This window comes from Dermacentor andersoni, chromosome 1 (assembly GCF_023375885.2).
Source record: "Dermacentor andersoni chromosome 1, qqDerAnde1_hic_scaffold, whole genome shotgun sequence".
Classification (NCBI taxonomy): domain Eukaryota; kingdom Metazoa; phylum Arthropoda; class Arachnida; order Ixodida; family Ixodidae; genus Dermacentor; species Dermacentor andersoni.
The window spans coordinates 33,097,073-34,250,505 of record NC_092814.1 but is presented as its reverse complement, the minus strand read 5'-3'; the positions used below and the strand labels follow the sequence as shown (position 1 = coordinate 34,250,505).

Sequence of the window (1,153,433 nt, the reverse complement as noted above, 5' to 3'; positions counted from 1 at the left end):
GAGAGCCTGACTAGGCTCGTTCAATCCTTCGCAGTTAGCCACATAACGTACGTGGCCGCTTTCCACAACTGGAGGCCTAGCGAACGTAACAAGATAGACGCCACCATACGCAAGGCGTATAAGGCGGCCCTCGGCCTCCTCGGGAGCACGAGCACCGAAAAATTCATGGCGCTGGGAGTCCACAACACGCTGGACGAAATAGCCGAAGCACAGAGAACGGCGCAACTCGAGCGTCTCTCTGAAACGAGAACCGGAAGAAAGATACTGCGGGACCTTGGCCTCGAGCCGAAGGAAGGCGAGTAGCAGAAAGACGTACCTATACCGGATAGCATCAACAGGAAGCTCAGGATCTGCCCGATCCCGAGGAACGTGAACCCCGAGCACAACAAGGAGCGGAGGTTGGCGAGGGCCAGGGCTCTCGTGGACCTCCACGCCAGAGAAGAAGGCGCCATCTACGTGGACGCGGCGGTGTACCGAGGGAGCAGCGACGCATACGTGGTGGTGGCTGTCGGGGCATCAACGGGTGCAACGAAGACCGCGGCGAGCGTCCGGACTCGAGAGGCGCACCGGGCGGAGGAGGTGGCCATCGCCTTGGCCGTCTCCGACCCCGGATGCACTACAGTGTTGTGTGACTCTAGAACGGCAGTGAAGAACTACGCCAAGGGTAGGGTATGTAGTGAGGCTGCGCGCATACTGCGCAAGGCCGAAGACATCGGACGCACAAGCGCTGTGGTGATCAAGTGGTTTCCGGCCCACATGGGCAGTGACGTGTCGGAACGCGGGAACGTGAACCACAACGAGACGGCCAACTCGGCCGCGCGAGGACTAACCAACCGCGCAGCTGCAAGCACGGCCGACTCGGAGTGTTGGTCGCGGTGCAGTGCCAAGGACAAGATGACCACCTTCAACGAAATAGTGAAGTGGTACAGACTTAACAGACAGACTATGCCGCCACCTCACCCGGGGCTTACCCGGAAGGAGGCAGTGTTATACAGGCAATTACAGACGGGGTCCCTGCTCACCCCGGTGCTAGCTAAACACGTGTGTCCGAGCGTGTACGCGAGTGACGTGTGTAGACTGTGCGCTAAGGAGAGAGCCACCGCGGCTCACATCCTTTGGGACTGTAGTATAAATCCACGAGAAGCCAGCGAGAAAACGACGATCCCGCCGCAGCTAGAGGCTGCAACGAGGAGATATGACCAAGATACACAACTCAAGGCCGTCCAGCAGGTCTCGGCAGCTCTAGAGAGGCAGCGACCTCGCGAAACCGAGGAGAAGGGGGGCAGCACCCCGAGGAAGGGGGCGGCGGCCCTCTCGGATCCGCGGAAGTAGCGAGGAACCAAGACCTCGAGGAGCACAATGCACGAGATTGACGTAGTGGCCGCGTCGCGGTAAAAGCTTGTCCTCCCTGCGTGGAGGGAGCCTCACCGACTCTGCAGGCATTTTCTCTAAAGTTGTTCTCTCTCTCTCTCTCACGCTTTCTTTGCGTCTTTTTTGGACTTTTGCGCTACTACTGTTGTTGTCTTGCACGCCGCGTCGCGGGTGGTTCAGAGCGTGTATATGCATGGCAGGAGCATGGCAGAGACGAAGGTCGACGCGAGAAACTCGTTTGTATCTTTCCATCGCGTGGCATGGGCACAATGCCCTCTGGAGCTCCATGGGTGTCGCCACATTAGCCTATTGACAGCTGTAACCCGTGATCCCCCTCAAAAGCGTTGCAGAAACTGCAGCACTTACCGTCCTAACGTGCAAGTCCACAGGAGACGTAGATAGAACTGCAGGAAAAAGGGGGGGGGGGGGGGGGGAGAAGGCAGAGAATGGGTAAAAGCGACGCATTCGCGAACCGAGCTAATAACAGCCTTGCCGCTCTCGCAGTTCCCATAGAGCGGGTGAGGTGGGAGAGGGAAAAGATGACGTGAGAAGGCAAGGAAACAGCGGTTGCGGGCAAACTGAAGGTACGGTATGATACGCTACTATTTCTGTAGAACAAACACCATGCAGGTTTGTCAAGCGAGCAACTGACGCAGGGCGTGCAGACGCAAAGCCGCATAAAAACAACGTAGGGTCTATACGGAGGGTCTGTAGACCCTACAGGGGTTTTAATGCGGCTTTGCGTCACTACGGAAGCGGTCGCACGTAAAATCAACACTTCTGTGCCCGCCGCGATAGCTTGATGGGTATGGCATTGTTTGAGGTCACGGGTTGTTCCATCCCGACCGTGGCAGCCAAATTTCGACGGGAGTGAAATACAAAAATGCTAGCGCTCTTAGATTTCGGTGCACGTTAAAGAACACTATAACAGGGTGTCAAAATTAATGCGGAGTCCGCCGCTGTTGCGTGCCTCATCATCTGATCTTAGCTTTAGCACGCAGAGCCCAATAATTCCCCCCGCCCCCAATTAAAGCTTAACACTTCTCACACCATAAGATGTGCCATGTGAGGCAATGATATATAATGCTCAACCCACTCAGAGATTATGAACAACGGTGCACAACAACGCCTCAAGCAAACACGTCTCTCGGTGTATTCTGTGTGCTACGCAGACAAACAGCAGTGGTACACGCTAGGTAATGTTTAACATCAACGCACCACTCTCGTATTGGACTAAACGATTTAGAAATTACGCATTCGCCGTCAACATCACCGCTAATTATTGCAAATCAAAAGAAACAGCGGGGAAAGCTTCGGTTGCATTGATTTCCACCCTGCGTGGGATCCGCATATTTTTTTTCTTCCCCTCTTCACCTACGTCACTTCATGATGCGAGAACATTGCATCCAAAATAAACAAAAAATACGAACTGCAAACTCATGATTCTGAGTTCTCGCATATTGTGTAAACATTAGGGTTACAGCTCCGTACAGGCCAAATTCTTATGTTGCTGACATATATGCGCGCATTCGTCGTTTTGTTAGAGCGTTATAATACATTGCTCCCTCTAGGCTTGTCCCCAGGTTCAAACTCACACGATGTATACGAAATTTAATAAAGGTGAAATTCGTGCCCGGTGTTATGGGGACGAGATTTTGTGATCTTCAACAGCATCTGCTTGGAGCTCGAACCAGGTTAACCATTGGAGAGGGCACGGCAGGGAAGAGGAGGTGATGTAAAAACAAATAACAGAGGTTTAATACATTGCGACGGGTGAGCGGTGCGCTCCAAGACAAAAAGCACAAAAACGTTCAGCTTGCGCGCCACTGCGGCAGAAAGGATGTTCCACATCGGCCGCCAAGGTATGTGAGTGGTGGCGCTGGCTAACACTCCCAGGGTTAGTTCTAGTAGTAAAGCGTAAATACCCATGAAAATGGATTGGAAAACGCGCCGCGGTAGCTCAATTCGTAGAGCATCACACACGTAATGCGAAGACGTGGGATGGTTCCCCACCTGCGAGAAGTTTTTTCATCCACTTTCATTTTCATTTATTTATCATTTCTCTAATTCAATGATTAAGCACAAGTAATTTCCCCTATGTTGTCCTTGGTTGTTGGCTTCTTAGTATATATATATATATATACATATATATATATATACATATATATATATATATATATATATATATATATATATATATATATATATATATATATACATATATATATATATATATATATATATATATATATATATATACAGGGTGGCCCAGCTAACTTGGACCAGGATTTTAAATATACCCAAGAGCTCTAGAGAAATCGTACCGACTGCGTAGTAGCCGTAGTCGAATGTACTTACGGACAGTATTTTAGTCATCACGAAGTATTACTTAATTAATTACTTTTAATTAATGAAGTTTTTAATTATTGCTTGAATCACAAACATATCAATTACAAAGTTGTAGGGCACCTCAAATAACCTCCGAATCAAGCATTTGTTTAGTGCTCAGCTTTGACTCGTTGGTTCTTCCGAGCAAAAACAAAAGCGGGCGAAACATCCAAAATAGATACGCGCTCGGGCGCCGCTACTCAAGCGCTCCCAAGCGAATAGCCACGGATACACGACACTACCAGCGGCGGCAGCTCGATACAGGGCTTCACGCTATGTGATGGTCGCGGCATCAAGAGAACACGCCTCTGGCGCATTGATAAGCGTAGCGGAGCCTTGTACGATGCGGCGATAAGAGAATGCAGCCGTATATCTTTCAATGGTTGCTCGTAGGCGCTTGAGTAGCGGCGGGCGAGTGCGCATCTATTTCGTATTTCGCGTATTTCGCGGAGGAGGAGGAAATAACTTTATTGAGTCCCGAGGAACCCCTCCCCACCCACTCTTGGTTTAGTGGTCGGCAGGGGTCGCGGGCCGCGCGCACCCACGTTGGGACGGGAAGCCCGTGAGCCTCCGCCCTTTCGTGAGCCCTCTGGACGGCCCGGAGCTGGGTCTGGTGGTCGTCGCTTCGCAGGGCGCCCACCCAGTCTTCTTCTTTACTGAACACGGTGCCGCTTAACGCGGAGCATTGCCAGAGCATGTGCGCTAGCGAGCCGTATATTGCGGGCTTTTGTTTTTTCTTGGAAAAAACAATCAGGACCACTTCAGCACGAAATAAATGCTTGATTCGGAGGTTATTTAAGCTACCTTGCAAGTTTGTAATTGATATTGACACGTGTACTTATCTTTATCGGGCGACCACGTTTCAAACAATAATTAAGAAGTGCACTAATTAAAAGTAATTAGGTACGTAATACTTCGTGATGAAAAAATACTGGCCCTAATTACATACGACTACGGCTACTACGCAGTCGGTACGATTTCTCTAGAGCTCTTGGGTATTTTTAAAATCTTGGTCCAATTTAGCTGAGACACCCTGTGTGTGTGTGTGTGCATATATATATATATATATATATATATATATATATATATATATATATGTGTGTGTGTGTGTGTGTGTCAAGTGTCTAGAGCGGCTAGTCGCGCGGCAATTTTGCGTGCCTTCTTTCACGCTCGGAAAAACACTTTTATCTAGCACGTACTGAGCAACAGAAAGCTCTATCGGGAGTTTTTCATGCTGCTCTAGCATTTAATCATTGACACTTTTCATCCAATTATAATATTCGAGAAGTTGCTTTATTAATTAAGACAAATTGTGCAATTAGGCTAAGTGAAAAAAATAATCTGAGTATCTCCAAGCGGCGGCGAACAGCATTACCTTGGTTCTGTCTAGCTACGTGCATTTGCATATTTTAAAATCTTGGTGCATGATAGCTGGGACACCCTGTATAATCGCTTGCAAACATACTAATGCGCCATAGAACATTGGTTACAAAATATTCGCCTGTCCCTTAACGTCAAAAAAGTGCTCAATTGTAGTTTTTTCTTTCAAGTGATCCAATAAATACAAAGCTCAACTACCTCCTGCAGAATATACCTCAGTTAGACTTGGTAAAATATCTGGGCTTGATATATGATAACCAGCTCAGTTGGCGCACGCACATGGAATATACATATAAATAAATAAAGAGGTCGCAGTTTCGCCCGAAAGGCGAAGCACCGATTGCGAAAGCAAATTAGTAGATAGCTATACGAAGTAAGGATAGTAGTTATATCGGCTGCACAAACGCGTAAACATTCGCTTACTAACTAAATTAACAAGCACGGTGTCACGCGCGCACAGTTAAACATGAACATATCTCGCTCAATGACCGCGGAACCTCGGTGTCAAAACGCAGGAGTGAAGAATCGTGGCAGCAGCAGCGAGCGAATTGACCTTCGTGCATATCTGGCCTTAACGCGAACTAAACCTCGAAAGCACAGCGCATGCGTAGCTACTGGCATTACGCACATTCTGCCAACATAGCAGATCGCTTTGAAGATGAGGCCCGCGCGGGCGCGCACTTTGGCCACGTCGCAGATCGCTTTCAAGATGCGGCGACCGCACGGCCGCGCCGTAAGCAGTACCCGCCGGAGATGCATCTGTCTTACAGTATATCAAATTGTATGTTACAAAATAATTTAATGGAGCAAAATATAAACGTCATGATAGCGACAGATGCATCACAAACGGAAGAAAAATTTGAAATTGGCATTTGCTCTTCCGCTTTTGTCTGGTCCTTCTCCTTAAGACTTCTTGACTACATGTCGGTGTCTATCATTGACAAATTAAACTGGTTACCGACAACTCCTATTTCCTTGGAGTAGAAACTTCTGCAGTACCAGAAATGTTGAAGTCCTATTTAGCAAATTCCGATTTCGAATAGCTACAAAAACTATATTCTGCAGCGATCTGGTCTGGCGCCCTCCTCCTTGTGCTCGTATTGTGGTGAAGTAGAGACAACGTAACTCTTATTCTTGTTTACTCCCATTTCTCATCATAAAGAAGCATGTTTTAGAAAACACTATTGGATTAAATCTTGTCATTCCCAATATTCTTTTTTCGGAAGCCTCCTAAGAAATTATCATAGGGATGTTGGTGTACAGTTGTGAGGTTTATAATTCATTTAGGGCGATTTCCTTGGCAAATTCTTAAATGTTTATCTTATTTCATTTTTTTATCCATATAAAATTTATAATTTTTTTATATTCCTAACTCACCTGATTCTTGGCCGATACCCCGTAGCGAGTATGAGCCATTCGTATGAGAAAATCAGCCAACCAACCAACTTTAAGTATTATTGTTATTTTATGCTCTTTTTCTATCTGTTTATTTAAGACTGACTGCCTTTGTCGGGAACCCAGGGGTCGCAGCAGAGATCCAGGACAAGAGGACCAGTGTAGCAGGCTTCTAGAACCGGACAGGGCGCGCCATGCTCGTGCATCGAGCACGCGCAGCCTATCTTTATTTTCCTCGTCTTTCGCGGCCGCAGGCGCCGGCTGAGAGCGCCGACCTTAGCACCCCCGCATTGCGGCGCCGGTGGGCACTACACGTTATTACACACTATTTTAGTTTGTTTTTTGTCGTTATCGGTTGTTTTCGTAGCTTTGTTTTATATTTGTTTACTAGTTTATTATATTGTATCCCAGATCACGACACATCGCCTGTGGTGGGTTTGAAACATTCTCATTGTCATCTCATTGTCATCATCAAGAACGCCTAGAGGTAGATAGAATAAACTTTATTGTCCAACGGATAAGGTGATCTACCCACCCCCCCGACACGCAGATCAGGGGGCGAGTGCCGCCGCCTCAGATGCAGGCTGGGAGGTCTTGGGTCCCAGCAGCCTCTTCAGCCGGAGCCGGAGCTCGAGCCGGAGCTGGAGCTCAGAGTCCGAGCTGCGCAGCAGGGTCTCCCAGGTGTCTCTACTACCTATTTTGTGCATTCCCCCGGGAGAGTACGGACATTCCCATATTATGTGGTCGAGGGTCCCTCTCGCCCCACAAAGATTACATCTATCGCTCCTGGCCTCGGGGAACATGTGGTTCGCCATAACCGGGTGCGGATACGTATAAGTTTGTAGTCGTCTCCAAGCGACTGCTTGTCTGTTGTTTAATTTTGGAACATAGCAAAGACAGGAGGCATAAACGAGCCCAAGCATTAAAAATTAGATTCGGTGAAATTTCGGAACATTAGGTGGCCTATGTAGACGCGGCGGGAGGTAGCGGCAGTTTTACGGTGGCAACGGCCGTCAGCGGCCGTTGCCACCGTACCGCTGTCACTCTGTTCCCGTGACCGCTGTCACTCTGCGCGGGCGCAATATAGAAGTTGCCGAGGAAATTGCGATCGCATTAGCTTGGGCTGGAACGGACGCGAAATTTGTGATCAGTGACAGCAAAACTGCCATACAAAATTTTAGCAAGGGAAGGATCTCGACCTTAGCGGCCAGAATCCTAGGCCAGAGAAAGTTAGATAGAAAAATTCAAATAATTTGGACTCCGGCGCACGAAGCCGTCCCCGGGAACGAGGTGGCCCACGAGCTGGCTTGAGATATCTACCGCCGAGCCGCTACGGGGCCCCTCGATGACCGAGGTAGCGGAGAGCGCATGCTAAAATATGGGGAGATCACGCAGCATTATAGATTGGCTCGTAGACTGGTATCCCCGCCAGACCTAAAATTAAAAGAACGCCTAACCAGCGCAGCCACAATGAGGTTCGACGACATTCGTGTGGAGCTGACCTTGAACGTGTTCAGCTATCTTCCAAAACGCTGTCCTGAGACAATAGCCAACGTTCTCCAGAAGGTGTGCGCCAGCTACACTATGCTTGAACCTCTCGACTTCAACTCGGAATTCATTCGTCATATAAGCTCATGAGAGTGTCTCAAATCGCTGAAGCATCTCGCATGCCTCTTGATAGCGCGGATCTCCACGAGCGAATTGCTGCACGTGTCTAAGGCCTGTCCGACACTACAGTCACTCAAGCTCAGCAGCGTTCAGAACGACAACAATGTGACAGTGGCTCAGGCTCCCGAGGCTTTCCACAAACTCCGGATCCTCTCAATGGACGGCGACTGCGGCACCCGATGGTTAGACTCCACGTTCAGGATGACCCGAGAGCTGGAACACTTCGACGTACAACAGCTCCAGATGGAAGAGCAGCAGGTCGACCACCTTGTACAGAGATGCGGACACGTCACCATCAGTGCCAGAACGCTCACCCAGAATGCTCTAAACATGCTGCACGACTGCCGGAAACTGGAAAGTATCGCAGTTTACGGTGTCGACAGCGACGACATGCTGCTCAAGATGCTCTAGACGCTCCCGAAGTGTGTACCGGGTCGAATTTAATTCTCCCAGAGAGGCAACGGATGTTGAGAGCCAGTTGACCACGTTAGCAGATATTCGGGACAAGTCTGGCAGAGGCTTCACGCATTTCACATCTCAGTACGCATTTCACATCCCGCGCGGCAAACGAAGATATACGTGCTGTGAGGAATCTTAAGGAGTTCTTAGGTCTAAACACGTGTTTCTCTGAGAATCATTGCAAGTCCAAGATTTAGCGAGTCAATGTTGGTGGGCGGACGGAGGGAAAAGTTTCTGAGTGACCCGGGGATTGAGAAGGCTGCGCACAGTCCAAACTTCGCTTCCCGTCATAAGCAGGACGTTGAAGTACCCTGCAGTGAACGTGTACGAAAAATGAAAACTCCTGGACATCCAAAAGAAGACTATGTACATTAGTGACTGAGCAATAAATAAATGTAAAATCATTTGCTCTTGAAGCGGCTGTACATTCTTAAAGCAAGTGACGTGACCTCACGGTTTCTGGAAAATGTTCTTTTGGTGTATGGTAACACTAAAACAACTAAGTATTTGCAAATCTTGGCTGCAATATCAAATGCGATATTTACTCTGGCAGGTTATTACAAATTTCCAGAAGTGAAACTTCAAAATTTGTTGCTATAGTCGACTTACTTCATTAATGCAATTTGCCATATTGCTGCACACACTCAATAAACCTCAGGCCTTGTACCTATAATCCACGATTCGCGCGTAATGCCAGCTGCCTTGCGGCTGCTTCAGCTTCGTACAAGTGCGTAAGTGCTGCCGACGCCAGCCTCTTGGACTGTCATGAAAATGAGACGACACTGGGCAGGAACAGACACACTCCCGTTTTGCGTGATACTCGAACTTGATAAGCAAAGCCTTGCACAATCCACAGTAGTGTTAGAACGCGTATTTCATAGGCCTTCGTCACTAGGTACTTTGAACGTGCACAGCATGCGTGGTTGTGCTGCCTTCGCAAGAATGTGGAAACTATTGCCTCGGAATAGACAATGACAACGACAAGAAGAAGAAGTATTTTAATGATTGGAAAATGTAGAGAGGTCGGCCGGATAATGGAGCATCTGGCCTGCTACTCTACGTAAGGGAAGGTGAAGAGGGGAAGAAAAAGGGTCACAATGGGGGATGATAATGGGAGGAACGAGGTGAAGGACACACTACACAACTGGTATCACAGGCGTGAGTCCAAGCCCGTGTCACCTAGGAAACGTGAAAGAGCACGCATTGTCTCTGTCGTCTGCCAACTCTGTGGCCATGCGCCTAGCAAGAGGTCCTCCGACAGTGGTCCATTGTGTAAATGTCTCAATGTATCTGCCATTGTCAGTCTTTCGCGCGCATACTCAGGGCACACCACGAGCACATGTTCTATAGTCACTACAGCGCCACACACTGAACAGTCCGGGGAGTCTGTCCGTCCAATAATGTGCAAATATTTGCGCGTGAAGGCGACGCCTAATCGCAGTCTGTGTATCAGGCATGTATGAGGGCGTGGAATTCCACGCAGAATAGGAAATTTCATATCGGGATCTAGCCTTTTAAGGCGGACGTGACTAGCGTCTGGCTGGGCCCAGTATCTTCTCGTCGCACTCCTCATTAATTCTGACAGGAGGCATGTGATGTCCGGTCTGGAGAATGGCACTACAGTTCGCAGGTCATTGCTGAGGGCGCGCCTTGCTGCAGCATCGGCCATCTCATTACCGTTGAGCCCACAGTGTCCCGGGATCCATTGGAACACTAGGCGGTGGTGTTTTTCTTGAGCGCATGAAAGTAGCTCGGTGATCTGCAGTGCCAGAACCTGATATGCGGTGTGGCGCAGGAAGCATCCCAAAATTTGCAGCGCGGGTTTTGAGTCCGTGAAAATGCACCACTCTTGAGGTCTTTCCCCGCAGATGTGGCGAATCGCTTCCCGAATAGCCACAAGCTCTGCAGCTGTTGATGTTGAATTATGGTCTAGTATGAAACCTCGAGTCATCTGTTGGGCTGGTATCACCACAGCTGCTGTCGATGCCTTTGGTGACGCGAAGCCGTCTGTGTAAACATGAACATATGTCTGGTATTCGGACCAGATGTACGCGAGAGCAAGTTGTTGTAGTCCACTGACGGGAACCAATGATTTCTTTAGTATGCCGGGGACATGTACGCATACGGAAGGTTGAACCATCACCCATAGTGGTTTGACGGGGTGATATGGAAGAGCATAGCCTGATGTTATGTGGGGTAGATGGCAGCGGAGTGCACTTGTGAAACTGCTGTCCGGTCGCTCATGTAGAACCGACATCAATGGATGGCAATGGTGTCATGTCAGTAAGCGTAAATACACACGAAGTGGTTCGTGGGACAGGTATATCGATAATGGGCATACGTGGGCTTCCTCAATTGTGCCTTTGTTGGAGGTACGCCGTGGCAACCCGAGGCATATTTTGAGTGCCTACGCTTGGACGCTCTCTAATGTCAGTAAGCAGGAAATGCTCAAGTTTGAGAGTATCGGAAGGCTGTATCGAATGTAGCGTACGAAAAGAGACTGATAAAGTCTTAGTAATGAGCCTTCCGTGGGGCCCCATTTGATGCCTGTTGCGAAGCGAAGAACATGGCAAAACAGATTAAGTTTTTGCTTCAACATATATTAACATGCCTCGTCCATGACAAACCGCGGTCGATGATAATGCCCAAGAATCTGTGGTGGGAGACATAAGGTATTATGACACCGTTAATGGAGATCGGGTAGCGGCAGACGGATTTGCGCGTGAATGCAACCACAGCACATTTTTCGGCAGCTAAGCGCAAACACTGACGCCGTATGTATCGTGAAGTAGATGACACAGCCCGTTGTAATTTCGCACGTAGTTGTGGGCGTGTTGTACCAGAAGCCCAGATGCAGATGTCATCTGCATATGCACTGATGTGGATGTGAGGTGGAAGTTCGCTCACCAGGCCAATCAGTGCCACATTAAATAATGTTGGGCTGAGAACTCCTCCCTGAGGAACTCCACGGCATACCTGATGACGCTTAGTCTCTCCGTCAGGCGTGGACATGTAAACGAAACGGCCGCTGAGGTAGCTCACAATCCACAGGTAGAGCCGGCCGCCAATACCCAAGTCATCTAGGGCATCGAGAATGGCTTCATGAAGGATGTTGTCGTAGGCCCCTTTGATATCTAAGAAAACAGCGGCGACGAGTCGGCGTTGACGTTTTTCATGTTCCACTGTCGTAACGAGGTCAATGGCGCTGTCAATTGAAGAACGACCCCGCCGAAAACCGGTCATCATGTTCGGATAAAGATCATTTCTCTCCAGAAACCATTCGAGCCTCGCTAGGACCATTCGTTCCATAACTTTTCCAACACAGCTGGCTAATGCAACTGGGCGGTATGAGGTAAGCTCATAAGGAGTCTTTCCAGGCTTCAAGAGAGCAACCAGGCGGCTGATCTTCCACTGCTGCGGAACAATACCGGAGACCCATGTGTCGTTGTAATAATTGAGCAGCGCAGTGCGACCAGCCCTGCCAAGGTGAGAGAGAGACGAGTACGAGATCCCGTCAGGGCCAGGAGCAGATGAATGCCGACACGACGCAAGAGCAGCCTCTAATTCGGGCATCGTAAAGAGCAAGTCGTAGTGCTCACTTGAGGAAGGTGGCGCAACGACAACGACAACGACAAGGTGAACACGTAAATTTCCTACAAGTAAAGCAATGAACGGGGCTAGTTGGTGGAGATTCATGATTGTGTTGCGCTTAGTACTGTACTGACGCAAGAACTTAAAAGAACAAGAAATAAACATACTTGCGCTATGTACGTCCATTTCTTGTTCGTTTATGTTCGTTCTTCAAGTTCTTCCGTAAGTACAATACTAAGCGCAACACAATCATGAATTTCCTACAAGGTGTGCCTTCTCCTGTCGCACTGTTGACAGCATGGAAAGCTTGAGCGTGCGGTTCCTGTAGCCAGCCTGTATTGGCAAAGTCGCGCTGCGACTCTCATTTATTACGCCAGTGTTCCAACCACCAGCCGCTGGGGCCGCGATGAAAATTAAGCATTTCAAAAGCAGAGAGACGCGCCCATGCTTCACTCGTCTGACTGCTTGATGACATGCCTTCGTCACCAGGTACTTTGAACATGCACAGCATGCGTGGTGCATGCTGTGCATGTGCAATAATTACTAGAGGGAAGTCTGGCGCTCCGATCGTTCAGCCACCCCGGGAATGATGGGGAATACGTGGATTTATCTTACCTTCGTGCTTGTGGCTTCGCTTATTACGCTTTATCTGGGCCTATATTGGACTAAATTTCAAAGCAATTTATACTTTTTAATTCAGAAGGCAATAAAGCTCTGCAAGCACACATATGCGCTGCTAATTGCAGTGGTTCCGCTTGTCCATGGCGTAATAGTTTCAAAAAACGAGTAACAGCGCAAAAAACGAGACGTGTAGACTGAGACAGACGAAGCTTTGACTATCAACCAATATTTTATTGCGCACACAGCAATATATGCAGGAGCTCGAATAGGCAGGAGGGAGAGGATAACATAGCAAAGTAGGAATACATCGTCAGGAAGATAGCCACGATGATGAATATAAAAAAGACAACGCAGCTAAATGGTTGCCATCATCTACGTGCAAGATGCGCGAGTTCCTTGGCGAGGAGCGATATCGAAGGCACACTCACGCACATACCACCTTTTTTTGTCGATGCAAAATGTCTCGTATACCTCACGTGCATGCTTGTCACCAGAATATCTTAGTATTTTGCATTGATTAAATAACTCACTACAAACACAACGGGAACTATGCGCAGCTAGCTGGCTGCCAACACCTATCTTCATTAAATTCTAATGTTCTCTGGGGCGGTCGTTTACACAACGGCCAGTTTGGCCAATGTAGCATCGACCGCACGAGAGAGCGGGGATCTCGCACTACATTGTGGCAGCAATCAACAAAGTATATTGCGCGTTTCTTATCACACGTGTCAGGCCCCATGTCTGCCCTATTTCCTTTCTAGCACATACCGGAGAACTTATTTCTCGCTGGAAAAACAACTTTGATGCCTGCTTTTTTGTGCTACCTTTTTTATATAATGAGACACTCGGCGCAAATGGGGAATGATCACGGTTCCTGAAGGCGAACTCTTCCGTCTTCCAAGTAACTCCGTCACTTGGAAGGCGGAACAAGGTAAATATACCTGGTAGCGAAGCTTCCATAGAAGCTCACACGTTTAAAACATTGCGGTTCATCACTGGTTCATGGGGCTTAGCGCCACCTGTGTGAGGAGGGAACACTTTCGGCGTAGGAATAAATAAAGTGACTCCATATTCGTTAAAAACAGAAGTGACGTCACTTTGTTGTCAAAGGCGCGAAATTTGTTTTCGTAGCCTGCCATTACAGCTGTATATTCAAATTCCGCGTCATTGAACTTGATGGGCGCCCCGAACTTTCAGCGAGGAAAGCGATGCAGTCAAAGGTCAGCCGTGCCGGTGTCAAAATCGTACCGCTGCACAGAAAGTACTTTTTTTGGAGGCCTACGAAAGCTTTGGGAGTAGAGCGCTGGTCCCATCGATGGACGGCTAGCCCGTCGGTCAGCACAGTCACACGAAAACCGCTAAGGTAAACAATTATCTGGGGGTCGTAACTCACTACATTTGACTGAACAGGATAAAGAACGAAACTACCCGCGCCATCAAATTCAGACAAACCACGACAAGCAAAAAAACACGTGTAAGGTGAGCGTATTGTAACAGGTGAACTACACGAGCTCGCTTCTCTGCACACTCAAGAAATGCATTGCATTGTAAGTGATAGTGGCGTCGATGCACCACCTTATGGTGGGCACTGAAAAAAGGTATTTATTGATAATGATAAAGTAAAGGAGAGCTGTCTTCTCTCGTCACAAGCATTTAAAATTGAATAGGAATTTTATTTTCTTTGGATCAATTCAACTGCGCCTAGTTTTCATTAAAAACGCCTTATCCGTTCCAACCGTTTGTTCCCTCCTAAGATAGTCGTGTTTCAATTGCTGCTCCCATAACCACGCTTGCTGATGTCGGTAACAATTTGTCCTGAACCGATTTTCGCCCGAAGCTTTGCGACCTATTTGGATCGACCTTGGACGGAATTCGACCGAATGTTTTCAAGCGAAGCTTGTATTGGCTCACAGGTGGCGTTATCGTGGTCACACAAAAACCTAGTTGCTCCCAGAGCAAAGCAGCCGCGTGAAAATGGAGGTTTCATTACTTGAAAGCTGCACCGGCGTCGGGCGTGAGTCATCAGCAAGGATTTCAGCTGCATAGGCGCGCGCTCTAAAGCCTCTTAGCGCGCTCACGCCACGCGCGTCGCCAATCAGAGCCATTTCGCTTCAGCTGGAGAGGTAAAGGGCAGGAAAGGATCTCGCGCGCGCGGCGCCGGCTTTGTTTCTGTTCAGTTCAGTCTCGGAAAACAGATGGGATGGCCACGCATTGTGGGTTCCCTAGAGGAACGGGCAAGGTACGACGAGTGGCGGCGAGAACTCGCCCGTGAAAGGGCTCACTATCGGCTCGCCGATCTAGCCATTAGAGCCACCCGAGCCCAGGCAATCTGACAGCAAATAGAAGAAGATCCCGACCTGATGGAGCGAGAGGCCGAAGCAATCCGGCACCTTTACCTCTGGGTTACTTAAGCGTGCCGAAGGTCAGGTGCACGCAGCACAAGCTTCGCTTATCCCAGTTTTCTGAAAAGCTAGAACATACACAATAATATGAAGAAATAGACGGACTGCCCGTAAAGTGCGTGCGTGCGTGAGTGCGTGTGCGCACACAGACAAACACACAAGAGAAAACAAGCAAAATAATATAAAGAAATAGATGGACTGCCCGTAAAGTGCGTGCGTGCGTGAGTGCGTGTGCGCACACAGACAGACACACAAGACAGAACACGCACAATAATATAAAGAAATAGACGCACTGCCCATAAAGTGCGTGCGTGCGTGAGTGCGTGTGCGCACACAGACAAACACACAAGACAAAACAAGCACAATAATATAAAGAAATAGACGGACTGCCCGTAAAGTGCGTGCGTGCGTGAGTGTGTGTGCGCACACAGACAAACACAAAAGACAAAACAAGCACAATAATATAAAGAAATAGACGGACTGCCCGCAAAGTGCGTGCGTGCATGAGTGTGTGTGCGCACACAGACAAACACAAAAGACAAAACAAGCACAATAATATAAAGAAATAGACGGACTGCCCGTAAAGTGCGTGCGTGCGTGAGTGTGTGTGCACACAGAGAAACACACAAGACAGAACACGCACAATAAGATAAAGAAATAGACGGACTGCCCGTAAAGTGCGTGAGTGCGTGTGCGCACACAGACAAACACACAAGACAGAACATGCACAATAATATAAAGAAATAGACGGACTGCCCGTAAAGTGCGCGCGTGCGTGAGTGCGTGTGCGCACACAGACAAACACACAAGACAGAACACGCACAATAATATAAAGAAATAGACGGACTGCCCGTAAAGTGCGTGAGTGCGTGTGCGCACACAGACAAACACACAAGACAGAACACGCACAATAATATAAAGAAATAGACGGACTGCCCGTAAAGTGCGTGAGTGCGTGTGCGCACACAGACAAACACACAAGACAGAACACGCACAATAATATAAAGAAATAGACGGACTGCCCGTAAAGTGCGTGAGTGCGTGTGCGCACACAGACAAACACACAAGACAGAACATGCACAATAATATAAAGAAATAGACGGACTGCCCGTAAAGTGCGTGCGTGCGTGAGTGCGTGTGCGCACACAGACATACACACAAGACAGAACACGCACAATAATATAAAGAAATAGACGGACTGCCCGTAAAGTGCGTGCGTACGTGAGTGCGTGTGCGCACACAGACAAACACACAAGACAGAACACGCACAATAATATAAAGAAATAGACGGACTGCCCGTAAAGTGCGTGCGTACGTGAGTGCGTGTGCGCACACAGACAAACACACAAGACAGAACAAGCACAATAATATAAAGAAATAGACGGACTGCCCGTAAAGTGCGCGCGTGCGTGAGTGCGTGTGCGCACACAGACAAACACACAAGACAGAACACGCACAATAATATAAAGAAATAGACGGACTGCCCGTAAAGTGCGTGCGTACGTGAGTGCGTGTGCGCACACAGACAAACACACAAGACAGAACAAGCACAATAATATAAAGAAATAGACGGACTGCCCGTAAAGTGCGCGCGTGCGTGAGTGCGTGTGCGCACACAGACAAACACACAAGACAGAACACGCACAATAATATAAAGAAATAGACGGACTGCCCGTAAAGTGCGTGCGTACGTGAGTGCGTGTGCGCACACAGACAAACACACAAGACAGAACACGCACAATAATATAAAGAAATAGACGGACTGCCCGTAAAGTGCGCGCATGCGTGAGTACGTGTGCGCACACAGACAAACACACAAGACAGAACACGCACAATAATATAAAGAAATAGACGGACTGCCCGTAAAGTGCGTGCGTGCGTGAGTGCGTGTGCGCACACAGACAGACACACAAGACAGAACACGCACAATAATATAAAGAAATAGACGGACTGCCCGTAAAGTGCGTGCGTGCGTGAGTGCGTGTGCGCACACAGACAAACACACAAGACAGAACACGCACAATAATATAAAGAAATAGACGGACTGCCCGTAAAGTGCGTGCGTGCGTGAGTGCGTGTGCGCACACAGACAGACACACAAGACAGAACACGCACAATAATATAAAGAAATAGACGGACTGCCCGTAAAGTGCGCGCATGCGTGAGTACGTGTGCGCACACAGACAAACACACAAGACAGAACACGCACAATAATATAAAGAAATAGACGGACTGCCCGTAAAGTGCGTGCGTGCGTGAGTGCGTGTGCGCACACAGACAGACACACAAGACAGAACACGCACAATAATATAAAGAAATAGACGGACTGCCCGTAAAGTGCGTGCGTGCGTGAGTGCGTGTGCGCACACAGACAAACACACAAGACAGAACACGCACAATAATATAAAGAAATAGACGGACTGCCCGTAAAGTGCGTGCGTGCGTGAGTGCGTGTGCGCACACAGACATACACACAAGACAGAACACGCACAATAATATAAAGAAATAGACGGACTGCCCGTAAAGAGCGTGCGTGCGTGAGTGCGTGTGCGCACACAGACATACACACAAGACAGAACACGCACAATAATATAAAGAAATAGACGGACTGCCCGTAAAGTGCGTGCGTGCGTGAGTGCGTGTGCGCACACAGACATACACACAAGACAGAACACGCACAATAATATAAAGAAATAGACGGACTGCCCGTAAAGTGCGTGCGTGCGTGAGTGCGTGTGCGCACACAGACATACACACAAGACAGAACACGCACAATAATATAAAGAAATAGACGGACTGCCCGTAAAGTGCGTGCACGCGTGCGTGAGTGCGTGTGCGCACACAGACATACACACAAGACAGAACACGCACAATAATATAAAGAAATAGACGGACAGCCCGTAAAGTGCGTGCGTGCGTGAGTGCGTGTGCGCACACAGACATACACACAAGACAGAACACGCACAATAATATAAAGAAATAGACGGACTGCCCGTAAAGTGCGTGCGTGCGTGAGTGCGTGTGCGCACACAGACATACACACAAGACAGAACACGCACAATAATATAAAGAAATAGACGGACTGCCCGTAAAGTGCGTGCGTGCGTGAGTGCGTGTGCGCACACAGACATACACACAAGACAGAACACGCACAATAATATAAAGAAATAGACGGACTGCCCGTAAAGTGCGTGCGTGCTTGAGTGCGTGTGCGCACACAGACATACACACAAGACAGAACACGCACAATAATATAAAGAAATAGACGGACTGCCCGTAAAGTGCGTGCGTACGTGAGTGTGTGTGCGCACACAGACAAAAACACAAGACAGAACACGCACAATAATATAAAGAAATAGACGGACTGCCCGTAAAGTGCGTGCGTGCGTGAGTGCGTGTGCGCACACAGACATACACACAAGATAGAACACGCACAATAATATAAAGAAATAGACGGACTGCCCGTAAAGTGCGCGCATGCGTGAGTACGTGTGCGCACACAGACAAACACACAAGACAGAACACGCACAATAATATAAAGAAATAGACGGACTGCCCGTAAAGTGCGTGCCGGCGTGAGTGCGTGTGCGCACACAGACAAACACACAAGACAGAACACGCACAATAATATAAAGAAATAGACGGACTGCCCGTAAAGTGCGTGAGTGCGTGTGCGCACACAGACAAACACACAAGACAGAACACGCACAATAATATAAAGAAATAGACGGACTGCCCGTAAAGTGCGTGAGTGCGTGTGCGCACACAGACAAACACACAAGACAGAACACGCACAATAATATAAAGAAATAGACGGACTGCCCGTAAAGTGCGTGCGTACGTGAGTGCGTGTGCGCACACAGACAAACACACAAGACAGAACACGCACAATAATATAAAGAAATAGACGGACTGCCCGTAAAGTGCGTGCGTACGTGAGTGCGTGTGCGCACACAGACAAACACACAAGACAGAACACGCACAATAATATAAAGAAATAGACGGACTGCCCGTAAAGTGCGTGCGTGCGTGAGTGCGTGTGCGCACACAGACATACACACAAGACAGAACACGCACAATAATATAAAGAAATAGACGGACTGCCCGTAAAGTGCGTGCGTGCGTGAGTGCGTGTGCGCACACAGACATACACACAAGACAGAACACGCACAATAATATAAAGAAATAGACGGACTGCCCGTAAAGTGCGTGCGTGCGTGAGTGCGTGTGCGCACACAGACATACACACAAGACAGAACACGCACAATAATATAAAGAAATAGACGGACTGCCCGTAAAGTGCGTGCGTACGTGAGTGCGTGTGCGCACACAGACAAACACACAAGACAGAACACGCACAATAATATAAAGAAATAGACGGACTGCCCGTAAAGTGCGTGCGTGCGTGAGTGCGTGTGCGCACACAGACATACACACAAGACAGAACACGCACAATAATATAAAGAAATAGACGGACTGCCCGTAAAGTGCGTGCGTGCGTGAGTGCGTGTGCGCACACAGACATACACACAAGACAGAACACGCACAATAATATAAAGAAATAGACGGACTGCCCGTAAAGTGCGTGCGTGCGTGAGTGCGTGTGCGCACACAGACATACACACAAGACAGAACACGCACAATAATATAAAGAAATAGACGGACTGCCCGTAAAGTGCGTGCGTGCGTGAGTGCGTGTGCGCACACAGACATACACACAAGACAGAACACGCACAATAATATAAAGAAATAGACGGACTGCCCGTAAAGTGCGTGCGTGCGTGAGTGCGTGTGCGCACACAGACATACACACAAGACAGAACACGCACAATAATATAAAGAAATAGACGGACTGCCCGTAAAGTGCGTGCGTGCGTGAGTGCGTGTGCGCACACAGACATACACACAAGACAGAACACGCACAATAATATAAAGAAATAGACGGACTGCCCGTAAAGTGCGTGCGTGCGTGAGTGCGTGTGCGCACACAGACATACACACAAGACAGAACACGCACAATAATATAAAGAAATAGACGGACTGCCCGTAAAGTGCGTGCGTGCGTGAGTGCGTGTGCGCACACAGACATACACACAAGACAGAACACGCACAATAATATAAAGAAATAGACGGACTGCCCGTAAAGTGCGTGCGTGCGTGAGTGCGTGTGCGCACACAGACAAACACACAAGACAGAACACGCACAATAATATAAAGAAATAGACGGACTGCCCGTAAAGTGCGTGCGTACGTGAGTGCGTGTGCGCACACAGACAAACACACAAGACAGAACACGCACAATAATATAAAGAAATAGACGGACTGCCCGTAAAGTGCGTGCGTGCGTGAGTGCGTGTGCGCACACAGACATACACACAAGACAGAACACGCACAATAATATAAAGAAATAGACGGACTGCCCGTAAAGTGCGTGCGTGCGTGAGTGCGTGTGCGCACACAGACATACACACAAGACAGAACACGCACAATAATATAAAGAAATAGACGGACTGCCCGTAAAGTGCGTGCGTGAGTGCGTGTGCGCACACAGACATACACACAAGACAGAACACGCACAATAATATAAAGAAATAGACGGACTGCCCGTAAAGTGCGTGCGTGCGTGAGTGCGTGTGCGCACACAGACATACACACAAGACAGAACACGCACAATAATATAAAGAAATAGACGGACTGCCCGTAAAGTGCGTGCGTGCGTGAGTGCGTGTGCGCACACAGACATACACACAAGACAGAACACGCACAATAATATAAAGAAATAGACGGACTGCCCGTAAAGTGCGTGCGTGCGTGAGTGCGTGTGCGCACACAGACATACACACAAGACAGAACACGCACAATAATATAAAGAAATAGACGGACTGCCCGTAAAGTGCGTGCGTGCGTGAGTGCGTGTGCGCACACAGACATACACACAAGACAGAACACGCACAATAATATAAAGAAATAGACGGACTGCCCGTAAAGTGCGTGCGTGCGTGAGTGCGTGTGCGCACACAGACATACACACAAGACAGAACACGCACAATAATATAAAGAAATAGACGGACTGCCCGTAAAGAGCGTGCGTGCGTGAGTGCGTGTGCGCACACAGACATACACACAAGACAGAACACGCACAATAATATAAAGAAATAGACGGACTGCCCGTAAAGTGCGTGCGTGCGTGAGTGCGTGTGCGCACACAGACATACACACAAGACAGAACACGCACAATAATATAAAGAAATAGACGGACTGCCCGTAAAGTGCGTGCGTGCGTGAGTGCGTGTGCGCACACAGACATACACACAAGACAGAACACGCACAATAATATAAAGAAATAGACGGACTGCCCGTAAAGTGCGTGCACGCGTGCGTGAGTGCGTGTGCGCACACAGACATACACACAAGACAGAACACGCACAATAATATAAAGAAATAGACGGACAGCCCGTAAAGTGCGTGCGTGCGTGAGTGCGTGTGCGCACACAGACATACACACAAGACAGAACACGCACAATAATATAAAGAAATAGACGGACTGCCCGTAAAGTGCGTGCGTGCGTGAGTGCGTGTGCGCACACAGACATACACACAAGACAGAACACGCACAATAATATAAAGAAATAGACGGACTGCCCGTAAAGTGCGTGCGTGCGTGAGTGCGTGTGCGCACACAGACATACACACAAGACAGAACACGCACAATAATATAAAGAAATAGACGGACTGCCCGTAAAGTGCGTGCGTGCGTGAGTGCGTGTGCGCACACAGACATACACACAAGACAGAACACGCACAATAATATAAAGAAATAGACGGACTGCCCGTAAAGTGCGTGCGTGCGTGAGTGCGTGTGCGCACACAGACATACACACAAGATAGAACACGCACAATAATATAAAGAAATAGACGGACTGCCCGTAAAGTGCGTGCGTGCGTGAGTGCGTGTGCGCACACAGACATACACACAAGACAGAACACGCACAATAATATAAAGAAATAGACGGACTGCCCGTAAAGTGCGTGCGTGCGTGAGTGCGTGTGCGCACACAGACATACACACAAGACAGAACACGCACAATAATATAAAGAAATAGACGGACTGCCCGTAAAGTGCGTGCGTGCGTGAGTGCGTGTGCGCACACAGACATACACACAAGACAGAACACGCACAATAATATAAAGAAATAGACGGACTGCCCGTAAAGTGCGTGCGTGCGTGAGTGCGTGTGCGCAAACAGACATACACACAAGACAGAACACGCACAATAATATGAAGAAATAGACGGACTGCCCGTAAAGAGCGTGCGTGCGTGAGTGCGTGTGCGCACACAGACATACACACAAGACAGAACACGCACAATAATATAAAGAAATAGACGGACTGCCCGTAAAGTGCGTGCGTGCGTGAGTGCGTGTGCGCACACAGACATACACACAAGATAGAACACGCACAATAATATAAAGAAATAGACGGACTGCCCGTAAAGTGCGTGCGTGCGTGAGTGCGTGTGCGCACACAGACATACACACAAGACAGAACACGCACAATAATATAAAGAAATAGACGGACTGCCCGTAAAGTGCGTGCGTGCGTGAGTGCGTGTGCGCACACAGACATACACACAAGACAGAACACGCACAATAATATAAAGAAATAGACGGACTGCCCGTAAAGTGCGTGCGTGCGTGAGTGCGTGTGCGCACACAGACATACACACAAGACAGAACACGCACAATAATATAAAGAAATAGACGGACTGCCCGTAAAGAGCGTGCGTGCGTGAGTGCGTGTGCGCACACAGACATACACACAAGACAGAACACGCACAATAATATAAAGAAATAGACGGACTGCCCGTAAAGTGCGTGCGTGCGTGAGTGCGTGTGCGCACACAGACATACACACAAGACAGAACACGCACAATAATATAAAGAAATAGACGGACTGCCCGTAAAGAGCGTGCGTGCGTGAGTGCGTGTGCGCACACAGACATACACACAAGACAGAACACGCACAATAATATAAAGAAATAGACGGACTGCCCGTAAAGTGCGTGCGTGCGTGAGTGCGTGTGCGCACACAGACATACACACAAGACAGAACACGCACAATAATATGAAGAAATAGACGGACTGCCCGTAAAGTGCGTGCGTGCGTGAGTGCGTGTGCGCACACAGACATACACACAAGATAGAACACGCACAATAATATAAAGAAATAGACGGACTGCCCGTAAAGAGCGTGCGTGCGTGAGTGCGTGTGCGCACACAGACATACACACAAGACAGAACACGCACAATAATATAAAGAAATAGACGGACTGCCCGTAAAGTGCGTGCGTGCGTGAGTGCGTGTGCGCACACAGACATACACACAAGACAGAACACGCACAATAATATAAAGAAATAGACGGACTGCCCGTAAAGTGCGTGCGTGCGTGAGTGCGTGTGCGCACACAGACATACACACAAGACAGAACACGCACAATAATATAAAGAAATAGACGGACTGCCCGTAAAGAGCGTGCGTGCGTGAGTGCGTGTGCGCACACAGACATACACACAAGACAGAACACGCACAATAATATAAAGAAATAGACGGACTGCCCGTAAAGTGCGTGCGTGCGTGAGTGCGTGTGCGCACACAAACAGACACACAAGACAGAACACGCACAATAATATAAAGAAATAGACGGACTGCCCGTAAAGAGCGTGCGTGCGTGAGTGCGTGTGCGCACACAGACATACACACAAGACAGAACACGCACAATAATATAAAGAAATAGACGGACTGCCCGTAAAGAGCGTGCGTGCGTGAGTGCGTGTGCGCACACAGACATACACACAAGACAGAACACGCACAATAATATAAAGAAATAGACGGACTGCCCGTAAAGTGCGTGCGTGCGTGAGTGCGTGTGCGCACACAGACATACACACAAGATAGAACACGCACAATAATATAAAGAAATAGACGGACTGCCCGTAAAGTGCGTGCGTGCGTGAGTGCGTGTGCGCACACAAACAGACACACAAGACAGAACACGCACAATAATATAAAGAAATAGACGGACTGCCCGTAAAGAGCAGCGGCACTGTGGACGACGCAGGCATCCGAGCAGGCCCTTTTCGATTTGCCAAGAAACATAAAGTTTAAAATCACGGATTCAATATAAATTTTTCTCAATTGAGTTACACTTCAATCACAAATTAATGTTGCAGAAAGTGGCCGGGCTAAGCTTCGTGTCGGTTCTGCAGCACTTTACATGCGCCATTTCCCAGTCAACTCGATGAGTGATACTGAAGGCTCCGATTTCTGAGCTGATATTTAATTGCCTCAAATACTCAGGTACCCCGGAATTGTAAGGCACTAGAATAATTGGTACCGCGTACCGTTGCTATTGTTTCAATACTGGATTCTTTTCTCTCTCGATCTCGTCTCACTATTCGAGTCGATTTACTGCTGAATTTAGGTGATAGAGTTACTCGAAAAAGAGACGCTCTTTTTTTGAGGACGTTAGAACAAGGAAATCGTAAAGATACATTTTTTTAGAAGAGTTGGCTGAATGCGCGAATAGGTTTTTTTTTTTTTTGTCATCTTTTTTAAGCTTACCACGTTGCTGCTACATCATGATAAAAGAGCCGAAGTCCCTTAACATGAATCATACCCATCACTATCTGTGGTATAAATGTTATAAATAGGGATAAAATGCCTCAGAAAGGCTGGTCTTTCCTTTCTGAGGCACTTTATCACTGTTTATAACCTTTATACCACAGTGTGCTATTCCATCTGTCAGCCCCTTTCTTGATTTCGGATATCCATCACTATCTGTATTTTAATCATTGTAATTCATTGTACTATTTCTCCAAGTAGATCTCGAAGCGAGAAGAAAGTCGTTAAGCAACGCAAACGACGGTATTCTTAAGAAAGAGGGTCGCCTAAAGCACCGTCTGCATCGCGTTCAAGATGTGCAACACGTCTATTATTTGTATTTCAGCTGTTTATCGCGAATTCGAAGCGCTATGCCAAAAATCCACCATCACAAATAATTCTGTATTTCCTTTTTTTACAGGTGAATGTGAATGCTCAGAGCAAAAATAATTATTTAACGCTCCGACTCGACTATATTTCCTACTTGTGCTTCTTTTCGAAGATTACTTCGCCGCATATGTATGTTTTACACGGTGAAGCCCATTTCACGAAGCGCGCCAATTGCGGCATGAGAGTCACCGCGGGGCCCATCGTCCTTGCCTTCCCTCGACGCTTGTTCAGCATGAATTATGAGCGAGAAGGAGGGAGATTAAACCGAGACGCGCTTTTCTTTCAACCGGCACAATGACTGCAATGGCCGTGTGCTCCCGTTTCCTGTACTCTTCAAGAAACCTGAGCTATACAAAATGTCTTGCCGCGCTACACAGTGCGCGTTGCCTTGTTTCGCTTAGTTACGCTGCGAAACTGTCCTCGCGGGCGAGATCGCAGAGCACGCAATTTGCGTTCATTAAGTGGAGAGGAAACGCGGCGTTCGGTGCAGCGAATATTTGAGCCGGGCGACCATTCTTTCTCCGCCGCTGTTTCTGTAATCAGGATCGACGCCGATTATTCCACGCACGGACACACATCTGCAAAGGCATCAGTTGTTAAGTGTCCAGCATTTTACTTATTGTGTAGGCGCTCACATTCAAGGTCGTCGAAAATTCGAAAGCACTGAAACGAAGGTCTAAGGAGGATTCCACGGCTGTAAAAATTTGCGCATCGCTGAGAGAGAGAGAGAGAGAGAGTTGCACGTTCTACCTGCCCGTGGCATAAATGTATAGGGTTCTTCGTTTTTGAGTCAAAACTTATGACGGTCTATTGTTGCACCCCGAACAAGATTTATGAAAATTGGTTTAAATCCGATTTCTTCCCGAAGCTTGCGCTTTCGTAAATGACAATAATGAATGCAGGAGTTACAAAACTAACGAACGCTGCCCCCCTTTTGTAAGAAAGTGATCAAGATATGGTAGTATTTTTATTATTCATATATTAATACGGTTTATTCCTGGTTTCGCTTAATACTCGAGCAAAAACTGGCATATAATAACAAAATTAATATATTCAGCACCTAGCTGCCGGGCTTGAATGAACAAAAGCTTGTTCCTTCTTTCTTTTCTTCTTTTGCAGCCACTTTTACATGAATTTAATAATGGAACATTGAATCGCATTTGCCGCAGGTCGCATACATGCAGTAAGCGGTAACGCGCTAGGAAGTGAACGCTGAGCAGGCGTTGCTGTGTATTGCAAGCGGTGGCTGTGTCGTTGAGAGGACGTTTAACCAACTGTGCTGCGTTCAAAAAAGGGTAGTTGACTTGTCTAGTTGTTATTATATTAATTACGCTGCGAGAGCACCCGCCGTGGTTGCTCAGTGGCTATGGTGTTGGGCTGCTGAGCACGAGGTCGCGGGGTCGAATCCCGGCCACGGTGGCCGCATTTCGATGGGGGCGAAATGCGAAAACACCCGTGTACTTAGATTTAGGTGCACGTTAAAGAACCCCAGGTGGTCGAAATTTCCGGAGTCCTCCACTACGGCGCGCCTCATAATCAGAAAGTGGTTTTGGCACGTAAAACCCCATAATATAATTTAATTTTTAACGTTGCGAGAGCGTATACTGCGAGCCACTAAAACAAAGCGACAACAGCGAAGGTTTACACACTCGACATGCCCCTCCCCTCCCTTCTCCCCGTCTTATGGTTGACACAGAAATGCTCCCAATGTGTATGACAACGTATGTCAACAAGGGTCTGTAAGATAAGGAAAAGCCTCGACACATCCTGCGAATCCTGCCCGCGTGCACTACTCTCCGTATTTTTTCTTTCGGTTAAAAGAAAGGGAGGTGGGAGGGGCAGAGAACAAAGAAGGAATCGCAAAAACCCTCTCAATTTGTTGCTTTTTTCTTAATGTGCTTTGGTTTAAATGTATTAATAATGTCTGACAACGAGGATTTGTAGAGATTAGCTCGTCACATGATTTGCGAGCAACTCTCCTTGCCTATACACATTCCTGTGAGTGATATCGCTAGTTTAAATAGATGGCATGTGTCCAAAAGTAAACCATTCCTTGTGATAATCGTTTGTAAATGTTGCCAGAAAAATCCTCAAATTTGGGCTGTCTCACAGCAAGACCTCCAATTTCTACACGGTTTTCCTCTTTGAAAATAACACTCGTTGTTTAACCCCCCTCCACCTTCTTTTTTTCTTTTTTGACTTTCTTTCAACACAAATCTTATGTAAATGCCGCATTCTGATTTATACCCCAATTTCAAAAATACGAAGTTGGTAACTCAGAAATTTGCTGTTTTTTCTTTACAGGTTTTCCAGCTTGTCGGCTGAATTTCATAGGAGAAAACAAGACAGAATGGTTGTAGCTAGACATGAAAGCCCCCCCCCCCCCCCCCCCCCCGCCCCCAAGGTTCTCTCTCCCTCAATCACTCAACAGGAGCAAATGTATAACGGAACCAAAATACGAAAGCTTAGTTATTTCGAAATTAATATTTGTCTGGCGATATACTTGCCATTTAGTATACCTGAAAGCCGAGTATTTTGAGTAACAATAACTTACCCTAATAGGAGTGATAAATCTGACAAAAAATGGGAACGAGAAAGGCAGATGAATATGGTGAATCCTTAGGACTCGTATTCCATGTAGGTAATAACAGCTATAAATTTATAACTAAACTATTCACTAAAACAACCTGAACCTGTCGGCCAAAGCCAATACTTTGTTCTGCTTTCTTTTTTAGCGCCATCTCGAGCTTGGTGTTTTTCACGTTCACTTGTTGCGCGCTGATATATACATGTGGCGGAGCGCTTTTCTGATTTCGGCCGACGGTGTATGCCGATAGCAGGGAGGATGATGCTGGACAAGTAAATTACCTAAATATAAGCAAAGCTTACAGCGCACTTATAAAAACGCACCATTACGCACCACTATAGTACGAAAAATTCAAGCACGACTTCCGGTTGATTATGAGCTGATCGGACACTTGGAAATGGTTTGAAAGGATAGGATAGGAATAAACTTTATTCGTCCAACGGCTATTGCTGTTGGTGCCCGGGGCTAGGCTGCCAGGGGTCCATCGCCCGAGGAACATCTTCTCAGATCCTCGGCAACGGCCCTGGCCCGCTGGACAGCCCACTGCTGGTCTTCGGGCGGCCGGCTTCAGAGGGTCCGGCTGTTGTCTTCCCCCTTCCTCCTGGTCCTTCTTCTGAGCGTGGGGTCGTAGGTTTGAAAAACATCGCGAATTGTGTTTGTGTATGTCGTCGAATTGAACCGCCACCTCGAACGATCACCTCGAAACTAAAGTTCACTTTCTTGTTCTTTGTTTTTACTAGCTCAACGCACGTTGGTTTTTTTTTTTTTTTTGGTTCCAGACATCGACAGCCACGAAGCTGCATCGCCATGACTACACGGTCGTAACTTGTTTGCGGCAGAATAGACGGCTCTAATGCAGACATGAAGGGCGCTCCCAACTGTCCATTGTGTGCCTTGTGAGGCCGCGCCCAGTATTTTATTCTATATCGGTTATGTCAGTCACGCATATCATTCCCAATTATAAGTGAGCAGCGTTGGAAAAATTCGAAGGCTCCGCAGGTGAAAAAAAAATAAAAGAAAGGATAAATACAGAGCCATACCCGCCTCCACCCGTATACAGAGAAATGAGAGTAATATTTGGCGTTGAGAACACTCCCTCGTCGAAGCCATATTGAAGCAGACACGTTAAACGCTAGAAGAAAGAGAGCGCTACCAGCGCGCATCCTGGTGCAGCAAACTGAGACTTCCTCCGGTGTCGCGTGTCACATTGCCACTCGCAGGGTTTTTTAATCCAAGTCGATGGCTCATTAGGAAATGAAGAGCAGCTGCATGCCACGTGATGCGCCTTGCACGCATAGCCCACTCAGTTGTGTTGCATGAAACGGGAGCCCGTAGCCCGTAACGGAAACGGCGTTTTGATGCTACCTCGATATGCCACATTTGTTCATTTAGAATAATCAGAATGCAATCTTTATATATATATATATATATATATATATATATATATATATATATATATATCGGTGCTATACCACTGCGTTCTGTAGTACGTCTGCATGGACCTGGAAACTATACGAAATAAATAAATAAATATGCGGCTTAAAACATTTGCAATGCCTGTTCGCTTTTATATTTTAGATTCCATTCCTATAGTGCAGAAGGTGTACTTTGTGATCGCCAGACACCTCAGCACATCGGAGCGAATAGTTTGTACAATGTCGATTTGTGACATGCTGCATCTTCGACAAAAAATTATGCAACGCATCTTTGATGATAGTGAGCAGACCAATAGAAGAGCAAGGCAGAGTATTTAAAAATAGACTAGCTTTGCTTTGCGAAAACTTTTCAACTTTATTTTTGCACGCTTGAGGGTGACGTGTCAAAACGCTCATGTACCGCGCTTTTGGTGCACGTCGTGTGGTGAACCTTAATCCAGAACAATCCAGTACGGCGTCGCTCGAGATCCATATGTTGTTTTGGAACACAAAACGTAACATTATCAATCAACATTTCATTATTGTGCAAGTTTCGCTTCGATGCCTAAACTCCGTTGCCCATTGGATTCTTTGTAAGCACGCTTAACGAGCACACCCTCCAGTGACGCCCGGAGTGGGACGTCACAGAAGGTTGTCTTCAGCCGAGCGCGCCCATCAGCGATCAGCGTTGAAGGTTCTTGCAACTTTGTTCCCGTTACGCGGGATTCCGAATGTTCCCAGACATACTCGAAGGAATTCATGCTCTGCTCGCTATCTGCAAAGTTTCAAGCGGCGAAATTTGCTGGGAGTTACGCTCAAAGGACGAAGACAGTCACATGATGCAGCAACACACGGTCCTAACTTCAACTATTTATTTCAACCACACATTTTTATACAAGGATATACGGCACATAGCAAAAAGTATGCAGAAACTCCTCTGGAGTTGTCTTAGTTTGCGTAAATATACCTGAAATTTCAGTTGGCCCACCCCCAAATTTCAAACTGGCCCACCCCCAAATTTCAAGTTGGCCCACCCCCAAATTTCAAGTTGGCCCGCCTCCAAATTTCAGTTGGCCCAGCCCTACTATAAGCTTCCTTATGCGTTTTTTAAGCAGCCCTATGTATCTTTATACGTATTCCCTTTCAATCTTAATTTTTGGTTCACATTGTTCCTTATTGCTGATAAAGCTACCACTAATCCACATTTACATTATTATAACGATTAAATGTCTTAACTTTGCAAACTACGCATTTTCGTGCATATATATATATATATATTACACAAAATATATAGACAGAAAATTCAACATTTATTCGAAGTTTTGCTTATGTGAAGGAAAACTTCTTTCCAAGCTCTTCGATATATATGCGCTTCCGTTTCGAAACTATTCAACGTGCTTCCAACCACATATGCGCGACAAGCAAGAGAGCTTGAAGACGGTGGTGTGAGTGCGCTTTGGCTTATCTACGGCCTTGTTAGCCAACGCATGAGAAGTCCATTGTAGGTGGATCGCGAAAACGTTGGAGCCGTATGTGGGCGTACGTTCTAGAACGGGTGCGATCTCAAAATGGTTTGGAAAGCGAACGCGAAGAGTTCACTAACCCTCGCGTGATTGATCAGAAACGTCTCTTTGCCAGTAGAAAAGCACTATTCTAATCAATCACGTGACGGCAAGCGAATGGTCCGAATCCTCACAAAGTCGCAGGTGCTGCTGATCACTTGCGGCAATGCTTAGCTTGGCCGCCTCTGGTCCTTTTTTAATGTGGCGCCACCGAAAGCAAGAAAGCGAACAGCTTATTCGAAACCACTAGGCCAAGCATTTAGGAACAACTCGGGATCCGAAGAGGCCAAAGTGGGACAAAAGACTGACCCACAGGTAAACCGTGAGACAGCAGAACCGTGGCAGTAAAATCTGGGCGTGCTCCCCAGCAGCCTTGAAGGGACTGACAACCGATGTTTAAGGACCTAGTTTCTTATGGCGCAACGCAAAGCTCACCCTCGGTAGTGTTTGCATCTGCATCGTTTACTTCCAAAAGCGCGTGGATATTTAATCAGCAAAATGTTTCGATCTGAGCAGCTTCTAAAAAGTAAGAGTCTCCAGCAATGCTGAGAACTGAGAGCGATGTCGATAGCCTGCCTTGCAAATTGTGAAAGCCGCCCGTCGTTCTGCCTTCACAGGAGTGAGTGTAGCTGTGGTTAACCACCTACATTTTGACCTTTTCAACCATTTTGAAAATAAAAACCTCGTGCAATAAGTTCGCGTTGTTATACAGCCATCTCTTGTATTTAATCGTACCGCATTTTCCCCATGGCTGGCCTGCCCCCGTCGTCGTTGTTCTGTCCACAGACGAGCCAAGCCAACTCATCGAAAACGAAGGCAGCGCCACTTCGCACTACAGGCTTGTCTTCACATTGTAAGTAAGGAAAAACTTACGATAATAAAAAGTATACAGCATTTCAATACTAATAGAAAGACCAGGAACCGCGTACGCTAGTAGAAGGTCACGTGATTGTACCTCTTATGCAGCTTCATGTTTTTGCTGCATGGGGCGCCAAAGGTCATTTTTCGTGACCTTTTAGTGATGAACTAAATATAAATCCACGTTTAGTAAGAAAAACATGGCTTGTTTTAGCTACTACGATAGGGAATCATTCCATCAGCGGGGTTAATGTTCTGAGCGGTTGTATGTCCCTTTAAGCTCGCCATGTGCATTCGCAAAGAAGTCTCTGTGGGTGAAGACAGACGCTGGTTCCAAGTGCGCACAAATTATATTTTCCGCCGAGCCGGCTCAATCAGGAGGAAGCCTGATCCTGCCGATTCCGCTGCTCGTCAGCGTGCTGGTCGTGTTGTCGTCGTCTTTTGTGACCGGACCACTGTGGCACGCAGTAGCGCGCTACATCACAAATGACCAGGGTCGAAAAGCCTTTTGTGCTCTTCGTCATTGGCCAGCAGTCTTTGTTAACAATTATGTCCATCGTCAGAATTGGCTGGCAGCTGCTTTTACGAAGAGTTTTGGCGTAAGAACTTTTTCGTCAATACGGCCCGTGTAAGCAGGGTGTCCCAGCTTTCATACATGGCGTTCTTGAAAAAGACGGGCCATTCTACACGACGATGACCAAGTACATCTTGTTCACAGTCGAGTAGAGTAGCCGTAAGCAATTCTTGTGTTGATGCCATTCAACTTAATAATTAATCGCAATTGTCATTTTTTAATCACTGCTCTGAATGCCGTGCTGCCAATGAATAATTTGTAGAAAATTGCAAGAAACTAAAAGCTGGGATGTTTTCAGCCAGGTACTTCCTGCCAGTTTATTTTTTCCGGCTGATAAAGAAAGCCCACGAAAAATAAAGAATATCACGTGACTAACCATCCACCCGAATCAAAGAGCAGCGTCCTGAAACAAGCTCCACAGCAGAGGTGCCTGCGGTCGTGCCGTATACCAACTCCGGGGTGCGACAGATCGTCCATTCATTTCGGGGGCCAGAAGCATCGCTAAAGAAGTCAAAGCACTGCCAAAGTGTTTGTAAAACCGCTAATGGTGCACAGGAATCCGCAAAGCGGAAACTTTCTCTGATAATGTACCTGCACCATGTATCGCATCGATTAATACAGGCCAGAAGGCGGGTGTTAATGTACTCTGTCCCGCTCCGAATAAGTTATCCGAGGCTGACTTGTCCAAAAAAAAAGGGAGGGGGGGGAACGAGTTTGCAGCGTCGAACAAAGGAACCTGTTAGTCGACTGCTGTAAGAATGTAGTTCATGACGTCCCTCTATCATGCAGTCAAAAGTGGGGGAAACTGGTCGTTATGTTAATCTGCGCCTTCAAGAGCGCCATCAAAATGTTCAGGAGGGTAGGGATGGTTTTTTGGCACTACATTCATTCATTCATTCATTCATTCATTCATTCATTCATTCATTCATTCATTCATTATTTATTTATTTATTTATTTATTTATTTATTTATTTATTTATTTATTTATTTACGACATATTTTACAAAATACAAAAGCATTACTAGACCCATAGCCATTGGCTAGTCCCGGGCCCACAGTCAACCTGCGGTACAAAAAACGAAGCATACGAGCAAACAAAACAACAGACGTAATACATAGTAATAAAATTAACATACATAACTTAAGCAAGAAGTTAGATATAATCTCAGTGTACTTTTATCCAACACGCACGCGAGCAAACAAAACAGACATAATACATAACAATGAAATTGACATGCATAACTTAGGCATGCAGGATGTAAATATAAAGCAAGTGTTCTTTTATCCACAGTATTTTTCAAAAAAGTATTTTCTTACAGCAGACCTAAAGTTACGGGCTTCTTTTATATGTATTGGCAGAGAATTCCAAACAAGTGCGCCGAATGCGGTTTCACCCTCCCCTTGAATGACACCACTGTAATCGCAAGACACGCAAGTGAACAGATGAGATTGATTATAGAAGCTGCGGCGATAGAATATGAAAAAGCTGTAAGCCTTCCATAGCGTTGTCATATGACCAGCTTTCTTGCTGGCAACGTTTTGTATTCTTGTGATTGTGATGCATCATTAGAACATGTAGGGGTCATTAAATTACACATGTTCTCTCTCTCTCTCTCTCTCTCTCTATATATATATATATATATATATATATATATATATATATATATATATATATATATGCCTGAACTAGTTAGAAGTTAGCGCATGTCTTCTTCCCACCTTCCTTGTCCACCTTTGTCTCGTTTTGCGCTGTTTAACAAGAAGGGTGTAAACAACCAATAGGTAGAACTATGAAGGTACGAAAATTTGCTTCTATATTGTATGCGCTGTTCTGACACTGCGCTATTTGAAATCCTGATTGCGATATAAGATTCAAATTAGCGTGAGAATGCTAGGCTAATCGAAGCCGTGGGAAGTGGTGTTTGCCTGCCGTGTCTTTTAGAAGAATGTGACTGATTGCGAGGCAGAAGACAGCCGCATGGGTCTCAGTCCTTTTATTCTCGTCTTTTAGTAATAGCATTATTACTTTATTCTAAAGCAAACGCAGGGCGTCTGCGCTCTTTACTTACGCTCAATTCTTTTAAGGCACGACCAAACTACATTTTGCCATATTTGTAAAGCACTGCGTGCGCTGACACGGAACAATTTATGCCGAGTGGAGCCGAAGAAGTCTTTGCATTTAAAAAGAAAAAGGCGCATTGATGTGTACTGTTAGCTTCAGGCCGGTTCACTTGAGGGACTAAACCAGTTAGGTATTGAACTGTGTTTTTGCTTGGTGTAGCGGCTGTCTACGAGTATAGTGTCGCGGTTGGGCGTCTGCACTGTTATCACAAAGATCTGCCAAGTCCGAAATCTCAATTAGTGAGCAATTCTTTTTAGAAATATGGTGATTCGGGCAAGTTGGAAGCTTTCTTTACTGTTTTTCGTCCGTTTGCGCGCTCCTTACAATGTTTCCTGTTTAATTGCTGTTATTGGAAACAAAGAATGGATCGTTCCAATGCTCGCCGAGCTCTTACTCCGTGAAATTGCCCTCGGTCATCCGGACTTCTGCCTCTCCATTCGGTGCACCTCGGTATTCTCGCAGTGTTGGAGATTCCCCAAGCACGTTGCCATTCACATCAAAAGCACCGCGGTGCCTGCCCGCGACGAGACATCGGGACAAAGCTTCACTGAAATGCAGAAAGCTTTGTCGACGTTTTTTTGCCTACTTGCTATTCTCTATGAGGAGAGGGAGATAATTATCCTATAAGAAGGGGGGAGAGAAAAGAAAATAGCAAACAGATGTTGTCACCTTAATTTTGCTGCAGCAGTTTTATATTACGAAAACATTTCGAATATAGAATAGTAAGATAGAGTTTTGAAGAAGAAAAAAAAGAAAGCACCAGTGCAGCCAAGGGAAGCAAACAAGGAATTGAAGGTTTGACGCTGGTTTGAGCGGTATAATGTCAGGTGCTAAAACCCCATTCATGTTCTAGTCAAATTACCTGTATGGGACACCTAGTTTTGTTCCTTTTTTTTTCTCGTGTCCGGTTCCCCCTTTTCGTTATACGCTCTGCATGAAATGAGCGGGCTCAACTGTTTACATAGCGCCGCCGTTGTCGCGACAAATCTATGAGGCGATCAAGAGGAGAATAAAGGGAAAGGCGGGGAGTTTAACCATGCAGATAGGCATATCCGGCTAGCACGAAGGTTGAGTGCATACTCGCTGGCACTCACGTCCCCCATTTACCATCTGGCAGTGAAAATGTAATGAGCTGAAGTGAAAACACCTCCTTCAACATACGAGAAGGGGAACCGAGGGGCCCGGTTTTTGTCAGTCACAACAAGCATATGAAGCTAACCGATAATGAAACCAAGGAAAGCATGGGAGAAAGCAATTGTTGTTTTGATTGAAGTGTAGAAATCATAAATTATTAATAAATTAAAGTGAACGAAAAAACATTTCCGCCGGTTGGAGCCGAACCCACAACCGCCGCACTAGACGTGCGTTGCATTGCCAATTGTGCTACGGCGGCGGCTGTTCCTACATCCAAGATGTGTACAAGGCCTAACCCCGAGGGTGTTAGCCAGCGCCCCTCATGGTCATGGCGGTGGATGTGGAACATCTTTTCTTGACCGATGGCGTCAAGTAGCACGGGAAACATTAGGAGCAGGAGGGAGCTGATAAACAAACTCCTGTATGCTACCTGAAGGCATCAAACTTGCCAGAGTCGAGCACCCTCGCTATCCAATGAACGAGAAGGAGAACCATTTCCTTCAACATACGCTTTTTACAGGGACCAAGCCAAACACTTCACCGCTGCAAAAAACCCGCAGCAGTTGCCTCATCTCCGACGCTTCTTAGTAGTGTTTAGCATACAATACCCGCAGAGGGGCACAAAGGCTCCTGCATTCCAGTTATGTTGGAGACTAAAACCCCATTCCCTCCGTGAATAACTTCGAACCATCGAAGTCGATCGCAAAAACACGACCGAGCATGTCACCAATACCAACGCGGGAGATCATAAGCTGACCATCGTGATGCGGCTCGAGGTGGCGTTTGGGCGATGAATCCACCAAGTCCATCGACGAGTACATCCGGTAGTAGGAATGAAGAAGGATTGATTTTGTATTATTTGCATTGGCTCCAGATACGGAACCGCACTCCATGTAGGAGCATATTAAACGCCTGAGTTCACATCAGGACACGTCAGCACCCCTTCTCTAGCTGCACCAAAGGCCTCGGCTTTTAACACTGTCTTCCCTAGGTGACTAGACTAGGGAATCTGATGGCTGCATCGCGGCCAATCACAGCCGTCGAATCGGTCGCAATATCCCGCCCATGATATCGCACCGTTCCGCCGAACTCCGCCTCCTATATTGCACCTTCGCCCCCGCATATTTAGCAACCTGGGAATCCGAGGTCGAAGCCGTTCCCAATCTAGCATTCGACGTTGGCCCTTTTCATGTTTAGTTCGGGTTGTCAGGTTCCGGTAGAGGGGCCTTTTGTTGACCCGTCAACAGTCGGCGTCAAAGCTGCGTTGAATTTTGGATAGGCGTTGATGAATGGGGGTGCCTCGCGGTAAATATCTAAGTAATACCCTTGGCCGTGTTGAGACGTAACAATCGTGTAACAGCCACCTGACCCTGTCACAGACGTCTCGGGCCATCCTACAGCTCGCCTTCTGAGTCACGATGAAGATCAAGACCAGAACTCCCTGAAACACTTTTCGAACATGGTAAGAAAACGTTGCCGATCTGTTAACGAGCTTTCTGTGAACATGTGAGCCAAATATTATTGCATTACATGCACGAATATCGTGTCAAAAGCAGTGAAAAATCACTTGCTCTCTGCTTCGCTATGTCGTCATGCAACGTCATCGAAAGCAGCGGAGCCTGCAACAGCTATTAGCTGATCCTCATTAATACAATTATTGCTCATATATCCAGCTTTTCTGTATACGTACCAATCGCCCCAAGCGGCCCCGGCACGGAGCTAGCGCGTTTTCTATGGAACGAGTGGGTTTTTCACGAATAACTAAAGCTGCGGGTCGATTATTGAAAAACACAGGGGAGAGACGTGTTCTGGAAAACAATCCAAACGAGCCAAATGCAGTGATCATGCTGTGGCAAGCAAGAATTTTGTTCCCAGAGCAGTTAAAGATTCAGCAATGGAAGCTTATGGAAACGACGAAAATTTGTACTCGATTTACGAGACAAAAACGGTAGCTGTAATAAAGCTACGGCTGCTATCGTTATAGCCGCTAAAGTGCATGTAGTCCTGAGACTCAGCTTTCGATTAATGCTTATCTCGACTCTCTACACATGGCGTAACAGTGCACCCAAAAGCAATTTTTGAAGCACAGTCGTGCAAGTTAACGTGGTATCTATAAAAACCCGTGCGTATCACTTGCGAACGCGTTGGAAGCTGTGGTCGCGTCGTTTAATCGCTCGTACCTATCGTTTCACGTCGTGCTGGCAGCGGTTCATTACCATGCTTCGTGATACTTACTTTCTTAACGCTACGTAGAACTGAGTTCGACAGCCTCCCACCAGATGGCCGAAACACAAAACTCAAGGTTTGGTTTCAGTTTTAGTTTTTCCGGAGTGCTCTTCAAATATTATATTTTCTATTTTTACTTCCTAAAACGTAGCAATCGGTCGCTTTGTTAAGTCATCGCTCTTATTATGAAATTTTTGCAAAGGGGAGTGCAGAAGCGTTGCGTAAAAAGGAGACGTGGACAGGAAAGACGCTCACTTGCAACTAAGTATATTTTTACACAAACCACCAGGAACGTTATTGTGCATGCGCTGCCATCGAGAATTGTGACAAAAGTTGACAATTTTTATATATATATATATATATAAAATCGCCTAACAACGGCGCATGCATCACTACATCAATAATGACAGCTAGTGTAGGTGATAGCAACAACGGCATGTGCAAGTGGCCTGACAAAAATCATTCCAAAAAAACCTTCTGGGGAAGAGGGACAGAGGAGGGGGCGTAGAAACTTCAGTCAAGGGCGAGGAACGTAAATTCATTATCCATCAGATGCACTGACGGGGCACTAATACAAAGGTCAGCTTGAGCGTGAATCTGACCAGCCTCGACGATTTCCCTTTCGAGTCTGCCTTTAGATCTGCTTGTAATCTCGGTTTTATCGAAAAGAGGTTTACAGCCACAATCCTTGCAGTGCGCAGGCAGGTATACCTGATGTGAAGTGCTGTGCCACACGTGTCAAACATGATTCGTTCTTTTTTTGTTACGTCATAGGCAAGCAGCCTATATATATAGTTCGCTGTCACTGAAAACAGTGCGGTACGTGCTCTTGGATCGTCTCCGTCACTCTGCCACCCGCTACAACAGTGGCGACGAGGGTGACCACCCCGCGGAACCCCCGCCACGAACAGTGGCGTCTCGGAAACGCTGCGAGTCCTGCTGGATACTGAAAGCAATCGAGTCTACGGAGCATCGGCGGTCATGGCCCTGGCTACGAACCTCGGTACCCTAAGTTTCGACGAAAATCAAGAAAAGTGGGATATTTACTTGACTCGACTGGAGGCATTGTTTCAAGCAAATGATATTAAGACAGATAAGAAAAGGGCGCTCTTGGTTTCGACACTGTCAACGAAGACGGTAGGCGTTCTTGCTGGACACTGCGCCCCCCAGAAAGTAAATGGCTTGAGTTACAAGGACGCTCTTACCATCCTAAATAACCACTATGCGCCGAAGACTAATGAGGTTGCCGCAAGTTACAAGTTCTTTACAAGGGATCAGGCTGCAAGCGAATCTGTCCGGGACTATGTTGTTGAGCTACGCAAGCTTGCGGATAATTGTCACTTCGGCACCAGTTTAGACCGTATGTTACGGGACCGCATTGTTCGCGGCATCCGAAATCGGGCGGTGCAGCAGACGCTGCTTGAAAAAACTGAGCTCGCACTTTCCCGAGCTGAAACGATTGCCATAGCGGCAGAGACAGCCGCACTCGAAGTAAGCGCCATGACTAGACCTGATAATGAGGCAGCGGTGTGCACTGTAGCGAGTAAATCGCGCCGATATCAGACCTTCACCAAAGATAAGCAAAGCCATACTGAGTGCGCACGCTCCGGAAACTACGATCACGAAGCAAGCGACTGTCCGCACAAAAAGGAGCAGTGTTTTCGCTGTCGGAAGACTGGTCATTTCTCAAGAAAATGCCGATCCCAGTCGGGGCTCCGAGCTGGTCGTAGGCGCGACGGCATCGCTAACGCAGTTCATTATGAGAGCGCTGTATCCGAAACGGAGGAAGGCGATATTTCATCAGTCTTCACATTGCAGGAATCACGGGAAAAGAAATCTTTGCTCCAGGCGTTCCGCAGAGTTATCCGCTGGGGTGGCGTGCCTTTGATCATGATTATTGACACAGGATCACCGTTTTCTATCATTCCGCAGGAGGTGTATCTAAAGCACCGTTAGAGTTGGCCACGCTTATCGAAATGCAAACAGACGCTCAGCTGTTACTTGGGCAAGCTACCCATTGTCGGTGAACTGCACCTTGAAGCCCATTTTGCGGGGAAGACTGTACCTGCCACATTGATAGTTACAGGCTGCTCGGGTCCCAGCCTTTGCGGAAGGGACTTAATCCAAGCGTTCTCGCTTTTGCCGTCCGGGTTTCTCGCTACGGTTCAATCGACGTCAGTAGATCTCGACAGCCTCAGGACAGTTTCCTGCCCTTTTTGAGCCAGGACTGGGAAACATTCAGGGGCCACCTGTGAAATTCCACATTCGAGAAGGCGCCCAGCCGAAGTTCCACAAGGTGCGGTCAATTCCTTATGCTCTTCGTGAAAAAGTGGAAACTGAGCTGGAATGTTTAGTAGAGCAAGGCATATTATCGCCCATAGCACATTCTGAGTGGGCGGCGCCAATCGTACCAGTACTGAAGAAAGACGGTTCCCTTCGCATTTGCGGCGATTTCAAAACCACAATCAATGCTGCGTGCATAACTGAGCAGTACCCTTTACCAAACATTGAAGACATTTTCGCGTCGCTACGTGGGGTATCATTTTTCACAACACTGGACCTTAAGGATGCATATAACCAACTTCCATTGGATGAGGAGGCGAGGAAGTTGGCCGTGATAAACTCACAAGGGGTTGTTCTGCTATAATCGTCTTCCGTTTGGAGTTGCCTCGGCTCCCGCGATTTTTCAGCGGCGCATGGAAACGGTCCTGGCCGGTCTTCCAGCCGTGCAGGTGTATTTGGACGATGTATTGATAGCGGAACGTCAAGACGATAATGGCTCAGTACTTCGGGACGTTTTGCGCAGGCTTCAAGAAAATGGCATCAAGCTGAAGGCTGAAAAATGCCATTTTCGCAAAGACTCAATCGTCTACCTGGGCCGTCGCATTCACAAAGACGGCTTGCATCCGCTTGAGAAGAACCTAGCAGCAATACGCGACTCGCCACGGCCTACGAATGTGAGCGAACTGCGCTCGTTTTTGGGTCTGTTGACTTATCACCGGTTCTTGCCACACATATCAACGATGCTCGCCCCGTTGTATCTTCTGCTTGAAAAAGAGCGTAAATGCCACTGGGGAACGGCGCAGGAAAATTCGTATCTCACGGCTAAACAAACACTTCTGAGTTCGCCTGTTCTGACGTATTTCGATCCCAACCAACCAGTGCGCTTGGAATGCGATGCGTCACCGATGCGGTTTAGGTGCCATAATCTCGCACCGAATTGGACAAGTGGATAAGCCCATTGCCTTCCGTTCACGCACGTTAACACACGCCGAAAAGAATTATTCTCAGCTCGAGAAGGAAGCGCTCGCACTGGTATTCGGAGTAACAAAGTTTCAAGACTACCTGCTGGGCCGCGAGTTTGTATTGGTCACGGACCACCAACCACTGGTGGGACTTCTACGAGAAGATCGACCTGTGCCCCCAATGGCGTCGGCATGTATTCAGAGATGGGCTCTGTTTCTAAGCCAATATAGCTACCGCATAGAGTACAAGGCCGGCAAGGAAAACGCAACGCGGACGCACTCAACCGCTTGCCCGTGCCGATATCAGACGCTTGTCGATCGGGCACCTTACCAGAATACGTGTTGTCTTCAGAGGCCCTTGACAGCTCGTTCGTGCCAGCGGATGCCATACGGGCGCTGACGAACGGAGATGAAAACCTTAGCGTTGTGCAGCACATTGTACTGAATGGATGGCCTAAACGCTTGTCACCGTGTCACAATCACCTTCAACCTTATTTTTGCAGAAGACTGGAGCTGTCAAGCGTAGAAGGCCTGCTCTACTGGGGTCATCGCATCGTCGTACCCCGCAAAGCGCGAGTCTCCATGCTCGCTCAGCTACATCGGTCACACCAGGGTGCATCTGCGATGAAAAGACTGGCTCGGACGCAGTTCTGGTGGCCTGGGTTGGATGGTGAGATCGGCACGTTCGTGCATCTCCTGTGTACAAGCTCAGCCAATGCCCCATCCACAGGTTCCTATCTGTTGGCCAGAAACGGGCACCAAATGGTCAAGGCTTCACATTGATTACGCCGGACCGATAGAGGGACGCATGCTGTTGATAGTCGTCGACTCGCATACTAAATGGATTGAGGCACTTCCCGTCAAGTCGGCAACCACAGAAGTCACAATCGCGCGGCTTCGAGAATTGTTTGCGCGTTTTGGCTTGCCGCAAACAGTTGTATCAGATAACGGGCCTCAGTTTTCAAGTCAGCAGTTTTCCCAATTCATGACTGTCACCAACATAACTCATCTACGTAGTGCGCCGTACCACCCACAACCTAATGGTCTGGCAGAGCGTGCGGTCCGCACAATAAAGGATGGCCTTCTTAAGCACTCGATGGTGAACGATCTCGAAACAAAACTAGCGCGAGTGCTCCTAGGCTATCGACGTACCCCACTACCGTGCGGCAAGTCTCCTTCAGAGATGCTGCTGAACTACCAAATTCGTTATCGCTTGGATACTTGCGTCCCGCCTCTACCTCGAAGTTACTCGCAGCCTCCCAGATTCCAGTCCGGCGACCAGGTGTGGGTGCGCAACTTTGGCCAAGGGAAGCGTTGGCGTCCAGGCATCGTCGAGGGCACAGAGGGTTCACGCCTTGTAACGGTCGACACTCCAGATGGCCTAGCCAGACGTCACTTCGACCAAATTTTCCGTCGCGTGCCTGTGTCACCCGTGACCCCAAAAGCGGAGGCTCCCGACTCTCTTCAACCCAGCCCGGACAACAAGAATCGGCCCACGTCCACGCCAGAAGGCCGGTGCAGCCTGGCCACTCCAGAAGCAACTGGCGCTGCGCCTGTTCCTTCGACAACACCTCCAACGTCCCTCCCAGCCGAGCAGGCTCTGTCCGCCAAGTCCGCCGGTCTTACGGAGGTCTACCCGACAACGAAGACCCGTGCAAAGACTGCAGTTTTAAAAGAAAGGGAGAAGTGATATGAAGTGCTGTGCCACACGTGTCAAACATGATTCGTTCTTTTTTTGTTACGTCATAGGCAAGCAGCCTATATATATATATATATATATATATATATATAGTTCGCTGTCATTGAAATAAAACAGTGCGGTACGTGCTCTTGGATCGTCTCCGTCACTCTGCCACCCGCTACAACAATACCTGTCATTTATACAGCGCCCCGTCTGCCCAATGTAAACTTTCCCATAGTCGAGTGGTATCTTATTTACCACTTTGGCGGCACACGAGGCGAGGGGTTTCGTGTGTTTCTTTTAACAGATCTTGTTCTTCTTATGGCCGTTCGCAAGGGTGCACAGTCGAGAAAGCGTGAGGTGAGCTGTGAAGACGAGGTCAACGCCGTGTTTTTGCCCGATCATTTTTAGGTTGTGTGAAATCGTGTGGACATATGGCATCACGACAAACTCGTTTGGCCTCTGGCGTGGCATAGCATTGGGTGGAGCCTGGAGCTTCTTTAGAAGAGTTGAACCCACTGCGACTAGCACACTCGAATGGAAGGAATCCCGAGGCTTTCAGACGACACACTAGTAGGTAAAGACTATGACCGACCCTGTGTGCACACAACTTGGTCAGGCATGACTTGAGGCACGACGAAGCTATACCCCGTTTTACCAGTTTGGTGTTAGAGGAGTCGGAAGGTAGAATGGCCTTCTTAGAACGCCGCAAATATTCCCAACAAAGGTGTTTGTCCCAGTTAAACTAAAGCGCTAAATCTAAAAACCGGAGTGGGTCATTGTCAGGAAGTTCCATTGTGAAAGATAACGAGCGAGCATTGTTTGAAACAAAGCAACACTCTCTCAGCTACTGCAGTGCTAATGTCATTATGTGGAACAGACAAAAGACAAAACAATCGTCCACATGTCTATGAACTTTAAGAACGATGCCCTGGTTCAATTCTTGCTGAAACAAACTGTCAAATTTGGCTTAGAGAATTTCACACAACATGGGTGCCACACACGATCCAATACATATACCCTATTTCTGTATGTGAATCTTGCTGTCAAAGTTAACAATGGTAGAGGTGAAGTGGTAGTCCAAAAGCTCAAGAAAACCCTCTGCCGTCATAAGGTAGTGGGTTTTCAGATTATCAGATTTTATTGCTTGGACAACATAACTACGAGTATGCGCATGCCTTTGTGCTACACTCTGAAAAAAAAAGTTTACACCCTTTGGGTTGTGTTTTGTCCCCAAACGATAATCGCCATCTGTCTTGCCCGCATTTCCTTCCTTTAACGCTGCGAGCCCGGTGCTTCCTAGTCACGATCGGCTTGCGCGTTATCAGCTTGACACAGCATTCTCGACAGGAAAGTAGCGAGCGCCGAGTTTTCAAGAGAGGAAACGCAAGAAAGGCAGATGACGATTATTGTTTGGGGACAAAATAAGCCGCCCCAAAGGATATAAACATTTTTTGACCAGTGTACGTTAAAAGAAACTGTCGTTCCTTGTAGCATGGAAATACTCAGGAATTCTGAACATTGCACCTTCACCATTCTGTGGAACTTCACGGCAATGCACATGCGTAACTGAATGGGCAAAATTTTAAACAATCTTATTTCTATATAATAGCCGAGTATCAAGTTTCAAATGTCTACGCCAAGAGGGTAGTCCCTCTTGGCGTAGACAACATATGCATTTATGGCACTTAGTCGGGACATTGGTGGTGCGTTAAAGCAGTGTTTTGGTCGGGGATGCGCGGTTACTCTAAGAAACGTTTAAACCCTTTGAGTTGTATCTTGCCACACAACGATAAACGTCACCTATCTTGTCCGCATTTCCTTTCTTTAACGCCGCGAGCCCGGTACTTCCCAGTAACGAACGGCATGCGCGTTATCAGCATGACATAGAATTGCCGACAGGAAAGTAGAGGGGCCCGGCGTTTTCAAGAAAGGAAACGCAAGCAAGGCAGATGACGATTATCGTTGTGTGGCAGATATACCCCCAAAGGGTGCAAACTTTTTTTCATAGAGTTTCTAAATAAATACCCATATGAAACTCTATGCTTTTTTTAGAGTACACACAGGAGCAAATGGTTTTGCAGTTTGCACCCTCTCAGCAGAGGGCACATTGACTTGAAGAAGCGCCAAATTTAAACCGTAAAGCCATTTATTACAGCTGGATTTTGAACGGTAATTGCAGAGCGAGTGTCATTCAGTCTCTTTGCGCGCGCTTGTTACTGCGAGGCAGCAGGCAAGGAGAGGGAATGTAATACGGGTGTGCATGCTGTTGTGACGGAGACGTCTCAACGCTGCCGCCACTGTTGCGAAGGAGGATCCAAGGCGACGGTGATTAAACGAAACATTTATATGCAGTATGTACAAGGGCGTTACATGAACGGTCCAGAGGCCGGGGCATAATGGACTCGCACTAAAGCGTGCGGTGAGAAACGGGAGCACGCCTCTGCTTGCTGTCTTTTTCGTCGTCCCGTGGTTCGGGCTTTTATAACCACAGGAGTCGATGCAGTTGCCATCGGCTCGAACCTCCAATCAGGACCCACCACGGGTTGCTGTGCGAATTTCGACGAATGGACGAGAGGCACCTGCATCAGGCGATCCCGGTGAAGTGGTTCAACGGCGCCGCTCCGGCGGCGCCACCGGATGTAAACCGAACACGACCCGCCGTCGGGCCGGGCGAATTCGTTCGGCGCCCGGCTTCAGCCGCATGCCGGCAAAGCGAACCTTTGTTGGAAGCTCTAGCACAACAATGCCTAGAGCGTGCGTCCGTGTGCAATTGCATTTGAGTGTGCGCGCGTGTTTGTATCTCCGTATTTGAATATGCGTGCGCACGAGTGCGTGCATGCGTGTGCGAGCATAGGCTTGCTTGTGTGTGCGTGCAGTGGCGCGTGCGTAAATTTTGTACGTGTGTGCATGCGTGGGCGCGCGTAAATGTGAATGTGCGTGTGTGCGTGTGTGCGTGTGCGCGTGCGTGTGTGCGCGTGTGTGCGCGTGTGTGCGTGTGTGCGTGCGTGCATGTGTGTGTGTGTGTGCGCGCGTGCGTGTGTGTGTGTGTGTGTGTGTGTGTGTGTGTGTGCGTGCGTGTTTTCCCGCTTACGCCTCACCTACTCTTGGGGATGAATGGGATATAGAATTTATTTAAACCCATATTTAAATCTACGAGACCAGAACGAATGACACTGCATTTATAGCACTCTCCCTTTCTGAAAGCGAAATCAACGCAAAAAAAGTCAATTCTCTTCCACTCTGTGAAGAAGTATGACCAGCGAAGCTGTTTATGTGGGCACCTCCGCCGCGGGTCGGCCCGGCATTGCACTGTCTTCGGGGTATTGTTGTACACGCGGACACCATAGTGGGGAAAGTAGCCTTTAACAGCTTCGATGTAAAAAAAAAGAAAGGAAAAAACGCCTCAGCCCTTAAGAGGAAGCTCCTATAGAGAGAAGTGGTTCTTGTGGGGAAGGAGAAAAGGCTAGCGCTATTTTCTGCAACCCATGCGGGAGCACTGCTCAGCGTCAGTAGGGTAGGGTGGAGGGGATGGGGTTAAAAGAGAGAGAGGGTAGGAGGGAGAAAGGTAGAGGGTCGTAGAGATGGAAGCGAAGTAGTGGGCGATCAGGAAGCCCTAAGTGGTGGGATGGCCGTTTGGCCATCCGTCTTTGTAGAAATGTCCTATAGTCTCGCCGAGAGCCCCGACGAGTCGAGGTACTCGACGACACTTAGGAAGGCTGGTAGCTGATTATGACAGGGGAAGAGGATATCTTCCTGTCGTGAACATGGGAGCCCCAGGCGGTTGAACTCTTGCAGAAGTCGACCGCGATGCTGCAGGTGAGCAGGGCAGGCCAGCAGGAGGTGCTCGAGAATTTCTGGTTCACCGCAGGAGGCACAGGCTGGCGAGGTGGCTTTCCCAAGGCGGTGCCGGCGGGCTGCCGTCCAGTAGCAGCCAACTCGCAGTCGGAGCAGCAACGAGGCATCCCTTCGTAGGAGGCCGTGCTGTGGAAGAGGCCGTGGAGGCCGGCCCAGGGATACCCGTTTGTCCGGGTGGCAGGCGATGATGTGCCGGCGCAGCCTGTGCCTCGAGAAGTCTGCGGCCGTTACAGCAGGGCTGAGGGGGACGCTTGAGTGGTGGGCACTTTTTGCCAGAGTGCCCGCCTCTTCATTGCTCGGGATCCCCACGTGTGCCGGTAGCCAATGCAGAGATACTGAGCATCCTGCGTCCTGAAGGGCCGTCAGTCTTGAAGAGAGTAGCGCTACCCCAAGGCTAGACCTGTCAGGGTTCTGCAAGCAGAACACCGCCGCCTTGGAGTCGCAGAAGATGGCTGCCGGGGTCGCTGGTAGCTGCTCTGCAAGTAGGTCCACAGCAAGGTGGAGTCCTGCTAACTCTGCTGCGGTAGAACTTGCGTGCCCCGGGAGACGGCACAGCTTGCTCTTTCGTAGGGCCGGTGCAACGCAGGCTGCTGTGGATGAGCCAGTCTCCGGTATCACGGATCCGTCGACGAAGATGTGAAGGTGGTCCCCAAGTCTCTCTTGGAGGAGAGAGGCTGCCGTCTGCTGTAGGGCACATGTTGGGGAACGGTTCTTCGAGACACCTGACAGCTCCGTCGAAATAGGGATTGGTGGTCGATGTGGTGGGCGAGGCTGTACAGCGTTTGCAGGCGTGTCCCCTATGACCTCCTTATAGAGGCCACACAGCCGTCCCATGTGTGATGCTGGCCGGGAGCTTAGGCGGGTCAGGAGTGCTTGACCATCTGCGGCATGGTGTAGGCGATCAATGTGTCGTAGCCCCTGTTGTAGGAAGAGTAATGACAGGGGCAAGGCACCTGCCTCAGCCAAAGTGGCGGCCACTTGTGAGGTTCGGGGAACGCCAAGACAGAGCCGTATTGCTGACCGATGCTGCAGCTCCAGTTTCCGCAGACGGGGTGGGGGCAGCGCCACAAGAGGGAGGGCATACAGTAGCCGTGAGGTGACTGCAGATTCAAATAGCTGCAGGGCCCATCTGGTGGCACAGCCCTGTCCACGGGCAAGGAGCTGTGAGATAGCCTTGCGGACCCGAAGCGCATGGGCGCACAGGGCCTTGGTAGCTGGCAGCCAGTTCAGCCGATGGTCAATGCGCAGCCCCAGGTCAACCTGGCCATGGCACGGTTGCCTGCTGCCCTGCCAATCGACCATCACTTCCCCTTGCAGTCCTCAATATACGCGGACGACATCGCCCTATGGGTGCGGGGACCACCGCAACACATCCGCAAGGCATGTGCGGCCCTACAGAGAGCCCTGGACACTGCGGCTGCCTACTTGTGCAGCATCGGCCTTACCATCTCGGCCAGGAAGACCGAGGCCTTGCTACTGCACCCCAGAGCATCAGCCCACCGCTCAGCTGGCCGGCTGCGGTTGGAGGGCGTCCAGATCCCATGGAACAAGGCAGGAAGCTCCTATATAAATACATGTAAAAGCAGAATTCGTTTTTCGCGGCAACCACTGCACCAAATTTGACAAGGTTTGTTGCATTTAAAAGAAAACTTAACATCTAGTGACTGTTGGTTTCAAATTTTTGAGTTGGGTCGTCAATTTTTTTACTAAAAATTGGCAAAAACCGAAAATTTTCGGAAAACGAAACTATCAAGTTTACAACTCTGTAACTCAGCAATCAAAAACGATATCACAATTCTGTGAATCGCATCTAATAGTACATCTAAAGCGGACAAAATTGATATTTACACATGAATACCGAAAAATTTACTGATGTGTAATAACAGCTTTTGCAGAACCCGTGTACACAAGGCAACAAATTCACGTAATATATAAATTGACATATCGAATTTGTCCGCTTTGAATGATCTCATGGATGCCGTTCACAGAACCGCGATATCTGTTCTTGATGCAGAGCTATGAATTTGTAAACTTCGAGCTTCTATTTATTTTTTCAAACTGCCAAATATTTGAAAACCTTTTTAACAAAATTCATGCCCTAAATTGAAATTACGCCTCCAACAGTCACGAATTTAACTTTCTCTCTTTCAAATGCAACGAATTTCATTAAAATCAGTCCAGGGGTTATCTCATAAAAACGTTTTCGCGTTTTACATGTATTTTAATAGGCCGCGTCGGAGTTGGGCCCGAGCTAAAGCTTCCTCTTAAAAGGAAGCTTTAGCTAGGGCCCAAGCAACTATTTCTTTTCTTTTGGCGGTGAGCTGTCTTTAGCGTCTAGCCACTGCTACAAGGTTATCGTTTGGCTCAAGACACGCCTGCATGTATTCAAGATATCAATAATGTTGTCACGGATTCAATAGCGAAAGAACGTTATCTAATCAGATTGCGCGCTGAAGAGAATGCTGTCGTACATACTCGATCGCATTTGAGCGCCCCAGTTTGCGCTGCAATCTACGAGCATTCCTATCTGATGAACTGATGCGTTGATCCGTAGATCAGATTCAGAAGAAGCACTACTTTTCGCGTAGCCATCGTTGTGCTTTGAGTGTTGTTTTTTTCCAACGCAAGCTCGCCTTATAATGAGTTAGATTCGTGACTCACTCTTTTGGAACTGCCTTGGCCTTTATATCACTACAATGTGACAGTCTAGACGTGTTAAATTTTCCCTGAGTGAATACTGGGAAATGGACTAGAACTTTTGTTGGGCATGTGCGTTTACACATTTGACGCAATAATTTATTATTCATAACTTACTTCTTAATTTATGAGGTTGTAAAAGACAGCAACATTATATTAACAGGAGGTCTTAAGAATAAAGAAAATCTAAATGCTTATTAGTCAGCTTTCACCTCATGGTAAGGAAGTAAATTTCAATAAAGATATCCTTATGATAATTGAAAGTACATTGGCTTGACAACGTTCCATCTGAGTTCGCCCTTTTTATAAGCTAATGCCGACTTGAAGGTGGTTTGTATCGTGGGCCCTTGACATATGTCCAACCGTCGAACAAATGGTTATTCCGAATGTTTCATTTCGGGAAGGCGTGTTACCCTCTGCCTTTCACTCCGGTTTGCAAACACGCATAAGATGAAGGTGCTGCGTCAAGAGCGGCGTTAGACCAAACCCACGAGCTACCGTAACTGACCTAGCCTATAACGCTGTCATTTAGGCTTAGCTAAGAAATGTATATTTTAAATCGACGCATCACGAATCCGAAAAGAACTGCCCGCGACCAGCCCATCTAGGTTTCTTTCATTTCGTACTACGTCATAGGCCACCGGCGAAGGAATCAAGCAGTCCGCCGACAAAGGAAAGCGCGAGATCATAGAGAAAAGGACAGAGAATGGAAGAAAGAAAGGCAAGGAGGTTAACCACGGACTTGCCCATTTGGCTGCCCTACACATGGGGTGGGAAAAGGAAAAGAAAAGGGTAAGGAAAAGAAAAAAATTGGATGAATGTCAATACCAATGCCATTGCTTCTTGCCTCTACCTGCATGCGCCTCCATGGGGTCTTGGCTTGCGGAGTCTGCATAAGGGAGCTGCTGTGGCTAGGCGTAGGCATTGTCTAAGCAAAAAAAAAGGCCATTCAAATGGGGAATTATGGAAATAAATGCAGTTCTTATGTCTGCTTCTTGAACTGTTCTTGCCTAAAAGTTTTCAAAGATAGGGTCCAGAATACACGAGCACTTTGACTGCTCTTGCTTTTTACCTGCAGGTGTTGCAGTGAGATCCTTAGTATGGCGTACATCATTGTAACACTTGGTGGAGGCATTTGAAGTGGTAACCAAAAATATAAAGAATCGTCCTTGTCTGCATGAATGCTTTCAATTTCTAAATGCAGAGGTAACTATCACTGTTGGTGCAAGGCCCCCCACATCTATGCGGCAAGTGCCATAGCTCGAAACTGAATTTTTCCTTTAGTGTTTCACAAGGTGTCTGATATGTCCATATTAGATGTGATCCGTTTCATTTTATTAATCCTAGTGTGGAGAGAGCATCATTAAATTGTTTTTCATTTGTGCGTGGCTTGTTTTTTGGTTTGTTTCTGAATTTATCAAGCAGCATTCTCATGATTCTAAAGTGATTCATGTAATGACAATCATCAGCTTTTGTTTTGCACAAAAAGAACGCATTCCTTGACCCATTGCTTGCTATACCATTACTCGCATAATTTTGCAGAGTATTCGACTTATATTGACTCGCTTGACCTCCACTAAAGAGTTTTGCATTTTCAGATACCATTCTTCCATCAAAATCATTTGACACTTCTTATAATTTCTGTACCTTGGGCTTCTGAAACTATGCTTTCATCATTTTTGTTCATTGTTTCTGACTAGAAATGTCTTCTTTAACTTAGAGCTTAACTTTTACCTTTGGAACACACGGAAGGGCTTGCCATTGCATATCTGCATAACAGGGAAACATGTTTCATTGAACATTTGCAAAATCCAACAGAAGATTGATGACTACAGCTTGCAGTGCGATTTAACTGACTGAGCCACAAAAATAACTCATCTCACTTGGTAAATTAAAGCACATATTGTGTGATGTACAACATATATGTTGCTCTAATGTGGTGCGTTCTCTTGCTTATACAGGAAAACAATCGGTACGCGAGAAAAAAATATTTTTGCATACCCCTTGTGGACGCTGATTTAAGGAACAGGAGCTGGAGCTGTCCACATGATCTACTTATTTTACCTGAGAGTATACTCAACAAAAATGTGTGTCACAGCTGCTTAGTGGTATTTGAGATTATGTCAATATTGCATATGTGCGTGTTGTCTAAATGAATTTTGAAAATCCTCGTAGGGGTCTGATGTGCATATTATGCAGTTTATGGATACATGTAAAAGACTCAGCATCAAGTGCAAGTGAACGGTCCCACAGGCCAAAGAGTTGATCAAGCTAATAGATTCGCTGCACACATTTGTGACCAGAAAAGATATGTCACATGAAATGACGTGCAAGGAAGTGTTAAAAATATTGCACAGTTAATAAAACGGCAACGTTATTAATGTGTAGGTTCATGCACTCGATTTCGTCCGTATTGGGCACTCGCCTCTTGATTGCTTTCTGGTAGAGAAATACTCGGCACACCATTAGGCTGTTTTTCTGCTTTGGCCTTTGTAGAAGCATGATTGTTCAAAGTGCAACAATTAAACAGATTCAATAACTTGCTTGTCGATTCGCCAGTACAATTCCCGTTGCGCTGATTCACCTGTCCAGCAATTCCCTATTACTGAAGGGAAACCTGCAAATAAAAACACCACTCAGCATGTAAAAAAATGCTCTACTGTGACGCTTCTCAAACGATTGTGATGCATTACGAGAGCTGTCTACTCGCGTGATGTTGTCAACGAGAAGATACATTCGTTTACTTACATGTGAAGGCAGATGCCAGAGCCCTTCGGGGCTTGGGTGTGGCACAAAAGGCACGAAGGTGCCAAAGCGTCCGATGTCGTCGCGCGATCACATGTCAAACCTAAACTGTACGCGTCCAAAGATACAGAGATTCCAAAGATATATATATATATATATATATATATATATATATATATATATATATATATATGTATATATATATCTTTGGAAAGCTGGTCGGTCCCCAGTCCCCCCCCCGCCGAAAAGTGAAAGTTTTCCGCCTGAGTGGTAGCCTACCGTTGGGCGTATTTGGTAACCACAGCGATGGACACACACTTTACGTAAATAAACAGAGGCAAAGGGCCGAGTGAGTTGACAAATAACGACAGCACTTGGTCATCAACATTGGTTTTGTCTGTGACTAGTGACTAATCGGTGGTGGAGAAGAAATCACATGAGCCAATATCACCAATTATCATCACGCTTGAAATCAAAGTGAGAGGATTCATTTATGCCACTGGAGGAGCTCTCCTCAGGGCTGACACAGAGGCAGTTATCTTGAGCGACAGCTGAAACTTATTGGGACGCACAAGTTAGAACGAGTCAGAACAAGTCAGAATGAGAGACATCTTGAGCATTCTAGAGGCAAAGTTCAACCATCTTTCTTTAAGAAAGGCGGGGTTGATTTTTTTTCTTTTTTTGATGTTTGAATATATGTTTGTGTAAGGTGACTGATGCCGTTTGTTCCAAGCTGCCCTCGGAAGCGTCTCTGACTCACAGAATTATACCTGCTCTCCGAACCACATCTTAACAATGGCGTCCGCGACGGAGACTCTCTCTCTCTGATTTATTAAGGAGGTCTGAGCAGCGCAGTCAGGGATCGTAGCTGAGGGCTGCACGGGAAATGGATATGGATAAATTAACTGCAGCGGTTGCAACGCTCGGCATGATAGGCGCGGAGCTTACGGTATGGGCCGAGGAGGAAGCAAACAAAGCACGTGACGAGAGAGCGCATACACGTGAAGGCGATAGCCGTAGGCTCGAGTTAGAGCGCAAGGTTTTGAACAAAACGTTGCGCCTTGAAGAGCTTCGCGCTCAACGACCTTTGTCTAATGCAGGTGCCATGGCAGCGCAGCCCAAAAAGCTAATCAGCCCCCACAAGCTTATCCCACTCTTTAACGAAAAAATGGGACGACTTAGACGCCTCCATTCAAAGATTCGAGCGCGTCGCTACCGCTGAAGCGTGGCCTAAAGAAAACTGGGCTTCCGCTTTTAGTCTTTGCCTTTCGCGGAACCCTTTAACTGTTATAGGCAGAATGACCCCAGAGGAGTCCTTAGATAACGAAAAGCTGAAATTGAGCTTTCTACAAGAGTATCGTTCACTAGTGAAGGCTACCGTGAGAGATTCAGAGGAGTTATGCCTGAAGATAGAGAAAGAGGCCGCCAGTTTGCAGCAAAGCTGTCAGGATACTTCGACAGATGTATTGAAAGATCCAGAATGGCGAGGACATTCGATGCTTTGAGAAAAAATATTATAATAGAAGAGTACACGAACCGCTGTCACAAGGGTCTGGTCGTTTTCGTCAAGGAAATGTTCTTCACTTAAAGAAGTAGTAACTACAACAGATAATTATCTAGACGCACACAGACAAAGAACCCTAGGTCCTAGGCAAACTTCTGGCACGGGCTTCTAGCAGCAGAGAAGGCAAACTTCCCGGAAGGAAGTCTGAATTTCGCTGTACGAAGAAATAAAAAACAAACTGCGACAAACTAGGACATAGTGCGGCTGATTGTCGTCGATATACCAAACCTAATACTTCAGTGGCCTGTGGAAAGTGCGGACGATTTGTCCACCGCGCTGACAACTGTCCGCCGAGCAGGAACGGGGCCGCTCAAGCCCCCCGTATGAAAAACCCTCAAGATGGAGAGGAAGCATTTGTCATGCCGGGAACGGGAGAAAAAATTCCGGTCGTGAATGCAGCGCTCGAAAATTTTACTGGTAAGAGCAGTCCTGTGTTCTTGCTGGACAGAACCGTGCAATACCTTCCAGAGGCTGAAATTAAAGTTGAGACACTGTTCTAGGGAAGGCACCTTCTTCAACGGCTAGGGTACCCGCTGACACCCCAGTACTGCAAAGAAGAAACACAACTCCTGCCTAACCGCATTAGAGTGAACATTGTAGTAGACCCTGTCCCCAAGAACATGCACCCCACCCACAATCAAGAGAGGAGAGCAGCACGTGCCCGCATGTTGCACAAACGCTGTTTCAGAGACCCACATACATACTACACGGACGCTAGCCCGTGTCCCTCGTCGCTACGTCGTGGTCCCAAATACGCAAGCGCCGTCGTCAATCAGGGGAACCTGGTAGCCTCTGCCTCCATCCGCGCCACATGCAGCGCAGCAGCAGAATCAGCAGCGATCGCTCTCGCACTTCGCAACGCCGAGAGCAAGCGAAGGTCCACCCGCGTCCTTACGGACTCGCAAGCGGCGTGTCACTTATACATGAATGGAACACTCCCTATACAAGCCATTCGAATCCTGGGCCGCTCACTAGAATGGACCCACGGTATCGTCTGGTGCCCCGGGCACGAAGGCCTGCGGGGCAACAAAGAGGCGGACTGCGCCGCTCGAGGTCTCACTAGCCGAGCGGCAGACCACACCGTTCTTCAGCCCCCGACAGACCGACGAACGACCCACGAGTTAACCACAAGTCAACAAATACTACAGGGCCAACGTCTCGAAAGAAGATAATACACTCCTCCGCACAAAGCTTTCAATAAACTCCAGGCAAGGGACTAGCGCCGCCTGCAAACGAACACATACTCACACTTGTCTCGTCTACACGCAATCTCCCCAGACAGATATACGTCCCGGACATGTCCCTGGTTTAGCAACCACACAGCGACACTCGCGCACATTACACACGAATGCACCGACCGTCCGGGCAACGCAATTTCGCCACGAGTCAAAGCACACACCCTCACTACGTGGTCTTGGGACGCGAGACTCTCCGAACTGGACCTGGGAAGCCAACTGGCGACCCTCGACCAGGCCCGGCGAGCCGCGATCGCCAGTGAAGCCCTGTCAGAGAGAACCACCCAGGAATAACCCGCGCAACGGTTTCTGCAATAATAAAGTTCCTCCTCCTCCTCCTCCTCCTCATCTCAGAAAAGTTAGCCAAATGTATGAATGACCCCTTGTACGATCTCGTCCTTGCAAACGTCGAAGTGGTATCTCCGATAGACAACTGGATTGGCATACACCCGTTCTTTGAGGGAAGTCGTAAGTGTCGACATGAAGAACTGTCTGTCAGGAAAAAGGAGGAGGTACAAGAAACTATCCAGTCTGAAGATGAAGCCCGCGAGTCAAAAGAAACGTACAGCCTAAGCCCGGGAAGCAATGAGCTAAAAGAGTGCCGCAATATATGAAAAGATAGAAAATGGGCGGCTCAGGCTTAATAATGAAACGACTGTGAGTGCGCATGCGTTTCGAATCCAATCAAATGCGGCTGGGATGCGTGAATTTCACTTTAAACAGAACAGTACGAAGAAGTGGGAGCGCGCGAACGAGGCGTGCATCGAATAATTTACACCCACGTCCCGAGGCATTCTCCGCGCTTCTGGGCGCAGTGCAGGCAGGCACGCGTGCGCCGTTTGCCGCAGAACGCGTGCTTTGGCGCATTGCGAAAACGGCTTGCCTCCCATGCTGGACGGGAGTCCGAATTTATAGTTGAAAAAGATATGCTTTACAGAAAACACAAATTTCCATCAGGAAAAGAAGTGAAACAGCTTGTAGTACCGAGACCCTCTATATTGACAGTGCTCAAGCTAAGACATCAAGGTCTCCTTGTGGGTCACCATGGAATTAAGAGGACTACAGAAAAAGGGACTGCCGAGTTCTACTGGCCAAGCAGCAGTGAAGACATAAAGACATCTGTCACGTTGTGCGACATATGCCACAGAGCCATTTTAAAATAACTTGTTTCACGGGCACCTCTTGCCAGCATGCCTATTATTGAGACCCCATTTCAGAGTGTTGGAATCGATATTATGGGAACAAATGTATTCTCACGATGGTAAATTTTGCTACACAGTATGCTGAGGCTGTGGCTTGCCAACAATACAAATCAAATCGGTAACTGAAGCGCTGCTACAAATGTTTCCTAGGGTTGGCTTACCTCGTGAGATATTGAGTTACCGCGGCCGGACATTTACTTCAGAAATAATGGTAGAGATCAGCCGACTACTCTCCATCCGTCAGATTACTACAATCCCATATCACCTTATGAGCAATGGCCTCGTTGAGAGATTCAATGGGACGCTGAAACGAATGCTCTGTCAGATGTGTCAAGAGCAGCCAAAGCACTTGGACAGATATCCGATTCCTCTACCTTTCACATATCGGGAAGCTCCACAAAAGAACTTAATTCTCTCCCTTCGAGTTGTTATATGGCAGCCATATCCGAGGTCCTATGACACTGTTGAAAGAACTCTGCACAAAAGACACGCTTTACATGGAAACAAGAACTACTTACGAGTATGTTGTGGACTTGCGAAATCGCCTTGAGGAGACCTGCAGAACAGCACATGAAGATTTCAGGCACGCAAAACAGTCAGAAGGTCTGCTACGATACAAAGAGCCGTGCTAGAGAGCTGAACGCCGGCAACAAAGTTCTCATCCTGTTGCCTACTCAGAAATCCAAGCTCTTACTTCAGTGGAAAGGATGAACTCGGTAATTAAGCCATCGATTAGAGAACATACAATGCCAGACTTTAAAATTTTAGGAATATCTGTGGAATCCTTACTATCGTCGTTTAACTCGTACTTCTGTATGATTGGTCAAGCAATATCTAATAATGTACCTCTTCTTTCGTCTATTACTTACCCGGAAAGGACGACAAACCCATTTGGTTTTGCGGAGGAGATAGTGGAGGAGATAGTGTCCGTAGTTAACGGCATGCCATTCAAACATCCTACTGGTCACGATGGAATATCCGCAGTGGTCTTAAAGCATTGTATTGATATACTGTGCAAGCCATTAGAAAAATTATTTAATCTCTCTTTCTATACTGCTACCTATCCAGACTTATTAAAGATCGCTAAGGTTATTCCAATTTACATAAATGGGGACCATAATTTGTTAGAAAACTACCGTCCTATATCTGTCTTAAGTTACTTAAACACCGTCTTTGAAAAACTTACCGCCCAACGAATCACTTCATTTCTTGAACGTGAATCCATTTTGTCTTATTGCCAGCATAGTTTTCGAGCTAAAAGATCGACAAACACAGCAGTATCAGCTTTGTCTGACTGTATAAATTTTCACTTGAACAACAACAAAAGTGTCCTAGGCATATTTCTAGATGTGCGAAAAGCGTTTGACACTGTAGATCATGACATACTGCTAAATAAGTTAGAATGCTATGGTTTTCGAGGTGTAACTCTTCCATTTTTTTGCAGCTATCTAGATAACAGAAAACAACTAGTTGCAATTGCAGATACCAAATCCGACTTTTCTGACATTGTTACAGGTGTCCTACAAACCTCAGTACTAGGGCCAATATTTTTTTCTTTATTTGTACACGATCTTCCTGATGCCTTAGAAAACTTCTCTGCTGTGATCTATGCAGATGACACTATTTTACTTTGTGCGCTAGACTCCTTGGACAAAACATTTCAAGTGGCTAATAAGGAACTTCGAAATGTTAACCAGTCGTTCGCGTCAAATAAGCTAACTCGGAATACCAAGAAAACTAAATGTATTTATTCTCTTTGCTTCTTTGTGGAAAGCACCTCTAAGAGATTGTCATTCGCTTTCTCTAAACCATAATATACTTGAGCGGCTAAGTTCAATTCAATACTTGGGTGTCACACTAGATGAGCATCTTCATTGGAAGTCTCACATTGCATTGCTGTGTAAAAAGTTGAGCAAGGCTTGTTTTATGCTGTACGAATGCCGTTATTACTTCGACAATGCCACTCTGAAAGCAATTTACTTTAGCATATTCCATAGCCATCCATTCTACTGAATTGCATCTTGGGGTAACACGTACGTTTCATATGTAGAACCTATTGTACTTCTTCAGAAAAGGGCCTTGCGATTTACGACTTTTTCGGATTACAATGCTAAATCAATGCCGCTGTTTCAAAGGTTAAGTATACTGTGTTTTATTTATTACTGAATTTTAAAGCTATATCACATACTCATAATAACAGAACCACTAACTGCCCTTTGAGTTTATCAATTTTTTTACATTCCAGAAGCAATACACGCCGCGCACTTAAGGGAAATTTTCTTTTGCCAAAAATGCATAATATATATGGAAGGCGAAGGTTGGAGCACTCCCATGGAACAGCTTATCATCGGAAGTAAAACAAGCAAAATGTTTTTCAATATCATTGAAATCCCATTATCACTCACTACTATTATCTGCATAGGGTTTTCATCTCGCTGGTGTACATATCTGTTTTTCTTTTTCGCTTGTAATGCATAATATACTACATGCAAATTCCTTTCTGTAGGTTTCTCCTAGCTATTACACGTACCCTGCCTTGTGTTTAAAAATGAATATTTCTGTATACATGATTTATTTATACTTTGTCGTATTGCCGTTATGATTGTGAATTATAACTAGCATGGATCCCAACTAGCCTTGAGCTAGGGATTCAGATGTCCTGTACAATATTTCCGGTGTACTTTTCCTGTTACGAATAAACTTCAACTTCACAATCAAGGAACGGAAAAATGAAGTGGATTACTAAGTTGACCAACGTACGAAAAAACGCTTGTTTTATATAAACCTGTTAAAACGTTACGAAGATCGAGACGGCATCCTTCAGGGGAGAATTTCGAGAGGCTGTTCAGCAAAGGCAGCTGAAGGGAATGAATCGGAAAGCGAGGATATTCCATTTGTGCCTTTAGCTAAGACACAAAACTACACTGATGCACAAGTCTGCCAGGAAATGCCACTTGGGCAAGCGGAAGCGCTGAGGTGAATCGTCTCATCTTTTGTAGACATGTATTTTCCGATCAGCCAGGCCGAACTAAACTTGAAGAATGCCATCTACAACTGAAGACTGAAGCACCTGTTCATGTGAAACAATACCCTATACTCTCTGCAGTTTAGAAGCCTGTGAATAAAGAGATACATGCAATGCTTCAGCAAGGAATTATCGAAAAGCCCATGACACAATATGCGCCACCAATCGTTGTGATTAAAAAGTCAAACAACACAATCCGACTTTGTGTCGATTTTCGTCAAGTGAACAAAATCCTACAAGACGACTGTGAACCAATACCCTGAATAGACACCATGTTTGGGAATGCGTTCCAAAAACATACTTTTCAAAAATAGATTTTGCCAAAGGGTATTGGCAAATTCCCATGTCGGAAGAGTAAGCCCATCACGGCATTCTCCACACTATGAGGTCTATACCAATTTAGGGACATGCCGTTCGGGCCGAAAACAGCACCAGCAATCTTCACGAGACTCATTAGGAAGGTAGTAGATGGTTTACCGTACCTATTTTATTACTTTTATGATATATTAATGGCGACCGATTCGTGGGAGGAGCACCTCAACACAGTTCACATGATGTTTTCCCGAGTTAAAGACGCCAGCCTGACAATCAAGCCTTCGGAGACACAGTTCAGATATAGTTCAATTTCTCGGTCACGAAATAGGCAAAGGTACCATTAGGCCTGTGAGCCATACTGTAGAAAAAAATCAAGAATACTAGGCTACCGCAGAAAAAGAAACACGTGCAGTCATTCCTATGCCTTGCAGGGTATTACCGAGAAATCATACCAGATTGCACCCAGCTAACCTAACCTTTAATGGAACTACTAAAGAAACGCGCACCAAATCAAGTCGTTTGAACAAGTGAGCACCAAACCGCTTTTGAGTAAATAAAAGTGGCTATTTCCAAAGAACCGGTGCTCAGGGCTTCCGATTTTACACGCGAATTCGCTCTCCGAACGGACGCATCGGAGCAATATTTAGGTGCTGTGCTTCTCCAAAAACATGACTCAATATTACATCCAGTAACATACGCCAGTCGAAAACTGTTGCCAAGGGAAGTAGCCATAGAGCGGGAATGCTTAGCAGTGGTGTGGGCAATCAATAAATTCCATGTTCTTTTTTTTTTTTTTTTTGTACGGTCGACTTTTTATGTTAGGAACAGACAACCAGCCCCTACAATCTGAGCTCTTGGGTGCGATAAACATTTAGGAATAAGGATCACATTTCTCTTTATGTGGCCTTCCGTAAACGAGGTGTTATTGTTCAAGCACATTTTTTTCATTGCTTATATTGTATATTCAACTGTACGTGCATCAGTGTTCAAAAAAATAATAATTCGTACTTTTCACATATGTGTGTAACGTCCGATGCAAGCATCAGTGCATTAACGTGAAGTATTTTCCATAAAACCTTTCTTGTGATGGGGGCAAGTGTGATGAAACAACCAGCCCGCCTGCCGAGTCGGCGCCATAAACTGGACCGAGTGTCACGCCGCACCCACGGGAGCGAACCTTGCGCGTGGCTCGAGCGTGGAAGCGCGAGATGGCCGGTGTCGCACGTGCAGTGCAGAAAAGTAAAGAAGAAAAACGGCGACGAATAAGCAAGTGCAACAGCAGAGCGTTCAGCGAATCGGCAAGAAACGCGTGGCTGAGGCAGCCGAGAGAAAGCGAGAGACCCCGTCGGCAGGCAGACGGAGCTGAGAAGAGGAGCAAGGAAGTTACCTTGGCTTGGGTCGAACGTCAACGTTCGGGAGGCCAACCGCTGTCGGAAGGACCCGGTCGAGCGCAAAAGCATGAGGGGACCTCTGATCGACACGTCTTCCGCTCCCACCAACCAGCCGACCAACATGAGTCTTCGAGAGCCCGTCGAGCAACGCAACACTAGCCAAACTGTGAGTGCACGGAGGTAGTCGCTCTGAACGCTATGTACGGACGCATGATCTCGCTTGCCTCCGTGCCCTGTGCCCGTGTACTTATATTTTGGATGTTTGAATAAACAGGGTATTTCAGCGAACACTTTCAAAATTTTTAAGGGTTGCCTGTGAAGCGGCGGACACTACCTGCAAAAGAAATTGAAATGCAAAATTGTCTAATCAAAAGAATTCACTCATTAACTTTTTAGCTAAATATCTTATGACCCATATTGAAATTTACAAATTCTAGCAATGGACTTCGCCCCGCGGATCCACTTGGAACGAATTCTCATGACAACACTAGATTCGATATATAAATTCTCGAACTTTGAGGAGAAATGCATTGGCATTCCAGTTACTTGTGTGCTTCAGTGCTTGAAACTACGTTTTCTTAACAAATTAACTAAAACGCCAATGCATTTCTCCGCAAAGTTCAGGAATTTATATCTCGAAGCTGGTTTCATCTTGAAAATTCGTTCCAAGTGGATCCGTCTTGCAAACTCCACGGCTATAATTTGTAAATTGCAATAGGGGCCATAATGTAATTAGTTAAAAACTTAATTAGTGAATTTTTATTAATTATTCGATTTTGCATCTCAATTTTTGTGCAAGTATTGTCCGCCGCTTCGAGTAGACCAGCTCATGAACTAGAATTGTGATATCTGCCACATACCTCTTTTAAAACTTTTTGAATGAATGTTTGATGTTTAATGGCGCCAGGGCCAGGTATTGCCAAAGAGCGCCATGCTAGTGTAAAGATTTTTGAAAGTGTTCGCTGAAACACCCTGTATGTTTGTGCGCGGTGATTGTTGCCGCTCGTTCCTAGCTGCCCTCGGAGGCGTCTCTGACTCGTAGAATTGAATCTGCTCCCCGACAGCGGTCAATTCTCTGCGAGTGTGTCCACTCTCGCTACTTCTTCGTTATTTTTCTGATATTACTTTTCCTTATCTATCATTTCATCGCCCCACCTAGTCTTCTGCCATCCTCGACTGCGCTTTCCTTCTCTTGCCACCCATTCTGTAACCTAAGCATCGCATGACCTGCCCAGCTCCATTTCTTTTTTCTTAATGTCAATTAGAATATCGGCTATACCCGTTTGGGCTCTGATCCAAACCGCTCTCTTTCTGTCCTTAACGTGATGCCTAGCATTCTTGGTTCCATCGCTCTTTACGCGGTCCTTAACTTGTTCTCAAGCTTCTTTGTCAGTCTCCAAGTTTCTGCCCCATATGTCATCACCGGTGAAAGGCCCTGATTGTACACCTTCCTTTTCAATGATAGCGGTAAGCTTCCAATCAGGGTCTGACAGTGTCTGCCCTAGTACTGGGACTCACTTTTATTCTTCCGTGAATTTCCTTCTCACGATCAATGTTCTCTGTGAGTAATTGACCTAGGTAAACGTATTTCTTCACAGACTCTAGAGGCTGACTGGTGATCCTGAACTCTTAATTGTCCTTAGTCAGGCTATTGATCATCATCTTTGTCGTCTGCATATTAATCTTCAACCCCATTCTTAAACTCTCTCTGTTAAGGTCCTCAATTATTTGTTGTAACTCGTCCCCGGTGTTGCTGAACAGGACAATGTCATCTGCAAACCGAAGGTTGCCGAGATATTCGCCATTGATCCTTACTCCTAAGCCTTTGCAGTTAATAGCTTGAATACTTCAAGCACGCAGTGAATAGCATTGGAGAGATTGTGTCCCCTTGTCTGACCCCTTTTTTTATAGGTATCTTCCTACTTTTCTTGTGTAGAATTAAGGTAGCTGTGAAATCTCTGTAGATATTTTCCAAGATATTTACGTAAGCTGCCTGTACTCCTTGATTACATAATGTCTCTATGACTGCTGGTATCTCTACTGAATCAAATGTCTTTTCGTAATTTATGAAAGCCATGTAGAGAGATTGATTGCACTCTCCAGATTTCTCGATTACCTGATTAATTACCATGGATGGGATCCATTGTACAATATCCTTTCCTAAAGCCAGCCTGTTCCTTTGGTTGACTGAAGTGAAGTGTTGCCCTAATTCTATTGGGAGATTATTTTGGTAAATATTTTATATTGTTACGCGAACGGGAAGGATTAACAACTGGAGACTATTTACAAAGTATATTTACAAAGGATAATGCAGCGCTGGCCAGTTCAGCTGACAGCTCGAGAGCCAGGGAGCGTTCGTCGTCTTCGGGGCGCCCGCGTGCATCGGCCACAAGAAACACGCAATATCCATGTATCATTACCCCCGGCGGCAGAAGCATCGTCCCGGTGCGTCTAAATATCGGTGATAACAGGACAGTAATATGGTTTAAGGCGTGCGACATGCACAACGTCAGTGGAATTCGGGACAGATGAGGCACTGGTACTGACTGGGGCGATCTCGTATAGGTAACTGGAGTCAGGGCACGCAGCACTCGATATGGGCATGTGTACCGAAACAGGAGTTTTCTGACAGACCAACGTGACGAGTAGGGGACCACAGGAGTACCAGAGATCCAGGCGAAAGTGGACATCTCTGTGTTGGCAATCGTACAAACGCCGTTGCTTCTCTTGCGAGGTCAAGAAGCGAACGCGGGCAATTTCGCGTGCTTGGGCTGCCCTGGAGATGGCGTCAAGTGCATACTCGCTGGTCTCTGCTGCGGCGAATGGAAGGGATGCGTGCAGAGGCAATGTGGGTTCTCCGCCGAACAACAGAAAGAACGGGGAATAACCGGCAGTGTCGTGAGGCGAAGAATTATAGGCAAAAGTGACATAGGGTAGGGCAAGGTCCCAATCAGTATGGTCAGACGAGACATACTTTGCAAGCATGTCTGTTAGGGTGCGATTCAGACGCTCCGTGAGACCATTAGTCTGTGGATGGTAAGAGGCAGTCAGCTTGTGCTTGGTTGAGCAGGTCTGCAGGATCTCGGCGATGACTTTAGAAAGAAATGTCCGACCGCGTTCAGTGAGTAGTTGGTGTGGAGCGCCATGCTGCAGAATCACGTCGCGTAAAAGAAAATCGGCGACACCTGGGGCGCAGTTCGTTGGAAGGGCTCTGGTGATGGCGTAGCGTGTGGCGTAATCTGTCGCCACAGCGACCCACTTGTTGCCAGACGTGGACAGAGGGAAAGGGCCAAGTAAGTCCAGGCCAACGCGAAAGAACGGCTCCGAAGAAATGTCGAGCGGTTGAAGGCACCCGGCAGGCAGCATCGATGGTGTTTTTCGGCGCTGGCATTTCTCACACGCCGCAACGTATTTCCGGATGGAGCGGGCAAGGCCTGGCCAAAAGAAGCGTCGGCGAATCCAATCGTAGGTGCGGGAGACGCCAAGGTGACCTGCCGTTGGTAAATCGTGAAGTTCTTGGAGAACAGCTGACCGGAGGTGCTTAGGAATGACGAGGAGTAGGGCAGGACCGTCGGGGCGTACATTGTGCCGGTATAATACACCATCCCTGAGAACAAACAGGTGAAGGAACGAATCAGATGACGAAGATTCCAAGCCATCAATGATGGCGCGCAAGGTGGCATCATGGCGTTGCTCGTCGGCAACGTGTAGCAGCTGAAAAACGGAAAAAACGCAAGCGTCGACATCGGGGTCAGGGTCGGCTGGTGGTTCGTCCACTGGATAGCGTCATAAATAGGCTGCATCTTGATGGAATCGGCCCGACTTGTACACGACTGCATAGGAATATTCTTGCAGCCGAAGAGCCCAGCGACCAAGCCGGCCGGTAGCTTCCTTCAGTGAGGCAAGCCAGCAGAGCGCGTGGTGGTCCGTGATGACAGATAAGTGCGTGCCATACAAGTACGGGCGGAATTTGGAAACCGCCCAGACGAGAGCCAGGCATTCAGGATCTGTAATCGGATAGTTGCGCTCCGCTGCTGTGAGGAGGCAGCTAGCGTAGGCGATAACACGATCTTGACCCTGTTGGCGCTGGGCTAAGACGACTCCGATACCGTGACCACTGGCATCGGTACGGACTTCTGTAGGAGAGGATGGGTCAAAGTGGGCCAGTATAGGTGGCGTGGTGAGAATGCTGGTGAGCTGGGCAAACGTGGCAGTTTCAGTGGGGCCCCACGTAAACGGCACGTCCTTCTTCAGAAGATCAGTAAGCTGTCGGGCAATTGCTGCGAAGTCATTAACGAGCGTCGGAAGTAGGAGCAGAGTCCTACAAAACTTCGGACGTCTTTGACAGACATAGATACAGGAAAAGACGTGACAGCACGAATTTTCTCTGGGTCTGGTTGAATACCGGAAGCGTTGAAGAGGTGGCCCAGCACTGTAATCTGCCGACGACCGAAGTGACACTTCGATAAATTTAGTTGCAGCCCATCCTCACGGAAGACTCGAAGAACAGCTGATAAGCGCTCAAGGTGTGTCTCAAATGTAGATGAAAATACGAGAACGTCGTCTAGGTAGCAGAGGCATGTTGACCATTTGAACCCTTGAAGCAAAGAGTCCATAATACGTTCGAACGCTGCTGGGGCGTTGCATACACCGAATGGCATAACTTTGAATTTATATAGGCCATCAGGGTTGACGAATGCGGTCTTCTCTTGATCCTTTTCATCCACAGAAATTTTCCAATAACCCGACCGAAGGCCTATTGATGAAATCTATTTGGCACCGTGGAGACAGTCGAGGGCGTCGTTAAGAGAGCAACGTAGGCAGCATGGTTCACGCTTGGCCCGTTTGCGCTTCGCAGGTTTTCCTGTCATCCGTCCTTATGCTGTGCCTGCCTCCTGCTCAAACGGCAATCACCGTTTCTACAACTCTGGAACGCCTGGATTACATCGTAGAATGCCACGCTTTTCCGGGTGTTATCTCGGATGTTTGCCCAGCACCGCAGCTCGCTGTCTGCAGGGAATACTCATCGACACTGCCCAATGGGCATGTGAACTCCTCTGGACATCCACTGGACTACCGATTCTGGATATCTAGGTCATCCATAGGACGTCCGCAGATCGCCTAAGGGCGTACGGCGGACATCCACAGGACTACCAGGCGCATACTAATTGGCAGTCCGAGGGGTGTCCCGCGGATGTCTAGAACGGATATACGGATGTTCCACGGACGCAAGAATTTATGTTTTCATTGCTAAACAGACATCCGTACGACGAACCGTGGACCATTAAGGGATGTCTGCAGGATGTTCATTTTTATTTAAATGGGCTAAATAGCACAGTTAGCGTAAACATTGGCCTTCTGTAGAATCTGTGCTGCAAAGATGCAGTACTGACATGTACTAATGAAAATACAACTTGCACCCATGGAACGCAGATTCCAAAGCAAGCTAAGTTTACATAAAATGGAGATACAATCACTTTCACAGATATTTTTATTCATTTCTATTACAAAAGCTCGATTTAATACAGAGAGTCGCTAGTAATGCAAGTGTTACAAGTATTCAAACACAGAACTGGTCACGAGACAAGATACTGCAAACCTATAAGATTCAGAGACAGAATGCATGTGACAGTCCTGCATTGTAATAAATGTCAACAACTTATTACCACAAACTAAGACAAAGACTGCAGGTGACAGCTTTTACAGCAGTACATTAAAATTTCCAGCCCCCAAGTGCTACAAGAGTGAAATGAGATCACATAATATAAGAACGTCTACTAAGCACCACTATCGGTAATACATATTTAGAAACATCAAGGTAGGCAGGACCAGGCGTAGCCCTCAGTGTACTTCAAAAGCATGGTACACATCTTTCACTGCAATACACTTATTCTTCACCTTAACATCAGGGAACATGAAAAAAAAAGCACAGAATGCCACATGGAATACGAGACATGAAGAGAGCACAGGCATTGACTGTTTCATTAGCATGAATGAATCGTGAGGTGAGGCTCGTCGATCCCCGAAAAAAAGTTGGCAAGCAGTACGCTATCACATTTCACTACATTCAGTAATGACTAAGGAACATAAAGGTACTGGCAATCCTCACACCTAAAATATCACACAGCTGAGACCTAAATTATTTGGACCGTGCCTTTTTCCAAATTCTAGCAATACCTTGGAAACAGCAAATGAACTCAGGCTCATAGAACCTGAATGGCACTGTTGTCCCCACAGAGCTCTCTTGCACAGATGGACAAAACATGGGACACATTCACAGATGTTAGACAGAGCAAGCAATCATAAACTACGAGAAAGCTTTAAAGGGGCACCATCGTACGAATAAAGTAATCATTATATTTTATTTACAGCAGCTATATTTTTTGCGTTACAAAGCTGTAGTGACCACATTTACCTCACTCTGCGGAAAATCTTCGGGAACCTCTGGGATTCGCAGCTGCTTCACAGAGCTTGAAGAAGGTTGCGAGTCACTTTAATCCGAGTCTGTGTATACAAATGGTGCTCGGCAGCGTCATTTTTTAACCATGTCAGGGTCACTGCTCAGGTCCGATGTGAACTGAACTTTATTCAGCTTTTTACGTGCATGATCGTATGGGGCTGAACAAGAAATGACAATGCAATGGTCAAGTTTTGACTCTCATTTTGTTCTAAAAAATCACCATACCAAAACATGGCTCCCACCAATAACCCTTTTACGGAAATGTCAAACTGTTTCCACGTTGATTCCACCGGATGTGATTTTTTTCACCATTGACGTAAGCTTTTCGGGCTTTGCGTGAGCTGGCCACCAGCACTTGTCGCAGATCCAACTTGTAGGAACAACTTCCACTTCTTCAGCTTTGGTGAATTCAACAGTGGCATAACGCATCTGAAGAAAGAACGCATGCTTGAACAAGTTCGAAAACTGTGACTAGTAATAAAATCTCAATGTTGTTACCACCATAATATGGCAAAACACCTCCTATTTTGTACTAGGAAAGATACATAATAAATTAACAAACCTGACTGTGAGCTCAAAAATTACCTGCCTGCAACAGCCACGTCAAAACAAAAATAAAATTATTTCTTCCATGGAACGAGTTACCAATTTACGAAGCAAAAGACTGCAAACACTATTCTATGAGAATAGTAGTGTAATGTCAATAGTGACACGTGTACTTATCTTTATTGGGCAACCACGTTTCGCCGCCTAACAAATGTAATCGCACAGCGTGGGACGCGCCTGCATGTATGCGAAGTTTCTGGAAAGTTATCGATGCTTCTATCCGCTGTCTGTTGTCGCCGAACCTTATGTTATCTGATTTCATCACCTGACGCGACTGGTGTAGAACTTTGTGGAAGGCACGCGGGTCCGAACGATTAGTCTGGAACATTCGACGACTGTTCTTTAAAAGCCGACGCGCTTGACCCACTGATCAGATTTCCGACGATCGCCGACTGTGTTCGCCGCTTTCGTTGTGCTATAAGTGTAGCCTGTTTTGTGGGCACAGGTTCGCCCAATAAAATCTAGTTTTGCCTTTCACAGTATTGCTACTGTGTTCTTAACGTAACCACCACGTGACAATAGTGTAAACTTACAATCACCTGACATTGCAATACAGTGCGCATATGTTAAAATTTTGCTTCAAATCAGCCTAGGTCTCACAGCTGCTAATTTTAGGATTTCTTTAGTAATTAGATACCTTGACGGTGGGGTAAAGGCTCAATTATACAGCTGTGCTGTATGTTTACGCATTTACAAGCCAGTAGTCATGTTTAGGAGATCCCAAAGTATTACTTGTATTAAATGCCACATTTACAATCTCACCAGCTAATATAAAAAATTTCAGTTTTATCATGTGTTACTATAGAAATTAAATATGCATACATTGCTGCCTGACTCACGAAGTGGAAAGCGATCCGCACCGAATCTCAATCGCCCGGAGTAGTCGCGGTCACAGAATGTGGAGTCTTCTGAAAGTGTGTCATATTCTGACGACTCGGGTTTCTGAACGATTTTGTTCACGTTAACACAAGTTTGCACAAGGACTGCGAAACAACAGATGGACTGGTCGGAGAACACTCCTGCCCGGTGCACGGAGAATGGAGAAGTTGAAATGATTTCTTCGTCTCCCGTGCCGCTGTCTCTTCATCAAATCTCTTGCGAGCTCTCTGCATACTTTGCGTGCGCTACAGAGTATTAATAGTGAGTAGCAGCTCCCAGCGACGTATGCGACCGCAAGCAATCGCGTACAGCAGCACCTCCTTGCATATATGCGACTAAAAGAAAGCCGCTCACGCGAACTACTGCGCATATGCGGCCTGTAGAACATACCGACAACACATAGTATAGTATAAAGTCCAGGCACGCTTCAGCTTACCTTTTCTGTGGGGCCAACCCGGCCAGGAGCCCAGGAGAAAGAAACAACAGCCTTGAGCACCTTGCGCAGCCGTAGTGACAACTGGAAATGGCGCCTATGCACTCACAATAAACGCGCGAAATGCTCGCCTTCGTGCCTTTTTCGCACGCCAAGTTTCATCCTAGACGCCAGTGCTCGCATGGCGCTCGTTTCTCTCCTGGCGGAACGATTGCACCTCCCACAGGTGTACGTTTTCGCCGCTTCCATTCAAGGTCGCGCCCGCGCTTAGGTCGCGCTGCGCGCGAAACGTCTCTTGTTTCCGACGGCGCCTCCTCGGATGACTGGAAATTATTATTGTGTTATTAACTGTCACAACAGCAGTGTATACAAAAACAGGGTTAATGCCACCAGTGAAATCCACACTTTCAAAAATACTGCCAGAAGGATGCCTCAAACGATAAATAGAAATAGTCTCCCGCGAAAAGAAATGCAGGGTATGCTAAGCTTCAGAAAAGATTGCGCTGGTAGCATAATGGGTATGCTTGCGACACGTTTTCTGCGTTTTTAGGGATGATAGAAATATTTCTGAAGTTTCCAAATGAGAGGCTGCTGTTAATTATTATTTAAAAAGCGCCGTAAATGGACGTCAACTATACAATGGGACAGTCGGTCTCTGGTCACATCGATATCTGGCGAGCGTGATGGTGCAAAAAGGATATGTTTGATAACGCGTAAGCACTCTAAGCGCAGAAATGTTTCTGTGGCTCTGCAAGTAATAATAATGAGACGGTCACGCAAGCTTGGTAGCTTTTACGATCACGCTGTGCTTTAGAACCAGTCCACTAACCTGCCTCCGTGGTTGCCTGTATGCTCTCCACCGGAAGAAAAAAATCCCATGGGCCGGTAGAATTCGATCGAATTTGGTTTATTTTATGCTGCATGTTTGAGGACTCATTGATATTTCGCCGACAAACGTTGATGCCTCTACTGAACAAAGTTAGCTGTAGTTAGCTTGAATGAACTCAAGGCCGGTTCTACGTTGATATTTGCAAGTGCAGAAATGCTCAGCAACAGAGCAGTTCGTCACTCAAGTCCGAACGAAGTCCTGCTCGGGACATTGGCGAAATGTCCAGCACGAATGACCTAAGGATGTCCGCAGGAGGATAATAACTGGATGTTGAAATTAGTCCAATAATGATATCCACTGGATGTCCCCAGGACGACTGCTCTAGGACTTGTACGTCAGGATCTTCTCCGAACGTCCGAGGGAGTTTCAATGCCCATTGGGTGGCATCAGTTCCTGAGACTGCCTATATCTACTGGCGGCAAGTTCGTCACTTCAGTGGGCAAGAGAGCAACGTAGGCAGCATGGTTCACGCTTGGCCCGTTTGCGCTTCGCAGGTTTTCCTGTCATCCGTCCTTATGCCGTGCCTGCCTCCTGCTCAGACGGCAATCACCGTTTCTACAACTCTGGAACGCCTGGATTACATCGTAGAATGCCACGCTTTTCCGGGTGTTATCTCGGATGTTTGCCCAGCACCGCAGCTCGCTGTCTGCAGGGAACACTCATCGACACTGGCATCAGTTCCTGAGACTGCCTATATCTACTGGCGGCAAGTTCGTCACTTCAGAGGGCAAGAGAGCAACGTAGGCAGCATGGTTCACGCTTGGCCCGTTTGCGCTTCGCAGGTGTGTAAACGATATTCTTTATATGTTAAAAAAAAGCGACAACCCGTACTTGCTGCTGCTCCCTTGCCCGCAAGTGTTTTATGAAATTGCCTGTGACTGTTTTTCGTTAGTGGTTCTACTACTACGCTCCGGTGATGTGGAGACAAATCCCGGGCCTGACACTCGGTCGGCATCATTGCTTTCCTTGGAAGACTTGCCCGACGATCCCGCAGAACAAATGCGGGTTCTTTTTCATTTACTGAAAGATCTGCATACTCGTTCTGTGCAATCAGCATAAAGTCAGGCCGAACTGTCCGCTGACATAAAAGCCATAAAAACAGTCAAAAAAGTATCGAAACGAAGATTGGCAACATTCACGATAGATTGGATAAACTCGAAGAAAAAAATAAATCGTTCGACAATATGTCGGAAGAACTTAACGGATTACGCCAGACAGTGGAAGGCGCTACCGCCAGGCATGAAGCTCGTGTAGACGATTTAGAAGATAGGTCGCGTCGCGACAACTTAATTTTTCGAGGTATACCTGACTCTCCTGAATCGTGGGACCAATCTGAAGCATGTGTCAAATCTGCCCTTCTTTGTGTTGCGGATAATTGGCCCGATAATGCTATCGTTCGTGCGCATCGTATCGGACCTTTCGTCGCCAATAAGTGCCGCCCCATTATTGTGAAGTTTTCAAACTATAAAGTTAAACAAAAAGCTCTAAGTGCACGTAAAAAGCTAAAAGAAAATAACATCACTATGAGCGAAGATTTTTCACCCGCAACGCGTCGTATACGCTCGAAACTTGCTGATTTTGCCAAAATTCAATCGGAAACGGAGCCCTATCAGCTTAGGTACAAAACCCTTGTCATGAATAAAAAGCATTACGTGTACACTGCAGAAAGAGACAGCGTCGCTGAACGTAAGCAATATGCTTCATCTGATAACCGCTGTACAAATGCCAACGCAACTAAAGGTGCACCAAGCTAGAGGTGCGCGAGGGGCTGTGGGCAAGATGAGTTACACACATCTGTACTCTTTACTAATATTCCAAGTCTGTCTAATAAGCGTGACCGTTTAAACTATGCTATTGATACTTGCAATGCACGCATTCTCGTATTAACAGAAACCTGGCTTCGGCCAGAGGTAATGGATCATGAACTTTTTTTCATCAGTTAATGAATTTTCTGTATATCGCTGTGATCGAGGGTCGCGGACAGGCGGTGGTGTACTGCTCGCCATCTCAAACGAACTCCCATCGTACCGCATCCACATTCCAAGTGAGTTGGAAACCGTTTGGGTTGTCGCTGAATTTCCCAAGCAAAAAATAATGATTGGTGTCTGTTACCGCCCCCCTTCTCACAATTCCATTTTCGTTAACGAACTACACGATGTGATTAATTCTGTGGTGTGCCAATTCCCGAGGTTACCGCTTTTCTTAATGGGGGATTTTAACATCCCTAATGTATCGTGGGACTGTGAGCCACCTGCGCTAAATCCGCCTTCTTCACTCGCAAGAGATTTTTTAGATATGTGCGCTGTATTTTCTTTAACACAATTAATAACGAAACCAACTAGAATAGCTGAATCAACAGCAAACATTCTTGATCTCGTACTAGCAACACACCCTGAATACATTTCTAACGTCACTCACCTGCCCGGTATAAGTGACCACTCTATTCTATCATTTCGCAATAACCTTTCACGTCCAAAATTCAAAAACAGAAAGAAAGTTATAAAAGATTATAAAAATGCGAATTTCGAACTAATCAACCGGGAACTTTGCACTTTTCTTGACGGTTTTCTCGATGGTTTTGAAGAGCGAACGGTACAATCAAACTGGGATTTATTTTTATATAAGGTTCAAGAATTAACAAATAAATACATACCTACTCATACAATAATTGTAAACGCTGATGCACCATGGTACAACCGCCATATAAAACGTTTGTCGAATAAGAAAAAACGCACATACCACTCAGCAATACGGTCCCCAGATGACGACCGCTGGGCAGCCTACGAACAAGCTTCCGCCGTGTACATAGCAGCCATAAAGAATGCTAAAGATACTTTTCTGAATGACACGTTACCGTCAATGCTCACATCCGATCCCAAAAAGTCCTGGCGCGTGTTTCATCCTAAAAGTGACAGCGCAATCAGTCTTGTTGATTCTGCAGGGAATGCTATACCTGATGCGCAATGTGCCCGTGTTTTAAATGAAGTCTTTGTCAGCAACTTCTCTACAACAACACAAACAATGCTTCCTCATGTTAAGCCTTTAGGATTTATAGCAATGTCTCCCATTATAATTGACTACAATGGCGTGGTCAAAGCTATAAAAAATTTAAAAGCATCCTCCTCACCTGGGTACGATTCTATTTATCCTAGGTTTCTTATAAATACAGTCTGTTACTCATCAATTATATTAACAAAAATTTTTCAACAGTCTCTAGAGAACAGTTCCCTCCCCACTGACTGGAAGATAGGGAGGGTGGTTCCGCCTCACAAGTCTGGCAATAAACGCTCGCCTCTAAATTATCGCCCCATTTCGCTAACTAGCATTCCGTGTAAAATTTTCGAGCATATTCTATTTTCAAATCTTGTTTCTTTTCTTGAATCGACCCCGCAGGGGCGTCTGCGTCAGCAGGCGTTTGGTGTGTTGCGACACCACGTACCCGAGCACACGAGGGTTGGACCCTCCCGCGTGTAGCCGTGCGCGGCTTAGCCGTGTCTGGGAAAAAGGGGATCCTGGGGGTTGAGCCGAAGCTGGGTGTTTGGACCTTTAAGGCCCCCCGGCGGAGGCAACACACCTCTTCGGCCTCAGCTTCACATAGACGGCACCTCCAGACTGACCCACCTGGAGGAAATCGGCAGTCGCCTTTTCCTGTCTCCCTCTCTTCTCAAACCTTCGTCTTTATCTCTCACTTTACATCTTTCCTGTCTTCTTCTCTCTTCCATTTACTTCCTTCCTCCACGGCGGCAAGGGTTAACCTTGTGTGGATATCCTACCTTGGGTACACCATATTGGGTTATAGTGATGGCGTACGGCTGGCGTCGTGCAGGCTTGTACACAAGCTGTGCCGCGTCCCCTCGTTGGGCTCCGTGGTGGGCGGTCGGCGCTGTTGCCGAACATACACATTTTCCTATGGCAGCGCAAGCCTCTGTTGTTTATGATCGGCGTCTGAAGAGATGCCGCACCGAAGTACCATTTCAATTTTCCTTTCAAAGCAACGCCCCAACATTTCCAAAGTACTATGTAGTGCATAGTGAAAGCAACACTCCGGTAAGGAAACTCTCTCCTTTCCTGGTAGCGAAGTGTCTGAAAGACAAAATCGGACCAACATACAAAGCATCCAAAATGTCTAGCGGGGACCTCCTCCTAGAACTGAATAACAAAGATCAAGCAGATAAGCTCTCTGAACTTACCAGTATTGGCGAAGCGACAGTGACTGTTTCAGCCCACAGAACACTTAATACAAGCAGGGGAGTAATATCTGAAGAAGACTTCATTGGTTTAAGCGACGAGGAACTCCTGGAAGGTTTTCAGGAGCAAAATGTCACCAAAGTACAAAGAATAGTAATCCGAAGAAACGATCAAGAAATCCCCACCAAACATGTTATACTCACCTTCGGAACAAGCGTAATGCCTACTTCACTCGATGCAGGTTATGTCAAAGTCAATGTGAGACCGTATATCCCGAATCCCAGACGGTGTTTTAAGTGCCAAAGATTTGGACATGCTTCACATGCATGCCGAGGACAAACAACTTGTGCTAAATGCAGCTCCAACGACCACCAATCAGAGAATTGCACTTCTTCGCCACATTGTGTTAACTGCAAGGGAGATCACCCAGCTTATTCGCGGTCCTGCCCTTGCTGGAAAAAAGAAAAAGAAGTCATTGCACTTACTGTTAAAGAAAAAATCTCGTTCTTCGAAGCCAGAAAAAGACTGTCGTACCTTCCCCGAAGAAGTTATGCCGAAGTGACGCAGGCGGGGGCAGCGTCACAGAGGCCTCCGGAGTCCTCCGAGCCCACGCGCAGTGGTGCCGCAGTGACTCCTCCCGCCCCCGTGGTGGAAGCAGTCAGTACTGCTCCACCCTCTTCGACGGCCCTGCAGACACCAGCCCCGCAGGGCCCTAAAATCAAACGAACCCCAAGGCCCGCGGCACGTGTCTCGGCGCCTAACTCTCGGTCCTCCAGCGCCTCAGAGAGAGCGATGGAGGTCGACACAAAAACTCCGGTGTCATTGACACCGAAGGATAAGCGCTCTCTCGAGCGCGGCAAGAGGGATAAAATCCCAATAACAACTCAAAATAAGAAAGCGTTAACCTAAAGGTTATCGCTCATTTGTACTAGCCTTTTTAAATCCATGTCACCTATACCACACCTCTTAATTTTTCCGTAATGCCATTTCTTATCTTTCCATTTTAAAATGGCTTTTATTATCCACTGGAATTGTAGAGGGCTTTTACACAACTTAGGTGACATTAAAGACATATTAATAAACTTCTCTCCTGTAGCCCTGTGTTTACAGGAAACAAACCTAGGCGAAAAACACAAAAACATTTTGAAAGGTCTCACTGTTGTACGGCGCGACCGTACTCAGGCGAACCGGCTGTCAGGTGGTGTAGCCATTGTCCTGCCAGGTGGTATAGCAGCCAGAGAAGTTCCCATTAACACTCACATAGAAGCCGTTGCTGTCACCGTTTTAGCTCACAAAACTATCACCATTTGTGCAGTATACATTCCGCCGCATTTACATTTTACCGTAAGAGACCTTGAGTTAATTTTAAACCAGCTACCCGAACCATTTTTATTAGCCGGTGATTTTAATTCACATAACACGTTGTGGGGTAGTCAAACAACTGACACCAGGGGTCAAACGCTTGAAGATTTTATCCTAACAAATAACATATGCCTTTTAAACACCGGTGCGTCAACTTACTACTCCCCAAGCACAGGCGCTATGAGTTGCTTAGATCTGGCACTATGCTCTCCATCTCTCTTTGACGATTTTCAATGGAGTGTTATTGACAACCCCTATGGTAGTGACCATATGCCTGCTATTATTAAAAGAAAATCTCCTTCACCTACCATACCATTAAGACCACCCCGTTGGAAACTCCACCTAGCAGACTGGCCTCTCTTTACTGAAAAGGCCAGTCTGGATAACATATCAGATGAGCTTACCATAGATGAAATGAATGATGAGATCACCGCCTGTATACTTGCTGCAGCAGCAGAAACAATACCACAATCCTCTGGCTTATTAAGAAAAAACCTGAAACCCTGGTGGACGAAGGAATGTACACAAACAAAAAAACTACAAAACAAAGCGTGGGGTATCTTTCGGCGATACCCAACACAAGACAATCTACTCTCCTTCAAAAAAGCCAAAGCGAAAGCCAGGTACACACGCAGACAAGCCGAAAGACAGTCCTGGAAAAATTATGTCTCGTCTATAAATAGTTCAATAACATCCAAACGAATGTGGGATCAGCTTTGCAAGTTTAGAGGCGATTACGCTTCTTACACTATCCCCATACTGTCACCTCCAGTCACACAAACAAATATAAAAGAACAAGCAGACATATTAGGGCAACATTTTCATGATATATCAAGCTCGAAAAACTACTCTGCTGCATTCCTGAAACATAAGCAATTAGCAGAAAAACTAAAGCTTCCGACCACAGGAAGTTCAGAAAGACTGTATAACGGCCCTCTAACACTTCCAGAAATCAACAGAGTCCTTACTAGTGGCAAAAAAACAGCACCCGGTCCGGACAGGGTACACTATACAATGCTAGCCCACCTATCCCCTAAAGCAGTTGAGACCTTGCTTCATTTTTTCAACATAATCTGGGAAACGGGGAAAATGCCCAAAGAGTGGAAGAAAGCTATCATAATCCCGTTCTTGAAAGCTGGAAAGTCTCCCACAACAGCAACCAGTTATAGACCCATAGCACTCACAAGTTGTCTTGCAAAGTCCTATGAGGCCATCATCAACATAAGATTGACATACGTCCTTGACACAGAAAACATGCTAGATAACCATCAGTGTGGATACAAGAGAGGTTCCTCCACAACAGATCACCTAGTCCGGCTAGAAGACGAGATACGTGCGGCCTTCCTACACAAACAATATTGTCTCACTGTTTTCTTTGACTTAGAAAGGGCGTACGACACAACATGGAGGTTTGGTATATTAAGGGACTTAGCAGATTTAGGAATCCGAGGTAGAATGCTGAAATGTCTAGCCGATTTCATGTCGGACCGAACATTCCAGGTGCGTTTAGGAACGGCATTGTCACGTGTATTTAATCAGGAAAATGGTGTGCCACAAGGATGCGTACTAAGCACAACACTCTTTATAGTAAAAATGAACTCCGTTAACAAAGTCATTCCCCCCTCTGTTATGCACTCCATATACGTCGATGATCTGCAAATAGCGTGCCGCGCCTCAAACTTACAAACATGTGAAAGGCAGCTCCAGATAACAATTAATAAACTAACCGAATGGGCTGAGAAAAATGGCTTCCGCTTCTCTACCCAAAAAACCGTTACAGTGCTATTCTCGCAAAAACGACGGTTGTATTTAGACCCAGATTTAAAAATGAATAATGTCGCGCTGCCGGTGAAACAAGAATATAAATTCTTGGGAGTAACCTTTGACAAAAAACTAAACTTCCTATCCCACATTAAAGCACTAAAGATTAAGGCAAATAAAGCATTGAATATCCTCAAAGTTTTATCTCATAAGCACTGGGGTTCCGACCGAACCTGTCTTTTACGTATTTACCGGTCTCTTGTGCGTAGCCTTTTAGACTACGGCTCCGTGGTTTACGGTTCAGCCAGAATATCCTACATCCAACGACTTGATCCGGTGCATAACCTTGGACTGCGACTGGCAAGTGGTGCCTACCGAACTTCACCTATTCCAAGTTTATACGTCGAGTGTAATGAACCCTCCTTACAGCAGCGCAGAGCATTCCTCACATTTTCCTACGTACTCAAAATTCAGTCATCACCCCAACACATATGCTACAACATCCTCACACAATGCAACACACGCTTACACTACACAAATAAACCGAACATGATTAGGCCACTTGTCCTGCGGTATGAGCAATACTGTCGGGATTATGACATTCCCCACGAAGTCCTCCAGGTTGCCAAGAAACCACAACGGTTGGCCCCGTGGTACGATTTCACACAGTTGTGCGACTGGACAATGACACATTTAAAGAAGAAAGACACCCCACACGAACACATTATACAAGAATTCCGTGCACTTCAGGACAAATATCAAAATAACATGCAATATTACACTGATGGCTCTAAAACAAAAAATCACGTGGGTGTGGGGGCCGTAACAGAAAGTTGGGAAACAAGTATCCGATTGCCACAACACGCCTCTGTGTTCACGGCCGAAGTTTACGCTATATGGGTTGTTGTAAAAAAGATAATCACTGACAAACACAAACATGCACTCATATACACTGACTCTTTAAGCACACTGAAGGCCCTACAGCTGAAATCTGAGTGTGAACCCCTGATAGGAGACATTTTAAATATGTTGGCGCTTAACGAATACGGGAGGTCAATTCGTTTCTGTTGGGTCCCAAGCCATGTTGGGATACCAGGTAACGAAGCAGCTGATAGATGTGCATTGATGGCAGCACACAAAGATATCACAAACACGAAACTCCCATATAATGATAGCATCCGTGCAATTAGAAAAGCCTTCACGGTAAAATGGCAACGCGAATGGGACCGTTGTGCCGACAACAAGCTACATCTCACGAAACCCATAGTTGGCGAGTGGAAGTCATGCTGTCATCAGGAGCGGTTCATCGAAGTAGTTTTATGCCGACTGCGCATTGGGCACACACACCTCACGCACAATTACTTACTCACCAAAGAAGACACACCAACATGCGAGAAATGTGAACAGCCACTAACAGTTATGCACATATTACTCACATGTACGCAGACTGAAACACACAGACGAACACTTTTGCACAAATTATATCAACTACACATACCTTTACACCCTGCTCTAATTTCAGGTGATGATCCGCTAGTCCCATTAAGTGACGTCCGTAAATTTCTACACGACACTGGATTTCTACATAAAATATAGATTAACAAAGCCTTTTGCTTCATAAACTTGATTTTAAAACACCTCGTGTTTGGCGCAGCATAGCCTCAGCCGCTTTTGCGCCATTAAACCCCATTCAACTAACTAACTAACTTTTCTTGAATCGAATTCATTTTTTTCGCCTTCACAACATGGTTTCCGCAAGACATTCTCGTGTGATACTCAACTCGTATGTTTCACTCACCGTCTTCATGCCATCCTCGATCGTTCTTCTTTAGCTGACTGTATATTTTTAGATTTTTCGAAAGCCTTCGATAAAGTATGCCATAATCTCCTTTTGTATAAGTTGCAGTTACTAAATTTGGATTCCAAACTGCTTGCATGGCTCGAATGTTTTTTACTAAATCGTTCCCAGTTTGCCTCTGTTAATAACACTGACTCTCCTCCGAGTCTTGTTTCCTCAGGAGTACCACAAGGATCGGTGCTTGGCCCTCTCCTCTTTCTAATCTACATTAACGACTTACCTTCTTGCGTCTCTTCCAATATCAACTTGTTTGCAGATGACTGTGTAATATTTCGAGAAATAACTAGTCCTAACGATACTACTATTCTACAGTCTGATCTTGATTCTGTGTCCGCTTGGTGTAAGACTTGGTGCATGGAATTAAACATTAAAAAATGCAAAGTCATGCGTGTAACTAGATCTACTAATGCAAATGTTTCATATCATCTTGATAACTTTCCTTTAGAAGTAGTATCGTCATATAGATATCTTGGCGTCACTATATCCTCAAAACTAACCTGGAATGATCACATTGAATCCATAATCGCCAGCGCCAACAAAACACTTGCATATCTTCGCCGGAATTTCTCACGCGCTCCTCAGGCTCTTAAACTTTTACTTTATAAAACACTGATTCGTTCGAAGGTGGAATACGCCGCCTCTGTTTGGGACCCTTCCCATGACAATCTAATCTACTCGCTCGAAATGGTTCAAAATATCTCTGCACGTTTTATTATGTCTAATTATGCTCGAACCGCAAGTGTGACTAATAAGAAATCGAGCCTTCAACTACCATCACTAGCATCTCGCCGTAAGTTTTATCGCTTGTGTCTTTTTCACCGCATATTTCACCATCATTCACTTCACGATGATTTCATCTTTCCTCCCCAGTACGTATCATCACGCATTGACCACCGACATAAAGTAGCCGTTCCCTTTTGCAGGACTTCTACTTTTCAGTATTCATTTTTTCCCAGGACTTGTGAAGAGTGGAACCATCTACCTACCACTACTGCAGCAATTACAGACCATCAACATTTCAAAAATGCTTTAACAGTAACTAATTAGTTCTTTACCTCATGTTATTTCTCGTTTTTTCCTCTTGTTTGCTTGTGCTTACCTGTATCATCTACTAATTTTACATTGGTTTGTAGTTTGGTGATTTGTATTGATTTGAAAATGTTTGTTAATTAGAGTATATGTATTTGTATTGGTACATTATATAACTCCATGTATAAGTGTATCTTTTCACAGAAATGTTTTTTTTTGCCACTCCCCTCTGTAATGCTTCGGCCCTGAGGGTACAATAAATGAAATGAAATGCGAGGCAAGGGGTAGACGTCTTTCTTGGTAATGCGTATTAGATGACGATAATCTACGCAGAAACGCCATGTGCCATCTTTCTTTTTAACAAGTACTACGGGCGACGCCCAAGGGCTCGACGAAGGTTCAACAATACCTTTGGCAAGCAACTTGTTCACTTCATCTTGAATAACCTTGCGCTCTGAAGCAGAAACTCGATATGGCAGGCGATGAATAGGACTGGCATCACCAGTATTTATGTAATGCTTAACAATTGAAGTCTGTCCAATTGGCGATTGTTGAGGTCGAATATATCGTGGTAGGAAACCAAAAGGCGACACAGAGCTGCTGCTTGTTCAGGCAAGAGGTCCGCAGCAATCATGGGACAAAATGTTGCTTCAGGGCAAATAGCATCCCGTGGACATGGTGAAGAATCTGAGCAGACGTCTACTGAAAACGTCATGACGTAGTCATCTCCTATAGCACGCAGCGTTGCAACCGATATGCCTTGGGGTAGAACTTCCTTTGTCAGGCCAAAATTGATGACGGGGAGGCATGTCCGGTTATCGGCGACGGTGACGACGGAGTGGGGCACAGTGATATTGCGCATCAAAAGGACACCAGGAACAGGTGTGGCGAGGTAATCGCCATCGGGTACAGGAAAAGATGATAGCAAATCGACGAAAGGTCAAGGCTTTAGGCGGCAGGCGGATGAAGGCAGTCGTACTAAAGTTATTCGGCAGTTCGGCACGAATATGCGCAAGTAGAGGAAGTTCGAGGCAAAGGGTACCGGTAGAACAGTCGATCAAAGCTGAACGCACCGTAAGAAGGTCGAGTCCGAGGATTACGTCATGGGGACAATTGGTCAGCACTGTAAAAAGAACAGGAACGTGACGGTCGGCGATACTTATACGCGAAGTACACATTCCAGTGACTTCAACAGTGCTACCATGGCTTAATTGTTTCCCCCAAGGCAAAAAGAACAAAAAAGAAAGGGGGGGAGACCCGCACCACCATTAGGTATAACGGGCTTAACGCCAATCAAAATATAAAAAATGAGGGATCATCTCGAGAGATAATCCATAATAAATTTGGATATAAAAGCCAATAATTGAAAAAAAAAATTGATCGGAGCTGAAGCCAGTACTATAATTGAGGAGGTATTGGAGGAGGGAGTGAGTCATCAAGTGTAGCAGCACAAGTCTACCAGGGATCATGCTCCTTTAGGGTACAATGAGCCTATGGCTCCGGCAGTGATGCGCTGTGATTTCGATTCTGCATCTTTATTGCATATCGTTTCCAAAATAGGCCAGTCATCTCCGGTGGTTGTGTGTCTTCCGGCGGTGGTGCCAGGGGACAGAATGTGCATCCGTCCGGCTGCAGGGCTCCCGGTACATCACAGCTCGGCCAAACAGAAGGCTGGGCCCGGAGTAGGCCGAGAGCAGCATGTCTTTATGATGACCTGGAAAAGCTACATCAGACATGCCCGGGAAGGACAAGGAGCAAGCAAAGATACATGAGGCGCGCTAGGATTAGTCAAAAGATAGGACATTACTCGGCAGCAGAAGGAAGGACAGAAATGTGGAGAAGGAGATACAAAGGGAGGTAAGTAATGGAGATGAAGCATGCACTTAGTACCATAGGCAACGGGGTAATGACCCCACCACGGTAGGCATGTACAGTGCTAATGGCACGAACAGACATGCGAAAGTAACATGAAGGCGTGACAGAGCAAATAGAGAGACAGAAGCCAAAAAGGAAGTCAGGAGGCATCGGGAAAAGGAATAGTAGCGGGATGTGCCGGCACAGAGCGCACAATGGCAAGAGTAAACTGTAGTAACAAAGCGCGATGTCGTTTAGTATGTAATAACGCAGAGTAGACTGCTGGCGTCACCTGGTCGAACCCCGAGTGAGCGCGCATTTGTGCTACTATCGGCGCAGTATGCGGGCACTCGGTGAAATAGTGGTCCACTCCCGCGCACTCCGCTCCACAAGCACACAGATTAGTGGCACTTAGGTGAAAGCGATGCAAGTAATAGGGAAAGTGCCCATGTCCCGTGAAAAGGTGAACCAGGAGGCGGTTGGGAGGGAACCACGTAGGAATGGAGTGGACACTGGGCACCCAATCATAGAGGCTGGTGCCTCGTCCCTCCCGTTGCCAGTAGTCGTGCCACTGGTTCGCCGCGATCCCAAAGAAGCGCTTTCTAATCGAGCGTATGGAGACGGCACTCGTACGCACTGCACCAGTAGCGCACGCAGATGAAGCGGCGGTGTCAGCAAGTTCGTTCCCCAATACGCCCCGGTGTCCTGGTACGTGAAATAACAGGACACCATGTCCGTTGTGTGCCAGGAGACGCAGCACAGTTCTAACTCGTCTTAACTGTTCCCCCTCACAGCGCAATCGTGACAGGGCCACTAAAAGTGAGAGACAGTCAGTGTACAAGTACACTGTGTGGTGCAGGGTTGCTACATAGGTCAGCGCCTCTTCAAACGCACAGAGCTCCGTGCCGAATGCACTAGAAGCGCCAACTACCCGGTACTTGCCTACACGGACGATATGACCACTCCGATCGAAGGCCACAAACGCAGCGCCTGCAGCAGTAGTGGTGAAGGCACCGTCCGTGTAAACATGGTAAACCGGAGCCTGGGAAAGCTGATTCGCCTGTGCGGGGGTGAGGCGCGTGAAGGGGAACCGAACGCGCTCACTAGGGTGTTCCTTCCACGGGTCGCAGGGGAAGTCAAGTAAGCGTGGATGGAAGGATTCAACCCCATAATAAGTCACCTGTCGGAGTGTAAACAGGGAAAACTCTGCCGCCAATCGATCGAGCTCCACAGTAAGAGGGGGACAGTTAGCGAGGACATGAAGTGCCGACGTGCGCGTCGTATGGTACGCGCCCGTCATGGCTACGAGAAGGGACCGCTGGACAGACAGCACCCGCGTGGTAAGGTGGGTGGAGAGAAAGGGAGGCCACCAAACTGGGGACGCGTATGCAACGGCAGGCAGCAGGACCTGTCGGTAGAGGCGACGAATAAGTGCCGGAGGAAGCGCGCGATGTAAACGGATAAAATTTAGTAATCGAAAAGCCAATACCTCTGATTTAGATTTAATATAGTCAACGTGGGCAAAGAAATTAAGTTTGTCGTCAAAGACCACACCAAGGAGCTTGATGCGATCTTTGCACTGCAGAAAAGCGCCATCCAAGCGGATAGACGGCCGGCGCTTTGACGTGCCAATGTGGCCGTTGTTAAAAAATACAAAGAATGATTTTGAATGACTAATTTGGACCTTGTTCTGTCGAGACCAATTACAGACCAAGGTAAGGACAGACTCCGCCAAGGCCTGCAGTTGCAATCGCGACGTCCCAGTAATGAGAATAACGGTGTCGTCCGCATAAGCCTGTATATGTACTCCGGCGGGAAGGTCAAGGTCTAAAAGCGAATAGATAATTATGTTCCATAAGAGAGGGCTGACCGGTGATCCCTGAGGGGTGCCAATCGACGAGCGTGCTTTCACCTCACCCGCGTTCGAACGAAAGACAACCGTTCGCCCCGTCAAAAAAGACTGGAGCAGGTTGTAGAGGTTGATCGGGCAGCGGTGCTTGCGGAAAAAGAAAAGAACCGCGTCGTGCCACACGCTGTCAAAGGCCCCAGTAAAGTCCAATGAAATCAGGACGGCAGGAGTTTTGGTTGATTTCAGAGCGCACAGCCTCTGACGCAATGCGTAGAGCGCCTGAATAGCACCTCGAGCATGTGTAAAACCGAACTGACGGGGGTGAAGGAGATTGTTGGAGTGCAAGAAATGGTAGAGGCGGGAATTTAGTAGGCGTTCAAGGATCTTACCGAATAGCGAATTCATAACAAGGGGCCTGTATGCGGATGGAAGGTGCGGGGGACGACCAGGCTTCAATGTGAAAATGATTCTGCCGACCTTCCAACAAGAGGGGAAGTGGCCCAGTTTAAGTGCACTGTTAAAGACAACCAGAAAGAAGTGGGGATGCTGCTGAAATAGTTGCTGGACAAACATGCCTGTGAGGCCGTCGGGCCCCGGCGCTGCACGAGGATTTCCTATTGATATGGCATGTTCAACCTCTGCCATGCTGAACGGGCGGTCCTTGCTGTGCCATGGATAGGGGGAAGTGGTGAGCCGCCGAATGCGTTGGTGGAACTCGCTGTCAGAGGTTGGATCGTCGGTCGTCACATGCTCACGCAAGAGCAACGCGGCGGAATCGAGAATGGAGACCGTAGATCGTTCCGGAGAGATAGCGAGCGGGGGAAGGGGCATCGGTGCGACGTGTTTACCAAAAGCCAGTTTAAATGGTTTGCCAAATAAATTTTTTGCCGTGAGATCGCGACAGACTGTTTTTTCAAAGCTGTCCTTTGCGATCCGGATGTGGTGTTTGTATACCGCAAAAGCGTTGGCATATTGCAGCCGGAAAACCGTACGGAGCGCAGGGTCCCTCGTCCGCTGCGCCCGGCGTCGCATCGCGCGCACTTTTGCCCGTTCCTCACCTAATTGCGGGGTCCACCATGCATTGGCCCGCTCACCCCTTTGTCGAATTACTCGCATGTGCATGCGAGAAAGCGCATCGTACATACAATAGAATTGCGCTAACACCATGTCTAAAGAGAGGGTTGTGGAAAAGGCACAGCGAATCACGCGTGCGAACCAGGCGGAGCACTGCAAGGCGCGTAGCATCTCACATTGCGCATATGTAGTGAGACGCTTTACTTTGATACCGGAAGTCGCGCAAAGGGAAAATTCTATATATCTGTGGCCCGAAAGCGTGTCCGCGTCCGATACTGTCCAGATGTACCCCTTGCTGGCTAAAGGCATGGACAGCATCGTAACGTCGATCCACGAACTGGCATATGGGGTGTCGAAGGTAGGGCCAGAAGCAGGGTCATTCAAGACGTGAAGACCATTGCCGCTAGCAAAACTAGCCAGCTGGACGCCCCGTATATCACCACCTAATGGCCCCAGAGTTCGTGCTTGGCATTAAAATCGCCGGCCAAGACAAAGTTCTGAGAAGGATGCTGTGAAAAACATTGCCATAACTCATCGAGGATGGGGTCTATAGGACGGTGCGGTGGGGCGTACGTCGCTACGATGATAAAATCCAGCCCCGGGCAAGCACAGCTGACCGCAACTACATACTGCGAGATATACGTCGGGAATAAGTCAAATCCGGGAGCTCGTGCCAGCAGCATTACACGCGGGTTCTCCAGTGCATGGAAAGCTGTTAAGGAAGGTGGTACACTGGCAATTTTGCCATCGCGGATGTACGGCTCCGAGACGATGGCAAATGTGAACCCGCCCCGATCCATGTGGTCAACCAACACCATCATCGCGTCCCTGGTGTGATCGATGTTAGCTTGCAAGAACTTAAGGGTATGCATCCTGGCCAGAAGCAACGAAAAGCCACTGATGCCGGGGCGGAGAGTGTGGCCAACAGAACACCGGTCGGAAATACTTGTCCGAGAGCCATCGGGTCACGTTAAACAACCATGCGCACGCGTCCGCGCTCGTACGCACCCCATGGAGGAGGTCGCACAATTGCTGATATATTGCCAAGGAGAGAAGATCGGACAGGAGGCGCGGAGGGGTGCCGAGCATGGTGAGAGGCAGGGGGTAGGAAGGAATCAGAATAGAGCAAAAGCTAGTGGGGATACAACGAGCAACGCACGAGACCGTAAATAAAGATTCGTAGATAAAGAACAAATGAACTCGCAGAATAGAGAAGACGCCGCGCGGCAGCCCCAGTCTCACATGCGAGCACAGTGGACACGTCCACCACTGCATGCAAGCGCGGGACCTGCCATCCGCTGCACTGATGCCGCCACGCGGCAACCCAGGAGCATTGTGAGGGGCGTCAGCCATAATCGGTTCTAGCCCTCAAGCGGGCCACCCGGCTGGCCAGAAGAGGGCAGAGGCGGTCCCCAGTGGAGTGCGTGCTTGCTAAACCGGCCTTGCGGCACTCATTACAACACACCGCCCCGTCTCCCAAACGAACAGAGCACTGTGTGCAAAGATGTGGGCCCGCACAGCGCGTGCATACAGCCATAGCCTCCTGCTGTCGCACAGTGCAGGCGCGGCGAGGGTGGCCATACGTCGCACAAAACGTACAGGTGGGGACATGGAGGTCCTCTACCACCGTCGCCGAGGTCCAGCCCACCATAACCCGCCCACGGCTCAGGAGGGAGCGGAACGCCGAAGGGTTAACTTCTAACACATGGGAAAAGTTGCCCGAGCGTTCCTTAATGGATACACGTACCGAGCATAACGAGATATCTAAGTCCAAACCAGGACTGCGGGCGTTCAGTTGCGCCACTAAATTAGTAGCAGGGATGTCAGGATCAACCCCCGTTAACTTAATGTGAGGCTTACGTTTTTGCGGTAAATGAATTGACATGGTGGTGTTCGTCACATGATTTTTTTCGAGGGCAGCCTTAAGTCGGTCCATTGAAGTTTTCTCATTTGAAAGGATTGTCAGTCCGCGTGAAGTCTTTCGAACAGTAATGGCCCCGATTTGTTCTTTGACTGGGTCAATGTTTGCTTTGAGTACAGAATGAAGGTCCTGAGCGGCAGAGGAAGTGGGAACTAGTGGGGTTAAGAACATAATGTGTGCATGCTCTCGCCTGAAGTTGGTGTCGGTGGCTCCCTCGGTCAGAGTGGACGCCAAGGTCGGCGCAGCAGCAGCGGGTCCAACAGGCGCCCGAAGGACTGTGGGCGCACCCTCTCGAACCACGGTGGCATAGGATGGTATAGCCCCAGCCCGGACGTCTGCCCCGGGACACACCGCGGCACCCAACCGTGTCTGGGCCAACTGCTCACGTAGTTCATCTGCCCGCCCGCACTGCCGTGCCGCCACCGCTCTCATATCCGCGCACTCCTGGAGGATTTGCCGCAGATGCCCAAGGATTTGTGAGCGATGGGCGTTTGTCACTTTACGTTGGGAATCAAATAGGATGTCCATAATTTCCTTCTGCAGCGAGACGGCACGATGAAATGACGCCGTCAGCGCGTCATTCACTCGGCTTTGGACAGTAGATGCCGGGTCGGCCTCGCCTGGTAGTACACCACGACCAGCGTTGGCAGCAGGGGGGCCTCCTTCGGACTCGAGGTTGACCTCACGAAGCGCGCCATCCCCGTCCGCCGAGAAGACAGAGCCGCCCGATCGCGGAGAGGAACCGGCTGAAGTGGGGTTGCCCCCGGTGGAAGGGCCAGCGGCGGTAGGCTGAACAGCAGCCATATCCCACAAGTGGGTATGAGCCATCAGCCCGGCCGCCGTCCGATAACACACCAGCACACGCCGATCCAGTCAAAAATAGGTCCTCGCAGCACAACAAACGACCTCGGTCGGGTGCACGAGACACTTATGAAGGTCCACCAACAGCAGCGCGTGCGGCGAAGGAGGGGAAGACCGATCTTTTGCCGAAACTGTGCCGAACGAAGCGAACAGCAACCAGGCTGCGGCCACGCGCACGGCTCGAGTAGTAGGAGGCGTGAGAACCTTCTTCAGTCGACAACGGAGGTTAAAACTGGTCTCCAGTATCTATTAACGCCGTCAAAGGGGCACCATCGACTTGAAGACCATGTAAGTTGTGGTTCGTTGGGAGCGTCAGTGGAGGATTTCGACACGACGAAGATTATACAGCACTACCCCCAGGAGCTGCATGGTATAGTTTTCCGTCCGGGAGGGTCCATAATTGGGCGGTGACGAATAGCGGCGTGGCTGGGGCGACGGGGACCGACGGCGCTAAGGTGACGGCGAGCGAGCAGGAAGACTGTCATCAACGGATACGCCTGAGGTAGGAGGCATACGGCGAGGCGAGTAACGGCGCGGGTCGGCATATGGCCGAGGAGACGTGGAAAAGGAGCTCGAATACGGCGACATCCAGGAGGCGCGGCAGTGGCGAGCGACGTGGCCAATGCAGAGGCAACGGAAGCAAATGGGCTTGTCGTCCGGAGTTCTCCACTCGGTAGGGTTGCGGTATCTGGGAGGGGAATACAGATCCCTGTGAGGCGGAGCTGTCAGCACCGGTCGGGCGTCAGGTCGGGGGATGGAGCAGGCAAGCAGGAAAACTGAGGTTGGCAAATTCTCGCCGCACCACTACCTGAATGAGAGAGATCGCTGGGGCCGGTTGGTTAAAGGTGGGGTCAAGTGGGCGTGGATGGAGCGGCGCAGGACTTGTAGCCTCAAGCTCGCGGCGAACAATACGTGTGACGTGCTCATTTAGGGGTGGTGAAGCGGTCAGGTCGACGCAAGACGACGTCGCAGCCGTGTTAGGAAGCCGGGAGAGGTGTGGAATGACGCGGCGGCTTTTGGCGAGCTCAAAGCGGCGGCATTCCTTGACAATGACGTCGATGGTGGACACATTGTTGAATACCAACAACTTGAACGTGTCGTCCGCGATCCATTTGAGTACGTGGCCGACTTTGTCAACCTGAACCATTTGGTCGTCGACTTTCGGGGAAAGAGCGAGCACGTCTTGTATGTACCAGACATACGATTTAGTAGAAGACTGAACTCGGGTAGCAAACCCTTCTTTAGCAGCCAGCTGCCGACCGGTGTGATTGCCAAGGAGGTCGCTGAGCTTCTTCTTGAAAGCATCCCAGCTAGAGATGTCGTCATCGTGAGTCCGGAACCAGACACGAGGAGTTCCGCCCAAGTAGAATAGGACATTCGCTAGCATAATGGTAGGGTCCCAGCGGTTGTTTTGGCTAACACGCTCATACAGGTTGAGCCAGTCCTCAACGTCGACATTATCTTGGCCGGAGAATATGCCAGGATCGCGGGGGTTGGTAACAGTAACGTACGTTGTTGGCGGGGTTGCAGGAGTAGAAGCAGACGAGGTGTCACCGGGAGCCATGGCGGAAAGCAGGACGGTGCGGCCGCTGCGAAGCTCCGTCGCGAGGACGGGGAACGGCACCCTCTACCAAAATGTTACTCGAACGAAGATTTAACAACTGGAGACTATTTACAAATGATATTTACAAAGGATAATGCAACGCTCGCCAGTTCAGTTGACAGCTCGAGAGCCGATGATGATGATGATGATGGCCTCATGTTATGGCTCATACCCACGCTGGTGGATTGGCCAAGAATTGCGTGCTGAAACGTTCACCTAATCTTTTGAAGTGCTACTTATTCGATGAGAAAAAATATAACGAAAGAGAGATAAAAAAAAAAAACGTACAAGAACAAACAAAATACAAGACAAAAGTTAAAAAGTTATTCGTTTTGTTGACTGAATGTAACTGCAAACGGCATCAAATACATCCCTGTGGCTGACCCCTATAACTGACGCACCGAAAGATAGTATGATTTCTGGTGATAATATTAACCCTAATTTTGCGAACGGAAGTTCTAGGTGTCTTTTTCTTAACAATTTGTATCGTCGACATACCAAAAAATAATGATCTAGTGATTCTGTTTCTTGGCAGTATGGGCACAGAGGCGATAGCGTCAGACCAGTCCTGTGTAAATATAGGTTTAATGGAGGGACACGGCAGCGTAATCTCGTGATCGCTACTTCTGATTGTCTTGATGGACACCACTGGATCTTCCACGGAAATCTGAGGTGCTGATATTCTGTCCATGTCGTTATTGATTCACTGACATCTCTATGAATTGAATATTTTCTATATCTGATTGCTGTTATGTGAGCCACCAAAGGAAGAACAGGCATTATAGGTCCACTCAGGGATGCTCGCGCTAATGCGTCTGCCATTTCATTTGAATGTAAGCCACAATGTCCAGGTACCCATAATAGTTTTAGAGAATTTAACTGTGGAGGAACTAATGTTAGAAACGTCTTTAGTGGTGGCGAATTGGGTGAAGCCGTAAGCGAAGTACAGACCGAAAGGGAATCTGTTATAATAACTGCACTTATTGAGTTCGACGGGAGTTTCCGAAGCGCTAAAGGAATTGCTAAAAGCTCGGCTTCAAAAACAGGTGTGAAGTCTGGCAGCCTCAAGGAGAATGACCAGCCAAGCGGAAGCGAGAAGATGCCTACGCCCGCCTTTTCGTTGCTCACTGAAGCGTCTGTAGCTATTATGTTATTTGTTTGCACGTGCGCTAGGTAATCTTGCGCCCAGGGAGCGTTCGTCGTCTTCGTCGGGGCGCCCGCGTGCATCGTCCACAAGAAACACGCAATATGCATGTATCAACATAACACTGGGCGTAAGCTAATAGCTAGACCTATAATTTTTCAATTCTTCAACGTCTCTCTTTTTGTGGATTAGTATAATGTTCGCATTCATCCACTTTTCTGGGACCCTTGAAGTCGGTAGACACTTCGTATAGAGAGCCGCCAGCTTTCCAAGCATTATGTCTCTTCCATCTTTGATTAAATCGACTGTTATGCCATCTTATCCTGCCGCTTTACCCCATTTCATGTCTTGAAAGGCCCTTCTAACCTCATCGCTAGTTATAGAAGTCTCTGCAATCTGTTCATTACTGCTTCGAATGGAGGTATCGTGGCTCCTCAGGGTACTATACAGGTCAGTATTGTGGGCTTCTCCTCCCGTGCTCTTGGGACAAAGGAACGACAACACAGTAGAGCAAACAATCACAAGGGCACTTATTGCACCTTTCATAGATCAATGCCTGCTAGCCGAGTTGCTATCCACAAAACATGCCGATGGGCGCGCAACAAATCTAGAAGTCCGACTCACCGCGACCGGATAGCGAGCGAATATGTTCGCCCCATGCTGGATCCCAACGCCTAGTCGTTCGCGTGTACGGTCACGCGAACGGTGGCGTGTTCGAAGGCGGCCACGCGAGACGGTCTCGCAGAAGCATGGATCGGCGCACGCGCGGCACGGCACGTCCGCACTGCTTGCTGTCCCGAACCAAAGAGGAAGCGCCTTGTCTTTCGACGCCCAAGTAACCCCGCCTGTCGGCGGCGTTAGCAGCGCAACACTCGCGCCATCTCTCGTACTGCGCCTCAACCACTCCGACCGCCGCGGGCGCCAGGCCACGCGAGCCGTGCGGGAAAACAACATATCACGGGACGCGTGAGAGTCGCGCATCCCCACAGTATAGAATTCTTCCGCTGCTCTTACTACACATTCGAGATTACTGATGATACTACCCTGCTTATCTTTAAGTGAATACATCTTGGTTTTTGTCTTGGCAAGTTTCCTTGTCACTGATTTCATGCTGCGTCCATTTCTTACGGCTGCCGCAGTCTCTCTCACGTTATAATTTTGATTATCCCTTATTTTCTCCTTGTTGATCAGTTTTGACAGTTCCACGAATTCTATCTTATCTCTTGAGTTGGACACTTTCATTCCTTGTCGTTTCTTTATTAGGTCCTTTTTTACTTGTGAGAGCTTGCCTACTGGTTGCCTTGATCCCTTACCTCCAACTTCAGTTGCTGCCTCTGAAGCCAGCCTAGTTACGGTTTCATTCATTACCTGTATGTCATCTTTATCTCACTGTTCTAAGGCTGCGTATTTGTTTGCAAGTAGCAGTCTGAATTGGTCTGCTTTTGGCCCTTACTGCGTCTGGGTTGGCCTGTTTCTTCCTAATTTTACTCTTTCTCTCTTCAAATTGAAGTGAATCCTAGACCTCACCAACCTATGATCACTGCACTTTACCTAACACTTCAACATCCTTCACCATGCTGGGATCGGCAGAAAGTATGAACATCTTGAAGGAGCAGCACAATAAGACGAAAACAGAAGGCAGGAACACACAGGACAACGCTGTTCCTGCCTTCTGTTTTCGTCTTATTGCGCTGCCCCTTCAAGATGCTCAACCAGTACCAACTCGCCCAAATGTCGATCCTTCTACAGAAAGTATGAAATTTATTTCATTTCTTGTTTCACCATTAGGGCTTTTCCAGGTCCATTTTCTGTTGCTACGCTTCCTGAAGAAGTTGTTCATTATTCGCAGCTTATTCCTTTTCGCGAATTCTACCAGCCTCTAGCGTTCCTAGAATCGATGCCGTAGTTGCCAATTGCTCCGTTCACTAGTCTGCTTTTCCCCCACTTTTGTATTGAAGTCGCCCATTACTACAGTTTGAACTTTTCTCTTCGCTCATTCAACATCTTCATAAAACTGATCTACTTCATCATCATCATGACTAGATGTTGGAGCGTAGGCTTGTACTACCTTTAATCTATACCTCTTATTAAGTTTGCTTACGACTGCTGCTACCCTTTCATTAATGCTGTATAATTCGTCAATGTTGCCCGCTATGTGCTTATGGATAAGGATTCCTACCCCGTATTGCTCCTTATCTGGGAGACCTCTATAGCAGAGGACATGGCCGTTGGTCAGCACTGTACAAGCCTCACCAGTTCTAATCTCACTAAGACCAATGATATCCTAAACAATGCCTGATAGTTCCTCAAAGAGTCCTACTAAGCTAGCCTCACTCGACAGAGTTCGGGTGTTAAAGGTTGCAAGGGTCAGTTTCCATTGGCGGCCTGTCCGGGTCAAGAGATCCTTACCACCCTCTGCTGCGTTACAGGTCTGACCGCCACATTGGTCAGGTGCTCCGCAGTTGCTGGGGACTGAGAGCCATTGGTTGATCGAATGAGTGATATATATATGAACGAGAAGCAAGGGGGTTAACCGAGGGGCCCGATTTTTAGTAATCATATCATAACAAGCCAATAAACAGTGACACCAAGGAGAACACAGGAGGAAATTACTTGTACTTACTAACTGAATTAAAGAAATGATAATACAATGTAAATGAAAGTGGATGAAAAAAACATCTTACCGCAGGTGGGGAACGACCCCACGTCTTCGCATTACGCGTGTGACGCTCTACCAATTGAGCTACCGCGGCGCCGTTTTCTCATCCACTTTCTTGGGTGTTTATGTTTTACTACAAGAACTAACCTTCGGAGTGTTAGGCTGATGATGATGATCCCTTTTAGCGCCCTTTCCATTCTTACCATTGCATCATAAACAGCGCGGATAAAGGGTGCCTTTGTCTTAGTCCTTCGGAGATATCAACTTTCTCCTCGCTCCTCAGCCATTCTCATTCAACGCAAACGGCACTTTCTAGGTAACTCTCCCTCAAAAGCTAAATACAGTCGTTGCCTATATGCCTTCTCATTCCAGAATATCCCACAAAATGTTGAAGTTAACGCTAACGGGCAGCTGTAGCACAGTCTCGTGGTTTGTAGGTTTAGCTGAGGCACTCCCTAGTTGCGCTCCCGCGCCGTCTGCTACCGCCACCACCGCATGGAATCTGGAAATGATGGTGCATACAGGAAGCTTTAGCTCGGGTGCTCCTATCTAAATACATGTAAAAGCAGAATTCGTTTTTCTCGGCAACCACTGCACCAAATTTGACGAGGTTTGTTGCATTTAAAAGACAAACTTAAAATCTAGTGACTGTTCGTTTCGAATTTTTAAGTTAGGTCGTCAATTTTTTATTAAAAATTGGCAAAAATCGAAAATTTTCAAAAAACGAAACTATCAAGTTTACAACTCCGTAACTCAACCACTAAACATGATAATACAATTCTGTGAATTGCATCTAGTAGTACATCTAAAGCGGACAAAATTGATATGTTACATATGAATATAAAAAAATTTAATCACAGGGAAATACAACTTTTGCAAAACCGTTGTAACCAACGTAACAAATTCACGTAAGATGTAAAATGACATATTGAATTTGTCCGCTTTGAATGATCTAATGGATGCCGTTTACAGAACCGCGATATCAGTTCTTGATGCAGAGCTATGAATTTGTAAACTTCGTGCTTCTATTTTTTTCAAACGGTGAAATATTTGAAGATCGTTTTAAGAAAATTCAAGCCCTAAATCGAAATTCCGCTTCCAACTGTCACTAGAATTTAACTTTCTCTTTCAAATGCCACAAATTTCATCAAAATCGGTCCAGGGGTTATCTCATAAAAACGTTTTTGCGTTTTACATGTATTTGAATAGGCCGCGTCGGAGTTGGGCCCGAGCTAAAGCTTCCTCTTAAGGTCTGGCTGTAGACTTTGGCAGACAATGCGCGAGCGCGATCAGAGAGTGCACCCGCTAAACCTGCAAACTACGAGTAAGTAAAAACTTTATTGAAAATAATTGAAGTAAGGCACGATGGTTGGGGACCTTGTTCCAGGGCCCCACTGGCACGAGCGGCTCGCTGGGCATGGTCCAGAAGAGCTAATTGACTCCCCCGACCCTCGTCCGCAAGCCATGCCTCCCACTGCCTATTCCTCATTAGTGGGTGTTGGTGTATTATGGGGCTGTCTATGTGCGGAGGCCTCTTAGGGCAATCCCATGTGACGTGCTTTAGTGTAGGTGTGTTTGTGCACCACGGGCACTCGTCGAGAGTGCGCTAGCTGCTCGCCAGTGTGCTGTGCATTTACCATGGGATACGTGCTCCCCTGTTCACTATAAAGTTTGTGACTGCCTATACGGGTTGATAATTTTTGTTTTCCTGAATTTTTAAACAGCGCAATTTTTGTCCTTGAGCTGGATTATTCGAAGAGGCACACGTTACTAGCGCGAGAAATCGAAACACATATCCAACTAATTAACAAAGCTCACAAATCAATTTGATGAATTACAGATTACAGCAGATATTGCGATTTGCGAATTGTAGCCGGTGAGCTTACGAGATCCATACGCTTGAAATGAATCTCCAAGATGACACCAGTTTCGAGATTTCATTTCCCTAAGTGTAGGACGAAATACATGGGTGTTCCAGAAACTGTATGCTTTAATGCATAAAAGAGCGTTTTGTTGAAAAAGCAAGTGGAACGGTGCACTTTTACGGCAAGCTCGATGGCGCATATCTACAAACTCGCGTCACTCTGAAAATTCATTCCAAGTGGATACGCCTTGCAAGTTCACCGGCTAATAATTCGTAAATTGCAAGATATTGACACGTGTACTTATCTTTATCGGGCGACCACGTTTCGCCGCCTAACAAATGTTATCGCACAGCGCGGGACGCGCCTGCATGTATCCGAAGTTTCTGGAAAGTTATCGATGCTTCTATCCGCTGTCTGTTGTCGCCGAACCTTGTGTTATCTGATTTCATCGCCTGACGCGAATGGTGTAGAACTTTGTGGAAGGCACGCGGGTCCCAACGATTAGTCTGGAACGTTCGACGACTGCTGTATAAAAGCCGACGCGCTTGACCCGCTGACCAGATTTTCGACGATCGCCGACCATGTTCGCCGCTATCGTTGTGCCATAAGTGTCGCCTGTTTTTGTGGGCACAGGTTCGCCCAATAAAAGTTCGTTTTGTCTTTCACAGTATTGCTACTGTGTTCTTCAACGTCACCACCACGTGACAATATGTTGTAAAGTAATTAAGAACTAGTGATTTTTTTAATTATTGAATATGTGTTTCGATTTCCCGTGAAAGTAATGTCCCCTCTCTCAACAATCCAGTTCAGGGACTATAATTGTTATCTGCAACAGGTGATTTCTAAAATAAACTTTCTAAACTTTCTAAAACTATAAACTTTATAAAATAAACTTTAAAATAATCGCTCCGTATGTCAAGTACCTAATGGTGGAGTTTTAGTTTTTGCGTACGCAAAGCGCCACACCCGGCTTGCGTTCTTTTGTGCACCTTTGTGGTTCATTTCTGAATCTTTCCGCGTTTCTTTTTTTTTTTTTTTGTAAGCCTAGCGATTTGCGGCCCTTAGCTTTGCGTACCCAAAATCTAAAATTCATCTTCCTGTTCGTACACTTTCGAGTGCAAAACACTGTTCCCCACTACCCTCATATAGTACCCAATATTCGCCTGGCTTTGTCTCCCAGTTTTAGCTTTGCGTCTCAGTTTTTTTTACGACTCGTAAATTCTGCATCTGACCGAAACATTGACTGTGGCTCATTACAGCCACACACACGTGACACAACCACTCGATGCCGCCCTCTGCGGGAATGCAATGTTGCGCATGCGCACGCCTCGTAGTCCGCAATGGTCCGCATGCGGAGGGCGAAACCAGCACTCGTGGAACAGTGTCCCCACACCTACTCGCCACCCAAGCTCACAGTGACCGAGCAACTGTGACACGGTAAGGTAAACGTGTGGCCTTCGCCGAGTTCGCCTTGCACACTTTCTTGCACATTTGCTTCACGAACTCGCGAAGCACGTGCAGTGCGAACGTGTGCGTGTATCGCATGTTGCAAGGCAACGGCACAACGATGATGGCTTGGCAAGATAGTATGACGGCGATGAACAACTGATTTATTGTGCTCCGGCGAAGAAACGGCGCACTCTCGAAGCACTTGTCATGTCTCAATGCATCGCCCATATATATATATATATATATATATATATATATATATATATATATATGCGTAGTTCGAGTATCGAGTAATTGTCTGGGATAATAGGTAAATTGTTTTTAAAAAAATATGGTCGACGAGCGACTGAACAATGAAGTGCATCGTTACAAAAAGACATTTTTGGTTGCGCCAACTGAACAATGAAGTGGATCGTTACAAAATATCCTTTCGGTCGCACCAATTGTATGTGGAGCCGTATTTTGTAAAGATTTTCATTCTCGGTTATGTTGCCCTTCATGATTGGCTCGCACGAAGTACGCAGTTGCTGCCGAAAGAGAACGCCGCCCCCCTCCCTCCTGCGCTGCCACCCCGCTGTCCTCGCCTGCGCACGCGAGATTGAACCGCGATCGTCGCAGACGCCGAGTGTGCGTCAACCAGTAGAATGCTATAAAATGCGAAGTTTCTCAAGAGGACAGTGAACAATACTGAGCTGGTCGCATTCGTGTAGCATATCGTGGGCGAGGAGTTACGGAGTCGCCATCTGTCGGAAGCGCCTCCCTTGCGCAGTGCGAGGGATCACGCGGCGCGCTCCTCATAGGTTTCGCTTACGGCGCTCAATAAAAACACCACGCGGCAGCCTTCCTGGACATTTATGTAAGTACTCTCAAAACGAGGGAAGTTTTTGACTGTCTATATAAGAATCTTGGGCAAACTGAAAGCACCGAATCGTTTAGAGACAAACTGTTCTTTACCGAATACGTACAGTGAACGCCACTGCACGCGGTCGCCACGATGGAGTCTCCCGAACCGGCTTCTTGCGTGAAAGGTAGGCAAACGCTGAAAGTAAACAATGTGAAATATGCTCTTATAGTGGGCTGTCTGTATAACCAAATGGGGCATAAGAGAATGAAGCCTCAATGCAACGATCGCACGGGTTCGCATCGACCGACTGCGCGTCTACATGCATGTCCGCGCACAATGTTTAACTTTCGCTGTGGGCGCGTTTTCGCACCGTGCCGTGAGCTTTAGGCCGCAGCATATGAGCATTTGACGCCACACTATCAACCATTGTTAAGTGGACGCTATCAGAACTGTTCAAAAATAATTTCGTTATTGACACTTCGACGCCTACGGCGACTGTGATGTGCCGTCGGGACGATTCAATCTTTTGTTCTCTAAATTCTTCGACATTTCAATATTATTTCTCAAGTTGCGTCGCACTGTGTGTTTATCGGTCTTCTCAGCGTGCGATTTCTCTCTGCTTCTTTTTCGTAATCCAGTGCATTAATTCATAACACAAACATGACCATATCTCATGCCTTTTTTTAATGTTCGTCTTACTGCTCCCGTTGCGTTCCAGTTAACTTGCCAGTATCTAGCATCAACGATTTCATAGACCAAACCGTCATGACGTTAGCCGGGCAGCGGGCGCGGGCGAGCGTCTCAGTGCGCGTTTTCTGCTACTCACCGAACATCGCGCAGTCCCTGCGCCGTAGCAGAAATCTTCCTCGCGTCTGTGCTTGCCGCATACCCGAGTTGTAGCCGATGGCTGTCTGCCGGTTCTAAGTTTCGCAAGCCAAGCTTCACGCAGCTCCTTGCCCTGCGGCTACGTGTGAATAAGGCTGACACCGGGCTCTGTTGTGTACGTCCGGCACTGCGGCACCGAGCAGTAGCCTACCATACTGCACGCCTCTAAAGGTAGCCACTACGTATTAGAGTACTTTTAAATGCTGTCAAGCAGACACCTAAGGCGGTAAAGCCTCACCACTTGATCAGAACCGCGGCGCAGGTGGGACTTTAAACTTGCGTTTTCAGCTCGCTTCGGTGGTTCCGAAGCAGCCGACGCGGCCGCTGTGTCCACGTGATCCCTCATCCCACGTCACGCCAACAGTGGCACCAGCTTTTCCAGTGGTGGAGCTCGCCCCCAATAGCTTTCTATTTTTTTTACGTTTGACATAAGTTAGCTGAACGACCTTTCAGAACCTATAACATTACAGTATGCCTAACTTTGAGCGAAAACGTAATGCGTGCTATGCACCTTCTACATTCAAGACGCTGGAAGTGACGGTCACCGATGACACGACTTTGATGACAAGTGGAGGATTACAAAATAGATACACACACACACACAACAATTACGAGAAATGATCATTTTTATTACAGTAAAACAATGACATCACTGTGCGGTCTTAATGTACAATGAAAAGCATAACGCTTCACAAAACCTGCATTCAAGGAACACGATAATTAACATCTGGCAGGAAAAGAAAGGAAAACTTGCAAGATGAACAGTAACATTGAATTCTGTCTTCCTAAAAAAAGTACTGTATAAAATATCTCGCGATCAGGTGGAACACGTGTGCTGATGGGCTTTCTGGAAAGCAAAGGCAGTTGCACCTGGCATGCAAAACGGGCAGCTGCCGTCTGCTACGCAGCTGTCGAGTGTGGTCGACGACATTACATGCGACACTCAACGATAAGAGTTTCCTACAAAAATTATCAGAGGGAACTTTGGCGCTGCGATTACTCACCTACCACGGGAATGATGGGTTAGATTAGGTTAGGACATCAGCCTAATCGTGTTTGTGGCTTCAGACGTTCTTGTAGCGTGAATATGCTATTTCTGAAGTTCCAATAGTTGAGAATTGCTGCCTTTACAGGGAAATAGTTGGTTGAAAATCACTGATTTGATTTATTTGCAAAAGTTACAACGTCGCTAAAAGCCAGAAGGACAAAGGCAAATCTGTGTACTACTCTGTCATTCCCAAGCTAGCTGATCCGCCCTGCTTGCAGCTCCCGTAGACACCAGCGCCAGAGTTTCCTTTAGTAATTGGTGCAAGAAACTCCATGCACTGAATCGACCCTGTTTCCACAGGCATCTGTGTCAATGTTGTTCCACATTCCATTGAAAGTGTTTTACATGCGCGCATTCGGACACACACCGGAAAATGTATCAAAAGGCGTTCTTGGTGCAATGAGGTGCACGAAACTACGAATAGGAACAGCTCCGGGGTAACTTTAATGTGACAGCGGGGGCACACAGTCAAAAGCCACACAACACAGGGACGTATGCACACGATTAGAAGAGCCTGACTGCACATGTAGTACCTCAAAACGGGAACGACAGCCAGAGGGGACAAAAACAGGCTACAAAGAGGTTGAAAATAACGTATATGCATGCAGTGCACAAAGCAGTGAGCAGAGTCTCTCTGGTAACATGCGGCAGTGCGTGAGCATCCCAAGGAAAGCGGCCAGAGAGGCGGAGAAAGTCGCGCCCTTCAGCAGCCAGGGGAGACTTGGGCAAAGCAGAGTCGGCTGGACTCCCGCTGGGCTGCCCCGAAGTCGGCGACGCTGGCACAGTACTCAATCTTCCATGGAAGAAAGCACATTTTCAAGATGTTCTTAGTACAAACGCATTTGGTGAACGAGACAAAGAAACAAGGCTCACTGGGTTGGGCGTTCTGCTGCTGAGCACGACATCGCGACGACATCCGCCGAGAATGAAGAGGGCGTCGGACTCGCTCCTTGCAAACTCATAGGTACCCCAGTCATGGGAACAACCGAAGATGGAGATTAATCCACAGACCTCGAACAGCTGAGCACCGTACGTCGATATTAACTTACACGGCAACGACCCTGTTTTACCCTGCATACACTAATCATAGACCATGTGGTAGAACAATTCCCCTCGTCTACTGAGAGCTCAGGCCAACGACCAGAACGTGTTTGACATCATCTGCGAACGCCTTAGAAAAAGATGTACTGTCGCGTTCAATATGAACTGCAACGACGCTCGCGAGAAAAAATTCACCGACGATTACGATACTCCCTAATGTGAAATTTAAACGCAGCTGTACAAGTGTTTTGAAAAATTGAATTCTGGGGCTTTACGTGCCGAAACTGCAATTTGATTATGAGGCACACCGTAGTGGGGGGGGGGGGGGGGGGGGGAGGGTCGGAATAATTTTGACCACCTACATACTCCCTGACCACCGCATACTCCAGTGTTTTCCATTGTCCGCTTCGCGGAACAATATACGCGCCCACCGAGCAGCGCGGACGTCCTTTGCGCAACATGCTTCTTGATGGCTCACCACTACCCTAGCTAGCTTCGTAACTATTCTCGTCGGCTCCGAGTCAAATCAATCTCGGCGTTTTGGTGGGCCGATTCCAAAGATTGTGCGGTCTAGATCAAACAAGAAACCACAGTCTGTATAATAATCAGCCCGAATCAAATTAAGTTTTGTCCGTCCAAGAAAGCCTACTAACCGCATAACTAGCCATGACATCACTGCGCCTCTTGAGAAATTACATTGCATGAAAAGCCGAACACTTTTTGCTAGAGAGAGAGAGAGAGAGAGAGAGAGTGAGTGAGTGAGTGAGTGAGTGAGTGAGTGTGTGTGTGTGTGTGTGTGTGTGTGTGTGTGTGTGCGTGTGCGTGTGTGTGTGTGTGTGTGTGTGTGTGTGTGTGTACACATTTATTGAAATGAGGTCCGGAGGCTCGACTTTTTAAGCCAAAGCGGGCCTCTCCCACGTTGTCACCGTCAGGCCAAGCCCTTCAGCGAGATCATGGGCCCTCTGGAGGACCCTTAGTTAGTCTTGAAACAATGGGCTTTGAATCTTTTTTTTTTCCCACTGTGTCCATTCTTCAACGAGGTTGAAATGAGGTCCGGAGGCTCGACTTTTTAAGCCAAAGCGGGCCTCTCCCACGTTGTCACTGTCAGGCCAAGCCCTTCAGCGACATCATGGGCCCTCTGGACGACCCTTAATCTGGAAACAATGGGCTTTAAATCTTTTTTCCCACTGTGTCCATTCTTCAACGAGGTTGAAATGAGGTCCGCAGGCTCGACTTTTTAAGCCAAAGCGGGCCTCTCCCACGTTGTCACTGTCAGGCCAAGCCCTTCAGCGACATCATGGGCCCTCTGGACGAGCCTTAGTTAGTCTTGAAACAATGGGCTTTGAATCTTTTTTTTTCCCACTGTGTCCATTCTTCAACGAGGTTGAAATGAGGTCCGGAGGCTCGACTTTTTAAGCCAAAGCGGGCCTCTCCCACGTTGTCACTGTCAGGCCAAGCCCTTCAGCGACATCATGGGCCCTCTGGACGACCCTTAATCTTGAAACAATGGGCTTCAAATCTTTTTTCCCACTGTGTCCATTCTTCAACGAGGTTGAAATGAGGTCCGGAGGCTCGACTTTTTAAGCCAAAGCGGGCCTCTCCCACGTTGTCACTGTCAGGCCAAGCCCTTCAGTGACATCATGGGCCCTCTGGACGACCCTTAATCTTGAAACATTGGGCTTTGAATCTTTTTTCCCACTGTGTCCATTCTTCAACGAGGTTGAAATGAGGTCCGGAGGCTCGACGTTTTAAGCCAAAGCGGGCCTCTCCCACGTTGTCACTGTCAGGTCAAGCCCTTCAGCGACATCATGGGCCTTCTGGACGACCCTTAGTTAGTCTTGAAACAATCGGCTTTGAATCTTTTTTTTTTCCGACTGTGTCCATTCTTAAACGAGGTTGAAATGAGGTTTGGAGGCTAGACTTTTTAAGCCAAAGCGGGCCTCTCCCACGTTGTCACTGTCAGGCCAAGCCCTTCAGCGACATCATGGGCCCTCTGGACGAGCCTTAGTTAGTCTTGAAACAATGGGCTTTGAATCTTTTTTCCCACTGTGTCCATTCTTCAACGAGGTTGAAATGAGGTCCGGAGGCTCGACTTTTTAAGCCAAAGCGGGCCTCTCCCACGTTGTCACTGTCAGGTCAAGCCCTTCAGCGACATCATGGGCCCTCCGGAGGACCTTTAGTTAGTCTTGAAACAATGGGCTTTGAATCTTTTTTTTTTTCGACTGTGTCCATTCTCCAACGAGGTTGAAATGAGGTCCGGAGGCTCGACTTTTTAAGCCAAAGCGGGCCTCTCCCACGTTGTCACTGTCAGGCCAAGCCCTTCAGCGACATCATGGGCCCTCTGGACGAGCCTTAGTTAGTCTTGAAACAATGGGCTTTCAATCTTTTTTCCCACTGTGTCCATTCTTCAACGAGGTTGAAATGAGGTCCGGAGGCTCGACTTTTTAAGCCAAAGCGGGCCTCTCCCACGTTGTCACTGTCAGGCCAAGCCCTTCAGCGACATCATGGACCCTCTGGACGAGCCTTAGTTAGTCTTGAAACAATGGGCTTTGAATCTTTTTTCCCACTGTGTCCATTCTTCAACGAGGTTGAAATGAGGTCCGGAGGCTCGACTTTTTAAGCCAAAGCGGGCCTCTCCCACGTTGTCACTGTCAGGCCAAGCCCTTCAGCGACATCATGGGCCCTCTGGACGAGCCTTAGTTAGTCTTGAAACAATGGGCTTTGAATCTTTTTTCCCACTGTGTCCATTCTTCAACGAGGTTGAAATGAGGTCCGGAGGCTCGACTTTTTAAGCCAAAGCGGGCCTCTCCCACGTTGTCACTGTCAGGCCAAGCCCTTCAGCGACATCATGGACCCTCTGGACGAGCCTTAGTTAGTCTTGAAACAATGGGCTTTGAATCTTTTTTCCCACTGTGTCCATTCTTCAACGAGGTTGAAATGAGGTCCGGAATCTCGACTTTCTAAGCCAAGGCGGGCCGCTCCCACGATGGCACTGTCAGGCCAAGCCATTCAGCGACATTATGGGCCCTCTGGACCGCCCTTAGTTAGTCTTGAAACAATGGGCTTTGAATCTTTTTTTTTTCCACTGTGTCCATTCTTCGAGGTAGGGGAGAGTCGCGGGACACCCCGCCAGCATATGTCCGATTCCAATGACACCATTACAATCGTTGCAGTCAATCTTAATATCCCTCTCTGGATATAATTTATTAATGTGGTACGGCGTAGGATATGTACCTGTTTGCAATAAGCGCAGTGACTGCCTGAGCCCTGTTCAGTTCTGAATGTGGCAATGGGAATTGCCGGCGTCCTAGATAGTAATGGTTGGTAATGTCATTAAGTTATTAAACGATCTCTATATTCCCTGGTTTGATGGTGAATGGCTCGGTTGCGACTGTCACGGTTAGCAGGTCCTCGTGCCAATTCATGAGCAACCTCACTAATGGTTTACCAGAGTCTCGTTCACTTTCCCCATATGCGCAAGAAACCACCGGATTTCTGTTCTCATAATCTTAATGTTTTCAAAAAGTTTAGCTGCAACTCCAGCTACGTAGCCTTTATAAAGGCTATTTAAAGCGGCTTCTGAATCACTGCAAATTTGCCTGGGTGCCTGCGGATTTCTAGAAATGCACAAGCCACATTGTGAGCACAGCTTCCGTGTGGGAACCGAAACGTGTATTAATTTATCACTTTATAGATAACATGCCTCTTCCCAACTAGGCGGGATTCCGCCATACCCTCGATTCCACCGCGTGCCAATGAGTACGTGCGGCGGAAGAGCACTAACCGTTCGCTACAGAACACGTGATCCATAACCACCATTCTCTAGGCACCCCGCAAAAAACAGAACAAAGGTTGCCTTTATTTAAGGTCCGTTCGATTGGAACAGAGGGCGCAGCAAAAGCGTCAACCAGCCCTGCACCTTTCCTGCGCCTTCTGAAACGAACGGCGTGGTTCAGAGGGTGCCATTGCTGCACCGCTGAAACGAATGGCAGGGTGCAGCACCTCGTGAACTGGTTCAAGCGATGCAAGCGAGTCAAACGTACCTAAATTATTGCGATAGCAATTATACGCACACGCCAAGCGAATTTTCGCCGTCGCCGTGAGATTCCATATAAAGTCCAAGGGTGATAAAATTGTCACCGCGCGCCGTATGCTGTATGTGTGGAGTGAAAGCTTGCAAGGGTGAGCCGGCGATCGCGGCTCAATCTAGCGGGCGCGAAGGAAGCGGAGACCAAACGCGCAGTGATCCGCCGCGCGAAAGGCCGTGAATGGATGGGAAGGAGCAAGGGGTGGGTCGGCGCTGTGCTCCGGTAGCACCTGCGTATTTCGCGACCGGGCGCAACGGGAACTGGCGATCGCGGATATCGCGGCTCAATCTAGCGCGCCATATCTAGAGGAAACCGGGGAAACAGACCGGAAGGGAGGTGGGGGCAGCTTCGACTAAGCCAACAAAAGCGTACTTAGCACGTAAGCGCGCGGTCGCGCGTGCCTTATCTTGAAGGGGATCTGCAGACGGCTCATACCTTCGTGCGCGCTTTCTCGCCGTTCTTGCGTACAAGCTACAGACCGCACGGTCACTTCGCTAGCTGCTGCTGCGGCGCTTGCACACACCAGCGTTTTGACAGCGAGCGTCCGCGCTCGTCGAGTGTGACGTGTTCATGTTTGCTTGTGCGCGCTGACACCATCTTTATTCATTCAGTTAGTAAGCGAATGTTTCCAAGCTTATACAGCCTATAATACTATCCTTACTTCGTATAGCTGTCTACTAATTTGCTATCGCAATCGATGCTTTGCTTTCAAGCGAAACTGCGATTTTTTTTTACTAATAGAAGTTTCTCTTCGCTCTTTCTATGAAGCGCTATTCGCGTTACGATGTCAGCTTTTTTTTTCTTTTTTCGTGATGGAGCGATAGCTTCTCGGCGGGCTAGTCTATTCTAGTACTATCGCCCCGCAAAGGAAGCAGACGACGTAAAGCAAAGGGTATGAGCATTGCTAGAATGGCGAAACCCTCTCCACTTTCTTTTCCTGCCACGGCTGGCGCGTTGCAGCTCTGTAGACTTCGCAGCACGCGGATCACCGCATGTCAAGTGTTCAAGAGGAATCGTCTACCAACTCACGTTATTCTTAAAACCCTTGCATTTAAGACAACAGTAATGGCGACTAGTGGGAATATCTTTGCTGTCAAAACTTTTCATGAAGCGAAGGCCTTTCCAACTGTAGATTTAATCGAAATTAGTGTCATATAGATAAAACATTACACGGCGATTCAATCCAGTGCCCTCTGGCTTAGTAGCGCAACGCCATGGCGTCGGGCGATAAAACATTTCGTAGTTTCAGTCGAAGGACGAATCAATGACAGCGATGGCAAGATTTAGCGTTGCACTTGAACTCCTCGGACGGCGCTTTAACTATACGCAGATGCAACATGCTGGCGCGATGTATAGCACGCGAGGCAATTACTGATGGGCACAAGGAACAGCGCACCGTCAGCTACCAGGCTTAATGAGCCTCGCCGGTGGCGTTGGAGGCGTTACAACTGGATAGTGCACAAGATGAGACCGATGACATTGGTCAGAACCCAGCGAAATATTGCATAACGTCGGCGTGACGTTTAGTCCGTTTCGCTCAGACTAGCACATACGCAACGAAGCTGAGCAGGAACGCTAGTGTACTTGAGTAAAACTATTACAAAGCACGGCTCTCTGGTGCGCGCGTGTGTGTGCGTGGGGGGGGGGGGGGGGGGGGTACCTTCTGAGAGCAGCGGAAGGCAGAACGCTGGCTAGGGCCGCGGTTTTGTAGCGATGCCCTTTCCGATGTCATTCCTTTTCGCGCTTTGTCAGAGCAACTTTCCACCTGCGTTATCAATGGGACCAGTCGAACGTGAACGGCGGGTAAATGTGGCAAAGAATCGAGCGGAAGGCACGGAGAGTTGAAGGCGCGTCCGGTTGCTTCGTCGTTTTTGCAGACAAACGCATGTAATTTCTGAAGGCTCTATAAACATCCGCGCATGCGCCGCCGATAACGGCACAGCCCAACGGCGGAGGTGCCGACGGCGGGAATGCGCCTGGAACGTCCGTATAATTGCTATGCAATAAAACATTGCAACTTTTCAACTTTCATAAGGACAAACCTTGCATGCCCACGAAGAACATCATGGGGACATGCTGCGTACATTTTACGGACATATGCCAGGGCCTTTTGCCGTGTTGGCCATGATGTCTTACGTTCGCAGCACACGTTGCGACAGATGCAACGGGCAGAGCGCCCACGCATTAAGAACAAGTACAGCCTCCAGCATTTTTAACTATATCACGCGAGAGTCGACCGCACGCAGCATCAGCGCCTTACAACAGCGATAATCTGCCAGGCGCAGGCGCACAAAGCAGCGCTAGCGCAAACGTCGTCTGCCACGCTGTTTCTTGCAGGACGATGCATGCCCTATCATAATGCCAGTATTAGCCTCCTTAAACAAAAAAAAAAAACAAGAAGGAAAACAAAAGCGGTGAGAACAAAACCATGCGCACGACTTCAAACCGCGATCTACCGACGCCCGTTCTCTTTATCTTCCCTGTTACTGCAGCAAAAGAAACTGCGCAGAGTTGATGCGCAAGCAAACTGGAATAAAACAAAAATAATACACAAGAACGATGAGTTGTTAGGAATGTGAACCGTTGTATGTGCCTGTTTTGTGGGACTGGGAACAAAAGTTATGCGAGCGTTATCATCAATCTTGAAAAAAAAATAGACACTTTGAAGCGCTACAAGCAGATCTCAGCTGGCGCCGTATTTTTCCGATTTGATTATGCCTCCTCGGGTGCCGACGGAAAAAAAGAGCGCGTCATAGCAATGTCGCGGTGTGGTCATTCTCAATGAGAAGTAGTTATGAGCCTTGGAATAACTCAAGTGACCGTCGCCAAAATAGTTCAGGCTTTTCGTGAGGAACGTCGTATTGGCGACGCCCCTGGGAATTTGAATCGCAAAACAAGCGAAGACGAGGACCAAGTCCTTGTTACTGCAGCCTGCCACGTGCCCTTTATTATTGCAGGCAAACTGAGAAAGGCTGTACACTCTTAAGCAAAATTAACGCCCTTTTGCCACACAATAATAATCGTCATCTGTCTTGTCCGCATTTCCTTTCTTTAGCGCGGTGAGCCCGGTACTTCCAAGTCACAAACGGCATGCCCGTTATCAGCATGACAGAGCATTCTCTACAGGAAAGTAGCTAGCGCAGCGTTTTCAAAGAAGGAAAGCAAGCACACTCAAACAAAATTACGCCCTTTGGGTAGTATTTTGCCACACAACAAACGTCATCTGCCTTGTCCGCATTTCCTTTCTTTAACGCTGAGAGCCCGGTACTTCGACTTACACACCTCAAAGGGTGTACCTTTGTCTAAGAGTGCAAGAGATGACGTTTATTGTTGTGTGGCAAATATACACCCCAAAGGGTGTACATTTGCTTAAGAGTGTACACTCTAAAAATGTTTACACGCTTTGGAGTGTATATTTGCCACACAACAATAATCGTTATCTGTCTTGCCTGCATTTCCTTTCTTGAAAACGCTGCGCTCGTTACTTTCCTGTCGAGAATGCTCTGTCATGCTGATAACGCGCATTCCGTTCGTGACTTGGAAGCACCGGGCCCGCAGCGTTAAAGAAAGGAAATGCGGGCAAGACAGATGACAATTATTGTCGTGTGGCAAATATACACCCCAAGGGGTGCACCTGTTTTTAGAGTGTAGGTGTAGACGTGAGCAATGACACGGTGCGCAGACGACTAAGCTGGTTTGAAAAATCGAGCTGATGCCCAGAAGTCGAAACTTTCAGCGGCTTCTATTGTGAAAATGCTGCAGTTTACCCGCGATCATCTACAATGGACGATGGACGATTGGCAAGATGTTTCGACAGACGTGTCAACGATTTGCACAGAATGGGGCCAGAATCTTAGAATGTACTGGCCAGCCCTTACAAGGTATTAAGTGAGAAATTTTTATTCTTAGCTTGACAGCACTCTGATGTTTAAAAAAAGAATATTAACGACAAGTGCAGTGTCACAATATGATTGTTGGTCACATACATAAATGTTTGATGTGTAAACGACATCATGCAATTTTAGCTACAAGTGGATGTCTCTGTACTTACAAGGCGCAATTATTACTTCTGGCAGTGTTCCACATGTTAGAAATCTAATACTGGTGTTCGAAAACGAGAGGGATGTAGATGCTTAGGAGTTTTGAGCAAACTACTCAAAACAATCACATTCCAGCGCATGTAAAGTCGTTAAAGGCACACCGGCGAGACGTCACTCCTTAAGCTATCCCAGCCAAGCCCCTTTAATTCCTCTTTCCACTATCGTTGACAATTGCCTGTCTTTTCTCTTGCTCCCACTACTTTGTTCACAGGTTTTTATCACGGTAGTAGAATTATACGATATGATGGCGCAATAAGGTAATATGATATGATTCTGGGAGCGTGTCGCTGTGTGGAGACACGCGGAGTTCAGCGAAGCTTAGAATGCACGTTGATGAATCGAAGAAATAAAGCAAAGCTATTGCATTTTCATTTAATTTCACAATTACACTTTGTTCCGTAACAAAAAAAGCAAGTATTTTTGTTGAACTGATACTACCATGAAAAATGCATTCTGCTTTTATAGGTACGCTCCGCAGTACACTCACGAGGTCATATGGCTGAAAGAGTATCAACACCTGGGATGTAGTAACTAAAGACGGCCTCGGCCCGCTCTCTCGGATAAAGGGCCGCTTCTGTGCTGAGGCCTACATCAGAATCATTGATAACGAACTTCCTCACCTCCTGGACGGGCCCTTTAGGGATGGATACATCTACAACACGACCTATCGCCAGTGCATACAGCACACGCTGTGAAAGAACACCTGCAAGAACTTTGTATTATGACGCTGTCCTGGCCACACCAGGGAGCAGATCTGAACAAGATTGAAAACGTTTGCGGAATCCTAAAATGTAATTTTTCAAAGATGAGCCTCGAAAGTGCACCACCCGACAAATTATGGGAAGTAGTGGAAAACGAATGGGAAATTCTCAGGGATGATGTGGACTTGGTATCCCCACTGTATGCATCCTTGCCGAGGCACATCGCAGGCATTGAACAATCGGGAGGGGCATTTCAGCCTTATTGATGTCGCATTTGCCTTTCGTGAAACTTTTCTTTCTTGCCTTGATAAACACAAAATGTACCAGGAAAACTTAAACTCGTGAATAAAACAAGTCACAGCTTCACATTCTAAGGCTATACACGGGAGTTTCCTACTGAACAAAATGTTCGTGACGTTTCTATCTGCGATTGTGCGCGTTGCAGGCACCTTTAGAGTGTTGCGTCCTGAAAGGAACAGCGCGGCAGACGACGCTAGCGCTGCTTTGTGCAGCTGCGCATACTACTGCCGGTCTCGCAGATTATCGCCATTGTGAGGTGCTGATACTGCGTGCGGCAACGCTTGCGTAAAATGCTGGAGGCTGCACAACATGTGCGCACGTTACTCACGCATGCACAGGAGCAGAAGTGCAGTATGCTCCTCATTCTTCTAGGCCTTCCACCCCACGCAAGTGACTAATTGAACTAAACTTTTCTAATTGCCTACGTACCAATTGCCAAGTACTAGGTACACATGAGCTGCATACATGATAGCTTCAAATTGCAATTCGAACATGAGAAAACATAATTCTGTTATGAAGCAACTCAAAGATAACGCCTCTTGGAGGACAACTAAATATTCATGTGCATGCCAAAAAAAGTCCATCTGCGATATCCTTGGGTCATACTTGGTAGGATATCCAAAACATGACCATGTCCGATACAATGAGACGTCCGCGGCAGGATATCCAAATCTGGACGTCCTGTGAATGTACCATTTGTATCTGAAACGGTGGATGGTCACTCAGACATGTTTCGAATGTCCTACGAACGAAGTGCTTTAATTGGGAAATTAAGAACTGCACAAAAAGCAATGGAACAAAAAATGTTAGGCATAACGTTTGGAGACGGCAAGAGAGCGGTGTGGATCTGAGAATAAACTGCTGCAGCTGATATTCTAGTTGACACTGACATTAAAGGGGCCCTGAACCACTTTTTATCGAAGCAGAGAAATGCATTGCAAGTTAAAATAGACGATTTAAAAAATATTTCGCCACAAAATTTACTTCAATGCATTCAGCAGGAGCAGCATTATGGCAATCAAAGGTCACGTACCATCTCATTGGCGGTGCTCCCGCTCCTTCTATGCTCCTTCACTGCGAAGGCTACGGCGAAGCAGGGTATGCCCAAACGCTCCACCTACTAACGTCACCGTGGCGCGCGATTCCCAATTGCCTCCGCCAGCGGACTCGTCGCGGCACCCCACAGCGGCTGCGGTATCTATACGCTCCATAGCAGACCGCAGCTACATGCAACTGCAGTGCGTATGCACAGCGTTGGTTTTGTGCACTACAGGGATTGATTGCGCGCTCGCACTCATATGCTCCAGTCTGGCCATGCTACGTGGCGCGGACCTGCTTTGTCCTGCACCAGCTTGACTGACGGATAGCAGCCACATACAACTTGGGCATCTTGAAGTGCTAGCAATAACTCAATACGAAGCGAAGTCTTCCAAGGCATCTAACCAGGAGCGGCCAGGAGTGAGCGTGCGCTGTAAAGCGTGCATGTGGTCTGACCTCAAATTTCGCTGGGTTCGAGGTTGAGTGCTCAAAACTAGTCGAAATTAGCGAGACCCGATGGCCACAACACTGATAAGCAGGGTGGCCAAAGTTGCTACGCGGGTGGCCGCACACGGAGCGTGAGCAGATGATAGTTCGCTTCCTCCGGAAGGACGTAACTATTATCGAGATTCGAAAGCAGATTTTCACTTATTTTGACCTGCACCAATATATACTCAGTAACAGTAGGAAGAAACGCACTCATCAAAGCACCCTTCTTCACTGATGTCAGCTACTGGCCAATAGCAGCCGTGTAGGGGAATCTGCTATGTTATGAAATAAAGCGTCCAGAAAAGAGTGAGGAACAGGCTTCTGTTGAAAAGAGAGCGACTGAGAAAAAGGCGACTTCACACTCAACTTGTGAGCTCCACGCGCCACGCACGAGTGCAAAATTTGGCTAAGATGTTCACATCAGCATATGCTATCCGCAGACTGTGTTTTTTCATTAAGCCCGAGGGATGGTTCAGGACCCTTTTAAGAGAAAAAAAGAAATGAAGCTGGGCAGGCCATGTGATGTGTAGGGCAGAGAACCGGTGGACCCTCCGAGTTACAGAATGGGTGGCAAAGGAAAGAAGCACCGTCAAGGATCGCAGAAAATTAGGAAAGTTGCAGGCGCAAGTTGGAATCGGCTAGTGCAAGACAGGGGTAATTGGAGATCACTAGGAGAGGCCTTCGTCCTACAGTGGACATCAGAAAAGGCTAATAATGATGTTGAAAGAAATTTAGACCTGTAATGCTCAAGCACTGCTACCCTAGAGTCACCAGCAACTCTGATAAAAGAAATCCATCAGCCACCCAGGAAATCCGGTCCCTCATCCATTGGCTGCCTTCAGGGGCCACAGAAGAAGCAGATGCCACACTCAGACAGGCTCACTGGTGCCCTACACTGATGTGAGCTACACAGACAAACAAGTGGTTACGCCCACCGCTGGGCCTGGGCACCCAGTCATAAGTATGTGTATCATCTGACAACTCCGATCCCACTGATCGGTGCTGAAACTATGGCCCTACAAGACGCACAACATGGCGACAACTGCTTCTGTGTCACTGACTATGGTTATAATATGCAGGGACACCACCTCAGCCATAAAACAGATTCGAAAAGTACACAATGCTTACCCTTTGGCAGATGAAATATACCACATGGCTGCACAAGCACCCTGTCAGCTTCAGATACAGTGGACTCCACGAAACCCCGTTTTCGCTCACATACAAACTGACACCACTACCCACAGTGGGCTACCACCTACATTGGACGAACCTTTCTCAAATGCCCCAAGGGTGATTTCCTCCACCGCAAGAAAATTCTCCATCGCACCACGCGAGATTTAATTCCGTGTCGTTCAAACCTCCCAGGCAACCTTACCCAACAGGAGGTGGTGGTGTTGCGGAGAATCCATCTGGGGGCGGCACTTACCCCAATGGTCACCTATGCCTGGCCATATTTCTGTGGACCATTTAGGGATACCTGCCCATATTGCTATGCTCCAGCGTCTGCGGCTACAATCAAACACCTATTGCAAACATACCCTGGCCTGAATCTGTGGCTACAATCAAACACCTATTGTGGACATGCCCTGGCCTGAACCATATCCGACGGTGCTACCTGCAAACAGTGGGCCCTCATCCCACAAGACCATCGGACTAGGATTCTTAGACCAACCACCGAGCACTGCTGATGTGCACACTGAAATCGTCCTACACCATATGCAGTGACATGAAAGTATGAGACAATATTACATCGAATTATATGCCACATACCACTATTTTTTATAATTTGATGAACTACATTTAGCTGCAAATACAAGCCTGGGAAAAGTATCTTCGTAGCGTTGCCTACTACGTACGAAACAGCATTCAAATGAAGCACTTATTAAGCCAGCTGGTGTCCCATTAACAAATCGCACAAGGTGCGCCAGGTGACAAGCGATTGATGATGGTCGGTATAAGCAAATATCCGACCACTTCTAGAAAGCTATTTGCTTCAACAGACACTTTTGGAATAGCATTTGTCACCTTACGTACGTTAAATGCAAGTACCTTTGCGGGACGTTACAGTGCGTATCCCTTCAAGATGTTTAGTTTAATGTACAGGAATACAAATGTAAGGAAGACGGAAGACAGGGCGCCGTCTGGTGCCTCGTTCCAAATCTATCCATGTCAAGGCAATCCATTAGCAACGATCCTGTTGTTGCTACGTAGACGCATCTCGTTAGGCCTACAGGCACCAGAATCGCCGAATGATCTCAGAAATTGAACGTGCTACACGCACGTCTAATTCAAGTAAGTTTAGAGGAAGCAAAAGCTCACTTCAATAGTTTATGGCAATTAATGAGAGTGATAACATAGCCACCACGAGAATTCATGCTGAAGCGAGAGCCACGAGCCCCGCCATGTTCCACAATGCTATTTCTTAGCGTGCGTGAACATTACAAATGTTATGGACGGTTTCCCTCGCACGATAACAGCAGCGAGAGAGCGGCCCCAAGAAACTTCCGGTCATGGGCCTCATCAGTCTGCTACGCCGGAACACAAAGCGTGTTTTGAAGTTCTTCCACTGAGCGGAAAGTCTACTTTTAAGTTTTGAGATAAAAGACATGCACATTACACCTTAATATTAATACATAAATATTTCTCGTATAACTTGCGGGAATGCTGACTTGTAAAATTGTCGTTATGTACAGAGGAAAAGTGCTGAAAAGCTGCGGGCTCAGATTTTAACGCACTGCTCCTACTCAATATAGCGGCCAATGCTTTTCTTGCTCACTAGATTTAGCGGGCTACGTGAGTGAGCAAAACCGGAAGTCGTCCAGGCCCTATGTTTGTAAACAGTGAAAGCGTCTATATTTGCCAAATAATGTCTTATCATAGCGCATGTAAACTGCAGAAACCCAATAACGTTCGGAGCATGCACAGTGAGGACAACACTATTTTTGTTTGCACGTAATGTGTTTACATTTGGTTGCAAACACTATTCTAAACCTGTCTATTAAAAGAATTATGCATTTGATGGCGTACGTTTGTTGCAGTGAGGATACTTAGGTTGCACTTGTTACATTGCGTATTTCCGTAAAGAACAGAGTCGCTAAAGAGCACACCTGTAGAGGCAGCATAGATGGCTTTTTATATAAGCTGATTCAACATGTTTGTCGTCTCTAATGGTGCGAGCGCCGCTGTAGGAAGTTACCACCATCCTCTTATTCCAAAGCCACCACAGAGAGAACGGCAGCAGGAGAAGCCTGTCCTTCCCGAGCAAAGTGCTGCAGCGTGTAAACCTACACACCCCACAAAGCCCACACATGACAGCACATGCGTCTCAAAGAGCTAGTTGGTGTTCAACGACAATCACGCAGTTCAACTTGGTTGCCTTTATATCGCCGGTGAAAGTCCGATGATCAAGCTCAGACCGCCAACCACGGAAACAAGTGAAAGAGGAAAAGAAAGCTATTTGCTTTAACCACAGGATCGAGTGTCAAGAATGAGCAATCTGGGATGCTATTATGAACACGGCCATATTAGCGTTTTCAGTCACTCAAAGGGGATGAGATGGCGGGATTCGAAAGTGTCCTGAATAGCACCTCTGATCACACAACAGCCCATCTCGTCACCAATGCATACACTACAACAGACACACCCTTTTAGCTTATCTTGTCCCCAAACAACAATTGTCAGCTACCACTACTTTCCAGTGAAGAACACGTGCCATGTGCAGCAATATTTTCGTCTCATTTGCTGTTTTCCTTCCTACCTACAATAAATGAACTTGCTACTACTACTACTACTACTACTACTAAAAAGTCGGCTTAGCTGGAATTTGGGTTGCAACTCTGCAAGGTCACAAAAGCCCGTCTATGTTTTACTTTGTGCCTTGTCTGCACAGCAGCACTCGCATTTATCACTTAAGATAATGAGCTTGGTGGCAGCCACCACCAGTTCATTTTAAAGGGCCCTCATCAGGTTCTGGCGTTGCAAACAAACAAGCACGACTCACAGATCACATGGTTGCAATCACCTCTGCAAAGTATGTATGAGGCTGTGTGGCGTGAAAAAAGGCTGACATTTCAAAGAGAAGGCCGCACCCCCTTCCACTTGAAAGCGAAGGTCACATGCACAAGTACCTCTTCGCAAAACACACTGCCTGCAACATCACCGACCATGGCACATGACTTCAGTTAATCATCCAATGTGGAATACCGCCAATGAAAACATGTTTCGCAGTAAAATACAAGAGAAAAGAAACAAAAGGAGGCGGGGATCGTCTCGCGACCATGACTCGGTCCTTTGGCTTCGTTATGTCGAGGAAAAGGAGGACAGTGTCTCTGTTGGCCGTTGCGCTCACCTTCTGGCATTATGGCAACAGGACAATTCAATTTCTTTTATCTCTTCCAACCAGTAACCACTTCGAAAAATTTTCTCGGTAAAACACACCCTAAACAGTGTTTTATAACTTCCAGTATATAACCGAAATTGTATAACATAATATCCATCTGTTCACATAACCACTCTTAAATAAATGGGAGAGAGCGTTCTATACAGAGTCAGGAAGAAGACAGAAGGCAAGCGGAGGAAAGCCTTGTGAAAAGCTAGGCACCACAAGTAGCCGAAATGTTGGTTGGACGCACCCAACACATTGCAAGATAGTCGAGCCACTGCTCCTATCTTCCTCAATGGTCTAGACCACGACACTAGCCTCGCCCCTAGCTACAGCACTGGCTTGCCACTTCAAGCAATGCATAAAATCTTCAGTGCACTCACGATACAATCGTGATGACTCAATGCATAAATGGTAGCTAGGAAATCGCAATATGACGCACTTATCCGGAACTAAATCTCTTCACGAGTGATTCAAACAGCAGCAGAAATGGTCTACTCTGGGTAGCACTCATGCTGCTCCACCAGCAACAAGAGAAACGACGTACTCAGCAGCAGATTCCCAAAACTATCTAAATGAAAGATAGCAGTGGGAGAGAGACATTTTTCAAAAATACCAGTGCTGAAGATCAGGGCCTTTGAAATCACTGGCACGCCACTTTGCTCCATTGAGTTCACATTCCATCAATTTTCAGGCAGATCAGAACTTAAATGCTGGTCAAAAAGATTGTGAGAATTGCTGGAAACATTTGAAATGCTGCCAGTACTGTCAGAACTAAAGTCAACAATATTGTCAAGACTTCTTTCACTTTACAAGGCAAAAATAATAATGAAGCCTGCAAAATGTTTTTCATGCATTTGCACAGGTGGCAGCACAGGAGCTGGAGTTTCCAAATATACAGAATAATTTTTCATGTGTATTTACGCTTGTACGCTAAACTTCGAATTCTATGCCTGGTTGACATGCATGATCAAGACATTGACTTGATGTTTGACAAAGAAAATAAAGGACGCAGCAAGCAGAAGTAGAGTCTGCCCAGGTGCTGCCTTTGCTTTTGCACATTGTACACTTCTATTGCCGAGTGAATTGCAGTGAAGCAAGTTGCAAGGAGCTGAAGTTGATGTCCAGCACATCCTTTTAGTAGCCTTAGTACTCTCCGCACTAAATCTGCAACAAACCAATCCTCAAATGACTAAGGCAGGAATGAAAACTCAAATTAAGCTTCACAACAAGTGGTGAATGCTTTTCACATTTCTCTGTCCAAAGGTTTCCGTTCGCCAAGTGAATAATCTCATCCTTACCCAGGAACCATTTAGGGATATAAAACCTTTGTTGCAAAGCTTTTCCTGTTCATTCATGGGAAAGCTGAGGCACTCTGCGGCTGCATTTGAAGATAGAGCTGTCATGTCATGTCTAAAGTGGCTCATTTGCTGCCCACTGCTTGTTAGGCACTTTCCTCAGTGGACCTTAAAACACAGCCTTTTTCTCAGTAGCATTTCTTTTTAGAGAGGGCATGCTGCTAACATTGAACATGTTTACACTTCACCTACAAGCTTTCATTTTGATCTTGCAACCACCTCTCAGAAAGATTGCTGCACCAGCATCAATAATCTTGCACCTTGAATGCAAGCTGCACTGAACTTATTCATTATATTTAACCCCCCATGCATGATGCAAGACCCCCATGGTGTACATGGAATGCTGATCAGACTCCTAGCTGCTAGACAGTGGTATCCTGGTGCTTCTATTTATCTGCACCATGTGATACATTATTCAGCCTTCAGCATGGCACCACCAAGCTGTAAAGAACAATTCTGGCATGTTGCAGTGGAGTTCACTATCAATTAAGAACTGTTTTACGAATGTAAATGTCAATTCGTATTCACAAGAGTCTAGCAGAAGGCTTGTGCTATGTAATAAAATGTAGACATCATTGTCAGTATGGTTTACATAGTCCTGTTATCAACATGCAATGCTCCCAGCCCAATGAATGCATGAATGCTTACACAATCAATGCTCCAGGAATTCTGTATAGCTAGCAGAGCGAAGGGAAACCACTGGACAGCAAGCAATTGGTTATCACAGATTTTTGTGATAACCAATGTTTTCTCTAATGCGCTACCCACCACACTTAGTTCTTGCAACTGCCACATATCAATAAATCAATAGCAATAAAAGCAAGAAAAAAAACATAAAAATGAAGAACCTGTCATTGTTCCTCTCCTACCAAAAATTTTTTCAGCATATCAAGCAGATTGTGTGATCTAAGCTCCTTCAAGCTGAAATGCAACATTTGTATATCATATGTTCCATGCATGAAAACCTGTTTTTAGTTTGATGATAACAGGAAGCCGCTACATAAACAAAGACAGTGCCCTTTGATAATAGGTGATTTAAGATTGTGCAGTTAAAGTAAGCAGTCCACTACCAGTGCAAAGAGCGCCACAGTGAGGTGGCTGATAAGCATTTTTGGTAATAAGCCTGACTGTAACCAATATGGAAATTTCAGAAAAAGAGCAGAGGCATACGCAATTCAGAACATAAAGAAGGGGGGAGGGGGAACAGGCCTGCAGTACAGACACCTGGCAGATTGCCTCTGCAGCAATCTTGATACACTGAAGTTTCGAGAGACGTTTCCCCAAAGCTCATCTACAAAAACAGAAAACGAACACCACGAACATACACAAATAAGCATCACAGTTCTGCATTGCTAGCCACAACCTGTGAACAAGAAGGCCAGCAATTCACAAAGGAGCTCCAATATACTTTCACATTTCTCATAAAATTGACTCCCATGATTCCATTCACAGCATACTTGTCAAATAACAGAAGCACACACAAAAAAAATTATTAACAGAAGCACACACACACAAAAATTTCTGAAATCCTTCCACACTGTCCATATCACACCTGCATCAAATTACACTGTAACAATTATAGGCCTACATTTCATCATGCAAACATTGCAGAGAAAAAATTAAGGTTTCAGAATATTCTGCAGCCAAATGGAGATGCTACATCATGAAGCACATGCTTTCATTTTTTTTATCGCTGCAAAAGCAGAAATGCCAACATTAAATGCACTTTTTACCATTGTTCCTGAAACCAATTTTTTAAGCTGTTAAGTACAACTGCTTGGGAACAGCAAGTTTTATTTTCTAATTTTAGTTGCATTTTGGACTTTCCATACAGTTTTATCATTGGCACTGCTGAGCTACTGGACAGAAGTTTAGGCCATATCCCTGCCTTATGGCACCAAGGCCAAGTGCCAAGCTGTTGAGCACTGGTAGCACTATCTGCCTTTCAAAGATAAGGCAATCACTCTTGATAAATAGTGCTGTTTGCCTTGGCTACTTCATGTGCAGAAGGTGAAACTTTGCTCGCGCCCAGCACGGCAATAAAAATTATGACTCACACTGGGTGGAGCTAAGTGTACCTATACTGTGCACCACAGACTACTTAAATATCAGATGGCTGCTGCTTCTCATCATCAAGTGCGAACTTCTCTGAACCTGAAATTTAGATACCAGCCACAATAAGAGTGCACAAAACCGAACCAGGTGCACACAGTATAGCTAAAGCAAACAGCCCTGATGTTTGCCTGGAGGCCAGTGCTGACAACAGCATGATGGCGCTCCATGGCTGACCAGTGTTGTTTAAAGAGAGGAGGAGGGTTGGGGGGGGTCGGTGCAGTGGCTACCTCCGGTTGGGCCTCGGAGCCTTGGCACTGGGCACTCCTGCATTGATGCCAAACCCATTGTTGTGGCTGGGCAGAGGCATACGCATGGAACTGTAAGGCATCCCTTGACGTCCTCCTCCTCCTCGTGGGGCAAAGCCCAGCCCACCAGGGTGGCCATTGCCTGTTGCAAGAAGAAAAAGAAAAGAGTTCACAAGACTGAGAAGCATGCACAGTTAAACTGATTTGTTGGACAGTAATCATGAATACAGATAAAGAGTGAATCTGTTTGGCAACAGCCATTAATCTTACAATATCTGAAGGTGGAGAAATGAGGATGACAAGCTTCCTAAATGAATAACTACAGTACATAGAAACAGGATGTAACTGGCATTTTGTTTACAGTGTTGTGTATCCTTTAGCATATTGGTCTAACTTCAAGTGAAACAAGCCTGTGTGTTTGCCAAGATTACACACACCACCAGTGCATGCCTCCTCTGCCAAATGGAACTGTGCAATGATGGGGGCCCAGCTTCAAAAAACTTCTCTTACACGAGTGTGCTTTGAAATCTTATGCAAGTGTGTTTTACAATTAGCTGGTGCTCACATGCCAGTAAATATGACAGCAAGAACGACGGTACTGACTACACTATAGGAAGCACGCCAGCTAATCATAACCCATGCTTGCATAAGAGGATTTTTGCGAATCTGGGCCCAGGTTCATTATCTAACAAGTCCTGACTTAAACAGCTCCAGTCAAACCCACTTATAGCAATAATGAAAGACCAATGAAATGCCATTAACAACCAGTAACAGTAGTAACCAAGCTATTCTACAAAAATGGCTACTTCAAGATATTTAATGTCATAATACACAGTTACAATAATCAGTGCCTTTAGATGAGGTAACTTGTGCCATTTGGAAGGAAATGAAGGTACTAAACATTGTTTGATAAACTATGTGTATCGGCTAGTCATTTGCAGATGAAAAGAGCCGCGACAGTTGTATTGCTGTGCCGTGTGCTTGCCGTATTGTCAGCATTGTGAACAGGCACAGGGGCCATACAGCACAGTTGTTACTAAAGGTAGCAGCAAGTTCTAATGCTATTAACGCTATGTGTTGCTCCCCAAAAGCTTGAATCTGCAGAACATAAGTTTGACTGCATCATCAGCTAAGTTGGCACTCCTGTCTATCTTACTCTGCACTCTTTAAGCACCATAATAGACTTGATTGATAAGGGAAACGAAGCTAAATGCTTTCTTACATTAAATGATAGGCTGCATAACTGCTATTTCCTGTGTCACACGTGAGGTGTGCTTTAAACACAATTTCACTTTTACAGAAAAAGAGTTGGAAGCAGGAAGAACTATAGTGCCAAGCTAAGTTCAGCAAAGGGTCATGCTACCAGAGGTGAATATTGATGCAAATTGGTATCTGTGCTCCATGCATAATGGAATGATTATACAAGCTCTCTAACTGCATGTGACATGCTTTTACTGATCAATCCATATGTATTGCTTGTAAGGTCTAGAAAAGTCATTGGGTACACTTATAGCACTTGAGGTGACCATGACAGAGCAAAGCAGCAGGGATACAGTCCTTGCTTGCACAATTTGGCTGGCCATAAAAAGCACAGTAAGTGCTAAAACCTTTTAGACATAGCAGTGCAGTAGCCAAAACAAAAAGTAGACTTTTAAAAATAGGTGGATTTGTTCCCTAATCAATTCCTGTCTCCTATTAAGAAGTGTAAAGGCTTACTGCCTTAAGAAAAATCTCAAGAACTGAAGGTTGTGATGTCTCAAAAATAGTCTTTTGTTGATCAAAATCTACATATTGTGTCAAGCTTTGCACAGCTAAACTTCATACTGACATATGCGGAAAAGGCAGGACCAAAGGGGTAGCAAAAGTAATCCTTCTGCAACATTCTTTTACTTCAACCATGTTTATATAGCCTACACAATACAGAGGTGCCAATCACTTATGTATGCTACAAACATGCCCTAAAAAATAACCATACATTAAAGGGACACCAAACAAATTCTAAGACAGCTAAAACTGATAGTTTCTTTTAAAACTCTAATTTCATAAATGCCAGGGTAACAGGCAAATTATTAGAAAAGAAAATGAAGGCCAAAGTTTCATTTTTCTTAGTTTCACACCAAAACACCAGCACTGGCACATCAGTGCGATGTCAGAGATTGCAAATATTTTTGTGTACTTGGGCTGTTGTAAATTAGTGATGTTTCTTGATACTTACCAAGTTCAGTCTTACTCTTTCAGAATAAAATGTAGTCGATTTTTACCAATAAAATATTAAGTGGGCTCGAGGAAATGCTGAGTTCGTGAAGGAATTTCGAAGCAGCGGTGCTACCCATCTTTTGTTTTTGAGTCTATTTCTGGTTTACCAGAAATATCTTCTCACGCTAAGAGTGGCTGTTTTGGCATTGTGGAAGGTTAATTTAATAATGCAGTTGAAATTGTTTTTCTCTTTAGTGTCTCTTAAAATAGCTCATCGCTTTTCTGCATGGATTTGAATGGTGGCCTACTAGCAACTATTTTATTAACAGCCACTGCATGAAATAGTTCTCCAAGCCAAATGTCTTGGAGCCCGTTCATTTAAATCAAGTTACTGATTTGACTAATTTTCTTGTTGGCAAGTGTCTAATGTTCTAATTTAAATAGGATAGCACTGGGGCCTCTTGGTTCTGACAAATAGTCAAATTAAGGTTAATCAATATTGACTATAATAAGCAGTTTATTTTACCATAGAACATGACAGACACAACAGTCCCTCCCTTATTTATTGCTTTATCTAAAGTATTTATACAACGCTGCACACAATTTTACATGACAGAAAGACTGAGCTCATTATCCTAAAGAAGAAAAATACTCAGTGGCAGAATAGTACAGTACTGGACACGAAAAGTCCCAAAGTCATAACACATCTAATAAGGAAAAGAAAATGTGTGTAACTAAACCCTTGGAAATGAAAGGGGAAAGCACTGGTATTTTGCACGAGTAAAGATTAGGGGTGTGCGAATACCGTATATACTCGTATAAGGGCCGCACTTGTTTTCTAGGATCTTGGATGGGTGCGGCCCTTACACGAATCAGGCCGATGACGGCCCGCTAATGGTTCGTCCTGTTTCCACAACTGTAGCAGAGGGTAAGAGAGGCGCAAATGACATAACGCTGCAGTAAACGACCTCAGATGCCGGCCCATCGTCCCTGACCAGCGCTGACCCAAACAGGGCTCCCTTGTCTAGACGCGAAATGCCACTGATCGGACTGCCAGCACAGCCAAGACGACGCGCCACACAAAGAAATAATGTCACGGCAGCGCCAGCCTGAGCGGCATCGATCTAAAAGCAGCAGCTAGAGTCATCTAGCAACAACGGAACTAACTTCACTTTTCGGCGCGACATTTTTAATTTCTTTCCAAAATTTTGCCCTCCAAAGTGGCGGTGCAGCCCTTACATGAGAGCGGCCCTTACACAAGTATATACGGTATTCGAAACTTTCACATAATGAATTAAACAGTGTAATGTATGATTCAATTTTCAACTCGAATAGTCACTATTCATAAATGCAGGTCCTTTTCAAATGCTCTAAAAGTATTTGAAAACGTCAACTGCACCCAAATAAACATAAAATTGGATCAAAAGTACAGTAAATTTTCCCCCTCACAAGCATAGTATAGACATAAAACATGACAACTTGCATAATGGAGCAGGCTATATCACTTAGGCAGCCATACGTTACAGGCTGTACAGCGATCATTTGCACTCTCTGAAAAGCCTTCTGCATGTGAAGAAACTAATTCTAATGCTTCATTTGTGCTTTTAATAAACAACACTTCACACCATACTATGCAATGACAGAAACTTGCTAGCTTTAATAATACTGGGATGTGAACAATGTTTTATATTAATTGTGATAACATTTATTCATTATTAGAAAAAGTCTATATTTGATTTGGTCTCAACAATCACTATTCACACAACCCTAGTAAAATTTCATGGCCTAGAAAGCATATAAAACAAATCTTCCTTGTAAATGCATTACTGTGCACGTTCACTCCGGGTAACAAGTGACATGCAGTCAGATGCAACTAAAAGAACAATGCGAATGTAACAGCACAGACATACATCACATGCAGTCATTTATCTGCTAAGCAGCTTTGCAGGTTTTTTTCCTCCTCTTTTTGAACACAAGTAAGCTAGTTTCTATAGCCAGAAGTAAGAAAATGCCACAGACAAACTTGGTGCAGCAAATCAGAACAATGCCAGCAAAATGTGACTAGCCGCTGTGCAATTTTCAGCACTACCTGCACCACAGCACCACAAGATGTGTACAGGGACGTCTTGACCCTACCAATCAAAATTCATATTCATTTATAAAATCAATATTAGGCTGGGCGCAAATGTGTCTACAGTGATTCATGGGGACGTGGGATATTTAATGTGGCAACAGTTCTGCATACGTAAAAGATTGACCGCACTCCTCCTAGTGACCAATGTGCAAAAAGATAAATGAATAAAAAACTTGTAATTCAATGCTGTTAAAGACATATGAAAGAGAAACTCTAAATCAGTTTAGATTGATCAAATATTCTTTGAAAACTATTTTTGTTCATTTTGCAGTAAGAGCTTGATTACTACAAAAGAAGACCAAACATCTTGCTCTTGAATCTAGCACTGAAACCCAAGTGCGAGTGTGGCATCATGGATTTTAATGTATCTTCTCACATTTGACCCATTGTGGAGCAGTGAATGTTCTTAAAACTTGTCAAGTTCAACCTTTGGCTTCTCTAGAATACAATGCTAGTCCCCATCGTTACAAATAAACAATTAACTAGGCCCAAGCAGATGTAATCAAAATCCATGACATCGCGCCAAGCTGTAATGGGAACTTCACTATGCCACCACGAGTCTTTCATGAGTTCATCTCTTACTGGCTTATCAAGCCTCTTATCATGGTAAGAGTGGCTTCTTTTGTATTGCAGAAGGTTAACCTGCCAATGCAGCTCAAATTATCTAACTCTTTAGTGTCCCTTTAATATCCTTGTCCAACCCACAATATGGTCAGTGCTGAAAAATATGTGTACAAAATGCACACAGCGCCAGACACCAGCAATGGTATGATAGTGCTGTACCCCTGGGAGCCCAATGTGTCAGAGCTCATTTGCTATTCCTTTCATTGCATTAAAATCTAAAAATAGGCAATGGGCACTTATTCAAGCATGACTGCTTGCTCGGTACATTACACAGCAGTACATACATAACAGTGCACTTTTACTCTCAAAAGTTAAGGTGGGGTGATACTTTGCTTCTGTTGGATATCGCACCGCTGGCACCAGCTGTTGGGGTCTCGGTGCTGGCACGAGTTGTTGCAAACTCAGCGCTGACGCCCGTTGTTGCAAATGGGTCGCAAGCCCCAAGGGTAGCGTTGGCCTGGCGGCCTGGGGCACTGGAAGCATCCGAAGGTCTCGGCAAAGCATGAGTCGACTGGTAACAGAACAACTGGTTTATTCTAACATCGCAAAAGAGCGGGCGGTCAGGTCGACCGAAGTGAGAGACGGGAGAGCACGTAACTCGACAGAAGAAATCGGAGCCTCCCTCTTGGCGTCCGGGGGCAGCTGCTCTTATACTTTCGCAGTTGAGGGCAAGAAGGAAGGTCACGGGATGTGACCACGTGACGGCGGGGGACGGACGAGCTGAGATGCATGTTGAGACGAGTGTAGTGACTCAACCGCCGGCCGGGCGCCGGACAGACCTCCTCGCTTCACACTTGGGGAGCTCCTCTCCCCGGCTGCTGCGCTTTGACAAGCGTGGCACACACACACACACACACACACGAAGACACGTGGCACTGAAACACGCCTGGACGCGCTTGGCGGGGAGGTGTATCTGCGGCGCTGAACGGGCCAAAATGTCCGCTGCTTGGAACGAAGCCCCGGCGTCCGTTGCATCCGCGCCGGCTATACCCGCGCGTCGTAGGCGAAACGTAACAGACCGCCCCGCCGGGGGAAGGAGATCCCGATGGTCAGGGGACTGCATCCGCTGTCCGGAGGGATGTCGCTCGATGATGCTCATAACCGAAGTCGGGCGTCCTTCGGCGTTTCTTGAGCGCAGCGCACAGAGAAGGCCTCGTTCTCTCGTTCAGGTTCACACAGGACACTGCAAAGTGACTTCGGGAGAGTTGACATTTTTGTTCTCGTTCCCGGCAAGCGTTAGAACGACGCCGAAACTCAACCGCTCAGTCAGCAAGCACGGCACAACCCTCACTAAGCCCTGCCAGGCTCTTTCCCCTATTATACTACTGCCTAGTTCCTTACAGTAGTTTAGCAGCACTCAGAACGCGTCCACAAATCGGAAAATTGCACTAGAAAGCACATCATCACTTTGAAACACTACACAAAAGCAATATGTTAAAAATCCTGCCTCAGGAAGAAAAACATCAGTAACAAACAATTTTGAGGCTGATTCCCACGTTAGGGGCTTCGACTTAAGCCATCGGCGTTACCGTTGAGACTCCCCTTTTTGTAACGCACCTCAAAGGAATGTTGTTGCAAAGCGAGGCTCCAGCGCAGGAGGCGGCCATTTGTGGAAGAGATAGTCTGCAGCCATTGGAGAGGGCAGTGATCCGTCTCAATGATAAACCTCGAGCCGGCTAGGTAGCATGACAATTTCTAAACGGCCCACACGATACACGCACACTCTTTCTCGGTGGCGCTGTACGCCTGCTCACGACTGGTCAGCTTACGACTAGCATACAGGACGGGGTGTTCTACTTCTCCATTTTCCCGTTGGCACAGTACAACGCCCATGCCTCGCTCACTAGCATCGCACTGAACAACGAACCCTTTGGTGTAGTCGGGCGATCGTAGCACAGGCTGGCTTGTTAGGGCGCTCTTTAGGACGCTAAAAGCTCTTTCCTTTGTCTCGTCCCAGACGACTGTTTGCGGCTCTGTCTTTCTTAGAGCATCCGTCAGGGGAGCCGCGATATCAGAGTACCTGGGGATGTACCTCTGATAGTAGCCGGCGACACCTAAGAACGACCGAATATCGGTCTTCGTGCGCGGTTGCGGGAAGTCTCGCACAGCGGCCACCTTTATTTCAGAGGGGCGGCGACGACCCCGTCCAATCACGTGACCGAGGTAGACAACCTCGGCCTGTGCTAACTGGCACTTGGGAGCCTTGACTGTCAAGCCCGCATCGCGCAGGCGGGTTAGCACTGCCCGCAAGTGGGCCATATGCTCAGGCCAGGATGCGGAGAATATCGCTACGTCGTCTAGATACGGTAAAGCGAATTCTTGCTGTCCCCGCAACACTTTATCCATGAGGCTTGAAAAGCAGTATGGCGCGTTCTTCAAACCAAAGCTCAACACTTTAGGACGGAATGTTCCCATTGGTGAAATGAACGCCGCATACCTACTAGCCTCTTCTGTAAGTGGAACCTGCCAATAACCCCTGACAAGATCTAGGGTGGAAATAAACTGCGCGCTACTCACTCTCTCAAGGCGCTCCTCGATGTTAGGGATCGGATAAATTTGATCCTTAGTGATGGAATTAAGCCTGCGGTAGTCGACGCAAGGACGAGGTTCCTTGCCCGGTACCTCAACTAAAATCAAAGGGGAGGTATAATCACTCTCACCCGCCTCAATAACACCGAGCTGTAGCATTTTCTTTACCTCAGCCTCCATAATATCGCTCTGGCGGGGTGACACCCGGTACGCCTTGGATCGTACTGGCTCTGGGGAGGTAAGTTCTATGTCATGAGTAAGGACAGAAGTCCTACCAGGCCTCTCAGAGAACAGACCTTGAAACTCTTGTAAGAGCTGGTGTAGTTCGGTTTTCTGCTCAGGCGACAGCGATGCTTTACTTATTAAGTCACTAATGACTTGATCGGTGTCTTTCCTGTTCGTCACTGAGCCTAGTCCCGGAAGCTCGACCGGAAGCTCTTCGGGAACGTTTACCATCATGCACACCACTGCTTCCCGTTGCTTATAGGGTTTGAGCAGATTACAGTGGTAAACTTGCTGTGCTTTCCGCTTTCCTGGCAGACTCACCACGTAGTTAACGTCCGACAGTTTGTGAACAATCCGTGCTGGGCCCTCCCACTGCACGTCGAGTTTGTTCTTTAGCGATGTGCGCAATATCATGACCTCATCGCCCACCTCAAAACGACGGGCCCTGGCTGTCCGATCATAATAAACCTTGGCTCTCTGCTGGGCCTTTGCCATTGCTTCACCTGACAACTCCTGTGCCCTTCTTAAGCGTTCGAGGAGCTTAAGCACGTACTCCACCACGACTGGGTCGTCGCCCCTGCCTTCCCACGATTCTCGAAGCATGCGAAGCGGAGATCGCAGCGAGCGACCGTACACCAGCTCAGCTGGCGAAAACCCCGTAGCCGCATGCGGCGCGGTCCGTAATGCAAACATCACCCCAGGCAGACACAGCTCCCAGTCAGTTTGATGTTCAAAACACAATGCTCTCAACACGCGCTTCATGACGGAGTGGAGCTTCTCAACGGAATTCGACTGGGGGTGGTGCACTGAGCTGTGTAACAGCTTTACCCCGCACCTTTCAAGAAAGGCTGTCGTCAAAGCGCTAGTAAACACTGTGCCCTGATCTGATTGGATTTCCGCAGGAAAACCAACTCGCGCAAATATGGACAGTAGTGCATTGACTATCTCAACTGAGCTTAGTTCTTTAAGCGGCACTGCTTCAGGGAACTTTGTCGCTGGGCAGATCACAGTCAAAATGTGTCTGTACCCCGTGGCTGTTACCGGCAGAGGTCCCACTGTATCAATAACGAGCCGTCTGAAAGGCTCCGTAATGATAGGTACCAACTTCAACGGCGCCCTCGATTTGTCCCCTGGTTTGCCCACCCGCTGACAGGTGTCGCATGTCTTCACAAAGTGGTCTGCGTCCCGAAAACACCCTGGCCAATAGTACTCCTGCAAGAGACGGTCCTTAGTTTTCTTAACTCCTAGGTGTCCGGACCACGAACCCCCATGCGACAAGCGCAACAGATCCTGACGGTAGCACTGAGGCACGATCAGCTGATCGAACTCCACTCCTCTGCGGTCTAGATACTTCCGGTACAGGACCCCACCTCTTTCCACAAAGCGAGCATTTTTCTTGGCGATACCTTCCTTGACAATGCAGCGTATGTTTTCTAGGCTGCCATCCTTCTTTTGCTCGGCTATCAAAGCCGACCGGCTGACTTTTAGCAACCTGTTAAGTCCATCTGACGTAGGCGCGATGAGCAAATCTGCAGATAGCTCTTCTAACTTTCCCGTGTCGGGAATTTCCTCTCCAGTATCTGCTGCCTTTAACGCTACAGGCGCAATTTTATTCAGTTCGGGCGTGCTCTGAATATCAGCTTGCTGCACCTCTGACCCTTTCTCATTGTTTGACAACGTCGGTCCTGCAACTACCGCCTTTGCAGCGAGCTCCCGAACCTTCGATCTGGTTAAGGCCTGAACGCTAGCCTCACCAAACAAAAGCCCCTTCTCGCGCAGGAGGTGATCGGACCTGTTCGAAAATAGGTACGGGTAGTGGGGGGGCAGCATAGATGACACTGCGGCCTCCGTCTCAAGCGCTCCGAAAGGTCCTTCAATAAGCACTTTTGCTACGGGCAGACACACGCTATGAGCTTCCACGGCTTGCTTGATCCATGCACACTCGCCCGTGAACATATCGGGTTTTACGTAAGAGGGGTGAACTACATCCATTGTAGCTGCGGAATCGCGAAGCACTCGGCACTCTTTCCCGTTCACGAGGAGGTCTCGCATGTAAGGCTCGAGAAGCTTCATGTTCTCGTCTGTGCTGCATAAAGACAAAAACACGACTTTTGTTTTTGTTTCTGGACACTGCGCCGAAAAGTGACCCGGCTTCTGGCACGTATAACAAACGCGCGCTTGCCTCGTCTCGAACCGTTTTCTGCGTTCGGCTTCGGCTGCCGCCGTCTCCTTACGTTCGGTCGGACTGCTTTCACTCGCATCCGAACTACGTGTGTCCCCCTTTGCTCTCATGGGTGTGAACTTCGGCCTCTCAAACTTGGAGCCAAATTCACCCTTTTGACCGTCCTTAGCTCCGCGAGCCCGACGCGTCACAAACTCCTCGGCTAGCTCGGCGGCTCTAGCCACCGTACTAACGTCTGGCCTATCCAAGACCCAGTACCGCACGTTCTCAGGTAACCGACTATAAAACTGTTCTAGCCCGAAACACTGCAGAACTTTCTCGTGGTCACCAAACGCTTTCTCTTCTTTGAGCCACTCCTGCATGTTTGACATAAGCCTGTACGCAAACTCTGTATATGACTCACTTCTGCCTTTCTCATTTTCCCGGAACTTCCGACGGAACGCCTCTGCTGACAGCCTGTACTTTTTTAGCAGACTCGATTTCACTTTCTCGAAATCCTCTGCCTCCTCTCTCTCCAAGCGAGCGACTACGTCGGCCGCCTCGCCGGGTAACAAAGTGAGCAAGCGCTGTGGCCACGTTTCCCGAGAGAACCCCTGCTTCTCGCACGTTCGCTCAAAGTTAACCAGGAACAAACCAATGTCCTCTCCAAGCTTAAACGGCCGCATCAGGTCAGTCATTTTGAACAATACTCGTTCTCCTGCACCGTGTGCCTGACTTCCATTACGAGCGCGTTCCATCTCTAACTCGAGACGCTTCATTTCCAAAGCGTGTTGACGGTCGCGCTCTCTTTCTTTCTCTTGTTGCTCTCGTTCTATCTGTTCTTTACGTTCACGCTCTTCTTTTTCTTTCTGTTCTTTTCGTTCACGCTCATCTTTCTCTTTCTGTTCTTTAAGTTCACGCTCCTGTCTCTCTTTCTGTTCTTTAAGTTCGCGCTCCTGTCTTTTTGCCCGCTCCTCAATGGTCTCAAGGCATTCCGACAGCTCGTCATCCTCAGCTTCTAACTCAAGAATAGCCCTCAGCAGTTCTGGTTTTCTGAGTTTGTCTGAGACATCCAGACCCAACTCTTGCAAGCTCCAGCAATTTCGGTTTGCGCAACGACTTCAAATCCATGGCTGCTCTGAACGCTGCTTTCTCTACTGCCTACTATTGTCTTGCCGCAAACTAACCCGGCAGCAACGACAACCACAATTACCAGCTCTGTTTCTGACACTAACAAAAGCCTGGCAAAACTCAGAAGAAGAAAGTCCCGCACTCACCAAACCTCGCAGCCAAGAATTCAGCGCAGTCGTTCCGCTGCAGGCAACCAGTCATCACACAGGGCTCGTTGCACTGCTCCCGGATGGTCGTTGTGCTGCTCAGCATACAGTCAACCGCATCTCTTCGCTGCTGGCCTCCGTTGTCGCGATCTCACCGCTGGCAACCAGCTGTTGGATATCGCACCGCTGGCACCAGCTGTTGGGGTCTCGGTGCTGGCACGAGTTGTTGCAAACTCAGCGCTGACGCCCGTTGTTGCAAATGGGTCGCAAGCCCCAAGGGTAGCGTTGGCCTGGCGGCCTGGGGCACTGGAAGCATCCGAAGGTCTCGGCAAAGCATGAGTCGACTGGTAACAGAACAACTGGTTTATTCTAACATCGCAAAAGAGCGGGCGGTCAGGTCGACCGAAGTGAGAGACGGGAGAGCACGTAACTCGACAGAAGAAATCGGAGCCTCCCTCTTGGCGTCCGGGGGCAGCTGCTCTTATACTTTCGCAGTTGAGGGCAAGAAGGAAGGTCACGGGATGTGACCACGTGACGGCGGGGGACGGACGAGCTGAGATGCATGTTGAGACGAGTGTAGTGACTCAACCGCCGGCCGGGCGCCGGACAGACCTCCTCGCTTCACACTTGGGGAGCTCCTCTCCCCGGCTGCTGCGCTTTGACAAGCGTGGCACACACACACACACACACACACGAAGACACGTGGCACTGAAACACGCCTGGACGCGCTTGGCGGGGAGGTGTATCTGCGGCGCTGAACGGGCCAAAATGTCCGCTGCTTGGAACGAAGCCCCGGCGTCCGTTGCATCCGCGCCGGCTATACCCGCGCGTCGTAGGCGAAACGTAACACTTCAAAGTAGATTTTAGAGCGAAAGCTCTATTCCTCTAAGTACAACTCCCAAGGTCAATCTCAGCACACGTTTGACCTTCAGCCGCCACCAGCACACATGCGTGAAGTTATGATGCCACGTCCCATAATCCGCTGTGGAGAGGCGTCGCAGCTGCGCTCGCTCTAGCCTCGCTGCTGCGTACCACGTGACTGGGTGAGGGTATAAAGGGCTAAATATAGTCAGACGTGGCGCGAGAACACGCACACATTACATCATGTTGGCAAGAACAATAGTTCGACCGATGGTTTGACGCACTGGCGCAGCGAACATAACCAGACGCTGCAAACATGCTCCGACATGCCTGGTATCGAGCACCGCTCGCTCGCACACTGATAACATCGGACTAACATGCTTTAACAGTTGTTTTGGGGGCGCTAGGTTGCTCAGTCTCGCCATGGATGAAGCATGCGCCAGTGCGAGTGCGTCAAAACGTTGCTGCAGCCGCCAGGCTGAGTCTGAGCAGCCTGTCGATATAGCAAGCGGGGAAGAAGCACTGAAAAACCGTGTCCAACCATGCTTAACAGAGCTTTCACTCGTATAACTAGGTTCAAGCCACATTGAACCCCAGTCACTTTTTTTTCTTATTTTGCACTTGTTAGACAACCATTAAAAGTTATACGGCCAAACCTTGTTATAACGCAACGAGTTATAATGAATTAACTGTAATTCCTTCGAATTTCCAAAGAAACTCGAGCATTTAAAATTGTGTTACAATGAAGTGAAAATTTCCTTTAAATGGATATAAACCTTTTCTAGTTCATAACGAAGATCTACTAATCATTTTACACTGATCGGCCTGCAACACTGCTTGTACATAGAAACTCATCTGATTCAGCAGTTAAAAACTCCTGTGATCTGCCAGTTATATGGTAATGCGCCACCCTGGATTCTTTCCCAAATTGGTGTTTGCACATGCATATTACCACTGTTGCCTTGCACCACACTCTACCATTCTACCAATGCCGCATTCTCTTGTGCTTTTAAGTGGAGAGATGCAAGTGGAGAGAAAATGCATTTGAGTACTTTTTGTTATACTCTGTTAGTGTTACATGTGTTTCGGCATATTTCATTGATGCAGGATTGCAGTTTAGTGAAGTTTCTTTATCGACAGATACGAAATGCACTGAATCCTATGGGTGTTCACCAGGGATACAAAAATATTTCGCTGTGACAAGAACTTCATTGTTTCAGAAATTCATTATTGCAGGGTTCAACTGTATAGGTCTAGTTCAACTGTGTAACATACTACTGTCTTTGTGCGAAGTTTTAAAGCTCTGCAACTGGCTTTATGAAAAAAAAAGTACATTAAAAAAATTTTTTAGACTTTGGTCTTTAGAGCTAGATGAATATCACTGATATTATATGTAGTATTTCAAAATCCAATCCATGTTCATAACTCCTCTGACTGCAATTTTTCCATACTACATTTCATTGCACCTGCCCAGTGCCTCTTTTACTATGGTGCTCAGTTGCTGAGCACAAGGCTGCAGGTTTGATATCTGACTATGGTGACCACATATTGATGGAGGCACAACACTAAATTTTATATTTAGTTTGAACATCAGGTGTTCAAATTTATTCTGGAGCCCTACACCAAGGTGTCCCTCTTAGCCCAGAGTACAGTATTGGGATTTAAACCTGCGAATTATTATGCACTATTACACCACTGTGCTGCACACAAGTGCTATAATTCATGGTGCAATTGATGCTTCTTAAATATCAGTTCATCTTGAACCGCTCTAACAAAAAAGCACACTACAAATGTCCCTGCAGACTTAGTCCAAGGCACATACCTTCCTCAGACCCATGAGCGAGGTGACACAATTACCAATTTGTCATTCACAATTTGTTCTTATTGCTAAACAATGTCTCACAAACATGAAAAATACATTGCTTGATCAAATGCAAGGGAGCTTCCACACAGCACGTCTGTGTACATAGACCAAGTGACCATATCTCCTAAGTTTGCACAGGTAAAAACCTCTCATTTTCCCAAATATACCAGGTGTTCTTTCTAGCTATATACAGAGTTTTCATAAATTGTCTGTGGCAAATTGTTTGATTGGGTGGATATTACTTGCACAATATTATTAAAATTAATTTTCCTGTAGTGAAGAGGAATGCTCAGCGCTGCAGCCATATCACCAGTTCTCCGGAGAGGCGCGAACTCGAGATTGCCTGGGATGCTCTGGTTGAAATGCTGCCAACGCTGCCTGCTGCTCTTGTGTCCTGGGCTTTGCTCGCTTTAGATTTTGGTGGAGGTTGCTGAGTTTTGCCCCACCATGGAAATACGCAGCCGCACTCTGTCGTCTGTCATGCTTGATGACACCAGCCAGATATCCCCACTGGTTTCACTAGCCATCGTATGTGCCGGTGCCCAATGTCAGCAAGATCCTGACATCTTCAGCAACCCCGATGAGAAAGAGGTTGAAGATTGGCTGGAATCATACGAAAAAGCAAGCACCACCAACAAATGGGGCAATCCCCTGAAGCTCAACAAGGCGATCTTTTATTTAATGTGTGTCGCGAAGCTGTGGTTTAAAAACCCCGAAGCCGATCTCCTCACGTGGGCCAGCTTCAAAACCAGCATTACAGAAGTTCTGGGCCGCCCTGGCGTGCACAAGCTTCATGTTGGACAACACCTACGAAGCCAATCCCAGCAAAGTGGTGAAAGGTTCACTAGCTACATAGAGGATGTCGTCGACCTCTGCTGGCGTGTCAATCCGACAATGGTGGAGGCGAACAAGGTTCGTCACATCATGGAGGGCATTTCTAACGAAGCCTTTCATTAGCTGCTCTACAGAAACCTCGCACTGTTTCTAAGGTCACTGAGCTTTGCCAGAGTTTTGATGAGCTGCGCAGACAGCGTCTTCTCAAGTGGCGCCCACCTGTCCCCGACAAAACCTTCTCGAGCAAGGCCACCGCTCCTGACATTGACTCACTGTTTTACCAGGTAAAGCAGTTCATCTGCGCTAAGGTCCCTCATCAGCTTTCACTGCTGTCCACTGCCAAGCAACCACCCTCGCCTTTGCCTGCCAACCTTCGGCAGGTCATACAGGAGCAAGATTGTACAGCTCTACCTTCTGCCCGCAAGACTCCACCGGTGCCGACTCGCATTACCCATACCAAGGTGAATACACCACTCAGCTATGCCGCAGCTGTCACATGGCCACCATCTCAGACCGTTGCGCCATTCCCATTAGCCATGCCACCGCACCCACCTCCTCACTTCTTTCAGCCTAAGTACCCACAGAGCAGCGGACAATGGCGCACACCCGACAACAACAACAAAAAAAAAAAATTTAATTATGGGGTTTTACATGCCAAAACCACTTTCTGATTATGAGGCATGCCGTAGTGGAGGACTCCGGGAATTTCGACCACCTGGGGTTCTTTAATGTGCACCTAAATCTAAGTACACGGGTGTTTTCGCATTTCGCCCCCATCGAAATGCGGCCGCCATGGCCAGGATTCCTCGTGCTCAGCAGACCTCGTGCTCAGCAGCCCCACACCACAGCCACTGAGCAACCACAGCGGATGCACCCGACAACAGGCTAATATGTTTTGCATGTGTTCTACCTGGCCACATCGCGCAATTTTGCCTTCACCGTGCAACATCCTACCGCCGTAGCTTCGATCCTGATCCATATGTTTCACTATGCCGGTCATCCTCTGCATCTTGGAACCCCGGCCAGATGTCTTTATACTCGGACCACTGCCCTCTTGTTGACCGCCATCCGCCATCGTCTCGACGCCGCTCACTTTTGCCAGTGCATCGTCGGCCCTCTACACTGGAACAGGAAAACGAATTGGCGCAGTTCCAGAGGCAGGAACTGCATCACCCATGAAAATACCAAGGCCTCTCCCTTCTCTGACTAATGTTATTGACGCCTATGTGGACGACATAGCTGCACTCACCCTCGTCGACAGTGGTGCTGCAGTTTCAGTTATTAGTGCCAAACTTTGCCGTTTGCTCAGAAAAGTTACAACGCCACTTTTAAACGTATCATTTCTAACTGCCGGCGCAGACCGCATCACGCCTGCGGCTGCGTGTATTGCTTGCTTTGTGATTAAGGGCCTCCTCTACATCGTCGAATTTTTGGTGCTGGATTCTTGTTCCCACGATCTTATTTTTGGCTGTTCTCGGGCTGAAGTGGAATTTCAAACGCTCTACGACGCCCCACTTCTTGACGCTCGTGAAGCTGAAGATAAAGTATTTGTTGCCAAAGGCGTTGCAATTCCACCGCACACCTCTGCTCTTGCTACGGTGTCATGCAAAGTTGTTGCTGATGCAAGTGTACTGTTTACATCATCTGCCATTTTCATTTGTTGCAAATGTTCCCCGCTGCCTTTCACTCTTCTACAAGTTCATGCCGGTGTTGGCAGACTGCTCATCTCCAACCAATTGTCATGTCCCCTTACTTTGCTTCGTGGGAACTGTGTTGGCCACGTCCAATGTGTTGACCCTGCTGCCATCATTGACATGCCAACTCATTCCATCACCACTCACGAGGCTTCTGAAGTGACCTATAACCTCGCGCAAGAGCCAACTTCACCTGATGTTCTTAATAGCTCCATCACCGACATGTTGACTGTTTCCCAACGCGTCCAGCTTCTATGCCTTCTCAACAAGTTCCGTTATTTTTTCGACTACCAGTATGTTTCCTTCGGTCACACGTCAACTGCCTGTTACTGCCTCGACATGGGTACCAGTGTGCCACTGCGACAAAGACTATATATTGTGTGTCCACGACAGAGAGCCGTGTTATTGATGACCAGTAGCTGATATGCTCAAGCATGGCATCATCCAGCATTCAGATAGCCCCTGGGCATCCCCAGTTCTTGTTTTAAAAGGGATGGATCTATTTGGTCCTATGCCAATTACGATAGTCTTAAAAAAACAACTTGTAAAGATGTTTATCCTCTACCGAGAATTGACAATGCCCTTGACTGCCTCCAAGGCACAGAGTTCTTCTCTTATATCGACTTAAGCAGTGGCTACTGGCAAGTCCCCATGGCACCATATGATTAACCTAAAATGGCCTTTGAACGGCCTATATGAATTTTGTGTCATGCCTTTCAGACTTTGCAATGCCCCCACAACATTTGAGCGCATGATGGACAACCTTTTGCATGGCCTCAAGTGGAAAACGTGCATCTGCTACTTAGACGATGTGGTTACCTTTTTGCCCAATTTTTCCCATCGATCTCTGCAGGCTAGAAGTGTTACAGTGCCTCACTGACACCGGCCTTCAGCTCAACCTGAATAAAGGCTGCTTTGGTGCACGTCAGCTCACCATCCTTGGCCATGCGGTATCTAAAGACGGTATCCTTCCCGACGACGCCGAGCTCCGTTCAGTCGCTGATTTTTCCTAAACTTCCTCCATAAAAGAACTTCGTGGCTAACTTGGCCTCTGTTCGTCCTTTGCCACTCCATTCGGAATTTTGCGTCCATCACTGCTCCCTTGAATCAGCGTTTACAGAGTGACCAAAACAATTACACCCGGTCACCCGCTTGTGACGATGCCTTCCAAGAGTTGCATCATCTACTAACCTAGACGTCAATACTGTGTACAACCGATGCCAGCGGTGTTGGACTCAGCACTGTGCTCGTGCAGCGCAAATCAGGATTCGACAAGTATGTCGTTGCATATACAAGCTGCACCCTCACCAAATAATTATTCAGTTACGGATAAGGAACGTTTGGCCATAGTGTGGGCACTTGGTTAAGTTAGACCGTACCTCTATGGTCATCCCTTTGACGTAATTACAGACCACCTTGCACTTTGTCGGCTGTCCATGTTGAAGGATCCTTCAGGCCAATTAGCTTGCTGGGCTTTGTGGTTGGTTGCAAGGTTTCGACATGCGCGTTGTCTACAGGTCTGGCCACAGCCACACGAATGCCGAAGTGCTTTCTTGTTTGCCCATGTCAACCAAAAGCGCTGCTTTCCTGTCTGCCATAGACAAAGCACTTTCATTCCCAGCAGGCTGCTACATGACTTTGGAGTGTTAGATATGGGGCTGTTTCCTGAGCCTACTTCGAGTTCCCCAGACCACATCGAATCGCACCACTGCTAAGTAAGGAATGCAGAAGCAGATGCCACATTCCTGAGGCATGGCTCGTGCAAACAAGTTGGCGAACCCCACTTCGTACGCCGCCGGTGGAGCTATTCAATGCTTGACTCTTCCAGAAAGCGAGGGGATAGCCCGGCACTGTTGCAAGTAAAGTGGTTCCAGAAGCAAGAAGGCTGTAATGCGCCGTGACAACCTGACGGCTGTAATGCGCCGTGACAACCTAGCAGCGTCGCCCCCGTCCGCCTTTGAAGAGGGCAGTTGCAAGCCAGCGAGGCAAGACCGCAGGGAGAAGTAAGACACCGTGAAATTCTGCCCACCTTAGTTCGCCGTCGCCCCCACCTGGCTATTGTGACGGCGAGTTGTGAGTCAGCAAGGCAAGACCGCAGGGGGACCAAGCGGCGACTCTCTTCACCGGGTGTGACTCCATTGCATGGGCGCCTACCATTGGCCGAGGGTGACGACACCCGGGCGGGCTCGCCGATTGGCCGAGAATGGCGTCACCTGAGCGGGCTCTCCCATTGGCCGAACGTGACGTGTCTGATCGACACCGAAGGGCTTAAAAGACGCAGACCGGGAGCAGCAGAAGAGCATTCCTAGAGGATTCCCAGAGCATCCCTTGATTCATCTCTCTCGAACTTCTTGCGACGGGCCGCAGCGTCCGAGTTGCTGCCGGCCCGTAATGACTCTACGACTGTTAGCTGACGCTCACTGTAAATAATGTAAATAAACCTCCCAAGTTTTTCATCCCGAAGTCCTCCTCAACTCCTACAACAGGCACCAGCGGTGGGATTTCCTCCAACTCCTACAACTGGCGCCAGCGGTGGGATCGCCTCCAAATGCATCAACTGGTGGCAGCGCTACGGATCAACCTTCTTCGAGAGAAATCCTGAGGAACCCGGAACAGCGAAAAAGAGCCTTCGTCCAAAGGAGTCGCGAGGAACCGGGAAGAGCGAAGAAGAGAGAGCCTTCGTCGAAATAGGTCCGAAGAAACTGGGAGTAGCGAAGAAGAGCGAGCCTTCGACCCAGCTAGTCCTGAGGATCCGGGAACAGCGGACCAATGAACCAGATGGCAGGGTGCTGCAACCGTAAGTGAGCGCGTGGTTTTTTTCCTTTTGATTCACCATACTCAAATGTTGTGTGTTCATTCTGATAGTTCTGGGAATCGGGAATTTGTTGCATTGTGTGTTTGCACAAATTAATTAAGGAAAACAGTTCTAACCACCAGTCGGGGCAGCTGCCATGGATCTTCGAAGGTTGACGAGGTTAGACTTGTTGTTGGTGTGCGACGACTTGGGAGTTGAGGCGGACGAACAGATGAAAACGCCAGCTATCATAAAGGCGATTGAAGATAGTGGCAATGATGATAAAAGCATTGAGCTTGCTTGGGAGGTGATACAAGAACCACGGGAGCGTGAGCGTCGTGAACGTGTGCGTGAGCGTCGTGAACGTAAGAGTGAGCGTAAGCGTCAAGAACGCGAGAATGAACGGAAGCGTGAGCTTCAAGAACTTACTCTTAGGTGTGAGCGTCACGAACGTCAGAATGAACGCGAACGTGAGTATCAGGGACGTAAGCGTGAGCGTGAGCAAAAGTATGAGAGAGCGAAGGCAGCATTGTTAAAAGAGATACAGTATTGTGATCAGTTAATGGCACAGAGACAATGGCTGTCTGAAAATTCTGTAGGCAGTACAGAGCACAAGAATGATGAAGTGTCTAGCGGATTTTCGCCAAAAGCCGACGAGAAGAGCAGTGCCTGTGAGATTGGCTGCACATTCATAAATGAAGGGAAAAGGCTAGCTGCTAACGATGCCTTAGTGGCAACAGAGGCCGTTAAAGGCCGCAGGGAGAGCGACGAGGTGCTGTGCCAACAGATGACTGTAGAGACAGCTAGGCCAGCTGCGAACAAATTGGCACAGTTACCACGCGTGTGCGTCGCTTGTAATGTTAGCGAGGTTGCTGGCGAAGAAAAGGGTACTTTTGACCCGATAGACACGAGCACCCATGACAGGTCAGATCTGCATGCTGAAGTGAAGTGCCAGCTGGACGATGCAGTTGAGGGTAACTCTCAGGATTGCGAGCTCCGTAGCTCAAGGGAATACAACTGCATTGTTCAGGGATCGGTGCAGCTCTCCGCCAGTCTAGCTAGCCTAGATAGGGATGATTCAGTTGTTAATCATTCGGACTGTGGGCGTGAGACAGCGATCGATACCAACGGGCTGTGTGTTGATGCTCAGCGTGAGCTGGGCAATGCAGCAGAGGGCAGTTCGCAAGAGTGCGAGTTGCATAACTCGAGTAAAGCCTGCTGCATTGTTCAAGAGTCGGTTGAGCTGTCCGCCAGTCGAGGCAAAGATAGAGTCGATTTAAATGATAATCACTCGGACTGTGCGGGTAAGAGACCGATCCGGGCCGATGAGATGTGTAACGGCCAGCACGAGGCGCCAGAAGGCGACATGAAAGGGAATGCCAAGAGAAAGTGCCGCAGAAAGAAGCGCCCTAAAGATAGGAATGCGGTGACTAATGTAGCGCCGCCCAAGACGGCGAGAGACCCAAAAGGGCAGGGCGCGAGGAGAAGAAAGGTGCGGTCGTCACTGACGATGTTGACGCATCCTAAACGTTCGAGCCACCGGTCAAAGGGGGACCGCGAAGCATGTTCTGCACGGACGCGGACAAAGGGCACGGGGCAGTTAAATTCCTCGTCATTCCGTCGTTCTCTTCGAAGCTCAGCGTGCAGTACGAAGAAGCGCAAGGTGGCAAGACGAGACCAGGTGGGGAGTAGCGACGCGGTCAATCGAGTTCGTGTTGAAAGCGGGGCGCCAGGACGCAAACTGACAGGGGACTTTAACGTCTTGGGGGAGCTGATAGTGAGTCAGCCCTTTTGTTGTTCCTCGGCAGCCAGAATAGCTTTCAAACCGCGACCACCTCGGGTACGGCTCAAAGTACGAGTCAGAGGTAAACGTTTGAAAAGAGAGGCCATGAGAGCTTCCGTAGAAGGAAAACGTGTTGTTTTGTTTTATTTTTGAACATTTGCAAATTTTTGCGATTTGAGACTAAGAATTTCTTTCAATATGTAAAAGTATGAGCTTTGTTTGTGTTTTGTTAGAGAAGCTCGAGATTTGAAAGACGCGTTTTTTTGTAAACATGTAGTATCGCGAGGTGTTCATTAATAAGTAGATAGGCTTTCTTTTTTTTGTGTGTGAGTAACCTGAGTGTCAAGGTTATCGGTGAGAGGCCTATCCTAACGCGCATGTGTTTTAGTTAACCTCCTTTTTTTTTTATAAGCGTTTTTTTATTTTCTAAGGTTAACTGCGTAGTTTTCAGTGAGTGCATGATTTGCACTGAGAAGCGTTCTTAGTTCCTTTAGCGCGTGTCCTGTGTGGACGGAAGGAAGCAGATTTATGACTGGGTTGCTCGTGTGTGTTGAGGGCAGCCGTGTTCTGACTTCTTTAGTGAGCGTGTAGAACTAGTAAATAGAAGACGCATTTTTTAAAGGGTTATGCGGAGTGAGTAAGTTACGCAAATTAAGTTCTCGTTTAAGGTACGTGTCCTGTATGGACTAGAGAAAGAAACGTGAGTAAGCGTAATAAAAGGTTTGCCTACGACGCAAGTACGCGTTCTGATTAGTGACCACAAGGCTAGCGCGCTTGTGATTACGTACTTGTGAAGTTGACCAGACTGTTCAGTGGCACCAATACGTGCGATAAGTACGCCACTGCGATAGGTTGAAAACATGCTGTTCGTGTAGTTAGGCCACTTAAGTTATGTTCGGCTGTTTTCACTGTTTGTTTGCAACGGCAACGACCCATTGTTTTGCTACAACAATGACACTCTGGTCCTGTCGGCATTCGGAGAGAAATGGATAGCGGTTTGGAAAGGTGGTTGGAACTGCTTTGTCAAAATTGGGGAAATATAAGATCAGGGTTCATTTTGACTCAGTAATAGCCTGGCGAGTCAGGGGTGAAGAGCCTGCGCTTACACGTGGTGCAGCGCTGTGTTGTTTTGTTTGTTTGACGTATGTTCTCCAGGGCCCAGGATCCCGAAGGTTGTCAAACGAGGCTCGACACCAGTACCCTGCAGGTTCTTTCAGCGTTCCTCATGGCCAGCGAATCGAGTTCACCGGCCATTCCGAACTTCCGGGGCGAGGACGAGCTGTTAGATATGGGGCCGTTTCCTGAGCCTACTTTGAGTTCCCCAGACCACATCGAATCACACCACTGCTAAGTAAGGAATGCAGAAGCAGATGCCACATTCCTGAGGCATGGCACGTGCAAACAAGTTGGCGGACCCCACTTCGTACGCCGCCGGTGGAGCTATTCAATACTTGACTCTTCCAGAAAGCGAGGGGATAGCCCGGCACTGTTGCAAGTAAAGTGGGTCCAGAAGCAAGACGGCTGTAATGCGCCGTGACAACCTAGCAGCGTCGCCCCCGTCCGCCTTTGAAGAGGGCAGTTACAAGCCAGCGAGGTAAGACCGCAGGGAGAAGTAAGACACCGTGAAATTCTGCCCGCCTTAGTTCGCCGTCGCCCCCACCTGGCTATTGTGACGGCGAGTTGTGAGTCAGCAAGGCAAGACTGCAGGGGGACCAAGCGGCGACTCTCTTCACCGGGTGTGACTCCATCGCACGGGCGCCTACCATTGGCCGAGGGTGACGACACCCGGGCAGGCTCGCCGATTGGCCGAGAATGGCGTCACCTGAGCAGGCTCTCCCATTGGCCGAACGTGACGTGTCTGATCGACACCGAAGGGCTTAAAAGACGCAGACCAGGAGCAGCAGAAGAGCATTCCTAGAGGATTCCCAGAGCATCCCTTGATTCATCTCTCTCGAACTTCTTGCGACGGGCCGCAGCGTCCGAGTTGATGCCGGCCCGTAATGACTCTACGACTGTTAGTCGACGCTCACTGTAAATAATGTAAATAAACCTCCCAAGTGTTCCATCCCGAAGTCCTCCTCAACTCCTACAGGAGCAACACAAGGATGCCTGGATTTGCGCACTTATCTGCTTCCTTTGAAACCCGTCGACTCTTCTTCCTCTGTCTCGAACTTTGTGCCGTCAAGCTTCTCAATTTGAAATGTGGGACGGCCTTCTCTATCACCGGAACTACCTCTCTTACGGCAACAAGTGGTTGCTGGTCGTACCTTGACATCTCCGTGGTGCAATATGTTCTGTATGCCATGCTGACCCACAGTGTGTACACGTGGGTGTTTTCAAAACGTACACCCGGCTTCACTCCAGATTTTATTGGTGTAGCATGTACACCTTTGTGTGCAAGTACATTCAATCGCACCTTCAGTGTCAACACCGTAAGGTTCCTGCTCAGCATGTCTCTGGTCCACTCCAGCCAATCCCAGTCCCTGCCAGGCCTTTTGATCGCAATGGCATTGACCTGTATGGACCCCTTCTGAGCACGGCTTCCAGAAACCACTGGACAGCCGTCGCCATTGACCACTTGATGCGATACGTGGAAACAGGCACTCTGCCTGCAGCCACAGCTCGTGATATAGTGTCCTTCCTCCTGAAAAGCTTTATTCTCCGTCACGGTGTACCTCGCGAACTTCTGAGCAATAGAGGGCGTGTGTTCCTCTCCAAAGTTGTAAATGCGCTCCTTGCTGAATGTCGCATCGTTCATCACGTCAAACCAACTAATGGTTTGACCAAAAGGTTTAACCGCACCCTTGGCGACGTCCCCTCTGATCACACTGATTGGGAGCTTACTTTGCCGTTCATGACATATGCCTACAACACTGCACCACACTAGCTTTTCTCCATTCTTCCTCTTGTATTGCCGCTAACCTTCGACTACACTCGACACCATTCTTCTGTACTGACACAACTCATCCGAATGTACGCCCATCTCTGAAGCTGCCCGCTATGCCGAAGAATGCCGTCAGCTAACCCGTTTCTTTACAGTTGTCAACCAATGGCAACAAAAATCTCGACGTGATGGCCACCCACATTGTCGTTTTCTCCCAGCCTCAGTTATGCAGCTTTGGGTTCCAGCTGTTCCTGCTGGCCTCTCATCCAAGCTTGTCTCCAAATATCAAGGATCCTACCGTGCTGTAGCCCAGACATCGCCTGTGAACTATATCATCGAGCCAGTCATGCCACCTACGAGCCAACGCTGTCGTGATCATGAAACCTTCCACGTACAGTGCCTAATGCCATATTGCGACCCACGATACTATATTCACCATGAGTCATGAGGATGGCTCATGGTGGGGGGCAACTGCAGTGAAGAAGAATGCTCTGCGCTGCAGCCACATCACCAGTTCTCCAGAGAGGCACGAGCTCAAGATTGCCTGAGCTCCTCTGGTTGAAACACTGCCAACGCTGCCTGTTGCTCTTGTGTCCTGTCCTTTGCTTGCTTTAGATTACAATCAATTGGAATGCCAATGTCATTCATCACACACTTTGGGAATGAATATCTCGAAAGTGGTGTCATGCTAAGAGTTCATTCCATGCAGATATGCCCCGAGAACTCACTGGCTACAATTCATCAATTGAAATACCCGCCATAATGTAACTAGTGAAAAACTTAATTAGTGAAATGTTGTTAGTTGATTATGCATTTAGACTTTTCGTGCAACTAACTGCCTCTTTGAGTAAATACAGCTGAAGGACTAGAATTGTACCATCTGCCACAAGCAATTTTTAAAAGTTCTACATAGTCTAAAAAAAAGGGGGGGAGGATAAAAAACAAGGAAGCAACTTGTTTGTCTTTATTTTTGATCCAGGATCACAGCCCTATCCTCTGGCATTTGAATGTATTTTGCGAGCAATTTTTGTCATCAGTGATGATACAGACAAAAGCCTCACACAAAGTATTAGAACAAATTTTTCTTAAATGAGTGGCAATAACATGCTTAAACAATTAATATATGCTGCTGCAAGCATCTGGCTTTTGTTACAGCAGGATTTTTTTACTAATCGCTTCTGGTTTAATTTGAAAAACAATAATAGCCAACCTTCTTAGCCATTTAACCCCAAATCCTGAGCTTTACTCGTCATTGGAGGTTGTACCAATATCGCCAATGACGAGTCGCACTCGTTCAACCTGATGTTGTGCTGCTTCCGCTGCCAAACACGAGTTACGGTCGGCATTGAGGGAAAGCTGCCCTCAAAGCAGCTTTCCCTCATAACCAGAATTAAAACCAGAAACCAATCAAGTAATATATTTTCAGAGTCAGAATGACACAGAAGATATTATGAACACATAATGAATTTGGTAAATTTAGTATATTCTGGAATTATTTCGCAATTAAAGGGTTAAGGACAGACACTGGGTGTGAGGAGGGTATGAGGTCCCTTTCAAAGGTGTTTTCTTCCACTATTAGGGTGCTTATAACATCTAACAGTACTGTAGTGCATTGATGTCACTGTGACTAGATCTTTAACAATTCTCTATGACAACTTTCATGCCACAATGCAGTATCTCGAGATGAAGGGCGTACACCTCATGAGAGCCCAGCGGAGAAAAGCGGAAAAAAGAATAAGAAGCCACAAGACTGCAAGCAGACCAAGAAAAGAGCATGGCCCCATGCATGCCTGAAGCCAGTCATATAAAGACACAAAAGATGCACCAAGCAAGATGCACAAGAGAGAAGACATCTGCCCAAGAGGCTCACAGAGCAGCAGCCTTTTGGTCTGCAGGAGGCATACATTGTCAAATGAGAAAATGTGAACTGTCCATTTAACTGTCAATACTACAAGCCGTGTAGGTGTGAAATCAATTTTCCAATACGTTTTACAATGCTTCTAAAAACAGTCAAATAGCACAGTCACCTGCTCAAATTCATAAAGGGGAGCAGCCAAAGTTACATCTGCTTGTACATTCTTATGTGGTTAACAAAAAAGTCACCTACGAGACTACACATTCAAGTCAGCATATCTATGGTAATGTCTGAATTTGCTTCAATCTGCACCTTTATTATCAACAGTTTATTCCGCAGTACATTCAATACCTTTAGTGAAAAAGCCTGCTAGTTCTATCAAAGAAGAAATGAGAGTTCATGATACTGCATTAAATCAAGAAGGCTTAGTTTTGTATGTCAAGTAGGCCCTCTCTAACCAAGAACTTAAGAACAAAGTCAAGAACTTAAGTGTATTGAACTTCAGTGTTCAATAGAGAGAACTCCACAGATTTTTGTCGAGCTCAAAAATCTGATGCCCCAGCATTTGTGACATCACTGTCACCCATACCAGTTTAGTATAGTTGAAGTGTCTAATGCTTAACATAAATGTGTACGAAAAAAAACTGTTTATAGATAAAAATTACTTATCTGATGATATATAGTCAGAAGCATTCAACAAAACCGCTTTTCTCCATAGACTACAATACGATTTTTCTAGGTCAATTTCAATGTTGAAATTACAGGCTGTACTGTTTTCTCACAGTAATGTAACAGCATTACTTTTTCTATGTACATAAACGCTAAGTTGTTTCTTAGCTTCTCAACATGATATTGTAATAGACCTTACTTATGCTGGCAGTACACTTCAGACTGCATGTTTCCATCATCTTAAGGCCTAGAAGGCTTGAAAATGGCTTTGCACTCTGTTCCATAGACACAACTGACTTGAACTGTCTTGATGGCCACTGGTGCCATCAACAGCGGTAGTTCCATCAACAGTGGTAGGTACAGATGACAGGCATTAACATGCGCAGGGTTTTTTTTTTTTCCTTCCAAATGACATGGATGGTAACAATAAAGCTAATGTCCCCACCACAGTGCTGTAATGCTGAATTCAAACAGGACAATGAATTGGAATTCCATTAACAGATCTGCCATCACATGATAGCTGGGTCACCACAGTGCACGTCCTGCACCTTGTCAGTTCTATGTTTCACAATCTGACACGGATCGATAAGCTGCGTGGCATTTCAGCTCAGGCCTTTACCAGGCAACTTGTGTTAGCTTAGTGTGATATGCAGGGTGTCTACTAAGCTGACATTTCCAAATTCCCTGAGTTTTCCGGGTTTTCCCTGAATGCCTTTGCAAAATTCGCTGAGTGACACAGAACTCTGTTTTGTGTCAAAACAGGCTGACACCATGTCGCCCGATGCTGTCACTCTCTAGTAAGCATATTAAAGAATAAAAAAAAAACTTAATTCAGTTTCAATAGTGAAGAGTAGTGTTTATTTTATTAAAAAAGAAAACAGAAGGGAGGCATTAGTAAAATGCAGAGCGAATAAAATATATTTGAAAAAGTGGCAAAGCCCATTGCAAATACGAAAAAGATGGTAAAGCCCATTGCAAATCGAGTTGAACATATTCAGATACAAATAAAAGAAGATGCATACAGAAGCAAATATTTTTAAATATCAGCCATTTCTATCAACCGACAGCAAGCTCATTGGTATGGGGACAGAACTTTGTCACAAGTACAATTCTCTCTCTGCAGCTGGAAAGTCAACCTCAACTGTCCTGACATACTCTCAGCCCGTGCACAATGCCTCAGTGTTGCATTTCACTGCTTTAAAGAGTTTATTTTGGTTTGGATGAGGGACACCTGCATCTTGGCATCAGCCAACACTTTGTTTTTTGAGCTTAAGCTCCTTTAAAGAAGCAGCGGTACACTTTCTTTCCCATTCATTCCTCAATGCGTCGGTTCTTTCTGTTCTCGTCCTCCTTCCACCATGCGTTCACCCCATGGAGCATTTGAAGCATCCTTTTGCTCAGTTGCACAGTCAATGCCCGAAAAAAAATGAAGCATGTTTTTCACTGCCCTTAAGGGCTCAAATCGCCACAGGCACGTCCGACAAAGCTCTAAAAGTGACAGGAGATGGCAGGTGCACGTGTGTATAATTAAGGAATACGTACTGTGTTCCGTGCCAATTGGCCCTTCCCACGCTTGTTAAGCTTCACGGCAATACTTCGCGTATGCTTCACCGCTTAACATTGCTGTGTTGAGGCGGAGCTGACTTTCGGGAACCGGCATTATGCAATGCGCCGGAGTCGGTGCCATTACTGACAGTGGCTAATTCTTTCAATGAAAAACACGGCACCGAATGGCAAAAAGCTTAATAGCGAACGTCGAAGCAGCTCGGCCTAGCGTTGCCGCGGTGGTGGCTACGGGTGCCAGTGAATATGCGCGCGAGAGCGCCGGTTCGAGGCGGCGAGATAATCAAACTGGCAGCGGTGGTGGTTTTGATTAATGCCATTTCCAACCTGCAGTCACGGCAAAAAGTCCAGAAAATTGTATGGCAAAGGGTTCTTGCGTTCGAAATTTCAGACGTTCTTATACGTTGACTCTATGGAGTACGTGGTGGTGCCGTGAAGCCGTCCTAATTATCGGACATGTCCCAAAAGTTGGGTGTCTGGAAAATCGGTTGTTGACTGTCCACTGGCAACTCCTCCAGCCGACGGCGCGGCGTCAAAGACGATTCGTTACGATTCATCTCTGTTACTCGAGCCAGTATTCGCGCAACTTTCATTTCCTTTCAACAAAATTACCGCTAATTTTCCCAGATATAAGCACAAATTACCTGAGTTTTCCCTGAGTATTTCCAGACTATGCAAAATCCCTGAGAAATCCTGGTTTTCCCGGTTGGTAGACACCCTGGATATGTGCTTATTTTATCAACAAGAACAAATTCCTTAGTGCTCAAATACTTGTCAAGTAGATGTCACTACAGGAGCTTGTTCTCAAGTTCCTCTTGCAGCACTGTGTGCTTTCCCATGAGAGACAAAAAATTCGCATATAATTGCATTTTGCCAATAAACAAGACATAGAGATTCCACAGCAATGTTCCCACAATGTGAATTGGATGTCTCTAAAGGGATACAGAGGCAAATTATCACGTGACAGCTCACTCTCTAACCAAGTTGAGATTTTGTCCCCCTGTGTGAATCCAGGTTTGCAAAAAGAAAATAAACAAGTGCATTAAGAATAAACTGAACTAGACCAAATTAAGGCAATCATACATCAACTTTAAAGTATGTTTCAGCATTACAAGGTGTACACGTGGCCAATCAATGTAAGATGTTTGGAACTTCCAATACACTATTGCATAAATCAAGCAAAAATATTTACTTGCTCTGAGAAAAGCAATGAGCCTAACATAGGCATTTTATCTAATCATCCATTAGAACATCCCAGCTTCAATGTTTCAGTGGAAACTGCCAAGGTTATGAAGGATGATGTAGCAAATCAATCCAAACAGATCACAGCTTAAAACACTGTGAGGCATTCTCCACATGTGGTTCCCATTCACTCTGCTCTGGGATCAAGCAAATTACAAGTGGCCAAGATTATGAACCACAGGTGCCACTATTGTCTTTCCTTTCAACAACACAGCTGCCAGAGAGTGACACAAGCTGCTGCTTGGTGTACCCTTGCAGATTACAAGTGCAGGGACTTGAGGCAAGGTACGATAGCAAGGAGGGAGAGGTGTGGCTGTGGAGTAGAAGCCACAAGAAGTGTACAGACTATACAAGGCGCCGAGAGGTCCTCCCCGTGCCCGAGTGTCAGAGCTGAGCCAGTGACACACGCGCCGGCACCGGACTGCACCCTGAAGCGAGCCAGCTGTGAGCTGCCATGTCATGGAACTAGACACTGCACAACACTCACCTGGAGCTGGTGTGGGCAGGGCTGCAGTACCTAAGGAGTCGCCACTGGCCCCGCCCACCTGCGAAGTCGGTGACCGCCGCTGGTCCACATTGGCATTCTGCAAACACGCAAAGACAGTAGTCAATAAACATGGGCTATAACTACTGCTTAAAAGGTGCATTACCCTTCACTAACTGGTTGTAACGATTTCATGACATGAAAGTTCAGAACTCCTGAATTCAAATGCAATTTTTAACCAAGAGAAAAAGTAGGATTCTGGCCTCATGCTTAGTTATCCAAGAAAAAGATGTCCACGCATCACCATCTCTGACTTAAAGAAAAATGCTGTGCCCACAGAGCTTCCAACGAGGTTCAGAAAGCTGCAAACATTCAGATGCACAAACTGCAGTCGTCCCCTCTGTAATAGCTGTTCTATAGGCTGCTTCAATGTATGTCCAGTGAGAAAACATGTGGACATAAGCTCATTCTTTTGCACCAGACAGTGAATTTTTTTTTTTTGTGTGTGTGTGACAGGCCCACAAATATCACCTCAAGGTATGAAATGGAGTGAAACCAATTATAGAACCCCCCCCCCCCCCCCCTCCCTATTCTAATTTTACATAAAAACCCTTTCAAGAACAATACAAAAGTCTTTCAAGACATCAAGGGTCTTCTTAAATATTGTTTAATGGACATATGGAACTGTTGAAGAAACGTTCCCCCTGCAGTAATTTTGCAAGAGCTGCAGCAGTCGTCAAGTAAAAAGTGCTTGAAGCAATAAAGGTGCCCTGTGCTCACAATCGTCTTACTAATTGCTTATCATCACACAATGTACCTCATAGCTACATGCTTTCAAAAGACAACTCAGTCGACAGCACTCCAGCGTTCTCATATTCAAAGGTTTTACATATTCTGCCTGTGCCAATATTGCTGCCTCCAGTGGGGCTTCTCAAGACCTAAAGTTTTTCATTTCATTTCATTTATTTTTCCCTTAAAGGCCCGAAGGCATTACATAAGGGGGGAGCAAAATCAAGGTCAATTTTTAGAACAATAACAAAAAAAGAGTATGTAACAGTTAAATGTTCTTGTCACGCGTATACAATGCAAAGTAAAATTCACGGGATTGAAACACGAGAAAAAACGAAAAATATAGATATATATATGAAACACTCAATTAATACACGAGAAAAATACAGTGAAAAAGGCATCACACGGGAAACAAGTAAAAATAAAAAGTAATCAGCTGTTCAGAGTGCCGAATTGAAGAACCTTTTGCCCTCATGAAAAATGGTCATTTAGTTTATCCCGGAATGATTTGCGGTTAGTGCATGATGCGATGGTATTTGGCAGGCCATTCCATAGTGCTATCGGGTCCGGAAAAAATGATGACTTTAAAGCTAAGGTGCGACAGTTGATGCGTGCGATGCTATGGTCATGGCTTAGGCGGCTAGACGTCCTGTGCGGGGGTTGCAGCTTTTCGTGTCTCGTGTGTGGGTGATGGTAGAAATGATGAAGAAGAGACAGACCCTTGATTCACAATACTAATGCTAACATCACCGAGTGCAACCAGAGGCCAGCACCATCATCAAAGTGTTGCGGCTTGAGATGGTGTTCGGGCCAAGAATCCACCAAGCCCATCGACGAGTGCGTCCAGTAGTAGGAATGAAGGAAAAAGGGTTTATTTTACATTATTTACAATGGCTCCAGAAACGGAAGCCCACTCCATGCGTGAGTATCATCAGCCTCTCGCTCTCTGCTCGAAAGGACTCTGCTTTTAATGCCGTCATCTTCCCTAGGCACCTAGACTAGGGAATCTTATGACTATAGCCCGGCCAATCGCAATCGCATTGTTCCGATGCACTGCACCTTTGATGGTGCCAAATATGCCTCGCATATTTAGCAAATTTAGCACATTTAGCATGTTTAGCAAATTTAGCAAGCACGGCACAATCTGGGAATCCGAGGTCAGCACCATTCTCCGGTAGCCGTCGACTTGGGCCCCTTTCAACCATTAGTTCAGCTTGTCAGGTACAGGTAGAGGGGCCTTTTGTGGACCCGTCAGCAATCGGTGTCAACGCTGCATTGACTTCTGGATAGGCACTAAGGGATGGGTGGAGTTGTCTCGTGGCAAACATCTAATTAATGCTCTTGGCCGTGTTGAGACGAAACAAAAGTAAGAGCATTGACACACATGTTTTTATTACATGTGAAACAAAAAAGTGCTCACTAAGCCTTTTTCTGAATAAACCATCACCAGCCACCACAAACATGATAGCTCAATATTAAAAAGATGCTGATTAGGACTGACTTGACTTGAATTGCATAAACCTCATAGTCACATACACAAATAAAATCCAGAAGTTTAGCAATGAAGGCTAAATTCAAGGATTTGTAAGCACTTCGTTAAGTTTAAGGGCTCTCAAGGCTTTCAAAATGCCTGTTTTCAAATTCAAGGATATTCAAGGACCACTGACACTGCAGAAACAGTAAGAAGCAAGGGCAGCATGATATCAGTAGGCTTATACAAATTGTGCGCACTGATCAATGGGGTTTTACGTCCCAAGGCAGCACAAGGAAGAGCTGTGTAGGCATTTGTCTTACTGGGCAGCAGTGATATAGTTAAGTAGATTCGTACAGCCAGCTTTAGTAACAAATCCTGGCAAAAAATGTTTCGCACAATGCTTCTTGCTGGACACAACTATTTTGCTTGACCCACTACAACCTTTTTTGCTCAATAGGCATGCTGTTCACTCCTTATGCTGGTAGTGTCTGACTACTTTTTTTAAACATGATTCACAATTTTTGTTACAAGACAAACAAAATTTCTTGATATGGTGCATGCACATTGTGCCCATTCACTGACCGCAGGAACTAATGCAGTCTAACACAATTTTCAAGCACTGAATAAACCTCACAGTTTGCCATCTTGCCTCCTTTCCTTCTTCCTTCTCCCCCCCACCCTCCAAAAAGAAAAAAAAAATGAAGTTCACAACAAAGAAAATAAAAGGGGCGACACTTTCTTCTTTCTTTTATCTGCACTGTCTTGTAACAGAGCACCGGCTGTTAAAAATTCTTACAAACAGGGTGTGTCACGTAACTTGAACCAAGGATTTAAAAAAAGTGGTTAACCGCAATTGAATGAAACCAACGACACATGGTTTGCTGCCATGTGGTGCTCCTTAAGATATGTTTTATATTGGGCTTAATTAATTAATTAACTAAGATCAATTATGCAACATTTTTATTATTTCCTTTAGGGCCAAGTGCGTTTCGTTACGTTGTGGAGGGTATTTCAAAGTGACCGATCTAATTTTTTGTGGCAATGTACATGTTGCGTAGCGATTTTTTCCGGCGTTTAAAGAAAGCCTGCAAAATGTAAAATAAAACTACATGACTGCGCTCGTGAGCTATCATAATGCAATGCGCTTAACCATGCGTCGAGCCTATCGCTTATCACGGGGACCGGGAAAGGAAAGGAAGGAAAGCAAGTTATCAGGGAAAGGAAGCACCGTGCTTCCTTTCCGTGCGCCACCGTCAAAGATGCTGACGCAGTGCAAAGCCCATGCCTAGAGCAGTGGGCGCTCGCTTCGCCATGGTCTGCACACACAGTTCTTTCGCACGAGGCACGGTTGAGAGCACTGCAATACCTTAGCGCATGAGTGCAGTCATGTGGTTTTATTTCATATTTCACGGGCTTTCTTTAAACACCAAGAAATATTACCACGCAGCATGTGCGCTGCCAAAAAAATTGCATTGGTCGTTTTCGAATGCCCTCTACGACGTAACGAAAAGCACTTGGCCCTAAAGTAAATATTAAGACATTTGCATAATTTATCTTAGTTAATTAACTGATTAAGTGCAATATAAAAAATACCCTAAGCAGCGCCACATGACAGCAAACCATATGTCATTGGTTTCATTCAGTTGCAGTTAACCACTTTTTTAAAATCCTTGGTTCAAGTTATGTGCCCTGTATATGCCACACCCTGTATATGCCACTGCTGCACACAGCAGTATTGTGTTGTGTGCATTAGTAATGTGCTTCTGAGAGCAAAAAATTGCATGCTGGAACCCACTACAGCTAATCACAGCAGTTTAGTGTCTTGCAACATGTGAATATAGTCACAGTGAACAGCTGTAAGCACAGAGATAAATCCTGTTAGTGTCATGTTACCAATATTTAGAACCACTAGTAGAGAACACAGTTGTTCAACACAAGCACATCTAGGGGGAAATTCTGCTTGTACCAGTCTGACAATCACATAATGTACTTTAATAAACCTGCAGCACAAAGGAAAGCTTCAAGGAATCTTTTACACACCTAGGTGGAATTTTCTTTAGGGCAGACAATTATACCATCAGTAATGAGTACACTACTAGTATTTGCAAGCAGTTACAAAAGCAGTATAAAAAGTACACCAGCATCCACTTATATCATACCCTCTCCCCATACAAGCAACACGAGGCTGAACAGGTTCCTCTCGACATTTTCTTTTTATTTATTTATTTATTTTTGCAATGGCTATAGTAAACTAGTTGCTGAAGAAATGTCACAGCAACAGATGCCAGACCACAAGCATAGTCAACGTAATGTCAGAGGAAGGCTCACCGTGTCAATACCGGGTGCTTTCTTTTTTAGCTGCACCAACTTTTCTTATAGATTGACTATGGCAGATAGCACAATTCTAACCCTTGATCTAAACTACTCGATGAGGCAGCAATTACTTCTACGAGAAATAAAAATGCTGAATTGAATAATTAACATAAGTATGCTAATTAACTTCTTCAATTAATAAATTTATGCCACATATTTCTATCTACGAATTACAGCCACTGAGTTGGCATGGCATATCGACTTGGAATGAATTTTCTGTACAGCACCAGTTCAGGGAGATTAATTTTCAAAGTGTCCGACAAAATGCATTGGCATTCCAGTTACTTTTTCAAGAAACTGCTGTTTTATGCATTGAAGCACAAAGTATATGCATTGAAGCACAAAGTAGCTGGAACACCAATGCATTTCTACGACAACCCTCATTCTTCAACAATTCATCGATCATCAATGACTATAAACAATCAACATTTCTGACATTTCTATGAAAGAACATGCTGAAATCTTTGAAAAACTAATAACCATCAAGATACACCTACCAATTTATTTTTCAAAAAGCAAGCACCCCAATGTAAGGAGCCCATCAATTGCACAAACCTTTTCACACCTAAAAGCTATTAGCATGCAGAGACATTTGTAGTAACTTGCTGAAGGGGACACCACTGAAAAACATCAACCTGAGCTAGAGCTAAGGAATTAAGTTTTGGCTTACCAAAAAGGCCATTCTTACCATAAGCAGAAGCCTGGCCAGCCAGAAAAAAGTCTTAAAAATGAATGATTGGTGAATGAACCAACTTGAATTTCCCACACTATCATTTATTTATTTATTTACCCTCAGAGACATATGGCCCATGATATCATGAACTTTGGCAGTAACTGCTCAGGTCTAGACAACGATGGCTTATCAATGCAAACAGAAAACGGTGAATGTTAAAGAAAACACTGACTCAACCTGGCTTTGCCCTTTAATGAAAAAAAGCAAGTGTGAAGTCAGATCCATGACATCCCAGTAACATCATGGGTACAGTAGTTTTGGCACTAAGTAAGAAATATTCACAAAAAAAGCTTTAATTTTTTAAAGAATACCCTACCAGCAAAAACTGCTTTGTTTCATTTTAGTATCTCTTTAAAACTATGTGTTAAAGCAATTCTGCCAGCCTGTTTCTGGCCTCTGCAATGCTTGTCAAGTTCGAAATATGGATGAAAATTACTAACCAATTTGGCCTGCAACTGCTGCATGAATTCCGGGTTAGGTTCACTCATAAATGGTGTTTCACTGAAGGGCAAGCAAAACCTGGAAAAAAGAAAAGGCACTGAGAATGGCTGCAACAGCAACAACTATCACAATATATATTGAGACAAAGGTACACTTACTCTCCTATCTTCTGAATGTCACCACCTTTTCCGGTATACAAAGTAAGGCAGCCTTTCCAAAGTGAAGCATATCTGGAGAAAACAAACATTTTCACATTCACTGAACTGATATAAAGCTCTAGAGTGAAATGCACCAGCACAAACAACTTTTTAAGCACAAAACCATACGTAACATGTGGTCCCACTTCAAGAGAGAACTTGCGTTAACTTAATTCTGGCCAACTTCACTTTGTAATCTTACAGATGAGTGCACGAAGAGCATGTGTGATTAAAGAACCAGCAGCTAGAACACCGTACTGAAACCGCTTGTATATGAAACTAGATGTTGCCTTCAATCGTTTTCGAAATGAACTAGGTAGTGACTACATAACATTCCGCTTGAATAGGATGTCAGATGCATTCAGCACCGTATAAAAGTGGTTTAACCATACACTTGCCACCTGTTTCAAGAATATTGACACTAATTTGACATAGGTCACTGTGTTGTAACAGAGTATTAAAAGCAACCACAATCTGATTATTAGGCACACCGTAGTGGGGGGGGGCTCCAGATTAACTTTGAGCAGCCTGGATTCTTTAACGTGCACTGAAAGCATGATACATGAGCATTCTTGTGTTCTGCTATCAAAATGTGGCCACCACAGCCGGGATCAAACCTGTGACTTCGCACTCAGTAGCGCAACGCCATAGACACTGCGCTACCGTGGTGGGTGAAGTGTGTTTAAAATACCATTAAATTAGAAAAACCAGGATGAAGCGTGAACATGGCAATTCACCACACAAAGTTGCATTTTCATTTCTCTGTTTATGCAAGCAAAAGCAGTTTTTAGCATATTCAACAAGAGGAGATGGCTATTTCATCCAAATACAATGAGGTGGTCCTTCTGGCATTTAACAGAAATGTTTAAGCAAAAAAAAAAATTTTTTTTTCACTTTTGTAAAATAAGTCAGTAGTAATAAGAAATGACTTGTAATAAGCAATAATAAGTAAGTAATAAGAAATAAATTTTGCCCCTCAGCTGCCTCCAGGTCTCAGGATAGAGAAGGCATAAAGTAACGAAATTTCAAAATAAGTACTGAAAAAGGAACGGCCATGCACAAAACAAATCAGATCCCTCTTCTTTCAGTAACTTCCTGCAGTCAGAAATGGCTATAGAGAATTTGGGCACAGGTAAACACAGTCGCAAACCACATGAAAAAAGCTAAAAATCCAATTAAGTAAGAAAGAAACAAACTACATGGGAATCTCATTATTTTGAACCCGCTTAATTCAAACTGCTGTTTTATTCAAACTGAGACTGTGGTTCTGTCAAAATTATGTGTATTTCAATGCACAAAAACAATGGTTGGGCGAACATTCTATATTTTCTCATATTCAATCGAATGCCATGCTATTCGGCATTTGCTTCGCTTTCAGTATTCAGAATATTCTAATTATTCAGAATAAATGATGAATGATATCAATTTAATAATGCACAAAACAATTTCAGTTTCGGTGAGCAAGGCACACTGCCCCTGATACTGCTCATAGTTGAGACAAGCCAATAACGAAGCCAGCCCTCGACCACCATTACAGTGGCTAGAAGGGGAGGTGGGAGCAACGGCAGCTCCAGAGTAAAGCAAGCAACAATGACACAGCAGCGGCACTGTCATAGCGAGCAAGATCACTCATCGGCATTCCCGGCACAAGAGCAGCGGTGCCGGTAGGTGATTCAGTTCATGTGTAGTGGTCTTGCATTTAGCACAGCTTGCGATAGGTTGAGATATGTCGTGTTTTGTAAGGAGTGACAAAAAAAACGGCTTTAGTGGCCATCTTTTCGCGAATCGCTCACTGGCTGAAAATACTGTGACATAGGAAATGCCACCATCAGTACACTTTCCCAAGGTTGCCAGAATTGTCTGCATGGGAAAACAGCAATGCAAGGAATCGTGATGTGCTGATGCAAAAATTTTTCTAGACATGCCATTAAGAATTATTTGGCATGTCTGCCAGATCGGAACACTATGACAGAAATGCAGCAACAAAAATCACAATGGGCGTGGGGCGATCACCTGATCATGTTCGGAAATCTCACCCAACGCTACAGACTCGAAAGACGCACATTCGCGCCACTGCACGATAAATTAAACAGGAACGAGGCTGTAACCTTACTTACTCCAAACACACACCTACCCTAGCCCAGCCATCTTACACCCTTGCTACCCAGGATTATACCCAACCACAACCAAAACTGCCGGACCATTCTTTCTAATAAAGGTTATTTTCTTCTTCTTTCATGTTTGACTAGTATTTTAAAAAAAATGTAAGGTCATGTCACTGGGATATACTCCCTACTCCTTATCCAATTATGCTCCTGAAAAACACAAATGAATGGGGATTAAAACATTATTCAGCAAAGCGAATAAATTTATTTGCTGTTTCCCATGCTTCAATGTAGTGCCGGTAGCAATCAAAAACGCTAACAGAATAAACAAAACACTCTAACAGAATTCGTAAAGAAAAGTTGGAAAAATACTGATCGCACAAGAACACGATCGCAGTACTAGCCCCACAATCGTGGCAGCAGTTTACGCACACATGCTACTATTCACTTTACAAAAAAGCATGAATGTTCAATAACACGAACATCATGTACTGCATGTTCATGCAAAATGATTAGGCATGTATGTGACAAGAACAAGAACGGAAGACTCAAGATTTATGTAAGATGTCGCAGGTTCAAGTACTGCATTCTGTTTTTCTTTCTTTGTCTTGCCTTGTTTTCGACTTAGACAAGGAAATTAAACTGTACTGTAAAACCCATTCTTTGTGACCCTCTCGTGTTCATTACAGCTGACCTTGTTCAGCAAATTGTGTGGCAATTATAATGTCAAGTCAGCAATGCTGCCTACTTCCAGCTTTTAAGAGCTAAAGAATGTGTCCATCTTGTCAATGTTGAGTATACATGGATGATTTTTCTGTGTTTGTCACTTTTAGTTCAATTATTTTAACTTTCGTGACCCACTCTTATTAACTACTTTTTTATTGTTGTTCTCTTCCTAAGTGTGAATGAACTGTTACCAATCTCAGTTTTGTCATACATATTGTTATGAGCCAACTATCCTGCGGCATCTCCCTGTAAGAATGTGCATTCTCTGTATTTTGAACGCTTTCATTTCCCTCCACACTGAGGCCCCTGTGGGCGCTGTAGGTACTGTAAATAAGTAAATAATTTAGTATTACAATCTGGTAAATGAATTGTTCAACGCCGCAAGACAGATAGAGGAGTCCACTGTCCTAGAAGTTTCACTAGACACACTTCATGGGAATGTCGTCTGTGGCATCTGGAAGCAATGTTTTGTACACCTTTCGTACTTGCTCCGTTTTAGCATATTGGGGAAAACATAGCCAGTTACATAATTAAGTAACATGCAAGTTGCTTCTTATCAACAGTGTATAGAGCTGTGGGCTGGCAATACATCAGAAGATGACAGCACTTTGCTGACTACATTCAAGCAACCAACATAATATATATGTCACTAAGGGTCCTACATTCCACATCCTTCGGCTTGCAGTTCAGGTTTGTTAGTGACACACTATTATACTATTAGACACACTATAAGACACACTGCCATGCCACTGTCCAATTTTTCAATTATTGAAGTTTCAGATACCGTACGGCACCTCACTCAACGTTTCTGATATTTACAAGCAGATTGCTGGAAAATCTCAAAAATGGCACCATTCAGGTTGTCCCCCATATCCTCGTTTTCCTTGGTGATATCGTTTCTAGGTGACCAAACTGAAACTTCAGTCACCAACAGCTGGCGAAGCAGCACTGATAAGGCGTAACAGCCAATGCAGTGCTGCCATAAGAAAGATTTGCTGAAACCATTGGGAGAAGTTTGCCACTCATGGAGAGAGAGAGAGAGAACTTTATTCGAAGTCCTTGCTGGGGTCAAGAGAAGCAGGGGTCGAGGAGACTAGCCCCACCGGAGCCTCCCTTCCTCAAGCGGTGGCCACTCATGGAGTGCCTCAATGGTGACCACGCCTGAAATTACATGCACGGGATAGACCGAGGACTGTAGAAGCGGCGTGTGGACGTAATGGGCAACACTCGCATGAATGGGCAACGCTCACAGAAAGCAGCCCCATAGCAAATTTTGGTTATACGCTGGAAGTTGTTACGTGTCCTCTAGAGGGTGTTCTGCCGTAAAAATTTTTTGAATTGGGTCATTAATAGCCGAGATAGGAAATATTTCAGTGCCGCGAACGCATGATTTCAGGAGGGGAGCTTCACCGCAAACATAGACGCTCTCTCCACTTGCCCCATTTAGCCTCCGCAAGCGAAATTCCATCCCTGCGTTCTCCCATACCGCACTTCAAGGATCGCGTGACGCATACGTTACAGGCCCCGCCTTCCTTTTCTTTTTTTTCTCTCCCCACTTTTTTGTGGCGCACTTCCGCTGACGGCATCGCATGCAAGCTGTTGCAATTGTCTCATTTCGCGCAGCACACGATCTTGCGCGCTGTGCAGGAGGACACCTGACTAGTGGTATAAGTCTGTGCTACATGAATACTGAGGCAGACACAAGCAGATCACAGAGCATGATCTTGCACTGGAACACAGTAGAAAATGACATTGTTTCGGTGTCTGCGCGCGCGACTACACGACGTGGGAACAAGCAGACGAAATCGAAGTACATCTCTCTTGCTGCAGTGCGAAGTAAAACAAAAACATGCAGATATTTGGTATGTGTTTTATTATTTTTCTAAGCTTTAATTCGTCTATTCTAGCAACATATTACACAAATAACAGATGTTGGCTTGAATAATTCGAGAAGCCACGTGTCACCACGAGCGACGTCACAGCGTGAACATGTGTACGTAGGTGCACTAGCACGTGTACGTCATTATCACGCCTATTCAAATTGATCACCGGTGAACGATGCTTTACATTGCCAATTTCAAATTACTGGAGCCGTGTCTTATCCATGCAAGGCCATCCAGTAGTTAGTACAGGCATTGCACTTTCAGAATGAGTTGAAATTTTTGCACTCTGGCGATGTCGTGATTTTTGATGGACCTTCTTGTGAACCAATGTGCGTATGTTGTAGCGAAAAGAGGCACGGCTGTCACATTCTGTTGTGCTCAAGAAGAAAGCATGCCGCTCACGATTACGCCGCACTAGCATCAAAATTTTGTAATCAAATGAGTCCCTGCACATCACGAATTAAATTATACCGCCGACTTTACTGTCCAACAGTGCTGAGCAGTGATAATTAACCAAAAATGACGCCATCTGTTCACCAGTGAGCTTTGGTTTGGAGTCCGAGTCGTTTTATTCCACTAAAGTGTCTGAAGGTCCGCCGCGTGTCCAACATGTGGACCCGGTTTTTTCAACCAGTTTCCAAGAGATTCGGTAACGCTTCTTTCGTAAAATCCCGGCAAGGGGTGCTGCCAGTGTCACTGCGCAGTTATCGAAAGTCACTCCCATGGCGTCGTCCCACGCGGCTGCATCGCAAGAAAAGCGTCCTGCTCGAGACTGTGTTGCACCCACACTTGAATTTAGTGATTAGGACTCGAGTTATGATTCCAAGATGACAGTAAAGCAGATTCAAGCTGTGATGACGACGATGTTTTAAGCCAGCATGGGACATCCGCAGCTGTTCACCGGCGAGTTTCCTTTACGGCCTTGAGCGGTCTCCTTCCTTGTGCGCACTTATCTGCCTATCTTTTTTCACGACCTGAGAGCTCTACTGATTATCTTCAGGGTGCAAACTTCACTTGGTTATAATGTGCTGCCATCGGCAGCAAAGAAACTTCCGTTCACACCAAGAAGGCCGCCCAAAACACATCTCAGCCCAGCACTACGGATCAGCGCAAGACAGTTTACAACGGCATGCGATTTCTTTATACTGTTGTTCTCTGCAGAGGTGATAAAGACAATGTGCAAAAATGCAAACAGATATGCTTGGTCGCATAATTTTGCAGTTGCCCAGCTACGCTGAAAGCGATCGGTCCTGGAAGACGTGCACGACTCTAGACGAATTGGTGAAGTACGGTCCTTGGACTTCTCATTGGACCATCCTTTGAGGATTCCGAAAATGCAGAACTGCAAAATGTGTTATGAGGACCACAAAATTGAACAAAAACCATGCATTTTGTGGGAAAATTGTGGAGTGCACCTATGCTTCACAAAATCCAGGAACTGCTTCACCGCATGGCATGAGCGATGCACTGGTCTTAGTTTCTTTTTTGTATCAGAAGAACAACGGCGTACTGATCATTTATTTTTTCAGACACTATTCCTGGGTTATTTATCTTTGAAATGTATATCCTGAATTTTCTTTGATATTAATATCTTTGTAGATATGTTTTTTATTGTTGCTTTTATCAACTGGCTGCAAAAATGGTGCTTTCTAGAATTTTTGTTTTACCTAATAATCTTCTTTTTGCAACATACGTTTTTGGAAAGAGCATTTCATTATACATAATATGCTATGCTGCAATGTGTGCTGGAATATTATTTCTAGTGGTAAATAATTTTTTCCGAGTCCTATAAAAGCACGACCATTTTCTCGCGGTAACAAAAAGGTTAAGCTGCCAGCGGCGCGCAGTTGGTGCAGTTAAGGTCACATGCACCATCTGCACTTTGCAGAACAGTAGCCCACCCGCATACGCCACCATCACGAAATTCAAGTACTATATTGAGCAACACGGAGCAAAAGTCTCTAAATAAATTTAACGCGTGATGGGTGACGGGCAAACACAAAACGACACCATAGATTTGACCATCACAAAATTTAAATATACAGAAACAACAATGAGCAAAAATCTGTAAATATTATCACGTTGTAATGACAGTCAAAAACACAGTAGAAAGACTAATGACGAAACTAACTTTTATTAGACGAACTTGAGCCCCTAAAGACCAGTGACATTCAAAGCACAAAGATAGTGGCAAACAGAGTTAGCAATTGTCAAAAATGTGATCAGTGGGTCAAGCGCGTCGGCTTTTATAGATGAGTCGTCGAAGGTTCCAGGATAATCGCTGGTGCCCGTGCGTGTCTTCCAGAAAGTAATACATAATTCACGTTGCGCATACGATCAGATCACACAAGCTTCGGTGACAACAAACGGATAGAACCATTGATAACATTAGAAATACTTCCGATACATGCAAGCGCGTTTTGAGCTGAGTGATAACGCTTAAAATTTCGGTAACCCAAGACAGATAAACAAGTACACGTGTCAATACTGCTGGCATTGTAAAGAAATGACGTTGACCTTGCGTTCTTCCATGAAGATATCTGCATAACAGCACTGAAAGTAAACGTGCCATAGAAGACAGTAAGCCCCTCTTCCCCCCCACCCCTTTTTAATTTTTAAACTTCTGGCTCTTGTGCCAAGGTTTTATACAAAGACTAAAACCACTCACTTCAAGCCCCCAAAATTCATATTTCGATTAGCCTGAATATAGAAAATGCGGCCGAATTTTTCTGCCCAAATTATGTGGTATACATAATACTACTATTCTAACTATTTGATTCGAAATTATGCGACCAAATTACTATTCACATCAAATTAGATTTGAACCTACAATTTACTAGTCGCCCATCTCCAGCGAAAACACTCGATAATTCTAATGCAGAAGTTTTGCGATGGTTAATTCGAACACATCGTGCTTCTAACAGTGCTCTCGGCTGCGCACCAACTCACGGGGCGACAACTCCCGATCCGGCAGTGCGGCCGCACACTGTCTGGTGCACTCAATGCAAGTACTGTATTTTGGCACATATATCTAACACCAAAATTTTAAAATAGAACAGAAGTCAGGGTGCGAGCTATTTGTGAATTTTGCCTTGAGGTGCGGCTTCATGGCAGCACACGTCGCGCTGCCGTGAAGCCACCCTTCCGGAACTCGTCACTCGTGCACATGCGCCGCGCGTAAAGGTGCGAATGGATGGATGGATGAATAAGGCTGAACCCTTTAAATCAGGTGGCAGCACACGCCACCTAGCTCTGACTAGTAATATATTTTGGACTTGGTGTAGGGTGAAATTTCACTCTTGCCTTGATTTCAGCCACCAATCAGATTGTCTCCATTTGGTCATTTCTACCCACTTACAGTCTGTGTTGCCTCCACCGTCCCTAAACTTCCTCAATTTGTCGGGTTGCTATTTCCAGTTGCTTTTCTGAGTAAAAAATCCCATCTGATTGTTCATCTTGCCTCCTTCCTACTTTCATTTCTCTTCTAAAACTCAGCTTGATTCGTTTTTTTTTTTTTATCACTACCTAGACTTCTTGAGCCATATTCATCTATGCTCATTACCCCTAGCCTATCATACCTCCTATGTGACATTACTACATAATCTATCGTCGACCGCAGGCTCCCTACCTCCTGTGCGGTTAGGGTGGTGTTCAGGGCATGGAATCCACCAAGCCCACGGACTACTACGTCATGTTGTAGAAAATGAAGGAAGAAGGGTTTATTTAGCTTAGTTACACGGCTCCAGTTACGGAAACCCACTCCATGCAGGAGCAAGTTAAATGTCTCAGTTAACATCAGCACCCTCTGTCCTCACTCTCGAAAAGTCTCCGCCTTTAATGCCACCTTCCCTAGATGAGTCAACTAGGGAATCTCAAGACTGTCCAGCAGCAAATCATAATCATTCACTCCATTGCGATACCACACCCATGCTCGCAACAACCCGCAGTAACTCCGCCACCAAAGAGACTGGTTTGGAATCTGTGGCAAAAATGCAACCAGCGACACCCAGTTCTTCGTCGTTGTCCCCCTCCTCTTCATCCTTTGTTCAGGCTTCCGGGTAATGGTGGGGTGAGTGCCTTTCGTGGAACCCTTCAACAGTCTGTGTTCACGCTGCGTTGACATCTGGATAGCAGAGGTGGTGGTTTGACACGTGGCAAACATCCAATTAACACCTTTTTGGTGTTGAGACGTAACGCTCCTATGTTATGTGCCTTTCACACTTCACAGTACTGTTACATACAACTAAGTCATGCTTTTCACACATATCCAGCAGCATGTTGCCCGTTGAGTCTGTGTACCCGTCCATATCTTCTATGTGCGCAGTCATGTCCCTTAGTATAATTATCTCGCACCCTCCTCCTCCTCCTAGCTCATTAATGACACTTGCTATGCATTCTACCATTTTCTTTTTTTCCTCTTTGGCATGTGCTCCTGTCCACAGGTATACAAAGCTAAAGAGTGTCTGCTTCCCTGCCACTTTCCCTTTTAGACACAAATCTTCCATGCATTCCTGCTTGACCCTTTGCCGATTCATACTTTTATGAATGAAAGCCCCAATTCCACTACCCCCCTTTCTGCTGCCCTCTGTTCTATTGCAATATTCCCATGCATAGCCAGGATTACAGTGTGGTTGCTCCATGTCCCTTAGATGTGTCTCCACAAACCTATATACCATAAGCTCCTCCTGCCTTACCTTCTTTTCTATTTCCTCCCACTTGAGCCTATTCCTGCCACCTTGCATATTAATATACCCTACGTCTGAATTAACTTGGCACAGGTGCTTACGTCTATGTCTTCTCCTACAAGCTCTGCGTTTTTTTTAATCTTAGTGCCTCTCGGGGTCTGTCTTTGTCTACACTGGTGGCCTCAGGGCTCTGGGTCCCCCAAAAAAAGCCATTGCTTGACTGCCCATCCTATTACCTACCCTCCTCCTCATGGCACCACTGTAGTGAATGTCATCCTGTGCAAAAGGGTGGAAGCCGGACTCGTACACGCGTCAGTTTACCTATTTTATAGTCCGGCATTCCCAGCGTGCCAGACGACAGCCGAAGTTGGATGCGTTACATAAGTGACACCAGGATCACCAAAAACTTGCATCCTGTACAGTTTGGTGTACTGAACATGGCCCGCAGCAGCGTGGCAACCAGCTGCTGCTGCAGCTCAAGTGCATCACGAGCGAGCACTTTTTCATTTGGCAAAGGCACAAACTTAGCTCTTCAGAGCACATGAAATGTACGCCAGCACGCTGCCGGCCAGTCATGTGAGCGTGTCATGCGCTTTGGTCTAGCCATCCCAGTGTGAGATAAGAGGTTCTATTCCCATGCTGGACACGCCAGAGCCATACCAGAGCATACCAAACACTGTCAGGCACGCTGGCTGCGCTGTCACCCTACCACTCTGCAGCGGACATGACGCGCACCCTCGCTACGCCAGATATATCCACGCCTTTACGCGGCACTGCATACAAGTCTTTCATTTTTTGCACTTCCTTTATTTGAAACAAATTTGTTGACCCCTTTTAGTTTGAATAATCAAGATTTGACGAATACATTTCAGCTCTCGCACCAGAGCACTGGCAGCTGAAACATTTTTGGTAATTCACATTTAATTGTGAATGCTGCAAACAAGGTTTTCATGTTTCTGCCAGAACATTAACATTTTCTTTTTAGTTCCTTTTTTTTCATTCTTAAAAAACACTTTTTGAACATTTCAACATAGCAAGAAAGCGTTGCCGATCTGTTAACGAGGCTCCCATGAGTATGAGAAGCAAATATTATTGCACTGCATGCAGCAGAGAATTTACTGTCTCGTGCCAAAAGCGGTGAAAATCACTTGCTCTCCTTCACAATATCATCATGCAGTCTCATTGCAAGCAGCTGGGCCAATCAACAGCTATTGGCTGATTTCGTTACTGCGAGAACCTTCTCCGTAATAAATTTATTGCTTATTTGATTTAAATAAATGAGAAATATATATACTTGCAATCTCAAAACAATAGAAACATTTCATCTTTACAATCCCAGTGTACACATGACGGTTGCGCGTTGCTGCGTCTGCTGTGCATGGCCTCAGAGATGAAGAGCGTAGCGTAGCTCATACCACCCCAAGCCGTGTCACCACCGAGATGTTCAACCTTTGGACGGGGCCAGCAAGGCATTGTTCCCTTGCCCTCCCTCGTAGTCTCACCTGTGAAGCTTCCAGCGCGCTAGTGCAAATAAAAGAAGAAAGCCGCCTCATCGGTCCGATAACTACATCTAACTTCGCTTGTGCTTGAAAGATTTGAAAAACTTTTGCAGCAGGAGATTTGTGAGGTGACGTAATTCAATAGTGATGTCATTCTATAATTAGTCAGAAAAGTGTTTCAGGGCCCCTTTAAATAATTAGTTTTCTAATGCGGCCAGTGACCATTTTTTGTCAGCACGTTTGTCGTTCTTTTCCTGCTCATATTTAACCGTCATGGTGAGTATTACTTCCTTGATGAGCATTTTTTTTACTAGTGCCATAAAGACTCCCAGCCAGACAAAGGTTTTGTCAAATTCTTGAATTCTAAAGAATTTCCACAAAAGACGCACTACTGACCCCTTGGTAAGCTTGCAAATGTCACCCTGCTGGATACATGTGCCCGGTTCATCCCAAACAGAGACATTAATCGATCCTGATCGGTCAGCCACCTTGCATGTCCGAACTTCATGGCCTTCTTTGGTCATGTTTGGTCGCCCTAGAAAAATGGAGAATTATAAGAATTCAGTACATTCACTCAATTTATTTGTTCAACAGTTACATAGTGTGAAAGGGGCCACACAGAAAAGTTGTTACTTGACTGCTTGAGAGAACCTTTGGTCCCGTTTTTGGCACTCGCAGTAAGAAAGCAACAATGTGGTGAACAAATGCAGGAAACAGAACAGGTAAACATTTCAAAGTGTGAACGTGCAAGACCAATGCAGTTCAAAACTTTCAGAACTGCCTATGACATAAGGTAGAAGCTTCAAACTACAACTGCTGCTCTGAGCAATGATTGATGCCATTTGAACTGCAGTTGCAGCTATAATGTGAACATCTTGCTGTGTAGTGTGCTGGTTTCTAGCATGCAGAAACAATATCTTAATAAGTACAAATTGTCTCACGATGCATATTTGCACACTACTTAGGTGACCAGACCCAGCCAGTGAAAACCACCTTCCCTACTGCAAACAGCCAACATATCCCAAGTGGATTCCTACCATAATCTAAGTGTTCTCATTAGTAGTAAATTGCCCTGGTCCAACTAAATTCTGTAGCAGATGCCTCAAGGTCACTTGATTACCTAAAGAGAACACTATTCCTTTCCCCTCCTGCAATTAGAAAACTAGCATATGAAACATTTGTTTGGAGCAAACTTCAATTTGCCTCCCCCATTTGGAGTCCTTACCAGGATTACCTTATTAGCTCTCCTGGGTCAGTTTAAAATTGTGCTGCCCGGATTATATCATCAAAATATGATTAATATATCAGCATTACTCATTAAATAATTTCTTGAATTAACCCCTTTAGAAGTTAGCTCAACTCGCACGACTCAGTCTGTTCCACAAGTTATATTTCAACTTTTCTCATCTGCATGGCACGCTGCTATTTCCGCCTTCTCGAAATTCTCGTCGCCTATTTAATTCGAAAAGCATTTGACGCCTTTATGGTGCAACACTGCATTCAATAAATGATTCCTTCCTACAGCCATCGAAGAATGGAACAGTGTTCCCGAAGCTGCTGTTCTTGAGTGTGATCCAGCTAAATTTAGAGTCTTTAACAGCACTTCTTTGTTTTATCCTTTATATAAAGCACTGTTTTATTAATGTCTTGTACATTTTCTATTTTATTTTTGCTACTGCTGTTAAAGATGTGTACACTGTTGGCTAAATATAATGACCAATTTTGTTCTTTACTGTGCACACTTTGTATTTCGTTGTCTCGTTGACTGTCAACATGTTAATTACTGTAAATCATTCTTTTTGTTTTACAAAATTTTTGTTTTTCTTCTTTTGCTCCTCCTCCTTCATGCATTAGCAGTTCCTGTTTGCTCTAATTTCCCAATACTGCTATTACAATACCCAAACTTAACAATAGAAATTTTCTTTTGTTGTACTCGCTTCATACTTATCTGTTTGGAAAATGGCTGCTGTTCTGGTAATTATTGCATTCGTTGCATGAATAGTAAAGTATATCATGTCAGTACTCCTTTAATGAGACACTATTTACTCATATAATTAATGTATTTATTTCTTTTGAAAAACCGAAGAAAAGGTGGGGGTGTGTCTAATAAGTAGGGTAAATTTCATAGAACCTTTTCTGAAACAGCCAAAACTGGGAAGAAAGAAGATAATGACCAAAGATATGCATTAGATAGCTTGCATTACATAGCATCATAATCAGCCTATTTTTATGTCCACTGCAGGACGAAGGCCTCTCCCTGCAATCTCCAAATACCCCAATCTTGTGCTACCTGATTCCAACTTAAACCTGCAAATTTACTAATTTCATCATGCCAGCTAGTTTTCTGCCACCTTTGACCGTGCTTCCCTTCCTTTGGCACCCATTCTGTAACTCTGATGGTTCACCGGTTACCCGGTGGACCATCCGATCCGGTTGACCAGTCCACCAGCTTTGCAGTAAACATGCACATCCACAATATGTAAACAGTGACAGCTCTGCAGCCTTCAGCTCCTTTAGGAAGGCGCAACACCTCCAGATTCATAGCGAGCAGCTTCTACATGGCGAGACATGCCTACGACGAGACGCTAATTCATGCAGAAGTAGGCAAAGAAAGCTTCACTTAGATGTTCCCTCTTTTCTAGCCATGGAGACAAAATTCCTTCCTCTATGCTTCTAGCTGCACAACTGTCTATGAGTCACACTGTATCACTTGCAAAATATTTCACACTGTAACACTTGCAGTAAGAATTTACACTAGAGTGAATAATATTTGTACTGTCATGAATAATCAAACCTGCCGCATAGTGCGATGTTAATGCACAGTCTCTCATGCCCCCACCACGGTGGGTTAGCAGCTATGGTGGTGCATTGCTAAGCACAAGGTCGCGGATGGGGGTGAACTACAAAAGCGCCCGTGCCCCATGCATTCGGGGCATGTTAAAGATCCCCTGGTGGTCAAAATTAATCCAGAGTCCCCCACTAATGCATGCCTCATACTCCTATCATGGTTGTGGCATGTATAACCCCAGAATTCAATTCAATAGTCTCTCATGCACTGTCACATAACACACATATGGCTCAGTGTATGCAAGGCTCATGCCAATTGACCTGCCGTGGTCGTTCAGTGGCTATGGTGTTAGGCTGCTGAGCACGAGGTCGTGGGATCAAATCCTGGCCACGGCGGCCGCATTTCGATGGGGGCAAAATGCGAGAGCACTCGTGTACTTAGATTTAGGTGCACATTAAAGAACCTCAGGTAGTCAAAATTTCCGGAGTCCTCCACTACGGCATGCCTCATAATCAGAAAGTGGTTTTGGCACGTAAAACCCCGTAATATTTTTTCATGCCAACTAAGTATGCATGTAGACCACGCAGCAATTGATGCATGCTTGTGTTTGGTATCTTTTGCCTGAAGTACCTTGCTCACTGTGATTAGGGTACTTCAATTTCATGTAGAATCTGATAATTGCCAATTTTTGTACCTCAAATAAATGTTATGAAAATCACATCGAACACAATTTTTTCCCAAACTGTCACCCTTTCGTAATTGGCAAGAATAAATGCAGGTGTTATGAAACCAGTGAACACTGCCCAACTTGTATGTGTAAGTGGCCAACGTATTTCATATTAATATTATTAATGAATAAATATAAGCTTCCTGTTCACGCTCAACACTCGAGCAAAAGCTAGTATATAATATAGTCAGTGCCCGCTGGCCCAGGGTGATCAAAAGTTTGTAGCTCTTTTAGTAGCCGCATTTAGTGCGTGACACACGCTGTGCACATATTAACGGGGGTAAGGCGCTAGGTGGCGAATGCAGCACTGACATTATACTGCATTGCAAACGGTAGCTGAGATGCTGAATGTTTCCTTAATTAACTAAGGTACATTCAATGAAGGCTGGCAGACTCGACTAGTTGGTGTTCCATTAATTTTATTGCAAGGGCTTAGAGTGAAGCAGTAAAACGGGACGACAAGGACAAGAGGCCGAACAGGTCTAGGATGGACAGAGGAAAGCTTGAAATGCGCATAGAATGTACGTCAACAAGGGCTTTTAAGATAAAGAAATGCATCACACCTCTGAAACGGACATTGAAGAGAAAAATGATTTTAGTGGCATTAGTAAATTACCCTTCTACAGTGCTAAGAAAGCCACTTTCATCATGAGAAGATGCTTGGTATGCTAGAAAAGAAACAAAAACAAATGGGTGGCGACGCTGCAACTGAAATTCTTGTAGCAGCTCGCCACGACATTATGAATTTTGATGCTGTCTGCGCTGATCTAGTTAAATTTCTAGTGGTGGGAATAGAATACATTGTATTCTAAAAGAGCAAAAGACTGAGCTTGCAAAGTTTCAAAAACTTTTGCTGAAAGCCAATGGCTGTAATGCGAAAAAATGCTTTGCAGTCCATAACATCACACTGATGCACCAGCCGTGGTGTTTCTTTCTTTATTACACACACATACATTTCATTATACAAGATATGCAGCGGCAAATTCAGGCAATTTCAGCAGCAAATTCAAAAATTAAACTTTGACAGTCATTTTCTCTTCAAATAATTAACCTATTACCATGAAATCAGTGAAAGTAGAGTTCTTCAACAGCACTTTATCAATCTAAACTGAACCAGTTTCTCTTTAGTGTCCCTTTAAGAAGCATTCATTCATTCCATTTTATTTTCCTTCGTCAAAAAGGAGGGGACGAGACTAAAATTCGCAATAGTGACTTTACAGAAGTCCAGACTCCCTATTACATGGCAGCACAGCTGTTGCAAAGAATGAACATCGTTCATACATAACAAATACTTTGAACACTGATCACAGTCAATATACATACAAGAACACGGTTTTACATTGCATAGAAAAATCGAAAACAAAAAAACACATTCATGCAAATAATACAGTAAGAACAATTTTATTCTAGGACAGTTTGTCCTGACAGACACTTAATGGCTTTTGTAGAAGTGCATAGAGGATCAAAATCCTCCTTGAATAGTTTATTTATTAGTACAGGCATGGTGTGACGTAGTGTTTGTTTATGACCGTATACTCTGGGGGTGAGCACAGCCAGCCCATGGTTCTTTGAACCTTGTATTCTTAATACACTAATTTTCTTTAAAGTTTGCTAACGAGAGAGAGAATAATTTTCATTATAATGGAGGAAGCATTTGAACCTCATCGTTAATCTGTAGTCAAACAAACAAAACACTGCTAAAATATATTTAAAAAAAGTTCAAATGCAAGGTAGACGTAAGGGACATTTGCTATACACCGGACAGCTCTCTTCTGAGGCATATGCAGCTTTTTTTAGATTTGGTATGCCAGTTGTGCACCACACAATACTACAATACGCTAGAAGAGAGGAGACAAGTGGAGTATGCCTGTGTGCACACTATTTGTGTTTTTTTTTCTTTCCTCTGAGGAAAAAAAAAGTACAGAAAACCAAGTAAACGAGGGATCACCAGAAATGTCTTTTATTGTTGTTTTTGTTCGTGTAGCTTTTTTTGAAAGTGTAAATAATGCCCGATAGTGAGGATTTGCATAGATAAGTTCCATCACATGATTTCCAACTCTTTGTCATTGTCATTATACGTTCCTATCAGTAATTTCGCTTCTTTAAATGAAATGTGTGTCCAAGCAGAGATCATTGCCTGTGTTGATTGTTTGTGAAAGTTACCAGAAAGATCCCAAACTTCGGGCTCCCAGAAAACAAAAAAAAAACATTTCTCCCCAGTTTTCCTCAAGAGAGAACAAAAAGCCTAATCTCTCCCCAGCTTTCCAGTTTAAAGATGCGTCCACACTTAACCCCTCCAAACTTTTAAAAAAACATAAAACCCAAAAAATGAAGGACCCTATGTGTAATGCACAATGATGTCTACTTGAAGGGTAGATACTCCATTTTTGTAACACAAGTCTGCGTGCTACAGGTGCACAATGAAGCACAGGAATTTCAAACTACTTTCATAAGGATGTTCAATCACGATATAAAAGCAAGAGCCCTTGATCTGCAGAACAAATACCTAGATTTAGCATAGCACTATATGACATCCACCTGCTTCTAGCGTGCTGTTTTCACGGAAATTGAAGTGAAATTTTTCATTAATATTTCTTCAACTTTGAGAGACATATATTTTCAGTGTAAAGCATTTGCCTTTCATGTAGTAAGGCTTTTAGCAAACTTATGTCCATGTGGAGAAACAAAAGATATACGGCAGATCAGACAAGCAAACTGTAGAATCAGAATTGAGAAGAACTGGCTCCAAGATACTTTTTTTAAAAGTACAAGGGTGTGATTCTTATCAGTTCACAAGAGCCACAAACATGAAAAGAACATGAAAGAAACAAGAAATTCCATGTTCCCAATGGTTAAAACCAAAGTACTGAAAAATGTGCTCGCCTTGCAAGCACATCCAGAAAGCACTCCACCACAATATATAAGCACGTAGGCAGCATCTCTCCACGCAATACAAAATTTCAATGCCACCATGTACACAATAATCTGTTAGAACAGATTATTGCGCTCAAAAAAGAGTTGAAGGATAAAATAAGAGAGTCCAAACAGAAGTATTTTAATGTTACAATGCCAAAGTTCCTTAAAGACTCACCCCAGAAGTTCTGGAGGCACTTTTCAAAAGATAAAAAGGCAATCTCTGAGTTGTGTCCGACTCAAGGCTTTATTACTAATGAAGAAGATATTGCAAAGGAGCTTAACAGCTCCTTCTCCAGTGTCTTTACTACAGACAATGGCGAAGTAGACGACTTTCGCATTTCTTCTTGCTTCCTTCCTCTAGGCGAACTCCAGCTTTCCAAGTGAGGTATATTTAAACTATTGCTCAATCTAAAACAATGTAAATCATCTGGACCTGACGAAATTCCTAACACATTTTTAAAGAGGTATGAGGAGTGGATGGCCAAATACCTCTTAGTTATCTTTCAAAAATCACTGTCGTCGGGGGCCCTACCTGACGATTGGAAATTAAGTAAAATAATCCCAATACCAAAAGGCGGAGATCTTAAATGTGTTTCCAACTACAGACCTATTGCACTAACGTCAACACCATGTAAGATTCTTGAAGAAGTTGTCTCCAAACACATCAGAGAATTTCTGACGAGCAAAAATTTCTTCAGTGAGTCTCAGCATGGTTTTCGTAGCGGCCTCTCGACAGTGACCCAACTTGTGGAAACAGTGCATTCCATCTGTGAAGTGCTAGATCGAAGAGGCCAAGTAGATATCATTTATCTAGACTTTAGAAAGGCATTCGATACGGTTAGCCACACGAAATTATTATTGAAGTTAAGAGTCGTGTTAGGTAACTGCAAAGTCGTCCAATGGATCGAAGCTTTTCTAATGAATCGGCGACAGTTCGTTAGTGTTAAAGAAAGCCAGTCTACAATATGTGAGGTCGTCTCCGGAGTGCCGCAGGGCTCTGTGCTGGGACCCCTGCTATTCCTAATATATATCAATGACCTGATAGCAGACCCATCGATTCAAGTCAAATTATTTGCAGATGATTGCGTTATTTTTACTGAAGGAACCTCCGCAGCTGACCAATTTAAACTTAATTCTTACTTAGATCAAATACATGAATGGTGTACAAAATGGCAAATGTCACTGAACTTGGATAAAACTGTATGCATGACAATATCACACAAACACGCCCCTTTACAGTTCAACTACTCCCTATCGGGTACCCCACTAACTCGAGTGACCGAATACAAGTACTTGGGCGTAACTTTGACTGCAAATATGAGTTGGACTACCCACATTGACAATATAGTAGGCAAGGCAAATCAAAGATTAGGATTTATTCGACGGACTTTCAAACAAGCATCCGCAGAATCCAAGCTTATTGTATACAAAATGCTAGTTCGTCCTATAATGGAATATGCGTGCGAAGTCTGGGATCCTTACGACCAAAAGAACGCACTAAAATTAGAAGGTGTGCAACGGCGTGCCTTGCGCTTCATTTTTTCCAAATATCGAAGACAAGACTCGGTGTCACCGCTTTATGAAAAGGCAAACCTTCCTTTGCTTAAAATGCGAAGGAAACAGAAAAGGCTGAGCCTTTTTTACAGCATTATGAATCATATGGTGCTGGTAAACAAGGAACGCTACATAACAGAGACAACGTCGCGGGTAGTAAGGAATAAACATTCAAAGTACGTGAAAGAAGGTTGATTTTCTAAGGATTGTTTTAAATATTCTTTCTTTTTGCAAACTGCAAGAGAATGGAATAAACTGCCGGAGAAAGTGGTAAGCGCGAGAGACTGCGAGCAGTTTCGGGCCCAACTTCAACAATACTCTTAGTTGCGGGTGATTTCAGTTTTTGTTACCCTATAGTGCTGTACTAAGTACCACAAGCTGATGCACTAAGTGTTACGAATTGTTCTTAATATTGTTTGTGTATACCTGATCATACGCACTGCTGTGTGTTTAGTGTTTGTTGTTGTACAGTATGTAATACGTTATTGTACTCATTCCTATCTTGGCCCTGTAAAGGGCTGATAGTATGTTCAAATAAATAAATAAATAAACAAAAAGTAACCATGCCCATCTCTTGTGGAGTGACTGATTGCATGCATGATACACCTTTGTCTTTGTGTACCCGATGTGCAAGGTATGACACAAAACAGAAAAACATTTTATCTCAATCTTTATACCAGAAATAAACCGCAGCACAGCCATGCTTTCAGCTGCTCGTGATTGCTCTCCAACCATATGATTACGATAATACTTTTCCACCTTCTTTAATATGTGTCTTGTCCTACTAACTCCCGCGATCAACACCCAATGACCTAGCTCACACCAAAGCACTTAGCAAATGTCTTCACTATTTCCTTTCAAGAAAATCTCGCACCTACGGGACAAACAAGCCTGTCTGAACAATGGCTGCCTGCCGAGAATGCCGTTCTCTCTTGGCCATAGTAAAGCAACCCTGTTTAATAGAACCCTTCTCAAATATCAGCAGCAAAGGACCTGGCAACATGAAGTAAAATGACCACATGTACATCGCTGTAGTGAGCAGCTAACATGGCAAGACAGCACACTTCTAATTTCGTCTCAGATTGGAAGCTTTCCTCTAGTATGCAAGGCACTAAAGATGTGACACAGTAAACGAAGTTGACTTCAAGCTTTCAACACTTGCATTAATAGTACAAGGGTTCACATTGCAACGTTGCTTTGTGTGAAAATGGCTCACAAATTCAGCAGATAAAAATAGATCCTCACGGAAATTACTTTATCCCAATGCTCCTACTATAAGTTACATGCAATGCAAATTTATGAGGGAGCGGGGATGTTTTCTTAGCCAAATATTAAATCTCATGAAAGTTGTATCGTTATACGACTTGACACTTCTAATGCACTAGCGGTCGCTGCCCCTGCAAAGATCCTCAACCCTATGCATAAACATGCCGCCACCCCTTCTAATAATTAAATTATGGGATTTTAAGTCCACAAACTGCACAGTGGAACCCCGTATTCGAAGGCTCCGTATTAATTTAGAGACCTGTTTTTTTCTTCTTCTTTTAAACGTGCACGAGCAACGTGCAAATGTAAGTACACGAGCGTTTCCTATGCATTTTGTCCCAGTCGAGATAGGGCCGCCGCGGTGGGGAATCGAACCCGCTAGCTCGTGGTCAGCAGCGGAAAATTTACCGCCAAGAAAATGTTAACAGGAGTCGGGCAATCCTGTGCTGCTGTAATACACGCTCGCATATTTGGTTCGTACGTCTCAGCCGCGACTTACGTAGGAACCACACTGAAGGCAAACACTGAACAAAATCAATGCGCGGACATTAGCGGAAACAAACGTCAACAAAACGATCGGTGGAACAAGCTGCCTGTACCTGCTGAAGCAGCAATTGGAACCGATCCACGGAGATCGCATTTGTATCGCTAGTGCTAACGGAATGTACCGTTCTTAAAACGCACAGAATCGAACGTTTCTCACCTATTTCCAAGACGATGAATATAATACTGAGGTTTTTCATCCCTGGCTTCAAATCTCGTATTGTTGTCGGCTCCATTACTTCCGGTGCTTCCTGATGCCTGTACGAAATTGAGTGACCGAGAACCATGTTGACCAGACGCAGAGTTCCAGCAAAATGGAGCACGCACGTGAGCCGAACCAAGTCTCGTGCGCCAAGCATGTGAAGCCAACTCGCTTACCTGTTTAAGAATATTGTCACGAGGATCACGACAGTTGCGCTAACGGCGTACGCCTATCGTGTATGGCCACATGGCTACAAGCGCATAGGCTTTATTTATTTCGCCAGAATTGCGAAAGTTATGGTCATACGTCGAATTATTGAGTGTTCAACGGAAAGAAAAAGAACTAGTCGCAAATTACATAACGGCCTACCGCGTAATAGCATCAGCTTCCACCATGCACAACGCCCGCCATAACGAAACGCCGCAACCGCCGCAACTGCAACTCTGCGTATGCGGGCGGTAGTACACATACAAATAGTATGTGTACGGAGCGGAGCGCACCGAGCGCATGCGGCCGATGCGGCTTGCAAGCCACCGGCGCGGAGCGGCGCATGCATGGTCATGGCGCTACAAGCGAAGTCACGTACCTCCAGTCGAAGAGAACCGCTTGTTTTCCTGCTCAGTTGCGCTACTGTTCAGGTGGTATTCGCAATTAAACTCTGCTCTGGATACTGTCATTTTGGTGAGAGAAATAAATCTTTGTTTTGCCAAGTAATGGTTGAATTATGCAAGAAAAGGTGAGGCGTGCAGACAGGACACAAGAGAAGAGAAGTGTACAGCACAAATGCCGTGTTGTCCATTGGTTGAAGTCCTCTGAGGAAGGAGCCATTAGTCCAGGGCCCCTGCGACCCGCGCGATGTCCTTGGCCTGGGTCCCCTGGTCCGACTGAGTTGGACAGTGCAGCTTCTCAGTATTGGTGAACATGTATACCGGGTGTGTGTGTGTTTTCATTGGCGTCACTAAGGTTAGTGGCACGCGGGGTGGCGGCCCGCCGCTTTCGATAATTACTGAATTACTGAAATTCAGTAATTAGTTTTACGAATTGTAGCCGAGGAGCTCGCAAGACGATATTGTAGCGATGCCTTCCACTCGATTCTATGCCACCGTTCACGGAGCGTTAAAGCGCGAAAGGGAATAGCAGCGGTAAAGGCATCGCTACAAAATCGCGACTGTGAATTGCAATGATGTAATTTGGAATAAATTTCTTGCAGGTCATTTGTCGCAGCAGGTAGTATATGACAATTATGTCATCCGTTGTGGCCATTTGTGCAAGTGCATAAATGTATGTGCAAGCTGTGTGTGAGTGCATAAAGAGTCAAAAGGCTATAGTTTGTGACGTAATAGTTCTGCGGGAACCCACAGAACTATTATCTGGGTGGATGTTTCATTTTCCGTTTATTAATTGCTTCTCACAACGTTGCGGGTTTCCGCCGGGTTGATGAATTCGACTTCGCCCTGCCATCTGCTAGCCGCCTGGTTAGCTCAGATTGTAGAGCGGCTGCACCGGAAATGCGGTGGTCCTGGTTTCGACTCCCGGACCAGGACAAATTTTAAGAAAACTGCGAGGCTTTTCTTTCGAGGAAACCGTATGGATTTCCTTTGTAGCAATTCGCTACATCTGGGTGGATGTCTCATTTTCCCTTCATTAACTATAGTTTGTGTTTATTGAAGGTCACAAAGTGACACTGAAGGCTTTATTTAGGCACTGTAGAGAGGCTAAGGCAATACCGCCGTGGATGCGTGAAAGCAATCTTTCTGGGGCGGAATATTATAGCGGTTCGGAAAGCGAACGGTTCACTTGGCCTTATGTGATTGCTCAGAATTGTGTTTGCGTCGCCGGCTGTCAGAGACCATGGGGCTGCACTGCAAAATTATGAACACGTCACGGATCTCTCAATCGTTTTCAGAGTGAACGCGTGGTCGGCTAAGAGCGGAACCGGCGAATAGGTAGTCTTATGTGTTCGCTTTGGGCTCGGTTGCTGTGGCTTGGCTGCGACACTGGCCGCACTACCTTGGAGACACGCGAGCCATGCGGATGTCGCGCGCGCGTGCGTTGGTTGCTTCGGAGGCCTGCTTGGCGTTTCTCCTTCGGTGTCGACCACGGCTGGCAGTGCGATACGCGTTCGGAGGGATGACGGAAAATTATTTGCGCCTCTCCTGTCTGTCGGTTTCCTAAGCAGACCTTTTGAAGGCTATGATACGAACTGGAGGAGACTCGGCTGCAAACGTACCAGTGGTCATTACACGCAGAGTAAAGAGTTGCGCGCTGCGGTTCATCGCCACCGGCCTGCAGGTCTGTCGAAAGCCAAGTATTAATCGGAATGGTCTAGATCTCTCTTGCCGACACTGTCCACGAAGTTGTTCTCACAATTACTGTGCCGGCCGGTTGAAGGGTTGGGTGAGCTTTTCCCGTGACCTCCGCTTCAAAGCCAATGCCAAGGAGAATATTTGCATGGCGAGATCGAATTCCCAGTGCTCTCGCCAGCGTGAATTGCCATTCAGCGACCTATGCTGCTCCAGCGCTTCCTTCGTTCAGCTGATAAAACTGCAGACTCAGGACGGGAAGATATCGTGGAGACCACTTATTTGGCTGCCCTTTTTGTTCTAGTTCGGGAGTGCTGCACTTTCTTCCTCAATTTTACGGCACAGCGTGCACCGTCAGCACCACGCTCTTCGATTTTACTTCGCGTAAGCAATGCAGGGTAATGTTCGATTTCATGTTCGATTTTAATATCGTAATGTTCGATTTCATGTTTCATCGCTTCTATCACGCTACAAGCCGTGAGGCAGATCGCAGCGATAGCGGCAGCGCGGTGGTGAGCGAATCATGTCCGCGCCGATGACGAAGGGCGCAAAAAGAAGTAAAATTGCTATAGTCCGCTAGTAAAAACGGTCCTAAGAACCAGTTCACGGTTTCGTTGCGCTCACTACTTAGGAAGTGCTGGCAGTGCATTCGTGGTGCGTGCATCGTGCAAGCTCCTAGTAGTAGACGGCATAGCACTGCGCTCTGCTAACTCATTTACGCTTGCGATACTACCTGTCGGCTGAGAATGAAAAAGAATGACATCAGTTAATTACTTCAAGCATTGCGTAAACGCCCGGCACCGCACGTTTATACTTTAGAATTTACCAGATAATATTTAATTTATATTTTATATTTAATTATCAAGCAGAAACATTCTGCAGTTCCTCGATTAGGAAGGAAGGAAATCAACTTTATTCAAGGTCCTGCAGGCCACGAGAGCTTTGGGCTCTCATGGAGTGGGCGTTTCCCACGACGGAACCGGGAGGTCAAGTTTCCTGGCGGCGTCGTGGACCTGCTGGACGGCCCAGAGTTGGGGAGCGAGTTCTTCGCTCCGGATTTCTTCTTCAAACTTTCACTTGTCCTGTTCGTAGTTTATGTGAGCTTGAGAGCACGGCCAGAATAAATGATAGACGTTAAGGGATGTATTTCAATTGGTGCAATAAGACTTGTCGTAGAGCTCAGGCATTTAGTGGTGTAGTCTGTTTTGCGTGCAGTATGTGTCTGTAGCATTCCGAGTGTAACCGCTTGAGCTCGAGTGAGTGTGCGGTGTGGCGTGCTGTACTCTCTACGTTGTAGGTAGTAGTGCCTAGTGATTTCATTGTATGTAGTGTGGGCGTCCTTGTTCTCCGAGTGGTCGGGTGAAGCCGCGCGGTCTGTAAGCGCGCGCGCAGCCGATCTTTGGTCCTAAGTGTGCCGGGAACCAGTATATGACGTGGTTCTTAATCTCTTTCTTTGTGACGATTCTGAGAGCCTGTGCGCAGACCTGGCCCTTTTGGAAAGCTCTGATAGCGGCTATGGAGTCGCTGTAGATGTGAGAAAGATTGTTGTCGGTGAGCGCAACAGCCATCGCAACCTGTTCGGCCTGTTCAGGCTTCCTTGCAATTACCGTGGCTGTATGTTTTGTGGATCCGTGGCCGTCCACAACCACCACTATTATTAGCTCGTCATATGATGACGTACATTTCAGAGGCAGCACCCTCTCGTCTATTGGTCGCGTCCTCCCCTTCTTCTACCCCCGGCTTGAGAGTGGCCCATTTAGTGACGTAAGCAGCGAAGTGCACTGTTCGCTTTCCGAACCTTTTATAAGATTCCGCCCCCGATTCTTATTTTTTCCCCTCACACGGCTGGCGCAGCCGTTGCCGCGGATGGATGGATGGGCGCTGTGGGCGTCCCCTTTGAAGCGGGGCGGTAGGTTGCGCCAAACACTTATTATTTTACCTAATGTTCTACCTACCTTTAAAACACACACACAGATAGAGAGAATTCCCAGCATCGAATTTTCTGAACCATTATTGGGAACTTTGTTTTTGTACACCTCGATCCATTGTTCGTGATCTCCCTGCTTTTCTGACACCAAACTTCCAATCGCCTCTTACTAATCTCCATTGCGGACATGATTACTTTTCCCCTGCTATCGCTGAACCCAAGGGCTTCAAGGAGACCAGAGGCTCGAGCATGAACCGACCGCTGAGCAGATATCTTCACACTCTTATAAAACATCTTCCATCGTTTTCCTAACAGCAAGCATATGCCTATTCTTCCTTGTTGTACCTTACTATATAAGTATGCGTTAGTCACATCCTGGCTTCCGACAGCAAGGAGCTTCCCTTTGAATTATCATAAGTTATTTCTTTCCTTTTCTCGCTTTTCTCTTCGCGGTAAGGGAGTCATTTTTGTTATTGTAGAAGGATAATTTACTATGCAGAAGAAATCATGTTTTCTTTTAGTTTGTTCCCTCAGGGGTTGCAGAATTAGGCGTCATTTCCTTCGAAGGAATACCATACTCATTTCAGTGTACCTTTAAGGTCGTCCGGTATATCAGTCCCGGACGAGCTTAAATCAGTTATCACAACCTTAAATCAGTTATCAGTTTGATAACTGGAATGTCAAGGTATTTCGAAGCACATTTCAAGGACGAATTTCTCGAAAGTGGTACTAGTCAATGAGGATTTCTGCTAAGTAGTTTTACTAACACAGGCTGCGTGAGTCAAACTACTATTACGCTTTATGATTCGGAATTGAGACGGCTAAGCATTTGAAAGTGAGGACACTGTTTTCGGCTGACTGGCGCCCGTTGTGTGTTTTATTGCGATAGCAATTATATAGACACTCCAGGCGCATTTCTGCCGTCGCCGTGATGTTCCCTAAAAAGTCAAAGGGCGATAACACCATCGCCGCGCGCCCTACGCTGTATGTGCCAGTGAAAGCGTGCCAGGGGAGCCGACGATCGCGGCTCAATCTCGCCCGCGCGAAAAGGAGGATAGCGGGAAGGAAACGCACCGTCTTCCGTCTCGCGCGAGGCACCCAACGTTGCGAGGCACCAGACTAAACTTCAATTCGTCAATTCAAGCAACATATCACACAAATAATAGATGTTGCCTTGAATAATTCTCGAAGTCACGGGTTACCCCGAGCGACGTCACACTGCGGACACAAGTACGTAGGCGCAGGGACACGAGTACGTCACCGTCCGGCTAGGAGTGCGGTCGTCGCGAGGGAAAGGGAAACCGCGTTCGAATTGAAATTTCAGAACTTTCCGTGGTGCGTAGCAATGTAATTCTTTGGAAACACAATCGTTAGCGCGCATTGTATGTTCTTCGCTTGCCAGCTCAAGATGGCCAGACTTGGTGAGGGGCCCTTTAACTTTCTTAAGAGGAAGCTTTAGCTCGGGCCCAACTCCGACGCGGCCTATTCAAATACATGTAAAACGTAAAAGCGTGTTTGTGAGATAACCCCTGGACCGATTTCAATGAAATTTGTTGCATTTGAAAGAGAAAGTTAAATTCTAGTGGCTGTTGGAAGCGGAATTTCGATTTAGGGCTTGAATTTTCTTAAAACAATGTTCAAATATTTGACCGTTTGAAAAAAATAGAAGAACGAAGTTTATAAATTCATACCTCTGCGTCAAGAACTGATATCGCGGTTCTGTAAACGGCATCCATAAGATCATTCAAAGCGGACAAATTCAATATGTCATTTTACATCTTACGTGAATTTGTTACGTTGGTTACAAGGGTTTTGCAAAAGTTGCATTTGCCTATTATTATATTTTTTATATTCATGTGTAACATATCAATTTTGTCCGCTTTAGATGTACTATTAGATACAAGTCACCGAGTTGTATTATCATTTTAGGTTGTTGAGTTACAGAGTTGTAAACTTCATAGTTTCGTTTTTGAAAATTTTAGATTTTTGCCAATTTTTAATAAAAGATTGACGACCTAACTTAAAAATTCGAAACCAACAGTCACTAGGTTTTAAGTTTTTATTTTAAATGTAACAAACCTCGTCAAATTTGATGCAGTAGTTGCCGAGAAAGACGAATTCTCCTTTGACATGTATTTAGATAGAACTCGAGCTAAAGCTTCCTCCTAATGATAACTTTTGGCTCCCGCAACTATTTTGCTTGTTGTTGGCATATAATGTGATAAACTTTCAAAGCTCGACTGACTTCCTATTCATCGGCACAGGAGTTTGAGGTGGCTATAAATAAACGGAGGCACGGCAGAAGCACTTCTGCAACGCACCCCGAAAAAAAGTGCGGTCAGCATATATTAATTGTTCCTTTCACGCCAAGGTGTATATTGCAGTAAATATGCACTGCTAGTCAGCGGCACCATGTAGAAGTTTATAGAACAAAACTAAAAAAAGTTGCATAAAATAAAAGTTATTCCCATTAAACTTCCTGAAACAAACTGTTAGGCTTCGTTCTATAAAATACAAAGTCTTTCATAATTTCAGCTGTGACCTTCTCAATGCGGAATTTAGCTGAAAACGTGATAAAAATGCAATTTTTGTAAATTCGACATCACTTTTCTACGACACTTCGCGGTTGTTATCGCATGCCGAAATATTTTAGCCAGTTATAGTTGGACACAAGATTGCCAAGAATAGTTAACAAAGCAACTCTGAATAAGTGTAAAGTTACTTTATAAAAGATTGCAAGAATGCCCGAAATGGGCCCTTCGGCCCGCATTTTAAGTACATAAAGAATAAATTTAGGACCTGCAAGGAAAAGTGCATAGTGAATCACAATCTGTTTAAGTTAATAAGACGAAATTTCCGAAATGCCTACATTTTTTAAAAGAAATCTATAAGGTTCGAGTTTCCGTCTGGTGCGTTTAATGTGCACGTGGTTACTGCGATTTGTCGTGCAAGCGATGGCCCCGTCTTCCTGTATTCTACCTGAACAGGCCGGATTGTGCAATATGCGATTTTAGATATTTATTCTATCGAAAAATCGCTATCGCAAAAAAGGAAAAGCGCACCCTGTAGATCTTGTGTAAGAAGTGGCAGAGTCCACGGGCAACAAACCTCGCATTGATTCGACGGGCGCGAGCTCGCTAGCAGACGACGCTAGCGAAGATGCCAAAGCGATAGGAATGTATCATGATACCACAGGACCTTGAATGGCCTGCACAGGGCAGCACAAACTCTTAGGTTTAATATAGAACCTCGCGTAAAAGCGTATGGGCTTGAGCACTACATCTCACTACGCAGGAAAAAGTGCGCTGAACGCGCCACTGTCAAGAACCCACAAATAGCCATTTCGCTCGCAGCGCCCTCAACACGCTTTCTACAACCACTGTCTCAGAGTGCAAATGTAGTGAGAGCACAGCACCGTTCGCAAACCCAGTTTCAATGTTTCCGACATGCACACTAAACTAGCGTCAAATTGGCTTCGTCCCATACAACGAGGCTTTTTTTCTGAGTAATATGAAATGAGCATTAACTACTTTTGAAAAATTGTGACATGAAATCATGATATGTTCTTGTAGAAATTTTGTTCTGCTAATTTATGTACTTTCTCCAAGAACCGCTCGGTGGCGAGCACCAGTTGTGGCAGTCACGTGATATACGGGACCAATCGCATAACGTCATGTGCTTTTGTTGTCTTGCCCTCGCAGAGCACTCGTCTAATGAATGTAACAATGTGCCTTGAGTCTGGTATAGGATAACTTGTCATTCAGAGTCGCCGCTAGCCAGTGTGTCATTCCGGTGAGTATTCTAGGGTTCGTTCTTGGGAGCTCCTGTTGCTTGTACGCTTCCGAATTGATCAGCCGGTATTTGGAGAAAGGGATCGGGGCGCTCGAGGAAATGTGAACAGTTTCCCGGTGTCTTGAAAGTAGAAGAAAAATGTAAAAAAATTACACTGCGTGATGTTGTGACGGCTTTCTCTGGTTGGCGCGCAGGATCAATTTGAAACTAATATGAAGAAGTATTGTGAAGCGTTCTTGTGCAGCATCTTAAACGTAGTTAAATTCCGCGCGCTTAGATTTTACTTTTCCTTGTTTGTTTAGTACATTACTGGCCATTGTTGCTTTCAGTTGTCAAGAGAAAGCAAAGCTGCCACGCGGCATTTTGATTCGCGCAAGCAGTATAAAACATGCTGTTGCAGCTTTCCTCCGCAACTTCAGTATGTCGACTGTCATACTTATTTTCATGTGCATTTTTTTCAACTTTCACTTTTTGCCTCAACGTGGTGCACGTATTTCACGTACACGGGATACATTAGCTGCGGTTCGCGTATGATTGCGTTTCTTCGGCGTCTCTTCAGTATTTCTCTTTTTCTTTCTTTTCTTCTCCTATTCTTTCCTGTGTATCCTTTCGAAACTTGCCGACAGCTAGCGTCGGCGCCGTTGGGAACCTAGCGGCAGGACGCCCTCCACTGGCCGCTCTCACCCGCGGAGAAGCGACCCGCTCGGTTTTGAGATTCAGCGACGCTTGTACGACAGACGCGCCACATGTTCTCTCCTGCACGCACGCCTCATTTGCGTATTGCGTCTCGTTCATGCGCCGTCTGAGGTTCGCGCATGGCACCAGTCTCCAACCGGTTTTTGGAAGCGCTTGCAAATAAACGTCTCGCGTTAAGTAAGCGCACCATCGAGCCGACAGAGCCTACTGAGAGGTGACGCCAGTAGAACCGTGTGTTTTCAGGGGTAAGAGCTGCAAGAGTGCTTTCTTGTCATCGGCCGTTGCTAGTACAGCCCAATGCTTATGCGCTGTGTGTTGCATCTAATCTTGAATGATCTTGAATCGCCTATCTGTTGTCTGCTATAGCGGTATTGAAATGTCATTTGGTGTTTCCCGCTCTGTGCGTAGTGCCGGATTCGGCCAAACATCTCGAAAAGTTCAGCACGAGCACACACGTATTTCTTTCAGCTGTCTTCTGCTTTATTTTTATGCGACCGTGCAGCGCAGACCTAAACATCCGTGTCCTTTGCAGTCGTCGCGTAATCTAATTATAGTAAACCTTGGCGTTGCGAAACTTTGCGATAGCCGTAAAGCGCTGCTCGCGCGCTTCTAGCGTTTAACGAAAGGATCAGTAAACGAGCAACTGAGATGGGGCGATGGGGAACGGCTAGCGGAGTGTGCGGTTCATGCGCGCTGTGACCGCATCTGTGATTGGAGTACGATGTGCTTCTGGCTGCACTGCGGTTCAACGCATTGGCCTTGGTCACTGCTGCTTCTTGTAAATGAATCAGCCAAGCATCGTGCCCCGTTTTCGATGAAAGTAATCCTTCTAAACCTGTCGAGTTCACCAGGAGTTCATAGCTTAAAAATGTTACCGTCTCCACAGCTTAAGAAGCTACAGTTGCTGTGTTTGAAGTAACCAGCTCACAGGCCGCCAGAAAAGAAATAGAGAAAAAAACGAGGGGGAGAGAGATGTAGGGAGTAATGTTCTTTTTTTATCGTGAACAGAAATGTTAAACCCCACCGATGGTATGTAGTACAATTCTACTTGTAAAGCTAGATTACTCAGAGGCGGACATTGTTTGCACGAAAAATTAGCATGGATATTGACTAATAACCAAGTTCGCTAATTTTAAAACCACTTCAGGGCACATATGACAATTTACGAATTGTAGCCGGTGACTTATAAAGTCATATCCTCTTGGAACCAAGTGTGAGGATGATTCCGGTTTCGAGATATGCGTTCCCAAAGTTTATGACGAAGTACATTGGTGTACCAATAATTTTTGAACTTCAATGCGTAAAAAGGCGTTTTGTTGAAAACGTTTGTGGAACAACAGTGCATATTTAGCGCAAGTTAAACAGCGCTTATCTTAAAACTGGTGCTAGTTTCAAAATTCGTTGTAAGTTAATGTGCCTTGCAGTGGCGTAGCTAGATCGTCTGGCACCCCCCGGGTGTAGTCGAGGAAGGCGAGGATATCGACAATGTCCGGGTGTCTTCAGACGTATATGACCCCCCTTCAGACGTATATGACTGATAAAAACATTTTTTTTTTAATACAACGGCACAAGACAGCAAAAAGAAATGGCAGGCGACCCTCATCTTTGACTTAGGTGTCTCTTAGTGGCACTCGCACCTCGGCGTTCCTTAGTTTAAGCGAGCGAACATCTTCACCCTGGCCCCCCTAGCGAGCGGCGCACGAAGCGCACGTTACGCACCTTCTCCGATGCTGACGTCAGAACACGTAACGAGCGCGCGCGCGCAGCTGTTGCGAGCAAGCGAGCGAGCGAACAGGTAAGCGCCGGGAGAGAAGCGATAGAGGAGGGAGTAACGTCACATCCGCTCTGCTCGGCAGATGTTGAAATTATGCCAGGCAACTGTTTCCTTTAATTAGCCGATTAAATATCGTCCCGCCTTGTGTTGGACATCATTAGTGACGCCACTACTTCCGCTTTATACTTCCGGGTTTCCAAGAATTTCGCCGAAGTCGTGCTCACCTGACGGATCTCTAAGGTCTACGATTCGGTGCTTTGGGGTGCTGTAATCAGTGATTTCTAATTAATTCTAATTGTTCCAGACACTTCAGTAGCTCAGCTTGTAACTAAACGTACGCTCTGATATATCTACAGGGTGTCCCAGCTAACTTCAGCCAGAGTTTTAAAATATGCGAATGCTACGTAGCTGGACAGAACAAAAGTAATGTTGTTTGCGGCCGCTTGGACATACTCAAACTATGCTTTTTCATTCCGCCTATTTAGATCATTAGTCTTAATTAATCAACTTCTCAGATATTATAATTAGGTGAAAAGTGTCGATGAGAAAATTGTAGAACGACATGAAAAACTCCCGATACAGCTTTCTGTTGCTGAATGCGTGCTACACCAAAGTGTTTTTCCGGGCGTGAAAGAAGCCTGTGTATGCACGCGAAATTGCCGCGCGACTGGCCGCTCTAGCCACTTCGCGTGTATTCGATGGCTTCTTTTAATGCTCGGAAAAACAATTTTATGTAGCATGTATTGAGCAACAGAAAGCTGTATCGGGAGTTTTTCATGTAGCTCTACAATTCTCTCATCGACACTTTCCGTATAATTTGAGAAATTAATACTCATTATCTAATTAAGCGGAATGAAAAAGAAATAATTTGAGTATCTCCAAGCGACGGCAAACAACATTGCCTTTGCTCTGTCCAGTTACGTGGCATTCGCACATTTTTTAACTCTGGCTAAAGTTAGCTGAAATATCCTGTATAATGAAACCTATGAATGTTGTACTGTGCTATGTTTTTTTTTTTCTGATTTATTTTGACTTTCGTTCCCGGTCGTCTCAGGAGGTGGAACGGAAGTACTGCGCAAGAAGCAAGAGTGTCACTGGATGCTCGTGCCACTAACAAACGCGCCTTTAGCCGTAAAAGAAAGAGAAAATTGACCGGGCTGATATTTCTGTCAAATCATATAGGCCCGTATTCAGAGTTTCTCCTACGTTAGCGCCGTCTGCCATCGCTGTGGCGGTTTTTCTTTTTGCGAGTATGGGCGGGAATTGTGAAATGGTTTAATTTGCGCGTGAATGTTTTTGTGTGCGTAATGCTGCCTTTTCGAGAGTTCCAGGGCACTTTTCTTTTTCCTTTTATGTCATTTTATTATTATTTTTGCGTGGGCAATTTTCCAGCGGCTGTTTATCTTTAGTAACTTGTCTTTTTTTTCAGTTCATTATCGACCAAGGGTTGAACATCATTGTCGTCCCCTCTTCTCGGTGAGTGAATTCTGCTCTGAATATTTGTGAAGTCTCAAATTGGGCCAGTAATCTTGAAAGCCTGGAGAATTTTTTATTTTGACCATCAATTTTTAAAATGATAATCGCCAAAAATCGAAAGATTACGAAAAACAACAAAAAACAATGTACACAACTTCGTATCTCAGTAGTAGTAGTAGTAGTAGTAGTAGTAGTAGTAGTAGTAGTAATAATAATAAATAGGGATCTGTGAATAGAAAATTTGAGGTCGAATCAGATACAAGTGGAATTGTGCCAGAAACGAATTGAGTCGAAAATTTGTCGAATAGTTTGCGAATAATCTACAGCCTTTGTATTATTAATATCAAACAATTTTCACATCCTGGTAATCACAAAAAGAGAACATTTCTGTGATTACACTGCACATTATACAACATATATTTATCAAAAAGTACAAAGCTAGAGTTAGAAAGAACTAAACAAATTGTTCGCAAACTCGGGCTCTTCGGAGCATACGCGGTCATGCATTATCATATAAAGTTTGCAACGGTAATCATGAGGGCCATATAATATCGGTGTATGCCTTCGCGGCCAAGCATCGTCTGCGGCGATAGAAGAGATAGAGAGATAGAGAAAGAGAAAGAAATAATTTCTCCAGTTGGAATGGTCGCGTCAGATGATTTAATCCGATGAGAGGACGAAGGGTGCTGAATGTGTAATTATACGAAGCTATACTTACTGCTGAATGCCGTGTCTAAGCAACATTTTATTGCGAGTGATCATGTTTAGCCGGAAAAGTCTGGCTGTGTGAACGACGAATAACGAATCGAATAGGACAATGTTTGATTCGTTGTTGGATAGTTTCGCACATTAGTGAATAAAAATTAAGAATGCCACCATTATGTTTACTGGCACAGGTCTATTGAGACAACTATAACAGAGAGCATTGATGTGTTTATGCGTCGTGGTATGCGAAATTACACTCGCCTTGGTGTGGCTGTGGCGCTCCGCTGCAGAGCGCGAGGTCACGGGTTCGACTCCCCGCCGCGTTCCTGCCGTCTCCTTCTGCAGTCTTTTGACGAGTACAAGGACACTTACGCTTGCACGCAACGGACAGGTAGAAGAAACCAAGATGTCACCGGAGCCCATCTCACAGCGGAAAATATTCGAAGAGAGAGAGAGATCTTCACAAGAAGGGGATAAAGTTAGAACTGCACCCCCGCTTTCACATTATAAATGTTGGCAACTGTGGCTGCGCAGCTATTCTTTTCTCTGAAGATGCAGCCGCACACTTGGTAATTTCTTCTGACTGTCGTTTGTGAAAAACGTAAAAGCTTAAAACAAATTTTCTTGTATACTTTATAATACACGATACTTAAGGGCAACTCCAGCGATTTCTCTATGTCTGCTGACCTTGATAAAATTTTCAATATGCGTTCTTTTTTGCACTGTGATTATTTGTGCCAAACGATATGTCTGCAAGTAATTCAGTTTTCCTGAAAGTGAATTTTAAGGATTATTTGCGTGTTACCGACTCATGCCCACAAATGTATGGCGTTTTAATGGCCACCCTGTGTTTGTGACGTCAGAGACTGCACCGCCACTTTGCCCAGAAACGACGAAGCTGGCTTCTGTTTCTACGAGACAATGGACGACAATCATCGTTTTGACAGATGTGATAACCGGTGCTTCTCTTCGTCTTGCCGCAGCACAATGCGTTGAACTTGGGCACGTCAACTGCCTCGTGCGGTGGCGGCGGGTCAAAAACAAACGCGCTGAAACTTCAGCGCTGAAATCGTCACCTAAATCTCACCTGTCTAGTTCGAAAGAGCTGGAAAGAGCTCCTCGGGCCACCAGAAGACATCGTCAACTTCGCTTTCTTCTTTCCTTCTTTTTTTTTTTTTTTTTGGCGTTAGCACCACGTGTGCTGCGTATTTACAGTAGTGTAGGGTCTGACTTCATCGACTCATCGTGACGTCACAGGAAGCATTTCAGTAGAATTTTGAGGTGTTACGTGCCAAAATCACAATCTGATTATGAGGCACGCCGTAATGCGGGACTCCGGACTGATTTTTACCTCCAGGGGATCTCTAACGTGCCCCCAATGCACGGGACACAGGCGTTTTCCCTTCCCCCCCCATTGAGTCACACGAAGCAGCTACCCGCTTCGGTTTCGGTACCTCGTTTATCGCTTATTTTAGATTATTGATGTGTTTTTAAGCAACTTGAACCACCTTACTGGTTACAGAACTGTCAGTACCATTTGAAAAAGACAATATCCTAATAGAGCTAAAAAAAGAAAAAAAAAAGGAACGCCGTAGTTGCCCTTTAATCCCATTTTCAATTCGTAAAATGCTTGACCGTGCTCTTGTCTAGTTTTTTAGATACGGTATCACTTTTTATCAATGTTCATTTACCTAGAAACCGATAGTAAACGTGATCTTGACGCAAATGCGTAAGAATGTCGGTTATTATATCAGCATGTCTGCAAGACAAAATATATTTCGTCTACTTCAATTGCCTCTTTTTTTTTCTTTTTGTATCGGAATGAAAATTAGAGATGTAGTCACCCTTTAATGGGGACGGCTACTCCTGTTCACTTAACAGCAAAATAATAAAAACATTGTAAGATAAGAAGAAACGACGTCGTAAAGGCTAGAAAACTCTAGAGCAGCGTTTGCTAGAGTGAATGAAGTTCGCATATACTCCTAGATACACTTTCTTGGTGATTTATTCTTTCAAATTCTTATGCCCAGACACTCTTATCTTTTTTTTAACGCTAACTATACTCTACAATGGATACTCTACAATGGATCACATCCATGTCATTAATCAGGTTATTGAGAAATCCGCAGAGTACAATAAGCCTCTCTATATGGCTTTGATTCAGTCGAAACCTCAGCAGTCATGGAGGCATTGCGGAATCAGGGTGTAGACGAGCCGTATGTAAAAATACTGAAAGATATCTATAGCGGCTCCACAGCCACTGTACTCCTCCATAAAGAAAGCAACAAAATCCCAATAAAGAAAGGCGTCAGGCAGGGAGATACGATCTCTCCAATGCTATTCACAGCGTGTTTACAGGAGGTATTCAGAGACCTGGATTGGGAAGAATTGGGGATAAGAGTAAATGGAGAATACCTTAGTAACTTGCGCTTCGCTGATGATATTGCCTTGCTTAGTAACTCAGGGGACCAACTGCAATGCATGCTCACTGATCTGGAGAGGCAGAGCAGAAGGGTGGGACTAAAAATGAATCTGCAGAAAACTAAAGTAATGTTTAACAGTCTCGGAAGGGAACAGCAGTTTACGATAGGTAGCGAGGCACTGGAAGTGGTAAGAGAATACATCTACTTAGGACAGGTAGTGACTGCTGATCCAGATCATGAGAGTGAAATAATCAGAAGAATAAGAATGGGCTGGGGTGCGTTTGGCAGGCATTCGCAGATCATGAACAGCAGGTTGCCATTATCCCTCAAGAGAAAAGTGTATAACAGCTGTGTCTTACCAGTACTCACGTACGGGGCAGAAACCTGGAGGCTTACGAAAAGGGTTCTACTTAAATTGAGGACGACGCAACGAGCTATGGAAAGAAAAATGATAGGTGTAACGTTAAGGGATAAGAAAAGAGCAGATTGGGTGAGGGAACAAACGCGCGTTAATGACATCTTAGTTGAAATCAAGAAAAAGAAATGGGCATGGGCAGGACATGTAATGAGGAGGGAAGATAACCGATGGTCATTAAGGGTTACGGACTGGATTCCGAGGGAAGGGAAGCGTAGCAGGGGGCGACAGAAAGTTAGGTGGGCAGATGAGATTAGGAAGTTTGGAGGGTCAACATGGCCACAATTAGTACATGACCGGGGTAGTTGGAGAAGTATGGGAGAGGCCTTTGCCCTGCAGTGGGCGTAATCAGGCTGATGATGATGATGATGATGATATGGCTTTCATAGATTACGAAAAGGCATTTGATTCAGTAGAGATACCAGCATTCATAGAGGCATTACGTAATCAAGGAGTGCAGAACGCTTACGTAAATACCTTGGAAAATGTCTACAGAGATTCCACAGCTACCTTAATTCTACACAAGAAAAGCAGGGAGATCCCTATAAAGAAAGGTGTCAGACAGGGAGACACAATATCTCCAATGCTATTCACTGCTTGCTTGGCAGAAATATTCAAGCTGTTAAACTGGGAAGGCTCAGGAGTAAGGATCGACGGCGAATATCTCGGCAACCTTCGGTTTGCCGATGACATTGTTCTATTCAGCAACAATGCAGACGAGTTACAACAACTGATTGAGGACCTTAACAGAGAGAGTGCAAGAGTGGGATTGAAGATTAATATGCAGAAGAAACAGATAATGATAAATAGCCGGACAAAGGAACAAGAGTTTAGGATCACCAGTCGGCCTCTAGAGTCTGTGAAGGAGTACGTTTACCTAGGTCAATTAATCACAGGGAACCCTGATCATGAGAAGGAAATTCACAGAAGAATAAAAATGTGTTGGATCGCATACGGCAGACATTGCCAGTTCCTGACTGGAAGCTTACCATTATCATTGAAAAGGAAGGTGTACAATCAGTGCATTTTACCAGTGCTGACATATGGGGCAGAGACTTGGAGAATGACAAAAAAAGCTTGAGAAAAAGTTAAGGACCGCGCAAAGAGCGATGGAACGAAGATTGCTAGGCGTAACGTTAAGAGACAGAAAAAGAGCGGTTTGCATCAGAGACCAAACGGGTATAGACGATATTCCAATTGACATCAAAAGAAAAAAAAATGGAGCTGGACAGGTCCACGTACGTAATGCGCCTGTTAGATAACCGTTGGACCCTTAGGGTTACAGAATGGGTACCATGAGAAGGGAAACGCGGTCGAGGACGGCAGAAGACTAGGTGGAGTGATGAAATTAGGAAATTCGCGGGCGCTAGTTGGCTTCGGTTGGCGCAGGACAGGGGTAATTGGAGATCGCAGGGAGGGCCCTTCGTCCTGCAGTGGACAAAGAACAGGATGATGAAGATGATGATACTTTCTACACTCTGTCTGCGAAGCATCATTTCATCAGTTCTAAACGCCCACTAAGATATTATCAACAAGGGGATCTGTTAATGTTTGCGGTGATATTTGGCTGCTTTGCTTTGTTAGTTTTCCTATTCATGTTCACGTGTTTCTTGAAATATTATTGGGACTCACCATTCTCATGTCGTGTCTCATGTCGTGTAGTATTGTTTTGTTAACGTGCTTCTGCTATCTTCTGCGGGGCACAGTCCGACAAGTCACTGGCTGTGTTCCAATACTCGCCGTAGACGGCAAAGTAGACGGCTAAGCGGTCAGCGGCCATCTTAAGTCTCTTTCCAATTCCACGAAGGCGTCAAAGTAGACAGCTTCGCGAAGACAGCATCGAAGTCAAAAACGATGCAGGCGATTTTCCTGTCCAAACAAGATCGCGGCTAAGCAGTGCCTTTGGAAACTCGACGGAAAGGTCGTCTGCGCACAAGAAAATGTAGACACGCTTTCCTATGGCCTTAATGTAAGTCGCATGGTGTTTTGCATGGGTTCGCAGGCGCAAATATTTAAAATGCAGAAATAATGTGTGCTTTTCTAAACTTTTTTTTTTGTCGCTGCGAGATGGCGCCATGTCGGAGAAGCGTCTTCCGTACGTCTTCCAGACGGCTATAAACGCGTTCCGTTGCTTGGCCTGGAAGCTGTCTCGACAGTCTCCTTAGCTGTCTCTGGGAGGAGCAGACGACGCCGGCGAACACACGGCATGAAGACAGTGGTCTTTTCTAAAGAGACATATCCCGGCTCATTTGCTCGAAGGAAAACGAATGCGGGTGCGTCTTTGGCTCTCCGCGTTCACTGTAATGTCGTGATTTATGCGCGGACATATTGAGTTCTTTGGCGACAGGACGTTCATGTGTGTGTCTAGCTATATCGAAGTTAGGCGCACACCTAAAGTCTCTGGTGTCCTTTCTTTCTGTCGTCTAAGCTGCGCTTTCTTTCCCTTTGGCACAGCGTTGCACGACTTTTGCGAGGCGTCCGTGCGAACAGTAGTCTTTATTCTAGCCCGCACATATGTGGATTGTTGTGGGGGCGGGGGGGGGGGGGCTCGCTCCCTGCGAATCGCCGCCGCCGAGTCGGGCGGCAGAGCCTTTGTCTCGTGCGCAGCTGGCCCAACTCTGCCGTAGTTCCGAGGGCTCGCGATTCTTCCTGCGCTTGCGACGAACGCTGGAATGACTGCGCATCTGGACGGTGTCCGTGTAGTTCACGGGGAGTGACGTTGTTGGCGAGTGCTGACGATGAATGGCACGCATCGTAGAACTGCGAGGCATGTGCGAGAAGCAAGGCCGTGCACTCGGCGTACTCACCTTTTCCTTCGCGTTTCAACCTTCATCATCGCCATCAACAACAGTAAGATTAAGTTCGCACTGTAAAAAGAGAACCATCACCTTTGGTCCGAGGGCAAGCTTGCAGCCTTTAAAGCGTCCTTACATCCACATATTTGAGAGATAGAACCAAGAGCGTGCCCTTTACGCGCCTTTAAGAAGTTATAATGTTCGCTGAACGTGCAAACAAGGTCAAACTCTCTATTTGTATGTCCCTTCTGCCTATAGCTTTCCGCTGACACATACAGCCAACCAGCGCAAGTGTGATTTCGTGTGCGCATTCTGCTTTGGAGAAACGTGTATGCCATAACGGCGCGAAAGTAACTCCTACGAGCTTGCCTTTAAGAGTGTGTGTGGTGTCGTTTGCAGAGCTGTCCTTTATTTTGTCTGAAAGGCGCATATTTCAGCCTAGGAGCGATATGTACGGCGCTACGATCTATTTTACCAGCGAGCCATGAGAGATCCATACCGGCCACCCTTGGAGCCACTTAGCCTGCGCTCTCGTATGCGATTAAGAAATGTGTTTTGGGATTCTGGATACATAGGAAAGCCTGGTACGTGTCGAAACGTTGTCTTGCTTCTAGCAACACCATTACAAACTGTGTCAGCATTAAAGACGTTATTTTCCATTACACTTCGTAAGGGTTTAAACAGTACATATAACACCACCTTTCCTGTTCAGAAAAGCAAGAATGTCCCCTTTTGTTAGATTCGAAGGTCTTTATTATAGACACCCCAAAGCTGCATTTAAAGAAATCATACGCGCTGTGGGAATAGAAGTTATGCGAAGCATTCTGCAGTTTGTTGGCCATGGCGTCGACCCTGCGGTGGCGCGCCTCGACCGGGTTCTTGAGCTCCTCGATCGGTTCGAGCAGGCGCTCATTGGTGGAGCTCGGACATGCGCTCTTTCTGACCCTAGCTGCTCGATTAATGCGAGCACGTTTCTCTTCCTCTGCGCCCACTTGCACACGAGTACTGCGCCATTCTCGAGCTGTTCAAGTAAACCAATGAGAAACGCAAAGTCCAAGTTGACGCACTTCTCGACGTGGGCTTCTTTCTTTGCAAGCGTCATGAGCCGGTTGGCGCGCACGGGGTCGCCGATCCGAGTCACTCTGTTGACGTTGCCATGGTGGAGTTGCGCGCAGAGTTGGCGTACGCAGACTCCACGTGTGACAGGAAGGAGCAGGCCTCGATCTCGATGCCTGCTTCAGCGGCCTGGTATAAAGACGAGGAGGGCCTTGAGAAATTCCTGTGCGAGCGTCGGGAGGAACGAGGAGGCAGCACGTTGCTGTCAGGCGTTCGGAAATCAACGCTTGTGGGAAACTGGTTAAAAATTGAATCGCTCTTCGAACGGAGGCAACCACCACCCGTTGTTTCGCTGCCGAGACGCGCGGATCTTCTTACGCTTGCCACCTCGATCGAACGCACGTATAGTGCGCGAGAATCAGAGGCGAGATTCTAGATCGACGAAGCTCGAATGACGGCGATAGGCCGACCACGACGGCATCGCGAACATGATGATATGTATATCCAGCGGCTCAAGTTTGTATGCGTATAGGAGGCTAGACAGGCCAAAGAGACAGGCTAAAAGTGCCTGAACTTGGCATAGAATGCTTCTCATTAAAACGTTCAAGGCGTTGCTTCGCGTGGCCTTCAAAATATACGCTAGTCTAACAAAGGCCACTGCAGTTCACGTTTCCTCCCCGAATCCTGCATAACGCGTCCGTCACTTCGCTTGCACTCTTTCCTCCGGACGCTGGCAGCAGCGTGAGAGCAACTTCGAGCATGCGACTTATGTTCGCCTCAGGTATACCTGGTGGCTTGACAGCGGCAGTCAAGCTCTAGCATGTCATTGGAACGTCTCGTGCAGTTCAGTGTCCACGAAACTCTCACTCTCCATGGCAGCTCCCTTATAAATGTTGCACTGAACGCGGCGAAACTTGTGCCTCAGGACTCTTTTGCTTCTAATGTTCGCATCGTGCAGTAAATAAAACATTGTCAGGCGCACGCTAGTGAAACTCAGGTGGTCAGAATTAACCTGGGCCGGTATTTTGTAGCGATGCCTTTTCCGATTCCATGCTTTTTCAGGCTCTTCGCGCTTGGCCAGTGGTCAGAGCGACCACTATAGCGACCACCACTGATAAGAATAGCATAGAATAAGGTATAAGGCATCGCTACAAAATAGCGGCTCTTGAGTCCACCACTACGGCGTGCCTTATGATCATTTCCCGGTTTCTGAATGTAAACCCCGAAAATTTAATTAATGCCATTTTAATTGCCGTGTACTTGTATATGCTGTTGTCAATCGATCATGAATCACCAACTCGGCCGACCTGCTATTGGTGCAGGCCCAAGTTCCGTTCGTACGCGAGCCTCGCGCTAGAAGCTAGACCTTGGCAACCCTCGAGCCACGTATTAACAACGCATACTTTACAGCGTTTACTGCAGCACAACAAAGTATCGCCCCGCGCTTTGCAATAACTAGTGTCTTTTAGCAGCAGGGCCAATGCATCTTTTTAAAGTGAAGCTTTTTTTGCCTCTTCCTTCGGCTTTCCCACTGCTGCTGCTGCTGCTGCTGTCAGGCACACCGCCTCGGTGGTTGGTTCAGAGCATGTGTATACATGACAGGAGCGCAGAAGAGAGGAAAGACGACGTGAAGAACTCGTTTGGACCCCGCCGCGTCGAATGTGCAGAATGCCATTTGGAGCTCCCTGGGCGTTGCCACATTAGCCTTTTGGCGTGGCCACCTTCAAAAGCATTGCAGAACATGCAGCCCTTTCCTTTCTACTAACGTGCGAGTCCAGAGGGGACGCAGATAGAACTGTAGAGAGGAGGGAGGGGAAGAGGCAGTTCCCATACAAGTGTAAGGGGGGGGGGGGGACGTGACGTGAAAAGGCAAGGAAACCCTACTACTATACGACAGCGGTTGCGGGGAAACTGGATAAGCTTAAGTTCAAGGTACGGTACAGTACGTTCCTGCTATTTCTGAAACGTAAACACCATGCAAATATGTAAAGCGGACAAATTACGCAGGGCTGCAGAAGCAGATCCGGATTGCTTAAAGCGCACCGCAGGGTCCAGGCGACACTACGGAAGCGGTCGACCGTCAAATCAACACTTTTGTGCCCGCCGCGGTAGCTTTGCGGCTATGGCATTGCTAGAGGCCGTGGATTTGATCCCGACCGCGGCAGCGCCCTTTCGACGGAGTCGAAATAGAAAACGCACGTGCAGTTAGATTTTGGGAAACGTTAAAGAACATCACGGTGTCAAAATTAATCCGGAGTCCGCCACTACGGCGTGCCTCATAATCCTATAGTGATTTTGGCGCGTACAGCCCCATAATCCAATTCAAGTTTAATACTTCTGCACATTGCGATGTGTCATATGAGGCAATGACAATGCTCAACCCTCTCGGAGGTTATGAAATTTGACTCACAACAACGCCTCAAGCAAATGCAACTTCCTGTGTGTTCTGTGTACTACGCAGACAAACAGCAGTGGTACGCGCAAGGTAATGTTTAACATCAACTCACGACTCTCGTGTTAGACTAAACGTTGAAGAAATTAAGCTTTCGCCGTTAATATCACCGCTAATTATGGTCGATCAAAGCAACCTGCACACAAACCTTCGCTTACACGGATTCCCGCAGTACATGGGATCTGCATAATTTTATTATGCCGTGTTTGTTCCTTGAAATAATCGGTATATATAGTTGCCTATTTATTGATTTGCTCATTTTGAACCGAAATGCGTCAGCGGGATGTTCAGTTAAAGCTTAAAGAGGTGGCTGTTGTCCGCCTAATCGGAGAAGCCGTACTTTGCATCCGCTTTTCATCAGGAGTGCCTAGCCTCCTCGGCGTGCTTCTCTTAACAGAGTTACTCGAGAGGTGCGCGTCCCGCGCTTGAGGCGCTAGGTTCCCAGCAAAACCCAAGAAGAGTGGGTTGTTGGGTAAGCAAGCTCCTTGCGCCTCTTCATCTTTCTGTTGCAGTATTTTGAAGGTGTGTTTATTCCGCGCACGAGCGGCGCACCGCGAGAGCTGACCCGCCGATAAGATGTAACTCATGCCTTACCTTCATTCCGTGCTTCTCTGTTCGGCATCCTTTAAGGGACTGATACCTTCAATTTTTAAAGGGTCCCTTACCATGGGTCACAAAGCAAATTTTGGTTATACGCTGGAAGTTGTTACATGCCCTCTAAGGAGTGTTCTACCGCAAGAATTTTGCAAAGTACTTCATTAGTAGCAGAGGTAGAAATATTTGAAGTGCCACGAACCCATGATTACAGAAGGCGAGCGTCACCGCGAACATGGACACCCTCCACTTGCCCTATCTAGCCTCCGCTAGCGAAATTAATTCCCTGCGTTCTCCCATACCGGAGCCGGAGGATCTCGAGATGAATGCGTCACGGGCCCCGCCTCCTTTCTTGTTCTTTTTATTGGGATAGCAAATATATGGACACTCTAGGCGCATTTTTGCCGTCGCCGTGATGTTCCGTATAAAGTCCAAGGGCGATAACGCCGTTCCTGCTCGCCGTATGCTGTATGTGTACGGGTGAAAGCACGTGAGGGGCGCCGAGGATCGCGGCTCAATCTGGCGCGCGCGAGGGAGGAAGGCGGAGGGCAAACGCGTCGTCTTCCGCCGCGCGAAAGGCCTTGGGGAGGTGGGGGGCGGCGGCGGCCGCCTTGGGCGCCGGCAGAAACTGCGTATTTCCCGATTGGGCACAAGGGGAACTGACCATCGAGGCTCGATCTCGCGGGCGAAACGGAGGAAAGTGGGGAGGCAGCGTGGGAGGGAAGGTGGGGAGCGGCTTCTACTCCGCCAGCAACTGCGTACTTTGCGCGGCGGAGCGCGGTTGCGCGCGCCGTTTCTTAAAAGCAATCTGCAGGTGGCTCATACCTTTGTGCGTGCTGTTTTCTCGCCGCTGTTGGCGTTCAAGTGATAGACAGCACGAAAGTCACTTCGCTCGCTGCTGCTGCCGAGCTTGCCCATGACAGCGTTTTGACAGCTGTCCGCGGTCATCGAGTGTGGTATGTTCATGTTTGCCTGTGCACGCTGAAACCATGCTTGTTAATTCAGTTAGTAAGCGAATGTTTCCAAGTTTACACGGCTGATAAAACTGCCATCCTTACTTCGCATAACTGTCTACTAATTTGCTATCGCAATCGATGCTTCGCCTTTCTGGCAAAACCACGTCTTTTTTTCTCTCGCATTTTTGCTGAGTGGCGCACTTCCGGTGACGGTTTCGCGCACGAGCTGTTGCTTTTGTCTCGTTTCGCGCCGCGGACGATTTTGGCGCGCTCTGCACACGAGAACGCCTGATTAGCGTTAGAAATCAGTGCCACAATCACAAGCACTGAAGTAGGCGCGAGAGGACGAAAGAGCATGATCGGGGCGCTGGAACACGGTAGAAAATGACATAGTTTCGTTCTCTGTGCGTGCGGCTGCACAACGTGGGAACAAACAGACGAAACGGAAGTGCATATCTCTTGCTGCGGTATGAAGTAAAACAAGAACTCGCAGACATTCGGTTTGTATATGTTCTATTATTTCTCTAAACTTTAGTTCGTCTATAGAACCAACAGATTGAAATAACAAGTGATGTTCCATTGAATAATTCTCCAAGTCACGTGTCACTATGAATGACGTCGCAGCACTGCAATGTACAGTCGTGAGCAAAGGTTTGGAGACCACGGCATCAGCAAGAAATTAGAATATCTTCTAGAGCAGCTCCGTGGTCTGGAATTGGTTTAATACGCTGTATAATAAAACACGCGCACGCATGCGTGCGCTCTTCATTTTAGCCGGAATGCTCAGGCTGTGAAAAAAAATCGCGGCACCTTTGGTCCCCGAACTTTTGCTCGTGACTGTACGTATAGGCGCACTTGCGCCATTGACGTCGACTCTCCGGCTTTGGAGCGCTGCGCCCGCGAGAACGGCACGGTTTGAAGTTTAAGCTCTTTCGCGGCGCGTAGGGACGTCATAGTTAGCAGACGCGATCGTTAGCGCACATTGCACTGCACTTGTCAGCTCAAATGGCCAGACCTGGGGAGGGGCCTTTTAAAATAGTCTTAGCTCCCTTCAGGCGTTTTCCTGGTTGACCGCTGGTCGGACTCGGCAAGGAAGACCGTTCGTTCGGGCTATTCGCTTACATTGACATCGTCGATGGTTTCTACAGTCTTTTTTTTTTTTCCTGATCGGCCGCGATATCTCATTGGCAGCCCACACAGTTTCGCTCCGCAGTCAGGGTAGCAGGATGTTTTGGGAAACGTTAATTAAAACGCCAGTATATTATACGGTCCGGGTTCAGCTCCACAATGGGAGCCTCAAAATATTACGGAACACGAAATCTGAGAAAAACGCAGCCAGGTATTCTCATTTACAGCCTGTACTAATATATGCGAACAACATTGTGATGTTCGGTTTTATTGACTGCTGTTACAGGCGCTGCTCGGAAATCGAACGTTTTTTGAGATCCCGTGGTCCGTAAACTTTTGTAGCCGGGTTTGCCTTAAAATAATTGTAATGATTTTTCTTGGAATATTGTTATTAGCTAGACAACAGAACATTACAATTTGGCGTGAAGGTAATGTCCTCTTCACGTAATACAGTTGGTGATGCTGCGGAATCGTGCTATCTACCACAAAAGTTTTCTTTTGGAGTGTAGCTCTTTGGCGCCCGTTCCTGCATTTCGCGTCGGCGTCGAGCCTCGCCCTTGTGCCTCTCCGTAACCAGCTCCGTAGCCGGGGCCAGCGCGCTGCTCTAGCTGCGCGCCCTCCTTGCGCAATCTCTCGCGTACGGCGCGAGCCTTGCTCTCTTCGCTCCTTCTCCAATGCCACCCCTGTGCGGCGGCAATCAGGGGCCGAATTTTATAACGGTTCGGAAGGGGAACGGTTCACTTGGCCTCATCTGAGTGGTCAAAATTTGGTTGCGTCAGAGGCCGTCAGATACAGCGGGGTGGCACCGCAAATTATGATTACGTCACGCATCTGTCAATCATTTCCAAAGCGAACCCGTCTTAAGAGCGGAACTGGCGAAGGGGTAGTCCGGTTCCGTTGCTGTGGCTTGGCTGTTGGCTTGCGACCCTGGCCGCGCGCGCCGGTTGCGTGACCTCGGAGACGTGCGGGCATCGCGCGCGCGTGCGTTGGTTGCTTCGGAGGCTATTACTTGTCTTTGTCGTCTGCTTCGCGTTGCTCTTTCGGTGTCGACCACGGCTGGAAATGCGGTGCGCGTTCGAAGAAATGACGGATAATGGTTTGCAGCGCACCTGCTGGCTTTCTAAGTAGACCTTTTGTAGGCTACGCTATCAATTGGAGGAGGCTCAGGGGCAAGCGTACCAGTGGTCATTCCACGCAGAGGAAGGAATTACACGCTGCGGTTCATCGCCACAGGCCTGCAGCTCCCAGAGGTGGATCGGAAGCGAAGCATTCATCGGAATGGCCTAGATCTTTGCTGCCGACACTGTCCACGAAGTTGCTCTAGCAATTACTGTGTCGGCCGGTAGAAGGGCTGGGTCCGCTTTCCCGTGACCTCCGCTTCAAAGCCAATGCCAAGGATATATTTGCATGGTGAGATCGAATTCCCAGTGCTCTCGCCAGCGTGAATAGCTCGCAGATCGCCGTTCAGCAATCAGAAGGGTTCAACCTAGGCTGGTCCAGCTAGGTTGCTAGCTAGGTAGCTGGTCCAGCTAGGTTCGTTCGGCTGATAAAACTGTACAGTCAGAACGGGAAGGTATTGGGGAGGTCTCTTATTTGGCTGCCCTTATTTTTTTTTTCTAGTTCGGGAGTGCCGCACTTCGTTCCTCAATTTCACGGCACAGCGTGCACCGTCAGCACCACGCTCTCCGATTTTACAAGCTTCGCGCACGGCCTTGCTCTCTTCGCTCCTCCTTGCCACCCCTGTGCGGCGGCAATCAGAGCGCCGGCTCGGTGGCGGCTGATCTCGATGATGTGCTGCTGCCCAAGCCGAAACGCATAGCCGCCGCCGTTCGCCACTGCGCGTACCCCCCCCCCCCCCCCCCGCTCTTCCTCTGTGGCGGTGACCGCGCGAGAGCGCGCGGTGTTCGGTTGCCAAAACGCCGGTTCGGTATCAGTGTATCACGGTGCGCGCTTCCCAAGCCGAAACGCAGAGTCACCTTCAGTTGACTCGCTGGCAGTGTCAGTGGCGTCAGGGCATCAGTCAGTCGCTGCCATCTCTTCGCCGCGCAACGTTGCTATGCGCCTACGCGCTGCCTCCCGCGACCTCCCGATAAGCGAGGCAGTTGCGCCAAGCTACGCTCTGTTTGCGACGGCTGGTGCGATATGTTCCGCACGAGACGGATTGTCCGAGGCTCACAGACGGTTTGGCCGAAACAGCTGGAGAGCGGCGCAGGAATTAACGTAATTGTCGGCAATCTTTTTTAAGAGTTCGGAACAAGTATTTTGGATTTATTTTCCTTGTATTACTTTAACAAACCGCTGATTGATATTGATAATTATGTGCGACCTTCGTCCCGAAGTCTCTTTAGTTTCTGTATGGCTTTTACTTTCATCAGGTGTTCTTGCGCTTTTTATTGCGATAGCAACTATATGGACACTCCAGGCGCCTTTCTACTGTCGGCGTCGCTGTAATGTTCCCTGTAAAGTTTAAGCATAGAGAAAGACATTCAACAAGAGCGGACACTCACATAGAGTCCAGCGGCCGAATTGACTGTGGCGCACCAAGCGGATTGGATTAACTTCCGGTTTCGGTTTTGGGCGCGCGCGTTTTGAACGCTAGCTGGTACGCACGCTACGCCGGCTGCACTACACGGCGCCTTCCTTTTTTTTCAGTCTTGCTTCCGCTACTCAATCGCGCGCGGTCTTAGTGCAGAATCGTTTAATTAAAATGATTGCAAACGGTCTTTACAAGCCTCTATCGAATCTGTGCCACGTGCAATTTCATAAAGTAGACGCAAAACGCCTTGTACATGAGGAAATGTTTATTTCGCTCCATATAAATCCTCGTTGCGGCCTTTTTGTGCGTTCATACAACGTTAATTGTGGCACCAGGTAAGCAGCAGTAGTTCCCGTACGAAGCTCCACCGGACGGTATCAGCTGAAAAAAGTAAATTACAAGCATGTGTCATTTTGCTATTTAGATATTATAGGAATACTGCGCGTAGTGTAAGGTTTTGGAGGTCGTTCCCACCGCTGTCAACCAGATGTAAGATTTTGAGTCGGGCTTGCAGGACGATCGGAGGAACCTGGGCCGACAGCACTAGGCGAGCAGGATTTATTTACATTATTTACAGTTTAAACAAGACATACATCGACAGTCTAGCGTGGCTCCCAAATGGAGCCCGCAAGACGAAGCACACAGCAAACGAGCACACAGCTCACGAGTACATTTCGAGCACGACAACGAGCACACTCTAGCAGCCGACAATCGCTGCTTATAAGCACTCTGTTCGCCGTCATCGTTCGACGTCATCGTAGAAAGTCCTCGTGGTCGCATTTGTGAGGAGGGGGTAGGGGTTTTACACACACACATGCCGCACAGGTTTCAGTGCTCTCTCCGAGGGCCGACGACCTTTGCAGCGCAGTCGTCGTGGTATCCATTGTCTTGCGTCCGCGTAGTCAGATGGTCACGCCCGACCCCAGCCAGCGCCTCTAAATTTCAGAGCTGCCTTTTTCCTGTAGTCGCCACGTGTGTCGGCAGACTGTGACGAATCCTGGGGCCCCCGTACCGCAAAGCACCCTTTTGCCAGGGCGGCTCCCCCTGCCGCAGAGAGACCATGACGACCCGGCAAATTAACCAACAATGCACGGGGCGCAAAAGGTGGCCAGCCCTGCTGTAGTCACCGATCGTCCAAACGCGGCGCATGGTCGGTTAGCGTTGTCGTCCTCGCTCGTTCTCTGAAGGGCGCCGCCACCGCGGGTCGGTCGAAGCACGTGCAGCCGGCTGAAATAGCTGGCACGTTGCCACCCCAGCCGGCCATTCCTAACAGCAGAGAGGAAACGTGCGAAAGTCGTCAGTTGGCGACATTACAAACAAAAACAATTCGCTTTTACATACATGGCGTCGAAAATACCCAACTCATTCCAAACCGTACTATAAATTATGAAGAAAACGGCGGATTTCCAAGCATTCCCCGATTCCCGGGCAATATTTCCTGCACTTCAAGAGCACAAATGCGCTGGCGACTGCGCGTTTCCAAAACAACTTGGCCTCAGCCGACACGAGAGTACGCTACATACACAGAGGCGGTCGCAACACAGGCTCTCAGCCAGACCATGCTAGACGCTCGCAGAATGCCTTCTACTCGCACTCAAGAGAAATGCGTGGGTGCAAAGCTTATTTTCAGTCGTTCAGAAGACATAATTTTCGAGTTCTTGGTTTTTGAGCTCCTCGGCAGTATCTCTTGCGCGTTGTGCCGGCAGAAGCAACACACTCCAGTGTTATCACTCTTGGCAATCGCTCGTCGCGTCTTCGACAAGCGTGAGTACCGAAAGAAGGTGTATGTTGCGGGGCCATAGAAAGCGTCACAAACTTGTCTCACTAAGATTCAGTACACTCTAAACTCATCACGGCTGGCTTGCTTTTTTCCTAACTGTGTCACAACCGCAGGTTGCGGCGAGCGTGCCCCTAACATATCCGAAAAAGTAACGATAATTTTTGGGGTCAGAGAATGCGCCATGAACTTGTCCCAGTAAGATTCACAACTCGCGAAACTGCGGCACAACGCCGGGCGTGGCCACTAGTAAGACCGTAGGAACCCTAATAGAACCCTGGGAGTGTTAGCTAGCGTTATCACTCACAAACCTTGGCGGCGGATGTGGAACATCCTTTCTGCCGCAGGCTCCATGAGAACGTAGTCTTTTTGGGTGAAGGCAACCGGTCAATATACCCGCACAAGCTACCTGAAGGCATCAATGTTGCCGGATCCGAGACCCTCGTTACGTAATAAACGAGAAGAAAGGGGGTTAACCGAGGGGCCCGATATTTATTAGTCATATCATAAGAAGCCAACAAACACTGACACCAAGGACAACATAGGGGAAATTTGTGCCTAATAAATGAGATAAAGAAACGATAAACTAACGGAAATGAAAGTGGATGAAGAACAACTTGCCGCAGGTGGGGAATCATCCCGCAACCTTCGCATTACGCGTGCGAAGCTCTACCAATTGAGCTACCGCGGCGCCGTTTCTCCATCCACTTTCTTGGGTATTTGCTTCCTAGTAGAACCCTGGGAGTGTTTGCCAGCGCCACCACTCACAAACCTTGGCGGCGGATGTGGAACATCCTTTCTGCCGCAGGCGCCACGAGGACGTGACCGTTTTGGGTGAAGACAACCGGCCAATAAACCCACATATTGTTTCTTTTATGTCATTTATTGGGCACAAGTAATTTCCCCTATGTTGTCCTTGGTGTTAGTGCTTGTTGGCTTCTTATGATAAATCAACCGGTTGACACACGTTGCTTTTTGATAATCAACCGGCTGACAATCAACCGGCTGACACACGTTCCTCCACCGACGTTGAATAGCACAGCTTTCTTTTCAATTCTACTCCCTCGCCGCTGCAGTGGACCAGCTGCAGTGGAGCCGTATACGGTATTACGACAGTTGCTTTTTGGGTTCCCGGCCGGGTTCTGAGTGGGCGGATGTGTCGATGCTTGAGCGCTCGTTAATGAATCCCCTCAGAGTTAACGTAATGGAGCCTGCTACTGCGGCTTCTCTTGCAGCTTGAGTACGTAAAAAAAAGAACGTTGTCAGTTCGTCGCTAAAGCCGCTCGGCCGAGCACGCGAATCGGATTTCACTTAACCACTGTGTGGGCGTGTTGCGGTTTTTAGTGTCCCCATCATCGCTGCTTTATTTATTTATTTATTTATTTATTTATTTATTAGTATTACCCTCAGGGCCAGATGCATTACAGAGGGGAGTGGAACATACGGGAAGGAAGACACGATACAGGCTTTGTTCTGTTAATTCAATGTTAGCTGAAAAGATTAGGTAAAAGCGGGAAACAACAAAAATGCAAGCAGTTGACCGGTAACAAATATAATGACATACTTGGTGAGTTACATTGCAATACACTTGTGTTTAAAACATGAAACTAGGAATAGTGAGCAGTGGACGTGACTGATCCCGGAAGGTGGTTCCACTCCTGTGAGGTGCGGGGTACAAATGATTGATAACATGTTTGCTTTAAGCGCGACATTATTCCCACCTTTTGTGCATGATCGAAACGAGGGGAAATGTATGATGGAGGAAGAATAAGGTCATTTTGCAGGGTGGGACTGTACTATATCTTGTGGAAGAGACATAGGCGAGAAAACTTGCGGCGACAGGCGCGTGACGCAAGCTGTAGATATTCTTTCATTAAAGTAATACTGGCAGTACGACTGTATAGTTACTTAGAATAAAACGGACAGAGTTATTTTGGACAAGCTCGAGGGCAGAGGTTAATATAGCAGTGCTGGGGTCCCAGATGGAAGAAGCATATTCGAGTTTACTTCGGATTAAAGATTTGTAAAAGAGGAGTTAAAAAAAAAAACAGGAATAAATGAAAAATTGCGCCGGAGGTAACCTAACGAGCGGTTTGCATTGCTAATTATTTTGCTAATATGAAGAAACCAAGTAAGAGAGGAAGTTATGTGGACACCTAGGTAGCAATATCATGTTACGGATTCGATAGTGGAATTCTCGAGCAAGTAGGAAGAGGGGCAAGAAGTTGTACGGGAGACACGTAATACTTTACATTTCGTTGTGTTGAGTTCCATCAGCCAGACTTTGCACCAGTTAGATATACAGTTGATATCGTTTTGAAGGATTGTAACATCATTTCGGTCAATAATTTCTCCGAAGACTACGAAATCATCGGCGAATCAGTGAATGTTAGAGGTCACGCATTGCGGCAAGTCATTAATATAAATGAGAAACAGGAGGTTCCCTTCCTCCCTTCTTTTTCTTAATATTTGCCGGGCACTTGACGTCACTGTGAAGAGAAGCATCTCCTTCCCGGTGCAAGAACGGGGAGGGGTGGCTTCCAACTTCTTGCACCGGTCCGCGAGGTCGGGGTCGTCGCGCAAACGAGGCTGTTGCAGATAATAGCCATTCCTTATTGCAATCACCTGGCGATTAGATTGCAGGCGACCGCCGCCCTCTCTGTGCGAGTGCGCACCGTGCGTTCGCTCCTCGGGAGGAGAGCTAAAACGGGGCGGCCAATCTGCCTGCACAGTCGAGATTGCGCAAGCGCCGCACGTCCGCGTTGCCATGCCTCTCCCGCTTTATGAAAGGAAAAAGATGACACCCAACCGCATGTAGCAATAAGCTAGAAAGAAAACCCGCACAGGTTTCTCAGGAACAAAGCCTCGTAGTTGAAGAAAGTTCGTCCTGGTTCGGGATTCAACTACGAGGCTTTAATTCTGAGAAACCCTCATGGGTTGCCTTTGTAGCTTCGCGCTGCGTACGGGTGGATGTCAATCTTTCCTTTCATGAACGTTGCTCCATCTTGCGGAATTCCGCGGAACTAGTCTGCCATACTCTCCCGCTCTTCACGCTCACGTATGCGGCACACTCTAGACACGCTATCTCTACGGGGCTAGGCGGGCACGAGAGGAGACTGAACCTCGCTGCATCTCCAAATGGACCTGCCAGTTTGAAAACGCATTTCAAAGCGCAGCTCGTAGGCGCCCGTTCCTGCGGCGGGCGTCGGCGTTCCCGGCGTGACCGAGCGAACGAGCACTGCGGAAGATGAGAGCGAACGCGGCGCGCAGCGGGAGATGAAAAGAGTGGCGAGGCGCGAGGAGGAAAGTGGAGGAGTGTATGGCGAAAGCGCGAGAAGAGAAACGTAGTACGGCGACGGTGGCTCCGAGGTGGCGCCAGAGTAGCGTGCGTCGTCTGGGAAGTTTGTCTGCGGCGGCTTCTCTGAATCGCACCCACGCGTCAACCACGTGCTGTCCCCACGCGCTACATGGGTCTCGCGATCTCCAGATTAGCGAGACAGTGGCGCCACACTTTGCTCCGTTTGCAACATGCCTCACGAGACCGATTGTCCACGCCAGCCAATATTTCGCGAAATGAAAACACGCATACAGCTGCGCTCAAATTTCGTATTAGGGAGTTGTGCCTTGTCCTGTCTGTGTTCCTTCATGTGTGCCGTCACTATTTGCGCTTCATCTATTGAAAGGGAGTGTCGTAATCGTCGGTAATTTTTTTCTGTCTGTTATTCGACCTGGATTCAGTTTCTATTTCTTTTTTTTTCTTTGCCATACTTGATAATATTGTCGCGAACCGAGTGGTCGCAGCGGAGCGCCAGAACCAGAGGACCAGCGTAGCAAGAACGGACTAGCGCGTGCCGTGCTTGCGCCGCGAGCACGCGCCGCCCAATTTTCCTCGTCTTCTTGCATTGCCGACCGAGAGCGCCGACCTTTAGCGTCCGCCCGTAGCGGCGTCCGTGGGCGCTACAATATGTTGCATGACATAGAATGGTGGTACACTTACTGTGCTGATTTACAGAGTGCGTTAAGAAAAATTATCACAAGTCGCATTGAAGCAGTAATCGACTGCCGCACGCGTAATGCCCATGCGAGGCCAGAGGTTTGATTCCTGGCCGATCAGTCGGTAAATAAATAAATAACTCAAACGTAATGTATTTATTATTAGTATGTTTACATGTGACGATATCAGTTTTCTTTATTTTCCATGTGTCAGGACCTATGACACTGATAACTGCTAAAAACTACTGCCAGATTTATCGTTATTTTCAACACGCGGGTTTTTGGATATATGCATATCTCGCTAATGTCACGTTTTGGTAACCGCGACTGCTGAATTTGTTGGACCATCGCACAGGAAAGCGAGTCGTGCCCGTTTTGCCTTCGCAAGTAAGAAATGTCTATCCCTCTAAACGCAGTAAAAATGACCTATAACGACCGCATTATAGGAAGTTCTGTCGGATACAGAATTGTGTAATTTTGTGTCTGCACACTTCCTTTTCATGACGCCATTGCTCGAGAGTTCGTGCCAACCTTGACTCGGTTGCGAAAATTTTCACGAGTTCTGTCGTGCGACCAGTTATGTGGCCGTAGGGGGCACTTATATTCGGCTTGGTGAGTACGCTCTAAAAGTTCGTTTCGCGCAAGTGGGGTGTGCCCACTTTCTGCGCGGCACATTTGTAAACCTCTTCCTATTGCGTAAGTACCAGTTTTCCTGTTGTCTCTCGTTGCTGAGTGTGCCGTTACGTTCCTAGCCGTAGGAGAAATAGAGAGAGAGGAATAAAAGGCGGAGAAATTCCTCCAGACCACAGCCACTGTAAAACATTGTGTTTGTGCGACGAGACACACAATGTTTGTGCATTTGTTTGTGCGATTCGAGACAAAACGATAATTTCTGCCGACCAAGCTTCATATATGCGTGTATCAGCTGCGATCGTCAGAATTTGTGCGATAATCGACATTACGATTATTGATGACAACTATTTAATATTGTCGTTAACCGGACGTGTAAGTTGCAAAATTTAATTATAACGGTGCTCAAAGTGTCACCTTCTGCTGGAAACTTGGAGCGTAGCATTTGCCCCTCTTTCTATATTTACCCCAATTTCCCAATGTCGAGTAGCAGGTCAGAACTTTCAGTTCGGGCCGACGTATCAGCTTTTTTTATGTCATAAAAAACTCGGTGCCCTTCCACTCTGTGAAGGATGAAGGGTAGTAATAGAAGGATAATAAGTGTTTCTCTCTCTCGCGCGCGTGTACATCAGCTGCGAGAAGAAATTCCGCCTCCATTCCACCTCGCGAAAGTGGACGAAGCTGTTGAACTTGCCGACGTACGCCACGTGTGCGGAAGTGCAGCGTGCATCCTGATTGTTCTAGGCCCTCAGTCAAGCGCAAGTGCATTATAGTGGACTAAATAAACGTTTAAAAGTAAATTGTGTCAGAAAAAGGCGTAATGGGCGATTTAAACACAAGCTGCAGACATGATAGCATCGGGTTGTAATTCTAATATACGAGAAAATAATTATGTTACGCGGAAACTCAAGCACAAAGCCTTCCAGCTGCCATTTGTTTTTTTATGTAAGCATCGTGCACGCGAACACGAGAAATTCCGACCAACTAGAGGCTACCAGCTTCGCAATAAACGGACTTAAAATGTGCTCCAATTGGGGTTTCTTGCGCTGTTCCAGTTTATAGTTCTCCATACTTCTTTATTACACTGCGTGGTAATAGCGCAGTTGTATTTCGCTGCTGATTTTGAGTACTAATTCTTTAAAACAGCCGCAACGTCGTTTCTCGCAAAATGTTAGGTTTTGAATACTGACCGACTTGAATTCAGATATTACAACGTATACCCTAAAGTCATCAATTAACGTGATAATGCCTCGTGATAACGTGATGATGCCTTAGTAATGACGTGATCGACGCACTACGGCTCACGCTACTATGGCGCCATCTCGTAGTGTCGTGCGGCACTCTGCTTTCCTCGTCACCCCTTCGCCATACTCTCCGCCTCATGCTTACTCTCCTCGTCCTCCTCGCGCTCTCTTCGCTATTGCCGTCTTTCGTCCCCCGCTTCGCTCTTTCATCCTTCGGTGGGCTCGTTCGCTCGGTTACGCCGATGCTCAACGCAGGAACGGGCGCCTCAGAGCTGCACTTTAAAATTTGGCTGGTTTGACGCGTTGTGTGCTCTCGCCTGACTTGGTCGGGCATTCGTTGTCAATGGCCCCGCCCGCGAGCAAAAGAAAAGGCGCTCCACGCGAAGCTTCGCGGACTGGCGCTTGACGGCACGCTTGACGGAGACACACGCAAAGCAACGACGAGGAAGAGTGAACTCTTGTCCCGCTAAATTCGCGCAGCGTCGTGGCCTCCAGCCGAGGCAAGTCGAACGCAAAAGCGTCGGCGTCCTGTGCTCTGCTGTCGATATCAGCGATGTGCCGCGTGAGGTTTGTTTGTCTTCGAACATGGAAAGGTAATTACTTGGCTGGTGCGCGGTTGAGCAGCGCCGGCTTTGTCCTAATAGTTTTTCGTACCATGTAGCAAGCGCCTCGTAGTTTTCGCAACACTGCGCGCTTGCACAGAATAGTTTCGGCGTCGGGGAGAGGATGTTCCCGCGCGGCGTCTGGCGCTCGCCTGCCTCGTCGTCGTCGCTGCCAAACAGGCAGCTGCAAAACGGTGTTTTTGACATTGTTCATGAATTCCGCGTGCCGGCGCTCTGCCGGGATCTATATGGCGCGCGCGCTCGACTGGGGCCGTCGCGCATGCGAATCAGGCGCCGATGGAATCCCGGGCTGTGCCTCGCCGGCTCTGGCGACCGGTTTGCACAGGCGTCGCCAGTCTTCTCGTTTCCTGTTTTGCATGTGTCTGCGTTTACCGAACTGCAGCAGCCTTCCCCGCGGGTGGGCTCTTTTTCTTTAGCTACCCTTCTACTGCACGTTTCATAAACCGGGATAGTTTTAGGATGCTCCTTTCGGTCTGTTCAAAAGCAGACACTATGCGATTTGCACAGAAAAGAAACCTGCTGAGTTCAGAGCTCTAGAGAGCCGTAATATTGCTCTATTTAATCTACTGCCCGCAGACGTGCATTTGGGGCGACTCTTCTTTTTTTTTTTTTTTTGTGTGTGTGTGTGTGTGTGTACAATTGCAGAGGTGTTATATGTGTTTTATGTCGTCTCATTTCAAGTGTGCCTGGGTGCTTCTTTTTGTAGGTTTCTTATTCAATGAATGTTTTTGTGAACGACATAAGTACCCACCCCTACCTTGGCCGCTAATGGGCTGCCGGCAGTATTTGATAAACACATAAATAAAAGTGAATGTGTTTCAATAGTCGTTTTATATGATAAATCATGTTCAGTATCTTTCACACCACATAGGGTGTTTAGCAACGGCCCTGTAATTCATATCGGTGCATGAGAGGTAATCTTTTCTTGGTAACACGGATTACTCGCGCCGACCGACGTGACATTGTTATCATAACAAATGACATAATGTTTACTTATTGCATGCTGAATTAATTAACGGTAGACGTTGCAATTGCCGCATTGAAACCGCTTTGTGCTTCGGGCTCCTCCACGTAGTAGGAATATTGAGACGGTAGCACCATTTCGGAGGTATCTATCCCAAAATGGTGCTTCGATATACGAGGTGTCCCACGTAACTTTAGCCAGAGTTTAAGAATATGCTAATGCTACGTACCTGGACGGAACCAAAGTAATGTCGTTTGCAATCGCTTGGGATACTCAGATTATTTGTTGCATTCCGCCTAATTGCATAATTAGTCTTAATTATTAAACGAACTTCTCCAATATTATGATTCGATGAAAAGTGTCAATGAGAAAATTGTAGAGCAACATGAAAAACTCGCGGTACAGCTTTTTGTTGCTCGATACGTGCAAAATGAAATTGTATTCCGAGCGTGAAAGAAGCTCGCATATGCACGCAAAATTGCCGCGTGACTGGCCGCTCCAAGCACTTTGCGTGTACTCGAGGGCTTCTTTCACGCTCGGAAAAACGCTTGTATGTAGCACGTATTATATATATATATATATAAATTCGGCAACATTGATGCCTTCAGCTAGCATGTGGAGGTTTACTGACCAGTCGCCTTCACCCAGAAAGCTCACGTAATCGTGACGTCTGCGGTAGAAAGAATGTTCCACATCCGCCGCCAAGGTTTGTGAGTGGTGGAGCTGGCTAACTTTCCCAAGGTTAGTTCTATAATAGTAAAAGATAAATACCCAAGAAATGGATGGGAAACGGCGCCGCGGTAGCTCAATTGGTTAGAGCATCGCACTCGTAATGCGAAGACGTGGCATCGTTCCCCTCCTGCGGCAAGTTGTTTTTTCATCTACTTTCATTGCCATTAATTTACCATTTCATTAATTCAATTATTAAGTGCTAGTAATTCCCCCTATGTTGTCCTTGGTGTCTTTGTTTTCCGTTAGTTGGCTTCTTATGATATGATTACTATATATATATATCTCACGCAACCAGGATGTTTTTTCGGGGGGGGGGGGGGGGCAACCGAAGGTAACTTTTCTGTGAAAATGAGGGGGGGGGGGTACCTTTACAAGTGTAAATGTGAATAATGCCCACCGTTCACCATAAAAACGCGTAAACCCGCAAAAGAGAAATAAAGTAAGGTGTATCTCACAGGTATACGCCTGTGAGGTAGACCTCTCCTTTGCTTGACAAACAAGGAACCACATGAAATGGACTCCCGCAGCAAAGAAGCGCAGAAAGAACGCTGCCAAAAACAAGTAAACAAGCGAAAGTGTGAAATAACGATTTCTAGTGGGCTTTTTTGAATTAGCTCTGGAAGAAATACAGAGATATATATTTGCGGAACAGTCACAGTTCTTTTGGATCCCTCGTTTATTGCTCTACCAAGTGCCAAAACCGACTCGTATTGTTAGTTGTGAAGTTGCGTAACGATACATGGCGGCCCTTCCCGTACAACCGCGTAGAGCGCAGGACGCTGCGGTTCTATACGTACTGCGCCCACCGCGGAAGGTTAGAAAAAGATCCACATAACCATAGCAGAGAAGTGGCTAAGTCAGGCGGTTAGACTGATAACGGTAGAAGCGTCATTCAAAACACACGGAATCATTCTCCACTTCCGGCGGCGTTTTCTCTGCTTCCTTTTTAAGTAAAAAGGTGTTGATCCATAAATAGTTTCACAAGCAACGGTTAAATTTGTTAATTTGCGCATTTCCTTCCTGTCTGGCTATTGCCTCGGCTAGAGTAGATCGCTTAATTTCTCAGCTCCTTGCGACTCTTTCTTCCAGTTGCCAATTTTGCATGAAAAGGGCTGTAAAATTAGGGAAAAGCCAGACGAGGTAACGGGTGACATTCATATTGCTTATGGGTTTAACTGCTATTGCAGGGTTTGATCATGGACGCTGTTTCGCGTGATGTTATTTTCCACCTTATCTAACCCATATCACGGGTTCCGATGATCTGGTTCCGATGATTTCCTCGCGAGCCGTCACGCAAGGAAATAATGAAGCAACAGGAAAAGTTAAACATAACTGGTGTTGTCTCCGGCCGCAACTCGTTCCACAAGCATACGGACCAGCTGACTACGAACTGAATCTCTTTCCTAGTCCCTGGATCAGTCTAAACAAAGAAGGTGGAACTAACGAAGCAACAGCGATGCGCGTGACCGTTGCAATAGATGCTGACAACTGAACGCATGTCGAGTTAATCACGCGGGCACCGAATCGATGAAAAAAACTGGCCTTCACACCCCAGGAGATGCCGATAACTACCGCCATCCAAAAGGAGTGAAAAAGGCAGCAAAATGTTGACCGCCGAATAGCTGTCAAGTCTCGAGATTGATATGGCGGCTTTAGGAATGTGTGTGAGGAGTGGTGGCGCGGGTAGGGGGGTGGGGGTTATGCCGCTTAGTTTGTACGTGATTAGTAGGCTTGGTACGTACTTAGCAGGCACATACCTGTCGTAACTGTCGTTGCGCCTCCTGGCCTGCGCCGGTTTCCCATACCTACCCATCGTAAGGTGTCTCATCATCATAATCATCATCAGCCTGGTTACGCCCACTGCAGGGCAAAGGCCTCTCCCATACTTCTCCAACTACCCCGGTCATGTACTAATTGTGGCCATGTCGTCCCTGCGAACTTCTTAATCTCATCCGCCCACCTAACTTTCTGCCGCCCCCTGCTACGCTTCCCTTTCCTTGGAATCCAGTCCGTAACCCTTAATGACCATCGGCTATCTTCCCTCCTCATTACATGTCCTGCCCATGCCAATTTCTTTTTCTTGATTTCAACTAAGATGTCATTAACTCGCGTTTGTTGCCTCACCCAATCTGCTCTTTTCTTATCCCTTAACGTTACACCCAGCATTCTTCTTTCCATAGTTCGTTGCGTCGTCCTCAATTTAAGTAGAACCCTTTTCGTAAGCCTCCAGGTTTCTGCCCCGTAGGTGAGTACTGGTAAGACACAGCTGTTATAAACTTTTCTCTGAAGGGTTAATGGCAACCTGCTGTTCATGATGTGAGAATGCTTGCCAAACGCACCCCAGCCCATTCTTATTCTTCTGATTATTTCCGTCTCATGATCCGGATCCGCCGTCACTACCTGCCCTAAGTATATGTGTTCCCTTACCACTTCCAGTGCCTCGCTACCTATTGTTAATTGCTGTTCTCTTCCGAGACTGTTGAACATTACTTTAGTTTTCTGCAGATTAATATTTAGACCCACTCTCCTGCTTTGCGTGTCCAGGTCAGTGAGCATGCATTGCAATTGGTCCCCTGAGTTACTAAGTAAGGCAATATCATCAGCGAATCGCAAGTTACTAAGGTATTCTCCAATAACTCTTATCCCCAATTCTTCCCAATTCAGGTCTCTGAATACCTCCTGTAAACACGCTGTGAATAGCATTGGAGAGATCGTATCTCCCTACCTGACGCCTTTCTTTATTGGGATTTTGTTGCTTTCTTTATGGAGGACTATACGGTGGCTGTGGAGCCGCTATAAATATATTTCAGTATTTTTACATACGGCTCGTCTACGCCCTGATTCCGTAATGCCTCCATGACTGCTGAGGTTTCGTCAGAATCAAACGCTTTCTCGTAATCAATGAAATCTATATATAAGGGTTGGTTATATTCCGCACATTTCTCTATCACCAAGGTGTCTGGAAGGAGGCAAAGAATGCTTCGCATTGGAAGACATTGTAGCGTATGCGGTATACCGCAAATTAATCGCTGCGGCGAATCCTATATAGCGAGCAAAAGAAAAACTCGCAACCCTCTCGGACGAGGGGAAAACCGTTCGAGATCATACTTGCGTTGTTTCACGCGGGTATTGCTCTTTTTTCCCCATGCGACACAGTAGTTTATTCACGTAGAGGCGCAAGCAGTTCGTCCTCAAGGCTGTCTTCGGCCATTGACCGGCGTTCGTGAGCGTGCACCGCTGCCAGCTGCGGATCGGGACGTCCTGCCGCGCGTATACACCGCGTCACAGCTGCGTGGCTCCTCGTCTGCCGGACGATACTGCGGACCGCGCTCTGCGTTCCCCCGATACACGCGGCCCCCGGTCGAGTGCTTCTCGTCGATATGTTTCGCGCTGTGCTTTGCGCGTTCCGCGGCGGATCCGCACGTCGAGCGGCTCCGCGCTGACTCGACGCACGTGTGGTCCGGCCGCGACCGATTAAAGAGCGCGCGTGCTGATTTCATTTTTGCGCAGACGTAGCTGGGCTACCGATTATCGCGCGTGCGCAACATATGGTTCTGTTGCGTAAGCGGTTTTTCTTTAGGTTTGTAATCTCTTACTTCCTTCTTTAAACGTAGTATTCGCAGTGCAGTTTACGGGAGCGGTAAAGAGGTCACACCTGGGTGGTGTCTCGCTATCCGAATAGGTGGCGTCGTGCGTCCACCAACCAGTCCTCCGCAGGCTCATTGCCGAAGAGGCCGGCCTTCCGTATGTTGGTCACTGAAGTTCGCGACAGCGTTGAGCAGAGAATCGGCTGTTCTTGCAGCTAGGCTTAGTGGCATTCCTGTATGGCAGTGCCGTAATTCCATATGTACACGACATTCGAAATTTGTTGAAAACTCAGTTCCTCTTCCGTAGCCTCGTTCTTTATTATCAAACCTTTACATACTCTCTGCAGTGCCCTCTTTGCTACTCAAAATGATTTTCCAGAGTCACAGAAAACGTGTTCTGTTAGCCGCGCGCACAATAATATATATATATATATATATATATATATATATATATATATATATATATATTGTAAGCTGCACTTGGGCATTCAGGCACTGCCTCGTGCACTTCTGTTTGTTTAGTTTACGTTTTTCTCCGTTGCTGCCGCACAGCTCTGCGTAAGAATGCTTTCGACATGGTGGGAATGAGGCGTTGCGCCTACTGGCTGCACTTGTGCCTTAAAACATTCGATATGTGAAACGTGGAGGCATTTATGCGCAGTGGTCGAGGTCAGCAGTAGCGTGCGGACGCGGCTCAGAGCGCAGATTCACGAAAGCTTTCTCGCACAAGCACAGCCTGTGACTCACGGCTGCTGCGATTGTCTCGCTCTTACGTCATCGCTGTTGCCACGAGTGGTGGAAACCCAAGAGTACAATCTATATAGGTTTAGGAGTGTCGCACTTTTCAAAGCCCCAGTTGACGATGGCTTCATAGTCTACTATGATTCAGCGTTTTCGGTTCTTTATTTTTTTCGAAAAGTCAGTGCAGTGTTATGGGTATTTATTCGCAATATAGATTTTAGTATTTTTTTCCCCTGCCGCTAAATGTCTTATAAATAAGCTTGTTCTTTCCATTGTATTCAAGTGACATTTTAGTTTACCCGTGTCGTTCGATGACAGTAACCATAGTAATTTGCCTCTTTTGCCGTTGATATATGCGGGACACAACTCTTTGATAATTAATTGTTTCTTCTTAGCAGTATATACACTGTGCGACATTTTCAAGGCACCACCTGATGATCTCCTCACTTCATCTATGCGTGAAATGCTAAAAAAGAAATGCGGTTTAGGTGGCGCTGTATTCACTTATTGAAGTCATGGCGTGTGTAGCGATCACAAAAATTAAGCTCATGTGGCGACGAGCATTGCCCCCAGTACAGACCTCCGGGGCCCACGTCCTCCTGAATCCGCGAGTGGACATCAACTAATCGCGTGTTTGCTTTTGACTCGTGGTTCGCAGCAGTTCGCGCCGCCAGCGCCAGTGGATTCACCATCCGCCTCCTGTCTTTCTGCGTTTTATAAATAAATGTGAGAACTGGGCTGGATTCGTGAACTTAAACGACGTGCGGACTATACAGCATACATGATATATGCCTAAAATTGAAACTGGGTGTATTTTCTCTTCTTAAGCGTGGCTTGTCTCTTTATAAATTCAACGTCCATGGAAGAAATTGGTTCCAGCCTGACTTTACTTACTTTGCTGTTTCCCCGACACATGCGGCTCTCTCCAAAGAAAGCGTGGGAAAAATTGCAACCAAGATGGAGAACAGGCATCAAGGTATTCTACCGAGCGTTTTTTTCGGAGGTGCGTCCTTGTATTAGCAGAAAAAGAATTTCGGGAACATTATATACTTCTACCTGTGCGTGTCTTCATCTTCGCATCTTTCCGTCCTTGATATTGAAATTATGGTCAAAGGTGGAACTGTCTGCTAATAGCACTGATTTTATTACTAATTTTTATTCTCGGTAAAAGCGAATCCAACTCTGACCGCTTCCGAGGATCTGAAAAAGCTTGTTTGCAGAAACATTTAGAGTGGGTCAGTGATAGGGAAACGCTGGGAAAAAGACGGAAAACGAGAGAACTCGCCAGAAAGCGGCGGCCACGTGTGAGGGAGCATGGGACGCAGACTCGCAGAACGTGCATGGCGTGCCTCACCTTTGGTCGCTGTCGTGTGTTGCGAGCAGATAGTGAGGAATAGCAGCGTAGGCTCGGCGAGGAAATTTTCATTTCCTGCAGAGTCCTGTGCAGCGTAAACAAGTTTATCGCTCCTGTATTGTAAGAGAAAGAAATCGCTGCAGCTTCAACGAGTACGCGCCTCGAGCGACCGGCACGCGCCTCGATTGCTGCGCGCACGGCGAGCTCGGTATGCGCTGCAACGCGGGTCGCGCGGGCGAGCCCCGGGCTACCAGGAGCGCACGTTGCGGCCTCGGTCACGTCGCCGCGAGTGCGACGACCTGTCACGCTAGGCTGCGCAGTTCCCGCGTGCGGCTTCGCCGCAGAGGGCCACCGAGGGAATCGCAACAACGTTTGTTTTGGGATAGGCCATCGGTTCACCGCGGGCAAGTGACGCGCTCCACTTTTGTCACAGCTGCACCTCCGCGAAGTGGACTGGCTAAAAGGCGGTCTGAGGTTGCGGGTTCGGTTCCTGGCCATGCATTGCGACGGGGGCGGAATGGAAAAAAATTCTCATTTTAAGACGTCTGACCCTGTCCGACCGTTAGTTAATTACCTTGTGGAGCATAAACTTAGACCAGTAATATCTGACAAGGAAGGTTATTTCGTAATTATGCCAGATGACAAGTTTTCAGAAAAAAGCGATTTCAGCCATAGAAAAGAACTTACAGCCAGTAAAACTCAAGCCCTCGGCAGTTAAGCAACGTGCGGTTGACCTCCTGTCAAGACATAATCTTCATAGGGTTGTCTCTAATGTGAAGAAAGCAAAATCCCTCACCTTAGAACTGTTTTGCTAGGCGAAGACCCATAAGCAAGAAATTCCTTTTCGTACTATAGTGTCAGAGAAAGGGACGTAGCATGTCTGTGTCGCTAGTTACGTACAGAACTGCTTAGCTTCACTAGTGTTTTCAGACCCCTTTTGCATGCGTAATTCTCAGGCACTAGTTCAGTATTTGAGAGAGGAAAATCCTGGTGATTGTACAGCTTTTAGTATGGATATCGAATACCTGTATTACTCCTTGCCGCATGATGAGTTGCTGAATTCCGTAAATGAGTGCATTAAAGAACAATTACAAGAGTCGGCTTTTATTGACAGATGCGGTGTTTCCACGGGAGCTTTTCCAGAAATTCTTTCAATGTACTTAAAGTCGACGCTGATTGGGTGGAGAGATAACGTGTTTCTGCAGAAATCAGGCATTTGTATTGGCTCAAAAGTTGTCCCTATTCTTAGCGATATTTACCTGAGGAAGGTTGACAGCTGCTTAGAGAAAGCCTTAGGTGATTGCGTTATCAAGATATTTCGTTATGTTGATGATTACCTGATTTTCTGCGATAGGGAAGAATTCGATTCCGCTGCTACCTTAGTAAATGAGCAATTTAAACTTTATGGAGGAGGATTAAAGTTTGCCAGGGAATTTCCCCAGCGACGCGTAATTCAGTTTCTAGACATTTCCTTGGTCTTCGAACAAAATCACGTTTATTGGCAGTACTCCCCACGATATTAGAAGCCTTGTTAAACTTTCAATCCAAGCATTCCAAAGTAGTCAAAAATGAATTGTCATGTCGTGCCTTAAGTCTTCTCTCACCAGATCCTGCATGCACAAAATGAGGGCCAGTTTTAATGTACAGGTCCGGCACCTATTAGAAGAAGGTTATCCTAGCGTAACAGTGGCCACTGTGGCTGAACGCCTAAAGAAATCTGTTTCTAGGGGGACGGTCTGACGTAATTACAGAAAGCAGTAATAGCAAAAAAATAAAGAGTAGTGGCTATTCCGTACATTCATTCAGTATCGCACAGGCTTTAAGAAGTTGCGAGTAGATATGATCTTAATGTTGCTTTCACTGCTCCGAATAAGCTGGGTAAGATATGCGCTGCCGTGCAGAGGAAAAAGGAGCAGGTAAAAGGCAGAAAAAGAACAGGTATTTGTCCAGTGAAGCACAATAAGAACAACAGTTTTACTGGCGGTCGTATGGGTGTGGCTTATAAAGTTCCCTTTAGCTGTGGCCAGTTCTACGTAGGCCAAACGGGGCGGTGTATCAATCAAAGGCTAATGGAATATAAAAGGTCGTCAACCGTTGGATCGCCTTCTAATCTTTCCCTACATTGCCAAGATTGTAACTGCACGCTAGAGTTAGATGAATGCGCGATATTGTACAGGCACAAGAATGAGGATACGCGTCTTATGGTAGATGCATAGCATATCTATAATGGTGGAAGTGCGTGCGTGAGTCAACCTTCGATTACTTTACATGAGGAAGAGATTAACTGCTTTAACAGTTATCTCTCACGTAGACCGGCACATGCATGTGCCCGACTGACACGTGATGATGCCACTCCGGAGCTTGCGCAGATGAGTTTTGTGTCTTCTTTCTTTTTTTCGCCTCAGTGCTCCCTTCAGTTGATAGTCGGCGTTCGTGTTGTCCACTTCTCTTCTCTTGTGTCCTGTCTGCACGCCTCACTTTTTTTTGCATAATGAATCCTTACCAACTAGCTCAGCTTTCTGTCGTTCTGATAGAGAGAGAGAGAGAGAACAACTTTAGTGAAAATGCCTGCAGAGTCGGTTAGGCTCCCTCCACGCAGGGAGGACAAGCTTTTACCGCGACGCGGCCACTACGTCAGTCTCGTGCGTTGTGCTCCTCGAGATCTTGGTTCCTCGCTACTTCCGCGGGTCCGAGAGGGCCGCCGCCCCCTTCCTGGGGGTGCTGCCGCCCTTCTCCTCGGTTTCGCGCGGTCGCTGCCTCTCTAGAGCTGCCGAGACCTGTTGGACGGCCTTGAGTTGTGTCTCTTTGTCATAGCTCCTCGTTGCAGCCTCTAGCTGCGGCGGGATCGTTGTCTTCTCGCGGATTTATGCTACAGTCCCAAAGGATGTGAGCCGCGGTGGCTCTCCTTCGCGCACAGTCTACACACGTCACTCGCGTACACGCTCGGACACACGTGCTTAGCTATCACCGGGGTGAGCAGGGACCCCGTCTGTAACTGTCTCTATAACACTGCCTCCTTCCGGGTAAGCCCCGGGTGAGGTGGCGGCATAGTCTGTCTGTTCGGTCTGTACCACTTCACTATTTCGTTGAAGGTGGTCATCTTGTCCTTGGCACTGCACCGCGACCAACACTCCGAGTCGGCCGTGCTTGCAGCTGCACGGTTGGTTAGACCTCGCGCGGCCGAGTTGGCCGTCTCGTTGTGGTTCACATTCCCGCGTTTTGACACGTCACTGCCCATGTGGGCCGGAAACCGCTTGATCACCACAGCACTTTTGCGTCCGATGTCTTCGGCCTTGCGCAGTATGCGCGCGGCCTCACTACATACCCTACTCTTGGCGTAGTTCTTCACTGCCGTTCTAAAGTCACACAACACTGTAGTGGATCCGGGGTCGGAGACTGCCAAGGCGATGGCCACCTCTTCCGCCCGGTGCGCTTCTTGAGTCCGGACGCTCGCCGCGGTCTTCGTTGCACCCGTCGATGCCCCGACAGCCACCGCCGCGTATGCGTCGCTGCTCCCTCGATACTCCGCCGCGTCCACGTAGATGGTGCCGAGTTCTACGAAATTCGTGTGATGTCGGTTTCGGACCATGAACCTGTGTTAGCCACCCTACCTGTGTGTGTGTGTGTGTGTGTGTAAGCCGTCCCGGGGGGAGGCGGCGTGTTTGCAATGACTGGACGAACGTTTCCGTCCCCTTGGAATCAAGGGGAGGACCGAGTGTTTATAAACCGCTGTTGTGCGGCTGCTCAGCACACTCTCTCAAGCAGTCATGTTAGACTGGCACTCTCTCAAGCAGTCATGTTAGGCTGATGTACTTTTCTAAGCAGTCATACTAGACTGATGTAGATACTGTAAATAAACCCATATTCCTCGTTCTCGATGAGAAGCAGTCCTTTCCTTCATCAACGTCCTCAGCGAGTTGGACGACGGCATGAGCCAGCTACCTTCTAATTCATGCCAGACTCCAATCTTGACATCGGATCACGAGCGATGGGATTGAGCCCCCAATCATAACACCGTGTACTTTCAGCACCACATTTTTTTCATTCATTTGGCGGGAAAAAAAGGTTCATTATTACTGGAGCAATTAAACTAAAAAAATATTTTATATCTCAGTGATTTACTAATTTCGCATTATTTACCCCGGCCCGTTATGTGCAATAAAAATTTCTCGAGACTTTATAGGTTTGGTCTCATGGAAGAGCGATATTGTAATCTTCCTTTATACAGATAAACAGTTGACCATAAGCGAGCACACTTTCAGAAAAGCGCGATTCCATGGCGATTTATGCGTGAACTTCGGGGCGTCGTCGCCTGGCGTCTTTCGTTTTTGCACCTTTTCTGGCTTCATGAAGTGTTCGACTCCTTTGGTATTAGATAAGCGTAGTTTACTGATACAACATGACGTAATAATATTCATCTTTAGTTTTACGGAGCCCTCCACCGTGTAGCAAAAGAAATTAAAGAAGGGGGAAACATCGCACCACCGATGTATCGCAGGCATACAGCCACTTAAGAAGTACCATAATAAGAGGTTTAATTACCCAAAGTTTTTTTAGAAATAAAAGCCAATCATAAGGGGAAGAAATGTCAGGAAAGGTTCCATGCAGATCAACATCGAATGCCGGCGTTAGTAAGAATTTTGCCATAATAGTATATGGTGATCATGAGGGGCCGCGGTTTGCCTGACATTTCCGTCTGTTCCTATGATTTATTTACATATCAAGTCCGCTGCGGTATCTCTCATTGTAGCCAGTATGTTTCTTTATGCCGTTAATATCAATCAATCAGTAAAGTACATTCCAGCGACACAACAGTTGGTGTTTCAGTGTCGCAAAATCTCTGGACGCAACTGTACAGTCAACACAGGCATCATTCTCCATGGAGCGGTTATTTTTGATTAGGTTCGATTGGGGTACAAATGATTCGCACTGACGCCATCTCGGTAGTCATGTTGGGAGGCCGCCATTGTAGAAGAAACAAAAACGAAAAACTACGCCTTGATAATTTGTTTATCTCCGGCAGCGGGGTGGAAGCCGTGGGTGCTGTTCTATCACACGGCGTGACGTGCAAGTCTGTGTTTATGTTACGTTTGTTACCTTCTTCAGTTCAGTGCAGGCGTTTGTTTTGTGTTCTCGAAGACTGATTGTTTACCGCATTAGGCAGCGGAGACATGGAAGTAGAGTACGCAGCTCGAAACTATTAACATGCCGATTACGCTCCGAGCCCTGTGTACAGGGTTATAGCCATATGTTTTGTGCTGGGTATAGTTGGTATTGTACCAGCGCGATGCTTTGTAATGGAAAATGCACAGCGCTTCCGTGGACGCACTCAGCAGTTTATCTTTCTCAAATTAATATTTGGACGGATAACCGTCTCGTCGGTTGGAGGCATTGTAAGTAGCTGAAAGACCATAATGAAATTTAAAACTCAGCGCCCTACTACTCTGTGAAGAGGGATAACCAGCGAAGATATGTATGTGGGCCCCTTAATGGCGAATTGCACCTCCGCCGCGGGTCTGCCCGGTATTGCAGTATCTTCGGGATCGGTACACATATGGGGAATGCTTAACTGCTGCTTCACCTCCGCCGCGGGTCTGCCCGGCATTGCACTATCTTCGGGATCGGTCCACATATGGGGAGTGCTTAACTGCTGCTTCACCTCCGCCGCGGGTCTGCCCGGCATTGCACTATCTTCGGGATCGGTCCACATATGGGGAGTGCTTAACTACTGCTTCACCTCCGCCGCGGGTCTGCCCGGCATTGCACTATCTTCGGGATCGGTCCACATATGGGGAGTGCTTAACTGCTGCTTCACCTCCGCCGCGGGTCTGCCCGGCATTGCACTATCTTCGGGATCGGTCCACATATGGGGAGTGCTTAACGGCTGCTTCACCTCCGCCGCGGGTCTGCCCGGCATTGTACTATCTTCGGGATCGGTCCACATATGGGGAGTGCTTAACTGCTGCTTCACCTCCGCCGCGGGTCTGCCCGGCATTGCACTATCTTCGGGATCGGTCCACATATGGGGAGTGCTTAACTGCTGCTTCACCTCCGCCGCAGGTCTGCCCGGCATTGCACTATCTTCGGGATCGGTCCACATATGGGGAGTGCTTAACTGCTGCTTCACCTCCGCCGCGGGTCTGCCCGGCATTGCACTATCTTCGGGATCGGTCCACATATGGGGAGTGCTTAACTGCTGCTTCACCTCCGCCGCAGGTCTGCCCGGCATTGCACTATCTTCGGGATCGGTCCACATATGGGGAGTGCTTAACTGCTGCTTCACCTCCGCCGCGGGTCTGCCCGGCATTGCACTATCTTCGGGATCGGTCCACATATGGGGAGTGCTTAACGGCTGCTTCACCTCCGTCGCGGAAGCGTTGCTTCTGTGTCTTCTATTTCCACCACTTCTCAGTGCTCATTGTCACTGTGATAAATACAGCACGTACAGCATAAAAGGCGACCTTATTTTATTACATAAACTCGTAACGCAGAAGCTAAAGCGTGCATTGCGCATTTTCAGATCGCCCAAAGGTCATCTATACTCGCGGACAGCTTTCTGTGGCAATGAAGGGAAAGCTGCGGGCGCGTGCCGGCTGCACGTGTGTTACCGCGCTAAGTGGTCTGGCAGTGTTTGACAGTGCTTTTGGTTGCTCGGAACGGACGCTAATCGACACAGCTTTCACGTGCGACGGTTTCGCGTTTCCCTGGACGTTGTAGGGATAAGCCCCAAAATAAGTAAACCTTTACACTCAGTGGTGTGTTCTATCTTAACTGTTGCTAGTAAGGTGTTTGTTTTGTCTTCCCCAGCCTAAACGAACGTGGATTAAAACGCGGGACCCTTTTCATAAGCGCTCTCACTTGTGCGCGCTTTGCCTCCGTAGCTTTCAAACTGGATAAAATAGCATGACAAACTGGATAAATTTATCCGCCTTTAGCGACCTTATCATAAACGCTCGTGCACTTTTTGAGAAACTCGTATTTTTTTCTTTGTAGCTTCGTGCTACATTCGGGTGAATGACAATTTTTCCCTTTCATGGATAAATTTAAGTTGAAGGTACGGTACGGTGCGTTTCTGGTATTTCTGAGAAATAAACACCATGCATATTTGTCAAGCAGACAACTGACGCAGGGCGTGCAGACGCAAAGCTGCATTAAATCACCGTTGGGTCAGGCGACACTACGGAAGCGGTCGCACGTCAGTTCAACACTTCTGTGCTCGCCGCGGTAGCGTTGCAGCTATGGCATTGCTCGAGATCGCGGGTTCGATACCGACCGCGGCAGCCGCATTTCAAAATTGGCAAAATACAAGAACGCTTGTGCGCTTAAATTTAGGTGCACGTTAACGAACACCAGAATGTCAGAATTAGTCCGAGGTCCGCCACTACGGCGCGCCTCGTAACCTTAGTGGGGTTTTGGAACGTACAGCCCCATAATTTCATTAAAGTTTAACACTTCAGCTATGATGCGATGTGCCATGTGAAACAGTGACCACACTCAACCCCCTCAGAGGTTATGAACAATGGCGCACAACAACGCCTCAAGCAAACACGTCTCCCTGTGCGTCCTGTGTGCTACGCAGACAAACAGCAGTGGTGCACGGATGATAACGGTTAACATCAACTCACCACTGTCGTATTGGACTAAACGTTGAAGAAATGAAACACGTCAACATCACCGCTAATCATCGTCGATCAAAGCAAACAGCACAAAAAGCTTCGCTTACATCGATTCCCACAGTGCGTGGGATCCGCATAATCAATTTAGTAACGAAGAAGCTAAAGCGCCCGGTGCGCATTTTCAAATCACCTAGAGGTACTCGAGTGTACAAAGTTAAAGAAACTCGATGATTCGGATGCTCGCCAACGTTGACGTTCATTTACAGATGTTTGACATGGAGCTGACGATGGGGAATAAGGTTCTATATAAAGGACGTTGGTGGGCATCGTAGAACGTTTTTTTCTCCCAAAATGCGTCTCAGTACGAGACAGGACGCCAGAAAGAGCGAAGACGCGCATACGAATAATCGCGGAAAGCATGAAGTGAAAGAAAGCTATATCATTACCTGTCTGCAAAGCTGAAAAGAAACGGGAGTGCCTAAGAGGCTTTTTGGCGATACCTTACTTCGTGACAATATAGCTATTAGAAATTGCGCGACGAACGTGCCTATAAATATAATATGAATTGATGCTGTGAAATAAATTTGAATCACTTTGTCACATGAAGCCATTTCGGAATAAAACCAGTCGGTACTACAGCTCACCAGAAACAGTGAAATGCCAGTTTCGACATATCCGTCACTAAAATGTGCGGCGAAATACTTTTCCGCGTTACGTTTATTGCGAGGCAAAACTATGTTGAACGCCTGTGTATCTGGTAGCGTATTTTGAAGACGCATATCTGGAATCTGCCGCCTGTCCACTAAGTGGCTACTAAATGTGCGTCCAACGTCGCGCTTAATTCGTGGAGCCTTACTTGGCTGAAGAGAACGGTGCAAGAGAAACGATAGTTCTTGTAAATAAGATGCAGAGCTTCGGAAAGCAGTCGGCTTCCTATCTTCTGCAACATATTTTTAGAGCGCAGCTCTTTGGCGCCCGTTCCTCCGTTTCGCGGCGCCGTCGTCCCTCGCCGTAACCAACTCCGTAGCCGAGGCCAGCGCGCTGCTGTAGCTGCGCGCGCTCCTGGCGCCATCTCTCGCGCACGGCGCGAGCCTTGCTCTCTTCGCTCCTCCAATGCCACCACTGTGCGGCGGCAATCAGAGCGCCGGCTCGGTGGCGGCTGATCTCGATGATGTGCTGCTGCCCAAGCAGAAACGCATAGCCGCCGTCGTTCGCCACTGCGCGTGCCCCCCCTCCTTCTCCGTGGCGGCGACCGAGCGAGAGCGCGCGGTGTTCGGTTGCCGAAGCGCCGGTTCGGTATCAGCGTATCACTGTGCGCGCTACCCAAGCCGAAACGCAGAGCCACCTTCAGTTGACTCGCTAGCAGCGTCAACGGCGTCAGTCAGTCACTGCCATCTCTTCGCCGCGCAACGTTCCTATGCGCCTACACGCTGCCTCCCGCGACCTCCCGATATAAACGAGGCAGTTGCGCCAAGCTACGCTCCGTTTGCGGCGGCTGGTGCGATATGTTCCGCACGAGACGGATTGTCCGAGGCTCAAAGACGGTTTATATTATAATATAATCCGTCTGCCTATATAAATAGTTTATTCTCAGCCAGTTCTTTCTGAGCCACGAGCGAGGCAACCGGCGGAAGTGCTTCGTCTGCCGCTGCTGCTAAACGAGCTGCCCGAGCAGAGGCCTAGCGCCGTCGCCGCCAGAATCCAAAGGTGCGCTGCGCCGAACCAGGCATTGGTGCAGCCAAGTCGAGCATATATCCATCTACTTCTCCGACCACAAAGCTTCCTTCATGACAATCAAGAAGGGGGAGTGGAGTGTTTCTTGAAGAAGGAATATGTGTGAAGAATCAAACGTTGTCTGTAACTGTACATACATGTCTTGCTCGAATTATTTGCCTCAATATGTCGAGAAGCCGAAACAGCTGAAGAGCTGTGCTCTAATTTCGCATTAGGAAGTAACGTAATCGTCGGTAGAGTGTATAAGCGCGACTGAACGAGGACGTAGCAAGAAACATACACAGAGACAGCGCTCTGTGTATCTGTTTCTTTCTACGTCGCTCTGTGTATCTGTTTCTTTCTACGTCCTCGTTCAGTCGCGCTTATACACTCTATCATGGATTCTAACCAACTAGCCCGCCAACGGGTTTTAACCAAGTAATCGTCGTAAATATTTTTTCCCCATCTCAGCTGAAACAAGTGTCAGAGGCGAACTCAGCAAAATTTTGCTCAGCTGCATCGCGGAAACTGCAGAGAAGATGACCCCCAGCCGAAAAATAACCCCTGTTCTTGATTTCTTCCTCATTGCATAATTCAATTCTTGTCCCAGCGGTGAATTGATTTCGGTTGCTTATTTTGACTGGAAGTTGGTGGGAAACGTGAAACGCTTCTGCTGTAAAACATGGGAAGGGCGGTTTATTTCATGGGCCGAACTCACAAAGGCTTTCATTTGTGAGAGCTGTTTGTCATTGGCCGATCGCCAATACGTTCGTTATCACAAGCGGCCGGTGCCTCTGTTCACGTACCGCCCTAACTTGAAGAACTGCTTTATGAATATGGTCCCCGAGGCTCAACTGCAGGTAGCTACATCGTAACTGTCCTAGTCTTTGTTGTTGAGAAATGCGGCTCTCACGTCGCGAGTGCCCCTTGTCTCGTCAGTGTGCGCGTGAGGCGTGGCGCTTGCATTGCTTTACCGCAACGTGAAGATATCTGCCGAGCGGTCGATTAAGGCACCACTGGCCTCCTTGAAGCCTTTGGGTTCAGCGGGAGCAGGGGTAAAGTAAACATTTCCGCAGTAGAGATTAGTAAGAGACGATCGGAAGATTTGTGGAAGAAAATTAGGGAAACGACAAAAGACGGAGACGCACAAAAACAGTTCACAATAGAGGGTCAGAAAATTTGGGTATGGGAATTCATAGTGAGGCTTTTTTTTTTTTCTTTTTCTTTCCTTTTTTTTCTTTTTCTTTATTCTAGGTAGGACATTAGGCAGTATAGGAGCTTGGTGGCGCAACCCACTGCCCCGTTCCAAAAGGGACGCTCATAACATTCATTCATTCATTCATTCATTCATTCATTCATTCATTCATTCATTCATTCATTCCATCCATTCATTCCATCCATTCATTCCATCCATTCATTCCATCCATTCCTTTCCATCCATTCATTCCATCCATCCATTCATCGGCATTGGCACGGCGTTCCGGCGTTCGGCCGGCGGCGTCACACGTGCAGGGCGATCCTGCCGGCGTCACGGACAATTGTAATGCACAGCGGAGCTTCTCCATACGACTCCATGCCTTCAGAACATGGCGGTTATATATTTTTATGACGGGGGGGGGGGGGGCGCACTTCCGATGGAACAATACCTAGTGTGACGTCACATCTGGGAAAAAAGAGACCATGCTCTCGTGCTTTTATGCACTAGTAATACAATCATATAAAATACGCTTGCATTCGAACGCACGCGCCCGAACATAAACACAGCCACACGCAATTCACGCTCGGATACATGTACGCGCACACATACACGATCTGACTTTTCAAGAAACGAATATGTAGTAAATTGGATCGACCCACGTACCTTTCGTCGAGATGAACAGTAATTTAACTAAGCGCCATGGTATTGTTCACTTCTCCGTAGCGCAGACAACGCTGGTCAGATGCAACAACGTCCGGGAGCGCAAAAACAGTCGTTGTTGGCTCAGTGCGTATCTGGGTCCTCTTCGACTGGAATAAGTTCTCGAAAGGTACGCGATAAACTTGTGTGCAAGTGCACCTGGAAGCTTATTTAAACAACGGCGACTTAAATTACGAGTGCGCGCTTTGTTGCAAATGCCATAAGGACTGTGCAAAATGTTAGGCGCGTCACCAACTAAAGCGAGTATCACCAACGAAATCAACTGCAATTGGGATTGGTCGAAGCCTTAGTTACATTATTGTTGGGAATAAGTCTGTTCTGGGATAGAACGCACTGTAATTTACAGTATAAAATGTTATTCCTTAATATTTTGGTGTGGACCAGTTGGTTCAGCTTCGAATGGTTGAAATAAAGCAGCGCGAAAAGTCTATATACTTGCAGAAACGTAGCACTTGTAGAAACCAGCATGTTGAATTGTTTGAAGTAAAGCAGCGTGAAAAATTGTAGAAGAAAACAAGACTGGCAGAGCACTAACTGTACTAGCCGAATATATATATATATATATATATATATATATATATATATATATATATATATATCCGAGTCGCGCTTCAGTCTTTTCGCCCCCAAGTGTTGCGGCTCACGTCAGTGGACTTCGTTGCGGACGCGAGTCCGGAGAGCATCCGCCACGTGCGTTCGGCTCCGCGTCCGAAGCAGCGCTCGCACGCCGAGTGTTTGTTTCCTTTTTTCTTTTTTTTTTGGGGGGGGGGGGGGGGGGGCGACGCGCAGTCGATGCGGGGCGTCGGATTGATGGCGGCGAGGGTGGGCACCGCCGTGGCGACGAGTATTTCTGCGCGACTCTTTACGCGCGCGTTTGTGTGCGTGTGTGCACGCAATGCACAACGGGACGAGTTCTCGCACGTTTTGTGAAACGCCAATACCTCTGCTGTTAACGTTGTAAGAAAAAATGCGTGACACCCGACCATTAAATGACAGGAAAGTGCACTTATCGCGCTATAACACCGAAGAGAAATCTATTATTTTTTTTTTATGGAAGTAAAGAAAACATTGCAATTGGTCAACATTTCCAACATTTCATTTCGCTTAAAGAAGGGGAAAAAAAAAAAAAGAACACTGTAGTGTTTATCTTGTACCACAACGACCGGTCTGCTGCGCTGAGCATAATTTTACGGATTGGATTACCAGCCACCTTCCGAGGACGCGAAAGCTCTTGTGCACTTAGGTTTAGGTGCACGTTAAGGAAGCCTCAGTTGGTAGAAAAAATAATCTGGAGACCCCGCCCACTGCGCCGTCCGTTATAGCCGACGTGTTGCCTACTGGTTCATTAAACCCCATGATTTGATTTTCGTAATGGGCAATAATTTTTCGTGTATTTACATTTTTTAACGCTACGCGTCCGGTGCGTTCCGGTTAAGAACGGCATGCGCCTCTAAGCGTAACGAAGCGTTCCTGACAGGAAAGCAGCGAGTGTAGCGCGTTAAGTGAAGGATGTGCACGCAGAGTTGGTGCCTATAGAATTGTTTTATGACAGCAGAAACCCTGAAAGGTGCAAAAAAAACTTTGGGTGCGCCATCCAACGAAAAACACACATACATCTGATTCAGCGACCGTGATTTAGTTTTCTCCTTAAGTCTTATTTATTTTTTATTTATAAAGCTCTGATGTGCGTATAAACTCGGGAGCATTTTCACATTGCCATCATTTGAGCAAAGCTCTTAGCAGAGTCAGGGCACGAGGTCTAGCGAGTACATGCGGCCCATCAATGAAAATTTTACGCGCATTGAAGCAAGGACGAAAGGTTGCAGCTGTCTCGTTGAAGCTCGAAGTGGCAGTGCAGCCCCGCCTGGGCTCGGCGCTCTTTTATGTTTAACGCGCTGATGGATGTACTTTTGTGTTTAGAGCGGTGATTGATGGTGCGCGAGAAACGCTGTCTTGTTCGCGTGTCTTTGCCCGTGTGTTTCGACCTGGGAAAGCATTACGTGCGCCGGAAGCGACGTGAAACTTTGTGTACTTTGTAACCGCCAAATGGGCCAACAGTCAGAAAACCTATGCAAGGCAGTTTTGTTTCGTTTCCAATGTAAACAAGAGCACTCTCTCCCAACTTGAGCGAATGCACGCACACGCACGCACGGCCGAAAAGAAGATAGAGAATGCTCCACAGACTCTTTCGACCTTTCCAGATAATGAGCTATGATATCAAATCTGCAGTCGATGTTATCGCTTCATCGTTCAAAACGAATCCTGTGTCTCTTCGAGTCGTGTCAGCCAGGCGCTCGTTCGTGCAGCCCAGTGGCCTGACCTATAATCCTCGCCTCGTTCCGAGGAGCAGGGCCGATATCTCGTGCGGAATGCCCGAGACGCATGGTGACCCAATGCCGTAAAAGATAGAGCGGTTGGGCTGCTGCCCTTTATGGGGATCCCGGAATTTACTTCATAACGGGCTGGGACGCACACACTCGCTTTTATGTTGTTTTTTCTCTTTTCATCTTTTTGTTCAATGTTCTTTTCAGCACTGAAAGCGCCAACTCGTAAAGGACGATGAATATCGTGCTTTGTCCGTCCTGCTGCTGATGTTTTATTAGTGCTGTTGTTCGTTCTGACTTATCTACTTTCTTTTGCTTTAACTTCTTATTTTATTTGCAAGAAAGCGATAAACACGACTAAGCCATTTTTTCTGTTTAGTCGGGTACTAACTTTTGGTCATCTAATCATGTCCACAGGAAGCAGTCAGCGAATGGATTCTCGTCTACCCTTCTTCTTTGTTAAACCATTTCTTTTCGTGAAGGCGGTGGGTGCAATTTATGATGACCTGTACCTTCCTATATCTGCTGATCAGTAGTAATTTCGAAGATGCACTTCATAACCGGGGCGTACGCAGAATCGTTCCCACTCTACCTAGCGATATAGACGGTCACAGAAAGGCCTCCTTGCTCCGAATAATGGGATGGCGTCATAGTTTCCAGGCTATTCTCCGGCTACGACCGCATGCACGCATCCCGACCTTTGACAGATTAAGCTGTTTTGGCGACCACGTCGCTATGATACACCATGATTGCGTTCAGTTTAACTTTAACTGTCGTCGAATCTGAAATCGACTTCATATAATTATGTTATGGCATCAGGAATCGTAATCGGTACCTGACCCTATCATTTCCCTGAGATTGTATTCAGTGTCGTGTTTTTCACGTTCACCTGTGAAATAGACCTCGTCAGCGTATACTAGCACCACGAAATGTGATTTGTTTATTCTGCATTTGCCCGCAACCGCAAATCTAACCTGCTTGTCGAGAAGCGTATTAAAGAGTAAGGGCGCTTCTCCCCTTAATGGGGCATTAAACGGCGGTGTGGGAGGAGCCACGTCGCAAACTCTGCGCAAACAACGTACTTCTGGGACCGTTAATACTGTCCATCTTTTACGACAGTTCTTCTAACAACGCTTTAGGTTATCTCTCGAAGAACCTGGCAGCGACAAATTGCCAGAAGGCGAGCGGTGCCTGTCGTAACCATACACGACGGCGCCCACTCCGTCGTTTCAGCGAGCACGTTCTTCCCCTCGCCGGGGGCGCTCTTCGAAACGTGACGAGCGGAGCAGTTTAGGCAAAGTGGGTAGCACGCTGGAGCGCGACGCAATTCGGGTAGACCGTCTCGGGCTTGTGTACATAGGCACCAGCCTCCGCCAACTGCTAGCGCAGTCACGCGCGCCGGTTACGCTTTCTACGCAATCCCCCCCATTCGTTCGTTCTTTCTTGCTTTCTTTTGGGGGTTTTTGCGCCTATGTACGCATTCGGTTAAGACTCAGTCACTCGTTTGACTACGTGCTCATGGCAACATGTTGTTACGCTCGGCGGATGTTCCGCTGTTTTGTATGAAACATGCCTAAAAAAATACCGCTACAGAAATGGAAAGAAAAACACATTGGGTCTGGCGGCTTATGAAACACGAACCACATCCTTGTGTAACAACTCCTTTCGTTTTCCATTAATTTCTCCCTTCGTCATTGGCTCGCAAGAAGATCCATCCACGCTATCGCCGGGATCGGCCGCTCGGCGTGACAGCTAGAACATATGGTATCGCAAGGAATTGAATAGAGTTTTAAATGAAAAGAAAGTTCACCAACGATTACGATACTCCTTAAGAGGAAGCTTTAGCTCGGGCCCAACTCCGACGCGGCCTATTCAAATACATGTAAAACGCAAAAACGTTTTTATGAGATAACCCCTGGACCGATTTTGATGAAATTTGTTGAATTTGAAAGAGAAAGTTAAATTCTAGTGACTGTTGGAAGCAGAATCTCGATTTAGGACTTGCATTTTATTAAAACGATTTTCAAATATTTGACCGTATGAAAAAAATAGAAGCACGAAGCTTACAAATTCATAGCTCTGCATCAAGAACTGATATCGCGGTTCTGTAAACGGCATCCATTAGATCATTCAAAGCGGACAAATTCAATATGTTATTTTACATCGTACGTGAATTTGTTACGTTGGTTACAACGGTTTTGCAAAAGTTGTATTTCCCTATGATTAATTTTTTTTATATTCATGTGTAACATATCAATTTTGTCCGCTTTAGATATACTATTAGATGCAATTCACAGAATTGTATTATCATTTTTAGGGGTTGAGTTACAGAGTTGTAAACTTGATAGTTCCGTTTTTTGAAAATTTTCGATTTTTGCCAATTTTTAATAAAAAATTGACGACCTAACTCAAAAATTCGAAACCAACAGTCACTAGATTTTAAGTTTGACTTTTAAATACAACAAACCTCGTCAAATTTGGTGCAGTGGTTGCCGAGAAAAACGAATTCTCCTTTTACATGTATTTAGATAGGAGCACTCGAGCTAAAGCTTCCTCTTAGTGCGAAATTTAAGCGCAGCTCTATATGTGTTTTCTTGATATATTGACTGGCGAAGACGATCTGTCTCGTGCGGCACGTTGCAAACGGAGCGAAGTGTGGGGCGACTGCCTCGCTAATCGGACGATCGCGAGAGGCAGCGCGTGGGCGCGATAGCAGCTGCCGCCGACAGACATCCGCTCATGCAGCGCTTTGTTTCCATGTCTTATGGATGGAAGGATGGATGGAAGGTAGGAGCGTCCCCTTTGAAACGGGGTGATGGCAGTTGCCACCATGCTCAGCTTTTTATTTTTGTTTAACTGTGTGGTAAGTCATTAAAATTCGCCATTTTCTTTATATACGTCTTCCTACACATTTAACCTTGATGTCACCTCTCTGATTTTGAGCCACCAAACCTCCAATCGCTTTTTTTCTAATTTCCACCGCATATTTATTTATATGATTATTGTTATCTCTGAACCCTAGGGCCTCAGGAAGCGTGACTGTGCCCGGATCGACATCGGGATGGATACCATCACATTTTAGTATGAGGTGTTCTATTGTTTCTACAGATTTACCACACACAGTACATGTTTCTTCTTCTTCGTTAAATTTCTTTTTATAGCTCTGCGTTCTAAGACATCCTGACCTAGGTTCAAAGAGTAGGGCACTGCCTCTTGTGTTATCATAACGCGCTTCCTTCCTGATCTGCTGTTTCCAGTCTCGAAATAGTTCAACACTATGCTTCTTTTCAATTGAATTTATCCAATTTTGACCTTCCGCGTTTTTAACCTGTCGTTTAATGTCCTGTCTTTCTCCGTCCTCGCGTCTGGCACACTTGCTGGTTAGCTTCCTAGTTCTTTTCCGCCATTGTGAGTCAACGCTCTTTCTGTATTGGTGTTTAAATACCTTAGCTGCCCACCTGTTATCGTCCAATTTCCTCAGGCGTTTCTCGTATAGGATTTTACTCTGAGCTTCCCGTGCTTCGAATGATGCCCAGCCCACGATTGAAAACATGCGCTGCGCCATTTCAAGGACGCGTGAACAGTTGTGAGCAAACACCACCTTATGCATTATATTACTTACGTAACCTACGTCGTGGCGAAGAACACGTACAATACCTCCGCCTACAACGCCTGTCAAGTAAAGGTGCATGTGCGATGTCATGACGCTGCCCAAAAGGGCGAACACGGCGACGCTCCTGCACAGCGCCAGTTCGCAAATTGCATTGCCGAGGCGCCATGCCACTTGAATATTTTGATCGTCAGCACCACTGAATTCTTTAGAAATACGGGTCTCTTACGCGCGCTGCTCTAGCGCCATCTCGTAGCCATCGTCGCCGCAGAGTTTCTTACGGCACCACGAGTTTCTTACGCTTTCGGTTCCACCAACGACGAGAGCGACCCTTCATCACGGGGAAGTTGTGTCACCAAGTGTCAGCGGCGACAGCACTCAAGGAAACGTCACATCAAGTCTGACTCGTAGCCGCTCGCCATCGCCCCTTGCAGGAGCAGTGATTCCCGTCACACACGCTGGTACTGCCGACTGGCCTCAGCTGCTGACACCGCGGATGGGCGTAGCCCTCCCCACTTCAAGGCACACTGGCCCCTCGTAGGAAGCGCAGATGAGATCGCCATGCGACTGCAGATGCCTAGGCCGTCGGCAACTCAGCGCATGCGCAGGCCGTCTCTCCTCCTCTCCTCCGCCTTCCGCCTCATGGTTCTGCTGCACCCTCCTCCTGCGCTATCGCCTTTCATCTCCCGCTGCGCTCCGCGTTCACTTGCATGTTCGCGGCGCTCAGTTACGCCGCGCTCGTCGTAGGAACGGGCGCCTAAGGGCATGCCGCTCTTTTGATTGGCCATCTTGGCCATGCGCAAGTGATGTCCAGCGAAGATGCTGAAAACCACCACTACGACTGCTGAGGGGGGTATGCAGTGCCTTATTGCTTTGAGTAATGGTAGTAATTGTAATTTAGAGTAATGGTAGTAAAGGGAATAATGGTAATTTTGGTCGCACGCCGCCGGTCATATTGCCGTTTCTTTTTCCTTTGCCACTCCTCGTATTCACGCTGCTTCACGGGAGTCCCAACCACGGTGAAAGAACAGATAAGGTGTCTGAACGTTGCCGTACTGTCCGCCGAGCGAGCTTACAACTCTGTCCTCGCTTCACCCCTTTGCTGGCAGGAGCGCTGCAGTGTTGGTAGGGTGGGGGGGGGGGGGGGGAGAGGGGCTGAGGATCGGTCATCATTTCCTGTCGTCTGCTACACCAACCCGTCACGCGAAAAGTGTAATTTGCGACGTTAAGGCATTTAATGGTTATAACAGAGTAAATGTAGATGATTGGTAGCTTTATAGCGATAAGAAACAATTGAAACCAAAAAGAAATTATCAGAGATAATTGTACCCATAGGGATATTATACTCCGTTCCATACATAGCAGTCAGCGCTGTGGAAGCTACGCAAGAAGCTCGGCCAAGCAAAGGTATAACTCCGCGCGCTCCGTCCATGCTTCGCTGTGCGCCAACAGCGTTCGCTCGCGCGAGCATGCACGTGAGGCTCCTCGCGACTGGTTGCAAATAAAAAGAACCCGAAATGAACAACAAAAATAGAAATGCTCTAAAACAACACATTAGAAGCCGTATGCCACAATGTGTTTGGTACTAAGGATTGAAACTTGTTTCATTCAGTACTGAGCCTATACAAAAAGCAGTTGCGCACAATTGCGGTAAAAAAAAAAAAAAAAACATCGAACTATAAGTGCGAACGAAGCCACCGCAAGAAGTCTCTCTAGCTTCCACAGCGTTGACTGCTATGTATGGAATGGAGTATAGGGCTCCATAGAAAATGCACGGGAGAGCTTATAGTGGGGGCAGACCAACTTGGGGGGGAATTTGAGAGGGGCCAACTTAAATTTTGGAGGTGGGCCAACTTAAATTTGGGGGTGAGCCAACTTAATTTGGGTGGTGGGTCAAATAGAAGTTGGGGTGTGGGCCAACTTGAAATTTAGAGGTGGGCCAATTGAAATTTTGGGGCATGCTTACGCTTGCTTATACGCCTGTCGCACGGGAAGATTTAATGTCATTAGAATCGAATGGCATTCGATGCTTCGAATGCCATTCGGTCTCTTGCGGTGCTATACAGTAAAATATAATGGCATTCGCAAATGATAACGATGACGATCTGGAACAAAATTTGGGAAATTCAAATAAATTTTGTGCCTATTAAACGCGTTTAAGAACTTTTGCGAGTACTTTTAAAACGGACGAAAACCTTTCGAGGCCAATTATTCACAACTATAAAAGCACTTCGATCAACACATCCAATATGGCCGACCGCCGCAACGGACTCCTGATGCAAAGAATAATAGCGCTTGAGCACAGCCCGTGATGAAAATATCATCATGGCAAAAATAATTATTCCTTTTTATAAGTCCAAAAAAAATATCTTCTGACCTTTCTGATGCACGCATTATTTTTCGCGTTGCGTGTCGCTGTTGTCTATCTGGAATCAAGAGTATACATTCGGTTCTAAATCGAATGCGAATGAGTTCCCCTAACTCATTCGATGGCAAATGTCATTCCATTCGAATGACATTAAACTTTCCTGTGTAAATCCCGATTGGTGGGATTATATGCGAATGCCATTCGATTCGAATGACATTAATTTTTTCCGTGTGACAGGGGTATTAGACAACACCAGTGGAGTTTCTGCGTAGCTTTAAACATAAAAAAATATAGGGTTTTACGTGGCACAAGTACGATCTGATTGCGAGGCACTTCGGGGGACTCCGGAAATTTGGACTATCTGGGGTTCTTTAAAATGCACCTAAATCTAAGTACACGGGTGTTTTCGCATCCAGCGAAGTTTTAAACATTGTTTTGGTCACGAACAATTGTTATCACGTTATTATAGCTATAACGTACGTGCATCATTCAGACATTAATATATATCCCGTTGGGAAATATCTGTACAGTCGTGCATTTGTTTCTTGAATTTTGGCCCCAGCGTGCCGTGTTACGATTCAATAGACTAGGCGGACACTACTAGTCGTACATAAAAGCTTCGAATAGAGTAACATGCAAGATACTCTAGTATAAAATAACAAATATTGAAAGTAACTTGCGCGGTTAGTAGCGTTGTGCGTGCTTGGCATGCATGCTAACCACGACCATCGCTGCAATTGGCAAGCCGTACGTGATTTCTCGCCGTGTGTGGCCAACTTGAAAAACTTTGCAATATCCGAATGGTGTTGCATTGTTTTCATTTTTATATACTGCAGGCCCGTCACGGCCCGTGCAGGAGTAAGTACATAAGTGGGTTAGTAGTAGAAGGTACGTAAAATTAGTAATTATTTTTAGAGCGGCGCCCATTCCTGCGGCGAGCGTCGGCGTCCCTCGTAACCGAGCGAACGAGCACATCGAAGGATGAAAGAGCGAACTCGGAGCGCAGCGGGGGATGAAAGACGGCGACAGCGAAGAGAGCACGACTAGGAAAGCGGAGGAGGAGGGAATGGCGAAAGCGTGAGAGGAAAAGCGTTGTGCCGCGCAAGACGGGCTCTACGGCGACGATGGCTACGAGGTGGCGCCAGAGTAGCGCGCGTCAGACATGGAAACAAAGCACTGCACGAGCGGATGCCTGTCTGCGGTGGCTGCTGTGAATCGCGCCCACGCGTCATCCACGCGATGCCTCTCGCGATCGCCCGATTAGCGAGGCAGTCGCGCCAGCCACACATCGCTCCGTTTGCAACGTGCCGCACGAGACCAATTGTCCGCGCCTGCCAATATATCGTGAAATGAAAACACGTACGGAGCTGCGCTCAAATTTCGCATTAGGGTGTATTGTAATCGTCGGTGATTTTTGCCGCTATTTCACTCGCTGCAGCTCTCCTAAACACAACGGAAAGCGACCGTAGAAGAAGATACGCCCGTCCTTAGGAAAGTATATCTGCAAAATAACTTAAAATGTGCTTGTTTGACATGCTTGCTATACAGCCTAAACCGCGTTTGTTTTGACTCTGCAATGTGTGTATATCTAGACAGGAACTCGAACTGCGTGGGAGCGCGCGTCAACCGATGCTGACATATACACGCATCAGTGCAGACAAAAACAGTCTGCTCTCCCTTGGTGTGTGTCCTGTGCGCTCGTTTGTTCGCACGGTGTGCAACATACGCACATCCCTTACAAAAATTTTTAGTAACATTTTATAAACCGTCTTTAGACAAATGTTACTAGAACCTATCGACATTCTATAAACCGTCTTTAGACACCGTAACAACTTCCTAGTAACCTCCTACCGACTATTGGCCACCGATATTGAATTGAAAGTATGTATATAAAATGCCGATAGAATTCTTACCGACTGCTTATTATCTTATGTCGGTAGAAAGTGTCAACTGTGAAGCGACTATTTATTGACCACCTTTATACATCCTAACAACTTGCTAGTAACACCCTGTCGACTATTCGCCACAGATAGTTGACAGGATGTTACTAGGAAGTCGTTAGGATGTATAAAGGTGGTTAATAAATAGTCGCTTCACAGTTTTTAGGAAGTACATAAAAATTTTATTCAGAGGTAATTACTTTTGCAATTATATATTGCAAAAATAAGCTTTGATTATCTCTGAATAAAATTTTTATTTGCTTCCTAAAAACTGTGCAGCGACTATTTATTAACCACCTTTATATATCCTAACGACTTGCTAGTAACATCCTGTCAACTATCTGTCTGTGGCGAATAGTGATTGCCAAGTCGCTAGGTGTGGCATGCAACAGAAGAAGACAGGTTTCCATTTGTGCTTGAACACATCCATTTAATATCCCCGGGCTAGTAAGGAGAACGAGTTCTCCAGCTGCCCTGGAAGTAGGCTGAAATGTTGCGTTGTGTAGTCTAGAAAAGAGAAGAGAAAAGGCAATATATTAGTTTTGCTACAGTGACATTGCAACACACCATGCATCTGTTTCTTATAAAGGAAGTGCACAAGAGACAAGCTTTCAACCCTGTGAGCTCTAAACATCTCCACCTGTTTTGTGCAAAGTCCTAAAAATGCATGAAATGACTGAATTAGTGCATTAAAGCTGGGAGCGTGATGGATGTGCGTAACCCACCAACAGATGCACGACACATAAACTCTATCATACCAATTGTCATCTACAAACAAAAGCTGTAAATCAACTTCAGTTTAATGAACTTCGATATTCGTATTGTGACCAGTACATGGAAGTTTCATGTGTGAATTATCTTAGGAAAGGCAAGGCGCCAGTCATAACATTGCTGCACTTAAGAACCACGAAATGATACAAGCAACATGTAAGCAGTTGAACAGGCATTACGGACGTTCTACAGCAAGCTTAGAAAATGCCTTTGCTGTGCAGGTAGACATTGTCAAAGTGAGCTTGTTACTAAACATGTTAGCTTTCCACAAGACAGGAAATTATATTATCAGTGCAATCATATGACCAGGGCCTCTATCACAAAAATACATATGCCAACAGTAATGACAATTTTCTAGTTATGGTGGCAAAGCTTGCATTACAGTATGCTATTATAATAAGGTTAATAGCTATTTTAGCAGGAAAGAAAGGAGTATACCCTAAGATAGCACTGAAATTGCCATGAAAGGAGTTTTGTAGAAAACTGCACAAAGAATATTAAGATGCTTCTTTGTGACACAAGTGGGTGCTTCTATATAAGTGGGTGCTTCTATAAGTGTGACAAAGTGGGTGCTTCTATATAACAGCCGATTGCATTGCTATATAGCAATGCAATCGGCTGTTATATAGAAGCACCCACTTTGCCAATTACCCAAATGCCAATTCATTGTTTGGCAATTATCTATCATCATCATCATCAGCCTAGTTACGCCCACTGCAGGGCAAAGGCCTCTCCCATACTTCTCCAGCTACCCCGGTCATGTACTAATTGTGGCCATGTTGTCCCTGCAAACGTCTTAATGTCATCCGCCCACCTAACTTTCTGCCGCCCCCTACTACGCTTCCCTTCCCTTGGAATCCAGTCCGTAACCCTTAATGACCATCGGTTATCTTCCCTCCTCATTACATGTCCGGCCCATGCCCATTTCTTTTTATTGATTTCAACTAAGATGTCATTTACCCGCGTTTGTTCTCTCACCCAATCTGCTCTTTTCTTATCCCTTAACGTTACACCTATCATTCTTCTTTCCATCATAGCTCGTTGCGTCGTCCTCAATTTCAGCAGAACCCTTTTCGTAAGCCTCCAGGTTTCTGCCCCGTACGTGAGTACTGGTAAGACACAGCTGTTATACACTTTCCTCTTGAGGGATAGCGGCAACCTGCTGTTCATGATTTGAGAATGCCTGCCAAACGCACCCCAGCCCATTCTTATTCTTCTGGTTATTTCAGTCTCATGATCCGGGTCCGTGGTCACTACCTGCCCTAAGTAGATGTATTCCCTTACCACTTCCAGTGCCTCGCTACCTATCGTAAACTGCTGTTCTCGAGACTGTTAAACATTACTTTAGTTTTCTGTAGGTTAATTTTCAGACCCACCCTTCTGCTTTGCCTCTCCAGGTCAGTGAGCATGCATTGCAATTGCTCTCCTGAGTTACTAAGCAAGGCAATATCATCAGCGAAACGCAAGTTGCTAAGGTATTCTCCATCAACTTTTATCCCCAATTCTTCCCACTCCAGGTCTCTGAATACCTCCTGTAAACATGCTGTGAATAGCATTGGAGATATCGTATCTCCCTGTCTGACGCCTTTCTTTAATGTGATTTTGTTGCTTTCTTTGTGGAGGATTACGGTGGCTGTGGAACCGCTATAGATATCTTCCAGTATCTTTACATATGGCTCATCTACACCCTGATTCCGTAGTGCCTTCATGACTGCTGAGGTTTCGACTGAATCAAATGCTTTTTCGTAATCAATGAAGGCTATATATAAGGGTTAGTTATATTCCGCACATTTCTCTATCACTTGATTGATAGTGTGAATATGGTCTATTGTTGAGCAGCCTTTACGGAATCCTGCCTGGTCCTTTGGTTGAAAGAAGTCTAAGGTATTCCTGATTCTATTTGCGATTACCTTAGTAAATACTTTGTAGGCAATGGACAGTAAGCTGATCGGTCTATAATTTTTCAAGTCTTTGGCGTCCCCTTTCTTATGGATTAGGATTATGTTAGCGTTCTTCCAAGATTCCGGTACGTTTGAGGTCATGAGGCATTGTGTATATAGGGCGGCCAATCTTTCTAGGACAGTGTTCCCACCATCCTTCAACAAATCTGCTGTTACCTGATCCTCCCCAGCTGCTTCCCCCTTTGCATAGCTCCCAAGGCGTTCTTTACCTCTTCGCGTGTTACTTGTGGGATTTCAAGTTCCTCTAGCCTATTCTCTCTCCTTATCGTCATGGGTGTTACTGGTACTGTATAAATCTCTATAAAACTCTTCAGCCACTTGAACTATCTCATCCATATTAGTAACGATATTGCCGGCTTTGTCTCTTAACGCACACATCTGATTCTTGCCTATTCCTAGTTTCTTCTTCACTGCTTTTAGGTTTCCTCCGTTCCTGAGAGCCTGTTCAATTCTATCCATATTATAGGTCCTTATGTCCGCTGTCTTACGCTTGTTGATTAACTTAGAAAGTTCTGCCAGCTCTATTCTAGCTGTAGGGTTAGAGGCTTTCATACATTGGCGTTTTTTGATCAGATCTTTCGTCTCCTGCGATAGCTTACTGGTTTCCTGTTTAACGGCGTTACCACCGACTTCTATTGCGCACTCCTTAATGATGCCCATAAGATTGTCGTTCATTGCTTCAACACTATGGTCCTCTTCCTGGGTTAAAGCCGAATACCTGTTGTGTAGCTTGATCCGGAATTCCTCTAGTTTCCCTCTTACCGCTAACTCATTGATTGGCTTCTTATGTACCAGTTTCTTGCGTTCCCTCCTCAAGTCAAGGCTAATTCGAGTTCTTACCATCCTATGGTCACTGCAGCGCACCTTGCCGAGCAGGTCTACATCTTGTATGATGCCAGGGTTCGCGCAGAGTATGAAGTCGATTTAATTTCTAGTCTCACCATTCGGGCTCCTCCACGTCCACTTTCGGCTAACCCGCTTGCGGAAAAAGGTATTCATTATCCGCATATTATTCTGTTCTGCAAAACTCTACTAATAACTCTCCTCTGCTATTCCTAGAGCTTATGCCATATTCCCCCACTGACTTGTCTCCGGCCTGCTTCTTGCCTATCCTGGCATTGAAATCGCCCATAAGTATACTGTATTTTGTTTTGACTTTACCCATCGCCGATTCCACGTCTTCATAGAAGCTTTCGACTTCCTGGTCATCATGACTAGATGTAGGAGCGTAGACCTGTACAACCTTCATTTTGTACCTCTTATTAAGTTTCACAACAAGACATGCCACCCTCTCGTTAATGCTATAGAATTCCTGTATGTTACCAGCTATGTTCTTATTAATCAGGAATCCGACTCCTAGTTCTCGTCTCTCTGCTAAGCCCCGGTAGCACAGGACGTGCCCGCTTTTTAGCACTGTATATGCTTCTTTTGGCCTCCTAACTTCACTGAGCCCTATTATATCCCATTTACTGCCCTCTAATTCCTCCAATAGGACTGCTAGACTCGCCTCACTAGATAACGTTCTAGCGTTAAACGTTGCCAGGTTCATATTCCAATGGCGGCCTGTCCGGAGCCAGGGATTCTTAGCACCCTCTGCAGCGTCGCAGGTCTGACCGCCGCCGTGGTCAGTTGCTTCGCAGCTGCTGGGGACTGAGGGCCGGGGTTTGATTGTTGTGTTCATATAGGAGGTTGTGGCCAAGTACAGCACCAGGGTGGCCAATCCTGCTCTGGTGAGAGAGTGCGTTACCGGTTCTGGTCACCGGGATCAGGCCGCACTCCAGGCCTGTTTGTGCAATTTTCTCAACACACGGTTTTTTTTTGTATTTTCCGGTGGGGAATTGTGCGGCATCGGGATTTGAATCACGGTCTTCTTGCACGGGAGGCGGATACTCTACCGTCCCCGCAGGAGTTAAATTAAAAATTAAATTATGGGAATTTACGTGACAAAATCACTTTCTGATTATGAGGTACGCCGTAGTGGAGGACTCCGGAAATTTCGACCACCTGGGGTTCTTTAACGTGCACGTAAATCTAAGTACACGGGTGTTTTCGCATTTCGCCCCCATCGAAATGCGGCCGCCGTGGCCGGGATACGATCCCGCGACCTCGTGCTCAGCATAGCCGCTGAGTAACCACGGCGGGTCCCGCAGGAGTTGTACGCCTCATTCAACCTACAGTGGTGCCCTATTTGATCAGTCAAGGTGGACCAATCTGAGCTCGGTTATACCGCACGGATGGCACTCGGCTAGAGAACCTGGTATTTATGACCTGCACATGTGTGGCCATACATAATTGAAGATATATATGTTTTTTTTTTTCTTTTTTTTTAGGAGGGTACCCGTACAGTGGTAAAATAAAGGAAAAGGCATTAAAAAGAAAGAAAGAAAAAGCGGAAAGAAAAAGGAACATGACAGGCGATTTGAACTCGTGACCATTGGATGTTACCCGGAAAGATAGCTCAATTCGTCAGGCCCCAGGTTACTTTGAAGCGCCATAGCTCCTGCTCCGAGCCTCATATTTACGTGGAAACGGACTGATGTTGTCCGCGATAGTCGTTTTCTGAGTGGTTGGAAGGCATACTTTCTTGGAAAAATGGCCGCCCGAGGAGAAGAGCGAGCTCGAGCGGCTTTAGAGACTAGGAAAACTGCCTTAATATATTTAGACTTGAGGGAAAGCTTCGTGTACAAACTATAACACGGCAATCAGCACTCGAATACGACGAGAGAAATTATTGAGACGTGGAAAATTCCCTTGAAATAAATATGGTTTGCGAGACAAATGCTTGTAAGTATTGAACCTCTTAAAAGATGAGGGGGAAATATGCGCTCACCGAGAGGTCATCGTCTGCACGGGACCACCACCAGGCACCTTACTGAGATGGGGAGGGCTCTGCGGGCCGGACACAAAGCCTCCCTTCTCCGCCGGCCAAGAGGGGAAAACGCGCTTTCCGATCGCTCAAGGTTGCGCGGACATAGTATAACTCTAGCGTCTAGGAACAGCTTAACCAGGTGCGAGGGCGGCACGCATAGCGTGGGAAGCTAGCCGCCAGAATAACTATCTCAAGGACTGCTGCTAACGAGGGCGAAATACCTTCGTGTAATTATAATAACCCTAATCGGACTGCTTTCGAAAGAAAAAAAGGAAACGGCCCAGAGGGCTATACTACGAGAGATATGACTGATAATTTTCTATATATATATATATATATATATATATATATATATATATATATATGTATATATTCATCTCATCTATGGGATCGCATGCGCGCGCTGTTGCTTTGTCTCTGCGTGTAGTAGTTAAGAGAGCCAGTTTAATGGCGGAGAAGAAGGAAGGAAAGGAAAGCAAAATTGCAGCGCCGTGGTTTTAAAGCGCACCCGTGGTAGCGAAACGGAAGGCGATATGAGCGTGCGTGGCCATGATACGCACACGACAAACTGCCTTAAAATATTTAGACTTGAGGGAAAGCTTCGTGTACAAACTATAACACGGCAATCAGCACTCGAATACGACGAGATAAATTATTGAGACGTGGAAAATTCCCTTGAAATAAATATGGTTTGCGAGACAAATGCTTGTAAGTATTGAACCTCTTCAAAGATGAGGGGGAAATATGCGCTCACCGAGAGGTCATCGTCTGCACGGGACCACCACCAGGCACCATAGGTCGACCTATGGAAGGCAGCATAGGTCGACGAAGTGTCTAAAGAAAGCACGGACGCACCTCTCGCATTCCTTGGTGCACATTGGGACTCCCGATTATCACAAATGTGGTGCTCGGGTGAGAGGAAAAAGTCGCAAATACAGGCAGAGAGACACCAAGAACGCAGATAATGAGAACCATGTTACAGATGTTCGTGACAGCAGGAATTCTCGAGACCCGCCGTGGTTGCTCAGTGGCTATGGTGTTAGGCTGCTGAGCACGAGGTCGCGGGATCGAATCCCGGCCACGGCGGCCGCATTTCGATGGGGGCGAAATGCGAAAACACCCGTGTACTTAGATTTAGGTGCACGTTAAAGAACCCCAGGTGGTCAAAATTTCCGGAGTCCTCCACTACGGCGTGCCTCATAATCAGAAAGTGGTTTTGGCACGTAAAACCCCATAATTAAATTAAATTAAGGAATTCTCGAGATTTTTCCTTTACAGGGTAGGCAGTGAACTTATCCTTATAGGGGCCTCGATCTTGCGGTGACTTGGTGGTTGCGGTCTACTTCTGAGTTGCTACAAGCTTGGTCTTGTTGACCGTATTCTCGACAGGCTTCGTGCGCTGCTGTTTCAAATCGGACATGCAGCGCCACTGCGGCGAGTGCCGGCGAAAAAATCTGTATTCCCTGCTCTCCGCCACGCATAGACGAGAATGACCACTGGCGACGCGAACCTGTGTACGCAGTGAAAGAAAATTCAACTTTTGTGTACTGTTGTGCGCATAGACGTCATAAGGGCTATATATACGCCGCCTGGAAGCTGGCGAAAGTGGATTGTTATCGATTTCCTTGGAAGTCGCACGTGACTGATTGCAGCCGTTCAGCGCGTGTAAGGTACACGAACGCGCACATTCTTCACACGCTTTCTTCTGCTTGCTCTTCAAGATATTATTAGGACATAGTCGCGTCCCTTGTTTTCGTTTATTATTAGGGTGGGCGAATGTTCTTTCAAATACGAATCGAATATTACAAACTAAATGTTCGTATTCGAAACTAACCAAATATTTCGCAACAACCGACGGACTGTTAGTTTTGTTACTCTTCTCCATCTGCTAAATAAAGTATCTCAAATTATCAGAAGTGAAACAACGACAGGAGCTGTCAGGAGTGCAGAAACAAAATCGACAATGGAAGTTTTAGATTTCGCAGTGGTAGCCTACGTGATAACCTGTGAGTGTTGCTTGTAGTCTGTAATTTAATGTTTTCGGCCGTCATGTTGCAGTTTTATATTTTACGCTACGATAATACATGTTTTTCTTGCAATTGGTCCTTTTACGTGATTTTTCGGCACACTAGTCCTTCAGCAGTTTTCTTTGGTTGTTTTTGTTGTTTTGATTTTTTACTACAACTTCTGACGTTCTTCGGCAACCATTTCTTTAGCGTATTTCTAAATCTCTATTCCATACAACCGCCGTCAGTAAAGCTTGTTTTCAAGCACTCTTGAAGATGTTGAGACACTATTTGTGCAATGTTTAATAGGAACTAGCAATTTTATTTTAAGATTGCTGTGTTTAGGCAGTACTCGCGTAGTACCTAATTACACGCGCAGAAATAAATATTCCTGCTGTAAGTACATATTCTTGGTGGTAGACACTGCAGTGTCTTACAGGGACACTAAACAAAGAACCACACATCACAAGCGTTAACTTAAACTGGAATACATGTATGCGTCTGAGGTTCACTGTTCGATTCGATATTTAATACTTACCATTCGTATTCGATTCGTATACGAAAAATGTGCTATTCGTCCGCCTCTGTTTGGTGTTGTTAGTGAACGTATCGAAACTTGAGCCACTTCACGCGGTGCGCCGAGCAAAAAGTGGCGAGCTCATCGTTGTGGCATCTGCCTTGGCTCTAACCATTAAGCCACAACCGTACTTGACCGCCTGATCAGACGGCGTGAACCTCTTACGCTAGAATTGCTCGTAAGAGAAAATTACAGCCAATCCTGATGCCTGACATATTAATAGCGACGACGGCCGTACGATCGCAATTTAAGAGCACTTACGAACGACAAGATTTGTTAATTCGGGCCGGGCCCGGGCTCTTGGTTCATCGGCGGGCCGCGTTCTGCTGGCGTCAAGCCAACACCACCTCGTGGCCAAGTCCGGGCGTGGCCGCCAAACTGCGTCGCGCGCGCATCTGTGTCCCCGGTCAATGCGTGCTAGCTTATGCGTGCCGCACACATGGGCCAAGCTGGCGTTAAAACGTAGCTTCCTGAAATGCAAGCGCTACAAAACAGGTATCACGGTAACACCCAGAATGTTTAGCAAGAATAGTGTGTGCTCACGTATAAGCGCACGTCGTACTCTACGCTTTTTTATTTGTACCACGCACTTTCCGAATATTTCCATGGACCGACGGCATTGCTGATTTGTTCCCTCACGCAATATTCATGATTAACGGCCTACAAGTCAGCCCCGCGAAACAAACTGCTTCGTTTCAAGTACTCGCCAACGTTGCTTATCCTTCCGTAGCCGCGAAACAACAACCGTGGCCCATTTCGCGAGGCCGTACGGCGACAGCCGCCGCGCACAACTTCGGGCAACATGCGCGCCGGGGACACAATGCTCGACCTGGCCGCAGTGGCGCTGCCGCGTTCTGCAGCGCTGGCGCCGCCATACGAGGCCTAAAGCGGCGTGAAAGCACTCGTGTGCTTATGACGCGTATTCTTGTCTTCCTTTAACGCAACTCAGTTCGAGTATGGAGGAAAAGGACAGGTGACGGGATGAGCGCTAAAAAAAGAAGAAAGATGTGGCGCCCATCCTGTCCCTTTCCTTCATATACTCGAGATGAGTTGCACTAAAGGAAGACAAGAATACGATGCACCAACTCGCCCATTCAGCAATACGCGTGCTTATAGACACACGTTCAAGAGCCCCAGGTTGTGAGTGTGAGTGAGTGAGTGAAAAACTTTATCAGCTCTAGATTCGCTGGTCTTCTGCGGTCTTCAGATGGAATCGTCCATCTTTTAGCACAACGGTCGGTTGCCCTTAGTCCAGGGCTCCGCTGGATGCTGCTGCCAGTTGTGCTCGCCGAATCAGACCTTGGTCGACCTGGCGATCGCTGGAGAGCACTCCCTCCCATTGCTCCGCACTCGGGTTTGGTATAACGGGTACCACGTCTATCTTCTGGCATGCCCACGTTATGTGGTACAGCGTGGGTGTTTCGTGGCACCAGGGGCATGCGTCATTGTATAGTGTGGGATAAATTTTGCTGAGTACGTGTAGGTTCGGGTACGAGCCCGTTTGTAGCTGCCTCCACGCGACAGAGTCCTCTCTGCTAAAGGAGTTGTGCGGTGGTGGATACCGCTTTCTGCAGCCCTTGTAGTAATTGATTATTGCCGAATAGTCTTGGGGTACAGGTTCGGCCTCCTCGAGGTCGCCTACGTTGGATGCTCGGTAATAAGTGTACCCTCGAGCTATCCTGTCCGCCTCTTGGTTCCCTGCCACTCCCGTGTGTCCCGGCGTCCATACTATCGTATGCCTAATTGGTTCTTCTTTTGTTTGTCGTTCTGTTATGTGGTCTCCGGAGCGGAGTATGCGGAGTGCTCCGTGCCCTATTCTGCCGCGTAGGTAGTTGCGGCACGCTGTTTGCGAGTCTGTAAGGATTGTTAGAGACCGTTTAGACCGATAGCCCTCCGCTGCCGCTAGAGCGACGGCCGCTTCTTCAGCCTCGACTATCGTACAGCCTTGTAGTGATGCGCTGGTGATCTCGCGTAGGTTCGAATCGATCACCGTTGCTACCGCGTTGCTGTTGCTCTGACCCGCTGCTCTGGCGTATGTGGCTGCGTCCACATATACCGTCGTTTCTTGGGGTGCTAGGGTCTTTTGTAGGTATTCAGCCCTCGCTTCTCTGCGTGCTTTGTGTAGGTTGGGATCCATGTTCCGGGGTATGGGTGCTACTTTTAGTGTGTTGCGATACTCATCCGGAATTGTTTCGGTCCTCTGTATCTCTTGAAGTTGATCGGCGCAGCCTAGTTTCTTCAGGAGCTCCCTGCCAGATGGGGTCTGCTGTAGTCTGCGTTGTTGGGAGACTAGTTGCGCCTCTTTCAATTCGTCGAAGGTGTTGTGTAGTCCTAAGGCTAGGAGCTTTTCGGTTGAGGTGTTCTGGGGAAGGTGGAGTGCGGTTTTGTAGGCTTTGCGTAGAATCGCGTCCGCCTGTTGTACCTCACTCTTGATGGGATTGTAGTATGCGAGGCTGTATGCCACTCGGCTGACGACCAAGCTTGTGACCAGCTTCAGTGTGTCCTCCTCTCGCATGCCGTGGCGTCTGTGTGAGATGCGCGTGATCGTGCGGGCCACTTGTGAAAAATATTCCGGCGCCCCTCACTGCATGCGGTGTCTCTCATGGCCTAGGTGTCGCTTTGGGATGTCGAACTTCATTTTGTCAATCAGCAGTCAATCTTCCTAAAGTAGCCGGCAATTTAATTCCAATAAACTGGCAGTGATACCCCGCCTTGCAGTGGCATGCGGTAGGCAGTGACGGGCACGTACATCTCAATGACGGCAAGAGCTCTGCGGGGACGGCCATGCAGTTTGCTGTAAAGTGCCTTGGACGGTGAATACATGTCATGTTTTCTGTATTCGTTGAAAACTTCCAGTACTTGGTTCGGTGAAATATCAGTAATACGAACATCAGGAAACCTCAAATGCTGGTGATAGCAAATATCTTTGTTATATAACGTGGAAGCTTCTTTTATGAAGCTGGCATATTCCGTTACGTGAATCGTTAACAGCGGCGTGTCACCGAGCTTGCATGCATGGAGGGATGCGTTTTTGTAAGCGTCGCTTTGACCAGGTATCCAGTGGGACACAATTACATGGTGCACTCCGTTAGTCCTCGTTAGTCCTTTGAGAATTACTTACGACCATGCACAAGCGCTTCAGTGTTCATGCGTGTACCGCACAGCAAAATAGAGCACTGTATAGCAACACGCTATGCAGCATCTAGGGTTGTTGATACGCTATCACTCTTGCCGTACACCTTTGAAAGCAGATTGAGATGAATCGTACTGGCCAGAACCGTATACACACGTGAATACTATATATAGGCGTAGAGTATCTGCGTATACAATCTGTGTTATATATAGGCTCCCGACCAAATCTGAACAACACGACCCGCCATCTCTACGCGAGTGGACACAACCGCTACAAGCAGATTTTAAAGCAGCCACTAAGCAACTTACTGCAACAACGGAGACACCGGATGTGGACAGACATCTGCTCCATCTCTGGGATGCTCGAAGAGGCTTGAGCAAACGATGCAAGAGGCAGAGGCACAACCGTAGGCTGAAACAAAGAATCGCCCGGATCACAGCAGAAGCTGAAGAATACGCCACCAGCCTCACTAATAGCAATTGGCACAACCTCTGCGACCGCCTTTATGGCACACTAAGTAGTTCCAAAACGTGGTCCCTCCTCAGAGCACTACTCGACCCAACGCACACAAAAACGCACACAACGAACACAGTCCGCACTATCACCCACAAAGAACAAATGAATGATGACGTGCTCCTCCAAACACTGCAACAAAGATACATTGCTACAGGCCACCGACCGGAGTACAAAGGCTGTCCACACGAGGAAGAAACCCAGTTGGACGGCGATATTACAGAGACAGAAGTGAGGGCAGCCCTACAAGGCATAAGACGAAACACGGCGCCCGGAGCAGACGGCATTCACTATGCACTGCTATGCAACCTCGACTACCAGGCCATACGGCAACTCACTGCATACTACAACGACAATTGGCAAAACGGAACGCTTCCACAGGAATGGCGACACGCCGATATCACCTTAATTCCGAAACCCGGGAAACCGCTGTCCCTCCAAAATCTCAGACCCATTTCCCTGACTTCGTGTATTGGCAAACTCTTCGAGCACGTAGTTCTAAATCGCCTCCAGCCTCACCTCGAAGCGAACCAATTCTTTCCCAATACCTTATTCAGCTATCGACCAGGTCTGTCTGCGCAGGACATACTCCTACAACTTAAGGAGGATGTTGTGGATGGTCCAAGTAAAGCTCAAACAAGAGCCACTCTGGCGTTGGACCTCAAAGGAGCCTTCGATAACGTCTCACATGACCTCATTCTAAACAACCTTGCATTCTCCCGATGCGGAAAGCGCATCTATGATTATGTCCGAGCCTTTTTATCTGACCGAAGAGCCACCATCGGCCTAGGTGATATTCGGTTGGATATCATAAAACTTTCCAGCAGAGGGACTCCCCAGGGTTCGGTTCTCTCACCCACCCTGTTCAACGTGGCGATGGCAAAGCTACCACCGCTCCTCGACAAACTTCCGAACGTGCAGCACGCCCTGTACGCCGATGATATTACAATCTGGGTGACCACAGGGTCAGACAGCGCCATCCAAGACGCACTACAGGAAGCCGCAAATATAGTTCAAGAGTATGCAACAGCCGGAGGACTCACATGCGCAGCTGAGAAGTCGGAGCTCCTGCTCGTATTCAAAAAACGGAACAAGGCCGATATTCCACCAGCCATCACATTGCATCTCAATGGCAACGTTATTCCAAGGGTAGACAGACTACGTGTACTAGGACTTCACATACAACACAACGGGAAGGCCACACATACCCTACACGTGCTCCGCCAACAACTTACCCAAATAACGCACATGATAAAGCGCATTACAAACCGCCGACAAGGACTGAAAGAAAAAGACGTACTCCGAATCGGGCAAGCCCTCATAATTAGCCGATTAACCTACCACCTCCCCTATCATAATCTGACTCAGACTGAGATGCACCAGATGGACACCCTCCTCCGTACGGCACTAAAGGCAGCGCTGGGACTACCCCAACATGCGTCTACGCAGCTCCTACTACGACTGGGGGTGCACAACACCATCCGCGAACTAGTTGAAGGTCATCTTAACAGCCAATTGCAACGTCTGCAACGAACAATGCAAGGGTGCCACATTCTATCCCGGCTAGGATACCAAATACCAAGAAAACCACAACAGGAAAACCGCACACTTCTTCCGCTTAGCATTCGCAACAAAATTCACGTGGCCCCAATTCCCCGGAATATGCACCCTGACCGTCATAAAGGTCGACGAAAGGGAAGAGCACAAGCCCTGGCTCGCCTATTTGGCGATGACAAATCAATCACTCCAGTCCTATACACCGACGTGGCCCGCTACCCACAGAAACGTGCCCTATGTCTAGTCGTACTAGATAGTGCAGACATTCTGAGAGCTTTGGCCACGCTCAACACTGGACAGTGTCACGGCGGAAGAGGCTGCTATTGCCCTAGCCATCGTACACGCTTCAACCATGCCGGCGCCGGATGGACCTATCACAGTGGTCACTGATTCTCAGACCGCCTGCAGGACTTTGGCACAAGGCAGGGTGACACCTTACACACACCGCATCCTTACATCATTACACTCCACAGCGTTACACAGGGTGCGTATCGTCTGGACACCTGGACACGCCTCTCTCTATGGTAATGAACGCGCTAATGCGGTAGCCCGAGAGGTCGCTAACCGGGCGCCATTGGAAGAGCTGTCCAACCCAGACGACGCACCGACAGAACCACTGAAGTACACTGAAACTCTACAATATTACAGAGATACCAGGAGACACTTCCCTCCACCACATAATTCCCTTAATCGAGAAGATGCCGTCGCGTGGCGACAGCTTCAAACTAATTCATTTCCCTGCCTCTTTTATCTTCACCTCTTCCACCCCACACAATATCCCTCATACTGTCCCTACTGTGGAGCAAAGCCCACAGATATCATTGCACCTGGGAGTGCCACACCCTCCGGGCTACTCCCCTATTCCTTCACCTTCCCCTTCCTCCTGGGAGACTGCGCTGACCAGCTCAGACGCGCAAGAGCAGCGACGGCTGATCCGGCGGGCACGCGGAGTGGCGCGAGCCAATGGGGCCCTGAACTAAGGGCTTCACCCTGCGAGGAAGTCGCCCAAACTCATGATAAATAAATGTTTTCTCTCTCTCTTGCTGGTTTTCATCCAAAAACGCTGAGGAACATTTGCTAGTAACAGAAATGCCGTGTTGAGAACTTAATGCGCCGATTTGTTTTAATTTCTGTGTTATTATTACTCATTCCTATTTTTGCAGTGGCCGTGAATTTTAACGCAGAAAGCTTGCGACGCGAACTGCTCCTTTCCGTTTGTTCGAAGGAACGCCGTAGGAAAGTGCATAAGTTTACTCCAGTTATAAATTTACGTATACACTTAAGAGCCCCGAGATAAGGCGGCCGCGAGAACACTCGTTTAACACATCGTATCCATCTGCGGTAAAAGCGCCGACGAACCTCGTGTGGTGTTCCGTATAGTCGTATACTGTTAAGAATGGCCATCTGCGATGCAAGATTGCCACCCACTTACGACTATAGGCGGCAACATCCCGGCACTGTTAAGAACGGCGAGCTGCAGTGCAAGATTGCCACCCACTTACGTCTATAGGCGGCAACATCCCGGGGCTGTTAAGAACGGCGAGCTGTAGTGCAAGATTGCCACCCACTTACGACTATGACGGCAACATACCGGGAGCGTCGCCGCCAACTTCTAGCCACAGCGTGACTCAATCGACTTTGTGACGGGATGAGTTCGGCGGGCCAACTATTGTTCCCAAACTCCCCAACGCGCTACCCGGAACGGCTCCGGGTTCTACGGGGCCCTCTGACGTCGGTTCCGGACCTTCGAACGTGTGTGCTTTTGTGTGCGTAGACCGTCCTGCGGGGAGGCGGCTAGTTTGTGATGACTACACGAACGTTCGCCGCCTTGTATCGCGGAAGGACCGAGTGTTTAAAGACTGCTGTTGTGCGGATGCTCGACACACTTCTCTTAAGCAGTCATGTTGGACTGACACTCTCTCTCAAGCAGTCATGTTAGACTGATGTACTTTCTCAAACAGTCATGTTAGACTGATATAAATACTGTAAATAAACCCATATTCCTCGTTCTCGATGAGAAGCAGTCCTTCCCTTCATCAACGTCCTCAGCGTGGATAAGTTGGACGTCGGCATGGGCCAGCTACCTTCTAATTCATGCCCGACTCCAATCTTGACATCGAATCACGAGCGATGGGATTGAGCCCCCAATCCTGACAATACACAGACGGCAACTTAAATTTGGCACAGCACTGCTCGAATGGCTGCTCTCCTCATTTCTATCTCGCGTTGTTGGTTTCGATACCGCTTGCCTGCCTCATCTTATTATTCATCGACGAGTGTACCTTTCTCACTTTTCAATGTGTAGGTGCAGCTGCGCTTTAACCACGGATATTTATGAAAAATTTGCCGTACTTCGTAATTGGGTCGGTGAGCGGGAAATAAAAACCAATACTTTAGTTGCTCCTGTTTTGCGTATACGCTGGCAGCAGCGCGTCCGCTGTCGTTGAAACGAATTGCAGCGTGGGCGTGCGTCTGTATATACGCGTCTGTTCAGGTTCATTTCGGACGTCGTTATGTCGGGCTGCGCCGCATGAAGCCACCTCCACGACGGTAACAGCGGAGTCCCCCGTAATCGCAGTCTGCACCGTCGTGCATTCCGGCCGTTTTGAGCGCGATGAGCCATTTTGCCGCTCGCGTGCGCGATTTCCCGCTGCGTTCGACCACATTATGAGCATGCGTCGCAGGCGGGGCTTCGATCGACCCATCGCTTGCTATCGACGATTCTGCTTTGAGCTAATGTGCCGTTTCGACCGCAGCTCGCGCTGTGGTTTCTGTTTGACGTATACCGTTCTCGCCCCTCTACCTTCTTTTATTGCGTCCTCCACTCTGGCAGGAAGCCGTCCCAGCTTTCTGTCGGCGCGTCCGCTCTGTCTTTTTAAGCAATTTTCGCTCGTACTTTGCCTCTCGTGTGTACAACATACATCTGCACCCCCACCTTGGAAGAAGAAGCGGATTGAAATATATTTCACGTACAGCACCTGCTTCGCCTCCACAGTGGCCCATAACAACCCTTTTTTGCTTTATTGCGAGCCACACCGCCGTTCTTTACAGGCACGCCACCCCAGACCGTGCTGCATCGGAAGAACGAACCCGCGGATTCGGTTGTCACGTGGCGTCGCGACTAGCGTGCGCGCATGCTGCCTCTTGTGCAGCACACTTGTTTGCGTCAGGATACGCCGACCATGAACGTCTGTGGCCCAACATATACGCGTGCGTGTTCCTGTTCGCGCCTTTTCCGGAGCTCGCGGGCGGAAGCGCGGCTTGCGCGCGGGTCGCGAACCCAGACTGTCGCAGCTGCTGTGACATCCGCATCTGTCGACGTCAAAGTATACTGCCGTTCCGTGTAACGGCTGCCTTTATGACCTTTATCTAACTAAACATTGCATGCTTGCGACACGCTTCACTGGGATACGCTGAGCAGTCCCGCGCCGCTTGCTGCGCATTGGGCCGCTCGCTTGATGTGCAGTTGGTCCCTCTAGCCCAATCTACGTACGCATGCTGTGTAATTTACAGCGAGGTGATTGCTAAATTTCTCTGCAAGCCCTCCCAGAGTTTCTTGAGCGTGGCTGCTGCTGTCCGGCTGAATTACTTTCCCGATGGTGTGATCGACCCAACACATGCAAACCAATGCTCTAACCATTAGGCCACAATCGCACTCTTTTTTTTTTCTTTACACGTATACTTCAGTAGTCCCAACACCAAATGTAGCTCTTTCACATGATCGCCGAATGTGTCACGTTGCGTATGGGTGCGCGAGAGCAGATGCACGCCCAACCGGGCAGATGGGAATAGGCTTTGTTTGAACGGCTTAATTGTAACGTGGATGATGTGGTTCGGCGAGAGCCCTCGGTATGACCTTGCACTGACATTGCAATAATACAAACTAAAATTAAATTATGGGGTTTTACGTGCCAAAACCATTCTGATTATGAGGCACGCCGTAGTGGAGGACTCTGGAAATTTCTACCACCTGGGGTTCTTTAACGTGCACCTAAATCTAAGTACACGGGTGTTTTCGCATTTCGCCCCCATCGAAAATGCGGCCGCCGTGGCCGGGATTCGATCCTGCGACCTCGTGCTGAGCAGCCCAACACCATCGCCACTGAGCAACCACGGCGGGTAATAACACAAACACAGGTTTCGGCACTCTTCATGCATTTAAAGAAAGCTTCGCTGTATGTAGATTCCAGCAAGGTGCGTTGGACCTGCGGAAATGTCTTTGATATACAGTCGATTTGCCGCTATCATAGGGCTTGAGAGATATTTTGCGTTATGAATTTTCTCTGATTGAGTTTGTTTCGCAAACTGCCCATGTACTAAGATTAAGCGAGGTCCATATTAAATCACTCCAATTGGCGAGAAGTCCATCCAGGGCGCGTGCAGCTTCGCTCAGAACCAAGACGAGACTTTGGTACTCCTGTCAGTTATCACTTCCGCTGTAATCGGCATAATCCTCAGCTTATCGAAGGACTTTTTTTGTCGTTGTGTTTATTGCGCCACTAAATGCGCTTACACGGGCGCCTCACGAGTGGCCTCATGCTTCGCAAATCGCCAACTCGGAAAAGAGCCGTACTCAGCTCTCAAGTCAGCAGCGTACAAACTGTAATGCGATGCAGTGAGCTTCACGTTGAGGGTAGCGTACAAACTGTAATGCGATGCAGTGAGCTTCACGTTGAGGGTAGCAATGTAGTATACTTCGCTCTGTTGTCTAAAGTTTCATGCTTGCGACGACGTTCCGAGGAGCCGTTCGGCACGTGCAAAGACTTCTACAGCTTGCATGAGGTAGGACGCACATTATCAGCGCTAATGCTATTCTTGCTTTTTTAACCATGGCGGCTTAGGTAGCCAAACGGCGATCTCTTCCGTGTATATCACTGCAGCGTTCACTTCGAGCCTCGCACGAACGTCGCAGCGCTGCCTGCACGGGTCTCGTTAATGCGTCCAGTTAAAGGGTTCTTGGAAGTCCATTACTGCAGCGTCCTGTTTTCTAACCGGCACTTCCTGTGGGTCTCCTTATGTTTTATTAATTTCAAGAGTTAGTGAGTGAAAGCGCTAGCTCGCTCTGTGGAACGGCAATAAATCTGCAATGATTTAAATAAAGAAATAATGCCGGAATTGGATATTGTCAACATAAATTAGTTTTACCGTGGCGGAAGAGGGTGAAGGGGTTGTAGAAAGATCGAAAACCTCTCTTACGTGAACTTGTAGATTAGTTTTAATTGAATTATTGCGTGATACGAAGGTGCATGCCGCGCGGAGCTGCGTAACTGCAGTACGCGGGTATAGGAACGCGGATCAGAGTACAGTGGCCGGCGTTTTCTCCTACTTCGAGGGAGGATGTAGCGAATATATCAGGTTACAACTTTTAAGCAAACGGCTCGCCGCCGCCATTGAAGGGACGAGAAGGCACTCGCCTCCTGGTTACGACAAGATTTCCTGTCAGCTCTTCGAGAATGTGAAAGGCGACGCAGCTGTCGCATTGCTACAAGCTATACAAGGTGTGGGCCTGAAGTACCATTCCGAAATAGTGGAAAAATTTCGCAGTTCTGGGAGTTCCGAAAGCTGGCAGGCCACCCACAAATCTCTTTGACGTGAACGGTCTCCGAGTACTTTGAGCGAATGCTGGCCACTCGTCTATCATAGAACGTCGTCTTGAGATCAAAAGTGTCATTCAGAGTTCGCATGAAATACTTGGCAGCGATTTTACGACGCTAGAGTTTGATCTGGCTTTGCGTTTGACAAACAATAGATCTGCCCTTGGGTGGGATTGTGCGACTATCACAATGCTGGTGAATATTGGACAAAGTGAGAATGTCTCCTAGAAATAATAACTTATGGGTTCATGAAAGATTACCATCGATCTGGTGGTTTCTCTACTGAAGCCTGCACGTAAACCAATGGCGTTAGTCATTTTGGCCTGTGAGTGGAACTAGCTGTATTGCTAAGGTCGCGGAGAAATTTATACAATTCCGACTTCAGTGGTGTCTGGAAGGAAACAGTTCATTTCGTTAATGCCCTGCAGAATTTCGAAAGGAACGTCGCTCTCTGCACTGTGTACTGGACATTGCAATGTTCATAGAGCAACAGCGTGCAATAGGTATGTAATACTACAGCTGCAGTGTTTTTGGACGTAAAGCGGGCCTTCGACGCTGTTAGATACCCTTATGTACTGCAAGCTTTGGTTGCACTTGGCGTACGTGGTACTGAATGCTTCGACGGAGAGCTGATATTTTGCGCGACCGCCAAACGCACATTGAAACTGTTGATGCCAACAGCTCTAACCATTTTCTAACACATGAGGTTCCTCAAGGCAATGAGTCTGACTTTGTTTAAAATTATGTCGCAGCTACCGTCAAAACTTCCCGCGTCATCGCACATCACGATATACGTAGATGACGTTTTCTTAAGGGTGTCCGGAACGTCCGTTCCTCAACAATTGCAGTTTGGCATTGATGTCGTGGACGAGTTGTACGAGCTCGGGCTATGTATTTGTCTCCAGAAAAGTCGGTCCATCTGCCGTTTACTTGCAAACAATTACGAACATTTCACTTTCTTTATTTGGAATGACCACTCAGCGTGTCGCAAATTTCTTGATGTGGTCCTTGACGCGTCTCTGTGCTGGAAAAGGTATTTAGGTGTGGTTGAGGAAAAATAAACAAGGTTGTTCATGCTTTGCAATTTAGAGCTGGATGTTGGGCTACAATGGTTCTCCGTTAATGGCATTATGAGGATTGCCAGCGAAACAACACTGAGGAAGGAGGCAATTGTACAGGGCTATCATATGACGGTTTGAGGGTGAGCAAAGTACGAAGAGCAGAAGCATTTAGCGTTTAGAAAAGTCAAGACCCTACTGCTGTGCATGCGTGTCATCGCAAACCCTGAAGTAGGAAGTCCACCTCCTTTTCTGCCATGCGTACTTAAGGGACACTTGTAGAATTACTTCCCTCTCCCCTTATGCAGTAGACTTCATATAATAGCGAACTTCTTTCATTAAAAAAAACTGCCCGGCAGCACTGGCACCTACGGCAATGATTGGCCAAATGCCCCGGACCAGTAATCGCTTTTGTGTTGCATCTGTGCTCTCTTAGCCTATGGTTTATGCCCCTGCCTGTTTGACCGACGTAGATTTTTTCCACATGGAAGTCGGATCTTATAGACCACTTCAGCTCTGCAAGCGACGAAACGCATCCAGTGTCTTTCCAAAAATTTCCAGTGAAACAGTACTAATGAAGGAAGTAATTACTTCCTTCATTAGTGTTGTTTCGCTTGAAATTCGTATAATGCACTTAATTCTTTGGAATGTCTGGGTGGGGCGTCCCACAAGATGTTCTTCAGGCACATACGAGCCTCGAGGCACTGCGTGGCTAACGGTTCACTGGTGCTCAACAAGTTGTCTACTCAAGAAACGCGCATTAAGTAAATTTTATCTCGCAGCTTGTGGGTTTGCTTAGGATCGCCAGCTACGGCATCTATCACCCTTGTGATAGCCGAGGCACGCGAACCTTCCGGTGGTGCACTTCGAGCAAAGCAAGCATCCAGTTATTTTTCTTGAGCTAACCTTCAAATGTTCTTTTGCGGATGAACTACCTTACACATTTACAAGACGTGACACTTTCTTCTGATGGGTAGTTGGCAGACTTTCGTTCTGATTCTGATCCTCCACCTTTACTTTTACTGCACTGTAGATATATGCCGATATTGTCTGACTGAGCACGAAGAATGCTGTTTGCACCCATTTTGGTAAAATATAACTTTGTGCCACCTACGCGATTATAATAATGGAAACATACACACTTATGCTAATAGTTCAACAACTTCGTCAGGATCAACATCCGCATTTGTAATTCCATCACTCGGAATACATCAAAATTTCCGCCTTTCAAATGGGACATCATCTATGATAGCAGAGGCTCATGCAAATACAATTGGCCGCTGATTTCATTCAAGCGCAGGAGAAACCTGCTGTGTGGTCTATTCTGACATACTCAAAGTCGGCTCTTTGATGCTTGCAGCTCTTTTGCCCGCGTGATGTAGAGTTGAGGAGGACTTCGGGATGAAAACTTGGGAGGTTTATTTACATTATTTACAGTGAGAGTCAATTAACGGTCTTACAGTCATTACGGGCCGGCAGCAACTCGGACGCTACGGCCCGTGGCAAGAAGCTCGAAAGAGATCAATCAAGGAATGCTCTCGGAATGCTCTCTTGCTGCTCCCGGTCTGCGTCTTTTTAGCCCTTCGATGTCTCGAAGACACGTCACGTTCGGCCAATGGGCGAGCCCGCACAGGTGACGCCATTTTCGGCCAATCGGCGAGCCCGCTCGGGTGTCGTCATTTCCGGCCAATGGTAGGCGCCCGTGCGATGGTGTCACACCCGGCGGAGAGGGTCGCTGTTCCTGTGTTTGTCCGAGGGCTTTCTTCTCCCTGCGGTCTTGCCTTGCTGACTTGCAATACGCCGTCACAATAGATGGATAGGGGCGACGCCGCCAGGTTTTCACGGCGCATTACAGCCGTCTTGCTTCGGGACCCACTTTACCCGCAACAGTGCCAGGCTCTCGCTTCACTTTCGGGAAGAGCCAAGCAGTGAATAGCTCCACCGGCGGCACACGAAGTGGGGTCCGCCAACTTGTTTGCACGTGCCGTGCCTCAGGAATGTGGTATCCGTGCTTCTGCGCTCCTTAATTAGCTGTGGTGCGATTCGATGTGGTCTGGAGAACTCGAAGTAGGCTCAGGAAACGGTCCCGTATCTAACAGTGATCAAAACGCAATGATGATTTATCAGATTCCACTGAAAATAGCTGCAGCTGCATCGTCAGGTCTTTAATCGAAGCTGCAATGGATTCCTGATCATGGTGTGTATCGCAAAAAGCACTGACATCAACAAACTGGCTATGGAGAAGCACATCATTCCGCTTTTGTCGCATTAACTCGTTTCACGAGGGCTGATAACATTAGAAGAAAACAATTGTGCAAGTTTATACCACAAATTTATCGATTTGATGCCAATTCTCTTAGCAGTCCTCTGTGTAAGGTTAACCCCCACCTGCAGTTCCCGATTTCTGCAGGTGCTGGCCGTGATTCATCGTATCAGGTTAGAAGTCGCGTGTACAGGTAGCTTATCCTTTCGTGTACGTTGTTCAACGATACCTTGATGCACTTGCGACCGTTCACGGAAACACGTTCTCTAAACTGTCGCAAGTTTGAACTGCAAATATGTGCTTTGAGGGCAACAGTGAATCGCCCTGCGATAGTCCTTTCGTCATAGAAATGCTGCTTGGGCTGCGGGGTAACGCGTCATTGCAAAGACAACCTTCGCTACTGCATGTTACTTTGGATCTTTATATAAGCACTTATTATGTCGTTGGCCTTCTGTGCTGAAGGTGATCTTGTATCTAGTTATTTATTCTTATTATGTCGTTGTCTGTTTACTTATTCATTTTGTAATTATCGATTGTTTTGATTTATTGACTTGGATTTAATTGCAGAACGTGCAGAATGTTCCGTTTTGTTGCTGCTTTTTTTACTATGTGAACTGTTTAAACATGGTTACGAAATGTGCTTTATTGTCGTAATGCTTTCTATATCACCCTATATTGTCATCCTTTGATCATTGAACAACTTATTGTTTGTGGAGAAGCCGGCGACTTGATAGTTTCCAACGATTGCACTTTCATCTAACTGAATCACTCGCTTTGTTGCAGAAATTGCACAGCAAGATCTGATTTTATGGTCTGATAGTTCAATATAACATTTGCCGTTGTTACTTGCCCGGTTTGGCTAGTGAAATAAAAAAAAATGCAAATTTATTTTCAGAAACATCGCATCTTCTACCAGTTAATGGAAGCCAATCTGGAAGGCGATGCATGCTTTGCTCTTCTGCCGACTCGAAATCGATTAGTTTACCTTGTTGCAGGACGTCGTAGCCGCCATGTTTTGGACGTCACTCACTGCGAGGGGTGCTGACAAAAGCAACTTCACATTTTCTAACCAGGAAAGTAACAGCGCCAAACTGAACGAGCGGGACAATAAAATGCGATAAGGCTGCAAAATCTGAGCAATACCAAAGCAGTGGCAAGCGTGAAATATATAAAAAAAAGGGGTTTTAAATGTAAATATACGTCACTGTATTATATAGTGCTACGCGGCGTGGGGCATCTCTGGACGCTGCAGGCGCCCACGTCTCTCACCGCTCACAAACGCATGACAAAATTTTTGCGACTTCCCCCCCCCCCCCCCACTTCCCCTTTTTGGTTGAGATTGGCGGGCGGACCCTCCTCCTTGACGAACGCAGCAGCTCCCGGTAGGCGTGTACGTGATTGCTCGATTAATTGATTCTCTTGCCAGAGGGAAAACAGTTGAGAAGCCTGTTCTTTGGAGAGTCCTTGGCGGAAGGCGCTGGGATTATTTGTCATTTTATGACGTCGGTTGTGTGCCCTTGATGAGATTATCCGTGCTCTGTAGTTCTTAAGTTTTCGCGCCTAGAATGACGAAAAATCATCCTGAAGCATGCATAGACACAGGGCGCCAAGCACAATGCCTCAACACCTCGCACGTTCGTCTTCAGACAGACTGTTCAAACGGCGACATTCTTCCAAAGAACACGCCGGTCACTTCAAGTGCCACTCCAGTGTTTAGTATTGCTGCGATTCAACCCTCGCTATGCGCACCGGCTGCCTCATACAGCTTCCAGAGGCACGAAATGACAAATTCCAGCGGAAGATTGACCTTTCGGTTTCTTTTCGGAAAGGTCCGTTCACTTAAACATGCATTGTACGGACACCACTACACCACTTCCCTTAAGGCGATTGAAAACAACTGCTGCTTGTTTTGTTCGTTGCGTTGTCGTCCGGAAAAGTTGGTAACTGGTTTCCCGCGCAGTCGCAGGGATGAGCGCAACGCTGGCCTCCGTGGCTTCCTTTTTTGTTTTCGCCGGCGCAGCTGGATCCCGTGCGCTGGGCACCCGCGGCTTTGTGCGTCGCGCGCGATGAGCCGGCGCCAAGCGGCATTCCAGCTGAATCCCCCTACCTTCTCGTTTGACGTTCGCGCGCGCCCGTCAATTTGGGGCCCCTCGATCAGCCTGCGGGGGCCTCGCCGCGCAGTTTCCTCCCCGACAACGAACTGGCCGTAGGGGCGCGGCCGTGAGCGACACGCCTTGCCTACCCAGCAAGCGCTCGCACATCCACGGCACTCTGACCGCCGAGCGCGCTGTTTTCGCCGGCGCGAGAAAAGAGGTCGAGGTAGGCCGCGTCACTCGCAGGGCGGCAAAATAGCGTCACTGCCAGTGCACGCGGCGCGTAATCGAGTCCGGCCCGTGCGAACACCAAGCCGCTCCCGGCTGTGATTAGGGCTGAGACAGCGCCGTTGGTCTCATTTCGCAGCAATCCGCTGGCGAAGGACCGAGGGCGGCACGGTAACAACGCGAGCTGCGTCGCATTGAGACGATGGCGCCTCACGTTTGCTGTATTTCTGATCTGGGTCCGTCGGCGTTTGCTTTTGCGAATGCATGCATGCATAAATTTGACTTGCCAACCTCCGAGTACCTTTGCGGCGGCCGCCGCGTGCATTTGTGCCTGCTTCGCTTGCAACCTGCATTGTGCAAGTGTCCAAATAATTTCCCGCTGCCTGAGACGGAGGCTCTTCGCGCAGCCCTTATGAGAAGACTGAATCGCTCCACTGATGTATTAGCAGTAAGGCCCTCTTTTCTGACCGGCGTGTCACCAACCCCATTTTTTCCCTTCCTTTTGGTAGATACAACAATTTTGGGGAGGTTTTCTTACGACGTCAACGATTTCCACTTTACCCTGGTTGGCCGGCAGCAAGAAAGGCGAAGACGTCGGCCGTATGGGCGATTCGCGCGCCGCACGTGCATCCGGCGTCTGCACGCGGTCGGCCAAAGAGGCGACCGTCGTCGTTGCCGGCGCCCGCATGAGCGCGGGGGCGGGCGCCGCCGTTGCGGTGTGCGCGTTTCGGGCAATCTGTCATGCCCCACGCACTCGGCGGGTTTCATGCCTGCAGCTGCGCAGTGTAGATGCGCGCGCACGTGACGACACGCCCCGCCGAGAGGCCGACGTATGCGCATTTCCTGGCTTCTCCGGCAGGAGCTGAATGAGAGTTCGCGTTTTATAGAAATCGAACTGAACAAACTTCACTATGTGCACTCTATAAATTGAAGTAATCAGAATAAATGAAGGTCTCGAAATTGCACACTAGGTTATGCGGGACGCCGGACTTGAGGGCTTCGCATTTCTTTAAATCACGTGCATAGGATGACCTTCCTTTGCTTTTCACTTTGGCTTGAAATTTATGCTCACATTTACGGTATGGATCCAAGACTAGCCACATGGGTTAAAGATCCAGATAATACTGTCAATCGTATTGTATTACACTATGCGGGAATGAAGATTTTTCTTCTTCCGTTCGGATTGATTCTGACCACTTGGGGTTCTTTAACGTGCACCCAAAACACGGCACACGAACGTTTTTGCATTCAGTCCCCGTCGAAAAGCGACCGGCGCGACAGGAAATCGGACCTTCGACCTTTCGCTCGGCCGCGCAACGCCATAGCCCCTGAACCACCGTGGCGGACGAACGCAACACGAAGATTGCTTTAGGTCTAAAAGTTTCACGACTTTCTGATAGTCTCTGTTTAACTTTCAGTGTCACTGCTTCAAACATTGGTTTCGGTTTCCGTATTTCAAGTCGCATAGAAATACAAGTGTGCGTGTGTATATTCTTCCTTCGTCAGCCGTATGTCGCGAGCAGTAACGATGCGAAGTACTCGAACCTGTAGCCATGTTACAGGCGTGGTAGATGCGATTGTTCACTAAACCAAACTTTTTATCCTAGTATACTACGCGTTCCCATGCTTTTTTTATTTCATTTAATCTTCTTATTCAGTTCACTATAGCGTATTTATACAGATGTATATACAGACTGCTCACGGTAACGCGCAGATTCAGCAGTTTTGACGTAACTGTGTAGTGGGTACAATGTGACCGTTAGCAGATTGTGTGTCGCGCAGCTGGCATCTGAAGGGCAGTAACCATTTAGCTGCGCTGCGTAGTGCGGTGAACAAGTGCTCCCGCGAACTTGTGTCGATGACCCTGGTTAGAAAACGGCAGTGCAATGAGGTTAAAATGGTTGCCAACAACGCGTTTCCTTTACTGTGTGTGTGTGCGTGTGTGTGAGCCCTCATCCTCCTCCAAGTAGAGAGCCCGCCTCCTCCAAAAGGGCGGGTCATCTACAATGACGTCGAACTATGACGTCGAGTGGAGTGCATATAAGCAGCGATTGTCGGCTGCTAGTGTGTGCTCGTTGTCGTGCTCGAAATGTACTCGTGAGCTGTGTGCTCGTAAGCTGTTTGCTGTATGCTCGTCTTGCGGGCTCCATTTGGGAGTCACGCTAGACTGTCGATGTATCTCATGTTCAACTGTAAATAACATGTAAATAAATCCTGCTCTCCTAAGTCCCGACGAAGAGTCAAGTTCCTTCCTACAGCTACGACTGCCGAATCCTACATCTGAATGGCAGCGGCGAGATCGTCCGACGAATCTTAATGTTGAATTCCAATGGCGGAGTCGGAGCAAGTTTTTCTGCTCGTTTCGGAGCAAGTTTGTTCCAATGGCAGAGTGAGGGCGGGAGTAAGGTGTTCCAATGAGAGAGTCGGAGGGGATTCAGAGCGGGAGTCAGTCCGTGGAGCAGAAAAAGATGCTCCGCCAAAATCGGCGGAGTGGACCGGAACCCTGCGTGACGTATTTCCTTTAGCACGTTTGTCTGCTAGGAGGCGCCACCGGTCATGACTCGCGAGGAAGCAAAAGCTGCTGCACGCTTGGCGAGATATCCATTTCGCACTTTTAAAAGAAAACTACAGGTGAACGGCGCTGAAGAGACAAGTGACCGGTGCAGCGGTGCTGGGAGCAAACAGCGGAATGAAATGACAACACGCAAGGTATCCTGGGTAACTCGGTGATAGAACTTCCGCTTCCGCCTTGCTCCGGCGGCGCAGGTTGTGTTCCACTCGCGGATCTGGAGGCGTTGCTCTGCGCCAGAGTCCAGTGCTCGCTCGCGGAGTCCGTCGGCTGCTCCGACTCCGCCATTGGAATTCAACATAACAACGCCCAGCGCTGCCTACTCCGGATCGGTCCTCATCTGGCCCTCAGAAGCTCTCAGTGGCGAGACGAGTGCTAGCATTATTTGTCAGAGTTCTTGAACAGAACAAAAGCTACAGGAGACTGCCTACACTTCAGAGTCTCGCTGTGGTCACGCGCTGTAGTTTCGTCTCTTTCGTCAGAGGCTGTGCGTCACGTTTGGAAGTGGCAGATGGAAAAATATCGGGCGCTGTCGGCACAAGCATAGTAGAGGTTGTGAGTTCTGTGCATGCTAGGGACTGCCGTGTCGCAGCCGCAGCGAGTCACTCAAACCATAATTAACAGAAAGAGCGGGAAACGGGGCAATAAGTCTGTTCAAGAAAGTAAGCAGTGTTTCACAGCATTTATTGATTTATCCTGCGATGTCGAACCTGAAAAATAGCCACCTTGCATGAAAGGCTGCTATTAGTAGGAGTGCACTTAAGAAAAAGAAAAGGCACCCTGTTTCACATTGCGTACTGCATTTCATCCCCCAGTTCTAATTATTTGAATGCATCATCACATTTTGTTGCGATAGCAGTTACATGGACACTCCTAGCAAATTTCTGTCGCCGCCGTCGCCGTGATGCTCCGTACAAAGTCCAACTGCGATAGTGTTGCGATCGCGCGCCGTTTGCTGTAGGTTGCGAAGGAAGGCTTGCGAGGATGAGCCGCATCAAGCCGAGGTGGCTTGATGCGGCGGCGTGTTCTCGCGCGCTCAAGGGAGAAAGGCGGGGAGGGGTGCGCACCGTCATCGCACGCGCGCAAGGGGAGAGCGGGGAGATGTGTACGCGATAGAAAGGGGAAGGGGCGGGCTAGCGCGTATCTCCTCTTAGAAGACATGTCATCATCATCATCAATATGATGATGATTATGACGTGCACACGTTACAGAAAAAAAGTGTAAATGATTACAGTTACTAATTACTGTCCCATGAAAGTAATTGAGAAATCACTCAATAGTAATCGGTTACTAGTACGTTACTTTCCTCCATGCTTCAATAAAAATCAATGAAAAGAAATGGACATGGGCAGGACATGTAATGAGGAGGGAAGATAACCGATGGTCATTAAGGGTTACGGACTGGATTCCAAGGGAAGGGAAGCGTAGCAGGGGACGGCAGAAAGTTAGGTGGGCGGATGATATTAAGAAGTTTGCAGGGACAACATGGCCACAATTAGCACATGACCAAGGTAGTTGTAGAAGTATGGGAGAGGCCTTTGCCCTGCAGTGGGCGTAACCAGGCTGACGATGATGATAATATGAGGAAACAAATGCTGAGGCTCCGGGTTTGCCTGTCGTAACATGCACATTCGCTTCTCGAAGCTGCGTCGCCTGTCACAGCTTGTCTCGTCAAAAAAGTAACTGGTTACCGAAAAAATGTAATTGAACTACAGTGAGCTTTACCGAGAAGACAAAGTAATCGTTAAATTGCAAGATTACCAAAAATGTAATTGATTACAAGTAAATAATTTCGTGTAATTCGTTACGTACAAACCTGCCCCTTAGGCACCTGGTGCAGGATGAGTTCGGACCAGTAACGCCTTCGTGCGGCGGCGGTGCGAATGTAATGGGGCGTGATGGCCGGGTCGGGCGCAGCAGGCGTTGCCGCCAGCGACGTTGGTTGAATGCGCTCGTTGATTCTTCTGTTTTATGCGAAGCATATTACTAGAGCTCAACCCAGCTCCTCAGGCGCGGCGGTGTCGCCTTCAATACCACGTGACACCGTGACGTCACGACAGAGGAGAAACGGGGCTCCAACTCGCGCCGTCGCTCGCGGCGTCGCGGCGGTATATAAGCAGCTGCGCTTTTTCTAGGTGGCTTTGGCTCAACTCCTGCAAGGTGGGCTGGGTGGGAATCGAACCAGGGTCTTCGGAGTGTGAGACGGAGACGCTACCACTGAGCCACGAGTACGATGCTTCGAAGCGGTACAAAAGCGCCTCTAGTGAATGCGGTGTTGCCTTAGAAACGAGCTGTTTCTAAGGCTCAGGCGTGCGTCGCTTGCTCAGGCGCACATTTCGTTGCCGCGCCGAACGCTGCGTTGCTCGACGCTCACCGCGTCCAATGCGGGGCGCGTAGTCGCTGAGCCGTAGCCAGTGGCGTAGCCAGAAATATCGTTCGGGGGGGGCTCACAATGCAGCTCGGCTTCCTCTTAAGAGGAAACATTAGGTCGAATGCTCCTATCCAAATACATGTAGAAGGAGAATTCGTTTTTCTCAGCAACCACTTCACCAAATTTGATGAGGTTTATTGCATTTAAAAGAAAAACTTAAATTCTAGTGATTGCTTGTTTCGAATTTTCGATTTAGGTCGTCAATAGTTTATTGAAAAGTGGCAAAAATCGAAAATTTTCAGAGAACGAAACAATGAAGTTTACAACTTTGTAAATCAGCAATGAAAATTGGTGTCACAATTCTGTGAATTACACATAATAGTGCATCTACAGCGGACAAAATTGATGTTACACATGAGACTCAAAAAATTAAGTATTATGGAAAGACGGCTTTTGCAGAACCCTTGTACATAACATAACCAATTCACATAATATACAAATAGACATATCGAATTTGTCTGCCTTGAATGGTGTAATGGATACCGTTTACAGAACCGCGATATTTGTTCTTGATGCAGAACTATTAATTTGTAAACTTCGTGCTTCTATTTTTTTTTTTTTGAAGTTTCAAATTTTTCAAAATATCTTAAACAAAGTTCGGGCCCTAAATCGAAATTCCGCTTCCAACAGACACTAGAATTTAACTTACTCTCTCAATTGCAACAAATTTCAATAAAAGCGATTCAGGAGTCATCTCAGAAAAGCGTTTCTGCGTTTTACATGTATTTGAATAGGCCGCGTCGGAGTTGGGTCCGAGCTAAAGCATCCTCTTAAACAATTTGTCTAGGGATCAAATACATGAATAATAACTGCATTGCCATTGCCAAAGATGCTGCAAACTAATTCTTGAACGCTACGCACTGTCAATACAAGTAAAATATGTTTTTTTTTCATAAAATATTATACTCGTATGTGCCAAAATTGTGCCCAACATAACTGATGTCAATGCTTACATGTTTTTTGTCTATTTATTAAGTAAAGAAAATATCACACGAACTTTAGAACTACATCAGTTCGAAACCAGCAAAGCAGTGCATGCCGCTGATATGAAAAATGTAAAGGCCATGTAATGAACAAGTTGAGGACAAATATTTCATGAAACTTTGTCATTCAAGATCCTTGTTTACATTCTTGTACATATGCAACGGCCTGTGAAAAATCTCAATGACGCTGTCATTTGTTCCAATGTATTACGCAGGGATGTATTACGCAAGAGCAGCTGTCATCGGTCGTGTATCGTGAGTAATTGCACCAAATCATAGTCGCCGCAGAGATCACGTATAAAAAGCAGGAGTCCTGCAGAATATACGAAGGCGAGTAAAATGAAAGTGAGCCAATGCGAATATATGACAAACGGGGTACTTTATTTAAAGGTAGCCTCCATAAGCATTTAGACATTTGTCCCATTGACTAACGAGTCGCGTAATTACCGTCTCATAAAGCTCCTTGGGTTGTTGCTTCAAAACATCAGTTACTGACTTTCACGGCATCGTGCGAGACGAATCTGGTTCCCTTGAGCTGTTTTTTTTTTTATTTCGGTTGCCCCAAAATGTGGAAGTCGCAAGGCGACAGGTCTGAGCTGTATGGCGGATGTTGCAGCGTTTCCCACTTGAACTTTGCCAGTTTTGTATTAATGGTGTTAGGCTGCTGAGGCCAAGGTCGCGGGATCGAATCCCGGCCACGGTGGCCGCATTTCGATGGGGGCGAAGCGAAAACACCCGTGTACTTAAGTGCACGTTAAAGAACCCCAGGTGGTCGAAATTTCCGGAGACCTCCACTAAGGCGTGCCTCATATTCAGAAAGTGGTTTTGGCACGTAAAACTCCATAATTTGATTTTAATTTTTCTTAAGTTTTGTATTAACCTCATCAGCGACGTGGGGACGGGAATTGTCGTGGAACAAGATGACCCCATTCGTCAATTTTTCACGTAGTTTGCTCTTGACTGCGACACGCAGCCGATCCGGCGTTCCACAATATCGGAAACAATTGATAGTCTCTCAAGATTTAGCAAATTCTATCAGTAATGGCCCCTGGTGATCGAAAAATAAAAGTCAACTACACCTTTCCGGCGGTAATGACGGCCTTTGCTTTCATTGGGGGTGGTGAATTCGAGTGTTTCCATTGTAAGCTTTGCCGTCGTGTTTCAGGAGCGTAGTAGTGGCATGATGATTCGTCTCCGATCACAATTGCAGACAAGAAATCGTCACCCTTATTGTGATACCGGATCAGATGAGTAAAGGCAGCGCCGAACTTCTCCGTATTCTGGCGGTGGTTCAAAATCTTGGGCATCCATTGCGCACACAAGAGCCGATAACAGAGATGTTTATGAATTATGGCGTGAACGGTGACGGTGAACCGAATCGTGACTGATGTTCACACGCTCTGCCAGTTCATCGATGCTTATCCTCCGTTCTTGTGTCATCAGCTCATCAACCTTTGCAATTTTGTTAGGGGTAACTGCACGATGGCTTTGGTCTGGTCTGGGATCGTCTTTGCAACTTTCACGTCCTTCTTTGAACCGTTTGTTCTAACGCTTCATAGTGGCCAATGAAATGCAATGTTCAATGTACACGGCAGCCATACGGTGATTAATTTCTTTTTGGGAAACACCTTCAGCTGTCAAAAACCTCACGGCACCACGCTGCTCAACTTCTGGAGCATCCATTACGACACGCAACCCTGTTCAACCCAGTTTATGAGCGCATTAAAGAACATTTAACCTCACACCTGCGTGTCACTTTTGTAAATGAGAGATGCCTGTGTGCTAGGCGCAGGCCTTGCAGATAATGAAGAGAACCATAATTGCGCAGGGTGGGTAGGCTCACTTTCATTTGACTCACCCTCAAACATTAGAAATGCGAAGATACAATGAAATATACAAATGCAAAGATATAGCTTGATAAAAGGCAAAAAAGTGCCACTGGAAACAAAGTTCACTGCACGTATGAACAAAACCTCGCAACAAGAAATCTAAACATACGTATAAGTCTCCAATAAATGTACGTATCTAAGAAAAAGTCACGCTGTATAATGGCTCAAACAAGGCAAATAAACCATGTTGCGCAATCACAGATTCACAGAATCCTAGATCCCTCCCCATCCACTCCCCCCGATGTATCGCGCGAGACGGAAAGCGGCGCGCTTGCTCCTCACTTTTCTCCCTTGCGCACATAAGACTGAGCCAGCATCGTCGGCTCATCCATACCCCCTCACCCCCCACACGTTTTCGCTCGCACATACAGCATGCGGCGCGTGGTCACGATGTTATCGCCCTTGGACTTTATGCGGAATATGAGGGCGACGGTGACCGCAGAAATGCGCCTAGAGTGTCCACATAATTGCTATCGAAATAATATAGTAAGATTATCCGGCAGCTGAAGTGTCCCATGGCCCATTACTTTCCGCAAAAGTAACAAAATAGAACTTTCACCATGCGACAATTTGCTGCGCCGCAACAAATTTTTTTTTTCCTTTTGTGGGGCGGGGGCACCGTAATGAAAAAAAAAAACGCAATGGAAAGTATGTTGGTCACAATCGAATGCCTACACTGGGCAACTAATGTCGCTATTAAAGGAATATAGAAGAAAACACGAGACGCTTGGTCCAGCAAGAACCATGCGCATACTGCTCGTTATCCTACACCGGCGAGACAAGACTTTCTGGAGAGGTTGCGCTCAAGCGAACGCGGTGCAATCCGTCGAGTCCCCACAGTGATGGCGGCTAGTGACCCTTGTTTCTTTTTCTCGTCTGCTAGCTAGAAAGCGTCCAAAACTCTGCCAGGCGAAAATGCACTCGGCCAGAGAAAACCGAAACCGCACCGAAGTGCGCCTCGCGGTGGTCGGGGCAACACGAGAAAAACGCGTGCGCTCTGGCTGGCTCTGGCAGCCCGCGGGTAAGGGAACGAGAACAAAAAAAATTGAAGAGGCTCAATGTGTCCTCGCGATTAAACGTCAAAGTAGAAAAAAATAAATAAGAACGTAATTACTTTGGCTGGCTTTAGTGTCTTCACTGGATGCTTTCGCGCAGCTGAAAAAAAAAATGTTGATATACGTTTATGTGACATGACGGCACGAATAAACCACCACAACGCTTCGTCTCATCGGGCCTCGCTTCGGAATTTGCCAACTTGTCTGATAGTGTGTTGATTTGGCTTGTCTCGTTGTATGGCCCGATGTACGACTTTGGAAAAGTTAATGAACCTCTGGCGTCAAATATTTATGGGAAGATTAAACTTACAAAGTTCCGCAATTGAAAATCGAAAGCACACGTTTGGAGATGTCAATGCACCTTTCACATCAAAAGTTTATGAGAACTAGACGTCCTTGAAACTTTGTGCTCTGATGGGGCTGCTTGCGTTGTGCGACTCCCGGTGCATGGGCGTTGCCGCGAAATCCAGCCCGAGTTCGCAATTTTTGCGGTGAAATGGCTTTTCGAGCGTGAAAAAGACGTTCTAGACAAAATCCATAATGATTTCCGGCGCCGGGGGTTGCTTTTGGCCGGCGGTGCATGGACAGCACGAAAAAATTTCGGGGGGGGGGGGGCTCAAGCCCCATAAGCCCCCCCCCCCCCCCCCCCCTGGCTACGCCCCTGGCCGTAGCCCATTGTCTTACACCCCTTGGCGGGTCGACGGGAACGCTGTCGCGTTCCACTCTTCAAGGCGAAGCAGAGTAACGCATGAGTTGTTTCTTCTACTAGCCGAACCAAATATAGCCAAGCAACAGCAGTTCACCAGGCTAAACAGTGGTTCAACAACTAAAATAAAGGCTAGTATGCTTCGCATCCTGGGCTTAACCTTAGCTAAGCCACAGCCATTTTTTTCGTTGACGAAATACCACGTGAAATCAAATCGTTCAAACATATTGCGTTCTGGAGCGCCGCTCGTAGCCTGTCTCCCATGCAAGCGACATCGCGGCGGTGGTCGCAATGGCTGAGCAGCACCGCAGCACGAGGCAGGTGTTTCTGTGGGCGCAGTAGCGACCGTACCAGAGCCCGGGCCGCATATATTGAAGATGTAGAAGGCAGAGCGTCTTAGCAACCGCGGTTTAACGCAGGTGGCTGAAAGGCTGCCGGTGACGATGACTGACTCAGCACCAGCGCCGCTGGCGCGTGAAAGTCTGTCCGACGTACGTACCTTCAGAGACAGTTCTGACTGTTGTTGTAGAAGCCGCGGGGCGTGGTAGCGCTGAACTTACCGTCACAAGTTGGCGGCTGGACGTAATTATATTCAATCATGTTTTTTAATAATTGTAACAACATGTCATTATTTCGCATTATTGGCGGCGTCTCCAGGACACCAAAGCGGCAACGGAGACACCAAAGCTAGAATCCGGACTGCTTCGTGGGTTGGGGCTCGCCGAGACCTGCGCGTGCCAGGGGTGTTTAACATCGGCTGTGCCAATTTTTTATGCGAAGACCCCCTGGCACGCTTCGGCCTCCGCGTCCCCAACCCACGGGCCGCCCTGCTTCCAGCTTTGATCCCCCTGCTCCCCCTTGGGTGCCCTGGAGATCTAGCGCCGCCTGCTTTATTATAACCTCAGGTGCTCTCCTGAGGCCTCCGTTTGCCGGTTGCATGTGCCCTCCTGGAGCAGTGCTCGTAAAAAATCTAAGCTATCGTCCCGACGAAAAAAAGCGACTTGCGGCTCGTACAACACCAGTCAGAACCTTGCCCCTTCAGACACAGCGATCATCAAATGGGTCGCCCGTGCCCACTGCCTCACCGCGCGGGCTGCAGCCAGCGGTTGAGCGTAACCAACTCAACCCCCAGATTTTCTCTCTCACGCCCGCTCTTACTCGCGCCTGCGCACAAATGGCTGGCGATCCCTCAAATGAACGTCTCGTCACTGCGGCACGCAGACGCAGCTTCGTTTCAAATGCTCCGTTTTGGCGCGACACCTGCATCGGGAATGCACAGTGTCGCTTGCGGTACAGTGTACTTGCGGAAACCGCCCGTGAGCCGCGGGTTTCAGCGGTCTGCGCCTTGCTCCACATTTCTGTGTTTTGGCGCGCTTGAGCTGGGGGTTCCATCGGTGTATTCAGTTGGTGCTCCACTTTCGCGCTTGTAAACCTCGCAGAAAGTAAAAATACTCTTTGTCGAACTGCTAGTACAACTTTCTTATTGACATTTATGTCTCTTTTAGCTTTTGATAGGCAACTGCTTAAAAGTCTGGCTAAGTACATGCTCACAGTAGTCACATGGAAGCAAAGGAAAGGGTTGATTCGTATTTCCGCGATTTGGGCTTGAATCGCGTGCACGTCTGCCAACGGCTGTTGTTTTCGAATACTGCAAGGCGTTCGGGCGCCATCTTGGTCACCTGGACGCAAGAGCCCTATGGACGGCTTTCAAAGAAACTCGCGTCAATTTTCGCCTCTTGGCATTCGAGTATATATAAAAAGGCGGCGGCCCTATTAGAGCTCGGGGTACGTGACCTTCTAACTGAAGAAAAACAAAACTACGAACACGCTAGCTGTTCATAGTTTTTCTTCAGTTATAAAAGGTCACGTACCCCGAGCTCTACAAGGGCCGCCGCCTTTCTGTACTCGAATGCCAAGAGGCGAAAAGTGACGCGAGCTTCTTTGAAAGCCGTCCATAGGCCTCTTGCATCCAGGTGACCGAGGTGGTGCCCGAACGCCTAACAAAAAACGCTTACATGCGCTGCGAACGAAAAGTATGGACTGCCGTTTTGTCCCGTCTGTCCGAACCCCTATGGGGTCACCATCGGGGGAAATAAAAATGCAAGAAGAAGAAAACAGCACGTGCGGACAATCTGGCTCCATAGAATGGAACTCGAAAACGACACATGGAAACAAGCGGCACTTTTGAGGTATCAAAGGAGATGGCTGATTCGAGCTACGCCGACTTTTACTTTATGGAAGTATGCGTCACTTGCGACGACGAGTACCTTTAGCTTCAGTCGGTAATTTCTTCCCAAAGAATCCTCCTCCTATCTTTGTTAAAAATTAAATTATGGGGTTTTACGTGCCAAAACCACTTTCTGATTATGAGACACGCCGTAGTGGAGGACTCCGGAAATTTTGACCACCTGGGGTTCTTTAACGTGCACCTAAATCTAAGTACACGGGTGTTTTCGCATTTCGCCCCCATCGAAATGCGGCCGCCGTGGCCGGGATTCGATCCCGCGAACTCGTGCTCAGCAGCCCAACACCATAGCCACTGAGCAACCACGGCGGGTTCCTATCTTTGTTGCCAAAATCCTACATCCTAGCATCCCGAACAAGTGGACACCGCACAACTTGAGTGATGAACAGCTTGGTGAAGACCACGCGAGACATCGCAAACTGGCAGCGGACATCGTCTGCTACAAATGTCGAACCGTCTGCTCGAGCGGGCGAGGTCCCCGCGGCGCCCGCGTCGGGCGTTGCTTCGTCAAAAATATTTTCGAACCACCCATACCCAGGCCCTCCATGTCGCGCGAGGAAGTTGCTGAACTAATTGAATTTGTCAACCTAAAATACGTAGAAAAATCGTAAAGTACGATTTACACACAACCTACGGACATGATAGCGTCGCGTTGTAATTTGACTATACGAGAAAACATACTTCTCTCACGCGAAAACTCAGAGGCGTTCAGCGTTTCTACCATGCATAGACCGGCCACAGCCTCCGCCATTTGCTCGCGCCGGCGCATGAGTATCTTGGAGGCCATAGAGCGGCGCGCTCGGTTCCTTGCAATACCTCCAGATCGCGCTAGCCTTCGCCGCATCGCGGCCCACGCAAGAGGCCGCGTTTACCAGAAAGCCCGCCTTCGTGCATAGCGTTCGTGGCCAGCATTTCCTGGTAAACATTAAGCGGAGACCACACGTACGTCTGCGGACGCGCGCAAGCTCGCGTCTACGCGTCCTGCGCCTGCCGCGTCTCGTGAGGAATGGCGGTTTCAATCCACAAAGACGCGCGACAGCGCGCTCACTGGGCTCAGTCACAGACGCCTTGGCAGACGCCGCTTCGTGCTTTGTTATGACAGTGTTTCAAAATGCTTCGATATCCATAAATGTAATTGTTATATTTTTATAGCTGTTAGATCAGCACAAAAAAATATGAAAGAAGCACTTTCTTGTATGATATAAATCTGCTTCACCGAGAGTTGATTGTACCGCGCTGTAGCTGCGTAGCCAGGCGCGCTGACACGAAGCAGCCAAAGCGGGCGATAACAGGGAGGAGCTGTTCCCCGAGATCACGCCGCGTTTCGACGCCTACGAGCCATGCCGCATCGTTTGCACATGCTCGGGCGCGCGTCCGCAAGAGTACCTGTGATCTGGGCTTTACATCGCTACGCGACGCGGAAAGGTCTGAAATTTCAATCTGAACGCGGTTTCCCGTTGCCTCGCGGCGACCGCGCTCCAAGCCGGACGGCGACGTACACGAGTCCCAGCACCTACGTACTCGTGTTCGCAGTGTGACGTCAGTCATCGAGACACGTGACTTAGACAATTATTCAAGGTAACATCTGTTATTTGTGTGATCTGTTGCTTGAATTCACGAATTGAAGTTTAGAGAAATAATAAGACACACAAACGGAATGTCTGCCTGGTTTTGTTTTACTTCGCACTGAAGCGAGAGATGTACTTCCGCTTCGTCTGCTTGTTCCCACGGTAGTGCAGTCACGTGCGCAGATACAGAAACTATGCCATTTTCTACCGTGTTCCAGCGCGTGATCATGCTCTGCGATCCGCTTGTGTCTGCCTCAGTATTCGTGTAGCACTGAATTATACCGCTAGTCATGTGTCCTCGTGCACAGCGCGCAAATTCATGCGCTGCGCGAAACGAGACAATCACAACAGCTCGCGCGCGACGCCGTCAGCAAAAGTGCGCAGCGCCGCAAAAAAAAAGCGAGGAGAAAAAAAAATGAAGCCGGGGCCCGTGACGTATACGTCACGCAATCTTCGAGGTCCGGTATGGGAGAACGCCGGGAAGGAATTTCGCTTGCGAAGGCTAGACGGGGCGAGTGGAAAAAGTGTCTCGCTTGGCAGTGGAGCTCGCCTGCTGAAATCATGGGTTCGCGGCACTGAAATTACTATCTCGGCTATTAATGAGCCGGTTTGAAAACATTTTGCTGCAGAGCGCTTCCTAGAGACACGTAACAACTTGCAGCATATAACCAAAATTTGCTATGGGGCCTGGTGAGGGACCCTTTAAGCGCGTCCAATAAATATTTCCATCGATCGTGATCGCAGCGGCGCGCCCGGCTCGGAAAACTGGTATTGGGAAATGAGGCTTGCGAACGCGCAGCGCAGCGGGGATGAAATTTGGCGAGCGAAGAGAGCGCGAGGAGGAAAGCGGAGGAGGAGGGTGCAGCGGAAGCATGATGAAAGCGGCGGAAGCCACTGTGATGCACCACCAGACGGCGCTCACATCCGCGCATCTGCACCTGTTTTGGTTTGGATTTTGTGGCGAATGGACGTGCTTTTCGGGGCTCCGTGGCGGCGACGAAATCATAAGTTTTTGTGCATGCTTTGAGCTTGCTTCTGTTTCTTATTTGCTGATTTTTTGCTTTTAAATAGTAATTGGACGGTTTTTCTTTCTCTTTCTTTTTTTGTCTCACGTATTTCGGGTGCGCGGGTGTGTTTCGTGCACATTTGGTTTTGCAGGATTGTTAGAGCGTCCTTTCGCGCCACGTGCTTCAACACGTGCAGCCGGTTGGGACGTTGAGTGTTTGTAGTCTTTAAATAGTAGCTTGGAGGTGGCAAGATTAGTAGCTATTAGGTGGTTTTACTGTGCGCGTTTTTGGTAGGAAAGTGAGAGCGTGGTCGCGTGGTTGAGCGCGTGCGAGAGCGTGTCATACCTTCGGTCTCAGCGGCATTGATTGCTTTTGAAATAGTGCTGAGAGTTGCTTTGCGACATTTTGAGGATTTGGATCCTGTGCGTATCGGTTCTTGCTAAAAGGCACGTGCTCTGCATTGATATAGTGGTATAGTATTGTAGTATTTGCATCAGTAGTAGCATTATTATAATATTATAATATTTGCAAAAAGCCGTGGAATACATGGCGAGAAAGCCGAGAAAGCAGGCAGTGCGCGAAGGATCCCTCAAGGCAGATCAGGATACGGATGAGAATGGAGAGGGCATCGAACCAACCGGCACACAATATGATGTCGATACTAGGCTGCAGAAAATGGAGGCTTCCAGGAAGAGCTTGTCAAACAGGTGCAAGAGCTCAAAAATGAGCTAAACAGGGAGCGTGATGCACGGAAGGTAGTTGAAAAGACACTTGAAGCAGCCGAGAAATAGCTGAACAGGGCCGCCATTGTGAACGAGAATGTGCGTGACAATGGAACGCAGACCTCCGACGTGACAGCCGAGGGAGTGTCACCAGGGTACGTGGAATTCGTGCAGCGTGTTGAAGGGTTAGCTGGAAAAATAAGGAAGCTCTGGTGAAAGCAGTGGAACAATCTTTAAAGGATTGACAAATACCAGACAGTTGGCGACAAAGTAGAATGAATTTAATTTATAAAGGTAAGGGGCAGGAAGATAGAATTCACTCGTATAGACCGTTGTCCATTACATCCGTAATATACAGGCTAGCAATGCAGGCAATCAAATTAAAGCTTCAAGCTTGGGTAGAGAATAATGGCATTTTGGGAGAACTTCAGGATGGCTTCAGAATAGGTAGGCGTTTAGATGATAACTTATTTGCTCTTACTCACTGTATTGAAATATCAAAAGTAGAAAGCAGACCGTTATATGTGGCTTTTTTAGACATTACAGGAGCCTACGACAACGTAGACCGCAAAATTTTGTGGGGTATTCTTTCGCACCACAGCTAATTGAGAAGCGCAGAACCACGGATGCCACATTCCAGAGGCGCGCACGGGCAAACAAGTTGAAGGCCCCCACTTCGTACGCCGCCGGTTGGGCTATTCAATGCTTGACTCTCCCAGAAAGCGAAGGGATAGCCCGGCACTGTTCCAGGTAACGTGAGGCCCGAAGCAAGACGGCTGTGATGTACCGGGAAGGCCTGGCAGCGTCGCCCCGGCCGCCTTTGAAGAGGGCCCTCGGACAATTGGGGCCCAAGCGTCGTCCCCGTTCTCTCGTTGTAACGACGCATTGCAAGTCAGCAAGGCAAGACCGCAGGGAGCCGCCGGGTGTGACACCATCGCACGGGCGCCTTCCATTGGCTGAAAATGGCGTCATCTGAGCGGGCTCTCCCATTGGCCGAGCATGACGCGTCTTCCAGACATCGAAGGGCTTAAAAGAGAGACCGGGAGCAGCAAGAAGAGCATTCTAGAGGATTCCAGAGCATCCCTTGATTCATCTCTCTCGAACTTCTTGCGACGGGCCGCAGCGTCCGAGTTGCTGCCGGCCCGTAATGACTGTACGACTGTTACTTGACTCTCACTGTACATAATGTAAAATAAACCTCCCAAGTGTTTCATCCCAAAGTCCTCCTCAACTCCTACAACTGGCGCCAGCGGTGGGATTTCCTCCAACCCCTACAAGGCTTAGGTGACGATTGTCTACAGCTTTTGAGAGAGATTTACCTAGAAAATACCGTTTGCGTTGAATGGGAGGGGATGAGAAGCTAGGAGAAAGTTCATATCAACAAGGGACTGAGACAGGCGTGCCCTTTATCCCCGCTGCTGTTTATGATGTACATGGTGAGGATGGAGAGGGCGCTAGAAGGAAGTAATATCGGGTTTAATCCCTCATACAAACAGGCGGGTACAGTAGTAGAGCAGCAGCTCCCAGGTTTATTTTATGCGGATGACATTGTGTTGCTAGTTAACCAGCAAAGTGATTTGCAACGTCTGGCTAATATCTGTGGACAGGAAGGCAACAATGTAGGTTTTAAATTTAGTCTTAGAAAATCAGGTGTTATGGTATTCAATGAAAACAGTGAACAGACAGTGGAGATACAGGGCCAGGAAATACCTCGGGTAACAGAATATAAATACCTTGGTATATGGATAAACGAGGGCAACAGTGTAAGAGTTGAGGAGGACGTCGGGATGAAAATTTGGGAGGTTTATTTACATTATTTACAGTGAGCGTCAATTAACAGTAGTAAAGTCACTACGGGCCGGCAGCAACTCGGACGCTGCGGCCCGTCGCAAGAAGTTCGAAAGAGATGCATCCAGGAATGCTCTAGGAATGCTCTCCTGCTGCTCCCGGTCTGCGTCTTTTAAGCCCTTCGGTGTCGCGAAGACACGTCACGTTCGGCCGATGGGAGAGCCCGCTCAGGTGACGCCATTTTCGGCCAATCGGCGAGCCCGCTCGGGTGTCGTCATTTTCGGCCAATGGTAGGCGCCCGTGCAATGGTGTCACACCCGGCGGAGAGGGTCGCTGTTCCTGTGTTTGTCCGAGGGCTTTCTTCTCCCTGCGGTCTTGCCTTGCTGACTTGCAATGCGCCGTCACCATAGAGGGCAGGGGGCGACGCCGCCAGGTTGTCACGGCGCATTACAGCCGTCTTGCTTCGGGACCCACTTTACCCGGAACAGTGCCAGGCTCTCTCTTCGCTTTCGGGAAGAGCCAAGCAGTGAATAGCTCCACCGGCTGCACACGAAGTGGGGTCCGCCAACTTGTTTGCTCGTGCCGCGCCTAGGGAATGTGGCATCCGTGCTTCTTCGCTCCTCAATTAGCTGTGGTGCGATTCGATGTGGTCTGGTGAACTCGAAGTAGGCTCAGGAAACGGCCCCGTATCTAACAACAGATATATGGAAACACAGGAAAAAACAATAACAGCGAAGGGGAAGAGAAATGCAGCCATAATGAAGCACAGAGCGCTATGGGGATACAATAGGTACGAGGTCATCCGAGGTATGTGGAAAGGTGTAATGGTTCCAGGGCTTACTTTTGGAAATGCGGTTGTTTGCTTTAAATAAGGGGTACAATGCGGACTCGATGGGGCCAAAGGTCAGTGGGTCGCCTCGCATTGGGCGCTCACGGGAAGGCTACAAATGAAGCTGTGCAGGGTGATATGGGCTGGACTAGTTTTGAAGTGAGGGAAGAGAGAGAGAGAGAAAACAAGGATAGGAAAGGCAGGGAGGTCAACCAGAACAGCATCCGGTTTGCTGCCCTACACTGGGAGTGGGGGAAAGGGGAATAGAAAGAGGAAGAAAGGGAGAGAGTACGCACTGAGTACGTGTGGGAGGGACACCATACACAAGGACACTATAAACGGTCTCTTAAGCCGGTGCACTTCAAGTACTGCACTAGTGCACGAATCGCTTTTCGAGCCAGTGACGGGTGTGGCCACGGTCCGAGTATCTTTGACTCGGTGAACGGTCTCGAGTCCAGTCGGTGTAAAGTAGCCCGCAGAGAGAGGCGTTGGACATCGTAGCGAGGGTAGGTACACAATAGGTGCTCGATGGTCTCCTCGCACCCACAGGAGTCGCACATCGGGCTCTCGGCCATTCCCATACGGTAGGAGTATGCGTTCGTGAACGCCACTCCCAGCCATAAGTGAGGGAAGCTCGCAGTAAAATTGAGTATGAAGAAGGCCTGAGGAATATGGAAGAAAGTAAATGGGCTGGGAGAGTGTTGAGTTATCTGTACAGGAAAAATATTGAGTCACAGTGGAGGAAAGGACTAGGAAGCTTACCAGCAAGTATGCGGCGTGTAGGGTGGGCAACACAGCAACAAAGACGGTCAAGCGGAAAGTCAGAGAGGCTGAAGTAATCTCATGGATGGCGGCAATGGAAAGGAAACCTGCCATGGGAGTAACTACTTAACAGGAAAGAACGAAATCAGGAAAGAAACAATTTATGATAACTCAAAGGGAAGCTTATTACTTTTCGAAGCGAGATCGGGATGCCTTAGAACACGCACCTATAAAGCGAGATATAAGAAGGAACAAGAAGCATGGGCTTGCTGCGGTAAAGCTAGGGAAACAATGGAGCATGTCTTATTAGAATCTGAAGACGTCTACCCAGCGGTCGATTTAGGCACCACCGGCCTCCTTGAAGCCCTTGGGTTCAGCGGGAGCAGTGGAAAAGTAATCATGTCTGGGCAATAGGCATTAGTAAGAGGCGATTGGAGGAATGGTGGACGAAAAGTAGGGAAACGACAAAAAACGGAGACGTACAAAAGCACAGTTAGCAATAGGGGATCAGAAAATTTGGGTGTGGGAGTTCATAGTGTTTATTCTTTCTATTTTTTTTTTATTGTTTAACTTAAGTAGGACATTAGGCAGTATAATAGCAAGAGCTTGGTGGCGCAACCCACCGCCCCGTTCCAAAGGGAACGCTCATAGCATCCATCCATTCATCCTGCCGTAGCGGTGGCACCAGCCGTGCACGCACGGGAAAGAAAGAAAAGAACAAGACACCTCGCTTTGGCGCCTAGCGTTCGCCGCAAGCGTTTCCCGGTAAAGATTACGGTTGCATAAGCTGTAGTTGCTGGGAAGCGGCAACTGTGGCTGGTCTCTGTATAGCGCCACGCGTTGTGGCTCTGCCAGTCGGTGCGGTGATCGGTGCGATGTCTCAATATATCGCGAGAACGCGACAAACAAATTTGTCATTATGTAATATAGTAATCATCGGTGAACTTTTTGAGTGCACGAACAGTTACTGAAGTATGACTGAAGCTGGTGAGGTCATTCAGCTCCTTTGATTTTTATCGCGGCCTCACCAGACGGAACGGCGGAAAGCCTGGAAATGCGCGGTCTGTAAGCATCCGTATACGTAGTAGCTCGAACGCATGGCCGCCGGCTATTATTGCGCCGACTGCTGGGGACACCGAGCCGATGCATCGGGGTGCACGGTGAAAGCGAGAGCCTTTGCGTCGCATTCTGTCTGCATTCGGTCCCACGGCGATCACTCAGCTCTCACCGTCGGCGCAAGAAAGCGCCGGCAGCCGCGCGCTCCGTGTATCGTGTTTCGTTCACTGAGCACTACATATATGTGGCGCTGCTTTGCTTTTGTGTTGTTCTAATAACATTAATAAAGGAGCCGTTCATACGCAAGAGCTTCGTGTTCCATGTGAATTGTGTGGCTTTGTCTCCGCAGGTGTGACGGCTCCGCAACTTGGGCACTGAAAGCCAGCACTCAGATTTGTAGTCGTCATTTTGCCGTCCTCTCAGTGGCTCAGTCTTTTTCTTTTTTTGTATCATTTCGTTCCTTGCGCCTCCCAGCTCTGGTTGCGTCTGGCACATGACTTTCTTTGCTGTGCATCCACGGCTAAAGCCTGTTTCACATGATACGATCTTCGTCGCACCGGAAGTGCGATTTCCGTTGCATGCGACAGAAATCGCAGTCGCAGTGCCGATCCTCCTCCCCTTTTCGACTGCGACCAACCGGTTGGTCGTACGTCGCACCGATCGCAGCGCTCGCTGCGACTTTCCGTTGAAATTGCGCCGAGAGCTATTTCAGGGTTTGTTTTGGGAAATGGCGTCTCGCTCAAAAAGTGCAATGCTTGGAGACGTGGATTGCCGAATCCGGTACGTGGCACCGAACCGTGAAAGGAGAATAGAACACTCGTACCGCATATTCCATTATCCCATTTCTATGCGTTCGTTGATATGCTACGTAGTAAATGAAGTACATATTCACGTTTGCTTCGTATGCCATAGATCTAGTACTTACTAAACACCTTTGCGAGTTGCCAATACTGCAAGGTGTTCGATCCCCACAAGACCAAATGGCATTTTGGCATGGCATGGCAAGAACTTTATTTTTGGTCTAGAGAAATTAGGGCCCGAGGGCAAAAGCCCCCAGGCTAAGTCGGTGGCTCCACCCACGTAGACACCGGTAGGCCAATGGCTTTCCCGGTGTCGTGAGCTCTCAGGACGGCCAGGAGTTGATCTTGGAGGACTTCGCTGCATATGCGCCGACTCCAGTCCTCCTCACTGTTGAGATCCGAAGCCTTTTGTTTGGGGGCACAGCCAGAACATATGATCAAATAGACACGGAGTGTGTCCACAACTTTTACATTTCGCGGGCAAATCCTGGTCAATTTTGTTAAGCACAAAAGGTGTGGGATAAGAATTAGTTTGAATCACTTTTAATGTCACTGCCTGAGCTCGGTTGAGCTTCTGATGGGGGGGGGGGGGGGGGGGACCTCCTGCCATCCCTATAGTGTGAGGTGATCTCGTGAAAATTACTAAGTGGGGGTCGTCAGAATTCTCTTAAGTGTTAAGTAGCGTACAGAGATCACGCGTACGGAGCAGTTTAGATAATTGCAACCTCGGCAAGCGCATATGACAAGACAGTTGAGTATACGGAGTTTGAACGTTGCTCTGAACGCGCGACCGTATAGTTGCATTCTTTTCCTTTCGCGCGTAAGTTTCCCGGTGCATCTTGAAAGGTTATCTTACCTCACCTGCTTAATAAAATTGGCATGTCAAACGTACAGGCCATTGCAATAAATTTTCTACGACAGCATATTTAAATCCGTGGCTTGATTAAACAGCGTCGTCAATTAGCCTTCAGATATTTTCTGCACATTAAGTTGTATCTCTTCTCTAATGGAACATCTTGTTTTTTTTTTCGTGCACAGAAACCAATAAACATTGAATATCTTGCGCACTTTGTATCCTTGCTGCCCCTGTATTAACCCTTGCTTTGACCGGTAATTAACTATACAGTTACGTAACATTATTGGCTTGCTATAGTGGCAGAGGGACGACGCACCTTCCGGCAACGTCATGTAGAACTCGTGCAACAATACAAAAAGCAGTCAGACAGCTGGTTCTTATGTAGGTGAAACAGTATAAGACGATACGTCAAACAAAAGCAAATCAAAACTTTACAGTGTACTGCCAGTTGCGTCCCTTCCTGTGAATGATTGCATCCTTTAAGTATAAAGGCTACTTGCACCTTTAAACCTAATGGAGTGTGCAGAAATATCCTTGTCTAACATGTTTATAATAAGTTTCTAATCAGTTTGTGATCACATTTATTGGTGTGTAAACCCTTATAACGATATCCTAGCTCTGTCATTACTAAGTACGAAGTACCATGTACTTGCAAGAACACCTCAACTTGTGATTTTAAAAGAAATTTCTGCATTTCAGGTATGCACAATATGCATTTTATTCAATAAACAGCCACTTGCAGCTTTTTTTTTTTTTTTTTGCGATGGCACACTCATTTGTTGCAATTTTTACCTATATACAGGCAAGAAAAAAGAAAACACATATCTGTCGACAACGAAATTGTTCTTCAATTTATTCAACTGACACAATGGCTTTGGCATTCTGCTACTAACACAAGGTGAGGGTTCGAACTGCCAACCGTGGCAGTCGCATTTCGATGGGAGTCACAGCTAAAAAATTATGCAGATCCCAGGCACTGTGGGAATCGATGTAAGCGAAGCTTTCTGTGCTGGTTGCTTTGATTGACGATAATTAGCGGTGATGTTGACGGCAAAAGCCTAATTTCTTCAACGTTTAGTCTAACACAAGAGTGGTGAGTTAATGTTAAAGGGGTGGAGACATCAAAGCATACGGAAGCAGCCTACAACATGCTTTTTATAGCCTCAAAATTTGGTGTCCCAACCCCTTTAAAGGTTACCTTGCGTGCACCACTGCTGTTTGTCTGCGTAGTACACAAAACACAAAGGGAGAAGTGTTTGCCTGAGGCGTTGTTGTGCGCCATATTTCATTACCCTCTGAGAGGATTGAGCATTGTCATTGCCTCACATGGCACATCGCATCATGGCAGAAGTATTAAACTTGAATTGGATTATGGGGCTGTACGTGCCGAAACCGCAATGGGATTATGAGGCACGCCGTAGTGGCGGACTCCGGATTAATTTTGTTCTTTAACGTGTCCCAAAATCTAAGTGCACGTGCGCTTTCTATTTCGCCCCGTGGAAATGCGGCTGCCGCGGTTGGGATCAAATCCGCGACCTCGAGCAATGCCATAGCCGCAAAGCTACCGTGGCGGGCACAGAAGTGTTGATTTGACGTGTGACCGCTTCCGTAGTGTCGCCTGGGCCCTGCGGTGCGCTTTAATTAATGTGGCTCTGCTTCTGCACGCCCTGCGTAGTTTGTACACCTGACAAATTTGCATGGTGTTTATTTTTCAGAAATAGAAGTACTGTGCACCCATGCACTGTGCATTGTGTGCACATCAAAAAACCCCGGGTTGTCAAAATTAATAAAAAGTCTCTTACTACATTACGTGCCTTATAATCAGATCGGGGTTCTCGCACGTAAAACCCCAGAATTTAAATTAATTTTCATTGAAGAATAAGACGAGCTGCACTGTTTTGTAAAGGTCCCAAACGTTTTGTCAGGTTAATTGAATGAGAATTTCTATTAAGGATGCATATTCGAGCTCTGAGCTAATTAAAATTGTGTAAGCGAAGAGAAGAACCTAAGGTAGAGCTGGCAGGCTGTTAAGTATCGCATGACAAACAAGTGAGATGAACACCCAAATAATTATAAAAGGAACAGTGTTTATACACTAACCCTAGAGAGCTTTTCCTGGTAGCAAAGGAGTTGTGTGCTTGCTTGTCGAAGTTTTTATACTTATAAGCCATATAGTGCACCATGAACTTTGTCCAGGTTGCGCTGTAAGATACAGTCACATGACAACTTACCTATACATCAAACAATAATCGAAAAAGCCATGTGCGTTACATGATATGCCATTGCACCATGAACTTAGTTTGTATATATCACACAATTATCGATTAACTGATGCAAAGTAGATGAAATGTCATCGGGGAGATCATTCATATATAGGCAAAACAATAAGCGCTATTGCCCGAAGAACTCATCAATGTACTGGAACATAACAGGATGCTCTGCTGTTGCATACAGTGTGTTAAAGATGGCTTCAAAGAAACGCTGCTGTCTAGTGGATCACAGAGGAATCAGTTATCATTGCTTTGATTTCAAAAATGGAGCGTTTCTGCTGTACCTTGCCGAAGGCTTTTAACACAATAAACATGTAGCGTGTAGGCGTCTACAATAGAATGTGTGCTATAATGTAGGTCAGGGAAAATAGTGAATTTCAGACTACAAATTACATTCCTCGTTCAGCAACCACACACATATCATTTGCGGCTTCCTTCAAGGGCGGACATGGGCTTCAGGGTTGGTGCTTGCCAGTGCGTTTGGTGCAAGAATATGGCTGTAGGAGCAGGCACCGCTTATGCGCATTCACGAGTGATATACGCGCGTTATTTCTTCAGAAGATGACGCTGAGCACGGATAGTGCGAGGTTCTCGCTGCGCTGACAGGACGATCTTGCTGCAGCCGAATGCTGCACATGCGGTGAGGGTAGCTATATGGGCTTGTTGATAGGCCATCTTGTAATTTGTTGTTGCATAGGCAAAACGACGCGGACATAGAAGGTACATGAGTCAACACACAGCGCTGAACAGCCAGCTGCGAACAGCTGTTTACGTACGCCGTGTCTCTTCGCACTGAACTCCAGGAACCGCCGTTGCGCACTCCAAAACAAAATTTAGACTTGAAAACGTTGTAAGTCACAAAACACGCGTATTATTTGCTCCTAATAAAGATAGATCAATAATATTATAACACACGCGTTTTTTTTTTTCATTACATTAATATAATTACGCGGCGTGTACCACAAGACCTGGCAGCAAGCAACCCTCGGCGTCGCACCAGTCGCATTGTTGAATGGCAAGCATGTGAAATGAGCCCTCTGCACCAGTTTTTTCCGCTCCACTCGCAGCATGTGAAATAGGCTTGACGCAAACGCAGCGGCGTATTCATACTCGCTTTCAACACACACTGCGATAGAGCGAAAAAAAAAAAAAAATTCGGTGTGCAGCTTCACCGCCACCTCCGAAGATTACCCCCTGAAGGAGCCGAACAGGCCTCGAAACGTCGGGCTAATACAATTCACTTATTTGGTTGGGAGTCAGTCTGAAAGTCCTAATCAATTTCCCAACCAGACAGGTAATTGTGTCGAAATGTTTAGCTTCAAACTGAGATTACTTTTGCTTTTCACAAGATACAGAATGTTCATTACAGCGCACTACATGTGGACCAGCTCCAGTGAGTATACGGGCGGACAGTTTTCTTTCGGTCCAACAGGCAAAGTTCCTGTCACCACATTAAGAAACGTAAGCTTGAAAACAGAAGTTTCGATACGGCGTGGTGCACGTTACTCTGCTTTATGGAATACGAAAAAAACAACAAAAACAAACACCGACAATTACGATACTCCCTAATACGAAATTTGAGCGCAGCTCTATACGCGTTTTCATTTCGCGATATATTGGCTGGCGCGGACAATCAGTCTGTCTCGTGCGGCGATATACAAGGTATGTTTTTTTTTTCAGTTGCACCAATTTCTTGTAAAGACTGCCTATAGCAGATAGCACAATTATAATCCTTGAGATCTGAATTACTCGACGAGGCGGCCATTACTTCTGCGAGAAATCAAAATGTTCAATAGAATAATTAACGTAATTACACTAATTAACTTCTTAATTATGACTTTACGCCACATATTTCAGTCTACGAATTATAGCCGCTGAGTTCGCAAGGCGTATCCACTTAGAACGAATTCTCTGAACAGCACCAGTTCTGAGATATTAATTTTCAAAGTGTCCGTCGAAATGCATCGGCGTTCCAGTTACTTTCGTGCTTCAATGCGTGAAACAGCGGTGTCTTAAAAAAGACGCCGCTGTGACGATAAATAGCTTGCCCGTCAGTGACAGCTGTGCAGTGTTTCTGCTTTTGACAGCGGATGATGCAATTGTGGCACGTAAAACAGCCGTGTGGTAGGATGGGAAAGGCGCGGCTGCTGTGAGTAATAAAGGGACGAGCCCCCTTTACTGCAGTAATCTTATCTGTGTGCTCGAGGGGCGCGGGGAAGTGAAGGTTGGTGGATGCGTTGCGAGAGTGAACGAGGCTCGAAAGAAGAAAGTACCCCTGCGTCCACGTAATTTCATTGTGTAATCACGAGTTATCGTAGATATGTTCATGAAAACGACCTTGGTCGAACTCGCAGAGGCTTTTCAATACCAATAGAACACTGACTTCAGTTACTTCTGAAGTCGTGTCACTTCTGACTGACGATTTCATCTTCAGGCTGTTTGTGAATAAGAGCTGCACTATACTACTTGTTTCCCGGTAGGAGGAAACACAGCACGTATTTCGTATATTGAAAAAAGGAAAAGATAGGCCCACTTTTTGGTGATATGCACCGAAAATTTGCACTGTGCAGATTGCTTATGTTCTCTGAAAACAGTAGCATACTGGCCGCTTTATCCCAATTTTTATGCGTTTTACACGGCATTTAGTTGTTTTCCCCCGGTATCCTCGCTAAAATATGCGGGGCACGGTGTTTATATTTATTTGACGTATGAAATAATGTTCCGAGTGACAAGCGATCTATGTTTATTCTGTGTAGGTTCATTGGAGCCTTTGTAGAAAGTTACTAATTTCACCGTTACAGGGTGTCGTACTGCCGCTAATCTAGATGTTTCCTAGACTCCCAAAACGCACGAGATACGGACATGAAATTCCGTGCAAATAGAAAAATTTTAGGCGCAGTGCGTTGCGAAACTTTCACTCTCCGGCTTTAAATGCACGTGCCGCAGATAATTACTAAACCCTCAAGTTTTTTTTTTCGTTTGTTTTCGTGAAACACCTCCAGTCACGAATTACGATCGACTATCTATAAATGTGTAATATTTACATAATTTCATCCCAAGGTAGCTGGAGACTCCATATAGAAAGCAAGTGAAGGTGAAAGAATGTGCATTTTAGTGACCCATAATAATTACATAATAATGAAATATTCGTTTATTGTACAGACAGTCATGCTACGTTTCTTCATTAAATGTGTTGAATCACCCGCTCGAATTACATGCACAGGTTAATTATTGGGCACAAGCATTACAACAAGGGAAGAAATAATCTTTCGCAATTACTACTGAAGCGCCCCACTTCATATGTCTTGTCGAAGACGGTGGTGTTTCCATGAAAGCGGTCGTGTGAAGCTATAAATTTCACTCATAAGTGAAATGAGTGAACTTTATAACAGTAGAATGTTCGCTTTACGCAAAGCTTAATGTTCATTGTCTATTCCTTGCTACCCCTGCGCAGTAATGGCAAAAATAAGTCGCGTCCACAAACGTCTACGCCGTGACTGAAGGGGATATTACTAGATTCGTAGTTTGTCCGGTATCCTCGGTGGGCTTAGCAAGATATCTTGTTTATATCTAGGGAAAATTAGGGGCATGTTATGAATAAGGTATAGGCAATGTTCCAAATCGGTGGGCTAAATGTGCATTTTCCAGTATAGAATACGTATGCAAGTGGTCCATAGCGTTATTAGTCTTTTTTACGAGCGGTGTAAGACTCAGACGACTGCGCTGGCATACTTACAATAGCAATTGAGGTCAAAATTTGCAAACATAAGGGGAACAATACGCCAAGTTTATGTGCGATGGTAAATACGTGTTGATCAAATACGGCGTTTAAAAAAATTGTAAGCGAGTGTTCGAAAGTATCATGCTGCTGCTATCAGCTAGGTTTCCCAATGTCCCAAGAGAACTCTGCATTTGAGATATTTTATACTTTGAAGGAGTATGCAGCATATTAAGTGCAATGTGTCGCGTAGTTTTACCCTTTCTGGCTTATTTAGAAAAGCGTTACGAATAATTATTGAACCCTCATCTTTTTTCTTCATACTTTTTCATGCGTGATATATTAGTTTCGCCTGGTGTCCTCACTAAACAAAGGAGGCAGCGTCATGTTTGGTGACTGTAAGGATAAGTTAATGGGTGATGTTGAGGTAAAGTTCAAGACAGATGGGTAATGGGGGCTTTCGCTTCTTTTAATCTTTCCGTCCCCTTTTCCCTTTCCCCAGTGTAAGGTAGCCAACGGGGCTCAGTCCTGGTTAACCTCCCTACCTATCATTTATCATTTGCTCTCTCTCTCTCTCTCGCAGTAAATTACGTATGCTAGCACCCAAAGTGTTTGAGCATGTCTAACGAGCGGGGAAGAATTGAGCCCGTTGCCCTGGCAGAACTATAAAAACCGCCAAGAACAAATTGAACGAAAATTGGTGGTACACTGTGGAAACTCTATGGAAAGCCTTTGCAAAAAAATTGTTTTTATTCAAGTATTAGATCGTGTGATATGGCTGCTATCAGCTATGCTTCCCGTGTCCCGACATAGGTATAGGGCGCATTGCACCTGTTTCTGCAATCCCTACACCTCACTCCCTCATTGCTCCGAACCAATTGTCAGCGGTGGCGCTCCACTCGCGATGCTTCGCGGTGAGGGCTACAATAGAGTTACTGTATATGCTACCACCTGTGGTAGCATATACAGTAACTCTAGGCTACAACGTCACGATGCGCCCCCTGGTGGCTACTGTCGTGACGGTAGCGTGTCTCTCTTCTCCCTTGGGACGGCGCCGGGTACGTACATGCTCCTCTCGTCCGCCGACACCTTTGATACTCGGACGGAGCTCACGCACGGTGCCTTTTCCCGTGCGGGGAGCGCGTACCTCGTGTTGATCCTGTCCCGACGCCAAGCCGAAGGACGGGTGCCTAGCGCTCGCGCGAGGTCGTACCACGCCGAGCCGCACTCATCGGAGGCCCAAGCCGAAGGAGATTGCCCGAGCTCTCGCGAGTTGGCCCATCGGTTATCGCGAGAGCAAGTAGCATAGCCGCCGGGACTTTTCCTAGCGGCGTGTCCCAGCTTGAGCCTGTGCTCTCGCAGCGACGTGCTATAGGCGCCCCTGACTTTGTACAGCAGGTGTATATTTTGTGGAAAGGAGGGGTGACATGGTAACAGCAATGTGCGACAAATTTTTACGTTCCTGGTCGAGTCATAAGCTTTGCAAATAATTAATGAGTCGTTGTTTCTCTTACCTTATTTTCAGGCGTCATAACACGTTCCGTCTTAGTTTCAGCGATGTCCTCGGTGAACTAAACAAGACATTTTTCTTATTTGGCGAAAATAAAATGCGCGTTATGGGAAATATGTAGGTAAACTTCGAAGATAGGGGACTAATTATGAGATTTGTACTAAATTACGCGTGTAAGCTATCCCGAGCTTTATGAATGTGTTTTGCGAACAAAGAATTTATCCCGTTGCCCTGGAAGAACTGTGAACTCAACAGATATCAAATCTAGCGGAACTTGAGTTGGGGGAGAGGTGAGGGGGAGGGGGGTTATAAGCAATAAAGCATTGCATACTCCCCTCAGCAGTTGTAGTTGTGGCTTTCAACAGATTGGCTGGGCATTTACTGTAGCAGGGCCGGGATGGTGATTCAATTTTTTTGTGTGTGAATATTGTAAATATTTTATGTAGATTATACGTCGTTGCGTATAACCTCGATAATACCATTACCTAGACTAGCGATACATTTATGCTGCAGACTTAAACAGCAAGTACAATTCTTTGTTGAATTATTCAAATTCTTCATAGCAAATGGGCATTTCTTATGTGCACTGTACTGCTGCTAATGGGCGAGATCTGGGACCACTGTGAGCCACTCATTTCCTTTTGTGCCTGTATCATCTTGACACTTTATATAGTTGCGAGAGATAAATGCAAATTCACGTCATTTTTTTTTTTTGGCTGCCATGGTTCACCAAGTGTGATTGATCAATAGGTCACTGTCTGTTAAATACACTTGACAGAAGCATTACCAGGCTATTTCACTTATTGAAATAGTAATATATAGGCACTTGTAGGTTGAGGACGCACGTACGAAAGAAACGATGCTTTATTTCCTACGTTCCGGCCGGGGTCCGGCCTTCGTTATATATATATATATATATATATATAAAGGAAAAAGAGAGAGAGAGAGGGTCAGATCGTCTGTGGTTTGCCCCCCCCCCCCCACTCTGGAACCCTGCTATGGGCGATATGCGGCGGCCGCCGTCGGAAACAAAGTGGAAAGGAGTACGCTGTTCTAATAACTGTTGGCACTGCCACCATGCGTCCCTTTATACAGAGTGCACAACTTCGCATCGCCATCGCACATTGATAAAGCTGTTTGATGTTGCGGTTACTGATAAGTTTGTGCACCGAAGCGTGGTGTTGGAATCGCACCGCTGGCACGAGTTGTTGCAAACTCAGCGCTGACACCCGTTGTTGCAATCGGGTCGCAAGCCCCAAGGGTAGCGTTGGCCTGGCGGCCTGGGGCACTGGAAGCATCCGAAGGTCTCGGCAAAGCATGAGTCGACTGGTAACAGAACAACTGGTTTATTCTAACATCGCAAAAGAGCGGGCGGTCAGGTCGACCGAAGTGAGAGACGGGAGAGCACGTAACTCGACAGAAGAAATCGGAGCCTCTCTCTCGGCGTCCGGGGGCAGCTGCTCTTATAGTCTCGGAGTTGAGGGCGAGAAGGAACGCCTCGTCACTGGCGCACGTGACGGCGCCACGGACACGCTGAGAGACAGGTTGAGACGAGTGTAGTGACGCATCGCCAGGCCGGCGCCGTGGTCAGACCTCCTCGCTTCACTCTTGGGGAGCTCCTCTCCCCGGCTGCCGCGCTTTGACAAGCGTGGGCACACACACACACACACGCACACACGAAGACACGTGGCACTGAAACACGCCTGGACGCGCTTGGCGGGGAGGCGTATCGGCGGCGCTGAACGGGCCAAAATGTCCGCCGCTTTGAACGAAGCCCCGGCGTCCGTTGCATCCGCGCCGGCTATACCGCGCGTCGTAGGCGAAACGTAACAGACCGCCCCGCCGGGGGAAGGAGATCCCGATGGTCAGGGGACTGCATCCGCTGTCCGGAGGGATGTCGCTTGATGATGCTCATAACCGAAGTCGGTCGTCCTTCGGCGTTTCCTGAGCGCAGCGCACAGAGAAGGCCTCGTTCTCTCGTTCAGGTTCACACAGGACACTGCAAAGTGACTTCGGGAGAGTTGACATTTTTGTTCTCGTTCCCGGCAAGCGTTAGAACTACGCCGAAAGTCAACCGCTCAGTCAGCAAGCACGGCACAACCCTCACTAAGCCCCGACAGGCTCTTTCCCCTTTTATACTACTGCCTAGTTCCTTACAGTAGTTTAGCAGCACTCAGAACGCGTCCATAAATCGGAAAATTGCACTAGAAAGCACATCATCACTTTGAAACACTACACAAAAGCAATATGTTAAAAATCCTGCCTCAGGAAGAAAAACATCAGTAACAAACAATTTTGAGGCTGATTCCCACGTTAGGGGCTTCGACTTAAGCCATCGGCGTTACCGTTGAGACTCCCCTTTTTGTAACGCACCTCAAAGGAATGTTGTTGCAAAGCGAGGCTCCAGCGCAGGAGGTGGCCATTTGTGGAAGAGATGGTCTGCAGCCATTGGAGAGGGCAGTGATCCGTCTCGAAGCATGCGAAGCGGAGAACGCAGCGAGCGACCGTACACTAGCTCAGCTGGCGAAAACCCCGTAGCCGCATGCGGAGCGGTCTTTAATGCCAACGTCACCCCAGGCAGACACAGCTCCCAGTCAGTTTGTTGTTCAAAACACAATGCTCTCAACACGCGCTTCATGACGGAGTGGAGCTTCTCAACGGAATTCGACTGGGGGTGGTGCACTGAGCTGTGTAACAGCTTTACCCCGCACCTTTCGAGAAAGGCTGTCGTCAAAGCGCTAGTAAACACTGTGCCCTGATCTGATTGGATTTCCGCAGGAAAACCAACTCGCGCAAATATGGACAGTAGTGCATTGACTATCTCAACTGAGCTGAGTTCTTTAAGCGGCACTGCTTCAGGGAACTTTGTCGCTGGGCAGATCACAGTCAAAATGTGTCTGTACCCCGTGGGTGTTACCGGCAGAGGTCCCACTGTATCAATAACGAGCCGTCTAAAAGGCTCCGTAATGATAGGCACCAACTTCAACGGCGCCCTCGATTTGTCCCCTGGTTTGCCTACCCGCTGACAGGTGTCACATGTCCTCACAAAGTGGTCTGCGTCCCGAAAACACCCTGGCCAATAGTACTCTTGCAAGAGACGGTCCTTAGTTTTCTTAACTCCTAGGTGTCCGGACCACGAACCCCCATGCGACAAGCGCAACAGATCCTGACGGTAGCACTGAGGCACGATCAGCTGATCGAACTCCACTCCTCTGCGGTCTAGATACTTTCGGTACAGGACCCCACCTCTTTCCACAAAGCGAGCATTTTTCTTGGCGATACCTTCCTTGACAGTTAAGCGGATGTTTTCTAGACTGCCATCCTTCTTTTGCTCGGCTATCAAAGCCGACCGGCTGACTTTTAGCAACCTATTAAGTCCATCTGACGTAGGCGCGATGAGCAAATCTGCAGATAGCTCTTCTAACTTTCCCGCATCGGGATTTTCCTCTCCAGTATCTGGTGCCTTTAACGCTACAGGCTCAATTTTATTCAGTTCGGGCGTGCTCTGAATATCTGCTTGCTGCGCCTCTGACCCTTTTTCATTGTTCGACAACGTCGGCCCCGAAACTACTGCCTTTGCAGCGAGCTCCCGAACCTTCGATCTGGTTAAGGCCTGAACGCTAGCCTCACCAAACAAAAGCCCCTTCTCGCGCAGGAGGTGATCGGACCTGTTCGAAAATAGGTACGGGTACTGGGGGCCGCCTCCGTCACAAGCGCTCCGAAAGGTCCTTCAATCAGCACTTTTGCTACGGGCAGACACACGCTGTGAGCTTCCACGGCTTGCTTGATCCATGCGCACTCGCCCGTGAACATATCGGGTTCTACGTAAGAGGGGTGAACTACATCCATTGTAGCTGCGGAATCGCGAAGCACTCGGCACTCTTTCCCGTTCACGAGGAGGTCTCGCATGTAAGGCTCGAGAAGCTTCATGTTCTCGTCAGTGCTGCATAAAGACAAAAACACGACTTTTGTTTTAGTTTCTGGACACTGCGCCGAAAAGTGACCCGGCTTCTGGCACGTATAACAAACGCGCGCTTGCCTCTTCTCGAACCGCTTTCTGCGTTCGGCTTCGGTTGCCGCCGTCTCCTTACGTTCGGTCGGACTGCTTTCACTCGCATCCGCACTACGTTTGTCCCCCTTTGCTCTCATGGGCGTGAACTTTGGCCTCTCAAACTTGGAGCCAAATTCACCCTTTTGACCGTCCTTAGCTCCGCGAGCCCGACGCGTCACAAACTCCTCGGCTAGCTCAGCGGCTCGAGCCACCGTACTAACGTCTGGCCTATCCAAGACCCAGTACCGCACGTTCTCAGGTAACCGACTATAAAACTGTTCTAGCCCGGAACACTGCAGAACTTTCTCGTGGTCACCAAACGCTTTCTCTTCTTTGAGCCACTCCTGCATGTTTGACATAAGCCTGTAGGCAAACTCTGTATATGACTCACTTTTGCCTTTCTCATTTTCCCGAAACTTCCGACGGAACGCCTCCGCGGACAGCCTGTACTTTTTTAGCAGACTCGATTTCACTTGGTCGAAATCCTCTGCCTCCTCTCTCTTCAAGCGAGCGACTACGTCGGCCGCCTCGCCGGGTAACAAAGTGAGCAAGCGCTGTGGCCGTTTCCCGAGAGAACCCCTGCTTCTCGCACGTTCGCTCAAAGTTAACCAGGAACAAACCAATGTCCTCTCCAAGCTTAAACGGCCGCATCAGGTCAGTCATTTTGAACGATACTCGTTCTCCTGCACCGTGTGCCTGACTTCCATTACGAGCGCGTTCCATCTCTACCTCGAGACGCTTCATTTCCAAAGCGTGTTGACGGTCGCGCTCTTTTTCTTGTTGCTCTCGCTCTATCTGTTCTTTACGTTCACGCTCCTGTCTTTTTGCCCGCTCCTCAATGGTCTCAAGGCATTCCGACAGCTCGTCATCCTCAGCTTCTAACTCGAGAATAGCCCTTAGCAGTTCTGGTTTTCTGAGTTTGTCTGAGACATCCAGACCCAACTCTCTTGCAAGCTCCAGCAATATCGGTTTGCGCAACGACTTCAAATCCATGGCTGCTCTGAATGCTGCTTTCTCTACTGCCTACTATTGTCTTGCCGCAATGTAACCCGGCAGCAACGACAACCACAATTACCAGCTCTGTTTCTGACACTAACAAAAGCCTGGCAAAACTCAGTAGAAGAAAGTCCCGCACTCACCAAACCTCGCAGCCAAGAATTCAGCGCAGTCGTTCCGCTGCAGGCAACCAGTCATCACACAGGGCTCGTTGCACTGCTCCCGGATGGTCGTTGTGCTGCTCAGCATACAGTCAACTGCATCTCTTCGCTGCTGGCCTCCGTTGTCGCGATCTCACCGCTACCAGCCAGTTGTTGGAATCGCACCGCTGGCACGAGTTGTTGCAAACTCAGCGTTGACACCCGTTGTTGCAATCGGGTCGCAAGCCCCAAGGGTAGCGTTGGCCTGGCGGCCTGGGGCACTGGAAGCATCCGAAGGTCTCGGCAAAGCATGAGTCGACTGGTAACAGAACAACTGGTTTATTCTAACATCGCAAAAGAGCGGGCGGTCAGGTCGACCGAAGTGAGAGACGGGAGAGCACGTAACTCGACAGAAGAAATCGGAGCCTCTCTCTCGGCGTCCGGGGGCAGCTGCTCTTATAGTCTCGGAGTTGAGGGCGAGAAGGAACGCCTCGTCACTGGCGCACGTGACGGCGCCACGGACACGCTGAGAGACAGGTTGAGACGAGTGTAGTGACGCATCGCCAGGCCGGCGCCGTGGTCAGACCTCCTCGCTTCACTCTTGGGGAGCTCCTCTCCCCGGCTGCCGCGCTTTGACAAGCGTGGGCACACACACACATACGCACACACGAAGACACGTGGCACTGAAACACGCCTGGACGCGCTTGGCGGGGAGGCGTATCGGCGGCGCTGAACGGGCCAAAATGTCCGCCGCTTTGAACGAAGCCCCGGCGTCCGTTGCATCCGCGCCGGCTATACCGCGCGTCGTAGGCGAAACGTAACAGTGGCCAATAGCTGCACTATTTTGAAGCGTAAGCATTCGCGAGGTACTTCCCTGGGAAATCTGTACGTCTGTCTGGAACACGTGACACGATGCGCTGCATAATATATACATGAGGTCCTATGGGGATATATATGAAAATACCTTACTCTAAACGCAGGAATGGGCGCTGAACAGCTGCGCTCTAAAAAAAGCATGACTGAAAAAAAGAATGACTACCTGTAAGTCACTGCACACGTAACCGTGTTATCGGCGGCCAGTGAAATGAAATGCCGTAAGCTGCCGTTTTCGACAAACGCAGGGACGGTGGGAGTGCGAACAATTAGCGGAAGAGCGTCCCCCTTTCCCCTCTGTTTTCGATAGCGCCGTCCGCGTATCGCTCTTACTTATTTGACACGCGTTCGCGTGTTCCCGCTCCTATTACTCACGATGGTACGTACGTACTTACGTATAGACCCGGTCAACGCGCTAGTCGCACGCATACACGATTGCTGTTCGGCACCGCAGAACTTTGTTTCCGTGAAGCTTCGCTTACCGTGAGATCAATCTACCTCAGACCGCAGTCGGTGTATTTAAACGTGTAACGGTGTTCTCCTCTGCCGGGCTGTTAGTCGGCGTGCTGTGGCTCGTCACACCTCCGCTGTGAGTGGCCGCCCGAAACGTGTTCAATAAAGCAAAACGATTCCGATGAAGCCACGACCAGCATACGTATTTGTTCTCATAAACTGCAGATGGGCTTGCCATAGGTCGTATCGCGATGGAATACACCGCGACTGGACCGTTGGTCAGACCGCTACGGCGCGCAAACACGCCGGGCTGCGCGAAAGTTTGCAACCGCGCAAAGTTGCGCGCCAAAGGCGAGAAATGTAAGCAGGAGTGGGGAACATGGAGGCATGGCCTACGCATGCGCTGAGTTATGGCGGCCACGGCATCTGCAGCTGCGTAGGCGATCTCATCTGCGCTTCCGGGGGTGGGCTACGCTCGTCCGCGGTGTCAGCTGCTGAGGCCAGTCCACGGTACCAGCATGTGTGACGGAAATCACTGCTCCTGCAAAGGGCGATGGCGAAGGGCTACGACTAAAGCCCAGGCCACACGTACGCTTGCCGGCGCGCGCAAGCTCGCGTCTACGCGCTTGCTGCGCCTCGCGAAGAATTGTGATTTGCATCCACAAGGACGCGCGACAGCGCGCGCTCACTGGGCTCACTCATAGACGCATTGGCGGACGCCGCTTCGTATTTTGTTATCGACAGTGTTTCAAAATGCTTCGATGTATATAAACGTAATTGTAATATTTTTATAGCTGTCAGATCAGCACAATAAGAAGCACATTCTTGAATGGTATAAATCTGTTTAAATGAGAGTTGAACGTAGCGCGCCGTGGCTGCGTAGCAAGGCGCGCCGGCGCGGGGCAGCCCAAGCGAGCGATAACAGAGGGAGCTGTTCACCGAGATCGCGCCTTGTTTCGACGCGTACGAGCTGTGTTGTACCGTTTGCACATGCGTGTGCACACGGACGCGAGCTTGCGCGCGTCCGCAAGCGTACGTGTGGTCAGGGCGTAAGGCTCGATGTGATGCTTCCTTGGGTGTTGTCGCCGCTGGCACTGCTGGCACGATTTCCCCGCGACGAAGGACCACTCTCGTCGTTGGTGGAACGAAAGCGTGGGAAGAAAAGCGTAGTGCCGCGCAAGACGGGCTGTGCGGAGACGATGGCTACGATATGGCGCCAGAGTAGCGTGCATCGTCTGTATGGATAATAAAGCGCTGTATGAGCGGAGGTCTGCTCTGAATGTCGCCCACGCACGACTCCCGCGCTGTCTTTCCCGATTGTCGAGGCAATCACACCACGTACAGTTCGCTCCGTTTGCAATGTGTCGCGCGAGACAGATCGTCAGCGCCAGCTACGCTACTCACAGCTTTCTCTTCCTAAATGGCGTACCTAATAATCATAATACAAAATATTGACACGCTAAATGAAAACACGTATAGAGCTGCGCTCAAATTTCGCATTGTTAAGTATCGTAATTCTCGCTGAATTTTTGCTTACGCTTTCGCCATACCCTCCTCCTCGCGTCTTTCATCCCCCGCTGAGTTACGCCTTCGCTCTTTCATGCTTCGCTGAGTTCGTTCGCATGGTTACGCCGACGCTCGCCTCAGGAACGGACGAAAAGCTACGCTCTAAAGCAGTAACTTTAGCCGGTAATGCAGTAGACTTTCCTTTGCAGGACGCTATCTTTGAAGCGTAGTTGTGTAGAAACGGTGGTTGGTGGTACCTTCTAGGACAGCTATAGAAAACGTCTGTTGTCCACTGAAGTTCACACTATGCTCCAGAGAGAGAAAGAAAGGGACAAACAACTTTAGTTATGGTATAATGAAATCGTTAAGTTAGCTTGCCACGACCGTTTCGGTCCAGTTACTTGCTCCAAAAATCGCCAAAATTTGACCACTGTACTGGACAGCATGCAACAAGTAATCTGCGGTGAGTTCGAAGGCTAGGCGGCTCGAGATAGGCGATGGCTACGCGAGAAGCAGAATGAAGGGGAGTTCACTTGCCGCGGCGGCCGCTCTTCGTCACAGCAGCGTTCTGACAGCGAGTGTCCGCTGCGTTCATCGCGTGAGATGTGTTCGTGTTGTCCTGTGCGCGCGGGATAACGTGCTTACTAATTAAACACGCGACACGCGCAAGCTTGGTACCTCTCGATGATTGGTCCTCTAATAGTCTTCTTCGCTTTATCTTCAAACTGAAAGAAACGCCTCCTTCGCAGTACTTACCCCATACCTTAAAGGGACACTAAACAGAAAAATGATTTCTTCTGCATCAGTAAATTACCTTTCTACAACACCAAAAACACCATTCTTACCACAATAAGACGCTTGGTAAGGCAGAAAATGCCGAAGAACAAAAGACGGGTGGCGACGCCTCCTTGAAGTTCCCGCACCTGGTCGCTGTGACGCCATGGATTTTCATGGCATCTTCTAGGGCCTACTTACTTATATAACTGTATAGATTGACTACATTGTGTTCTGAAGGAACCAATTATTAAACATGGCGAGTTTCGGGCACCTTTCGTCAGCCAACGCGGCCCGAATGCGAAAACATACTTTGGAATCTCTAACGTCACACTGACGTAACGGCGTCGGAGTTTCGGCGCGAAATTCAAATACTGATACTGCGACCTTGATTTTCTCGTCTGATAATCAAACTATTCTTTTGAAATGACTGCCCGCACGGTTCTCAAACAATGGTTTATTAGTCTAAACTGATTTATTGTTTCGCTTTAGTGTCCCTTTAATTAACTGCGTGGTTTCGACCACTGCTTTGCCTCTTCCTCTGTAAGGATAAAAAGGAAGCGCGCTATTATCCAGGCAAACAAACATGCAATAAACAGAAAGAGAGTAGCCCAATGCATTCAATTACCGAACTTCGTCTCGTTCACCGTTCTGAGGCCAACGGCACTGACATTGCCTCGTTGTTGACATCAAAAATTATATTTTGAGGTTTTACGTGCCAAAACCATGATCTGATTATGAGGTACGCCGCAGTCGGGACTCCGGAAATTATGACCACCGCGGGGGAATCTATTACGTGCACTCAGTGCACCGTACGCGGGCGTTTTACCCGTGTGACCTCCCCCCCCCCCCCCTTCCCCCCCGATTGGTTGTCGTGACCTGTCGCATGCCCTGCGCGAATGTAGCGAGGTTGAGTGGCGGTTTCGAGATTCCGGCTCGCCAAATTGTGGCAAGGCACAGTGCATTGGCATTCCACGTAATTTTCTAGAAAGCCGTCCTCATGTACTGCGAGACAAGACTATGCGGAACACCAATGCATTATATGGCAGGTTTTGGAGATATAAAACTCGTGGTGGTAGTCTGAAAATTAAAGTGGACACGCCTCGAGCAAGCCGGTTGGCTTCATTTCCGCGATTACAATGTTTTGTGAGTTAAATGATTATAAAAGTAAGAAAATGTTAGTTAAACCAGGAGCTAATGAACAGTTATGCAACTCTACTACTCCAAGTTTCTTCAGTTCAGGCGGCCCGCTCCTCCTCTGGATCCGCCAGTGACTCAGCTTAGTGAAAGGGATTGGCGATTCCTAGGAGAGAAGGGCAGAAGAGGAGCTTAAGGAAGGAAAAAAAAAAGAAAGTTATCGGACAGAAGAGGTGCATACGGTGTTCGCATTAAACTCGTCGCATAAAATGAAATTGCCATTCCGACGGGAAAACGTTTCCTTTGAGCTTCCACACTGCGGGTTACAGTTGCGCGATCTGTCCGTTGATGAACGTGAGAATGTATTGAATTTGTCGCAAAACTAGCCAGTTTCTCTTTGCGTTTGGGACATAATCAGCCTGCTGCTACTTTATAAAAAATGGAGTATCGTTTAAAAGAAACACGCAGGAATATATTGCTGCACGGCAGTGGTCTGCTTGGTGGAATGGGACGTTTACCAGTGCTTTGATAATCAACGTCAGACTCTCCAGTGTGCCTTGAATAGACTGGATGACAGGCCATTTACGGAAGCAAAGATCTTGGGAGCCTGGCCTCACAGTTCATTAGCCCAGAAAGCAGTTCGAGCGCTTTTTCACTACCTGAAGGCAACAGACTTGATTGCCCGACTATAGACACCCTACACCTAAGTTATATATCTCTCTCTCTTTCACTCCCCATTCCCCTCCCCACGTGTAGGGTAGCAAACTGGACTAAGTCTGGTTAACCTCCCTGCCTTTCCTTCCCTTCTTTCTCTCTCTCACCAGTGCATTGAGCAGCTGAATGCTCAACCGTCTAACCCTCTCTACACCTGTAAATTAGTAGTAGTAGTAGTAGTAGTAGTAGTCTTTGGAGATACTGCGAGCCACATCTTTGGCCCAACGGGAGGGGCCTCATACAATGTTCAGTTTCATTGGCAAACAAATAAAGCAGAAAAGAAACAGTAAAGGGCCTGAAAGCGACACAATTTATACCAATAATAGAAGTAATGAAGTAATATTAGTAAACTGCGGACTCCATAAATGTGGCAAAGCGAGTAGGTACAAGAAGAAAGTACAAACACGGCAACAAACGAAAGTGAGGAACTATAAGTAATACAGTGCTCGAGCTTGTTGGCGAAATCATCAGACATAGATGCTTACAGAGGCAGAAAATTTCAGTCTAATACACTTCATTGGAAATAACTGTGCTTAAAAGTGGTAAGCCCCGAGAAAACTAGTGTTAGTGAGCGCTCATGTTTATGCCGCGATTCCCTACCGCATATATCCTATATCACGTGTGATATATTTTGGAAGGGTTTGCTTTTCTTTAACGGCTTCTTTTTCTTTCTGTGGTTTTACCCGCCGAAACCACGATCTGATTATGAGCCACGTCCTAGTGGGGGACTGCGGATTAATTTCGACCATCTGGGCTTCTTTACTGTGCACCAAATACATGGTACACGAGCGTTTCTGCATTGCACTCCACATAGAAATGCGGCCGCCGCAACTGGCATTTAATCCTGCCACCTCGTGCTTAGTAGCGCAGCGCCAAAGCCACTAAGCCATCACTACGGGTCTTTTCATTAACGTTGTCGTTCGAGCTCCTAACGACTGAATATCATTTGTCTTTATTAGTAACGCTAATGAAGTCTGTAATAGTCTCTGAAAATAAGCCTTACAGCTCTTCTTTAGAGCGCATGCTGTAGAACGTCATTTTTAATGTATATTACAGTGCATTTGCATGCATATTCTAGCGTGGACGTAATGTACAAATTATAAGCTGACATTTTGGCATTTATTGTTGTATTTTTCAACTTCACTTTTAAAAATCGCAACTTTCTCGGGGCAGATGAGGTAAACGCTATACATAAGAGGGGATATCTGTAGTCTGTCTGCATTGTTTGCATTTCTATATTACATTTTTAACGCGCGCTGCATTTTTGGACAACGTTTGCTCATATGCACTTTCCTTGTGTAGTGTAGCTTGTGTTGAATCACTTTTGCTTACAGAGTAAACGCACCAGTGCGCTTTTTTCCCCTTGTTTCTGGAATCGAGGCCTCACCAGGAAAGAAGCTTGTTAGCGGTGATTCTCAGTATTTTAGAACGACTGAAGGTTCAGCAAGTTGTTAGGAATTGTTAAGGAGTTGTTAAGGAGATATGTTAAGGACAACACAAACGCCGTTGATCAACATAAAGGTCGCGTAATTTTGGGACTTCTTTGTTCTTCCGCCATTGTACGCATGTGTAATGCAGTTTACCGAATACCTAAACTATTGGAGACGTGTACGAAAGTAGCAATGCTGGTAGCGACATCTCGTGACCACAAAGTGCCCGAAATGTTTTTGCGTCTCTCCATGTCGTCCAAAGAATAACGTTGATTCTAACGTGCTTAGCAGCAGCTATGCAGCACATACCATGATTGCAAGAATAGTATGTACTGTGGCTGAACTCGACTTCACAACATGGCGCCACAAGCCCAGTGCTGACGTCTGAGCCTCAGGTATTCCTTAAAGGGACAATAAAGGCAAATACTAAGTCAACGTGTACTGTTTAAATACCATTCCAGAAACCTCGCAACGCTTGTTTCGCGCCAAGAAATACTAAGTTTGCGAGGAAATTGCATCTGAAAGGACCGAATACCTCTATCGCAATTCAAACCTCCCGCCACCCAACCGGGGAGGGGTGACGTTGCGTACGCCATTACCGCCCTTTGTTGCCGTCGGTGAGTAGAGTAAGCGGCGCCCGACAGACGGCGGTACGGTTTATTGCTCAAAACGCAAACCCGCCGCCACGGAGAAAGCAAGTCAAGGCGGAGCGGTGGGTTCGCCACCACTGCAGCTGCTTTTGCACAAGTGGTGTGGGCCGTTCGGGCATTACCGCGACATCACGTGGAAGTGGAATTCTTAGCTACTTGCAGTTTTTGCGAGTTTCGGGAGCCAGCAAAACCAGCTCAACGTTACTCGATAACGAAACTACTGAAACGCGAAAGCGCGGGTGGCGCAGAGTCGAGCGAAAGCGAAACCTTTCGACTGCCTGCGTTGTTGTAAAGGTTAATGTCAATGTGTTCTTTTTTCTAAAAATGAAATGGAGGTGAAGAAGCAGCATTCTCTTTCGTCTTATAATGCAATACAATTAAGTTTTTGTATACATAACGAGTGGTTGAGCACTAGTGACAAAACTTAAATGAGTGCCTTCGTAATCGGGCACGTGCTTGAATGTCCCGGGGGAGTCTTTAATCGTGTCCTGCATTTACCTCAATTTCTCGATTACTAAAGCTCTGTTCGCGATAATATTGACGCCCTAGAGATTCGCGAGCACTAATCTATCACTTTAGCTTGACTTAATATTTGCCTTTAGTGTCTCTTTAAATAGTGGTACAATCAACCACAAGATTTTACGGATTACAGTATCTCAGAAAACGTCAATTTCCGAGCAGCCTGTAACAGTAGCCAGCAAAACCGAACATCACAATGTGCTGGTAGATGCTGCAAATGCGAATACTAGGCTGCGTTGTGAGGCTGCACAGATATTCAGCTTTTTCTCAGATCTCGTGTTCCGTAAAATTTTGTGGTTGACTTACGTATATATGGGTGAGCACGAACTTTGACTATCGCAGCGTTTCGTTTTCCCGTTTTCACGAATGATCACATGAGCATCCGTCCATCTGCAAATCCCACGCATAGGAACAAGGCTTTACACCGCTCAGTTTACACCGCTGGCCGACAGCACAGCACGGTGTGTCTAATAAAACAGCAAGCTAAAGAATGAGAACGTGCTCCGTTCCGTGCTGTGGAAGCATGAATGGCATAAAAAGGCGCCTTTTGTTTGCGAAGTATATTTAGGTTACTGCAGAAATGTGCGAGTGGCCTGAGTACCGGTATGACGTCTCTTTTTGCAACCTCCGAAGGCATTTTCAATATATTCACTCATTGAATACATATTTAACATGTCGAGGAAGAAAAAAAAACAAAACAAGTGGCTGTTACAAAAATGTTAGAATGGTGATACTGCATCGTTGGCGAAGCTCAGTATATGCTCAAAAAACTTGTAACCGGGCATATGTCAGAGGATTAGCACAACTGCCCACCAGTAATTGCTGAGGAGAATGAACTGCACAGCATAATGTCTTTACATGTTACAGTTAAGAAAAACAAAAAGCACCGCGCGGCGTGAAGGACTCGTTGCTTTCTGCTCACTACTCAAGCCTTCTTCTATCGCGCTGCAGTCAACTGTTTACTTCATAATTTCCTTCCTAAAGCTGCGTGGCGACGCACTATCGCCACAACTGCACGCATAACCCTGCCGAAGCCGCCTCGTCCTGCAAGGCACATCTACCACGCCTGCGGACATCTCGATAAAAGCCTCCGCTCGCCATGCGCATCACTCAACCGGACCGACGGCACGGATCGCAGAGCTGCTGCTTCTTTAGACGCTTTCGTAATGCATCATGCGCTTGTTACTTAGCGAAATCAGACCAGTATCACGTGGTTCTGTATGTTGGCACTCTGTGTTGGTATTCGCGTCATTTCGTAATCATTCAGCTTGTCTTGTGCCAGTTTCGTTCATAAGTGGTGCTGTATGAAAGTGTCGACCAAAACTGCGTAAATGAATATATTCCTCCAAACCCGTATGCCCATGGAATCATCATCATCATCATCATCATCATCATCATCATCATCATCATCAGCCTAGTTACGCCCACTGCAGGGCAAAGGCCTCTCCCATACTTCTCCAACTACCCCTGTCATGTACTAATTGTGGCCATGTTGTCCCTGCAAACGTCTTAATGTCATCCGCCCACCTAACTTTCTGCCGCCCCCTACTACGCTTCCCTTCCCTTGGAATCCAGTCCGTAACCCTTAATGACCATCGGTTATCTTCCCTCCTCATTACATGTCCGGCCCATGCCCATTTCTTTTTCTTGATTTCAACTAAGATGTCATTTACCCGCGTTTGTTCCCTCACCCAATCTGCTCTTTTCTTATCCCTTAACGTTACACCTATCATTCTTTCCATGGCTCGTTGCGTCGTCCTCAATTTCAGCAGAACCCTTTTCGTAAGCCTCCAGGTTTCTGCCCCGTAGGTGAGTACTGGTAAGACACAGCTGTTATACACTTTCCTCTTGAGGGATAGTGGCAACCTGCTCTTCATGATTTGAGAATGCCTGCCAAACGCACCCCAGCCCATTCTTATTCTTCTGGTTATTTCAGTCTCATGATCCGGATCCGTGGTCACTACCTGCCCTAAGTAGATGTATTCCCTTACCACTTCCAGTGCCTCGCTGCCTATCGTAAACTGCTGTTCTCTTCCGAGGCTGTTAAACATTACTTTAGTTCTCTGTAGATTAATTTTCAGACCCACCCTTCTGCTTTGCCTCTCCAGGTCAGTGAGCATGCATTGAAATTGGTCTCCTGAGTTACTAAGCAGGGCAATATCATCAGCGAATCGCAAGTTGCTAAGGTATTCTCCATCAACTTTTATCCCCAATTCTTCCCACTCCAGGTCTCTGAATACCTCCTGTAAACATGCTGTGAATAGCATTGGAGATATCGTATCTCCCTGTCTGACGCCTTTCTTTATTGGGATTTTGTTGCTTTCTTTGTGGAGGATTACGGTGGCTGTGGAACCGCTATAGATAGCTTCCAGTATCTTTACATATGGCTCATCTACACCCTGATTCCGTAGTGCCTTCATGACTGCTGAGGTTTCGACTGAATCAAATGCTTTTTCGTAATCAATGAAGGCTATATATAAGGGTTGGTTATATTCCGCACATTTCTCTATCACCTGATTGATAGTGTGAATATGGTCTATTGTTGAGTAGCCTTTACGGAATCCTGCCTGGTCCTTTGGTTGACAGAAGTCTAAGGTATTCCGGATTCTATTTGCGATTACCTTAGTAAATACTTTGTAGGCAACGGACAGTAAGCTGATCGGTCTATAATTTTTCAAGTCTATGGCGTCCCCTTTCTTATGGATTAGGATTATGTTAGCGTTCTTCCAAGATTCCGGTACGTTCGAGGTCATGAGGCATTGTGTATATAGGGCAGCCAACCTTTCTAGGACAGTGTTCCCACCATCCTTCAACAAATCTGCTGTTACCTGATCCTCCCCAGCTGCCTTCCCCCTTTGCATAGCTCCCAAGGCGTTCTTTACCTCTTCCGGTGTTACTTGTGGGATTTCAAGTTCCTCTAGACTATTCTCTCTCACCTTATCGTCGTGGGTGTTACTGGTACTGTATAAATCTCTATAAAACTCTTCAGCCACTTGAACTATCTCATCCATATTAGTAACGATATTGCCGGCTTTGTCTCTTAACGCACACATCTGATTCTTGCCTATTCCTAGTTTCTTCTTTACTGCTTTTAGGCTTCCTCCGTTCCTGAGAGCCTGTTCAATTCTATTCATATTATAGTTCCTTATGTCCGCTGCCTTACGCTTGTTGATTAACTTCGAAAGTTCTGCCAGTTCTATTCTAGCTGTAGGGTTAGAGGCTTTCATACATTGGCGTTTCTTGATCAGATCTTTCGTCTCCTGCGATAGCTTACTGGTTTCCTGTTTAACGGCGTTACCACCGACTTCTATTGCGCACTCCTTAATGATGCCCATAAGATTGTCGTTCATTGCTTCAACACTATGGTCCTCTTCCTGGGTTAAAGCCGAATATCTGTTCTGTAGCTTGATCCGGAATTCCTCTAGTTTCCCTCTTACCGCTAACTCATTGATTGGTTTCTTATGTACCAGTTTCTTCCGTTCCCTCCTCAAGTCAAGGCTAATTCGAGTTCTTACCATCCTATGGTCACTGCAGCGCACCTTGCCGAGCACGTCTACATCTTGTATGATGCCAGGGTTCGCGCAGAGTATGAAGTCGATTTCATTTCTAGTCTCACCATTCGGGCTCCTCCACGTCCACTTTCGGCTAACCCGCTTGCGGAAAAAGGTATTCATTATCCGCATATTATTCTGTTCTGCAAACTCTACCAATAACTCTCCTCTGCTATTCCTAGAGCCTATGCCATATTCCCCCACTGATTTGTCTCCGGCCTGCTTCTTGCCTACCCTGGCATTGAACTCGCCCATCAGTATACTGTAGTTTGTTTTGACTTTACCCATCGCCGATTCCACGTCTTCATAGAAGCTCTCGACTTCCTGGTCATCATGACTAGATGTAGGGGCGTAGACCTGTACAACCTTCATTTTGTACCTCTTATTAAGTTTCACAACAAGACATGCCACCCTCTCGTTAATGCTATAGAATTCCTGTATGTTACCAGCTATGTTCTTATTAATCAGGAATCCGACTCCTAGTTCTCGTCTCTCTGCTAAGCCCCGGTAGCACAGGACGTGCCCGCTTTTTAGCACTGTATATGCTTCTTTTGGCCTCCTAACTTCACTGAGCCCTATTATATCCCATTTACTGCCCTCTAATTCCTCCAATAGGACTGCTAGACTCGCCTCACTAGATAACGTTCTAGCGTTAAACGTTGCCAGGTTCATATTCCAATGGCGGCCTGTCCGGTATAGTGCTACTCAACTATAAGCTTGACGGAAATCGCGGAAGCGTGTGCTCAGAACTACACGCAAGCGCTACCAAATGTCAGCTTTAGATTGAATAACTGCATGTTTTGTACTTAATCGGCGCCGTTCCATCGACACAGTCGACGTCCATTCTCTGGTGCCTCCTCCGTAGGCGCCTGTTCGGTTGTCCTGCATGCGACTGGCATTTACTTGAACACATACCGGCGCACCCACGTGATCCAATATGGACGCGCGCATGCCGCGGCCCTGCAAACTGCCCATACACCACTGTAGTCCCAATGAGCCTCTGTACATCAGCTTAAATTGTTTAGCTTGCTTGTTTTGCACTGCCGTGCCATAACCTTTATAGCGCCCTCCGCATGCATAATATTCGTAGCCCCAATATTAATGTTAAATCGGGGTACCTTACTTACTGTTTCGCTATCGCGATTTTCGCTAATTACACGTGTACTGTTCATATTTAAGGTAAGATGTTGTAGAACAGCTCGTGTACCGCGTGTTTCAAGAAAATGCGTCCGAAATTTCTTTAAAATAGGAAAGGTTAGCTAAATAAATGATTTAATGATTTCCTCTTGGTTGCTTTTTCCATAAAGTCATACACTTGAGTCATTTGAGCCTTAATATATATATATATATATATATATATATATATAGAGAGAGAGAGAGAGAGAGAGTGTCATACATAATTGTGCGAATTAAACGAACTTTATAAGCAAGAGCGCCATGCGATCGATCCCAATTGAAGACTTGAAGCGCGCCGACCGAGAAGCTCAGAACCGTTTCCCGAGGTGCAAAAAGCTAACGCTGCAAATTTTTACAGCGTAATAAGTTCAGGTCAATTTCACACAGAAAAGCGAAACTGAACAGCTGAAGAGCGCAGCTGTAGTACGCGCTTTGTAGGTAGACCCCCATGAGTGAGTTGTTTGCTTGCGCCTCACAGCCACAGGTGGGCGAGCATGACGCGAGCGTTCCAATCGAGCTGCGATCTCGTTTGCTTCATGCTCGCCCGACGGCGAGGCGGAAACCGTCGCCTCACTCATGGGCGATTAAGGGCGTGACAGCTGCGCTTTTAAGCTGCTCAGTTTCGCTTCTCAATTGAATTCTGGGGTTTTGCGTGCCAAAAGCACGATTTCATTATGAGGCACGCCGTTGTGGGGCCTCCGGATTAATTTTGGCCACCAAGGAATCTTTAACGCGTCCCCAATGCACGGGACACGGGCGTTTTTGCATTTCGCCCCCATAGAAATGCGGCCCCGCCGCTGCCGGGATTTGATCCCGCGACCTCTTGCTTATAGCAGCGCACCACCACCGCGGCGGGTGGTTTCGCTTTTATGTGCGAAATTGGCTGGAATTCATTGTGCTCTAAAAAGTGGCAGCGTGAACTTTTTGCTTTTGCCTGCCGCGCTGGCTATGGCGTTGCGCTGCTAAGCACGAGGTCGCGGGATCAAATCCCAGCCGCGGCGGCCGCATTTCAGCGGGGGCGTGCAAGAAAGCCCGTGTCCCGTACATTGGGGGCACCTTAAAGATCCCCTGGTGGTCAAAATTAATCCGGAGTCACCCGCTACGGCGTGCCTCATACTCAAATTGTGATTTTGGCACGTAAAGCCCCAGAATTAGTTTATTCATTCAACTTTTTGCATTTCTGGAAATGGTTCCGAGCTCCTCGGATGGCACGCGTCAAGTCTTCCGTTGGGACAGTCGCATGGCTGACTCTTTTGCTTAAAACGTTCATTAGTGTAATATGCACAATTGTCTAATTACTACATCGAGTCATTTTCAAACGTACGACTCAGTAATACAAGCAATCAAGAGGAAATCATTTATGTAACCGTTACCATTTTCAAGGCTAGAATTCCGGACACATTTCGTGAAACACCCATTGTAGAAATTGTGCAGAAAGCCATCAACAATGACTGCCAATGTAAGCGAATAGCCCGAACGAGCGAAAGTTCACGCGCGATAGCCTCGGCGCTATAGTGCGTGGAACAGCGCGGTCTATAGACAGTTTTAGTTACACGTACGTAGAGGCTTTGCGTACGTAGAGCTTCTACGTGTGAGCAGTGCGCATGCGTACAACGTAGCGGGTGCGCGCGCGTCTCACGGACGTACGTGAGATTCAATTCTTTGCGTGCGTTTCTTGCGCACGTAGACAGCTTCGCGCGGGAGTTCCGCGAGGTCACGAACAAGCGATAGCGGGCCGCGCGCGCGCAGACGGCTTGCATCGAAACGCGGCGACAGGATTGAATTGGCTACCGCCGTGTTCACATTCCCCGATAGATGTAGCTACGGGGTCCCTCTTGGCGTGCGTAGCGTACGTGTAGCTAAAAGCGTTTCAGATGGCGTGCACGTAAGGCACGTAGGCTTTTCACGTTTGCGTACGTGAAGCCTCTACGTACGTGTAACTAAAACTGTCTTATATCTGTGCGCGCCTCTCGGGTGACGGCGGTAGCTTGTTCAGCGGCTCGGCGCGTGTACAGATATCTACAGCTGTTCCGCTTTCTCGATGCCGCCGCACTTCGCCCCCACTGCCTGTGCAATAACGCGGCCATGGCGCCAGTAGCGTACGCAAGGCGAAAACAGCTTAGTACCCAAATCCGCGTCATGCGAAATTTATCGGTGGAAGGGGAGCGGCCTCCGCCACGCGCCTTGGAAGTCTTCCAGGTTGCGACGGGCGCCGAACGGATTCTCCAAGCAGGGCCTCTTCCATCTCGCGCTTCTTCTTCCTTTTTTTCCCCCCGCAGTGAGCGTCTTCGGTGGCATACCAATGTGCGGCGGCGCCGACCTCTGAGTGTCAAGGGCGCCGGCAGCTCCTCTCGATTGAAACTGATGGGCCGATTGCCGTGAGAAGTGTGCACGCCGCTTCTTCCACTTCGCGCCTGTTTGTTCCCTCCGCGAGCATATTTGGCCGCGCTTCGTTTAGCTCCCTCGGTCACGACCATTTCAAAAGGTTTTGCTGTTCACCTCCGCCTTTCTGCTGCAAAGTCTCATCGGCGTCTGCGCGATGAAGGGGAAGAATGGAGCCTGCAGTGACTAGGATCAAACGTCGAATCGGCGCACTTGTATATGTGCTTCTACTGTGCGCCCATTTTCTGCGAAAACCGTGTGTCGTCGGTCGTTCATATCAGCAGCTGCGACTGGGTACTTGTTTCGATCAGGGCTATATATATGTACCAGTCACAATGGGTGCGTTCCCCCTCGCCTTTGGTGCCCGTTCCTCAAGTTTGCATTAATCGTAGACTCAAATGTTGGCTCGAATCGCATAATCTGCGCCAGTGGGACGCCCTGATCAGGGAGCACAATACGCACCATTGCATTGCAGTGCGAGCCTTCTCGTGCGGACCCGCCGTGGTTGCTCAGTGGCTATGGTGTTAGGCTGCTGAGCGCGAGGTCGCGGGATCGAATCCCGGCCACGGCGGCCGCATTTCGATGGGGGCGAAATGCGAAAACACCCGCGTACTTAGATTTAGCTGCACGTTAAAGAACCCCAGGTGGTCCAAATTTCCGGAGTCCTCCACTACGGCGTGCCTTATAATCAGAAAGTGGTTTTGGCACGTAAAACCCCATAATTCAATTCAATTCAATTCTCGTGCGTATAAAGAATAGTTAGCGGTGACAGTTGCCCGTTTTGTATAGCGCTTGTCGCAGCTTACCTCCGTCGATTGTACGCTGTGAATAGCTGCCGTCGCTTGCACAGCTCCGCCAAAGCGGCCTTTGCCCGCTTTCATTCAAATTGGTGCTCACTCAGGACTCTCTTTTTATGCCACTTTTTTGTGCCAACTATCCACACTAAGGCTCAAGGCCTTCTTGCATCAGAGTGAACGTAGAGCAGGCGTAGAAGCTTCTTCTTAAGGGACACCAAAAAATGAAACAAATCATCGTCTTAAACTGACCGAGTACTTTCTGTATGCATTTTAAATGGCATAAGCAGGCTAATTATTAGCGGTAAAAGCAAACGTCGAACTTACCCTTTAAAATTCTGCCCCAAGCCGTGATGTCAGCGATGTTACATTGTGATTTCGTGGTATTTTAGCATGTTTCAACCGTTATACGTAGAAAAATACGAAATGTTTCCAGGTTATGTCCTTGCTTACTTTCGTCTGCAGTTGTAGTCTTACTTTATTGATGAATTTTTAACTAGCACAATATGCAGGTGCCGTTAAAGTTTATGACGCCTAAAGGAGCCGGTTCTTGTTTAAAAGTGGCATCACCACCCGACTTTCTTTTTTGTCGCCTCTCTGGCTGCCGGTTTATTACAGTTCCCATGCACATGCAATAAATTCATTCTGACACGATATCTCTTTAACGCCCTTTATACGCATGCCAAGAGCTGTCAGAACTGTCAGTAGTATGCAGTCCCGAAGATTGTGCGCAATATAAGCTGGGCCAGTCCTGAAAGCGGTGCTGTAATAGCGTCTCAAAAGTGCTATCTGCAACGAAGGATGCATGACGGAAACTGGCGCGCTCCCACTTTCACAAGCAAATTGCTGCTAGGCCACGTGCACACTTGCGCTAACTGTCTCGAAGGGCTATCGCGTTGCACGAGGAAGAAGAGCGGCAGGGTTGCTAATGCAGAGTTTTAGGTAAGGGGACGCAAGCCGCTTGCGTCCCCTAATCTAAAGCTCTCTGTTGTCTCCTGCCGTGCACGCATCTGGGGCCCAATGAGTAGAGCGCCGGAGTGGCGCAGCGGGGGACCGCAGTTCAAATGCTATCGTAACACGATTTTTAAAAAAATTTTATTATTGAAGAAGCTCCAAACGAAGCAAGACAGAAACTTGCCAACTGCAAAGTGCCTGGTAAAAGGTAGTGAATGCTTGGCATTCAATAAGAAATAAAAAGAAGATGATCCAGATGGTATATACTTACTTTTATAAGATGTATTGCCGGATTCTTGGTAATTTTATATAGCAACGGTTGCATCAAAGCAGGGGTATTCTCAACAATCTCTGGCACCTAATCTAGTGTGTATATATCTCAGTAAGTAAATGCTATTTACTAACCCAAAGCTGGGCTTCAGGACGAAATTGTTTTCTAGGTAGTGTTTTTATGGTAGAAAGCAGTTTGTAAAAAGAAAATACTCTCAAACTCAAGTGACTCTTTAATTACTGCGAACGTCAGGTATGAATCGCCGACTCTTCAGTACGCTTACAGACTCTCACGTGATCTTGAAAACGCACAGAAGGATGTGGTTTGCGAGTAAGAGGGGGAACCGCGAACACAAGTTACACAAGGCCGCACTATTTTACCATTTTGTGCACCATCGTTTGCCTGGTATTTTCTCGCGGCTCTTTTCCTTTCTACGTTCTCTTCTTTTTCGAGAGAGACATCGACTGAGCGCTTCATTTTTTCATGGCGCTAAGGCAGTCGCAACCCTCAGTACAGGGTCTAGTATTTCAGCCCTGCGCTGATGAAATCCGCAGAGAGAGATGAAGAGGAAATGCAGGGAGGTTAACCAGATATCGGTATCCGGTTTGCTACCCTACACTGCGGTTGGGACATGGGGTTAAAAAGAGGACAGAGAGGAAAGGGTTAAAAAAAACATTCACACAAAGACACACACACGAAGGGCGTTCCAGTTAGAGACGTTCACAAAGGCCGGTAGATCGCAAGAAGCGCAGTAACGCTTGCACGGCCCTCTGTGACGTTAGGTCCTGTCGATGGTGTAGAATTCCTTTTTCCGATAGTGGTCGGTCGTCCAGCTGGTTGAGTTCGTGGTGAAGGGATTCCCTCTGTGGACTATACTGCGGGCAGTCGCACAAAATATGGTCAGTCGATTCTTCATGGCCGCAGCGGTCACAGGTTGTGGTGTCGGCCATCCCTATGCGGAACGTATAGGCTTTAATAAAAGCGACGCCCAACCACAGTCGATACAAAAGCGTGGCGTCTCCACGGCGAAGCTTTGATGGGACTCGAAGGCTTAATGTGGGATCAAGGAAGTACAGTCGGGAATTTCTTAAAAGGGGGTCATTCCATTGCGAGGTGGTGCACTGGCGAGCAGGCAGGCGGAGCTTCCGTGCTGCGTCAGTTCTAGAAAGTGGTATTGGTATGTGGTGGTCCTCAGTATGGGCTGAACGGGCAGCTTGATCGGCCGGTTCTTTGCCGATAATCCCGCAGTGACTTGGAAGCCATAGGAAAGTTATTTCATGGCCTGCATCACTTATATGGTGCATCGTCTCTGTAATCAGAAGTACTAGCTGTTCGTGTGATCCGCGTTGTAAAAGTGACAGTAGAGACTGCAGTGCCGCCTTTGAATCGTAGAAGATCGTGCTTCTATTTTTCTTTCAAACTTTCGAATTTTCGAACGTTTTTAAAACGAAATTCAAACTCCAAATCGAAACTTCACTTTCAACAGTCACTAGAATTTAACTTGCTCTCTCAAATATTTAACTTGCTCTCTCAAGTGCAACAAATTTCATTAAAATCGGTCCAGTGGTTATCTCAGAAAAACGTTTTTGCGTTTTACATGTATTTGAATAGGCCGCGTCGCAGTTTGGCCCGACCTTAAGCTTCCTCTTAATGCGATTAGCAGTGAACAATGTAGCGAGCAACCATATTGCCTTCGCCGAAACGTGTCATGTATATAATTGCTTTCCAGCACTTTCCTCTGGACACGCTGCTTCAGACACAGTTGTCTCAATACATATGACGCGGCTCATATCCACCGGCCCAAGTTCGCGTGAAAGAGGTTAGTTAGAGGCAAACATACATAACGAAAACTGGATCAAGTTCCCAAAGAATGCTAATTGCATTAAAAGTGAGTTAAACATCACCCACCGACGAGCAGGAAGCGCGGAGGCTGACCGCGTCTATTAGGAGATATTATTTCCGGTTGTTCGAAGCAGCCGAATGGCTGCCCCAGGTTATCATCAATGCTCTTAACCTTTTTAATCTCGGGACACTACTTAAACTCAGTGACCTCGTGATTGAGCGCCCGCCGCAGTTGCGGGAGGTCGCTGCTGCAAAATCACGTTGCCGCCAGTTACCCACCGCGATTATCCCCCGGCCCGACACTGTCTGTCTGTCTGTCTGTCTGTCTGTCTGTCTGTCTGTCTGTCTGTCTGTCTGTCTGTCTGTCTGTCTGTCTGTCTGTCTGTCTGTCTGTCTGTCTGTCTGTCTGTCTGTCTGTCTGTCTGTCTGTCTGTCTGTCTGTCTGTCTGTCTGTCTGTCTGTCTGTCTGTCTGTCTGTCTGTCTGTCTGTCTGTCTGTCTGTCTGTCTGTCTGTCTGTCTGTCTGTCTGTCTGTCTGTCTGTCTGTCTGTCTGTCTGTCTGTCTGTCTGTCTGTCTGTCTGTCTGTCTGTCTGTCTGTCTGTCTGTCTGTCTGTCTGTCTGTCTGTCTGTCTGTCTGTCTGTCTGTCTGTCTGTCTGTCTGTCTGTCTGTCTGTCTGTCTGTCTGTCTGTCTGTCTGTCTGTCTGTCTGTCTGTCTGTCTGTCTGTCTGTCTGTCTGTCTGTCTGTCTGTCTGTCTGTCTGTCTGTCTGTCTGTCTGTCTGTCTGTCTGTCTGTCTGTCTGTCTGTCTGTCTGTCTGTCTGTCTGTCTGTCTGTCTGTCTGTCTGTCTGTCTGTCTGTCTGTCTGTCTGTCTGTCTGTCTGTCTGTCTGTCTGTCTGTCTGTCTGTCTGTCTGTCTGTCTGTCTGTCTGTCTGTCTGTCTGTCTGTCTGTCTGTCTGTCTGTCTGTCTGTCTGTCTGTCTGTCTGTCTGTCTGTCTGTCTGTCTGTCTGTCTGTCTGTCTGTCTGTCTGTCTGTCTGTCTGTCTGTCTGTCTGTCTGTCTGTCTGTCTGTCTGTCTGTCTGTCTGTCTGTCTGTCTGTCTGTCTGTCTGTCTGTCTGTCTGTCTGTCTGTCTGTCTGTCTGTCTGTCTGTCTGTCTGTCTGTCACTGTCTGTCTGTCACTGTCTGTCTGTCACTGTCTGTCTGTCACTGTCTGTCTGTCACTGTCTGTCTGCCCCTGTCTGTCTGTCTGTCTGTCTGTGACAGACAGACAGACAGACAGACAGACAGACAGACAGACAGACAGACAGAGACAGACAGACAGACAGACAGACAGACAGACAGACAGACAGACAGACAGACAGACAGACAGACAGACAGACAGACAATATGGCGCAGCGTGTCCAGAAAGAAACGCGCGAGAGAAGCCCGGTTGCCGCATTACGCGTTTCTTAGAGTTCGCACGGAGCGGCGCCTTGCATTTCGGCCACGCGCAGGCTTCGAGGTGGCTTCGCTAGATGACGCCGGGTGTTCTTAGGGAGACGTGAAGCAGGAGTCCCGCTGCACTACACGCCTCACACATAACTCGTTTCGACGGGGGCAATACGTTGTGCCGCTATATTGATTCAATGCTAAACGCATTACCGTTGACAGTCATCGTGAAATGGGTTCTGCCGATTTCTTTTTCTGATGAGTATTCTACCATATGCATAAACAACGCTGAGTGCGATCTCGACGAGTGAACGACAGGCATACTTTAAACCGTTTCGGGAGTGCGGACTTGTATAGAGCTGTTGTCCTGATGTTGTCTCTCGTGAGATACCGTAAAACCAAAGCTGCAGGCATTCGCAACTGAGACGCGATTTCTAATTGGCCTGTGTAATGAGCATCACTGATTCTGCTACCAAGTGCTACGGCTACAATATATGCGACTGAACTGTTTCCGCGTGTTCCCTGTGCACGGCTGCTTTCAGCCTGATGTAGTTACGCGCTGATTGTTATTGCACAAAGCCACGGCAGCGCTTTATTTTTGTCCGAGCCACACGTACTGCTTGTCTGTCGAAACGTGCGGCCCTTTCTTTTCTGCTATTAGGAAATAATGCAGCTTCGAATGTGAAATGTTTGCTCAACACGCGCGTGACGCTGTGACCAAACGAGTTATACCTACTTGTTATCGCCCTAGCTCTCACTTATGCAATTTTTTTTTTCAGTGCTGTTGCCTATGGTTTGACCGAAGCGTGACCAGTCGTCCTGGGAATGACGCACAGTTTGTCTTCGCCTCTTTTCCATGTGCGGGCATTCTGTAGCAAAAACAGTGAAACTGCTTTTCCACTGTGTTTAAGTAGGGTCCGGAGATTAATAAGGTTAGGATAATTAAAAAAGAATCCTTCAAAACATTTCCACACCTGGGTTTGCCTTTCGGCTGCTTCGGACCACCGCGAACATTATCTCCAAACAGACTTGGCAAGCCTCGATGCTTTCTGCTCGTCAACGCTCAGATCTAACGTACACGGTACACTTTTCGATCTCGGGCAGCTACGCCGACAGTCAAGATTTTAAGTGTTGGAATAAGTTTACGCAGCGGGTAGTGACTCTTGGTGCTCAGGAACGCGGCCAACCGCAGCAGCAAATGCCGCGACATGCCGCAACTTGTCGTCTGCTGCAGACAACCACAAAAACGGCGGCTGAGCGTTGCGCCGCGGTGCGACAGAGCGCCAGGGAATTTCCCAGCGCATAAGCTTTTTTGTTACTCTGTTTGCAGAACGGCATATTGGCTCTTCGGTGTGCTTTATGCCGCATGTGAATTCGCACACGAAAGCTTGGCCTAGCTACTTTGCAGGATCATCTTCTGATGCACTTTGTTTTGTTTTCAGCAAAGCCACGGTCATGATAATATTTCATTAGGTTGTGGAATTTACGAAGAAGCTTCAAACATGAAGACATTTAACTGTGGAAGCGTGCACTAATTGCCCAATAAAATGTCTAGCAAGCACGGAAAGAGAGCATTTGTTTTATTCATAAATCATGTGAATACCTAATTTGTTATGAATACTTGCATCTGTACCGTTTAGTAGATTAAATGATAATGTAATTGCTTTGTAAGATGTTTATTGGGCTAGATCGTTAGGTTTCAAATTGAAAGTTGTGCTTGTGTCACATTGTTGCGCATGCATATATTCTGTGCTGTTTTTAATATGAATGCAATCACATTGCAGGTCGTGGTGTAATCACACCACTTGTATTACACTGTAAACAAATTTATACCTTTTGGGGTGCATATCTGCCACACAACAATAATCGTCATCTGCCTTGCTTGCGTTTCCTTTCTTGAAAACGCCGCGCCCGCTTCTTTCCTGTCGGCAATGCTATGTCATGCTGATAACGCGCATGCCGTTCGTTACTGGAGAGTACCGGGCTCGCAGCGTTAAAAGAAAGGAAATGCAGACAAGACAGATGACGTTTATTGATGTGTGGCAAGATACGACTCAAAGGGTGTAAACTTTTCTTAGAGTGCGCGAACAGACCTTGTTTTGTATGAATTACGAGGTGCTTTATTACTACGTATGTTCCATGTACTCGCGTATGCAAGTAGAGAGCATTTTCACAACTGCCCCCACTTTCTTTTTTTCAACATAATTTGTGTAAAAGTGGTTGCAACATTTTACCAACAAATTTCGACAGGATCCAGAGAACGTAGCCTCCACAACTTGCAGAACGAATTCACAAATGACGGCTATAGACAGAGTAATAGAGGTAGCCAGCTAAAACTTTGCACATATAAATGTGCACTGTCAACAAACTAAACATGTCAAGAACTAAACAGGACTGCACCAATTTCGAGATATTAATTTTCAAATATCGGACGAAATGCGTTGGCGTTCCAGTTACTTTTGTACTTCAATGCATAAAAAAAGCGTCTTTTTTTAACAAGTAAGTGGATCGCCAATGCATTTCGTCCGACACATTGAAACTTAATATCTCAAAACTGGTGCAGTCCTTAGAATTCGTTCCAAGTGGATACGCCTTGCGAACTCACTGGCTATAATTCGTAGACTTAAATATGTGCATAAAGTAATCAAATAACAAGTTAGGCTACTTATGTTACTTATTTAATGAGGTATTTTGGTTTCTCGTGGAACTAATGGCCGCCTCATCGAGTAATTTAGATCAAGGGTTAGAATTGTTCTATCTGCTACAGGCAATTTTAAAAAATGTTTGAACAAAAAAAAAAAAAAACAGCCGGTATGTTTGGATGTGAGAACGGGATCGATGGTGAAAACGGCTGCTCAGTATTCGAAAACTATTCGAAAGCTTGTAGAAAAGTATCTAATATTCGATTCGATTTGTCACTTTTCGTTTTCTATTCGATTCGGTCGCAAAATTTACTATTTGCACACCCCTAAATTCATGAGACAACCGTTGAACCGATTTGAGGGATCCTTTTCTTTACTTTCTTTGTTGCATTTAAAAGAAAGCTGGTATTCTGCTAGCTGTAGAAAGCAGAGTTTCAAGGCGAACAATTGAAGTGGCTCGTAGCAATGGCCCATACCCGAAAAAAGCGGCGTCTAGTCCAGTGAAGCAAAAAATATCATCAGGAACGGCTCACACCCCCGTAAGCAAACAAAGATGCAATGGCTGTATATGAATCAAGAAACGAAAGCAAGAATGAACGAACGAAAGAAAAAAGAAAGAAAGAAAGACGTAAAAAAAAAGAAACGAGAGAACCTGCAGGAAATGCATTAGGTGCTCGCATGTGTCGTTCAGGTCGACCTACAACGTCATACGTTTACTTCACACTGCGGCTCGTTATGTCTTACAAGAAAAAAAATTAAATTATGGGGTTTTACGTGCCAAAACCACTTTCTGATTATGAGGCACGCCGTAGTGGAGGGCTCCGGAAATTTCGACCACCTGGGGTTCTTTAACGTGCACCTAAATCTAAGTACACGGGTGTTTTCGCATTTCGCCCCCATGGAAATGCGGCCCCCGTGGCCGGGATTCGATCCCGTGACCTCGTGCTCAGCAGCCCAACACCATAGCCACTGAGCAACCATGGCGGGTATATGTCTTACAAGAAGTCTGACCCTCCGATCGTATAACTTCATGCATGGAGTTATACGGGGAGGAATCGCGCCGTCTTCCGTCGCGCGCAAGGCGAGGGGAAGGGGCGTTCTACTCCGGCGGCAACTGCGTATGGTGCGGCCGCGTGGGCCCTTCTTGAAAGCGTTCTGCGATGGGGACAGAGTGCGGCGAGTGCTGATGGCTTCGTGTGCGCTGTGTTCTCGTCACTTAGTTCGTGTTGAAGTGAGAGGCAACACGAAGGTCAATTCGTTCGCTGCTGCTGCCGCGTATCTTCACTCCACCATTGAATCTGGGGTTTTAGGCACCGAAACCACGATTTGATTATGAGACACGTCGTAGTGGAGGACTCCGGATTAATTTTGACCACCAGCTTATCTTTAACCTGCCCCCAATGCATGGGACACGGGCGTTCTTGCATTTTGCCCCCATCGAAATGCGGCCACTGCAGCCGGGATTCGATCCCAGGACCTCGTGCTTAGCAGCGCAACATCATATAGCCGCTGAGCCACCGCGGCGGGTAGTTTCTGCGGTCATCGAGTGACATGTGTTCATGCTTTCCGGTGCGCGCGTTACACCATGCTTGTTAATTTAATTAATGAGCGAATGTTTACAAGTTTACACGGCCGATAAAGCTACTATCTTTACTTCGTATAGATGTCTCCAAATTTCTGCCACAATCGGTGCTCCGCCTTTCAGGCGAAACTGCGGCTTTTTTCCCTAAAATATCGTACATGTATAGTGCCGTAGAATCACTTTGCTATGTTCGCGTTTGTTGCTGGACAATATTAACAGGCACTGTTTAATGATGTGCGTATTCTAAGTAAGCTTAGAGAACTAGATAGTTAGGATGCATCTTTGTTACGGAAAGGAAAGGTGTTGGGCATCTAAAGTGACACTCAAACCGGCTTCGCAATGGTGCCACGGGTGTAGCGTGTCCAGCATGCCGCAGAAGACACCTCACCCTTGCAGTGACGAAGCCAGCTAGTGCAGAGCACACAGTATATTGACCGCGATGTTTTTATGGCAGACACTGCACTGACGGTACAGTGAAAGCTTGAAGTGTCACTGTTGTTTCTTGAGTGAGGCTTCAATTTTCGTTGTTGTGTCCCAGTGACACCGGAATAAATTACCATTGTCATTGGCCAGTGACCAGAGCAGATGGCAAATATTCGGCAAGTCCAGTGCCTCTGCACTTTACCTGTGCGATATGTGAACTTCTTTCCGGCGTTAGCTCTCGATGTAAACGCCGAACTGAGCTTCAAGAATCTCTGCTGCACTACAGTATGCCCGTTATTGGTGAAAATAAGTGTGAAAATTTGGTGCTTTCTTTGTGGCATTGGGATGTTCTGTTCGTTTCAAAGGCGAAAACCCGGCAGCTTGTGTCGGCCTACGTTATTTCCTTCGTACGCTGTCATTCCGTGCTTTGCTTCTCGTTGTCACCAAAGGCCTTTTTTACAACGAAGCTGTTAGCCTCTGGTTGGTCGGCATTTTTCGTGTCGTCTTCCGTGGGCAAAAATGTGGGCCGAACCCGGAGGTAGTGCAATACCGGGCCGACCCGCGGAGGTGGTGAAGCATGCTTCAAGGACTGAGCAAAGTGAAGCGAAAAATGCATACATTCTTTGGGACCACGTCACGCATACAGCATACCGAACAGCAGTCCGTTCAATAAAGAACAAGCACAACACATTCATCCGAACCACGTGATTGTTAAGGCGCTCCTGATAACAGTGCGAAGCACGTAGCGCTCCCCGCATACGTTTCCCGGTAAAAATTACTCTTGCCCAAGGTGCCGCGGTGACGGCAGCTTGCAACGAGGGGAGTGACGTCACTAGCCTTTCGTATATAAAAGAACCAGCATAACAACTGATTTCGTTGTTGAAGCATCACTATGGGTAGGCAACGCATAGTTAGGACTCCCGAGGAGCAGCGTGAACACGAGGAGCGGCAAAGGGAAAAAGAAACGGCAATACGACCAGCGGCGACGTGCTGTCGAAATTACCATTACTCTAAAGCAATAAAGCATTGCAGATCCGTCTCAGCACTTGCAGTCGTGATTTTCAACAGCTTCCCTGGACGTCCATTTTCGCAAGGCCATGATGGCGAATCAATTTTTTTAATCTTTGATTTTGACTGCTTTTTATTGTACCTCCGACTAACACTGCGAATCTGGAATGAGTACAGCTTATATTCCGTTTAAAAAGTATGGCCGGCTTTTTCTTTGCTCGCTAAATGGCCCGTCATATGTAGTACCCCAAGCGTGCAACGTCTTTTACTGGCTTCCGTGATTGAATCTCACATTAGTTTTGTCCTCATTTGTGGCTGTTCGTTATTCGAACCCCGCTTTGATGCGAATGACATTCTCTGTGCACATGAACGCGTGTGCAGCCACGTAAGACGCTTCGTGACCGCCTCGTTGTGCACGCACATCCGGCGGTGGCAGGTACGGCGGCGCTTTCTTTCTTTCTTTCTTTCTTTCTTTCTTTCTTTCTTTCTTTCTTCTCTTTCGTTTGCGCAAATGAATTACGGCGGGGCGCTGCGCCGCAGGCTTATGCAACCAGATTTCCAGAAGTGCGAACTCTGAGGAGACCTCTGCCGCGGTGTTTCCCAGCGGACGCACGTCCCATTAATCCGCGGCAACTTACGCCGCGGGTCTGAAACGTAGACAGAGAGGGGCGTACCCGCATTGCGCCCCCGCGTTCGCATGGTTTTTGCAATAAAATCTTTTGTGAATAGCCAGCTTGCGTAACGCGTCACGGCTCGTCTTCTGCTTTGGCTTGCGTGTGTGGGCTGTGTGCAGGATTCGCTTAACCCGCCCGCTCCTGCGCAGCTTCATCTACGCAGGCGCCGCGGCGCCGGCGCGTAGGATTGCACCCTAAACTAAGACGATCTGTGTAACAACGAAACTGCTGCCATCTCCACTTAAAGGAGTACTGGCACGATATTTTCTGCTTGTCACTCTTTTGCGTTAAATGAAGGTCCTAGACCACCAATTCCCAGAAAAAATACTGGTAGACCTCAAAGCGCCCTTTTTTTTATTACTTTAATATGACAGCTTTTTCTGCGGCCAGTTTCGGTTTCTTTTCTACAGTGTCGTGACGTCATGACACAATAGGTAGTCACGTTGGAGCTGGGCGTCGCGACGTTTTGACACTCGCTCGGACCCCTGCTATGCTGCTACTGTGAAGGCATATGCAGCAGCATTGGGGGCGACCGAGGGAACCGAAGCGAGTGTCAAAACCTCGCAATGTCCTGCTCCCACGTGACTACCTATTGTGTCCTGATGTCACGACACTGTAGAAAAGAAACCGAAACTGGCCGCAGAAAAAGCTGTCATATTAAAGTAATAAAAAAAGGGCGCTTTGAGGTCTACCAGTATTTCTTTCTGGCGATCAGAGGTCCCGGACCTTTATTTAACGAAAAAAAAAGAAGGAAAGGGAGGAATTGTTACATCGTTTCAGTACTCCTTTTAGAGTAACCATGGGGTTGCGCCTCTTGGCTGTGCGTATTACAGTCCATTCTCGACGAACCCGGTTAGGCCGAATTTGGTTGGTTTCCATAGACCCAGTACAAGGTAAACAAATAAATAAATAAATAACACGAATTACGCGCATTCAACGCACGTGTCATAATATTTGCGAATGTTTCGTGAAGCGGCTTTCATGTTTTGCACCGCGTCATGACGCGAAGACCTCTATCACGCGACCGCGGATTAGTTTCTCCCGGATCTGTCCAGTTTACTTGGTGAGAATTCGACGGAGAAGACGTGCCAAAGCCCCGGGGGTGAAGGCATAGAAAGCTTCGTTTTAGAACGAATCGCTTATCACGAAGCGCCAATTCGGTGAAGTTACCTTTTCTTTTTAATATCCGTAAAGCTTTTCCTGCAGCATATGTGGCTACCGAAATGAAAACGTGCATGTTCCTTTCATGTAGGAATGGAAACAATAGCTTATCGAACTTATTTTCTGTAAGTCAACGTGCCAGTTTGATGAGTCCCGTATATTGGCAGCTCTTAGAATTTTTTCGCCCATGCATGTTGCGGGGGGCGGAGCTGTAAAAAGGTGGTACACGTCTACTGTAGATGCTTTATGAGATCACTTGGGAAAGCTCACGGGACTTAGGTTGTTGAGCCATAGACTCGCGTGACGGAAGGTGTAAGGACAGAGTTCCTCCCCCCGATTAAGATTGCGGGGGAGGAGCAGATACGCAGTGGAATTAATACACGCGTGTCCCGACGGATAACGTCATTACCTTCCTTACTTCACGTGTATGTTATGTGCCTACCAGCACAACTACCCCTTCTTTCCCCTCTGTTGTCAGGTGGTAGTCTAGTTTAAGGGTCTCAAAGGCGCGGTATTAGCTCTTGCCTACAACTAGCATTTAGTACCCCCTGAGCGTTCACCTTCTGTGTCACCAATCTACCTTAGCTTGGCCTCTGGAAACACTTACTCCTTATGCTGAACATGTCACAGCTCGATGGCGGATGCTAAATTGAGATGCCTGCGCTATGCGGCTATGGTATGGTCAGCAGAATTTCGCTCCCTATCAGATTGTCAGATTGAAGTCAATAATTAAACCGCATTTGCAGAGTTGTGGACGCCACCAAGTAACGTTCCCTGTCGAGCCGGCTGTTGGCAGCGGCGTGCGTGTGGCGTGCATATTTCACTGTTGGCTGGTTGCCGTCGTGTTCATTTACCGCGCGATCTGATCTGGCGCTCCGCGAATCGCAAGAAGAAATCTTATTGCGGAAACTCACTTTCGTTTGTGCCCAAGGGCGGAACGGGCGGGTGTGCACGACACACTATAGGGCCACCTTCCTCTCGTGTGCCTTTTTGGATTGCGAATCCGAAGACCTTTCTCCCTCTCTGTCTGGCAACTTGCGTCTCACGGCTGCTTTGCGGAGCTTTTGTTGTTGACCTTCTGTGAGGGGTCGGGAGATTCTCCATTTATTTAAGTACATGACGCCCTGTTAGACGGGAAAATCTTTTCTCGCGAGCATTCTTATTGCGCCTATTGACTCTTCGGAGGTTGAATGGCCACGCGCCAACGTTCTGCTCCAGGTGACAAGTATGGCACACCAAGGTCTTCGGGGCATTCGGTATGCGCTATCTGTTATATCTGTTTACGTACATGTTCTTTACGCATTTATTCTCTTAAATCGTTATTGCCGGCTTATGGTTTATTTCCGTTTATTTCATAGTTCCATCGAACCCTCTGGGACGGTGACATGTTGCCGGGCAACTGATCTCGTGGTATTTAGCCAATTAAAACGAAAGCCAGCCCCCCAAAAAAAAAAAAAAAACGAAGAACAAGCACATTTCGCTGGTTTTTGTCTTAGCTCACCAGCCCCCAACACGCCCAGCAAGTAGCCTTGTTGCATGGTATTTGGCAGACTCTCCCGTCCGCTTAAGTTACCCAACAATAGGGCGTATACAGCTACTAGTTGTGGATAATGGATAATGGCGATGACCTTTTTTTTAAAGAAAACGTTTCAAGTACTTTCGACGGGACTGCGACGACACAAAACTGATACAGAAACACTGATACGGGCCGGAATTGGCTCATGCAGACTCTCATAGTCGCTTGGTTAAATGTCGGAAATCGTAAGTGGGTGGGTGGGTAGGGGTAAGTAGGTTGGCTGGCTGGCTGGCTGGCTTGCAGGCTGGCTGGCAGGTGGCTGGCCAACCGGCCGGTGCGCGATTTTGGTACGTGTCAAAACTTGCTAGCAAGAAAATCTATGTGTGGCAATGCCAGGTCATAGGAAAACACAAGGAAGGCGGCAGATTGAAATTCAAGGCGATGAGCAACACGAGAACAAGGTGAAAACAGAAGCCAACGTTTCGACAAGTCCACTTGTCGAAACGTTGGCTCCTGCTTTCAGGTTGTTCTCATGTTGCTCATGCCAGGTCATATGGCATGATAAAAAAAATACATCTAAAGATTTTACCGAACTTACGAGGGCGAATCCGAAGGTCTTTCCCCTAGTTAACAAAATAAAATAAAATTACGGCTGTAAATGCGAAGTCAACATATCCATTCCCAGTGGTGGACCTTTCTTGGACCGGCCCGGCTTTATCTGCCAGCAATTCCGCGGCACGGCGCTGCTGTCAGTTGTTGAAGGTGGCGGTTAGGCTTCACACGTCCACGACGTACGAGCAACGAAGTGTGATTCGTTTTGTATGGAGCAAGGGACGAACGCCCATCAAAATCCACAGGGACATGCAGCCCACGTATGGGGAAAGGTGTCTCGCTTTGAGAAGTGTGAGGTGGTGGTGTTGTGAGTTCGCAAAAGGCCGTGAAGACTTGCATGACAATGAGCGTTTGGGGAAGCCGCGTGCGTCGCCGACTGACGACAGGGGCACCTCAAATTTACTGCTGCGATGGGACAAATGTCTGAACTGGTGTGGGGACTATGTGGAAAAATAGTGTAAGGTACGTAGAATAGCACGTGTACTTGTAATTGCCCGTACGTGCCTTATTTTGGCTAATAAAAGAATAGCGGCAAAGACTTTGTGATTCGCCCGCGTACAAGTAAAATTTTAACGTTGTTCACTATTATTCCTGGAAAGTAATTTGCATGCCCCCTTAGTGGGAAATAACAACACATTTAGTCTTTTCCGATTGACCCGCCGCGGGGGCTTAGCGGCTATGGTGTTGCACTGCTAAGCACAAAGTCGCGAGATGAAATCCCGGTCGTGGCGGCTGCATTTTGATGGGGCGAAAACGCCCGTGTTCCGTGCGTTGGGGGCACGTTAAAGATCCCCTGGTACCCGCCGTGGTTGCTTAGTGGCCATGGTGTTCGACTACTAAGCACGAGGTCGCGGGATCGAATCCCAGCCACGGCGGCCGCATTCCGATGGTGGCTAAAAGCACCGTATACTTAGATCTAGGTGCACGTTAAAGAACCCCAGGTGGACCAAGTTTCCGGAGTCCCTCGTGCACTACGGCGTGCCTCATAATCGATCGTGTTGGCACGTAAAACCCCATAATTTTTTAAAGATCCCCTGGTGGTCAAAATTAATCCGGAGTTATCCATTACGACGTCACTCATAGTTAAATCGTGGTTTTGGCTCAAAAAACTCTAGAATTCAATTCTTTTCCGAATTAATAGTCCAACCATTATCAAGTGACCATATGTGCAGTTTATTCAGAACTGCATTGGATCTTATAATTGGGTGGAGCGGCTAGATGAATATAATAACGTAGTGTCATCGGCATATAGACTACATAGCGCGTATCAGCATCAATGTTTAGTAGGTGTCTTGTTCATCGTTTAGGCGGCATCGAGCCTCATCGGAAAGCGCCTGTGTCTTCGAAATGTAACACCATCCTTTGATGATTGCCGCCACCCCATCGCTTGCTCGCTTCGTTGACACGTTTGTCAAAAGGCCGCGCTTTCTCTTGCTTTTCTTTCATTCTTTTCTTTTGTATATTTGAACGCTCAGTATAAGTATAATGCAAGATGTTTTGCGAGAGTTTCCGGGGGCGGCAGTTCTGTCATAATTGTCGCATATAATGAGTCGGAAAAAAGGTCGCTCGAAGAGTCAGGTTCTTGGTCTGACTAGGCAATCGATCGCGTGCGCCTCTAATATTGCGCTGGATAACTACGCTAGCGTTGCTCGAGATCGCCGCTTGTTATTCAACCTACCAAACTTCGACGGTTATAATAATAATAATAATAATAATAATAATAATTATTATTATTATTATTATTATTATTATTATTATTATTATTATTATTATTATTATTATTATTATTATTATTATTATTATTATTATATGGAAACATACAAGCACACAAAGGAAACAGGGAGGGAGCAAGCTGACAACTGCCATCGAGAGAGGGCCCACTATAAGCTAGCGCTTATAGTGGGCCTGGTTCGAGTGTTTCACTCGCAATTGCGCTTTTCTGTTTGTCAGGATTCTTAACGTTGAAGCTCGTGTTGCGTGGCCTCGATTGTCATTAGTGCAGCAATATTTGTGTTCTCTTTTAACTAATAGTTGTTATAATGAACATTCTCGCTTCCGACGCCATATCATCACAACGATGTTTGATTAGAATAGTGTTCATCCGGTTTTAGAAGCAGCGCTCAAGCAATACAAGGGGCCGGTGAAATAACTTCACTCAACCTGTTGCTCTAATACTGTGTGACCGCGGTAACGGGTGTGCGGTTCTTACTCAGACTGTTGATGAGTTTCAGTACTGGAACATATTTAGCGACTATGACACAGTGCGGCATTGACGAGTTCCAGGAGGCGTGAAGCGCGCTGTGAGAGAACATGGAGGTCTGCTGCGCTTATGTGCATTTAAGCGCACGATTGAACGGGCTTTGATCATTTTTCTTCGAAAGAGTGATTTCTGTCAGAGGAAAGTTACGTCCAGTTGAATACTCTGTATAATATTTTAGCGATTAGGCTGAAATTGAACTTTTCTTTCCTTGCATGAAGCGATTTATTGAATTGAAAAAAAAAAATGCATTTGCGAAGTTCGATTCTGTAAACTTTACTGCAGTTGCTTGAATTCGAAGGGACAGGTAGTGTAAATTTAACCTCGCTTGAAATTTGTGCTGCCGACGTGGAATGCGGTTTGTTCGCGTCGTTTAACGCGGTCGGCGATACACATTTTTCAGTTGTTGTTTTTTTTGTTATAACATGAAGCGTTGTCTTTTACTCCGTCTCGGCTCATAGTGAGCAGTGTTACCCTTCACTGTCACATGTGCAGAGTTGCTTCGAAAGCGGCGAGGGGAACGGCTTGATAACTTTTCGCCGCTGCCATGAATCTCCGCGAGGCACGGAGTTTACCCAAGTCCTCTTAAAGCTGCTTGTTTGTAGCTCGCGCTACACACTCTCTCCACTTTTCTCCGCAGACGCGGACTGCATGTTACATATATGATACATGTTGTTGAAACGCGTTAATTAAACCACATTCTCCTCACTTCTTGACTATCACCACGAAGGGTTGACGAAGCCAGTCCTGGCAGCTTAGTTATGGAGTCGGGCGACGAGGCCTGTTTCACCAAGGTGCGCAAGGATGGATAGGAACCGCTTGCGGTGAATCTCGTCTCCAACGGGTCGCGTCCCCTCTTGAAATGTGGAAGGCCAGGAGGCGCGGGCGGCAGCTTTCGCGTGTGCGGCGATCGCGCTTATACCGTGCATGATTCCAGAACTCAAACTATATAGCAGTGTAGAAATAAAGAATGTATTTCGGTGCTTCGCGTGCGCGGCACCGCTCTTCTGTTGCGAGCGCGCGCCGTATACTCCTCGATTCGCCCGCACACGCGGTACACGACGAGCCCCCGTGGCTCGCGACCCGCGGCTCATCGACGAGCTGCACGCGGGGGACACTTCGCGGCCGGGTGGCAGGCGGCTCCTTGATTGACGCTGACGTTTTTGCGGCCCGCGCGATGCTTGCGCGTCTCCGCTGCTCGACGGCTGCGTGCAGTCTCGTCCCCTCGCGACCCGCACGCTCGAGGCAGACGCCCGTCGCTGCCTCTGCAGGGTCAGCCTGGCGCCGTGCCACATTTTGTTTTCGTATCAAAATCTCGCCAGCGCTCTTTGAGCGCACGCGCATATGAAAGAAAAGTTTGTTGAGAAACTTTTGTTTTCGATGGTGGTCTCCAAGGTCCGGTTCCCCTAAGACACTTCGCGGAGGTCGCATAGCCCAAGCTGACGCTGTTCCATATGTATATTCTCGATCGATCGCGCGAAGACGGGGTTTTGTCATTTGGTGGCTGCGACAGCGAAGATGTTTTTTATGCGCCTTTTGCGGCGTATAGTTCGCGCCACAGACCATCACATTCCTTATTTTATGTCTGGACCTTGGAAAAATTAAACTGGCTTCGTCTCTGATCCATTAGAATTGATAAGTCTCTTTCTCTCTCTCTCTCTCTCTCTCTCTCTCTGTGTGTGTATGTGTGTACGCGAGCGCGCGTGTGTGTGTCAGACTTGTAGACGTTACAGAGAATAAAAAAGTAGCCGATTACAGTGACAGTTATCTCAATCAACAATGTAATTGATTACAGTTGCAAATTACCCCCTCACGAAAGTAATTGAGGAAAGTAGTCGCTCCGGTTAACGTTGCACGTAGGTGCGCGATCGCTTCATTCAACCCGTACCCCCGAACGCGCCGCCGTCCTCCTCTCCGCGACGTCACTCGCCGAGCGTTCAGGCTTTCTCTTGTCTACGTGGTGTTGCTGGAGCACGGAGCGCAGTACGTCGTTCTCTTAGCATGACGCTACATCTTTCTGGTGAGCACACGTCAGAGCACGTGAGCACACACTTCAGCAGTCCGCTTAAATCCCTTTGGTCCTCCCTAGATCCGTAGGTCAGGGAATTCTGCGGTCACACCTTGCTCCAACCGGAGCGTCCAAAGTCGCCTTGAGGGCGAGGGATCGCATAAGCACTCCGTCACCTTTGTTCCCTGAACACAATCGGAGAAGTATCCTCGGGCGCACACGGCTCACTGCTCCGGAGAAAGGAGGGGACACGCGTTAATGGTAGGGTTCACGCTTGTCTCAATTTACGTGTCTCGGCTCATGGAATGGACATGCAATTCGCTGGTTCTTGGGCCGATTGGTTTGGGCGGCCAGCAGCGGCGGTAACGAAACGGCGCAGAACGCACTTTCCGGGGAGTTTCTTTGTTCCAACGTCGTGGTCGGCAGCCCAGTGTCATCCATCAACCACCCTGTCTTCCGTCAAACGTGTCACACCATGGTGTCGCCACTGATCTGACTGATGGAACGTACAAAGCCACAAAGCCACAAAGCCTAAGCGATTTGTCTCAGGAAATCGAAGAGAGGTTCGGAGGCTACTGCCCCTGCAGGCCGATCGTAATCAGTATAAACTTGGAAACATTTGCTTGCTAACTGTTCACTATAGTTTTTTGCGAACACTTTAACGCATCCATGCATATTAAGAGGCTAAATGAAAAATACATTTGGATATCTGTATACCGTCGGCAGAAAAGAGCAAACGAGACGCACTCCGTCGCACGGTGGTCGCTCCGCGCTGCCCGTCGGCCACACCAACTGCCCACGGATGGTGTGTTTAGATCACTTCAGTGCCGTAATACTAGGCGCTGATTGTCATGTGAGGCTCACTTTCGACATCACTTTATAATACTTATTATAATTACATGTCAGCGGCAACTGAGTGATATCACTGTGCTTTCGCAAGCGCTGTCCGTCCTCGTCCATGCACCTTAAGCTTTCCACATTCCGGCAAAATGCGGCTGCATTTAAGGGCCCGTCTCGAAGCTTTCAGGCCGAAATAACCTCGCGGCGCTGGCATATGACAATTCAGTAGCCGCAAGTAGCGCGATGAGAACCGGCTCTGCGAGGAACGAGCAAATTGTGTGCTGTGATGGCATCTCCGGCCGTCGCTTATCCATGCTGCTTTCCTCGCTGGATCGCTCTTCTCGGACGGAAACCGAAATAAACTCGCGCTCCGTTTGCCAGTGAAGCAATTTATGCACAATACGCAACACAACTAGCCGGCCTTTCCACGAAAATACCGCGATCAAGACCACCACAAACGGGCTTCTCAAGGCGCGCTAGGGCTGCGTTGGTTGATCGTCTGCTTCTCGTACCTAATCACGTAGAGGTCGCTAGTGACAGCCCTGTTCGCGCATGCGCAACAGAATTTTTGCAAACCGTCCATTAACAAGCATGGTGTCAATGCGCGCAAGTAAAAAATTTGGAGGACGCTTAAGCTTCGCCTTCAAGAGTGGAACGCGATAGCGTTATCGCACCCCGTTCGCACCGCCTACTCAAACGCGCTACGCCAGCCAAATGTCGCGATCGGCACAGATAGCCGGGCCCAGACGCGCCATGAAGGCGGACGCGATCATGGGGCCAGTGGCGCGCCACGTGTCGGGGCAGCGCCGTACATTGCGAGGAGGGGGGTCTTCTGTGTTTGCCGCAAGATGGCTCTGCGTGTGCGCAGAGCGCAGAAGAAATGTAGCGGAAACGTACTTCGCTACTCGTGAAACTGCGACTTCTGTAAGTTACATGGTCATAATTACCGATATATACCGCAGTATAACTTTCTACGGCACGTTTCTAAGGCAACACCGCATTCACTAGAGGCGATTTTGTCCCGTTTTGAAGGAGCGAACTCGTGGCTGAGTGGTAGCGTCTCCGTTTCACACTCCGGAGACCCTGGTTCGATTCCCACCAGCCCGTCTTGCAAGATGTTCTTTATTTATGAAGTGCCTTCTGGTATTTATCGCTCACGGCCAACGCCGCTGACGCCGATGCAGACGACACCGGCTTTTCTGCGACACGAGCCCTTTAACGCTGTCGCGTTAAATATCAACACATCACACGATGAGCGCGGACACTCGCTGTCAAAATGCTGGTGTGAGCAAGCGCGGCACCAGCAGCGAGCGAAGTGACCTTTGTGCGGGCCTATCGCTTCAACGCAAGAGCGGCGAGAACACAGCGTGCACAAAGGTATGAGTCGTCTGCAGATTCCTTTCGAGATACGGCGCGCGCGACGGCGTGCGGCCGTGCAAAGTACGCACTTGTTGGCGGAGTCGAAGCCGTCCCTCCTCCCGCAGCATGCATGCAGCATGCAGATACGACGCGCGGCGACGGTGTTGTCGCCCTTGGACTTTATGCGGTACATCACGCCGACGCCGACGGTAGAAATGCGCCTGGAGTGTCCATTTCGTGTTCATCGCAGTAAAAGTGGAGTGTCCATCGCAATAAAAGAGAGAAAAAAAAGGAAAAAGAACGAAAAAAAGGAAGGCATTATATCACATCAGCTGCTGTGCAACGTCGGTTTCCCGAAAAATAATTGCGATATTTTGTGTGAATAATTGGATAGAAAAAGAAAATCTAGACTTCATTCTCTGAGCAGGCGCACTTGTTGACCAGGCGTGGGCGCCTTCCGCCGTCTGAAGTTGGGCAGCCCGGCTAGCCTGCGTGTCTGGTGGGGAATCCGCAACTCGCGACGACTGCTGTTGCGTGCGGCTGCTGTCGTTGCGTTTTATCCAGGCAGTTTCGACCCCCCCCCCCCCCCCCCCCCCCCGGCGAACGGACGGCGATTAGCGCCCGGCTGCGCCTTTCGTCCTCGTGCCGCTCTCTGCGGTTAATTGCCGAGCCTGTTTGCAGTTTCTCAGAGCTGTGCTGCCTCGTGCGCCCTCGATCCGCTGCTGTCCGGGGATTTTACTTACCCACTCTCTTTCGTTCGTCTTTCTGCCCGCCACCCTGCAATCCTTCTTATTTTTTCGCTTTCACGTTTCTTCGCACATGTGCTCCTCAAGTGGTGTTGCGTCTGTTCTTGGCGTTCATTCTATTTCTTTAGTTACATGTTCATGGGCTTCTCCTTGTGCGCGGTCCTATATAACGGCGATTCGGCCTTGGGCGAGGATCTTATACTACAGCGCTTGATGATTCACTGCGCGTCTGGACTCTCACCCTGAGGCACGTATAGGTTGTAACGGCGCCCTCCGCGACCGCTCCCCTTTCGGTCGTGCAGTATAAAGATGAATGAAATGATTTCTCTATTATTTCTAGATCTCGCTTTTCCATCTCTCTCTGTCTCTGTCTTCCGGCGCGTGAACCTTTCTCCCATTTGCTTCCTTCACTTTCTAGAGATGTAAAACCACAGAAAATAAAGGTTTCTGTCAGAGACGTACGAGAGGCTCACACAATGTGAACGTCATTGCTTGTGCTTTTGAGGATAGCTTACAGCCAAATTCCATATATTTATATGCCAGTTACCGATTCAAGGTTAATTGTTTAGCTTATGTAAGCATTTCTTCATTTTTGATGTACTAGCTTACGATTCTTGCTAGCTTGTTTGTTAAATGTGCAGTCAGAAGGTGCATTCGTCACTTGGCAGCGTTTCGTTATTGTTTCCGAACTTCGTTCAATGTACTGCGTGATGTTATTATTATTATTATTATTATTATTATTATTATTATTATTATTATTATTATTATTATTATTCCGTTGGCGTACCACTTATGGTTTTAGGTGTCGCACCTGAGCATTAGGCGGGCACTCCCTGGTTTTCTCGTCTTACAAACGACCGAAATGGACACCTTCTAATATGAGGCCGACGCGCTTTGAACCATAAAATGATGTGCGAATACAAGGAGTTCATTAAAAACCATGTCGTTGGGCGGATTGCGTTAAGCTTCGTCCGCGTCCCTTGTTGCAGTGTGTGGGCTCTCGCCATCCCGAGTGACGTCACAGCTGAAAGCGCGCAGCCCTGGTTTATCTAAGCGGTGTTGCACCACTACACGTTGACATCTCAGGCCGCTTGTCTTCCTAAAAAGAAAACGTTTCTAATATTCGAACAGCCGTCTTAGTGCTGAATTGAGTGCGTTGAGCTGCATGCATGACACCTCCAAAGGTGTCACGATATTTCAAGAAACAAATTGATCAATTTCCCAGTAGCAGCTGATGATATCGTTCGCGCGCCTCCGCAGCGTGGCCTGGCATTCGTGCGACCATCTTCGCTGTCGACGCCGCAGCACAGACGCCTTCGCGCCAATCGAAGCCGGCCAAAACGAACCTCCCGATCCGGTTTGTCGGTTCAGGCGTTCGTCACTTGAGCCGACAAGCGTTGCGGAACCGCTCCACGCAGTCGAGAGCAGCGATCTATATTTTGCGTTTGCGGCGGAGGGCGCCGGCACGTCGGTCGATTCGTGCTTGCGGAATGTTTGTCCGCTTTGCCGGACAGCAGCAGTCGCCGTAAACGAATTAATCAGGTACGTGGCGCTCGGCCACGATGTGCCGTTGACGTAAACTCGGCTTCCTCGTGTTATCCCATCGCTGAGCTGCTCGCTATACTGACCTTGGCCGTGCGCGGCGGGAAAGCTCGGCGGATTAGCCCCTGCGCATGAGCCACTCACTGGTCGAATGAAAAACGGCCGACACTGCGGCTGGGCTCAGCCGGCCGGTCCGTAATGGCGGCTCGCCCCATTGGGCGCCTTGTTATCCGGGGCAAGGGCGTTCGCCGGGATGGAGCGGAGATTTATTGCCACCCTTTCTCCTCGACTCCTCCTCCCAATGCTCTCGGCGACAGCCGCTCGCGATGAGCCGCCATTTGCTAAGTCTGGGTGCTGGGCTCCTTCCTGTCGTTTCGCCGTGAGTACGCGGTCGGATGACGACTCCTTTGTGTCCCCGCGGCCATTGCTGATTGGAGCCGATGCGCGTAAGCTGCCCCCTCGTCTGCGTTCTCCGTTTTTCTCCACTCGCCGCGAACCCATCGGAGTCATCCCCTGGTTAGAATTTTCGTGATAATCCGCGCAGCTAATTTCGCAGTGGTGTATCTTGGCAGATCTGCACGTGGAGGAAGTTGGTTGCGACATAATGATTAATTTCTATTTTTCGCTTTGCGGTGCTGGGATCGTGTGTTTTCAGTACTATCAGATCATCAGATTTTCATCCGTAAACTTGAGGCGCGAAGGAAATAAACATGGACGGAAGGACGGACCAGTTCTTTTACGTGTCTCTCCTTTCGTCCATGTTTCTCTCTCCATATATATATATATATATATATATATATATATATATATATATATATATATATATATATATATATATATATATATATATATATGTTCATTCTGTCACGGTGTCGAAAAAGAAAACATGCATATCAATGTTTAGGAGCGCTGACAAATAAGATTGCCTAGTTTAATGTGTGCGTACATGTAAGGTTGACGGAGTGAATTAAGGGCCGCGATTTTATAGCGACTCCTTTCATTCGATTCTCTGCCACTCTTATATCACCCACCGTTCACGGCCGGTTGACCCCGTTGATAACGCGGGCGGAGCGTCGCTCTGACCACTGATGAACCACGGAAAAAAATAGCATCGGAAAAGGCATCGCTGCAAAGTGGTGGCCAAGCGTGCAGTTCCAGGTGCGTTAAGGAAGCTTGGGCGTCTCGTTTTTGGGAAGATGCTGGCGAGGAAACGCTCTTGCGCCGAGTAGAACATGGCTGACGTCGTTTCCGTGGCGTGCATGATGAGCAGCGAGGTGACTGGCTTGCGCAGCGGGGCCAACCGGCGAACCTGAGGCACGGTGTCAAGGCCGAAAAGGGTGCGTGGAAACGTCCCGCTGGTGATGACTCCCCGGGAGCCGATTTTGTTTTTCCCGCCCGTCGAGGCAAACGGCTCTCTCACGGCGCGCCAGCCAGCGCCGCTATCTTGAGCCCCGCGTCGTCGGCTGCCGGTTTCGCTTTTCTTTTTTACCCCCGAGCGTCTGGCTGCTGCGTGACCGCGCCGAAGGTCGGTGGGCGTCGTTTTTGTGTTCGCCGCCGGGCTGACTGCACAGCCGGTGGCATTTCGGAGGACCATTAGGGGCCGCGTGAGGGAAGGGTTGATGCCACCGTGGGCACATCGACCTGACGGACAGGTAATCTGGCTGCACGCGCTCGGCGGGTGAATTTGCACTCTGCCCCTCCCAGTGTTCTTTGCATAAACTCGGTGCCGCTTTTCTAGTGCACTTTCTACGCGGGCGTTTCGACTGTAGCTGCGCTAAACCGCAGCTTGCGGTCTTTACTGGGGTTGTCAGTAAGCGCATCTTGTTGCATGCACCTGTCACGGGTTGGCATTGACCGAGTTTTGTGGCGGGAAGCACATGGCGAGTCGCAGCGTCGCCATCCGATAGACGAGGGGACGTCAAACGACCGTCTTCGTGTGACCATCTTTCTTGCGCATTGTGTTCACGCCTTTGTTGCATGATTAGAGCATTCCGATTTTGCCTGTCTTGTGTTTTTGCACCTGAATGTCGTACAGCCACGTTTGCAAGCTTAGACCACCCGCCCTCGCTTCTGCATGCATCGCGGGTGGTGGTGCACCAATATTGCTCTGTGTTGGTATGGGCAATTGTGCTTCATTTCTGAAAATCGTCGTCCTTTGCGTTGCCTGAGTGCACGGATTTTGCAAAAATGTCTACAGCGTGGTGGTCAGCATGTCATCATTCCTGCACTGCCCGTGGTCTTGTCAGTATGCTGTAGAGCTTCGTCGCGCTTTCTTTTTTTTAGCTCCGGTATCACTTAACGCGAACGCGTATCTACTCCGCATCTTTGCCATCGGCAGCAGCTGCATAAAATTGTACTTCGCCTGCAGATACTACAGAATTTTTATGAGTGACGCGCAACGACGCCAAATTTCTAGCGACCAGGAGCTAAACAACGCGAACGGCTCATTCCCAGTTTATAGTTTGTCGCAGCTATCGTTATCCAAACTGTTCAAAGAGAAAATAATAATTAGAAAACGCGGTGCAAAGTGCATTCAGAAGACCTACGGTGTTGGGTCGTCGGGCCTGTAACAATCGAACGCCGTTGGTTTTATAATTCGATCTTTCACCGTGTTTTTTAAAATGTGTTTTTCGTTGAGCAGCTTGGCTGACCTTATTTGGTACACACGGCATATACTTCCAGCGTGTCAGAAAATTGTCTGTTTCTTGAATGTGTTTAATTTCTCAATTGCAACATTAATCTCAGATATTATACTTGTTAACAAAAATGTAGAAAGTTTGAACGCGAAGACAGAAAAAAAAAATACATACACTGCACTCCCGATGTCTAAAAAGTTGGTAAATTTGGTTGAACAGTCTGTTGATATTGCAGGCACCGGGCCCTATTAACATTCAGCCGCCTGCTCCAGGCGATATATATTTCATATTTTTAGCACAGAACAACAAATAAATTACGCCTACCTTCGCATGTTACTATAGCGTACGTTCACTATATATTGCAACTATCACATGAATTTTACTCAAGTCGTTATCATCGCCGGCTTTGAGTTTTTGTTTGCAGTACTTGGGATTCATGATGGACTGGTCGTTGCATTGTGACGAACTCTTCCAACCATACGCTTCGAGATGTATAGACTAAATCTGCTTGCTAGTTCATATTTAGAATATAGCTAATATGCGTCTAGGGGAGAGAGAGAGAGAGAAAACGTTTAACTATGTCATGGTAGACGTGATCTCGGGTTGGAGCATTCACATACACACGGCCGTCAGCCTTTTGACGAGTGCAGCTCTCTCTCGCAAAATTTCGCTTTAGCGGTTTTATTGCATCCTGTTCCAAAAAAGAAGCGGGTGGGGAGGGGGTTACTGTATAGCATGGCCTGTCCTGCCGGAATTACTAGTGAACTGTGGCACTAGTGTCGGAGTATGGTAGTTCAGTCTGCATGCTAATGACAGTTAGTGCCTGGATTCGGCTTGAACTTTGTCCTTCTGGCTTGAAACGGCTTCGCTGCTTTGCCAGACAGTCATGTTCAACGCCGCAACTCGGCATTCATTTTGACCAGCTGGGGTTCTTTAACGTGCACCCAATGCACGGTACCTGACCGTTTTGCATTTTGCACCCATCGGAATGCGGCGCCTCCGTGGCCGGGATTTGATTCCACGACTTCGGGCTCAGCCGCGCGACGCCGCAGCCCCTACGCCACCTCGTGCCGTGAATACTATCGCGGCATCACTACGCACTGGACTTTCGCTCTTCAAGCCTAGTTATTGCGCGACGTTAGAACGCGAGGTCATCTTTCTCAAACCGCGAAGTTCTAATTCATTGAACGCTTAAAAATAAAGATAAATAAAAGTGAAATGGTCTAGCCGTACTGATTTCAACCGTGCAGGTCCGTCGGCTCCGGCGTGCGCCTCAGCCGCGACTGTGTGTTGGGGCTACCTCACTATCGAGCGAGTACTGTTTACGGGAAAACCCGGCAGACCGGCTTGGGCGGTGCCTGCGGCCGAGCTCTCGCTCTTCTTTTCCTGGTATGCGCCCTGATCGGCAATATCTGGTGCGGCCCGATATTGCGCGCTTTCCGTCCTCGCCGCTCTCTGGGGAGCCCGTCCGCGTCGCGCGACATGCCTCCGGCGCGGCTGCCCCCCTTCCTCCTCGTGATTGGCCATTGGCGCGTGCCTAGTGGTCAGCGGGCGCTGCTTGATTGCGTAGCTGGGCGGCGAGCCCTGTGGGCGACATGACCCTGCCTTCTCCTCTGCAAAAAAATGCTCGATCGTCTTCACCCTTCTCTCTTTTTCGCGGATGTTTTTTTTTTTAAATTCCTTCTCTCTCAGCGGAAATGACTTGTTTGGCCGAGTATCACGTGGCTGCGGCTTTGTCTCGTTGCTCCTTTTATTGCGGCGGGTTTTTTTTCTTCTTTTTCGCGATTCTGCAGTCGGGAGTTTTCATTTCTCCCGGTGAATGCAACGCGCCCTGTCGCCCGTTGAATGTGTGACACGACAAAACTGCAAGCAGGTCGATCCTCTCCCGCGACGTTGTGGTTTGAAAGGAGTACGGTTCGTGCCCTTCTGCGTGTGTTCGCGTCTCGTGCGTGCTGTGCAAAGAAGCTGAATTGACGGTTTCGCCTCTCCTCCCGTAGCCGCCGACTCGCCGCGTGAACCTGGCACGACAGAGTGACGGAGCGGAGCAGCTGGGCCGATCTCGCAACAGGTATGGCTGCTTTTCTGTCAAACTCCGCGTTTTCCAACTTAGCCCGACGTCGGCGCGTGGTGTTGGAAGGAAGCTTGAAACGACGCGGGAACTGTATGCTTGAGAAAACAGCGTGACTCATCGTTGAGTCGTCCTTTGCACCTTTCATTGTCATGCCATGCGTCGGGTTTTGTTTGTTCTTGAAATGCGGCCGCGCCCGTTCTTCTGCCCAACTCCGCCGCAACTTATGCTTCAGGGGCAATCTGCTGCGCTCGAGCAAATAGTCTGACCGCTGCTGTTTCCCTCGAGCAGAATGGGTGTTTGCTCCTGGAGCTCATTTTGCTAACCGAGTCAAGGCACTCTTCCTGCTGACCTGCAGCATACTGTCGTTTTCTCTGGGTTCTGTCAACTGCCAGAAAAGGGTGTTTTCGTCTCCTCCTAGGATTAGGCCGCTTTGACGTCCTTTACGTCAGGGCGATTAGCGCCAGACTAGTTGACGAATACGCATTCAGCCTCTTCCTTTTGTATGCATAAGTGTTTTGCCCTTTCTCATGCAGTGTTTATAGCTGCCCAGAAATCTGTCGTAAGAAGCTATTTGCTGGCAGTATATTCCTTGCGCATTGTTAAACGAGGCCATCTCCAATTGCCACGCTGTGTTTCAAACCGGAGTTCATGGCCTGAATGAAACCTATGTCGGTCGCGTGGGTCTCATCGTTTGAAGCGTAAGTCCCGGTTGGCTAATTTCGAGTTCGTTTTCTTTCGGCGTTTGACGAGTTAAGATGCACTTTCCCTGGCAAATAGCCGTTCCTCCGTTGTCACGTACAGTCTCGTCCACTCTTAGGGTGAACACGGCTCACCGTGGCCGCGCTCTGCGGGGCGCCAGTGTGTCCGGCGCGGCGGCGCATCGAAGCGAAGCGGCGCAGGCACACGGACCCAGGGGAGGTGCTTCGCGTCGTCTGCTACAGCGCTGGAGCGCGCCCCCTCTTGTTTTGCTGTAAAGTACACTTCGCTAGACCCATGTGATTGAGTGGCGGAGGCGGCATTGCGGGAAGGCGCACTTCACTAACTGGAGCATTTTCCAGCTGGTTCCGTCTACAGCTTGTGAACAGCCTGCTTAATCAATATACACAAGCAGAAACAAGCTTCTCACCATATAAATCACTTAGCATGTTTTTTATAAGTGATGAGGGTAAAAATACAGTCATTTTTTCGCGCTCTTTATTAGGCTGGGGCGTAGAGGCGACGCTTGATAGTTGTGACAGGGACGTCACCCAGCCTGAGGCTGTTCTTAATTTCTCAAACGGTGGAGGTCGGGTTTGCAGCAGCGGCCGCAACAATGGTCACTCTTTGCTGGGGTTTACGGGGAGCATCCGAAATTCTTCTATCCTTCTTGTAAGCCTGGACGATTCTATTTACAGTTTTCAGTGGCCTTTTTGTCATCTCCGATATAACGCGTTGAGAATAGTTTTGTAGGCACAGATCTACAATGCGTCGTCTTTCTTTTTCCAGTACCCGCGACACGACTAGTTTCCAAAGTGCACCGGGGAAATGAAATTATCCTGCACTGTTACAGCGTTTTTATCGCCGAAGTGCCATGGCAACCAGCAACCAAACAAAATGCAATTCATCATGCAAGTCGACGGAAATGCGTTTAAGGAAACACCTCTGGTGGCTTTCGATTTGGCGAGTCATCCCAGAATCTTTAACTCCTGAGCGGCCAGTCACTCAGTTGATTAGTCGTTGATGCACCGCATCATCATATTTAGCTAAGATGGGGTAGCATGACCTCAGCAAAAAAAAAAAAAAAAAAAAAAAAGGGGGGGGGGGGGGGGGCTCGGCGGTAGATCCGGCTGATGCTCATGGTCAGTTAAAAAGTAAACTGGCCCGACCACAGCAATCTGGCTTGGGCCGGGCTTAGCTTTTACAAATGGCGAGCCCGTTTGCCGACCACCGGCATGCTGTACGTGGGCAGACGACACCGGGCCGGCCTCATGGCCACCGGTTTAAATATCGTGGCCGCGTTCGTCCAACACACGGACCGGCCACTTCCCCACGACGGCAATAGCATCGCTTGCCCGCGGCAAGGGTTCCTTTGCCGTATTCATATTTGGGTTTTACCCACTCAGCCCAGCCCACCCCCGCCTACCCTCTAAAAAAGAAAGAAAGAAATCAATTCCTCCTAATCTCCAAATTTATCCGATGCCCACCTCTATGGCGTAACTCAGAGGCCATGTGTCGCTTCGGGACGTATACCGCACAATTAACAAATTATTATATGCTAGTGAGAATATGCATATGGCCCATTCCGAGGAAGTACTGAAATAAAATAGAAGCGAATAACGACTTAATTACCCGGCAAGACGTAACTTAAGCTAGAAAACAGACATGTAGATTATAGATTTTCCACTCCAATTACCTATTCGAAACGGATGGAAACAGCATTCGCATGCGGCGTGCATTGACTCCAAGGAGAATTTAAAAAAAACAATAAAAAAGAAAATGTCGGCGCCACATGTTTTACTTCACCTAACCAATGTAACCAAATAATTGACCGACGATTCCTCTAAATGAGAATGCGACTTCTCGCGTCAGGTAGCCGTCAGAGGACCGGCACCGCTTCAGTGATTTTACCCAAACTGTGGCAACAAAAATGAATTTAGTTTTTTTATAGGACGTAGAAAGATGAAAAGGGGGAGTGAAATTGCCGCCAAATCAGTTGCTATGCCGGGGAGAGCACTTTTCTACATCGCGTAAAGCGCTCCATGCTCTCCTACCAGCGACATTAACGTGTCAATAAGAGAGTGCGAAACAGCTGTCAAAGCAATAGTATTGCCCTCCTTAATGGTAATATCCATGGCAAACATGATACGCGATTGAACAATCGCTCTCTAACTTTCTGCGAAATTTATAGCGGGTTTCAGTCGTTTTCTTAAGTCAATTAAGCACATTCGTTCTAGCATCAAGACATGCGCGAAACGGCGCGCTAGGCTCATCACATGATGACTCCAACCAAGAGCGCGCCTAATAGGTTTCTCGGTATGCACTACACCAAGTGCTGTGGGAGTAAAATAAAAAGGTCCCAGCTTAATAAAGAGCGCGAAAAAATTACTGTATTTTTACCCTCATCACTTATAAAAAACCTGCTAAGTGATTTATGTGGTGAGAAGCTTGTTTCTGTTTATGTATATTGATTAAGCAGGCTGTTCACAAGCTGTAGACGGAACCAGCTGGAAAATGCTCCAGTTAGTGAAGTGCGCCTTCCCGCAATGCCGCCTCGGCCACTCAGTCACTGGGTCTAGCGAAGTGTACTTTACAGCAAAGCAAGAGGCGGCGCGCTCCAGCGCTGTAGCAGACGACGCGAAGCACCTCCCCTGGGTCCGTGTGCGCCTGCGCCGCTTCGCTTCGATGCGCCGCCGCGCCGGACACACTGGCGCCCCGCGGAGCGCGGCCACGGTGAGCCGTGTTCACCCTAGTGGACAAGACTGTACATGCGTGGTGGATACGGCTGCGAGAGTCGCAGCCAGCATGTAAGTGAAGGAAACAAGGTCAACGCTAAACTGCAACACAGTGAAATACTGTAGAAGTGCTGAGTGCTGAGCGAGTTAGGCTATTTGTTAGTTAGCGAGTTAGTTAGCGAGATATACTATAGGCGTATTTTGTACTATTTTTGCGTGTTTGATAATTGTATTGAGCTTAACTCTAGTTGCTGATGAGAACAAAACAGATGACAAGACAATCACGTGTGTGCGTTCAGCTATAGGTTCTCATAATGTCGTGTGTTATAACTACATTCAATCGCTCCATGTCGCGTGTTCATTCTGAACATTACTTATAGTGTAACATTACATAAAGTGTAAGAGTATAACGTGTATTTCTCTAGAAGGGGCAGTGTTCAGGATGATGCAGTTATTTACTTTCTCTCTCATTTTCTGAGAAATATCGCCTTACTCGCATTTCTAAGGATGCACACTCGATTGGTCAGCTCTGTTGGAAGTCCACTCGGCAGCTCGGTATAGTGCCGCGATTATGCGACGAGTGTGTGTATGCACGTGCCCCGAACCGGAAAAATTTTCGGAACTCTTAATCTAGGTTTTGTCGCAGCCAGTGCTTCTATATTCCTGTATTGAAATAAGTGAACACTTCTCCGTAAAAAAAAAAAAAAAAAAAAGGGTTTTACGTGCCAAAACCAATTTTTGAACACCGTTGGAACAGCAGACGCATAACAGTCATCGTATACTCGTCGCTGATATTACCAGTGCGTCATCTGCATTAAATGCGAATGCCTTTGTTCTGACTTTCAGGTATTTATTCTGTAGTACGTGCGTTTGCCTATTAAAACCTTCGATGTCGGCGCGCTGTCTATTTATATACGAGGGCGAATCAGAAAGTCTTTGCCCGTATTTTTCATTAGCCAAAATAAGGTACATACAGGTCATCACAAATGTACGTACGATTCTACGTATCTTACACTATTTTTCCTCATGGTCCCTACACCGGTTCAGACATTTGGCCCATGGCAGCACAACATTTGAGATGCCCCTGTGGTAGAATTCGTCGGGCTGACTGTGGAACCATCGTCGGACTACTGTCTTGGCTTCATCGTTGCACGTGAATCGCTATCCTGCCACGAAAGGTGTCACAAAGCGAGACAGCTTTCCCCATATGTGGGCTGCATGTTCCTGTGGATTTTGACGGGCGTTCGTCCCTTGCTCCATACAAAACAAATCACACTTCGTTGCTCGGACGCCGTGGTAGTGCGAAGCACAACCGCCATCTTCAACAACTGACAGCAGCGCCGTGCCGCGGAGCTACCGGCAGATAAGGCCGGTCAGGTCCAAAAAAGGTCCACCACTGGGAATGGATATGTTGACTTCGCATTTACAGCCATAATTTGGCAAAAAACAAAGGGGGGGGGGGGGTGCAAAGACGTTCTGATTCGCCCTCGTATATGTACATATAAGGGGCAGTGTAGAATCCGTTACTCTATAGCTGAACGCGGCTTTCAGCGGCGTCAAAGCACGAGTTCGGATAACCGCCCGCAGCGTCATTTCGAAGCACCACGGTGAAGTGATTCGAAGCGGTCAGGATCTATCCGCATTCTTTCACTGCGAAGTCTTCCATAGTGCGAATGTATAAAGGTCGTGCGCCACTGCAGGACGAAATCGCGCTTTAAAAAGGCAAATCCCTTGGCGGAGCCTGTTGAGAGACGCACCCGAAAACACTATACAACCAGCGTTATGTGCTTTTTGGCGCAATAATATACGCTCCTGTGAAGCACCACGTAGATTTCACGTTATTAAAATTATTAAATTGCATATAGTTAAACGTCCTGAAACGGCACAGTCGTTTATGAAAGACTCTGTCGTGGATCCGATATGTGATTCAAACCACCAGTATAGGGCTCCGTAACAATCACCTAAAGTATACGGTATACTCGAGAGTTCGTGCGTTCCACCGCCGCTGTCCGAATGCAGCCTGTAGTCGAACCTGCGACCTTGTCCTCAGCAGCACGCTGCCATGGCCGCTCAGCCGCCGCGGCTCTAGCGTGTGTAGTTTGTGTACGGTCCTAATTTTGCAAGTGAAAGTCAGTTCAAAGCTACTGATGCACTACTCGCGCAGCATAGAAATAAAGTTGAAAGAAGAAAAAAAAAAACACATACAAGCAACTTGCAGCCATTGTGCCTGCATTCTTTACCATTTTGCAAACCACTCGGATTATGGCTCTTTTTGATACTAGGTTCCGTGTGGATATATCTATATATATATATATATATATATATATATATATCGTCGTGCGCGCGTAATGCGACCGTGTTGCATCGTCCTTGTGCGTCGCATTCCTATATGAGTGACGATGAGGGGCTGCACAGGCGTGTCGCATTAACGGCGCCGGAAAGGCGTATAAGTCGAGGAGCATAGTATGCTCCCTAGAATATCAACGAGGAAAGCGGGGCGCGCCTTTCCCGTTCGAGCAGCTCGGCGCTTTCTTTAAAGGCAGGAGATGCGAGCTTGTGTTACGGACAGGCGCTACAGATGGGGACGGCATGAAAATATGATTCACTGCAGTCGCCTTCGGGGAAGCGCTTGAATATGTGTCATGGGCTGGGCTTGAACCGCGCTTATCGAGCGTCGTTCGATACGGCGTCGGCTCGTGGCGCATGACTTCTGCGTCGCCGCGTGCTATTAATATTTAAGTTGGCGTGTTGACTCCACTGTCCTCGCTGGTTCAGGTGCCCAACGCAAGGACGACATCGTTCGGCAGCCCTCCGCACCCACGAACTGGGATGGCGGCGCCGCAATTGATCGTTTTTTTTTTTTTTTTATCGACCGTAACACACGTTTTTCTTCTCCCTTTTGATCGAAGTGGTGACGACCGCGCGCGACCATGAATCCGACTCGCTATCCTTCGCTCAGCAGCGAAACAACCGGCAGTGCCGAGGTTTTTTTTTCCGCACGATGGCGTCTTTTCAAAGCGGTGGTCTTTTTCTCACTGAGAACCTCGCCTTTGCACTCCCCTTTGAGCTGAACAACGTCGCGACGAAGCGATAAAAGACGGCCGTCTCAGCCGAATTCATGAAGGCGGCCGCGAAATTGGCTAGTGCGCGAGTTGTGTCATCCTTTTTAATTGAACGCCCACAGGCGGCCAGCGCGTTTTCTTTCCCTCTCGAGGCCTCCTACTTCGGGACCGTGCGGTGCCGCTTTGAAGGCGTGCAATACGCACATGCCTTCGCGCACCTCCTCTGTTTTTTTCGAGCCGTCGCGAGTGCACGCAGGTGGCTGCCGTAAATGTTATCGGAATATAGCGTCAGTCGCGAAGGAATTAGCATTGCGCGCTGCGTGTGCCATGCGTGCGACCCGTGAGCAGCGGCCGAGGCCACGGGTTGCGAGCGTCGTCCGGGAGCGCATTGCGTTTCTGAGCACGCTTCTGTATGGCGGCTTGGATTCCGAAGAGTACGGCCATTAAAAGCGAAGAAAGGAAAACAGGCGCCCAACTGTGTGAGCAGTCGGTGCTGTTTTTTCATCTTGCGGAGCTGGATGGACATCAAGGACGCACGTACACGTTAGGGCCTCCGTTCTGCTTAATTTTCTTTCCTTCTTCACTTTCCCGTTCATTTCTCTTCCGTTGACACATTTCGCCAGTGTCCGGTCGCGAGCACAGTGCCGAGGAGCGGCAGATACAAACCATTAAGTTTTGGTCAAGCACGGCTGAAGCGATGCCCGGCGACGATATAATCGTTCGAGCCCTGGGAACGATGTGGAATTTGCGTGGATTCGCAATTAGCGTGGTCGGACAGCGTACCTGTAGCTTTTTTTCCTTTTTCTACGCACGAATTTCTGTTAATTCCCTCTTGTCTGTTTACAGTAGTGGGATGTTTAACATTACGAACTTGCAAATTTATCGCATCAACATCAGTGCATTGCATAAATAAAATTATTTTGGTGAATGTGTGCCGCTCTGTGTAAGTGGCAATTTAAACAGCAGAGCTCACCTAGGGTAAATCGTATTGTAACCAACAGTTACAACAGCCGTTTCTCCGAAAAGTGATTTATGCTGGGCGAACCTGTGCCCGTCAACAAAAACCGACTGAGCACTCAACAACAACAAAAGCGTACCTCGAGCTTCGCTCCTTCGAACGTCGTTCTCCTCTTTGTCGCATTCTGTCGCGTGCCAATCGTCCGATTCTCGCGCACGAGCCGCCGGCCTGTCAGCACCGGCCGAGCGTTGCCTTGCGGTGCTTTGCTTGACGCTCGCGGTGTGGCGGCTATGCAGTTGGGATATGTCGGTCGTCTTTGTCTTCTCGCAATGCTGGCGGCATTAGCCCCCTCCGAAGAAGCATCGTCCCGATGTGGGAAAGGCCTAGAGAGGCCAACTGCTTCAGAAGGACAGCGGTCAGAGGATGGCCGGTGCTAGGCTTGATCGTATATGCAACTTCTGTTAATCAATGCCTTTCATAGTATGGCTTCATTCGTACTACGTGTACGACCTCTGGGCGAGTCCTGCGTCGTGTGGAGCAGACTTGGCCTTCAGGAGTTACCTCGTAGTTTAAGGGACTTAACCGGCGAAGTACTTTGTAGGGGCCAAAGTAACGGCGCAGTAACTTTTCCGAAAGACCGGGCGTACGTATAGGCGTCCATACCCACACTTTGTCTCCGGGGTTGTACTGTACCTCTCTTCGCCCTAGGTTGTACCGGTTTGCGTCGACGTATTGCTGTTGTATGATACGGTGCCTTGCCAACTGCCGTGCTTCTTCTGCCCTTTCTATGTACTCGCTAACGTCAGGGTCGTCTTCGGCGCTGTTGTCTACAGGTAACATCGCGTCCAGTGTCGTTGTTACTGTCCGACCGTAAACAAGTTCAAATGGCGTGAAATGTGTCGTTTCTTGTACTGCAGTATTATACGCAAAGGTGGCATATGGTAGAATACTGTCCCATGTACGATGCTCGATGTCCACGTACATTGAGATCATGTCAGCGAGCGTTCTATTGAGCCGTTCAGTCAGGCCGTTTGTTTGTGGATGGTACGCTGTGGTTTTTCTATGAGCAGTATGTGTTAGTTTCATAACAGACTGCATCAAACGGGCCACAAAAGCTGTTCCTTTGTCTGTTATGAGTACCTTAGGTGCGCCATGTCGTAATACTATGTGTGTGACAAAAAACTGAGCCACTTCAATGGCGGTTCCTTTTGTAAGAGAAGAGGTCTCAGCATACCGGGTCAGATAATCGGTTGCTACCACAATCCACCGCTTTCCTAAGGTTGAAACGGGAAATTGTCCAAGTAAATCCACTCCTATTTGTTCAAATGGCGCTGTTGGTGGCTGTATCGGTTGCAGAAAACCTGCTGGTTTGAGTGGCGGTGTTTTGCGTCTTTGACAATCTCGGCACGATTTGACATAGTGCTGCACTGAATTCATCAACTTCGGCCAGTAATATTTCTGGCGGATTCTCGCCAGAGTCCTACTAACGCCTAAGTGGCCAGCTGCAGGGTCATCATGGCAAGCTTCTAAGATTTCAGCTCGCAGCGATGATGGTACGAGAAGTAGAAACGTCTCACCACTGTGCTCGAAGTTTCGTTTGTATAACGTTGTTTCGGAGGACATACGAACACAATCCGCGAACGAAAACTCGAGGCACTTTCACTTGTCGACCCTCCAGGTACTCGATGAGCAGGAGTAATTCCGGATCAGTGCGCTGATGATGAGCCATTTCCGTCGTATTCACAGCCCCAAGAAATGGGAAATCTTGCTCGTATTCAGGTGACGTAGCTTCGATCGGTGCACGTGATAAGCAGTCAGCATCATTGTGCTTGAGGCCGGACTTGTAAACGACCGTGATGTCATACTCCTGTAGACGCAAACTCCATCTAGCGAGTCTTCCAGAAGGGTCCTTGAGGTTCGCCAGCCAGCACAATGAGTGATGGTCGCTGATGGCTCGAAACGGTCTGCCATATAAGTATGGCCGGAACTTACTGATGGCCCATATAACCGCCAGGCATTCCTTTTCTGTAGCTGAGTAATTTGTCTCGGCTTTCGATAAGGTACGGCTTGCGTACGCAATGACTTTTTCTTCTCCATTCTGCCACTGAATAAGTATGGCACCGAGACCGATGTTACTCGCGTCGGTGTGGATGTCCGTTTCGGCATTTTCATCAAAATGGGCGAGTATAGGAGGACTCTGCAAACGCCGTCGTAGTTCAGAGAAGGCGTCTTCTTGTTCTTTCTCCCACACAAAAGGGACATCTTCTTTTGTCAGTCGCGTGATTGGTTCGGCAATCTTAGAAAAATTTTCTACGAAACGCCTGTAGTAGGCACACAGTCCCAGGAAACGTCTAATAGCTTTTTTGTCTCTTGGCTTCGGAAACATTTCTACTGCAGTGATCTTCTCAGGATCGGGGCGGACGCCTTCAGCACTGACAATGTGTCTGAGAAAGCGGAGCTCGCGAAAGCCGAAGTGGCATTTTTCGGGTTTTATGGTCAATCCCGCCGTGCGAATAGCATCCAGAACTGCTCTCAGTCGCTGCACGTGCTGCTCGAATGTAGTGGAGAAGACCACCACATCATCAAGGTAGACGAGGCACGACTGCCATTTCAGTCCGGAGAGAACAGTGTCCATCATCCGCTGGAATGTGGCTGGCGCAGAACACAGACCAAATGGAAGCACCTTAAACTCGTATAAACCATCCGGTGTCACAAATGCCGTTTTTTCGCGATCTCGCTCGTCCACTTCTGTCTGCCAGTATCCGCTTTTGAGATCCAGAGAAGAGAAGAAGTAAGCATTGCGTAGTTTGTCCAAGGTGTCGTCGATGCGGGGGAGTGGATAAACATCCCGCTTCGTGACGAGGTTGAGTTTCCTGTAGTCAACACAAAATCGTAGCGTGTTATCCTTCTTTTTGACAAGGACTACCGGAGATGCCCACGGACTATTGGATGGCTGTATTACATCGTCCTTGAACATTTCCTGTACTTGACTTCTTATCGCTTCTCTTTCCTTCGGAGCTACTCGGTACGGGTGTTGGCGAACTGGTCTTGCAGGTTCTTCGACCACAATGCCGTGTTTTGCGACGGGAGTACGACGGACTTTCGATGAAGTCGAAAAGCATTCTGCAAACTCTGTGACCAAGTTCACAATCTCATCTCTTTGTAGTGATGACAGCTCTCGGTCAATGTCGATAGAGGTAAGGACATTGTCTAAGGTGGCAGAAGCTGGTGATGCTGCATCGAGGGTTGACACATCCGAAAATTGTGTATAGTCATGAAGAGACGCTATGGCTGTTCCCTTCGCCACTTGTTGTGCCTCATTGCCAAAGTTAGTCAAAAGGACGTCCGCATACCCGTTACGCAGGTGAACTAGGCCTCTTGCCACGCATATTTGCTTTTCTAGTAGCAGCCCGATATTTCCGTCTGCAAGTCCCTCATAGTCACGAAACATGTCGCTGCTTACAACGAAAGTCATACTGCACCGTGCCGGCACCGTCACGTCTTCATCCACAATACGGAGAGAGGAAATATGTGGCTGTTCTGTATCAGAAATGGTAACAGCATTTTCTGTGGAAAACAAGACGCGTGATTCTTGCAAGTCGATAATTGCGCCATTCGTTCGTAAAAAGTCCATGCCCAGTATCAGATCACGGGAACACTCAGGGATAACAATAAAGCTGCAGACGTATGTAAAGCCTCTAATTCCTATTCTTGCTGTGCACATTCCTACGGGGTCGACTAAGTGTCCCCCCGCTGTACGTATTGGAGATCCGGTCCAATGGGTCAATACCTTTTTCAATTTTCTGGCGAGTACACTGCTAATAACTGAATAGTCCGCACCAGTGTCTACCAACGCAGTCACTTCGAAGTCGTCGATGATGACGCGCAACTCGGAAGTAACTGTGTCATCACTGCACTTGTCGGTCGTTTCGTCACTGCCGTCGTCTTGTCGGATTGGCGATGGAGGGCCTTCGGTCTTCCGGGCGTCAGCGGCCTTGCCTCTACAGGTCGCTGGCTCTAGTTTTCCCGTCGCGGACTTTGGGAGCGACGCCTCGGTGAAATGGAAGCGGGACGCGGACTGGGCGACCTATAACGCATAGGCGCTGCTGATCGAGGTTCATGTTGCTGGAGGTTCCGAACAGTTTGGCGCGTAGATAAAAATGCCTCAATCTCATAAGGACGCTCACCGTTTCGAGGGCAAGGCGCATTCACAGAGAAGCCACGCAGTCCTACTCGGCGATACTGGCATTCCCGGTATAGGTGACCAGCCTCTCCACAGTGGTAGCAGATGGGACGCCGGTCTGCAGTGCGCCATACATCGCTTTTACGTGGGCTTCCTTCTGGCATGGGCTGAACATTGCGAGGAAGTACCTGGGGTATTGTGGCCGTTCGTCCAAAGTCGGCGCGTCCTAGGTCCTGACGTAAAGCTTGGGCGTACGATATCCGCGGCTGACGCTCTGGCTGTGCGTGGGGCCGTACCTGAGGTTCTGGCTCACAAATTACTTGCCGGACTTCTTCGCGTATGACATCAGCAAGCGAGGACACCGTAGGAGGGCTTTGGGCCAGCTGCAGTTTCTGCAGCTCTTCCCTTACGACGGACCTCACCATTTCGCGTAGGATGTCCATGTTGTTGGGGAGGGCTCCTGACCCAACGTCAAATGATGCGACGCATACATCTCTGTTGTACTGCCGCGCACGCTGCTGCAGCGTTTTCTCCATCGTCGTCGCCTCTGATCGAAATTCGGCTACAGAGCGGGGCGGATTACGAACCAGGCCGGCAAAGAGTTCCTGTTTCACACCGCGCATTAGGTGCCGCAATTTCTTGTCCTCAGCCATGTTTGGGTCGGCTCGGCGGAAGAGGTGGGTCATGTCTTCAATGTACATGGTCACACTTTCATTATTCCGCTGGTTCCTCGCCTGAAGAGCGGCTTCTGCCCTCTCTCTGCGGTCCGTGCTCGGGTACGTAGCTAGCAGCTCTCGTCGGAAGTCGTTCCACGATGATAACGACGCTTCGTGGTTTTGAAACCACGTCCGTGCAGATTCCTCCAGCGCGAAGTACACATACCGGAGTTTCTTTGTCTCGTCCCAACCGTTACACCTGGCGACACGCTCGAAGTTCTCGAGCCAGTCCTCGGCATCCTCGAATGTGTCTCCGTGGAAGGATTCTGGCGTCCGGGGTGAGTCAACGACGACGTGAGAAGGGGTTACTTGAGTAGCCATCGCACTGGTACCTCGGCTGGCTGCCGCCGCTGCCATTGGTGAATCGGCGAGAGGACCAAACTCGGGGGCCTCACCTCGTATGCGGCGACTCGCGCGTTGGTGGACAGGCGTTAATTCTGTTGGCTCCAAACTTCGGGGATCCGGCCTACCTTCCCTGGCGTGTGTAGGGCTTGGAATCATACCCCGCACCTCCACCAGATATGTAACCAACAGTTACAACAGCCGTTTCTCCGAAAACTGATTTATGCTGGGCGAACCTGTGCCCGTCAACAAAAACCGACTGAGCACTCAACAACAACAAAAGCGTACCTCGAGCTTCGCTCCTTCGAACGTCGTTCTCCTCTTTGTCGCATTCTGTCGCGTGCCAATCGTCCGATTCTCGCGCACGAGCCGCCGGCCTGTCAGCACCGGCCGAGCGTTGCCTTGCGGTGCTTTGCTTGACGCTCGCGGTGTGGCGGCTATGCAGTTGGGATATGTCGGTCGTCTTTGTCTTCTCGCAATGCTGGCGGCAGTATTTCATGTATAGGAAGTGATTTATGCTTGATTCGAAAACAGTTGGATGGTAGTATACTGAGATGTCGTAATGCCGGTAGAGCGGATCTGTGTGATGGCATCATCATCATCCATTTTTTAATGTCCACTGCAGGACGAAGGCCTCTTCCCGGCGATCTCCAATTACCGCCTACCGACCCTATCTTGTATATGCATGCGTCTGCGGATTTAACTTGATCACACCATGCCTAACATTTTTCCGTCCTCGACTGCGCTTCCCTTCTGTTGGCACCCATTCTGTGACTCTAATAGACAACCGATTATCCATCCGCCTTACGCATTACAGACAGCCCACCCGGCTCGATTTTTAATGCGGACCCGCCGTGGTTGTTTAGTTCTGTGACTCTAATAGACAACCGATTATCCATCCGCCTTACGCATTACAGACAGCCTACCCGGCTCGATCTTTAATGCGGACCCGCCGTGGTTGTTTAGTTCTTTCGCGTCGCACTGCTAAGCAGAAGGTCGCGGGATCAAATCCCGGCCGCGTCGGCCGCATTTCGATGGAGGTGAAATGCAAAAACGCCCGTGTACCGTATATCTGGGTCATGTTAAAGAGCTCATGATGGTCAAAATTAATCCACGCTTTATAATAAGATCGTGGTTTGAACACGCAAGAGCCCAAAATGCAATTTACATTTTTAACGAAGCATTCTTTGACTCACTTTTGTCACTATGCGGTAGGTATAATTCTTGTCTCGCCTTTAAATCACCACCATAGCATTCCGTACAAATGGTTAGCCAGCGAATTTTAAACGTGCAGCCGCAGTGTTTATCACAGGGTTATCCCGACGGTTCATTAGACGATGGCTTGGTGGGCTGCCGGATCCTCGGTACGCAGTTGCTGTTCACGCCCGGCTGCACGAGCCCGTTCTTGTGCCCGCGCTGCAGCATCGGCACGGCGTAGACGAGCTCGTTCCCAGCTCTGCTCACGGCATTGCTGATCGAAAGCTGCCTGCTCCTCAGGAGTATGTATAACGCGTTGCCTATCCATTTCGGAGCCGGAGAAAAACTGTTGCGCGCGTCCTCGGCTGCGACGAAGAGCAACGACGTCACTACTGGCGCAGTCAATCGCGCGCCTCTCTTGCTTTTTTTTTTCGCACATGCGCATGGGGTTGCGCCGGAGGAGTTTTCGGCGTACAGGCGACAGACGGACGGATCGGTTAGCCACATACAGCTTCGCTGTAAAAGGAAATAATGTTTGACCGATAGAATCGAGCCTCTACCATTGAGCACAGCAGCCGAGTGCCCTAACGATTAGGCCACGATAACACTTTTTTTCTTTATTGTAATTTGCAACAAAAGAAACATTTACAGATATAACGTCAACACATCATCCGCCAGCCTGTGTAAGCATGTTTCTCGCTTTTCAAAGCCAGCAGCTCTTTGACACCGTCGGCGCGTGCACCCCGTGCCACTTTGTCGTCTTCTTTCCTTGTCACAGCCAGTGACTGCACTGACGTCGGGACCGGCCCACGTTGCCCAGCAGTTTCTTCGTAGCAGCTTACGCCACGTAGAAACTACGCGACCTTGAATAGACTTCGCGATCGCACAAGTTAATCACGCTGAAGTACATATATCGACGTAGTTTTAGCATACACCACATGAAATAGCCATTATGCGTACGGTCATTTAACACGTACTCGCCGATGACATCGCAGTCCGCGTTTCTCTCGCTTACGTTCGTCCGCTACCTATGCGGAGCCCAACAATCGTCATGTCGTAGGCTCGCGTCGAACGGCCGGCGTAGAAAGCTTGTCATTGCTGTCATACGATCGTCTCCAACGTGGTTGCTGTCGGGCCGCTGTCATCACACGCAACTACTCAATTTCCAGACACGCGTTCGTCCACTGGTATCGTTTTTCGGAACCCCAAGTAATGCTGGTAGCCAGGTACCGGCAAAATGCTTCACATAGATTTCCACAGTGTGTGGGACGTGAACGATTTTTTCATCCTAATGCCAACTAGAATATCGGATACCCCAATTTAAACGCCCTCTAATCCGCACCGCCGTCTTTTATTATTTTTCATTGATGTGCTGGAAGGAGATGTTGACGCACAATTTAAGGCACCGGCTTCTCCTTAGCTCTTGAATGGGTCTAACCTAAACATACAGAGTTCAAGATTACACATCAAACAACGTTCTCTTGCAGGCACCAGAACTTGTCAAGAAACGTTTTCACAGTAACACTATGACGTAAAAAAATACATCTTGCATACAATATGTTAAATAACTCCACAGCACTGTAGAAGAAAGTCTCAAAAATACAAATGATACTGTCACCTAATCAATCTCTGGCCAGCGGGTGGTGCACACATTGTGTAAATGCATTATCACATATTTTCAGAACATTCAACATAACATAATACCCGAGCAAATACACATATACAGCAACATTGGAAAAACGGAAAATTAAAAGCGTTATTAACGGCCAACAATGCCGTTGTCTTTGCGAAAAGTTTTAATGCTTTTAAAGCGCTCTTCCGCAAGGCCGTTGGTGTCCTAGGGCCCGAAAGTTTCTTTAAACTGAGAGGTCAGCGGTCTAATGTCATTGGAGTTGATTTAAGTCGGCGTCTCGGTGTGTCGTCATGTGGGAAGTCTAGAAGGAGGTCTATGTATCTTCATCTACAAATCCACAATCACATTCGGGGGTTTCCGCATGGCCAATTCTTTGTAAGAAATGTTTTGTGTAGGCAGTGCCTAGCCTTAATCGATGTATAAGGGTTTCCATATTTGTCTAATGACAATGAAAATTTGAATTCGGTAAACGGATCGCTATGATACAAATCCGACCTCTTAGAATTCTGGTCAAATCACGTATTTCTACAAATTTTGAAAGACGTTGCCCTTATAATGCAGCGCAATTCATTCTTTGATATAGTGGGAGCCGAACCACATCAACGTTGAGGTGTGCTTTTCGTGCTGCTTCGTCGGCTGCTGTGTTGCCAGGAATGTTGAAATGTCCTGGTATCCACTGGAATGTTATTTCATGTTTCGCTTGCCTTGCCTTTGTGAGGTCTTTGAGTGTTTCGTATATTATACTGTCACTGATTGTTTTTCCTTTTTTGCTGCAGAGTGATGCTAGTGCCACCTGTGAATAGCTGAAAATTACCCATTGTTGCGCATCTCTTATGGAAGTTATAAATTTTATCGCACATAGGATTGCGAATAGTTCGACCGCTGTGTACGAAGTCGCACGCGATAACTTAAATTATTCTTGTTTATTGAGGTGCGGTATAAGGAACGCTGAAGTTGAAGAGGTTGCTGCACTGGAGCCATCTGTATAGACGTCTGTATCCTAAATACCGCATATATACATCTGGTGAAGTGCTAGCTGTTGAGCAGCTGCAATGAACATGTCTCTTTTTCTGAATATCACGTCTACTGACAATTCGATTTTTGGAAGTGTAAGCAGCATATATTCGATGTCTTGGTTCTAAAATTCATTTCTCGGCAATGTATGGAGATTTTCTTGAATTTCTTTCTTAACATAACTTCTATCTCGTTTCATTATGTCTAGAGCCAATGGGCGATTTTTATGGTGTCTTTGAATACGAAAATAATGTCGGCATGTTTCTGTAGTTCTCATAACTGGAAACGGTGGTTGGCGAGCCTCAGACATTACAAGACAGCTAGAAGTGTCTCGTGGAACTCCTAGACATATGCGTAGTCATCTAGTTAAGAGACTTTGAAGTCGCTCTTCTGACGTATGGGGAAAGTCCGTGTAAGATGGGCGTGGAATACAGGTACGCAATTTTTTGTCGTATTAATGTATTGTAAACAGTCAGAATGGACGATACTGATCCACCCCATGATGTGCCTGCAAGTCTGCGAAGTACAGTCACTATCGCACCTGACCTCGTTTTCGACTTTTATGTGGGGCGCCCAGGATAGCTGCCTATCAAGTATTATACCAAGAAATGGATTCTGTGTGACATTCATTAGAGGTTGTCCTTCCAGATTAAGAGTGAATTTTTTTTTTACTGCCTCCGAGTGAAGGTCAATTCAGCTGTATTTGCGTGTGATAGAACCATTCCTCTCTCTCTCTCAATAATTGGTTAATGATAATTATGCTGTTTTACAGTGCCATTTGAAGTAATCGAACATTAGACCCAGATGTCCAAATGCACACATCACCTGCATAGTGTGAGAATCTTAACTAAAAAAAGAAACGTCGTTCCTGTAAGGCGCCCGGCCCGCTGAATGTTCACCCGACATCTTGTTAGTCAATCGTCATCAATGCTGACTGTAAATGTCAAAAAAAAAAGGAGAAAGAAAAATAGAGCACGGCACAAAGACACCAACCAAACAGATACATTTCTTCTTCTTCGCCGTCTTCCTGTCTCTTAAAGTTATGTTGAACTGTTTTCGTTACATCGCTCGTTGCGCGGTCCTTAAACTCTTCTTAAGCTTCGTTGTTGGCCTCCAAGTTTCTGCTCCATTTAGTACCGCTAGTATGCAATGATTGTACACGTTGTTCTCAAGGATACCGGTAAACTACCGGTCATGACTTGGTAACGCCTGCCGTATTCATGCGCTCCAACCTGTTTCATTCTTTTGTAAATTTCATTTTTATGATAAGGGTAAAACACGAGTTCTTGTTCCATTGCCAGACTATTTAACATTACCTTTGTTTTCTGCATAGTAATGTTCAACCCTACTCTTACACTTCGTCGGCTTATGGCCTCCAACATTTCTTGCAAGTCATATCCAGCCTTTATCAACGTTGGGGATTGACTTGCAACAAATGATTGTTATGATATGTCAGCTTCAGTGAGGTTAGGTTAGAACCAATAAGGCTATAGACACGTTGTCAAGGCGTTGTCAACCACCATGTGATCGCAATAGACGGAGGGCTTGCTTTGAGCTTATCTCAAAACGGACAAGGCCAATAAGCGATGCCAAAGAAATCATAAGAAAATTGCGGTTCTCTGTACATAGTTAAACGTTAATTTCTCTCACCTTTCCAATTGTGCGCCCAGCTTTCACTGTTTGAGATTTTCGTGCATGTGATCGCACTGGCATTGTTGTATGGATCCACTGATCAGCGAATTAGAGGAAATGAATCAATTACTCAATTGTACCAATCAGACAATCTGTTGTGTGAGCTCGAAAACCGTGATGCCCACGTAACGTTCCCGTCGACGTTGAAAAGGGTTAATATTTGCCATATTATTTTTGTTTAATATTCATGCTGTGCTAGACATGGTTATACCCAACAAAGGAGGAAATATCGGCGAGGTGTTGGCTATCCGTTTAATGTAGTTAGCTTGATAGGGATGGTAGCATAAATATTGGCGTATGAGACCCTTCAGGCGCCGTCCCTGGTTGTGCAGCGCGATAACTTTGCGATGTAAAGCATCAGATGTAATATAGTTCAGTATAGAAAATTAAAAGGATAATAGAGAGCTTTAGATTAGGGGACGCAAGTGGCTTGCGCACGCAAGAACTAGGGGCCACAGTACTGCGCATGCGCAGACCCCTAGGTCTGGGTCTGCGCACGCTCAGTACCGTGGCCCCTAGTTCTTGTGTGCGCAAGCCACTTGCGTCCCCTAATCTAAAACTCTCTAATGACACTATGGTAGCCCACTTGACCACTGCCATTACATATAGCATTTTTGCACGCACTTTGTTGCTCGTCTTGTAACGTTCTGCTTCTGAGCCAGAACCTATATACAATCATTTGCTTCTTGCCTTGCGTCCTGAGGCGCAAATGCATCGTTTTCTCCACTGAGCGTGGTGCAATCTATACTTGTTCTTTCTCAGGGAGACGTGTCATGGTGGAAGTTTCATTTGGTATCGGGACGTTTTCGAAAACAAGTAAAAGTATACCACCAGAGAAAAAAGCCCGGCATGCAGTGGTGTTGGTCGTTGCATGCCGTCTCTCTTCTTTTTCAATACCAAGACGGCGAACTGGGCGAGTCGAGCGTATGGTGAGACCGTGTTCCGGTCGGCGGGATAATGAGGTTCTCTCTTTTCTCCGCGCCTCCAGGCGCATTTATTGCTTCTTGCAGCCGGCCTCGATCACAGACGTGGGGGGTTTGTTTTGTTTCTCAGCATGTTAAATAACCGTGGTCGAGTCCGCATCTTAGCTTCCGGATCAGGTTGAGCGTCAGCTGCTCCGGACGATGTATGCGCATCGCGAAAAACCATGTTCCCATTCTGTTATCTTTTTCTTCGCGATTTGAGCTGTTCAAGTTGTTTCGGAGCATTTCTCACGTTGGTTTTCTTTCATATACGCAGTTCTTTTCTCTTCTTTAAACGTAGAACAGGAAAAAGGAAAAATTGTGATCCGCCGGTCTGTAGCACGAAGCTAAGATAAATTTGCCCTTGCCAGCGATCGTGTTAGAGTGACCGCGAAGTTTTCTTCTGTGAAACCCGTACGGATTTTTCTCTGTAGCTTCGTAATTAAAGTCGGTTGGATAACAATGTTTCCCTTTCGCGAAACTTCCTAGGTCCGCCTTGCGTACTTTCGCTATACTGATTTGACAAACAGAATGCATCGAGAAGCCTTTCGCATTATTGGCTGATAGGTCTTCATTCACTTTCGCATGTTTTAGGGAATGAGAGAAATTTACTCAGTCGCTTCGTGCGCACCGAGCAGTTGCAGAAAAACAAAATGGCTATCCCATAATTGGGAGTCGTAGTAAGCATGAAATGACTACCGGCAATGCAGGTTGGTGGGAGATGATACTAGCCACAATCTTAAAATGGGTTTAGTGCATGTTCGCAACGGCACACCACACCAGGGCATACGAACCTGTTCTGAACTGAACCTCATTGCGAGCGTCGTCTCGGCCAAACAGCCATCCGCGGCGCTCCGGACGCTGCCGGCTTGGTCACGCAGCGTGGCGACATCTCTCGAGCGGGCGCAAAATCCGCGCCGCGGAACTCGCGGACCGCTGGCGTTGAACAGGCAACCCTGCGTCAGCTCCAAAATATGACCATCAAGTGTATGATGCCCTGTATCTGCCTTTTGAACGTCGCCTATTCGCAATGACAAATAAAACTTCAGCGTACTAGAAGTTACAGCTTGGTAACTATACGAGATATTGTGAACAAACATTAGAAAGAACTTGGAAGCAGTATCTTTTGTAACTTGTTTCGGCAGTAACTAGCGTGTGTAATGCGGTACTGTACAAAGGGTTGGGGGCCAGAGACCGCATTTTGTGAAGTTTTGACTGGTTGCCCGGATGATCTCGTTTTTTTTTATTATTGATATGAATATTAGGAGAGGTTGACGCCTTTATGGTGGCACCGGCTACTCCTTGTCACTTGGCAAAGGAAACTAATTTGCGTAAAAAGGGAGAATAGCGACACGAAATATGGCACTCACTAGAACACTAGATGAATAAAAATTATACAGTCCAACAGTACATGAGTCGCAAAGTTCTGTGCATTAGTTCAGTCCACGTACGCATATATAAAGTCAGATGTTTTGAACAGCCAAAACACACAACACATGTAATGTACTGCAAGTACAGAACAGAATTATACATATTGTGTATAAGTTGCGATCACCACATAAACCAATTATGAACCACGAACAACGTTTGTGTTACTCATTTAGAGTATTCGGATCATCTGAATCTGATACCTAATATTTTCCCAAAATGTTGGTGTCCTCTAAAAACTTTTTCAGAGCAAGAAGCGCTCTTTCTTGAAGGCCCGCAGTTGGCCATGGGCCAAGTATCTTTTTCGGAGTGAATGGTCTTCTGTCTAATATCAACAAATTTGCTTGCAGTACCCTTCTTTGTGGATCGTATTTCGTGCACTCGAAAAGAAGATGATGCACATCTTCGTCTGGATGGCCACAAGAACACTGCGGACTAGAGACACGTTTTATCCTGTACAAGAAGTGTTTTGTAAATGCAGTACCAAGACGCAGGCGGTGTACCAATGTTTCAACTTTTCTGTTGTCTCTTAGATTTTCCGGCATTGATAAGTTTATACATGGGTCTATTAAGTATAACTCCCGAGTTTTTAGTTTGCTGATCAAACCAGGTAGCTTTGCTGACGCGACAAGAAATCTGTCTCAGGAGCAGACGGACTTCATTACACAATCGGGGAAGATTGGTTGTCTCCGCGTTATTGTGGGCCCGATTCGCAGCTGCGTCCGCTGCAGTATTACCGGGAATATTGCAGTGCTCAGGTATCCACTGGAATGCAATTACGTGGTTCATTGCGCTTGCTTTTGTAAGTTCTTTGAGTGTCTCATACAATATCAAAGTGTTCAAAGAATTTTTCTTATTGCTCTGTAGTAATGTGAGAGCGGCTTGCGAATCGCTAAAGATAACCCATTTTCGCGAATGTTTTTCTGATGTTATGAAACGCAAAGCACACAGGATTGTAAACAGTTCTGCCACGGTGGAAGATGTCTCTCGGGATAATTTAAATGTTTGCTCTAGCGCTAAATGTGGAATGACGAATGCTGAAGTCGAGGAATTTTTATTACACGAACCATCTGTATAAATGTGGATGTACTAGGGATATAAGGAGTAAGTTGGGAAGAGTGCCAGTTGTTGTGCGGCTACTATGAACATGTCTCTCTTAGATATAATCCCGTCGACCGATAATTCTATTTTAGGACATGTTAACATCCAGGGAGGGTAACAAACATCCACTTTGCATATTTCAAATCTTGGTAATAATGCTTTATGTTCTCGAACAACATCGTGAATTTTGCTTTTGTTTCTTTCGGTAAGCGCGAGGTTTAATGGTTGCTTCTCATGTTGGGTTAAGATGCGACCAAGACGGGTAAAGGGCTGAGCAAGCGCAGAGAACGGTGAGGCCGGAGGTCTTACCTGATATGCACCGTACCACAACTTAAAGAAGGCTGCAGACAGACCTGGGGTGCGAGTCGCCTTCTCTGCGCCACGCAAGCTCGCCCAGCTGTGTCCTCGCATTCTTTCCGATGGGGGCAAGAAACGTGGCTGTTTCAAAGTACATGCTGCACACAAAATGGGCTACTGGAGTCTTGTGTGAGTTTCTGCTGTCTTGCGGTAAGACATATGTCGGCCAGATTGGGCGATGCGTAAATGAGCGTGCGCGAGAACATGAGCGGCCACTGAAAGGTAAAGACGGAGCACATTTGCCTAAGCACTGCAATTCACATTCGTGTGAGCCATGACTGGACAAGATAGGGATTACTGGAAGAAGCAGGGACACCACGGCACGTGAATTGTTAGAGGCGTTTCATATTAAAGAGCTAGGTTCGTCTTGTATTAGCGACACATCAGTTTTACTTTTGCATGCAGAAAGAAAGTTCTTTGATAGCCGACATGTGATTAGGGTGTTGCACGATTGAAGCTGTTTTTGTATGGTGCGTACTCGTCTGCGTGTATATATTGCATGTTATGCAATAGAGAATGAACAGTCGAAAGTTGGCGCTCCCGTTGTTACCTTCCGTCCTTCCTTGTTTGCGCCAAGCGATCAAATTTATGGTCTACTCAACAATATGAAGCGACTAGCCCAGCAACATGTACTTCTACATCTAGTCCGTCGCCCGCGCCGTTTCTCCTCTTCGCATCAGCGGCTCCCTTTCCGCGCCAATGTCTTTATACTGATGTTGCGGTAGCTACGTGGTCTTCCGTCGGGTCATAATCGTACTCTCACTTCAGCCCAGAGACCGCGGCATGTCAGTCGTTCGCAGTGTATAAATGTAGCTGCTAAAGTTGCGCAAATTTGTTTGCCACGGGAGAGGGGTGAGCGCTTTTTGATTCCTGGTAGTAGTTCTTCCACTTCATTACGAGAAGAGAGGGATAATTAACGACTGTATTAAGACTGAGCATAAAAATCCCCCACCAGATATATACGTCGAGAATTATCTACCACGTCTCTGCCTGTTGCCTCTCCACTTGGAATCTCGGATGTTTGTTCTGCAGCAACATATAGTGCCGCTGTCCCATTAGTCAGTCGAGAAAAGTCGGCACATGGCAACTGTCCTTGGTGTTGTCGAATAAAGCAAGCTGGTGAATAACCCAAAATAATCGACAGTAAAACAAGAGCTAAGAAATGCGAGCTCGCGCTCGTAAACAAACAGTGCGATGATCAGCGTACATAACAGGGGTTCGCGCACTACGCATTCGACGAGCGAGCGCAACACAAATTGTCATCCGTGTGGGCTGTGCGGGGTAAATTAATCGGCAGGCATCGCGTAGGCGGCTTCCATGCACAAATAGCCCGCGCGGAGGACGGAAACAGGAAATCGTGACCTACGGCCGATAGGAAAACAGCTCCCAGGGCGCAGAGGCGATGCATGCAGGCCCCGTCATTGGGCAGGAATAATGCGAGGCTTGAGCGACCCCGTTTCGTGCCTGTTCGGAGCTTGCATTGTTTGTGCGAGTCCTGCTGTCGGCGACAGCTGTTCGGGCTATGTGATGATGGAAGGCGCCGCCGGCAACTCTTCGCATCACTCCATTGTCAGACAGTGGCCGTTGCCTCGCTGCCACCTCCGCGTATTACGCTCGCTTTCTTTATTATCATTTGCTTCCGTCTGCTTGATTCGGCGTCATTTGGCGCAGCGCCTTGAGTTCGTGCATTTATTCTGCCAAGGAAGCGTTGCCGTGTGATCCGGTGGGATTCCCCCGCTCGAATATCGTGACACCGCATGGCTAAACCGCTGATAGCAGTCACCTGCACTTGCTTACAAGTGGGTCTGCGCGTTTCGAGAGCCGAAGAAAGCTTCTCTTTATAATACGTATGGGTTCACGCCTGTCTCGGAGAGCTTGGCTGCGGCGTCATCGCCCGCACGGAGACTTCATGCCCGCGCAGGGACAGCCCCTTCAGCGAAGATTTCGCGTGCTGCTCTGGAATGTCTCCCTTCGATGCGCACGCGCTTCAGACGTGCGCGCTGCATTTTCATTCATGTAAACTACGCATTTTTCGTTCCTCGGCACCAAGTCCCGCCGGTGATGCTCTGTCGCTTGCGCAAATAGCGCGTGGCTCTCTGCAACGCATGCTTTCCGCGGCGCTCTGGTGTCGCGCTTCCGCTCATGGAGGGAGTGCAGAGAGCTTTCTCCAGCGAACCGGCTGCCGCTGCTGCTGGCGCCTGCCTTTCTGGGCATGCGAACGCTGATTTTGAACGCCGACCGATGCGGGACAGGCACTGTGTGAAGGCGGCACTGGAAGGGTGCAGTACGACTATCCCTAAATACCCGTCAAGATCAAAGGGGCTTTATATTACGGCAGGCCTGACGGCAGCCGCCGTCATACCTAACTGGAGCGCGGTGAGCGAAAGCTACGGGTCGTCTCAGCGAATGAGTAAAGAGAACCAGAAGAAGGGCGCCTCCCCATTGTCCTTCACTGATCGCCCTCTGGGCGACGCCGGCTGAATGGAACCGTCGCGGTGGGATTAGCAGCGCACAATAGGCGAGCCCTTTTCTCTGAAACACGCGCAACCGGCTCTCGTCGATGATTAGCAGACACGAGCTTTGGCATTCGCTGCACTACGCGGAGGAGTTGATGGGACAGAGTGTATAGACGGCTTTAGTTGGTACCTGCGGGTAATTTAAAAAAAGATAATAAGAAAGGGTATAGGACAGACGTGAACGGCTTCATAGGACGGACGAAGTTAGTCCGTGCGGTGCACCAGAAGCCGGAAAATATGAGTCACCAGAATCTACACTGCACATGAATTATGTCCGCAGCAGTTATACTGTACAGTGTTCTCAAAATTAAAACCATCGATAATATTAATAAATAGGCTATGCTAACTACGCAAACGCTGCTTCCAAAGGTTGTTTATGTTCAATGGCGGACAATTTTCGCGAATGACTCGGAAGTGCATATTCAACAAAAGTTCTTATTTTGCTTTTATTTTAGATTTTGCTATCATGAAGTGCATTTTTCAGAAACTTCAAGACAATCTTAATCCAAAAGAACTACATTTCATTTGACGCTTCTGAAGCGTCTGTGTTTAAAGACGTTCCTCATCAAATTTAACGCTCAATACGCTAACTTCGCATTCAGAGGTGGGATTCTCGATAAGACGAGTACCTAATGTGAAGCCAGGCTTGTTTTTGTCAGCCAGCTGCGGGAGCGCAGATATTGTCAGCTCCGCCAGGCTTTTAGACTGACCTCTTATATGGAATCAGTACGTCACCTCGGAGGGGGGGGGGGGGGGATTCACTTTTGTGTCCGGACTCCCACCTCTGAAGGCGAAGTTAGCATACTGAGAATCAACTTTGATTATCATTATCTCGGAATACAAAAGCTTTTAGAAGTGTCGAATTAAATGTAGTTTTTGTTGTCGTCCTTGTTGAATATGTACTTGTTGATTTTTGTTCACGAAAATTGTGTGTAAGCCATCTTTACAAGCAGCAGCTAACACACCATTTTTATTGATATTACTGATAGTTTAACTTTGAGTGTGCTGTATAGACAACGCACATTACGGAGGCGGATGACTAATGTGCAGTAGCATAAATGGGTTCCAGGAAAGCCCCAGGCGCAGAAAACGGCACTTGCAGGTGGCCGCATTATTATTATTATTATTTTATTTATTTACAATGCTGTTGGCCGTAATGCAGTTACAGAGGGGTATTTAAGGCATCACAAATACAAAACTGGGTGTTACAACAATTATAAGTTGTCAAACATACAAACTGCGAGTTACAACAGTAAATTACATCAACTAAGTATCAGTCATAGGAAACAGACAGAATTTGCACCGTAGTATAACACTCCGGCAATTCATTTCTAAATTAGATCGATAACGTGACATTGATATAAAACAGATAAACTAATAATTTTAACAGTAATATAACACTTTGGCAATCACTTTTTTTCAATTCATGAAAAACACTCGAATTCATCAAACAGACGATATGTGGTACATCTACTAGGTGATAAAAAAAATATATGCAAGAATGGAAGCAAACAAAATTTCAAGTTTGTAATGACGTCATTATGCTTTTTTTTCGAAGGTTTCTGCTGAGGTGCACTGCATAACCGATGATGGCAGCGCGTTCCAGTCTCTTATAGTTCGAGTTAGGGTTGAATATGCATATGCGTCGACATGTAGCTGTGGCGCAACGAATCATGCTGTTTCCTGAGAATTCGCTTTTTTGGGGGAGCTAAGTAATCTGCAATATCGATGTTAAAATGGTGTTTAGAAAGCAAAAATAGGAATTTGTCTTGCCACTAGGCGCCGCTGGGATAGTGGTGGTAGTCGAAGCAGGTTTAACATCTGTTACCGAGTAGGAGGAGGAATACTTGTACAAAATAAACTGTGCAGCCCTTCTTCGTGCCCTTTCGAGTTTGTTTATTGGACCCACATGGAACGGATCCCATATAATGCTTGCGTACTCTAACGCTGGCCTCACATAGGCAAGAAACGCGGTTAGTTTGACAGATTGAGGCGCAAGCTTCAATTTCCTGCGCAGAAACCAAAGTTTCTTTTGGGCAGTGTTCGTGATATTTCTCATATTCGTTTTCCAGCTTAGGTTCTTGGTGATAGTTATCCCTAGGTATTTGAGTGTATCAAGTGTAGCGAGTATTTGGGAGTTCACAAAGTATTTGTGATCTAGGGCATTTTTTATTTTGTTGGATACCCTGAAAACCACTGTCTTTTGTTCATTCATCTTCATTTTCCAGTTTTCACGCCATATTTCAATGGCAGCAAGAGACTCAGCGATTTTTGATCATTGACGTCATTAATTTCCCGGTATAGCAGACAATCACCTGCGTACAAACAAGCGTACGGTGATGTCTTCACTAATAACGGAACTGATATCATTAATGTATGCCGAAAATAAAACAGGACCTAAAACAGACCCCTGCGGTACGCCTGAGCTCACAGGTAGGGTGGTCGATTTTATGCCATTCACTTCCACATACTGCGGTTCTACCGGACAGATATGTGTTGATCCATTCTACAGAATTCCAGATAACTCCCATTTGTGCCAATTTACTGATTAATAGAGAGTGAACGACTCTGTCAAAAGGCTTTAGAGAAGTCTAAACAAATCGCGTCAACTCGTCTTTTTTTTTTTATTATTCAAAGCGCTAGAAAATTCGTTGATGGTTTCCATTAACTGCGTGGTGGTGGAAAGGCGTTGCCTAAACCCGTGTTGATTTCGAAAAAAAGGTTTAATAATATTACAAATGAGTGGGGTGTGTGCACACAAAAGGTAGGTGTGCGTAATTATATATGTATGTATTTTTTTTAAGTAACCAAGCTTCTCATTTTTTCGCACGCGACAGCAACAATAACAATGAAACATCGATCGCGCATGGCGAATTCTGTGCTGTGAACAGAACTAGCCTGTATACAGTACGTGTGCCAGCGCACACTCACTTTTGCTCGCGTCTTCAGCAACATTCCTTTCTGTCGGAAGCGCGTGCCTCGCATGAATGCGACGCAGTTAATGCCCCAACCACTGGCACGCGCCGAAAGCTTCGGCGCGCGCTGGCAAGCGAACGCGTCGCTTCGCTTCGGCTGGAGGGAAAGGGCGCGCAACCACTGGAGACAAGCTCCGTCGCGCGCCGAAGCTCGCTCCTCGGCTCCGGCGCATTGTTGCTGGACTATTCCGTCTTCATCCGTCAAAGTCCGGCCTAAAACAGCCTGCTGTAAACTAAGCTTGAAACAATAAGTTAGTGATCTGTATGTGCTTTTAGATATAAAAAACGTTTGAATAATGAATGTACACCTGCCGCAACAGTTTGTTTTTATTTTTGAAGTAACAATAGTGTACAAAATATCGACATCAGCGCTCGCGCGTCGTCTGTCTGCAAGATCGCTTTGCAAACACCTGCACGACGATGCCATACACCAAAAACTGTTGTACCATTTCATTCTTTGGTAGCTTATTGCACAGCCAACTATGTAAGAATTAGGCGTGCAATGTATAACTGAAAAAATCTGTGTTGGAAATATTGCCACGTAGCAGTGACGGCAAATAAATAGTGCCGGCTCAATCGCAACGATAGCGGCGAGCAATGTCGGCAATCGTAGAAAATCTCATCTGCGGGTCAAGCGCGTCGGTTTGCATACGTCTGTCGTCGAAAGTTACAGCCTATTCGCTGGTGCCCGCGCGCCTTCCAGAAACTACAACACAATTCGTGTCGCGTATGCAACCAGATTAGCAAGGTTCGTCGATAACATTCGCGAAACTTCCGATACGTTCAGGCGCATCCTGCACCGAGCGATAACGTTTAGCAATTTTTAGCCGGTGAAATACGGCAACGGGATACAGATAAAGCATCCGTGTCAATATAATTATGTTTGTTGGTGCATGAGAGAAACGTGAAAAAGTGGGTTCTGAGAAAATCAGCACAACAGAATTGAAACACCTGTAGCACTCACAAAAAAAAAAAAAAACAAAAAAACTAGAATAGCTAAAATGTATGTAATTCGTATCTTGTCTCCCCCCAATTCTTGATTCTGCCAAATTTAGCCCATGGAGCACCTCTATTATTCTAGGTTGTTTTGATGCATCAACACCCCATCCAGAGGCCTTCACACTGAGTGTATTGCTACAAAACATTTTCACAGTGTAAGGGCCATGTTCTATTGTAACTGGTTTCCACATATCAAGTTTGCCTTTCTTTACATTAATGAAATGACATACCATCAGATAATACAAGCTTGAGAATTAGAGGGTTTTAATAGGAGTCTTTCGTTGCCCTTTGCCAAGTCGTACTATTGAAGCACTTATTCGAATGTATGGGAGCAGCTCATTTGCATAGTATAAGAAATATATAAACAGGTTATTTTCACAATTTATACACTTCGTCACCACAAAAAGAAAAATTGCAGTTTATTGTTTTCAGCCTGCTATGATGTTTTGACTGAGAAAGATATATTCAATTTTTTCTGCGAGGCACGGAATAATTGCTGTGGCATATTATTTTATTGCACAACACTGCATACAGTAGCCAGCCATTATTAAAACTCAGAAGAAATCAATAGCACAATGCATATGATCAGGCACATAGCATATTATTGCACTTTCTTAATTCATGCCAGAACGACGACCACAGGCGTCCTTCTCCAACAAGGTCAGCATCCATCGTGCCTCCTTACCATCGGGCTTCACACCCTCAGCACGTTCAACCTCAGCTTTGTGGTGTTTAAAGCAACCTCAAGTGCGTCTTACGGTTCCAGGGATAAGAAAGAAGACCGTCCTGCCTACCTTGGCCTTGAAGCAAGCAGCTCTGGATTGTTTGCACGCTTTCTACTTTGAGCGAGTCCACATATATACGGATGGTTCTTCCACTCAGACCAGCTCCACCAGCGCAGTGGTTATACCATCATGATCACTAAGCATCCAATACAAGATTTCTCACTTGACAACATCGACCGGTTCGGTGCTTGTTGCCCTCCGAGGTGCCGTTGATTATATTAATAACCAACCAGCTAATCGGTGGGCAATATTCTGCGAATCAAAGGCGGCCTTACAATGTCTTCTGTCATCTCTTCGTCGCGAGTAATGTGAACAACTCGTGTCGGAGATACGAGAAATGCACCATCACGTGATCAAGAAAGGACACGACGTCGTGTTTCAGTGGCTGCCTGGTCATTGCGGTATCTCCAGCAATGACCTCGCTGACGAAGCTGCTAGGAAAGCCCACGAAGGAGCAACCCTTGTTTCTATACCTTTATCACAGACCGACGCAGCCCAACACTTAGGCAAGCTAGCGCACTCTTTTGACATTGGAAAAGTGGCACACACGTGAATTCACTCAACATCGATTGCATTCCCTCGATCCCTCTATGCAACTGCGGCTGTTACCAGGTCTTCTGCGAAAAGAGGAAACAGTGCTGTGCCGCTTACGTTCGGGCGTCGCATTCACCAGTGCATATGCATTTTCGATTGGAATGGCTGATAGCGCCGAGTGCAATGCCTGCGGTGTCGAGGAAACCATAGAACACCTAATGTGCTACTGCCCATCTTTTGAAGATGAAAGGCGAGACCTCTGCAGAGCTCTCAATCAGCAGATGGAAAGCCGTTCACCTTGAACAAGATCTTGGGAACATGGCCTCGCATATCGCAGCTACAAAAGGCCACAAAAGCGCTGCTGCGATGTTTGAAAGATACCGGATTGAGTCATACTCTAGTAGTTGGAGGCACACAGCAGAATTTCAGAAACACAACAGGTGAGTGGAAATCATGCAATATACGGCATGCAATTCCAAGTGCGTGAAGGGCATATTGTGTAATTATCTATGTGAAGAGAAGCTTAGCATTTTGTCGAAGTACACACCAAGATCTTTCATTTCATCGACCCTAAGGAGTGGAGCATCATGTAGGGTGTATCAAAATTTCACATGGTGCGTTTTGTGCATATAACTTAATGCCATAGTGTTGGAAGCATCTAAGAGTCCTGCTGTGCCTAATTGTGTAGACAGCGTCTCAAAGGGTTAAGCTCTGTGGAGGAAATACCATCAACACCACAAGAAAGGGAAAGTTTAAGGCACTTCATATACTTGGAAATGAGGTTTTCATTGACTGTTAGCATACACTGCGCCAGACTGAGAAGGAAGGTTACTTGAAGCATATTTCACACCATATAGCAAACAGAAATGTTCTGCAAAGGCATCAGCAGTGTTCGAGACAACACCACTATTTTGATGAAGAAGACGTACATCTTTGGCACTCCTTTTAGAAGAGAGTGCCCACAAAGCTCCAGAAATATTTTGAATTATGTGTCACACTGGCTTCAACACAATGTGGTCAAAGTGATGATTCTAATAATAATAATAATCTTAGTGGTAACTTGGCACACTAGACTAAAAAGAAGGCTGATGCCTGTATGCTAGAGCATCTGATAACCAGCCATCTAAAGCAGGAATTTGCAGGATGCAGAAGACACTTCCTTCCCCTCCACGTGCACACACACTTGCTCAATAACACAGCACGGCACACACGCACACATTCGACAGGTGCACAACAGACAGGAGTGCCAATGAAGTCTGGTTTCAAGGAAGGAGAATCCAAATCGCCAGGGGGGTGGAGAGAAAGCTCTGCATGCCAGATATAATCATGGAGCTGTGGTGTCGGGCCATAGAGGCATGATGAGGGCTCAGGCTGTGCTGACCACTTGTTCAGACGAACTGAAGAAAGATTAGTGCTGTCCAGAGAGACGTCAAAAACCCTGCAGGATAGACTAGTGCAATGTTGCGTTGGTATTGCAGGGTGTGCTACTTGAGGGGTTTGAGGCAACCCTCGAAGGCTGGCATGAGCTTGTGTCAACCGAAAAGACGGGAGTAAAGGGTGCGTATTGTCCGGCGCTGAACAAGCTTAAGTTTGTTAGCGTCACGAGTTTGGTACGGGAACTATACTGATGAGCAGTACTCAAGTCGTGACAGAATGATAGAAGTGTACAGTGCTCGGAAAACCTTAGGTCATCAGGGAAGGGAGACACGGGACACAAACCCAAGAAAGGGCCGGTGCTTACATACAGTGCTGGTGACATATGCGGAAAAGTTGAGAGAACAGCTAAATGCTACACCCAGAATGGGAAGGGCCCGAACAGTCTTTATAGAAGTGCCTCCAAGGAAGAAGGTTGGACGTGCAGCAGTTTCGTTGTGGCTGATACGCATGGCAGCACTTTTTACGGTACTACTACAAAGTTTGATATTGTAGGCCCAGTCGTTCACCTTTACGGAATGTATTTATTGTAAGCACATATGCTGTGCGTCGGCATGTTGTTGTGGAAGCGTTAACTTGTTAATCAAACACATTCTGCGCAGATGCATTAGTAACTTGGTTTTGAGTAGATCTTTGTCCTGACTACAATTTATAGTATCGCAGCAAGAAACATTTTAGTAGAGGCTGAAGGGATTCCAGCAGTTTAAGCATACTGACTGCACAAAACACTGATGACACCTTTTCACCTTCCCCACAATGCACTCACACCATCTACACTTTCCATAAGCAAAAAGTGAGATAAAAAATCAATTACGGTTTCATTGACTCAGTACTTGCTGCTTCTGAAGCGGGCATCGAAGCAATCGTGGTATACGCTGCTACATGCATAGGTCTTGCATGATGCAGGTCCTGCTATGCACTGCACACAGGGCACACGTTGCAAACAGATAATTTATTTTTGCAGTGCTCAACTATAACGACACACTGACTCAAACATGACTGCGTTGTCACGTATGCTTCAGTGCGTCAGTGTTCTTGATTGCTACACGAGCGATTTATGCCCAACTAGCCCAAGAGACGGACGCACTAGAAAAAAGTGAGTGAATGAGTACAGTGAACTTGTACTGAACTGGATTCACATGCCGAATAGAAGAGCGCAGTGTCAGCTGAAACAGGCGGCACGGCTGATTATGTAAGTACTTCCAATAGTTCGGCTACTAGCGTATTTCGCTTTCGGAAGTTATCTTTACCACTGGAAACAGCGCAGAGCTTGCCCGTTAAACTTGAGTCAACCGACACCACACGAAACACGCCGCGGTTGACCAACCCAACTTCCACACGGTTCATTCACCACATCACAGGTCACACGAAGTCAAGAGTGCCATATTTTAAATCACTGCAGCACCAAACGGACCTGAAAATTCATTTCCTTCGACAGAGTTTCTCAGGTGAGTTCGTTCACTCGCCAGTTACGAACTCGATGGACGCGCTAGGCCTACGCGTAACGTAAACAACATCGGCGATAGGCGAGTGTTGATTATCCAGACTTCGGAGCTCGTAAACGTGTTTCCATTCGTTTTGAGCCCAACAAAATGCACATACAACAAGCACAGACGTTGCGGCAATCGTGATTCGGTTGGCTGTTTTAGCAGACGATCGTACCGAGCCCGGCGGAACCCAGTGGGCAGGTTGGATTAGTCGGCGTCGTTCGAAGTCGCTTCGGATCCACGTCGCACTGCCACAACCCACGGTCGTCGGTCGGTCGGTCGTGTCGTTGTCGGCCCACTATTACAACACTGTCTTTCAGGAACAGTGTCGCGCGCGTCGTGCGTCCAAAAAACTCGGACGATCGTTGGTGCCGGCGTCTTCGCACGGTCGGCCATCAGGCCTAGCAGCCAGAGGCTCCGCAGCCTCCGATTGGTTGACGCCTGCGAGGCGTCGCAGCCTCCCATTGGTGCACGCCGGCGCAGCTTCGCCGCGCGCCGGCAAACTTCTAGCATCGGCAGTAGACATAATCGCTACGCGACGTTCCGCTTCAGCGAGTTCCCGACCGACGCTTTGACGCATTTGACCCTTGGGCGCGCGCCGAAGCTTTCCAGCGCGTGCCAGTGGTTGGGGCCATGGGATACGCCGCCGCTTTTAGCTGCGCAGCTCAGCGCAAACGGAGCTTTCCCTGCTCTGGACGTGCTCGATGCGTTGCTTCTCTGAGATGGGACTTTCAGCCCGAGGGTTTTCTTCGCACCCCAGGAGCTGCTCCCCAGGAGTTATTCCCCTTTCCCCACCCCCAGTGTAGGGTAGCAAACCGGATACTCTTCTGGTTGACCTCCCTGCCTTTCCTGTCCTTGCTTTCTCTCTCTCTCTCTCTCTCTCTCTCCAGGAGCTGCGAAAACGACTGCACCTCTTCGTGGTCTGCGCGTGCAACCTTGAACACGGGCGCAATTGTGCTCTCTCATAGCGCCGGGAAGAGACTCGGATTTATTGCAGCGATAGCTGTTGTGGGATCGCTCTCCTAGTTGTATTGCTGCCCGCTGATGACCGTCGCAGGAATCCATAAGTGTTTTGCGTGAACTTAATAAATAAATAAATGAATAAATAAATAAATAAATAAATAGCAATCTGCAGCGCACCGCGATCGGAGGATTCGAACTTTGTACCCACAGATTTGTAGTTGAAGATTATACCTCTCAATAACTTTATTTCGTTCTCTCTGTTATTTATTCCAGCCAGTGTAACATCGTATGCGAGCAGTACACGGGCAGAGGGCTCAGCACTTCATCTACATCAACACTTTAATGGCTTTAGAAGAACCCGGAGAAGCACGATGTGTATTACTACAAATAGGTAATGAAAGCAAGCATATTTACCACTAAAATGGAGGCAACGACAGACAAATAATCAAGAATATAGGTTCCTGTCCCGTTCCGTCTTGCGATGTACATGAAAGGATGTAGACCAATGTTCTGTAATTTGTAAAGACGTGATATTATTTTCGGACGCACTGTAAAGGACTTTCACCAATAGTCCATGCATACCGTTCGATATTTAATTGCACCCGATGGATATGGCATACCCTTTTTCCTGGTTGGATTACACAGTTTACGGATGGCACGTATGCTGGACCGCAATACTGAGCCCATTGTTTCTTCGAAAGTACACTTTTGTCGAATAAGTGTTCTTCTGATGGACATCTCTCAGCCACATGCCAAAGCAGAAAAGAATACTGCGCCTGAAGAGCGCGGTTGCGCCGCCAGCTGCTGTGATTCGCTGACCCCGCACTGAAAGCTTATCCGTCAACCAGCACAGAGGTGAAATCATGCAAACGAAACCAGCCATATAAGAAGCCGGGAAAAGCGGAAAGGGCTTACGAAACCGAATGTATGATGGGCGTACGCGCAAACAATCCAGTGTGTTGTCTTAAAGATACGGTGGAATGGCGCCACCCATAAGAAAAGCGCTCTTCCGCAACTACATTCCGCGACTTTTGTCGCTACTTTCAGACTACAGTGGTTAAAATACGTACAGAGCCGCTTATCATGCACGCATACTTTCCAGTCATCACTTGCGCGAACTAGGAACCTGCACAAACAAGAGGGAGGAGTACGTGCCCCGCCGGCGATCAGTGCCGATGCGGCACATGGCTCGCTGTTCTAGCGAAAGGAGCGTTTAGAAACGGATCTATAGGCGTTAAATACGCTATGGGACAAGAGTATAATGTACGTAAAGCACACAAGAAGCGGTCTTCAAGACGCTCTGATCAACAAAAGTAATGCGGCAAAGTCCCGAACAATTTTGAGACAGTGGTTAATGCGGCAACTAAAAAAGCAAATTGGCAAGCTTCAGCTTTGGAGCGAAGACGCCGCCAATGACGCCATCGCCACCTATACGACGTATTTAACGCCTAGGCAATGTTGTTCCTTGTCCCCGCCCTTGTGCCCTTTGTACTTGAAGCCGCTTTGTACTGGAATTCTACAAGATCGTACGTTTCTCGGTTTCGCACTGCAACCCAGTGAGGCTCGTGTACTGGCCTATATATATGCGGACGACGTCGCCTTTTTCTGTGCTGACAAGAAAAGTGTAGAGATTGCCCTAGCCATAACGCATCATTCTTGTACAGTTTCTGGCGGGGCTGTTCGAAAAAAGCGCAGGATTTTTGGTTTGGACTATAGTGTATGACGCCAAATCACTTTGCAGGTATTCCGTGGAAGCAGGACTTCAACTTGTTCTTAGCTGTGCCCCTCTCTCAATACCCTAACGTAACCCTCACTGGTCAGCGGAAGTTGCAGAAGTACAGCGTCAGGTTAACACTTGGCAGGGGTGGCAGTTGTCCATATTTAGCCGAGCTGAAGCTTGCAATGTGTTTGTTCCTAGCAGCTCGACTTGTGTCCTGCCATTGCTACAGTGCTTACGATTTGCAAGCGTATCTGCTACTTTTTGCCTTGGTCTCACGTGTCGAAGTCATGCGGCATGCTAACCTTTTTCTTCATCTTTGTTCACCTGTATTTTAGGCAACTTTTCTCCCGACTATTCATTTTTCGTGATGGTAATAGTTCCATTTTAAGAGTACAGCTTCGCTTATGCATTTACTTACTGAAATAGTTTCATGATCTGTTAGAGATGTACCGTTGGTTCCTTGGGGCTTCTTGAAGGAGGTTGCTGAAAGTGTTTAAAGGCTCGCTTAAAATATGGCTCATGTTTGCGCTGCCTCCCGTAAAGAAATTTCTTCTGCACTTGTATGTTCACACAGCGTTCCCTGTTACCCTTTATCGTGCACCTTACTTAGAGAGGTGTGCTTATTCAAACGTGTCCCGTCGAATGATCATTCCTCCAGGTGTGAAAACCTTTTTCTTTGAATTTCATTCGGCAACCTTTCCTGTCAAAACTTGGTTGGAGAAAAGGGGCCGTTTCGTGCCGCGGTCGACAAACTATCATTTGTGTCCGCATGCTAAAACGATTGATCACTGTTTTGTGGATTGTATGGATGCCGTGTTCTTCTGGGATATTCTCCAAATAACACTAAAAAAAAAAGACGCTTTAGATGTCACGCCGTGCACAATTTGTTTCCTTCCTTTCGAAAATTCCCGTGACCCGTCGTACGACATGTTCATGTGACTTGGCCTGCATAGCATTTTGTGCTGCAGAATATGCGACAGACATGCTGAATCACCGCGAAGCGCTGGGTTGTTCTTTCGGGAATCGATTATTTACGTTCGTAGGATGCAGGCCGCTCAAGAATCACCGCTGGACTGGATCTCTTCATTGGGCGCTTGCATTTGCTTGCTCGATTTTCAAGTTTATGCTTTTGGCGTCACCTTCAATTTCTGTAGTACTGTGCTTTTTATAGGATATTTTACTCCCATGTAATAGGGTGGAGAAAAAAAAAATCTGTGCTGGCGTCGAAGTAACGTACCTGTCTCCCAAGCTGCGGTCATTTTTTTCGTCAGCTGTCTTTATCAATAATTAATTTTATTTTCATGGCAGTGACTTTAACGAGGCGGAAACATTTTCGCCAGTTGATTTGACAATGGCAAATGGCAGAAACCAACGCGTCCTCACGGCTGCTCGGCAGCCAGATCTAATGCACATTTGGGTGAAACGTAAAAGTACGTTTATTCCGCCGTTTTTACATGTGCTCTGTAGCGCATGTATAGTATACGGCGCAATTAGTTAAGCGCGTTACCACGGTCCGATGCGTGTGGCCGTCGGTCATATAGCAGTGATGACGCACTGCCGTCTTGCCTGGTGAAGGTGAAAAAGGCTTTTCGCCACGTCAGGCGAACTGTCGCGGATAAGAGAAGGTAAAAAAAAAAAAAAACAGGAAGAAGGAAAAAACAAAATATTTCGGGAATTGGTAGGCAGCCCGTGCAGGTATAGCTGTATATATACAGGGTGTTTCAGCGAACACCTTCAAAAATTTTTATAGGTTGCCTGTGGCAGATAGCTCAATTCTAGTTTATGAGCCGGTCTACTCGAAGCGGTAGACACTACTTGCAAAAAAAAAGAAAAAAAAATTATGCAAAATCTAAGAATTAATAAAAATGCACTGATTGAGTTTTTAACTAATTACATATTATGACCCGTATTGCAATTTACTAATTCTAGCAGCGGACTTCGCAAGGCGGATCCACTTGGAACGAATTCTCAGGACGACACCAGTTTCGAGATATAAATTACCGAACTTTGCGGAGAAATGCATTGGCGTTCCAGTTACTTGCGTGCTTCACTGCATGAAACGACGTTTTGTTAACAAATTAACTGGAACACCTGTGCATTTCTCCGCAAAGTTCGGGAATTTATATCTCGAAACTGGTGTCATCTTGAAAATTCGTTCCAAGTGGATCCGCCTTGCGAACTCCACGGCTAGAATTTGTAAATTGTAATAAGGGTCGTAATGCAATTAGCTAGAAACTTAATTAGTGAATTATTGTTATTTTACCGATTTTGCATTTCAATTTTTGTACAAGTAGTGTCCGCCGCTTTGAGTAGACCGGCTCATAAACCAGAATTGAGTTAACTGCCACAGTCAACCTTTAAAAAGTTTTGAAAGTGTTCGCTGAAACAGCCTGTATATAGAGCTGTATATATACCTGTTCAACGTGCTTATGCCCGACGTATCGTAACGCGTAACATGCAAAAACCAACGAGGATCGTCGGACGTACTACATACAAACACTACCAGATCCGGCTAACTTACCTGTAAAGAAAGGTGTAGGGAGACATCGGACGTACCTTTAGCCATAGCTTTCTAAGAAAAAGCCGTCTCTTTCATCATCGGGGAGACCACGTTCGCAAACGAACACGATTTGGATTACTTCTTCGTTTGTATTGCTATCCCCGACCAGTCATGGCTTGTACCGCTCGCAAGTTTAGCGTCTGCCTGCGCTTTTTCTCCTTTGATATCCCAACTGTAGACATCTTCACTCGCTGTAACGCTGATTCTTTGCATACGGAATTCGAGTGGTGCGTTTTACCGGTCGGGTTGCTCACTTTCTGTATGCACAGAGAGAGCCTCACTGGCTTGGCGTCTGCATGGCATGCATGCCGCACACATTGAATGTTCCTCTTTTTTTTTTAATACTTCCGCACTGTTAGCCACGCGCGGTAATTGCGAGAAACTTTTATTTTGTGGTTCGCTCCATAAAGACGTTCTTATTCGTCACAACTTCGTGCCCATGTGTTCCGCGTTAACTCTTCTTTGTGGAGAGGCTGGGATGACGGGCACTTTGGTTACTCAATTTCAGGGTAATCTACCGCGGAAATGAAAAAGGAGATAAAGACCTGCATGTGCGCTGCGGCCAACACTACTTCATCGCGTGTTGTCTTTGATTTTGCTCAAGGTTTCACTATTTACGATTTGGTCGTTTTTTATTTTACTTGTTTACACTTACTTATTTTGTTGTTTTCCATTCCAAGCAGAGAGGACGGCATCGCGATGCATCTCGCCGTCTTCGTACAGGGAACGTTGCTCGATTTACTGACGCGCTTACGAAGCGTCCTGGGGCGAGAAGCGGGCGTAGAGCAAAAGACGAGTGCGGCTGCATGTGCTACGCGTTCGTGATTAGTGCTGCCGTCTGGACCAACGGGCGGAGCACTTGAAATGCCCGCAGACGACGCTTACGCGGTGGTGCTTACTGCCGCCGTTGCCTGCCGGCATATCTTCTTGCGGGCCTCTCGAGAAAGAGGTGCCTCTTCAGAGTCTGGAAAGTGCTTATCGCCGTTTATGGGAACACTTACACGAGAAACAAGATAGCGCCCGATGATTATCCGGCGTTGTGCACGTTCGTGGCGTCACTGCAGGAACTCGTATCAGGAATGTGAGGTGCACCCACTCGACGTCGAGAGCGTGTGGTTTGCTGACTCGTTATTTACGTCATTCTTTTTTTAATGCCGGCTTCCCGTATTTTCTCAGAAGGGACGTCTCTTTACGCTGGCGTGCTCGCAGCTGCCGAGTCTCCCGTTGCGAACAGATGCTGGGACATCACACGCTCAGCTCTGCATTCGGAAGAACAGCCGCACAGTCACTGCTCGTGCGCCGACATTGCAGTGCGATTTCAGAATTTTCGCGCCACTCCTGTCAAACTCTCGAAAAAGATTAATCGAACAAGTCTAATGGATTAAGTCGAATAAATGAAAGGTCAACATCGGCAAACGTTAATGGTTTTGCGGGATACGTTTAATTGATTGATCGTTCATCGATATTACCACCCTGTACGATCTCAATGCTTGTTGAATTGACCCTGCGCCTACCTAAACCGGATAAAAAAACGACCATTCTAATTTTTACGCACTGCTAGTGCGGGCCATCAGCTGGCGCTGACATTTTTGGCTCTATATACACGTGGTCACTACGACATTTGAGCAAACTCCAGAGCACCGCCAAAAGAGCTCCGTGGTCTCAGCGTATAGGACCTTCTCGGACTGCGCTTAAATGTTGAATTAGTTTCGAGCGGGTGAAGTGTGGCGGAAGCGCAACGACAGTCGTGGCGCCACAGGCACACAAGCTTTGGGCTGTAGGAAAGTACGGCTTAAAGGGACTGACAACTGGCGAGAATGTGAACAGCCACACTTGTCGTCTGCCTTCCACTAATCTCGGCGTATAATCGCTATCGCGCTCACCTATCACCGTTTTCAGCATGCTTCCAGCGAACGACTATATGCTCTCTGCAGATCGGAAAATTCTTATAAAAAATGTTCCACGGCGTTTCCCGCGTTACTGCACTTCACAGTTAGACACTCTGGCCGGTAGGCTTTCCATTGCAAAAAAGAAATGGGTACTATGAAAATTGGTTCAGTCCCTTTAAAAGGGATGACGCCTGCATTGTGCACCGTTTTGTACGATCGATCCCAGTTTACACTGCGTGAACGTTTGCGACCACGGGTTCCTATCCGAGCTCTTCTGGGGGACATACGCGGCCCATCCGGCGGTGGCCTCAATGAGCATTTACGGCGTCTCGGAGCGGTCTCGCGCCTCGTTGCTTTCCCCAGCGTGTTTGGAAATCGTAAAAATGCCACTGATTTCAGCGACGATTGGGGTGGCACGACGTGCTGACGCTCATCGGTTCACGTCACAAGGCACTTGGTTGGCCCCCGAACGCACACGTTTATTGCGACGATAGCAATTGTACGGACACTCGAGGCGCTGCCGCCGTCGTGCTGTCACGGCGCATGTGCGGCCCGTGCGTAAAGGGTCGCCCACAGTAGGGAACTCTCACGGCGAACCTCGCTCGTCAGGTGCGCGATGTTCGCTGACGCCGATAGTTCGCTCCATGTGTACTCCACAGAGACGCGCAGTGCGTGTGGCTGCAAAACGAGCATTGTGCGCAAAAACACTAGCGTTCCTTCCGAGCAGCACAGCTCATCGAGGTGCAGTCAGTGGCCGGAGCAGAACTGCCAGCTGCGAACGCCGACGGTGTTCCTTCGGTCTCTCCTTATGCAGCGACTGCTGCAACGCCGCTGGTGGCGCTCCTCAACACGCTATAGAGAAACACATTCAACCAGAGCGGACACTCCCCTAGAGCCTGCATCACCAAGCAGATAGGATTAACACCTGAACGACGCTTTCGGTTTCGAGCGTGTTTTTTTATGCTTCTACTGCTGAACCGCGCGCTCTTTGTTCGGATTCGTTTTATTATTTAGTTAAAATGACTACGAACGACCTTTACAAGCCTCTATGGAATCTGTAGTATAGTAAAGTAGACGCAAGACGCCTCGTGAAATGAGGAAATGTTTATTTTGCTCTATTTGCTCGATAAATGCTCGTTCCAGACTTATCGTGCATTCATCCAACGTTGTGGCACCAGGCAAGCAGCAGTACCCGTACGAAGCTTCACCGGACGGCATCAGCTGAAGAAACGTAAATTACAAGCATGTGTCATTTTGGTGTTTAGACCATATTGGAATACTGCGTGTAGAGGAGAAACGTGCTAAAGTGGTCAATTGGCGGCATTACAAACAAAAGTAATTTGCTTTTACTTACATGGCGCAGAATATACATGACTCACCCCAAACAATGGGATAAAATATGAAGAAAACTTCTGGTTTCCAAGCATTCCCCCATTGCCGGGCATTATTTCGTGCACTATAAGAGCCCAAATACACGGGCGACTGCGCGTTTCCAAAACAACTTGGCCTCAGCCGACGCGATGGTACGCTACGTATACACAGAGGTGGCCACAACACAGGCTCTCAGCCAGACCATGCTAGACGCTCGCAGAACGCCTTTTACTCGCAGCCAAGTCAAATGCGTGGCTGCAAAGCCCGTTTTCAGTCGTTCAGAACACAGAAATTTCTAGTTCCCGGTTTTTGAGCTCCTCGGCGTTATCTTTTGCGCGTTCTGCCGGCGGAAGCAACACACTCCCGTGTTATCGCTCTTGGCAATCGCTCGCCCCGTTTTCGACAAGCGTGAGTAACGAAAGAAGGTATATGTTGGCGGGGCCATAAAAAGCGTCACAACCTTGTCCCACTAAGATTCAGTACACGCCAAACTAAGCTGCTTTTTGCTAACTGCCTCACAACGCCAGGCGCAGCGAGCGTGCCTAATACCCCTGGCACAACTAAAGTCCTCTGCAGTAAACCCCTTTGTTACTCTAAAGGGCCCTTTGCAGAAAGGAGTTGCGCCGACTACACACGGCACCGCACTAACTTCCTTAGGGGGTTCCACAGATGAACGCCGCAAGAAAAATAGCGCTGGTTGTTGAAGCAGCAAGAGAGAAAACATTTTTAAAAAGCTGCGCATTTAGCTACTGTAGAACCCCCCCCCCCCCCCCCCCAAAAAAAAAAAAAATTTTTTTTTCGTTGTCGATGGCTTATAATGCGCATATTAATTTATTTTATTCGCGTTTTTGCGCTCTTAGCAGCAGTTTAAATTTGTCCAGCAACTATGTACAGTCGCTGTTTTGCTATGCTACAGTGTACTAGAATAGCTGTGCGTGCGGTTTATTCTGGTGCTGGCCACGTTTCTCTCGTCCTCTTTCACGTCTTTGTTGTCCCTTCCTTCGTGCATGCAGGCGTAACGCGTTTTATTCAATGTATTATTCGCACACTTGTGATCGCGTGACAGAAATGCGCATTTGCATCATGGTTCAGCGAAACTCTAGCGATGAAGCAAGAGTTGAGGTCGCTCTGACGCTTGTCGCTCTCGGTTCTCTTGAAGATGAGATGAACGCAGTCAAGGCGAAAGTGGAAAACATCACACGTCCACTCATCATGAGACTGCTTCATGTTGACTGCTTCAGCTGTATTCCCTCGAACCGCCGAACCTCGAACCGCCGAAGGCGGGCCTACGTGCACAAAGAACGTTGGTTTCACGATGCCAACACACCAAAGGCGACGCAGGAAATGACACTGCCGGAATGCAACATGGCGGCACTAGCGACGTGATGCGAGCGTTTGAGAGTATAGCTAGAGCGAATCTTCACTGTTCGACAAATCAAATTACCGCTAAAAATTAAAACATTTTCGCATGGTAAAAAATACCTATGGGGCACCGTAGTTGTGTGGCAGGTTTGCTTCTATTGACGAGTTGTGCACGCTGTGTGCGAGAGTAACTCCTTTTCCGCTCGAAAAGTAGATGCGCGATCTCCTATCCCGCAAAGGATCTTCGCCTTAAGGTAGTTACTCCTTTATCGTGTGTCACTGCGCTTGGACGCCTTTCCGGTAGATGTCCCCTTACCTAAAGGAATTCAGAGTGCCCGTGTGTCAGGGGTATTAAAGGTATCCCGGAAAGCAACGAAATTACAATAATGTTAGGGGTCAGAGAAAGCGTCACAAACTTGTCCCAGTAAGATTTAGTACACGTGAAAATTGCTTGAAATGCGTCGCAGACTGTCAAACAAAATGTCTCACCTTGCCGTAGTCTGATAGTGCAGTGGTGCAACGTCAAAGTGCAGAAGGGACGCAAGAATAAGCCGGGAGCGCAACAAACCACGCTACATTAAAAAAAAAAAAGAAAAAAAAGACAGACGAGTCGCCGAACAGGCGCACGCTCAGATGCGCAGCCGGCCTCGCTCGCTTCTGTGGCGTGCCATGTCTGGCGCATTGCGCATGCATCTGGCGCGTCTGGCGTTCCGTTGGCTCGTTGCTAGGCGACGCAAGAAAAGTGAGTCGCAAAGTATAAGTTCATTTATACGCAAAACTTTTTACTTTTAGCGTGATAAAATAAAGAAAAAAGACATTGTAAGTTCATTTCACATTCTTTTTTTCCGATGCTCGCGTCAGTAACGTATGGGGCGAACACTAGGCGTGACGTTTTTCCTGTTGCCACTTTTCGCCGAGTGTCCCCTCTTGTTGAATTTCGTTCTCTATGCCATAGCGTTGGGCGAAGCCTGCCAGGGCTACTTCTGCAGTGCGTGCTACGTCGCACCAGAAAATTGCGCCCACGTATTGCCGAACACCGTCCGAAGAGCTTTAGCGCAACGCTAAACTTTGCTATCGCGTTCAATGCTTCGCCCTTTGGGGGAAGCTGGTAATTTTTTATTCTTTTTTTTAATGGTGGCTTCATCGCCGATGAGAAGGGAGTGTTGTTAGTGCGCCCTTGTCACGTGGGAGATGTACATGCGCTGTAGTTCAGCGAAATGGATCGGCAGATATGCACGAAATACATGAGGCCTCCTTTAGGCCCCCTGTACTGCGTGTATTACACGGGAAGCAGCTTTAGGTGTGTGCGCGCGCTGTCCGACCTCGTTAGTGTATAGGTGTAGACCTTGCTCCGCAGAGGCGCAATTTTTACGACACACTGGCAGCATATTCGCCTATAGATTTTCCCGGATTCGTGTTCAAATCTGCGCGCTCTCCGCTTGAAGGTCCCTGCCTCAGGTTTGGGTGCAAGGCGCTGGTTCTTGTGCTCCTTGCCTTGTGCCTCAGACGCCGAGTATTATGGCCACTTCCCGACAGCGCCTCACAGACACTTGAGTTCATTTTTCAAAGCAAGCACATCGTACGTTGCGGTTGCTTGCAATTTGCATTTGAGCGCTAGACCATGCTCGTCGGCAGAAGCTGAACTGTCAAAGCGGCGTAAAGCCTTTTCGATTTTCAGCAATTCTTCATCGTGATCAAGGGCTCTATTTTGAACATTCCGCCATTTTCTTCGACGCGTAACCTAGGCGCGGTGTGTACAAAATGGTGCTGGTGGCCCCGTTTTGATGTCGGAACTTGACGCAAACTTGACCTTTTGCCTGAGAAACTGGAATGGAGGCACTGAACCTAACGAACATAACGCAACACAGTTTTCCTCATAAGTAAAAAGAGATTGACAGTCACTTAAGTATCCTTACGTGATTAGCATTGAAATCCACTTTAATTCACCTTAATTCACTTTAGTGCACCGTGAGTCACGTTTCTGTAACTTCACAACGCTACCTTAGTCCACTGCACCAGCGTTCTGAAAGCGGCGAGTGTGATGTGTGGTTCGACGAGTTGATGCTCTACTCCGCATCGCGGGCAGCGGTTGCTCTTGGGGTGCGGACACACGTCCACTCTGTGCCCTGCCCTCCAGCAGTTGTGGCATGCCTCCACTTTGGCCTTGAAATGGTGGCAGGCATATAGAGTCCCATAGAAGTTCAGCTGCTTCGGGAACGCTTGCACATTGATGAAGGTGATTAAGATAGACTTGGTTTTGCCCAGAGGTCTTGCGTCAGAGATCGTGTACTGGGAGCTCTTATTCATAGCTACCAAATCTTGGATGATTTCTTCTGGATTTTGATTGTGTAGCGCATTGTAAATGATGCCACGTACCGCATCGTCAGGGGCGGCCACGTAAGCGCGGAGTGGATATTGCACGGTGTCTAGTATCAAAGAGTCCACAGCCACATACCTCTTCGCTCGGTCCTCCGCAGGGGTACTGATCGTGAACGAGTTGTTGAATGGGTTCAGGCGCAGTTTGTCCTGCTGCCGGGCGGTGTTATAGTCAATGCGGGCGTTCGCGCATACGAGTGGGAGAAGCACTCCGCCGTTGCACTGTCGCACGCACAGTCCGCCGCCGGGTCGGAATATGACCTTGAGGTCCGTTTTGGGTAGCCTGGGTAGAGGAGCGTGCCTTTTTGGCTTGCCGGAAGTCAGCGGAGCCGTCGGCGGGGTGGTTGAACTTGAAGAGCTGCCGGTAGAACCGGCCGATGGCGCCGGGAGCGGACTCGGCGCCAGGTGTTGGAGCTTGGGGTAGGCAGCCTTCCGGGCTTCAAAGGCCCTCTGCCACCTTGGGTCACTAGCGAACTCCTCTGGGGTGATATTTTCTCCCTCGACACAGTAAGCCATCTCCAAGGACGGCTCCATGGCGCTGAGCGGCGTCGGAACAGACGCCGGTAGGCCAAGACCTAACCGGCTGTCGTGGCGAGACGCTCGTTGCGTTAGGCGTAAAGTAGGCCTATAGCGCGGCGGCCGCCGCGTCAGATAGAAAAGCGCTTCTCGCGCACAAGGTCCTGTCGGAAAGTTCCGAAGAAAGGCTACCCCCGACTCCACCCAACAACGCAGCGCCCGCAGTCGCACGAGGCTGCTCTCGGACCCCCAGAAGAAGTCGGACAGGGCCTCTCGCTCCAGGACGCAGTCCAGGTCCAGATCCCGATCCACCACCGGGCGCGGCCGGACCAGGAGCCGCTCCACCTCCTACCCTCCTCTACCTGGGACGGAGATTCAGTCCACGAAACAGGTGAGCTGGGGGCCGCGGTCTCCGTCTCTCGAGCGGGAAAATAAGGAGCTCAGGGCCCAGCTTCAGAAACAAAGTGCCGAAATCGCCGAACTACGTGAACAAATTCAATCACTGCTTAAGCGCGACATGCATACGCGCAGAACCGACTCTCCTAATCCCCCACCCGCCGCTAGGGCTCCCTCTGTCAGAACCCCCTCTGCGCCGCAGGCATCTAACCTTCCGTCACAAGCAACGTCCCCCACCAGGAATCCCCCCCAGAAGCGCCGTGCGCAGACTGACGGTAGCGGAGAAAATTCCCAAAACGGGACCACTTCCATGACAGACTTTGCAAACGCTATCCAAAGCATGCAACAAAGCCTCATGGCCATGCAGAAAGACAATGCCGCCTGGATGGCAAATATAGCTAATAGACTCACGGCGCTCGAGAAACGGCAGGGCACCCAGGAAGCAACCGTATCTCAGATACAAACTCAGCTCAATGGGCTGCTAGCTTCAAATTCTACAACCTCGGCCTCCATAGCCGAGTCCCTTCACAGTCATCATCATGGCAGCACGGCCTAACGGGGCCGTGGTATGGCAGTGGAAATGCCGGAGTTACAGGGCTAAGCGCAGCAACCTCCAACTCCACCTACAGTCCCTGCCCACAGATCAAACGCCCACAATCATAGCACTTCAAGAAACACAAGGGCCCGCAAAGCTCCTTAATTACACACCTTTCGAGATAGCCAATGCGACATCCAGCAGGGTAGCCACATTGGTACACCGAAATTATACAGCTACGCTCCATCCACTTGATATTCCGGACATTGATGGAGTGCTCATAGAACTTCTTCCCCAACACAGACACGACACCAGTCTGTTTGTGCTCAACATCTACAGCCCCCCCAAGGGCCCTGCATCCCCGCTAGTAACGGCGATACGTAAAACCTTAGACATTTGCGGAAGGAACCCATTAGTAATAGTGGGCGACTTCAACGCAAACCACACTGCCTGGGGATACAGAAAGAACTGCCGGAAGTGTACCACGCTATGGACGCTCATCCAAAATGAGGGGCTCTCGCTCCTCAACGATCTTAATTTTCCCACAAGGATCGGCAACAGTGTCCAACATAACACAAACCCGGACCTTACTCTCACTAAGCACATACCCAATGGTACATGGCTCAATACGCTCAACTCATTGGGCAGTGACCACTTCATCCTTAGCACCTACATCCCTACCCGTACGCTCTCCAAGACACAACGCCGCCAAGTCGCCATCACTGACTGGGACAGGTTTCGAAGGATTAGAGCAGCCGCACCTGAAACCATCGATAACCTGGACACGTGGGTGCAGCAACTAATGGCAGATACCACAATGGCCACATCCCAGGTACCAACCGCGTCAGACTCAGAACTCGCAGACAGTAGGCTATTACACATGTGGGAGGCACACAACAGTTTACAGAAACGCTGGCTAGCAAATAAGCACAATCGCAAACTCAAAACCCGAATCGCGGCCCTTGTCAGGGAAATAGAAGAGCACGCAACACACCTAACACGCCAACAATGGGGGCAGCTCTGCGACCGCATGAGTGCGAATTTAGGCCTAAAGGACACGTGGTCATTCCTGCGATGCCTGCTAAACCCCGAAAATAACAAGATCCAACAGCGCAAGAGTCTTTCGCGGCTGCTGCACAGCAACCCAGCGGAAGACAAAGCACTACTGGACTCTCTGCAAACCCTATATCTGGCGGACCGCACAAGGGTCCCCTTACCTCCTTACACCGGCCAGGACAATCCAGAACTAGATGCAGACATCACTGTCTGGGAAGTCCGCGCAGCCTTACATAAGCTCAGAACGACATCCGCTCCAGGGGAGGATAACATCACGAACAAAGCCCTTCGAAACCTTGATGACAGGTCGATACAGGCGATAACCCAACTCTTTAACTCGCACTGGGCCGCAGGAACCCTCCCACCACAGTGGACCCATGCAAAGATAACCTTTATTCCCAAGCCAGGCAAACCGCTAGATCTAAAAAACCTACGTCCGATTTCACTCACTTCATGTCTAGGTAAGCTCTTCGAACATGTCATACTAGAAAGACTCCAACAGCATATGCAAACACATAATCTCTTCCCTCACACAATGATTGGCTTCCGCGGGCATCTATCCACGCAAGACGTCATGCTTCAGCTCTCTGAAGAAGTCCTACACCCCCGGCATGTCAAACGCACAAGAGCCATACTAGCACTCGACCTGACCAAGGCCTCTGACAATGTGGAACATACCGCAGTGCTGAACGCCTTATCCGATCTACACGTAGGCGGGAGAACTCACGCCTATGTCACAGCTTTCCTACAGGCCAGGACTGCGGTCCTTACTGTGGGAGAACTGACAACAGACAAGGTCCAACTGGGTAGCAGAGGCACACCGCAAGGGTCAGTGCTCTCGCCACTCCTCTTCAACCTTACTCTCATTCCCATGGCCAGAGACCTGGCAAATATTCCCAACCTCTCGCACTCCCTGTATGCAGATGATATTACCTTGTGGACCACTACAGGCAGCATAGGCGACATGGAGGCGACCTTACAAGCAGGGGCCGATGTGGTGGTGGAGCGGGCTATGGCAATAGGTCTCGCATGCTCCCCGACCAAGTCGGAACTTCTTGTTCTTCACCCCCCCAAGAGTCGCACAGACCCAACTCCAAACCCCAGCATCCGTATCCACATGAAGACGTATTCCATTCCAGAGGTCACACAGCTACGAGTGCTTGGCATGGTCAGGCAGAACAACGGCAAACATACGGCGACCTTGAACAAACTCACCACCACAGTACACCACACTATGCGCCTCATTAAGCGGATAGCCAATAGACACAATGGGATGAGAGAGCATGACTTGAGAAAGTTAGTGCAGGCTTTTGTCATAAGCAGAGTACTATACTCGCTCCCATACCTACATCTCAACCGGACGGAAACGGAAAAAGTGGATGCCCTTATACGTCAAGCGTATAAGACTGCACTTAACCTCCCCAGGCACACGCCAAACGAGCGCCTCCTTCGCATGGGGGTACATAACACATTTGATGAGCTCACGGAAGCCCATCGCACAGCCCAAATTGAGAGGTTGTCCTCTACCACCACAGGTCGGCACATCCTGGACAAACTAGGGCTAATCCCGACTTCCAAGGCCCATCAGACATGTCCTTTACCATCGGACATACAAAACTGCATCACTATTCTCCCCCTGCCTAAAAACATGCACCCCGTGCATCACGAGGCACGCAGGCAGACCAGGGCAAAAGCCCTCTACAAACAACACGAACACGACCACCTCACTGTGTGTGTCGACGCCGCTAGTTACCCACAGAAACCAGCCTATGCCGTAAGTGCAGTGTCCCATCAACTTGGTTACATCACAGCTGCCACAATACACGCGCGCACGTCCATAGAGGCGGAGGAGGCTGCCATAGCGCTGGCCATCTCAACCACCGCTGCCGAGGTTATCCTTAGTGATTCCAAAACTGCAATCCGCAACTACTCGAAAGGCCGAGTTCATGACCCGGCACTGAAAATTCTCAATCATCAGACCCCCCTCAGACCAATTAAGCTCATCTGGGTGCCCGCGCACGCAGGCCATCCAGGCAATGAGATGGCCCATTCTATCGCTCGAGTAGCCGTCAACCGAGCCACGCCGTCCGATGACCTGGATAACGCCAGAGACCGATTGGTCGAATATCACGAGATCACCCTCCACTACCGCGAAATGCGGTTGAGATACCCTCCCCCAGATAAATCTTAACAAAATTCCAACAAAGTACCTGGCGCCAGCTTCAGGCACAAACTTTTCTTTCTCCAGCTTTTCTCGCCCTGGTTCATCCAGGCCTATATAAACAGGAATGTACGCTCTGCGGCGCACCTAGAGCTAACTTCCATCACATTATGTTCTTATGCCCTGAGCTCCAGCCACCCTCTGAGTGGCAACTCACCGACGTAGAGGGATGGGAGACCGCGGTGTCTAGCTCCAACTCAGCCGACCAAATACGGCTGGTGGACTGGGCTCTGAGGGTCGCCGAGGGCCACAAACTCCCGGACACCCTACGCGCTCCTGAGCCCCCTCACAAGTAATGTTGTAAAGAGGCTCAAACAATAAATGTTTACCACCACCACCGCCAGTGTGATGTGTTCATGTTTGCTTATGCGCGTTCACACCATGCTTGTTGATTAAGTTACTCAGCGAATGTTCCCAAGTCTATCGCAGTCGATGCTTCGCCTTTCGGGCAAAACGGCGACTTTTTTTTTTTTTTTAACGCGTCTTTACTCTTTGTGCCGTAGTAGGGGGCTCTGGATTAATTTTCACCACCTGGGGTTCTTTAACGTGCACCTAAATCTAAGTACACGGGTGTTTTTGCATTTCGCCCCCATCGATATGCTGCCGCCGTGGCCGAGATTTGATCCCGCGACCTCGTGCTTAGCGGCGCAACACCAAAACCACTAAGCAACCACGGCGGGTGAGACAAATTATGCCGCTCCTCAATGGTCCGGGGGAGATATGAGTCGTTAGACAGGTCTGTCCTGGAGTCACACGGCCAAATCTTACAAGCATATTTGCTTGGTGAAACATAATGCGGGGGCGCGAGGGGGTGGACGGTCAGGGATGAATTGCCGATTTATTGTGGTTCGATTCCCGGCTGCGGTGGACGTATTCCGATGGAGGCGGAATGCAAGCACGCTCGTGCACTTAGATTTTGGTTCACGCGAAAGCACCCCAAGTGGTCAGAATTAGTCCGGAGTCCCCGCAAAACGGCGTGTCTGATAATCAGATCGCGGTTCTGGCACGTAAAACCCCAGAAATTTAAAAGTACGGGAGCATGGGACCATATCTTTGTAAAAAAAAAAAGATAAATAAGTTAATTAATTATGCGGATCCTACGCACTTGGAATTTATGCAATACGAAGCTTTCGTGAAGCGAGTAATTAAATGCTATAAATTAGCCCATTTCATTCCTGCGTGTTTGGCGTAACGGAAACTGGCGCGTGCGTACGTGCTCTCGCGCAGGCGCATTGTGGCACACGCAGCGATCATCTCAAATAGCTGGCGTCGGCAAGGTAGACGTATACGTGCGATTGTGGCCAATGCTACGCAGTCCAATTTCGAAATTTCATTGGACGGCGTAGCACTGGCCGCAATCGCGCGTATACGTCTACGTTGCCGTCGCCAGCTCTTTGAGATGATCGCTGCGTGTGCCACAATGCGCATGCGCAAGAGCACGTACGCACGCGCCAGTTTCCGTTACGCCGTGTGTGTCCAAATGTAACGTAACAATTTTCGAATGACACTACTCATAATTCTATGCAATAAAGAAGAAGAAGAAAAAAACGTGCTGTTGTGGCCTAATGGTTATAGTACCGGCCTGCTATACCGAGTTTCGAATCCACGATTGGGCACGTAGTTCAAATTCTTTCTTGTTTTTTTCTTTTTTATGATTATTCGGCAAGACAGCAGCCCTTAGCGATCAGCCACGGTCAGGAAAGTCCGGGAGGGTTCGCAAAGAAAGCTTCGCTTGAAAAAAAGAAAACACACACACACAGAGAGTGAAAACAAGCTGTGTGTAAGCGAAAAAGTGCGCGCGCTGGTTGGCTTGACGGTATGTGAAGGTCGCGTTGCTGCACTGCCGTTCTTCCGAGGCTTTGCGTGTAAATGAGGCTCGCTTCGATCTCGGCTCGCTCTCATTTCGAGGCATGAGTGAACCGTGCTCCCTGTTTTCCTCGCTGCCAACCTGCTCCGAGCGGCCTTGATGTATGACCGGTAAACGGCAAGGCTCGCAGTGAACGCTGCTCGACATGCGACACACGTCGCCATGCCAGGTTAGAAATGTCGCACTTTGGCCGCGCGTATTGTTAAGAGCAGGGAGCTAGAGCACATCTAATGCTTAGGAACTTGTTCGTGGCAGAGCCTCTTGGAGTGGCTAATAATTACAAGTCGATGATGTCAGAGGTATTGCGTTGGCTAACGCTTTTGTTGGTTGCTGATGTGCGTGCTGTATCTTTCATATCCAGTTTGTATCTTGCCCGACACCGTCAGTACAAGTTGTCCCTTTGAAATTTTTGCTTTCCGCACGAGAACCCTTGCGCCGATGTGTGCGATTGATCACGGTGAGCTCGTGTCATAAAGTGCTGTAATTAAACTCTTAGCTGTATCGTGCAAATGATAACTTTTTCGTAGTTTCAAACCTGCATTGTAATACCGTGAGCTCTTCCGTGACCTTAAAGATAGGTTGACGCAGCTGTGTGGTTCTCTTGCTGGCTCTTCGTTTTTTTTCTCCCTTGTTTTCTTTGTTCGAGGAAACATTCGTAACATTTTTTTTCTGCAGTTTTATCTTTTCTTTTCCGGAAGCCCCTCCTTAGACATAATAAATGCGTGGTTCCAGATACCCAAAGCGATTTGTTTTGTGTAGTTAATTCAATAAGAAACGGTACTTAGCCCCATGTTGGGAGGGCGTCCTGGACGTGTCGCACGGAGGTGTTAGGAACGGCCTGCAGAGGTGCCGACATGCAAAGTTTTCTCAGCCAGCTGCGAGCGTGGCGAGCTTCCCCGAAGCGACCATGGAAGCCTTCACCACCTGCCGCGGTGATTCGTTTCGTAGGGACGACGATGTGCCGCGTCAACACCCTCTCGGCGCCGCTATGACTAAACGCGGTCGGCGGACCAAGCATTGTTCGTGGATTCGCCGTGTCCGCTGTTTGAAGCAGGGGAAGATATTTTGCGCGGCCGTCTCATGGGGCTTAGAAGTCATGGACGAACGCGGTGGCCATTGTCAGCGGGTTCAACACTGGGATGAAGAGGCGCCGCCTGCCCGGGCCAAGCCGCGTGTCTCCAAGAACCCACTCACCTCGGCGTGGTCAGTAAAACCTGTGTGGAAGTGTGTGTAACCCTCCCCCTAAAAGGCGGGTCGACTAGGATGACGTTGGACGCTACGAATTGGCGGTGAACTGCCGTTTTTCCCTCACCTAGGGATCTAGGGAGGACAGTATTTACAAGCAGCTGTTGTGCGGCTGCTGAGTATGCTTTCTCTCGCAGTCATGCGAGACTGATGAACTGCAACGTCATTATGTAGATACTGTAAATAAACCCATATTCCTCGTTCTCGATGAGAAACGTCCTCAGCGTGGATAAGTTGGACGACGGCATGGGCCAGCTACCATCTATTTCATCATCATCATCAGCCTGGTTACGCCCACTGCATGGCAAAGGCCTCTCCCACACTTCTCCAACTACCCCGGTCATGTACTAATTGTGGCCATGTTGTCCCTGCAAACACCTTAATCTCATCCGACCACCCAACTTTCTGCCGCCCCCTGCTACGCTTCCCTTCCCTTGGAATCCAGTCCGTAACCCTTAATGACCATCGGTTATCTTCCCTCCTCATTACATGTCCTGCCCATGCCCATTTCTTTTTCTTGATTTCAACTAAGATGTCATTAACTCGCGTTTGTACCCTCACCCAATCTGCTCTTTTCTTATCCCTTAACGTTACACCCATCATTCTTCTTTCCATAGCTCGTTGCGTCGTCCTCAATTTGAGTAGAACCCTTTTCGTAAGCCTCCAGGTTTCTGCCCCGTAGGCGAGTACTGGTAAGACACAGCTGTTTTACACTTTTCTCTATTCATGCATCTATTTCTCATTATGCATCTATTTCATGCCCGACTCCAAACATGACAGAGGTGCCCTCTCTTGGACAGTGTACTAATCATGTGAGCAGGAGAGAAATAACGGTGTGACGCCTATTTCTTTTTTATATATATAATTCGATGGGGGCGAAATGCGAAAACACCCGTGTACTTAGATTTAGGTGCACGTTAAAGATCCCCAGGTAGTCGAAATTTCCGGAGTCCCCCTCTACGGCGTGCCTCATAATCAGAAAGTGGTTTTGGCACGTAAAGCCCATAATTTAATTTTTTTTAAATATATAAATAAATTATTATAATTGGGCCGCGCGCCTGGCCCGTGAGCTGTGCTCTGTGCACGATCTCTTTTTAACTGCACTAGACACTCGTACTGCACAATGCGCCGTTATCATCTGACGAAAAAATGGGCTGCTCGGTGACGATGGCAGTCTCCTCTGCCGCGCACGTGTTACTCGCAAGCAATACATTAGCCTGGTTGACGTGCCAGTTGCCCGAGTGCGTTATCACGTTCGCCTGCGTGATAGAGTTCTTTCATCATTGTGTTTGTACTAGCCCCCGATAACGGACGATAAGTACGCGAGGCGCGAAGGCGTCAGCGGCCCGGTTTATCGTTGCGTTTGCCGATGTAACAGTTCGGGGTCTATTCGCGAGCACTGCGGGCGCCATTGAACTCGGAGAGCGACTGCCAGATAAACCTCGCGTGCTCCGAGATAAGTTCGGTGACAGTGCTACCGAATGATGCGACGCGGCGAAGGTGTGAATAGTGTGTGTGATAGCGTGCAATCACGGACGTCACCGCCGCGGACGTGTAGCGCCTGGCAGCCCGCTATGGCCGTTGCTGTTCTGCACTCTTATCTCTGGTCGCGCGACGTGCAGGTCGCCCGACCTCGGGCGATCGAACCTGGAATGACGCGACAGAGCGGGCCGCGTCGGAGGCCGCCGCAGTTGGCGCCGGAGCTGCGCATGCGGGAGGCGCGCTGCCATGTGGAACCTGCGCGCACCTCCGCGCAGGTGCTCGCACGTCGTAACGGGAAGCGCGCCCAGTGCGACGTCTTCACACAGCGTTAGCATGTGCCGAGGAAAGAGAATGCTGGGGTGCTGCTTCGTCTGTAGTTTTTTTTTTCGTTTACTTTTAAAGCGAAACTTTCATTGCCTCTTCCTTCGACTTTTCCACTGCTGCTGCTGTCAGGCACACCGCGTCGGGGGATCACAGCGTGTGCATACATGACCGGAGCGAGAGAGGAAAGCCGACTCTAGAAACCCGTTTTCACCCCACCGCGTCGACTGTGCACAATGCCATCTGGAGCTCCCTGGCCGTCGCCACATTGGCCGCTTGACAGCTGCAATTATCCATCTTAAAACTTTTTGTGCGCAAACAAACAGGGACGAAGAATAGGAGCAATACAAGGACCTCCTATTCTTCGTCCCTGTTTGTTTGCGCACAAAAGTTTTAAGATGAATCTGTTCCAACTAGGCCGACTCGCAGTTATGCTGTGGTTATCCGTGAAGCATTGCAGAAACTGCAGCGCTTTCCTTTCTACTGAGGTGCGAGTCCAGAGGGGACGTAGATAGAACTGTAGGGAGGGGGGTAGGTGACTTGAGAAGGCAAGCAAACCCCACTACTATACGACTGCGGTCGCGGGGAAATAGGATAAGCTTAAGTTCAAGGTACGGTACGTAGCTGCTATTTCTGAAAAATAAACACCATGCTAATATGTCAAGCGGACAAACTACGCAGGGCGTGCAGAAGCAGAGCCGCATTAATTGAAGCGCACCGCAGGGTCCAGGCGACACTACGGAAGCGGTCGACCGTTAAATCAACACTTCCGTGCCCGCCGCGGTAGCTTTATGGCACTTCTTACACCGTGCTTTATGGCTATGGCACTGCTAGAGGCCGTGGATTTGATCCCAACTGCGGTAGCCGCGTTTCGACGGGGGCGAAATAGAAAAAGCATGTACACTTAGATTATGGGAAACGTTAAAGAACATCACGGTGTCAAAATTAATCCGGAGTCCGCCACTACGGTGTGCGTCATAATCCGAGTGTGGTTTTGGCACGTGCAGTCCCATGACCCAGTTCAAGTTTAATATTTCTGCCACAATGCGATGTGCCATGTGAGGCAATGACTATGCTCAACCCTCTCAGAGGTTATGAAATATGACTCACAACAACGCCTCAAGCAAACGCGACTTGTGTGTTGTGTGTACTACGTAGACAAACAGCAGTGGTACCCGCATGGTAACGTTTGACATCAACTCACCACTCTCGTGTTTGACTAAACATTGAAGAAATTAAGCTTTAGGCGTCAACATCACTGCTAATTATCGTCAATCAAAGCAGCCAGTACGGAATGCTTCGCTTACATCGATTCCCACAGTGCGTGGGATCTGCATAATTTTTTTCTTTCCTTTTCAAAGCGGGGAACGCGCATATCGTCACGAGGACCATTCTGCCGAGTGCAGGCCTGATTGTAGTACGTTCTCGTTGGCAACCAGAGCCGCAAATTCGCGTGCCGACAGCATCGCCGTGACTCGGCTTTCAGTCGCACACGCTGCGATTTCGCGCCACCAAATTCACCGCTCAGCTTGCGGCACGTGTGTCCAGTTCCTGACCTAGGGCACCGCCGCGCGCTAGTAGGAGCGCATGCGCTCCTCGCGCGGACAGAGCTTAGCTCGCGACGCGTAAAGCAAACGTTGACACTGGCGCGCGTCTCGTACCTAAAAATATCGCGTCATTTTCATGGCCCCTCTACAGGACGACGGCAGCATGCTTTAGTTGCATACTCCGACTGAAGCAGCGCCTGATCGAGTTTTTTCATGACACTCCTTTGAGCTCGCAGTTCGAGGCTTAATGTGTCGCAAATATTGCCGTCGCTTAAAGGAAGTCAAATTATATGTAGTGCGCCTAATTACATAACTAGTTATTATTAATTAATCAACTCCATTAAATGTTATATTGAGAGCAATAGTGTCAATCAGATAATTGTACACCGTCCTTGTCCAATACGTGCTACAGTTTTTCCCTCGCCTGAAAGAAGCCGCGTGACTAGTCCCGCGGCTATTTTCCGTGTTTCACAAGCGCACACACACACACACATTATTATTATTATTATTATTATTATTATTATTATTATTATTATTATTATTATTATCAAAGTTACGCGTGCCGTGCTATTCTGCCTCTTTCAGAAACTAGAGTACAGCGAAGGATGAACGCATGAAGTGGGTCTCTTTGGATCAAGTTGGGACGCTGTGTGAACGCCTCTTCGGGCGATGAGAGGAGTTTCAATGCGCAGTCGAGGCTCGCGTCAGCAGGACTTCAGGCGTGTGCGCCACGTGCTGCCCCCGTGCCGTCCTCCGCTTCCGCGTGGCTCACTCCTGTGCCCGGCTTGGGGCCGACGCAACCGCTCTCTTTCTTGTGGCGGCTTCCGTAAATAGTTCTCCCTCTCTGTATTTTCGGTACTTGGGCTTTTCTAGTTCGGACGAGGTCCTGCAACGTTGAAGAGCTGTGTCGCGGGCCGTTGACAGGCAAATTTGTATAGCGAACATTGGCTCGGATTTTTAATTTTAACTTTTGTCCTGGGCTTGAAGTCAAGGACATGAAATTGTGAACTCGAACCAATTTCTCGTCAACGTGAAAGTGCGTGTAGTTTTTCTTCCCGGAAAAATACCTTTCCATGTGTAACTACTCACGTCCACCTTTTGCTATATAAGCAATCTGGTCAGATGAACATGCTTATCGGTTTAGCGCGCATGCACACGCACACACACACACACACACACATAGAAAGAGAGAGAGAGAAAAAAAATAAAGGGGGGTTAGTACACAGCCCGTTAGGTCGCTCTGAGAGATATTTCTGTCTGCACCTTCTTGCATCTTTAGGCGTTATGGCGGGTGGCTTGAGCTATCCCACCTTACCCCACCGAGTCCGATTATGCTGCGTGAATTAAATAAAAAAACTCAATGCCCTTCCACTCCGTGAAGAAGGATGACCAGCGAAGCTGTGTATGTGGGCCGCATAATGGCGAACTACACCTCCGCCGCGGGTCGGCCCGGCATTGCACCATCTTCGAGATCTGCCACGCTGGAGTTGCTTGAAAGAGCGTCATTTGCTTTGTATCCTTCTTCGCTTTAGTGTTTACCCTCCCGCCGCAACATTCCTTCGCAAACGTTTAAGGAGGTAGAGCACGCTTAAGCAGGTGGTGTGTCGAGCACGTCTATCAGGGCAGTGCTCGTCGTCTTAGTACCAACGGCAGCTAAGTGCCAGAAAATGGAATTAACGTGTTCGTTCGTGCGTGCGTGCGTTCTCAGGGAGCTCTTTCATTTGGCCTAACTACCGTGTGGAATCCAGGTTGACTGCGGATGTCACGTGTACACTAATGCCCCCGTGACACTAGGACACTGATCGCTCCATCTGTACCTCTATTATTGCTCTGTACTGCGTCTTTGCTGCATCGCGGCACGCTGTGCAGAGAAAACATGAAATGTAGCAATATTTGTGGGACCCAAATTACATTTGATTGGTAACAGCAGCTGTGGTCTTGGGAATGAGCTTAACGTGTCTGTTCGCATCACCACTTGTGCCACCGAGGCTTGTGACGTCGGAGACGCGCTGCTCGGAGCTAAAAAGGGCAAAGGTGAGGAGATCCCCTGGGTTGGCGCATGGTAGCCGAAGAATGGCAAGGTTGTTGCGTGTGAAATGGGAGCAGCCCGTGAGCGGTACGGAAACGGCGGCTATGAGCTAGAGAATCACTTGAACGCATCCGTCCGAAACACTTAAAGGGACACTAAATATTAATATTAAGTCAACGTGGACTGTTGAAATACCATCCCAGAAACCTCGAAACGTTTGTTTCATGTGAAGAATAGACTTATTTTAAGAGAAAATGCGTTCTGAAGCGTCCGCGTACCTCCAGCGCAGTTCAAATCGCCCGCCCTCCGATTCAGGAGTGGTTACGTCATGGTCTCATAGTGACGTTGCGCCGTTGGTGAGTATAACGGCGCCCGCAGACGGCGCTTCGACTTTTCTGCGCAAAACGCAAACGCGCGGCCAGAAACAGGGCCAAGACAGAGCCGACAGCAGCGCGAAAGCGGAACTATGGTGGCTAGCGGAAGGCTAAGCGCGCGACGATAAGCTGGTTCTTTACGGACGACCCTGACAACGACACATTGGCTCGCGATGATGGGCTCGACTTCAGCGATTTAAGCACTGATGAACGTGACCTGCTGCTGAGGGCTCGCGCTGCCGGCGTCGTTGTGTACTACTACGACGGCAACTGTATGTCATGGCTATACATATTCGTACATTTGTAGCTTTTCCTTCGTGAAAACCAAATGCCGCACTCACCGCCCCGTCTTCGACATGCAGTTGTTCTTGCGCTTCGGAGAATGCAGGCAAGACCGACGGAACAGCGCTACGGGAAAGAATTGCTTTGAAAAGCACTCCACACGACTTCAGTAAGTCGGCGTTGAACTCGTAATTCTCTGGACGAAAGTGCAGCGAGCACACTATGCGATTTTTCAGCTCTTTACCAACGCGCTGTGGCAGAGGTACTTAACCACTTCGAACGGAGAGGTTCACTCGTTGGCACGTAGTGATAAGTAACGTTGGATTCGCCGCTGCAACTGCGAAAATGTTATTTTTTCTTAGAATCGAATAGAAGTAGACAAGTAGCATTTTCTTCCGTCTTATAATCTAATGAAATGATCTTTTTAATACGAGTAGTTGAGTACTAGTGACATAAATTATGATGAGGAGTGCCTTCGTCATCGGGCTAGTACCGGAATGTCGCTGGGGGGTCTCAAATCGTGTCATGCGTTTACCTCAATTTCTCGGTTACTAAAGCTCTGTTCGCGATTATATTGACGCCTTCGACGTTCTAAAGCATTGCTTTATCACTTTAACTTGATTTCATAGTAACCTTTAGTGTCCATTTAATGAACTTAATCACTGTGGGAGTTTCTAGCAGCATAAGTAGTTCAGGAGATTTCAAATACGGGCAGGTAATTATGCCTATGCACTCTGAATACTTATCGTCACTTTAAAGCTGCCGTTCGCAGTAATTGAGTTAATGGCCGCGTCAGATTAATAATAATAATTGGAGACCGGATGGTTAGACACTAAGAAATGCTGTTTTAGGCGTCTATAACAGGCACTAAGGCTGTAATTTGAGGCACATATAGGTACCAAGTACTGTCCCTTAGGCATTTGTAGGTTCAATAATCAAGTCCCGCTATGAATTTGAGGATAAATTATGATTTTCTAAGGAACACAGCCCACGAAACCCCGGTTTTCTGAATTTTCTTTCATTTTATCGATAAAACGGAATGTGGCAAGTTGCGTAGGCTACAAGATTTATCAGAAATCTAGTGATTAGACACCACGATAAAAATTGTGAGAACAGCGACAAATAAACACAATCTGAAGATTTTAGAGTTTAATGTCGCGCCTTTTTTTTCTTTTTTCTTTTTTCTTTTTTTTTCACCGAGAACTGGTTTTGTATGCAGAAAACGATCGCTCAACATCCACAAAAGCTCGTGGCACATATTTGTAGCTCAGAACCTTCGATGATCTAATGGTCTCTGGAATTACAGAATGTTCGCCGGTTAGAGCTTTTTCATATGCAGAAAACCCGGAATTTTTGTCCGAGACAGATTGAAGTTTTGAAGCTAACTCTATCAGCAACCCTCAAAATTCTGCTTCCTACAGTCACTACGTTCTAACCTTTTCTTTAAAATTTATGCAACAAGCTCACTCAGTTCGGTGCCATGGTGGCCTAGAAAAATGATTTCTCCGTTCTATGGTTGGGGATGGTGGCTAACCTTTATTGAATGTCCAAATTGAGCCCCACATTCTGAGTCAGAATTGTGCCGTAGCATTCAAGTTTCTTTAGGATGTCGGCTGAAAGCGTGAGGCGAACGCACAAGGGCGTCAAGTCACGTTCAAGTGTATTGTCGCGTAGCGTAGTTTGAATCCTTCTTGCAGTGATGGTCTCGTCTGCTGCAAAGCTATTAATAATAGCCTTTATGCCGGTAAAGTATTATTGGTAATAATCGGCTGCCATCTGTCAAGTTCCCCAGTCGGTGAATGATGACATTGTAAACAAAATAAGACTAGGACAAAACATAAAAAAATGAAGTTAGGCTGCGAATGTCCAATGTAGGCACCAACATCAAACTAGGCACATTTAGTCACTATAAAGGTGCCACTAAAATGTTAGGCCTAGACGCATAGCTCGTTCTTATATGTTAAATAGGCACGATAAGGGCGTAATGAAAACAAAAATAGACTTTTTTTCCTGAAGTTTTCTGTAATAATAATAACAACAACAATAATAAGAATTCTCCGAGCCCTTCAACTTGTACAGAACAATCTTTCTCACCTTGAATACGCATCGGCGGTCTGGAATGAAAGCTCTAAAACCAACAGTGACTTCATAGAACGGGTCCAGAAAAAGTTGCCAATGCTATAATGTCCAAAGTATACCATATGCTGCGCTGAATTTCAAACCTCAAAATTTTGGTTTAAGCCCAGGAAACTTAACGTATAGAGTGTGGTAGCGTATTCGATACGTTAGAGCGAGCTGAGAACAAATCAATTACCAATTATTTATTTACTATGCTAATAGAGATTTAACTCGAACGATATTTTATACTTTCCCCCCCCGTAAGAATGTACTCACCATGTCTAGAAATTAAGTTCAACAAGTTCTACTTTTCCTTGTTGTGAAACAGTTTGGGCATTCCATCGGGCACTGGTCATTATAACGCCAGCACTGAATCTTCTTCTAGCGCAGTTGCATTATGGTCACTACTATCGCTTTGTTGCCGACGTAATCACGTTGACCTTCTGTTTATTAAATAGAAGTATGGAGTTTACAAATCCGTAACTCTGCACCAAAAACAAATACCGAAGTTTTCTCTAAACTGCATCCGTTAGTGCATCTGAAGCGGACAAGTTTGATATAATCATGTTCTGCATAAGTGAATACAGTCATGTTTTGTTAATATGGCCGCCTGCCTTCCCCAGAAAAATTGTTCGTAATGTGAGTCGTCCGTAATAACGAATGAAGGTCAAGAACACACACATCAAAGAATAGATCCAAAAGAGAACACTGTTTATTCAGCAAAAAGAAGAGAAAAAAACGAGGAGATGTGGGTTTGCACTGATGTCTTCGATCCTACTGTATTGTCCAGAGCTATGGTGTTGGGCTGCTGAGCACGAGGTCGCGGGATCGAATCCCGGCCACGGCGGCCGCATTTCGATGGGGGCGAAATGCGAAAACAACCGTGTACTTAGATTTAGGTGCACGTTAAAGATCCTCAGGTTAGGGTGGCTAGAAGCCCTACCCAGGTGGTCGAAATTTCCGGAGTCCTAAGCTACGGCGTGCCTCATAATCAGAAAGTGGTTTTGGCACGTTAAACCCCATAATTTAAAATTTTTTGTATTGTCCAGAGAAGCGTCCAGCCTTGCCTTTTATGGGCAGCGAATATTGTCACGTAGTCGTTGTAGCGGCGAGCGCGGTCATCGGTCATCGAAAATCTGGTGCTCGGCGAAGCGTGTCGGGTTTTAAACATTTATCATCGAATGGTTTTAGCCTTCTCACTGGTCGTCGCGCCAGTTCCAGAATGTGCTGGATACGCGCGTCGTGCAGGCAATCTGATCCCCTGTCCATAATAACGAGTCAAAAATACATGTATTTACCCGTTTCGTCCCCAGAATAGCCGTCCATAGTCTGGACTGCGGGTTTCTATATTAACGGGGCAAAATTGCATGGCGACAGACCGGTCGCCGAAAAAGTCGTCCATATTGCGGGGTTTCTATTTTAACTGGGTCTATATTAACGAGACACGACTGTATGTTACAATTTCTATGAGGGTTAATTTTCCAAAAGTCTTACTTACATATTATAGGCATATTTTATAACTCTACATAATACATCAATCTCGTCCGCTTTAGATGTATTACTAAGTGCTGTTTACAAAAGTGCGATATCACTTTGTATTGCCGGGGTAAAGAGTTGCAAACGTGATAGTTTCGATGTTTTTTTTATTTTGCGATTTTCAACCATCTTTATTAAAACGTTGCCGGCCTAAATCAAAATTCTGATTCCTACAGTCACTAGGTTCTAACCTTTTCTTTTAAATTTATGCAGGAAATCTAATTCATTTCAGTGCCGTGGTGGGCAAGAAAAACGATTTCTCCGTTCTCGGGTGTTTAGATAGGAGCCCCCCCCCCCCCCCCCCCCCCAAGCGAAACCTTCTTGACGAATAGATTACTTATATAGCACAGAATTCAAACCTATAAAGTAATGCCAGTTGGTTCACTTCTATACTGCGTAATCAAACACTACAACGTGGCATAAAAACTCGTTATGTAGTGTCAGCTCATAGGTACACATAGGTACGCATACCGCCCGATGTAACGCGGCTCAAGATTTTCAACGGCTCCTTTGAATTTCTTCTATGCCTACCCCATTCTTATACCATTGGATGTGTGCCCATTCCCCATGTGCTGCTGGGACGTAAGGGGCATAGAATCCTGAAATTTGTTTGCACATGCGTCTTACTTCTCTGTGCATGCACGTCCTCGACAAGTAAGCTTCGTACATCGGCTTCGTCCTCGCGACTACTAGCTACTACGGCTACACTCGACGAGGCCGTACACTGTACATTGCATCTGCTACTGCTGCTCCATTCCTGCTAACTTTCCAGCATTGCGTTGAATCTGCGCGTCTTTATTTCTCTTTTTTTTTTTTTTTTTGCTTGAATCTAGAGCAGTAAATTTTGCAGTGTACGCTCGTAAAGCACCTAGTGCTTCTATGTAGTGCTTAGTAGACGTGCACTTCTCCGGCGGATAGAGCCTCTAAAACTCTGGATAAACCTTGAATTTAGCGCCGATATGCGAGCGTATACAGCTCGGGAAAACCTTGAACAGGAGCGTTCTCGCGGCAAAAATACTTTCCTCTGGAATATGACCTCATATAAGGCGTTTAAGCCGATGTTTGAAGACTGTTTCGACGGGCTTCGTGCAAGGTTCTTTGGAATTCGCGCAAGCAAATAAAAAATAAATTAAATGAAAAAACCGGAAAAGAATGGTTGTTCGACGAGAAGATTTCTTTGCCTAGCACGGTTTACGGACTTAGCAAAGAGAAAGGGCGCATGCCGAGCGGTTCGAATATCTGTAGAATATCTGCACGACAGGTGCGGCGAGCGTCAGCGCAAGCGAACGCTGGCGCAGCGCATATTTGCACGCGCGTACAAGTGCTTAATGGGTGCACTGTTTTCAGACTATCAGGGGAGGAATATTAAGTAGCTTCGCATCTTCTAAGGGCGGTGCGCCTTGACTCCAGATCAGTCGCGCTGGCAAACGAAGGAAGCAAGAAAAGGAATAAATGAAATAATTTTGCCAGGAACGTCGCGCAAGCGACGAGTGCATACCTCTCTCGGCCTTGGATTATTGCTGATAAAGACATGACGCACCTATCTCCACCGCTGCATAGCTTTCTTGTTTTCATATTCTAAGCGCGAGTACGCCTACTCGTATGGCACACGCACAGCGAGGAGAAATATTGCTCCCGCCAAACGAATTCGCCAGCGAAACCGGACTGACTTACCGCCTTGCATTTTCGCGTCGCACGTCGATGGTTTGGAAGGCAGTTTAACCAGCTTGTGTTTAGCACGGTGGCGCTAGACCAGACTTGTACACCCTACAAAAAAAAAAAAAAAAGTTACCGATTACAATGAAAATTACTTCATTCAAAATTAAAATTGATTACAATTGTCGATTGCTGCCCCACGAAATTGAGCAATTACACAATAGTAATCGATTACTTCTACTACGCTTTTCTGCGAACTTTTATTGTCATTGCATAAAACAGTATAAACAAAACCAGCCGGCCTGGCACTTTCCGTGGGTCCTCCGCAGCCATTGCTTGTCTGCACTGACAACTGCTTCCAAAAAATTTCGTCGGTCATCGTCCCTTTTATTTGTTGCAAAGGCACCAGGAACGACACTGAAAACATGCTCGAGGAGGAAAAAGAGGGAAAGACAGGGAGCTTAATTAGCCAGTTCGCTCGATGCGCGCGCTGCGGGAAGTCGGACGGTGCCGTAATGCATGCGCATAAGATTGGGGCTGTTCAGCAGCTCGGTCCTCTTAAATTTAAAAGCTCATAAAGGGACTTTGGGTCCTCTATAGCTCGCCGCGCTTCATGCTTGCTGGGAGTTGGGAGAAGACGCTCCCGGTTGGGCCAATAGAAAGCTGAAATGATCTTCCGTGTGTGATTTCCTGGCTTTAACGTCCTAAGTGGCCTTCGCTTTCGAGACATACATCAGCACCTGGTCAATTTGTCGGCCAACATTTGGCGGAGCGCGTTAAGTTGAACAAACAAATACTCAGCCCTGAGGTTTGGCTGTCTGGAGATGCGCATTTGCGAGGCTGCTGCGTGGCACAGTTTCGAGCGTTCTAATTTTCGCCAAATTCAGGTTTTCGAAGCTGCCTCGTTTGTTACAGCTTGTCTTTCCAATTAAGTAGTCGGTTACATGATTAGTTGTTAAAAAAGTAATCAAAATACAGGAAGCGGCACCGAGTAAACAATGTAATTGCTAAATTACAAGAGTGTAATTGATTACAAGTACTATGTAATTCGTTACGTAGAGGTATGCGCAAGACCCGCTGCAGTGGGTCTTTAACGGCGTTCTGTTTCTGAACACAAGGTCGCGAGTTCGATTATCGGCTCGTGGCGGCTGCGTCCCGAAGGGGGCGAATGCAGAAACGGTCGTGCAGTGAGTTTAAGGGGTTAAAACTAATCCGCAGCACTGCCCCCCCCCCCTCCCCTCCCTCCTCTAGGTATATACGGCGTAGTCAATAGCCAGATTGTGGCTTTATAACGGTAGACCCCATAATTTATTTCGTTTCCGTTGTGCGCCAGCAACTCCACGGATTCATAGAGTACAATAGCTATAATAGTGCGTTAAAGTTCCTGCGGGTCGAGAAGGCGCAGGGGAGCCGTCATGGCGCCTTCGGCAAGCGCCCTGCTGGTTTAAACGCCGACTTGCGCAACTATCGCACATGGAAGTCGGCGCGCGAGTGTTCGCACTTCACAGCCTTCTGAACGCGACTTGTTGAAGACTGACCTGAACTATCATCGTCCCCCGGATAAGCAGCAAAATGCACTTATCACCCGCTGCCGTAAAGGGCCATTCTGCAGCCATAAATGGTTGCACAGCTTCTTTACGTATAGTGTTGCTGTGTTTCACAGCGAAGCTGTTTACCTTGCATCCCCGAATGCGTTGCCGGGGGAGGGAGAGGGGGGGAGGTGACACCCTGGCCGGCTTACGTCCGTATCACGGCGCGTGGACGGGAATGCGTGGGCCGATCCCGGAGATAGTGCAATACCGGGTGGACCTGCGGCGGAGGTAAAGCAGGCTTAAAGCACTCCGCAAACTTCCAAAAATAAGTTTAATATCTCGGGTTCAAATAGAACCACATAAATTCGGCGTTGCAAGAGAAACGCTATATATACATAGTGTTTCTTAGTGTAGCAAGTTGGCCTTCGAATCATGCGCTTTATTGGTTTTAAACCCTGCTTGACGACTAATGAGAGGGCGAAAGGGTGTGGCGGCGGCGCCTGTGCACGTTGTCTGGGCTTCTGTGGTCATAACGTCGCGCGCGTCGGAGGTGCCGGTGAGGCTACACCAGCGGTGGCGGCGTATGCATGGGAGGGGCGGTGACCGCGGCGGCACTTGTGCCGGCGTAGTGTGGTTGCTTATTTTAAAAATCTGGGATATCATAATGCATGCAACCCATGTATGCAGCCTAAACAGCTTCGATGATAATCCGTTCCCATATGAATGTTGTGGTCCCACAATTTTTTTCGTCGCCGGCTGTGACGGAACAATATAATTTTTTGCTTTCTTGTTATTTCTGTACTAAAACACACTGAACACGACCGAAAAGCTTCCTTCGTATATTTAGTTCAGTGTGAAGATAGCAAAGAAAAAGGAGGGGTGGAGTAGAAAGACAGAGCAGTTTGCATGCAGTAGACAGGACTCTTGGGACAAAATTCTGTCTTTCTTTCTTTCTTTCTTTCTTTCTTTCTTTCTTTCTTTCTTTCTTTCTTTCTTTCTTGCATTTATATCCTTTCTACTAATTGTATGTTTTTCAACCTGTAATTCCAGCTCCTTTCAAACACGTTGCACCACCGGAGCCAAGAATCCTATCCGGTTTGCATTCCTTCCATTTTGATTTTACTGCGACGGCAGTTAAAAACTCGAATCTGTATATGTTTTTGAAGTTATACTAACTCGAACTAATACTATAGCTTTTCCGTCGTGCCGTGGTAGTCATTATCGCGTCGTTTGGCCACCTCCTCGTATTCGGCTTCACCACCATCAGAAAAAGTTGCCAGTCGCTCAAACTGCAACATTAAGATCGCAAAATGACGTCCTCGAGTGTCCTATAGGCGTATCAGTCGTTGCCTTTGTTTCGGACTCTTGAGTCCTATAGAGTACTTATAGTGCATCATGCAAGTGCAATCGAGACCTAGTGTTGACTCTTCCGAGATGGGCTTTGCCAACGAAGAACTCACCCAGCCAGTGTAGCTAGCTGAATCAACACTGTTTGGGAGACCAGGAAGCGTATAGTGGTAAATACTGGGCCTCGTGTATCGCTTTCTTGCTTGAGGATGCCCGAGGAACGCCCAAAGACACGCGGACACCTTTCCTATGTGTGATCTCTAGATGTTCATTTGGCAGTTCGCGGAGCGGAACTCTATATCATCATATCCGCTATAATGCTGCTGGATAAACAAGTTTCTGGGTGCGACCTGTTCTGGCAGAGGCGCAGTGTCCTTTGCCTCACGGATTGGTTGGTGCGCGCTCCACTCGCATCGACACCCACCAGCTTGACCGCACAAGTCTTCAAGCGTCGCCATTGACGTCGTCACAAGGATGTTGCGAGAAGCTTTCGGTACCCTTGATAACACATAGATGCTGTTCGGTTATCAACAGAGAAATTATATTGAAGTCAACAAGCAGCCAACAGAAATGCAAGTTTTTTTTTTTTTCAGCTACTTTTATAAATGATTTCAAGTAGCTTAGAGAGAGGGAGAGAGAGGTATGCATACATTTTGCTCATGTGTGGGTCCCTAGCAGTTTTACCCGTCACTTCTTTGATGTATTGTATGAGTGCAGCCAGAAAATTGTTTCGTTTAGAATGCTAAGTGCACCAGCGTCTGCCGTGCAGAGAAACCATTTGCAAAAGTGGGGACTCTGTAAAGCTTTTTTAAGTTGCGATCGCAACCTGTAAGGTCAACTTAAGTGGCTGACTGCTATAAATTTTGCCTACGCTGAATTTGCCCGATGTTCGTGGGCTGCATGTCATTAAAACATCGATCACTCTGCTTCTTACACTGCGGCGAATACGAAGTCGTCTGACGTTCACAGCGAGCTCTTTAAGACAGTCAAGTGGGCGGAAGGCCGAGAAGGATGTTTGTTCGCGCCTGCCCAAAATGTGTCGGCAAATGACGTTCAAACGTGTGCCACTGCCAATCGCCAAGGAAACTGGTTGCAGCCCACATCACCTGGGATTTCACCTTGGGCTTTGCGATGCTTTGGCGTGAGCGAGTTTGTTAATGGTGGCGAATGCTTCACGGAAAGGGTCTAGCAAAGGAGAGAGACAGAGAGAGAGAACCGAAGTGCTGGGATGCTCAGCCGGAGTCTCCGCTTGCAGTCACATCCTGTTTGTGCCTCCAGGTTTCCGCTCTCCGTTTTCGCGCGGTTCGCGCGCAATGTCCACGCGGGTGCGCAGGCGCGTTTCCTTTTGTTCGAGGCGGGCGGCGTCTTTTTGTTTCTCGTCGGATGATCCAACTGCGGGATGCGGACGTGGGCCGGTGAAAATGGAGCCGCCCGGGCTGCACTTGTCTTTAGTGCGTTGCCGCGGCGTGTGGCGGAGTCGACCTGCCATCCTGCCTGCTGGTAGCAGACGACGTGCGAGCAGGCGCAACTCGCATTCGTCTCTTGTACCTGCTCGCGGTAACTCTGATCCGCGCTGCTGCTGACGGCTTGGCCAGAACTTTACGGCGAGGCCAGATGGCGCTACAGGGTGAGGAGCAAGTCGGCGAACCGCAGCATCTCTCGGCGGTAAGAGTTACGCGGAATCGAGCCGGTATCCGTTGCTCTTTTCATCGTTTTGTCAGTAGCTCTCTCTAGCGCGTTCACTCGGTGCATTTAGTTTGGTGATTGCTAGAGTAAAATAAACTGTATGAGAAGTCGTTCTTTTCCAATGATATGTTAGCCGTTGCAGCAGCAAGATAAAATAAACTTGGTGCTGCCGGATTCGAGACCATTCATTACATAGTGAGGATCTCGAATCCGCAGTTTTGATGCCTTTAGGTGTAGCATGTGTGGGTTTATTGACCTGTTGCCTTCACCCCAAAAGTTCACGTAGACGTTACGCCTACTGCAGAAAGGATGTTCCACATCCGCCGCCAAGGCCATGAGTGGTGGCGCTGGCTAACGCTCCCTGGTTTGTTCTGATAGATAGACTTAAGTACACCAGAAAGTGGATGGGAAAACGGCGCTGAGGTACCTGAATAGGTAAGAACATCGCACGCGTAATGCGAAGACGTGAGTTCGTATCCTACCTGCGGCCAGTTGTTTTTCTCATCCACTTTTATTTCCATTTATTTAGCATTTCCTAAATTCAATTAAGAACTGCTAGATAAGTTCCCCTATACTGCCCTTGGTGTCATTGTTTGTTGGCTTCTTATTACACACACACACACGCACGCACACACACACACACACACACACACACACCATATATATATATATATATATATATATATATATATATATATATATATATATATATATATATATATATATATATATATATATATATATATACGTGTGTGTATTACCGTCAATAGTCTGCCCTGCGGCGTAAAACGCGTGTTGCATGCTGGAGGAGGGTATTTAAAAAAATATTTGTGGTTGTAAGAAGAACGAAAAGGAGTAGATAATTCTGCTGGCCGCCCTGTAGCTATCTATTTGACATTTGACACGGGAACATCGGCCAGCAGGGATCAGAGATAATGGGGTGAAACGTGGACAGCATAGGAAAAAGTAGGAAGAGGAGGACAGCACAAAAGCATAGACTGGCTGTTTCAAATACTCACATGCAGTGCATTCATTACACCGTTCTTCCCGCCAGCGTTGTTCCCTCGTGGCGTAAGCATCTGCTCTTTTCCCTCATCTTGGTCTCTCTCATTTCTGATCCCTGCTCACTCCTTTCTTCACCCACCGTTCAAGTGGACAGTCTGTTTTTCCATCTGTTATTGCAATAGAATGGTGATGCGGACAAAGATGTAGATCCTTGGGATATACTGGCACGCACCCACTCTGGGGTGGTTGGCCAAATGCGGACAAAGCATCAGCGCATATAAATGTGTTATTCTTTTTCTATCCATGACCAAAAATTTTTGCTCGCTTGTATTCTTCTTTGAATGCATGGTAGCTCCAGTAGCTCTCTCTGGGTTCGTACACAATGCTTCTCGCCAAAAGATGGCGGGCTTTTCGCCCAGTTTGTTTTATTAGAATGTGAAGACGTCTACCCAGCGGTCGATTTAGGCACCACTGGCCTCCTTGAAGCCCTTGTGTTCAGCAGGAGCAGTGGTAAAGCAAACATGTCCGTAATAGGCATTAGTAAGAGGCGATTGGAGAATTGATGGAAGAAAAGTAGGGAAACGACAAAAGACGGAGACGTACAAAAGCACAGTTCGCAATAGGGGATCAGAAAATTTGGGCGTGGTAGTTCATAGTGTTGTTTCCTTTTTTCATTGTTTAACCTAGGTAGGACATTAGGCAGTATAATAGCAAGAGCTTGGTGGCGCAACCCACCGCCCCGTTCCAAAGGGGACGCTCATAACATCCATCCATTCCATCCATCCAAAGCGTTTAAATATCAGATAAAAACGCCTGTATGCGAGTATGCACTACAAGTGTTATTTGTCATGCAGGAAAACGACGGTAACGAATCGCATGAAGGCGTTCCGAAACGCCCAAATTTGTGCGAAGCGGAGCTGTTTATGAGAAAGCGCAGAGGAAACTCTCGTGGCTGGCACAATTTGCGCCAATGTTTACCACGGACGCGAATGCGGCCGGAGACAGAGCCGTACGTATACGTGACCAGCGCCGCGCGTATTACCGTCATTTTTCACTGATTACAGCTCAAACGCAGCAATCGTCGTTAAAGTGCGAGAAAAGATGATGTAGGCTTCACGAACGGTGTCTCCGAGGCACTTGTGCATGACCGGGTAATGATAGGCTTTAGGGTTACCAATTGCGCTGGCTCAGCGGGAAGCGACCCAGAGTCGCGCGGTGGCCGGAGGGGCTCGCAAAAGGCCGAGTTTCGCCCCTAAAGATAGTCCTTTAAGGACATCTCGCGGCTCGTCGAAATCAAAATAATTGTCCGTTGAACAGAGATGTCGGCGGCGTGCTTCTACTGTGAAGGGATAAGAGAACGAAAGCGCGCGCAAGCGCCTAGCTGTGTGTGTCAACACTTCCATTTTTCCAGTCTCCTTGTGTTTCACCTTGCCTGGCCGTCTTTTGCCCCGTGTGTCCTCGTTGATTGACTCCCACGAAAGCTGTCCACCGGCATCGTTTTATTCGATATTCCTTGGGCCGCACGCTTGCCTCACGCACAGCTGTTTTGGCGAGAACGTAAGAAGAACGCCTTGGATATACAATGAGGATGCATCCTGTCGTGGTCGCTCATCGTGTTATAACCAGTTGGCCTTACCCGCCGAAACCTGGGCTCGAATCGCTCGAATTCGAGAAGCTGTTCGCACGAGAGGAGCATTTGCGAGATTGGCCGGCACCCTTTCGCTGACAGTAATGCGATGTATACGGTACCATCACAAGTCGTGCGAAAAGCTTTGCGGACTCGTCCACTGGCCTGCGTCGTGCGTGCGGCACCGCACACTGACCTGGCTTTGGCAAGGTGTTGCCGTGCTATACGGATCTAAGCTCTCTGGACAGCTCAACAGACATATGCTCACCGCCCCCCCCCCCCCCCCCCCCCAGGCCCTTACCTCCCGTACTCACCGGGGCCTATCAAAAGTTGGCTGGACCAAAGGTGACTGGCCCAATACTGCTGAGACCGTGTTGACAGGACGTAAACTCAATATTTATTGACAGACGCAGAAAAAAGCTCACCACCCGCCGCGGTGGCTTAGCGGCTGTGGTGTTGCTATGGTGTAAGCACGAGGTCGCGGTTTCAAATCCCGGCCTCGGCGGCCACATTTTGATGGAGGCGAAATGAAAGAACGCCCGTGTCCCGTGCATTGTGGGCACGTGAAAGATCCCCTGGTGGTCAGAATTAATGCCAAGTCCCCCACTACGGCATGCCTCATAATCAAATCGTGATGCTGGCACATAACTAAAATCCCATAATTAAATTGAATTAACAAAAGCTCACCACAGTATATATTTTTTACCCGTAGAGCATCCCACCTCCTTTAAACCGCAAATAAAGCTAATCGACTGAAAGCTCCTGTTCCATCAGTTCACGTACGCTTGTACCTAAAAAAATAAAATTAAATTATGCGGTTTTACGTGCCAAAACCACGATCTGATTATGAGGCACGCCGTAGTGGGGCCAGACCCCGTAAATTTGGACCCCTGGGGTTCTTCAACGTGCATCTAAATCCAAGTACACGCGTGTTTTTGCAATTCGACCTCATCGAAATGCGGCCGCCATGGCCGGGTTTCGATCCCGCGACCTCGTGGTTAGCAGCCCAACACCATACACTCTTAGGCAAAGTTACACCCTTTGGCTTGCCCCTTCTGCCACACAACAATAATCGCTATCTGCCTTGATGCGTTTCCTTTCTTTAACGCTGCGAGCCCGGTACTTTCCAGTAACGAACGGCACGCGCGTTATCAGCATAGAACAGTTTACACCCTTTGGAGTGCCCCTTCTGATAACGCGCGTGCCGTTCGTTACTGGAAAGTTCCGGGCTCGCAGCGTTAAAGAAAGGAAACGCATCAAGGCAGATAGCGATTATTGTTGTGTGGCAGAAGGGGCAAGCCAAAGGGTGTAACTTTGCCTAAGAGTGTAGCCACTAAGCGACCACGGTGGGTAATCTTGTGCCTCGACTGGCAAAAGTTGATCAGTACATATGTTTGAGAATTCAAAATGTCAAACACGAACACAGCACGTTTCGCTATCCGAGCCAATGTATTGGATAATTTGATTTTGTGCATTTTCGAATGCGTTATATTGACGTGAAACGTTTTTAATTTCGGTCAGTATTGGAGGTCGCTCGCGAAAACTGCATGTACCGAAGATTTGTAATACTGCCATTATCGCTTATATATTTGCAAGCGTACTACCCACGCGCCTTAATTTGGTATCGTTGTGTAGAGGAAAGAAGCCATCACTCGATGGTGCATACATAGGTCGTGGTGCACAGATGACGCCCTTGTCACGCCACGCATGACGCAACGGGAGCTAAGTTTAGCCTCTCGCTCACCGCGTTCAGGGAGGCATAGACCATATAGATAGACCATATTCACACTATCAATCAGGGGATAGAAAAATGTGCGGAATATAACCAACCTTTATATATAGCTTTCATTGATTACGAGAAAGCCTTTGATTCAGTCGAAACCTCAGCAGTCATGGAGGCATTGCGGAATCAGGGTGTAGACGAGCCGTATGTAAAAATACTGAAAGATATCTATACCACAGATACCACAGCCACCATAGTCCTCCATAAAGAAAGCAACAAAATCCCAATAAAGAAAGGCGTCAGACAGGGAGATACGATCACTCCAATGCTATTCACAGCGTGTTTACAGGAGGTATTCAGAGACCTGGAGTGGGGAGAATTGGGGATAAGAATTAATGGAGAATACCTTAGTAACTTGCGATTCGCTGATGATATTGCCTTGCTTAGTAAATCAGGGGACCAATTGCAATGCATGCTCACTGACCTGGAGAGGCAAAGCAGAAGGGCGGGTCTAAAAATTAATCTGCAGAAAACTAAAGTAATGTTTAACAATCTCGGAAGAGAACAGCAGTTTACGATAGGTAGCGAGGCACTGGAAGTGGTAAGGGAATACATCTACTTAGGGCAGGTAGTGACCGCGGATCCGGATCATGAGACTGAAATAATCACAACAAAAAATGGGCTGGGGTGCGTTTGGCAGGCATTCTCAGATCATGAACAGCAGGTTGCCATTATCCCTCAAGAGAAAAGTGTATAACAGCTGTGTCTTACCAGTACTCACGTACGCGGCAGAAACCTGGAGGCTTACGAAAAGGGTTCTGCTTAAATTGAGGACGACGCAACGGGCTATGGAAAGAAGAATGATAGGTGTAACGTTAAGGGATAAGAAAAGAGCAGATTGGGTGAGGGAACAAACGCGAGTAAATGACATCATAGTTGAAATCAAGAAAAAGAAATGGGCATGGGCAGGACATGTAATGATTTCCAGCGTTGCCCTGTCCGTTTCTACTTACTTGTTCTCGCGTCCGTACTTGCTGGAAACCATTATACGTTCACCATGTAATGAGGAGGGAAGATAACCGATGGTCAATAAGGGTTACTGACTGGATTCCAAGGGAAGGGAATCGTAGCAGGGGGCGGCAGAAAGTTGGGTTGGCGGATGGGATTAAGAAGTTTGCAGATACAACATGGCCGCCTTTGCCCAGCAGTGGGCGTAATCAGGCTGATGATATATATATATATATATATATATATATATATATATATATATATATATATATATATATATATATATATATATATATTAATGAAAAGCCGAGGGGACCCGATATTTATTAATCATAACATAAGAAGCCAACAAACACTCCCAGGGTTAGTTCTAGTTGTAACACATAAATACCACAGAAAATGGTTGGGGGAACGGCGCGGCGGTAGCTCAATCGTTCCCCACCTGCGGCAAGTTGTTTTTTTCATCCACTTTCAATTACGTTAATTCAGTTAGCAAGTACAAGTAATTTCCCCTGTTTGTTTGTTGGCGTCTTATGCTATGGTAAATAAATATCGGGCACCTCGGTTAAATCCCCTTTCATCTCGTTCATTACATAACGAGGTTCTCGAATCCGTCAACATTGATGCCTTCATGTAGCACGTTTGGGTTTATTGACCAGTTGCCTTCACCCAAAAAGATCACGTACTCGTGACGCCTGCAGCAGAAAGGATGTTCCACGTCCGCCGCCAAGGTTTGTGAGTGGTGGCGCTGGCTAGCACTCCCAGAGTTAGTTCTAGTAGAACTTATTTATTTATTTATTTATTTATTTATTTATTTATTTATTTATTTATTTATTTATTTAATGTACCCTCAGGGCCAAAGGCACTACAGAGGGGAGTGGGTAATATAGGATACAAAGACAATCAATACAGTGCAGTGATTTTTGTTAGAGCACACATTCAACATACTCCAAAATAAACAAAGGTTGTTAGTGCATCGCGAAATTGTTGACTATCTTCAATGGCTGCAATATCGGGAGGGAGGCGGTTCCATTCGACAGATGTCCGGGGAAGGTAGACTGAAAAAAAGCTTTATTATTGCATTTTTTGATGCCAACCTTGTGCCGATGATCAATGCGACGGGAGATGTATTCAGGTGGTGAAATAAAATCGTCGTGTAGCGTGACGTGATGATATACCTTGTGGAACAGAGTTAGGCGACTGATTTTCCGGCGAGATTTCAAGGTGGGAGGGAAAGGTTACTTTTCATGGCTGTGATACTTCCGGTACAGCTGTAATTTGAAAAGATGAAGCTAACGGAGTTATTTTGGATAAGTTCGAGAGAAGATACAAGATATTCATGCGCAGGGTCTCATATAGATGACGCGTATTCAAATTTAGGTCGTATTAGTGTTTTATAAAGTAGGAGTTTTAAGGACGATGGAGCAGCAGAGAAGTTGCGACGTAAATGCCCTAACATGCGATTAGCGTTATTAGTCACCTATTCAGTACGGGCATTGCATGTTAAGTTTCGTGTTATATGTACGCCTAGGTATTTATGTTATGCGACGGAATCAAGAGGAATGCCATTAAGACAATATGAAGGGGAACGGTTAGAGCAGCAAGAAACGCGCATGACCTTACATTTGTTAATATTTAACTCCATTTTCCACGTTTTGCACCAGTTAGAGACCGAATTAGGATCGGTCTGGAGTGTTAATGTCGTTGAAGTTACTTATTTCTCGGGAAATTACACAGTCGTCAGCAAAAAGGTGGATGGCAGAAGATACGGTTATCTCCTGTGTCTGTCCTTTTCACCAACATCAGAAGCGTTCTTAATAAACATGCTAACTTATCTTCCACCTCACAATGTTGCACTAACAGAACACCTGGCTCCCAACGCACGTGTCTCATTTTGAAATCTTTCACGACGCTTATCGTTACTCGATGTGTCGTTATTGCGATAGGACGGCAAGACGGCAAGTGGTGTTCCGAGGACGGATCCTTGTTACACCAGATAGCACGTTAGTAAGAGGTGCGGTTGTGCCGTTAGTGAAAACAAACTGACAGCGGTTAAGAGGGAAAGATTGAATCCATCTAAAGACATGTGGACCAAGGTTAAGATGACTTAATTTATGTAGCAACAATTGATGGCACACTTTATCAAATGCTTTCGTGCAGCCTAAAAAGATGCAGTCGGCGCAAGATGACTTGTCAAGCATGCCATGTAATTTATCGGCGAATGACAGTAACTGTGTTTCGCAGGAATATGTTTGACGGAAACCATGTTGCGCAGAAGCAAAAAAGGAGTTGTCATCAAGAAAAGTGGCGATGTTTTTAAATATTATATGTTCTTGTAATTTGCAGCCTGTGCTATAGTGAGTGAAATGAGGCGGTGATTTTTAAGCGAGTGCTTATTACCGGATTTGGGAAGTTGGACCACCTGCCCAATTTTCCAGTCGTTATGGAGGCGTGATGAATCGAGCGACTGCTGAAAAAGTTTTGTTAGTATAATTTGACTGTAAGCGCAAATACTTTTTAAGAATTTAGAACTAATTGCGTCAGACCCAGGATGTGAATCGTGTCTTAAGGACTCGATTATTTTAGCAACGCCAGGAGCATCAATAGTTGTTGGTGACATAATGGAAAATCCGTGGTGCGGCATATCGGGAAGATCAACAGTCGTGCTCGAGGAAAAGCTTTCAATGAATGTTCTGTTCAGTACGGTTGCGCAAAGATAATTTGGGATTATGTTGCCGGAGGTATCTTGCAGTGTTATTAAAGGGTCGTGTGCAAGGTGTATAACGTGCCAGAACTTTTTAACGTTTGCTTTCAATTAGATGGTAAAGTAAGACACAAAAAGTTGTTCTTCGTAAGTTTCAGGGTTTTCATGCACGAATGTATCGAAAGCAGCCTTGTATGTCGACCATCGCTCAGTAGAAGGTGAAAGCTTGGCAAGACGGTATAAATGTTTCTTCTTGTTAGATAGTCGCCTGGTGTATGAATCTTACCAGGGTGCTTGAGGGTTAGAGGTGACGACGCGCTTAGGAATATATTTGTCTGATAGTTGGTGCACCTTCGTTTTGAACAGTAGCCAGTTTTCTTAGACAGAGCGAGTGTCGAAATTAACAAGAAAATAGCTAATAAATGCAGATAGTTCGTTATTAATAGCGGCAAAGTTAGCCCGTTTGTAATCTAGAATGTTTTTTTTTTATTATTTTATTCACTTTAGGACGTGGTGTATTAATGACGAAATCGAGCAGAAGGTGATCACTGATGCCGGGCAGATATGTTAGATTTGTGGCTAGCTCTGGATTAATGGTCAGGATTAAATCTAGAGTATTTGCAGTACTTGTTACAATTAGTGGCTTGCGTTACTGAGTTAGCGAAAACAATGTACATAGGTCTAAGAATTCTTAAGCTTGTGACAAAGGCGGCGATCAATAAGGCGAATAAGCAGTCCACAAGATAGTTGGAATGTTAAAGTCTCCGAGTATAAAAGGCGGTGATGAAGGATAGCATGTGCGAACCAAGTTTATAGCATCATGGAGTTCGTTAGCAAATGTGGATGAATAGGACGGAGGGTGGCAGCAGACACCAATAATTATTTTCAGATGACCGATGACTACCGAAGCGAAAACTAGTTCCAACTCGCTGCAGATTTGAATGCATGAAGGAGGAATATCTTTTGAAATTGCAAGCAAACACCGTCTTGCCATCCTATCGCAACAATAGATCGAGTAACGATGAGCATCGTGAAAGAGTTCAAAATCAGACACGTGCGTTGGGGGCCAGGTTTCTGTTAGTGTAACAATGTGAGGTGTACATGTGTCAATGGCGGAAGATAAGTTAGCACGTTTATTAAGAACGCTTCTGATATTGGTGAAAAGGACAGACACAAGAGATAACTTCCCACTGCCCCTCGCGATTCCCTACGATACAACTTCCGATGCAGAATCGGTATCTAGTCTACTGGCTTCGCTACGTGTGTCAATCTCATTGACAGTGTAACGGTCACTGTTCCCTGCACACCATGTTCGCCAGGTGTCTCGACCTCGTCTACAGTGCCAGTGATTGCGTTGTACATAAAGCATGTGTTATTGAAGCATAGCTCGTTGTATCGTAGTTTAATAGAGCGAAGGCCAGCGTGGGTGGTTCCGAATTCAAACAGTCTTTTTGGAGCCAAGCATGTTGCAGGGTGAGAAATCTTCACCAATAGTGATGCCTTTCGACTTGATTTCATTACGCAGGGGCAGTATCTTCTTTTTTTCATTTTTGAGTTGGTAAATTAAACTGACAGGACGACACTTATGTGAAAAAATGCCCAGGCGATGTGCACGCTGGATTAAAGCACCAGAGCACGAGTCGACGACCTCAGTCAACGCTTTCGGTAGTGCAGATTCAGTATCTGCCCAAGACTCTTTAGCATCTGATACACCCCGAAATACTAAGTTCTCACGTCGTGATCTATCTTCAGCTTCGTCAAGACGAGGCTGCGGAGAATCATTTCGATTACGTTGCTCTTCTATCGATTTCTTTAAATATGAAAGCTCTTGACTAATGTAAAATTTCGTGGCCTTTTCCTCGAGTTCATCAAGCCTCTTATGCATGCCAGCTAACTTTGATTCAATGTTCTTTTCACTATCTTTAATGGCTTTTATGTCCGCAGTTATTTCAGCCTGACTTTTCGAGCTTTGCAGCGTACGAGTGTACTTCTTTCAGGAGCTGAAAGAGAACCTTCATTTGATCACATATACATAATGCATAAATACCCCAGAAAGTGGATGGGAAAACGGCGCCGCGCTAGCTCAATTGGTTAGAGCATCGCACGCGTAAGGCGAAGACGTGGGATCGTTCCCCAGCTGCTGCAAGTTGTTTTTTCATCCACTTATATTTCCATTAATTTATTTCTTTAATTCAATTAGTAAGTACAAGTAATTTCCCCTGTGCTGTCCTTCGTGTCTTTGTTGGCTTCTTATGCTATGATTATATGATTATATGATTATATATATATATATATATATATATATGGAAGCACCCTGTGAACTTGTGCCTCCCTGCCAGTTACCTCGAAATAAATGGGACAGAGGTACCTATCCATAGCTCACATAATTTCACCTTGGCCCAACCGAAACCAAACTTGTGTATTCCTGCGTGATACTTTATCCCGATGAGCTTTCGTGCGTCTTGAAGGTGGTGAGCGTTTGTCTGTGGGCCGCGTTGACGCTATCGGACTGTGTGGCAAGTTTTCTTTTTTTCTTTACGCCCTGCGCTTTTGCAACCGCACCACTCGCCTTGGCGGCGCGTAATTCGTGCATCGCGCGGAGACCGTCTCCAATCGGCTCGTTGCAGCGCTCGCGTGGACCTCTCTACGCATCGCCTTCGGCGGACGCTGTTCTTGGAAGCGCTTTCAGCGGGTTGCCACAACCACCTGCGTCACGGCCCGCCTTCGTTGCTGCGCGCGGGTGGACATGTCTCGCCGTTCCTCGCGGCCGTCTGCCATGGAACGCGCTTCCTTTCGGAGTAGATACGTCACGCGAGATGAAGAATGCGCTGTCTGTACACGCGCTCGAAGCCAATTACAAGGAACACCAAGATGTCGTGAATCACACCCACGTCGGGCTCTCTCTCTTCTTGCATTTATTTCGTTTTTCTGAGAGTAAGAGGCCGGAAGCACGGTGCAGTGTCTACATTTGAGACTTTAAACCTCAGGTGATTGATCTGACATGGAACCATCCTCCGCGGCATCCGTCATGCCCCTTGCAGTTTTAGGGCAGAAAAAACGTTCGTCGTTGCCAGTGTTACTTCGGAAAAGAATAGGATTGTTGTATTCTGCTGGTGCTAACGTGCCGGAACTTGGGTGCTAAAAAATTCAGCGGCAATTCAGCGGTAAATGCGAGAGAAATGTCAAGGTAAATGTACCCGATAGTGAAGCTTCCGTAGAAGCCCATACTTTCAAAACATGGCAGTTCATCGGCAGCTAATGAAGCTTAGCGCCTTCTATGTGACCAAGGAGGTCATATACTAAAGGTTTTAGTATATAACCTCCTTGTATGTGACGAGGGAGCACTTCCGGCGGAACAAAAGATGGGGACGTCATGTCCGTTAAAAAAAAAAAGTGACCTCATTTTTGCTGTCAAAGGTGCGAAATTTATTTATTTTATTTATTATTGGACTCGGTAGTCGTTTTGAGCCTCTAACGCGGAATGCGATGCACCGAGACGCCAGTCGTACCGCTTTCGCGGCCACGCGCAGAACATCCTTTCTTTCCGGCCGGAGAAAGTTTCGGGTGCCGAGTGCTGGACGCAGAGTCCGTCGGACGAACACAGCCAAGTGCGCAATTATCTGGCGCCGTAACTCACTACTTTTGACTGAACGCGTTGACCGACCATGTAACACACTTCGCAAACACAGTGCCACCCTCCGTGGTTGCTTCGTGGCTATGAAGTGTTGGGCTGCTAAGCACGAGGTCGCGTGATCGGATCCCGGCCACGGCGGCCGCATTTCGATCGGGGCGAAAACACACGTGTCTTTAGACTTAGGTGCACGTTAAAGAACCCCAGGTGGTTCAGATTTCCGGAGTTCCTCACTATGGCGTGTCTCATAATCAGATCGTGGTTTTGGCACGTAAAACCCCATGATTTTAAACACAACGCCACCATAATCAAGACAAACGTTGACAAGCAAACAACCCAACATGTGCGGGGGGGAGGGGGGGGGGGGGGGGGGGGTATTGTAGCAGTTCGGCTTTACGAGTACGCCTTTCTGCACACTACACAAGAGATGCAATGCATTTCAATTGATAGCGGAGCGAACGCCCCCTTCTTCGTGATTGTTGTCGTTTCAATGCACAAAGTCCTCAGCGCCACGCTCAACAAGATTGACAGCCGTACCCTTAAGGAAGCCAGAATTCTTGGACCCTGGTCCCAGCCGACGTCGGCCCGAACTGCTTTAAATGTGCTGTGCTTTTTAAAGGAACCAGGACTCGCGGAAGAACTTTGGAACGTGCGAACTGCTGCGTTCTTCTTTCTTTTTTTTTGAGCGTAACCATTTATATGCCCTACCCAACGAGGAAACCTGTCCTCCACGTAAGACGAATCACTGTAAAGAATATAATGTATAAAATATTGCTTTTACGAAGGCGTTACTGAAATATTTGATGATGGTGGAATAAAAGCCACTTCTAGAACCACATGTAGAGCCTACTTGGTGCATTTTAGACACCACGAAAATTTCCGATTCTGGGGAAATTTAATGCCAAACACGCCACGTTCCCGTTGCGTTTCGGTGGTCGCGGTATGCGCCTTCCGTTGGGGCGTCCAAAATGCCATCGATCTATGAGGGCTCATGCGCTTCACGTCTCGCAAAGATGACTTGATAAGGCTGATAAGGAGTCATGAGGGGTTGTATGGGTCTCATCACGGCTGATTGTGGTTCGACGCTGATGGGTAAGGTGCTAAATAGCGATAAGGGCTTATAAAGGTCGCATCAATTGTGATAATGTTAATAAACACTGATAACGGTTGATAACGGACGGATCAAGTCCGATGAGGTTGATAAGGACCGATGAAAGGTGATAGGGGCCGTATCATGTCCTATAAGGTTGATAACAACCGATAATGGTTGATAAGGGTCGGCTCTAGTCCGATAAGGTTGATAAAACTGATAAGGGTTGATAAGCTTTATACTGGTCGGATCACGTATCATAACATTGGCAATGACGCCGGGCTGCATGGAGATGAGCAAGTGGCGCATCACGCATACTTAAACAACTCGCAGAGGAGTTTCTGCGTAAATTTTTTCTTAAATCTTCTGCTGTTTTCTTAACTTTTCTGCCCCTTACCCCAACCCCCTCTGCAGAGTGGCCAACCGGACACTCAATCTGGTTAACCTGTCTGCCTTTCACCTGTTGTTTTCCCTCCCTCTCTTATCTTTTAGCGGGCGCTGAAAAAGTGGCATTTATTGTTAATAATAAAGTGATAGAGAGTTGTATTTTTTCATCACGACGTGTTTATAAAATTGATTGCGAATTTTATTTTCGTTGAATGACATCAAGTTGTCTTGTTTTTAATAAAAACCGTTTTTTTTTCTTTGACGATGTTTGTTCCCTCTTCACCTAGCCATGCTTCGATCACTGCTCCCATAACAGCCCTTGCTGAGGTCAGTGACAGTTGGTTCTGGACCGCTTCTCACCTGAAGCTTCGCGATCCATTTGAATCGATCGTGGAAATGCGTTAGCATTACGTCGCACTTCATAGAGGTCCTGGATCCATGATTTTAAACAAAATTAAATTATGGGGCTTTACGCGCCAAAAACTACGATCTGATTATGAGGCACGCCGTAGTGGGGGGCTCCGGAAATTTGGACCACCTGGGGTTCTTAAATGTGCACCTAAATCTAAGTACACCGGTGTTTTCGCATTTTGCGTCCATCGAAATGCGGCCGCGGTGGCGGGGATTCAGTCCCGCGACCTAGCGCTGAGCAGCCCAACACCATGGCCACTAAGCATCCGCGGCAGGTATCCGTGATTTGAACCGCGTTCACCAAATTGCAAATTCTGTTCAGGAGCTTAGTCGACATACGTCCTGCTTCTTCCAGGAGCGAAGTGTAACTGACGGTGGTCCGGAGCAGATCGTCAATTGCGTTAGTATAGTAATGGGATATAATAGGGCTCAGTGAGGTTAGGAGGACAAAAGAAGCATATACAGTGCTAAAGAGCGGGCACGTACTGTGCTACCGGGGCTTAGCGGAGAGACGAGAACTAGGAGTCGGATTCCTGATTAATAAGGATATAGCTGGTAACATACAGGAATTCTATAGCATTAACGAGAGGGTGGTAGGTCTTGTTGTGAAACTTAATAAGAGGTACAAATTGAAGGTAGTACAGGTCTACGCCCCTACATCCGGTCATGATGACCAGGAAGTCGAGAGCTTTCATGAAGACGTGGAATCGGCGATGGGTAAAGTGAAAACAAAATACACTATACTGATGGGCAACTTTAATGCCAAGGTAGGCAAGAAGCAGGCTGGAGACAAGTCAGTGGGGGAATATGGCATAGGCTCTAGGATTAGCAGGGGAGAGTTATTAGTAGAATTTGTAGAACAGAATAATATGCGGATAATGAATGCCGTCTTCCGCAAGCGGGTTAGCCGAAAGTGCACGTGGAGGAGCCCAAATGGCGAGACTAGAAATGAAATAGACTTCATACTCTGCGCTAACCCTGGTATCATACAAGATGTGGACGTGCTCAGCAAGGTGCGCTGCAGCAACCATAGGATGGTAAGAACTCGAATTAGCCTAGACTTGGGGAGGGAACGGAAGAAACTGATACATAAGAAGCAAATCAATGAGTTAGCGGTAAGAGGGAAACTAGAGGAATTCCGGATCAAGCTACAGAACAGGTTTTCGGCTTTAACTCAGGAAGAGGACCTTAATGTTGAAGCAATGAACGGCAATCTTATGGGCATCATTAAGGAGTGTGCAATAGAAGTCGGTGGTGACTCCGTTAGACAGGATACCAGTAAGCTATCGCAGGAGACGAAAGATATGATCAAGAAACGCCAATGTATGAAAGCCTCTAACCCTACAGCTAGAATAGAACTGTCAGAACTTTCTAAGTTAATCAACAAGCGTAAGACTGCTGACATAAGGAACTGTAATATGGATAGAATTGAACATGCTCTCAGGAACGGAGGAAGCCTAAAAGCAGTGAAGAAGAAACTAGGAATAGGGAAGAATCAGATGTATGCGTTAAGAGATAAAGCTGGCAATATCGTTACTAATATGGATGAAATAGCTCAAGTGGCTGAGGAGTTCTGTAGAGATTTATACAGTACCAGTAGCACCGACGACGATAATGTGAGAGAGAATAGTCTAGAGGAATTTGAAATCCCACAAGTAACGCCGGAAGAAGTAAAGAACGCCTTGGGAGCTATGCAAAGGGGGAAGGCAGCTGGGGAGGATCAGGTAACAGCAGATTTGTTGAAGGATGGTGGGAACATTGTTCTAGAAAGACTGGCCACCCTATATACACAATGCCTCATGACCTCGAGCGTACCGGAATCTTGGAAGAACGCTAACATAATCCTAATCCATAAGAAAGGGGACGCCAAAGATTTGAAAAATTATAGACCGATCAGCCTACTGTCCGTTGCCTACAAAGTATTTACTAAGGTAATCGCAAATAGAATCAGGAACATCTTAGACTTCTGTCAACCAAAGGACCTGGCAGGATTCCGTAAAGGCTACTCAACAATAGACCATATTCACACTATCAATCAGGTGATAGAGAAATGCGCGGAATATAACCAACCCTTATATATAGCTTTCATTGATTACGAAAAAGCGATTGATTCAGTCGAAACCTCAGCAGTCACGGAGGCATTACGGAATCAGGGTGTAGATGAGCCATATGTAAAAATATTGAAAGATATCTATAGCGGCTCCACAGCCACCGTAGTCCTCCATAAAGAAAGCAACAAAATCCCAATAAAGAAAGGCGTCAGACAGGGAGATAAGATTTCTCCATTGCTATTCACAGCGTGTTTACAGGAGGTATTCAGAGACCTGGAGTGGGAAGAATTGGGGATAAAAGTTGATGGAGAATACCTTAGCAACTTGCGATTCACTGATGATATTGCCTTGCTTAGTAACTCAGGAGACCAATTGCAATGCATGCTCACTGACCTGGAGAGGCAAAGCAGAAGGGTGGGTCTGAAAATTAATCTGCAGAAAACTAAAGTAATGTTTAACAATCTCGGAAGAGAACAGCAGTTTACGATAGGTAGCGAGGCACTGGAAGTGGTAAGGGAATACATCTACGTAGGGCAGGTAGTGACCACGGATCCGGATCATGAGACTGAAATAACCAGAAAAATAAGAATGGGCTGGGGTGCGTTTGGCAGGCATTCTCAAATCATGAACAGCAGGTTGCCACTATCCCTCAAGAGAAAAGTGTATAACAGCTGTGTCTTACCAGTACTCACGTACGCGGCAGAAACCTGGAGGCTTACGAAAAGAGTTCTGCTTAAATTGAGGACGACGCAACGAGCTATGGAAAGAAGAATGATGGGTGTAACGTTAAGGGATAAGAAAAGAGCACATTGGGTGAGGGAACATACGCGGGTTAATGACATCTTAGTTGAAATCAAGAAAAAGAAATGTGCATGGGCAGGACATGTAATGAGGAGGGAAGATAACCGATGGTCATTAAGGGTTACGGACTGGATTCCAAGGGAAGGGAAGCGTAGCAGGGTGCGGCAGAAAGTTAGGTGGGCGGATTACATTAAGAAGTTTGCAGGGACAACATGGCCACAATTAGTACATGACCGGGGTAGTTGGAGAAGTATGGGAGATGCGTTTGCCCTGCAGTGGGTGTAAACAGACTGATGATGATGATGACGATGATGATGATATGTACACATACTTTTGCCCGCCTCGACACTCCTAATGCTAACGCAAACCAGCAGTGGGGGAAAAAGAGAAGAAACGCGAGCGTCAGTGACAATTAGTGGGAAAACAGAGAGTGATTGACAACATAAAAGAGTGGAGCTGCGCTTGTCGTCTAATACCGTAAGACAATGGCTATACAAAACTGGCTTCGAGACTTTCACCGACTAAATTGTTAAAATTATTTTATTCGTTTCTTTTTCTACCTCAATTTGGTAGGTTTGTTTTATTCCGTTTAATTCATACAAACAAGTTCCGCGTCTGAGCGCACTCTATTTTATTTTCTTCTCTATTTTATTTGTTGAGCTTTGAAAATCTATCGCAATAACGCAGTTTCACCGCTGTGTATTGTGCTTCGCATAACTAACTAATTCATTAATTATAATAGTTAATAAGAGAGCTTTTTGCCAATTCAGATTGCGGTTTAACGTGAGAATAAAATATTTATGACGCCTCTTGAAACATATAAGGCTCGCGTATGTGCGTGAAGCTGCCTTTTACGCAGTTTTTTTCTCTCTGCGCATGGAAGAAAGCCTGCAAAATGCAGAGACGTACCTTTTTCTCTGCATGTACATGATTTTTTGTAAATGATATTGCTATCACCGATGCTCTATTCATGCTCAAATTTCGCACCAGTATAACGCTTGGCACTGTTGCTTTCCTGCATACATGGTCTGGCTAAGTCTGATCGGAGAAGGGCGGATCGCGAGTATATTGTGCGGTGGAGAAGTGTTTAGCGTAGCGTGCTATACGTAACTGGCACGACTCCAGAATTTGAACCGAACGGACTGACAGTACAGTGCCTGCCACTGGGCCGCGAAGCCCCTTCTCCTCCCGTTTTTCTTGTTTAATCGACGAGCTTTCTTTGGCTCCTTCGCCCGTTTTCGCGATCGGTATTGAAGGCGCAAAGGGCGCCGTGCGCTCATGCAACAAAGTTGCGGGCCGCGTTCCCTGTATGCTGAACGCGAAACAATTGGAGCTCGTTAGGTTAAGCACGGGGTATACCTCCACAGATGTACTGGTTAGCGGCTCCGTTTGCCACGGAACAAACGCTGCTGCAACAAATTATACGCCGTTAAGCGAACAATTCCTACCAAATATCTTCCTTGAATGGTTTGGCCATTCGCTTATCTGCAACAAATATTTTGCTTTCTTTTCTTTTTCTTTCTGCGAGTGCTTGCGGACGGGTGCTGGGAGGACTCCGAATAACGCTTTTCTCTCTTTCTTTTTTCTTTTTATTCATCGCCTCCTCCTGACTTCATAGTGCCGCCGTGTACGGAAGTTTTCATCCGGCCGAACAATTTTTGAAGGTAGTTTCAGGTTGGATTCATTTACAGTTTGACTCACGCAAGGTTCATAAAGCAGTGACGCTCGCCCTCGTTTCTGTTGGGCTGTTTTATAAAACGGGTGGGGTATCAAATCTTCTTGACCCGCCACCGAGACGTGGTCGATTCAGAGTCTTTGATGAGAGCGTTGGTCTCCGCGCGTCTGGCTGGCTGTTCGTCAAGAATCACTATATGCGACTGCCTTCCGGGCCCCTGTCGCGAGCATTCCATGGAGAAGGCGCGCGACGCATGCAGCCGGCGGTGGCCGGCCCTCGCAGCTGTACCGTCGGTGCGAGCTGGGCTGCAACAGTCCAGCCGGGCGATGGACAGTGCCGCGCAAATCTTTCAGGGCCGGCGCAGTACAGCCGCCTCTGGCAGAGGCCATCCATAAGCGTCTTCGACAAAGGAGAGGCGCGCCGGAGCGGCAGCTGCAGGGGTCGCGGCGATCTTCCGGCGTTGATCGCACGCTGACACTTGTGCGCACTTGCTGCCGGCCGCACAGAGACTCGGGAAGGGAGTCCGTCGTCGCTGCTACCGAGTGCGTGGGAACGCTCCCCAAGACGCCGCCATGAATCACAGCTGGGGTGATATATACGTTTCTTCATGCATATGCGCGCGTATGTGTACTGGTGACAGTGGTTGATTTGTGCGCTGCGCGGCGTTTGTTCTGCGCCGCCGTCGACCTGCGTGTCGGCGCGCGGCCTTGAGCCGCGCTTATGTCGCTAATACGGAGTCACGCATTTTGCTGCGTTACTCTGATTACGCTGTGTTCTTGCTTCGCTGACGTTATGGGAAGCAGCTGGCGCAACTATAGCGCCGCACGATGCGCTTTTATCAAATTTCGCTGCGCGCAAATGAGCAAGTTTCACGACCGGCACTGCGTGCCTCGAATCAGCGCTCGCAAGCGTGGTTTGTGTCCTGCTTCATATGTAATAATAATAATATATGGGGTTTTACGTGCCAAAACCACTTTCTGATTATGAGGCACGCCGTAGTGGGGGACTCCGGAAATTTTGACCACCTGGGGTTCTTTAACGTGCACCTAAATCTAAGTACACGGGTGTTTTCGCATTTCGCCCCCATCGAAATGCGGCCGCCGTGGCCAGGATTCGATCCCGCGACCTCGTGCTCAGCAGCCTAACACCATAGCCACTGAGCAACCACGGTGGGTAGCTTCATATGTCACTCAGCGCGCTAAAATGCTGGGCGGGCGCAGTATGCATGCTTGATGTGCTCTTCCGCTTATGTAATTGCAAGAATAGGTTACCTGTCTGTTTATAGTAATACTAAGTAACTTAAGAAATTAAAGTCATTAGGTGCTCCACTGTTGGCACTCGCCGTGGTATCGGTCACGTAGAGTAGTAAGCGGAAGGTCACATTGCCACGAAGGACCATTTCTGCCATCATCTAAATTAAGTTTAGATATACGACTGAGAAAGTCGGGGGCTTCGCAATGCTTAAGCTTGACTTTATAGTCCTGACTGTTTTAACTGCCTGACTTGACATATGCAGCACGCATGCATAGATTCTTTGCTGTTTCCACCGTCCAGGCGACTGCGAGGTGGTGTATAAGGTCTGTGAGACTATTGGTGTCAACGCGGCAGTAATGCTTGTCAGATGTGACCGATATCCGCGACATATTCCATGTTGGTGCCCATGCGTGACCGCTGCTGGCGTCTTGTGTTTCTCAATGTTTGTGACTTAAAGGGCACAGCTATAGTGCGCGTTATCGGAGCATGTGGCTCTCCTTGTGCTCTGAAGGCTTTGAGAGTAACAACTCTGCTCAGCGCATTATAGCGCAAGAAGTACTGCGTGCTGCACAATCCGGCGACATCGTATATCGGCGACGCGCAGCGCATGGCCTGTATACTTTCGACGAACACTGTGCGGGCACGATAGCGACGTGATTGGGCTCCTTGAATATTCTTCGCTATCTTCCGTTGTCCTATGCCACCCTTGCCGTAACAGTGCTGCTTCGACATTTCTTGCCTATTTGCATTTCTGGCGAGCAGTTAGTATCAACAGGCGTTGCGAGCGAAACGAGACATCCTTCCTGAACCACCTATACGACCTTGACGTGCTCGTTAAGAGAAACTAAAGGTGAATGAGGGACCCCACCCCTTTAATTCTGCCTCTACTTCGAGGCATGGGTTCAACTGAACACGACAATCGAGGCTGTGCACTGCTTGACATATTCTAACACGAATATATCTTTTTTTTTTCTTTTTTTAACTCGAAGCTTTTTTGCCTCTTCTCCCGACTTTCTGGGCGTTGCTGCTGTGGTCTCGCTCGGACGCGCCGCTGGATTTCTTGCAACGCCACCATATGGCGCTCGCCTGCGCGCATATATAGTAAGAGGCGATTGGAATATTGGCGGAAGTAGGGAAACGACAACAAACGGAGACTTACAAAAAACAAAGTTCACGATAGGTGGTCAGAAGCTATGGGAATTCATTGTAGGTTTTGTTTTCTTTTTTTTAACCTTGGTTGGACATTAGGTAGTATAATAGGAAGAGCTTGGTGGCGCAACCCACCGCCCCGTTCCAAAGGGGATGCTCATAACATCCATCCATCCATTCATATCAAGAGCAGAAAGCAGACCGTTATATTTGGCCTTTTCAGACATTACAGAAGCGTATGACAACGTAGACCACAACATTTTGTGGGATATTCTGGAAGGGGAAGGCTTAGACGACGATTGTCTACAGCTTTTGAGAGAGATTTACCTAGAAAATGCAGTTTGCGTTGAATGGGAAGGGATGAGGAGCGAGGAGAAAGTTGATATCAACAAGGGACTGAAGCTGGGGTGCCCTTTATCCCCACTCCTGTTTATGATGTACGTGATGAGGATGGAGAGGACGCAAGAAGGAAGTAATATCGGGTTTAATCTCTCATACGAACAGGCGGGTACAGTAGTAGAGCAGCAGCTTCCAGGTTTATTTTATGCGGACGACATTGTGTTGCTAGCTAACAAGCAATGTGATTTGCAACGTCTGGCTAATATCTGTGGACAGGAAGGCAAGAATTTAGGTTTGAAATTTAGCGTTAGAAAATCAGGTGTTGTGGTATTCAATGAAAACAGTGAACAGACAGTGGCACCTCGGTTAAAAGAATATAAATACCTTAGTATACGGATGAACGAATGCATTAGATATATGGAAACAAAGGAAAAGCAATAGCAGTAAAGGGGAATAGAAATGCAGCCATAATGAAACACAGAGCGCTATGGGGATACAATTGGTACGAGGTGCTCCGGGTATGTGGAAAGGTGTAATGGTTCCAGGCAGGCACGTACCCTGAGCCCGTTTTACTCATGAAACTTAACAGCCAACTGAAGTGAAACTTGACAGTAGTTGCAGCGAAGCAAGCATTTTGTTTCAGTTCAATAAGGAATTAGGCTTTCACCATTCCACTATAATAGGCGCGGGAAAACGTATAAAATTACGCGCTAATAATTTTATTTTTGGGGTTACCGCCTTATTTGGGTAACAGGAAAAGTTTGAATTACGAATTATTTGCAGCCTCGCGAAGGAACAGTGGCTGGCGGTTATGAAAGCGTGGGCGGGGCTTCACTCCAGACTTAAGTTGTATCCGACTATAGCAGCGTTTTTTGAATTAGCTCTGGAAGAATTATAAAGAAATATATATTTGCGGAATAACCACTGTTATTTTGGATCTCTCGTTTACTGCTCTAGCAAGTGCCAAAACTGACACGTGTTGTTATTTGGAAAGTTGCGCAACGATGCGTGGCCGCGAGTCCCGTACAAACGCGTAGAGCTCAGGACGCTGCGGTTCTAGAAGTACTGCGCCCACTGCGAAAGGTTAGAAAAACATCCACATAAGCTCAGCAGAGAAGTGGCTACGTCAGGCGATTCGACTGATAACTGTAGAAGCGTCATTCAGAACACACAGAATTATTCTCTAATTCCAGCGTCGTTTTCTCTACTTCCTTTTTAAATAAAAAGATATTGATCCATAAATATTTTCATAAACAACGGTTAAATTTGTTAATCTTAGCTTTTCCTTCCTGTTTGGCTGTTGCCTTGGCTCTCTCCCTTAGTAGATCGCATAATTTCTCAACTCCTTGCGATTTTTATTTCCAGTTGCCAATTTTGCACGAAAAGTACTGTATAATTAGGGGAAAACCAAACGAGGTTAAGGCGACAGTCATATTGCTTATTATAGGTTTAAGGGTTATTGCAGGGTTTGATGATGGACGCTGTTTCGCATTATCTTTTTTGCACCTTGTGTAACCCATATCGCGGGTATATATGGTTCCGGGGATCTGCCAGCGTCGCAGCGAGCCGTCACTCGAGGAAATAACGAAGCGAAAGGAAAAGTTAAACCCAAATGGCGTTTTCTGCGGCCGCAACTCGTTCCACGAGCATACAGACCAGCTGAATAGGAACCGAATCCCTTTTCTGGCCCCTGGATCAGTCTAAACAAAGAAGGATGAATTAACGAAGCAACAGCGATACGCGTGACCGTTGAATAGATGGTGACAAGTGAACGCATCTCGAGTTAATCGCGTGGGCACCGAATCTATGAAAAAACTGACTGGCCTTCACACCCCAAGAGGGGCCGATAACTACAGCCATCCAAAAGGAGTGAAGAAGGCAGCAAAATGTTGACAGCTGAATAGCTGTCAAGTCTCAACATTGATTTGGCGGCGCTTTAGGAATGTGTGAGGAGTGCTGGCGTGGGCAGGGAAGGCGGGGGGGGGGGGGGGTATACCGCCTGATTTCGCCCCCCCCCTGGTTACGTGCCTGGTTCCAGGACTTACTTTTGGAAATGCGGTTGTTTGCTTGAAGTCAGGGATACAATCAGGACTCGATGGCAACTAAAGGCCAGTGGGACGCCTGGCATTGGGCGCTCACGGGAAGACTACAAATGAAGCTGTGCAGGGTGATATGGGCTAGACAAGTTTTGAAGTGAGGGAAGCTCGCAGTAAAATTGATTATGAAGAAAGACTAAGGAATATGGAATAAAGTGAATGGGCTGGGAGAGTGCTGAGGTATTTATTTGTACAGGGAAAACATTGATTCACAGTGGAGGAAAGAACTAGGAAGCCTACTAGCAAGTATGCGGCTTAGCAACACAGCAACAAAAAACGTCAACCGGAAAGTCGGAGAGGCTGAAACAATCTTATGGGTGGCGGCAATGGAAAAGAAACCTGCTACGAGTAACTACTTAAGAGGAAAAAACGAAATCGGGAAAGAAACAGTTTATGACAACTCAAAAGGAAGCTCATTACTTTTCCAAGTGAGATCAGGGTGGCTTAGAACACGCACCTACAATGCGAGAATAAGAAGGAAGAAAAAGCATGTGCTTGCTGCGGCAAAGCTAGGGAAACGATGGAGCATGTTTTATTAGAATGTGAATATATCCCAGCGGTCGATTTAGGCACCACTGACCTCCTTGTAGCCCTATAGGTTCAGCGAGAGCAGGGGGAAAGTAAACGCAATGGAGATTGGTTAGAGGCGACTGGAAGAAGGTCGGGAAGCGACAAACAACGAGGCATGAAAAAAATAAAGTTCCCAATAGGGGTTCACGAAGTTTGATTATGGGAATTCATCGTGAGTTTTCTTGTTCCTTTCCCTTTTTTTCTTTTTTAAGATTGGTAGGACATTAGGCAATATAATAAGAGCTTGGTGGCGCAGTACATCCATCCATCCGTCCGTCCGTCCGTCCGTCCGTCCTTCTGTCCGTCAGTCAGTCAGTCAGTCTGTCTGTCTGTCTGTCTGTCTGTCTGTCTGTCTGTCTGTCTGTCTGTCTGTCTGTCTGTCTGTCTGTCTGTCTGTCTGTCTGTCTGTCTGTCTGTCTGTCTGTCTGTCTGTCTGTCTGTCTGTCTGTCTGTCTGTCTGTCTGTCTGTCTGTCTGTCTGTCTGTCTGTCTGTCTGTCTGTCTGTCTGTCTGTCTGTCTGTCTGTCTGTCTGTCTGTCTGTCTGTCCGTCCGACCGACCGACCGACCGACCGACCGACCGACCGACGGACGGACGGACGGACGGACGGACGGATGTACTGCGCCACCAAGCTCTTATTATATTGCCTAATGTCCTACCAATCTTAAAAAAGAAAAAAAGGGAAAGGAACAAGAAAACTCACGATGAATTCCCATAATCAAACTTCGTGAACCCCTATTGGGAACTTTATTTTTTCCATGCCTCGTTGTTTGTCGCTTCCCGACCTTCTTCCAGTCGCCTCTAACCAATCTCCATTGCGTTTACTTTCCCCCTGCTCTCGCTGAACCTATAGGGCTACAAGGAGGTCAGTGGTGCCTAAATCGACCGCTGGGATATATTCACATTCTAATAAAACTGACTGACTGACTGACTGACTGACTGACTGTCTGTCTGTCTGTCTGTCTGTCTGTCTGTCTGTCTGTCTGTCTGTCTGTGTCCGTCCGTCTGTCTGTGTCCGTCTGTCTGTCCGTCTGTCTGTCTGTGTGTCTGTCTGTCTGTCTGTGTCCGTCTGTCTGTCTGTGTGCGTCCGTCTGTCTGTCTGTCTGTCTGTCTGTCTGTGTCCGTCTGTCTGTCTGTGTCCGTCGGTCCGTCCAGCCGTCCCATCCTATCAAATCCATCCCGACTGACTGATTGACTGACTGACTGTCTGTCTGTCTGTCCGTCCGTCCGTCCGTCCATCCAGCCGTCCCATCCTATCAAATCCATCCCGCCGGCGCCGCCGCGGCAGTGTTTCGCAGTTTGTGCGTAAGGCACGTGCTGTGCTTGCTTCCCTATGCGACAAAAATACAGGTGCTGGGCTGTGGAAGTCGCGTGCTGGGCTATGATAGTGTAAACCTTGCAATCGTACATAGCCTGGAGCGAGCGCTTGGAGCTGGCGGCTCAACAGCATGCTGGCCACGTATGCAGAAGTAGCACGTAAACACGCGCCGGCAAAATGGCTCCAAACCGTGCACTCAGCGTCGGGGACACCCAGGCCCAGTGGCGTAGCTAGGTCGTCTGGCACCCGGGGCCCATAGGTCTTCTGTCACCCCCCTCCCCGGGTGTAGCCGGCGGAAAGAGGGGTGTCTTCAGACGTATATGACACCCCCCCCCCCCTCCTCACTGGCCCCTTGCACCCGGGGCCCACGGCCCCCCGGCCCCCCCTGTTGCTACGCCACTGCCCAGGCCCGAAAAAAGCGTCGCGCGGAACAGGAGCGTCTTCGCTACGCAGCGAAACGCGGTGCAGACCGCTAATATATTTATACAATGTATACATACGATTATAACATTAATTGAATTAGGTACAGCCCCATAATTCAATTAAAGTTTAACATTTCTGCCACGTCAATCAAAGCAAACAGCATACAAAACGTCGCTTACATCGATTCCCACAGTGCGCGAGATCCACCATTTCTTTTTTTCCTACCGTTTTGCATGGTTTTACTGTAAAGATCGCCTCCCGCGTTGGAGGTGGCAGTATCGAAGAGGAAGTTTTCTTTTGTGTGTTTCTTCATTCGCGCCTGACAGGCAAGCACCAACTCGCTCAGTAGCACGCCCGTACCGCTATGTCAATAATGGACCGCATTGAAGTGCTAATCGTGATTGTGCATCCGAACTATTATATCGCAACTACGGAGCGCGCAGGTAGTTGAACATGAGGGACGAAGGACTTCGGCGCCGGGTATGAACTCGTCGAGAGCGGACTCGCAAAGGCGAGAGGGAGATGACAAAAAACAATGGGAAGAGCCTTAATTTGGAGAACATTGTGCGATAGCAAGGTACTGCTCTAATAAAAGTGCAAACACGTGGCTTACGAGGGAAGTTTTGTTGGTGTTAGTTTCTTGAAGCGCGAATAACAACACGAATGGTATTCAGCAAATGCACACAAAAACTGATCCGCCTTTGGCTTGGCCGTCTTGTTTGTAGATCATGTGTTTTGCGTTGACAGCGCCTACCTGCTTAAAATGTGTTGCACAGTTGCGTTACGTCGGTGCGAAGGAAAAAGCGCGTGTTTCAGAACGCGGAACGACGCGCCGTTCTCGCATGGGTGCAGTGTTCAGACGTGGCACGTGGCGGGAGCCGGAGTGTTTACAGCGTTGCGAAAGACGACGAGGCAGATGTTTGGCGTCACCATGCGTGGCTTATATTGTTCGCCAGCTCCGGTCCATCCCCGAGGCATGGCGCACCCGCCCGGGCCGGTCCGGCCCCTCGTCGCGCGCTGCCCACCGGAGAAACCCGGCCGCTCTTGGTAGGTGGCAGAAGCGCTGCCTCCGTGGTGAGATTTGCGCAACAACCTGCGAGTAGCAGCCGCTGGCGGGAATGGGCTCTTTCTCGGAGTGCGCCAGTCTTGCAGAGAAGGCTGCGCTAAGAGAGCTTGGGGTCCGATGACCCTCCCTTTGTTTTGGTTGTCACCGACACGTGTATTACGCTGTCATCTGCGAAGAAGCCAAAATGGATTGTAGGCTTTATTCTGACTGAAAAAAAAAAGAAGGGGGAGGGTGGGAAGCTTTCTGGAATATGACGCCTTCAGGTTGCATGCGCTGTAGTTTACACTGTGGAGGTATTATATATACTAGCAACATTGCGAGGTTTGGGGGAATAGACGGTGTGAACACGGTGCATTCTTGATGAGGTTGCTTTGGTGTCACACTGTATCGAACTCGCTTTATTTGCCTGTGATTCAAGCACCCTTACAGTAGGTGCTGGTACTCTATATTGGAGACCGATGACACTTATTCGTGGAGAGTACGAAGCGCGAGGTCGCGGGATCCAATGCCGGCCGCGGCGGCCGCATTTCGGTGGAGGCTGAATGCAAAAACACCCGTGCATGGGGGGCGCGTTAACGACTCCCCATGGGTCAAAATTAATTCCGATTCCCCCACTATCCTGCGTGCCCCATAACAGGTCGTGGTTTTGGCACGTAAAACCCTAGGATTTAGTTTTTTGGAGAGTACGTTAAGGAACATCGAAGAACAAATTATACTTTGTGCTCCCTGGCACCTTTCTTTTCCCACCTGGCAGCGGCGCTCCTATGCTCAGCACGAAACCGATGCTTTCATTCCAGTACGCGACGGTAGCATTGCGTTGGCGCAATGCTAAGATGCTCGCGTGCTAAGATTTTGGTGCACCCGTAAGATTCACAACTGACCAAACGCAATCCGCAGACTCCGAGTACGAGGTCTCTCATATTGCAGGGCCAGGATAATGTAACGATTCTATTCCAATGTCATTCCTTGTAGCGCTTCGTCAGTGGCCAGAGCGGCTCTATGCCAGCGTTATCAGCGGGATCAGCCGTTCATGAGCTGTGGTATAAAGGTGGCATAGAATTGAGCTGAAACAATTGCTATATTATACCGGCCCAGCTATAACATCGTCAAGATAGAGAAGTACGCGAATCTATTAGATCACCATGTCGCATGGAGCCGTAACACCGCAAGTCTCTGAATACGTAGTTTCTTTAAGACTCTGCGTATAATCAGGATCATAAATTTGCATATTAGCGCCCGGTATTACACTTGCTGGCGGCGTGAATCCCTACCTGAATAAAGTAGCCACAAAGCCGCCCCCTTGTTCATAAGTGAACGTCGCGCCGACGTTCTCCTGATGATGAAGTATTGTCTGGACTTGTTCCAGCTCAACTCTCCACAATCTTCGGGCTCAAGTGGGATCGATGTTGCTCTTTTTCGTTTCGTGGACAAGGAAATGACTTCGTGCTGCATTAAATACGGATGGTCGTGGTTTAGAGTTCAGCCACACTTGCTCCATGGTGAAGACGCACTTGCAGCATGCATTGGCGTGGCGCCATAACTACGCCGCAGTCTAAATTGCGAGTGGGAGCGGGGATACGTTCGTCGCTTGCAGGGAGCGAATGCCTTGCGGGTAGTCAGCCTAACCTTCAGATGCCTTGCAGTACTTCAGGCCGCACGCTCCGTCGTCCCGATTCTTATCGCACGTGGCTGTCGTCCGGCGGCATGTCGCGTTTCTGCTCACTGCCGGCGTTTTAATGCAGGCTGAATTAATGCGTGGACAGCGTAACGTGGTTCTGTCTTTTTTTTTTTTTTTATCTTGGAGCATATCCGTTATCGGCTGCGGCTGACCGACGGACGGCACGCGCGCGCGAGGAGGATGGGTCGTCGGGTCGTCGCAACCACCCGCAGAGTTGGCGTCTAGCGTGTTTACATCGTTCGCGATAAAGACGTGTGTGTCGATAGCGCAATTGTAAGTTCGCGGCTGTATCAATGTGTGCCGGCTGTTGGGGGAGCGCGCCGATGTGCGCTCGCAGTGTTCACTCGGGCGCACTCTCCTCGTTGCGGCGGCCGAGCATCGACGTTCGATCTCACAGCGTGCTCTCTCGGTTCCACTCTTCCGCTTCCAGGTGAAGATGGAAGGCCGTCGGAGCTCGCAGCTCTGGAAAGACGAGGGCAGTGTCCTGGAGGCCATTGACGAATTGATGGCACCCAGCACTGACTTCAGCCTTTCCGACATTCAAGACAAGCAGGAAGCTAAGTCAACCAAGGAACACCAGTATGATGAAGAAGACTACAAAAGTGAGTACCTTTCAGAAATATTGAGTTTGATTCCCTTGATTCCCATGCACTTGGTTGGCATCGATTGCAGTATGAGCTTTCAAATGTCCTGTATAATCAGACGTGCTTTGGTCAGATGACGGAAGCCAAGCAGCATTGTGGTTTGCCAATCTTTGGGAGGGAGACCGCCTGGGATCGCCGAGTGCTGACGACTTCCTTCTGCCACGACATAGCTGAAGTGTTCGCCTTGAGCGACGTTGTCTGCAGGACCCCCTCCCTTCACTTTTAACGCCTTCCTCAGAAATGTTTTTACTGTAGTTGTAGCAGTTGAGCTTTAAGTGTTGCTTACAGTACATGGGTGTACATTTTTTGTGGCAATGAGGCTATGAGTGTCCGCCTCGTTGTCGTACGCAGTTCCTTTGTCTTGTGCCACTATACTGTAAAATTTATTGTCAATCATTCAATCGATCTTTATTTGGCATTCATTCATTAACAAAAGTGAATGCTGGGGCTAGAACTAAAAGCTAATTGTTTGTAGCTTGATGAGGTTCTTGCTCCTATTCATTACAACGAAGACAACCTGGTTGTTTTTTTTTTAGTTGTACCAAATTTTCAAAAATTCGGGGGGGGGGGGGGGGGGCCTGCAGCAGATAGCACAATTGTAACCCTTTAATTAATTATTCGTTGAGGCGGCCAGTCCATCTGCGAGAAATCAAAATTATTCGAAAATTAACACAATTACGGTAATTAACATTTAATTAACCATGCGACACTTGTTTCAATTTATGAACTGTAGCCAGTGAGTTCACAAGGCGTGTATCCACTTGGTAGTGATGCTAATTGTTCAATTGACTGTTTTGATTTCTTGTACAAGTAATGGCCGCCTCGCCGAGTAATTTAGCTCAAGAAATAAAACTGTGCTATCTGCAACATGCAATTTTAAAATATTTGGTGCAACTAAAAAAAAAAGCACCTTGTATAACACGAAACAGTGTGAAAAACGAGAAGAAAGGGGGTTAACCGAGGGGCCCGATTTTCGTTACTCCTAATCATAGCTTCTTTGTTGGCTTCTTAAGATTATGACGAATGAAAATTGGGCCCCTTGGTTAACCCCCTTTCTTCTCATTTATTACTTAACGAGGGTTTCGAATCTGGCAACATTGGTGCCTTCAGGTAGCATGTGTGGGTTTATTGACCGGTTGCCTTCACCCAGAAAGATCACGTTCTCGTGACACCTGCAGCAGAAAGGATGTTCCACAACCGCCGCCAAGGTTTGTGAGTGGTGGCGCTGGCTAACACTCCCAGGTTCTACTAGGAAACATGAATACCTAAGAAAGTGGATGGGGAAACAGCGCTGCGGTATCTCAATTGGTAGAGCATCGCACGCATAATACGAAGGTTGTGGGATCGTTCCCCACCTGCGGCAAGTTGTTTTTTCATCCACTTTCATTTCCATTAATTTATCGTTTCTTTATTTCATTTATTAAGCACAAGTAATTTCCCATATGTTGTCCTCGGTGTCAGTGTTTGTTGGCTTCTTATGATTATGCAACAGTGTGCACATTTAAGCTGTGAGTAGTTCCAGCAAATCAATACAAAATGCATCTATGAATTGGTAGGTAAACAATTGACATCTGCGGTTATTTTCGTATGGCAAACATTTCAAAGTTTACAAAAATAACATTCTAATGAGCGCATTCAATCTGGTTGTTGCAGAACAAATGAAATATCCGCATGTATCCACATGGCGTGTCCTCGCTCTCCCATTTTTCAATTTGCATCGTCCGTCGTCCATTGCATGGGTACTTATGCAATGTAATAAGTTGTGTTGTAATTTAACAAGCCGCAGTTGTAGCTAAGTCATGTTGTTCGAAGTTTGTCGCAGTTCTAGGACACAGACATTCTAGTTCCAAGCACTAAACATTGTAGATTACATATTGTTATGGAAGGATGAGAGAAGAGAGAGGAAGAAGAAGAAGATCAGCGACACTGGCTGCTGTTTGTTGTTGGTGGTCAGCCATCTTAGCTATTCTGACTCATCCTGTATATATACTGTAAATATAATTTTTAAGTACTCACGACATCCCCGTAACAATATCACATTTGAACTGAATCAAACAGTTTTTATTTCAGCAGTACTTCAGCAGCACCAAGCGTCAGGAAGTGTGCGTTACACACACTTGACGACATAATTGAGAAGGTGTGCTAATTAACTTTTTAATTAGTAATTTTGGGGCTGATACTTTAAAGGGCGCCTCATCAGGTCTGGCCATTTTGAGCTGACAAGTGCAGAGCATACAATGCGCGATGGCGATCCTGTCTGCAAAGTATTACATTTCTGCGCGCCGAGGAAAGGTCTGAAATTTCAAAATGAACGCCGTTTTTCCCTTCTCGCGGCCGCCGCGCTCCAAGCCAGAGGGTGACATACACGTGCTATAGTAGGATACAACTTTAAAAAAAAAATTGCAGTTGGCAACCAAGGCATACGGACTGCACGGGTTTGTTATTCTTCCAGCCAATCACAGAAGCAAACAATATCGTCATCATGCGACCATTTCAATATGGCGTCATACTTGATACCTCCATAGTGTCTGCTGTTCTTGAAGAGCCTTTTCATCGATGGAAGCGATGAGGTGTGCAACCGACATGAACAAAATGAATGGAGTCTGAGCATTTCACTCTTCAAAAGTTCGTGGTACAGTTCATGTCACTGCTGACCCCGTTTTACTCGTGAAACTTCACTGCTAAACTGAAGTTTGACTTGACAATAAATCGTTGCAGCGAAGCAAGCGTTTTATTTCAGTTCAATAAAGAATTAGGCTTTCACCGTTTCACTATAACAGACGAGTGAAAACGTACAAAATTACGCGCTTATAATTTTATTTGTGTGATTACCGCCTTATTTAGGTGACAGGGAAAGTTTCAAGGACGAAATATTTGCAGCCTCGCGGAGGAACATTGGCTGGCGGTTATGAGGGCGTGGGCGGGGCTTGACTGCAGACTATGTACGTACATGTGTTTGCTGTGACGTCGCTCATGGTGATGCGTGACTTCAAGAATTATTCTAGGCAGCAGCTGTTATTTGTGTAATATGTTGCTTGAATAGATGAATGAAAGCTTTGAAAAATAATAAAACACACAAACAGAATGTCTGCGTGTTTTGTTTTACTTCGCACCGCAACGAGAGATGTGTGTACTTCCGTTTCGTATGTTTGTTCCCACGTCATGCAGTCGTGTGCGCAAACATCGAAACTATCATTATCTACCGTGTTCCAGCGCGGGATCATGCTCTGTGAATTGCTTGTGTCTACCTCAGTATTCGTGTAGCACTGACTTGTACCGCTAGTCAGGTGTCCCCGTGCACAGCGCGAAAAAACGTGCGCTGCGCGAAACGAGACAATCACAAGCGCTCGCGCGTGACGCCGTCAGTGGAAATGCGCCGCGCCACAAAAAAAAAGCGAGGAGGAAAAAAATGAAGGCGGGGCCCATGACGTATGCGTCGCCCGATCCTAGAGGTCTGGTATGGGAGAACACAGGGAAGGAATTTCGCTTGCGGAGGCTAGACGGGGCGAGTGGAGAGAGTGTCTCGCTTGACATTGGAGCTCGCCTCCTGAAATCGTAGGTTCGCGGCATTCAAATATTTCCATCTCGGCTATTCATGAGCCGATTTGAAAAAAATTTGCGGCAGAACACTCCCTTGAGGACACCTAACAACTTCCGGCGTATAACCAAAATTTGCTATGGGGGTGAGGGGCACTTTAAGCGCATATAAAGTCGGATCAATATGCAAAGCATATTGTCAGAATCGTGTCAGAATCGTGAGATGAGCACCATGTTTCGATGATTCGTTACTGTGAGACGAGCACCACCATGATTTGTTACCATTGCATTCCGCGAAGTTTTGCCTGTGATAAATTACACGCGGAACGCCCTGTATTTTGCTGCACGTGTTGAGACCAATATCTCAAAGCAGCATTTATCTGCACACGCCTTTAGGTCATTGCTTCACCACTGGTCGCCTTGATTCTGCAGTTGAGATATTTGCCCATGCGGCTCGTTAAAAATTAACTAGTGAAATTTAGCTGAATAGCTAATTAGTACGTGTCACTCAGTTTCCTGTGGTAGAAGTCACAACTCTAATGTGTTCCCTTAATATTCTTTTGTTTGTTTTTATGCGCTGTCTCCAGGAATGTTGCTCTTTAGTTGACACGATATAGGATTCATGAGCATTTGGTGAAGCCTTACTTATCTGTCTCGGTCCCCTCTGCAAAATTTAGTGTAATAATGTGGACCTTTAAATAAACGACACCAAGAAGACTGCAGGCTAGTTGGCCGAGCGTTTCATGCAATTAAGCGCATTTAAGTAAGGCATCATTTGGGGTTGTTACGGCAAGACGATACGATGGCACTGTGGTCAGATCTAGCATGAAGAGTCAAAGCTTGGCCTTATGTAGGTGTATAAACAAAATAGCTACCTGGTCGTGCCCGCTGATAGGCCTACTCCCATTAACTCGTCGGCATAATTGGCTCAATTAGTAGCTCTATAGCTGTGAGTCTTCTTGAAAATACAAGGTAAATAGGTACTTTCAATAGTATTCAAAACTGCAGATAATAAGACGGATCTCGGAAACTAATCAATTTACTTCTTTTATTTTGTTTTATGTTTTTTTCTGTGTCACTGCTGTACCTACGGCTGCTTATCTAATCATACAATACATGGAAGCACACCCTTAACTTAGAAGTATACATAACTTGTCAATAAGTTCTTGAGAAGGCGCGCGCGTGACACTTCAAGCAAACTAAGGCCTAATAACACACCCAGGTCGGTGTTCGCACCGCCCTGTGCTTTTAGGTGTGGTGATGCTTGGCGAAGAGCTGTCTCGCGTGAAGTTTTTTGTGATTTTTGTAGCAGGCGATAAGCAAATGCGGACTTATTCCCGTTTCGTGTGCATTTGCGACACACCTGATTGGGGAAACTCGGAAAATACTCAACTTTGCAACATATGAGCTAAAGTTGGTGATTAGGCAGATCATGCATTCTGGGTAATCGCTCGTCGCTTCATGTGCTTCTTGTGGAATATCATCCCACCTAAATTCTCATAGTGCTTAAACACATACGCATGTATGTCTGAAAGAAGACCCCTTGTGGTGGCTCAATGGCTATGGTGTCCTTCATGCTGAGCACGAGGTCGCGGGTTCAGTTCCTGACCATGGCGGCCGTATTCCGTTGGAGGCGGAATGCAACAAAATGCATGTACTGTGCTCAACGACTGAAACACAATACTCGGAGTGCATGGCTGCTGACGCTTTTTTGCGCCATTAAGTGGTCGCTGGGAACACCGACCTGATGTATTGGGGCATATGGTATGATGACAGCAACGAGCTTTTTTATGCATTTGGAGACTGAATTTGGTCTACCAGCTATCACCCAGCTCTCCCCGGTGGCGCAATATGTTCTGGCCGCCATGCGGTCCTAGTATCGCGTTTCAATCGCCGAGCACTGTACCTTGCTTTGGGTGCAAATTAAAGAACTTTACATTAAGAACTACCATTTGACTAGTAATGCGATACAGAGCACTTTACACATGCCGTATCTTCACAATGCAAAGTGCGGTCGTGGCAATGGAGTCCTCCTTGCCGGCGTTTAGCGCGCAGTTTTTAGGCGCCTGTTCCTGCGTTGGGTGTCGGTGTGCCTCATCCTCCCTCGGCCTAACTGAGCGAATGCGGAGCGCTGCGAGAAATGAAAGAAGTATATATAGCGAAGCAAGCGCAAGGAGGAAAGCGGAGGAGGAAGCTACAGGAAAAGCATGAGGCGGAAAGCGTAGAAGGAGAGTATAGCGAAAGGGTGAGGAGAAAAGCAGACTACTGCGATGAGGAAGAGAGTGCGAGGAGGAAAGCGGAGGAAGCCACCTTGAAGCACCACCAAGGCCGCTCCGCTATCTGGTACGCGTTCGAAAAGCGGTCGTTCGCATAGATTGGCCTGGGCCGCGATGTCAGCGTGGCCTAGGAGAGTCGCGTGAGGCGAAACCGAACGGCAGCTTTTCGAACACATACAAAATAGCAGCGCAGATGGCACTCACGTCCGTGCATCCGCTGCAGTGGCAGTGCTGGCCGTCTAGGGGAAAGAAAAAAATTCACCAACAATTACGATGCTCCTTAATGTGAAATTTGAGCGCAGCATCATACTTGTTTTCATTTCGTGATATATTGGCTGGCGCGGACACTCTGTCTTGTGTGGCATGTTGCAAACGGAGCGAAATGTGGTGCGGCGCGACTGCCTCGCTAATTGAGAGATCGCTAGAAGCAGCGCGTAGGTTACGCGTGGGCATGATTCACAGCAGCCGCCGCAAACTGACTTCCGCTCATGCAGCACTTTGTTTCCATACAGACTGCGCATGCTACTCTGGCGCCATCTTGTAGCCGTCGTCGCCGGAAAGTCCGTCTTGTGCAACACTACGCTTTTCTTCGCATGCTTTGGCCATACACTCCTCCTCCACTTGCCGACTTGTGGTTCCGCTGTACCAGCTGTACCCTACTCCTCCGCTTTGCTCTTCGCGCTCTCTTTGCTATCGCCGTTGTTCGCTTTCATCCTTTGCTGTGTTCGTTCGCTCGGTTATGAGGGGCAGTGCCGACGCTTGCCGCAGAAACGGGTGCCTAAGAGCTGTGCTCTAAAATGAACCAGAAAGCTCACCTTCATGCAGAGCGCTCGCCACTAGCGTTTCCCGGCAAATATTACGGTTGCATAAGATGCAGTTGCTGGAAAGCGGCAACTGTGTGGCCGGTCTATATATAGCGCCGCACATCACGGCTATGCCAGTCGGTGTGGCAATCGGTGCGATGCTTCACTGCGAAATGAAAACACATATAGAACTGTGCTCAAATTTTGCATTAGGGAATATCATAATCATCGATGAAATTTGTTTTGTTTCTTTAGTTAAAGGGCCCCTGAAACGGTTCGGACAAATTTTGTAGACGCGTAGGGTACAGCTTAAGTAGAACATTCGCACCACAATTTAAGTGAAGCGTTACGTATTAATGGAGCTACAAGCGATTACAAGTTACCCTCCTCCCTAGCCATACTTTTCCTCCTCAACTGGTTCGCCGAGCCATCGGGGCTAAGCTTTGCCTTCAGTGGTTCTGCGTCATGATGCGACGTCACATCATCCACTTTCAGTTGTTTTGGAGCCCGCTCTTGCCCGCGCGAAACTTCTCCACTAGCCGCTTCTCCGTCGACCCCAAGCGAGAGCTATCGAAGCAACGTGCGTTGCGAGCAGTCTGTTGCAACGCCGAACGTGTCTCGTATTCCGTTAACCACACACTAGCAGAACGTTTCGACGGAACGATGGAAGCATAAACTCAAGCTGATGAAGGAACTTTAGCGTAGACGTATGTTAGCTGCCTGATCGGTCTCCACGGTACAGCCACCCGTTGGCGTAAAGCTTAACCAGCCAAGGAAAGAGCTAATATTGCTCTAACCAAGTGTAAAACATTTTAAACATTTACAAAAACAACGTGTTAACGATTACACTCCTGCGAAAAATTTACACCAGCAGCAAAGAAGAATACATTTTGTTACTGCTACTGTGTCTGGTTGAGCTCTATGCCACCAGGTGGCTGCACCGTGCAGACCATTCACATTTGCGCTTCTGTTCATCCCATGAAACGACATGCAAGGGGACACTGCCAGGCCCTGTCTCCTTTGCTCTTGCATTTACCCCAATACCGGACTCGCGAAACGCTATTGGGTTAGTAATCTTCCGGTGTAACGTGACGGCCGCAATCGCGCAAATCCTGGCGTCGATCGGATAGAGGCAGTCCGATGGGCTGCAGCCAGTCCATTCGTCTACTGGCTTGCAGAGGGGCACGATGTCGCAGCTTGACATATTGCCAGTCGCTACGTTTGCAGTCTACAACGCGACAAAGTCGAATCATAGCGCTCGCGAAAAGACAGACCGACACTGACGGCAGAGCTCTCGTCAAAGATGGAGAACATTGTAACACAAGCAGACGACACTTGCTGTGTGCCAGAAGTGCTTAAGTGTACTGAAAATTGTTCTTGTGCATTCCCTTTATGTTACTTTCTTTTTATAAAAACAAATTAACTAACATTCCAACTATTACAAACATCATTTGTTTACCATAAAGTTGGAAAAATTATCGATCACGCGCCCTGGTCAGCCAATCGGATAGCTTGCCCCACTGACGTCATATGGGTGATTTGCGTCATATGGGTAGAGGCGGCTTAAAATTCCGCCGCGCAATGTGCTGCTATCGGCAGCAATGTGCATTTTTAAAACCTTATAATAAATTACACGCTTTACGCTGAGCACTTAGATACGCCAATTAATGATCAGAAAGACCTACTCTAACGGCTCAGTACATTTGTCGAAAATCGTCAAAATCGTTTCAGGGTCCCTTTAAAGAAGCAATCAAATATATTCGTGTTCTATGCTTTCCGTAATACAGTAGCCAATGTTGTAACAGTGCAGCAACTGCATGAATGAGTGGTTGCACATGCACGTTTACGTTATCTCGCGATATTTCCATTTCGCCGCGAGTGCTACCATCTGTGTGTCGCTTTTTTTTTTTTTTACTTAGAACGGATTTTTACGACATCACCTGTAAAATGTAACGCAGTTAGTTTATGGCGATTATATGAAGGAGCGGACAACAATGACAAGACAAATTGAAATGACCATGTAGCTACATACAAAGATTCACCAATAAACTTTTTAAATTATTCACTTGTTGAAATTGTGACACAGACGGATACGTAGTGAAGTCCATGTCTGCCTAGCAGAAATCTAAAATCCAAAGAAATCTGAAAATGTTAACAGGTATGCCACGAACCGCGATTTGGAGACGCAGATGTCAACATGGGTGGCAGTCATGAGATTTCCGCTAAAAAGGCACAACTGCTCAATTTCTCAGTTTTAACACATAGCAGCACAAAGTGAACAATTCAAAGGTAATTAATGATTATTCTGTAATTATAGCTACCTGGGCATCGCATTGTGCTGTGAATGTCCGGTACTTCAAATAACCGATCTGAACAGGCCAAATTGTGCTTTCAAAGCTATTAAAAACATTCACCAACTAAAGCTAATGAACTAAATGAATAAATAAAACAAAGTGTATAACAAACGCGCCTGAATTTAAACCTGGTATACTTTTTCATACCCTAAGCACAGTGAAGACAGTGGAATAATTAAGAGCGGACAGAAGGAGACGTTCTTTCTGCTCTTGTCCCGTTTCCTGTGTAGCTTCTTTTTTTCGTCGTGCAAACAATATAATTCTGCCTCATGCGCATATTTGCAGCATGCCGTGGACTTTAAGGTCGCAGCGTGCGATCTTTCATCGACAGGATAAAAGGAAACATAATTGTGCGAATGCTTCCAGAGCTGTTCGAGTGTAATTTCTCTGTGCACATAGCTCTTCATTGCCCACAGGGAATGCGGTAGCTCTTCACACCTATTCACTCTTTATTTTTATTAATTCTATTTTATGTCTTGCATGTCGTGGGTGAGCTACAAACCACAGCGTGGCTAAGGCGTTCCTGGCTAAATCTTTCGTTCTTAGCCCCATGTCAGTACCTAATTTGTAAAATCGATGCTGGGCTGTAGGTTATTGCGTGTTAAAGATTGTTTAAAATATTTTAATAGCTGGCTTGGCTGTTCGATACGAAAGTAGATGATGTGTTGTTTGCAATAGCGCATACAGGCACGAAGTAGACTATAATGAATACAATAAATCACGGTGTGCCTTTCTTCGGGCCCTGTGTATACAAGCGGTTCTCGTTTGGATGATGAGTTTATCGCTACATTTATATGTTTGCTATTTTCATTTGTGCAGAAACAGCTACTCGCTGCTTTAGTTGTATTTGTGAATCGGCTCATTTATTTTAAAGCAGCCATAAGGAATGCGTATCCTCTAAAGTGTTCTCTCAGTAAAGGATATGCTCTGCATAAACAGAGCGTATATTTTCACGACCTCTCCCGAGTTCCGATATAGCGGGATTCCAGTGCATAAAAAAAATTGTGAATTCGCATGTGTATGCCCTGCTTTCCAGTGCATAGGGGTGCCGGCTTTCCTCATCACCATCAACCTTTAAAGAAGCACCACTACCATCGCCGGAGAAGCTCGGCGGCCAGCACTTCTGGCAACCAAGATCCTGCGGATCTTCCCGCTGTCGCCGAAGCGAAAGAGCCTAGCCAAAGCAGCAAGGTGAGTGTCCGCCTGCAGCCGTATTGCACTAGCGTACGCTCTATAGCTATGCAGTTTTTTGTCTTGCAGTGCAACGCCATCGACATGAGCTGACTCTTTTTCATTGGATGTGATGGTATATAGTGTTGCTAAACTTTGCCACCTGGACTGTGTTGGCGTTTGAAAGCCTTTCTTTCGTGCATAGCATGGAAGAAGGAAAAAACTGAGGCCCCACCCCTTCTGCGCGCTAGGAGAAAAGTGTGGAGGAAGTCGCGGGGTATTTTCACTTTTCCTTTTTGCTGTAGCGGCCATGTTCTCAGGCCACAATGGCGGCTTTGTTATGGTTGTGTGTGCTCACACGTTTTGCTCCGTGGGTTTAGTATCGTGGCAAAGGCGTAGCATGTGCAGGATTGCGTTAGTCTCCCGGTTCTGCTATGTTATCCACACCGTGCTCTCCCAGTTGTAGCCAGGTGGGACTCAAAGTAAAAAACTCAGTGGCCTTCCACTCTGTGAAGAAGGATGACCAGCAAAGCTGTGTATGTGGCCCCCTTAATGGCGAACTGCACCTGTGCCGCGGGTCGGCCTGGTATTGCACTATCTTTGCGATTGGCCCACGTATTAAAAATTGTTGGTTTACATGCGGAAGCAATGTTCCAGATCCTAGCCATATACAACTTTGCTGTAAAATGCGTGAAACGAGCGCGCATGCAACGCCGTACACCACATGCCATGCCACGGACAAAGGACGACGTGCGGATATATTTCCCGTCTTCGGTGGATTCGTGCTAACGTGTCATCGCAGACTGAAACCGCTGTGCTTCAGACTATGTACCATAAACACCTTACACGTCAGTGACAGCTGTGCAGTGTTACTGCTTTTGACAGCCGACGATGCAATTGTAATCAATGAGCATGCGCACGAGACCACACCTTGCATAATTTGTACAGATGACGTGCGGTGGTGGCGGTAGCAGACGACGAGGGAGTGCGTGCGCTAACTGCAGAAGCTGCCAAAGTGTGCAAGCTGCTCGTTAGGGTGTTTTGCATGTACTGTGTGGCACGCGCTCCAGTGTTTACGGTTATATTGTGACTGTACGTACCTACTTATGTAGGCCCGGTCAACGCGCTAGCTGCACATGTACGCGTTTACTTTTCGGCCCTGCAGAACTTTGTTTCTGTGAGGCTTCACTTACCGTGAGAGCTGTATACGTCAGGCCGCAGTCGGCGTATTTAAACGCGTAACGACATTCTCCTCTGCCGGATTGTTCGTCGCTGAGCTGTGGCTCGTCAAACCTCCGCTGTGAGTGGCCGCCCAAAATGTGTAAACCAAAATGATTCCGATGAAGCCACGACCCAGCACACGTGTTTGTTCTCATCAACTGCAGATGGGCTTGCCATAGGTTGTATCACGATGGGATACACCGCGATTGGACAGACCATTGGTCAGGTGGCTATGGCGTGCAGCCCAACGTGGTTGCCCCTGTGGTTGCGCGCCGAAGGCGAGAAATGTAAACAAGAGTTAAGTATCTGGCATGACATGATGGCAGAGTAACGCCGACTTCCGGCAGCACTTTAGCTTCACAAAGAGTGACGTCAGGGCCGTTCAGGTTTTCCTTCCTTTATGGTGCCCAGGAACTGCATCGCCTCAATGTAATGGTTGGAGCCCAAAAAATAATGGACGCTGTTTTTACAACTGCATGACTAATATATACCGCTGAGGCGTCGCCTTCACGCTGGGTGCATTATTCATGTGCATGTGGCTCGAGCAGAGATTTGTTCCAAGTGTTTTATGTTCTTTTTAAGGACTTATTTGCGGCGTTCTAAAAGATTTTGCGGCGCTTTCGACCAATCGATTCATTTATTGAACCCAAATCATAATGTATATTTGAGAGTAGCGGTGTCAATAACTGTATTAAAAGTGGTGAAAAGTTTCCGTTTTGCATGCAGTAGAACTGATGGCCATGCCCTAAACTGGGCCACATAAACGCGTCCCATGGGCACTGTATATATATATATATATATATATATATATATATATATATATATATATATATATATATATATATATATATATATATATACAGCCGAACAACCGTATACAACGAAATGCACAAGACCGCACAAAAATGCCAAACTGTGATTCAGGAACCGTGGTGGCTCTTCTGCATACTTGTGGCACTGCAGTGGCACGTTCAGCTGCCCACCTATATACCATTCTAAATATGAGCAATATTGGGTTGGCTTTCTAGGAACTAGAGACAACTTTCTCACAACTTTCTTTCTTGGTAACTAGACCACAGTTGCTTAGCGGGGAAACAAAGCAGTTAAAGGGCAGCTAGTGGAATTAAAGTCAGGAACTTCTATTTTTGTTGCAGATTTTTGACAATATCTAACAAAAAAGCACTTTTTGGGCGTTTTAATATATCCGTGTGGCATCCTTAGAGTGTCGGTAAATGACTCGCTCTCTACTGCCTCGATTAAAGCAGCATAAGTATACTGAAAGCACCTCCGCAGCTGATTCCGAATGTGTATACGAGAGATTTACCGAAAGAAACCTTAAGGTTTTGATAGTTGAAACAACTTGATGGAGCATGTCGCACTTTCAAAGTATACGCCGTGGTATAAATGCCATTAAGGTGCTCCAGGCGATACGTACATACCCTTTAGCAAGGATCCTGATACTAGCACCAGTTCCGATATGTTCGTCTCCAACATCATTCACACAACTACATTTGTATTCCTCAGCCGCTTTGTATTATCTAGTGGCCTGTCTGTGTACACACACGCAGGTGAAGGTATTAGTGAAACGAGATTACCGGTAAATTGACTATATTGGTAGTTTTTGCTGAAGCCATCGACAGTGTATAGAGGCTGTCGATAGTATTAAGATAGTTCGTTAACATATGTTCGCTATCAGTAGTTTTACACAGGCTTCCGTGTGCCGGGGGTGTATAAGTCCGCGGTATACGAACACTCTTTGGCATGCTCCGACCTCACTGGCCCCAACCTACTTTGATACTGCCACTGCTCCTTCGGTGCTCTGAAGATTCTGCGCTGCCCGCCTTATTATAATCTCGGCTAATGTGCTGAGGCTTCCGTTTGCCGGTAATATCGCTATTTTTGCATGCTAAATGATCGCATGTAACTATAGGTGGGCGAATGTCAAATATTTTAAATACGAAACGAATACGAATAGTAATTGTCCAATCGAATATGCAATAGTCAGATGCAGATGCATGTACGTATTTACAGTAGGAATATTTATTTCTGTATCTGTATACTTTGTTACCACGACTGTACTGACTAATTTAAGATAGACGGTTTTCACAGTTTTCTCAGCTTATCAGGGAGAAAGAATAAGTTTTAAACAGAAGATGACTAATTGTCATTAAAGAACTGCACAAATAGCATCTAAAAATCTTCAGATGCCGCTTGCACACAAGCATTCCAAGAAATAATGCATATTTATGGAACGGAGCACAATAGTTCGATATTGACTATAGACTCTTAAAGAAGTTTGCACGCTTTGGGGCTTACCTTGCCCCACAATAATAATCATCTGCATTGCTTGCGTTTCCTATCATGAAAACTCTGTGCTCACTATGTTCCTGTCGAGAGTGCTGAGTCACGCTGATAATGCGCATGCCGTTCGTAACCTGGAAGTACCGGGCACGCAGCGTTAAAGAAAGGAAATGCAGGAAAGATAGATGACTATTATTCTTGTGAAACAAGATGAGCCCCTAAGGGTGCAAACTTTTTAAGAGTGTAGTATCGATAGCACTACGGATAGCCGTCTTCTTGCAGGGTTATGTGGACAGACGAATGTAACTTACACAACAAATCACACTGGTCACTAATCAATTACTACACAATTCACAAAATTTGCAAAACAACAATTACAACATACAGAGCATACATAAATGTTGCAGTAAGGCATAGAACTAATCTATTATCGGTGTGCAATATTTACAGTATTTACATGAGAACGTTACAGTTCATCAGTCTAACATGACTGCAAGAGGAATGCACACTCAACAGCCGCACAACAGCTGCTTATAAACACTTTGTCCTCCCTAGATCCCTAGGTGAGGGAAAAACGGCTGTTCAACCTGCTACAAACTCTGAGCATTCAAAGTCATCGTAGCCGACCCGCCTTTAAGGGGGAGGGTTACACACATTTCTGCACAGGTTTCACTGACCACGCCGAGGTGAGTTGGTTCTAGGAGACACGGTGCTTGCCTCGAGCAGGCACCTCTTCATCCCAGTGTTGACCCCGCAGACAGTGGCCACCGTGTCTGTGCATGACTTCTAAGCTGCGTGAGACAGCAGCACAAAATATCTTCCAGGAGCTCCCCAGATTTCCACCGCTTCTAACAACTCGTGGCGGCCACGGCGAATCCACGAACAATACTTGGTCCACCGAGAGGGTATTGACGTGGCATATTGTCGTCCCTACAAAACGAGTCAGCACTGCAGGTGGGGAAGGGTTCCTCGGTCGCTTCTTGGAAGCTCGCCACCTCTGCAGCTGCAGCTGGCTGGGAAAATTTTGTAGGGCGGTACCCTTGCAGGCCGTTCGTAACAGCTCCTCCATGACCTGGAAAATCTCGACTGGCCAGTGCTGATAACCGCTGGGCAGGAAGAGAATGGCTGCGTGGTGGCAAGAGGGGGATGCCTTGGCTTGCCGGGACCAGCTGTGAAATGATGGCACCGCCCCAAAACATCCAACAAGGACAGGCAACTGCAAAACGAACCCCACAACACAGCTCTGCTCTGAGATGACGTATCTTAGATCTCACTTTAGACCCGCTAGGCTTCAGAGAAAACATAAATGCAGAAACAAAAAATGCTGCATTCCGCTATGCCAATTTGGAAGGAATTTTGTGCTGAATAATAGGGCAATCATGGAGGAAGTCCTGCTAAAGGAGAGGGGATCTTCTTGGCTTAACAAAATTAACAATAACAACCCCAAAATTTAGGCGGGATCCCTAAACGCAGAATTCAAATTAGCCAGCTCAAACCATTCGCATTGCTATGCAACTTTTCCTTCTTATATCTAACAGAGAAGTTGTACTCTTGGAGAGTGAGGCTCCATTGGAGCAAGTGGCCATTTTTGTGTGACATTTGATTGAGCCACGTCAGAGGACAGTGGCCAGGCTCGAAGATGAACCTCGCTCCGTACAAGTAACACGACAACTTCTGGGCTGCCCAAACTAAACAAGCACATTCCTTCTCTGAAGTGCTGTAGGCTTCCTCTCTTACAGTTAGTTTACGGCTGGCATAGACGATAGGATGTTCTTTATTATTGTCGCCGACCTGACTAAGTACCACGCCCATACCTCTGTCGCTTGCGTCATACTGAACTATGAATTCCTTTGCTTAGCCTGGCGCGCGAAGCACAGGACGAGAAACCAATATCGTTTTCAAACTTTGGAAAGCGTTCTCTTTGTCCTTATCCCAGTGCACGCTATTCGGTGGGACCTTTCGGCGAGTGTCCGTTAAAGGACTTACCATTTACGAGTAATTCGGAATGTACTGTTGATAGTACCACAAGTCCCAAAAATGAACGAATGTCTGTTTTCGTGCGCGGCTGAGAAAAATCTCCAATCGTAGCTATTTTCAGCTCGGCCGGCCGTCTCATGCCCTGACCGCCAACCCAGATAAATAACCTACGAACAGCCAAACCTACACTTTTCCGCCTTCATTGTTAAGGCGGCTTCCCTCAACCGTGAGAACACCTGTTTGAGCTGCGATACGGGCGGTTCCCAGCTGTCCCAAAAAATTGCTACATCATCAAGATATGGCAAACCGAATTCCTGCAAGTCTTTTAGAACAATATCCATTAACTTAGAGAAGCTAAACGGCGCATTCTTCAGCCCGAAATTGAGGGCGAGAGGGCCAAGAGTGCCTACGGGTGAGATAAAGGTGGCATAACAGCTGGTACTTTCTGAAAGGGGAACTTGCCAGTATCCTCCCACAAGATCTATAGTTGAAATGTATTTAGCAGCGCTAACTCTTCTGATTTGTTCCTCAATGTTGGGTATTGTGTACAGTTGATCCATAGTGATGGTATTTAACTTCCTGTAATCAATACACGGACGAGGGTCCTTGTTAGGGGTTTCTACCAGTATTAGCGGTGACGTGTAGTCACTCTCAACGGGCTCAATAACTCCCAACTCTAGCATGCGCTGTATCTCTGCCTCCATAATTTCTCTCTGTCTTGGAGACACCCTGTAAGGCTTTGATCTTATGGGTTCGGTTGATGTCAGCTCTATTTCATGCGTTATTAGTTTGGTTCTACCTGGCCGATCGCTGAATCTGTCGAGATATTCCCCTACCATCGCTTTTAGCTCTTCTAGCTGCTCAGGTATAAGAGCGTGCAAGCTTGCCGAATGTTTTACTACTACTTCTAGGTTGATTTCAGAGTTGGAAGTCGCCTTATACTCCTTAAACTTGGTACTAGTGTCATCCTGCTCTTCGATGGTACAGTTAATGACTCCGCTCCGCTGTACGTACGGCTTCATCAAATTGCAGTGGTATATCCTCACCTCCTTCCTGTGACCGGGCATTTTCAGAGCATAGTTAGTATCTGAAAGTTTGTGCAACACTTTAACGGGCCCGTCCCAGTGAACTTCAAGCTTGTTCTTTCTTGAAGGTTTGAGGATCATTACCGGGTCTCTGGCATTAAACGTACGAAGCCTCGCATTCTTGTTGTAATAGAACTTGGTGTTCTTTTGAGCTCCTCCCATGTTCTTTTCGACTAATTCATGGGTCACACTTAGCCGTTCCAGTAGATTTAGCACGTATTCTACCACTGTTGGACTGTCTCCTCTCTCCTCCCACATCTCTCTTAACATTCTCAGTGGAGAATGGAGTGTCCTCCCATACACTAGTTCTGCTGGTGAGAACCCTGTAGCCTCATGAGGAATAGTTTGCAAAGCAAACAAAGTGGCCGGAAGGCACTTCTCCCAGTCCTCCTTGTGCTCGTAACAGAGTGCCCGTAAAACTCGCTTAAGCACTGAATGCCTTCTCTCTACACTACTTGACTGAAGGCGATAGACGGAACTGTGTATCAACTTTACCCCGCACTTTTGCAAGAATGTGGAAGTCAGTGCGCTGGTGAATACTGACCCTTGATCCGCCTGAATTTCGGCTAGAAACCGAACTCATGCGAATAGAGTCAAAAGCGCGTCTACTACTTCGGTGGAGCTGAGCTCTTTCAGAGGGATTGCTTCTGGAAACTTTGTAGCCGGACACAGCATGGTAAACAAGTACCTGTAACCCTACTTTGTCTTTGGTAGAGGCCCTACCGTGTCTATCACAAGTCGCCTGAAAGGTTCTGTTATTGCGGGCACTACCTGTAGTAGAGCGTTCCATGTTTCTCCTGGTTTACCCGAGCGCTGGCAGGCGTCGCATGATCTTACAAAGTTTTCTACGTCTTTGAAACAGCCAGGGTAGTAGAATTTCATAAGCAATCTTTCCTTTGATTTGTTTATGCCTAGGTGGCCAGACCACCCATTTCCATGACAGAGACTCAAAAGGTCCTCACTGTACTTATTAGGTACAACTAACTGATCTAGAATCCTACCCTTTCGGTGTGATTTAGCTGTGTTATGCAGTTTAGCTAAGCTGTCATCCTTCTTTTGCTTGGCTGCCACTGACTCCCTGTTCACACGTAAGAGCTGATCAAAGTTCTTTGAGGCCGGTGATAGTAACGACCCTTTCTCGCTTGCGATTATGTCAGCTGGCTCTTTCCTCAGGCGTGAACTTTGACATCCTAGTGATCCGTTCTCATTGAGCTGGTCAGCTGGCAGGCTTTCCTCAACCGTTTTTTCGTCCCTCGAGCCTAGCTCGGATTCGGTTACTGAAATTTTCTCTTTTGCTTGTTTTACTGGAGCAGCTTTTGCATTTTTAGCCGAAAGCGACGCGATTTTACTAGCTTGACCTCGTGTCAACGCCTGTACTATGCCCTGTCCCATTTTAAGCCCTTTGTGACGTAGTAACTGATCCGCCCGATTCGAAAAAATGTAAGGGTACTGCAGTGACAAAAATGTGAAAACTGCAGCCTCGGTCACTAGCTCCCCAAACGGTCCACTGATTTTGACTTGGGCCATGAGCAGACACACGCTGTGTTCTTCTACAACCTGTTTAATCCATGCTACTTCTCCCGTGAAGTCATCTACCGTCACCTAAGACGGATCGACAATGTCCATAGTGGCGGCACTGTCTCACAGCACCCTGCATGGCTTGCCATTAACTTGCAGGTCGTGAAGATATGGGCTTAAAAGTTCCATATTCTCATCTTTTTCATCCACGTAGGAGAAAACTTCGCTAGGCTGCCCACAGTTTACAGCGATATATCAGAGTTTGAGCCACTTATAGCAGCAGATCGGTCTGAAAGATTCGAATTTTCTTTTCTGTTTATTTTGCACGGTTTTTTTGTTTGATATATCCTCGTTCTTTTCTGAGAGCTTTTCCTCCACGTCGACAGGCTCCGTTCGTCTAGTTTGCGAACCCTTTTTGAACGGAAATGGTTTCCGTGGTCCATTTCAACCGTCCCAATTTCCGTCCTCGGCGTTGAGCTTTCTATGCGTTGTGTACTTTTCAGCTAATTCAGCCGACCTTTCCACAGTGTTTACATTTCCTCTGTCTTGCACCCACAGTTTCACAGATTGAGGGATGCTTTTGTAAAACTGCTCTAGACACATGCATTCAACAATCATGTCTCTGCTCTCGTATGCTTCCGCGCTTTTCAGCCACTCAACTAGGTTTGAGTTTAAGCCATATGCGAACTCCGGATATCCCTCGGTATCCTTCTTGCCTATGCTTCTAAACCTCTGCTGAAAAGCTTCCACTGAAAGGCGGTACTTTTTCAAAAGACTAACCTTAACCTTTGCATAATCATATGCATCTTGCGCACTGATTCTGGCGATTACTTCCACAGCCTCACACGGCAACATAAACAACAACCGCTGTGGCCATGTACTCGGACCGAAGTTCATCTTCTCGCAAGTCCTTTCAAAATTTCCGAGGAACAAGCCTATGTCGTTCCAGACTTCAAATGGCTTTAACAGCCTGTCCATGCAGTATGATTCTGCCTCACTTGATCATCCCAGAGCCCCTTCACTTCCTTGAGACCGCTCCAAACGTTTGCTTTCAAGTTCAAGTTGCATTTTTCTCAACTCGCGATCTTTCTCGTGTTCCTCTCTGTCCCGTTCTTCTCTTTCCTGTTCTTCTCTTTTCTTAAAATGTTGTAATCCAATTTCAATGTCTTCCTCACTGGCCTGTTCAGAAATTAGCTGCAATAATTCCAATTTTAGCATTTCCTTGCATACCTCTAGGCCCAGTTCCTCACCAACAATCAACAATTCGTCTCTCAGCAGTGTCCTGAACTCCATGATTGCTGCTTTACTGCCTTGATCCTGCTCGCTAAACCTACCTAGGAAAACAGAACTTAGCTAACAATCAACAATCTAGCTTCCTTACTATTCCTAACAGAGCAACCACAAAATGAAGCCTAGAGAGTAAAAGCAAGAACCAAGCACTCACCGCAGACACAGCACCATGTCGTAAAGTCCATCTCACCGCTGTCAGCCAGTTGTGATGTTTGGAGTCGGGCATGAAATAGGTGGTAGCTGGCCCATGCCGTTGTCCAACTTATCCACGCTGAGGACGTAGTTGAAGGGAGAGACTTGCTCTCATCGAGAACGAGGAATATGGGTTTATTTACAGTATTTACATGAGAATGTTACAGTTCAACCGTCTAACATGACTGGAAGAGAAATGCACACTCAGCAGCCGCACAACAGCTGCTTATAAACACTCTGTTCTCCCTAGATCCCTAGGTGACGGGAAAATAGCCGTTCAACCTGCTACAAACTCGGAGCGTTCATAGTCACCGTAGCAGACCCGCCTTTAAGGGGGGGGGTTACGTACACTTCCGCACAGGTTCCACTGACCACGCCGAGGTCACTTGGTTCTCGGAGACACGGTGCTTTCCCCGAGCAGGCACCTCTTGATCCCAGTGTTGACCCCGCAGACAATGGCCGCCGCATCTGTCCATGACTTCTAAGCTGCGTGAGGCGGCAGCGCAAAATATCTTCCAGGAGCTCCCCGGATTTCCACCGCTTTTAACTACCTGTGGCGGTCACGGTGAATCCACGAACAATACTTGATCTGCCGAGGGGGTGTTGATGCGGCACATCGTCGTCCCTACAAAACGAGTCACCACCGTAGGTGGGGAAGGGTTCCTCGGTCGCTTCTCGGAAGCTCGCCACCCCTGCAGCTGCAGCTGGCTGGGAAAATTTTGTAGGTCGATACCCTTGCAGGCCGTTTGTAACAGGACATACATGGCCACGCTGACTTCATTGTGATTTCCTTGAGCTGTTAGAAACAACCACAAACCAACCATTGCAAATGCGTCCTGACACACAAGCGCCTACTCGGAGATCGGTTGACATATATTTAGGCTAAGCTCACACCTACACCGCAGAGCTCACTATTGCACCGTCGTGCAGCACATCCAGCGAAACATTTAATACCAGTTTTCTTGCAGTAGCGAAACTGCACACAATAAAACAAGATACCCTTGCAAAGCAGCACTGGCAGAGTGCTTGTGGTCTGCTGCGGAGTACCACAAATATGACGACTGCGCCGGTTTTGACCATATTGATGATGATTATCATTTGTTGACATGCCCTTTGAAACGGGATGGCGCCAAATAGTCACCTTGCCTGCTTGAGCTAATCAAGTAATATATACAGTATGTTCGAAGTTAGACTTTCCTGGTGTTTAAAAAAAAAATGGGAAGAGAAGTACACAGAACTACCTAGGTTATGCAGCCAGGCGGTCGCAAACTGTGAGGATAATTGTTGTTGTAATGTCAGTATTTAATTAAATTCGATAATTAACTTTTTATTTACTGCAGTTACCATGTATGTTTATATTGAAAACTCAGAGGCAGTGCGATTTGGTGACTATTCCACTTTGTACAATTTTAGTAAAGCACCTGTTTTCTGAGATGTATACGTCTGAAATTTCAGCCTAAGAAGTCTAATTACACATGCGAGGCCCCTCCTTAGTGTGACGCAGCTGTTGCGTATGGTGTGCTCCATCTCAGAAGAATGTGGGGTGATATACAACGGTGATTACTTTTCGTTCTCGGCCAGCGTTTCCATTCTCGGCCAGCGTAACCGAAGAATGACTGTGCAGGCGACGTGAGATGAGCCCTGTTTCTTTGAGCAATTGCTAGTAGAGTAGGTGACAAGACGCTGTGCCGCTTAAGACTTCTTACGCACTCAAGTGCAGTGATACTGCTCTGCTTTTTTTTTATAATAATGGAAGCTTTGTTTGCAGAATGATTGAAATTAATACCATCTCACAACATAGAGCGACAGCGTCATCTGCCATACAGCACATTATTAACCACTAAAGTTTCCAGGGCGCCTTGCACATGCGTAAAGAGAATTTATGACCCTGCATTGTCGCGCTTAGGAAATGCAGGTTAATGGCCCGTATTCTCTATGTCACCTTTTTAAAATTAGAACGCATCTACCAGTCCTCATGACAGAGCATGAAATCGTGACAATGTAGTCAAATTCATATTCATTTAATTACACACAGCTCCGATTCCGGCATTGCTTCGAAAGAACTGGCAATAAAAGAACAACAACAAGAACAAAAAAAAACAAGTATAGTGTGTACATACAAACAAAACATACAAACATTTTAGAAATTTGCTTCAAATATACCATTGCTTACACAACATTAGTTTCTAGTGATATGAAATCTTATTCAATTTAGAATTATGACAATGGCCAAGAAACCAACAGTTTAAAAATGTTCGAAATGCGGGCCTTCCTCCTTAACACACCACATGAACCGCTCTCACGTCGAGTCGACAACTCTGCGCAGCATTTCCAGGTCAATGCTTCTACAGGTGGTAACTATTCTCATCTTCATGTCATTGACATCGGTGGGCTCAACTGCATAAATGCGATCTTTCATGTAGCCCCACAAAAAGAAGTCCAATGGAAAGAGATCGGGGGATCTTGGCGGCCAAAGCATCTCTCCTTCGCATCCAATCCACTGCCGTGGAAAGTTACAGTTTAACCAGTTCTTTCCAGTGGAGGAGAAATGTGGTGGGGCCCTGACATGCTGGAACCAAACTTGCTGCAGTTTGTTGAGAGGGAGACTCGAAGCAAATTTATCGACGACACCAGCAAGAATTTCGTGCGCATAATTCTTTCCATCGAGGTGGTTCCCTGCGAAGAAGTAAGGGCCAATGATTCTGTCCCCAAGTAGGCCACACCATACCTTTAGACCCCAGTGAATTAGGTGGTTATGTTGCCGCAGCTAGTGATGATTTCCTTGCGACCAGTAGTGAGCATTGTGAATGTTCACTCTGCCGTTCCTGCAAAATTGAGACTTATCAATCCAAATCACTCTTTGTAGGAAATTCTTATCTTGGTCAATTTGTATTAGGGTCCAATTACAAAAGTCTGCCCGTTTTTCAAAGTCTGTCTCACTTAGGTCCTGATGAAGACTGATGATTCTTTAGAATGTTGTGCACTGTTCCCACGCTTTTCCTGCATTGTTTAGAAATCTCTCTGATGCTTCCATTTGGCATTTCATGCACGCAGGCAAGGACGTCAATTTTCAAAGTCCTCATCAATGACGCGCTTCTTGGGCTGTCTTTTTTGGTGAACTGAGCCTGTTGTGCGAAAACGCCTGAAAATGCTAACAAATGTTGCTTTGGTTGGAACTCGCCGATCCGGAAGGCGAGACGCGTACAGGCTCATTGCTAATGAGGCATTGCCATTCATTTCCATGATTGATAGCACATCATCAATTTTTTCTGCCATAGAAAGTACCTTGACCCAGACAAAGCAGCCATTTTTCAAGGCCGAAGGTCCCAATGCAGGGCTTGCTTCTTCCAACGGCCCAGCTTAGTAGTGGCAATCAGTGGCAAAGGCACATAATGGAAGCTCAGGGGTTCACTCTATGCGCTTGCAAGGTGATGCCTAATCTGTTCGGCACTTTTGTGAAACCGCGAAGAATAAAAAAATCGTCAGGCATCTACACCAATGAAGTGCACTACTCACGCCAGTTCATAGTCGTCCTTCTATTTCACAGCAGTTTTTCAGGCGTAGGCAATGCAGGGCCCTCAAATTACACACTTCGGACAGGTACAGCGTCCCTGGAACACCACTGGCAACCAAGGTGCCGCCCGGCAGCTGTCACCTTTGTTTCATGCTGAGGACTTGCATGACTTTGAACTTCCGAAATCCAAAAAAAATAAATAAATAAAAATAAAACCAAAGCCAGTATCATAATCCTGTACTTGATTGCTTCGACAGTATGTTACGATGGCACCACGCCTTGTCGCCAACTCTGCAAGTCACTGCTTCAAAAAAGAGCTCGGCCAAGCCGCCACGCAAAGTCATCCTTTGGTTTCGCTGGCCACGAACGAAAACGCTGGCCAAGAACGAAAATTAACCACCGTGGCCTATCACCCCACATTCTTGTCAGACAGAGCACCAATATGCAACAGCTGCGTCAGACTAGGGAGGGGCCTCATAGCGGGGGTCGCATGTGTAATTTCACAGCTTGGGCTGAAGTTTTAGACGCGCATATCTCGGGACACAGGCGCATTACTGAAATTGTACAAAATGGAATAGTCGCCAAATGGCACTGGCTCTGAGTTTTCAGTATAAACATACGTGCTAACTGCAGTAAATAAAAAGTTAATTATCGAATTATCGAATATATATATATATATATATAGTCATATCATAAGAAGCCAACAAACACTGACACCAAGGACAACATAGGGGAAATTACTTGTGCTTAATAAATTAAACAATGGAACGTTATATTAGGTCTGTGAGTGGTGGCGCAGGCTAACGTTCCTAGGGTTCTATTAGGAAACACAAATACCTAAGAAAGTGGATGGGGAAATGGCGCCACAGTAGCTCAATTGGTAGAGCATCACAAGTGAAATACGAAGGTTGTGGGATCGTTCCCTACCTGCAGCAAGTTGTTTTTTCATCCACTTTCATTTCAATTCTGTAACACTTACAACTTCACTGTGAACTAACTATGACAAGTATGAAAGTAACTATGACAAGTATGACAAGGCCAATTTCAGTATGATTTTTTCCAAGATACTTTCATTAGAATGAGAGCTAGAGGGCATTCGCGATAAACTGGAGACAAAAAATTTTTCGTGTCAATGCGACACGTAGACTGACACACATCGACCACTAGAGGGACTAAAGAAACTAGTGCAGCGGTACGACGAGGGCTTCGAAGTTAACGGTGATTATGCATAAGTGAAGTAGGTTTGTACTAAACTTAACCCGTGAATAAAAACTTTCACTAACGAATATATATATATATATTTTACGGCCAAATAGCCCTTGCTTTTTGAATAACGCTCGTATATTTGTCAGCCTATAGCATGTATGCGGTGTTTTTTTTTATTACATACAAAAATTTAAAAATCGCCTGTGGCACATAGCGTAATTGTAGCCCTTGAGCCGGATTACTTGAAGCGGCGGACATTACTCGTATGAGAAATCAAAATGCATAATCGACTAACGATGCTGCAGCTTGAAGCACACGGTGCCGCAGGGTGCTCTTGCCAAATTATCTCCGTGGTATATTTTGCGACTTGTAATGTGATATTTTGTGATTTGAAATGTGATCGCATTGAAGAAGACTCGCTGGCGTTCATAGATGGCGAGACGGCTGCATATCTTTTAAGGCGTAAGCCTTTATTGGCTCATGATTGTTTGGGCGCAGTCCGTAGTAGACGCAGGAAAGCGGTGATCACCGGCGAGGGGAGCAAGGAGAGGAGGCGCCATGTGAGTTGTTGTGTTGGTGCTCGCTCGGCTGCCGCATGCGTTTGTTCCCTTTGTGTATGCTTAGATTATGGGTGGCTCAAGCTGTACTTATTTTAGGATATGTCAGCTTCTTTCAGCTGCCATGCCTGAACCACAGTTCCTTCTTCAAAAGCGCGCTAGTGGAAAAAATTTTCAGTTTGGATATCGCAAGCGATGTAGCGTTGAAGGGGTCTACACTCTTAAAACAGTTACACCCATTGGAGTGTATATCTGTCCCGCAACAATACACTCTAAAAACAGTTGCACCCTTTGGGGTGTATATTTGCCACACAACAATAATCATCTATCTTGCCCGCATACAAATTTGTGAAAATCGGCCTGGTACTTCCAAGTCATGAACGGCAGGCGGGTTATCAGCATGACAGAGCATTCTCGACAGGGAAGTAACGAGCGCAGCGTTTTCAAAAAGTAAATGCGGGCAATACAAATGACGATTTTTGTTGTCTGGCAAACATACACCTCAAAGGGTGTAAACTTTCCTTAGAGTGTAATCGTCATCTGCCTATCTTGCGTTTCCTTTCTTGAAAACTCAGCGCTCTCTACTTTCCTCTCGAGAATGCTCTGCCACACTGATGACGTGCAAGCCGTTCTTGACTGGGAAGCACCAGGCTCGCAGCGTTAAAGAAAGGAAACGCGGGCAAGATAAATGACGATTATTTTTGTGGGACAAGATAAGCCCCAAAGGGTGTAATTTTTTTGAGAGTGTACTGGTTTTGCAATGCATATATGCGCCATGTCTATCCATAAATTTTGCGTAAGAAGAATGTCTGTAATTTCAACACGCAAAGTGTGCATGATACTTCGCTAAACAGTTAACATTCCCTTAGTACTTAGCTATGAGAGACATTGCATTTTACTTGGAAGAAAAATCTTGGTAATTCGTGTCAACATGTTATGCGTGTTAGAAAGTCACTGCCCACCGAAGCTGTCATCATGATTCTTATTGTTCTGGTGAATTGTTCTAGTGAAATGCGGCTACTTTATTAATGCATAAAAAAAAGAGTTAGGCACGCATATTATATGAAAAAGTTTGCTGCTAATTTCACCGCTCACTGAAACAGACCTCCATAAAACGAATTGCTGATGACTGCTAATTTGACGGCATGTCATGTAGAGTATTTACATAGTTAATTCACAAATACCATAGTAGCAATCAGCTGAAAAAAAAGTTTAGTGGTTAAAATTGAGAGCCAATCAAATGCAAGCGATGAAATGTTTCATGGCAGCCCTCAGTACCCTTTATCGACTATATGGCACACCCCTCCCGCAACGGTAGCAACCGAATGTCGTTATGGCGAGGCACGCATTGTTCGCGAAACCCATCACTTAACTACAACTTCAAATTGAAACCGTGCAGCAGTTTTTTACAGCACCGATTGCAATGCCTAAAGTATACTCGAGGTACTACAGCGCAGCTTAGGCTGCCTAGAAAAGGAAAATCCAAGCACCTTCTGCCTCACCATGTTTCTATCCAGTGTTGTTTAATTATACAAACGGATAACTATTCGCTTTGTTGGTACACAAAAGAGAACCTCGTAAACCTTCATAACAAAGACTCCACAAGCATTACATATTTAACTTGATTTTTGACCCTCCATCGGGGAATTATATCTTCAATATGTCCCATACTATTAATAATTGACGCTTCGGCTTCTTTCTGGCTGCAGCCATACAGTTCCAAAATCACATTTCACTAATATATTTTAGCCGAGCAGCCTGTCATGTATTCGTCATGTAAATTCATCAAGCAAGAAGCACCAGTAAATTGCTCAAGTGAGTTGAATGTGTATCACGGAAAAGGGTATATTGATACATTCCTTTTCGTTTTCTGCAAACAGCTGAAAGCCTCAATTAGCTTTGCTTCAAATTGCTGCCGCTTAAAATAAACACGTGAAGAACCACCTAATTTTGAGAAGCAGTTAAAAAATCACGCGGTGCTTGTAGAATCTAAACTGCTTAAGTCCTCATGTTACTGCCGAGCTTTTCTGTGAAGAAACACAAAAATTAGATATTATACCATGAACTTCTGTACTCGTCATGAGCAAACCTGTTCTAGCGGATTAAAATCAAGGTAACTGTTGTAGAAGTCATATATAGCCAGCGTTTGTGACATACTTGTTGCACCGCGGCAGGTAACTGGATTCTTATATGCTATGTTTTTGCAGTTGTCAATCCGTGCATAAAGAATAAGCAATGAGCTGGTCTGTGCTCCTTCGTCTGGCACTGTAGCGTTGCCTTTGAGAACTGTATTATCGTCTAAAATAAGCTCTTTGAATAAATTTTCGCTAACAAAGACGTCGTAAAAATATATTTGAGATGGCCGCCATAAGTATACAAGCAGAGTGAACAAGGGCGAACAAACGAAAACATCACAGAAGGCGCCCGGACACCGCCCGAACTGCAGCAGACGACAGGCGCGAGTCCATGCCCTGACGTCACGCGAGCGGCGCTTGCAGCACCCCTGTCGTTTGTTCTCGAGGCTATCGCGGCTCAATCTCGCGCACGCAAGGAAGGGAAGCGGGGAGGAAGTGCGTCGTCTTCCGTCGCGTGCAAAGCTCCGCGGGGAGAGTAGGTACTCCTGGCGGCCCACGCACTCCCGGGCCGCTGTATCTTGAAAGTCAACTGCGCCAGGGACAAAGTCTGCCACGTGCTGTCTTTCCGCGACTTAGTTCGTGTTGATGCTAGATGCAGCATGAAGGTCAATTCGCTCGCTGCTGCTGCCGCGCTTCCTCACTCCAACGTTTTGACAGTGAGTTTCCGTGGTCATCGAGTGAGATGCGTTTGTGTTTGCTTGTGCGCACGTGACACCATGCTTGTTGATTTAGTTGGCATGCCGATTTTCACAAATTTGTATGGCCGATAAAACTACTATCCTTGCTTCATATAGCTGTCCACTAATTTGCTATCGCAATTGATGCTTCGCCTTTCGGGTGAAACTGCGACATTTTAGATCATACTAAATCATACTATAGCTGGATTACTCACAGAAACGGACATTATTTGCACGACAAATTGAAACGAATAATTGACTAATTAACCATATTTACTCATTAATGTTTTAATTAATTACATTACTGCACATATTTCAATTTATGAATTGTAGACAGTGAGTTCGCAAGGTGTATCCACTTGTAATGAATTTCAGGACTGCACGAGTTTGTAAGTAATAATTTTCAAAGTGTCCGGTAAAATGCATTAGTGTTCCAATCACTTTCATGCTTCATTGCATGAAACAGCGTTTTCTTAAAATGTGAGTGGAACAACAGTACATTTTTACCGCCCCATATATGGAAACCGGTGCCATCCTCAGAATTAATTCCAAGTGGATTGCCTTGCGAACTCACTAGCTAGAAATATGTGCCTTGAAGTAATCATTTAAACATTTAATTAGTTTAACTATGTTATTTATTAAATGAAGCATTTTATTTTCTTGTAGAAGTAATGGCCACCTCATCGAGTCATTTAACTCAAGGGTTAGAATTGTGCTGTCTGCCACATGAAATATTTAAAATTTTGGTGCAGCTAAATAAAAGCACCTGTAGGGGGGAATATGCATGTAGTGCTGTGGGCACTGCAATCGCTTCGGCGCGAGACCCGAGCTCGAGCTACTGATGCCAAGAGCTAGGACTGGTCATAGAGAGCTACTTGTGGTCCCTCGGACGAGCTTCAATGCAAATGGAGAACACGCACGTATGTACGCATGTACGTGTGCGTGCGCGTACATGCATAAGCACAAGCACGCACACCGAAACCCTGTTAACTTGAAGCTGTAAAAACCGGGGGAAATTTCGAGATAAATGGAGTTTCAAGATAAATGTTCACGAAAATGTAAGTCCCTGGCCGCGCATCGACCACATAGAGCCTTTCGAAATAGGCATCAGTAGCCAAGTAGCCGCTAAATTCTGCGTGAAGGCTCAATATACCAGGAGCAATATTTTCGCTGGATCACTTTTGCAAGATAATTTGCGGCTTGGCATCCGATGTGTCAGGCATCTACAGGCAACGGCGATTGACAACAGAGCCAAGCAAACACTCTTGCAAGAAGGCACCGACATGTACAAAGCCTAGTGACGCAAAATGTCACGAAAGTGCTCGTATCCCAAAGAAAAGTAATCGACTAGGAACACCGCCCCAGGACTGTTATTTTAAATGTGTAAGCATTTCTATGCCTACCCAACGAGGAAGCCCATCCATCCCTCCGTCCGTCCATCCGTCACGTAAGACGATCCCCTTCAACTTTCAAGATGAGGCCCATAGCAGCAAGCGAATTGACCTTCGTACTGCCTCTCGCTTCAATGCGAACAACTAAGCAGCGAGAACACAGCGCACACAAAGCTATCAGCACTCGGCACACTCTGTCCCCATCGCAGATCACTTACAAAATAGGGCCTGTGCATCTCACTTCAACTTGAACTAAGCAGGAAGAACACAGTGCAAATGAAGCTATCAGCACTTGGGGCACTCTGTCCACATCGCAGATTGCTTTCCAGACAGGACCTGTGCAGCCGTGCCATATGCAGCCGCTGCCACTGGAGTACGGTTGATCACGCTTGATAATAGTTCATTGCGGATGGCTAAGGCGCTAAAGAGTGTTAATGGTTTATAATTATTGGAACATCATCAGCTCACCTTGCGCCGCCACCTGCAATAGTTTGCTTGCATCATCAATTCACCTTGTGCCGCCATCCCCAGCAGGTCGTGTCGTCGCCGAGCTATCATTTGTACTGGCCATAACAAGTTTCATAACATTGATAATGACACTAGGCTGCGCTGAGATGAGCAAGTGGCAAGGTGCTTATGCATACTTAGACAACTCCCAGAGGAGTTTCTACGTGAATTTATTTTAGCCATGCCTTCCACTCGAATATATGCCCCTCTTTCATACACCATTCTTGGCTGGCTTATCCCACTGAATATGCATGTGGAGCGTCGCTATCACCCCTGACGAAGCGCGATAAGAAATGGCGTCAGAAAGGACATGGCTACAAAATTGCCGCCCTGAAGTACATACCAACCATTCGGACCAGGCTAGGGTTGCCACCTTTGCCGAGGAAGAAACTGGCGCCTATTCATAAAGGGAGGGGAGGTGGAAGTGCTACTGCAGAAAAAAAATATGAAGAAAATTAAAAAAAAAAAGTGGTGGTACACCAAGTATGAAATTTGCATGATTAAAATTTTTTGAAGGTAATTTATTTATTGATATGAAATTTGGCAGGCTTTTGAAATCTTTGTGCTGTATAGTTGCAAATCATTTATTTAAATTATTTATTTACAAACAACCCAGCAACAGGTCTTGTAAAACACAAAGCACATGAATGCACTCTCACCAAAATGTGCAAGTCGGTCCACAGATTTCCTTTCATGCTAAAATACCTGCTCAACAAACGTGTTACTACAAGGCATAGCAAACACATGCTCCATGTGGTTCTGCAAATGAGGACACTTAAAAGCCGCACCAAACTTGCAGTGTAGACAAGAGGGATCTGCTGCTCCTTGCTGCACAATGGAAGAAGGTTGTCCAATTCCATCGTATAGTTTAATTTGCCATCTTGTCAGCTCTGACTGGCCCAGATGGCTGTTGTGAGCTCTTTGATTGGCTCAAAATGCCACCGATGCAGAATTTGACAATATGGCAGCTTCTTCAGCCAATCGAGAGGCCATAGCAGCCTTCTGGACTAATCATAGTTGACAAGATGGCAAATCAACCATACGGTGGCATTTGACGATGTCCAATATAGCACACCTGGACAGCTGATTTTAAAGCATTCCCCCTTTTCTCTACGTAATGGAAAGCCTACTATCAGAATCATCTATACCTTCAACAGTTCATCCAGGAGATGTCTGGAAATCATTAAAATGTAATTTTCAATCTGCAAAGTCTATTCTACTTACTGTGTACAGACACCGGTGACAGTGATAACTGATATCGCTGTCAACAGAAACTGACCAATTTGTAACACATGCGCTTTAAGCAGCAGAAAAGCTGTTGTATCACACGTTGAGATTGTAGCCTATAAATAGCCACATTGGCTTTTTATTGCTGTAGAGGTGTCACAGATGCATCTCTGCTTTACAAAATTTCCTGCCGGATACAGAATAAAACATGGCATCCTTGATGCCGTAGCCTTTGAGATTTGTTTCTGTTACTCAGAGGCATCTCAGAGGCAATATTCAGTACCTATGTCTCTGATCAAGGACGAATCATCATCATCATCGTCGTCATCATCATCATCATCCACTGCCAGGACGAAGGCCTCTCCCTGCGATCTCCAATTACCCCTGTCCTCCACCAATCGATTCTAACTATCGCCTGCGAATTTCTTAATTTCATCACCCCGCCTAGTCTTCTGCCGTCCTTCACTGCGCTTCCCTTGGCACCCATCCTGTAACTCTAATGGTCCACCGGCTATCTAACCTACACATTACATGTCCTGCCCAGCACCATTTTTTTCTCTTAATGTCAATTAGAATATCGGCTATACCCGTTTGCTCTCTGATCCCAATTGCTCTCTTTCCGTCTCTTAATGCTTTGCCTAGCATTCTTCGTTCCATCACTCTTTGCATGCTTCTTAACTTGTTCTCAAGCTTCTTTGTCAGTCTCCAAGTTTCTGCCCCATATGTCAGCACCGGTAAAATGCACTGATTGTACACCTTCCTTTTCAATGATAATGGTAAACTTCCAGTCAGGAGCTGACAATGTCTGCCGTGTGCGCTCCAACCCATTTTTATTCTTCTGTGAATTTCCTTCTCATGGTCATGGTTCCCTGTGATTAATTGACCTAGGTAAACTAACTCCTTCAGACTCTAGAGGCTGACTGGCGATCCTGAACTCTTGTTCCCTTGCCAATCTATTCATCATTATCTTTGTCTTCTGCATATTAATCTTCAACCCCACTCTTGTACTCTCTCTGTTAAGGCCCTCAATCATTTGTTGTAGCTCGTCCCCAGTGTTGCTGAACAGGACAATGTCATCTGCGAATCAAAGGTTGCTGAGATATTCGCCATTGATCCTTACTCCTAAGCCGTCCCAGTTTAAAAGCTTGAATACTTCTTCCAAGCACGCAGTGAATAGCATTGGAGAGATTGTGTCTCCTTGTCTGATCCCTTTCTTTGTAGGTATCTTCCTACTTTTCTTGTGAAGAATTAGACTGAATCAACTGAGACAGGCGACAGTGCATGTTAAACCACTAGTGTGCTATACCGAAAACTGTCTGCTGGTGTGCAGACACCTATGCGTTGTTGCGGTAGAGTTGGTGCAGTACAGTGGCTGGTTCTGTACTTGCCAGAATCTTGCGAGACGGAAGGAATGACTTCGCTTCCTTGCTTGCAAGGAACACCACTTACCCAAGAAACTATTCACAGAGTACACATACACAGATAGAGATAATTTGCTATAATAGGAAATAAACACGTTTGTGCCTTTGTAGGTATAACATAGTTCAAACCAACTGAGGCTTGTACATTTATTCGTAAGTGGACATGGTTTTGAAGGCCTCATGTGATGTTTTACTGCAGAATGTCACCTCCCATCATTTTTGCACTAGTTTCAGTGCTCCTTTTTGTTATTTGTGGGACAAAAGTATGCTTCTTCCTATCATTCCAAGTCGGGAACTTTTCAGAGGCGCTATAATCTCAACACACATTCCAGACAGTTGTTGATTCTTTTGAAGTGTAGGCCAACGTCCAGTTATTATGGTTGTGCAGTCACTCAAGAAATGCAGAATATCAAACACAGTGGACTGTATGGGGGACGCTATATTGTAGGCCGCATATGGTATAAAAGACCGTTTGAGATATCATTAAGTTTAAATGAACTTCCAATCTGTGAATATAAACTTTACGGGTTTCATCTTACCTGTAATTGCTAGAATAGGAGGCATGCTACATTCTTGCTGTTATAAAACTGGGTGTGCATAAGATTTGCATGCATGTGGTTCTTACTATGAATTCATAAAAACTGGGTGCAAATTCACTTATAGGGCACGTTAGAATTGGGCAAATATTCCCAAATAAAGCTCTCCTGTGCTAGGACATTTTCTATGACTTTTTAACTTTGGCCACTGGATAATTCAATGTTTTGTCAGTCCTGTGAAGATTGAATTAATGGAAGTCGACTGTATTTGATTTAATTTATCAAGTAATATTGTTTTATAAATTTTTGGTGGTGCATTGGTTATTGCAGAATTAAAGTGCACATTATGTTTTATTTCGTTTGCTGCTCTGCAGAAGAAAAACTTGTTCTTCTTTTCAGGTTGCCATTACCTTGGCTGCTATTTCTTTCTAATTATATTTAGAGAAAACATTTAAAGGGTGGCAATCATCTTTGCTTGTGCCATGATCCTTGGTTTCACAGCAAGTTCTGTAAGCACCTTCACAGTTTCTAACAGAACTGGGCAAGTTATTGTTGTTAATTAAAGTGTGTTGTTGTTTGCACTGGTATTTCAGTTACCTTTTTTTTCATCCATCAAGCACTTGCCCCTAGTTGTCAAACACAATAGGTTCATAGAACAGTTGTTTTACTTTACCCAAGCACATTGCATGAGTTTGATGCGTATACATTGTGTGTTTTCTGTAAATATGCGATCATTAACCATTCAATAATTGAATTATTTTAAAGTCTGGCCTCATGATAAGTGTGCCAAAATTGATGCTTGCATTTGAGTATTTTGACCTTGTTTTTAACATTTCACTTTCTTGTGTCATGTCTCAATATTTGTTTCTGTTTAATGATGGCACTCCTTTTTTTCTTTGTTTCTTGTGAGCATTTTCATTTTTCCTACTGCTAGTGTTGGCAGTAATGTTGCTCACCAAACTTGCCTATGCTCAGTCTTACTAAACTTGCAGTGCTGTGAATACTGCAGAAAATGTGCTGATTTGGTCACATAGCAGGGAAAAAGGTTGCACCAAGTTTTGATAGTGCTTATTTTTTGTATATGTTGCTGCTGTTCGAAAATACACAATGTTCTGAACTTCTTACCAAATGTTCTAGTTGTCCTATTATTAATAATATTAATAATAATGTTTGCTATAACACCCAGGAACAAGGACTTAGTATACAACATATATACATAGAGGAGACCATTTTTCCATATATCAGTTAAAGCACATTGTACAAGTTATAACAATATGGAGACATATTGTACAGAATGAAAACCCAGACACTGAAGAATATAAATGTGCAGTATGAGCAATAGATACCATAAACAAATTATGTACACATACAAGGGGCTTTCCTTTACTACACAGATTTTTAAATAAAAATGGCTATAAGCGTATGAAAGTAGTGTTCTTGCAAAGGAGTTAAGTTTTGTGAAATTGAGTAGGCATTGACCCATTGTTGCAAATTTTACTTCATAGTCTGCGAATTGATGTCACCTAGTGGACCCACAATTAATTATTATGATGACTATACTGAAACTAGGTCTATTTTTTACAGGGCTGAACAGTTTGGTACAATGGAACACTGTTAGTTTTGTTACATTCGAGTGCCTGGAAAAAGAAGCATATTTATATATGCCTCTCTTTATATCTTCTATGTTGTCCGATGACAATATAATATTTATTTATTATGTAAATAAATATTATATTGTCATTGTACAATTTCTTCTTTCCTTTTTGGTTTCTAAAAGATATATTTACATGGTCTTCAATCTAAAATTTTTCGCCCTAAATGTATTTGCTCAGCAGGACTCTGAAGAGGATGCTGATGACACCATTGATGCGGAGCTGGATGATGACCATGAAGATAGCAAAGTGGCAAAGCAGCCCAAGGATGCTGCAGAAGATGCTGCAGGTCCAAGTGGCCTTAAACATGGCACATCTGCAAAAGATAAAAAGACCATTGGTAGCCGTGAGCCACCTCGCATTTTTGTTTCAAGTGATACGGAGCCAGAGGTTGAGTTCCTGCCAGGTCCGGTAAAGCCACGGCCTTCAGACGTGTCCTTGACTGACAAGCCATTGAAGTCATCCTTAAAAAAGTCATCCATTTCCCCTGATGACCAGCCATTAGGAAGTTATGGGTGAGCCTTTAACCTTTTTAACACAGGATGCTGTTGTTGTTTGGTCTTAAAGATGATGTTTGCTTGCTTTAGATATTTTAGGAGGAAAGTTTATTTAGACTAGTCTTTTAGCATGTTCCCATTACTATCAATGACTGTTTACCTTGTGTGTGTGATCAATCATTGAGCATACTAGAAATTGTGTGGGATTTTTGGATCAAGCTTTCTTTAATTGCTGTGCATGAAATGATATAAAGAATTCTCAACCCCACATGCAAAGAAAGTGTGATTAGATTAGTAGCATATATGCTCTGGTGGCTTCCACTCTAATGGCTAGTGAGAAATTATAATCATCATCACCACATGTTGCCCAGCTATAGAAACAGTACTGAAAGTGTTCGGCATTTATTACCTTGTGTTCTACAGTTAAGCATGCATGATTCATTTATAACAAAGGCAAGACCTCATTTTCATTCAATGCTGGCAATTTCTCCCAAATTTTCTGCAACATTGAGGAAGATTTATGAAAAGCATATATTGTCATTCACATGAGAGTGGCATGAAGCTGTTAAAAAAATTCATCTAAGTTTCTTATAAAAAGAGCTTAAGAATTAATGTTTGAGTACTTGCCGCACATTGATAAAAATGCAGCTGAGTGAAAGTGCATTGCCATTTCGTTTAATAGTTCTCTTCTTCCAGCGAGATTTCTTGCACAGCATGTGCACCATACTTATACATGAGCTTTATCTTAACACTACCAGTATTAGGAATTAAAATGCACTCTAGCTGTTGGCTGCCCATAACCATTGCAGTTACACTGCACTTCCACAAAAAGGAAGCACTGAAATGCTACAAGACAGCTCCACTATGGGAGGCACCCTTCTATTTGCTTATTGCTAGTTAAATAAATATGAAAGAAGGTACGCTTTAATTAACATTTATTACTGGTGAAGTAAATGCATTAACGTATGTGCTACTAGCAGACTAGAGTACGCCAGCTCAGATGGACCTCGCTCTCTTTCCTGTCAATAAAGTCTCCCTCTCTACTTTCAGTATTGTTTTATGGACTTAGTGCCATGGCCATTAATCAAATAAGGTGAAAGCTCTAGTTGTCTGTATTTCTTTACAAGCCTAATTTAGAGCCACTGCACTGTTGTAGCATGTGCCTTTCTCTTCTAGTTGAGTGCATCTTCCATGTAAAGCAATTTAATCCTTCTAAACAACTTGAATAAACATGCCACGTTCATATGTAATGCCTAGAAACCATTGCTACTAGTCACTGTTTTGTTTCATCAGTTCTTGTTCATCCTAATTGTACATCTGTACACATAATAATTTAAATTTAAAATTTGTGGAACCAAATTTTTTTGTGGGCCATGGTTCATTGCCATGATGTAAAAAGTGGTAATGCATAGGTGAGACATAGGCTTTCATAATGCCAAATGAAAACAGTGCAAAATGTACGTGCAAGAGAGAAGATGAAACAACTGCTGACTGGAAACTAAAGGCTTTAATGTGCTCTTGGCAAAATATATAAAGGGATACAAAATGTGAGCACATAGAAATATGTGTAGGAAAGAAGCCACTTTTTGTGGTCCGCAATATCAGTGAAACACAAAATCCAGACTGGCATGACAGAGGGGGACATTGTCAGGTGTTACGATAGTGCATGGAAGAAGGCGGCTATAAGTTTTCAGCATGGAACTTAACCAATTAACAAAAGCCAGCACCTTGGTGGATTTCCTAGTGCATGCCTCAATTTATATTCTCAAGCTGCTGTTGTTCGCCCATTTTTGGTGACAGATCATGCACTCTTCAGTTTTTGGCTGTGACTAGAGCCAGCTAGCCCAGTTTTTCATTTTCACTGCACAGTGGCCACTTTCTGGCAATCTTCGGGGCCAGGTGTATGCAATAATTCATTTTTTGCGTACTGCGGGAATCCCGGGTAGCGTATCCCATCGCTGTCATACAGTTGTTGCGACTCTGTGTCTGAGTGGTCATTACTGTTCCGTGGCTGATGATTTGCCAGGTGCCGGGCGGTCGAGAGGTCTAGGGCGACGTCCAAGCGATGAGAAAAAGTGTTTAATCGTTAAACTGTTAATCGTTAAATCATTAAACAATCGTTAAACAATTGTTAAACTGTTCACAAAATCCCGCCCACGATGTCACATCGTTCTGCTGGGCTCCGCCTACAATGTTGCACGTTCACCCCTGCATACAAGGCATCAACGTGGCAAACTGGGAACTTGATGTCAAAGTTGTTCCCATGGAAGTTCTTGACATTGGCCCCTTTTATCAATTAGTGGGCCATTCGTGACGGTCCACTTGTCAATGTCAGGTTCCGGCAGAGTGGTCTTCACAGTAATCATTGCTTCCACGAAGGGCGGCGGCTGTTGTTGCCTCAATATTGAGGCCCTTTGTTTGCGTGTCACAGTCTGTCGGGTCCAGTCTAGTCCAGGTGGGCGCTCGTCTTGCCCATCACCTTTGGTTACGCTGATTTACTCGCCGGCTCCCTGGTCCTGAGAAAGCAACGATGCAGCATGAAGAGCCTTTCATAGCTGCACACTCACCGGTGGATCACTAATCGTCAAGAAGGAATGCTGGGTATAACAATGCTAAATGCCAATCGTAACAATATGTAGCTTAAAAAAGGCAAACTTAATTGAGAAGAAGCAGGCACTAGGAAAAGTAGCAGAAATAATCCTATTTCTACAATGGCACATGAATATATAGCAACAGGATTGGTAGGCTTAATGTTGTTTCTGTTGAATAATGTTGAAGAAACACCTGCTTTAATTTCTAGTTATAAGTGTTTGACATTTGTGAACTTCATTGAAGCTGTTATTCAGGAGTGAGTATATGTGCAGATCACTGCATCAAATGCAGGGCAATAAAAAGCCATGAAGAGTCAAAAGAGGAGTGGGCTAGTTGGCCATCCATGAGTAGACATGAAGTGCAAAATGACACATGGGACAGACAACCAGACATAACCTTTCTATATCTCCAGTTCCCTGTCCCCTGTGTAATGTTGCGCTTCAACTCTACTCCCTTCTGGTTTTCATTAAAAAATAATGTCTACAGTCCCCCCATTCCCAACTCTTTGTTTTGTTAGGCCCAACTCCAGTTCGTTTTTATTACCCCTGAATTTTGACACTTTCAGCCTTAAAATTTTGGTGAAGTTCTATAAACTTCCATAACTATGGTCAAATCAACTTCTTTAATAGTGTTCTCTTCTTGTAATGATGTGCAGCTTCTTTCCAAATCTGGACACACGAACTGCAGATTATGGAAAGCAGTATGCTGACGTCCCCTTATCATCAACTGTACGAGATTCTTCTCAAGAGCAAAACGAATCTGAAGGGGGACAGCACAAAGTTGCTTTTATTTTGGGTAATTACTGTTTTGTTTTTTGTTCTGATTTCCTTGTTGTTCTGAGGTCTTTTCACTATAATCACCATGAATGTAACATAGCTCTTCATTATGTTTACTGTTTAATGTCACATTTGCTTCCCAGATGTCACATATCGATGGCAGTTGGCACTTTGGCTAAATACTCTGCTTGCTGTCATATATAACAGATATGCCTTGAAACATCTTGTAAATGTTCTTGCAATTCATATTTCTTCACACGCCACATACCTCACAACATCACTTGAGAAGTTAGCTGTTTATTAAATAAATTCATGATGCTAAGCTGCAATCACGGTGTAGGACATATATCTCTAGAGAATTTTTCTGGAGCACGTCTCTCAGAGACGCAAGCAGACGCAGGACGATGCGCAGTCAGCTTGGCTGCAAAATGACGAGGAAGACAATCTCTTTAGGCCTTACAAGAAGTGCCTATATTGACCGTTGATTCAAAATGATGTTACAAGATGGCTCTCTGATCATAGGGCTGTCAAATGAGCACACGTGATTTGGCATTTTTTGTTGAGAGGCTATATGCAATTTGTTAGAAAATGATACCAGAACAGTGCATATTTTCTACAGAATGGCATTGCCATCTCTCATTTGACAGCCCTATGATCAGAGAGCCATCTTGTGACGTCATTTTGAACCAACGGTCAATATCGGCTCTTCTTGTAAGGCCTAAAGAGATTGTCTTACATCATGGTTACAGTATATGCATATACATGAACTTAATTAAGCATATCAGTTGCACATGCGTCATGCACCACTCTTTGGCTTAGTAATTCACTATGCCAATTTCTTGCTGCTCCCGCATCTTTTTGTGTGTCTGTGTATTTATATGACAACTTTTGAATCTAAGTATGCACTGTCTGGCACCATTGCTGAAATAGTTTGATAGTTTCTTAGCACTCTAGCTTGATTAAATTTTTTTAAGTACTTAGAAAAATTTGTCTTTTTTAAAGGGTCAGACTCCACGGAAGAAGCATCTCCACCACAGGTATTAGTGAGTGACTTGCAGCCTCCATCAACATCTAAAGGACTGGAACCATATCGAACAAAAGATAGGTAATGACTTCTCTGTAAACGAGGGAGCAGCACTCTCAATTCTGAATATAAAATCTCTGTAGCATGCCTTATTTCAGATGTCTGCACGTCGGACGCACATAGTAGTGGCGGGTCTGCAGTGCTAAATACAATTTAGCACTTTATTTTTACTATACTTACCTATTTTATAGTTGCATATTTTTTTGCAATAAACTGCAGCAACTTGTTACATTCAAAGAAATTGTGGCATGTTTCTTTCTTTGCTAGGCATCACCACCATCATCATAGGCACAAGCGACGTCGGTACATTTATGACCCGAGCCTAATGGTTCTTCATGACGCTGAAGATAAATACAGGGTCATCACAGAGCCTGAAGAAGCCATGACTCTGCAATCAGCTGATCTCGAAGAGATGGCGAGTAAGTTAAGTTGTGAATTTTCATTTTATTGTTTGTTCTTCAAGCATATTGGTAGATAGCAATACTATAACGTTTTCAAACAACTTTTTTTTCCTTCTGAGTAATTTTTATTGTTCTGCACCAATGTTTCCTAATGTTTCCTCTTTTTGTCTCTTTCTTTATTTCCTTTCTCTTCTTTAATTGAGAGGATAAGGTTGAGATCTAAGGAGCACTGGCTCAAAATTGTGTCTTTTTTTTTCTTTAATTTGTAATTGTCAGCTCATCACAGTGTTAAGCCTCAATTTCTTGGGAGTACAAAAAATAATTTCATCACCTCTTAGTGAGGCCAGTCCAAAACATGTCACAAGTGTAGTGCAGCTTTGGACATGAAGGAGAAGGCAGTTTCGGATTATAAAGAGGACCTAAAGAAAGTAAGATGATACAAGACTGTGTGGTCTTGCTTTCTTTGTGTTTTGTACACAGTTTGGCTGTAGGCTACAATAGATGTGCACCAGCCAAATCAGAAAAAAACTAAACATTGTTGACACAAATTAAGTTTGTGATTAAGTATTTAATGGTTGAAATATTGCAATAATGTGATTATTCCTGCTTTCTTCTGTATCTTCATAAAGCTTTCATCTGCTTTAACCAGCAAGCACAGTGTATTTCCTAACTTTTGTTGTTTAGCTATAGTGTTTTTGACATACAGGTATTTCTTATTTCAGGCCATAGGTTTGAAGACCAGAAGGGCATGCGTCGGCACAAAATTCTTGCCAAAAACACTGTGCTTTCATTCATGCAGCCTGCGTCTGAAGATTCTTCTGAGAAACCACCTCCTTTAGGTTCTGGAAAAAGATACTCTGTTCCATTCATGAAAAAGCTTTATGATCGAAAGCCACATGAGGTAAGTCAAAGGTGTTTAGGAACACGCTTACATTGGGTGGTATTGCAAGAAAATAGTTTGCAAATAGTAGAAAATAAAATGGTACAGCATGAGCATGAACCCGCAACTTGTCCAGTTGGATTCACTTTCCCCCAAACAATTAGCATCTTGTGTCCTCCAGTGTTGTCGAGCCACTTCCCTTTACTAATTGCTCGTTGTTGTTTGTACTGTACCGTATGCAGAACAGGGTCAGTTCACACCACAGATCTGTAGTGAAAGAAGATTAACCTTTTGAAATGCTTCATTCCAGTAGGATTTTAATGGCTTGAAATAGTATTTCCCTTGAATATTTGAAAGATATATTTGCCTGTCTGCTATTATGCTGCACAGGTCTTTGTGGAGTTGGATGAGCTGGTGCCAGAAACATATGAGTGGAAAGAAACGGCACGTTGGATAAAGTATGAGGAAAACCTAAAAGAGGATGTGGAACGTTGGGGCAAGCCACATTTAGCCTCATTATCTTTCCACTCACTACTTTGCCTGCGCAAATGCATTGAACAAGGCACTGTGCTGCTGGACCTTGAAGAGAAAGACCTCACAGGCATTGCCAACAAGGTAGACTTTTCTTTTGTATCTAAGTGCTAAGCTGTAGTGTTATAGTTTCATGCAGCATTTTCCCAGAAATTAGCATATCAGGGGAGAGGGGGGGATATACTGTAAGTGTCCCCTATAGTGGACATGTACATTTAGTCTGCTGCCGAAATGCTGATTGGCCGGTGGTGCCTGTCTCCTTTTCACGTGTATCCCAGCCCAGTCAATCAGAACTTCAGCTACAGATGAAATTTATGTGTTCATTAGGTGAACACTTACGGAATAAGTCCCAAGAACGAACTACAGGGGCGCTGCGAGCACCGCTCGATTGACGTCGGGGCACGGACTCACGCCTGTTGTCTGCTGCTGTTCTGGTGGTGTCCGGGCACTTTCTGCAGTGTTTTCGTTTGTTTGCTCTTGTTCCTTCTGCTTTCATACTTATGGCGGTTGTCTCAAATATGTTTTTGCAACGTCTTCGTTCACGAAAATTTATTTAAAGCACTTATTTCTTAGACGACAATACAGTTCCCAAAGGCAACGCTATAGTGCCAGCCGAAGGAACGCAGACGAGCCCATTGCGGGTTTTTCATGTGCGGATCGACACTCGCAAAAACATAGCATATAAGAATCCAGTTACGATACCATACCTGCCGCGGTGCAACAAGTATGCCACAAACACTGGCTATGTATGACTTCTACAACCGTTGCTTGGTTTTAATCCGCTGTTACCATTGCATGAAGAGTGTGCCATATTGTCGATAAAGGCTGCTGAGGGCCGCCGTGAAACATTTCATCATTTGCAATTGGTTGTCTCTTGATCATGACCACGAAATTTTTCTGTCAGGCGATTGCTACTATAATATTTGTGAATTAACTATGTAAATAGTCTTCATGACACACCATCGTGTTAGCAGCCATGAGCAATTCGTTTTATGGGGGCCTGTTTCAGAGATCGGTGCAAGTAGCAGCAAACATTTTCATGCGAAATGCATGCCCAACTCCTTTTTTTTTACGCATTAATGAAGTGGCTATATTCCACTAGAACAACTCACCAGAGTAATAAGAATCATGATGACAGCTTCTCTGGGCAGTGTCTTTCTAACACGGATAACATGTTGATGCCAAATATTATGTAAAATGCAATGCCTTTCATAGTGAAGTACTAAGGTAATGTTAAGTGTTTAGCAAAGCATCATACACAACTTCACAGGTTGAATTTTGAGACATTCCTTTTATGCAAAATTTATGGACAGACACGGCGCACATATGCATTGCAAAACCAGTAGACCCCTTCGACGCTACTTAGCTTGCGATATCCAGGCCGCAAATTTTCTCGACTCATGCACTTTTGAAGAAGGAATTGTGGTTCAGGCATGGCAGCAGAAAGAAGCAGACATACCCTTCAATAAGTACGGCTCGAGCCACCTGTACCCCAAGCATACACGAAGGGAACGAGCGCATGCCACAGCCGAGCGAGCCGGAGCGAGCGGTGTCCTGGCCATGACGTCACACGCGAGAGGCCGCTACTCCAAGTTCTCGCCACTAATACCCCCCAGCTGAGACATATATACACCACTGTGCATGGTCCTGTATCAGGCTACAGGTATAGTAGCTGAAAGTACTTCAGCTGCACCTGCTGTGGCTTCTATTTCCAGTGTATTGCATGAAGCTGGAAAGGAAATACCAAGTTTATGCTAGCACCAAAGGTGCAGGCTACAGCTATTGAGAGTGTAGGAGAGTGCAGGACATGGTGGCCATTGGCAGAGTATGATACAAGGTGACAGTGGTAAAGTGCATGTGTAACTTCTTACTTAGCAAGCACAGCCAATTTGACGAGTTGCCAGGTAGCTGACAGCTTGCAGGAGTTTTGAACTGCTTATTCTCATGCGTTACTAGTAGCGTAGTGGGCTGCCAGATTTCGGCCCATTTGGCACAAAATGATCGGTAAATTTATCACTCTGACCTAAAAGAAGTTGTTTATATGAATTCAAAGGAAAGTATTCCTTGTTTAAAATAAGATTTTATGTTCATGACTTTCTATAGGAATTTTAATGGGAAGTGAGATTACTTCATTATGTTCATTAACTCGTTATAACCCGTTTCTATATTATAAGGTTTTGCATTACTGCAATAAAGCTTGCCTGCAGCACCTCACTCACAATTTGTTCATATTAGTATATTACTGGAAATGCAGGTAGTACAGGAAAGCTGTGTTTTTCAAGAAACACACTTGGATGAGCATAGAACCCACAAAACATAGTGCTGCAGGGAATCTGAATTCAAATTTTTTAAAGTAAATATACAGTTAAACCTCAATATAATGAAGTTGGCAAAATCGGCAATTTGCTTTAGTATACTGTATCGATATTTGATTACATTGAAATTAGAACTTTTATGAAATAAGTACAGTTGCCAATGGAGTTTTCTTACACAGAAGCAGCCCCAAAATTTGTTTAATTATCAGGCAATCAGAAAGAGCAAAGTTGAATGAGAAAGAAATTAATTTTGTTGAATTTTAGAGTTGGCGATGATAGATACGCTTTCATGCATTGTCAGTGATGTCTTCACATTGGCTTTGCGAAGTGAAGCCAGCCACGCTTTTGTGTACACTACAACCCTGTGGCTGATAGTGTCGCCTACAGTGGGAATATGCCATCGTGAAAAGCAAATGCTTTGTCTGCCTCTCGCTTCAACACATCTTCGAAACTCGAGGTTATGGAACCTCTAGCACTAAACACATGAGAAAACAGCATACTTGATGCCAAACCATCTCGGCATGCCCACTCTTTGTGCACGCGGCACATTACCTCTAAGGCAAGGTACCCAGGCTGCATATGCACTCAGCCGCACTGACAGCCATGCGCAGCCGTGGCCAAGATAAAAAAAGGAGACACACCAACCTGCGGGCCAACCTGCATGTTGCACAGTTTCAATTGATATGCAGTTGTGTTTTGGAAAAAAAAAAAGAGATACGGAAAATTTAATTAACAAAAAATTCAGAAAACTGCTCCAAACATAATTTTTACAATGTCTTGCCCTCCCATGGCCAACACTTAGGTGGTTGACAACATGGTGCTGACAGAGCAGATATCACCAGAAAGCCATGGTGCTGTTTTGCGTGTGCTTCTGTTGCGTCACCGGCACGCTGCTGAGAAAGGCTTGAACACTTTTCTTCGTCGCAATTCATCTGGTACATTCACAGCACTCAAGTAAGTGATATGGTAGTTTGTACTATAATTTTTTTTCTCGTCATGCTTACTTGAAATTGGTTGAATGCGACAGTATTGCATGTCAGTGTAAGGATACTCCAGGGATTGTACTCTGGGTTTCATCTTACTTGGAGGAAATTCACTTTCCACATATTTTGTCAACCAACACCTTATTCTTACATTATTTGGTGACTTTGTAGGCTTTGGTATTTTGGTAGACTTTGGTAGACTTTTGTAGATATTTGGTAGACTTGGTGATTGTTCCGTGACCTGTTTTTCAAACCTCTTAGCAGCAATGTCATTGACAGCTTTGTAGCTGATTATGGGCAGTGCATCGCTCGCAAATGTATTGTTGTGAAGTGGGAAAGGATTGGTTAGAGTAGAAGCCAGGCAACATGGAAAGTATATTGGCATTAAGCTGTGCGATGAATTCTTTGGTAGCCAATATATCTAACTAAGGTGACCCAGATGCCATCTAGCACAGGGTGCTGGTGCAGTACCAATGTGGAAAAAAATTATATTTGCCTGCCTTGGAATGAGACTTGAAATCTAATACCCCTATCACACGGCAAATCTAATGTCGTTTACAATGAATGACATTCGCTCATAATGCCATTTATTTGCTGTCACATGGTAAAGTTTAATGACACTAGTTGAAAACAACATTTCCAAATGAAGGAGTTCACGTACGAAACTCGTTTGCATTCAATTTGGAATCGAATGTGTATCCTCGACACCAGGAGCCTAACGGTCAGCTTCACATACAATACATGCTTTTTTGTTGTTTAACAAAAAATTATTGCTTTGTCGATTTTATTACCTAATTATTACTTTAATAATGTTTAAGTGCATCACAATGCACAATTACAGAAAGCTACTTTCATTTTGGTGACTAGACGGCTGTGCTTGGCTTTGGCTGTGGTAGTCATGTTTGTTCGCCCTGGAGCATCGGCTGTGGCTGCTTCGATTGACTCGACGTAAATGCACGCATGTGTTTTGCTATGGTACAGTCTGACGATGTGGATATTAGGAGCCCGCATGCTCATCAGTGCAGTGATGACACGCAACTGTCGTTCTCGTTCCTCTTCAACAGAGGTAGGGACGCGCCCGTCGTGCTTTCCGCCATGTTGCTTGTCTGATCTTCAGCTTGTCTTGACTTGACTTGGTTGGCAGTGTCGACAAAATAGTGATTGCAAAGCATGGTGTGAAAGGGAGGATCACATTTTCCAACGGAATTTAGCATATTGGAAAATAATTATTGGACAGAAGTGGGCTTGATACTTTTCTTGCCTCTCTCTTTTTTTTTTACTATCAGCAGTGTCATCGTTTTCAAATGACATTAGCCTTTGCCATGTGAAAGCACATGGTGACAATGACATTAACCTCAACAAATGTCATTTGTTGGAAATGACTTTATATTTGCTGTGTGACCGGGGTATAGACTCAGAATAGGTCATTGTATTTTGCTATCATCTCTCCTGAAAAAAAAAAATTAAAATTGTGGAAGTACAATGTAAGCTTTTGAATGTGTTTTTGTAAAGGTTAAAGCAAGCACTTAAGAGAGCATTGAAGTGAGCAAGTTACAGATGTGCAAAGCTTTCTGCACTAAATCAAAGATTGTTTAGTTTGAATCTAGTAAGAAAATAGTTGTGTTTGTGGAGGACTACAATGTTAACAGTTGCAATGTTTAGCTATTCGAAGAAGCAATAACTTTTTTAAGGGGAGGTTAAAGTACTCTAGCTATAAATTGCAGAAATACCTGTTTTACACGGTTTTTACAGAAATCAATGCAAAGCTCAGGGGCTTCTTGAAGATTTCTTTTAAGGGAATCTACAAAAAAATTGCAAGCAATGTTCAAAGAAAGTTTATTCTTTTTCATTTCAAAGTATTTTTTTTTTCATTTGATTTTTTTTTTGGGGGGGGGGCAGAAGTTGTTCATTCTACACCTGTAGCTATACCCGCCTCCTTTTCTTTTATTGGTTGGCTAGAAATGGCCACTTTGTCAATTCCTAATCTTGGAGCAGATCAAGGAGGTGCTTTAAAGTTCCTTTAAGTATTTAAACTATTTGTCCATATTCTCGAAGTCTCAACAAAAAAAAAAGAGCTTTTTTCTTTGATACATTGCTTCTCATTGACTGCTTTTTCTTTTTTTAAGAATTGAATGTATGCAGTGCAATCCATGGTTAGTGTGAGCATGCAAGTGCATAACTTGTGTTCTCCAGTGCACCAGCTGTGGATGTTGGTGGAAGCATTGTTTGAAGCACTAGCTGTCCATGCATTGCACAGGTGTCAAGGGTGAACAAGTGCCACATGTAGGGCATTAGAGAGTTTTAGCTTGTCCACGAGCTTCTTACTTTTTGCAGATTACCAAGTTACCGGAGACTTAATCATGAGTGGCCGTGTTGGCGCTGCCACTTGGTGGTGCATAGCTCAACCAGACAAACACAGAGCTGCTATTGCAGTAACTATGTTTTGTCCACTTCGCTGCTGGTGTCAATTTTTGGCAGACATTGCCTTCTTAAATTTTTTGCAACAAGAACACTCACACACTGTGAAAGCTTATCTAAGTAATTGTGGTTAGACAGAGTTTCACAAGATGTTGCTATCAGCATTGTTGCTGTTGTATCCCTATCTGGTAACCTGGTAAACTACAAAACGTAAAAATTTTGTAGGCTAGCTAGAACTCTCTATAGTCTGCTACAGAGCCAGCTGCTGCCTTGCTTTTCTTCTAGGGAAATTGCTTGGTCACATCAATGGCACAACAATAAACTTAAATATACGGATGTTCACCCACAAGATCATCTTGCTTAAAGGTTCAATACATTTGTTTCCCTTTTTTCCAGGTCACTGCGGTCAGCATCGCTTGTTAGCAACTTCACATCTTCATCGCAAGACCATGTAAATGGAAATGCTGGAAACCGCAGCATGCCTTTGCTTACTGCAGATACACGCATCTCTATTGACAAAGGCGTAACTACTCTTCCATTCAAAATTTAAGGGGGATAATTAGGGTAGAACTTTCATTTGATGTGCCTTACATATTCTTTATTGCAGACACGTGACGAGACTGAGCCGTTTCTTCCTGGGTGTTCCACGGATGATTTGCGCAAGCCTGATGCCAATATCCTCCGAAGAATACCCGAAGATGCGGAAGCGATCGCCGTGCTAGTGGGAGGTTTAGATTTCTTGGAGCAGCCCACCATTGCCTTTGTCAGACTGGCGCAGGGGCAAGTGATGCCTAATTTGATGGAGGTAGGTGATTGCTGGATGGTCACTCATGTCTAGTGACACCACCCCAATGTTTCATCCAGCTCGAACAACCCGCAGTGTATCAATTTCTGCGTATAAGTTACCAGATATTTTAGTTTCTTTTCATTGGTTTCTTCCTAACAACTCGTGTTGTATAATCTACAATGTAATGAGGAGTCTAGAAGTTCTGTCTAAAAAGAATGCAGTGGAGAATGCGATAGGAAGTATAAGTGACCAGGGCTTTTGCATGGTGACATGTTGTGCAGAAGGTTGCAGGATCTGTAGCGGTAGCATTTCGATGGCGGAAAAATGGGAAAACGCCTGTGTACCATGCATTATTTGTAGGCTAAAGAACACCGGGTGGTGAGAATGAATCCAGAGATTCCCACTATGACCTGCCTCATGATAAGATCATCATTTTGGCACGTAAAACACCAGAATATAAATATTTTTTTTTTCATGGTGTTAATGACCAGTTTGTTGCGATTGTCTCCAGGTTTAAAAATGGGTAGCAGTTGGAGTGTGAACCAGCATTATCAAGAAGAGTGCACTGTTTTAGCAATGCTTTAGCAAAAAAACAAAATTCATTGTTTTTACCTCAAATCACAAACTTGGGCCACATATAGCTGCAATCTGCACCTTAATGGAGTAGCCCTGGAGCGTGAATATATGCATATGCATAAATACTTGGAAGTGACACCTAATTTGGCTTTTCATTGGGTGCCTCTGTAAAAAGGTTACCCTAGGTTGTTTGGCAGGCTCAAAAGTATTTCAGTAACAAAGTACTGTGATTAACATATTTTAGCATTCTTTATTGGATTATCGTTTGGTTTATTGCCTATTAAAAGCTTGCAGTAGGCTTCCAACAGGACTTACGCCACACGCACTTTGAACTAGATAGGTGAAGATGCTTATTGCAATAGGATTGGCAGTGATAGCTGTGAATGCAACATGCAATGACCTGCCAGTAGATTTGTTGGTACCACAAAGGAAAACTCGAGTGTGTGCCAGCATTTTCACATGACATGAGCGGGTGAGTACTGCTGTGAAGCTGCCGTGGCATGCGCCTACTGCTCTCGATCGCACCGCATGCCTTGTACCTTGTTCACAAAAAGATCTAGTGGCTGGAAATCTTATCATATGATCACAGTTTGGCGATGCACTGAATAATGGTGTTGAAAGAGATCGTCTTCTTTGGGAACGTATGAACAGGTAAAAAAAGAGTAGCTGTATTGCATCATTTTTTTGTTCTCAATCGCAAGCGTTGGCACCAGAAAATCGTTTGTAACGGGATCATATTAACGAGGTTCTACTGTATATCCTGTGTATTCACATAATGTGAGCACTATTTATGATATGTCTTTCTGATACTTACGCCTTTTCATTTGCATTTATTTTATTATCTGTATATCTAATGGATCCATCACAAACCAAATTGACTAAGGATCCATATGATTCACCATATTATTGTTGTCATGTTTCTTTATATATAAATTTTCTTTACTGTATCTATGTGCCAATACTCAGACCACAGTGCTATTCCTGGAAAAATTAGCTAATTAATTGGAGACCAGGAGTCTTTCGTTTTTCTTTACTTTTTGCCCCTTAGCCATCATAGCTAATTATCCAGTAGCATTTCTTTTTTCTTTGTAGCATTTGCCTTAGCTAGAGCCTTTGTGAGTGAATTTTGCTTGCAGGTTCCTATCCCTGTGAGATTCTTCTTCATTTTGCTGGGTCCATCAAATACTGATGACCTGGACTACCATGAGGTCGGTCGTTCCATCTCCACCCTGATGTCAAATACAGTAAGTTTCTTTAATTATTATCTACATCTCTTTCCTTGTACTTAAATACATGTTACCCCCCCCCAAAAAAAAAATCATGTTTTATTTGATTGTATGTTTGAACCATCCTGAAAAGTCTTGGGATATGTAGAACTGGGTTAACAGCACCTATTGCCAAACTTTTCAAAGCTATTTCAGTTTTGAAGTGGGGAAACATGCTTATGATTTAACCCTCAGCAGAGCAGTGTAATTTAAAACCAACTCTAAACACCTCTAATGCGCTCTTTGGCATTCTTGAACATCACTTTAAGGTATATACAAAGTGACCCAATTATCTGGTACAAAGTTATAAAAGAAAATAAAGCTTTTATGTGGACGCCAAGTGTATGCTGTTATATCCAGTATTTATATAAAAAAATAAAAGCATCCAGTATTTATGTCTTGTTCTTAATTTGTTTGTAATTATTAAGTAACTTTTTAATTTCTATATTTAATATACATATTTTTGTTATATCATGAAAATGAGGCAACTAAGTTTCTGCTTTCATTATACAAACTACTTCTAGGTTTACACATAATTACAAAAAGCAGAAGTTTTCACAGATGAAGCTTAGAAGCTACACGTGCATTTATTTTGTGCGTGAATACAAATAGTCCACTGGACATTCTTGCTGTGGCTGCCATGTTTGTGTTTTGGCTAAAGCTACTGACACTTCTAAATAGAAAAAAATTGCAGCAGATCGACTTTTCGGAATCTGATAAGTGAAGTTCTCTTAAATTGTTCTTATTGAGTGCTATGCTAAGAGACACATGACACATGATGCCTTTTAATGCCAACTTGTGTAATTCCTTACACATTATGCTTAAATGCAAACACAAGTTAACAAGGCTTCATGATGTGCAACGTGGATGCATTGATGACTTGCAGGCTAATGTGATGTTCTGTGAGTGGTGAACGAAGCATTGTGAGCAGAAATGTGTGTACAGCAAAGTTTAAAAGATAGTAATGCATGTTTAATGCTTCAGCTATGATGACAAACACATGATCAATCAATCAACCCCACAACGTGACCCCTGCGACCATAGCGACCTACTGTTCAGTCTATTTGGCTAGATGTCCTTTGTCCTGCACATGTTCTTCATGCTTTCCCTCTCCATGCCACACCTGTGTGGGAGACCCCCAGCTATGTCTACTAGGCGAGACAATGATGCCAAGTCTGGAGGTGAAGAACCAGGGCCTCATGATACACCTAAACAGCTGTAATGTGACAGGATTATTAGGATTTTCAGGATTGCACTGCCTGCAGTATCAGCTCGAGTTACAAACCACATTAAAACCTTTGTGAGGGCGCATATTGTATGCTGGTGTCAGGAACAGCCCACCAAGTCTCCACCTTTGATTACGCATAGTCTCTGGGATCAACCTAGTTTCCTATTATGGGAGTCTCTGGGATTAGTTCAGTATTGATGACATCTCTGTGATTGGCCCAGTTTACTATTACACAATCTCCAGGATCGGCCTAGTTTTGATCACACAATCTCCATGATTGGCACACTCCACTAGCAATCTGTCCCTGGAATCGGCCCATTTGGTAAAAAAACCAACCAACAAACTGATGGGAAACCCAGGGGGGTACACAAAGAAAGCTTCGCTTTAATAATGGTGCTAAGAAATTATGACCTTGTGCAGTTTTTGGTGGAAGTTACACAAGTTCTGCACGTTTCATTTTGTTTCTGTGTCTGTTTTATGCAATGTTTCTCACTGTCATTGTGGCTTGCAGGCCTTTCACACTGCAGCATACAAAGCAGAAGATCGCCGTGACCTGCTTAGAGCTATGAACGAGTTCTTGGACGACAGTGTCGTTCTGCCACCCGGTGACTGGGACAGGAAGTCTTTGCTGCCTGTTGATGACCTCAAGAAGAAGTACGAGGATATTCGCAAGCGCAAGATGCAGGCAAAGAAGCCGGCTCCCCGTTAGTCTGTTTTGGAATTGGTTCAAGGCAGCAAGCCCCTGTGTGGGAGTGCCTGTGTGCTAATGCTGTGGGGAATGCGTGTTTGCCTGCTCATGCTGACCTCCTCCTGCAGAAGCAGAGAGACTAGCAGTGTTCTAAGGACATGTTGGAACTAGGTGTGACACTGCTTTTTGCTGTCTGCTGGGGCTCACTAAGCTGGAACTCTTCTGCAGTCTGTGAGCTTCGTACACATCAAATGCAAGCAGTGAGCAAAGAATACCTATTTACATAAGCACTGTGTAATATTTTTATTATAACTTTTTTTGGAATAAGCCTGACTCCTGGCTTATAGTAACTTGGAGCATGGCAAACAGTCTTTTTGGCCTTCATTCAGCTGAGCTTGAATATTTTAGATGCTTAAAAAAAATAAAAAATATATGAAGGGGGTTTTTGTAAGCAAGTACTTACACAGTGCTTGTTTGCTGCTTTTCTTTTCAGCTGTGGAAGACAAAGCTCCACAGTATGAACCACTGCAGCGCAGTGGCAGATTGTTTGGAGGCCTGTGCAGTGACATCAAGAATCGCTACCCTTGGTACCTCAGCGACTTCAAGGATGCCCTTGATGGCCAATGCTTAGCTACGGCCATCTTCATTTACTTTGCTGCTCTGTCGGGAGCCGTTACTTTTGGCGGATTGCTAGGTGAGATCTTGGTGAAAAAGTCTGTTAGTTCCCAGATATGCATTCGCAAGCAAAACCTTCTTATTTTTCAGACAAAAATGTTATAAAGACATATTCAATTACCAACTGCTTTATTAGAGTTGATTTTTTTTTTACTAGTGGCCTTCTGTTACCCTTTCCCTGCCAGAATAAAATTCGTGTACTCATATATTTCAAGTGCAGCTGTAAAACTGCTCTGCGGTTCATGCTAAACTGTACAAAAAAGTATCTCGCGCTAAATGATGCTATAGAAGCATAATAATATTTTCCGACATTACACTGAGCTTGTACTAGAAATGCTGGCACGAGTGTCCACACTCCTTGCAATTGTCAAAATTCGCACCAGAGAGGTTATTACCAATTCACCCATACAATGTAGGGTTCCTGCATACACTTCCACAGAATGCAGAACCTTCTGTGTCTGTACAGGCAGTACTACAAAGGTTGAACTTCTGAACATGTATCAGAACATCAAGTATTCTAAATTAGTTTACCATCACTTCCTGTTTTTTGCTTCTCTGCTTTGAGCACTGCTATGGCTGAAAGCCATAACTTAAGTAGAATATTTTTTTCATATTTATGCTTTGTTAGCATTGTAACATATTAAAGAAAGCTGTTTTGAGAGAACCAGCTGTAGGTTTGAATATCCCCTTATTCTAATGTGGTGTTTCTTAGGCAGCTTGTCCCTGAGTATTGAAGTGACCACGTACTTCCAGCAGAGAGCATCCAAGAGAGCATGTTTATTGTGGGTAACTGTGTGTAATATAAAGCACTTGCCCAGGAAAGGGAAGGGACAGAAAGAGGGTGAGGGAAAGGAAGTGATAACAAGAACACGTACACTGATAGGAGTATGACATCGACACATGCTATGCATGAAGATACAAGCATGAAAACTCAAAAGAATGGAAAGGTAAGTAGTTTCTCACACTGTGTAGAGATGTAGAGGCACAGGTTGGCGCGTGTCTCCTTTTCCAGTGAGGCTGTGCCATGCGTGGCTGAGAGCATACACAGCCAGCATGTCATTATTTAGAGGTAATCCCACACCTGTGCAAAGACTGGGTGGGCTGAGATGGCATGGCATCATGTGCTGTCTTTCCATGCGTTTAGTGCTGGAGGTTACGTAATCTTGAATTTCAGAGATGTGTGGAAGCCGGAGGCTGACAAAGTGTTCGCTCCCCATTGCCAGTGCTTTTTGTGATAGTGTCGTGTCACTGTCGGCGACACTATCAGCCACAGAGGTGGAGTGGACGCGAAAGTGTGGGTCCCCTTCATACCACCGATGTGAACATATGGTCGATACAGCTTGAAACCCTATCTTTCGTTGGCAAATCTCTAATTTAACAAAAATTTTTTTTTCTCATTTAAATTTACTTTTTCTGATTGCCTGATAGTTAGAAAATATTGTGGCCCCTTGTGTGTATGTAGTAAAAATTTGTCGGCGACTGTACTTATTTGCATAAAAGATAAAATTTCAATATAACGAAAATTTAATCTAACGAAGCGAACTGCTGATTTTACCAACTTCGTTATATCGAGTTTTAACGTAGTGTTATGCAATTTTGCCTAGTGGCCACACTGATTGCATGCTAGGTGCATCTAGGTGCAGCTAGCTGGCCAAAGGCTCAGCCACTTTGGGAAGATTTCACATGTGGGCTGTGTTTGTCGGAATAGACTAAATTTCTTTCGAATCTTGCACATTTTGGTTGCACATTTTGGTTACCATGTCTGTTTCTGCCTGTCAGAATAGAATGCATGATTTCGTCCACTTGTGATCTTACTATACCACAAGCTTCTCACAATATGCAAGTCTTCTGGCATCTTAATGTGAGGCCCTTCATGATTAATCTGCCATAGCTGCTATTACATAAAGTAACTGTCAAAGACCTTGTTAAGCTGTTATATGTATGAAGAAGTCATGACATATTTATTCATAAAACAGTTTACTTTCATGACTGCGATGCTTTGTTTGACATGCCTTTCCCCAAAGGTGGTAGCTGACTGTAGATGTGCTGAGTAAAGCATTGTACACTTGTAGAGGCAATGAATGGTTTTGGATTCATGTCATGTACATCAGGTTCATAGTTTACTGATATATGCAAAATCATTTTTGTGGGAAAATATTTCAAACAGTGGTTGCTTCACAAATTACTGTAGTATAGAATGGAGCTCGACTGCTTGTGATATGTGTTTGGTAATGAAGAAGTTAGAAAGTAAATTGAGGGCAGCATGGTGAGCAATGGAAAGGAGAAAGATGAGGCAAATTCAAGGACACAAAAGAAGGGAATCATTGCTTAGAGAAAAAAGTGAACATGGAGACAAATGAACTGGTCAGTCACCCCGGAAGGAAAACCAGGAGAGGCTCTTAAAGTACTGGCAAACATACTGATCACAAAAGACGTAAGGAGTGATGTTAGTGACTACTGTTGGATTAGTGGCTGTCATGGTCTCAGAGTATTGCTGCACACTGAGGGTCACTGTCTAGCCTACGCCACCAGTGCGTTTTGAAACGTGTAGCTGGCCTGTGCTACCAAGGCGTTACATGGAGGCTAAGAGGGCCCATACCATCGTCCAAACTTTCACAACGAGAGTTCCTAACTTCTTGTTGAGGATGAGGTCAGGAGGTTGGCGGAATAGAACAGCAGATTTATTCACATGGGGGGAAAAGGGCAACCTTATTTACAGGCAAAGGCATAAGATATTCACAGGAGTATGGAGTGCAGTTAATCGTAGCACACAGCTACATCATTCTCGTAGCCTGAGCTACATGTCAGAGCGTACTACTGTATTTTCTGGTGAAGTTGCATTTTTTTTTTTCAAAATTTTTCGTCGGTGCATTTTCTAAAATGGCAGGACTTATATACGTTTTTTTTTTCTTTCGGAATACACTGCCGTCAAAATCGGTTTGGATGCTATGGCCACATGAAGTGCTCTGGGTTGACCTGCTCTGGCAGTTGCTACAGGTTGTGTGCGCGCTATGGAGGTACCGGGTTCTTCTCGTGATTGAGTTGCCGAGTGCCATGTGAGAAGGACGGAGCATCAACACAAGCGGCGGCAGGCCGAGCACGAGTTAGCCACCTCCGAAGTCGTCGCATTTGCAGATCGCTTTCAAGATACGGCACGCGCCGCAGCGCAGACTACGCAGTTGCTACCAGAGTACAAGCCCCCCCCCACACACACACCTGAGCTGCCTTCCCGCTTTCCTTCCTTGTGCGCGATTCGGCGCACTCTCGAACGCGTTCATTCACACATACAGCGTACGGCATGTGGGGACGATGTTATGACCCTTGGACTTTACACGGAACATTGCGGGGACCACGACGCCAGAAATCCGCCTGGAGTGCCCATATCATTGCTATCGCAATTCTATAGAAATGGCACCGATACACTTGCATGTGTCCCACCTTCACGAAGTGAAACGTCACTGTATTTTTATTTTTTTAAATCGCTTACCGAACGACCAAATACACTGGTGCGACTTACATACGCTTTTTTTTTTCCCAGGAAAACTGCCTATTTGAGAGGGGTGTGACTCAAACATAGGTGCTGCTTATAGACCAGAAAGTACGGTACATCATTCTGGGAGAGCACACACCGCACACTGAGGGTGCCTCTTAATAAAAACCCTCCATGTTCCCTAGATCACTTGCGAAGAGAACTGGGTAATGTCCCAATCAACCAGTCCGGTGGTTCGTACTGGCACAGCACACTGCCTACAAGGAGTAGAAGGTTGACACAAACCACACGCGCCCGCCCGAAGCTTATCTTGGAAAGGGGCAAGCAAGCATACCAGACCCAGTTCAGTGGCCCAAGCTCGCCAGAAGGCAAAGCTTCTACAGGTTCTGGTGTCTTTTGCTGAAGTTCTGGGAAAACCTCCGTCGTCTCGCTCTCACGCAGACCTCTGATTTGCTGTCGCTGTCAGTATCTCAGTGACCACATTGACTCGGTGGAATGTTGTTGGACGGTCGGTACCACAATGACCCCAGCCTCCACTTTTCAGTGAATACACCAAATGTAACAGCTCCTCCGCGGCCCAGAAAATCTCGACTGGCTAACCTGACAACCGCTGGGCAGGGTAAGACTGGCTGGTGACTAAGAAGATGGCTTGGCTCTCTGGAACAACTGAAAACTCGGAAGGCTTCCAACCATCTCACAATAACCTGCACGGAAGTGTTGACCAAGACAACACAGTACCACACAGCATGCAAACGCCCGGAATCAGCTGTTAACTCACCAGTCTTCATACAAAAATTTTAATAGAAAGCGCTCAACTGGGAACTGAAAATTTCTACCCCAAAATTTTGGTGCCGGCAAAGCGAGTGCTTGCATTCCTTTGACTTCAGTGAAGCCTGACTGTCATGCTGCACAAGAGCAACCATATGCATACAATTAAACCAAAGGCTCTAAATAACCAACGCTTCAAAACACTTATGCAGCCTAACTTCACAAGCAGCCTGTTCATACTCATCACAGTGGACTGACTACTTATCGCACGTACTAGAGCCACTGAACAGCCTCGTCAACTCTATGTATACATAATCAAAATCATGCTAGCTTTGGGGTCACAACTCAAAGCATATTTGCATGTCATGCATATGTTTTTTTTTTTTTTTTTCGTTTTGGCTTTGTCTGAAATGCCTTAAACGAACAATAAAACTAAACGCATTATTATGCACCCAAGATCATCTTTAAAAAATGTGTCTGCTCTTAACTTTTTCCATGCATGCGTCGTAGAAACCTCAGAACACTGCTGCCTTCAACACTCACCAGCGACCCAGTGAATAACACTGTGTTTCCTTCTGTCTACACTGGACACGCACTAATGGAATTGTACCAATGCTTCTCGGTGCAAATTATGCACTTACTGAAAACCAATGCACTTAACCTGAGAAGAAAAACATCGAAAACACTTCTAACAAAGGCCAACTAATACACATGCGCGTAGGCCTTTCAACAAATAAACTTGATGTTTCCAGTCAATTACAAAAAAGAAAAAAAAAAACATAACCATTATTTAACTAACACTTCACGAAACTAAAACTTTATGCAAGACAAATCTTATAAACCTTGCACCTTCTCAAAGAAAAACCAAAACAAAGCTCATAACTTACTTACTGAAAGAAACCCTAGCCTCAAATCATGAAACTTCTCAAAACCAACCAAACAAAATTTTGTCTGTTTCTTCAGAATCTGTCTTTTTGTCTATTGTTCCAATTATCATACGATGGACTCATACTTTTGAGCTGTACTTGACGTGGTTGCACCATGAAAACTATTCTGGCAAACCAGGAACAATAAAATCCTGACATTCCATTAACACCCTCCAGAAGTTACAATCCCTTGCCAATTTGTGTCCTGGCGACATGCTTTCATGACCTTGTATGACTGCTTTGCATCTCGCTACCACCTTGCCTAGTCCTGCCACCTTGCGCGCCTTCTCAATGTATTCAGCACCGCGAGAGGAATGGCAGAATGATGGGGAACATAATTGCCCCATGCCCTTTGTCTGCATTAACTCAGAACATGCTTCTCTGTCTCTTTTTGCCCAATGGCTCGGATGTACTTGAAATGAACACTTCGCAAACAATAACCTCGCCTTTCCTTTTTTTGCGCCCTGCCTTTTTGCGTCTTTTGCCGTTTTTGGCTGTGCTAGATTCTTCACCACATGCCAACCTTTGCAATGCTTCTTTCTGTCACGCTTTTTCCTTGTGCTCAATTTTGAGCCATCTGCTCGCACCTCGTGCTGACTGTTACACATCTCGTCGGTCTGGATCATTGTCTTACCCACACAGTCTGAGTGATTTTCAATTAAATCATCTCTCTCTTTGCCTCGACTGGCGGGCAGCTCAACTGACTCTGGAACAATGCAGCAGTCTTTACCTGAGCTATACAACTTGCACTCCCGCAAACTGCCCTCTACTGCATTGTCCAGCTTACATAGCGCATCGGCACACAGCTCGTCGGTCTCGGTCGGTGTCTCACCCAAACAGTCTGAATGATTCGTACCTAAATCATCACTACTTTGGCTACCTAGACAAGTGGACAGCTTCACCGATTGCTGAACAGTGCAGTCATCCTCCTTTGAGCTACGCAGCTCGCACTCCTGTGAACTGCCCTCATCTGCATTGTCCAGCTTGCACTGCACTTTAAATGCAGCTCTGACTTGGCCTTTATCTCAACATGCGTGCCCATGTCTATCGGGTCAGCAGCACTCTGTACTTTTTTAACAATTTCATTAACAATGCCTGCAATGCACGCACACACAGTGGCTGTGCCAATTCATTAACAGCTGGCCTAGCTGTCTCTACAGTTCTCTTTTGGCACAGCACCTCATCGCGCTCACTACGGCCTTCAGTGGCCTTTGTTGCCACTAAGGCATCATTAACAGCTGACACTATCAGTTCACTTATGGACATGCTGCTAACCTCACAGCTACTGCTACAATCTTCAGCTCGTCAGTTGCAAGAGATTTCCAAGGTCATTCCCAAGTCGCCTCCACTTGATTGGAATACTGGATAGTCACCACATCCCGAGGTCCGTGAGCTCGGGATGTGGTGAGCTGCCATAATTTGTTAAATTCAGGGGTGTCCTCGACTCTTGCGTCACACTGAGGGTCGCTCTCTAGCCTAAGCCACCGATGTGTTTTGAAACAGGTAGCTGGCCTACACTACCGGGGCATAGCACAGAGTCTAAGAGGGCCCATGCCATCATCTGAACTTTCATGACAAAAGTTGCTAACTTTTTTTATGAGTACGAGGTCACGGGGTTGGAGGCATAGAACAGAGGGTGTATTCATATGGGGGAAAAAAGGCAAACTTTTTTATAGGAAAAGACGTAAGATACTCGCAGGAGTATGAAGCGCGCAGTACATTGTAGCATGCAGCTACCTTGTTAACGTCACCTAAGCTACACTTAGGCGCATACTACATTGTTCTGGGAGAGCACACACACCACACACTGAAGAAATACCCTCCATCTTCCCTAGATCATTCGCTAGGGAAATCGGTAATGTCCTGATCGACCAGTCTGGTGGTTCATATCGGCACAGCACATCGCCTCCGAGGAGGAGAACGTTGACACAAAGCACATACTCTGCCCCCAAGCTGATCCTAAAAAAGGGGAAAGGGGAAGCAAGCATAACCGACCCAGTGTTTCACTGATGACCGGGGAGAGGTCAGTGTCCCAAGCTTGCCAGAAGGTAAAGCTTCTCCAGGTACTGGCTTCTTTTGCTGATGTTCTGGGAAAACATCCATCGTCTTGTTCTCACGCTGACCTACAATTTGCTGTCACTGTCAATGTTGACTCGGTGGAATGTTGTTGAACGTCGGTACCACAATGACCCCAGCCTCTATTGTTTGGTGCATACACCAAATGTAACAATAATCTTTTTATTTTCGTACATGTAATACGTAGTTCTGTCTAAGACAAGGGGTTCACAGGAAGATAGAGGTTGGAAGTGGTCAACAGTGGTCGATTTAAGGCAAGCTTCAGGCTGGAGCCAATATTTCAACATGGGGTCTTGCCTTTGTCAGGGCCCTCACTTGGACGTGTCCGCTTGTCCTAGTGTTGGCTGCAGCCCAAGACTTGACTTGTTTTCTTGTTTTTAATAGTTCTGCCTGTTTGACAGTATGGGTAGTTTGAGGCATTTATTCAGTGCCTTTGCTATACTGCAAAGCAGTGCAGGAGTTGCCTTTTGCATTAAATATAACGAAGTGATCATGTGACCTGTCTGCTGCAGTCACTGCTACAAAGCTGCATTTTTAGTGTTCTGGAAGCTGAAATTAAAAAAAAGTGTATTCTGCTGCTACAAGAGCTGTTGGAAGAAGGCTCTTGCTTCTTCTACTCATGAAGAAGGGAAAAAGTAACAGATGGAAGACCAAAACAATTCACCTTTCAGTTCACCAACTCTAGAGTATTGTCTTTGATTACTATGTTTTTAAGTCTAGAACAAACACCATGGAGAAAGGACCAAATATTTAATTTCTTGAAGCACATACAATCATGGAATTTTTGCACAAGTTTTGTTTCACCTTGCTTCACAAATTCTGTGCTTGGGTTAATAGAGGAGTCCTCTCTTTTCTTTTTTTTTTCTTTTTTTAGCTGCAGTACATAAACCTGAATTTCCAGAAAAAAAATCTGGTCTGTCACAGGATTTATTAGATCAAAGGATCAATCACGGCATTTGGAGTTGCTCAATTGGTTTTTAGCCAATTCTATGCAGTAGCACTTGTAAAATATTTGTGTGGTATGATTTGCGAGATCATACCAAGCAGCATTTTATTAAAATTATGGAACTTCACCATTTGCTTGTACTCATTTTATGGCAAACTCCAATACGTTACTCCTTTCCTTTTTTCCAGGAGACAAAACCAACAACCTCATTGGAGTGTCTGAGACACTTGTAGCCACCTGTGCTACAGGTATCATATTTGCATTGTTTTCTGGGCAACCTTTGGTTATAATAGGTGTTACAGGACCGGTGCTACTGTTTGACGAGTTGTTGTATTCGGTAAGCATGATAATTAATTTGCTGTGCATATATCGCAATGTTTTAATGTTTGTGACTAAAGTTTCTCTTTGATAATTCATAATGTTTGTTGACGTTTTATCAATGCTTGTGCTTGTTTTGCAGTTTTGTCAAGAGAATGATGTGGAGTTCCTGGCCATTCGGGTCTGGATAGGAATGTGGATAGCTATACTGGCAACCTTGGTAGTTGCCTTTGAAGGAAGTGCACTCGTTCGGTTCTTCACAAGGTTCACGCAAGAGATATTTGCATCACTCATCTCACTTTTGTATATATACGAGTCATTTTATAAGTTATACTTGGTGAGTACGTAATTTGCAGTTTCTGGTGTGTGTGATGGCCAAAAGTGAATTGTTATTTATGAGAAACACTGTTATTAGGGAGAAATAATGTTATTAGTGGGAAACAAGTGTGTTACAGAATCAATGAAATGTAGAACAGCACATCATATTGTCACGTGGTGGTGACGTTGAAGAACACAGTAGCAATACTGTGAAAGACAAAACTAACTTTTATTGGGCGAACCTGTGCCCACAAAAGAGGCTACACTTATAGCACAACGATAGCGGCGAACACTGTCGGCGATCGTCGAAAATCTGATCAGCGGGTCAAGCGCGTCGGCTTTTATACAGCAGTCATCGAATGTTCCAGACTAATCGTTGGGACCCGCGTGCCTTCCACAAAGTTCTACACCATTCGCGTCGGGCGATGAAATCAGATAACGGTGACAACAGACAGCGGATAGAAGCATCGATAACTTTCCAGAAACTTCGGATATACGCAGGCGCGTCCCGCGCTGTGCGGAACGTGGTCACCCGATAAAGATAAGTACATGTGTCATTACCCCCCTCTTAAAAAAGCATCGACCTGATGCTGCAAACAAACGAAAGCAATAAAGAAAAGCACTCGTAGCATAGAAAACAAAAAAATAAGGAAGTTCGTCAGCGTCCGTGAAAGGGTTTAAGGCGCACCACGTGGACCACTTCAGATCGTGCGCGGCGCCGCTGTGAATGCGAAATGCCGTCTGGCACAACCTCATAGTCCAGTGCGCCAATTTGTCGGATGACCTTGTAGGGTCCGAAATAGCGCCACAATAGTTTTTCACTCAGTTCTCGTCGGCGTATCGGCATCCATACCCAAACACGGTCGCCGGGCTGGTACTCGACGAAGCGTCGTCGCAGGTTGTAGTGTCGGCTGTCGGTACGCTGCTGGTTCTTGATCCGTAGGCGGGCGAGCTGTCGAGCTTCTTCGGCGCGCTGGAGATAGGTAGCGACGTCAAGATTTTCCTCGTCAGTGACATGCGGCAGCATGGCGTCGAGCGTCGTCATCGGGTTCCTACCGTAAACCAGCTTAAATGGCGTGATCTGTGTTGTTTCTTGCACCGCCGTGTTGTAAGCGAATGTTACGTACAGCAGGACCGCATCCCACGTCTTGTGCTCGATGTCGACGTACATTGCTAGCATGTAGGCGAGGGTCTTGTTCAGGCGCTCTGTGAGACCATTCGTCTGCGAATGGTAGACAGTTGTCCTCCTGTGACTTGTCTGGCTGTATTGCAGAATGGCTTGCGTGAGCTCTGCTGTAAATGCCGTTCCTCTGTCGGTGATGAGGAATTCTGGAGCACCATGTCACAGCAGGATGTTCTCGACGAAAAATTTCGCCACTTCGGCTGCGCTGCCTTTCGGTAGAGCTTTAGTTTCAGCTAAGCGGGTGAGATAATCCGTCGCCACGACGATCCACTTATTTCCGGGAGTTGATGTCGGAAACGGTCCCAACAAGTCCATCCCGATCTGCTGAAAAGGTCGGTAAGGAGGCTTGATCGACTGTAGTAATCCCGCTGGCCTTGTCAATGGTGTCTTGCGTCGCTGACAGTCTCGGCATGTCTTGACGTAACGGGCGACATCGGCGGTTAGGTGCGGCCAGTAATGCCTTTCTTGTATCCTCGATAGCGTCCGGGAGAAACCGAGGTGCCCAGCGGTCCGATCGTCATGTAGGGCGTGCAGTACTTCTGGACGCAGCGCCGACGGAACAAGAAGAAGGTAGTTGGTTCGGACTGGTGAGAAGTTCTTTTTCACGAGTAGGTTGTTTTGAAGCGTGAACGAAGACAATCCACGCTTAAATGCCCTAGGGACAATGTCGGAGTTCCCTTCTAAATATTCGACTAGGGCTTTTAGCTCCAGGTCTCCTCGTTGCTGTTCGGCGAAGTCTTCCGCGCTTATTATTCCAAGGAAGGCGTCGTCATCCTCGTCATCTTGCGGCGGCGGGTCAATGGGGGCGCGTGATAGGCTATCGGCATCTGAGTGTTTTCGTCCGGACTTGTATGTTACAGTGGTGTCGTATTCTTGTAGTCTGAGGCTCCACCGTGCCAGCCGTCCTGAAGGGTCCTTTAAGTTAGCTAGCCAACACAACGCGTGATGGTCGCTGACCGCTTTGAATGGCCTGCCATATAGGTAAGGGCGAAATTTCGTTGTAGCCCAAACGATGGCAAGGCATTCCTTTTCAGTTGTAGAATAATTGCCTTCCGCTTTTGATAACGAACGGCTAGCGTAAGCTATCACGTGTTCATGTCCATCTTTTCTCTGGACTATGACGGCACCGAGGCCTAGGCTACTGGCGTCAGTGTGGATTTCGGTATCGGCATCCTCGTCGAAGTGCACTAGTACCGGCGGCGACTGCATGCGTCGTTTGAGTTCTTGAAATGCATCGGCCTGCGGCGTTTCCCACTTGAACTCGACATCAGATTTGGTTAGATGTGTTAGCGGCTCCGCGATGCGTGAAAAGTTCTTGACAAAGCGCCTGTAGTAGGCACACATGCCAAGGAATCTACGCACTGCCTTCGTGTCGATGGACTGCGGGAACTTTGCGATGGCAGCTGTCTTCTGCGGGTCGGGGCGGACTCCAGATTTTCTGATGACGTGGCCTAGAAACAGAAGCTCCTCGTAAGCGAAGCGGCACTTTTCCGGCTTCAGAGTAAACCCTGATGACCTGATGGCCTCTAGAACTGTTGCAAGCCGCCTAAGGTGATCGTCGAAATTTCCGGCGAAGACGACGACGTCATCCAAGTATATGAGACAGGTCTGCCACTTCAATCCTGCTAAAACCGTGTGCATCACGCGCTGCAACGTTGCAGGCGCCGAGCACAGTCCGAATGGCATAACCTTGAACTCGTAGAGGCTGTCTGGGGTGATGAAGGCGGTCTTTTCGCAATCTCTTTCATCGACTTCTATTTGCCAATAGCCAGACTTGAGGTCCATCGACGAGAAGTATTTAGCGTCGCAGAGCCGATCCAATGCGTCGTCTATCCGTGTGAGGGGGTATACGTCCTTCTTCGTGATCTTGTTCAGACGACAATAATCGACGCAGAAACGTAGGGTTCCGTCCTTTTTCTTCACCAGGACAACAGGGGATGCCCACGAGCTTTTCGACGGCTGGATGATGTCGTCGCGCAGCATTTCGTCGACTTGGTGTCTTATAGCTTCGCGTTCTCGCGTCGAAACTCGGTAAGGGCTCTGGCGGAGTGGTCGAGCGCACTCCTCGGTGATTATGCGATGCTTGGCGACTGGTGTTTGTCAAATCCTCGATGACGTCCAAAAGCAGCCTTTGTATCGTCGGAGCAGACTTCTGTGCTGCTGTTGCTTAATAACGGGGAGACTTGGATTTACGTCGAAGTCTGGTTCGGGAACCATGGTCGTCGGGGCAGATGCGGCGGAATCTGAGAGGACAAACGCATTACTGGTTTCCAGAATTTCCTCGATGTACGCGATCGTCGTGCCCTTGTTGATGTGCTTGAACGCCTGGCTGAAGTTTGTCAGCAACACTTCAGTTTTCCCTCCATGCAGTCGAGCGATCCCTCTTGCGACGCAAATTTCACGGTCTAGCAGTAGATGTTGGTTGCCTTCGATGACGCCTTCTACGTCACCGGGTGTTTGGGTGCCGACCGAAATAACAATGCTAGAGCGAGGCGGGATGCTAGGGCGCTCCGGCGATGTCGCTTTATCTTCCGACAGCATTATTGACTTCGACTTCAGGTCGATGATTGCGCCGTGTTGGTTCTGGAAGTCCATACCAAGAATGACGTCTCGTGAACACTGTTGGAGGATAACGAAGGTGGCAGGGTAAGTCCGGTCATGAATGGTTATTCTTGCTGTGCATATTCCAGTCGGCGTGATGAGGTGTCCTCCAGCAGTCCGCATTTGAGGGCCTTCCCATGTGGTCTTAACCTTCTTCAACTGGGCGGCGATGTGTCCGCTCATTACGGAGTAATCGGCCCCTGTATCCACTAAGGCGGTAACTGCGTGGCCATCAAGAAGCACGTCGAGGTCGGTGGTTCTTTGTCTGGCATTGCAGTTAGGTCTTGGCGTCGGATCGCGGCTACGTCGCGTTGAACTGAAGCTGGAACGTCGCGTCGTCAAGTAGTCTTTTGTTGGTGTAGTCTTGGCTTTCTGACTTCGTCGGGATGGCGGCGTGTCATTATTATGTCGTCGAGATGGTCTCTTTGGCGTCTTCATCAGTTCGGCGAACAGCAACCGCATCTCCATCGGTTGCTGCTTTTAGTTTTCCGGATATGGGCTCGCAGACCGGCCCCGGGCTGGGCGAGTGTATGGTCGGCGCTGCGGCGACAGGTAACGGCCTGGTGACGGCGAAAGGGACGGTCGTCGAGGGCTCTACTGAGTGGCGGCGAGGTAGTCGGCGATATCGCGAGGTTGTTCGCCAATCTGTGGTCGCGGCGCGTTAACGGCGAACCCTCGGAGTCCCATCTCCCGGTATGGGCATCGGCAGTAGATGTGCCTGGCTTCTCCGCAGTGATAGCAAAGCGGGCAGTGGTCGGGGGCGCGCCAAACGTCAGTCTTCCTCGAAATGCCGCGTGGGGTGACGGGTTGGCGTGCTGGCAGCGGGGTTGGTAGTGGACGACGGAACTGTGTCGTCACTGGGCCCTGCCGTGGGCGCGGAGGGGGAACGTGACGGCGGGCTACAGCGGCGTATGTCATCGCTTGCGGCTGAGGCTGCGGCGATTCCGGGGCTACTCCGAGTTGCTGTTGGAGCTCCTCACGTACGGCGTCGGCAATCGAAGCCACTTGAGGCTGTGATGACTGGAACAGCTTTTGTAGCTCCTCCCGCACGACCGCTCGGATAGTCTCGTGCAGGTCGTCGGTGGCCAGTGACTGAATTCCTGTGTAGTTGGTAGAGTTCGTGCGGCGGTTGAATTGCCGGTTCCGCATTTCGAGTGTCTTCTCGATGCTGGTGGCCTCTCGAAGAAACTCTTCTACGGTCTTCGGTGGACTTCGTATCATTGCGCCGAAAAGTTCTTACTTCACACCACGCATGAGAAGGCGGACTTTCTTCTCTTTGGGCATATCCGGGTCGGCATGGCGGAACAGACGGTTCATTTCTTCCGTGAATATGGCAACGTTCTCGTTAGGTAGCTGCACTCGGGCGTCCAGCATGGCTTCGGCCCGTTCCTTGCGCACGACGCTAGTAAAGGTGCGCAGAAAGCTGCTACGGAACAAGTCCCATGTGGTCATGGTCGACTCCCGGTTCTCAAACCACGTTCTGGCGCCGTCTTCAAAGGCGAAGTATACATGCCGCAGCTTGTCGTCGGAGTCCCAGTTGTTGAAAGTCGCGATTCGTTCGTAGGTCTCCAGCCAGGATTCCGGGCCTTCCGTAGCTGCTCCGTGGAAGGTCGGTAGGTCCCGAGGCTGTTGCAGGATAATGGGGGATGCTGGGGCAGCCATTGGGGTTGTCTTGGGCACGATCTTCTTTGTCGTCTCAGGGAGAAGTCCGTGCTCTGGGGGCAGTCCTTGCAGTCTGCGGCTAGCACGCTGGTCTTGGGCGATGCCGGTTTTGTCCTCGGGCTTCGGGCTTGGATCGCGGCTTTGCGGGGGCGTTCGGTACATGAACGCACAAGCACCTCCACCAGATGTCACGTGGTGGTGACGTTGAAGAACACAGTAGCAATACTGTGAAAGACAAAACTAACTTTTATTGGGCGAACCTGTGCCCACAAAAGAGGCTACACTTATAGCACAACGATAGCGGCGAACACTGTCGGCGATCGTCGAAAATCTGATCAGCGGGTCAAGCGGCGTCGGCTTTTATATGGCAGTCGTCGAATGTTCCAGACTAATCGTTGGGACCCGCGTGCCTTCCACAAAGTTCTACACCATTCGCGTCAGGCGGTGAAATCAGATAACATAAGGTTCGGCGACAACAGACAGCGGATAGAAGCATCGATAACTTTCCAGAAACTTCGGATACACGCAGGCGCGTCCCTCGCTGTGCGATAACATTTGTTAGGTGGCAGAACGTGGTCGCCCGATAAAGATAAGTACACGTGTCAATATTGCGATAGTTATTGATAACATGACAAGTTGTCTGCAATGCACGTTAGTGATGTCACATTGGCATTTAATTGTCAATAATGGAAAGTTGTATTTCAGTAAAACATTTATGGCATAAGCTGCAAGCAGAACTTGAGAATCAGAGAAATCCTGTGCATTATGAGGCAATATGAGGTGAAGCATTTCCATTGACCTAAATTCAGCCAAACAAATTCTTAGGTGTGATAAGAAACTAACCATAGGAACTGTAACAGGCATAATGCAGTGTGGAGAGTTGCGTAGTCGTTGACACTCACATTGGCACTGGTGAATGCAATGTCATGGCATGGCTTTAAATCTGGCATGACCAGGAGTAAATTGACCTGAGAACTTTTGCAACAGGTATTAAATGTATTGGTTTGTCTGATTTCATTGAACCTCTGAGTCGTGGTAGGCACGAGGTTGGTATGTTAAAGGGTCCAATTAAACATGAAATAGAAAAGGTTCCTGACTGCATATGAAAACTCCAAAGAAATTAATAAATCATGCATGCTTCCCATACGCTGTTTCTCATGATGACAGCCAAGATACACTGTTACAGCACCACTGAGATATCTATGAGATGTGATGCAGATATTGTTCCATTTCTGGTGCTATATGAAAAAAAAGTGCAATGTGTAAAGTGCCAAGTCCTTATCATTCCAGTAAGAAATAAAATACTGAGTCTTGTTGTGGTTTGTGGGACACACTTGAACTTTACTGTGTTTACCCAAGTCTTGTTGCATCCATTAAAAAAGTAAGGCCATTACAAATGGGCCTCTTATTTGGTATTCCTCATGGCAGTGCTCACGTAAGAGCACAGATGGGCATGATGAATGGGCAGAACCAAACTTTATTGGGCACACGTATACCCAGAAAATCAAGCAACATTTAAGAGTAAAGGAAATAGTAATTATAGACAACAGTAGTGGACTTGAATGGCACTGCTTCAGCCTGTATGGTATTTATGCATGCATCATTGTACGTATGAGAGCAGTCCGTAGTGCTTGCGAATAATTGACGGTGTACTGCATCATTCACGGCACACATGCAATAACGTAATACATCATTTGCAACATCCGTGCAATCTGATCATAGTGGGCATGCCTTGCTATAGAAAACATGGCAACAGCTCAAATGTTTGGATACAACAGTCACGGCTGCTGAATGATAATAATAATAATAATAATAATAATAATAATAATAATAATAATAATAATAATAATAATAATAATAAAAAGGTGTGGCCTGCTGCATCAGGCGGGCTGCTATGGGAGCGAACGAGACAGCTGTAGTTGCATTCCTGGCTGCTTGGCTGGGCCGAATGGCGCTAGCTGGCGGGGATGGGACGCGTCGGGCTACAGCGTTCCAAGCGCGTTCCTGGTGCGTTTTCTATGTGGATCCTAGACAACAGTCTCCGGCTGGCTGGACCGCAGTAGATCACGCTATTTTCAATGCACACGGCAGGCCGCACCTCTTTTCTTTTTTTATATCTAGCGGTCGTGCGACAGGCATTCCTTGAGGAGGTGGAAGCATGATAAGACCGATAGAGTAAGTAGTGGCTGATAGACAAGAAAAATGGTAACAATAGATGTGTGGCAATATCTACTGCCAAAGGGTCACTTGATTAAATTCAAGTTGGCCCATTGGTCAGTTTTCAAAGGTGCCAATGGGAATATAAAAAACATAAGTACCAACTGGTCATAATAATGGACCCTAAATGCCTACTGGTTTTAATGGAGCATTTCAAAGATGGGCTACACCACTGAACATTGAATACAGGCAATGAAAAAAATTGCAGAATTGAAAATGCAAGTTCTCAAAAGGAATCTTTGTAGCATATTATCATTAGGCAGAACATTTTTTTCCTGTAAGTGACAAAATATGCTGAAAAACTTTTTCTTTTTAAACACCAGCATTAGTGGGTGATAGAAAGTCAGTTAGATCACATAAAGCATAAACAATGAATTCTTTCTTGAAAGTGAGTTACCCATGGGTTCGCTTACACTTGAATAAACTGATTGAATCATGTCACAAAAGCAACAAATGGCAGGGCTCTATACTTAATGGACCCCGCAGGGGCGTCTGCGTCAGCAGGCGTTTGGTGTGTTGCGACACCACGGACCCGAGCACACGAGGGTTGGACCCTCCCGTGTGGAGCCGTGCGCGGCTTAGCCGTGTCTGGGGAAAAGGGGATCCTGGAGGTTGAGCCGATGCAGGGTGTTTGGACCTTTAAGGCCCCCCGGCGGAGGCAACATGCCTCTTTGGCCTCTGCTTCGCATAGACGGCACCCCCGGACTGACCCACCCGGGGGAAATCGGTAGTTGCCCTTTCCTGTCTCTCTCTCCCTCCAATCTTCGTCTTTCTCTTCCTTTTCATCTTTCCTGTCTTCTCCTAGCTTCCGCTTACTTCCAATTTTTCCAGGCAGCAAGGGTTAACCTTGTGTGAATAGCCAACCTAGGTTATTTCATATTTGGTTATAGCGGTAATGTACAGCTGGCGTTTGCAGGCCGTGTTTCACACGCCCTGCAGCGTCCCCTTGTAGGACTCCACGGTGGGTGGCTGGCGTTACTGCCGAAATATCACATCTATTTATGGATAGCTCCTTTCCTCGACTCCCTGATCGCCCTCCGAAAAGAGGGCGCACCGATGAAGTCTTTCAGTTTTTCGGACGCCAAGTCCACAACTTCCCACGTTTCCATGTTATTCATTCTGCAAAACCAGAAAAACCAGTAAGAACTATCTCACCCTTCCTTGTTTCCAAGTCATTGACCGAAGTCTTTGGTCCTGGTTATAACGCATCGAGGATGGCAAGCGGTGATCTTCTCTTGGAGCTCCGCGATCAAAAGCAATATGAAAAACTGTCAGAACTAGAGTCATTTGGGGAAACCCAAATAACAGTAACTCAGCACCGTACCATGAACACCACCAGCGGCGTTGTCTCGGACGATGACATGCTAGAGCTCACTGAAGCTGAACTCTTGGAGGGCTTCAGTGAACAGAATGTCATAAATGTTAAGCGAATTAAGATCAGGCGAGACGGTAAAGAGATCAATACGAAACACCTGATACTCACTTTCGGTTCAAGTGTCCTCCCCGAGTCCATCGAGGCCAGTTATATCAAACTTCGTGTTAGGCCATACGTGCCCAATCCTCTCAGATGCTTTAAGTGCCAAAGGTTCGGCCACAGTTCACAGAACTGTCGAGGCCGGCTGACATGTGCCAAGTGTAGTGACACTGAACATTCCTCCGAAACATGCCAGAAGACTCCACATTGTGTCAACTGTGATGGCGAGCACGCCGCATACTCGCGCGCCTGCCCGTCGTGGAAAAGAGAAAAAGAGATTGTGACAATCAAAGTCAAAGAAAATATATCTTTCAAGGAGGCACGTAGGCAGGTGTCATACCTGTCTAAGAGCAGCTTTGCCGATGTGGCGCGTAAGGGGGCAGCGTCACAACGGCCTCCGGCGGCTGTCCGACCCACAGGCAGTGAGTCGGCAGTTACGCCATCTGCCCCCGCGGCGGTTGCAGCTAGCGCTGCTCCGTCAACCGAGGAGAAGGGACCCTCCACCCCGAAGGTGGGCGCAGCCGAGGCTGCCCCAACCTCCGAGGCCCCTTCCAGCGCTGGCAACGGCCAGCGCAGCCAAATCCCTCAGGGAGCCCCATCGACCTCCGGGCTGGTGGGCGCAGGGGTCTTGCCCTCCAAGGTGGGACTCCCTCTGAAAACCTCTCGCTCGCAAGAGCGCTTGTCCGGCGCCTCACACGAGGCAATGGACACTACACCTGTCCCCAAGGCGCACCAAACGCCTAAGGAGCGTCGAGAATCGCTCGAATGCTTCAGAAAGAACAAAACACCTATTGCAGGGCCTCGAAAGGGCTCTGTAATATAAGGCATCCACTCCGTTTCCGTAAACACAGCACCAATTTACCTTAAACATGGATACACAAATCATTCAATGGAACATCAGAGGTCTCCTTAGAAACCTTGATGATTTGCAAGAACTCATCCACAAACATAATCCAAAAGTGCTGTGTTTACAGGAAACACACTTAAAATCTAAACACACAAACTTTCTCCGTACGTATGTTACGTTTCGCAAAGATCGCGATGATGCCGTCGCATCATCGGGTGGTGTTGCGATTCTTACTCATAGAAGTATTGCGTGTCAACCTTTACAGCTACAAACGCCCCTTGAAGCAGTGGCGGTTCGAGTTGTCCTACTAAACAAACTCATCACCATTTGCTCCCTTTACATACCCCCGCATTACCAACTGAACAAACATGAATTTCACTCTTTGATCGATCAATTGCCAGAACCTTATGCTGTTCTTGGCGATTTCAACGCGCACAGCTCCCTGTGGGGCGACTCTCGTATAGATGCGCGAGGTCGCCTTGTTGAACAGTTCCTTCTTTCTTCTGGAGCGTGCCTTCTCAATAAGAAAGAACCCACATACTACTCTCTTGCAAACCGATCCTTTTCGTCAATAGATCTTAGTATAGTCTCCCCGTCTGTACTGCCTGAACTTGAATGGGAAGTTACCGACAACCCTTACGGTAGCGACCACTTCCCTATACTGCTAAGATCATATAAAGAAAACGAATATCCACCATACGCTCCTAGGTGGAAGATTGAGACAGCTGATTGGGAGAAATTTCGATCTCTAACTAGTATCTCATGGGCTGACCTGTCTTCGTTAGGAATTGACGCTGCAGTCGAGTTTTTTACAGCATTCATAATAGATGTCGCATTTAAATGCATATCAGAAGTAAAAGGCTTGGCCTGCAAACGGCGTGTCCCATGGTGGAACGACGATTGTAGGATCACTCGTAAAAAACAGAACAGGGCGTGGGGGTTGCTACGCGCTTCTCCCACTGCAGAGAATCTAGTCAACTTTAAAAAAGTAAAATCCGAAGGCAGGCGAACCCGCCGACAGGCCAGACGAGAAAGTTGGCAGAAGTTTCTATCGAATATTAACTTGTTCAGAGATGAGGCGAAAGCCTGGAACAGGGTCAATAGGATAAGAGGGCGACAAGCACATGCACTCCCTTTGGTAAACACAGAAGGCCATACCCTACAAGATCAGGCGGACTCACTTGGGGAGCACTTTGAGAGCGTGTCAAGTGCCAACCATTACTCGCAATCCTTTCTGAAATATAAACAAATAGAAGAATGTAAGCCACTCATGAGAAAATGTCAACAGAATGAACCATACAACTGTCCTTTTAGCATTGCCGAGTTGAGAGCTGCCTTGAGCGCATGCAAGAGCTCTGCACCGGGATCTGACAGAATCATGTATGAAATGATCAAAAACTTACATAAAGACACCCAAGTTACACTAGTCACAATTTTCAACACGATTTGGGCTGCGGGATACTTCCCGACTACATGGAAAGAAGCCATTGTGATCCCGGTTTTGAAACAAGGCAAAGATCCTTCCTCAGTGGCAAGTTACCGCCCGATAGCCCTGACAAGTTGCCTTTGTAAGGTATTTGAAAAAATGATCAATCGCCGTCTCGTGCATCTCCTAGAGTCCAGTAAAATGCTTGACCCATTTCAATGTGGTTTTCGGGAAGGGCGATCTACAACCGACCATCTTGTGCGCATCGAAGCGAGCATTCGCGATGCCTTCGTGCACAAGCAATCTTTCTTATCTGTATTTCTGGATATGGAAAAAGCGTACGACACAACCTGGCGGTACGGAATTCTGCGCGATCTTTCCACGCTAGGTATCCGCGGCAATATGCTAAATACTATAGAGAGCTACCTAGAGAACCGTACATTTCGAGTGAAAATAGGTCCTGCACTGTCGCGTACATTTATACAGGAAACTGGGGTACCCCAGGGTGGCGTACTCAGCTGCATGCTCTTTGTCGTAAAGATGAACACGCTTCGTGCATCTTTACCACCAGCTATTTTCTATTCCGTCTACGTAGACGATATACAAATAGGTTTTAAATCCTGCAACCTCACAGTCTGCGAGAGACAGGTACAGCATGGTTTGAACAAGGTGTCACAGTGGGCAGAGAAAAATGGATTTAAAATCAATCCTCACAAGAGTTCTTGTGTTCTGTATACAAGAAAGAGAGGCCTGGTTCCGGATCCTTGCTTAGAACTGTGTGGACAACAGATACCTGTAAACAAAGAACACAAATTTCTAGGTGTTATACTTGACAATAGACTCACTTTCATCCCACACATAAAACATCTTAAAGAAAAATGTCTGAAAACAATGAACCTATTGAAACTTCTATCGCAGACTACGTGGGGTAGTGACAGGACGTGCCTAATGAATCTCTATAAGAGCCTGATTCGGTCACGATTAGATTATGGTGCCGTGATCTATCATTCTGCCGCCCCGAGCGCGCTAAAGATGCTAGATCCGGTCCACCATCTAGGAATCCGCTTAGCCACGGGCGCTTTCAGAACGAGTCCCATACAAAGTTTATATGCAGAATCGAATGAGTGGTCACTTCATATCCAGAGAACATACATCAGCCAAATATATTTTTTGAAAGTCCGCTCTAATCCTCAACATCCGTGTTATAATACCGTTAACGAGATGACATACGTTACACTCTTTCGCAATCGTCCCTCCGTAAGACAGCCTTTCTCGCTGCGTGTGAGGGAGCTAGCTTAGTGAAGAAATGCATGTTCCACTCCTCGAGCTTCGCCTAATGCATCCAGCCAAGCTGCTACCTCCTTGGGAGTGGCAGCTCATAGAATGCGATATATCTTTCGTGCAAGTCACAAAGCATGCTCCAGAGATTGAAATACACATGCATTTCCGGGAACTCCAGTACAAGTACTCCTGCACGGAGTTCTACACAGATGCATCGAAGTCACACGACGGGGTGTCCTACGTAGCCGTCGGTCCATCCTTCTCAGAATCCGGCGTACTGCATCCGGAAACTAGTATCTTTACGGCTGAAGCCTACGCAATATTATCAACCGTGAAGCATATAAGGAAATCAAAACTCAAAAGATCAGTTATATATACAGACTCCCTAAGTGTCGTGAAGTCTTTGATGTCATTCTCTAACCACAAAAATCCGGTAATTAATGAACTCTATTCCGTTCTGTGTAAAGCGTATATAGGTAACCAGCATGTCATCATATGCTGGGTGCCAGGTCACAGGGGCATCGAAGGTAATGATCTGGTGGACCAGATGGCCACGTCAGTTGCATCGCATTCTGCTAATCCCACCGCTGCAGTTCCTGTCACAGACCTGAAGCCCTTCTTACGGAGGAAACTACGGAACCACTGGCAGCGCCTATGGGACGCGGAAACAAATAATGAGCTCCACGTGATAAAGCCACAGTTAGGATTTTGGCCCTCTGTAACAAAATCGCGCCGAACAGATGTTCTATTCTGTCGTCTCAGAATAGGACACACATTCGGCACCCATAATTTTCTACTCACCGGAAATGACCCTCCAACCTGCGGTAGATGCGAGGAGAGGCTTACCGTCCTCCACGTCCTCCTGGAGTGCCGGAAAGCCGAATCTGAAAGAAAGAAACATTTTCCCTTAGCATACCGGCAGCACATTCCCCTTCACCCATTAATGTTACTCAGCCCAGAACCGCTATTTGACACCAATGCAGTCCTAAGTTATCTGAAAGATGTTGTATTGCATGTTGTTAGCCCCACATGTTCGTAGCGTCTCCTCTCTTCAGAGGATGGCGCTGTGATAGATCTTTTGTATAGCACGTGCCTCTAGGCCCTTGTGTTTCAAGGGCTCCGGCGAGGCAACAGTGCTCCAGCTATTTTTACCATCTCATATATTTTCAATTCTATGTCATTCTTTTACGATGGATTTTAATGTTCATAGTATTCGTCATTAGTCATCGCCATAATTTTATATCACGTAGATTTTATGCACTTTACAGCAACTATTTTTAGGCCACTTTACAGCCAAGTCACATCTCCATAATACATCGTCAACATCACCACTTGTCATGGCGCTCTTTGGCCACACCTGGCCCTTGCGCCATTAAACACCACATATCATCATCATCATATACTTAATGGATTATCAAAATGATCCTTTTCCGGCCTATTGGAGTGGAATATGCTATTGAAATTTTCAGTTGGTCTTAATGGTACAAATGGCCTTAATGGAGCTGATTGGTCCCATTCGATCAAGGCATATGGTCAATCGAAAACTCATGCTTCTAATGTTTCTTTTTTTTTTATCAAGTCAGCACTATGTCACAGAGAGCCCACAAATTTAAACAAAATCGTTGGCATCTTTGTTTATTGCTGTTGATGATTTAGTTATCGGTGCAACATTTGCTAAAGCACTCTGACATTGGTCATAAAAAATTGCACGAGAGTTGGTGATGCCTTTGGAGACAAGGTACGTATATGGAGCAATCGCATACAGGAGTATAGAGTCGCTAAGTAGCTGAGAACATAAAAGAAAAAGTGTTGTGATGTAACACTGGTCTCCGAAAAGGCCTATGCAGGCTAGGTGCATGCCAGGGTGAAACTAGTTGCAAAGGTGTGGCATGTTTGTGAGCAGAGGGCAGTTTAATTTCTCCTAATTAAACTTGGAACCTAGCTGTTAGGTTATTTTTTATAAAAATTATTTTGTTAGCGCATTCCTTGGTTGATGCTTTAGAACCGCTGGTAACAAAAAAGACTAAATTTGGGCTAGGGACCCTTTAATGCAGCTTTTTGCAGCGCAGTATGATGGTAATGCGTTTGGCAACCAGAAGCAAAATGTGTCCTTCTAGCAGTGGTGCACCAATCTGTGCGGCATGGCATTAGACAGGCAGTGTCGCACATGGCTTTAGACAGCCAATGTTAAGCAAACCAAGTTAAAATGTAATAAACTGGGTCATTTGTTCAGAGTTGTCGTCTTCCATTGTTGCTTTAGATCATGAAAGAGATCTCACCGTAATTTTTATTGCTTAGCTGGTTTGTCTGGACAGAACAGGTCAAATGTGTATATACTGAAGTTGATAGGGCACAGGGAACTTACAAGTTAAGGAAACACATATTTTAAAATGAAATGTTATATTACATTTTGAATTGAACATAGCATCTTGTATACACCCTGATTCGTGGCCACTAAATAATGTGCCAGTACCATGTATGGTGCACATATAGTGCATGCCTTCCATGCACCAAAGCTGTAAAAATTCCATGTGACATTTGCAAATATTCATTTTGCTGCTGTTTGTCACAAAGACCTATTGATTTCTTCTTTACAGATCTTTGTTACTCATCCTTTGCTTAAAGCAAGTGACTACTGTGATAGCTCCCCTGAGGCCTACCTTCCAAACAATATTTCTGCTGGAAACTGGACTGACATATCTTCTGCAAACTGGACTGACTTGTCTGCTGCAAACTGGACTGATGTGTTTGCTGCTAACTGGAGTGGAAAGCTCTATCCAGAATTTGAAATCATAGAACGAACACGTCAACCGAACACTGCATTGCTGTCATTGATTTTGATGTTCTCTACGTTCTTCTTAGCAGATTTTCTGAGGAAGTTTCGTAACAGCAGTTTCCTTGGGAGAAATGTAAGTATTCTTACAACATGTGGGAAAGCTACCTGTGCAGGTAAACTGGAATTATTTACCTTTCTTTTTCTTGCAGGCAAGAAGGGCTCTTGGAGACTTTGGTATTCCTATTGCCATTATTGCAATTGTTACCTTGGACTTTTTTGTTCCAAACACGTATTCTCAAGTAAGAATTGCCACTGTGCAGTAATATTTACTCATTGCCTGCATTGCATTTTCACTAGTTAACCACAAGCATGAGTTGTAGTTTTCAATGTATAGAAATTAAGTTTTTACCATGTCTCCTAAGGATTAGGTGTGCATTCAGTTACATTTTCACAACAATTGCTATGTGAATATATTCATAACCAACATCAAGGGGTAACTATATTCCATATTTACTTCAGATTTCTTATAGCACCTTTAAAGACCAGTATATAGAGTAGCAAGCTGCTAAATTGTTTATGGAGAAATTGAAAATGGGCTACTAGTATTTGTTTAGAATTTTTGCAACGTCATATTTGTGATACGTTTAAAAAGATTTCAAGTGGAAGAAAAAGTATGCTTCCAATAGGATCTTAACCTACAACATTCAGGTGACCTTTGTACTAGTACTTACACATGTACATGTGCACTCACTCCTACCATGTAAATTTTCTACCACCAAAAATTATTTTGGAAGATCACTATACACAACACTAAGCTTGCCTTGGCACCTCACCAGACCACAAAATCAATAATCTGGATAAGCCTGGTTTCCATACTATTATTACTTTATTAATGCAGTGTGATCCACTAATAACAATGTTAACAAAATTTGAAAATTCAATTGTTACAACTGCAGAAGGGTTGAAAATATAGCTTGTTTGGTACATTGTTGGTAACTCGAGAACAGCTCAAAACGATAGGACAAGAAAGACTATGCGTCCTTGTGTTGTCTTACTTGTCCCATCGTTTTGCTCTGTTCCCAAGTTCCCAACATATTATAACTGGTTATTGTTATACAGGGTGTCCCAGCTAACTTTATAGCCAGAGTTTCTCCCAAAACTCCCAATACAGCTTTCTGTGGCTCAATGCATTCTGCATAAAAGTGTGTTTCCAAGCGTGAAAGAAGCCCCCGAGTGCACGCAAAGTGCCTCAAGCGGCCAGTCATGCGACAATGTTGCATGCATTTGTGGGCTTCTTTTAGGCTGGAAAAAAAAACTCTTTTATGTAGCACGTATTGAGCAACAGAAAGCTGTATTGGGAGATTTTCATGGCGCTCTAAAATTTTCCCATTGACATGTTTAATCTAATTATAATATTCGAGGAGCTGATTAATTAGTTAGGACTAGTTATTTGATTAGGCTGAATGAAAAAATAATAATTTTAGTCTCTCCAAGCGACAGCAAAAATTGCCTTGGTTCTGTCCAGCTATGTGGCATTCACATATTTTTAAACTGTGGCTAAGGTTAGCTGGGTCACCCTGTATATAAACTTACCAGAAATCTGCCACCTAGGATATTCATACACCACTGTATGAACCACACATCTTTTATGCTGTCTCAATATGACTCAATATGGAAAGAGTTTATCCTTCAAAATGATCTAGTCCTATGAGTACGTGCGCCTATATTATATTAATGAAACTATGTGGTGAAGCCTAAACTTTGAAATAAATTATCTTAATTTTGTTATACAAACAACTTTTATATGACATCGTGTGCTTTAGCATTAAGCAGGCCAAAAGAGCCCAAAATGTATGCTTGATTTTGTGGCCAGTGGGAGTTCATGATGATGTAGCCTGTCGCATATAGTCATTTTCCATGTGCTGACAATAATTTTTTTGACTTCATAACATATCAAATTTGCGGTGCTCTTGAATGTTGGCATGTTGCTTTCCACAAGTATGCCAGTCTACAATATATTTATTTCTATTTCCTCTCTATTTTTATGGGTTGATTCACCTGAAAGCCAGAGCTTTTTCTAAGCCAGAATTTCATAATTGTACATGAGCTGCAATACAATTAAACCTGGTTTTATCGAATTCCTTAATGCGCTTACATAGTTTGATGTGTCTGGTAATTCTACGTACCCTAACCATTTGCAACAAACCTGAATGATCCAGTGATTCACGTAGACAACTTGGTTGTGGACATCTTGAACTTCTCAATAACAAGTGGTCATGGCTTAGGTGAACTGTTCATGCTAACCTTGAGGAGCTCTGTTGTGTGAGCCTTGTTATGTTTTGTGCCATGACACTTTCTATTTTGAATCACCACAGTCTAGTTGGGTAAAAGCTGCCAAAGTAAGGCTGTGTCATCTGTATGTTAAACATGTGCATGGCTTGTACTTTCTAAAAAAGAATTGAAATTTGGGCTAGTTGGTAAAGATTCATCATGGTATAATGGACACCAAGCAGAACACACAACAGAAGGATGTGGACAGTGGTGCTACTGGCAACTGAAATACTTTATTAAAATGGCAAAAAAAAATTATTTTTATAAACCACCCTCATGCATGCTCAAAAACCTAGGCAAGGAATAATGGAGAGGGAGCAGAAAGCAATACCAGTTATGTGCCTTCCAAAAGGTCTACCTCCTTGCCAGCCAGAGGAAGTGATGAACAACTGACACAGTCATCCAATTTCTTGAAGCTATGGTAAGCTTCCACAACACTTCGGGTATCTTTTTCTGTGTGCTGCTGTTCGACAATACAGATACCTTGTTCCGGCTCAGATGAAAGTATACCTGAGAAGGTATGGAAACTTACTGTATCTTCAAGAACTCTGATGTCTGTGTCAGTTGTTATTTAGTTACTCTGTCTGCCAAAGCGATGGGCTCTTTTGGAAGGCACGTGACTAGTGTTGCTTTCAGGTACCCACTGTCATTCTTTGTCAGGGTTTTCAAGCATGCATGATGGCTGTTTTGAACTACTTTTTGTGTTGTTTTAATGAAGTCTGTCAGTTGTGAGTAGTGCCATTGTCTGTCCCCTTCGCTTATGTGTTCTATTTGGTCTGCGTGACAGCACAATGAATCGTACTTTGCAGTCACTGCATCTAAAAGCAGTAAACAACTGCACAACTACGCTTTATTACCTTACTGACCTTAAGAGGAAGCTTTAGCTCGGGCCCAACTCCGACGTGGCCTATTCAAATACATGTAAAACACAAAAACACTTTTCTGAGATAACCCCTGGACCAATTTTAAGGAAATTTGTTGCATTTGAGAGAATAAGGTAAATTCTAGTGACTGTTGGAAGCAGAATTTCAATTTAGGGCCTGAATTTTTCTAAAAAGATTTTCAAAAATTCGAAAGTTTGAAAAAAAATGGAAGCACGATATATGTAAATTAATAGCTCTGCATCAAGAACAGATATTGCAGTTCTGCAAACAGCATCCACCAGATCATTGACAGACAAATTTGATGTCATTTTATATTTTACGTGAATTTGTTACGTTGTGTACAAGGGTTCCGCAAAAGCTGTATTTCCATATTACTAAATTTTTGGAGATTCATTTGTAACATATCAATTTTGTCCGCTTTAGATGCGCTATCAGATGAAATTCACTGAATTATGCTATCATTTTTCCTTGCTAAGTTACATAGTTGTAAACTTGATAGTTTTGTTTTCTGAAAATTTTCCATTTTTTTCAATTGGTAATAAATAATTGACGATCTAAATCAAAAATTACAAACCAACAGTCACTAGGTTTTAGGTTTCTCTTTTAAACGCAACAAACCTCGTCAAATCTGGTGCAGTGGTTTGCAGAGAAAAACAAATTCTCCTTTTACATGTATTTAGATAGGAGCACCCGAGCTAAAGCTTCCTCTTAAGCAAACAAACAACCTAATAAAGAATATCGAATAAATGTTCAACCATGCCCAAAAAAGAGGCATGCTCAAAAGACATGTTTAAAGAGAACAGAGACCCATGCTTGCCATCGTTTAACGCCACTTGTGGGCAACTTTATGACGCAGGTCATATATGCTTGTAGTTTTATACATTCCGTTTTCACACTGTAATAAGCAGCTTACTCTGCACAAATGTGTGTTTTCCGTGTTCAATATGGAGCATTGTTCACTGTACTGTAGTTCGTTATATTTGGGTCTGACTTATCTGGTTTACTTTGCATAGAGTTCATGCAAAAGTTGGTCACTAAGGTGACCACTCATCATAGGTGACGTATATTTGCCACTGTTTTTAGCACATTCTATGGTAGCTTGTTTTAGTATCATTGTTTCCTGTGGCTCTTGGTTACTTAACCCCAGAAATCTGCTGTGAATTTAGCATTGCTTGTAAGGTTTTGTTAAGGTTCTAAATCTGCTTTGGTTTATTTTTGTACAACATGTAGTATTCTGTTTTTGCCAGCAAGTGCTGTCAAATTGCTTGAATAAGTAGGTGTACTGTCTGTAGCAGCTTTGGAAGTTAGGCTGCATCAGAGGACTTAAAAAACAGTGGAGTTCACATCCATCTTGCCATTCAACATTGCAGAAGCTGAAGGTTCCCAATGGACTCAGCACCAGCATTGAAGGACGTGGTTGGTTTGTTTCTCCAATCAGCTCAACACGACCATTCATTTGGTGGCACATTTTTGTGGCTGCACTTGGTGCTGTGCTGGTCTTCATACTCATGTTCCTCGAGATTGAAATCTGCGAGTAAGTTGTTGCAGGCTATACTAGATCTGTCGTTCCTTTCAGCCTTTTCTATCAGTGCTCATAAAATTTTCAAATTGTATTTTCACACACAAGAAAACAATTTTTGGTGTGGAACATCCAGTTACCTATAAAAAAGCCTCTGTTTTACCAAGAAATCTTTAATAGACAAGATGGCTGAACCTGATATTTAGGCAGCTTTTCACATGTGTGATCAGTAACTATGCTGCTTGTGTGTACATCTTGAACTTATAGAGCGAACTCTAGATTCAAATTCATCATTACATCTCAATAACATAGCCACTTTGCTCACTCTCTTTCTCTATCTTTTTTAACATGTACTTTACTGCTAATGTTAAAAATAATGGTTCAAAGTAGGGGTGTGCTAATACTTGAATCACAATCGAATCGAATAGTGGACATACGAATAATTCAATTTATTAATCAAATATCTACTATAAACAAGAAGAAAGGGGCTTAACCGAGGGGCCTGATTTTTTATTAGTCATATCATAAGAAGCCAACAAACACTGACACCAAGGACATCATAGGGGAAATTACTTGTGTTTTTTGGCTTCTTATAATATCACTAATAAAAAATCAGGCCCCTCGGTTAACCCCCTTTCTTCTCGTTTATTACAACGAGAGTCCTGAATCCGGCAACATTGATGCCTTCAGGTAGCATGTGTGGGTTTATTGACCGGTTGCCTTCACCCAAAAATATACGTTCTCGTGATGCCTGCGGCAGAAAGGATGTTCCACGTCCGCCGCCAAGGTCTGTGAGTGGTGGTGTTGGCTAACACTCTCAGGTTTCTACTAGCAAACCTAAATGCCCAAGAAAGTGGATGGGGAAATGGCGCCGTGGTAGCTCAATTGGTAGAGCATCGCACGCGAAATGCGAAGGTTGTGGGATCGTTCCCCACCACTTTCATTTCCATTAATTTATCATTTCATTGTTTCATTTATTAAGCACAAGTAATTTCCCCTATGTTGTTCTTGGTGTCAGTGTTTGTTGGCTTCTTATGATATGACAAATATCTACTATGCGATTTTTCGAATATTCAATATATTTGGTGTAGAGACCCGCGTAGTGCCACATGTTGCATGCGCCGCAAAGCCTTTCATGCTCAATGCTGGCCAGGTAAGTGTTTCACTTCATCCTTATCACAAACGGAGCACTGCGTGTAACGTGGACAAGCCACCCCGGCTGGCGCGGTAGCGGACTTTGTCACTACAAGTGCTCCCTGATGTTGACCCGATGCGGGGATCCCACACACAGAGACCAAGTGCCATAATTTGCAGAATGACGCTGCATTGACCAGGGCCACCTCTGTCTGTACAAGCTTCATCCGTGTCAACAGGGCCAATCCAAATGGTAAAACAACGTGAACAAAGCGAACACCAACAAAAGCAACACATATTTCGTAAAGTGCGAAATTGTGTGTGAAGATCGGGCCGTTTAGCTGCCTATAGGCATGCAGATTGTGATGGATACGCGGTGACGAATTTCACGCTACTTCAACAGCCATCAGTCTAACCTGCAAGCGTGATCTCAGGACCAGTCGCTGATGAGCCATCTGTATGAAAATATTAGCATGAAGCATTCCATGACGGCTTGTGGCCCATTACCACATCAGCCAGTGGCGGCCACACTGCCTAGGCCATTAGGCCCAATTGACAATGCCAAATAAACGCACCTCTATTTGCAACTGCTGCACAACAAAGGCTGACAAGCTGCCTCACGAATGAAAGCAAGTGCATGGGATGGCAACAAAGTTGTTCAGGGCCTGTATCTTTGCGACACACCGTACGGCAGCTTCTCGTTTCCAACAACATCGGTCTCTTTTGTGTAGCTTCGAGTGAACCATCACAAGACTAGCTTACACAGTGGACGTGAAGGTGTAATGACCCGCCTGCATGCATTTGCGCAGACGGCAGATAAATGAAGGGAAAGGGGGAAGTTAATAAAACAATATATATTTTCCTGACCGTCATAAACTAGAACTGAGCTGTAGTATGAGCTGACATACTAATTTGGTAAGAAACTCTTTGATGCCGACTGGTAGCACTGGGTATGTGCCATGCGGTCTGTGCTGGTCTTCAGTGAGCCTCTTTGATGCGAAATTGGGTCAGTGGGTAAGTGCCACTCCTCAATGAACGTCTTTGGCGCCAACTTGGGCAACTAGGCATGTGCCACTGGGAATGTGCCACCTTACAGTGATGAAAAATATCCCTAAAATTTCTTCAATGCTGTGTGCAATTGAACCCACGTCATAAGGGTTCCTCAAGGACAGCAACCCTACGCATTAGCAGGCTGCACCACAAGTGCACTGGGTATGCGCCACTTTTCAGTGAACACCTTTCATGATAACGCTTTCGCAAGCTGCGCCATGAGTACACTGGGTATGTGGCGCTCTTCAATGAGCTTCTCGACAATTTGGCTCACTGAGTACGTGCAACTGAGCGTGCTGCAAGTGAGGGAACAATTCTCATTGTTAGCAGTCACCGGAGCGCCATGTTTCTCGTCTCGGAGGCCACGTGCGAACTTCTCGGCATTTCCACTTGATGGCGCAGTGCATCTAGAAAGAAGCGTGAGAGAGGAGCCTGGTTGCTGCATGACTTGTTTCTCAGCATTAGCACGCACTGGCGCACTATGTATTTCAGAGGCCACGCACAGGCTTAACAGCGAGGGTGCTGGATGGCACTGTGTGTTATTGGGCAAGCGCGAAAGAGAAATCCCACTACAGTATGCACTTCATACATAACTCGTTTTGACAATGGCAATACGTTGTGTCGCTATATTGATTCAGTGCTAACGAATTATCGTCAAGAGTCATCGTGAGATGGATTCTGCCACAATTTTTTTTCATAGCTGCACATTAGAAATTTTCTATACCTGCTATGGCTGATGATTTCAGTGAACAATATAATAGTTGAAACTGCCCTAATGAAGTCTGTACACCATCCTGAGTCACACTTCTCAATATGCAGAGGTAACACATTTACAGTAAAGTTCAAATAGCAAAGTATGAAACAATCTTGCTGCTTTTTTCCCCCCAACATATTGTAGTGCGATGTTGATAACGAGAGCATGGTGCAAGAACAGTAGTGCAAAAAAATTGTGTGGAATTCGTGATATAATAAATGCCAGAAGATGAAAAAAGCCAGAAATAGGCACACACGATGGAGGAACACAGTAGACGTTTCAGAATAAGCATGGCTCTCGATCTCCATGTTTTTAATTGCATCGAGTGAATACCAACCTTGTTGCATGAAAAACAGACATCACTGAATTTATGGGATAATGCATTGTGGTTAAACCAACACATTTGACAAGGGCAAGTTATTTTCTCTGAAGTGACTGTCACTGCGCTCATGGCAAGCCCTGTTCACATTTTTCCTTTACTAGACTGACTCTTTTTTAAGGTTCAAACCATTCTTGCCCACAATAACCTATCACTTGCCACTCCTTCATACCATCTATTCTTGGCATTAATTGTCGTGCGATATTGTGTTTGAAAGTAATTATGACACATTCATTAAAAAGAAACTTTTTCTTTAATATCCATGCTTAAAGGGCCCCTCACCAGGTCTGGCCATTTTGAGCTGACAAGCGTCATGCATACAATGCACGCTAATGATTGTGTCTGCTAAGTATTACATTGCTATGCGCCGCTAAAAGAGCAGAAATTTCAAACCGAATGCCATTTACCCTTCTCTTTGCGGGTGCTGCACTCCAAGCCGGAGGGATAGCTTATACGTGCTAGTGCGCCTAGGTACACGTGCCTTTGCTATGACATAGATCTTAGTGACTCGTGACTTCGATAATTATTCAAGGCAACATCTGTTATTTGTGTAATCTGTTGCACAGATAGATGAATTAAGATTTAGAGAAATAATAAAACACACAAACTGAATGTCTTTATGTATTTGTTTTACTTTGCACCGCAGAAAGAGAGATGTACTTCCATTTCGTCTGCTTGCTCCCATGGAACACGGTAGAAAATGGCATAGTTTCAGTTCCAGCGCATGCAACTGCACGACGTGGGAGAGAGAGAGAGAGTGTGTCATTGTGAAGAGGAAGAGGCACCATTTTCTACCGTGTTCCAGCGTGCGATCATGCTCTGTGATCCGCTTGTGTCTGTCTGCCTCGGTGTTCATGTAGCACTGACTTATACCGCTAGGCAGGTGTCCTCGTGCACAGTGCGCACAATCGTGCGCTGCATGAAACACGACAAATGCAACTGCTCGCACGCGACACCATCTGCAGAAGTGCGCCACGCAGCAAAAAAGTGAGGAGAAAAAAAAACGAAGGCGGAGCCCGTTTTGTTTGTGTCGCACGATCCTTGAGGTACGGTATGGGAGAACATGTGGAAGGAATTTCGCTCGCGGAGGCTAGACGGGGCAAGTGGAGAGAGTGTCTCTCTTCGAAGTGGCACTCGCCTCCTGAAATCATGGGTTCACGGCACTGAGATATTTCCATCTCGGCAATTAATGAGCCAATTTGAAAAATTCTTGTGGTTGAACGCTTTTAGAGAGCACGTATACAACTTCCAGCGTATAACCAAAATTTGCTATGGGGCCTGGTGAGGGGCCCTTTAAAGAGCGTTTGGACATATAGTACACCTACACCACCTGTGTCCTTAGCCCTATACTGTGACAGCATTTAAATCTGTCGAAACTGAGTTTCCTGTATCTGTCCATTTATCAGTTCAACCTTTCATTATGCTCACGATCATGGGCCTCTTTGATTATGCACTCCTGGACTATCTGCAAACCGCCTGCGACTTTCGGTCTTGACTAGTCCTGACAGAAGAGCATGTCACAGTAGCATGGTCCAGCTGTCGGAAATTGTTCGAGGTTTCGTTTGAAAGCATCATGACTGGAAGTCACTCTCCTGGCTGCCGTCATCTGCTCTTACCTACTCGTAGACAGCCCCCTACCAAGCGAATTCATTAGCGTGGCCTCCAAAATGGTGTAGTCTCAGAGGCCACATCACCAACACAGCCATAAAGCTTGATCACGTGACTGACACACTCTTAAACACAACCATAAACGTGTTTATAGAGCGCAGTTTACGTTGCGCTCTCGCTTTTTGTGCCCCTTAAGTCCTCTAACTAAGCTAGCTCATTGCCTGCAAAATTTAAGTGGAATTCACGCGCGGCATAAGCAAAATCGTGGCCTTGCCACATCACTGTTCACACAGAAAGCACCCGCCGATACCCTCAAAGCTTGTGAGACCATCTACTAAGGGCCCGACAAGAGTCTAGCACAGAGCGCACATACACTGTCTACTAATTCTTCATGTCAAAAAGCAAACGCTCAAACTTGGCAACAGAAAGGATCGACATATATGTCAGCAGTAATCGGCAAAGCTCGGATTGTATACCACCCCAGCTACTGATGTGAAATAGCCACATGCAATATGATATGATTCCACGCACACCAGTTTCACTAATCTGAAAAGTGAAATCTACCTGTTTGCTACGCATATAGCAATGAGCAGGACAGATTTCCAGAAACACATCAAGAAAAGCAAGCATGTGTGCTCGATCGCTCTGCTTCTCTCTTTAAAAAACACGAAGAATAAGCTGCAGCAATTAGACTGCTCATGAAAAAGTCGCATGACGGCATCGATGTAACAAAAGTGATAGCTGAGTGCACTTTATTTGCCGTGTGGAATGCGCAAAGTATGCAGACGCACAAGGCATCATCCACAACATGGCGTTAAACGATGTGTGCATCTTTTTAAGACAGCCATCGTCTGCTAGCTACTTGGGCTTGTCCAAGCAAAAATCTGCTGACAGCTCCAAGAGTCCGCATACAGTCCACGACTTCCGACCCATGAAAAATGAACGTGATTCTGGCAGCTCTCAGACTGGTGGGCAGAGCTTCCAAAGCTGTTCGAGAAAATCAAATGCAGGACAGCAGTCCCAAGCAGTCTGGGACTGTCAGGGACTGATAATCGAAGAGGCCCCATGTCATTGTTATCATCAGGCCACCTCCTCAGCATCACCCTCACCAAAGGGAGAAGATAAGCAAATCTTTGCCAACCACCGCCACTGAGATTTGAACTCGTATCTTTGCAACAATGTGCACTTGGGAGCTGACCATGCTAAACATTGCACTAAGCATTGCTCTGCCTTGGTGCTTGGTAATTCGTGCTGGGTATTGCGCAGTACAAAAACTCTGAGAATGATGGTGTTTGTGCGTGTATTTCGATGGCCACAAGATGTAACACTATAGTGGACTAGAGTGACGTGTGCATTACAAAGATAGAAAAAATGGGGTTATCCGCTGCGAGAGCCTGCTGCTGTCATAGTAAATGAGTTCAGAGCTGGAAATATAGCTGAAGTCTGACGATATTATTTTATTATTGTGATAGGAATAATACTGAAACTCAAGACGCATTCATGCCATAGCTTCAGTGCCACTGCTGCGATATCCTAATATCGACAGCGCATAATCTGCCACAGGTGTGAGAGTGAGAGTGAGCCATGCGAGGGCATGGAGTTATGGTGAAAAGGCTGGTGTCTTGTTAGATATGGGCATTAGGTCTTCAACGGTTCTAGCTACATGGCTGCAAAAACGACGGAAGTTAAGTGGATGCACCATTGTGCTCCGGTCATCCAGCTCGGTAGCAAAGTTGGGGCAGCATTCTACCTTCGCTGCTGGCATGAGTGTTGTGCACATGCACACTAGCATTCCTGCTGATCAGCTGTGAGCATATGCTGCTCACAGCTGAAATAGACAGTAAACGTCAAGCTAAAATTGTCTAATACTTCATGGAGCACTGACTAATGCCAATGATTTTCCATCAGTCTCATCTCATCCACCATCAAGGCGCACTACCTGTAATGCTTCTGGCAGTGCTCCGCATCACGTCAGCCTTGAGCGACAGCTGATAGCTGCCAGGGTGCTGCTTCTGCTGTGCCACAGTAGTTGCCTGATGTGCTGTGTAGTGCCAACGTGTCACCCGTGCATATCCTTTGAACACCGTCTAAGGAGATCGTGTGCAATGCTAAACCTAGCTGTCACTGACACTGCTTTGCCCTTTAGGTGAAACTGCAACTTTATTATTTCTTAAATTCGGAGTGCTCTGTTTTACTTTCATTATGTACCTTTAATTTTATTTTTATTCTCATATTTCCCTTAACGAGTTGTACTTTCATTGGATCAGGGCATGCCTACCTTGCGTCTGTTTGCTTTTTGAAATGCATTCCCATGTGCTATGTTCATTTTGTTGTCCTCATCATGTCCCCTAAGTAATGCTTATAAAGGATGTTTAGGGTATGTGAAGTTAAAGCTCCTAACTACTCTGCCTTTGGTGCAGGCTGATCCTGAGCAAGAAGGAGCGCAAGCTGCAAAAGGGCTCTGGCTTCCACCTGGACCTCCTGCTCATCTGCTGCATGGAGCTGGGTTGTGCCATCATCGGTGCTCCTTGGATGTGTGCAGCCACAGTGCGCTCTGTGTCACACCTTGCCTCACTCACTGTCATGAGCCGTACTCATGCACCTGGCGAGTCGCCACACATTATTGGTGTCAAGGAGCAGCGTGTTACCAACTTTCTTGTGGCACTCCTTGTTGGTGGGTGCTGCTTCACTGCAGTTTGTTTCTCTTGTTACTTGCGTGTAATTCCAGCTTCATAGTAGCAGTAAATCTTAAAACGCCACTGCAGTTTTTTATTTAGCTTTAACTGCATACCTGAGTGTTTAATCTTTATGCTGAAAATTGTGCAGGCTTTTTATTCTCTTGGTTTACTCATGATTTTACACAGGATTATTGTGAATCTTATGCTTGTTTCCACTATAATTGCCTTGAATGTTTCATAACATTGAGCGCCGATCAAAAAAACTTTTAAAGGAGCCCTAAGCTGCTCATAGCATGAATATGTGTTTTATACCTGAAGACCTGCAGGTTCCAGATGTCCTTTTATTGAACGTTCTTTGGGAAGAATTTTAGGGATACAAGTAGTAAGATGTTTCGGAATTTTGAAGCGCTTCACCAAATAACATGTTCACCGTCACATTCTCTTCATGAAGATACATGCTAGGCTTGTGCGAATATTCGATATTTTTGAACAGTTGAACGAATAATGCACTATTTGATATTCGCTTCGATTGGAATTTTGTTATTCGGAAATTTCGAAGTATTCGGCTCGGAACGAATAGCCACACGCGGCAGGGAGAAAGCATTTTCAGAAGTTTCCGTTTTGGATTCAGTAATACTTTTTCCAATCCAATCCAATCCAAACCAAGCCAGGAAAACAGAACTATACTCAGAACAAAGGCATACAAAAACTCATCTCGTTGGCGTGGTGGTGTGGTCAATTGCGTTTAGTGGGCGACTCTGTCTCTGCCGCGGCGGCATTTGGTCGATTCCAGCCGCCTTGGACCACTCAAGAGAGCACCATGGGGGACTTGCATGCAGCCAGCAATGCGATTTTGAACTTTTTTGTAAAGATTCCACCGGGAACCGAAGCTCGGTGTCTTAAATGCAAGGCAGTCCTGAAGACCCCGACAAGTACTACAACAGCCCTAGCAACGCATTTAAGGAGGCACCCGGACTTGCACAAGGACTACCAAGAGAAGCGGGACGCGTGCGAAAGGCCATCCAAGCTCAAGGGGTCAAGCAACGCAAGTCATCAACAGCCATCCATAGCCGACAGTTTCAAGCCAAAAATGAATGCGTCGGCCTCAAAAGCCCAACAGATGACAAAAATGATAGCTCACTTCGTAGCTCATGGTATGCACCCCTACAACATTGTCGAAGAACCGGGTTTCCTCGACATGAAGTTCACTATGCCGGATTATGCCGTGCCGTCTCGGACAACATTCTCGAGAGCCATTATTCCGGACCTCTACGCATCAAGCAAAGAGAAGGTGAAAAAGAAGCTCGGGGACATTTTTGCAAGTGGAGTGGAGTCTCTTTCAATCACAACTGATGGTTGGACATCGCGGGCAAATGACAGCTACGTTTGTGTAAGTCCAGCCCACAATACTGTGTCGATCTTCGTCGTTACAGATAATAAAAGGAACTTTACTTCTGCAGTAGCGCGGTCGTCCTGGAGTGGTGGGCAGTGTTTCGGACACACCCTTCAGTTGTGTGTCAGTGATGCCAAATGAGAAGTGTCAGCATTTTTGCAGCTCTGTGCTAAGGCCAGAGCAATTGTGGCTAAATACAAACAGAGTGTCAAGGCCCGACGGCTTCAGAAAATTCAGAGAAACATGCTCTCGAGGTTATACAAGATGTCCCGACGCGATGGAACAGTGAGCATGCCATGATGGCCAGGCTCGTGAAGCTCCGTACGGTCATCACTGTAGAACTTTCAGAATCTGACGCAGTTCCAAACATGAACGCAAGTGAGTGGAAGCTTATGAATGCAGCACTGCAAGTCTTGAAGCCACTTGACCACACCACAACTGAACTGTCTGGGGACGGATATCCCACGCTGTCACAAGTCATTCCCCGGTTGCAGTGTACCGAGGTGGTTCTAGCTGAACATGTTTCCGAAGGTGGTGAGGCAGCATTGCTTGCCTCAAGCCTTTTGCGTAGCATCAAGACGAGGTTCCCTGATATCAAGATGTCACGCCTTCCTGCATTGGCAATGTTGGTCGATCCTAGATACAAAGATGTCTGTTATGCTGAAAGACCCGCAAAGCAATGGGCATCACTCTACTCACAACGGCAGCAGAAGAGACTGTGCCAGTTGATCAACGTGGTACAGCAACAAGTGTGAACAGCACCTGCTCTGCAGACCCATCAGGGGACTCTGTGTAGAGTGCTTTTACAAACTTCAGCTCGCGTGCACATCATCAATCAAGCCGTACAATCTCAGATGAGGTTGCTGGGTACTTGAAGGCCCCCCTTCTTTCCCGGTCTGAAGACCCCCTTGCGTGGTGGAAAAGCAAGGGCTGCCACCTTTACCCAACCCTGGTTGCAGCTGCCTGTAGGTATCTTTCGATACCAGCCACGCAGACAAGAAGTGAAAGGCTTTTTTCGACTGCAGGAGCCATTGTAAGCTGCAGAAGGGAGCACCTCAAACCCCAACATGTGGAACAGCTAGTGTTTTTGCACGAAAATTTGTTGATTTTCGTAAATAATCAAGTTGTTTACTTTCCTTGAATAAATCGCAGACCATAGCCCTCTGCCGTTTTTTTCTTTTCTTTACTTGCTACTATTCGAAGTATTCGCTTCGAAATTATTCGAGAATTACTATTCGCTTCGAACCAAAAAAGCAGTATTCGCACAAGCCTAATACATGCCCTTACACGACATAGCTGCCAATTACTGAATTAGAGTGCTTAGCCCATGTGAGCACCTGTTCTAGCATGCAGTTAGAATATTTATTAGCTTCCTATTGCAATGAATTCACATGATAGACACTGTGTCATCTTGCTTTCCACAAGCACTTCATGCAGAATAAGTGACCATGGGACACATGGAGGACAGGAAAGTAAGTCATAGCTGGGGTGGATGGTGTGAATGAAGTCGAATCACCAGATGCCATGATGAAAAAACCTTGAGGGAGCGTCTGCTGTACTGTGCCAAGGACAGGGAATGCAGACCTCCACCATACGTTACATAGAAAGAGGCGTAGGAATGACTATATACAGGTGTATCTACGAGTGCATGTGCATGTAGCACTGCCCAGAACAAACAGTCCATGTAAGGTTACATCGATGTCGTCCTCATCCTCTTTTCAAACATGATAGACCTGCTCTTGGTCAATGGGAATAACTGTTTCGTAGCAGTATGAGCATGCCTGCACAAGATGCAGAAACACCTCCTCGATAAAGTGTGGAAGCAGTGCCACAAGTGCTCACTGGTTACATTATTTTTTTCACCAAGAATGAAAGCAAGCACTATTGTCTACTAGTCAGACAGTGTAGCTTATGTCAGCCCGAAAGTTGAAACTGCTTGTGTGTGTTCGTTTTGCTTTGCTACATTTAATGTTGCTTGCTAAAAAGTTTTAAGAGATACCGTATTTATTCGAATCTAGGCCGATGGTTTTTTTCAAATCATATTACGAACTCTAGGGTCGGCTTAGATTCGAGGATTTTAAAAAGCGCGCCAGTTTTTCATTGAAACTGCTAAATATGGTGCATAGCTAGCGCCATCTAGAAAAGTCAGTATTGCAGCCGCTACTAGCCGTGCCAGTAGCCAACCGTACACAAGCGAGGTCGCCATTTTGACCTGTGTCGTGTCGGCCGTGTCGGTGTGCAGCGTGGTGTTATCGCGATGGCACCAAGCAGGAGATGCCATGAAAAGTTGATAGCCACAGAGACATTGTCGAACCTTCAAGCCGGGCGGGACTTCGGTGTCGACGAGAAAAACATCTGTCGTTGGAGGGGACGACAGCAGCTTTTTGCTTGTGCCGCAACGAGGATGGCATTTAGCGGACCAAAGAAAGGCCATCACCACGAAGTGGAGAAGTTTTGGCCGACTTTGTTCGGACGCAGAGAGCAGCTGCCCTTCCATTGACAACAGAAGTGCTCCAAGCGAAAGCTAGGGAACTTTCGAGGGAGCGAGGCCTAATGCCAAAGGATTTCAAAGCCAGTCGGGGCTGGCTTCAGAAATTCATTAAGTGCTTTGGCTTCAGCCTCCGACGTCGCACTTCAATCACCCAGAAGCTGCCAAGTGATTTCGAAGAAAAGCTGATAGCTTTTCAGCGCTACGTGCTGCGAAAGAGAAAAGCGGCAGGCTACAACCTTGGGCAAATTGGCAACGCCGACCAGACGGCTGTGTAATTTGATATGCCAGTGGCATACACCGTGAATGAAAAGGGTGCCAAGGAGGTGAAGGTGCGCTCTGCGGGCTACGAAAAGCAGCGCGCAACTGTGATGCTGTGCTGCACAGCTGATGGACATAAACGCCCTCCTTATATGATATTTAAAAGGAAGACACTGCCTGCTCGAGAAACTTTCCCAAGAAATGTCATTGTGCGGGCAAATGAGAACGGGTGGATGATGGGTGCGATGGTGGAAGAGTGGGTTAAAATTGTGTGGCGATGGCGTCCAGGAGCCCTTTTGACAAAGAACTCGCTCCTTGTCATCGACTCTTACCTTGGGCACTTGACCGACAACGTGAAGGCTGCGCTCGCCCAAGCGAACACAGACCTCGCTGTCATACCGAGTGGCATGACGAGCCAGTTGCAACCACTTGATGTCTGCATCAACAAACCTTTCAAGGATCGTCTGCGGAAATATTACACGGACTGGTTGATTGACGATGACCACATGCTAACGGCAACAGGCCGCATCAAACATGCATCGCTATAGCAGCTGGCGGGCTGGGTAGCTGCAATGTGGGACGACATCCCAGGTACTTTGATCGTGCGCGCCTTTAAAAAGTGCAGCATGTCTAATGCGCTTGACGGTACCGAAGATAGTGCACTGTTTGAAGGTGACAGTGACAAGGAACACAGCGACGAGTCTAGCAGCGATGACAATGTTGAATGAGCTCTGCACGTTCAGATTCAATAAATGCTGTTTGCATTTTGTGAACGCTGTCCTCGCTTTTCTTCTTTGGCTTACATTTGAGGTAATATATTTTTTGTTTGTTGGCTTCGGACTTTAGGGGGTCGACTTAGAATCAGGGTCGGCCTAGGTTCGAGTAAATACGGTACGTTAGGTTTACATTTGTTCACCTGATACGCTGCATTGATTGACCCAATTGCCCTGAAAAAATTTATTGTCACTGAAATAAAATTGATGTCGCATCAAGTGTTCCAAGCAGAATGGGGCCATTAATGAAGAAAGTGCAGGCTTTTTCCTCTTCTTAATGTGATTATGAAAAAAGTGCAGGCTTTTTCCTCTTTTTAAAGCGATTAGCACTCTTTTGGAACTTCACACTGTTTGCAGTAAGCTTGTCTGTCTGTGTGTTTGTCTGTGCCTAACCTCATCCTGCCAACTTGGCTCGCTGGGTAGTCTATGGTCTAATGGGGGGGGGGGGGGGGGGGGCATTGTTTTGCTGTGCTGAGGGAACTGAGTTCAAAACTTACCGCTGGACCAACTTGGGTCACTGGTTATTTGCCAAGGGTATGCGTGCCTCTTCAATGAACCTCCTTTATGCCACCTTGGAACACAAGCAATGCAGAGACTTAATGGTGGGGTTCCTAGATAGCATATTGTGCCTCGAGGACTGCGCAAGAGGAGCGTGGCTGCAGTACACTCCTCATACATGACGCAGTTCGGTGGTGGCAATCGGTGTGGTGCTACATTGCTTCAATATTAATCACAGTAACGTTGACAGTCATCCTGAGAGGGTTCCTGCCAGGTCTTCTTTTTTCTCACTTTCATAATGGGCTCTTTGCAGTGCAAAGGGATGGAGTATTCGACACAAATCATTACAACCATGCGCTCGACATGCTGTGCTTGTTGAACCAAAACTCATCTTGTTTAATTCCTTAAATGTTTTATTCGTTTGAGCAAAAGTGGCCTCCCTTATTCTGCTTCTTTTTTTGTCTTATTTGCAAACTTCACTCCATTGAAAAGTCTTCTAAAGCTTTTTCATATTTGCTTCATGTTTTAGCATAAAGACTAAATTTTACCTCTTCTCTATGTAATATATTGACACGTGTACATGTTTATCTTTTATCAGGCGACCGCATTTCACAGTCTAACAAATGCCATCACTCAGCGCAGGACGCACCAGCATGTATTGGAAGTTTCTGGAATGTTATCGATGGTTCCACCTGCTGTCTGTGGTCACTGAACCTTGCGTAATCTCGCGTAATGCATGACGTGAATTGTGTAGTACTTTCTGGAAGACACGCAGGCACCAGCGATTTCTCTGGAACCTTCTGCGACTCATGCATAATAAAGCCAACGCGCTTGACTCGCTGATCAGATTTTCGCCGATCGCAGACTGTGTTCGCCGCTATCGTTTTTCATCAAGTGTAGCCTGGTTTTGAGGGCACAGGTTCACCCAACAAAATGCCAGTTTCATCATTCACAGTATTGCTGCTTTCTTCACCGTCACTACTACGTGACAATATGTGCACTTGTCATTGCTACAAACGGTACAATTTGAAACGAGAAAAAATGCTTCCCTCGAAGAACAAAACTCTAGTGCATCGCTTTCACGGTCAGAGTTGAGCAGCAGCTTTCTTTTGCATGCGCAACTCGCATGCGAGTTGTCAGTGGCAGACACTCTTGTTCCAAGTCTTCCAAAAGGTGCAAAAAAGCATGTGATTCCAAAAATGTAGTCTTTTATTGCTTACAAAGCACTGTAGAAACAAAGACTGCAATAAGCACGCCCTGGGTGAGCTCGTAAGCTCAGCTTATGGATGAGCTTACGTCAAAGCATTTTTCTTGCTGCACCTCACAAGCAATGCATTTAAGAAATTTATTTTATATGTCAAACTCAAATTTCTTGCTTCAAAAGCCATCAAACTGGTTCCTTGTGAAGGGAAATGGCTGATTGCCCAGATGACTGATATTTTATCATGGCACTCCGTTGTTTCACTGTGCAATTGCCGTAATTTAGCACTGTACTTACTAACTATGCATTCCAACAAGACGGAAATTCAGAGGCAGAGGAGGCTTGAAGTAATTAACAACAGTTGAAGGTATGTCACTGGGGCTACATTCCTTGTTCAGCCACTCTTGGGTAACTACTTTGTGTGATAGGAACATACTGTGTGTCCCAGCTAACATTAGCCAATCTGTTCAATGAAAAAAAATAAAAAATTTAAAAAGCAAGGTGTACTATACAATTATAACACCTACAGGGCTCAGTTGCCAGAGGTCAGACGACTGAACACCGTAGGTCTTAAAATCGTACCCTGCACCTTCTTTTCTTAAATAATTTTTTCTGTTGTGAACAGCTTGGCCAACCTTAGCTTGGACACCCTATTTAAGAACATCTGGTATAACTGCTTACCAACTTATGCTGAAAATGATGTACCCAAGAAGTGCAGCCCTAGAGATTTTGTTGTTTGGTTTTATGCAACCAAATGTGTGCAGTCTTATCATGCTTCCAGCTTGTGTTAATAATGTAATTTAATCTGTAGTGTTATCTTAGTGGCTATTGCATTCTGCCACTTTATGCAAGGTCACAAGTTTAATTCTTGGCTGCAGTGGTCACATTCTTGTAGGGAGTAAATGCAAAAAGATGCCTATGTACCGAGGTGTTGGAGAATATTAAAAAATGCCATGTGGTCAGAGTTAACTGAACCCCTTCAGCACAGCATCCTTCACAGCTGACAATCCACCTTTGGGACAGAAAATTCCACTGACTATTAGCTACTGCAAATTCATTACTGCTTCTAATGTGGCTATGACATTTGCGTATATGTGCTTTATGGAGAGTTTAATAAGAAGCCATTTTTACATTCTCTCTTGTTTTTCCATGCCAGGGTTGTCAGTCTTCATGAGCCCTTTGTTGCGAGAAGTTCCTGTTGCTGTGCTATTTGGAGTTTTTCTCTACATGGGGATCACTTCTATGATTGGAATACAACTATTTGAGCGAATTATTCTTTTCTTCAAGCCAACAAAGCACTTCCCAGGTGTGCCTTATGCACAAAAGGTACGCCATCGCTTTACTATTAGTGTCTGAACAAATATTTATGTTGCTTTTTTTTCTGCTTGCTAGGTGAAAGCTACAAAGATGCACCTTTACACTCTTCTGCAAGTGGTCTGCCTTATTGTACTTTGGGCAGTCAAGTCATCTTCACTGGCCTTGGCTTTCCCTTTTGTGCTGCTGCTTATGATTCCATTGCGGCTTCAGCTCAAGTACATTTTCACTGAAAAGGAACTGCAATGTGTGAGATGTCTTTTTTACACGCCTTCATTGTCTTAATCACTGGGAATTGCACTGCTATTGTTTAAAGGGCACCTTCATTTCTGTATTGACACAAATTATACTGGAGTAATAAAATTGGGCAGATAATTTGATTTTGTTCCATTCAGATGGAAAAAAATCAGATGGAAACAGTGACGATTCTAAAACAAAACACTGTAGTGTATTTGAACTGCTGAGGACAAATGCTGCATTCGTCTTTATTTTGCAGTTTTTAGCCAACTGAGTGAATTGTTGAACCATCTGGAGTCTTCAAAATGTTCAAGTGATGAATCAAGCTAGGTTATTTTGTGGAAGCAATTAGCAGTTCATTACGTTAATACAGCAAGCACTAGCAATAAGTTCATAAGAGCAAGAGGGGGCAATGCTGAGAGTACTTGCACCTTTGCATCTTTGCGTTTTTGTGTGTGCATGCTGAGCAACTACAGAGTATGTTTTACGTGAAACTGGACAAAGGCTGAAATATCAATATTAGTTGAAAGGCAGCAACCAGTCAGCATGGCGCATTGTTTGTAAAGAGTTTTCGAACAAATTAGTGCTGCACCCTGAATGGTGTCCTACAAAGAGGCACTTAACCCTTTGACGGTCAATGATTTAAATATACGGCGGCGCGAACAAGTGCAAAAATGGTCGATGCCGTATATTTACAGCGCCGTCTGTACGTTTAAAAAGCGCCAATTTCCTAACTTTTTCTTTTCTGTCATGTGCTGCCACTATGTGGGGATACAGGGAATTTTTTTCGCGGGCCTCCCTCTCTCAGTTTTCGTTGCATGGTTTGTTTTAGCGTAATTTTCCTCCTGCGCGTCTGTATACTACCGCTCGCGCATTGGCAGGCGGCTGTTTGGATTTTGTTTCGCGGGCAGTTTCGGCTTTTTGCACTTGCAAAACTGATGGCTATCTCATTACTAATTGCTCAAAAGGCGACCGCTTGTTTCTCGCTCGTTTACTGCTCATAGGGGTGCGCATAGGAAGGATGCCGCCGTGCATGCATTTCCGTTTTTCTTTCTTTTTTTTTTTTAAGACTCGCGAAAACTAATTGCCCTAGCTGGTTGGCGATAAGATGAAGATTAGCGGAAGTTTGTCGCACATGTTGCTTTTTTTGATGGGCACACAACCAAACAGTTTTCTTGAGTGCGCGCACCTACGCAGTTCGATTACGCTATGGACGTACGTATTAGTGCAAGAGCAGGAACATTTGAGACTTGCGAAATATTCTCGTGTGCGGATTTTCAAAGCCTTGAACTATGTGCATGAAAATGCATAAAATTTTTAATTCTGATAAGTTTATTTTATTGTTGTTATTCATGAATGAAGAGTGCATATATACCAACGCAAAATATTTTTTTCTCATTTTATGGTCACCCTAAAAAAATTAGGGTAAATTTTGTTTGAAATAAGTCTCTAAGAGGAATTGGACTCTGCAATAAAAAAAAAAAAATCAACCCTGGGCGATCGCATATGGCGAAAAAAATCGACCCTCAAAGGGTTATATGATACCTCTGCCACTTATTGCTACTTCCTTTGTGCCATTGCCATCTACTTGCCACTTTTGGCACTAAGGAAGGAGATGGACCCTCCTTACTATCCTTTTCATATTGTTATCAGTTGCCGTAAACAGATGCCTCAACATAGCTTTTGCCAGCCCCAAATCTACGCAGCCTAACAAAGGCATTATGCAGATAATAAGTGTGGCCTTACAGTGAGCGCAGAACTGCCAAGTGTCTTATTACATGCACATGTGCTAGAATAGTTTTTTTCATTTGACTGCCTCAAGATATTTTAAGATCGCACGTATGCATTGAAAGGTTGCTGCAAGCCAACACATGTAGCAACCATCTGCAAGGAACCAAGGCTTGCTTGAACTGCCACCATCTGATGCACATTTTCAAATTTTTTTGCAGCTGGATGGTGAAGATGTGAACCTCCAGTCCGATGAGGAAGATGATCCAGACTTTTATCAGCAGACATTGCTGCCTAGTTAATGCTGTTTTTTTTTTTTTCAGTGAATATTTTCACCGTTCCAGTTATTTGCATGACATGCGCCATCTCTTCATAGCCTTGTACATAAACACATGGAGTAGCTTCCAATTAACCCATGTACCATAGCTCAAAGAGCCTACGATCTGATCGGTATTCCAAGAACTCTACTATGATAATACCTTCTGTTGTCACTTGTTGAGCGTTAATATGCCATACTTATGCAGAGGCCAGTTACTTTTTCTGTTTATATGTTCTGCGTAGTCTGTTTTCTTCAATGCCAGTATAATGCTGTGGAATCTAATCGAAGTGCCATGGTGTCTATAATTTAGTCCATTTGCCTGGTAGGAAGCAACTGCCTCCTGCGATTTGATATATATATACACCACACGTCATATATAATGTCATGTGGAAAAAAATCCTGGTGGTGATAATTGTCACAGTACTTGACGAAATATATATTATATACATAGTGTATTGTTGCCTTGTATTGGAAGTTATTTTAGTATATACAATGGTAATGTTTAACCAACGCCTGAATATATTGTATTAGCTCTCTTGCTCGTTCGTGATGCAGAGGCCTTGTTATCAGTTTTTCTCGCGTCACTTTTACCTGTGAAACATGTTGCAGTGAACTTGTGCCGCCTTTTTGTGATTACGCATGGAAAGAAGAATAGGGCTGATCAAGCTTTGTTCAGCATATTGTCTCCTGATGTACGTACACAAGAACTTAATATATACACATACAGTAACTTTGTAACAATGTGAAATTCTTGCGAAATATAGTTTCAGTGGTCCAACCTATGTGGACCAAAATTATTCCAGAACGCTAAGACCACGATTTTTTATGCCCCAAGCTCCAGAAGCGATCATGAATTCTTCATGGTGGAGACTTAACAGAATGGTGCAAGCAGCATTTACAGGGTCCTAACAGCATGGAGCAGTACCGTCAAATAATGGTGGATGCTAATGTTTGTTAGGGCATTTACAAGCTGTTGCAGCTAGTGGTGAAGTTGGCTACAAAGACAGCTCATGCAAACACATTTTGTAGTTGCTGCTTTAGGATGCTGCTTTCATTTCTTGACAGTGGGCAAGCGAGGCTAGGTTCTTACATTGCTCAAATACACACAACTGTAGGCAGTAGACAACCTCGGTCTGAAGCTGCCACCGCCTTTGCAGACTGGAATGCTCTTGCTACAATCTGGTAGACGTGGTTGTTGAGGACTCATTATCCTTTAACTTGTGCAACAAGGACAAGCTATGGTATGCAAGCATATATGGCACAGTTCATGTTTGAAAGCATTTATTTCCAGTTGCACATCAAGCACATTATTATTAGAAAATAGAAACAGCACAGATTTTTTTTTTTGGAATGGTGACAATGTACATTGCCTTCACCACTTATAATTTAAAACATTTGATGTACCATGGTTATAAAAAAAGATTTTTGCTTTTGTGGAGAACTACTCCTAGTTGGAAGATTCATTAACTGCCATTGCTGTTTTGCAATGCACCTGTAAAGCTCTCCTGCTTCAGACTTATGCCAGTCTGTTTTCCTATTGCATTATGCTTGGTGGATGTTCATAAAAGCTGGCACTGCTTTACTTATGCAGTGCAACACTTTGCTACATCATGAATGCAATGTTGATATTTAACTATTTTTGCATTGTTTTAATAAATATATTACATTACAAACATTTGTCCCCAACTGACTCATCCCTTACGGCTTTTGACATTTTCTATAGTCTCATACCGAACATTTCAGACAGACCCCAACTGTATCCATGAACAATGCCAGGCTTTTCTGCTTCCTTAAATAGCTGCTGAATGTGTGAAGCCCCAATCATTCTTCAGCCCAGTGTAGCAGTGATGCTGTTAGGCCATCTTCTGTGCCACTGAATAGGTCCTTCCCTCCTTCCCCACTAGATACTTCTTTGTGTAATCTGCATGGCATAAGCCGAGGTACAAGGGGATTGCCCACTCACTTCCATGGGAATGTATCCTCGACCTTTCCCAATTCCTGGTTACTCTTATTCTATGTCAGATTTAAAGAAACAATGAGACAGAACAAAAGGACTGATCATGCTGTGCAGCAGATGGCTCGATGCACTAAACTTTAAACAGCACGGTGTGTGGCCCGAGGCCAACCAGGATTACTGCAAAGTCAGTCATAAGTACAAGATTCCGTGTCAGTGCCCTTAGATGGTCACCTATAGCATTTCAAACTGAGCAGTGCATGAAATACATACACGTCACCCAGACATCTCTCTAAATGAAACTTACTTGCCAGACAGCTAGCTGTATCATTGCAACTAAACGTGTGTAAACAAACTGAAAATAGGACCAATGAGAAATATGGGAGTGAATTGTACAAATTTTGCATTTCAGCCACTGAAGTTCCTAAATATAGGGCAACATTGGTGCAAAAAGCCCATATTTATGTGCAAGTTTAATGTGTAATTTTCCACAACTTGGTACATATTTCCAGCAATCAAAAGAAACAGTGTTCAGTGCAGAGTGAAAGAAAGTATTCAAATTGGGAGCTCAGACTGCCATATCCTCCCAGAAAAAACTGTATGGTAAAAAAAAAAAAAAAAAGAAAAAGTTTGGAAGTGCAAGCCTCTTCATAACATTGTTTGAAATTCCTATGCAGCCATACTAAAATACTTTGGGCAGCATAATCGCCACCTGGTAAGAAGGTGTACGCTACTCCAAGGGGGAGTAGTTCGCAGCAATGATGGCCATCTTTTCAAAAAATGCACAATATTCCTATTTCTTTATTTTTTCCTTTCTTGTGCTGCAAAACTGCTACACCATCTCCCAGAAACACTTTTGCACCTATGGCCGCCACAAAAGGGAAGAGATTCAGCGACTCAACAGGATGACTAACTGCTTTTCCCGGAATAATGCGACAGACCAGCCAAAGCAACAGTGTCCATTCATTGCCGGAAGGGTGTCCACAGTTTGGTCAAGACATTCCCATTTGTTTTCCTCCCTCAGCGAATAGACTTTTTCCATCACACTGCACATTCCTAGAGGGTAGGTACTGTAGTGCGGGAACGTGTCTTCAATGCCAAGCAAATGCTTCAGAGATGCTGCGGTGCTGCCATTGGGGACTTTGCAGAAGCTTCTTCACGAACTCCTGAAAATTTCATACATAATAATGCAAAATGTACTGCTTACACTACATAAGCTGTCATAGAATAAAGGTATTCTAATCACAAATTTACAACTCAAAAGCCTCTGCAGAACATTAGCTTTGGTATTCAGCATTTCTTTGTACATTAACATTTCAGCCTGCTGGTCAATAACAGCTCCAACTTCTTTCGACAGTTTTCTGATACTAACTGTTTATGGTCTGCAGCCTCCTCTTCTAACACATATAATTAGAATTTTGGTTGAAAGAGTGTCCAGCAATTTTAAACAAATTGCCAAATTAATAGAAGTGCATTACGCATTTTCTTTTTAAAGCCTAACATTGTGTCCCTGCTCCCCTTTTAAAAAGTATAAAGTGGCATATTGTAACAACATTCTCACAGATGTCACTCAATGCCACAAGGTCAATGCCACAAGGCTCCACGCACGCCTTGTGCAAAGGTATTCTGGCACATGCTACTGCATTCATTTAGACGTGCTGTGCGATTGCCATTTTTACTAGCAGTAGTCTACAAGGGCAGTTAGCTGTGTAGTGTAGTTACGTGTCCAAGGTAATAAGAAGATACAGTAATATTTGTTTTGGTATTCTACTGGTGCATGAAAAAAAATGGTAATTTTGGTTTTAGCATACGGTAAGTCTTTCAGCTTTACCCTGGTCACCATTTTCAATGATAATTTCAGGTATTTTTCTCAGAAAAAAGGAAAACTAATCTTACAATCATTTGCACCAAGTTTAAGACTCCAAAGTTTTCTCATTTTTGCCTGTGTTAAAGTGAAATTGGTACATAACCTTGCACAGAAGACTGTGCTGCAAACAAATTTTGCTTTGCAGGAACAACGTCAGTCAAGGACATTCTGATACTAATTTAGTTACAATGGGAGCAAATGCTGTTCCTTGTGTGATAGTCAAAAGGTGTGTGCAAGGATAGTGCACAGGCAATTTCAGCACAAAGCAGAAAAATGTCGCAGCCACCAAAATTTAGTCTTAGCTGCTTAAATGCTAACAAAGCTCACATTCTCTGCAAGTTCTCTGGCCATTCTTTGGTGCTTTAAGGCGGATAAAGGGGAGCGCATTATTTTTTCTCTTCCCCCTCCCATTTTTTAAAGCTGGTTCAAATGTTTTTTGTAATGCCATGAGGAAAGAATAATCAAGGGATTAAAGGCATACAATTAAAAAAAAAACTAAATGCAGAGGTTCCACAAAAAATAAATGACGACACAGTCATGGCATTTGTTAATTTCAAGTTTGGGCACAATGACAAATTCTAGTCAAGAAACACATGGAAGATTTGCCGAGTGGAACATTGTACAATTCAAGGATGCGCACTTACTGCTCATGGCAGTAGCTGTAGACTAGTGCTTTTACGCTTGACCACAATATTTTTGGAAGGACCTAGAGATATTCTAGCACTGGCTTAAGTAGTGCATCTCCATCTTACCATATGTCTCACATGGTGCAAACCTCATGCATAACAAATTCAGTCGCTGATTGCCAAATGACAGTAATACTTTAATTGGCTTGCTGGGCACCCAAGGTGCAGCGAACTTAAGCTTTATAAGGAGGCCACTTTATAATTTAGGACTACATGGGCAGAAACTGGGAAGTCTACTGAATTTCAGCTTTCTTGCATTAATTTGACCCAGACGGGACTGATGAAACTGACTGAAACAAGATGGAGAAAAGCCGTCAAAACACACAGCTGATTTGCCCTATTCTAAACACGTCCGAATCAAATGCACACCTATTTTCATGTGTCCAAAGTAGAAACATAATGTACGAATTATGTTAAACCTTCTAAACAAAGCAGAAATGTAATGCACACATAACTTTCTAGCAAGAAAAATGGGCAAGGGTCTAATGTGCATTGCACTTGATGGCCAATTTCCTAAAGCCAGCTTCAACCCAAGACGTCTGAATTATGCGGTACAGCGTACAAAGGCAGTTTCAGTTTTGTCCAATTGTGCCATGCAGGATATTTTTGGCGCAATTTCATTGAAAGAAAAAGGTGTGCATTAGAATTGAGTAAATACTGTAATATGACATTCTGAGCAATGGTTATATCTTGAAAGCCTTCCTAGGGCAAGCCAAAAATATGCGAAACAGTGAGAAAGTGTTCCTTTGCCCTAGGTGGACAGCTCTCTCAGTCCAGAAAGCCACTGGCTAATGCCGCAACCTGGGCCACCAAACTTCACTGATCCTCCAGGCTCTGTGCCGTTAACATTGCCTCCCCCGTTTCTTCGATGACTTGTAGCGGTGTTGAAGCTACATCTTGATTGTTTTTCTCGCGATGTGGACACACTAACATGATGTGTTAGAGGGTGTCTGGTACATTACGAAATCGCCATAAGTATGAGAATTTTATGGGGTGCACCTCGTGCATGATAATTCCGTGGACGTATGTATTTGTTTGTAGTCTGCAGAGGGTGTTGGCTTCCTGCTTAATTTTGGATGTGGTAGTAGATATTGTTTTCTTTCCAGTCGGCAGTATTGTAATATTATGGCATAGTTGATGGGAATGTCTTCCAACCTCGTCGTTTTCTGGAGCCTGTGTGGCAGGAATTCCCAGCTGGTATACTCTCGGAAAGCAGCATGTGCTGCTTCGTTTCCTGCCAGGTGTTCGTTAGTTTTCATCATCTTATTACTTCTTTTAGTATCTTCACTGCTGCGGCAGAGATTTGGCCTTTTTGTAGGTTTCTACAAGCGGTTTGTGAGCCGCTCAAGATGGCTGTGTGCTTGCATGTGACGATGCCGATGATGATGGCCACTTCCTTTGCATTTTTAGATCTCGTGCTGGGGTTGTCCGAGCATTTCTTGCTTGGCACTCGAATTCTTGCTTGTCTTCTGTCTTTGTGGTGTGTTGCATGCATGTTGCGAGGTATTGGAGCGACTGAGATAAGGTCTCTGAGAAGTGACAGTAATTGGGCTTTTGCATCCGAGTCTGCTATGAAGTTTTCGCTGTATGCGAATTTGCAAAGTACTGCTTAGCCTGTTTGAGTCAGCTTAAAGGGACACGAAAGGTTAATATTAAGTCATCGTGGACTGTTGAAATGCCATCCCAGAAACCTCGAAACGCTTGTTTCGTGCGAAGAAGAGACTAATTTTAAGATAAAATGCGTTATGAAGCGTCCGCGTACCTCTAGTGCAGTTCAAATTGCCTGCCCTCCAGTCGAGGAGGGGTGATGTCATGGTCTCATAGTGACGTTGCGCCGTTGGTGATTAAACCACCCCCACAGGTGGTGCTACGGCTTTTCTGCGCAAAACACAAACGCGCGGCCAGAAACAGCGCCAAGACAGAGCCGACAGCAGCTCGAAAGCGGAACTATGGTGGCTAGCGAAAGGGACAGCGCGCGAATGGTTCTTTATTTTATGACGCCAACTTCGACGCTCGTTGCAATGGACGACCCTGACAACGACATATTGGCTCGCGATGCTGGGCTCGACTTCAGCGATTTAAGCACTGATGAACGTGAGCTGATCCTGAAGGCTCGCGCTGCCGGCGTCGTTGCGTACTACTACGACGGCAACTGTATGTCATATATATATGGCTGTACATATTCGCACATTTGTAGCTTTTCCTTCATGAAAACCAAATGCCGCACTCACCGCCCCGTCTTTGACCTGCAGTTGTTCTTGCGCTTCGGAGAATGCAGGCAAGACCGACGGAACAGCGCTACGGGAAAGCATTGCTTTGAAAGGCACTCCACAAGACTTCAGTAAGTCGGCGTTGAACTCGTAATCCTCTGGACGATAGTGCAGCGAGCACACTACGTGATTTCCAGCAAGCTGTGGCAGAGGTACGGCACTTAACTACTTCGAACGGAGAGGTTCACTCGTTGGCACACAGTAATAAGTAACGTTGGATTCGCCGCTGCAACTACCCTTGGCCAAATTCCACGCACCGTTCGCGCATCCCATGACATCACATGGCATTCTCGCTGCTTGTTCCAAATGCAAGTTTCGCGAGCCAGCAGGACCACCGCAGCATGACGTGATAACAAAACAACTGAAATTCTAACGCGCGCCCGGCGCAAAATCGAGCGCGCAGAGTCGAGCGAAAACGAAACGTTTCGATCACCCATACTACTCAAGGGTAACATCAAAATGCTTTTTTTTCTTAGAATTGAATAGAAGTAGACAAGTAGCATTTTCTTCCGTCTTATAATCTAATGAAATTATCTTTTTAATACGAGTAGTTGATTACTAGTAACATAAATTATGATGAGGAGTGCCTTCATCATCGGGCTAGTACCGGAATGTCGCTGGGGGGTCTCAAATCGTGTCATGCATTTACCTCAATTTCTCGGTTACTAAAGCTCTGTTCGCGATTATATTGACGCCTTAGACGTTCTAGAGCATTGCTTTATCACTTTAACTTGACTTTATAGTAACCTTTAGTCTCCCTTTAAGGCATTCCAGCTGGCTGGCCCTATGCGCTTCACTAATTTCTTCCCGGGTGTTATGGGTGCCAAGTTTGAGGAGTGACATGGTTGAGGTCTTACTGGAAAGCCCTAATGCGCTCGACTGCTTTTCTGATGATATTGAGTTTTTTCATTTCAGCTTTGAGGAGGACAGATTATTTGGATGGTTTCTAGCTCTTTGAGTCCTCTTCTTTACGTGGTTATGCGCCTAATGAGATGAGTAACTTGTATTAGGGTCTTGGGAAGCTTCGGAAGTGTAGCTGTGCCAGAACCTCCGCGCCAAAGGTGCGGAGGTAGCGAACTTGTGGGATAGTGATTCCCTTGAGTGTGATTTTGGGATCGGGGGTGAAATGGGCTGGTGGTCTTCTCCGGGTCCTTGCCTTGAGTATAAGTAGCTCTTAATTTTTCGGGAGCACACTGGAGACTGCATTTTGGAAAGTACTTTAACATCTGATTGACTGCCTCTAGGAGGGTAGTTTGCTGTTGGCTGGTGTGGATGCTTTTGTGCATAACGTTATATCGTCGATGTATATTGCATGGTTTAAGCCTTCGAAGGCATCGAATCGTTGCGGGAGCTTAATCATGGCAAGATCGAACAGCAAAGGTGAAATGACTGACCCTAGAGGAGTGCCTTTGTAGGGGATTTCAAATTTGTCGCTTCGGAGGTTGCCGACACTCACCTAGCCAATGCAATCTTTAAGGAAGTCTCATACATATTGGTAGGTCTGGATTCCGCAGCTTTTGCCTTGGAGATTCTCGAGGATTGCTTCATGCTTCACATTATAGAAGGCTCCTTTTACATCCATTGCTAAAATAGAGCACTTTTTGTGGTGTTCTAGGTAGTCCAAGAGGTTTTCCTTAAGCTGCAGGAGTATATCATGTGCTGAGAGGAGCTGTCGGAAGCCAAACATTGTGCCAGGCACGGGTCCAGAGTCTCCGAGGTATGGGGTGAGGCGTCCATGAACCATGTGTTTGAGGAGCTTTCCGGCGCAGGTAGCACGGGAGATAAGCCGTAGGTCGCTGATTTGTAGTGGCTTGTTGGGTTTTGGTATCATAGTGACTTCTGCGTGCTTCCATACTGCCGGGAGCTCGCCTTTTTCCCAGCAGTTATTCATGCAGTCAAGGAGTCCATCTATGTATGGCCTTGTCAAGGAGGTTTCGTAGGATCCTGTTGGTCACCTTGTCATTTCCTGGCGATGTGTTAAGTGTCAATTTAACAAGGGCGGCGTGAAGTTCAGGAAGCAAGAAAGGGCAGTCGAGGGCGACGTTTAGTTCACCTTTGTACAATTGGGGATTGGTGACCTAGGGGGTGTTGTCTCCAATAGGTTTATGCTTGATTTCTTCCAGAACTTGTTTCTCAGTTCCTGGATGGAAGTGAATGCTTTTCTTGAGGTCATGTCTTTGGTGGTAGCTAGAAGGGCTTGCAGTATATGCCAGGTCGTCTTTGTGCTGAGAATGTCTTGAAGTTGGTTGCACAGCTTATGCCAGTTCTGCATGCTGAGCTGGTCTCCATATGCTTCTGCTTGCTTAGTTATGTGAGTGATCCGTTTCTTCAGTTTACAACTATGTTTCATCTTTTCCCACTGTCTCAGTAGTCCTCTTCTGGCATCACAAAGATGTAGGAGGTGAGAGTGCTGCCTGTATGTCCACTGTGAGTTGGATGTCTTTAGTGTGCTTCTCTGCAGTCTTGACCACTTCGGTGAGCCGCTCTTCAATATCTTCAATGTTTTCTTGTATGTCATGTTCTCAGAAGGCATTCTAGTCCATCAGCCTTGCCGTTCCAGTTCTGCTTAGCTTCTTATGGTGCAGGACTTCTTGTGCATTCGATGGGAGATTGTGTGTTCAATTCATTCACTGTGCCCACAAGCTCTGCCGAGACAGACACTGCAACTAAAGGAATCGCTATTGCGGTCACCATAGTGGTCAAGTGCGTGCGTGCCAACTGGTCAAGTTTGAATTACCCAGCAAAGGCCAATTTTAGAATCGAAATAAAGGCTTGGGCCCATAGAAATGTATGGGCACCAGCCGGGACCTTCGGTTGAGATCGAATTAACCAAGAAATTTAATTAACAATAATTGAATTAACAGGAGTCTACTGTAATTGAGTGGCCTAAGCATGCAGCCTTCCAGCAACTTGAGAGCAGGTACAGGTTTAGGTCACACAACTTGCAATGTCTTTATAAAGCGTTTGACTTTCCACTTTGTGCCTGCAATAATGAAGTGCTTGGGACCTCCAAAATTATTCACTATACAGGCCAATTCATTGTAAAAGTCGCATACCGCACAAAATTATTCCTTCGTTATACAGGTCATTTTGTTGTAGAAGTGCTGGACTGTAACATCTGGCCAATAATTTGAAGAACAATGCAGCAGTTGTGGACAACATTCAAGTTATAAGGAGAACTTATTGAAGCGATGACGGAAATCAAATAGGACAATAAACTTCTATTTTATTTGTGGCTTCTCAGCCATATTTGCTAGCCTAGTTGGCAAATCATGCAGTCTCACCCGGAGTGTCACTTGATGAGCCAAGGCTTGCTAGAGCATCGGGTGGCAATGAGGCGCTCACTGTAATGGGTGGCATTCCTGGCAGGCTGATTGGTGTGGTCAGGGGGACAGCATTGACTGGACCTGCTATTGAGAGAGTTTTGCCCCAAAGTTTTCGATAGCAAGATGCACTAAACATGCAAACACATGAAATAGTACATAAGAGTAAGAGGAACAGTATCATAGAGTGAATTGCTGCTCAGAATCGCAGCTTAGCGAAACTTCTTTTGAGTCAACTAAAGCTTCCTCAGGTCCCCTCACAAGCAGGTAACTACTTTATTTGTAATGTATTTAACCTCAACACCATCTTCAATGTTTCAGTGAAACCAAACTTTTAATTAGCCCTACCACACAAATAAGCAGCACAGGAAGACCAAAGTGACTCCGAAGTTGACATTTCCAAATTCCCTGAGTGACACAGAACTTTCTTTTATGTTAAGATGGGCTGAACACCATGTCGTCCGATGCCATGACTCTCTACTAAGCATGTTAAAAAATGAAAATGAACTTAATCCAGTTTGAATAGTAAGGAGTAGTTTGACGTAATAGTTATGCGGAAACCCGCAAGGTGGAGAGAAGTAATTATTAAAGGGAAAATCGGACATCCACTCATTCGTAGAAATTGCTAGAAAGGAAACCCATACGGGTTTCTCAAAAGAAAACCTCGCAGTTGAAGAGAAATTCATCCTGGTCTGGGACTCGAACCCGGGACCACCGCCTTTCCGGGGCAGCCGCTCTACCAGGTGGCTAGCAGATGGCAGGGCGAAGTCGAGTTTGTCAACAACTCGAAGCAAAGGCAAGAGTTGGACGTTATAGTTCTGCGGAAACCCGCAAGGTGGAGAGAAGTAACTATTAAAGAGAAAATCAGCCATCCACCTGTTGAAGAAAAATTCGTCCTGGTTCGGGACTCGAACCTGGGACCACCGCCTTTCGGGGGCAGCCGCTCTACCAGCTGAGCTAACCAGGTGACTAGCAAACTCTTGCCTTTGCTTCAAGTTGTTGACAAATTCAACTTCGCCCTGCTATCTGCTAGCCGCCTGGTTAGCTCAGATGGTAGAGCGGCTGCCCCGGAAAGGCGGTGGTCCCTGGTTCGAGTCCCAGACCAGGACGAATTTTTCTTCAACTGTAAGTTTTCTTTCGAGGAACCCGTATGGGTTTCCTTTGTAGCAATTGCTACGAACGGGTGGATGTCTGATTTTCCCTTTAATAAGTAAGGAGTAGTGTTTATTTTATTCAAAAAGAAAACGGACAGGAGGGGTTAGCAAAATGGACATTCAATAAAATATCTTGAAAGAAAATGGTAAAGTCCATTGCAAATCAAGTCAAACATTTTCAAATACGAATAAAAAGAGACGCATACAGAGGCAAATTTTTCTAATATGAGCTATTTATATCAAGTGATAGCAAGCTCATTTGTATGAGGCCCGAACTTTGTCACAAGCGAGATTCTCTCAGCAGCTGTAAATTCAACCTCAACATCCCTGGCATACTCTCAGCCCGTGCACAACACCTCAGCGTTGCGATTCACTGCTTTAAAGAGTTTATTTAGGTTTAGATGGGGGACACCTGCATCTCTGCATCAGCCAACACTTTGTTTTCTGAGCTCAAGCTCCTTAAAGAAGTGGTGGCACACTTCCTATCCCGTTCATTCGTCAATGTGTCGGTTTGTCCTCCTTCCGCTGTGTGTTAGCCCCACAGACCATTTGAAGCATCCTCTTGGTCAGTTGTACAGTCAACGTCCGATTTTTTGGACTCCCTAAAGGGGGTGCAACAACATCCGAAAAAATGAATGCATGTCTTTTACTGCCCTTAAGAGCTCAAATCGCCACAGGCAAGTCCAAAATAGCTCTGAAGGCTTGCCGGTACACTTAGTACACTCGTACTGTAACAGGAGACGGCGGGTGCATGCGTGTAGAATTAAATACATACTGTGTCCCGTGACAATTGCTTCGCGTATGCTTTACGGCGTAACACGTCTGTATTGAGGCGAACCTGAATTTCGGAAACCGGCATTATGCAACGCGTCATGCTTTCAGTGCTTCGAAGCCAATGACGAGGATTACAAAGGCAGAGTCCGTGCCCTTGCTAACAGCGGCGAATTGTTTTAATAAAAACACGGCACCGAGCAGCAAGAAACACTGTAGCGAACGTCGAAGTAGCTAGGCCTAGCGTTGCCGCGGTGGCGGCTACGGCTGCCAGTGGATCTGCGTGCGAGTGCACCTGTTCAAGGTGGCGAGATAATCAAAATGGCAGCGGTGGAGGCTTTCATTAATGCCGTTTCGGCACTGTGGTCACGGCAAAAAGTCAGGAAAATCGGACGGCTAAGGGTTCCTGCGTCCGAAATTTTAAACATTCTTATACATTGACTCTATGGGATACGTGGTGGTGCTGCGAAGCTGTCCAAATTGACAGTATGGATGGATGGATGTTATGAGCGTCCCCTCTGGAACGAGGCAGTGGGTTGTGCCACCAAACTCTTGCTATTATACTGCCTAATGTCCCACCTAGGTTAAAAAAAGAAGAAAAAAAAAAAGAAAACGAAAAGAAAAAAAAGAAAGACCACGATGAACTCTCGTACCAAATTTTCTGACCCCCTATTGTGAAATTTGTTTTTGTAAGTCTCCGTTTTTTGTCGTTTCCCTACTTTTCTTCCACCAATCTTCCAAGCGCCATTTACTAATCTCTATTGCAGACATGTTTACTTCCCCCTGCACTCGCTGAACCCAAGGGCTTCAATTCAAGGAGGCCAGTGGTGCCTAAATTGACCGCTGGGCAGATATCTTCACATTCTAATAAAACATGCTCCATCGCTTCCCTAGCTTGACCACAGCAAGCACATGCTTCTTCTTCCTTCTTATATCTCGCTTTATAGGTGCTGTTCTAAGGCATCCTGATCTTGCTTCGAAAAGTAATGAGCTTCCCTTTGAGTTATCAAAATTATTTCTTTTCTTCGTAAGTAGTTACTCATCGCAGGTTTCTTTTCCACTGCTGTCACCCATGAGATTATTCCAGCCTCTCGGACTTTCCGCTTGATGTTCTTTGTTGCCCACCATACAGGCCGCATACTTGCTGGTAAGCTTCCTCATTCTTTCCCTCCACTGTGAATCAATGTTTTTCCTGTACAGATACCTGAACACCCTCCCAGCCCATTTACTTTCTTCCATATTCCTCAGCCGTTCTTCATACTCAATTTTACTGCGAGCTTCTCTCACTTCAAAACTAGTCCAGCCAATATCACCCTGCACAGCTTCATTTGTAGTCTTCCCGTGAGCGACCAATGCGAGGCGACCCACTGACCTTTGGTTCCCGTCGAGTCCTGATTCTACCCCTAATTTAAAGCAAACAGCAATTCCAAAAGTAAGTCCTGGAACCATTACACCTTTCCACATGCCTCGGAGGACCTCGTACCTATTGTATCCCCATAGCGCTCTGTGCTTCATTATGGCTGCATTTCTCTTCCCCTTTACTGTTATGGTTTTTTCCTGTTTTTCCATATATCTATTGCCTTCGTTTATCCATATACCAAGGTATTTATATTCTGTTACCCGAGGTATTTCCTGGCCCTGTATCTCCACTGTCTGTTCACTGTTTTCATTGAATACCATAACACCTGATTTTCTAACACTAAATTTCAAACCTAAATTGTTGCCTTCCTGTCCACAGATATTAGCTAGACGTTGCAAATCACTTTGCTTGTTAGCTAGCAACACAATGTCATCCGCATAAAATAAACCTGGGAGTTGCTGCTCTACTACTGTACCCACCTGTTTGAATGAGAGATTAAACCCGACATTACTTCCTTCTAGTGCCCTCTCCATTCTCACCATGTACATCATAAACAGCAATAGCAATAAAGGGCACCCCTGCCTCAGTCCCTTGTTGATATCAACTTTCTCCTCGCTACTCATCCCTTCCCATTCAATGCAAATGGTATTTGCTAGGTAAATCTCTCTCAAAAGCTGCAGACAATCGTCGCCTAAGCCTTCCCCTTCCAGAATATCCCACAAAATGTTGCGGTCTACGTTGTCATACAGTCCTGTAATGTCTAAAAAGGCCACATATAACGGTCTGCTTTCTACTCTCGATAATTCAATATGGTTTGCAAAATAGTGAGCACCACCTGGCGCACAACAGGCAACGCTGCAGCACTCTGCATGTGCGAGTATGCGGTTAGAAAGAGAGTTTTGTTTCTCGGCTTCTGTCTGGCCTCTGCTGCAGTAGCCGCGTGTGTTCACTGTGGCAAAAATAATTGAAGACGCTGTCACCCCGTTCCAGTTTTCGTACATGACATGGACCTCTGACTTCTCGAAGCGTAACATTCAAACTGATTGCATGCAGCAGTATCTCCTTTCTAAAACTGCAACTGTTCGCCAGACTCATCGAGGCTCAGCATTGTAGGAAGAAGACTACGTGAAAAATATTGTATATTTGGGGGATGCTAATGCCACCATGAGACTGGTGCGAGCGACATGCACTCCTTCAACAAAGTGCAGAGTGCATGTCATCGAAACACACTGCCAATGTGTCACCAAGTGTCCACACTTGGTTTTGCAGACTAGCCGCGCGCAGCGACCACCATGCAAGGTGGCTAGCCTGGTTTGCTTTTTGCTGCCGACAAATTATAGAGAGCACCAACTGTATGTTCATTTAACTGCGACATAATTGTTCAGGCGCAAAAAGTGCTCACAAAATAAACGCTTTATGACTCGCAGCATTTTCACTGCAAGCGCCATCGGCTGCTGCTGCGACAACCGGGAGCTAGGCCTACCGGCCCGAGCGATCAGCGGCTGCCGACAAAGTCAGCGGGCCGAGCGTAATGCTTTGCTTAGGAAAGTTTACCGTACTAATATGGCCCATCTGCAACAAAGCAAAGTTTCACAGAGCTGTTTGTCTTAATTTGATGGTCCTTTATCGAGCACGGTAAATACGGAAAAGTATCAAACGGCGCGCCGTTCTCTCGACTGCATGCACTAACTGCCACCGATGAAAACGGTAGGCCTTGCTTGGTGACCATGGTGTCGCTGGTTATGAAAAAGCCTCTGCTAGCAATTTAACGCATAGTTTTTTGTTAACCGTTTAATGCATGCGTGAATATAAAGAGGCTAAATGAAAATACATTTGTATATCTGTACACCGTCGGCAGAAAAAAGCAAACCAGGCGAGCTCCATCTCACGATGGTTGCTATGCGCTGCCTGTTGGCGAAACCAACTGCCCTCGGATGGCGCGTTTCGATCACTTCAGTGGTGTAGCACTGGGCTCTGATTGTCATATGGGTGCACTTTTGACATCACTTTATAATATTTATTATAATTGCATGTCAGCGACAACCGAGTGACACCAGTGCGCTTTCGCAAGCTCTGTCCGTCCTCGTCCATCTTGAGCTTTCCACATTTCCAGAAATATGCGGCTGCATTTAAGGACCTCTCGAAGCTTGCAGGCCGAAATAACCTTGCAGCGCTGGCATATGACAGTTCAGCAGCCGCAAGTAGTGTGATGAGAACCGGCTCTGCGAGGAGCGAGGTATAGCGCAAGTTGTGTTCTGTGATGGCATCTCCGGCTGTCGCTTATCCATGCTGCTTTCCTCGCCGAATAGCTCTTCTCAGACGAAAGCCGAAATAACCTCGTGCTCTACTTTCCAGTGAAGCAATTTGTGCACCCATACGCAACACAACTAGCCGGCCTTTTCACAAAAATACAGCGATCAAAACCACCACAAAATGGTGCCACAAGGCGCGTTAGCACTGCATCGGTTGTTCGTCTATTCTCGTATCGAACCATGTAGAGGGCGCACGTGACAGCCATGTTCGTGCATGTGCAACAGCATATTTTCAAACCATCAATTATCGGGAAGGTCCCAAAAATCGGTCTCTGACTGTACACTGGCAACTCTTCTAGCCGACAACACGGCATCAAAGACTATTCATAACAATTCCACTCTGTTACTCGAGCCAGCATTAGCGCGACTTTCGTTCCCTTTTAATAATGTTACAGCTAATTTTCCGTGATAGAAGCACAAATTCACTGAGTTTTCCCTGAGTGCTTCCCAAGTATCTAAATCCCTGAGAATTCCCGGTTGGTAGACACCTTAAACTCTGCACTACAAGAGATTAAATGTATGCAATGCTCACCTGTGCATTTTATTTCTTCTTGGGCTGTTTAATTGCGGGCTACTAACTAGCCCAATAAACTACTGATTGCCAAAACACATCATGAGTCACACATTCAAAGCAAGTCGAACAAACCAGTACAGCAAACAGCAGTACACATCCCAAATTCCACTACTATATCATTCCCATTGCTACATCATGGTAATATACAAGTACACTCAAACAAGTAAATAAAATTCCCCTTAAGATCCGCCTAGAGATCCACGTATTGAAAACCTCGTTTTATGGAAGTGAAACTGTCCTCCCAGTGGATATAACAAACTAGATTCATCTCTAAACACAAGAAAATACTAGATTGTTACGCGACGATTACATCGCTTTCCGCGGGGTTTGGCACTCGTTTGCCGCGGCAGTTCAAAACTCCCGCGTCCCCACGTAGAATATGTATTCAAGTAATACTGCCATTTTTCACCGCCGTGCATAGCTGCACACCTAGCATAAGCATTAGTTCACTATCGCTATACTATCACACTTCTCTACTGACCTCTCTCTCTTGCGCATATGTGGCTGTGCGAGCTGCACCACACTGCGCGGCGGTGCGAAATAATAGTGCCTTCACTTCTGCAGGTCTGGCGGTAAGGCGCTGCGCGATCTGGGGGTCACGCGCAAGTCATGCCATGCTGTGTGCAGCGGTGTGAAAAATTACTGCATTCTACAGCGCACGCAGTCACAGCTTTGCCTGGCCTCAGAGACCTCGGGGCGCAATCCTGGGGGTCACGCCCAGACAGAGCATTCACTTCTCCCTCCCCCTGTGATGCACCGTGCAGGCTAGCAGCTGGGCGCGGCCTCAGAGATCACATTAGCATCAATGCAATCTTGGTGGCCACGAGCCGGCTGAGCCAAGCCGGTGCGGCGAAATTCGCTAGCCTCCTCAATCACACAGCGGAGCACTGTATTATGTGCCACGTGCTGCTCAACCGCGACGAGCCAAGTGGAAAGCGGGTGCGAAAGACCATTACAATAGGTCAGAAGGCAGCTATCTAAAGGCTGTCGTGTCAGGTACTAAGTTGCGTGTTGCACACGCTGAAGATTCTTTTGTTCTTTCATTCAAATTTCATCACATACGAGGCCGTGTAGCAGTTCTGTGGGCTGCAAAGCAATCTTCTTATTTCCATGTTTACAATTGTGCACCTCATTGGGCACATATTGCAATAAACAGTAATAATCATTATAATGAAGTGAATAAACGGAGAATCAGACATCCACCCGTTCTTAGCAAGTGCTAATGAAGTAACGAATATAACGAAGTAATTTCGACTGCTCTTTCAACTTCTTTATAAATAGGTTCGAGCGTATTTCACTCACTTATGCCTCATATACAGTAGAATCAGCTTAAACGGAACTCAAAGAGAGAGAAGAAAGCGTGTCATTTATCGCAACTTTAATTTAATCAAATGACACAAAAATCAGTTCATTTGCTGTTGAACCTCAATATAACAAAGTATCTAACTTTTTATAATTTCTTGTACATCATATACACAGAATATCATGTATCTAGAACCTCGATTTAATTAACTGTGTGAATATGCAATTTCAATATAACAAAATTTCACTACTACCGCAAATGAACACAGAGCCAATAAATGGAATCGTCCGCAGACGCAGATGGTCAAATGGTTGAGTTATATGCCGCCGCTTGCGAACGCACATCTCAAATTGCCTGCTGCACCACCGAGAGTGACTAAACACTTCAAGCAGCGTCATGTTCCATATAAAGTCAAAGTGCGACAAGATCCTATCACACCCCGCGCGCTGTATGCTTTAGATGCGAGTGAAAGCTTGCCAGAGTGAGCCAAGAATGATGGTGACTTGATAAGCACAGTCTTTCCAAGTGAGCAAGAAAGGGAACGGAGTGAGCTCACCATAACACAATCAAGTGCAGCATGCGAGGGCAAGGGAGTGGGGGCAGGTTGGTGCACGTCTCCCATTCCAGTGCAGCCATGGCTGCCAGCGTGGCTGAGCGCCTATGCAGCCCACTCACCCTGCTTTAGGGTTAATCTACCCCTGGTGCAAAGACTGGGTGAGCTGAGATGGCGTGGCATTGTGCACTATATTTTCACACATTTAGTGCTGGAAGTTGCATAATTTCGAGTTTCAGAGATGCATTGAAGCTAGAGGCAGATGAAGCGTTTGCTCCGCTGCCAGCGCTTTTTATGATAGCGTCATTCCACTGTGGGCGACACTATCAGCTGTGGGGGGAGAGTGGACATGAAAGCATGGCTTATTTTGCTTCGTAACACCGATGTGAAAATGTCGTTGACATGGCATGAAACTGTACCTTTTGTTGCCAACTCTCAAATTCAACAAATTTTTTTTCTCGTTCAAATTTGCTTTTACCGTTTATCCGATTTGAAAAATTTTTGCAGCTACATCTGTGTAAGAAAAATTTACCGCCAACTGTACTTACTTGCATAAAAGATTGAATTTGAAACAAAATATTGATATAACAAAGCAAATTGCTGATATTAGACTTCATTATATGACGGTTTAACTGTAATTGAAGATCTCTGAGTGTTTTAGTTTTACTACGGTGAACAAATAAACTTTATTGTTGAATATCATCGCTCACGCATAAGCCATTAATGCACATTTTAAATGCAACCTCTGATGCCTTCTTTTTCAAAATGGCACAAATGGGAAAAATATTTGTGCAATTCGGCACTGAATTCTTGAACAACAAGAACAGTACCTTTTCTATTTTATTTGTATTGAGGTGTACGCATTTGCATCCAGTCCTTCAAGAAGCTGCTATTCCAGGCACCATCTATCTTCTCTTCTGTCTTTCGTGAGATTTATTTTGGTAGCTATGGTGCTTTGTACTCTCGCTTTTCAAGTGACGCTATCACAAGGCACAGAATGTGAAAACTAGGCAGTGTGAACATCGCATAGAAGCCGTGGTGGCCGCAGTAGTGCAACTGCCCGACAGAATTGATGTTCTTGGCTGTTTAGCTCACTAATTTACATGGCTGTCCGACTGTTAATGTTTTGTATGTGGATGTATGCAGTAGTTTCAGTTATAGTTCAATTTAACCAGAGTTCATGGCAAAAGGTATTCCCATAACCAACTTCATTAAGGTTGTGCTTATGGGCTGCCAACCAATGCTGGTACACTTGTTCCGCTTATCTGGCCTTCCTGTTTAAGTGAGTTTCATTTATCCAGAGTCCACTGTACAAGCAAATACATGAACTTGAATCATGAAATGTGTTTACAGTTTTCCAGCATACCTGTCCGATCCTGTTCTGAACCAAGGGGAGCACTGCTAGGTGGTCTGCTTTCTGTGCTTTCACTTGCTGTGACTGGTACAGGTGCACTTTCCCCTACATAAAAATCACATCTGCATATTTATCAGCTCCATTGCACATGCCCAAGATCAATGCTTCCAGGTCACAATGACTAGGCCACAATTTCCACCTCTAAAAGGCAAATAATTTCTGTAAACATCTACAAGTTGGAAAAAATGAACAAAAGGGAAAAATAGTCATCTACCCAAAAGACGCAATGTGCTTAAAAGGAAACATGTTCCGGCTGTAAAACTTGCTCTGGACAAGGGAAAGTAAATCTAACTAGGAGGCTAGCAAATCATAGTGCAAGAATAAATTTATTGGCAAATCGAAACATATCAACTATGAAATCACAAGTTCCACCTTTGTGTGACACATTAAATGCACCCATGTATTGCTGACCTTTAGTTTATTGGTTGCTTGCAAAAATAAAATACACAAGCTTAAATGAAGCTATAAAGCCACTGAAAGAAAAGGAAAAGACAAGATGCACAATAATGTAGGAGCCTTATTTTGTATCAATTATTTTCATTTTCTATTCGTTACTGCCTTTTATCCTAGGCTCACATGAAGCTGCACCCTGGCTGTAACTTGAATCACCCACTCAACTCAGCATGATGAATAAGAAGAACGGAAAATGAAATTAAATTAGTCCTTACATAATATAGCCGTAGGTGAATACATAATGTATGTTGCATTAAAAAGTAAGCAGAAATATTTGTCATAACCCTGTCTAGTCAAATAAAAAAAAAAAAAAAGACCAGCGTCCTTGCTATGCTGTTCCCCTCCTCCAGTCTTAAGATCACTATAAATATCTCAATCACTACAGCACCAGTGTCATGCCTTTGGTTTGGTTTTTGTACATTATTTTATCTTAGTTAAATTTACACAGTGTCCCCCAAACATTAATGTGTACAAAAGGCACTTGGCACATTGGTCTAGTTTCTGAACAGCAGCAAACTCAGGAGGCTGGAGTGTCGTGTCATTACTCAATGCTAAGAAAGACCAGCAGCTCAGAAACAAGACTAGTGTACTCATCCCTCTGCACAAAAGCTCATAACTTGGTTTCAATTCACATACTGGAAGCCAGATGTGTGGTACGATCATACACCACAGGAGACGCAGTACTGAAAGGAGTCAAGATGGAGTTCTACATGAAGCTGCTGATCAGTGTACTACTAGTGCCACAACTTGTTTACTTTAGCTTTTGTTTTTTAAACACTGCAGACTCAAAAAAGACAAATGCAATTATACATATGACAAACACGGTCAACAAAAATGACTAATAACAAAAATGAGGTTATCAACAAATCACATGTGCATTGCCATGTAGCAGCTCACAGGAGTGCTGATAGTCATTAACTATCTGTGCTCATTCTGCATCAATGGCATCATATAACTAATAGCTCCAGAGCAAGCCATGGTTGAGCCTCGCATAGCCATGACTGGAAGAAACCAATAGCTTGACATGGTTTCTGGCTTGAAGGCAACCAGTTCTCATAAATCAACATTTTTTCTGTGACAAATTTCCACTGGTAACCTCCAATACATATTGCGGATAGAAAATTTGCCAAGTGCCTGCCTTTTGTTTTTTGTTATTTTTTCGTGCACCACAAACTGGAAGCAATGGCAAGTAACTATTTAAACAACTTCTAATCCTGGCTCCAATGCAATAAGCTTTCTTTAAATTTACTAAAACAATTTAGGTGAGCAGATAGTTGGGCTAGTAGGCTGAAATGCATACTGAAATAGTTTGCGCAGAGACACGAGGACAATGCCGAGAAAAGACACCACTCGTCCCTGTCTTTTCTCGGCATTGTCCTCGTGTCTCCGTACGAACTATATTTCAGTATGCATTTACCAAAACAAGTTACACCCTTTTAAGGTCCATCAATAGTGCCGATTTATACACTACTGTAATAGCAGATTTCTGTTAATTCTATTTCTCTGTTAATTTGATCTTGACCGCAGGTCCTGGTCGGTGCCTATGCATTTTTGTGGGCTCAAACTTTCATTATATTGATCTTAAGATTGGCCTCTGCCAGATAACTTTGCCAGTCAGCACATGCATGGCTGACCCCTACGGTGACCCAACAGTCACCCCTTTAGGGGCAGCGTCTGTCTCGGCAGACGCTTGACAACAGTGAATGCGTTGAGCAGACGTCATAAAATTGCCTGTTGACAACGCTTATCTTCCTAAGGCCTGCCTCAGGAAGATTTTCAAGCAATAAATGTAGCTCATCAATGATTATGGTATTTACCCAATTCTAACTCATGCCTGTGTGTTTCCAAGAAAATTAGGCAGGAAATTGCCTGCGGAGTGCAATTGGACATGAAACTAAAACAGTCTTCGCTGCACTTGTATGCTTTACTGCATAACATAAATGTATTGCGGTGAAGCTGCCTTTAGAAAACCAGCCGTTAACATGCAACACATTAGACCCTTGCCTATTTCTCTTGCTAAAAAATTGGAGCACTATAACTTTTTACTTTTATTAGGAGCTTTAATGCCATTTCTACATTATTTTTTCACTTCGGACACACAGATAGTGGGTGCGCGTTTTATCCAGGGGCGTGTTACAATCTGTCAAATGCTGCCAAATAAATCAGAGGAGTGTTTGAGAATTTTTTCTGCAGGTTGTTTAATTCAAACCGTCAGACAATTCAATCAATTTTATCGGTCACGTGCGGGTAGTACTACTAGAAGTCGACTCCTACAATTCAGAGATGTAAAAAACAATGTCACAAGTAAAAGATAAAAGTGGCCGACAACTACTTTGACCAAGCAGGATGAAAAAGAAGTTGACTGAATTTGTGTAACACGACCGAGAATGCCGGTAGCATACAGTGGAAGTGGCAATAACATCATACACGGCGGCATCATGACAATGAAAGTCCACCGACACTTCAGGCTATGAAGGAAAGACTCAAAATATACGACAATCATGAAATTTGCAGTAGGCATGATGGCAATGAATCGCCAAACTGAGCCAAATGCTTTTTCATCAAGTGGATTTTAAAATCCTTCCCCAACCCCTTTAAAACTTTTTTTTTTTTGACTGCCCAATTTCTTACATACATTTTCACTGGCTCCTGTAGGAAAAATTTGCCTGCAATTTAAGCAGTCTACACTACATTTGCAGAGTTTTGGTCATTTATTTCTCATATGTGCTTCTGGTTATTTTGCATGAAATAGGATGACAGTCTACAGCAAGCGTTTTCCGTTCTACTGTAACACCAGCACAATGCCACACTGTGTAGGCAAGAAATAAACATGGGGCAGCAAATCTTACGTGAAGGCAACGAGGAGTCGGCCGTTGGTTGCACGGACACATCGTTCAGGGAAACAGCATTAACTTTCTGTGCTAGTGCTGCTGCAGGGTCACCTACAATGCTTGGTGCACTCAGCTGGACCTGTAAGAAAATTGAAGTTGTTCCAAAGCAACAATATGAGCTACGACTGACAGTGCAGGGTTCCAATAAATGTTACCCACAGACAAGACTGAAGCTCGATGAAAAAATTAAGGAAAAGCTCACTCTTCCCATATGTGCTTATTAATGATAGGTGCTTGCTCTGGCCAGAATTTGAACCTGTGACCATCTTGTCAATAACTGCGTGTTTACAGAATCAGAGTGATGGGCAACAAAGAAATGCAGACAGCACCCAGGAATTCCAAACATACAAGAACCACACTTGGTATGGATGCATTCAAATTGCTTAAGACCTCATATTTTCCCATAATTATCACAAGTTCTAGTACCCAGAAGGTAAAAAAAATAAGACATCCGCCTCTCCTCAAGAGAAAATAATAAACTAATAGAACATACGACCATACAATCCTGAGAGTTTAATTTAGAGGGGCACTAAAGAGAAAAATGGTTTCTCCTGTATCAGTAAAGTACCCTTCTACAATATCAAAAACAGCACTTTTACCCCAATAAGACTCTTGATAAGCCAGAAAAATCGCAATAACAAAAGATGGGAAGCGACACTTCCTTGAAGTTCTCGCACCAGCTCGCCCCGACGTCATGGATTTTGACAGCGTCTTCTAGGCCAGCCTAGTTAATTCTGTAGTGGTAAAGATGGACTGCATTGTCTTCCAAAGCAGCCAAAGATTGAACATCGCAAGTTTCAGGAACTTTTGCTGCACTAAACTGACCTATGAAAAAATACTTTGAAATCCGTGATGTCGCAGCGAGGCACCAGCAGTAGGGTTTCAGCACGTAATTCAAAAACTAAAACTTGGACCTTCATTCTCTCCTCCAATATACAGCCTATTATTTTGAACATAATGACGACTGATTTTTCGAAGAACGCTTTATCCGTCCAAACTGATTTGGTGCTTTGATTTAGTATCCCTTTAAAGCCCACTAAAAACTAAGAGAAAATAACAGTCGCATGTTAATTTTCAGTACGTGTCCAAGAATACTTCACATAAAACATCTATTCCAGAAGTAGTCTTAGTAAAGTGAAGCTTCCCTTGTTGACTAGTTTTGCAACATAAATTCGGACAATAGATAAAATTTTCTAAATAACTGGACTGCAAGTAGTCCTAAGCTGATAATAAGGAGGTAAGAAATGCTAAAGTAGAATGTTATGCCAGGAATGTGCAACTCATTTTTCACCCAACTGATCTACACCAAAAAAGGGCGGTCCATTAAAGCCTGTTTTGCTCTCAGTGTTCCAAATGTGGGTTAGCCAGTGTTCGATCATCCCACTGTTTTTTACCAAGTCATCCGAGCTGCTTCCACATGCTAAATTTAAAGGAGTGGGTATCTTTAGGTGTTACTATTACAAAATATGATGAGCAAAATGAGAACAAGGTAAAAGCGGGAGCCAACGTTTTGACAAGTGGACTTGTCTTTTTCAAGGCAACATATGCTTTCCTCAGCATAGTATATATAGGTAGAATTCTTCTAGAAGGGAGAGGGGGTAAGGCGGGTGGGCAAGGCAATGACAGAGAGTGTGTTAACGGCAAGGGCGTAGAACTGGAAAGAAAGGGGTGCTATTCAACGCCGGTGAGGGAATGTGCGGTAGCGCCATGTGTCAGCCGACTACGTTTTTTCGTGGAAGGGGCCTGGGGATTATCTGCTTTAATGGAGGTAAGTGAGCTATCATTTCTCTAAAAGAGAGAATAGAAGATGCGGCAGAAAAAAAAAAGTTAGTAAAATGGATTTAATAGTATATATAGAAGAATAAAAAACACTAAGCAACTCAATGAAAAATAACTAAGTGCTGTTGCCTATAGCTTGAAATTTAGCATAGCGAATAGATTCTCAAGCTCCCTTTGAAACGTTTATGCTTATTGGTTGCAATGCCTTAAACTTATGGATGAGGTATGATTCTCTGTATTTTCTGTCTCGCACAGAACGGATAAAGAGTTTAAGTTCATCAAAGCTGTCAAAAGTTGGTTGAAATGCTCGGCCACAGTTTCGGGAAGCTTTTCAGCTGTGCCCGCGTGATGTCCATTTAACCTGACGTTCACTGATTGTCCCGTTTCACCGATATATTGCTTCTTACAGAAAGAACATTAAAGCATATACTAAATCACATCGAAACTAGCAAAAGTCAAGCTAGTTTTCACTTTGTGTGTTTAACTATTTGTGGTGCTTTTAATTTTAATGTCACTTTGAAGGTGCATGCAGGTTTTGCACTGGGGGCGAGGACATGCTTTTATTTTGAGGGGAATGATGTTGGCCGACTTTTACATGCACTAACATGTCTTTAGAGTTTCTGTTGCGGTGATAGGTCATCCTTGGTACCACCGGGAACGCTTTTCTCAGACGCTCATTACTTGATAATATTGGGTGGTATTTTCGTAGGATGTTGTTTATGTTTGGGAGGGCATTAGCATATATCGTTATTAAGGCTGGTGGTCACTCAGATTCTGGTGCAGGCTGTTTCTTAGCCAATTCCGACTGCCTTTCCAATCTTGCCGCAACGTCATAGGCTCTGTCGAGAGGAACTTGTGAATAGTTTCTTTCTGCTAGCGTTGCTTTAAAGTCATTTAGGTGGTAGATATAATCATTGTCTTCACTGCAGATTCTTCTTTGTTTCGCTTGTCCAACAAAAATTCCTTGCTTGCACCATCGCAGGTGATGACTGTGGTAGTCTAAATATTGCTGGCTATCCGTAGGCTTCCAGTAAAGTGTCGTTCTCAGTTTTCCACTTTCTATGTAGACCATGTCGAGGAAGTTGATTTGACTAGGTAAGTGATGAGCAGTGAATTTAATACTCAGGTAAAAGTGGTTGAAATGGCTAATTAGGTAAGCTAATATGCTTGTGCCGTGATCGCATATTATAAATATGTCATCAATGTAATGCAGACAGGTGTGGGGTTTTCAAGGGTATAATTTTATCAGGTTTGCTTCAAGCTGTCCCATGAAAATGTTGGCATACGTGGGAGCGAATGGTGCTTCCATGCTAGTGCCGAAAGTTTGCAGGTAGTGAACAGAATGGAATTAGAAATAGTTGAGCTTGGGAACTTGGGGATTGACTGCGAGGTATTTTGATACAGCTTCAACTGCTTTACTCATGAGTATGTTAGTGTAAAGGGCAGAAACATCTAAAGTGACTAGAATAGAGCAGTAGGAAAGGTTTTGGTTGGCAGTACTGCCGTCGATAATTCTAAGGAAGTGGGCGTGTCTTGAACAAAAGATGGGAGGGTTGTGGGGATGTTGGACAGGTGATGAATTAAGAACTTAGATAGTGACTTGGTAGGCGTGTTATTAGACACTATAGGCCGACCTGGGACTTCTGCTGTAAATACTTCTTCTATGGGAACCTTATGTATTTTAGGAAGAAGATAAATGCAGCCTGCTTCTTTGTTCTTTGAAAATGACTAAATGGATTGTTTTAGGGTGCAATAACAGCTTTCATATCGAAACTTGCACCCTGAATTAAAAGAAAACATTTCATCAATCCTCTCTAATTAGCAAGATAATCAGCACACAAAAAAAGATTTTGGTGGTAGAAGAGGCATGATGATCGAACACTGCAGTCTTATACTCATATATTGTAAATTTTTTTTGCTTTAACAGCTTAGCTAACGTTCACTGGGACACCCTTTTTGTATGTGTGTACATCTGTATGTAGAATGACCATACCATGTGAACATGAAAGAAGCCTGTGAATACACGCAAAGTGCCTGGAGTGGCCAGTCACGTGACAATTTTGCGCGTATTTTCAGGCTTCTATCAGGCTCTGAAAACCACTTTTACGTAGCACTAATTCAGCAACAGAAAGCTGTATCAGGGATTTTTTCATGTTGCTCTACAAGTTTTTCATTGACACTTTTAATCTAATTATAATACCTGAGAAGTTGATAAAGACATTATGTATTTAGGCAGAATGCAAAAAATAATTCGAGTATCTCCAAGTGACGACAAACAACATTATCTTGGTTCTGTCCAGCTACATTGAATTTGCATATTTTTAAATATTCGTGCGTGATAGTTGGGACACCCTGTAAACATTATACTATGCACTGTCATGGTACCAAAAGATATATGTCTTTAGTGCTCAGTGATGCATGCTCTGTGAGAACACGCAAGTGCTACGATTGTTACCACTGCCTGCATAGCATGTGGCTCGGAAAATGCAGGAAAACGTTGCCAAGTTTATGTTCCAATGATTATGCACAATACACACAATTTATTTTTTTACAATACATGGCACTATCCCTTTTTTTTTTTTTTTTTTTGCCATCGATAATACTACTCCAGGCTTGGAGTGGTGCCTGACACCGGCAAAAAATGCAGAGAGCGAGTGGCTACAGTAATCCAGATACAACCAAATTAGGAAGGCCCACTAAGCTTTAACAAAGACGCTCCCTCACCAGACACCAGAACAGGAATTGGCCTCCCTGATGCAGTATTTGGCCACTACCTCCCTCATGATTCCTACAATTAACCCATGGCCCTCAGTCCCCAGTAGCTGCAGAGCACCTGACCAAGGCGGCGGTCAGACCTGTAATGCAGCAGAGGGTGCTAAGAATCTCTGGGTCCAGACAAGCCGCCAATGGAAACTGGCCCTGTCAACCTTTAATTGCTGAACTCTGTCGAGTGAGGCTAGCTTAGCAGGACTCTGAGGAACTATCACACATTGTTTGGGATATCATCAGCCTTAGTGAGAGTAGAACTGGTGAGGCTTATACATTGCTGAATAACGTACACGTCCTCTGCTACAGAGGTTTCCCAGTTAAGAAGCAACTCGGGGTAGGATTCCTAATCCATAAGAACACAGCAGGCAACATTGACGAATTCTACAGCATTAATGAGAGGGTAGCTGTAGTCGTAATCAAGCTTAATTAGAGGTATAAATTAAAGGTAGTACAAGCCTACACTCCAACATCCAGTCACGATAATAATTAAGTAGATCAGTTTTATGATGATGATGAATTAGCGATGAGAAAAGTGCAAACTCAGTATACTGTAGTAATGGGCAACTTCAAAGCAAAAGTGGGGAAAAAGCAGGCTGGTGAGCAAGCAATTGGCAACTACAGCGTTGCCTCTAGGAACGCTAGAGGAGAGATGCTGGAAGAATTTGCGGGAAAATAAGCTGTGAATAATGAACACCTTTTTAGGAAGCGTAGCAACAGAAAGTGGACCTGGAAGAGCCCTAATGGTGAAACAAGAAATGAAATTGATTTCACACTTTCGGCTAATCCCAGCATAGTGCAGGATGTAGAAGTTATAGGTAGGGTAAAGTGCAGTGATCATAGGTTAGTGAGGGCTAGGATTCACCTCGATTTGAAGAGGGAAAGAGTGAAATTGGTCAAGAGGAAACAGGTCAACCTAGAAGCAGTAAGCGTAAAAAAGCAGACAAGTTCAAGCTGGTATTTGCAAACAAATATGCAGCCTTAGAACAGAGAGATGCAGATGACATAGAGGTAATGAATGAAGCCATAACTAGGCTAGCTTCAGAGGCAGCAATTGAAGTGGGAGGCAAGGCACCAAGGCAACCAGTAAGCAAGCTCTCCCAACTAAGAAAGGGCCTAATAAGGAAACGACAAAGAATGAAAGTGTCCAACTCAAGAGATAAGATAGAATTCGCGGAACTGTCAAAACTGATCAACAAGGCAAAAATAAGGGATATTCGAAATTATAATGTGAGAAAGACTGAGGAAGCCTGAAAACAGTGAGAAGGAAACTTAGCATAAGACAAACTAAGATGTATTTACTGAAAGATAAGCAGGGTAATATCAGCGATCTTGAAGGTATAGTAACATCAGCGGATTAATTTTATACTGACTTGTACAGTACCCAGAGGAGCCACGATACCTGCAATCGAAGCAGTAATAAACAGGATACAGATACTCCTCTTATAACTAGAGATGAGGTGAGAAGGGCCTTGCAAGACATGAAACGGGGAAAAGTGGCAGGAGAAGATGGAATAACAGGCGGCTCTCTATACGAAGTGTCTATCTCGACAGTAAGGGTCCCAGAAAACTGGAAGAATGCAAATATTATACTAATCCCCAAAAAGGGAGACACTAAAGAATTGAAAAATTACAGACCCATTAGCTTACTTCCAGTATTTTATAAAATATTGACCAAGATAATCTCCAATAGAATAAGGGCAACACTGGACTTTAGTCAAGCGAGGGACCAGGCAGGTTTCAGGAAGGGATACTCTACAATAGATCACATCCATGTCATCAATCAGGTAATAGAGAAATCCGCAGGGTATAATCAGCCTCTCTATATGGCTTTCATAGATTACGAAAAGGCATTTGATTCAGTAAAGATACCAGCAGCCAGAGAGGCATTACGTAATCAAGGAGTACAGGCCGCTTACGTAAATATCTTGGAAAATATCTAGAGATTCCACAGCTACCTTTATTCTACGCAAGAAAAGTAGTAGGAAGATACCTATAAAGGGATCAGACAAGAAGACACAATATCTCCCATGCTATTCACTGTGTGCTTGGAAGAAGCATTCAAGCTACTAAACTGGGAAGGCTTAGGAGTAAGGATCTACAGCAAATATCTCAGCAACCTTCGGTTTGCAGATGACATTGTTCTGTTCAGCAAAACTGGAGATGAGTTACAACAAATGATTGAAGACCTTAACAGAGAGAGAGTGTAAGAGTGCGGTTGAAGATTAATAAGCAGAAGACAAAGATAATCATGAATAGCTGGGCAAGGGAGCAAGAGTTCAGGATTGCCAGTCAGCCTCTAGAGTCTGCAGGAGTTAGTTTACCTAGGTCAATTAATCACAGGGAACCATGACCATGAGAAGGAAATTCACAGAAGAATAAAAATGGGTTGGAGCGCACACGGCAGACATTGTCAGCTCCTGACTGGAAGTTTACCATTATCATTGAAAAGGAAGGTGTACAATCAGTGCATTTTACCGGTGCTGACATACGGGGCAGAAACTTGGAGACTGACAAAGAAGCTTGAGAACAAGTTAAGAAGCATGCAAAGAGTGATGGAACGAAGAATACTAGGCATAACGTTCAGAGACAGGAAGAGAGTGGTATGGATGAAAGAGCAAATGGGTATAGCCAATATTGTAATTGACATTAAGAAAAAAAAAAAAATGGAGATTGGCAGGTCACGTAATGCGTAGGTTACAGAATGGGTCCCCAAGAGAAGGGAAGCACATTCGAGGACGGCATGAGACTAGGTGGGACGATGAAATTAGGAAATTTTTGGGCGCTAGTTGGAATCCGTTGGCACAGGAGGACAAGAGTAATTGGAGATCGCAGGGAGAGGCCTTCGTCCTGCAGTGGACATAAAATAGGCTGATGATGATGATGCTACTGATAGTTTTGCCTAACTAGTGTGCATGTGCATGTGAGTGTGTGCTTGCAGAATGTTCTGCAACTTTAAATTCTTCTTTTCTTAGACCTATACTCAGATCCATTCTGCTGGCTTCTAGGTGGCCACATGAACACATGCCATACTATCAAAATTAAAGTACTATACTTCATCTGAACTGTGATTCGGAGGACTCAAACATTGACCACGGCAAAAGCGGGGCAAAAGGTTGTTCAAGTGATAAAGGTAGCGGCGAAAAGGCCATTTTGCTTGTTGAACTGCCCGGGAAACTCACAGGCACAAATTGAATGGCACATTGTGTAGTTCCATGCTTCAAGGAATTAAATTATTAAATTCTGGGGTTATAAGTCCTAAAAACCACAATCTGATTATGAGGCACGGCATAGGGGGGCCAATATCCCACAAGGAAGGTATTCTGTTACATGTAAAAGACAATTCAACTAATAAAAGAGCCCAGATTCATTTTTTTCTAGGTAAGATACTAATTGCCCTACTAATAAAAATAATTTTCATAATTATTGATAGTGGTTCGAATAATGGGATATAAAAATTTGTTGGATGCTTAGCAACATGTTGCCAATAAATACAATTTAAATTTAAAGCCTGCTAATGTGTTACTTAGATAGGAAGTTCATTCACATAAAAAAATCTCAGGTACCCAGTGAGTAAAAACACCCGGAATTCAAAGGGTTTACGGACTCTTGTCCAGTCTTGTTCTTTGGCGTAATACTGTATATACTCAAGTAATGGCCACAGGATTTTTTCCAAGATTCGGGATTAAATTCGTGGGTGCGGCCATTACACAGAGAAAAATACTTTTTGCCGTAAATATTTTTGGTGGTACTTCCTTTATTAAACTACAGTACTCACTTGTACTGGCTCTGGCTATTCTTGGCCATCCCCACAGCGTGTCACCCGCCAGCTGGAATAAATGGTGGTACCCCACCGACCAGCAACAGCAGTGTCTCGGAAGCAGCACAGCTGCCTTGTTTTGCCACTGATTAAAGAAAAAGCTTCGGAATTCTTGCACCACACAACAGATAGCACTGCCAACCTTCTCAAAAATCAAGGGTGCAGCTTAAACACAGGTAAATTTTAAATATATTTTGGGGGGGGGGGATTTCTTTTTCTTTACAAAGTCCTGGGTGTGGCATTTGTATGGGTGTGGCCATTACACGAGTATATATGGTATCTACTTGAAACTTTATGATAGCAGTTGTGCTTTTGCACTCGCCTGGCATGCAGTCCATGTTTCTCATGCATTGTTACATCACTACAAGATGCAGATGGTGAGTGCAATCTAAATTGCAGCACCAGTCGTTTGTGTTGCACATATTCAGTTGGGAGGTTTCTGCCCAGTAAGCCCATGAAAGCACCGTATTTAATTGAATATAAGGCAAAGTTTTTCCCCAGAATCCTTAGCCCCGAAGTCACACCCCGCCTTATATGAGTGGCTGATTGATTCAGAAACTGTTTCAATATGGTGGTAGCAGTGCCACAGTTCTGACGATCCAGATTTTAGACGGCAGCACAAACTATAGAAACTAATAAACCTTGGCAGGTGAGGCAGTGCCACATTTTTGTGCATAAAACCTGCACCGAGAATTCCAGGGGCTTGCAATTATTTGGCATCTTGAGTAATTCCCGCCAAGTCTGTATAATTCATCGGCTATTCTATATTGCTTTATATTAGCGCGCATACTTAACACTTTTCTGTCCACGACTATTCCCATCGATAGCCCGCTATCGATAGTTGTAAATTCGTATCTTGCCACTTTCTGAGCGCTCTGGGATAGCTAGTGCTATTTATTTGGTTATTTAGGAACTATTTGGGCAGTTTCAGTTTTAAGTTCTTTTTTTCCGTCACGTGCGGATCTTTAAAGTGCCTCCAGAGAAGGGCGGTGGTCAGCGCGACAAGTGCTCATAGTTTCCAAGATAGCATCAGCACCACTTATGCATGGAAACATCACAAATCTAATGCATCTGGGCACGAGTTTTTTAACTTTAGAAGCAGCACTGAAGAGAAAACAACTTTGGTTGGTCAGATTTCAAACGAAGTTTTGCTTTCTCCGCTGAACTGCTCCAAAGCTGCCCGTGCACCGATATAAAGATATCCAGCATGTTCTAAAGGTCACAGTTTTTGCCTGCAAGGTGTTAACATCCTTCGGTTGGGATCTTCTGCTGGTGGCCACCCAGGGAATAGAGTTTTGTGTGAAAAGACAGCTAGGGCTAGTCATTAGTCCTAGTCATCGTGCTAGGGCATAGAGTTTCTCATGATAGCACCTAGAGGGATATCTGGTGCCACCGTCTATGGGAGTTTCCTAAGGGGCACTCTGCCTTCATGGGAATGACAGCATAGGTGTTTGCGAAGCTTTTGCTGGCTGGTGTTGTAAGAGGCTTCATCTAAATCGTGGATATGGCTACACGAATAATGCATTCTGAAAGTAAAATCTTCATAAAAGGTTTTCATTCACCCATATCACATCTTCCAATCAAGTTTACTCAACTACAATGTATAACCAAGCAAGAAGAGCAAGAACAGATGACAAACCGTTCGAAAGCGAGCGCGAATCTTGCCATCTGTCCTCCAACTTTAGCGGCCCGCTGATACTTTTTACATTTCATATAATTGTACATGCAATAACAAGTTCTCATAATTAAACAAAACATGTTTTTTGTATAATAAAAAAGCTAAAACAGCTTTTTACATGCTGTTTTAGTACAAAATGAATCATTGTGACAGACGAAACGGTGGTTGCCAGGCGCGTCTTCAAGATGTCCTAGCTCTTTGAGAACAATGCAAATCAAAAGTCACAATACACCAGCATTCCCATGCCTACCACACGGCAGCAGCACCAGATTTCTCTCTAGGCAATATAGTAAAACTATGCGCTAGAGGTAATCATTAGGGTTAATGCGTTCTTTTATATATCAAGAAATTTTTTATATAAAAAGATTAGATATTTGCAGAAATATTGCACAGATTCTTTGTGTTGAAAATATATATTCTAAAAATTTTTCTGTGCGAAATAACAATAAAATTTTTATATATCTTTTTCTTTCTTTCTACAAAGCTTTTGTTTAGACATTTTTTCAAACTATCTTTAAAAGTGATGTTGTTTGGGACTAGCACTATTGGAAAGAAAATTTATTTCTCTTCAATTTGATACTACTATACACTTAGCATCAAGCATGCTCTGTGATAGGAAAAAAAATATTTACTAGACTACCCAAAAACAGCTGCTTTGCCCGTGGACAGCAAAGTTAATTTTCTCAGGTCCCCTAACTGCATCTTCACCTTATAGTCATGATTGCCTTATAATCGAATAATTACAGTACTTAGTAAAAAGTAGCCACTTGTGGTGGCCACTGCCCAGTTGGCCCACCTACTTGCATGCCACTTCTCATAAATGGTTGTCAGCAGAGCCTATGCATGTTATATGTCATCAAAAAATATATATATTGTGTACCTGATTAAATCAAGCTGGCTGGGTGACTATGTCACTGCCGTGTTTCAAAGGGGATGCCACTATGTCATCATCATCATTACCATCGCAGCACTAGCCACAGCTCGCCGTCGACGCCGGGCAGACACTTCAGATCATTCTCGTGAAAATGATGTGAAGACTTCTCCGCCAAGACCCTGTAGTGCATGGTGCCGAAAATGGAGCTCCTAAGGAGCCGCTCTTACAGCTTACGGTGCTGCTGCGCGCACGCCTGCGACTTTTTTTTTTACAAAGCTAGCCTCCCTCAGAAACATAGGTGTAATGTTTCGTACAACAAATGTAAAACAAAAAATTTAATTTTGGGGTTTTGCATGCCACAATTAGGATATGATTATGAGGCACACAGTAATGGGGAACTCCAGGTTAATTTTCACCACCTGAGGTTCTTTAATGTGCACTCAATGTACAGCACACGGGTGTTTTTGCATTTGGGCCCCATCAAAATGTGACCACCGCAGACGGGATTTAATCCCACACCCTCAGGCTTAGCAGCACAACGCCATAGCCGCTACGCCACCACAGCAGGTTACAACAAATTTAAAGGCTTTGCACACAACAGTCGCATCTTACTGCATCCAAATACAGTGGACTCTCTTTAAATGGACCCTCAAGAGACCAGGGAAATTGGTTCAATTTATTAGGCTTTCCATTTACTGAGAGACAAAGCTGAATTCAACTGCATGAATAGAAAACTAACCAAGTATGAGGATGGTGTCCCATTTAATAGGCAGTTCCATTTATTGAGTTTTCATTGTAATTAAACAAGGCAACTGCATCCGCAAAATTGTTGAAGCGCGATTTCAATGCCATTGCACATGATAAAAAACAAATTAAGTATCTCGCACTGCCGACCTTGCGTTCACTCTGTAGTTCGAAAGCGCTTAGTGTCACTTCGTAGGAGACCAGCACATTCAACCATTATAATATTTATTTTGGCGACAATTACCTGCTATTAGTGCAGGGAATTCCAAAAGCATATGACAACAAGCAAAACTAAGTTAATGATTACAAATAGCGCACAACTGAAAGTTGTGTATACTACAACTGATGTCATTCTTGTGACACAAGGCCACCTCACGGACCATGATACATATTGCGTAAAATATCCATATTTGCTCTTTCGGTTGACACCAACACACACAATTACAGTGTTTCGAAAAGACCACAATATGCATGCAACTAAGACAAACTTTTTCATCAGATAGTCCTGCAGCACACTTCATCTTGAAGATGAGTAGCATTGAGTCGACACATCTGTATGCACAAAGCATACAAAACTGTCACTATGCAAGTAAAGGCTACTCGACTGGATAAAAAGAACACATAAGAAAATAAAAATGCGCAATTTGACTCAATGTAAGGTTCCGCGCTTGTCTCATCTATGAATTTCCTTGAAATGTGCGGAATTTCATAGGTGGGTCTCCGTGTTCAGTATTCTTGAGGGTGTTGTAACACTGGATGACAAAACAATGCTGTATACCAGGCATGCGAGATGACGAGGACAAGTTTTCAATTTTGGAATTCCAACCACCAACCAAATGTGCATGCGGTTGCTACTGCAGATGACCCTCAATGTTTCCATCTGTCCACTAGGGGAGCGGGTGCTGGCGTTGTGGGCTGAAACTTGAGGCCTCATCTGTAGGCAACTTTCAACTTTCTTTCGAACAATGCTACATGAACCACAATATTCCATTAAGAGCTCTCTCTACTACCCAAGATGGCAAGCCATCAACAACAAGAAGTTTTGATTTGGCACCAAGTCAACCAAGACCTCTATGGAAGCAGCCAAGGAAGTTTTGGAGAAGCTCTGGGAGCAGCAAATTTGGCACTTTTGAGCAAGTTTGAAGCCCGAATTGTCCATTTTAGAGCAGTAAATACCCATTTTGGAGCAGCTTTGCAAAGGTGAATATGAATCAAATGCAGGCATACGAAGAAAAGGTGTTCCTTATTTGCCTTTGCAGAACAGTATTAGGTTACGGCAGACATATCAGTTCTGCAGAAGCCCACAAGGAGAGCAAATGCATGACAGGGAAGAACAGTCATCCATCCGACTGTAGCATAAAGCTACAAAGGAAACCAATACACGTTTCTCAGAAACCACCATTAAATTACATACCAGATGTGCCAACTAAATGCGGCCAAGAAAAAAATTAACGAAGGCTTTCGGTGAACAGCGCCGACACTATGTTGATAAGCTTGTGTTAATTCTAGTCGAGTTTATCATTCTTTTTTTCATTGTGAACAAACAAGTAATACTTAATTTTAATGAACTAACATTTATTACCTTACTCATTCAATAAAGTGTAAATGCAAAGGTTGTGGAATACGTCAATAAATTACCGATAGCAGTGTATATAGTGACCTCGGTTTGGTGTGGTCCTTTTTTCCAACCAGAAAAAAGAACTTGTGATTTATTTTTGATCTGCACGACAACGCGTCCTCGCACCAATGATATAAGTGGTCTCAGATGTAAACGTCATCAGTGCATTGAGTATATTATAAATGTGCAAACCTGGGCCACGGTCTTGTAACAATTCGGAAAGCGAACCGTTACAAGATCGTACTACTTCGAGTTTGATAGGGACCAAAGATGGGAGCCAAGAACTGCTGACGCGACGAGAGAAAAGGGTGATCGCTCGTTCCCAGTGCCCCTATTCAACGAGGTTTGCGTAAAGATTGATGCCATCTTTGGTGCACAGAAGCGTTGTCACGGCCAGTGGGTATTTGCTTGTTTTCTATGTTTTATTTATTTTACGGGCTTTCTTTCTTGTTAAAAAAAAAAAAAAGATTTCACAAGTCCTGGGTTGTTTTAAATGCTGTTATCAGTCATTTCTCAACATAATCCACAACTTCTTTGTTCACATCTCCTCGATTACGTAAATTTATAAATTTAGCTAATTAAACATATTCGTGCACAACGAACAAGAAATATTCACAGTGGCCACCACGACCAACACTCATCAAGGTACAGTGAACACCGTTCACATGGTGTTCTCAGGTAATTTTTAATTCTTGGCGACCTTCAGTTAAGGTAGCAGAATACTGCAGAATAAATGAGAAGTTGACATACTGGTGATTGCACCTTTGCCAGTATTTCACATCACTTGCTGAGGAAAAGCTTTTAATATATTTTTGAAAACAATAACGGGATAAAAATGTTCAGTGGCTTTCCGGTCTGCATTGTCGACCAATATTTTTAATAAGCTCGATTATTTGGGCTTATTCACGGTTCCGCCACAGGCGCCGTAAAGTCAGTGTAAAACGGCAACCGATATTTCTTGCGTCGAACAACGGTTTATTAAAATTCCTTGATTCGATTTGCACAAGTCGCGTCATGAACATCTTTCATGGGAACACAAATTCGAAGGTTTGCGATTTCGCCGAGCGTTTAATTATGAGCACAATGTGGCCGCTAGGGTTGACTAAATGAAATTATGTCCTTGGCTTGCGTTCTGCGGTGGCAAAAATTATTGATCTTCCACACCGCCTGATTTTGTGTGGTGTGGCCAGGCAGAAAGTTGTGTACCCTGAGTACATGCACATTTGAGTGAGGATTGCTGTTGCCACTGGATATTTGTGGTCAAGAAGTTTCATGAAAGCAAGCAAGTCATTTGTCGGTTACGAGCAGTGAACAGCGCTAAACAACAGGACGAAGAGAGGGACACAGACCACAGCGCTGACTAACAACAAGTGTCCATTTTTCTCCTTCCGAAGGAGATAGGAAGGCTATCTCATTGATTGCAATTTATTGCCCTCACGCATGCTGAATTTCTGTTGCTTTTGTGCTTTGAGATAGCAGCAGAGTATATACAGTAAACTCTCAGTTGTACGAACGTCGGTTTATCGAATATTTCAGAATAACAAACTTTTTAAAAATCCCCGGCAGTTTTCTTATAGATTCTATGCAAAATTGTTTCACTTGAATGAATTTCGGAAGTCAATATTTCAGTTTAACGAACTCGTTCAGAGGACCAAGGCTTATTTTTACAATCAGTTACTTACTCAGTTATCTGATCGTAACTTATCAGTTACGATCAGATACTTCGTTTGAAGACTATGCACAGTGTGACAGTGCACTGATTACCTGTGCTGGACAGACGGATCTGGAGATTGTTTCCAGTGTTCGTCCTGAAGAAGAAGAAGAGTGCGACGAAGAAGAGGCAACTGCCGAGCCAGTTTCAAGCCCTATAACTCTAGCTGAGGTGGTAGGGTACATTGGAAAGTTGAAATACTTTGTGTCTCAACAGCAAGCTGTGCCAGAAGTGTACAAGAACATTGACTCTTTGGACAGTTTGTTACTTCCTGTGCTTTAAAAGTACAAGTGCAGAAGAAGATTACAGATTTTTTTTCTGAGTGAGAAAGGCAGCATTATAACTGTTATGAACCTTGTACTTGTTGATATGTACAAATTCCATTTCACACATTTCTAACACTATGGATGCCATTTCTTTTGCTCCATGAATTTCACTTCAAACTTTTGACTCTGTATGCCATGTCTTAGGTTGGTCTAGTGAATATTCAGTTTAGTGAACTTTCAGTTAAGTGAACTATTTCCTTCGGTCCCTTGAAGTTCACTCAAGTGAGAGTTCACTGTATATGCTGACTGAAAGAATAAAGACACTTGGTTGTTAGTCAGCACTGTGGTCTGTCCCCCTCTCTTCGTCCTGTTGTTTAGCGCCGTTTACTGCTCGTAATCATGAACCAACCAGCCCAAATGCGTACTCTTCTGCAGTTTGTCGGTATTCCACACCATATCATCCCTGTAATCGTATGTGGTGCATGCGCAAAATAGATTTAGGATGTCATACACACCGCGTTTGCCCATTAATCCACACAGATGTACTAATAGGGCACAAATTCGAGTGCTAGAATGTATATAATGAAACTAATGAGCTGCATGCTGAGCAGACTGTACGACCTTATTCATTCAGCGCGGCTTTCCTTCCTGACTGCCCCATTAATGAGCGTCACTTCACTCATCTTTAGCTGGTCTGCATATACGTAAAACTTTTATAAAACATTCATAAAGCACTATATAGCACAAAACGGTTTTTATTTTCTTGTGGCCTAGTTACAATTATGCACCAAGTACACCCACACTCCAAAGACACCGACGCTGAAACGGACTCTTTATTTGCCTTGGATTGCAAGACTATGTAAGTGCTAGCCAACACATGCCTATGGCTGCGTGGTTGCCACTAGACATGCACATCCTGCTAAACTTGGCAACTTGGTTCAAAATTAAAGCTTTGGTGCAGGTTGGCGCAGCTCGATGGTTTAGTGCAAGATGGCGCAATTGGCACAGCACTTCCATCCTTGTATTAGCCGCAGCAACTAAGTGACACGCAGAAAGCTGAGAAACTGCCCTGCCAATAAAAGTGAGCATACACAGGATAACCTGAATCAACTCGCATATGAGTCACGCACGAAAAAGTGAGCTAGACGCCACATAGCAACCATAATTTTTTATCACCATCATACATTGATTGTAAGTGGTACATGGCAGTGCCATGATAGAAGCTTGAATAATCGAGCAGATATAAAAAATAAGGTTGTGAATGTACACTTTGTGTCTGTATGTGCGCCTGTGTTTCACAACCGCCATAGCATACCCATCACACCAAAGTATGATATTATGCACTACAGGCCTCCAGAATGGCAGGTCCCCTTAGGAGTCAATGCTAACTTACACTTAAGAAACCATCCCCCGCAGGAGCACTGCCAGAGGGCCATGATGGGGCTTTGGCCACAGGCTTTGTTGGGATCCGATGGAGGTAGCCATAACCAATACCACAGCCAAGACTAGAAGTGAGCAAGAAGATAATTTTCTAAAGAGACAAATGGTGGGAACAACTCTTGCACTGACAAGATCTGGATTCACCAGTGAGAGCCGGAAAGTATAATATGCACTAAGAGATCGCATCTATAAGCACACAATTCAGTTTGCCTCTTTCACAACAAACTAAATTTACTGAAATCCCCGGCCTATTTCATAGTCCAAGGCAGGTGTGCATTTCAGGACACCTGCAATCGTCGCTTCTACTATGCATGGGCAGGCTACTTCTCAAGCAGCAGACATTGGCGAAAGAAGCATGAACTCTTTGCACTGTTTTGTAGTACAATACAATGCCTTGCAAATAAGTGCAACAAATATGGCATGTGAAACACTGTTCTTCCCTTGCTCAAACATGGTAGTATACTGCAGAAAATAATTTTCCAAGAAAAGCGAAGCTGCTTGTTTTCTTGAGAACAATATGTTTATATGTTACATTTTTCAAATACACTTTTTAAATTCATGCAACAAAATGCCATAGTCAACCATTCTGTGTCTACACTAATAGGCATAAAGCTATCTGTAGCCTCATAAGTGCTTCATAATTCGTGGAAAAGCTAAAGTACTGCTCTTCATACTAAGAATCCTTGCAAACTGATGTTTTAATTCATATTCAAAATTATATGATGACATTTAAAGGCCCCTCCCTAGGTTTTGGCATTGCAAACAGAAACGAGTGGTGTATATATTATACAATGACAACTGTGTCTACATATTATTACACTGATGAACAATATAACAACAACTGAATATTCAAACAAACGTCTGCGTGCAATCCTCGAAGAAGCCTCTCACCCTACTCACGAGTCTACGTCGAATGCATGTTGGTTCTGCATCATATGCATGATGCCTGCAGCAGTTTGAACAAGCCCGTATTTGCATGCCTGCCTTTGAGTAACACGAATCCCTACCAACTTGCTCAAAAAATCCCATGAAATGGAATGTGCAATAGTACCTCTGAAAATGCACCACGCAGCAAGAAGGGCGACAAAAGAATAAAGGAGCTGGGGGGTCATGAGAAATCATATGGGTCCTCAGCTCCAATATCAGACAAGGAAGGAAAGGAATTTTACTTGCAGGCACTGGTCAAGGCAATGAGAAAGAGCCCCTGCTGCAGGGAGAGCAGTTCGCCTTCTTGTACTATGGCTCCAGAACATTTATACAGTCGGCTTCCGTTAATTCAACCCTGGCAGGACCGACGAAATTGATCTAATTATCCAGCAGGTTGAATTAAACAAGATACAGAAAAAATATAAAAACACACCACTGATTCATTTGGCAGTATACAGTAAAACCTCATTAAACCTTACCCGCTTAAACAACAGTTTCGTTTTAAAAGTATTAAAGTCAAATCTCCAACTCAGCGGCAATTTAGCATAATGTGTTTTGTATCCGCACAAACCGTACCAGCTTATTGCGTACATATAGGTTAAGACGTAGTGTTTCCACTTTTCGTTGCGCAAACACGCCGGAGTGTAATCTCCATCAGGCGGCCCGGCAGAATAATAAGCCGTGCCATAGAGCGTTGTGGCATCGTGCAAACAAGGACTCGTGTCATGCCGAAGCTCAGATAAAAAGAAACGCCAGGTGCTCAGCTAGAAGAAAAGTTAGACATCGTTCGTGCTATTGAACATGACACGAAGAAGTCGGTGCTGGCATACAACAGGGATCTACTGTTGACTACGGTGTGTGGCATTTGGAACGCGAAGAAGTTGCTCGACAGTGCTGCTGCGACCGCGTAGAGATGATGACTACGAGGTTTGACTTTTTGCCATCGTTGCCTCTGTTGTCCGAAGTGTCGACTAGCGACAGTGATGAGGACGACATGGAAAGCGACAGCACGGGCGATTCAGGCCCGACAGTGGTAGAAGCTGCGTGTTACGTCAGCCTCGTGAATGCAATCGTCACGACGAGAACAGCACCCCGCAATGAAAAAGGCGCCCCGCGACTTCTGCAGCACTGCCGCCCGCATGCACGGAGAACATGCAACGCCAAGAGAAATCTGCCATGCGAGTGTTTGCCGAGAAGAGGGGTCTGGCTGAACAGCTGGCTCGCAGCTTCAGTAAGTTTGAGGTCGCTGTCGTCACTGCTAGGCCACCGCGGCATCAAATGAAAATAATACTTTTGTCGTGCGAAGTGAATAAATACTGCATGTCTTTTTCCCCTTTCTTCGCACTCTCTCTAAGTTCCGTTTTTGACAGGTAAGTGGGCAATGTCATGCTATTTCAGTTAAGCAGTACAACCGTTTAGTAAGTACTTTTTCCGAGCTCCGGCCAACTACAGTTTAACGAGGTTTCACTTCCTGGATTTTAACACGTCCCAGAATCAAATGCACGCCTACTTTCTGTGTGCCCAAAGTAGAAAACTAACATAGAACTGGCATTAAAGCTCCTAAACAAAGTGAAAATCTAAGGTGCACCCGATTTTTTAGCAAGAAAAATGAACAAGGGTCTAATGTGTGTTGCACAATGGTGACTGGTTTCTTAAAGTCAGCTTCACCGCATTACACGTTATATAGTAAAGCATACGTGATCAGTCACATCGCCTACGTTGTGCCCTACCTTAACTGGCACGTCACTGACAGGACCAAGATCAACACGCTGATCAGACGGGCTTACAAGACAGCGCTGGGTTTAATGGAGACCACGAGTACGGCTCGGCTCTTGCAGCTCGGCGTCCATAACACCCTAGAAGAAATAGCCGAGGCGCAGCTCACCACGCAATTCGAGCGCCTCTCTACCACCAAGACGGGCCGCAGTATACCGACGTCCCTGGGTTACAACCCCCAAGCTCCCAGCAGGCAACCGTGCGAGATCACAGATGAGGCGCGGGCCCACATTTACGTGGACCCCATCCCGAAGAACATGCACCCAGAATACAACCAAGAACGGCGGCAGGCGCGGGCCAAGGCCCTCACCGAGCAACACGCCCAAGACCCGCACGCCCGGTACGTGGACGCCGCGAAATACAAGCGGGAAGGCTTCGCGGCAGTGGTCGTTGCGGCGGCTACCGGCACCAAGACAACGGCAGCGAGCGTGCGGTGCACGAACGTCACAGACGCTGAGGAGGTTGCCATCGCTCTGGCGATCACGGAGACCGAGTGTCGCACCGTGCTCAGCGACTCGAGGAATGCCGTGCGCAACTTTGCCAAGGGGCGAATATGCGCGCCGGCGGCCGCCATCATCGGCAAGCTCCAACTTCAAGACCGCGGCAGCACCGTCCGTATCAAGTGGTTCCCGGCGCACGCCGGCGAGTGTGCATCCTCACCGAACCACAACGAGACGGCCCATTCGGCGGCGCGAGCGCTTACCTTCCGCGCCCCCGAGAGTGACCGTTCCGTGTGGTGGTTCGAAACCAAGGACAGATTGACTAGTTATGCCGAAGTAACCAAGTGTTACCGTTTAGCTCGACGGACAATGCCGCCTCCCCACCCGGCACTCAGTCGGGAGGAGGGCGTAATCCTAAGAAAAATACAGACCGCGTCACTCCTCGCCCCCGCAATGCTGCATGTGCTTCACCCAGAGCTCTATCCGAGTGGGCTGTGCGGTGTTTGTGCAGCGGGTCCGGCGGACCAATGGCACATCATGTGGGACTGTGCCAGGTTCCCGACGGCAGCTACCTCCAGGACTTACCCGCCAAAACTTCAAAGTGCACTGCAGTCTGCAGACAAGGACTCACAACTATGGGCCGTCCAGCAGGCCCGGGGTGCGCTCGAAAAGCACAAGCCTCATGACCCACTACAAACGGTCCCAACTGGGCTAGTGCAGAGTACGGTATAACCCCGGGTCGACGCTTGGCCAGCGTCACGACTCGTTAAATCGTCGTTTGCCGGCACTTTATTAAAGTTATTCTCATCCTATCCTATCCTAGTAAAGCATACGAACGCTGTGACGGCGGCTTTAGTTTCATATATGATTGCACTGTGCAGGCAATTTTCGGCACAATTTTCTTGATTAAAGAAAGGTGCATGCTGGAATCATATAAATACCATAATCAAACACTGTGAGCTGCATTTATTGCTTGCGAGTCTTTCGATGGCAGGCTGAAAAGGGCGTTTTCGACATGAGATTTTGACGGGTATTCAACGCATTCACTGTCCCCCTCTGCAGAGACAGATGATGCCACTAAAGTGGTCACTATCAGGATCACCATAGGGTCCGGTGCATGCGTGCTGACTGGTCAAGTTCGAATTATCTGGCGAAGGCCGATTTTAGGATCCAAATAACGATAGTTTGGACTCGTAGAAATGCATAGGCACCAGCCGGGACCTTTGGTCGGGATCAATTTAACCGAAAAATAGAATTAACCAGGGTCGAATGAACGGAAGTCTGCTATACTGCTTTTATCTCAGAAGCTACTAAATCATTTTTAAGCTGGATTCACAGTATGCACCAAATTCCACAGACAAGCATGACATGGCTCAGTGCTGCCGAATCGCGCCACACACAAGGACACCGGAATCAGCTGCTAGCAGCGCAATCAAATGCAGTTCAGCCGCATTATGCTCATCTGAAGAGTGAATCAGGGATCTGGCCTATTATGCAAATTTAGCGTTAAAAATCATTCCGTAGAACAATCCCTAGATGGCACTATATAAATTCAAAGTATAGCCAAAAACTGACGTGACCTGGAGAAGGGCACATTAATGATGTTGATAATAATGCTGCACATAAACTAATGTGCCACCTGTCTCTTCCCTGCAAAAAGCTTAGTTTTTTTAAATTTTGAAGTACCCTAACCTGGTGGCCTGCAGCAGATTCTATCCAGGGCAATATAATGATCAATGTAAATTATGTATGAGTAGGGCGGATCTGCCACCTATTCTATGGGCATGCTTCAAGGTGGCTCCTTTCAAGGGCTGCAATATTCAAAACTGGCAGCAGTGGGAGACGCTGCTGCTCAGCTCAGACCAGCGAGACCAGGTCTGGGCCATCTAACTAGCTGAAGCAGCTGGAGAAGCTGTTGCAGAAGCACAAGCTGTTCGCAAATGTGTGCCAGCCAATGGACACGCAAGCCCATGACTTCGAAAGGTTCAGCGAACAGCTAAGCCAGCTTCTACCCTGGTTTTTAGCTAGTTTTGTGAAGCACATCCTAGCATATGCTTTGTGAAATCAGCTTGATATGGTCCTAGTGTACAACTAGAAAAGGCTGCAGTTCACATGTTCCGTGTCTCTCAACAACAGTGTGCATTTCTCAACAGCAGTAAAAAAATTCATTGTCAATCAAGCTATGAAGATGAAACAAGCTCAGGACTATTTCGTCTCTTAAACAGCCTGCCAGTAAACTTCTCTAAAAACCCACCTTGAAGTCGGATGCATTCTTCACAGAACATCAAATTACATGTTATATAAAACTCTCAGAGCTTTTTGTAAGCTTACATAAATGGGTTTAACTGAACATTTATTCATCACCAGTTTCAACAAGAACCAAAGGGCAAAAAAGAAAAAAAAAATGAGCCTTTTCAGTTACTTATGCTGAAGGAGAAAGTAATATGAAATGCTGCACATTCACTGCATAAAGCATTTCATTGACACACACTGGGCACCTGGCTGCTTGACCCTAAAGAAATACTCCAAAGTATGTCAGCAGGCATGCATGAGTTTCTCCATGGTCACTGAATTCATGGTTGAATTAACATAAAAAGCAAGGCATGTGCTATGTTTCTGCCAGCCATAATATATTAATCTTTAAACACCATTTAAAACCACAACCACATGCTTACAGCTAAGAAAAATGCTATGCAAACTTCACATTAAGAAATGCTGCCACATACCTTCCATCACCACCCCAAGACATGTTAGGTGTGATGGTAACTTCTCGACAGCCATCAGTGTCAGTGTTGTACACGTACAGCTTCAGCGGCCGGCCTTCATGGGCATAGATCAGTGTGAACAAGTCTTCAGACTGCAAAATATCCACAGAAAGAAAAAAAATGAAGAGGAAGGCAGGCTTGATGCAACTTTACTGCAGGGGAACAAATTAAGCACACTAATTATTAAACTTTCCAACAGTACAGTGACAGCATCTGGAAATACCCACTTTTCATACACAATTTTTAATGCCCACATCCATTGTGTACACAGTACATTGTGCCAGGTAAAGGCAACCCCCCCATTTTAAAGAACATTATAGGGAGAAAAAAAAAAAGAAAGGAGGATTTCATAAGTTGTACATGTATTCGACCACAACTTCCTTTCGTGAAGAGAAATTTTGTGTGGCGGCAATGGCAGTGCCACAGCAAGTGAGTGATGGCTACCCTGTCTACGAGACAAGTGGCGTTCGCACCATGCTCGAGCATTTTGGGGTCCATATGTTGTAATACATGGAGGAAAGCATTGCTGAAAAACTTATCCAAGTGGGCAGACCGAATGAAAGTGCTTCAGACTCCTTGCACAGGCTGCTCATCAAGCTAAGGTGTTTCTAAAGAAAAATTCCAATGAACACCTCTCCATAATCAAGGAACTATAAGTAGAGTCAATTCCTTTGCATGACAGGTAGTACCATCTACTCTGCGTGTGCCTGCAGGCTCTGCTCAATTTATGGAATAACACATGTGTGACAAACTGTGGTATGGACGTCCGCTGCATGCTAGATTGTAGGCGAAGAGAAGTGCTGTGAAGCCGTGAATAGCTTCGGAGAGTACCATTCTACAGTTGCTGAAAAGTGGAGCCATACTGTGCAGTGAAACGCGCCTCATGAATTACAGTATGCCCACCAGCCATTCCAATACCCGTCAGACAGGCTAATTTAGCCTTCACTTTGAATGAGTTGTTTTCGCCGTTAGTGCCATTTGCAGGCTGTAAGACTAAAAGGTTTAGCGACACTCACCAGCGAGTACATTTGTCGAATGTACCTCGCTTCGTGGAACTTATGGCCTCAATAGCAGTGCTCATTTAAAGTGCCACTACATTTGCCAGTTTCACTGGGGTATAATACTGGGTTTAGATCGTGAACCGAAATATGAAAGTGAAACTGCCGGCAGCCGGCAGATATGTGCTGGTACATTTGTGCAGTTTTTTTCTTGCTGTTTTATAACTGGGCCACGACACTACCTTGCGGGCAAGGGACTTCTCAGAATATCATATCAGGCATGTGTATGCTGTTGTAAAAAATTCTTCAGTCCCTAGTTTCCTGTAGGATGCATGCCTGAGGCTGGCCCGTCATTTCACGTACTGTGTTGGAGCTACTGGCACAAATGCTAAAAGGATGTCCTCAATGTTTCATTTTATAAATTGGAAGAAGCAAGCCTCAATGACCAATTACAACATTAGTAAGTATACATGTATACATTACAATGAGTTGCAACGTCGATATGGTTGGTTAAATAAAAAAAATTCTAGCAACTATAGGCAACCAGCACTGAAACTTGGCATGCAAACAGTAGCACTGTAACACACTGCCTAGTGGGTGGAGGTTTTAAGGAAGAGAAAAAAAAGATGAAGGAGATGTATACAAAATGCTGGAATGAAAAGCTTGTACAGTAAACCTGATTAACTCAAGCAGGAAAAGTGACTATTTGTCATCGCCTCGTTTCAGAGGAGATGCCAATAAATCATCATACTCATCTTCTCTTATTAGGCCTCAACACATTCGAAATGAGAAGTGATCTCAAAAACGCCATAAGGTTATCCACAGTACTCTGTCATAGAAGCGGCCTGAGAATAAGCAAAAGCTGTTCACAGTCATCTGCTACGAACGAAGGAATTCTACAAAAGCAACACCAAATTCAGTTCAAAAATTCAGTTCAAAGAGGGCGGCCGGGATCGCCGCCATGTTTTACATAAACTTCGTAAACCAGGCAAGGACGGTAACATTAAACCCGAGAATTAGCATGTGTATAATAAATGCTATGGGTCATTTAGCGTTCTGCGCATGCGCATTTCAATCCTGCTATTCCACTAATCCCACTATTATGCTAAACACACAGAACTAAAACTGTTTGTTTTCATCGTGTCCCTATTTGACAGCATCAGCATACTTTAGTAGGGTGCTCAAACTCTCATAACACCTCCTGGCTAGTGCTGGTTCCCTATACTGACTTTTCCATCTTTATGCAGTCAACTGTATGTTTCACATTGCAAATACACATTTAATTAGGATTTATTTGTGTATTAGCTGCAACCAAGAAATAGACTCCAAAATTTAGGAAAAAGGTGTGGCCCTTACATAAGTTTGTACGATGGTAAAACTCGGCATGCAGTAAATGTATCACTTATAATGATAATACTTGACAGTTTAGTTAAAGGGAACACCAGCTACTGTCACAGTGCAATTACGTACTTGAGAGGCAACTTCTTGGAGTGACCACTGTGCTGACGTCACGGCTTTAAGTTTTAAAATTAGATAAAGTGCATGCTGTATGGTAGCATCATTGTGGAGAATGTTCAGCTCACTTGCTATTAATAGCTAAAGTTTGCATTAGCTTGCTTTGTTGGTCTGTTTTAACATACAAGCACAATAAAAAGACACAATCGAAGCAAATTTACGTGACACTTCGACCATGTCCTTTTATCACACTTAAACATACCAGACCACCAAATCATCATCAGCCTGGTTATGCCCACTGCAGGGCAAAGGCCTCTCCCACACTTCTCCAACTACGCCGGTCATGTACTAATTGTGGCCATGTTGTCCCTGCAAACTTCTTAATCTCATCCGCCCACCTAACTTTCTGCCGCCCTCTGCTGCGCTTTCCTTGCCTTGGAATCCATTCCGTAACTCTTAATGACCATCGGTTATCTTCCCTCCTCATTACGTGTCCTGCCCATGCCGATTTCTTTTTCTTGATTTCAACTAAGATATCATTGACTCGTGTTTGTTCCCTCACCCAATCTGCTCTTTTCTTATCCCTTAACGTTACACCTAGCATTCTTCTTTCCATAGCTCATTGCGTCGTCCTCAATTTAAGTAGAACCCTTTTCGTAAGCCTCCAGGTTTCTGCCCCGTACGTGAGTACTGGTAAGACACAGCTGTTATAAACTTTTCTCTTGAGGGATAATGGCAACCTGCTGTTCACGATCTGAGAATGCTTGCCAAACGCACCCCAGCCCATTCTTATTCTTCTGATAATTTCAGTCTCATGATCCGGATCCGCAGTCACTACCTGTCCTAAGTAGATGTATTCCCTTACCACTTCCAGTGTCTCACTACCTAAGCTGAAACTCAATGCTCAAATTCCTTGGTCTCTTAATGTACCAGTTAACCTATCATTGATTTTACATCCTTACCATTTGGTGATGGACTAATACACACCTCAGTCAGCCTCAACTGGCTCTTACTGGCTGAAGTGAGGATATGGAGAGCCTTCACTTATAAAAACAAAAAGCTTCCGATATAGTAAGCAACTACCCAAGCCAAGCCCTGATTCATTTACAATAGCAGTATTCTATTATAGTATTATCAACTAATGCAATCCACACTTCGTGGTATAAAAAATGCTGTGCATAAATGTTATGCTATTTATACAGCTACAGGCATGTTTACCTATTCACATTCAAAAAAAAGCAGTACTACATATTTAAAAAAAAAAGACAAGTGATAAGACAAGTTTTGGACAACGATAACAACCTGATAACTGAAGAATCAGTCTTAAATGCTTACTTTCCTTCGGTACAAAAAGACCTGTTGATTAAAACCAGTTTTCAAGTGGTTATATTCAAATTACTAGAAGCAAACAAGGTACAATGCTCTCAAAAGAGCGAAGAAAATTTTCGATGGGACGTCTTGAAGCATTGAGCAAGAAAAAACAGAAAACTACTGGAGGGATAGCAACTGTCAGCAATGCACCAGAAAGCCAAAACAAACATTACCTCATGCAGCACAGAGTCTGAGCCAATGATATAGTCAGCATAAGGCCTGAGACCTGCTGCTTCAGCAGGGGAGTGAGGGCTCACATCCTGCAAGCAACAATTACAAAGTAATAAGCACCATCTAACATGAATACTTTTGGCTAAATCTCATCAATTCTGGCACAAGACTGGTATGCTAGAATAACCAAACATTGTAGTGTCAGCCTTTTTTTTTAACAGGTCATTTAGCAACAGAAGGCAAAAACTGATGGCAAATGGCAGATGTTTGCTTTCTCAGCTGTTTGATGTCCTGACTGGAAGACAAAATTTTTTTTTTTTTTTCAGAAACACAGAATGAATGAGACAAAACTGAAAAATAATACAAATGTAAGTGCAATGTTTGCACCATATTTCTAACACAAAGCCAATGAATACTTGCCTGGGACCATCACTGCAGCTCTTCCATTCCCAATACACGAAGTGTGCAGCATTTTTTACTTAAGCATTGGACTATTGGTAAAAATAAAAATAAAAATGTCCAGAAAAAGTTTTTATTATTATTTCATACCCAAACAGAAAATTTAGTGCAGATTTCATATGTATATGATTTGTAGGTGCATAAAGAGCCATAGCTTTCAATGCTTCAGTCCAAAAAATATATCCTCCTCAGAGCTTGAAGTTGCTTTAACTATGGCAAATATAATGAACAAGTTTGTACAGCACAACATTAATTGTACCATCCTTTTAAATTACAAATTCAAAACGTGTGCCAAGTAAAGCATGGTTTTTGGTGTGCTAAGCAGAACTTCTCCACCTGTGCCCGAAATCGGTGGTGGAGGTCACATGGTACCAATGTGTGGATCGGTCAGACCAGTGCAGTGGTCACAAGCCTAAAAAATTATTGGCTCCTTGAAACATGATTTCAATAGGAATTTAATGCAAAAAATAAGACACAAAGTGAGAAGGCCATACCACGTTCTGAGAGAAGTGACAGCAGACAACCACACCTATCTCATATCAAAATGCAGAGAATGGTAGGGTGAAAGAAAAAAGAACTACCAATTTGGCATGGGAAAGTCCAGCAACACAGTCATCCTGTGGCTTACAGCCAGTGCACAAGGCTGACTGACACATGCCAGTACTCTGTGATACCATGTGGCAACTACCTGCAACTTTCGCGACATATGGAGACCTGCGCAACACACCGCATACAATGAAGCCATGCTCTACTCAGCACTTGTTTTGCATAGGCTGCATTAAAGATGACAATTATTTTTTGCATGTTCAAGAAATTGAGGCAACATAATGTCCTTATGGAGTCAGCAGCTGTCTAATAAAGCAAAACATAATATTGAGATAAAATGTTGGTGTTTTAAAGGCTTGCAAGGCAACTCTAGCAATCACTTCACTTAGGGTACTAGTTGCTGTAAGTTACTAAGCATTCCCCATCATAGTGCACTATGGTTTGGCTACGAAAAATCTAAAAAATAACTAAAGCAGGACAGGACAGCCTAGGAAGGTGCTTTGCAGGATGTCGGGCCAGGAAGAATGTCGGCATCCCAGCCACATGAGCAAAGAAAATGAAAAGCCAGTACAATCACCAAATTGCACGATCTCATGCAGCAGAGAGCAGTGGCAGTTTCTGCGAGGAGGTGACAAAGGCAACTACTACAGGTATTTCATGACACTAAACAATTATTTGTACCTGGCCAGCATTCCACACAAGCAAGTAAATCGAGATTATGTTTGCTGCAAAAGGCACAGTTTTCAGCAAATCCAAAGGGTCAATGGTTCTTATGTGTACTTGTTATCATTAAAGAATTACAGAAAGAAGCCTGAAGCTGTTGCTACAACTGGTGGACACTAAACGGCCCATAGAAGTGAATGAACACACTGCTGACACCCCTGGTCACGCAGGATCTCTCCTTCAAGCACATACAGCACACTGACTTTGAGAGTCCAAAATTTTTCACCAAACAAGACACTGTATTTCAGAAGCTTTAGTGCAACTGTAGAGCAGTGCACCTAATATGATAATCTGAAATGGTAGCGGTGCTCGGCTAGTAGCACAGACGTGCACATCTTGCCAATCGGCAAGGAACTGCCCTAGAGCTGTGTGGAAATAATGATCAATATGATCTATAAGCACGCAAGCATTTGCTTCAGGACCAATTGACAAGCCACACAACCCTAGTCCATTTCATCCATATTATTGTTGCAGCAATAGAGTGAACATGCAAAGCACTATATTTAGTATAAGAACTTCAAAACTAAAAGCAGACCTCAAGGAGAATAAAGTGCAGCACTATTTGATTTCAGAACTCAGGCAGGTGAACACGGAAGCTACATGCTTGATAACCACTTTCAGAGCATAATAATGATAATTCAAATGCGCACCAGTAGCGACATGAGCTACATTAGATTTTCACAGCAAGTTGGCAAGGCTCATGTACATCACTATGACACAACCATATTAGGAATGCTTGAAAGTTAGGAATGCTTGAAAGAGGGTACGACAGTGAAACATAATGCTACATCCACATACTAGCTAATGCCAATTCCGTGCCAAGCTCACACTCATGTGACAGACTTAGGAATGTCCTGCAGAAAGCCTGCAGCCCCTGTCTGCCATTGCAGGGGGTGTCGTGGGAGCAGTCTACACAATGTCGGCTCTTTTGTGAAATGGATACTGTCATGCAAGCTGTTATGTTAACGGAACATAAAAGTGCAGTGCAAGAACTAGGCAATGAAATGCAAGCACTCTGGATTAACCTCTAGGAGTTTTCTAAGTCGTTGCTACAGGGATAAGCTGGCTTCAGCAACAAGCAGCCAACAAATCATGACAGAGGAGTTTAGATTATGGGGTTTTACGTGCCAAAACCACTTTCTGATTATGAGGCACGCCGTAGTGGGGGACTCCAGAAATTTCGACCGCCTGGGGTTCTTTAATGTGCACCTAAATCTAAGTACACGGGTGTTTTCGCATTTCGCCCCCATCGAAATGCGGCCGCCGTGGCCGGGATTAGATCCCGCGACCTCATGCTCAGCAGCCTAACACCATAGCCACTGAGCAACCACGGCGGGTACACAGAGGAGTTTAGTAACATTTACCGTGAACAAGTAGCTAAAAATAAACAATCAAAATTTCATAAACCAATCAGTAAAGTACTTCTTCACTCAAGATCTTACCAGCACGTGCCAGACATTTTCGTTGGCTCCTTCAAAAGAACAAAAGCGAATGCTGACTCCTAAAAGGCCATGGCCTCCCCACATGGACGAAGGCACAATCTCAACATCCCGCACCATCTGGGTTTTGCTGCTGTATACTGTCATGACAATAGGTTTTTCTATGTTGGCCTTTAGGACATCCTTGAGAACATCATTGTCTTGATTCTGAAAAAAAAAAGGGGGGGGGAGGGGGGCAGGATACATATATAAAGTGTTTATTAGGTACTGGAAAATAACTGTAAAAGTAAGTGTTCCACACTAAATTTTCCACAACTACAGAGCAAGTTTTTCAAAAAAAACCATGCAGGATTATTTCTTACCTAAATGTGAATCATCAATTAAATCACACTTACAGAGTCCAAGGCAGCAGACTAACAGCAAAGTATAAATAAGCCACTTAATAAGAATGCACAAGCCTCACTGATTTGGCTTTAACTTCTGCAAGAGTTCTTGACAGTGGTGGGCATAGTCCTCCATGATTTCACTTTGAACAAGCATAGCATGATGCTAGTATACCTTGCAGCACATGGCAACTGAGGGAAGGCATGCAGCAAAGAACAAAATGTTGTTTACTCTTGACAGTTAAGCCTTTACAGCAAATGCATGAATGGTAAGGTGAAGCCGGCATTCTTTTATTATATTTATAGGCTCAATTGTGGTGGTACTGGAATGGTGCCTTGAGGTGCTACTTGATTATCAAAAGTGCAGCATACAAGAAAGCTGTCCAAATGTTGTCTACAAGGACTTTGCGTGAGGCCTGCATGGCCTACATTTCCAATGTAGAGTCCAGAAGTGCCAAAAAACTTGTGCAGAACTGGCGTGGAACATTGACAGAGGATTACAATGCTTGCAATGCATGAATTGTGAAATAGAGGACAAAAGTGGCACAGCCTACGAATAATGCAGCAAAATTAAGACTATGTTCTCTTTAAGTTTCAGCAGAAAGCCAAAAGCAACCCTAATGTTCTAATTTGGCTCTGAGTCAACAAAAACAGCTAAGGTCCAGTGCTTTTGGCTTTTAGTCTTGAAAATTCAATGCCTTTTTTCGTTCAGTTTTTATCCATTATAAAAAAATTTAGGTCCTACCTATGAATATTTACGTTCGTTTACTTCTTTCCGGAACAGGCAATAGCCTACATGTGGCACTTGACTGCTAGCCAATGACAGTGTACATGTCTCTTTAGACTATAACATTATATGTGCATAACTTGACCTTCAGTTACTTTTTTTTCTTGCGGGTATGCACTTGTGTTTGCTCATCAGTATATAAGTCGCTACTCTTCCACCCAGAGCCTGTGTGCAGTTTCCAAGTAAAAATACACACTGCTTTCTCTAAATGATACCTGTCACTATGCAGGACTTATACTGCTCAAATTAAAGCCAACAGTTTTTCTCAGTGGCTACTTCCTTCACATAAAAGCCAGCTTTTGTATTTCTTTCATCTACTATTCACAAGCTTACCTGTCCTACTGGTAATATATTTAGCTAGGACAATGTTTTATAGCAGCTGTTTGCATTTTTGTTGTTGATGTAGTCACTATGAGGTACATGCAACTGTCATACTAATGCACACTGGCTATTAAACTTAGTGAACCCTCTGAAGGTGTAGCAATAAAATGCTGCCAAGTGGCGACTATGGCGAGGTATAGGGTGTCCAGTTGTGCTCATTACAAGTGGATTTTGGCTTGTTTCCTCCTGTTGACTCACTTGCGGAAAATATAATCACAGGTCATGGATTTTTGGGCTCCATTGGCATTAGAACTATTCCGATCCAGAAGGTGGCAGTTGGATGCGCCTTCTGTCATTTATAGGTATTGTCACACAGTCAAATTTCCAGGTGGCTAAGTGTGCAGCATTCAAGAAACACTAATGACAATCACTAAACCAATACAGATACGCAAAATATTCCCTCAAGACTCTATTTGCATTTATTTGGCAAAACAGGTTGGTTATCTGCGGTTATATGCAGAGGAGATGGAGGCTAATGGTTCCCATTTTAATTTTTGCCCCCAGACCGCACTATTATCGTTGTGCTGTCACGGATTTACTTTTGCACTTTGGGGTCGTTTTTGTTATGGGTAATGCAATCAAAGCTCACTAGGCTTGGTTCATATAGAAATCACTGTAAATTGTGTTTATAAGTAAACTGTCAAGAGTAAAGTAGACACTTTCAGAATCCATGGAACCTCAAAGCATCATCATATATAAATGTAGTTTTCATATTTCCCTTGCATAATGAGTACTGACTATATGCTGGATCTGTGCTGCGATATTTAAGATTACTAAAATCCCAAACGTAGATCCATACCCTTATTTTTCCCCTATGAAACTGGAGTACTGCCCTTCAATTAAAACTGAAATTTGGCAAGACTATTTTCAGTGTTTGGTTTTAAACTGAGAATGCAGAAGCCTATCTGTAGAGTCATAAAACAATGCAGAACATGAAAAGTACTGTCTACATTCCTCCTCATTTCTGCCATAGACGCTACAGGGCAGGTCACTTTAGGAAAAACAAAAAGAAATGGTGGATGGGGCTGCTTCATAACTTGTTGCTAATGTGAGCACTGACAACCAAGAAATGTGAATGACACAGTGGTTCCGTGGAAGGAAATCACTCCTGGACTTGACACCAAATGCTTGAATGTGAACATACTTATGTGCAGAGAGACATTTCTTCTTTTTCAGTAATACAAACCAAATTTTAAGCAAGCCAGCACATTATGACTTCCATACAAAGTTCATCCTCTTTTGCAACATGCCATTTTTGTAGCCAATACAAAAATAAGCGTGGTATAGTGCTGCTGCAACGAACAATGTGCAACTGCCTCATGAAAATGCATTGCTCATACACTCAACTATCAGTAAAAAAAAATAAAAATATAATGAAAAACTATACACACAAGTGCTAAAGAGCAGGTAATTACAACACCCAGCGTGTGCATTTGCCTGGTTAAGTGTGTGTAAAATGCAAAAATAAGTGAACAACTAAGCCAACAAGACATCCCAGGACACTGGATGGCTCTCATCTGGCTTGAAACTTTACTTACTGAGTAAATATACATGGCCAAATATAGATAACATGCATCAACTGCAGGAAAGCTTTTTCCTTTATCACTGTGGTTCATACTTACAATGTCATTCAATTCTCACCATAACAGGAAATTATTATTTATAATGAGCTATGCTATGTAAATGCGGTAAACAGATTTTGGAACTGCTTACTTTGAACAAGACTGCCAGCATATTTTTTGGCCCTGTCTAAAGCATCACATGACTCTTGGCCAGCATATTTTTTCTTTCTTTTTGCTTGTTTATTAAAACGTGAAAGTGAATCTGGGTCAGTTCTACTACTACTTTTTTCTATCCATACATGCTGAACCAGAAGCAAAGCTAATGTATGTGTACACATTGACCATATGTTATATATGTCAGTGCAATATATCTAGTCAGTATCCAAAAGGTTGCGCATATAATCAAGTGCAGATGTCCTGTAACACAAAACCTAAGGTTATCACAAGATTCATATCTGACAAAGCAATCTGACAAAGCAATAACTCTCATTAAAACATAGTTGAAAGGCACATACCAAACGTGTATTCCCAATGGCAACTATAAAATCGAAAAAGGCCTCCAGCCCAGCCTTATGTCCGGGAGAATTCTCTTGAACCTAGATGCAGACAGGTCAGAGATGGTGAATGTCATTCAGTCTGAATATTAACTCTAGTTTTATGCAGATTATCTTTCTAAATATGCAAAAAATGGATGTACCACATGGACATGGCAGCATGAGGTTTGCGTAGACTACAAACAATAACATTCTCAAGCATAAATACAAATACTAAAGCGCACTAGTTCCGTTCTACAATATCGTTTACATGCTTGATACGATTAGCATCACGGGCCTTGTTAACCACACCTCCGTGTCTGCAAGGCGATGAGCGAGAACTAGACATGAGTCGTAAAAATACATTTGCTGTTTGTTATATATATATATATATATATATATATATATATATATATATATATATATATATATATATATATATACGTGTGTGTGTGTGTGTAAAGAAGCCAACAAATCCTCGGTTTTCTTTCTTCTCGTTCGGATGCATATAGATATCTATATAACTTTATTACTGATGTGTTAGGTTTTCCCAACCGTTGAAGCTCGCACACGTCAAAGTGAAATAACATAGCTCGAACACAGCGTAGGTTGCATACTTCAGGCTGCACGTAAGTCGGCTCTTTTACCGAAAAGCCATCAATATCACACTTTGTAAAGTCATGTATGCCTTCCAACACGCACGCTTCTCAGTAACGGCTGTCGCTCGTAGAGAAGGGGTTTACTCGCTATTACATCTGGTATACCGTCACGTTGTGATTGAAACGGACGCAACGAACGAGTGGTCAAAGGCTCTCGTTCTGCACACAATCGGTATGGCACTGTTCAAAACTGCAAGTACGGTTACGGTCACACATGCCGAGTGCACCACTGGCCCATTTTTATGGGACAGCCCAACAGCACACACGGTGATCTGATACACATCACAAAACGTATTGTACTTCAACCTCTTGATTTTCTTTATAATGCGCTATTCCTTACCATGCTGTTATATTTACTGTCTTCGGGTGCAAGGAATGCGATGGTGAACTATGCTGACAGTACCGGCATGTTTAATACGTGCAAGCTTCTTACCCGTAAAACGTGATATCCCTCCGTGCCACCTCCAGGAATGGCACTACTTTGTGAGCCGCCCATCTTATGAAACGGTCAACCCCCAGTAATCTTTCGATCAACACATTAAAGAGCGAAGTTGATCACAAACCTAACGTGTACCCCTACGTGGCAAGGGGGACAGTTCGCAACAGTTTCTTTTTTCTGTATCTACGTTTTCGATACGGAAATCAGTAACGTCACCTATCGGTGTCAACCGGTCTGATTATAAGTTGTGTGCGCATTTCTAAAAAATGACTAAACATATTGAATTTTAATTACACGTGTTAGAGTAATTTTACTTCTAAATTTTGAAGAGAAAAATCTGCGGCTTTAATGGCGTATTAGCCAATGGGAAGCCAGTGCAGATGGCGGGAAATAACAGTGTGGCGCCAAGTGGCAGCTGGCAGCAGTTGGTCAGTTCGCGCGCAAAATGTGCGGTATCAGCTGAGCGATTGCAGTGTGGTTTTATGCTTCTACTTACGGTGCTCAACTCCTTAAGAAGTGCCTCTCTTCACGTTTGTCAGAAAAGATAGGCTTTCGTCATCTTCCAGGAGGAAGCGTGTTTATAGTAAGCACGACACACTTGTAAGGGATTTCCCGTCGTTGCTGTTCTCCGTTTACGCTGTCAAGTGACGATCGCAGTCTGCCGGCATGCCTTCCACCCAGTCCGTTCTTCAGCTTCCCGTGCGAAAATCTGCACGCTGTGCTGCGAAGGCTAAACAAAGCAGTAAGTCGCCTAGCAACTCTAATAAAGCCCCTCTCGACGAGAACAGTGCGCGCCAGATTCACCGAGTTAGCAAGAGGCTCTTCTCCGGTGATGTATCTACTCCTTCGTCCGATAGTAACGGTAGGCTCGAATGATTTTTTTTTTTCATACTGCTGACGTCGTTTAGAAAGAAATTCTACTGCATTGTGTGGCTAACTACGCCAAAATATATGTTTTATTTCCTTTCTTCAGGGTCACATCATTCCCCTACATCGCAATCGCCGAAGAAAGCCAAGGAGATATCCAGCCATGAAAATATAATTTCCCTCTGTCTGTCCACGCCCGACAGTAAGTGTATTTTGTTCAAAGTTCTTGATGGCGCACATAGACGTTTTGCACTAAGTAAACTAGGAACGTTGTCTCGCATTGTTTTGTGTCTACTAATCGTCTATAAATAGGGATATTCTGACCTCATCCATCCCTTTTATTGCAGCGTCGTTGTACCAGAAGGCAAAGCAGAATTTAACGTCACAGTCAAGCGTCCGCGTTGTCGGTCGTCAAAGGGAGATGGAGGCAATGAAAGACTTCCTGCACTCTAATTTGCGTGCCGGCTCCTCCGGTAGTCTGTATGTTTCTGGCGCACCCGGCACCGGCAAAACTGCTTGTCTGTCACAAATACTCGAGTCATCCAAGGTAAGTTGTCAACCTAAATGCATTACACTACACGGTGTTTCAGCCCCGAGTGTTTCGAGTTATTTGAAACAAAATGACAATTGTGGATGGCCAATGGACACCGGAAACTGTGCTGTTGATACGCTCAATTTGCCAACCTTTATTAACTAGCTATTTTTCTTAATCACTGTACTGTACATGTCGCAAGTGCGGAATTGAAGCTGATTATAACTCGATGTATTTACATTTACAATATGGTTGCGAATAGGTGACGATAACAGGTATTCATGATGATCAGTGTGCAGGGGATTGAATACAAGAACTTGTTCTCCTATTCTTTTATTCATCCTCCTGCGTGCCGATCATCGTGAATATTTGCACTTAGTTTCAGGATGTGCTTCCCTAAAAGTATGAACATAATATATTGGTATTTCACAAAGGTTTTTTTTCAGAAATGTTAAGGAATGCTCTCTAGGGAAATGAGGAGTGCCAGTGCATACTGGAAGTTTGCGAACAGATATTTCAAAACTGGGGTACATGAGCACTGACCAGCTTTAATTGGGCCATCAGCTAAATGTAATTATTAAAAATTAGCAAAATTTATTTTTGAGGCACTTATTTGGGATTATCGCACAGTTTCTTATGTCTGCCTTTGTTTATAAATATTGGCCATCAAAAATAATAATTTTTGTCTCAAATGCCCTAACAATTATTACACACCCATTGCTGACACAACTGGTATAGATATGTTCGGTGTGACTGTGAGGAATATAATGTGTCTTGTTTTTATCATTTCAGGATCTCTTCAAATTCCAGTATGTGTTTGTCAACTGCATGACACTACAAAGCAGCTCTGCTATTTACCAGAAAATTATTGCTGGTCTTGGCTTGTCGCCTACATGTAGCAATCACCTTGAGACGATACGTAGAAGACTCACTACCAAGGGCCATCCTATGTGAGTGTTTTTAAGAACAACCAATGTAAAGAGTGTGCTTATCCATCACCATGCAGTATTAACAACTTGCGTAGTGTCTGTGATTTGGCGAATTGAGTTCTGTGGGAAAGTGGAGGGAGTTTTGTGAACGGGTCACCGACCCGAAAGTCACTTCATGCTACTCTGAAGTGGATGACGTTTTTTCCATTTCATTATGAACAGCAGATCTACCAGTGCAAACACACTTGCAAAGTGAACTGTCATCTCAATTTATTATTGCTTAGAAGAGTCTGGTGCTGGGCCCGTTGGTACATAGCTTGACAAACGACGAAATCCAACCTTCGAAGACGCGTACACCTAGAAGAGAGAAAAGACAACCACACACCCAGTGTGTGTGGTTGTCTTTTCTCTCTTGTTGTGTACGCGTCTTTGAAGGCTGTGTTTCGTCGTTTGTTTGTCAAGTTATTAGAGAGTTTTAGTGTTGGGGACGCAAGGCGTTGGGGCCCCAAGCGCTTGGGTGCGTTTGCGTACGCAAGCAGAAACACGTTATAGGTTAGCGGCCCCAAACGCAAGCCGCAGTGAGGTCGCATGCGCTCGCAGTGCCATCAACGTCTGATGTTTGCTGCATTATCATTTTTTAAAACATGAAATCAAGCATATGAAGTAAAGCACATAAGACTATTCTTATTAAAAGCAGTTAATAGAGAGGTTTACAGTGTCCGGTAATCTGGTAAACGCAGGCTGAGACATTGGGGCGGAGCCATGAACTAGAGCGGCCTGCATGGTGCTGCCACCTGGTGGCGCAAAGCTCAAACAGACAAAAACAGCTAATATTGCAGTAACCAAGTGAATTTTACTTTGCTGTGGGTATAAATTTTTGGCAGCAACACAATTATGCCAGTGCTGAAAATTTACACCAGCAGCGAAGTAGAATAGACTTGGTTACAGCAATATTAGCTGCTTTTGTCAATTTGAGCTTTGCGTCGCCAGATGGATGCACCATGCAGGACGCTCCTGTTTATGGCTCCGCCCCAACACCCCAACTGCGTTTATCCGAATACCAGACATGCTAAACCTCTCTAATACATATAAAAACGACGTCTGTCGACACTTGGCGAAAGATTTATTACATTATCTACCCGCTAGCTACTCGTAAGTTCTCCTACACCGCAAGAGTCACGTGGGTAACGTGACCACTTAGGGGCAGCGATGTTTTCGGCCGGCCAAACAACCCAAGGACGCAAGTAGACGTAGCGGTCTGCGCATGCGCAGTGCCGTCGCCCCTAGTTCTTGCGTACGCAAGCCGCTTGCGTCCCCTATACTAAATCTCTCTATTATTGCTGCTCTTTTTCATTGACCTTTTCTGACTTTGGCTGCAGGATAGTTGTGATGGATGAAATTGACCAACTCGACAGCAAGAACCAAACGGTGCTGTACTCACTTTTCGAGCTTCCTCAATTGAAGAATTCTCGTGCCATAATTTTTGGTAAGCATAGCGCCGTTTTGATTAGATCTAGGCAATATCTGTCTCATATGATCTCTGTGCAAGGCAAAGCATAAATTAGCTTGAACTGCAAATTTCGTCTTCATCAAGCATAATAATAAAATAAATAAATTGACCATGTTTACTGACAGTAGCAGGATATGTGTTATGTTCCTGTGGTGGGTTGAAAAATTTAGAACAGCAGTGAGCTTATTGAATTAGTATTTTTGCTAAGGGTTGCTGGTTCTGCTCAATATACCCTTTTTCTTAATGTACAAGCTAATTGCATCTTGGATCTCAATATAGTGATTGCCCTTGTGATAATGTAACATTATTGATTTGTAGCGAAGTTTATCACAAAAAAATAAAAGCCATTGCTCCTTTTCTGGCAACAGCTGACTTGCCTTTAATTTTTTTTTTCTCGTTTTTTATATGCTGTACACTGTGTGATTACTCAGATGACATGTTGGGCTGTAGACATTCTCAGTTTCTGCTAGACCACAAATGCATTTTTTCAGTGAAAAACAACACTCCATGTAGAGGGATGTATTTTGGGAAACATTAGGGTTGATGAGGCTACTGCTTTATTTCCTATAATTCAATTAAAATGCCGTAAGCAATATTTTATTCAGAAGCTCAGTGTTATAGGTCCAATCTGAATGCTCCAAATAATTCGTAGGCAGTGACGATAGTTTAATGAGTTGGAAAGGCAGCTAGCCCTATAAGACAATTTATTATATGCAGTGCAGGTTGTTTGTAGAAACTATATTGTTTTATAAACTTGCATATTCACAAAACTCAGGTCCTTGCAAAAATTGAGTTCACATTATTTGAAGTGTTCTGTGAAATTTCAGAATTGCTTGGGTGTTCTTCAGCAGAGCTTCATTAGAGGCTAGTTGCCAAGGGATCGTTTTGATTTAAGGCACTGCTTCTGTGGTATTACACATAAAAAATTATGAAAATTTGTGCTCGTGAATCATCATTCTTCTTATTGTGGTGTACTAAAAAAGGGAACCATGGTTATTATTTATGGTGAGAGTTATGCATTTTCCTATTATCTTGCTACGAAATTTGTATCTACAGTCTTCTAACTATTGTTAAGAAAAGGAACACTGTGAAACAAACTGTAGCAATGAAACTGAACAGTGTAGAATACCAAGACTGACCTAGGAATGCAGATCCATTCAAGTTTACAAACTACACTCCTTTCCGATGCTCGAGTGCTCGCCAGCTTTCTAAGCATACATTGGCGCAGCCGGGCGTGTGCACTGAGCGAGGCACAACTTTCACAATTCTGCAGGTGCAATCGGTGGGGGTTTTGCCACCTGTGATGTATGGAGGGCAACACCATCTGGTGGTGTTACCGTAAATTGAGCTTTGCGTCACTTCAGTGAACACTCCTCTCCATTGGGGGAAGCGCACACTGCGGCATGTGCACTTCTGTCAATGAAAGCACTTTCTGATAGCTTGTTCATCTTTCTCGCTGCAGATGGTGCAAAACTGAGAAGTGAGCTAAAAGGAGCTAATGCTTTAAAATGTGCCTTAGTTTGAAATTGGTAGTTGTGGCTGTTGCCAATTTTCCAACCTTTTCTGTCGGTCTTGTATACAGATATCAATCTTGTTTTCTCTGGAACGTTACTGATGAGGTTCTGCTTGTGTGCCCAGGAATTGCAAATGCCTTGGATCTCACAGATCGTGTCCTGCCACACCTGCAAGCCTATGGCTGTCAACCAACATTGCTTCATTTTGCACCCTATTCTAGAGATGAAATAGTAGCCATACTCACAGATCGGCTGAGTGAGGTATGAAATGCTCTTTGCTCCCATTCTTATAGTGCCATATTACTCTCTCCTGTGAAATTGTGTTTTTCACCCATCATTTCTGTGAGGCAGAGAAAATGGGCAAAATATCTTTGACTGAGCTCCATTGAAATAGTGTAAATGGATTTTATTATTCTTGGTACATATTTGCAAGTTCTTTTTTTACTCTCTATGTCTGACAGTAGCAAACCAAATGGCATCAATGCTAGTTCGTGAAAAATTAAAAAAACAAAAGCAAGCAATCCTCACAGATACTGGGTGTGTTTACTTCCTCAAACTATTTCTCCACAGTTCCTCTAGCAGCTGAAATCTGCACTCGCTTTAAAAGCATATTGAAGAGCTAGAAATTGGGCACCCTACTACTATGGCACCATTGCACAGGGGGTTAGTGCAGGCTTCTCTTATGAGTAGCAGCTCAACTGATAGGTTGCTGCTTGTGCACACTATTACAGAAGTGGCTGGTGCACCTGTTGCATGTCAGGTTTGTGTTAGGCACAATAAAGGAATCGTGGACAATAGTTGGGTACAGATCTCATAAGCCTCTTCATGTTCACCTTCCACTACTGGCTCATCATGCACACCATCCCTTGTCTTCATGTTTAGCAACCTGTCCAGACTCTACCTACTCAGGAGCTCTCGTGTACTAGGACGTTATTCTTTTCGGTTTCACTCTTGCCACTATCCCAGGAACTTCTTCGTAGGCACTGCCTAAACTATTAGCGCGTCTTCAGGTATATCTGGGCTTCCAAAGAATTACCATGCCCCTATGCAGTCCTCGAGCAGCTCACCTTGCCCCATGTTCCTGTTGCTGTACAAATAAATACGTGACCTCGCGGCGTCTGTCAACATGGCAAGGAAGATGGGAACATTCGTGCAGAGGCAATGATAGAGACTACAGAAACAATGACGACACCACAGCATGCGAGGACATCATTGATGACCACCAACCTGGGATATTTGGCCAAGTTCTGTCCACTCTTCGCTGACTTTGCTCATGCTAGACTGAACTATAGCCCACTGGGCTCAACGAGACCATCAGTACAGGCACCTACTGAAAATTCACCCTAACAGAACTTTTCACCTCACAGTGCTAATGTTACGCAAAGCCAATCAAACATGCTTAAATAACTTTGCCTTGACACTGCCTCCACTTCACACTGTGCAGACTTCATTGAATGTGCAGACAGCATGAACTGTGAATGTTACCAAGTGCCAGAGATTCTGCAACGTGTGTTTTGTGACTGCCTTGCTTACATACGAGAGTGGCACATGCTGGGCTCTACAAGTGGCAGACTTGGGACAAACGTTATTGAAAGGGGGCTATCTTGAGTGCATTGGATAGCCATACGGCAGCAAAAACGGCTGCAAGGGCTCTTATGGACTATTTTCAGAGCTCTGAAACTGTAGAAGGATCGACATTTCGGCAAGTTGGTACTGTCTTCGTCGTCTTGCGCTGCCCCTCAAGATGTTCACTGAAACTGTACTCGAGACCTTAAGGAAACCACTGCACTACGTGGATTACATGCTTTATATTGATACACTGAAATCAAGGTAATTCGAAATCTTCTAAGCCGAATTAATGGAGAACTTGAACTGATCAGTTGGTCCTGGCAGAGTGTCATATATTTTGAGTATGAAAAAACTCCTGTAAATCCTAACTCCTAGAACTGCACAGTGCTTATTTCGGAAAAAATTTCTTGTTCCCACATATACTGCCTTTCAAACAAACTTGAGAAAAATACCAAAGTCTGATATGTCACCAGTTACTGCAACAATGTGAACCGCAAAAAAATTCTGTGCCCTTCCACCCTGTGAAGAACGATGGCCAGTGAAGCTATGTATGCGAGTCCCTTAATGGAAAACTGCACCTCCACCGTGGGTCGGCCCAGTATTCCACCATCTTCAAGATCGGCCCACGTATGAGGAGTGTGTTCACGCCTGCTTCACCTCCGTCGCGGGTCGGCCTCGTATTGCACTACGCTCTAAGAAAAGTTTACACCCTTTGGAGTGTATATTTGCCACACAACAATAATCGTCATCTGTCTTGCCCGCATTTCCTTTCTTGAAAACGCTGCGCTCGTTACTTTCCTGTCGGGAATGCTACGTCCTGCTGATAATGCGCATGCCGTTCGTTACTGGAAAGTGCTGGGCTCGCCGCGTTAAGGAAAGGAAATGCGGACAAGACAGATGACTATTATTGTTGTGTGGCAAATATACACCCCAAAGGGTGCAACTGTTTTTAGAGTGTATCTTCAAGATCAGCCCACGTATGGGGAGTTTTGTGTCTACACATGGACACAATCCTGGGGGAACTAGCCCTTAACCGCTTTGCCGTAAAATTGGTTATGTGATTGTGTTAATTAATGACAATGAGGAATGTGGGGGCACGAGTGCGTTCCCACGGTAGCGCTGGGGGCACCAACAAACCAGGTGTGGAAGACGACGCTGGAGCCAATCCTGATGATGATAGTTTTGTGTTACCACACGGACACGATTCTGAGAAAAGTAGCCTTTACCAACTTTGGTGTAAAAATTAAGCCTTTCAGTTTTGTGGGATATGTTAAGTCCCCAGTGCATGTGCTGCCTCTCCATGTAACCGGCGCAAAGCGCCATATTTCAGTGGATAAGCAAATGATGCAGTGAAGAATTAGGCTTGTTCTGCATCGCCAAAGAATGACCAGCTGCAAATGCTGTGGGACCATCTGATAGGGGCATACCAGTGCGATTATTTTTGTCATTGCGCTCCCAGCACAAATTATCCCCACTCACTCAATGATCTGTAATTTCTGAAGCAGCACTTGCAAAAATGCATGGTAAGGCAGTAACCTGCAGTGATGTGTTAGTCACTGATCGACTATTCGGACAGCTTCACAGATATTGAGAAAACATTACAGAGCACCGCTTCAGAATTCAACTTCTGTCCCCCTCCGCCTGCCACAACCACATGAGAATTCGGCCACGAAGTTGACCAAGTATAGGAAAAATATTGATATTTTCATAAGTTGTCAGTGCTTCCTCGACATCGAAAGTTGCAAAGCCTAGTAAATCCACTCATAGCTGCCTCTGCCCAAACAATGGCACAAGCCAAGCCTCTAAGTTGTAGGGGTATAGAGGCTGGAAGGGCTTCTGGCCTTTCCAGTAAAGGACTGCATTTGCAGTCTGTCATGCCAGTTCTGCATGTTCCTTTACGTGAGAAATTGAAACAAGGTCTTCGGTGACCCCTTTGGCATCTGTTACGAATTTTTGTCAGTCACAATTGTCAAGCAGTTTGAAAAGGCGCCAGCTCCACCATTTATGTTAGTTGTAAAGTAAGGGAGCTGCTGGATAATTACCGTTGCGAATAAACCGGCTATGATACGGCCATGGGAGCATGGTCGGCCTCTGTTTAAGTTGCAAAGGATGGATAGTTGGCACATTTGGAGATTTTACTTTCGGCCGTCTTTAGCACCAACCATGACAATGGTTCAAATATAGACTGACCAGGTTGGTCGCATGCAAGGTATGTGGAAGCAGCAACATGTTGACCAGCTTTTCTGGCCACTTGTGGAGTACTTATTTTCTGGTGATTTCGACATTTCGGAACCTGAATTACCGTTCGGCGACTGTATTGTGCACCGCCCGTGCACATTGTTGAGCTCCATGTTCAAAGGGGCTATCTTTTGTTGGAACTTTGTTTTATTCTAATAATTTTCAGCTCCCTTTGAAGGTCTATTTAACGAGGTTCCACTGTACAGATTCCTTCATAATTTTGGCTTTCACAGTTATTTTGTATTCCCTTTCCTCCTTCCCCTGTGCAGAGTAGAAGGCTAGAGTACAGTGCTAGCTCAGGCCATGCTTTTCCTATAACAAATCCTCTCTTCTCATCTTGCGTCTGGCACAGCTGTAACAGCATTTCACTGGCAAAAATAGGCTGCTCTATGTGCTGCAATGGCTTAGCGGCTGTGGTGTTGCAATGCTAAGCACGAGGTGGCTGGATCAAATCGCGGCCACGGTGGCCACATTTAGATGAGAGCGAAATGCAAAAATGCCCGTGTCCCATGCATTGGGGACACATTAAAGATCCCCTGGTGGTCAAAATTAATCCACAGTCCCCCACTACTTCAATTCTATTGAATAGGCTACTCTACACCTGCAAAGTACTCAGCTTCAACTTTTTTTGGAACATGGCAAATCAGTTCAAATTGCAGCTGCATTTGTGGGACTTTCATTCCTTATGACCTGTTTCTATTTTATTTCAGTGTCATGCAGTAATCCAGCCTCAAGCCATTCAGTTCTGTGCACGAAAAATTGCTGCTTGCACAGGAGATGTCCGGAAGGCACTGGATATATGCAGGTATGGCCCTGATTTTTTTTTTTTCTAACTCTGTACTTTGAGCTTCCTTCTCTTCTGTCAGCAGTTTTAACTTGTGGCATACTGAAATGTTGTCATTTGATGATGTGAGTGATTGTAGAGTTGAAAAAGCAGATTTAAATGCTTTGAAAGTTCACAAGCTGATACTTCTGCGAGATGTGTTCAGTGTTAAAGTTCTGCTAAAATTTAACTAGATTAGAATTACTAAGTAATTGTTTCTTACGCACTTTTATTTTTCAGGCGAGCTGTTGAAGTTGTAGAACGTTCCACCAAGACTCAGCAGGTGCTAGTTCCACGGCCTGAGCATGGTATGATTAAACTACTGCAAAATCCAAGTGATCCAAGAGCATACCCAGAACAGTCTAGCTTGTGATATTTCTTGTGAATTATTTTAAACAGCATTATTGTATTGCTAGCTTATACTAGTGTCCTATTGAAACATCCTACATGCTGTGTAGAATGGCAGTAATGTTTTACTTGAGTGTGGACATTCGTCTTGGCAGTTCATCTACATGGGACTTCATTGGAGAAGCTTGTTAATTGAACCTTACATTTTCCAGTAGCATATCTAGAAGTTTTACTCAGATGTACACCATTCTTGTAGGAAGAAAGTAATGGGGACTGGTAGTAGTCATTTTACTTGGGGCTTAACACATTTGAGAGGCATGGGTACAAGCCCACTTTGTCTGATTTGCAATGACCCTGAAGTTTGCATGTAAAGTCTTCCTTCATGTCTTGTACAAGGACATACTTCAAGTGTTCATGCACTTTTTCACAGGTTATAATCTGGGCTCTCCCAAGAAGGCACCCCTCAAGGTTGTCAACATGGCCCACATCTCTTCAGTATTGGCAGATGTGTTTGGATCCTCAGCAATGGGCAGCAAGGATCTTAATGTCACCTTGCCATTGCAGCAGAAGCTATTGCTATGCACATTGGTGGCACTGCTTAAAGTCAAGAAGTTGCGACATGTGCCTCTTGGAAAGGTGAATGCATTCATTTGAGATATTTTTTGTTTGAAGCTTTGTGGCTGCGAATAGCACTGAAATAAATTCTACCATCTTTCAAAGTGGCTACAGTATACTTCATGCACAGGACAAGGAACATAAGTAGCCAGTACCAGCACCTGTCTACTCATGTTCCTTGTGCATTTAGCATTGTTAATACGTATGTTCCGAAGGTGGTTTTTTACTGAAATAGCCAAATAATCTTCATACCTATCAATGATAGTCTGTGTTCTGCAAGATTTTTGCACTTCATCTGCACTGCAGCACAACCATGTTGATGGTTGCAGTATGCCATTAGTAAGATAAAATCTGCGAGTGAATTTTTAAAATTATGAATAATTCTGTCTTATGCAGGGATAGAAAGTGTGTTTTCAGTTGACTTAATCTAAGCAGCAAATACTGTATTATAAATACGTGCTTTCTGTAATTACCTTCCTCTTCTTGCTGTGGTTATTGCAAGCACAATCCTGCATTATATTTGGGATGACACCTTTGTGTACTAAAGCTATTAATATCTCCCGACATTCAACGGTCAATTGTTTCAGCTTCAAGAAGCTTACATGCGCATCTGCCAGAGGCACCAATGCTCCACCGACCAGTCGGACTTCCAATCCCTCAGCACCCTGCTAGAGTCTAGGGGCCTAATCACTGTCAAAAGGCACAAGGAGCTCCGACTGAGTAAGGTATGTGACATTGCAGACTATCACACCACTGTATTTGCTTTATCTACAGGCTTTTACCCTAAACCACTTGGAGAGAGAGCGTGTGTCTGTGTGCACACATGCGTGTGGTGTAGACGCACCCACACAAAGCAATATACATTAAATTAATTTTGAAGTGATTGAATGGAGCTAAGCGGCTGCTGCCTCATTCTTTCCACATCGCATACCTTCAGCCAACGCCACTTCAGACCCTACAGAGAGCTGCATCGGCACTCGTTTGGTGTGTCGAGACACCACGGACTCGAGCGCATGGAGGTTTAGACTGTTTCACGATTAACCGTGCGGGGCTTAGCCGTGTTCAGGGAAAGGGGATCCTGGCGGTTGAGCCAGTGCCGGGTGTTTGGACCTTTTTCTACAATCTCTCCCATCTAGTCTTCTTTACCACACTTTCTTCATCTTCCAGGGTGGCCTGGGTTAACCTGGTGTGTTGTAACCAGCCTTGGTTATAGCATATGTGGTTATAGCAAAAATGTACAGTTGGCATGGTAGGGCTTGTTTCACCACATACCCTGCCGTGTCCCCTCATTGGGCTCGGTGGTGGGTGTCTGGCATCGTTGCCATATATACTACACATTCCATGGAATCTTTCAAACCCTTCTCAACTAATTGTCCCTCAAAAAGGGGGTGCAATGGTGCTACCTTTCAATTCTTTCTAAAGAACAAAGAAACATTCCGTAAGTATCATGTAATTCATAGCAAGAAAGCCAAAATGATTTCAGCATTTCTTGTGTCAGTGTCTCACAGAGACCATAAGAAGGGGCTATAAAGCCATCAAGATGGCCAGTGGGGATCTATTACTCGTAGTCGAAGACAAAGTGCATTACGACAAGTTAACCAACCTGGTGACATTTGGGTATATCCCTGTCACCGTAACGGCACACCGAACCATGAATATTGTCAAAAGTGCAATTTCAGAGGATGACCTGATTTGAGCAATGAGGAACTCGTGGAAGGATGAAAATGAAATCAATGTACAAAGGATCAAGATCAGATGCGACAAGAAGGAGCTAATAACTAAACACCTAATAGTCGCCTAGTAGCACACCGGTGACCTTAGAAACAGGATACATCAAAATCGGCATATGACTTTACATTCCAAACCTGCGGCACTTTTGTAAGTGCCAGTGGTTTGGCCATGCTTCTCAGAGCTGCCGTGGGCGGCTTACTTGCGCAAATGCAGCATTAAAGAGCATTCTGCTCACGACTGTGATGCTGAGCCACATTGCATCAGTTGCAATGATGGCCACCCTGCATAGTCTGGAAGAAAGAAAGAAATAATCATGATAAGAGTAAAATAACACATAACTTTCAGAGAAGCGTGACATTGTATCTAACCAACATTTGCAGAGTACATCATTCGCCTAAGTGGTGCATCAGGGGGCAGCACCACAACGGCACTTGGCGTTCACCCACGTCATGCGCAACGAGGATGTGGCACCACCACCTGCCCCTACGGTAAGAGCAGCCAAGGCTGCTCCTACTGTGGGGGCCTCAGCTAGTGCTGGTAGCAGCCAGTGCAGCTCAGTCTAAGGCAAGGCTGTCACAGCAAACACACCACTTGCAGGAGCGTATGTCCAGCGTTCCACGCAAGAGGCAATGGACATAACACCCAGTCGTATGGCGCAGCCAGCGCCTAAGGAGCAGTGCGATTCACTCAACCATTCAAAAAAAAAAAGAAAGAAAAGCACCGAATTACAGGGTCCCAAAAGGGCTCTGTAGGATAAATTGACTTTTTTTTTTTTTTTTGACATACATAGCCCAATTTTATTTTCAATATGGACACACTCATACAATGGAAGGTTGGAAGTCTCCTCCACAACCTCAATGATGGTCAAGAACTCCACAAATTCGGTCCAAAGGTGCTGTGTGTACAGGAAACCCACTTAAGAGCTAAGCATACAAACTTTCTCCGCTAATATGTTATTTTTCATAAAGGCCACGATAAGGCTACTGCATTGTCTGGCAGTGTTGCATTCGTACTTGATAAAAGTATTGTGTCGCAATGCTTAGAACTCCAAACTGCCCTTGAGGCAGTCGCAGTTCGAGCTGTGCTTTTAAATAAACTCGTTACTTTCTGCTCTCTCTACATGCCCCCTCATTATCAGCTCCACAAACAAGAATTTGAGGCCTTAGTAGATGAGCTGCCTGAACCCTATGTCGTCCTTGGAGATTTAAATGCTCACAGCTCTCTTTAGGGGCACTCTCGCTGTGATGCGAGAGGCCGATTAATTGAAAATTTTCTTCCCACTGGGGCGTGCCTGCTAAATAACAAGGAACCAACATACAGTACTGCTTACAAAACGTACACTTCCATGGATTTGAGCATGGCATCTCCAGCGCTTATGACGTACCTCCAGTAGAATGTTATTAAAGATCCCTATGGCAGCGACCACTTTCCTATAGTGCTGAACACAACAAAACAGGATAAATGCTCGCCACATTTTCGTCGATGGAAAGTCTAATCGGCCAACTGGAAGTTCTTCCAAGAACTTGTGCATTTGTTGCGGGATGACATCTGCACCCTAAGCGTAGATGATGATGTTGCATACTTCACAGCTTTCTTTATTATATCCATATGCATTCCACAAATAAGAGGAGTGGCACCAAACGACGAGTTTCAATGTTGAAAGAAGAATATAAGAAAGCATGCAAGCAGCAAAACAAAGTGTGGGGACTCCTTTATGATTCTCCAACTGTGGAAAACTTAATTAATTTAAAGCATGTAAAGGATGTGTCAACAGGCTAGGAGAGAAAGTTGGCAATAATATCTCTGGTATAAACTCTTACACAGACAAGTGAAATGTATGAAATAAAGTTAATAGAATAAAAGACCAGCAGTCAAACCCATTACCTTTGGTAATTACTGAGGGAGATAGTCGTGAAAACCAAGCAGATTTTATGGGTGCACAGTTTCAGCACATCTCCAATTCTTCACACTATTCTGGAACATTCCTTAAGTACAAACAATGAGCAGAACAACAGCCTTTGGAATGGAAATGTGTACCAAATGAGGCATGCAACTGTCCATTTCCCTTAGCAGAGCTCCAGGTATCCCTGAACTGCTGCAATAACTCTGCTCCAGGATATCATTAAATCATTTATGAAATGATAGAACACTTACGCACTTAAACCAAGTAAACTCTTCTCTCTCTTTTTAATGCCAGATAGTCTTCAGGGTATATCCCGCCTGCTTGGAAAGAGGCTGTTATAATCCTGATTCTCAAGAGGGCAAGGACCCGTCTTCATCCACCAGTTATAGGCCTATAGGATTGACAAGTTGCCTTTGCAAATTGTTCAAAAAGGTGATAAATTGGCATCTTCTGCACTTTCTGGAGAGCAATGAACTGCTTGACTCAGGGAGGGCAGGTAGACAAACGACCATCTACTCCACATTGAGGCAAATATTAGGGACATCTTCATTCATAAATACTTATCTATATTTTTAGACAGAAAGCCTATGATGGTACATGGTGCTTCAGAATTTTACAAGATCTGTACGCACTGTGTGTCTGCGGTAGCATGTTAAACACCATTGATAGCTGCTACCTGTCCGACCGCACATCCCACATAAGAGTTGACAATGCTTTTTCTAGAGCATTCACCCAAGACTGGTGTACCAGAAGGTAGCGTGCTTAGTTACACATTTCTTTATTGTAAAAATGAATGCACTTTATACAGTCATTCCACACACCATGTTTTATTCCATGTACGTTGACTATCTACAGAGCGGCGAGCATAAGTATTTAGGAATCGTTTAAGACATTAAGCTTATGTTCATTCTCCCCATCTTAAGTTCCTGAGGACGAAATACCTGAAGACAATGGACTTTACAAAATTTCTTTTGCACACAGCCTGGGGTAGTGATCCAAGCGCGTTAAAAATCCTAGACCCTGTTAATCATCTGGGCATCTGTCTCATGACCAGTGCTTCAGGACAAGTCAGATCCAGAGCCTCTACGTATTGTTGAATGAGTGGTCTCTTCATCTAGAATGGTCATATACCAGTTTTACTCATTTTCTGAGAGTACACGCAAAGATTGAACATCCTTCTTATTCCCCCATAAACAATTATGACTGCTGCCACACTATTCCATAACCAACTTGCAGCGAGAAAGCCGTTCTCATTTTTATGGGAGGAACCTTAGTGAATAAATGGCTGTTCCACTGCTTGAGCATCGTCTTATGGCTCCGGCGAAGCTGTTACTGTCGTGGCAAGGGTAGCTCATAGCGTGACGCATCGTTTGTAGAAATCACTAAGCATGCTTTACAGACGCACATTAGCATGCATTTCCTAAAACTTCAGGCAAAGTACTCGTGCCCAGAATTTTATACAGATGCATCAGAATTGCATGCCGGTGTGCCTTATGCAGCAGTCAGCCCCTGTTCAGAATCTGATGTGCGGCATGCTGAAACAAGCATCTTCACAGCAGAGGCCTATGAAGTATTATTGGCTGCAAGAGGCAATTGTATTCAGACTCCTTGATCGTGAAGGCTTTAATATACTTGCATAAATGCAAGAACCCTGCAATCAATTATCTTTATTTGCTGCTAGGTGCGGTGATGCTACCGCTGTGCCAACTGCTCCGAGAGGCGAACTCGGCTACATGCTGCTACATTTTAGCAAAATATGGGAAATCTGTGCCCAACACTGCTCCGAAAGGTTTGCTCGGGGCTTTCGAGCTTTCAAAAACGGAACTATGCAAGTCCTCAAGCGCCATTTCTCCGCACCATAGAAAGCGGCATGGTGTGTACCAGCGACTGTGTTAGCACCATGCCAAACCTCTCCAATAATTAAGCCTGGATTGTACCGCTGTTTTTAAGTGGACTGTTGTCTATATCCTCCCCGCCGCTGTCCCGTTGCATAGGCAACTGGATAACGTTGCTTTTCAGGCACCGCGGCAGCGAGCAATCGCGGTGAAGCTGAGCCAGATCCCGCACTTATCGCCTGTTATGGCAGTGTAAAACGGTGACCGAAGTTTACGACGCTGTACTGTGTCTTGCTTGATTTTTCGAACATGATGCGCATCATCATCAGCCTATATTATGTCTGCTGCAGCACGAAGGCCTCTCCCTGCGATCTCCAATTACCCCGTCCTGCGCCAACCGATTCCAACTAGCGCCAGCGAATTTACTGATTTCAACGCTCCACCAAGTCTTCTTCCGTCCTCGACTGCGTTTCCCTTCTCATGGTACCCTTTCTGTAACAGTAATGGTCCAACGGTTACTTAACCTGCGCATTACATGACCTGCCCAGCTCCATTTTTTTTTCTCTTAATGTCAATTAGAACATCTGTTTGCTCTACGATCCAAATCCCTCTGTTTTTATCTCTTAACGTTACGCCTAGCATTCTTCATTCCCTCGCTGTTTGTGCGGTCCTTAACTTGAGTCAAGAAAGTAAGCGAGCAATCCACACGCGTGCGGTCTCAAGCTTCTTTGTCGCTCTCCAAGTCTCTGCCCCATATGTCAGCACTGGTAAAATGCACTGATTGTACACCTTTCTTTTCAATGATAATGGTAAGCTTCCAGTCAGGAGCTGACAATGTCTGCCATATGCGATCCAACCCATTTTTATTCTGTGAATTTACTTCTCATGATCGGGGTTCCCTGCGATTAATTGACCTAGGTAAGCATACTCCTTCACAGACTCTAGAGGTTGACTGGCGATCCTGGACTCTTGTTCCCTTGCCAATCTATTCATCATTATCTTTGTCTTCGGCATATTAATCTTCAACCCCACTTTTACACTCTCTTCCAGGCCCTTGCGTTCAAGGGTCCTGCTGAGGCATTAGTGCTACTGACACCCATACCTTTTAGTATATCATCCCCTTTTTGCATATCTCTTATGCCCATTGCTCATCTCACGTGTCATTATCATAGTTTTAATACATATATATTTTACGCACTTTACAGCTAGTTTTTTTTAGACCTCTATACGTGTCACATCTACACTTCAAAACTCAGTTCGTGCACTATTGACAGCTCATTACCATAGCCTTGGCACTCTTTGGCCATACCTGGCCCTTGCACCAATAACATCTAATAACCAATCATCAATGTGACTTCAGAAGTGCCTAAAGTTGGGCGAGTTTATATGCATTTATACTTAAGAATCTTTTTGTGCTGCTTGGAACTTTATTAAATATAGCGACTTGCCAATTAAGTTTGCGCTGTGACCTTGGGAGAAAAATGCACGCACAACTACTGTTGGAGCATTATGACATCACAGATGCGAAATGCTGCGAACATGGTCATTTAACTTCTCTGAAGCTTAATGCACCTTATGGTTAAAAATTGTTTTGCATGTTAGCCAGCTCACCTTGTCAGTTGCATACTTTATAACCTAGCTTGACCTTGAGTGCTACAAATGGTTTCATGGTTGAATTTTACAGCGATAGCTGTTATAGTCTCACTCCTCTAGTTATCTTGATGTCCACAAGTGTCCATCACAGAAATCCTGTGGTGCCTTGCAAAAAGCTGATAAAGAAATACCTAAAGAAAAAACATATCGGAAGGCAAATGACGACACCGTGTCTGCAAGCTCCTCAGCAAACAAGTATTATACATTCAGCGTTCCTTCCTGAAATTACACCAAATTATCTTTGCAGTATTGTCTCCAACTATTTCGTTCAATAAGCCACCAGGATAGCACAATATAATGCCTCATGATTTGAAAGGTAATATAAATTATCTATATCCCATGCTTTTACGGATGTTAAATGGCATTTATGCAACAGGTGAAATACCAGCTGGAATGAGTCTGTTATTGGATCAAAACATAAGCAAGGTAAAAATAGTTAAATTACAAATTACAGACCAATAGCAATCCTCTTATAGCAATCCTCAAGTATATTTCTGCTGGCATTATTAGTTACTATTAGTTACTGTGATAAACTCTTACTGTTTTCAGAAATGCAGTACCGGTTTAAGCAACACAGAAGTACAGTGACAGTTTTAGAAAAACTTTAACATTGTGAATTCTGCTCCAAACAACCCTAAAATTGCATTTGCTTTGTTTTTCTTTTTTATGTGAGCAAGTCATTTGATACTGTAGACCATTCTGTACTTTTCAACAAGGTGCAGCTAATGGGTTTTAGGAGGAAATTTGCAGCCTTATTTGCAGGCAATGTGATAAGCAAAAAAAAAGATCAAGCACAGAATTCCACAAAGATCTACAATTGACCCACTTCTTTTCAATATACATATGCATAAATAATCTGCATATGTTATCGTTGTCTTCCTTTTTATACCAGTATGTGGATTGTACTGCATTAGTAATACAAACAATTCACATGAGAGGGCAGTGACATGCATGCAAGAAAATAGCAAAATTGTGGGTTGGATGTCTCAGAATTACAAATTTGTCAATCAAAATAAAACAAGTCATTTGCATAAGAAGTTCTTATAAACATTGATTTTAAGTCGTCTTTCCCTGCACTAGAACTGCAGAAGCTGTTGCATTTGCTCACCATTAGAGTACAGTTCCACTGCAAAGTACCTCATCTTATGCATTGATGAATTTTATGACTGGGACAAACAAGTTGACCATGTTTGCAAGAAACTAAGGGCAGTTGCAGCACATATAGGCTATGGGAGGGAGGAAACCGTATATCTATGTATCATATCATATTATAACACATATATCTATAGGCTATGGGAGGGAAGAAATTTACGAACACGTAGCAACAACTTGATTGAGGTGAGTTGGTTCATCTTAAGTAAAACTTGAAGCAGCGCAAAGACGAGGACAGTCCTCGTTCTCGTCTTCACGCTGCTTCAAGTTTTACAAACAAAGCGCCACATTATCTTGGGATATGGCGATTGTTCTAAAAGCAGGCAGGGAAGAATCAATAGAATTATTAGAATTGCTAAGAACATTGCATATGGTTCAAAACTGCACAACGAGACAGATGAAATACTAAAACAACTCTGTGTACTAAACTTTCAGCAATTATACAGATATGTTATCCTCACTACTAGCTGTTATTACACAGCATTTAAAATATCAGTGCGTAAAAAGAAATCATTACGGAAAGCAGAAAGATACTATATACCTAGAGTGAATGCAGATTATGGCAAGAGAACTAGAGAATTTTGTGTGCCATTCATGTTCAACTCTATCCCAGGACTCACGCATATTAACAGTTATAACAGGTTAGTCAATCTTCAATAACGTGTAGCAGTGATGCAGTAGCTGGTGCAATATTATGCATGTAAGCTCCAAGAAATTGGCTATAGCTCTACACAGCTGTAAGAAAGAAATCGAGGAGTTGCTCTACGAGAATTCAAAGGGCAGCAGTTTCCTATTCGAAGCATGCTGTGGAGTGCTGTGTACACGGCTGTTGCTTTACTGCCAAGTTCACTGAGGAGCACCACCTTTTCCCTTTTTGGTCAAGCCGAAGAATCAATAGCTCACATTGTTCTTCAGTGCCCAGCAACAACTCTGCATATCCCAGTTGTCATACTAGCAGACAGGCCTGCGGAGGCCAAGCTCCAAAAAGCTTTGTTGGTGGTGCTGGGCTTCCACACGCCGGGCAAGAAATCCAATTGGGAAGCCATGGAAGCAGCAAAGCAGACTTGAATTCACCCTCAGAGTAATAGCACATACCTGGGGTTTTAAAGGACAATTTTATTTTTCCTGCAGTCTAAAAATGTTGGCCAATCCCAAAGATAGTGCAGCCAAAAAAAAAAATTTAAGCAGTCCGATGCTTCTCTTACTTCCCTCACGTGCCATGCGCAGTGACTCCTCCCCATTCTCACCTCCAACTCACTCAGGAAGACATTATTTTTAATCGACTTCAACTAGAGATTGAATCACCTTTCATTTCTTTAAAATTTTAGACAAATTTGGTTTACCTGTGGATGGCCCGTTACAAAGGGCTCGGCATCAAGGTTATGATCATGGAAATCGCATCACGCTGTGTGTGGCACAAGTGCTTTACACTTTTCGTCTGCAATCAAAGCGTCCGTGAAATTCAGAAGTTCATTGAACGGCGACATCCACTTGTCAGTAAACCAGTGCTGCCGTGGAAGAATTTGGAAGAAAAAGGCAGGATAGGAAAGAGAAGGACGAAGACTCCACATCACCAAGGAGAGCGTCACTTCCACAAAGACAACTTGGACTTTTCTTCTTGAAATCAGATTACTCACGCACATCTGCAAATGTATACTCCAACCGACACCACTTGAAACACTGAAAAACTTGCTACACACATAATAGTAATCTGCCAGTTATTGCGTGACTGCTTTGCATTTTTATTGGTATGTTTAATGTGAAGACCAACATGCAATTGGGGGGGAGGGGGTTCATTGGGTGTACTTACATTTTTCTGTTAGGGGTGAGAAATTAATATCTAATTTAGCAGATGGTTTTTTTTTTATTTATTCTCTCGCTTTCCGGTGTGCTCTCGTAATTTGTCATTTTCATGCAATTTTTACCTCTACTGCATTTAAGTCACCACATTGCCAATTCCTCATTTACCTTGCAGGTTAGCCTCAGGGTGGACGAGAAAGAAGTCGAGTACGTCCTTCAAGACAAAGCTCTTCTAGCAGCATGCCTCAATGACAGTGCCATGCTGTGAAGTTTAGTGAAGATTGTTATGTCACTGTCATCAGAACTTTTGTGTGATTGTTTCAATTGTTTTCAACCCTGCAAGTTCTGTGTGTTGATGTGTTTGCACATTTGCTTTATATCGTAGCACATGTTAAAAGTGGCAGCTGAAATTATTTTATATTAGTCATCAATCACTGTTCTCTCGATGTCATACACAATATTCTTTCTTCAAATACTGTCAATCATAATCTTATGTGCACTCATATTCATGTGTCAATCGAAGTCAATAAACTTTCGCCCACCTACAGCAATATGAAAAGTCAGTTATTCATTGTTTTGGGAACAGCACAAAAGGAGCCAGTCCTCACAGGGGAGCGCACAGGCAAGTGCTGTCTTTTATCAAACATTTTTCTGTGCGACGGGTTGGTATAAAATGCAACCCGCGTTGTGTGGAGATACTCGTTGAGCTCGCATGTTAATTTGCCAGACACAAGCAGGCTCGGTGCATATTGAAGAATCCTGCACTGAACTTCTTGACTGCACTTGAAGCAGACCCAAGCATGCTTGTATCAATGTAAAAATTGTTTCATAGTTAAGCCTCGATATATATGTAAGTTGATTGAAAACGCTCATCACGGAGTGGAAACGCCGTGAATAACGTTTATTCGAGCAAAAAAGAAAGGTTGTCTAGGTATGCGTCTACTTTTCGGAGAGAGCTCATTGAGTGTGTCTTTATTCTTTATGGGTGACGCAAAGAATGGCCTGATACATATAGGAACAATTATACGGACGAACTCGACAACCATTCGTGCACATTAAAAAAAATATATGGACAAGGCGCTCAGTTCGCCTCGAGGTATTCAAACAGCCTTTCGAAACGAAAATAAAAGCGTCATGAAAGGTTCGGCAGACAGGTGGCTTTCGTTCAGCTGTAAGGAAATTTACCCGTTATTTAACGCTATGCTGAACGTTATTCAGAGCTGTAAACGTAATCGCTCGCTGCTGCGCCTGCAACTACCAGCCGTGGTAATGATCCGCGTTAAAAGTAGGCACTTTGTGAATGCGTCTTTCTCGGGCAATGCTGCGCAATCCGTGTTTAAAAGCAACCTGCGCATATGACGCGCTCGCGCACCGGGGCCCTGTTCTTTGACCTGCCAGCGCAGAACGACAGAATACCCATGGAGAATTGAAACATCCTGCTCATGTCCTGCCCATAGAATAATGTCGTATAATGTCCTGCCCACGGCCGCTCGATGAAAACGCACAGGTGTGCGTTTTCATCGAGCGGCCGTGGTTCTGCCTATGTGTTCAACCACAGAACACCTCGATTGGGGCGACTCCTGGCAAGAAGAACGGCTGACACAGGCTGACGGCTGTTCGTCTTTCGGAAGCTCAGCCTAAATATAACACATTTTACTTATCTGTAAAGATATATAATTTAACTCCTAAACTGAAAGTATATATGAAAACAATTCTAAATATGAGTGGTCCTGCTTTATTTCAAACGCTCACCTGCCGACCGGATGCGACACACCTTTTGAATGCGTTACTGCCGCTCCTATCTGTTGCCGCTTCTGCGGAATGCGCGTGCGTAAAGTTTGAGCAGTTCGTCAAAGTTGGATATGTGGCCGTTGTCGAGGCATCTATCAGCTGTGCCCCTGCTAGTTGCCTTCTGTGGTAAGCAAGTGGTTCCTTCATAACACCGCCTTAAAAGAGCCCGATAGCCGCAGCACACCTTTGCTGACGCCTCAACTGGCGATCATGCGAACCACACCTTGTGCTGTTGACATATTTGTCGAGTGACTGACTGCCCATAGTTTGGTCTGTTTCGTTCTTTTCTGTCTTCAGATGACCAAGACTTCTGGCCGTATCATGAAATATTCTTGTCCTCGTAGGTGCGCTCTTAACGCACGATCTTGTTTACGTGAGTGTTCGCACTCTTGGGCCGAACTGGCGTTGTTCGTTGTATTCAGCAAACACTTCGTGACGCTTCGCCAACGTGATCGTTTTATGGCTTGTGCAAAACAGTTCATTCACCTCTTGACGCTGTGTAACTTTAGATTAGTCTTTGGTGTCATCACTGCAGTTGTTGAAAGTATGCGTGAAGCTAAATGCGCCTAAACAACACCATGACTTAAACGATGCTTCAGCAACTTAGCGGTATCGAAGCGTTGTGATCATAGTAAAAGCTGTTGCAAACTTGTATTGCAATTCTAGAGCTTTAGCGTTGTTCTTCTGCGCGACCTATTTGTGAAACACAATATGCGTGGTTGACGTTTTTGAAGAGCTGAAGGAGATAATAAAGTTCACAAGGAACTGTTTCGGTGAAAATAAAACGTGCTTGACTACTTCACTGGAGCTTTGCAAGTATTCGAAAGAAATGTATGTGTAAAAAAAGAAAAAAGCGGGCAGATCCCACGCCCTGTGGGAATCTATGTTACGCGAAGCAGTGTGCAGGGAGCCTACCAAGTTAACGAAACGACCAAGACGTATGCGGCTGTTTCGTGACCTATATGACACGCATGTCATGACCTATCATTTATGTTCGCCACACACTCTTGTCATAATGTGCCGATTTTGGTACATACCAAGTTAATGAAACGACCATGGGAGCACCAAGACGTAGGCGGCTGTTTCATTACCTATATGACACATGTCATGATATTCATGTCGTGACCGATCATTTATGTTTGTCATACACTCTTGTCATGCTATACCAATTTTGGTACATACCAAGTTAACGAAACGACCATGGGAGCACCATGACGTAGGCAGCTAGATAGATACTGTCAAAGTGGCAAACGTTCGCCAAGAAATGCTTCGCATTTAAAAATTGTTGGCTGGGTGCCGCCATAATATTACATTTTAGGACTAGGATAGCTCTTTCTTATGTTATGAAAGGATTGAAAAGCTCACCACTAGCATATTTGACTACTTGAGCATATTACATAGGATTAGGAGTCCTATATGTGTCTCATACAGCACACATGCAGTAATTAATGAAAGTATGATCAGGTAATTTCTTTTTGAGCCCACAAAGTATCAATGCTGTACATATCACCTTCAGGTGCCACATTTGTTACAAGTGCTAATGAAAATAATGATGCTTGAAATGTGTTACATGATATGTAAAGATACTTCTGCTGCAAAATCGCTTAATATCATCAAAGTATTTTAGAAAAGAGAACTAACTTTTCTTTCTGTTTCTTTTCCTTCATCTTCCCTTTCTTTTGCCGCTTCTTTCTGTAATTGTTTATATCATGCAAATCATAATGTCATGGTGTTTTCCAATCACATGTCTTGTGAGATAGTCAACTTTGTTGGCATGGTTAAAATATTTTTCGCATTTGTAGGTGCAGGGAAACTCAATTAAAATTCTATGTTCTGTTGGATTGGGCTAGAACCTAGCTTTTAACAGACAGAATTATTTGGGATTGGAAGAAGATTTACTGTGCTATATCGCACTGCACGGTGGACAAAGAGCATTTTGTATCATTCAGAAACAAAAGGAGTGCCCTTGCATTGAGCCCTTCCCAATGGAGATGCTTTGTCCTTGGTATATCCGTATCGTATCACAATATCTGTGTCTGGCATTGAAGGCAAATGTAGACTGGAGATATACATTTTCACTATCTTAAGGACATCCCATGGATATCACACTGGGACTTCTTTTCACTTGCACGATAAAAAGCCCCCCCCCCCCCCCCCCCCCCCCCTCCAAAGGTGTGGGTCTTCAGCTACTACTTGAGTGGAATGTCTTTTATATGTTCAAATTATAACACAATGCTGTCACATATCCTACTCATGTTTATATGACAGTTGTGTACCTGGGCCGGTATAGCGTTTAACTATTGCAATCTGTTTATATTCCAAATCAGCCATTAGCCTTCCGTGATAAGTCAAAATGTTTCAGGCTCTGCTCATATGGGTGTGGCACCCACCCATATGAACTGGACTCCAACCATTCTGGCCTATCACAGAGGGCTAATGGCCGACCTGGAATAAAAAGAGATTGGAATAGTTTTATGTCATACCTACCTTGATTTAGTACTTGATAGCAGGACCCTATAAATATAGCAACTGAGGCATTTATATGGAGCTTACATAGGATGCCCAAAAGCATCCTAAATTATCAAGTTTGTTGGGAGGAATTCTGTAATGGAATGAAGTCTTAGTTTCACTTGCTTACTTGTTCCGTTTGAGGTTCCTTTCAGTGAGGCCATCATAAAGTTTCCTGGGAGAAATGTTAATATGATGAAAAGTTTCAGTTTATGTCACTCCTACTGACCAAATTTACATTTTCTTAAATTGCTGGTGGATTCTTATTACTGAGACTGTGCTAGTACTTGTTATATGAGATCTTGTAACTCTGTCCTGATATATATGCCTGGCAATCTTTATTTTTTTCCTATTGTGTGAAAGTATGCCTCATTTCTGACATTTCAGAATGTCAGAAATGCTCGCGTTTTCTTCAAGTTCAATATTATATATGAGTAGCAGAGTGCATTGTGCATGGATAAGCTTGGAACTGCCTTTTCTCTCGACCAAATCAATGGCACTTCCGATGTCCACATCTTTGCTGGCATTATTTACTACATTATTTTGGGATACATTGAATTTACTTAACAGATACTGATGGGCTGGTTGGTGGGCCGTGATATTGATGAAGCAGCACACTTGAAATAAGTACATTCAAGCATACATGAAAAAGGACATACACAGGCGCTGGACTGCAACTAGCAGTCCAGTGTTGCAACTAGTTGTAGTCCAGTGCCCGTGTATGTCCTTTTTCATGTGTGCATGAACATGTCTATTTCAAGTGCACTGCTTCATCAATACATTGAAGTCCTTCTTCCATGCTTGTACCCATGTTGCTGTTGTATCGGTGGAATGTTTATCAAGTGTTGTTACTTTGTTACTGTGCGCTGTGTATCTGATGTTCGTGGTCACTGTTCATGTGTGCTATTGTATTGCTAGCCAATGGCATGCCTAAATTGCACCCAGGCTCCCTTTGTAAGATGAGGCCACTGAATCACTTTTCGTGTTGTTGTCCAAATAAATACTTGACTTCATGGCATCTCTGTCAACATGGCGACGAGGATGGGACCATTTGTGCAGAGGTAATGATCGAGACTACAAAAACGACGACACCAGGGCAAGCGAGGACATCAGTGATGACCACCAACCTGGAATCTTTGGCCGAGTTCTGTCCAGACTCTGGCAATATCGATGTCTACCTGCAAAGTTTTGACCTGTATGCAACCACCAACGAAATAGATGCAAGTACGATGGCGAATCAAAAAGTCCTTGCCCCCTCCCCCCCCCCCCCTTTTTTTTTAAACCAAGTTATGGCTGCAAATGAGAAGTCAACATATTCATTCCCAGCGGTGGACCTTGCTTGAACTGGCCTGGCATTATCTGCCAGTAGCTCTGCGGCACAGCGCTGCTGTCAATTGTTGAAGATGGCAGTTCTGCTTCACACGTCCATGGTGTACGAGCAACAAAGTGTGGTTCATTGTCCATGACCAAGGGACGAATGCCCATCGAAATGCACAGGGAAATGCAGCCCACGTATGGGGAAAGGTGTCTAGCTTTGAGAAGTGTGAGGTGGTGGTGTTGTGAGTTTGCAAAAGGCTGTGAAGACTTGTATGACAGTGAGCGTTCGGGGAGGCCGCGTGCGTCGCTAACTGATGACAACATTTCTCATATTTAATGCTGCAATGGGACAAATGTCTGGGGACTTTGGGAATATGGGGACTTTGTGGAAAAATAGATTAGGGTACATAGAATAGTGCATAGTTTTGTAATTACCTGTATGTACCTTAATTTGGCTAACAACAAATAAGGGCAAAGACTTTCTGATTCGCTTTCCTATAAAGAAGACAACCATGAGTGAAAAGGCTTATGTGACTCTGTGTAGCCTACATCTGCCGAAAAAACTAACGGAGGTGAAGTACGAAGAAGCTACAGAAGCTCGCCTAAAGCACTATGCTCCAAAACGATCAGTGGTAACCGAATGGTATCACTTTTATTAGCGAAAGCAAGAGCCGAACGAAAGCTTGAAACAGTTCATCGTTGAGCTGAAAAGACTGGCGACGACGTGCTTGTTCGGAACATTTTGGGAAGAAGCGCTCCGGAATCAACTGATTGCTGGAATCTGTGCGGATTCGATTCGATACTGCCTTCTTGCCCTGTCGGACGACGAAGTCACCTGGTAGCGAGCATGCCAAATCGCCACCGCCTTGGAAACGGCTCAGAAAGACACCCGAGAAATGCTACCGGAGGAGTCAACTGCCAGTCTTGCCGACCTTTACTGGCATCGTGAACCCACCAAGCAAGGCAGGTGACACGCAACAAAGAAGACTGCTAGCAGCAAAAAGCGTTCCCCCCAGGACGGTCCAAGGAAGCAATGGAGGAAATGCACTGTTCACGCCTTTTATAGATGTGGCAGACTGCATGCGCCTGTGAGTTGACTGTTTCTCAAAAGTATGTGCTTCAAATGCTTGAAGCCAGGTCATGTAGCGAAAATGTGCGCAACAGAGGTTGTGCACAAAATTAAGAAGAACTTGCCGGCAACCGACTTGCTTTCAGCTTGTACAACAAACAGCGTTCATAGCTCCCCACCAATTGTGCTTAAAGTAAAGGTAAACAGCAAGCATATTCCGATGGAATTAGACACGGGAGCCGCTATTAGCATAATGTCTGAAAGAGACTTTGATGAAAATCTTCCAAACTACCCGTGTTCTGAAGGCAACGTGCATAGGTTTACAATGCAAAAGACATGGGTGGGTGCACAATAGCACTGCATTCAAAGTCTAGCCAACATCATTGTTTCTTATCAGAACCGAAGCTACGATCTGCCTCTGATAATTGCAAATCAAGAAAATAAAGCTCGCATGCCGCCGCTTTTAGGTCGCAATTAGATTACGACACTAAAAGTTTACCTGCACAATGCTGTGCAGCAGTTGCAACGCTGCGTGCGTAATGTGCAGGACAGCAGGCAGATAGTAGTAACGGAAGCCGAGTAGAGGTTAGAACAGCTGTACGGTGATGTGTTTGAGTTAGGCTATGGTTTTATCCAAGGATTCAATGGTAGCATCCCAATGAAAAGTGATGCACAGCCAACCTTTTGTAAGGTGAGACCAGTACTATATGCTTGGCAAGAACAAGTGGAGGATGAATTGCATCACCTTGAGAAAACTGGTGTGGTGTACAGAGTCTGGCACAGTACTTGGGCTAAGCCGCTAGTGAAAAGAAAACAGGAAAAGAGATTAGGATAGGTGGGAATTACAGAATCACGGTCACTCAGGGTATTGAACTCGACCGCTATCCACTGCCTCTACCAGAGGACATATTCACATTACTGGTGGGAGGAACCATGTTCACTTTGCTGGATTTGTCAAAGGCGTGTCTGCAGCTTGAGCTGGATGAGCAGGCACAGGAACTGCTCACAGTGAATACACACCTGGGACTTTTCAGGTTCAGGCAATTGCTGTGCAGGCATGTCCGTAGTGTTTCAGGCTGTGATGGAGCAGGTTTTACAAAACATCCCTGGGACTACCTGTTACCTGACAGAGTGCTATCGCCCTTCCAAGCAAGTGCTCCAAGCACTTAGTAAGCACGGAATTCGTGTAAATGCAGGAAAATGCTAATTTTTCAAGAAAGTGTTTGTTACTCGAGACACGAGCTAGACAAGCACGGCGTGCACCCAGCAGCGGAAGAGGTGAAGGCGATCCAAGAAGCACCAAAACCAAGCAACGTTACTCAGCTAAAGGCATTTTTGGGCCTAGCATTTACTACGGCAAATTTCTGCCTGATCTAACAAACGTGCTAGAACTCCTCCACCAATTGTTGCACAAGGGTAGCACATGGAAATGGTCGAGCCAGTGTAACACATTTCAATCAGCATAAGAATTTGATCAGTGAAGACATGGGTTTGGAACTGTACGATGTGACAAAGGAAATACAGCTGACATGTGACTTTTCTGCTTACGGTTTAGGTGCAGTTCTGTCACACGTGGTTGAGGGTGTAGAGCAACCGATCGAATTTGTATTGCGAACGAGTACTCCTGCCGAACGTAACTATGTGCAGGTGGAAAAAGAAGCTTTTAAAGTTGTTTATGAAGTAAAGAAATTTCATAAATATCTGTAGGGGCACAGTTTCAGTGTAATAACTGATCATCAGTCACTCACTGTCATTCTTTGATGCAAAGCACCACACAAATGCTGTAGCTGCAGCTTGTGTGCATTGCTGGGGAAGTGCAGGCGAACACTCTACCACTCCGTCATTATACACGCATTCGTTGCACCCATGCCGCACCACCGCCGTCCTTCTCGTGGGAGGAAGCAGTGGCATTACGCCAGTTACAAACCGCAACTTTTCCAAATCTTGTCTCTCTCAATAAATTCTACCCACACTGTTATGCAGATCGTTGCACTGGCTGTGGCAGCTCGCCCACAATCTTCCACGTCATGATTGAGTGCGCTGCAAACCTCTTTCCTCCCTTGCCAACTCTCCTTTACCCCCTATGCAACAAAGAGCTGTGGGACGATGCCCTCCGCGACGGACCTCCCGAGGTCCTCCGAGCTGTGATACAACGGGCTCGAAACATCGCCGGAATCATCTTAGGGACCCTGGACTGAGGGTTGCTCCCACACTGCTCTCGCCATTCAAATATTATTAATAAAGATGTTTTACTCTCTCTTCTTGCAAACTGCAAATTTCACATTTTGCACAGAGCAGGAACAAAGAAAGCCAATGCAGACGGCTTGTCATGCCTTCCACTGCTGGAAGCCAGTGGTGAAGCTGAAGAAATCTTTTATTTTTCGCCTGTCAATAACTTCCCCATAACTGCGAAAGATATTGAGTGTGAAACTGACAGATCCAGTTCTCGGTGCTGTTCGTGAAATGGTATGGCACGGATGGCTGCATACTGTTGACATTACTTATCAGCTTTTCTTCATGAGACGATTTGAACTTTCAGTGCATTGCAGTTGTGTGGTGTGGAACAACAGAGTTATGATACCACAGGCCCTTCAAAGTGAAGTTGTGTGTTTGTTGCATGAGCAGCACATTGGCATCACAAAGGTGAAAGCACTTGCAAACTCGCTCGTTTAGTGGCCACAGATAGACAACTGGTTGGAACAAACTGTGAAGCAGTGTGAAATTTGTGCAAGCACAAAATCTGTGGGCCCACTGGCACCGCTTTCATCTTGGAAGTGGTGCACAAGTAGCATTTGGGAGAGGGTAAATCGAGACTTTGCTGAAAAAGAAAGCAAGATGTTCCTTTTAGCAGCAGATTCATGGCGTCAATAAGTATCATGACAGCAATGACTGCGCAAAGCACAATCGATACAGTATGCTCGTTGTTCACAAGTCATGGCCTACCAATAGAAGTAGTCAAAGATAACGGGCCGCAGTTTCGTGCGAAAGAGTTTGCAGAGTTTCTGTTGGCAAACAGGGTTAAGCACTTGTTTTCTCTGCCATATCATCGTCAGTTGAACAGTTCGGCACAACGTGCTTTCCAAACAGTGAAGCAGTCGCTGGTGAAGCAATTGCTAGATCAGAGGAATAAAAGTTCCAGGTCACTACAGCACAAAATCAATAATTTTCTGTTCGCTTATAGAACAACGCTGCATACATTCACCAGCCAAACACCAGCTGAGCTCTTCTTGAGGAGGAAGTTGGTCGTAAGGTTGTCATTATTGAAACCAAATCTACCTGATGCAATAAGTGCCAAATTGAAGAGGATTGTACGCAGTGCAAACAAGTGGAGGCGTTCACCTAAAGTATTTTCTGTGGGGGATAGCGTGTTGGTGCGTTCAGCACAGGGAGAACAGGTAAAGTGGCGATCAGGCAAGGTCATGAATGTGAAATTGGCAATGACATATCTTGTGGTGGCAGATGGACAGACACAGTTTATGCATGCGGACCATTTGCAACATTTTTGTCACGGCATCTCTGTCAACAGCTGCCAGTGTTATTTTTTGGGTGTGTATAATTATGGACAACAGTTGAATACTAATTGCTCAGTGACTTGACTTGGTGATGGACTTGAATATGTTGATAAAGCGTGGCCCATATTTATGATATAGTCAGTGTACCATAAGGCCATGTAAGAGTTGTACAGTAAAACTTAACATGCAGATTTAGCAGAATTTTTATTTTATCTTTAGCTTTCAGGGCTGCTTTGCTGATTATTATGGCCCCATTGCATTTTGAAGACAGATACAAATTGTAATTGTAGCCAGAGTTATTTTGAGCCATTCTTATTGACATTTGCATCTGATGCTGGAGGAGGCAAGGATGCTTTACCTGTTCTTCCATGGCTTCCCAGATTTTCTCCATTACTTTCATCATCATCATCAGCCTGGTTATGCCCACTGCAGGGCAAAGGCCTCTCCCATACTTCTCCAACTACCACGGTCATGTACTAGTTGTGGCCATGTTGTCCTTGCAAACTTCTTAATCTTATCCGCCCACCTAACTTTCTGCCGCCCCCTGCTACGCTTCCCTTCCCTTGGAATCCAGTCCGTAACCCTTATTGACCATCGGTTATCTTCCTTCCTCATTACATGTCCTGCCCATGCCCGTTTCTTTTTCTTGATTTCAACTAAGATGTCATTAACCCGCGTTTGTTCCCTCACCCAATCTTTTCTTATCCCTTAACGTTACACCCATCATTCTTATTTCCATAGCTCGTTGCATCGTCCTCAATTTAAGTAGAACCCTTTTCGTAAGCCTCCAGGTTTCTGCCCCGTACGTGAGTACTGGTAAGACACAGCTGTTATACACTTTTCTCTTCAGGGATAATGGCAACCTGCTGTTCATGATCTGAGAATTGCTGCCAAACGCACCCCAGCCTATTCTTATTCTTCTGATTATTTCAATCTCATGATCCGGATCCGCGGTCACTACCTGCCCTAAGTAGATGTATTCCCTTACCACTTCCAGTGCCTCGCTACCTATCGTAAACTGCTGTTCTCTTCCGAGACTGTTAAACATTACTTTAGTTTTCTGCAGATTAATTTTTAGACCTACCTTTCTGCTTTGCCTCTCCAGGTCAGTGAGCATGCATTGCAATTGGTCCCCTGAGTCACTAAGCAAGGCAATATCATCAGCGAATCGCAAGTTACTAAGGTATTCTCCATTAACTCTTATCCCCAATTCTTCCCAATGCAGGTCTCTGAATACCTCCTGTAAACACTCTGTGAATAGCATTGGAGAGATCGTATCTCCCTGCTTGACGCCTTTCTTTATTGGGATTTTGTTGCTTTCTTTATGGAGGACTACGATGGCTGTGGAGCCGCTATAGATATCTTTCAGTATTTTTACATACGGCTCGTCTACACCCTGATTCCGTAATACCTCCATGACTGCTGAGGTTTCGACTGAATCAAACGCTTTCTCGTAATCAATGAAAGCTATATATAAGGGTTGGTTATATTCCGCACATTTCTCTATCACCTGATTGATAGTGTGAATATGGTCTATTGTTGAGTAGCCTTTACGGAATCCTGCCTGGTCCTTTGGTTGACAGAAGTCTAAGGTGTTCCTGATTCTGTTTGCAATTACCTTTGTAACTACTTGGTAGGCAACGGACAGTAAGCTGATTGATCTATAATTCTTCAAGTCTTTGGCGTCCCCTGTCTTATGGATTAGGATTATGTTAGCGTTCTTCCAACATTCCGGTATGCTCGAGGTCATGAGGCATTACGTATACAGGGTGGCCAGATTTTCTAGAACAATCTGCCCACCATCCTTCAACAAATCTACTATTACCTGATCCTCCCCAGCTGCCTTCACCCTTTACATAGCTCCCAAGGCTTTCTTTACTTCTTCCGGCGTTAATTGTGGGATTTAAAATTCCGCTAGGCTATTCTCTCTTGCATTATCATCGTGGGTGCACCTGGTACTGTATAGATCTCTATAGAACTCCTCAGCCACTTGAACTATCTCATCCATATTAGTAATGATATTGCCGGCTTTGTCTCTTAACGCATACATCAGATTCTTGCCTATTCCTAGTTTCTTCTTCACTGTTTTTAGGCTTCCTCCGTTCCTGAGAGCATGTTCAATTCTATCCATATTATACTTCCTTATGTCAGCTGTCTTACGCTTGTTGATGAACTTGGAAAGTTCTGCCAGTTCAATTCTAGCTGTAGAGTTAGAGGCTTTCATACATTGGCGTTTCTTGATCAGATCTTTCGTCTCCTGCGATAGCTTACTGGTATCCTGTCTAATGGAGTTACCACCGACTTCTATTGCACACTTCTTAATGATGCTCGTAAGATTGTCGTTCACTGCTTCAACACTAAGGTCCTCTTCCTGAGTTAAAGCCGAATACCGGTTCTGTAGTTTGATCTGGAATTCCTCTATTTTCCCTCTTACTGCTAACTCATTGATCTGCTTCTTATGTACCAATTTCTTCCGTTCCCTCCTCAAGTTTAGGTTAATTCAAGTTCTTACCATCCTATGGTCACTGCAGCACACCTTGCCGAGCACGTCCACATCTTGTATGATGCCATGGTCAGCGCAGAGTATAAAGTCTATTTCATTTCTAGTCTCGCCATTCGGGCTCCTCCACATCCACTTTTGGCTATCCCGCTTGCGGAAGAAAGCATTCATTATCCGCATATTATTCTGTTCTACAAACTCTACTAATAACTCTCCCCTGCTATTCCTAGAGCCTATGCCATATTCCCCCACTGACTTCCCATATTCCCCCACTGAACCATGGTCCTCTTGCATGCAAGGCGGATACTCTACCTCTACGCCACCGCTGCACCTATATATTACTTTGACATTACTTTGACATCAGACAACTACGGAAACCTTTCACTGAAAGATGCATTCATTTTTGTGGTCTTTGAACTACTTTGTCACTATTCTTGGTCCAGGTTACAGGTATTAATTAAACTGCACATGACAGAAACATTAATGTTTTGTGTACCAACATGATAACATCAGCCTCTCTAGGCTATGGAGGAGCTTTTGCTTGGCTGGACCTCTCTTGGTAGAGCATGCTACTTACTCGGCAATATTCTCTTCCCAAACATGACACAACTCAGCATTTGTAACAGAAGTGAGTACACCAGCCGCACTGTGTTAACAGACACCTCTATTGCTGAATTGCAGTGCAGATATACACAAGGATAGAAGAAATGAGATGACAGATGAGCACTAATTTCCAACAAAAAGCTTTATTTTTGGCAGACTGTGCTTATAACCAAGGCTCATCACATTGCACATGTGCAATTCGCACCCTTAGGAAGGTTAACTCCTTATCTGACAAGTGCACAGATGGCGTGCTGTCACACCCAGGGCCAAATTGCGAAATCATTTCAGCCTCGATTATTTCATGTGTTAGTTGATAACCGCTTCTGCTAACAACATTACATTGAGTAAACAACTGTTCACAGCCACACGAACTGCAGTGACATGGAAGCCAACTATCGTGCACCATTTTCTTGACATTTTTTTAATGTTCTCTTAGCCGGTAGTTGATATGGCATCCTGTTTGTCCTATATACTGTTTACCACAAGAAAGAGGTATACAATAAACCACACTGCTAGCACAGGTAACAAATGGACTTTTGTGCTTTTTGTTACACATGTGCAATGCATGGCGACATTTCCTTTGATTACACAGCTTTATAACCTTCTGAGGTGCGGAGAACACAACTTTACCTTTGAAACGATCTGCAATTGGCTGAATTCATAGCACTAAATTTATAACCTTACATCCCTGCTGTTGCCCTGTCACTAGTGCGAGTAGGAGAGCTGAGGGCTAAGCCACGTAGGTTATTTCAACTCGAGTACTTCTCCCATGGCGGGGAGAAATGTCTCTCAATTTGGCTTATGCGGCCATCCCCTCGGGGTGGTTTCACAGGAAGAAATGAAAGTAGGCACATTTTGTTTTTGGCAAATTCCAAAGTTTGGTATGTCTTATATCCAGTTTCATGTAAGCTATAAATGTGGTGTGCCAATTGTTCTACCTAATATAAGCTATAGCTACAGCGTAAGTGTTGTGCTTGTCTATTATAGGACATAATTTGTTGTATTTGGGTTTGGTATGAGCAGATTTAATTGTAGACAGCTTCCTTTTTGTTATGGCAGTTGCTTCTATTTAATCCAATTCATCCGTCTTTATGCTATGGATCTTGACACAACAGCTGTCAGTCTCATTTGAATTCAGACATGTTGCACATTTTGTTGTGTGGTTTCTACCATGTGGGTGACAGCTATGCCAATGTCTATATGGTTAAGTCTTGCATCCTGCATTTCATTATCAAACTTGGCATGAGAAATGATTGCTGGCTATCGCATACGGAATTTAATATTTGTGGTACTAGAAGTGCATGTGGGGTTTTGTCATACTATGCAGCCTCTGTAGCTTTATGTACTGAATGCATATTGATTCTTACTGAGCATATTTTTGAGAAATTGTTGCAAAGGATTCATGGTTAGCAGAATAAAGGGGTACACAGCTACAAAATATATTATGAGACTAATGCTTTTATATTTTGCTTTTCAAAGAGCCCAGAGCCCATTTTGAATCTGCTTCATTACCAGAAGTACTGAAAGAAATCATATTTTGCACAACGTTTTTATATTCAGTTTACTTCAGAAGTAGTGAAAGAGGTCATGTTTTATGCAAGATTTTTGTGTTCTGTTTGCTTTGGGAACCCACTGTTTGGAGCTGCTATAGCCACTTCATTTGTTGCAGCACTTTCCAGCCATGGCCAACATGACGTCACCTGGTGCACTGTTAGTGATGCAGAACACCTGAAGTGCACAGAGTTTGCTGAGGCAGTGCGTGTAAGCCGCCTATTCTCTCTAACACTCAAATGCAAGCGGGCTGCATTCAAGGATCAGTGCATGAATTTTCTGGATAATGGTCAAGCCAACCTGGTGGAACTTGACCCTGGCGAGGTCTACACTGCTGGGCGTTTTCACAGTGTTATCCCTATCCTGGCTGAACGCTATGGCAGAGGTAAGTAATGTCTTGGAAGTATTCTGTGAAATAGCATTTCTCACAATAAACATGTTGCTGTAGGAAGCCATTAGAATGCCTGTTGAAGCTGCAGTACAAGTTTCACAGCCTCCCATAATAATCCTCTTATAGCATTTTGTATCAGCAGAGTAGTCAACAACCATAAAGTGCTTGTCACTGTCTTCATTTTTTCTCTTCCTCTCATTGTTCATAGAAGTTATGGTTGAAGTCTCTACTCGTGCGGCGTTATTACACCTGACATACTACACTGACACACTACTGCTCCCCATTCTTCTTTCTTCTTGGTCCAGCTACTGCCAGTTTAGATTTGCCATTGAACAATTGAGTTCTTGGATTTTTATTATGTTTTTTCTGCTGTGCAGTATATGATTTCAAGAAGAGTGTGTCTGCCTTGTGTCACTTACAGAACTGATTATTGCCATCATGCTAATAAAACACCCTATGGCAAAAACAGGTATCATCCCAAGCAAAAAAAAACATGGCTTGGTGGAAGATCAGGTCGATGCCCATGGCCAGTTGAAAACAGACGGCCCGATCTTGGCCATGTGGGTCAGGCTGGCTGTGGTTTTTGCAAATGGCCAGCTCATTTGCTGACCACTGGCAGGCGATCGACAGATGGCATTAGGCTGACAGTGTGGCTTGTGCGTTGGCCAGCATTCTTTTGCCAGTATTCATATCAAGGCTTTCTTTCTTGTTCTTTTCTTGTGTCATGTGCACTGAGTGCTTTTTCTTACGTTAATTTTTTTAAGGCCCCTGTTGCAGATACCAGCACATTCTGCTTCTTCATCTGGGTTACGTTAACTGGTGAACATTACATTCTGGATAAGTCGCGAGTGCAGAAGTATTGGAAAAGTGTCCTAATTACCTTTTTAACTAATGGTTTTAGGGCACATTCCTTAACGGTGGAATTAGAGACTGTCAACATGCAGGACCTACCAGTTTCGAGATATACAAAGCCTAAGTCAGCGAAATGAATTGCTGTCCTAATTACTGACTCCAATGCAATTTACCACACACTTTGACGTATATCTTGAAACTGGTACTAGTTACAAAATTAGTTCCATCTGAATAGTCCCTGCATGATAATCGGCTTATTTCCGCCATTGCGACATGTGCACTAAAGCTATTAATTAACGAAATAATTGGCACGATTTTGTCAATTAGCAACTTCTGCACTAACTTATTTAGAAAGTAATGTCAGCCTGTTAAATATAACCCAGCTGAAGAAGTGTAATGCTGGTATCTGCAACAGTGATTTAAAGAAAATTGTTTGACATAAGTAAAGACATCCTGTATAATTCCCTATTTAATTCATGCACGCGATTATGTCTTAAAGCTCTTGCTATAAAACGCAGGTGCTTTGTTGACAAAATATCACTGCAGTTGATTTTTGGTCGAATTTTATTGAATTATTTAGATACAAACACAACAGAAATTGGAAAACTTTGTTTTGGAATGCTGTGATAGTAGTTTAGTGGGTGGGTCAAACATATGTGAATTAATCAATCAGTTTTGTCCGGGTATTTGGCATATGTGAATTAATCAATCACAGTTTTATACGGGTATTTGAGAGCGTCCTTCCTGAGATTTCATAAACCAGAAATTCACTAGAAAACTGTACAGCCAGGTCACTTGACTGCTTCTGCAATGGTACTGCTCTGACATCTGAAATAAAGACATGTACTATGTATGTTTCAGAAATGGAACATCATGTATAACTATTGTTTGGGTGGTGAATATAGGACCAAATGCATTGTAGTCTCTCAATAACCCTTTAGGCATTGTACTGAGGAGCAGGTTTTTATAAATATGTGATTTCTCATTACAAACACTAAATACGCACCGTACATGCTCAGGCAGTCTCATTATTTAGCTTCAAAATTAGCATAGGAAAAATCTGACGCGGGCAAGAATAAATTCACCTTTCTTCAAATTATCTTACACGTGTCACCACGACCGCAACGTATATATATATCCTGCGCATGGCAAATAGCACACGATGGGCATTGCATGCCACAAATCAGTGCTTCATGGATTCACAATGTACCCAGTCTCCTTTGCTTACCTAACAAGCTGTAGCATAGGAACTCTTGCACATAGAGTGCTGTTGCAAAAGTGCAAAGCATTGAATTTAGGTCACACTGTTAACATGTCGATTTAAACAGATCAAGAGGTGCAGATGAGCTCTCAAAATCAAGAAACGCAGCTTCAACGACACTAAAACACTTTCTCTCCAAGTTAACTCTAAAAGACATAGGCTTGAATAGCATAAATAAGATGTGTGACTTACATGTAAATGTAGGGAAAACGGGGAACAAGGGAGATGGAAATTCAAAACAATGAGCAAAACGAGAACGAGGTAAAAACTAGAGTTAGTGTTTCGACAAGTGGACTTGTCTTCTTCAAGGCCTTGAAGAAGACAAGTCCACTTGTCGAAACGTTGGCTTCAGCTTTCACCTTGTTCTCGTTTTTCTCATCGTACATGTAAATGTGGAGGTCCATAGCAAGTGAAAATCTGCAGGGTGGAAATTTCACATGCATATTCAAAGCTAATTTCTCACAAACAAGAAGTGCAGCACCAAAGAAACCATCCAAAGCTGCACCAATCAAGCAGCCACAGAATGCTTATTCCCGCCAAAAGGTCCCCCAGTCCCCCTTATCTCCATACGGCTCTTTCCCATTGGACGTTGGACAGAAGAGGAGAAAAGAAGGGAAACAGAAGACAAAAGAAACAGTCACTGTCTATGCGCCCGCCTATTGCCAGTTATTTCTCCATGAATGCTGCCTGACCTGACTGCCACAGACGGTTGAGGCGGCCTGCTGCTCTCTACTTTTTCGCTCCCCAATCCCCTCCCCCCGAAAGCGCTGTGCCGCACATGCTTGCCTGTAGCAGAATTAAGTGCTTTTCCAACTACCAATAACTCTTCCAGAAGAGGAAAAAAGAAGTTGGCGGTGGATGGTGCATCCGATATGATCAGTCAGCAGAGAAGGGCCAACGTCTCTGGCCAGCCAAAACTTTCGTGCTTGGCATTATGCAGTCCAACACATCTGCGCTGGCATCTGTAACTGAGCCACTGCCGATGTGGTTGGCAACCTAGGTCGGCCTTTTTATGGCCGAACCTCTTCAAGCCAACATGATTGGCTCCTAGTGATCTGCGGAGCACTGCCCTATGGTTGGCACTCGGCCAGTTTTGCTTGACATCACTGTCATTGTCATAACCCACAGCTCGCCAAAGGATTCAGAATGTCATATATTTTGTTGTTTTGGATTTCTCAGTTTTAGTATAATTTGAATGTTTCTTCAAATATATAATTTTTAATTTTTCTTAATAAGCACTAAAATAAAAGCTACTCACTTTATCCCTGGTCACTGTGTTGCTGCTACTCACACGCACATCAGTGCTTGTGTTTGCTTCAGAAATTAAGTTTACATGGTTTCATTTCAAAACCAAATGAATGTTTACTTTATTAATTCATTTATGAATACTGTGATCTTGTGTATGAGATTGTTGGGGTGTGTACGCATTGGATTGAAAAACAGTGAAGGAAAGTAACAGGCATCAGGAATGTTTTACTATGTCATGCAGCCATAACCTACTCATATGTAACTAAATGACATAAATCATTGCATTACAATGTCAATAGTGATTAACCTGCCCACCAATTGGGCTAGAAAAGATGTGTCTTTTTTATTCTTAGTCTTAATTGTCTGTCATGCACAGTGAGTGTCATTTCCATGTTGCGCGACCGATGGAAAAAACAAAAATGCATAAAATATCAAGGATGTATTGAGCTTTAATCAACTGGAAGAAAAATTTTGAATTACAAATGCCATTTTATTGCATAACAGGTGGCAGTCCGCTTTTTTTGTGGCAGTCACTATACTAATGAGCTATAAATGAATCTCACAGCTTTTTTCCAATTTTTATTTTCCATCTTAGTGAATGGATTCTATAGTATTGCACATTCTAGCATTGGACAAATTTATGTTAGTGGCAAGCCGTCACATTTCAGGTGGACAATGCTTCAAAGTCTTTATTTTTACCCTCATTTCTCAGCATATTTGAGTTTGGCTCGATAGAGTTCTGCCCAATAGGAGTGTCATAGGGCGAGCTCTATGTCAATAGAAGTGTCATAACGATCCCACAACCTTCACATGCGAAGGTTGTGAGATTGTTCTTTACCTGTGACAAGTTGTTTTTTTCATCCACTTTCATTTCCATTAATATATCATTTTTCTTTATTTCATTTATGCGAAGGTTGTGGGATCGTTCCCCACCTGTGGCAAGTTGTCTTTTCATCCACTTTAATTTCCAATAATTTATCGTTTCTTTATTTCATTTATTAAGCACAAGTAATTTCCCCTATGTTATCCTTGGTGTTGGTATTTATTGGATTCTTATGATATGACTGATAAAAATTGGGCCCCTCGGTTGACCCCCTTTCTTCTCGTTTCTTCATGATAGCAAATACCTTGTTTGCTGGAGCATGTCTTACACTAACAAATATATATCACTCCATAGTTAAGGATGATTCTTTGATACTTCCAAGCTGCATTTTGTTCACTTGTTAAGGAGGATCCAATTCTGAGTCTCGCAAGGCCTGGATGAGGGACAAATACAGTGGGACCTCAATATAGTAAACACAGATATAACAAATTATTGAATACAATAATATCTGAAATTTTTGAATTTTTTGCCTCATTCACCTTGTATGCTTATAATGAATATCAATAATGAAGGTATTTTCATGTCAGATGTGACTTTATTATGAGGTTTGACTATGTCTTGGTAGGGTCAGGTCACATCTTGAGGCCTTTTCACATAATTCACGATAGCTGGATCTAGGACAGTTGGCATCCCTAGCCCAGCTGTCTAAAGGGGCCCTCATACACTTTTCTAAGTAATAATAAAATGGTTGCACTATTAAATGACGTCGCCTTACAAATCTCCTGCTGCAAAAATTTTTCTAATCCTTCAACTATAAACGATAACGGTGATGCAACCTCAAACAGCGACAGCCTCCGCGCGCGCTGGTAATCTGCGTTGCTCAGCTCGGACCTGCAGCACTAACTCTGGGCCGTCCAGCGAGCCGAAGAAGCCGCCAAGGGCCAACAACCCTTGGCCGAAACCTAGGCGGGGTCCAGGCCCACCCCACCAAATTGCAGGGCACTGAATAAAGTTATTTGAATGAATGAATGAACTATAAGCGGACCTAGAGGTGGTTATTGCACCAATGTGTGGTGTTCTCTCTCCTTTTGTCTGCACTAGTAGGCTGGAAGCTAAACAGGAGGGATGGCAAGGAGGCATGGCCCTGCCCAAAAGTTTGGCATTTTTATTTATTTATTTTTTCCTTTATGACGCTACTTTCGGTTCAGGCGTGCATGGTACTCTCCCAACGCAAGATGGGCACTCGGGCACCTGGAGCTACATCAGTTACAGAGACCAGTCAGAACACGCAGTTACGGAGTGTCTTGCTGGTGAGAGGGCTTGTCACAGCACCCCGTGGTGGCTGCAGTATCTACACTATGCAGCACGCTGAGGCGACCTCGCCATGCACAGCGAACGCAGCTATGCGCAACTGTCATGCGTAGACCAGAAGTGCAAAGATGAAGTACTTTATTGGTCTTTTTGAGATTGCAGACGGGTACCTTTTTCATTTATTTAACTAAAAATTAGCAATTATAGTATTATTGAGAATGTTCTCACAATCATGAAATCTACCGATGCCAGTTGGTTGGCTACTTGGTTGCTTGTGACGTAGCTGCTGACGACATAGTGAAGAAAGGAGCAAGTGATTTTTCACTGTTTTTGACACGAGATTATAAATTTCCTGCTGCATTCAGTGCAATAATATTTCGCTCACATGTTCACGGTAGCCTCGTCTTCAGATCAGAAACATTTTCCTAAATAGTTTAAGAAGTGTTTCAGGGCCCCTTTAAGGAAAATACAGAATGGGAAGGGGGGGGGGGTCTTTGAGGAAGCACAAGCAGGAAAAGTAGGCAAAATAAGGGTAACAGCACAAACTAGTAAAACGCCAAATCAGCCAACTCCATGCAAGACCATATGAATCCTAGTACATGTTTCTGCATGGGCGCCCATTGCTATGGTGGATCGTGCGTCACATTATGTCAGAGTGTTTTATTATTATTATCGTTATCATTATCATCATCATAATTATTGAGAGTGCACAGCTACATTTGGATTAAGCATCACGAGTTATATTCATATTATTTTCGGTTTTCCTAATTGTCAAAAGTCTCCTCTCTCGTTATATTCATGGTTGCATTAAACAGAATGTCCTTGATACATTCCTGTTCGTTAATTTTTCCCAGCTCTTAACTCTTACCCTACCATGGGGAAAGTGTTTTTTGTAGGTTACGTCAGATTTTTTTTCTGGAGAAACTACTGCACTCAATATTTTATGTAATACATAAACAAAAAGCAGAAAAAATTCGCTTTTCAGGCATAAAAGTTTTATTAATGAGATGCATGTCATAAAAAAGATATAAATTGCCAGAATCAAAATTGTGGTATAAAACTGAACAAAGTTTGTAAAGACAGCCTTGTATCTACTAAGAAAAATATATAGCAAGAATTATGCGCTATAAAAAATGTATTGCCCTCTAATAGGCACTATTTCCGGAAAAAAATCCAATTTTTCCATTGAACAAGTACTCTACTACAAGAATTTAACTGCAAGCACTACAGTTGGGTGTGCCGGTCTGCGGCCACCGGTGTTCCGGGCTGTTTTGCATCATCGTCGCTCTCAGAGTCAAAGTCTGACGAAAAGGCAGCATCCTCAGACTCTCTGCTGCTCGATCAATCGATAAAATCAGCCGCAGGCACAGTGGAAGCACGAGATCTGCAATCTTTCCAAGCGTGCACGCCGCTCCCGGAGGCAACCATTTTTGCTTTCCACTTTAGCGGTCGCAAAACTTAGGAGCGCGTTCAAAAATTACTGCCTGGGGTGAAAAAAATCAAAATGCTTATAAAACAAAAATATAATTCTCTTCCTTCATGTCCAATGGCGCAGTGTGTCCATGAGTGACGCAGAAGGTCTCGAAAGCGGCATTTCAAACCATCGTTAGCGGGTGGCCATTTTTGCTTTCTATTTTGACGATCGCAAAACTTTGTAGAGCTTTCAAAAATCACCGTCTGGCGGGGAAGAAATCTAACTGCTTAGAAAACAAAAGTACAGTTCTCCTCTTTCACATCCAATAGCACAGTGTATCCATGAGTGGTGCAGAAGCTCTCAAAACAGTGTTTCAAACCATCGTTAGCGGGCTAATGATGCCCAATTTGTGCATTAGGAAAAGAGTTAATTTCTGTAACACCAATCCCATTTAGTTTTTATGGGGACATGCATATTAGCTTCTCGTCTCCAACTTTTTTTTTCCTGGCTGTTACGTCCAAAAGCTGCAACAGCACACCACTGACGCAGCATTGCCCATCAGCGACTCCTACGTTGACTACCACATCGTCACTGCTGAAAACTGTCACTTTTGCAGAACCTGCCATTTTGCTCGGGAGGATAGCCATTGGCATGTTTAAATTGATGCCAGTTGTCGGTCTCAACATGGCTCACAAAGTCTGAAGTCAAGGCGAGGTGGACAAAGGCACAAGGGGTTACCCCACATCCACGTTCGTGGACACTGGAGAGACTTAGCTTGTCCGGTATTCGGGTAAACGCTGACAGATGGGGCGTGGAGGCATTGGGGCAGAGGCGTAAACGTGAGCGGCCAGCATGGTGCAGCCACCTGGTGGCACAGAGCTCAAAGAGACAAAACAGCTAATATTGCATTAACCAAGTGTATTCTATTTCACTGCTGGTGTAAATTTTTGGCACTGGCGTAATCGTGTTTCTGCCAAAAATTTACACCTGCAGCAAAGTAAAATACACTTGGTTCTCTGTGCCACCAGGTGGCTGCACCATGCAGGCCACTCCCGTTTACCTGAATACCGGACAAGCTAAACCTCTCTACTGTCTAGTGATGCACAAAATCTTGCTTGGTTCTTGTGTCGTTGCAACTAGTACTATGTAGATGCTGTGTTACATTGTACCACCTTTGGGATCGGCCCAGGTCAAATTGTAACGTTTGTTTCTTGGAGCACAAAAAAAAAGTCTGTTGTCATGCCACGCCACCACTTTCATACTGTTGTCGTTGCCATCATAATCTTGCTGCTGTTGTCACATGCACAGTGCTCACCTTAAGCAAACGTGTTTGTCTTTCTAAATAATAATGCTTTGCAGAATCCCAAACGATGCTGGATAGCCAGCTACTTGCAAATGCCTAACATGGCATCACTTCCCACAGTGTGTAGTATCTGCATAATTTTTTTTTATTTTTTTGGACTTACAAACTTTCTGGAAAATGTAACGTCGGCTCTCATTTTGTCTGCTTTGCATACTTCTTACACATTTTGACTCTTTACTTTTCAGAAAGAGACGCTGGCTACTATTCGGTGGCTATCATTCACGCCCGGTCCGAGTTTCGCTCACTGAATGATCTGAGGAACAAGTCTGTCTGCTTTACCAGTGTGGGTGACATGGCCGGCTGGGTGGTTCCCATGGCGACACTGATCCACGAGAACGTCCTTGAAGTAACTGACTGCAACAACCTTGTCAAAAGTGCTGCTTCATTCTTTGGCCCAAGCTGTGCACCAAACTCTCTGATTGATAAGCACAACCCAACAGGTTTGCCCAAACTTGATTTTTGTGCATGCCAAGAGATTCTGAACCTGTGGGGTCAGTCTCATGTATCCACAGTGTATGTTGTGTCCACTGTCTTGTTCTGCCCTATATGTGAAGAAGACATGATAAGCAAAGAGGCTGTTACAAAACATAGTATTTAGTTATTGAGTAGGTTCATGGCTGTATTAGTGGTTGCACAACCAAGTTACAACATTGTTTTTTATTTATTTAAAGGTGTTGTGTGGATAAATGCAGTTCGTGTCCAATTTGTTGATTAACAGTCAACTGCTCATTTAAATATATGTGATCAGTGAGCTCACTCTGCACTTTTTTCTTGACGAATAATCCAGTAAGTGACCATGCAAGTACAAGAAAAATGATCAGATGTTTGTAAAGCAAGTTTAATAATAGTTACCACATTTTTCCGCGCTTAACCCACCACTGCATATAGTACCTACCGCACCCCCAATTACAACAGCCCAAGAAAAGAAGAAAAAAGTGCGTATAACCCTTGTAAATAACTGCTACAATAATGCTTAAATCGTTACAAAAACAGTCTCCATTCACGGATGCACAACTCGTCTACATCGTATCTTTGTCCAGCTTCTGTGTTCCCTCCTCTGGATAGCTGGAATCACACGATGGATGTGATCGCGGATGATCAGTCACATGATGTGAGTCGGGTGGGGCTCTCCAGGAGATAACAAAACTTTGAATCACGCACTCTTAAAAAAGTTTGCACCCATTGGGGCTTGCTTATCTTGTCCCACAACAATAATTGTCATCTATCTTGCCCGCATTTCCTTTAATGCTGTGCGCACAGTACTTCCGGCTCACACACGGCATGCACATTATCAGTGTGACATTTCGTTCTTGACAGGAAAGTAGCGAGTGCAGAGTTTTCAAGAAAGAAAATGCAAGCAATGCAAATGATGATTATTGTTGTGGGACAAGATAAGGCCCAAAGGGTGCAAACATTTGTTTTAAGGGTGCGGAAAACCTTTCCTTGATGTGTGGCTTCACAGCAGCACATGCCATGCTGCTGTGAGGCCACACCTGAAGGTGAAATTCGCATATAACCTGTGCCCCAACTTTACTGGTGAATTTTCTGTGTTTTTGGTGCAGGTTATACATGCAAAAGATGCAGTACTGTCATGTGCGTTCTAAAGAGACTTGTTTGGGGCTTTTGACATGATATGAACAATCGAGCATTTGTTTTTACTCATTGCAGCAGGCACTTGACTAGTTCTTTAGTTCATTCATTATTGCTCGGGAAGCAATAGTTGTCAGGGTTCATGCAGAAGCTTCTTTTTTCTTGTATATTGCGTTCGATCAGCTTTTTTGCGCAAGCAAGCTGGTCTAGTGCATCTTCAACTGGCACTGGACTCCAAGTGCTTTGTTCAGTTCCTCTACAGTACTGTACAGTTGTGTGGAGTGTTGCACAATATTGTACTGTGATAATTAAAAACAATTTAGAAGGATGGTGTTCATAATGTAAGAGATTAGAATGCCAGTCAAGCTTCGGTCGAAGGTCAGTCTAAAATCAACTGGCGTGCTCTTGTGTGAGTGAAAACACCACACGACGAAAAGGATTGTTCTTATTATTTATGCATATGCTGTACAAATGCTCATTGATAAAAGCAGCCCGCCATGGGAAAAATTAGTTGCACTTGATATTAGTGGAACACAATTATCAAAATAACATGCACTCCTGTGCACCTACTGTATTTTGAGACATCATTAAAACAGCCTAGAAATCAGATTTAAAAAATTGGACAGCCTAATAGAAGCTTCCGTGTCTTCACTGCTGCTTTCATTTAAAATTTATGTTGGTGAGTTGACCAATGTGCAAATTTTGCACCATTTTGTTGGAAGTGCTAGGAGCAGTGGAGGTTAGTTTCGACAAAACCTCCAAAGTTTTATTTTTTCAGACTACCCAATCTGCCCATAATGGTAGAATTTCACCAATAGTTAAAAGTTCAGTCATCATTTCGTACGATGCATGGTGTTGCTACTAGTAGAAGAATTCCATTCTTTAACAATGTGTAGAAAAACTCAAATTGATCGATTTCTGTAGGCCCAGTAAGAAAGAGTTAAAGGGACCAACAACCCATTTTTATGCACCAGTTTCTTTTTCCTTTCTTTTTTTTTTTAATGCAACGGAAAGCTTATCGGTCAGCTTGTCCAATCGTACAGTACTATCGCAGAAAACACAGTTAAAAATTTTTTTTATCAGAAGTTTTGATCTGCAGTTGCGGTCGTGATCATGAAGTTATATGCTGAAAACATACTGGAAACAGTGATAGGTTAGCGTGATAGCGATTGTACGCCAGCATTGGTGGGACGTGTTGCTCTAGCTGTAAGAAAATAATATAGTTGAACCTCGATATGGACGAACTCTATGAAATTGGCACTTTACCTCGTTATAATGAAATTTTGTTATATTAAAATTTGAACTGTTATGCAAATAAGTACAGTTGCCACTGAACTTTTCTTACACGGAAGGGGCCATAAGATTTTCTGAAATTGAAAAGAATAAAACAATGTCATTGAGAAAAACATTAATTTTGTTCTTGAGAGTCGGCCACAAAAGATACGGTTTTGTGCTGTGTCGACGATATCTTCACATCGGTCGTACGAAGCCGAGCCTGTGAAGCTTTCACGTCCTGTCTACCTTCGCGACTGTAGTGTTGCCCACAGTGGGATCGTGCTATCATTAAAGGGTCCCTGAAACGGTTCGGACAAACTTTGTAGACCTGTAGGGTACAGCTTAAGTAGAACATTCGCACCACAATTTAAGTGAAGCGTTACATATTAATGGAGCTACAAGCGATTACAAGTTACCCTCCTCCCTAGCCATGCTTTTCCTCCTTAAAGGGACACTAAAGGTTACCAGAAAGTCAAGTTAAAGTGATAAAGCAATGCTCTAGAACGTCTAAGGTGTCAATATAATCGCGAACAGAGCTTTAGTAACCGAGAAATTGAGGTAAATGCAAGACACAATTTGAGACCCCCCAGCGACATTCCGGTACAAGCCCGATGACGAAAGCACTCCTCATCATAATTTATGTCACTAGTACTCAACTACTCGTATTAAAAAGATAATTTCATTAGATTATAAGACGGAAGAAAATGCTACTTGTATACTTCTATTTGATTTTAAAAAAAAATAACATTTTGACGTTACCCTTTAGTAGTATGGGGGATCGAAAGGTTTCGTTTTCGCTCGACTCTGCGCGCTCGACTTTGCGCCACGTTCGCTTTGGAGTTTCAGTTGTTTCTTTATCGCGTCGTGCTGCAGTTGTCCTGCTGGCTCGCGAAACTTGCATTTGGAACAAGCAGCGAGAATGCCACGTCCATGTGATGTCGTGGGATGCGCGAACGCTCCGCGGAACTTGGCCAAGGGCAGTTGCCGCGGCGAATCCAACGTTACTTATCACTGTGTGCGAACGAGTGAACCTCTCCGTTCGAAGTGGTTAAGTGCCGTACCTCTGCCACAGCGCACTGGCAAAGCGCCGAAAAATCACGTAGTCGCTCGCTGCACTTTCATCCAGAGGATTACGAGTTCAACGCCGACTTACTGAAGTCGCGTGAAGTGCCTTTCAGAGCAGGCCGTCATCGTAGTAGTACACAAAGACGCTGGCAGCGCGAGCCCTCAACAGCAGGCCACGTTCATCAGTGCTTAAATCGCTTAACTCGAGCCCAGCATCACGAGCTAATGTGTCGTTGTCAGGGCCATCCATTGCAACCAGCGTCGAAGTTGGGGTCATAAAATAAAGAACCAGCTTATCGTCGTGCGCTTTCCTTCCCGCTAGCCACCATAATTCCGCTTTCGCGCTGCTGTCAGCTTTGTCTTGGCTCTGTTTCTGGCTGCGCGTTTGCGTTTTGTGCAGGAAAGCCGTAGCGCCGTCTGCGGGAGCCGTTTTACTCACCGAAGGCGCAATGTCACTATGAGACCATGACGTCAATACTCCTCGATCGGAGGGCGGGTGATTTGAACTGCGCTAGAGGTACGCGGACGCTTCAGAACGCATTTTCTCTTAAAATAAGTCTCTTCTTCGCACGAAACAAGCGTTTCGAGGTTTCTGGGATGGTATTTCAACAGTCCACGTTGACTTAATATTAACCTTTAGTGTCCCTTTAACTCGTTCACCGAGTGATCGGGGCTAAGCTCCGCCTTCACTGGTTCTGCGTCACGATGCGACGTCACATCGTCCACTTCCGGTTGTTTCGAAGCCCGCCCCTGCCCGCGCGAAACCTCTCCGCTAACCGCTTGGTCGTCGACCCCAAGCGAGAGCTATCGAAGCAGCGTGCGTTGCGAGCATTCTGTCGTAGCGCCGAATGTGTCTCGTATTCCGGTAATCACACACTAGCTGAAGTGTCAACGGAACGGTGGAGGCATAAACTCAATCTGATGAAGGAACCTTAGCGTAGATGTACGTGAGCTGCCTGACCGGTCTCCATGGTCCTGCCACCCATTGGCGCAGAGCTTAACCAGCCAAAGAAAGAGCTAATATTGCTCTAACCAAGTGTAAAGCATTTTAAACATTTACAAAAACAAAGTGTTAACGATTGCACTTCTGCGAAAAATTTACACCAGCAGCAAAAAGAATACGTTTTGTTACTGCTACTGCGTGTGGTTGAGCTCTAAGCCACAAGGTGGCTGCACTGTGCAGACCATTCACATTTGCGCTTATCCCCTGAAACGACACGCAAGAGGACACAGCCTTGCGCTTGCGTTTACCCTAATACCAGACTCGCGAAACGCTATTGCGTTAGTAATCTTCCGATGTAAAGTGACGGCCGCAATCGCGCAAATCCTGGCGCCAATCGGATAGCGGCAGTTCGATGCGCTGCAGCCAGGTCACTTGTCTACTGGCTTGCAGAGGGACACAATGTCGCAGCTTGACCTATTGCCAGTCGCTACGTTTGCAGTCCACAACGCAACAAAGTTGAATCATAGCGCTCGTGAAAAGACAGATCGACACTGACGGCGGAGCTCTCGTCAAAGACGGAGCACGTTGTAACACAAGCAGATGACACTTGCTGCGTGCCAGAAGTGCTTAAGTGTACTGAAAAATTGTTCTTGTGCATTCTCTTTATGTTACTTTCTTTTTATACAAACAAATTAACTAACATTCCAGCTATTAGGAACATCATTTGTTTACCATAATGTTGGAAAAATTATCGATCACACGCCCTGGTCAGCCAGTCGGATAGCTCGCCCCACTGACGTCATATGGGTGATTTCGGTCATATGGGTAGGGGCGGCTTAAAATTCCGCCGAGCACTGTGCTGCGATCGGCAGCGATGTGCATTTTTAAAACCTTATAATAAATTACACGCTCTACGCGGAGCACTTAGATGTGTCAATTAATGATCAGAAGGACCTGCTCTAACGACTCAGTACGTTTGTAGAAAATCGTCAAAATCGTTTCAGGGTCCCTTTAAGAGTGCAGGCAGAGAGGGGTGAACTCTGTGGCTGCCTCTCGCTGCAACGCATCTCCCAAATTTGAGATTATGCAATCTCCAGCACAAAATGTGCTGGAAGACAGCACACATGAATCCACAGTCATCTCGTCTCACCCTAGGTTTGCACTGGCTTCAAACAGACGATATGCAAAACCTGCAATTGCACTTCTCCACATACCTTACTTGATACAGCCAAGATGGCATACTTTGGGCTAGAATCGGTGATTTAAGTATCAACATGCGGGTCAGTGACATCATTCCTGCCACTGTTCTTTCCCCACACCGTCAAATGTTTCAAAACGCGTGTCCCGTCTTTAACAGCGCTACTAGCAGGAATGGGGCCATCTTGGTTTGGGAAAGTTAGCTTTCTGTGAAAGCTTGCTGACAGACTTTTCCATATTGTATGTTACCTCTAGGACAGGGTGTGTGGGCCACATATGTGCTCAGCCATGCCCAGCTACGGCCGGGCTAGAAAAGGAGATGCACACCTTCATGCCCCCCCCCTCCCCCCCCTTCTAGCATGTGGTTGATCTCGTTATCGCAAACTCAACAGCAATAACGACAAGCAACACAACAGACAGGCTCTGTTGCACTGTTGTGTCTTGCTATATGACAACTATATGCATGGATGCGACATCACGAAAAAGAGTATGACAAACTTTCATTGTTGTCTACATCAATACACTCGTACGCCCGTAAAGAAATCTCAAACTTGCCATGAGGCCAAATGTCTTAATCAAATGCCATCGTCATCAGTAAAAATGTATTCCATGCTGCCAGTGGTAAATGCTCTAGTGCCATCTGATAGCTAGAAATCAAAACACTTTTGTGACTTCGTGGCCTCCAAGATAGAGCTTGCGCACACGAAATTGGATACTCTGTACTCGGTGTGAAATGAGACGAAGCGAAGGCTTATTTTACCAGGTATTTAGTGTCTTGCGAATATTCGAATTTCCTCATAGTAGTTTTGAATATTGTGCTATTTGATATTCACTTCTAAAAAAAATTCAGTACTCAACTTTTTGAAGTGTAATGATCGGTTTCCTATATTCAGCTTCGCAGCAATACAGTGATGTTTTGGGATGAAGCATATCTGCCGTGCATTGAAGCATACTAAAAGTGGAAAGGGGAAGTGTAACGAGGCCTAGTGTGTGTTTCTAATTACACAGGTGCACTTGCTGTCACCAGTCACAGAATGAACATAGAGATGTCTCATAAGTGTAACTTAGACATCTAATCAGAATAAAAGCATTGGTACGCCACTATCTTCTGTTTACACTTCCTCTAATCATTGCAATAGTCCACATTTTTGTGCCTTGTTTTACTTTTGTGTTCTTCTCACTAACTTCTTACATGCACAAAAATCGTTAACGACGCATGATGCTTTGCTATTCATTAACCTCTTGTATCTTTGACATTTAGTTCACGAGTTCTACTGCAATAAATTTTTGTCTTATTCTTCCGCAGAACAAGTAATTAATTCCAATATGATGTAGTTCCTATGCATATGAGTGTGCAACCACTTCTCTGCGCAACAGCTATTTAATATTTAATTCGAAAATAGTCGTCCCTAATCGCCATTTGCTTTGAATTCGCTCCGAACTCAAAATCCACTATTTGCACATGCCCACATTTATTTCTTGCTGTCTTGAAGGAGACCAAGTAGCAAGAGGGAATTTGGATCGTAGCGGATGCACTGGTTGCAGTCATGTTATGCAATCGCACAGTAACAAGCAGGCTGCTGCACAGACTTCAAGGTGACAAGCGAAATTTCTGCAAGCAGCAGGAAATGCTGCGTCCACGTGATATCTTGGGATGCTGTCAGCTGTGTTATTCGATTTCTGGCTGTACTGTCACGTTTTGCACAAAAAACTGTAGCGCTGGCTGTCGAGTGCCACTTCACTCATTGATGACAGTAAAGGGTGGTGATGGACCTATGTAACTTCACACCTTCTCGCTCATGGCGGGCGATTTGAATTGTGCTAGAGGAATGCGGGCCCTTCAGACACGATTTCCTCTTAAACTAACTGGTTTCTCGGCACGAAACATGTGCTGCGGGGTTTCTGGAATGGTATTTTAAATCCACTTTGACTTAATATTTGCCTTTAGTCTCCCTTTAAAGGCTAATCACACTGCATGGCGATATAGCACTTTTATATAATCACAGATAAGACGTCTTCTGTTTTGTTTTTTCCAGTTTGCATTTCATTCATATCTGATTTTACACTTGTAACAGTAGTATATGGGTCATAGTAGAAGGCACAAGAAATGAGTTATGTGTTCAATCACACCATTTTTGAGTGCAGGTTACTGGTTTTCTGCTGTAATTACTGTGTAACGTTGCACCTCCTTGCCCGTGGCAGGCAATTTGAAATGTGCTAGAGGAATCCAGTCCCTTAAATGTGATTTTCTCTAAAACTAATGGGTTTCTTGGCATGAAACATGTGCTGTGGGGTTTCTTGAATGGTATTTTAACAGTCCACATTGATGTAATATTTGCCTTTAATGTCCCTTTAATGGCTAACCACGCTGCATGGTGATACAGCACTTTTATGTGATCACAGATACGACATCTTCTGTTTTGTTTTTTCCTGTTTGCATTTTATTCAGGGTCCAATATTACAGTAGTATATGGGTCATAGTAGAAGGCACAAAAATTAAATAGTGTGTTCGATCACACCATTTTTGAGCACTAGTTACTGGTTTTATGCTGTAATTCTTGTTTCCAGGATGGTGTCTTGAGTGACACTGTTTGTTTGAGACATATTGAGACTGTTTGTTTGAGACATATCTTGTAGAAGGATTACATACTGTGATTTCTTGGGTGTGCAGGTGACAACCCACCGAAGATGTGCGAGTTGTGCATGGGGCACCCAGGCGAGCGATGTTCGGGTAATGACCCATTTTCTGGCTACCAAGGTGCACTGCACTGCCTCATGGAAAAAGGGGAAGTAGCCTTTGTGAAGCACACTACACTGGATGAAATGTTCCTGGGCCAGCCACCTCCAGATCGATTCCGACTTCTTTGTCCAAGTGGCGAGACAGCCCTGCCGGACCAATACCGCACCTGTAACTGGGGCAGGGTACCACCAAACGTGGTAGTCACAACTTCAGACACACTGCCTCAAGTTCGTGTGCAGTACCAAGAGTTCCTTAAGGTGGGATTGCAACGTCTTCCGTATAATAATTTCTTCATATATTGTCACTAGTATAACTTATGAAGTCAATGTTATGGTAAATTATGTTGCATATTCCTATTTATTTTTCACCATTGCCTCATTATCAGTGAAAGAAGGTCATCCAGCTCTGGGCTTGTTAGTGAGAGTCCTGTGACCAGTTTGAAAATTTATTTTCCACCTCACAACAGTGGCATATGATGGACAACCATCACCATAGACAGCCTTCATTTCATCATGAATTCACTGGTCACTATAACCCTTAAAATGTAGAAATTTATTAACTCTGCAAGCCCTACTCTTTTCCATCTTCCGGGATACTAACATCACCTACACCAGAAAAAAAAAAAAAGTAAAAAAAGAAACGCATTAGCACGGTCCTTGCACTATTGTGCACATAGACTTAAATGATTATAGTAGTACTGGCAAAAATTCATTTGCATAGCTCCAATACTTAAGCATAATGATCAAAACATTTTGATGTCCCCTCGTATTCACATATTGACAGATAGACGAACTTTTATTTAGTAGTAGTAGTAGTATAAGACTTTTATTCAGCCAAAAATTACAGGCCGAGCATATCGACCGCCTGGGTGGCCAGTCGATGCTGTTCTTCTTCACCTTCAGCGCCAAGCCAGTCGAGCCAGGTGGTGATGGAAAGCGAAGGCGGAGGATAGGAACTTGATTGCTGAGCAGCCGGACAGTAGAATAGGCAATGGGATAGGTCTGCATAAGTAGAGGGGCAGTTGGGACAGGAGGCGTCGGAGCGATAGCGATAGAGAAAGAGGCGGGAAGGCATAACCAGTGCATTCATTTGGATGTGCCGCAGAAGGCGAGCCTCCGGCACAGTGAGTGATGGATGAGGGGGAGGGTAGAGGCGCTTGTCGAGACGGAGCTGGAGGTAAACTTTCTTGATAGTGCGGCGCAGGCAGAGTCCCCCAGAATCCTCCGAGGGCCCCGACCAGGGGATCAACGGTGTCCGGTTAAAAACGTCACGGGCGAGCTGATGGGCCAGCTCATTGCCGTCAATCCCCGAATGTCCAGGGACCCAGCGGAGGAAAACGGTGGAAGGTTGCAGTGCGGAGACCGCTCGTTCAACCTCTTGTTGGAGTGAATGGGGTAGGGTGCGGTTCTGTATGTGGCGAATGACGGCATGGGAGTCTGTGTATATCGTGTACTCTGGGAGCGAGGGCAGGGAGGGAAATGATTGTAGGGCATGTACAATGGCAAGGACCTCGAGGGAGAGTGCATCCGGAGGGTGTAGGTACGGCCCACTCGTGTGAGTTTCAGGTGCTGGGAGGTGGGGATGGTAGATAGCGTAGCCGCAGAAACCTCGAGGAGCTATGAAAGAGGCATCCGTGTAGGCTACTCCCTGGGTAGTAAAGAGGGGGGAATGATGCTGCGCGGCCGCGTGACGACGGCCGGCATGCAGGACAGGGGACATATTGGACGGGAGGGGGAGAATGCGAAGATTGGGCGCCGGAGTGGATTTTGGAGAGGTAAAGGAGGAAACGGGAATGGGAGAGATACCCGCCTGGGCCAGTAACCACTGACCCTGACGGGTAAGAGAAAGCCGGGCAAGCTGGGAGTCACGGTGGAGAGAGAGAAGAGAACGAAGAGGCCTGTGGCAAAGAGCTTAGCAGTGGAGGTGGTGATAGGGAGGTTGAGAGCTGCCTTGTAGAGGCCCACAAGGGCAGTCTCGAGAGTGTTAAGCTGAGTGTGGGTGAAGGAAACGTAAGGCACAAAGTACAGGAACTTGTTGAGGGCGAGCGCATGGGCAACTCGGCACGCATGAGCCTCGTGGAGGCCCGAGCGCCGAGTGACCACGCGCCGCAGGAGGTGAGTTACCGAGTGACAAGTCCTCACAGCGTGGTGTAGGGCTTGCACATTCTTGGCTGCATGCAACGGGAAGCCAAGAACTTTGCATTGGGGGACAATAGGAATGGGAGAGCCGGAAAGGTGGAGGGAGATTAGGGCGTTGCGGGAGCGCTGGTATGAGGAGTAGTTAAGAAGGAGAAGCTCGGATTTCTCCGGAGCAGGTGACAAGCCAGCAGTGGAGAGAAAGGAGTTGATGAGATCGAGGCCACGTTGCAGGGTGTCCTGTACGTGACCGGGAGAACCAGACGAACACCAGAGGGTGATGTCGTCGGCATAAAAGATGTGGTGGAGGTCAGGAATCTGGGCTAGCTGGGAGGCGAGAGGGGTCATAACTAGATTAAAAAGGGTAGGAGAGAGAACAGCACCTTGAGGAGTGCCATGGGTGAGCGGGTGGAGATCGGACAGATGTGTGTCCACTCCGAAACGAGCCACTCGGTTAGAGAGAAAGGAGCGGAGATAAGAGTACATGCGGTTTCCGCAGTCCAGGGAGGAGAGTTGAGACAGGATATGGTCGTGGCACACACCGTCGAAGGCCTTGCGGACATCAACAGTCACAAGAGCGTGGATCTGGCTGGGATTGGGTGAGAGAAAGGTGTGCTGGAGGATCAGGAACATGTCCTGTGCACAGACGCGCCGTCGAAAGCCGATAAGAGAAGGGGGGAAGAACTCTCTCGCTTCAATAAAATCAGAGAGGCGAGTCAAAGCCATTCGCTCAAGGGTCTTGCCAACACACGACGTCAAGGAGATAGGGCGAAGGTTAGAAAGGGAGGGAGGTTTGCCCGGCTTCGTAATCATAGAAATAAGGGAGGATGTCCAAGTGCTCGGCAAGCAGCCGCTGTCCCAGGCATTGTTGAAAGTCTGAAGGAGGAATTCCTTGGAGTGGTCGGGGAGGTTGCGGAGTGTAGTGTATGTGATGGCGTCCTCACCGGGAGCCGAGCGAGAAGCATTAGCAGCCAGGGCAGCTTCGAGCTCCCGGAGAGTGAAAGGGCGGTCGAGGTCTGGGTTAGGATCGCCAGAGTAGGAGATACAAAGAAGTGAGCTTGTCAAAAACATCGGAGGGAGTCCCCTGAGTGAGGGCTTTTGCTAGAGTGGGCGCAAGGGCAGGCTTCATACCTAAGAAAGATTTAAAAAGGGACCACGGGGATCGCGAGTGTAATGCAGAATCGAGGCCGTCACAAAGCGCACTCCAACGAGAATGCTCGAGGGACGCGCCGTGGCTCTACTATGTTGTCGTCCAGTGCTTCTAATTTTTTATTTCTGTTCAATAACATGTTATGGTAGTGTTAACAACTGAGTAGACATGTCATTGCCTGTCCTGCCACAGCCTCTATTAGAGGCTAGCAGTATATATAAATAAACAAATAAGTAAATGTTTTCCATCACAGCTCGCAGTGCAAACCTTTGGCAAGCCTCCAATGGGGCAGCTGCCATGGTTCTACCAGAGTCATTCAGACAGTGGCGGCTACAATATAAGCCCTACACCTGACTGGAGTCGAGTTTTCAACCAGAGCTGGGCAACTGGGCAGCAGACGCCTTCCTGGAATGGCCCGCTTACAACTGATCGCCCATTCTTTGTCAACATGACAGAGATGTCCAAGTTCTACCTATTTGCAAGTGGGAGCCGCTATGGCAATGCTACCAATCTACTGCTGCAAGACTTGACAACAGAGCTGGTGCCACTCAATGGATATGAACAGACCTTCACTGGTTACCTTGGTAAGGAGAGGAGCTTGGGCTGAGAGCGGATAAGGGGTCCCTTGCTTGCTGCAAACCAGTTGTCATTCAAGGTTCTTTTCTAGGCATAGGTGACGGGAAGAACTCTAAGATACTTTATTCAGTGGCACAGAAAGCAGCAGTTTGAAATCAATCTGAGGCCTTTTGTGGTGGCCAGGCATTCTGCCACCACAAAGCACTAGGTTGTAGTTTCAGTTCCCAGCTGTGGCAGCAACATTCAGATGGGTGTGGAAATTAAGAATGATTGTGTACTGTGCTTTGGGCTCAGGTTAAAGAACCCCAGAAGGGCCAAAGTTAATCTAAAGCACTCTACTATGGATCCTCTCATAGCCTCACAGTATTTTAACACTTGTGCTTTGGAATTTTGGTGTAAGGTCTGTATTTTATGGTGCATCTGGTTGGATTCTCTAATACCTGTGTTTAGCTTAAACAAAACTTGTCTTTGTAATTGAGCCAAAGCATAGGTGATTCTTTGTGTTGTGTAATGTAAGTGGTGTGTAAATGAATCAGCGGCAAATAATAGGGAAGCATTCCTTTTGATATCCACTGCATCTCAATGTCTTTATTAATTACTCTCTCCTTCTCTTCTTTCTTTTCTTTCCCCTTTTTCTTTCTTTATTTTCCAATCTTCTTTTTTTTGACAAAACAGACTATATCTATTTATCTATGGAAAATATTTTTTTGTCACTTTAAGGTCACTCTAAAAAAATTGTGGTACATTTTTTTCAAAATAGGTCAGTCTGCAAATTTTAAATCTGTTGTAAAAAAGTTCGACCTTTAAAGGGCCCCTCACCAGGTCTGGCCATTTTGAGCTGACAAGTGCAGAGCATACAATGCTCGCTAATGATCGTGTTTGCAAAAAATTACAATTGCCACCCGTCGCGGAAAGATCTAAAATTTCAATCCAAACGCCGTTTTCCCTTTCCCTCACGGCGACTGCACTCCAAGCCGGACGGTGACGTACCGATGTCCCTGCGCCTACATACTCGGGTCCGCAGTGTGATGTCGCTCGTGGTGACACGTGACTTCGAGAATTATTCAAGGCAACATCTGTTATATGTGTGGCCTGTTGCTTGAATTGATGAATTGAAGTTTAGAGAAATAATAAAACACACAAACAGAATGTCTGTGTGTCTTTTGTTTTACTTTGCACTGAAGCAAGGGAGATGTACTTCCGCTTCGTCTGCTTGTTGCCATGGTCGTGCAGTCACGTGCGCAGCTACCGAAACTATGCCATTTTCTACCATGTTGCAGCGCGTGATCGTGCTCTGCGATCCACTGGTTCTGCGTCAGTATTCATGTAGCACTGAATTATACCGCTAGTCATGTGTCCTTGTGCACAGCATGCAAAATTGTGTGCTGCGCGAACGAGACAACAGCTCACGCGCGATGCTGTCAGCAAAAGTGCGTTGTGCCAAAAGAAAAAAAAGCGAGGAGAAAAAAAAACAAAGGCATGGGCCTGTGACGTATGTGTCAGATGATCCTCGAGGTCCAGTATGGGAAAACGCAGAGAAGGAATTTCGCTTGCGTAGGGTAGACGGGGCGAGTGGAGAGAGTGTCTCACTATGCACTGGAGCTCGCCTCCTGAAATCACGGGTTCGCGGCACTGAAATATTTCTATCTTGGCTATTAGTGAACCGATTTGAAATTTTTTTACGGCAGAACACTCCCTAGAGAACATGTAACAACAACTTTCAGCGTATAACCAAAATCTGCTGTGGGGCCTGGTGAGGGGCCCTTTAAAGGGTTGAGGAATCTGGTATCATGTTTGAAAATTTTTTCAACCTTGCTATTTGTGATGCCATCTCTCAAATTATTCATGCAGGAAGATATGTGGAGCCCTTCACAAAGCTGCGCAGGTGCCCCGTCCCTCCTGCTGTGCTTTGTGTGGTTTCAGAAAAGGAGGTGGAGAAATGCCATCGCATGAAGGTTAGATTATTGCCTTCTTTCCAGTGCCTGTAACTTTTTTGAATTTGGTTTGCTTTAATTGCATTTGGTGCAGTCTGCCTTCTTCCATAGGGCACTAGCAAGTTTTTATTGTTTTCTTAGCTCATTTTAAGTATGGAGTAACTCAACATCGTCGAATATTACCAGCAACCTTAGGAAAGATGAACCCGGAAACGGGACAGGATGAGTGCAAATTGTCCAGAAAACTAGTGGAGAAAGCAAAAAAAGTATTTCTCTAAATCTTGAATTGAGGGACATAGCGGAAATCTCATCCTAAAATATTGAAATAGTATTTTAGGTGGTTATTGTTATCTATGAGTACACAAGGGCTAAGACAGAATTTTGTTAATTTCATGCCACAGCACAGCCCATATAAATTATTGATGCAGCAAGTGGTCTAAAGCTGTTGAGGATGAATCTGGAGTGGTATAGTAAATTTTAACCTATTGTAGTTTGCACGTATTTGTCTGTCTGTATCGGCTACAGAGTAGTATGTGTGGTGCCACCCTCTGTATTGACCTTTTTATCATTATTCCTTGCAGACAGCCTTCAAGTCTCAGATGCTGAAGCCAGACCTTAACTGTGTGCGTAGCCATAGCCACCTGGGTTGCATGCACATGATACGAGATGGCCTTGCAGACCTTGTTGTTCTTGAGGCAGGCGACATATACCGAGCTGGACAGTAAGCATTTTCTTTCTCCTCTAGTGTAACTTTGGTCTTTCATTGTAAGCTTAGTGCAGGTTGTGTGGCTGTCGCAAAGTTAACTAATTGCACTGAGCTAAGGATATTTGGTTGTTAAGGTACATTGTGAGGCAAAAAGGGATATACAGTAAACTTCCTTAATTTTACCTTGATAAGAGCAACAAGATTTATAGGATAATTCCCCAGTCAAATTGAAAGAAGAGGCAGAGGAAACGTTTATGCACGTTGCTTCATTTGGTCATATCTACGGGATTCAAGTGTACACCCAGTTTTTGTGGGTTCCTAGTAGAAACAGTGTGCATCCAAATCTAATGCCCACCTATTGTACAAACTGGAATGTAGGTCAAGTGGAAATATAGGCCGAATGCACACCTACTGTATACGCCATGCCCAAAACGCCGACAACGTCATCTGTCGCCAAGGCTACGAAGCATAGACGGGCTCAGGCGAGCACTGTTCCTGTTAGCGCCTATGCGCGTGCTGTCATGTTTGCATCCTCGATCGTAATTTAACACTTCTGTCAGCCTTTAGCGATGTCTTGAAGCAACTGTTGCATAGTTGGGCGCTTTAACACGTACGAAAACTTGTCAGGCATACACTTAGTTTCCGGTGCTGCTTCGCAAGCAAGAGCGACGGCGGCGGTGAATCGCAGCTGTTCTACGGAGAAGATAAGCAATCGCGCTTTGTTTACTGCAGTTTTAGAGCGACCACTGTGTTTTTATTTTTTGCTTGATGTCGCTGCGTCTTTAGTGAGCACTTCCACAATTAAACTTAGATTAGATAGATTAGATTATTAGATTATGGTGTTTTACGTGCCAAAACCCAATCTGATTATAAGGCACGCCGTATTGAGGGACTTCGGAAAATTTCACCACTTGGAGTTCTTTAACATGGACCTAAATTTAAGTACACAGGTGTTTTTGCATTTCGCCCCCATCGAAATGCGCCCACCATGGCCGGGATTCGATCCCGCGACCTCGCGCTTAGCAGACCAACACCTTAGGCACTAAGCAACCATGGCAGGTCGTTTAAACTTGGTCGCCTCGTCTGAAGTCCAGAAAATACGATAAACATTAGGTTGTTGTTACTGATGAGCCGCGACGCCCTATTTGAAAGAAAGATAACGATGCGAAAAGCTAAGCCAGAGAATGAGGAACGAAGCTGTGAAGCGCTCATTGTGTTTAGATGCTTTGAACAAAGGGCTCCGTGTTAAAAAGCAGGTGACGGCGCCTTCAAAAAAACGTCACGCAATCACCCATGCATTGCACGGAATCGGCTGTTGCTTTACCTATCGATGGCACTAAAATGCGCCCTGTGGCATATAACATTCAGTGTACGCTCGCCTCAGCTATCTGCATATTGAATGTACAACCTGGCATCTGGGAGCATTAAAGGATTTTGACAGGGCATTCAACCTCGTTTTGAATGCCTCTTAATATCACTTCGCGGTAATGGGAAACACCTGAACTTTGCCCTGATGTCTGCAACTAATGCATATTCGCTTTACCCCAGCCGTGTCATGCATTGTGGTCAATTCTGAAACCTTCATGTCTCTTTTTTTTTTGTTTTTCTTGATAGTGGTGGTAGCAAGGCCTTGTTCTCTTTTTCTTCTTTTCCATAAAATGGGCCAATATATCATCATGTTGCTTCACTGCAGTTGTCTCTGCTTTGAAAATGATTTCAATGTAGCATGCAGTTTACAAGTATTACTTATTTCTATGCTTTGTATTTGCTTTCAAAGTGTTAATATTGCGTCAATGCACTCCTTTAACATGAGCGTAATTAACCCTTTCGCTGTCGGACCTTTCTGGCCGTGACGCACCCCCAGTGTCGGCTTGGTTTCAGGGAACGAGCATAACAGGGAATGAACATAGCAATTTATTTTTGATTATGATTGGTATACAAATAACATAGTCAATGCAATATGCACATTTGAGTGTTCTGCAGCTGTTGTTAGTAAACATCATCATCATCATCATCAGCCTGACTATAAAATCCGTTCAACATCCGAATCTGACGATGCGGAACCCTCATCCTCGCATGCGACTCTGCCCGAGTCTGAATCCGAGCTCGGCTCGTATTCTGAATCGGAATTAAGCCACCGCTCCAATGAGCAGACGAAGGTCCCGCGCGCCGAGCCATCCGAAAGTAACCGCGCGCAGGGAGGATGCACTTTCAGTCGCGCGCAGAACGGAGATAAATGGGACGTTGCGTGATCAAGAAGACAGAGGAAGATGGAAAAAGGCTAAACAAAGTTCGAAGGCCTTTACGTTTACTGCTGCAAGTCGGAAGCGAGGGTGCGGCGAGAGAGCGAAAGCAACAATCGAGTCACTCTTTTCGGAGAGGCAACGGCACGGCACGTGCGCCTGAACTTGACGCGCCGTAGCAGGCACACCAACAGAAAAAAAATAAAAACCTTCAAACCAGCGGAGATGGCAGAACAACCCTTGAACCCATAACCACACGCGCGCGACGCATGATACAGCGAACGCGGAGCCACCGCGCCACTCAGCAAAGAGAAAGTGGGGAGTGGCAGTCGCACCGTACTCTTCAATACATGGGTTAACACAGGTCAAGGTGAATATACGATCTTGTAGAAAGAGTCAACAGATGGCGTGGCCAATCCAGGAGCGCCAGCTTTGCGCGCAGGCGCGAAATTTTGAACGCACGATAGAGAACGTACCGGTACGTCAGTGACACTGTGGGGGGGAAGCGCGATGACGTACCGGTACGTCCGTGACAGCGAAAGGGTTAAAAAGCGCTGCATTGGCTATTCAGACTCGGGGGCACTACAACAGGCGATAGAACATGTGATTTAATTCTACATTTGTGTGTAAGGGTGATACTAGTAAAAATGGTGGTGACGCTAAAAAATAATGTAAGGTATAAAAGCAAAATGCTCTTGACTGACCAGGAAGGCAAATTTTTAGCTATGCCATCTGCAATATCTCACTTGCGTGCTCCCGTGAAAAAATCTAAACGCTCTGCTTGTTTCATGATGGAACATGTGAAATGCATGCTGTGCAGACAGTGGTAAGATGCAAGCATAAAGAAATCAATCAACCCTTAATTATTGCCAGAATTTCATATGCGCTATTTTTCTCAAGTTCATCGTGCTGGTTTGCAAGCTTTACAGTTGCTGGCTTCTCATGTGGCCGCGTGCATTGCATTCATGCATTCACAGGCACGACAGCGCTCCCTCAATCTACTATAAAAAAACACGACGTGTAAACGAAGCAAGTGTGTGCATAAAGAACATTGGTTCACACGTTAACAAATGAAGCAATTAGCGGCCGGGGCATTATAATGAAAGCGGCATACTGGCGATGAGCTCCATTTCGTAGGCAAGGTTGTTGATGCTCATCTGCGGCAAACACTTGGCGCATAAGGAGACAATGTCGTCCCAGACAGCCGTGAAGTCGGACTCATGTCCACTATTGTATATTGTGATTTCATTGCTCACACTGACACTGCAGAAGTAACTATCTGGGACGCGCACAAGCGCCAAATTGCACGCACACACCTCAGTCATGCCTGCAGTGGAAGCAGGCATCTCCGGCATAAGGCCTGCCTGCGGTTACAATGGCTGCCGCTACGCGGCTTTCAGTGGTGCCCCCATAGGCACTGCGCATGGCGGATGAACTGGAATATAGGTCAAGTGGACATATAGATCAACCCCTCACCTTGCAGTGAAAAAGAGAGAGAGAAAAAAAAAAGAAAACAAAACAAAACACTATTACAGAAATGTGTTTATATCCACAACATCATTGTAACTGTTAGCGATCATGCACGAAGCTCGCACACTGAAGCCTGAAAGTGTGTCCTCAAGTTGTGGATACATTGCATGAAGCCCATGAAATGATGTTTATGTCATTTCATGGCGGCAGCAGTGTTTCTTTTTGTGTACACTGATATTGCACACTTTTTTTGGAAACGGTAAGCTGGCACTGAGTGGCTATTTTGCCCTTTGCTTTGGCGAAGCGTCAACGTTTGTCTTGAATGCCGCTGAAAACATTGTGTGCCACTACTCATCGCCCGCCAGAGAAAAAGCAAATCACATCAGAGGTTGATCCCAAGAGGGCACACACGCAAGAAAACAAAACACAGCGACAAAAAAAAGGAAACAAAAAAAGCCAGCAATCACATTTGGATATTGATATGGCTTTGGCTATGCATTTGGCAACATGCACATTGTAGGTTTCCAGAAGACGACTTGCATTCTGCTAATGATCGCTTATAAGACGAGAGGTGACTTTAGCCTGCTTCTTTCAAGAAAATATTTCGACTTATATTACAGTTTATACTGTAATTTTATAACTACGAGTGGGCGAATATTCAAAGTTTCAGATACGAATCAAATAATACACACGAACTATTCTTATTCAAGAATTAACTATTTGGTACTTCCAAATATTGAAACTAACCAAATATTTCACTACAGACTGTTAAAGAAGGGTTACTGTTCTCCATCTGCTAAACAAAATATTGCAAATTATCAGAAGTAAACAAGGACAAAGTTTTTGAAGCAATGCAAGAACAATGGGTAATGATGTTTGAAGTAGTAGCTTAGCGCAAAAAAAACACAGACACAAGGAAGACAGACAAGGACTGTGGACTGTGTCTGTGGTTTTTTTTGCGCTAAGCTACTACTTCAAATATGGACGACCAACTAGCCCAACAGTCTACTCTTCTAGAATGGGTAATGAAACCCATGTTTTCAGTTTCGTGGCTGTAGCCTACATGAAAACCTTTGATTTTTGCTTGCAGTCTGTAATTTAGCGTTCCTTGCAGTGTAGTCATGTAGCAGTTTTATCCTTTACGCTACAACCAGTGATGTTTTTCTTGGAAAGGTCCCTTTCACATGTGTCTACAGCACACAAGCCCTTCAGCAGCTTTTTATTTTTTCTCTACTTGAACTTTTTTTAAAAACCACTTATTTAGCATGTTTTGGAAAGCAAGTCATACAGACGTCATTCATTCTTGAAAAGCTTGTTTGCAACTAGGCTCTAAAGTTGTTGAGTGCAGTTCTTTTATTCACAATTAGTGTGATCTTGTGTTAAAACTGATGGTGATTGTCCGTGATAGTAGGCTGTGTATTTTTCACCAGTCAGTATAACTTTGGTACTTAGTTATACCAAAATAAATATCCCTACTATAAATATGTGCGTCTGCATTTGGCTATATGATTTTCAGTACTTGCTATTTCTATTCTATTTGTATTCAAAAAGTTTTATATTCGTCCACCTCTATTTTAACATAAAAATGTGGCTTCCCTCTAATTCTGGTATTAAGAAATGTAATGAAATCTGCTGAGTTTACTTTCCCAGAATGAAAATTTATTTACCCTTAATGACCATCATCATCAGTCTCAGATAGCTTTTTACCACTGTATACGGACCACAACATGTTGCCCTCCTTGTCCAGGCTGTGTGCGCATTTTCTGAGCAAAAGAAGAAGCGGGCATGTGAGAAAAGCAAGCCAAGCTCATTCTGGCATGCACTGTTGATGTGGTATACGAAATACCCGTCAGTTGCAGCTGGGTCTACATCGGTCAAACCTGCCGATGTGACAATGAGCGATTAAAGGAGCATGATGCTTCTATATAGAGTGGATCAGGCTTACATTTGCCCATCCACTGTGGCTCATGCATGTGTGCTCCGCAGTTGGCAGACACACTATTACTTGGCAAAAGGCACGACCACGTTGCGCGAGCATTGATAGAGCCATTTCATACAAGAAAAAGAGTGTGCGATGCATTACCGTTCCTTCGTTGTCACTTTTTCGCAATGAGCAGCAGTTTTTAGATTAGGCTATGTAGGTGATATTGGTCCTTCTTGGTTGCAGTTTGAATCCTAAAAGGTTGGAAGTGTACTGTATCACAGAGGCTGTGACCAGTGGTCGTAACAGCACACATTAAGGGGAAAGGAAATGGACAGGTAGACCAGCGATGTCCCCCATTTCTTTGCCTTTTATTTATTTTGTTTTAAATTGCTTCTGGGCTCTGTCTGAGCCTCAAGTAAATGAGAAAGTATTGGGAAAAAACGGAACAGTTGAAATGTAAAAATATAAACAAAAATGCAGAAGTGTTCTGAGTATCAATAGCTTATATGATGAAACAACAAAAAACATAGTCATACATGTGCAAAATGTAGATGTGTGCCAGCAAAACAAGTTGCATAGAAATACAAATAAGAATACAAACCACCAGGTGAAAGTGCACAATTAATTTTAGACATACAGCATGGTCTCAGTATTTTTCACAACCTCATGCAGAATCAGTGCTGGGGAACACAATTAAAATGAAATTTAACATTAGACAGAGCACATGAAATGAAGGTGTGTGTGTTTCTCCAAAAATTGTGGTTGAATCGAAGCTAATTAGATAGCCATTATGACATGCATGTGGGGGATTTGTTCTTCCCGTGTTAGCATTGTATCTTGTAGTAGTAAATATAGTAATGAATGAGTTTAGGACCTAATGAATCAAGATGATGCGCTATTCACAATAGGCAGCAGACTATCTTGCCTATCTTGTGCATTTTCATGGGCATGACAATGTTTTGAAGGATGACAAAGATGAGCATTGTTAAAAATCACATATGATTTCATGATCACTGTTCTCTAGTGGTTTGTGTGGTATCCTGTGTTAGCGCAAGATGGCGGTTCCCGCCACCCTTCTCCCTCGACCCGGCCACTCAGCGCCAAACGCTGTAAGTTGCCGGGTCGAGGGAGAAGGGTGGCCTTACCACAGTTTGCTCTAAGGGCTATTCATTTTCCCTAACACCGTTGATCAGCATATGACTGTCATCATCCCTGCAGAGCATCACCACACATCTTGTTGAAATTGCATGCCTGTCAGTCACATTCAAGGCAAACCTGTTGTCTTCTGTGGGCAGGAAAACCACAGTGTTGACCACTTTGTGGTTGTGCTGCACCTACACATACTTTCACTCTGAAATGTCCTACTGTAGTCTGCTGTGTTTCCTTTTTTGAGCTTCCACCAAATAAACTGCCAAAAAACATGTAATTAGACAGACTCTGTTTGACAGACCAAGTGTTCTGCAAGTTATGAGAATTGCAAGGGACAACAATAATTTCTATGCTTGCACAAAGCAATAATAATGTAAACAGAACCACTCAGTTTACAATATTGCATGGCACAGAAAAGTACTCTATACTCTGTCCCTTTCCATGGAACTGAACACAAACTTTATGTGAAAGGGGAACTATTAAGTAGGCAAATTTAAGATGTTTTATTCCTTCTAGTTCCTTTGGCCTCATCCCAATCATCACCGAGCAGTACAACTTAGATGAGCCATACTACTACGCTGTCGCCGTGACTCTCCAAGGGGACAAGGAGACCGATCTGTTGTACCTCAAAGGTGAGCATCAATCTATGAATTTAGAGACTACAATAGCTCATCTTCTCTGCGCAGACTTTATAGTTACAGTACAACGCCATTGACATACCGTATTCACTCGAATCTAGGCCGGCCCCAATTCTAAGCCGACCCCCGAATGTCCGAAGCCAGAAAAAAAAATTAAAAACTTACCTTGAATGTAGGCTGAACAAAAAAAGTGAGGACAGTGTTCACAAAATGATAACAGCATTTATTTAATATGAACGTGCCGAGCTCACTCTACGTCGTCACCACCGTTAGCCTTGTCCCTATAACCCAGCCCAGACCACACGTACGCTTGCGGACGCACGCAAGCTCGCGTCCGTGAACTCATGCATGCACAGACAGTGCGGCATTGCACGCGTCGAAACGCAGCGTTATCTCGGTGAACAGCTCCTCTCTGTTATTGCACGCTTATCTTTCTTATCGCTGTCATCTCCTCGGGGCGGCACATGCAAAAGCATCTCCCATTGCCCCCTACCAACGATGGACGTTATAAAGCGAAAGCTTTACTGGCCGCGAACTTGCAATTTCGCCGTGGCGGTGCTCTGAGGAGGCACATGACATCACAATGCGCGCCTTGCCGCGGATATTTCTCTCTCTCTCTCTCTCTCTCGCTCCCTAGTCACTACTGCACATGCGCTACTAGTAGCACCGAGCCACAGGTGTTCCGCCGCTTCGCTGTGCCATGCCTTTCCGCCACCGCCATTTGATATGACGTCACGCCTCGTTCCTCGTCGTTGTGCTCGCCTCCACTCGCTTTGCCAGCTGCGTCGCATGCCTGATAACATGTTGGAGGATTGAAAAGGAGAGCTCGCGTGCGCCGCCACCACAGTTGAGGCGGCAGTATGGACGGCGACAATTCTGATAAGCAGGAGGAGGCCTGGAATCGACATCGGAACGAGATGAAGAGGAAACGAATCGCCCAGGAAACAGACAAACAGCACGTCGAACGACTGGCTAAACGCCGCAACATAGCTAGACAACCAGACTAACCTGGACTTGCAATCAAGATTAACCAAGGCTAACCATGCTATGCCTTAGCTTTCGCTACGTATATCCTGGCATAGCTGAGCTAAGCCACTGCCAATTTTTTCTCATCGATGCTGAAGTCCCACCTGGCTTACTATGCCTCTGCGGCTAGCACAACTTTTCGGTTAAAAGCAGCACTATAGTGCGCCATTACAATAACGCCACGCCGCACGCCGATACCATAGAACCAGCTCAGATATGACACAGGTCAACGCGACGACATCACTCGTGTACTTCAGTTGGCTACTGGCCAGTGTTGCCAGGTCGGACAAGGCAACTAGCCCAAAGCTAGAGAAATTGTAGCCCACATGTAGCCAAACACAAAAAAAAAGCAAGAAAAAAATTGTAACCAAACGTAGCCGTTTTAGTTTGCAGTTTTATTTGCATATACATTTTCACATTCGACTATGGCAATCCATTTTTGCGCAAACCATCATACCACATGTACGTGACGGTTGACTTTTGACATCAACAACAGCGACATCATGCTTGCACACAGAACACTTTTTGGTTGACCCCGGAAACTCAAGTTCTGGCGAATCGCTGCAGAGGGTGAACCTATTGAGATGAATCTTGAATGTAAGCACGAACAAAAAAAAATGACAACCATGGCAGCGAAAGCTGACGACATTCAAAGCTCTCAAACAAAAAGCAAAGTGCTTTCATTGCCATTCCATCTTCACAGAGTGGAATGGTTGTAATTTTTTGTGTTGCGAGTCTGGCGTCGTTGCTCATTCGTAAATTCCCGGGCTCGTAATTGTCGTTTTCGTTCAGCATCACGGGAACGCTCTTCGTCGGTGGTCGTTTCGCGCCAGCGCCGTTTACATTCTCGTTGCTGTTCCCTCCAGTGCTCCTCGTACACATGTTGTTCTTCAGGTGTACGAACTGAACGTGTCCGTCCCATCGATAACGCAGCTGTTTTTAGCGCCGATACCTCTCCTGCTTATGTAGTGCGATAACCTTGATGCCACGCTATTGTTCACGGCGAGCGTTCTAATCTGTTCCGCATTTGGACATCTGCCCCACCGCACTGCACCCATATTTAAAGGGCCCCTGAAATGGTTCGGACAAATTTTGTAGACGCGTAGGGTACAGCTTAAGTAGAACATTCGCACCCCAATTTAAGTGAAGCGTTACATATTAATGGAGCTACAAGCGATTAGAAGTTACCCTCCTCCCTAGCCATGCTTTTCCTCCTCAACTCGTTCGGCGAGTGAGCGGGGCTAAGCTTCGCCTTCACTGGTTCCGCGTCACGATGCGACGTCACATCGTCCACTTCCGGTTGTTTTGGAGCCCGCCCCAGCCTGCGCGAGACCTCTCCGCTAGCCGCTTGGCCGTCGACCCCAAGCGAGAGCTATCGAAGCAGCGTGCGTTGCGAGCATTCTGTCGTAGCACCGAACGTGTCTGGTATTCCGGTAACCACAGGCAAGCTGGTCATTTCGGCGAATGACTGGAGGCATAAACTCAAGCTGATGAAGGAACTTTAGCGTAGACGTACGTGAGCGGCCTGATCAGTCGCGCGGTCCAGACACTTATTGGCGCAGCGCATAAACAGCCAAACAAAGCGCTAATATTGCTCTAACCAAGTGTTAAACATTTTAAACATTGATAAAAACAACGTGTTCATGATTACACTCCTGCGAAAAATACACACCAGCAGCAAAGAAGAATACACTTCGTTGCTGCTACTGTGTATGGTTAAGCTCTGTGCCACCAGGTGGCTGCACCATGCAGACCATTCACATTTTCCCTTCTGCTCATCTCATGGCTCATCCCGTTACGGCACAGTCAAGCGGCCAGACCCTGTCCCCTTGCGCTTGTGTTTGCCCTAATACCGGACTCGCGAAACGCTATTGCGTTAGTAATCTTCCGGTGTAAAGTGACGGCCACAAACGCGCAAATCCTGGCGCCGATCGGATAGCGGCAGTCCGATGCGCAGCAGCCAGTTCGCTCGTACGCTGCCTTGCAGAGGGACACGATGTCGCAGCTTGACATATTGCCAGTCGCTACGTTTGCAGTTCACAAGGCAACAAAGTCGAATCATAGTCCTCGCGAAAAGACTGAGACCGACTCTGACCGCAGAGCTCTCGTCAAAATGGAGTACGTTGTAACACAAGCAGACGACACTTGCTGTGTGCCGGAAGTGCTTAAGTGTACTGAAAAATTGTTCTTGTGCATTCTCTTTATGTTACTTTCTTTTTATAAAAACAAATTAACTAACATTCCAACTATTACGAAGATGATTTGTTTGCCATAAAGTTGGAAAAATTATCGATCACGCGCCTTGGTCAGCCAATCGGATAGCTCGCCCCACTGACATCATATGGGGGATTTTGGTCATATGGGTAGGGGCGGCTTAAAATTCCGCCGAGCAGTGTGCTGCGATCGGCAGCGATGTGCATTTTTAAAACCTCATAATAAATTACACACTTTACGCGGAGCACTTAGATGTGTCAATTAATGATCAGAAGGACCTACTCTAACGACTCAGTACGTTTGTAGAAAATCGTCAAAAGCGTTTCGGGTCCCTTTAGAAATTCCTAAGTCCGTTTCTATTGCCGGATGCCGAAAAAACTATGGAAGTTCAGTCATATACAGCTTTTGCTGTGAAGACGTGGCTATTGAAGACTTGGCTTTACTGTGAAGACTTTCTTTCTTCTTTTTCTTCCCCCCCCTCGCACGGCGGGCACCGTCGCTGCCGCGTATGCGAGCGCCATCTGGATGGTGTTGCAAGGAACAGACCGCACTTCTCCCATTAATGGCGAATTTGGCAGATCACACCGCTGCACACCGGAGTGCTCCAATGCGCAGTTTCATCCAGTCATCGTCGTCCAAGGGTGGCCTGGTGCACATTGGTGCGATTTGCCGAATTCGTCATAAGACAGACCTCAAACCGCAGCTGGATAAGAGGTTTGAGTTTCCACGCAACAGAAATAAGTTTTCTTGTATATTCAAATTACAATCCGACGCTATCACGCCTGTAGGTTGTGTGTAAGTCGTACTAAAAAATTTTCTGACACAGTTTACTTTGAAAAATTCAGTTAGTTCAGTAACGCCTATGTGCCATGCGCAAAGCCTGTGCAGTTCGGGATCATTTTTCTCATACGGACAGCGGCATCAACACTGGGTGCCGACACTAGATTTTCTGTCACACAGTGCCCTTAACACTGTCACGTTAAAATTCATCTCGCAGGTAACGGAAAATGGCAGTAAAGCTTTCGGTGAGAAACATGGAGCAAGTCAAATTCTGTACGCAGCGCGATACTCCACCCAGAAACGATGGCCATGAACACACTGGAGTGTGTCATCTACCCGTGCTACCCCAACGTTCTTTGACTGTCTAAGAATATTGTGCTACCCTTCTTTCATGCCGGCGCCACAATAGCCTGACCCTATTTTATTGCTCTCCTTTTCTGAGCATAGCCATGTTAGTACAGTGTACTGTGAAACACCCTCTACTCCCAGGCTCATTCCGATGCCTGGTGATCGGGTGTCTGATGACTGAAACCGAAAAGACGATGATGAGACGACGTTGCTGGCGCAGATGTTCGCGCGGCGAAACGCGGTCTACCTTTAAGTGCATCAAAGATCATATCCATCGGCTCAGACAACGGCGCACTGAGAGTAGTGTAGGCATTTTGTAGTGTGGGCACTGCCAGCTCAGCCATCTAAAACATAGCCTTCAAGATTTATTTGTACTCGATGAGAGCCATCTCTGAAGAGGGGATTAAGGCATCACATATAGCCCAAACAAACCCAAGTCGCAGATATTCAATAGCCCAAATATAGCCACATAGCCAACTCGACCAAGTCGATGCCAAAAAATTTTTTTCTGTAGCCCAATTTGGCTATATGTAGTCATATCTGGCAACACTGCTACTGGCCTGGCTCGTAGCGGCTGCGATACTGTTTCTAGATGGCGCTAGCTATCGACCATATTTATCATTTTCAGTTACAAAAAGGAGCGTTTTTTTTTTTTTAAATCCTAGAATCTAAGCCGACCCTACAGTTTTGTATATGATTATTTGAAAAAAAACTATTGACCTAGATTCGAATAAATAAGGTAATTTTTACAATATTGCTGAGAAAGAAAATGTGTTAATAGGAAAATATATCATCCAAACATTATGCCAAGCAGTAAAATTTATTGCAGCAGCCTAATTAATATTTATTTCATTTATTTTTATTTATTTACAGATACTGCTTTCTCGATACATGAGACATAGCAGGAGTGGATACACCAGACACTAGATCAAAACAACATACAATGAATTTGAAACGTAATTACAAAATGTGGTTAGACACTTCTTTCAAAAACTCTTCATTAGGTTTTCCTCGCAAGGAACCAGCTAGGCTGTTCCAAATTTCAACAGTGCTCGGAAAAAAGGAATACTTAAAACAATTTACAAAAGACTGGAAAGGAACAATATTAAAAGGGGGGGAATGGCACGTGGCACGCCCAGTGGGATGACTGAAGGAAATCGGTGCATGAATGCAACTTTGGCCGTGTACAATCTTATGTAGCAGAGTGATATGTTTAAGTGTGCGTCGATGAGCCAAGGGTTCTATCGATAATGCGCATGAGGGAGATGAAGGAGAAAAGTTGCGGTCATATCGGCGAAAAATGAACCATATTGCTTTCTTTTGTATGGCTTCAAGCTTACTAATGTCAAGTGCAGTGTATGGTGCCCATACCACTGAGGCATACTCTAGTAATGGTCTGACGAGGGATTTATAAGCTGTTAATTTGCAGTCCTTAGTAGAGCACTTGAGGGTTCGCTTAAAATATCCCAATTTCCTAAGTGCCCTAGCGCAAATTGTTTCAATATGAAGGTGCCATTTTAAGTTTTGAGTGAAGATAACTCCAAGATATTTGAAGGTATTCACAGAATTTAGGTAGAGCCCATTGCAACTATAACTGAAACTTAACAGCTGCTTTTTATTATTGAAAGTCATTTGTACAGTTTTTTGGTAATTAATACTCCTTTTGCCAAGCGTTGCTCCAACCACAAAAGGACGAAAATACATTGTTAAGAACCTCTTGATCTCGTCTGTTAGTTACTCTGGTATAGAGCACGCAGTCGTCAGCGTACAATCGCAGTTTCACTGGGGTGTCCCTAATGATCTGTGTGACATCATTAATGTAAATAATGAACAGCAGGGGCCCAAGGACCGAGCCCTGCGGTACCCCGGAAGTGACTGTGGCCGACGATGACTGCGTATGATTAAAAGTAACATATTGAGACCTTAAATGTAGCCAACCAGCCATCCAGCCGAGCATTTTGTCATCGTTAATAATTTTCCTTAGCCTAAGAAGTTTTCTGTGGCACACAATCTCAAACGCTTTGCTATAATCTATGAATATGGCATCAACCTGACCTCGATTATTTAGAGCTGAAGCGATGTCATGAGTGAATTCAATGAGTTGAGTAGTTGTAGAAAAACCAGAGCGGAAACCCTGTTGATTCTGCGACACTATGTTATTAGCAGTGAAATACTGAAGGACATGTTTGTGAATTATGTGCTCTAAGAGTTTGCAACAAGTACATGTTGATGAGATAGGCCTGTAGTTGGAAATGAGTTGCTTATTACCCGAGTTAAACACAGGAATTACATTGGCGATTTTTTAAATGGCTGGTATAGTACATGTCTCTAATGATTTACAACAAATTATGGTTTACAACAAATATCCATTACAATTATGGATTTACAACAAATATCCATTAAAATATCCATTTTAATGGATATGTAATATCCATTAAAATATTGATATGTGAATAGTAAAATTTCAGCTGGATTACACAATTCATTAATGTCAGAATGCAAAATTTTTTGTTTGAATTTTGGTGTGAAATGTTTTCATAATAGCACATTTATTGTACCCTTCAAGCCAGGACATTACACAATAGTTGAAATGGTTGGAACAAGTACAACCAGAAAAAAAAAAACACTGCAATTAGTTATGTGAAGCTTAAATCATTGAGAGAGTTTAAACGGTAAAGAAAGAGATAAAATTTATCTATTGCAAATTTTCAGTGCAGCATAGGGTAGAAAAATTGTTCTATGTGAAAAAGAAGCAAAGACATAAAGCTGTGTATACAAATGTATGCATTTGTTCATGTGTATGTGCACTGCTGCTGTATAAAAAAGAAGGGGCGGCCTGCCACGTGCATCGAAAACACTGTCCTCCGCTGCGACGCCACCATTTCGGGACTGTTGTCTGGGGTCTTACAATGCTGTAGCCCGTGGAAACCGACGCGTCCTTTCCCCAACCGCTAGCACCGTTTGGCCCAGCCAAGTGCCCGAGAATGCAACTACGGCTGAGACATTCGCTCCCATTGCAGCCTGCCTGAGACAGCAGGCCGCACACTTTTTTTTTTTTAATCCAGCGGCTGTGGTACGTGATAGTAGTGAACAAGTTAATGAACAAAAAGATTAAACAGGCAAAACTGAAAAATATAGTTTAGATTCATGCATAGCACACATGTGGGATAATAGAAATAGACTCCACCTGCACAAGTTAAGCAGAAATAGTGATATTTTGGCTTTGATACATCGCCAGCATTGTCACAGCATGGTCGTGAGCTATACTGCTGGCGGCTCCTCGAAACCAAAACTGGCGAAGTTGATTCAGCATTGACCATGCCCAAACCACAGGACAAGCCAAGCACAAGCTCAATTGTAAAGCTGCGTCGTCATGCGAGTCCCACCAGTGCTGGCTCTGCGCGTCCAGCATTTGTTAATTCACGTGTTACGGTGGAACCTCATTAATGCATACCTGGCAAGAACGCAGCATAAGTATGCACTAAATAGTAATACATAACTGCCAAGTACAAATTAGCGTCTCTTGATATGCGCTGCACTGCTACCAACATATAAATTCAATTCCATGGTAAATTTCACCTAAAATACACACTACAAGATTTTTTATTTTTTCCAGAGTGGTGAAAAACTGCCTGCCTCATATGACTATGCTTTAGCGCAAAGGCAAGCAGCAGTTCAAAAATTTGGCAGGGGCTGAGCAGACAACTCGTCCGGCTTTCCCCAATGCACATGTGCACATTTGTACACCAATCTGCTACTGAGTGCAACCGTGGTCACTTCATTGAAATGCGGTACATGCTGGTGCATGGTGCCGATTGTCATGTGAAATTTGTGGGCAGTGCATTGCCTACTAAGTGCATGCCATCGTGCCATTATGCCTTCTGTGTCATATGCGGCCATTTGCCGGCAGACTGCAGCTTCTGTGCAGTCAGCTTTCTTTGTACCCACGCCGCTCCTGGCGTGCAGCGCATACCTTGTTGAGCCAACGCAGCGGTGGGCTGCTTTAATTTCTGCAAGAGATGCATGCTTAAAGGGGTCCCATAATGTTCCGTAATGTTTCTTTCTTACTCCGACAATCCAAAACCAAGTGTACATTGTAAAGAAATTTCAGTAGATGAATCGATGTTGCCATTTTTGTTAACCAAGTCTAGGCTGAAGAGAAACATTTTATTTCCTGTTACTACTTGTTTGATGAAGCTTGTTAATTGTTGTTGTAATTGTAACCGCATATGAATTTTTTTTCTTTCTCATGGTCCACACTTAAGTCACTTAGAGTACAAGCTGTACAACTCTGTGACATAATTGAGTTGGAATTTTCATGAACAAAAAGTGTAATAAATAAATGTGAGATTGGCCCAGCTTCTACTCTTTCCTTAGTTCTGGTCATGTATTATTTGCAAAAATAAATATTCCCTGATAACTCCTATCTAACAGCCATGCTCTGCATCTTCACAAATCAGTGTGCAACAGTACGGGCCACTCAGGTTGGTGAGGGCCCATTTATGCAAATTGAAAATAAAGTCTTGGTTATAGATCTCACAGTAATCATACCGAAACTAGACAACCACTTTTAAGATAAATTGAAACTTAATTATGATGAAGTCATCGCATGATGAAGAATATAAGTGCGAGCTCATTAACTAAGAAACTGCCTTTTTCATTGTAGTGCAAACTCTCGACTGTCCTCCCCCCAAAAGTATATATATATATATATATATATATATATATAAAAATAACCCAAGGCTCTCGATCTGCCACTGTGGACAGGTGACAGGTGGGTTGGTGAATACATATTGAAGCGCTTAGTCAGATAGAGTGAGGTTTTTCTATGGTGGTTCAAAGGCTGTCTTCTAAAATACTTCACACAACTGGTAAATGCTATCGCTATAAAAAATATTCCATGATGTTGTTTGCATGAACGCTTGGCAATGCACTGGAAAAAAAGAGAGTACCCTCAACATAATTTGTTGGTCCCTTTAACTAACGCACAATTTCAATTATTCCTGTTTGAATACTAACCATATGAAAGCCAAATTATTTTAGCAAAAATTTGCATGAAATTTGAATTCAAAGCTCAAAGGAGCCACTTTTACCAAAAGTGCTCCTCCTGCTCCAGATCTTTAGCTGCGCTGGCCTATAGATATTTGTGAACTGTCCAAAATTAGGTCCCTCTTCCCATTCGCTAGCTGTGCTGCTTTCATTACCAGCATAGTGACAGTAACAACAGTGGCAGTGACGCATAATTGTAGAGCAATTATGTGTGCTTGATTGTTCCATATATGCACAGGAAACACCATACTCTCTTCAGTTAAGATCACAAAACCACTGTTTCCAACTGTTTCAATGTGGAAAATCTAACAAAACTTGCTGAAATGCCAGATTTAGGTGATTACAGGAAGGCTGTGGCCATTTTGCCAAATTTATGCTCTCACACCATAACAGCTACTCGAGATGAAAACGGCTTGCAATGATGGCTAAATGGCCCATCACATTGCACACTCCTCTCCTGCATACAGGAAATCTAGACTCCCTGGGCTGTGATTTCGTAGCGATGCTTTTTTCGAGGTTATTTCTTATTGCACTTTTTCTTATGTTGGATTAAGAAGACACAACTTCATGTCAGTTTCTTTCTTTTTTATGTTATGTTGATGTGTGTTTACGGTATATTTAGTACAACTTCTTAATAATGGCGGGGACGTGCAAATGATCTCCTAAATGGAAAGTAATAAAGTTTCTCATGATCATTAGCACAAAACAATATGACAGGTGAAAACTGGAACTTACTAATAGGTGTTATATGCTACAAATTGAAACAAGGTCTTGTAATGGGCATGTTGATTTCTGAGCTTGGTCACTTTTCATCTCTTTCACCCTTTCTTTAATGTGTCAGGATGGATTCTTGTCCATCATGTCGTGTAGAGCACAGTGACATGCTGGGAGTGACATACTGTCATCTTGAAGCTACAATAAATTATCTTTAGGACTCTTGGACTCCTGCAAAGGCATGCACTTGCATAAGTTTTTGACAACATGATAAAATTTCCAGTGCCCCTGCACTTGTTGCGATCAGCACTTTAGTGCCTACAACAGGCTCAAAACACGACCTCAGTAATTGGCACTCCGATTTGCATCTCTCACTTGTCCAGTTTTTGTTTACAATTTGTTTTCAATGTTGAAGTAACATGCCTGAACAACTTTTGAATTTCAGGTAAAACATCATGCCACACTGGCATCAATCAGGCTGCTGGATGGGTGGTGCCGTTGAGCTTTCTCATCAGTAATGAGCGCATGCGGTCCTATGGCTGTGATTCAGCACGCTCTGCCTCAGAATTTTTCTCCAAGAGCTGTGTGCCCGGCGCTCTTTCCCGTGAATTTGTGGGCTCGGAGCGGAGCTACAAGAACCTGTGTGATCTCTGCCATGGAACCAGCACTCATTTCTGCGGCCGGGATGCTTCGGAGCCCTTCTATGGCCATACAGGTGCCTTCCGCTGTCTTGTTGAGGGAGGCGGCCAGATTGCATTTGTCAAGCACACAACTGTCTTTGAAAACACAGCTGGTCGCAACAGTATGTGGTGGGCACGCAACATTGCACTTGGTGACTTTGAGCTGGTCTGTCGTGATGGCTCACGCCAGCCACAGGACAAGTATGTCCAGTGTAACCTAGGGAAAGTGGCATCCAATGCCATTGTGACTAGCCCGAACAAACCACAAAGCATGATCGACGCTTACATCAACCTTTTTGTGTATGCACAGCAGTTTTATGGCTCCAAGTACAGCGAGGATTTCACATTCAAAATGTTTGTGTCAGAGGCTGCACATCGAGACTTGATATTTCAAGATTCAACACAGCAGCTAAAACCAGTGCCTTTACATAGGCGCAACTATGCAGACTATTTGGGCAGTGACTTTCTTCAAGCAGTCCGTCTTGTGGACTGCTCTGGAGGTTCAAGTGGTGTTCAATTGTCAGTAGCAATCATGTTGATCTGCATCCTTTCTCTGAAATTCTGGGCATAATGGTGCTTCATCTCACTGTTGCTGAAAGTCTGCTCGAGCCTTTTACAGTGAAAAAGGCTCCAAACAGTGCTCATATTTTTTGTATAAATTAAGCGACGTGACCCAAGTCACGTCAACTTGGAGCTGGGGAGTATTTTTGTACCAGGAATTACCAGCTCTAAACTTGTTTAATGTCAAACATTCTTTTTATAGCTGTGGAGGGAAGTGGCATGTGCATTCTGATGTGTTGAGCCTTGCTTTTTAAAGGCCTCCCTTGCCATGGGCTAGTGAAGTATCCATCAGCTGGAGCTGAAAGTTCTAAGTGTAAGATATTTTCAGTGGTATGAATCATGATGGGCAACTTTTCAACATTGACCCACTGCGGTTGCTTAGTGGCTATGGTGTTGGGCTGCTAAGCAAGAGGTCGCAGGATTGAATCCCGGCCACGGCAACCGTATTTCGATGGGGACGAAATGCAAAAATACCCGTGTACTTAGATTTAGGTGCACGTTAAAGAACCCCAGGTGGTCCAAATTTCCGGAGTCCCCCATTACGGCGTGCCTCATAATCAGATCCTGGTTTTGGCATGTAAAATCCCATAATTTAATTTTTTAATTTAACTTTTCATCATTGTAATACTGTGACTGCCAAACAGGGAATAAGCTTTCTTTTTTTCTTTCTGCTTGTATGCATGAAAAAATAAGGGGAGGAAAGAAGCATTCTGTTTAATGAGTTAAGTGTTAATGAGTTTATGGAGTGTAATCTCATAGGAAGGCTGAACTTTGCAGCGCACTTGTCAACATAATAATCTAAGGATTTTTAACATTGTTATTTACACAAGTGTTGCACATAGTATATGTTTAAAAACCTGACATTGACTTTCTGTGGTCTTGGTATATTCAACTTCTGCTGCCTTTCCCTCTCCCCAAAAAAGACAATTCACTGCTCTTTCCTCCCCTTCTTTTTTACTTTTTTTTCAATCATTTGATTTGCATGGGACCCCAATGAATGCATTCATGATGGACTGTCGTGTCGTGAAACAAAAATTTGTCGTCCACTTGCTTTTAGCTCACCACCACCCTATTGTGTCACATATGTTGATTCTAGGTGTAAAATTGCTTCGTGTATGGTGATTATGCCAAACGTTTCACATAACTGAAACTTTTAAAAAGGTGGTATGTTGTAGATAGTCCGGGTCTGCAGCTTGTTTTGGGTAGTCACACTAAGTTGTAGTGTGGCCTAGATAACTGGTGAAGATCAGTTATGAAACATGAAAAAAAAAACTAAACTGCCTGCACTCTTGCATGCATGGATTATAGCACTTTCACCTGTGCGTTCAACTAAAAAGCCTGCAGTGTTAAGTGTTTTGATAAGCACAGGCCATGGCATCCAGTGTTGACCAAAATGTTCACATTGGAATTCTAAAAACAAAAACTGTGACCATAGCTGTAAATCATGCGCTATAGGCAGATGACAAGCAAGGTAGACATTTGGGAAAGTTGGTAAGGTTCCATGTTGAAATAAGGGAGAGCGATCAACTTATATGAAGCCGAAGAAAAGGTAAGCGCTCCTGTTGTCCTTTTCTTTTGCTTCATATGTGTTCATTGCACTCCCCCACGTCACCATGGACAAAAGCAAATATGTAGAAATAGGCTGCATTTGTTAAAGCTACAGTCTGTTACAGTCCAAACATATAAGAAACAATGTTTTTAAAATTTCAGAAAAAAAAAGTTGTAAAGTTATTTTCAATTCTTTACCTTTGAGGCACCCATTAAACTTGAAATTGCAATGTGTGCTGCTGAAGAGTTCTAGTTCTCAACCTGAACTTTTTCCTTTAAAGTGGCCCTAAACCACTTGGTAAGTGGCCCTGAACCACTTGATGGCTTGGTAAGAAAACACATTACGCAGATAGTATGTGTAGCTGTGAACATCTCAGCCAAATTTTGCAGTTGTGCGCAGCACTGCGTTCACAAGCGAAGCGCGAAGGTGACCTCTCTCCAAATGTCTTCCTTTCAAACTGCTCCTTGCCCATTTCGAATGCCAGCAGCTGTCACTTCTCATCATAGAGCAGATTCCCATCGAGAGCTGCCATTAGCCCACGGTTGACATGAAGCAAGCAAGATGTTTGGATCAGTGCATCTTTTGCTACTGTTACTGCATATATTGACACAATTAACTGAACAGGCTGAGCTAATTAGAAATCTGCATTTCGAATTTAGGTAAGAATTATGCACATCCAGGAGAAGCCAACTGTCTGCTCATACACGGCCCCACCCGCCCATGCAAGAATGAAATGTACACCAGAACCTCAATGATACAATCCTGTTACACATGATTTCTCGGCACCAAAGTTCGCAATCGAGAACACAAAAAATGACCCAATAGAGTTACGCTCATTTTTTACCGGTTCATACGTTTCCGGAAAACACGCTTTTTCAGCACCAACATTCAGTACATCGCCAAATTGTGATTGTATGATATGTTTTCGAGCCGCTAAATCTCATGTAAACAAGAAAATATGTGAGGTGCGCACGATCAAGATCACCACATATCTGCTTGCCATGGCAGCTTCACTGCAATACTCGGCCGCCCATCTCGCATGAAAACGCCAGCGCACACTCAGTTTCTTATTCCAGCACCAGTAAATCTTCTCCGGGCTCGTCGCATGCAGCATTCACAGCTATCGGCGTCAATCCTATTGCGATAAGCATCTTCACCTAATGTTTTACAGCGCATGGTGCATAGTGCCATTGGTAGCGTGCTGCACGCTTTTAATAAGCGATAATCCAAATGCACCGCCTTTCCCTGCTGCAGGTGGTGCAATGTGAGCATCACATTTCGTTCCACTTGGCATCTGGCATCGCCCACCAGCTTGATTTCGTTTTGGTTTCCTGTCGCCGTCTTAAAGCAATACACAATAGGAAAACAAAATGTGTCTCGGGTCATCGAATCCCAACCAGCTAAATGCGCATCGGCGTCACATGCCTCGTGCGCCACAATTGGCATTACGTAGATGTAAACTACAGCTAAGTCTGCCCCCCCCCCCCCCCCTTTTTTTTTTTTTTTTTTTTTTTTTTTTTTTTTTTTTATCATACGTTTTCTCGGTTAGTATGTTTTTTTCTTGCGTTTTTTTTTTCCAAAACGTAATGAATGAGGTACTACTGTAATGCCATAGGCAAGATTCCACCACCAGTGCCGCCCTGCTCCTTCGGAACAGAGAATGTTGAGAGGAAATGGGAAAGGTAAACATTGCACTTGTAATATCTCTGCCTCGTACTATGTCTTCTTTTTAAATTATTTTAGTAATATATTCCTTCGAAGCACTTCACTCTTTCGAAAGCTTTCTTGAGGCTTAAAAGAAAGATGGTTCAGGCCCCTTTAATCAAGTGTTATAACTTATACATTTGACCTTAACTAATCAATTTATTGAATATGTTGCATAAACTGTTCGCTGAAAACAGCTGCTACCAAGAACTGACTTTCCTATTCATGTAAAAAAAGCCAAAAGACATCTGCCTGTTGGCTATAGCAACCATGTGAAGACAACAGGCAGTGAAGCCAAGGATTCAAGACCCTCAGTTTCCCTTATTCTTTATGGTATTTATACATATGGTCAAAGCAGTTAAAACAAAGAAACATTCGTTCTTGAGCACTTTGTGTCTCAATTTTTTTTTCCTCTGTTGGGTTTGGGGCAATGGTCCAATTTCAGCAACCCTGAATGTGAAATGAAACAGGCTTGCTCTTTGTCTATCTAAAAAAAGTAGAGTTGTATGTTGCACAAATAAATGGCAGCTCCTGAATGTGCAAAATAACTATTGTTGGATCATAGGAAATGTTGTAGAAGCACTGTTTTTCTCGTGTTGCATTTTCAATTGTCTCCTCTACTTGGCGCACTGTCCTACGAACAGTATATAGCAAATGTTGGTTACTTTGCAGAAATCTTGATGAAGTGTGCTAAACTAACATCTCGGTGAAGCTCATCAAAATGGTTAAACCTAAATCGCCCAAAGGCTACGTTTAAAAGGCCGATTCTTTCTGACGTTGACGTCAATTTGCCTGAATTTTTTCACCTAAGTGAAGGAAAGGAATTTAATTTTCCAGGACATTTTCATTAGCTTCCCTCCCTCCCCCGATAAATCGACTTCCATTGCTTGAAGGCTTCTTCATAGCACTAGTTGTCCCAGGCCAAGGCATGCAGAAACCGTATTACCATCATCTCTTTAAGCGGATGCCTCGTGAAGTGCCGCTAAAATTTGCAATAATCATGAAAATTCCACTTATGAAATTCAACTTCTTTTCAACTTCTTTTGATCAATTATCACAGCCTTTTGACTTCCTTCGGAGTGACGCAGTGATAAACAGATCTCTAAAAAAATGAAACCACTGAAAACCATTCGCCAACTTTGGAAAAAGGTAAATGCCTCAAAATTGGTAAATGCCTCAAAATTGGAAGCCTAACAACTTTATTGGTTTCATCTGTGTACAACATACCACCTTTGTCATAAAGTTTGTTTTAAGTTAAGTGGAACACTCTAATGTTGTGTAGTGTGTATTGATTATTCACAATTACTAAACCTGTTGTTTTCGGCTTTCCCTGTTGTTTACACATCTTTTGGAATCTCAAGAAAATGTGCAATTGTTTCATTTGTTTTGACATCCTTAGTTAACTGCATTACTTTCTCATTGTACCATCTTGGGTCTTTTACAGACCTCAGTTGAAACTCAGATCTGAAAAATCCCAGTACAGGCATGATGTGTGTTTAACACCTTTTAGGTGTATTGTGGTAAAGTTGCTAGACTTGGCGCTTTAGAATACTGTGTCAGTTCACTGCCACACTACACATGACCACTTTCTGTTGGATTTACACTGAATAGGCAAGGTCTGCAGCAAGCACCACCATGCAGCACATAACAGATGGAAGTAATGTACAACATGGCCTCTAAAATGGCACGTGCTCTACATCTCTCAGGTTAAAGTGCACGTGACCGCTCTTCATCTGCTGTGCGGTGGTGGCAGTGGCAAGCATTACAGAAGCTTGACTGGGGGTATGCCAACCAGAAGGCCATGCGTGGCATAGCCTCTCTTTTTTGTTTGCTCAGTGAGTGCGGCAGCCAACAGAAAGGTGTCATGTTTAGGCTTCTAAGTGAAGTTCGAAAGCTGACAGTAATTTTGTATCATTGCCGGCAACCGTTAATCGATCTTCAGCTTTCTGGCCTGTGCTCGTACCTCTGGGACCATTACCCAAGCCAACAAGTGCTTTTTACTCATCACCTTGTAACCTGTATGCTGTTCACTTTTCAGCAATGTGTGACACATACTTAACATTCCGTCCATATGCAAGGTTGTTTTTTTGTTTTTTCCCAAGTTAATATACAGCTTATTTTACATTGCATCTATAGTGTGCAGCTTTATACATAGAAATGGACAGCCAGTCACTGTTGTTCTTAACTGTGCCTTTCCTTTTAGGCCCACTTTGTCTAGCACATATTTTTATACATGTATACACGGAATAGTGCTAACGGATTTTAATATTTGTTACGAAGAAGCTTCCCTTAGGATTTTTTTTATGATCCGACAGATCCCGTGATATATTTTTATGCATTTTATGTGCTTTTTCATTGTAGCATGAAAGAGCCTTCGCAACATTGTCTTCATACAGTGCATTTTTGGCTGTATGGTGTGTGAATAGATAAGAGAATGTACTGTTGCAATTATATCAAGGTGCCACATTGCATCTGACCTTAACTGTGTACTGTCAACGTCCATAACTTTAATGTGATAGGATTGTGGTTGGACAGAATCAAGAAGTGCTGCACTAAAAAATGTATTGACATTGAAAATCGCAGAGTTCAAATGGAAATCAATTACCCACAGTTGGAGTAACAGAAGTTTGCTGCAAGAGTATTGGTGCATTTACGTTGGCTAGAAACTTCACAAAATTGGACAAACAATACAAAATTTTCCACACTAAAGTACTAGAAATCTGCTGTAATAGTGTTCAGAAAATTATTTTGCAATGTTACACACTACAACTTTCATGCAAATATATTTGCAAGTGGTTGCTGAAATGCAACAGTGTCTTGTGTGTACACAAACATGAAAATCAACTACTGTCAGCAAAAGTGTCTTATTGTAGAATGTCAGAATGAATAGATGCAAATACAGCCTGTTCAACACTAGAATGCTTGTCTTTATTTCTTCATCTGTGCTGCTTGCTTTCCTCACAAACTTCACAACACAACCTAGTACATGGCCTTGTAGGAAGTAAAAAAATTATACACGAATGGAGCCACGACTGTTCCTGGACAAAAAGTGGCCAGTCAAGAGAAGTATAACACATTCTATTCTGCAAAACACTGCACAGGCACTACAATAAAAGCTGCCTGGCCCCAACTTAGCAGAGACCTTAGCCAATGCTCTGCCGACTCCGTCGCCCTCGGAAGAACTGCTGAATTGCCGCAAATGCTGCCCCAAACTTTGCAGGTATGGTGAGGCTGTCCTGTATCCAAGCAGGCAAAGCTTTCATGACACTTTGTTTCTGGTAACGTTGGTCAAGCAGCAGTATTACAGCATAGTCATCCTTGTGACGAATAGCTCGGCCAATTGACTGGTTCACTGCTTTCATACAGACACTTTCATAGTATGCCTGACCTGCAGTGCGCCCATCATTTGTTCGAGGGTAGGTAGCAGTCAAGAATTCCATTTTACTCATCATTTCTGGTGCTTTAGCATTAGGGAAAGGAAGGCCAATCATAACAACACATCGACCCATGTCATCAGAAAAATTTATGCCTTCACTCATTTTTCCGCCTACTACTGAGAAGAGGATTGCTCCTGTCATGGGTTCTGAACCAGATGTAGCTTTGGCACATTGGCTGTACCGCTCCAGAGTGCTTTCAAGCTCTGAGGACTTCAAAGGTTCGTGAAAAATGTGCTTCTTCATAGAAAACTTTTCTAAGACGCCAGTTTCTTTCCACCTTTGAGAGACTGCACGTTCGTATTCGTATGATGGAAAAAAACACACAATGCCACCTGGGATGACCCTTGTCACATTCACAAGTACCCTGCCTAGTTCGTCTATCACCTCGGGGTCCATTTTGTTCTTGTACGTAAATTCAAAGACCCTGCCTGTGGGTCCCTGTCCTAAAGCGATTACAGATAGGTTTTCTTTGGCAACAACATGGCCACACGAGAAATGCATGATGCGTTCTGGAGACACTCCAGCAGGAATTAGAAGCTGGTCAACAAACTCACTTGTGGGTTGCATTGTTCCTCCAGCCAAAATGATTGAATGTGCTTCGGATGCAATATCTCTGAAATTATTGGCAGGGCTGAGCAGCAAGTACTTCACGAAGGAGTTTTCTGTGCATTTAGCCTTGTGCACCAATACTTGGCCATCACTGCGAGAGTATGCAAGTTCACGAATAAATTCCTGCACGGCTATCATAGGATTTCCAGATGCAACAAAACAGTTCTCGGCCTGCTGTAAGGATGCCTCCTTTATGGGCACCAAACGTTTTGAATTGCATTTTTTCATGGAATCAATGAAGTGGGATAGCTTGACAGCTTGCATGTTATCTGATTTTTTCGCTGCTGCCACGGTGACTTTTTTTGCAAAGGAATTGACCTTGAGGGCAATTTGACTTTGTTCCAAGTAGTGCACTACCCTGAACAAATTAATCTGGTGTACTTCAGTGTTTACCAGAAATGCAGTCACTGTACACATGGTTGAAATGTCACTCTGCACAGACTCCTTGCCACCTCCAGTTAGGTAACGAATGAAGCACTTGAGTATGTAGAGCACCTGCTTAATGTACAGTACATTCTTCGTGTTCATCCGAGCATGGTAGCGATTGAAGTATTCACTCAGCACGCATTGGGCATCCTTGAGGTTGGCAATCTTTAAATTCACACTGTGCAAGTCGCTGATAGTTTCCAGAAGGTTGTGTGCCTCGTCAATGATCACAATACTGCCTTTCATGTCAAGCTTGCATGCTTCCCTTGTCGTCTTCTGCAAGAGTATATTGTATGGGATTAGCACAAGTTCTGCCTCTGGTGTTGCATATCGTGATGAGTAGTATGGACAGGCTTTATCCTTTCTTGCCTGATGAACCACTTCTTCAATGTCTCGTACTTCAGTTAGAATGTCCATTGCTAGGGACTCCATAGCCTGGGGCCTGTAAAAGGGGCATTTGCCCACTGTGTTTGCCTTGGTTCGCTTGCGTTCGGGTGAAGCTGCTACCTTTGGCTTAGAGAAAGCTTTCTGCATGTCCAAACAGCGATCATTTACTAACGACAGGTTACCTAGTTTCGTCACCATGTCGTTGACACACAGATTCCCTCGAGATGCGAGTGTCACAGTGCGAACACTATCGCTGTACACAGTTTTCTTCAGTTCTCTCACAAACTGTGTTAGCTGGGAATGTGTTCTGCTGCAATAAATTATTTTCGGTCCTGCCAATGCGTCAGAAGAGTCGTCACCGTCATCACCACGAGCTGCGTCATCACTGTCGTAGTCGTCAACAACGTCCTCTTGGTCGTCGTTTATTTCAGCCAGCAGTCGAGCAATAGATTCGGTTTCTTTAGTGATGTCATCAGTGCCTTGCGGCACACCTTTCGCTTTTGCATTTCGAGTACCTGATCGCCTCCTTGCGTTCTCTTTATGGTCTTCGAACTTTTTTTCCTTGTCCATGAGTGCGTCATACTGGCGTTCAACTTCCCGCAGTCGTTGATTTACTAACATCTTGTGTGCACCTTTTGTCAACCAGTCGTCCCCGGCATCAATCGATGAGGCACTCTCCTTTCGTAACTCCGATAATTCTGTTTCCAACGAGGCCTTCTTTGATTTCTTGTAGTCGCTCAACCACGCCAGAGCTCCACACAGAATGCTCAGAGATTTACCTGTGCCCGTTGGGCTCTCGAAAATGCCGACTTTGCTTTCGCTGAGCGCTGTGTACAACGCTTTCATAAAAGCGCGCTGCACTGGGTACGGCTCGAAAGGAAAGTGAAAATCTACATCGTCAGACTCCATTACAACTGTTATAACTTCAAAAGCAAACAAGGACAGTGAAGCAATCGTAACGGGTTAAAGTACGTTACGCATGCTTTCGAGATCGCAAATGCCCGGAAAGCGGTGAAGGCAGCAAAGGCGCGCGAAAGTTCGCGCTGTCTGCGTGACGTCATAAAACGAAACAAGTGCGTCGGGCCAAGCCGCACGTTCTGCCACGGCCTCTCGATCTGCTGATTAGGGTTCTTTCATTAAATAATCTCACAGAAACTAGCTACTCAAGTTAAAGCCTTGAAATTTTAATTTACTGCCCATACTGTAGGAATTTTATACGATATGTACACTGCCTGGTCAATGCCTCCTTTGGCGTGGTATAGTTCAACTGTTTTGCCACTAGGAACATGGGCAGAGTGGCGCTAGTTATAACCTGTTCGCTGTCTGCTTTCGCGATAGGTTCCAACATGGTTCCAACGCTCGTGCTGCCATTTAGGCAGGCACAAAGTGCTTGTATTTGTTGTAAATGTATAAATTCACAAATATGAAAAGAAAGCAACATTTGGGAATGTTTTGTGTTTGAATAGTGAAATTAGAGGAGGAGGAGGAGCGGTGCAAGAAACGTAAACAACGAGCAAATGTAGCAGCTGCAATGCTAGACGACATAACTTTCCCTTTCCTGGCCTCCGTAAAGAACTGAGAAAAATGTTTTAGAAGATTTATAGGATAAACTAGCTTTTTTTTTTAAAGTTCATTACGGATAGCTTAATGTCAGAGATGACATTAGGATTTACTGCTGTGTGCCGTAATGAAAGGGAGATGATCGATTAAAAGCATACTTACATGTAATTCCTGCGCCCGATGCGTGCAAGCAATTGATCGAGTATGTTTCAATGAAAGGTTAGCATAACTTCTTTTTAATATGTTTTTTTATGTCTAGGTGAGTTGAAAGTTTGCAAGAGCGATCCCAGTGCTTTAAAACGTGCTGCAATTTAGGCCAATTGTGCCACGGAACATTTTTAAAACTACAAAGCTAGCTTTATAACTGCGTGGTACGGCGGCAGCATAACGGTGGTGCGAAAGATACGTACGCATCGAAGCTGTATGCGTAATTCTCTTTTTGAACTCACGACACATTCACGGGCAACTTGTAAGAGTTAAAATGAGTGGTAATCGTTCCGTCGCCGAACGTTTGGGTGGTTTCTAGTTTCTAAAAAAAGCGCAGAAGCGGACTTTACGATGTATACATAAAACTTTTGTAAAGTTTACAAACTCTATACACAATGTGACTTGATGTGAAAGATCTGTGCGGTTTACTACTGCGTGAGGAAAGCCAATACGAACGGCTATTTAACGCTATTTTAGAGAGCAGCGGACTACACGCACCGACATTTTTGAGGTTTGAGCAGTCAACTTTTGGAGCCAAGTGACCGATCAAAGCCTTCTGACATCACTATCACTGTGATAGCAAAAATCCATCAACTATGCAAGCAGTTCGTCTCAACACAACAGCCGCCATTCTAATTACAACGCCGCCCCAAACCCCAGCAAAAATTGACCCCAGTCATAGAGTTTCTCACTATAACACCTAGAGGGTAATCTGGCGCCACCGTCTATGGGAGTTTCTTAAGGGGGCACCGTGCCGTCATGGGAATGACGGTATATGTGTCTGCGAGGCTCGTGTTGGCTGGTGTTGTAAGAGGCTTCGTCTAAAACGTGGATATGGCTACGCAAATAATGCGTTCTCAAAGTAAAATCTTCATAAAATGTTTCCATTCACGCATATTACATCTTTACTCACCCACGATGAATGACCAAGCGAAGAAAAGCAAGAACAGACGACCAACTGTTTCAAAGCGAGCGCGAACCTTGTCGTCTGTTCTCCAACTTTAGCGGCCCGCTGATACTTTTTACGTAACATGTAGTCGTAGACACAATAACAAGTTCTCATAGTTAAACAAAACATGTTTTCGCGTAATAATAAAGCTAAAACAGCTTTTCACGTGCTGTTTTAGTAGAAAATGAATCATTGTGACAGACGGAACGGCACTTGCCAAGCGCGTCTTCAAGGTGTCCTGTCTCTACGAGAACGATGCCAATCCGAATCCACAATATACCGGCATTCCCATGCATACCACAGCGCAGCAGCGCCAGATTTCCCTCTAGGTAATGTAGTGAGAAACTCTATGACCCCAGTCAACTATAAAGTAGCAGACGAATAGTTGGATGGATAGGTGGATGGATGTTATGAGCGTCCCCTTTGTAACGGGACGGTGGGTTGTGCCATCAAGCCCTTGCTATCATACTGTTTTAGGTTTTAAAAAAAAGAAACCACGGTGAGCTCTCACAACCAAATTTTCTGACACCCTATTGTTAACTTTGTTTTTGTACGTATCCGTTTTTGTCGTCTCCCTACTTTTCTTCCGCCAATCTTCCAATCGCCTCATACTAATCTCTATTGCACACATGTTTACTTTCCCCCTGCTCTCGCTGAACCCAAGGGCTTAAGGAGGCCAGTATGGGCCAGTGGTGTATAAATTGGCAGCTGGGCAGGCATCTTCACATTCTAATAAAACATGCTCCATCGTTTCCTAAGCTTTACCGCAGCTAGCACATGCTTCTTCGTTCTTATATTTCGCTTTGTAGGTGCGTGTTCTAAGGCACCTCTGATCTCACTTCAAAAAGTAATGAGCTTCCCTTTGAGTTATCATAAGTTGTTTCTTTCCTGATTTCGTTCTTTCCTCTTAAGTAGTTACTCATGGCAGGTTTCTTTTCCATTTACGCCACCCATGAGATTATCGCGTGCGTCTATTTGTCGTACAAAAATCCCTCACGTGACCTGATCCTAGGTGCCTAGGGACAGTATCATTTAGGGATTTTTGAGAAGGCGCGATGCTGGCGCCGAGCGTGTTCGTCCTCGGCGTGATCGTTCTCTGGACCGCGCGTTGTTCAACGTTGCTCATGTAATCGTGCGTGCGTTGCTTGTGTGTTGGTTGTAGGTTCTGTGTACTTGGCGGAAAGCCGTGAATAGTGGCGGTGCGGCAATGCGGCTTTGGCCTCGATGAGCTCTGGCACTACAGAATCTGCGTTGTGTGACCCGTGCTTTCTTGAGAACCCGGCGGTGGTGACAATTGAAATATCGAAGTGGCCTAGCGCCTCGGCAGCGAAGTTCTGCGAACCGCGATGTGGCGTCGCCGTGTCCGACTTTGCTGAACGGACATCGAGGCATGTGCTGATCGCTGCAAGTCATGTAAATGCAACTGCGTCGACCGCCCACTGTTCAGCACCGAATGTGTGTTTGTTGTGCTGTGCTTGAAACGAATGATGCAGCCGTGCAGCGGGGGTGGCGGAGGAGCAGAGTGGTTTAGGGTTTGCGCGTTCACAGACATGTGCTCCCGTCTTGGTCTCATTAGCGGCTGTCGCGGGATTGTGGTGCGCTAGCTCCTTGCCTAGTATGAAGTTTACGACGCTAACACACAGCATGTTCACGTTTTTCCGCGTTAAGGCCAGAATACATGGAGCGAATATGCGACGAATAGTCGGCGTTCGACGCCCGGCGGCGTACGCGCGACGCGCGGCGGCGGAGAAAACGTCGTTCGCCGCAGATCCAGCTGGCGCAGAAAAGTTCGTCGGGCGGCGACGGCACCGGAAGCGGCAAACGAGCGGCGCCCCAAAGCGAGCCAATCAGGTCTCACTATCCGCCCCGACTTCCGGCTATAGGCTTCCCCGCTTGTCCGTGTATCCCGATCCCGCTCTATCGTTCACGCCGGTCTCCCGCTTTTCGTATTCATGGCATCCAAAGCGGCGCGGCTGGAATTTAACAAGTTAATAACAGCCATGGTTAGACAAGCTCACGTGCGCTACTTTCGGGTCTGCTTGCTTCGGCCGCGCGCGCGTTGAGCCATAGTTGAGCCACAGAACAGAGCCGCGGAGTCGGAGGAGCCGAAAGTTGTTTACCCGCCCAGTGTTGTCACAACGCGTAGCATCGCCGCTTTCTTTAAACTACATCGGCACATGAATGTCTCAAACAGATAAAAAAGACTAGAAATCATTTCTAAACAAAATTTTACGCGTTTTTAGAGTGTTCAGTAATTCAAAAGCGATAATAATTGTCGTTAAAGTTTTTTTTTTTTTGTCATGTATTCCAGTACAGCGCATTTGCCTCGTCTAGCCACACTGATAACAACGCAGCGACTCGCCGGCGGCGGCCGGCCTGTCTTCGCTCCATGTAGCGCAGCCCGACGAACATACGGCGTCGCGCCGCGGCAGATTTTCTGCCGCCCGAACTTCGTCGTGAAAGTTCGCTCCATGTATTCTGGCCTTTATATGTCATTTGCATGACGGCCGAGTTGAAAACGAGACATATAGTGTTCTTTGCGTTTGTATGTTGTAAATTACGTTCTATTGTGGAAGTTCTGGGAGTCTTATTACGCAATGAGTGCGAACTTAAGCATAAACACATATGTGTGTCTGAAATTTTGAATTACCCATAATACCCTTTACGACTGATAAGTGGGCTACACGGCCTGTGTGAATCAGCTACCGTATATTGCGACGCTCTTCCGTGTGGTAGACTGATGCATGGTGCGCGTTTCTTACTGTTGTAAAAACCACTTGTTTATTCACTCAATACAAATGTACGGCTTCATCGCCGCAGTACATTTTAGTTACGCGGTGAAGCATACTAAAAGTGGGAGGGGGCCGCTATCAGCCAGCATAGTATGTCCACTTAGGTGACCTGAGAGGCGGCGTGTGCGCGAGTGTATAATTAAAGAAGTCTTATTATGTCCAGTGACAGTGGCCCCTTTTCACTTTTAGTATGCTTCACTGCAGTACATTGCTTAGGCTTCACCGCGAAATAATAGTGTATTGCGAGAAAGATAATCCTAAAAAGCCTAATTATGCAAAGTTTCTTTTGTAGCTTGCTACACCGCAATGCAGGGGTGTAAATAAGCATCGTGCAGTAAAGCATACTAAGAGTGGAAAGGGCACATAGGTTTACACTGTGCTCGTTACTTTCAATTGTGACATAATTTGCAAGTGCATCTGTGCTCGTGGTAAGCTTCATGGACAATTCTTTGTACATTACAAATTAATATTGCAATGAAGCTTACTAAAGCACATTCGCCATTATGGCACGTGTTATTCACCTTCAATGCAGGAGCACATTGCAGATTCTTGCCCCTGCTTTTGGCTGGACTGCACATGCTCTTTGAGAATTGATTCATTGTTCATAAGCGCACTGGTACTTTACTCTAAACTGGAGGGCTCAAGTTGATATGAGAGCACAACTTTAGTAAGGGGACAAGATGTTGCCAAGATGGTTGCAGCACAGCTTTTTTTTTTCTTCCAGGCACCTTTTCTACTTGAAGCTTCCATTGCAGTGTTTAGAACACCATTTAACCAGCAGATAGTGTATATAAATATTGGACACTGATTGGGAACATCACCTAAGTTCATGCCTATATATAGTAAAAAGATGTAGCACGACCAGACAAAATAAAAGAAGGGGGTGTGCTGTAGCAATACTAAGTGTTAAATGGTGCTTTATCCTTTCCCTTGAGTTTTCTGTTTTGTGCTGTTTATGAATCCTCCGCAGTAACCATGCGAGTGCTGAGCTTGAGCTTGTTGGTTTCAAGTCTCATGGTTGTTACTAACAGAACAGTGTGATAAACGAACAAGGGCTTGGAGGCATCCATTCACCTTGCTTGCCTCATGGTGCTGCTTCATAAGCACCGTGAGCATCCAGGCCAATTTGGAAGGGAGGTTTGTTGCAATTGCTTTTGAACTTTATTGCCACCAAACCAACAGTGCTCTCAATGACAGCTTTTGGACAGTAGAATGCTTGCACCCAGCAAAGTCTTAAGAAGGAAGCATTCAGGATGTGCAAAATAGGCTTTTGAAGCTGGCAGCATTACTGAAGGGGCTTTGCCCATCTGCCCTCTTTATGGATACACAAAGATGATTTCCTCTTTAAGAGGGATTGTTTCAGAGGTCGTTACATGGCAACAGTGTTGGGTGTTTAGTAGCTTGTCTTTGCCCACTGTTAATAACCTGTTCCTTCTCCAGTGCCCCTGTGAAGTGCCTACTTTTTGGACACAATGTGCTGTCCATGCATTCATGCATTTTTAGCTTGTAAAGACGTCTATTACCCCTTGCCTCAAGCTGGTCTTTGCTGATGTCACCCAAGAAGGCATTGGGGAGTATGGCAATGTACGCTTACAAAACACTGTCGATACCAGTGAAACTAAATTAATGGAGCCGCTGTTCTTTTTTTGTCCACTCCATCCTTGTTAGTTACAATATGTAGTTGGTCGTGCATAGCCTGCGCACTAAGACTTGTTGGCATGTTATGACCTTAGCACATTGTTTATATGTAAAAACCTTCTGATGTGTTGATGACTTCCTTCTCTTTATCATACTTTGCCTGGTGGAGCCAGCAAGTGAGTCAATCAGATGTTCAACAGGCTTCCCACTAGTTTTCCCAGAGTCTCCTTACCAGGGTGCTGCTCATAGATATTTGTTTTCTTGACCTTGCACTGCACTTCAACCATGGCCACACCTGCTTAACCTATAGCATGCGATCAAAAAAGTGCTATACATCATGTTGCTCCAGACTCGTGTAACATGTGCTACAAGGCCTTGAGGAACACCCTCATTTATTTACGCCCTCATCATACTGTATGAAGCTTCGCATGATAAGTGCGACAATTAACATCTGCTGGTTTTTCAGTGTTATTCCTGTCCAGCTTGCTGAAAGCTATCCTGAGTGTTTCAAAAAGCAAACGACCGCTGCTAGACAAGAAATACTTAAAACAAGGGTCGCTATAACCACATATGTCACACGAAATGAAGGCCACTGAGTATACAGGCCGTTTACTTCATATCCGACAAGCTTGGTTCTCCCTTTGCTAGTGAGTGAACTCAACTTGCCTCGAATACATGGCCTGTGACAAACTATGTGCCAGATGCTGTGTCCCATGCAAAGCTGAAGATGTGTATGAGATCCTGACACCCTGCAGCGGTTTCTACACTGGGCAAACAGGCTACTATAAAAACAACTGCCTTTACTAATATGCTAATAACATGAAAACGGGCAGAAATTTGGCTATTCATTGGATCCAACTGCAGGTGCAAGCTACTCTTCGCACCAGATGTCTGTTGTTCACAGAAACTGGAGCTATACAAATGCAGATAAAAACAATGATGTTTGAAAGTAGTAGAGTTGAACTATATTCTGCACAAGCAGTGCTATCTGCAGCGCTGGTACCTTATAGCCGCAATTCATGGCTGCACCACCATGCGAAGGCACTATTCTTGAATTAACTTCTATTATATTTATGGTGGCCATAATTGCAATTACATATCATCCACATTGTGTGCAATATGGTTAAATGTCAATTATGATAGCCATTCCTAATCTGAAATGCAACAAAAGAGCAAATATAGGCAACAAATTGCAATTCAAAGAGACAAAAGGCAACCAGTGCACAGGATAAGTGACAGACTTCCTTTTATTGAAAAAGAAACGTGACATGTGTCATGCCACCACCAGTGGGTAGCAATCTTTCAAGCTTAGGTGATAGAGGCAAAACTTAGCAAAATGCTACAATCACGCTGTAAAACGGCCTTGGACACAAAAAAAACGACATCATATTGTACAGAATGAAAGGGCAAGACTTCATCTATGAACAGTCTATGGCACCACATACTTGAAATTGTGTAAAAAATGTTGACATGCCCTACCCATAAAGAAAAAGCAACAAACACAGAAAACATGCCTTAAAATGCAATGTGCAGAGTCTGAAACCAAGAAAAAACAACCCGAAAAAGGTTTCGCTAAGTCTTTCAATGATTAAAATTGTCAAACTGTATCATCACTTCTTAATGAACCTGCACAGCTGAAAAGGAAGGAAGGAAAGCTCAATAGCAGGGCTGCAGAAAATGTCACCGAATAAATATACTTTGCTTACCAACGATACCTGTGGTTTAGTTGTGGTCTGTGTATAAACTAATTGTGTATAAACTTTTCTTGTTTAGAATGGCTGAGCGGATAGGGAAAAAATGACCATAAGAGCACCAGGTGTATGCATAGTCTACGCACGAAAAGCCACTGCTTTCTTACTTTTTTTTCTCTGTATTACTATTCATGAGTATTTAGGTGCCTTATTAGCACTGCTAACATCCCACTGCAAAACACAAAATTGGGCAAGTTCTGGCATAAAGAAAATTGCAGTTTCACTCATAATGTGAAACAATGATGCAGTAGCTGGTGAAATATGCACAGGAAGCTTACTTCATGCAGTGTTTGCTGAAGTGAACACTTGTCAATGCAAGTCGGTAATCTCCTTAAAAAAGTAAAATAAGTAAGAGTCCTATTTATTTGTGGCAGTTGTGCCTCAGTGTTGAAGTGGAAAGACTTGGCTTTTCTTCCTCCTCTTTCATACCCGGACTTAGCCACTGATCTACACCAAAACAACCCTTTAGCTTCTTACTGTTGAATTCGTTTTGGTTTTCTCAAATCTATATTTGAGCTACCCATTGCTAGGCCTCTCGCTTTGCTTGAGGAAAACAAGACACCAACAGCTCCATCCAGTAAATCTGAGAAGCCAAGCACTAGAAGAAGATTAATGAAGCAGATGCACCCAATCATTGTCATCACATGCAAGAAGAAAACTTAACATAGGACTGCCTTCACAAGTGGGAAGGTGATGTGTAAGAACTTGAAGGTGTGGATGCCAGCTCTATATACAGTACGCAGACATTGAGCAGGTGTTAGCCAATCTAGGCACCTGTTGGCTAGATCACGCTCTCCGGGATCAGTATTCATCCCGACTGTATCTTCAGAGTGGCTGAAATGTAGAATTGTGGACTGCCACTCTTTTGATCGTATGTTTGAATCCTCGCAGCACAATGAGAACATTATTTGCAATATTCTAGCAAGAAATTCGGGAATTCCAGTGACAACACCAGTAGACATCAGAACAACCAGGGGAGTTAGCCCATAGCAGCTATTGCTGTAAAAAAGAAGACTGGCATAAGCACAAGAATTGAGATGGGCATACTACATGCCTTTGTTCTGGTAGTGGTCCACTACTTTGGTGCTACAGTTAATGATCTGCACTGTCACTGGACATAATAAGAGTTCTTTAATTATACACTCGCGAACCCGCCGCCTCTCAGGTCGCCTAAGTGGACATACTATGCTGGCTGATAGCGGCCCCCTCCCACTTTTAGTATGCTTCACCGCGTAACTAAAGTGTACTGCGGCGAAGAAGCCGTACATTTGTATTGAGTGAATAAACAAATGGTTTTTACAACAGTACAGAAATAAACGCGCACCATGCATCAGTCTACCACACGGAAGAGCGTCGCAACATACGGTAGCTGACTCACACAGGCCGTGTAGCCCACTTATCAGTCGTAAAGGGTATTATGGGTAATTCAAAATTTCAGACACACATATGTGTTTGTGTTTACGTTCGCACTCCTTGCGTAATAAGACTCCCAGAACTTCCACAATAGAAAGTAATTTACAACACACAAACGCAAAGAACACTATATGTCTCGTTTTCAACTCGACCGTCATGCAAATGGCATATAGCGCGGGAAAACGTGAACATGCTGTGTGTTAGCGTCGTAAACTTCATGCTAGGCAAGGAGCTAGCACACCACAGTCCCGCGACAGCCGCTAATGAGACCAAGACAAGAGCACATGTCTGTGAACGCGCAAACCCTAAGCCACTCTGCTCCTCCGCCACCCCCGCTGCACGGCTGCACCACTCGTTTCAAGCACAGCACACCAAACACACATTCAGCGCTGAACAGTGGGCGGTCGACGCAGTTGCATTTACATGACTTGCAGCGAGCAGTACATCCCTCGATGTCCGTTAAGCAAAGTCGGACACGGCGACGCCACATCGCGGTTTGCAGAACTTCGCTGCCGAGGCGCTAGGCCACTTCGATATTTCAATTGTCACCACCGCCGGGTTCCCAAGAAAGCACGGGTCACACAACGCAGATTCTGTACTGCCAGAGCTCACCGAGGCCAAAGCCGCACTGCCGCACCGCCACTACTCACGGCTTTCCGCCAACTAATACAGAACCTACAACCAACACACAAGCAACGCACACACGATTACATGAGCAATGTTGAACAACGCGCGGTCCAGGGAACGATCACGCCGAGGACGAACACGCCACGACAGCATCGTGCCTTCTCAAAAATCCCTAAACGATGCTGTCTCTAGGCACCTAGGATCAGGTCACGTGAGGGATTTTTGTACGACAAATAGACGCACGCATACTGGTAAGCTTCCTAGTTCTTTTCCTCCAGTTAGAGGTCATAAAAGCGACACTAACGGCCAACGGTTGAACGAGAGTGGGCGCAGGCGACTCCCGTAGAAGTCGGTTATCTGTGCAGGTCTGGAGTTCCAGTAGGTCGTGGTGTTCAGTAGTGACTCGTGGTAGTGGGTAGTGGTGTGGCGGTTGTGGCGTGTCGTGGCCGTTGTGGTCTGCTCTTTAATCTGTGCTTGTGCTGAGACAACTCTGCCGCTGTGTTTCGGTTGCAGTGTTTTTAGAGTTTTGCGGACTATTAGAACATCGTCTTGTGTAGTGCCGAGGAAGTCGCCCAAAATGTCTGATCTCATTATGATTTTGACGGGAGCTATCTCCCTTGTTACTGTGATTCTCATCGGCCTGCTTGTTTGGAGAGGCAGCACGTCAAGTGAGTTTCGAGATAAGCACATCACCAGCACCTGTTCTTGTCGCCTTGTGACGTGCCTCGACACAAACGTGAGCTGAGTGCTCTTGAGTGCCGGAGTAACGTGTGTGTATTGTGGTAGTCTTTGGGACCAGCTGTTGCCCATACCTCCGGTCTATTTATTGCTGCCAATTGATTGTCCTTCAGCTAATATCACTCATGGCTAAATTTTGTATTGAAAATTCTTGCTTTTTTCGTCTCTTTCGAGACGAGTTAGCGTTTTCCAGCGTACAAAGTATATATTTTTTATCTCAATTAAAATTGGGCTGTCCCCCCAACAGAAACAGCACGAAGGGCAAATTCACAAGATATTGTCATGTTTGTTTATCACGCTTAGGATTTCGCCTTTCACAAATGCCTTTCACACAGTTGTAATATCAACGCGGAACACTGTAGCACAATTCAAGGCGCTTAAGGGATTTTGGCCAAGTGATACTTCTGGGATGAGTGCCCCTAATAATATAAAAAATCTTATTCCTTTTTTTTTCCCAAGGACAATGACATGTTTGATATTTAACAAATGTATGCTGAAGATTCTGTGGTACCAGCACAAGGTACTGACGGACCTGTTAATGAATGAAGGCATGAGCACAGTATTCCGGGTGAAAACATTTCTGCAATATCAGAAATAACTAGAATAGTAGTTCATGAGATATGCGGTTATCATACGCGAAAAAAACTTTCTGTGTCGTGCCTCCGCAACACCTTTAAATAGGTATTTTGTGCACAAACATAATAGAACAGGGAGAATGTACTGAAGCATTTGACCTAAAGCTGGAGGGTGCGTACAGATCCTCATGTCAACATTGAAAGTCACCGAAGTGTGGCATCGGAAGCTTTGGGGCATTATTTGTCTGACAGCAATACAAGTATAGGCTATGTAGTAGTTGTAGTACTATTTATTTGGCTCAGGAGAGTCTTGTCAGCTGTTGACGGGTGTTACGCTGATGCCATGAGGGCCCACAGTGCCTACAAAATAGAAAGGGTTGGAGGGGAAGAAAGAGAGGGTTGATGTAGAGATGGTAGAGCAATTATGGCCTATGGATCTGGAAATTTGGGGTCACTTCATGGTAAAATGCACACAGAGATTGGACATGATGTCATAATAGCAGGCAGAGCTCACCAGAGACACAATGAATGGGGTTTGAAAAAGAGTGCAAATGGCAGCAGGTTCTGGAAACCTGTGGCTGCAGTCCACCAGTGTGGTTTCAGTGGAATGTCAGTGCAGGAGGTTGAGGAGATCCGGACTGTAGGAATGTTGCTGGGAGATCTACATTTGCTACATTGTGAAAATGATAAAAAACACTTCAACAGGCTGATAAAGCCTTTTCCTGCAGAACAAGCATCTGTTCTGTTTAAGATAGCTTTTTCCTGAATAATAAACTGTTCTTTTTACTAGACAAGGATGACATATTTGCACCCAATACAAAATAAAATATAAAAAACTTTCTTTTTCAACATTTATAATTTAGGCAGGTAGCTATGTGAAGTGCATGTATGTCCCAAGACATGTTTCAAGAAAAATCACTGTTTTCAATTTCCATCGTATTATCTTTTAATCTCATTGGGTGCGTGGCCTTGCATTTGTTTTGCTTTTATTTACCCCACAAGGGCCAGCATACCATTTTTGATAAGCTGTATTTTAGACCTCAAAATTCTGATTTAAGCACTGGAAGCTTAACAAAAAGCCCTTAGTAGCATTTCTGATACATTGGAAGGAGTTTTCGGTCGCATTTTTCCGCCACTGCGCTACCTCTCAGTCCCAACTATCATGCACCAAGATTTAAAAACATGCAAATGCTACGTAGCTCGACAGAACCAAGGTAATGTTCTTTGCCATCGCTTGGAAGTACTCAGGTTATCTTTTGCATTCCACCTAATTGCATAATTAGACTTAATTAATCAATCAACGTCTCAAATATTGTAATTACATGAGAAGTGTCGAAAATTGTAGAGCAACATGAAAAACTGCTGATACAGCTTTCTGTTGCTCAATATGTACTGCGTAAAAGTGTTTTTCAGAGCGGGAAAGAAGCCTGCAAATACACATAAAATTGCCGCTCGACTGGCCGCTCAAAGCATTTTGTGTATATTCGCAGGCTTCTTTCATGCTCCTTGTCCTTGTTGTAGATGAAAAAGCAGGAATGAGCCAGCCTCCCTTTTTTTGATTATATATATATATATATATATATATATATATATATATATATATATATATATATATATATATATATATATATATATATATCGAAATATAATGGAATTATGAAACTTTAGTTTCTTAATGCCATTATATTTCGATCGCTGCTACACGCGCATACTTAATGACATGAAGCGTTGCGATGGCGATAGCTGTAGTGAAACGGTTAAGTTTGTTTGCCAATCGTAATACAATAAAAAACAGTTATCTAGGGAGCAGATGTTTAAGAAATGGCATGAGAAACATTAATCGGTGTATTGTATGTAGTTTACTTCAGGAATGTCATTATTGCACCCAGCCGTAAACTGTTTGAAGCCAAAGCTAGCTCGACGGCCAATCCATAGCATAGCCAAAGCATTGAAATTGGAAAAATAGCTCTCACAGCTTCAAAGCTCTCAAGCAGCGATACTGAAGGATTTGACCATGTGCTCCAGTTTGTTCTGGCGTGTGTGCTTCTTCGAGTCGAGCATCGTCGAGAAATGCGAAGGCTTCAGTATGAGGCCAACAAGGCAAGGAGCCGCCGCCATGCAATTGAACAACCTCTCCTGGCTAATGCGCTCATGATTATTGCTCTAGCCGTGAGTAGCGGCAAGATCGCCTGCTGATCTCTAGAAAATAAAAAGCTCCTTCTAAAACAGTGAAGAATATATTAGTTGTTTTTATCTACAAGTTTGTTTAATATCGTGAGAATATGGTCACTATGGTCATGGCGGGGACATTGTAACCGAGAGTACGCATTCGACGGCCAATTGAGTTGTAATAATTGCAAGAACGCACTATGCCACGAGAAAGAGCTATCTCTTAAAGAAAGTGAAGAATATATTAATTGTTCCTCACTAATAGTTTGTTTAGTCACATCAGATTGTGGAGACATTGGGTTCAAGGGTACGCATTTGTCGGCAAAGTGAGTTACGAGAACGCACTACATCGCGAATGGCATTAAGCTTTAATGCCATTAAGCATGTCCGTGTGGCACCCCGCGAATGATAATAAAGTTTAAGCCATTAGCCAGTTAATGTCATTTTCTATGGCCGTGTGGCAGGGGTATTGCCATCCTTGGGCAATTGTGTTCTTTTTATTTTTATTTTTTCAATTAACTGTTCTGCCTAGATGCGTACTGATATACATGTATACTGTATTGCCCAACTGCCATGCTCTCAAATGAGAGTAGCAGTATTGTAAAATATATATATTCTTTTTTTTTCTTTTTTTGTAGGTGACAAGGTACCTCAGGCTCGAGCGGTACCTATAAACAGGGAAGGAGGTGCACCTGCAGGAATACGGCGACCACGGCGAAATGTGCGGGCAAGGATGGGTGCGGGTCGGCAGTTTAATGATGGTAAGCTTAAGGCAGCCAGAAACAAAAGTGATGTGTATATATGCATTTTGAGTGCATTTCAATTTTTCTTTTATTTTTTTCTTCTAGATGAGGATGAGGAAGAAGATGAAGAAATGCTGGAAGACATGGTAGCAATGCCTGATGGAAAGATTGGAGCTAAAAAGCGCAAAAAGCTTGAAATGAAAGCTGAGAAACGGGCACAGAGGGAGGTATGTTGATTGAATATACGAATGGACATGTTGTTATTCCTTACTTAAATTGAATAGCGCAAGCAGAGGACCAGGATGAATGAGACAGTGCTTCGTCCTGTCTCGTCCACCTTGTCCTCTGCTCGTGCTATTCAATTTCACTCAGTAGGTACATTGCTGCACTATCCATGCTAAGCATGCTTCAGCTTTTATTTTGAACTCATAGGGACCACGGATGTTTGTCTCAAAATATAGAACACTAAAATGAATGCAAGTCCAAAACACAATTGTGGGTTATTTTGTAAACAAATAAACACATGAAACAATTATATGCATTTACAGTAGTGGTCAAATGTCCACCATGGGGTTCCGCAGCAAACAGAAGACAGAGCCATGCACAATGCAGATCCTGATTATCAGATATGTGAACATCATTAAGATTGTCTTATAGTGGTGCCTGCAGGACTCAGCTCTGCATATGAGTAGACGAAAAAGAACTTGGCATAGATCCAGCAGTATGCACCTTGAGGGTCATGCCCAGTGTTTTCTTGAAACTGGCCATGCATAGTTGACTGTGGAGCTGTGATTGGATTTGATTTATCTTATTTGTTTACGAATAAGTGTATTGTGCTTTCACTCATGAATGCAACACACAATGCTTTCCTTGAAACCCCGCCATGCATGTTTGACAGTCATGTTTGACGCCATACATGTTTGATGGGTTTGACATGTTTACGATTGAATTGAATTTACCTGATTTGTGTGTGAATAGGCATGTTTTGCATAACAGGAAGTACAACACTTCCTTTTGAATTTTGTGTTGGTAGTAAATGGGGAACTCTATTTGGCTCACTCACAAACATACACCAAATGCCTTATGGAAGCCCTCTGATCAACTGTTTTTGTCTGCATTTCTCTGTCCTGGGAAGCCAGAAATGTTTGAAATAACAGACCAGTTAGTTTGCGTTAAGTGGCTTCGAAATTCATTGAATGCAGATGCATACCACCACACCACAATTTGATTTTCATGCATCAGGTTTGTGTGCAAAACAAAGTCCAGGAGCCCTAGGCATTGTTGGCATCTGTGTCCAAAAGAGTTTTTGTTGTCTGCAGAAACGCGGCTTGACTCATCTACACGTTAAGACAGTCAGCTTGTTCCACCTTACCATGTGCTTTCTTTCAGAAGGATCAAATGACATCTTCAGGAGACAGTGTTATGATTGATATAACAAGCTTTATTATGTGTAAACAGCTGTGCCATCCAGCATAGGCAGTTTGTCATACCTTGTTCTCTGCTGTACCCCAAATCCGTTGCTTGTCCAGTACTGCACCATCCCTGCTGGCATAGCATTCTCTGAACACAGTGCCATTCACCTATGAATGTTTCTGTCCGTTCCTGTGTGAGAACAACACACAAGGCTCTTTCTGCAACTGACATGAACTTAACTGAGGTATTTTTGCTGCATTTTGTGTGACTGCTTTGTCAGAAGGCTCAAAAGTGCTACTTCTTATTTATTTATTTATTTATTTATTTATTTATTTATTTATTTATTATACCCTCAAGGTACGGTTGTAAATTGCAGAGGGGACGGGCAAGGTAAATACAGAGGCAAATCACACAATAGTTGATTATAGAAAAAAAATTTTATAAGTACAAAGAAGCAAAAACTTTCGAAGAAAGCGTCAAAGCTAAATATGTGGAAGTCAATAATTAATAAAAAGAACAAGGAAAAATAAGGAAGGAAGGCAACAACATTACAAAAACATAGTATACAAAATAATAAGAATGGTAAATAGAAACTTGTAAGCGTGGCAAAAATACATGGTATAACAAAAAAGGAAAGGAAAGAAAGAAAGAAAAGAACATACCATATAAAAATACAAGCCATAACTTAACATTATGGCATAAGAGCAGTTATTATACAGTACTAGCAAACGCAACATTAATTTATAACATGAAACGTTGAAGTGTTGTTTTAAAATTATTGCTGTCAGTTATGCTTGTAAGTAATGCGGGTAAGTTATTCCAGTCTTTGCTCGTTTGGGGAAGAAATGAATATGAAAAGCCGACGGTGTTGCAGTGCGGAATGTTTACCTTTTGGCGGTGGTCAATGCGAGATGAAATGTGTTGAAAAATAATGATGAAAAGATAAATGTGTTGCTTTCACATGCAGCCTTAGAGTATAGTTGTTCCCCTATCCACGCTTCAGTGCAGAAGCTTCTGGCCAGCTGTTTTGCATTGCGTGTACTGCTTGGAATGTTCCAACTTTCCTAAGTATTAGAAATGCAAAAGAGCACATTGACATGATTATTTTATTGTTTAGTTTACACATAACATGTGCTGATGGGGTTTACATGCTAGACTTTCCTCTATGCAGCCATGTATTTACTTGCTTATTTGCTTGCTTGTCTGTTTGTTTATTTATTTATTTATTTATTTGTTTGTTTGTAATAGTAATAAATACTCCTCGGGCCTGAAGGTATTACAGAGAGGAGTGATCAGCATAATATATAATTTGCTGCATATTTAAAAGCAGCATTGTCTTTGGCTACAGTGACGGAAGGCAGGGAGGTGACAGTTTGATTGTAAACAGACAACACGATGGTTTTATTTGTTACTAGAGGGATTTGGAGGACCGGGAAGAGCGCCGCCAGAAGCAGGCAATTGATGAAGAGCGAAGAAAGCAGGAAGAGCAGCGAGAAAAGGAGCTTGAGGCTGAACGGGTGAGTAAACTTACATTTTCATGGGTCAGCAAACATGGCAAGCTGTTGTGTACTGCTTTGGTATGGAGAGGTACATGAATGAGGGGTTATTTTTATGTCGAAGTCAGCATCAATATTGTATGGTTACATTTCTGATATGACCAGCCTGTCACAAGTGGTCCTCTTTTTTTTTTTTTTGTTAAGACCAGCCTGTGTTACTCAGTTATGGTGTGAAAAGGACCAGCAGTGATATAAAGCATAATGGAATAAAAGATATCCTCTACGAGTATTGCGTGTACGATGTGCACACCAAAATAACACCAAATAATCTGGAGCACTGATGAAAATGATGGTGTTTGAAATAGCTTCTTGTGTATCTTGAGACAGTTCTAAATGGAAAATTTTAGTTGCCAACCATGTAAGCAAAGAGATTTGCAAGATAGACATATGTGTGTTTGCTGCAACAACTGTACATGAGCTGGTAAGGTATTCTCTTTTTTTCAATAGCAGCAATTTCCACAGGAGCAACTTCTGATGTGGGTCATTGTCTTTCAAGCAAAATTGTGTGTTAAATAGTAAATATTGTTCCCACACCTCAAGTATTTTTGAGAGTTCTAACATGCAGTCAATTTTATTTATTTCATATACCTCACAGGCTCCAGAAGGAGTATTGCGTGAGGGGGGCGGTACAGATAACAATTGCGGAGCAAAAACATAGCTTTTGTTACATAAATATGAACAAAACGAGAATCAAATAATAAACAAAGAATGCAAAGTAAACAAAGATAAAAAGCAAGGAAGGTAAATGAACAGGTGTTAGCTTTTCAGTATACAGTAAAGCAAACAACCTTAGAACAAATGCTTACATAAATAAATAACAATGAAGTTAAAGGTAACAAAACTAAACAGATACTTGTTTTTAGCTAAGTGCTAGCCAAATATGCAGTGATTTTTTGTGTGAAGGTTAATGGGTCGTTAATGTCAGTGATGTTATCAGGAAGACCATTCCACAGTGCAATCGCACGTGGCAAAGCTGAGCAGTTGAATGCATTGGTGTGACCGAAGATGCGTTGGAAACTGAGATGATTATGCAGGCGTCTAGATGTGCGGGAGGGACGAACGAGTGGTAAAGTAGATGGGCGTACATTATGCATGATTTTGTGCAGAAGACAAAGTAATGCTATATTCCTGCGCGATTCCAAAGATGAAAGCGACAACGACAGCTTGATGTTAGTTACGCTCGAAAATGGGCTATAATCTCTGGCAATGAAACGTGCAGCACGGTTTTGGATCGACTCGAGAAGATGGATTAGATATGCCTGATGAGGTGACCATATAGAAGCTGCAAATTCGAGCTGCGGTTGCACTAATGTTTGGTAGGCTATCTTTCTAGTGAGGGAAGGAGCGCTGCGAAGGTTACATTTTAAATATCCGAGAGTGCGCGATGCTTTAGCCGTTATTTTGTCAATGTGGGATGACCATGAAAGGCTAGGTGTTAGAAGAATTCCAAGGTACTTGTATGAAGATGTGCGAGCGACGATACTATTGCCAAGTGAGTAACTGAAAATGGAGTCTGACTTTTTACGAGTAAATGTCATCAGATTGCATTTGTTAGTGTTTAGGGTCATTTGCCAATCCAAACACCAGTTAGTGACACATTGAAGGTCACGTTGAAGAGCAATATGATCAGCGGGGGAGCGGATTTGACGGTAGATAATGCAGTCATCTGCGAATAGTCGAACACAGGATGTAATGTTAAATGGCAAGTCATTGATGAAAATCAGGAAGAGTAAAGGTCCAAGGACACTTCCCTGAGGTACGCCTGATGTTACGTTACTGAAAAGCGAAGAGTACTGGTCAATGACAGTGGACTGCTTTCGAAAAGACAAAAAGTTTCTTATCCAAGAAATTGTTAGTTCGTCAAGGTTTAAGCATGAGAGTTTAGAAATGAGGCGACAGTGAGCCACGCGATCAAATGCTTTAGAGAAGTCGATGAATATTGAGTCAGTCTGAGCATTGTCGTCCATATTTTGAAAAAGATCCGTAGTGAATTCAATTAGTTGTGTCTCACATGAAAGGCCTTTTCTGAATCCATGCTGATGTTTAAAAAAGAAGTTATTACATTCTAAGTGATGAACGACATTAATAAAAATGATGTGTTCGAGTAACTTGCAGGGAACGCTAGTTAGTGATATGGGACGGTAATTACTCACATCACTGTTGTCACCTGACTTGAAAATGGGTATGATTTTGCCGACTTTCCAATCATTCGGCAGCTCCCCTGTTAACAGTGACTGCTGAAATATATGACTAAGGATTGTGCTGGAAGGGACTACTGTATGCTTTAGGATTTTCGTGTTGATGCTATCAAATCCGGAACTACTCGATAATTCGAGATTGTTAATCAAAGTAGCGATTCCAGCGGCTGTTACGGTAATAGGAGTCATATATTAGTAATCAGAGTCTGCCATCTTTGGCATATTGGAATGGTCTTCCTTTGTGAACGTGGAAAGAAAGTAGTTGTTAAATACAGATGCGCAGTGCTCTCGCGGTATGGGAAGACCAGTGCTATCCACGAGTGTGGGAGTGTCAGTGCTGTATGAAGGAGATATCGTTTTCCAGAATTTCTTAGGATTATTTTTTATCAGTGACTGAAGGTCATCGGAAAAGAATTTATGCTTTGCACGACGAAGGGAACTGCAGTAGGCTTTTTCGCAGGCTTTATGTTTATTCCATGAACCTAACGTGTTGACACTTTTGGCTGCCCTGTATAAACGTTTCTTTTTGTTTTTTAATGCATTCAAAGTTTTATTAAACCATGGTTTGGAGCAGTTGGTGCGAAATGAGATCTGAGGTATGTATTTATTTGCTAGACCTAGTAGTTGTTCTTTAAAAAGGCACCAATTTTTGTTGACTGATCGTTGAGAAAATGTTGCGATAAATATAGATGAAAAGCTTTGTAAATCTCGGTTAATGGCATTATAGTCTGCTCTTTTATAGTCAAATATTCGTTTTGTTGTTAGATTATGTGTACATGAAGGTGTGCGAACGGTAAATTCCAATAACGAGTGGTCACTGAACCATCAGTGATTGAAATGGTGCTAACTCTATTAGGTACTGTTGTTAGAACAAGGTCTAAGACGTTAGTAATGCGTGTTGGTTGGAGGACTAGTTGCTCAAAAGAAAAATCAAGGGTGAGCTGGACAAAGTCATTAGATGCACGCGAATTGCCTCTTAAGTTAGGCCAATCTATGTCTGGGAAATTAAAATCGCCAAGAATGAATATATCAGCTTGAGGATGTATTGAGGATATATGAGGATATATTTGAGGATGTGACAAAAATGGCAGAAAAATGTAAGATTATTAATCTGTTCTGCTGCTGTATATCTTTATTAATGCCGAAGATGCAATAAATCTGTCGGAAATCTATTTTCAATAAACAAAATTATATGGCACCTGAAGAGACTTCTGTTAATTTGACATCCCATACTCCTGTATGCCCTGAGGCATTAATCCTCACATTAAACAAAAAAGTTGACTTCGGTTAATTTGATCCCAACACATTTCTGTGGGACCAAACTTTTGTTACTCCAATCCTGAAATTTGTCTTTCTTATCTCTTTTTCTCTAGCATGAGCTAGGTATACTTCGTAGTGTTCTACTTCACATTGTTTTTAGGAAAGCCTCTTTGTGTTCTTTAATCTAAAGACAGCAACCTTTCCTAATCGGTCTTCAATGTAGAAGAATCGGTGGCTGGGCTGGAAGTATAGCCTAAGTGAAGCAAGGTTCTGTGATTAATACCAATGATTTTAGCACAGCCTTACGTCTCAAGTGCAGCTTCGTGTCCAAAGATCCGCCGTACTTGGTGCATGCCCTGAACCAGTTGCATTAAAAGGTAACTGAAGTGTTCATTGTGCTCTTGAGGAATTGAGGCTGACTAACCCAATTACTGAGTTGAAAGCTACCCACTAAATATATAGAAACAAGATAAAAAGCTTGGGTCAGTACTGCTGTAAGCAAATAGGAAACATGTTGTTGTTGACATTGTTCTTTAGACTATGTATGTGTTGATTATTGCCCTATCACTGATTGGTCTCCTGTCTTGAGAGAGTGTTTTGGCAACAAGTAATTGGCAATGCTAGAACTGTGGCTTCATTGCCATTCATTGCTTGAAGTGCTTTGCACCTGTGGATTGCATGCAACAGGAGTGTTCCAAAAGCATCTATCTGACCTTGTTTCAGGAAGCAGAAGAAAAGCGGCTAAAGGAGGAGAAGGAAAAACAGGAATTGGAGGAGTATCTAAAGTTGAAAGAAGCATTCTCAGTTGAAGGCGAGGGATTTGATGCTGCAACTGAAGAAGAGGTAAGTAACTAGCATCACCTGAGAAATACTGTTACTTATAGTGTGGGGCATATCCCGTCTTGAGTAGCAGATCACAAGCACTCTAACTGTGCATGCTTCTCTGCAACATTACTCGAGTACTACCAGGTAAGAATTAAATTCAACTAGGAGAAAACTCCTCAGAACTTTTTTTTTCTTTTTTTTTTACATCCATTCTCATTAATAATGTGCAACACTGACCTGGTTCATTTTTGGCTGCATAGTTTTGACTGCAGAATGTTTATATCAAAACAGCATGCCATTTTCAAATTAATTAGGCATGAAAGGTGCTTCCGCCAGCCTTTTTTTTTTTTTTTTCACTCTTTCATTCTGGACTGACAACGCATTGCACATCACCACAGAATTTTGTGTTAACGGGGCCTTTTCATTAAGACAGGTTTAGAGAATCATACATGTACTAGTAAAGCAAAGCTCAATTCTTCATAGTGTCTGTGCCCTTGGTAATAGACATTGTGGGCATCCTTGCTATGCCATGCATGCAACTATGTGCATTATGTAAAACATTTAGACACATACTGCACACATTGCGTGCAGTTTTTCTTGAAGCAGCTAAATGCCAATGAAAGAAAACAACCCCTTCTATCAACCACTAAACTTTCTTTAAATATGGCATAAACTTGTTGATCATTTCAGAACCCATCAACCGCTTGTAACTTCCTTAATGGTTGATATTTCTGAGCAGAAGGAGCAATGAAATAAGGAAAAAACTTAAGTCAGCACTTAATGCAATCAGTAATAGATAGTGTACAACTCTACATCCAGAAATGCGATTATGAGGCCCCAATAGGAAAATGGTGTATCATAAGGTATTCCTGAATCGGTTGTTAAAGGAATGAATGAAACTGGACCAATTGCAACACATGGCAGCAGATCAGCTAAAAATCAGTAAGTCAGCTTACTAGAAGTGTGACTATAAATTGGTGCCTTTGTTTTTTCTAAAACATGTTCATTAATAATGTGCTGGCTAAATTATTGCTAGTGTTATTTCCTGTGGTTCCTGACTGACTTTTTTTTTTCTCTACAGGCTCAAAACAAGCTACAAGAATTTCTTGACCATATAAAGGTGGGAAGGCTCAATTTGTTTTTCCTTTTGTTTGTGCTATTTGAGTTTTTTTCAAATCTTAACTATTCATTCATTCATTCATTCACAGTACCTTACAGGCCCATTGAACTGCATTTAGTAAGGGGGGTAACAGTTTCTACAGAACAGAAGAAAGTTAGCATCAAATAAAAAGATAACAAAACAAAGGTTACAAATAATACAGTGGTACATAATTATACAATATTATCAAAGAGCGTATTCAGCTTATCACAAAAAGTTTCGCGGTTTACACGGATGCGATGTGGTCTGGAAGATTGTTCCAATGTGCAGTAGTGCGAGGCAGTGATGATGAGGGGAAATGCCTGCGTTTCACCATGTATGCACATGAAACTGAGTGTGTTGTGAAGGCGTAGTGACGTGCTAACAGGTGCATGAATCGGCAAAAAGTTAGATTTATTGATATAAATGTACCTGTGAAACAGACACAGAAGAGCAATCACACGGCGAATTTCCAATGACTGAAATGAAATGTCTTCTTTTATTCGGGTAATGCTAGAAAGATGGTCGTACTTACGCGAGATGAGTATGGCTGCTCTATTCTGAACAGCTTCCAACATGTTGATAAGGTACTCCTGATATGGTGGCCATTTGGATGAAGCGAATTCTAGTTGCGGATGAACATAAGTTAGATGTGGTAATTTTTGTACATTAGAAGGTGCGATATGCAAGTTTATACGCATATAACCGAGAGACTTAGAAGCATTAGAAGAGAGGACAGGAAAGATCAGGTGTAAGGTGGACACCAAGATATTTGTACGATGGGTATCACAAATTATGGTACAGTGAAACCTCGTTAAACCATAGTTGGCCGAAGCTTGGAAAAAGTACATACTAAACGGTAGCACTGCTTAACCGGAATAGCATGAGATCGCCCAGTTACCTGTCAAAAACGGAACTCAGAGAGAGTGCGATGAAAGGGGAAAAAAACATGCAGTATTCATTCACTTCACTCGACAAAAGTGTTGTGTTCGTTTGATGCCGCGGCGGCCTACCAGCGACGACAGTGGCTTCAAACTTACTGAAGCTGCGAGCCCGCTTTTCAGCCAGCCCCCTCTTCTCGGCAAATACTCGCATGGCAGATTCCTCATTGGCGTTTCATGTTCTCTGCGCACGCGGGCGGTAGCGCTGCAGAAGCCGTGGGGCGCCTTTTTCATTGCGGGGTGCTGTTCTCATCGCGACGATTGCATTCATGAGGCTGAGGTAAAACGCAGCTTCTGCCATTGTCGGGCCTGAATCGCCCGTGCTGTCGCTGTCCGTGTCGTCCTCATCACTGTCGCTAGTCGACACTTCGGCAACAATAGAGGCAGCAATGATGAAAAGCCGAACCTCATAGCCGACATCTCTTCACAGTCGCAGCAGCACTGCTGAGCAACTTCTTCGCCTGCCAAATGCTACACACCATAGTCAACAGTAGATCCTTGTCACGTGCCAGCGCCGACTTCTTCATGTCACGTTCGATAGCACGAACAATGTCTAACTTTTCTTCTGTGCTGAGCACCCAGTGTCTTTTTTCTCCGAGCTTCAGCATGACGCGAGTCTTGTTCGCACACCACAACGCTCTCTGGCATGGCGCCAAAATGATGTTGATGTTGATGTGGCTTCACGCGCAAACGCACAGGGCGCTTGGAGGCCGTTCTGATCTCCGAGGCTTGTTGTTCTGCCGGGCCACCTGATGGAGACGACGCACCGCAGTGTTCGCGCAACGAAAAGTGGAAACACTATGTGTTAACCGATACGTACGCAATAAGCTGGTACGGTTTATGCGGGTACAAAACACATCATGTTCAATGGCCGCTGAATCGGGGATTTGATTTTACTACTTTTCAAATGAAAGTACTGTTTAAGCGGGTACGGTTTAACGAAGTTTTACTGTATTATTAATCAAATAGCGAAACACTGAGTGTGTTTGCAGCTAAAAGAAATTACCTTGCATTTAGAGGCGTTAAGGGACATCTGCCAAGATACAACAAAGCTGATAAAAACGGCAACTTGCTTCATTATATCGAAATTTTGTTGGATTGATATTCAACCTTTTATGCAATAAGTGCAGTCGCCGATCAATTTTTCTTGCACGGAAAGGGGCCGCAGAATTATCCGAATTATCGGGCAATCAAAAAAAGCAAATTTGAATGAGAAAACAGTTCATTTTGATGAATTCAAGTGTCGGTGACCATTCGTCACATGTCGTTTCATACGGTATCTTCACATTGGCGGCACAAATAAGCAAAGCCAGCCATGCTTTTGCATGCAATTCTCCCCCGCGGCTGATAGTTTCACTCGCATTGGGACGATGCTATCATGAAAAGAGCCGGCGGCAAGGAGCGAATGCTTCGCACATTTTCGCTCACGCCTAAAGTACATAGTGCGCGGGGCGCAATAGGATCTTATCGCACTTGTACTTTATACGGAACATGTGGCTCCACTTTGGCGGTTGTACTTGTCACGCAGCGCGCGATTTTAGAGGTGCGTTTGTAAGCAGGCGCTTGTAATTCAATCATTTGACCATCTGCGTCCGTGGAAGTTTCGATTTATTGTCCCACCATTCCTTTGCGGTGGCAGTGAAATTTTGTTATATTGAAATCGCATACAAACACACTTTGGTATATTGAGGTTCTAAATGCGTGCGTTCTATGGACAAGAGGTTACGAAAAGTTAAATACTTTGTTATATCAAGAATTTTGTGATATTGAAGTTCGTTATATCGAAATTTAACGGTGTAGGTCAGGTCAAGGTCATTTTGGTGAGTAGAATGGTCATCGAAGCATTTCATAGTGCAGTAAATAATGCAGTCATCAGTGAACAACCTAATTGAGCATACGTTAGTGGGTAAGTCATTAATGTATATTAAAAAGAGTAATGTACCAGGGACAGTGCCTTGGACGACACCGAACTTGACGTCGCAAAGGATAGACGAAAATTTATCCACTAGTGTAAATTGCTGACACAAAGACAGGAAGTTACAAAGCTAAGATAGTGGTAATGAATTTAAACAAAGGACAGGCAACTTGGAAATGGCAATGACATACAGTATCGAAAGCTTTAGAGAAATCAAGAAAGAGGCAGTCAGTTTGTTCATTTGCGTTCATGTAAAAGTGAAGGTCAGTCGTGAATTCAAATAACTGCATGTCACATGATAGCCTTTTCTGAAACCATGCTGATTAGAGAAAATTCAAGGTGACCATAGATTTGAGAAGCTATGACATGCTCAAGTAATTTGCAGCTTATGCATGTTAGTGAAATAGGTCGATAATTACTAAATGAGTGCCTATCACCAGTTTTGAAGAGGAGAACCACTTTAGTGATCTTTCAGTCCTTAGGTAGTTCACCAGATGATAATTATTGGTTAAAAATGAGGCACATAATACGACTGGAAATATCTTTATTATTCTTTAGCCCATTGGTTGGAGCGCATATGGCAGGCATTCTCAGATCCTGACTGGAAGCTTACAATTATCATTAAAAAGAAAGGTGTACAATCAGTGCATTCTACCGGTGCTAACACATGGAGCAGAAACTTGGAGACGGTCAAAGAAGCTCGAGATCAAGTTAAGTACCGTACAAAGAGTGATGGAACGAAGAATGTTAGGCGTAATGTTAAGAGACAGGAAGAGAGCGGTGTGGATCATAGAGCAGATGGGGATAGCTGATATTCTAATTGACATTAACAGAAAAAAATGGAGCTGGGCAGGTCATGTAATGCATAGGTTAGATAACCGGTGGACCATTAGGGTTATAGAATGGGTGCCAAAGAAAAGGGAAGCACAGTTGAGGACAACAGAAGACTAGGTGGGGTCATGAAATTACCATGACTAGGTCATGACTAGGTGAGGTCATGAAGTTCGCAGGCGCTAGTTGGAATTAGTTGGCGCAGAACAGGGATAATTGGATGTTTCAAGGAGATGCCTTCGTCCTGCAGTGGACATAAAACAGGCTGATGATGATGATTATTATTCTTTAGTATTTTTTAGTTTTTTTATCACTACCAGATGAAGTAGAAGCTTTAAGACTTAGTTTTGTTAGAGATACCTTCAGCATTGACGATAATCGGTGCAATGAAAGCAAAGTTTTGCTCCGGAATAAATGGCACATTGGAACAATGTTCCTGTGTAAATACAGATGAGAAATGCACTTTGAATGCAACTGGACAATCTTTTTCAGAAAGCGGAGTGTGTTTTGCATTGCATATTGCAATGTGTTTAGTAGAATCATTAGGGCAAATTACTTCCCAGAACTTTTTAGGATAATTGCTAATAAGTGAGGGCAAGTCCTGAGAATAATATTTCTTTTTGGCTGTGCCTAGTGCTTTACATTAAGCGTGTAGGCATTTCTTGTACTTATCCCAATAAAAAGCAGTATTATTACGTCTTGCGGTATTGTACAAAGGTTTCTTTTTATTTCGTAGTGATTTAATTTGTTTAGTAAACCAAGGGTTAGTTTTATCATTTGATGTAGAGATTAGTGGCACATTCTTGTCAACTAGCTGCAATATTTTGTTTAAAATGTGTCCAATTCTCTTTCACGGACCCTGAAGCTAACAACAGTAGACAAAGTTCATTAAGAAAAACTTCTAATTTGATAATTCCATCATAATTAGCTCAGTTATTATTCCACATAGTTTTAGATGTTACACCTGAAAATGTTAATGGTAGGTTAACTGTGAAGTTAAAGACCTTATAATCACTACAGCCTTCTATGTACGAAACCGGTCCTAAAGTTTCCGGTGCAGTCGTTAAAACCAAGTCCAAAATGTTAGTACCATGAATGTGTTCATCAGCAACGTTATATGTTGTAGTCATGTGTTACATAGAAAAATATCTGCTGAGGTGTGACATGTAGTACACACAGCAGACCAGTCAATGAGTAGGCACAGTAAAACCTCGTTATAACGAAGTTGAAGGGGGGTTGTAATTACTTCGTTACAACTATTAGTTCGTCACTATCCATTTTTATGCACAATTAGCAAGGAAGAGAGGATGTACTCCCCACCAAATCTCACAGCAGCCTGCCACGCGAAAAAGAAAACGGCCGTTGCAAGGAAAAAAAAAAACAACAGAAAGTAAGACAGCAAGGAATTGCTACTTTATTCACGCAAAACGGCTCATCACTGATCGATCAACAGCACACCAGCTGGCGGCTCACCTTGCAGAAAAAAAGTCCTTGATAGACTTTTGCCGCGTCTTCTTGAGGCGAATGATGGCTTTTTCAGCTGCAGCCGCTATTTCGAGTCTGTCCTCGCCATCATCGTGAGCGCCAAAGAAGCAGCGGAGCAGGTCTGCCGCATCCAGTGCTTGTGCAGGCGTCTGTACGTTGGGTTCGCCAATATTAGGCTCCGGGCTGTCGTCAACACATTCGTCACCGTCGTCATTAGGCACCCCGTCACCGCGCGCACAATTTCCGCCTCTGTTAGCTCTTCGGTCATCACCGTGTCAGCATCAGCACTGACGTGCAGAAGGTTTTGCAGTTGGGCACAACGCCAGCGTCAAGGAGAGCATCCCACGACGCTAGGGCTTGGTCGTCTGCGGCACCCTCATTGACGGCAGTACTGAGATCTTCACTGTAACAGCTGCTACTGATGCCAAATGAGGCATGCCAGAAGCAACTGGCGATCGTGCTTGCCAGTACAGCCATCCAAGCAGCCTGTGGCATCTCGATCGCCATGTACAAGTCGATCGTGGACTTGCGCTTCATACTCATATTGAGCAGAATCCGGTCGATCACACGCTTGTGGTACCCTGACTTAAAGTTCATGATAACTCCTTGGTCGAGGGGTTGCACAACTGCAGTGCAGTTTGGAGGCAAGAAGCATAGCTCAATATTTTTAAGCACAGCGGCAGTGTGGTGGGCCGCACAGTTGTCCAGTACGAGCCATATCTTCCGGTTCAGCTTGTCCAGCCACTCGTCCCACTCCCACAGCCATGGTGCGAAAATTTCTCTCGTCATCCAAGCCTTACGGTTAGACATATAACTCACTTAGGGCTTTTGTTGGCCTTTGAAGCATCGTAGTGACGCAATTTTGCCGACCATGAGGGCCGGCACCTTTTCTGACCCATCCATGTTGGCACAAAGCAACACGGTTACGCGGATCTTGCTCTGCTTACTGCCCTGGCAGCATTCACCTTTGAGGGCCAAGGTTTTTGCGGCAGCATCTGGTAGATCAGGGCTGTCTCATCCGTTTTGAACAAATCCTTGGCACTATATTTTTTTAGCAGCTGTCCAACGTTTGTTTCCACCCACGCCACTGCAGCTTTGCGGTCGACAGACTGTGCTTCCCCGCTGACAGCCCTGCTGATGACATCGTGGCGCTCCTTGAAACGCTGCAGCCTGCCGACACTCGTCACAAAATCGTCGTGCCCCATGATGCACGCGAAGTCCCTCGCTTTGCGCTGCAACAGTGCCCCAGTCAGAGGAGTGCTGCTTGCTCTTGCGTCCAAAAACCACTTGAAGACCGCTTTCTCTACAGCTTCGAAAGCGGGGGCTTGCAGCTTCTTTCTGTCGCCTTTTACGCCATGTGTGACAGCACTGGTGACAGCGTCTTTGCTGCTTAAAATCGTCGACAGCCCAACGCTATTCCAAAATCTTCAGGCTCTTTTTTTCTTCTTCACACCGGACTCGTCAGCTTTCAGCATAGCCACCTTCTGCTCGATTGATATCATTTTGCGCTTCCGTTTGCTGTCGTCCATCTCCTTTCTGGCAGTGGGAACTCGCACGAACAAACCGATAGAAACACCGATATCCTTGATGCACACGTAGACGACAAGCAACAACAAAACTGCAGTCGGCGCCGCCCCATGCATGCAGCGGAAGAGTGGGCGGGTTCACCAGTTCCACGGGAAGGGGAGGCCGGGAGACGCGAACATTGCACGCTTTAAGACATTGACCTGACGGGTACCACAATATTCAGTAAATGCTCGTTGTGGAAAAAAAAATTGCCGACGATTACGTTACTCCTAATGCGAAATTTGAGCGCAGCTCTTCAGCTGTTTAAACTTTTCCATATACTGAGGCAAATAATTCGAGCAAGACATGTATGTACAGTTTCAACTTTTTATTCTTCACTTCTTGAAGGAGCACTCCACTCCCAGTTCTTGATTGTCATGAAGGTAGCTTTGTTGTCGGAAAAATAGATGGATATATGCTAGACTTGCTGCACCAATGCCCGGTTCGGCGTAGCGCACCTCTGGATTCTGGCGGCGACGGCACTGGGCCTCAGCTCAGGCAACTCGTTTAGCAGCAGCGGCAGATGAAGGACTTCCACCGGTTGCCTCGCTCATGGCTCAAAAAGAACTGGCTGAGGATAAACTACTTATATAGGCAGATGGATTATATTATAATATAAACCGTCTGTGAGCCTCGGACAATCCGTCTAGTACGGCACATTTCGCACGAGCCGCTGCAAATGGAGCGTAGCTTAGCGCAGCTGCCTTGCTTATCGGGAGGTTTCAGGCGGCAGCGCGTAGGCGCATAGGAACGTTGCACGGCGAAGAGATGGCAGCGATTGATTGACGCCGCTGACGCTGTTAGCGAGTCAACTGAAGGTGGCTCTGAGTTTCGGCTTGAGAAGCGCGCACCATGATACGCTGATACCGAGCCGGCGCTTCGGCAACCAGAGAACACCGCGTGCTCTCGCACGGTCGCCACCACGTAGGAGAGGTGGGGGGGAAAGGGGTGCACGCAGTGGCGAACGGCAGCGGCTATGTGTTTCTGCTTGGGCAGCAGCACATCATCGAGGTCACCCGCCACCGAGCAGGCGCTCTGATTGCTGCCGCACATGGGTGGCATTGGAGGAGGAGCGAAGAGAGCAAGGCTCTAGCCGTGCGCGAGAGATGGCGCCAGGAGCGCGCGCAGCTAGAGCAGCGTGCTGGCCCTGGCTATGAAGCTGGTTGTGGCGAGGCATGATGGCACGGCGAAACGCAGGAACGGGTGCCAAAGAGCTGCGCTCTAAAGAAAGGTTCGTTATACCCATTGCGAGGAGATTTTAGGTTCGTTAAAATGAGGTTTTCAATACATGGGCATCTATTGTAATTTCAAGGGGAATCATGATTGCTTCATTATATCCATTAGTTCGTTATATCCTGTTTCGTTGAACGAGCTTTTACTGTAATTGAAATCGGCAAAATGTTGATTACGTTGGCTAGACAGAGTTGTTTAGCGTGCTGTGTTATCGTGTAGTTCCCTAGTGAAAAAAGATACTGCTACTGCGGTGAGCGATAGCATGATATGTCCTTACAGGCCTCGTATGAGGCATTGGGTAAGGGGGGCATTACAGAAGGATAAAAAGAGTATATAGGGCATATAACAAAACATAATACACATACATTATTAAGCTACAGTGGAAAAATGTATACACATTTTATACAAGCAATAAAGCATCGTACAAAAATAACAGGGTTGGTAATGTACATATTAGAAAAAAGACGATATAGTCCTTTTGATAAACAATCTAAAAAAAACAATGTAGCCACTCCAGTACAAATACTAAACAATACTAAAAAATTCAAGAATAATAAGCAAAATAATGAGCTCATAAACGAGAGAGCACATAACTGGAAAACAGAAGAAAATGCATCATGCACTTTATTGAAGTTAGGTGGTGGAATATGAGCTGGCGGAATTTATCGGGATTAGATTCGGAGACGATGAAATCGGGAAGAGCATTCCACAATCAAATGGCACGAGAAAGCACCAACCAATTGAATGCATGAATGTTTCCGTAGATGCTCGTGAAGCTGAGACGATTATATAATCTGCGAGATGTGCAAGGTGCGACTTGAAGCCGTAAAGATTTCCTAACTGTATGAACGTACTTGTGAAATAATGATATGAGCGCAAAATCACATCGAGTACTACTTAGTGGCTGAAGTGAAACATCAAGTTTTATTTGTGAGATGCTTGAATTGTAGGTGTAGTTACGTGAGATAAACCTGGCAGCCCTATTTTGAACTGATTCTTATAAGCTGACTAGGTTGTTATGATGGGGATGATAATTATTTATTTATTTATTTATTTATTTATTTATTTCATACTGCAGACCTAGCTCAGGTCCAAGCAGGGTGGTTAAACACAACAATAATTGGTGTGTTTGTTGTTCAATCAAGCAGGGTGGTAAGACACAACAGTAGTACAATTAATCAATCAATCGAAACAGGCAACAATGAGTTATTCCAGTCTGTTATAGTTCGGGGAAAAAAATAATACTTGAATACATCCGTTCGTGCAAAATAAGGTGTTAGTGAATTCGGATGATGGTGTTGAGTAAGCCTAGACATTGAACTAGACAGATAAGATGCAGTATTAATTTATAAGTTTCCATTAAAAGGCGTGGAAAGAAATTGAATTCTTAAGTGTTGCCTTCGCTGCTCAGGGATTTCGATGCCATTATCACACATTATTTGTGAGGGGGAACCATATCGAGAGAATTTTGAATATATGAATCGCATGGCATTCTTCTGTACCCTTTCGAGACATTTAATATTTTGTTTAGTAAATGGGTCCCAAACAACACATGCATATTCAAGTTTCGGTCTAATTAATGAATAGTAAGCAATCAGTTTTACGTTAGGTGGGGAATTTTTAAGTTGATGTCGCAAAAATATAATTTACACAAGGCCGAAGAACAGATATTATTCATGTGTAAATTCCATGATAAATTGTTAAATAATGCATGCAGCCCAAGTTATTTCTATCTTAATAATAATAATAATAATAATGTTTATTTCCCATCAAGAAAGATGGAGGAGGCTGCAGGTAAAAGCTGCACGGGTTAGTATCAACTGGAAATGATGAGACTGTTTTCTTGACCGCTATTACCATGCCACCTCCTCTTTTTCCAACCTATTCACGCCGATATATGTTATAGTTACTTTATTTGGGAAAAATTCTTTGTTTGTTATGTAAGAATAGAGCCAGGTTTCCGTGAGTATTAAAATGTCAAGGTCACTGTCATCTAAGTAAGAAAGCAACTCATTCCTCTTTGGCAGTAGACTTCGAGTGTTAGTAAAAGACACAGATAATGATGGCGACTTGAACTCATGCTGCTTACATGTGCGCGTGTTCACCTCACGCTATCTCACACACTATACAACTATGTTGTTTGAACTGTCAAAAACATAGGTTTTAGCATCAATGCGAATCTTATCCACGAAAAGCTTGAGTGGTTTATTGTGTGCTTTTGCGTGTCCCAGGAGGTTTTGATGCACTTGTTGCATTTTCAAAGAAACATATTCGCATTCATAAAAAAAAAGATCCCTTGAGCTTGCCTGCATTTGGCAAAATATGTTCTTTATCCTTGAAAAAGGTAAACTTGGCAATGATAGGCCTTCGTTTTTCCTTGTTGAATCTGCCCAGCCTGTGAACACGCTCTGATTGAGGGCTTACTATGGAAATGTCGAGGTTATCAAAATGTAACTTAAAAAAAAAAATTTTTTTTTTTAAATTGCCTTATCCTCCTTGGGGTCATCTCCAAGACCAAAAAATTACATCATAACTCATCTCACGATCACTATCGACGGTAATGCAAATAGCAGTTGAGCAATCTAGTGTCAGACCATATTCCTGAAGTCCCGCTTATTTAACACATGTAGTGGTAATTCTGAGGCTTTCAATGATTTGGCTGTATGCTACATACTCCGATATCATTCCACTTTGCCATGGCACTCGCTTGCCAAGGTCACCCTTGAGCATTGAGGCATTACGACGACTGTATGTTGCTGACAAAGTGACAATGGGAAGAAGAAGAAGGAATGATATTGATGGAACAACAAAGGTATATAACGATGACAGCATGATGACAATGACATGTCAATTATTAAATTGTGACTAGGGTATAATGACGACAATGTAATGAGGACAATGAGATGACGACAATGGTGTGAGAATGACGACGATCACATGACTAAGACCTCATGTCAACGACGGTATGACAACGGATGCATGATAGTGTCTGTGTGACGACAATGCAATGGTGATGCGCCACAGCATAATCATGATAGAATGATGAACAAGAAATGACATCGATGAATCGACGATGGTGGTGTGACGACGATGCCATGACGACAATGGGTTGGAGACAATGACGTAATGACGATGGCGAAACGACAGTGTGTTGACAATGGCGAGGCCATGGCATGAGAACAATGGAATCACGGCGAGTGTAGGATGGCAATGGCTTGACGACGATGGCATGACAAGAGTCGGATGACGTTGATGGGTTAGCGTCACGGCCTGACCACGACAGCTTCGTGACAATGGCCTGACACTGAAGGCATCATAGCGACCAGGATGTGAGAACGAAATGTTTTTCATTCTAGTTTTAGTTTCGTTCCACTGAAAAAAGTTCTGTTCTGGTTCCACTCCGGTACAGAAAAAGAGATGATCCACAACAGTTCATAACAGTTTTAATTTGCATCCAAAATTGTAGAAGCAAAGTAACGATAAAAACATAGTACCGTACTCAGTGCCTTGTCTCAAGGCACTGAGTATGATTCAGTCCACTTTACACTTCCGCCACTTTAAATCCATGTGCTTCTGGGAGGTGTACGTTACGGGTCTCACTGGGTGAATCCCTTCACATTTGATTAAGATGTGCTGATAAGTCTCCAGATTTTTGTTCCAGCATGTATATGTCTCATCTTGTTGCGAATATTTGCTCCGGTATGTTTTTTCCTTAGGCAACCAGCTTGAGCCTCAAATAGCAAGGCACTGCCCTTTGTGTTATCGCATATATGTTGTCTTCTAATTTCTTCCCATTCTTGTAAATCTCCATGGTCTTTTTTTGTTTCCATTATTTGCATCCAATTGGCTGTCTGTTTCTCTCACTTTCCTTCTGATGATTCCTGGATGTTTATTTGCCTTGAGACAAGGCACTGAGCATGATCTCAGAAGCAGCATGTCATGGAGTGCACTCACCGAAATGCGAGACCGCTGTTCCGATACAACAAATTTAAAGAAACATAGACAAATGATAAAACTTCAGTAACAAAAGCTCTTCAGTGGGCAAGCCCCGAGTTTTGTTACGCTCCCGATCTGCTAGTGCACCGAGCGGCAGGCTTAGATTAGTGGAGCGCTCGAACGGCTATTGCTCGCACTATCCTTGGCTGAGATACGCACTAATGCTGATGTCTGACATCGGTTGTTTTGGATTGCCAACTTTCCCGTGGAACCAAAAACCGATGAAAAATATTGCAGTTTCACTTTGAAACAAAATAATAAACAACGTTTCGACTACGTTTTTGTTCCTGTCAAAAATGTTGTTTTTTCTTTTTTTCTTTTTCCTCGTTCTATTCCGACACACTAATCGCAACTGACATGACGGCATGACAAAGATCTCATAATCACGATCGAATGGCAACAGTATGATTACAATAAAATGACGAAAAATTGACGTCAATGGAACGAATAAGGCGGTATGACGATAGCATGATGACAATGATAAAATGACAGCATGACGACTACAACATGATGATGACTGTGTGATGACGACGGCATGACAAAGCTGGAATGATGACAATGCAATGACCACGACAGCATTACAACCCTGAACACATACCTGGTGACGCAGGCTATTTGGACCACTGGATTTGAGTAGAAGGCGTGACAATGAGAGCATGGCGAGAGTCAGACCACAAAGCTGGAATGACGACAGCAACACTGTGGACGTGTGACAGCGAATGCATAACAACTTTATGACAACAACGGCATGATGAGTGTTGGATGACATGACAAGAACTTTATTTAGGTCCTGAAGAGCTCATGTCTGGGGGACCCGGGATGAGCTGATGGCTTCACCCATGATGGATGACAAAGCTGGAATGACGGTGATGCAATGACCACGATGACATCATGACCACGAACCCATACCTCTTGGCCCAAGTGATTAGACAACTTTAGCGACTGGGTCGGGGTAGATGGTGTGATGATGATGGCGTGGCGAGAGTAGGATCACGAGACTGAAATGATGACAATGGAATGACAACTTTGACCACTGGGTTGGCATAAGAGGCTAGATATATAGATAAATAGATAGGCTCAAAGTGGCTGAAGTAGGCAAAGAATGCTATTTGCATTAAAAGAGGAGGTGGAACTGACACATTCTATTTTCCACATTATTGCATCTATTCATTGTTGTCGGCAGCTGGTTTGTCACATCTAGTAAAGTATCCACTGCCACAGAAGGTGTGGCTGCAGACAGAGAAGCATTGACTTCTTCAAGTGAAGTCATCTCTGTACGTAAGTGTTTAATTTCGTCGTCAGCCACTTTCAATTTATCAGACACAACACGAAGGGCATTGGCATCCACACCAGCCCCATCTGTAAGACATGCAACATTGGCTTTCTTTAGAATTTCTATTTTACACTTGAGTTCTTTAATTTCAATTTCAGCGGTAGCTTGTTTAGAAAGTAAAGCCTCATAACTTTAGTTGAAGTCAGGTATTTTTTCAAGGGCATAGATGAATGCATTGGCTTCAGACTTATCCATACGGCCTGTATCTACATCACCCGCAAGCATTAATAAGAGGTAACACATGGTAACACATAGACGCACAACATGACAGTTGCTCCAATATAATATGTCTCTAAGCTCTGGAGTGCACGACACCACAAGAAGGCAGGCATCTACCAAATGTGTTTTATAATTTTTATAACATGCTAATTCGTTTTATTTAAAATGAAATCTATATTATTCCTCTGGAGCTTGCTCTTGATGTAACAGATATAATGTTCACAGATCTCTTCATCAATCCACACACTGGACTCACTTTTACATCTAAGATTAGCTTGCTTTGCTAATTAAAATAAACAGTCATTTCTTTTTTTTTACTGTAGATGTCCTGCTTTTCTTTTTCTTTTCTTTTTCAAATTTGCATAATGTTTTACTTTGTAGTGTGATTGTATTTTCATCTTAAGCATTGGTGTTTTCTCTGGTGTTTATGTTTGTAACTATTTCTAATCTGTATACCTGCAAAATTTTATCACTGTGTATTTGAATTAACCCTCCCCACTGTAATGCCTTGTGGCACTGTGTGTATGTAATAAATTAATAAATAAATATCTCAGCTAATCTATTGTATGCTTTAAAACTACTGGTGCTGTGTCAGAGTATCTCAGCTGAAGAACTTCACATGTCTGTCCACATCACTGACACTTAAAGGGACACTAAAGAGAAAAATGATTTCTTCTGCATCAGTAAATTGCCTTTCTATGACTCCAGAAACACCACTCTTACCACGATAAAGCGCTTGGTAAACCAGAAAAAGCGCAAGAATGAAAGACGGGTGGCGACGCCTCCTTGACGTTCCCGCACCTGGTCGTTGCGACGTCATGGATTTTAATGGCATCTTCTAGGGCATACTTAATTATGTAGCGGCACAGATTGACTACATCATGTTCTAAAGGAACCAAATATTAAACATGGCAAGTTTCGGGAACCCTTACTCAGCCGACGCAGCCCAAATGCGAAAACATACTTTGGAATCCCTGACGTCACACTTTCTATCTTTTTTTTTTCATGTCTTTCACAGTCTTTCAGCAGTATGCAGTGGGCGGTTGCATCGACTTCAGTCTACTTAAAGGGACCCTCACCATGCCCCATAGCAAATTTTGATTATATGTATTCTGTAAGTTGTTACATGTCCTCTAGGGAGCATTCTGCCACAAAAAATTTTCAAATCGGCTCATTAATAGCCCAGATAGAAATATTTCAGTGCTGTGAACCCATGATTTCAGCAGACGGGCTCCACTGCATAGTGAGACTCCCTCTCCACTCGCCCCGTCTAGCCTTCGCAAGTGAAATTCCTTCCCTGCATTCTCCCATGCCGGACCTCGAGGATCGCGTGACACATACGTCATGGGCCCCACCTACACTTCTTTTTTTCTCGTCGCTATTTCTTTTTTTTTCTGGCAATGCACACTTCCGCTGATTTATCCGCTGGCAGCATTGCGTGCAAGCTGTTATCGTTTCGCGAAGCGCACGATTTTGCGCGCTATGCACAAAGACACATGACTAGCGATATAATTCAGTGCTACACGAATACTCAGGCAGAACAAGTGGATCGCAGAGAATGATCACGCTCTGGAACAGGGTAAAAAATGGCATAGTTTCAATACCTGTGCACGTGACTGCACAATTGTGGGAACGAGCAGACGAAACGAAAGTACATTGCTCTTGCTTCGGTGCGAAGTAAAGCAAAAAAAGCACACAGACATTCCGTTTGTGTGTTTTATTATTTCTCTAAACCTCAATTCGTCAATTCAAGGAACAGATCACATAAATAACAGGTGTTGCCTTGAATAATTCTCGAAGTCATGTGTCACCATGATCTACATCACACTGCGGACACGATTACGTAGGCGCAGGAGCCCGACTACGTCACCGTCGCTCTCCAGGTGAATTCGTCGCGAGTGAAGAGGGAAATGTCGTTCGGATTGAAATTCCGAACGCATTCCGTTCGGCGCATAGTAATGGAATTCTTTGCAAACACAATCGTTGGCACGCATTGCATGCTCTGCGCTTGTCAGCTCAAAATGGCCGTACCTGTTGAGGGGCCCTTTAATGGTTATAACAAAGTAACCTTGGCATCCCTCCCTTTCAAATTCGTTATAGCGAGGTTTTACTGTACCTGCATACTCACACCTTTACTATCATGAAATAATCCTACATGGTTCACTCTAACATGGACTCTTCACAGCATATTTAATGCTGTTACGGATTTTTTTTTTTTGTGTACTATGTGATCTGCTATAAATATGTGACTCAGTATTTCTTGGAACTACTAACTATTTCAGAAAGAAAAAGTTGTCATTCTTGAAGATCTAGCTGCAAAGTTCCAGTTGAAAACTCAGGTGAGCTGTGAGCTCCAATTTGATTCTTTCTGCTCTTGCATTGACATTGCAACATTGAGTAACTGTGCTGAAGTACATTGCCTTCATTCAGTATTTGCATCACACTCTTGTAACAGGCACAAGCATTTTTAGCAAAGTACTTGCATGCTACAATCAATCACACTTCGCTAATCATCCACATGCACCATCATGTTACTGTTAAGAATATTTCCTAGGTGTTATCAGCTGTGCACAAGCTAAAAAAAAATACAGCAGAAGAATGCGATGCCAGTGCGATGAGTTGCACAATGTCTGCTAAATTTACAAAGGTACTTCTTTCAGCTACAGAGAGAAAAAAATGTTGACAAAGTGCCTGCATAGTGATTAAATCTTTCCCATAAATTAATTGGTTGCAATACTCTACTTGTTACAGATATGTTTTGTTTACTGTAATTGCATAAAAAAGGTGTGTTTTGTGTGTGTGTGTGGGAGGGGGGATGTAGATAAATTGGTTTTCGAGCACTAACATACAATTATGGGAGCACAACACACATATGCCTAAGAGAGACAAATATAGAAAAATTTAAGCCCAGTCAGTCGCTGTGTGAAGGCTGTACCCCTAAATATGGACTTTTTTTTTATTCATGTACTATAGGCTGTACCCCATTTTCCGCATGCACGCACTTAATCAGCTGCAGGTGTGCAGTGGTATCTCCTCACGGTACCAATGTGGTGCACAGATGCGTATGGGTTGTGATGCAAGAATAGCTTTTCTTACACAGTGGTATGTGTTGCCTCTTCATTTGTAATCGCAGTTCATATTCTTTTGGCAGCAAGTTGTCAATTTAACAGTTGGCGTCATCATGAACTTCAATTCCTGGTGCCCTGTGGTTTGTGCCATCGCACTTTCCAGCCACACCGTCTTTCGTAGACAACTGCTCGTAGTTGTGTTTGTAACACACAAGGTCTTTCACGCTTCGTGTGTATGTGGTCACTCCCATGCTGCCTAAAAAGTACACGAGTGTTCAGCTGCAACATTCCATTCATGTTTTGTTTAAAACCTCAGAGGAATATTTGATCATGTAACCTTACGCTCAGCCTGATGTCCGATTCCACGTCCAAGGATGGCTTACCTTTGAACAGCAGGGTACCATTGTTGTTTGCAGTAATTGGCCAATTGGTTGTTTCTTCACTAATTGACTAAGCACTGGCAAAATTCATATCCCAGTACCCCACGGTTTGTGTTCGTGCATCGTATGTACGCCATGTCACCTACAGGCTCTGTGCTTCGTACATACTGTATGAGTTTGTGCAGTGAGCTTTTAACACCTCCATGCCTTCTGGAAATATGTGCGGGTGCAATAGTTTTATGTGAAAACGGCCACTGTTATTTCATCGTGCAGTCCTACATGCAGCACAGCGTTCGAGCCTGCATCAAAGACGACTTCATCTTGTAACCTGTGCTTGTGGTGAACTAGATTCCAGCTGCTCCAGCTCTGCAGTTAGGTGTTAACAATGATGAATAGGACAGCAAAAGAAGCTGAAATAAAGGCTTCCCAAAGTCGTTGCACACAACACGAAGCATTTCAGCAGCAAACAGAAGCCTGCAGGACTTGTGTTGCTAATATATCCAAAGGATGGAACATTTATTTCGGTTTCAATTTTAGTCAATGGGCACTCCCATCCTGGGTCATTTGTATAGACACTTCGTCATTGTTAAGCACATTAGCATTAAATTGGCAAATTTAACCAATGCCATGCACAACTGTATGTAGGAAGTGTTGTTAGGTTTCTGTATGAATGACAGTAGATGGTAACGTCTCTTCAATTAAAAGTGCCTGTGTGGTCAGACTCAATAAAACAGTGTAGTGTTGTGTCACCTACCTGCAACTTATGCTTCTGCACAATAGAAAGCAAGTGCAAATTTTTAATATTGCAAACTTGTTGCAGTTAAAGTAAGCAATCCTTCAGTTAAGTGGACAATAAAGAAAATGGAAGCAATCTCACTTGCAACATTCTTACTCAAATTGTAGAAAGTTTCTGTAATTGCAAATGATTAATTAACAGTACAAAATTACTTCAACTGCAATATGCTTTAGTGACCTCATTACTTCACTATAGAAGTGCTGGTTGGCAATAGGTGTTTACCACTTGGCAGTCTTTCTGCAAGCATTTCAAGCTGCTAGCTCCAACCGATTCTTCATTTTTGCTGGATTCCAAGTGTCATTCTCTTTGACATCATCCAAGCAGATAATATCCATTTTGCTATGTGCATCTGCAAAAGAAGTTATAGCTAACTTATTGGTGATAACTTTTTGGCTCTTTCCATCCATTCATATCTGTTGTAATAGTACTACAGAATGCAAATGAAGGTGGAAAAGGTAGACATGCTGTTCACTGTGTCTACATTTTCCACATTTATTTACTTTCTGTGGCGCCATTACATGAGAAATGAGCTCACCATACCAACTAGTCCAACTTTCAGTAGTACTTCTTTTTCTCCCATCATAATAAGGATGCTTCAAAAATCACTCTCCCTTCTGTAACCCTGTGTAGTGTAAAAATGGAAATGTACTGCTTTCATAGGCTCCATGCATAGTATCATTGGAACATTTGCAAACTGCATGTGCATGTGCAGCTTGGTCTGAGTAGTAAATTTGTCTAATGGGTGAGGTCATTGTTAAAAGTAAAATGCTAGTTCAAAGCAGAAGTCTCTTCTCAGCCTTTCTACTTTTCATGCAATGTAAGCAGTTAAATTTATTTGGCAGCTGCCACTGGTGCCTTTTTTTTTTTAAACCAAACAACACACTCTGATCTCATGCCACGCATGTTGTACTGCCACCTGCTTATTGGTCGGTGCTTGAATCTACGCATCCCTTTTTCCTCTTCCCCTGGTGATCATCTTTCATCACTTTTTTATCCTCTCCCATGTGCTTTATAGCAGGCTAGAACACGCTATCTCAGGACATCCTGTCTACCTTCCTCATATTAAATTACCTGACAGAGGAGGTGTATCCCAGTGATCTCCACTTACCCCTGCCTTGTTTCAGCCGATTTCATTCTGTGCCTGCCAATGTCCTTATCTCCTCACATGAGCTAATCTGCTGCCATATTTGACTGAGTTTCTCTTTCTTGGCATCTATTCTTTTGGTATCCCGACTGAGTATCTGCTTTATGCATTATGTGACCTGCCCAATTCCACTTCCTTATCTCTACTAGAATGTGAGCTACACCCATTTGTTTTCTAATAATTACTGCCATCTTCCTCTCTCATTATGTTACACTTATCATTTTAAGTTCCGTTGCTCAGTGTGCAGTCATGTTTCTTCTCAAGGTGCTTTATAATCACTTATAGAGCATAGTCTGTTTTATTGCCTAAGACTTTCAACAACATCCTACTAGGTTAGTCACTCTTTTTTGTGGGCACTTAAGTACTGGGACCTTTTGGTGCTTCTTACGTGCAGCTATGTTAAGTTAAAGAGCTACGAATTCTTATGAAATGCACAAAACTCATGACGCTGTTGTGCTGGGCTGTTGACTATCAATATCTTTGCCAATGCAGGAATGCATTGACCGTGTACAAGCCCTGCTGGCAGATGAAACCTTGGTGGGTGTCATTGACGACCGAGGAAAGTTCATCTACATAACACGGCAGGAGCTCGAGGAAGTGGCACATTTCATAAGGCAGCGAGGACGAGTGTCAATCAGTGAGCTTGTGGACAGCAGCAATTCACTCATCAACCTGACACCAGCAGCGTGACATTTGTACTAGTGTTTTTATACATTCTTATAAAGACACAAGTGCCATTATTCACCATGTTGTATATAGTTGTGTTACTACTGTCACTTGGTGCAAATGGACAGAAGGATTTTGGAGGTAGCTTTGGTGCTGATACTCTTACCAGAATGAGCAGCAATAAAGAGAGACTTGCTGCATCCAGTGGAATTAAGTAATCTGCATTTAATTATGACATGCTACTTGGAACATTAAAGGTTGAAATTTAAAGCATTTCTTTTTTGCTAGAAACCTGTGCACTTCCTGGAAACTTGAATGTAAACTAGGCATGTGCAAATAGGGAAATTTCAGCTCGAAATAGGTTATGTTATGTGTAATAGCAGGGTAACATTCTTAATGTTACATTTATATTACCTACATTTCTGTAAAAGGATGCATTCATACATTATAACTTCAGGAACAGATAATTTTACAGAGGGGCTCAAGTGGTAGGGTGAGTATGCATAATAGAGACAACAAAATCAAAATGAAAAATTAATCATGCAAAACTTTCATCACAGGGTAAAATCTTTAGAATACATGTAAAAAAGGATAGTATTTGCAGAGGCATACTGTTGTGTGAGCTGCTTAGATGTAGTGTTACTTTTAGTGCATTGACAGACAATACCTTGCCTTACTTGTTTATTTCCCATAAATTTGTTGGTCCCATCTTGTGTGCTGAAAGCTGCACTATGTTTGTGGGGATAAATAGTGTCATATTTAGCTCACTTATTGCCTACAGATAATGAAATTATGTACAGCCATTCTTGAAATCTTATGTAGCAGCATGTTCCAAGTAGCAGTTTCTAAATGCAAATTGTCATATGGAAACGCACGACACCATGCATCTGCATGGCACTGCATGACGCTGCAGTGCACAAAATGTGTATAAAAAAATTCAACAATACAAAATGCTGACGACCATGCACATTGGTGTGCGTGAATGGCACATGCATTTGCCTGGCACATCTCCATCACTTTTCTCCTGGTTTCTTTTTCCCCCTGATCAGTTTTTGCGTCCCTGCTGATTTTTACTATGGCAAAGGACGGATGCCTGTTGACCATGTTGACCAGACATTTGTGCCATAAGATTGTTATCAAGATTGAAAAGCTAATGACTGAGCTGCTCAATCTGAACCTCACAGCCTAGCTACCAGTCATTGAAGACCATCTTCATTTGAAGGCCCCAATGACAACTACATAGTTGCAATATTGCCATGGGCAGAGATTTTTAATTTTGCCGTGTGGTGCTGGGGCACGATGAGCTTTTTCTGCTCACTCCTCTTTTCTATTTTGTAAGCACGCTCTATCTTTTACACAATATATATATATATATATATATATATATATATATATATATATATATATATATATATAGTTAGAAGAGGACGTATGTACGTAAACGCCTTTCTTCCTACATTTCGGCTGCTGCCAACGTCGGGCTCAGAACTTCACAGAAGAACGACTTTTCAGGAGCGGGTGCTGTGGGAGGACGCTGAATAAACCACCACACATTAAGGAACTATATTTGGAAGATGCAGATCACGGCTGTTTCGAAGACAATAATAAATTGTATGAGCTTTATTTATTATCTTTGCGTATACTAATATGGTTACGGTAAGGCGAAAAAGAGAATAACGACAGTCCTGAAGTTGACGATAAGTCGACACAGCCTGGCTGGGCTCTCTTCTGTCTGCGTGAACATTCTCTATGTGTAAATACATCTTGTAAATAGTTTTATATGCATAAGAATATTATTGGAAGTAGTGACAAACTGGGTACAGAAGTTTCATACAGAAGAGGTTAGAAGTGCTTTGCAAGACTATGTCCTGGGGAAATGCAGCAGGAAAAGATTGGGTGACACTATATTTGATTAAAGATAGAGGGGACATTATACTCAAAAAACAAGCAACCCTTTACCTGCAATGCCTCAAGACTTAAGTGAAGAATGCCAACATCATACTAGTCCATAAGAAGGAAGACATTAAAGAATTGAAGAAATAAAGGCCCAGTAGCTTGGTTTCGGTGCTGTGCAAAATATTCGCCAAGGTAATTTCCAATAGAATGACGGCAACCCTTCACTTCAGTCAACCCAGAGAACAGACAGGCATTAGGGAGGGGTATTTTACAGTGAATCACATCCATGTTATTAATCAGGTAATGGAGAAATCTATGGAGTACAACCAACCTCTTTATATGGCTTTCATAAATTTTGAAACCACTTGATTCAGTAGAGATACCAGTGGTCATGGAGGCACTGTGCTGTGAATGTAGTACAGGAAGCATACATGAATATTTTAGCAAATATCTATTTAAGTCTCCACAGCTACCTTAAACCTTCGCAAGAAAAGCAGAAAAATGCCAATCAAGAAAGGGGTCAGGCAAGGTGGTCAGGCTTCGTAGTTGGCGCCTATGAATGTTGCTGTTACACATAATCGCTTACTGCCACACTTTCACCAAATCGTTCTTGCTAGGGTGCTTCCCCCCCCCCCATGCCCTTCCCATATTAGTAGTGTATTTCAGAGCGGTAAATAATTAATTTTGTCTGCTTTAAATATATTATTAGGTGCAGTTTATGGAATTCTGATATTGTTTTTCATTGTTAAGTTATGTAGTTGTAAACTTGATAGTTTCGTTTCTTGAAATATTGCAATTTTCAACAATACTTCTTAAATATGCGACAACCTAAATGAAATATCTCCTGCCTACAGTCGCTAGATTTTAATATTTTCTTTTAGGTGCAACAAACCTCATCAAATTTCACGCAGTGGTTGCCAAGAAATAATATTGCCATGTTCCCATCTATTTAGACAGGAGCCCCTGAGCTAAAGCTTCCTTTCACCGGGCCCTATTGCAAATTTCGATGAAACTCTTGAAATTGCAAAAAGTTGTCTAAGGAGTGTGTTACTGAAATAATTTTTCAAATCAGATCATTATTGGATAAGCTAGAAGAAATTGGACTTCCTGTTACCATGCCGCCAGGAGGCGAGTGTCACTGTGAATAAGGACACTCTCTCCCTTTACCTCCACTAGTATCTGCAAACGGCATTCCTTCCCTGCTCTCTCCCATACTAGAGCCAAGGGACTACACCAGGTTCACATCACAAGCCCTCCTCTTATTTTTTACGCCGAAGCTGTATATGGCTAGGGCTCCATATATTCATGTTTGTGCATCAACGATCGGAATGTGAGTGTGGGCCGATCCCGGAGATAGTGCGATACTGAGCCGACCAACGGTGGATGTGAAACAGGCTTCAAGCACTCTGCCCCTAATAATAATAATAATAACTAATGATAAATGAACTAAATAAATTAAGATGCATTGTTTCAAGTCGATGGATGTACTGCAATCATTTGTGAACAGCACATGGACTCATGAACAGGAGGTGTTGCTATAAATGCAAAGGACAAAATGTATGTACAACCACACACGCTTGACTCGCAAGAGGACAATGCCACCGATTGTGGGGATGTCTGTGCCATACAAATGAAAGACGGAATTGTGGTATCCACTGTATACATATATCTCCAGGCATACCTAAGTGTGATGTCAAGAAGTGCATGTCTACACACTTAGTATGGGTTAGCCATGATGCCACTACCCCTGTGATCATTGTTGGAGACTACAGTGTGGACATTTCAAAACCAAACAAGAATTGGTTCACTCAGTTTGTGCTAGAAGAGTTTGGTTTGAAGTGCCACACCAATCCAAATAACTGAACTACTCGACAACGGTCGTGTATAGATTTAACTTTGGCCAAGAATCTGTCTAAGGTTGTAACTGAACCAATCAGTGTACTATATCGCAGTAATCTCAAAGCTATCGTCACTACCATTACCAAATGATGAAAATAAATACATGTACCCTTGTCTAACTCTGTGTGATGTGCTGCAGCTTCGCCTGTCATCGACCTTCACAGAGTGGAATGGCTCCTTGATATTTTCCTTATTCTTTTCATTTTTGCTGCACAGCGCATTTACAGCGGTGGCATTGTGCCTTCCACATTAGATGGTTAACTCAGGTCACGTGTCAATGACATAGCTAGCAGTGTGTTTTATGAGAGGCATTTGTACATGGTGACCCTTATTCTGTGGCTAGTGGCAGAGCTTCCTCAAGTGGGAGGGAGCACAGCATTTTATTTGAAATTTCGGCAGTTTTTTCAGTGCAGCGCTTTTGTTTGACATGATGGCCAGCATGTGGCCAAGCCACATGCTGGCCAAAATGGCCAAGCCTGGTGAAGGGCCCTGTAAGTATAAGATTGAAATTGAGAAAGAAGAAATGTAATTTCGCTTTCTGACTATCTCTTCACAGGTATTGCCATGTTTAGTCACATGGACCCTGAAATGATTTTGATAATGCAAATGTACTGAGTCATTTGGGTAGGTTCTTCTGATCATTAACCGACACGTTTAAGCTCTCCACGTAAAGCGCATAATTTATTATAAGGCTATAAAAATGTGCGATTGCTACCGATTGCAGTGGCACTGCTCCCCTGAGTTTTCAACCACCCCATCCCAATTGATGTGTTTGGCCCAACTAACATCAGTTGAGTGAGCTAACAGATTGGCTACCCAGGTCGCATCATCAATAATTTTTCCAACTTTATATAAAAGTGATCGAATGTTGTTCATAGTAGTTGTAATGTTTGTTAATTTGTTACTATAAAGAAAGGTAACAGAAAGAGAATCCACAGTGACAATTTATCACTACACTCAAGCACTTCCGGCACACAGCAAGTGTCCTCTGCTTGTGTTACAACATGCTCCGTATTGATGCGAGCTGTGCGGTCAGTGTAGGTCTCAAGCTTTCTTTTCGCGAGCACCATGGTTTGCCCTTGCTGCATTGTGGCCTGCAAACATAGCAATCTGCAGTATGTCAAGCTGCAACGTTGTGTCCCTCTGCAAGGCAGCAGACGAGCAGAGTGGCTTCAGCGCACCTTACTGTCGGTATCCGATCGGTGCCAGAATCTACAAGTTTGCGGCATCACTTCACGCTGCAGGATTACTACCATAATAGAGAGTTTTAGCATGTGAGGTATATGGGTAAGCACAAGTGCAAGTGGGCTGGACGTTTTACCGGATGTGTCGAGGCGCAAATGTGAATGACCTGCACAGTGTAGCCACCTGGTGGCATAGAACTCTACCAGACAAACACGTAGCTAATATAGCAGTAACCAAGTGTATTCTACTTTGCTGCTGGTATAAATTTTCAGCAGGAGCATATTCGTGAACATGTTGTCTTTTCAAGTGTTTAAAATGTTTTATACTTGGCTACAGCAGTTACAGCAATAGTAGCCCTGTGTTTGGCTGGTTAAGCTCTGTGCCACCAGGTGGCTACACCATGCAGGCCGTTCAGGCCACTCATGTTTATGCTAAAGCCCCTTCATCACAGCAGTAGTAGTATGGAGGGGGCTTAAGTTACGGCTCCGCCCATCCGCCAAGACAGCTTTCCTGCAGTTACTGGAATACCAGACACGCTCGGTGCTGCGACAGAACGCTCACAATGCACACTGCTTAGATAGTTTTCGTGGGGGATTGACGGCCAGGTGGCTAGCAGAGTGGTTGGAGAGGCTTTGCGCGCTGGCTCCAAGACGACCAGAAGTAGACAATATGATATCGCATCTTGACGCAGAGCTTAACCCCGATCACTTGGTGAACATGTTGAGGAGAAAAAGTGTGGCTAGGGAGGAGGGTAACTTGTATTTGTCCGTAACTCTCTTAATATGAGATGCTCCACTTGAATTATGTCGCAAATGTTTTACTGTAGCTGTACTCTAGGCATCTACAAAATTTGTCCAAACTGTTTCAGGAACCCTTTAAGCTTATTAGCAGCAAGCTAAAAAGCACTAATAATGTGTTGGTAATTCAAACAGTTTGTGGAAATGCATTCCCTTCCATGATTTTATTTACATGACATGGCATATGTATATCTACTACTGCAAAGAAAAGCCGCAAAAGTGAAAGGCACAGTTCAGCCCATTCTACTTGCACATTTCAGTTTTGCTGAGTCTACCAGTCCCCACACAAGCCTTCTTTGATATGTGTCCCATTGTGATATTGTAAGCTACTGTCACATCTAGATCACTTTGTTTTCGTGAAGATGCTTCTTCGCTGAGCAGTGGTTAGTGGTACATGTTGTGTCATGCCAGAAACTAATTGTGTAGGCGTGGCACTGATTGCGTGGCATACCGTATGGGCTTTCATGTTGAGGAACAAGGAACAGAATTGCAATTTGCAGTTTCAGGGATAGCATCATGCCCATTTTCATCAGTGTGAAGCATGATCTGTTCATCTGCATCATAATGTCATTGCATGTTCTTATAAGTAGTCGGTATTTGAAAATGCTGCATAAGCCAGTCATTATCTGTAAAATTGTCAGAGATATAGAAATGCTAGCCTGCTATCAGATTTACCAACCCTCAAGTTTTCATTAAAACAGGAAAAGGACAAAGAAACCAATTCTTTCTCTATTTCATCTTATTGTCTAGGTCTCTAGGTCATAACATCTGGGTGTGCTTACCTCATTTAACAGTATGCTTTGCCTTTCACATTTTCTGTAGTGTTATGTTAGTGTTTTGCCTACATAACTTATGGTACGAAAAAATTTTGTGTGGATACTCTTGTACAAGGGTATGATGCTCAGGTGTTATAAAATGAGAACAGCAATCACCCAGAGAGGGTATCTTACCTAAAAATTACCCAGACAGGATATTAATTATGGAATTCCTTGAAAAATAAGTCTATATGGCCACATCCTTACTCCTTAATTGCACTCTACAGTACTTAAGAAAAAAGATAAGCATGAGTACCCAAGAAAAGTATTATTCTTATGCCACAAGCCACATCAAATGATGATGCCATGTGCTCCTTAGTAGTGATAATTTTTCTTAGTTTTCATCTGCTTCTGCATGTTATTTATGGTGTCAGGCTTTCACTTCTGTGCAAGATGTGCTTGCTGTATCACATTGTTGTTTCGTCATGGCTGTTACAGTTTCTGTCATTGCAAGCCCATCAATATCAGATCTATACAATTCATAAAGCACAGTCTCAAGTTGTCCCAGTGATAACAGCTTGTTCTGGAACACACAATGATGCCCTGTGAACAGGGGTCAATTGCAAATCACATAATTTGATCCAGCAACTGCTGGTCAGTATCATTGCCGTCATTGCCAAGTTGCACTTCACTGAGCAAACACAAGTTTGTCCAATGGACAGGTTCTGTCATTGAATCTAATCTTTTTGTCACCTGCCTGCCTACCTGTACAGATTTCCACATGACAGCAGATAAAAGTATTAAAACTGCTTTAAAATGCTGTCATAAACAAAACAGTTAAAACTATCACCACCTTGATTCATCGACAATCCTAGGCTTAAGAATAAGAAAAGTTGGTTTCTGATGCATATCATTTAATGAAATACCTAGTAGTGGTAGGAAAGGGCTGTTTTATGGGCCTGTCCATTCTGTAACTGTAGATTTAAAAGGATGCTGATCAGCAGACAATGAGCATTAGTAGTGTAATATGTACACTACTTCATTTTGAAGTGGCATTTGTTCTCACTGCCTATCTTCCCATCCTAGTATGTTCACAGCGTTTCCTAGTACTTTCACAGCCTTAGAAAGTTTCTGTCATTATACTGCACATTAAGGAGTGTTGTTTACCAAAATCACAAATACAGTATTAGGAGCAAACAAAGCAACTTATTTGCATACTTGGGGCTCATTGGTCAGTGCGAATGGTGGTGGTTTAGCCGGAAAGGTCTGGATCCCTGGCTGACCTGTAGCATGCTCCGCTATGTAACTTCTCATGTTTTATGTCTACCATGGCCATCAGGATGAAATTCGTTGCACAGTTAGGGATTTGAAGTATTTGAAAATATTTGTATTCAAAATAATGACTATTCAATTTGTTATTTGAAAGTTTAAAATATTTTCACACACCTATAAAGTATCTTATTAGGAATATTTAAACTTGGGCCTCCTTGTTCCTGTGACCTTCATTCAGAGTAAATTATAGACTCATGCTTGTACAGCTCGAGACATGGTACCTTTTGGTAACTTAATATATGGAAGCACTGCTGACAGCTGCAACACAGTTATTTGTAGATTGAAGCTACGTACCCATATTGGTCATATCATGAGAAGCCAACAAACACTGACACCAAGGACAACATAGGGGAAATTGCTTGTGCTTAATAAATGAAATGAAGAAACGATAAGTTAATGGAAATTAAAGTGGATGAAAAAACAACTTGCCGCAGGTGGGAACCGAACAACCTTCGCGAAGTGCGAAGGTTGTGGGTTCGGTTGTTTTTTCATCCACTTTAATTTACATTAACTTATCGTTTCTTCATTTCATTTATTAAGCACAAGTAATTTCCCCTATGTTGTCCTTGGTGTCAGTGTTTGTTGGCTTTTCATGATATGACTAATAAAAATCGGGCCCCTCGGTTAACCCCCTTTCTTCTCGTTTATTACATAAGGAGGGTCTCGAATCCGGCAACATTGATGCCTTCAGGTAGCATATGTGGGTTTATTGACCAGTTGCTTTCACCCAAAAAGATCACGTTCTTGTGACGCCTGCGGCAACAAGGACGTTCCACGTCCGCCGCCAAGGTCTGAGTGGCGGCGCTGGCTAACACTCCCAGGGCTCTACTAGTACACATAAATACCCAAGAAAGTGGATGGGGAAACAGCGCCGCGGTAGCTCAATTGGTAGAGCATCGCACGCGAAGTGCGAAGGTTGTGGGTTCGGTTCCCACCTGCGGCAAGTTTTTTCATCCACTTTAATTTCCATTAACTTATCGTTTCTTCATTTAATTTATTAAGCACAAGTAATTTCCCCTATGTTTCCTTGGTGTCAGTGTTTGTTGGCTTCTCATGATATGACTAATAAAAATCGGGCCCCTCGGTTAACCCCCTTTCTTCTCGTACCCATATTGTGTATGTCTAAACAGTAGAATTCCACTGTCACACTTGAATAAATTTAGGGGAATCTAAAAGATGGTATTATCTGTTCAGGATCATCTACCTGAATGACACCATACAGCTACATTAAAAATTTGTACAGCTTCCCTTACTGGTGTTTCGTAAAGAAGTGAAACATTGGTAAAGATCTTACAAAAAGGTCCAAGCCCTTTGCCAGGAAAACCTGTCCCGTGCCTGGACAGTCTTGTTGTTTTACAACCACTGCAGCCACTTGTGTAGCTGTAGTGTGACATATCAAAGGTCCACTCTTCTTTTACCAGCTTGTTTGCAAAGTGACTAATTTTCAAACAACCCACAAATGTAACACGAATGTGCGTCATCCTTTTAATTGACACTTCTTGAATTGACACTTCTACAGCCTATAAATTCAGTGCTGTGAAATTTTAGTACATTAGATTAATTCCCCTGCTAGAAAATAAATTTGTGTCGCTAAACAGCATGCTCTGTAATAGCTACACCAGCAGTCCCTGGTAAAAAAATCAAAATGAAGTAAGTACAATTATAGAAATAATGAGGCCACTAAGAAGATAATTTTCAACAGGAATTTGGCTGGGTTATAAAAGACATCCTATGTTGTCTTTATGAAAACGAAGACCTTAATAATTACTGCAGATTCTTATGAAGGTTCCTTTACACAATGTGTGATAGTTGATAAAGGGAAAATGAGACATCCACCCAATCGCAGCAATTGCTACAAAGGAAACCCATACGGGTTTCTCGAAAGGAAAGCCTCGCAGTTGAAGAAAAATTGGTGCTGGTTTGGGACTCGAACCCGGGACCACCGCCTTTCCGGGACAGCCGCTCTACCATCTGAGCTAACCAGGCGGCTAGCAGATGGCAGATCAAAGTCGAACTTATCAACAACTCGAAGCAAATCTAATAAATCGAACCTTGCGGTTCTTGCAGAATTATTACGCCAAAATGTGTGATAAAATTTGAGAAGTAAGTCAAGACAGTAAAGGTACAGCTGTAATATGTGTGTCGTGATAAAGAATACACTATTAGGCCCTTTTTTGTTCCGTTTATTGTTTTATTTAATATTGACTTTAAAAAATACAGTACATATCTTTATTTGCCCCTGGAAACGTAAAATTTAGTCTGATAGTTTAAAATTGCAAGAATGATAAGGTTGGTTCCAGTGTGATATAATGATTTATACATTTAGTACAGTGTTATGGGACTCAAAAAAATGTCAAGACCAGGACAGAAAAGAGCATTCTTACTTCACACTTTTTTCACATCCTTTTACATCGTAATAAGTATAAACTAACTAGTGCAGGCAACAAGCTGTAATAATTTAATCACAGGCTGTGCCATAGAAACACTTTGTAGAACAGACCTACTGCACTATGGCTGTGAAACTTGACAGCAAAGCACTAGCACTTCTTTCACGAGATGCCTGCTGTGATGATTCGCAGCCGTTTCCTTACAAGACTTCTGCACAAAACTGCCAGCAATCTTTTTAGGTCAGAAGCTGAATATCAACATGCAATAAGTGCTTACTACACAGAAAAAATGAATGTCCAACACAAGATAATAAAGAATTCTATTGTTAGAATGGTGCAACAAAATGCTCACATCCAGAATAGGCCAAACCACTAAAGCCTGGGACACTGGCAGGTGTGTGGTCCTCCTTCTCACTGCCTGCTCATGGCCCAGAGCACCACAGCTACAATGGGAAAGCAAGCAATATGGCAGGTATCTAGTGAAGGAAACTTTAAATGCCCTTATACTAGATGCCACACTTACGTGACTGAACACAACATATTAATGTGAAATCAGCACAGTTTCGCATGCACAATGACTGCAGGAAAGGGCAAAAAGCTGCTTGCCTTTTTGCGTGCAAGTGTTGTCCTTTTGTAAAACACGTTACAAGTCCTGTGAACCAGCTATAGTGCATTTTGTGTTTAGCACAGTATGGCAGTGATTGATGCAAATTTTAGCAGAATGCAACTTTCTGCCATTGATGGCAAGATATGTGCACTCTCTTTCGTTGCAATGTAATGAATGATTCACGTTTGCTGCCACAGCCAATTAGTATATGCACCTTGAGGCAGTTTTTGCAAGGACTAGAGTTCCTTGGCTGTCTCAGCAGAATTTGGACTATATTTTCTAGGGCTTGTTGTCTTGGTGGTATGTTGCGACCATAGGTGCATAGGTAAATGTCCAATTTTGTTTTCAGGTCCAGGATGTTATTATCCGGGGCAATCAAACGTTGTGGTCAGTGAGCATGGAGCTTGTGCAGTTCGCACATCACCTCTGAAGTCATTATCAAATTTTAGTTTGAACCAACCTTGCACAGAGCAACTTGCTCTATGTGCGGCAGCCTAACGCTCGGTGTTGGACATAACCTCCAAAGACGACTTCCCAGTTTTTACATGTACACCTAATACAGCTTTCGTCTTGCGGTAAGAGTACGCTGTCGTTAGTGCCAGACATGGGGACCAGCCTTACTGGTTGACAGTGTATATGAGAGCATTATCAGTGGACAGCCTGTACGCCTGCCAGCAGACAAGGAGCATGCCCATGAAACGGATGCAAAGCAGGGCGATGGCCGTGGAACCAACGTCGATCATGGCGCGGTTGAAGAGGCCCTCGAGCCGATAGTCGCAGGAGGCCCGGTGCGCACCGTACCCCTGGCAGCCCCGCGGGCAGCACGACGGCGGAATGGCCAGGCCCCGGGCGCGGTAGTCGTGCGAACCATTGGGTCCGCCGCAGCAGTGCAGCGTACGCTGCGCAAATTCGAGCCCGGTTCCCTGGCATCCGTCCAAGTCTCGCACGACCACGCTTCGCACGGCGGCGCCAATCACGTGCCGGTACTCGAATGAGGCCACGGCGGCGGCAATCTCGCAGGCTATCATGCAGGCCAGGATGCCGGCGAACATGTAGAGCGCCCGGTAGTTGTCGCGCCGCAGGCCTGGAACCAGTAGCAGGGCCAGCGGGAAGGACAGCACGCCCATCACGATCAGGATGATAGGCGTGCCCAGACGACCGGTGTAAAAGTTGGAGTACGGCGATAGCCGACCATGCCAGTGGCTACCGACGGCGATCATCGCCACGGCAGACATAAGGAGCACGGCCGCAAACACGCCGACCGCCTTCTTGAGTGCGCCCTGCATCGGTGGCTGTCGACTGCGGCCGGGAGCGTCGTGACTCTTGCACTGCGCGGGCTTCTGACCTTCGTGACGCGAGCCGGTTTGGGACATTCCGTGGTCCTTGGCGTGTCGCAGCGCTCGGCCTACGACAAGTGCAGCTCGAGGGGCTGCCACCTGCCGCCCAGGCTTTGGGCGCGACACGAAGTCGCCCGCTGGTGACAGCTCAATAGAGACAATGGCAGGCAGCACTCCGGGGCCTGAACCGCACCGGTGACGCGGAAGCGACTCGGGCCGCACTTGTCGCCCCACATAACGCCGGTCATTACCTCTGCATGCTGTCTACGCCTTCCCAATGCGACTGATACAGTCGGGAGCGCCGATGGTGCCGCGCACTGCTGTATTCCGTACCACGCTGTAACAGAAAGCAGAGAAATCGGAACCTGTGTGTTGGTATTTTGATGTGCTATGTAATGTCGCAGGTTCCATACCTGATGGTGGCAGTGTCAATTTATGACGGTCCAACGCAAAAGTGTTGTAATTAATAGAATATATTTCTTGGCTTAGGCTGTATGCTTGTTGCTGCACTTTGTACTTACAAATAACGATTCTTTTCGCCTGATTTCATTACATGTTTTTGTCCACCGCGCCGGTCCCGCCGATTCTTGTGATAACCCAGATGACAGACAGGCATTCTAGGGAGGTCTAATGGATATCCCGTTTTGACGTTGGAACGATCCAAAAAATAAAATAAAAAATAAAGCTCCGAAGTGAAACACCTAAATGGACCCCATGGAAATAAGTAGGTCCCGAAGTAGGCCATGCAACGCCGCTGTGGAAGTTAATCAATCAATCAATCTTTATATGGTAAAAATAAGAGTATGCAATACAGGTAAGTATACAGGAGGAGGTCCCAAGGTTACAAACTGTAGGCGAGACCTCCTTAATGCCTTATTGGATTTATAGATCTGTTATGCAGCAATAAAAAAACGAAGATATCCCTATTTATGGATGTAACAGAACGCATGTAGAGTTTAGCATAAACAAAGCCACTGTTTTTCCCGAAAGGCGAAATATTGATTGCGATAACAAATTGTTTAACAGCTATGCGAAGTAAGGTTAGGGGTTTTATCAGCTGCATAAGCTGCTGTGAACACTCGCTTACTAGCTAAATTAACAAGCACGTTGTCACGCGCGCACCGTCAAACACGGACATGGCTCAATCGATGACCGCGGACACTCGCTGTCAGAACGCTGGCACAGAGAAACGTATTTAACAGGAGCGTAAAGTTACTGTATGTGCTACCAAAGTAGCTGTACCTTTGGTAGCATATACATTAATTCTACAAGAGCGGGACACTGTAGCGCACCAAGCGGCTGGTCTGAATAACTGAACCACACTTCTGGGTTTGGGCGTGCGCGGTTTAAACGGTAGTTAGTTGAATGTTACGCCGGTTGCGGTCATCGGCTTTTGGTAATGTTCAGTCGCGGGTTTTTTCTATATGCACGCGCTGATTTGGGCGGGAAGCTACATTTTGTAAAACCTGAAAATATACAATGCTCTTTAGCAGCCTGTAACGCAGTCGCCCCACAGCCTTTGTCCAATACATCAGTGTCATTCCAGAAAACAGATGCAAGATAAGCTTTCAATTGATTATTTATTTCGCTCCGTAAAATACAAGAACGCCGACGTAGTATGCAGTCGTCATTTGGCGCATACATAACAAAAGATGGCGATGAGTGCAATACGGAAACTTGCAGAGAAAACACAATTGTAAAGTAATCTTTATTTCACATCTGACACATTCGCGATCCATTTTACGCATTGCAAGCAAACTGAAAGGCATTGACAAAATAACGCCATTAGGCAATCAACACAATGCGTAACCCTAGTCGGAAAAAATCGCTTGTTGCAGCTTAAAAAACGACGTAACACGAAACAGACTTCATACTCAAGCAGAAAAAAAAATTTAGACGAGTAAACGTGTGCCACTTTCTGCAAAAATAACGCGTATCTTTGTCTTTACATGTCTGACCGTTCATGGTGGCTACTGGTCCCTCGTTAACTCGATCGAGAGGTCTATTTGTAATCGGACTGTAAACAAGGAAGCAGTACCGGCCCTGAAAGTAAATTACTCGAAGCATTAACATTCATACTTTCTGCAACATGCCGATAAACCAGACATTCGAACGCCACCTGCGGCAATCACCCTGAGACTACTACATTGCTTTGTACTTGAATTCGCACCCTTTCCCCCATAATTCCTCAAGTTTACACCCCCCCCCCCTCCACGTCTGCTTTTATATCAATTGTTGCGGCTCGAGATGGCGTTTGGGCCAGGAATCCACCAAGCCCATTGACGAGTACGTCCGGTATTAGGAATGAAGGAAAAATGGTTTATTCTGCTGTTGGCGGCTCCTCCGCGTGACCCTCTTCCTGAATTTCTGTCGGGGAAATCAGAAAGATTTCCGCCTCCGGCTTAACTGCGTCTCCGGAGCTAGCTGTTTCATCCTCTTCTTCTTCTTCTTTTTTTTTAAGTTTGCTGCCCCCGAGAGCAAGACTGGCTGCGGGGAAGGCTTTTGATATTACTGGACGCTACTTCTCTGTGACTTTAAGCCACGGCTTGCCACGTACTCATCGGCTAGCTGTGCTGCACTCTTTACAGACACACCTTCCTGCCTTTCCTTAACCCAAAGGCGCATGTTATCCATCAGGGTCTTGTAAAACTGCTCTAAGCAGATTAAATGTGCCATTTTACTGACGTTATCCGCCCCTGCTCCTTTCACCCACTCTGAAAAATTATCCTGCAGTCTACATCAAACTCAACAAAGCTTTCATTAGGCTTCTTTCTTTTTTGTCGAAACCTCCTCCGAAATGCCTCTGTGGAAAGTTTGTATTTTTGCGAGCAAACTCCACTGTACTGAACTGCACACGCCTGCCTCGGCTGCGCTCAGTCGGGCTACGACTTGCGAGGCTTCTCCCGGCAGCAACGCAAGCAACCGCTCCCGCCATGTGTCTTGGTGAAATGATTGCGTCTGACAAATCCATTCAAAATTAATCAGGTAGAGACCGATGTCACCGCCTGTTTTGTACGGCTGAAGCAAACGCGTCATTTTCACGCTTTCCGTTTGTGGCGGCGCCGCATCCGCACCGCGCGCTATTCACGCTCTAGCTTTATTTTCTCCAGTTCAACTTCTGCCTGCATTTGTTCCCTCTTTTCTTGCAACTCCTCTTGCTCCTCGCGTTTCTTCTCTTCTTCCCTTTCTTTCCTTTCTTTTCCCAGGCATCCGTGAGCTCGTCCTCCTCGAAATCCACCTCGTAAATCGCAGTACGAATTTCTGGCGTCCTCAACTTATGGTTAATCTCCATGCCAAGCTCTGCTGTCAAGAGGAGCAGCCCCTCCTTTTTTACAGCGAAGCTGTTAATGGCTAGTTCCTCCAGGATGTCTCCGTGTGCAGACACAAAACCATCATCACCAGGATAGGCTCCAGCGTCGTCGTCTTCCGTAGCTGGCTCGTTGCCGCCCTTCGGTGCTACCGCGCGAACGCGCTCGTGCCACTGCTCCCGCGTTCGTCGCCTTTAAATAATTAATTAATTGAGAAACACAAAGACGTAACCAATTTTACAGCGAAGCTGTGAAGGCCTAGTACCCCAGGATCGTGTCCGTATGTAGACACAGAACTCCCAATACGTGGGCCGATCCCAATGATATACAGTGCAATGCCAGGCCGACCCGTGGCGGAGGTGCAGTACCTTCTCTACAGAGTGAAAGGCCACTGAGTTTTTAGCCCTGTAATATCCATGGTTTTCTGAGAGCCGACTACAACATCCCCTGTGTTGACCGCACACCCGGTTGTGATCAAACACAGCGAATCGCCCGATAGAACCCTGTCCTTATCGTCCGGCAAAACGTAGTCGCTCAAGTACTCGCCCAACCTCGAGCTTGCGATGGTTGTGTCTACCAGAGCCGCGTTCCCAGGTCCGCCGATCCCAGATCGTGAGGATCTGCCTTCTGCTAGCATTCTCTGTACGCAGCTGAACTAGCATTCTCTGTACGCAGCTCATCACATTGCTGGGATCTTTATCGCCGCGCGCTGCAACGGGTACCACCGACTGGAGCACTGAACGGACAGCCCAAGCGATACAGATCGTGTCGACACGCGGCGCAGTCCTACCAAATCGACACGTGGCTTGGTGCTGCGGAACGGAAGCGCCTGCGCAGAGGACGGCATTCTAGGCCACGGACAGTATATAAGCCGGGATCTTTCTGCTCTGACCACAGTTTGGCAGCAATGCTCGCAGGATTCACATCAGTAACAAGCATTCTCTGTACGCAGGTGAGGATTCATTCCTTCATCTTAATTATACCGTTGCTAGCACTGCTGCCAAACACCATCGACCCTTTTTTTGTCTCGTTATTGCTGTTTTGTTGAAAGATGACTAAGGAGCTAGAAGTCTTTCAGCGAGAAATACGGAAGGAACTTCGCGACTTTAAGAAAAGTGTGGACTATTGCAGTTCAGTCTGTGATGACATTAAGCCGCTCACGGAAGAGATAAAGTCGTTGCGAAAAGAACTCGCAGAAGCACGGAAAGCTAACGATATTCTCGCGATGGAAACAAAGACATTACGCATGAAAGTTGAAGACTTGGAGGCGTATACCAGAGCAAACAACCTTGAAATCAAGGGTGTGCCTAATCAAGGTGATCCTTCTGAAGTAGTCCAGAAAATTTGTGCTGCAGTTGGGGAACCCATAACTTCCACAGATATTGATATTTGTCACAGAATAGGAACTAAGCACCCCGAGGTGAAGAATATCATTGTACGCTTTGTTCGCCGAGAAAAGCGAAATGCTATTTTCACTAAAGCCAAGAGAGCGCGTCTTTCTGCTAACCAAATTGGCTTCCAGTCCACCGATCCTATATTTGTTAATGAAAACCTAACTCAGCTTGGGAAACAACTCCTGGGTGCTGCTATAGCTAAGAAGCGTGATGTTGGATGGAAGTACGTATGGACAAATAATGGCAAAGTTCTTGCCAGGAAAACAGAATCATCGGAGGTGCTGCGAATCGCTGAACGCAATGATTTGGACCAAATGTGTCACTTAAGTACCCAACTGACACTTTTAAATGACTCAATCTGCTACGAAATGGCTCTATTTGACAGTTGTCATTACTATGATGCGGACAGTTTTAACAAAGCTGCCGAACATATTGGAAAGCATTTCAGTGCTTTTCATCTAAATGTGCGCAGTATTAAAAACAAAATTTATGATCTCAGCCCGTTCCTTGATTCCTTAGCTATAAAATTTGATGTTGTACTGCTTTCCGAAACATGGCTCACTCCGAATGACACTCCTTCACAGCTAGACTATTACACATACAATGGTGTTACCAGGACTACCAATCGTGGGGGAGGATTAGCCTTGTATGTGAAAGATTGTCTTACGCATGATGTCATTGATGAGCTAACGTTCGTGACCACTAGCCTCGAATGTATTACAATACGATTACCAAATATTGCAGTTACTGCAGTGTATCGGCCACCCACGAGCAGAAAGTGTGAATTTCTTAATACCTTTGAAAGCCTTATATGTAAGTTAAGCTTATTGCACGTGCCTTTTTTTCTGATGGGTGACATAAATGTCAACATGATAAGCGATGACGCAGCCACCGTGCAGGTTGATACTATTCTATCCACATATCATTGTTCGAACACCATTAGGCTGCCCAGCCGAATCACTGATCATAGCGCCACACTGCTGGACGTTTGCATAACAAACGCGCCAACAAATAAGATTGCTTCAGGCCTATTTTCACTCGACCTCAGTGACCACTTACCAGTCTTCGCTCTTTTCTCTACTGCACCTAACTACACCGACAAAACAACGTATCGAGTCATAAACCAGCTCACACTTGAGAAATTTCGCTCGGAACTATCGCTTACGAACTGGTCTTTCGTATACGCAGAACAGGATTCTGATCGCGCATATAGCGTTTTTTTTCGCTATCTCAAAACATGTTACGATAGCAATTTTCCCATCGTATCGCACACATTAAACAAAAAGAAAATCCGAAAGCCATGGATCAGCACGAGCCTTCACAAAAGAATCAAAATAAAAAACAAAATGTATCATAAGTTTGTTCAAACACGTGACCTAGCCGCTCTAAAAGAATTCAAAACGTATCGCAATAAACTAAATGCCGACATAAGAAAAGCTAAGAAGATATACTATGAATGCCTATTCGCCAAGATTTATAATGATCCTCGCAAACTATGGAATGCAGTTAATAATCTGGGACAATTTGTGGAAAACAAAACGCGCTTCAACGTCAGAGCCCTCTCCCAAGACATGAGCGATGATGCGGCTATTATGGCTTTGAATGAATATTTTGCCCACTCCGGCGACTATTTGCCGCCTTCTGAACAGAGTACGCGGGAAAGAATCTGCCGTAGAGTAAGACAGCCTAACACAATTAGTTTAGCCCCAGTGACACCGTTTGAGGTATTAAGCTCGATACGTATACTACGTAACAATGTCGCAACAAGTTCTGATGAATTAAGTGCGGCGCCTATGAAGTTTGTTGCGGATCTCATCTCGGAGCCCCTGGCTCATATCATAAATTGTATGTTCGTTTCTGGACTTTTCCCTTCCGATCTCAAGCTTGCGCGTGTATGCCCTGTGCATAAAGGCGGTGCTCTAAATGACATTTCGAATTACAGGCCAATCTCTGTTTTGCCCGTCCTATCGAAGGTGTTTGAATCTGCCATAAATTGCAGACTAAGGAACTTTCTTAGTAAGTATAACATAATAAACAATGCTCAGTACGGATTCCAGAAAGGCAAGTCCACTGAATTAGCCCTATTAAACGTAAAAGAAGAGATACTAAACAATTTCGAAAAAAGGCTGTATACAGTTGGATTGTTTCTTGATCTGAAAAAGGCTTTTGATAGTATAAAACATGATATCCTAGAACAAAAATTATTCGACTACGGAATACGCGGTGTTGCTCTTCAACTTATTAAAAACTACTTATTTGCCAGAAAACAATATGTTAAAGTCGGAAGCTTAACGTCAGCAGAAATTGAACTTAAGCAAGGCGTCCCACAAGGTTCGATCTTAGGACCCTTATTATTCATAGTTTATATTAATGATATATGTAATATCCCTTACACAGAAAAACTAGTTATGTATGCTGATGATACGAATGTCCTTTTTAGTGCTGATTCAATGAAAAGTCTCCAAGTTACTGTAACAAATTATTTAAGGCATTTGGAAGTGTGGCTAAATGAAAACAAACTTGCATTAAACGCACGTAAAACAAAATACGTTATTTTTAGGCCTACGAACAAACCATGTATTCATCTGAAACTCTCATTTCAAGGCACAACATTAGAGTGCGTTCGCAAGCAAAAATTTCTTGGTGTTTGGTTCAAGGAAAACATGTCGTGGAATACCCATGTGTCCAGGCTTGCTTCTGAATTGGGCAAAACTGTAGGCTGTCTGTACAGGTTATCAAACCTAGTTCCATTATGGCTAAAGAAAGCTATATATTACGGCTACTTCTACTCTCGCTTGTCTTACTGCGCGCTAGTATGGGCATAAACGACTGCTCAAAACCTAAACAGACTCGAAGTGTTGCAGAAGAAGGTTCTCAGAATATTTGAAAATTTTTATGGGCACCCTCGCGAACTGCGTACTCATCAGCTGTTCATAAAGCACGATATTACTAGAGCAAGTGATCTTTATACATATAAACTACTACTTTATACAAAAAAGAAGCTTTATGAGCATTCATTTGATAGCTCCCCCCGATACTCTCTCCGTAATCAACCCTTACCAGTTCCTTTTTCCCGTACAAGCTACGGAGAATGTCTTCTTCAATACCAGATACCAGCAATACTGAACAAATTCTTAACTTGTACCAAATTCGAACTACCAGAATATAAATTCAAGAAACATGTGCGAAATATGCTTTTAAACATGTAAGAACCATTCGAACAACATCTTTATTTTTGTAATTTATATTGATGTATAAAATTTATTTTTTGCCTTTGCACAAGTGCTTATAAGGATTTTGTGACATATGTATTATATGCAATTATGTTGTGCAGTAAAAGTGTTGCGTTGCGTGTATTATATTTCATGCCTATATTTTTGTACAGCGTTTCAGATGATTATTTTTGCAATCTGTCTGCTGCTGTTTAATGGGTCCTTGGGCACTCTCAAGATGTCTGCGACATCTTTTCGCCCAAGAACCTCCGACTCGGTGTTGGAAATAAACTTCACTTCACTTCACTTCACTTCACTTCACTTCACTCCTCTTCCTTGAAGTTTCCTCGACTCATCCCAGCCGTCACACAGTATATATACTCCGACGGTTGTGCCTCCCTGAGCCATGAAGAGGACGTCTGCAGATCCTGGATCCGCAGAAGTCGCTCTATCGTCCGCAGTTTACCTCGAGCTTGCGAAGGTCGTGTCTCCCGGAACCACGTTCTCAGGTCCGCCGATCCCAGATCGTGAGGACTGCCTTCGTGATCTCACTGGTGGCGTTTGCTCCAGCAATCCACCAAGCCCACTGACGAGTACGTCTGGTAGTAGGAAGGAATGAAAAAAGTTTTTTTTTACATTATTTACACACCACTGGACTTTAGTGAACCAAGGGAACAGGCTGGCTTCAGGAAGGGATTCTCTACAATGGATCACATCCATGTCATTAATCAGGTAATCGAGAAATCCGCAGAGTACAATCAGCCTCTCTATATAGCTTTCATAGATTACGAAAAGGCATTTGATTCAGTAAAGATACCAGCAGTCATAGAGGCATTACGTAAGCAAGGAGTACAGACCGCTTACGTAAATATCTTGAAAAATATCTGCAGAGATTCCACAGCTACGTTAATTCTACTCAAGAAAAGTAGGAAGATACCTATAAAGAAAGGGGTCAGACAAGGAGACACAATCTCTCCAATGCTATTCACTGCGTGCTTGAAGTATTCAAGCTGTTAAACTGGGAAGGCTTATATAGAGTAAGGATCGTCGGCGAACACCTCAGCAACCTTCGGTTTGCCGATGACATTGTTCTATTCAGCAGCACTGCAGACAAGTTACAACAAATGATTGACTACCTTAACAGAGAGAGTGTAAGAGTGGGGTTGAAGATTAATATGCAGAAGACAAAGATAATGATGAATAACCAGGCAAGGGAACAAGAGTTCAGGATCGCCAGTCAGCCTTTAGTGGGCGCGGGACCATCATTGTCAACGTGTCTCGCACTCCGCGCTTTTGCGCATTACAGGTGTTCCTGCCGCTTTTCCTGCTGTGAACCACAGCCTTGCCTCCTGGTGAACCCGAATGCCCTTCCAGCCCGATACCATTGACGCCGCTCTGCTATCAACCGCACTACCCCTACCGTACTGCTCCACTCGTCATCTCCGCCTTCTGCGCATCATCCAAGTCTACGATGACGTCACCAACCACAGTCGATATAAGAAGGCGCCAGTGCGACAGTTTCTTCTGTGGGCGCGGGACCATCATTGTCAACATGTCTCACACTCCGCGCTTTTGCGCATTACAGGTGTTCCTGCCGCTTTTCCTGCTGTCAACCACAGCCTTGCCTCCTGATGAACCCGAATGCCCTTCCAGCCCGATACCATTGACGCCGCTCTGCTATCAACCGCACTACCCCTACCGTACTGCTCCACTCGTCATCTCCGCCTTCTGCGCATCATCCAAGTCTACGATGACGTCACCAACCACAGTCGATATAAGAAGGCGCCAGTGCGACAGTTTCTTCTGTGGGCGCGGGACCATCATTGTCAACATGTCTCACACTCCGCGCTTTTGCGCATTACAGGTGTTCCTGCCGCTTTTCCTGCTGTCAACCACAGCCTTGCCTCCTGGTGAACCCGAATGCCCTTCCAGCCCGATACCATTGACGCCGCTCTGCTATCAACCGCACTACCCCTACCGTACTGCTCCACTCGTCATCTCCGCCTTCTGCGCATCATCCAAGTCTACGATGACGTCACCAACCACAGTCGATATAAGAAGGCGCCAGTGCGACAGTTTCTTCTGTGGGCGCGGGACCATCATTGTCAACATGTCTCACACTCCGCGCTTTTGCGCATTACAGGTGTTCCTGCCGCTTTTCCTGCTGTCAACCACAGCCTTGCCTCCTGGTGAACCCGAATGCCCTTCCAGCCCGATACCATTGACGCCGCTCTGCTATCAACCGCACTACCCCTACCGTACTGCTCCACTCGTCATCTCCGCCTTCTGCGCATCATCCAAGTCTACGATGACGTCACCAACCACAGTCGATATAAGAAGGCGCCAGTGCGACAGTTTCTTCAGTGGGCGCGGGACCATCACTGTCAACATGTCTCACACTCCCCGCTTTTGCGCATTACAGGTGTTCCTGCCGCTTTTCCTGCTGTCAACCACAGCCTTGCCTCCTGGTGAACCCGAATGCCCTTCCAGCCCGATACCATTGACGCTGCTCTGCTATCAACCGCACTACCCCTACCGTACTGCTCCACTCGTCATCTCCGCCTTCTGCGCATCATCCAAGTCTACGATGACGTCACCAACCACAGTCGATATAAGAAGGCGCCAGTGCGACAGTTTCTTCAGTGGGCGCGGGACCATCACTGTCAACATGTCTCACACTCCCCGCTTTTGCGCATTACAGGTGTTCCTGCCGCTTTTCCTGCTGTCAACCACAGCCTTGCCTCCTGGTGAACCCGAATGCCCTTCCAGCCCGATACCATTGACGCTGCTCTGCTATCAACCGCACTACCCCTACCGTACTGCTCCACTCGTCATCTCCGCCTTCTGCGCATCATCCAAGTCTACGATGACGTCACCAACCACAGTCGATATAAGAAGGCGCCAGTGCGACAGTTTCTTCTGTTGGCGCGTGACCATCACTGTCAACATGTCTCACACTCCCCGCTTTTGCGCATTACAGGTGTTCCTGCCGCTTTTCCTGCTGTCAACCACAGCCTTGCCTCCTGGTGAACCCGAATGCCCTTCCAGCCCGATACCATTGACGCCGCTCTGCTATCAACCGCACTACCCCTACCGTACTGCTCCACTCGTCATCTCCGCCTTCTGCGCATCATCCAAGTCTACGATGACGTCACCAACCACAGTCGATATAAGAAGGCGCCAGTGCGACAGTTTCTTCTGTGGGCGCGGGACCATCATTGTCAACATGTCTCACACTCCGCGCTTTTGCGCATTACAGGTGTTCCTGCCGCTTTTCCTGCTGTCAACCACAGCCTTGCCTCCTGGTGAACCCGAATGCCCTTGCAGCCCGATACCATTGACGCCGCTCTGCTATCAACCGCACTACCCCTACCGTACTGCTCCACTCGTCATCTCCGCCTTCTGCGCATCATCCAAGTCTACGATGACGTCACCAACCACAGTCGATATAAGAAGGCGCCAGTGCGACAGTTTCTTCTGTGGGCGCGGGACCATCATTGTCAACATGTCTCACACTCCGCGCTTTTGCGCATTACAGGTGTTCCTGCCGCTTTTCCTGCTGTCAACCACAGCCTTGCCTCCTGGTGAACCCGAATGCCCTTCCAGCCCGATACCATTGACGCCGCTCTGCTATCAACCGCACTACCCCTACCGTACTGCTCCACTCGTCATCTCCGCCTTCTGCGCATCATCCAAGTCTACGATGACGTCACCAACCACAGTCGATATAAGAAGGCGCCAGTGCGACAGTTTCTTCAGTGGGCGCGGGACCATCACTGTCAACATGTCTCACACTCCGCGCTTTTGCGCATTACAGGTGTTCCTGCCGCTTTTCCTGCTGTCAACCACAGCCTTGCCTCCTGGTGAACCCGAATGCCCTTCCAGCCCGATACCATTGACGCCGCTCTGCTATCAACCGCACTACCCCTACCGTACTGCTCCACTCGTCATCTCCGCCTTCTGCGCATCATCCAAGTCTACGATGACGTCACCAACCACAGTCGATATAAGAAGGCGCCAGTGCGACAGTTTCTTCAGTGGGCGCGGGACCATCACTGTCAACATGTCTCACACTCCGCGCTTTCGCGCATTACAGGTGTGTAACGTTTTTTCCATGTATGCCAGAAGGAGCGACGACCGTTTCCTATTATTGTTCCCGCGCCCACGAGTGCTCCGTGATATTGCTGTTGATTGTTTTTCAATGGGTGTTTTATTACTATGCTCTGGAGATATTGAGTCGAACCCAGGTCCCCCGACTCGTTCTCAGTCCTTGGCTGAACAGCAGTCCTTGCCTGACGAGCCAGGCGAACAGATGAAAGTCATATTTCATATTCTAAAAGATCTTCAGGCTCGATCCGTGCAAGCAGCAAAAAGCCAGTCCGGTATGGTCACTGACATTAAAGCCATCAAAGCCAGTCAAAAAAATATCGAAATCAAAATTGGCGCCATTGAAAAAAGACTAGATGACCTAGAAGATAAAACGGACTCACTTGACCAAATTGATCACGAAATAGCCACCATCCAGACCTCGGTCCAGTCGCTGTCAATCAATTCTGCTTCTTTGCAATCACGGCAGACCGAACTTGAAGATCAATCGCGACGCTGCAACCTCATTTTTTATGGAATAGATGACCACCGGGAATCGTGGGCTGAATCGGAAGAAAAAATTAAAGTAGTTTTGGCTGACGCACTTGACATCCTTCCGGATTCAGCCATTGAACGCGCTCATCGCCTAGGTCAATATTCGCCAGGAAAACAACGTCCGATCATTGTAAAATTTACTAACTTTAAGATAAAAGAGATAGTCCTCTCTGCCCGGAAAAAGCTGAAGGACAAAAACGTCGCAGTTAATGAAGATTACTCACCTGCTACACGTCACGCTGGAAAGAAATTAACAGAGTTTGCCAAAAGTGCATCCGACGGAGGTCCGTATCAGCTCCGATATAACAAATTACTAATGAATAAGAAATACTACATGTACGATCCCGAATCTAACTGCGTTAACGAGCATACGAAGCAACCGCCATCACATGATAGTCATCCTACTAACTCTGTTAAACAGCACGCGCAGAAACCGCCCTCAGCTGATAATCCCGTCAGTTCGGCTCACGGCAGTCCGTAGGGACGCGCGAGGGGATGTGGACGCTCTTCTTCGCAGATATCCGTTCTTTTTACTAACATCCGCAGTATCATCAGCAAACGTGACTGCCTTAACTCCGCCATCGACACCTGCAGCGCTGATATCATAGTATTAACTGAAACCTGGTTACGTCCTGAAATTCGAGACCACGAACCCTTTCTTATTGCAAATAATTTCTCTATCTATCGCTGCGATCGCATTGGGCGACAAGGAGGAGGCGTACTGCTCGCTATCACGAAAAATTGCGCTTCACAGTGCATCCACGTCAACACCCCTTTAGAAACTGTCTGGGCATGCGTCGCCCTAAATCATAAAAACGTTATTATTGGGGTTTGTTATCGGCCCCCTACCTATACACAGAACTTCGTAAATGAATTACACGATGTTGTTAACATCGTTTCATCCCGTTACCCAAACTGCCCATTACTTTTGCTTGGTGATTTTAATATGCCAAACATAACCTGGTCTAACACTGTCCCCACGATACACCCACCTTCCACGCTAGCTAAAGAATTTTTAGAAATGTGCTCCGTTTTTTCTCTCGAACAACTTGTAACTGAACCGACTAGAACCACAGACTCTGCTGCTAATACCCTTGACCTTGTTCTCGCTTCACAGCCCGACCTAGTTTTCAACATCACTCACGTTCCAGGAGTGAGCGACCACTCTTTACTCTTTTTTCACTTAAATCTCGCACAACCTAAACATACCAAAAGGACTGTAACCATACGTAATTACAATAAAGCAGACTTTGACGCGATTAATAGAGAATTATGTTCATTCCTTGATGTTTTCCTCCAGGATTTCGACAGCCGTACAGTAGAAACTAACTGGGCAATTTTCGCAGAAAAAGTTACTTACCTAACCAACAAGTACATTCCCATTCGCATCGTAACTAGCAAGTCAGACGCTCCCTTGTATAATGTTCATATAAGACGGTTATCAAATAAAAAGAGTCGATTGTACAGGTCGGCAAAGTTCTTCTCGAGTGAAGCTCGTTGGAGCGCCTACCGATTGGCTTCAAGCGAATATGTATCAGCGCTAAGAAACGCCAGAAACAATTTTTTATGTCACACGCTGCCGTCCATGTTAACAAATGATACAAAGAAATTCTGGCGCGTTATTAACCAAAAAGATGATTACACCATAACTCTTGTAGATAACTCTGGGAATGCCATACCCTGTGATCATATCGCATCCGTCCTCAATGAAACATTTATCCAAAACTTTTCTGTAACCTGTAATGTTTCCCCAGCCACTGCACCTTGTTATGATTACCAGGCTATGTTTCCAATTACAATTGAACCCTGTGGCATCGAAACCGTGATTAAATCATTGCGTCTCTCCTCTGCTCCTGGCCATGACCTAATTTCCGTGAAATTTTTGCACAGCACTGTTGTTTATTCATCTATTTTACTAGCAAAACTTTTTCAACAGTCGCTTGACACAGGATACCTGCCCCTTGATTGGAAAGTCGGTAAGGTGATTCCACTTTACAAATCAGGTGACAAGCATTCTCCTCTCAATTATCGGCCTATTTCACTAACCAGTATCCCATGCAAAATATTAGAACATATCCTATATTCACAGCTTGCTAACTTTCTTGAGTCAAATTCATTTTTTTCAAGTTCACAGCATGGCTTTCGAAAAACATATTCTTGTGAAACGCAGCTGGCTTCCTTCATACATAAGCTACACCCAATTCTTGATACTCGTTCAATGGCGGATTGCATTTTCCTAGACTACTTCAAAGCTTTCGATAAAGTGTCTCACAAACTGCTACTTCACAAACTACAGCTCATGAACATTGACCCCAAACTTCTTGCTTGGATTGAGTGTTTCCTTAAAAACCGTTTACAATACGTGTCAGCTAATAATCTTAACTCTCACTCAAACCCTGTCCATTCCGGCGTCCCACAAGGCTCCGTCCTCGGGCCTCTTCTTTTTCTAATCTACATCAACGACTTGCCTTCTTCTGTTTCCTCTCATATCCATTTATTTGCGGATGACTGCGTAATCTTCAGAGAAATAACAAGCAGTGACGATGTAACCGCTCTTCAGACTGACCTGAACGCTATTTCATTGTGGTGTAAAACATGGCTAATGGAACTTAACATCACAAAATGTAAATCTCTTCGTGTATCAAGAACTTGCAACAGTATCCCCACTTATTCCTTAGATCATGTCCTCTTAGAATCGGTAGGCTCATACAAGTACCTTGGTGTACACATCACTTCCACTCTCACTTGGTCTGCGCATATCACACACATAATTAACAATGCTAATCGTATGCTTGGTTACATCCGCCGCAACTTTTCTAAAGCGCCCTCATCCCTCAAACTGCTGTTGTACAAAACATTAATACGTCCGAAACTAGAGTACGCCGCATCCATCTGGGACCCTCATCATTAAAACCTAATACATTCACTAGAAATGGTCCAAAATAACTCGGTTCGCTCCATTCTTTCCAACTATAACAGGACCGCTAGCATATCTTCAATGAAATCAAGCCTTAATCTACCATCCCTAGCCTCACGTCGCAAAGCGTTTCGTATCTGTCTGTTCCATAAGATGTTTCATCATCCACACCTGCGTAGCGAATTAATCCCTCCCCCACGTCACCTATCATTTCGATTAGATCATGCCTACAAGGTCGGTGTCCCATTTTATAGAACTAACGCTTTCTTCCAGTCATTTATACCTCGTACAGCAGCAGAGTGGAATCACCTTCCCGCACTGACAGCCACCATCAAAGATTACCAGCTTTTCAAGAACGCCTTAGCTAATATTGTATGAGTAGACACACTTGTTAACTTTTATTGCAATACTCCTATTCCTTGTATCACATTTCCTATTTTTTCTTGTTTTGTATGCCTGTAACCACTCCCCTCTCCAATGCCAATGGCCCTGAGGGTACATGAAATAAATAAATAAAGGAGTACGTTTACCTAGGTCAATTACTCAGGGAACCCTGATCATGAGAAGGAAATTCGCAGAAGAATAAAAATGGGCTGGAGGGCATACGGCAGACATTGCCAGCTCCTGACTAGAAGCTTACCATTATCATTGAAAAGGAAGGCGTACAATCAGTGCATTTTACCGGCGCTGATATATGGGGCAGAAACTTGGAGACTGACAAAGACGCTTGACAACAAGTTAAGAATGCTAGGCGTAACGTTAAGCGACAGAAAGAGAGCGGTTTCGATCAGAGAACAAATGGGTATAGCCGATATTCTAATTGACATATTAAGAAAAGAAAATTTAGCTGGGCAGGTCATCTAATGCGTAGGCTGGATAAACGGTAGACCATTAGGGTTACAGAATGGGTGCCAAGAGAAGGAAAGCGCAGTCTAAAACGGCGGAAGACTAGGTGAGGCAATGAAATTAGGAAATTCGCCGGCGCTAGTTGGAATCGGTTGGTGCAGGACAGGGGTAATTGGAGATCGCATGGAGAGGCCTTCGTCCTGCAGTGGAGATAAAATAAGCTGATGGTGATGATGATGATGACACTAACTCCAGATACGGAAACCCACTCCATGTAGGAGCGTATTAAACGACTGAGTTCATATCAGAACACATTAGTGCACCTTCCACTGCACCAAAAGTCGGCTTTTAATATAGTCTTATTCGCTATAGGAGACTGGACCAGGGCATCTGATGGCTGTATCTCGGCCAATAATAATCGTCGAACCGTTCGCAATATCCCTCCCATTACGTAGCACCGTTCCGCGGGCTCCGCCTCCTATGTTGCACCTTCGCCCCCGCATATGGCGCAAGCGCGTGGCAATCTGGGAACTCGAGGTCGATGCTGTTCCCACGGTAGCTTTCGACGTTGGCCTTTTTAATCAATTAGTTCAGTTTGTCAGTGTCAGACTCAGGTAGAATGGTCATCGCGGTAGTTGTCACCTTGAAGTGAGCTCCTTTGTTTGCACGTCACAGTCTATGTCGGGGCAGCGTCGACTTCTGGATAGGCGCTGATGAATGGGGTTTGCCTCGTGGGAAATACCTAAGGAATGACCTTGGCCGTGTAGAGACGTAACACCATTATGCATCCAATCGGCAACACACAAAGTAGCCTGCCTGAGACCACCATATTGCTTTGCACTTCAATCTGCACTCTCTCCCCCCATCCCTCAGCGACTATTCCACAAGCTTACCCCCCACCCCCACCACCAATCCGCAACGCACACAAAGTATTAGTCTTCCAGAGACCACCACATTACTCTGCACTGAAATACCCACCCCCTCCCATCAACGTCCATTGGACAAGCTTACCCACTCGCTTCGTATCAGTTCTGTCACGTGCGCAAAATCAACAACACAGGCGCTAAACTGTTAAAACCGGGCGCTGGCTAGAGTAACCTTCCCGATACTACCATATTGCGCACTGCTTCGTGCTTGAACTCCTCCCCCTTAGGCACTCGGTGAAGGCTGAAGGAAAAAATATAATTAACATTTCAATTCTGCAGCGGGCGTCTTGTTCACAATGAGTAGCATCTTGAAATGACTATGTTGCCCCCCTTCGCCCAGAGGTGCAGTTGCACCTCCAGTGGGAACCACGAATCGGATATGCCAACGCAAGCGTATCCACATTTTCACGAATTTCTTGACCGGCATCATAAGACAATTTGTTTTAAAGCTGTTTCATCAAACGTGAGGGTGCACACTCAGTCGTGCTCATTTCATGCTTGAGTGCTCTCTGAAAGACTCTAGAATTTTAGGAATCATGCGTGTTTCATTCTAAGGTTATCCAGCCACCGTCTGAGAGAACGCTGTGTAGGCAAAGAGGAAATTCGTGCCAAAAACTCGTAAGCTCGTGCAATAGTCTGATCTAACGATATAATTCACACAATTATCACGTCCCAAGGTACAAAAACATGCACGATTCTGCAGTTAGAATAGCAGAATAGCATTTTTTTGATAACTCGCGTAAACTTTCATCTGTTTGTTTAAACTTATTTAATGTGCTCGTTAGACAATACTGTAATAGTTGAAGTCCATAATTTGTACGCTGCCAGGGGGTATACCCATGGTTGGTATGTCTTGTTAAGCGTGAGGAGGGATCAAGAGTTATATTTGCTACGTGGTCCACGAAAGCTCAAATGCAAAGTAAACGTCTTGACCCAAGCAGGGAACCGGTTGCATTTGCCCCTCTGATGTAACTGCATGTATGCACACAGAACTTTAAAAACCTCCTCTGTCACACATGGACGGATAAGGATCAGAATGTGTGCTTCGAGGACGACTTCTTGTCTAAGATGCGTGCAATCAGAGAGCGGTTGTGAGATTTCGGGAAACAATGCCGCGGTCAGGGATAAAAAGTACGACTCAAGTTTGACAAACTTTCAGCTAACGGCCAAACATACATTTTTGATTCTGCCTCTGGCACTGTCGTCCCCTTGGCAAACATGTCTTCTCATTCCACGCAACTCTCTGGCTCGCAATGACATGACAAGGCGATGCCTGTAAAATCTGAAAAGAAGCAGAAAGACGTTCTTCCGCTCTCATTTTTGTTTTCCAACTTCCCCAGTATTTTATCTAAGCAAGATGATCTTGTCTGTTCTATGGCCGCGTGTGCAACTGACATTTTAATAGGCACTAAGGCATGGCTCAGTAGTGACCTACCAGACTGTGTATTGACTATTCATTCTGAGTTCAACATATACAAAAAAGACAGAAGTACAGCGCGTGGTGGTGGTGTTCTTGTGGCTGTTCGAAAATCAATTCACTCTGAAAGTGTGCTTGCGTCATTATCTTCCATTGAAACCTGCTGGGTCATTGTACGCTCCAGTTCATCACATTCTTCCGTTCTTATTGGTGTTTGCTATCGTCATCCAGTCCCCGATTCTAATTTCATTCCATGATTGACCTCTGAATTAGAAAACATTCTAAACGGGTTTCCTCGCGTCTCTATCGTTTTAACAGGAGACTTCAACTACCCTGGAATCAATTGGCGCAATAATTCCGTTTTCAGCTCTAGCTCGTACAAGCAGGAATGTCACAATTTCCTTCACACTCTGAACCTGTTTTCATTACACCAGATCGCGAAAGAACCCACACGCACCCGCCGTGGTTGCTCAGTGGCTATGATGTTGGGCTGCTGAGCACGAGGTCGCGATATCGAATCCCGGCCACGGCGGCCGCATTTCGATGGGGGCGAAATGCGAAAACACCTGTGTGCTTAGATTTAGGTGCACGTTAAGAACCCCAGGTGGTCGAAATTTCCGGAGTCCCCCACTACGGCGTGCCTCATAATCATAAAGTGGTTTTGGCACGTAAAACACCATAATTTAATTTTTTAATTAACCCACACGCGACACCGCCATTCTTGATCTTGTATGTACCACGCATCCTGACGCTATTTCTGCTAATGTTCTAGAAGAAATCAGTGATCACGTGTTAATACAGTTTAATTATCAATTTAGCATTAATTTCCACAAGAAAGTAATCAAACAAAAATATATTTATGACTATTCTAAAGCAAATATTTCCGCAATCAGTAGGTTTATTAACGATTCCTTGTCACCTTTCGAGCATGACTTTAGAAGCCGTTCAGTTGAGGAAAACTTGTCACTATTTAAGCACATAATTTTGCGCGTAAGGGATATGTTTATTCCAAAACATTGCATTTGTCCCAGCCTGAAAAGCCTTTGGTCTACCCGGCGTTTGAAACGCTTAATAGGAAGAAAAAAAAAAGAACGCGCTTACCGCACTGCTGCATACTAACAAGGCTGATGCCTTGGCTAAGTACAAATATATTGGACGTCCTTGTAAAACTGAAATAAAAATCTCGAAGGATTCATTCTTCAATACCATACTACCAGGAATTCTAAAAATTAATCCCAAGCACTTCTGGAATATAGTTAACCCTGGAAAGTCTAGAACTCAGCCTAACTTATAGTACGCAGGCCAGCAGCTCTCCCCCGTCAAGGCCGCTAACCAACTCAATAAGTCATTTGCCAGCGTGTTTACTATTGAAAGGAACATGGCCCCATCATGTATCTTGCCTCATTCTCAATGTGTTAGTATGCCGGATGTGGTTGTGACTCCGGAGGGATTTTTAAAAGCCGTACACCGTCTTCCTAATAAATCGAGTTCTGGTCCTGACGGTATGTGCTCTAAATTACTAAAAATTACTGCTCCACACTCATCCGCTTTTGTGTGTATGCATTTTCAGAAATCCATAGATGACATTACCCTGCCATATAAGTGGAAACTCGCGCACATCATTCCCATCTACAAATCCGGCAATCGCGACTACTGCGGTAACTACAGACCGATATCATTAACGTCAATACCACGTAAAATCCTTGAGCACATTCTGTACAGTAACATCATGCAACACTTAGTAAATAACAATCTGCTTTTTCCGAACCAGCATGGCTTTCAGCGAGGGAAGTCCTGTGAAACGCAGCTTTTCGAACTCGTCACAGATATTATTCACTCGGTTATTCACTCATTAGGTCAGATTGATACTGTATTCATAGATTTTTCTAAAGCATTCGAACGGGTTCCTCATCACCGCCTACATGTAAAACTTCAAACTTTTAATCTTAATGAAAGCATTTTAGGTTGGATTCATAATTTTTTAACCGATAGATCGCAGGCTGTCCTACTTGATAACATTGTTTCTTCACCTACTGCTGCTAAATCTGTAGTTCCTCAGGGTTCCGTCTTAGGCCCACTACTATTCCTTTCGTACATTAACGATCTCCTCAATTACATCTCGTGACAAATTCGTCTTTATGCAGATGACTGTATCATGTATCGTCAGATTAATGAACCTAATTATTCTCTTCTTCTGCAGGCTGGTTTGACTACATTATCATCATGGTGTGACATGTGGCTAATGCAGATTAATGTTAATAAAACCAAGGCAATGAAATTCACTACACGTCGCTCGAAATTATTATTTTCTTATAATATCAACAATGCTGCCATTGAGCCGGTAAATCAGTTTAAATAGCTCGGTGTCATCATGTCAACTAAACATGAAATCAGCACACAGAATACGTCACCAGCAAAGTGAGTAAAACACTAGGACTAATACGTAAAACACTCCACATGGCTATGCCTGACACAAAGCTTCTGGTGTACAACACTCTAGTCAGACCGCAGCTGCAATATGCCTCTATTATTTAGAATCCCCATCAGGCTTACTTCACGCAGTCATTGGAATCGTTACAGAATCGTTTGATTCGTTTTATAACAAGCAGCTACACACACGACAGTATTACACAGCTTCGAAACACCTTGAATCTTCAAACACTTCAGCAACGAAGACGCATTTCTTTACTTCATTACTTCTTCAAACTCTACCACAACACTTGTACTTTCCGACTAGAACATATTCGCCCTGCTTCATACATCTCCCAACGCACTGATCATCCTTTCAAAGTATACCTACCCCATTGCAGGACTAACTTGTTCGAATTCTTCCCTTTGCTTCTAGCAAGTAAACTTTGGAATGAACTGCCAAAAGACGTTGCGTCTATCAAAAATTCTGATGCATTTTGTACCTATGTATCTTCTGTATAAGCCTGCGCTTTTTTCTCTTGTTTTTGTGTTATCTGTGAGTGCAATAATGTCCTCCCCCCCCTTATGTAATACCCCTGTGAGGTCTTTAAGGGTACTGTAAATAAATAAATAAATAAATAAATGCCTAGTGGCGTTCGAAATTGCTGGAGGTTGCTTGTTCTGCTGCTTCCGTAGCCGTATGATGGTGAACCGGTAGCTTCAACAACTGCAGTCGTTGGACGGTTGCCCCAAATTTTTTTGACGAAACCCATGTGCTGCACCGTTGCAAGCAACTGTAACAGACAAAAAATATAATACATCTACAGTGGAACCCCGTCTATACTCCCCCGGTTTTGTGACGACCCGGATTTTACAGCGGATTAGCGCAGTCTCGACGAAGTCCCCATAGAAGCAATTCATTAAAAAAAAGTCGCAGTTTCGCTCGAAAGCGAAACATCGATTGCGATAGCAAATTAGTAGGCAGCTATACAAAGCTATACTGAACGAACAAGCATGGTCTCGGCGCGCACTGGCAAACATGAACACATCACACTCGTTGACCGTGGACACTCGCTGTCAAAACGCTGGTGTGTGGGAGCACGGCAGCAGCAGCGAGCGAATTGGCATGCGTCTCTGTCGCTTCAACGCAAACTGAGCGACGAGAACACAGCATGAACAAAGGTATGAGCCGTCGGCGCATCTAGACTTACCCACGTATTCAGAAATGCAACTTAAGTCGAAGCACGTGCTTGACTTGATGTATATGACGCCTGGCGTTAACTTGCCCAAAGACGCTCACTGCGTTTCCTTCGACGCGTTCACATAGGCTTCGCTTAGATAAAGTCCAGCATGGGCTTCAACTTAGGTTGCATTTCTGAATACGGGGGTCAGCCCCCAACGCTGATCGCTTTCCAGATGCGGCCCGCGCGGACGCGCATACGCAGTTGCAGCCAGAGTACTACGCCCCCCCCCCCCCCCCCTTCCTCCACTCCCAACGGTGCCTCGCGCGCGAAGGAAGACGGCGTGCTTCCTCCCTGCTTTCCTCCCATTCCGCGCGTGAGATTTAGCCGCGATCGTACTCCTCTCGCACGATTTCACTCGCACATACAGCATCAGTGCGCGGCGACGGTGTTATCGCCCTTGGACTTAGTGCGGAACATCACGGCGACGACGACGGCAAAATGCACCTGGATTATCCATATGATTGCTATCGCAATAAAACGTCAGTTACCCGATGACGAACCGAACGGCGGACGAAAGTGCCGCGGGCCTCTTTCCTCGCGCCGTCTCTCCTTCAGGAGGGGGCCCCTTCGCATGCGGAGCGCTCCCTCGACCGGTTCGCTCCGGCGCAGCTTTCTTCAAAACTCAGATGCGGGCGTCGCGACATATTGTGTAACCACAATCTCGTGCGTAAAGTGTTCGTACTTGTGTTCACAAGGTGTACTCGTGCTCAAGGTGTTCGAAATCTTGCCGATTTCCCCTTCCGAAAGTCGGGAAGAGAGTCAGGCGCTGAATTACGACGAAGAACTCAGTGCGAAGAAGGAAGATCAAACAGCTAGCTCTGAAGGCATAGTTAATCGGAGGATGACATCTTTCTGATTTCCCCGACCGAAATTAAAGAAGTTGGTCAGGCTGAGGAACCGCCAACGGAAAGAAAAAGGCACTCGGAACGGCGCACCAGGAACAGTGTCAAGAGAAAGAGGCGTCGCAAATTCAGAATTGCGGTAGAGAAGAAAACGCGGCCGAGTAAATCTAAAGTCACAAAACCCTGTGGGGATCGCAGAGAAAGATTTAGAAAGGCGCGTTTGTCGGTTGGAATGTTTCGAGTCAGAGCGCGTCCGGATCGTCAGACGAGGTTGAAAAGAAAGCGACGTTTGGCGCGGAGGATGAAAGCCAGGGGGCAATTACGTTCCCCCTCGTTTAGTTCTTTTCAATATGTAGCCTGTCTGACAGGAAAGAACGCGGCGGTCAGGCGACGCGACGTAGTCATACCAAGCAGTGCATTCCGAGGGCAGTACCAAAAAAAGGGAGGTGGACAGCACGAAAGGTATCCGGGCTCTGCAGCGAGGGGAATGACATACGCGCCATTTGTATTCCCGGGTTGACAAGTTTGACAGGAGCTTTCAGACAGCGCCCACCTCGAGTACAGTTTAAGAGGAAGCTTTAGCTCGGGCCCAACTCCGACGCGACCTATTCAAATACATGTAAAACGCAAAAACGTTTTTCTGAGATAACCCCTGGACCTATGTTAATGAAATTTGTTGCATTTGAGACACAAAGATAAATTATAGTGACTGTTGGGAGCGGAATTTCGATTTAGGTCCTGAATTTTGTTAAAAAGATTTTCAAAAATTCAGAACTTTGAAATAATAGAAGCGCGAAGTTTACAAATTCATAGCTCTGCATCAAGAGCAGATATCGCGGTTCTATAAACGGCATCCATTAGATCATTCAAAGCGGACAAATTCGATACGTCATTTTATATATTACGTGAATTTGCTAGGTTGTTTACAAGGGTTCTGCAAAAGCTGTATTTCCATATTAATAATTTTTTTAGATTCATATGTAACCCATAAATTTTGTCCGTTATAGGCGTACTACCAAATGCAACTCACAGAATTGCATTATCGTTTTTCGTTGCTGAGTTACAGAGTTGTAAGCTTTTTAATTTCGTTTTTCAAAAATTTTCAATTGTTGCCATTTTTTAATAAAAATTGAGGACCTAAATTGACAATTCGAAACCAACAGTCACTAGATTTTAAGTTTTTCTTTTAAATGCAACAAACCTCATCAAATTTTGTGCGGTGGTTGCTGCGAAAAACGAATTCTCCTTTTACATGTATTTAGAAAGGAGCACCCGAGCTAGAGCTTCCTCTTAAGGAGACTGTATTCATGCACGTAAAGTTTGGAAACTTTCAAGAGAACAGACTGGTGGGCTAGTTGGTACTGCATAACTGACATTCTACCTAATTACATAAATAGTCCCAATTAATTAGTCAACTTCTAAAACATCGTAATTAGATAAAAACTGTCAATGAGAAAATTGTAGAGCGACATGAAGAACTCCCGATACAGCTTTCTGTTGCTCAATACGTGATACACGAAAGTGTTTTTCCGAGGGTGAAAGAAGCCCGCAAATGCACGCGAAGTGCCCCGAGCGGCCAGTCGTGCGGCAATTTTCCGTGTATTTGCGGGCGTCTTTCACACTCGGAAAAACACTATTATGTAGCGCGTATTGAGCAACAGAAAGCTGATCCGGGAGTTTTTCATGTCGCTCTACAATTTTCTCATTGACACTTTTTCATTCAATTATAATGTTTGAGAGAGAGAGAGAGAGTAAAAGCTTTATTGAATATAAATAAAATAAGGCACGATGGTTGGAGCTCCTATTCCAGGGCCCCACGGCACGAGCGGCTCGCCGGGCTTGGTCCAGAAGAGCCAACTGGCTCTCCCGACCCCAGTCCGCAAGCCATGCCTCCCACTGCCTATTCCTCATTAGTGGGTGTTGGTGTATTATGGGGCTGTCTATGTGCGGAGGCCTCTTGGGGCACTCCCATGGGATGTGTTTAGTGTGGGTGTGTCTGTGCACCAAGGGCACTCGTTAGTGAACCTCGTATTCTGTGTAGGTGGCGCAGGTTGGGGGTATGTATTCGTCTGAATACGACGCCAGCCTCTTCTGTTGGCTGTTTAAATTGGAGTGAGCCTGACCAACTTCTTTAATGTCCAAAACGTCTCCGCTCCTGCCTTTGCTTTAGGAGGATGTCACGAGAATTCGGTGGAAGGTCGTCACTGGGCCATGCCGTTGCTCGGACGTTTAATCCTCGAGCAATGCGGTTTGCCCTTGCGTTTCCTGCTAGTCCTTCGAGTGCCGGGCACCATATGATAGTGTGGTGCCCTGCTAGTTGATTGCCTAAAGTTTTGATTATTGATTGGGGTGCCGTTTCATTTAGAAAAACGCGCCAAGCCTCGGATAATGACAGCCGAATTGGTATGGCGCTCGGCTTCCTGAATGACCAAGGCGATGGCTGCAGCCTCTACCACGCATACCGAGGTGGTTTTGAAGGATGCTGTTATGTTGTTCTGAAACGTAGAGGCTATGGTGAAGGTGTCTGAGCTGGTTTGACTGGCATCCGTATAATACACTCCCGGTTCCATGCCAAAACGTTTGTGAAGAGTCTTTACCCTTGCTCTGCGTCGTCCGGGATGGTACTTGGGGTGCATGTTTTGGGGAATTGGGACCACCGCGGTGTGCGATCGAATGTTGTGGTTTATCTGTGCCCTTTCCTTTCCGTAATACTGGAGTCTCAGTGGAAAGCCTAATCTCGCCGATACTTCCCTGCCCTGAGTTGAAGAACAAAGTCGTTCTTTCTGAGCATATAACGTCGCGACTGCGTATTCATCAAAATTATTGTGCAGACCAAGTCCCTCGAATCTCTCTGTGCTAGCGCATTCGGGAAGACCAAGGGCGGTTTTGAAGGCTTTTCTTATTATTTGTTTGCCTCTGTGATCTCTTGGTTTGTCAAGGCCTGATACGGAAGGACGTATGTGATGCGGCTATTCACGAATGCGTGGATCAGACAGATGGTCTCTCCCTCAGTTAGGCCGTCTCTGCTTCTTGCCACTCCGTATCATTCTACCACGTTTCCTGTGACGCCCTTTAGTTTTTGAAGGGTGTGGGATGTTCCAGCGTTCTGCTGTATCCACATCCCCAATATTCTGAGTGTCTCCACTTCACGAATCGGCGCCCCGTCGAGAGTCAGAGTGATTGGCACCGAGTCCTTCTTTCTTGCATATTTCGCACGCACCCGAATTAATTCCGATTTTTCAGGTGCGCACGCCATGTCCGCCGGCCGCCCTCGCGTATTTCACGACTGCGTCTATAGCTTTTTGAAGAGTTTCTTGTTTGTCCCCATAGGACTCCTGGTGAGCCCAGAGCGTGATGTCACCGGCATATATCGCACAGCTGAGATTCGGGTGTTTATCTAGCTCCAGGGCTAGCTTTCTCATCCCCAGATTAAATAGCAGCGGAGAGAGTATAGCTCCATGAGGGGTGCCTCTGTCTGGAGAGTTGTAGGTGTCGGACTTCGTGGAGCCTAATCCGATTGTGGCCGTGCGCGGTCACTGAGAAACGAGCGCACGTAGTTATAAATTCGTGTTCCGCAGTTCACCGCTTCCAGTCTCTCCAGAATAGTGTGGTGTGAGATGCTGTCGAATGCCTTTTTGATATCCAATGCCAGCACAAATTTATCGTCCGACCCTCTGTTGGGGTGCAGGACCTCGTAGTTTAGTAGTAGAAAAACGTCCTGCGCCGACACATGGGGTCGGAAACCGAACATGTTGGAGGGGAACATGCTGTTTAGTTCTATGTAGTTCGAGAGCCTGACCTGCATAATCTTTTCAGAGTTTCCCCGCGCATGACGTTAGGGAGATGGGTCGAAAGTTGTTGATGTTGCCCGGTTTCGGAATGAGGATAACTTTGGCTTCCTCCCGTTCTTTTGGAAGGACGCCGTCCTCTGTCCAGACCGTGCCGTTAAAGAATTTGGTAAGCGTGTCGTCACTTAGATTGCGAATCATTGCGTTCGTGACCGGATCTACCCCTGGGCCCGTATTTTTCCTGAAGGAATATGCCGCTGCATAAACCTCATCAAATATTATGGGGACGTCCGTTCGGAACACTTCCTACGCATCTGATATCTACGTATTGACAGACTTCCTCACAACACCAGCCCAGGCTCTGACGGTATAAGTGCTAAACTTCTAAAGTTAACCTTGCACTACTCTACAGTTTTGTTATCTCTAATATTTCAGCAATCCCTAGATACGGGATGCCTACAGGATAGATTGGAAATGAGCATTAGTAATACCGGTATTTAGATCTGATGACACAGCAGGCCCTAATAATTACAGACCTATACCACTGACATCTATTTGTTCCAAATTACTGGAACACATCTTATACTCTCACATTATAACCTATCTTAACGATAATAACCTGCTCCTAAATAATCAACACGGCTTTCGCCAAAATCGCTCGTGTCAGACACAACTGTATGCACTTGTAACAGATATTCATATTTCTTTGCACAAATTGATTGGTACAGACACCATTTTTATTGATTTTTCTAAAGCTTTCGACCGGGTACCTCATAATCGACTAAAACTGAAAGTTAGAAACCTACAGCTTGACTGCAACACGACGCGATGGATTGAGGAGTCCCTAACGAACAGATTTCAAGCAATCGGTCTAAACAACTGCTTTTCTAACTGCACTCATGTCAGTTCGGGAGTTCCTCAAGGGTCCGTCCTTGGTCCACTGCTATATTTAATATCATCACAACTAATATTACTTCACAAATACGTCTCTTCGCAGATGACTGCGTCTTGTATTATGAAATAAGCTGCCCTGCCGACATCTCTGTGCTGTAGTCTGATTTAACAAAACTGACTGGTGTGACACATGGCAGATGGAAAGTAACATAGCCAAAACTAAACACTTAAAGTTTGCTTCGTTAGCTCGACCTACCTCTGACCAGTATACAACACGCGGTATTACTGCTCACTCAGTATCTTCAATTAAGTACTTTGGTGTTCTGTTTACCTCCAACTTAAGCTGGAATGCTCATATTGAACACATCACCACAAAATCATGCAAAAAACTTGGTTACCTGAAACGGCACTTACACCTTGCGAACACAGATACCAGACTTCGCGCATACAGTTCTCTTATCAGGCCATCTTTAGAATATGCGTCCATATTTTGGCACCCGCCATCACTCTAATCTCACAAACCTACTCGAACCAGTTCAAAATAAAGCTTCGCGGTTCATCTTAACTTCATATTCTCGATATCAAAGTGTGTCCGCCCTAAAAAAATTACCCAATCTCCCTTCTCTTGACATGCGCAGGAAATTATCACGGTTGTACTTCTTCCATAGCCTTTACCATAGCAGCATTGCATTCGCTCGAGCCCATATTCCTGCCGCTCCCCACATCTCGACCCGCACAGACCATGTTCATAAAGTAAAACCAATATTTGCCTGGACTAACGCTTATCAAAATTCGCCTCTAGTTTGATCTATTGCCGAATGGAACTCGCTACCTTCAAACATTGTCTCGCTTACGGAATAATCGTCATTTCATGCAGCACTGCTAACCTTTTTAGAGTGTATCAACGTGTCCGAACCCACATTTGCTTGAATATTTACTTAAACCGTGTTTTCATGTGCTTGGAATTGTATAAAATTCATTCCGTTTCATCTGATACGTATCTGTGTAGGTTGTTTACCTAAATCATCATTCGACTGTATCATTAAACTTGTGTTCTGACTGGTTGTCTACTTGGCGTTTTAGGTTCTTATGCGTTTTTCACACTACCAAATATTGTATAAACTCCGTTTCTGTTTTCTTTCTTTCTTTGTTTTCTATTTTGTTGCTTGCTGCTCGACCTATAGATCATTTTTTTTATTGTTCCTAATGCCTTCTATGCTGTTCCTATTGTTCCTATTGTTTTATTGTTCCTAATGCCTTCCTAATGTCTGTTATGCTGCCGATCGTTTTCTGTTTTTCACAAAATTTGGTCCAGTTGGATAGCCTTGCTATGCCAATAGCTCTTCGAATCCTGGCTGCATTAACCGATATGCTTAAAATGTAGTGATCGCTTCCTAGGTTTTCACCTAGGTTCGTCCATCGCGTCTCACTTTCCTTGTTGGGGAACGTGAGGTCGGGGGAAGTGGTCCTTGAACCCGCTGTCCCCGATTCGTGTTGGGAGATACCGTTGGGTTGGTTGGAAAAGTCTGTAGCGCTCACGTCTGCTAAAAAGATGCCCTTCGATCACCTCTCTTCCTCCACCGTGCTCCCAAGTAAGCAGCGATGATTTTGACGTCACCTCTTTCGTCGCTCAAGGCTTGGCGTTGGAAATTTCTGTCCAAATAGCATAATGTCCTAAACCAAAGTGCGCAGGCCTGCTATCTAGGATGCAATCTAGGAGCCCAGTGGGTAAGACACTCAGCTTCTGGCGTGGGGTCGTAGGTTCGAAACTTCACCGTCAACGATTTTCCTTTCGAAATTATTCTGCTTTTTTATACGCTAATTTATAGCGATGACCGAGGCGAAGTTAGAACGCAAGCGAGAGCTTGCGCGGACAAGGGACGCGCGGATAACACAGGCTTGCGAGGGTGACGTGGCGTCGCGGCGACGCCTTCTCACCGCACGCGACATCTGGCGCGCCAGCAGCGTCCCCTTTCGCCCGCTCAGCTAGGTCGATACGCGCACGTGACGTGACGTCGCAGCCAATGGGAATTTAGGAGCCGTTTTGCTGCTGACGCCGGCTTTTTCGGTCAATGGGCCATTTGATGCTTCCGCATTACTAATTCAACGCTTCATAAAGGACTGAATAGGCCGTTGGAGACACTGTGTATTCGCAACGGCATTTTGGTGCTGCTCTAACCGTCGCTTAATATTACCAGACTCGCCCATGCAACCAGCGTCGCGCAGTCTTTGCATGGGACCTTGTACAGGACAGCAGCCCTGGGAAACTTATTTACTTCAGATAGTCATTCACACGTGCAAGTTAGGTGCGCAGTTTGCTTGCTGGGACGTGCGCTACAGAGATAACGCAATTTCAGAGGATTCTAGCAAGCCCTTCGCTTGTACCACGAACGTATGTGGAATTGCTGCCCTTATTTAGAGCACAGCTCTAGGCGCCCGTTTCTGCGGCGAGCGTCGGCGTTGTCCGATGGCGTCGGCGTAAAGGCCCAACCACTGGCATGCGTCGGCACGCTTCGGCACGCGCCGACAAGCGAACGCGTCGCTTCGCGTCGGTTGGAGGAAAAGGGCACGCAACCACTGGACAGAAGCTCTGACGCGCGCCGACGCTCGCTCCTCGGCTGCGGCACACTGTTGCTGGACTATTTTGTCTTCAACCGTCCATACTCTTTTAAATATGAAAAACACGTTTGATTACTGAATGTACGCCTACCACAACAGTTTCTTTTTACCTTTGAAGTAACAATAGCGCACAAAATATCGAGATCAGCGCTCGCGCGCCGTCTGTATACAAGATAGCTTTGCAAACACCTTCACGACCATGCCATATCGTATCAAAAGCTGTTGGACGATTTCATTTTTGGTAGCTCATTGCGCAGTCAACTATGTAAGAATGACGCTGTGAGCCTCTCGGTGGTCGGCATTTTTCGTGTGAGCGTCCGTTAGCAAAAAGTGAGCCGATCCCGGTGGCAGTGCAAGACAGGAACAGTGGCTGGTAACCCCGTAAGGCAGAGGCTTCAAGCACTCAGCAAAGTGAGGCGAACAGTGCATACATTTTTTTAATCGCGCATACAACATAGAGAACAGCACACATTTTAATAAATAACAAGCACAAAACAAGCATCCGAACCACATAATTGATTATAAGGCGTTCCTGATAACACTGTGAAGCACATAGCGCTCCCCGCATACGTTTCACGGTAAAGATTACTCTTGCGCAAGCGCTGCCGCGGCGACGGCAGCTTGCGACGTGGGGAGTGCCGTCCCTAGTCTTTAGTATATAAAATAACCAGGCTAGCAATTGATTTCAATGTTCTTGCAGCACCGCTATGGGCGGCGGCGTGCTGTCAAAATTACCATTACTCCCATTAATCATCACTCTAAGTTATCATTACTACCAATACTCTAAAGCAATGAGGCATTGCATACCCCCCTCAGCAGTTGTAGTGATTTTCAACAGCTTCGCTGGACATCCACTTTCGCAGGGCCTGAATGGCGAGTCACTTTTTTACGCCAGGTGGCACGCCATGTAGCAGTTGCATAGTGTTGCGTACTCCAGGGTAACGTATCGTACTGCTGCCGAGAAGTAGCGACGCCTGCCTATCGAAGCTCAGCCGACGTTACTTATTGGGTAGCGTGGCGTTGTCGGTGGGCTGCAGGCATCCGGTAGACCATGGCGACCAAGCAAGTGCGAGACGATTTTTCTATTGCGAAACTTGCACGGTTTATTCAGAAGTTGGTGAAAGGAAATGAGAAGAGCATGTCGTGATCAAAAGTACATTTCGGAGCCCCTTAAATAGGCTCTCTATAATCGTGGGCGGGATCTTGCTTCCGTTGACATCACGTGACCGGCACAGAAAGAGGGCCCCTCCTCCTCTGGTTATACCGAGTCTGCTGCAAGGAGGAGGTCGTCACGCCTCCTGGAATTGTAGACGCCTGTCCGTCTCTTCTGCGCGTTGCGGGTTCGTGGAAGTTCTCCTGTAGTTTGTTCGAGAAAAGGGTCTCTCTAAACTCGCGCGCGTGAGTTTAGAGAGACCCTTCTGCACGTGGTGCGGGACGCCAACCATCGCAGAAGTCACGCCTCATTTCGACGAACAAGGTCGCGTGAGAGATCGTCGGTTGAAATTGCTTTCAACACGTGGTGCCAGGCGCCAACCCTAACAATAGGTAGTGGTACACGGTAGATAGAGAAGGTTTGAGGAAGAAAAAGAATATAAGTATACAGAAATGCTAGAATGAAAAACACATGTATAGCATACCTGATTAAATCAAGCAGGCTAATTAACAGTTTGTCACCGTCCCGTTTCAAAGGGAATGTCAAAAATCATCATCATCAGCAGCAGCATCGTATCCATTTGTCACGCGATGTGACATACATGCGGCGTAGCGTCGATACGTTCAAACTTTGCATTGCAGTTGCGTTGTCTTCCACCTGGTGTCCCGACATGTAGCAGTAGCATGCAGCAGTTGCATGCTGCATGTAGCTGAACCTGGTTAACTCAAGCAGGCTAGTGACTATTTGTGACCGCCCTGTTTCAAAGGGGATGCCAATAAATCATCATCAGCAGCAGCAACAACATCGTATCGTGCCGCGGTTCAAGGAATGTGACATGTGCTCCGCGTAGTCTGGAAACCTGCGTTTACTCTTCGGTACACATTATATGGCGCCTCCTCGCAAGTTCGGAACCGCTGCTGAAGAAGCGAATCGTAGAGCTTCGCGTGTAACGCCGGACTCAGCAGACCGCCATGCAGAGAGCAGCACAAGCCGCTGCTCGCCGTGGACGCCTGGTGGACAATTCAGATCGTTCTCATTAAAACGACGCGAAGAGACTTCGCTGCGAAGATCCTCTAGTGCGTGCTGCCGAAAATGTAGCTCCTAAGGAGTCGCTCCTCCAGCTCAACCTGTGACATTATTGCGTGCACATGTGCCGCGCAGGCCTGCGACTTTTCCATGGGGTGGCTGACGATAGGGATAGATCTATAAACTTTTTTGAAAACATCTGCATGTGAAAACGTCCGCACGTCGGAACAGTGCACGTTAACATTCTGCGAAACGGGGCGCGGATTAAGATAATTGGTGTTTTTTTTTAAGTTTTGTGGTGATTTCGTAAACACTTGCTGACAAAACGAACGAAAAAGCAATTTTGAACATATTTGCAGTCAAACTTGGATAAGGGCGCACTGTCCTCATTCGAAATACTGATGGCAGGGATTGGCTGCGGATTAATCACTCGGGGCGTGCGTGCGTGCGTGCGTGCGTGCGTGCGTGCACTGACTGAACACTTTGGTTGGCCGAGAGCTGTCAATAGGCACGTTCGTAGTATTTTCCCCAGAAGTTAAGCCACAATCAGACATACGCGTTGGAAAGCGTCTGCACGCACCACGATTATCACTTGATGTCGCGTAGCGCCTGACGGAGGAAGGGGGCACGCACCCAAACAGCGCAAAAGTTACCGCGCGTCGCCGCCCGTTTTGTCGCGACGACTCAGTCTTGCTATATTACCATGTTCATTGTAAACTAGCCTTCGCTCAACGGCCACGTTAAGCAATGTGTTAAAGATGGCAATAAATCACAATTAGATTTAACTTGAAATTCGTTTTTCTATTTCTGTAGGATATTGCAAGACTTCCGCCTATAACGGCTAAAGACTTTAGTGAATGCCACTACGACCGCAAACCACGCGTGGCACGCTGGTCACAATGCACGCAGCTTGCAAGCCGCGCGAAAAGTCGTTCCGGAAGTTACGTTGGCACCGTACACACGCGCCCAGACGCGGTGAGACTCGTGCGGAGGCGTTCCAACGCGTACGTCTGGTTGGGCGCTAACCACACGTATACACCGCGGCATCGGCGTCAGTTCGCGTCTCACGGAAGGGGGTTAATTCTGCTGGCCGCAACCACGACGGTTGACAGCTAGATGAACAAAGACCAGAAGGAGGGGGGAGGTGTGCGACCAAGAGGGGAGTGTGCACCGGAAAATCCCAAAAAGCTATGCTACCAGATGCATTAAAGACGTCCCGTTTTTCTCTAATTATTCTTAATATACTACTGAAATATTATCAAGCTATAACCGGACAATCTAAAAAACGCACAGCCTGTGTGCAACCTTACAAAATCCAGAAAAATTTCCAGTGATGCTGTTTCTGTATAGAGAAGTTGCAGTAGGAATATTAATTACCAGTAATATTAACACACACCTTAAAACTATGCCAAAACGCCCGTGTCCCGTGCATTGGGGTCACGTTAAAGATTCCCAGGTGGTCAACATTAATCCGGAGTCCCCCCACTACGGCGTGCCTCATAATCAAATCGTGGTTTTCGCACGTATAATACCACAGTTCATTCAAAACTTTGCCTGCATATTATTTTGCAAAATATGTACGTTTGAACCCCATTTCCTCCAAATTGAAAACCAGTGACATATCTCATTCTCCCAATACGCCTAAAACATTAGCATAACGCTTATGTAACGCTGTAATTAACCGACACGAATGAAACTGCACGCACATCTGACGTAACGTGCGCCATTTCTAAAGATATGCAAGTCTGTTGCCTATAGTTTAGTTGACCGAAGGAAATTGGGATGCCTGCTACGTGCCTCGTATTAAGCATGAAAATAAGGGAAAAAGGATTATTCACTAATTATCTGCAAAGCTCATGATTAGCTCAGAGAATGCCGAGTTGGTGCTGCGAGGAAGCGACGGCTAACTTCTTTCGCTATGCTGGGGCCCTATAACGTAAAACTATTCCAATATGTTTTTATTCCAATCTCCTGACGTCAAATTTGCGTAACCGCCGACTCAAGCATCGGGCGGTCACCCGCAGGGTTGTCAACAGACCAATCAAACGCTCTCCTCGTTCATAGGAGGTCACTTTTGTTTGCTTGAAAAACGAATAACATTGCCTACACTGAGCGGCTTGTCTTATCTACTTGGCTGAGAAGAGGCGAGCAACACGCTCAAGTGGAGAGGGATTCGATTAAGCCGAGCCACTGCACTGAAAATCGATAACCGGATGAAGAGGGTGGTGCCAGCGTCTGCGATTGGTCCGCTTTCCCTTACTTATCTTGCGGTGGCTGGTCGAAAATCGCGGCGGCATGTAACGGAAGCTTAAGAATGACGCTAAAACGGATCCTCAGCAAAAACGAGTTGGCAGAACGAGGTCGTAAACGTGCCGAAAGTGCTCGAAAACGTTACACGGCCGCGCAAAAGGTTTTATCACACGCAAATAAACCCATGCTCTCCGGTAGGTGCGAGTAGCCAGTGCCTGTGCGATCGGCGGCAGCCATCTTTTATTCCTTTGGGAATGGGGCAGCCTTCGGCTATTCAGAAGAAAATTCAGTTTTGTTCGGCATATTAATGCATTTTTAACGCGTACACGTCACTTTGACGCGGTGATTTTTTGCGGGTTTTGCAACCTCGCGTGACAGGCAGGTGAAGTGGGTGCAACCCGAAAACTATAATAAGCGCATGCCCACTGAAACAGTCATAGCTACTTTCGCTGGAATGAACCGCCCATCGGAAATCAAGGCATGGCCACTTATATACCGAGTTGAGCCTCTATCACCTCGCGTCCTTCAGTGCCTAAAGTGCTGGCGGTTTGGGCACTCGAACGAACAAGATCACCGACAGAGAAAAAATCTAGCTCTCTCATCAACTCCAAAGCAAAAAAGTACGTTAGAGAGACTCCGACTAAGAAGGACTTCTTAAAAGAGAACGTTTTAGACCAAGCAGTCTCTGCTGCTCGGATTTATTCACCATAGGAACTTTAACAGTAATTCAGTGGAACTGTCGTTCCATACTTTCGGCCGCAACAGATGTATTATATCTTATTTCTACATACTCTCCAGATATTATTATTTTACATGAAACTTGGCTTGCTGCTGGTCAATCTTTTCATCTAAAAAATTTTCGATGTTTTCGATTGGATCGCCCATCCCGAGGCGGTGGTTTAGTGTTGTTTGTCTCATCAAAAATCTGCCATAGAGCTACTATAGCATACCAGATAATGTCCCCAGACTGTGAAATCCTAGCACTGGATATAATACTACCTGCTTGCACACCTTTTTCTATAATTAACACGTACTTCCCCGCTGGAGTACAATATACCCGTTATCTAGATACCTCTATTGCTCGCAGTCAGAAGAACATCATACTAGTGGGAGATTTTAATTCTCATCATGCATCGTGGGGTTCCCGAACGGACACTTGTGGCAAACGCCTGTGGGATTGGGTCTTAATGAATCATTTCTCCTGCTTAAATTCGAGAGCACATACTTTCGTGCGTGGTCAGTCGCGATCTGCCCTAGATCTTACCTTTGCTACCCCGAGCATGACAGTCACCTCCTGGAAGACTGTAGATTCCGGAACTAACAGTGATCACCTTCCTATAATTTTTGAACTGCTTACTCCGTTAATTAGTTTAAATAATAATATGCGTACTTTTGTTAACTACGAAAAATTTAAAGATGCTTTAAAATCAGCTTTACAAGCCCAGGAGGGCATGGAGATGAATATTAAAGCAATGAGCCTATGTTCAATACTAAAACATTCATCAAAAAAAGCTAAATTTGCTGTGAAATCTTCTAAGGATGGATCATATTGTCCCTGGTGGAATTCTGAGTGCGAACGAGATTTTAGACGTAGAAAAGCTGCATGGAAAAAGCTTTTATACAACCAGTGTCCTGTTAATTGGGCTGATTATACATATATAGCTACCACATTTAAACGAACAGTCTCAAAAGCTAAGGAGGATTACGATTCCAGGCACTACACACACCTTTCGAAGTCTAGCAATAAAAAAGCCCTGTTTAAATTTCTTCGATCTCGCAAAGCTATACCGGCCCCCGTGAACGTCGAATCTGTCGTTCTATCAACAAAAGAATTATCAGAATCACTTGAGAAAATTGCTCAAGGACTTGCGCGACGTTTCACACATCAATTGCCGATAGGACTAAAGAAACCTCCCTTGGTAGACGACTTTGTAGCAGTAACAGCGACAGAGCTTGAAGGCATCATTAATTCTTTGCCGGCGTCAGCCCCCGGTCCAGATGAAATTACAACAGGAATGCTAAAAGTTTTATTTGATTATGTGCCTCAGGACCTACTAAACATAATAAATTTCTCTCTCAAGAATTCATGGGTTCCAAGAGAGTGGAGAGTAGCTAAAATTATCCCACTATTAAAGAAAAAATCATCCGGACTTGACTTAGAAAACATAAGACCAATTTCTCTTACCTCAAATGTGGTCAAATTAATATAAAGGGTTCTTCACGGCCGTATAACAAACTTTATGCAGGATGATAACCTTCTCAGTCCTTGTCAAATTGGATTTCGTACGGGCCACTCCATATGGTGCGGCCATGTAGATTTAGAGAGCCGCATTAAACTTGCTCGCCGCAAACGAGAGTACGCAGCTTTGGTGACTCTAGATTTAGCAAAAGCATACGACTCTGTAGAACTTTGCATTCTATTCGATAAGCTTCACTCTACGAATTTCCCAAAATATATAACCGCTTGGATCTGCGAATTTATAAGGGATAGAGAATTTTATTGTTACCAACACGGTATTTCGACGTCTAAACACAAGCAGACAAGAGGTGTACCACAGGGTTCCGTTCTTTCCCCTATATTATTTAACATTTTGCTAAGCACCATTCCTTTGTCTCCTGAAGTACATGTTTATGTTTATGTGGACGATATCGCATTTTTTTCTTCCGCAAGCAATATACATTCTCTACAACAGTCGTTGCAAAATTACTTAGGAATGCTGGAGACATGGCTAGAGAGATTAAGTATGTCATTAAATATTAGCAAAAGTGCGGTCTTAGTCTCCCCATTAACTGCACAAGTGCATATATCTTTGCAATACCGACAGGAAATCATTCCTCAAGTTGACGAAGTCAGGTACCTTGGTGTTATTTACGATGGCAAACTCACCTGGCGCAGTCACATTGAACATATTAAAACAAAGGCAGAACGAGCCGTAGCTATGCTTCGCCGGCTCAGCCACCGCCGCTCTGCACTACGCAGGGATACCTTACTGATTATTTATAAAATGTATGTTCGGCCCATATTAGAATTTGGCTGCGTAATAGTTTCCGGTGGCCCCGCCTACAAAATTAAACCTCTCATACTTTTAGAAAGAGAAGCTCTACGGTCATGCCTCGGGCTTCCTAGATTTGTTGCCAACGCTGTTTTATATCAGGAAGCCCATATACCCACCCTAGATTGCAGATTCCGCATGCTTACGGTTCAGACATATTTAAAAATTTATGAGTTTTCAAAAAGGCGTACGCAATATGCTTTTATCACTGAACCATCTGAGTTTTTTCAGGTATCGTGGTCAAGATTCCACAGCCCTCAGATATTTGTGCAAGCACAGTTACAACAATTGGATGTGTCCATACGCCAAGTTTGTCATTCAAATAATGACTTAACAGGCCTCAAAATTGAGTTCGAGGACATATTTCCGAATCATGCTAAACTGTTACCAAGGCGAGATTTAATTAATATCTTACACGACCACTTATACCAACTAACCACTGAAAATGTAATAGCCACTGACGCTTCTGTGTGCAATGAGAAGGCGGGAGTGGGGATCTTCTCTGAATCTCTACAATGGTCTTACTCGCTTCGCCTTCCCGATTTCACACCTATATTTCAAGCAGAATTATTAGCGATTATATTAGCGTTACGAAAACTTCCCCAAAACGACCCATTAGCTCTTATTGTGACCGACTCGCTATCTGTATGTGCAGCACTGACTGCATCTTTAGATACAAGAATTCAAAGAACCTTTCGTTCGACGGTACCTCCGTACTTACGGAAAGTATGTTTGCTTTGGGTACCGGGACATTATGGATTACACTTGAATGAAATGGCCGATTCACTCGCACGAGCATCCCTCAACGGCCCTATCATATCTGTTTTGCCGACATCAGCTTATGTCACCGCGGCTAGGTACAGAAATTTCGCTATATCCCAAAACTCTGCAACATCCATACTAACACCGTCTTCTGATTTCCACAATCTTGGCTTCCCATGGAATAATAATTGGTGTCCTTCAAGACAATTGGAAGTTTATTTTAGAAAATTGAGATGCCGTATACCTCCTCTAAATTTTTACTTACACAGGTCTGGTCTCGCTATGTCCCCTCTATGTTCTTTTTGCAGTGCACCTGAAACTATCGAACATTATTTTCTCTCCTGCCGCCGCTTTATAAGACAAAGAAAATTATTGGTACACTCATTCACCAAACTTGGGCTATCGCTAACCTCACCAACCATTCTTTCTTTTGGTGCGACCTCACTGGGATCAAGCCACAGGGATGCTTTTCTTGCAATTTACAATTTTATTAGAGATACGAAAAGAGTACCTTGCTGACTTTCTAAAATTATCAATGTTTTCTATTTGATTTATTTGCGTTATCTTATTTTATCAAAATTCTTCACAATATTTTATCACACGTCTAAATTACAGTTCTAGTCTCACGCTCCACAATTTAAATCTAGTTTGGCTTTACTTATAAGCATACGAAAAACCGCCTGCTTCTTGGCCAATCCCCCATAGTGGATATGCGCCACTGTCTGGGACACAAGACAAGACAAGACAAGAACGCCTAGATTGTCTACTGAATCGTCTTGGACTTTACTCACTTTAATTTATGCATCAAAATTATAGAATTCTAAATTCATTGTTTTAACACGCATGTAAAATCTGCCCGAGTCTTGGCGAATCCCTGTGAGTGGGTATGTGCCAGATACATTAAGGTCATCATCGTAACCATACCCGTGGTCTCTTTATTTTCCATGTTCCCGAATGTTATCCGACGTCAGTGGTCGTGCCAAGGTAACGACATCATCCTCCGGGGTGGGGGGATAAAAAGCCCAACCAAGTATTTGACCCTGGCCGTCCACCACTGGCTGCATCGAAGACAAGGGACCACACTGGCCCTTCCACTATCGTCCTTGAGTTCTCCGACAGCTCAACGGTTGAAGATCGAACAAGGATGTTACACTCTCCGCGGGTCGTCGCCTGAAGAGAAGGCTCAGGAGGACATCAACAGACACTGAATCGTTTCCCAGGCAGGACACTGGTAAGCAATCATTCACTGTTGCTTAGGTCCCTACCACAGCAACTGAGGATCGGATCGGATCGGAAAACATTTATTGGGCTCTAGAAAAGAGATCTTCCCGGCTTCAGACGGTCTCTTCCATCTTCTGATGGATTCTTCTGTCTGCAATCACAGGGTTGGTGCCCTAGTCCAAGGCTCCACTGAGTATGGCCAACCCGCGAGCTCGCTCTACTAGGCGCTTTTGGCCGTTCAAGCTTACGCTGGAAAGCATACTCTCCCACTGTTCCGCACTCGGGTTTTTAATTTTATAGATAGTTGGGGACTCAATATTTTGACAGGCCCATGATATGTGGTACAGATCTGGTTTCTCTCCGCACCATGGGCACTTAGCCTCATATTGTGTAGGGAAAATTTTATTCAGAAGGTTTAGATTCGGGAAAGTACCCGTCTGCAGTTGTCGCCATGCAACAGCATCCTCTCTGCTTAGATCCTTATCCGGGGGTGGGTACTTCAGTCTGACCCCTTTATAATAATTTAGGATATCTGAGTAGCCCATGGGTACTGACTCGGATTCCTCAAGGCTGGATGTGTCGGACGCCCGGTTGGTATGCCCTCGAGCTATCCTATCCGCCTCTTGGTTCCCTGTTATGCCAGTGTGCCCTGGTACCCAGATTATGGTATGCTGAACTTTGTTTCCCGGGTCGCATGAGCAGAGTATGTGGCGTGCTCTGCGCCCAATTCTGCCGTTTGTATAATTACGGCATGCTGCTTGAGAGTCTGTTATTATTGTTAGGGACCTGCCAGATCGATAGCCCTCCAGTGCTGCCAGAGCCACAGCTGCCTCTTCGGCCTCGACTACTGAGGATCTTAACACCCTGAACAGGCAACGCTTAACGGAGTATTTCGAACAAGTTGGTCCAGGCCAAGTCAGCGAGATTAGAATTAACGCACAAAGCGGCGACCTCTCAGAGCAACTACGGGCTGTCCAGAGGGCCTGCGACAGGGCGGAGGACCACGTTCTTCCGACCCCGACGTGGGTGCGGCCCGCGACCGCTACGGGGACGCCCTAAAAGGGAGGTACCCTAACGCCGGTTCCTCAGGACCATCAATAAAGTTCTTTGTTTGTCTGTCTGTCTGTCTGTCACTTTCAGTTCACAGCATCACGAGGTTCCACGTGGATCGGCTCCGCACAAGTTTTCACACCGGAAGGTAGAGTTAACTTCATGGCGTAGATTTCCTGGTGTATATTTTATTGCTTAATTGTGCTTTAAGTGTGAAATAATTTTCTCGCGTATTCTCAACTTTGCAGCATAAAAAAAAAGGATTGACTAACGTGTACTAAAAACATTTCAGTGGCGGAGGCAGTGATACGACGGTCAATTGCTATAGTGCTGTGCAGGATACGGTGGGGACGTAAAACAGCGCTTTAATGGCGCATTCGAACGGTAGTAGGAGCACCCCGGCAGCTCTAGAAAGGGCGTATGACAGCAGTTAAGCTCTATTGCCGAAATAAGCGCGACCTAATTGCTGAATGAAACCTTACTACCATTACTAGACCTATTTTGTTCTCGTAACACAAATTACAAACAGCGTTTCATGGCCTTTGAAGCGCGGCCGGGTGCTCTGAAACAATCCACGTGAAGATGCAATAAGAAAGTGAGACGAAGTGACGGGGCGGCTTTGCATTTGCAGCACCTGGGTAGTTTTCAAGGTACCGCGCAGCGTAAAGGTCTTGAGTGACGCTGAAATTCGATAGCGCTGCAGTGAAGCCCACTGAAGAAAAACCGAGGAAAAAATCATTTATTAGTATTAGAGTTGAAAAACACCAGTCCGAACCCCTCTGGTGAGAGCTTTGTAAAACAGTGCACGGCCGCATAAGAACTCATTCCGCCATAAAACCTCATACGTCATCATCATCATCATCACCACCACATAAGAATTGATTCAGCTCGGTAAAGGCTAAACTTTCAAATTTAGGACACCCATGGAATGGCGGTTTTGTTTGTTTGTTCTTTTTTGACGACTGATAGTACGAAGTCAATCAGGCTGACTTAAAGTGCAGATATGATGCTGGGAGTCTCGGTCCCTCAGTGTTGTTCTCCGAACGTGACGTTTGTTTTAGAAGGACTTATTGTGCTTCCACTCACCGTTATATTCTTGGCAGATTTGCGCCATTCTTTCTTGGGCAGCGATAACAGAAACACTAGGTTTAAGCCATCGCAACATGTATGCTTCTATTTTTAATCTCCTGCACGGCAATTTCTTGCTTAAGGGGCCATGACACCAGGTTTTCGAGCCTGAATTTTGCATTGTATGGTAAAGTGCACGCGTCCCACACCAAGCTTGCAAAATTTACCACATTCAATGCGGCGAAAAATTTGTATTTCAATTTTTTTTTTATATTGCAGTTGAACCGTGCAGCAGTCTGGTAAATCTGAGTGATGACGAAATGAAACGCACCCTGGAAACGGCTCTCTCGATATAACGGGCCGGAAGCCATCTCAAAAGGCACACACTTGTGTACTGCAAGCACCGGAAGTAATTTCTAGAGTTCGAAATACGTCATGGCAGCCATGGGTCGTTTCGTTTTTAAATGTGCGTCTCGGCGGTTTACTTCTGCTTTTCACGGCGCGAGGGAAGCAATTGTGGGCCCAGCTCAACGGTGAAGGCTTGCTGCGACGTTGTGTGGCAGAGCGTGCGACGCAACTAACATGCGATGTGGTCTAGAACTGTCTCAGAGCAGACGACACAACAATGATCCCGCATTTCCTGACGTCACCCAGTCCATGCCGAAAAGGCGGTCGTTCTCAGTGAGAAAAGCTTAGAAGCAGCGATTTCATGCAGAATTTTTTTTTCTGTGTGTGTATAACCGTATTGTGCTTTCTACTCTCGGCTACAGTGATAAACTGAGAATAGTCGGACGACCGTGTCATGCCTCCTTTCATTGTTCTCGCGTATAACACTTTTGATAATTATTAACATTTTGTTCCATTCGGCTTTAGGATCGGGTCTTCATCAGCGTTTCATTCCTTCGCTATGTTTTTCCCCTAAAACTCTTTTTTATTGTGTTTGTATTTTTTTCGGCAAGTCCACTTGTCGAAACGTTGGCTTCCTCTTTTACCTTGTTCTCGTCTTGCTCATCGTCTTGAATTTACATCTCCCGCCTTCCCCGTGTTCTCCCTGGATTTTTATTGTGTTGTCACTTTGGGATCACAGAGTTCAACTATTTAACTTGGGGACAGCATGTTGTGGGGTTAGGAGTTTCTCCGTGCCGGAAGAAGAAAGAGGGGGAGGGGGAGCGGGGGTGTAGGAGGAACCTACCCTTACCCTCTTATTTTGTATCTGAAGCACTGTTGGCAACCTTAGGGCACTTACCCTACATGTCGGGTTTTTTCCTGTGCTTTAGCTGCTTGGTAGGGCCGTCAGATAATTTTTCAGCCATATGTAGAATTTTCCCCTTTCGCCTGGAAATTTGTGTCCTTGGCAGTAAACTCTGAGAAACCTTAGAAAGCGCGACAAATCTGGCGAGTCGCACATTCTGAAACTAAGGATATTACCTGCCTAAAACCAACGCGTACATGTTTTGGTAGACCTATTCAGGAATTTGCAGGATAATCGGGGCAGATGATCCTCGTGCATACACTCTTAAACAATATTACGCCCTTTGAGTGGTATCTTGCCACACAACAATTATCGTCATCTGTCTTGTCCGCATTTCCTTTCTTTAACACTGCGAGCCCGGTACTTCCAAGTCACGGACGGCATGTGCGTTATCAGCAGGGCAGAGCATTCCCGACAGGAACATAGCGAGCTCAACGTTTACAAGAAAGGAAATGCAAGCAAGACAGATGACGATTATTGTTGTGTGGCAAATATACACCCCAAAGGGTGCAACTGTTTTTAGAGTGTAGCTTTGTTCAACCAACAGTATAAAAATGAGTGGCGCAGATCTTACAAACATACACAAGTTTTGCGGTTATTGAAAATTTTACTTCTAGGCAAAGACTACAAGCGCTGCGTAGACGCACGCAATTTATGCTGGCAAACAAGCTGAAGTGCACGACTCTCGAGTTAGCTGCCCTTTACAATATTAAGCAGCTGCCATTGAGGTGAACGAAAGACTGCTGTGTCCTGGAACGCTTCTTATGAAGTACAATAACTCCTGCTCTTAGTTTGGAAGCGAGAATGAGGCTGCCCATACTTCTTAGGCATTATGCTCGCTCGTTGCCTAATCTAGAGAGAACTGAACAATAGTGGAGAACGCTGCCTTTTTAATTTACCAGCGACAAGAAAGCCACTTTGAAAACAGTTACCTATGTCATTCAGAGCAAAAATGAGAGAGGCAAAGGTATATGACACGAAGGAGTTCAGAAATATCTCCAAATTGGCTCAACTTATAGTATTATTATTACCGCGCGCGACTAACGCTACGACTGAAAGAAGCATATCCAGCATGAGTGACGTAAAAAAAAAAAAAAGCGGGACGAACTTGAGCTGAAAACCTCGCCACAGTCTTTGTAAATCTGCTTTCGCTGCGATTGGCTGATAGTGTGCCAATATGAGCACCAATTGAATAATAAGAAAGGACCAATTATTATACTTGATCGAAAGTAAATATGTTGAACAGAGACATAATCTTGAGAATGACTTTGCTTGAGGAATGAGTAAACAACAGGTATCTCTGCGCTTGTGATCGGTTAGTTACGGCCCTGCAAAAGAATAATTTTTGAATAAACAGGCAATAAAAACTTATTGTGGCCTTGTGCTTAGTCACCATACACAAAAAGCAATCAAGTGTATTTATACGATTACAGTCATCAAAACATTTCATCAGAGGTTTGAAATGCGCGAATGTTGGCCATAAAATATTGCTTTATAAATGTGCATGTGACGTAACTTACAGGAAACTTCATTTATTCGAAAATTGTGTTTTTAACTATTTACCAGTTACAGTGACATTTTGATAGCCTATTATTAAGATGATGTAGTGGCGCATATTTGAACCAGAAGTTAGGGCGTAGGGTCATACGTAGGGTCGAGCCGAAGGCTGCGTGGGTCATGTAGGGCTTTTTTTTTTTCGGCCGCCACGTAGGGTATTTTTGAAAAAAAGTGGTTGGGCAGCATTGGTCTGAAGACCGCCCCTAGAAACTTTCAAGTACGCACAATGCAGTGGCAAGAACGTGGGTGCTGCCTTCTCTCTCAAACGACCGAACAGCTGTGACGCCTCTGCACGTGTATTGGTCGGTAAAGCAGATGATTACGACAAAAGGATTCTTTCGGCGTAATTACCTGCGAATTAATGGCTTTCAACCACGTTGGATGTTTCAGAAAGCGCACGTTAGGGAATCCCCTGAACTTCGTGAAGACACTTACCTTTGCAGGTACTGCGCCACGATGAACTATGTGCGTCCTACAATAATGCACGACATATTTACAGCACTGCAAAGCAGAAACGCACAACGTAACGAAGACATGCCTGGCGCTTCCTTACGTCGAGTGCGCCTGTTTTTGAGCGCTCTAAATGTGTCAGAATACTCGAACGAACTAACCCAGCTTTGCGATTTAAGGGGCGCGCAACATACCCTGTTCCAGGTTACAACCAGGCACAAACAAAGTGCTACCATACGCTGCAGAGAAACGGCGCAGAGAAGAGGGTGTAAGCCATGAATAATGTATAATTCTAATTCTTCCGAGAAAACAGTGGTCTCCCCACGCGCTTGATGAACACACACGAACAAGACACCATCGAACACTGGATACTGTGCTGGTAGCATCAGTTTCTTTCTCCGTCTTTTTTTATACACAATTTGTCAACGAAGTCAACGAATGGCCATCTTGCACGTTTTCTTCCGCAAGTCTGCATCACGTACATAACGCTTCCCATTCAACAAAGTTCAGCACAACGCGCACTTTGTGGTCACATATGTATACACTGGACACAGCACAGCAAACCGCAGACATGGAGCGATGCGCCATATCGACGGTGATTTGCGCCAGCTGAAATCGCCAAAAATCAACGACTAAAAAAAAAACGCAAGCACGTGTATAATGTGCAGGCTTTGTTTTATAGGCGCAAACGAAAACCAAGAAAGGCAACGAAAGCTGGTTAGTGAAATAGCATTCAATGGCGACCATGAATAAGTCAGCAAAGGAAATGCTGAATTCTGATATATCCGCAAGAATGCACGAACGCGTTGGTAGTAGATGTATTTTAAAATATTACACTTCTTGCCGCGGCCTGCTTTTATGTGTGCAAAATTGAAGTAAAAAGATATTCTGCATGTTTCATGAAGGATTTCAAAGAGAAAAAAAAACAGCAAAGCAAGGAGACACACACTCGATTTGAAAATAAAGAAGTCAAAAATCTATTCAGTGTTCTATAGATGATCCGCCTAAAATTTGCGCCCACTAAAAGACATGCACGAAAAGTTCAAAGAAAGTATATAATCTCATTGTTTAGGATATAACTCCTCGATTATATACTTCCTTTGCGTATATAGTTTTCTACAACACTGCCTTGACGACCTTGTAGATTAGCACTAAACCGACTTCAACTAATCATTTCCTCTTTCTTTCTTCGTCAGGCTGTCGACGGCAGGCCACCCGTTAGCGCACTTGGCTGCTTTCTTTAACTGTATCACATGTTGACGCAATGTCGCATTGAATAAGAATGTGATTGAGGATAACAGGGAGTTTCCCTCTGCCACTGCACCCGCGGTTCTAAAGAAACAGCCGGGTTCTGGAGCCCTGTATAGACGAATCCGATTTGATTGAGGGCACCTCGGGATCAACGTTTGACGGTTTTAGCTCGCGCACTCCAGAGATTCATGTGTGACCGCCATGCCGGCGGGCATATCCAATGACACCGCACGAGTTCCGTTCAAGGAATCACTCCACACATGGACAATAACACAGCGCTACCCTTTCGTGTTAGCGCCAGGGCAGAAAAAAGGCATGGGAGGTGGAGGGGGGGGGGTCGCAAAGGGGGATGGGGTATTGAGGACACGGCACGAACGACACAACCAGCGTGCGGACGTTCACGAGGCGTTTGAGCCGTCCTCACTTCCAACGTTCAGGTATTTGTAGCAGCGTTATCTCGGCAAACACCTCCTCCATCGGAACCAACCCGTGACGATCCCAGAGACACAGAGTTGGAGTTACACTGCTTACGCACAAAGGCGAACTGTTCGCACATGCGAATACCAGCCACACAGACGCTCATAGCGCGTGGAGGGGAGCCGTTACTTGCCTAGTCTGACCGCGCCCCGCTCCGGATACCTTGAGTCGAGCCACTGGAAAAGGCTTTCCTATAACGCCGACCTTAACTGATCTCTGTTCTGATGGAAATCGATGCTGTCCCCTCCCGACTAATAGAATTTGCAGCCAATGCACGGAACAGAACAGTTGTGTGGCGACCGGTGCGTAGGGTCAAGGAATTTATAATTTTAGACTCGCGTAAGGGCGGTGTCTAGGCGCCGGCGGCGATAGCTTGTCGCGGCCCAATTTTCTAAGAATTCCAAGCTTGCGCAGCGCATGACTTGCGTGAACTGGCAGGTACTAGCTGCCCTAACCAATGTGATGTGCTTGCACCCAAGCGGATAAACAGCAGCAGCAATTTGTGCATCATTATTGCTCAATACGCATAATTCCCTCCCAACAGCACCTTAACAGTTGCGCACGATGACTGCGCGGATTTAATGGTGGCTGCTCAATATGTGAGAGCTATCACGCACCCACACAGCGAACGCTGAAGAGGTGAGAAAAACAGGTTGATATTGGTTATATGACAGCGCGCTGCAGACGATGGCGGGCGACGCCACACAAGCACCGTGTGTTGTGTCGCTCGCCTCCTCCTTCAGTTTCTGAGCCGCGAGAAGCGTTGTCGCGAACACGCATTCAGGCAGAGACGGGTGCACGTAAAGAACAGCAGTACCAGCAATGTCAAAAGTTCGCTTGAAAGGAGTTGCCTTACTTGTGCCGGTTCCCAATGTCAGGTGCTTCAGCGCAGACTGACGCGAGCTGTCGCAAACCGAAGTGCGAAAAGGACATGCATTTTGGCGTGTGTTCCACTACAGATTGCGTCTTTATGTCTCGTGCTCTCCCTTCGCTCTCGAGTGGGTGACGCGAAAGCGTTATCCAGTGACTAGAACGACATGGAACAGGCTAGCGCGCGCGCCGACCAGACCGTGCGATGACGGCGCATGCGAACTGACCTCTCGGAGAGCAGGAGCGGGACGTCAACGGGCCACATGCATGAGCCTGGGAATAAAAGCTTACTGTGCGAACACTGGTTCGCGTGCGGTCTCTTTTTTAACGTGTCTAGCTTTCGATTTTCTCTTCTTTCAAAAGAATATTGGAATGCTAAGGGGGAGCCAAAATCATCACCGACACAACGAAGCATAATTCTGCGCGCATTGAGTTCAGGTTGCGTCGCGCCCCGAAGCCAAGCTTTCTGCGAGTGCTTTTAACGAAACAGACATTTTACGCGCAGAACTCCCTGCAGTGATCACAAGCGCTCACAACAGTCAGAACTTGACTGCGGGCACTACAAAACAACGGAACTGTGCCGCAGCGTGACGCTTCTGAGCATGCTTAAAGTATTTAGTATTATGAATCAATATAACAGTGAAAAGTGCCTAAGGCAACGCGCTCCATTGCTAAGTCGATTAAAGACGGACCGGAAAAACAGTTTTGATCACGTGTCATTCACTTCCTTTCTAAACGAACCAACAACCATGTGTTTGAGACATCGCGCGCTGTTCTCGCGCCATGTTTACGCGCAAAGGTGCGCACGGTGTAAGACTGCAGGAATGGTCACTACCATCGTGTTAGATCGCTCCTGGCTGTTACACTTAACGACGAGGATGGGGGCGCGGGCTTGTGTTTCCCACTGCCAGCCTGGAACCAAGCCAATAACCGACAAAAGTGCTCACGTGTGTGCATGCGTGCAGTAATGTGAACTCTATTAGTAAGACGAACTTGGATACATATATCGTGTATACATATGTATATAACACCAGCTTGCCTGCCATGACTGGGAGAACACACATGACGCGAAGTATATGTACATATATGTAATATCAGACAAGTTGCTCAAGGAAATAAGGCACTTTCAGACACCAAGAAAAATGACGCGCGCATTGCACCACTCACACTCGCAGAAAGCGCACCACACGCCGGACAGGCAACGAAACACAACTTTTGAAACACTGTTCACATTCCTGCCGGCAGTGCCCGCGGGAAGCCGCAGCCAGTTCCTTCGGCTGAGGAAAGCTGCGGGACTTCTCTGTCGGATCAACTTTGCTGACTACGGTGGCGCTGAAAATCTGGTCCAAGTCGTCTTTTGTGGGTTACGGACATAATTGATGGGCGTGATGGTCTCAACTCACAGGCTTCTGGATTTTGCAAGCCGTACGGGCACCGTGTACAGGAGCTTGCGGGTACGTAGCTTGCACGTGACGTCACTGGGGTTATTTTCCAACGCCGCTTGCAGATTGCTGTCGATTTTTCAGTACGATTTCACATCATCACAGACATGAGCCCGCTGCGCAGATCTCTGGTGCTTAGCGTTGCCCCTCATGTGAACGAGCGTAGGGACGTACGCTAGTACAAGCCACAGTCCGTACATCGTGTTAGCTAAAGATGAGAGAGACACAACCCGCGAGATGATACACGCGCTGCCCAAAAGCGTCTACAAGTCAGCGTCGCCAGGAACTATGGTTCACCCGTTGTGAGGACGAGTAGCATTTATAAAAATAGCTCCTCTCGGGCGCCTGTACAGGGCACACAGTGTGCGCAAGCTGGCCGGTGAGAACTAAACAAAACAACTCACAGGTGCCTCAGCGTGGCCCTGCGGACGCCGAGCCGTGAACGTACTATGCCTGGCTGTCGCAGGAACTCTGCGGCAAGCAGGCCTGCTGCGACACTTCAGTGGCGTGTAACAGAGTGCAGATGCGCTTGGACAAAGCGCGAGGTTCTGACGCTTGTGGGATCACGAAGCTGTGGTGGGGAGCAAGCGCTGTTGGCACTGGCTGTTCCATGCGAATTTCCACAAAAAAGAACGGGCGAAGTTTGTGAAACAAGGGCTTTGACGAACGGAGCCACCTGTTGAGGTCGTTTTACAATAAGACCGCTGCGCCAGAAGATGCAACAGTTTCCAGACGCGGAAGTTCCAGAATATAGGACACAGGCCAGTGATTTAATACGATCCCTACCGATGGAACTCGCCAGACTACAACAAACATTAGTAGGCCCGGGCAGATTTAAAGCGAACATCGGCGCACTGACAAAAGAAAAGAAAAAAGCTGCTTCTACGCAACCATGCTCCAACCTTCAACTCGTAACTGTCTTCCACGGCAACCGAAATTTGCGAGGCTCTGGTAAAGAACAAACCTAAAAATTTCCTAGATCTTCTAGTTCGGTGCCTCGCATTAATTTACTAACAGATGCCAACATTAGTATTGGCAGTCGTACGGGCTAATATACACACGGGCGCTGGCCCGCCTGACAAGGTGGTCCAACTTTAGTTCTGCTCATTTTAGCTTCGTAAAGTAATGCATCGGTTGCAATGAAAGCACTCACACTAGCAGCAGCCGAGCAGCGCGCTGTCTGTGCCCTCTCGCAACGCCTGCAACACTGCGATCTCTCGGGTAAAACTTGGAGCGCGCGAAGAAGACGAAGACAACAATCGAAAACACACACAACATGACGAGCGCTGTTGTGTGTGTTTTCGATTGTGGTCTTAGCCTTCTTTGCACTGCTTCAAGTTTTACTCAAAATGTACCAACTCGCCTAAATCAAGCTGTTGCGATCTCTCAAGCGTGGAATGGGCTTATCACGCATTTTTCCACTGCAGATAACGAACATTTTGCGAAGCCCGCAGCGTTTCACGATGTTAGCGTAATCGGCCTGGTCGAAGTGCATCGTTCCTTCTCACACAGTGGTTGTTAATTCTTGCCCTGTCCGCATAGCGGCGCGCATGTTTATTGCGAACTAGAGTTACTGCATATACTACCATTGGCAGCGTATACAATAACTATATTGCGAACAGCTAGTGAAGGGAGAAGGGATAAGAGAACACGCTACAAAGGCGTGAGAGAGGAAGCGAGCGGAGGAAGAGAGAATTGCGGAATAAAGGCCGGAGCTCGAAGTGTAGCTGAGATGCTAGTTGGAAGCCACAAATGCCTTGCAAGAGAGGCGAGCCAGCGCTCCTGTCTTCCTCCGTGGGTAATACTGTAGTGGCCACGCTATTGCGTGTTGCAGGATCCCAGTGTAGCAATGGCAGTACTTATTACTCGAAGAAAAATAGAAATAAGTTATCACTTCTACTTTGCAAGCGGTGACGTTGCAGAAGTTTCGTGCTGAGCGCTAATCTTCCGTAGGTTTGACTTGCCAATGGCCGACGATTTGTGCCAGACATCCAGTGACAACAGCGCCTGCTGGCGTTTACATGTTCGAAATCTCCTACCGGAGAAGGTGGGGTTTTGTCAAAGCAAGACGCTACAGAGCCATTAACAGAAAACCCAATGACACCTCTTGGGCAGTCTTGATTAATGGAAGACATCCCTCACGCCGAGCATTAGGTCGCACGACGTATGCCTGCGTTTCTCTGTGTGTGTGCGCGTGTGTGCGCGTGTGTATGTATGTATGTATGTATGTATGTATGTATGTATGTATGTATGTATGTATGTATGTATGTATGTATGTATGTATGTATGTATGTATGTATGTATGTATGTATGTATGTATGTATGTATGTGTATCTTGCGCACGCACTATCAGGGTAGAATGAAACGCAGGCAAAGCTCTAGTCATCGTTCTGATGCCAAGTGCTGCATCCATAGCGTTTTTAAAACATGTTGCAAAGTGACATTTCGCGACGAACTTCAGTCTGATAACCGAATCGGCTCTCTGGAGTTTCGTTCTCTCCTGACGTCATGTGCGCGTGCGCGCGTGTACGGATGTCTGCACGTGTGCAAGTTCAGGAACCCGCGCAAGTACCAATAACGGCCCGATAAGTTCATCGTCTGCACACCATGTGGATTGCGCTGGGCGACGCAGTCTACGCAGGCGCCATTATGTAGCGGCAAATGCTGCAGTGTTCTCGAGATCTTGCGTGCAAGAGCTAGTTCCCAGTCTTTCCCTCTGGCATTTCCAAGCGGCAGTCCTGACCAGGTGACAGCGTGCCGCGGTGGGAACGTGCGCAGTCGCACTGCTAACGAATGATCAAGACATTTGTTGCCGTATAGTGCTGCCCAAGTGCGATTAGCAGGCATTGGATCGCAGCAGGACATTCTTCGCCGAGGATGCATCAGCCGCCAGGTTCAGAGTCAGTTGTCTGCAAGCGATAAAGCAGGGTGGGATATGCAGGTGACAGAAATATACAAAATTAATAAAATGCTTCCCTGAAATGAACAAAACAAAAGCAAGAATGCAAGTCTAGGGTTTGGTGTGCCAGAAATGTATTCTGTAATTGCTTAATTTCTGTTTAGTTCTTGAAGTATGGGCACTATGTTCTACTCTGCTATTTAAAACCACGGCAATAATCCGCATGCAGCACAGTGATTGTGAAGACAGTATGTAAATTCTTACGTTTATGTCGCAGTACCTGTTGCATACGTTAGGTTGCGTTCGCATATACACTATAAACAGGATGTAAATTTCAAACAGTGATGTGTCCTTTACAGTGCAACAAATGTGGATTGCATTGCGCTAAAGCTTCGTTCCAGCAAAATCGTTTTGCCTCAAGGTTCTCTGCACTTCCACGGTACTGTTACTGTGCCAGTGGAATGCACTTGTTGACAGAAACAGTGCTTACAAATGAAGCTTTTCGTAATGCTAACGACCTTGTATAATCCAGCATTCGGCTGCACAGCTGTTACTACTTTTTAAAACTTTGAAAGCACAACAGCCACGTCGAAAACAGGAATTTTCGATGTTCCTCTTATATAACGCAGGATTCCGCGATGTATGCGCAATCCTGCGACGTACACTAGATTGGGCTTGCAAAATAATCAATAGAGCAAACTATCAAGTCGGTTAGGAGCCCGTCTCACGCGTTTCGATTTTCCAAATTAATTTTGGAATTCAGCGAATGGATATCTAATAGAAAAAAAAAAGATCTGGAGGGCGAACAAAACATGGCAGATTGCGTGGCTTGCTGGTGGTGGTGAAACGGTATGTAGTTTTCTTTTTTTTTGTCTTCTTTTTTGTAAGTACTTCGGCGCAAGTGCGTTAACGGCGAAGTCAGACGCTCATGGGAACGCATTCGACACCAAATACTTAAGGGAAGACACTTCCGAATATGCGAAGTAAAGCTTCTGCAGCTGGGAATGCAACTGCGTTTTCCAGCGCCTTTGCATTGCCTGCGCTGGGAAGCTTCTCATTCCGTGCTTGCTGCTCAAGCTAAATGCCAGAAAGCGGTCAGCCCACTGTAACATCTCTGAGCTGGTCTCGCCGGAAAACAGACACCGTCTTCTATTTTGTCTAGTTTGCTTTACGCATGTCATATATACGACTACATCAAAAATAAAGAGTAGAAATTTGACAGCGTATAAAACTAGCAGATGCCATAGGCGTGTTGCGCTGCCCAGGCGGCGCTGCAAAAACGCCGGTCAACAGCGGCCTCCATGCAGCGTTTATCGGTTTCGTGTAGCACAAAAGCAAAGCCTCCGCTAAGGAATGCACGGCGCCGCAGTATATTTGCTCATCTGAGCTACGTCTCGGTGGGAATTTCGAAGACTTTCTTGCGCTTAAGGCTTTCTTCCGTGCAGTGTACGCCATGAAAGGAGGAAAATGCAGTGCCGAATACGCAAGCGGTGCGCGAGAAGCAGATGCAGCTTTTCTACGCTGCCACTTTCTCGTACAGCTCCAGTCAGACGACGTAAATCTGCAATAAACTGTCGCAATACGTACATTATAGTGAACACAAAGTTACGATACTTTGCATTTGGGTCCTGCGAGCTAAACTATCCAGAATGTTGGTACTGCGTTATGCCAGACGGCTAGCCTGGGGCAATGGTTTCTTGAACACGCACTGCCAGTCCGCGTTATTCACACCGCATATATCTCGCCCACCGGACACACAATTTACGTATTCCAAGAATGCATCACAAGGAAACCGTGTACATCAACCAGTGTATTAAAATACGTGCACGCTGGCGAGAGAAACATTAATAATAGGGGAACAGGTTAGCCGAGAAAAAGGTTTGGCATGCTGCTACAGTGAAGAGAGATCAAAGTACAAAAAAAAAAAAAAAATTGCACGCGCATCCACTCGCACAAAAAATTCGGAAAGGGGCAGCAGTGAGCACCATGAAATGAACAAAGTGGGAAGTGGAGCTTTATGGCACCGTTAATGCATAAAATGTTAGCCATCTCTGTACTTTTGGCTCCACCACGGAGATGACTAGCATTTGTTGCATTTACAAGGATAATAGGTATCAACCGAGCTGCCTTGCATGATCCTGTACTTCCCTCGAACTCGAACATCGCGACATGCCACGTCAGTCGCGGCAGTGTGCTGCTCTTTGACTGGTGGCGTCTTGGCAATAAAAGCGCGAGGACCAGACAAATTATTACTAGCTAGAACGAACATGACTCGTTTGCTCCTGGAAGGGGCGGCCACAGTATCGTTTGACAAAGCAATAGTTAGCGGTGTCAGATGTAAGGATCAATGTGGCTTATTACTCCGAAGTTTAGAGCAAAATAAGAGAGCAATTTTGGAGGTGCTTACTGAGTCAGACATTACTCGTAATATCTTTTATCACTTTTCATATAGGAAAAAGCGCACAGTCTTTTTTTTTCCTGTATGTTGTAATGTACTCTTAATCATAAGCCCGGGGTTCTTCCATCTCTAATTCCTACCACACTGTTGTTGCACCACAGTATTTAAGTTGGTTGGTAACGCGTTTAGGACGCCATTGTGGAGGGCTCCTAGAAAAGCTTTTGCTTACGGTAGGCATACGAAATTTTATAGGCGCATATTTGTCACATCAGATGACGAAACGCAACCGCTTTGCCTCGAGGGCATCGTGGTGTCTGTAGCGAAAGCACCGACGTAACCCAAGAGTTGACGGCGGTCTTACCAAATGCAGGCTCTTCCGTAAATTACCCTTGTAGGGGCCACTGATACACTCCGTCGATATTCGAGCTCTGGCGTGCAAAATTTTTCACTGGAAGACAGAAGGAGAAAGGGAAAAGCGGATGAAGGCAAATGCACGGCGACAGCCGACTAGCTGAAACGCCACACGTGTCTCAAAGCAAGCGCCACACCCCACGGACATCGCCTGGCGTATATGCCCCTCGATCACGGTTGCAAATTCGCGCTGACTGTGCGGCGATGAATGCCACTGTGAGATAGCCCGTGTCAAAGGGAACACTAAAAAAATATGGCTGTTCGCAAGAGCAGACATCGCAAGTGCGTACATACCCGAACTTCTAACTGTCAACGAGAATTGCACACTTTCCATATGAATCGAGTGACACCCAGCGAATAGCGCAGTAGCGTTTTTGTCTCTAATAGATATATTCTTACAAAACGATATATATAATTTGATAAATAAATGCTATTTCAGCTACGCAAACTACAGCAGTGTAGCTGCTATATTGCTCGGTCCAACGAACTCAATGCTGAACCCCTAACAAAACATAATAACCTAACGAAAGCATAATAAACTGGCAGAAACAGTGAAATGAGTAACGCATATTAGCGGATGAGGTCTATATTATCAAGTTTAATGAGATCGTTATTCGAGGCAAACTCCAGGAGGACTGACTATTAGGCTATTGGTCTTGCGTAGTCAAACTATGGTAAATTAAGGCAAATTCATAACGGACACGAAGAAATTTGTGTCCGTTATGAATTTGCGATAATTTACCTTAGTTATTATCACACGAAATCATTTTTTATACTGCTAACGAGTACGTGCTCCGGATTATCGGGCGTCAAATTTAGCAGTTTCTCTTAATTTCGCAGAAAAGACAGTTGATGTGTTTCAGGTGATGTAATTCTACAGAGGTGTGCGCTATAGCAGGGCCAACAGCGATGCATGCAATATAGCGACGTGCGTGGGCCGACGGTGGCGTGTCATGAGACACAATCAAGAGGCTCGAGTGAAACATCGGCTCAGCGGCACCTGGGAGATAAAGGCCTGCGTGCTTCGAGCCGTGAGGTCACGCGGGAAGGGGGAGTGGCCGTATCTACATTTTCGTGGAGGACACGGGTGACGCTTGGGACTGTCATTTCTCCAAACCACGCTTCTCAATAGGGGAGCGTCGGCCTTCCTTGTCCGCGTCCCATGCCATGGCGCAGGCTGCGTCTCTTACCTAAACTCTCCGAGAAACCCTCCGCAAGGCGCCCGCTGAATGGAAGCGTCGCGGTGGGATCGCCGGTGCACGAGCCCTTCCCGGGAACATGCAGCCGGCTGTCACTGCTTACGTCGCGTGTACACCCCCTGCCGCAGCGGTGGCTAAGCCGCGTTGGCGTTGCGCTGCTAAGCCCGAGGGCGCGGGATCGAATCACGGCCGCATGTCGCGATGTGGGTGAAATGGAAAAAAAAAAGAAAAAGACCTGTTCGTCGTGCACTAGGTGCACGTTAAAGAGTCCCAGGTGGTCTAAATTAATCCGGAGTCTCCCACTACGGCGTGCCTAATAATAATATTGTGGCTTTGGCACGTAAAACCACAGAATTTTTTTTTTTTTTACTTATCGGCTGACAAGAGCCGTAGCCTTCGCTCCGCTGCAGAAAGTTGATGAGACATCGGAGGCTTTGAGCTCATCCGCAGGTCGATCAAATCGACGAGGCGGCCTTTGCGGAGAAGACTTCGGCTGCATGATTAATGAGCGAAGAGAAGGCTAATTTGTACGTTGTATACAGTGCATTGTTTTTTATTTAGAACTTTATAAATAATGCCTGCGAAATTTATTCGAATCCCGTTACTACAGATTAATTATCTGCCCAGACAGCCATCATTTTCAGGAAAAACCAAAGCAATTTAGCTACTAATTAAACGAACTACATTAATTATCTTTTTCCTCTGCGCAGCTCCCGATCGAACGTAAAGCCACTTAAGCAGCAGGAGCGAGACGGACTGCTTTATCGCCGGTATGGCGAAGCTTTGTTTTGCGCCGCCCCGCTACTTCACAGGGGGTTTCGCCACGAGCTGCGCTTCGCGGTTCCGCGTGAGTAATCAAATAAATTGAACGAATAATTTCACGACAGTTATTTTGATCTACATGATCGTTTTGAAATGTAGAAAGACGAAAGTATGTTTTTATAATGATTGCATTCAAATTTCCCACATAGACCTGTGCCGTAAATTTTATTATTAAAAAGTTAATTAATGTTTAATTTCTGAAACAATCGATTTGGTTTTTCTTCTAAACGACGACCTCCTGGGCAGATAATTTATCCGTAGTGACGTAATTCGGGTAAATTTCGTAGGCTTTTTAAAGAAAGAGTATTCGATGTAAATAAAGAAAAAATATGCACACATTGTTTAGTGGACCAAACTCTTGTTAGCAGAATTTCACACAAAGAAGCTTGCCTTGGATGACGATCGTTTTCAAATTTTTAAACAAACATGACATATAGTGTCCATAATTAAAAAAAATGTGAAAATTTTTTTATAATTAGTGATATACTTTGGGGTTCATGGCTGCCGATTGTGCTAACTTGGCGAAATAATAGTGCTGCATTAATATATCTTGCGTAGCTGATATATAGTTATTCCTTACAAAAGTCTTGGTGCCTTAATTCTGAATGGTCGATGTAGAATAAAAGTGGGACTTCGGCTATGCGAGATTGCGTTTGTTGTTGATGGCGCATTTTAAAAACCCACTTCTAATGTTGGGTACTGCATACCATGTCTCGCTCTTGCTGTTGCCATTTAAACGTTCGAGGTTAACAGTACGACTACAGCGAACAGTATACTATATATAATATCGGCGGGTCAACAGTTTACAAGCGCTTATAGTATTTGGCCTGCCGGCATACAGGAGATAATAAGCCAACAGGTAACTGACAATTTACTTAAATAGCTCCTGCCGGGTTCTATTAAGAATGCCCACAAAAGACCATTACGCTTATTGTCAATGATGATGATGATGATGATGATGATGACGTTAAGGCGCTGCTGTTTCATACCAGCTGCATCGACAGCGGATTTGCTTTCTCCTCGACAAAGTGCTGCAAGCGCTAAATCCTGGTGGCACTGACGCATGCATTATGAATAAGATGACAAAAAAGGCTATTCAAACGTAAGGGCGTCATACCATTATACTGGTACAGATTGTGGTCTCTGTCACACTCAGTCTCAGACAACTCCTCTGGTTCACCTAAGTCATCGTAAGGGACTTTTCGGCAAGTGCCTTCTTTAAACCGCGAGGAGAGCTTGCCACTGGAATAGAAGAATTGACAGAGGGAAAACCGGGGCTTTACTGGCAGCCTCTGGTGTCATCCATCCATATTGCATGGACGGCTCTGCACACTCGAGTCATGAACTCAAGCGGTGCCTCAATGTGTAATTTTGGAGCGCGTAGCACTGGCCACGGCGTGCTTACCTCGTGTACGTCTCCTCCCTGTACTGGACCGGAGATGTGGCATCTGGACAAAAGGAAGCCGGCGTGTGCAATCAGAGTCATGCTTGTGCGGGCGCACGCAAGCGAAAACTGAGGAATGAAAGCTCACGGAGCAAAATTTAAGGTTCCTATAGCGTGTACTGTGGTAAATTTTCGGCAGAAAGCTTAATTTAATCGAATTGTGGAATTTTACGAGCCAAAACCACGATTTGATTATGAGGCACGCCGTAGTGGGGGACTCCCGATTAATTTTGATCATCAGGGGATGTTTAACGTGCCCAAAATGCACGGGAAACACGGGCGATTTTTGCATTCCGCCCCTATCTGTGCGTTGTGCTAGACACAACGCAGCGCTCCCGGTGTCCAAAAAGACGGAGAAAGAAGAAGAACACACATTTATTTTTCTTACAAACGCGGCCGTGGACCTTTCTGAATATATCTTAAAAAAATATAATGAGAAGGGAGCTGAAACATCGCTACTGCTGCTTTGCTCTTGAGATGAACAAAAAGATATAAACCTCGGAGTTAGAACTCGCGTTTGCGCTTGGTTAGGACTGCTCTGCGCTGTACGTTACTAGGCTTGCCGCTTGGTCAATAAGCCCGTTACAGAAAAAAAAAAAGAAAAGAAAAGAAGAAAAGACCGAGAGTTTTGCGCACCACAGTGTGCAAGTGACCGCGTCACCTTTGTATGGAGGACTGTGACTGCAGTACACCGTAAGCCAATTCACCACGGAATTTTCGCCGCGGTAAACATTTGCCATCTAGTTTTAACAATCGTTTGCTGATATGTAAAATTGCGTCATGAACCTCAGCAGTGACGTGCTTAGAAAACGTGGCTGTACCGTGCTTCATTAAAGTTCATAAGCAAAGAGTGCAAAGCAAAGAACATTTACAAACACGAGCGCTCATAAATCGTAAATTTTAGTTCTAGTTCATATGCAAAGGCCTCGCATGGCAGAAGCGGTTGAACAGCTTGTTTTTTTTTTTTTTTTTACTTCACGTGCGCATTGCATATCTCTTGCCAAATGACTTCGGAGCCTGACGGTGTCGTATACGCAAGCTGTATAAAAATGCGTGTCCCATGGCATGCCAGAGGAAAGCGTCGAAAGTTTCGCAACTTAGACAGATTGAAAGGGTCTGGCCCTGGAGTTTCCTATGCCCCCATCTGTCAGCTGCATTGCACGCGAGATGTTTTTCGGTGTTTCTTATTCACGCCCACTGTCCGTGGCACACGCACTTGTCACTTCCAGTATCCAGCAAGAGAGCGTCGAGCGTGTAAAAGCTGCGACGATATTAAACGCTATACACTGGCGCAAGTTCAGGGGCACGGCTCGTGGCCAAGGGTCAGATGGAGCAACGTTTAATAAGCCCTTTCCCGTTTTATGACAGGCCAAGCTCCATCGGTGGTGCCTCTGCTGCAAGTGAAGCTGAAGAGCATGCATGCAGAGTACTACATTGTTCTTTCTAATCAGCCGTAACGCGATGTGCGCCGCTTTGGTCCTGTCAGGACCTAGACATCTCCGTATCAGCGTGCCGGCCACATTGAAGTTCACGAGAGAGACAAATAAAGAGCAGGCACAGCCGGGCTGACAGCGGATGCCGAGAGCAGATGGCCTGAATGCACGCCACGTGTTTAACTACCTTGCAAGCAGCCCCTTTGATATATATGTTCTGCTCGCTTGGCATCATCTAGCACTTTCAAGAGCGGCCGTTAGAGAAGTAAAGTTGGTTTCGAATTCAGCTTCGAATTAGCGTGGCTAACGTACTGCGTGCACTCTTCACACGTAAAATATAAAGCGGGACTCTTGCTGGATTGGATAATAGTCAGTAGCTTTGAAGTCGTCATTTGTAACCTTTTGAGCATGACGGTTGTTTTTAAGGTTGAAGAAGCTGTTGACGTATACCCGCCGTGGTTGCTCAGTGGCTATGGTGTTGGGCTGCTGAGCACGAGGTCGCGGGATCGAATCCCGGCCACGGCGGTCGCATTTCGATGGGGGCGAAAACACCCGTATACTTAGATTTAGGTGTACGTTAAAGAACCCCGGTGGTCGAAATCTCCGGAGTCCTCCACTACGGCGTGCCTCATAATCAGTAAGTGGCTTTGGCACGTAAAACGCCCTAACGTTTTTCTGTTGACGTAGTACATGAACTGGCAGCATGCTATAGAGAAAGTAACGTGGCCTACGTCACTATCTTGTATTTTAATGTCACAAATCTATTCTTCTGCAGGCGCTAGTAACGCACCGGAGATGAAAGTCATCACCTGTCGTAATTGTAAGGGTTTAACTTCTCAATGTCAAAAAGCGACAATTATCGCCAAAGAAAGACAGTGACGTTTCACTTCGTGAACGCGTGTGACGCGCAAGCGCATGGGTGCTATAGCGCACACGAAGCTATCGGTGCGCCTAAGGCGCCTACACTGTCCGCATCCCAGAACGCTTTGGAGATGGGGCTCGCGCGGCCGCGCCATACATGGCCGCTGACACCACGTGCGGTCGACGCTCGCGTGATATTATTGAAAACTGCAAGGGTGTACGTAGATTTATATGCACGTTCAAGAACCTCAGGTGGTCAAAATGGATCCGGAGTCCTCTACTACTGCGTGCCTCATAATTAGATCTTGGTATTGGCACGTGAAACTTCTGAATTTAAATTTAAGCACGCTTTACGGGAGGGCTTTCGATAACTTATGGTCATCTGAAGTTCTTTGACATGTACCTTAACCTCTGTACATAAACGTTCTTTCAGTCCAAGATTTAAAAAAAGAACGAAAAAAAAAAAACGCCGAGGCGTTGATTCGCCCACATGGTCTTGTTCTGAGTCACTGAGTCACCGTGGCGAGAGGTATCCTTTAATGGCGCATATAAATGCGCCAAGAGTTGCAGCCATCATAAATGACGATTCGTCCTATCGCTCGCTCCTGGGGGCCACATATATCTGTGCACGCCCGCTCTTGAAATTTTCTCCTCTTTGGAATTCAGAGAATGAAGATGCGCTTCCACTCGGGGGCCAACACGGCGTCGGCTGCGCAATGAAACGGCAGTGAATATTCAAGTGCACTCGCTTCGCGTGCTCACCGAGACGCACGCACTGTCTACGTTCTTTGGGTCAAGCATGTACCACGTACTAAGTCAAGCGTAACTAATGGAATTAGTACAAGTACTGTGTCTAGTATCTGATATCTAAGCCTTCAGCGAGTTAACTTATGGCAGCCCTTGCCAGTGCTTGTCTTATCTGCTCTTCTCAAATCCTGTCCCGGATTCCACTTTTTGCCCCGAATGTTCTCAAGAACCGTTATAGCATGCGAATGAAGGCAGGCACAGGTTGCCACCACTGATTTGTCCAAATACCTTCAAAGTCCTCTTCTGTTCCTCCGGTAAGCGAGGGGTGTCTTGAGCTGGTCCAGAGCTGAGCATATTGCTCATTTGAAGCGTCCGTACCGTTTTGCTGAAACGAGAGGCAAAACGTACAATTAAAAACACCTCACCGAAGGTGCTCTGTGGCATCTCTGTTTTCAATGTTTTTGGTCAGGCTGAACAGAAGTGCTTATTTGAAGGTGATATGTCACGTTTAGCACGTTTGAAATATGACACATTTCCGAAAGTGGAGAGCAAAACACTAACTTTGGCGTATCAGCGGGAAATTCTGGACATAGACAACAAGCGTCCCAAGTGGCTGAGAGCCGGAATCAGGCCTCGGATGGCACAAAGTGTAATGTGGTTGAAGAATTATATTTTACACGTCTAGACGCACATTACGCATGTCGTACTGTTTTCTGAGGCCGAAGTTATTCCGCAACGCATACGAGCTTCGAACACGGCGCGCCTATAAAAATTCGCAAAATTCGATCAAAAAAAGAACATAGGCGAACAAATTACAGCACCAATTTGAATGCAGACAACTAACTTGTACCAAACCTTGAAAGCTGGAATACGTATTTGCCACTAAGCGGATACACATAAGAATTAATACACACGACCCAAATCTCAAGAGAAAAATGGCGTGGTGCACTTGCTCGCACACTGAAAGGCCTGCATTCGTGAACCATGCTTCGGTGAGATAATGATTGTCAGGAGAAGCAAGAATCAGACCACACGTGAGTTAATGGAAGAGTACTAAAGAAATAAATATACAAAATAGCTATATAAGTTATGCATCGCTTCTTATATATCAATCAGAGACGAGATAGTTAGACCGCTGGTTGCCTCAAGGATTGTGATTAGGCTACGCATGCGTGTATTTGTATATTTATTCGTAGGTCTGTACGGTAAGTAATCAGTAGTAAGTTGGGCTAGTGCTGTCGTGAGTGTGGGGGAATTCCTTTTTGTGTGTATCCTCTTGGCGGTAATTATGTCCTTCAGCAAATACAAACTATATATAGGCCTAGTAGGAGTCCTCATAAAGCTTAAGAATAGCAGGTGCATGCTACGCTCACTGCCCTTTTGGGCAATGGCAACTACTTTACTCGTTAAGTGTTATTGGCTCATTAACTAAGATGCATTAATTTGTTTAATTATCGACTTAAAGCAATACCAATGCAAAAGTTGTGGAGCGCATTAAGAAGCAGACACCCGTCCAGTCGCACCCAGCCGACGAGAGGAGACGAGAAGCAAGCAAAGAAACGGCTGCTTCAATGAAAGGAGTTGTGCGACCGCCTTTTGCATTTTTGCATATTTTGCACATTATTAAGCATCTTTCAATTTGAGCTTAGGCAGCAAAAGTGAGTTATGAAGCTTTTGTGTGGATGCTTTATAAATAAATAAATAAATAAGTTTTCTTCAAAGAAAACATTCATTAAAAAGTACTTAATTAGATAAAAGTCGCTACATAGCGAATGAGAGTTTCCAGGGCCAACAAGGAAGGAACGACACCAAAGACAAAGAGTGCTAAACTCCCAACTGTGTTATTTTTAAACATAAGCCGTGTATACCTCCGAAAATTAGTAGCGCGACACCAAACAAGGCACCATGTAACAAAAGAAGAGTGTTCTTCTAGGAACTGAAAATGATTGTGTGCATGTTAACGGACGCAACACTGATATAGTTTTCCAGTTTAGACAGTGCAATGGTAAGTGCGACCCATCCCGGCCACGGCGGCCGTATTTCTATGGGGGCGAAATGCGAAAACACCCGCGTGTTTTCGCATTTAGGTGCACGTTAAAGAACCCCAGGTGGTACAAATCTCCGGAGTCGCCCACTACGGCCTGCCTCAAAATCAGAAAGTGGTTTTGGCATGTAAAACCCCATAATGTAATTGTTTTTAAAGTCTGACCTAGTTTATGCTCCATTGAAAGCGCGTGCTCTCCTAGTTTATCGGTAACACATCAATTTCTCTAGCGCATATAAATTTTTGACACAAGTCAAAGGTATGCTGAACACGAACACGAGAGCGGATTCAAGGATGCGTGTTTTGTTTTGTGTGTCATCTTGCTATTTTATTCATCCGTTGAACGCCTACATTTCGGTAGCAATTTACGGAGAGCCTTCCTTCACTCTTTGCTTCTAGTTGGTTGGGCTTTTTGGCAGCGTGCCCTCACGTAAAAAGACACCTTTAGCGATTAAAAAAAAAAAAAAGAATACATGTGGCGATTGAATCGAAAAGTGCATAACATTCTTTGGTATCACGCATAAAACATACAGCACAGCATTCGTTTCGATAGAGAACGAGCCCAAAACAAGCATCAAAATCACCTCATTGATGATAAGGCGCTCCTGATAACAATGCGAGGCACGTATAGCGCTCCCCGCATACGTTTCCCGGTAAAGATTACTGTTGCGCAATAAGCCGCGGCGACGACAGCTTGCGACGTGGGGAATGACGTCACTAGTCTTTCATATATAAGATAACCAGCCTAGCAACTTATTTCATTGTTGTTGCAGCACTGTTATGGGTAGGCAACGTTTAGTTTGGACTGCCGAGGAGCAGCGTGAATACGAAGAGCGGCAAAGGTAGAAGAAACGGCAATACGACCAGCGGCGGCGCGTTGCCAAAATGACCATTACTCCCATTACTCTAAATTACCGTTACTACAATTACTCTAAAGCAATAAAGCATTGTATAGCCGCCCCCCTCAGCAGTTGTAGTGGTGCTTTTCAACAGCTTCGCTGGATATCTACTTTCGCAGGGCCGGGATGGCGAGTCAATTTTTCACTAAATGCTTGCTCTTAATGAACGCTGCGATAGATCGCGGATCCTGAGCGCAACTCCACTGCATGTTCTCTGATGAGGCGTCGTGTGAACGTCCGCACCGGCTCATGGATAGCAAGAAGCCGGCGACAGCGGTGGCACCTCCTGAAACGCGAGCGCTAGTAGGCAGGTATAATATTGCATATGTTGCGCAAAGCTGCCACTACGCGCGCTGAGAAACCTGACGCTCGCAACAGCTAGAGCGCTGTCACAAGTCGGAGCCCTTTTGCTCTTAAAGCCGCCCTTCGTGCGTGGTTTATCTTTCCAGTCATCTTTCGACAGGCCTCTTGCGAGACAAAATTAGCGGACGTCGCTCAATTCTGACGACGTGGCAACAGCAGGCGTCACACTTTTTCGGAAAAGCACACGTGCCTGTGCACACTATATATCGTTGCGCTGGTCGCCACGCGTCCCGTTGGCGACATGTTCCGAGCGCGTTTACTCGGAGTCTACATTTATTTACCCTTCATTTTGCGAGTGAGCGGCGTGACTGTTGGCTTGTCTATTTAGCTTGAAAGGCTATCCGAATGTTCTCACCTTGAGCCGGTGCGGCACGTCGTAGGTGTGCTCCTTGGCCCCACGGGAGGCTCGGCGCAGTGTGCCATCCTCCTGGGCTGAGCGGCCACCGCCCGCGTAGTACGCCATGTGGCTCGTGGCGTACGGCGACGGATAGTAGAGTGACTCGCGCTGCGACTCGTACATGCCGTCTCCCTTTGTCGTCTTGCCATACGTGCTCAGGCACATGTCGTCCGGCCGTCCGGGGGAGCCACGAGCGTCTGCGCAGTGGTTTGTTTCTTTACTTTGTTTCGTTACATGGGAAGCGCTAACAGGAATCTGTGAAGCAGCACGGATTCAAAACAGGGTTATTAGTCATTTCGGTATAGGGAAAAAGCACATCAGTGAGCGTGCGAACTTGTCTCTGGTGGATAAACCTGTTTGTGGTAGCATTCGCTATCTAATTGCATTGGCTCCATTTGACAGAAGCGAGTTAGACTGAAATGAATATGGAAGGCTGCGTATGAAGCTTCTTTCGTGTTTCTCAGTTGTTCGAATTAGCAAATCGATTAACAATACTTGCGAATACTTCTCATAAAAGGGTATCGTGCATTGTGTGCACCCCCAAGTTCAACTGCACAGGGAAAAAAATACGAAGCATTAGAAAAACTGCGTTCTTCCAGTTAGCTAGAACATTACAACTGGCCGGAACTGTCTATCGTGCACTGCCGCGGACACATTATTGCTCTTTAAATAATACACCTGCTTGGTCTCTGAAGCACACAGCTTAATGATGTTTCTAATTAATATTCATGAGGTGCCACGCTTAGCGAGTCGAGACACTCACAGTTGTCGGAGGCGGCGTCGGGTAAGGGGTCCCCGCGGCGCTTCCAGACGACCACGAACGAGGCGACAGCCGCGATGACGACGAGCACGACCGCGGCGCAGAGCACGGGCACCAGCAGCGCCGCGTCGTCCAGTCGGCTGCCGGACGAAGAGCCCCCGGCCGACGGGGGCGGCACCGTGGCGCCCTGCAGCGTCAGGGTCGCGAACTGGTAGTCGGCTTCGGTCCTGCCGGCGTCGTTGAGCGCCACGGCAAGCAGGTCGTGCCACGTGCCCGGGCTCAGGTCGCTCAGCTGCAGCGTCTGCTGCTCGGGCACGATGTGGTTCGAGACGACTATCCAGTCGCGCGTGCTCTGCGGCTTGTACTGCACTACGAAGTGGCGGATCGGGCAGCCGCCGTCCGCCCACGCCTTGAGCTGCACGCTCGCCGACGACATGTTGGCCGACACGAACGAGTCACCGGGCGGAGCCACGGGCGCTGCGAGGCGAGTGGGTTGTCAACGGGGTGTCATGGCGACTACGACGGCCTCCTTGTGACCGAATGGCTAGATGGTACGGTAAACAGTCAACTAACGTGATAGCATACAGAAGCTCGAGCCTCTTAATGTTGCCGCATAAGACAGACAGGGCAGTGTTCGACGCGCCCAAGTAAATGGCTACTGTGTCGCGAAATATTATCGTCAAGTTTTTGAGTAAATTATAATGAGCAGAAGGCCTCGCTGCCAGTACATGTAGATCCTTTGTCAAAAGAAACGAATCCACTAGGTACATGAATGCTGCTGTGTCCTGGATGCGTCGTACCGCCCGAAAGCTATGGACTGTGAGAACGAGAGTACGCCTCTACAGCACTGTATAGCGCTTTTGGGCAGTGTGGACTGTGGGTGTGACGGAGGCCGCCTAGGCGTCCCGGAACGAGCTGCAGTTATGCGCGCTGTGCTTTCGTTTCTTTTGACAAGGGCTGTACACGTTTTAGAGTTCGAACTGAGAGTACCACAACTTGCGACATTACGGGACAACCGGATACTGCGCGATAATTCCACGCAGAGACATGCGGACGAGCAAACGTTGCCTCTTTTTTCCTGGAAGCACGAGAACAGTAAAGGTATACCTTTGCCTTCGGTGGTAACTTCTACTACAGGGCTTGGCTCTCCGCGGCCGATGTCGTTGAAAGCAGTGAGGAAGAGCTGGTAGGTCGTTCCGCACAGGAGGCTGTCAAGTATCTTGTTCGTCTGGTAGCTGTGCAGCTGTTCCTCCTTCCACTCCGACGACGCGTGCTTGTAGTGGAGAATGTATCCCGTCACCACACTGTCCTTGCCTGCAGGCTCCCAACGCACGTGCACCGACGTAGACGTGGTCGCGATCACGCGCAGCGGAGGAGACCGCGGCGGATCTGCGGGAATGATCGCCACCATTCTCGCTTATTTCATGCAGTTATCGATTTGGCGTGAAAAAGAACACAATGACAGGGAATGGGGGGAGTAATGGATTTACTTTAAATACAAGCTTCTCAGTTGCCGGTACGGACATGCAATATAAACGAATAGTAACGTTAAAGAAACAAATGTCGCATTTGAGTGTACAAAAAGAATATATATATATATATATATATATATATATATATATATATAATGGTTGTTCCAAGGGTGAATACTCGGATGCAGGCCAAGCGTTATTCTTGTACACCTTTTTTTCTGTGACAAGAACTGAACCGACTCAAACATCACGAGGACTTAAAAAAATATACGCCTACCTGTTTCTTAAACGAGCACTTGGTTTGGGGGACAGCAGAATTACTGTCCATGCTGGATGGTGTTTTACGTTCGCAGGCTATCCTGGCGCTATGAGACGCTGTAGCGGAGGGCTGCAGTATAACTTTGGCCCCCGGATACTTTTAACAAGCAACCAAAGCTGTAGGCACAGAGGTGTTTTGGCATTCCACTCGGCCGTAAGAATGCGCTATCGGCAGCAGAATGCCACAGTCAGCGAGCCATTGCAACTGGCACAGAAAAAATATTGCAGACGGGCAGTCTAGAGGCTTCACTTGCCATATTCGTAGGTCTTCACAACGATTTCATCGGCGGCAGGACCGGCTCCTTGGCCATTGAACGCTTGGACAACGATGACGTACTTGGTGTTCTTTTGGAGGCCGCCAATGACAAACTCCTCCTTGACGCCTTTGTTGTCAACCTCTACCGTCTTGTAAATGAAAGGCTCATTGGTGCCCTGAGGCTTGTAGCCCACGTAGTAGCCACTGATTTGCATGTTCTTATGGTCGTGGTGTGGTTTCTGAAATCAATGAAAAAACAAACCGAAGTGCCGGTTCAATAAGTGGCACATATCACGCAGCTTGGCGGTGTAAAAATTATTATTTCATCTCACACCGTTTCTGTGCCATTTCGCACTGCATGACTGCACCTAAATGACTGTGACAATACGCAATAACGGCTATTATTTCTGTTTACGACAGCAAAATTACGTGTGTCGAGCAAGCACAAGCCAAAACGGCTAAAACGCATCTGCGCAGAGTTCCCGAAGTACCTATATACGTATGTGGCTTTGGAGATTTGCAACAAAGCAAGATACTTTTATAAGCACATAATTAACATCTGCTCATAATGAACATCGAGAACATCAGTGTTCAATCAATCAATGAGCAATTAACATCAATATTAAATAAACATTTTTACACTGCCGAGGTCGTCTCTGTAGAGGCATGGACTCGGGGTGTATTTTGTAACGGTTAACTCTTCGCTTATTATTTGCCGTCGTACGCTGCAGCGTCATAAGCGGTATTTTCTCATATTGGCCTGCTGCTGTGATTATTCTTAAATATTTTGACGTTTGAAAGCGTTACCTTAGCTCATTCCCCAGTTTCGTGTTGTTGGCGTCGTCCACAGACTTCCATTCTAATCTCTCGGATTCCTCCACTTTACTCTCTCATTAATGGAAGCGCACGCGCCACTGAGACAGGAGAGTTTGGTTGGGTAACGCAAAGGTCGGTTCCCCACCAATACTGCCAGGTGGTGTTGCCCTCCGCGCATCACGGGCGGCGGAACCCACCGATTGTGCCCGCAGTACTCTGGAAGCTTTGCAGCGGCGCGGTCAAGCCTCTCCTTTTCCATCGTTAGTCAGTGGCGGAGCGGCTGTTTCCCGCAGCGTCGCGTTAACCAAATGGTGTTTAACATCACGGCGTGCGTTAAGTGGATGCTTAGAAACCGGCGAGCATTCGAGCATTGGAGAGGTGCGTTCGTAGTTAAACCAGAAAGCTATAAAACATCGTTCACGCTGAAATGCCTAGGCGTAAGCAGGAACTTCGGACCCATAAGCGATTCGGCGAGCTATAGATCGGGAGCGAAACCTCCTAGCCCGCACCACAGCCTAGCGCTTGAACATTTGCATTACACACTCGTAACCGTCCTGGGAGTCCTTATTTTTTCTTTTTAAACATTCTGACACCCTCAAATCATCGCCAAAGGTCTAACTAAAACTGCGACCTGCGAGCTAAGCCTGTAGTAAACCAAGCCTCCCCGCCCCCTTTCAAAACAGGACTGAAACTGTGCTGCATTTCCAACTATAGCTCTCTGGCACCCGAAAGACGACGCCACCTGTGTGCAACACGCAGGTGAATATGCGAACGAATGAACCCGACGATCGCATTTTGCTACATTTATGACTATCAAGTTGCGTGCAGTGCTATGGCCTGATCACCAGCGGCATATGAAGTAAATGGGTGAGTGAGTGAGTGGGCACGAGGGCAGTGCCGTTGGCATGGCTCTCAATCACTATGCTTTCACTTCGCAGGCGCTACTTGTCTGCTGGCTTGCTTGGTTATCAACCTTAACGCACGGCATCATTGCCTCCGATGTTCAGCATTTCCAGCCGGTTTTGCCCGTTTGCACCTTGGATGCTGCGCCCTTCATCGACATGACTGTATCTATGGAAATCACCCCTGGCTCCCCCTTACGCTCATCGGTGACATCGCCTGCTGTGAGCTATAGAAAACGCCCGCCTGTCCCATCCGCCTTCAGTGGGCACGGGAACAGCCCCGTTGGCATGGCTCTCAACCACTATGTTTTCACTTCGCAGGTTTGTGTGCTTCCTTTTCCTTGTGCACTAAGAAAAGCGATGGCCCATGTTTGCGTCTGCTCCCGTGCCCAAGAGTTTTCTCTGAAACCGCTTGTGAGTGTTTTTCTATGGTGATTCTTTTGTGCTCGGGGGACGTTGAATTGAACCCTGGCCCTAACACTCGCTCTGAATCTCCGCTTGACACTGAGTCCTTGCCAGACAACCTCTCTGAGCAGATGAGCACAATCTTCAAGCTCATAAAGGACATCCATACGCGTTCCTTACAAACGTCAAAGTTCCAGGCCGAGATTAATGCTGATGTTAAGGCCGCAAGAGGTGGACAAAAATCACTTGAATCAAGTTTCTGGTATTATGAAAAGGCTAGACCCACTAGAGGAAAAGTCTCAAAACAATGATAATGTCAGCCTCAAAAGTTTCCAGCATAACGAAAACAATTAAAGAAGTTAGCACTCGGTATAATCTTTTTGAATCTCGTTTAAATGAATTGGAAGATTGGTCGCGCCGCGACAGTCTAATTTTCCGTGGTCTCCCTGATAATAATGAGGGAGGGCAGCAAACATAATGGAATATAACCACATTAATTGGTAGTATTACCGAAACACTTCATGCAGACGCAATCCAACGTGCGCACTGTCTAGGTTCGTACACGCCTAATAAATCCCGCCCTGTTATTGTGAAATTCGCAAACTTCAATACCAAAAAGAAACTACTGTCTCTACGCAGCCAATTCAAGCATAAGAAGATCAATTTAAGTGAGGATTTTTCCGTTGCTACACGAACCGCGCGAAGAAAACTGATAGCATTCGGTAAGAGCCAAGCCTCTTCTGAACCTTTCAAATTGCGATATGATAAGTTAATCCTGAACGGCAAATCATACGTGCACAACGCCAATTCATATCACATTGAAGAACTCGAGCAACGCAGGGATAATGCAGCGCGTGCACATCCTGTTCCGCCACGTCCTCCGATCTAGGAAAGCGCGAGGGGCAGTGGTTCATTTTCTTTATTTCCTCAAGCTTCAGTTTTATATTCTAACGTGAGAAGCACCTCCAACAAATGCGATTCTTTGTCTTCTGCAATTGACACATGTTCTGCAAAAATCATTGCGCTTACTGAAACATGGTTGCCTGCGCATGTCACTGACACAGAAGTATTTCCCGATGCTGTGAAATTTCGTGTTCATCGCTGCGATCGTACTGCGCGCAGAGGAGGTGGCGTCCTTTCGGCAATTTCAAATGATATTCCGTCTTCACTTGTCTGTACGAGCGACGATCTAGAGGCTGCCTGGGTTCCCATAACTCTTGGTCAGACACACAAAAAAAAGCTATCATAGGCGTGTTGTATCACTCACCCTCTGCCCAACCTACGTTTTTACACAACCTACACGACAATATAAACCTTGTTCGCACGCGATTTCCTTCAGCTCCCATCCTACTGGGCGATTTTAATATTCCAAACATAACCTAGAACGATCAATCATCACTTTCTCCCTTTTCGGCACAAGCTAAGGAGTTTTTAGACTTGTGCTCAGTTTTTTCATTGTCACAACTCGTAACACAACCTACACGTGTAGCTTCTAATGCCGCAAGCACCCTTGACCTGGTTTTGACATCCCACCCTGATACAATTTCGGAGATTACACACCTACCGGGTATAAGCGATCACTGCCTACTTGCATTTTCAATTGACACTTTAACCCGCAAACCAAATAATATCAGAAAAACATACATATTTAAAGAAGCGCTAACTTTATCGCCCTAAATAACGAATTAACTGCATTTCTAGACACTTTCCTACCGAATTTTGAAAATCGTTCGCTTCAGCACAATTGGGACATGTTCGCCGCAAAATTTCAGAAACTAACTGAAAATTACATTCCATCCCGCATCATTACCTCCAATTCTGATTCTCCTTGGTACAATACCCATCTTAAGCGCCTATGTAAGCGCAAAAAAAGAAAAGCCTATATCGCTCCTCAAAACACTCGCCAACTGACACACGACGGTCTGCTTATAAGTCCACATTCGACACGTACGTAACAGCACTAAAGAACTCTAAATCTAACTTTCTATCTAACGTACTTCCATCAATGTTAAATACTAATGTTAAAAAGCTTTAGGGTGTAATCATCCCCTTGCATGATGAGCACCTAACCCTGGAAGACTCATTTAGCATCCCTATACCTAAGGAACAGTGCGCTGCCGTCCTTAATGACGCATTTGTGCAAATTTTTCTGTCCTCTGCAATGGCCGCCTACCTCGTACTCGCCAGTTATGTAGTTATGCCTCCAGTGATCGTGGATATGGCTGACGTTGCGAAACTAATTAATTCCCTGAACCAACACTCATCGCCTGGTTACGACTCTAATAATACGAAATTTCTTCAAAATACCAACGCCGTTGGTTCTGTTATACCAACAAAACTTTTTCAGCGATCACTGGATACATCTACTCAACCTAGCCAATGGAAAATCGAAAAGGTAGTTCCACTGCATAAATCAGGTAACAAGAATTTAACAGCTAATTATCGCCCCATCTCACTTTCAAGCACTTGCTGTAAATTGCTCGAACATGCAATTTTCAAACATCTTGTTAACTTCCTGGTATCCAATGCATTTTTCACACCAGCTCAGCATGGATTTCGAAAAACATTTTCATGTGAAACTCAGCTTGCAATCTTTACGCACAAATTGCATCGTATTCTCGATCGGTCGTCATTTGCACTTGCATTTTTTTGGACTTCGCTAAAGCATTTGATAAGGTCTGCGATAAACTTTTACTTTATAAACTAAGTCAGCCGAACCTGGACACTAACATCCTAAAGTGGATTGAATGATTCCTATCTAATCACTCTCAATTTGTAACCGCAAACGGCCATACCACTTCGAAGCGTAACTTCCGGTGTACCTCAAGGTTCAGTACTCGGGCCTCTTTTGTTTCTCATTTATATAAAAGACTTCCCTTACTCACTCTCATCTAACATTCGCTTATTTGCTGATGATTGTGTTATCTTTCGTGAAATAACTAATGCAGAGGCTCCTAACGATCTAATTAGTATAGCTAACTGGTGCAAACATAGCTAATGGAGCTAAACGTTGGCAAATGTAATGTGATGCGTGTATCCAGAATAACTATCCGCACGAAAAGTATGCCTGCATCCAGAACAGCCTGCATACATATTGCCCAAATAATGTTCCCTTGGAATTAGTTCCCTTTTATAATTACCTAGGTGTGTATATCTCTGCTAATTTATCTTGAAATGTTCATTACGACTACGTAATCCGCAATGTTAACCGCATGCTTGGCTACCTACGCCGTAACTTTTCAACGGCCCCTTCATCCCTAAAAATGCTTCTTTATACTAACCCTTACCCGTCCGAAACCTGAATATGCAAGCGCTGTTTGGGATCCCGCCACTGACGAAGTAATTAATTCATTAGACCTCGTGCAATATAATTCAGTTCGTCTCATCTTATGTAATTGCAACAGAACTTTAAAAAAATTAATCATGGGGTTTTACGTGTCAAAACCACCTTCTGATTATGAAGCACGCCGTAGTGGAGGACTCCGGAAATTTCGACCACCTGGGGTTCTTTAACGTGCACCTAAATCTAAGTACACGGGTGTTTCCGCCCCCATCGAAATGCGGCCCCCGTGGCCGGGATTCGATCCCGCGACCTCGTGCTCAGCAGCCTGACACCATAGCCACTGAGCAACCACGGCAAGTGTAAGTGTAAGAACTGCAAGTGCGTCTGCCATGAAAACCGACCTTGCACTTACCCCACTTTCTTCTCGTCGTAAAATCGCACGTTTAGTCCTTTTTCATAAATTATACCATCATTCAACACTCCGCAATGATTTCATTTTTCAGCCACAATACGTATCGCCTCGAATGGACCACCGCTATAAAGTTGGCCTTGAATCATGTAACACTAAAACCTTTCCCAGTCATTTTGTCTGCGGTCATCCACGGAATGGAACCATCTTCCTGGTGAAATTGCATCAATTTATGATAACCAAAGATTTCGAGCAGCTCTAACTAACATTGTGTAACCGAAGCATTTTTTCTTGTTGTTGTTTACTGTATGGTTGTAACCTAAGTGGTTTTGTATTTACCGATTTACTATCTTAGTTTGCTACCAATTCAAAATGACGTTGTAAAACCTATAGCTAAAACTGTATAATCACAAGCCATTGTACTTAAACGTTCTAACTGCTTATATTTGTTTATTTTTCTCATTTGCTGTAACCCACTCCCCTCTTTAATGGCTTTGGCCCTGAGGGTAACAATAAATAAATATTTCGCAAAATATGAAGAGAAAAAAATGAAAAAAATATCGTGTTGAAATTTCTGCTGGCTCTAGAAAATGTGCCACTGCTGTTCAGACTAAGTACATTTTTTTTAGATTAAAAGTATACGCACAGCTTTCGTGGTAAGGATACGTGTCTGCGTGACCACTATTCTAAAACAGTGTAACCTTATACCATGCCGGAAGCGTAAAGAAGAGCGCACACAGCTAGCTTAGGAATTGCGAACTCGCCCACGGCACTCGTAACATATGCGAACTTACCCTCCAGGCGAGCTTGATCGAGCTTGAATCCAACGCAGCCGCGCTAACTTGGGATGGTGCTTCCTGAGGTGCTGAAAAAGTGCAGTGAAACGTGAATTTAAAGGTCTCACGCAAATGCCATTACCACTAAGACAAAGCGAATTTGTGTAAATGTACGGCATGCGTCGTAGGATAAAGTCCCCGGAAAAAAGTGACAATTTGAGAGTGTTCTTCCAGTTTGTTTTTAAACAGTTTTTCTGATGACTACAGAGTATTTGAAACGACGGACATGGATTCAAAATGCCATGGAAGCAACAGCGGAGTATTGTCCAGTTCCCGCAGGCATTACACGGCGTAAGTAAAACATGTCGCAAGGTTACAAGCAGCGCTTTGGTACAAGAGATGTAACAACAGTGGGACACGGAGTGTCAGTGGGCTGCTAGCTGCAGCTCATTGTTGAAGTCGCGCAGACAAAGATGGAGCGGAAAGGTACGAAGACACGCACGGCACGAAATGGATTGCACAAGCTCTTCCAGCTATCCAGTCGACTATATATATATATATATATATATATATATATATATATATATATATATATATATATATATATATATATATATATATATATATATATATATATATCTATAATACTGTACAGGCCCTATGGGGGCATTGTGTAAGGGGGGTTACAAAATCAAAGGCAAACAAGAGTAAGCAGCCTTCTGTAAAATTAACGTAAGGCACTAATACTAGAAAGTACAATACAGGAAAAATGAACAGATCAAGGAATACAATGCTTCAAGGGATATTTCGGGAAAAAGACGCAAAAAAAAAACCAATAATATAGACAGGGCATACTAGTGAGCACGTGACGCAGCATAAAATACCAATGGATCAGAGCGAGATAGCAGTGCATCATAGAAATAAAAGTTCGAAGCACATTGCCAAGTATAAGAAACAAGATAAAGTGATTTGTAAGTGCTATTATAAAAGATGCTCGTGTAAGAGATGACGAAATTTTTCTTGATCTGATTCGGAAGCAATGTTATCAGGAAGATTGTTCCACATTAATATCTAGTGAGGAGCAGTGGGAGGCTGCCTTGCGCAGCTCCAGGCCCGTTCTTCAGGAGGCCACCCTGGAGTGGGCTGAGAGGATAGAGGAGGCCTACTTCAAGTAGTTCCTCCCCCCACCCTCTATTCCGTTGCCCCCTTCCCTTTAAAGAGGGATAAGTAAACTTTTTCATCATCCACAAGCGAACGGCCGCAGCGAGTGCGGAAAAGTTAAAAGCACGTGTCGTACCGTACATGCGCGCAAAACTTAAGTGGTTATTTAATTGGAGAGACGTGTTTGAGGCGATCTGGATATGCAGTGTGGATTGTGTGGCATTATAAACATATTTGTGAAACAAGGATAGCAGAGCGATATAACAGCAAGGCTGGAGGGAATGATCGAGTTTGATTTACGTTACGCTGGAGTGGTGGCTATAATTGCGTTAGATGAAACGGGCAGCTCGGTTCTGTACTGATTCAAGCATGTCGATTTAATAGGTAGGTTGTGGGGACCAAATGAATGATGCATACTCGAGCTGTGGACGAACAAATGTCTGATAGGCCAATTAGCGGATGTTGGAAGGTGAATTGCCCAGATTACGACGTAGGTAACCTAATGTACTTGAAGCTTTTGTGCAGATGGCTGCAATGTGGCCTGTCCAGGAAAGGTTTTCGGTTAGATGAACACCCAAACATTTATATGAGCCTGCATGTAACAATTCTTCCTTATTGACGTTGTATAAAAAATGTGAGTTGTCACGCTTACGACTAAAAGAAATTACCCGACATTTTGATACATTTAGAGCATATATATATATATATATATATATATATATATATATATATATATATATATATATATATATATATATATATATATAAGCATATCACCGGAGCAGCTAATACATAATCCACTTGCTCGTTTCTTACCTTCCATGTTTGTCGTGACTGATATGGGCTTGCTGGGTGCGGAGGAGCCAAGGTCGTTGTTGGCAATGATCTTGAACTGGTACTCGGTCACCGGCTGCAGGTTCGTCACTGACGCCGTGGTCAGTCCCCCCGGCACTGAGATGCGCCGCACGGAGTCGTGGTCGTGTCGGCCTCCTCCCACTGCGCCGTTCAAGTGGGAATGCACACCGAACATACGGCCGTTGAGAGGAAAACACTGGGAACCATCGTCGTATAATTTATTTAAATCATTAACCTGTCTTACAGGATCTTATGAAGAGGGGCTGAGTGCCTCCTTCCGCCCACTGTTGCGCATCGCTGCACATTCCGTATGCATTACAGCCTGCGCGTGCACACTAGCACTCTGATCCCGCAGTGGCAACAAGCGTAATAGAGTTGCAAAATAACCTTGCAGGGTTAGTACTCGGAGCACACTAACACGCGGTCGCTCAATTACTCCCCCTCGCTCATTCACAGTGGGTGAAAAACGGATCAAGAGGTTTCCGAATGGTGACAACGGGTGCATTCGACATACCGGTCGGTTGGTAGACGATGGAGTAGCTCGTGATGGGGCTGTTGCCGGCGTAGGGCGCCGTCCACACGAGGCTGACCACGTTGCTGGTCACCTCCGCCACTCGAAGGTCTTCGGGTGCGTCGGGAACCTCTGTGGATGAAAAAGTACGACGTCCGTCATGAAGCGTGACGAGGAAGTGCCGCCACGTTCAGTTAGATGCTTCTACTTTACGTAACTACGTGTAAATGAACTGTGCTAGTGCAGAAGGCACTGAAACGTCAACTGCTTACTCTTGTTGAGCTTGCGAGAAAAGTCACGTGAACTCTGACCCGTGGAGTAGCGCAGTGTTTCAGATGTGTTCTCCGTCTTAATAAGACAGACGAAGAGTGCAACATGGAAATTGTTGTTCAAAATAAGGCGTGCTTGAGGAAGGCATGAGAATGCATAGTCTAACCGGAGAGCGCTCGTCCTTGTTTTTTCTCGGCTGTCCTCGTGTCTCCGAGCAAACGTTTTCAGTGTGTAACAGGAAATCGCTCGAGGGTTCGTCAGGGAGCTAATGAGATTACCGGGTCGCAGAAGCGCCGGATGGACGGCCGTCGCGTCACGACAGCGAACATGGCACGGAAAAGACCGCCATCAAAATCAAGTGTGCATGTACGGTACAGTTGAATCGCTGCGGTCCAAGAGCGTTGATGCACCTACGACATAGAAAGGTTGCTCCATATAGCCAGGCTCTTCTTGTGCACTTATTAGCGCTGTTGGACGAGCGCCGCTCGAGGAGAAATCCTTGAAATGCTCTTTTTTTTCGTGTGAAGAAATTTCCCCCAATATCTTTCCTTTTATTTTTGTCTTTTCAGGAAATCTGGTTCAATGTATCTTACAGTAATACAGCGAGTCGGGCGAGTTGGTTTCCGTTCACAATGAATGTTACGAGCGCTCGTCCTGTGTTCTTTCTTGTCTTAGTCCCTTTTTGTGCTCGTAACATTCATTATGAATGTATCTTCTAATCTTCCCGTTTGGTTCGAAGCTGTTGCTTAGACAAGAATGCGCTCGCGATGACGCAACTGCTACCGATGACGGGGAGAAGGCGCTCGCTTCAAACTGTTGCGGGCTGACGTGCGCGCTTGACGCGTGCGTGCGGCTGGCGGCTCTCGCGCACTCTCTTAAGAAAAAAAGAAAGTCGTCATATTCACTAAGTAAATGATAACACGTTGCTTGTCCCAAAAGGCACTACCTTCTTAGTAAGTGCAGGTAGTAAAATGATGGTTAATACTTTTCTCTACCTCCTGAAACTAGAAAAAAACACTAACTTACTACTAACGAAATACGACCTCGGTAGAGCAGCTACTAACGCAACTGAAATATAATTGCCAACAGTACAATGGGGCCTATTCGATCTATAAGTGCCGCTTGCATTATCATATGAAGTCGGTGCTATTGCAAAAGCATAATAAAGTAAAATAATAAATATATGAAAAAAGGAGGACCGCGTCCTTGCGCCATATATTAAGCCATTATATATATAATGCGTCCTTTCGCTGTATATTAGTGCGCCTTTACCACACACACTAAGAGGAAGCTAGTAAACGCACTAGTGCGTTTACTAGCTAGTGCGGCTCGGGTGCTCCTATCTAAATACATGTAGAAGCAGAACCACTGCACCAAATTTGACGAGGTCTGTTGCATTTAAAAGAAAAACTTAAACTCTAGTGACTGTTGGTTTCGAATTTTCGATTTAGGTCGTCAATTTTTAAATAAAAATTGACAAAAATCTAAAATTTTCAGAAAACGAAACAATCATGTTTAGGACTCTAACTCAGCACTAAAAAATGATATCACAATTCTGTGGATTACATGTCATAACACATCTAAAGCGGACAGAATTGATATGTTACACACGAATCTCAAAAAATTCACTAATACGAAAATACAGCTTTCGTAGAACCCTTGTACACAACGTAGCAAATTCACGTAACTTATAAAATAGCATATTGAGTTTGTCCGATTTCAATGATCTAATGGGTGCCATTTACAGAACCGCAATACCTGTTTTTGATGCAGAGTTATTAATTTGTAAACTTCGTGCTTCTATATTTTCCGAACTTCCGAATATTTCAAAATCTTTATAATAGAATTCAGGCTTTAAATCGAAATTCCGCTTCACACAGCCACTAGAATTTAACTTTCTCTTTCAAATGCAACAAATTTCATTAAAATCGGTCCAGGGGTTATTTCAGAACAACGTTTTTGCGTTTTACATGTATTTGAATAGGCCGCCTTGGATTTCGGCCCGAGCTAAAGCTTCCTCTTAAGGCGCACCGACTCCGAGTAAGAATGTACTACACATCTCCGACAAGCAACGATAAGCAATAGCACACGTACAGAACGACAAAGGTGCTACCTGGCACTTCCTCGAACAGCAAGTTTAAGAGTATTCATAGCTCTAGTTTGAGGGAGGACATGTTGCACCGGTGAGCACCTACGTACTTGGTTAAATAATGAAAGTTTTGTGCACAAATTTCTAGGGCCTTCTGTCAGCATACATGTGTGCTATGACGTCGCACATAACTGGTGGTGCAACATAATGAACAACACTACAGTTTATCTCAGTTTTGCATAAGACTGTCACAATCACAGCATGTAGGCCACGGCCCGACGAGGTAGTAGTGACTTAGTAGTTCCTTAGTAAAAACTGCAAAGGAGCCTTTGTGGCTAGTAAAGGCAGCACTTACTATTTTTACTAGCTAGTAAAGAACTAGTTTGAATGTAGTAAAATACTTCGTAATCTAGTAAACGCGCGCGTTTACTAGCTATTTACTAGCTTTATTTTAAAGAGTGCAGGCGTTACGTGGCTCGACCTTTGCCGTGCTCCCCACCGGCCGTCTGAATTTCGGCTTCGCGCGGCCGGTCGCTCACCTTGCACGATTACGCGGCTGCTGCCGGTGTCCCTGCCAAAGGGGTTCGACGCGGTGCAGCTGAAGGTTGCAGAGTCACTGCGCTCGGCCGTGCGGATCTTGAGCTTAGAAATGCGGCCTCGCTCATCGTTCTCCTCCTTGAGCACGTACCTGGAGAGACACAGAAACACCCTCGCTGTACGTTGCCCGGTGCCCAAAGGAAACAGAACAGGAGATCATGCACAAGCAGCGCAAGTTTCACTGCTTAAATCCTTGACAACCTGCTCATGTGTATCGAGATGGCCGCATTTAAGACGGCAGCGAGTATTTTACTTTCTCTTCAGCGCCCAGGGAAGCAGGAGGCCAAGGAAACGGCACGAAGACAAACGGCGGTATTATGAATGAATTTGGGGGTTTTACGTGCCAAAACCACGCTTTTACTATGAGGCACGCTGTGGTGGGGGGACTCCGGATTTATTTTGACAACCAGGGGATCTTTAACGTTCCCCCAATACAGGGGGACGGGTGCTCTTGCATTTCGCCCTCATCGAAATGTGGCCGCCGCGGCCGGGATGTGATCTCGCGGCCTCGAGCTTGGCAGCGCAACAGCGTAGCCGCTAAGCCGCCACGGCGGGGCGCCGTATTATGTCGGACCCAGTTGTGCGGTCAGATATGTCGTTCGTATCTTTTTTAATCTTTTCAGCGTTGTGATCACCGTCCCCTAGAACAATAAAGCAACAAAAAGAAAGAAAAGTTCGATAAAAGAAAATAACTCAAAAAGGGGACATTTGCGAGCGCAGGATGGGACGATGTATGACGGAGCTGCGCTGCTAAGTAGTGCAATTGTAAACGATGCCATCCGCAATGCCGTTCACGTCAGAACTTTAGTGGAGTGTCTACGTCGACGTATATATAGATTGGCTCAGATAACTTGTGGGCGGCACGAGACTGCAACCCACTTAGCATTGTTCACTGTCCTTTTGAGCAAATCAAAAGTATATTGTATTGCGACCTTTCATTAATTATGATGAATTAACCAACATTAAAAGATTTACATAATTCAAGTTATTCAGTGACGTTGTACAGCCCATTGAGAAATATCCCAATAAATTATCTCCAAGAAAGGTGCTGTCGTTTTAATTTTTCGGGTCTTGAAAGACAGCGCGCGAGATTTAAAAAAAAAGTACCACGTGACTAGGCTCTTGTGCGCTGCGACATTAGTGTCACGAAACATATTACCAACGGATGATCGATTCTGCAGGCAGATCGAACGGATAAAATATGCCTTAAGCAACGGACGTGGATTGAATACGATGATTGTGGGATCCATCTTCGCTAAGGAAGCTCGTGTGTTGAAGCCACGAAACAATTGGAGCCATGAGTATACGATTAATTGCCCATGGCAATTCCTGAAATTCTGTCAGCATTTTTGTTGCTGACCATCGACGTACAAGGCGACGACGCTTTCACGGGGGCTGGCGATTCGTCAAAAACGACAGGTGTGGCCATCGCCTCTCATTTTTGCTTCCAGCCTGTCCACGCGTTCGGTGTGGCTGCAGCGGGTATCATTCGTTGATGGCATGCCTGAGGCCACTAATGCCGCTGCGTGCTAGCACTTTCTTTTCAAATTTCGCACGCTTTCTTTGCAGCCTGGAAAAATGAAAACCACAGCAGCTAACGTCACGGAAATACTTTTTTGGCTATCTCTTAATAGGCTCTACAACCTCTCCACTGAAGATCTCGCGTTTAAAGCAGAACAATAAAAGTTGGTTATTTATTACTGTTAATCAAGCATAGTGAACAATGCTAGCTTGGTTACATTTTCGTAGCGCACACGTGGATATTTAAAGGCTTGGCACAAGTTAACTGAAGCGCCACGAATTGTGAGGATTTAGCGCTGCGTGACATGTGACAGGCTACTGCTATGTCAGCACCGACGAAACGAAGAAACGGATAGAGACGGCGGTTAGCGCATTGCACTCTACGTCAAATACATCGATTTCAGGCGAGCTTGGCCCTGCTTAGAGAGACATGTGCCTCTTGGCTTGTTGATAGACATGTGCAGTGGCGTAGCAATAGGGGGGGCCGGGGGGCCGGGGGCCCCGGGTGCAAGGGGCCTGTGAAGGGGGGGGGGGGGGTGTCATATACGTCTGAAGACACCCCTCTTTCCGCCGGCTACACCCGGGGGGGGGGGGGGGGGGTGACAGAAGACCTATGGGCCCCGGGTGCCAGACGACCTAGCTACGCCACTGCATGTGCCTCTTGTTCGCATTCGCGGTGATATAGGAAAACCTTGGTTTTCTAACACACTTAGGAGGCTGTAGGAAAAGAAAAAAAAAACGTCTGTTTCTTGATGCGAAACGCTCTAAATCGTGTTCGAAGTGGGACAAGTACTTTAGATGCCTGCGCGAATACACTAGCACTTTGAGACAATCCAAAAAGAAGTTGTTCCACCACGATTTGCCTACCATGATACGTGTAAACACCCAAAAATTTTGGAATGTTCTAAAACGAAACAATGGCTCCAATAACATTTCCTTGACTTATGCTGACGGTTCAAACGTGCCGCTTGATCAGCGGTCAGACCTAATGAACTCATATTTTTCTTCTGTTTTCACTCATGAGCCTGCACTGAAGGACTTTGATTTGCCCAGCTACAGTTTTCCCTTCATGTTTCCCATTACGATTAATTCTCAAGGTATTATGAAACTTATCGAAAACCTAAAGATTTCTAGTGCCCCCGGGCCAGATAACATCACTGCTAATATACTAAAAGGTACGAAAGAAATTTCCAGTCTAATATTAAAAAAAAAATTTTACCCAGTCCATTACTGATAGTTCACTTCCAAATGACTGGAAAATTATTAAAGTGGCACCGGTATATAAATCAGGCAGCCACTCTGATTCTTCCAACTATAGCGCCATTTCCATAACGAGTATTCTCTGTAAACTCCTAGAACATATAATATATTCGCAAATAGCATGTCACCTCGGTGAGTGAGTGAGTGAATAAACTTTTATTTGGTCCAGCAAAACGCGAAAAACGCGCACCCGGCTAATCCCACGACGGGACTGACAGATCTAGTCTGCCGGCCCGATCGCGGGCGCGCTGGACGGTCAGGATTTGGTCCTCGAAGACGGGACTTCGCAGTAGCGCGTCCCACTCTTCCTTGGTGAACTTCGGGCCCAGCGATCCGCACTCCCAGAGCATATGAGGCAAAGTAGCAACCTCACCACAGGCCATGCAAGAACAATTCGGATAAATCTCGGGATATATGCTGTTAAGGGACGCCGGGGTTTGGTAGGAGTTCGTTTGCAGGAGTCTGAGTGTGACCGCCTGCGGCCTGCTTAGCTTGGAGTGAGGCGGCGGGAAAACCCTTCTCTCTAAGTAAAAGGTCATCTCGGTGATCATTCCTTCTTTTTTCACAATCAGCACGGTTTCCGGCCTGGTTTGTCATTCGATACACAGCTCTTTGAATTTATTATTGAACTTCACCTGAACTTAGACTCATCACTTGAAACTGACGTCATATACCTAGACTTTGCCAAAGCATTTGACTGTGTTCCCCATCAGCGGCTTTTGGCCAAGCTTTCATGCCTCGGTCTCGACCCTCTCGCACTGTCATGGATCCGTTGCTTTCTTACTAATCGATTTCAGTACACAGCTGTCGGAAATCATTGCTCAACCACTGCTAGCATCATCTCCGGAGTATCACAGGGGTCCGTCCTTGGTCCCCTTCTCTTTCTCATCTTCATAAACGACCTTCCTAACGGGACATCATCCAACATCCGACTTTTTGCAGATGACTGCGTAATATATCTTCGCATTACAGACCCAACCGACTATGAAATGCTCCAAAATGACTTACACGTTTTAGAAACCTGGTGTTCCAACTCTTTAATGAAACTTAGCATCTCCAAATGTAAGGTTATGCAGGTATCCCGCAAACACACTAACAAGGATCACTCGTACTTTTTAAACTCGGCAGCCCTATCCACCGTTGAATCATATCGTTATCTCGGTATCACCATAAATAGCAAGTTGACCGGGTCTGACCATATAACAAAATTGGCTACCGACACCACTAAATCACTTGGTTAAGTCAGACGTACGCTTGCGCTGTGCGGCCCTCATCCACAAGAAAACTAGCTTATCAAACTTTCATTCGAAGTAAACTTGAATACGCCTCAGCTATTTGGTGTCCACACCAAGCTTACTTAATTAATATATTAGAATCAATACAAAATCGTGCCGCTAGATTCATCACTTCCAGGTACAGCCGTGAAGAAAGTGTCAGTGCGATTAAATCATCTCTAGGACTCGAACCATTGGTGCCGCGTCGGTAAATTGCAAAACTGTGCCTTTTCCAGCGACTTTAACTTCCCTGAACTGCATGGAAGACTTCTAATCCCACCAACCCGTACATCTCGTCGCCTTTTTAACACTTGCAGCGTCCAGCGCTTGCATGGTTCAACACTTTCCTTTAATCAATCGTTTTTGCCTAGCGCCATTGCAGAGTGGAACAATTTATCAGATAGAGTTGTAAATGAGCGTAACCCCATTATCTTCAAGCGGCTGCTTACTGGTCACCTCAAACCCTAACCTTATAATGACCGCACTGTGCCTCCATTCTTTTGCGATTGCCGTCTCACATTGTGACTGTTCTGCTGATTTGCTTTTGCATTCTATGCAGTGTGCATCTTGGCCTTTTTTTTTTCTTCTCATACGAATCCACAGGCTGAGTTTTGTAAGAAATTGTAACCATGGGCCCTATAACGTAAAACTATTCTAATATGTTTCTATTCCAATCTCCTGACGTCAAATTTGCGTAACCACCAACGCAAGCACCGGGCGGTCATCCGCTGGGTTGTCTGAACAGACCAATCAAACGCTCTCCTCGTCCATAGGAGGTCACTTTTGTTTGCTTGAAAAACGAATAACATTGCCTACACTGAGCGGCTTGTCGTATCTAATTGGCTGACAAGAGGCGAGGAGAACGCTCAAGTGGAGAGGGATTCGATGGGGCCGAGCCACTGCACTGAAAGTCGATAACCGGATGAAGAGGGTGGTGCCGGCGTCTACGATTGGTCGGCTTTCCCTTACTTAGCTTGCGGTGGCTGGTCGAAAATCGCGGCGGCATGCAACGGAAGCTCAAGAATGACGCTAAAATGGATCCTCAGCAAAGAAGAGTTGGCAGAATGAGGGGGTAAACGTGCCGAAAGTGCTCGAAAACGTTACACGGCCACGCAAGAATTTTTATTTTACGCAAATACACCCATGCTCTCCGGCAGGTGCGAGTAGCCAGCGTCTGAGCGATCGGTGGCAGCCATCTTTTATTCCTTTCGGAACGGGGCAGCCTGCGGCTATTCCGAAGAAAATTAAGTTTTGTTCAGCATATTAATGCATCTTTATCTCGTACACGTCACTTTGACGCGGTGAGTTCTTGCGGTTTTGTGACGTCGCGTGACAGGCAGGTGAAGTGGGTGCAGCCCGAAAACTTATTACCAATAGCCGAGGACTAATGGCGAAAAGGGGTCGAATCAGAAGTAACTGTTTTTCTTTTTTCTGTCAAATCATGCATAATCAATGTGTACACATCATATCAGATGGGGAGGTATCGCGGTTTTCGTGACGTCGCGTGACAGACAGGTGAAGTGGGGGTGGTCGAAAAAAGTTTTTGACCAATCGTGGAGGGCTGATAGCAGAATTGGAATGGCAAAGTTTGGAAGAATTTTACGTTATAGCGCCCCATATCTTTGTTTCTATTCTTATATGTAATACCCCGACAGGGGTCCTTAGAAGAAAATAAATGATGATGATGAAATCGGCCTCTCCCACTAAAATAAAGATATAGAAAACCATCCTATACGCTGTGTGAACACCGCGATGATGCTTTGCACGTCAGTACAGCAAATTATGATGAGATGCCCTATCCCTTGCAAATTAATTTCGTCGCTGACGACACCGCATAGGCTATTTAGGGCGACGAAAGCCACGACGAAGAAGCAATCAAAGCCGTGTCCGCGCTTCGCCCTTGAGAAACAAAGTTGAGGTTGCTAAGAGTTGCGCAGCCGTCGAGCAGTCCATACTTTACACGCTCGGCACGAGGGTGCGGGCGGTTTCCTGAGCGTCAGACTTGTTTCCTTTTCTTGTCATGGGAAAGAGAGGATTTCGCCAGTTAGTTCGCCAATTATTAAATCGCGTCTAATTTTTGTGCGTGTGTCCATCCTGGGCAGCCTAAGGTATCGGGTCGGAGGGCTCAGGGGCCTCTTGTTCCGCCTCGAAGCTACCACGAATTACAAGTCGCAGAAGCGGACGGCCGGCCAGCGCTTGCAGCGGCATGTAACGCACGGCTCATATACGCTCGCCTGGGCTCGAATACGCTCTCGCCTCTGGCGGCGAAATGGATTTTTCAAGGGGCGGGGGCGCGAATTAATTAAAGGAGCCGGCGCGCGGGCCGCCGCCCGCGGCGCTTGGCGTAGGCATCTCGAGTGACGTTTTAATAAGAGTCGCGAAGGCGTAGCGCGGCGCTGTCGACGCATCGCAGACAGCACGCGGGTTGCCCGGCTCGATGCGTGGCGCCAGCAACAGAGGCGCGCGCCACTCAGAAATCACGGATCAGTTCTAGGCGCGCGGGATCCGCCAAGTCTTCGGAACTCCCACCGCGTCGCATTAATTGCGGAACGAGACGTTTGCCGCAGAACGCTATGGGCGTGCCGGCGTGACTGCCGGCGCACGGCAGAACGCCGAAAGCCTGATCGCTGCTGCTGCTATACGAACGGATGTGACGCGTCCGTAGGTCATTTTACTTATGTTACTCGCAGCACATATGGTATTTAATGCGAGAGCGTGTCCTCTCGGTCAACAACAGCTTTGCAAAGAGGAAATAGAAAGAAAGAAAGAAAGAAAGAAAGAAAGAAAGAAAGAAAGCTTGGCCTTTTTCATACGCGGATACCTTTGCGACGCTGGGCGTGTTTCCGAACATCAGGAACCTACTGCCTCGTATAACTAGCTATCCGAGATACACAGGTTCAAGTTTCAGGACATCGTATATAGTACACGTGCTAAAAAAATAAAAATAAAAGAATCTAGAAAAAGAGAGAGATAGAAGAAGGCGATTTCGTTAAGCTCGTATCTGGTCCAAGTCACTTGCAAATGCGTTCAGCAATGGTCATATGACGTCGCTGTAGCCATGCAGATGTGCTGAAAAAGTTTAGTGCATAGAAACATGGATAGGCTTATCAGGGTGGGAAGCTTGCCTGCGTGCGAGGCACGCAGTCAAGTGAAGTCTGCCAATGCACCTAATAGTTAAGGTGAGAAATCGAATCTGTCAGTGCGGGTCTGCATACGATTAGAAAAATCACTTGGATCGCCACATACCGATCTAGGTGCATTGTGAGAGGCTATTTCAATGTTAGAACTAACCAGCACGACTAACCAGCAGCCATTTCTGGATGGCTGCCATGTCAGCGACCAGCGCATAAGGTCCACAAGTACGCGGGGCCAAGTCATGTGTAGTGAGATGCATAATGGAAAAACTCAGCCAGAATGTACGCGAGCAGTCTTGTAAACAGCAGAATAGGAAAACACGTAGTGCAGGTTATGCGTACACGTGGGAATGCGACAGCGGGGCGGACGGCACAACGAGTTTTGGGCCATTATGCCTGTTGAAAGATAAACTAGTGCGTGAATCCCTGCGTGTGCCCCGCTTCGCCTCAGGTTGTTCGGTGTGGAATGCTGCTCGTGTGCTTCACCTCACTGCGCGTTGCGCAAGCGCCACCGTAGACCGTGTAGCCAGCCTTAAAATTAGAGATGATTGAATGACGGCGTGTTTCTATTTAAGTGTATATATATATATATATATATATATATCGTCGACCGAATACACGTGCATTAACCAGAACCTCCGAATCAGTCTGATTTGTTAGCGGCCGTTCAGTCATCCCGCCGCCGGCTTTTCCATATGCAAGCCCATTCATGCCGGCGCTCCCACGGCATTCAACATGGACCCACCCATGCCATTCGTTAGAAAGCGTCTTCTTACCTGGATTAAGCAAAAGGCGTAGTTGCAACGAGGTTTTCAAGGAAAGTATAAAGGAGTATGAATAAAAGCTTAGAAGAGTTTGTGAATGCATCTTTGTGGAATCTATTACAAAATTAAACAAGCATGTGTTTTGATCAAACACAAGGGTTGTATTTATTTGTGAAGACTGGTTCACTCGTGCAAACAAGCGTGCGCGCATATTTTCCTGATACCAGCCGGTGCCTCGTAAACAACGGAAAAATTTTTCTTTCCAACTGAATGTCCCATGAAAACCGTGCAGTGGTACATTAGTTACTGCCGAAGAAGATGTAGAGCAGCAGGGCCTTTTCTAATCGCAGCTGTTATATTCTTGCTGCAAACGCGGGCAAAGGCATTGTGAAACCTTAAATTGCCTTACGACTAAACAAAAGGTCTTAAGGTGCTTTGAAAGACGATAAATGAGCTGCTCCGCAGGCTTTGCGGTAAATAAATGACAATAACCCTACATTGCGCAATGACACTCAACCCTTCGCCAAAGAGTCTGCCCGGGTTAACCGGTTCGGAAGCAGCAATGGCTGCATTGAAGTAGAAAGAAATTGAACTGACGGCTTAACTCACGATAGCACATTGGGCAGAGATTGAACTCGGTGAGGGTATTATCTTGACACAGGGTTGAAGACCAATATGTCAAGACGTGTGTTTGAGCAAGGGACTTCATCCTACCGCTTCGTGGTGCGTTTCACAAGAGAAGGGACGAACAACTGCTAGCGAAACGCGAAGAAGGGCCGAAGAAATGCGATACGTAAGGAAACCTGCACTGTGGCTGGCTGCATTATTATTTCAGCCAAAAGAAAAGTGTTCGCGAAAGCCACGTGGTAATAGGCCGCACATAAATGACATCGTTCAATATCTTTCGCTTTCATTTTGACGCTGCGTCTTGTGCCAGCGACCGACAGGCTTGTCGAAAACCGTTAAACAATTTCAAATGGTTAGCAGTTAGCGGGCCGTCCATCCATAGCCCGCACAAGGCCGTCGCTTTCGTTCTGTCATCAGGTGATTTCAAAGGAACGTGTCGTTAGGCGAAAATTACCAGAGGATACCATGTCGGTGCGACGATACGAACTTGGGACGGTGACTTATTAAAAGAATCTTTAAAATCTGATTAGGCAAGATCCAGTATGGCATCGACGGTATAAAAATAAAAAAGAAAAGGATGAAGGAGCTCGAGGCGAGAATATATTGCAGCAGGCAGTTCTTACCACCTCTTGCGAGGGTCACCTGCAGCAAGGGGATAAGAGTGCCTGCGAGATTGCGACACATTTGAGACTACCGCGTGATTCTCAGGACATCTTGAATAACACAGCAGCGCTTAAGGATAGAAGGGGAAGAGGTCCCAGAAGGGGGAAAAACAACCTGGACTTACGAAACACTGTGCCCTCAAAGGCGATTTCTTCGAGAAGGTTGTTAACTGTGCTGCAATGGCCGAAGCTTGTAACTTTCGGAAGTCTGCAATGCCTCACTGCCCGAAAAAATACGCCTGGTTGGCCTTGGAAAGTGCCTTTGGCTTTCTCCAAGAATATCTGCCCCCTTTCAAGGCCTCGCTGGTCATACGCAGAGAGACGACTTCCAGCTTGTGCAATGCTGCACTTGGTGAAGCACGAGCACATTCCGCCGCCGCCGGTCTTTAGGAGTGGGATGAAGCCGTATGACGAAAGCAGTGCAAGACAGCCTTCATGCTCACTGTGATTAACTTCTCATGGGCGCTCTGTGGACGAACCTGCCCCAAATAAAGGTGACCGCCGATGGGTATTATTTTTTGCGTAGTCCGTGCTCTTTACTCTTCTTTCTCCATTATTGCCAGTCTCTTTGCGGTACTGGTTAGTCCACGAAAATAAGCCCACGTTTTTGAATGCGAAAGCATTATATGCCCCACTGAGTGAAAATCCGTCGTAGTCGGCGTGACCTAAAGATGGTACCAACATCTGCGACGCCGCAAATAGTAAGAACACGTCAAAAATGCTCGAATAGACGTCAAATTTCTCAGGGAGGTTTGTGAAAAAAATTATGGGGTTTTACGTGCCAAAACCACTTTCTGGTTATGAGGCACGCCGTAGTGGGGGACTCCGGAAATTTCGACCACCTGGGGTTCTTTAACGTGCACCTAAATACACGGGTGTTTTCGCCTCCATCGGAATGCGGCCGCCGTGGCCGGCATTCGATCCCGCGACCTCGTGCTCAGCAGCCTAAAACCACAGCCACTGAGCAACCATGGCGGGTAGGTTTGTGTAAACAAAGTAAATTAATGGCCCTGAAAGGGTAATCTTTAACATTTCGGTCTGCGTGGGAATTGAGCCCTGGCCTCCGGGGTGCGAGACGAGCACGCTTTCCCGACGCCACGGCGGCTCCACGGTTCCGGTTGACGAAAGGTGCGCCTATAGTGCGTGCGTCATTGCACACGTCACGTCGCAGCCATCTGGATGACCAAACGTGCCTCTTATAGGGCGTGCGTCGTTGAGCACGTGACGGCGCAACCAACGGGGAGGAGGTGGCGCCGCGTCACGAGTGTATAAAATGAGCGCGTTCATGGCGTTCCGAGGTCTACCAAAGGTATAATGCTTTCGCATTCCCACATGTAAGCAGTCTTAAGTGTCTGTGTCTTGTCCGCGCAAGCTCTCGCCTGGGTTCTAACTGCGCCTAGGTAAGGCCAAACCAAAAGGCGGGCAAGCGTCCCAACGCGCTCGCTTGCCCTCGAGGAGTTCAAAAATCGAAGGACCGCTCAGCGGCATTCAATCCGCCTCTTTAATTTTCCTGTGCTGTCCTTTGCCGGACGCCGCTGAAAACGTTTCGGAAGGGTCCCGGGGCTTTCGCCGGTTGGTTTGTGTACCTGCGCCCACGTTGAGTGCGCGTCGGTTGTGCGTTTCGTGGATCGCGAATCATTATTAATGGCTTCTTCGGGACAGCATGTCGTTCCTGGAAGCCATGTAGCACTCAATGACTACTGGGTGAGCAAGCCTGAGTGCGCTGTTCTGCAAACAGTGCGGCCGATAAAGGCACGCCGAGTTCCGTTTGGCGGCACGGCGGCACGGCGGCACGGCACGGCACTTTGTTCAAATTGCGGCAAAGCTTCTCACTAATAATAGAAACGGCGGCTTCAGTGTCGATAAGTGCGTGTACGGTGACGCCGTCTACGGACAGTTCAATTTCGTTTGCCGGGTTAGAATGAGGCCTTGAAATGTTCGACGTAAACGCAGTTCTTGCCTCTGGAACTGCGACTGTTAGTTTTCCTCTCGGGCTGGGCTGGGTCGACGAACCGTTGAGGAAAGGGATCGGCGACGTGGGGAAGGTGACCGGCGTGCATCGAAAGGGAGGCGACTGTAAGATGAGTCCGGAGGAAGGCTAGATGGGTCCTGACGCGGAAGTCAAGCAGGCCTGTAGCTTGAGGCGCCCCCACTGTCAGGTAAACGGGGGCTGCGACGGTGGCAGAATCGTGCTACGTGGCCCGGAAAATGGCATAAATAGCATATTGGCCGGTTGTCAGATGTACGCCACGGGTTGACGACAGGGGCCCCAGCGGCCGAGTAAGGGACGACCATCGGGCGTGAAGGTGGCGGCGGCACATGGAAGTTGCCAGTGGCCCGGTAGGCATCAGGAGCCGGAGGAGCGTAAGGCCGGGCGACAACGTCAGCGTACGTTAGCGGTACAGCTGCAGGCTGCGGAGGAGGGGGCAGATGGCAGCGCCGCGGCAACTTGGGTCTCAATGACGTGGCGAAGCGAAGGAGCCAACGTTGTCGACGGCTCAGGTGTGCTGTTCGCCAGAGAGAGTTGGCGTGCCACTTCCTGACGGATGAACTGCTTTATCTCCGGCATTAAAGCAGAGATGTCGGCAGCGTCGCGGCCGAAATCCAACGGAGATAGATTCGTGGTGTCCTGCTGAGCAGCGCGTGTTGATGCACGCTGCTTGCGCAGCTCGTCGTACTGCTGACAAAGCTGTATGACTTCGGCAATCGTCCGCGGACTCTTCGCGACGAGCATGTGGAAGGCATGGTCATCGATGCTTTTCATGACGTGCTTGATCTTGTCAGCTTCGTCCGTAGATGAGTTGACGCGCTTGCATAGCGAGAGCACGTCTTCAATATAACTGGTGAAGGTCTCCTCCTGGCGTTGAGCTCGACCACGCAAGCGCTGCTCAGCGCGAAGCCGGCGAATGGCGGGACGGCCGAAGACCTCTGCCAAAGTTGCCGTGAAAGCCGACCAGGTGGTAAAATCGGCTTCATGATTGCGGAACTATAGGTTTGCCACGTCAGTCAAGTAAAAGATGACATTTGTGAGCTTGGCGCGGTCGTCCCACTTATTATAGACGCTTACACGGTCATATTCGGCGAGCCAGTCTTCCACGTCGTGGTCGTCTGTGCTGCTAAATATAGCCGGATCGCGCTGCCGGATGACGCCAGAACAAGACGATGGCGGGGGCCACGGGAGCAGCAGCCTGGGACGGTCCCGGTTCATCCATTGCAACAGCTGGCGGTAGCGTTCGGCTGCGGAGTTCCAGGATGTCGAAGAGAAACCCAGCAGCTCCACCAAATGCAACGGGGGTGTTCGCCTAGGAGAAGGGTCCCTAGTTATAGGCTGTAGCGCTAGGTTTAAACATGTCGTAACGGGGAAGCAAGCACTTCTCGTCGTCTTCTTCTCTTGCACCAGCACCATGCCCACTGCCCAGTGCCTTCAGTACAATATATATATATATATATATATATATATATATATATATATATGTGTGTGTGTGTGTGTGTGTGTGTGTTACGGGGATGTTAGGAGTATAATAGACTGAATATATTTACTGTATATATATATACAAGTCAATGTGGTTAAGATGGCTGACCAGCAACAACACGCAGCAGCCAGCGTCTCGCGATCTTCTTCTTCCTCTCTCTCTTCTGTCATCCTTCCGTAACAGGACCCCCGGGTGGTGAAGCGCCGTCTCGGCGCATGGTAGGCGAAAAACTGCGACACAAGTATGGCTTCAGCCACGAAACGTGCGCGACGTCAACAGGCGGTGGACTTGAGGATGGATGAAACTGTAACGGTGCGATCTCGTAATTGACGTCGTTAACTTGACGTAGGACTTCATAAGGCCCTGTGTAGCGAGATAGGAGCTTCTGGGAGAGGCCGACCCGACGACATGGTGACCAAAGCAGCACCAAAGCACCTTGGGCGAACTGAACATCGTGATGGCACCGGTCATAACGCTCTTTTTGCAGATGCTGCGACGCTAACAAGCGAGATCAGGCGACTTGACGCGCCATGTGAGCGCAATCGATGACTTCACGAGCGTACTCAGTGGCAACGCGGGGCACAGAAGGTAGGATGGTATCAAAGGGCAAAGTGGGGTCGCGACCATACAAAAGATAAAATGGTGAATATCCTGCAGTGTTATGTCGGCATGAGTTATACGCGAATGTCCCGTAGGCCAGCGTGGCGTCCCAGTCGCGGTGATCGTTGGAAACGTACATCGACAGCATCTCTGTGAGTGTTCGGTTGAGATGTTCCGTAAGACCGTTCGTTTGTGGGTGGTAGGCGGTGGACAGCTTGTGCTCAGTGGCACAAGAGCGGAGGAGGTCGTATACAACTCGAGACAAGAACGAGCGGCCGCCTTCTGCCAAGCACGTCTGGCCAGCGACAGCGCACTTCAATCTCGATCATTCATCAGGCCGAGGATCCACGCCATCATCCCACCGGCTAGCGGATTCGAATTCCGGACAGGCTTTGTGGGCGCGCTACCATCACACACCCCCTACACCTAATCTAGCTCTAGAATTCAGACCCACCACCTGGCCAGAGCCGAGCAGAACGAGCGGCCGCGGTCTGTAAGTAACTGTCGAGGTGCACCGTGCTGGAGAATGACGTCGTGAAGGAGAAAATCGGCGACGTCAGTTGCGCAACTAGTCGGCGACGCCTTTGTTATCGCGTAGCGTGTCGCGTAATCAGTAGCGACAGCGATCCACTTATTCCCTCTAGTCGTCGTCGGAAAAGGGCCAAGCAGGTCAAGGCCTACGCGAAAGAATGGTTCTGACGGAACTTCAATTGGATGGAGTCGGCCGACAGGTGGCAGGGGAGGTTTCTTCCGGCGCTGACACAATTCGCAAGTTGCGACATAACGACGCACCGAGCGGTAGAGACCCGGCCAGAAGAACCGGCGTCGTACGCGGTCGTATGTACGCAAAACTCCAAGGTGTCCCACCGTCGGTGCATCGTGAAGTTGTTCGAGAACGACGGATCGCAGATGACGAGGAAGGACAAGGAGCAACTCAGGGCCGTCAGGGTTGATATTGCGGCGGTAGAGGATGCTGTCATGCAGCACGAACATGCGGCACGTGCCGTCGGTGCTGCGAGATTGCACTCCGGCGATGATGAACTGGAAGGATGGATGCGTCGCGCATGTCGGTCATGTCAGTCAAAGCCATCGCGCATGTCATCGGATCATGCGCAACAGGACCGGGAGGATCCACGGGGTGACGCGATAGGCAGTCAGCGTCCTTGTGCAGGCGTCCAGACTTATAGTTGACAACAAATGAAAATTCCTGGAGTCGCAACGCCCAGCGACCAAGCCGTCCTGTGGGGTCCCGGAGAGAAGACAGCCAGCAGAGGGCGTGGTGGTCTGTAACGACCGAAAACGTGTGACCAAGCACTCCCGCTCGGTGATGGAGTAATTTCTCTCAGCAGGTGACAGCAGGCGGCTGGCGTAAGCTATCACGTACTCGGTACCATACTGCTGTTGGGCGAGAACAGCGCCGATGCCGTGGCCGCTTGCGTCAGTGTGGACTTCGGTCGGTGCATATGGATCAAAGTGGGCAAGTATGGGAGGAATAGTCAGAAACCCGATGAGAGTGGCGAACGCGTGAGCTTGATCAGGGCCCCATGAGAACGGTGTGTTCTTCTTTAGAAGATCTGTGAAAGGCCGAGCAACGTCGGCGAAGTTTTTGACGAAACGGTGAAAGTAAGAACACAGGCCGACGAAGCAGCGCACGTCAGAAGCAGAACGTGGCACAGGGAAACTGCATACGGCGCCAACTTTTTCCGGATCTGGTTGGACACCGGATGCGTCAACGAGGTGTCCCAACACGGTAATCTGACGGTGCCCGAAGTGACACTTCGTGGAGTTCAGTTAGAGGCCGGCTTTTCGGAAGACCGCAATAATGGCAGCGAGTCAGATAAGGTGGCTGGCGAATGTGGGAGAAAAAACAATAACGTCGTCAAGGTAACAGAGACAGGTGGTGAATTTGTAGCCTCGCAGAGGAGAGTCCATCATACGTTTAAATGTCGCAGGAGCATTCCATAGGTCAAAGGGCATGACTTTGAACTGATATAAGCCATCCGGTGTGATGAAGGCCGTCTTCTCGCGGTCCATTTCAACAACTAAAATCTGCCAGTAGCCGGATCGAAGATCGACGGACGAGAAGTATTTAGCTCCGTGCAAGCAGTCCATGCGTCATCGATGCGTGGTAGTGGGTAGACGTCTTTTAGGGTTATCTTGTTTAAATGGCGATAATCGACGTAAAAACGCCACGTACCATCTTTTTTTTTTCGCAAGGACGACAAGCGAAGCCCAAGGGCTGGCTGATGGTTCGATGACCCCTTTGCGGAGCATTTTGTCCACTTCTGATTGGATGACTTGACGTTCAGCATGCGATACACGATAGTGACGCCGATGAATAGGATTCGTGTCTCCAGTGTTGATACGGTGGTGAACAACAGATGTTTGTCCTAAAGGCTTGTCGCCGAAATCAAAGATGTCAAGGAACGATTCGAGGAGGAGACCTATGTCCGTGGCCTCTGCAGAGGTGAGGTCAGGTGCAATCATCTTTGCCAAGTCATCCGTTAGGGAGACAGAGCTGTGAGCTGCAATTGGTGCTAAGAAACCGCTCTCGGCATTGAGACTTTCAATGTCAAATTCGGAAGTATTAGAAACGCTGGCCAAGAACATGCCGGCTGGAAGCACTTGAGGGCACAAGCTGACATTCAGAAGCGGAAGAACGACGTTGTTATTAGTAATCGTCACCTCTCTCTCTTCTGTCATCCTTCCCTTCCGTAACAGTATATATATATGGAGCGAGAAGAAAGGAAACATATAAATGTATGCAGTGGAACTGACGGTGGTCTGCTGACGGTGGTTGCACTTCGCTTCTCAGAGGCAGGACGTGTGTCGAGCGAGTTCCTGAACAACAATTTTCAATGTACGCGCTTTCAGTCATGGATCCGGGACCTGAAAGAGGTACGACGCATTGCTAACGAATTTCTCTTGCATGTCCGGCTATATCGGCACTGAATGTTTTGATTATAACCATTTCATCAGTATTTCAATGTCCTAAAGTGAGGTTCAAAAAAAAAAAAAATAAGAATACTAGCGTAATAGGCGTAGTTTTAGCGCCATGAAAGGAAACTGAATCGTAGACATAAATGTCCACATCATCGGCATGCTCTAGCTGAGCTAGCGCTCACATCTTTCCTAGGGTAGTAAGCTCTTTTCGAAAGAAGGTTAGTCGGTAAGAAAAAAAGCAATTTGCTCCAGTGTAAATGATAAAATATTGATTGCATAGGACAATACAACTTTCCCCAGCTAACGTGCGCTGGGCTAAACAGTATTGCCTCCAAGCGAGAACAATCAAATAAAGGACACGAAGGCAATAAAACGAGCTCTGGCAACCTACGACGTAACGCCCCCGTACTGTACAACTAAGCGCGTCAAATTTCGTGACTATGCGCCTACCTTGCTATCCAATTTCCTTTAAATTAGAATGCCTCCGCGTTCTTTTATAAGTCGTAGCAACTCCGCCTGTGTGTCGTTATCTTCCTTCCTCCCACACCATTTTATTAATTTTTGCGAGCACTCAGCAATCGGAAGGCACTTGCAACCCCATTTTCACCCCCAGCTCCCTTTCCCAGAGCTTTTAATAACTAATTATGGAGTTTTACGTGCCAAAACCACTTTCTGATTATGAGGCACGCCGTAGTGGAGGACTCCGGAAATTTCGACCACCTGGGGTTCTTTAACGTGCACCTAAATCTAAGTACACGGGTGTTTTCGCATTTCGCCCCCATAGAAATGCGGCCGCCGTGGCCGGGATTCGATCCCGCGACCTCGTGCTCAGCAGCCCAACACCATAGCCACTGAGCAACCACGGCGGGTTCCCATAGCTTTTCACGGAGTTAACGATGATTCTGCAGCTTGGAAGCGCTTACGTGCATCAAAGTCCCTGTATGTTTTTTAAAAGAAAGAAAGCGAATCCAGGGACTTAGGCTCGCACACAACCGACGGAACAACACTCGCACCTCCACGTGACTGCATGGCCTGATAACGACATTGAAACGTCGCCTTCACTTACTGTGGGGAACCATAGCAGCGTAGAAATCTGTACGAATTAGTACATATCGGTGCACTTCAAGAAAGCGCAGACGACGATATAGCAGGAAGAGCCGTACATACTCTGCCACCCTTGTCCAGAGCACGGATGCGGTCGCCTATAGGTGGCCGTCACGTGCGGGATGCGCCGATAGTTCGAGATAGCTTTGTTTCTGAGCGTGCGCTGCCAAATGGGAAAGCCGCTGACAAGCGAGCTTGTTTTAGACTCCTTCAGTGGAGGCTGAGGCGACTGCTAAGCGAAAACTATAACAAAGCAATCGGAAGGCAAAAGGTCCATGTAGCGCTGGCATACGAAGAAGCAGAGGCACCCTGCCCCGAACGAGTTGCATTTTCTTCTTAGGCGCCACTAATTCGAAAACAGGGGAGGTATTCTGTAAGAGTCCATGTAGTGTACATGTCCATTTCGTCTGCTGTTGAAGGTCTGAATGGCTCTGGCGCCTGGCTGCTGTGGACGCGCAGCCCACCCCAGCCACTCAGAACTTCAGCAGCAGACAAAATGGACATGTCCACTAGGTTGACTCTTACAGAATACCTCCGCAGGGAGGTACAGAACACCTGCCCAGACAGGGAGGTGCCACGTTCTCGACGGAAGAGGTTGTGCACACCAAAAAAAAGCACACTCACTACTACAGTGTAACGAAATGTATAGGACGAATAAACATCGACGAATAAACATCGACGAAGCAATCACATTTTGTGTCTATGGAGCAAACACAAGCGAACAAGAAAAAAGAAAAGAAAAGAAAATACTTACGTTTTTCATAAGTCATTTACTACGAAGATAAGTTAACGGCGCGACAACGAAAACCCGATGGCAACAACGACAGGGACGTCATGAAGACGGCGATGATGGCATGACAACGAAACTTCGTTCACCGACAACTAACACAGCGAAGCTGTCAGTCAACGAAGTCTTTGTGAAAGGAATGTTGGGAATGACTGCTGGGTTGACAAGCCTCGCTACAGATTATACCGCGCTGTACTTAAGCTTCACCTGCATGAAAATTAATTATGACTTCGCTACTGAGCGCACAATGTTCATTGTTTCTAGACCTTACCTTGAGTTTTTCGACTCTCTCTATGCCAAATACTAATACCATATCTATCCACAAACTACAATGAATTCGTCTAGAGCCATTGTCATTTTATGAAGATTTCCCACATTTCGCCACACTGTAACCGCTAAGCCGCCCCTCTCTCTCTCTCTCTCTCTCTCTCTCTCTATATATATATATATATATATATATAGCTTTCCGGGGTCTTGTGGCTGAGGTAGAGCAACGTACTGGGTATGCGTAGTCGGCATTGTAGCTGCAGACGCGGTGCCTTCCACTGGAAGGACGGTCCCAGGCTGGGTGAAACGTCCGCTGCGAAGCTCCGTGGCGAATACGCGTACCCCGCACCTCCAAATGTCACGGGTATAAACTATTTACACGATGCGTATATATACAGCAGCACAGAACCCCGAGAAGCTGTAATATATATATATATATATATATATATATATATATATATATATATATATATATATATTGTTACGGTGGAAAAGAGGACAAAGTCGTCGACGGTAAAGACGACGAAGTGGCAACAGCTTCTCGGGGTTCTGTGCTGCTGTATATATACGCATCGTGTAAATAGTTTATACCCGTGACATTTTGGTGGAGGTGCGGGGTACGCGTATTCGCCACGGAGCTTCGCAGCGGACGTCTCACCCAGCCTGGGACCGTGCTTCCAGTGGAAGGCACCGCGTCTGCAGCTACAATGCCGACTACGCATACCCAGTACGTTGCTCTACCTCAGCCACAAGACCCCGGCAAGTTCACCGGCCTCGAAGGAGTTGACGTAGAAGAATGGTTGAAGATGTATGAGCGCGTCAGCAAGGGGAGCAGGTGTGATCCGACCATAATGCTGGCCAATGTTGTGTTCTACCTCGACGGAACACCGCGTACGTGATTTTACACACACGAAGAAGAGCTAACCAGCTGGGACTTGTTCAAAGAGAAGCTGTCGGACGTTTTTGGCAATCCGACCGGTCGACAACTAGCCGCCAAGCAACAACTCGCCACGCGTGTCCAAACTGCTACCGAGTCGTATGTCTCCTACATTCAGGACGTCCTAGCCCTCTGTCACAAAATCGACACGTCTATGCCAGAGGCGGACAAGGTTGGACACATTATCAAAGGCATCGCGGACGACGCATTCAACCTTCTAGTCTTTAGAAACTTATCGACGGCGGACGCCATCGTGAAGGAATGTCGCCGTTTCGAGCAGGCGAAGAGTCGCCGTATATACAATTAGTTTACACGGCTTCCAAATACTGCAGCCACCTCTACACTACCAGGAATTCATCGGACTGGCGTACACCTGACGACAGACCGATTTGTTTCTGGTGTGGCCGAATCGGTCACGTTTCCCATCACTGCCGGAGCCGTTGGCCGTCCACTCCTCGAAACGCCTTCCGGAATGCAAGTTCGCCCCGAAGTTCCTCACCCCGTCGCTTCTATGACGCTTCCGACGCCACTACGTCGACTCGCCGCTATGCCTCAACGTCGTCAGCCACGTCCGCCCCAGCTTCACCGCTCGCCGTCGCCGACCTACCCAGGACCGTCCCAGCAGGAAAACTAGGCAATGCTGCACCTCGAGGTGGTGCTGCAATGTCGCATTCGTCGCAAAATCCTCCTTTGACGCTGTTTACGAGAAATAACCTTCTTGACGTCCAAGTTGATGGCACACCCGTCACAGCACTCATAGATACCGGAGCACACATATAGATTATGACCAGCCGCCTACGCCGCCATTTAAAAAAAATTGTTACGCCTGCCGTTGCTCGGTTCGTACGAATGGGTACTGCACGTGTGAGCATTTCCGGCCGCCATACTGTCGTCCTTTTCACTGTGCTTGACCAATGCCCCCATGACCTCATACTACGCCTTGACTTCCTCTCCGCCCATTCAGCGCTCATCGATTGTTCCTCAAGTACTGTGCGTCTTGTTAGGGTTGGCGTCTGAGACCACGTGGCGAAAGAAATTTCAACCGACCCTCTCACCCTGCCTCGTCGAAATGGTGTGACTTCGCCTGCTATTGTGGGCGTCCTGATCCACGTGCAGAAAGAACTTTCTCTCACCGGACCTTTTACCAGGCCTCGTCGAAATGAAGCGTGACTTTCTAATTCGCCATGACCGTTTCGAGTGTGCCTGTCTGCGGGAAGCCCGCAGTGCACAGCCTCTTTTGTGTGTGTGTGTGTGTGTGTTTGTGTGTGAGTGCGAGTTTAGAGAGGCTCTTTTCTCGAATTGGACCTAGAAGAGAACTTCCACGAACCCACAAAGCGCAGAAGAGGCGGACAGGCGTCTACAATTCCGGGAGGCGGGACGACTTCTTCCTTTCAGCAGGCTCGGTATAACCAGAGGAGGAGGGGCCCTCTTTCCGTGCCGGTCACGTGACATCGACGGAAGCAAGATCCCGCCCACGATTGTAGAGAGCCTATTTAAGGGGCTCCGAAATGTACTTTTAATCACTTCATGATCTTCTCATTTTCTTTGATCTTCCTTTGAATAAACCGTGCAAGTTTCGCACTAGAAAATCGTCTCGCCCTTGCTTGGTCGCCATGGTCTACCGGATGCCTGCAGCCCGCCGACAACGCCACGCTACCCAATAAGTAACGTCGGTCGAGCTTCGATAGGCAGGTGCTGCTACTACTCGGCAGCAGTACGATACGCTACCCTGGAGTACGCAACAGTCTTGACCTGCCTCTGCTGGACGTTCCTCCGACACCACACGAAATTCGCCTAAGACCGACTGATTTTGTTCACGTTCCACCACAGGTCTTCACATACATCGAAATGTCGCCTTCTACGCCAGTTCCCGATGGTGATTACATCTCCGCTCCCATAACTGCTATCGTTCTCACCCACAACGTTACCATTCCGCATACAATAGTGAGGGTCATAGACAATCACACGTATCTCCCTGTGGTGAATTTCGGGCTTGCTAAGCAAATTCTGCCGAAAGATATCACCCTGGCTGCAATCACTCCTTTTGAAGTTAGTTGCGTTGAGACCTTCGCCGTCGATGCTGCCTGCGAGCCTTTCCGGTCTGCTAAATGTACTGACAACGACATTAGGGAAATGATCGCCCCGGATCTCACTCCTGCAGAGACTGAACAGCTCTGCAGTCTATTGCTCTCCTACAATGATATATTCGACCTGAACAACCGACCCTTAGGCCAGACGTCACTTGTCAAACATCGTATGCACACAGGCGATAATCCACCCATCCATCGGCGACCCTACCGAGTGTCAGCTTCGGAGCGTCACGTCATCAAAACCGAAATTGACAAGATGCTAGCGAAAGACATCATTGAGCCATCGTCAAGTCCCTGGGCATCTCCTGTCGTGCTGGTCAAAAAGAAGTACGGTTCATGGAGATTCTTCGTCGATTACCGCCACCTAAACCGCATAACGAAGAAGGACGTCTACCCGCTACCTCGTATCGATGATGCCCTCGATTGCTTATACGGGGCACTGTATTTTTCGTCCATCGACCTGCGGCCCGGATATTGGCAAATCGCTGTCGATGATCTAGATCGTGAAAAGACCGCCTTTATAACGCCTGATGGTCTTTACCAATTCAAAGTTATGCCTTTTGGGCTATGCAACGCTCCGGCTACCTTTGCGCGTATGATGGACTCATTACTCCAAGGATTCAAGTGGTCGACTTGTCTCTGCTACCTAGATGATGTTATTGTGTTCTCGCCCTCATTCAGCACACACATTGAGCGCCTTTCTGCTGTACTTGCCGTCTTTCGCAAACCAAGTCTACAGCTCAACTCCAAGAAATGTAACTTCGGCCACCGCGAGATTACTGCTCTCGGACATGTCGTCAATGCGACTGGCATCCGACCGGACCCAGACAAAATTCGCGCCGTGAAAGAGTTCCCTGTCTCACGGTCCGCCAAAGATGTCCGAAGTTTCGTGGGCCTTTGCTCTTACTTTCGCCCCTTTGTTAAAGATTTTGCCACGATAGCACGCCCTCTCACAGATCTCCTGAAGCAAAGTGTGCCGTTTTCATGGGGATCCTCTCAGGCCACCACCTTTTCTCGCCTTACCACCATGCTCACCACCCCACCGATTCTAGGACATTTCGCTACTTCAGCCCCTGCAGAGGTGCGCACCGATGCCAGTGGCCACGGAATCGGTGCCGTCTTGGCGCAAGTTCAACACGGCCATGAACGTGTCATCGCGTACGCTAGCCGTCTTTTGTCACCTGCGGAGGGGAACTACTCTATTACCGAGCGCGAACGTTTGGCCGTTGTGTGGGCAGTGGCGAAATTTCGCTCCTATTTATACGGCAGGCTCTTTTCTATTGTAACAGACCACCACGCCCTCTGTTGGCTTTCGTCCTTAAAAAAATCCCACAGGAAGGCTTGGACGATGGGCTTTGCGGCTACAAGAGTATTCCTATTCGGTGGTGTTCCTATTCGGTGACAAGAGTATTCCTATTCGGTGACGCTTACACAAGGACGCCGACTGTTTGTCCCGTTACCCTGTATACACGCCCGCCAACGCCGACATGGACGCTTCCGCAAGTGTTCTCTCCTTTTCCCAGCTTTTGGACATGGCCAACGAGCAACGTCATGACACTACTTTGAGGACCCTTATTCACCCAATGGAATCTGCTCCTATTGATCCATCGTTACGGTGGTTCGTTCTCAACGATGGGATATTGTACCGACGCAGTTTTCATCCTGACGGTCCTCCCCTTCTCCTTGTCGTTTCTCAACACCTCCGCTCAACCGTGCTTCAGGAGCTTCATGACGCCCCAACTGCCGGACACCTTGGCTTTGCTCGCACTTACGACCACGCGCGCCGCCGCTTCTACTGGCCCGGCCTCGCACGCTCCGTACGGCGCTATGCAGCTGCTTGCAAGCCCTGTCAACATCGCAAAAAGCCAGCAACGCTTCCTGCCGGGTACTTACAGCCGATCGACATTCCACCTGAGCCGTTCTTTCGCGTGGGTTTGGATCTCCTTGGCCCTTTCCCCGAGTACAGCTCCAGCAACAGGTGGATCGCTGGGGCTACTGATTACGCGACGCACTATGCCATCACTCGGGCACTTCCCACGAGCTGCGCAACCGACGTCGCAGATTTCCTACTCCGGGATATCATTTCAGTACATGGCGCCCCGCGACAGCTCCTTACTGACCGCGGCCGCACTTTCCTCTCCCAAGTCATCGCCGATATCCTACGATCATGTTCTACCAAGCACAAACTGACCACCACCTATCATCCCCAGACCAACGGCCTTACTGAGCGACTTAATCGGACTATTACTGACATGCTATCGAAATACGTTTCACCCGACCACAAAGACTGGGATGTGGCGCTGGCCTACGTCACATTCGCCTATAATTCATCACGCCACGATACTGCTGGGTATTCCCCCTTTTACTTACTCTTCGGTCGTGACCCAGTATTACCATTGGACGCTTCCCTCCCCTTGATACAGGATCCGAGGACCGAGTATGCCCGCGACGCCATCGCCCACGCTGACAATGCGCGCCAGCTTGCCCGTACTCGTCTGTTGGCATCGCAGGAATCTCAACGACTCGCTTACAATCGCCGCCATCGTGACAGATATTTTTCACCAGGCTCTCTCGTGCTACTTTGGTCCCCTTGCCGCCGAGTGGGGCTCTCCGAGAAACTCCTCCCGTGCTATAAAGGCCCTTACCGTGTTCTACGTCAAATGACCAATGTCACTTACGAGATAATCCCCGAGACCTCCGTCATGCAACCCGGTTCCACATCACCTGACGTCGTACACGTCTCTCGGCTTAAGCCGTACTATGCCCTTACCGACGGCCCCGTCTGAATCACCGGGACGGTGCCTTTTCTGCCGGGGGTCGTGTTACGGTGGAAAAGAGGACAAAGTCGTCGACGGTAAAGACGACGAAGTGGCAACAGCCTCTCGGGGTTCTGTGCTGCTGTATATATACGCATAGTGTAAAGTGTAAATAGTTTATACCCGTGACAATATATATATATATTATTGACGTCACGTCCTGTGTTACAAACTGTGCTGCCACAAACCTGCACTTTAGTTTTTATTTTGTATGGGTATTGACGTCACGACCCCTGTTATATACAAGGGGTTGTCGTTATCAATCATTCTGTGCTTTTCTTTATCGAAACGACCTATGTAGTATGCACTGTCTGTGTGAGTCGAGAGGACATGCACACTTGTCGCTCCAATTTTAGCCTACGATTGAACTACCTCCGGGATCGGCCCACGAAAGTGGTTATTTTTCCCAAAGGGCCCGACAAATGCATTGGAGGGTAGAGGTAAAAACAATAACAACAAAGTGCAGTTCTGTGTCAGTGTACGTACGTGCTTCAGACGGTGCATTGTACATATTTGGCTACGGTCGAGGTAAGTGGAATCAGGGGCTATACGCGGGCGGCTCAAACTTGCAAGCACCGTTACTGCGTTGAAGAACATTTGTGTAGTACGCTCGGGCAGCCTGCTTACTGCAGCTCAATTGAGGAATACGCATGCGGAGCACGTGTCGAAAAGTGAAAGAGAACCAGGGAAAAAGCTAAGGGAAGAAGAAGAAAAAACAACAACCGTGAAACGTTGTTAGCAACGCAGCGCTGAGCATTCTTTTTGGGTGCATTCATAGAGCCACAAGAAACCCGGTCGGGCTACGGACACCTGGTCGGCGTGACTGCCGGCCGGGCTTCCTCAGATGCCCTGGCCGCGAATCGATTCCCTTGCCCCGTTCCTTCCCACCCTTTAGGTTCCGGAAGAGAGCCGTCCCACCGACCCTGGCAAGCGTGGTATTGTTGTCGGCGCTCGAGGAACCACGGGAGGCTGGCTGGAGCAATTTTATGGAAGGTCTTTCGTATATACGGCGGTCCCTATACACGGCCGCGCGCGAGGGGCCGAAACATCGAGACAGCGACAAGGGAGAAGAGAAGCGGAGGCGGGGAGTGGCGAACCTAGCAAGGACGGGGTTAAGAAAAGGAAAGGCGGGAAAGCGATCGGGTCATATTTTACGCGGCTTGCCTGCCTGGCGCAACCTCCTCGTCGTCTTCCCCCGCGCCTTATCGTGGCGGGCCGGACGACGAAGAAGCCGCTCCTCCCGTGGGCCCAGACAATACAGCGTTTCGTTCTGCGCCGTTGTCGTCCGTGTCCGCCAGCATTTCCGGCTTCTTGCCGCTCGCCCCCTCTGCGACCGCCGAACGAGTCAAAGTCTGCTGCCACGGGCGTTTCGTTGGCCTTCTCGTGTATCGGTTGTTGTTGTGCGTGTTTCCTTCCTCGAGCCACAACAGAAGACCTATAGCGGCGACCTGCGTATTTCTTCTTACGAATCCCTTCTTCCTTTTTTTTTGTACGTTGTTTTGTTACGCGAAAGCTTGCGTCGATCTGCGAGCGGCTCGAAGCCTTCTCCCTCTCTATCCCCACATATTTCACGGCCCCTTTCGCCTGACCACCGGCGCTTCCTGCGAGATCAATGTCGTTCTCCACTTTTTAATTTTTCTGTTCTGCCGAGAAGACCCGCCGCTCTTGGCCGTTGTAGCGCGCGGCCAATGCGGTGATTCTAACTGCGATCTCCTCTGGCCGCGCAGCAGAAGGAAAAACTGCTGCATCGAGAACAGGCCGTCTTCCCGCGGAACGTTTTGCACCGTCCGCTCGGCGGACTCGTCTGGAATGCGCGTCGCATTCGCGTCCCTAGAAAGGATAAAGTTTGCTGTGACGTCTGCTGCCTGCTCGAAGGAAGCTACTGCATGTAGGGCACCAATGTGGAACAAAACGAAGCCGCTGGGCGTCAGCTTTCTTTTTCTTATGTCAGAAGTGGTCGAGTCGTAGTGCGTAATAATATAAATTTCGCGGGATACATGCTGCTAACGGCGCAACTAAATGTGTTCAATATTTCTGTAAGTAGGAAAGCTTTATGGTGTTAGCGTCAGAGTATAGCGATAGAAATGCTGTTGGCAGGTGTCGGGCGCTCTTAATCTGAAATAATACTTTAAAAATGACACTGTCCGAAAAAAAAATATGCATAAAACAAGTCGTTTTCAATCTACCTGAAATGTTTAGTGGATTGAATGTCCCAGCCATTCATTTCTTCTTGAACTATAGAAGCTTACTTTATGGACGATGAAAGACGACTGAACGGACACGAGTTGGAGGAATTCGTTCTTCATGTCACGTTTACGTAGCGCAACAAGAAACGAACTTGCGCAAACTAGCTCCTATTAATTTAAGTTTTTGCTACAGTGATTGGTAATGCAGGAACTTGCTACACACCTATTGCAAAAAGTAAACTAACGGCATTTACAGCGCAACAATGTGAGATCAAGAAACCAGGACGGGACTCGCAGGATAGGCTGCGTTCGTTGCTACCGGCATATTGTCGAATTGCAAAAGCCAGAAAAGACGCAAAAATGAAAGACGGGCGGCGACGCTACCCTAGCTGACGTTATCGTACAAGCTCACCGTGATGCCATGAGCTTGGATAGCGTCTACTAGAGCCTATAGTTAATCGTTCATCGGTCAAGAACGAGTTGACTGCGTCCTATAAAGGAATCATAAACTCAACCTAGCTACCTTTGGGAGCTTTTACAGCGCCCAAATTGCCCGAATGGCAGACGGGGACGTGCCCACCCCTTTCCCCGAATCTTTTTTTTAGTATGAGGCCTGCCCTGTTCCATCCCCCTCCCCTCCCCCCCTTACCGTAAGAAGTTTCTGGCTACGTCACTGACCAGCGGGTATGGCCAATCCCAAGCAGCACTTACGTTAGAGAAGTTTCGTGAATACCGGCCAAGGACTGCCAGACGCGGTAGTTTGTGCTGTGGTAGAAATACAACGAAGAAAAGGAACGAAGACACTGCCCCACCCAGTGCCTTACAACATTTAGCAGTCGAACAGAATTTCCGTCACGCTGTGTATTTTCTTTCGTTCTTTATCATGCTGTCTTTGTTACGCGCAACTGTACATGACCCACCTGTGAAATCGACGAAGGTAAATTTGAAGCCGCGAAGGAAACTAGCGCCAGAGGAGGACGGTGCCTGGAAGTGGAGAAAAGAATCACGCACCGGGGAGCGTATTTAGAATTGCTAGTAGGTACAGCGGGGCCTGGCACTTGCGGAGACGCTGGACGTGTCTGCGCATGCGCGAGTAAGAGCGGGCGCGAGAGAGGGAATGTGGGGACTTTTGCTCCTTGAATGTGTGAGGCACTACGGAGGAGTTTCTTAGCGCGTGCTGCATGCGTTTGTCCCTAGGCGTGCCGGCAGAAGTCGCGGGGCGCGGTAGTGCTGAACTTAGCGTCGCAAGTTGGCGGCTGGACGCAATTATATTTATTCAATCGTGTTTTTTACTAATTGAAACAACGTGTCATCATTTCGCATTATTGGCGGCGCCTCCAGAACACCAAAGCGGCAACGGGGACACCAAAGCTAGAACACGGACTGGTCCGTGGGTTGGGGCTCGCCGAGGCCTGCGCGTGCCAGGGGTGTATAAGATTGGCTGTCCGCTATCGTGGACAGCCACTTTTTTATGCGAACACCCCCTGGCACGCTTCGGCCTCCACGGCCCCATCCCACGGGCCGCCCTGCTTCCAGATTTTATTCCCCCGCTACCTCTTCAGTGCCCCGGAGATCCTGCGCCGCCTGCTTTATTATAACCTCAGGTGCTCTCCTGAGGCCTCCGTTAGCCGGTTACATGTGCGCTCCTGGAGCAGTGCTTGTAAAAAATGCAATCTATCATCGCGACGAAAAAAGCGACCCGCGGCTTATACACCACTAGTCAGAACCTTGCCCCTTTCGACACAGCGATCACCAAATGGGGCGTCCGTGCCCACTGCCTCACCGCGCGGGCAGTCAGCGGTGGAGCGTAAACAAACTCGACCGCAATCCGCAATACCGGCATGTCTAGGGGACAAACGCATACAACACGCGCTAAGAAACCTCCTCCGTAGTGCCTAGGCAGAGTCACATATTCAAGGAGCAAAGGCCCCCAGATTTTCTCTCTCGCACTTCCTCTTACTCGCGTCTGCGCAGAAACGTCGAGCGCCACCAGAAACGCCACGCCGCGCTGTACCTACTAGCAATTGTGAAAATGCCGCCGGCGTAAGTACGAAGCAGTACGAAGCAGCGCGCTGAGCGCGGGACAAAGCGATGCCATCTAGAGGAACGTCTAGGTGGCGTTGAGCGAAGTGGGCAAGGAGAAAAGAGGCGAAGCGTCGCGGAGGAGGAGGGTAGGCGGAGGCGCGCTGGACGGATCTCCTCTGGCAGTTATTACGGATTCGGTGTGCGGTGTGGACGTACCGGGTTCGTCTCGTGAAAACATCGTCCCCGCGCGCCGTATGCTGCATGTGCGAGTTAAAGCGTGCGACGGTGAGCCGGCGATGGCGGTTCAACCTCGAGCGCGCAAGGGAGCAAAGCGGGGAGGAAACGGGGAGGGGGGGGGGTCGTCCTACTAAGGAGGCAGCTGTGTATGGGGCGCCCGCACGAGCCCTGTCTTGAAAGCGATCTGCGATGCGAACAGTCTAGGCGTCTAGGCACACCGAGGGCCAACAGCTTCGTGTGCACTATAGCACCGATACTCTTGAGCGTCACGCGCATTCACGAAGTGAAACGTCACTTTAACGTTCTTCCTGTGACCATGACGAGGCAATTTTTTTTGCGATTTTGATTGCTTACAATGAAATGTGAAAGTTCACACAGCATACAACTCGAACAAACGCACAAATGATCCATTCTCTGTATTATCCCAAGCACTGCCAATGAGATGCGCGCAGTGTAGGGACCTTCTTGTTTGCTGTCAGCTCCCCATGCTTGTTTAGTGTCATGACTTTGAGTTGCACCACTCGCATAGACAAGCTTGACTTCGAATAGACAAGTGTGACTTCGAAAATATCTGGCAGGACTACTCTCGATTTCAGTACAGGTAATATTGTCACCGAGTAGTGACAGTGAAGAATAGAAATTCCAATAGTGTCAGTTAAAAATTGAACTCATTATTCGGCAAACCTGCACCCAGCAATACAAACAACACTCAAAGAATAACGAAAACGGTGAAAACAGTTGCCGATCTTGAAACTCTGATTCACGACGCAAGTGCACCGGCTTTTTATGCATGACCCGTCGTATATTCCAGCGCAACAGCTGTTGCTTGCGTATGTTCGAGAATGTGCGCCACTACAGTCGACTCTCGCTAGAACCCGACCCTTGCGGAAGCGCTCGTTTTCGTCAAATTATCCGAAAGGTCGAATTATCAGACAGCAGCAAACTGGATGGGTTGAAATCTTTTTTATTGTTTGGAGTAGTCTGTTTTCTTCGAACGACCGCTTCAATGCAGCAATACAATAACCATACATGTTGTCGATCAGTGGCTCACAGATCTCAGCACTATCGTCGATGCTGGCAAAGTCCTCAGAATAGACATCACCCGGGGAACCGCGCAAGTCGTAATCATTACGACAGGGCAGGTTCATTGTCGTCGCCGATGAAATCAGTAGCGTCGTCTGCCGAATTTCTTGTGTTTTGAAGGTTTTAGTAACCGCTGCGCGCATGCAGGGGTGCCGCTGGGGGTCGAATTAACCGAAGCGACATGTTTTCACATTCGAACTAAGCGAGTTTTCCTCCCACGGCGATGTATTGTTTCTCGCCGGGACACTACAGTGCGCTCGGATTAATATAAATGTCGAATTAAATGAGCGCGAATTAACAGGCTTCGACTGCAATCGCGTCGCGCGAGCAAACTGATTATATAAGACACTTTGGCGATAGCATTGGTGACAACATACTGAAAATTTCGGATACATGTAGGCGCGTCTTGTGCCAAGCGATAACTTTGTAACAGTGGTTAGATAATGAAAAACGGTCACTGAAAAAAAAAAAAGATGAACAATGTAAGTGTGTAAACATACATTTACATCAAGCTCTACTGCCAACAAGGCTGTGCTAACGTAATGATTTATTTAAATTTTAAGTTATTGGGTTTTACGTGCCAAAACCACTTTCTGATTATGAGGCACGCCGTAGTGGAGGACTACGGAAATTTTGACCACCTGTATGGGGTTCTTTAACGTGCACCTAAATCTAAGCACACGGGTGTTTTCGTATTTCGCTCCCATCGAAATGCGGCCGCCGTGGCCGGGATTCGATCCCGCGACCTCGTGCTCAGCAGCGTAATGATTTATTTATTTATGTATTTTTATACATATACATACAGCACGTCGACGCACCTACGGAGAACGATGTTTTTATTGCAAGTAAAAACATCGCTTTTCGTACGTGCGACCACGTACTGTAAGTGCCTGTCAAACTATACAGGATGCAGGAAGACATTCACAATATATATATATATATATATATATATATATATATATATATATATATATATATATATATATATATATATTAAATTATGGTGTTTTACGTGCCAAACCCACTTTCTGATTATGAGGCATGCGCCGTAGTGGAGGACTCTGGAAATTTCGAACACCTGGGGTTCTTTAACGTGCACCTAAATCTAAGTACACGGGTGTTATATATATATATATACACTTTCATCGGCGATCGGCGAAGAATCTGGGAGTCAGTATGATTACTTCCTTTTATGCCTGAATTATTTGTCGCTTCGTCTCTTTGTTTGCAAACGTGCATTATATTCATAAGTAGGGTGGTGTACATGACGAAACCTTTGAGCCTTGAAATCGTTAAACACTTGAGCAGTCGAACGACAATTCCATGCCGTGAAGGCATTCGGCAAAAAGCCATCACATGGGTAAGTTGAAAAATCTCGTAGTTGCAGAAGTGGAATGAATAAAGGCTACATCATTTAGGCAGTCTATAAAGCTCGCGTTGTGCTGCGTAGACTCTATTGCCTGCTTCGGCACGCTGTTTTCCCCCTGTGAATTGCAACGAAATAAATGGAAACTGGGTAGTTGACAATGTATGAAGCATGATCAGATCTGGCGGCGACAAATCGTAACTTCCACTGCGATCTCCGTAAGAGATAGTGTTGGAAAAAAGAAATTAAATTATGGGGCTTTACGTGCCAAAACCACTTTCTGATTATGAGGCACGCCGTAGTGGAGGACTCCGGAAATTTCGACCACCTGGGGTTCTTTAACGTGCACCTAAATCTAAGCACGCGGGTGTTTTCGCATTTCGCCCCCATCGAAACGCGGCCGCCACGACCGGGATTCAATCCCGCGACCTCGTGCTCAGCAGCCTAACACGATAGCCACTGAGCAACCACGGCGGGTTGTTGGAAAACGAATGCTGGGGTGGTTAAGGTGGAAACGACAAAACTCGCATGACAGCTTTTCAAGTGTTTAGCGCAAAACACTTGGAACGAGAAACATGTATCAGCTTCACCTAAAACGTGTTAGCGTTGTTTCGCTTTGTTTTATCAAGGAAAGAACTGTCATTTCTTGCTGGCTCTTAACTTGCGCATTTCTTCTATGATAGTTTCGGGACCCGAGACCCGGCTTCCAGTAAACCGTTGTTGAAAGTTTGCACTTGTGTGTGTCTTGCCTACTGCCTATCTCTGTCTGAAGTTTTTTTTTATCTAAACACCAGCAAAGTTGACGCACTAACGAGGCCTAAACTGTATCCCATGGTAGAGTCACGTGATCAAGCCGTTTCCACGCTTATGTCGCTTCGTGGAGCCTCGTTTATGGCGTGCTATAAAACCAGTGTGCTGGTTTCACTAAGTTACGGATAACTATAGCTGGCCCACCAGTGCACCTGATTATAGCGGAAGCTCGGCGAGTCGACAGAGAATGCAGCGTTCGCGTTTCGTTCTCTGTTGGCTGTGACGCTGTGTGGGGTTAAGAGAAACTAGAACACCGACATATTTGATACGGCTGTGCTGTGTGTGGGCCTAGTGCGACATAAACTGAAGCGCCTTGGGCTTTTGGCCGTGCTCTCGGTTTGCGGAAGGCGGACCTGGATGAACTGCAAAATAACCCACTTCCCGCACCTTCAAAGAACCGAGGGGCGTACCTTAGGCGGCCGTTTCTACCTCAGTTGTCAGTGAGGCCACGCTTGCTTTTTATTTTTTGGCCCCTTTCGAAGCGAGTAGCTCGCGGAAGGCTGTGGGAGAGGGTGGGGCCGACGCGGCAGCAAGATCAAGCGAACGGGGCCGAGCGAAGGAGCACGAAAATTCCGGGCAAAACCAGAGACCGTTCTGAAGGGAAGGACAGGGGACAGCTGTTTGCAGAGCGGGAACACCGCGCCAAGCTGTATGGTGAGGGCGTGGACAGGAGGGACGGAATGAGGAAGAAAAGGAGAGGCGCCAGTAATTACCAGCGCGGAAGAGCGGGCGAACAGAAAACGTCAACAATTTAGCCCAGATACGACGGGAGAAAAATAGGACGTGCTCAGCAATAAAGCGGCGGCCCTGCTATTCGCTGGGGCCCGGAGCACGTACTTGCAGCATCAGGGACGTGGCACAGGTTAAGAGGGAGCGAGCAGAAAAGAAGTGAGGAGGGAGAGAAATAATGGAAGGAAATAAAGAATGGAGAGGGATGATAAGAAGAGACGAGAGGAGACCGCTAAGAAGAAAAGACGGCAGCGACACTGCAGAATGGGACGATAAGAAGCATTTGCCGGTGAGCGACTTTTTAGGTGCTCAGATAATTCTGCAAGAATGGCTTCCAAAGCGGAGACCAACTTTTGGGATGAAGCGGAAGAAAAACAGCTTCTCCGTGAGAAAAGACTTGAGCATAAAAAAAGAGAGGACATAAAAGCAGATGAATAAATGTTCGTTATTTTTACCCGGCATCGCTTTTCTTCTTTCTCGCTCAGTTATTTTTTGCTTTGACATAGCCTGGACGTGCACTGTATTGAGCAAAAGAAACGACAGATAAAAAATGAACGCAAGAATGACGTACTTGGTGATTTGGAAAGGAGCCAGGGGCGAGCCGTCTCGTCCCCAGGAGATGCTGATTGGTTCGTCGCCGGTCACGTGACACTGTATGGTGACCTCGGCGCCCCTGCGAGCCTGGAGAACTCTGGACATGCCGGACACGTGCGGGCTGTCTGAAAAGCACAACAGAGTGGGTCGCTCTATCAGCGGGCTTGAGGAAGGTTCGGTGGAATTGTGTCTTGTTCGTGCTATTACAATAAACTTGCGCTAGTTACACAGCAAACTACTTGAAGTACTAGCAGATGTTCTGGAAACAGGCAAAGGCGGAAAGTAAAGTACATTTTACCGGGGGGGTGGGGGGATGGGGCCCGACCAGCTTTCCAAACCCCATATATATATATATATATATATATATATATATATATATATATATATTGTCAAGCTGTTTATTGACAGGGTACGCAACGAGTGAGAGGTCGAACTCGGTGCGGTAGTCAAACCCTCCGAGCAGTCAGAACCGGCCCCGTGCGTAAAGCGCTGGTGATGCGCCTGACTGACCGGCACTACTTCGTTACATTTCATACGCTGGAGATGCGCCGGGCTAACCGGCGCTTCTTCTTCGTTACAATATATACATATATATATATATATATATATATATATATATATATATATATATATATATATATATATATATATATATATATATATATATATATATATATATATATATATATATATATAATTGAACAAACTTCGTGTGACCTCGAAGAATTGTTCACTGAAGTGATGGCCTCATATGAGAACTTACACGACTTCATAGTATAGGAAACAGTTCAGTTTCACCGCCTGAGTACTCTTCCCCCACCAAGAATCTGGCGTCTCTCGGTGGTGTAATCTGCCTTCGCGTAATTGTCGTATACTTCGCTATCACTAATACTGCTTCGGTTTTCCGGCGAAATCGCAGCCTCTCTCTGTCTTTCTTTTTCTGTGAGTCAGAGTATAAGCGCTCTTGCGCATGACTGCTGTTGATTCTGATTTCCAGTGAATCCGGCTTAGCGTCATTTCGGTTACTGAGTAAAATATACAGGGTGCCCCAACTATCATGCACCAAGACTTAAAAAAAAAAAGAGCAGTTGCGTTACTCGAAGAAAACCTAGTGCATAATGTCACCAGTACGGTAGGGTAGCGGCCAGTAAATCTTTCGTTTCTGAAATTTACTTCGACAATTGCAATTAATTGTCTAATTATAGAAGTACTGTCCTCATTATCAAAGTGTCAATGAGGCATTTGTAAGCAACCCAAAATGACATCTAAGTGCTGTATCTTCAGCGATGTACTAAGTGCGTGCAATTTTTTCCGACTGGCAAACAAGCCTGACGAAATATGAAAAATACCACGTGAGTGCGCTCCCACCAACATCATGAAGCAGCGCCTTCAAATAAGCTGATTGAAAGCAACTGCATTGCCTGTCGCAAACCCGAAGCGTACGCACCTTGATACGGTACGGAAGGATCACCAACAGCAGGTTTCGGGGCTTTGCAGCTATTCGTTCCTCTCTACGTCACACTTATTATCGTCTCTCAAGGCCGACTGATCACATTGATTACAAAAGCCCTTTGATAACGCGGCCGAAGCGGTGCTCTGACCACGCACGAAACGCGAAAAGCAATGTAATATGCACAGCATGTTTCGCAATCGCGGCTTTGCTCGCACCGCGTGGAAAGAGTGCGCGCGCAGCTATATTTCGCGCCAGAAACGAATTGCTTCGAAACTTGCTTCAGACCAAAGCCAAATTAAAGTGACGGTTTTACTTTTCATGATACTGTATACGTGCTGCATAAACAGGTTGGTGGCAAAAAAATAAAAGCGAAATAAGCAGCCTGGGAAGCGACTCACGTGTAGAGAAATGGCAAAGCCGATGCGTTCAAAAAGTAAATATACCACTTCTAAATACGCCCAATTGGCGGTCCGCACACACACGCACACAAAATAATAATTAAAAAAACATCAGATTTCAGTGTGCCATTATTATCTATGAATTCGAAAGCGCCGTCGAACACCAGCTGCTGCCTAGTGGACGCGTTCGGATAGGTCTTCTGCAGCTAAGCAGTACTGAGTCCGCTTTATCACGTCCTCAGTGGCTTTGTTGATGACCGACGCTAGAATTCTACGGCAGACATCCGTTATCCTTGTTTTGAGCTAATCGGACGTCCGTCTCGATCATGTAAGCACGATCTTTCATATAATCGAAAAAAAAAGGAAATCGAGTGGAGAGAGGTCAGTGGACCCAGCCGGCCAAATTACAGGCCTGTGCCTTCAAATCTATTGCGCATGAAAAGTCGCATCCAGCCAGTTTCGTGCTCGGCTGCTGCTGTGTGCTGGTGCCCCATCTTGCTGATACCACAGAAGTCGAAGACAGGACAGCAGGGCTTCGCTGAGAAACTCATCCACCGCTCCTTCAATGAGTTCGTCCACGTAGCGCTGTCCAGTCGAAGATGATCGAAGATGGGACCGAGTATAGCACCGGCGTAAATTCCGAACCACACAGTGAGCGACCACGCAGTGAGCGACCACTGGTACTAGTGCCGATTGCGCTTTACCCAGTGTAGATTGGAGTCCCTCCAATAGTGTGCATTATGCAAATTTACCTAGGCATCTCTGCGAAAAAATCGGCTTCATCTGTGCACATGACGTTCCTCAAAAAGTCCGGTGACTCATCGGCTTTTGTAAGGACCCAATTCGAAAAATCTAGACGATTCTATAGGTCCCTGTCTTTCGAAGAGGGTTGTGTCAGTGGGGGGAAACTCCCCGGTTTCGGTGATGATGATGATGATATTGTGGCCAACCCTTTGTATCGGGTGGACGTGGCAGCCACGCCCAAGCCAGAATGACGCTGTATTGCCTACCTATCGAGCAAAGCAGGCACAGGTAGGAAACGGAAAGAACAACAAAAGAAAGAAGAGAAAAGGAGAGAATGCGCTGCACTGATAAGCAGTCATTGGGGTCCATCCGCAAGTGCCGCTCGCCAGCACTCAAGACGCCTCTTTGTCTCTGCGACTACGGCTCTGTCTATACCGCATGTACCGTCCGCTCTACTAGGCAGAGGTAATTGGCGCCATCTGTGTATTGGGCGAACGCAAAAATCCGTTTATCTTGCATGGCCTCGTAGATCGTCGCGCGCACGCGCGCCGATCCAGGTGGCCGAACCCTTCCCCAACTCCTCTCCAATCGCCCTCCCTCGTTAATCCCTCGCAACTCCCTCACCTTCGACTGTCTCCGCGCGCACGCCGTGCGGCCCCGCCGGTCCGGAGCCAGCTCAGCCCGCTGCATGACGTTTCATGTTTCGTTATCCGCTGTTATCGCGAAGCGTGCGCTGCTGTGCGTTGACCGGCGTGGCTAGTTTCGTCAGTTTCGTGGTCCTCGGTAGCTGTGTGCTAGTGCTCCGCGATGTTTTACCCGTTTCGCGACTCGTACCGCTCGTGCATCGTGCAGTGGTACACAAATACCTCAAAAACAAGCCCTGCAAGGTTGTTCCGGGCGCCTAAAGACAACAGGTGAGCGCTCAGACCCAAGGACATCGGAAGACGCATGTACACGAACACACACACACAAAAAAAAATTAAATTATGGGGTTTTACGTGCAAAAACCACTTTCTGATTATGAGGCACGCCGTAGCGGAGGACTCCGGAAATTTCGACCACCTGGGGATCCTTAACGTGCACCTAAATCTAAGTACGCCGGTGTTTTCGCATTTCGCCCCCATCGAAATGCGGCCGCCATGGCCGGGATTCGATCCCGCGACCTCGTGCTCAGCAGCTCATAGCCACTGAGCAACCACGGCGGGTTACACGAACACAACCCTGTCCACGTGTGTGCTCCATGAGGCTCCGGACGTCGTTGCGCCTTGATTGTGCTACACTTGCCTCTTCCCGGTAGAGAAAGCTGACAAATAGATGTTCCTCCTCATTGTCACCTGGTCTATGACTTCTGTTTTTCTGTGCTAAGTCTCATTCTGCAACTTCAGTAACTTGCCCAGCTTTCCATACCGCCCTCAGTGCTTTTTCTGTGCGTCACGTTCTACAAACGTACTAACAGCTGAAAAATTACTGTTAGTGTTTGTGTACTATCTCAGTAACCGCCGATGGGAAAACCGCGCGAACAACCTTCATGTGTAGGCATGGTACGCTTTTTTTTTTCTTCTGCAAAGCATGAGCATTGCAAGTGTCCTACATGCAGATTTTTGCAGTTCGTGTTTATTATACAAAGGAGAGCCCAGTAGGTACGACTTAGTGCCTTAAGTGACGTAATTTTATTGCTAAGCATTGCATTCGGGTCGAAAGAAAAGTCGTGTTGTTGGCTTATTTTACCTGATCTTTGATTGAGGAATAAGCCTTTCTGCGAATGTTTTCTATGTGCTGCTGCGAAAGCCGACTACCTTCTGTTCCCCTTGCCACCGTTACTCAAGTTGTGGCCAAGTGCAAAATAATGTGATAGTGTGTTTCAGTTTTTAGTACAATGTTATTTTCTTCTGCCATGTTTTTTCAATTTTTTCAGCAGTAATGATCATGTCACGCATTTCATATACTTTCGTGCGGATTTATAAGTAAGCTCTTTCTTTTGGTATGGCTCTCAATCAAACAATGTTAGCATTTTATTCTATTTTTTAGGTATTTTGCGTGTCATTGTTTTTGCCATTACCAGTGAGTTTTCCCTTTTTATAGTTGTCATGACTATGTCATACATGTCGTCCAATTGTGTGCAATATCTTAGTGCATATATCAGAAGCTCGTCTACATTTCGGTCTTGAGGACGTTATATAAAAATCTGTTTTTTTTATGTGTGTGTACATGAAACGGCCTTCGCGTTTTTTAGCGCTTTCTTTTGTTATTTCACCGTCTGTGAACTTTTGTGTTTAGTACTCTTGTATATGTCATCCACCTTTCACTTTTGCTCATTTTTTGAGCGTGTATCACACCACGTTATAAGAAAAATCTGTTTTCGGAAACGAAGTCAATAAAGCGAGGCTAAACATCTGTTGTGTTGGAAGTGGAATTTTTTTTATGTCGCGGCACATGTTGGTACAAGTATGGGCAAACTGCGTGCGTGCCAACGCATAGCCCACGGCGCACCACGCGCCAGCTCGCAAACAATGCCAATGCGCTGTGTAGCGCGCCGCGCATTGTTTGCGAGCTGGCGCGTAATGCGCCGTAGCACGCGCGCGATTAAAAAAGAAAAAAAAAAAGACGCGTTGCGTACAGGTAAAAACAAAAAAACAAGAAGTAAGCGGCGCGCGCGGCATGGGGGAAAGGGTGAAAGTGAGCGGAGCTAGTGTTCCTGTATATGCTCCCGCAGGGAGCAGAGTTGCGCATAGCTTTTCCGGCGCCGCTCGCACCGCTATTCGCCGAGCGTGATCACGTGGTGCAGAAATGACGTCAAATGATCAACTGCGCGCTCCGAAGCCACCTTTACGGAAACGGCGCCGGCTCGCTTCTGTCAGTGCCATCGAAACTGCAATCAGCGGACCGTCGAGCGTGCGTAGCAACGATCGGCTCCGGATTGCAGGTGCGGTATTCGAGGATATTAAGTTAATGTCTTTGCTGAAGTGCTAAAAAGCACATCATTTTGACACTTGTATTCGAATATGACGGGCTGGAGCGCACCAAACTGCGCAAATCGCACGGAAGGTGGCAAAGCTTTTTACGCGGTGCCGTGCAGACGGACGAGACCGGCCGGCTCCGAAAGGGACCAGGATATGCGAGGTCCGTTCGGCTTGTTTACACTAAAGCAGCATTTATCTCGAGTAACATTCCTGTACACGCTGAAATGCGTACTCCTGGCATGAGAGGTTGTTCACTTGTGCAATTTTTGGTGTATATGTGCAGCGCGACACAGACGCGGTACAAGGAAAGGACGACACGTCTGTGTTGCGCTGCACATGCTAGCCAAAAATGTTAACTTGCCAACTCGCTCCATTCGCTTTCTTGCTTGTACGATTGTTCTGACTATGCGGCTCCAGAAAAGTGTGTTCAAAACAGAGTAAATACTAGCAGGTGCAATTTGTCCGCTGCATCCTGCTTTTCTCTGCTCCGTTTTCTTCTCTTTTTTTTTTTTTTGTCGGCGTTCTGATTTTTCATGTGAAGTCGATTGATGTGCTGCTGTTCATTGTTTTGTAGTAAGCGAAAACACCGTGCGCTCTCACTCATGAGACATCTGCGATAGCTTCAGCATTTACCACGCGGAATTGTTGCTTGTTCGATCAGCCTTAGTCGACGTGAGGAATGTGAAATTATTTTTGTACGTTTCATAAGCGCTGTGTTATAGTAAATTAATCTGAGTAGTATGAAGAGATAAAGAAAAATGTGCTGTCATGTTACAGTTTGCAATGTGTGAATAATTACTTTGCCAGTTTGTCATCTTATGGGATTAGGCCAATAAAGATAACCTGTTGTTACTCTTAATAACCTGTTGCCTTTCCAGTGGCTTTGAATTCTGCCCCCCAAGGCTCCAAGAACCAGCACTCATCCCCTTCTGCCACCAGCCATTGCTCATCCATTCCCTTGTACGAAATAAATTTGATCTAGAAGCTCGTCCATCTCTAATCTTTTTTCCACTTGAAGATTTCCTGCTACGAAGCAGCTGTTGAGTTTGCGGTGTGAATCGTAAAAATAAGCTTTCTATAAGATGTGCGCATGTGAACATTTGAAATGCGTTTAAATTTGCGTGTCTCCACCGCATATATCGAAAACATGCAGCTGCTGTGAAGGACATTTAGCGATGAATGACGGCCAACGGTCAGTGACATAATTGCAGGCACGATATTTCTGTTGGCGACATTCATTATTCGTCTCGTTTTGGCATCCAGAATGTGCTCCCATAATTATCTACCACACGTGTGTGAAGTTTTCTTTAAACGCCCTTTAAAACATTTCTTGCCTTCCGCCTCCGCGAGAAAACTTCACGTGCATGCTCAAAAACATTGCACCGCTTTTTCTTCCAAGGTAATGCGCGTTTACACTCGAACTTTTCAGCTGTTCTAGCCATGGGCCTAGTCAGGATTTTATTTCGAGGGATCGAGGGGGGTCCTATTCTTTATATGTACATTCGTGCGTGTGTTTGTATATGTGCGTGTATATATGTACACACAAGCTAAAAATTTTGGGGTGTTGCCACCTCTTCGGCTACACCAATCGTTCGAGCTTAGCGTGCATTAAAAAGTGTCATCTTGCTCAGTGCTTGCGTACAGTTTCCGCGTGTAGCTTGCGAACAGCAGACGAAAAAGCAAATGGAACACCGCGCGGCATTTGCCTCCTGCGCGCGCGAGGAGTGGCTCCACTGCCCGAGCTGGATCAAAAGCCGGACCTATGCGCAACTCTGCTCCCTGCGGGAGCATATACAGGAACACTAAGCGGAGCGGGTCGGTATAATAAAAACAAAAAGAAAAGGAAAACGTTTCGGAGAGGAGGCACCGCGCGTCTGCTATTCCTCTTGCCATGACAACGTAAACAATCGTGTGCGCCGCCATTTTGCTTCTGCGTCGCCCATTGGTTAGGGCCGTAACTGAAGGGGACCTTGGCGCTAGCGTCCAAAGAGCGTCTGCTCGAAAACGGCCAATGGCAGCCATGCGGAGATTCACCCCCCCACCCCCCAGTTGTGTCGCTAAAAACGAGGGTCCGGCGTTAGGCGTTACATAATATACCTAGACCTTCCATATGATGCAAGAAATTGATTGAACTAATTGAATTTCTCAAGCTAAAGCACGTAGAAAAATCGTAAACTACGACTTGCACACAACCTAAAAATATGATAGCTCTCGGATTGTAATTTGACTATACGAGAAAACATAATTCTGTTACGCGAAAACTCAAAGAAACCCCTTCAAACATACAAACCGGCCGCGGCTTTCACAGACCGGCCGCGGCGTCCGCCATCTTGCGCGCGCCGGCGCGATGGGTGTCTTGGGCATGGAGGAAGGAAATGGTCTTGGGGGTCTCAAAGCGGCTCGCTCGGTTCCTTGTATTAACTCCAGCTGGCGCTATCCTCCGCCGCATCGCGGCCCACGCAAAAGGTCGTGGTTCTGCTGCAAAGCTCGCCTTCGTGCATAGCGTTCGCGGCAAGCGTTTCCCTGTAAACATTACGGTTACATACGCTCCAGTTGCCGGGAAGCGTGAGAAGCAGTCAGGGACCTTTGAATGCTATCGCGTTCCACTCGTAAAGCCGAAGCTTAAGCGTCCTCCAATTTTTTTTCTTTATTTCCCTTATTTCGTTCTGGCTAACTCGGAAGAAGCTTGTTCGAGGGCACTGCTTTATGACGCGGGTGGGAGCGCAGTCACGTGGTATTCCCCATATTTCGCAGGGTTTATTTATCAATCGTAAAAAAATTAGTACGCAATTAGTTCATCGCTGAAAATACCGCACTTAGATGTCCCTTGGCTGTGCCTACATATGCCTCAATACTTTGATAATTAGGATAGTACGTCTTGAGTTAGATAAATCATTACAATAATTTAGTTAAATGTCAGTAATGAAAAAATTACTGGCAGCTGCTCCACTGTACTAGAAATAATTAGCACTAGATTTTTTTGCGAGTAACATTTGCTCTTTTTTAAATATTAGTGAATGATAGTTCATTGGGACACCCTGTATATATATATGACCTCTGCATGAAGTGACGATGTTTCCATTCCTAATAACTGTAAATTATGAGAAAAGTTGTTTTTTTTTCATGAGTCGGGGTTAGCACTGCTTAATGGAAAGAGAAGCAATGCTGAGACACATATCATTCACATGCATTTCAAACGCCGTTGACAAAATACTCTGCCGAAAGGGTCACTGAAGTCTGCAGGTTCTTTTCAGGGTCAAATCAGCACGCATAGCAATTTGAAGCGAGGTTAACACAAAGTAACATACTTATTCTCTGAGCATAGGCTATCCATAACTTTAAACATAATTGTTTATGTGCTGCCTCCTTCTCTTAAAAATATAATAAACTTTCTCCTGTGTATATATTTTGATATATTGTGTACGTGTATGACCTTTGCAGTGCGAATTTAAAACAATGTTGGTGGGAGAAAATACGGATGAGGCAGCCGCGCTGGTACTTCTAATGCGCTTGTTCTCCTTTTTTTTAAAAAGAATTTCAGAAATAAAGCAAGGTATGAATTAAAATTCGTGCACGTCCGCGCCAACAATTATGCAGTAAGCTATTAGCCACTATACAATATTAAGTTAAAAGGTCAAGGCAAGTCAAAAGAAACCTCAAATGATGTGGGTGACAAAACTCTGGCAATGACGCCTTAGGGGGGAGGGGGGGCGGCCGAAGCCACCCATAGTCGTCGCCTATGGAAACAGGGATAAGAAAAATAAGTGCAGCACTAAAGTTGTATTACCTACAGCCGTACAATTAAGGCAACCGTTAAACGCAATGTCTCAACTGCGCGGTGCCAATGCAAGTACTAAGCTGGCCGCTTAGATCTTACTGTCGAGAGCAGTGCATTTTTGTGTTAAATACCGTATACTACATTCATACCCTTAAATCGGCTACACGAGTAGGTAATAAAAGACATACTGTCCAACAAATGTTTTGTTTTCGTTTTCTTTTGCTACCTATAACGTAAGGCTTAGTAAGTGGGATTAGCGTCTCGAAGCTGCACGGTAGTCTCCGTCAGATTTATTTAGGCTAGAGATTGATTTTGACAACCTGGGACTCTTCGACGTGGGCTCAAAAGCTAAATATACGAGCCTTTTTTTTTTTTTTTGCATTTAAACCCCATCGGAATGCGTGCGGTGTGGTCGGGCAATGAACCGGTGATCTCGTGCTCATGAGCTGGACCGCACAGTGACCATTGAAGGTTGTTCCGAGGTGGTGGTTGTCTAGTCAGTCTATCGCGGTGCACATCACTTGCCTCTCCGTGCTATGACGCGGCCAGGCAAGTTGCGCGATGGTCTCATGACAGCCGCAGATGTCACACGTCTGGTAACCCAACCAAAGCTGAACAAGAGTTATTGATGTATGTCCAAGTGGGAGACGGAACTGACTTGTAAGAACTGGAAACGTAGACAAGGGTCCTTCAACGAATGCTTGCCGTGTGGTCCACGAGTGTAAACCATGTACATTTTGCTAACTTTAACAGAAACAATCGCGGTGTAATGCATGGATCATTTTTGATTATTTAAAGTTAAATTATGGAGTTTTACGTGCCAAAACCACTTTCTGATTATGAGGCACGCTGTAGTGGGGGACTCCGCAAATTTGAACCACCCGGGGTTCATTAACGTGCACCTAAATCTAAGTACAGGGGTGTTTTCGCATTTCGCCCCCATCGAAATGCTGCCGCCGCAGACGGGATTCGATTCCGCGACCTCGTGCTTAGCAGTTCCACACCATAGCCACTAAGCAACCACGGCAGGCGCAAGGAGTGCTTTTCAAACTGCTAACATATAAATGTCATATAAATCTGGCGATGTTATAAGATGTAAAACAGAAACTAAGAAAGATACAACGCAAGAAATCAGGGAGCCGTTCTGCACTCACCAAACATAGACGTTCGCAACGTTATTAAAAGGAAAACTCTATAATGTATGTTTCGGTTACAACTTTCACTTTGCTAGTAAGCCAGTATCGACGTCCATAGCTATACATTAACATTTCACCTAAACCAACTTAGATTGATCTGAAAAAGGCTGGTAATCTTGCTTTCTTCAATTCAAAGAATGGGAACAAAAAGTCAATATGAATTGTAGCGCTCTGTTGTATATTAAAATGTGTGTGAAGGACCAACTACTTCCGCGATTTTCACTGATGCCGTAACGTACTCCGATATACTAAGTACACACGGCGACAAAGGAAAAACAGAAGGTTTAATAATTGCGCCTTGATAATTCGAAATTTTACCGCTCACTCAGCAGCAGAAATAGCAGAATGGTGCTCATCTTTAAAGCTCGTAAAAAAAAAAGGTTTCTTGTTACTATAGCGTCGAATAACAGCTCTTCGGCTCATAAGAGCGTGCTGAATAAAGATGCGTCATGGTAATCTAATCCTAATCCTTCGCAGTGGTTGGAATAATTGATAAGCAAAACAGTTTCGTGCTTTACGAGGGCGTCCGTGTTCACTATTTGATATAAAAAGGAAATTATCAGCTTCAAGATCATAGTTTGGGTAATGAATGAGCTGACCCATTTGTTTCTCGCAGCTAATTGTGTCAGCTTTCAATATGAAAAGAAGCGAAATGCGGCGTGCATATGCACTGTTCGGAATAAAAATAGGCAAAGTGGTACGTTTGCAACATATATTACTCGCTAATTAGTGCTTTGAATCCAGCACTGGAAATGGATCCCGCTGATATAGGTGCCAAGAAGCAGTTCTGTATACCAGGCGGAGCTGCGTAACAATCAAGGGGAAGTTATTATTTATTGTGCATTTCTAGATGAACCGCGAGAGTAAACTGCTTTGTGCGGTGAAAAATATATAGTCCCTATCTCTCGATTACACAAACACAAACACACACACACACCAACACACACACACACACACACACACACACACACACACACACACACACACACACACACACACACACACACACACACACACACACACACACACACACACACACACACACACACACACACACACACACACACACACACACACACACACACACACACACACACACACACACACACACACACACACACACACACACACACACACACACACACACACGCACGCACGCACGCACGCACGCACGCACCACGCACGCACGCACGCACCACGCACGCACATATATACCCCCTTTGAAAGGGGGTTATTTAAGGTTGCACGGCAGGCTGAAGGGACCGCGCTACGGGCAAAGCAAAGAAAGTCTCCGCCGGCGCTAACAGCTCGCGATCTGCGCTCGCACCTGCCGCCCAGACAGTGTCCCACTGCTGTGTGCGTTGCTTAAAGCAGAACGTCGGAAATCGGTACACTGCATTCAGGGCCATGGACAATGGCGCTACTACTTTTAAGTTGCAGAGCAAGTTTTCATTGAAAGCTAATACTAAAATATTGGCTGCGGCTTAGCTCAGCTAACTCTGGATATGCAAAGCGAAAGCTTGGTTTAGTTTGGTTAAGTCTTGGCTTCATTTGGTTAACCTTTGATTTCCCTGTAATTATTATACTTAGGCATACAATCATCGTTAAGCCAGGTATGATGGCTGTGCCTAGGTCGGTGGCTAGACTTGACTGTGATTAGGCTTGGCTGGACAAGCATCGTTCGACGGTGCGACGCCTGTTGTGCCACAGGGAAAGCCCAAGTGCTAGACATGCAAAGAGACGCCGCGAACATGCGCAGCGTCGAAGCTCGAACGGACAGGGCGCGAACGCGGTCGCCACATTGATCTCGATGGTGCGATATCTATTGCATTGCGGACCCTCTCCAGTGAAGCAGCTCGCCTGGCGATATTCGTGGGGTGGTCAGACACTTGGCGACTACGGCTGAAAGCCTCCCCCTCCCGCGCAACGCTCAGAGAAAACGCCCCGCCCTCGCTTTCGTCCATGGCCAAGCTCGCACTGACTAGGCGAGCGCGGCGATCTTCAGGCTCGCGGCGAGTCGCGTGGTCAGGAGGCGACCCAGCTGCGGAGAGCGCATTCGCCAAGCCGACGGCGACGGCGGAGCTCGGCGCAGTGAGTCACGTGATGCGCTGCCAAGGCTACTGTGTAGCTGCGGTCAAACGAAGGTCAAATTGCTGGCCACGGCTTAGCTCAGCTCGATGCGGTTAGTAAAGCTTTGGCTTTAAAAGGGCCGCCTGTTTCTTGATCCCGGTCGCCTAGGAAACAATACATGCAATTGTTTAAAGCTAGCTTTGGTTTTTGTCAGTCCTTTTCCATGCTTTTCCACCTTCTTCGTGTTTCTTTAATCCAATTATACATGCGCATTGGAATAGCGCCCGTATTATTTGTGCAATGAGGCTTCGAGGCTTTTGATATTGCAAACTTGAAACACAAGACAATACTCATTTAGTCAACGCGTTGTAATTATTGTATTTACTAAGTGGAGTGTTCCTATTGGGCATAGGTGTTGCGCCGGTATTTCTGTTGCAGTTTTGTACGTCGCAGTTACAGGTGATTTAAATTGCATTGACACGAATTTAGTCAGCGTTCGCTTTTAAGTGCTACAGTTTAGAAGTGAAGCTGGGCCTTGATGAAAATCTCTACTCCTGCATTCTACTGTGTCTTGCGTATCCTGTAAACTTAAGCGATGGATCTGGTCATGCTGATTGAACACGACGCAATTTAAAGTCTGTTACAAACGACTCATCTCTGGCCCGTGTTCTCAATCGGTGTATGAAAACGACCTACCACAAGTCCATTACGACGCAGAAGCCGTCCATGTATAGTTTCCTCGCGACACGACCCACGACACGGGTGCTCGCGCGGACATGTGGCCGTGCGTGGCGCCTGCCGTGTGCACCCAGGGTTCGTGGCGAGGCCTGACGCCTTCCAGCTCCTTCGCTCTTTTTCTCATCTCCAGTGGCCATTCAGGTCGGTTCACAGAAGGCTCCATTTTACGGTTGTAGCTGGCGGCGTTGGCAGCCGAACACTGTCCGCCACAAAACCTTGCGTGCGCTCAAGGTGGTGGCGGTGACGAGCAAACGGTGTTCGTGCGGAGGTCGGCTTACGCCTGCCTGCCAACAGCGCAGCGTGTTCGGCCATCAGGGAGCCTTTGTTTCGCTGAGTTACACTTCTCTTTTTCTTTGTTCGTCCCGCCGCTTCGTTGTCTATACTGGCAGCTACAATTTTAATGGCCCTAGGAGGCTCCGAGCATAAATGAAAATCTCCCTGGTCATCGTCCCGTATAGCCTCGATACCCCTGTCATTTTGCTGCTCCGCTTCACCCCCTCCTCGTTCTTTCTTGTTAGGAGAGACGGGATTTCGATTAAGCGTGCCATTTTCGTAGCAGCTGAGGGAGCTGTTGTCTGGGTGCCTCGGTCGATCCCCTCTTGCTCTCGTTTTCCTTTACTTGTGTTTCTCAACGCCCACTCGTATTCACACCCACAAAAATTACCAACAACAGCAACAGCAGCAACAAATCGTTTTCTATCCGCACTCGCAATCCTCGGCCGCTTTCCGAAAGACGGCCAGGGGCGCGCACTGCGCGTTCCCATTTCGCGCGCCGGCGGCGGCCGGCCGTAAAAGCCTCCTTTCCCTCAGCCCTGAAGTAGTCGGCAGCAGTGCGCGAGAAGCCTCTTAAAAACCTTAATCGCGCGTCATTGTGCCGAGCTTCTCCTTTCTCCCTTGCCGGACGCCGCTGCAAGCCGCACCTCACCGGCCACGCTGCGCGGCTGCCGGGGACAAAACCTCTTCCGCCCCATCGCGACGGCGGCTAGACCGCCGTCTTTATGACGCCTCCACGCTCATCCCGCTTGCCCGAGAAGTGAATCGTTTTCCCCAGCGCGAGCGGTGGGCGCGTTTTTTACGCGAGTTTTACGAGTCCCGCTTAGGCCACCGCGGTGTACACGGTCCGGCCCGTTTGTCGACGGGTGTTCCTGCATCGCACGCTGCACTTCCTTTCGTTGCCTGCGTCCCCCATTCCCTTCTTTATTTCCCCGTCCAGTCATATTCGGCGGCCCATTCTTTATAGATATCTGTCCATAACGAGCTCCCGCACAATCTCACCGAAGCCGCATTTCCATCCTCCGTGCGGGTACCGCGAAGAGACGCGGCTGCCCTTTCTTTGTTTCTTTTGTGTGTGTGTGTGTGTGTGCGAGCTTGTATTTACTTGGATGATGTCACGTAGATATGTGTATGTACTTATGTAGAAAGCGCTGACGTGAAACCGCCACCACTGTGTCTGACCACATCCGTGACCGGCAGGGGACAAAGTCAAAAAGTTTTTATGCCGTCGATTTTGAATTCAGTTTTCTGCTCTTGGCTTGATTTACTGCTATGCCAAGACAATTCGCCTGCGCACCCTTCTCCCTGTTTTCTATTTATTTAAGACGTGTTTCCGTTCATAAACGGGCTTACTTGGCTTCAACAGTTTTTCTTTTAAATAAATTTGACTTTTCTTTTTTTTCACGCACAGAAGAGATTTATAGAGCCACATAACGACTCGGTGAATTTAGAAAGCCGTTTTTTATTGTGCGTTGAAAAGGAGATGCTAGAGATTAAGGCGATTCTTCCGCACATCTACCACATCAGTGAACCAGAATGATGATTCTCGGGTCTGCGAGGGCTACGACGACGGGAAAAGGGAATTGATGCGAAGCTCGGTTTTCGAATGTCTTTAAAAGAAAAAACGTAGTCACACTGTTTTATCTGAACAAAGACGGCAGGGGACAGAAGGGAAGTTATTATTCTTGTTCCTCCAGAAGGAAAATGGAATAACGGGGATGCCAGGAGTCTGTTTTCTCACTAAAGCTGCCGGTTCAGGTTTAAAGCGGGCCTTTAACACAGGTACGGGAGCAGGAATGGTAAAAAATAGAGGTAGAGAAAGAAACATTGTACTGGCAGTTTTGTGAACGTTAGAGAACAGTGCATCGTTTACATTAATCCTGACCGCTTCGATATTCTGGTGCATAGCGTAAACGGAATACGCAGCATAAAAAAGAATGAAAAATTAAATTCTCGTGTTCTGCGTCCATAAATTGCACAGTGGGTGATGGGGAGCACTGTAGTGGCATGATTAATCCTTAGCTCTTGTGGTATTTTAACGTGCCAAAAAAAGAATGAAAACCTCTGTACACGATCGTTTTTGCCCTCGTTGGAATGCGGCCACCATGGCCAGGAGTTGAACACGTTACCTTGTACTCAGCAGCCAAACGCTATGGGGACTTAACTACAGCGGTGGGTACAAAAAAGATTACAGAATGAGCGTTCGATTTTCGTTTTTCTCTATTTGTTCCGTTTTCGCTTTTTGAACACCTGCCAACTGGCCCAGTTTTCCAGGCCCTGCACTCCGAAATGGAGGCTTTTACAGTCCATGCACAACTTGGGAATATGAAATGAAATAAAAAAAAAAAAGACAAGAAAGGAAAGAGAAGAAAATAATCTCAAGTTCGTGATGAGAGACGTCAGCAAGTGAAACAGTGTGCGGTCGGCGGGTCTGGATTCTTTGGCTGGCAAGACAAATTTGAGTGCTTGCGCGGCGGAAATTGTGCTCAGCTGCTGGTTATCTACCGAAGTTATTTACTGCCAGTTACTGAACCTTTACTCTCACCTGACCAATACAGCAACGACTCAACTCGACAGTTAGTTTTACGACGAAAAGAAAAATCTCACAGTTTCGCCATAAGGGCGGAGCAATGAATGCGATTTCAACATATTAGAATATTATACGAAGTGAGTTGTAGTGGCAGCATGAATTGAAGTAAATGTAAGCTGACTAAGTAAATATGAGCTGTTGTGCTAGGCTGTCCTTTGTATGAATTCTGCCACCGGACAATTTCATTTCTGTTTATTAATTAAAGCCACGTCTTTGGCAGCAACTTTATCACAACTTTTCCCCATCGGGTATGTTTCAAACCTCTTTGCCGGGCCGATCGTGGAGGTAGTGCACGGCTAAGCAATAAATTGCATCATTTTCAGGGTTGAGCTCTTTTAATATTTCGCATGTTTAATATTTCAGTCTGAGAAAATTTAAGATAAACAGCACACGCTGTCGGTGTTTTGTTTCGTGACATTTGTTTCTGGGCTGCCATTCTCGAAATTCGGAGGAATAATTTTGTCAAGAATGTAAGATCTGGTCTGAGCAACATTAGTGAGTTGAGTTGAGTTGAGTTGAGTGGTTGTAGGCTACTGGTGGGATTAGCCTTGCAGTAGCTGCCGGCAATTGCTCCACCGTAGCGACACTTAAAATACATAAATCATATAAATCAGACACAGACCTCACAACTACACTACACATAGTCACACCTAAGGTCACCATGTGGAGGCCAAATCCGTGTCCTGCAGGTAATTTAAAAGAAGGCGAGAAACCTCCTTCCTATCTAACCGGTTAATGATGTCGCAATATAGCCTGCATATACCGCATGTCATACAGCATGGAGAGAGAGAGAGAGGGGGGGAAGGCAGGGAGCATATAGCATGGCATGCCATATAGCATACACATACCTTAATATATACGGAACCTTACGGCGGTGACGATGGCACAAGTTCGCTTGGAGCGTCCATATAATTGCTATCGCAATAAAACTAATTAACACAAAAGCGAAATGCACCTTTCAGATTGCATCTACGAGTATCGCCGCGCACAACTGTGCAGCCACCGGCCTCGAGCGTGCTCGACCTTGTGTCGTCCCGCTCGCTTCGGACCGACGTAGTGGAGGGGAAGCACAGTTTGCGCCAGCTCCGCGTCAAACTTGAAGAGTGCGCGCGCTGAATTTAAGAACGACACCGTCGTGAAGTCAGTGCGGCTTATATTGGCTCCCAGGAAAGACAGAAAGGGGAAAGGAGCGAGCGAGCGAGGGCTGAAAGCAAGAGCAACCGCAAGAGAAAACGGAGGAGGGGACAGAAGGGAAGGGCAGCGTTTGCGTTTCAAAGGGATATTGAGAATGAATGGAGAAAACGGCGGAGGGGAGCCATCATTTTTCTCCTGGCCAGGGGCAAGCAGCACGGCGCTGTGCTTTCGTCATTGGTCGTGATTTATGGACTCGCGGGGACAGAGAACACTATCCGCCCCCTTCCTTCGCCCGCCGCTCGCCCTCCCGACATTTTCGCAGCGCCTATTGCCGCCGAAGTAGTTCGTGTTTCAACGGAGGCCCGTGCGCAGCCGGGCTGTTCCACGGCGAGGCTATGCGGCGTAACGTATACGAGCCGCCACCGCTCGCGCCATCCCAGACGCTCGCTAGTTTTGTCCCACCCCTGTGTTTCTATGCGCGCCCTTCCCCGACTTTGTACACATCGCTCGTTTGCCGCGCCCATCGAGCTGCTTGCTTGGCTTCATTCATTGGAGCAATGACGCGTGAAGCGTCAATTGAGCACCGACGCCTCTAATAACCTGCACGAGAGACGCGGCCGCGCGAGAAGGACGCTTACGACTTGCGCTCGCCTCAGCGACCGCCTTTCGCGCGCTGCGCTGGACGCAAGCGTGTCATGCCTCATTCGCCAATGCTCGGCGGCGACGGAAAGCGCGAGCACAGAACAAGAACCGCCTGTGCTTCGCGTCAACCGTGCTCTAATCGCTCATGTGCAGCTTCGACCAAGTGAAACAGCGCTTGCAACACGCTCTATTGGGGAGCTGCCCAACTACTTCACTGAATGGTAATAATTTATTTCGCGAAAGCGACTTGGGCGGATTCACGGATATCGAGCATAGGTGGCTCTCAACGAATTTTTCAAACAGTTTCAAGACAGGCAAACTAAAAAAAAAGAAAGAAAATAAACATCGCAAGAGATCGATTGGCGCTGAAAAATGAACATCTGGGTTGTTGCGTTATTGGTCTCCTCTCACCGCGTATCATGAAGAATCCGTAATGATTGCAGACAAAACCAATATATTATAGTATAAACAAGTGCACCTCTTTTTTCAGCAAGGTATTGTGCGCCGGTTACACAACTGTTAGAAACGCCAGATGGCAACTTCTGCGCATGCTTATAAAGCTATTCATGTTTTATTGTATATGAATTATCGGAGTTTTCTATGCAGAAACACTATGTATACCAACGAAAAATGGAAGATTATCATTAGCAGTAAAAAAGTTAGCGGAGAAAATCTCAGTCAGCACGCAATGACGGACGAAGCTCACAAATAACTCACTGATTCGACGAGTGTGACAAGCAAACAAAACAGCATTACCATGCCAGGCCGCAGGTGCAGCGAATTAAAAGTAATCAAGTGACGTGTATTCACCGGGTGACGCTGGAAGAAAACCAAGTCTGCCCTCCTCACGCCTTGTTTCTTTGCTGTTCCTACGAAGTACTCGTTTATCGACGGGGCTGCGCCCACACGACTTAGGCTTTTCCGCAATTAAAGCTTGTATAAGGAGGAGCACGCTTCGCAGGAGCTCAAGCTGAACAGGGGAACAGCGTAATTACAGCCGCATGGGGCGTCACATGTGCTTGACTTTGCTCGACGCAAACGATCTTGTGTTTGCGCTTGTAATTGCTTGTGTCGAACGAGAATGAGAGAAAGAATGTTAAACAGAAGAAATGGGTAATATTCGGGGCCATTGCACCGGCCGTATAACAAAGTGAATCGCAACCAAGAATTGTCTGAGCATTTGACATTCTTGAAGACGACAGGATACGTCCAAGGAGCTTCCTTTTAATAATTTGTGCTTATAACGGACAAGTGTAAAAGTTAAGTTTTGAGATCTTTAACTTTCCTTTTGCTTAGCAGGCGGGAGTCCCGCCGTCAGATTTTCTCGTGAAAACAACAAAAAATATAACATATACGAAAGCTCCACCATTTACAGCTGGTTATGTTGTTATTAGATAGTAAACAGATTTCAGAACAAACTGCCTGGCCTATATAGAAGTCCTCGATGTTCTTGTGACAACATTCCTTTGTGCTATCGGAGAGGTCGTGTTTCGAATGTTCGGGGTGGAAGGGATAATTTCAGGTTTCGGATATCGTAACTTCCTCGCTCAAGCAGCTACTTGGGGACGAATTCACGAAGCGCTTTGTTTTTAAGAGGAAGCTTTAGCTCGGGCCCAACTCCGACGCGGCCTATTCAAATACACGTAAAACGCAAAAACGTTTTTCTGAGATAACCCCTGGAGCGCTTTTAATGAAATTTGTTGCATTTAAGAGAAAAAGTTAAATTCTAGTGACTGTTGGTAGCGGAATTTCGATTTAGGTCCTGAATTTTGTTGAAAATATTTTCATAAATTCGAAAGTTTGAAAAAACAGAAGCACAAAGTTTATAGACCCATAGCTCTGCATAAAAAACAGATATCGTGGTTCTGTAAACGGAACCCATTAGATCATTGAAAGCGGACAAATACGATACGTCATTTTATATCTTACGAGCATTTGCTCCGTTGTGTACGAGGGTTCCGCAAAAGCTATATTTCCATATTACAAGTTTTTTTAGATTCATGTGTAACATATCAATTTTGTCCGCTTTAGATGTACTATTAGATGCAATTCACGGAATTGTATTATCTATTTTCGTTGCCGAGTGACAGACTTGTAAATTTGATAGTTTCGTTTTCTGAAAATTTTCGATTTTTGCCAATTTTTAATAAGAAATTGACGACCTAAAATAAAGATCTGAAACCAAAAGTCACTAGGTTTTAAGTTTTTCTTTTAAATGCAACAAACCTTCTCAAGTTTGATGCTGTGGTTGCCGAGAAAAACGAATTCTCCTTTTACATGTATTTAGATAGGAGCACCCGAGCTAAAGCTTCCTCTTAAGTGAGTTATGCCATTGACAGTACGCCTTCGTTAATGATATGTTCGACATCACGATTGAATGCCGTCTGTTCTTGAGAACAATTTTAGCAAGATAACATTTTTGTGAATACGGGCCCAGAACTGCTGTATTTTATCAGCACTCTGTATTACACGGTTAGCTTCCTTGCAAGAAGTGATAAAACACAACAAAGCTTCGCTTCAGTGATCTCAAGAGCACTTGCATATTAAGAATTATATTATCCATGGCCACGGAGAGAATTCAGCAGTCACCACAACGTTGCTGCGTTTGCCGAACAATAATTAAATGAAAGAAAGTTATATTCTATGTAACCATCCTTCACAAAACTGGTTAAAGTGTGTGCACCCGCTGAAAGTCAAAGTCAAAATTTTATTTTGATTCTATTAAGATACCGGGCTTAATTCCCCAAAACTTTTGCCAGTAATTGCTGTTTAACAACTCCCAGCAGCTTTCGTTAATTGAATTTCCACCATCGTGATCGGCTAGCATCTAGTCGCACTCTTACGAACAGCTGTGATGCAAGTCATTTTTTGCGGACGCCTGCCTAGACTGAAGGATTGTGAGGAAAAATTGGGCCCGGTTTCACAAAGAGCTCTTATGCTAGAATTGTTCTCAAGAGCAAATTCCAGCCAATCCTGACGCTCGACGTATTATTAGCGAAGGTGGCTGGTTAATGGCAAGGAGAACGTACCAACGAAAAGCTTTGTGAATTCGACCCCTGCAGTGTAAAACAGCTTGACTGGTTCGCAGCCATCAGTAAATCCCAATATAACATTATGCTACTTGGATAAGGATATTTAAAAAAAATATAGCAATAAAGCGAATGAGGTTTACAGTGATAGACGCGGGATGATAGCTCAACTTTACGCATTATGATTAATCTTTAATGGGGTGCAGATAGTTTACACTGATTCTGACATTGAGGACTTGTGCTCACAAAAGAGTTCTTACGCTAAAACTGTCATATAGGGAATTTTCGGTTTACTTTATCTTTAATAGAATATCGCGAATTTTGTGTTTTGGAAAGACTAATGTTTTCGCTAAATGCTGACCTTGTTCGTTCAAGTCATTTTAAGCGCATCACAAACTGTGCGCAGACTGCTCAGTAAGAGATATGGGACAAACGTCGCAAAGCTCTTCGTTCGCAAGTGCTTTTTGTCATTTGCTGGCAGCCTTCGTTAACAATGTGTCCAGCCACAGGATTCGCTGGAATGTTCCCTTACGGACAATTCTGCCGCAAGAGCTTTTTGTGACTTCCGGGCACATGGGCTCCTATTCACATAGAGGTTCCTCTGCTAGAATTATTCGTAAAAGCCGGTGGAAGGCAATCGTCAAATTCTACATATCATTATTTCTATTTCATTCGTTTACCTTAAGAGCCCAACGGAGGCCGTTACATAGGGGATCGGACACCTAATCAGAATGCTAGAGAATAAAAGGTAACAACGCAAGTAAATATATAACAATAAACAGAACACAAGCCTGGTAGACAGTATAGCTAAAAAAATCCGGAAAAAGTAGGCAAAACTCAAGGTAACAAGGCCTGTATAAATATGGCAATATTAAAACAAACTAGGTATTCAAGCATAAAGAAATGGAAAGTCAGCTGAACTCGAGGGCTCAAATACGACATAGTACACAGAAAGTAGAAGAAGGTCAACAAAATAATTTAGGAAGCATCGCCTTCTAAAAAGGCTAACAACGCGATTATCATTGGAGAAATCAGTCTGTGAATAGTAAACAGAACTTAAGAACCAAAAGCTTTGCGAATTCAGCTCGTTATTTAGGGTGCAATAGCAGAACAATAAAACAAAGCTCCCTTTACGTAACTACAGAAGTGAGGGAAAATGAGTTCGACTCGAGTTCAGTTTCCTTGTCTTCACTTTAGAAGTGAAGTGAAATGGGGATACGGGGAAGGCCTGCAGCAGGCATGGATTTCCGGCAGCTTATGTCACTGCACCTATGTGATCTTTTGCTGTCATTTAAGGCTTGTTTCGTCTGTAAGGGCCCGTAAGAAGAAGAAAACAAAAAAACGTACAAATTTTACCCATTTCAAATAAAAGCGTTCTCGCAGCGCAGAAGACGGAGAAGTAAAATAATTTGAATTGGCAGCGTGACCACTAGCATCTAAGTGGGTCGACTACAAAGCCAACGGAGGGCCACTCACTGTTGACTGTCAGCGTGACGGTGGTGCTGATTGCAGGGCCGACGCCGTTGGAGGCCTCGCACAGGTAGCGTCCCCTGTCCTCGCTCACTACGGACACGATGGTCAGCGAGCCGTTCTCCAGCACGTGGATGTGCGGGCTGCTCACGATGCTGTGAAACTCGCGCAGCTCGCCACCTGGTGAACAAAAGAAAAATTGAGGCGAACATTAGGAACGATACACGTCACATGATGTTCTCCTAACACAGCAATATAATCAACACAGTTGTGCAAAGCGACGCAGGGACAGGACTTAAGCGAGAAACACAACACACCTGAGCGCGTCGTCCCATTGTGCGCGCCGAGTTTCTGCGTGCGTGCAACACCGAAGACGGGTTTCAGTTCGCAAAGCTCTCTGTAAGCAGACCGCGCAAAGCAAACACGTTGGGGCTTTTTCTATGTTAAGCTTCTGTACTGGTCAGCCGAAATCTTGAGACATATTTTAGGTCGAGACGGAACCCATGAAGTCTGCTTTCACCTGTTGCATGGAATATTCTTGTAATGTGCCGGCTCACGCACCTAAAAAACCAGTTGAAAATTTTACAATCTCTCTACGTGTGGTAAACGTTCACACTCTTGTCTACAAAGTGATATACAGTATGATGCAAATGCGAACTGAATGTATACATTTAAAGATTCCCTGCCGACATCTTACCCAGTTATGAACCATTGCGCCGTGCAAGTTTTCTGGCTTGCACATAACCTAGATTACTTCTTTATTTTCCCATCGACCGCTTTGTTTAGACTTCTCTCCTCACGTTCCTTTTGTGTCGTTGTGCTGTGTACTTCATCGCTCTTCGCAATACGCCACTTGAAAACGTTGTACAGTTGTGTCCCTTGGAACTATAAAAAGCATTTTTATAATTGAGCCGAGAAGATTTAATGAGCTGAGGACTCACCACAGAGCATATTTTGCTTATGAGGACGCTGGTATCGTTATGCAAGGTTCTGCATCCATGCCGTATTTTAATCAACATGACTATATATATATATATATATATATATATATATATATATATTGTTACGTGTAGAAAGATACAGACGGAAGAGGCTATTTACAAGATATTTACACTGGACTGGAGCCAGAGCGCCAGGCCGACATTTTCTCGCCAAGGGCACAGACCTACTTCGTCGTCGTTCTCGCGGCGGCTCGTCTCTCGGGTATCTCCCGATAATATCGTAATACAACCCCCCGGCGGCAAAAGCGCTGTCACGGTGCTTTTAAATATCCAAGGCACGTGGAGAGTTGTAGGGCTTGAGTCGGGTGACGTGGACAATGTCACTGGTTGTCACACCGGAGGACGTAGTGGCCGTGGCTAGAACAATTTCATAGGTGACATCGGTCACTTGGCGGAGCACGCGATATGGGCCGGTATAACAGAAAAGCAGTTTCTCACAAAGGCCAACTTTACGCGATGGTGACCAAAGCAACACGAGGGTGCCGGGCGCAAAATGGACATCACGGTGACGGAGGTCATAGCGACGCTTCTGTTTGTCTTGAGAGACTTGTAGACGAACGCGCGCAAGTTGACGAGCATGGTCAGCACGGGCGATTGCATCACGGGCATAAGCGCTAGTTGAAGCTGTGGTGGACGGAAGCATGGTGTCTAGTAGTAGCGTCGGTTCGCGGCCATGCAAGAGGTAAAACGGGGAAAAGCCGGCAGTTTCGAGACGGGAAGAGTTGTATGCAAAGGTAATGTAGGGTAGAGCCAGGTCCCAGTCACGGTGGTCGTCGGAAACGTATTTGGATAGCATGTCTGTAAGGGTGCGGTTCAAACGCTCAGTGAGGCCGTTTCGTTTGAGGGTGGTAGGAGGTAGTAAACTTATGCTGAATGGAGCAGGCCCGCATGATGTCGTCAATGACTTTCGCCAAAAACGTACGTCCACGGTCTATTAGCAATTGACGCGGAGCACCATGCATCAAAATGATATCATGTAGAAGGAAGTCCGCAACGTCAGTTGCGCAACTGGTCGGAAGAGCGCGGGTTACGGCGTAGCGGGTCGCGTAGTCAGCCGCGACTGCAACCCACTTGTTTCCTGATGTAGATTCCGGAAATGGGCCGAGAAGGTCTAAGCCAACACGATGGAAGGGCTCGGCAGGGATGTCGAGCGGCTGCAGGTAACCAGCGGGTGGCTGGGAAGGCTTATTGCGTCGTTGGCAAACTTCACAAGCGGCGACGTAACGTCGTACGGAACGAGCAAGGCCCAGCCAGAAAAAACGGCAACGTACACGGTCATAGGTTCGAGATACGCCGAGGTGTCCTGCCGTTGGTGCGTCGTGGAGCTCTTCTAGAACGGTTGAGCGGAGGTGTTTAGGTATGACAAGTAGGAACTCAGAGCCGTCCGGATGAAGGTTACGACGGTACAGAGTACCGTCGCGGAGGACGAAGAGGCGTAGAGCGGCGTCGGCCGGAGAGTGTTCAAAACGGTCGATGAGTCCTCTGATGTTGGCGTCACGACGTTGCTCGTCGGCGAAATGAAGCAGCTGCGACACAGAGAATACACAAGCAGCACTGGTAATATTGGAGGAGTCAGAGTCGTCAACAGGGTAACGTGACACGCTGTCAGCGTCTTGGTGCAGGCGGCCAGACTTGTAGACCACAGAATACGTAAATTCTTGTAGTCTCAAAGGCCATCGACCAAGCCGGCCTGTAGGATCCTTTAGGGATGAGAGCCAGCAGAGAGCATGATGGTCAATGACTACGGAAAAAGGGCTACCGTAGAGGTAAGGACGGAACTTCGCAACCGCCCAGACTACAGCAAGGCATTCTCGTTCCGTAATGGAATAGTTGCGCTCCGATGGTGTGAGGAGGCGGCTTGCATAAGCAATAACGCGATCCTGGCCACGCTGACGCTGGGCTAAGACGGCACCTACGCCATGACCGGTGGCATCTGTACGCAATTCTGTAGGGGCATCAGGGTCGAAGTGGGCGAGAATGGGTGGTGAGGAGAGAAGAGTGACGAGACGAGAGAAGGCGGCGGCTTCTGCAGTACCCCACGAGAATTGTACGCCTTTCTTCAAAAGATTAGTGAGGGGTCTAGCAATTGCCGCAAAATCTTGAACAAAACGACGAAAGTACGAGCATAGCCCGACAAAACTTCGAACGTCTGCGGCTGTCTTCGGAACCGGAAAGTCTCGGACAGCGCGAGTTTTGTCGGGATCAGGCTGTACTCCGGAAGCATCAACGAGGTGGCCCAGAACAGTAATTTGGCGGTGGCCGAAACGACATTTCGACGAGTTAAGTTGCAGCTTCGCCTTTCGAAATACATCAAGTATAGCTGTTAGACGCTCAAGGTGAGTGTCGAACGTGGGCGAGAAGACGATGACGTCGTCGAGGTAGCAGAGACATGTGGACCATTTGAAACCACGGAGCAAGGAGTCCATCATACGCTCAAAGGTCACAGAGGCGTTGCATAATCCAAACGGCATTACTTTAAATTGGTATAGGCCATCAGGTGTGATGAACGCGGTTTTTTCTCTGTCCATATCGTCAACAGCAATCTGCCAGTATCCAGAACGAAGATCGATAGAAGAGAAATAGCTGGAACCGTGGAGGCAGTCAAGGGCGTCGTCTATACGTGGGAGAGGGTAGACGTCCTTCTTAGTAATGTTGTTCAGATGGTGGTAGTCTACACAGAAGCGCCACGTGCCATCCTTCTTCTTAACCAACACTACAGGTGACGCCCAGGGACTCGAAGAAGGCTCAATGATGTTTTTGTCTAGCATTTTGTTGACTTCGCTTTGAATTACTCGGCGTTCCGACGCAGAAACTTGATACGGTCGTCGGTGAATAGGAGTAGCATCGCCAGTAAGAATCCGATGCTTGATCGCGAGCGTCTGGCCTAAAGGGCGATCGTCGAAGTCGAAAATATCTCTGTAGGACGATAATACTTGGTAAAGGTCTTCAGCCTGCGCAGAAGACATGTCCGTCGCAACCATTTTCTGTATCTTGGGATCGGCGGCCGAGGCAGGCACGATGGGCCTGCTAAGCTCCCAAGAAGCATCGGCTGATAACGCTGCCACGTGATGGTCGCCGAGACAATCAGCGTTGGCAAGGCAAATACCTTGCGGTAGAATTTGCTTTGCCAATCCAAAGTTAAAGATTGGTATGCGAGTGTGGTTCGCAGTAATAGTAAGTATACTGTGAGGCACGGTAACGTCATACTGTAGTGGAATGTCGGGCAGAGGAGTGACGAGGTACTCGCCATCAGGGAGTGGTGGGTAAGACAAGAGTTCAATATAGGCTATTGATTTTGGCGGCACGCGAATAAAGCCGGTGGGGCGTAGGCGGCACTGGGGTGCGTCAGAAGGTTCTGCGAGAATCGGCAACTCAAGGCGAAGGGTACTGGCAGAGCAGTCAATAAGGGCAGAATGCGCGGAGAGAACGTCGAGGCCGAGGATTAGGTCGTGGGGGCAATGAGCAATTACGGTGAAGAGGACAGGGGTGTGGCGGCCGGCGATGCTGACGCGTGCCGTACACATGCCGATAATAGGCACAGTACCGCCATCCGCAACGCGGACGACGCGTGCCGACGTTGGGGTGAGGAGCTTTTTGAGTCGTCGTCGGAAGGCAGCACTCATAATAGAAAGATGTGCGCCTGTATCGATGAGTGCAGTGACAGGATAGCCGTCAACGTCAAGGTCAAGAAGGTTTTGGTTCGTTGGTAACGTGAGCAGAGGATTTGAGGGCAGGGTCGACAACGCAGCTTCACCTCCAGAAGCTGCAGTGCCTAGTTTTCCGGCTGGGTCCGGGAGGCGATAGGCGGCGAAGAGAAGCGGCGGGGTTGAGGCGAACGAGACTGATGGCGTCTAGGTGAGGGCGAGCGGCTGTAGCGAAGGTTCGGAGCAGGGGCATCAGCAACAGTGGGTTCATGGCGGGTGGCATAGGGAACAGAAGGTCCAAAAGTGCGGGAATAAGTGGCGGCGTATGTCCGAGGAGGTGGTGGCCATCGGTTGCGGCAGTGACGAGCGACGTGGCCGATGCGACAGCAGTGGAAGCAGATCGGCCTGTCATCAGGGGTACGCCATTCGGACGGGTTGCGGCGAGATATGGCAGAAAAGGACTGTCGGGGACGAGGATGGCCGGTAGAGAACTGGGGAACGTTGGGTTGAGACATTGTACATACGGAGTTCAGACCCATGTTCTCAAATTCCTGTCTGACTACGGCCTGAATCATCGCAATCGTGGTTGCTGGTGGATCGGGAGGCGTCGCGGCGAAAGCTGCTGACAGGCGGCCTCGAGCTCGCGGTGAACAGTACGGGTGACGTCGTCACAGGTGGTAGCCTGACGTGGTCGACGCTCACATGTCGACGTAGCAGCAGTGTTGGGTAGCCGCGTGATGTGGTGTGTGATACGGCGGCTCTTAGCCTGTTCAAGGCGACGGCATTCTTTAATGATGGCGTCGATTGTCGAGACGTTGCCGAAAACAAGCAAATTGAAAGCGTCGTCGGCGATGCCTTTTAGGACATGTGACACTTTATCAGCTTCAGACATAGCGTCGTCAGCTTTTCGGCATAGAGCCAAGACGTCGAGGATGTATGAAACGTACGGCTCTGTAGATGTCTGAACACGAGACGCGAGAGCCTTTCCCGCGGCAACCTTGCGGCCAATGGGGTCGCCGAACAGTTCCCTGAGCTTTTCTTTGAAATTGTCCCAACTGGTTATCTCGTCGTCATGCGTCTGGTGCCACAAGCGTGGGGTGCCGTCGAGATAAAAGATGACATTGGCGAGTATGATCGTTAAGTCCCACCTGTTTTTAGCGCTGGCATGTTCATATAGATTGATTAATTCGTCAACATCCTGTACCTCCAGGCCAGAGAACACACCAGGGGCGCGATGTTGGGCAACCGTGACGACGGGAGCAGTCGGACAAGCCGAAGCAGTTGCAGAGGTGGTCTCGTCACCGGAGGCATGGTGACAAGCTCGATGTACCGACCACTCCGGAGTTCCGTGGCGAGGACGGGGATCGCTCACCTCCACCAGAATGTTACGTGTAGAAAGATACAGACGGAAGAGGCTATTTACAAGCTATGTACACTGGACTGGAGCCAGAGCGCCAGGCCGACATTTTCTCGCCAAGGGCACAGACCCACTTCGTCGTCGTTCTCGCGGCGGCTCGTCTATCGGGTATCTACCGATAATATCGTAATACTATATATATATATATATATATATATATATAGCCATTACAGTGACCACATGAAGTAAATATAGCATAACGAATGAATAAAGGCACCACACTGATTCAGGGGAATTCCCTCCCTGTTAAAGTCAGCCAACACCGCTTTGGTGGGCACTTAAAGGAGTGTAAACACCAAATTTAGAGGTAAAATTGACTATAGCATAAGCTTTGCATGCCTACGGTCAACGCTTCTGCGAAGTATGAGTGATAGCAGACGCCCCTTCCACCCTAAAAGGTAACTTAATTTAATTTCAAAGTCTAAAAACATGCCTTCCTTCTCCAGACTCGTTGTGATAGCTACCATGAAAATGCCATGGTTGACAGCAGAACAGTGTGACGTCGAAGACGCTGGTGGCGACGTACTTTCAGAGCGGCTGCACGTGAGTTGTCGAAGCACGGCCGGGAGACGCAAGTGCACGTCTCCCGCCTATAGCTCCGGCGTCGACGAACGTGTGAAATTGAGCAGACGACGGCTGAGTTCGTAGTCGTCAGCGCTTTGGTGGTTCTCGTGAACTCCGTGAGGTCGGGTAGTCACGATTTACGTCCCTCAAAGGTCACCCACCCATACCGGCGGGAATTTCAACATCCGAAATCGGGCGATGGAAATCGTTTCGTATTAAATTACTGGGGACATGATCCTGCATATGATGGCCGCTATTATGGTCCCCCTAGATGCTATTACCCAAGACTAGAACATCATCACTGGAGAATTTGGTGTCTGCGCTCCCTTAAGAACTTCCATGAGCGGGACGCTGCAATTATTTATTATTATTATTATTATTATAATCATTATATAGGTTGCATTTACGCTACCCGACAATTATTGCTTGAGCAAGTTCTCTCCCATCAAGCCGCGGTCAAAGCTGCGTTCAGGTCTCGTGGCAAGCGTTGAGCGCGATGTGCTGACATTCACTTTCGCAACCTTTTCCGCCGTCAGCCTAATCTGGTGCAGTCGCGACACTGCAGTATGGATTTTCCTGACGGAAAAGTAGAAAAAAAAAAAAATATCGACTCAGAGCTCTCCCGACGAGCACCGCTCCTGGCCCCTGGACATCTCCCGTTTTTATGCCGCCCTGTAGCGCTCTTCTGTAGTGCGTCTCAAAATTGGCGCAGTGCAGCCGTGGCTGCGAGCGGGGTCCCGCAATCAGAGGAACGAACGGGGCTCCACCGAAGAGCGCGAATCCGCACAGCGACTGTAGGCGCTTAGAGCGCATTATTAGGCCGCCCTGCGGACACTCGGACGAAGCCGAAACCCGCTACGTGGTCAGCCTCTTGTGGTTGTACAGTCAAGTACTGTTGACACGTTGCAGCTAACAAGGAAAAACGCGCTCCGAAGAGTTAGTCAAACCGCATAGATTAATTACGAAAGTTTTTGAAAACAGATTATACGGATTATTGTAGTTTTTCTTTTTTTTTCCCGGTCAATTGCGTCAGAACGCACCGGGCGCCATACTTTTGGCGGCAAAACCATTAAGGTCCACAAAGCGGGTGTGAGACAGAAGTAGGCCTGTCTAAGTCCTGTGAAAAAAAAAAGTCATCCGATTAGTCTAGGAACAAAGCGACCACAATGCGGGCTAGGATATTGTTTACAGAATTGCGAGAATGCATATAAGGAGGCTAATTGACTTTATTGGCCCGCAGGATGTATATAGCGAGCAGTTGCTGAGATTTCTGTAAACCTTAGGGACCGCTTCTGAAACCTAAATGCTGGCTGTATGTCGTTCTCTAATACTTTGCACGCGAACACAAAAATGACTCCCATAATGCCGATTTCGTGCGCTTTATCGGCAGAAATATTATAATATCAAGGTGGTTATGCTGTTAGGCTTTCAGAAGATACTGTATTGTGGTCATAGCATACTAAGAGTATAACGTCTACGCGCACACATTTTTTTACCCTTTCCACCAAACAACATAAGAAAGTGAGGGCAGAGAGAGAGAGAGAGAGGAAGCTTCAAATCCCATTATGCAAGAGATACACAAAAAAGCAGCAAATATAATGCGCAAATTTTATTAGGAATGCTCTAAGTAAATGATAAAGGCAAAAATGTCGGCGTTTCAACACTATGCATACACCACAGTGTCTCTGAAGTTCATTGCAATATATGGAGTGGTTCCATTTGAGAATGTGTTCTACAAAATCTCCGCGGCATCTGTTACCTTTCCAGTATTTGCCATTACGAGTACCTTAGGTGATTCTAAAGTTTTTCTCGCAAAGCTGCATTCGCCAAGGTTTAACTGTAAACTCGCAATAATTCAGACAAAGCATGAGCGGAGCACATAATCTGTCCTAATTATTATGCGCTTACGACAACTACAATAACCGAGAGCAGGCTAAAACTCAACGCTCGCTATTTCTGGCTTTTTTTGGCAATCATGATCCGTGTCGGAGATCAGGCGGGTTGCTAATTATACGAATGGCTCGTTTTTTGTAACAGCAGCGGTTTCCAAAAGCTCTGAGACGGTGTCTTGATGGTTCGCGCTAGCAGTCAGTAGTTCGTTATAGCAGAACACACAAGTAAAGTAGTTATTTGTAATTAACTGAACGCGCAGAATGCGTCCTGACACACACACGCACGCACCCGCGCACACACACACACACACACACACACACACAAATATATATATATATATATATATATACAGTATCCCCAAAAGACTCTTATGTTTTATGAGAAAATTCCAGCCAATCCTGATGCTGGGCATATCATTAGCGAAGGTGGCCAGCCGATGGCAAAGAGCACTTCCGAGCGAGACGCTTTGTTAATTCAGGGGTCGTATAACGTAAAACTATTCCAAAATGTTCTTATTCCAATCCCCTGAAGTCAAATTTGCGTAACCGCCGACGCAAGCATAGGGCGGTCACCCGCAGGGTTGACTAAACAGACCAATCAAACGCTCTCCTCGTGCATAGGAGGTCACATTTGTTTGCTTCAAAAACCAATAACATTGAACTACGTTGAGCGGCTTGTCGTATCTAATTGGCTACGAGAGGTGAGGAGCACGCTCAAGTGGAGAGGGATTTGATGGGGCCGAGCCACTGCACTGAAAATCGATAACCGTACGAAGAGGGTGGTGCCGCCGTCTGCGATTGGTCCGCTTTCCCTTATTTAACTCGCGGTTGCTGGTCGAAAATCGTGGCGGCATGCAACGGAAGCTCAAGAATGACGCTAAAATGGATGTCGTTAACGTACCGAAAGTGCTCGAAAACGTTACGCAGCCACGCAAGAAGTTTTATTATACGCGAATAAACCCATGCTTTCCGGTACGTAGGTGCGAGTAGCCAGTGCCTCGGCGATCGGCGGCAGCCATCTTTTGTTCCTTTCGGAACGGGGCAGCCTGCGGCTATTCAGAAGAAACACCAGTTTTGTTCGGCATATTAATGCATCTTTAACGCGTACACGTCACTTTGACGAGGTGAGTTTTTGTGGTTTTGTGACGTGACGTGACAGGCAGGTGAAGTGGGTGCAGCGCGAAAGCCTTTGACCGAAAGCCGAGGGCTAACGGCGAAAAGGCGTCGAATCAGAAATAACTATTTTGCTTTTGTTCGTCAAATCATGCACAATCAGTGTGCACACGTCATATCAGATGGGGAGCTATCGCGGTTTTCGTGACGTCCCGTGACAGCCAAGCAAACTGGGGGTGGTCCAGAAAAGTTTTCAACCAATCACGTAGGGCTGATTGCAGAATTAGAATAGAAATGTTTGGAATAGTTTTACGTTATAGCGCCCCAGTTACAGATTCGAGGGCCTCTGCTGGCCTGCAGCTAAGTGACAGATCGCAGCTCGGAAGCGTTAGGACTTGGGTGGGAGATAGCGAGCTAAGCTAATTAAGCCGTTAGAAACCGAAGCCATTATTCGAAGCCCTAGATTTAATTAGCTATAACGTTCAGTTAATAATTCTCAACGTACCAGCACCGCCTCGGACGACGGGACAGAAACTATCTTATTGAGTGAACTAAATGTTTACTATGAGGTCGACCTACAAGTGTCGACACTCGCTCTGGAACTGTGGATAGGAGCCGTATCGAAGCGAAGGAGGCGGATGTTCGCTCTCAGCGTTTTCCGCTGATATCTGCTAAAGCAATCGAATTAATTTTGTTCGTTACTATGCATTTTAAGTTTTACTATCAGCATAAGAAGTGTCGAAGTTTTCGGTACTTACTGAAAGCAGCGTCTGATCATAAAACGCAAAGCAGACATTGTATCACATGACCTCACTTTTTTCATTTGATGACTTGGGTTGGGATAATGTGACGATTCTATTCCAATACCATTCTTTTTCACGCTTCGCCAGTGGTTGCCAAGGCACCTACGTTGTTACTATCGGCCGGTCGTGAACGGTGGATGATAGGAAAGGAGTGGAATTGTCGCGAATAGAATCCTTACCTCATACCGGCCTGAATTTGATACCTTGTTAAACCACTCTTTCCTTTTCTTGGTCACCCACTAACGCTACTGCCATAATGCCATCCATTTAATCTACGTAAAGCCACCTGCCTCTGTCTGGCGCAGTTGCACCCGCCTGCGTATGTGCTCCAGCCTGAAAAAGTATTTTTTTTATTTTATTCAGTGTTTTAGACCTTCGATCTTGCCGCTTTGAAATTGAAACCGCAGGCTCTTCATATAGTAGCCGGGGTCCGTATTCACAAAAGTTCCCTTACATAAGAGCGTTTCCTCATTGGCCAACGTTCCGGCGCCCGCCACTCCCGATAGCGATGACCGTGATAACAAAGCGACCATCCCGGACACCACTTATCAAAGAGGCGCATAATTGGTACATTTTTTTCGTTCACAAGCGCAGTTTCGCATTGGCCCGCATCTATCGCTTACGATATGGCCAACATCACGATTGACCGGCAACTGCTCTTAGGAGCAGTTCTAGCGTCTGAACGTCTTTGTGAATACGGACCCAGACTGCTCGTGTTGACGCGAAAGATCACACACAAAAAAAGATAATTCTTTACGTTTGAATTGCGTTTAAGTGCAAACGCACCATCCCGTAATTTGAATATTCCACCGTGTGACCCGCTGTTGCGAACGATTGCTGCAGTTTATTGGGAGTCACATTGCTTACGGTACGGAAGTGGGCACTCCGAAAGCGGAGAACGTTCGAAAGTAACTAGGCAAGTAAATTGAAGCGAGCCCGTAAACGACCAACAGCCGATGCGAATGTCGCGTTAGCCTTGTGATTCATACGGGGCCGATTGAAGTACTCTTAACCCAGGAATAAAACAGAAAAAAAAGTTGCGGTCACGCTAAAACGAAAAAAAAAAAAAAAAAATGCGCAACCAAGAACGTGTCAAACAATTTAGTCTTAAAATTTACAGTAAAAAATAAGTAGTTGGAGGCATAGCGATACGTGCACACTGCCGCAGCGAGCGGCATATGGGCATGAGGAAGGGGGGAGCCGCAACAAGGGCCGGCCGCCTCTGAAGCCGAGACGGTGTTGTCGGCTTGAGCGCCAAGAGCGTGCCGCCGAAGAGTGAGCGGCCAATGAATAAGAACGTCGGCAGCCGTCGGACAAAAAAAGAAAAAGAAAACCCTTCTAGGTTGCGCCAAAGTTTAGTCCCGACAACAGGCCAGAAAGCCCGAACGCTGCCGCCGGCTGTGATCGACCGAGTCTAGAGCTTTGCCCTCGCAAAAGGAAAACATAAATGAGGCGATGGTGGTGGAGGCATACCAGATGCGTGGACCCAACGGGTGGTACCAGCGCTGTGTAGACTACGCGCAGCTGTCGAACGCGTGACCGGAATCTCAGATCCGACCGCCAATACGTGTTTATTGATGGAAGAAGGAGAGAGAGAGAGAGAGAGAGAGAAAAAAAGAACTACGCGAGGTGAATTATTTCCCGGGCTGCCGCAGCCCGTTCCTTAACCCTTCCATCTGCGATCCCCCCCCTTCGTGCCCACTCCCTCACGTGCGCGCAGACTCCTCTCCCGGAGCGTAGAAGACGTGAGCGGTTCTGGGGCGCCGATAAAGGCTTAATTAAAACAGGGCCTTAATGCGGCTCGCTACGCCCTTTTCGACAATCACTTGGGATGCAATAACAAACCGGTGAAGACGCTCGGGTGCCGGTTGTAATTACACGAAATCAATTAAGAGACAAAACGAAAGGGGGAAAGAATGGCCACTGGGACCCTGGGAGCTTTCTCTGTTATTTCTCCCTGCAGATACTTCGTCCTCCCGCCTCCCCCCTCCCCTCCTTCCCCCGCCGCCGCTTTTTTTCCCCTATCTCCTCGGGTAGTAGGGGTGCGACGAGCAAAAAAAGAAAAAAAAAACGCGAGAAAAAGATTTCGGAAGAGTGACGAAATTTATGAATATATAAAACACGGTTAGCCCCAAAAACAAAGGCTGCATGCTTAAAGCGAAAGAAAAAAAAAAGAATGGGAAGGTAGAAAGAAAAAAGGAAGGAGTGACAAAGACGAGACAAAATGCAGGGGGGAAAAAAGAAAAAAAAAGCCGAGCGAAAGAAACGTGCCTTGGAAGAAGGTAAAATTCGAGGCGGCAGCGCATGGAAGCGGGCGCGTAAAATTAGGAAGGGAGATTGTCTGCCGCAATTAATAATTCACGAGTGTCGCCTAGGGGGGAGCAGCCTCCGCGGAACGGCTCGGTTCATTAGCGTGATAGGTTGGACTAAACTGTTCGAGTCACGCCATGCATGCTCGTGCACTTGGCACGACAACAGCCGGTGAAGCAATTGAGGTCGTGAGCGGGTAGGGGGGAGCGGAGGGGGACTCACAATCGCGACTGTGCTGCACGGGAAAGCGTGCGCTGCAGGGAGTGCGGTTCTCCGCGAAGTAACTGTGCGCGAAGCAATGGCGTGTTCATTATCCATTTCGTCCAGCGCGTGATTGATACGCTAGCATGAGGAAGCATCGAGAATTTTGGCGTGTGTCGGTACACGCGGTGATCTGCGGTCGGTTATGATTCCAAATTCTTAGCATCAGTGCTGTAGCGTAATACGAAAGGTGCCACTGATGAGCCGAGTAAGCGTCAGTCATAGAACGCTTTGTCCGCGGGGAAATTCTGGACATTCGGGCTGACTTTTTCCCCATTCACGCGCACCGTGAAATCGCGACATTCGCTATACTACTCTATAAGCCGCAAAATTCAATATTTCCGCGAATAGATTATTGTATTGAGTTAATCGAAGCCCAATCGAGCAAATCAATGAATGACGCGGCGACTAAATAAAAGATCGATGCCAAAATTGGAAGCGAACTCTTCAGCCTGTCCTTACACGAGATCCGTGGTAGTCGAAACCACTTGGTCACTGTTCGCTCGGCTTAATCTGGGTGTGGACGTATTTGTATACCTAGGTACGACTAGACGATGCAACCAGGCTTAGAGAATCATGATTCTGGAATCGCGGCAATGCGGTGCCAAGACACCTTGCTTTAAAAAGGCTAAAGTGGAGGCCCTAACCTGTATTATGGATTCCTGTAGCTCGCACTACGCGTGGTGCCTTCTGCATAAAATTCGACGATTGCCACAGGCTCGCATAGTTCAAACTTCGCAAGCGTTTGCACTGCACTGTGATTTGGAGGCGAAATTTGGCCGGCCACAAGAGCAGTATCACCTCCCGAGTGATAAGCGGCGGTAGGTGCACAGAATCATGGTCCACATTCGCAAAGCCGTTCCTACCCTATGCACAACCGGTAGTAATAGAACAGCATGGCAAATAGCGATGGCGAACATATTATAGGCTGATGCAAATCACAAATAGTTGTTACGAAGGGAAGCTTCGTAATTTCGGCAACTTATTTTTCAAGCATTTAGTAAGCTAGGGCTGTTCGTAATACGAGGCACCTGCCAACCGTGATAACGAGCACATTATTATCGAAGGGGCCGACCAATGAGAAACGCTCCTTCTGAACGAAAATCTTTATGAACTCGGCCCCATACCAGATTCCAGTGCGTGAGTATTAATTAAAAAAGAAAAATCTGGCATTTTACGTGCCAAAAGCACGATTGATCATGAGGCACGCTGTAGTGAGAGACTCCGGATTAATTTAGACCACCTGGGGTTCTTTAACGCGCACCCAATGCACGGTACATGTGCGTTTTTACATTTCACCCTTATCGAAATGCGGCCGCCACGGCCGGGATTCGATCCCGCGCCCTCGAGCTTAGTACCGCAAACTCATAGCCCCTACGCCACCACGGCGGGTGAGTATTAATTAGGAGATTATTTCATACAAAAGGAGACTGAATTGGAGCCTAGAAGTATGCAGATTGGATGAGCGACTGCACAATGAGCGCTTCTATAACCAAGGCGTTGCCTTTATTTGCCTACGCGTTGCTGGCATCTAATTGAAGGCAGCGGCCGTTTCGAGGAGATTACGAGAGTCGCTCACGAGGCAGCCTCAGCTCATGCATAGCTTTGTATTACTTCGCAGGAAACCAAAGCTAAAATGAAGAGCCCACATCTTCGGAGTAAAGGCGTTGTCCCCCGCTTCGTCTGCATTCACTGAGGCGGTATCGATCGGGCCTTTTTTCAGAAAGAAAGAGAAAGAGCGACTCTTAAGCCCAAGGCCCGGTATTCAGGGAAAAAATGTTATTACACAAAAACGGTTCGTACCAGCCGGTCTGAGCCAATCACGGTGTTGGACATGTTATAAGCGAAATCAGCCGGACAAAAACAAACAGCTTTTACGATCAAAAAGCGTCAAGAACACCACCCGAAAATTTCATCTCGTGCTCGCGCCTTGTTGCCGCCACTTCTGAGCTTACTTCACTGTGATCAACAGGGGGCGCCAGAGCGCAAACGGTTCCTTTTCAAGGGAGAAGTGCTAAAAGACAAAAAGAGGGCGCTCTTGCTCGCCACGAGTAAAAAAGTTCCTCGCTGCGGAAGGTGCAGAGTGCGTCAACTAACGAGGGATAGGATTCACCGAGTTGTTTGTACGCGCGATCTCCGAAATTGGCCGGAGCCCCTGCTTTGGAAGCATGTCCAGTTATGCAAGGCATCGGTCAATCATGGACCGCCTTCATGCCTGGGGAATTAAAATCATTGAGAATTCACTAACTGTTATCGTAGAACCCCTGCGCAATGAGCGACGAAAACGATAAGCGACATTAGTACGTATAATTATTATCACCTGTTCTTCTTGAAGAGTGGGTGGCACACCGTCATTACCGAGAAGCCCCATCACTGAAATACACTTTACTTTGTGCTTGCCGGCTTCTGGCACGTTAAGCAACGATGGCTTCAGCAGTGAGGTGAAGCCATTCTCAGCCTTGCAGCGGTATGAAATGCAGCTAAGACTCAGGGGGACTGCATATGAGATGTTCTGCCATATGTTTTACGTATTACTGCATTATTTTCAGAGCGGAGTGGTCGGAGCAACTCAAGAGGCGACAAAGGTGACTCCGATAGCAGACAGCCCCCCATACTACTATTACTGATTGAAACACGGAAAATGAGATGAATAGTGTCGTCAGGATACTTTCAGGCTTAGAAAATACGATCAGCGATGTAATATTCTATTCAGCTCTGGAGGCATTTTTTAGGACGACGGTGTCGTCAGTGCTTTCCAAGTGAGAAGACGCTTGTAGCTCTGTTTTTTTTTTTGAGACGTCACAGTGAATGAATAGAACATCCAAACCCCATCAGGCGCAGCTCTTTGCATTTCCTGAACAATGCGCTACAGTGCCGACCTGCTCCTGGGGACTGTTGACAGGCAACTCTCCTGTGCAGACGATAGAGTTGCTTTCACAAAATCCTACTTAGACTTCAAAGGAAGGGCTGTTAGTGCTGCCCGGGATGTTTGCGTCTGCAGATAGACTACAAACTACCTTATGTGCTACTGTTCCGTTGCGTACACATACACAGCTTTCTATTGCAATAAGATAATTAAGCAATCGGTCACTGTCCGTCGAGCAATGCTCGTGCACCGACTTGGCCATTAATTGGCTCACGAGGAATAAAGGCACTCATACCCTTTCCTGAGATGGAAATAGCGGTGAGAACATCTGTCACCGCGTAACATTGTTCCTTGCGCCAGTGCCTGCAGTGCACAATGTCCATTTTCTAACTTTCTTGTTTCCCTGTGCAGGGCAGCCAGCGGGGCGCTTTTCTGCCTTAATCTCCCCACCTGTATATTTCCTCTCTGTTCATCAAGTCCTACAGTTTAGCATGGTACACACGCAGAACTGTATACGGAGCAACTTTATTATGTCCTGTTGCAGGGCATCGCGTGGGGCGCTCTACATATCTTTGCCAAGTACGCGCTACACTCTTGGGCCAGAGGTGCCATTTTCTTCACACGATATTCCTGACTAATGCCTGAAAAACTGCAGCACCAGCGAACGCGGCGCCACATCTTTACCAGCATATATCAACATAATAATAAGGAAGTCAAAGGTTTGGTTCTGATAAGTTAACCTTGAGCAAATGACCTTGTTTTAAAGAGGGCGAGAGAAGAGAATTAGAGAAAGAAAAACGCTGTTTGGGTTTGAAGCTGCGGAAGTGCATACGCATTTGACGCGTGCCGTCAGTGATACCCACTACGATGACCACAGGAAGAAGGCATCATTGATCTCGATGTTTTCGGTTGGCCATGTTCCAATTATACAGTTGGACAGTGCCGTGTTGGACATTTGGGTGCACATAAATGCGAAGTGGTGGTTTGCGTTCCCGCAGCGCTGTACGATATTCCGCTGCTTTGCGATTGTGCACTCTCCACAGACAGCGTAAACAGCGGCCGCCATTCTTGCGTTCACGCTTAACTGAGCTTCCCGCTGCAGACAAGGACAATTGCGCGTGAATACCGTCTGTGACGTATCGCACTTCCTGACGCGGTTGGAGGTGCTGCACTAACGAAGTGCGGCGCCAAATGCAAAGGGCCGTCAGAATGAACGGCCGCAGACAGACGCATAACGCCAACTCGAGAGTTGAATAAGTGGAGCACGCCACGACGTCATAGCTCTTAGGATGCCACTTATAGCGTAAGTTAGTATAGGCTTCGAGTATTCGTAAGAAAAAGTGTGGCGATGCAGTAGAGAGGGAACAAACCGTGCCAGTCGATTCTTGCTGAAAAAAAAAAAAAAAACTGATGGCAACAATATCAGAGAAGCGTGCAGATGTTTGGCTTTAACTTTGTCCCCAAGTTTTAGTTAGGCGAGCCTTTGTCAAGGCAGCTTTCCTACATGAGTGTTCCAGAGAAGTACCAGGCTCATTCGAACAAAGTCAAACAGGGCGCCAGCAACGTATCTAGAGAACTGTGGAAGAGCATCGTCATTGATGTAGATACTTGGATGAACTGACCCGCCGTGGTTGCTCAGTTTCTATGGTGTTGGGCTGCTGAGCACGAGGTCGCGGGATTGAATCCCGGTCACAACGGCCGCATTTCGATGGGGGCAAAAACACCCGTGTACTTCACTTTAGGTGCACGTTAAAGAACCTCAAGTGGTCGAAATTTTCGGAGTCTTCCACTACGGCGTGCCTCATAATCAGAAAGTGGTTTTGACCCGAAAAAACCCCATAATATAATTTTTTTGATGAACTACTCCGTCGAAATCACATATATCTGCGTTCAAAAGAAAGCCTACGGCTACACCAGAATGAATGACTGCGAAAGTAGGTCGCCCTGACATCGACTGTCACGAGTGTAAATGAACTCGCAAGTTTGGCGCGATCACTGTCGTCGCAAGTAGCCTTTAGTTGTGACAGATGAGTCAGCTTTATCCCTGTGGCACGAAGGACTCGCTACCGACGTACGCGGGTGATGCGTTAGCGTCCGTGGCTTCTACTTCGCCGTCGCCAACAAAACTGCGGCATCTCGACGCGACGGCGAGGCTTTCCGAAGATACGAAATTTACGTGTTCTGAAGGCCGCTTGCCGCTTAACACGTTAGTTGGCAGTAGCGTCTTGGTCCGTCTTGGTGCTTTCTCTATGTCCTCGTATAACAAAACTGGGTCTCTGAAATAATCGCTCAGGCGGCACGAGTAGTCCATGCACCCATTCTACACGGATGCATGTGCGACCCTTAACATCAACTAGTTAAATATAATGGTGTACTAATGATGACTAGTTTCGTGAGCCCGCCCTCGCCCCTTTTCCACTGCACACGGGTGACATATTGGTGACAGGTGTTTTGTGAGTACTCACCAACGGCATACTTCCATCGCACAACGGGATGCGGCTCTCCCTCGGCTTGGCAATCGAATGTCACAGAGGAGCCCACAACGGTTGACATGTCCTTGGGCCGTATCGTCCAGCGTGGAAGAGCTGCGAATGCGGGACAACGAATTCGTTCTAAGCATGCTATGCAACACGATGACTGATCTTAGCCAGGCTATGTAGTTCAATGTCACACACACACACACACACACACACACACACACACACACACACACACACACACACACACACACACACACACACACACACACACACACACACACACACACACACACACACACACACACACACACACACACACACACACACACACACACACACACACACACACACACACACACACACACACACACACACACACACACACACACACACACACACACACACACACACACACACACACACACACACACACACACACACACACACACACACACACACACACACACACACACACACACACACACACACACACACACACACACACACACACACACACACACACGCACGCACACGCACAAGAACAGCGGTAGACTCGCAGCTCCAGATGCGTACCTATATGTACTAGCGCTATCATATACCAGTGCTGCGTAACAGCGTTACAGTATAGCGGTAGTGCAAACTCATCTTAAAGTTGGCTAGCTACCTTTCTACCCTTCTTCTGCACGCAGTTGCTCCCGTCACATCGCCGCAATGGAATTTACAAATGGCAGTACGGACGTACTGAGAATTTCAGTACACCCCCCCCCCCCCCCCCCGCCTTAAAAAAAAAGGTCCGCTGCTAGGTTTTACAAATTCAGAGCAACAAGAGACGTTGAAAGTCAGCTGTTAAATTAGAAAGTGAAACAGTGAAATTCGGAAACAAATAAACGAAGAGAATAGCATGCATGGTAACGAAACGGTAACGTGCAATGGAGAACCACGAAGGAAACCAAACCATAGTAAAGGGTGATCGGCTGGGACTATACTGAAATATGATCATTGCCAATCAAGAAACATTTAGTGCGCGTACACGTGGATATTGAAATTAGTTGTCAGCTTACTAGCCCTCATTACGGTACTTGATGGAGATGTCATTGCAGAGTAAGTATATAGTAGAGAAATGCAGGTTCGATTTTTAGTCAGTGCGCATATTCACAAAGCTTCGCTGTCTTAAGTGCTATTGACGAATTGTCGTTGCCGAGGCGATTTTCTGGTGATTACTTATCGCCTTGCCAAGTGGCGGATGCCCAGACACCGATGAATGAGCAAATGCTCTTAAGCAAAATAATTTTTGCGGCTACAGGCCTCAATGTACAGTTAGAAATGGAACAATAACTGAAGCAGAAAAATATGATTTCATTGGTTCATCGTGTGTGGAGCGGCTCGCTAAAATTCACTATGCGAAAAGTCACGCCACGTACGCTATAGAGATGCCTGTCGGGCTTGGAGGTGCTTTTACCAGCACTGGAAATGATACTTGGGCACGAGAAAGAAAAGAACACACACGAAGAAAAAGACGTGACAATACAACAGTTGTCGCAGTCGAGAAAGGCAAACGGAGCGCGGACAGGCGCATTCCTCGAAAAATTTTTTTTTTCTCGTTTCTCGTCAGCGCTCTATGCGCATAGGGCAAAATAAAAGAATGTCCGCACACTTCGTGCGGCACTGTGAGATGAAACTTGAGCGCGCGCCGTTGTTTGCGCAAGGCAGAGCGGGCAGCTTGCTCTCGCTCGCTCTGCGCCTCGCTTGCTTTGACGAGGATGACGGAGGAGCATCACTCCGGAACTGACTGTCGACGCGACAACGGCGAGCGTGTGTAGCGGCCAAACGGCTTCGCGTTGTGGCGCGCAAACTTTGGAAGGGGTACGGGAGGAGAAGTGAAAGGACAAGGCGCGGGGTGGGCGTGTAAGAACAGAGCTGCGACGCAATGAATGTTTGATGTCGTAGCGTGCGGCTCCTTGCGTGCCTCCACCCCCCCTGGATTTCTTTGCTGTTTCTTACCCGCGCGCGCGTGTGCCCTCGTTTCGTTCGCAGCGACGCAAGTTGTTTCCTTCGTGACATTGCGTTAGACAGCCTTCACCCTAATAACAAAAGAAAAAGCTGCTCGGTGAGTGCGAGTTCCTTGTCATTCCGCGTTATTCTCAAGATAAATTTGGCGCAACGTGCACAAGTGTTAAATTTGAAACGAAGACGAGAAAAGCAAACAAATGCGGACAAAACAAAAAAATCCACCTTTTCTACATAAGTATGGCCCTAGGTGACTCTAACAATGCGTAGCAAGCTATCCAGGACGTTTCTTCCTATAGAAGACACATGTTTGACACTACATGTGCGAGTGACATATCAGCAGATTTTATTGTGTACACCTTTTATTTTTTCCTTTCATTCCTGTTCGGCGATTCTTTTTCGAACGCGGGAGGGGCGCGGACGTCATGTTGGGTCGATGCAGCAGCTTGCAGGCAAGCTAATCGTATGTTGTCACGCTGGTTCTTTTCTGTGGGTTGTAATTTACAACTCTGTAAGGACAGAATTGCTTATCCAATATTTGCAATTGGTTATACCGAAAGATTTACGCATCCAGTACTTATGCAATTCATTTTATTATAACCCCAAGAATCGCTAGTCCTTAGTTTATTATTATTTTTCTCCCCGAATATTTACGCGCATATATTTCTGCATTACATGAAGACACTGACGTCCCGGCGATACACGAGGCGTCGCGCACTACCCTTGTCCGACCTATCTTAATCGACTGGCATGGAAACGGAACAAAATGAGGGAGAGAGCTACTATTTTGGGGCAGCGATCTCGATGGCAGGGTAGCGCATTAAGTTCCTTCGTGAAGGAGGAACGGGACGGAGTGGCACAAAAAGGGGGCACAAGAAAGAAAACATATCGCGACGTGTTAGGAGACGCTGTAACAGCAGTGCACTGGCCAGAAGATGCGCCGCCTACTCGCTTACCCCTGACAAACATGTGCGCCGTGTGGTTCGTGGAGGCAGCGGCGTTGGCCGCCGTGCAGGTGTAGTCGCCCGAGTGGTGGCGCGCCACCTTGTCGATGATGAGGTTGGAGACGAAGTCGCTGATAGGCACCACCTGCACGTCGGGCCCTAGGTCGGGCCGGCCGTCCTTGAGCCAGCCCATGGTGACCGGTGGATCGCCGTCCAGCAGAGTGCACGTGGCCGAGCTGCGCATCCCCTCCTGCAGCCGCTCGGGGAACGAGAACGGGCTGATCACCGGAGCCGCTGCATGCGCGCAGTTACGACACAGCGTCAGCGCTGGCGGCCCAGCCTTCACGAAAAAAAAAAAAAAAAGAAAGGCGCAACTTAATGATTAAAGCAACTTTGAAGTTAGCGGTGAAGTACTTAGTGTGCAGCCATTATTCGCAGCCCTACATACCAGCATTGCTCGCCGAGTAGTGTCTTGATTGAGGGTTAATGGCAACACGTGATTGAGTTAACGCGGTGTAAGACGACGCGTTGCCGATCCAAGTTTTCCTGTATAAGCAGCTTACCAATGCTGATAATTTCTATAGAGACGGCATTTGGTAATGTTTATCTGCCTTGCTGTTTTTGTTTGTGCAGAACAGGAATAGTTGTGCCTTGACTGCGGTGAGTCGTATGCGGGCGTCGGTGAAGTTCAGTAGGACAAAAGCAGCTGAAAACACTGTGCCATCGGGACAACGCGAATGGCGTGAACCTCGCGAGTCAACTTTCTCTACCTATAAGGCAGTGCGGGACATGCAATAGGTACGGCGCAACCTGTCAGGAACGTACATCACCTCCGAACGTCCAGGAAAAGAAAATGACCCAAGCAATCTACAGGTTTAAACTTCTGAGCACGTAGTGACAACACTGCCCCGGTCACAGTCTTATGCAAATGCCTGTGGCGTCCCGGTATGCCGAGGAAACAAGGCAATGCCGTTCTGCAGCGCACAACTTCTCCAGCGGCGACAAGTGTAAAAAAACAAAAAAACAAAAACAGCGTGAGAAGCACGTCACACCGCTTTTAAAGCTACAGAGAGGGGTGACAGGATGATGCCCAGAATGTTCTAATTTTGCTCGGCGTCATTTCATGACGCCGTTCCGAAACACGGCAGCAGCAAAGGTTCGAGCGCACGGCAGCCGCGCCCAGCGCGTAGCGTTCGTTACAAGAGTATGTACGGCGGTACCCGTCCCGGCCACCTTCGGCGAGTCGAGCTGCTGGCAAGCAACAGCGTTAGCTCTCCCGTCCTCTTAATTGTCCTCCCACAAATGCCACGCGGAAAGGCTTCAGCAGGCGTACAGTGGTTGCCTCTAGGATCGTCAGACGCCAAATATAGGACGGGTGGAACAAAAGCGGTGAGGTCGCGAATTTCCTCTGACTCTGCCAAGTTTGCAGTCAAAATATTTACTCTGTTTGCGTAATGTATTAGTGCCTAGGAGTAAGAAAAGACAAAAAAAACTTGTTAATTTCGCACTTGTTTGTACGTACCAGTCATGCTCATCAAATGTTTTTCTGCCCATGTTATTCGGATCGGCGCCGTGTTGCCCTTTACTGCCTTCAACTGCACACAGACAACTAGTCGCTTACTGTACCAAGGGGACAAACTTAGAAGACTGCAGCTTAACCGACTGCAATTATGTCAGGATCAAAGTTTACGCTTTGCCATGCTGTAGTACAGTATTTACACGCCGAAATATACAACAAAGTTGTTTGATTGACAAGCCGAATTCACTACAATAAAGAACATAAACATTTTAGAATATTTTTCTGGGATGCCAATTATCGAAAGAAAACATTTGCGTTATCAGCGAGATTGTGAGTGCGATTGTACGTGAGTAATGTGATAGTCGGTATGAGTACTATAAACAAGCGCAATCGCACGATCGCAAAAATCAGGGCGATCGTCAATCTCTGTCGGTGCATTTAGAACCAAGAGCAAACAAACAAGTCATGTTCAACTTGCTTTGATCCTCTAACTTTCCGAACTTGCTTAAATTTTACTTTTCTGACACGAAAGTTTGGCATTACTTACACACATTTCTTTTCTTTTTTTTTTTTTGCGCGGAAGTGCATGCACTCTCCGTAAATATAAGGTTGTTGCCTGTATATTGTTGGCGTTTTGTGATCGCCCGGTGACGTGTCCTCTGCTGACAAAATTGAAGTGTTTCTCATGTTCTGCCCGATATCAATATTTTCCGTTCACTCCGCAGTAGCGTCCGTGTGATACAACAAAAGGCTAAATTGATTGAATATTCGCGTTCGGCAAATTCAAATATTCGAATGGCATATGCTAGGAGTGGAATGTTTGGCTCGTAGCCTGCACAAAAAAAGACAGCGAAAACCTTTCAATACACGCGTCGCCGTATCTCGTGGGTTATGCCGAAGTATGTGCCAGCGACGGGCCTCCATAACGTGGCTGGGCTCAAAGTTACGCAGTGAAAGGGGGGTGGGGAGGGCAGTTGCCTCCACTGTATGTATGAGACCACGATGCATTAGAAATTTAATGTTGTCCCGCTTGAGCGGTGGCAAAACATTCAAGCGGACCTTCCGGTAGAAATTTATAATGACTGAAGCGACCATTCCTGACAAAAAAAAAAAAAAAAAAAAAGAGCAATTGAGTCTACAGAAAGCCTAAAGGCACTTATTTTTCCCTTCTGAAGGCTATATACAGAATGTTTATCAGACCGCCTGTGAAGTTACACTTCCTGGCGACTAACGTCAATCGAATTCCTGCAAACAGTCTCATCTCAGTCAGTGTAGTATAATAGATCGAAGCAAACAGGATTGTTAAGTGCCTTTGTCTGTAGACAGTATATACAAGGTGTTTCTTTTTTAGCTGCGCCAAATTTTTAAAACATCGCCTATGGCACAAAGCACAATTCCAATCCTTTATCTAAACTACTCCATGAGACGGCCATTACTTCTACGCGAAATCAAAATGTTCAATTAGATTATTAACGTAATTACGCTAATTAACTTTTTAGTTCATTACTTTACGACACACATTTCAATCTACGAATTATAGTAGGTGAGTTCGCCAGGCGTATCCACTTGGAGCGAATCCTTTGGACAGCACCAGTTCTGAGATATTAATTTTCAAAGTGTCCGTCGAAATGCAACGTCGAAGTGCTGCAACGAAATGTTTGCCATCTGTAACGCACAGTTGCATCACACGAATAGGTTCCAAGGGGGCTTACCGAGGGTGTTAATCATCTACGGTATTATGGTCTAAAAAGTGCTTATCATGCAGGGGTACACCGCGGAGCTGAAAAAGGAAGGGAATGCAGAAAAACAGAACACCTTTGGAGTGTGACTGGGAGATGCCACGTACTTATAAACACCTCTACGTCGAAATACTTAAGGTGATGTTTCCTTTAGCAGTGCTAAAATAACAACATATGTTGTCTCCGTACACGCCCATAATCTAAACGAACAGATTTGGCAGTTGCTCAAAATTATCTACACATTTACGCAAAACACGCAGCTAGTCACAGGAGTCACCGGTTCCTTGCAGAGCACTGATAGTTTTGCGACCACTGTGTTGCGTTGCTTGTTGCCTTGTTCGTAGTGCACTCCGCATAGACTGTTTCTCAATGATTTATTGTTATGTTGTTAACAGTATACATACGATGTTTGATGAAGACAGGAGTATCCTCAAGTACTGGAGTAAACTCGCTCTACTTTGGAAGCACCTGCATGCGATATGAGTGCCCAAAACTTTTGGTTATGCTGTAATCTGTGGATAACGCAACCTTGCAAGACATCTGCTAGCTGTTTGTTAGCGTAGCGAGGGCCTCAAATCCGGCAAGATTAACTCCTTCAGGTAGCGTGCGAGGGTTTATAGGTGAGCTGCCGGCTCGTAAGAAAAAGTTCGCGGGCTACATGACACCATCAGTCAAAAGGCTGTTCCACATCCACAACCAGGGCCATGCGTGGCGCGGGCTAACGCTATCTGGGTTAGATCTTGTACACATACATATTTACCCAAGGACGTGGAAACAGCCGCCGCCGTAGCACAATTGGTAGTGCAGCGCACGCCGAATGCAGAGGCTGCGAGAACAGCTCCCCCCGACGGCAAGTTTTGTTTTCGCTCTCTTTCATTCCGATTATTTTTTATTGAAATGAAAATAAAAGAAAGAGACGTAGTCCGATTATTTTATGATTTCCACACTTAGAACTACACACAACTTTCCCTATGCTTTCATTCATCTCATTTTCTGATGTATTCATACGGTTGTGATAAAGAAAAAATCGGGCCCCTCGGCTCCTCTTCCCGTTTCTAGCTTGGCAAGCATTTTTCCGAGGTCATCCAAGGTGTGGTCGCGCGTGATACCATTTGGGCCACGCCTGCGTCAGCCCGCTTCCAGTGCTAGACATTAAAGTGCGTAACACTTTTGTTGTGGCATGGTATGAAGCATTTATAAAAGGGTCATTCCACGCCAACTGTCCCAACCTTGGCGCTCGACCATCAGATATTTCTTTGAAAAAAATTGAGGACTATCTATTTAAAGCAAGAAGTCTTTCTGTAAAACATCTTCGCGAAAAAAAATTTTTCAGCACCGATAAAAACATGTGAAGTTTTTTTTAGAAAGCTCGAAAGAATTAGTCGTAAAACACATTGTCAAAAAATTTTCTCTTCTTAAATTAGGCGAGCACACAATTTTCCCTTGAGAATGAAGATAGGCTTTTCACTTAAAAAAAGGTCTTATCGATCTTTACGTTTCCGTGAGTTTTATTATACGGCATTAAATATGCAAAATTTGGTGCATATTGAAAATTTCTTGTAGAAAGAAAACTTTTACGGAAAGGTTATATTTCATAGTAACTAATTCCCAGCAAGTTGTACTGTAAGTGAAAAATAATTTGGGACGAATATAACGTGAAATGGCCTGTACAGCTGGCGACAAAGTTGCAGACAAGTTAGTTTTAGCCTATGTTTAGTCGTAAATTTAGCATTGAGGTGGTCGGGGTAAAAATACGCTAAATAGCGTATTTATTGGAAACAAACTGAGAAACGTTTATCAAATTACTTTTGCTTTTAAGCAAGAAAAACATTCTTGAATTTGTGTTATACCGGTCTCTGTGCTTGCACGTGTTTCCCCTTCGTAGGAAAGCGTCGTAGCGGATTTCCTGAGTCGATGGAGGCACATCTAGACAAGATAATCAGCTCCTCAAGTCTTTACTTGAGTGCTTTATTAGAAATTATTAGCCTAGCCTATAAAAAACGCGAGCCTCAATAGAGCGCCTTTAACCGGATGTCGCCGTACACCGACGGCCTGCATAGCGTCGTCACGCGGCATCGGAAAGTGACGCCGGTGAGTACAGAGTGCAGTTACGTACTCTAAGATTTAGAAATGGGCGAAAACTTTGTGAATGAGAAAACAACCTGTTACTTTATTACGGCAAATATGTAGCAAATATCAGTCAACACAACCGTGTTTTAGCGACCATGTTGGCAATGATGTTAGAGGAGTCATGTCGCCTCGTCATTAAATGTTTTGGCATGTTTAAGTTCAAACTACTGCATTTATAAAGATGATGGAAAGAAATAAATACGTTTAGTTGCTCGCCCTGTCTGTCTTTCCTGTAGTTAAATGTTAAATTCGGACCGAATGAGGCAGTCCGCTGAGCTTTGTGAAGCGCAGGATGTAATATCCAGTCTGCGATAACTGAAGAAAAAAATAGGAAGGCTCGTTCGAGTTATCAACTTTATAAAGTTTGCGGCTATAATCCTAAAGCGCGCTCCTATGCTCCTCAGATACATTGTATTTTTTCACACAAAACCTAGTATGTTTCTATGCTTGCACTTCCCTGGTGGTCTTCTTGCAGCAATGTTCAGAATAAGGCAAGAGTGGCGTCTCTTAGGCATTAAAAGGCCACAACCATTGCTTTAAATAAAAGGAGGGAAATTTGAAGTGCAAATATTTTCGGTACCTACAGCTGCAATGTATTTCTGTAGTGGCTCTAGCAAGACATCAGAACCTTTATTTGTGATATATGCCAGAGAAGTCAGACTATGTGCTGAAGCGTGGAAAGACTCATCCAGATCCGCCTAGAGGATTACAGTTTTGACTGTGCCAATTTTGCGTTATAATATAAGAAGGGCATCAGATACTTTTCTTCGCGGTTGTGCTTAATAGTCTTCTTGTATATGCGTGTTTAGAGTGGTCGCACTCATTCTTTCATATGTCGGAACGCAGGAATAAATAGCGCATGCTATTGATTTCGCACACGTTTATTGCATCTAACGTGGAGGAAGGAAACCCAGGATAGGCCCTGACCAGCACGAACGTGTTGGAGAGAGGGTGGTGGAAGTCACGTGCTAGTTTTCGCAAAGGAGCACTGGGATCGGTACCCCAATTGTCAACATTGCCATAGCAACCACGCTCACGAAGCTTTCGCTGCTGCTCTCGGTCTGTGAAAAGTGAGATAAGATTTTTCCGCCGGTGTCTTTTTCGCAGCACATTTTGTTTGCGAAAAAAGCTGACTTTGGAGTGTGCTGTGTAAGCTTGAAAGTTCTGTTTGGGTCTGTGAGGGTGAGTGTCAGCCAGCAACATATACGCTCAAGCAATCACGGCGCGGATCTTCGTCGTCTTCTTCAACGTGCCACGGAAAACAACAGGATCGAGCGCGTCTGCTTCACTAAAACTGCTACAGAAGTTTCGTAGGTTTTGTTTTGACGCGCGTCGGCAGCACACACTTCCGGTGGTTCGTAACAATGCAAGTTCAAACTTCGCGCCCATCTGCTCCGGCGAGCTCCAGAACCACTGATTTGAGGCGCAACCTTTTTGTTTGTTTGTTTGTTTCTTTCTTTCTTTCTTTCTTTCTTTCTTTCTTTCTTTCTTTCTTTCTTTCTTTCTTTCTTTCTTTCTTTCTTTCTTTCTTTCTTTCTTTCTTTCTGTACATCAACAGCAATCGAACTATACAGCCTGACAGAGGCTTTTGCTCCGAGATACAGTTCAAGAAGCAGTCACAATACAAGTAGAGAAACACTATACAATAATTAACATAAGATAATCATTGAACAATCTAAATTCTCTGTAGGTATAAAAAAGCAAAAGAACTGAAATATCACAGAGTAAAGAAAACAAGCAGATCGACATACATATATTGTGACAAGCAGCAACAAAAGAAACTGTGCGCTAAGAAATAAAACACACAATGCACATTGAGTAAGATAAAGAAAGTCAATACACATGGAAGTTGTGATCAACACTTAAACAGTAATTAAACATATTCAATGCAGTTTTCCAGAAGAATTTGTTTAAACCTATTTTTGGAAATTTGTTTATTTAGGTCTAAAATGTTGCCAAGTTCATTAAGCAGACTGGGTATTTGATGCAGAATATGCTGCCGACCATAGGTAGTTCTACTTTTTAGTGTTCTTATACTTTGTGTACGGAGGCAATATTGAACACATCTAGAAGAACTGTACGTGGGGTATAGCTTATTATTTTGAATATGCAGAAAAACCTTGAGATAATAGATTTGGTTAGCTTGCAATATGAAATGTTTTGTAAATAGCGGACGCGTGCTGATACCTTGCGACTGACCATAATATCCCTCAAATATTCGTAGTACCTTTTTTTTTGTAATGTGAGTAATGTGGTATAATTCTGTGCTGTCGTTGTGCCCCAAATCAACACGCATTAACTAAGCCTGAAATAGAATAGCGTATAATATAGCGCTTTCTTGAGTCAAAGTGGTAATAATCGAGTTAACCTGTACATACATCCAACACTTTTGCTTAATTCTAATGCTAATTTATTTACGTGTTCATTCCAAGACAGGTCTTCCTGGAACCATACGCCCAGAAATTTTTGAACCTTAACTTGCTGAAGCGTCTGGCCCTGAAAGGAAACATTTAAGCTTATATTCTGTGGCTTATTGATGGGCGCAAACAATATGTATTTGGTTTTATTCGCATTTAGCCGTAACTTCTTGATTTTAAGGCAACAAGACAGCTTACTTAGATAGGTATTTACAATTTCTTCAAGGTCAGAAATTGAAGCACCCGTAAAAAAAATGTTAGTGTCATCGGTGTACATAATTATTTTAGGAGAATCCGGAATGCGACAAAGGTCATTTACGTAAATTATGAATAACAGTGGACCGAGTATAGATCCTTGTGGGACACCTTTGTTGACCTTGGCATGCGAGGATGTTTCCCGATTAATAACTACATATTGGTAACGGTCTGTCAAGTTATTTTGTAGTAACCTATTGGCAATACTACGGACGCCGTAATTATTAAGGTTTTGTAGAAGAACGCTATGACACACGGCATCGAATGCTTTACGGAAATCTACAAACAGTCCCAGCGTGTAAAGTTTTGACCCGAAATTATTTAGTATCTCACTTTTATATCGAGTAATGCAAGCTCGGTGGATTTGCCTTTTTAAAAGCCAAACTGGGCCTCACCTATGTTATTATAATTCTTAAAAAAATTTTTGTAATCTGATATTAATAGCACTTTCAAACACTTTCGACAGTATCGGAAGTACTGATATTGGTCGATAATTTTGAAATTTCTTTGTCATTACCACCTTTGAAAACCGGACACACACGAGCTATTTTCAGTTTATCAGGAAAAACTCCAGTAGAGAAATTTAAGTTAATAATGTATGAGAGCTATGCCCCGTCCCGCTATGCCAGTTCCGGAGTATCAGGCACCATCAGCGATGTATTGGCAGTAGGCGTATCTGAAAGAGGCGTAGATTTAGTGTGCGATGCCAAAGTGCACTGCTGCCGGACTGATAGCTGCAGTCGATAGCTCGAACGAGCCTTCCTGTTTTTTTCTTCAGTTATCGCAGACTGGATATTACATCCTGCGCTTCACAAAGCTCAGCGGACTGCCTCATTCGGTCTGAATTTAACATTTAACTACAGGAAAGACAGACAGGGCGAGCAACTAAACGTATTTATTTCTTTCCATCATCTTTATAAATGCAGTAGTTTGAACTTAAGCATGCCAAAACATTTAATGACGAGGCGACGATTGTGTTGGCTGATATTTGCTACATATTTGCCGTAATAAAGCAACAGATTGTTTTCTCATTCACAAAGTTTTCGCCCATTTCTAAATCTTAGAGTACCTAACTGCACTCTGTACTCACCGGCGTCACTTTCCGATGCCGCGTGACGACGCTATGCAGGCCGTCGGTGTACGGCGACATCCGGTTAAAGGCGCTCTATTGAGGCTCGCGTTTTTTATAGGCTAGGCTAATAATTTCTAATAAAGCACTCAAGTAAAGACTTGAGGGGCTGATTATCTTGTCTAGATGTGCCTCCATCGACTCACGAAATTTTGCGTCCGCGCAAGTTCTACTTACCGCTACGACGCTTTCCTACGAAGGGGAAACACGTGCAAGCACAGAGACCGGTATAACACAAATTCAAAACTGTTTTTCTTGCTTAAAACAAAGAGTAATTTGATAAAAGTTTCTCAGTTTATAGACAATAAATGTTTCTAATAAATACACTATTTAGCGTATTTTTACCCTAGCCACCTCAATGCTAAATTTACGACTAAACATAGGCTAAAACTAACTTTTTTGCAACTTTGTCGCCAGCTGTACAGGCCATTTCACGTTATATTCGTCCCAAATTATTTTTCACTTACAGTACAACTTGTTGGCAATTAGTTACTTTGAAATATAACCTTTTGGTAAAAGTTATCTTTGTGCAAAAAATTCCCAATATGCACCAAATTTTGCATATTTAAAGCCGTATAGAAAACTCACGGAAACGTAAAGATCGTTAAGACCTTTTTTAAGTGAAAAGTCTATCTTCATTCTCAAAGTAAAATTGTGTGCTCGCCTAATTTAAGAAGAGAAAATTTTTTGACAGTGCGTTTTACGACTAATACTTTCGAGCTTTCTAAAAACTTCACATGCTCCTAGCGGTGCTGAAAAATTTTTCTTCGCGGAAATGTTTTACAGAAATACTTCTTGCTTTAAATAGATAGTCCTCAATTTTTTTCAAAGAAATATCTGATGGTCGAGCGCCAAGGTTGGGACAGTTGGCGTGGAATGACCCAAAACTGTTTTGTAACTCTAGCAAGGAGGATTCCTGAAGAAACGTTTTTTTCTACCTTCTTTCTTTTTTCTTGATACATTGCTGCAAAAAACCTTTCCTTATGAAATAACGTAATGGTGTATTGTTTGTCATATTTAATAAAGATGAATAATAATAATAATAATAATAATAATAATAATAATAATAATAATAATAATAATAATAATAGTAATAATAATAATAATAATAATAATAATAATAATAATAATAATAAACAATGTTAATAGTTCTGGATTAATATGTTCAGCGCCGTCCTTTGCCCCCCCCCCCCCCCCACTTCTACGTCTAACATTAAATGAATTTCTAAATTTTATAGTTTGGCGGGTGGGAAGGGGCAAGGCAGATGGCAACACTGAGCGACCTTAGGGCGAAATTATTTTAGGTGAGTGCTTCCGGAAGATATAGCGTAATCTACTCAGTGAACTGCAGTACGGCTGAAACAAAGGCTAACGTATGCGCCCCCGTCTCTTTTCTCTCGACCACGACGCGCCGCGTTCGGAGGACTCGCGCGCCCACCCACCAATGTGGATGTTCTGCGCAGCGCTCGCCGCGGTGCCGAACGTTTCGGCGCCGGTGCTCTGGGTGCGGGGCGGCGCTTCTCAGCAGCCGTCCGCTGAGTAGCCTCCACGCCGAACGCGCGCGCCCGATCTCCATATCGACCCAAGCCGCCAAGCCGGGTGCGTAGCGGCTGCTGCATGGGAATCCACAACACACGTGAAGAAAACGAAGCGGCACACGGGGCCTCAATTCGATCTCCCGATAATCGGGAGACCTCTCATAAATTATGCACGACCGCCGCCGTCGCCGCCGCCGTCGACGACGAAGCGTGGCCAAGCAGTGGAACCTCATGCAACGCACCCCCCCCCCCCCTCCGCCCCTCCCCCAGAGCCGGCGCACAAGATTGGCAGCGCCGCGCGTCGGACAACCAACACCTCGACGATTCCATTTCGATATGAGATCCTCTTCGCGGCCTGCGCAGTACCGCCCGCATGGCCGGCGCCAGCACTATACCATTCGACTCTCAAACTTCTTTTTTATGCCCCCTCTCGGGCCACCGATCCATGGGTCTAGCCTGGCAGTACCGTTCTCGTGGTCCTGCTGTCACCGGCCTATGCTATTTGACCACGACGTCGCCGTATGCAGAACAGGGAGCCATGCCGCTGGAGCGGCCATCCAGAAGGTTCGATTGCGCCGGCTCAGCTGTCGTTTTATTCGGCGCTGATTCTGATTCACCCCCCCCCCCTTTCTTACCCCCGCGCACGCACACACCCTGTTCCCGTCTTTATGTGTCCCTCTTTTTTATTTTTTTCCAGCCCACGGCACGTCCTGGGAACGAAATACGGCCGCCATATTTCGCATCCGGTCTCCGACTTCTAAGCTGTTTGACCGACAGACGGCAAAATTGCGGCCGCCATTGCAGCAGACGCCATGCGACAGAGCAATGGCGTGCAGTGTAGGTGGCCGGAGCGCTGCCTAGGGAGCTCCGTCTTCCTCTCTTCGTCCGCAAGAACAATAAGCGGATCAAGTGTGGAACTTTCTTGTAGAGCCCGTTAGATCCGTATCCCGTTTTTAGTTCCCTTATTTATGGCGCTTCAGAGACATTGCCTTTTTCCAGTCGTACACGTGTTTATCACCAACTTAGTTTTTAGTCCTATTGCTTATAATGGGGGGGGGGGGAACCAGCCTTAACTTGACCATTTCACTATTCTCGGAAATGTAATTTCTAGTTCCAAGGGCCCCTTTCTGTGCTGCAACGTTCACAGCGCGCCTTGTTAATCCTTGACAACTGCTAGAAGTACTCCTCATTATCATGTTGAGGCACTGTATGAATTCAAATTTCGTTGCACGTTAGTGTTCGCCTGGAGTTAAGCAACAAAATGACCACATGCCTGAACATCGTAGTACGTAAGAACTTCTGCTGCGAAAGGGCAGCTAATGTGGATCGCAATAACATCTAAGTGTAGCGCGCAGGTAATGTGCATGCATTGAATCTGTCGATGTGTGAGGGAAAACATCGTGACACTATGTTGAAGAAAATAAAACGAAATACGCGATTCGGGAAGTCTCGCAGATTGTCGTGGTTCACTATAATATACAATCTCTCTATTTGCAACATGTCTCTACATGTAAAAATGACTGCTGCAATGCAGTATGTGCTATCTCTCTCTCTCTCTCTGGCACACACATACACACTAACACCCACGCCCGCACACCCACCCACCCACACGCACGCGCACATACACCCGTGCACTCACGCACCATATTGTCTTACGCTGGAGCTGTTCTTAAGATAGCAGCTGGATGCCAGTTAATCTAGATGTTGGGCATGCTATTAGCGATGGTAAAAGCGAATGGCAAAGACCACTTAAGACCGAAAAGGTTTGCGTATTTTGCTTCAGACAGGTAGAAGGAATAATAATGCCATGGGTGTTTCAGTAAGGGTTTGCTTTTTGGAGTATGGTGAAAGTGGGTTTGAATGTTGAATCTATTTGGGGAAGCTAGGTTTGTTAGCGGGAGGGTCGGCAGTACGTGTTAGGCAGAAGAACGCCAATATGAGGCACAGGTAAAGCACAAGACGCAGAATTTTCCGGAATTAGCCGAGGTACGGAGTATTGCATGGTTACTGCTCTTGCAAAAAAAAAAAAAAGACCCTTAGGAAAGGGAGTCTATGCGGTACCACACGCTTTACAAGTTCCATGATCGAATACCGCACACCAGTAAAACAAGCGAGGTAAAATGCCACGTTCTTCCGTTACACGCACCTACTTTCGCGACAAACATACATGCGAAAGACACAAAACAAATCCGCCAGCGCTAAGGACAGCAGCATTACATCGATCATATAAGGAAACAAGGTAGAAGGGTAGTTCTTGTATAGTGCTTTTTGGCAAACAAAGCATGCATTTTCTGTTCTCGGCCGATAACAGTAAGCAACGTATACAGCGCCGGCTGAATCATTCATGAGTTCTGACCAGGTGACAGCGCGTCCGGAGTTGTTCGATCTGTGCCTCGCTCGGTGAACGCCGTCCGTGCAACGTCTACGACCTCCCAGATCAGTCTGCTCTGTGGCGGAATAAATGACTGGATGACGTCGCCGTGGCTTCTCCGCCCACGTATTTCTCCAGTACCTCCCCCCCCCCCCTCCCGTTCCCCCCTTTCTTTTTTCCAGCTATAGAAATAATATTCACCGAGGGCACGGCACCATTGCGGGCATCGGAATATAAGCAATTGCCAATGCCGAAGCTGCGGGCAGTTTTTTTTCTTCATGCATGTGCAACTTAACACGTTACCATGTTTATGCATTTGTCTCCGACTGCAGGAAGACCTCCGAGCAAGAGCAACGAAATCACCACGGAACGACTGAGCAATAGAGAGCGTTAGGCGAAGTCGTTGCTTCATTTCATTAATGTCTTTTACAAACCCAGAGTAACACATGTGCAGGCCTGTCAAGGAAGGCTTGTGAAGCTGCGGTATGCAAAAGCCATGCCATCTCGTCTGCAATGTGTCGAATAATAATCGACCTAAAGGTAAAAATTAGCTACACGAAAACGACAAAGCTGATCTAGCGTGTGTTTGTGTTCTTTGTAGATTCATATCCACGGCAGCATCCTGGAAACTGATCACGGAACGAATCCACCCAGCGCGCAAAACTTTATGTGAGGTTGGCGCTTTGTTCGTTGCATTGATCGGATGTTGCGGCCACTGTACAAGCTAGCCGCGGGGCACCCACAGGCTGTAGAAACGTTTTTACGTTTGGATCGACAGCTGTGTGAAGGAAGCCGCTAACCTCCTCGCGCCGGCTTACTTCACAGACCCTGGGCGATCTTGTCAAGTAACAGGGATAGCTTCATTGACCCATAAAACCCATGGCACATAGGACCCACCTCATTGTTGTTCACTCATTTGGCTTGAGAATTGGCGATTCTATGACGGGTAACTTTTAGCTGAGTATTTTCAAAGCTCATGTCTACGCAACGTTCTACCATTCGTGGAATGTGAACAGAAAGAAGAATGACATCCCACATCTCACTTGTCCAAAGTGCAATTTAATGCTATAGCCTCTTAGGCGCATGGGTGTGGAGGAGAAAGCGCACCAAGGCTATTCAAACTAAAGGTGCCCTCGAATAGCATTACATGGAAGTGCAATGTCGCAGACACGGCGAATAATCTTTTTTTTTTTTTTGTGCACTCGATTCAACCGATGAACGGAGACCAGTGGCATCATCATTATCAAAGGCATGACACGCATTTAGTACCGACACATTCTCTACATTCGGGTCGCCTCTTCGTTCCCGGGTACTTGAGGAAAGTAGAATTCTCCTCATAAAGGTTATGCTGTGGGTTCTGTCTGCAGCGTAACGACTACCCGCAAACTCTGCGTGGCCTACTGCATTGGCACGCAACATGCACCAGCGCTTACTGACCGCTGAAATTTGAATAAGCGTCGCACGTAACGCTCGGAGGCCCACGTCCCATGTACTCACCCTGTAGTCGCTATATTTCTTGTGGTCACGAGGAATATGCCGCCTGGTTAGCAGATAAGCAGAAAAATAACCCCGCCACAGACGGGCTTTGCACACCACTTCAATTTCTGGTTCAGCGCGGCGCCATGCAGAGCGCGCTTGACTGATAGGATATCTTAGTTCTATTATCGATCTATCTCGCTCTCTCCACGTGCATGGCCAGTTGTGCCTAACCGTCCGTGTACATGTATCGCCAGTGTGCCCGACGAGCAAATCTTTCGGCTTCATACGCCCATAATTTGGCTGAAAAACTGCGCTTCTTGGGTTATTTAAACGCACGTTTTAACTGGCATTATAGAGACCGTAGTGAAGCTTATCTTGAGACACAAATAACCAAAAAATGGGTTATATTATTAGATGGTGGTATTCCGGTTATACGAAACCCTTTAAATATGGGAAAGTGATTTCCCGTTTAGTTTCACGTTTAGTTTCCCGAAAACTTGGCGCAACGACACAATCGGGATTATGTTCCCTGTTTTGATCATAATGTGCGTTTGTGTAAACTGGCTACCACATGCGGAGGGCTGGAGACTCGCTTCAGTGATTCCGGGTCCTGGAGTGTTGCAAAAAGTATTACGTTTGAAATGGTCGGGAAAACGCAGATGGCTTTGCTATGTCTCGCAGGCGGCTAGCCCTTCAAGCTGGTGAATGTTTGGGCTTCGCCGCGGAATAGAGACTGTCGACTTTCAAGGCTTGCATCCTGCGATGCAAGGTATGTTGTAGTGCGCGTTGCGCTCGAAGAATGAGGTGTAAACAGTGGGAATTCAGAGCACAGAAGCGAGTGCACATGGCACATCATCTACGAGAGGCTCACGCTGGTTTGAGGCTAAGCCAAAGTGCGTTTAAAGTGTTTCGTGACTAGGCAAATACGCCGCCGGCCAACGTGACGGTCAAAGGACAGAAGTGAAACAAAGGAAAATGCCAGGAGAGTTCAGGAAGAAAATGATGAGCATAAAGTCAGCACATAGAAAGGGAGCAGCATAGATATAGGAACACACGCAGGCCTGTGATATTCAAGCGGAAGCAAAAAGCAACAGATACAGTGGTCTCTTAGAACGACATATGGTGGACTCCAAGGAAAAAAGAAGTGTACCTTAGAAAGACGAAAGCCATACAAAGTACAGGGTTTGAGGAAGTCGTATGTGTAGGGTGGGCGTGATTGGGGACGTCGGGATAGGTCGTTTTGATGCATTAAGGCTAGCTATAGCAATGATGATTCCGCGCACTGAGTTATCCAGGGCCCGAATGAAGTATGTCGCGATGAGTTTATTACGTAGTCTTAACACTAACGTGTAGTGGCGTACCTATAAAATTACACCACATTTAAGTGAAATTTCTCGTTTTTCCCACCTACTCTCTGACAAACGTTATATTTCCTTTCTCTATGGGCTGTCAGCAATAACGCGGCGCACCGCCTTTCGATGAAAGGAGGAAGCAAAAATGTCAGTCACGTGATAGAGACATCGCGTGGTACTGCTGCTGCCGGACGCGAGCGGTACGGTATCTCTTCATCGGGAGAATGAGCCGAGAAGGTGCATTATGTAAGAGAACCGGCATTCTTGTCGGTTTGCCAAGGTATTGCCAAAGTTAGTCTGCCAAGTATTTACATAATTTTGGTGTATTGACCCAGATGGATGGCAAGTGCCTTTTTTGTTGCATTGCTTAAAAAAAAGAAGAAAACAAAAAGATACGTGAATTATTCTTTTTATATCCGATAATTCCATGCGGTTTTTATATAAGATCCTCATATCTTCACGCAGGATAATTAGATACACGGGTCATGGGGCACGTTGTCTTTTGTCTTTTTTGTTAGGGTAAGTTGCGCTTTTGGATGGCGCTTAGAAGCTTCAAACCAAATCACCCAGTGCTTGGCATCCCTCGCGCGTTTGGTATAACCAGACTGGCATGCGAGCAAGTTCAGTATTTTGCTTGCGTGACTTCTCTTGAGAATTGGTAGGTCACTGCCGTGTAATAAATTGCATTTGGTTTTGTCACGTTTGTGCTTTGATTAATTTTCATCGGGCTCAGACCCTCTTTCCATAAATCTTCGAAACTGGGTGCGCGCTCACTTGTAATTTCCATCATTGTGCCGACGCGATCTCTTTCTTTAACCCCGTTCTCCACACAAAGGATCATCGAAAAGTCGTATGCCTGAAAGTAAGCGCCACGTGACTACTTTGCATAACAAAGATTTTGTCCTCAAATGAGGTCGAGAGACCAAAACGGAGTAGATGAAGACGACATTTGCACCCGGAAAGCTTTCCCCCGTCAGCTCCTTTGTGCATTTCATACGCGTCCACGAAGATCAAACCTCGACTTGCAAATCAGATTCATGAACTCTTCACAAGGTGCGCTGACGACCCCATGATTAAATAGCAGGAGCTGATGGCGTATAGAGGTGGAAACGGGTAATTTCAGCGAAACCAACCAATTTAAACTTGAAAAACATCAAATTACTGTCTCGCTTTCTGCTTTGCATGTACGGATAGTGGCCCTTAATGAACTATACAGAAATGAGAGAGGAGACCGCTTAGATCTTAGGTGGAGTCACAAAGACTAATATAGAAAGCTCGCGGCCACTACAGCGAATTATTTCAACTGCCGCGTCACGTGATGCTATTCGGTGTCAACGTCCCGTAGCAAACTGCGAATGTATCTACACTCACGCATTTCTTCGTGATTAAGTTACCTGCACCTGAGACACTTCGTACGAGCTTTTCGTAGAAGCATGTTTGCGCAACTCTGCTCGTTAGCCCTGATGCAGCGAAGAACTGCAAAGGAGCTACTTCGTATATCGCTAGCGAACGCGTGCATAGAAGCTTTATGCGCCCGATACTCTTCCACAACGTCCAAAGTTATATATAGAATTTTACAGTTATCGAGCGTGTTGGAGTAAACCTGATGCAGAAGTAATTACCTGACTTGAGCTTTAAGCCTAAAGCAACCAGTTAATTCGTTGCGCAAAGCCGATACGCCAAGTTCGAAAACGACACGATACAGCTTGCTACGACGTTGAACAGAATGCAGATTTGTTCGGTAGGGTATATTTATGCACCCATTATTCGCGCTCCGCCACTTTCGAAATGAGGCAGGTACGAAACAAAATCTCGTGCGGAGAGAGTGGGCAGAGTTCTATTTCAAGCAATATTCGGTGTCAGACAGGTGTCAAACCAGCCAGCCGTGAAACACCGAGTCTGAGCGCGCTGCGCGACCATGTCTCCGATGAAAGAAACGAGGTAGCTGGAGTGTGTGCCTTGCGATGGCAACGCACGTCGTGTCAGAAGCGGGCACGAAAAGGTCGCACGCCGCCGAGTGCGCAGAACGAGAAAGTTCCTCCTTCGAGTTGTAGATTCGCAGGCAAATTCGTCATGCACACTTGTCGAGACTATTGTCACAAGACGTCACTGCGGGGTGGTGAGCGAATGGGGACGTAAAGAGCATGCAGGCAATGGTGGAGCTATTTTCGTTTGTTAAAATTCTTCCTGTTCGTGTAGCGCGGCTTCTGCGGCGCCAGCACGTAGTGTTTCTGAGAAAGGGCTACTCGTACCTTGCTGACAAGTTCCTTCAAAAGGGATTTGACTCCGTGAGCAAAATAAAGGAGGTCGGCTCGCGCTGTCGCGCAAACAAAGGCTGCCTCGAAAGCGCCGCGAGCCAAGCACCTGACAGAGACAGTCGTCACCGCTGGGAATCCGTATACAGGGCGCAGCGATCGTTTTGCGCTAGACTGCCGGCTCCGCTGCGGAATAGTTAAACCAGCGAACAAAGCGAGACAGAGAAAGGCACAGAAACACGCGCGAGAAGTCACGGCTGAGACGAAACTACTTGTGTTCCCGTTATTTCCTGCGGGGAGTTGGTGGCAGAAGCGCGTTTTGTGTCGCCTCGGGACATTCCGCGGACCGGGAATCGCGAGGCCGCCGGGATTGTTCGCTCTTCCCTTCTCTCCTTGCGCGTCGTTGTCTCGCGCATGGCGCGCGCGGCGCGCATATTCTACACTGGCGCCATAAGCAGTTGTCGCGTCGCTGAAACGCATTGTCTCGCCGCTCTCGCGCGCAAAAACGCACCACTGTTAGAAAGGTGGCGCCGATGAGAGCGCTTCTCCAGCACAGCTGCGGCGCGGGCTGGTTCATAGAGGGTTATAAAGCGGAGGGGGGCGGTTCACGATACGTGTTGTTTTTGCGGGACCTTCTTTCCGTTGCTAACACCACGGTCCATCACTTGTACGCCCTCCCTTGTCGTGTAATACACTATTTCTCGCTGCTTTGGCCCCATGTGGACTGTTTCGCTAAATTCGGGTTAAACTCCATTTCGGAAAGCCGCGTTTTGGAAAGAGTATAAGTCATCATCCGGGATGCAATCACACAAAGCAAGGTGTTCTAAGGTGGTGCCGAATTAAAAAAAGAACATTTTTGTTTGAAAGTGATATTTGCCATTCACCGGTCGCCTTCGCTAATAATATGTTATAGACCATCAGGATTGACTGAAATTTTCTGTCACGGCAAATTACTGCGTGCCCCTTTTCGACAGCTTCTTTTTTCCGGGCGTCTGCTACAACGCTTGTCCGTCAAAAGAATGGCAGAGAAATTTTCACGCATTCTTCTCACATTTCTGCAAGAGACAGGACTGATGGACACGTGGTGACATATTTGGCGCAAAAAGAGACGCTCAGGTGGAGCAGTTGCCGGCCAGGTCCGCCAGGCTAACCTTGCCTGTAGCAACATCATTACCACCACCCCCGTATTACAAAGTCGCGGAGTGTCTTTATTTCGATACTAATGAGGGAAAGAAAGAAAAGAAAACTGCACAACAATTTGATCATATGGTCTCAAGGCAAGGCCAGCAGCACTCGCACATTTATCGGGATAATATTTGATTGCGTTGCACGCGGTTGCAGCTGCGCTTCTAATACCACGCATAGGCTCAATATCAGCTCCCTCGGCAGCCGGTACCGTTATATGAGGGGCTAGTCGACGATGTTGTCGAGCGCCCATCGGGGACGAAACACGTGCTCCCTTCGCATAGGATCACTGTCGAGCGCACAGAAAGCTATGAAAGCAGCCATGAAAAAGAGACGCTTAAAGAAGCCGTGGCTACCGACACTGCCGAATTGGCGACAAAAACCTTGGCTGTGTAATATCCGTACGTGCAAATTTCGACACCTATCAAAATTTGACGTCGTATCAGCGTTCATCGCTTCTCCTTGGCTTTTCCTCAGCTGGTAAACCACGACGATGCCTCGCACCAAGTCAAGGGTTCGTTATGCAGGTATTGGGGGCGAGGAGTTACGGAGTCGCCATCTGTCGGAAGCGCCTCCCTTGCGTAGTATGAGGGATCATGCGGCGCGCTCCTCATAGGTTTCGCTTACGGCGCTCAATAAGAACACCACGCGGTAGCCCTCCTGGACATTTATGTAGCTACTCTCAAAACCAGGAAAGCTTTTGATTGTCTATATAATAATCTTGGGCACACTGAAAACGTGGAATTGTTTACAGACACGATCTCTTTTCCGAATACGTACAGTGAACGCCCCTGCGCGCGGTCACCTCGATGGAGTCTCCCGAACCTGCTTCTTGCGTGAAAGGTAGGCAAACGCTGAGAGCGAACTATGTGAAATATATTCTTATAGTGGGCTGTCTGTGTAACCAAATGGGGCATAACAGAATGAAGCCTCAGTGCAGCCATCGCACGGGTTCGTGGCGACCGACTGCGCGTCTGCATGCATGCCCACGCACAATGTTTTGCTTTCGCTCTGAGCGCGTTTTTGCACCGTGCCGTGAGCTTTAGGCCGCAGCATACGAGCATTTGACAGTACACTAGCAACAATTGTTGCGTGGGCGCTATCAGAACTGTTGAAAAATAATTTCGTTATAGAGACTTCGACGCCTACGGCGACTGTGATGTGCCGTCGCGACGATTCAATCTATTTTTGTCTTCTAAATTCTTGGACATTTCAATATTATTTCTCAAGTTGCGTTGCACTGTATGCTGATCGGTCTTCTCAGCGTGCGATTTCCCTCTGCTTCTTTTTCGTAATCCAGTGCATTAATTCATAACACAAACATGACCATATGTCACGCTTTTTTTTTTAATGTGCGTCTTACCGCTCCTTTTCCGTTCCAGTGAACTTGCCAGTATCTAGCATCAAGTTCATAGACCAAACTGTCATGACATCAGCCGGGCAGGGGGCGCGGGTGAGCGTGTCAGTGCGCGTTTTCAGCTACTCACCGAACATCGCGCAGTCCCGGCGCCGTAGCAGAAATCTTCCTCGCGTTTGTGCTTGCTGCATACCCGAGTTGTAGCCGATGGCTGTCTACCGGTTCTAGTTTCGCCAGCGAAGCTTCACGCAGCTCCTTGGCCTGTGGGTACGTGTGAATAAGTCTGACACCGGGCTCCGTTGCGTACGTCTGGCACTGCAACACCGAGCAGTCGCCTACCATGCTGCACGCCTCCAAAGGCAGCCACTAACTATTATAGTGATTTCAAATGTTGTTAAGCAGACACCCAAGGCAGTAAAGCCTCACCACTTAATAAGAACGGCGGCGCAGGTGGGACGTTAAACTTTCGTTTTCAGCTCGCTTCGCCGCTTCCGAAGCAGCCGACGCGGCCGCTGTGTCCACGTGATCCCTCAAGCCACGTCACCCCGACGGTGGCGCCAGCATTTACAGTGGTGGAGCTCGATCCCAATAGCCGGCTGCATTCCGACAGAGGCCAAATGCACAAAGGCGCGTACATTGCAATTTTGGAGCTCGGCAATAAATCATGGGTTGGCGACGTGAAGGCCTGGAGCCGCTAAATACGGTGCCTGTTATAACGCAGGTGGCACCTGTCTGTCCTAACCCACGTGGCACCTCATAGAAGTCAAGGCTAATCAGCCGACATCACCACAATTATCGGAGCCAACGTTCCCATAAATGTACCAGCTTTATAAGAACGCGCGTTCAAGTGCACGTCCGAATACTGCGCAGCTCCACGCCGCAAAGCATATACCGGCTCGACATTCGAGCTGGTTTCGGGTCGAATCGGTTCAAGTCGTCACTCTTGCTTCACCGACGCGCTTTGTGCGGAGCCGTCACTGCAAGTATAGTATGAGGTCAAGGTGGGGGTGGTAGCCAAGCGGCGGCGGACGCCGTTTCATTAAATATACGAATGCGGACTCGCCGTAAGAAGTTAACTGCAGCTCAAGAGCAACAGTGCGTTAAAACTGCGTGCGGATTTTGCGTGTTGTAAAACGTCACCAGCCTAATTTTATGTCCACTGCAGGACGAAGGCCACTCCCAGCGATCTCCAATTACCCTTGTCCTGCGCTAGCTGATTGCAAGTTGTGCCTGCAAATTTCCTAATTCCATCACCACGCCTAATTTACTGCCGTCTACGACAGCGTTTGCTTTCCCTTAGCATGCATTCTGTAGCTATAAAGGAACACCGACTATCTGCGCTAAGAATTACGTGGCATGCCCAGATCCACTTTCTTAATGTAAACTGGAATATCAGCTATCCCCGTGTACTCTCTGATCAACAAAATTCTATTCCTGTCTCTTAACGTTTCGCTTAACATTTTCATTTCCATTGGTCGTTGCGTGGTCCATAACTTGTTCTCAAGCTTTTGTTAACCTCCAAGTTTCTGCCCCACATGTTAGCAGCGGTAGAATGCCATGATTGTACACTTTTCTTTTGAACGATAGCGGTAAGCTCCCGGTCATTATTTGTTAATGCTTGCCGTGTGCGCTCCAAGCCATTTTCATTGGTCTGTCAATTTTCTACTCATGGTCAGGGTCACCTGTGAGTGACACAACATGACACAACATGATCTGAACATGCGATTGGGTGAAAGCGTAAAAGGCATATCTAACAAGCCGGCAACTCGGTCTGTGTTGTCAGTACTGTGCTCTGTTCGTAATAGCCCTAAGATGACAGATGGACACTTTCAAAGGTTTAAATATTTATTGTGTCAAATTTGTTGCCGATGTTACGACGTCTGCGGCGATTCTCAATATTAAGCAAACGACTCTTCTTATGGTAAAGGAGCCGTTCGTTGAGATTAAGACGCGAAATAAGCATCTCTACTTCGTTGAAATAATAAAATAAAGAAAGATACGAAGATACAACGCACAATTAGTTAGAATGTAAACGCGGTTAGAAAATGCTTTAGAACTAACGGCGATGCGTATAATTTTGTTTACTTTCATCCTAAGGAACATGTAATCTCATGAAATATTACAGCGAAGCTGTATACCTCTACCGTCCAAGGAAATTTTCGTGTCGTTGTTAGCGTGGTAAGCGAAAAACTCCCCATACGTGGACCGATCCCGGAGATAGTGCAATGCCGGGCCGACCCGCAGTGGAGGTGAAGCAGGCGTTAAGCACTACCCATACGTGGGCCCATTACGAGGTTAGTGCAATGCCGGGCCGACCCGTGGCGGAGGTGAAGCAGGCGTTAAGCACTGCCCATACGTGGGCCGATCCCGAAGATAGTGCAATGACGCGCTGACCCGCGGCGGAGGTGAAGCAGGCGTTAAGCACTCCCCATACGTGGGCCGATCCCGAAGATAGTGCAATGACGGGCCGGCGTGCGGCGGAGGTGAAGCAGGCGCTAAGCACTACCCATACGTGGGCCGATTCCGAAGATAGTGCAATGCCGGGCCGACCCGCGGTGGAGGTGAAGCAGGCGTTAAGCACTACCCATACGTGGCCAGATCCCGAAGATAGTGCAATGCCGGGCCGACCCGCGGCGGAGGTGAAGCAGGCGTTAAGCACTCCCCATACGTGGGCCGATCCCGGAGATAGTGCAATGCCGGGCCGACCCGCGGCGGAGGTGAAGCAGGCGTTAAGCACTCCCCATACGTGGGCCGATCCCGAAGATAGTGCAATGCCAGGCCGACCCACGGCGGAGGTGCAGTTGGCCAGTAAGGGGCCCACATACACAGCTTCGCTGGTCATCCTTCTTCACAGAGTGGAAGGGCACTGAGTTTTTGATGCATATCTACCACAAATGCGACAGCTTTCTTCACACTTAATTTTTACGTTTACGCACTGCTCACAAGCTATGACGAAATGCAAACTCCAAATCAGGCAGATGCACAATGCGGGACGTCTACCGAGAGCCATCATAAGGCGGAAGGCGAAGCATGATGCCTGTCGGGGGAAGAATGGTGGTGACACGTGTATGCGTTGAAAAGTATGACACGTGTCAAACAACACTTAATAATTCTGCACACCTTCTGTCGCAGGGACGCGCATACTCATTTTTGGAGGATTGGCCAAGAAGGGGCCCAGCGGCAAATACCGAACGGCTGAATTGAAGAAAATGAAGTAAATCAATGAATCCGGTAAATGGTGCTCCGTCTGCTCTGTACAGACGACATAGACAATGACGTCAGCTTTAGCGTACTCTGCCTCGTAGTGTGGTAGATCTGAGGACGAACAAGACGGCAGGCTGTTTTTGTAATACGTGTGCTCGTCTCCAGTTTTCGGTGCACGGGGATAGTACAGGGTGTTTCATGCGAACATTTTCAAAAATTGTTAAAAAATACTTGCCGCAGGCAGCACAATTTAAAGCCATGAGCTTGTCTACTCGGAGGGGCAGACATTACATGCACAAAAAATTTTAACGCATAATTGACTAACTAAAAAAAATCACTAATGAAGTTTTTTTAACTAATTACCTTACGGCACATATTGCAATTTACAAATTCGAGCCGGTGAGTTCGCAAGGCGGATCCATTTGTAAAGAATTGTGTGCATGATACCATTTGCGAGATATGCGCCGTCAAACTTGCGGTGAATATGTAGTGTCGTTCCACTTACTTTCTTAACAGAACGTCGTTTTATGCATTCAAGCACAAACGTAACTGGAACGCCAATGCATTTCTCAGCGAAATTCTGGAATTAATATCTCGAAACTGGTGTTATCCTGAGAATTCGTTCCAAGTGAATCCGCCTTGCGAACTCCCCGGCTAGAATTTGTAAATTGCAATATGTGCCGTAAGAGCATTAGTTTAGAACTTAATTAGTGATTTGTCGTTAATTAGCCGAATATGTATTTCAATTTTTCGAGCATGTCCACTTCTTCCAGTAGACCAGCTCATGGACTAGAATTGTGCTATCTGCCAGAGGCACTTTTTAAAGGTTTTTGAAAGTGTTCGCTGAAACACTCGGTATAATTCACCATTTCATTAACAGGTCGGTGTGAACCTTTGAGCCCACATTATATGTTCAGGTATTATGTAGGATTTTTTTTTACGCAGAACTGAGGTACGCATGTGCCACCCCTTACAAAAATCGGTTTGACCTTTCAGTCACTCATGAGTCACCTATCAGTCACCCCTGTCACCTATCTGTAGACTCGACCTTTCTGTAGACTAAGTCCGCAGAATGTCTGCAGACACCGTGCGGACTGCAAGTAGACTTGTCTGTAATATGCGTGCCCAGTGAGTGTGTGTGTAAATATGTATATGTATCTATATATACATACATATTCTGAACCATGACATATTTTATAATTACGGTTGAATAGTTTTGACCTTTCAGTCACCCATGAGTCACCCACCAGTCACCTCCACGTAGACCTAGTCTGCAGAATGTCTGCAGACACCGTGCGGACTGTAAGTAGACTTGTCTGTAATATGCGTGCCCAGCGAGTGTGTGTCTGTGTGTAGATGTATATCTATATATAAACGCATATATATATACATATTCTGAACCATGACACATTTTATAATTACGGTTCAATAGGTCTGACCTTTCAGTCACCCATGAGTCACCCACCAGTCACCTCCATGTAGAGCTAGTCTACAGATTGTCTGCATATTGTCTGCAGACACTGTGTGCACGGCAAGTAGGTAGACTTGTATGTAATATGCATGCCATATATATATATTCTACATGACACATTTTATAACAGTTAAATCGGCTTCACCTTTCAGCCACCCACGAATCACACACGCACACAAGCACACACACACACAAACACACACACACACGTGTGCGCATCCTGAACCATGACACATTTTATCATTGCGCTCTGTTTTGCCATTTTAACATTTTGAAAACTTTGTCACTGATTGCTACAAGAACAGTCTGATAATGGCAGTTATATAAATCAATTATTTAATACTAATTGAAATAAGGTAATTGTTACATAACGTACATTAAATGCAGCAGTTATACTATGGCTCGAACCGCAGCCTGAATTTAAGGACATATCTACCGCGCGACGCCGACACCATCCATCCGACCACCGACTGCGTGGTTGCTTTCGGCGCCGGCCCCCAGGAGGCGCTGGCCGCGAGCACCGGTAAAATTACGGGTAAGACTATTTTCCCGTCTTCACCTGGTCACCGACATGTCACGGCGTGCACGCGTGCACGCCATGTGCACGCCGCATTGACGGCGACCGATGAGGTAGTGTACATGCCGTGCCGAGAGGAATTGTGGCGATTTTTGTGTGTATTAATGATCCAAAACCCCTGTGACTGCATAACGTAGCTCTCAGTGTTTTTCGTGTGGTGTGCCGATGCCAATTATCGTAGTTATGACCCGGTCGCGCTTTCTTTGTTACCGTCTCATGAAAAGCCGATGGTACTCTCGCTGCGCTCGCATTCCATCACAGTGCGCGGAAGAATTTTTTGAAAGTTGTGCTATAACGTGCTGTAGTTCATCTGCAATTCTACGCTGTTGACGCCGGAGGCACCGTGCACAGACTGTTCTTCCTGCGGTACCTGTGCGATGCGGCAGCAGCTGTCACGGAGACTCGTTTACCGAGCACGCCTAGAAAGGTAAGTCCGGCGCGTACCCGCATTCTTGTGGTGCGTGAAGTGTGCATTTCTGTACGGATAACAAGATGATTAGTAACGTGACAAAAATGATCGTGCTTTTCGAATGTTCGTTCTTGTCGCAGGGCGCATTTAGCGAACAGTTTGATGAAAATTGCCCTAAAACGTGATGTTGCCAAAATCTATCGATTATTTGCTTTCTGCTGTGAAGTTTCCTTGCGCCGGGGATGGTTTGATTTGAATAGGCGCAAAAATTCAAGCAGGGAAAGTTACTATTTCTGTACGTAATTTTTCAGCGAGAAATCGCATAGCCATTTCTAGAGGTACACGGTCGTCCACTTCCAATTTGAACACGGCTCCGGGCGGCCGGCGAGGCCGGGGCTCCGCGGAGCGCCGCTCGTGGGCGCCGGGGTAACTAACGCGCCGGCGCACTGGCAGCCACAGGCGTGGCCTCAGCCGCCAGCACACACTAGTGCACGTACGCTGTAGCAGACGACGCGGCTGCGGCCACGCTTGGGGCTGCCAGTGCGCCGGCGCGTTAGTTACCCCGGCACCCACGAGCGGCGCTCCGCGGAGCCCCGGCCTCGCCGGCCGCCCGGAGCCGTGTTCAAATTGGAAGTGGACGACCGTGTACGTCGATTTGTCGTCTTCACAGCTAACGGCTGCGCGAGATGGCACCCGATTGCTGTGTACGACGCATGGCCAGATTTTAGCTTGTATGCAAGTTCTTTTATTTATATAGTGTCTTCAGACAGCCTGTATTTCTTGCGTTGGGTGTCATATGTTTTCGTGTATTTGTAAATGGTTCCGAGATTTCAACAACAGTATCTATCTTTAATGGAAAAAATTGTTTTCTCACCTGAAAAAGAGGGAGTCTGTTCTTTTTCAATGTATCGTCCTTTGGGGCAGGGCTTTGTTGCACCGCATAAATAAATTAGGTTTTCGAACGCTTATCATGTGTTAACGAGTTTTCTGCTTGTGCAATTCGCATTTGACTTGGTACAGACGTGCGTTTGTGTGAAGTTTTTTATAGTAGATTCATGTTTGCTCCAGTTCCATTTACATATTAACTGCCTGTAATGTAATAATCGGGTATTTGTGCAACCATGCAGCTTCATGTAGCTGTTTGTACGAGACGTTTCACAATGTCACAAGTTTACAGTTTCAGCAGGGTTTACAGTAAACTGAACATTTCTTCTTGTTTAGGGATGTCACGATTTTGTGAGCCAGAGGAATCTACACCACTTGGGAGCCTGCGGCACTTCTGCAGGCTGAACAGCGCGTCAAAGCATCTGATTTGCATGCTGCGACAAGGTGTGTGCAAGACGGTCACTGCCACACACATGAGATGTCGGTACTCACTACTTCATTCCTTGGAAGCGATATTCTTGGTCCCAACCAAGCAGCCCGGAAGAAATCGGAGACAAATAAAATGTGCAAAGAATACTATTGCGTCTGTTATTTTATTGCATGCATGCATGCCAGTTCCCCATAGTGGGGCTACAGAAATTCTCTCTAATGTCTGCCTAAATGCTGTAATCCTGTGACCACAATCTCGACAGACTTTCTGCAGAAATGCTGTATCCTGCAGCTACACAGATTGAGCAGACTTTCTGCAGAAAGGGTGTACGAATTGGGCGCTGGGAGGTGACAGGGGGTGACAGAAAGTCTGTCACCTGTCTTCAGATATTCTGCATCCCGGGTGACTCGGGGTATGCAGAATTTCTGCAGAAAGGGTGTACCAATTGGGCGCTGGGAGGTGACAGGGGGTGACAGAAAGCCTGTCACCTGTCTTCAGATATTCTGCATCCCGGGTGACTCGGGGTATGCAGAATTTCTGCAGCCAGTCTGCAATGATTTTTGTAAGGGACCTTTACTGAGGTACGCATGTGCCACCAGAACTGAGGTACGCATGTGCCACCAAAGGTGGCACATGTGCCACCTTTGCATATATATTCACAAACATGTCCGCGAAGATACTGAGCGGCCTATCCAGCAGTCACGCAAAACCCAGAAGGGTCGGTGAAAAACAGCTTCGCTTAAAAAAATAGGATAATGGGGATTCGGCACTGATATTGGCGCTGAACGCTTTGTAAATCTTGTCGCTGGAGGCGGCCAAGCCTTTATATTGGCGTACTCACTGACAACGATGACGTATATGTCGCGCGTGGCCATGTCCCCTTTGCTGCCGACGGCAATGCAGCGGTACGGGCCCTGGTCCTCCTTGCGAGCTTCGTGGATAACCAGGGTGCCAGGCTTCTCCAGTGTGTGTCGGGACTCCTGCGGTAATGGCTTTCCATCTGCAAAGAGCAAAAAGCAAGGCGTCTGGAACGGACACACTTAAGTTATTGTCACTGCTTCAATAACGATGACATCTACCCACGAATGGGGGAGGCGCAGACTTCTTTATTCACAAGATGGAAACCACACAAAAGAGAAACTCCATCGTTTTCAGCGTGACCAGATGGTTCCGTTAACCGAGGAGAAGCGGTAACATTTAAGAGAAGCAAGACGCGCGGTAAATATTTTTCTTTCCCGCAGCAAACGTGAAAGTGCTGGAGATCTCATTCAGCGTGTTCTTGAGCAGTGAAAGACGACGTTTCTTCAGATGCATTTGGCAGCCCTAGCAGCTTAACAGTTTTATGAGTTAGTGTAGATGGTTACGATTTCTCCCCCTCGTTCTAACACTTTTCACACGGACAAAAATAAAAGTAAACGTGGTGTCTGTGCATGTTTGATAAATTGTACTACAAAATTACCACTGTCAGAGTCTAGAGCGAGTGAGCGAAAATTTTATTCAGCTCTAGTAATCGTGTAATTCTGCGGCTGGGGCGGATTCTTAAGGGGAGTCTTCCTCCTTGTGTCTTCCCCGGAGGCCTTCACCCGCTGCTTCGTCCGTCCTCTCTCGCAATGGTGGGCTGCCCTCAGTCCAGGGCTCCGCAGGCTTCTGCTGTCCATTGTGCACGCCGCACTAGACCTAGCTGGTCTTCGCAGCAGTCGCTGGACAGCAGTTCCTCCCATTGCTCCGCACTTGGGTGTGATATGATTGGGACTACGTAAGTTTGTTTACATGCCCATGTTATGTTGTATAATGTGGGTTTGTTATTGCAACATGGACGTTTGTCCTTATATAGTGTGTTAAGCACTATATACCCAGTGTGTTATATAGTGTGTTAAAACTTAGCACGTTAAGGTTAGGGTACGACCCTGTTTGCAGTTGTCTCCATGCGACAGCTTCTTTCCTGGGACTTGTGCGGCGGGGGGTACCTCTTCCTGCTACCTCTGTAACTGTCTAAAATGGCCGAGTACTCTCGGGGTACAGGCGCGGGTTTCTCGATGCTGTCGACGTTGGACGCGTGGTAAGTAGTGTACTCTCGAGCTATCCTGTCCGCCTCTTGGTTCCCTGCCACCACCGTGTGTTGCCGTACCCATATGATCTTGTGTGTGATCACTTCATGTGATTCTGTGCCTGTTTGTTGTTGCATTTCACAGTCTACTGAGCAGAGTATGCGGAGTGCTCGGTGACTGATTCTGCCATGGTTGCGGCAGGCTGTTTGCGAGTCCGAGAGTATTGTTAGCGACTGTCTGATCCGATAGCTTTCCGCTGCCGCTAGAGCAACGCCACTTCTTCCGCCTCGACTACCGTGCAGTCTTGTATCGAAACGCTGGTTCTCTCTCGTAACGCCGAGTCGACCATCGTTGCTACTGCATTCTTGCTTCCACTTTGTCTGGTATATATGGATGCGTCCACGTACACTGTTGTTTTTTGGGGTGCGCAAGTTTTCTAGAGGTATTCGGCCCTTGCCTCCCTGCGACCTATATAGAGGTTGGGGTCCATGTTCCTTGAGATGGGTGCTATTTTAAGCATGCTGCGGTACTCTTCTGGGGATAGAAAATTGAGTTGGTTCCTAGAGGTCTGCGGACAATTATCATATTCTGCAACTAGATAAACACTCGCACTTTTTATCACTCGCTCAGCTGTCAGCCAAGAAATATTGGCAGTCACCATCTGCCTCATTCCGAATAATCTCTCTGGGGAAGTGTGGCGCCATAAAGATAAGAGATAGTGAGAGAGGCTGGGCGAGTGGTTTAGCCACACCGTCAGTACTTAACGGCATGTACACACGCAAAGCACGTAGAAGCAAAATATCATCCATGAAGTTAGCGTCTGCAAGGCCAAAGTTTATTCTAGAATCGTGAAACTTGAATGTCCTTTGAGTCCCAGCACTGAGGAGCGCAACCTTGGTTAACTATATCGCTGAGAAACGTGCCGTACCTTTTCACCAGAAGTGCAAGGTTATCAGGGGAAAGAAAAGAGAGCAATTAAACATACCTTCATCAATTGCAAGACTGGGCAAATCGACTGACTGACTGACGGGAATCGACCCGACCCGACTTGATTTGACCCGGCCAACCGACCGACCGACCAACCACCGACCGACCGACTCACTGGTATTTGGTGAACGGTGAATGGTGTTCAACGTCCGAAGCCAATATCTTGGCAATGAGAAACGCTGCAGTGAGAAAGGGGGTGCCGGCCCCAGCAGACTTCGGCCACCACTGCCGGCAATGAAACGCACTACGTCACTTTCAGCAGCAGAACTCCATAACCAGTTAGCCACCGCGGCGGGTGAAAGCCGACTCACCTGGGACTGAATTCCTGAGTCTTTTCTTTCGTAAGTAATGCCTCCGACCGGCCAGAAGTCCTCGCTAATGTTACGCACGCAGTGTAATCGGCTGGTGCGTCTTGTTACAAACGGCTCTATAGAACATGAACTGCTTTGTGAATACGGGCCCATGTGAAGTAGGGATGCGAATATCGGTTATGACCTATGAAAAAAATAAATTTTGTCATATTTATCGCAAGAAAAATGCCGCTGCATCTTTTATTTTTTGGAAATTATGACAAGCTTTATCTGATGAAAGGTAACAGAAACCGACACAGGGTTTATAATGTCGCCAATCCAAATGAGGTACATGGCTAAACGTAAAGCAAGGTAAATGATTAGCGCTTGATCTTTCGGGAAGTCTTTCGTTAAGACAGGTTGAATGCGCAAATCCTTTTGTTCATAAAATATTTCTGTCATTTGCCATTCGTTTACGCTAACAGTATGCACACGCTATCAAGAATGGCCGTGGCCTGTGGTCACCAATCGCTGTAGCGTACGAAGTGCTTTGCGAATACAGGCCCAGGGGCCTTATAACGTAAAGCTATTCTAAACTGTTTCTATTCCGTTTCTGCAATCAGCCTTCGACGATTGGTGAAAAATATTTCTGGCTACCCCCCCCCCCCTCCCCCTTGGTCTGCCTGTTGCGCGACGTCACGAAAACCACAGACACTCCCCATCTGCTATGACGTGTACCCACTGATTATACATGATTAGACCGAACAAAAGAAAAATCATTCTTGCTGATTCCCCACCTTTTTTGCCATCAGCCCACGGCTATTCGTCAAAAGATTTCGGGTTGCGCCGACTTCGCCTTTCTGTCACGCGACGTCACATAACTGCGAAAATTCGCCGCGTCACAGTGCCGTTTGCGCATTAACCATGCATTAATATGCCGAACAAAACTGATTTTTTTTTCGGAATAGCCGGAGACCACCCCGTTCTGAACCGAACAGAACATGTCTGTCCACCAGTCGCTCTGGTACTGTCTACTCGAAGCTGCCGGTGAGAACGAATTCGCTTGCGTCTAATAAAAACGTTACGTGGCAGTATAACGTTGTCGATGCATTTTGACACGTATACGACATCCCTCTGCCAACTTTTCTTCGCTGACGATCCGTTTTAGTGTCATTTGTAACCTTCCGTTGCACGCCGTCGTGATTTTCGGCGGGCCTCCGCAAGCTAACCAAGCGAAAGCGGGCCAATCGCAGACGCCGGCACCCCTATCCTCATGCGGATAGGGGTGCCGGCCTACTTGCCCTGCGCTAGCTCGGTTCCAACGAAACCCTCTCCATTTATGTGTTGTTCACGCCTCTCGTGAGCCAGTTGGATAAGAGAGACCTGTCAAGGTAGGCAATGCTATTTGCTTTGAAAGCGAACAAAAGTGACCTCCCATAAACGGGAAGAGCGTTTGATTGAGCTGTTCAAAAATGCGGATGGTCAGGCGCCAGATTAATGACGTCACTTTGACGTCATGAGATTGGAATAAAAACAGATTGGAATGGTTTTACTTATCCGGCCCTAGGTTTAAACGTATCTTACAAAGGCCATAATTATGCAGCACTGCACAAAAGCAAAGCTCCGAGGTCGAACTTGCAAGGCTCTTTTTATGATAACTGTTTATTATTAGCCGAGGTAGACGACTGTACTTAGGAAATGCTTAGCCATACGAATTGCTTGGTAAATACGGGTCGTGCTTTTCACGTTTCAATTTACCACTTTCAACTTGTACTTGCTTTTTCGTGGCAAAGATGATGGCAATATGATAAGTGCATCAGGTAGATATACATCTTTCTTTGAAAGTAAAGGCATCGCTTTATTCTCGATGATAGGAGCTTCGTTTCCGCGACTTTACGGGCTATTTAATATGCAGTTTTAACGAAAATGCTCTTATTTCGAATGCTTTGTTTAACAGGAGGAAAACAAACAACAAGACACAAATTTACCCTCGCAGTTCTGAGGATTTCAGCAGGTTCGTATATTCTGAGTTCTGTCATTTCGACAGCAACACAGAGTCGATACTACAAGAGCTGCAAGGCAATTGAAAACGTTCCTCGGAAAGCCTCCGCGTGAGTTCGTCATCGGCATGACGGCCCTGTGCTTCACACGGAACGAAACAGTCGTTGCGAAGCAGGTCGCAACGAAAGCAGCTGCATCGACCTCCTTTTGTTTGGCACAACCGGAACGTCTACAATAGGCTTATTTTAAACCCATACACAGACCCAATGCATTTCTGCATCTCTCTTGCGTGAACTTAGTCGAAACGAAGACGCAGAAGATAGGTAGAGCACTGACGATAGAGTTGCTGACGGTAGAGTTGCCTGAAATTGTCGCTGTAGTGGAGTTTACCTGTGGATTAAATTCATTCATGGACCTTTTTTGTTTACATAAATTCATACATGGACCAATAGGACCATTGGTGTAGAAGTTCGTCGCTGAACTTAGCTCTATACTCGATAATTTCACTTGAAACTCAAATTATGGAAATTTTACAAGGTACAATGTATATATTCCGTATGAACAAAACTCGGATAAATGAAACCTCCTTATAACCCCTCCGTTATATTTACAATTTAGTAGAAGCACTTTTCCCTCTGCACCTGGCGTAAACTGTATGCTGGGGCGCTATAACGCAAAACTATTCCAAACTTTTCTATTCCAATTCTGCTATCAGCCCTCCACGATTGGTCAAAAACATTTTTCGACCACCCCCACTTCACCTGTCTGTCACGGACGTCACGAAAACCGCGATACCTCTCCATCTGATATGATGTGTACACACTGATTATGCATGATTTGACAGAAAAAAGAAAAACAGTTATTTGTGATTCGACCCCTTTTCGCCATTAGCCCTCGGCTATTGGTAAAAAGTTTTCGGGCTGCACCCACTTCACCTGCCTGTCACGCGACGTCACAAAACCGCAAGAACTCACCGCGTCAAAGTGACGTGTACGCGATAAAGATGCATTAATATGGCGAACAAAACTGAATTTTCTTCGGAATAGCCGCAGGCTGCGCCGTTCCGAAAGGAATAGAAGATGGCTGCCGCCGATCGCTCAGACGCTGGCTACTCGCACCTGCCGGAGAGCATGGGTGTATTTGCGTATAATAAAACTTTTTGCGTGGCCGTGTAACGTTTTCGAGCACTTTCGGCACGTTTACCCGCTCATTCTGCCAACTCTTCTTTGTTGATGGTCCGTTTTAGCGTCATTCTTGAGCTTCCGTTGCATGCCATCGCGATTTTCGACCAGCCACCGCAAGCTAAGTAAGGGAAAGCCGACCAATCGTAGACGCCGGCACCACCCTCTTCGTCCGGTTATCGACTTTCAGTGCAGTGGCTCGGCCCCATCGAATCCCTCCCCACTTGAGCGTTCTCCTCGCCTCTTGTCAGCCAATTAGATACGACAAGCCGCTCAGTGTAGGCAATGTTATTCGTTTTTCAAGAAAACAAAAGTGACCTCCTATGAACGAGGAGAGCGTTTGATTGGTCTGTTCAGACAACCCTGCGGCTGACCGCCCGGTGCTTGCGTTGGCGGTTACGCAAATTTGACGTCAGGAGATTGGAATAGAAATATAGTGGAATAGTTTTACGTTATAGGGCCCCTGGCGCGAAAGGTTTCTCAATTAGTAACGAGCACCGTACGTGCCTTATCGCTAATCATTCTTCAAACCATTAGGTCAACGGGCACTAGTTATCATAGAAAAGGCCATTTCTGAAGAAAGACGAACAATACCCATGGCATCAGAATGACTTCGGCGGTGGACGAGTATGTTATTCGATACACATCGCACGAAGTTCAGCTGCACACTGCTTGCGGCGAACTCATAAATAATGCGAGATAGGACAAAGCCTTTTTTTATCACACTTAGCTCTGCGAACAGCAGCATATCAGGAACGCTATGAATTTTGCCTGGAGTGACAGTCGGTGAAACGGAAGAAACTTTCCGCCTGCTTTGAGTTTCATTCAAGCGGAACGTATAGTTGCAGAACATTGTGGCCTCGTTTAACTTTCACCAGCATAACGTTAGTACCTTTCAATACAACTTAAATGCTGCATGGAGCTGCCAAAATGCGAGCTTGAGAACGAACCCATAAGATGCATCCTCTAGCTAATATGTGTTAAGAGAAGTGAAAAATGAACTGCAGCCAAGTTTTCCTACGTGGAATAAACACATAACCGACTGCCTAGAATGCAGAAAATGCTCAGAATTTCCGCACAGAGGTTTCTTTTTCGCATTGCTCATTTGCATAAGGAGTTCATATAGACGCGCGGGGGTCGAGAAACGTAAACACGCTCGAGGAAGTTGGCGTGAAAGTAAAGTAAACGCGTTCGCTTCAGGTATGCATACGAATTTTATTCTCGGTCGAGCATCGGTGCGCGGGTGGGGTGGAGGCTCGGAGAGTGGTGTTCTTGCGTAGAGGAATTCGGGACAGAGCCGAGGTAAATCGGGCGCCGCGGAGGGAACGAACGAGTGGGGACAGTCAAACTTCGCTTCACTCCACGAACACCCGACGGCTCTCCATCAATACGTCCAAACGTCGGGGTGGAACGCTGCACAGGCTGACACTTTAATGCATTTCAATCACGCCAGAGGGTTTCCGCGACATGCGAGAAGGAGGGCCGTGTTTCTCAGCAGCGAGACAAAAGTTAGAGAGGGACAAAAATGGAAATCTCGAAGCGAATATAGGAGCGCGTGCCCTTCCTCGGCCTCTTCGGAAACAAGGTGATCGGCGAAAGAAAGCAAAAAAAAAAAAAAAAAAAAAAAAATGAAGAAGAAAGCGTAGGGAGGTGAAATGCAAAGAAAGGAACTCGATTTCGTTAATAACGCAAACACCGCTCGGACACAAAGCCGAACAGAATCGAAACTGGGTGCGCCGCCGCCGAAACGAAAACGTCATCCCCGGCTGTGCCGCGGGCTGCACGACAGTGGCGGGGGGGCAAATCATATTTCAATTACCAGTCCACCTTGGGGCGCTCCAGCCAGTGCGGCGCTGAAAGGAGCTCATTTTCTCGGTTGCAGAAGCAGCAGCGGCAAATTTTGCTCACTAGCCGGTCGAACAACACAAGCCGATAGCTGCACATTCGCAGAAATGAGACCGCGCGAAGAGTGCATGGCAGCGGCCCAAGCAACAACCTGCTGGATGCAGCTTGGTAGAAAAGAAATTGTTTTCAAGTCTTGCGTTTTATTATTTTTTTCCCGCTTTCCCGATCCGAGCCCACTATGGCGGCCAGTATATTGACAGAAAATAATGAAAAGTTTAATTTGGTCCACTCCGACTCTTCACTCGTACTTCAATCAGATTTTAGTTTGTTGTTTTCTGCTGCGAAGTCTGGAGATACTTTCAAACCACTCCACCGTATTGCAGGCCCCGAGTAGTGATAAAATTGTTTCTTTTTTTTTTAAATCCTGCTGCGGTAGTTGCCGTCTGGCGCTATTTTCTTCCCTCTCGGCTTTATCACACAGGGAACGGTGCCTCCGACTAAGAAATATACTCGAGGACCTTCGAAACGTATAACTACGCAATATATAGGCTTTAAACGCAACTGTCTCTATACAGAGGCGTAGTATTAATCGATACGGAGTTGCAAAAAAAAAAAAAAAGAATCGCGAGTCAAAAAATGAATATCTTGGTTTTTATCTTCGGCTTAGCTCATTACAGAGTGCATTGCGGCGTTGGCTGGCGCGTGTTCGTACCGTGACACTGCGCCCGCTTGAGAATAACATGCAATAATCAAGTCACGTCTAGCAAACGTATCAGCCGTTCCTCCTACGCCCGGAAAGTTGACTGTCGTTATGTAGGAGCAGCGGACTACGCCGCGCTAGCGATGCTCTTTTAAAGCGTACTGCTTTTAGTAAAGCAATGAACGTACGTGCGCGTCTTGTCCCTTATGTTCGTCAGTGTAACACTAAGCGCAATATAATCACGAACGTACTGCTTTTATTTTAGAGCTTTCGATCAGATCGTAAGCTGGCCACGGTGATTCTGGCTTTAAAAGTCTGGTAGTCGACAAGTAGTGAGGTTACTTTTGGAGTTCTGTTGAATTACGTGCGCTCTCTGGCATAACCTGGTGAAGAGCACGTGTTTCTAGAACTACGAGGAGGCTTAATGGTATCTGTAGTTGACTATATACTTTGTTTCCGCTCGCAATCCATAGCGAGGCTCATATGTTCAGAAAATTATATCTAACCGAATCGTTCTAAAGGCTCGGATGTGTAATATTGCTCAACGGCTGACAGGTTTCGCTTTAGCTGACGCATCGCTCCCTGTTTATTGGCTGCTTATGCACTTATAGGACCTACAGGTATACTAACAGAGTCGTCAGTAAAAACATGTGGAGAGAAATAATGGGCCGCTTGCGGAAAAAATAAAGAAGGGAGGAAATCAACCGCTGGACGGTTATTACTATTATCATGCACCAACAGACAGAGCCGCGTAAAGCACAGCTAAACGAACGAAATTTGCTGAAATCGATGTTACTTGAAGCAGCTGATTGGAGAACTACTAGCGTAAGTAATTAATTATTAGGAGCTCTGCCTTGAACGTTTTTATCAATGTCCACAGAACAAAGCGAAGTTCACCGAAAGTAATCGCGAAAAGCCGTAACTGTACTGTTTTTCTGTAGTGCTTCTTCTTTTCTTGTTTTTCTCTCTCTCTCTCTCTTCATTTTTTTTTTCTTTTCAGGCACGGGAGTTGGGATCTGGCCGGAGAAAGCAACGTCCTCTTCGTGTATCGACAAGAATACCAGAGGCACGCTTGGTCCATCTTCTTTCATCAAGTGCAGACGTGGGCGAGGGACGCAGAAACAAAGAAAGGAAAAAAAAACAATTATCCTTATCGAACAAGCATTGTGGGCCAAAGCAATGAAATAGATTAATTACCCGCGTCGGCAGTAAAGATTCTGAAAACTGTTCGACATGTGTGCTTTGAATGCAACTTCCAAGGTCTCCGCTAATAATAAGCATACATAATTTATTTCGAGCTCGGGAAAGTGCCATTTAAAATACATTAGAGCAGATTTTAGTCCGCCGTTGGACAGGGACACTGTTTTGCCCCAGGATGAACACAGATGTAGGTAGGGAAACATTATATATATATATATATATATATATATATATATATATATATATATATATATATATATATATATATATATATATCAGTGAGAATGTGCTCTCGCAATCGCAGTCCAGCGAAGTGAAAGTTTTGTTGTGTAAATTTTAGGCAGACAAAGCAGGAGCTACAATAGCGATTCCAATTTTCGCACATGACAATGTCTTATGCTAGAAATTTCCTTGCGAGATTTAAAGCTGCACTTAAGATAGCGTGCGTTCTCATGAAATTTCACACATTATAGAAAATACAAACATGTACATAATCAATTATTTGCTTCTTACTTTCTTCACAAAGTCAGCGCAAGAACTGAATTTCCTCGCACATTGAATGCACGGCTTAAAAACGACGAGTGTATACAGGGGTGGTTGCGCGTTCCATGTTCAGACTAGACGTACTATTTAAGTCGAGATCAGATGGCTAGGCTGCGTATAAATACCATTTGTTTTGTTTTATCAGATATCTTTTGGCCTGTATATTTTGTTCTCATTGGTGCAGTTGTTTCTGCTGTTACACTGAGGCACCTACGTGCACCTTTGGTAGTAGAATACACAGGAACGAACTAACGAGAGTATCACAGGCATGCTGTCCAAGGCATCGAGCTACTTTTCTTGATCTGGCGAGAAAATGAAAAAAAAAAGAAAAGAAAAGAGACTGCAATGAAATAACAGATGGTTTAAGAAGTCGTTAAGCAAAAAAAAAGTAAAAAAAAACGCATTCTTTGACTGGTTATCATTAGGAAATGTGGGAAATGTCACTGAACAGGAGGGAGCTGGCCAACGCCATCTTCTCCGATCGGCCGTCATAGCCGGTAAATGACGCCGAAGTCTCGAGCAAAAGAGTACAGCGCAACCATTATGGTTAGCAAAAAATATATGGTTAGCCAACATTACGGTTAGCCGCAGTTATGGTTAGCCACTGTTATGGCAAGCCTTATGCTTAGCCAACATTATGGCTAGTAGATTGTACACGATTACTGGAACGTATTACGGAGTTACGAGTGAACGGAAAACACACGAACCGAGTGCCGTGCGTATTTTCTGCGTGATATTTAGGCGTGGTTCAGGGAAAGAAAATTCTGGCAGGATCAATTTTATTGTAAATGTCGACGTCATTGCGATTAGCATTGAAGTAACTTGGGTAACCATGCATGCGCCACTGAAAATATGGCGCGCTACAATGAGAAAAAGAAAGACACTCTAAAATTCTCCGATGCTGGGCAGAATCGAACACACGTCGTCACACGGATCCTTCAAGGACAGCAACCCGACGCTTTAGCAGGCTGCGCCACAAATACGCTGGTTATGTGCCGCTCTTCAATGAACATCTCGCCAACTTGTGTCACTGAGCATGTGCCACTGGGTGCGCGGGAAGCGAGGGAACAACTCTAAGCGTTCGAACGCAGCCTCGCTTCTCGTCTCGGAGGCCACGCGCGGTCTTCTCAGCAGCGCCACTAGATCGCGCCGCGTGTCCAGAAAGATGCGCGAGCCCGACTGGCGCACGACGCGTTTCTCAGCGTTCGCATCAGTGGTGCGCCAAGCATTTCGGAGGCCACGCGCAAGCTTCGCGGCGGCGGCGCTAGATGGCGGCGAGTGTGCTTAGAGAAAAGCCGCATCGTATATATATATACACAGACAATCACGTCTGAATGTATATTCACACACGTGCTACGCGCGGACTTTGACAGAGTGGAGCTCGCTGCATGCACGGCCTCGTATACAGACGCGTCTCCGCGGTGGAAACGCGGTGCGTCGCTGCGTTGGTTCAGTGTTAATCGCATTAACGTCGACATTCATCGCGAGATGCGTTCTGCCGGAATCGTTTTTTCCGTGACAGAATATTTTACAATCATTTCTGAAGTTTGAACGAAGGGAACCTGTGGAAATTGTCATTTTTGAAAAGAGGAAAGACTTGCGAAGTGATAACTGCATAAGGCGGAATTAGGAAGCGCCCGTCGGGGCAGCGCTTCAAGATATGCTTTTCCGCAGTGCGTAATCGCAATTTTCAAAGTACAGCAACCAAATGTAACGGGAGCGCGAAGGTGTACATAAATATCTGTCAGGTGCAAGAACTTTCCGCGAAGTCGGAGGTCGATCGGTTTCGCCGACTCTCAACAATTCTGCAGATCTAATTGCGCGTTGTTCGGTGCCCGCAATTTCTATGGTTTGATTGCACCATGCACCGATGTGCCTCATCACTGATTAGTTCACTGATTGGTCGCACATAGTGATTCACATAATTGGTTTCGTGATAGGGGGAATATTGAATTTTGAAACTTTGCGTTGTGAAGACACGGCGCCGCATACCGGCGTACGTTGCGGGAAATGCGAGTATTATAAACAGAATTTTACAGCGTGTAATAAAAGCACGAACAGCAGTGTTAAAAAATTGACCTTCTGAATATAGCAGACTGTCAGGTACCGCAGCCTGTTCAAAATTAAACTCATAACTTAGGGCTAAATAATTGAAGCGAAGCGCACCATCGTACACACACAAAACCTGCGCGGCTGAAAGAAAAATGTTCTTTCCTCGATAAACATGTTGGTGGAGGTATTTAGAAGCCAGTGACTGATGCTGCTGAAATATTTCCCAGTTTTGCAGCTTGTCCGCACAGACCAAGCACAATGCACAGGCATCGTTAGCTCGGCCGGCTGTTTCAGCGGGTTGTTGCGGCGCTGAAAGCCAAGCACTAGCCGTGCGCATGAATCGAATAGAAAAAAAGGAGCAAACAGGCGTAATTTTTGGTCGTGTTCGGAAGACAAACGGGTGCAGAAAAGATCACTGTGCGTATATGAGACGGGTGACACACATTCCAACGGGGCGGCCGTCAACACGACAAATGTATGCACACGTCCGGCCAGCCGTCAGAATCGCGATTCCCTTTGCACATTGCTATGCTGTTGTGAATAAAATTGTAAATGCGGGTATACCTTAAAGGTAAACGCGCGTTCTTCTTCAAGCACATATGGCGAGAAAAGGAGAAAGAAACCAGACACAGCAGCCGGCAACCGACCTTCTGCCCGCTTTTGCTGCCGTTTTAGCGTTTTCCTCTGGGCAGCCATTTCCTTAGTCGGCGTTAGAGAATGGAGAGCGAAGGGGCTCAAAGAAAGAATCTCTGGGGCGGACAGAGTGCGCCTCTGCGACACCGTGTAGCGTAGCTCAATTCCCGACTCTCCACTAATACGCGGATCCCTTCTTGGAGGCGCGTAACGAGAGGAGAGCAAAGCTCCGAGGCACTCGTTGCACTTCTTAATATTTTCTTTCTTTCTCTTCGTCTGCTGAATATTTTGCTTTTACATAGCCCTGAACTCCCGGCATATCAGCGCTACGGACGAATGCAAATTTCTCTCCTCCAACCGCCAATCAGACGAAAATGGCAGGAAGCGCGATTAGAATTGCAAAACGCTCATCGCGATCCTCCCTTTTTTGTGTGGCGGCCATTCGCAAATTTCAGTAATTTTGTTTTGTTTTGTTTTTGTTTCTCACTGTCTCGTATGCGAGTCGACTTCTATGTAGTTCTGTTCTGCTGCACGCCATTTTAGGTCCATCCGGACCACGAAAGACCGACAGCTCTAGTAACTTTGCTGTCTCGGTTTTGGGAGTAGCGCGAATAATTTGTCACCCCCTCTTGCGGCCTGCCAAAATCCGGAGGTGATCCGATAAAAGAGCCAAAAAAAAAAAAAAAAGAATGGCGGAGCGACGGCGATAAGATAAATCGCGCGTATGGTAGAAACGCTACTCTTTGTAGAGGCGAGCATGAAGTGACGAGGCAGGCGTAACCGCGAGTAAGTAAAAGTCAAAGCAAAGGCCAAAGCAGCAAAACAAAACCGCGTAGGATGGGTCTACTGAAGCGAGAGAACGCTTTCGCCAGAAGTGCCAGCTATCGGGATCCCAGCGTGTCGGCCTGTACTCGCTGCAGAGGGTGAGAGGGCGCGCGAGGCCATATGTTTTAAGTAAAGAGCGGGATGCCTTATACGCCCTCAAAGTAAACACGCTAGGTAGCAGGAAGACGGTAAGGGAAGACTTCGTATAAATTTATATCTCAATGCGCGCCTCGGCGTGAACCGAAATTTCGGCAAACGGGTGTTTCCTCGGTCCCTGGAACGAAGCACGATGCGTTCGCTCGGTTCTTGCAGCGCCGCTCTGCTCGCTCCTCGGCTTCTGCCGTTCGTGACGTTGAGAGAATCCGGCCTGCAGCAGGCGGTCATTTATTCTCCGCGCTGCACCCGAACCACGGAGCATGGTGGGGATTTGGAACGACGCAGGTTAAGGCGAGCGAGCGTTAGAGCGGAATTGCATTACTCCGCCGCGCGGCGCAGTGAAGTAATACTTCATTGCCGAGGAGCTTTACGTTCCAAAGCCGCGCCCGGGCTACGAGAAACGCCGTGGCAGGGAGCTGCGCACAAATGTTGACCGCCGCTGACGTTTTACCTTGCGAGATAATTTCCGTACTCGCGTATTCTTGCATGCCGTCTACACGGAAACGCTGCAGGCGCGCAAGAGACCGCGCCGACTTGACGATTGGGCGGGTTTTGTCGTCTCCATTTTCACCTCTTACCTGCGTCCTCGTAAGCAGGGCACCACGGGGTTCAGCTACTCGCGGCCCTCAGAAAATGCGCGAGTGCACCTTGAAAACACACTCGCCTCTCTCGACGTGCACCGCATCGATGGGGTGTCCCACGACGGGGCAGGTGAGGGTGAGAGGCCTGCCTGCCACCACGGTCAGGTTGCGCGCGGGCCGGATGAACGGCGGCCCGGTGACGCTCAGGCGCGCCGTGTGCCGCGCGGCGCCCACCTCGTTGCGCGCCACGCACGTGTAGTCGCCGCCGTCGGTGACGGCGAGCGCGCTGATGTTGACGTAGCTGACGACGAAGGCGCCGTCTGGTTGCACGAAGTCGCCGCGCTGCACGTCCCGTCGCTCGGCGAGCGGCTCGCCGTCCACCAGCCACGAGACCTGGGGCAGCGGCGACCCGGTGGCCGTGCAGCGCAGAGACACGCCCTGGCCCGGTTCGTGCACCTGGGCCGTGAACACGTCCGGCAGCGCGGGGGCCACCTCTGCAAAGACGCGTGAGTCCGTCCGTCACTCGTAGCCGATGGGAAACACGGGTCTTGACAGATACCGACGATGTCGGGTTTTAGGGCGCTGCTTGACTTATGTCAGATTGACTGTCAGATTTATGTGTGCATGACTTCTCGTTGCTAGCGGAGGATAAACCAGCAGGCCTGTCATCGCTTGACGGAAAGAAAGTGCAATGGCGCCGGCAGATTTATTTCCTAGGGCGCTATAACGTGAAGCTATTCCAAACTTTTTTATTCCAATTCTGCAATCAGCCCTCCACGATTGGTCAAAAACTTTTTTAACCACCCCCACTTCGCCTAGCTCCCCATCTGATATGACGCATACACACCGATTATGCATCATTGGACCGAACAAAAAGAAGTTATTTCTGATTCGACGCCTTTTAGCCATTAACCCATGGCTATTGGTCAAAAGTTTTTGGGCTGCACCCACTTCACCTGCCTGTCATTTGACGTCACAAGACCGCGAAAACTCACCGCGTCAGAGTGACATGTACGCGTTAAAGATGCAATAATATGCCGAACAAAACCGATTTTCTTTTCTGAATGGCCGCAGGCTGCCCCGTTCCGAAGGGAATAAAACATGGCTGACGCCAATCGCTCGGGCACTGGCTACTCGCACCTGCCGGAGAGCACGGGTTTATTTGCGTATATATATAATAAATCTTTTTGCGTCGCCGTGTAACGTTTTCCAGCACTTTCGGCATGTTTACGACCTCGCTCTGCCAGCTCTTATTTGCTGAGGGTCCGTTTGGGCGGCATTCTTAACCTTCCGTTGCGTGCCGCCGCGATTTTCTGCCAGCCACCGCAAGCCAAGTAAGGGAAAGCGGACCGATCGCAGACGCTGTCACCACCCTCTTCATCCGGTTATCAGTTTCCAATGCACTGGCTCGGCCCCATCGAATCGCTCTCCACTTGAGCGGCCTCATCACCTCTTGTCAGCTAATTAGATAAGACAAGCCGCCCAATGTAGGCAATGTTATTCGTTTTTAAAGCAAACAAAAGTGACCTCCTATAAACGAGGGGAGCGTTTGATTGGTCTCTTCAGACAACCCTGCGGGTCACCGCCCGATGCTTGCGTCGGCGGTTACGCGAATTCGACGGCAGGAGATTGGAGTAAAAACATATTGGAATAGTTTTACGTTATAGGGCCCCTTGTTTCATTCGAGGATGAAAAGAATTTATAAAATCATGTTAAAATGTCGCCAGATTTAGGTGGACTTAAGGTGATAGAACACGGGCACGACAGGTAGCCGAGTCAATCTGCTCAAACATCTCTCTTCTGTAGGTGGCTCTAGCCGTTCAGGGTGACGCTTGTCCTTTTCTCTATGCCACTGCCTGCTGCACAGTTGCAAGACACAGCGATCGAAATGAAAGGCTATATGTTTATAAAGGCTGTAAGATATAACAGAGGAGATCAGAAAAAACGTGAGCCACACATTGCTGTAGATTTTTATTGAGTTCCGCACTAGTCGTGACCCCGCCGTCTAGAGTATTATCAGTGTGGTCTTTGTGAAAATTTTGTTATAAATTATTAGGCGTGCAAATTTTTAGGAAGTGTTCCGGCAGCACAGATTTTAGATTAAACCCGTGCTGGGTTCTACAGACTTTATAGTTTTGTTAGATAAAAATTGAATGAAATCCGACTGTAATATCTCTTTTGGCGAGATTTCAGCCTATCAGTAGGCAACAGTGATGCTCGTCTTGTCTGCCCTCTGTGTATGTATGAATGTGCGGCCTTCTAATAGCTACGGTACAGTGTAAAAGAATGTAAGGGTAGTGCGCCCACTGCGCACCAGCGGCAACGGGGACAGGTAAAGCCGCCGACGGAGCTCTACAATGAAATCGACGGCGCGACGCCTGGTGTGCCACAGGGAAAGCGCCTATTGCTACACATGCAAAGAAGAGATGCCGCGAACATGCACAGCGAGCACCGCGGCGTCGAACACAAACGGAAAGGACGGGAACGCGGACGCTACACTGATCTCGACGGTACGGCGGCGCTCTTCTTCGCATGTGTAGCAATAGGCGCTTTCCCTGTGGCACACCAGGCGTCGCACCGTCGATTTCCATGTATAGCTCCGTTTCCAAGTTGACATCGGCGGCTTCACGCTTCCGCTGAGCCCAGTACCATTATATTCTAATAGACTGTAGCTATGGTTCATCAACTCGCCCCAAAATAAATTAGGACATCGGTAGTTGTGGAGTTGAGCTACTGCCGACACGCCATAGGACGAGGCCCTATGGAGTTTAAAGTGTTTGACGCGACAACCTGCGTGATGTGACCTGGTGCTCTACTATTGCTCTGTAGCTAGACCCGGAAGCTGTGCACAACCGACTCGTCTGCCGGCGAAGCATATAGAGCCCACTCTGCATCGCACGTGTGTCGCGAGTGATTCACCTTCGATGAGCAGCAGGGCGTGCCCCTGCGCCGAGTCGGCGTCGTTGGCGACGAAGCACTGGTACATGCCGGCGTCGGCGCGCCGGAATCCGCTGACGTGCAGCACGAGCCGCCCCAGTTGTCGCACGCGGTGGTCGGTGAGCAGCGGCCGCTGGTCCTTGAGCCAGTGGACCGAGTGCACGGGTCCGCCGGCGTACGTGCAGTTCACCGTCACGTCGTCGCCGCTGCGCACCGTCAGCCGCTTGGGCATGATCTCGGCCCGCAGGGGGGCTGCGCCACACCAGGGAGAGAGAGGAGAAAGCGGCATGAATGTCGCGCACTGGGGGGTGGGGGACACGTCGACACGCACCGCTGTCGTCGCCATTAAGTCGCGGCACTCGGCGACGTATGAAATCACCACCTATAAATGTCAATATATTTTACAAAAGGAAGTCAAGAAGTCAAGAAAGGCAAACGTATTTGATCAAGAATTATTACGAAAAAAAAATTAAAAGAGGAGGAACGTTTCTTTGTTTGCCTCCAAGAGTGGCGCATACCCGCTATGGGGGATTGGCCAAGAATCGGGTGAGTTAAGAAAATGATCATACGATCCCTTAGCAGACGCACTATTGAGAAATTTTGATAGCTAGAAAGAATGAAGTCAGATAAAAATTTCAGAACTTAGTGAGGAAATAGTCCTGATTCAATTATATACCTTAACACAGCTGCACCAACATACCTATGATAATGCCCCAGAGTAGAGACTCCCAAACACAGAATATCGGGAATCGTTTTATTCAATCCAGCACCATGAAATTTTCCTTCTAAAGTATGTTTTCTTAACGATGAAAAACGGCGACATGGTGGGAAGTAGTTCTCTATTGCCTTATCCTCACTACAGTATGAGCACAAGGAGGAGGGGGTCAGACCAAATCGATGCAGATTATAGTTTAATGTAGGCATTCGCCATCGGAATTTGGTAAACCGGATTTCAACTTTTCTATTCCAGCAGAAGTTTCTGCTCCAAGGAAATAGGAGGTGTCGGCAATCAGTTAAATTTCTTAATTATAGATTTCAAGAGTTATGCATGACAGCACGTCTCCTGAACCTAGCCGCAATTATGAAAGCTGATACAGGAAAGTTCGAAAGAATTGGACTACTAAGCGCCGCTCTCGCCAAGCTGTCTGCTAATTCATTTATAACTAATCATTTATGACCAGGCACCCATACTAATCTAATTAGTGTTAAGTGCGAAGGTAATAAACAATGAAATGAACGTGAAATTTGTGAGCCACTATTTGCAGTGAGAGCTGAACATAAAGAATTCGCTATTATTACAACTTCGGAGATTGATAAGTTCACTTCTCGTAGAGCCAATGCAACCGCCAAAGACTCAGCTAAATATACTGGCGTCGGGAAGTCTTAAAGGGAACGACAAGTCAAAAGCGGAAGAAAAAATTCCAATTACACATTTTTCTTCTGTTTGAGATGCATCTGTCGCTATGATGGCGTTTATTCTTAGCTCCGATGAGTGACTGAGCGTCTTATTTTTTCAATAAGGGATTTTGTAATAGCTCATTCAATATACTGTTTCGCATTGCTTGGATTTATACCATTAAGTATATCGAGATTCTCTTCATCACTGCCAATAGGAAGGGATCTCACATAATCGTACATCTATGGGACCAACAAGACCTGAGGAGTGTGGAAGCGAGCCCAGGAATATTGAAAAAAAATATTAGAGGCTGAGAAATGTTGTAAGTTTATCGGGGAATCATACATGTTTACGAACATTCGGAGCGTTAATAACCGAAATATACACATAAGAGACGGTAAGCGATCTTCTAGGTACAGTAAATTGTTGGAAACGAACTTTGGTAAACCAACGCACAGGCGTAACCTTTCCCGTTCCAGATTTGGTTTGGTTTGATGCCTACAGATATGGCTGAACCCACTACGGGGGATCGTCCATGAATTGGGTGGCAGTAGGTAAAAAGTGAGGAGTACCTAAATAGAATTTTGTAATTGAAGAATGATATTAAATGAATACTAATCGTTAATATCAATTTTCGGGCTAAATTATTAATATTAACTTCAAACTTTAAAATAATATAGCCCATTCCAGAAGAACAAGGGGTGCAAAGAAAAATTTTTCACTTTGTTCTCGTCGCCTTCGTTCAACTGTACTCACTGGTATCCCGCAAAGCGTTTGAGATTGAATATACGTGCTCGTGAGGTGGGGCCAGAAAGCTCTGACAAACATTTGCGAAACGGCGAAACCCGTCGTGGTGTCGTAGTGGCTTTGGAGTGGCGCTGCTAAGCGCGAGGGCGCGGCGGCCGAATATTCTTTTTAATTGGCGCCCGTATGCCCTACAGCATAAACAAAATGAAAATATATATAGCATCCGTTTCCTAGATGAAGTCCAGGAGTGGCCGGTGCAAAGGCCCATGCGTCCAGCGCGTTAGGTCGGGTGGTCTACCTGGGTGGTAGCCAAGGCCGCGCAGGTGGTGGGTGCGAGGGCCGCATTTCGATGGCGGTGAAATGCAAAAAAAGAAAAAAAAAGACGCCCGTGTACCGTACGTTCAGTGCACGTTAGAGAACCCCAGGGGGGTCAAAATTATTTTTGCCACCTAAGTTTTGGCACCTATAAGACTAAGATGTTTTTATTCGATGCCTGTTTAATTCAATCTAAAATGTTACAATCTGCACACCCCTGGAGATAAGTAAGTGTGGGTTTAAAGAAGAGAGGGGTGGGAAGAGGGTGTTTTCGGTGCTTCTCTCCTGCATAGTTTCCCCATGGCTGTTTTAAGAGATTTAATTATGATTATGCTCGCACCATTCTTACATCTGCTAACTTTAGAATCAAATGTGTTCCCAACCATCAATCAAACTTCTGACATAACTAACCAAACCATGCCAAGCACGCGGTTTACCGCGGTTTTGAACATCCAGAATTATATATATATATATTTTGCAGAGCGATTAGTTAGCTAATTAGTTAAGTTTTGCTAAACTTTTAAATTATGCATAGAACAGAGCTGCACGCATTATTTAACGACTTCAGTATGCCGTGTGGCAAACCATGCCGTGCGGTATAATGCCGTTGGGCAGCCCAGATGGAAGGCCTCTCACAAAGTGCGTTAGCGTGTCCAGAAACGATCAAACTTTGTTGTCTCTTCGAAGTTTTCCTTTACGCCATAATATTTATTTCAAGTCTCCGAAGGAAGTCCACTAAATAAAAAGATGATGTCACTGCGCCTTTACTCGCCTGGAATGTAGCAACCAACATAGCCAGACAGCTAATACGCCATTGGAAGATGAAAAACCGCTATGTGAGCAGTCAGCGAACCCGCAGACTGAGGGCCAAAGCCGATTGAAGCTCTCTTGTTCGCTTCATTCGTGGCAGCAGGAGGATATGATTCGCTGAACCCACACATCAGAGCGCTTTGACCCAACCAGACATGTGCCAAGTGACCCCATTTTTTTTTATTTCGCAGGCTTTCTTTAGAACCCGCAAAAATGAACCAAATAAACGATAAGCTCATGATAACTACTACACTGCGCGTTTTCGAATGCACCGGTACAGCCCCTTTTGAATATATTACTTAATCTCTAATATGATTGCATAAAATTTCGCGTAATCATTAAGAAGCAGTTTGCTAGGAGAACTGCATAAGTATTCTGAGCCGTTCCAGCTGACAACGTGCACTATGTCGTCTGTCTCACACATGCACGAAGTAGCATTTTACTTCTGAGTTTGATTGAAGTTACGCGAAGCAACCTTAAGGTGTGCTGCATTTGCTCACTGACGCACGCAGCGAAAAAATGGTGGCCAAACTGACAAACTGCATTCATCTGTATCTTATTATTTGTTTTGTAGTTGTTTCTATTGTCTCGTTAATTTTTCGAGCCATTGAAAGCTTGTCAATGCCTTCCCTTATGTAATGCCGTCGCGCCTTTAAGGTGAAAATAAACGCAAGGAAATGAAATTCACGGTACGGAGAGGCAGGCGTGCAAACTCGAACACAAGTAGGAGACAAGGCGAACCAAAGACCAATATTTGGCAACTAACGAATTTCTAAGGAAGCTAATGAACCCTTCCTTTGTGGTTAATGAATTAGCTTCGTCGTGAGGACCACTTTACACTCTGTTAAATTGAAGAGCGCAAAATATGATTCACCGTGAACTGTAATACGCGTCGTTTCGATACCTTCGTCTGATTTGCTTCATTTTACGGGGATTAGTTGGAGCAACACAGAACACTTCCTGTCCTCTTTTTGTACTTCACATTCTGAGCAGCCAGACTCCTCGTTTATTTTTGTCCCTAACCTTTATATGCTAATGTGGCTAGGCCATTTACGCAATCCTTTAATACACTTGGATGCAGAAAAAGGGCGGTCGAGTTCATACAGCATGACCCCTTATGTAGTCAACTAATGCACGTGACCATAAATTTTGGCTCCCCGCAAAAGTTATTTTTTTATTCGTAGAAACTGTAAGAAATTTGATGAATATTCCAGTAATACTAAAACCAAATGCTTCTGATGCTTTTAAGTCTGCTAACTTTTTACAATCTTTAATAAAATATGTCATCACATATTTTCTCGTTAGAACTTTTTTTGTGGTTCTGCAGCATCGGAAACTTAAAATTTTAGCTGCTCAGACAGAACTCCATACAAATAGCTGGTAAGCCCAGACGTTCAGCTAACTTTCCAAGCTGCTGTGAGATCACTATCAAGCTTTTTAACAGGAGTGTGGCCCTGGCGTGCTCATACGCCCCGTAACCTTCATTTCCCTGTTGAATGAAATGCAAATTGCATCAGTTAATATCGCTATCACTGCCCTCTGGGATATTACACGAACTTATGCTCTTTGCGCCTCATTTATAGCAATAAAAAGCAACATTCGCCTCTTAATAATTTACTACTTGTCGGCGTTATTTGCGCAGTAAGCGAGTTGTTCTTATTAAGAAAGAAGTATTATAGAGGAATATTATATTGCGTGACATTCCAGCTATGCAGGTGATATTTCATGGACGCCCTATGAAAGCAGCAAAGAATTACATTTGCGCTTAATATTATTTCGCCATTTTTTTAAACGCACCTTACTTAGGGCAGGTAGTGACCACGGATCCGGATCATGAGACTGAAATATGCAGAAGAATAAGAATGGGCTGGGGGGCGTTTGGCAGGCATTCTCAAATCATGAACAGCAGGTTGCCACTATCCCTTAAGAGAAAAGTGTATAACAGCTGTGTCTTAACAGTACTCACGTACGGGGCAGAAACCTGGAGGCTTACGAAAAGGGTTCTGCTGAAATTGAGGACGACGCAACGAGCTATGGAAAGAAGAATGATGGGTGTAACTTTAAGGGATAAGAAAAGAGCAGATTGGGTGAGAGAACAAACGCGGGTAAATGACACCTTAGTTGAAATCAAGAAAAAGAAATGGGCATGGGCCGGACATGTAATGAGGAGGGAAGATAACCGATGGTCATTAAGGGTTACGGACTGGATTCCGAGGGAAGGGAAGCGTAGCAGGGGGCGGCAGAAAGTTAGGTGGGCGGATGACATTAAGAAGTTTGCAGGGACAACATGGCCACAATTAGTACATGACCGGGGTAGTTAGAGAAGTATGGGAGAGGCCTTTGCCCTGCAGTGGGCGTAACCAGGCTGACGATGAAGAAGCGCCTTTTTTCGAGAGTTCCATGGTGAATACAGATATCGCGCTTTATCGTAATGCAGCCGTCTGTAATTAGTTTCTCTCTCATTATACTTTCATTAGAGCCTCCAGTGGGACACTTTTAACCACTTTTTGGACACTTTTTTTTCTAGCCTTGGTTTAGGGAAATGTCTAACTGTTGAATATGTAACAGGAAACTATTTTTCTGAAAAGCGTGTCTGAAAAGCATTGACAAAGTGACAAAACGTTGCAGATTTTTAAACACTGCAATTCTTTTCAAAGAGGAGCTTTCGTTGCCTCTCCCCTGCACTTTGTGGGTGCTGCCGGCTACTGTCCTACCGAGCAGACAACTTGGGTCACTGGGTATGTGGTCATTCTTGGCCAATCCCCCATAGTGAGTTTGAGCCATTGTGACACAAACATTACCAAAGCCTTAAATGTATTCAGAGATTTACCTGTGCCATACGCGGATTTAATCAACATTCTTTCAACAAGCAATAAACATTGCCTTTGCCCGCGCAACACAGACGGCTAACCAACGACGCTGTGCTCCTGTCATCTTGTCATCCTGTCACCTCGCTAAATCAAACAAGCTTCACGTCATGTAGATGGCAACAGTGCGTTGAATTCGCGTGGTTTTTTTTGTTCTTTCTGAAGTGTTAGATCGAAAGCGTAACTGTAGAAGTTTCTGCGCCACAGTAAAAGAACCTACTCCTCTGACTACTGTATTTAGCTGTGTCTGCAGAACTTCCTTTGAAAGGTAACTGTTTTTCTATTTTTTTTTTATCTCAGTCACTGAGCAAGCAAGTTGCATATCTTGTTTTCTGGGCAGTTTAGTATTATACCGCCAAACAGCACCACTCGTGTTTATTCTACTCAGCAACTAATGAATTCCAGAGGCGAATTCAGTCGTTACTTCCTGCTTAGATAAGTCTGAGACCTTCCCCTCGGGAAATCTGCTCGCTGGCTTCAAAAGCCCGAGTAATTGGAAAATCACATGTCGTACATTGCACAGAAACCTACCAGTTCTTTCACATAGCTTGCCGTTTTCACACCGTGGTCCGCTCCTTGTTTACTGGAGCATTCGAACGTAATAACTTAGTCGTAAACCAAATATACGTACAACTTTGGCTCATTGATTCATGGTTCTTATTTCCCGGAATAGACAGCGACGTCCATCACTTTAAGTATTAGTTGCTCCTGGTCTTGGCAACGTGTTTCTTTTCATAGTGCCGGGAAAGCGCTCAACTTCTCCTATGCCAACGAATCATCTCTGGTACTAATGTTCAATCCAAAAAAAAAAAAAAAAACGGAGTCAACCTGGTTTGTTCTTATTTAACCATGTAGTTGCTTGTAGCGCTATAGTCTTTCGCATGCGTTAGCGATGAGTGGCAAGATTTGGAATTCATACTTGAATTTTGTTTTCGTACAATAAACTGTAGTCGGCGTCAGCAATTCTCCACGTTTTGAAATGCAATTTTTCTCTGCGCGAAGGGACTTGCCAATGAGGCAGCGCGGCTGCTGTTTCTGCCTGGTGGTGCAAAATCAGCCACAAAAGAGAAGCGTGCTTTTTTTCCGAGAAACAAGCCCGTCCACAGAGCTGTCTTCCCGAGTTCGCACAGAGCTGTTGGGAAAAGAAAGTATCTTTGGATGCCACTCGCTGATCGAATTACGTCCAGTGCTCCAGAGCTGCGGAATAAAATATGAAGACGGCTGCTGCCGTATCAAGGATTGATAGCCGGTCGCGGTGGTAATCTTATGTCTTTTGCGTTATATCAGAAGCAGCCCGTGATGCGGGACAATATATCAGCGTAGACACTTTGTCTTCAAGACGTTCTGGGTCGCCAAGTACAACGACGCACACAGCCTGCGACGGCAAAGAAACGAGAATTGGCAAACAAACAAAAAGCAAAATACCTGAATTGTTCATAATAAAACATTTGGCTCCTCTAGTTTTATGGCCTCGATGGACAATATTACCACAGTTGCATTATTCAGTGTAAGACATTCTTGTTAATCTCGCAATAAGCATTCTGCCTTCTTACTGAATGAGAGATGTAATGAATGAGTGTACGAAGGAATCAGATTCTTTATTTCATACGTGCATTGATTCTGCAAAGGATACTGTTTAGAAGGAATTAACTAATGCTTATATATAACTGCTGGTGTAACCGCGCCCACAGAAGTTTTCGGAGCGTGGAATAAAAATAATAACAAAAAATTAATAGTAACAGCCAGCGCACTCGCGGGCGAATGGAGAGGTGCAGCCCACTGTTTCTCGAGAAAACCGAGGCTGAATCCATTAAATTCAACATTAAATTCAAGGTGAATCGTCAGGATACACCCTCATTTCATGACCTCCCTCCTCCGAATACTCTTGCGCTAAAGTGCAGAGTACTAAATTTTCATAGTACAACGCTGACGACACGAATTAGTATCAACACTGAATTCTGCTCAGACTCAAGGCGGCAAAGCATGAGAGTTGTAGAAATATTTGGGAATGTGTTATGCTATAGGTGCTACGCCAATGAGTTTCCCCCCCAAAAAATGAAAAGTAAGAATAAAATAAAATAAAATAAAGGCAGCTGGCCCTGCAAAGTGTTCTGCACCTAGGGATACTAATGTTTCAAGCGGAATGCCACTACAAATTTCTGTGAAAATAAAAGTGACCAGAATGCAACCCCTCACCAAATGTCCATTCATCGATCCTGTACGGTATATTGATTAAATAATAACGCTCCATTCTTTGTTAGCGAAACCAGTATGGTCGCGCTGTTACTCAAATTTGGCATAGCAGTAAAAGGCAACGTTCATTGCGGTGTCTGTTTGCGAAGTTCGCCACGCTTTCACACATATTTTACGCATTTTTTTCCCTAGGACTTGGCGCAGGTTTGACGGACTCGAGTGTAAACACATCTGCGCTCACGGCAACGAAAGTGACTCCGAAAATACTGCGCGGAAAAAGCACGTGGTTAAAGCAGCTCCGCTCACAAACATTGGAGAGTCTAATCTAAAACTCGTAGATGATATCACGAAACGCCTTACAGTTTACGAATTTTTGAAAAGACGTTGCCTCATTAGCAGAGCCCTGCGTTTAAAACTATCTCGCAATATTGGTTATACCCAGGGAAAAAGAAAGAAAGGCAACTGGGCCTCGATTAAGTAGTGAGACGCCGCGTGACCACTCACGAACGCGAAAAACGCCTAAAGGCATTAGCATGGGGGAAAAGGCATCGCTGCATAATCGCGGCCCAGTGTGATTGTACTGGCGCCAGCTGCAGGGTTTTACGCGTTTTTCCTCATGATGCCTTTTGTGTGCACGAAGGTGCCATGTTCTGGCGAACTAAATAAGAGAATGGCGAAACAGTCTCTCTCTCTCTCTCTCTCTGTATATATGTATGTATATATATATATATATATATATATATATATATATATATATATATATATATATATATATATATATATATATATATATATATATATATATATGTGTACATATACCAAATGGAAAAATTATATTCACCAGTTAACCTTGCCGGAAGCTAAGTTTTTCTCTGCAAACACGACTGCAAGTTCTGGCAATTTTCATTGACTCACTCCCGTTCTAATTTCACACGCTGCTTGAAACAGGAGTTTTGCCATAACGAACATTGCAATTCGTGGAACAGCGCGCATGAGCGGCACAAGTTTCTCTGAATGATTTGGATTTGTTGCCTTTGCAATCAGCGATTCCAGAGAAGCGACTATATACAATAGAAGCCGCCCATGTTTGCAAAGCACGACAGTCATGGGCATTATTTGTCAATGTCCTGAATTCCCGTACTTGAGTGGATCTAAAATAAATAAATAAACAATCCAACGAAGTCTCTGACAGAGAAGCGTCCTGCACTTTTATTCACATCGCTACTCATGCAAGTATAACGTCGCGCTCATGTTGGCGAATGGTCTGTGTACACGAAACTATGCCAACAAGTGTAAATAAGAGTCGGAAAACGTGGGAATTGAGATGAGAAGCTATGTTTTGACAGCAGTCACTTAGTCTGTGGACAGTCGTGAGAGAAGGGCGCGCTGACTTTCGCGCTCTGGTATTTTAGAAAGACCTCTTCACCTCTTGCGTAAGCTTCTTACGCCGGGCGTAAAAACTTTTTTTTTTCTATAGCATTCGCTTCATGTCATTTATTTTCCTTTACTTTGGCTGAAATCCTTGGGTATATTTATTTCTGGCAAGAAAGCAGCCGTTTTGCTTCTTCCGGTGGAAGTTGTGAAATTACTCTTTCCTTTTTAATGTGACGCTTTCTTTGGCCACGAGCCAGTCTACGGCTATGCACCGCTGTCGTTTACATTCATTCGCAACTGCAGCCTCTAGAAACTGAGTGATGGAGACAAATTAACCATTTGATTACCTCACTTAATGGGTACTGATGGGCTAGTCGGTGATCCATTATATTGATGAAGCAGCGCACTTGAAACGGACATTTTCAGACACAGATGAAAAAGGACATAGACAGGCATTGGACTGCAACTACTGCTTTATTGCTCAAAGACCTGCCTTTTTGCAGTGTCGCTTTATAAAGGCAAGTGCTCTGATAGCAGTAAAGCGGGAACAAGAATCAGAACAAATAGACAAAGAAGAACATTTTTTTAGATTCCCACTCCAGATATAATCAAAGCATAAGGTGGGGGCGCGCTTTTTCAGAGAGTAATACCGAGATTGCAGTTGAGTGATGCCGAGCAGTAGTTGCAGCGTCTTTGAGCAATAAATCAGTAGTTGCAGTCCAGCGCCTGCATGTGCATGTCCTTTTTCATGTGTGCATGAACGTGTCTGTTCTAAGTGCGCTTGCTTCATCAATGATTACCTCACGTTAACCAATAAATGTTTAGTATTTCTTGAGGCGCGGGTTCTGATTGCGCAATTGCAGCTACTGAGTGCCAAAGCCACGCTCACTCCCCTAAGAAAACAACAACACTGGAAATATGCCTACATGCGCATATTATAGTGTCCCTTCGCTTCGGTTGCGCAGTTGAAATACATACCGAAAAGTTATTTGCTATAAATAATTCGTGAATTTCGGTTTATCAGTTCATCAATTGCACGTAACGTTGCTGTCACACGTCCGCTGCTGCTGTGCTGCAAATAAAAAAAAAGATGTTATTTGTGCTGCAGTATATTGTGGGAAAAAATCACCTAAGGTAAAAGAAACGGCTTGCCTTTCTTTTGTGCACCGCAAGAGGCCGCAGTAAGGAAAACACGGAGTCGTATACACCTTCAAGGATTCATTCAACATGCTCTTCGCCCCTTTTGAACGCTGAATTTATTCGAGTCTGTCTGAGCCTGAAACTTCAGCAGCGAAAGAAAACGGGCCGTGCTATTTTCCAGAGGTAACAGACCCGCTATGAGCAAGGAACACGTGCAGGCTAACAAAAGCGCGTGTCTTCTTTCGGTATAGCGGTGTGTGCAACGACGAATGTCTCGTCATGCAATGTGTGCGCGCGCTACGAAACCCGCTACCGGCACCGCTCTTTCATCCTCACACAGCAGCAACATTCTCGTTGCTCTCATGTGAACAATGCTCCCCACAACTTGCAAGCCCCATCCCTGATCATGTTTTATCCCTGTCCGACAACGATAAAAACAATCTCCGGTGAAATACTTGCTTAGGCGGTGCGCGCCTCTGCGTTCTTTTATGCGCACTGGCACCGTATACACTGGCCTCTGCGTTCTTTTTTGCGCACTGGCAACCGTATACGATGTCGTGGCTGCAGGTTGCATTGTGGTTTACGACCACAGTAAACGCAAGAAAGCTCTTAGTAAAGGAAAGTTTTCGACTGCTCCAAGCATACTATATTTCGTCATACCCTCGACTACATGAAAGGCATTGATTGAGACAAATACATCCATCACAGCATCTAAGCAGTACGTTCCTGGATGCTCGTATTGCGCGGTCATACTATGAGCTCGGCATGGGCTTTTATTTTCCTGCATGATCCCAAGCTTTCGTCCCTCGAATGTAGCTTAGAAGTTAATGTACTTGGAAACAATGCTCCACATTTGTTTTGTCAGCTGATAAAGTTGAACTGCGAGGCATACACAGACCCGCATCGCCATTTCTCGTGTGTTAAATTTCTGGATCATTGCCGGCGAACATTGTTGAAAGCGGCTGATCCTCGGGAACAGCTCCCCCAGCGCTCTTCTGCTAACCAGAAGTTGTGTAGTGGCGTCTAAATACACAAATCGAGCTTAATTATGCGACTGATAATAGCGAGGACGTCTAGCATTAAATGGACAGTGCGGCAGCTTTGCGGATTTACTGCGCGACCGCGGACGAAGAAGTTGGAAGCTACACGCGACGTGCGTGGACCGTGGCGCGAAGCGAGTACGGCCGACAAAGCAAGAAGAGCAACGGAAGAGGGCAGGACGAAAAAGAAATTCTATTTGAGGAATGAAGGCGCCGCCGATTCACTCGACCCGCTGCTCAGTCATCGCGCCAGCGTTTCCTCCATTTTCCATCCCACGTTCGGAGCGTAGCGGTGTATGTACGAAGTGCACACCCTGCAACATTGCTTGGTTCCAGCTTCCGCGTTCTTTCCACGTTAACTCAATTGTTCGACACGTTCCTTCTCTTTATCTGCCGTGCTTTGTTTATTTACTCCTTCTTATTTCGATTTCCAGATATTCACTCTTATAGGAAGCTTTTTTTTCGTCCCCGCCCCCGTTCTTTTTTTAATATTTTCTTTCTTACGAAAGCGGAAACGAATTTTTGGGGAAGCGGAACAAAGAACCTCTTTTATTACATGTCTCCAGGCTTCATCTCTCGGCGCCGTGTCAGAAAAATAAAACAGGTAAGGAACAACATAAAATTGATTTCTGTTAGCTTCGCTGCGTGGAAGAGCCAAGGGTTGGTTCCTGGTTGTCACAGCAAGCTCGCTGCAATCTTCTCACCGCTCACCGAGACCTCTTTGTACTGCACTCTGCTAGCAGCTCCTGATGGCAATCTGACGACATGGCACCGGCAAACTTGGATGTTTACATTCCGAAGCGGCCGCAGGCCACGAGGGAGTGCGCAGTGAACGGCCATTGAGGAGTTATTTACAGTTAGACTGACATTTCTTTTTTCTCTCCCTCTCTTTCTCATGTAGAAGTGGAAGTCTGTAACATACACAGTACGCGTGCAGAATTTCGCACACTGATAAACCTTGAATTCGTGCTGTACTTTCATTGTTGAATCGATTATCAGGTACCCTTTTCTTAACCTTAAAGGAACCTTTAGAAAATAACCTTTAGAAATCGTCAGATGCAGATAGCATAATTCTGATTTTTAACTGGATAGCTCAAAGAGGCGCACATTACATTCTCTAAAATAGAAATGCATAATCGACAAATTCAACCTAAAGTTATTCACGTTGCTTTGACTACTTTAGGGCAGATATCTCATGGCACACTGACTTGGTACGAAATTTGAAACTAACACCAGTTGTGATATAGGCGTCGTCCCCCCTCTATAAAGGGTGACATGAGGTATAATATGATATAAGGGTCCCCAATAAACTATATAGTTTCATATAAGCGCAATGAGCGTGGTGAAGGAAGAAAATAGAGAGAAGAGAAAAGGGTGTTTGCGACAGTACAAATATATTGCGCCTTCAATGCGTGAATGATACGAGCATGAAAGGGAGAAGGTTAGTTTTGTTACCGCAATAAAGTTTGATCGGTCGGTAGTATGTTCCACAACTCTCCTGCATTCCAGAAAAAAAAAATTACCCATAATTAGTGCGGGCAGTTCAGCGCAACTAGCGTGTTAGGGCTCGTAGTGAGAATGCGATATTCTGATAAGTAATTTTTACTGATAGAAATAAAATAATTTCGTATTGCAAATTTGTATTTTGTGCATAATTTTATAAATCAAAGCGAGAAAATGGTAAAGAAGGCAAATCTTTCACTGTTAGTATTTTAAGGAAGGGGTAAACAAAACTGACCGAGGTTATCCTGTTTAAGTAAGGTATAGCTCGAAGTACAGCATAGCAATAGGCGATAAATAGTAATGGTATACGTAACATAAGAATGAATAAAGGTAATATAGATAGTACGAAGTGCATGTAGTGGGAAGACATTGCGTAATTATTTAAAGTATTGCGCTTTTTTTCTCTTCCGGACGGTGAGCGTAGTTTTGTGGATGGTTTTCTGCCATGGTAGTTGGTTGTCAAGATAAACTTCTGAAGATTTTGTGTCTGAAGATTCAGTGTTATTATTCGAGCATTTTCGCGGCGAAGACTATCTAGTTGCTTTTAGGTATGTTCGCTCGAAGGCAATTAAATTCAAGCCAGTTCGGAATTTTTTCGTAGAATATCAATACCTCTTCTGTAGAGTTTTGCTTCTGTTTCGACCATTAAGAAAATATTCGTATCGTCTGCGTGTACGATGTAATCTTCTGAGAGGTAGCCGAGAAAAGTTATAATATGTGCAAAAAAAAAAAAAACGAAAGCAAAAAGAGGCCTACATGAATTCCTGGGCTGTTCCGATGTTAGTCATTAGCCCTGAAGAAGCTGTGCTATTAACTGCTGCATACTGCTCACGGTTTCTCAGATATGTACTAATAAGGCTTAAGGGTGCGCCACGAATACCATATTTATCAAGTTTCTTTAGTAATATATTCTGATTCACCAGATCAAAAGCCTTAGTCAGGTCTATGAAACACCCGCAGCAATATTCCAATATTTGCTTTTGTCCTTTCTAAGATGTTCAGTAGCGGAGTCTGTGTCGATTTTCCTTTTATGTACCAATATTCCACTTTTGCATCAATTTTGTGCAAGAGCTAGCAGCATGTTTACAAAATGTTTGAAGAACGGAGACAATGTCAATGTCGGACTGTAATTGGACATATCCATCTTATATCCCTATTGAAATACTGGCACATACTTAGAAGATTCAAGTTGCGTATAAAATGTGCCTCAAAGGAGCATGTCGTTAATGATATGATATAATTAATGACATGAAATGATAAAGGACCACATATGCACATTGAGCTATGTTTTAGCAAGGCCATAGAAACAGAGTATAAATTAGTCGATGAAGCATTTTTAAGGAGAAAATTACGTTAGTGGCCTTTTGAGCGCTAGTAGGAAGAAAGGAAGAACTCGGACTACTACTTCTTGATGAGAAGTCTGATTGTGGATTATATGCATTGGCTGTGGTCATATTAGAAGTCATTGTCGCAAAGTAACCATTGAAACTTCCTGCAATTTCAGAATGGTCATTAGCTATTCTGCCGCTGACAAGTAGCCACCTATGCTATTTATAATGTACCCGTTCAGTACTGCATTTATAACTTTCCATGTTGCTTTGGCGTTGCTGTTGTTGTTGCTTTCTTTTATTGCTCTGTTAAGGTATCTTGGTCCGTCTACAGGAGTGGGGACTCATGCGATGCAATCTCTTTCCAGTCTATGTCTCGACCACAATTAACGCATATTACATAATAAACGAATCAACTGAATAATTTCTTCACGAAGGAAAGATTGCTTCAGTTAGGGGGATATCCGAACAATAAAGTCCTTTTCTCGCGCTCAAAAGATGCCAACTCGGATACCCCGACTTTGGACACCCGTGTTGTTGTGGCATTGTGGCATTGTTGTTGTGGCAAGGACTTCCAGCTTGTGCAGAGCCGCAGAGCGAAGAGAAGGAACACCAGGACGTCCTCATCGTCAGGCACGCAAACAGTGAGACAGACGCAGAGGCCGGACGCCAATACCATCATATTTGTGCCCCTGCTTCCCAACGTCAACATGAAGCTACTTAACAGGCAATCTGTGTCGATGTCACTGGAAGCCCTGGTGCCAAATGAAATATCGGATATTCGAGTGAACACCCGAAAAAATCTTCTGGTGGTTGATGTCCAGCATGCGGCTGCTTTGACCACTCTACGCAGCGTAACGGACCTCGATGGCATTCAGGTGCGCTCTTACATCCCTCTGGCATCTGACGTAGTCACCGGCGTTATCTACGACGTAGACGTCGCCATCCTTAATAACGACTTGCCGATTCTTATCAAGCCAGCCAATGATGAGGTCATCGTTGATGTTAAGCGGCTAGGCAGTTCACGCTGCGTGAAAATAGCATTCAAGGGTAAATATATACCCTCGCATGTTAAGGTGGGACACTTCAGTCATGCAGTGCGGCCTTTCATTGCGAAACCTCTTCAGTGCCGCAAATGCATGAAACTGGGACACGTGAGCAGCGTCTGCGAAAATCAGGCAGCATGCCCCCGCTGCGGAGAGCCCCACGCTGCAGATAAATGTGGCGCGACTGTAGTGAAGTGTTCAAACTGCGGAGGATCACATAAAGCTTCATCGAAGAAATGCCCACATATTAAGAGGGAAATGGCCATCTTGAAAGAGATGGCGAGAGATCATTCATCTCATCGCGAAGCCGCCGAAAAAATCAGGAAGCGACGTTCACGTCGCCGGCGCTCCTTAAAGAAGGCTCCTCAAGGAAGGCGCATGCCACTTCCTACAACACCACCTCCTCCTCCACCGCCTAGGCCAGACAATGTGGAAAGGACCGCGAAGAGCAAGTCCACTGAGAAGACCACATCTGCCGAATCTCGGCCGGCTCTACCGAAACGACAACATTCACCAACAGAAACACAGCAAACTTTCGCTGGACAACCCCCGACGTCTACTGTCGGCGATTTGTGCGACCAAGACAGGCAGGTGGCTGATATGCTGCAATCGCTAATTAATACAATGCGCATTATACTGAACAAGCTGCAAACACCAGCAGCTCGAAGCGCTCTGCAAATACTGGATGCACTAAATCCAGTGCTTGCTAGCATCGTTTAAGCATCATGGCTCGACCAATAGTCCCCTTCCGCACTGAACTTAAAAGTGCGTCGATCTTTCAATGGAATGCCAGGGGTCTAAGGACCCGTATATCAGACTTTCGCCAATTCATTTTCACACATTGCTTCCCCATACTGGTCATTAGCGAACCAAATACATCAACTCCACTCAGACTGTCCGGTTATGAATCTTTCGTCTCGTCCACATGCGGTGCGAGCACGAAAGTGATCATCTACATCCGCATGGACTTAACATATGTCGCTAACGCGATAGAGCCTCATGACGACAACCAATATGTCTGCCTAAATGTCCAAAAGAAGAATGTGTCATTTACACTAATTGGAGCCCACATATCCTCAGCGGGTCACTTTGACGGCGAACGACTAAAGAAAATATTACTAATGAACAATGGCCCCTGGGTTATCACAGGTGGCTTCAACGCGCATCACCAGCTATGGGGAAGCACTAAAATTGACGCCAAAGGCAGGAGCCTTGCCTGCTTTGCTGCCGACCATGATTTGTGCTGTGTGAATGACGGCAGCCCTACATTTCTGCGAGGCACGACCTACAGTAGCTGCTTGGACTTAACTTTGGTGTCACGGCGCTTTGCCTCGAGCGTCCAATGGTTTACAGACATAGAAACGCATGGAAGCGACCATATTCCAACATACATAAAGATTAGAGGAGTTGAGCAACGTTCCTCTACTGTTTTGCGTACAGTTGATTGGTCAAAATTTAAGAAGGATATGGATGACACATGTCGGGAAGGCCTCTCACACACTATCGAAGAAGCAATCGCAGAGGCATTGAAAACATCCATCTGCTCGCTTACAAGGTCAACAAGGCGAACAGACTTGGACATGGAACTGGAGAGGCTGCGTGCGGCACGCCGACAGGCGGAGATGAGGTATCGGCGCACGAAGTCCGTCTTGGATCTGAGGGCTTCACGACGCATACAAAAGAAAGTCCAGCGTCGCATGGATAAATTAGAAGATAAGCGATGGAAAACGTTCTATCAGTCGCTTGATCCCCGAAAATCGCTCTCGCACATATGGAGAACGGTTAGGGATCTTCGCTCATCTCCGCATCAAAGGAAGCCCTTCGCTGCTCTGGCCCTCTACCAACTCCGCTCGGAAATTCAAGTGGCTGAAGAGTTCTGTGCATGGGTTGCTGGGTCCGTGGCCATCATTACTGACGCAGCATCGCATGACATCCCTGAGGCACGTGTACCAGAAATGAACGTGCTATTTTCACTCGAAGAGCTCGATGCTGCGTTGGCGACCTGGAGGCGTTCTTCCTCCCCAGGACCTGATGGCATCACGTATGCTGCCCCATGCCACCTTGGACATGACGCACGTGATGAGCTGCTCAACTACTACAATGAGTCTTGGCAGAACGGCGCCGTTCCTAAACAATGGAAATCGAGCCGCTTGATCCCCATTCTGAAACCTGGAAAGTCTCCGCTTGAGATCTCATCATATCGTCCGATTGCGCTTTCGAGCTGCGTCGGCAAAGTGATGGAAAGAATGATTCTTGCTCGATTGGAATGGTACCTAGAACGATTCAACATCTATCCGGACGCCATGGCAGGTTTTCGTCGAGGTCGCACGTCCATCGACAACGTCATTGACATCGTAACATGGGTCCAAAATCAAAAAAGCCTCAAGCGCCTATCTGCGGCACTTTTTCTGGATATAAAAGGAGCATACGACAACGTCGCCCATGAGGCCATACTAAACTCACTTGAGGCTGTTGGAGTTGGTGGCCGGATGTATCAATGGATTCGGGACTATTTGACTGAGAGGCGCTTTTTCTTACAGACCGAAGACGGCCCAACTTCAGACCATTACATCTGCCGTGGTGTGCCGCAGCGTGGAGTGTTGAGTCCTATTTTGTTCAACCTCGTCTTGGTAGGACTAGCGGATTACCTACCGCAGACAGTACATGTCTCAATATACGCCGACGACATTTGCATCTGGGCCTCTGCGGTGACGCACCCTCAGCTAAGAGCCAGGCTCCAGCGGGCGGCAACCATGACGGCTTCTTATCTCCGAGAACAAGGCCTCAGTGTGTCTACTGAAAAATGCGCATTACTTGGTTTTACGCGGAAACAAATGTCATCGTATCCTGTTACCATCAATGGTCAAGCTGTATTCTATGTTAAGACGCATCGTTTTCTGGGCGTCATCATTGACCGCAACCTCTCGTGGAGCCCTCACTGCGTCTATCTGAAGAAGAAGCTAGTCGCCATTGCTCAAGTCTTCAAATTTCTATGCGGGAAAAACTGGGGCACACCAGTACATTCTATGTTGCAGCTGTACAGGGTTTTGTTTCTCGGACTCCTACGTTACAGCCTACCAGTATTGTCAAATGCATGCAAGGCGAACTTTCGCGCCTTGGAGAGCATACAAGGTCAAGTCCTACACACGTGTTTAGGGCTGCCTCGGTGCACCTCAACAGTAGCAACAATCGCTATCGCAGGAGACCATACAATCCAGACACATGTAGCTGTCGACTCTGTTAGAGCGCACATTCGCCATCTGTCAAGGATCCCCGACCATCATTTGGCCTCCCTACCAGCCGAGAGACCTCAAGCGACGTTTTCACGAGTGATTAGTGCTCATCAAGAGTACATACCGGCATCTTTCACACCGGCGGCGAAGCCTTCCTCTCCCCTGTGGTGCCTGCGACAGCCTCAAGTGAATTTTGCTATTCCTGGAATTACAAAAAAGTCCAATCATCCATCGTCGGCTCTGAAGCAACTTACGCTCCTGTTACTGCACCAGACGTATCATGACCGCATACATATATATACCGATGGTTCGACCTCACCTACCAGCTCAACTGCCGCATTCGTCGTTCCAGCCAAGAACGTTACGGTTAAATTCAAATTGTCGCACACGACTACATCTACATCGGCAGAACTTGCAGCTCTCCATGCCGCTATGATGTACATCACCGAAGAGCCAACAGAGAAATGGGTCGTATTTTGTGACTCTAAGGCAGCCCTTCACAGCATCAAGTCCGCATTACGTCACAGAACTTACGAGCAAATGACATCTGAAATCAGGGAACTGCACCACCATGCTCTGGAAAGAGGACACCACATTATATTTCAGTGGATTCCTGCTCACTGTGGCATCGTCGGCAACAACCTAGCTGACGAGGCTGCCCGGTGTGCCCACGAAGATACCAAGACGCGTCCAACACCTTTGGCGAGGTCGGACGCTGCCAGAGAACTTCGCCAACTTGCGCGCAAGAAGTCCCAAGATCTCTGGATTTCAAGTGGCTTCAATTGCAGATTACGTAAACTGGACCCCACGCTACGGCTACAACTGCCATCTAGCCGACGACGCCTCGTGTGAGGACTGTGGTGACGAGGAGACTTTTCAACACCTTCTTTGTGACTGTCCTCGATATAATTTACAGAGACAATCACTCGCAACCGCGATAGCGCGCTTTGACCAAAGACCTCTCACAGAGGAACTTATTTTAAAATACCGCCATCATAAGCCTTCGCAGCAGAGGGCGACGAGTGCACTGTTGCGGTTTTTGAGGGCGACAGAATTGGACAGGCGGCTGTAGCCTGAACAGATGTTGACAGTGCTTCAAGTGTCACTGTGCTGTGCGATGACAGTATTCAGTGACAGTGACCGATTGTGATTGTGTGTCTATTCTCCTTCCTTTCCTTATCTCTACTTTGTTACCACTTTACCTCCCCCTCCCCTCTCTCCCCAGCGTAGGGTAGCCAACCGGATCTATTTCTCTGGTTAACCTCCCTGCCTTTCCCCTTTCCTCTCTCTCTCTCTCTCTCTAGCCTTTCCCGCGGCGAAGCAACCTTGTTGTGTCGCTTGTGGCTGGGAGTGGCGTTCACGAACGCATACTCCTACCATATGGGAATGGCCGAGAGCCCGATGTGCGACTCCTGTGGGTGCGAGGAGACCATGGAGCACCTATTGTGTACCTGCCCTCGCTGCGATGTCCAACGCCTCTGTCTGCGGGCAACTTTACGCAGACTGGACTCGAGGCCTTTCACCGAGTCAAAGATACTCGGACCGTGGCCACACCCGTCACTGGCTCGAAAAGCGATTCGTGCACTAGTGCGGTACTTGAAGTGCACGGGCTTAACAGACCGTTTATAGTGCCCTTGTGTATAGTGTCCCTCCTACACGTACTCAGTGGTTACTCTCTCCCTTTCATCCTCTTTCTATTCCCCTTTCCCCCACCCCCAGTGTAGGGTAGCAAACCGGATGCTGTTCTGGTTGACCTCCCTGCCTTTCCTACCCTTGTTTTCTCTCTCTCTCTCTCTGCAACGTAACAAATTGGTGGAGGGGGGGAGCACGGGCCACTCGATGGACCTGGAGCATGAGACAGCTGTGAAGCGTCAACGGCACATACAGAATGAACTCCAAGATTAGCTAATTCTTCGCGGACTATTGCCTGCACAAATGATGCTGTAGGCAATTTGTTAGACTCACTGGGCGGGAAAAAAGGCCTGCAGGAGCCATGGCTTCAAGTTCTCGCCGCGCTATCCGCGTCAGGTCATCTGATGATGATGGTCATGGCACTCCTAGCCTGTCGTCACAAGAGGATGTTGCAGCTGTGTTCGGCAGACGTGTGAACGGCGTTACAATGCGGCGACTTTTGGCCTACTCAAAGCGTTGACACTCTTTTACGATGTCCTGTACTGCTCCACAATTTTTGCACATGAGCAGGTTGAAAGCACCGTCAGCGATCCCCTTCAGTACATGCCCAACCTTGTCTGACTCAGCCATACCGCCGTCGGCATTACGGCACAGAGCCAGCACGTCCTGGATGTAAGAGACGTATGATTCCGTGGACGTCTAGGCGTGGGGCGCTAGTTTTTTCTTAGCGGTGCACTTTCGCCTGGTCGTACGGCCGAACAAGCCCCTCAGCTTCTGTTTGCACGTGTCCCAGTCGTTAAGCTCTTCCTCGTGGTTGTCATACCGCACATTCGCCGTACCTTGTAGGTAAAAGACCAAATTAGCCAACATAATCGTCGGATCCCATTTGTTGTGGGCACTTATACGCTCATACGTGGCGAACCAGTCTTCCACGTCGAGGTGGTCGGTGCCGCAGAACGTTCCTGGATCCCGCGGCTGAGCCAGCACAACCATCGGGGTTGTAGCCGTTGATGTGGGCCGCGCCATGTCGGGTCCAGCTTCGTCCGTCATGTTGTCCAGTTCGAGGTGACGACTACTGCGACGACCACCGACTTACTTAAGAAGGATGTTGCATTCACATAGGGCCGTTCTCAAACCAAAGCCTTCTCCGCCCTCGTACGCTTTCTCACGGCTCCCCCATTGCTGGCTCATTATGATCCATCTGCAGCAACTGAACTTCACATGGATGCCAGTGGCCATGGAATTGGGGCTGTACTTGTTGAATGGCAGCGTAACGCAGAGCGCGTAATTGCATACGCCAACAGCCTCCTGTCACCCGCCGAGAGGAATTTTTTAATTACCGAACGGGAGTGCCTGGAGTTAGGGCAGTCGCTAAATTCCGCCCCTACTTGTACGGCCGCACATTTTCCGCGGTTACCGATCACCACGCCTTTTGCTAGCTCTTCTCGCTTAAAGACCCCACTGGACGATTCGGTAGATGGGCGCTACGGCTCCAAGAATATTAATTTGCTGTTTTATACGAGTCAGGCCATTCGCACGCGGACGCCGACTGCCTCTCCAGTCATCCTGTCGACCGCCCTGAATATGATGCACATGACACCGACTCTTATGTCCTGGCCATTTGTGATCTGGACGATCAACGGCGTGATGACTGCTTACGTGTTCTCATCGATCGCCTCAATTCTGGACATTTGGAGTCGACGCTGCGCAGGTTCGTGCTCCGCGACGACGTTCTCTACCGTCGCAGCTTACACCTTTGAGGACCAGAATTTTTACTCGTCGTACCACGCCATCTCCGGACAGCAGTTCTTGAGCGTTGCATGGCGCCCCTGCTGCAGGCTACCTCGGCGTTTCGCGTACTTACGACCGCGTATGGCGCCGCTTCTACTGGCCAGGCCTGTACCGCTCTGTGCATCGCTACGTTGTAGCCTGTGCGCTCTGTCAGCGCCCCATAAAACCTGCTGTGCTGCCCGCTGGACGCCTTCACCCTATCGATGTGTCCTCAGAACCATTCTTTCGTGTCGGTCTCGATCTGCTCGGCCCTTTTCCGACTTCCAAATCTGGCAATAAGTCGGTCGTTGTCGCGACTGATTACGCCACCCGGTACGCGATCACGCGAGGTTTGCGCAGAAGCTGTTCAACTGAGGTAGCAGATTTCCTTTTACAGGAGATCATCCTCCATCACGGCGCACCTTGGCAGATCCTGACTACTCGCGGCCGCACCTTTGTCCCGAGTAGTTGAAGATCTACTTAGCTCCGGTTCTGCCGCACGAGCTTTCCACCGCCTACCACCCGCAGACAAACGGATTGACGGAGTGGCTCAATCGCACGTTGATAGAAATGCTATGTACGTTCCTGACTACCGCAGTGATTGGGACAGCACGTTACCCTTCGGGACCTTCGCCTATAATTCGTCCCGTCGCGAGACCGCTGGCCTTTACCCTTTTGCTTTCTGTTCGACCGCCACCCTTCCTTGCCCTTTGGCACACTGCTTCCATCCTCGGCGAACACTGTCACTGAATATGCTCAAGACGTCTTCGCCCGGGTTCACACGGCACATCAGATTGCCGGCTCCCGGCTCACTAGGTCTTAGGCGACGCAGAATATCCGGTACTACAGCCGACATCGGGACGTTCGATTTCTTCCTGGCTCCGTTGTCGTCCTATGGACACCATGTCGCCGCGTCGGCTTGTCTGAAGAGCTCTTGCCGCGCTACACAGGGCCCTACACGATATTGCGTAAGCTTGGCGACGTTAACTACGAGATCACTCCACTGGACTCGCGTGTCCCTACAGACGTTGTGTATGTGTCCCGGCTGAAGCCTTACTTTGCCGTGAGTTCAACTCCCTTATAGTTTTCGCCAAGACGGCGCCTTTAGAGGCGGAGGTTATGTTACTGCGTAACCAAGAGTGGTGCCATTCAGAAGAAGACGATTTAACGTGTGTAGGTGGAATAGGTCTCGACAGCCATCTTATTTATGCATCGTTGTCTCTCTTGTAAATATTGTAAATAAATCTTTATACATGTGACTTCTGCAACGTAACAATATCATACCCAAGCAGCGTGAACGAAACAGTATGAAGATCGGAGCAGACTGTTTTGGACCCCATTGAATTTGTATCTTCTGACCTTTCTCCAAATCAATCGGATGTTACTTCATTTTAAAGGAAGCATCTGTAACAACTCCAGCCTGTTTAGGAACTGTATATCGTTCATTTTCTGTTATGAAGTCCGTTACACAGTACTGAGGAAAACATGTCATTTACAAAATGACCTATCGCGCATACAAAACTGGTGTACCACTTGGCTCATGTCATTAAATGTAGCTAAATCTGTGTTAATGTCTATTCATTGTCGTCGTAATTACGATATGCCTAATTATAGCATCAATAACACGCAGATTGCAACAACTGTTTCATTCAAATATCTTGGTGTGTACATCTCGCGTGACTTAACTTGGACCTGTCATGTTAACCACATAATAAACTCTGATAATCGTACTCTAGGTTGTTTACGCCGTAACCTTTTCCTCGCTCCTCCCCCTATTAAACAACTTGCTTTTCTAACCTTTGTGCGGCCCAAGCTGGAGTATGCCGATGCTATTTTTGACCCCCACCATGATAACCTTATTAATGCCCTCGAGTGGGTTCAGAACCACGCGACACGATTTATCCTGTAAACTTATTCGTACAATTCAAGCATCTCAGCACTAAAAGCCCAAATAAACCTACCCTCTCTAGCCTCACGCCGTAGAATAGCACGTCTTAACCTTTTTCATAAATTTTTTTCATTCTTTGCCTTTTGACAACCCGTACATAAAAAGAGCACATCGCATTGCCCGCACCAGCCACTCTAACACAGTATATCCCCCACAAGCCCATACCGTGACTTTTCAGCAATCATTTTTTTCTGCGCACAACACGAGACTAGAATGGCCTGCCCGCCGAAGTTGCCACTATCATCGACCCACTTGCATTCAATCGACTCATCGGAAATATCCCTTTGTAATGTGTAGTATCTATCTTTGTCACTAACCCCCCACTCCCTCATGTAATGTCTCAACAGAGACCTTCGAGGAAATAAATAAATAAATAAATAAATAAATAAATAAACGTACATCTAGAGTGTCGCCTTCGCAAATGTAAGTCTGTGAATACCCGAAAAAAAAGAATGAATCAAGTTCTTGCTTCTGTGTCCGGCAAGTGTAAGGCAGGAAGGTAATTTCTTGAGCGTTCCAAATTTCTCTGTCCATGAATACAAGGCCACCCTCGAGTGAAAGCGAAATGAAATCTGAAACCCTCCGACGGATAATGACTTCTCCGAGTCCACAGAATGTCAACAGGTTTTGAGTCCATAGTGGTTCGCCGCTGAGTGCGCGAACTCATACGCGCACCATCGGTTTACAATGGCCGCGTTGGGAGGCGATGCGCAAAGAGCTTCGGATGGCGAGAGGCGAGTTCAACGCAGTGAGGGTGGACGCGTTTGGTTGGAGCAAGCGTTTAGGTCGAATGCATTAGCAGACTGAGCTCCAAAGAGATCCTCGCAGACCGATTTCGACAGTCGGTGGCTCCAGTTTACTTCTGCACGCAGTCAGTCTACAGGTTGACACACACTAAGCCTCGCTTCTGATGGCCTGCTCGGAGGCCCGCATCTCTCGATGGCCGATGAAAGGCCACTGGGAATCCCGGTTTGCAGCGGGACACACTCGGTCAAAGCCAGTTGACAGAACACAAGACATTTCTGCAAATAGCTCTTGTTGTTCCAAGCCCAGAATCACGGCTGGCGAACGCTGCCCAGAGCAGGCGTAGTAAGCTTTCGCGCACAACGCACAGGGGAAACGGGGTGACACGAACACGTGATGCCATCCGGAGAGCACAGCGGAATACGTGAGCGCTACTTCGCTAATAAAAAAGAAAAAGAAACAAACCAGACGAATAAACATTATTGATACGGCCATTAAAAAAAACATGAGCATAATGTGGTTCGGCCTTATTAGGATTCATCGTAATGCGGGACAGCCCTGTAGAAATATCAGACCATTTGTTGCTTCATCTGGCGTTGAGAAGCAGATTACTCACGGTAAATGCATATTTCGTCTCTGTCGCTACTAGAAAAGCAATGCACAGACATGTAAAATGTCATGTGTTGCCACCCACTGCAGCAGTTATATCGCATCAATAGCGTTAACACTTGCATTGAATGAGTAGACTTGTAAATTCTTCCACTTTAGCAAAACAGCACAACTAACTGCTTACACATTTTTTCGAAGATGAAACTTCATTATAGCAGTCGAGCCCCCTCTCCCCCCCCCCCCCCCCGTTTTTTCCTCAAACAAAGAAAATATTACTTTATGGTTGAATTAAAATTTAAAATTATCACTGCGCCCGTAAGCAACAACCGCTTCACGGAGTATTACAGACGTGAGTGTAATAATGACTTATGACTACATATTTACATGTTTGCATCATGCTTTTGCGTGAATTTTGTGAGGTATTCGCATGAGCATGAAATACTGATCGCGGGCGTAGATCATCAACTCGTTTATTACAGCAGAATCGGGCAGTACAGCACGTCACTTGAAGTGACTAAGGTAATGAAATTCTTTCTTTTTTTTAGAGTCCAATAAGTGTGGCGGTCACGCAGTTGACAACGTTCTGTTGAACGAAGAAGGTTTCAAATATAATGCTGTTTTTTCTTTTGCTCGCTCTATAAATAAGTAATTGTTATTTTGCCTTAGTCGAGGCTGCACCGTATACGCACGTGCGTTGAATGGGTGCGTCTGTTTTGATTGCAGCTCGAAGCGTTCATGTAACGCTGTACAGCCCGATTCTGTTGTGCTCAACCAGCTGATGTGCAGCGTCCGTCCTAGTGCGTTGCAATTATGTTGCACTGTTCAAGCAACCAACTTGGCCGAGTTTCCGCGTTACGCCCAGTGCATATTTTGCCCACCCTGCTTCTTGTATATCTCGTGCAGCCGAATTATGCATGCGTTCATATTTCTTAATTTGTCCAGTTCTAACCTTCTTCCAGCAACCCGCCGTGGGTTGCTCAGTGGCTATGATGTTTGGCTGCTGAGCACAAGGTCGCGGGATCGAATCCCGGCCACGGCGGCCGTATTTCGATGGGGGCGAAATGCGAAAACAACCGTGTACTTAGATTTAGGTGCACGTTAAGGAACCCCAGGTCGTCGAAATTTCCGGAGTCCTCCACTACGGTGTGCTTCATAATCAGAAAGTGGTTTTGGCACGTAAAACCCCATAACGTTTTTTCTTCCAGCACTTTCATTATCAGCTTTCTACAGGATAGGCAACCAGAAGGTATGTCTGCTTTTCTCTTTTATTATATCTATTTTTTATGCTCAGGGACAAACTACTGAGCGTAGGTAAGGGGGCACAGAATGAGACAAGGGGCAACACTCCATCTTAGGAATTTGTCGCCGCATTATGTCCGAATTGTGCAATGTGGTCCTGCCGAAGATTTTGGCAGATAGTGCGACAAGTTCTAGAATGTTGTTTATTTTTGAATTGGTGCGACTGATTGGATGACACCGGAGAGAAAAATCTTGACCTGAATGCTATAGCGACATGGTGACCACCCAAAGAGGAAAAATTGCGCTTGCTTTCTTTGGAAACATACAGCTAGCTTCTGCGACGGCACTCTCACAGCGTGAATATTGCTTTCATTAGGCTGCCTTACCAACTGTGCTGGCCTTAAGTTTAGCGACGTGGCTTTTCATTTGCGTCATGCATTCGCACGAAGCCATTGATGGTAAGAGTTTGCGCGCCGTATTTGCATATGACTGCAGAAATGCGGTGTGACTACAGAAAACATGTAAGAAAAACAATTTCTGACAGTGAATGCAATTTTCTCTTGGCAGATTGGTCACATTTGAGAAACATAAAAAATTCATAAGTAAGTAGGTGGGTTATTTCTATAGTACTTACTCTTAAGACTTAGCTTGGTATATATTTGTGTTTTGCGTGTCAGAAAAACTCAGTGATCATGTGGAATACGCATCGTACTTATTTGGCAAAAAAGAAAAACTAAGAAAAGCGAACGCAGACAGTCAAATTACGCGACAGGGCGTGATAAACACAGCACACTGTAACTATATACGGTAGCACGAAAGAGCAGCACACCGGGAAGCACAGCAGAAGGAAAAATGAATCCTTTCAGCGCTCTAACATATAGTGAATTTTTTTTTCATTGTTTAAGTTGAATGAAAAAAATTAAGAAAGTAGATTCGTTGTTGCATGCCTCTGAGCGACAGCGGGTGATTACTCTTTCCAGCATTTCGCTGTACGCTGAATCAAAAGAGAAAAAAATAACAGCTCCATTTTAAGAACGTGTAGTGTCTGGTGTTCCTTGCTCACTAAGGAGCGCTTCCCTTTTCCGACACCGTTAATTTATCAACATCACTTTTACGTGACAGCCTGCAAACTTTTCTTTCTACTGCTCGACAGTTTACTTTTTCCGGGCACTGCTTCGGGAGGAGGCGCTGTATTCTAAGCCGCTGCATTTTTTTCATCCGAAAATTGCGTAACGCATTCTTTTGTTTTCCGTTCCCCTTTTTGCACAAAAGTACGACCCTAAGACGTCGCACCGGCGCCCCTTCTGTCAGTTACAACGCTTGCTTTGAAGGTGCTCGCGAACTATGAAAAGGTGCGCACTATCGCCGTTCCTGGGTAGCTGTTCGCCCTATAGGTTTCCTTCAGAATGTTTCCTTCACGCCACTCCCGCTAATAACAACGAACGTTTTGCTGGTGAAAGAAGCTCGGTCACGGGAGCCGCACGTTGAGACATGTCACAAGGAAGACGTCTATTGTACTGAAAGTTAGGCACATGTAAAAAAAGAAAAGTAAAGAAACCCCGCAAGAAGTTGACTACATCTTCGATTGGATCGATGTGCATTTGAGGGATTAGTTCACGTTACTGCGCGCCAGTTATTGTGCTCGTGTGCACAGCCTGCAACAGTTTGCAGCGCTTTTGCTTTTTCCGCATGCACGGTGACGGCGGTTCCGAGCGACTTATGCGCTGGTCTGAAAAGAACGGCACGGCGTTGTTTCCGTGCTGTGCGCCGTTAATATGAGCGCCGTAATGTGCGCATCGTTAACTAGCCCTGGGGCAGCGCAGTAGTGAAAAGTTGTTTCGGCTCCTTCCATTTGACGACGCAAAGCACCGGTGTCATACGGCACCGATTTCCGGCATAACGCTGTTGCGTTGCGCTCTAGTGTGAGGGTCGACGAATGAGCGTTGCACGACAGTCAGCGAAGTTCCGTGGTAATGCTGTTATTGTTGCTACTCCGTCGACGTCGTCATCGTAGCTGTCGGGGTCTTTTATTCAGGAGTAAACCTGGTATACCTTGCGCTCGCAAAATGGGTAACTTCGTTTGCGTTTCAAACGAGTGAAAAGAATTGTGCTTAACGAATGCTTCCGGCAGTAAGTCGCTAAAAGATGCAAAATATGTTCTACCTGTCTCTTCTGTTATTACTGCTTCTACGCATGAGCTTTTCATTTCTCAATTTGTCGCAGCGGGCACAAAGGAAGAAAAAAAAAAAGAAACCTTCATGTTATTGCATTGCTATCGCTCACTTTTGTCTACTGAGTACCTCACCTGTGCTTACGCCGTTGCTATTTTAGCGCAACCTGTTAAGATCAGTGTTGTGTGCTCAACAAGATAATCATTGTGAAGCATATACAGGGTGTTTCAGCTAACATTAGCCAGAGTTTAAAAATATGCCGATGCACTCTCAGACGACGCGACCAAATGCATGTTGCTCACTTTTGCATGTATTGTGTCACGCTATTTTTGTATTTTGTTTAATTAGATAATTGGTCAATATTAATTAGGCAACTTTTGAAGCAACGAAGTTAGGCAAAAAAAAAAAAAAATCCAATTAGGAAGTTGTAGAGCGCTTTGCAAAACGTCCGATTAGACAGTTTCTGACTTTCTATCCACTAAGTATTAGTGTTTTTCCTCTTACTGCGGTTACGCGCGAAATACAAAAACATACCACGTGACATACCCGCTTGCGTGCCGCGACTGCAGCGCTCCCAAACTGTCCGCGTAAAAGCGAACATAGCATCTAGCAGGCCGTGCTGCCGCTTAACAGGCGCAGTTATGACGGCGTTGGCTGTGCGATTTACGCCAGCGATGTGCTTCCCTCGCGGCGGTTCATGACAGCGATAAGCAGACGCAGCGGCAGCACATCCGGCTAAATGTTATGTTCGTTCGTGCGCGGCTAAACTCTGGCTAAAGTTAACGGAAATACCCTGCATGTATATGCTAGTTGGTTCTGTGGCGACTCGAAATGCAAGATATCCAAGCGCTCTGACATTTCTTTGCGAATTAAGTGCACCAACCCTACGTGAAAATGAACGACACCGGTCTCAATGAGGGCACCTCAAGTAGTCCGTGGCATTGCTTCTGACGGCTGCGCGAGACAGGGCAAGAGTGACCTTGCCCTGTCTCCTAGCCCATGTGAGTAAAGAACACGAAATAATTATAATTCACAGTCCTAAAGCGCTTTCAGACGCTAAGTACACAGTTATATACACAATGAAATTGCACTCTTTCCTCCAAGGTTGTAACAGATGAAGCCACTTGCGCGGTTAATGAGGAATGTCCCAGTCTTCATCTCAAGCTACGGATTTTACGGCGTCTTATAGCGAACGTGGTCAAGAACAATGTCGAAACCTGTTTGAATGGCAGCAACACTGTTCGGCGTCACCAGGTGAGCCAATTTTCTCCACCCGCCGCGGTGGCTCAGTGCATGTATGGAGTCCTGCTGCTGAGCACGAGATCGCGACTTCGATTCCCGACTACGGAGACCGCATTTCGTTGGGCCAAAACTATCGTGTAATCAAGTCTAGCTGCTCCTCAAAGAACCCCAGATGTGAAAAATGAATACGGAGCCCTACGGTACTACGATCTTGCTCATAGCCCAGTGTTGCTTTGTGATGTTAAAAGCGGTGAACCAAGGCCAACTCTCCCCTTTCTGCCTACATTTTTGGCACTCCCACATGGCCTTACAAAAATCACCGACTGATGTCACAATCTGGAACGTTACAACACCCACCCGCACGCAATGGATGTACTGCCGGTGTCGCAATATTTGTCTAGTAGCAAAAGCGTACAAAGTGCTACGATCGACGAGCTCGGAACGCTCTGCGTGGGCTGGCCAGTGAACTGCTCGCCTTTCTATTTGCAGGCGTTGTTGCGCTACATTCTTTCTGATTTTGTGAGGACGATGAGACCAAACAGTGCGCAGGCAAGCCTTTCTAGAATGTTGCATCGGGGAACATTGCGGACGTCGACTCAAGTAATGACGAGGTGAGAATGTTGCCGGAGTTTATTTCGACGGTTCTGCTTTTATCGAAGACGCAGATGAGGAGAATGCGCCTAACGCTGACTTCATAGGTGCATGTAATACCGCGAGAAATGTTGCACAAAATGTTTTATAGTCGAGAAGGCCTTTTCTTCTTCTACCCCCTCCCCCCTCTCCTCTGACACACAAACACAAACAACGCTAAGTTCAGTGAAAGGCCGACATCCTCTTAGATCCACATGAATAATCCGATATCACAAGCTTAATTTTTAAGATGTGCCAGAGTCGATCTCCAAGGAGGAGGAGGAGACAAAGGAGAGGAAAGACAGGGAGGTTAGCCAGTGTAAGTACCGGCTGGCTACCCTGTGCTGGGGAAAGGGGTAAAGGGAATAAAAGGAGAAAGAAGAAGAAGAGGAAAAAAATGGAAACCAGAAAATTCACACAGTAACGCGAAACTACGCGTTACAACATTCAAAGGCGGTCGCACAATTCGCATGTCCTCAAAAACTTCAGCAATGCCCTTAAGGCCTTGAGTGCCGGAGCCCATCTGGACCAATGTCCTAGAGCTTTTTCCTCTGTAAAGGGCGATCTCCAAAGTTACTACAGAAGCGCAATATACGCACATCGCTCAAACAACACAACGTGAGCATGACTTCTGAAGACGTGAAGAAGACTACGGCCAGTATACCTCGAGGTACAAGCATAGTCGTCTAGATATAAAGTACAGGCCTGCAAAAGCCGATCGACAGTAGAACACATTGCTCGCAAAAAGACCGCAATTACTTCTACGGTTTCGACGCCAAAGATACATCGACGAATTTTTCGACGATTGTGACGCTTGTGCACAACTGTAATAGCAACAATGACGCCTTCTTGTTTACTTCTGACCTCCTTGGTGTCAGTGAAGCCTACAAAGACGGTTTAGGGTGAAAACCTTTCTCCCTATGCAAATGGCCAGTGGGATCCGAAACGCGTAACGTTGTGAAAAAACTTCGGCTAGAAAGTACTACAGACAAACAAAACCGCTTCTAAACCTTTGCGCGGGTTCGGGAAGTAAGATAATTTAGGCCCCCGACGGTAAAAAAATAAATGTCATTCGTGTAGCTCATAGTGATCCAGTTATAGTAACATATCAGGTTTAGTAAAGGCGCACTATATGTATAAATAGTAGGGGTGTAGATGGAAGGGCGGGGACTCACTCTCACAAGCTTTGTGCCATAAGCCTAGCACTGCGCATATCCCTCATTCAAGGCTGATAAAAGGGGCCACCATTGAGTCCATAATGAGACCTAGGCCCAAACAATGAAACGTTCCTTTCCTTCGAGCGCTTCCTAACCTTACGTGAGGCCTCCTTACAGCGAAGGACCGATGGAGGGAGCAAGCGTACTCTGAAAGCTCCCTTCACCCGTACTTACGTAAGGAGCGGTTGCCGCATGCCTGGGTTCGAGATTATCTTTTAAAAGCTTTACGCGAACACCATTATTCAATAAAAAAAATGTTGTGTCGTCGCCCAACCTTTAAATTGAAGAGCTAATATAGAGAAGCGTGGACGCTTTCTTCTAGTTTTGTTTACTAAACTTTAAAAAAGTAGCGCATTACAGTGCAAAACTTGATGTGCTCCAGCAACGCTGGCACGCTGGCGTCGTGCAACGCCTAGCAACGCCTAGCAACGCTTCCATGCCGCACGCGTGACTGAAACGAACATGCCTGGCAAGACGTACCGTGCTCGCGCTTCTCCGCAGGTGGGCGACAGCGCGCATGCGCAAGAAAACGTCATGCGGTTAAGCAGTGAGGTGAAGCGCTCGCTCAGGGCCAGGAGCGGCGTAAGGACGCATGAAGGTAGCTTTGGAGCTACCTTATGCTGAGGAAGCACCAAGGAAGCCTTCACCGAGGTCCCCTCAGTAAGGAAGCTTTCAGAGTGACATAAGGTAGCCTCACCGCAATGAAGGCTTCCTTACTGAGGTAAGGAAGATCTCATTGTTTGGCCCCTAACCTTCATTCCTTAGACTCCATCACTGGCATGAGCCAACGTTACTTAACGCTAAAGAAACATTGCCTATTATAGAAATTAAGTTGCATGGTGTCTACATACTTAGGAAACTGTGGCTTAAAGGTGATATGGCTTGATAAAAGCGAAGGGTAGTGGGGGGGGGGGGGGTATTTTGTAAGTGTTCACGTAGTGTAATGTCGATTTCTACCACCGCTGAGAAGAAAACTGGCAGTGCGCGCCTGTTTCCTTCTCGCTGGCGCGCCAACCAAGCAACGTCTACAGAATAATCCCTCTGGTCTTTTCCCTCAAGGAAAAACAAGTGTTAGCACTTTCAGTAACATGAAACTCCTAATGCGTGTCCCCCTTTACTTACTATAGTAAGTTATGTAGAATATCTCCGTAATAAGTTGCATTGTTCATTTTGCTAAGTGGCTTACCTTCATACTTTACACAATTTACTAATTATTACAAGCCTTTAAGATGTCAAAAGCTTCCTTTAGAAAATATGTATGAGTATGATACAAATACATATCTTCTTATGCAATGTATTAGGTTCTCCTTAAGTATAGCAGTTAGCTCCTCCGGTCCCAATTACGACTTCACCGCGCACGTAGGGGTAGACAATAGCCATGGCGGTCTCCGTTTGCAGACGGCACTTCTTTGGAACCATTCTCTGCTTACGAGCCCCGATTACGAGTCTGCGGCATTATTAGCGCATACTTAAATGCCGTTTGGTAAACGACAATGCATCGCAACCATGCAGTTTGTAACGTTTGCGCACACGAAGTAGTGTCCCCTTCATCACATGCTTTCGACAGCGGTCGTAGGAAGACCCGCACAAGACAAATGACAGCAGCCGACCAGCGTCCGGACGTGGCGTAAGTCTACAGCGACCTCGCATACGATCCGTCATGCTTACGTTACAATAGAACAATAATGGTCCAGTTTGAGTCGTAGTCGTTCCGCCGCGCGCGGTGAAGCTAAACCATCGGTATACGTGTACAAAGCTTCCCACCCACAATCGACGCGGGCGCCGTGGTCTTCGCTTAAGCCCATCGAGTGGTCTAGTGTGCGACGTCTGATCGTTAGCGGCCAGCGGCGAGACGATTGTTGAGTGGGCGCTTATGAATGAACAACGAAGGAATCGGAGGGACTGAGCCGTGCTTGGCCACCTGAAGCTCTTGCGGCACCGCGGCGACGCATCGCTTTGTCCCGAACGGCGCCGCGACAGACCTGTCCGCGTCTCTCGTCTAACGGGCGTCCGCTTCGTCCGCATGCATATTTCAGAGGGTCGTCCCGGCCCCGCTGCGCGACCGACAGTCACTCCCAGTGAGTATCGGTCAAGAGGAGGCGATTAGGGCGGCGCGTTTACGGACCCTCACGAAGCCCGTTCGAGCACAGCTCCAGGTGGGCTGTGTTGGGCAAACACGTAGAAACAGATTTCTCTTCGTGGAGGTAAAAAATGAACAAATATAGTAGGAAAGCGAACGATACAACTGCGGCGGTGGCTCCTGCGTAGGCGTCGTTCGGGTTCTCGTTTCTAAACTACGACTTACAGAGGGCCTGGTTATTGAAATAGTCTAGAGCGGTCTGCGTCAGGAGATGATAGATAACTTTAAGCATGCATAAGTGTATGCCATGCAGTATACTATAGTCCTCTCAACTGCCCGCAAGTGCTCAGAGCAGCAGGCGATATATCCATTTAAAGGTGTATAGGGTGATCATTTTCAAGTTTTATGGAATTTTTAAACATAGCCTGTAGCAGTTAACGTGATTCTAGTCCTTGAGCTAGACTATTCATAGAGGCGGACAAGAATTTCACGAGAAATCGAAACGCACATTCAACTAATTAACCGAACTCCACTAATTATCTTTTGCATTAATTGCTTTACGACACATATTGCAATTTACGAATTGTAGCCAGTGAACTTGTAAGGCGTATCCGCTTGGAATAAATTTCCATAATGACGCCAGTTTGTAGATATGCGCCATCAAACTTGCCGTAACAATGCACTGTTATTCCACTTACTCAAAAAAAAAAAAAAAACACTTTGATGCATTGAAGCACAAAAGTAACTGGAACGTCCATGTATTTCGCCCCACACTTTGGGAAATAATATCTCGATCTTGGTGTCATCCTAGAAAGTCATTTCAACTGGACACGTCTTGCTAGCTCACCGGCTACAATTCATAAATTGCAATATGTGCCACAAAGTAATTAATGAAGAAGATAATTAATAATTTTTTGTTAAATTAGGTGCACACGTATTTCAATTTCTCGTGCTAGTAATGTCCGCCTCTTCGAATAATACAGCTCAAGGGCAACAATTATGCTATCTGGTACAGGTGTTTTCTAAGATTCCATAAAACTTAAGAATGAGCACCTTGTATATTGCTCCGCTTCGCGACCGATATGAAAACGGTGGCTTTGCTACATAAGAAGCGCAACACGGTAGAAAAGGAAGAGGGCAAAAAAAAAAAAAATACAAGACGCCAACCAGGCGCGAAGGCTAGAGAACGATGGGATAAAAAATGAGTAAAAAAAAGGAGACACTTAGACAGCTTATGCGTGGGAATGCGAAAGCATTATAGTCCCTTTGGCGAAATATTCTTTTCCACGCGACCCTTGCCCGCGCAAGCTCTCGCCTGTGTTCTAACTGTGCCTCGGAAAGGCCACATGAAAACACGAGAAGCGTCTCAAGGCACTCGCTTCCTGGGAGGAGTTCATAACTCGAAGGGCCACTCAGCGGCGTTCAATTGCACATTAATGGTTTAATTTATACACTCATTTTACACGCTCATTTTGTGAGACCACGTCCTCCCTATTGGCTGCGCCGTCACGTGCTCAACGATGCACGCCCCATAGGCGACACGTTTAGTCAGCCAGATTGCTGCGACGTGACGCGTGAAAAAACGCACGCGCTAGGCGCACCTTTCGTCAACCAGAAGCGTGGATCCGCCATGGCGTCGTGGAAGCATGCTCGTCTCGCACCCCGGAGGCCAGGGCTCGATTCCCACGCAGACTGAAATTTACCAAATTTTCTTTACAGCGCCATTAATTTGCTTTACTTACAGGAACCTCCCTGAGAAATTTGACGTCAATCCGAGCATTTTTCCACGAGTTTCTCATCTTTGCGCCGGCAGTCATTTTTGGTACCATCATTCGGTGATGCCGCCGACTACGAAGAATTTTCGCGTAATGGGGCATATAATCTTGTCGCATTAAAAAAAAAACAGTCGCAATTTCACCCGAAAGGCGAAGCGTTCATTGCGATAGCAAAGTAGTGGACAGCTAGCTATACGAAGTGACGACAGCAGTTTCATCGGCCGTGTATACTTGTAAACGTAGGCATACTAACTAAATTGACAAGATTGGTGTCACGCGTGCACGAACGAACATGATGAACACATCTCACTCGATGGCCGCGGAAACTCGCTGTCAAAACGCTGGATTGAGGAAGCGCGGCAGCAGCAGCGAGCGAATTGACCTGCTTATACTGCGTCTCGCATCAACGCGAACTAAGCCGCGAAAACACAGCGCGCGGCCGGGTTCTGTCCCAATCGTAGATGGTTTTCACGATATAACGGCCTGGGCGGGGTGCGCGCAGAGTAGAATGCGCCTCCCCCCCCCCCTTCCCCTCGGGTCATTGCATGCGACAGAAGACTACGCGCTTCCTCCTCACTTGCGTGCGCGAAATACAGCCGTGATCGCCGGCTCAACCTCGCACGCCTCCACTGGGCCATGCAGCGCGCGGCATCGACTTTAATTCTTTTAATACTGAGCAAATACTATAGCGAGACAAAAATAATAACATAACAACACAACTATACAGACTCCTAAAGTACTAAACGCCTTCTTGAGAAAAAATGCGAATGTATCAAATACGTCCTCGTCAATATGTAGTGCAACATCTCCTAACTGCCGTGCCAGATCTCATGTTTAGCTAAGAAGAGCTGCGCACGTTGTTGGTTTTTATAGACGACTACTAACAACCTAGGGTGGCATGTTCGTTAAAGTTACCCTGTTATTAAGTATTGTTCTTGGCTGCTACCGGCGAAGCACCTCCGGGATCCGCACAGGACGAACACGCAAAGGGCGCTGCAGTGCACGGAAACGGAGCGGCAGCGTGTAGTGTCGACCGAGGTGTCAGTAGTGCATTGTAGCTCCATTATGCATGGCGCGGCATAATGTAGTTGATGGAAGTATTGAAGAATCCGTGTTTTGGTATTTTAACTGCCGCTGCAGAAAAATGTGTCACATCGTATCCGTAGCCCATATACTAAAAGAATGCACGGGTCACAGCATTACGACGCACACTGCATGCGGCTTAGCCGGGCGGACACGGACGGGTGAACGGAGACAGTGAACTGTTAGGAGCACTCAAGTGCCATTGGAATAAAGTTAGCTCAAAGCATTAGCCATGACGCTTTATGGCCTCAGATGCCTTTGCGCCATAAAGCATCAATCATCAATGAACAAAGTTAGCAATGTGCGAGACGCAGAGCGTGCGCAAGGGAACACCGGTAACGTCAACGTGACCGGTAACATTTCGAAGCAGTCACCAAGACGTGAGCACACAGAAATGCGGCGAGGGATTGCGACGTGCACAATAGCATGCGGAGAGAAGGGCAGTACCTTCTTTCGCAGAGGATCCCAAGAATCGTGTAATTTTTGCATTACGCACGCATTTGGGGCCTTCAAGGCAACGCACATTTTTTCTACGATTCGACCAATTTTTCTTGTTAAGTTATCCAGATATGAATTGCTAAAATGAAAGAAGCGCTGCAGGTGTTTTGGTGCTGATAAGCACATTTGTTGGCTTCTCTTAAGCTGCCCTAAGGTAGCCGGCTTGTCTTCGATAATGGCTCCGAAATGTATGGCTTCTTCATTACTAATCAGCGCTGCATTCGGCGTTTTTCATCTTTTCTGAGAACTGGTAAACAAGTCCGAGATTATTTTTAAGAGCTAAAAAGACAAGCGGCCGTGCTCTATTTCGCCAGCAACTTTCACGCTTTCTTTTTGACAAGAATACAGGCTTGTGTGGAGAAAGAGTGCCTGACACATTTTGGCCGAAAGCACGAAGCAACTTTCTTTGTTCTCAGCAAGGCGAGAAAGAATAACTTGTCAAATCTTAGCGTCAACAAGGGAAAGATGGAACCAAACAATACGAAGAAACATTCTGAGCTGAAATTAGGAATAAAAAGAAAAGTGGCGCAAGGTCTTGTTAGGCCACATGGCTTCAAAAGGAAAAGAAGAAAATAAATTTGGTGAGACAAGAAATGCTTTTGTGGAGGTGGCTGGAGTTGTGGTGGACCCAACCAACCCGAAACTTTAAAGCCGCCTTAAACGACGGTAGGGAAGGAAGTGCAAAAATAGGGGGAAAGAAAGATGACAAGCGCGGGGAAGAAAAGAAAGACAAGTAGTGGTCCTCCGTCGGCTTTTACTATAATTATTATTCTTTTCTGCTCTCTCTTCTTTTCGGCGTGGGCAGCCTTTCGCGATTTCGGCCGTCGTATACTTTCGGCCCCCTTCTCTTGGCTAGCCGTTAAACGAAGCCACCGCCGCCGCGTTTCACCCCGCTTCAAACTCGCGTCGTCCAAGAAGTGTTTCACATTCGATCGGTGAAATGCCCCGCTATCTCCCCTCCCGTCGAGCCCCCTTTCACTGTTATCTTGAGCGGACGTTTCTGTTCCGCGTTATCATTACTTTCGTTTTTTTGTTCCCCCCACTTCCGCTCTTTTAGCGCCTCCACGCGTGTCTTTAGGCAGCCGGCCTTTCTTCTTGGATAGCCTGTGCGCCGATTGAGGTCCGCCTTCGGTGTACTTATTTTCCTCACACGTGCCTCGTTTTTTAAAGCCCCTTGTGGCTATGATCTTCTCTTGCGCTGCTATTTCTTTCTTCCTTCATCTCGAAACTTCGCTCTAAAGACTCAGCTGCTCCAACTTGCGGGGCGGGAGCTGTCTACAGTGCATTTCGCCGCGATCGGCCCAGTTGTTCTTCGAGTTCGCTCTCGCATCAAAGAAAGTGCGCGCCCATACTTTAGAGGGAAGGAGATAAAGAGCCCCAGCGTTAAGGAGGAGGCCGCGGAAGCAGGAGGACCTAGTTTAAAGGATGTGCTGAACTGCGCGTCAGCTGGCTGACTACATAATTCGAAAAAATGGCAGACTTTTTCTTGTTCGGTGTGTGCAATCCAAGGGCAAGCCAACGATGGCCCTTGCTAGATTAAGAGGAGTGAGGTTTCCAGGAAACTCTTACCCTCTCAGCCATAAAAAGCTAGAATTCACATACAGCTAAAAGTAAGAGTGCAGTGGTCCAGGCCACGACGACAAAAAGAACGAGTGTTGCCTGCCAATTTCCTTTCTAAGGCGGGAGAGGAAAGCCTAGATGGTTCGAAGTGAAGTTGGTATTTCTATCTCAACAGTTAACATTTTCTCTTCGTAGCACTGCAAGCTAATTCAAACAGTAGAACGGCCCGGTACTGGTCTCCTAGTTTGCCACTTTCACTCTCGGGTCCGATCTGAGGCCGCGTTCACGAAACCACTGGCGCATGTCGTGCCTCGAAAGAAATAAGTGTGCTCGTCGACCAAGAAGGCAAAATTTGGCATCTGAAGGCCTTATAATGAACATTGGGTAGCTCTATTCCACTAACTATATCGCAGTCTCGACGCTTCAAGAGAGACGACAAAAAACAAAGATACTGATCTTAAGTTATCGTTCGAATTAAAAAGCTGGTGACAGCCCCAGCGCGTCGCAAACTTCAGTCGTACATTCCCACGGCGTTTCGAGGTCAGTTCGTATGTTTCAGGACATCCTACCAAGTGTGGAGGTACGACTTTGGGATGGGGGATCCAGTCTTTTCAAATTAAGATAAGACCACTGTTATAAGCCTTCGAATCAAGTGTGCATGACTGGGGTATTCTTGCAAGCATAGACGGGTGCTGATAGTGTTCGACGCCACACCGATTACACGATGTCATAATGCCTCCCTTCTTTTCACGCGCTTTCCCAGCCTTCACTGCGGCGGGAGGGGAATGGGCGCTTTCAACAACTCGCTGCTGTAGCGAGAGCATGTGCCACGCCCTTTTGTCTGGTTGGTTGGTTGTTCCTCAATGAAATGGCGCAAGCCACTTTGGGTGTCGACCCTGAATCGGGCGGTTGGATTAGATTTCCTTCTACGTGTCAGCTCGCCGTCATCGTCATCCTTGTTGTTGTTCTGGCCTCAACACATGGCTCATGCCCATGAACGGGATAAGCAACACTGTAGTTAATGAAAAATATGCCCAACAAACGAAAAAATAACAAAAATTTAAGAGCAGATCTTGATCAAGTACAGCATAACAAAATTTTGATAGCGCTTATTAATCACACACACACACACACACACACACACACACACACACACACACACACACACACACACACACACACACACACACACACACACACACGCACACACACACACACACACACACACACGCACACGCACACGCACACGCACACACACACACACACACACACACATACACATACACACAACCCGCCGTGGTTGCTCAGTGGCTATGGTGTTGGGCTGCTGAGCACGAGGTTGCGGGATCAAATCCCGGCCACGGCGGCCACATTTCGATGGGGGCGAAATTCGAAAACACCCGTGTGCTTATATTTAGGTGCACGTTAAAGAACCCCAGGTGGTCCAAATTTCCGGAGCCCCGATTTCTTGTGCAAGTAATGTCCACCTCTCTGAATAATTAAGCTCATGGACTAGAATAATAATATCTGCAACAGGCTATTTTCTAAAATTGCATTGAACTAAAAAATAATCATCCTGTACAAATACTGCCAACGGACATGGCCGCACCATGTTTCCTTTGTAGCTTCTCTTCATACTATTGTGCTTTTTGAGGACGACGGGCTTGTGTGAACGCCTGTGACTATTAATGCAATTTCTATTAGACCACACGCATCAGCGTGTGGTCTAATAGAAATTGCATTAATCCCTCCTCTCTCTCCCTGTCCTTCCCTCTCAATCTTTCCCTCCTCTCTCTCCCTGTCATATTTGCTTTCCTCTTTCCCATTCCCCAGATGTAGGGTAGCCAATCGGACGTTATTCTGGTTAACCTCCCTGCCTTCTGCTTTTCTCTTTCCTCCTCCCTTCTGTTCATCCGTATTGTAAGTGATTATTGTTGTATACAATATTTTGATACATGTGTTAAAGAGCTGTGAACTTGTCAAGGTGTAGGGAGGCATACTTTTTCTCTGGAGCAGTCTGTCCTTATATTTTAGAGAATAAAGGTGAAGGAAACTTAAAATTTGATGGGCGAATGATAAGCAAGGAAATGGAAGCGTAGATTATAATTGTTGTTTGCTATTATTCGAGTTACCCGAATGATGCCGCACCAAATTTTCGACTGGTTATGTAGCCTAGCTGACCATGCAATTCATAACGTTTTTTTTTTTTTCATAAAGGAGGACTGGATGGAAAGGAGGGTCAGAAAAGTGAGGGCAATCTTCGAATCACCGAGTCACATGCAGATGTCTTAATGGTCTAAGGTTTTCTTTCTTCATTCACGTTCGTTCATACGAGTCTGCATGTGAAGGGCAGTAAGCGCCTGGGATGTCCCTAACTGGCTCTTCACCCGCCATTCACGGATGACCGGGGGCCGCAGTGGCTTCGTTGGGAGCGGAGCACGGAGAGCGGTCCACTGCGCCGTCTCATAACGAGCTGGAATCGAAGTCGCCATCTCCGCTGCAGAGGCCCTCAGAAGCGCCATGCAAATGTCTGTAATGTAAGGACTCCGTTACTACGCTGGGAGCGGTTGTAACGAGCGTAGCAATGTTCTCACCTCAACTACCGTCTTACGCAGGAATCAAGAGACGAAATAAAGACGCAGAAATCAGAAGCATCGTCTCGCCGGCGGCAGCATCTCCGGTCGACTCTCAATTAAGTCGCAAGCGGTGCTACCTAAAAATGAGCCTCCACTCCTCACACAGCCGACGCTACACATTTTTTCGCTCCTTTTCATTGTCCCGTTTCCCAGCGAGCAATTGACGCAGTAGAAAGAAGGTTGACCTCTAATGCTTTTGTGTCCTTTTGCTGGATCATGCAGTGCTGTAAATTGTAAGGTTCTTGAAGATGCATCGATTTTGTGAAGGCATTTAAAAATATATGTATATATGGGAGCACCTAAGGAATTCTTATGATGTGTAAATACGAGAGCATTACTTCTCGCTGAGTCTGTCGATGACTTATGTCGCTGAGTTTAGTGTTGCGGCAAAATGGTGCTGAGTTTAGTGCTGCTGCGTTGTGTTTCCGAGCCTAGTGTTGCTGCTTATGAAGTCGCAACAACGCAGCACGACAAACCGGCCATATTGCGGTTCTGAGCTTAGTTTTATTTGTGGAGTTCTCATTAAAGTTTGTCTCACTGCAGCTCGCCGCATTCGCTTCGCAGCAGCTCGCTCTGCCTTTCGTGTTGTTGGGGGCTTTGGTGGTGAAGGTTGTTTCGCAGCTCGCTTCGCACGTTTCGCTGCGTTGCGATGGTCTCGCACTTCGTCGGCAGTGAACTGGCGTCTTCGGGCCACGCCTTGCTGTCTCGCCGGATGATGCAGACGCGATCGATTCAGCTTCGGACGACGAAGACTCTATAGCGCCGACAGTGGCGCCATTCCTATTATGCACCATCGAGTGAATCGCCCGCCACGCAGGGCCCAACCACGTGCACAGCCTCGAAGGCATTCACCACCGTTCCCTGCTGCAACGGTTGCGCGATGCAACGGCGGTGCTGTGGTTAGTGCACTCGACTACGGAGCGGTAGCAGTGGTGGTGAGGCAGGGTATCGAATCCCCACAGTGGCCACTTTATTTTTAATGCGAAAGCATTCTATGCCACATTACTGGAAAGTCGGTCGTAGTCGCCAGCGTGACAGATCGATGGTATCAAAAATGGCCGACTGCGTAAAAACTTATAAACACATCTAAAATGCTCGTATTGACGCAAAATTTCTGAGGGAGGTTCCTGCAAACAAAGTAAATTAATAGCTTTGAAAAGGAAATTTAGTACACTTCGGCCTGGGTGGGAATCGAACCAGGGCCTCCGGAGTGTGAGACGAGCATGCCTCCCCGGCCGGCTCTAGGCTGAATAAAGGTGTGGCCTAGAGCGTGCGTCATTGGGCACGTGACGGCGCAGCCAATGGGGAAGAGGTGGCACCACGTCTTGAGTGTATAAAATGAGGGCGCTGCCTCCCGTGCGTCACTTGGTCTTGGGATTTCATCGGTGCTGTGTCTGCTGCGATGGACTCTCGATGCGATGTCTCTGCCAAACTGTTATTTTTATTTTGGTTAGGCGAAGATGACGTAATTTGTGTAACGTTTTGCTGCCACGAATTTTCGCCATTTGCGTTCTGATGACGGCGAGGTCGCACATTGAGCCAAGTAATGCTCTCGCGTTTAAAACTTGCGCCTTCCCTGAAAACGTACACACTTGCTCGTTTGTGTCTGGCTTCTCCTCTATAAGTTCCGTATGGAAGTAGAGCACGCTTCGCAGGATTCACTCCCATATTTCTGTTTGAAGCTGAAAGCTAATGGTTCGCATTATTTCCCCGAAGAAAATGCGATCAGGACGAGGTGAAAATAGCAGAGGGCTACTCAGGGGAGCCCATTAGTGCCGTCTAAGATAGAGCGTCATACTAACGCGAAAGGCGTGCGCGGCGTACCACTGGCTGCCGGAAATGCACCACGAGAACAGCCAAACAGCACTGTTGCCCTGCGCTGAGCGAATGTCTTTCGCAGCTTGTTATTTTTGTTTTTTATTCCTTGAGTAGTCTTTGTGGTTTACCATGAACCGCCGATTCAGAAGAGTAATGAGAAGTGGCCAATCCCTAATTCAATCACGTGGACAAGCGCGGGAAGGACGTACCACGCTTTCTCGAATTAGCTGGAATCAAGTATCAGACCCGCGGTGGCGTAAGTGTAGACATCACGCGAATTTCGAAACTATCACATGACTGCCGTGGTGGAAGAAACGCCGGTAAGCACGGTCGTGCCAACATTGACATGTTATTTTTCTTGTCTGCGTTAAGGTTGATGTTGTCTTTAAAAGACATGACACATTGAACAACAATTGTATACAGTAGGTCTTTTTTTGGATTTTAGTAAGGCTTTTGATTCCATTGACCACGACGTTCTTACGACAAAGCTTACACAATACGGGATTCGCGGGAAACCTTTGGCCTTGCTGCTTGAGTCACACCTGCGTGACCGACAGCAATGTGTTTTAATTAACAATAACAAATCATCTTTTTTACCCGTCACGCACGGAGTGCCTCAGGGTAGCGTACTGGGTCCACTTTTATTCAATATTTATATTAATGACATTGTCCTGATAGACACCGAAATTAAATTTATGATATACGCTGATGATACCACTTTTACTGTCTGCGGTTCTAATTTAGATCAAACAATTATGAAATGCAATGAAGTTCTCAATGAGGTGTCTTTATGGTCAAAAAAAAAAAATAGACTCAGGATTAATGCAACTAAAACGAAGGCGATCACATTCTGTGCAAAAAACAAAAAGGTTTCCTCGTCCCATCAGCTTAGCTATGAACACCAGCCTGTTGCCATTGTCAGTAACCACAAAACTCTAGGAATATATTTTTCTTCAAATTTGAAATGGGATACTCACATCGAATTTCTTTGTCGAAAGTTATCTGCAGTTACAGGGGTACTATCGCGCTGTCGTAGTATTCTTCCACTACAAGCAAAGCTTCAAATTTACTACGCTCTGTTTTACTCCACACATAAACTACTGCAACCTGGTTTGGGCTACCACAACAAAAACTAATATAAATAAGATTGTTACCATACAAAAAAGATTTATACGGCAAATTTCAAATCTTGAACGCACAGATACCACGAAAGAAGCATTTCTAGAGCATAATTTACTTCGCGCGGATAAAATGTATGAATTTCGGTTATTGCAGTTGTTTAATTTTTCATCAACTAAAATCGTTAATTACCTCTCTTCTCTGGCATCGTTACAACTTTACTCGTCGACTGTTAAAACACGCTGCACTGATATGTGGGCGATACCACATTTTCGTACGAATTACAAACTTCAGTCACTTGCTCACAATGTTCCCCTAACACTTAACAAGCACCAAAATACTGCTGGATATAGTAGAAGGCAGCTTCGAACATATGTTGTGCAATTGTAACTAAATAAAAGATCCAGCGTATTGTGAGTGACCATTTGGTTTGATATCGTGTTTCTGGCCTATTGTGTATTGTTATGTACAGAGTGTTTGCGATTGCTTATGTATCGTGTTGTAAGACATATTGTCTTTTTCATTTTGTGTTATGCCTACTGATTTAGTGCAGTGCATTTCAAATTGTTATTTGAGAATGAACTTCAACTTTGTGTCTTTTCGTTACCTGTTCTCAACTTTGTTTCTTTCTTTCAATACTTAATTTGCTGTTCTTTGGCGTATCTTGTAAAACTGATTTCTTAAACGGAAATCGTGTTTGATTCCATTGCTTGCGATTATACCTGTTTTTTTATGTGACTTGTCCGCTATGCCTTGTAACGGCTTCCTGCGCCTTTTGTCAAGCTGCTCTAGCAGCTTTTAGCCAGGAAGCCGTCCAGATGCTTCTGGGACATAAAATTGAATTGAAATTGAAATATCCAGGGGAGGAGCTGGCTTGACGAAGACCACGACGGACCCCCCCCCCCCCCCCCCATCCGTTAGAGTGGGTGGGGAGTGTTCTTTTTCTTTAGTGTTCCTTAATTTAACCTGTGACCTGGATCACAGCAGTGCAATGCCATAGCCACTGCGTTAACACTGCGGGTATTGGTGCCTTTGTTTTTCAGATATTTTCCAGGTCATTTTATCCTTGCTCGATATAAGATATTTTCTTGGTCACATATGGTCACACATATGTCACATATGCTGATACTTGCATGGTCACATTGAGAACAGAAAAATCTCACAACAGCTACCACTGGAAGAAAAGCAAAGAGAGAGAGAGAGAGAGAGAGAGCGTTGAACAAGAACAAAACCATGATAGGGTCAGTAAATAAGAGTTATAAAAAAATATTCAGGCCGAACACATTCTTGATCTCTATCGATGATTTCCTAGTATTGGAGAACAGTGCATTGAAACACAGCACATGTTATGTACGCATATACGATGTGCATGTCTCTTTATTACAGATTACGACGCGTCCATGGTTTCGCATCCTTGCGTGATTTCGTATGATATTGGTCTGTAGGTGGTAAAGTAATACGCGTATATTGAAAAATACGCATGGTGCTCGTGTGATCGATATGTCCACCGAATCGGCAATCCAGTTGCGTAGCGAAACTGCTCTTGCCATTGCCGAAAGGTCCCGTACTGACGATTTCCGCGAGTTAGATCGCTTGCTGCAACGTGTATGCGTCATAAACCACGAATGGAAAATTACCAAACTGTTTTCAGCAGCATGGCTGCAAAGAAGAATACTAAGAAAAAATAAAAGGCAACCACGTACTGTGTCTCTGCGCATCTTTCACTGCCTTCCCGGCACGCCTCGTGCACCCGTGGAGTTGTGCGCCATTCATGCTTTTCTACTGATGTTTTTTTCGTCTCTCCTGTTGGTCGTTCTCATTGTTGTTGTTGTTGTTGTTGTTCTCGTCGTGATCGTCGTCGTGTCTAATATTTCCGGACGTACTCGAGAATAGATATTGGCCAGGATTCACCACGGAAATAACACGATATTACCGTAGCTTCCCGCTGATTTAATAATAAATAATGCAAATATTAACGCAGATCTGTTTGACGGTTTCGTTTCCTACCACCTTGTCGTCGAAGCATGTGATCTAGCTTTTGACGTAGGTGGCATCAAGAGAGAGAGAGAAAGGCAAAGGAAAGACAGGGAGGTTAACCAGAGATTATCTCCGGTTGGCTACCCTGTACTGGGGGAGGGGAAAGGGGATGCAATAGGTGAGAAAAAAGAAGGATAAAAAAAAGGAAAAAAAAAACCTAAGCACACACACGCACGTACACACGAACTATTTCTGTGGGCACTGTCACGCAACCCGCAAAGGCATTCCTAGTCTTACGCAGTGTCACCGTACAGTCCTGCGCCACACAGTGTACTGTCACAATTTGTCAGAAAGTCCCGTGTCTTTCAAGTATCGCAGCAGCGCCTTCATAGCGGATCGCGCTGATGTTCGCGTAGGCCAGGTTCCAAGGATCTTGCTTTCTGTCATTGGGCGCTTGTTCAGTTTGTCTAAGGTGGCTGAGAGGACAGTTCTTTGTGGGTTAAAACGAGAGCATTGACAAAGAAGATGCTCGATCGTTTCGTTGCACCCGCAGAAGTCACACAGTGGGCTGTTGGCCATTCCGATAAGGAAAGAGTAGGCATTTGAAAATGCTACTCCAAGCCATAGAGGGATAAGAAGGGTGCAGTCACGTCGTGGAAGCTCGGGCGGAATATGGAGCTCTAAATTAGGGTCCAGAGTATGGAGGCGTGCACTTGTGAAATCGGATGAATTCCACTGGGCTAATGTCAGGTCACGCGCAAGTGCGGCAAGTTTTTTCGCTGCGTCGGCTCTCGAAAGAGGAATGGCAACGCAGTTGACGCCGTCATGGGCAGATCGGGCAGCTGCGTCTGCTCGATCATTGCCATGTATGCCACAGTGACTAGGCAACCACTGATATATTATATCGTGTCCTTCGTCAACTAGTCGATGGTGGACTTCTCTGATCTCTGCGGCGAGCTGCTCATGTGATCCATGGCGCAGTGCTGAGAGTACACTCTGTAGGGCTGCCTTGGAATCACAGAAGATTGACCATGCGTGGGATGGTTCCTCCTTAATAAAATGAAGAGCCGCACGCAGGGCTACCAGTTCAGCAGCTGTCGTTGATGATACATGTGACGTCTTTAGCTGTATCTTGGTTGGCATCAAACTAAATCAGAAATGTTAGAAGGAAAAAACAGTCTAGAAAAGGTTGCTTCTCTGCTGTGTGCCAAGATCTTCACGGTTTCACGGGTGGAGCTAACCAATACTTCCAGAAAAGAACCGCCCACCATTGTGTATTTTAATATTACTTTACCTTTCTCGCGCCTCATTTACCCCCTTGGCTTCCGCAACATCGCCCTGCCTTTGCTTCCAGTATCCTGCTGGTGATTTACAGGTAGAATTAAAAAAATACGTGTTGGTTTCCAGCAAAGATTCTACCAAACCTGCAAAGAAACTGTCCCGTTTGGCGAAGGTTTGTAATGTCGTGCTGTGTTCCTTGAATTCGAATCACCTACACAATGTCTGGAAGTTCTAACCAGGATCGTGGCTTCTGTGCTATCCTACTTTGACTCTCGTATCAGATAGGCGTGAACTTTTTTTCCCTGGTAACCAAGTTCCAAGATAAAAATTGCTGTCTACCTCATTTGATTGGGATAATAAACTTCACTCACAGTTTTTTTTTTAAAAGCTCCAATTCAAATCCGAAAGTGCAATATCTTTTTAAAGCTGTTTTCCGTCGCGCGCAGATGTCGAGTAAAACCTGATCTGTGCGAGTCCAGTTGGGATGTCCCAAACAAATGGTCGCGAAGGGACGACTCAGACGAGGTAGCAATTGAAAGGCTACCAGACAGAAACATGGAATAGAAAACAAAATGCTGCTGAAGTGAAGACGGCAAGAAAATGAAAGCGAAAATAAATGGCACCGATAAGCTCGCGACGACCAGTAAAAGAAAAGAAATGAACAGCACGCAAAATTATTTTTATTATTGTTGATCTTCAATGACCTGGAGTAGGAGCTCTCGAAGCCAGAAAAGTGCAGTCGCGCTGCACTGCATTCGCCATGTTTTATGCCAGGAACCATTTCGGTAAAATTTCTGGCACAGCCAGTTCTCTCTCATCGCGTTGCTGTTGATATAAGGACGACCCGATGGCCACCATTCGTGCCAGCTAGTAGTCATATATGTTTCCCAAGAAGTGAGGCAGAAGCGCCACGTCCAGTGTCGACGGAGATCGGCCTTCGTAACACATTTGGCAGGGCACCTGGCGAGAAGACGGAAGTCCTCACTAAGGCAGGCAGTTAATCCTCTCGCCAGGCGCAAAGCCAGCGCTGTAGAGCGGCTTACCGAACCCTCTGGGAACGGGCGCACAGAAACGTCCTCAGGCGTGCAGCCTTTCCGTCGAACTTCGACCGTCATCCTAGCCCCTAGAAAAGCCGCCTGGCCAAAGTGATTTCAACAAGATTGGCTCTCGGCTCAAGCAAGATTTCGTGGCGACCATAAGCCGACCTACTCGGGACGCTTAACAAAAATTGCTTCCGCGCCGTTTTATTCCTTTTTTTTTTCTCCGGGTTCCATTTCGCACCGGTTTCGCGCTGCTTATTTTGTGATTCCTTCCTCATCACTTCTTTCTTTCTTCTTCGCCCCCTCTTCACAGCTCTTGCCGCTTATGCCGGCGCTTCTGACGGTTGCCACGAAGAAGTGTATTCCCGGCGACACAATCGAGGATTGCCGCCTGAGCCGCCACCCGTCTTGCGTCTCGCTCCGTGTGCCGGCGAGACCCGAGAAGAAGGCACCGAGGACCCGAAGGCCGGCAGGATTTTCGTTATTGAACCACCCCGGATGGCAGACGCGAGAGAGCAGGGCGATGCGGTCGGCATGAGGTTCCACTTAACGCTAATCCGACGAGGAAATGTTTACACCTGCGCAAGTCTTGTTGTCTCTGGTATTTTTGTGGCCGCCGCTGCTTTCGTTATTTGCTGCTGACGAACCAGCCGCCTGGGAACGCAGACACCGGGGATAAAAAGGCACGCCCGAGCGTATACCGGGAGGACTCAGACGGGGCTCGGTTCACCGGGTGAGGCTCGACTGGGCGGCATCGAAAAAGTGCACTGCCCGGCACTGGAAAAGATCTACCTGCGTATGCGCGCTAGATAAACAGGCCTCTGCGTATACGTAGAGCTGTGACGCGCGGTGTAAAGACAACACGTTATGTGTATGAGCGGTAACAGGCTGCTATGCAATCAATGACACTGAACAATATGTCCGCAGCCAGTTTATCGGCAATAGTATTAAATACGTTGGAAGAAAGAGCGTTGAAAAATCAGTCTATGTAAAATAAGATAACTATTCTTTTTGCATGCAGCACTGGGAACACCGCAAGATTATAAAAACTGAGAGCTCGGCGAGTTGGTGTGGTTCCGTCTTAACGAAAAAGTGCGCGAAAAAGACGTAGATGAGCGAGGGACAAGCGACAAACACGGGCGCCCGTGTTTGTCGTTTCTCTCTTTCTCGTCTACGTCTCTTCCGCGCACTTTTTCGTTAAGATGGGACCGCAAGATTAACTGACGAATAAATCAATACAAGGAAGTGTGCTGTTTGCTTCGCTCAGGTTTCTCAAAAGCGGTCTGCATGCATAGCACTTTTCGTGCCTATACTGCAACATACATGTCTCTCTTTTCCGGCGTTTCAATTTCTCGTGCGCCTTTGTCATTTCTTATGTGCCGGCATTGGGATAAGCATGTCATTGAATAGGAAATCACATTTTTTAGTTATGTTTGTGCGAGATATCAGAGCTGGTTCACAGGTCTCAGCAAAAATTGCAAAGACGAAACATGGTCGAGCTTGAGGGGCCAAATGTGCAACACCACCACCCCCGGCATTGCACCTGATCTAGCGCGAAACAAATAAATAAAACGCGTGTGGAAAGAAAGAAAAAAAAAGAAACAAGGGAAACAACAGTCGGTGAGCGCTGTTGCAGGGGACGTTCCGGAATTACTTTTGTCCGTCTGTATGACAAGTAACGCGGTAGTTCCGCGTTACCTTGATTTTGTCGCATTTCTTTCACAACGCGGCAATTGTGCTGACGCAATCAATGATTCAGCGTGCCGTTGTCGGTTCTAATGCTAGAGCTTATCATCCAGCCCAGACGATACATTAAGGTGCCTCTAATGGCCGGGCACACACAACACCAAGGAACGCGACGGGTCCCATGCATCGCGACTCACGTCTGTTCCCATCTGCGTCGAGGCTACGTCTAAACGCGAAGCGGAGGCCCTGACGCTCGCCTTTTTAGGACGTACCGCTCATAACTGAACAGTTCAACTTTGTCGAAACATTTTCTGTGACCATTTCCTACTTCACTACAGTTACTGTATATAGTTTAGCGACTTAGTGTCTCAGGAATACTTTCATCATCCGCTTTTTACTGCTACCCGTAATCACACTCCTGTGCAGAAACTCTCTCTGAAGACTTGGAGCTGAAGGAATACTTGCATTCTCCGTCACATCGACCTGCGCTCAGGCACCATGAAGAACAGGTAAGCTGTATCAAGTGTTGTGCCTCCGTGCCGGCAGCGCATGCTCACCATCTGTTGTAACTATGTCCATGTACGGCGGCTACCAGAAAGAAAGCTCCTTCGCAGGAGACGTATGTTTTTCTTTATTCGAAAGCTTGGCCTGCGGAATAAAACGTGTGATGCATGCTAGTTATATGTACATGCATAATTCGTCAGGATTGATCAAGTCCAAGAAGGACATATGGTGTGGACTATAGAAGAAATAAAGAAAAAGTTCGCCCAAGATAAACCAAACCCAAAGCGAGTGAAGAACATATGAACCGTAAGGCGATATTAATATGTGCAACGTCGTTCTCCTGGCTTCAGATGCTGTACGAAGGCCTGGAATATGTCCGCAATTTAACGCGCTGAGCCCACTGTGTCTCTAAGCAATATGGGTCCAATGATGTGTTCTTCACTCGCTTTGGGTTCGGTTAATTTTGGGGCACCCTTAGTAATCTTAAAGTTAAAAAGTAACCTCTTCGCTCCTTAGTAAAGCACATTTTTGCCGGCCTACTTGGCACCAACTAGACAGAGCTAAGTACTTTTTTCCGAGTATCTTTCCCAAGTTTCAACACGGCTCCTTCATTTCGTTCGAATCCAGGCAGTCAAGGTCGCTGCGAGCTGAAGTGAACTCACCTGTGACAGTGAGCTCCCGGTCGGCCCGGTCTTGGCCCAGGGAGTTGTTTGCGATGCACACGTACTTGCCGCTGTCGTGGAGGCTCGCTCGCCGGAACACTAAAGTTCCATCAACCTCTTGAACCTGCGCAGCGCAAAGACGCGGAGGAGTCGCCAGTGGTGAGAAAGTACGCAGGCACGTCGACTCTTTGATCACTCTGGCCGCAATATTGGGAGCACGAACGAACCACAAGTTATACTGCCGGGGTTAAAATTTTTTAAATTTTTAGAGCGCCTTTCACGTCTGCATAAAGAAAATAACCAACCAAATATGGACTGTTTCAAGCACCACGCAGTATTATAGCTTATATTCCTTTTTTTATCTGTATGAAGGATGCGGAAACTATTCTTTGCTTTTCCTTTCGACAAGTTTCCCCCTTTTTGCTTCTATTCTGTATTTATTATTCTTTACGGCGTTTCTCTCACCTTCCTGACACTTGGCCCACCAGCCACTGGGGTGCGTGCTATGCTTGGAGTCCAGCAACAATCCTTTGTTCTCCGATTCTTCGAAGTTCTCTTTCGTTATTAGTATCTAGAGCCATAGACTGAGATGTCCTCTGGCAGCGTTGGGGACGGAGACCCTCCGCTACACCCTGACAAGCACAATTGAACATATGCAACCCAATTCAAATTAAATTATAAGGTGTTACGTGCCAAAACCAGGAGCTGATTATTAGGCAACCCTTAGTGGGGGACCTTTGATTAATTTTGATCACCTGGGGTTATTTAACGTGCACCGAAATCTAAGCGCACGGGTCTTTTTGCATTTCGCCCTCATAGAAATGCGGCCGCCGTGGCCTGGATTTGACACCGCGACCTCGTGCTTAGCAGCGCAATGTATGAATTCAAACGGGACCGTAGCATCGCGTACCGTAACGTCCCGACATGTCTGATGGCTCTACAGCGGCTGAGAAAGTCTCAGACAGTGACTGCATCCTTGTCGCATGGCACCACCTGAAGTGTAAGCTTCTCAAGAAATGACAAAGAAGTTAGTCGATCCCTTAAAATGGACGTAGCCAATGAATAATGTCGGTCGTCTGCGTCTCGGAGCAACATAACAGCTTACTTTAATGCTTTCAACAGGCAGTTGCTAGCGCGTGGCTCATGTATGCTCAGGTACATGTAGCTCAAACACATTGGTGAAAGCTCTGAATGAGAGTCTAACCCTTTATTTGAGCTTCGGAGCTGTTCTGCGGACGCTAACGGTCGTAAAGACATTCGCAGTATCTTGGGACCAAGCTTACGACGATTTTCGCTGGTAAGCGCTTTTCCCCATCGGCTGGCCGCCTGCGCTAATAATTTGTCCAACATCACGGTTGGATGCCGTCTGCCCTTACGAACAATTCTAACTTAAGAACTACCTTGGGAATACGTACGTGCCGAAGTTGCTTCATTTTTGGCAGACGGAAGGGAAACCTGTACTGGAACGACGTTGGATGTTGACTACAAGAGAGAATGACCGCGGCCGTTTGGATGATACTGTTGTCGAATGACCAAATCCCGGAAACAGAAGCAGCGTATCGGTTCTTGGCAGCTGTTGCGGCGGTGATGACCCCAAGGAGATGACATACTACATCTCAACAAATTGTAAGGGAGGCACGATGACTTTTCAGAAAAGCGTGCTCAGCTTTTCGAAGTTTCATTACCTAGCCTCTCGAAAACAATTATGACTGAAGGAATAAACATAGCAAGCGGCATTCTTAACCTCTCGTTGCATGGCGTCGCGATTTTCGACCGGTCACCTCAAGCTAAGTAAGGGAAAGCGGACCAATCGCAGACGCCGGCACCACCCTCTTCATGCGGTTATCGATTTTCAGTGCACTGGCTCGGCCCCATCGAATCCCTCTCCACTTGAGCGTGCTTCTCACCTCTTCTCAGCCAATTAGATAAGACAAGCCGCTCAGTGAAGTCAATGTTATTCGTTTTTAAAGCAAACAAAAGTGACCTCCTATAAAAGATGAGAGCGTTTGATTGGTCTGTTCAGACAACTCTGCGTGTCAACGCCCGATGCTTGCGTCGGCGGTTACGCAAATTTGATGTCAGAAGATTGGAATAAAAACATATTGGAATAGTTTTACGTTATAGGGCCCTTGGTTACGAACACCTAGCGTGTTCCATTAGCCTTGTTATCACAAAACCGGCCTCCGTTGATAACGTCCAAACCTTTCGTACGATTTACCTCCAGAATTTTCAAGAAATTGGTGCGATCGACTTCATGCCTGAAACAACACATTATTGGATATGTAACAAAACTAAAAGTGGACAAATACACAGGCGTGTACGTGAACGGCATTCGAACTTCATTCGACAACTGACATTTTTATTCTAGCACATTGTCTAAATTGACATTGACACATTGGCAGTCAAGCTGACAGTCAAGCTGACTTGTCAGCTTTTTTTTTCCAGCACTCCCTCACTTCATGTGCGAAATAAAGGATTATTATTATAATTATATAATTATTATTATATCACTTGGGTCACAAGGCGTTAACGCCTGCTGAATTAGTCCGAAATACTGGCTATTTGGCAGGTCACACCACTTATATATCAGTAGTATTTTTAAGTGTAAAGTACTGTACATTTCGTAATTTGAGAACCAGCACTACAAATACAAATTTTCTTGGAGAAATGTTATAATTTATGGGCTCTTGACATTGCTGAGTTGCATCTCCATGTGGTAAACAAGGTTTACTATTTAAGGCTAGAGTACACTTAAATTATGCTGCCAAAATTATCGTCCTGTTTCCAAGGCCGGACACCTGCAGCCCTTTCCGAGATGTTATGTGCATCGCGACAGCAAAGCGCTAGACACATCCGGACGGCTGTCGTCGCCGTATGCACCAGGTTGATGTCAGTTGCGCATTGATCTTCTCACATGATATCCAGGAAGGTCCCGTAAATTCCACGCTATTCCTTTCTATTGATTAAGACTGGTAGTAGCATTTACGCGACGGGCGGGCGCACTTTTTATGGCACATGGAATCCCAAGTCAGCTTCGTGCGCCATACACACGTCACATCTGCCGTTGGAATGCGCATGAATGACAGCATTGGCAGCTTCTGCTATATTCGTATAGCAGGTCTTTGCTACCGATCTAAGCATGTTGCGACAGAACTGCTTGTTGGCCTAGTTGGTGCTTGCTAAAAGAGATGTTTTTTTGCCGCAAGTTAAAACACGCACAAAAGCAAGACACATAAAGACAACACGGACGTATCATTTTGCGCTTGCACTCGAGTATGCCACGACCCCCTGGTGACGGCGTGCACTCATGCCTTTACTTTCACTCGTCATGCTTGCATATAGTGCCGATCATTATCTTCCCCTTCTGTTCCCCCCAACGTACACAATTCAGCGACAGTAATCTGCCTCTCCTCTCAACCTTTTATTACGAATAAACGTCTTCCATGCATTTCTTTTTTTGAAACTCCGACGTTGCGAGCGCGCATAAGAAAAAAAAAAAAAGGAAGTCTGGAAAAGTAGAGAGCGCCAATGATTCTAAAAAAGCAATTCATGTTAGAGAATAAACTAATTCAATTAAAAAGTAACTTTTAGAGCCCGACAATATTAAATAAAAAACGGTAGGCGACCCTAGTCTTTGACTTAGGTGTCTCTTAGTGGCACTCGCACCTCTGCTTTGGTGTTCTTTAGGCTAACTTTAGGCGAACGCAACGCACGAACCTAACTCGGAGGCAACTGTTTTCCAATAATTTGCCGGTTAGACATCATGCCACCTTCTTGTGTGTGACGTCATTAGTGACGTCATTACTTTTGCTTTCTACTTCGGGGTTTCTGGTAACTTAGAAGAAGTCGTGCTCACATGGCGCGTCTCCGAAGTCTACGATTGTGTGTTTTGGTGTGCGGTATTCAGTAATTTCTAATTAATTTTAATTATTCCACACATTTCAGTAATTCAACTTGTAACTAAACTTATGCTCTGATGTATGATCTATAACGAAACCCATGAATTTGGTACTGTACTATTTTTTTAAATTATTTTATCTGATTTATATTGAATTTCGTCCCCTGTCGTCACAGTGACTTCTAATTAATTCTAATTATTCCACACACTTCAGTAACTCATCTTGTAACTGCACTTACGCTCTGGTATCATATCTATAATGAAACCCATGAAATTTGTACCGTACTGTTTTGTAATCTCTTTTTCTGAGTTATTTTGAATTTCCTCCCCGGTCGTCTCAGGAGGCGAACCGGAAGTGCTGCGCGAGAAACAAGAGTGTCCCTCTAAGCTCGTGCCACTAAAAAAGAAAAAAAAAGCGTTTAAAGTGACATTACCTTAACCTATAACTGACGTATGAGCAGCTAGACGTTGGTTGGAAAAAATAATGTGATATTGTAAAATTCCAGCCAATAGGGATGTCGAACGTACTCTTGGCGGTGAAGACCAGCCAATGGCAAACAGCACCTCCGAAAGAAATAAATCAGGCCCCGTATGATTAGCATATGCAGCCTCGTCAAAAGAAGGCCCTGAGGATTCTTTTAAATTTCTAATTGTCCACTTTACTGCAAACGCTTTTGTTTTGTAGATGCAAGAATCAATGTTTCACGTACTTCAATTATCAGCTTGAACTGTGGGTTCTCTAAGGCCAGATGATTTGAATTTGCTACACCATCTTAATCGGCTGAGATGTTTATCGCATATTCTAATGCGTACTATCCTGTTTACATAGCAGTTACCTAAATGACAGCCACAGAACAGACGCGATGGATGGTAAAAAAGTTTGCCTTCATACATCGTTCGTTTTCATCCAAGTCCCACGGCCCCAAAAGTGGCTCTGCAGTCTTATATGTACCAGTTACACATCGAAAAAAAAAAAAAAAAACACTCTCTCTATTTCCGGATGAAACACTGCCAGCAGATACGCACGCAAAAATGAAGCAAGGCAGAAGGCCCAGCACTCTCCCAGCAGTGTGGCGCAATCCAGAGCCTTCTCTGAGTGTCCGTCATCGACGCTGATAATCCGAACGTCTCTCCGCCTAAAACCTGGCTTAAGCGGGCCTAGCCCCGGACTGGAGAAACGTTTGCACAGCGCAGCTGGCTGTCATGACAACGAGCGCATGCAGCGAAAGCGGTAAGCACGCCACTCAGCGCCCGCAATCGAGGAGAAGGGTGCTTCCTCCGCGGCGCACTTCGAGGCGCGCGCGCTTCCTTGGTGTCTCGCCGAGGGCGTGTCGTTCGGGCAGTCCGAGGCCGCGCGCCGTCCGCGTTGCTCGTTATCCGCGCGCGTCGCGCGCTGCCGCGTTATTAAGGAGCGACGCTCCGGTGTCTCGCGGATTGGCGCCGCGCCTGCCTGAACTGCGCAGCGACCCGCGACCGAGCAGCGCTTGCGGGCGCCGGCCCCTATGAGGGCGCTCCTAATCAACGCTTAATTAAACTGCGGCACACACAGCTCCGCTTCTCTCAGAGCGTCCTCGCCTCATTCTCGAAAACCCGAGAAGACACTTCGGCCGCGGAGAGATGGGGGGGTTCTGCGCTTTTCTGCGACCTCTGGTCGCGCCTGCTTTTCGAGGGAAAATATTTCTGTGGCCAATGTGTTGTTATAAAGAAGCTGATGACAGAGAACCGCCTGCAGTTCAGTTTGTCCGCGGTAAGTTCCGCAACAGATATTCTTGTCTGTCGTCCTGGTAACCCCTCCGCATCCCGGTCATCGTTTCGATAGCCCAAGATTCGGAATTCTCTTATACATTGCGAAACAGGACATGGCTATGGGGGTAAATGCGTCCGAAATTTGAGACAGCGCAGAAAAATTCTTTATTTTTATTTTGGTAGGCTGGAGATTTCGCCGACTGGCGTTGGGAAAGTTTCGCTGTCTGCGTCCACCGTCAGATTGCCCAATGATGTCTGGAATTTTGATCAGAAGTACTGTGCCTTAATACGGCAGTTCGGAAAGGCCTCACTCAAAGGTAGAAAACAAACAAAACAAAACAGCTCCTTGCATTTATGTGTATGTGACCGTGGGACGCAATAGAAATGTAATGCGTCCGTTATGTATGTTTATAATTTTATACTGACAGACGAAACACTACCAATGCACGGCGTGGGAAGCTCACGGCAAATCGACATTTTTGTCTATAGGCTCCATTGTTTCAGCCTACAGCGCGACTGCAGCAGTTAACGGCTAAAACGAGAGCTGCTTGGCATTCTTGGCATGAATACACAACGTGGGGAGAAAGATAGTTACGTTGAGTGAAGCAAACGGCTGGTTAACATTTCTGCGTCGCTCGAAAGGGATTATCCCGCCTCTAGCTATATACTCTAGAGCAATGTCTCTCAGCGATGCTTTCTTGGCGATATTACACAGCGTGCTGATGAATATTACATTCCTGGGTTGTTGAGTGCTTGAACAAAGTTCCATGGAGAAAGCGTCAACATGCGCACAATGTTTAAGCTTAAGCGCATAAACATTAGTCACAAAACTGTGCTAGCACCAAAAACCACTGCAACCACTGGCCGCATGAACATGGTGACGTTAGTTTATAACGAAGGTCTTTGATAAAGTTTCGCCGACGTTATTCTAGAAGAAGCATTTGCTCGCTAGAACGGTGTGTAGTTTTAATGCAGAGAATTAAGCATTTGGCGTACTTAAATTAAGCATTCGCTTTGCCCTTTCATTTAGTTAAATATTACATTCTTATTATGACGCATAGAAACAGCAAAAGCATATCACCAATAAGAAAGCAGTGAATCAAAGTACCTGGTGTTTCTCCGAACTCTTGCAAGTTGCTTTCAGTGTGCCGCGCTCACCTTGTGACTGAGGACCACCGGGTGAATCTGGGAGCCGGTGAGCTTGTACCAACGATAGTTGGGCGGCGGGTTCCCGGTGGCCGCGCACGGGATCTTGGCCAGCGTTCCCTCGCGCACCCGCACCCGGCCCTCGTACTCGAGAAGCTGAGGAGCCGAGTGGCCTTTGGTCTCTGCGCAGCAGGTTCATCAGCGTCTTAACCCACACGTGCCCATATTTATATCTGTATATATACATATATATATATATATATATATATATATATATAGATATATATATATATATATATATATATATATATATATATATAGAGAGAGAGAGAGAGAGAGAGAGAGAGAGAGAGACTGTTCGCCAAGCCATACGCCATACGCAGTACAGATGAGAAAACAAGGGCAGAGTTCTTATGTTATGTACAAAAGTGGCTTCTCTTGTGTTACGCGTTTTGTTCACAAGGGGTCTCACGTAGAGGCACCAAAATTGACCGTAAATAAAGGCGAATATCCCTCTTGTAATCTATCCGGTTTATCGGGCTATCGCGTTTGGGGGTGTAGCGGGTACGCCTTTTTTCTACCCTTGGAATCAGTGTACCATCGGCAAAGTGGCCGAGGTTCCCAAAAACAAGCAAATTTTATCGGACTCACATTTTGGACCGACTATCACAGGGTGCGTGATGCATGCCGTCTGAGAGCCCGGCGCCCTGGATATTTATATACAACAAAAGTTGAGTGCAATCTCTGCCGGAGTAACGTTAGTGCAACGTGTACGAAAGCGTCAGTTTCTTAATTTTCTGCAATCGACGTGTGATGAGTACACTAATATTTCCATATGAAGCTTCTATGCTTGGTCTTCGAAGACACTCCAGAAACTGCCGAGAAAATTAGTCAAGTAGCAGGCTCCATTATAACTGCTAAAGTGCATGTGTCGTCTCCGTGTGCACATCATCTTATCAGCATGCACAGAGAAGTCCCTTTGACAAACGTTAAAAAAAATCAGATTATCGAGCCGGGTACATCAAGAGACTACAACGGAAAGTATACAAAATGCTGCGGCGCACATATCGGCATTTACGTTGACAGACCCGTCGTTCCAAAGCGGGAACAGATATATTATTGCGATAGGAATTATATGGGCACTCCAGGCGCATTTCTACCGTCGTCGTCGCCGTGATGTTCCGCATAAAGTACCAGGGCGATAACATCGTCGCTGAGCGCCGTATGCTGTATGGGCGAGTGAAAGCGTGTGGCGAGGGTGAGCCGACGATGGTGGCTTAATCTCGCGCGCAAGGGAGGAAAGTGGGGAGGAAGCGTGCCGTCTTCCATCGCGCGCAAGGCACCGAGGGAGGAGAGGAAGGGGGGGGGGGGCGTCCTACTGCGGCGGCGGCTGCGTACGGCGCTGCCGCGCGGGCCCTATCTTTAAAGCGATTTGCGATGGGGACAGAGAGAGAGAGAGAAAGCAAGGGTAGGAAAGGCAGGGAGGTCAACCAGAACAGCATCCGGTTTGCTACCCTACACTGGGGGTGGGGGAAAGGGGAATAGAGGGAGGAAGAAAAGGAGAGAGTAAGTACTGAGTACGTGTGGGAGGGACAGCGTACACAATGACACTATAAGCGGTCTCTTAAGCCCGTGCACTTCAAGTACCGCACTTGTGCACGAATCGCTTTTCGAGCCAGTGACGGTTGTGGCCACGGTCCGAGTATCTTTGACTCGGTGAACGAGGACAGAATGGGGACAGAGTGCGCCGAGTGCTGATAGGGCTGATAGCTTCATGTGCGCTGTGTTCTCGCCGCTAAGTTCGCATTGAAGCGAGAGCAGCAAGAAGGTCAATTCGCTCACTTCTGCTGCCGCTGTGTCCCTCCAGTGTTTTAACAGCGACTGTGCGCGGTCATCGAGTGAGATGTGTTTATGTTTGCTTGTGCGCGCGTGACACCATGCTCGTTAATTTATTTAGTAAGCGAGTGTCTACAAGTTTATACGGTCGATAAAACTACTATCCTTACTTCGTATAGCTGTCTACTAATTTGCGATCGTAATTGATGCTTCACCTTTCAGGCGAAACTGCGACCTTTTTTCGTAGTGTCCAAGTGCTACCGTACGAATTACTTCACCTCTGCTTTTAAAATAGTGTGCTTGGAACGCAGCTGCGATACACTGACGTTGCAGGGCACGTATTCGGATGTCCATTACAAGTGCATATTCGCTCCGTTTCCGGCATCGGAGGCATAGGAGCGAAGCATGAAAGTTAAAACGAGGCCCAGAACTGAGTCCTCGAAAAACGGCACTGCCGTTGTAAGACTAAGCCTTAGAAGTTGCGTCAACAAGGCTTCCGAAACGAGCAAAGTCGGAGATTCAGCCTCATTCCTGAACTTTTTGTTTGCGGCATATCGAGAGACGCCGATGGCGAGAAATTTCTTCCCTGTGTCCTCGCTCCGCTAACAGCCCATGCGTGCAACCTATGTGGCGACGATAAGGACGCTTTCAGTAGCATGTCACCAACACTTTTTCGCATCAATATTTGCGCCAAGAAACCAAGTATTACTTGAACGGCAACTTAGGCAGCCTAGATGCGAGAAAAATTACATCATACCTAAAAAAAAAAAAAATACCACAAGCTTATGATATAATCCGGATTCAACCACTGCACTAAGCAGCACGCTTTTTTCTCCCACACATGAAGCATCTCAGACAAGGCTTGCACATTTTCGTCTCTTTTTCACGCTACGTAGCAGCTCAGCAATTACACCCCTTCGGCTATGTCTTCACACCTTGTCAACATACCCTCGGCTCGAATCTCTCATTCGACGCACCCCTCGGGATGGGCGCGCGAGTTCTGTGCGACTCTTTCTAACACGCTCTCATGCGTTCGCTCGTAGCTGCACGCTAAAAAAAGTTTGCACCCTTTGGGGTGTATATCTGCGACACAACAATAATCGTCATCTGCCTTGACGCGCTTCCTTTCTTTAACGCTGCGAGCCCGGTACTTTCCAGTGACGAAGGGCATGCGCGTTATTAACCCGCCGTGGTTGCTCAGTGGCTATGGTGTTGGGCTGCTGAGCACGAGGTCGCGGGATCGAATCCCGGCCGCGGCGGCCACATTCCGATGGGGGCGAAATGCGAAAACACCCGTGTACTTAGATTTAGGTGCACGTTAAAGAACCCCAGGTGGTCGAAATTTACGGAGTCCTCCACTACGGCGTGCCTCATAATCAGAAAGTGGTTTTGGCACGTTAAACCCCATAATTTAATAATAATAGTGCGCGTTATCAGCATGACATAGCATTCCCGACAGGAAAGTAGCGGGCGCGGTGTTTTCAAGAAAGGAAACGCATCAAGGCGGATGACGATTATTGTTGTGTGGCAGAGATACACTCCAAAGGGTGCAAACTTTTCTTAGAGTGTGCAGAGAGAGAGAGAGAGAGAGAGACAGAGGAAAGGGAAAGGCAGGGAGGTTAACCAGAGGAGAAGATCCGGTTTGCTACCCTACGCTTGGGAAGAGAGGGGAGGGGGAGGTAAAGTCATAACAAAGTAGAGATAAAGAAAGAAAGGAGCGTAGTCATATAATCACAGTCGGTCACTGTCGTGGCGTACTGCCACCGCACAGCCCAGTAGCACTTGCAGCACTATAAACATTTGTTCAGGTTACAGCCGGTTGTCCAATTCTGTCGCGCTCAAAAACCGCAACAGTGCCCTCGTCGCCCTTTGCTGCGATGACTTGTGATTGCGGCATTTTAAAATAAGTTCCTCTGTGAGAGGTCTTCGGTCAAAGCGCGCTATTGCGATTGCGAGTGGTCGTCTCTGTAAATTATAGCGAGGACAGTCACAAAGAAGGTGTTGAAGAGTCTCCTCGTTACCACAGTCATCACACGAGGCGTCGTCGGCCCATCCGATTCGGAAAGCAAAAGACTTGGTGAAAGCCACCCCTAGCCATATTCGACAAAGCAGGGTGGCTTCGCGACGGCAGAGTCCAGCTGGAATGCAAAGGCGTAGAGAGGAGTCAAGATTTTGGAGTCGGTTGTTTTGAAAAATTCCTGCGTTCCACAAGGAGAACGTGATATCACCCCTGAGCATTCGAAGTTTTCTAGCGGCGTCTGTCCTTGATAACGGTATCGGCTCCTCTTCGTCCCCTTGAAGAGCCGACCGAGCAGCGTTATCGGCGTGTTCGTTCCCTATGACTCCGCAGTGACTTGGAAGCCACTGAAATGTCACGTGGTGTCCTTTCTCAGTCAAGGTATGGATTAGTTCTCTAATCTCAAATACCAGTTGTTCGTGTGGTCCGCTCCGCAAGGCTGATAACAAAGATTACAGTGCTGCCTTTGAGTCATTGAATATTGACCATCTTTGAGGTTGTTCTTGGCTGACGAGACGAAGTGCAGCGCGAAGAGCTGCAAGTTCCGCTGCCATCGGTGTCGTTGGGTGACATGTCTTGAAACTGATGGTGGTGGCTTTCGCTGGGAAGACCACGGCTCCAGAGGAACACTGGAGAGTTGCCGATCCATCAGTATAAATATGTACGTGTTCGGCGTACCTCTCGTGAGAAAGGAGCAGAGTTAGTTGTTTAAGAGCAGGTGATGACAGCTCAGATTTTTTTCTGATTTCTGGTACGGTGAGGTGCACTGCTGGTCGAGCCAAACACCATGGAGGAATCGATGGCTTAGTTGCGGGGTTGAGCCTGATGGAAGGCAGGTGTAATACTCCGAAATCGTAGTACAATATGATGCCTGCGACCTTTCTGACGGTAGTGTTGCCAGGTGGTGGGTACGGGCACGGGCAACGTGCCTAATGTGCACTCTCAACACTTCCACCGCAACGTATGGGTTGGTCCCGGGCAATCGCAATGGTCGCTACTGTCGATGTGCATTTTGGCAAACCAAGACAAACCCTGAGAGCCCGAGCTTGAATAGACTGTAGAGCACGAAGATTTGTCTGGGAAGTGTTGGTGAGTACGGGCAAATTGTATCTCAAGAAGCCCAGAAAAAGAGCCCTGTACAATTCCAACATTGCATGCACTGACATTCCCCAAGTCTTTCCGCCCAGAAACTTGAAAAGTTGTAAGATTACTGTCAGATGTTGTTTCAAGTAGGTCACGTGCGGGCTCCATGAGAGGTGTCTATCAATGATTATGCCTAAAAATTTGAGTTTTCTCATAAGAAATTATCTGGCCATTTATTGAGATAGTGTTAGGGTGTCATTGGTTTGCGAGTGAACGCCATCAGTGCACATATGTCTGACGAGATTTCAAGACCTTGGTTGCGGAGGTATATAGCTGTTAGAGTAGCAGCTTTTTGAAGTCTTGCACGTATTTGAGGGCGTGTCACACCTGAGGTCCATATACATATGTCGTCTGCGTACACTGATATTTTGATCGCTGCTGACAGCTGATCAACCAGGCCAATGAGCGTGAGGTTGAATAGGGTAGGGTTTAGTACACCGCCTTGAGGAATACCTCGGTACGTGTAGTGTCTTGCGGTTTTACCATCACCGGTACACACAAAGAACGATCTCCTAAAAAGGTAATGAGAAATCCATCGGAAAACTCGAACACCTAGGCCAACCATCTCAAGAGCATCGAGGATAGCCTCGTGAGATACGTTATCGTACTTAGAGTGTGCAAGCCGCGCTTCGGCTTTTTGCAGCACCAGTAAGTAGATGCGAAGTGCAACACTTGTCTTTATCCGGCCACACCTACTTCTGACTCGCCCGCAATCATTATTTCTAATAGCATCCCCTTTCAAACGGTGCGGCGAGAAATTCTCACCCAGCCTGCTTGAGCTAATCAAGCTTTAGTATACACCTGTATCTACTTAGCATTTTGGCTATCTCTACTTACTAGTCTTTCTCTTCGTTAAACCACTTTCTCTAAATTGTAAAATTACCTATACGCCTGTAGCGATCCTGGCTCAATTTCTTTCCTGTAATTTTTTTCCGCCAATACTCTAAACGTCTCTGGCTTAACTCGGCCACTGACCAGTTAACGTCCCCATCAGCTTTGAACCCTGGCGCTTGAGGAACGTGGGTGCGCACTATGGTCCTGTCTCGGTGAATATCTTGGCATTTCATTACGATGTGCAAATCGTGTCAAGATTTTTTTTCTCCAGAAGGCACATTAATCGTCCTATTGCGAGCAGAAATACAAGTAGGCATCGCTGCTCTTCTGCTGCCGCTACATGCGAGAGCGCGAGTTGGACGAGCTGAACATGAACTGAAGTTTAAGAGCGCCCCAATCGGTGTTGACGTCAGCACTGCTACATGTGAACACTTGCACAGTAGCTCTTCTCACCAGCTTGGCTTCCTCGCAGGCGCGTAGCGTCTCACGTCAGCTACAGCACATGCGAGCGCATACGAGAGCAACGGACTCGCCGACCTACAGATAAGGGAAGCAACAACTGGGTTTCCTACCTCTTAAGTTCTTGACGCACTAAATGACTGAATTTTCTTCTCACAGTGACAAGCCAATTGCCGAGAGATAAATGTTATGCATTTGCAGTAACTGCCTCCAGCCCATCATCCTTAGACGTGTGTGTAGGCACTGTTCTCATAGATGGACGTTTTTACCAGCGTCAAACTACGTCTTAATACTTTAAAAATACACGCTTTGACACTGGAAAAAAGAAACGGGATAGAATACCTCCCTAGATGTAGAATGCCACGACAAATGCGCTGTTCTGGACAGAGAATTCTCCTAAGCCGACCGAGAACTCCAGCACAGCTGTCGCTGCAGAATGTTTCGGATATATGACAGGTCTGGTGCAGAGACTCCTACAGCCAAGAATTGACCTATGCTAATTTAAAATAACCAGTAATAAAAAAGAAAGAAGGAAGTCGTTTTCTTATTATTATGAGCGACTATAGGCGACGGCTCGCGACAAGAAAATTACTACGTTTTTGGGATGAGAGAGAAATTGTGAGGGAGTAAACTATACTCCCTTCACACGTATTGCAGTGTTGGTAATTCCTCATTATCAGTGAGATTTGTGGCAGACAATTTCTTGAAATGCTCTTTAAAATAATGTAAAACAGCGGCCAATTAGGCCAGAAGGGCCTATCTAACGAAGTTAGATAATGCGGTTATTTATGAAACGTGAAGCAGCACCGCCGTTTTATTTATTGTTCGCTTGCCGGAAGCGCCAAGCCCGCTCCGGCAGACCGCAAAAACCAGTGCTGACATCATGGAACGAAAGGGTCACATAAAATCGATACACTGCCCGGCACATGCAAGCGGACGTAACCTCGGCCACGTCTCGTCGGATGGGGGAGCATATTTCTCTCGCGGTTGCATAGCCGAGCCGTCTTGCCCGGAACTCGGCCGAACCTCCTCCATCTTGATTACCTGACGGGCGCTACACCCTTCCACGCCAACGCCAAAGTGCCGAGACGTTTGAATTATTGAAAAGCACGGAGCGCGCCGGAGAGCACCACATTAATGCCGCGCCGCACTCGGCCGTGTCATCGAGCGCCCGCTCCGCGGCTTCGGGTGGTCGAGCGATTGTTTGCTTAAGCTGGCCGCGCAAATTCGACTAGCGACGATTGAGACAGCGCGACAGCACCGCGTGTCGGGTACCGTTCGCCGGAGGAATCGGTTCGTTGCTGCGAGAGAAAGACGGAGCCGCCTTTGAATCGCACATCAACACACGTCGTTAGGGTAACGCTATCTGTTACTCGGGGAAACGTTCTCTTGTCTGCGAAATGAGCAAAAAAATATGTAGCCGGAGCATCGCTCTTGGTTCCCCGTTAGCGGGATGGGCTAACAAGAAGCGGTTACATGTCCGGAGCCGCGCCGACAGAGTTGCCCTGTGCACCAGGCGTCGTCTGTCTCAGCATGAAGGCGTTTTAACTGCGGACATTTTTTTTTTTCATTTAAACATGCCAGAGAAGGCGTACAACACGGGGTGAATCGAGGATATGCTAAGTACAAGAAAGGAAATTTTACGCATTTCTAGGTCCAAGCTTGTGCGCTTTCCCTTAAATACGCTCGGAACAACTTGGCATCCCATGTTTCCTTGGATGATTTTGCAGCCACAACTAGTTACGAAGCGCTTTTCTTGACAAGCGTTCATTCCGAAAAAATAACAGTCGGTTCAGCTCTTGCGTTGCAAGCGTGCTCATAGAGCACTGGTTTCGACATGCCTTACCCTCGAGTAATCAGGACCGGCACAACGTAACGCCTTCTTATCAGCCACCGCTACAACGTTGCGCCGCTCGCATCATTGACGAAGCGCGAAACGGAACGGCATTGGAATAGAATCCTTGCATTGTCCTGCGCCCATGTTCTCGTTCTGACGCTTCTCTAATTTATTGTTGCACTTAACTCATTTACAGAATCAAGTTTCTTGCGGATACGTGAGGTGCAGATACTCAATGATGCGATGCCAATAGTCGATGCAAGGACAAAATTCCAATCGTGCGCATACTATAGGCCACATTTGTCGCACCGATAACAGTTGGTCCATACATGCTGTGCGTCACAGGAATGCCGTGATTGTAACGAATTGGGGCAAAATTTCAGTCACATACGTTTTTCTCTATATTAATTTTTTATGGTTTGTGAGGTATGGCTTTTGCTTTGTAGGTAATTCTAAGCATCGTGAAGAGTTGTAATGATATTACTTAAAAATAGAAAGAGGAAAATTATCTCACGAAGGCGAGACGTGACACTTTACTGACAGAACAAAACGTGACCGCAACATGATCCCCTGAGTTGTATTGCGCCCGCACTAATAACGAGTGGTGACAGGCTCATTCCTGTTATAGCTAAGACTTTTGGCAAATGGCATCAACACCACTACGCTATTGGTTGATGTAGCAAAAACCTATACAGCGATATGCTCACAAGGATGAAGTTTGAATAATAGCCGGTATGCAACCGGGTTCAAAGAAAAGAGCTGTAATCAAATAGCGACAGTTGCAAATCCGTCTCCGCTTCCTCAAAAAAGAAAGACATAAACGAGGTGGTGGTGGTGGTAATAAACTTTATTGAAAGGGGGAAGGGTAAAGAGGGACGTGGCTGAGGGTTAGGGCTCAAGTAAGGCCCTGGGCCTGCTTGGCCTTTTCCGCCCAGTCCACCAGCTCAAGTTGTCGGTCGACGTCCCCGGAACTGAGCCAGGCTGTCCAGTCAGTCTCGCTGCTGACGGGGGGATGAGAGAACGGGAGCGAGGTGCATTCCCACATTATGTGTGTTAGTGTTCCTGTTTCTGAACATAGCCTACATTTGTCGCTTTCCCTGCCCCCCGTGATTTTGTTAATGTATTTTGGGTGTGGGTATGTATTTGTCTGAAGTCGCCGAAACGCGACCGCTTGCGTTTTGTCGAGTTGCTTGGCCGGTGGTGGAAGCGCGCGACGCCTCAAGCGATACCGATGAGCTATTTCATAATAGGTCTCGCAGGGTTCCTCGTGTCTCTCCTCCTCATTCACGCCGTCCGCATCCGCGGACGAGGCTCGGCGCGCGAGATCTCGAGCCAGACTGTGAGCCGACGCGTTGCCGGGCACAGCCGCGTGAGCGGGGGTCCACACGAGGGTTTTCAAGCCGCTTAGGGGGCGTCGTGTGAGGGCATGGTACGCCTGTTTGCAAATTCTACCACGGACGAAATTGCCGATGGCCTGCTTGCTGTCGCTGATGACGGTATTCGCTTCCGCATGCATGGCCATGGCAATCGCGGTCTCCTCCGCTTCCACCACTCGGCCAGCCGTGATTGTTGTATATTCTATCAGTCCTCCGTTGTGATCCGCTACCACCGCGGTCATGAGGTCACCCCGAGGGTGTCTGGCTGCGTCTGTGTAAAGCACTCCATCTTGCGAGCCGTAGCGTCGCCAAATGGCTTCACTGCGTGCCTGCCGACGGCCCTGATGGAACTCGGGGTCCATGTTGCGGGGTAGAGGTGGGGCATAAATATGCCCCCTGACCTTTCGCGGAATCGTAATGTACTCTGTCCCCTCGGGGATAGCCTCGAGACTGAGCTTCCGGAGGACTGTGCGGCCAGCCGGGGTTAGCGAGAGACGACGGATTTGGGCTGTGTGGTGAGCGTCTAAGAGCTCCTCGATCGTGTTATGCATGCCTAAGGCCTCTAGCCTTGCGGTGGCCGCGTGGTCCGGAAGGCCCAAGGCTGCCTTTGTGCTTCGTCGGATCATGGTGTTTAATTTGGCTAAGTCCGTGGCTGCGAGTTTGACATATGGTGTCGAGTACATGGTTCTGCTGGTTATGTAAGCCTGCACAAGCCGAAGCAGATCGCCCTCGCCCATGCCGTGGTGCCGATTAGCCACCCGGCGAATGAGCTGTAATGTGTAGTTGGTCGCCCTCTGGAGTTTCTTTAACATGAGCCCGCAGCGCAGCGTGTTCTGAAAGTCTAGCCCCAATATTTTGATACTGGGGCGCTCCGGGATGGTAAGTTCTCCGACCTTAAGTTCAAGGAAGCACCTTCTCCGTGGTAATCCCCTGGGACATCTGCTTCTGCCGGGCTTGATCAGTAGGTATTCGGATTTTTCCTCTGAGCACGTCAGGCCTCTCGACTCCGCATAAGCTTGTACGACGTCGATGCCGCGTTGCATGATCTCTTGAAGAGTTTGTGGATCATCCGCCGCTGCCCATAACGTCACGTCGTCAGCGTAGAGGCTGTGGTGAAGCCCAGGGATAGAGCACAGCAATTCCGGGAGCCCGCGCATCGCCGCGTTAAAGAGAAAAGGGGAGATGACTGATCCCTGCGGCGTGCCTCGGCTCCCCAGCTCTATAAATTCAGTTTCATGTTCGCCGACTTTGATCCGGCACTTCCGGTCGGTGAGAAAGTTTCGGACGTATTGGTATGCTCGGTTTCCGACACCCAGTTGGGTCAGGCCCTCGAGCACCGCTGCGTGGGCGACATTGTCGAAGGCCTTCTTCAGGTCGAGGCCCAGGAGGCACCGGAATCGGCGAGCGTCGACCGGACTTTCGGGTTGCATCACCTGCCTTTTTAACTGAAGGAGCACATCTTGCGAGGACAGGTGTGGCCTGAAACCAAACATAGAGTGGGGGAACTCGTCCCCATCTTCTACGTGTTCATTGAGACGGTCTAGGACCACGTGCTCCATCAGTTTGCCGACGCATGATGTGAGTGAAATCGGCCTGAGGTTGTCCGCATTGAGTGGTTTGCCTGGTTTTGGTATAAAGACGATCGTTGACGTCTTCCACTCTTCCGGGATGGCGCCCGTCTTCCAGCATTCGTTAATGAACTCGGTGAGCTGCTCCATTGTGGCCTCGTCCAGGTTGCGTAGGATCTTGTTGGTAACGCGGTCCGAACCCGGCGCCGAATTCGTCCGCAGCTTGTAGGCGGCTGCCGACACCTCAGCGAACGTAATGTCTTCGTCTATGTGCGCGTTCGGCCGGCCCTGGTAGGCCGCAGGTAACGGTGTCTTGAGTTGCGGGCCGATGTACTTGTCTCGCATCTCGGCCAGGAACGCCCCCGGGTCCTGAGCATGCCTGTGGATTAACTTGGCCATGTTTCTTCTGCCTTCGGCCCTGGTGGTGTCCGGGTCCAGGAGGTGGCGTAGGAGGTGCCACGTCCGGGCTGCGCTGAGGCGTCCCCTCATGCGATCACATATTTGGTACCATTGCTGCCGGGTGACCTCGGTCGCGTGATCGGAGATCTCTGCGTCGAGTCTAGTGATTCTTTCTTTTAGGGCTTGGTTATCTTTCCCCTGCTGTTGCCAACGCCGGAGCATGCTCGATCTTGCCTGCCACATGTGAAGCAGCCTGCTGTCGACGTTGGAGGTTTCCGGGGCGTCTTCCGGGTCAAGATGTTCCGTATGCTCTTCCACGTCGGCCAGGAGTTGGCTCGTCCAGGATGAGATATTGGCGATGGATCCCTCACTGGCTCGCATTCTTCTGGACTCGCGGAATTTGTCCCAGTTTGTAACCGAGAAGCGATGCTTCCGCCGACGCTTGCCGCGTGCATAGCTTTCCGTGTGAAGGATGCAGTGATCGCTTCCGAGAGTTTCGCCCGTGTTCGTCCAGGCGTAGTCTTGCGAGTGGACGACGAACGTCAGGTCCGGGTTAGTGTCTACCTGACCTCGGCTGCCGATTCTGGTGCGGGTGGTAGTATCGTTGATTAGCGTGAGGCCCAACTCTTGCGCGGCTTCTGCTAGATGTCTACCCTTGCGGGTGTCGCCCAGGTATCCCCACAGAGTATGACCGGCGTTGAAGTCCCCAACGATGAGCAGGGGGCAGTCGCGGCTGACTTTGAGAGCCGAGCGAAAAAGCGCATCGAGCTTCGGGTCTGAATGCGGGGCGACGTATACGTTGAGGATGAATAAGCTGGGATCTGACGTGCGCGTCGGGATGATCTCCACGAAAACGTGGGGGATGCCGGAGGGGGGAGAAGTTTCGATGTCGTGGATCGCCGTCACCTGTTCTCGGCGAACCAGCGTAGTGACTTTCTTGGAGTTGTTACGGCAATGGAAAGCCCGGTAAAAGGAGAGGCCGGCTTCCACGTTGACTTCTTGTAGCGCTATGATATCAGGTTTGTAGGATTCTTGCTGTACCGTGTTATTAAGATGCTGGTGAAGGTTGGCCTTCTTCTTTTTGAATCCGCGGCAGTTCCACTGCCAAACGTGATAGGTGTTATTGGTTGTTACAGCCATGTTGATTGTTGGGGAGTGTGTGGACGGCCAGGTCCAGGCGGGAAGGGCGGAGGACCGCCGCTGCGCTGACGGGTGCCACCTGAGGAACGACCGCGGGGTGAGGGAGAGTCTGCTCCGGCGGGACGGGCGCTAATTTTGGGATGTATTGCGCGATTTGTGCGACTTGTGCGGCTAGCGTGTTGTGGTTCTGTTCGAGTGCCGTCATGCGGTTCTCTAACTGCTGGAAGCGTTCAAAAATCGCAGGGAGGATGGCGTCCATGGCCGCCTTGACCGCGCGTTCAACGTGTTGCTCTACGCGTTTCATTAGGTCTGCGTCCTCAATTGGGGCTGTAGTGGGAAACCTGTGAATGAGACTGGCTTTTCGTTTGTTCGGTGGACCCTGGGAGTCCATATCGGATTCTTCACTTTCGGTAGTTGTTGATATGCTAATAGGCACCGAAGTCGGTGAGGGAACTGATAGCGCGCTGGTTGCCGTGCTAGGGTGTCGGTCCCTGTCCATTGGTTGTGGGAAGCCTGAAACATTTTCACATGTACTAACCTCAAAAAAATACTCTAGCATCAACCTTTAGTACTCGTATATCAACGGTGACAAGAGTAGTAACTAGATATTTGATTACGTGATTTACTCCTATCGTGAAATTATTTTGAGGAGAGGAGGAGCAGGAAAAACTTTATTTTTACCAGATCTTAGAATTACATGAATTACTGGGTCATTTCTTCTGCCAGGTGGCGTGAGGTGGCCGTAAGTTCTTGACTTTCGGCTATCTCCAAAGCCCAGTTGACGGTGCGCCCCCGTGCTGCGGGTCCTAGCTGGACACCGATACCTACCAGTCCTAAGTGTTGTTAAGTTGGAGTTACTCCCGAGGTTTTCACCAGAGGCAGTTGCTCAATATATCTGCCAGGTCCGCCTTATGGGCGTCGCAGTTTTTGCATTTAGGTGAGAAGCAGCCCGGATATATTATTTCGAAATTGCACATATCCCCATGCACACTTCTATTATAGAACAACAGAAAATTCTAATGACATTACAGTTCAATGTACGAAGAGATGGGGTAGAAAGATCGAATTTGTCGTATAAAATTAATATGTTGAGGTCACTGCGAGAATACTTTTTCCCCTGAAAGTTTTATTCCCGTAAGCTAAAATGAAAAAGCGGGATTTGAAGCAATATCGCAGGGCACGCGAGACCCGGTTAGCCGAGCCGCAAACTTATTTCGCACGTCAGCGCCCATCATTTGGCACTGTTGGCACCGGCCACAACTCCTGTTGCATTATAAAAGCTCATAAACCTTGCTGTTGGAAAAGGCGTTCGCAAAGTTTGTCTTCTAAAATGCTGCGAGAGAAAAGAAAAAGCGCTTTCTAAGCAATGTCCCGACCCATTCCCGAGTATTCCTTGTGTATGTTTTTATGTTTGCAGACATTGAATATCGGAAATTATTGTCTGCTTATGAAAATATTTATAACGCGTTTCACAGTACTTGAGATGAAACTATATATTTATGTTTAGATTATCTCTGATAATGGTAGTAAACAATTAACAAAAGTTCCACAAAGATATATTTTACGGGCAGATTCTGGTTTCGAGCAATCAATTGAAAAATACGCCTCCTATAGAGAACTGGGAACCTCAATGGCGAAAAGAAGACAGGGACAGACATAAAAACGGCAACACTCGGCGCTAACTTGTAACTGTTTATTTCGTAATGGCACATGCCTCTTTATGGACTTTCTCCACATGTCCACAAAGGTGTGAATTCATGTAAATAATGGCTCGCATTCATGACCTTTTAAATAAACGAGTTCGTTAGGAAATAATATTGATAGGAATGCACTGCTGACGCACCTGTCTGCTAAGTGCTGTATATTAACAGCTTCTATCATCTCACGTGTCATCTATTATCCGACTGTGTCTAAGATACTGCACTGTTCATAAAAAGGTGTGCATCTGCACTCTTTACAATGGCCACGCCAGCCATCCAACGGCACATGTTCTTACGTTGTTGTTAGGCCCCTGTGGCCCATCATTAAGGCATCGCCCTGTTTGTCCTACGTCGACTCTACCGCATGGCAGGGGTAAGTGCTAGATGACGTACTTCGCCAACAATCAACAAACGTATTTTTGTGCTTTCTTTTCGCCCTGTTGTTTGACAGTAGCCAGTAGCATTTGTCAGTAGCATTCGCGATGCCTTAATGATTGGCCACGGGGGCATTACAACAAGGAAAAAAAATGTGCCGGTGGGTGGCTGGCGTGGCCGTTGTAAAGAGTGCGGATGCACACCTTTTCCTGAACAGTGCGGTATTTTAGACAGAGTCGGATAATAGTAGACACGTGAGATAATAGAAGCTGTTCATATACAGCACTTAGCAGACAGGTGCGTCAGCGCTGCATCCCTGTCAATATTATCTCATAAGGAACTCGCTTATTTAAAAGGCCATGAACGCGAGCCTATATTTACGTGAATTCACACCCTTGTGGACATGCGCAGAAAGTCCATATAGAATGGCATACGCTATTTCGAAATAATCAGTTGGAAGCTAGTGCCATGTGTTCTCGTTTCTACGTATGTCCCCGTCTCTTTAGCGCTATCGAGGTTCCCAATATGACAGGCCACCTACCCCGAATCAATGCCTTGCTTAGTCCCGCAGACAAAGTCAGTCTACCATTTCACTGCACAACGCTTAAGGGGCAAAATGCGCGTCTTTTATGACCTAAAGAATTAAATTCTTGGGTTTTACGTGCCAAAACGACGATATGATTATGAGGCACGCCGTAGTGGGGGACGACTGATTAATTTTGACTACCTGAAATTTTTAAGAGCTTTTTTTTTTGCTTTTTCCCCTAAGGTATAAAGCGCGCAAAGGTATATCACACTACACGCGTAAAAATACTTTTTTTTTTTTTGCAGCGAAGCTGTATATGGCTAGCCGATTCCTCCATCTGTCTACCACCTGTACCCCGAAAACTCCTCCGGCGCAACCCTATGCGCATGTGCGAGAAAGAGAGGCACGCGATTGGCTGCGCCAGTATACTGACGTCGTTGCTCTCCGTCGCAGCCAAGCGCGCGCGCAGCAGTTTCTCTCCGGCTACGAAACGGGTACGTCATGCGTCATACGTACTTTTGAGGAGCAGGCAGCTTTCGACGTGCAAAGCCGCGAGCTAAACCGGGAACGAGCTCGTCCACTCCGTGCCTGAGCCCCAAAACAGACTCGTGTAGCCGAGCGCAAGCAGCAACTGTGTGCCGAGGATCCGGCAGCCTACCAAGCTGTCGTTTAATGAACCGTCGGGATTAAGCCAGTGATAAACACCAGGGACGCAAGTTTCAGCTTCGCTAGTTAGCCATCTGTACGGAGAGCTTGGGTGGCGATTTTTTTTTTTTTTTGAGTCCGCATAGAAAAATAAAGATGGATTCAAGAAATGGAACTAGACTGCTAACTAGACTGAAAGCTTTTTTTCTGCGGGCACACACTCAAGCACCATGTATAGGCACGAGCAGTTTTTCTCGACTGTATGTATGTGGACATTTGCGTAAAACCTTCGCTCAACTCGCACCTTTGCAACGAGACCTCCCAAAGCGTCACCATAATGCCATACGGGCTGCTGTGAGTACCTGCTCAGAAGCACGTCGGAGAATGTCCACACGCGCGCTTCATACGCGCTACAATCTATATAGGTTTGTTGCAGTAAGAGGACCAACTGCGAAGTGAGGTTGCTAAGGTACATGAATGTGCTAATCATAATTAAGAGCGGCACCGCACGTTCTGCTGTATATGGTACACCTCGGTTACCTTTAAGATCTGAGGTACAGATTTCTTCGTTGTATCATTGTATAATCTGCAGGCTTCTTTACGTTCAGACGCGGAAACCAGGGAGAAATATCCCTGAAAGAAGCTGACGGGCGCTGACGGGCTTGATTGCGGTAATAAAGGTCGTGAACTGATTCATCTAGGATAAATCATATTTTCAGAGAACGGTCGCAGTATTAGGGTTCCACGAACATAATAAACCTGAAAAGCTGAAAAGCGCTTTTTCTATTACCGATACCCTTGAAATCATCTACTTAAAAATTGAGCGACGATTACGATACTCCCTAATGCGAACTGTGAGCGCAGCTCTTTACGTGTTTTTATTTCGCGATATATTGGCTGGCGCGGACAACCTGCCTCGTGCGGCACGTTTCAAACGGAGTGTCGTGCGACCGCTACGTTAATCGGGACAGCGCGAGAGGCAGCGCGTGAATGGCGCGTGGGTGCGATTCACAGCAGCTGCCGCAGACGGACCTCCGCTCATGCAGCGCTCGTTTCAATCTCTGATGCGCGCTAATTTGGCGCCATCTTGTCGCCATTGTCGCCGCAGAGCCCGTCTTGCGCGCACTACGCCTTTCTTCGAACGCTTTCACCATACCCTCCTCCTCCGCTTTCTTCCTCGCGCTAACTTCACTATCGCTGTCTTTCATGAACCGCTGCGCTCTGCATTCGCTCTTTCATCCTTCGCTGAGCTCGTTTGCTCGGTTACGAGAGACGCCGAGACACGCCGACTCAACGCCGGAGCTGCGCTCTAAAATTGTAACGACACCAAATTGTGCCCCCCCCCCCAAACCACAACCAAGAATACTTTACGTTTCCCAGTACGGGCTATAAAGAGCCACATCTGACAACAATGTGCAACCGCAGGCCACCACTTTCTCCTCAATATGCGCATTTGACAACACGCGCTCGATTGCTGCGTTTCGGCATCTATGGCTCACCGCCCACCTCGTCCCTCTGCTCTCCTTCACTTCGGCAATCCACTGATCTGAACAAGGCCGAGATCAGAAAGCTCGACTTTCGTAGAACGTGTCGCCAGGTTGGGTAAACTCAACTACTCATGAAATATGTATGAGAAGACCGCAAGGCTGGGCCTCGGAAAAGCGTATGTGCGCGCACACGTGTGGAATGCGTAAGGCGGGATAGCAAAGCCGGATGAGCCCAGACATTTCCCGAGCGATCGCAATGCACCGCGCCTCCAGCGATGAATAACGCGTGTTGCAAGACGCATTGAAGTGCCAGCAGGAGGATGTCCATCGCAATTTAAAGCAACAGAAGACATATAACAGAGACACGGCACGCACCCGCATATTGGCTTTCTCACGCGTCCGGCTCTGTTGCAACATTTCGATCACCCAAACCATGTCTGCTGCTAGATATCACGTAAGCTGCCACTTATTGCTCGTCGGTCGAGTACGTCGGCGCGGTTGTAGGAAGGTGGACCCATTTGTTTATTAATTGTTCACGATGATGATAATTACTGGCGGACTGATAACGACGATTATACGCGTGCTCTTACGTTAACACGCAGATTAATAAGGCATTTTGAACGAATGGTCTCCAGCCAGGTTCGGAGGAAGTTTACGCTGAAACGCTTGCACCATGCAGGCTCCGCCGCAAATGTACTGTTTGCACGAATTCAAATACGAATGAATAGAAAGCGACTGGAATGCGTTATTTTACTTCTAGGTTAACTTATATGTTTAAGATTGACTTAATCAATGCGCAGAATCGTAAATATGTGAGAATACCTTTCTAAAAAACCCACTGCCGAGCAATTGCAGATCACACTCCCGCGTGAATACGCGTAGTAGGAACTCTGATAAGTTTTTTTTTTTTCTGTTCGTGTTTCAACTTATGCTGATTGCACGAGCCCGGAAATTGTAAAGCGCAGTCCGAAAGAGCATTCTAGCGCAATAATTTTTCAATAGGAAGCAAAGGAAATGTTGCAGTGCGGTGGTGAGAAGAGGTGAGAGGCCCGCAGAGGATCTCTCGTACTGCCTCGACCAGCGTACGACCGTCGCTTATTGCTCGCCTTCTCCGATATCACAGCCTATACGTCCCGAGCATCACGCAGCTTCTTTCTCTCTCTCTCTCGCTCTTTCTTTCCTGCTGCACGGCGCACACTTCCGGTGGAGGCTTTGGGAGCTCTATGTTTCAGAGGTACCTAGGTGTTGCTCATGCTGCCACTGGCGTCATTGTTGTTGGCCGTGAGACTGGCTGCTCAGAAAATAAGAACGTGTACACAGCTAGTTTCGCGGCGTACATAAAACCAATATGTTCCACGCGCTATCGTTACCGCCTCATCTACGTACCGAGTTTGCTTCTTTGAAATTTCCAAATCTGGTAAGGAGCTCGTTAAGCTTCGCTAAAACTGAAGACATGTTATATCGTAAAATACGACAATGAACCAAACGTAGGGCCGAAGTGTATAGCGACATTCAGGATGACAACAGTTGTCGCAATCGCCCATCTGGAGTGCGACCAACTAATGGCAGAGCTTGCTCATTCTAGCTGCTTTTGTTTCTTCTTACCTCATTTATGCAGACTTTTCAAATGCGACCCGATGATATTGCTACATAGCGTAATACCCTGGCTGACAGAGCATTGGACCTGTAACTCACGCATCCCCTGCTGTCAATACTACTCCTTCGGTGGCTCTCACAGACCTGGAACCTTACATACGAAAGAAACTGCGAAACCACTGGCAACGCATGTGGGACGCAGAAATAAATAATAAACTGCACGTTATAAAGCCCCAGTTAAGCTTTTGGCCCTCCCCAACAAAATCTCGGCGAACAGATGTTCAATTCTGTCGCCTCAGAATAGGACACACATTTGGCACCCATAATTTTCTGCTTACTGGAAGTGAACGTCCAACCAGTGGCAGATGTGGTGAGAGGCTGACCGTCCTCCACGTGCTCCTGGAGTGTCGGGAAGCCGAAACGCAGAGAAAGAAACATTTTCCGCTTGCATTCCGCTATAACATCCCTCTACACCCGGCTATGTTTCTTGGTAAGGAACCGCTTTTTAATACCAAGGCAGTCCTCACCTTCTTAAATGACTTCGTTCTACATGTTATAAACCCATTAAATTCGTAGAGCATCCTCGCTCCAGAGGATGCCGCTGCGATAATTGTTTTGCATAGCACATGCCTCCAGGCCCTTGTGTTTCAAGGGCTCTCAGGAGGCAGTAGTGCTCTAGCATATCTTATAACCTGATATATTTTACACATCGTATCATTCTTTTGAAATGCATCTCAATGTTCATAGTACACGTCATACGTCACCGCCATAATCCTATTATACAGATATATATATATATATATATATATATATATATATATATATATATATATATATATATATATATATATATATATATATATATATATATATATATATGTATATATATATAATGTTACGCATGAAGAAAACGAAGACCGGTGGGGGAAGGACCCGAGTGGGGGAAGGAAGAAGAGAACAGCGCTCAGTTGATCAACTAGCTGATCGCTCTTGCGCTCACCTTCGCGACTTAAAGTAAACGGTCCCCTTCATCCGTAAGGCTTGTAAACGGTCTCCTTCGCGCGTAACAATATTATATATATATATATATATATATATATATAAGGCCCCTTTACAGCCACGACACACCAACCGCATAGAACTCACAATCACACTGCGAACTCATTGCCACGGACATGGCGCTCTTTGGCCATATTTGGCCCTTGTGCCATTAAACATCAAATATTCATTAATTCATTCCACTTCCTCGTGCCGCGAGTGTGCGTTCCCTCAGCCGCAGCCTCAGACCATTACTTCTCGTCTTCTAAGCGACCACAGAACTAATGCTTGCGCGCGAAAGATTTCACTGCTGAGTCGAACCACTTCGTTTATTTATTTATTTATTTATTTATTTATTTATTTATTTATTTTTATCAAACACCTCTCTGCCATCGTCGCGTCCATTCCGGCTTGGGTGCCAAACGTCGCCGACCGTCTCCCAGCTTCCTATTTCGGTAACGATAAGAGAAGACAACTGCGAGACAGGAAAGCCAATAAAACAGGCAGAAAGGAAAAGAAAGAGAAAGCAAAGTCGCCGCTGAAATGTTAGCAACAGCTCCGTAAGCGGGCGTTTAATAACCACGGCGCGCACCACGCTCTGTTTTGGACCCGGTTTGCTCATAGCAGTGTGCGAGCTGGGGCGCGGATTATTTGGTGCAAGCAAAAAGTTTCGGTCAGGGCGCGGGGTGCTAAATGAGGCCTAAAACGTCCTGGTCCGCTTGTCGAAACGACTTCGTGACGACCTTACGTTCGGTGGTTAGTTGCGCTAAATACCTTGCACCTTGTGTGGGCAAAGAGCAAGCACGTCGCACTTTGTCGTTGTTGCTCTGTTTGGTCATGTGGCGACGACAGCCGAAGTTTTTGACAGCAAGGCGCCCAGAATTGATAGTTTTCTACGCCCAGTCATTATGCTCTATCTCTTTCAAAACTGTTCAGCTGTCAAGATTAATGCATTGGGAATGGGACATGCAGTGAATGAAATTGGCTTTTTTATCCGCCGTGGTGGCACAGTGGCTTTGGCGTTGTGCTGCCAGGCACGAGGTCGCGGGATCGAATCCCGGGTGCGCGACGGCTGCATTTCGATAGGCACGAAATGAAAAGAATGCTTGTGTACCATGCATGGTGATCGGAAAGAAGAAGAAGCGCCGAGCAGTGCAGACGTGGAAGCATCGGCTCCACCTTTTTTTTTTCTTCATGCTCCGTTCGCCAATTTTGAGAGTGCAACGAAAAGAAGCATACCACTGGATCCGCGAAGCGACGGCGAATCGACTGACACCAAGATTCGAGGTGGGGCTCGTATTTTCACAATTTTATGGAACCTTTCCTGCTCCTAGACGCCGACTTGAGCTTAGCGGAGCTAAGCTTAGTGAGGGCATCTCTTGGGCCTAGTAAGCCCACCTGCCCGCAGGTATGGCGGATACAAACATGGAAGATGAAGATTTCGCTGGAAATGAAGGAAACAATGCTCAGAACGACTTCGGCTGGCAAGTAGTGGCTGGCCGAAGATCACGAGCTAGCACAAAGGCTGTGGATGAGGAGAGCACATTGCCACGTAATCAGCGAGAGCATGACATCAAGAAAACCGCCGTCGGTGGAATGGTTAAGAATCGGATTATCAAAGCTTCGAGGATGCCTCAACTGCCTGAGGATCACAGAAAGATCATTATACGGCCTCGAGGAGGGCTCAATTTGAACAAGGTGAGCACCACCTTGTTCCGCAATGATTGGTTCCGCAGTCATCGAGGCGTCCGGCCTAACGGAAGAGGAGGCCCGTGAAGAGGTTGTCTGCCCAAACTTCACTCAAAATATCGTCGTAGTCAGCACACCTAAGCGCGAACACGCTGCGAAATACGTTAGAATCAAGTCTTTCAAGATTATGGAAGCGGAATACGAGGTTAATGCATACGAAGCGGCACTACATGCCACATGCAAAGGCGTCATCTGAAGAGTGGACATCAGAGACTCCCAAGCTATATATGATAAGAAATATCGTGCATGACTTAAACCCGCTTGCGCTGGCTGCTAATCGCGTCAAGACGTCGGGATCAGTCATTGTACTTTTCGATGGACTCAAAGTGCCCAATTTCGTCAGGTATGGATTCACACTAGTGAGATGCTACCTTTACAGGAAGCAATTCGACGTCTGCTTCACCTGCGGTAGGGTCGGGCACCGCTCTGATGTATGTCGAACACCTAACTTTGTTTAGTGCAGGGGATGTGGAACTCGCAACCCAGGAGATGAACATGTGTGTGTACATAGGTGTAAATTTTGTGAAGGCGATCACCCTACCGGCGACAAGTTTTGTAAGCAAAGATTTCAAGTCCCTTACGTCGTACGACTCCGTCGAAGAGAGCGCAACAGGACTCGGTCGTCAACAAGAGCGCAGTCGGAGGCGCAACAGCTGGCGCCCAACCATCGCGCCGAGGACAGGGAGCACTCACGGTCCAGGAGTCGCACCAGATCCAGGTATCGTTCACTATCCAGGCAGGGAAGGCGCTACAAGTCAAGGGAAGCGCAGGTGCGCTTCGTGCAAAGGGAATCAATACCTGGTGAGAAGACGACGCCAGGAACCACCTGGGCTGACAAAGTCAAAGGTATGGCGAGGGTTGCTGGGGGCGCCTCGGCGGCTGTGGGTGATAACAATGATGCCAGAATAGAGCAATTAATTAAAGAAGTAACATCTTTAAGAAAAGCTAATGAAGAATTGACCAGGCAGGTAGTAGAGCTTCGTAAGAAAGAGCAGTCGAGCCCTGCTAGAGTAGAGATAGACTTGTAGGCAAAAGCAATGATCCAGGGGAATCCAGCTCCCCTGCCCCTAAAAAGAGAGCCGTGAGTTCCGAGGATGATTCAGTCTTCTCAGCCCTCAGTGAAATAAAAGAGGGAATTAAAGCGATAAGAGACACAGTGGAAACGACCAACTTTAAAGGGGACAAATTGTGGAAATGGAGGCTAACGGCGGAGAAAAGACTTAGGAAAATGGAGGCGCGAGGGGATGACGACGATGAGTATCTGCCATCGGAGGCGGATAGTATAAAGTCCATTCCTGGATTGTCGGGGGCCATCACAAAGAGGAAAGTAGCGGGTAATAGAAAGGCAGCCTCACCTAATAACAATGGACAGTAATCATGGATTTAACGTGTGGCAATGGAATTGTCGTGGGTTCCAGCACAAGAAAGCAGCACTGCAACAGGTGATCAGGTTATCTGACGCCAGGCCAAAGGTAATTATGCTGCAGGAAACCTTAGCGGACGAAATTATGGTTACTGGGTACAAAGTTATATGTAGAGACAAAAAATTGGGGAGGGGGTTAGCGACCCTCATTGACAAAAAGTTGCCATACATTGAGCATGATATTCACCTTAGCCATTCCAGGCATGAATTTATTCTAGTTGAGATAATACTTAAAAGGAACAGAGGTAAGACGCAAAGCATTTACAGCTTGAATATTTACAGCAGTCCTAATGACATGAGACAGACGTTTAGAGCACTCTTCAACAAGGTGCTTTCGGTTGCCAAAAACTCCCCGCTCATTATTGGAGGGGACCTTAATGCTCCCTATCACACATGGGGATACACTTGGAACACAAAGAAGGGAGAGGAGCTATGGAGTCTTGCCATGTATATGGGGTTATGCTTGATTGCTGATCCGGCGTATCCCACCCGATGTGGCACGTCCACAAGCAGGGACTCCACACCAGATCTTACTTTTGTAAACAATTCAAGAGGAGCCAATTGGGAAAATTCAAACTTGGATGTCGGCAGCGATCATTACATCATACACATAACCATATGCATACCGAGACAGGAAATTAGAATCTTCAAATTCACTGATTGGGATCAGTTCAGAAAAATCAGGGCGAACAGAAGGAAAGTGGGGCCTCTAGATGCCGAGCAGGAGCCCCTTCAGACATGGGTCATGCAGCTCAGAGAGGACGTCAAAGAGGCCACTAAAGAAATCAGGGCAGAGGAAAATATTGAAGCTATGGACAGCAGGCTGGTGCATCTGATTGCGGCCAAACAGGCTATATTACAGAGATGGAAAACGCAGAGACTTAACAGAAGGCTAAGGAAAAAAATAGCGCAATTAAACAGAGAAATTGATGATCATTCGAAGACCCTCGTGAAGCAACAGTGGGATGAGATCTGTAATTCGGCTGATGGTAGACTCAAACATGGAGGTAGCTGGAACCTCCTCAAGCACTTGCTCAACGAGAATGAAACAAGGACAAGCAAGAGAACAGCTATAGCTAAGTTGGTTCATCAGAAAGCCAAGATAAAACAGAGAGGGATATCATGGATAGTCTCGCAGCCAAATATCTCCCACTTAAACAACCTAACGAAGGAGACGAGAGCCCCGAATATACGGGAGGCATATGTGAAGAACTTGACCGGGACTTCACTGAGAGTGAAGTGAGGGCGGCTCTTCAGTCTTAATGGTAGATCGGCGGCTGGACCTGACGGAATAACTAACAAGATATTAAGAAATCTAGATGATGACTCAATTTCTTATCTAACTGAACACTTCAATGAATGTTGGAGAAAAGGTGTATACTCAGAGGAATGGAGGGTGGCCAATACTATCCTCATACCAAAGCCAGGCAAGCAACTCACTCTGGACAACCTCCGTCCTATTTCCTTAACGTCATGTCTAGGCAAAGCTATGGAACATGTCATCCTAAATCGACTCACGAAATACGTTGAGCAGAACGACATCCTCCCATACAACTTGATCGGCTTTCGTCCCGGGCTGTCAACTCAGGATGTTATGCTGCTGATCAAACACCAACTTATACAGGCCCGCCCAGTGCATACGAAAGCTCTTTTGGGATTGGATGTAGAAAAAGCTTTTGATCGTATAAAGCATAAGGCAATACTTGACGTTCTCTGGGAGATTGGTTTAGGTAAGAGACATTTTAACATGACTAAAGACTTTCTTAGAAATAGAACTGCACAGCTCATGCTGGGTGAGCTTAAATCAGAAGCTAAGAATTTGGGAAATAGGTGCACTCCACAAGGGGCTGTGCTCTCACCCATGGTATTCAATTTAGCAATGTCCAAGGTTGCAAGAAACCTGGAGAAAATTGAGGGTATACATTCTGTAATATATGCCGGCGACCTTACCATATGGAGTGCCAAGGGTAATGTAGGACAAACAGAGACCAGATTACAGGAAAGTTTATATGTTGTAGAGAACACACTGAAAGACACGGGGTTGAAATGCTCGGCAGCCAATTCAGAACTCTTAGTCATTAAACATCGCAGAAAAGGTCGTAAACCAAGAGGTTACATTCCGGAAGATGAGCCAAGAGTGTGCTTATACACTCATGAAGGATCCGCAATCAGGCTAGTTGAAAAAATCAAAGTTCTTGGGTATCACATAGACGGAAACAATGCTAACTATAGAACAATACAACATATCTCGAATAAAACAGATGAAGTCATTAGGTTACTAAAGAGAATTACCAATAGACACAGAGGCTTAGGAGAAGACAGTGCTTTGAGGCTAATACACGCCTTTGCTCTCTGTCACTTCACTTATGTGGCTGGATTATTCAAATGGAAGCAGGCAGAACTTAACAAACTTCATGTGATGCTCAGGAAGCTCGTTAAAGTAGCCCTAGGGATACCCAGTAACGCTGCAACCGACAAACTCATGAGTCTAGGGGTGCACAACACAATGGAAGAAACGCGGAGGCCCAACAGCTAGCGCAACACGAAAGATTGACAAAGTCACGAGCTGGCAGGAACATATTACAGGCGATAGGTGCAGAACTGAATACATCAAGGAGTCCAATAGAGGCTGAAATAGAATTAAGGACTGAAGTTAGGAACAAGATCAGAACCAACCCTCTCCCCAGAAACATGCATCCGGAATATAATGTCGAAAAGAGAAAGGCAAGAGCTAAATCACTCTTGCAGGAAATAGAGCAGCAGAACCAACTGGCAGCTATAGTTGATGCTGCCTGGGTGAAAGGTAAAGAAGCATATACGTCCATTGTATGAAATTATCAAGGGAAGGTGCAAGACGCTCTCACTATTTTTTCCAAGGACCCCATGGTGGCGGAACAAGCGGCAATTGCTCTAGCCATCAGGAGTAATAAGTGGGCCTGCATTTACAGTGATTCGAAATCCGCTGCAAAGTGTTTTGATAAAGGCTACGTAGCTGGAGTTGCAGCTAAACTTTTTGAAAACATTGGGATTATGAGAACTGAAATCCGATGGTTTCCTGCGCATATGGGGAAAGTGGACGAGACTCGGGTAAACCTCAATGAGGTTACCCATTACTTGGCACGAGGACTTGCTAACCGTGACAGTCACAACGGAGCCGTTCACCATCAAGCCAGGGAATCTAGAGATCATTTAATAACATACAATGACGTTACCAAACATTACTATTTAGGACGCAGACTATTCCCATTGCCACATTCAAAACTGAACAGGGCTCCGGCAGTCTCACTGTGCTTATTGCAAACGGGTACGTATCCCACACCGTACAGCATTAATAAAATATATCCAGAGAGGGAGATTAAGATGGACTGCAATGATTGTAATGGCATCATTGGAATCAGACATATGTGGCGGGGTGTCCTGCGACTCCCCCAACCTCGTTGAAGAATGGACACAGTGGGAGAAAAGGATTCAAAGCCCATTGTTTCAAGACCAACTAAGGGCAGTCCAGAGGGCCCATGATGTCGCTGAAAGGCTTGGCCTGACAGTGCCAACGTGGGAGCGGCCCGCCTTGGTTCAAGAAGTCGAGCCTCCGGACCTCAATACAATAAAAGTTTTCACACACAGTCACCATGCATGGTAAAGAACCCCAAGTGGTCAAAATTAATCCGGTGCCCCCTCACTTCGGCGTGCCTCATAATCATATGGTGGTTTTGGCGCGTAAAAAAAACAGAATTTATTTTAAATTGTTTAATTTCGGTTTTAAATATGATAGAAAAACCGGCACATACTGGATAGCGCACTGTCAGTGGTGTTTGCGGCTGTGACTTTGATAACAATATTTGAATATTTCATGAACATCTGCAACTGAATATGTAGCAGTAGGTAAATTAGTTATTGCCATGACACATCTCTTGCGAAAATTTCTGGATATTCGGTTCTCCACATGAACGATCACATATCGCAGTGAAGAAAATAGTCAGAGTTTCAGAGCAAGCTACTTTTTCGAAGCCAAACATCAGGAATGTCTTAACTTCTGCCCTTACAGAGGCATATACTTTCGCTCATGTCGGCTAAAAAAAAATCTATTGTGTTTGTTGGTGTTGTGCATTCTGTGGCATTATTTTACTGTCGGCAATGAGGCGCTACATGTAGACAATGAAGGTAAGAGCGTGTAATTCGTTTAAAAAATAATCGAGAAGATATCGTAAATTTCTAAATTTACGTATTCCACTACCTCCACACATTTAGAACTGACGAGTCTAAGATAATTTATAAAGGGATAAATATTAAATTCACATCCTTCAAAAACGATCACTACGCAAGCCAGAATAATTTTATCGCGGATTAATTTTTCCGACCCTGCGAATAATAACTCGGTCCGCATAAACGTTCCCACTTCTATATAAGGAGCAATTTCATTGATGACTATTTGGTGTCCTATAAGAAATAATTTTAGGAACACGCTCGTTCTTAGGCTACATACTTCTGCTTTTAGCCACATGACCGCAGCATGCACGCTAGTGAAACACAATTGATTTTTCCAATGACCTCATTTCCTCGCGCAGGATTATTCTTCACTCGTGCAACGGGCTTCGTAGTTAGAAGAAAGCTGGTATAGCATTTACCACAACATTTCAGATTCTATTAATATGCAACGTACCATATTGATGACCTTACCGTTTACCTTACACTATATTACTTCATAGTAAAAAGTACGATCATCAAAGTCTAAAACTCACACCCCAAAAAGCAGTACTTGAAAGGGAAAAATTGTCGCCTACCCGACTGTAGCGCGAACAAAGGAAACCCATACGGGCTTTTCAGAAAGAAAACTTCGCAGTTGAAGCAAAACTCGTCATGGTCCGGTATTTGAACCCGGGGTCAACGCCATTCAGTGGTAGTCGCTATACCATCTGTGCTCACCAGGACTCTAGTAGATAGCAGAGCGAGGGCGAATTCATTGACAACTCGAAGTAGAGGGGCGTTGAATATGGCAAATAAGTTCTCCGGAAGCCCACAAAACTGACTTGCCACATTTAGTGTGTTAGTGCTTCGAGCTGTCAATTAATTCGACCTCGCGCTGCGATCTACAAGCCTCCTGGTTAGCTCAGATGGTAGAGCGACCACCACTGACCGGCGTCGGCCCCGGGTTCAAATACCGGACCAGGAAGAGCTTTGCTTCAACTGCGAAGTTTTCTTTATCAGAAATCTGTACGGCGTTTCCTATATAATTTCGTGCCGCATTGGGGTGGATGACAGTTCTTCCCTTTCATGAGCATTCTTCCACTTTGCGGTTTTCCTCGAAATTGATTTGCCAAAAACCAGTGCTGCACCGGCAAGAGAAATGAATAAAACAGTCTTAGGTTCCTTGGCGTCTAGCGACTATTGCCCCTTTTCTTCTAGTTGTTTCACTATTAGACGACTCTTTTGCAGCCCTGCAAGTCCAGGAAACTTCCTTCACCGGGCACAGATACTATATATTTATATACCGGTGGTCCCAGCTAACTGAAACCAAGATTTCTAAAAAAACAACAAAAAAAACAACGAAGAGGTCTAGAGAAATCACACCAACTGCATATTAGTGGTAGTCGTGTGTAATTAGAAACTACTTATGTCATTACTAAATGGTGATTATTTTTTTTGTTTTTGTTTGAACCACTCTTTCATTATTGCTTGAATCTCTAACATGTCAACTATAAAGTTGTAGAGAGCCTCAAGTAAACTCGGAGTCAAGCATTTTCTATTTGCTAAAGTTTGCCCGTTGTTTTTGCCCAGAAACAACGAAAGTCCGCGAAATAGGAAAACTACCACGTGATGGGGCGCTTGCGTGTCTGATATTGTGCTACGCTCAATCGTTCAATGGGTGAACAAGCAGGCCCGCAGTCCGACTGTGAAAATTTCCCTCTCGTTTGGATGAGCTCACACGACGTAGAAACTTATTAGATTATTTTTGTGCAGCGGCAAATTGCAGCCTTGCATCGTTCTCAAGCGCTTCACGCTTTCCTTCTTTGAGACAGAATAAAAAATTCCTTCTCTCGCGTTGTGTTGGACGCCTCATCTTCGTCAGCGCTCGGCCAGTAGCATGCATTTGCGCCGTTGTGCGACAAAAGCCGGAGGCCCGGATGCCTACAACCGGCGGAACGCCCTGTCTCCGTCGCGACCACAGCCGCGCGTGTTGACCGATTTCGCGCTTGAGCGCCGCACAATAGCAGACACGCAAACGCCCCATCACGTTTTCTTTTTTCTTTTTTTAGTATTTTCCGGGCCTTTCTCGGCACAAATGACCAGGCAAAATTTAGCACGGGAAAAATGCTCGAGTACGGGGTTATTTGAGGCACTCTGTAGCTTTACGATTGATGTTAGAGATTCAAGCAATAATTAAAACGTTGACCAAATAAGAACAGTTAAGTAATTAATGTTTAGTAATGAAAAATACTAGTTCTAAGTACGCACGGTGCTAATACGTAGCTGGTATGATTTCTCTAGAACTCTTGATTTTTTTGTTTTAAATATTGGTCCAAGTTAGCTGGGACACCCGGTACATAGATGGTAGCAGCCTCCTTAGCCCGTTTGCGCTGTTCTCACATACTGAGGTCGTGTCCCGTGACGGGTCAGAGTGGCTGGATTCTGACCCGCCGCGACGACGCAACGACTCTCATTAGAACGCCGGGGCCGAAGTCGTTAGCGAGCGCTGCGGGGTCGCGGCGTGCGCCACGTAGCGGCAGCAAAAGTCGGCCTCCCTGTCACCGCGCACACTTCGCCTTCACGCACGGCGCCGTGGGGATTCCAGGAAAGGGCAGGTCACGTTTCTCCGCTGCACGCTGGCAGCGAGTGTACATTGGCGTTTCGCTACAACTACGCAGCCTAAGTGAATTTGAACTCGCCCAAGTTTTCCGAGCCTCTAACGCAGGCTGAAAGTGACGATATTAAACCAAGAGCTCTACATGAAGCATTATTTGTGCAACGACGAGAGAAGGTGCAACGGAACGAACTCAAACATTTCGCTACAGCGCTTACACGAATCTGTAGGTCGCACCACAGACCGAAGCCCAACGCAGGGCACCGCAGACAAGTTCACCTTGCACGAGACACGTGAATGAGAACAGAAAGCTTCGATGCCAACATTTACAATTGCGGCGAAGGAATAAATAAACGTGAATGTTTAAGCGTTATATGTGGTGCGGGCTGGGCGTGTTAGCGTCCGATCTCGAGCTCGCCGAATCGCTTGAGGGTCTGAAGGGCTTCCTCCACGATAATTCTCTGTAAACGCTGCTTTACAGAGTTCTGGTTGCAAGTACTGCGCTCCTATCAAATGCTCCAATGCTTTCTAAGCATACAGTGGTACAGCCTGGCGCACAGCAGCGCGCCCAGCGAGACACAGCCGCCGGCACTTCTGTAAACACCATCTGTTAAAAGCGACGCGGCGGTAAACGCCTGCCACCGCCTCACGAAGGGAAAGGCGAGGCGTGACCGCGCCGCGTCAAAGCTTTCATGATACTGCTGATGCAATCTGTGTCTTCCGTGGTTCGTGACACGCGGAGGGCCGCACCTTCTTGTGGTGTTCCAGGAAGCCGAGTTTTGCAACACAGGACCGAACTGTCTTGTCTCATTGGCGTCGCGTGCGCTTCCACCAATGGAAGCACCTTCTGGCGCCTCTCGCCTCTATCACTCACCTCTTTCGCAGCAGACGACGCCAGCGGTGCGAAACTGAACAACGAGCTACGAAAAGCTAAGGTTTAAAAGCGCTTTCGAACACTCTTCTCACTTCCTACGTTGATACGTTCCGTTTCATAGACACCCCCTGCCATCCTGTCAGAGCCGCAGAATACCTAGACGCCGTGGATGAGGAGCTCGACGATGTTACAATTTCGCATTCATTATTTACCTTCGCACCTGTACTCAAGGTTTACATTTCGTACCTTTCTCATCCTACAAAGCTAGGCCATCAGAGTCTCCGATCGAAACATAGTGAATTAGGCGCTTAAACGCTTGAGCCTGCACGCTGTGCCGGTTTTACGGTGTTGAGCGCATTTTTTTTTTTTTTTTGAAGATTCACTTGACTCTTTAGGACACAGTTTTGCTCCTCGTCAATTCTGCGCGCATCTACATTCAGTCTCCGGCAACACCTGACAGGAGCAGATGTCAACTGGGATGTTTTCTCTGGTTTCCCTACACAGAATACAAGGATAGGCCGTGCGGAGGCGCAAATACAAATTTCCTCTGCTTCGTCGCTGAACTAGTTATTTCAGGAGTCTCAACAGGCGGTCTATCGTGCGTATCGCACAGGCGTTGGAGAAAACGTCGATGCGTCGCCAGTCAGCGCACAATGCTCATGGTGTACAATCGACCCGTGGCACGCCATATTATTTATTTATTTATTTATTTATTTATTTATTGCTACGCCACAATACCGCCAGCCAGCACCATGCCAACTACTCCCGAAAGAGCCTGCGGAGAGAAGTGACCGAAGCAGCAGCCAGGCCAAGAAAGGCGGTCTATGTGACAGGACGAAGCGAATGCCAAGACGAAGAAGTGGAGTGTGAAGGGCGGACGCTGGCAAAAAGCGGAGCAAGAGAGGCACGAAAGGGTGGAAACTCTGTAAATGTTCGCCCGGGCCGAGATTGAATACGTGTATTATCCCCGAATGATGGAAAGCCGCGATCGCCGCGGCCATCGATCAAGGCGGACAAGCTGAAACGCCGAGAATGGGGAACGAATGCATAAGGAGAAGGAGGCGTCCGCGTGATCTACGCCGCGTCGTGGCGGCACCGACACCGGCAACTTGCGACTGCGCGGCAGAAGTGGCCTTTGCCAGTGTGTACATGTCCCCAGAGTCGCTCTCCGTTGGGCGTTGCTTCGCCCATAACGCTTCGGTTATTGTACTCTTGCAAACGGTCGCACTAATGGTCAAGTCCCGCCACGGCACTCGACTTTCCGCCCAGAACAATCTCAGCGCTTTACTGTCCCTAATTTGTTTTAGTTCTTGGCAACTCGGGTGCACACCTGGAGCAAGGAAGTTACGATACGCCTAAAGTGCCGTTTCTTTTACCGAAAAAAAGGACGTCCGCACTTCCCCGCTCTAATTGTTTAGAAGTGCACCAGCTTATATATTCGTTTTCGGCCAAACACGCGATAGGAATGACGCTCGCCAAGTCGAAAGGCGCATTAGACCGCGCAAATTTTGCAAAAGCAGTCGCGGTTGTGCATCCTAGGGACAGAAAACAGGAATGCTGAAGTGTATACTATATATTTAATACGAGAAGTTATACGGTATAACCACTGTGGTTTTCTTCCTGCCATACATAATTATAATTATAATTATAATATAATATAATTATACATCTTCATACATAATTATACCAAGAGAATTCATTTATCTGATATTTCAAACCGAGATAATTGCAGCAACGCTGCAGATCATCACCCACTCTTAATTATTGATGCACTTGTGAAAGAATCAGACATCCACCCGTTCGTAGCAATCGCTACAAGGGAAACTATGAGGCTTCTCTTTCGAGGAACCCGTATGGGTTTCCCTTGTAGCGATTGCTACGAACGGGTGGATGTCTGATTTTCTATTTATTCATTATTTCTCTCCGCCTTGCGGGTTTCCGCAGAACTACTACGTCAAACTTGTGAAAGAATTGCGGCAGAACCAATCTCACAATGACTGTCGGTGGTAATGCGTTAACACTGAATCAATATAGCGACGCAACGTCTTATCAGCGTCAAAACGAGTCATGTATGAGGCGTGTACTGCAGCGGCACTCTTCTTTCGCGCTTCCCCCAGAACCTTCGGCGCCATCTAGCGGCACCGCTGAGAAGTCTACGCGTGGCCTCCGAGACGCACGGCGCACCGGTGAGTGCCAACGCTGAGAAATACGTCACGCGGCAACCGGGATCCTCTCTCGCGCTTCTTTTTCGACATGCTGCGGCATCAAGCTGCCCTGCCGAGAAGTCCGCGCGTCGCCTTCCAAACGAAAAGCGTGGCGCGTTGGTGTCTGCGAACGTTGAGAACGGTTCCCTCACTAGCCGCGCTCAGTGGCACATACACGTGACCCTAGTTGGCGAGAGGTTCATTCGAGAGCGGCACATACCCAGTGCATTCGTGGCGCATGCAGCGCGCTAATTAAGCATGCATGGTGTTGCTGCACTTGAGGAACCTTTGCGACGTGGGTTCTATTCCGCTCGTATCGGAGAAATTTAAGGGATATTTTCCTTCAACGTAGAGCAGCCCATTGTCAGTGGCCCACACCTAGTTACCCAAGTTTGCGTCAAAGACGTGCATTGAAGGACGACGCACACCTGCTGGCACATACCCAGTGACCCAAGTGGGCGTCAAAGAGTTTCTTCGAACAGCGGCACCTACCCAGTCCCGCGCCTACGGAGACCGGCACGTATGTACACATTGCAACATACTCAATGACATATTCAGTTCACCACCTTTAAAACATCTCACTGACGAAGAGCGTCAACAAAGGTCCGAGGAAATACTTTTCATGCGAATTTTGATTGTTGACGTTTGACAAATGTTCCGCCGGTGATTGTCTTCCGACAACATATCGCTGGCAGATGCGCAATACGCTTCTTTTTTAAATTATTGTTATTTGATGTCTGTGCATAAGAGGTGGGCATCATGGGTGTTTCCCGCTACTCTTTCACTCTTAGGCAAGCAGTGCTTATATGAATTTGGCCGGTTAAAAGACACAAACGAGAGAAAAAAAGAAGTGTTGTGTAACCCCAAGTATATCACACGCCTCGCAGCTTGGACTGACTTCACGGTTTGCAGGTAACATCAACTAAACGCCACTCCTATCGGGATCTGTGCAGCAAGCAAGCGTGACATGTTGGGGGAGGGGGCGGTGGGCCGTAATCTCAGTCTCATGTCTTGGTCGAGTCCGTGAAGACGGCGATTACAGCGACTGCGCCTGGCACGAAAAAAGGGTCTAGACTTCACAATTGTGTAGGGATCAAGAATGAATTCGCCGGCGCCATTGCGTGGGCGCATTCGCCTGTTCTGCCATCCCTACGTCTAACCCCCATTTCTCTCCTAACCTGTTGTCAGTGGTGGCGCTCCACTTATGACATCACGGCGGCCGCTGGCGGCTACTCTCGTGGCCGTAGCGTGTCTCTTCTCCCTTGGGACTGCGCTGGGTACGTACTAGGACTTGAGCTCGCGCACGGTGCCTTTGCCCGTGCGGAGAGCGCGTACCTCGTGTTGATCCTGTCCGGACGCTAAGCCGAAGAACGGGTGCCTAGTGCTCGCGCGAGGTCGTACCACACCGAGCCGCACTCATCGGAGGCCCAAGCCGAAGGAGATGGCCCGAGCTCTCGTGAGTTGGCCCATTGGTTATCGCGAGAGCAAGTAGCATGCGGCGTAGCGGCGTGTCCCAGCTTGAGCCTGTGCTCTCACAGCGACGTGCTATAGGCGCCCCTGACTATTTTTCGCCCTTGGTGTGGAACCGCTTTGGTTCCCGGCCGCCTCGGGGCCGGGCGTTTGTGCGTGTCGAGTGCCGCCGCAGACAATAAACGGTATCAGTTAACTGAGGGCAATACTGTGTTCTTGCGTGCGTCGTTCGGTAGCCCCTTCCGGCCTGAGCTCGCGCGCCGCGGCGCTATAGGCTGACGGCTGACGCGGCTCTGTGGCTCGCTAAGCTCGAACCCGCGGTGGTCGCTACTCATGTGAGACCCAAAGACCCCACAAGTGTGAGTATAGAATTATAAGATATAGGTTCTTGGATCTAGCTTTCATTTGGTTGCCGATGGCTCTTAAATTCTATGTTTGTTCGATTTACTTTGGGAACGTTTCATGTAGCTCAAAATCGCCCAGTAAATCAGCGACAATAATGTTCGCAATGAGACGCGAATGTACATAAGTTGAGTGTGCGCCATGAGTGGATTCGCGGAAAAAAAAGAAAGAAATGCGCAGTATCGCTCGAAATGCGATTAATTGGTAGCGTTAGCAGCGTATTAAACAATGAGATAAATTAAGGCCCTCCGTTTTTTATGCCATATAAGTTCCGACGAACATTCGATTACTAACCAAACAAGCATGGTGTCACGTGTGCACACGCGAGCATTAACATATCTCACTCGATGACCGCGGGCCCTCGCTGCCACAACGCTGGCGTGATAAGGAGTGTCGGCAGCGGGAAGCTCGCGTGCTTCTTTCAGAGCGAACGCTTTGTGCGGCCGCTTGCTTCCCCATTTCAGCTGCGTGGCGTCTGCGAAACTCCGATTATGCGACCTAGGCGTGCGGGAAGACCGGGCGCGCACGAAGCCTGCATTCTTACCCTTTGCCCTGGCACCCTCAGCGGATCACCTACAACACGCGGCGCGCGGGCCTCGTACGCGCTCGGTCGGGCGGGGAGCTATGCGCAGCCACGGCCGGGCTGGAGGAACAGAGGCGCGCTCTCCTGCTCTATCCCAGCCCCGGGGCAGCGCAGGCCCAATCACATGACGTCCAACCTGGGCCTGTTGAAGCCCCGAGTAAGACGGTGCACATGAAGCCAACACCATTGTCGGCTAACCCTCGCATGCTTTCTCTCATACCTGCAACTAGCACACCCGATGACCAGCAACATACGGTGTGCGCCGCTCATTCTCCTCGCACTCGGATTTTTTTACACGAGACAGCACGGCGATGACGAAAATGCGTCTGGAGTGTTCGTATAGTTACTATCGTAGTAATGCAATGGGCGACCAACCTGTCCTTTTCTGATACATAGGGCTAACTCATGATGTGTGGGGGTTAAAAGAAAGTTCCCTCTACGAATCACTTCTCAAGAAACCCCCCAAACATCTGCTGCGAAAAAGGCAGCCATTGGCGTTCACGTAGACTTAAAGAAACAGGCTCTGCTTATAAGCTCAGCTGAAGTGCGGCCTTGTTTTTTTTTATAGTAAACACAGATACACATACAGATTTATTTCTCTTCATGGTACACATATACAATATCACAAAGAGCGGACACTTAGCAAGAAGCTCCTTTCTACTGCTTGCAAACCACCCTACGCCCGTCGTCACACGTTATTCTGATAGGTGCATCGTACAAAAAAATTGCAGAGCAGCACCGATAATTATTGGAAGACTGATTGACAGTGAGGTCAAAAAAGAGGCAGAGTAAAAATAAATAAAAGAGTCATGTAACGTAGACACCTTCATGGTATAACGTACTTGTTTCAGTAGACGAATAGTACAAGCATTCATAAATGGCGGTAATATTGTAACATTGACTTGTAAAACAAGTCACAATATTAATCACTTAACAGTTTCAAATAATTAAAGCTTGTTAATCAGTATCGCCTTTGAGATCTGTTCAAAATAAATATTATTTTCATTAAGAATGTTACAGAACAAAAGAGAACGAGAAAGAGAACAAAAACTATTAAAGAAAACAACAAGGATATACCAGTGCCCCAGAAATAGCGCCACATAAAGCTGGAGATAAACCGTGAAGCGAGGACATCTATCGCCCGAGCGTCGGAGGCAATTATACTAACTGCCTTTGCGCAACCTACAGAAAGAGGTTATACGTCATTGAGGGATTCGCAATGGGCGCGATATTGATGTGTCTTGTGACATAGCGCTTTGTCTCACTTTGTTCTATTGAACTCCACCCCGTGAAGATGGCCTGTTTCACAAAAAGGATTTATCATGGCCTGAATGCTGTCGGTGTGGCAACTTTCTTTTTCCTGCTAGTCTAGCCCCGCACATCTACCGTTTGCAGCGCTCCCAACCACGCGGAAGTCTATATGTAGACGCTATATATAAGCGGCGGAATAATATATCGACATTACCCTTAAGTGCTATAAAAAAACCCTTACTCGAATACTTTCGCGATTTTATCGCTAAAAATGGAAGCGTGTCACGGCACAATGAAGAACACGCTTTAGCATCGAAGCTTGTAAATGATGATGTCAGACGCCCCGCTTTCAAATCAAGTACAGGCAAAGACAAAGAAGAAAGAAAAAAACGCACACACGCACATTCGCAGCGGTATGTTATCTTGAAACTGCGCTTCAGTCCGCGGCCGCTTCACCGACAAATGCCACAGCACTGCGAACAAAGTCATTATCCAACTTTAGGCTAACACAGCCGGCACGAAGAGCGATACCTTCTCTGCTCCAGAGCAGGAAACTCTCTGTGTGTGGTAATGCGAGCAAGCACGCGAGCTTTTCTTTATTGCCATCATTCTTGGTGGCGTATGCGGTGGTGAGCTTTTAAGGTGTCTGTTTTTATTTCTGTAGCACGGAGAAGCTACGTGTGCCAAGTGATCACAAAAGATTCCCCTGTACTAAAATGAATGCCTCTCGTTTCTTATGTTTCGCGGAACTATAAAATGTTCGATAATTCCCTCCCTGTCTACAGCGCAGGAAGAGCGTTCCGTGACTGAAACAATTAGCCGTGCAGCCCGACGGGAGAGTCGATGAAAAAAATGAAACTGTGCAGCAGTGATCGGAGAATCGCGTTTCGTTGGCTATTTTCCCCTGCCTTTGCCAATGCATTAAAAATGTTCTTAGGATTAAATTACGTTGCACCGACGGGAACTAAGTGATGTTTCTTAGGCCACACATTCTAGAGAAAATGATTTGCTAATAATTGTGCACCTGAATCTGTGACATGCATATGCGAGCCAGAAGGTGTTCTTTTCTTGACCTGAGTTGCGTCGACTGCCGATGGCGATGAAAACGTTTTTTTTTTCTTTTAGTTATTAGAGAGTTTTAGTTTAGGGGACGCAAGTGGCTTGCGCACGCAAGCCGCTTGCGTCCCCTAAACTAAAACTCTCTATTCTCCGTGCAAGGAAATAACGCAAGAAGCCCGCAAATGCACGCAAAATTGCCACGCGACTGGTCACTGGAAGCACTTTGCGTGTACTCGCGGGCTTCTTTCACGATCGGAAAAAAAACTTTTATGTAGCACGTATTGAGCAAACAGAAAGCTGTATCGGGAGTTTTTCATGTAGCTCTTCAATTTTCTCATTGACAGTTCTAATCTAATTATAATATTTTAGAAGTTTATTGATTAATTAGGACTAATTATGTAGTTAAGTAGAATGAAAAAAATACAATCTGAGTATCTCCAAGCAACGGCAAACAACATTGCCTTGGCTCTATCCAGCTACGAGCCATTCGAATATTTTTAAACTCTGGGTAAAGTTAGCTGGGACGCCCTGTATGCCAGAAAACGCACCACTGGTGTGGAGAGTTTTAGTGAGCGTCTTAAGAAAAGCAACTTACGAAGACATGTGACCGCGACAGTATCCACATCAGTTTTCCAGGAAAGATTATTTTCTTTATATAGAGTCCAAGGCATTATATATAGGGTCCAAAGCCAAAATTATTGTTGGCTGAATAAAGGAAGAACAGAGGGCTTTTCTTTTGTGTTATTGTCATGAAGGTGCCTTTGTCGTAGTTAATTGGCATTACCACTCCGCAAAACCAAGAAAGCCACTCCTAGCTCGAGAACGAGCTCGGATAGCCAGAAAAGACGCAAAAATGAAAACGGGATGCATCCGCCGTCGATGAAGTTTTTGGACCAGCTCGTCGTGAGGTCATGACTTTTGAAAAGGGCCTGCGCGGGCCTAGTAAACGTTTTACAGTTAAAGATGCACTACGTTGAATTCCAAAAGAACCAAATACTGAACTTAGGAAGTTTTAAATTATTTTACTGAGCACCACATTGGGGATCCAAAATACGGCAATATGCCTTGAAATTTATGACGTCACACTGACGTCCCGACTGGGAGGTTTTGACACGAAACTAAAAAAAATTAAACTTTGACCTCCGTTTCCTCTTCTTATAATCAACACATATTACCGCGAATTCAACGAAAATAGAGTTTTTAAAGAATACATTATCAGTGTAAAAATGTATTTACTTTTTATCGTTAGCGTAGCTTTAAAGTAGGAACGACAAAGTCCATGTACTACCCCATAATTCATTCTCATGCTGGCTGAACCGCCGAGCTGCAGCTCTTGTACACAACCGCGCCAGAGTTCCTTCTAGTAATTATTGCAGAAAATTCTATGGAGTTTTCTACAAAAATTACTAGATGGAACTCTAGCCCTCCAATCGGTTTGATACCTGACGGTCAGTACATGCATTTGTCTATTGTCTTCGTGACTTCAAAGGCTCTCCTCTAAAGTTGTTTACTACGCTTTGTCTTTCTAAACTTTCAAAGCACTCGTACTTTTCTAAACACATAAAGGTAATGAGTCTCTGCCCGCATGCGTAATCATCTTTATCACGCAATGTTTTCTTGAAAATAATCAACTTTCCAGGACACAAAGCTGTCTGAAGACAGAAGAGCACACTTTAGGCAAATTCATGTAATAACCCTTCAATGCTGGCTGGACCACCATAGTTGAAGCTTTCGCAGACACTATATACGCCATAGTTCCCTCATGATAATTCCCTCTGTTAATTTTTGTGGGACATTGTAAGGCTGGTATTGTGCACGAGATAAGCCGCACTAAAAAAACGCCGCATTAGTCAACAAGTATGCAAGTATTATTTGCCTGATCGGGAAAAGAAACCGTGAAGTAAAGTTTAGAGTGCCCAAGTGGTGACTGCATGATCGTTTAATGGATCCCACGCGAAATGGCCTATTTATCGTGTCGCGTCGTGTCGTGTCATAAACAATACCGTCACCAATGAACATAATCAGTCAATTTACCCACCCTTGTGGCTCACTGGCTATGACATCATTCTGCTGAGCGCGAGGTCGCGCGTGTGATACTCTGCGGGACATACTGGACTTTTTCTTTCTTTCTTTTTTTTTTCTTGCTCATCCACCTATCGAGACGAACACATCGCCAAAACATCAATAGAAAGAGCCCAGAATATCCACGCCACCAAATGTCCTTAGCCTTAGCGTTATCATTCGTTTTGAAGCCTCTCCTTGCCTCTTTTATTTCTTTATTTCTGCATTTCTCGATGTTGCTGAAAAAAGGAGCTTAGTGATGTAACCAGCAATAGTCAACCTGAACGCTAATCGAAGAAATTGTGCCAGGTTGAATGCAGGTGTACGCGCACACAAATGATTCAACAGGCGAGCCATGACCGCGTAAGCACCTTTGCCAAGGTTCTTTTCACCTCGAATAGGGAATTCAGCACAGGCTAGCATTCGGCGGGTAGCCTATACGCAGCGAGTAGGGGCGACATCCCGCGAATACTCACTACTACGTTTGTTTCGCCGAATTAGTTCCCTGCAGCACCGAACCAGCGGTGGTTCTCGTGTCATTCAACGACTTCGTTCGTGGCTCCAATACCAAATACCTGTATTTGCCGCTCTGTTCGCTCCGAGGGCGGCAGAAGACTTCCTGGTAGGACTGCGAATCGAACGGCAATGCAGTGCACTGCGCAGCGTTTTCAAGTGAAAGCGACCGACTTTTGTGTCTAGATTAGCCGTGTTGCCTTTGTTATCGTCAATAGTTTTATGCAAACCGTTGACATTTGAATGTTTTTATGCTTTATTACATTTCATCTTCTCGTCTTCACTCCCATGTTTTTATTTTCGCACCATTCCCTCTGACGTATGCCGGTGAGATATCGTGCACCGGCGGAGCTTCCCTTACTGCGTGTGTGAGCTTCGAGTTCGTGAAATGAAAGTGTCAGGAAACACTGCATCATGTCATGCCGTAGCATCAAACCCACTCAGCAGCGACAGCATAGCAGTGGAAACTTCACTCCTGCAACATAGCCAGCGAAATAAGAGAAGACAGCCTGCACAGCTAACCATACAGAGAAAAAAGCAAAAGAAAGCATGTTCAGGTTTATGCTTAACTCCGGTGTTTTCGTCTGTTAAATAATTTTTTTAACCTCTTTTTAATCATTTTTTCCCGCTTAGCTTTCCATACTTGTCGCCGGAGCCACTGTACAGAATTAAGAAGCCCCAGCGCGCGACGGACGAGTAAGCAATGCAGGCATGCAGAAGAGAAAGCGCGCATTAACGCCCTAATGAACGCGCGTGGTTGTGTTGGCGTTTGCGCAACACGCCCTTGGGGGAACCGCGAGGGGCGCCGCATGGAAAACAAGATCAGCCACCGCAAAAAAATTAATGGCGGGAAAGAAACTGGCTCGCACATGTAGCGTTTGTGCGAGGTGCAGTCCTTAATGGGACGTTCCTTTTACAGTTATCGTGCACTTTTTTCTCTCTTTTTTTCTAGCTCGTACGCGCGGACTTCCAAGAAGGTGGTCCTCTCTTTCTCTTAACGCTTCTTCATACGTGTATATAAACGCATTTCTGAAACAAGCCCCACTAATGCGACGCGCATTTCGGTAAACGCTGCCTACGATGCAGGTGCCGCGTGATGAGAGGCGCGTCAGTGGTTCCTGGATTCCTTCAAATTTGCGTTCTGGTTTTGCACCAGCCGTTAAACTTTTTCCGGTGCGATACTGAAAGAAAAAAACAAAAGGCAGTGCGTCTGCATTCTTTTCCGGCCACCTGGCGGAACTGGGCGTCTTCGCCTTCAGTGAAGAGCCTTGTGCAGCAAAGACCACACAATGCAAACTATACAGTAAGCTCATTCGCAGTTATGCATGCTACTATCTAGCCTGTCGCTAGGACATAGATACTTGGTTGTATCTGAGAAATTCCGAGAACTGTAGCAGCTGTATTTTCCCAAGGCGACTGAAGTAAAGGAAGAATGGCGTTTGCTCTAAATAGAGTGGATACGATCGTTTAATAATTAAGACCTCCGACTTCATTTATAGTTTCAACGTAACAATCTTGGATATTCTTTTTTCAGAGGTGCGTTTTTGAATGAAACAAATATACGAGGAACATAATTCTAACCACACGTGTTTATTCGGAGTATAGCGGAGTCCTAAATGAGTGCTACCTAACCGCAATGTATGAAAGGCTGATGCCCTGAGGTGGTCTTGTGAATGAACCGAAATATCGAGGCAAAACTAAAACGTAGAAATGTGTATGTTTAAATTTACAATACGTTACTGACACGCTCATATATCTCCGGGTTTCAGCGCTGTGTCACCATCACTATAAATCAGGGAGATATTTGAACATGCAACCTTTTTTGTTTGTGCGTTTGTACTTATCTTGTCTTAATGCGGCTATATGACAGTGGCCGCAAAAGAGGGGCGAAGAGTACACCCCCCTATGTATGTCAAAGTACAAACGAAGAAAAGCCAGAGGGTGCCAGTCTTCGCTTGGTATGTCTCGAAGCTTTTGCATTTACTTGCTCGTATTCAATTTCTTTCTTTCTTTTTTTCTCGCGTCAGCTTACGAAGTTCGTAGGTGGTCACAACAATGCGTAAATAAAAGGCTTTCCGTTCAAAGCACTCAAGTGGTGTTTAGCTGGTGCTTGACCTTCCTTTTAGTTTTTGCATGCCAACCATTCTCGTTCCCTGTAAAAGAAAGTTTTTAGCCTTCGAGAAAGTATCGAGGCGCTAGGGAAGATGAAAGGTGCAGAAAAACGATTGGACGTGCTACAAAAGTCAGTGTTTCAACTCTTTCTCTTCCTCCTTTCCCCTGACCCTCCAGGCGCCGCTCTACGATTCCTCGTTTTGCCACTCGCGTGTAACTTTTTTTTGTGCTCCTCGTCCTCGGGCTTCCCATCTCGTCCATGCCATCCAGGGCACCCTTGTCTTTGCTTGAGCAGTAATGCCTTCTCGATAGATTGAAGAGCTGCTCTTAGAGCCTACAACAAATACAAGCGGCACCGTGGGGATCCTCTTGATGTATCTCTGTGCGCCGGAGCTGGCCTAACGCTCTCCGGTCCACCTGCCGCAGGGACGCAAACTTGGTCCCGGCTGGAGGCTGATCGCTCCCCGCCTGCTGCCCCCTTCTTTTGCTCGCCCCAACCGTCCACTGATCCCAAAGTGACCGCCGTGCCACTCTTGGCATTTCTCCACTACTTCGATGCTCTCTCTTTTTTTTTGCCTTAGCTTCATCCTATCTATCCCTAGCCGCTTCGTCATGACTTTCCTTTCTTCGTTGTCTTCGGACATGGGTAAGTGTTTTCAAAAGCGGCTTTAACGTGTCGCACCTCAGTTTCCTATGTTTACTACTTCCGTTTCAGTCTTTCTTGCTCCTCAGTGGTGCAAAAGTTGTTCTTGTACCGATATTATTATCTATCGTCCTTTGCGTCAAAGCCGTTAATGTTCGTGTTTCTTCTTGGTTTCTGGCGATAAGTTGCTGTCGCAAGTAGACGAGCTCGCGCAGTTATAAATGGGTTTTAGAAGAGTACCACATGTTGAATAAGAGCGTGCATTGACTGTTCACCAGTGCAAGACTAACGTGGTGAGCGTAGAGAGATAGAGAGAAATAAAAGCAAACGCCGGGTGGTTAACCAGATAACAGCTCTGGTTTGCGATCCTGTACTGGGGAAGGAAAAAGGCGTGTGAAAGAATGAAAGAAAAAAGAAAAGAAAGCAAACGAAGGAAATAATGTACAGAGGACCATGGGGTTCGAGCAGCTGAAGGTAGTTAAGCTAAACATATCAATCAATCAATCAATCAATCAATCAATCAATCAATCAATCAATCAATCAATCAATCAATCAATCAATCAATCAATCAATCAATCAATCAATCAATCAATCAATCAATCAATCAATCAATCAATCAATGAATTCACCTAACATTAAACGTGGCTGGTTCAAGTTTACAATATGGGAGCGCCGCCACGATACCAGTAAAGTCATATAATTGGAAATTTAAAACACAGCAAAGAACGTTAGGCACAGTAAATAAGCGGGCGCTTTCATGAGCGTTCTTGTCAATTTTATGTGTTTCTTTGTCGTAGGCCGTATTTCAGCATTTCCAGTATACAGAACAGCTTAAATCACATTTTGCTCATATATTTGTCAGATTTTAGCAAAGGCTTGTGGAGCAAAGTTACCATTAGCGGCTTACCTATTTATTGCAGAGGAAAAAGAAAGAAAAAAAAAATGATTGTGCACGTAGGCGTAGATCGTTACATCCCGTATTTCTTTCACGCTTAATACATCGTCTGTGAAGGTGCTCGGCGACTTTTCCTTTGCACGCAGCCATGTCCGCACTTTCAGCAGCTGTACTTAACATAAATCGTGCTCTCGTCATAAAAACGAGAAGAACAGTCAATGTACTTCTCAGTTAAGGCGGCGCCAAACGCATTTCCTACCGTCACATAAAAAAAGGTAGCTTTTAAGTGGGTGATTACTTGGTAAGGTTCTATAATCTACTTCACCCTTGCGGTCACTACGACACGCAATAACTAGCATAAATAAACGGGGGAGGGCAGATGGTTGGGGATGGAGGGCGAGCGGAACAAGGTTTCGTATTTTGTTAAGAGCGCATTTCCTGCACCGAGTTGTTCCGGGCAACCATCACGAGAAAACGGGGCCGTAATGCTGGCTGCTCAGGGAAAACACGCAGCGAAAGGCGCTACTAAGGACAGCGAAGAAAAACTAGAAACATCGATGCACCACAGTCGAAGGAGAGGACGCGGGTGCGAGGCGCACTTCGTTTCAAAACCGCGACCACCGGCAACATTTCCTGGAGCAGCAGGCAGGCCAGCGCCGGGCGGAGCATGGGGTGCTTAGCGCCTGCAGACGCCATGAACTGAGATGGCAGAGTCACGGGGCAAAACCGCCGCTGTAGCTCGTTGCCTGGCGCAATTTTATCCCGCACACCTGAATGGCCGTGGCTGGTCCGAGCTGGACCGGGGCACTGAATAGCGGCGGGGAGATGTAAGCGTATCTCCTCGCGCATGCGCGGAGAAGACAGAAAAGAGAAAGGAAACAATAACTGAAAGAACAAATCGCTTCCTCGTTTATGCGGTGCCACGAAGGAGCGGGTCGCTCCATAAAGGATCGTAGCGGCGAGGTGCCTATACCTAGTCTCCGACTATCTCAGCACCTCCTCTGGTCCGCTGAAACGGGAGAGGCCGACATTAGACGCATGTCCATTTGGTGACTTTGTGGTTCCGGTTTTACCGCCAGGTCGTCACTTCTACCGCTTAACGTTTAGCTCTGCGATGTGATAAACGTGTATATATATATATATATATATATATATATATATATACTAAAATTACTTGTAGTTTTTCATCGAGTTAAAGAAATGATAAAGAAATGGGAATTAAAGTAATATCATTAATAAAAATGGGGCCTCGCGGCTTCCTTCCTTCTGCTTCTTTACATAGCAAGGGTCTCGATACGGCAGCTTCGATGCCTTCAGGTAGCATGTGTGGGTTTATTGACTAGTTGCCTTCACCCAAAAAGTTCGTGTAGACCTGCGGCAGAAAGGATTTTCCACATCCGCCGCCAAGGCCGTGAGTGGTGGCGCTGGCTAACAATAATTGAATTTGTTCTATTAGTAACACTTGAATACCCCAGAAAATGGATGGAAAAACGGCGGCGCGCTAGCTCAATTGGTAAGAGCACCGCACGCGTAATGCGACGACATAGGTTCGCATCCCACCTGTAGCCCATTCTATTTTTATCCACTTTCATTTCCATTGATTTGTCATTTTTTTATTTCAATGAAACACTACAAGTTATTTCCCCTATGGTGTCCTTGGTGTGATTGTTTGTTGGCTTCTTATAATATATATATATATATATATATATATATATATATATATATATATATATATATATGTGTGTGTGTGTGTGTGTGTGTGTGTGTAGAGAGAGAGCGCCCAAAACTGCAGTGACATAAGAAAACGGCACCATGGCAAGAAAAAGGAAACGAAAAAAAATTCATCGAAACATTCCTTCATTCCTTTTTCTTTTTGTTGTTAAAGCTCTTAGGCTCATGTTTTTCTTTATGCGTTGTTGCATCTATGCTATATTAACAAATTTCTGTCGTAACACCCGTTTCAAATATCAGTAGATTCTTCTAAGCATAATTTGCTGAATGTATTAGGTTGGCAGGACCTAGCAGAGGCAAAGCTTCTTTTTTCTTTTCTTTTTTCAAGAGTCGGGTGCCTACTATGCGCTCTCTTAGTACATTGAGCCTTGTCTAAATTACAACGTCGCTGCACGCCACCTTGAGTGCTCTAAATTCGACGTGAAAGAAAGAAGCGCACGGTGAAAGCAGTAGGTTATTTCTGGCATAATACATAGTACGGCAGTACGCAGCAAATGATGTTGGAAATGTTATCGGCAGTACCAAAGAAGTGAAAAGGAACGTCTCTGAATGAAAATAAGGGGGGTAACCAACGCTCTCTTGCGAAACTTGGCATAAAATTACTCTACTCTCTTATGAAGTATGTCATATCGCGTCCGTCCTGTCTCTTCATGTTCACGACACATGGGCAAAAGCAATAATAATAAGTTTGGCTGTGTATCATTTGCAGTTGAGAAGCACGGAGCCTTAATTATGCTTGCCGCTGAATACTGATTGAAATTCATGGTTTCACTGTGTATTTTATTTATTTTTATTTACAGAATACTATAGTCCAACATGTGGCCCAGACAGTAGTGGATTTGTTTGTAGAGTATTGATAAGCAATACAAACGTTCGAAGGAAAAGAAGAAAAGGAAAACAAAGAGACAGCGCTGTCACAATAAAAAAGAAAAACGATGTGCTATGCAAGAGATTGCGTAGGGTGCAATAAAATCAATGAAAATTTCTCGTAAAAAAAAAAAGACCGAGGAAAAACTTTCGATACCAGTAATCCAGACTTATCAAGCCTTTTCATGCTGTGTAAGAAAGAGTGCAAAAATTTTCTTTTTGAGGCTGTCTGTCTAACTCAGTTGCATGTCTACTCCTGTATATCATTGAAATATGGTGCATCTGAGATGTCTGCCCTCTAATAAAAAAAGAAAAAAAAATATTAGGGGAGTTTTTTCGCTCATGAAAATTATTTTGTTTCTACTGGACCGAGTGCTTATAACTAATGTCATCTCATTATCTCACAGCTATATCAAACTACAACTCGTAATAACCCGGAAGCACAAAGATCGGCGTTGCTTGTTATTAACATTTTTAATCTTACGCAAACAACCTGTCCGTCTCAGTGAATCAAACCAAACTTATACCGCTTTGTGTCATCTTTCCTTTCATCGATGACAGTCAATTACAGCTAGTCAGATTAAACCTGCCACGCTCTAACCGTCATGGGTATCTCGACGTTTCTGGCGTTCTGCCACGAGGGACTTGTTCGCAGTTTCTATTTCTGCATCATTCCGATGGTGGTGGCTGGGAGGAGAGGAATGGAGAAGAGGTCATAATGCGAAAGTGTGACTGTATTCAGATATATCATAAGAAGCCAACAAACACTGACACCAAGGACAACATAGGGTAAATTACTTGTGCTTAATAAATGAAATTTGTTAATTTCATTTATTAAGCAAAAGTAATTTCCCCTATTCTGTCTTTGGTGTCAGTGTTTCATGGCTTCTTATGACTAATAAAAATCGGGCCCCTCGGTTAACCCCCTTTCTTCTCGTGTATTCAGATATGTATTCTGAGCACTATAACATTTGTAATACATTTGCATTGTAACACTTACAAAGGGGGACATATTCATATGTTTATAAGTACCAACTGGCACTCTTAGTCCTTAGCGATGGTATTCCTCCATAAGTAACGATAGTACGAGGCATGAGGTAACTTGAAGTCTACTGCTTACGTAATTCGCAGAAAATTGACAAGTGCCAACAGTATGTTACTCAGGTGCCAAGTGTCTTGTTATGGCATCTGCAACAAGACAACTGCGCCTGTAGTCAATCGTATATCGTCCTGCATATTTTAATAACATCGATGCTATGTTTAGAACTTTTAAAAAATGAACAAGAACATCCAATCTTGTTTCTTTTCTTTCTGCCATCGTTTTCTCCTGCGTCTCTTTCTTTCTATTTCCAGGAAACAGCTCCACTTATTACAAAAAGATGAAAATGTGCACTTTAATACACGGTAATTAAGTTTAAATATATGTAAGGGTTTGACGTGCAAAAAACAACAATGCGGTTATGAAGTACGCCGTAGTGTAAGAATCCGCCAATCAATTTCAGCCACCTCGGTTTTTCTTTAACGTGCACGAAAGTTGAAGCACGCGAGTGTGTTTTGCATTTCGCCGCCATCGCAATGCAGCCGTCATGGGCAAGATCGCCTTTGTAAGCGTCACCAGGTTCAGAGTGCAGGTGCGCTTAACGAACACCAGGGATGGAAATTATTCGTGCAGTCTTTCCGGCGGCTGTGTCCCTCATTTGCCATAGCGTAGCTTCGGGACGTTCAACTACAATCACTATTGTTATCAGCCTGTCTCGTCCCTGTCACCTGATGAAACTCCCAGCCATATTCAGTCAGTCAAACCAACCCCGTACCGCACGCCGCATCCTATGTGTACCACATCCCAACTGTTCAGTGATAAGTGGCATTTGATGACCTCCCCTATTACTCAAAAAAAAAAAAAAAAAACAACCTATATGATCTTGACTGCAGCACCTCGGAAGGTATGTGCGTTTCTTTTTTCACTCTCCGTTCCATTTCTGCTTGGTTTCTGAGTACTCCTCTCGCCAAGAGCTCGACGACAGCCGCGCGTGGGGCTGCTGCGTGCGCGGGCGTGTGAGATGCACTTACCGGTGACGACGAACTTTCCCCAGATGCCGCTCTCGACCTTCTCGCCAGTGAGCGAGTCCTTGACGACGCAGCGGAAGCGGCGCCGCTCATCGTTGCGCGTCACGCCGTTCACCACCAGCAGGCCGCTCGAGAACGCCTGGAATCGGCTCCGATTGGACGCTGCAGGGGAGACCAGCCGCAAGCTTGTAGTACAGCGTGAAACCATTCTTGTATGACTTCACGTAGCGAATTCGCAAAACGAGACGACATGCAACGCAAACATCGAGGAAACCAGGCAGTTTCACGCAGAATGTCCATATTCAGTTTCGCATGAGAGAGAGAGTTTGGGGGCGCAGGTATATGGGGAAAGTCAGTTGTATGGGGTATGGTATAAGACCATTTTCGCCTTTTTCTTTACCCCCGATAACGGAACGAACTTCTGCCCAGCCACCACGAAAAGTTATCTGCTTCTTCCCGTGAGAGCCGTAAAGAGAAGCCTAAGGCATTTCCCGATCAAGTTCATGTTGCCCTGTATATAAACAGCGAAAGACAACTACAGAAGGGTGGCACGTAGGCTTACTGCGTTGACCGAAATGTAAGTACACAGCAAGTCTAAAATGCACTCACTCTGTCCCCCTCTCAGCATTTGGACCACTATTTATACGCAAGATATCGGCAAATTGAGCGCCTACTTTAAATGTTTGATCTAATAAGGCGCTTTTGGTGATGCCAATAGTATATCTCCCAACGAAGATAAAGAATGTTTGCAATGCCATAAATCAAGCAGGGGCTTCAGTGTATGGAGCAAGTTTCCGTAAAAGATTAGGCGTAGCATCAGCGTACTTGTGCAGAAAATGTCATGGCTTCCCCACCTTCTTTCGTTTTGTTCAGTTCTCGGCCTTCCCCACAGTGTATGTTAGCGAAACTGGATCAATCCTGGTTAATTTCTGTGCTTTTCCTGTTTAGATAGAAATCTCGTTCTCTCCCTCTCGCTTTTTTGCAACTGCTCAATATGAACGAGGCGTGAAGAACGAACATAAATATGATCATCGAGACAAACACAAACAATATGAACTGCAGCTATTGCATCTTGTATCCGAATTTAGCTTTTTGTTTGTTTGTTTCCTTACTTGGTTGCTAGCTTGTAGAGAATTCTTTTTCAACTCTAGCTCTCCATCTAGCCGCTATACTCCATGGATGCTGGTTAATACGAACATCATCTTTTTCATTAAAGTCTATCGTGCACTTAGCTATATTGGCCGGATTCACATTGACGGCAGATGCAATGCAACGCGCCCCAGGTATCTTGAAGACAGCGGAACCTGCTCGCCTCTGCTGGTCACAAGTAGCTGCACTAAACCATGCCCCATCATTTATTTGCGGCTAACTGAATACGACTGAATAAAGTCAACGTCTGACGTGATCTAACTGAAAGTGACACAACGAAAACCACCCAGCTTCGTAAAGTCAGCGCAATGCTCTCATGCAGCAGGTCCTTTGAAGAAAGAGTAACGCACAAAGGCGCGTGTTTTGATGAATTATACGCAACTTAGTCGAGAAGTGATGGGCTCTGATATTTGCCATACTACATCTTGGAATTCTGCATGAGGTGCTACGTCAGATACCTTGTGCCTGCTGCGCACCACATTTCTCCACTCAATTCCACGTCATGATGCTTGTGGGTGCACATGAGAGTAGTCGTTCGAGATAAGACCTCCAGCAACGGCTTCCGTTTATCGCTATTCGGACGGCTATTTCTCAGTGAGTGGCCTACCTTGGGGGCATTGTTTGCACAATCATTCGCAACGCCTTTTTCATTGTAAAAGCGCAAAAACAAAGTAAATAACACTGGCTAGCAGGCACTCCTCGCCCCTCGCTTAAGGTGACCTTTAGAGATAGGCTTAAATACAGCAAAATGCAGGCACTCCGCATTTGCAACCGTAATCGCAACAAATATTAATGATGATACATTTCAAGTATAGTTTCTTTTATTCAGGACAAACAAGCATTCAATCACTTCTGAAGGTATTACAGACTTACCGGTGTGCCTTACCACAGCTTTCATTGAAATAAATTGGAACCGCGGCCAGAGTCTTCAACGACTGCAGCCCAGAAGCGTGATTGAGAACAGTGCAAAAAATGGGGTTCGAGGAAGTGAGAAACGGCGCTCAAGTAATAACTAAAGGTTTATTGTAAAAAATGACAAACAGAAATAAAATTCACCGACTATTACCATACTCCATAATGCGAAATTTTAGCGCAGCTGTATACGTGTTTTCATTTCGCGATAAACTGGCTGACGCGGGCAATCTGTCTCCTGCGGCACGTTGCAAACGGAGCGATGTGTGGCGCGACTGCCTCGCTAGTAGGGAGATTGCGAGAGGCGGCGCGTGGGTGACGCGTGGGCGCGCTTGACAGGAGCTGCCGCAGAGAGACCCGCGCTCATGCAGCTGAGCTGATGGATGGATGGATGTTATGAGCGTCCCCTTTGGAACGGGGCGGTGGGTTGCGCCACCAAGCTCTTGCTATTATACTGCCTAATATCCTACCTAAGTTAAACAATGAAAAAATAGAAAAAAAAAACAGTATGAACTACCTCGCCCAAATTTTCTGATCCCCTATTGCGAACTGTGCTTTTGTACGTCTCCGTCTTTTGCCGTTTCCCTACTTTTCTTCCACCAATCCTCCAGTCGCCTTTTACTAATGTCTATTGCGGACATGTTTGCTTTACCACGGCTCCCTCTGAACCCAAGGGCTTCAAGGAGGCCAGTGGTGCCTAAATCAACCGCTGGGTAGACGTCTTCACATTCTAATAAAACATGCTCCGTAGTTTCCCTAGCTTTACCGCAATAAGCACATGCTTCTTCTTCCTTCTTACATCTCGCTTTATAGGTGCGTGTTCTAAGGCATACCGATCTCGCTTCGAAAAGTAATGAGCTTCCCTTTGAGTTATCATAAATGGTTTCTTTCCTGATTTCGTTTTTCCCTCTTAAGTAGTTACTCATGGCAGGTTTCTTTTCCATTGCCGCCACCCATGAGATTAATTCAGCCTCTCTGACTTTCCGCTTGACCTTCTTTGTTGCTGTGTTGTCCACCCTACAGGCCGCATACTTGCTCGTAAGCTTCCTAGTTCTTTTCCTCCACTGTGAATCAATGTTTTTTCCTGTACAGATACCTGAACACTCTCCCAGCCCATTAACTTTCTTCCATATTCCTCAGCCGTTCTTCATACTCAATTTTACTGCGAGCTTCCCTCACTTCAAAACTAGTCCAGCCCATATCACCCTGCACAGCTTCATTTGTAGTCTTCCCGTGAGCGCCCAATGCGAGGCGACCCACTGACCTTTGGTTCCCGTCGAGTCCTAATTGTACCCCTGATTTATAGCAAACAACCGTATTTCCAAAAGTAAGTCCTGGAACCATTACACCTTTCCACATACCTCGGAGGACCTCGTACCTATTGTATCTCCATAGCGCTCTGTGCTTCATTATGGCTGCATTTCTCTTCCCCTTTACTGTTATGGTTTTTTCCTGTGTTTCCATATATCCACTGCCTTCGTTTATCCATATACCAAGGTATTTATATTCTGTTACCCGAGGTATTTCCTGACCCTGTACGGCCACTGTCTGTTCACTGTTTTCATTGAATACCATAACACCTGATTTTGTAACACTAAATTTCAAACCTAAATTGTTGCCTTCCTGTCCACAGATATTAGCCAGACGTTACAAATCCCTTTGCTTGTTAGCTAGCAACACAATGTTGTCCGCATAAAATAAACCTGAGAGCTGCTGCTCTACTACTGTACACGCCTGTTTGTACGAGAGATTAACCCCGATATTACTTCCTTCTAGCGCCCTCTCCATCCTCACCACGTACATCATAAACAGCAGCGGGGATAAAGGGCAACCCTGCCTCAGTCCCTTGTTGATATGAACTTTCTCCTCGCTCCTCATCCCTTCCCATTCAACGCAAACGGTATTTTCTAGGTAAATCTCTCTCAAAAGCTGTAGACAATTGTTACATAAGCCTTCCCCTTCCAGAATATCCCACAAAATGTTGCGGTCTACGTTGTCGTAGGCTCCTGTAATCTCTAAAAAGGCCACATACAACGGTCTGCTTTCTGCTTTTGATATTTCAATACACTGAGTAAGAATACACTGAGTAAGGAAGAGCTGACGCGCGCTACTCTGGCGCCATCTCGTGGCTATCGTCAGCGCAAAATCCGTCTTGCGCGGCACTACGCTTTTGTTATCACGCTTGCGCCGTACCCTTTTCCTCCGCTTTCCGGCTCATGGTTCCTCTACACCCACCTCCTCTGCTTTCCTCCTCGCGCTCCCTTCGCTATCGCCGTCGTTCATCTGCCGCTGCGCTCCGCGTTCGCTTTCGTCCTTCGCTGCGCTCGTTCGCTCGGTTACGAGGGACAACGTCGACGCTCGCCGCAGGAACGGGCGCCTAGGAGCTGCGCTCTAGAACGTTTTATTTTTATTCGCAGTCAGAGTTCATTTGTTAGTTCAGCGCCGTGTTTCTCGTGACGCCAACAAGGTTGTGCAGCGAAAAATACGATTCAACGCACACCACCAACGAAAGGGGAGAATCACATGGCTCGAGTTTAAAGTCGACATCGGGCTCTACCTACGCCCGAATGATTTCGATTGTTCCTTTCGCCGCTCTTATACAGCAAGTGTACGAAATAAAAGAAGTATCCGGCAAAATCCCTTTTCATCTTTCTTAATTTTCAGTGTGTGTGTGAAGAAAGAACGGAGGACAGACCTATAGGTCTCTCCTCTTCTTTTTGTATACTTTGTCCTCTCGATACGTTGGCCCTTCGTCGTTGCGTGCAGCTATACCAAGCGCAAAACCAGAAAGAAGCGATTGCGAACCGGTTAACGTCTCCTGCGCGCGGGGTCGCGTTGCTGCTCCGCCTGGCCGGTCGTTCTCTTCAACTGCGCATCCATGCACGATGGAGGTGCAGCAAGCCGGCGCAGACGAGGGACGACCAACAGACGCGGCGGCGCCGGCGCGGTCCGCACGGTTCCGGCCCATTGTCAAAAGAGGAGAGCGCGGCCGGAGCTCGGACTGTTCCGCGCTCGCCGCTGCAAATTTTCGGCCTCCAGGCGCGCGGCAATGAGCAAACGGAACAAAGAGGACTGCGCTCCGGCGCAGAGGTCGATTCGCATCCTTGCCGCGCCCACATCCATCATTGCGGAGAAGAGTCCATCTTTTTGCGCCATGCTTGTTGTCGTCGTCGTCCTCATCACCACCGCTTTCTCTCTCTCTCTCTCTCTCTCTTTGTGCGCCCGTATTCCACGAGCTCCAGAAATGAAGGCGGAGCGGAACAAAAGCGCCAGCATGTGCAGAAGGGGAAGAACCGCGCGGCGTCCCGCTTTCCCAAGATTCCTTGCCCAGTTGGCTTGCCCGAAATATTTTTTTTTTCTTCGGCATCGGCGCTGCCCCATTCTTATTTTTCCTGTTTCTACTCGAACGAATGCGAAGCGAGCAAGATGACGAGGAGAAGCGTCTGGAGGGCATGCAGTTGGTGCGCGAGCTCACTGGGCAGCGAGTGAGCGAACGAATCGCCTTTTGAAAGCAACGATGAAAATCATTGAAAAGTAGAAAAGAAGTGGCGCCTGCATCGGCTGCAAAGACCTGCGCGCTGACCAACCGACAGTGAGATGGGAAATGGGCCGGCAACGGAGTGCTCAGACGACGGCTCGCTGCGCCCCGTTGTTGTTCCGAGTCTGTGAAGGGAAGAAACAAAAGGTAAAGGAACAAATGCTGCGCCCTTTTCTCTTTCCTGCTCGGGTGGCCGGTTAGAACGGGCATCCGTGAGGGAGGCTTGCGGCGAGGCGGACGACGTAGCGTGATATCTGGCATGGGAACAATTAGTAGGGCTCAGAACTTGTGCTCCATGCCTTCAACTGATCGTATTTCTTCGGCTATGAATTGTTTGGCCTTAAATCGTCGGGATATTGTCCTCTAACTATCAGTGCGATGCAGCTGTCTTGGCAGAAATGTGTAAACTCAGCCACAAAGAGTACGTACGAGTAGGCTTCGTTTGAAGTGAAGAAGCAGGATCACCCTTATAGTTTTCGATAGATTAGCATACACATGCAATCCCAAGCATAACAGTGGCCGACAAGTAAGCGTTGTTTTTTCTCACCTTCCTACCCCCCCCCCCCCTTCCCCCGCCTCCTTAACCCTTTAAGGATTCAACCGCACTGCCGCTTCCTCTCAAACGCTCTGCCAGCGCTCTACCTTTTCTGACGTAATATTGTCTCTGCGCCTCTTTTCATTTTGCTTACGCGCTGGAACATGTATTTTCCACTCCCTGCTTCCAGGCAGCCAGTACTTTCTACGCTATAATGTGATATGTTATTGGGCCTGTGTTTCACTGGTATCGGTAAAAAAATAATAATACATAGTGAGGCTAAGTGATTAAGCACGTGCTTAATCCTGTTATTTTTGTTTTGTCTTTTTGTCCACTTATACCGCCCTCCCTTCAAAACTTTTGTCCGGTGTTTAATGTTCAGGTGGACAAGCCGGTTATCGGTGGATGGTAGGCACAGAGCGGTTTTAACGGAGCGCGCGCTCTGGAGTCTGATACTTATCTCCGTTTTCATCGTCACAACAATTTGAAATAGTTTGAGGCTGGAATATAAAATAGAGGTTTCAGGGGCGTAGGTACATATTGCTGCACAATGCCATTGAAAGTTAACCTTAAGTAAGTAAGTAGGTAAGTAAGTAAGTAAGTAAGTAAGTAAGTAAGTAAGTTAGTAAGTGAGTGAGTGAGTGAGTGAATGAGTGAGTGAGTGAGTGAGTGAGTGAGTGAGTGAGTGAGTGAGGAAGCAAGGAAGCAAGCAAGTTAGTAAGTAATTAGTGCAAGTAAGTAAAGTAAGTAAAGTAATTAAGTGATTAAGTAAAGTAAGTAAATTAAAGCAAGTAAAGTAAAAGTAAGCAAATCAAGTAAAGTAAGTAAACAAGTAAGTAAGTACCCTTATCTGTCTTTTATCTCTCCTTATCACCTTAACGGACATGATCCAACCATTATCGCTTTTTATCAACTTTATCGGACTTGATCCGACCCTTATCAACCCTTCATAGTCCTTATCAACTTTTAAGAATTGTTCCGACGATTACAAGCCCTTATCGCCCTTTAGAACCTTATCCATTTGTGTAAAATTATTGTAAACCGCGGTCAGACCCGTATAACCCTTATCAGCCTTATTATTTTTATCAACTCAGTGACTGCTTATCTGCCTATGTTGCGCGAAAATACAGACAACGCGGTTCAACAAATTGATATGGTTCAGGTATATTCGCTTTCTGCAAGCGTGTGTGTTTAACGCCTCGCAAGTAACGGCTGTTTCACATGACGCGATTATAGGGCGAAAAAAATCGTTCTGCAGCGCACGTCGCAGAGCGATTTTCGCTGCTAGCTTTCACATGCGTTTGCGGCAGCGCGATTTCCGCCGCAGCGATTGCCAAGGTTGCTGCCTGCATCGTTAAATAAAAACAACATGGACACTAGTCAAATATTCGAATTTTCCTATTATTATTCGTTAATAGAATAAGTTCACAATTTTTAACGTTTAAAAGCGTGGAGACTTTACGACAGCTTGTAAATGTGGTGAGTGCATGAGACGCTGCACAACACCGCGAGTATAAGCGTGCGGCTTGTGCGGCGTCGGTGGGGTGGTTCCGTTTAGTACGCTCTAGTTTCGTTGTTACTATGGAAGCCACAACGTTTTTCCTGGATGAGTATTTGCTTTTGCAGAAGAACAAGCTACTGTTGAGTGTGCATGTATAAGCAGCTGGCACATTTTGTAGCGAAGAAAAGGTTGACGACGGTGGCGATCGAGTGGGTATGTGCCTTATGTTGAAGCGGCGTCCTTCTGCCGACCTGGATAGCATGCAGCTTCTCCTTTTAAACGAATTGTGTAAGCGGAAGAAAAGGAACATGGTTATGAAGCTCCTAAGCCGCAAACGCTAGTGTGTACGCCCTATTAGAACATCGCTAAATCTGGCGCGCGACGTTGCTCCACAGAGCTACCAACGCGCGGTAAAACAGGAAAGCGCCTATTTTGACGGCGCTTTGTTTCGTCACACGTCGCGCCGATCGCTGCGACTCGGCGACGGCGCGACCAACTTGGAATCCAGTCGCGGAGAGCGCACGACGTCGCGGCGGTCGCTGAGCGACGGAATTCGCTGTGTCGCCGCCTGAAAATCGCGCCATGTGAAAGGGCCTTAAGACAGTCGGCTTCTGGGCGCCACGCGTTAGCGGGGGTTTTCCTGAGCGAGTCGACATAGAAATGCTCACGCATTTAAAAGTGAGCGCGCATGTTCTATAGCTTACGAAGAAGACAGAAGTTATGGGACGCATTCGTCACTACCACGAGTCTCTCATCGCATAAAGGATGTCCCAACTAATGTTAGCCAATATTTAAAATATATGCAAAAGAACTCTATAAGGACGCCACCAAATGTATGTTTTTGGCTATTGTATGGAGCAAGTCACAATAATGTTCGTATTCTGTTCAATCGCCCAAATACTCAAGAATAATTAACCATCAAACCACGCAAGTATTAACTGTAGGGCAAAACTTTCAATGATAAAGTTGTAGAGCGCTCCCCTAGGAAACATCTAATTCATCAGTTTTCCAACTTCCTATTTATTACGTAATCATCTTTTGCGACCTAAATAAATTTATTATTATTATTATTATTATTATTATTATTATTATTATTATTTGTTTGAACACATATACACATATACACAGTTAACAGGAAAGGGAAAGCGAGGAGCAGGCTGGCAACTGCCACCGGAAGGGGCACAACGCCTGCCTACCCTTCTGAAGGGAAGTGACAGCAACACAGAAATGGAAGATAGGAATGAGGGGAGGAAAGAGGAAAGGAAGAGCAACAGGACAAATCTAAAGACTAAAGTAGAAAACAGTACACTACGCACGTTGTCCTGCCGAGTTTCGACTCTGCAGCCGGAATTAAAGCGACGCCGCGTCAAAGAAAGGCCGCGAAATATGAAAAAGGCACCAGTCAGGCTTCCTTACGCGCAGCGATTGCAGTGCTCTCAAACGTGCCGCGTATGAACGAACAGCACATTTAGCCTGGTGAGCTGGATGATCCACTTATCACTTTCCAGAACCTCCGCGAAGGAAGCAGATCAGTGAAGTAAATCGCACAATCAACGCCTGCGCCACTGCCCTGTCACTTTTTAAACGCCAGCATGCGCTGTTCGTTCATACGTGGTACGTTCGACAACACTGCAATCGGGTCGCGCAAGCGAACATGTCACGAGCTTTTTTTTTCGTACTTCGTGGGCTTTCTTTAGGACGCAGAAAAAATGCTTACGTAACAAGTAGGATGTTCGAAGCTGCTAAATTTTGTTTCGTAGGGCGTTCTACAACTTTCTCATTGGAAGTTATCCCCATAGGTTAAAACTTACGAAGGGGCTGATAATTCCTGACTAATTATGCAATTAAGCAGAAAACAAAAATAGTGTGACCTACCCTGTAAAATAGCCACTGACATGCATTCCGGTGCGTACTCCTAGAGTTATCCAGCATATTTTTAAAGCTTAGCTAAAGTTAGCTTGGAGACCCTGTATACTGCGGTGCTGTGGCACGTTTTCACAAGGCCGAGCACGCCACGTCTTTTGATTCAACACGTTGTGATGCTGCATTAAATTTTCGCTCACTCTGCAAGGTGCACCTTGGTGGCATAGGGACGCGTTCGTCACTGAAATCTTCGTCTCTCGTTATAATGTGCCATTTGGCTTGCTGGCATCAACAAAGCTTCGCTTTCGCCGCTTCTCACTGTGCGTAGGATCAACGTAACATTTTTATTGCGATAGCAATTATGTGGACAGTCCAGGAGCATTTTTGCCGTCGCCATGATGTTCTGTAATAACCACAAAGGCAATGACACCATCGAGGCGCTGTATGCTATATGTGGGAGTGAAAACGCACGCGAGGGCAGCCGACGATCGCAGCTCAATCTGGCGCGCGCGACGAAACAAAGCAGAGAGCAAACGCGCCGTCTTTCGTCGGGCGAAAGGCCGTAGGAGGATGGGAGGGATGGGGGGGGGGGGGGGCGTCGTTGGGCGCCTGCACCAACTGCGTATTTCGCGACCGGGTGCAAGGGCAACTGATGATCGCGGCTCAAGCTCGCGCGCGAAACGGAGGAAAGTGAGGAGGCAGCTTGTGATAAAACCCCTTAAACTTCGTGAAGTAGCGACACTCACCTCCTTCGCCTTCACTCCTCCACGTTTCTCCTCTCTTTCACGCTCCCTCCTCGACCGCTGCGCCACCTACACCGCTCGAGCGTAGCAACGGCGCCAACATGCGCTCCTCGCCACTCCGTGGCGAAAATTGCACTGAAGCACGGCGCGAGGGCCCACATGATGCTATTAGGCCAATAGCGACACGGCTTCGGCCAGAGCGCGTGAGGAGGAGGCAGCATTCTTCAAAGTGTGCCGCTACTTTACGAAGTTTATGGGGTTTTAGCAGGCCCCGCACACTCTCAAGTTCAACAAATGGCCACAGAGGGCGAAAAATCAATCGAGGCGCGTTTCAGCGTAAGCGCACAAGTGGAGCTACTGTAATTTGGTCGAATAGTTTAATTTGTGCTTTCTCTGCTAGGGGCGCTGAACATGCTGAATTTTTTAATTTACACAAACCATTGACATGAACAATCGAGGTGTCTAAGGATGCTTTTTTACCTCAGGCAAATAGGCAGTTGATTTTCTTTTAATTTGATTGTTGAAGCTGCTTTTTAGTCATAGCGTCAAGGTTTTTGTGCTCGATTAACCACCGACAGCCGACAGCCTATTAGTATCGATGTGTTTCCTGGCCGTTGGCGTTCGAATACTACGGCGGTAAAACATTTTCGAAAGCATGCTGGTTTCGTCTGCGAGTCATTACATAGACTTGCTGTACGAAGGTCTACTCTTGGCAAAGAATAGTGCCTCATTTTGTTTAGGCGTTGACTATCATAATGAATGCGGCGGAGGTTGAGGGAGTACGCTTGAAGGTACGTTTTTATGCCGTTGATCTCCATAACACCGTAAGTACGCAAACCGATGTCGCAGAACACCCGATGCATCATTGTGTGTTCTCCGTCATCGCTTGTTTGCTGTATGCCTACTAATTCTTCATTTCTTCAAGTGTTGTATCCTCCTTTTGTCCTTGTTCTCTTGTGCTTCACTTACAGTATGTCGTTCCGTCAGCTGTAATGCTCATTTGCAAAACCAATACGTTTGATAAGACGCAGTGGTTATCATAATTTCACTACACGTGTATTAAGCTGGCACATATGGTTCAGATACAGATACCTGTATGCGAACTTGCACGACGTTGATGCGGAGATTAGGATAATTATGACACCCGTAAGGAAGAGGCAGCTGACGGCCGTATAAGCTGTTGCGTTCTTTCCGCCAAACTACCCGGCCTGGTAGTGCTGTAAAGATGCTGTATAAAAGTGACACGCGGTGACAGGGAAATTATTATACTTAGCAGCCGACCGTACATTTTGTAGCTTAGGTCTTCTTTCTTGTGCGTTTGTGCTACCCTTATTAATGAGCCATCTCTTGACTATGTTCTTGACTATGTAACCGCGTTTGTGTGGATGCGTAGACGTGTGCTTTTTGTTGTACTTGTAAAATGCAAATAAAATATTTTCAGGCTCACTCAATCTTTGGTGTCGTGTGCATTTATTCCAGTCGAGGCCATCGTGCCATCTGGAAACCGCATTCTGTCAGTAGCCCTACACGAAATGCAACAGCTGGAGCGCGGCGGCACAATTTAACTCAGGGTAACGGCGGCGTAATAAACGAGAAACCGCTCGGGATGCCCTTAAAAGTCAGTTCAGAGTGTGCCTTAACTCGATATGACTCAGCGCTACATGTATTCTGCTGCGCCTCGATCGTGCTCCCGCCAGTTTGGTTGCTGTGTGGCAAACGTAGCGCCTACATAAATGTAGGCGCTACGTTGCCGAGGCGCAGCAGCCAGACACCCAGTAAAGCCACAGACCCAGTAAAGCCACAGAACACCTGGTAAAGCGTGTGCAAACCTGGTGAAGCGTGTGCAAAACCCTGTTTCCGTTTCCTGTTGTACAGCGCCACCTGTGGTCACATACTTTAGTTCACGACGCCACCGCTACGCTTATTTCCGTAGCACTGTGGAAGGTACAGTTTCCCTTCTCTAAGTTTGTATAGGTGTTCTGTGGTTTTAGCTCGCGAGGGGGGGCGGGGGGCGGCTTCTACTCCGCCAACTACGCACTTCTCGCGGCGGCCCGCGGTCGCGCGTGCCGTATCTTGAAACCGATCTGCAGACGGCTCATACCTTTGCGCGTGCTGTTTTCTCGCCGCTGTTAGCGTTGGAGCGATGGAAAGCATGAAGGTCACTTCGCTTGCTGCTGCTGCCGGGCTCGCTCACATCAGCGTTTTGTCAGCGAGTGTCCGCGGTCATCGGGTCTGGTGTGTTCATGTTTCCCTGTGCGCGCTGACACCATGCTTGTTAATTCAGTTAGTAAGCGAATGTTTCTAAATTTACACGGGCGATAAAACTACTATCGTTACCTCGTACAACGGTCTACTAATTTGCTGTCGTAATTGATGCTTCGCCTTTCATGCGAAATAGTAATTTTTGTTTTATTATCCTCAAGAACTGCCCGAAAGGCATTATCGGCGTCTTCGTTTGCTATGACGCCGCCGTGACTTCGCAGCCACTGAAAGGTCACGTGGTGTCCTTTCTCATGTGATGTATGGAGTAGGCATCTAATATCGAATACGAGCTGTTCGTATGGCCCGCGACGCAGAGCTGATAGCACAGATTGTAGGGCTGCCTTTGAGTCACTGAAGATTGACCATTGCCGAGGTGGTTCCCGATTGACGAAACAAAGTGCAGCGCGAAGGGCAGCTGGTTCCGCAGATGTCGATGTCGTTGGGTGGTCAGTCCTAAAGCTGATGGTAATAGCTCTTGCTGGGACAACCACAACACCGGACGAACGCTGGATGTTTGTGGAACCATCAGTATAAATATGTACACTGTCCGCATACCTCTCGTGCAGAACAAGCAGAGGCAGTTGTTTCAGCACAGGCGTCGACAGCTCAGACTTTTTCCCGATTCCTGGTACACTGAGATGTACTGTGGGGCTGATAAGACACCAGGGGGGTATCGATGGTTTAGATGCAGCGGTGAAGCCCAAGGGAAGTTTGTCGTTGTACTTCACGATAGTTTTAGAGAATGATGCTTGATGCCTGTCTGAAGGTAGTGTCTGAACGTTTGTCATTGTACTTGACGATACTTTAGAGAATGATGCTTGGTGACTGTCTGAAGGTAGTGTCTGAAGGTAGTGAAGACACAAAAGAAGAGGCCATACCACTTTCACGGTCCGACGAAGCCAGCAGACTTCGCGTGCTTGCACAGGAGATCGCGCTCTCTCTATGGTGCACACCAAGCATGCAGACCAACCGGAGCAATCGTCATTACCACCTGCCCTCTTTGATGCATGTCTGTATGCCAACTGGACTCCGCCGAAGATAGGCCACTCTGCTTTATCGCTTGTGGCTAGGGGTGGCATTCACGAAATCTTACTCATTTCGCATTGGAATGGCCGACAACGCTCTCTGCAATGCCTGTCTTTGCGAGGAGACGCTAGAACACGTTCTGTGCGACTGTCCTGAGTATAATGTTCAGAGGCAGTCCCGGCGTCCGTTCTAGCGCACCTTGACAATAAACCATTGTCAGTTGAAACTATTTTCACATGTCGCCGACAGAAGACATCGCAGCAGAAAGCGACGGAGGGACTACTTCGGTTTTTGAAAGAGACGGGCTTGGACAAGCGGCTGTGACAGTGATGTCGCGTACCACGTAAAAGTGACGGACTGTAACTGACGATGTGTGTGTTGTGCTATGTGCTCTCTCTCTCTCCCTACTCCCCATCTTTCATCCCCCCCATCCCGCTCCCATGTGTAGGGTAGCAAACCGGTTAGGCTAAACTGGTTAACCTCCCTGCCTTCCTTCTCCACTCTTTCCTTCATTCCTTGTTTTATTATCGAAGAGGCCGTAAGCATGCCAAGAATGGAGCTATCTGCCAATTGACCGATTGCAAAGTGCCTTGCATGAAATGCTTTGCATGAAATAACGCCAGCTGATGTAGAACGCACAATGCTAAGTTATGCAGGGTGTCGAAACTATCGTGCACCAACTTAGATTTAAAGAAATGCAAATGCCACGTACCTGAACAAAACAGAATTAAGCAATGTTGTTTGCCGTCACTTGGAGATACTCAAACAATTTTTTTTGCATTCCGCCTAATTGTATAATTAACTTTAATTAGTTAAACAACTGCCCATACATTATAATTAGATTAAAAGTGTCAAGGAGAAAATTGTAGAGCAACATGAAAAGCTCCCGATGCAGCTTTCTGCTGCTCAATACGCGTTACATAAAATTATTTTTCCGGGCGTGAAAGAAGCCTGCGAATACATGCAAAATTGCCGCTCAGCTGGCCGCTCGAGGCACACCGCCATGCGACGGCAAACAACATTGCCTTGGTTCTATCCAGCTATGTGTTATTTGCATATTTTTAAACTTTCGTGCATGATGGTTGGGACCTTCCGTAATTAGACGCGTCGTCTTGTGTACATGTGTGTGTGCAAGACGTTATGGTGAACACGTGCTCACGACGCCGCTGGCTGCGATACGGAGTATACCCCGACGGCCGACGAAGTAACGAATCCAGGGAGATAGCTAAGTAAGGATTCGCATTAGAATGTCAATGGAAGTGTTCTAAAGCACTTGTTATCTGCCCATAATTTAAAGTACCATAGATCGTTCAGCAATGCACAGAAGTACATGCTCACACTGACTTCCTTTTGCCCTGCACAAGCTCATGGTGTTAAATTCATTCACCCACTCGCTCGCCCACTCATTGACTCTCTTACGGCACGAGCAGACATGCAGGAACTATTATACACTGGAAAAATTCAAAAAACCCTTCTAGTAGGATGCTTGTCTAACTGTGGTGCAGGGTAAAAAACATATACGTACAGATAATATTTAAATACAACATCGGGAGCCAAGTGTTGCAGTATCGATTATTCCTAAGTTATATGTAGAAATTATTCAAGACAGTATTCTTGTGAAACAAGAATAAGAAAGTCAAGAAAGGAAGCAGGTTAATGTTTTTACGAAGTTTTGCCGTCAATAGAATGGCTGCGCATAAAACACAGCTAAAGGCAAGGCTTGTCGCTAACAGGCGCTAAGTATTGCCGCAGCTCGTGCCGCCAGTCATATTTTATAGCTTCGGTGTTAGCCTCATGTGCACCCTAATCTCTAAGAAAGATTTCGGCCGCCGTTAGCGCGCGACTCTCTCCATCAGATTTCTTGCCTACGGCGCTACGATCATAAGCTCACGATTACAGTCGTCGGAGGAGCGCGCGTAAGCGCTTTTCGGCTCGTTTGGGAAGCGCACAAGTCGCCCGTAATCATTTTCCTTTTAGTTTTCCTTTTTTCGTGCCTACTTCTCAAATCCCGCCCGCTCTTCAAAACTGCGCTGACGTGTTCGTCAACATGACCTACGCCGAGCTCCCATCTGGCGGCGAGGGGAATCTTAAGAGCCCATTAGGGGCTTCGTCCCGGGGCAGGCTGCGACTCAATTACGTCACCTGAGACGCCCTCCTTCCACCCGACCCGTCGTGGCGGCGCGATTTCTGGCGCAGCACGCCGGCGCTGCTGCGCGCGCTACGCTAAGTGCTTAACGATTCCACTTGGTAATGTGTTTACTAATAGCAACGTCCTTAGCGCCCTCTCCCGTCCTCCTTTCCCACACCGGCTGTGGGTGCGCGTGCGTGACTGCCCCGCACTCTTACTCGTTTTATTTCCTCCGTCGAATTCCTGAGGCCACGCATTCTAACGGGACTCGCGTACTGGTCTGATCGATTTTAAAATCAGCGCCGTCGACGCTGCCGTCGTTTGAGCGCGTACCCCCTCCTCGCGGTCCCCTTCTCGCCTTGAAGACCAATCAAACATGTCGCGCGGGTCTCGCTTTCTTGTTTTCTAGGCTTCCTAATGGGACGACGACGTGCCGAGCCGCTTCCGTTGCTGTCTGTGCGGAATGAAGCGACGAGCCTTCTCGCCACACCTCACCGCGCTCTGTCTCTTTAGCGTCTCCAGAGCCCGTTAGTGTTCGGGGAGAGTAAAGTAAGTAGACGAACGTCAAACCGCATTAGGCTCGTTTTTTCGATCACGTTGCTAAGTGACGCCTCATCTCTCACTCGCGCCTCAACTCCTGCCTGCTCCTGTCTTGGCAAAGCGCGCGCGTGGTCGCTGTGCTCGCACGCCGACACTCGGCGACAGGATCGAAAGCTTTTCCCACCGACTTAAAGGTAACGAAGGTCGATTAAATCAGTGGCAAAGCGAAAGGAAAACCCACAAATATTATCGTAGCGTCAAAATTTTTGACGACTGGCCAAATGAGGGCTCAGAAAACTAAAAACGAAGCTTTGAAATTTCTGAAATTGCGCACCTTTACCTGCAGGGACCGTGTTTTACTTTATCACATTCCGCGTAACTAACATTGAAAGAGATTCCACTGTATTCAGATTATAGTATGCGCATGTTCTGCAGTAAACAATAGCAAATGGGAAGTTGTATTAGTGTTTTACAGAGAGTGCAATATTTCTGTAGAACGCATTTCATGCGTCTATACCTGCCAGAAAAAAGATTCACCGACAATTCCGATACTCCCTTATGCGGAATTTGAGCGCAGCTCTATACATGCTTTGATTTCGCTATATATTGGCTTGTGCGGACAATCTGGCTCGTGCGGCACGTTGCAAACGGAGCGGACTGTGGCGTGTCTGCCTCGCTAATCGGGAGATCGCGAGTGGCAGCGCGTGGGTTACGCGTGGGCGCAGTTCACAGCAGTAGCCGCCGACAGACCTCCGCTCATGCAGCGCTTTGTTTCCATACAGACGACGCGCGCTACTCGGGCGCCATTTCGTAGCCACCGTCGCCGCACGGCGCCCTTCTCACGCTTTCGCCATACCCCTTCCTTCGCTTTCCACCTCATGCTTCCGCTGTACCCTCCTCCTCCGCTTTCCTCCTCGCGCTTCCGCCCCCTATTGCCGTCTTTGATCTCCCGCAGCGCTCCGCGTTCGCTTTCATCCGTGGCTGTGCTCGTTCGCTCGGTTACGAGGTACGACGACGACGCTCACAGGAACGGGCGTAAGAGCGGCGGTCTTAAAGAAGAAAAAAAGAAGACTCTGATGCAGACATTAAATACGCGCTGTGCATGCCTGTCAGTTCCCGACATGGATACTTCGCGTAGTATTACGGCGCGCTTCACCATCTCTGCCCTGCGTCAGCAGCAGCGATGGAATTGGTACGCTAACGATAACACCACCGCCTTACTAGATATCTTTCAAAACAACACGCGGTGACTAAGAGGAACAAAGATTGCGGCCATATTCAGGACTCCAACTATGATGAGAATGGGCTACTCTTCTTAATTATACAATTGAATCGCGCTACTTTGCAGATTCCGAACGTATGGTCATTGTAAAATACTTTTTGCTCGCTTGTGCTATAAAGAGAAAACAGTAGAACACGAAAAAAAAAAGGTTCGTCTGGGTCTATAACGTCCGCCGTGTAACCGGAGCCATGCACGACTCCAGCTGAATTTTTCAACGTTTTCGCTGAATTGAGGATGATCGAATATGCACCTTAGTGCGCAGTCATATGAAACGCAGAAATTCAGTTGTTCCCCTGGAATATTTGCTTGATGTCACAAAGACGTCTCAAGCAATAGAGCACTAACAGAGACACGGGCGAAAAAAAAAAAAAAAACAGAAACGAAAACACGCGGTGTGGCATGCAGACACTGGACTTACAAATCAGAAGTTTATTAGAAGCAGAACAATTTTTACAACAATCAAGTCACGTGAGCAGCCGGAACAGGGAGCGAAACAGATCAAAAGGTAATTAAAAATGTTGAATGTTTGAATGTTTATTTTGACAGAAGAATACAAAGAATCTCTGTCAACGAGGCTGACAAAAAGGCATGAATGCCTCACTAAGTGTCAGTCCCCTTGCCCGACCCGTTCCGAGTGCACAAAACATTCAAGCACATAGGGTAAGAATGGTACACAAAGTGGATACATACACAAAAATGAAAAGCACATGAAATACGTAACAGAAATATTGAATGCAATTTGTATACAAAAGAATGAACAGTCATAACTGAAGCGACAACAAATACTTGTTGACTTTTTTTGAAAATGCTTATAGACGGTGATTCATTTATCATAGTGAGTAAAACAGGGTGATGATTATTCAGAAAATCAGCAACTATAAACGCTTGCTTTTGCATGCCGTAAATTGTCCGGATCTTGCCCTTGTTGTAAGCTATGTGCCTTGTGTTGTATATATGTTCATTCTGAAGGTATGTTCTGAAAAAGGCGCTTTCATGGAGTCTTATCTCATTAAATATTCAATGGCTATTTTTTTGTTACTAAGGTACAAAAAGGCATGAAGCCGGACATTTACATTAATAAAATTATGACCATGTTTAATCTATAGAATCACGGATTATTACGCACCAATAGAACCGACTTAAGGAAAATTTTAAATAGTATTTCTAGCTTAGCAACAGTGCAATTGCATGAATCTCCCTATCCGCAATGTAACAAACCACACTAGGTGTTATTAGTTGAAAAAGCAGGCTACGGTTCCCAGTTACTCAGATTACAGTTGCCTATGATCCTGAACAAATTAACCACCAGGAATATCGACATTAGCAATGTCAGCAACCCAGCCCTCTAAGACTTCTTTTTTTACAGTGAAGCTGCTTATGGCTAGCCGATTTATCCGTCCATCCGTCCGTCCCTCTGTCGGTCGCCTATACGCCGAAAACATCTCCGGGGCAACCCCATGCGCATGCGCGAAAAACAAAAAAGAGAGAGAGAAAGAGAGACGCACGATTAGCCAACACCACCTAGATAGCACAAGGCCTGTTTACTCAGATCCGTGACGTCACGCTACCTGCATGGCCCGAAATTTCCATTGGCATGGCTGGCGTGATGAAAGTGCTGACGTCAAAATCACTGTTGCCTACTCGGGAGCATCCCAATTAGATTTTGTGACAGTTGCGCAAGGTAACATGACGTCATGGATAGGAGTGAAAAGGCCTTGTGCTATCTAGGTGGTGTTGGATTAGCTGCGCCAGTAGTGACGTCGTTGCTCTCCGTCGCAACCGAGCGCGCGCACAGCAGTTTCTCTCCGGCTCCGAAATAGGTAGGCCACGCGTCATACACACTCCTTAGGAGCAGGCAGCTTTCCATCAGCAACGCCGCGTGCAGAACCGGGAACGAGCTCGTCTATGCCGTGCGGATGTTGCAGTCCGGGCAAAAGAACAGGCTCTTGCAGCCGAGCGCAAGCAGCAGCTGCGTACCGAGAATCCGGCAGCCTACCAAGCCGTCATTTAATGAATCGCCGGGATTAATCCAGTGATAAACACCGGGGCGACACGTTTCAGCTTCGCTGGTTAACTGTCTCTACGGAGTGCTCGGGCGATGATGTTATGAACCTTTCATCGTTGTATATTCCGATATTGCTCCTTTCAGTATGAATTGTGTTGTATTGACCAGGTGTTTTCTGCCACCAAGAATTTATATCTTTATTCTGATTTGTTTTGTGTTACATTGGTACTTATTGTGATGTATGCATGGATGGATGGATGGAGGTTATGAGCGTCCCCTTTGAAACGGGGCGGTAGGTTGCGCCAGCATGCTCGTTTTGTTATTTTGCCGAATGCCTTTCCTATATTATTACTTTTTTTACAGACTAAATGTTCCCAGCATCAGAATTTCTGAGCCATTACTTGGAACTTTGTTTTTGTACGCCTCCGTTGTTTGCCGTCGCCCTACTTTTCTGCAACTAAGCCTGCAATCGCCTTTTACTAAGCTCTAGTGCGGACATGCTTACTTTCCTGCTGCTATCCGTGAACTCAAGGGCTTCAACGACGCCAGCGGAGCCTTAACCGACAGCCGGGTAGATATCTTCATTTTATAATAAAACATGTTCCATAGTTTCCCTAGCTGCTACTGCTGTTGTTATTGTTGTTCTTGTTGTTTCCCTAGCTTTACAGCAGCAAAGCACATGCTTCTTCTTCCGCGGTGTACCTAGCTTTATAAGTACGTGTTCTAAGGCATCCTGATCTTGCTTCGAAAAGTAAAGAGCTTCCCTCTGAGTTATCATAAAATGTTTTTTTTCCTGATTTGGTTTTTACCTCTTAGGTAGTTACTGATAGCCGGTTTCTCTTACATTACTCAGGAGATTAGTCTCTCTCATTATGCCTTTAACGTTCTTCTTTGCCATGTTGCTTACCATACCGGTTGCATGCTTTCATGTAAGCGTTCTAGTTCTTTTCCTCCTATGCGAGTCAATATTTTTCCTGCTCAAATACTTGAACACGATCGTAACCCATTTACTTTCTTTCATATCTCTTAGTCGTTCTTGGAAATCAATCTTGTTTTGAGCTTCCCTCACTTCAAAACTTGCACAGCCCATATCACCCTTGACATAAAAATTGTAACAGCGCAAACACACATGCAACCACAAAGTAACAAGGACGAGACAAGGACGTGTCTCGTCCTTGTTACTTCGTGGTTGCATGTGTTTGCGCTGTTACAATATTTATGTCAAGTATGCACCAACTCGCCCAGAAAGAGTCCCACTCACTTCTGATTGCCATCGAGTCGCGATTGCACCTCTGACTACAAGCACAAAACCACATTTCCAAATGTAAACCCTGTAACCATTACACCTATCCACATACCCTGGAGCATCTCGTTCCTATTTTATCCAGATAGAGCTCTGTGTTTCACTATGGCCGCAATTCTCGTCCCATCTACTTTCCTGTGTTTCCATATATCTGTTGTCGTCATTTATCCATACAACGAGGCTTTGTATTCTTTTACCCGAGGTATATCCTGGCCCTGTATTGACACTGTCTGTTCACTGTTTTCATTGAATACCGTAAGACCTGAATTCCTAACGCTAAATTTCAATCCAGAAATATCAAATTTCTCTCCCCAGATAGCAAGCAATACAATGTCGTCCGCATAAAACAAGCCTGGGAGCTGCTGCTCTATTATTGGGCCCGTCTGTTTGCATGAAAGATTAAACCCAATGTTGATTCCTTCTGGCGCCCTTTCCGTTCTTACTATGTGTAAATGTTCTAGACCACGGGCTCAGCTACCTAACCGGTCACTTGGTTAGAGAAACTCGCTCTGCTCAACAATGGCCCGCGAATATGCCACAGGGGACCAGGAGCGCGCGACGCGAAGCAAGAGACCCGCGTACACTCGCCCCAAGCGGCTCCCACGCAAAAAAAGGGCGCCTCGCGAACTCGGGCGGAGCAAACAGAAACACAACCCTACTTTTTGAAACGCATTTTTACTCTCTCAACGACGCAGGCTACCGCAGATAGCTAGGGTCGTAAAACGCCGGGTTCGAGGCGGAGGGAGATGCCTCCGGTCAGCGAAGGGGTCGAACCGGGGGTGGCGCGAGGCTGCAGGCATGCAGACCGCCCCTTGCGGGACTGTCTCCGCAATTCCTTACAATCGCCTCGCTTTCTGAGAAGAACGGGGCCTGGTGGTGACGGCGTTCGTTGCTTACACATGTACGTACATAATAAACAACAGCGGTGATAAAGGGCACCCCTGTCTCAGTCCCTTGTTGATATCAACTTTCTCCTCGCTCCTCATCCCTTTCCTTTCAAGGCAAACGGTATTTTCTAGGCAAAGCTCTCTCAAAAGCTGTAGACAATCATCGCCTAAGCCTACCCCTTCCAGAATACCCCACAAAATGTTGCGGTTCATTGTCATAAGCTCCTGTAATGTCTAAAAAAAAAGCCACATATAACGGTCTCCTTTCTACTCTGCATATTTAAATACACTGAGTAAGGACAAATAAGTTATCATCGAGACGCCTACCGATTCTCAAGCCATTCTGAAGTTCGCCCAATATGCCGTTATTTTCTGCCCATGCTTGCAGCTTTAATTTAATCACATGCATTGCGAACCTGTATATTTCTGATGTAGTGGTCAACGGTCTATATGAGTGAATTCGATCTTTCTCCCCCTAACCTTTATAAATTAAATTCAGCCTACTTTGTCGCCAACTGTATGGTATTCGTCTACCTTCTAAGGATTTTTTTCTACTGCTTTCAACAGAGATTCCTTACTTTTTGGTCCAAGTTCTTTAATCAGCCTAACGGAAACCTAGTCTAACGCTGCGGCTGTGTGCTCAGTCATTTTCTGTTCGGCTTTATTCCCATTGAAATTTCTCAGCACTGCCTCATTTTTTCCTGTCTGGTTCTCTTTCATGCCCTTTTTATCTCAGAATCCACCTCGTCATTGTCTCCGAATGATTGGACTGTTATTTTTCGAATGTAATTTATTTCTGCGTCCCCTTCCAATTTGTTCCCGTCTTCGTTTAGAATATGTTGTATTGTTCCAGACTTCCTTCCTAATAAGTTAATATGGTCCCAAGATATTCTAGATGTGGCCTTCTTTTTCTCACGTACTTCTGACAGCAACAGTCACTTTCACCTTTATTCTCTGCTGGAAGCAGTATTTTAACCATATATTCTTTCTCCTGGTATACTTCCCATTTTCGGCATAGTTCATCCTGCGGCAACTGCACTTTTGCCTGCCTGTGCTGGCGTGATGAGTTATTTCGTTCATGGATCGCTTCGCGTATCTCCTCAGTCCACCAGCATTTCGGTTTTCTGTTTCCTTTCCATCAACGTTAGCTTTATTTTAATCAGTGAACTCTACTGACAAGTGACTGTATTTGCTGTTCCATTTGTTGTTTTTTGCGCCTGTTTATAACATCTCATTGATGTATTTGGTTTATTATTCTGTGATTAAAGGTGCTACAAGTGCAGTCTCTTGCCACTGCCTGCTGTACAGGAAGTAGGAACCTCGACAAGCGTTAACCGCTCTTTTTTTTTTTTTGCCTCCTCCATCACAACGTTTGGAGATAGAAATACATGATTATTGTATATAATCATCGCGAATTCATGGCAAAGGAAGAAGTCACTAGAAAACTCCACTTGTCTGCAACGCGGATCTCATCTCGTGTCAACGACCTGTAAGCAGTCGCGCTGCCGTCGGCATGCCGCGTACGTGTGACGTGATCCTTGCCGTTAGCCTACACCATCGTTGTCATTGCCTTGGCATTCTCTCTGTACCGCCGCTGTTGTAGTATAGCTTTACTGACGTCCTGTTGTCATTGTCGGCAGCGTAATTGCCATTGGAGTAGTTTTTTGTTTAGAGCAGCTGAGGCTTTCGTCTGAGTGGCCCTAAATAATTGCTTTGTGACACCGGTAGACCTGCATTGCGCGCGCGTGTCATGGCCTCTCGGATGAGATATAGGCCCAAGGTGGAAGCACAGAGAGTGAATGTTAATATATATTTTTGCTCTTGCAAGATGACGTGGTACATAAACTTAACAACGAAAGAGAGGGTAAGAATAACAAAGAAAAATACAAGAACAAGGCAGGAGATAATAAGTGACAAGTGAATAGACAGCAACAAAAAAGGCGTTTTGCTTAGGCGGTGATATTCCACTGCAATTAAATGCTCATGCAACAGTGACATAATTTTAAGATTCGTACGAAAGGTAAAAAAGTAACAGCGACGGCTAGCGCAGTATTACCCGCTTTACAACCCGCAAGTTGCATGCTCACGCACTTTGAGTTGTTGAAAGCATTCGCAACGACGCGAGAACAGTCTGACTAGAAGAATCGCGAGTTTTGCTTCCTGCCTTTTTCTGTGCCATCGGCGCCATATAACTGTCTTTAACTTGGCGGTAATTTATGGCTGTCTCGCGCACCGTAAGGACACCGCAACATCACAGTGCCACCGCGACACCCCCGTACACCGTGTGTCACATGAGGCCGATGCCTCGCTAGCACGCGTATAGTGTCACGTCAGAGACTCCACATTCACTTTTTGTTTGCTCGACTGTTTGCGCGTTGATTTGTTTGTTCCTTTGTATTTTTATGATACGAAGGCAATAAGAAATTTCTCAGTACATCATCATGAAATTAACTAAAAGGTTATGCAGAGACCATAAAAGTAAAGAATACGCAATTTGCAATCCTCTTCGTTGTCTTTATTTCTTCACAGCCGAACAGACGGCGTTGCACGATGAGAAAAAAGTTTTGCACGTGTCCTCCTGCAGTTGGCGCTCGTTGAGAGAAGACAAGAAAGCAGGAAAGACAGCCATTTTTCCAGCAGCCACTGAAGTCGTTCCAGTCTGAGAAGAAGGTCGCCAGGATTCAAGCTCACTGGGGTGCACTTCAAGTGCCGCATCGTCAGGGTTAGTCGACCTCCGATGTCTTGAGATCGACCTACCGGCCTTCGTGGAGCCGCAACAACGTTCGACGCGTCTTGGTGACAAACCGCGAGGGCCGGGAGCTTCTACGCTAAGTCTCTGTATGCACCGATCTGTCCAGAGCCACCGAGGGTTATCCCGGTGTTCACGGCGGCGAATACATGCCCCGTCTGCGCATCACCAACGTGCTGACGCAGCTCGACTAGCGGCGGGGATACTGTCCACGGCGTCCGTCGATGTCTCTTCCAGCAACGGCGACCAGCAGCTGCCGCTGTTGATTGTGCTTTTCAATACGGCTAGGCAAATGATTCCTCGGCAGCGAAAATTATCTGCGTCAGAGCATCGCCAACGTGCTGCTAGAGCGCATACGGCTATGGGAATCAAGTTTGGAATTTCGTTCGCTACACATTTCGAAGCCACTTGAAGTGATGGCGACCAACAGCTGCAACTGCGGTTCCTGTTTTTAAAGCCAACTGCGCCTCGGGTTACCCCAATGTACCGACTCGACGCAGCGAGTTACGAGAATCGTGTCTGCAGCGTTCGTTGAGGAAAGTGCCGACGACAAACTGCAAGCCTGCATCCTGTTTCTCAAAACGGCCGGGCGACGCCTTTACCAGCAGAAGGAACGATCTGCGTCAGTGCATCACCAGTGTTCTGTCGCAGCACACCTAGCTCTCGGAACCTTGTTCGCGGCGTTCATGCCTGCGACAGCGACCAAGAGCTTCACATCGTTGTTTCTCATCATCTATCCACTCGGGCTCGACACTCCGGAGTTAACGGAGCGAACTAAGCCATTGGGCCAAGCACTACGACCTTTACAAAGAGCTGTGTCGAGTGTATGGGCCACTGCGAATTCAAGCAACCCGCAGCTTGTTGGGAGCTTCTGCGTGCCCGAACGGCGAAATGACGGTCGCCCTTGGACCAGTGCGGATGCTTCAGGAATCATTGCGATTGTGCGCAGCTCCCCTCTGCTTACGCGGAGATGCCCTCGGATGTTATCGCATATGAAGCTGCCTGAGTGACTTCTTCGCTTTGATGAACACTCTCCTCTTTGAGCAGCGATCAAATCGTTGACCTTTTCTTTCATCTTGTGCTTCTTGTGTAGGCGCAAATGTTGCTGTGTCTTGCTTAAAAATAGCGACTGGAACTGCTCAACAATGAAGAGTGACGTCGTCATCTTCATCTCGTGATTTATATATCTTCTTTCTGAAAGAAATGTCTAGCTTCGAGTCAGTGCTTGTGTGTGTGCTCTCTCGTGCCTTCTGACCGTTGCGCTGTTCCATCACGAATACAAATTAAGTCACTCAGACATGGGTGATCTAGTTTTGCAAAAAAGAGTGTCAGACTCTGATTTCGATGCGCTATATTCTCAAAGGAGGATTCTATTTCTTTCTGTAGCGCTCACGTTTTGCGCCTCAAGTTTACTTGCGGTGTGTGGTAATATTTTAAACATGGAAGTAACGAAAACGCCAGTTAACTGCACACTTTTGTCCATGACAACATTTTGGATTGTCGGCAGCATATAGTAACAAGTTAAGTAGACTTCGTTCCTGCATAGCTAAATCGTCAGCTCCCAGTACGTGTCCTGGGCGTAATTGTCTAAGAAATATAACCTCGTCATTACATGGGCAATAATCACCTGTCAATTTCTTCATCCGTGGTAACAGGTTTGCTCAATTGGCGGAATCCAGTAGCAGCAACGTCTAATCTTCTAAAGATAGAGCAGATAAAGCTGTGCAAGAAGCGTAGACGGTTATCGGGAGACCTTTGCAATTTGTCTATGGTAAGTACTATTCATGACATTACTCCAAACCAGTTTAAAAAAATGCGATTTTTAACAACATATCAACGTAACGCTCCGCGCGATGAAGGCTACGACTGCGACGTGTCGCAAGTCACAAGTGCAGTACGAACCAGTATGGTATACGACTGAGCACGTACAGCTATAGTAAGTATCATAATGCTATAATATAAAAGGTCAACAGAATTTGCTTGTGCTCGTGACTAGCGTTTCAAGTAATCGGGAGCCCTTTAAGCATTACTTTGGCGTACGAGGCGACCATGCAAAAGCAATAAAGCAATAATCGCACAGAATTTCGATTCAGCGCCCGGTGTAAAGGCAGCAGGCTAAGAAAAAAGTAATGACACGACACAGAAGTCCTAGTGGAAAATACACGAGGATGTGATACTCCGCCGTCCTCGGGCATACATATCCACGGTCCTTTGGTCCAACGGTGCATCCCCTATGACTCGCTGGCGATCGCAAAACGACGAAATAACACTTACTGGCACTTCGATCTCAATAAGCTACAAAAGGAAGTTTAATGCTACACTAAAGCTTTCTTTTTTCGCGACACCATCGGCAATATTTTGAACGCACTTAAGAATCCTGTTTGCTACAGAGCAATTTCAAAATCTTGCATACTGTGTTTCACCATGCATGTATCTGCTGTTTTGGCAGCGTTTTCGTTAAGACGACGATTAGCGAAACGTTTCCATAGTATGCCCACTAATTCTGTCTGTTTTCCTTTACATTTCTACAGAGCTCGATCGTAAGGTTCTCGAGGAAGAGCAGCTGACTTAACCGTGGGCTCACTTAGAAGCTACTGAACTGCACACAGTATGTTGCGGTGGACATGCACCGGAGGGGTGCCTTGCAGCCTGCTCAGTGGTACGAAGTTGGTTTCATTTCAGCGCACTATGACATCGTCGACACATTTCTTTCTAAGATAGGTCAACATGAGAGAAATTGCCTCACTCGACTTGTCGGCAATGTATGCGTGATCCACCAAGCGCAGTTGCGAAGACAGAAAGTGCACGATGTCGGAAACGACTAACGGTGGAAAAAGAGAAAGAAAGAAACAAGCATGAGCGACGGGCATCTAGCACAAAGCTCTAGCACAAAGCGTCAGGTTTAAGCATCTCTACTTGAGAGCACGTAAGATAGCCTGTGTCATGTTGCCTCTGTGTTGTCAAGCACAAACATTTATAGGGCAGTCTGATCCGCTTAACTGAATTATGAATGGTCCCGCTGTGTGCCTTCGACAGGTTTAACGCTCGGCAATAACACGCTGAGTTAAAGTCGCTTTGCTCTTGAAAGCTACTTGGATCAGCCTCGCTATGTGGACACGTCAAAATTTTATATATAGACGTCGAAATATACATATATATATATTTTACACACAGGGTTTCCCACGTAATTTGAACCATACATTAAAAGCATGCAAATGCCACGTAACTGCACAGAACCAAGATCATGTTGTTTGCCGTCACTTGACTCAGATTATCTTTTTGATGTCGCCTAATTAGATAATTAGATTTAATTATTTAATCATCTTATCAACTATTATAGTTAGATGAAAAGTGTCAATGACAAAATTGTAGAGCAACATGAAAAACTCCCGACACAGCTTTCAGTTGCTGGATACGTGTTATATAAAAGCGTTTATCCGAGCGTGAAAGGAGCCCGCAAACACACGCGAAATTGCCGCGCGACTGGCCACTCGAGACAGTTTTTGCGTTTATTCGCAGGCTTCTTTCACGAGAGAAGCTCTCGCTTGGACGTGAAGAGAGGGGACAGGGGCAGTAGCTATTGTTCTTTGACGTGCTCTCGCGGTATCATCCTCCCGAGTGTCGACATTGGCGGGCACCCGTTCTTACGAACCCATCCGGCATGTTCGTGGTCAGGAGTGAGCGCCCGCGTTTTCTTTTCGATCGCCGTGGTTAATGTACTCCAGGCCAACGCAAAGATAGCACGAAGTACCAGACGCAGTGCTCGTGTTCGCAGAACTTCTTTGAGCCTGTCTTAGATTCGCCTACTCGTCTGACATCTCCGCGACGGTCGTGTTGTTGTCGTGCTGATCGCTATCAAGAGTGGCGGGCACCCGCACGTTGGTCAATAACGCAACGCTCGTAAGAGATGTCCGTAAGATGGGGCGAGATGCAACAGTTACATTGAGATTAAAAGCGAGTGACCGGCCACGGCAACGACGCATTCGAAAACAACGATAACGCTGGTGGTTCAGTGTGGTTCAAATAAAGACCGCGTGCTAATATATCCGTCCGCTAAGGCTAGGGCAGTGAACACGCCACCGCAATCATCGCATTGGTTACGATCTCAAATAGGGACGTTACATTTTCTTATCTTTTTGTTTACACCGAAAACTCATTTATCGGTCATCATTTGAACATGAAATGCTGTGGTACGGATAGCGACACAAGCTGGCACTTTATTAAAGTCGAAATAAATTGTGGCATCAGGAGCCGTATAACCCAAAAGCTATTCCAAACCGTTTCTATTCCTATGCCGTAAATCTATTCCCAACTGATTCTATAAAACGCATAGCTAGCAATCCGCCCGGTGTCCCAAGCGGTAGGCCTGTGTTTATGACTCCTCTACTATCTACAGGGGGAGGGGGTGAAGGCCTCTAGTGGTGCGGTCGTCTTCCTCATCCTTCATGTTCGGGCACCTCGAGCTACGTGCTCTCACGAATGACCGGTCACTTAGCCGTCTGCCTAATCTGCGACACGTCCTTTCACTGAAGAGCCTCATTTCGGTCCCCATACGGTGCCCATAAGTCAAAGTCATTTGATCTTCAAAAGGAAAGTTAATTGGCGTCTTTCTCCATGGGGTCCTTGGAACGACTCTATATAGACTACAGGTTCTTGGAAGGGCCAACGTTTCATCTTCTTTTTTCGTAATGCTCTAGTAAGAAGGTGAAGTAGCTAACCTTGACGTTTACTTTCTTAGTCCCAGATAGGGCATGAGAGCCGAGCTTGCTTGCTGCTTTCCTTATTTTGTTGACGTAGAATTTCCCCCAAAAAAAGAAAACCTACGTCCACGAGCAAGACTAAACCTACAGTGTTTCGTGCCTAACTTGAGCGAGGGAAGACGGGCGCTGCAGTTGACTTTGCATGACTCTATTGAGATAATGACTTAGGGCCTCTATTACTCCTTTTAAGGAGTCTTTATGTAACCCGCTGGCCCCGCAACATTTATTCGTAACAGCAAAGTGTTCAAAAGTCACAAACAATTCAAATTATTATGCAATTTTCAGTGAACAAACCTATAACGACAGTTTACGAGTATTTGTTTCATATTTACATCAAATAAACATGTTTAACCATCAAATATTACTATAATTATACTTTTCATTTATTCATCATCATCATCATCAACCTGGTTACGCCCACTGCAGGGCAAAGGCCTCTCTCATACTTTTCCAACTACCCCGGTCATGTACTAATTGTGGCCATGCTGTCGCTGCAAACTTCTTAATCTCCTCGGCGAACCTAACTTTCTGCCGCCCCCTGCTACGCTTCCCTTCCCTCGGAATCCAGTCCGTAGGCCTTAATGACCATCGGTTATCTTCCCTCCTCATTACATGTCCTGCCCATGTCTATTTTTTTTCTTGATTTCAACTAAGATGTCATTAACTCGCGTTTGTTCCCTCACTCAATCTGCTCTTTTCTTATCCCTTAACGTTACACCTATCATTCTTCTTTCCATAGCTCGTTGCGTCGTCCTCAATTTAAGTAGAACCCTTTTCGTAAGCCTCCAGGTTTCTGCCCCGTACGTGAGTACTGGTAAGATGCAGCTGTTATACACTTTTCTCTTGGGGGATAATGGCAACCTGCTGTTCATAATCTGAGAGTGCCTGCCAAACGCACCGCATCCCATTCTTATTCTTCTGATTATTTCAGTCTCATGATCCGGATCCGCAGTCACTAGCTGTCCTAAGTAGATGTATTCCCTTCCCACTTCCAGTGCCTCGCTACCTATAGTAAACTGCTGTTCTCCTCCGAGACTGTTAAACATTACTTTAGTTTTCTGCAGATTAATTTTTAGACCCACCCTTCTACTTTGCCTCTCCAGGTCAGTGAGCATGCATTGCAGTTGGCCCCCTGAGTTACTTAGCAAGGAAATATCATCAGTGAATCGCAAGTTACTAAGGTATTGTCCATTAACTCTTATCCTCAATCCTTCCCAATCTAGGTCTCTGAATACCTCCTGTAAACTCGCTGTGAATAGCACTGGAGAAATCGTATCTCCCTGCCTGACGCCTTTCTTTATTGGGATTTTGTTGCTTTCTTTATGGAGGACTACGGTGGCTGTGGAGCCACTATAGATATCTTTCAGTATTCTTACATACGGCTCGTCTACACCCTGATTCCGTAATGCCTCCATACTGCTGAGGTTTCGACTGAATTAAGCGATTTCTCGTAATCAATGAAAGGTATATATAAGGGTTGGTTATATTCCGCACATTTCTCTATCACCTGATTGATAGCATGAATATGGTCTATTGTTGAGTAGCCTTTACGGAATCCTGCCTGGTCCTTTGGTTGACGGAAGTCTAATGTGTTCCTGATTCTATTTGCGATTACCTTAGTAAATACTTTGTAGGCAACGGACAGTGAGCTGATCGGTCTATAATTTTTCAAGTCATTGGCGCCACCTTGCTTATGGATTAGGACTATGTTAACGTTCTTTCCAAGATCCCGGTACGCTCGAAGTCATGAGACATTGCGTATACAGGGTGGCCAGTTTTTCTAGAACAATCTGCCCACTATCCTTCAACAAATCTGCTGTTACCTGAGCCTCCCCAGCTTCCTTCCCCCTTTGCATAGCTCCCAAGGCCTTCTTTACTTCTTCCGGCGTTGTGGGATTTCAAATTCCTCTAGACTATTCTCTCTTCCATTATCGTCGTGGGTGCCACTGGTACTGTATACATCTCTATAGAACTCCTCCGCCACTTGAACGATCTCATCCATATTAGTAATGATATTGCCGGCTTTGTCTTTTAACGCATACATCTGATTCTTGCCTATTCCTAGTTTATTCTGCACTGCTTTTAGGCTTCCTCCGTTCCTGAGAGCATGTTCAATTCTATCCATATTATACTTCCTTATGTCAGCTGTCTTACGCTTGTTGATTAACTTGGAAAGTTCTGCCAGTTCTTCTAGCTGTAGGGTTAGAGGCTTTCATACATTGGCGTTTCTTGATCATATCTTTCATCTCCTGCGATAGCTTACTGGCATCCTGTCTAACGGAGTTACCACCGACTTCTATTGCAGTATTCCTTAATGATGCCCTTAAGATTGTCGTTCATATCTTCAACACTAAGGTCCTCTTCCTGAGCTAAGGCCGAGTACCTGTTCTGTAGCTTGATCCGGAATTCCTTTATTTTCCCTCTTACCGCTAACTCATTGATCGGCTTCTTATGTACCTGTTTCTTCCGTTCCCTCCTCAAGTCTAGGCTATTTCGAGTTCTTACCATCCTATGGTCACTGCAGCGCACCTTGCCGAGCACGTCCACATATTGTATGATGCCAGGGTTAGCGCAGAGTATAAAGTCTATTTCATTTCTAGTCTCGCCGTTCGGGCTCCTCCACGTCCACTTTCGGCTATCCCGCTTGCGGAAGAAGGTATTCATTATCCGCATATTATTCTGTTCTGCAAACTGCCAATAACTCTCCCCTGCTATTCCTAGAGCCTATGCCATATCTGACTGACTGACTTGTCTCCAGCCTGGTTCTTGCCTACCCTGGTATTGAATTCGCCCATCAGTATAGTGTATTTTGTTGTCTTCATAGAAGCTTTCGACTTCCTTGTCATCATAACTGGATGTAGGGGCGTAGACCTGTATGACCTTTAATTTGTACCTCTTATTAAGTTTCACAAGATCTGCCACCCTCTCGTTAATGCTATAGAATTCCTGTATGTTACCAGCTATGTCCTTATTAATCAGGAATCCGACTCCTAGTTCTCGTCTCTCCGCTAAGCCCCGGTAGCACAGGACGTGCCCGCTTTTCAGCAATGTATATGCTTCTTTCATCCTCCTAACTTTACTGAGCCCTATTATATCCCATTTACTGCCCTCTAATTCCTCCAATAGCACTGCTAGACTCGCCTCACTAGATAACGTTCTAGCGTTAAACGTTGCCAGGTTCAGATTCCAATGGCGGTCTGTCCGTGCTGTGTTCGTGTCTGTGTTCATATGTGTTAACCTCCTATATGAACACATTTGTTCATTCCCACATTAACTACTGCCTTGCTTGCTGTGGAAGCACTTACGTAACCCATTTAAACTCATTGCAAATCCTACAGAATCAGGCTATTAGGATAATTACATTTAGCCCATATAACTACAAGCCTCACATGTTTTACAAACTAATCACATTCTTTCAGTCACACAACTCCTTAAATATAACCTAGGTACCTTTTTGTTCTGTCAAATCAATTTCACACGATGCGATAGCTTGATACCACAATCTTCTCTAATAAATACTAATCATTTGGCAGCAGCACTTGCGGCTGGTGGAATGCGGGCGTAAACGAGTTTCCTTACTTTGCAGACCAGCCAACGTTCACCCAACCATTCACCCAAGCGGCGTCACGTACCCGTCCTGCCTGCACCGCTGGAGCGCGCGTTTCTGACCTGTTCAACGAAGCTGGTCTATCCGTGGCTACTGCGCGTGCGTAACCAACGTCACCTGCGCACCATCGCCTTGAGATAGTCTGCTGATAGGACAGGGCTTCAAAAAGTGGTGCTGGCGTCTGTCCGGTTTGATTTGGCAGCAGCACTTGCGGCTGGTGGAATGCGGGCGTAAACGAGTTTCCTTACTTTGCAGACCAGCCAACGTTCACCCAACCATTCACCCAAGCGGCGTCACGTACCCGTCCTGCCTGCACCGCTGGAGCGCGCGTTTCTGACCTGTTCAACGAAGCTGGTCTATCCGTGGCTACTGCGCGTGCGTAACCAACGTCACCTGCGCACCATCGCCTTGAGATAGTCTGCTGATAGGACAGGGCTTCAAAAAGTGGTGCTGGCGTCTGTCCGGTTTGATTTGGCAGCAGCACTTGCGGCTGGTGGAATGCGGGCGTAAACGAGTTTCCTTACTTTGCAGACCAGCCAACGTTCACCCAACCATTCACCCAAGCGGCGTCACGTACCCGTCCTGCCTGCACCGCTGGAGCGCGCGTTTCTGACCTGTTCAACGAAGCTGGTCTATCCGTGGCTACTGCGCGTGCGTAACCAACGTCACCTGCGGACCATCGCCTTGAGATAGTCTGCTGATAGGACAGGGCTTCAAAAAGTGGTGCTGGCGTCTGTCCGGTTTCATTTGGCAGCAGCACTTGCGGCTGGTGGAATGCGGGCGTAAACGAGTTTCCTTACTTTGCAGACCAGCCAACGTTCACCCAACCATTCACCCAAGCGGCGTCACGTACCCGTCCTGCCTGCACCGCTGGAGCGCGCGTTTCTGACCTGTTCAACGAAGCTGGTCTATCCGTGGCTACTGCGCGTGCGTAACCAACGTCACCTGCGCACCATCGCCTTGAGATAGTCTGCTGATAGGACAGGGCTTCAAAAAGTGGTGCTGGCGTCTGTCCGGTTTGATTTGGCAGCAGCACTTGCGGCTGGTGGAATGCGGGCGTAAACGAGTTTCCTTACTTTGCAGACCAGCCAACGTTCACCCAACCATTCACCCAAGCGGCGTCACGTACCCGTCCTGCCTGCACCGCTGGAGCGCGCGTTTCTGACCTGTTCAACGAAGCTGGTCTATCCGTGGCTACTGCGCGTGCGTAACCAACGTCACCTGCGCACCATCGCCTTGAGATAGTCTGCTGATAGGACAGGGCTTCAAAAAGTGGTGCTGGCGTCTGTCCGGTTTGATTTGGCAGCAGCACTTGCGGCTGGTGGAATGCGGGCGTAAACGAGTTTCCTTACTTTGCAGACCAGCCAACGTTCACCCAACCATTCACCCAAGCGGCGTCACGTACCCGTCCTGCCTGCACCGCTGGAGCGCGCGTTTCTGACCTGTTCAACGAAGCTGGTCTATCCGTGGCTACTGCGCGTGCGTAACCAACGTCACCTGCGGACCATCGCCTTGAGATAGTCTGCTGATAGGACAGGGCTACAAAAAGTGGTGCTGGCGTCTGTCCGGTTTCATTTGGCAGCAGCACTTGCGGCTGGTGGAATGCGGGCGTAAACGAGTTTCCTTACTTTGCAGACCAGCCAACGTTCACCCAACCATTCACCCAAGCGGCGTCACGTACCCGTCCTGCCTGCGCCGCTGGAGCGCGCGTTTCTGACCTGTTCAACGAAGCTGGTCTATCCGTGGCTACTGCGCGTGCGTAACCAACGTCACCTGCGGACCATCGCCTTGAGATAGTCTGCTGATAGGACAGGGCTTCAAAAAGTGGTGCTGGCGTCTGTCCGGTTTCATTTGGCAGCAGCACTTGCTGCTGGTGGAATGCGGGCGTAAACGAGTTTCCTTACTTTGCAGGTTGGTGGTGTTTCTTTTTTTAATTTCTAAATTTTTTTTTCTGCCGCAACTGCTGCTGCCAGTGTTTTGACCTGTCTGAGTGATACCTTGTATATCTTACGATGCCAACTGTCGCTGAACTAGGTGAGAGAATTCAGCTGCTTGAGGCCTGGTCTGAAGGCAAACTCGAAGAAGTAGTCGAAAAACTGGTTGAAAAAACGAAACAGAAGATTTCATCAACTCAGCCTGAAGTTCATGCAATGAAGGCCGAAATCGATAGCCTGGTCTCAAGTGTCCAAATGCTGAATTCTCTTGTCGAGAAAGTGAAGTCAGAGAATGAGCGCTTAAGAACTGTTAATGAAACTCTGCAATCACAGAATGAAACTTTAACTGCAAAAGTGTCGGAACTTGAGCAGTACTCTAGGTTAAACAACGTTGAATTGAAGAACATCCCGTGTACACAGGGAGAGGACTGCGCGGCAATTATAAAAGCTGTAGGGGCAAAAATTGATTGTCCCATCACGGATAGTGACATTGATGTCGTTCATCGAGTTCCAGGGAAGGTTGGAACAGCTGAGAAAAATGTCATTGCCCGCTTCTGCTCACGAGCCAAGAAGCAAGATTTCGTCGCTAAGGCACGAAAGGCTAGGCTGAACACTAATGACCTCGGCTTTGGTGGATCGCAAAGTCGCCCTGTTTATGTAAACGACCACCTGACGCTGGAAAATAAAAGGCTGTTCGCTAAAGCGTTGAAGTTAAAGCGGGAATGTGGATGGATGTATCTGTGGACCGATAATTGCCACATCAAGACGAGAAAGTCGGCTGACAGCCGAGTATTTCGCATCTCAAAGGACGCAGACCTTTCCGTGTTTAGCCAGGCAACCTAATTGATCTCTGGTAGTCAACTATTGCAGGCTAAACTTCATAACACTACAACATGTATTACTCGACAAAACGTCTTCAACGTTTTTTTTTTTCAAGGCCCAGGTTTATCAGCTATCCACTTTAATGCACGCAGTCTCAGAAAACATTGTGACGACATTCATGCTTATCTAGCATCCCTTGGCCACCACTTTTTCTTCATCTGTGTGTCTGAGACGTGGCTATCAACTGACGATAAAAACTTATGCTGTTTACCACAATACTCACCAGAGTACTGTCACCGACAATCAAACCATCATGGTGGTTCTGCTATTTTTGTATCATCTTCTATAAAATATAAACGTCGGAATGACCTCTCCCTCCTAGCTGACAACACTGAATCTGTTTGGATTGAAATTGATGACGAACATACACAAACTGATGCTGAAAAAACCATCTTAGCTTGCATATATCGCTCGCCATCATCGTCAGTCTCAGAGTTCTGCTCTGCACTATACGAAAGCCTAGATAATATATCCTGCGAAAGAAAAAACGTTGTTATTATGGGAGATATCAACATTAACCTTCTGGATGAATCCAATCAGAACGCAGTTGAATACTCGAATTGCTTTGCGGGCTTTGGTTACGAACAGCTGCTTACAGTACCAACAAGATGTATCACAGGTGGCCCAAGCACGCTTATTGACCATATTTTATCTAACTACATATCATGTGATGAGTGTGGCGTAACAACACTCGACATTACAGACCACTATCCCATCTTTTGTCGCTTGTCTCATGCCTCACCACGCGCTGAGCGTTCTTTCCAAAAGTCCTTGTTTAACAAAGTTCAATTCATAGATTCCATCTCTTCTTTTGACTGGTCGACGATAAAATCTGAATCAAACGCTGAGCTAGCTTTTGTACGCTTTTCATCTGTAATACAGCAATGTGTCCATGATGCAACCACTTTTGTTCGATGTAACAAGAAGTATCCAGCACCCCACAACCCGTGGCTCACAGATGCTTTGCTAATGTGCATGCGCAAGAAAGAGAATATGTACAAGAAAATTAAACGTTGCCCATTTAACTTCAGATTGCAGAAGCGATATGCTTGCTACAAAAATGTCCTAAACAAATTGTTAAAAGATGCCAAAAAGAAGTACTATGAAATTAAAATTAATGAAGCTGAAGGTATCGCTAAACAGTGGAAGCTCATAAACTCTTTTTTTGAACAGAAACTTAAAAGACTCGCCAATAAGTGAGATTTCAAGCTCTAGTGCCACGTATCGAAATCCATCAGACATCGCAAATGAATTTAATAATTTCTTTTCCGATAATAATATGCCCCTTCCTACCAGTCCTATAACAGCACCCCAGAGACAACCACAATCTTTTTTTTTACATCCTACCATTCCGGACGAAATATACAATGTCATACAACAACTAAAGCTAACAAGTGCAGGTCTCGATGAAATACAACCAGTGCACCTAAAATATGTTGCTGATATCATTGCTGACCCATTTTCTTATGTAATTAACCTTTTATTTAAATGCGGTGTATTTCCATCTAAACTTAAGAAAGCCAAAATAATACCTGTATTTAAAAAAGGTGATAGAGGGTTGATTTCTAACTATCGCCCTATTGCTATATTATCCGTGTTCAGCAAAATTATAGAGAAATGTTTTGAAAAGCGTCTAACTAAGTATCTAACAAAATTTGACATTCTTTGCACCACGCAGTTTGGCTTTCGAGCAGGTTACTCTACTAATCTTGCACTTCTTTCATTCACTGATCGAATTAAGCACCACATTGACGAAGGTAAATATGCAGGAGCAGTGTTTATTGACCCCACCAAAGCGTCTGATTCAATTCTCCGTAACATTTTAATTACTAAATTAAACGCAATCGGCGTTGTAGGACCGGCGCTGGCTTTTGTTCGCGATTATTTAACTAATAGACAACAGGCTGTTAGTATTTCTAATCACCTTTATAACTTCAAATTAATTGATAGGGGAGTTCCTCAGGGGTCTATACTAGGCCCATTACTCTTCACTATCTACATTAATGACTTAACTGCCCATCTTTCGCATTGTGATCCTTATCTCTATGCGGACGACACTACGATTCTAACTGCTGACACCTATATTAATAGCCTCACTTCTAAGCTCAATACCGATTTGGAAAACATTATTCGCTGGTGTTGTTGCAACTCTTTAGAAATTAACCCTAGTAAAACAGTCTTCATGCTATTTCACCCCACTCAAAAGAAAATAATAAATATTCCAACCATAGCTATCGATAGTTACCCCATCAAACCTTCTAGTCATTGTCGTTTTTTGGGGGTTGTCCTCGATTCTAATTTAAAGTACACTACCCATATTTCACATCTAAAGCAAAAAATTGGATATGGTATCCGGATTCTTATAAAAGCACGTCCATACTTTAGACTACCAACCTTGCTATCTCTTTATCATGCATTTATTCACAGTCACTTCAATTACTGCATTGCGACTTGGGGCAACATATATAACTCTCATCTTGTTCCTTTACAATACGTGCAGAACCAGGCCATCCGCATTATTACTTTCCAGTCACCTCGATGTAGTGCATCTGCTCTTTTGCAAGAGCATCGCATTCTCACAATTCATAAACTATTTCAATTAAACATGGCAATCCTTGTCTATAATTCCCTTCACTTAAACATTCCCCAAATAATCTTTAACACTGAACAACTTGCTAATCATAATAATACTCGATTTGCATTAGCTAACAACTTCTTATTACCCAAAATCCGAACTAATTATGGCAAATTCACTTCTTCGTTCACAGCGATGTCTTACTGGAACTGTATTCCAACGGACATAAAGCTGTCTCCCAGTATAGGCAGCTTTAAAAAGCATTTATTCTCATATTTACTTAATTTGTAAATGCTGTAATGTAATTTAACATGTTCTGTTTGCTTCATTATGGGTAAAACATTATATCTCTTTAACATTTCACATTTCACCATTTCACCAACATTTCATCATATCTGTCCACTTGTTTCCTTGTGTCAGTTATTGTTAGAACACTGCCTCATAGGCTACATTTCACTTCCCATGTTTTGTTTTGTTTTTAATTCAGTACATGATGTAATTCTATACAGTGTTATGCCATGTTTTCAGTTTACTTGTTTTCTTGCATTAATACATGTTAACAATTCTACCTCTTTGCTATATTTGCATTAACCTGAATTGTTTTGTTACTTTTATTTGTTCATAACGCCATTCTTTGTACTATCATATGTTTTGGTTCCTTTGCTGTCATGTGTAATTATTTGTAGACAACTTTAAAACTTTGCTGCATTTGCTGTAACCTAACTTGTTTTGAACTTTCTAATTAGAACAGGAGGTCCCCCTACAGCCTTGCGCTTTGGGACCTCCTTCTGTATATCTTAATTGTTACTGTGATTTTATTTTCTTGAGTGAATAAATAAAATTCTTCTTCTTCTTCTTGATATTGCCAGGTTTGCAATAAATAGGATCTTCATTTTACTCAAAATGTCAATTTCTCATCTGTCGCATTCTGGAACACACTACCATTAGATATGAACGCACTTAAAATTCCCGAATTCAAGAAACAACTAAAAATTACATTCTGTCGAATACTGATGCCTAGTTCATACTCACAACCATTCTTTCAGGGTGCCTTCATTTCATTTTCATTGTCATACCATTAGGTTTCTGTTTGACGTCCTTGCCTTGCGTATACATTCGAGTTAGCAAACTATACTGTGTTCGTAACGTCACTTACGCTGTTACTTTATTATTTGTCAACGAGATTATGTTACAGTGCTTTTTTCATGACATTTATGCACATGTAATTCTTCAGTCATGATATTCATACTAAAATCTGTAATTCTTCCATGTCAACGATTTGTTAAAACTGCTATAATTTGTGTTTCATTACGTTTACTTTGTAAAAGAGGTCCCATTGCAGTTTTTGACTTCGGGAACTCCTTCTGTATATTAACATCTTGTAATCTTTCTAATCATCTAAATAAAAACCGATTCTGATTCTGAAATCTACGTGACCCTGTGTCCTAATACATTAATAATGGTAACTTTAATTTGGTGTCAGAATGCAACATTCAATAGCTAAACTGATCTCTAATTACACTATAAAACGAGCTACCTGCATAAGATTACCGACATTAACGAGATTACCTGCACAAAGTTTGAGAAGCCACGAGGACGTCAGAAACCAGATGGACGAATCAGAGTCAAGACCATTTCTGTACTTCTTTCCCGTGTTAATTGAGCTGCCAGGAAAAGCCTTTGCGTAAACACTATTGCAACAGTTATTTTTGTTAATGTTAGTGTGTAGTTATATGGCTAAAACTATTGTTTATTTGCAATTAACACTTTTCCTTGGCAATCTTTTATAAACTTTGCCTGTAAAGAATGCACCGCCCCAGAAGTACAAACAATGCGGTGAAGCAATGATTTTGAAGTAACTTGAACAGAGCTGCATGGTTCGAATGAGCAAATACGCTGTTGGCTTAGGCCTGTAGGTCCAAGAGCGGCTCTATTAAGCTTAAGAACAGATTGTGAGAGAAAGTTGATTGATATCTGTAAAGCGATTCAGCTCTGTATTGCAGATAAATGATAACATTTTCCGGAGGAGAAAAGAGAGGCAGTCAAATAACATTTAGATAAGAATAGAAAACAAGGTTACAAACGGGAACTATAAAGCTTAAAGGCAGACTGGTTCGGTTGTCCTTTTAGTCATATAAACTGCCGACTATTTTCATCCCAACCTTAGCTTTTCCAGCCATGAAACAGGCGTCGATTTTTTAACTGAACATGCAGTTTTCAGAGAAAACAAAACACGTTTTCCTCAACCTTGAAAATAAATGAACACATATCCAACAGAGAAATGAACATATATTTCTCAACCATGAATCACTTGACCATTGTTCTGGCATCCTCCGAGACTCACTTTACTGACGAATATTATTTACTATTCGACACGGGTAGAAATGCGAAGGGCTTTGCCGCCAGGAACATAAGGGGTGGTGGTGTGCTTTAAAGTCATGGTAGCATCTCGCATGTTGTATTACAAGCTTATTCTTAATCTGAGTCTCCGATAGTATGATACAGAATTTTTGCCGTGGTTCTACTGTACAGCCTTTCATCTGGGGCCTTTAATACCTTAACAATATCTACTGCGTTCATGCGATTTCACCCGTAATTTCATTGAATTGTTCACTCGGCTTAGTTAACAGCATCGCCGACACATTAGGCCATTTAACACTAATCAGCAAGACGCTGATTGACCATTTCCTCCCCAGCTGTCTGCACGGGCGATGGCGCGTGCCGATAATTTCTGGCATGCAGTGGAGACCTTTCGCCGTTTCACTTTTGTGGGAAAATTTCACCCACCGCTGAAGTAATCTGGTTGATCTTTTTCATGTTTTCTGCCTTGTTTTGTGTCCATCACTACCAAAGAAGAAAGCGGTAATGATAACTGTACAAGAGGTACACCCTTGTAGAACCCTTCGTCGGGGTATGCACCCCGCGGAGATAGCTGGTGTCAGTTATCGCAAATGAAGTAAACATGCGACTCACAGACGTCGGTGGAAGGCAGCACGGTCACATCGTCGTCAGACACCCATGCGGTGAGTGAGACGTACTCCCGCGCCGCCGGTGGTACCAGGCAGCGCAGCATGGCCACGCCCCCAACGCTGGCCACGCTGTCGGTTACCGACACCTCCAGTGGGGTCCGCACCACTGTAACGACAAAGTGAAAGGGGGACCCCCAGTGTAAGCAGCACGCAAAAAGAAAGGCGTCAGCACTCAAAGAAAGACGTCGAGCATCGCTATCACATGATTGTGTTCCTCTGTGCGCGTAGTAATTGGAGGAGCCTCGACTGTTTTTCTGTTCCGAAAGCGAAGATAAACGCTGTTAGCTGAACCCAGTGCCTACATAACGGCACCCCTTTTGTGCTGAATAATGCATGCACGCCCATCAGCTTGCACAATACTGCAGCGAGTGGTATCATCGGCTTTTCTTAAGGCACATACACACCGAAGGCGGAGCGGACAAGCGGACAAGCGGATCCGACCAAGCGGCCGCGGATTTTCCGCTTTTCGGAAAATACGCGGCCGCTTGGCCGGATCGCGCATGGACCGAATTTTTCCACGCGGACAAGTTGGCCGCTTTGGCCGCAGCCAATCAGAACCCGACGCCGCGGAAGCGCTGGTGAACGAATGTAAACGAATGTCTTTCTCTGGGATTTTCGCTTCTGTTCTTGAAAAGCGTCAAAACGGCAAGTTGGGCCAGTTGGTTGGGATTATAGTAAGGTTTGTTACAGCGCAACACAAGACAAGGACAAAAGAAGGTATAAAACGACGACACCCCGCCTTCCCGGCGGTGCGCTGGTCAACGCCGCTGGTCTGAACAGGCGCGGGCGCTCGCAGCCTCGCCGCTTTGAAAATCCGCTTGTCGGCTCAGACGCTCCGCTTTCGGTGTGAATGTGCCTTTAAGGATTAAGAAATTTAGGTCGAGGTTACAGTATTCTCCGATTGGGTTCTTCGTAAAGTCGCCAAACGTGGCATGGGTACTCTAATTTTCTCGAAAATGAGGCTTGCACGGGTTAGAAACTCCCATAACAACGTTTTTTGGGCATTTGCGATGAGCTTGCACAACGCGATGCAGACGCTACCGAAAGGGGCACAACCCTGCCTACTTCATCACTAGAAACGGCGAAAGTCCCGGCTGAGCGTCAGTCGAAGCCTTCAGCACATTTCAGTGCATAAGGACATCTGCAAATACGCAGCCAAGTGCTTGTCAGAGCTTGTCTGAGGACGACGCATTCTCGGAATGTTGAGCGAACATTCACGAAGGATACTACGTGATTGACTTTCTGATTCATGTTTATCGTACGCTGTTGTCGCGTTCTAGGGCATAAATAACACAGGAGTGCATTCCGACTGCTTTCTCTTTCCTCTGTCAGAAGAAAAGAAAGAAAGAAAAAAAGAAAGAAAGGAAGAAAGAAAGAAAGAAAGAAAGAAAGAAAACACGACAGATTTTTTACTTGACTTGTGTTCGGTGTTTTCATCACCACGTACAAGTTACAGTATAGGAGATGCTGGAGGCAAGGGTATCGTTAACGTATGCCAATAGTACGATGAAAGACAAGGTAATTAGTCCCACACATGGCGTTCCGCGTACAACCAGGCAGAGCAAAACGGAATGACTGTATCGTCAGATAACTCGTCCCAATACGCTAGGACTTGGCTCAATATTACCAACACATAAGCATGCAAAGAAACGAACCACGTGTACCGGTCACAGAAGCCAGTAACGTAACTTGAACCATCACAATGGCAGCACTGGTATCCATAAATTGCGTATATAACAGGCTCATCGCTTGCAGCATTTTATTTTATGCCGGCTATGCATACAATGGAATGCAAATATATAAGGAGGTCGTAGGTGCTGGACAAAAGTATGGTCGTCTTTGTCCAGCCTCTTCGGCCGCTTTGCAACAATCTGATTATAAGAATGAGAAATGGGCGCTTTCCAATTACCCGCACTTTCATGTGTACTCAGTCACGGTCTGTTAAGGATGCGTTACAGATGTTTAAGCCTGGGCTAGACGTTTGTAGGGAAGAATTTATAAAAGCCGCTGTGGCCTTCTGCCTGGACTTGATCATCGCCAAAGTGGCGTTCAGATGCTTCCTGTCTGCAGCGAGCTGACTCAGGCGTAAGACGCCGCTTTTGCACGAGGGGTTCCGCTTGTACGAACACTCAACCGTGAGCCCAGAACGCTTCACGGTTTGGTTGAGATCAACAGCTGCCATCTGGGCCGTGGCTGGAAATAAGTGAAAGTAAAAAAATTCGATATCTGATTTGTTTTCTCGATATGCTATCCCGTTTTCGCCTGCCATATGTCTACAGTTTCTTTCTTGTCCTGTCATTGGCGGTCCTCGGCACAGACTTGCCAAGAGTTTCAATCTTTACAATTCGCGCGTTAAACGCTATGATTAGGATACGTGTTCTTATTAGGCGGGTGTGTTCACAGCGTTATACTGACTTAGATTCTTACAGGTTTTCATACCTTGTGCGAGAACAGCGTTGGCTTATAGACGGGACAAATCATTAAAGTAGAAACCGGGTTAAATATATGCAACTTTGATTAAATAATCTAGACACCTCAGTTTGAGTAAGGATTTCTTATTCGGCGCAGATAATTTTCGCATTAAATTTTATAAATGGCTTGTGTGAATTTGGCTTTTTTTACAACTTTAACTTCAGAACATCATTAGTGCGAGGTTTACACCGAAATGTCGGTAATTTTCGCCAAACAGAAATGGTGCACAACCACAACAATATCCCGCAGCAGGAGCGATAAATCGTTGAAATGATCGGTGCTAAAATCCGCAGTTTGAAGAAATTCTCGTAAAATCAGAATATGCCTATGTGCACCATATGCCTATGAAGACACCAATGGGCAAAAAATGCGACAAAGAGAACCAGCTTGGTTCCTGAGAAGGTTCACATCTTTCAGGAGAAAAAAAAGGAAGTGTGCGAATATATATATATATATATATATATATATATATATATATATATATATATATATATATATATATATATATATATATATGCTCGTTAAACCAAAAGGTCCAGCTTCTGATGGGTAGAGAGCACGCTTCACCGCCACCACGACCGACCGAAAGGCAAGCGAGTTCACGACCCTGTTTTCTCCGCGAGGATTCGTTTTCCGAGTGATTCGCGAAATAGCCGAATAATCAAAATGAGTTTAAATGAATTCTCGAAAGCACGAAACATTATACACGTACATTTTTGTGTTAAACCTCTGTTCCAAACTGATATCCTCGAGAGAGCGCGTCCACGTGTCGGCAGCAGATTATGAAACTGTTCAGCTCTCTATGACTTGGATATCGCATCATGTCTGCAGTGATCCCCGACGGCAGAATACGCGCATGTGGTGAAAATACAGGATCACGTCCAGCTCCCTCTCAAGAGATCTCACACAAATATCTCGTTTTGTAATATGTCTCAAGCACGTGTTAAATCTTGCTTCGTGGAATAACCGTGTATCGCTGTACGCTGTCCTGCGACCCACCAAGCGGCGCGCAGGCACATATATCTTCCATTGTGCTTCTTTCGAATCACCTCTCGGGCCATCTGGTGCAGAAAGAGTGACGTGGATAAGAGCTGATCTCGAAACGACTGCTGCGCTTCCCCGTAATCCCATAATGGCGAAGCAGACAGCTCCGCGATTATTCCGCAAGCGGGCATTTGTCTCAGCAAAAATGTATTTCCCCTCAGCAGCCGTTGAAGCTTTGGCTAAAAGAAGACGCGTACTTCCATACGTGTAGAAAGGAACGCCCTTTCAATGGAGCTTGCGAAATGTTTACCTCGGTTAACACTTCCGTGTATTAACAGCTTGTGCTTCAATAACCAGGACTATGAGAGTAACAAAATCCCCAGTAATGGGTAGGAAGCGCAGAGTTCTTCTACCGCCATAAAAACACAGGTAATATTCACAATGGGGCTATGACCGCACAGAATAGAAGGACGCCGATACAGGTGCACACACACAAGCGCTGTATTGCCAACTAAGTTCATTCACCTGCGCCCTAAATGTTCACTTGTGAAAGCGCTCTTCTCTTCTGTGCTGCAGAAAACTTATTTCTCATCAACAAAACCAACTAAGATCAGATTAAGCTACATCTGACCATCTATCGTACACGATAAACGTCAACAAACTTAGTTAATCAATGACATGTGTCTTTCTTTCACAGCGCAGGGCCAACATTCGAAACAGTACTGGCATCCCGCAGAAGGCAGTTGTACCACACGTAGCGGCAAGAGTGAGCCTCAATAAAAATCAACAACTGTGTATTTTCTCCAATAGTTTGGCTACTGCGTTCCACTAGAAAACATACTTCCCCGTGACCATTACCTCACGTTGTTTAGCGGATCGTCGGCGTCACCATTATTTTTTTGCGAGCTAGTATACTTGCCATTAGAGTCTTCTTGGGATTTATTCGCGACCTCATTGGACCGATTCGAAGCTTCACCAAGGTCTTCCAGGTTACCGTCGTTCCATACACACTTTCAGTTGTTTCTACAAACGTTATTAAAAATTGTAACACCATCACCGAGTCCGCTTCCCTTTCGCCTTTTCTGACTGTGCAGATTCGCACAGCGAAGTGACTGCTAGTTAGACCATGTCGTTCCATTTGCACGTGACATCGAATACGACCTATCATACATGTACAGGGGAAAAAAAGGAGCAACAGAAGCAAGCGACATGGTAATAAGCGGTGTTAGTAAACGCGACGAGCATCATTCGTTTGTTCTTCCTTGTCATAGCCGTATGCCGGCGTATTCGATGGCAGGAAAAAATAAGTAGACAAAACATACCTTAACATTTGAACCCGTTTTTTTTTAATATCTCGCGCTATTTCACAGCCAGACTTCAGCGGTTTCACTTAATACTCCTGAACACCTGTGAAGTACTTCGCACTTGATTAGTTTCTAAACTTTAGTACAGTGGATAGCTGTCTACCATGCTAGTTGGTTTAGAATAATATTGCGCTAAAACTTTTAAAAAAATACGGCTTCTGGAGAAATGCTTTCGAAATCGTGCTAATCTGAACGCACATCGCACGTAAGCGTGACTTCATTGCCATCAGGATAGAAATTGTGTGAAATGTAGGTGCTCCACGTGGTCAAGGCTAAAAAATTGCTTGCGGATTGTGTCTCGTGCAATTATTGTAGATGCTTTTGAGATCTTTGTTGTTGCCATGCCATCACCAATAGCAAGTTCACATTGAGCCGCAAGATTCGTTCTACGTATCCGTTTGCTCCTCTAGTGCAATTGTTGTAGCGGCTTTCAGAAACAGACAGGGGTCATCGCATCGCACCGTTTAGTCTCTGAAATGGAAGTGATGTTTTAGGTGGTACGCGATAAGCACTGATAAATCAATTACGTGAAATAACATGGTACAAAGGGGGGATCAGGTGTAAGAGCCACCTCCGAGTTGTTTCTCGCTACTGCGCGTCGAAGTAAGCCCAGTAAGCAGTGCTTACTTCGTCTTCGTCATGTGGAAGCTCGTCGCGTTTCGCCTACGTGCCCGCCTGCTTGTTATTGACCCATTGTGACAACACTTATCTGGAGTTCTCAATACACCGGTTCTCGCTTATAATAACTATTTTTAATTTGCCGACTGCAATTATTATTATTATTATTATTATTATTGTTGTTGTTGTTGTTTTTGTCGTCGTTTAATTATCTCTTCATATTCTCGTTTAAAGTCACCTAGATCAAAGTGTTACCTTATAAAGGTCCATCAAAATCTAGTAAAAGCAACATATCTAAAGTGTATCTGAAGTGTATATACATTCATGAAGAAGTACGTAAAAGAAAACGCAATGAAAAAACAAACAAGAATCACAACACAGTAATAAAAGAAAACAAAAACTCGAAACTATAGAAATAATCTAAAAACATATTGTATTCGAGGTTAGAAAAGAGAACGGGCAGGCAAGACATAATTAAATTAACAAACAGACATAGTGATCAACAATACTAATAGCTCCATATTTTTTGCTCCAATTTTGCTCTAATTGCTCCAATTGCTCCATATTACTAATGCTCCATATTTTGCTCGCACAGACATATTTAAGTTTTCTTATTTCCCGAGAACCATTAGTGAATGGAACTGCCTTATCAAAGCAAGTATAGTCAAAGTGTGAAATAAGCTTTCTGAGCCTGTGTTAATGTTGCTTTTTTCGTTGCTGTTTCTTTTGTATTTCTTGTATTTGTATCGACCACCCTGCTTAAACCATGAGCCCGCAGTATTGTATAAATAAATAAAATAAAAAAAACAAAATGGGAGCGAGGGGGGAACAAAGGTAGAACAAGCAATAAAAAGGAGCGTTAGTACGCTATGCCCGCAATGTCCCGACAGGTGTAATCTAAACAAATAAAAGGTGAAATATAGACAAGATTGCATGATTATTGTCCGGTATCCCGATTATCTTCTGCGCGTTCTAAGGAACCTGGGCGACATTATGCTTTCCGAATGACACGTGTGAGATGCAATTTACCGCTGTGCTCCTCCCGGTACTAACAACTCACCGCTACTCACCTAACGTTACTGTTAACGGTATTACAACTCACCGTTAACAACTCACCGTTCGGTCGTGTCTGATCCACTCGATAAAAATAAACCAACTTTAGCGCCTTTTTTTTTTCTTTTTTTCTATTTTTTTTTTAACCTCGTCACCGAGACAACGCAAACTGCGCCCGACCGTCCCAGTGCTGCAACAGCGACGCCCGTGGCAGGCTGAAGAGCGCGCTGCTGGCGTGCTAGTCGGATTGCAGCAGCGACGCAATATCGGTGATGCTATGGGGCGTCGGGTTCAATTAGGAAACCGGCTGCGGCGCCACGCTCTGCAACGAAAGATAAAAAACAGGAAAACTGCCAAGTGCGCGCAATACGCCGCGTTCTCACGCCAACGCACTAGCCCTGCTTTCATTTCACTTGCCTAACACTGAGCCCTCGCCTCTCGCTCGTAGAAACGTGTAGGATTAAAGGGATAAACAGGCACGGTCGCCTCGAGTTGCGACCGTCTAGCTGCGCAACGGAGACTACTAGTGTGAGTTTCTGCAACGTGCACGTGCAGCGCACGAAGTTTGAGCAACTGCTCTTCAATATCGCACTACTTGGTTATTTTAATTGCATTTCTTGGCTTTATCTCCGATGTTAACTTTTCAGTTTCAGGAGTGCCACTTTACAAAGCTCCTCCTACTTGATTCGTGTGCATCTGGGTTTAAACGGCAGGGTATTTAAATATTTCGTCTATAGGGTCTGTGCACACGCAAGAAGAGCGATTCAGGGCATCTCTGTGGTAGATAGTATTTCTGCTGCCGCATTTGTATATTCCGCGTGATCTCTTTTATTGGGAACTGATTTCGAAAAGAAATTTTAAATGGTACGTGGACGTTTTCTTTAATATTAATCCTTTCAGCCCGGCGGACACGGGGGGGGGGGGGGGGGGGGGGGGCAAGTAGCCAGCGCAGTTCGCTCGTTAATTGACTAAAATCGCTTTTCCTGACTTTTTTATTCCTGCTTCTAAGGTCCCATTTCACAATGACAGCATTGCAGGAGGGCGCCGGGGGAGGCAAGAGCACTTTGAGCGAGTTTAAGAGCGCCGTTACGACATTCGTTGGCGAAAATCCTCCTTTTCCCGCTTGCATTCCCAAACCGGGCGCCCAACGAGAGCCAGAAGCACTGTACCCGTGACACTTTCCGCCTTTCTTGGTTTATTTAGGCCAATGGGTACACGTCTCAATCCTCATTTATCTGTGACCGAATGTCGCATGCGGCATAGAGCTTCCGATAAAGATTGCTATGAATAAACGCTGATGCTTATGACTGCGGAAGCAGCAAGCATTCAGCGAGCATGAGAAGGATGGTTAGCATACATCGATTTGCCTATAGACCTTGTCCTTTTGGCTTCAAACAGCTTTGTAGCTTTGCAAATTGATCATTTTGAACAAAATTTTGCCACATAAATGCAACAACCCGCACTGATTATGCGTGTGTGGAAGGCCTTTTCACTTTATAATTTATGCCAGTGAAGCCCGATCAGGCGTATAGTAAATAAAGCCACAAGAACGTCTGAAGCCACAATCATGGGGATAACACAAATCAGTGTACTAACCATCATTCCCGTGTATCTGAACGATCAAAGCGCCAGAGTTTTCCCTAGTGTCTTTAGTAAGAAATAATATCGCTCGCGGCACCAGCATCGACGACGATTGTACGCCTCAGCAGGCCATCAAAGTGAGCTGTTTTGCGTCACGACAGCGTCGAATATAAAACGGCTTTAGTCGAATAGCGTTGGTAGCGCTTCCGCCACTCCGTGTGCGCCTTGTTTTGAAACCGGAGGGCAATAAGGAGTACTTTTGTTGACAAATATCTCAACAACCGACGAGGCTTTTAATATCGCTTAACTTGGATCTCCCTTGCTGTGACGCCCCGTTGCAATACTGCCGTTGCAACATGGGCCTGAATATCTTTACTTGAAAAGTAAGCAAGGAACTTAGTTATTAAACAAACTACAAAGGCTTCTTGATTACCTGTAGTGTCCTCCGCGCTGAAAACACGAATAGTGAAGAAAGCACACTCACCTCGGTTAAATTTTATTTTAGAAACTTGAAAAAATATCACCTCGTATTTTTACACACACGCTGCACTGGTCGGGGACGCATTTTTTACAACTGTGCCTGTGTGCTGTCTCGTTTTTAATAGCCCGCGTTGCACAATCGGCACGCCATTTTTTGTTTCATTTCACGTGAAGCTAATTCCATAAACTGCAGAGCGTACCAGTTTCGTTACGTCGTCAAGTTAAAAGTAGCGCAGTGCATTCAAGAAAAGACGTCCTTTAAGCAAGATTGAATTGACGATTCAGTCAACGCGGCTAAGTGCCGCCGAATCATGCCCCTCACATGGCCGACAGAGACGGTCTGCTCGCGACGTGATTCGTTGCAGCTCAGCCACGTCAAGCTCTTCTGCGTACTGAATCAGAAATTTTACCGGTCGTGCTAGTCCAGCTTTACAGGACGCCCAAGAGCATCCGAGAATGCGGCAGTTTATGTATCTACCATGCAACAATCAGTACTCACGCTTTTTCCTCTTTTTTTTTTTGCTACCTATGGCTGGCAACATACGTTAAATGCATTGTGCCGCGTCAATTAAAGGGTATTGCCATAATGCTGAGTCTGTTCAGCCATCGGCCTTTCCTGAATCAAATGTCTCAATTCAGAAACCTTAACTCGTGCTGCGCGCATGTTTTTTCCCATATGTTATTGAAGTCGTGGGAACGTTAATACTGCCATGGAGAGGCGTTGTTCAACGGCCAAGATAATATCTAATGTAGCCAGACTTATTTCGCTAGCATGACTCCGGTGAAAAGTCATTTCACTGGCACGGTGCTTTCAGCCAGTAAGTTTAGTATGTGCAACGCCTATTGCGTGTTATAGCTGTATACGGCAGCGTTTTCGCCATATATTCGCGCACTGGCCGACGATTGCCGGCATGCTGGCTGTTTATATAAACAGCCAGCATCTGTCACATAGGTTGGTGCACGCCCGTGAAATACTACCACACAGGCGTTTATACAAAACTATTGCACAAAACGCACAAAATCTCTACTTACATCGGGCTTACACTGATACCGTGATAGGCGTACACTTTCGTACGCGGTCGTGATAATGCAGCCCAGCCGAATTCTTCTGCGTGGCTTAACCTGTACTGAATGTTACCATCTGATGACCGCGGTCGAAATGCGGCTTTAGAGTGTCGCGTTTCTATAGCAGCATCGGGTAGAATCGTTATTGGAACGCGATAAGGGGCTAACGAAATCTTGACTTTCATACTGCATGCGAGCATTTCAGAGGAAAAACAGTCAACGGAAACGGAGTCGCTTCCAGAGAGAGGGACTCGAGATGACGCAACTTTCGACGAGTGAAAAAGGAAACAAGAACAGGCTGGAAAAGTGCGCAAGGTTTGTTGCATTTTCTTCTGATCTCGCAGCTAGGCTGGGGAGTAATGAAGGAACTCGAGATTTATGACGCCGGCGGTGCACCTGGGCGCTGCCGGGAAGAAAGAAGAAGGCGCGCGCAGAAAAAAAATAATCAACGCGAACGGAACGGGTGCTCGGCGGCCAGTATACGGCCGAAAGGTAGGCGTGAAACAAAGTCAGCAAGCCGCATGTCGACAGACAAATGAAGCGGCGAAAAGTCGGCACCGCTGCTAGCTGCCGGAACAAGTTCGCACTGCCGCCTCGAGCAATGCAAGAGGGGTAATCGCGAAAGCCCCCCCCCCCCCCCCCAAAAAAAAAAAAATAAATAATAAGGAGAAAAGAAAAACAGAGGGAGAAGAAAAAAAATGCTTTTTTCCACCTCATCTGCGCCAGGCAATATCGGAAAGGCGGCGATATGAGAAGCGCCGCGGTTGACGCTAAGCGAGTGAACAAACAGCGTGCGGAGATCGAGCGCACGTGGAAATTTTCGAGCAGACAGCCCAGCCCTTACAAGGCAGCATGGAACAGAGTGAGGAAAAAAAGCAGCTTTAAGAAAAGACCCAATAAGAAAAGAAACGTAAGGAAAAGCGAGGCGTACACGGCTGCCAGTCAGAGCGCTTCATCATAATACGTTTGATTTATGCCGTCCGCCTCCGGCTGCAGCACGTCGGCGAGGCAGTTCCCACTTGGTGCCTCTAGCGCATGTTTTTCCTCCCGACTCCCCGATCAGACAGCTTTCTTACGGCAGCCTCTTTGCCATAGCTCCCGCCGCAGGGAAGGGGGAATGAAAAAGTGAAACGAGAAGTGCCAGAGGCGCGCTCACGCAAACACAGAAACCATGGTGCGGCACAGAAGCCACGAAACTCGCCGTAGAGCGCTTGTCCACATGCGTCCCACTGCTCTCCCGAAGCGTTGCGGAGCCGTCATCGCATGTAGGTGTTGCCACGACATCGCCACGCGTCAGCGGTGGGGAAGTTGAGAGGGAGGTGTTGGGGCACGGGCGTCACGCACCGGGGTTCGCAGCGCGTCACGGTGACGCAAGGCAAAGTGCTCGTCGCAACCGCGGCCAACGTATGCACCCACTGCGGCGCAAACGCTTCATTTTGCAGACTCAACCGCAAATGTTGAATATCGTGCGATCTTTTAGAACCCTCAGGCAAAGTATAGGCAAAGTATGCCGATTTCGAAGAGTGCCACAAACAGAAGCGGATCTGACATCCGAGTGGCCGCAACTTCGGACGCCCGCACTCCTGCACGTTCGTGCAGTCATCTGAAGGCGCGGTGCTTGAGCCTTTGCATGATTATAATTAATTCTGCATATTGTTATGTGGACAAACGCTCTAGCTGTCCCACTTTTATTACAATGCTCAGTCGCCATATTCCATCAACACTCCGTCTTCCTGTTTGCCTTCGCATGCATTCGCGCATGCATCTTCATCTGATCACTTCCACCCGTAGCATGCGACCCCCTTCTTAAGGGCGCGGTTGTCGAGCAGTTTGGACACCTTACTGCATGTTTTACAGCCAAGCCGTTTGTGCGGACCCTGTGCCGTCGTTGTCGGACTTCTCTAAAAAAGGTGCCACGTGACCTAGCGGCAGAGCAAAAGACAAGGGGAAAGGGATTCGTGTGACCCATATCCCCCCGTGAGAATGCTATCTTATACCCGAATCTTGTACGGTTGTCACACGGTGTATTTTCGGCGATCGAGCCAGATCGGCATCGAATTTGTCGGCGATTGATTCCACCCTGCCGCGAAAGAAACAAATGTTTTGCTGGCGGTTTGCGGCCAACCAACAGTGCCCATCGATTGAAACGCGATACTAGGAGCGCATGGCTGCCGGCACTGCTTGCTCGCGCAAGCAGTGCCGGCAGTGCTGCATGCTGAACATGCGCTCGTGGTAATGTTTACTGTCGAGGCACATGCGGTGTAGTCTACCAGTTCTTTAACAGTACCGCGCGAGCGTCGACTGGCCGGCCGGTCAGCGCCTTCTAACATCGCGAAGCGACAAGATCAGCAAGAGTAGCGCATGCGCACCAAGTGCACTGGAACTGCAAGTTTCGTCTGCTAGGCTCTTTCCACCAGCACGACACAGCCCCCGGCACGATCAACTCGGTGCAAACTCCCCGTCTTATCGGAAATAACGGCGTGCAGTGAACTACGTGCGCATGCGCTACTTCTGCTGATCTCGTCGCTTTGCGTAGTTAGAAGGCGCTGACCGGCCGCTCAGTCACCGCTCGCGTGGTACTGTCAAAGAATCGGTCGACTGTATACGTCTTCCACCGCCAGGTCCGTGTTCTGCGCCGTGATATCAGCCTCAGGTGTGGACCGCATGATGGCGACAGAGGCCTAATTACCCTCTCGTTTGCAGCGCTGTTGCCTGCTCACTTCACTTGAAATACCTACCAGTGTCATCAAAAGCGAAAGCCCAGCTAAGAAGCACTTCTCAATGGGGAACACGAAATGAGGCCATTTGTCAGCCTTTAGTTTTAAGCCTTCAGGAGTGTGTTACGAGTAGGCCTACCTCCCGAGGCAACACATTGAAAACCGTAATAGCGGGGCTGCCACTTCTAGAATCACGGGAAGCCCGTGTGCGTTTACAAATGAGGTAACATATTGAGTCATAGGTGCAGATAGTGCATAGGTGAAAACCTTCAGATAAATGGAACTACACGAACCAGAAACTGTTTCTTTCTTTTCGCTATTGCTCCGGAGCCAAAAAAAGAAAATGGTAACGTTCCGTTTGAGTTTCGGTTCAGGTAAAAATGATTCCTGGTTTTCGGTTATCGATTCAGTTCCGGTTCTTAACGGGGTTGCATTATTAACGCTCAAAGACAATAATATACCGCGGAAAAATGATGATTGAAAAAGTTTCGCCGAGCATAGTGACAGCTCCTGTGCATCATCTACTACGTGCGGCGTGGCACCCCTTATATATATATACAGGGTGTTTTGTTTAGCTGCACCAAAATGTTTAAATTAGAAAAATATAAATCGCGGTAGCGTTATATTTACCATTCGAGTGTACGGATTGGCATCCTCTAGATATGGAACAATTTCTGCAATTACGTGCGTAATTAGCGAAATTACGGTAATTTCCTTTCCAATTATCAACAATAGGTGGCTACAGCAAATAAGTGCTTTGGGGTCCGTGCTCGACACTACCTATCCCAACGGTCAAATTTTGAATAGGGGTCTTCATGTGGCAGCTACACGGGCAATTAGTTCCCCTTGGAAGGCTCCTTGAAACGGAAATTGACTGGCAAAAGAGTGCCTGTGTCGTCAATGTCACCGCCCCCCCCCCCCCCCCCCCCCCGGTTTTCGTCACGTCTCCGAAGTCACCGCCGGTCCGACCCCGCGAGCAGAGCCATAAGACTGACCCCCGCTACGAGGCCGCAAAAGTGAAATCACCATCATGTAACAACATATCGGTTTATGAGCACCTTGTCCAGACAACAATGAAATAAAATGGTCAGGTTCAACTTAATAGATGTTTGCACCTTTCTTAAAAGATAACACAAGACCTCATGGACAGAATTCACAAACTGTATCTCGTAAGAAATATTTACCATCGGGTAGCCGCTTTCGCTATCGCAAATGATCGGCGCCCATTCTTTGAAAGCATTTCAGCACACAAGTCGCTGTATTAATTTTTTTTCTATCACAATATATTGCCGCATGGGCTCATTAGTGAGCCATTCCCTGTCGCGCTGACTGCTAGGAACGAATGTAAAAACGCATGCGTAAATATTTCGCACATCCAATGAACCTTCCGACTCTACATGTACGACCGTGTTTTCTGCTGCGTTTCCTACAGCCCTGTCACTTCTTGAAGATATAAACCCTGAAAGCCTCGTGCTGACTTAAATAATAAAATGATGCATGCATTGAACGAATCATTAATTGAGTTTAGCGCCCTAAAAGAACACACGGGGTAAGAGAGGTGCTCTAGGGGAGGAGGCCGGTTTACTTTTGACCGCCTCGTTTTCTTGAACCTAAAGCACGGTAAGAGGACGTTCTTGAATTTCTGTCAGATGGGAATGCGGCCACTGTGGCCGGGAATTAAAAATTAAATTATGGGGTTTAACGTGCCAAAACCACGATCTGATTAGGAGGCACGCGAAAATTTGGATTACCTGGGATTCATCATCATCATCAGCCTGGTTATGCCCACTGCAGGGCAAAGGCCTCTCCCATACTTCTCCAACTACCCCGGTCATGTACTAATTGTGGCCATGTTGTCCCTGCAAACTTCTTAATCTCATCCGCCGAACTAATTTTCTGCCGCCCTCTACTACGCTTTCCTTCCCTTGGAATCCATTCCGTAACTCTTAATGACCATCGGTTATCTTCCCTCCTCATTACGTGTCCTGCCCATGCCCATTTCTTTTTCTTGATTTCAACTAAGATATCATTGACTCGCGTTTGTTCCCTCACCCAATCTGCTCTTTTCTTATCCCTTAACGTTATACCAATCATTCTTCTTTCCATAGCTCGTTGCGTCGTCCTCAATTTAAGTAGAACCCTTTTCGTAAGCCTCCAGGTTTCTGCGCCGTACGTGAGTACTGGTAAGACACAGCTGTTATAAGCTTTTCTCTTGAGGGATAATGGCAACCTGCTGTTCATGATCTGAGAATGCCTGCCAAACGCACCCCAGCCCATTCTTAGTCTTCTGATTATTTTAGTCTCATGATCCGGATCCGCAGTCACTACCTGTCCTAAGTAGATGTATTCCCTTACCACTCCCAGTGCCTCACTACCTATTGTAAACTGTTGTTCCCTTCCGAGACTGTTAAACATTACTTTAGTTTTCTGCAGATTAATTTTTAGACCCACCCTTCGGCTTTGCCTCACCAGGTCAGTGAGCATGCATTGCAGTTGGTCCCCTGAGTTATTAAGTAAGGCAATATCATCAGCGAATCGCAAGTTACTAAGGTATTCTCCATTAACTCTTATCCCCAATTCTTCCCAATCCAGGTCTCTGAATACCTCCTGTAAACACGCTGTGAATAGCATCGGAGAGATCGTATCTCCCTGCCTTACGCCTTTCTTTATTGGGATTTTGTTGCTTTTTTTATGAAGGACTACGGTGGCTGTGGAGCCGCTATAGATATCTTTTAGTATTTTTACATACGGCTCGTCTACACCCTGATTCCGCAATGCCTCCATGACTGCTGAGGTTTCGACTGAATCAAAGGCTTTCTCGTAATCAATGAAAGCTATATATAAAGGTTGGTTATATTCTGCACATTCTTCTATGACCTCATTGATAGTGTGAATATGGTCTATTGTTGAGTAGCCTTTACGGAATCCTGCCTGGTTCTTTGGTTGACGGAAGTCTAAGGTGTTTCTGATTCTATTTGCAATTACCTTAGTAAATACTTTGTAGGCAACGGACAGTAAACTGATCGGTCTATAATTTTTCAAGTCTTTGGCGTCCCCTTTCTTATGGATTAGGATTATGTTAGCGTTTTTCCAAGATTCCGGCACGCTCGAAGTCCTGAGGCATTGCGTATACAGGGTGGCCAGTTTCTCTAGAACAATCTGCCCACCATCCTTCAACAAATCTGCTGTTACCTGATCCTCCCCAGCTGCCTTCCCCCTTTGCATAGCTCCCAAGGCTTTCTTTACTTCTTCCGGTGCTACCTGTGGGATTTCGAATTCCTCTAGACTATTCTCTCTTCCATGATCGTCGTGGGTGCCACTGGTACTGTATAAATCGCTATAGAACTCCTCAGCCACTTGAACTATCTCATCCATATTAGTAATGATATTGCCGGCTTTGTCTCTTAACGCATACATCTGATTCTTGCCAATACCTAGTTTCTTCTTCACTGCTTTTAGGCTTCCTCCGTTCCTGAGAGCATGTTCAATCATATCCATGTTATACTTCCTTATGTCAGCTGTCTTACGCTTGTTGATTAACTTCCAAAGTTCTGCCAGTTCTATTCTAGCTGTAGGGTTAGAGGCTTTCATACATTGGCGTTTCTTGATCAGATCTTTTGTCTCCTGCGATAGCTTACTGGTATCCTGTCTAACGGAGTTACCACCGACTTCTATTGCACACTCCCTAATGATGCCCACAAGATTGTCCTTCATTGCTTCAACACTAAGGTCCTCTTCCTGGGCCAAAGCCGAATACCTGTTCTGTAGCTTGATCTGGAATTCCTCTATTTTCCCTCTTACCGCTAGCTCATTGATCGACTTATGGGCCAGTTGCTTCCGTTCCCTCCTCAGGTCTAGGCTAATTCGAGTTCTTACCATCCTATGGTCACTGCAGCGCACCTTGCTGAGCACGTCCACATTTTGTATGATGCCAGGGTTAGCGCAGAGTATGAGGTCTATTTCATTTCTAGTCTCGCCGTTCGGGCTCCTCCACGTCCATTTTCGGCTATCTCGCTTGCAGTTGAAGGTATTCATTATCCGCATATTATTCTGTTCTGCAAACTCTACTAATAACTCTCCCCTGCTATTCCTAGTGCCTATGCCATATTCCCCCACTGCCTTGTCTCCAGCCTGCTTCTTGCCTACCTTGGCGTTGAAGTCGCCCATCAGTATACCGTATTTTGTTTTGACTCTACCCATTGCCGATTCCACGTCTTCATAGAAGCTTTCGACTTCCTGGTCATCATGACTGGATGTAGGGGCGTAGACCTGTATAACCTTCATTTTGTACCTCTTATTAAGTTTCACAACAAGACCTGCCACCCTCTCGTTAATGCTATAGAATTCCTGTATGTTACCAGCTATGTTCTTATTAATCAGGAATCCGACTCCTAGTTCTCGTCTCTCCGCTAAGCCCCGGTAGCACAGGACGTGCCCACTTTTTAGCACTGTATATGCTTCTTTTGGCCTCCTAACTTCCCTGAGCCCTATTATATCCCATTTACTGCCCTCTAATTCCTCCAATGGCACTGCTAGACTCGCCTCACTAGATAACGTTCTTGCGTTAAACGTTGCCAGGTTCATATTCCAATGGCGGCCTGTCCGGAGCCAGGGATTCTTAGCACCGTCTGCAGCGTCGCAGGCTTCGCAGCTGCTGGGGACTGAGGAGCCGGGGTTTGATCGTTGTGTTCATATAGGAGGTTGTGGCCAAGTACTGCACCAGGGTGGCCAATCCTGCTCTGGTGAGGGAGTGCGTTACCGGTTCTGGTCACCGGGATCAGGCCACACTCCAGGCCTGTTTATGCAATTTTATCAACACGCGGATTTTTTTTTAATCCGGTGGAAAATTGCGCGGCACCTGGATTCGAACCACGGACCTCTTGCACGCGAGGCGGGTGTTCTACCTCTACGCCACCGCTGCACCCTACCTGGGATTACCGTGCACCTAAAAAAAGTACACGGGTGTTTTCGCATTTCGCCCCCATCGAAATGCGGCCGCCATGTGGCTGGGAATCGAAGCCGTGACCTCGGGCTCGACAGTAGAACGCCACTGAATCACAGCGGTGGGTAAATAGAGAGAGAGAGAAAGAGAGAGAGAAAGAGAGAGAAATAGAAGACAGGAAAGGCAGGGAGGTTAAACAGACGCACGTCCGGTTTGCTACTCTGCACTGGGGGAAGGGGGGTATGGGGATGAAGAGAGAGAGGATAGAGAGAGAGCACAGTTTCGCGCACAGTGGAAGGTTCGCACCGAGTCTACACACGGTTCCCAAGACCTGTCGACTTGAAGTATTTCAAAAGCGCTTTCGTGGCCTTCTGTGCCATCGACGCGTACGGCCAGGGTCCAACGATCTTCATTACGGAAAATGGTCGAGCTGGTTCAGTGCTGTCCGGAGAACTTCGCGCTTGACGTCGTAGTGGGGACAGATACATAGGATGTGGTCAATCGTTTCTGTGGTTCCGCAAGAGTCGCACGTGGGCGTATCCCCCATTCCAATGCGGACCGAGTAGGCCTTCGTAAATGCCACCCCGAGCCAGAGGCGGCACAATACTGTCGCCTCAGAACGGGAAATGTTTGATGGCACTTGTAGCTTTAAGGATGGATCCAGCCTATGAAGATAATACTTCGGTATGTTGGGAGAAGACCAGTAGTTGTGGGTCACAGCTTTAGCCACGATATGAAGCTGTCTTGCAGCGTCGGTTCTTGATGAGGGGATTGGAAGTGGTCAGGCATCCAGATGGGCAGACCGGGCGTCTTCGTCGGCGAAGTCGTTAACAGCAGTACCGATATAACCAGGTAGCCACTAGAATATAATTTCATGCCCTTTAGCGATAACTTGATGGTGATCTTCTCTTATTTCATATGTCAGCTGCTCATGAGTGCTATTATATATGGCAAAATGTAGACACTGAAGTGCTGCCTTAGAGTCGCAAGAAATGACCCATTTTACAGGTGTCTCTCGCAGGAGATATTTGACAGCGCCACGCAGGGCAGCAAGCTCTGCCGCCGTTGATGTTGTCACGTGGGAAAATTTGAATTTGATTGTGATTTTCGTAGCCGGAATAACAACGACACCTTAAGTGCTGGTAGGTGAGGCGAACCATCAGTATATATGTGTATTCGGTCCCGGTATGTCTCATTGATTAATAGCAGCGTCATCTGTTTCAGAGCTATTGTTGGGTGATTGGCCTTCTTCTTTACACCCGGAATTCTTAGGCACACCTGAGGCTGTCCGTCCGTAGACAATCCGTATGGGTGATTATATCTTCAGAAAACGTTGCACATTGTCTCTGCGATGGCAAGAATGCCAAGTGATGACCAGGGACGCGGGAAAGATGACGGATATGTGTCCTGAGACAAACCACAGCAAGGTATGTTTGGACGGAATTATCTTTGGCGAGCACGATTGTTGCAGCTGTTGATACACAGCGAGGAAGTCCTAAACACGTGCGCAATGCTTGGCCCTGTAAGCTCTCCAATGAGCGAATATTTGACTTGCACGTACTGGACAACACTGGAAGGCTGTAGTGTAAATAGCCTAGGTAAAGACCGATGAAGTCATTTATATAGTTCCTACTCAATATGGAGAAATATATAAGGACTAAATTTTAATTTAGGCGAAGGAAATAGCGAGTAACGCGTCCTTTCATGCATAAAAGAGCAGTAGACTACAAGAACAGGAAAACGTGAAGCTTTGACTCGGGTAGAGACGTGGAGAGGTCACTTCCAACGGAGCTGACACAAACACGACGATACCAACATTAATAATAAAACAGTTGGCTCCCAAATCTTTTTGCCTGGGCTAGGAACATGAAAAGAAGAGAGATAAAAAAGAAATCTGGATCCACGGTCCCACAAAATCCGTGATCAAATTAGCTCTGGAGATCTGCCGAACGGGGCCTGGGTCTTCCGGCATTCCCTGGGAACCTGGAACGTCGCCTGGGTAGCGCATTTTTTTTTCCACGCGGAATTCGTATGGATACGCCCGCATCGCAGTAGCGTTAACCATCGTGGTTTATCCGCGTACATGGTTGGGGCGGTCGAGTCATGGCGCAGGCCGAGCATGTAGCGGCAGTTGACGTCGCGAGCCAAAACAAGAAATATGCCATCTTCCAAATAAGCCTGAACGCTTACATCTGGAAATGATAACATTGCAGAACTAGAAAGAAACGCGTTTCCATCATGAAAATGAAACGACGTAACCTGAAGCGACCGTGCATGCTTTACTTTCTATCGGTGTTGTTGGTTCGTCTCAACATTAACGATAGTGCGCTGCGTCGAAAGCTCTTCTTTTGACAGCGAAAGCGCGGAGGCTTTTCTATTGTTACTAAAAAAATTGCTTCAGGTGCCATGGAATCTTCATACCTAATGTTTGCTTAAGTGTTTCTGCACAAATACGAACAGGGTTCACCGATATGCATAACACACAACCATTTGAATGGCTCACCATTCATAACTAGACAAATAGACACAAAGTTCCTTAGGCACTATGAGTAAAGAAGCACTTAGCTAAGTGTGCTGCTGCCCATAATTTCAGTAACAATACAGGCGCATGTATACATGTTTCCAAACATGCTCCACTTGTCACGTTAGCCGTTTGTACATTCCGCACTTAAAGATGGCATTCGATCCAGTGTCCAAATACATAAAACAAACTTGTAAGAAGTAGGACTGCGCAAACAGACTCTGGCTATGCTATGTTTTGTTTCACGCAAGACAGATACCCACGTGAGCAGCCGGATGTGGGTCAGCATCCAGTCACTCAGGATACTGGCCTCAACCCACATAATATGCGAGTATTGAATTACTGACATTAATCTGACTACATTATCTTTAAAGGAAGCGTAAACTGATATCATTATGCCGACCCAGCTTTTATTACTTATAGGACTTTGTCACCACCCTGGTGGTAGCTTTTATTAAGTTACCTATGTAAATTTTTAAGGATGCAATTTCAGGATTCACAGAAGAAGAGCAAGCGTAAAGAATGCTGCTTTGCGACGCGAATTTTCCCAGCACCAGAAGCGTACCTCTTACTCATTTCTCATTTTGTGTACGTAGTCTGCCACGTGGTTTGATTGCAGCGTTATTGTTTCTATCTGCCCGGAACGTCGCGTTATTGCTCCGACGCTGGTCCCCAAGTATACGTACCATAAATTCCAGGCGCTGCATTAATCTTTCACTAAGCTACATTCCGGCCTGCATATACGTCGTTTCACGACAGACCTGTAGTGGGTCGCTACAGAGTTATTGCCAGTCAGGCACCCAAAAAGAGAAATAAAGACGGACATTCCGAAGGCTCGCGTGACTGCCACAGCCGTGAGCGCTGCTTATATGAGCTCATATTTCTTGCGGTGCGCCGCTGGACGTTAATAGCAAAGCTGCTAGCACAGCAGGTTTATGAGGGAGTCACGTTTCGAGCTGAGGCTGTGGGGTTTAATGTACCATCTGTACAAGCCACTCGCACGAAATATCAAACGCAGTGCCTTCCGTGTATGTTTTCGCACTGCCGAAACATCCGTAGCAGGAAGTATAATGTAGAGAAGCAAAGAATGCAATACTAAAGCTTTGCACTGCTGAGCACGAGGTCATGGGTTCGATTCCCGTCGCGGCGGCCGCAATCCGATGGGCGCGGAATGCAAAAAAAAAAAAAACTATCGCGTACCATTCATTTTGCGCACGTTTAAGAACTACAGGTGGTCAAAGTTATTCCGGAGCCCTTTTCCACTACGGCGCCTCTATAACCCACGATGCAATTTCGGCACCATAAGCCCTACAATTAAACTTTAACGCAACGGAATAACACTGGACTCAGGTACAAGGAGGAATGTATGCTGGGTTTCTTTTTAGGTATCTACAACGAATAACCATTTTATTTAAAGATCAACATAAGTCTGAGCAAACAGAGACTTTGTATCACCAAAAGCATTTCGATCAGTTGCTGCGGTACAGCTTTGATTATCGAAGGATATTTCACCACTCCGTCTGAAGACCCGCAGCGCAACACCTCGTGCCGCAGAACCACGAGCTTACGTTGCGCAGAGTGGGGCGCTCAGGTGGCGTATGCGGTACGGGTGGTATGCCGTCGTTCGGTCATGCGCTTCAAACATGATACGGTAGTGGTCTCTTCCCACCATCGCAGTCTGCAAACTTTAAGCAAGGTGCTGCTGGGGTACAATTAAGTGCAACTCCGCTAAGTTTACGATTCGACATCATCATCATCATCAGCCTAGTTACGCCCACTGCAGGGCAAAGGCCTCTCCCATACTTCTCCAACTACCCCGGTCATGTACTAATTGTGGCCATGTTGTCCCTGCAAACGTCTTAATGTCATCCGCCCACCTAACTTTCTGCCGCCCCCTACTACGCTTCCCTTCCCTTGGAATCCAGTCCGTAACCCTTAATGACTATCGGTTATCTTCCCTCCTCATTACATGTCCGGCCCATGCCCATTTCTTTTTCTTGATTTCAACTAAGATGTCATTTACCCGCGTTTGTTCCCTCACCCAATCTGCTCTTTTCTTATCCCTTAACGTTACACCTATCATTCTTCTTTCCATGGCTCGTTGCGTCGTCCTCAATTTCAGCAGAACCCTTTTCGTAAGCCTCCAGGTTTCTGCCCCGTAGGTGAGACACAGATATACACAGAAGACACAGCTGTTATACACTTTCCTCTTGAGGGATAGTGGCAACCTGCTGTTCATGATTTCAGAATGCCTGCCAAATGCACCCCAGCCCATTCTTATTCTTCTGGTTATTTCAGTCTCATGATCCGGATCCGTGGTCACTACCTGCCCTAAGTAGATGTATTCCCTTACCACTTCCAGTGCCTCGCTGCCTATCGTAAACTGCTGTTCTCTTCCGAGACTGTTAAACATTACTTTAGTTTTCTGTAGATTAATTTTCAGACCCACCCTTCTGCTTTGCCTCTCCAGGTCAGTGAGCATGCATTGCAATTGGTCTCCTGAGTTACTAAGCAAGGCAATATCATCAGCGAATCGCAAGTTGCTAAGGTATTCTCCATCAACTTTTATCCCCAATTCTTCCCACTCCAGGTCTCTGAATACCTCCTGTAAACATGCTGTGAATAGCATTGGAGATATCGTATCTCCCTGTCTGACACCTTTCTTTATTGGGATTTTGTTGCTTTCTTTGTGGAGGATTACGGTGGCTGTGGAACCGCTATAGATAGCTTCCAGTATCTTTACATATGGCTCATCTACACCCTGATTCCGTAGTGCCTTCATGACTGCTGGGGTTTCGACTGAATCAAATGCTTTTTCGTAATCAATGAAGGCTATATATAAGGGTTGGTTATATTCCGCACATTTCTCTATCACATGATTCATAGTGTGAATATGGTCTATTGTTGAGTAGCCTTTACGGAATCCTGCCTGGTCCTTTGGTTGACAGAAGTGTAAGGTATTCCTGATTCTATTTGCGATTACCTTAGTAAATACGTTGTAGGCAACGGACAGTAAGCTGATCGGTCTATAATTTTTCAAGTCTTTGGCGTCCCCTATCTTATGGATTAGGATTATGTTAGCGTTCTTCCAAGATTCCGGTACGTTCGAGGTCATGAGGCGTTGTGTATATAGGGCGGCCAACTTTTCTAGGACAGTGTTCCCACCATCCTTCAACAAATCTGCTGTTACCTGATCCTCCCCAGCTGCCTTCCCCCTTTGCATAGCTCCCAAGGCGTTCTTTACCTCTTCCGGTGTTACTTGTGGGATTTCAAGTTCCTCTAGACTATTCTCTCTCACCTTATCGTCGTGGGTGTTACTGGTACTGTATAAATCTCTATAAAACTCTTCAGCCACTTGAACTATCTCATCCATATTAGTAACGATATTGCCGGCTTTGTCTCTTAACGCACACATCTGATTCTTGCCTATTCCTAGTTTCTTCTTTACTGCTTTTAGGCTTCCTCCGTTCCTGAGAGCCTGTTCAATTCTATCCATATTATAGTTCCTTATGTCCGCTGTCTTACGCTTGTTGATTAACTTAGAAAGTTCTGCCAGTTCTATTCTAGCTGTAGGGTTAGAGGTTTTCATACATTGGCGTTTCTTGATTAGATCTTTCGTCTCCTGCGATAGCTTACTGGTTTCCTGTTTAACGGCGTTACCACCGACTTCTATTGTGCACTCCTTAATGATGCCCATAAGATTGTCGTTCATTGCTTCAACACTATGGTCCTCTTCCTGGGTTAAAGCCGAACACCTGTTCTGTAGCTTGATCCGGAATTCCTCTAGTTTCCCTCTTACCGCTAACTCATTGATTGGTTTCTTATGTACCAGTTTCTTCCGTTCCCTCCTCAAGTCAAGGCTAATTCGAGTTCTTACCATCCTATGGTCACTACAGCGCACCTTGCCGAGCACGTCTACATCTTGTATGATGCCAGGGTTCGCGCAGAGTATAAAGTCGATTTCATTTCTAGTCTCACCATTCGGGCTCCTCCACGTCCACTTTCGGCTAACACGCTTGCGGAAAAAGGTATTCATTATCCGCATATTATTCTGTTCTGCAAACTCTACTAATAACTCTCCTCTCCTATTCCTAGAGCCTATGCCATATTCCCCCACTGACTTGTCTCCGGCCTGCTTCTTGCCTACCCTGGCATTGAAATCGCCCATCAGTATACTGTATTTTGTTTTGACTTTACCCACCGCCGATTCCACGTCTTCATAGAAGCTTTCGACTTCCTGGTCATCATGACTAGATGTAGGGGCGTAGACCTGTACAACCTTCATTTTGTACCTCTTACTAAGTTTCACAACAAGACATGCCACCCTCTCGTTAATGCTATAGAATTCCTGTATGTTACCAGCTATGTTCTTATTAATCAGGAATCCGACTCCTAGTTCTCGTCTCTCTGCTAAGCCCCGGTAGCACAGGATGTGCCCGCTTTTTAGCACTGTATATGCTTCTTTTGGCCTCCTAACTTCACTGAGCCCTATTATATCCCATTTACTGTCCTCTAATTCCTCCAATAGCACTGCTAGACTCGCCTCACTAGATAACGTTCTAGCGTTAAACGTTGCCAGGTTCATATTCCAATGGCGGCCTGTCCGGAGCCAGGGATTCTTAGCACCCTCTGCAGCGTCGCAGGTCTGACCGCCGCCGTGGTCAGTTGCTTCGCAGCTGCTGGGGACTGAGGGCCGGGGTTTGATTGTTGTGTTCATATAGGAGGTTGCGGCCAAGTACTGCACCAGGGTGGCCAATCCTGCTCTGGTGAGAGAGTGCGTTACCGGTTCTGGTCACCGGGATCAGGCCGCACTCCAGGCCTGTTTGTGCAATTTTCTCAACACACGGTTGTCGTTTTTTTCTGGTATTTTCCGGTGGAGAATTGTGCGGCCCGGGATTTGAATGACGGTCCTCTTGCACGGGAGGCGGATACTCTACCATCCCCGCAGGAGTTAAATTTAAAACTCAAATTGTGGGATTTTACGTGACAAAACCACTTTCTGATTATGAGGCACGCCGTAGTGGAGGACTCCGGTAATTTCGACCACCTGGGGTTCTTTAACGTGCACCTAAATCTAAGTACACGGGTGTTTTCGCATTTCGCCCCCATCTAAATGCGGCCGCCGTGGCCGGGATCCGATCCCGCGACCTCGCGCTCAGCAGTCTAACACCATAGCCACTGAGTAACCACGGCGGGTCCCGCAGGAGTTGTACGCCTCATTTAATATACAGTGGTGCCCTATTTGATCAGTCAAGGTGGACCAATCTGAGCTCGGTTATACCGCACGGATGGCACTCGGCTAGAGAACCTGGTATTTATGACCTGCACATGTGAGGCCATACATAATTGAAGATATATATCTTTCTTTTTTTTATTTTAGGAGGGTTCCCGTACAGTGATAAAATAAAGGAAAAGACATTAAAAAGAGAGAAAAAAAAGAAAGGAAAAGGGGGAAAAAAAGGAACATAACAGGTGATTTGAACTCGTGACCCTTCGATGTTGCCCGGAAAGATAGCTTAGTCGGTTGGTTCGTCAAGCCCCAGGCTATTTTCAAGCGCCACAGCTCCTGTTACGAGCCTCACACTTACAAAGGTGTTCTAAGAATTGTGATACTAGTACAGCACGAATTTTTAACTACCGTAGTTGCGGTGACTTCGGCAGCGAGAAGAGTAGCCCAACAATCAACAGTGTCGGCATTTACAAACCATCTCCTACGCATGCGTACCACCCCAGATTGGCACTTGCCTCTGCGCACGTCTCGATATCACGTAGATCGCTATGGGCAAACACCAAGCGCCGACCAGTGATGAAGCGCTGGGTCCCAAAGCCCAACGTCGCCGAGAAATAAGAACATCCTTACTGCGCATACGCCATGCGTCATTGGGTTTAACCGTCATACGTACTATCGCGCTCAGCGTGAGCAGAGTCCTTCCATGTTTTCTGGTCACAAAACTCCGCCGTCGAGGTTCATACGCTGGGCGAGGTTCATATAGCTGCCGCAACGCGGCGCCACTGTGCCTCAGAGGGCATCGTTGCGTACCGAAACGCTCGCGCGGTGCGAGGCGTGCTGATTGTTATGGTGCGATCTGCGCATGTGCTGCGCTATTTTTCGAGTTCCGGGCTGTTCAGCTGAAGTGGCGGGTGGGACGACGATGCCGAACATGTGTTGCGTGTCAGGGTGCCGTTCCGGCTACGGGGGAACGACCGAAAAGGTGTTTTGTTTACCCAGTGAGAAGGGGAGCTGCGTGAGAAATGGAAGCGGGCCACACCGCGGCATGAAACTGGTGGTTTGAACTTTGAATGGAAATATACGCGTTTGTGCGCGAAACACATCGACGGCTCGGACACCATCACTGCCTACGGTTTCGAGATAAACTGCGACGCCGTATCCCTGGAGCGCTAAAAGCCGACGCTGAAGCCTAACGCCGTCACAAGAATTTTTGAGGGCCTTCCAGCGAATCTCACGCGACCCCAACCTCGGTCCCGCTCATCGACAATTCGTCCCCCATGCAAACAACCACGTTAGTCGTCGGGTACGATTGAAGAGCGCCCATTTTAATTTTTTTTTAATTGTCTGAGTAAGAAAAAAACTGCGGTATTGGTGCTCTGGCTACTTGTGTTTGTTTCAGAATTGATTTCCCATGTGTTATGAAATGCTTATGCTTTGTGCTTTGTTGTGCAGAGAAACAATGGATTATTCATTCTGTACTTATTGCCATTCGTTTGCTGGTGCTTGCTGCGCCCCAGCGCATATCTCCCTTCTTTTGGCCTCCTTTCTTTATGCTCCTTGTATGAGTGCCATGCTTTTAACAGACTTCTTGCATTATGAATGGTGGAGCATCCGTGACCGGACGCCTCCTTGTGTTGTCTGCATGTCGCTTATTTTACATAATATAATAAATAAATGTTCGTGCTTGGATGGTGTGTTTGCACCCACACGTTTTATTTCTTTTTCTTATTAAGTTATAAAACTTTTTTTTTCATTTTTCGACCATCACACATATATCTGGATCGCTGATTAGAATATTTTAACCTCTTGCAAATAGTTGCACAGATACCTAGTATCGTTGTTTCTGCGTCGAAACCACGAGCAACGTGAATAAGTGCTGGACTTACTCACGCTTCTAAACGACTGCTTGCGAAGGCAATTACCTAATTACCATGCCCTTTCAGCTGTACAGGTCCTAACAGTTCATGTTCGTCTTAATCCTATACTAAAAGCCGCACCGAAGACATTTAGTTGTGAGGTTTGTCTTACGTTTATCTGACCCCAATCTCGTTCAGAAATGGCATCGCTTTGCCGAGAAATCTGAAGCGCACGGAGCAGCTCAGTTTCCTTTTGTGTGTCATTAAACGAAGTCATTATTACGGAAGCAGCCCTGGCAATAACGATTTCATTGTTTTGAGCTCCTGATAAGATACTGCTTATGGTTTAACAGAGTGAACAGCTGTGCTCGGCGAACAACCTGGCGCTTACTTACGGGTGAGCGGGGGGTGCAACAACCCAGATGTTTGCCTCTGTTTACAAATGGCACCACTGGCGCTTTGTTGCAAATGCGTGGTGTTTCATTTCAGGCAAATATTAAAAAGCGGAGCCTATCGAAGCGTTCGGATGAACGCTTCGATAGGGAGCAAAATGCACAAACACCCGTTTATTTAGATTTAGGTGCACGTAAAGGTGACTAAAATTAATCCGGAGTCCCTCACTACGGCGTGCCTCATAATCATAAAGTGGTTTTGCCACATAACATTTCAGGTTTTTTTTTTTGTTTTGTTACAGACCGCGACAAGCTGCATGTTTTGAGCAGCTACTTTTTTCTCCCGGGGCTCTCATTTCATGGCAAAGACGCGCTCAGGCAATTACTGATGCATTCGGAATGTTAAAAATAGTTAAGTGAAAGTAAAGCGATGGTTGCACAAGTTTAGAATATCAAGGCTGCCCCACACACAACCCCGGTGGTAGCGGCGTTCGCATGCCCTCTCATGCGCAGTTACGCCTATGGCGGCGGGCGCTTGCTCGATATCAAACTGAGGCGGCAGTTTCGTGACCAGAAACATGGAAGGGCTCTGGTATGAACTGCAACGCGAAAGAGCGTGGCAAAGCGGTCACGCGTTGTAGCTCATACTGAGCGCGATGGCGCGTACCTAAGCGTGCATTAAAGAATTCAGCGTAGCATAAGGGACACCATCCCAAGAAACAGAGATGCCAGACTGTGCACGCGCAGAATGTTACGGTAGCTTTGAGCTTTGAGTGCTACCGCTAGTTTCGGAGGTTAGCGTGAAAGGCTAAACGCTCGCAAAGACGATTGAGCGCGGAAAACATGGCGGTGCCTTCGAGGCGACAGCCAGCCGCTTCTGATCTGCACATTCAACCCCACATGTACCGCCTTTGCAAACAATAAACATGTATCGAGTCAGCATCCTTGACTGTTTGGTTCATTTGTTCGCAACATATGCTTGTATTTGCTTTAGATTAGTGTCACTATGCTTCGACCACAGAGTATTCGTGATAACTGGGTACTCTATCGGAGATCTCGATTTTTCGGTGCATTAGACTCGACAAGAACGGCCGCACGAACCGTGTTTCTCGTCCGCGCGGCAAGCCACGTATGCTGTCAGATCTCAGGGGCCATAAATTATGAATGATTGCTCGTACTTTGTATTTCTTATAAATGGCGCCAGAACCAAAATTTTATGAGGATGATCATCACCATCGTTTGCACAAAGTCAAAGTACGGTGCCTGCCACCGCTGTCCTTGCTGCACGGATAATACGGACACAGCATTGAATTAGGTTTACATTTGATGTGAAGTCGGTTTACTCGTACTTTGTGGACTTTTGAATCTATAGGTAGCGGCGAAACTCTTTTTGTTTGTGTTAGTGTTCTTCTCGGTTCCGTTATACTGAACGACTGTAGTTTGCGCCGTGATCTCAAGATAATAATAGCGTCAGCGTTCCGTCGCTCGCTACCGCCAGCGTAATTATTTTAAGCAATACTGAAACACTCTATTGTAACTTTAATGTATACACACATATTATCATGAGAAAATTGCGTTGGCAAGCTTGGCGGCTAGCATCGAAGCGTGAGTAGCTCCCTTTGCATCAACTTCGTCATGATCGCCGCACTATTACTAACGTGCTCCGACGACTCCGAAGTGCTGAGCTATGATTTTGCCCGGTTTTGTAGGCAACAAGAGAAAAAAGTTAGAAAAAAGATCAAATAAAGTTTTGTGCCTGCGCCGAGCACAAACTTGAAGCCAACGGTTGTTTTCAAGCCTCAGGACTGTGGATAGGTGGAACAATTGCTGTAAACGCGTATCGGTGCGCCCAGGCGTTCTGGTGGCTAGAGGCGCAAGTACAGCCCTTGCCAACAATATGGAGTGGTGGATAATTTAGGCGTGCACTTTGATTGGAGGGCGCTGCTATTCGCATGGAATCTATTCAAAGCCGTCTACGGTATAAAGGCATTTCGAAACTCCCAGTGGCACCGTATCTAAAACAGCTGCGAATATGCACGCAGTATGCAGTTACAAGCCTCTTGGACTTGGTGATGCAGCGAACACTGTCAAGGCGACAATTACAACAACATGTGGAAGGCGTGCCGTATACTTGCGCAATAAAAGTATGCAATTCGTCACAAAAACTGTGACACGAGGCCAGATACGCTTCAGGATTAAAGCATATACAATGCTTTGACCTATACTCCAGGTGAATATTCAGCGACCAATTGTATCTTTTTTGACACTATACTCAACCACGCACTGGTTTAGAATTGCAGGAGAGTGCCAAGCAAGTTAGTCGAGCTCTTTTCGCAAGTGGCCTCAAAAAATTATCCTTCCCCAATTAATTTGGGGGAGCTTACATAAGACGTTTCTTGCACGAAGCCTTGTCATGTATCATGTGGGTTTTCCTTTAGCGACACAGGTATGTACTCCAGATATTAATCGGTACAACTATTCGTATATGTTGAACGAGCATTTAGACACAGGTTGTTGCTGCTGCACAGAGGTTGCTGTCTAGGGGAAGCTAAGAAAATAGTGAAAGAGCATCTATTTTCTCCATAGCGGAGTCTATTTTCCAGTGTGGTGTACTCCCAAAAAAGTGAGAGAAAAAAAATGAGGGGCCAGTCCACCTTGTGAAGGTGGTTGACCAAGGAACTTGCCATGGTGGTATAAATTATTTCGGTGTTGAGTGGTGTTGGTATGTAACTATACATATAATTATGTTATTTATGCGAAATGCAAAGAAATATATAATTATATGTTGTCTCTTCTCTCTCTTTTATGTTTATCTTGTCACACAAGCGATGCTGGCCTTGTGGTTGCTGTGATACAATGTTCTGACGACGCCGGTTAGGTTCTTGGCTAGCGTCAAATCTATACACAACCGTTGACGCGTCGTCGTGCGCACGTTGGGGTCGCTGTAACACTGTCGGCCGAACTGTTCGAGCCCTTGGTCGCCTTATCAGGCGCGCACTACGTCACGCGCTACGTCACGCACTATCTCATACATACACACGGTTACAGCCGAAGGGCTTTTACGACGACGCTGTAAAGACGCAGGTGTTACCGACGCAGCTGCGACGGAGTGTCGTTTAGACGCAGGTGGCCGTTAAACCGAGCCTCGACGCGAGTGACGATATGCGTCGACCGGGGCGCATTCCAAAGGAGTGCCCGAAAGAAAACGCGTTTGTTTGTAATTTGCGATTGAGCGTGCTTCGTAGTTAATTAGCTGAATGAAACTTAGAAGGACTGGAGTTTTATTCTAGCGGGCAAACATGGGACTGTCCGTTTCCCTTCCGTAGAAGCCCGTGTACTGACAGCAGACGGGAATTCCACAATATTTACAACTTCACTGTGAAGTACGTAATCAAGAAAAGTAAATAAAACTCTGCGTAATGTTAGAGTCGTCTTAGCGGCCAATTGCCACATAATTTGTTTCGGGATAATGTTGATAAAACAAGAGTTACAGCCGTTTTCTGTAACGATACTCCCTCCGTAGATACCCATGCATTGACATCTGACGGGAATTTTGTAACGTTGACAACTTAACTGTGAACTAATTAATTATGACAAGTAAATGAAACTAGGCGTAATGATAGAGTCGTCTAGGTGGCCGATTGCAGTATGATTTTTCCGAGATACCAACACTATATTGAGAGCTACTGCCATATGAGCGTTCGCGAGAAAGATGGCTTTGCCCCAACGCGTTTTCTGTTTACCGCCACGATTTTTCGAAAGGGTAGCCATAGACAGCTTCGGTGTAAAAAGCGACGACCAACCGACCGGTGTAATTTATGCGAAATGCAAATGGCGGACCAACTCAGGGCTGTCCAGAGGGCCCGTGTGACGGTAGAGGGGCTCGGCCTCTCTGTACCGACGTGGGAGCGGCCCGCATCAGTCCCAGACTGATCCCTCAGGACCTAAATAAAGTTCTTCATACCATACCATACAAGGAAATACATAATCATATGTTGTCGCCTCTCTTTATTTTATATTTATCTTGTCGCGCAAGTGATGCTGGCCTTGTGTTTGCCGACCGACCGACCGACCGACCGACCGACCGACCGACCGACCGACCGACCGACCGACCGACCGACCGACCGACCGACCGACCGACCGACCGACCGACCGACCGACCGACCGACCGACCGACCGACCGACCGACCGACCGACCGACCGACCGACCGACCGACCGACCGACCGACCGACCGACCGACCGACCGACCGACCGACCGACCGACCGACCGACCGACCGACCGACCGACCGACCGACCGACCGACCGACCGACCGACCGACCGACCGACCGACCGACCGACCGACCGACCGACCGACCGACCGACCGACCGACCGACCGACCGACCGACCGACCGACCGACCGACCGACCGACCGACCGACCGACCGACCGACCGACCGACCGACCGACCGACCGACCGACCGACCGACCGACCGACCGACCGACCGACCGACCGACCGACCGACCGACCGACCGACCGACCGACCGACCGACCGACCGACCGACCGACCGACCGACCGACCGACCGACCGACCGACCGACCGACCGACCGACCGACCGACCGACCGACCGACCGACCGACCGACCGACCGACCGACCGACCGACCGACCGACCGACCGACCGACCGACCGACCGACCGACCGACCGACCGACCGACCGACCGACCGACCGACCGACCGACCGACCGACCGACCGACCGACCGACCGACCGACCGACCGACCGACCGACCGACCGACCGACCGACCGACCGACCGACCGACCGACCGACCGACCGACCGACCGACCGACCGACCGACCGACCGACCGACCGACCGACCGACCGACCGACCGACCGACCGACCGACCGACCGACCGACCGACCGACCGACCGACCGACCGACCGACCGACCGACCGACCGACCGACCGACCGACCGACCGACCGACCGACCGACCGACCGACCGACCGACCGACCGACCGACCGACCGACCGACCGACCGACCGACCGACCGACCGACCGACCGACCGACCGACCGACCGACCGACCGACCGACCGACCGACCGACCGACCGACCGACCGACCGACCGACCGACCGACCGACCGACCGACCGACCGACCGACCGACCGACCGACCGACCGACCGACCGACCGACCGACCGACCGACCGACCGACCGACCGACCGACCGACCGACCGACCGACCGACCGACCGACCGACCGACCGACCGACCGACCGACCGACCGACCGACCGACCGACCGACCGACCGACCGACCGACCGACCGACCGACCGACCGACCGACCGACCGACCGACCGACCGAGATATTATAATTATAGCAAAGCAGCCTTGCATGAAACTTTACCTGTTTAAGTATAAAACTTATTGCTGCCAAATACCACAGCAACGCCAATGTACACAAAGAAAGAAAGAAAGAAAGAAACAAACCAACAGGTGCAGCACATCAGCTGGGGTTTTGAAAAGTGGATGCTGCTCCTCAACTGCATATATGGACGAAAGTATAGTACTAAACAATTTGTTTGCAGCTCCACGAAATGAAGTATGCGCGACCTTCGCGCATCACTATATAAACAAATCCCTCACGAGTTTACTGCATATCTGTCGTTCAGGGCTCCGATCTAGGAAGCGCGGCTCTGCATAAGAGCCGGAATACGCGCTGTCTATTTTTAATATTGCACGCGCCGTAACTGCCGTCAGCGTTCAGAAAAGAAATGCCGGCACGCTTTCCACTCCAAAACAGACGTTGCCCTCTCGACCTACTGCGCAATACTGGCGGGAGAATAGAAGCTTCCGGTTGCGCTTTTACTTTCATTGTACCTCCCGAAAATTTCGTACGAGAAAACGAGGGCGAATTCCAGGTCAACCTCTTTCCTTATTCAAAAGCGAACTACTGCGATGAGCATAGACATGGAAACAAAAGTACCGTGTGGATACTTTGTTTCGAGGCTGTGGAATACACGCAGCTTTCATGGCATAGTTGTCCGGCTCCGAGGCACGACAGGAAACACCCACCCCTTCAACTCGAATCTCATCTCCGCCCAGCCCACTTTTCGTTCTATTTATCTCCGCTTATTTTATTTTGGGCTTCTTTCAGCAAGGCCAAATATGCGTAGATATTTTGATGAGCATAAGGGAAAGATTGGCAAAGAAGAGTGCACGTCATAACAAGACTAGCCCCACAGTAAGCGCGTTGGACACAGATATTGCGGTGCGTGTCAGATTCAATGCGCAGACCAATTGACAACTCTGTTTTAAAAAAGGAAAGAAAGTGCGAGGAACATGGGTATGAATTTGGGAAGTGTAAGGTGAGCACAAAATACTGCGGATCACCAATGCAGGGCTGCCAAAAGTGAGTACACTTTATTCACTCGAGAAAATTTTCGTATGTGACCTCCACTGAAATGCACGCCAATGGGAACTGGGTCCATGTGCACAAAAGTAATAAATAGTCTCAGTAATAGTGGTAGGCCACAGCCGTAGATCATATCACTATTGTTTTCTAAGTCTCAAAGTATTGTCATTCGATTTCCATCATAACTTGTAATTTTAGAACTTCCTTGTATTCCACAAAAAGCTATATACTATCGTAGTTATAGACAAGACGTAATACATTTAGTATACAGAAGCTTTTACTTTCACCTTGAACGAAAGAAAAAAAAAGGACTGCATTATACAACAACTAAAATGCCAACTGACGTTCTTGGCGTTTCACAATTTTAGCGCGCAACTCTGCGGCCAGCGTCGGCATTGTCCCTCGGCGTAACCGAGCGAACGGGCACAGCGCAAGATGAAAGCGAAGGCAGAGCCCAGCGTGAGAACAAAAGCGTAGTGCCGTGCAAGACTTGCGACGACCGCTACGAAATGGCGCCAGAGGAACGCGCTGTCTAACGCCGTCGTCAGTTCACCGATGGCATGCGGCGAGCGCGTCGCACGATGCCATCTATGGAAACAATGCGCGGCATGAGCGGAGGTCTGTCTGTCTTTCTACGGTGGCTGCTGCGAATTGTGGCCACGCGTCAACCACGGCCTGCCTGTCGTTATCTTTCGATTAGCGAGGCAGTCGAATCACCCTTCGCTCCGCTTGCAACGTGCCGCACGAGACAGATTATCCGCGCCAGCCAGTATATCGCGAAATGAAAACACGTATAGAGCTGCGCTCAAATTTCGCGTTAGGGATTATCCGAGTCGCCGGTAAATTTTTTACCTGTGCTTTTACTGCACAGTGATATTTGGTTTATGAGGCTCGTATAAAGTTCTTGAGCTCAGCGGGTTCGCTTAACTTGGCGCACCCTTTTCCGTGACGACGCGAGGTGAAACTTACTGTAACAGTCTTTCGTTGCCCGTTATGGTGTTACGACCACGTATTCTAAAGCTGCATGGTGCAGCCCGCTTATTCTAGAATGGAGGCTTATAGCTCGTCGGCGTTGTCGTTTGCATGGCTCAGATAAAACGACTTTTCCTATTTTTTCCTCCGACATGATGCTGTGGTGTCCACACTTTGTAACATGAGGTACACGAAGCTGCTGCACTGCCCACGGTGGTTTTACTCAAGTATATAGGGTTAAATGCCCCGTGTGGTGACACGAGACTGGTGCAAGTCACCAGTACCGCAAGCATTCTTTCGCGCTGCCGCGCTCAAAGCGCGCAACTATATTTCGTAATCCTTCGTTCTGAAAGAAACGTTTGCACCGGAAACAATAAAGCGTTCGTCTCAGGGCAATCATTAGACTCGTACAATCGTCGTCTAAGCATTCATGTGATTATACTTCGTTGCTTGGACAGTTTATTTGCACGCGATTGGATTCTGTAGTAAATACACTCTCGGTGCTTCGCGTAAGCTTGCGCAGCAGAAGACACGACCCGCGGAACCATGCGAGTGGCGCATCCGAAAGAGGTGCCCCGTGCGGGTGGCCTTGTTATAACTGTTCCCTTTGCTTTCTCTCTTTCCCTATACAAAGGATACCTTCGACGCTCTTCGAGAATCCCACATGTTCTTGAGTACGGTACGCACGTAGGAGTTCATACTGCACCTAACAAATGAGCGCCAAATATATGTATAGCGTGCGAGTGTAAATTAATCGCCCTCCTCTGGGAGGCGCTCTGCTAGAATAACGATGCCGCCGGCAGTGAGCACCGTCCACGCGCGCGTTCGCGTCGGCATGCGAGCGCACGTTGACGGCAGAGCGAAAACTAAGGACCAGAAGGAAATAAAACTGCAATAACAACAACGAGGAGGAGGAGCCCGCGGCCATATAACGGCACCTTCGTGCAGGAGCAGCGTGAACAACAACGAAGGCGACGACAACAGCGAATGACGGCGCGTCGCGACGGCGGCGCGCTGCAGGCATATCGCGCACAAAAGACAGGCTGCAGAGGTGGAGAACGAGGCGGGCTCTCCAATGACACCGGCGATTTGTCCGGCACGACGCCCCGAGAGGCGCCCTTATTGTGCCCGCGGCGCCACGCACGGCTGCGCGCCGGGTGCGCGCGCGCTGTCAAGGAGCGGCGGTCGCGTCGTGTCCCCGCACAACACGGCGGTGCGCGGGCTGATTGAGCAGCCATCGCTCCTTTATTGGCCTCGCTCCGTCCGAGGAGAAAGCTGCGCGTCGCGTGCTGGCATAGCCTGCAAAGACGGCGGCCGCGGCGTGAAGATGGACCGCTAGCGCACTGGCGGCAGCATCGGGTCTCCAAAGTGTGCCTCCATTGTTGTTCGAGGAGTGGTACTTCCTGCAGTCGGTACCATACATACCCACACACAAAAAAATAGAGAGGTACAAAAAATGAGGAAAAGGGGAGGGTGCACCGCTCATCACAATGCAGCGAATAGCCGACATCATGTCCATTCGTTCGCCGCCAGTTTGCTCTGGTCCACGCGGAACCATCGTTCCGCGGATACAGGATGGCGGCCCAGATTGGGACAGAGAGACCAGGAGTCGGTCCAAGACAAACAAAAAGAGGCACGCGTCAGAAACGGAGAAAACAAATAAATAAACGCACAGACTAGCCACAGTTGCGAGGTGAGGAGCCACAGAAGGGCGAGAATGTAGTGGGTGCCCGGATACCGAAATATCGAGAGCACTGGGCACCAGTCACGTGATTACGACCACTCATTGTTGCTCCTACTACACATTCGCCTGACGAAAACATCAGTAATAAGAAGTGCCGGGCGCATGCCTTCAGTTTTGTTTTTTAACGAGCGTCTTTTACTTGTATAGTGTACACTGCACTATCGAAGAGGGCAGTTGCCCGAACTACACAATGAGAGCCAACAGCAGCATTCTAACTTTTCCGGCATGCCCGAAAGGACGTTGTTATGGACTAAATTCTTGGCTCGGGCATACAAGCGATATATATATATATATATATATATATATATATATATATATATATATATACCTAAACCCTTGCCTCCTGCCTCATCGCCTTCGATTCTGTATTCAAATAGCACAGTAACGTGACAGGAGTACTTCGGTCCTCAAATCGCAGAAGTAGCATCTGTACGAGCAAATCGTGAGGGCTGTGAATGGATGAGCTGCCTCCTTATAGCGACTTCAAATTAGAGGCACTGATATTTCGCACATGCATTTCGGGCCTTGTTAATTTGAAAAAGACTTGTGGCGTCGCGTCGCTAACGCGCAGGATGCTGATCACCGCATTTCTGTTTTGCTTAGTAAGATGAATCGCTGCATGGACATCATACATTGATGTAGGAGATGCGCGCGATCATATGGCAAGCTGCCTCTTCCTATAATGGTTTATCTTCATGAAAAAAATTTCTGTAAACATAAATTACTATTGTTCGCACGTAATGAGATATAAATTTATGCTGCAGGTTAGGAACTAATCCGTTTCGTAATATATCCAGGTGCTTGATACAACCATATGGGGACTTAAGTAGAAATTGCTCTGTTGACTAAGGAAGATCAGTCAGCGCGCGTTCCATAAACGTAGATAGCAAATCAGTTCTGCTGAAGCCCACGAGGTGGAGGAAAGTAAGGGAAAAGGAAATTTTTTTTCCTTTTCACAAATGTAGATAGTGAGAAAAGGCCTTGCGTGAACGTCATGGGTATAAATATACTTTTAGCACATTTAATATGCGGGGTATCCACAATGAGTGAGCTGTTTGTTCTTTCCTCATTTACGCAGAAGGTTGATAAGCTACTGATTTTATAACTATTTCTTTCTTTGCGAAATGGGCAAAATAATTACTTAAATTAATAGATACTGATTTAGCTGGTTTTTCTCCTCCACAGCTGCGATTATTTGTCGCTTGGGTGATGGTTATGTTTGTAATCACCTTTGAACGTTTATTCTCGATGTCTATAAGCAAGTGAAGATGAGAACCTTCATCAGTGCATTTTATTGCCTAAACACATACAAGTCAGACATAATGTGGAGCAACAGATACATAAATCAACTAGTCTTGGTATAACAAGAGTTAGTCCTGCAATATACATACAGAGAGCTAGTTCTTAGGTTTATGGTCGTGGGTTTAAACTGAATTAGCACAGCAAGCTGGGCGCGTTGGTCACTGAACATATTCCTAGGAGTTAAGTTTCTTCTCCTCCAGGTCTTCCAGGCAGACGAATCGTCAAGGAGTGATCGCTGCCGTCCGGCGATACTTTGCACTCAGGGAGGCCAACTTAGAAATATATAGGTTTATTAAGACAAAGACGTATACATTGACTAGCGGCGGCCGATTATATACCCTTGTGAATTGGGGTGGTACCCTTACTTTCAGCCTCCTCGCTCACATTCTACCAATTAGTTTTATTTTAAAGTAGGCTGGATCATCAACAATACACTCTGTGACCGCCCCACTTTACTAGTCCGGTTTTTGGAACACACAGATCAACATCACTTCACATCAACATCAACGAACGCCACATGGCCCTCTTGCTCGGGGTCCACACGGCTTGGTGCAGCCGGCCCGGTGCACGGGCATATTCTGCGAAGCCATAAATTGCCCCGCGAGCCACTAACCCCGTTGTCATGCCACAGAATCGTATCCTCGCACGACGCGGCCGCCATGTCTCCCGTTACATACGTATGCTCGGCGGCGTAAACACCGCCACGGGAACGCCCCCACCCCTGGCAAGAAGGCACCTGTATCCCGTTGAGCGACATGCGGCCGCTTGGCCTTTGGTTACACGCACCGCAGCGGAAGCGCGCCGTCCGCAGCGGTCCCCGTCTCAAGGAGTGGCGCCGTTCTATATAAGAACACAAACGACCGCCGGCTGCGAAAGAAAACAACCTACGAGAGCGTGGCTTCCGGTTTCCAAAGTGGTTGCGTTCAGTACATACAAGGCTGATTCTGTCAGCCAACTTAACTCTCGGGGTGGGCAGCGCAACCCGGACGAAGGACAAAAGGAAGTACATGATACGAGCGCTCGTATCGTGTACTTCCGTTTGCCCTTCGTCCGGGTTGCGCTGCCCACCTATAGGACTATGTGGGTTTGTAGCCATTTTCCCAGAAAATCTGCCCTTAAATATTTTAGCAAACAACCTGCAGCTGTATCCTCGCGCTTTTAACATGTCTCGACAACAACAGCCGTCAAGCACTTCCCCTGCCTGGTTTTACAGTAAGCGCCCGCACGAGCATCGAAAGCGAACAGAATAGTAATAGTTGGAAAAACTGAGGCCTTCCAAGCAGCACGTAAGCAAATGAATAAAAAATAAAGGAACAACATAAACAATAACAAAAGAAACCCTGGAGCGTGAGATATGCACTGCAGTGGTGATCCGGAATCTCGTGGCTTGGGCCTAAATAAATAAAATTGAGCGTTGACATCCCGTACACGAAGAAGAAAAGAAGCCCACCACGGACCAAAACAGCGCGCAGAATGATGGGCCAATTGCTACACGAGCACGTCCCAATCGATCAGTGCGTTCTCTTTTTCTTTTTCGTAAGGAAAAATATGCTAAAGGCGCATCCTTCCGGGTTCAATTTGTCTGTTGAGCGGAGAACGAAAAACATTTTACGGGCAACTTGAGCCCTCCAAGAGTGGAGGCACTTCTTCGCAACAGAGAAACGCTGGGAGGATGGAAGTGTACCGATTCGTTATTTTAATGTCTTAGCCAGTGACCTCGTATGCTCTATTTATTTCCTTCGCTCGCTACTCGTATACGCTGTGATTCCTGCTTTTCTGCAAACCTGCGCGTAAAGGGTTTGTATTTGTTTTTCTTTTTTTCTTCTCTTCATTGTAGCGAACTGGAAAGCGGGGAGCATCTCTGAGCAGCCGAGAGCCCGTGCTTTCTGAACAAGAGCAGATTGGGACCGCGAACTGTGTCCAAGCCGCATCTTTGCAAGTGCACACGCAACGACACAACCCTCCTTGAAAGTGTCCGCTTTCCGTCTCTCACCGTCTGCGAAGCAATCAAGATGGCCCCTGTGCTTGAGAAGCAGGGGGTGGACGGCTGCCCTGCAAATCCATCAATCACAGCGAAATTCTTGATCCCGCCAGAAACTCCGCGCCGCCAGCGCTCTCGATATTGGCGAAAAGAAAGCACTCGAGAAACAAACTCCCTCTTCCTTTGAGAAACGAGTCCAATGTGGTCCACTCCCTTGGCTCGTGACCGGCGCTGCACCGTTTCTTTCTGGCGGCAGTCGGCGCGCTGAGAGCGGCGCTCTTGCCCGGGGGCGAACCTCGAGTGATTCCCCTGACGTCAGCGCTCTCATCCGGTGCCGTTACCGTCTCGGCTTCTCTTCTCCGCGCTTAGCAAGCAAGTAGGCAGGTCCAAGTTAGTGCGCTTACTAATAACAATATTAATAACAGCACCCTACTGTGTATGATAAATAAATAAATAAATAAATAAATAAATAAATCAATCAATCAATCAATCAATCCATTTGATAGAGTGCTCAGGAACAACCTGGTGGTCTTGGCACTGGCGCACGTGAAAATCGGTATAACATGCATACACAGATAGTAGGACTTTCAGACTGACTCCAACAAAATAAATGAATTTTATTAGCCCGGCGAAGCCGTTGAATTCTCCCCCATCCCAGAAACGGGTGTTCATTCCATACGTCAGAGGAACTGGCGAAGCGCTCAGCCGAATGTTGAAAAAAGAAGGCCTCGGAGTTGCGCACAAACTGATAAACACTTTCAATATCCACTTCCCTAAACCAAAAGATCGTCCACCAAAAGAAAAAGCTCAAGGCGTCATCTAAAAAATCAGCTGTGCCGACTGTCCAGCGTTGTACATCGGGGAAACAAAATATCTAAAAGAAAGAATCAGGCAACACGATAACGACGTCACGACATTCAACCGTATACGCAGCGCCGTCGCCGAACACTCTGAAGACGCCGACCCCAAAATTGCTTTCCAGGAAACACAAATCCTTCAAACAGAGACGAACTCTCGAAAAAGACTACGACTGGAGTCATGGCACATTCAGAATACGGGGGGTAACATAAACCACGTGAAGGGCAACCTACCCTCGGTGTATATCCATGGCCTTGGCGACATGACGAAAAGAAGGACGCCGAGCCAGGTAGATTCCCGCTCGAAGTCACCAACACCAGAACGTCTCAGGTCCCTCGTAAGCCTCCACCCCGCCTCCCGTCAACGGCACTCCCGCGGGTCAAGCTGCCCCAGCATCGGTCATCCCAGACGACCAGCACCACTGCAGCCATCTCACCCTTTCGCTTCCCTCCCTTCACGTCTGTGAAGTGTCTCCCCACCTTCCGTACTCTCGCCTCCTTTTTCTTTTTTACAAAAGACCCTTTAAAAGCTGCACACCGCCACTCCCGAAAAACAACCCCTGAAGAAGGAGCCGAATAGGCTCCGAAACGTTTGGTTCGACGCAGTCGCACTGCTGTCTCGCTCCCTAGTGTTTTTGAATTTTTTCGACGTTTTGTCAAATAGATTTGTCGAAGACGTCGGACGACTCGCCAAGGTACCTTCCCTACCGGAGACCGGGGGGGCCTTCGCCTCCCGTCGCTTCGATAGGAGCCTGCAGAAGAGCCCGATCTGGTAGCGGCGAGAGCTCCGTCATGACTACGCCTGACCTGACACTGGGCCAGAGGCCACCGACTGACCCTGAGAGCAACCGTGACTGTAAGCGATACAAGGCTACAGAAACAGACGACGAGTCTACGCTTATTGACGATTGTGACATAGCTGACATCACAGATCTGGACGATGAAGGCTTCAGGCTTGTGCGTCACCGCAAGAAGAGGACCGTCGGAATCCCAGTGATTGTTACGCCTGCCACAGAAGGAGCCGACCTGAAAAAAGTAAATCCCATTGTTCTGTCTACGGAAATTGAAAAACTTCTTGGCGCATCGCCAGTTAGGAGCCGATTTACTGCTCAAGGAGCCCTGCTTCTAGATGTACAGACAGAAGAGCATGCGAATTCCCTTCTCAGCTGCAAGTCAATCTCAGGGACTGCAATCTCAGCACGAGTGCCCAATTCGTACCTGCAAAACACATGCATTATTAGAGGAGTACCGAAGTGGTACACTGACGAGGAACTGTTGCTATACCTAAAACCACAAGGAGTTTACCATGCAAGGAGAGTCACGCGACGCGTCCAAATTTCCGAATCCGATTGGGAGTCCAGGCGAACCAGCTCCGTGGTTCTTACGTTCGCTCCAAATACAGACCATCCAGAGAAGATCAACTTGGGCTTCACAAGACACGAGACCATTGACTACGTTGAGACACCACCTCGGTGCTTCAAGTGTCAGCGCTATGGACATGCGGCTAAGTACTGCCGTGGTGAGCAGTGGTGTAAGAGATGTGGAGGACCGCACGATTTCAAAACATGCGCGTGCAGAGAGAACTTTCTATGTGCAAACTGTAGTGGTGGTGATCCAGCTAGTTATAGCAAGTGTCCTACGCGGGCAGCGGCAATAAAGCGTAAGAAAACGTTTATCTTGGGGCCAACAGGAAACGATGAGAAAAATACGACGAAGAAAAAGACAGACAGTCACAGAGAGTCAGACGAAATGAAATGGAGCTCAAAGAGTGAAACTGATTTTCCAAGCCTGAAGCCTTCTCCAGGAATCCAGGACACAGTGGTGCCATCGCGCAGCGGACCGGCTAAAACAGTCAAATCAATGAACAGAGGCCCCATAGACGAGAAGACTGCTGAACAACCGGAACAGCGAAGTTATGTGTCTGTACTGCAGCGACCCCAATCGCGTTGCGATGAAAACACAGCACAGGAGGACTGTCAGCAGGTGCTACGTCCTCTCTTCAAGGCCTTGCGATCACACATAGAGAAGATGCCGGCAAGCTCGATGAAGGAAATGCTCGAAGTAGTCCTAGCTCTCGAGTCAGTGATTCTCAGCTCTGCCTCTTTTTAAAGCACCTAGCAATACGGATGCGGTCAGGACACAATGTTCACCATCTCGTCCACAGGTGCCACTTATTATGCAATGTAACTGTGCGGGTCTTGCGTGCCATTTACCTGAACTGTCGCTTTTCTTTCGCAACACGCCTGTGCCAATATTGGCCCTGTCCGAGGCTGGTCTTCCAAGTTCCAGATCAATTGCTGGTTATGTCCCACATGGAAACCAAAGTATTCCGACATTTCCGAACGGAAGCGCCATGCTATATGTGAGACGTGAAATACCACATTACGTTCTACCAGTTCAAGACCTTTGCAGCAGTGCTTTGGAAGTCACTGCTGTACAAGTGCGGCTGGGAAACCGAAGCCTCAGCGTGGCCTCCGTGTATGTGAGCTCTCGCCTGAAGGTCTCGATGGGAGAAATTATAAGAGACCTCTGCAGCCGCTGCCCAGCTCCTAGGATTATATGTGGCGACTTCAACGCGCACCATACTCTCTGGGGCGACAAGGCGACTGATGCACGTGGAAAGCAAATTGTTAGTGCTTTAAACACAGAGGGACTCTGCGTGGCAAATGACAAACAGCCAACGTTTTTTCGACCACCGGCCTCTTACAGCGTCATTGACTTGACGTTACACTCAACGGACATCCTCGCATCGTCAATGACTAGTAAAGATAGAATGGGCAGTGATCATTTTCCTGTCTTCGTTAACATTGCTGGATATAGAACCAACGGCCGAAGATCCTGTCTTGTGACGCATTGGGATACGTACAGGGACGGCCTAAGCGAATCATCTGGAGACCTGTTCGCGGACATGCTACGTAGCAAGAGATTGGCTACCGCTGAGCTGAAGCTACCCGACCACTTCCCCGCTCCGGATCTAAAGCTCAAAAATCTATGCGCTGCCCGTAGAAGAGCGGAACGGAGGCTGATGAGGACGAAGGGCGACCCACCAATGAAGACTATATATAACAGGATTAACGCAGTAATTCGACGTTATACAAGGAAACTAAGAAGAGACCAATGGGCATCATTCTGTGCAAGCCTATCGGTCTTCACGCCAGTTCCACGGATATGGTGGGTCGTTAATAACCTTGCTGGAAACTTTCAACCAAACAAGCCATTTGAAGCCCTAGCATTGAAGTTAGGCAAGACACTCGCTTGTCTTGCGAATGCCTTCGCTGAAATATACTCTTCCGGAAAGTCAGCCGGCACAACCAACCCGCCCCCGCCGCTATCGTCGTCTCTAATGGATGCTCCTTTCACACTCAGAGAGCTGGAACTAGCTATGAGCAGCCTCCGACGTCGCTGTGCGGTGGGACCTGACCTTATCAGTAATCAGATGCTGACTAACCTACCGGTTGAGAGACGGCGTGATTTGCTGGCATTTTTTAACCAAGTCTGGGCCAGTGGGGCTATACCACATTTATGGAAGGTAGCATGGGTGGTACCGGTTCTGAAGCCTGGAAAGAATCCTGCAGCTCTGGACTCATACAGACCGGTATCACTGACCTCGTGTGCAGTGAAGCTAATGGAGAAGATGGCGTGCACAAGACTCACTTGGTATGTCGAGCAGGGTCGAAAACTACCATCGTGCATGACTGGGTTTCGGCAGCGTCTAAGCGCTCAAGACAATGTGCTGGACCTGCTAAGCCACATAGAACATTACAGTGCGGATGGCCTGTCGACACTTGCTGTTTTCATGGATGTTTCTAAGGCTTACGACTACGTGTCTCAAAGAGCCATCATCAGCCAGTTGCAAGTTATAGGCGTCACGGGTCATCTCTCGCACTTCATACATACGTTCCTCAATGATCGACGCATCAGAGTTCGTCTTGGCGACACTTTGAGCGATGAAATACGTATATTTCGCGGTGTGCCACAGGGGAGTGTTTTATCTCCCTTATTATTTAACATTGCCATGAGTAGCCTCCCAAGAGTACTAAACCATCGAACACCAGTGCAGATATCTATATATGCCGATGATATCTGCATATGGGTCTCCGGCTACCAGCATCGCCGCCTCGCACGAATAGCCCAGGGAGCAGTAAAAGCCATTCAGGGCCACTTGGCAACGATTGTATTATCACTATCAGCAGAGAAATCATCATTCGTACTATTTCCTGGAGTGAAAAGAAAATCTACACGTTTGACGGTGAATTTGGACGGATACCAGATATGACAAGTCACTAACGTCCGATTTCTGGGCGTTACCTTAGACCACAGGCTACTCTGGCGCCGCGGTGTTGTCCACGTTGTGGCGTCATCGTCACCCAGGCTACATGTGCTCAAGCGAGTCGCTGGCATACGCTGGGGCAACCACCCGACGTCGATGCTACGACTACATACAGCGTTGGTTAGCAGTCGAATCCTGTATCAGCTACCTCTGATGTCACCCTCAGACAGCCAATACGAGCGCCTAGAAGCCATCCACAGAAAAGGTATCCGACTTTGCCTTGGAGTCCCTCAGCCAGCGTCAAACAAGAAAGTGCTCTACGAAGCTGAGTCACGCCCTCTACGACTTCAGGCTTCCCAGGCTCTGATGATCCAGCTCCTACGATTGAGTGAGTCTACGCCCGGTAGAGCCCTCTTACGACGTATAGGTAACAGGCCGCGCTCACATATTTATGCAGCATTGAACACGCTTCGCGTATTAGGATTGCGCTGCTCGAGACAGAAGGAAAGGATAGAACCACCCTGGACATTCGAGGACATCACATGCAACTTAAGTGTACCACGATTGCAATAAAAGAGCTGCATTCCATCTGCAGAAGCCAAGTCATTAGTCCTGGGACGCCTGAACACGATTTACCCGAATCACCTACAAGTATACACAGATGGCTCTGTCAAGGCAGACGAAGACCGCTGTGCAGCTGCATTCTATATTCCTTCTCTAAGATATACGTGGTCTGGCCGTCTGGACTGTATAGCCTCGTCGACAGTTGTGGAAGGCGTAGCAATAGCTTCTGCTCTGCGCAAATTAAAGACTTTGCCTCCGCAGAATGTGGTTGTCCTTACGGACTCAAAGGCCGCATTACAACAAGTATACCGTGGTTTGCCATCCCTCAAGTTCCCACGCAAATCACTAGCCATCGTGAAAGAACTCAACAACAAAAGCTTCACAGTAAAGTTTCAGTGGATTCCTTCCCACATTGGTATCTCAGGAAACGAAAAAGCTGATGCGCTTGCATACGCAGCACTCTATAATCCTTCCAAAATCAAGGCTTCAAAGAGTAATCAAGTGCAAAAATCTGACATTCGAAATCACTTTGCGTCGCTTTGGGTTCCACCGCATATGCCCTGCGTAACCAAGAGATTGCACCGAGAGGAAGCCACACTTCTATATCGAATAAGGACAGGATCTGCTAATACACCAGCCTGGTTATTTAAAACGGGGCGAATCAATTCTCCGAACTGTACGGCATGCAACGAGACAGGAGACATTGAGCACTTTTTGTGGTCCTGCCAGCAATTCCAAGTTGAAAGAGACACTCTCCTGCAAAATCTGCAAAACAAGGACCTTCCGCATGCGCGCCTGCAACACCTTATATTTCCCGAGGGATCAGTTATAGCGCGCAAAGAAACTTCCCGTCTCCTCATCAAATTCTTAAGAGATACGGGTTTGATGGACATATGGTGAAACCCTTCAGCGGTATTGTACGAGACGTTCGGGCGGAGCGATTGCCGGCCTTGTTCGTCAGGCTAAACCCGCCTGTTGCTACAATTCACCACCACCACCACCACCACCACCACGTCGGGCTAATAAAATTCACTTATTCGGTTGGAGTCAGTTTGAAAGCCCTAATCTATTTCCCAACTAAACAGGCAATTTTGTCGAAATGTTTAGCTTCAAGTATACACAGATATACATATATCAACAAAGAGGAATAACAAGTGCACATTGTATACAATTGCTGAGTACAATATATAACATACATAATATAACACAACATAGCCTAACACAACCTAACGCAACATAACATAGCATAACATAGTATTCCTAAGGTTATAGAATCATTCTGCTAGTCCTGGTACCGATCTCACTAACGAAAATTTTATTTTAAGACAGCACTGTTTTGTATTCATTGATGATTCTCTCGAAAATGTTTCAGTAGTCTTTTGACACGTACCACATCCCCGTTGACTGGAAAATCGGGAAAGTCATTCCACTTCACGAGTCCCGTAATAAAAATTCGCCTCATTTATCGTCCCATCTCCTTAACCAGTGTTCCCTCTAAAGTACTTGAAAATATCCTGCCTTCTCAAGTTGCCCCGTTTCTCGAATCGAACTCGTTCTTGTCCTCTTCACAACATGGCTTTCGAAGATCATTCTCTTTTCAAATCCAGCCTTTTTGAACCACAGACTACCGCTAATTCCGGACCGCATTTCCGTGGCTGACTGAGTTTTTCTTGATTACGCAAAGGCATTACTAAAATACTTAAAAAACTTAAAAAATACTTAAAATACTTTTTTTAAGTTAAGCAAATTAAATATAGATGCCCATCTTCTTAACTGGCTCGGCTATTTCCTTTCTAACCGTCTTCAGTTCATTCCAATGCAATGAACGCAGGTCATCTACTAAACCTGTGCACTCTGGGGTACCACAAGGGTCAGCTTTAGGTCTCCTCCTGTTCCTAATATACATTACCGACCTACCGGATTGATTGTGCTGTAATATTTTCTTATTTGCCGATGAGTGCGTCGTTTTCCGACAAGTTACCAATGATAACGACACTATATCTCTACAAAATGATCTTGACGCTATATCTAATTGCTGTAACAAGTGGCTTATGGCACTGAACCCTAATAAGTGGAATGTTTTGCGTGTAACACGAACACATCGGCCCCTTGCCTGTTATTTTCTCACTAACACAGTTTTGGAATCGGTTACTTCAAACCGCTATCCAGGTGTCAACATAACCTTAACCCTTAACTGGACTTTTCATGTCAACAAATTAGTTAACGATGCTAACCGCTTGCTAGATTACCTCCGTCGTAACTTTTCTTCTACTCCTTCATCTTTCATGTAGATGCTCTACAAAACTCGAGTCAAAATAAAACTTGGATACGCGTCTTCTATATGGGATCCCTATTCTAATACACTTATTACTTGAACTTTTCCAGAATAAAGCCGCTAGATTTATTATAACTATCACCGCACAGTAAGCGTCATTGAAATGAAAACACCCGAGCTTCCTTCACTAGCCTTTGTCTTTGTCTCATAAAATCCTAGAAAGAAAATAAGTGTACATAATAATGTACATAAAAAATGTACATAAGTTAATTACAAAATGAAGAGTGTACGCAAAACAAAGCGCAAAGTAAACACGAAAGAAAGAATGTGGCAGAGCCCATCTCACGAAGACTGTCGACGGTAATGCGTCAGCATTGAATTAGTATAGCCACACAACGTATTAACTGTCGGAACGAGTTATGTGTATGAGGCGTGTACTTCGGTGGGACGGCTCTTTCGCGCTTCCCTAATGATGCTGATGATGCTGATGATGGTTTAGTGGCATCCCCTTTGAAACGGGGCGGTGTCAAATATTCACCTAGCCTGCTTGAGTTACTAGGCCATGCTAGACATGCTTTTCATTCTAGCATTTCTGTATACATCTCTTTAATCTTTATTCTCTTCCTCAAAACTTCCCTACCTTGTACCGCAACCTATGCCTGTAACGGATCCGGTAGAATCAATCTCTTCCCTGTTTTTCTTTTTCCGCCAATACTCTAAACAACTTTTCCTTATCTCGACTGCTGACCGGTTGATACTTCCGTACATTTTAAATCCAAGCGCTTCTGGAAGGTGTACGTTACGTACGGGTCTCATTGGGTGAATCCCTTTGCATTCCATTCGGATCTGCTGAGTGGTCTCCGGATTATTGCTGCAGCGTACACATGCCTCTCTAGTGGCGAATATTTGCTCCGGTATGTTTTTGTCCTTAAAGGGACCCTGAAATGATTTTGACGATTTTGTACTAACGTACTGAGTGGTTAGAGTAGGTCCTTCTGATCATCTAAGTGCTCCGCATAAAGCGTGTAATTTATTATAAGGTTTTAAAAATGTACATCGCCACCGATTGCAGCACACTGCTCGGCGGAATTTTCAGCCGCCCCTACCTATATGACGTAAATCACCTAATTGGCGTCAGCAGGGCGAGCTATCCGATTGGCTGCCCAGGGCGCGTCATCGATAATTTTTCCACCTCTACGGTGAACAAATGATGTTCGTAATAGTTGGAATGCTACTTAATTTGTTTCTATAAAAATAAAGTAACAGAAAGAGAATGCACAAGAACAATTTCTCGCTACACTTAAGCACTTCCGGCACACAGCAAGCGTCGTCTACTTGTGTTACAACGTGCTCCATTTTGACGAGAGCTCCGCGGTCAGAGTCGGTCTCAGTCTTTTCGCGAGCACTATGACTCGACTTTATTGCGTTGTGGACTGCAAACGTAGCGACTGGCAATATGTCAAGCTGCGACATCGTGTCCCTCTGCAAGCCAGTAGACGAGCGGGCTGGCTGCAGTGCATCGCACTGCCGCTATCCGATTGGCGCCAGGATTTGTGCTTTTGCGGCCGTCACTTTACACCGGAGGATTACTACCGCAATAGCGTTTCGCGAGTCTGGTATTCGGGTAAACGCAAGCACAAGGGGACAGGGCCTGGCCGTTTGACCGTGCCGTTTCACGGGATGAGCAGAAGCGCAAATGAGAATGGCCTGCATGGTGCAGCCACCTGGTGGCACAAAGCTCAACCACACACAGTAGCAGCAGAGTCCTTCCATTTTTTTTCTGGTCACGAAACTGCCGCCTCAGCAAACGAATGGCAATAAATACAGAATGCATAATCGATTGTTTCCATAAACAAGAAAGTGTAAACCATAAGCATTTCATAACACATGGCAAAACAACTTTCAAACGAACACAAGTAGCCACATCACAAATACAGCTATTTTTTGTAAATGGCTTGTTAGAGATACCACCATTATACTCCTCCAGCTGTTACTTGCAACACGTGTTCGGCATCGTTGTCCCACCCCGCCACTTCAACTAAACAGCCCAGCACTCGAAAAATAGCGCGGCACATGCACAGAACGCACTCGATCACTCGGCTCACCACGCACTGCGCACGCGACACACGCATTTCGGTGCGCGAACGCTGCCCTCTGTGGCACAGTGGCGCCGCGTCGCGGCACCTTTGGGCCGCATATGTACCTCTCCCATAGCGTGACGGCGGAGTTTCGTGACCAGAAAAAACATGGAAGGACTCTGGTAGCAGTAACAAAATGTATTCTTCTTTGCTGCTGGTGCAAATTTTTCGCAGGTGTGTAATCGTTAACACGTTTTTTTTGTAAATGTTTAAAATGTTTTACACTTGGTTAGAGCAATATTAGCGCCTTGTTTGGCTGGTTAAGCTCTGCGCCAAGAGGTGGCTGGACCATGCAGACCGATCAGGCCGCTCACGTACGTCTACGCTAAAGTTCCTTCATCAGCTTGAGTTTATGCCTCCAGCCATCCGCAGAAACGCCCAGCTCGCCTGTGGTTATCGGAATACGAGACACGTTCGGCGCTGCGACAGAATGCTCGAATCGCACGCTGCTTCGATAGCTCTCGCTTGGGGTCCACTGCCAAGCAGCTCGCGGAGAGTTTAGAGAGGCTTCGCGCGCTCGCTCCTAGAAAACCGGAAATCATGACGCAAAGCTAATGAAGGCGGAGCTTAGTCCCGATCACTTGGCGAACGAGTTGAGGAGAAAATGCATCACCATGGAGGAGGGTAACTTGTAATCGTCGTAGCTCTTTTAATATGAGACGTTTCACAGAAATTGTGGTGCGAATGATTAACTTTAGCTGTACCCTACGCGTCTACAAAATTTGTCCGAACCGTTTCAGGGGCCTTTTAAGCAACCAGCTCGAGCCTCGAGAAAGCCCTTCTCTTCATGTTATCGTACAGATTTTTCTTTCTAATTTTTTTCTTCTCATTCTTAATCTCCATGGGCTTTCTTGCTTCCATTCTTTGCATCCAATTATCTCTGTATGTTTCTCTCACTTCCTTTTTTCTGAGTCCTGGTTTTCTATTTACACTTTCAACCACACTGTACTTAGTTGCCAACTCTCTTGACCTTTTCCTCCATTATGTGTCCGCGCTCTTCAGGTAGAGATATTTGTGCACTTTAGCCGCCCATTTATTTTGATCCATGTTCCTGAGTCTTTCTTCAAAAGTAATTTTGCTTTGCGCTCCTCTGACTTCAAACGACGACCAACCCATGTCACCCTTCACTCCCTCACTTGTGATTTTGCCGTGGGCTCCCAAAGCCAATTGGCCCACCAATCTTTGGTTATCTTCCAGCCCCGACAAGGTATCCGATTTTAAGCACGAAATGGCATTTTCGAAAATTAGCGCTGGCGCCATTACTCCTTTCCAGATTCCACGCACCATCTCATATTTACTGCGGCCCCAAAGAGTTTTATTATCGCAGCATCCAGCTTCCACTTTATTTTCAGATTATATTGGTAGGGTGCTTGAGTATGTCTTTCCTTGGTTTATGCATACGCCGATGTATTTATATTGTTTGACTATGGGTATGACTTGCTGTTGAATTGACTTTATGGGGACGCTGCGCCGTCTGGTGGCGCTGCCGAGAAGTCCACGCGTGGCCTCCGAGACGAGAAGCGTGGCGCGCCTTCGAACGCCAAGCATTGGTCCCTGGTTTGCTGCGCACTCAGCGGCATATACTTAGCGACCCAAGTTGGCGAGACATTTATTGAAGAACGGCACATGTCCGGTGCATTCATGGCGCAGCTCGCTAGAACGTTTGCGTGAAAGCGTTCAGTGAAAACGGGCACATACCCAGTACACGTGTGGCGCAGCCTGCTAATGCGACCGGCTGGCGTCCTTGAGGACCCCTCGTGACGTGGCTAGATTATGTTCCGCGTCAGATAAGTTCAAGCGATCTTTTGCTTCATTGTAGAGCGTCACATTCCCAGTGGCACACACCTAGTTACCCAAGTTTGTGTCAAATACGTTCATTTGTATTTTGTTTAATTAGATAATTAGGCAAGATTAATCAACCAACTTCTGAATCAACTAAGCAGGAAAAAACATTCCCGTTAGAAAATTGCAGACCGGTTTGCAAAACGTCCGAATCAACAGTTTCTGTCTTTCTATCTATTAAGTATTAGTGTTCTTCAGCTTACAGCGGATGCCCGCGAAATATTAAAAAGAACCACGTGACATGCCCGCTTACGCGTCGTGATCGCACTGCTCCCAAGCGTACCGCTTCCGCGCACAAACGAACATAGCATTTAGCCGCGTGGGCTGTCTCTGCGTCTGCTTATCGCTATCATGAACCACCGCGAGGGAAGCACATCGCTGGCGTAAATCGCACAGCACACGCCTTTGTCACTGCCCTGTCGCATTTTAAGTGGCAGCACGCCCTACTAGATGCTATGTTCGTTTGTGCGCGGACAGCTTGGGAGCGCTGCAATCAAGGCGCGCAAGCGTGTATTTCACACGGTATTTTTTTTTATTTCGCGGGCATCCGCGGTAAGCTGAAAAACACTAATACTTAAGATAGATAGTTAGAAACGGTCTAATCGGACGTTTTGCAAAGCGCTCGACAACTTACTAATAGGAATTTTTTGCCTAACTTTGTTGCCTCAGAAGTTGATTAATTAATGTTAACTAATTATCTAGTTAAGCAAAATAAAAAGATAGCGTGGCACACCACGTACAAAATTGAGCAACATGCATTTGGTCGCGTCGTCTTAGAGTACATCGGCATATTTTTTAACGCTGGCCAAAGTTAGCTGAAACACCCTGCAGATGTCTACACTGGGACAAATATACTGCTGTAATTTTCGAATTGAGGAGGGGATGACATCAGGGCCGCAGGATAGGGAAGGCTTCAGCGCTTGAGGCAATCACTGATGAGCTTTTCGTCAAACAACACAGCCTTAGATATAGGAAGCGTCGTGTGCTGCTGACTGACAGCAGGTTTAATACCTGAAGCTTTATGTAAAGATTATAATTGGGCAGCAAAACATTCCGCAATTGCTTGGACTTCCGCTCCTCTAAAGTAGAGCAGGCGAAAAAACCCTGCTTGTTTACTCGAGCGCTCGCGGATATAGTTCCGAAATTCCGCCGGACGGTCGGGAGCGCTCTTTTCGAAGAATGCAATGCATGAGTCGTGATCCCATTCACGGAGTCGTTTGCAGAGAGGCCGAAGTAAGTGGAATTCTTCTCTCCACGCACTAGGCACCGGACTTCTAGATTTTCGGTGCACGCGACCTTTATGCTTTAGGACTTTATGAATTTAGATGACAACCAGTGGCGATATTTAGAGCGTTCAGGACTGTACTGGGGAATGTATTTGCGCATACCGCTCAAAACAAGCTCCTTAAACAGGCCTACTTAGTCGTCAACACTGGTTTTGTCTGTAGACAGTGACCAATTGATGGTGGACAAGAAATCGTGTAAGCCAACGTAATCACGATGTTTTAAATTAAAGCAAGAGGATTCATTAATGCCACTGGAGGAGCAGATCTGCCTCAGGGCTGACACAGAGGCTGTTATTATCAGTGACATCGGGGCACAAAACAGAAAAAAAAGGGTTAAGGCCTACTTCAAAGCAAATCGACTCCTGTATACTTTCTATGTCATTGCGCCGAATGCATCTCAGTGAACTGTCAACAGCAATCACTATAATAATAATAATAATAATAATAATAATAATAATAATAATAATAATAATAATAATAATAATAATAATAATAATAATAATAATAATAATAATAACATCTCTGCGGATGGAATTGGACGGTCAATATTGCTTTCTTTTGGCCGAAGAAAAAGTACGCATGACGTACGCGACTTAATTCTTAGCATCGCTGTGCACATGCATTATGAAGAAATTGTGGATTCATGCAAGCTACCCTGATAGAATTAAAGGTTCAGCTGCACCATCACCATGTATTCAGCGAAAGCGCAAAGCACGGGAAACAATAGCTGACCCATCTGCGGGCGGAAAAAAGAAAATACGCCGCTCGTTCAGACTGTTCAGCAGCCTGTTCAGACTTTGGAGCTTATAATTGGCATGTTGCGAAATCGTGACAACGGGCGATTAGTAAGGGTTTCACTATTCTGGTCGTCGCGCTTCTCCATTGTTGAATACAAACATTCTTCCTACGCAATCCGTTGGAAACACAATTAATTGTTTGTTTAGCGAACAGACGTGCCTTCTTGTAACAGTCGGACAGCCGTATCCGCAGTTTCAATACATAAAAAACCAAGGCCTACTGGTTGAGTCGCGGGTTGCTTCCGTGGCCTGGTCTCGCTGTTTAAATGTCAGTATTCTAACCTGCATGAATCGGGTGATTGCCGCCGTAACATTATTGTCGAAATTTTTATTGCTTTTTTTGTACCTTTAAGAGAGTTCACGTTAATACCTTCGTTTCCACTGGCGAGCTCATGTTACTGCTAATCTGGTGAAATGCGTTTCACACAGCCATGGAAGTAAAACCAAACAGAGAGAAAGTAACTTGCGTAATATGTGGCGCCTAATGTTAGGACACACAGAGCTATGCGCTAAAAATAATAGAAAAACAAGGCTAAAGAGTAAAATTAATTTTCTTTGCTGAATATTTCTGAAAGCTTGTAGGAATCTTGACTTCATTATTTCCGTTAATTTCTATGAGGTTTACTAATTTTCATAGAGAATACAACTGAATTACTTATTCATACTTATATTGCACAAGCATATCGAATGGTAGAGAGACATAACCGTGCTGCGTCTGTAGCCTACAGCACATGAAAAACGCTGGTTGTTAGCTGCTTGTACTTGATTAACCAGCGCGGCTGGCTACCCGTCTACAGGGTAGCCAGCCGCACTGATACTGTTTAGAAACACGACTGCCTCTTACTTTTCAATACAAACCTACCGAATTACTGCAGTAAACAAAAAGTTAATTATACAATTTTAGTTAATTCGGCTGCTGACAGCGGTAATTGACACCTCACTTTGTGTCCCCCTGGCCACATAACTTATTTGCACAGGTAGTCTTCGCGTGCCTCCCAGTGCAAAATTTTAAGAAAACCATACAGCCTAATTTTGAACACCCTGTATATATATATATAGAACATCAGCGCATACCGTAAAAACTTTCGAGGCGTATGTGGCGTCAGTCTCAAAAATCTAAGTGAACGTAATTTCAATATTGGACCTAAAGTAAGTAGTTATTATCATTAATAATAGTAAGATAATGTGATTACTAATTAGATTACTAATGCCCGCTGCCTGTAGCAATGGTTTAAAAAAATAAAATAGCTCTATATTGCATCGTTTTCAAGAATATTGCTTCTTATTTGAAGCAGGTTGTACATACAAAATACCCGCAGATACGATTACGGTGCGCGCGATATGCCTTTACAGTACTGACTGCCCCGCATCTGTATGCAGTCGATATAACGACCCTGTCGGTGACAATTTCCATGCGTGTGGAAAAGTAGCCTTGAATTCTCCCGGCCTGCTTTTGAAGCGCTAGCGACCTTCGGAGTAGAAGGGTGTCCGTGTCGGCTTTGAGGGGCAAGCGGGTGGAAACAGATTTGCCACCGTAGTTTTGGTACGTAACACACATATTGTCACACGAGGTCAACTGAGGAGTGGACGCGCTCAACTCAACGCACCGCTTCTCTTCGTTGTGCACTCTCGGACGTACGCTCTCGCCCCCCCCCCCCCCCCTCTCCGTCCTCTCCTTCACTTCCTCCTGGCTCACTTTTCACTGTGTAGCACCACTTGTCGTTCACAGTGCCCAGCCGTGCTCAAAACTGGCCGGCCGTCTACACCACGGAGAGCATCCGGCGGGTTCTCGTGTGTCTGCCGTGTATTTGCTTCCTTCCAGGTCTAGCCGCAGAGAAGCGCGGCGCAGGAACCAAGTTTCGGGCGTCGTCACCGCGGAGGGGAAGTATACGGTCGAGGTCGGCGGCGAGAAAACTTTCTTAAGTCGGCGCTCGAGTTTGGTGGCGCCAGCTGGCGCGGCCCGAGCCGGAGCACGCATCCATCGCGTGTCGCTGGCGCACGCAAGCGCTCCACGAAGGGCGTAGCGAGACGTTGAAGGGCTTGTTTTGAGGAGCTTGCTCCTTTGCCCTCCCTCGCGAAAGAAAATGTAGGGGTGGGCGTGCGGCAGAAACCAGCGGCGCTGGGCAGCCATTTCTCACGGGCCGGTATTTTTAATTAGCGATTTTCGAGTAAAGGGCACGTCCATTAATCGCTTTCAGCCCGGTCTGAAAGAACGCTGCCTTCGTTTTGAGCACGCCGTTCCTTCGCTGTTCTTTTCGCCACGTGTGCAACCGGGAGGCGCGAGGTGAAGGGAGCGCACGTCGCCGAGAGCAGCGCGCGAATCGCAACCGAAGCGACAAGAAATAAGTCGAACGAAAGAAGGAAGCGCAGCCCCTGACGCGCAAAGAGGAACCGCGCAGAAGCTCGACGCTTCTTTTTTCCATCGGCGACGCAGAGGACGAGTTCAAATGCGAGCCGGGCGACGGCGCCATTTTGCGCGAGCGCAGTGGTTTATAGCGCCATTAATGGGATGAAACAAGCGCGGCACGCGAACGGGGGCTCCACATTAAGGGCTCGGCGAATCGTCTTCAAAGTGTCGTTACGAGCAACAAAGGCGGCCCCGACCGCCACCGTTCAAGAGGCCATTGAGAGCGCGGTCATTCGGGGGAGCCTTCTTCATTAAGCGGAAAGCTGCGGGACGTGAGCTATACGCAAAAGTGCTTCGGCTTAATAGATAAATTATGCGCCCACCTTGCCTCGCGAGCAGCCCCTCCTTTCGCCGCCTGCGCGGCTTGGCGCGCATGTCCGGCCGGCTCCGCTCGGTCGACGCGATGGCAGCGCACAGCTTTGCGCTCGCCGGCGTACGTGGCTGGCTTCGCCGTGTATCCCCTTTATACGGTTACTTCGCTCGCTCCTCCGTGGAGCCACGCGCAACGGCCGGTCGAAGCTAAACGAGGCTGTGTAGAGGCCGAACAGTCTCACACATGCACGGTGGCTTTGTGCCTTGGGTCGCAGGTGTATTGCGTTTTCTTCTTAAGATGCTGAAACTGCCCTCATGAGCGCAGTTATTCCCCTCGAGGAACGTGGCAGGTCCCGTGGAGCACACACACGGACGTGCTCATCGCGGCCAAAAACACTTCCAGGTCCCCGACTTTGGCAACTCTCCGTGACCGATTCGCGGGTAGCGTTGCTTTCTTCCTGTTTTCTTTACTGACTCCGCCTGTTTGCTGCGGGTGCCTGTCCGGTGCAAGGAAATAGTTAAAATTTACCTACTAACTGCTGAAAATTTCGCATAAATTATTGCTATGTTGAAATTTCTGTTCTACTTGGTCTCGAATTGAGCGAAAGCAAGGAGATGAAAGGAAGAGAGATCAACCAGAGAAGCGTCCGGTTTGCTACCTCAAACTGGAGATAAGAAAAATGGGGAATGGAAAGAGGAACAGAGGAAGAGAATGGACAATGCGTGCACGCCGAAGGTCTATAAACGGTCACAAGGCCGATGCACCTGGCGAACTGCATCAGTGCACGGATAGCCTTTCGCGCCGGCGACGGATGTGGCCTAGCTCCGAGTATCTCTGACTCGGAAAACGCATGGTCTTGAGTTCAGCCGGTTGAAGATTGTCCGGAGAGAGGTGTTGGACGTCGTAGCGAGGACAGATATACTTTATTGTTGCCGCAAGGGGAGGTGACAGCTGCTAACACTATCCGCAAATATAATATAAAGTGTTATACAGTAATGAGCACCGTTTATGTGTGGGCAACATTTTACTAGGTCGCATACCAGATGTAATCCCCAATGAAGTATTCCCATTTTATGTTATTAAATTATAAAATAATATGTTTCAAAACTACAATTGGCCGGCAGCGTCTCTTTCTTCTTGTTAGTAATATACAGCGCTTAACCCTCATGTGAGCCACCCTTCACTCATTTTGCTTCCTCGAATCTTCCGCACTAATATCCTTTCTGACGTACGCGATCAGGCAGCGTCTACGATATACACGTATAAACTTCTAAACAGCCACATCGTAAGCACATTGGCGTCGTGGCTAGGTATTGTCATGTGCAGGGTCGATTGAAAAGGGTCATTGAACAGGGAGCTAAGCAAAAAACAAAACGGACAGCGATAAATTGCCGAGAACAAAGTGTCGATTGACTAATTGCCGGAACGGCGGCGAGGGAGAACAATGCGTGTTCGACCGGGGCACCCCAGAGACACATTACCGTTGTGCCGGTTATGCCAAACGAATTCGCGCGCGTTCGGGGAAGTGTATGCACAGAGGCTCCCATGAGACTCTTCTACAACGTACCTCTTTACTTGGAACATAAAAACGCGGCAAGTCGTTGGTAGGTAGAATTATCGCGTCAGAATAACAGGTGCTTTTCGCTACTCGCACTGTTCCCGTGCATCGAGCCCCATGATTTTTTCTACGTCGCATGGACTCTCATGGGTGAGAAGTAGAAGCTTGGTCCGCGGGAGAAATCAACAAGGCACGATCTTTTTCTTCTCTCTCTCCTTTTTTTTATGCGTATAGTGCTATTTTTAAGACGCCTTTCCGTGAGTGACGCAATCGTGTCAAGAGAGTTCAAGGGCCGTATCCACAAAATTTTTTTTACGTAAGTGCTGTTTGCCATTGTTCGGTCACCTTTGCTAATAATATGTCCAGCGCCCAGATATTGTGAAGTTTACGCCTACGCACAATTCTAGCGTAAGAGCGTTCTGTGACTATGAGCCCAGGATTGCGCAAGTAATTTGGCGCACAGTGGAGAGCTCGCAAAATTACAGCCACCCACAACCACTCCGATTTTTCCACCCCGGTACGCCTTCCTCCATGCTATGTGAGCAACGATTTCGAAAGTACGAAAAAGACAATGAAGAGAATCGCCTCATAGCTCGTTGTTACACTTTGAGCAAGAACCAGTTTGCGGCTGAACAAAAGCTAGCTTGAGCACCTCCGACTCGAATATGTGTTATTTGGATGGGAATTAGAATGTGTCAAGAGCGTGAAAAAGCATGATAAAGCGACGAGAATAACAACGTGAACGAGCGACTATGTTGACACCATTCACTGCCACGCACTACCTCTCGCCGATGCCATCACGTCACAAAGTGAGCGCATTAGTTGGCCAACCTGTTGACCAAAAGTTGGCCAACATTTATAAGCGACATATATGTCGCTTATAAATGCTTCGAAGCCGGACTCTGCACAAAGTGACCAGCGTAGAGACACTGAATAGGTGGAGTATACGCTCCTGTAGTTAGCGAAGCGAAAGAAAATCGCTGTGGAACATGAATCATTCCGGCTGATGCCGCACTTCTCTGCCTAACCTCGCAGTGGGCCATGAACCCTTTTAACTATCCCTCACTGATTCAGCGTTGTGAAGGCCATGACACAGGCTCAGTTATAGCCTGTGCCAGGCATAGTTGGAAGGAGAACCAGTTACGGAATGCTTCCGAGTAAACATTTCCTCCGTTCCTCAATACCCCGGCTTCCCCTGTACGAAAACCTCAGCTGTCCTGAAGTTCTAATTCACTTTGAGCAAAACAAAAACGCCAGTTTAGATGTTGAAAAGCGACGCTTCATGGATCGCGAGGTGTCCGTTGGTAGCATTTTTGCTTGCACAGCTACGCCACCAGACGCATGTTATGCATTTTCGGCTCATGCGCATGGGATTCGATGCCCGTAACACATAATAAAGTTAAATGAAAGCTTCATCTTGGAAAAAATCAATCACATTATCCACTGATGCTTGTCAATTTGTGAGCGTGTGTAGCTGATCCCAGATATAATAAGTCTTCTATCACAGAAGCTATCTACGACAGCATGCTTCGAGGCTAGCGTATCAAACCTTGTAAGTGAACATCAAGTAGCAGTAAAAGTTCACACTTCCCGACCCACATTAGGTATGACCGATGCTGTATCTGGGCTCGTGCGAAACTCAGCGTTGCGCCCTGCTAGAGTGACGAAGACAGCCCTCGTTATACTCAAGTACGTGTCAGTAGTGGATATTTAAGGAATGACTCAGTAGTCAAGGAGCTCCGAGGGAGGCTGCGTAGAAACTCGAATGATTTGAATATCGCACGCAAAGAAAAGGAGACCGAAGTCTTACGAAGGACCGAGTCTACGGCTCAAATACTGTTGTCTTCTACTTTGAGGAAAAACGTCTTGTGAGGGGTCTTTGATCTCCGCTTTCGAGTGTACAGTCCTTCCCCGGTTCTGAGGCCTGTTCGTCCTGAAATTCTGCCTAGTCATACGGTGCACGTTAACGGGGCTAAGCAGCACGTGAGCAAGGAAAGAAACATTGGCATGAACACGTGCAGTCCGTGTGGTCGGACGTATTTCCTTCTACCTCCGCACACATACTAGAACTTGGCATATACTAGCTGTGTAGAACACCAGGTCGCCGCCACGGCATCAAAGAGCCTCCCCTCGTTCCTGGCCCCAATCTCCGTCGCGCAGCAGCGTGTTGTCGCGACACGGCATGGGCGCAGTCAGTACTCCAGCGCGCAGATAAATTTCAAGAGCGAAAAGGCGACCGCGTCCACCGGCCGGCGTACTGCTGAAATTAACGTTCGTATATAGGAGGCGATAGTCCGCAAGGAGGAGACCCCAAAGCGGCGTGTTCTCGCGAGTGAACGGCCCAGAAGGTGGCGGCCGCAGTGACGGCGGCATACATCTCCTCGGTGACGGGTCGGATGACGCCGGCCGAGCCAGACCGGAGCGATGGCGCCATATTTTGCGCAGCTTGGCTGGGGGACACGCGAACGATTGCACTCGGCCCGCTGCTTCTGCGGGCTGTCGCTGCCTGCGCCGCCCGAAAGGTGGGCAGCAATTTGTCTTGGGGCAGCACATAAAAGGGGGCTGCGAGCCGGCCATAACGGTGCGCGAGCAGCAAGCAGCCCGTGGTACGCCGGCAGCAACAGTGGCGGCCGCCTCTCCTGATGGCGGAGTGGTTAGAACCAGCGCGCTCATTGTAGCAGACGTACGCTCCAAGAAGAAATAGGGCCAGCTCGCTTCTAGGGAGGAAAAGAACGGCACGCTCGGTTCTTCTTCCCGTGACAAATGCCGACCAGCTCCCCGAGGCCGGCCACCGCAAACATCGTTGCAATCTTGAGCCGTGTGAACGCTCGCAGTGCAGTTGCTGTACGCAGAAAGTCTGAGAGCATGCGGGCAGTTGTGAATCGAAATGCTGTCCACGAGTGCACATCTGAATACAACTATTGAAATTAGTTGATTATGAACAGCTTTAGCCTCCCAAGCTGCTGCAGAATATCACAGTTGAATGTATCTTTCTCCGCCGCATCTGAGATTATATAGGGAACAAAGAGAGAGAAAATAATGCAGAGAAAGGCAGGGAGGTTAAACAGAGGTAGTTCCGGTTGGCTACCCTGCGCAGGGGGAAAGGTTAAGGGGGATAAAAAGAGAAACATAGTGGAAGGGGGAGATAGAAAGAAAGGGAGACAAGCACGAACAAAGCGCGTACACTACAGAGCGGTAGGGGGCGGCATTCTTAGAGTCTGTCGTGAAGCCCCGTAGACCGCAAGAACCTTAATAGCGCGAGTAAGGCCTTCAACGCGGATGTTCTTTCGGAGCATTGGCCTTAAGCTTTTAGTTCTGAAAGTGTACGATTGTCCAACTGGTCTAGTACTCTGCACATCACTTGTCTCTGAGCACTGTATCGCGGGCAGACACAGATAATATCTGCGAGCGTCTCGTCGATGTTACATGTGTCGCACCTGGGGCTGTTGGCCATTCCTATGAGGAAAGCATATGAGTTTGTAAAGGCAACGCCTAGCCACAGACGGTAGAGCATGGTCTGTTCACGTCGTGGTAATCCAGGCGGGAGGTGCATCCGTATGTCCGGAGACAACGAACGCAACCGACACATGGTGAAAACATTTGAGTCCCACAGGGGCAAAGTACACTCACGGGACATCAATCACAGCCCAGCCGCAGCGTCTGTTCGCGAAAGCGGAATGAAGACTCGTTGACCACTTTCATGTGCAGATCGGGCGGCTTCGTCGGCGTGGTCATTCCCGCTAATATTACAATGTCCTGGAAGCCACTGAAAGATTATGTTGTGTCCCTTGTCATGGCTTTGAGGATTTATGTGCCGAATTTCTGAGACCAGTTGTTCATTGGGTCCGTGGCGCATTGGGCTTCGTATGCACTGAAGGGCTGCCTTGGAGTCACTAAAGACTGTCCATTGTTGCGGTGGCTTCTGCTTAATAAAATCAAGTGCAACACGGAGTGTCGCGAGTTCTGCACCCGTCGATGTGGTCACACATGAAGTTCTTAATTTGATTTCCTCAGATTTTGCCGGGATGATGACTGCAGCAGCAGAGCTGTTGAGTTTTACTGAACCATCTGTGTATATATGTTGCCGGAATCTGTGCACGTTGTGAATGTGCTTCAAAGTTGCTTGTTTCAAAGCTTGCAATGGCGCTCCAGCTGTCTTTCTGATTCCTGGAATTGTCAGTTGCACTTGCTGCCGGTGCAGACACCACAATGGATCTGACAATCGTGTAGCGGGTGTAAATTCTGATGGCAAGTAGGACTGATATCTTACAATAGTTTTAGCAAAAGTTGAAAGTGGCCTTTTTGCTGGCAAGCAAGCAAGATGGTGTGAGGGAATCCGAGTCAGGTGTCGGATGTGTGCTCTCAGGACATCTGTATCAATGTAGACTGTCAAAGGAGCGTCTCTGGCTATGGCCACTGTCACAATCGATGACGTAGTTTTGGGAATACCGAGACAAGTCCTGAGTGCTTGGGCTTGCACGCTCTGGAGTTTGCAAATATTTGTAGGGCAAGTATTTCCTAGTACAGGTAAGCTGTACCGTAGGAAGCCCAAAAACAGTGCTTTATATTGTCACGCGCTAAGGCAAGAATAAGCAGCAGTATCAGCAGCCAGACATGAAAATGTCAGACACAAGGAGGACGGTTCACCAGCTGGCGCAAGATCCTTGACTTCGTCGTCTTCAATCACCGTTTTTGCTGGGCACGCAACGCTGGCTCAAAACACCAAGTGGCATTATTCCCCCTCCCAATGGAGCATCGACTCGATGCTCAAACACAAAACGTACATGGAAACTAGACAAATTAGGTAAAACAAAAAAAAAGTGGGGGGGGGGGGGGGGACGCGCTAGCACACATACGGAAATGCACACGGAAAAATGTGTTCTGTGGTCGGGAACAACAAAAAAAATGAACGCTTCAAAGTTCTTTGGAGGAAGACGCGACGACAGCAAAAAAAAAAAAAAAAAAAAAGGTTGTTTCACTAGTACACTTCACCGTGTAAAATACGGCTTGAGGCGGACCACATGTACAGTCTCTGCGCGTGGTAAACAGCGCTTGGGCGATGGCAGGTCTCCATCTGGAATCACTTCATAGTTCACGTGGCTTACACGCCTTAGTACTGTGTATGGTCCGAAGTACTTGCTGAGGAGTTTCTCGCTGAGGCCTCGCCGTCTAATGGGTGTCCAAAGCCAAACTTGGTCACCAGGCTCATAGGTCACTTGTCGATGGTGGAGATTGCACCTTATTGCATCGGTACACTGCTGCTGTCTTATGTGCACGCGGGCCAGTTGACGCGCTTCCTCGGCGCGCTGAATGTACTCCTCGACGTCAGGAGCTAACTGGTCGAGCTGGTCGGTATCTTCATATGGCATCATGGCGCCTAGCATAGTTTGGACATCTCGACCATAAACGAGGCGGAATGGCGGGAAGCGTGTAGTTTCCTGCGTGGCAGTGTTGTACGCAAACGTTACGTACGGTAGGATTTCGTCCCAAGTTTTGTGCTGCACATCCACGTACATAGCGAGCATGTCTGCCAGTGTTTTGCTTAGTCTTTCTGTCAAGCCGTTAGTCTGAGGGTGGTATGCAGTGGCCTTTCGATGACTCGTGTAGCTCAGCTTGAAGATGTCATCCAGAAGCTTTGCCGTAAATGCCGTCCCTCGGTCAGTGATGATGAATGACGGTGCGCCATGCCGAAGCACAATGTGATGCATAAAAAACTGGGCAACTTCAGATGCTGTCCCGCGTGGTAGTGCCTTCGTCTCAGCGTAACGCGTCAAGTAGTCAGTTGCGACAATGATCCACTTATTGCCGGAGGAAGACAAGGGAAATGGTCCAAGAAGGTCCATTCCAACTTGATCAAACGGCGTACGCGGAGGGTCGATGGGTTGTAGAAGGCCTGCAGGCTTGAAGGATGGTGACTTGCGGCGCTGGCATTCACGGCATCCTTTCACGTAGCGTTTGACGCAAGCAGTCAGTCTAGGCCAGTAGTACAGTTGCCGTA

General features: G+C 46.2%; 8 protein-coding genes, 4 long non-coding RNA genes, 1 other non-coding gene and 3 pseudogenes across 27 annotated transcripts in view; 8 read left to right on the top strand and 8 right to left on the bottom strand.

Moving 5' to 3' along the window:
* LOC140215205 (uncharacterized) overlaps positions 1-1,448 on the top strand; it is a 2,280-nt pseudogene extending 832 nt beyond the window's left edge.
* Positions 1,449-39,694: 38,246 nt separating this feature from the next.
* On the top strand, positions 39,695-42,764 carry LOC140215204 (uncharacterized; annotated as a pseudogene).
* Positions 42,765-66,239: 23,475 nt separating this feature from the next.
* On the bottom strand, positions 66,240-69,252 carry LOC129388180 (uncharacterized). The gene is made up of 2 exons (XR_008615211.2): positions 69,144-69,252; positions 66,240-67,651 (listed from the first exon to the last, which is right to left on the bottom strand). It is a non-coding gene; the product is annotated as an uncharacterized lncRNA (long non-coding RNA).
* A 12,495-nt stretch (positions 69,253-81,747) lies between these two features.
* LOC126545780 (SOSS complex subunit B2) lies at positions 81,748-176,182 on the bottom strand. Of its 5 annotated transcripts, none has more exons than XM_055061300.1 (9): positions 175,890-176,182; positions 175,672-175,769; positions 166,114-166,252; positions 154,781-154,852; positions 154,622-154,700; positions 148,816-148,912; positions 119,122-119,281; positions 97,472-97,545; positions 81,748-81,950 (listed from the first exon to the last, which is right to left on the bottom strand). In XM_055061300.1, the coding sequence occupies exons 2-9, from the start codon at positions 175,745-175,747 to the stop codon at positions 81,793-81,795; spliced, it is 855 nt and encodes a 284-aa protein (XP_054917275.1). In that variant the 5' UTR covers positions 175,748-175,769; positions 175,890-176,182; the 3' UTR covers positions 81,748-81,792. The 5 variants fall into 5 exon arrangements, with proteins under 5 accessions (XP_054917275.1, XP_054917276.1, XP_054917277.1 ...); XM_055061301.1 differs by having other exon boundaries at positions 81,749-81,941; positions 175,890-176,181; XM_055061302.2 differs by having other exon boundaries at positions 81,783-81,950; positions 97,461-97,545; positions 175,890-176,180.
* A 7,465-nt stretch (positions 176,183-183,647) lies between these two features.
* Positions 183,648-540,195, top strand: Ae2 (anion exchange protein Ae2). Of its 5 annotated transcripts, XM_050193754.3 has the most exons (26): positions 183,648-183,735; positions 187,635-187,681; positions 341,907-341,977; positions 439,208-439,379; positions 449,428-449,582; positions 474,149-474,483; positions 477,713-477,852; positions 478,836-478,938; positions 479,185-479,336; positions 480,041-480,219; positions 480,589-480,813; positions 483,847-483,998; positions 486,842-486,968; positions 487,053-487,250; positions 488,945-489,052; positions 490,813-491,005; positions 491,483-491,683; positions 500,059-500,207; positions 500,331-500,525; positions 515,795-516,106; positions 516,183-516,272; positions 520,559-520,722; positions 528,053-528,306; positions 536,081-536,250; positions 536,317-536,487; positions 538,425-540,195. In XM_050193754.3, exons 4-26 carry the CDS (start codon positions 439,214-439,216, stop codon positions 538,503-538,505), a joined length of 4,020 nt encoding a protein of 1,339 aa, XP_050049711.1. In that variant the 5' UTR covers positions 183,648-183,735; positions 187,635-187,681; positions 341,907-341,977; positions 439,208-439,213; the 3' UTR covers positions 538,506-540,195. The 5 variants fall into 5 exon arrangements, with proteins under 5 accessions (XP_050049711.1, XP_050049708.1, XP_072142189.1 ...); XM_050193751.3 differs by lacking the exons at positions 183,648-183,735; positions 187,635-187,681; positions 341,907-341,977 and adding an exon at positions 410,684-410,752 and having other exon boundaries at positions 474,152-474,483; XM_072286088.1 differs by lacking the exons at positions 183,648-183,735; positions 187,635-187,681; positions 341,907-341,977 and adding an exon at positions 410,684-410,752 and having other exon boundaries at positions 478,842-478,938.
* Positions 212,767-212,839, top strand: TRNAT-CGU (transfer RNA threonine (anticodon CGU)). The gene has a single exon. It is a non-coding gene; the product is annotated as a tRNA-Thr (tRNA).
* On the bottom strand, positions 239,981-365,511 carry LOC129380425 (uncharacterized). Of its 3 annotated transcripts, none has more exons than XR_011892447.1 (3): positions 365,423-365,511; positions 361,965-362,126; positions 239,981-240,382 (listed from the first exon to the last, which is right to left on the bottom strand). It is a non-coding gene; the product is annotated as an uncharacterized lncRNA (long non-coding RNA). The 3 variants fall into 3 exon arrangements; XR_011892446.1 differs by lacking the exon at positions 239,981-240,382 and adding an exon at positions 285,098-285,313; XR_008608435.1 differs by lacking the exon at positions 239,981-240,382 and adding an exon at positions 285,098-285,296.
* Positions 407,975-408,122, bottom strand: LOC126546437 (U2 spliceosomal RNA; annotated as a pseudogene).
* Grasp65 (Golgi reassembly-stacking protein 2) lies at positions 539,787-596,091 on the bottom strand. Of its 3 annotated transcripts, none has more exons than XM_050193771.3 (10): positions 595,912-596,091; positions 594,802-594,882; positions 591,177-591,380; positions 588,009-588,095; positions 583,973-584,103; positions 578,057-578,168; positions 561,366-561,486; positions 558,016-558,108; positions 548,584-548,706; positions 539,787-541,642 (listed from the first exon to the last, which is right to left on the bottom strand). In XM_050193771.3, the coding sequence occupies exons 1-10, from the start codon at positions 595,972-595,974 to the stop codon at positions 541,587-541,589; spliced, it is 1,071 nt and encodes a 356-aa protein (XP_050049728.1). In that variant the 5' UTR covers positions 595,975-596,091; the 3' UTR covers positions 539,787-541,586. The 3 variants fall into 3 exon arrangements, with proteins under 3 accessions (XP_050049728.1, XP_050049727.1, XP_050049729.1); XM_050193770.3 differs by having other exon boundaries at positions 548,584-548,709; positions 595,912-596,090; XM_050193772.3 differs by lacking the exon at positions 595,912-596,091 and adding an exon at positions 595,819-595,895 and having other exon boundaries at positions 548,584-548,709.
* Positions 596,092-596,300: 209 nt separating this feature from the next.
* Cdc6 (Cell division cycle 6) lies at positions 596,301-617,483 on the top strand. The gene is made up of 11 exons (XM_050193766.3): positions 596,301-596,779; positions 596,891-596,986; positions 597,132-597,331; positions 598,109-598,266; positions 599,625-599,731; positions 601,394-601,530; positions 605,787-605,881; positions 606,140-606,207; positions 606,678-606,883; positions 607,450-607,587; positions 617,112-617,483. Exons 1-11 carry the CDS (start codon positions 596,584-596,586, stop codon positions 617,202-617,204), a joined length of 1,494 nt encoding a protein of 497 aa, XP_050049723.1. The 5' UTR covers positions 596,301-596,583; the 3' UTR covers positions 617,205-617,483.
* Positions 599,714-613,850, bottom strand: LOC129380426 (uncharacterized). 2 transcript variants are annotated; one of them, XR_011892448.1, is made up of 3 exons: positions 608,793-613,850; positions 601,515-601,609; positions 599,714-599,785 (listed from the first exon to the last, which is right to left on the bottom strand). It is a non-coding gene; the product is annotated as an uncharacterized lncRNA (long non-coding RNA). The 2 variants fall into 2 exon arrangements; XR_011892449.1 differs by lacking the exon at positions 608,793-613,850 and adding an exon at positions 602,497-603,216.
* A 1,226-nt stretch (positions 617,484-618,709) lies between the features above and the next one.
* Positions 618,710-677,609, top strand: Tsf2 (transferrin 2). The gene is made up of 9 exons (XM_050193252.3): positions 618,710-618,853; positions 631,906-632,172; positions 640,636-640,890; positions 649,192-649,517; positions 652,799-653,129; positions 654,973-655,076; positions 655,637-655,776; positions 663,064-663,179; positions 673,762-677,609. The coding sequence occupies exons 1-9, from the start codon at positions 618,799-618,801 to the stop codon at positions 674,565-674,567; spliced, it is 2,400 nt and encodes a 799-aa protein (XP_050049209.1). The 5' UTR covers positions 618,710-618,798; the 3' UTR covers positions 674,568-677,609.
* A 3,107-nt stretch (positions 677,610-680,716) lies between these two features.
* Positions 680,717-683,896, bottom strand: LOC126545408 (ATP-dependent DNA helicase DDX11). Its single transcript, XM_050193251.3, has one exon. It carries the CDS (start codon positions 683,576-683,578, stop codon positions 680,954-680,956), a length of 2,625 nt encoding a protein of 874 aa, XP_050049208.1. The 5' UTR covers positions 683,579-683,896; the 3' UTR covers positions 680,717-680,953.
* A 9,786-nt stretch (positions 683,897-693,682) lies between these two features.
* LOC126545676 (DDRGK domain-containing protein 1-like) lies at positions 693,683-725,872 on the top strand. Of its 2 annotated transcripts, none has more exons than XM_055061297.1 (8): positions 693,683-693,857; positions 697,727-697,849; positions 697,937-698,058; positions 700,660-700,761; positions 704,982-705,101; positions 706,165-706,203; positions 722,023-722,079; positions 725,621-725,872. In XM_055061297.1, the coding sequence occupies exons 1-8, from the start codon at positions 693,698-693,700 to the stop codon at positions 725,816-725,818; spliced, it is 921 nt and encodes a 306-aa protein (XP_054917272.1). In that variant the 5' UTR covers positions 693,683-693,697; the 3' UTR covers positions 725,819-725,872. The 2 variants fall into 2 exon arrangements, with proteins under 2 accessions (XP_054917272.1, XP_050049574.1); XM_050193617.3 differs by lacking the exon at positions 693,683-693,857 and adding an exon at positions 693,985-694,274.
* Positions 725,873-790,147: 64,275 nt separating this feature from the next.
* Positions 790,148-1,153,433, bottom strand: part of LOC126546074 (cell adhesion molecule Dscam1-like) — a 706,711-nt gene continuing 343,425 nt past the window's right edge. Inside the window, exons 3-26 of the mRNA XM_072286086.1 lie at positions 1,089,409-1,089,570; positions 1,048,258-1,048,416; positions 999,588-999,757; positions 992,786-992,909; positions 940,855-941,124; positions 938,019-938,429; positions 923,735-923,893; positions 895,204-895,485; positions 892,226-892,345; positions 873,896-874,069; positions 851,392-851,539; positions 818,068-818,216; positions 815,173-815,301; positions 814,620-814,799; positions 812,661-812,731; positions 806,050-806,290; positions 805,113-805,394; positions 804,009-804,482; positions 803,204-803,442; positions 799,831-799,927; positions 796,463-796,505; positions 796,175-796,299; positions 792,987-793,073; positions 790,148-790,237 (exon numbers count right to left, since the gene is read on the bottom strand). Coding sequence (XP_072142187.1) covers positions 793,009-793,073; positions 796,175-796,299; positions 796,463-796,505; positions 799,831-799,927; positions 803,204-803,442; positions 804,009-804,482; positions 805,113-805,394; positions 806,050-806,290; positions 812,661-812,731; positions 814,620-814,799; positions 815,173-815,301; positions 818,068-818,216; positions 851,392-851,539; positions 873,896-874,069; positions 892,226-892,345; positions 895,204-895,485; positions 923,735-923,893; positions 938,019-938,429; positions 940,855-941,124; positions 992,786-992,909; positions 999,588-999,757; positions 1,048,258-1,048,416; positions 1,089,409-1,089,570 — 4,274 coding nt within the window. The 3' untranslated portion in view covers positions 790,148-790,237; positions 792,987-793,008. The remainder of the gene's footprint in view (positions 790,238-792,986; positions 793,074-796,174; positions 796,300-796,462; positions 796,506-799,830; positions 799,928-803,203; positions 803,443-804,008; positions 804,483-805,112; positions 805,395-806,049; positions 806,291-812,660; positions 812,732-814,619; positions 814,800-815,172; positions 815,302-818,067; positions 818,217-851,391; positions 851,540-873,895; positions 874,070-892,225; positions 892,346-895,203; positions 895,486-923,734; positions 923,894-938,018; positions 938,430-940,854; positions 941,125-992,785; positions 992,910-999,587; positions 999,758-1,048,257; positions 1,048,417-1,089,408; positions 1,089,571-1,153,433) is intronic.
* On the top strand, positions 920,750-923,039 carry LOC126545391 (uncharacterized). The gene is made up of 2 exons (XR_007602351.2): positions 920,750-921,596; positions 922,800-923,039. It is a non-coding gene; the product is annotated as an uncharacterized lncRNA (long non-coding RNA).

What these genes read in the sequence shown, in the direction of transcription:
- LOC126545780 (XM_050193777.2), bottom strand. Translation starts at nt 175,747, where the DNA reads ATGGAGCCGACAACAATACGAGATTTGAAGCCAGGGATGAAAAACCTC. An exon ending in GACATTCAGAAGATAGGAGA is followed by an intron (nt 154,701 to 154,780) that starts GTAAGTGTACCT and finishes TCTTTTTTCCAG; the next exon opens with GTTTTGCTTGCCCTTCAGTG. An exon ending in AGCAGTTGCAGGCCAAATTG is followed by an intron (nt 148,913 to 154,621) that starts GTTAGTAATTTT and finishes GCGTGTTTGCAG; the next exon opens with AATGCCAATGTGGACCAGCG.
- Ae2 (XM_050193750.3), top strand. Translation starts at nt 410,702, where the DNA reads ATGGCGCTACAGGGTGAGGAGCAAGTCGGCGAACCGCAGCATCTCTCG. An exon ending in TGATCTCGAAGAGATGGCGA is followed by an intron (nt 479,337 to 480,040) that starts GTAAGTTAAGTT and finishes TTCTTATTTCAG; the next exon opens with GCCATAGGTTTGAAGACCAG. An exon ending in TGATGCCTAATTTGATGGAG is followed by an intron (nt 487,251 to 488,944) that starts GTAGGTGATTGC and finishes TTTTGCTTGCAG; the next exon opens with GTTCCTATCCCTGTGAGATT.
- Grasp65 (XM_050193770.3), bottom strand. Translation starts at nt 595,974, where the DNA reads ATGGGCGGCTCACAAAGTAGTGCCATTCCTGGAGGTGGCACGGAGGGA. An exon ending in TCTTGGGGTGGTGATGGAAG is followed by an intron (nt 578,169 to 583,972) that starts GTATGTGGCAGC and finishes GCTCACTTCTAG; the next exon opens with TCTTGGCTGTGGTATTGGTT. An exon ending in TTCAGAACAGGATCGGACAG is followed by an intron (nt 548,710 to 558,015) that starts GTATGCTGGAAA and finishes CTCTCTCAATAG; the next exon opens with CAGGTCCAGTCAATGCTGTC.
- Cdc6 (XM_050193766.3), top strand. Translation starts at nt 596,584, where the DNA reads ATGCCTTCCACCCAGTCCGTTCTTCAGCTTCCCGTGCGAAAATCTGCA. An exon ending in CTGTCTGTCCACGCCCGACA is followed by an intron (nt 596,987 to 597,131) that starts GTAAGTGTATTT and finishes CTTTTATTGCAG; the next exon opens with CGTCGTTGTACCAGAAGGCA. An exon ending in AGGAGCTCCGACTGAGTAAG is followed by an intron (nt 607,588 to 617,111) that starts GTATGTGACATT and finishes TTTACCTTGCAG; the next exon opens with GTTAGCCTCAGGGTGGACGA.
- Tsf2 (XM_050193252.3), top strand. Translation starts at nt 618,799, where the DNA reads ATGTGGCCGTTGTCGAGGCATCTATCAGCTGTGCCCCTGCTAGTTGCC. An exon ending in AGAAATGCCATCGCATGAAG is followed by an intron (nt 655,077 to 655,636) that starts GTTAGATTATTG and finishes TATTCCTTGCAG; the next exon opens with ACAGCCTTCAAGTCTCAGAT. An exon ending in CGATCTGTTGTACCTCAAAG is followed by an intron (nt 663,180 to 673,761) that starts GTGAGCATCAAT and finishes TTTGAATTTCAG; the next exon opens with GTAAAACATCATGCCACACT.
- LOC126545408 (XM_050193251.3), bottom strand. Translation starts at nt 683,578, where the DNA reads ATGGAGTCTGACGATGTAGATTTTCACTTTCCTTTCGAGCCGTACCCA.
- LOC126545676 (XM_055061297.1), top strand. Translation starts at nt 693,698, where the DNA reads ATGTTGAACAACGCGCGGTCCAGGGAACGATCACGCCGAGGACGAACA. An exon ending in AAATAGACGCACGCATACTG is followed by an intron (nt 693,858 to 697,726) that starts GTAAGCTTCCTA and finishes CTTTTTTTGTAG; the next exon opens with GTGACAAGGTACCTCAGGCT. An exon ending in AATTTCTTGACCATATAAAG is followed by an intron (nt 706,204 to 722,022) that starts GTGGGAAGGCTC and finishes TAACTATTTCAG; the next exon opens with AAAGAAAAAGTTGTCATTCT.